This window comes from Macaca thibetana, chromosome 19, assembly GCF_024542745.1.
Source record: "Macaca thibetana thibetana isolate TM-01 chromosome 19, ASM2454274v1, whole genome shotgun sequence".
Lineage (NCBI taxonomy): Eukaryota > Metazoa > Chordata > Mammalia > Primates > Cercopithecidae > Macaca > Macaca thibetana.
This window is the reverse complement of record NC_065596.1, coordinates 27319849-28450202: the sequence shown is the minus strand read 5'-3', so window position 1 is coordinate 28450202 and position 1130354 is coordinate 27319849. Positions and strand designations below refer to the sequence as shown.

The following is a 1130354-nucleotide window of genomic DNA, read 5'->3' as shown; positions in this document are numbered from 1 at the left end:
CCAAGGGGTTGTGATTCAGCCACTGGCCACACTCTGGGAGGGTCCCTGGGACTCAGTGGGCACCATGGGGCGGGAGAAGGGCTCCCTTCCTTGTGCTGAAACCGGGTGGACTCACTGGATCTCACGGAACGCCCGCTTCTCCACCAGCTTCACCTTGTACTTGCGTTTGAACCTGGAGCAGGGACAATGGAGCAGTCAGTGCCCGGGGCCAATCCCAGATGCCCTCACCCCACAGCAGCCCCGGCCGCCCTTACTTGGCTCTCTCTCGAGGCTCGATCATGTTCCTCCTCTGGAAGCTCTTGAACCGGTCGCGAAGGATGTTGCCCTCGGGCTGCGGGACAGACAGGGAGGCCTCAGCAGGGCCTGGCAGAAGCCCGAGGGCCTGGGACCTCTCCTCGGGGTCCTGGCAGGGCTCAGCCCCGTGCAGTCTCCCCAGGGGAGCCTTGTGGGCACCAGGGACTCAGCCTGGCCCTCAGCTGCTGGGGCTCAGCACTGGGATGACAGCCACCAACCCACGGCCATCTCTGAGCTGGGCTTGGAGGAGTCATGGGAAGTGGGCTGGTGACAACACAGGAAAGGGGACAGCAAGGGCAAAGGCCGGGTCAGAGGGAGAAGGCATAGTCCACTCATGAGCACAGCTGGCTGGAGCCCCACGGCCGGGGCAGGCCAGGCCAGGTGTGTGGCTGACAGAGGAGCTGGGCTTCCTCAGGGGCACTGGGGAGCCACAGCAGGTTCTGAGCAGGGGAGGGACAGGGTTGGTTCTGAACTTCAGGAAGGTCCCTCTAGTCCTGAAGGCGACCGGGACTGCAACAGGGACCAGCTGGAAGGAAAGGCTTTCTTAGGGTCCCAGACTCAAACCCTAGCCTGGCCCCTCACCCTGGGATCCCCCCCAGCACCCTGTGCCCTCAGCCCCTGGGCATTGGCCCCACTGGCCCAGCCCAGGGGCAGCCATGGTGTCGCCCATAGCCCCTGGGGGGCACGGGGAGCAAGGATGGTGTCATCATTGGGCACAGGGCTCTGCGGCGCCAGCGATGAGCACCTTCAGGGTCCTGAGCGAGTCTGTCAGCTCCGAGCTCAGCTGCACGTCAATGTCGGGTGCCTGGTACCTGCGGAACAGGGCGGGTGTTCAGAAATCTCACGCCTGCAGGGCCCAGGACACCCAGTCCAAAGTCCCCTCCTGGAGAAGGAGGGGTCTCTGAGAATGTGGGGTTTTGTTGGGGAAGAGGTGGTCTGCCGGTGGAGGGGCGGGCAGTTCCTGAACAAACGCAGGAAGGCGTCAGGCCCTGGGACCTGGCCCCACCCCCAGCTTCTCCCAGAACCCCCGGCCCGGTTCTCACTTGAGCCGCCCCAGCCTTCGGGGCTTGTCAGCCTCAGCCTCCCGCCGCGCCTGCCGCTGCCTCCGCCGCCGCGCCAGCTCCGCCAGCCTCAGGGCCACCTGGGCCTTGATCCCGCGCAGCCGGAACAGCTCCTGGTGCCGGAGCCGGGCGGCCCGCAACGCGGCCTGCTGTACCCGCTGTGGAGACGGGGCAGGGTCAGGGTCCAGGCAAGTGCTGCCCACCCAGGGAGGCCTTCCCTCTACACAGGGAACCCTACCTGCGCAAATCTGCCTGCCCCGGAGGCCCTTCCTGACCCTGCCCCCGTCAGGTCAGCAGCGCCTCCAGTGCCTTCCCCGCAGCTGCTAGCTTCAGCCCGCCACCCACCTCCCCCGGTCTGCGCCGCACCGCACCTCACCCGTCAAACAGAAGCGCCAGGGACCCCCCTCCCACCCCAGCCCAGAGCCCCACCTGGAAGAGGCTGGAAAATGAGTCTCAGCTGTGAGGGTCCCAAACAGCCCAAACCACACGCCACACACGGGGCTTGGGGTGGGCAGGCTGCCCACATCACCCAGGACAGCCCACGGGTGGGAGGAAGGAAGGAAGGGGGCGAGGCATCCGAAGCAGGCCCCGCCGGCCCAGGCGCTCACCAGCCTGCGCGCAGCCTTTTCCCGCCGCCGCTGCTGCTCCGTCTTCTTCTCTGTGGCGGCCAGGCGGGCGGGCGTGGGACAGACCTCGGCATCCCCAGCCTCCGGCCCCTCGCCCTGGCCTGGCTCCCCCTCGCCATCCGACTCCTCCAGCAGCCCCTCGCACAGCTCCTGGAACGTGGACTCCTGGGGAGGTGGGAAGCAGGGAGCAGTGTCAGGGGTAGGTAGCAGGCCCCGGGAGGAGAGGGAGGGGCAGGTGCGGGGCTCACCTGGGTGGCGGCCTGCTCCGTGGCGGGCAGGGCCAGCTGCCGCTCCAGCTTCTCCGCCTCCTTCTCTCGCTGCAACTCCACCTCGTGGGCGGCTGAGAGTAGGGTCTGCGAGGGGCGGGAGTGAGGACCGGTCCCTGAACCTCTCCTGGGACACTGAGACTAGACCCTCTTACCTCCCATCTGTCCCTCACCCAGTGCCCACGGATCTCACCCCAGCCCAGGCTTTCCTCCCCACGCCCCGTCTACCAGCACACCCCACCCTGCAGAGCCAGAGCAGGTACAATCTAAAAGCGAATGTTTGATCTCCACCCCCCTCCCACATCAGGTCCAGGAACAGATGGCAGTGAGCGGCACCCTCGTCCTTTCTTTTTTTTTTTTTTTTTTGAGACGGAGTCTCACTGTCGCCCGGGCTGGAGTACAGTGGCCGGATCTCAGCTCACTGCAAGCTCCGCCTCCCGGGTTTACGTCATTCTCCTGCCTCAGCCTCCCGAGTGGCTGGGACTATAGGCGCCCACCACCTCGCCCGGCTAGTTTTTTGTATTTTTAGTAGAGACGGGGTTTCACCATGTTAGCCAGGATGGTCTCGATCTCCTGGCCTCGTGATCCGCCCGTCTCGGCCTCCCAAAGTGCTGGGATTACAGGCTTGAGCCACCGCGCCCGGCCTACCCTCGTCCTTTCAAACGTGAGCACACTGTTGCTTTTTCCGCAGACGCTTTTCTCTACCAGAGGAGGAAGCTGCCCCTGTTCCTGGCTATCTCCTTCTTATGAAGCTGAAAACGATTAGGGCAAGCATCCTGCCTCTACCGCGAACATCTCAGCGTCTCCCCAGTCACGGGATCCCAGGAGAACGGGCGTTCCTCGAGGGAGGGTTGCGGTGGTTGAGAGTCTCGCTCTGTTACACAGGCTGGAGTGCCGTGGTGCCATCATAGCTTACTGCAGCCTGGACCTCCTGGGCGCAAGCAATCCTCCCACCTCAGCCTCCCAAGTAGGTGGGACCACAGGCATACGCTGCCACGCCCTGCTCATTTTCTGTATTTAGTGGAGACAGGGTTTCACCAGTTTGGTCAGGCTGGTCTCGAACTCCTGACCTCAAATGATCTGCCGGCCTCAGCCTCCCAGAGTGCTGGGATTACAGGTATCCGGCCAAGCGAGGGGTTTTCGCACCCTTTGTCCGCAGTATCTGTGCCCAACAGATGCCGGCTAAACGCACAGTGGCTCCAGCCAGACTTCCCCATCGCTGAGCTAGCCTCGCCCGTGAGTAACTGCCACTTGGCTGCCAGTGTGCCACCGAGTCACCACAGCCTTTTGCATCTCTGTCCCACAGGCTTCCTGGAAGGCGCCATGGTCTCACCTCACCTCTGTACCTTTTGTTCCCGCCACCTGGAAAACTCACTCCCCTCCTCCCATTGCAAACCCCTCCCTCAGCCTCTGCCTCTGCCTCGGCTCAGGCGTCCCCTCCTCCAGGGAGCCCTTCCTGACCCCCCAGGCTGGGCCAGGTACCCCGTCTGGGCTCCCAGCCCCAACCACTCTGCTCATCATTATCCAGGAACAGGTCTACACTGGGCCATGAGCCCCGTGAGGACAGGTCCAGGGCTGTCTGGGTCACTCTGGAGTTCCCAGCACCACCCAGCACAGGGAGGCAGCCAGTGAAGCCCTGACCGAGAGGCAGAGCCCGCTGAGGAGGGAGGCCTGGTCGGGGTGGTGTACCTGGTGGTCTTCAAACGACGGGTTGTAGGAAGCTCCGGCAGGCGCCACCTCCACGGCCGGGGCCTGGGACGGCTTGGTGTGCAGGCGTGGTGGCCGCTGTGGAGAAAAGGCCGAGGCAGGGTAAGGCCGTGTGAGGTCGGAAGGTCCCCCAGGCTTGTGTGTTGAAACTTAACTGCAATGTGGTAATGTCACCAGACAAGGGCCTTTGGGGGGTGATTCGGTCAGGAGGGCCCCGCCTTAGAAGAAAGCCTGGGTGACCTGGGCGCACGGCCCACTTCCAGGCTTTCTTCATCCCTCCCCATCTGCTCTCCACCCCACAAAGGCCCTGTCAGTCGCCAGCAGAAGCCTGGAGTCACCTGAATGCCCCTCAAGCTCTTCCCACACCCAACCGCTGGCAAGGCCTGGAGCATCTGCCCCAGGACTGTGTCCCGGGTCACCCGCAGCCCCAGCCCAGCTGGCTCAGGGCTCCACTCTCATGCCCTTGACTCCCGGTGTCTCACTCTACACCTGCCCCACCACAGCGTGACCTCCCCAGAGTGGCCACCTGGGTCCCACCCCTCCCCTCCACAAAACCCTCTGGCGGTGCCCCACACATCTGCCCCGCTCAGAATCATCCCCCAAGCCTGGCCTGTACTCCCTCTGGGACCACCCCCGCCTCCTGAACACACTCAGTCCCCCCTCAAAGCCTCTGTCATCAGCCTGGCAGCTCTTCCCTGGGGCCTCTGCATGGCCTGCCCCTCGCCCTTCCAGGTCTCTCACTACGCTGCTATTGTATGTTCTTTCCGGCAAGGGCTTCTCTGGCTGAGCCCCGGAGATTCTAAGCACCTGGGCTCTAACACTCGGGGTCCAGCAGCTCAAGAAGGAGGAGGCTGCAAATCCAAACTCAAACCCATGACACTTCTGCCACTTGCCAGCACTGGCTCCACTTTCTCATGTGTTACCTCTTTAAATTCTCCCCACCAGCCCATGATCTAAGTACAATTTCATCTATATTTTATTATTATTATTTTTTTGAGATGGAGTTTCACTCTTGTTGCCCAGGCTGGAGTGCAGTGGCATGATCTCAGCTCACTGCAACCTCCACCTCCCCGGTTCAAGCGATTCTCCTGTCTCAGCCTTCCTAGTAGCTGGGACTACAGGTACATGCCACCACGCCCAGCTAAATTTAAAAATATTTTTAGTGGCTGGGCACAGTGGCTCACGCCTGTAATCCCAGCACTTTGGGAGGCCAAGGCAGGCGGATCACGAGGTCAGGAGATCGAGACCATCCTGGCTAACCCGGTGAAACCTCGTCTCTACTAAAAATACAAAAAATTAGCCAGGAGAGGTGGCGGGCGCCTGTAGTCCCAGCTACTCGGGAGGCTGAGGCGGGAGAATGGCGTGAACCCGGGAGGCGGAGCGCCTGTAGTCCCAGCTACTCAGGAGGCTGAGGCGGGAGAATGGCGTGAACCCGGGAGGCGGAGCTTGCAGTGAGCTGAGATTGCGCCACTGCACTCCAGCCTGGGCGACAGAGCGAGACTCCATCACAAAAATAATAATAATAATAATAATTTTTAGTAAAGATAGGGTTTCACCATGTTGGTCAGGCTGGTCTCAAACTCCTGACCTCAGGTGATCCACCTGCCTTGGCCTCCCAAAGTGCTGGGATTACAGGTGTGAGCCAGTGTGCCAGGCCCTCATCTGCATTTTAGAGGAAGACACAAGTCAGAGAAAGGTTAGCCCACCTTCCCAGGATCAGTCAGCACTGGAACCGGGACAGGAATCCCAGCCACCTGGCTCCAGCAGAGTTCTCGGCCACTGGGATAGAAGGGTTCCGAGACTGAGACTCTGCTGCAGGAACACAGAGCAGCTCCTGGCCCTCCTCACCCTCCCATCACCCAGGACGCCCTTCCCACACGTCTCACCTTCACTCCTTTCTTCTTGGTCTGCTCCAGGAAAAACTCATCCTGGCCAATCAACGGCCTGTCCAGGGGGTCTGTGGATACAGCGAGGGGAGCTGCTGGGACAGTCCCAGCATGGAAGAGGCACCAAAGGGCTCCCCTCAATCCCTCCCCATTTCAAAAAGGTGACCCTGAAGCTCAGGCAAGGGAAGGACTGATTCTAGACCCCAAGGGGCCTCGATCACCCGGACAAAACTGCGTCTGGACGGGTTCAGAAAGTGGAGGAGACCAAAGCTGAAAGCAGGAGCCTCACAACTCAGGAAAGGAAAAGTACGAGTAGGAAACAGCCGTCCCTTCAGGACGCGTGACTCTGCTGGGAGGTCACCAAAGCACAGGGCACTCCCTTTCGCACTGTACTCTCGTGCAGTGCACAACACGCACAACTGCACATGGCAGTCCTGTCCCCATCTGCAGGTGACAGCAGGGTCACTCACTGTCTGAGGCCCAGAGATCGTAGAAAGGCCGCTCCACAGTGTCCTGGGGCCCGAGCTTGGTCCTGGCTGCGGGAGGGTTGAGGAGCCGGGCCTGGGCCCTGCGCACCTCCCGGGGCAGCTCGCCCTGCTTGGCCAGCTTCTCCCATAGTTGCTCCTTCCGCCTGAGCTTCTTGGCGTTGGGAACCTGGTGGGCAAGGACGCTGGTCGGGGAGAGGTGGCACAAGTAAGTGCAGCAGGTGAGGTGGCGGCCTGAACAGCAGCCAGGCCTCCTCCCTGTCAGGCTTCCTCCACCATTAAGGCAGCTCCAGCACCCCCTCTCCAAAAGGCGGCGCTCCGCCTCCTCTTCAGAGAACCCCTCTCCCCACATCTGTCTCCGGCCTAGGCCTCCCCTCCCCTCTGAGCCCCAGACTCAGTGAATCGACAGCCCTGTCCTGGACATCCCCCAGGCACCTCACACCACCATGTCAAAACCAACCTCAGCATCACCCGAAATCCCGCTCCTCCTCCACGTCCCCATCTCAGGGGAAGGCCAGCTGTCCAGCCTGTCACCCGCTCATGCCCCAAGACCCACCCGATGTGCCTCCTGAACACGCCTCCCACTCAGCCCCTCCTCTCCAACCCCAAAGCCCCAAGCTGGGTCCAGGCCCCTCCTCACTGCCTCGGCCCAGCACCAGGGCACCCAGACTCCCTCCCTCCAATCTGCACTCCAAAGCCCAAACCTGACCCTGTGCCTGCCCTACCCTCCAAATGACCCTCACCTACCATCCCCCAAGCCCGGAAGCCCTTCAGGAGCAGAGTCTGGCGGGAAAGAAGGGCCCAGGGATGCTGGGACACTCACTCTTTGGGGGCAGGGACTTTGGATGTGTTCTCGAGGATGAGGTCAACCCGAAGGGGTTTCTTGAGAAGCAGTGACTTCTTCTGGACTTTGGTTCTCTTCTTAGTCAGCCCTAAGAATGGGAAAGAGAACGAGTTGAGGCCTCGGGCCTACCCACGGCAAAGACCACCCACCCCCTTCAGCTCCATGGCAGCCACCAGACCTGAATCCAAGTCACCCCAGGAGACCTGGAGGTCCCCAGGCTCCCACCTGGAGGCAGAGGCCCCTCAGGGTGAGGCCCAAGGTGCCCAAGCCCTGACCTTCCACACCAAGTGCTAGGCCAGCAGGAGGCAGGCCCCGTGCTGGGGACATGAAGAGTCACACCCACAGCCACATAGGAGAGTCTCCCAGACAGAGAGGGAAGGGGGACCAGGCATGGTGGCTCACACCTGTAATCCCCACACTCTGGGAGGCTGAGGTGGGAGGATCGCTTGAGCCCAGGAGTTGGAGGCCAGCCTGAGCAACATAGCGAGATCTCATCTCGGGGGGAAAAAAAAAAAAGGAAGAAAGCAAGTGATCAGTTGTCACCAAAGCCCAGGGAGGGCCACAGAACTGGACTTGGGACCCAGGACGGCCACTTCTCAGCATAACTTCTAGGTCGCTGGTTTTTACTGCCTTTTTCCTCCACAAAGGTACCTACGGTTTTTACTTCAAAAGCCTAACGGTTAAAAGCAGTAACTCTACAGCAAAATGCCCTAGAATGGAATTACGCCCTGGCATAGACTGTGGGACCTCACATAAGAGGCGTAGCTCCTCCGTGTCCCCAAAATGAGGATGTCGATGCCTCCCTCGCAGGGCTGCTGTGAAGACGAAATCATTGAAGACCCACGAAGCCCAGGGGCTGACCTGCGACTGCTCACAACCACTATTATCTTTGTCCACGTTTTCTCACTGAAGTGGACCCAAAAACTGCCTCCCTTCCGCCCCGCAAAGCGGCTTCCCACTCGCCAGAGCACGCCGATAACTACTTCCCCATCTGTTCATTACAGGCAGGTCACTGACTTGCCCTTTATGCTCATACACCAGATCGACTCACTTCACTCAAGGCTGACTTCTCTAATAACACCCCACTTTCTTTTTTTTTTTTTTTTTGAGACAGTCTTGTTGCCCAGGCTGGAGTGCAATGGCGTGATCTCAGCTCACCGCAACCTCTGCCTCCGAGGTTCAAGCGATTCTCCTGCCTCAGCCTCCCGAGTAGCTGGGATTACAGGCATGCCACCGCGCCTGGCTAATTTTGTATTTTTAGTAGAGACGGGGTTTCTGCATGTTGGTCAGGCTGGTCTCGAACTCCTGACCTCAGGTGATCCGCCCGCCTCAGCCTCCCAAAGTGCTGGGATTCCAGGCGTGAGCCACACGCCCGGTCAAGCCTGGCTAATTTCTGTATTTTTAGTAGAGATAGGGCTTCACCATGCAGCTAGGCTGGTCTCAAACTCCTGACCTCAGGTGATCTGCCCGCGTCAGCCTCCCAAAGTGCTGGGATTACAGGCATGAGCCACTGCGCCCGGCCTGAGACAGAGTCTTGCTCTGTCACCCAGGCTGGAGTGCAGTGGTATAATCTTGGCTCACCACAACCTCCACCTCCTGGGTCCAAGCACGTCTCAGTAGCTGGGATTACATGCGTGTACAATGATGTCCGGCTGATTTTTGTATTTTCAGTGGAGACGGGGTTTCGCCATGCTGCCCAGGCTGGTCTCCAACTCCTGACCTCAAGTGATCCGCCCCACCTCAGCCTCCCAAAGTGTTGGGCTTACAGGCATAGGCCACTGCGCCCAGACTCTAATAACCACTTTTTACCTGCCTATTGGAAGTCTCTCGTACCTCAAGGCAGCTCCTTCCACTCTATCTGGTCACTGAACCAGGTCCTCTCGTTTTCATTAAAATAGACCCTTTGACTGATCTCATACAAGCTCACTCTTTTGCTCATTAAAGCCATCAGCCTTTCCATCAAAGCAGACACCTTCACTTGCTTCCAGGCCCTTCATTAGAGCAGCTCATCTGTTCTTAGTCTGTTTTTCTACATATTGAAGTAAACACTGTTACTCATCAGAACAATCCCTCCCTCATTCCTCATCTTGTTTCAGCAGATCCCCACCCTGCATTCTGGCAACATAAGGCAAGCAAGTTAAGACTAGTGTGTTACCTGTTCACTAAATCAGGTCCTCTCGTTCCTATTAAAGCTCATCTTGGCCGGGTGTGGTGATTCACGCCTATAATCCCAGCACTTTGGGAGGCCAAGGTGGGTGGATCACCTGAGGTCAGGAGTTTGAGACCAGCCTAGCTGACATGGTGAAGCCCTATCTCTACTAAAAATACAGAAATTAGCCAGGCTTGACCGGGCGTGGTGGCTCACGCCTGGAATCCCAGCACTTTGGGAGGCTGAGGCGGGCGGATCACCTGAGGTCAGGAGTTCGAGACCAGCCTGACCAACATGCAGAAACCCCGTCTCTACTAAAAATACAAAATTAGCCAGGCGCGGTGGCATGCCTGTAATCCCAGCTACTCGGGAGGCTGAGGCAGGAGAATCGCTTGAACCTCGGAGGCAGAGGTTGCAGTGAGCTGAGATCACGCCATTGCACTCTAGCCTGGGCTCAAAACTCCATCTCAAAAAAGAGCCGGGCTTGATGGTGCAGCTTATAGTCCCAGCTACTTGGGAGGCTGAGGCAGGAGAATTACTTGAACTGAGATCACACCACTGCACTCCAGACTGGACAACAGCAAAACTGTCTCAAAAAAATAATAGTAATGATAAATCAGTCTTGCTTTAGTTAACAAGATGAGAGTCTTGTTCTGTTTATTTTTGACAGAGTCTTGTTCTGTCGCCCAGGCTGGAGTTCAGTGGCACGATCTCGGCTCACTGCAACCTCCACCTCCCACGTTCAAGTGATTCTCCTGCCTCAGCCTCCCAAGTAGCTGGGATTACAGGCACCCGCCACCATACCTGGCTCATTTTTGTATTTTTAGCAGAGACGGGGTTTCACCATATTGGCCAGGCTGGTCTCAAACTCCTGACCTCAAGTGATCCAGCTGCCTGAGCCTCCCAAAGTGCTGGGAATACAGGCCTGAGCCACCGCGACCAGCAGGACTGATTTGTGTAAGCAGGTCCTTGACTTACTTTTCTGCAAGCTAAAAAGAGATCGTTTAATGTGTTTCTAACCTATTGATCAAGGCAGACTCCCAGCAGCTTATCTGTGCATGGAGATCACTGACACCTCAAAAGAAAAACCCACCTTCTCTAAGTTAGTCTCCAGCTTGCTTTCTGCCCATTTGAGGTCCCCTTGTTTATACTAAGGTTGACCCGTTTCCGCAGATATTTGCCTCCCAAGCCACAAAATTAACATAGATCTCACAGGCTGCAATAAGCTGGCTAACAACGAATAACGGCCATTCCCCACCACATAAGCCTCTCCTCACCTTTTTCCTTGGAGCCAGTGTCCACGAAGAAAAGTTTTTCATTTGGAGCCTCTGACAACAAGCCACTGGGGGACAGAAATGCAGAACATCAGCCAGAGATGTTGGAGGAGAAAGAGATTTAACCTGGTAGCCCCAGCCTTCCTCTTCTTAGTCAAGTCCCACCACGGGACTTGGCCTCTTCCGGGCTAAGGCCTCACCCTGCAGTTTACAGAACTTAATATTTGGGAAGGACTGCCGGGCACGGAGGCTCATGCCTGTAATCCCAGCACTTTGGGAGGCCCAGGAGGGTGGATCACCTGAGGTCAGGAGTTCAAGACCAGCCTGGCCAACATGGTGAAACCCTGTCTCTACTAAAAATACAAAAATTAGGACGGGTGCGATGGCTCACACCTGTAATCTTAGCACTTTAGGAGGCCGGGACAGGTGGATTACCTAATGTCAGGAGTTCAAGACCAGCCTGGCCAACATGGCGAAACCCTGTCTCTACTTAAAATACAAAAATTAGCCAGACGTGGTGGTGTATGCCTGTAATCCCAGCTACTTGGGAGGCTGAAGCAGGAGAATCACTTGAACCCTGGAGGCAGAGGTTGCAATGAGCCGAGATCGTGCCATTGCACTCCAGGCTGGACTACAGCGAGAAGCGAGAGACTCTGTCTCAAAAAAAAAAAAAAAAAAAAGAAGAAGAAAGAAAACAGCCGGGCGTGGTGGCGCCCGCCTGTAATCCCAGCTACTCAGGAGGCTGAGGCAGGAGAATCGCTTGAGCCTGGGAGGCGGAGGTTGCGGTGAGCTGAGATAGCGCCACTGCACTCCAGCCTGGGTGATAGAGCGAGACTCCGTCTCAGAAACATATATATACACACACACACACACACATATATAGCAAGGAGCAAGCTAAGGTGGAGGCATGGAATGTATTTATGCTAAAAATTATTCATTGTTTACCCAAAATCCAAATTTAAGCGTCCTGTATATTTATCTGCTAAACCTGGTAACTCTATCAAGCTCTCCAGCTTCCCATGCTGAGTCCCCTGACCATGCTCTCCATTTCCTCGGCGGTCCCCGAGACAGCTGCCCCCCAACCCCCGCCACCGACCCACCCACGCAAACACGACTGGCCTAGCACCTGGGCGCAGGAACCGTCCCAGTTCCCGGAAGTCCCGCCCCCCGTACCCGCTCGTGCGCTCCTGTAGCCGCACGTCTTCCAGGAACTGGTCAACCTCCAACCCCAGCGGCTCCTGAGCTAGCCGCCGCCAGCCCCGCTTCTTATTTCTTGGGCCTCGCCGCCGCCGCCTCAGCGCTGGGTCCACCGAAGTAGGCCGCAGCCCCAGGAAACCAGAATCGGCATCACTTTTCGAGCTGTGCTTCCCACCACCTCCACGGCCTCCTGCCGCCATCTTGTCAAAGAAAGAATTCAGCCGGTGGCGTCCCAAAAAGCCCCTTTGCAGCATGCGCGCGCAGATTTCCCGCCCTCTTCCGTGACGTACTTCCTGTGGCAGCCATATTTGTAAAGTGACTGGAGTTGCCAGGAGGCTGTCATCTTGGTAAAGGATAAATGGCTACCCCTTCCTCCATTCTTTACAGCGGGATCTGAAGACTCCTAACGGCGGCGGGTGGTGGAAGAGAGATGGGAAGGTTGCAGTTTCTTGGCTCTCGCCCTTAACCGAACACCTGGCCGCCTGGGGTCTTCGCTCAAACTGATTTTTTTCTTTAATAGACAAGGTCTCACTTTGTTGCCCCCATACTGGAGTGCAGTGGAAGGGTAATAGCTCACTGAAGCCTCCAACTCCTAAACTCAGAGATCCTCCTACCTCAGTCTCCCAAGTAGCTGCGACCACAGAAGCGTGCAACCACACCTGGCTAATTTTTTATTTTTATTTTTTGTAGAAATGGAGCCTCCCCATGTTGCCCAGGCTGGTCTCGAACATCTGGTTTCAAGTGATCCTCTTTCCTAGACCTTCCAAAGTGCTGGGATTACAGCCTCACACCACCACTCCTGGTCCAAACTGATGTGTTTTTTTTTTCAAGAGGCAAAGATCTCACTATGTTGTCCAGGCTGGTCTTGAACCCCAGGGCTCAAGTAATTCTCCCTCCTCAGCCTCCGAAAGTGCTCAGATTACAGATGTGAGCCACCATGCTCGGCCTTACAATTTTTTAATCTCGTTTTCTTCGAACAGTCAGTGGCAGATTCTGCACAGCACATGTTCCACTCTCAGTTTTGTCATCTCAAATGTTCCAATCCTAGGATCTTGGAAATCAAGTAACTTTCGGAATATCAAAGTTGGAAGCACAGAACATTAGAGGAATGTTAGAAACATACACTTTTAGGACCCTAGAAGTGCAGACTCAAGAATCATTCATCTTGAGCAGGCTACTTCGCTGTGCCTCAGTTTCCTCATATGCAAAATAAGGATGATAACGGTACATCTGCCTCATAAATCATGCAGAAGATTAAACATATGTAAAGCACTTAAGGCTGCGTCTGGCATCTGAGTGTTAGCTGTTGTTAGTGCCTTGCCCTCTGAGGCTTCATCTTAGAATCAACTCATCTTTGCTATTTACAAATAAGGAAGGAAGCTCGGAGGCTCTTGGGCCCTGGCAGCCATTCAAAGGGATCCATGGCAGGGGGCGTGGTGATTCACGCCTGTACTCCCAGCACTTTGGGAGGCCGATGCAGGAGGATGGCTTGAGCCCAGGAATTCAAGACCAGCCTGGGCAACATAGTGAGATACTGTGTCTGCCAAAAATTTAAAAATTAGCCAGGCGTGGTGGTGTGCGCCCGTAGTCCCAGGTACTCAGGAGGCTAAGGTAGGAGGATCGCTTGAGCCCAGGAGTTGGAGGGTGCAGTGAGCCGTGATTGCACCATTGTACTTCAGCCTGGGTGACAGCAAGACCCTGTCTCAAAAACAAAACAAATCAAAGGGAACCAGACCTCATAAAAGTCACTTTGGACTCATAAAGGAAAAAGGCACAGAGAGGGAAGGCGCCACACTCATGGTCACACACAACTGAACTCAGCTGGATCCTTGCGCAGAGCTTTGGAAAGGTGACAGGCCCTGGATCGTAGCCCCGGGACCTGAGCGCCTGACCGCCTGGGACGGAGATTTTGGAGACCACAGCCTGTCTTGTCTCCTGAACGTCCGCCAGGGGGCGCCGCGAGCCGCGAAACTGGGCCCGCGTGGGCGGGATGAGCGCGCGGCCAGCGTGTCCCGGGACGCCGTGGGTGTGGCCTGAGTGTAAGTGCGCGGGACCGGGCGCGTACGGTGCGCTGCCCAGCTCTGGCGAAGAGCCCCCAGGACGTGAGCACGCGCACACTCCTGGCAGCGCGTGTGGGCAAGGAAACCAGTATGTCCCTGGTGTTACGCGTCGGGAGTTATGTACCCAGGTTGTGCAAGGGCACGTTGCCGGGCAGGGCGGGGACTAGGGGAGCACTTTGTGCCCGAAGACACACACACAACACACACACACACACACACACACACACACACACACACACACACAGGGCGGGGACTAGGGGAGCACTTTGTGCCCGAAGACACACACACAACACACACACACACACACACCGCGCGCGCCCCAGGGCTTGGTTCCCAGGCCCCAGCCACAGGAGGTGGGAGGGAGGGATGTCCCGGGGGGAGGGCCCCAGAGTCACTTTTCTTCGGAAAATATGCCGATCTGGCCCCCAGCCCAGGCCTGAGTCACCAGGCCTCGCTGCATTGAGTCACGGACTCCACCCCGCCCCTGAGGGCACGGAAGGGGGCCTCCCCCAACCCCAAATCCTGCCCAGCTCTCTCCTTCCCTGGGGGAGGGTGGGCGATCCCTGTCCCAAGTCAGCCTGACTGCCACATGGGAAGAAGCCTTGGCTTTATTCGCTCTGTGGGGACACTGTTCCGTTCAGAGGCCCCTCCCAGCCACGGGGTGGGGGACAATGGTGGGCGTGGGAATCCCAGCGAGCATCCTGGAGGGGGCGTCGTCTCCATGTATTTTGCTCTTCCCCATCTTTTCCATGGGGTCCCCTGCCAGGGTCAAGCACTAATAACGTGATGAAGGCAGCAGATAGCGTCGGGGTCCCTTTAGGGGTGGGGAGAGGGCTGTAGCACCAAGAACCCCCCTCCCCCGCCCACGACATCCCTGAAAAGACTAAAATAAAGCCCCGAGGCCTTTCTATGTAGGGGCTCCACTTAAATATGGAATGGTGATGGGCAGAGAGGCGGTGGCCCAGCAATCCTTAAGTCCAGACCACCAGCTGTGGGGAGGCTTCCAGGGGGCCAGGAGCAGGCTGGGCATTTCCAGCCACGGACAAGTGGAGGATGGAAATACCTCCAAGGGGGTACAGTCTCGGAGGAGCGAGATGGAAGGGGTTTTTCTTCCTGCTACAGGATCCTTTTAAAAGAAATGGGTGTGAAGCTGGGCACGGTGGCTCATGTCTGTAATCCCAGCAGTTTGGGAGGCCGAGGCAAGCAGATCACCTGAGATGAGGAGTTCAAGACCAGCCTGGCCAACATGGTGAAAATCCGTCTCTACTCAAAATACGAAAATTAGCTGGACATGGTGGCTCATGCTTGCAGTCCCAGCTACTCGGGAGGCTGAGGCACGAGAATCACTTGAACCCAGGAGGTGGAGGTTGCAGTGAGCCGAGATCTCACCACTGCACTCCAGCCCGGGTGACAGAGGAAGACTCTATTAAAAAAAGAAAAGAAAAGAAAGGAAAGGAAAAGAGAGAGAGGGAGGGAGGGAAAGAAAAAGAAGGAAGGAAGGAAGGAGAAAGAAAGAGGAAAGAAAGAAAGGAAAATAAAGAAAAGGAAAGAAAGAGAAAGGAAGGAAGGAAGAAGGGAGGGAAGGAGGGAGGGAGGGAATGGGTGTGGACAGAATTGGGGGCAAAAACAAAACAGAAAAGGAAGGAAGGAAGAAAAGGAAGAGAGAGAAGGAAGGAAGGAAAGAAGGAAAGAAAGAAGATTGTGTCTCCCCTCTGAGCCCCCATGGTCCCGAGACCTGAGGCTGTGATGGAGTGGGTTGAGGGTCTGGCCTGGCTGGGCAGGAGGAAGCGGAGCAGAAGAGGGTCTATCAGTCATTTCAACCACAGGGCTGCTCACCCAGGGAAGGGGCTGGGGTCGTGCCAGGAATTAGTGTGTGTTTGTGTGACTGTGTAAGTACCCTCTCCTGGGAATGTCACCTTCCATGAGGGCAGATGTATTTGTCTATTTTGTTCTCTGTGGTAATGCCCGGTGCCTAGAACAGGGCTGGGCACATAGTAGGTGCTCAATAAATATTTGAATGAAGGATGGATGGATGGATGGATGGATGCCTGCGCGTGCCAGTGTCTGTGTGATGTGCCTAAGTGAACGTGAGGCTGGAGGTGTGAAGGGCGGACAGAGAAGCCTTGTCCCTCCCGTGGTCCCCTCTAAACCCTTCCACCGGGGTGTCTGGTGGTAGTGCGGAGGGAGACCCCCGGTCCTTACAGCTGGGCAAGGAGGGCAGGCAGGGCATGTGTGAGCTGGGGCAGGGGTGTGCGTGCAGCCGACTGGAGCTGGGGAGCCACAGCAGGGCCATGGGAGGGGGGCCGGCTCACTCGGCGGAGCCCTTGTGGCGTCGCTTGGAGGGTGGCACCAGGCGACGGGGCAGGTTGGCGGGCAGCCCGTGACCCTCCAGCTTGGCCTCGATGAGGTGACTGGCCAGCGCGAACTCCTCGTCATCCAGCATGCCGTCGCGGTCCACGTCGCTCAGCTTCCAGATGCGCCCCAGAACTGAGTTGGGGAGTTTGGTCCCCACCATCCAGGTCTTGGCCTTGGAGCCGCTCAGCTTGCCGTCGGCAGGTGCCAGGTTGTAGAAGATCTCGTCGTATTTGGACTTGTCCTTGGTCACCACCCACTCAGCCTCGTCGTCCGAACCCTCCTCGCCGTCCTCCATGGCCTCGTCAGGTCCCCGCTCCACGAACGGACCCATGTGGGTACCCTCGAAAGCGCCCCCCTGCACGCCCACCTCGGTATTCTCCAGCTCCTCCTGCCGCAGCAGGGGCATGAGCTTGGCAATGTCGTGCGTCAGCATCTCATCCAGTGCCTCCAGCAGCTTCGGCTTCAGCGAGTGAAACTTGGTGAAGTCGTGCGCCATCAGCAGCTCCTGTGGTTGGGGACAGGGGGACCCAAAATTCAAGCGGCGCCATCCCTGAGGCCCTCAGGCTGCAAGGTGGTACCAGGACACTGGAGAAGCTCGGGGGGCAGCTTTTGTGGGTTTTTTGGTTGTTGTTTGTTTTGAGACAGAGTCTCGCTCTTGTTGCCCAGGCTGGAGTGCAAATGGCACGATCTCAGCTCACTGCAACGTCTGCCTTCTGGTTTCAAGCGATTCTCCCGCCTCAGCCTCCTGAGTAGCTGGGATTACAGGTGCACACCACTACACTCGGCTAATTTTTGTATTTTTAGTAGAGACGGGGTTTCATGTTGGCCAGGCTGGTCTCGAACTTCTGACCTTGTGATCCACCTGCCTCAGCCTCCCAGTGCTGGGATTATAGGCATGAGCCTCTATGCCCGGCTGTTTTTTGTTTGTTTTGTTTTGTTTTGACAGGGTCTCGCTCTGACACCCAGACTAAAGTGCAGTGGCACCAACATAGCTCACTGCAGCTTCCAACTCCCAGCCTCAAGCGATCCTCTGGCCCCAGTCTCCCAAGTAGCTGGGACCACAGGCACGCACCACCACACCCAGCTAAATTTTTTTTTGTAGAGACGGGGGTCTCGCTATGTTGCCCAGGCTGGTCTCAAAGTCTTGGGCTCAAGCCATTCTCACACTCAGCCTCCTAAAGTGCTGGGATTGCAGGTGTGAGCCACTGCGCCCAGCCAGGGTGGCAGCTCTTTACTGACACATGCAGAAGTATTTGAAGATCTGAACAACCTGCTCTGCTCGGGCACCCACCGCTCGGAAGATACTTGGGCAACAAGGTCCCGGAGGCTTTCTCCTAAACCCCAGAATTACTGGAGGGTGGGGATGCTGGGGACCCTCCGATGAGTGAGAGCAGCAACCTTCTGCCAGCTAGCAGAGAAGGATTTCAGTGTTTTCGCATCAAGTATACCTTTCTCAGAGCATCCATACCGGCCTAGAACCCTAACTGCCCTCTACTGGACTCTAGCTGCCCAGCCAGCATGCACAACATTGAAAATTTTAAAAAAACTCAGCAGGCATGGGTGGCTCACACTTGTAATCCCAGCACTTTGGGAGGCTGAGGTGGGAGAATCACTTGAGCCCAGGAGTGCAAGACCAGCCTGGACAACATGGCAAAACCATATTTCTTTTTTTTCTTTTTTTTTCTTTTTTTCTTTTTTTTGTTTTTTTTTTTGTTTTGTTTTGTTTTGTTTTGTTTTGAGATGGAGTCTCGCTCTGTCGCCCGGGCTGGAGTGCAGTGGCCGGATCTCAGCTCACTGCAAGCTCTGTCTCATGGGTTCAAGCGATTCTTCTGGCTCAGCCTCCCAAGTAGCTGGGATTACAGGCACCTGCCACCACGCCCAGCTAATTTTCATATTTTTAGTAGAGACGGGGTTTTGCCATGTTGGCCAGGCTGGTCTTGAACTCCTGACCTCAGGTAATCTGCCCACCTCGGCCTCCCAAAGTGCCGTGATGACAGGCATGAGCCACTGCACCTGGCCTCAAAACCCTATTTCTAAAAAAAAAAAAAAAAAATTAAAAATTAGCCAGGTGCGGTGGTGCACGCCTGTAGTCCCAACTACTTTGGGAGGCTGAGACAGGAGAATCTCTTGAACCCCAGGAGACAGCAGTTGCAGTGAGCTGAGATAGCACCATTGCACTCCAGCCTGGGTGACAGAGCTAGACCCTGTGTCAAAACAAACAAGGGAGGGGAGAAAAAAGAAAGTTCGGAAAGCTCAATTCCTGCCACTGCGCTACCACACCACGCAGAAAGGACTGAGTGGCTGGCTACCAAATTTGGAGGTGAGGTTTGGGATGAAGAGATCATCAGGGGTCCCTGGGACCACCGCCTCCCCACCGAAGAAGTCACTTGGTGCTAGCGCAGCTGTAGGGTGGGCTTGGCGTCATGCCGCTGCTCACATGGGCAACTCTCAGTGGCCCAGACTGCACCAGGACTGTCTCTGCAAAGGTGCATTCCTTTCACAGCCCTGTGGGAATTTCCTGAGCCAAGGCAGAGAGGCCAGATGATCACGACTCTGAAGGGTTGGGGCTCCTAGGTTGCAACCTGGATTCCCAGGCAGCCAGAGTATGACTAAGTTCAAGTCCACTGAGGCAAGCACAGGTTGCATATGCAGCTTCTACTGTTAGCCTGTCCAGTAGTGCAGCCAGTAGCCACATGTGCTTATTTACATTCATTAAAATGAAATACAGGCCGGGCGCAGTGGCTCACGCCTGTAATCCCAGCACTTTGGGAGGCCGAGGCAGGCGGATCACAAGGTCAGGAGATCGAGACCACGGTGAAACCCCGTCTCTACTAAAAATACAAAAAATTAGCCGGGCGCGGTGGCGGGCGCCTGTAGTCCCAGCTACTAGAGAGGCTGAGGCAGGAGAATGGCGTGAACGCGGGAGGCGGAGCTTGCAGTGAGCCGAGATCGCACCACTGCACTCCAGCCTGGGCGACAGAGCGAGACTCCGTCTCAAATAAATAAATAAATAAATAAATAAATAAATAAATCTTTTAAAGTATTAATTTATTGAGACAGAATGTCACTCGGTCACACAAGATGGACTGCAGTGACGTGATCTCAGCTCACTGCAACCTCTGCCTCCCGTGTTCAAGCGATTCTCCTGCCTCAGCCTCCTGAGTAGCTGGGATTACAGGCATGCGCCACCACGCCCAGCTAATTTTTGTATTTTTAGTAGAGACGGGGTTTCACCATGTTGTCCTGGCTGGTCTCGAACTCCTGACCTCAGGTGATCCACCTGCCTTGGCCTCCCACAGTGCTGGGATTACAGGCATGAGCCACTGCACCCTACCATATATATTTTAAATATTTATATTTTACAAATATAAATATTTACGTCTCCAATAAATAAACAAATGAAAAATAAAATAAACAGAAACCGTTCTTAAAGAGACTGTATACTTTTCTTCCCTTTCCCAACTTCTTGCTGGCTGGAACGCAGACACAGTGGCTGAAGCCTTCACAGCCCTTTTGTACCATGAGGTTCCTTGGGCCTGGAGGCCAGGCATGGAAGAGAAATAAGACAGAAAGGGACTAGATCCCTAGCTCTGTAAAGCACCAAACCAGTCCCGAACCACTTTCTGGGAGTTTTATGGAGGAAAGAAAGAAAAACCCTCTCTCTTAATTTAGCCACTGTTATTTTGGGTTTTCTCTTCACTCCCCTAGCCTGACTCATAAAACCACGCTCCCACGGAACTATTTGAGGGAGGCGCTTTCCAGAACCTGCCACCTATTCCTCCGGCTTTTGAGGTCCCATCTCAGAGCTTCCAGAAGCCAACCTTCCCATCACCCACCCCCTAACACTCCCTCCCGGACAGCTTCCCCTCCCGGGCAGCTTCCCACCTGCATTTTCTGGCAATCAGGAAAGTCCCCAGGGGAGATGTGATGTTCCAGCTGAATCTTCGCAAAGATGACGGGCAGTTTGAGGATCAGCTGCTTCTTCTTGTTCTCCTTCCCAAACACAGAGGGCATCTCCTTCTTCAGGTAGCTGATGATGTAAGCATGAACCTGTGGGAAGAGTTCTCACCTGAGCCTGCGTCAGGGTCCACCAGGGGGCTTGTTAAAACAAGCTGCTGGCCGCACTCCCAGAGATTCCCATTCACTTGGTCTGGCCTGCGGCATGAGAATTTGCGTTTCTCATCTTTTCTTTCTTTTCTTTTTTTGAGACAGATTCTCGCTCTGTTGCCCAGGCTGGAGTGCAGTGGTGCAATCTCAGCTCCCTGCAACCTCCAGCTCCTGGGTTCAAGCAATTCTCGTGCCTCAGCCTCCCAAGTAGCTGGGATTAACAGGTGCGCACCACCACACCTGGCTAATTTTTTTTGTATTTTTAGCAGAGACGGGGTTTCTCCATGTTGATCAGGCTAGTCTTGAACTCCTGACTTCAGGTGATCCACCCGCCTCAGCCTCCCAACGTACTGGGATTACAGGCGTGAGCCACCGCGCCCGACCAGCTTTTTTTTTTTTTTTTTTTTTTTTTTTTTTTTTTTTGAGACGGAGTCTCACGCTGTTGCCCAGGCTGGAGCGCAGTGGCGCGATCTCGGCTCACTGCAAGCTCCGCCTCCCGGGTTCCCGCCATTCTCCTGCCTCAGCCTCCTGAGTAGCTGGGACTACAGGCGCCCGCCACCGCGCCCAGCTAATTTTTTGTATTTTTAGTAGAGACGGGGTTTCACTGTGGTCTCGATCTCCTGACCTTGTGATCCGCCCGCCTCGGCCTCCCAAAGTGCTGGGATTACAGGCTTGAGCCACCGCGCCCCTTTTTTTTTTTTTTTTTTTTTTTTTTTTTTTTTTTTTTTTTTTTTTTTTGAGACAGGGTCTTGCTCTATCACCCAGCCAGGAGTGCAGTGGTGCAATCATAACTTACTGCAGCCTCAAATTCCTGGGCTCAAGGGATCCTCCCACCTCAGCCTCTCAAGTACCTGGGATTACAGGCAAGAGCCACTGTCTGGATGAGAATTTGCATTTCTGACAAGTTACAGGTGCTACAGGTGGCAGCACCACACTGTGAGCCCCATGGCCTCCTCCTGCTGGGGCTCACCCTGGGCTCCTCCTCTCTTCTAACTAAGTGAGCTCAGTCCCTCCCAGTTTTAAACATCCCTTAAAGAGGTCCACTCCTGAATCTGCATACCAGCCTAAGCCTCTCTCTCCAGTTTAGGACTCAGAGCTAATTGTCTTGTCAACATTCCTGGACAGCTCCATCCCAGGATGCCCTAAGTGGAATCTGGCATGTGCCATTGCACCAGCCCGGGCGACAGAGTGTGACTCCGTCTCAAAAAAATAAATAAATAAATAAAATAAAAAAGAGTAAATAAATGCTTTTATAAAATGCAACATATCTGCAAAGAGACACAAGAAACTACTTACGGCAGTTGCCTCTAGGAAAGAGGCCCTGGGAGCTGGTGGGATGAGGTGTGGGAGAATCACGTCTGATAAAGTATGAATGCCTTTCCATGAGATGGTCTTAAATGTTCAATAAAAAAGACTTGTTAAAAAATTCTGGCCGGGCGCCGTGGCTCATGCCTGTAATCCCAACACTTTAAGAGGCCGAGGCCAGCAGATCACCTGAGGTCAGGAGTTCGAGACCAGCCTGTCCAACATGGTGAGACCCCCCCCCAGCCCCCACCGTCTCTACTAAAAATACAAAAATTAGCCGGATGTGGTGGCACCTGCCTGTAGTCCCAGCTACTCGGGAAGCTGAGGCACAAGAATCACTTTAACCTAGGAGACAGAGGTTGCAGTGAGCCGAGATCATGCCACTGCACTCCAGCCTGGGTGACAGAGAAAGACTCCAACTAAAAAATATATATATATATTTTAAAGAATCACGGATTTAGAATGCTGAGAATGTTGGTGGTCCCTGACTGGTTCTAAATCCTCATCTCTTCCACCCTCCACCACCACCCTGTCTCCAGCCCCGTTAGGCTCTCAGTTCAAACACATCAAGTAAATGGCTGCCCCAGGCCTTTGCACATGCTGTCCTCACTGCATCGACTGCTCTTCCACCCAGTTGCCACTCGGCTCGCCCCTTCCTCTCACCCCTTCCTCTCCTTCAGACCGCTCTAAGATAGTCCCTCGCCAGCCCCTCTTTCCTCCGCTTCATTTTTCTTCATAACTATTGATTTGTTTAATGTCTGCTTCCCCACTAAAAAGTAATTCTATGAGAAAAGGAATTTATCTTTGTGCCCTGCTGTATCCCCAGAGCCTAGAAGAGTGCCGCATGTGCTCGGCAACTGCTGAATGAATGTCATTGGGCCACTGCAGAGAATGTGGTCTGAAGGTTCAGGGCATCTTGGCGTCTTTAGAATCAGACCCTCCCAAGATCTTGGTCTCACGTATCACAGCATCATAAAATCGCCCCTTCTAGCAGCTATCACTTCAGTCGAAGGACCTAGAGTCAGAGGATTCGTCCACACCCTCCAACGTACAGATGGGAAACTGAGGCACTGGGAGAAGTGTGATTACCTCGGAGGGGCAGTGAACCTTGGTCACAGCGAACCCAGAATCCCATGCTCCTGTGTCCTGAGCGGCACTGGGGAGCCATGGATGAACCAGCAGGAAGAGGTGGAGGGAGTGCCTAAGGGTCTGAAGGACCAATCAGGGCAGGGGTGTGGCCGGGCTGGGGGCGGGGCCTGTGAGAGCGGGCCAATGGAGTCAGGGGGCAGGGCCGAAGGGCGGCTCCATAGGGACCAAAGGAGGGGAGGCGGGAGGGCACTGATGGCTTTTCCAGAGAGGAAGCAGGGGAAGGTGCCAGGAAGAGATAAGGTGGGAAGGCGGGCTGGGCCGGGGCTGGGTCCCTGACTCCGGGGTTTGTCTGGGTTTCCGGAGCCGCCCCCAGCCCGGCGGGGGCACCAGGTGTCTGGCCCGGCCCCACCCCTCTGTCCCTGAGCCTTGTGCTCCAGCTCCCGCCAAGGGACCCGCGGGAACGAACCTGGGGGAGTCTAAGACAGACCAGGAGGAAGACAGAGAGAAGGCGGCGGCGGAGCGGGGGAGAGATGGAGAGTCAGGAGGAGACAGACAGGGTGAGAAAGAGAAGGAAAGGGAGTTAGAATAAAAGAGAAAGTAAAAATGGAGAAGAAAGAGATTGAGAGAGAGGTAGAAAAGGGACTGATACCGAGACAGAAAAGAGAGGGACAGACACTGCAGAGCCGCCTGGGCAGAGGAGCGCAAGGTGAATTCCGAAGGTTCCAGGAGTGGCAGCCCCGTCCACACTGGGCCGCTCCCTCCGAAGGAGGATTCCTGGGGTGGGGGTGGGGGCTCTGACTCACCCACTCTCGTTGCTCCTTAAACCAATACCTCAGGCTCCTCCACCCCCTAGAACCTTCTTGGCCTCCTTGCCTGCCCAGCTTCCTGCCCCGCCTCCACCCTGGCAGCCTCCCCTGAGAATGTTCCATTCGACATCCAAAATTGCTCTGAAACCGGCGCTCTCCTTTCTCCTCTCCCTCTGCAAGGCCTGTCCGGATCCAGGAACCTCCAAGCCTTTTGCCTCGTCTCCAGGCTCCTAGACTCACCTGCCTTGAATCCACCCTCCAAAAGGCAGCTTGAGTCTAATTATCTCCTTTCCCTGCTCTGAACTTTTCCATGGCTCCCCAGTGCCCTCGGGACAAAGCACAGATTCCCGGACACAGTCCACATTATCTCCAGGGGTCTGACTCTTAGCCACATCCTCAGCCTCAAACTGAGTTATGCACACTGTCTACACTGGGTTCTCTCCTTTCCCTGCTCCAAACCCTTCCTTGGCTCCCCAGTGCCCTTGGGACAAAGCACAGATTCCCGGACACAACCCACACCACCTCTGATCTCAGCCACATCCTCAGCCTCTAATTGAGTTATGCACACTGTCTACACTGGGTTCAACACTGACATTTCCCCTCAGATGCCCTCTCTGCCTGCCCCAGCTACCCCGCCCCAGCTCTGACCACACTGGGTCATCGTTGTCTGGGGATGGGTCTGTCCCCTCTCCAGGAGCCCCAGTGAGGACTGAGCCCTGGAACTGCCTTGATTATTTAGGACTGGGAGCCTCAGCAGGACAGGACTGGAACCACTGTGGTTACTGCTGTGTCTCCTGCACCACCCAACACCAGGCCGGGCATAGAGGAGATTTTGTTCAATGCAACTGTTTGTTCAATGTCATTCATTCAATAAATATTTACAGAGCACCAATTCTGTTCTGGGCGCTGGGGATAAAACAGTGAAGGAATTCAAAGAGCCCTGATTGGCTAGGCATGGTAGCTCACACCTGTAATCCCAGCACTTTGGGAGGCCAAGGCGGGCGGATTACCTGAGGTCAGGAGTTTGAGACAAGCCTGACCAACATGGAGAAACCCCATCTCTACTAAAAATACAAAATTAGCCAGGCATGGTGGTGGGCGCCTGTAATCCCAGCTACTTAGGAGGCTGAGGCAGGAGAATCGCTTGAACCCGGGAGGCGGAGGATGCGGTGAGCCGAGATTGCGCCATTACACTCCAGCCTGGGCAACAAGAGCAAAACTCCGTCTCAAAAAAAAAAAAAAAAGGAAAAGCAAAAGAAATATTTGTGGAATAAACCAATGAACTTGGAAACCTTTGAGCCACAATCTTATAAATTATAAAAAAATAAACAAGAAGGGTAGAATAATGAGTATTGGTATGTCTATATTCTACAGGAAGCTCAAAAATTCAATATAACTCATGCCTGTAATCCCAGCACGTTGGGAGGCCAAAAAGGGAGGATCACTTGAGGGCAGGAGTTCAAGACCAGCCTGGGCAACACAGTAAGACCCAGACTCTACAAAAAGTAAAAAATTAGCTGGGCGTGGTGACACGCACCTGTGGTCCCAGCTACTTGGGGCAGGCTGAAGAGGGAGGATCAGTTGAGCCCAGGAGTTTGAGGCTGTGGTGGGCTGTGATTGCATCACTGCACTCCAGCCAGGGCAAGAGAGCGAGACTCTCTCTCTTAAAAAAGAAGGAAGAGGAAAGGAAAGAGGATGTAAGGAAGGAGGAAGGGAGGAGGGAGAGAGGAACAGAGGAAGGAAGGAAGGAAGGAAGGAAGGAAGGAAGGAAGGAAGGAAGGAAGGAAGGAAGGAAGGAAGGAAGGAAGGAGAGAGAAAGAGAAGCAGAAACAGAAGCAGGAGGAGGGGAGGAGGAGGGGAGGAGGAGGGGAGAGAAGAGGGGAGGAGCAGGAGGAAGAGGAAGAAGAAATAGAAATACCAGGACAGTGAAGCCAGGGTGACACTGTGTCGACACAGAAATCCAAAGGCAGAGGAATGAGTCTCCATACAGTTCTTCCTCCCTGCTCCACTCTGTGCCAGAATGACCCAACTTCAAGAGAACTAACTAACCTGAGCACTGATAAGTCAGGGACTCACAGCACTGGTAGGGGAGGATGGAGGAAAGGCAGGGGCTCCCCTTGCACCCTCCTCCAAGAATGCGCACCCAGCCCCCAGGACGACTCACCCGCACCAGCCGGGCCCTCTTCACCAGGTCGTTGAGCTTGCGCAAGGCGGCGTGCCGGGGCAGGCCCTGGATGTCGCGAAAGAGGTCCTGCTCCTCCAGCTCAAAGAGGCGCCGATTGTCGGGCACGAGGAGAGGCTGGGACCAGAAGGAGCCGATGTAGACACGCAGCACCTCGGGCGTGCCCACCACCTTGCCCAGCGCCCACATGAGCGCGCCGTAGACGCGCATCAGCTGCTGCGTCTCCACCATGTCGGCCTTGTTGAGCACTACGCGGATCTTGTCCTCATGGCCCCGCAGCGCGCCGATGGCCTCCGAGAACTCGTCCGAGATCTCCAACTTGTGCGCGTCGAAGAGCAGGATGATGAGGTCCACGCGCTCCGCGAACCAGCGCAGCACGGCCGGGAAGTCGTAGCCTGGAGTGGGAGTGGAGAGACAGGGGCGCAAGGGGCAGAAGTCAGACCCCCACCCTCCAGCCATTCAGTAGCATCCATTCTCTTGCATATTGGACTGTAAAGATGTTCACATTGTTGGCTGTCCAAATCCTGTCTAGGCAAAATAGCCAAGGCCCTCAGTGGGTACCACTGCTTTGGTTCCCCAGTCCCCAGAATTTCCCCCCACTCTGGTCCCAGCCCCTCAAGTCCTCAAGCCATCTGGTTACAGGGGTAATCATCCCCCTTTTCCTTTGCTGGAGTGCAATGGCGGGATCATGCCTCCCTGAAACCTCCACTTCCCGGAGCTCAGGCAATCCTCCCACCTCAGCCTCCCTAGTAGCTGGGACCGCAGGCGGCCGTCACCACACGTGGCTAATTTTTTTTTTTTTTTTTTTTTTTTTTTTTTTTTTGTAGAGACGGGGTCTCACTATGTTACCCGGGCTGGTCTCATACTCCTGAGCTCAAGTGATCCTCTTGCCTCAGCCTCCCAAAATGTTGGGATCACAGGAGTCAGCCACCGTGCACAGCCTCCAGGCCTCCATTTTTTCATTCGCTCATTCTTTTTTTTTTTTTTTTTTTTTTTTTTTTTTTTTTTTTTTTGAGACGGAGTCTCGCTCTGTCACCCAGGCTGGAGTGCAGTGGCCAGATCTCAGCTCACTGCAAGCTCCGCCTCCCGGGTTCCCGCCATTCTCCTGCCTCAGCCTCCCGAGTAGCTGGGACTACAGGCGCCCGCCACCTCGCCCGGCTAGTTTTTTTTTGTATTTTTTAGTAGAGACGGGGTTTCACCGTGTTAGCCAGGATGGTCTCGATCTCCTGACCTCGTGATCCGCCCGTCTTGGCCTCCCAAAGTGCTGGGATTACAGGTGTGAGCCACCGCGCCCGGCAATTCGCTCATTCTTTAACCAGTTATTAGTGGTGTGCTTTGTAGGTGTGCATGTGTAGGTTGTTAAAAATACTGACATGAGGCCAGGCGCAGTGGCTCACGCCTGTAATCCCAGCACTTTGGGAGGCCGAGGTGGGCGGATCACGAGGTCAGGAGATCGAGACCATCCTGGCTAACATGGTGAAACCCCGTCTCTACTAAAAATACAAAAAATTAGCCGGGTGTGGTGGCGGGCGCCTGTAGTCCCTGCTACTCGGGAGGCTGAGGCAGGAGAATGGCGGGAACCCGGGAGGCGGAGCTTGCAGTGAGCCGAGATCATGCCACTGCTCTCCAGCCTGGGCAACAGAGCAAGACTCCGTCTCAAAAAAAAAAAAAAAATACTGATATGTTTGCTAAAAGATCCCCCCGTGCTTCTATGGAACCCCAAGGCTGCCACGTGCCTCTATCACCCCAGCTTCTCCCCAGGATCTGTTGGATCCCCCCATGATCCAGCAACTACAGTTCATGTGCTCTTGCCATAGCAGATTTTTTTTTTTTTTTTTTTTTTTTTTTTTTTTTTTTTGAGACAGAGTCTCACTCTGTCGCCCAGGCTGGAGTGCAGTGGCATGAATGCAGCTCACTGCAACCTCCATCTCCAGGTTCAAGCGATTCTCCTGCCTCAGCCTCCCAAGTATCTGGGATTACAGGCATGCACCACCACACCCGGTTAATTTTTGTATTTTTAGTAGAGACGGGGTTTCACCATGTTGGCCAGGCTGAGATGTTAAATATTTTGCATTGATTTAGCAATATTTACTGAGAGTCTCATGTGTGCCAAGCCCTGTCCTGGGAGCCTGAGATACTGCAGAGAACACACAGACAAGATTCTTGCTCTGATGAAGCACCCATCCCAGCCATGGGTTCCCACGCTCATTCATTCATTCCTTTCACCATTCATTTCCTCATTCACTCCTTCATCCACCCATTCTCACCTTTGCTTGTTCACTCATTTAATCACCAGCGAGCAATGCTGAGGCGAGCATTGATTGAGACCCCCTGACTTAGCTGTCTAGAATACCTGGATTTGAATCCCTCCTCTGCCTCGATCTGCTGTGTGATCTTAGGAAAGTAGCTTAACCTCTCTGAACTTGTGTTTTCTCTTCTGTAAAATGCAGATCATAGAAGGACTGTTGTGAAGCCAGGTGTGATGGCTCAAACTTGTAATCCCAGCACTTTGGGAGGCTGAGGCAGGCAGATCATTTGAGGCCAGGAGTTCGAGACCAGCCTAGCCAACATGGTAAAACCCCCATCTCTACTAAAAATACAAAAAAATTAGCCTGGTGTTGGTGGCTCATGCCTGTGGTCCCAAATACATGGGAGGTTGTGGCACGAGAATCGTTTGAGCTTGGGAGGCAGAGGTCGCAGAGAGCAGAGATAGCATCACTGCACTCCAGCCTGGGTGACAGAGTGAGACTCTGTCCACCCCCCCGCCCAAAAAAAAAAAGGACTGTTGTAAAGATTAAAAGAATATAAATGAGGTTTTATATATATATATATAGAGAGAGAGAGAGAGAGAGAGAGAGCGCTTAAAATAATGCCTGGCATTGAACTGTACACTTAAAAATTATGTAGGTGGCTGGGCACAGTGGCTCATGCCTGTAATCCCAGCACTTTGAGAGGCTGAGGCAGGAGGATCGCTTGAGTCTGGGAGTCTGAGACCAGCCTAGGCAAGATGACATTCCCTGTCTCTACAGAAAAAAATAAAAATAAAAAATTATCCACGCGTGGTGGCGTGCATCTGTAGTCTCAGCTACTCAGGAAGCTGAAGCAAAAGGATCACTTGAGCCCAGAGGTTGGAGGCTGCAGTGAGCCACAATTGTGTCACTGCACTCCGACCGGCAGACAGAGCAAGACCTTGTCTCTCTCTCTTTTTTTTAAATGGTTGAGCTTTTTTTTTTTTTTTTTTTTTTTTTTTTTTTTTTTTGAGGCAGAGTCTTGCTCTGTCACCAGGCTGAAGTGCAGTGGTGCGATCTCAGCTCACTGCAATCTCTGCCTCTCGGATTCAAGCGATTCTCCTGCCTCAGTCAACCGAGTAGCTGGGATTACAGGCGCCACCACACCCAGCTAATTTCCCAGACACACCCGTGTTCACAATGTGGGACCTGCACAGATGTTTGTAGTCACACAATCACAAAGACAATATGAGATGCACACACATCACAGACAGAGACCTGCACGAACACAGGTACAGAGGCACATGTGCACACCCAGGCACAATCGCACACACATAACCTCCCATGCCCTCCCAAACCCAAAGGCACCCACACAGACACACACACAGTTACACAAAAGATACACTCCTGTACACACATACATTCTCACATACACAACACCACACAGAAGCACACAACTGTATCCCGAGGTACAATCACAGGTAGTCACACACAGCCCAACAAAATCCCCGCAGCCCTGTACCGCCCAACGCAGCCACACAAAGTCACACACAGCCCAGATACACATATATGCCTCATGCACAGGCACACAATGTCAGACTCACACCCACAATGACACACACTAAATCCACAGACACATAGACAAAAGATGCCCTTTATGTCTCTCTCACACACACACTTATATACACTTCACAATATAACAATATATAGAGACAGAATCAGTTGCACACAATCCCACAAAGTCTCCCATAGCCCCACACAGCCCTTCAGAGTCACACAGAGTCATCCAGCAGGCCGGGCACAGTGCCTCACACCTGTAATCCCAGCACTTTGGGAGGCCAAGGCAGGAGGATCACCTGAGGTCCAGAGTTTGAGACCAGCCTGGCCAACATGGTGAAACTCTTGTCTCTACTAAAAAAAAAAAAAAAAAAAAAAAAAATACAAAAATTAGCCGGACATGGGTGTGGCGGGTGCCTGCAGTTCCGGCTACTCAGGAGGCTGAGGCAGAAGAGTCACTTGAACTCGGGAGGCGAAGGTTGCAGTGAGCTGAGATCGCGCCACTCCACTCCAGCCTACGTGACAGAGTGAGACTCTGTCGCAAAAACAAACGAACAAAACAAAGTCATCCAGCCACAATTATAGGCACACGCATACACACACACACACACACACAGAGGCAGGTACACAATTCAAAGTCACACAACCTCAGAGCCAAGGCCATGATGAGGCACGTCCACTGCTATACACAAATGCATGGAACCACCGCACCCACGTTCACAGCGACACACTTTCCCAAGATACACACAGAGTCACACACACACCAACAGCTGGACACTCTCTCCTCCTCTTCCTCTACCCCCAAGGCCAGGAAGGGAGACCCCGTTCCCCACTCCCCCACCACCCATGGCCTTTGGACGCCCCTGCTGGCACCCCTGCCCTGGCTGAGAGAGCCACTCCCTCCCGTTGTCCCAGGCCCAGGCCCTGGGGTGGGAGCCCCAGGAATTCCTCCCCCTCAGCTGGCAGCACGTCCTCCCAATCGTTTCTGCAGCTGCCTCCTGCCGTTCTCCCGTGGGGCCTCTGGACGGCGGCCAGGGACACCGTCACCCCCGGCGTCCCCGCCCCACCCCAGGCCCAGCCTCCTCGCCAGGGCCTCTCATCCCCTCTGCCCCACATGGCAGCCTCCTTTGCCCCAGTTCCCGGCCTCCGAGGCCATGGGGGGTGGGGGACACAAGTTCGTGGGGCTGGGGGGCCACAGATGCTGAGCTGGGCTGGGCAGGAGTGGTGGGGGCTCAGCACACCCGGAGGCCCCCGCTGGAATCCACCCCCCGCCGCTCTCCTTGCACAGCTGTTTATAAATTCCAGGCCTGGCCTTGGCCCCCACCCAGATTCCCTTCCCATCCTCTTCTCAGCCCCATCTGTGGCCCAGACGCAGAGCCAGGAGCTCACAGGGCCCAGCTTCCCCTGCCCGGGCTCTGCCTCATCTCTGGGCCTTGTGTCTCCCTGCATCACTGTCTCACTGCCTCGGAATCCCTGTCCCTCTTCATCTCTCCCTTCCCATCCTTCCTGCCTGCCCAGACGTGCGGCTCCTGCCCGCTCGCACCACGTGGTCACTCACACGCCTCCCCCACCCATCGATGCGAGCCAGCACGGAGCAGTCACGGCTTCCACTAGCTCCCTGGGCTGCCCTGCCAGCCAGGGCCAGAGGATGCAGGCCCAGGTCCCAGTGGAGACACCGCCCCTCCTCCTCTAGACCCAGGAGTCCAGATCCCAGGCCCTCATCCGTCAGACCCAGGAGTCCAGGCCCAGCCCCTCCTCCCTCAGACCCAGGAGTCCAGACCCCCAGGCCCTCCTCCCTCAGACCCAGGAGTCCAGACCCCCGCCCCTCCTCCTCTAGACCCAGGAGTCCAGATCCCAGGCCCTCATCCGTCAGACCCAGGAGTCCAGGCCCCCAGCCCCTCCTCCCTCAGACCCAGGAGTCCAGGCTCAGCCCCTCCTCCCTCAGACCCAGGAGTCCAGACCTCCAGCCCCTCCTCCCTCAGACCCAGGAGTCCAGACCTCCAGCCCCTCCTCCCTCAGACCCAGGAGTCCAGACCTCCAGCCCCTCCTCCCTCAGACCCCAGGGTCTGGCCCCCAGCCCCTCCTCCCTCAGACCCAGGAGTCCAGGTCCCCAACTTCTCCTCCCTCAGACCCAGGGGTCCAGGCTCAGCCCCTCCTCCCTCAGACCCAGGAGTCCAGGCCCCCAGCCCCTCTTCCCTCAGACCCAGGAGTCCAGGCCCAGCCCCTCCTCCCTCAGACCCAGGAGTCCAGGCCCAGCCGCTCCTTCCTCTGACCCCAGGGTCCAGCCCCACTCACCGCGGCTCACTCTCTGTTTGGCACCCGACAGGATACCCGGGGTGTCGATGATGCTGATGCTTTCCAGGACCTGATTGGGGAGCTGGGCACACATGAACCTGGGGGGTAGAGGGAAGGTCAGAGGTCAACACAGGGAAGGACAGAAGGAGGGAAAACATGAAGAGGGACTCGGGACAGCATGACAGAGCATCCTGTATGGGCGAAGAAAGACTCCAGACAGAAAAAGGGTGACCAGGACCATCTCAGAGCTGTAACCAGTCACAGCTCATGTTCGGTAAGCACTTAATTTGTGCCAGGTGCGTTCTTTTTTTTTTTTTTTAGATAGAGTTTTGCTCTGTCACGCAGGCTGGATTGCAGTGGCACTATTTTGGCTCACTGCAACCTCCGCCTCTCGAGTTCAAGTGATTCTCCTGCCTCAGCCTCCCGAGTAGCTGGGATTACAGGCATGCACCACCACGCCCGGCTAATCTTTGTATTTTTAGTAGAGACAGGGTTTCGCCATGTTGGCCAGGCTGGTCTCGAACTCCTGACCTCCGGTGATCTGCCCACCTTGGCCTCCCAAAGTGCTGGGATTACAGGTGTGAGCCACCGCACCCAGCCACCAGGTGCTGTTCCAAGTCCTCACAGCAACCATGGCATAGAGACCATGGTGATTCTCTCTTTTTTTTTTTTTAGACGAGTCTCACCGCACCTGGCCCAAGGTGATTGATCCCCATTTTGCAGATGAGGCTACAAGAAGGGCAGAGAGGTCAAGTCATTTGCCTGAGGCCACCCAGCTGGCGGGGATTTGAACCAGGCATGCTGACTTCACTAGCCTAGGTGCTCCCCTGAATAAGAGAGCAGAGACAGGCATGGGAAGAATTGGGTAGAGAGAAGGGAATTGGGGCTGAGAAGGAGGGAAACACAGTCAGGGAGGGGACAGAGAAGGGGGACAGCAAGATGCACCCCCAGGGCCGGGTGCGGTGGCTCACGCGTGTAATCCCAGCACTTTGGGAGGCTGAGGCGGGTGGATCACTTGAGGCCAGGAGTTCGAGACCAGCCTGGCCAACATGGTGAAACCCCGTCTGTACCTAATAATACAAAAACTCGCTGGGCGTGGTGGCGGGTGTCTGTAATCCCAGCTACTCAGGAGGCTGAGGCAGGAGAATCGCTTGAACCCAGGAGGTGGAGGTTGCCGTGAGCTGAGATCGCACCACTGCACTCCAGCCTGGGCGACAAGAACGGAAACTACGTCTCAACAAAAAGAAAAAGAAGGATGCGCCCTGGGCCCGCGGCTGGCACACCTGTTGAGGAAGGTGTTTCCGAAGGGGTTGAGTTTGCGGAAGGGCTTGTCCGGGTCCACGACGAGGGCGTTGCCGGGCACGGTGCCCTCAGTGTCCCCATGCATGACGGCCACAAAGCAGTCGGTGGTGGGCTCAGGCCCCACGCGGGAGCCGGGCACCTCCTGCTCCAGCAGGTACTGGATGAAGCTGGTCTTGCCCGTGCTGTACTGGCCAGCCACCAGCACCATGGGCTTGCCGTCGAAGTCTGCATCCTCCAGGGCCGGCGAGTGGAAGGCCCCGAAGCGGTAGTGCTCCTCCAGCGGCAGCAGCTTCGTGCGGTACAGCTCCTTGAGGGCCGAGGTCACCGTGCGGATGGCCTCGGGCTGCTGGCCCCGCGCCCCGCCCCGCTTCAGCCAGCTGAACATGGTGGCGGCACACTGCCCACTGGGTTCACGGAGAGACGTGCAGATGGAGAGCTGCCTGTGGGATGGGGAGCGGGCAAGAGCATGGGCGGCCTGGCCAAGGAGGAAGAAAGGGGTCTGAGTGTAGACTGTCTGGGTGGCAGGATGGGTGAAGAAGGAGGAGGAGCACAGATATTTGTGGTCACAAATATGTGGTCACAGAGCATGGATGGTGGGTGGCAGGAGGAAGAATGGAATTGGGATAGGCACGATGGTTCACGCCTGTAATCCTAGTATTTTGGGAGGCCGAGACAGGAGGATTGCTTGAGGTCAGTAGCTCAAGACCAGCCTGGGTAAAATAGTGAGACCCCCATCTCTACAAAAAAAATAATTAGCTGGGCATGGTGGCACATGCCTGTAGTCCCAGCACTTTGGGAGGCTGAGGCAGGAGGATTGCTTGAGCTCAGGAGTTCAAGGCTACAGTGAGCTATGATCATGCCACTGCACTCCAGTCTGGGCTACAGAGCAAGACCCCATCTCAAAAAACAAGCAAACAAACAAACAAACAAACAAAACCTGGGTGCAGTGGCTCATGCCTGTAATCCCAGCACTTTGGGAGGCCAAGGCAGGTGGACCACCTGAGGTCAGAAGTTTGAGACCAGCCTGCCCAATATGGTGAAATCCTGTCTCTACTAAACATATAAAAAATTAGCCAGGCATGGTGGTGGCCACCTGTAATCCCAGCTACTCAGGAGGCTGAGACAGGAGAATCACTTGAACCCGGGAGGCGGAGGTTGCAGTGCGCCAAGATCCCACCACTGCACTCAACAGAGTAAGACTCCATCTCAAAAAAACAAAAACAAAAAAACAACAACAAAAAAAAGAGGAGATGATAGTGAACCAGCTGAAGGAAGAGAAAGAAGAAAGATGAATGGTGACGTGGTTGAAGAAGGGGGATTGATGGTGGTAATGGAAAACCAAGAGATGGACAAGGCGAAAGATACAGAAGCTGCCTGGAAGAAACGGATTCCTTAATCACTTCATTCATTTCTTCCTCCCTTCACCCTTCCATCATTTGACACGTTTTCACTGAAATCACTCACTCCATGCTTCAGGCACTGTGGACCCAGAAACCAGTCAGAGATCGTCCCTCACCCACCCAGAGCCTCTAATGAGGACCTAGACACAAGCCAGACATCCAGAGGAGGGTGTGAGAAAGCGACCACAGCACCAGTAAGACTCAGGGCAGGGCTGACTTTTGAGCTGCTCCATGAACAGCAGGCAAGACAAGGGGATTTAGGCAGAGAGGACGGTGCATGCAAAGGTCTGGGGGTGTGAGAGGTCCTGGTGTGTTGGGAGCCATGAAATATCTGGGTGGTTGACACAGGGGCACAAAGAGGAGGGTTGAGAAATGGAGCTGAGAAGGTTGCCTGGGTGTACCCAGGTCATGAGGGCTGTTGAGTGTTAAGAAAAATGAGGCAACATTTATGATCACTGCATGCCAGGCACTGTGCTAACTCACTTAACCTTCATAACCCTGTAAAGTAGGTCTATTACCATCCCCGCTTTTCCTTGTCTTTTTTTTTTTTTTTTTTTGGAGATGGAGTCTCACTCTGTAGCCCAAGCTGGAGTGCAGTGGCACAATCTCGGCTCACTGCAACCTTCACCTCTGCGGCTCAAGAGATTCTCCTGCCTCAGCCTCCCAAGTAGTTGGGACTAGAGGCATGCGCCACTACACCCAGTTAATTTTTTTTTTTGTATTTTTAGTAGAGACAGAGTTTCACTATGTTGCCCTGGGTAGTCCCAAACTCCTGAGCTCAGGTGATCCACCCGCCTCGGCCTCCCAAAGTGTTGGGATTACAGGTGTGAGCCACCATGCTGGCTCATCTCTGTTTTGTTTTGTATTTTTTTTTTGAGACGGAGTCTCGCTCTGTCACCCAGGCTGCAGGTTGGAGTGCAGTGGCGCGATCTCAGCTCACTGCAAGCTCCGCCTCCCAGGTTCCCGCCATTCTCCTGCCTCAGCCTCCTGAGTAGCTGGGACTACAGGCGCCCGCCACCACACCTGGCTAATTTTTTGTATTTTCAGTAGAGACGGGGTTTCACCGTGTTAACCGGGATGGTCTCGATCTCCTGACCTCGTGATCCGCCCACCTCGGCCTCCCAAAGTGCTGGGATTAAAGGCATGAGCCACCATGCCCGGCCTCATCTCTGCTTTTTTAACAAGGCAAAGGAGGCTCAGCAACAAGGCAAATGAAGACAGCAATAAATTACCCAAGATCACTTAGCTAGAAAATGCTCGAACTGGGACTCAAACCCAGGCAACCTGACCTCAGAGCTTGCAATCCTATTGTAGGTCTAAAGATCTGAGTTAGGGAGGTTAACCATGACCAATCCAGGAGCAATGAGCACCTCCAGCACCCAGACTGTGTTCTCTATCTTCCCTTACTATCCTTTTATTTACCATAGGATCTGTAGTGATGTCCCCTCTTTCATTTCTGATACCAGCCATATGTGTGTGTCTTTACTTTTTTTTTTTTTTTTTTTTTTTTTTTGAGGCGGAGTCTCGCTCTGTCGCCCAGGCTGGAGTGTAGTGGCGCGATCTCGGCTCACTGCAAGCTCCGCCTCCCGGGTTCCCGCCATTCTCCTGCCTCAGCCTCCCGAGTAGCTGGGACTACAGGCGCTGCCACCATGCCCGGCTAATTTTTTTGTATTTTTTTAGTGGAGACGGGGTTTCATTGTGTTAGCCAGGATGGTCTCGATCTCCTGACCTCGTGATCCACCCGTCTCGGCCTCCCAAAGTGCTGGGATTACAGGCTTGAGCCACCGCGCCCGGCCGTCTTTACTTTTTTAAAAAAAGAAAAACAAAAACGATTGGTCCCGTTGATGCTTATGATTTTACTGATCTTTTCAAAGAATCAACTTTTGGTAAGACGGGAGTCTCTAAATACCATTCACCACTAAAAGAACCTGGGACTCCTTAGAGAAATGGTGGATTCCAGGGCTGGGGCAGGGAAGAACAAGTGAGCCTGGGTCAGACGGTGAGGAAGTGCTCAAAGGCGGATTGGGCATGTTACAGGAACAGAGGACCCAGCTTGCAGGGGTGGCCAATGGTCAAAAATGGAGCAATTTGAGCATCAAAATAACTGCAAATCAAATATGCTAAAATCCATAAAATCATGAGACTTTTAAAAGGGGTGGCGAGGGGGTGGGGGAGATAAAAGGAAAGGGAGTTCGTGAAGGAGTGGCAGGAGCGGAAAAGAGAGGCAGGATCTGGGATGTGGGCAGAGGGAGAGGGCTCTGGGCGGTGTCCCAGGCAGGGAGGGCCCTGAGAGAGTGTTGGGGAGAATGCCATCAGCAGTGGCCGATGGAGCTGGTGAGGCTGGAGAGGGGCTCTTGGGTGGCTGGAGGGGCCAAGTTAGCCGATATGGATGAGGGCCTGGATGGAGACCCTGCCCAGAGGATCTCTAGCCAGGGGATAGGGAGGGGTGTTGGGGGAGGATGGAGGAGATTAGGGGAGTGGGAGAGGCTGCGGAAGAGTGAGGGGACTGGTGGAGTGGGGGACATGGTTACAGACTGGGGGGACTGGTGAAGACTGGGAGGGATTGGGGAACACCTGGGGAGACCGTTACAGACTGGGGATAGGGTGGCGGGGAGCAGGGATCAGGCATGAGGAACCAGGGTAGGCTCGGGCGGGGGTCGTGAGGCGACAGCTGCGATGCTGGGAGCACTCACCGACGGGGCGCGCTGGCGGCTGCAGCGGGCTGGGCAGGCTGGGCGGGGGTGGGGTCCCGCAGGGATCCGAGGCGCCCGCGGAGCGGCCTGTGCTCGCGGTCCTGTCCGGAGCCGTCTGAGCCGGGTGGGGCCCGGAGCGGGGAGGACGGGAGGGAGGACAGAAGGGAGGGGAGGGACGAGGAGCCCCCCCTCAAAACCGGGCGCCCGGCCTCTGGCGCCCCCTTGTGGGGAGTGGGGAAGACGCCTTAGCACCGCGGGCGAGAGCTCCAGCGTCCCGTCTGGGATTCGAATTCCACCTCCACCTCCGGCGTTGGGCTGCTCCCCAATCCGTCTCTCTTCTTAACACGGGAATCACAACAGCAGCAGCAATAAGAGTAACAATAACTTAGGTCGGGCGCCCTGGCTCACGCCTGTAATCCTAACACTTTGGAAGGCCAAGGTGGGAAGATTGCTTGAGGCCAGGAGTCCAAGACCAGCCTGGGCAACACAGCAAGACCCCATGTCTATTAAAAATAATAATAAATAATAAAATAATTTAGCCAGGCACAGGAGTGCACACCTGTAATCCCAACAACTTGGAAGGCTGAGGTGGGAGGATTGCTTGAACCCAGGAGGTCGAGGCTGCACTGAGCTAGGATTGTGCCACTGCACTCCAGCCTGGGTGACAGAGCGAGACCTCACCTCTAAAAAAAAATTATAGGACCGGGCACGGTCCTATAATTACACACCTGTAATCCCAACACTTTGGGAGGCGAGACAGGTGGATCACTTGAGGTCAGGAGTTCAAGACCAGCCTGGCCAACATGGTGCAAACCCATCTCTACTAAAAATACATGGGAGGCCGAGGCCGGCAGATTACAAGGTCAGGAGATCGAGATCATCCTGGCTAACACGATGAAACCCCGTCTCTACTAAAAATACAAAAAATTAGCCGGGTGTGGTGGCAGGTGCCTGTAGTCCCAGCTACTTGGGAAGCTGAGGCAGGAGAATCACTTAAACACAGGGGAGGCGGAGCTTACAGTGAGCGGAGATTGTGCCACTGCACTCCAGCCTGGTTGACAGAGCAAGACTCCGTCTCAATAAATAAATAAATAAATAAATAAATAAAATACAAAAATTAGCTGGGTGCAGTGGCACGTGCCTGTAGTCCTAGCTACTTGGGAGGCTGAGGCAGGAGAATCACTGGAACCCAGGAGGCAGAGGTTGCAGTGAGCCGAGATCACATCACTGCATTCTAGCCTGGGCGACAGAGTGAGACTCCATCTGCAATAAATAAACAAATAAAAATAGTATTACTTTTAAAACTTAAGGGAGTTCATGAAACTTCTCGGCTAACAACCCTCCCTGGCTCTCCTCTCTCTCAGAGTAAAAGCCAAAGTCCCCACCAAGGCCCACAAAGCCTAGCATGATCCACCTACATCTCCCCTGTCCGCTTTCATCAGGCGACTCCAGCCACCGTGGCCTCCTCACCGTTCCTCAGACACACCCACAACCCTCCAGATTCACGGCCTTTGCACTTGCTGACCCCTCTTCGTGGAGTACTTTCCCCATAGGGATCTGAATACCTCACTCTCTCCCCTTCTTCAGGTCCCTGCTCAAATGTCACCTCCTCAGAGAAGCCCTCCAGGATCGCCCCGCCTAAGGTAGAACCCACTCTCTACCTCTTATCACTGCCCTATTTTTCTCCACAGCCCTTCCAACCACTCTGCATATTCCACATTTCTCTGCCTAAGGGAATGTCTTCGCCTGGAGAACATGAGCCCCATGAGGGCTTTGCACAATGCCCAGCTCACTGCAGGGGCTCAGTAAACATTTGTAGAAACAATCCCTAATGTTGACTAAGCCATTCCTACGTGCAGGTGCCACTCTGAGCTCTTTGCATGCATGTATTAGCTCATCGAACCCTCATAATATCTCCAAGAAACAGGAGTCTTGGGTTTTTTTATTTTCTTTTGTTTTTGAGATCGTCTCACTCTATCACCCAGGCTGGAGTGCAGTGGCATGATCTCGGCTCACTGCCACCTCCACCTCCCAGGTTCAAATTATTCTCCTGCCTCAACCTCCCGAGTAGCTGGGATTACAGGTGCCCGCCACCATACTCGGTTAATTTTTGTATTTTTAGTAGACACGTGGTTTCACCATGTTGGCCAGGCTCATCTCAAACTTCTGACGTCAAGTGATTTACCCACCTCAGCTTCCCAAAGTGCTGGGATTATAGGCATGAGCCACCGTGCCCAACAGAATTGTATGCTTTAAATGGGTGAATTGCATGGCTTCTGAATTATATCTCAATAAAAGTGATATTATATATATTATATTATTATAATATAATTATAGCATATTATTTCTTTTTTCTTTTTTTTCTTTTTGGACACAGACTCTTACTCTGTTGCCCAGGCTGGAGTGCAGTGGTGCGATCTCGGCTCACTGCAACCTCTGCCTCCCGAGCTCAAGCGATTCTCGTGCCTCAGCCTCCCGAGTAGTTGGGATTGCAGGCGTGCACCACCACGCCCAGCCAATAACCTATTACTATAATATTACTATTATATATATAATATATAAAAGGTCTGGAGCTTAATGATGACTTATGTTACTGTTGCTACTGCTAGGAGACAGGCCCTGTTCCAAAAGCATCACCTAAATCATCTGCCTTCCCCAGGAGGGCAAGTGCTGTTATTATTGTTATTATTATTATTCTTCCTATGTCTCAGATGGGAAAGTTGAGGTACAAGGAAGTAGAGTCTCAGAGCTGGGTGCAGTGGCTCATGCCTATAATCCCAGCACTTCGGGAGGCTGAGGCAGGGGATTGCTCGAGGCTAGGGGTTCAAGACCAGCCTGGGCAACATAGTGAGACCCTATCTCTGCAAGATAAAAAAAGTCTAAAACTTAGCCGAGTGTGGTGGTGCACACCTGTGGTCCCAGCTACTCGGGAGGCTGAGGTGGGAGGATCACTGGAGCCTAGGAGGCTGAGGCTGCAGTGAGCTGTGATGGTGCCACTGCACTCCAGCCTGGGTGACAGAACAAGACCCTGTCTCAAACAAACAAACAAAAAAAGTAGAGTTTGGCCTGCCAAGGTGTGGAAGAACTCGGAGTTGAGCCAGAGTTGTCTGATGGGAGAGTCTTGTTTCGCTTCTACCCCAGGACTTCTCAACCTGTTGCAAAGCATTCCGGAGGATCGGCTGGGCGCGGTGGCTCACGCCTGTAATCCCAGCACTTTGGGAGGCCGAGATGGGCAGATCATTCGGTCAAGAGATCGAGACCATCCTGGCTAACACGGTGAAACCCCCTCTACTAAAAATACAAAAAAATTAACTGGGCGTGGTGGCGGGCGCCTGTAATCCCAGCTACTTGGGAGGCTGAGGCAGGAGAATGGCATGAACCCAGGAGGCGGAGTTTGCAGTGAGCCAATATCGTTCCACTGCACTCCAGCCTGGGTGACAGAGTGAGACTGTCTCAAAACAAAACAAACAAAAATAAAACATTCCAGAGGATCTGTGAGCTTAGATGGGGGGTGAGGGGAAGACATCTGGAGTTTTCACTGAAATTCAGTTTCTGTCAACCACAAATATGACCAGCAAAGCGCAGTGGCATTAGCACGACCTGGGTCCCCGCCACCCAGAGGAATCACTGATGTGTTCACCAGTTGGCAGTTGTGGATTTTTTTTTTTTTTTTTTTTTGAAACTGGGTCTCCCTCTGTTGCCCAGGCTGGAGTGCAGCAGTGAGATCTCAGCTCACTGCAAACTCTGCCTCCCGGGTTCAAGTGATTCTCATGCCTCAGCCTCCCCAGTAGCTGGGACCACAGGTGCCCACTACCAAGCCCAGCTAATTTTTTGTATTTTTTTAGTAGAGACGGGGTTTCACCGTGTTGCCCAGGCTGGTCTCGAACTCCTGAGCTCAGGCAATTCACCCGCCTTGGCCTCCCAAAGTGCTAGGATTACAGGCATGTGCCACCGCGCCCGGCCCAGTTGTGGATATTTTCAGCGACTGTATACACTTATTGCTCACAGGCCCCACTGCCAGCTCTCTCTAGTGAATGCACTGATGCAGGTTGGCCCACAGCCCAGCCTGCCATGTACTGCATCTTTGGCGCCTCAATTTCCTCACCTGCAAGCTGGGCCTATTAGTTCCCACGCTGGGGGTGCTGTGAGGACCCACGCAGTTCCCTGTTTAGCAAAGTTTAGTCACTGTTGTTCTTCTGCTCTGCCTGCAGGCAGTCAGCCTTCCGGAACTGAGTCCCAGAGCCCGTGGAAATTGTAGATGAGTCTTTGTGAGTAATCAGGAGGGGTCTTTCAGGACAGTCTCTCTGAGAGTTTTGTGAGCCAAGGATGTTAAGAAATGGCCATTTAGGCCGGGCACAGTAGTTCACACTTGTAATCCCAGCACTTTGGGAGGCAGAGGAGGGGGGATCGCTTGAGCCCAGGAGTTCAAGACCAGCCTGGGCAATATGGTGAAACCCCGTCTCTACCAAAAATGCCAAAAAAAAATTACCCGAGCATGGTGGTGCACACCTGTTAATTCCAGCTACTTGGGAGGCTGAGGCAGGAGAATGGCTTGAACCCAGGAGGAGGAGGTTGCAGTGGACCAAGATCGTGCCACTGCACTCCAGCCTGGGCAACACAGCGAGACTCCATCTAAAAAAAAATTAATTTTTTTAAAAGAAACAGCTGTTTTCCTATAGTGCTTTATTTTGCATGTGGAAGGGGTAGTTCTAGGGCTAGGAAAGGGGATGGTCCATCCCTCTGGTACCCCAGAAATCAGCTTCCCACCCACACACAACCCCAGGGGGACCACTGCCATGGCTCACGCCTATAATCCCACCGCTTTGGGAGGCTGATGTGGGAGGACTGCTATAGACCAGTGAGACCCCTGTCTCTACAAAAAATAAAAATAAAACAATAAAAATTATCCAGGCAAGGTGGTATGCACCTACTCAGGAGGCTGTGGCAGGAGGATCCTTTGACCCCAGGAGTTCGAAGCTTTAGTGAGCTATGATCGCACCACTGCACTCCAGCCTGGGTGACCCAGTGAGATCTTCTCTCTCTCTCTCTCTTTAAGACAAGGTCTGGCTCTATCACCCAGGCTGAAGTGCAGGCAGTGGTGCAATCTCAGCTCATTGCAACCTCCATCTCCCAGGCTTAAGCAATCCTCTCATCTCAGCCTCCCCAGTAGCTGGGACCACAGACGCACACCACTACACCCAGCTAATTTTTTTCTTTTCTTTTCTCTTTTTTTCTTTTTCTTTTCTTTTCTTTTTTTTTTTTTTTTTTTTTTTTCTTTTTTGGTAAAGACTGGAGTTCGACATTTTGGCCAGGCTGGTCTCGAACTTCTGACCTTAGATGATCCACCTGCCTCTGCCTCCCAAAGTGCTGGGATTACAGGAGCAAGCCACAGTGCTGGGCCGAGACCCTGTGTCTTAAAAACAACGAAAGAAATAAACAAACAAAACACTTCCAGGGGCCTGCAGAGAAACAGGGTGCATCACCCCAGTCCAGCCGCCACCACCACTCGCCTGGACTCACACAGCAGTCGCCTTCTCGCTGCACTTGGTTTCCGCCCTTGCCCCGCGTCTATTCCCCCAAACAGCCACCAGAGGGTGCTGGTGAACCTAAGTCAGCTCAGGGCCCTCCTGAAGCTCAGGTCTCACTCAGAGTAATAGCGAAATCATCCCCTTGGAGGATACCGTCCCGCACGATGAGGTGCCCTTTGTTCCCTCTCCGACCTCACCTCCAGACCTCTCCCCATAACTCATGGGCTGCAGCCGCATTGGTTTTTCGCTGTTCCCGGACACTCCAGGCAGGCTCCTGCCACAGGGCCTTTGCACTGGCGGTTCCCTCTGCCTTGGATGCTGTTCCCTAAGAGATCTCCTGTGGCTTCCTCCCTCTTTTCCTGCATGTCTCTGCTCAAATATCACCTCCTCAAAGAATCCTTCCCTTCCCACCTGATCCCGAGGGCCCTGATGTGCAGTTGGGCAGGTTGTTCACTTCTCAAGGCACTCACTGGGTGGGTGAGATGGGGCTGGAGCCCAGCTCACGCTCTGCCCTTCAAATTCTGGACCCAGGAGTAAGGGGTGCCCTTTTCTAGTTCACACAAAGGCATACTAGGGCCTGACAGCTGCCTTACCCACTTGCAGAGTCCTAATGAGGGAGAGTCAGGCTGTTGAGAACATAGGAAAGCAAAAAGATAAAGCAGCTAAGTTACAGGTCTGCCTTTCTTTCCTGTCCAGGACATAGCCCTCCTGTACAAATAACTCCATCTTCCTGTGCCCGAGTATCACCAGACACCTGCAGGTGAGCTCACTGTGACCCTGGCGTTATCAGTACTGCGCAAAGCTCCCTTCAGCACGCAGCATGAACTCTATCCTACAGGCCGGGCGCGGTGGCCCACGCCTGTCATCCCAACACTTTGGGAGGCAGAGGCAGATGGATCACTTGAGGTCAGGAGTTCGAGATCAGCCTGGGCAACATGGTGAAAATCCGTCTCTACTAAAAATACAAAAATTAGCTGAGCATGGTGGTGGGCGCCTGTAATCCCAGCTACTCGGGAGGCTGAGGCAGGAGAATCGCTTGAACCCGAGAGGCGGAGGTTGCAGTGAGCTGAGATCATGCCATTGCACTCCAGCCTGGATGACAGAGCAAGACTCCATCTAAAAAACAGACAAAAAACCCAACTCCATCCTATATAACCCCCAGCAAGCCTTTGTTTCCTTGCAATCAGCTTATCTCTGGCTGTGCTGCCCATTGCAACCTTGCAGTGTATTTTCCTACTTTATGTCATAAATCTGCCTTTTTTTTTTTTTTCTGAGATGGAGTCTCCCTCTGTTGCCGAGGCTGGAGTGCAGTGGTACAATCTTGGCTCACTGCAACCTCTGTCTCCTGGGCTCAAGTGATCCTCCCAGCTCCCAAGTAGCTGAGACTACAGGTATGCACCACCACGCCCAGCTAATTTTTGTATTTTTATTTGGTATTATTTTTTTCAATGGAATTTCACTCTTGTTGCCCAGGCTGGAGTGCAATGACGGGATCTCAACTCACTGCAACCTCTGCCTTCTGGGTTCAAGTGATTCTCCGGCTTCAGCCTCCTGAGTAGCTGGGATTACAGGTGCCCACCGCCATGCGTGGCTAATTTTTGTATTTTTTAGTAGAGTCAGGGTTTTGCCATGTTGGCCAGGCTGGTCTCAAGCTCCTGACCTCATGTCATTTGCCCACCTCAGCCTCCCAAAGTGCTGGGATTACAGGTGTGAGCCACTGCGCCCGGCCAATTTTTGTATTTTTAGTAGAAACAGGGTTTCACTATGTTAGTCAGGCAGGTCTTGAACTCCTGACCTCAAGTGATCTGCCCACCTCCCAAAGTGCTGGGATTACAGGTGTGAGCCCATAAAACTGCCTTTGTTTACCTACAACTGTCTTGGTAAATTCTCTTACCCCACACCACTGGCCCAGATAATTGTTACTCACCTGTGACACCCACCTTCTTACCCTGCATGAAGGATTGAGTCATTGTGTCCTCTCAAAATATATGCTGATGTCCTAACCCTAGTGCCTGTGAATGTAATTTTATTTGGAATCAGGGTCTCTGGCCTGAAGAAAGCTAGAAGGGCTGGGCGCGGTGGCTCATGCCTGTAATCCCAGCACTTTGGGAGGCTGAGGTGGGCGGATCATGAGATCAGGAGATTGAGATTATCCTGGCTAACACAGTGAAGCCCTGTCTCTACTAAGTACACAAAAAATTAGCAGGGTGTGGTGGCACATGCCTGTAGTCCCAGCTACTCGGGAGGCTGAGGCAGGAGAATGGCGTAAACCCTGGAGGCAGAGATTGCAGTGAGCCGAGATCACGCCACTGCACTACAGCCTGGGCAACAGAGCAAGACTTCTGTCTCAAAAAAAAAAAAAAAAAAAAAAAAAAAAGAAAAGAAAAAGCTAGAAAGAAAAAAAAAAGGGATCAGGGTCTTTGCAGATATGATTAAGTTATGACAAGGGCATACTGGTAGGATGGGCAAAAATCCAATATGGCTGATGCTCTTAGAAGAGACACAGTGGAGGCCGGGCGCGGTGGCTCAAGCCTGTAATCCCAGCACTTTGGGAGGCCGAGACGGGCGGATCACGAGGTCAGGAGATCGAGACCATCCTGGCTAACACGGTGAAACCCCGTCTCTACTAAGAAATACAAGAAAATTAGCCGGGCGAGGTGGCGGGCGCCTGTAGTCCCAGCTACTCGGGAGGCTGAGGCAGGAGAATGGCGTGAACCCGGGAGGCGGAGCTTGCAGTGAGCCGAGATCGCGCCACTGCACTCCAGCCTGGGCGACAGAGCAAGACTCCGTCCCAAAAAAAAAAAAAAAAAGAAGAGACACAGTGGGAAGTCAGCCAGAGATTAGACTGATTCAGCCACAAGCCAAGGAGCAACTGGGACCACCAGAAACTGGCAGAGGCAAGGAAGGATCCTCCTCTAGCACCTCTGGAGGGAGCATGGCCTTGCTGCCACCTTATTTTTAGACTTTGAGCCTCTAGAGCTGTTGGAGAATAAATACCTGTTGTTTTAAGCTGCCCTATTTGGGGCATTTTGTTATAGCAACTTGAGGGGACTAATACACCTAGCATGATTTTTTTTTTCTTTCTTTTTTTTTGGGGGGAGGGGCAGGGGATAGAGTCTCACTCTGTTGCCCAGGCTGGAGTGGCACAATCTTGGCTCACTGCAACCTCCATCTCCTGGGTTCAGGCGATTCTCCTGCCTCAGCCTCCCAAGTAGCTGGGACTACAGGCACATGCCACCATGCCAGCTAATTTTTGTATTTTTTTTTTTTTTTTTTTTTTTTTTTTTAGTAGAGACAGGGTTTCACTATGTTGGCCAGGCTGGTCTCGAACTCCTGACCTCAGGTGACCTGCTCGACTTGGCCTCTCAAAGAGCCGGGATTACAGGTGTGAGCCGCCGTGCCCAGCCTGATTTTTCTTTATATGGGCATCTGACACTGTACACATTTATAGTGGACCCTCGCTATTTGCAAATATCATATTTGTACATTTATCTGCTTGTCAAAACTTCTTTGTAACCCCCAAGTCAAGAATCTCAGCACACACAGGGCTGCAAAATATCAAGTTGCCCAACACACATTCCCAGCTGAGGTTGAATAAGGCGACACTCTGCCCTCTTTTTTTTGGCTCTCGTACCATAAACACGCATCCTTTTTTTGGTGTATCCAGTCCCACACTTTTCACATTTTTGTGCTTTCTGTTGGTGACTCATTGTTCAAAATGGCCATACGCGTAGAGCTGAAGTGCGGTCTAGTGACCTTAAAGTGCAAGAAGCTGTGATGTGCCTTTGGAGAAAAGATAAAATACATTTGTGACATAAACTTCCTCCAGGTTCCAGTTATAGTGCTGTTGGCATGACTTCGATGTGAACGAATCAACAATATAAATGAAATAAGGTCTATCTTTAGGGCTGGGCATGGTGGCTCACGTCTGTATTCCCAGCACTTTGAGAGGCCAAGGCCAGAGGATCACTCAAGCCATGGAGTTCCAGATCAGCCTGGGCAACATAGTGAGATCCCATCACTACAAAAAATAAAAAAAATTAGCTAGGCATGGTGGTGCACCTATAATCTTAGCTACTTGGGAGGCTGAGGTGGGAGGATCACTTGAGCCTGAGAGGTCAAGGCTGCAGTGAGCCATGATCGTGCCACTGCACTCCAGCCTGGGTGAGAGTGAGTCCATCTCAAAAGTACATTAAGAAGTGTTTTTAAACAGCAATACACGTAAACTAAGGTGATGTATTGACCAAAATGTGGTGATCAGAGGCCCTTAGAAACCTAACCCTGTGTGCCTGGGGGAAACGGCTCAGTATTCACTAATTCTCCGAGTGTATGCAGAGATGATAGCACCTTAACGGAAATAAGAATTGGCTGGATCTGGCTTCGCTGTTTACCACCTGCCTTCCCCACTAACAAGTCAGCTTACCGGCTTAGCAGGGACTCCTGTCTGCCTTGTTCATGTTGAACCCCCTGAGTCTAGAACGGGGCCTGGTACTCAGCAGGTGCTCCACAAATGCACACGGAAGAAGGCCTCACAACCCCAGATCCAAACACTGCCCCACCCTCAAACACCCAAAAGCAATGGGCCAAGGCGGCGTGAGTACAGTTTTAAAAAAAGGATCGGTTTTTAATTTACAAGAGTTCTAAATGTACAGAATTCTCCTTTAAAAAAATCGTTATACACAATAAATACAGTACAAAAAAATTTATCTTACAGTACTAGTTTTGTCTCCGAGATTTCAAAATCTGGCGCGGGCGGCTGGAGGCAGGAAGAACAGAGGGAAGACTAGCTGGGGAGGGGGTCGGGGGAGAGGAAGACCCTAGTTTCTTGTTTTGCTCAGATTTCAAAGTCGAGGGGTGAGGGCATTCGAAATCTCTCACTCACTTGCGCACACACACAGACACGGGTCACGGAGCTGGACGTGTGCATGTCACACGGGTGCCTGCGGGCACAGCGCGCTGGGAAGCTGGCTCCCCCAGCCCCTCTCTGGTTTTGACTGACAGCCTGTTGGGGGCGGTGGGGAGAGGCTGAGACTGTCTAGAAGGACCCTGCCAGCTCCCAGCACCCTCCACCATCTGAGAAGCCACACGGACAAGACAGGCACCCGGAGCGTTGGCATCAACCTGGTGGCCCCATCCCTGGCGAACACACGCGCGTGTCCCCCGGACAGAGGAGCAGAGTGTGCCAGGAAGTGGGAAGAAACAGGAACTGACACACCACTTCACCCCTCCTTTGGCAGGGGAGGCGTTTTACATCACAGCCCCCTCCTCTAAATCCACGCCCACCCCCCAGCAACCCAGCTGAAGCAGGCAGCAGGGAAGGAGGCCTTTGTGACTCAAATAACTTAGGCAAGAAAAACCGTCAGGGGATCCCCGGCTCGAGTCCCCAGGAGGCTGAGGGCGGACACCTGGCTGGCGTCTGCGGGAGGAGGGGACGGGGAAGGGGAGGCGGCCCGGTGTTATCTGGTCAACGTCCTGGCGCCGAGGCCGCCGTTGTGACTGGAGGGCGGGTAGGCCTCGGGCCTGTGCAGGGGCGGCGGGGAGGCGGGCGTGCCGGCTGGGGCAGCGTGGGGGTACGGGGGCGCGGGCGTCCGGCCGGGGGCCTGCTGCAGGTTCAGGATACTGTCGATGGCGCTCTGCAGGTGCTCGGTGAGCGTGTCATCCTGCGGGCTGTCGCTGGAGAAGCTGGCCTGGTCCACATCGGGCGACTCTGACTTGCGCCGCTTGGCAGGGGGCAGCGCGGGCGCCTCCCAGTCGGGGTCCCCAGTGCCTTGGGCGGCGCTGGCTGCGGGCTCTGGTGGGGCGCCCTTCAGCATACGCTGGTACAACTCATCTTCCACGGCCGCCAGCTCGCGGATGAGCCCGCTGGTGGCCTCGTCCACTTTGGCGGGCAGCGGCGCCGGGCTGCCTCCTCGTGCCCTGCCTGCGGGCGTCCCCTCTGGCGCGCCAGGGCCCCCCACGTTCTCGCGGTAGGTCTTGCGCAGTGGCAGGCGCGGGCAATGCGGGGCGGTGCCCAGGGGCTTGCGCTCGGGGGCGGCAGGCGGCGGGTGGTCCACCGTGCCATTCATCTGGCCCGTGGGTGGCGGTGGCGGCGGCGGCCTTGGCGGGGGCTCAGCCACCTTGAGGGCGGCGGGGGGAGGCGGGGGCTGGTGCACGGGGTCCAGGGCCGTGTTGTGCACGACCTTGCTGAGACCGGCTTCCTGCTTGATTTTAAGCTTGAGCCCAATGCGGCTCCGGGCCTCGTACGTCTTGATAGGCGGGCGGTTGCGCGAGGGCATGGGGCCATCCTCGTCGGCGTCCAAGGAGGAGGCGGCAGAGGAGGAGGAGGAGGAGGAGGAGGACAGGGAGGAGGACGCCCGGGCCCAGGTGACCGAAGGGGAGCCGCCTGCCCCGCCATGCCGGATCACAAGCTTGGTGGGCAGGTGTGGAGGGGGCTGGGCGGAGGCCCCGGGAGCTGAAGACGACGGGGGGCCGTGGCCGGGGAGCCGATGACCCTCAGAAGAGGCTGCAACGGGGAGGCCGAGCGAGCGGGAGGAAGACACGTACTCGTCTGCAGAATCGGGGCAAAGAAAACCCACGGGGTTAGGTTGAGGCCCCCGCGACCGAGCTGGGAGGAGCTGTGTGCAAAGCACCTACCCCCTGCCAGGCACCAGACCGCACCCTGGACCCTCCAATCCTCAGGACAGGCTGGGTGAGACCCTCTTCAGCAAGGCCCAAATTCCCCCAACTCCAAACCACTGTGTCTGGCACAGCAGCCACGAGCCACGTGGGGCTCATTCAGACTTAACTGAATTAAGAGACTATAAAACAAGGCTCATGCCTGTAATCCCAGCATTTGGGAGGCCAATGCAGGGGGATCGCTTGAGCCCAGGAGTTTGAGACCTTCCTGGGCACAGTAGTGAGACCCCTGTCTCTACAAACAAATAAATAAATAAAATATAAAAGTTCTATTGGACAGCATTGCTCTAATTATATACATAACTTTTTAAAAATGGGGTTAAGAAGTATCTAATTTCAGCCGGGCGCGGTGGCTCACGCCTGTAATCCCAGCACTTTGGGAGGCCGAGGCGGGCGGATCACAAGGTCGGGAGATTGAGACCACAGTGAAACCTCGTCTCTACTAAAAATACAAAAAAAATTAGCCGGGCGCGGTGGCGGGCGCCTGTAGTCCCAGCTTCTTGGGAGGCTGAGGCAGGAGAATGGCATGATCCCAGGAGGCGGAGCTTGCAGTGAGCCAAGATCGCGCCACTCACTCCAGCCTGCGGGACAGAGCGAGACTCCGTCTCAAAAAAAAAAAAAAAAAAAAAGAAGTATCTAATGTCAAAATCTGGTCTGAAATGACATGAGGTGTTTTTGTTGTTGTTATTGTTGTTGTTTTTGAGACAGAGTCTCATTCTGTTGCCCAGGCTGGAGTGCAGTGGCGTGATCGCAGCTCACTGCAACCTCTGCCTCCTGGGTTCAAGTGATTCTCCTGCCTCGGCCTCCCAAGTAGCTGGGATTATAGGTGCCAGACACCATGCCCAGCTAATTTTTGTATTTTTAGTAGAGACAGGGTTTCACCACATTACCCAGGCTGGTCTCGCATTCCTGACCTCAGGTGATTCGCCAGCCTCAGCCTCCCAAAGTGCTGGGATTACAGGTGTGAGCCACCACACCCGGCTACATGAGGTTATTTATGGTCTTGATTTATCCCAACTACTCTGGATACCCATCGATGTCACTCCAGAAGTGTGTTTGATCATAGAGTGCCTCCCCAAACCCACTGGGGGTAAACCAGAAGACAGCATCTAGGTAGCTCATCGCCTTTCTAAAAGCAAGGATTCCAGAACATATCGGGCCCCAATGGTGTCAGATAAAGGACTGTAAACTGATCATCAAAACCCCCACTTTACAAAATGAGAACACGGAGACACAGAGAAGGTAAGTAACTTGCCCAAGGTCACACAGTCAGTAAGTGGCAGAGCCAGGATTTGAACCAAGACTCCAGCATCGAGCCCCTAACCACCGAACTATCCTTCCTCTCCTACCATAGAGACTTCAGACTCGCTCCCGGCCCCTCCTTCACTATGGCCCCCCCTTTGCACCCATTTAAGTACCAATGACTACTTTTTCAAAATTCAGGTCCAGAGCTCGAGGTGAAAAGCCTGGGCCTGGCAGCAGAAAGCAGGGACCATGTTTTTTTAAGGGAAGCTCTGGAGTTGGAATGCAGGTGAGGGCTAAGGGAATATTCTAAAAACTCTGGCAGCTGGGAACTGCCTGTACCGTTTCCTGCAGACAGGAGACTAGAGTGAGGCCAGAGAGCCGCCTAAGGTGCAACACTTAAGGAGGCACTCACTCTCAGAGTCCCCAAAGGACTGGCACCCAAGAGTGGGCGCTACCTTATATACTTTGCAACCTAGGAGCCTGCTCTCCCGTTTTCTGTCCCATGGGGGTGGCAGAATATTCCCCCCATCCTAGGGTGTCGGGGTTCGTGAAAGGGACACACAGGGATGGAGGAAGATGGATGTGGGCTCTCTGGTCTGGGAGGCGGCAGGTCAAGGGAGGCCCAGCCGCAGTAGGAAGGCGGGGCTGGGGCGCCTCCTAGTGGTGGAGTGAGGTAGGGCCATACACCCACTCCCCACCCGGAATCTAACTCTTCCGCCCAGGTGGGGTGGGGGCACCTCTCCCTCCCCTCCCCTCTCACTACCCTCTCTCACCTGGCTTCTCCTTGGCCAGCTGTTTATCCAAGGCAAGGGTGGTCTTCTCCTCCTGAATGAACATTCGGTCGATCATTACCATCTCCGCTGAGGGGCTCACCCTCTGGGGTAGAGGGGAAGAGAAGACGTGCGAGTGAACCAGCAAGAAGGGGGAAGGGGCGCGAGCGATGGGGACGATGCGCACAGGGTCCAAACTGTCCTCCTTGTGATCGGAGCTCACGCCTCCCTCCCAACCTCCCTCCCGGGGCTAGAAGGGGTGGAAGGCTCCACCTTGCCCAGAGCGGGCGAGGGAAAGGGGCAGCGTCCCAGCAGGGAAGAGCCCAGAAACGAGGAAGGCAACTCTGACCCTACCCGGGACTCCTCTAGGAGCAGGAGCCGGTATTTATTGAGCATGGCCTGGGTGCGTTTCAGCAGCTGCGTGGAGACCGTCTCAAACTCCTCATCCACTGCAAGGAAGGGAAGAGAGGCAAGGGCGGAGATGTTGGGGGCGGCCGCAGCCGCGCAGGAAGGACGGCGGGGCGGGGCAGCACAGCGCACCGTGCACCTACAACTCTACGCTGGCGGCGCCCCGCCCCGCCGGCTGGGGTCCCCCGGGACATACAAGGCTGTGTCCTGGGGAGGCCTCACCTTTGTGGTAGTCATTGGGGGAGGGGAGGGCGCCCTGGTAGACATGGTAGGGCAGAAGGCGATGCAGGGCGTCCTCGAAGGAGGGGAAGGCCGTCTTGTAGTCGGGGTGCAGGACGGAGCCCTGGTGTTTGTGCAAATGCTCCAGGAAACTGCGGGTGGAGAGGGGAGAGACCACACACGGCGGAGGGTCGGGGTGGGGGGGCAGATGAGGGCCAGGGGAAGTCCCTGAACCCTCAGCCCCAGACCGCAACTGAACACAACAGAGGGAAGGGGAATACTTGGGCAGCGGTGTTCGCAAGTGCTGAACGTGCTTGTTGCATCTCACTGAGTCCCTGGGGCCGACCAAAGCAGTACTATCGCTATTCCCATTTTACAGAAGGGGAAGATGAGGTGGAAAAAGTGAAGTGAAGTCACTCCTTCCCAAAGCACATAAAGGAGGAAGAGCAGAGCGGGAGAGGCCAGAGCCTGGAAGCTGCTATTCTGCCTCCTGCCACCTGGGGCCAGTGTGGCTCCACCCTGGTTCTTCCTAAGTGCAGCCTTCCGGGAGGGAAGGAGGGAGACTGCATCCTGTCTTCTCACGGGCCGCTTTTGTAGCCCATGTTACAGCGGGTTATGTCTATTGGCTGTGTGACTGTCTCTCCCACCAGGCAGGCCCAACTCCACCCTTGGCTAAAAACCAGCAGCCTCTCTGTACTCTGGGGGCAGGGACTTTGTCACTTACTCCTGTGTTCCCAACATGGGGCTCAGGCCTGGGCACTGAGTGGGGACTTAATCTACACTCCTAGGCCAGGCAGAGGCTCACGCCTTCAATCCCAGCGTTTTGCTGGGCCAAGGCAGAAGGACTGAGCCCAGGAGTTCAAGACCAGCCTGGGCAACACAGCAAGACCCTGTCTCTACAAAAATTATTTAAAAATTAGCCAAGTGTGGTGGCACGTGCCTGTAGTCCCAGCTACTCAGGAGACTAAGATGGGAGGATCGCTTGAGCCCAGGAGTTTCAGACCAACCTAGGCCGGGCATGGTGGCTCACACCTGTACTCCCAGCACTTTGGGAGGCCGAGATGGGCAGATCACTTGAGGTCAGAAGTTCAAGACCAGCCTGGCCAACATAATGAAAACCCATCTCTACTAAAAATACAAAAAATAGGCACCTGTAATCACAGCTACTCAGGAGACTGAGGCAGGAGAATCACTTGAACCCAGGAGGCAGAGGTTGCAGTGAGCCGAGATTGCACCACCGTACTCCAGCCTGGGTGATAGAATGAGACTTGGTCTCCAAAAACAAAACAAAACAAAAACAAAACCAACCAGACTGGGCAACATAGTAAGACCTTGTCTCCACAATATATGTAAAAATATATATATGTTTTTTGGTGGGAGGACGGAGTCTCGCTGTCACCCAGGCTGGAGTGCAATGGCGCGATCTCAGCTCACTGCAACCTCCACCCCCCAGCCTTACATGTTTTTAAAAAACACTCATGGTGGGCTGGGCATGGTGGCTCATGCCTGTAATCCCAGCACCTTGGGAGACCGAGGCAGGCAGATCACTTGAGGCCAGGAGTTCAAGACCAGCCTGGCCAACATGGTGAAACCCCGTCTCTACTAAAAATACAAAAATTAGCTGGGCATGGTGGTGGGTGCCTGTGGTCACAGCTACTTGGGAGGCTGGGGCAGGAGAATCACATGAACCCGGGAAGCGGAGGTTGCAGTGAGCCAACATTGCTATTGCACTCTAGCCTAGGTGACAGAGTGAGACTCTGGCTCAAAGAAACCCCCCTAAAACAAAACAAAAAACCCTGGTGGTGGAAGGAAGGCAGGCGAGGGCAGACAGCCATCCAGCATTTACCCATCCATCCACCCAGACTCCCATCCATCCATCTCCAAACACCCCCCATCACCCTCCCAACAGCCATGTCCACCCACTCACTTCCCCCACCCAGTAGGGCTCAGCACTGACGTTGCCCCGCTGTGTGGGAGATGCAGAGGGCACAGCAACAACCAGGACGGACCAAACTGCTGCCCTCTTGAGCCCCAGCCTGGCGGAGTCACAGCCCACCCTCCCTCCACCACCCTCTGGTCACCCCCATTACCACCCCATTTTCCAGAAGGGGAAACTGAGGGTCTATGAGGGAACTACATTGCTAGCAAGAGGTGGAGCTGGGCTTGGCAACTGGGCCCCCAATCCCGCTTCTGGAGGGTGGCCCCGTGCTCCCCAGGTCTCTGGAAAGTACCGGGCAGGGGTGGGGTGTGGACTCACCAGGCTTCCTTGCTGGGCTGAAGTGTTGGGGGCTTCTTCAGGCCACTCAGCTTGCTCTCGTACTGGGAGAAGAAAGGTGAGTGAGAGGCCTTTGCCTCCAGAAGCCCTCCCTCCCCTGACCTGCTTCCCCTTTGCGCCCTGACCCGCTTCTCCTGCAGCCTGGGATAAAGACGGGGCAGGGGACCACTGTCTCACCCGGGTGGGGGCCTGGCCCCAGCCGCAGGATCCCCTGCCCATCACAATAAACCCCAGGGGGAGACCTGGGCTGGGTTGGAGAGCGGACGGAGAGGGTGAAAGGCAGGCTGGAGCCCTGGGCGTCCTCCACCTGGGTCCCCTCCGTCCCCTCGCCCAGGGCCGCCTGTGTGTGACCTCCCTCCTCTGCTGGATGCCTGCTTCCCACGTCACCGCCCAGCACCCGGCGCCCCTGCCTCGCACAGCCTCTCTCCCCATGCGGCTCCAGTCGTTTTGCCCCCCCACCTCCCTTCCTTGCTTCCCCTCTTGTCCTCAGCGTCTGGCCTTTGTTCCGGCATCTCCGTCTCTGAGCCTCTCCCGGCCTCTTGGGTCCTGGTCCTCCCATCTGCTCCTCTCCTTGTCTTCCATCTCCCTGATGTCTTACAGGTGGCCTCGGCCTCAGCTGTCCCTGCCCTCTCACCCTTCCATTCTTGGTCCCTGATCCGCTCTGTCTCAGGTCTGTCTCGTCTCAACCCGCCTTTCCTATCCTGAGTCTTAGCCCTGTCCTCCCCATCCTGTGTCCATGTCACTTGCTCTTGCCCCAGTGACAGTCCCTCACGCTGTTGCCAGTCGTCTTGGTGCCGTCTCTGTCCCACCGTTTCCGTGTTTCTCCTCATCTCTGGCTGCCTGTCTGGGTGTCATTCTGCCCTTCCTGTCCCTGCACGGCTGTTCGTGGTGTCTCAGCTGCCTGATGGTCCCAGCTTCATCCTGTCCCCGTCTTCCCGTGTCTCCCTGCCCCTGCCAGCCCTGGTTCCCAGTTCCCAAAGACTCCTGGTCCTGTCCTGACCCCTGCTCTGACGGCCCCTTACCTGCAGCCCAGAGGTCTTCCCTGGCCCAGAGGAAGCGGCCTTGGCCACATTCAGGGTCGGGAGGTTGCTGGCAAAAGCCTTGTTCTCGGCCGGAAGCAGAGGAGGGAGGCCTGGGGTTGGGCGGGGTGGGGAGACAGGGCCTGCGGTCACTGCATGAAGGCCCCTTCCTCAAACGGTAGCCCCACCCTGTACCCCACCCCTCTCCTCCTGGCCCTCTGGCCCTTCAAATCTGGGGCCAGCCCTGCCACCTCCAGCCTTCCTAGGTCCCTTGAGTTCTGGCTGATGCCCTGTGCTGAGTCCCACAGCCCTGCCCCAGACCCTCGTCCCTGCTCTCAGCCCTGCTCGCCCATCTTCAGGCCCCATCTCCCCGGGCATGTGGGCGACCTCTCCCCTACCTGTGGTAGCCATGGGCGCCGGGGCGGGGGCGTGGCTGGGGGCGGTGGGGGTCCCGGATGGGGCCTGCCCACTGACCAGCACAGAAGCAGTGGGGCTGGTGAGGGGCCCCAGGCTGGTGGCGGTCTGCGGGGCAGCAGGGCCCCCCGCAGTCTTGTTCTGTAGAATGATTCCGGATGGCACCTGAGGAGGGGACAGGTGGATGAGGGGTGGGGAACACAGGCTAGGAGAGGGGGTGTCCAGACGCAGCAGGGCTGGGGAGGAACACAGATCCGTAAGGCGGAGGGGCTCCCATCAGACTGAGGGGATGGGATGGGATGGGGCTGATGGGGCGGGCGGTCCCTGCCTCCCGTTACCTGGTGAAATCTCTCGAGAAGAGCCTTCGGCTGGGGCAGCGCTGGGAAGGGGGTGGTCACCATCTGGAAGGTCCGAGGAGGCGGTGGGGGGGGTGCTGCCGGCTCGGGGACCAGGTGGAGGGTTGGAGGGGGCGTGGGGGACTTGTGGGGCCCCTGGCCAGGTGGGAACTGGAGCTGGAAGTCGGATGGCGTAGGGGCTGGCAACCTGGAGGACGTCTCGGAGGAGGAGGCCACAGCGGAGGAGGTGGAGGATGGAGGGAGGTGGGGGGCTGGGGGCAGCGGTCCCTCAGGCGGCTGGGATGGGGGGCGGAGAGGTGGCTGGGGCGGGCCTGGGGCAGTAGCGGCCGGGTTGCTGGCAGGTGGGGGAACGCCCAGCTGGTTTTGGATGACAAAGATGCCAGGCAGAGTTGGGGGGGCCTGGGGTGGGGGACAAGGGTGCAGGGCTGGCTCTGAGGGAGGGCGGGACACACTCTGGGGCCGGGAGGGTGGGCGGGAAGGGGGCCGGGCGGGGTGTGGGGAGGGCAGGTGGGGGCTGTCCCCCAGAGGGGCCTGGTGAGGTAGTGACGGGGACGAAGAGGGGCCTGGGCCCTTCAGCGGAGCCGCTGCCGGGATCTGGGCAGGGGAGGGAGGGAGAGGGGAGGGGCGGGGGTCAGAACCAACCGTAGCTCCCATTGCCCCAAGACACTGGGGTCCCCAGCCATCCCCGCCAGAAGCCCCCTTCCTAGCCCACCCCCATCCTAAGAGGGGAGCCCGCCACAGCTGCCCGTCCCTCCCTCGTCTCTCATTCCCCATGGCGCCCCCTCCACCTGCCCCTGACCTCTGTCCCCAGCTCCTCCACATTTCTCTGGCCTCCAATTTCAGCCCCCCTTCTGCCCCATTCCCCCAGCCCCTCGCAGTTCCCCGGACAAAGGCGAGCCCTGCAGGGTTGGGGTGGCAGCAGCGGAGGAAGCAGAGGCAGTGGTGGCGGCGGCAGCAGGGGCACCACACCTGCTGCCCAGCAGGAGGCAGGAGGGCCGGGCGGCGAGCACAGCAGCGGGGAAGGAGGGCGGGCAGGGCAGCGTCCCAGCCGCCAGCCCCCACCAGCCCATCCAGCCAAGTCAAGGCAAAGAGACGCCAGCATGATGCTGTGTACCGTGGCTAGGGGCTGATGGCCATGGCACGGGGGCTGCCGAGGATACAGATGGCCACACAGGGACAGGCCTGGGTTCACAGCCACATGTGGACCTCTGGATGCGGGCATGGGAAGGCCCAGACCCCCTTCTAAGTGTCCTGGGCACCTGCCTCTGTGTGCCTGTGTGGCCATGGCTGCAGGCCTACCTGGGCGCCACGTGAGCTTGCAGGTGCAAGTGTGCGTGTGTGTGCACAACATACCAGACTGTGATGAAGCCTGTGTCTGCAAGCACACGTGATCTGGTGCTAGTTCTGTCACGCGCACACAGCCACCTCGCCTAAAGCATGTCTCAGACAGAGCGCCTTGCCCCTATGGACCCTCCTCCCAAAGAATCCCAGAGCAGCCACTGTGTAATCAGTGGGCACCAGCTGTGTACCCAATGCTGGGCTGGCACCGTGACGCTTGCTGTCACAGAATCTGCATCCTAGTAACAGCTCATGCTGATCTAACACGAATGGCCGGCCTCCTGCATCCATTTGTGCAATCTCTCCCTAGCCCTGAGAGCAGTGGTAACACTGGACCCATTTCACAGATAAGAAACTGAGGCCAAGGCGCCAAAACTGGTCCAGACTCTCCAGGCTGGGGAAGGTGGAACTGAGGCCTTTACACTGCTCAGTGACTTCTGAGCCATTTCTCAAAGCTGGCTGAGTTCAGGTTTAGATGGCTCAGGAGTTCTGCCCGAGGACAGCCAGTGCCACCACACTCCAGAGCCGGGCCTCTCGGCATGACATCAGATTCACCACCAGCTTTGGCCTCTAAGTCCTAGAGCCCTTCCAGCATCCCTTCCAAGCTGGGCCCTGAGTAACTTCTGACAGTTAAAGAACCAAACCAAACCAATCAATCAATCAATCAATCAATCAGTCATCAATCTAGACACCCGAAAGCTTTGCCACTTCTAAGAAGAGATAAGAGGTGCAGTCCTGCCGGGCGCGGTGGCTCACGCCTGTAATCCCAGCACTCTGGGAGGCCGAGGCGGGCGGATCACAAGGTCAGGAGATCGAGACCACGGTGAAACCCCGTCTCTACTAAAAATACAAAAAATTAGCCGGGCGCGGTTGTGGGCGCCTGTAGTCCCAGCTACTCGGGAGGCTGAGGCAGGAGAATGGCGTGAACCCGGGAGGCGGAGCTTGCAGTGAGCCGAGATCGCACCACTGCACTCCAGCCTGGGCGACAGAGCGAGACTCCGTCTCAAAAAAAAAAAAAAAAAAAAAAAAAAAAGAGGCGCAGTCCTTGGCACTGTGTACGGCTGGTGGGGCTGCCCCCTGGAAGGCAGCTTGGTCTGGGGACTTTGAAAGGGTCACGACTTTGACCTGGAAATTCCCCCTCCAGAAATCTGTGATAAAGAATATTCGGCTGGGCACGGTGGCTCATGCCTGTAATCCCAGCCCTTTGGGAGGCTGAAGCAGGCAGATAACCTAAGGTCAGGAGTTCGAGACAAGCCTGGTCAATATGATGAAACCCCGTCTCTACTAAAAATACAAAAAAAAATTAGCCGCCATAGTGGCATGCACCTGTAATCCCAGTTACTTGGGAGGCTGAGGCTGGAGAATCGCTTGAACCCAGGAGGCGGAGGTTGCAGTGAACCAAGATCGCACCCCTGCACTCAAGCCTGGGCAACAAGAGTGAAACTCTGTCTCAAAAACAAACGACAAAAAAGAATATTCAAGTACTTGCTCATGGGGATACCCACTGTGGGAGTATTTACAATAGAGGAGAAAGAGAAATGACTCAAATGGCCAATGGCAGGTACATCGCTGAGTCGGAGAATAAAGAACTTGCCCACTCAACAGGTTCCAAGGGCTCAGGGAGGTGGCCCACATGCAGCGGCACTCTGATGCTACATGAAATAGGAGAATAATACAACATTACAGGATCCCTGGGCGCCTGGTGAAGTTGGATTATGGACAGTGGATTTGACAACAGTATCATGTCAATGCTGTCTGCTTTATTTCTTTGCAGTATGATGGTTAAGAATGTCGTTGTTCTCAAAGGTTGAAATATTATATTAAAATATTAAGAGGTAGGCTGGCCGTGGTGGCTCACGCCTGTAATCTCAGCACTTTGGGAGGCCAAGGCAGGTGGATCACTTGAGCCCAGTAGTTCAAGACCAGCCTGGTCAACATGGTGAAACCCCATCTATACTAAAAACACAAAAATTAGCAGGGCATGGTGGTGTGCGCCTGTACTCCCAGCTACTCAGGAGGCTGAGGCAAGAGAATAACTTGAACCCGGGAGGTAGAGGCTACAGTGAGCCGAGACTGTACCACTGCACTCTAGACTGGGCAACAGAGTGGGACTCAGGCTCAAAAATAAATACATACATACATACATAAATAAAATAAAATATTAAGGGGCGAAGGGGTATAATGGTTGCAACTTACTCTCAACTGATTCAGAAAAAAATGTACACAGAATGAGAATGCTAAGGTCAAGGCAAATGCAGCAAAAGGCTGACAATGGGTAGATGTGGGAGGCAGCCACCACCAATCCCCACCTCCTTGTGTTCAGTCCCCTCCCACTGCTGGTCTTTGTGGCCAATAGAATTTGGCAGAAGTGATTATATGACACTTCCAAGATTAGTTATAAAAAGCCTGCGGCTCCCATCCTGAGCATTCTCAGTCTGTTTCTATTGGGTCACTCACTTTGCAGGAAGCCAGCCGCTGTGTGTCATGTGCTGCCCCTTGGAGAGGCCCACTGAGGGAACAATTGAGGCCTCCTGCTAATAGCCACACAAGTGAGCGTGGGAGCAGGTTCTCCAGATCAGTGGGACCTTCAGATGACTACCGCCCAACTGACATCATGACTACCTCATGGGAGATACAGAGCTAGAACATCCTAGCTAAGCTGCTTTCAGATTCCTGATGCTTAGAAACTGTGTGAGACATGTGAATGCTTGCTGTTTGAAGCTGGTAAGTTTTGAGGGTAATTTACTGCATAGCAATAGATAACTAACACATCTAGTTGAGGAGTAAAGAACTACTATGAGCTCTCTGTACTAGTCCTGAAACTTTTTATGTGTTTGAAGTCATTTAAACATAAAAAGCTTAAAGATACCAAAAACTTAAAAAGTTTTAATTTCATTCTCATCAAAAGTGCACACGCACACAACCCACAAATTAAGTCACATGCCAAATGACTTACTGGGGAAAATACTTGTAACTCCTAGCACAAAGTTCATCTCTCTCATATATAAAGAGCCTCTGGAAATCACTAAGAATTACAACTGGTGAGAAAAAGGGGCAAAGGATATGATCAGACAGTGCACAGAAAAGGAAAGACAAAAGGTTTGAGTATTTCCAGTATTATCACTTGTAATAAGAAAAATGCACAGCAAAACGCACCCCAGGGCACTATTTTTCGCCCTAGGGTACCATTTATCACCCATCGCATTAGAATAAAGCCTATGTCTAGTAAAGACGCTTGCATATACTACCCTTGGGGGTCTAAACTGGCACAATTTGCTACAACTCCAGAGGAATGCAATTCAGCAGTAGCTATCCATGTTATAAATGCACATTTGCTTTGGTCCAGCAAACAGGCTTCGAGGAAGTAAACAGACCTGCACAAATGGGAAATAACAGGTGAACAAGTAGGCCAGGCATTGTGATCACGCCTGTAATCCCAACGCTTTGGGAGGCTGAGGCGGGCAGATCACCTGAGGTCAGGAGTTCGAGACCAACCTGGCCAACATGGTGAAACCCCGTCTCTACTAAAAATACAAAAATTAGCTGAGCATGGTGGCATGCGCCTGTAGTCCCAGCTACTAGGGAGGCTGAGGCAGGAGAATTGCTTGAACCTGGGAGGCGGAGGTTGCAGCGAGCCAATATCATGCCATTGCACTCCAGCCTGGGCAAAAAGAGCGAAACTGTCTCAAAAACAAAAGCAAAAACAAAAACAAAAACAAAGCAAGTGAACAAGTTGTTTCCCGCAGCTTCGTGTAGAATGCCAAAATCTGGATGTGGCCTAATATGCATCAATATGGCATTTCCTGGGGAAATAAACTGTACAAAGGAATACTTCAAGACTCTAACAGAAAACAAGCAAACTCTGTTGCTGTCACAGTAAGTACATAATGAGCTCCCCTTTGGGTACAAATGGGAGAGAAACATAAACCATATTTGCACTAGGTTGTATACACACAAAGAACTGGAAAGGGATACAAAAATTAGGCCAGGTGGCCAGGTGTGGTGGCTCACGCCTATAATCCCAGTACTTTGGGAGGTCAGGTGGACGGATCACCTCAGGTCAGGAGTTCAAGACCAGCCTGGCCAACACAGTGAGACCCTGTCTCTACTAAAAATACAGAAATTAGCTGGGCGGGGTGGTGGGTGCCTGTAATCCCAGATACGCCAGAGGCTGAGGCAGGGAGAACTGCTTGAACTCAGGAGGTGGGGGTTGCAGTGAGCTGAGATCCCGCCACTGTACTCCACCCAGGGCAACAGAGTAAGACTCCATCTCAAAAAAAAAAACCAAAACAAAACAAATTAGGCCAGGCTCAGTGGCTCATGCCTCTAAACCCAGCACTCTGGGAGGCTAAGGCAGGAGGACTGCTTGAGCCCAGGAGTTCAAGAACAGCCTGGGCAACAGAGCAAGACTTTGTCTCTAAAAAAAAAGAAAAAAAGAAAAAAATTTTGATGATTGTACCATGTGAATAAAATGCCTTATTTAAAAAATGTTTTAAATAAAATTGGGGTCGGGGGGGTTAAACAGAAACTCTATACCAAAATGTTACAATATTTATCTTAGAAAAAACAAAGTTAGGCCTGGCATAGTGGCTCACGTCTGTAATCCCAGCACTTTGGGAGGCCAAGCCAGGTGGATCACTTGAGGTGAGGAGTTCAAAACCAGCCTGGCCAACATGGTGAAACCTCGTATCTCTAAAAAATAGCCAAAATGTGCCTGCCAGTTACATGGTGGAATGTGCCTGAGGTTGCAGTATCCAAGTTACTTGGGAGGGCGCTGAGGCAGGCTGTCTCAAAAACAAAAAATAAAACAAAACAAAGGAATTTTTTTTGCTTCTCAAGCCTCCCCAGACTTTGGGAGGCAGAGGGCGGATTGCAGTAAGCCATCCTGAGGTGATCATAAAAATACAAGCCACGAGGTGGCGGGCGCCTGCACCCAGCCAGCTGAGGCAGGAGAATGGCGTGAACCCGGGGGAGCGGAGCTTGCAGAGAGCCGAGATCGCGCCACTGCACTGTGGGGCACAAAACTCAAAAATAAAACAAAACAAAGGAAAAAAAATTTTTTTTTTTTTTGAGATGGAGTCTCGCTCTGTCACCCAGGTTGGAATGCAGTAGAGCAATCTCAGCTCGCTACAACCTCTGCTTCTCAAGTTCAAGCAATTCTCCTGCCTCAGCCTTCCGAGTAGCTGGGATTACAGGCGCACACCATCACGCCCAGCTGATTTTTGTATTTTTAGTAGAGATAGGGTTTCACCATGTTGGTCAGGATGGTCTCAATCTCTTGACCTCGTGATCCGTCCAACTTGGCCTCCCAAAGTGCTGGGATTACAGGTGTGAGCCACTGTGCCCGGCCAGAAAAATTTTTTTTTTACTAACTGCTTCCACACAGTGGTATTATGTGTGACTTATTTTTCTTCTTTGTTCTTTTCTGTATTTTCTACATTCCCTAAATGAGTTCAAAATTATTATTATTATTTGGTCTTCAACTGCTGGCCTCAAGTGATCCCCCCATGTTAGCCTCCCAAAGCAAAAAAACTACCATATGAGTGGATTGTTCACCAAGAGATTCCCTCCTTCTTCTCCTTCCCTTTCCTTCTTTCTTCACAAATGAAGTTTCGCTATGTTGCCCAGGCTGGCCTCAAACTCCTGGGCTCAAGTGATTCTCCTGCCTCAGCCTCCCTCCTGAGTAGCTGGGACTACAGGCATGAGCCACCGCACCCAGCTTCCAAGAGATTTCGAGAACCCCATGTGGAGGCGGCAAGATGCTCAGCTTCACACATAATTAGAGAAAAGCACAGGGGGTGTGTCACTTTCTAGCCTGGCAAAGAGCAGGCCAGCTGCTAATCTCGTGTGTCGGTAAAGCTGCAGGACCAAGCGAAACCATCACTGGCATGAACTTTTTCAAAAAGGTTTAGCACTTTCCATAAAATGGCTGGAAAGCTTATCCTTTGCATCTAGCAATTCTATTTCTAGAAATTTACCCTACAAGTACTTTCATACCTGTGTGCAAAGCATGGATGCAAGAATTTTTTTTTTTTTTTTTTTTTTGAGGCAGAGTCTCACTCTGCCACCCAGGCTAGAGTGCAGTGGCATGATCTCAGCTCACCACAACCCCCGCTAGGCTCACTACAACCTCCGCCTCCCAGGTTCAAGCGATTCTCCTGCCTCAGCGTCCCAAGTAGCTGGGATTACAGTGCCTACCTTCATGCCTCACTCATTTTTGTATTTTTAGTAGAGATGGGGTTTCACCATGTTGGCCAGGCTGGTCTCGCACTCCTGACCTCAGGTGATTGCCCGACTTGGCCTCCCAAAGTGCTGGGATTACAGGTGTGAGCCACCATGCCAAGAATATCTTATAGGAGTTTCGTTTGTTAACAATGACAAATAAACCACCTGAAGTATTCCTGAAGGACTGAATAAAGAAATCATGGTATGTCCATATCACAAAACACAATAAAGACATCAAAAGAAAGAGGCAAACTATAGCCCACAAGCTAAGAATAGTTTTTACTTTTTTTTTTTTTTTTTTTTGAGACAGAGTCTCGCTCTGTCGCCCAGGCTGGAATGCCGTGGCCAGATCTCAGCTCACTGCAAGCTCCGCCTCCCGGGTTTACACCATTCTCCTGCCTCAGCCTCCCAAGTAGCTGGGACTACAGGCGCCCGCCATCTCGCCCAGCTAGTTCTTTGTATTTTTTAGTAGAGACGGGGTTTCACTGTGTTAGCCAGGATGGTTTCCATCTCCTGACCTCGTGATCTGCCCGTCTCGGCCTCCCAAAGTGCTGGGATTACAGGCTTGAGCCACCGCGCCCGGCCCGTTTTTACATTTTTAAACAGTTGAAGAAAAAAAAAATCATAAGAATACTATTTTGTGACTTGCAAAAATTACATGAAACTCTAATTTCAGTGTCCTTAAATAAAGTTTTATTGGAACACTCCCGTGCTCATTCATTTGCATATGGTCTGTGGCTGCTTTTGCGCTATAACAACAGAGACCATATGGCCCTCAAAAGCCTGAAACGTTTACTATTGCCTCTTTATAGAAAGCTGCCCAGAAAAATAAACAAATAAATGAATAAAAATCAAATTAAGCAAAAAGAAAGTTTGCCTGGCTTCTTTCCCTTCATAGCTCTTTCAACATGCCCAACTCTGTTCTAAAACATTTTAATGTTAATATACATCTATTAATTTACAGATATTAGTTTATTTAACCCTCACAGCTGTACGAAGTAGCCGCTGTTCCTATCATTCTCATTCTGCAGGCAAGGACACCGTGGTACAACAGAGAGGCAAGCAGCTTGCTGAAGGTCACAGGGCCTATAAGTGGCCAAGTCCTATTTCCTAACTCCCACATCACAGCAATCCTCCCAGATGGTGGTTTGTAAAAAAAAAAAACCCAAAAATAAAAACACACCCCTACACATAGTAACCATTGATAATGGCTGAAGTCATCTTAGGGGGTTGTGACCAGCACTTAAAAAAAGAATAGTGGAGGCTGGGTGCGGTAGCTCATGCCTGTAATCTCAGCACTTTGGGAGGCCAAGGTGGGCAGATCACCTGAGGTCAGGAGTTCGAGACCATCCTAGGCAACATGGTGAAACCTCGTCTCAACTAAAACCACAAAAATCAGCTTGGCATGGTGGTGCACTCCTGTAATCCCAGCTACTCGGGAAGCTGAGGCAGGAGAATCACTTGAACCTGGGAGGTGGAGGTTGCAGTGAACCGGGATAGTGCCGCTGCACTCCAGCCTGGGCGACAGAGGGAGACTCCATGCCTCCCCGCTAACCCCAGAAAAAAACAGTGGAAACGGAATAGAAAATATTGATGTGTATCACACGTTGTAACTTCTGTTTCAGTGATATGTGTATATATACAAATATATATATGTAGGCGTGTCCTGAATGGTGACATAAAATGAAATTCTTGTGCCGGGCATAGTGGCTCACACCTGTAATCCCAGAACTTTGGGAGGCCGTGGTGGGCAGATCGCCTGAGGTCAGGAGTTCGAGACCAGCCTGGCCAACATGGAGAAACCCCGTCTCTACTAAAAATACAAATATTAGCTGGATGCAGTGGCACGTGCCTGCAGTCCCAGCTACTCGGGAGGCTGAGGCAGGAGAATCGCTTGAACCCGGGAGGTGAAGGTTGCAGTGAGCTGAGATCGCGCCACTGCACTCCAGCCTGGGTGACAGAGCAAAAAAATAAAAAAGTAATTCTTATCCTGGGTAGTGGGTCAAGGAAAAAAAAAAAGATTTGAAAGCCAGTGCTCCAAGGTATGTTGCTAAATAAGCAAAGCCAGATGCAGAACACAGTCTTTGCATTTCTGTTTGTGTTAACACAAAGGGAAAATGTGCGCACGGGCACACACACATACATACACACACACACACACACACACAGAGGCTGCCAAATCCATCTGGGTCCAGAGATCAGAGTTCCGAATGCAGGGGTTGGAGTTCAGACAGTAAGAGAACCACTACTTTTACTAACAGTAAGAATCATCCAGATTGGGAACTGCTATTCCGTGCATTCCTGCATATACACTGGATAGTGGTTCTCAATCTGGATGATTCTGTCCCCGCCAGGGGACACTTGGCCAATCACCCAGTCACACACCCACCCATGCCATCCATCCGTTCGTCCATTCAGCCATCCATCTGTCCATCCACTTGCCCATTCAACAAACATTCATCGACCACCTTCTGTCATGCTGGCACTGTTGCAGACACAGCTACTGTGGAGAGTCCTACCTTGTGCCTCCCCGCCTCTCTGTGTGACTAAGAGTCAGCTCGGGTGCACACCTGACTGTGCGCACTAAGCATCCTTCTCAAAGGTCATCCACGTGGCCAGGCACAGTGGCTTACCCCCGTAATCCCAGCCCTGTGAGAGGCCAAGGTGGGAAGATTACTGAGCCTAGGAGTTCGAAACCAGCCTAGGCAGCATAGTGAGACCCCATATCTCCCCCACAAAATAAAATACAAAAAAAAAAAATTAGCTGTGCGTGGTGGCACGCACCTGTAGTCCCAGCTACTTCAGGGTCTGAGGCGGGAGAATCACTTAAGCATGGGAGGCAGAGGTTGTAGGAGCCAATATTGCACCACCGTACTCCAGCCTGGGCGACAGAGCCAGACCCTGCTTCCAAAAAAATAAGTTCAGCTACAGCATAATTACTGCAACTGCTAACAGTAAGTGTCTGTTCACTAAGCACTGGCTCTGTGCAGTGCCATCATGTCAGGTCACTGGCCTTATTCCCATTTTAGATGCAAAAACCATGCCTCAGAGAGCTCCACTAAGCAGAGCTGGATTCACACCCAGGTCTGGCTTTCTCAAGACTTCGGGTGTCTCCAGCAGTAAGCCCCCAGGGTTTTAATCCGGGCCCTACCATTTGCGAGCTGGGCAACCTTGGGTAAGCTAATTAATCTCCCTTTGCCTCTGTTTCCTCACCTGCAAAATGAGATGCTGCCACCTGCCTGGTGGAGGTTGTGAGGTTTAAATGAGAGACTGCTAGGCCGGGTGCGGTGGCTCACACCTGTCATCCCAGCACTTTGGGAGGCTGAGGCGGGTGGATCACCTGAGGTCAGGAGTTTGAGACCAGCCTGGCCAACATGGCGAAACCCCATCTCTCTACTAAAAATACAAAAATTAGCCAGACATGGTGGCGGGAGCCGGTAATCCTAGCAATTTGGGAGGCTGAGGCAGGTGGTTCACCTGAGATCAGGAGTTTGAGACCAGCTTGGCCAACATGGTGATACCCCATCTCTACTAAAAATATGAAAATTAGCCAAACGTGGTGGGGGGCACCTGTAATCCCAGCTACTCAGGAGGCTGAGGCAGGAGAATCACTTGAACCCAGGAGGTGGAGGTTGCGGCGAGCCGAGATCTTGCCACTGCACTCCAGCCTAGGCGACAGAGTGAGACTCTGTCTCAAAAAATATATAATAATAGTAAAAGCAAACATTTATCAAGTGCTTACTTTGTGCTAACTCATTTACTCCACCTAAGTGCTCCCTCAGCCTACCTAAGCATCTGCTGATGGAATGAACAACTGGTTGCTAAAGGTTAAATGGTAAGTGGGAGAGCCTGCAAGTGAAATAATGGCTGTTCAAGGTCAAAGCCCATGCTGACTTCTGCCATCCTGCCCTTGTCACTGTCACACTCTCCTCTTCCTACCTATCCACTGGTCCTTTTTGAATGAGTACCACATTCACTGCTCTAGAATAAGAGGGTAGCCCTCCCTAACCTGCTATGTGCTTATGACTCATAAGCATACTGCTTATTACTCTTAAGACAAAAGGCTAATTTTCCTAATATGTAAAGAGTTTCTACAAATCTACAACAAAATGACAGTAACCCAGATTTTACAATGGCAAAGGGTATGAGCAGTTTCACAGAACAGAAAGTACATATGGCTCTTACTCTTATGAAAAGCTGCCTGACCTCATTCACAATAAAAGAAATGCAAATGAAAACAAAACAAGATACTATTTTTCACCTATCTAGATCGGCCAAGTTCAACATACTGGTGAGGTTGCGGGCGGGGTGGGGAAGGCATAATCACATATTGCCGATAAAGGTTAAACTCATTTGTACTCCACAGGGGGCAATTTGACAATATCTGTCAGAGATAAAAATGCATATGCCTTTAGAGCCAGCAAATTCCTTGTGAAGAACTTACCCTACAAAATGACATACATACAAAGGCATTCTTTGCAGCCTTGTTCATAATAGCTACAGATCAGAAGTGATCTAAAAACCCAACAATTTAGACTGGCTAAATAAATATCAGTACATGCACACAGTGGAATACTACGCAGTCACATAAAAGAATGAAGAATGGGAACGGGCACAGTGGCCAACACTTGTAATTCCAGCACTTTGGGAGGCCAAGGCGGGCAGATCACTTGAGGTCCGGAGTTCAAGATCAGCCTGGGCAACATGGTGAAACCTTGTCTCTACTAAAAATACAAAACTTAGCCCAGCATGGTGGCAGGCACCTGTAATCCCAGCTACTCAGGAGGCTGAGGCAGGAGAATCATTTGAACATGGGAGGCGGAGGTTGCAGTGAGCCGAGATCGTGCCACTGCACTCCAGCCTGGGTGATAGAGTAAGACTCCATCTCATTTTTTTTTTTTTTTATGAGAAAATGAAGAATGGTCTCCAAGATCAATTTTTAAATAATAAAAAATGCAATACTGCAGGCAGAGGATGCTACCCTTTTTGTAAAAATTGAAGGAAAAGAATCCATATTTGATTGTTTCCCTATCCAGATAACAAATGCAAGAAACCACCCTGGGAAGATGACAGGAAGCTACGGTTCAGGAGAGGGGGGCTCTCCACTATGCATCTTTTTGTACCTTCTTAAATGTGAATTATCTGAATGTATTACTAATTCGGATGTGAAAATTATAATTTTAGGAAAGAAGAGATTTCCTTCCATGTGTGTCTTGCATTCCTGCAGCGCATGGGCTCCCCCAGGGCCGGCCCTGGTCTCAGGCATCCATGATCATTGGGAAACACTTTGTGGGAGTGAAGGAGAGCTCTGTGTTCCAAGTCAGCAGGACAGAGACGCAGGCAGGGCGGAGAGCGAGGAGCGGGAGAGCGGGCAGGAGGGGCGAGGCTGGGTCTGTGCTGCGGACACACGCTGTTGGGGTCTCTCTACCTGGGGGGCCGGAGCCGGGGAAGCCTGGCCGTCGGGGGCCTGAGGGCCAAGGCCAGCTCCTTTGGCGACGGGGGTGGCCGGGGCTGGGTCTTGGGCGGGAGGCGGGGCGCTGACTATGACCGAGGCAGGCACGGAGAGGTGGGGACCCTCTGCGGAGAGGGGCTGCTGGCTCCTCTCCTGCAATGGGCAGCCCGCACAGGGTCAGAAGGCCGCCCCCACAGGCCCTCGACCACCCCACCCGAGACCCCTGCCCCTACTGACGCTCCCAGGGCTCCAGAGAACAGGGTAGTGGGCAGGCCGGCAGGCAGGGTGCCAGGCACAGAAGCCATAGAGGCCAAAACCCAGGCAGCCCGCTCCATTCTGAGCTCCCATTGGCCCCTCTGCCAGCTCCACCTTGCCCTGCCTCTCTCCTGCCCCACCTGCCTGTCCGTCCGTCCCTGTCTTGTCCACTTCCTGTCTGAGATCCCTCTCCTTGTCTGTCAGCAGGCCAGCCAGCGCCTGCCTTTCTCTGTCGGTCTGCCAGTCCCTCTCCCCGTCTGTCAGCAGCCCAGCCAGTGCCTGCCCTTCTCTATCCCTGCACTAGTCCCTCTCCCTGCCGGTCCTCCTCTCCCTGTCTGTCAGCAGCCCAGCCAGTGCCTGCCCTTCTCTATCCCTGCACTAGTCCCTCTCCCTGCCGGTCCTTCTCCTCTCCCTGTCTGTCAGCAGCCCAGCCAGTGCCTGACCTTCTCTGTCTGTCTGTTTGCTGGTCCCTCCCCTTGTCTGTCTGCCAGTCCCTCTCGCTGCCTAACAGTTGTCCTGCCCCTCGTCTGTCAGTCAGCCAGCCTGCCAGTCCATCTTCCTGCCAGTTCAGCCAGGGCCCTCAGCCCTCCGGCCTCCTCTTAGGGGCCACCTGTGCCTTACTGAGACCTTCCCCCACAGCTGCCACAGTGGCATCCACTTTTGGATCTTGGCACCTTGCCCCAGGGCCCCTCCTCCTCCCAAACCCGCCTCCTGTGGTACCTGCTCCCCTGCCCTGCCCTGCTTACCTGGGGCAGGAACATCTGCAGGGAGTCCTGAGTGAGGATGGCCGTAGGTGTGGCAGACGGCGGCTGTCCCAGGACGATCTTCTCCGGGCTAGACGCCAGGCCAGGGCTGGGCTGGGGGGTGGTGGCCTGAGGCGGGGCAGCGGCCTGTGGGGTGGGGGCCTGCGGGGGCTGCTGCGCCTGCGGCTGCTGGAGGCCCAGGGGCAGGGGTGTGCTGACCGCCGGGGGCGCCTGGGGGGCAGGCTGCACCGTGAGGACGGGCGCAGCCTCCCCGGTGGCGGCAGCAGGGGTGGCCGGCTGCACCAGGCCGTCAGGCGTGTTGAGCATGGCCACGGCGCTGGGGGGCAGGGTGACCCCCTGGAGGACGGTGGTGGCGGCCGGCCCGGCGGGCGCTGGCTGGCTCTGCGTGGGCAGGCTGCCCGCCGCCAGCGACACGGGCATCTGGAAGAGCGCAGGCTGGCCCACCTGGATGGGGGCGGCGGAGAGGATGTGCGCACTATGGGCCCCAGAGTGGGGGGCCAACACGGGGCCCAGGCTCAGTGGGCCCGCCAGGTTCTGGTTGGTGAGGATGGGATTCGCGATGAGCTGTCCACCCGTGTGGGGGGCAGCGGCTGCCAGGATCTGCCCGCCCACGTTGGCCGGCAGGGCTGAGAGCTGCTGCGGGAGCTGGACCGCGGGGGCGCCAGGCAGTAGGAACTGGTTCTGGCCCGGCAGCATGTGCTGGGCGGGGATGACGATGCTGCTGCCTTGGTTCAGGAGGTGGACGCTCATGGGCTTGCTCAGGGCTCCGGGGGGCTGCGGCGGGGCCGCCCCGGTGGTGGTGGCCGGTGGCTGCTTGAAGACATTCGCCTGCAGCGCAGGCGCTGGGAAGCCCGACAGCACCACGTTCTGGCCCGCCTTCCCCGCCGCCATGAACGTCAGGTTCTGTGGGGCCTTGGGCTGCTGCGGGAGTGCCCCCGGCTCTCCCTGGATGGTGAGCGTGGCGCCCGCGGGCGCGAACGGCTTGGGTGTCAGCTGGTAGAGCTTGGGGGGCAGCACCCCCGCGGGCTTGGGCTGGATGGGCGTGGGCGTGCGATGCAGGATCACGTTGGGCGCTGGGACCAGCGGCGACGAGCCGAGGCCTGGGGCCACCGCCAGCGGCTGTCCCGAGGGCGCCCCGCTGGGAGCCGACGCGGCCCCGGCGCCTCCGAACACAGAGTTCCCATTGAGCGTGGTGGCCACAGCGGCCGGGAGGTTCTTCTGGATGACCAGGCCAGCCCCCTGTGGCGAGACACCGGCCGACGCCAGGGTCACGGGCTCTGAGGGGCCGGCCGCCGAGGCCAGGTAGCCGCTGACGGGCACCTGCTTGGCCAGGAGCTGGGAGGTGGGCGTGTTGAGCGCCATGACGGGCTGGCCCACCACCTGGATGGGCGCCAGGCCCAGCGTGGCCGCCGTGGCGCCCCCAGGGCTGCCATTGGGCAGGCCTTGGAGGCCCGGGATGGGCTGCAGTGTCACGTTGCCCAGGCCCACAGGCTGCAAGAAGGGCTGAACACTCAGGGCTTTGTTGACCACGTCCTGGGGCGGCACCAGGGCCTGGTGGGTCAGCACGGTGGGCGGGCCCTGCAGCCCCAGCAGGTCGGTGCCGCCTGGGAAGAGGGCCTGGGGCCCCGCAGCCACGGCCGCCGCCCCTCCAGCGCCTGTCGGGCCTGCTCCACCATCGGCAGGCTGTAGGGTGGGCAGCTGGAAGGGACCCAGGTCCAGCTCAGCCTCGGCCTCCAGCGTCTGCTCTGTGATGTTGGCCTCCTGGAGGCTCTGCTGGAGGATGTCACAAGGCTGGTCGGCGCCCCCACCGCCCCCGCCGCCGCCCCCTGGCGCAGGAGAGCCCAGGATGTCATCTTCCAGGAAGTCTAGGTCCACACTGGGGGCCGGCTGGTTGGGCTCTGGGTTCAGGTGGTTGCCAGAAGCTTCTTGCACATGGAGCTGGAGGCCAGGAAAGGTGGGAAGGAATAAGCTGAGGTTAGCAAGGGGCTAGGCTCAGGCCACAGCTGCAGCAAGGAATGCTGGGGTGAGGGCAGTCATGTTCAAGAAAGAACATTCCGGCCTGGCATGGTGGCTCACGCTTGTAGTCTCAGCGCTTTGGGAGGCTGAGGTAGGAGGATGGCTTGAGCCAAAGAGTTCGAGACCAGCCTGGGCAACATACTGAGGCCCTGTCTCCATAAAAAAATTTAAAAAAAGAAAAATTAGCCAGCGGTGGTACCATGTGCCTGTGGTCTTAGCTACTTGGGAGGCTGAGGTGGGAGGATCACTCGAGCCCAGGAGTTTGTGGCTGCATAGTGGAGCTACGAGCGCACCAGCCTGGGCGACAGGGGCAAGACTTTGTCTGAGAAAAAAAGGAAAAAAAAAAAAAAAGAAAGAAAGAAAAAAAGAACATTCCACCTGCAAGTGGCTGGACCCGGGATCAAATCCCAGCTCTGCCAAGGCTTAGCTGTGTAACCTAGGGCGTGCTTGATCTGACCTCAGTTTCTCCACCTGTACCCATGAGTAAAATGTAATTAAAAAAAAAAGTATTCTTCAAGTCTAGGCACAGTGACTCACGCCTATAATCTTAGCACATTGGGAGCCTGAGGTGAAAGGATCACTTAAGCCCAGGAGTTCCAGGCTACAGTGAGCTATGACTGTGTCACTGTACTCCAGCCTAAGTGACAAGAGTAAGACCCAGTGGGGCCCCCTTGGGACAGCCGCTGGTGATGGCCTCAGCTCATCACCACTGGTCCCGGCGCCCAACGTGATCCTGCATCGCACACCCATGCCCATCTAGCCCAAGCCCGCAGGGGTGCTGTCCCCCAATCTCTACCAGCTGATGCCCAGAAACCAAAAATAAAGTCTAGGCGCAGTGGCTCACACCTGTAATCCCAGCACTTTGGGAGGCAGAGGCAGGCGGATCACCTGAGACCAGGAGTTTGAGACCAGCCTGGCCAACATGGTGAAACACCATCTCTACTAAAAATATGAAAATTAGCTAGGCGTGGTGGCAGGCACCTGCAGTCCTAGCTACTCAGGAGGCTGAGGCAGGAGAATCGCTTGAACCCGGGAGGCGGTGCTTGCAGTGAGCCGAGATCGCACCACTGGACTCCAGCCTGGGTGACAGAGCAAGACTCCGTCTCAAACAAAACAAAACAAAAATAAATAAAAACAAGCAACTATTGTTTAAATAGTCAATACAGGCCTACGACACTTATCTGTAATTACAAAACCCAAAAAGCTCTAAGAACCGAGACTGTTTTCATAGCTCTGTTGGTAGCAAAACCTGACCAGAACCGACATGGCACTTTAGGTGGGATCCATTTATCCACGTGATGTGACTTCCTACGTTTGGCCATCGAAAGGCAAGCGTGTGACATTACACACACCACACACATGGCACCACTTTTCCAGAATTTGAGAAATTCGAAATTCTGAAACACACCTGGCCCTACAGGTTTCCGACAAGCGGTCGTAGTCCTGGTAGAGAAAAGCTCACATCAGCAGCCACTCCCATTTGTGAGCTTCTGTGCCAACCGCACTGTGAGTTCAATGCTTTTTGTTTTTTGGGATTTTTTTTGGAGACAGAGTTTCACTCTTGTTGCCCAAGCTGGTGGAGATCTTGGCTCACCGCAACCTCTGCCTGCTGGGTTCAAGCAATTCTCCTGCCTCAACCTCCCAAGTACCTGGGATTACAGGAATGCGCCACCACGCCTGGCTAATTTTGTATTTTTGGTAGAGACAGGGTTTCTCCATGTTGGTCAGGCTGGTCTCGAACTCCCAACCTCAGGCAATCCGCCCACCTCGGCCTCCCAAAGTGCTGGGATTACAGGCGTGAGCCACCGTGCCTGGACTCAATGCTTTTTAAGTGCTTTTCATGCTATCCTGGACTGCAACCCAGGACACGCATGGAAAAATATCAGCATGCATATGTGTGGATAGCCCCACAAACAATACTTATGATCCCGTTTTCCATCTCCACTAATACCTAACCAGATAACCCATCAAAACCTGCAGCTTCCAAGATTCTCAATAAATCCACATGGAGGGTTCACAGTAGCACCCGGCCCCTAGCAGGTGCACGAGAAGCATCTATCATCATTACTGTCATTATTATTGTGATTGTCCATGCTGTTGTTGGTGACAGTCCCATGAGGCGGGTGCTGCTCCCTTCCTCATTTCACAGATGAGGGGACTGCCTGGGTCAACCACTGGTGAGTGGAGGGGAGTGGCAGGCAGACAGGGCTCTGGCTCAGCCTCCAACCGACTGAGGACCAGGCAGGCCACTGTGACCCCCTGAGCTCTTAACTGCCAGATGGTCACAACCAACCTGCCTCCTGGGATGCCTGTGAAAATTCACCGACGTCACGCGCAGTGTTTAGAACCTGACTAGGGATCTTAGGGTATACAAAAATGGTGGTCATAGTAAGAAGTGTGATCACAAAAGAGTAACAGGATCACTGCTGTTACTGGGCCTGTAAATGGACCAACGTTATATAATTACTGCATTTCCTCATCATTTATATTATGACACATAAGCTATTTGGAATATGACATTATAGCTGTGAGAACTAAATGAAGATGACAAGGAAGGGCCAGTCGTGTAAGTGTTTGGTGAATGCGTGTTCTGACGATGAAGAGGGAAGGTGGGAGGGTAAGGAGGGGGAATGAGGAAGGGGAGGCGGGGAGGGAGGAGGCCACAGGAAGAGTGGGGAAAGAAAAGGTGAAGGGGGGAAAGCAGCAACAGAAGAGGGAGAAAGAAGAAGGAGGTGGCCACCGTGGTGTGGACAACTGGCACTCAGTCATGGGACCGGCACAGTCAGGCACACAGTAGGTGCTCGATAAACGTCGTCTGCATTGGCCACTCTGGGCTTTGCTCAGCACCCGTCTTCACTGTCCAGGTGAAGACTGAAGTCTGCAGGTGAGGAGGCCCCTCCCCTAGGTCACACCCCGCCATGGCTGAGTTGGGCAGGACCCCGGGCCTCCCCCAGCCCTCTGCTCTCCAGAGAAGTACTCCTGTGAACCCCACAACCCACATCTGCTTCAGCTCCCCAGAACCACTCTGCACCAGCCGCCCCAGGGCCCCAAGGCCTCGGGGATCCTCACCTCTTCCCCGAGGGGCCTTGCAACGCACGGTCAGCCTTGCCCATGTTGGCCACCCTCAGGGCTCCCCAGCTCTGCTCCCTCCTGCACTGCCAGGGTGGTCCAGCCACCCTCAGAGGCCCACCCCTGCCCTCCTCCTGTCAACGGCCCTCAGGAGATGAGCCCAAGCCTCCCCTCTTGCCTTCACGGCCCCCCTCCCACTGGCGGCCCCAACGGCTCAGGCGAAGATTGGGAGCCACGGCACTTACCCCAGGACCTTCATAGAAGGCACTTTGGGCCTCCCCAGGATTATCCAGGAGGTCATCACTGTCAAGCTGCAACAAGACCCACCCCATCCAAGGTCAAAGGTCAGCAGGGCAGGCCCATGCTTTGGAGCAGAAACCAATTTAGGGTCACTCGGGACAAAAAGACAAGGGTTGGGATGGGAGAGGGCTGGGGGTATGGGAAACTCTGGCCTCCGAGAAGAGGCCCCAAAGGCAGGGGCTTGGGTGCCTGCCTAAAACCCAAGGCATCCCCAGCGCTGAGTCCCCGAGCCTGGCCTGCAAAACGATCCTGCTGTGACTGCCTTGAATTCCAGAATCCTGCCTCCACCACGCCTCTGCCCAAGCTGTGCCCTGCCATTGCCCCCAGTCTCTCCAGTAGCACAACCTTCAGCAGTGGTCACCTGTGGTCCAACAGCTCCTGTGCCTTCTCACTAAGTACTCTATTCCCAATGCAGCCTGAGTGCCTGACACGCCCACCATCCGGGCACCTGACAAGCCCTGCGGTGCCGTCTCTGGAAGGGCAGGGCCTTCTCAGATGCCTAGCACCATCCTTAGTGCCCAGAACAGGCCCTGGCATCCACGTATGTGCCCAGTGAATGTCTGGCTGTGGCTGGGGCTTCCCTAATTTCTTGTCCAGCTGGACATCTCTCCAGAACCCCAACTTGTACATCCACCAGCACCACCTGGACTTCCGGAATCTTCCCCAAATTTCCAACCTCAGAAAATGGCACCAGAATCCACTCAGTTGCCCAAGCCAAAATCCAGGAGCCATGGTGGACACTCTCTCCCCCTCAACATCGAGTCCACCAGCAAGTCCAGCTGATGCCACCTCCCAGAGAGATCCCAAATCCAGTGCCGCATGCCTCCCCCACTGCCTGCACCATGGCCCAGGCTGCCATCATCCCATTGCTCATGCCTCTGCTCTACAAATTATTTGATACCTCTTCTTTCAAGAGGTGGAGCTCAATTCTCCTCCCTCTGAGTGCTGGCCAGACTGACTGATTAGCTTCTAGTGAATACAGTGTGATGGGAGGAAGGGCGTGGGACTTTGGAGACTGCATCATTAAGGGCACTGCGGGTTCCTCCTGTGTTCTCTCTCGGATTACTCGTTCTGGGGGAAGCCAGCTGCCATGCTGTGAAGACACTCAAGCAGCACTGTGGAGAGGCCCCCGTGGTGAGGAGCTGAGGCCTCCTGCCAACAGCCATGGGAATAAGTCCTGGTGGAAGCACATCTGCCAGCCCCAGTCAAGCCTTCAGATGACTGCAGCCCCAGCCCACAGCTTGACTACAACCTCATGAGAGTCCCTGAGCCTGAACCACCCAGCTAAGCTGCTCCCAGATTCCTGACCCTCAGGCACTGCAAGAGCTCTAACAATTGCTGAAGGTACTGCATGCTGGCATAATCTGTTACACAGCCATAGATACTAATACAGTTGCTCAGAGCTCAACAGACTTCTACTTTTCCCCATTTTGTTCTGTTCTCTGGGCAGCAAATCAAATATGGCATTCTCCTGTTTAAGAGCCCATCAGAGCTGCCTGTCACATTCAGAATAAAAATAACAACTCCTCTATTGGGCTTCCAGGCCTGCATAACCTGGTGGTTTTTACCTACTATAGTCTCACCTCCTACTAGTTTCCCCTTCAGGTTGGCCCCACCAGCCTCCTTTCTGTTCCTCAACCATGCCAAGCTCTCTCCCACCTTTGAACTTGCTGTTCCCCCTGCCAGAAGCACCGGCCCTGGCCACCTTGCTGTGATCCTTCAGGTCTCACCTTCAATGTCACCTTCAATGTGACCCTCTCTGACCACACTATCTAAAGGAGCCCCTGGGACTCATTTATTTTCTTTTAAATCTCTTTCATTGTGCAAATGACATTATTTTTTTTTTTATCATACTCTACATGGTACTTTTCACCATGACCTTTATTAGTGACTGGTTTCTTTGTTTACCAAGGAGGTGTCCATGGCAGGAGGACAGGGATTTACCATGAGTTTTGCTCATTGCCGTAACTCCAGTGCCTGGCGTTAGAAGCCATAAGGCAGATGGCTACTGCATCAAGGGGACGTGTCTCTCCCTGTCCCTCACTCCCAATTATACAGCCCCCCCCCACATAGGGAATGCCTCTCCCTGCGCCCAAGCTTACCTTCTCAGATCCATGCAAGAAGTCATTGAGGGCCTGTGGATCACTGGAAGAGAAGAGGAAGAGAAGCTGAGGAGGTAAGGAGCTGGGGAGGGGAGGGAGGGGAGGGGGTGAGACAGAGGGCAGGGGGTGGGGAGCCCGTTACTCACCAAATCACGTCTAGTAAGCATCTCCCATCCTCATCATCCATCGCCACTGGATGGGGTGGGGTCAGGAAGAGGCGAGGGAGACAAGGTTAGATTTTGGCAGCTTGCCTGGCCCCCTCCCTTCAGGGGAACCCCCTGGAGGGGGTCAGAGTTTCTGTTCCCTTGAGTTCATGGGGATAGACGGGGACAAGGAATACCCCCAGGTGCCCTCCCAGCCAGAAACCCCTGACCAGGGACAGGGTCCTTTTCCTCCCGCTCCGACTCTCCCAGCACCTGATGATGATGATGATGATGATGATGGTATCAACCAAGACTAAGTGGGTCCTGACTGCGCCTCACACACACTACGCTAATCCTCAGGATATCCCAGGAGGGGCCCCACGGCCCGTACTTTGCAGATGAGAACTGGAGGCACTGGGAGGGTCATCCTCCGTCTCCCAGCAAGCAGGCAGCGGAGCCAGGCCTGGAACCTAGGAAGCCTGGCTCCTGAGCCCTGCTCTTCACCACCCTGCTGTCTTGCCTCCCCAGACATGGGGCATGTGGTGGGGGTCTGTCCTACATATAAACAGGTGAAGGAGTGAGGGAGCCAGTGTAGACAACAAGAAGGGCTTTGTGGCTCAAGGCTCTGAGTGGCCCTTGAAGACGTCTGCAGTGTGTTCCCGAGGAAGGGGAGGGTGGTGGGGAAGCTGAGGCAGAAGCAAGGGAAAGGGGCTCATGAGGAGGGGAGTTCTGAGTCAGAGAAGCCACCGGGGTAAGGCTGAGCCCCATGGTCTGAATGATGAGGATGAGGATGGCTAACATTTGTCGAGCACTCACTAGGTGCCAGGCACTGTCTGAGCACTTCAGCAATGTTAGCTTGTTCCACCCCCATAGGGAAGGGATCGTTATTCCCATCTGACTCCTATCTGACACCAGGGGAAGCAGGTATTCTCTGTATTTATTTACCCATCCACCCTCACATCCACCTAGCCTTCCCTCCCTTCAAACACCGCTCCAAATATTCCTCCAACCCTCCAAAACATCCCTCCCTTCCCTGCCTCCATCCATTCATCCACTTCTTTATCTTTCCAAACATCCCTCCGAACATCCAACCAGCCCTCAGAAACATTTAACTAGACAACTCTCCCTCCAAAGCTTCCTCCTTCCTCCCTCCAGCCATCAGTCTCTTCCTCCCTCCATCCTTCCATCTACCTACCCATCCCTCCATTCTTCCATCCATCTACCTACCCATCCTCCATCCTTCCATGCATCCATCTACTCATCCCTCCATCCTTCCATACATCTACTACCCATCCTCCATCCTTCCATCCATCTACCTACCCATCTCTCCATCCTTCCATCCACCTACTCATCCCTCCATCCTTCCACCCATCTACCCACCCATCCCTCCATCCTTCCACCCATCTACCTCCCCATCCCTACATCCTTCCATCCACCTACCTATCCATCCTTCTATCCTTCCATGCATCTACCTACCCATCCCTCCATCCTTCCATCCATCCACCTACCCATCCCTCCCTCCTTCCATCCATCTACCTACCCATCCTCCATCCTTCCATCCATCTACCTACCCATCCTCCATCCTTCCATCCATCCACCGACCCATCCCTCCCTCCTTCCATCCATCTACCTACCCATCCCTCCATCCTTCCATACATCTACTACCCATCCTCCATCCTTCCATCCATCTACCTACCCATCTCTCCATCCTTCCATCCACCTACTCATCCCTCCATCCTTCCACCCATCTACCCACCCATCCCTCCATCCTTCCACCCATCTACCTCCCCATCCCTACATCCTTCCATCCACCTACCTATCCATCCTTCTATCCTTCCATGCATCTACCTACCCATCCCTCCATCCTTCCATCCATCCACCTACCCATCCCTCCCTCCTTCCATCCATCTACCTACCCATCCCTCCATCCTTCCATCCATCTACCTACCCATCCTCCATCCTTCCATCCATCTACCTACCCATCTCTCCATCCTTCCATCCACCTACCCATCCCTCCATCCTTCCATCTACCCACCCACCCCTCCATCCTTCCATCCATCTACCCACCCATCCCTCCATCCTTCCACCCATCTACTTCCCCATCCCCTCATCCTCCATCCATCTACCTAACCATCCCTCCATCCTTCCACCATCTACCTACCCATCCCTCCATCCTTCCAAGCTTGCATCCAAACACCCCTCCTTCCCTTCTGTCAAATACCCACACAGACCCATCCTTCCAGTCACTCATCCCTTTGTCGCTTCCTGTACCCTCTGCCCCCCTCTCCTCCCAATGACACATACAATACACAATGGAAAAGAAGACCTGATCCCTGAATGGTGGGAATTTACAGCTCAGGACCGTGGAGTTCCCTTACCCTCTTTTTTCGTTGGGGTAGGGGGTCCCAAACCTCACTGATGACATGACAACTGCCATGGGTCACCATCCCCACCCAAAAACCTCACATATAAAATCTTACACGAACCCTCGGCTGGTGCACAGTCTCTCACCCTGACAGCATACTCTGAACTTCCCTAACGGGGGCCTCCCCAGTGCCACCCCCAAGTCGTCCATCCCCAGTGCTCAGTGACATAATGAAGAGCCCTGGCCAGGGACCTCCCACAGTAGGTTGGGGGGTATTTGCTGAATCATACTGTGAAAAATCTGACGACACATGCATGTTTCACGCCAAAACATGCATGTGGGTAAGAAATGTGACACATACTTTTCCAGGGTTCACGGACCCCCTCCCTGCAGCACAGACAGAGACACATGCATCCCCAGAGCCCCACATGCCAATTACTCTCCTTCTCAGGGGCTGGCTGTGGGGACTGTCCCCAGGGCTCTTGCTGCCTTAGGAAGTGGTGAGGACGTGCTCTCACCTGCTCCATATCCCAGCCCCACCAGGCGTCCTCCCGCTGTGTCACCAGATCCATGACCTATGAGCCCCTTCCCTCCCCAACCCACTCATAGAAGGCACGCAAAGGCACGGTCTGCAAAGAATCTGGAGAAAAGTGGAAAGGGGCAGGGAGAAAGACTTTGCCTGCGCTAATGCAGAGGCAGGGTGATGGCCCAATGACCCAGGGGGCCCAGGTGGGAGAAGAAAGAGCTGGAGACACTGCTTAGCCAGGCTCTTCCAGGAAGGAATGCTCCTTCCTCATCCAGGGGCCAAGGTGGTGCTCGGGAGGTGGAATGAGAGACAGTTGCCCCTCCAGGAATAACAGAGATGCTTCGCTGGTTACCTGCGCTACAAACGAATCATGAAGGGAAGGAGGGGCGTGTCCACTCCAGGTCTACGCGGGGCCCCCAGCTGGGGACTTGGTAAGGGTCCTCTTGGGGGCCAGCTGTGGAGAAAATGAGAGACAGACAGTGAGTGAGAAAGTCAGTGAAAAGGAAAAAGACATGGCCACAGATGGACAGAGCTATAGGAGGTAGGTGGGAGAGGGATGGACAAAGGAGGGGGACGGAACAGAGATGGGAGGCTGAAAAGGTGACATTCAAGGGAAGTTTAAAAAGTTTAAAATCACACAAAATAGCTGGTGCAGTGGCTCACGCCTGTAAATCCAGCACTTGTGGAGGCTGAGGCAGGAGGATCACTGCAGCCCAGGAGTTCAAGACCAACCTGGCTAGGCAACACAGCGAGATCTTGTCTCCATAAAAAGAAATTTTTTTGGCTGGGCATGGTTGCTTGCCTGTAGTTCCAGTTACTCGAGAGGCTGAGGCAGGAGGATTGCTTGAGCCCAGGAGGTCAAGGATGCTGCGAGCTAGGAGAGTGGCACTACACTCCAGCCTGGGTGACAGTGAGACCCTCTCTCAAAAATAAAAAAATCTGGTGGGCGCAGTGGCTCACCCCTGTAATCCCAGCACTTTGGGAGGCCGAGACAGGCGGATCACAAGGTCAGGAGATCGAGACCACCCTGGGTAACACGGTGAAACCCCGTCTCTACTAAAAATACAAAAAAGTGGCCAGGCGAGGTAGCGGGCGCCTGTAGTCCCAGCTACTTGGGAGGCTGAGGCAGGAGAATGGCATGAACCCGGGAGGCGGAGCTTGCAGTGAGCCGAGACTGCACCACTGTACTCCAGCCTGGGTGACAGAGCGAGACTCCATCTCAAAAATAAAAATAAAATAAAATAAAAATAAAAAAATTAAATCGAACAAAACCACACTATACATACTATTATCCCGTATATATACTACATATGTGTGGCACATACACTATAGCACATAACATATTATACTGTGTCATTTACTGGTACTTCAGTCTAACAAAATACAGCCAATTCTTGCTATTTGCAGTGGTGAGGTTCTAGAAAGTCACCGTGAACACTGAGCCGCTGCTCCTGGGGAAAATACAAGGCTAGGTTCCTGCCAGGCTCTGGCCACAATATTTTCGCCCATCAATCAATACATCACCTTGACTTATATGCGTTTCTGTCTGAAGACATCTTATTTAATCTATATTGTTGATTCATTCACATTGAACTCACGGCCAACAGGACTATAACTCCTACCTGAAGGAAGCTTCTCTAACACAGGTATTTTCTCCAGAAGGCACATCACAGCCTCACTGCCCTTAGGAACACTAGATTTCTACACCCTGCTTGGAGCCATTTTATTTTATTTATTTGTAGTTTTTGTGAGTCTTGCTCTGTCACCCAGGCTGGAGTGCAGTGATGCAGTCTTGGCTCACTGCAACCTCCGTCTCCTGGGTGCAAGTGATTCTCCCGCCTCAGCCTTCCGAGTAGCTGGGATACAGGCGTGTGCCACTGCACCCGGCTAAGTAGAGACAGGGTTTCACCATATTGGCCAGGCTGGTCTCAAACTCCTGACTTGAAATGATCCACCCACCTCAGCCTCCCAAAGTGTTGGGATTACAGGAGTGAGCCACCGCATCTGGCCTAGGAGCCATTTTAAACAGAGAAATCACCAATAAGAAGCACAAAGACAGTCGGGCGCAGTGGCTTATGCCTGTAGCCTGGCACTTTGGGATGCTGAGGTGGGCAAATCACTTGAGGCCTGGAGTTCGAGACCAGCCTGGCCAACATGGCAAAACCCTTTAGTCTCTACCAAAAATAGAAAAAAATAGCCAGGCGTGGTGGCGGGTGCCTGTAGTTGCGCCTACTCAGGGGACCGAGGCACGAAAATCACTTGAACACAGGAGGTGGAGCTGCTTGCAGTGAGCCGAGATCGCGCCACTTGCACTCCAGCCTGGGTGACACAGCGAGACTCCATCTCAAAAAAAAAAAAAAAAAAAAAGACTCACAAAGATATGAAAAATGTGGCACTAAATCGATTGCAAAAAGGACACTGCTTTGCAATCTGAGCTGAAACAAGACATCAGAGTGCTGCTTGACCCGACCTCAGCTGGGAACCTGCATGTCAGGCAGCTCAATTTTTCTGGCCACTCTACCCACTTCTGCAAATGACCAGCACCGTTTTGGGGTTACCTATTTTCGCAAGTAGGTGAATTCACAAATATGGGATCTGTGAAGGACGAGGACTGACTGTGACAATAAAACAACCACTGATTGCGGGCCTGCTATGTGCTGGGTGCTGGTTTAGGTACCCCGCACGTACAACTCATTCGCCTTCCCTAAATCCCCAGAGGCAGGTGCTTCTGTGATCCCTACACAGTAGATGAGGAAATAGGCTCAGAGAGGTTAGTCATCTGGCTGAGATCCTGTAGCTGGTAAGGGGTCAGGTTGGGATTTTTTTTTTTTTTTTTTTTTTTTATGACTCTTGTTGCCCATACTGGAGTGCAATGATGCGATCTCGGCTCACTGCAACCTCTGCTTCCCGGGTTCAAGTGATTCTCCTACCTCAGCCTCCCGAGTAGCTGGGATTACAGGCATGCACCACCATGCCCAGCTAATTTTTTATATTTTTAGTAGAGACAGTTTCACTATGTCAGCCAGGCTGGTCTGAACTCCTGACCTCAGGTGATCCGCCCCCCTTGGCCTCCCAAAGTGCTGGGATTACAGGTGTGAGCTACTGCGCCCTGCCCAGGCTGGGATTTGAGCCCAGGCAGGCTCACTGCAGAGGCCTCGCCCTTAACCACTACCCCACAGGCGACCATCTCCTGCTACTTCTCTCGTAGGATCTGAAACAAATACAGCAGAATGTTCAGGCACTATTGCGGGGCTGGGTGATGGGGGTATGCGTCTGTTATCATTTTATGAATGCCTGGGATCCTTCAGATTGGAAAAGGAGATAAAGGGACTGGCATGGAAGAGGGAGGAAGGGACAGGAGTGGCAAGTGGCTTTCTCTCTTCCTCTCAGGTCCTGATCCCAGAAAGATCTAGAAAGCAGATGTCGCAAGACCCTGGAACACAGGATTCTTTTCCTCTGGAATGCGGGTGCCCTGCTCCTGGCCTGGAGGTGTGCATGAGCTCCCAAGACGAAGGGTTCACGTCTGTTCGTGCCTCCTCCCTGGCTCTGGTAGGTGTGGCCCAAGCTCTGTGCACGACCTACCTACCAGCAGAATTAGAGACCGGAGGGGGTGCAGCTCCCGCGGGGCTTCTGCAAACCAGTCCCGAGGCTGAATTTCGAAGTGGAGGCCGGAGAGCTCTCTCTGCGGATTTTCTATTTGTGTGCTTTCATTCCAATGACAACATTAAAGACGTGAACGGGAATGTCCTGGGGAGAGGGACACGTTCCGTGTTGTGACCAAGCTGTGGTTATGAGAGTGTTCAGAATTTAACAGCTCGGGTTTCTGTGTTTCAACACAGGAAAATTTCACTTGAAAAAATGAAAAAGGAGGGAGGCGTGGGTAGCTCACACCTGTAATCCTCCCTAGCCGAGGCAGGGAGGCTGAGGCAGGAGGATGGCTTAAGCTCAGGAGCTGGAGAACCAGCCTGGGCAACACAGCAAGACCTCATCTCTACCAAAAAATTTAAAATTGGCCGGGGGTGGTGGTGGGCCCCTGTGGTCCAAGCTACTCGGGAGGCTGAGGTGGGAGAATCACTTGAGCTAGAGAGGCCGAGGCCGAGGCTGTGGTGAACCAAGATCGCACCACTGCTCTCCGGCCTGGGCGACAGAGTGAGACTCCATCTCAAAAAGAAAAGAAGGCCGGGCGTGGTGGCTCACACCCGTAATGCCAGCACTTTGGGAGGCCAGGGTGGGCAGGTCAACTGAGGTCAGGAGTTCAAGACCAGCCTGGTCAACATGGTGAAACCTCGTCTCTACTAAAGTACAAAACTTAGCTGGGCGTGGTGGCACACACCTGTAATCCCAGCTACTCAGCAGTCTGAGGCAGAAGAATTGCTTGAACCCAGGAGGCGGAGGCTGCAGTGAGCTGAGATTGCACCACTGCACCCCAGCCTGGATGACAGAGCTCCAAAAAAAAAAAAAAAAAAAAAAAAATTGGGCGAGGGGCTGGGGTTGCTGCCTGCGCATGCTCACAGCAGGAATCAAGTGCATCTTGACCAATTCTGAGGCTCCCATCCCTGGGCTGCCACTTCCCATTCCCAGCCGTGTACCCTAAGACAAGTTATTCATCCCCTCTGTGCCTTAGTTTCCCCATCTGGAAAATGGGGGAAGATAACACTATGTCCTCCATGGGACTGTTACATAGGAACATCTGTAATCCATGTCCTAAAGCACTCTGTAGGCGGTGTGCACGCTAGTCGTGATCATTTTAACTGCCACTGTTGATGCTATCTAGTGGGGTGACTCCCAGAGATTTTGAGCCACAGCCCAGTGAGGCTGGACAGAAGTCCCTGGCCCCACTTTGGTGCTGTTTGCCACACGTGGCCTATGTGTGTATTTGGAACGGTTAATAGATCCCCTGCTTCAGCCAGGTACCGGGGTTCTTTGAATCCTTCCAAACACCTGGTATTACCCCCATTTTGCAGATGAGATAAACGCAGTGGAAAAGAGCGGTTTTGGGGGTGCTGCGGCACCTGCACTGTGTGCACCCACACCAGGCCAGCTAGGTGTCTTGTTGCTCTCAACCCAGCAAGCAGAGGAAGCCTTTCAAGACACACATGAAGATTAAAAACACAAAAAAATCAGCCAGACATGGTGTTGCACACCTGTAATCCCAGCTACTCAGGAGACTGAGGCAGAAGAATTGCTTGAACCCAGGAGTTCTAGGCTGCAGTGAGCCGTGATCATGCCACTGTACTCCAGCCTGGGCAACAGAGCGAGACCCGTATCAAAAAATAAATAAATAAAACTAAAATTTTAACATCAAATATCATACATCTGTCTGATGGTTTGGTTGTTTACTGTGTGTCTCCTCTACCAAAATGTCCCCCAGGACAGGAACCTTTGCTTGTTTTGTCCCCTGCAAGATCCCTGGGACTGGCATGGTATGTGGCATACAGTAGGAGTTCAACAAATATCTGTGGGATGAATGAACGAATGTGCAGAGGAAATTAAACAAATGCTTTCATTTGTTCAAGAGGCAACCTGCTGAAATGTACATTTAGTAGGCACCTACTGTGTGTCTGGTGGGGGTTTGCTAAGGACAGCAAAAGGGCAGAAGCAGACCCCATTCTGGCTTGGGGAGCATGGCCGGTGGTTCTCAGCCGGGGGGGCACTGGAGACCCCTCTCCTACCCCCACAATCAGAAACTTTTGAAGCAGTGACTGAGGTTGCGGGGTGGGGTTGGGGGATGGGGGGCAGAAGCTTTGGGAGCCATCACATAGTTCCCCTGAGTCCCAGAACAGGGCGGACATGTGGACAGAACTACAGCCAACCCACCAGGCATACACATGAGCGAGAAGCCAGCCTCTGCCACCAGGAGCCATTGCAACCCAGGCTCACTCGTCACTGTGGCATCACGCAGCTGAAGCTGCCTGGCACACCCCGAAGAGCCTGCACTGCCTGAGTGCTTCTGGGTACCAGCCCCTGTGCTCACTCCACATCCACCGACCCCTCCCCATCCCCACGGAAGCACTGCTGACGCACATCTTACAGGAAAAGGAGACTTGGAGGTGGTCGGGACACTTGCCCCAGGTCGTACCATGGCACCAGAATTTGAACTCAGACCCTGTGATTCTGAAGACCTCACTCCTCACCACCACGCTATAAAAAGCAGGAAAGGCCGGGCCTGAAAACCACAACCAGTTCCAGAGAACAGCCATGACGCAACAATGACACAGTGTCCTTCCAGAAAATTGTGTGAATTTCTCCTCCACTTGTAATGCAATCGGAGTTTTGCGCTGTCATCAGGAGCTGTGCAGAAGCCAGGCTGCTAGCAGGATACGGAATTAAAAGGGCCGGCTAAGCTCCACAAACAGGCGGATTTTAATTTCCCAATACAAACTGGAGTAACCCTTAGGTTGCTTGCCAGTAATAAAAAGTCTCCAGAACGGTATCAGGAAGTGCAGATGATGTGGCAAAGTCTATCCGTTGCTTTTTAAAACACCATTTCCCCACCTCTCCTCCCCTGCTCACAGAAGCCTGACTCTGTGCAGGGTAACACTTGCCAACGCTAAGATGTAAACAAAGACTGTTCTAGGCCGGTCTCTCAAACTCTGGGTCACGCCTTTGAAGGTTGTGAAATCCAATTAGCAGGTTGTGACCAGGAACTGCTTTAAATAATTAAACAGCATGGAAAAGAATGGAATGGAATGGAAAGGAATAGAAGATATTAACGTGTACTATACATGGTAAGAGTGAGCATTTGAGAAATTGGTTTTAATAATATGTGTGTGTGTGTGTGTGTGTGTGTGTACTGCGACACACAGAAACATATTTTGGACTGTCAGTTGTGGTCAAAATAGCCTTAAAATAATCGAACTAAGCCAGAGGCACTCCCACCTCCTTTATCAGACACTCACTTTCCCAGCCTGTCTTTCAGTTAGAGTAAACACGGCGCTGCAAATAGTAAAAACCGAAGTGTACAGACAGGTTCTGCTCAGTGAGACTTTCAGGGAAGATTCAGGGAAAGTTTTTCTTCCAGAATACAAAGACAGAGTTTTTCCAGAAAGACAGTCTTTTGCTCCTGCTTCCAGTTTTGAATACAGTTGAGATAACTAGAGCTGTGGCAGCCATTCTGCAACCATGAGGCAACAAACCTGAGGCTGAAAAGCCCACCAGCAGAGGATGGTTGATGGGAGCTGACAAAAAGACCGCGTTCCTTTTTTTCTTTTGAGACGGAGTCTCGCTCTGTCGCCTAGGCTGGAGTGCAGTGGCGCGATTTTGGCTCACTGCAACCTCCGCCTCCCAGGTTCAAGTGACTCTCCTGCCTCAGCCTCCTGCGTAGCTGGGATTAGAGGCGTCCACCACCACGCCCGGCTACTTTTTGTATTTTTAGTAGAGACGAGGTTCACCACGTTAGCTAGGCTGGTCTCAAACTCCTGACTTCTAGTGATCCGCCCACCTCGGCCTCCCAAAGTACTGGGATTTCAGGCATGAGCCACCGCACCCGGTCTGACTGTATTAATAACTTTTCATGGGCTGCCCACCTCCAAACTTGTTAATCCTTATGGTTTAAGCCATTATTTGGTTTCCCATTATTTGCAGACAAATACAACCTGATGCAAAAGAGCTTCCATTTCTGGATTATCTTTGCAGCCCACGGCAAGGCCTCTTACACGGGTCAAGGGCTGCTCTTTGTGTTTCACTGATTAAGAAGAAAGGCCGCTACTCGGGAGGCTGAGGCAGGAGAATGGCATAAACCCGGGAGGCGGAGCTTGCAGTGAGCCGAGATCCGGCCACTGCACTCCAGCCTGGGTGACGGAGCGAGACTCCGTCTCAAAAAAAAAAAGAAGAGAGGTCAAACGAAATAGGAGAGGGCTGGTGGAAAGGGGATCTGAAACAAAGGCCACTATGGTTGATCGCAAAGTGGCCAGAAATTCTCCTCCCTTGCCCCACACTCTTTGTAGCTCCTCCTATTAAGAAGTGGGGTCGGCCGGGCGCGGTGGCTCAAGCCTGTAATCCCAGCACTTTGGGAGGCCGAGACGGGCGAATCACGAGGTCAGGAGATCGAGACCATCCTGGCTAACACGGTGAAACCCCGTCTCTACTAAAAAATACAAAAACTAGCCGGGCGAGGTGGCGGGCGCCTGTAGTCCCAGCTACTCGGGAGGCTGAGGCAGGAGAATGGCGTAAACCCGGGAGGCGGAGCTTGCAGTGAGCTGAGATCCGGCCACTGTACTCCAGCCTGGACGACAGAGCCAGACTCCGTCTCAAAAAAAAAAAAAAAAAAAAAAAAAAAAAAAAAGTGGGGTCTATGACTTCAACCCTTGACCCTGGGCTGGCTTCTTGACTTGCTCTGGCCAACAGCATGTGGTGGAAGTGATGGTGTGTGATTCTTTTTTCAGATGGAGTCTTGCTTTGTCACTCAGGCTGGAGTGCAGTGGCACAATCTCAGCTCACTGCAACCTCCATCTCCTGCGTTCAAGCGATTCTCCTGCCTCAGCCTCCTGATTAGCTGGGATTACAGGCACCCGCCACCACACCCACCTAATTTTTGTATTTTTAGTAGAGACGGGGTTTCACCATGTTGGTCAGGCTGGTCTCGAACTCCTGACCTCGTTATCCACCCGCCTTGGCCTCCCAAAGTGCTGGGATTACAGGCATGAGCCACCGCGCCTGGCCGACAGTGTGTGATTCTGAGCCTGGCACACTTCCACTCTTTGCCCAGCTGCCAGGTGAAGAAGCCCAGGCTGGCCTGCAAGAGGATGAGAGCCACGTGCCCATCACCCCATCACCCCAGCCAACAGCCAGCCAAGCCCTAGACGCAGAGTCACCAGCTGTCCGACAGCTGACTACAGACACCCAGCCCAGGCCAGAAGCACTTAGTTACGCCCAGTCCAAATTCTAACCGTTGGGATCATGGTTTTCCTTTCTCTGTTTATTATTGTTTTGATTTTCTAAGACAGGGTTTCGGTCTGTTGCCCAGGATGGACTGCAGTGGTGCGATCACAGCTCACTGCAGCCTTGACTTCCTGGGCTCCAGGGATCCTCCCACCTTAGCTTCCTGAAGAGCTGGGACTGCAGGCGCACGCCACCACACCTGGTTAATTTTTTGTAGAAAAATTAACTATGCAGCCCAGGCAGGTCTCAAATGCCTGGGCTCAAGTGATCCTCCCATTCTGACCTCCCAAAGTGCTGGGATTACGGACATGAGTCACTGTGCCTGGCCAGGGTTGTGCGTTATATAGTGACAGCTCACTGATACAGCTCTCTCTGGGGACTAGGAACCAAGTTTGACCCCACACCTGACTCATCCAAGTTTTATCCCTCCCACCTCCCAAATCTCTCCAATCAGCACCTTCCTGTCTATGACCACTATTCTGGCCCAAATCTAGGCCCTACCGTTTCTTCATCACCCAGCCTGGGTTCACATTTGGCTTATTCACATCTGGCTGCTCCTGCCATTAAAATACTCAAAAGCTTCCCTACCGATTAGTAAATAAATGTTGCCCAAGCAGCCTCGGCTCCTCCTATATGCCTTCCCTGCGCTGGACACCGAGATGGCATGTCCAAACAACCATAGGAAGCTCTCCTCCCAGGCCCGGCTCCCTCTGGCCTCTGCCCCTCCCCGCCAACCCCCTTCCTCACTGGCCACCGGCTGGACCTGCCCAAACTATGAGTCCAACCTCTGCCTGGGCCACGTGGCTACGAGCCCTGGTGTTTGGGAGTCTGGGTGTTTGACTGGGTCAGATTCTGTCCCATGAGCCCTTGGCTATGGCCACCTCCGACTTCATCATCTTCGTCACCCCCGCCAAGTTTGCTGAGTGCCTACTAAATGCTTCATCTTACTTCATTTCATTCTCACAGCAACCCCATAAAGCAGATGCCATTATCCTCATGCCCATTACACAGATGAGGAGACTGAGGCCAGAGGGTTGGGTACTTGTCCAAGGTCACCCAAGAGTGAGAACTTGAACCCAGCTGAGACTCCTAAGCCCATGGGAACTACATGATGGGTGCCAGCCTGGCCATCTCCCCCTCCCCCCCCAGTAGCAGGGGTGTACTGTGACAGGTTCCCCACCTCCGCCAGTTGCCCAGGCCAGGTCCTCTACCCCTTTCGTTGTCCTGAAATGCCTCGAATGAGTCATTCCCATGCACCTTGGTCAGACAGACAAATGAGGTGATGCGTTCACCTGGTACATGGACTTAACATGCTATGACGCCAAGAAGTTAAGCTCTTAGGATGTATTTCCAAGGTGTTTGTAGTGAGTTGAATGGTGGCCCCCACCACAAAAAATACGCAAACATCCTAGAACCTGCGGATGTGGCCATCCTTATTTGGAAAAAAGGGTCTTTGTAGATACAATTAGATTAACAATTTTGAGATGAGACTGTCCTGGATTATCTAGGTAGGCTCAAAATCCCATGATAAATGTCCTCTTAACAGCAAAGGAGACGTCACAGAAGAGCAGAAGGCCATGTGAAGAAGGAGGCAAAGCTTAGTGTCACATGGCTACCAGCCAAGGACCACCTAGAGCTCCAGGGGCTGGACCAGGCGAAGAAGGCTCTAGGCTCCTCCCTAGAGCCTCCCAAGGGAGCACAGCTCTGACCACCCCAGTGGCCCTGCTGACACCCTGATTTTGGACTTAGGGCCTCTGGAACTATACGAGAATAGCTTTCGGTTTTAAGATCCTGCATCTGTAGTATTTGCTACGGCAACAATAGGAAACTAATGTACATGTAAGTTTCTAAGACAGAGAGGCATATAATATGTACTGAGTATAGAACATATATATGTAGCCTGGGCAAAACAATGAGACCCCATCTCTACAAAAAATTTTACAAATTAGCCAGGTGTGCTAGTGTGCACCTTTGGTCCCAGCTACTTGGGTAGCTGAGGTGTGAGGATTGCTTGAGCCTGGGAGGTTGAGGCTGCAGGGAGCCATGATCATGCCACTGCATTACAGCCTGGGTGACAGAAGGAGACCCTGTCTCAAAAAAGAAAAAGAAAAGAAAAAAAAAAAAAGAAAAGAGAAGAAAACGTGTGTGCGTGTGTGTGTGTGTGTGTACATGCACCACCATGTACAGCTGCACAGGTTGTTCACTGCACAAAGGGATCCAAAGGGGCAAGTGGGGCATCAAGTCCAGTCCAGGTTCTGCTCACACCTATGAGCCCCAGACAAGGGTAGCATCCACATGGAGAAAGGAGTCCCCTTTCCCATTTCATACAAACGACACACTACAGAGTCATGCCCTCTCGGACAAGCACCGTTTTCAATTGCATGCAAAAGCCCTGTAAGAGCTGGCTGGGCCCTGGATATGTAGCCTCTTGCATGATGTGTCTATTTCAAAGCTAGAAAAGGAAAACGGGAAAAAAATGTTGATTCTTCACCCACCTCCACCCCTGTTGGGAAAGACAGAGAAAAAGCAATTTGAAGAGCAATTAAAATCTATACCATCTTTATTTTTAGTGACCTTTAGAGCTCTAAAATCATTGAATTAGTTTAAACAAATAAAGTGGGCTCCATGAAGCTTAGATTGCTCATAAAGCGACTGATGTCTAGCTCCTAAAAGCCTATTTTATACAGGTAGTTACAAACTAGAAACGTTTTGTGCGTCTTCTCTTTTCCCTTTTTACATTTGACGCTGTTCTAAATACAGCTATAAAGCTGCAGCCTTGCCAAGAAAACCAGGTATCTCAAAAGGGTTTGGATTTTTCTCAATGCTGGCTCATGAGAAACAGGAAAAACCCTGGGAGAGGGTGAAGCACAGGCATTCGGGGTGGGTGACGGGAATACAAAAGAAATGATTATGTTCACCGGACACAGGTCATCAGGCAATGAAGCAGGCTTCGCATTCAGGGAAAAAAATGCAGCTAAGAGAAGCAAAGGGGAAACAAACGTTCCCCAAGACGTGCACATGGGTTTGTAGACCACTGGTTCCTAATATAGATCTGGGATCTGGGAATCGGCAGGTCCCGGTGTGGCCTGAGACTCTGCATTTCTAACGAGTTCTCAGGTGATGCTGATACTGCTGGCACAGACCACACTCTGTGAATCACTGTTCTAGAAGCTGCTTCTTCTTTTTTTATTTTTTTATTTTTTGAGACGAAGTCTTATTCTGTCACCCAGGCTGGAGTGCAGTGGCATGATTTCAGCTCACTGCAAACTCTGCCTCCCGGGCTCAAGCGATCCTCCCGCCTCAGCCTCCCAAGTAACTGGGATTACAGGCACCCGCCACCACGCCTGGCGAACTCCTGACCTCAAGTGATCTGCCCGTCTCAGCCTCCCCCAAAGTGTTGGGATTACAGGCATGAACCACCATGCCCGGCCTAGAAGCTTCTGTCTCTTCAGTTTTCCTTCCAGGGTTCTTGTTCTTGTATCAAACACAAGCCACCAGCTCCTGGTCAAGGTCCAGGCCCCTGACCAAGTAGTCCCACCAAGTCTTCTCTGAGGCTCGGGAGGGCTAATTTAGAAGTTGCCCAGGATCTGGTAAACACTTCCAACCCCAACATCCTGGTCAACAGAGGACGGACCATAGTGAGTGAAGACCCCGGCTCCTTGGCCAGAAACATTCTTCCTCGGACTCCCTTGAGGCTCAGAATGGATATGGGAAAGTTTTCACATTTGGCTAAAAAGGCAGAATCTTGTCTTGGGAAGACTGTTTGCTCCTGCTCCTTCTTTTTGCTTGAAAGACTGCTATGAATACAATGACAATGACCGGTGCCGCAGCAGCCATTATGCATTCCTGAGGGGAAGGTCAAGAGAATCAGAGGTTCCCTAGCAAACAGACTCAGGGGAAAAAAAAAAAGAGAGAGAGTATCAGAGGGACACTGACCTACTGGCCTGACAATCCTCAGCTGCCAAACATCCCTGGAATGACCTTCTCCTAGACATCTTGTCCCAGAAGAGAATTAAAGCCTGGCTTAAGTAAAGTTAAACATATACCAACTCTGTGACCCAACAAATGTCATGCCAAGGTATTTACTCAAGGGAGGTGAAAAGTATGTCCACAAAAGCACCTGTACAAAACTTTTCACAGCAGCCTTATTCATAAAAGCCCCTAAATGTAAATAGCACAGACAGTCATCAACAGGTAAATGGATACATTGTTACATCCACACCACAGAATACAGCTTGGCAGTAAAAGGGAATGAAGGACTTCTACACGCAACAATACAAATGAGTCTTAAATGGATCATGCTGGGCAAAGGAAGTGTGAGTCCATTTGTGTAAAGATCTAGAACATCGGCCCGGTACGGTGGCTCACGCCTGTAATCCCAGCACTTTGGGAGGCCAAGGCAGGTGGATCACTAGGTCGGGAGATCAAGACCATCCTGGCTAACATGGTGAAACCCCGTCTCTACTAAAAACACAAAAAATTACCGGGCGTGGTGGTGGGTGCCTGTAGTCCCAGCTACTAGGAAGGCTGAGGCAGGAGAATCTCTTGAACCCGGGAGGCAGAGTTTGCAGTGAGCCGAGATCGCCTCTCTGCACTCCAGCTTGGGGCGACAGAGCAAGACTCCGTCTAAAAAAAAAAAAAAAATCTAGAACACCTGGAACTGATTTATAGTGGGGGGGGAAAATCCGACATGTGGCCACTTCAAGGGAGGGATGCAGGAACGTCTGGGAAAGGCTATGAGGGAGCCTTCTCAGATGATAGACGTGTTCTCTAGCTAGAGCTGAGTGATGCTCATACAGGTAGTATTTGTCAAAACTCATCAAGCTGTGCACTTAAGATTTGTGCATTTTACTGCACATAAATCAGATCCCAGTAAAGCACCACTAGCATGTAGAAAAAAATTCCCTGTGCAATTGGTGGTTATTCCAGGTGGCTGTGTTCTATATTACAGAATCTGTAAAGTGACTGTGAACACTGGATTAGCAAGTACTTAGACATTAGCCATGTCTCCTGGGGGAAATACAAAGTTAGGTTCCTGAAAGCCTCTGGCCACAATGCTTTCATCACTCAATATATAACTTTGGCTTACGTGTGTTTCTGTTTGAAGACACCTTATTTAATGTATATTTTCTGATTCACTAACATTGAGCCTTACTCACATCAGCAGTACCCTAACTTGTGCCTGAAAGAAGTTTCTCTAACATGTGTATTTTCTCTGAAAGGCCCATCACAGCCTTCTTGTTTTTGTTTTTTTGAGACAGGGTCTCACTGTTGCCCAGGCTGGAGTGCAGTGGTGTGAAGAGAACTCACGGCAGCCTTGACCTTCCAGGCTCATGTGATCCTCCCAGGTGGGCGCCACCACACTTAGCTAATTTTTAAATGTATTTATTTATTTATCTATTTATTTTGTGTGTGTGTGTGTGTGTGTGTGTGTGTGTGTGTGTTGAGACAGGATCTCACCATGTTCCCCAGGCTGGTCTCAACCTCCTGGGCTCAAGTGATTCTCCCACCCTGGCCTCCCAAAGTGCTGGGGTTACAGGCATGAGCTACCACACCCAGTCTCACATTACAGCTTTCCTGGGCTTAGAAACGTTAGACAGCACTTCAGCACTAAACCGGGGACTGTTTTTTATTTGAGACAGAGTCTCCCTCTGTCACCCAGACTAGAGTGCAGTAGTGGTGTGATCTTGGCTCACTGCAACCTCCGCCTCCCAGGTTCAAGGGATTCTCCTGCCTCAGCCTTCCGAGTACAGGTACTCGCCACCACACCCAGCTCATTTTTTTTGTATTTTTAGTAGAGACAGGGTTTCACCGTGTTGGTCAGACTGGTCTCAAATTCCTGACTTCAGGTGGTTCACCCGCCTCAGCCTCCCAAAGTGCTGGGATTACAGGCATGAGCCACTGCACCCATCTTAAACTGGGGACATTTTATTAATTTTTTGTTTTTTGAGATGGAGTTTTGCTCTTGTTGCCCAGGCTGGAGTACCTGTTGCCCAGGTAGCGTGATCTTTGCTCACTGCAACCTCCACCTCCCAGGTTCAAGTGAAGCTCCTCCTTCAGCCTCCCAAGTAGCTGGGACTACAGGCATGCACCACCACACCTGGCTAATTTTGTATTTTTAGTAGAGACAAGGTTTCACCATGTTGGCCAGGCTGGTGTCAAATTCCTGACCTCAGGTGATCCATCCGCTTTGGCCTCCCAAAGTGCAGGGATTACAGACATGAGCCACCATGCCCTGGCCTTACAGTTATGTTTCTATTAATAATAGCAAGACGGTGGCGGGCACCTGTAGTCCCAGCTACTCAGAAGGCTGAGGCGGGAGAATGGTGTGAACCCGGGACGTGGAGTTTGCAGTGAGCCGAGATCGCGCCACTGCACTCCAGCCTGGGTGACAGAGTGAGGCTCCATCTCAAAAAAATAAAAATAAAAATAAAAAAATAATAATAATAGCGAGATACTAGAAACAACCCACTGGCCATCAGTAGTAAACAGGTTGATTTTAGGCCGGGCGCGGTGGCTCAAGCCTGTAATCCCAGCACTTTGGGAGGCCGAGATGGGCGGATCACAAGGTAAGGAGATGGAGATCATCCTGGCTAACACGGTGAAACTACTAAAAAATACAAAAAAAAAAACTAGCCGGGCGAGGTGGCGGGCGCCTGTAGTCCCAGCTACTCGGGAGGCTGAGGCAGGAGAATGGCGTAAACCCAGGAGGCGGAGCTTGCAGTGAGCTGAGATCCGGCCACTGCACTCCAGCCTGGGCGACAGAGTGAGACTCCATCTCAAACAAACAAACAAAAAAACAAACCGGTTGATTTTTTTTTTTTTTAATTACTTGGGCAGGACTATTGCAGTAGTAAATGGGTTAAATAAACTACAGTTTCTCTAAACAGGGGAATGGTATGCAGCTGTACAAAAAAGAAAGAGGTATACAAATGGCCATGACAAGATACTCAACATCATTAGCCACCAAGGAAGTGCACATCAGAACCATAGGATACCATTTCGCACCCATTAGGATAGCTCCAATCAAGGAGACAGACAAGGGCAAGTGTTCGTGAGGGTGTGGCGGAACCTGAACCCTCACTCACTGTTGGTGGGACTGTCAAAGGGTGCAGCTGCTGTGGAAACCCGCCGGGCAGTTCCTCCAAAAGTTAAACATAGAGTTGCCACGTGACCCAGCAATTCCACTCCTACTTATAGACCCAAGAGAGACGAAAACCTACGTCCACACAAAAATTGGCCCGAGGCTGGGCACAGTGGCTCACACTTGTAGTCCCAGCTACTGGGGAGGCTGCAGCGGGAGAGTCGCTTGAACCTGGGAGGCACAGGTTGCAGTAAGCTGAGATTGCACCGCTGCACTCCAGCCTGGGCAACAAGAGCGAAACTCAGTTTCAAAACAAAACAAAACAAAACAAAGACTGGCCTGTGAACATCCGCAGCTCCTTTACTTGCAAGAGGCAAAAGGTGGAAAAGACCCAAATGCCCGTCTGTGGATGAACGGATAAACAGATGTGGTGTATCCATATCACAGACTATCACTGCGCCATAAGGAAGGAAGGAAACACTGGCACACGCTCCAACACGCACGAACCTGGAACGCATGACGCCGAGTGAAGGGAGCCAGGCACAAAGGCCATATATTCCATGATTCCATTTATGCAAACTGTCCAGAACAGGCAAACCCAGAGAGATGGAAAGTAGATGCATGGTTGCTAAGGACTGCGGGGAGGGAGAAATTCAAAGCGGCTGCTCATGGGTACGGTTTCTTCTTGAGATGATGAAAATGTTCTAAAATGGATTGTGGTGATGTCTGCACAACTCTATGAATATACTGAAAACCACTGAATTGCTACACTTTAGATGGGTGCATTTTATGGTACGTGAATTATATGTCAATAAAGATGTCATTGAAAAAAAAAAAAAGAATGAGGCCAGGCACAGTGGCTCATGCCTGTAATCCCAGCACTTTGGGAGGCCGAGGCAGGAGGATCACTTGAGGTCAGGAGTTCCAGACCGGCCAGGCCAACATGATGAAACCCCGTCTCTACTAAAATATAAAAATTAGCCAGGTGTGGTGGTGTGTGCCTGTAATGCCAGCTACTGGGGAGGCTGAGGTGGGAGGATCGCTTGAGCCAGTGAGGGTGGAGGTTGCAGTGAGCTGAGATCGTGCACTCCAGCCTGGGGGACAGCGCGAGATCCTGTCTCAAAAAAACAAAATAAGAACGAGGATGTTCTCTGTGTACCGATAAGAACGAGGATGTTCTCTGTGTACCGATAGGGAAAGACAGGGAAAGATCTCCCAGACTATTGCTACGTGGAAAAGTAAAATGCAGAATGGCATGTTTAAAACGTTACCATCTGATTAAGAAAAGGGTGAAGGAGAAATGATACATATTCTGAATGCTTTTCAATGCCTAAAGGACTTCAGGAAGGGTCTGTATGACACTAAATACACTGACTAACTATAAAGGGACCTGGCAGATGGGAACAGGAATAGGAGGCGTTCCACTGCACAGTTTTCAAAATAATGTTTGCTTTTTCAGCTTTGTGAATTAGCCACCTCAAAAACTAAATTTAGAAATATTTGTTAAAAAAAATAAGAGAGTATTTAAGCCATCAGTGGTCAAGTCAACTATTACTTGCAGCCGAATGCACACAAGCTAAAAAGCCACTGAGTAAGTAGTAAGAAGCAATGAGATTAGAACCTGGGTTTCATGGACACCAAAGCCTTGGCTGCTTTCCAAGATGCCCCACTGCCTGATTGCTGATGTCTACACAAAGTCTGGACAGGCCAGGCGCAGTGGCTGACACTTGTAATCCCAGCACTTTGGGAGCCAAGGGAGCAGGATCGCTTGGGCCCAGGAGTTTGAGACTGGCCTGGGCAGCATAGTAAGACCCTGTTCTCTACAAAAAAAAATTTTTTTAAATAGCTGGGTGTGGTGGCACATGCCTCTGATCCCAACTACTCAGGAGGCTGAGGCAGGAGGATTGCTTGAGCCTGGGAGGTCGAGGCTGCAGTGAGCCATGGTCGCACCATTGCACTCCAGCCTGGGTGACCTTGTCTCAAAAAAAATACTCCAGATGACCTTCCTCCCCTTCACCCTTCCATACCAGAAAGTTTTTTACCTGGATTCTGCATGAGCCTTCCTAATCACTCCGCCATTTTTCTCACATGCCACACAGGCAGAAAAGCCTTAGAGTCCAGAGAAGTGACAGCAAGCCGACATCTGCCCGGGACCTGGCAGGGGTTTGGGCTGGCAGAGTCACAGGCCTGGGTCTTAGAGCAAACACCTTCAGATGCTGACCTGGTGCAGTTCAAACATTCCTGTCCTAAAGCAGGTCCCGGGCAAGCTGTGGGTTTGCAGCTGCATCAGAGCCAGGAGTGGGGCCGTCTGTGGGAATCAGCCAACGCTGGTTGGCTCCAAGATGCCACCATTCCTCCTGTGTCTTATATAACTCCAGCCCACCCTTCTCTAGGTCTTGGAACCAGCATCGTCTGCCCAACCCTCTCGTGCTCGCTGCCTGGAGGGCAGCAGGGACTTCTAACTGGCCTCCCGCTTCTAAACTCAGTTCCCCACTTGGCAGCCAGAGCGACCTATTTTATTTAGGGTCGTGCCGTTCCCCTTCTTAGGGCTCCCTACTGATCCCTACTGCCCCACAAAGAGAAGCCAAACGCTGATGCTGGGAGTGAGGAAGTCATCCCTGCTCTCAAGGAGCTCATGTTCTACTGGCAGGAGTCAGATCCTGAACCTAGAGACAGCATCCCAAAGAGAAGAAGAAGGCAAGAACGCCAAGCATGGGTTGGGGAGGGCTGGGGTACATACAGGATGTGCAGGAGGTAAGGGGAGCAGCAATGTGGCCACCCCAGGAGAGGGGGCTCCAGGAAGAAGGAGGAGGGCATGCAATGGTCCTGAGGCAGAATCACATGGGTGCCTCAGGGGCCACGAGCAGTGACGAGGGCATGAGCATGAGTAGACACACGGGAGACGTGAGGTCAGACAACGAGGGCGAGGACTTTAGCTTTTATTCCAGGTGAGCCCCGGGCCGCGGGAGGGCTCCAGACAGGGCAGGGACATGACCTGACTTGGGTGTTCACAGGTTCCTTCTGGCTGCGGAGTGGAGAACGGACTGCAGAAGGTGACGATGGAAACACAGAGAGGGGGTGACCGTAATGGTCCAGGCAGGAGACATGGTGACAGGGGAGGGGACAAGGTGCAGTCAAATTCTGGACATAACAGCCGAGCAAGAGGGTTTGCAGATGGATTGGCCAGAGGTGTAAGGGAACAGCAGAGCAGAGCATTTGAGAAGGCTGGGCGGGCCAGACGGATGGTGCCAGGATGTGTGGTGCACACAAGCCCTCATACATGCTCCTTCCTCTCATCTACTGCCCTCTTCAGGGAAGCCCATTCCCCTCTAATGCATTCTACTGGTCCCATAGCTACTGATCACCTTATTAAGAGAGGAGACGACCCCAACCCCAACCCAGGGCACAGCAGGGAGGGCTGCCCAGAGCCTCAGAGAAGCAGAGAAATACTGAAGTGGCAGCCATAGGCAAGACCTCCACACCTCCCTCTAATAGCAACACCTTTTATATTAGGTTGGTGCAAAAATAATTGCGCCTTTTGCCATTAAAAGTAATGGCAGGCCGGGCGCGGTGGCTCACGCCTGTAATCCCTGCACTTTGGGAGGCCGAGGCGGGCGGATCACGAGGTCAGTAGATCGAGACCATCCTGGCTAACACGGTGAAACCCCGTCTCTACTAAAATACAAAAAATTAGCCGGGCGCGGTGGCGGGCGCCTGTAGTCCCAGCTACTCCGGAGGCTGAGGCAGGAGAATGGCACGAACCCGGGAGGCGGAGCTTGCAGTGAGCCGAGATGGTGCCACTGCACTCCAGCCTGGGCGACAGAGTGAAGACTCCGCCTCAAAAAAAAAAAAAAAAAAAAAAAAGTAATGGCAAAAACCGGCCAGGCACGGTGGCTCACGCCTCTAATCCCAGCACTTTGGGAGGCCAAGGTGGGTGGATCACTTGAGGTCAAGAGTTCGAGACCAGCCTGGTCAACATGGTGAAATCCTGTCTCTACTAAGAATACAAAAATTGGCCAGGTGCTGTGGCTCAGCCCTGTAATTTGGGAGGCTGAGGCGGGAGGATCACGAGGTCAGAAGTTTGAGACCAGCCTGGCCAACATAGTGAAACCCCGCCTCTACGAAAAATACAAAAAACTAGCCGGGAGTGGTGGCGGGTACCTGTAATCCCAGCTACTTGGAAGGCTGAGGCAGGAAAATCATTCGAACCTGGCTGGTGGAGGGTTGCAGTGAGCTGAGATTGCACCGCTACACTCCAGCCTAGGTGACAGAGCAAGACCTTAAAAAAAAAAAATTAGCCAGGCATGGTGGCATGCACCTGTAATCCCAGCTACTCAGGAAGCTGAGGCAGGAGAATCGTTTGAGCCCCAGAGGTGGAGGTGGCAGTGAGCTGAGATTGTGCCACTGTACTCCAGTTTGGGCGACAGAGACTGTCTCAAAAAAAAAAAAAAAAAAAAAAAAAAGTAATGGCAAAAACTGCAATTACTTTTGCACTTAATGGCAAAAAGTCTAATTACTTTTTACACTAACCTAAGTCTCATTTCAGAATCTGTCCCTACCCCAAAGCCTAAGCAGCTTCCAAGTTTATATTTGACTTTGAGTACTCAATAATCTTGGGGTTTGCTTTGCAGTGTGAGGTAGAGATCTGATTTCATCTCCTTCCACCTGTGGATGACCTTTTTACTTTTGATCCCTGCCTCTATTTATTATGAGTCCCTCGTTTCCCCACAAATCTGACCATTGGCCATATCGACCTCATACCATGTCTTCACGTGCCTGGTCCTCCTGGACCCTGTTCTATTCCATTAGCAGGATATCGCCTCCTGAACTCTGTTCTATTCCATTAGCAGGATATCAAGTTCTACTAATTCCCTAACCTCAGAGATAAAACAGATTCTGTTGGACAGGTGATCAATACATTGACACTGAGCAGAAAGTGGCAGGTGAGTGGGGAAGTGAAGTTTCTCCAGGAAGGACACAAGATCTTCGAGGCAGAGACAGTAACATTCCTTTGCTTGTCAATACGTTCCTGTTTGAATTTCTGATTATGCTGACTCATATATTATGAGATCGACTTTTAACTAAATTAATCCTCACAAAAGATACAGAGGGCATATAACAGTGCTCACAAATAAATAAATGAAAAGATTAACAATAATATTAATAATGTACAGGCCAGGCACAGTGGCTCATGCCTGTAATCAGAGCACTTTGGGAGGCCAAGGCAGGTGGATCACTTGAGGTCAGGAGTTCGAGACCAGCCTGGCCGACACAGTGAAACCCCGCCTCTACTAAAAATAGCCCGGCGTGGTGGCAGGCACCTGTAGTCCCAGCTACTTGGGAGGCTGAGGCAAGAGAATGGCGTGAACCCGGGAGGCAGAGCTTGCAGTGAGCCGAGTTCGCGCCACTGTACTCCAGCCTGGGCAACAGAGTGAGACTCCATCTCAAAAAAAAAAAAAAAAAAAAAAAAAATTAGCCTGGTGTGGCAGTGCATTCCTGTAGTCCCAGCTACTCAGGGGGCTGAGGGAGGAGAGCCCAGGGCTCACTTGAGCTCAGAAGGCAGAGGCTGCAGTGAGCCAAGATCAGCCCATTACACTCCAGCCTGGGCGGCAGAGCAAGACTCTGTCTCAAAAAAAAAAAAAAAAAAAAAAAAAAAAAAGGGACTCCTGACCTCAGGTGATCCCCGCCCCGCCCCCGCCCCCGCCCCCACCTCGGCCTCCGAAAGTGCTGGGATTACAGGCGTGAGTCACCGCTCCCAGCCATGCCCTTCCTTTCCTCAAGTGTCACCAGGGCCATTTGTAGTCAAAAACCCTCGCCCAGTCCATCTCCTGCTTGCTTTCCTGCAGGCACTGATTGCTATCTGACAGGCCATAAATGGGACTTATCTTAGCTCCTGCCCAGCTCCCCCAGGAGCCGTGAGCTCCAGGTTTCTTTTTCTTCGCTTTGTGTAAATACTGACTGACAGGGACTCCTGAAGGAGGATGATTCTCAGTGGCCACAGGTAATGCTGTCGGCGCCTGACCTAGGCCTGACCGGGGCACATCCACAGGCCAACCAGAAACCACAGGGATGGGCCAGCTGGAGGCAGGAGAGGAGGTGAAAGGGCACAGGGGCGGGCTGCAGCCCCGACAGCCACTGCGGGCTCAGAGACGCCCAGTCTATGGGGGTGGGCAGTTAAATTGGGCATCAGCACAGAAGGCAGGGAGGGAACGAGCAGTTCAGAGACAGAGAGAGGGACGGGGAGACGGGAACAGGAAAACAGGGAGACAGAGAGAAGGGAGACGCTCCACAAGAACTGATGCACCCTCCCCCACCCCGCACACCGATCCAGGAGCAAGTTAATCCAGTCGATCTACACCAGTGGTTCCCGCCCAGAAGTGCCAGGAGCACCCCCACCCCCAATAACACCCCAAATGCCAGGGCAAATATTCCAAATGCCCCCCCAGGGGGTGACACCGCCCCCTATGAACTTCGATCTCCATATCTAGACACTGAAGCCCAACAGGACACCCCTCACGGTGGACAGGATCCCCACGCAGTGTGGATGACGTGGCAGGGTCTTCACTAACAATGTGGACATCTGGGTTACAGGCACCGTGGAAAAGCATGGTTCTCAAGTCCAGAGAGCAAGGGTTAAAGACTAAAACCAGCAACAGAGACAGGCGATCGTGGCTTCCAATCCTCACCCAGGAAGAAGGATTCTAGAACATGCAACGTGGGCCGCACACACGTGCCAAGGAGAGAGAGGAGCCCACAGATCATTTTTACCTGTTACCTAACAGGTGCTACTCTCTAAGGAATCCCAACTTGATGAAAAACGGGGTAGAGGTGGACCACAAAACACATTCTAGAATGTTCACAGCACCCCCAAACTGAAACAACCCAGATCCTATCGACAGGAGAATGGATGAATCATCAAAATGATAGAGAAATCAGAGCTCTCCTGCATTGCTGGGCGATACACAAGGTGCCGCTGCAGTGGAAGAGTCTGGCCGGTCTCAGCAGGTTAACATGCAGTTACCCTGTGACCCAGCAATTCCACGCCCACGTAGACACCAGGAGAAATGGAAACACGCGTCCACACAAAAGCCTGCACACGAATATTCATAAGGCATCATTCAGAACAGTGCAAATTGAAAAAAAAAACCTCCAATGTCCACCAACTGAACGGATAAACAAAATGTGGCCTATCCATACAATGGAATATTACTGAGTCAGGAAAAGGGATGAGACACTGATACATGCATGGATGGACCCTGACAACATCGTGCTGAGTGAAAGAAGCCAGGCACAAAAGGCCACGTCGTGTAAGAGTGTGTTTCCACGAAATGTCCAAAATAGGCAAATTCACAGAGCCAGAAAGTAGATTTGTGGTTGCTGGAGGCTGGGAGGGGGAGAAGGAGTGGGGATGATGGCTAAGGGATGCAGGGTTTCTTTCTGAGGCGATGAAAACGTTCTATAATAGATTATGGTGATGGTTATAACTCTGCAAACACACTATAAACTGTGGTGAACGATTTACATGGATGAACTGTATGGTATGTGAATTATATCTCAATAAAGCTGTTAAAAAAAGGAGTAACTGTGTGTGAGAGTGTTACTTTATAATTGCTAGATGAAATGAACATATTTTATACTTTTCTGGAGGAATCCTCGAGTTACTTCACCTCACTGTGTCTCAGTTTCCACTTCTGATAGTAACCGTCTCACCTTCAAGGGACTATCAGGAGGATTAAACGAATTAATACGGGTGAAGTGCGTGACCTGAGCTCCCAGGATGTGCTAGGGAAGTATTCTCAGGAGTACCTGTTATTCTCAGATCCCTGGGCTAAGGCTCAAAAAGTAAAACACAGGGGAGAAATGTTCTTAAGCATGGTGTTTCAGCCGTGTGTGTGTTTGTGTGGTGTGTGTGTGTGTGTGTTTGTGTGTGTCAGGCTGAGCTGATCCCTTGGACTTGATTAAAAGCCTCTACTCCGAGCTCACCAGGGGCTGGTGATTTCTGGAGATTTTTGCAGACGCTCTGGAGACACAGGGAAGTTTCCAGCAGGGACCCACCTCTGCTCCCCTGAGGACCCTGGTGTCTACACTGTGAGGCAGAAATCCCAGGTCTGGGGACACAAGCCCTCAGGGGGCAGAGCATTCCCCACCCTGGATGTACCCCCCACCCCGACCCCCTGCCAGTTCCCCAAATGCACCTCCCTGGCTGAGGCTCCCCTGCCCTGAGTTTTCTTTTTCCTTTCTTCCTTTTTCTTTTTCTGGAGACAGGGTCTCACTCTGTCACCCAGGCTGGAATGCAGTGGCACAATCACGGCTCACTGCAGCCTCAATTTCCTGGGCTCAAGAGATCCTCCTGCTTTGGCCTCCAGCATAGCTGGGACTACAGGCACGTGCCACCATGCCCGGTTAATTTTTTTTATTTTTTGTAGAGGTAGGGTTTCACTATGTTGTCCAGGCTAGTCTCGAACACCTGGCCTCAAGCAATCTGCCTGCCTCAGCCTCCCAAAGTGCTGGGATTACAGGCGTGAGCCACTACACCTGGAATCTCAGTCTTTAGCTCTCAAAATATGTCTCTCCCGTCAACTGTGCAAACTGAATGCCTGAGGGCAAGAGGAAGAGCCAATCAGAAGGGAGATCAGAAGGAAACAGGCCCAAACTTCAGCATACTTGCCCTGCCCCAGGGGTGACAGGATCACAAGTTACTTTTGTGTTCTCTGCGTTTTTGGAACTTTGTATATTCCAGTTTCTTTTTTGCTCCCTCCCCTTTCCTCTTTTGCTCCTTCTAATGATCCTCTATGACCTTTTCATGTTAAGAGACCATTTTTCTTTAACCTTTTCTTGAAATTATATGACCCCAATATTATGAGTGCAGCGGGCTGTCCAGCTGAATGCACCACCTGCCAGAACAAGGACAAGATGACGACCAGCCCTTTGGAAAGGAACCAGAATGTCCCTTTCGAAGGCAGAACCTCAGGGTGCTTAAGAACGCAAGCTCTGGAAATTCCAACCGGCCATGTGTAGCCTGGATCTCACTGAGAGGAAACATCCAACAAACTGAAAGTGAGGGACATTTTACACAGTAACTGGCCTGGACCCTTCCAAAATGTCAACATCATGAAACACAAAGAAAGGCTGCGGAAACCCTCCAGAATGACGGGACTGAAAGAGGCCAGACAAATAAATGCAACTGGTGTGATTCCAAACCTCATCCTACATCGGGGTGGGGAGGATATGGCTCTGAGGGACATTTTAGCATCCAGATTTTTAGCATCCGGATAGAACTGACAGAGGCAGAATACAGAGAGTGGCTGGGTTAATGGTGTTGTATCAATCAATGTTCAACAAGGTGCGTCTGATAACTGTCCTGTGGTTACATAAGAGAATGGTTCTTTGGAAATGCATGCTCGTGTCATTCCTACCCTCAAATGGTTTAGGAGAAACACAAGACAGAGAGAGAAAGAGAAAGTGTGTACGTGTAGAGTTCAGGTGAAACTGGTTCATTTTCCTTAAGAGTAAACCGAGACCTGCAGACAGAAAACCTTTTGCTCTAGTGGCCTGTAGGAAGAAAAACAGATGGAATGAAATCTGGGTGTGGTGGCTCACGCCTGGAATTCTAGCACTTTGGGAGGCCAAGGCGGGCAGATCACTTGAAGCCAGGAGTTTGAGACCAGCCTGACCAACAGAGCAAAACCCCATCTCTACTAAAAACACAAAAATTAGCTTGGTGTGGTGGCGGGTGCCTGTAATCCCAGCTGCTCTGGAGGCTGAGGCAGGAGAATCACTTGAACCCAAGAGGCAGAGGTTGCAGGGAGCTGAGAGTGCGCCACTGCACTCCACCCTGGGTGACAGAGTGAGACTCTGTCAGAAAGAAAGGAAGGGGAAGGGGAAGGGGAAGGGGAAGGGAGGGAGGAAGGGAGGAAGGGAGGAAGGAAGGAAGGAAGGAAGGAAGGAAGGAAGGAAGGAAGGAAGGAAGGAAGGAAGGAAGGAAGGAAGGAAGGAAGGAAGGCAGGCAGGCAGGCAGGCAGGCAGGCAGGCAGGCAGGCAGGAAGGCAGGCAGGCAGGCAGGCAGGCGAGAGAGAAAGAGAGAGAGGGAGAGAGGGAGAGAGGAGAGAGAGGAGAGAGAGGAGAGAGAGGAGAGAGAGGAGAGGAGAGGAGAGGAGGCAAAATATTAAAAGTTGGTGAATCTGGGCCAGGTGCAGTGGCTCACACCTGTAATCCCAACGCCTTCAGAGGCTGAGGCAGGAGGATCGCTTGAGGCTAAGGGCTAAGAGTTTGAGACCAGCCTGGGCAACATGGCCACACCTAGTCTCTGGGGGGGGGGCGGGGGAGAAGAACTAATTAGCCAGGCATGATGGGCACACCTGTAGTCCCAGCCACCTGGGAGACTTGAGGTGGGAGGATCCCTTGAGTCCAGCAGGCAGAGGCTGCAGTGAGCCATGATCTCCCTACTGTACTCCAGCCTGGGCAAGAGAGCAAGACACTGTATCAAAAAATAAAGAAGTAAGTAAAAGGTTCGTGAATGTAGGTAAGGGTCTCTCTATATCACGCTCTGTGCCTCCTGGCTGTGCAACCTGGAGCAAGTGACTTCCCTCTCTGTTGTTCAGTTTCTAGGTCTATAAAATGGTCATCGGAACAGAATTCACCCCCCAGGCTGGTGGTGTTCTGGCTGAACGTGCATCTGGTAGTCTCGCAGCCAACCTGGGTTCTGGTGGGGCTCTGGACGCTTACATATTCTCAGCATTGCCCGTGCTTCCGGGGCTGTTTCAGGATTTCATGAGTCCAGAGCCCGATACAGCAAACAACCGATGTTAATTGTTAGAACCACCATGAGAAAAGCAAAACCATGAAAATTTATGCCTCGTTTTCTCAGCTAACCTACAGGCTGCTGGAAGTCAGAGAGTGTGCCTTCTGCTGAGCTCTTCTGTCCACAGCCACCCAGTGGGAGGCTGGTGTCCCTCATCACAGCCTGTCGAAGGCCAGGGACCCCAGGGACAGCACCATGAGCAGTCCTGGCGTAAGAAGGGATGGTCATGGCTGGATGCCAGGGACTCTGCGACAGGGCCAGTATTCCAGGTGACAGATGCCCCTCCAGGGCCTGGACTAAGCCGCTAGGATGCAGAAAGAGCCACACTCAAAGCCTTGGCTTTGTCAGTCAGGGGCAGCACACCAGGGCCCCAGATGTATTTGGGTTGGTTACAGAGTCACTTTTGTAGGTCAATTTTTAGCATCCAGAAAAAGGGCTTTTAAAAATAATTCCAGACCAAGCACAGTGGTTCACGCCTGTAATCCCAGCCCTTTGGAAAGTTAAGGCGGGCGGATCACTTGAGGTCGGGAGCTGGAGACCAGCTCAGCCAACATGGCGAAACCTTGTCTTTACAAAAAATACAAAAATTAGCCAGGCATGGTAGAGGGCACCTGTAATCCCAGCTACTCAGGAGGCTGAGGCAGGAGAATCGCTTGAATCCAGGCAGCAGAGGTTGCAGTGAGCCAAGATCGCGCCACTGCACATCAGCCTGGGCGACAGAGCGAGACTGTCTCAAAAGAGACAACAAACGATCCAATTTAAAATGAGCAAAAGAAGGTATGCAAACAGCCCATAAATCAATGCAATGTTCAACATCTCTAGTCATCAGGGAAATTAAAACTACAACCATAATGAGATATTACCACCTACCCATTAGAATGTCTGACATTATAAACACTGATGATGGCAAGTTGGTGGGGAGGATGTGGAGCAACTGGAATGCTTATCCATTGCTGGTGGTAAACAACTGCTTTGAAAAATATTTGACACTTTCTTTCTTATTTTCTTTTTGAGACAGGGTCTCACTTTGTCACCCAGGCTGGAGTGCAGTAGCACAATCTTGGCTCATTACAACCTCTACCTCAAGAGGTCCTCCTGCCTCAGCCTCCCGAGTAGCTGGGACTACAGGTGTGTGCCACCATGCTTGGCTAATTTTTTTGTATTTTTGAAGAGACTGGGTTTTGCCGTGTTCCCAGGCTGATCTCAAACTCTTGGGCACAAGCAATCCTCTCGCCTCAGTCTCTGAGAGTGCTGGGACTACAGGCGTGAGCCACTGCGCCCGGTTGGGCAGTTTCTAACAAAATTAAACATACCCTTATCATCCGACCCTGCCATTCCACTTCTAGGTATTTGCCCGAGAGAAATGACAGCATAGGTCCACACAAAGACTTGTACAAGCATGTTCAAGCAGCATCATCTACAGCAGCCAAACACTAGAAATAACCCAAAGGTCCATCAGCAGGTGAATGGATGAAAAAAATTATGATATATCTGCATAATGGCATATTGCCAGCAAAAGAAGGAATGAACTAATGGTACACACAACACAGATGAATTTCAAAATCACTATGCTGAGTGACAGAAGCCTGATACAAAAGAGTATATGCTGTGTGATTGTATTTATGTCAGACTCTAGAACAGACAAATTGAAATTTCAGAAAGCTGCAAAATCAGCATGGAAAAAATCAGTTATGTTTCTATACACTAACAATGAACCTATCCAAAAAAGAACTTAGGAAAAAATCCCACTTACAATAGCATCTAAGAGAATAAAATAAATTTAACCAAGAAAGTGAAAGATCTGAACACTGACAACTATGACACATGGATGCAAGAAATTATAGAAGACACAAACAAATGGAAAGATATCCCATGTTCATGGATTGGAATACTTAATATTTTGAGTAAAAATATATACATATTACTCAAATTGGTCTATAGATTCAAGGTAATCACTATCAAAATTCCAACGGCATTGTTCATAGGAATAGAAAAAAAATCCTAAAATTCCTATGAAACGACAAAAGACCCTGAATGAATAGCTGAATTTTTTTTTTCTTTTTTGACGGAGTCTCGCTCTGTCGCCCAGGCTGGAGTGCAGTGGCGTGATCTTGGCTCACTGCAAGCTCCACCTCCTGGCTTCACGCCATATTCCTGCCTCAGCCTCCTGAGTAGCTGGGACTACAGGCGCCCGCCACCACGCCTGGCTAATTTTTTTGTTTTTTTAGTAGAGACGGGGTTTCACGGTGTTAGCCAGGATGGTCTCAGTCTCTCGACCTCGTAATCTGCCCGCCTCAGCCTCCCAGAGTGCTGGGATTACAGGTGTGAGCCACCGTGCCCGGCTGAATTTTTATTTCATTTTTTATTTTTTGAGATGGGGTCTCAGTCTGTCACCCAGGGTGGAGCGCAGTGGCATGATCATAGCTCTAACTGCTGGGCTCAAGTGATTGTCCCGCCTCAGTCTCCCAAGTAGCTAGGACCACAGGTGAGATTCTAAGAAAAAAGAAAAAGGGCCAGGCGCGGTGGCTCAAGCCTGTAATCCCAGCACTTTGGGAGGCCGAGACGGGCGGATCACGAGGTCAGGAGATTGAGACCATCCTGGCTAACACGGTGAAACCCCGTCTCTACTAAAAAATACAAAAAATTAGCCGGGCGAGGTGGCAGGCGCCTGTAGTCCCAGCTACTCGGGAGGCTGAGGCAGGAGAATGGCGTGAACCTGGGAGGCAGAGCTTGCAGTGAGCTGAGATCCGGCCACTGCACTCCAGCCTGGGCGACAGAGCCAGACTCCATCTCAAAAAAAAAAAAAAAGAAAAAAGAAAAAAGAAAAAGGCTGGAGGCATCGCATACTCCCTGAATTTGCTGATTAGAAAAGACAAGCTGAATCTACAGTTATAGAAAGCAGAGATTTTTATATTGTCTGAGCCAGGGGGTAGGAAGGATTGATTACAAAAGGGCATTATTGATCCTTTCGGGGTAACAGAAACATTCTGTACCCTGATTGTGATGATGGTTAATAATGGCACACATTTATCAAATTGTATCCAATAACACTTTTTAAATGGATGTGTCACATTGTACATAAATTATACCTAAGTAAAGTTTACTAAAAAAAAAAAATCTGGCCAGGCACGGTGGCTCACGTCTATAATCCCAGCATTTTGGGAGGCTGAGGCAGCCAGATCATAAGGTCAGGAGATCGAGGCCATCCTGGCTAACATGATGAAACGCAGACTCTACCAAAAATCCGGAAAAAAAAAAAAATTAGCCGGGCATGGTGGTGGGCGCCTGTAATCCCAGCTACTCAGGAGGCTGAGACAGGAGAGTCGCTTGAACCTGAGAGGCGGATGTTGCAGTGAGCCGAGATCACGCCACTGCACTCCAGCCTGGGCGACAGAGCGAGACTCCAGCTAAAAAAAAAAAAAATCCGACTCTGACTCCAGACTACCCAGTTCAAACCCCAGCTCCACCACTTACTGGCTATGCCACTGGACAAGTGTTTTCAAATCCCTGCCTCAGGACCTTTGCACCTGCTGTTCTTGCAGCTAGGAACTCTGACAGGGCTTTACACTGACAGGGCTTGCTCCCTCACCTCCTTCAGGTCTTTGTTCAAATGTCACCTTTTCAGCAAGGGCCGGTTACAATGACCACTCGCATTGCCAGCCTCTCCACCCCCATTCCTTCTCTTTTCCTCCACAGCACTCAGCACAGTCTGATGAGCCCAACTGTGAGTCTCCTCCACCAGCAGCTCAGCTCCCCAAAGGCAGGGATTTTTTTTTTTTTTTTTTTTTTTTTTTTTTTTTTTTTTTTTTTTGAGACAGAGTCTCGCTCTGTTGCCCAAGCTGGAGTGCAATGGCGCAATCTTGGCTCACTGCAACCTCCGCCTCCTGGGTTCAAGTGATTCTCCTGCCTCAGCCTCCCAAGTAGCTGGGATTACAGGCATGCACCATCATGCCTGGGTAGTTTTTCTCTTTTTAGTAGAGACAGGTTTTTGCCACATTGGCCAGGCTGGTTTCGAACTCCTGTCCTCAAGTGATCTCAGCCTCAGCCTCCCCATGTGCTGGGATGACAGGCGTGAGCCATCGTGCCCAGCCAGGGATGTTTGACTTGTTCATGTCACATCCCCACTCCCAAAACTGCCAGGTATACAATACAATAGGAGCTCAGTAAATTACTGTCAAATAAGTTAACAAAGGGATACGTGTTACTCTCATTTTTGGATGTGAATCACAGAGATGCTCAATAATGTAGCCTTATGACAGAGTGACGCTAACCTAGGTGTCCAGCCAAGCAGGACTGGCCCAAGAGGTTAGGGCCTTCCAATGGAACACCATGCCACTGTGAAAGAGGCTGAGTCTGGTAAATCAGAACCTCTCGATACGTTGTTAGAAAGAAGAGCAGGCTGGGCCTGGTGGCTCACGCCTGTAATCTCAACACTTTGGGAAACCCAGGTGGGAGGGTTGCCTGAGACCAGGAATTTGAGACCAGCCTGGGCATCATAGTTAGACCCCATCTCTACAAAAAAATGTTTAAATTAGGTAGGCGTGGTGGTGCACACCTGTAGTCTCAGTGACTTGGGAGACTGAAGGCAGGAGGATTCCTTGAGCCCAGGAGGTCAAGGTTGCAATGAGTCATGATGGTGCCACTGCACTCCAACCAGGGCAACAGAGAGAGACCCTGCCTCTTAAAAAAAAAAAAAAAAAAAAGGCAGGGTGGGGGACCAGGCGTCAAGGCTCACACTTACAATTGCAGCGCTCTGGGAGATAGAGAGGGGTGGACTGCTAGAGGTCAAGAGTTCAAGGCCAGCCTGGGCAATATGATAAAGCCTCAGCTCTACAAAAAACATGAAAACAAAACTAGTCAGGTGTGGTGTTGCACACCTGTAGTCCCAGCTACTCAGGAGGCTGAGATGGGAGGATCACTTGAGCCCAGCGGGTGGAGGTTGTAGTGAGCTGTGATCACACCACTGCATTCCAATCTGGGTGACAGAGTGAGACCTGGTCTCAAAAAATTTTTTTAAATGTTAAAAAAGAAAAACAAACGTCAGAATGGTATTAGAGTAACCTGCTGTTGGCAGGGCGTGGTGGTTCCCGCCTATAATCCCAGAACTTTGGGAGGCCGGGACAGGCAGGTAACTTGAGCTCAGGAGTTCGAGACCAGCCTGGCCAACATGGTGAAACCCCGTTTCTACTGAAAATACAAATACTAGCTGGGCGTGGTGGCAGCCACCTGTAATCCCAGCTACTTGGGAAACTGAGGCAGGAGAATCACTTGAACCTGGGAGTGGGGGTTGCAGTGAGCCAAGATTGCGCCATTGCACTCCAGCCTGGGCAACAGAGCGAGTCTCAAAAACAAAACAAAACAAAACGAACCTGCCTTTAAAAGTGTGTGTGCGTGTGTGTGTGTGTATGTGTGTGTGTGTGTGTGAGCGAGCGAGATGCTGACACATGCACAGAACATCTCTTTGAAAGGAGATCCAAAAATCCTAACCATGTTGCCTCTGGGAAGAGAACGTGGGTATAGGTGGCTGGGAGTCGGGGGAGGAAGGAGACTTGTCACTAGAAATCCTTGGTACCATCTGAGTATTATACTTGAGCATGTGTTCTCTATTCCAAAAAAAAATCAAATAAATGCAAACAATTTTTAAAGCCCCAGAGAAAAGCTGTTTCCCAGGCTTGGCCCCCTCCCTACCCCTTCCCTGGGGCTGAAGAGGATGCAGGCTGTCCCTTCTGTCCCTTCCCTGGGGCTGGTGTTCAGGGCAGGCTGAGGCCTCCCTGCAGGGGGAGCAGAGCTGCCCCAGGGCCTACCCGGGGCTCCCTGGAAATTACTTCCAGACTCACTCTCTCTTGGCTGCGGCTGCGGGAGGGGGAGATACACAAAGAAAGAGCAGGAGGAGGAGGAGGGAGGAGGGAGGAGAGAAATGAGGGAGGAGGGAGGAAGAGACCCGTGGGCACTGTGAGAGCACAGTGGAAGAGCAGCCCCGGGCAGAGAGGGGCTGGAAATGCCACCTTCCACCCGGCTAAAGAAACCGCCACCAAGCAGCTTCTGTAACAGCCAAAGGAGAATGGACTTAATGTTCATCCACGGATGAATGGATCAACAAAATCTGGTCCTTCCATCCAGTGGAATATTATTCAGCCATAAAAAGGAACGAGGCACCACGACAGCAGGGGTGGACCTAGAAAACATGACGCAGAGAGAAAGATACCAGACATGAAAAGACCGGCTAGTGTACGATCATGTTTATGTGAATTACCCACAACAGGCAAATCCATGGAAACAGGAAGCGAACTAAAGGCTGCTGGGGCTGGGAGAAGCAGGGGATGGGGAGTGGTTGCGTAGTGGGTATGAGGTTTCCTTTTAGGGTGAGAAAAAATGTTCTCAAACTAGACAGAGGTGACCATTGCATAACTGTGGAGATACTAAAAACCACTGCATTGTACACTTTACATGGCTGGATTTTATGACATGTGAATTATGTCTCTCAGCAAAGCTGTTTTAAAAAGTTAAGCAAGAGAAAATAAAGTCACCATGCGGCCGACCCCACCACCCTTACCTCGACTCTTAACTCCAACCTGCATTTCCCAGGCTGTAAATTCACTCAGAGCATCCTCTCTCAGTACAGGCCCCACGGGCCACCCCCAACCCCCAAACCCCAAGGCCTGATCAACAGGCAGAACCAGGCCCCGCCTCCAGTCTTGGCTGTACCGCCTGGGTCCCCCACGTGATTCACGTAGGCCCCAGTTCACCCCGTTCCCTCCCTTCTGCATGCGCAAGGGGAGGAGGGCGCCCAGCTCGGCTTCATGTTCCCCCACCACACCGCCCACCCCCACCCCAAGCCAAAATTGAGCCCAAAAAGACGACGTAGAAACCACAATATGCTGGGTGTGCAGAATTTCCTAAGTGATGTAAAGTGCTGACTTCAGAAGCATAGACACCTTTATACTTCAAAAAACAAAACCCAAAATGTAGAAACCTTTACACATCCATAAAAACACACACACACACACACACACACACACACACAGAGAGAGGGAGGGAGAGAGAGAGAGAGAGAGAGAGAGAAATCCACACTGGAGGGGTTAAGGGAAAGGCTCGGTGGGGGCCCTGCCGTGGGCTTTGTGGTCCCTCAGGAGGCTACACTGATCAAGTGAGATTTAGGACTAGTATTAAGCAGAGGAGAGAAAAACCCAAGGTGTTCCTAAGCAATAATTTTTTTTTTTTTTTGAGATGGAGTCTCGCTTTGTCATCCAGGCACGATCTGGTGGCGCGATCTTGGCTCACTGCAATCTCTGCCTCCCGGGTTCAAGCGATTCTCCTGCCTCAGCCTCCTGAGTAGCTAGGACTACAGGCGCCCGCCACCACGCCCAGCTAATTTTTGTATTTTTAGTAGAGACAGGATTTCACTATGTTGGCCAGGATGGTCTCAGTCTCTTGACCTGGTGATCCGCCCGCCTTGGCCTCCCAAAGTGCTGGGATTACAGGCATGAGCCACTGCGCCCGACCAGCAATTCTTTTGTGAAATAGTAATCCTGGCCAGGCATGGTGGCTCACTCCAGTAATCCCAGGACTTTGGGAGGCTGAGGCGGGTGGATCACCCGAGGTCAGGAGTTTGAGACCAGCCTGGCCAACATAGTGAAACCCCGTCTCTAATAAAAAATTAGCTGGGTGTGGTGGCGCATGCCTGTAGTCCCAGCTACTCGGGAAGCTGAGGCAGGAGAATCTCTTGAACCTGGGAGGCAGAGGTCACAGTGAGCCGAGATCACGCCACTGCACTCCAGCCTGGGGACTCCGTCTCAAAAAAAAAAAAAAAAAAAAAAAAAAAAAAGGAAATAATAATCCTGACCAGGCGTGGTGGCTCACACCTGTAATCCCAACACTTTGGGAGGCCGAGGCGTGTGGATCACCTAAGGTCAGGAGTTCAAGACCAGCCTGGGCAACATGGTGAGACCCCATCTTTAAAACAACAACAAAAATTAAATAACGAAATAATAATCTATAGACATATGTTTTTGCTTTCAGGCAACCAAGCTATTGATTCCATAGAATTCCTGGGAAGGCCCTTCCCGGCTCCAGCTTCTCTTGCTCCCACGCCACCCTGACCTAGTCCCTCCAAGACAATACCCCTGTACAATTCACCTTCCCTTCCCAAAATGCTGACTGCTAGAAACTGCTTTCCAAGTGGACAAGGCAAAAACCAAAAAACTTTGATTCATTTAACCAACAAATATTTAGTGCTGCGCCTACTAGGCCCCAGGCCTTCAGAAAACCCTCATGGGACTAAATTCTTCTGAAAGCAGCAAACACCAATCAGGAAACAAATTAATCTTGAATGTAACATTGTCTAGTGGTGAGTGGCTTATAAACCCCCATGGCCATAAATGAGGAACTGGGCTGAGCTCTTTCATCATCTTTTCAGGACAGCCTTGCATAGTAGGTTCTTTATCCCCATCTTGCAGATGAGGACAACTGAGGACTACGGCAGCTGCCCTGACGATGAGAACTGCCGTTCACCATGGGCCTGCCAGGTGTTTCAGTGCTTAATTCACACGTCAGCCCCAGGAAGTGGGAGTCTAGAACTGAAACCCAATGGGGGCAGGAACGATGCCCACCACACCTGCCACGGTGCCTGGCACATGGAAAGTAGGCAACCGATAGTTGTTGAATCAATGAACCCACAGACACTTTTTTCGCTTTTTACAGATGAGGCCGTGAGGAACAGAGAGGGCAGGTCACTGACTCGAGGTCACCCAGGAAGCGAGTGACAGAGCTGGACTGCAGACGTGGTCTGGGCCCCAAGTACTCCCCCTGCCTACTCAGCCAGCCTGTCCCCAGAGCCCTCGCACCCACCTAAAGCCCGACTGGCCCCAGCTTTCAAGCCTCTGGACGTTTTTTTTGGAAATGTTCCTAACTCTTCCCACCCTCCGCTCCCAATGCTCTTTCCTTTGGTTCACTCAAATCGTCCCAAGTTCCTCATTCAATAAATAGTCACACACTCAGCAATGAAGGAGAGAGGCACGTGCTATGTGCAGGCTCTGCTCTAACACTGAGGGACAGTGGTGAAGAAAATCAAGATCTGCCTGAGCTTAGGGTTCACGTTACTGAGGACGGTAAGGGTGAAGACAGGAAAGAACAATAATATAACATATTAAATGTTTAATTTGCATGTATTTGATTTATAGCCACTGAATACAAAAGTTACATATGATTTATATTTATATTAAAATACAAATGATATCCATGTAAAAGTTATTTTCTAAATATTAGAAATACTTATGGCTGGGCACAGTGGCACATGCCTGTAATCCCAACACTTTTGGGAGGCCAAGGCGGGAGGATCGCTTAAGCCCAGGAGTTTGAGACCAGCCTGGGCCATATCGCGAGACCCCATCTGTACAAAAAAATAAATTTATGAAAAAATAAAACTATTTATAAATATTACAAAATATGGCTATATATAAAATCAAGGCCAGCCACCGTGCCTCATGCTTGTAATCCCATTACTTTGTGAGGCCAAGGTGGGTGAATCACCTGAGGTCAGGAGTTCAAGGCCAGCCTGACCAATATAGTGAAACCCCATCCCTACTAAAAACACAAAAATTAGCCAGGCATGGTGGCACGCGCCTGTAATCCCAGCTACTCAGGTGGCTGAGGCAGGAGAATCACTTGAACCCAGGGGGCAGAGGTTGTAGAGAGCCGAGATCACGCCACTGCCCTCCAGCCTGAGCAACAGGGCAAGACTCTGTCTCAAAAAATAAAAATAGGCCGGGTGCAGTGGCTCACACCTGTAATCCCAGCACTGTGGGAGGCCAAGACGGACGGATCATGAGGTCAGGAGATCGAGACCATCCTGGCTAACACGGTGAAACCCCGTCTCTACAAAAAATACAAAAAATTAGCCAGGCACGGTGCTGGAGCCTGTAGTCCCAGGCTGAGGCAGGAGAATGGCATGAACCTGGGAGGCAGAGCTTGCAGTAAGCCAAGATTGCACCACTGCACTCCAGCCCGGGCAACAGAGCAAGACTCCATCTCAAAAATAAATAAATAGGCCGGGTGCGGTGGCTCACGCCTGTAATCCCAGCACTTTGGGACGTCAAGGTGGGCAGATCATGAGGTCAGGAGATCGAGACCATCCTGGCTAACACGGTGAAAGCCCATCTCTACTAAAAAATACAAAAAAATTAGCCGGGCGTGGTGGCGGGCGCCTGTAGTCCCAGCCACTTGGGAGGCTGAGGCGGAGAACCTGGGAGGCGGAGCTTGCGGTGAGCCAAGATCGCGCCACTGCACTCCAGCCTGGGCGACAGAGCGAGACCCCGTCTCAAAAAAATTAATAAAAAATTTAAAAATATGTAAATATAAATAAATAAAAATAAAATCAATGTAAAATAGATGGCATGTCAAAAATGAAGTGCTATGAAGAATAAGCAGTGAGAGAGATGCGCAAAGGAGTTGCAATTTTAAACAGGGTGACAAGAGCAGGCTTGGCTAAGGAGGGCCACACAGCAGGCGAACAGCAAGTTTAAAGGCCCTAGGGTGAGATTCATGCCTGCCTTGAAGGAAGAGGTTGGCGTGGCTGAAGTGAGTAAACGAAGAGGACTCAGTGGGAGGTGAGGTTAGAGGGAGAAATTCAGAAGCCAGGTTGCATATTAAATACAGTTAATACAGGCTGGGCGCAATAGCTCATGCCTGTAATCCCAGCACTTTGGGAGGCCAAGATGGGAGGAACACATGAGGTCAGGAATTCAAGTCCAGCCTGGCCAACATGCTGAAACACCATCTCTACTAAAAATAGAAAAATTAGCTGGGTGTGGTGGTGCACACCTATAATCCCAGCTACTCAGGTGACGGAGGCAGGAGAATCACTGGAACTTGGGAGGCAGAGGTTGCACCAAGCTGAGATCACACCACTGAACTCCAGCCTGGGTGACAGAGACTCCATCTCAATAATAATAATAAGACAGCCTGGGCGTGGTAGCTCACACCTATAATTCCAGTACCACTCTGGGAGGCCCAGGCAGGAGGATTGCTTGAGCTCAAGAGTTGGAGACCAGCCTGGGCAACAAAGCAAGATCCCAAATCTACAAAAAGATTTTAAAGATTAGCTGGGCATGGTGGCACATGCCAATGGTCCCAGATCCTCAGGAGGCTGAGGAGGGAGGACCGCTTAAGCCCAGGAGGTCAAGGATGCAGTGAGCTATGATTATACCACCGCACTCCAGACTGGGCAACAAAGCAATACTCTGTCTCAAAATAATAATAATACAGGTTGAGCATCCCTTAACCTGAAATAATTGGGACCAGAAGTGTTCCAGGTTTTAGATTTCGTATGTATATTTGCATATACATAATGAGATGTCTGGGGATGGGAACTGAGTATAAACATAAAATTCATTTACGTTTCACATACACTTTATACACATCTGAAGGTAATATTATATTTTGAATAATTTTGTGCGTGAAAAAGTTTGTGTACACTGAACCATCAGAAAGCAAAGGCTTCATGCCGGAGATCAAAAAGTTTCAGATTCTAGGGCATTCTAAAAATTTTGGATTTTTAGATTAGGGGATGCTCAACTTGTAGGAAAAAGGTGGAAACAATCCAAGTTTATCCATTTCGGCAGAACAGTGGGTAAATAAACTGTGGTATATCCGCACAATGGAGTATTACCCAGCCTTAGAAAGCACTGAATTCTGATATGTGCTATAGCATGTATGAGCCTTTACTACTTTTTTTTTTTTTTTTTTTTGAACTGAGTTGGGCTGGCTGCCTCGTGCCTGTAGTCCCAGCTACTTGGGAGGCTGGGAGGATGTTGAGGCTGCAGCGAGCTACAACCACCACTGCACTCTAGCCGGGGTGACACGGCAATGCCTTGTCTCAAAAAAAATTTTTTAAAGGGTTACAATGGTACATTTTGCTTTTTTACACACACACAAAATAAAATTTAGGCTGGGCGTGGTGGCTCATGCCTGTAATCCCAGCACTTTGGAATGCCAAGACAGGTGAATCACCTGAGGTCAGGAGTTAGAGACTAGCCTGGCCAACATGGTGAAATCCCATCTCTACTGAAAACACAAAATTAGCCAGGTGTGGTGGCGCGAGCCTGTAGTCCCAGCTACTCGGGAGGCTGGGCCAGGAGAATCGCTTGAACCTGGGAGGCAGAAGTTGTAGTGAACCGAGATCGCGCCACTGCACTCTAGCCTGAGTGACAGAGCAAGACTCTGTCTCAAAAAAAAATTTTTTTTTTTAATTTTAAAAGAGAGAGAGAGGAGAGTCGAGGATGGCGCCGAAGTATCTGGCCCAGGTGGTTGGAAGCTCGGAGCTGCTGAGATGGTTTACTGAGATGGTGCCGTTGACTGAGATGGAGAGAAGTAGGCTTTGTTTGTTTTGGTTTTTATGGGGTTTTTCCCAGGGAGGAGAACCGTATCAGGAGCGCGGTGTTGAACACATTAAGTCTGAGGTGTCTCTTGGCAACCTAGTGAGTTTAGCAAAGTGGTACAGGCTGTGGACAGCGTGCCAGTGACCAAGGGGAAAAGAGAGTGAGTGAAATCCCTTCCGGCACACTCTTCCTGAATTCCTTCCTCTACTTGGCCACTTTCAAGGCCTGGCCTCCAACCTGGTCCCCACCAAAGTGGGCATAGCCAACGTGGCCTCCTCCCGGTCAGACAAGGCAGATCCCATGTCAAGGGCAGGCCCAGGTTAGTCCATGATGCCGTTCCCCCTTCCTCCCTCGTCCCAGCCATGGCCTCGCTCTGGGCTCTGGGCTCCGGGCTCTGAGCCTTCAGAGAACGGGTTCCAGAAGCTGCACTGCCCACTCCTCCCGCCCACCCTGCAGAGCCAGTCAAGGCCTGACGCCACTGCTCATTCTCACTCGTCTGGCAAGGACTGGAGAGCTGAGTGGTAAATACAATAAAACACAGGGCTGGGAGATGCCAAACGGCGTGTGCAGTATGCAGCCTGGGGTGTATGAAGAGGGAGAAACGGAATTTACATTCACATGGCTCCACAACCTTTTACCGTAAACCTGTGGAGTGAGATGTGTTCTGAAATGCGGAGTTTTTCAGGCTTTGCAGGGGGACGGGGTGAACGCACAGAACAGCCCCGGCGGGCTCTGAGACACCCGGCAATCCAATGTTAATATTTCTGAGCTAAACATATGAATATTCAGATGGAGCTCAATAAAGACGGGTTATAAATAGCCTGGCTTCAGGTCAGGGCTTGTCACCCGATAAGTCACTGCAGGTGAGGCACCATTAGCATGACTGATGCTGCTGGTGGTGTTTTCATATCGTGTCTTGTTCACTGGCCATTATGACAGGGGAAGAGACTTTGCTCCCTCAATCTGGAAGCTCTCCAGAAATGGGGTAGCCCAAGAACCCTGGGTCAGAGGAACTTGGCTTCCAATCTCTATTATTTCCTGATCCTGAGCAACTGCCCCACTTTAGTCCTAGAGGAAGACTAAGGATCTGGCTGTTGCCTACTAGGCCTTAAATTTAACATAATGACAATGGCTGGGCATAGTAGCTCACGCCTGTAATTACAGTACTTTGGGAGGCTGAGGAGGAATACTGGAGCCCAGAGTTCAAGACCAGCCTGGAAACCATAGGGACATCCCATCTCGGAAAAATAGGCCGGGGCACGGTTGGCTTAGGTCTGTGATCCCAGCACTTTGGGAGGCCAAGGCAGGAGGATCACTTGAGGTCAGGAGTTCAAGACCAGCCTGACCAACATGGTGAAACCCTGTCTCTACTAAAAATAAAAAAATGAGTTGGGCTTGGTGGCGGGCACCTGTAATCCCAGCTACTTGGAAATTGAGGCAGGAGAAATGCTTGAACCTTGGAGGTGGAGGCTGCAGTGAGCTGAGCTCGCACCACCGCAGCACTCCGGCCTGGGTGAGAGTGAGACTGTCTCAAAAAAAAAAAAAAAGAAAGAAAGAAGGAAAATCAAATAAAAATAATGACAACAACAAAACGACAGCAATACTAATAAGAGCAGCTAAGCTTTATCAACCCTTACTGTGGTCCACGACAGATACTGAACTCTTTGCTGCCGTCATCTCACCGAGCCGAACCCTCGCACCACTTCGGGAGGCAGACTCTGCTTTCATTTAACCTCATCTAACAGGGGAGAACTTGCCTGGAGAAGGATAGAGCTGGGGATCCAAGCCCAAGTTCAACTGACACAGGCCTTAAACACTGTCCAAAACCTGAGTCATGCCTTTCCCTAGGCTGGGTGGGCCCGTGCCTGAAGGTGGTCCCCTCCCACCACGCAGATCATTTGGTCAAATGACAACCTGGATCCGTAAGTTCTGACTGTGTGCTCTCTGCCCTCTCACTGAATCCTCCCAAACAAGTCCCAGGAGGGAGGTACTATTATTTGACCCCTCAACTGCATCCCAACACGGCACACAGTGATGGGAGCTCACACGTGTGGTTCCCACTCCAACACACTCCACCTCCTGGTCACGCTCCCTGCGGTGGTACCATCGGATGCAGCCAGCTCTCATATCACCTGGGATGTGCCAGGTCGCCTTCTGCCACCCACAATCATCTCTTGCTTCTCCTTTTTGTGGCCCCTCTGAAATCCTCACCTTTTCTTGAGATCAGAGGTAGGACTCGAGGACCGAGAATTAGGAAGCAGCCAGCCCCGGGCTGACTCCTGCCAAGGTCCCCAGAGTCCAGCACAGGCCTGGCACGGAACAGCCACTCAAAAGCTCCGGCTGCCGTTTGCCAGCAGGGAAAATGGTGAAGACTTTCTGGAATGCAACTTGGCGGGGCTACCAAAGTCTAAATGCTCGCTCCCTTTTGCCTCAGCAATTCCTCTTCCAGGAATCCGGCCGGTGGAAACACTCTTGCATAAGCAACCCGAGGTATGGATATAAAAATGTCAGGTCGGTCACTCCCCAGCTCAAAGCCCTCCCATGGCTCCCATCTCATGAAGATTCAAAGCCAAAATCCGAGTCAAAGACAGAGAATGGAAACTCTAGAGCAATAAAAAGGTAGCGCAACCAGGCTAAAAGCAGAGCTAAAATGGAACACTAAAATATTCCATTTAAAAGAAGCAGGGAGGCCGGGCGCGGTGGCTCACGCCTGTAATCCCAGCACTTTGGGAGGCCGAGGCGGGTGGATCACAAGGTCAGGAGATCGAGACCACGGTGAAACCCCGTCTCTACTAAAAATACAAAAAATTAGCCGGGCGCGGTTGTGGGCGCCTGTAGTCCCAGCTACTTGGGAGGCTGAGGCAGGAGAATGGCGTGAACCCGGGAGGCGGAGCTTGCAGTGAGCCGAGATCGCGCCACTGCACTCCAGCCTGGGCGACAGAGCGAGACTCCGTCTCAAAAAAAAAAAAAAAAGAAGCAGGGAAAGGCCGGGCACGGTAGCGCACACCTCTAATCCCAGCACTTTGGGAGGGCGAGGTGGGTGGATCACCTGAGGTCATAACTTCGAGACCAGCCTGGCCAACATGGCGAAACCCTGTCTCTACTAAGAATACAAAAATTAGCCAGGTGTGGTGGCGTGCACCTGTAGTCCCAGCTACTCGGGAGGGCTGAGCCAGGGGAATTGCTTGAACCAGGGCAGAGGCTGCAATGAGTCGGGATCACACCACTGCCCTCCAGCCATACCAATAATTATAATAAACATAAATCAGCCGAGTGCGGTGGCTCATATCTGTAATCCCAGAACTTTGGGAGGCCAAGGCATGCAGACCACTTGAGGCCAGGAGTTTGAGACTAACCTGGGCAATATAGTGAGTTCCCACCTCTACAAAAAATTTTAAAAATTAGGCTGGACGCAGTGGCTCACGCCTGTAAGCCCAGCACTTTGGGAGGCCGAGGCAGGAGGATCACTTGAGTCCAGGAGTTTGAGACCAGCCTGGACAACATAGCAAAACCCTGCCTCTACAAAAAAATACAAAAATTAGCTGCGTGTGGTGGCATGTGCCTGTAGCCTCAGCTACTTAGGAGGCTGAGGCGGGAGGATCACCTGAACCCAGGATGTTGAGACTGCAATGAACTATGATCACGCCACTGCACTCCAGCCTGGACAACAGAGAGAAACAATGAACCCCAAACTCCCCACAGAGGTCACCTTTGGAAAAAGAAGGAAGAGGGGATGGTGCAAAGACTTTCGTCGTGTTATATGACTTTTTTCCACATGTAATGATTAATACAGACCTGGCTGCAAATTGGCAAATCCCAAAGCTAAGAGCTAAGGAATCTTATTTTGACCTTGGCATCCAATGCCTCCCCTCCATTTGCAGAATGCTTGAAAGCAACTCAGAAACGCCTGGAAAACCACTGGACACCTTGCTACTCAAGAGGGCAGGCCCCTGACCACAGCAGCCAAACCTGGGAGTTAGAAATGCAAAGTGTCTGCACCAGCTGACTCAGAACTCACATGGTAACAGGATCCCCCAGGAACTGGTGTGCACGTTAAAGTCTAGAAAACTGTGGATCTGCATCACAGCCCAATGTGTCTGCACCAGCCCATACAGACTGAAGAGGGGTTAGTAATAATAATAGCAACAACAGTCGATAGTAATTGCAACCAGCAATGACAAAGTCCTTATTATGTGCCAGTCACTCCACAACATATCATCTCAATTAAAACCCATACCCTGGCTGGGCACAGTGGCTCACGCCTGTAATCCCAGCACTTCGAGGGCTGATATGAGTGAATCACGAGGTCAGGAGTTCGAGACCAGCCAGGCCAACATGATGAAACCCCGTCTTTACTAAAAATACAGAAATTAGCCAGACATAGTGGCATGTGTCTGTAATCCCAGCTACTTGGGAGGCGGAGGCAGAAGAATCGCTTGAACCCGAGAGGTGGGGGTTGCAGTGAGCTAAGATCGTGCTGTTACACTCCAATCTGGGTGACAGAGCAAGACTCCGTCTCAAAGAAAAATAAAAACAAGAAAAACAAACCCACATCCATCCTATCCGATAGGCATTTGAGGTCTGTGGCCCCTAATCTGCAATTCCAACCTTCAAAAATCTCTAAAGCCATCCTTTTCTTTTTTCCTGGCTCATTGTGGGGTACAGCAGAACTGCAATGACTATCCTTAGATCCTCTTAGTATCAATGTCCTTAGATCTCCCTCTTAGTATCAACAGCCGCAGATACATTTGCTGCAGAAATATTATTTGCAGAAGTGCTAGCATATGTGTTGACAGGGAGCTGCCTGCCTTGCTGGGGGTGTCCCATATCATCCTGAGTGTGCTCTGGTCTGAACCAGCCTGAATTCTGAAACACCTACGAGGTCAGTTACTGCCATAAATGCAGCATTTCCGTTGACCTGTGAATGTCATCTATTTAACTTCCAAGGAGGCAGTAGGCCTCTCTAGCTGATTAGGGAAACTGAGGCTGAAAAAGGTAGGGGCCTTGTTCCAGCGCCACAGTTGGCTCCAGACCTACACCATTCTCCCCAAGTCCTGACTCCAGGCAGTCACCCATCCTCTCTAGCTCAGGAACACACTGCTCTCTGAAGGAAGCTGGGGTGGCCATGATTATGTTAAAGAAGATATCAGGGAGGGTAAAAGGAGAAAGAGAGGCTGTGCCTCAGCCTGTAATAGCTCAGCAGCAGTCCAGGTTGGCTCTCGGGGCAAGGGGAAGGGAGCTTCCCAGCTGTGGTCTTGGCCCCTGTGCCAAGGGGGCAGCGAGGCTTGATGAATAAAAACCCAGGGTGGGGCCGGGCGCGGTGGCTCAAGCCTGTAATCCCAGCACTTTGGGAGGCCGAGATGGGCGGATCACGAGGTCAGGAGATCGAGAGACGATCCCGGCTAACACGGTGAAACCCCGTCTCTACTAAAAAATACAAAAAAATAGCCGGGCGAGGTGGCGGGCGCCTGTAGTCCCAGCTACTCGGGAGGCTGAGGCAGGAGAATGGCGTAAACCCGGGAGGCGGAGCTTGCAGTGAGCTGAGATCCGGCCACTGCACTCCAGCCTGGGTGACAGAGCAAGACTCCGTCTCAAAAAAAAAAAAAAAAAAAAAAAAAAAAAAAAACCCAGGGTGGACTGAGCGCAGTGGCTCATGCCTGTAATCCCAGCACTTTGGGAGGCCAAGACGGGCGGATCACTTGAGGACAGGAGTTCAAGACCAGCCTGACCGACAACGGTGAAACCCTGTCTTTACTAAAAATACAAAATGTAGCCAGGCGTGGTGGTGGGCGCCTACAATCCCAGCTACTCCAGAGGCTAAGGCCGGAGAATTGCTTGAATCCAGGAGGTGGAGATTGCAGTGAGCCAAAATTGCGCCATTGCACTCCAGCCTAGATGACCAAGCTAGACTCCATCTCAAAAAAAAAAAAAAAAAAAAAAAGAACAGGGTGCACCTGGGTGTGGTAGTTCATGCCTGTAATCTCACTACTTTGGGAGACCAAGGCAGGCAGATCCCCTGAGCAAGGCCAGCCTGGGCAACATGGCAAGACCCTGTCTCTAAAAAAAAAAAAAAAATCCAAAAAATTAGCGGGGCAGGGTGGCACATGACTGTAGTCCCAGCTACTCGGGAGGCTGAGGTAGGAAGGTCACTTAAGCCTGGGAGATCGAGAGGTCAGGGCTGCAGGAAGCCAAGATCACACTGCTGCACTCCAGCCTGGGAGACAGTCTCACTCTGTCTCCAAAACAAAACAAAACAGAAACAGGCTCCAGGACCAGACCATCCAGGGAAGAGAGTGGGGGCTCAGCCACTTAGCAGGGGTGGGAGTCTGGGCAAGTCACTTAATCGCTCTGTGCCTCAGTTTACTTATCTGTAAAATGGGGGTGCGCCCTGCACCTACCTCCTCCAGTCCTTCTGTAAGTGAAGGAGTTGATGCTTGTAAGTGGCCAAGACCAGAGCCTGGGCCGGGGTGAGCCAAGGTAAGTGCTGGCTGTTATTATCATGGTTACTGCCACCACCATCCATGAACAGCTCTTTTTTTTTTTTAGACAGAGTCTTGCTCTGTCGCCCAGGCTGGAGTGCAGTGGCCGGATCTCAGCTCACTGCAAGCTCCGCCTCCCGGGTTCACGCCATTCTCCTGCCTCAGCCTCCCGAGTAGCTGGGACTACAGGCACCCGCCACCACGCCTGGCTAATTTTTTGTATTTTTAGTAGAGACGGGGTTTCACCGTGTTAGCCAGGATGGTCTCGATCTCCTGACCTCGTGATCCGCCCACTTCGGCCTCCCAAAGTGCTGGGATTACAGGCGTGAGCCACCGCCCCTGGCCCTGTGGACAGCTCTTACCTGGCTCCCCCACCCTTCTCAAACCCTTTGCCAAACTTTGGGATATAGAGTCAAGTGTGTGTTTCTCTTGGGAAAAATCTGTGGCCTCTGAGCAGATTCCTAAAAGGACTGGAGCTCCCTCTTACCCCAAATTAAGAACCACCATTTGCTGATAAGACCCAGGGGCCAAGAAACAAAAGGCGCCTCCCTACGCCGAGCAGGGCAGCTGCCAGAGCTCTTCCTAACTACAAGCTCCCCGTGCCCCCGGCCCCCACACAGCCCCACAGCCTTCCTCTACTCCTGTGTCTCTCAGCTCGTCCGTGCTGGCCTCCTGAACACCTTCCCAACTGTACACGCACCCTCTGCCTTCATACCCTCTCCTCTTCGCAAACTATGAGCAAACCTCACTCCTGAGCCCAACCCAGTACCACCTCCTCCAGGCTCTTCTAGAACCTTCCCTCACCTTCTTTCCTTTTCTCTCCTAAGCTTCCAACTCAGCTCAGAGACTCAAAAACCCAATCCAAGCCCAATCCAATCTCCTCACCATCTGTGTAAAGGTCACCTGGCTCCTCAATCATTCAGTAAGTTACCAGTTAGTGCTTTCGTCAGTCCTTGTCAGACCCTGGGGATGTCACCTAACATGGAAATAAACTGAGTGAAGTGAAGGAAATTGGACGAGCGAGTCAAAGAGGGCTTCCCCGAGGAGGGAGCATTTAAGCAGAGACCTGCGAGATGTGGACCCAAGAGAGTTGGAGGCTGCAGTGAACCATGATCGCGCCACCGTAATCCAGCCTAGGCACGAGTGAGACCCTGTCTCTTAAAAAAAAAAAAAAAAAAAAGCCAGGCACAGTGGCTCACGCCTGTAATCCCAGCACTTCGGGAGGCCGAGGCAGGCGGATCACGAGGTCAGGAGATCGAGACCATCCTGGCGAACATGGTGAAACCCCATCTCTACTAAAAATATAAAAAAATTAGCCGGGCGTAGTGGCGGGCGCCTGTAGTCCCAGTTTCTCGGGAGGCTGAGGCAGGAAAATGGTGTGAACCCGGGAGGCGACGGAGCTTGCAGTGAGCGGAGATCACGCCACTGCACTCCAGCCTGGGCAACAGAGCAAGACTCCATCTCAAAAAAAAAAAAAAAAAAGGCCAGGTCAGTAGCTCACACCTATAATCTCAACACTTTGGGAGGCTGAGGAGGGCAGATCACTGGAGGTCAGGAGTTCGAGACCAGCCTGGCCAACATGCCGAAACCCTGTCTCTACTAAAAATACAAAAATTAGCCGGGCATGGTGGCACACCTGTAATCCCCGCTACTCGGGAGGCTAGGGAGAACTGCTTGAACCCAGGAGGTGGAGGTTGCAGTGAGTCAAGATCACGCCACTGCACTTCAGCCTGGGCAACAGAGTAAGACTCTGTCTCAAAACAAAACAAAACAAAAACAAGCCAGGTGCAGTGGCTCATGTCTGTAATCCCAGCACTGTGGGAGGCCAAGTCAGGAGGATCATTTGAGCCCGGGAGTTCAAGGTCAGTCTGGGCAACATAGTGAGATCTCAGCTCTACAAAAATGTATAAAATTAGCCAGGTGTGGTAGCGCATACCTGCAGTCCCAACTACTCGGGTAGCTGAGGTTGGAGGATTGCTTGAGCCTGGGAGGTCAAGACAGGAGGGAGTATGATCACACCACTGCATTCTAGCCTGGGCGACAGAATGAGACCCTATCTCCAAAAAAAAAAAAAGTGAGGGCGTGGCGGTGGGAGGTACAGGCATACCTTGTTTGACTGTGCTTTGCCTTACTGCACTTCAAAGATGCTGCGTTTTTTTTTACAAACTGAAGGTTTCTGGCAACCCTTTGTCCAGTGAGTCTATCTGCATCAGTTTCCCAGTCACGTGCTCACTTCATGTCGGTATCAGCATATTTTAGCAATAAAGCAATTTTTTTGTTGTTGTTGTTGAGACGGAGTCTCACTCTGTCGCCCAGGCTGGAGGGCAGTGGCCGGATCTCAGCTCACTGCAAGCTCCGCCTCCCGGGTTTACGCCATTCTCCTGCCTCAGCCTCCCGAGTAGCTGGGATTACAGGCACCCGCCACCTCGCCCGGCTAGTTTTTTGTATTTTTTTTTAGTAGAGACGGGGTTTCACTGTGTTCGCCAGGATGGTCTCGATCTCCTGACTTTGTGATCCGCCCGTCTCGGCCTCCCAAAGTGCTGGGATTACAGGCTTGAGCCACCGCGCCCAGCCAATAAAGCAATTTTTAATTAAGGTATGTACACTGTTTTTTTAAGATATAATGTTACTGTACACTTAACAGATTGCAGTATCGTATAAACATAACTTTTATATCCACTGGGGAATCAAAAAACTTGTGTGGCCCGCTCTGTTGTGATACTCACTTTACTGCACAGTGTAGAACCTAACCTGCCTCCTGTTTCCGGGGTATGCTTGTAGCAGGGGAAGGTGACTCTGGGCAGAGTATGGTGCAGGCCGAGGCAGGGAGGCGGGAACAAGCTTGGTGTGTGAAAGACAAGATGAAAAGGGTGGGAGATAAGCCAGGCCAGATCAGGCAGATTTTGTATGGGCAGCTCAAGGGGTTTTACCTGAGGGCACGAGGGAGTCACAGGGGGTGGCAAGACTGTTTTTTAAAAATCAGCAGTGTGAGCACTTTGGGAGGCCGAGGCAGGCGGATCATCTGAGGTCGGGAGTTCAAGACCAGCCTGGCCAACATGGAGAAACCCCTGCTCTACTAAAAATACAAAATTAGCCGGGTGCGGTGGTGCATGCCTGTAATCCCAGCTACTTGGGAGGCTGAAGCAGGAGAATCGCTTGAACACCAGAGGTGGAGGTTGCAGTGAGCCGAGATCGCGCCATTGCACTCCAGCCTGGGCAACAAGAGCGAAACACCATCTCAAAAAAGAAAGAAAGAGAGAAAGAACACTTCCTTCTACCCAGCTGCTCAGGGCAATGACCTTGGATCATGCTAGATTCCCTGTTTTTCTTACCCCACCCTAAACCCCAAAACCTGCCCCAGAAACTCCCTCCTCCAGGAAGCCTACCCTGATGTCTCCCTGCCTGACCTCCCCAGGCTCAGCTGGCAATCCTCAGATACTGATCTGGCTTTGCAGGGGAATGGGTGTGTTCCTGCCTCATCGCCCTCCCCAGTCCCTGAAGGCACAGCACTGGTTATTTGTGCTGGAGGCGAGAACATGGGCCACAGTCCAGGCAGTAGGAAGCCTCAGTGTTGAGTTTGAATTAACCAGAAGGATGAAAATCCCAGCTCTGGCGGCAGCTCCCTGTGTGACCTTGGGCAAGTCATTTTACCTCTGTGCCTCTGTGACAGGGAGATGGTGGACACCTGGGGGTCTAACCCTTGGGAGGATTTGAAGTGAACTGTGCTACCTGCAGTTCACTGAGCAGCAGACTGGACGGACAGGTAACCAACAAGGCGACCCTCTAAACACAGCACTGGGAGGAAAAGCAGCAGGAGAAACAGAAGCAGTATCCATTCTGTAAAGCAAAAATCCGCCGCACAAAGCAAGCAATTCACTCCAGCACAGGAGGTCGCTGACGGGGAGGGGAATGAAAATAAAAGGGAATTTTATAATAAATAGGAGTATATATTTTCATATATTGTAATGTATAGTTTTATATTTCTATTATGTATTATGTAATGTCTAATGTATGAGAGTATACACACACACACTCACACTTCTTTTTTTTTTTGGAAACGGAGTCTCATTCTATCGCCCAGGCTAGAGTACGGTGGCACTATTTCGGTTCATTGCAACCTCCGCCTCCCGGGTTCAAACAATTATCTACCTCAGCCTCCCAAGTAGCTAGGATTACAGGTGCTCGCCACCACACCCAGCTAATTTTTGTATTTTTAGTAGAGATGGGGTTTCACCATGTTGGCCAGGCTGGTCTTGAACTCCTGACCTTTGATCCACCCGTCTTGGCCTCCCAAAGTGCTAGGATTACAGGCGTGAGCCATGGCGCCCAGCCCACTCACACATATTTTTAAGCAGACTTTTGTTAGAAACCAAGTTACAGTTGGGCGCAGTGGCTCATGCCTGTAATCCCAGCACTTTGGGAGGCTAAGGCGGGAGGATCACCTGAGGTCAGGAGTTCAAGACTAGCCTGGCCAACATGGCGAAACCCCATCTCTACTAAAAAAGTATGGCCAGGTGTGGTGGCTCACACCTGTAATTCCAGCACTTTGGGAGGCTGTGGTGGGCAGATCACGAGGTCAGGAGTTCGAGATCAGCCTGGCCAACATAGTGAAATCCCGTCTCTATTAAAAATACAAAAATTAGCTGGGCATGGTGGTGCAGGCCTATAGTCCCAGCTACTCGGGAGGCTGAGGCAGGAGAACTGCTTGAACCCAGGAGGCAGAGGTTGCAATGGGCCGAGACTGCACCACTGCACTCTAGCTTAGGCAACAGAGTGAGACTTCATCTCAAAAAAGAAAAAAAAAGTACAAAAATTAGCTGGGTGTGGTGGTGCGCACCTGTAACACGAGCTACTCGGGAGGCCGAGGCAGGAGAATCGCTTGAACCTGGGAGGTGGATGTTGCAGTGAGCCAAGATCGCACCACTGCACTCCCGCCTGGACGACAGAGCAAGGCTCTATCTCGAAAATAGAAAGAAACTGAGTTAAGTAAGTCTCTCAATTCAGGCCGGCGCAGTGGCTCATGCCTGTAATTCCAGCACTTTGGGAGGTGGACGCCAGTGATCACCTGAGGTCAGGAGTTCAAGATCAGCCTGACATGGTGAAACCCCATCTCTACTAAAAATACAAAAATTAGCCGGGTGTGGTGGCATGTGCCTGTAATCCCGGCTACTCAGGAGGCTGAGGCAGGAGAATTGCTTGAACCCGGGAGGTGGAGGTTGCAGTGAGCCGAGATAGTGCCATTGCACTCCAGCCTGGGCAACAAGACCAAAATTCCATCTCAAATTAAAAAAAAAAAAAAAAAAGGCTAAAAAATTTTAAATACAAAAGCAGGACCATGGAAGGGGACATGCTTGAGAAGGTACAAAGCACTGGGCAGATATCAGGGGATTTTGTTCCTTTGGCTAAAGAGACAGAAATTTGACAGAAAAAGGCAACCCTGCACAAAACAGCCTTGAGACAGCAGGCAAACTGCCGGGTGGGAGAGGACTCTTCCTGGGTTTTATCAACTCCAAGATGCGCGTTTTTCACACTTTTGTCTCTGAAGAGGAGGACGCCTCTTACAACTGATGGCTGCTTAGCCAAGGAAATACCTTATGTCTGGCTTCCACTCCCAGGTGAACTGCAGGAAAAACACCTGAACTCATGGAGCCTCAGTTTCCCCGCTGAGCAGTGGGGAGGTCGACAAGCCTGACCTGCCTCCCAGGTTCCCATTCATTCCCTCTTTGAACAGCACTTACGGAGTGAGGACAGGACTCCAGGCTCACACGGAGGCACTGGGGAGGCAGCCGGGGTCAGGACAAGCAAGGACCGTAGACAGAGGTCCAGTGGGGCTCCAAGACCCATGGCCGCCTTGACGGGGTGACCGGCCTGCTGGGGAGCTTTGCTGCTGCCGGAAGGGACCTAGGACTTAGGGCTGGACTACCTGTACAAAGGAACTGCTCAGAGATGGGGCTTGATGAAAATGCTGTTTCCTGGACTCCACCCATCGGGATTCCCAGGAGTTTGGTCTGTGTGAGGCCCAGGGATGGTCATTTTTCACAAGCATCTCTGGTCATTTGGAAGCAGGTAGGGTTTTTTTTTCTTTTTCTTTTTCTTTTTTTTTCGAGACAGAGTCTTGCTCTGTCGCCCAGGCTGGAGTGCAGTGGTGCAATCTCGGGTCACTGCAAGCTCTGCCTCCCGGGTTCACGCCATTCTCCTGCCTCAGCCTCCAGAGTAGCTGGGACTACAGGCGTCTGCCACCTCGCCCGGCTAATTTTCTTATTTTTATTAGAGATGGGGTTTTGCCTTGTTAGCCAGGATGGTCTAGATCTGCTGACCTCGTGATCTGCCCGCCTCAGCCTCCCAAAGTGCTGGGATTACAGGCATGAGCCACCGCGCCTGGCCCTTTTTTTTTTTTTTGAGACAGAGTCTTGTTCTTTTGGCCAAGCTAAAGTGCAGTGGTATGATCACAGCTAACTGGAGCCTCGACATTCTGGGCTCAAGTGATCCTCCTACCTCTCAGCCACCCGAGTAGCTGGGACTGAGGCGTGTACTGCCATGCTCAGCAACTTTTTGTATTTTTTTGTAGAGATGACGTTTCATCATGTTGCCCAAGCAGGTCACAAACTCCTGACCTCAGGTGATCCACCCACCCTGACCTCCCAAAGTGCTGGGATTAGAGGTGTGAGTCACTGCGCCCTAGCCAGTGGGACACTTTTTGAGAAACATCCAGGAACTCCAAAGACAGGGTCTCTGCTCCCCTTTTTCCATCCCTGGGACATGCCTGTCATCCACCCATCCATTCATTCAACAAGCGTCTACAGAGCACCTACTGCATACCAGGAGCTGAGAACACAGGAAACACAGCCCTCTCTTCTCATCTTCTGCAGTTTGGAGCCTCGTGAGAAAGCCAGGCTTGAAGAAATACTCACAGGAAAGAATCTCTTAAAGGAAGCTCCTCCCGACACACACACCAACATGCCTGCCTGCATCTCAAAAGGATGATGCTGAGCCGAAGATGCTCAACCCAAACGACTCCACAGGGCAGGTCTCCACCTCTGTGAAATTCTAGAGGAGGCAAGTCTGACCCACAATGGCAAGGCAAGTCAGTGACTGCTTCTGGGAGCAGGTACTAACAAGGAAGGAGCACAGGGCAACTCTCTGGCATTGCCGAGAATGTGCTGTATCTTGATAGGGGTTAGGACTCACGGACAGGCATGCTTAAGCTACGTGCATTTTAATGAAGGGCTCTCCGCAGCCTCAGCCTCCTGGGCTCAAGCAATTCTCCCACCTTAGCCTCCAGATTAGCTCCAGGCAGGGGCCACCACAACTGGCTAAGGTTTTTATTTGTTTTTTGGAGAGATAGGGCCTTATTGTGTTACCAAGGCTGATCTCGGACTCCTGGCCTCAAGTGATCCTCCCACCTCGCCCTCCCCAAAAGTGCTGGGATTACAGGTGTGAGCCACCGTGCCTGGCCCCTCTGTGGATTTTACTGTATATGAATTACACTTCAATGAAGAAGGACTGGGAGAGGCCGGGAGCAGGGGCTCATACCTGTAATCCCAGCACTTTGGGAGGCCGAGGCAGGCAGATCACCTGAAGTCAGGAGTTCGAGATCAGCCTGGCCAACATGGCGAAACCTCGTCTCTACTAAAAATACAAAAATTAACCGGGCGTGGTGGCGGGCACCTATAATCCCAGCTACTTGGAAGGCTGAGGCAGGGAGAATGTCTTGAACCCAGGAGGCGGAGGTTGCAATGAGCTGAGATAGCGCCACTGCACTCCAGCCTGGGCGACAGAGCGAGACAGTGAGACTCCGTCTCAAAAAAAGAAAAAAAAAAAAAGGATTGGGAGGGGAAAAAAATATATACACACACACACACACACACACACACACACACACACACACACACACACACATATATGTATACACACTGTCCATAAAAGCGTAAGTATATGCATAAAAGTAGGAGGTTGGCCGGGCGTAGTGGCTCACGCCTGTAATCCCAGCACTTTGGGAGGCCGAGGCGGGCGGATCACGAGATCAGGAGATCGAGACCATCCTGGCTAACACAGTGAAATCCTGTCTCTACTGAAAATACAAAAAAAATTAGCCAGGCATGGTGGCGGGCACCTGTAGTCCCAGCTACTTGGGAGGTTGAGGCAGGAGAATGGCGTGAACCCGGGAGGCGGAGCTTGCAGTGAGCTGAGAAGCGCCACTGCACTCCAGCCTGGGCAACAGAGCGAGACTCCATCTCAAAAAAAAAAAAAAAAAAGTAGGAGGTCACCACGCACATTCTAGGCAGAGAAATTCCACCAGTATAGCAAGGGCTTGCTAAGCTGTGAGCTAAGACCTCTCCCAGGGAGACCTCCCTCACCCAGGCTGGGTGTCAAGTGTCGGAGGTCAACGAAATGCTATGCATGCCAGGTGATAGAGGTTACAGTCTGGCGAACTGTCACAGCCACCCTGTGAGGCAGGGGCTGTGGACATCTGCCCGCCCAGCCTCACACAGTGGACAAGAGTTGGCATCCAGCCTCTGGAAAGGTGGTTCCGGGGAGCTTCACCTGCAGGCGTCCCTGGACACTGAGCCATCCACTGCCTCCAAGCAGCAGAGGCCACCAGGCGCTCCCTCAAGGACCCCAAGGGTCATTAGCAAAGGTCTCACAGCCTCAGACAGATATTCCCGCTCACTCCGTTCCCTAGGTTACCAGGCTGGGACACCGAGGACATAAGAGGCTGACAGGGGCCACACAGAAGTTGGCAGCCCCCTAAACAGGCAAGCACTTCAAAGAGAGAGTGTAGAGGGACAGGGTGGGCATAGCGAGGGAATGAAGGCAGCAGGGCTGGGCTGGGGGGTCCAGAGGCATCAACCCTTCCTCTGCAATCCTAGAAAGGGCATTTTTGTCCCCAACCTCAAGAGTATACACAGAAGCAATAACTAACAGCACTAACAACTGTGACCGTTTACTCTGAACCAGGCACTTGCAAAACATCTTTTCCACGCTAGACCTTATTTAACAATAAGGTCATCCCAAGAAGTATTTATTATTTCTCCTGTACTTCCGGTTCTCTAACCTGGCCTAAAGGAGGGAAATAGCTTGCCACCAAGTCACAGGGTTAGAAGGAGCAGAAACAGGACTTTTACCCACACAGCTGACCCAGTTGCCCGTCACCTCCAGGGTCATCCTAGGGGTCCACCCCCCGCTGCCAGCCCCACTCCGACTCTTCCTTTTTGAGGACGATTTCTGCACAGAGTAACAGAACCTGTACCCCACACTGCATGCACCCAGGTGTGACCCCCAAACCTGTGTAATCAGAAACAGCCCACAGGGTTTGAGGCTTGGTGTGGCCAAGACAGGGAATTCACCACAGTCCCAAAGAGGGGATCACAGAAAAAGGATAACCTGATCAAAGCCCTGCTGCCTCAGTTTCCCAACCTATGAAATGGTCCTAATGCCACTTTCTTCACAGAACAGGACAGACTCCGGATGCGCTGAAACAAATTCTGGATCCCAGAAATAACAACACCGTAAATAACAATAATAATATAATGGAAATGATATGATATCTGGAATTTGCTTTAAAATACCTTGGCAAAAAAGAAAAAAACGTATGTTCACGGTAGGAAAGGGGATAATGGTCAAAAAAAGATCAGATCAGCAGAAAATTCTTGCAGAAGCTGGTGATGGTTACACAGGGGTTGGTTGTGGTATTCTCTCAACTCTCAGTGACAGTTTTAAAATTTCCTTAACAAAAAGTTAAAAAGGCTGGGTACATGGCTCATGCTTGCAATCCCAGCACTTTGGGGGGCCTAGGCGGGCAGATCACCTTAGTTCAGGAGTTCGAGACCAGCCTGGCCAACATGGTGAAACCACTTCTCGACTAAAAACACAACAATAAGCCGTGTATGGTGGCATGTGCCTGTAATTCCAGCTACTCAGGAGACTGAGGCACGAGAATTGCTGGAGTCTGAGAGACAGAAGTTGCAGTGAGACGATATGGCACCACTACACTCCAGTCTGGGGTGACAGAGTGAGAGCCTGCCTCAAAAAATAAAAAATGTTAAAATAACAATAAATAAATCTGCCAAGCCGAGTCTAGATGGCAAAAATAATAATAATAATAATAATAATGAGCAAAGACAGCCAGGTGCATTTGCTCATGCCTACAATTCCAGGACTTTGGGAGGCCAAAGTGGGAGGACTGTTGAGCCCAGAAGTTGGAGACCAGCCTGGACAATATAGCAAGACCTTATCTCTATAAAATAAAATAAAATATTTAAAAATAATAGGCCGGGTATGGTGGCTCACGTTTGTAATCCCAGCACTTTGGGAAGCTGAGGCGGGTGGATTGCTTGAGTCCAGGAGTTCAAGACTAGCCTGGCCAACATGGCCAAACACCATCTCTACAAAAAAAAACAAAATTAGCTGGGTGTTGTGGCCACATCTGTAGTTGTAGCTATTTGGGAGGCTGAGACATAAGAATCACTTGAACCCGGGAGGCGGAGGTTGCAGTGAGCCGAGATCACGCCACTGCACTCCAGCCTGGGCACAGAGAGACTCTTGTCTCAAAAAAAAAAAATTAAATTAAAAAAAATTAAATAAATAAAAAATAAGAAGAATCGAAGTGAAGCTTCATTGAACATTCCCGAGAGCCAGGTCCTATTCTAAAAAGCTTCCCAAGTCTTCACTCATTGAAGCTTCACAACACCCAAAGCAGGGGAAGCTCTGTTACAGAAGAGGAAATTGTGGCCCAATGGGTATTTGGGCAATGTCTTCCCTTTTTTTTTTTTTTTTTTTTTTGAGACGGAGTCTTGCTCTGTCGCCCTGGCTGGAGTGCAATGGTGCGATCTCAGCTCACCACAACTTCTGCCTCCCAGTTTCAAGCGATTCTCATGCCTCAGCCTCCTGAGTAGCTAGGGTAACAAGTGTGTGCCACCATGTCTGGCTAATTTTTTGTATTTTTAGTAGAGACAGGGCTTCACCATGTTGGCCAGGCTGGTCTCGAACTCCTGACCTCAGGTGATCCGCCGGCTGGCCTCCCAAAGAGCTGGGATTACAGGCATGAGCCACCAATGCTGGCCCTCTGCCTTCCATTTAAAATGCCAACACTGATTGCCTAGAGTTTGAGGGAAAGGCCATAGCGACTTGGGTATCTAATCCTATGGGAGACTCTGCTACTTAATAATAATTATTCCAATCACAGTCACTCACATTTGGGGCACTTGCTATATACCGCAGGCACTGTGCTGAACACTAAGCGTGCCTGAGGTGGGTGGTGGGTTTCCTCTCATGCCCACTCTTCCAGTCGGGGAAACTGAGGCACGGTACAGGGAAGCCCTGTGTGCCTCATGCCGGAGCAGCCTGCTGCGTGCCCTCTGCTGCCATGCAGTTTAGAATGCCAACATTGTTCCTCGTGTGCCTTTCAGGAAGACAATGGGGACCTTTCAGAGCGGAGGAGTCAGTCTGAGTCCCGTGGGAGAACAGTAATCATAGTGAAAACAACAACAGCATCATTTGCTAGTTCCTGAAAGCAACTGCCTGCCCAGCTTGGCAGAACATTGCTTAGTTCAGCCTCACAGCAGACCCTACGAGGGAGGCATCATGGGCCCATTTTATAGACAAGGAAACCGAGGCCTTGCAAAGAAATCGCTTGCCCAGGGTCACACTGCAATTAAGCAGAGAAGTCAGCATTCCATCCGACGCCTGCCAATTAAGTGGGTCACAGTCCCCAGGAGAAATAAACTGCCTAAGAATGACAGGTGACACCAACACTGACGGACAAGGCTACCTTGGCACTTCATGGGTGTTTGGGGACCCTCACAAGAGCTTTACCAAGTAGGTACTGAGATGAACCCACTTAATAGAGGGGAAAACCAAGGCCCCAAGCAAGCCCCCTGTCCACAGCCATTCAGCCAGCAAGCAGCAGAACTGGGATTATAATCAACAGGCAGGGCCCAGAGCCCACGCTCTTGACCTCCACACCAGGTGGCAAGCACGTGACACAGGGGGCCATAAGCAGGAGGAAGAGGTAAGGAGGTCATCAGACACAAGGAGGTCACCCAAAGCCAGGACACGTGCAGCCTGGAGACGCTGCCTGGGCGACAGGTGGGATCACATTGAACAGGAGAGAAAGAGAACAACTTTCTTCAAGGTGCAGCATGAGGGACCGGGCACGGTGGCTCACACCTGTAATCCCAGCACTTTGGGAGGCCAAGGCGGGAGGAGTGCTTGAGCAGGAGTTCGAGACTAGCCTGGGCAACACAGTGAGACTTCGTCTTCACAAAAAATACTAAAACTCCCTGGGTGTGGTGGCATGCACCTGTAGTCCCAGCTACTGGGGAGGCTGAGATGCGAGGCTCACTGGAGCCCAGGAAGGATAATGCTGCAGTGAAAAGTGATGGCGTCACTGCACACCAGCCTGGGTGACACAGCAAGATTCTGTCTCAAAAAAATTAAAAAGATGCAACATCAAAGGTGCTCCCTAAGAGCTACCAAAAGGCAAATCACTGGCCCTTGATCTGGCAATCCCACTTCCAGCAGTCCATCCCACAGGCATACTTATTTCCCTTTAACATGTGTGGACATGTGCCTTCCCACACTTCACACAGAAACGTTTGGAAACACCTCCACGTCCATTACAGTAAACCAGGATTCGCCCACAGAGGAATACCATGTAGCCAAGAAAAAGATGGAGAAGACCTACATGGTAGGGTCTCCCAGGGAGATGAAGTGGGAAAAAAACCAATGGAAAGATCAGACTACCATATGTGTAAGATGAATAGTTTTTTGTTTGTTTGTTTGTTTGTTTTAGACAGAGTCTCGCTGTGTTGCCCAGGCTGGAGTGGAGTGCAGTGCTGCAACCTCGCCTCCTGCGTTCAAGCAATTCCCCTGCCTCAGGTTCCTGAGTAGCTGGGATTACAGCCACGTACCACACCATGCCCAGCTAATTTTTATATTTTTAGTAGAGACGGGGTTTCACCATGTTGGCCAGGCTGGTCTCGAACTCCTGACCTCAGGTGATTTGCCCACTTCAGCCTCCCAAAGTGCTGGGATTACAGGCGTGAGCCACCGTGCCCAGCCTGAATAGTTTTAAAGACCTCCATCCATATATAAAAGTACATGCGTAGAACATCAGAATGGAGGTGCTGTCTGCAGGGAAGAGAGCTAGGGGACCAGGGATTCTGGGGAGGTTAGAGGGAGAAACACCATCTTTAGCGTTCTGAATTTGCCGCATGTGCATGTATCACTTAGAAAAAAAAGAACGAAAGGCAGAGGGAGAGAAAGATGATGTCTCAGACCACCCAGACAGAATAAATGAAACCCCACGGCGGCTAATCCAACCTTTCTCTCTCCTCCTCCTGGACTGTGTCCCAATGTCTTAACTGATCCCCAGGGCCCTGCCACACAGTAGGCCCTCAGGAAGTTTAATGGGGAACAATTAAAGAAACAAAGGCCCTCTCTGCTTTTGCCAACACTCCCCCCACCCCCAATGAATACATACACTCTTACACAAAACTAATTGTCGCCAAACTAGAAATGCCTTAGAAAACTCTCCCTCTCCACTGGGGAAACTTGCATGTCACTGAGACACAAAAGCTTCAGTCAACTGGGACAAAACTCTAATGGTGGTACTCCAGGAGGAGGAGAACGCGAGGGACGGAACCAGGAGACACTCCCTGGGGACCCCTCAACCAAATGCTCCCCATGCGTCTCTGGTGTGGCATAAGGTGCATCCTACCAGGGAGCTAGCTCAGGCAAGACAGGGGACAAAAAACCAGAGGGATATGAAGGGGTGAGTAAGGAGGGGGCAATTCATTCTGCTGGCGAAGCGGGCAGCAGTTGTCATCGTGGACATGGCGCGGGTGATTGCTCTTGTTTCTACTAAGTGAGGGTGCCTGGTGGGGGAAGAAAGCTCAAATATGACCAGGGCAAGATAACCATACTCCCCACCCCTCTCCCCTGCAGGGCGGGAGAGGGGAAATGGCAGCCCCTCTGCCTTCCAAGTCCAGGCGGCCTGGAAAGGAATGCCATGTTTTCCTGTTTCCAATTAACTTCCCCTACCAGCAGCCTTCTGCATTCTTGAGACCTGGAGTCAAGGCAGCCTGGCGGGTGGGGGTTGAGAGCTGGCGGGGAAACTGGGCTGCTGGCTAGACCTGGGCTCCAAGGTGGCCCACGGGAATCGGGGGAGTCCTACACACCCCTGGGAACTCCCCCTTCATAGGTGCTCTGGGTGCTGATCCCCTGGCCCTTCCACAGCCTGGGGCACACCCCACCTCCTGAAGGAAGGTTAGGGAAGGGCCGAGGACCTCTGGGAAGGAAGTCAGCAGGGAGACCCTCTTGGGCTCTCACCACCCCGCAAAAAGATCAGCTCCTACATTCAGCCAGCACTCAATCTTGAGAGATCTGGGTGTTCTCCACAGCCTCTCTCCTCCTGCCCACCTCCCCCATCATCTCACCAAGGGAAATACCTGCACTTAAAGGAGGGGACAGTGGCTGTGGGGATCAGGGGTCCCTTAAAGCTCCTGGGATCCAGACCCCATGAAACACCATCTCCCCAGTTCTGTTGACAAATATGAAGTCCCCACCACCAGTCTCTGCCGTCTGGTTTGGAGTCCCAGCTCGGCCGTGGAACATGCTTCCCCTGGCCTCAGTTTCCCCATCTGTAAAATGGCAAGATCACCTGTATTACCTCCTACACCGGGTGAATTGGGCCCAGTCCCTCTCCCTCAGCCTCCAGCCCCTCTCCCTCAGCCCCCTGGCCCCTACAGCTAAACATGTATTCCGCACGGGTAAAGTGCTGAAGGGGTACGGGCCTAGTCCCCAAAGCGCTCAGAGGGTGGGTGTCGCTGAAGGGGAATTGTTTGTTTGCAGTTGGCCTTCCCCAACCACAGGGAATTTGTCTGGGGCAAAGGTCTTCTGCTACCCACCTTTAAATTTTTTATTTTATTTATTATTATTTTTGAGACAGGGTCTCACTCTGTTGCCCAGGCTTGAGAGCAGTGGCACAATCATGGCTCACCCCAGCTTCAAACTCCTAGGCTCAATCAATCCTCCCACCTCAACACCCCTAAGTAGCTAGGACCACAGGTGAGTGCCACCATGCCCAACTAATTTTTTCATTTTTTGTAGACACAGGGTCTCACCGTGTTGTCTAGGCTGGTCTTGAAATCCTGGGCTCAAGCAACCCTCCAGCCTTGGTCTCCCCAAGTGCCGGGGTTACACGCGTGAGCCATGGCACCCGGCCTTAAATTTAAATGCCAGTTAGATCACCTGAGATTACGACCTCAAGACCAGCCTGGCCAACATGGTGAAATCCCGTCTTTACTAAATATACAAAATTTAGCCGGGTGTGGTGGTGGGTGCCTGTAATCCCAGCTACTCAGGATGCTGAGGCAGGAGAATCACTTGAACCTGGGAGGCAGAGGTTGCAGTGAGCCGAGATCACGCCATTGCACTCCAGCCTGGGCAACAGAGCAAGACTCTGTCTCAAAAAAAAAAAAAAAATTAAATGCCAGCAGCTGACATTCCTCCCCTTTGCCCACACTGCGTACTCTGCCTGCTGAATGATAAATATAAATGACACGTTTGGATAATACTTTTACCCACCTCCAGGTCACTTAAAGGAACTATAATTACCCCCACTTGCAGATGAGAAAACAGGACCAGTAGTTAAGTGACCTGCCTAAGGTTACAGAGCGGATCAGGCCAAGGGGAGAAAAGGCAAGAGTGTTCTGTTAGCTGCATCAAAGGGCCGTGGTGTGGCAAAGCGACAGCGGGTCATAGGGCATAGGAACCACCAGACATCAACAGTCCCAAACAGTTCAGCTCCTCTCGAGGCAGCGCTGAGTAGCAGCAAATGGGGCCAAGTCCCCCGCTCAGGTAGAGAAGGGAGAGGATGACAGCGGGGCCAGCTTCCAGGTACCCCGAGCCCATCACTGGCCAGGCCTGGGGCTCCCCTTCCCTGACTCCTTACACACCTCCAATTCTCAGTTCCTGCAGGCAATTATCCACTCCAGCCACAAGTGAAATGATCCTGCCCTCAGCCCAACTTCGAAGTGCATCGTACCCCTTCCCAAAACCAGCTCCCAGGGAAAAAAAAATCTGGCCGCTTCTTCTGGGTATTATCTACACTTCCGAACCAGGTCCACTGAAGTCAGAGGGACAAAGTGCCAAAGGGTGGGACAGAAGAAGAGCTTAACAGTTTTGAGCTAAGCTGGAAAAACTCCAGGAGGTTACAAATTGGGGCTCTGTGTGACCCAGGGCTGTGTGACCCTGGGCAAGCTTCTCAACCTCTCTGAGCACTCCATGAACCTGTCTGGAAAATGGGAATAATGTCTGTCCCTTCTCTATTTCCTCCTTGGACTGTGGCCAGTGTGTAATGTACTTAGCAGCAGCGGAATAAGGCTCCCTGGTTAGAGATATTGTTATTAATATTTCTATCTTGAGGGGGGAGCCATGGGAGAAGGCAAGGGAGGTCAACATGCCCCAAGAGTCCTACCAGTGCATGGGCAGGGGGTGCTTCCTGAGTAGTCCTCCCCTGTTTTCTCATGACGCAGGGCAGGGCAGAGTTGACAGAGCCCCCCACACCCACCCCAGGTGCTGGGAGAGGTTAAAAGCACAGAGAGCTTATCATAAATCTCAGGCCTTGATGCCTTGGATGTTTCTAGTTTCCCTTTCAAGTGTCCTCTGTAAAGAGGTGTAAGAGAAAGGCACCCCTAGATCTGTATTATACTGTGGGTGGGTGGGTAGGTGGGTGGGGGGGGACAAAAGGGGACGATGGTCAGGACATGGGCCTGGGCACAGACTGCAGCCCGCAAGGCTAGGGACACCAGAGAGCTAGGACCTGTCACCTGGGCCTCCCCGGGAGAGCTGACACGGCGGCCTCTGACCCCACCTCCTGGGAAGTTCAGCTGCTCAGAACCACAAAGCAAAACAAAGGGGCGCTGAGAGGAAGGAGCCGCAGTGCCTTCCAATCACCGCCGGCGCCCGAGCCCGAGCCGAGCCCTCCCGCGGCTCCTTGCCCGGTCCTCCCGGCTGGCCGCGCACCAAGGCCCAAGCAGCCCCTGGTCCCTCGTCTCCCCGCGGCCGCCCGTGACAGGAGTCGGGGAAACAGCCGAGGGGCAGCCGGGGATGGGAAAACCAGATGGCTCCATCCCTCCTCCCTCCTCCTCCATCCCTCCCTCCGGGTGCCCGCGGCCTGGCTGCCCTCCGCAGGGGCCCGAGGAGGCCGCGGGCCCAGCTCGTCCGGGCTCACCCCGGGGAAAGGGCTGCCTTTGTCTAAAGGTCACCACCCGAGCGCGGTGCCCCGGCCGGGCCTGGTGCCTCCAGTTCCCAGGCCGAGGGGGAGGAGATGAGGGGCCGCCCCGAACCTCGGGAAGTGACAGGAGGCGCTCACCCCCCCCACCCCCGTAACGGCCCCCTCCGGGATGAGCCTCAGCTGGGGGTGGGGGAGGGGGTCACCTCCCTCCACTGCCGGGGGCTGGGGGTCAAGTCAACTCCTTTCATTGTTTAGGGGCAGTGCGGAGGGGGAGCCCCAGTGGCCTCCTTCCCCATCCATCCCTCCCCAGCTTTCCAGGGGCCCCCCGTGTCCGCGACACCCACGGGAGGGATTTGGGGAGGGGGCGCAGGGGCCGAGCGAGGCGGGGAGATGCAGGCTCTCCGCCTCCGGCCGGGAGATCACCGACCGCTGCCCAGCCCGGTGGCCCTCGCCTTCCCCGAAAGGCGGGGAGCGGGGCGAGGGGAGGGGGCCGGGCCGGGGAGGGGGTCTCCGCGCCCCTCCCCCCGTGGAACGTTAGGTCTCCTCTCTCCGCCGCTCCATTGTATCCCCGGCAGCCGGCGGGAGGGCCGGGGAGGCACCGGGCGCCGGGTCTGGGCAGGGAAGCCGGTTGGGGGTGTCCCCGTAGGATCGGGGCGGCGGCGGTGGTGGAAGAGACGCGGGGCTGGGGGGTGCCGGTGGCGGTGGGCGCCGAGCAGGGAAAAAAAAAAAAAAAAGGAGGCAGCGGGCGCTGCGCCCCGGCTGGGGGGCTGAGTGTGTGAGTGTCGCGGGGGTGGGTTCGGCCCCGGCTCCGGCTCCCCCCACACACACCCTCGCCGCCAACCCCCACTCCCCCCTCGCTTTTGCGCCCTGTCACAGCCCCGACTCGCAGGTAGAGAGAGTTAAGAGATTTAAAGAGAAATTGCTACATTGTGAGAAACTCACCCTGATGTTTGAGCAGCCGTCGGCGCGGGGTCTCCGAGACGGCCCCGCACGGGCTGCAAAGGGAGGACCCAGAAGGGGCCGGCCGGCCGGGCCGGTCAGCGCACTGCCTGATCGCATGGCGGCCGCTCGGCAGCAGCCGCCGGGGCCCCGCCGCCGCCCCGCGCCCAGGCCCGCGCGCCCCGGGCCCGCGCCCGTTCCGGGGAGGGCCCCTCGGGTATGCAAAAAAAAAAAAAATTTTTTTTTAATTAAATGCAAACGGAAAAAAAAAAAAACCTCGCAGGTTTTGTGTTCCGCCCCCCCTCCTCTTCCTCCTCCTCCTCCTCCTTCTCTTCCCTCCGCCCTCGCCGGAGGAGGGGCTTCAGGAATCCCCGCCCCGCGCCCGGGCGGACCAGCCCCGGCCCCGCCAGGCCGAGCGGCGGGTCCCGGAGCCAATGGGAGGCTGCGGACGTCCGGGGACGGGGCCCTCCGCGCTGGCACCGCCCCCGCCCCCAGCCCCAGTCCCGGGGGTTCGGGGCGCGCCTGCTCGGGCCACGGTGTAGTTTGTCTACTGCCTCGAGCCGCGATCCGGGTGCTGGGGCGCGGGGTAGCTGAAGGGATCCGCGCTCCCAGACCCCCGGTCCGGCTGGGGAGGGGGCGCCGTGCGTCCTGGGCGCGTCCCCCGAGGCGGAGGACGGTCGTCCGGCGGGAGGACGCGTTCAGGGGGAGCGCCGCAGGTTCGAAAAGATAGCGGGAGTCGAGGATGAAGGAGATGGAGGGGATGGAGGGGAGTCCCTCCAGAGGTGGGACCGCGCCGGAGCCCGGAGACGGAGCCTGGCAGGGTGGAAGGCGGCGGGGACTTCGGGGTGACAGGCCGGGACCCCGGGCGTGGCTTGATCACTCACCCTAGTCGGTCTCGGCCGAGCCACGGCGGCGCCGGGGAGGCGGGTCGGGCCTGCCTCGGAGCCTGTCCCCGGCCCCTGTGGCCGCGCTGATGGGATTCCCAGAAGCCCCAGGACGCCGCCGTGGTGTCGGGTCCGTTTCCGCCCCACCGGGCCGTAAACGCCCTGCTGGCGGGACACGGATTCTCGCGTTCCCTTAGCGAGGGCTTGGTGAGCGCCCACTGTGTGCGCTGCTCAGTGCTGGGGGCCCAGCGGGGACACAGAACCCCCGGACCTGCCCTCCCGAGGCTTGCAGCCCCAGGAGACTTATATTTTGTTATCTTAGTCCCTTCTGCCTCCCCGGTGCCCTAGAAAAGCTCGTACACACAGTAGGTGCCCAGTGAATGCGTGTTGAATAAATGAGTAATTGAGACAGATGCTAATTTTGTTGTTGTTGCGTGATATTTTGTTTTGTTTTGAGACAGAGTTTCGCTCTTTCGCCCAGGCTGGAGTGCAGTGGCACGATCTAGGCTCACTGCAACCTCCGTCCCCCGGGTTCAGGCTATTCTCTTGCCTCAGCCTCCCGAGTAGCTGGGACTATAGGCGCGCGCCACCACGCCCAGCTAATGTTTGTATTTTTAGTAGAGATGGAGTTTAGCCATGTGGGTCAGGCTGGTCTGGAACTCCCGACCTCAGGTGATCCACCTGCCTCGGCCTCCCCAAGTGCTAGGATTACAGGCGTGAGCCACCGCACCGGGCCTCTGTTTTTTTAAACCTTGACATGTGTTCTAGTATCTTGGCGGTACTACCCATAATATTTACTCCAACGTATTTTTTTTTTTTAAAGAATTTATCGGCCAGGCGCGGTGGCTCACACCTGTAATCCCACTACTTTGGGAGGCCAAGGCAGATGGATCACTTGAGGTCAGAGTTCGAGACCAGCCTGGCCAACAAAGGGAAACCCCATCTCTACTGAAAATACAAAAATTAACTGGGTGTGGTGGTGGGCACCTGTAGTCCCAGCTGCTCAGGAGGCTGAGGCAGGAGAATTACTTTAGGCTGGGAGGCAGAGGTTGCAGTGAGCTGAGATAGTGCCATTGCACTCCAGGCTTTGCAACAGAGCAAGACTCTCAAAAATAAATAAATATATAGAATAAATAAATAATGAAATAATGTCCTTCGCAGCAACACAGATGCAGCTGGAGGTCATTATCCTAAGCGAATTAACACAGGAACAGATAACCAAATACCTCATCTTCCACTTATAAGTGGGAGCTAAAAATTGGGTTTGCATTGACATGAAGATGAGATGGATAAACACTAGGGACTACCAGAGTGGGGAGGTAGGGATAGGAGACAACAGTTGAAAAATTAACTTTCGGGGGCAGGCATGGTGGCTCATGCCTGTAATCCCAGCCCTTTGGTAGGCTGAGGCAGGCAGATCACAAGATCAGGAGTTCAAGACCAGCCTGGCCAACATAGTGAAATCCTGCCTCTACTAAAAATACAAAATTTAGCCAGACATGGTGGCATGCGCCTGTAGTCCCAGCTACTCGGGAGGCTGAAGTGGGAGAATCGCTTGAACCCAGGACACAGAGGTTGCAGTGAGCCAAGACTGCGCCATTGCACTCCAACCTGGGCAACAGAGTGAGACTCCGTTTAAAAAAAAAAAAAAAAATTAACTTTCAGGTACTATGCTCAGTACCTGGGTGACAGGCTCATTCATACCCCAAACCTAGACATTATGCAATGAAAGAAAAAAAAAAAAGCCACCATGGCCCGGGTGTGGGGGCTTATGCCCATAATCCCAGAGCTTTGGGAGGCCAAGGCAGGCGGATCACTTCACGGGAGGAGTTCCAGAGCAGCTTGTTCAATGTGGTGAAAATACAACAATTACAAAATCTAATGTATTAAAAATACAAAAATTAGCCCGGCATAGTGGCGTATGCTGAGGCACGAGAATTGCTTGAACACCAGAGGTCGAGGCTGCAGTGAGCCAAGATTGTGCCACTGCACTCCAGCCTGGGCGACAGAACAAGAGTCTGTCTGAAAATAAAAACAAACAGGCCAGGCACGGTGGCTCACGCCTGTAATCCCAGCATTTTGGGAGGCTGAGGCGGCTGGATCACCTGAGGTCAGGAGTTCGAGATCAGCCTGGCCAACGTGGTGAAACCCCGTCTCTACTAAAAATACAAAAATTAGCCGGGCGTGGCAGCACGTGCCTGTAGTCCCAGCTACTTGGGAGGCTGAGGCAGGAGAATCACTTGAACCCGGGAGGCGGTGGTTGCAGCGAGCTCAGATTGCGCCACTGCACTCCAGCTTGGTGACAGCACGAGACTCCATCTCAAAAATAATAATAATAGGCCGGGCGCGGTGGCTCAAGCCTGTAATCCCAGCACTTTGGGAGGCCGAGGCGGGTGGATCACGAGGTCAGGAGATCGAGACTATCCTGGCTAACATGGTGAAATCCCGTCTCTACTAAAAAATACAAAAAAAAACTAGCCAGGCGTGGTGGCAGGCGCCTGTAGTCTCAGCTACTTGGGAGGCTGAGGCGGGAGAATGGCGTGAACCCGGGAGGCGGAGCTTGCAGTGAGCCGAGATCACGCCACTGCACTCCAGCCTGGGAGACACAGCGAGACTCCGTCTCAAAAAAAAAAAAAAAAATAATAATAATAATAATAATACAAAAGAAATTAGCCAGACATGGTGGCTCACACCTGTAATCCCAGCTTCTCTGGAGGCTAAGGCAGGAGAATCGCTTGAACTCGGGAAGCGGAGGTGGCAGTGAGCCGAGATCACGCCATTGCACTCCAGTCTGGGTGACAGAGTGAGACTCCGTCTCAAACAAAAACAAAAACAAACAGTGATCATCCACCACTCACTGGAGGTGTGTGGACCCTCCAAGAAGCAGCAGTATACACGTTTTTTGCTTTATGTTTGTATAGTCTGCGTCTTCCTAACTCTGCACTTCCACAGCCACTGATGGAGCTACACTTTTAAAGTGTTAACTGGGTGGTGAGCACAGTTTCTGATGAGAACCGCCCACAGGGGAGAGACCTTTAGTCACCCCCATCCTACAGTGTAGAAAACTCAATTGGCTCTGAGAAGGGAAGTGTTTTGCCCAGTCACGCACCCAGGAAGTGAGACACAGCCCTCATCTGAAGGCTTCACTGTACAATGGGACCTGATGTGTAGCACTTGCTACACATCTGTCATAGCTGCCAGCCCTGGGGGACTCGGAACTAGGGGACTCACTAGAGACTTCGTCAGAGTGTAGTCATTCATATATTTTTAGTATCTAGTGTGTCAAGGATTCTGTGATGACCCACACCACCCTGGTTCCTGCCTCCCACATCTATTAGGCAACGCAGCCAACAAGCAAGTAAGCAAATAAGTCACTTAGCCTCGGTTTGCAGGCCTCAGTTTACCTCCCTTGGTCATGCCCTTTGTGGCAGTTCCCAGGTTCCTTTGGTACATTGTAGAATATCCACTGCCCTTAAAACAGTGCTTGGCACTTAGTAAATGCTCAATAAAAGTTTGCTGAATACATATAACAACATCCACCCACCTCATACGCACACCTGACCTCTTAGGGAGACGGTCTTGGGCCATGCCATTTGGAACGGCTTTGGCAGGGTGTAGAGGACACCAACAAGAAGCCAGCCCTGGCCCCGTGCAGTGGCTCATGCCTGTAACCCTGGCACTTTGGGAGGCTGAGGCAGGCGGATTGCCAGGGCTCAGGAGTTCGAGACCAGCCTGGACAACATGTTGAAACCCCATCTCTACCAAAATAGAGAAAATTAGCTGGGCATGGTGGTGCGCATCTGTAGTCTTAGCTACTTGGAAGGCTGAGGCAGGAGAATCGCTTGAACCTGGAAGAAGGAGGTTGCAGTGAGCTGAGATCGCACCACTGCACTCCAGTCTGGGTGACAGAGGGAGACTCCGTCTCAAAACAAAACAAACAAACAAACAAAAACCCAGGCTGGGCACGGTGGCTCATGCCTATAATCTCAACACTTTGCGACGCTGAGGCAGGCGGACCACCTGAGCTCGGGAGTTTGAGACCAGCCTGACCAACATGGAGTAACTCTGTCTCTACCAAAAATACAAAATTAGCTGGGCATTGTGGCACATGCCTATAATCCCAGCTACTCAGGAGGCTGAGGCTGGAGAATTGTTTGAATCTGGGAGCCAGAGGTTGCAGTGAGCCGAGATCGCGCCATTGCACTCCAGCCTGGGCAACAAGAATGAAACTCCGTCTCAAAAAAAAGAAGCCAGCCCCATGTCTAGCCATGGCTGATAGCTATTAGTCCCTGCCCTGCCTGGGTGGCCCTGGGACAAGTCGCTGAACCTGTCTGGGTCTGACTGCTCAGCTCAGTTACTTCTTCCTTTCTCTTTCTTTTCTTTTTCCTTCCTTCCTTCCTTCCTTCCTTCCTTCCTTCCTTCCCTCTTTCCTCCTTCCTTCCTTCCCTTCTTTCTCTCTCTCCTCTCTTCTTTTTTTTTTGAGATGGAGTTTCGCTTTTGTTGCCCAGGCTGGAGTGCAATGGCGCAATCTTGGCTCACTGCAACCTCCGCCTCCCGGGTTCAAGCAATTCTCCTGTCTCAGCCTCCCAAGCAGCTGGAATTACAGTGTGCACTGCCATGCCCAGCAATTTTTTTTTTTTCCAGTAGAGACAGGGTTTTACCATGTTGGTCAGGCTGGTTTTGAACTCCTGACCTCAAGTAATCCACCTGCCTTCGGCCTCCCAAAGTCCTGGGATTACAAGCGTGAGCCACCGTGCCCGGCCCTTTCTCTCTCTCTCTTGTTCTTTCTTTTTCTTAGATGGAGTCTCACTCTGTTGCCCAGAATGGAGTACAATGGCTCAATCTTGACTCACTGCAACCTCCATCTACCCGGGTTCAAGCAATTCTCGTGCCTCAGCCTGCCGAGTAGCTGGGACTACAGACACGTGCGCACCACCATGCCCAGCTAATTTTTTGTATTTTTAGTAGAGATGGGTTTTCACCATATTGGTCAGGCTGGTCTTGAACTCCTGACCTTGTGATCTGCCCACCTGGGCCTCCCAAAATTCTGGGATTACAGGCATGAGCCACCGCGCCCTTCCTTCCTTCCTTCCTTCCTTCCTTCCTTCCTTCCTTCCTTCCTTCCTTCCTTCCTTCCTTCCTTCCTTCCTTCCTTTCTTTTTCTTTCTCTTTCTTTCCTTCCTTCCTTCCTTCTCTTTCTTATCTCTATCTTTCTTTTTCTTTCCTTTTTTTTTCTCTCTCTCTCCCCTTCCCTCCCTCCCAGCGCCCCCCGCCCCCCGCCCCCCGCCTTCTTTATTTCTTGACAGTCACACAAATTGGAGTGCAGTGGCGCAATCTCAGCTCACTGCAACAGCGCGCCTCCAGAGCTGAAGTGATTCCAAGTAGCTGGGATTACAGGCACCCACCACCATGCCCAGCTAGTTTTTGTATTTTTAGTAGAGACAGGGTTTCATCATATTGGCCAGGCTGGTCTCGGACTCTTGGCCTCAAGTGATCCCCCCATCTTGGCCTGCCAAAGTGGTGGGATTACAGGCACCAACTCAGTTCTTTTTTTTTTTTTTTTTTTTTTTTTTGAGACGGAGTCTCGCTCTGTGGCGCAGGCTGGAGTGCAGTGGCCGGATCTCAGCTCACTGCAAGCTCTGCCTCCCGGGTTTACGCCATTCTCCTGCCTCAGCCTCCCGAGTAGCTGGGACTACAGGCGCCCGCCACCTCGCCCGGCTAGTTTTTTGTACTTTTTAGTAGAGACGGGGTTTCACCGTGTTAGCCAGGATGGTCTCGATCTCCTGACCTCGTGATCCGCCCTTCTCGGCCTCCCAAAGTGCTGGGATTACAGGCTTGAGCCACCGCGCCCGGCACCAACTCAGTTCTTAATGTGGGACTCATAACTTGCATATGATTCTTTTTTTTTTTTTTGAGACGGAGTCTCGCTCTGTCACCCAGGCTGGAGTGCAGTGGCCGGATCTCAGCTCACTGCAAGCTCCGCCTCCCGGGTTCACGCCATTCTCCTGCCTCAGCCTCCCGAGTAGCTGGGACTACAGGCGCCTGCCACCTCGCCCGGCTAAGTTTTTGTATTTTTAGTAGAGACGGGGTTTCACTGTGTTAGCCAGGATGGTCTCGATCTCCTGACCTCGTGATCCGCCCGTCTCGGCCTCCCAAAGTGCTGGGATTACAGGCTTGAGCCACCGCGCCCGGCCTGCATATGATTCTTAAATGGAATTCTTTACACGATTCCTTGGTACATTAGCATCTGGGTTTTACCTACCAGGCAGTGGAACTAAGGGGCTGGATCAAAGGGCATTGATTCCCTGGCAATCCCTGCCCTGGGAGAGCAAATGTCTGTTTTTCCTGCTCTGCTCTATCTGTCCCCTGGCATCCTGGAAAGCCTGTCCAAGCTTCAGAGTTAATGAGTGAGTGTTGTCCACACTGTTCTAGAAGCAGTGGGGAAGGTCAGAGGAAGCCAAAGAGATGACCAAAGACTAGTGTTGGGGGTCAATGTGGGCCCAGATCGAAAGAGACCTGCTGTCCTTCAGGGGTGACACGCCCCTTCTATTTGAGGATCAGGTGCAAGTTATGAGTCCTAGGTTAAGCACTGAGTTAGGCAGTCAGACCCAGACAGGTTCAGCGACTTGTCCCAGGGCCAGCCAGGCAGAGTGGGGACTAATCAGTACACCCAGGTGTTCTGTGGCTGAGTCACCAGAAGAACCTAAGGCAAGTCACTTCTTCAGTTCCTCCATTTTCTCATCTCTCCAATGGGACCCAAATCTGCCCCTGTCCCGAAACATTTTATTATGAAAATGTTCCGGCCAGTCACGGTAGCTCACTTCTGTAATCCTAGCACTTTGGGAGGTCAAGGCAGGCCGATCACCTGAGGTCGGGAGTTCGAGACCAGCCTGACTAATATGTTGAAACCCTATCTCTACTAGAAATACAAAAATTAGCTGGGTGTGGTGGCGCATGCCTGTAATCCCAGCTACTCGGGAGGCTGAGGCAGGAGAATCGCTTGAACCCAGGAGGCGGAGGTTGCGGGGAGTCGCGCCATTGCACTCCAGCTTGGGCGACAAGAGCGAAACTACGTCTCAAAAAAAAAAAAAAAAAAGAGAGACAAGAAAGAAAGAAAAGAAACGAAAAGAAAATTTCGCCAATCCAAGTTGTTTCTCGACCTGGGAGGCTGACTGGTGCCACATGGAATTTTAGTTTTCTGTAGAGCGGCGCATCAGATACGTGCATTTTTCCGTAAGCAGGTAACACTTTAAGAACCAGGGGAAAGAAATGAAAAGCTTTGCCCAATCCAAAAACACCCCTGCGTCCCCTCCAGGTTTCGTTAAATAGGAGCGAGGGGAGCAAGTTTCCATCGGAGACCTTTCCGGGTCCGGATTTTAGCAGCCAGTCGGTGGAAATAAGCTGGGGCATGAGAGGGCATTGACGCCGGGGCGATCTCCGCCCTCTGACCGCTCCCTTCAAATGCGGCTGGGTCCGCGGAGTGCGCCGCCCCAGCTCCTGGCCCTGCCAGCCCGCCCGGAGCGCCCGGAAACCGCCCAGACCGCGATCCGCGGCGAAATCAGGCAATTGTGCGCCCAGCCCGGCCTCGGGTCCTCAGCGCGGCAAGTGCCGGGGGCGGAGCCTAGCCGCCTATTGGCCCAGGCCTGGGGGCGGAGCCACGACTCCGCCACCGTCCCGACCCCAGCCTCCCCATCGAGTTAAATGGGCCTCTCTCCGGTCGGCGGATTATTCGCCGGGGGGCGGGGCCTGGGTTTGTTTACACACTATCATTGGCCAGATTTGAATCGGGCCTACTGCGGGCGGGCCACGGGGCGGGGCTACAGCGGTCCGCGGCCGCCGCCTGACAGCTTCGGAGACGCCCAGCCAGCCCTGGACGCGCGGTCCCTGGAGCTGGGGTACCGTCGGCGGATGCGGGGAGTCGGACGTTGGGGGGCGCAGGTTGAGGCTTCTGTCTGTCCGTTTCTTGACAAACACTAACCAAGGCGTAAGGTTGAGTAGCATTGTTTTTTGTTGTTGTTCTCGTAAAAATTTGTAAAAAAAAAAAAAAACCCAAAAGACCAGAAACGACCTAGTTGTCCATCGATGGGGGACTCGTTAGATAAGCTGTGGTGCGGCCCACAATGGGATGCGGAGTCGCCGTAAAATGAGGAAGGGATACTTGAACTGACACGGTATGAGCTATGTAGCCTGACAAGGTAGGAGAGGAGAAAAAAAAAAGGTGTAAAAGGTGGAGATGAAAAAATACAAGATTTTGCTTGTTAAATACACAGAATGTCTTGAAAAGCAGAAGCAAACTGCAGCCTGACGCGGTGGCTCACGCCGGTAATCCCAGCACTTTGGGAGGCCGAGGCGGGCGGATCACATGAGGTCAGGAGTTCGAGATCAGCCTGGCCAACATGGCAAAACCCTGTTTCTACTAAAAATACAAAAAATTAGCCGGGCATGGTGGTGCACGCCTGTAATACTAGCTACTGGGGAGGCTGAGCCAGGAGAATCGCTTGGTCCCAGGAGGTGGAGGTTGCGGTGAGCCGAGATCACGCCACTGCACTCCAGCCTGGGTGACAGAGTGAGACTGTCTAGGAAAAAAAAAAAAAAAGCAAACTGATCACCAGCAGTTTTCCGTGGGGAGACGGGGGTGGGTGGATGTTAGGTCTTTTTCTACCTTTGTAAAGTGTGAGGCTGGTGTCACCGATTCGAAGAAATACACACAAAATACTCAAATACATGCACACACGCAAAAATCAAATACACAAAAACATTCAAAGAAATGCACCAAAAAATGCAATAAATACACAAAAAAAAAAGTTCTAAGAATTTCCCGTTTTCATCCACGTGTCCCTTTGCTCTTGACCTTGCCCTAGGGGCTGTGGACCTTTGACCTGCAACCCCCGCAGCCCCTGCACCCCGCAGCGTTTGGGGGATAGAGAACACGCTAAGAAGGTGTCTTCATTTATCGGGTATTGTTACTCATGCACCATCAGATAAAATATCCTGACTCAAGAGAGTGGCTTTATTTGTTGCTTTAAGCCTTGTAGTCATCACTGAGATATTTAACATTCCAACTATGTGGGAGGGGCCGCTTCCTTGGCGATGCTTGGGGGAGGGTGACAGGAGAAACACACCAGGCCATCTTAGGAAAGGGAAGAGAAAGTCGAAACTAGGAAAGGCCCCTTTAAGAAGGGAAGCGGCCTCTGCTGGTCAACACCACTGACAGGAAGAGTTGGCTGGGTTTTGATTTTTATTATTACTCTGTTCCCGAAGCTCTGGAGGAGAGAATGAGAAGACTGCTTGCAGCCAATGAGACTGAGTCGAGATTTGGAGTCTGTTACCAGATCTCGGCTGGGTGCGGTGGCTCACGCCTGTAATCCTAGCACTTTGGGAAGCTGAGACAGGTGGATCATCCCCTTTTGCTACAGGGTTTGTGAAACATTGTTTAGATGGCTATGAAAATCACCCACGGCTAGAGGGGGATTTACAATGTAGTTGTAAGTAATGCTTAACCAAGCTTCTTTCTGTACTTGGATGCTCTCATTGAGTGACCCCAACAATCCTAGCAGGTAGGATATGTTAATATCATCTCCTGTTGATACGGAAACTGAGTCACAGAGAAGTTGCAAAATTGTCAGAGTCAGGGGGCACAGGGATTTGAACCCAGGCAGCCCTGTTCCAAAATTTATACTTTTTTTTTCTGAGCCAGGGTCTCACTGACTGGATTGCAACAACGCGTTCACCACTTGACTTCCTGGGTGCAAGTGATCCTCCAACCTCAGCCTCCACAGTGGCTGGGACCACAGGTGCCACCACCATGCTTCGCTAATCTATTTTTATTTTTCTGTAGAGATGAGGTCTTTTCCTGTTTCCCAGGCCGGTCTCAAACACATGGGCTCAAGAGATCCTCCTGTCTTGGCCTCCCAAAGTGCTGGGATTACAGACGTGAGCCACTGCACCTGGCCCAAAATTCATACTCTTAACCACCACATTACACTGTGCCATGTAAACGTTTTCTGTCTTTAGATGTATTGTCTTAAAAGTTAAAGCTATAAGAATCTTAAGCAGATTATTATTTTTTTTCACCATGTTGGCCAGGATGGTCTTGATTTCTTGATCTTGTGATCCACCCACCTAAGCCTCTCAAAGTGCTGGGATTACAGGTGTGAGCCACCGCGCCTGGCTTTGGCTCGCAGATTCTTTTTTTTTTTTTTTTTTTTTTTTCTTTTGAGACGGATTCTCGCTCTGTCGCCCAGGCGGGAGTGCAGTAACAGGATCTTGGCTCACTGCAAGCTCCGCCTCCCGGGTTCATGCCATTCTCCTGCCTCAGCCTCCCGTGTAGCTGGGACTACAGGTGCCCACCACTACGCCTGGCTAATTTTTTGTATTTTTAGTAGAGACGGGGTTTCACCGTGTTAGCCAGGATGGTCTCAATCTCCTGACCTCATGATCTGCCCGCCTTAGCCTCCCAAAGTGCTGGGATTACAGGCATGAGCCACCACGCCCGGCCGGCCCGAAGATTCTTAATGAAAGTAAACAATTATCACATCCAATTTCTGCAGCGGAGTTTGTTTTTGTTTGTTTTGAATTTCTGGTGACTTTTCCTAAAATTATATTTATTTATTTATTTTATTAATATTATTATTTTGAGACAGAGTCTTGCTGTCACCAGGCTGGAGTGCAGTGGCATGATCTCGGCTCACTGAAACCTCTGCTTCTCGGGTTCAAGCAATTCTCCTGCCTCAGCCTCTTGAGTAGCTGGGACTACAGGTGTGCACCACCACACCCAGCTAATTTTTGTATTTTCAGTAGAGACAGGGTTTCACTGTGTTGGCCAGATGGTCTCGATCTTCTGACCTCGTGATCTCCCCTCCTTAGCCTCCCAAAGTGCTGGGATTACAGGCGTGAGCCACCACGCCCAGCCTATTTGTTTATTTTTTTTGAGACAGAGTTGCTCTCTGTCACCCAGGCTGGAGTGCAGTGGCGCAGTCTTGGCTCACTGCAACCTCCACCTCCCAGGTTCGATTGATTCTCCTGCCTCAGCGTCCCAAGTAGCTGGGACTGCAGACAATCATAGTTCACTGCAGCCTCAACCCCTTGGACTCAAGTAATCCTCCTACCTCAGCTTCCCGGCTAGCTGGGACTAAAGGCACACACCACCACACCTGACTAATTTTTGTATTTTTTGTAGAGACAGGGTTTCACCATGTTGCCCAGACTGGTCTCAAACTCCTGGGCTCCAACGATGTACCTGCCTGGGCCTCCCAACACTTCTAAGCCCTTTATATACATTAGCTGATGGAATCTTCACAGGCACCTTGAAGTAGGAACTGTTGTCATCTTCATGTCATTTCACAGATGAAGAACTGAGGCACAGAGAAGTTAACTAACTGGCCTAAGTTCTTACATTTCTCTCTGGAAAAGGAAGATGAAGACCAAGAATGAGTGGCGAGGGAGGAAGTGTCCAAAGTTGCTATAATCTCTGCCTCCCGGATTCAAGTGATTCTCCTGTCTCAGCCTCCCCAGTAGCTGGGATTACAGGCACCTGCCACCACACCCAGCTAATTTTTGTATTTTTAGTAGAGACGGGGTTTCACCACGTTAACCAGGCTGGCCTCCAACTCCTGACCTTAGGTGATCTGCCCACCTAGGCCTCCTAAAGTGCTGGGATTGCAGGTGGAGCCACTGCACCAGGCAACTGTCAGGTTTTTATGGACGCTTCATTATGTAGGTACGGCAGATTCAACACTTGCCTATTGATGATTCACTCAACCTTCAGCAGCTCCCCTCTCCCCAGGGGTTGGTGGATAGGGCTGAAAGTCCCAACTCGCTAATCCTGCCTTGGTCTTTCTAGTGACCAGCCCCATCCTGAAGCTACCTAGGGGTGGCCAGCCAGCAGTCATCTCATTAGCATACAAAGACACTTATCACTTTGGTAATTCCAACGATTTTAGGAGTTGTGCTCCAGAAAACAGGGAAGACCAAATGCCTGTTTCACAATAACACAGGAGCACTGTTGGATTTCTGGGCCCAGAGTAGAGAGGGAACCTGGGTTTTTTTGTTTTGTATTGTTTTGAGACAGAGTCTCACTCTGTTGCCCAGGCGCTGGAGTGCGGTGGCACGATCTCAGCTCACTGCAGCCTCCACCTCCTGGGTTCAAGCGATTCTCCTGCCTCAGCCTCCCAAGTAGCTCGGATTACAGGCATCCACAACCTCACCTGGCCAATTTTTGTCTTTTTTGTAGAGACAGGGTTTCGCCACGTTGGCCAGGCTGGTCTTGAACTCCTGACCTCAAGTGATCCTCCCGCCTCAGCCTTACAAAGTGCTGGGATTACAGGCATCAGCCACCATACCTGGCCAAGCCTGGGGTTTCTAAAGCACAGATCAACCTTGACACTTTCCAGATTAAAACCCCACTATGGGCCGGGTGCTGTGGCTCATGCCTGTAATCCCAGCACTTTGGGAGGCTGAGGCAAGAGGATCAGTTGATCCCGGGAGGTGGAGGCTGCAGTGAACTGTGTTCAGGCCACTGCACTCCAGGCTGGGCGACAGAACAAGATACCATCTTAAAAAATAAAAATGAAGGCCGGGCGCGGTGGCTCAAGCCTGTAATCCCAGCACTTTGGGAGGCCGAGGCGGGTGGATCACGAGGTCAGGAGATCGAGACTATCCTGGCTAACACGGTGAAACCCCGTCTCTACTAAAAATACAAAAAACTAGCCGGGCGTGGTGGCGGGCGCCTGTAGTCCCAGCTACTTGGGAGGCTGAGGCGGGAGAATGGCGGGAACCCGGGAGGCGGAGCTTGCAGTGAGCCGAGATCACGCCACTGCACTCCAGCCTGGGAGACACAGCAAGACTCCGTCTCAAAAAAAAATAAAAAAATAAAAAATAAATAAATAAATAAAAATGAAATAAAATAAAATGCTCCTGTGCCTCTCCAGTGCCCTTGGGGGGAAAGTCCAAACCTAGCAGCTTGGCATTTCTTCATTCAACACACACTTCCTGGGCGCCTGCACTGAGTCCGCCCTGTGAGGGCGGCGCTGGGGACACAGCAGTGACCGAGATAGTCCCAGCCCTGCCCTCTTAGGGCTGACACCCGAGTCAGGGAGACAGACTTTAAAACAAATCACTGCCCTAGAATAGGTAAAAGCCCCCGTGGCAGCTTTGGAAGTTCAGGCAGAGTTAACCCTGCCACTGGGACCTCCCAATTTCTATTACTCCTGAAAGGCTATTTCACAATTTTGGCAGCGTGTTGCCTTTACCTTTAATTTAGTCTTTCAACCAACTTATTTTTTTTCTTCCTTCAGTGGGTTCCCACGGGACTACCCTAGACTCATCCTAATCAACAACAGCCATGAAATCACTGGTATGATGGGCTGTTTACTTTTTTTGCTGATGTGCATTAAAATAAATGCATGACCATTAAAACAAGCCACTTGGAAATCATCTCAAATACTACTGTGGGAACCAGTGACCTAGACTCTGGGAGCCGGGGGAGTCCTTCCTGGAGGAAGTAAATTGTCTGCTAAGACTTATTTTAAATTTTAATTGTATTTATTTATTTATTTATTTTTGAGACAGAGTCTCCCTCTGTCGCCCAGGCTGGAGTGCAGTGGCACAACCTCAGCTCACTGCAACCTCCACTTCCCGGATTCAAGCGATTCTGCTGCCTCAACCTCCCGAGTAGCTGGGATTACAGGCGCCCGCCACCACGCCTGGCTAATTTTTGTGTTTTTAGTAGAGACCATGTTGGCCAGGCTGGTCTCGAACTCCTGACCTCAAGTGAACTGACCACTTTGGCCTCCCAAAGTGTTGAGATTACAGACGTGAGCCATCGCACCTGGCCTAATTTTAATTTTAATTTTAAGACAGAGTCCCACTGTGTCACCCAGGCTGGAGTGTAGTGGTGTGACCATGGCTCACTGCAGCCTTGACTTCCTGGGCTTAGGTGATCCTGCCACTTCAGCCTCCCGAGTAGCTGGGACTACAGGCGCGTGCCACCATACCTGGCTAAATTTTTTGTATGTTTTGTAGAGATAGGGTTTCACCATGTTGCCCAGGCTGGTCTTGAACTCCTGGGCTCAAGCGCCCCTCCGGTCTTGACCTCCTGAAGTGTTAGAATTACAGGTGTGAGCCTCTGTTCCTGGCCAGTCAGCTAAGACTTGCAAGATGAATAGAGTTGTCAGATGAGGGTGGAAGGGAAGAGCAGATGCAAAGGCCCGGCCCTGGGGAAAGAGGAAAGGCAGGCGGCTAGAAAGTCAGCAGTTTGGCTGAAATGGTCTGAGGGACAGGGCAGACTTGCAGGTGCAACCAGGGATTTGGGGTTTGACCCCAGAGGTAATCTACAGTCATTAAAATGTTTGCTGTTGTTTTTTAATTGTTACATAATTCTGTCATGTGCAGTGGCTCATGCCTGTAATCCCAGCAATTTGGGAAGCTGAGGAGGGAGGATCACCTGAGGTCAGGAGTTTGAGACCAGCCTGGCCAACATAGTGAATCCCCATCTCTACTAAAAATACAAAATATTAGCCAGGCGTGGTAGTGGGTGCCTGTAGTCCCAGCTACTTGGGAGGCTGAGGCAGGAGAATCACTTTCACCCAGGGGGCAGAAGTTGTGGTGAGCTGAGATCGCACCACAGCACTTCAACCTGGGCAACAGAGCAAGACTCTGTCTCAAAAAAAAAAAAAAAAGAGAAGAAAAATTCTGATATAATTTGCCTACCATAAAACTCATTTATTTATTTATTTATTTATTTTTGGGGGGACAGAGTTTTGCTCTTGTTGCCCAGGCTGGAGTGCAATGGCGTGATCTCAGCTCCCCGAAACCTCCGCCTCCCCGGTTCTCGATTCTCCTGCTTCAGCCTCCCGAGTAACTGGGATTACAGGCATGCACCACCATGCCGGGCTAATTTTGTATTTCTAGTAGAGACGGGGTTTCTCCATGTTGGTCAGGCTGGTCTCAAACTCCTGACCTCAGATGATCCGCCCACCTTGGCCTCCCAAAGTGCTGGGATTACAGGCGTGAGCTACCGTGCCCGGCCAAAGTACTGATACTTGAATGGATGAACCTTGAGAATGTTATGCTAACTGAAGGAAGCCTGTCATAAGGGACTACACACTGTATGATTCTATTTTTATGAAATATCCAGAACAGACAAATCCATGGAGACAGAAAGTAGATTGGTGGTTGCCCAGAGCTGGGAGACGGCAGATAGGAAGCAACTGCTAATGGGCCCATGGTTTCGTGCTGGGGTACTGAGATGTTCTGAAGCTATATGACGATGATGGTTGCACAGCACTGGGAATATATGAAAAACCATTGAATTATACAGGTTGAGACCAGTCTGACCAACGTGGAAAAACACCATCTCTACTAAAAATACAAAATTAGCCGGGCACGGTGGTACATGCCTGTAATCCCAGTTACTTGGGAGGCTGAGGCAGGAAAATCGCTTGAACCTGGGAGGTGGAGGTTGCGGTGAGCTGAGATTGTGCCATTGCACTCCAGCCTGGGCAACAAGAGGGAAATTCTGTCTCAAAAAAAAAGTATCAGTACTTCATTCCTTTTTATGGCTGAATAACATTCCATTGTATGGATAGACCGCATTTCATTTATCCAATCATTTGTTGATGGACGTTTTGGTTGTTTCTCTCTTTTGGCTGTTGAGAATAGTGTTGCTATGGACATTTATGTATGAGTTATTGTTTGAATACCTATTTTATTTTTATTTATTTATTTATTTATTTATTTATTTTTTGAGACGGAGTCTCACTCTGTCGCCCAGGCTGGAGTGCAGTGGCACGATCTCCACTCACTGCAAGCTCCGCCTCCCAGGTTCACGCCATTCTCCTGCCTCAGCCTCCCGTGTAGCTGGGACTACAGGCACCCACCACCACGCCTGGCTAATTTTTGTATTTTTAGTAGAGACGGGGTTTCACCGTGTTAGTCAGGATGGTCTCAATCTCCTGACCTTGTGATCTGCCCGTCTCGGCCTCCCAAAGTGCTGGGATTACAGGCATGAGCCACTGCGCCCGGCCTATTTATATTTATTTTGAGACAGAATCTTGATCTGTCCCCCAGGCTGGAGTGTAGTGTCGCGATCTCAGCTCACTGCAACCTTTGCCTCCCGGGTTCAAGCAATTCTCCTGCCTCAACCTCCCGAGTAGCTGGGATTACAGGTGTGCACCACCACACCTGGCTAATTTTTTTTTGTTTTTTCGCATTTTTAGTACAGATGGGGTTTCACCATGTTGGCCAGCTGGTCTCAAACTCTTGACCTCGACTGATCTACCGGCCTCAGTCTCCCAAAGTGCTGGGCTTACAGGTGTGAGCCACCACGCCCACCCATTACAGGTTTTTTGTGTCAGTATATGTTTTCATTTCTCTTGGGTATCTCCCTAGGAGTGGAATGAAGGTTTTCTTTGTTGTTGTTTTGTTTTTTACCAGCAATAATTTCAAGCTTACAGAAAACTAGCAAGAAGGGTAAGTAGATCTTTCCTGGATTAGCAAGTCAGTAACATTTAGCCACCTCTGCTGTGTGTTTCTTTTCTGAACATTTGAGAGGCAGTGGAACACGTCATGTCCCTTGATCCCTAAATCCTTCAGCATGGCATTACTAAAAACAAAGACATGCTCTTTAAAAAATCCAGAACAAGAATCAAAAACAGGAAATGAAACATTGATACAATAATACAATTATTTAATCCACAAATTCAAATCTGTTTGTCTCAATAAAGTCCTTTATAGCAATGTTTTCCCCAGCCCAGGATTCAACACAGGATCATACATTGCATCAAGTCACATGGCCGAAGGATCTTAGGAAGGAAAAAATCTTAATCATCTTTGCCCCTTCCTCGAATCCCTTTGGCTGACGTGGGAAGAATAGATCGGAGGGGGAATAAGAGGGCAAGCAGGGAGACCAGGGAGAAAGCCAGTGCTTAAAATAGGAAAGAGAAACTTAGGAGTCAGAAGGATCTCGGTTCAAGTCTTGGCCCAACTCTTCAGGAACTGTGGCCTTGGGTATGCATGTGATTGAACTTTTCTAAGCCTCAATTACTGCGTCAGAAAAATGGGACTAACTCGTAGGATTGGTGTGAGACCAGGGATGTGCTGAGCACAAACCCTGCCCATCAGTCAGAATCAATTTCCCAACACCATCCCATCCACCATTTCAGTCAATTACACAACAACCCAGGACAGTCCTGAGTGCTTCAGATGTGGTTACTTTCTGGATCCTCCCAAGAAACAACCTTACAAGTAGGTGTTATCCTCATCCCCACTTTATTTATTTTTATTTCCATTTCTTTATTTCTTTATTTTGAGACAGAGTTTCTCTCTGTTACCCAGGCTGGAGTGCAGTGGCACGATCTCAGCTTACTGCAACCTCTATCTCCTGGATTCAAGTGATACTCATGCCTTAGCCTCCCAAGTAGCTGGGACTACAAGCACCCACTACCATGCCCTGCTAATGTTTGTATTTTTGGTAGAGATGTGGTTTTGCCATGCTGGCCTCGAACTCCTGGCCTCAAGAGATCTTCCTGGCTTGGCCTTCCAAAGTGCTGGGATTACAGCAGGAGCCACCATGCCTGGCCTACTTGTGGGTTTTTGTGCCCCACACCACACCATTTCAATGATTATAGCTCTAGTGTATGTTTTGTTACTTGAGAACAAACCTCTCCTTATGGCAAACAGGAAATACATTTATGGTGTGACAACTGTGTGCCAATCACTGTTCTTTTTGTTTTATTTATTTATTTATTTTGAGACAGAGTCTCACTCTGTCACCCAGGCTGGAGTGCAGTGGTGTGATCTCGGCTCACTGCAACCTCTGCCTCCCAGGTTCAAATGATTCTCGTGCCTCAGACTCCCAAGTAGCTGAGATTACAGGTGTGCGCCACCACACCTGCCTAATTTTTGTATATTTTAGTAGAGACAGGGTTTCACCATGTTGGCCAGGTTGGTCTCAAACTCCTGACCTCAAGTGATCCACCCATCTCAGCCCCCCAAAGTGCTGGGATTACAGGCATGAGCCACTGCACCTGGCATATTTATTTTTACTTTTATTTTACAGACAGGGTCTCACTTTGTCACCCAGGCTGGAATGTACAGTGGTTCAATCATAGCTCATTGCAGCCTCAACCTCCTGGGCTCAAGCAATCCTCCTGCATCAGCCTCCTGAGTAGCTGGGACTACAGGCACCTCCCACCACACCCAGTTAATTTTTTGTATTTTTAGTAGAGACGGGGCTTCACCATGTTGGTCAGGCTGGTCTCGAACTCCTGACCTCAGGTGATCCACCCTCATTGGCCTCCCAAAATGCTGGGATTATAGGCATGAGCCACTGCACCCAGCCCCACCTGGGTCTTTCAAAGCTCTTAGAATACAGGTGTAAGCCATCATGCCTGGCCTATTTTTTTTTTTTTTTTTAAGGCAGTTTCTTGCTTTGTCACCCAGGCTGGAGTGCAGTGGTGCAATCATAGCTCACTGCAACCTCAAATTCCTGGGCTCAAGGGATCCTCCCACCTCAGACCCCTGAGTAGCTAAGACTACAAGCATGCACCACTATGCCCAGCTAATCATCACCACTTTATGGAGGAGGAAACTGAGGCACAGAGAGGTAAAGTCACTCCCCTGAGGGCACTCAGCTACTACACAGCAGAACCAGGACTGAAACCCAGGGCCAACACTCACCCCATCACCTCCACCTCCACCCCTTATGTGTCATTGTCATTGTCGGTCCAAGCGAGAGGTGATGGTGGCCTGGACCAGCGTGGAGGTGTGGGGATGGAAACAAGAGGACTGACTCACAAATAGGTAGAACGGTGACCGACTAGGAAGAGGAGTGAGAAAGTAGAAGTCCAGGCCGGGCGCGTGGCTCACACCTGTAATCCCAGCACTTTGGGAGGCTGATGCAGGTGGATCACTTGAGGTCAGGAGTTGAAGACCAGCCTGGCCAACATGGCAAAACCCCATCTCTACTAAAAATACAAAAATTAGCCAGGTGTGGTGGCACACGGCTGTAATCTCAGCTACTTGGGAGACTGAGGCAGGAGAATCACTTGAACCCAGGATGCAGAGGTTGCAGTGAGCCAAGATTGCACCATTGCGCTCCAGCCTGGGTGACACAGTGAGACTGTCTCCAAAAAAAAAAAAAAAAAAAAGAACAAGAACGTACCAGCTTCATGAACAGGACTCAGGCTTTGTGTATTTCTCTTCTCTGTCTTGCTCCTCTGCCTTCTCCATGAGAACATGCCTGGGCCAGCTTGCTGGAGGAATGTGAGAGAAAGGTAGGGAAGAACTGAGTCATCCCAGCTGAAGGCATTCCAAACCAGCCAGTCTCTAGTCAACCCGCCAGAGGACCACAGATGCATGAGTGAGCCAGCCAAGGTCATCTGAGCCTGGCCCGGGTCACCAGGACAATGTTGAGGACGCAAATACATGTGAGAAAAAAAATATATGGTTGTTGTTTTATGCCACAATGTTTTTAGGTGATTTGTTACACAGCTGTAGCTAACTGATACAAGGGAGAGGCTAAGATCAGATATAGAAATATGGCCACTTCAACACCTCATAATTTAGTACTTACTGAACGACAAAGGAAATCCAAAATTATTTCTTTTTCCTTCTCTCCCTCTCCCTTAATTTTCTTTTTTTTTAGAAACAGGGTCTCACTCTTGGCCCGGCACAGTGGCTCATGCCTGTAATCCCAGCACTTTGGGAGGCCAAGGCAGGGGGATTGCTTGAGTTCAGGAGTTTGAGACCAGCCTGGGCAACATGGTGAAATGCTGTCTCTACCAAAAAAAAAAAAAGCCAGACGTGGTGTCATGAGCCTGTAGTCTCAGCTACTCAGGAGGCTGAGGTGAGAGGATCACCTGAGCCTGGGAGGCAGAGATTGCAGTGAGCTGAGATTATGCCACTGCACTCCAGCCTGGGTGACAGAATGAGACCCCATCTAAAAAAAAAAAAAGAAGAAAAAAAGAAACAGCGTTTCACTCTGTCACTGAGGCTGGAGTGCAGTGGCATAATCGTGACTCACTGCATCCTTGAACTCCTGGCTCAAGGGATCCTCCTGCCTCAGCCTCCCAAGTACCTGGGACTACAGGCACATGTCACCATGCCTTACTAACTTTGAAAAAACTTTTTAGTGGAGATAAGGTCTTGCTATGTTGCCCAGGCTGGTCAGTCGGCCAGTGGCTGGAGGCTACCTGGTGTAGCCTCCCAGGAGAGGTGGTTTGGCTGAAGGAAACTTGCCTTGGAGGGACAACTGGGAGCCACTAGCAGCTGGGGGACAGGAGAGTGGATCTGGGTGGGGATGTTGCCAACAGCAACTTCTTCCTAGGAGAACAGACTTGTGTGGCATCAAGTCAGCTTAGAGGAGACTGCTTTAGGAAGGACAGGGCCAACGAAGACCCCTGCTACCGAGGGTCTCGTAAGAACCTGTCCCCTCCCATATGAGACCCTTTCAGTCCCCCAGCCCCTGGGTTCCATACCCTACCTCAGTGTTACAGGAACAACAGGTTTGATGCCTGCTGTGCAGCAGCAGACCAATTGCACAGAGACAGCAGGGTTTGCAGCAGAGAAAGGATCTGTAATTGCAGGGCACTGAGGGAGGAGATGGAAGCAGATCCTCAGTTCATCTCCCTAAGGAGTTCTGGGCTGGGGTTTTTGAGGAGATCATGAAGGGCAAAGGACTGGAAAATTGGCCTTGTTGATTGGTCAGAGAAAGGGGCAAAATCATCCCAAACGTGGAAATCGCATGCTTTGGTGAGTCAGCATCTCATGGGGTCCCTCAGATCAGCTGGCAGAGTTGTTTCATCAGCATGCAGGACCTGAAGGAATATCTCAAAGAGAAAACTTAATGTTTTATCATGTTTAAGTTGTCATTTACAGAGCACTTGAAGGGAAGTAGAATCTGGTAACAAGGTCTACATGATTCTAGGACAATAGGCACAAAACAATTACGGGGAAATAGGTCAGAGAGCCACCCGGCCTCACGATTAATGGTGAGTGTGCAGAAGCTGGTTTTCTTTTCTTTTCTTTCTTTCTTTTTTTTTTTTTAAGGCGGAGTCTCGCTCTGTCGCCCAGGCTGGAGTGCAGTGGCCGGATCTCGGCTCACTGCAAGCTCCGCCTCCCGGGTTTACGCCATTCTCCTGCCTCAGCCTCCCGAGTAGCTGGGACTACAGGCGCCCGCCACCTCGCCCGGCTAGTTTTTTGTATTTTTTAGTAGAGACAGGGTTTCACTGTGTTAGCCAGGATGGTCTCGATCTCCTGACCTCGTGATCTGCCCGCCTCAGCCTCCCAAAGTGCTGGGATTACAGGCGTGAGCCACTGCGCCCGGCTGTTTTTATTTTTTTTGAGATAGAGTCTCATTCTGCCACCCAGGCTGGAGTGCAGTGGCACAATCTTGGCTCACTGCAACCTCTGCCTCCTGAGTTCAAGTGATTCTTGTGCCTCAGCTTCCCGAGTATCTGGGATTACAGGTGTGTGCCACTACACCCGGCTAATTTTTGTATTTTTTTGTATTTGGGTAGAGATGTTGACTCTACCCATGTTGACCAGGCTGGTCTCAAACTCCTGAGTCTTGAACTCCTGACCTAAAGTGATCCACTCACTTCAGCCTCCTAAAGTGCTGGGATTACAGGCATGAGCCACCATGCCTGGCCACATCTCTCTTTTTTTTTTTTTTGAGACAGAGTCTCACTTTGTCACCCAGGCTAGAATGTAGTGGTGCAATCTCAGGTCACTGCAGCCTTGCAACCTCCACCTGCTGGGTTCAAGTGATTTTCGTGCTTCAGCCTCCTGAGTAGCCGGAATTACAGGTGCATGCCACCACACCCAGCTAATTTTTGTATTTTTAGTAGAGATGGAGTTTCACCATGCTGGCCAGGCTGGTCTTGAACTCCTAACCTCAATGGATCCACCACCTCAGCCTCCCAGAATGCTGGGATTACAAACATGAGTCATTGTGTCCGGCTCTGTGTGGGTAAATGCTGGGTAATGCTCTGTCTGGATAAATCCACCGCACCCAGCCTTATTTATGCATGTTTTTACATCCAAAGCAACTGTGGCCAAATAAGGCCAAAATAACTGTGGCCAGATTCAGAGACTGGCAGGTTTCAATTAACTTATTTTAAAAGTCACATTTGGGAGGCCAAGGTGGGTAGATTGCTTGAGCCCAGGAGTTTGAGATTAGCCTGGGCAACATGGCGAAACCCTGTCTCTACAAAAAACACAAACAATAGCTGGGAATGGTTTGCATGCCTGTAGTCCCAACTACTCAGGACGCTGAGTTGGGAGAATCACCAGAACCTGGGGAGGTCGAGGCTGCAGTAGGCTTTGATTGTGCCACTGCACTCTAGCCTGGGTCACAGAGCGAGACCCTGTCTCAAAAAAAAAAAATTAAAAAGTATTAATTATTGGCTGGGTGCAGTGGCTCACGTGCTTTGGGAGGCTGAGGTGGGGGGATCGCTTGAGCTCAGGAGTTTCAGACCAGCCTAGGCAACAGAGTAAGATGCCATCTCTAAAAAAATTAAAGTGTTAATTATCTACTGTGTTGTGCCAGGCACAAAACAGACAAAGCCCCTGCCAGCATGGAGCTTACATTCTAGCAGAGAGACTGCCAATCAACAAACAACCAGGTATGACGTGATGTCAGGTAGAGATGAGCTTCCTGGAGAAAATAAAGCTGGAGAGAATAGTCAGTGGAAGGAACCTCCCAACAGGGGACAGTTGAGCACAGACTGAGGAGGGGAGGGAAGAAGCCAGGTGAATCTTCTGGAAAGAGGGAACAGCATATAGGAACTTGCTCGGTTGGTGTGCTTGGAGGAGAGCAAGCCTGGACAGAGAGTGGACAGACCAGACTTACAGGATGTGGCGAGGGATGTTGGATTTTATTATGTGATTTTGTTGTATTTTATTTATTTAGGAGACAGAGTCTCACTCTGTCGCCCAGGCTGGAGTGCAGTGATGCGATCTCGGCTCACTGCAACCTCCACCTCCTGCGTTCAAGCAGTTCTTCTGCCTCAGCCTCCCGAGTAGCTGGGATTACAGGCATGCTCGCATGCCAGGCTAATTTTGTATTTTCAGGAGAGACAGGGTTTCTCCACGTTGATCAGGCTGGTCTCAAACTCCCGACCTTAGATGATCCGCCCACCTCGGCCTCCCAAAGTACTGGGATTACAGGCGTGGGCCACCGTGCCCGACCTATTGTGTGGATTTTAAAATTCTGTTTTGTTTTTTTAGAGATGAGGTCTCATTCTGTTGCCCAGGCTGGAGTGCAGTGGTGATCATAGCTCACCGCACCCTTGAGCTTCTGGGGCTAAAGTAATCATCCCACCTTGGCCTCCTGAGTAGCTGGGACTAAAGGCACACACCACCACACCCAGCTAATTTTTAAATTTTTTTGTAGAGACTGGGGTCTCACTATGTTACACAGGCAGGTCTCGAACTCCTGGCCTCAAGTGATTCTCTCACCTCAGCCTCCCAAAGTGTTGGGATTACAGGCGTGAGCCACTGTGCTTAACCGTGTGACTGTTATTGTTATTAATTTCTGTACTGCTCTGTACATTTGACACATTTCATGATAAAACTAAAAGAGTCAACAAGAGATGAGGTAGTAGAGACAGCAAATGCAGACAATTCTTCCTGGAAATTTGGAAAGGAAAAACAGCTGGGAGGAGGTGGAATGAAGAGAGGGATTTTTTTTTTTTTTTTTTTTTGAGACAAAGTCTCGCTCTGTCGCCCAGACTGGAGTGCAGTGGCCAGATCTCAGCTCACTGCAAGCTCTGCCTCCCGGGTTCATGCCATTCTCCTGCCTCAGCCTCCCGAGTAGCTGGGACTACAGGCTCCCGCCACCTTGCCCGGCTAGTTTTTTGTATTTTCTAGTAGAGACGGGGTTTCACCGTGTTAGCCAGGATGGTCTCGATCCCCCGACCTCGTGATCCGCCCGTCTCGGCCTCCCAAAGTGCTGGGACTACAGGCTTGAGCCACCGCGCCCGGACAAGAGAGGGATTTTTTTTTTTTTTTTTTTTTTTTTTTTTTTTTTTTTTGAGACGGAGTCTCGCTGTGTCACCCAGGCTGGAGTGCAGTGGCGCGATCTCGGCTCACTGCAAGCTCCGCCTCCCGGGTTTACGCCATTCTCCTGCCTCAGCCTCCGAGTAGCTGGGACTACAGGCGCCCGCCACCACGCCCGGCTAGTTTTTTGTATTTTTAGTAGAGACGGGGTTTCACCATGTTAGCCAGGATGGTCTCGATCTCCTGACTTCGTGATCCACCCGCCTCGGCCTCCCAAAGTACTGGGATTACAGGCTTGAGCCACCGCGCCCGGCCTAAGAGAGGGATTTTTAAATTTTTTTTTTGAGATGGAGTTTTGCTCTTGTCACCTAGGCTGGAGTGCAATGGCGTGATTTCAGCTCACTGCGACCTCTGCCTCTGGGTTCAAGTGATTATCCTGCTTCAGCCTCCCGAGTAGCTGGGATTACAGATGTGTGGCACCACACTCAGCTAATTTTTGTATTATTAGTAGAAACAGGGTTTCACCATGTTGGCCAGGCTGGTCTCAAACTCCTGACCTCAGGTGATCCACCCCCCTCGGCCTCTCAAAGTGCTGGGATTACAGGTATGAGCCATCACACCCGGCCTTTTTTTTTTTAAGATGGTGTTTGGCTCTTGTTGCCCAGGAGGAAGGGAGGAAGGGAGGAAGAGGAGGAGGAGGGGGAGGAAGAAAGAGGAGGAGAAGGGAAGGAGAAACTTCAATGGAAGAGGAAAGAGGGAAAGAAGGAGGGAGGTGGAAGGGAGCAAGGAAGGAAGGAAGGTAGGGAGGGGGAAGGAAGGAGGGAAGGAAGGAAGGAAGGAAGGAAGAAAGAAAGGGAAGGAAGGGAGACCCCAATCCTTGAGAGAGGGAATCAGAGGGACAGGTGACAAGGGGGTTCCCTTCTGATGGCTTCTATGTGCACAGGGAAGTGTGGGACCTAGTCATGAGCTGAAGGGCAGGGGGGAAATGCAAGCATACCAGAGACACACAGAGAGTGCCCTGCGCCCATCAGAGGCCTGTGATTTCTCTGATTCAGGTAAAACCCGTTGGGCTGGCTGGGTGGTTTCCTTCTGCTGGGCTCGGCTGGCACAGAGAAGAGGATGGCTGGAGTTTGGCCAGGTGAGTCCTTTAGAGGCCGAGAGGAGTGAGGAGTGTGAGAATGCTTGAAGGATGTGATTCAAAAGATGAATCACGGAAAGCAGTGCTGAACAAAGTGAATAGATGGAGACGACAGGAAAAGGTGGCAGAGAAGAGGAACCTGTGGCCAGGGTGGGGACCCCTCTCCTGAAGAGTATCTTTTCCCTTAGCTTCTCGGGGGCTTCCATTTTATTTTCCTTTGTTTATGAGAGATAAGGTCACATTTTGTAGACCAGGCTGGAGTCCAGTGGTACAATCATAGCTCACTGCAACCTCGGGCTCCTGGGCTCATGGGATCCTCCCACCTCAGCCTCCTGAGTAGCTGGGACTACGGGCACATGCCACCACATCTGACTAGCTTTCTTCTTTTTTTTTTTTTTTGAGACGGAGTCTCGCTCTGTCGCCCAGAGCTGGAGTACAGTGGCCGGATCTCAGCTCACTACAAGCTCCGCCTCCCGGGTTTACGCCATTCTCCTGCCTCAGCCTCCCAAGTAGCTGGGACTACAGGCGCCCGCCACCTCGCCCGGCTAGTTTTTTGTCTTTTTTAGTAGAGATGGGGTTTCACCGTGTTAGCCAGGAGGGTCTCGATCTCCTGACCTCCTGATCTGCCTGTCTCGGCCTCCCAAAGTGCTAGGATTACAGGCTTGAGCCACCGCACCCCGCTACTTTCTTCTTTTTTTAAGAGATAGGGTCTCACTATGTTGCCCAGGCTGGAGTGCAGTGGCTATGCACAGGTATGATCCCACCAGTGATTAACACAGGAGTTTTGACCTGCTCCATTTCCAACATGGGCCAGTTCACCCCTCCTTAGGCAACCTGGTGGTCTCCCATCCTCAGGAGGTCACCAAATTGATGCCAAACTTAGTGTGGACACTGCATTGGCATAGGGTACTACAGCCCAGAACTCCTGGTCCCAGGTGATCCTCCTGCTTCAGCCTCCTGAGTATCTGGGACTACAGGTGTGTGCCACCACGCCTGGCTCTCTTACTTTAAAAAAAAATAATTCTATCTGTGTCCCTAAACTGTTTATTGTTTAGCTTTGCCTGCGTTTTGAAATGATATTTATTTTCAGGACAGGGTCTCACTCTGTCGCCCAGGCTGAGTGCAGTGGTAGGATCACAGCTTACTGCAGCCTCAACCTCCTGGGTTCAGGCAATCCTCCCACCTCTGCCTCCCGAGAAGCTGGAACTACAGGCAGATCATGCCACCATACCCAGTTTAATTTTTCTCGCAATGTGGCCCAGGCTGGTCTTGAACTCCTGGCCTCAAGCGATCCCCCCAGCTCGGCCTCCCAAAGTGCTGAGATTACAGATATGAGTCACCACACCCTGTTGAAATTTTATATGTAAATGGGAGCACATCTGTGTTGTGTGTAATGGAAATTGACTCATTTTCACTGCTGTATAATACTCCACTGAATAAATATACCACAATTTATCCACCTGTATCCACCTGTGGTGGGATGACAGAGGCCCACCACTGTGCCTGGTTAATTTTTTTTCTTTTTTTTAGACAGAGTCTCACTCTGTCCCCCAGGCTGGAGTGCAGTGGCGCAATCTCGGCTCACTGCAAGCTCCGCCTCCTGGGTTCATGCCATTCTCCTGCCTCAGCCTCCCGAGTAGCTGGGAGGCTCGGTGGTTCATGCCTAAAATCCTCACACTTTGGGAGGCTGAGGCAGGCGGCTCACCTGAGGCCAGGAGTTCCAGACCAGCCTAGCTAACACAGTGAAACCCCGTCTCTACCAAAAAATACAAAATTTATAAGCCAGGCATGGTGGTGCACATCTGTAGTCACAGCTACTGGGGAGGGTGAGGCAGGAGTATGGCTTGAACCCGGGAGGCAGAGATTGCAGTGAGCCCAGATGGCACCACTACACTCCAGCCTGGGCGACAGAATGAGACCCTGTCTCAAAAACAAAAAAATAAAATAAAAAACAGGGCCGGGCGCGGTGGCTCAAGCCTGTAATCCCAGCACTTTGGGAGGCCGAGACGGGCGGATCACGAGGTCAGGAAATCGAGACCATCCTGGCTAACATGGTGAAACCCCGTCTCTACTAAAAAATACAAAAAACTAGCCGGGCGAGGTGGCTGGCGCCTGTAGTCCCAGCTACTCGGGAGGCTGAGGCAGGAGAATAGCGTAAACCCGGGAGGCGGAGCTTGCAGTGAGCTGAGATCCGGCCACTGCACTCCAGTCTGGGCGACCCAGCGAGACTCCGTCTCAAAAAAAAAAAAAAAAAAAAAAAAAAAAACAGGCCAGGTGCAGTGGCTCACGCCTGTAATTTCAGCACTTTGGGAGGCTGAGGCGGGCGGATCACCTGAGGTCAGGATGAGTTCTAGACCACCCTGGCCAACATAGTGAAACTCCGTCTCTACTAAAAGTACAAAAATTAGTCGGGTGTGGTGACAGGCACCTGTAATCCCAGCTACTCTGGAGGCTGAGGCAAGAGACGCACTTAAACTCAGGAGGCGGTGGTTGCAGTGAGTCAAGATCATGCTACTGCAGTCTGGGAGACAGAGCCAGACTGCATCTCAAAAAAAACCAAAAAAACAAAAAAAAAAAACAAAACAAAACAAAGTGGATACATTACTATTAACTAAATTCCAATCTTTGTTGAGATTTTTTCTTTTTTTTGAGACAGTCTTGCTCTGTTGCCCAGATGGGAATGCAGCAGTACAAACACGGCTCACTGCAGATGCAAAGTCCTGACCTAAAGCAATCCTCCTGCCTCAGCCTCTGGAGTAGCTGGGACCACAGGCGTGTGCTACTATGCTTGGGTAACTTTAAAATTTTTTTTATAGAGACAGGATCTCACCAAATTGCCCAGGGTGGTCTTGAACTCCTGAGTTCAAGTGATCCTCCTGCCTTGAGGTCCCAAAATGCTGGGATTACGGATGCCTGGCTTTTGTTGGAGATTTCATTAGTTTTTTAACTAATGTCTTTTTTTTTTTTTTGAGATGGAGTCTCACTCTGTCCCCGAGGCTGGAGTGCAGTGGAGCGATCTCAGCTCACTGCAAGCTCCGCCTCCCGTGTTCACGCCATTCTCCTGCCTCAGCCTCCCGCATAGCTGGGACTACAGATGCGCGCCACCACGCCCGGGTAATTTTTTGTATTTTTAGTAGAGACGGGGTTTCACTGTGTTTGCCAAGATGGTCTTGATCTTCAGACCTCGTGATCTGCCTGTCTTGGCCTCCCAAAGTGCTGGGATTACAGGTGTGAGCCACCATGCCCGGCCTTTTGTTGTTGTTGTTGTTCCAGGATTATTCAATCCAGAATTCAGGATCCCATCTGTTTCTTTATTTTCTTTTTTTTTTTTTGTTCCAGGATTATTCAATCCAGAATCCAGGATCCCATCTGTATCTTTCTTTTCTTTTCTTTTCTTTTTTTTTTTGTTCCAGGATTATTCAATCCAGAATCCAGGATCCCATCTGTTTCTTTTCTTTTCTTTCTTTTTTTTCTTTTTTTTTTGCTATTACAAACATTGCTGCTTATTCTTCTGTGACATCTCTTGGTGCACATGATCAAGAATTTCTCTAGAGTCAACCCCTGGGTTTGCAAGTGTGGCTGTACCAATTTTACCCATTACTAGTCCTGTATGAGGTCCTCTTCTTCAGCAAACAGAAAAGAAAAATTTTTTTTTTTTTTTGAGACGGAGTCTGGCTCTGTCACCCAGGCTGGAGTGCAGTGGCGCGATCTCGGCTCACTGCAAGCTCCGCCTCCCGGGTTTACGCCATTCTCCTGCCTCAGCCTCCTGAGTAGCTGGGACTACAGGCGCCCGCCACCTCGCCCGGCTAGTTTTTTGTATTTTTTAGTAGAGACGGGGTTTCACCGTGTTAGCCAGGATGGTCTCGATCTCCTGACCTCGTGATCCGCCCGTCTCGGCCTCCCAAAGTGCTGGGATTACAGGCTTGAGCCACCGCGCCCGGCCAGAAAATTTTTTTTTAATTCACCAAAGTGGTAGGTGTGCCGTGGTATCTTTGGTTTTAATTTGCATTCTCTTGTTTTTGTGGTTAGTCCTCATTTCATGTTTCCTCTTGTATATTCTTTTTTTTTTTAAATTAGGTTGTCACCTTCATTTGTAGGCCTTTAAAATAAATTGTAAGGGCTTTTTTTTTTTTTTTTTTTTTTTTTTGAGACAGAGTCTCGCCCTGTTGCCCAGCGTGGAGTGCAATGGTGTGATCTTGGCTCACTGAAGACTCAACCTCCCAGGCTCAAGCAATTCTCCTGTCTCATCTTCCTGCATAGCTGGGATTACCGGGGTGCACCAGCACACCTGGCTAATTTTTGTATTTTTAGTGGAGATGGGGTTTCACCATGTTGGCCAGGCTGGTCTCGAACTCCCAACCTCAGGTGATCCACCTGCCTTGGCCTCCCAAAGTGCTGAGATTACAAGTGTGCTTGACCAATGCTAATTTTTTGTTTATGTGTTGCATTTATCTTCTTTGTCCATGAAGTGTTCAGTGTCTATCAATGACAGAAGATGCTAATTTATTTCAGGAGCTTAAGTCCTGTTTTTTAACTAAGTTCTCATCTGTCCAGTGGCTAGGATCCTTATTTCCTCCATCAAGAAGAGAGATTATATGGCTGAAACAAGGTTTTTTTTTTTTTTTTTTTTTTTTTTTTTTTGAGACGGAGTCTCACGCTGTTGCCCAGGCTGGAGTGCAGTGGCGCGATCTCGGCTCACTGCAAGCTCCGCCTCCTGGGTTCACGCCATTCTCCTGCCTCAGCCTCCTGAGTAGCTAGGACTACAGGCGCCCGCCACCGCGCCCGGCTAATTTTTTGTATTTTTAGTAGAGACGGGGTTTCACTGTGGTCTCGATCTCCTGACCTTGTGATCCGCCCGCCTTGGCCTCCCAAAGTGCTGGGATTATAGGCTTGAGCCACCGCGCCCGGCCAAGGTATTTTTTTTAATGTGTGCTAAATAAACGAAAAAAAAAGAAAAAGAAAAAGAAAAGAAGGCCAGGCACGGTGGCTCACACCTGTAATCCTAGCACTTTGGGAAGCCAAGGCAGGCGGATCACAAGGTCAGGAGATAGAGACCATCCTGGCTAACATGGTGAAACCCCACCTCTACTAAAAATACATAAAATTACCCGGGCGTGGTGGCATGAGCCTGTAATCCCACGTACTCGGGAGGCTGAGGCAGGAGAATCACTTGAACCTGGGAGGCAGAGGTTGCATTGAGCCAAGATGGTGCCACTGCACTCCAGCCTGGGCTACAGAGCGAGACTCCGTCTCAAAAGAAAAAAAAGAAAAAGAAAAAAAGAAAGAAAATAAAAGAAACAAACAAACAAAAAAACCCCACAAAACAACAAAAAAGTGTGCTAAATAAAGGAAGAATCTCTCTGAAATTGTTTTTAGGTGTTTAATTTCTGCCTTAGCATGACCTGTAAGACCCTATACCATCTGCCCCTATTTTCTTCACTCACGTGTCACGTGGTTCTAGCCACACTGGTCTCTCTTCTTCGTTTTTTTTGTTTGTTTGTTTGTTTGTTTTGAGACAGTCTCACTCTGTTACCAAGGATGGAGTGCAGTGGTGTGATCTCAGCTTACTGCAACCTCTTCCTCCTTGGTTCAAGAGATTCTCGTGCCTCAGCCTCCTGAGTAGCTGTGCACCACCACGCCCAGATAATTTTTTGTACTTTTAGTAGAGATGGGGTTTCACCATGTTGACCAGGCTGGTCTCGAACTCCTGGGCTCAAGTGGTCCGCCCACCTGGTTCCCCCAAAGTGCTGGGATTACAAGCATAAGCCACCATGCCTGTCCTCTCTGCTGTCTTTCAAAAGGGTTCCACATCTTCCTGCCTCAGTGCCTTTGCACTTGCTATTCCCTCTCTTCTTCCCCCAGATATTTTCATAGGCCCCTTCCTTACTTCCTTCAGATCTCTGCTCAAAGCAATCTCACAAGAGAAGCCTTTACTGACCTGTATAAAACAATACCCTCTGACTCCATCCTCTTTCCTTTGTTTTTCTTCAAGGTATAACATACTGCATTATAAATGTATTTGCAGCCAGGCACAGTGGCTCACTCCTGTAATCCCTGTTGGAAGGCCAAGGCAGGAAGATTGCTTGAGCCCAAGAGTTTAAAACCAGCCTGGCCAACATGGCAAAACCCTGTCTCTACTAAAAGTACAAAAATTTAGCTGTAAAAAATGTGTGCCTGTAGTACCAGCTACTCAGGAGGCTGAGGTGGGATAATAGCTTGGGCCCAGGAAGTCGAGAATGCAGTGAGCCATGATTACAACAATGCTCTTCAGTCTAGGCGACACAGCGAGATCGTATATCAAAAAAATACAACAAAAAAGGTAAATGCATTTGCTTGTCTCCCTGCAGAGGTATGCTGTCCAGTACCAGAGCCAGTAGCTACAAGTGACCATGGGGCCCTGGAAATGTGGCTGGTCTGAATTGAGATGTCCCGTGAATGTAAAATGCTGTATATGTGGGGTTTTAAAGACAGCTCCAAAAGTGTAAATTATCTCTTAGTTTTTATACTGATAACATGTTGAAATATTTGGGATTAAATATTACCAAATTAATTTCACCTGCTTCTCTTTTATTTGATTTTATTATGTAATTTTATTTATTTGATATTATTATTTGATTTTTAGGTTTGGGTGTGTTGCCCAGCCTGGTCTTGACCTCCTGAACTCAAGCAGTCCTCCTGCCTCAGCCTCTCAAAGTGTTGAGATTACAGGTTGAACCACCACGCCCATCCCGACCCAATTTTTTTTTTTTGGAGACGGAGTCTCGCTGGGTCGCCCAGGCTGGAGTGCAGTGGCCGGATCTCAGCTCACTGCAAGCCCCGCCTCCCAGGTTCACGCCATTCTCCTGCCTCAGCCTCCCGAGTAGCTGGGACTACAGGCGCCCGCCACCTCGCCCGGCTAGTTTTTTGTATTTTTTTAGTAGAGACGGGGTTTCACCGTGTTAGCCAGGATGGTCTCGATCTCCTGACCTTGTGATCCGCCCGTCTCGGCCTCCCAAAGTGCTGGGATTACGGGCTTGAGCCACCACGCCCGGCCTTTTTTTTTTTTTTTAAAGAGAGTGGGTCCCACTGTGTTGCCCAGGCTGGTGCAGTGGGTCTGCACAGGCAAGGCCATAGCTCACGGCAGTGTCCAAGTCCTGGGTTCAAGTGATCCTCCTGCCTCAGCCTCACAAGTAGCTGGGCTACAAGTGCCAGCCGCCACACCTGCGTTCTTTACATTTTGTTCCTTTTTTTTTTTTTTTTTTTTTTTTGAGACGGAGTCTCGCTCTGTCGTGTCGCCCAGGCTGGAGTGCAGTGGCCGGATCTCAGCTCACTGCAAGCTCCGCCTCCCGGGTTCACGCCATTCTCCTGCCTCAGCCTCCCGAGTAGCTGGGACTACAGGCGCCCACCACCTTGCCCGGCTATTTTTTTGTATTTTTTTTTTTTAGTAGAGACGGGGTTTCACCGTGTTAGCCAGGATGGTCTCGATCTCCTGACCTCGTGATCCACCCCTCTCGGCGTCCCAAAGTGCTGGGATTACAGGCTTGATCCACCGCGCCCGGCCACATTTTGTTCCTTTTTTTTTTTTTTTTTTTTTTTTTTGAGACGGAGTCTCACGCTGTTGCCCAGGCTGGAGTGCAGTGGCGCGATCTCGGCTCACTGCAAGCTCCGCCTCCTGGGTTCACGCCATTCTCCTGCCTCAGCCTCCTGAGTAGCTAGGACTACAGGCGCCCGCCACCGCGCCCGGCTAATTTTTTGTATTTTTTTTAGTAGAGACGGGGTTTCACTGTGGTCTCGATCTCCTGACCTTGTGATCCGCCCGCCTCGGCCTCCCAAAGTGCTGGGATTACAGGCTTGAGCCACCGCGCCCGGCCCATTTTGTTCCTTTTTTTAAACATGGCTACTAGAAAATGTAAAATTACATATGTGGCTGGTGCTTGAAGTTTGCATTTTATTACTACTGAACAGCACTGCTCTAAAACATAAGCTCCAGGAGGAGAGGATACAGTGTTTGACCCAAACACCGTATCTGAGCACCTAGAACAGAGACCCAATAAAAACTTGCTAAATGAAGGGATCCTAAAGCAAGATGCCAGGCCCTCTTCTTTCCTCTGTTTCCTCCCCCAATAGTCAATTAAAAAAAAAAAAAAAAAAACTTAGAGGTATAATTTATGTAAAAGTCACTCACTTAAGTGTATACTCAATGATTTTTAGAAATTTACTGAGTTGTGCAACCATCACCATAACCCTTTCTTTTTTCCCCACCAGAGTCTCACTCTGTCCCCCAGGCTGGGGTGCAATGGCCCGATCATACAGCTCACTGCAGCCTTGGACTCTCAGGCTCAAGCGATCCTCCTGCCTCAGCCCCCTCAAGTAGCTGGCACTACAGACGCAGGCCACCATCTCCAGTTAATTTTTTTTTTTTTTTTTTTTAAGAGACGGGGTTTCACTAGGTTGTCCAGGTTGGTCTCAAACTCCTAGGCTCAAGGGATCCTCCTACCTTGGCCTCCCAAAGAGCGGGGATTACAGGCGTGAGCCACCATACCTGGCCCATAGGCCAGTTTTAGAATATTTCCATCACCCAGATAAGATCCGCCATGCCCCTTTCCACCCCAGGTAACCACCAATCTGCTCTCATTCTCCACAGATCTTCAGCACTCCGTTTCTAAGGAATGAATTATCTGCCTTAGTTGTAGGGCAGTTCAAGCTACTCTCGGTCAGGCCGGGCACGGCGGCTCACGCCTGTAATCCTACCACTTTGGGAGGCAGAAGCAGGCGGATCACCTGAACACCTGAGGTCAGGAATTCAAGACCAGCCTGGCCAACATGGTGAAACCCTGTGTCTACTAAAAATACAAAAAAAATTAGCCGGGCGTGGGGGCGCGTGCCTGTAATCCCAGCTCCTCGGGAGGCTGAGGCATGAGAATCGCGTTAACCTGGGAGGCGGAGATTGCAGTGAGCCGAGATGGCACCACTGAACTCCAGCCTGGGCGACAGAATAAGACCCTCTCTCAAAAAAAAAAAAAAAAAAAAAAAAAAAAACATGCTCCTTGGCCAGTCGGCACCAGGGCCCACCGCCCTTCCCAACACAGCTCAGCCCAGAGCAGGCGCCCCAGATGGTTCAGCCTTTCCCCAAAGAAGGGAGGAACAGGCCGGGCGCAGGGGCTCTCGCCTATAATCCCAATGCTTTGGGAGACTGAGGTGGGAGGATCGCTTGAGCCCAAGGGAACCAGACCAGCCTGGGCAACATGGCGAGACCTATCTCTAAAAAATGTAAAAATTGGCAGGGTGTGGCCGCGCCCGCCTGTGGTTCCTGCTACTCAAGAGACTGAGGCAGGAGGATCTCGTGAGCCCAGGAAGGTGAGGGTGCGGAAGCCGTGATCACAGCCTGGGGGACTGGGAGAGACCCTGTCTCTGAAAAAAATTAATTAAAAAAAAAAAAGGGAGGAGCAGCTCGCCCCACATCTCCTCCACCCGCCAGGCAGAAGAGACCCCCAGAGACTCCCGCGCTCGCGACAGGGTCCCGGGAAACAGACTATACGTCCTCCCCAGCACCAGGACGCTGCTCAGAGAGGCCCCTCCGGACTGAGGGCAGCCACCCAGCTGCCGCCACCGCGTTCTAACACCGCCCACTAGGAACAATGGCTGGAGCAGAGGCTCCCGGGACTCTCGGCCTCCGGGTGCGGATCCTGGGGGACTGGCCCCTCCCCCCGCCGCCCCTCCCCGGTTCCCTCTTCTCACTCTCCGCCCTCAACCGCCCTCCTCCCAAAATGGCGACCAACCGCCTCCTTTCCCGCCCGCGGCAAGCCCCGCCCCTCGGAGGAGCAGCCGAGAGCGCGCGGCCAGGAGGCACGCGCCGGGAGCCCGGGCGGTGCGCGGCGGGCGCGAGGCCGCTCTGGGAGGCGTGAGGTGGCCCGCGGTCACGTACGCGCGCCCGCGCCGCGTGTGAGCGAGGAGATCCGGGGGTGGGCCGGCCTGCGCGTGCGCTCCGGGCGGCGCGGGGAAGGCGGGAGGCCGCTGGGAGCCCCGCGAGGCGCCAGGCGCGAGGCCCGGCGCGCGAGCCCCCGGGGGCGGGTAAAACCCGGTTGCTGCTGCCCCTGCCCCTCCCTTTCCTCCCTATCCCCCATTCTTATTCTTTCCTCCTTTTTCAGTCCCTCCCCCTTTTTACAATCTCATTCGTTTCTTTATTTCTTTTTTTAGGGGGCCCCGTCTGCCTTTCGAGGGGCGCAGCAGGAGCGGCGGGCGCCCCTCACCCCGCGTCACGCACGCACCTTCTGCATCCCAACAGCTCCGGGCCCCGCTGCACCCCACAGGCCCTTCCCCCTTGGAGAAGACCCTCCTCAGGAGCCCCTGGCCCGCTGCACCCCCTTTTCTTTCCCACTCCGTCCCCCCGGGCCTCAACTGCCCCCTCGCAGCCCCCCAGCTCGCGCCGCGGGCCCTACCCGACCTCCGCACCTTCTGCATCTCAGCCTTGCATTCGCTGGCCCCTTCCAGGCCCCTTCTGCTCAAAACCCCCCTTCCTCCTCCATAGTCCCACTTTGGGGCACCCAGATTTGTCCCGTTTTAGGATCTGCCAGCAAAACTCCAAATCTCTCCTCCCTTCCTTGACATGCCCCTCCCCCTCCTTTAAGAAACTTCCTTTAGCGCCAAAAAAAGAAATTAATCCAGTTTTTTTTTTTTTTTTTTTTTTCATCCATTCAGGATCACTTTCCAGCAAATTTTTTTTCTTCACACTTAGAGTGCCCCTTTTTGGAATACCTTTTCACTTAGAACAAACCAACTCATTCCTTCCGGTTTCTCTCTCGTCTAATGTTTATATTTTCAGTCCTCCTCCCCTACCCCCAACAGTCCCGCAAATATCCTTCTTTTATCACCAGTTCTGCCCTAATTAAGCTTCTCCCAGTAAAATTCTCTAGGTCTCTTCCCAGGGGGGAGAAATAAGGAAAGAAGGAACAATTATTTCCTCTTATCAAAAAAACCTTTCCTCCCCACTCACATCTCCCCTGTTGATACTGCTTTCTGCCTTCTTCCAAAAATTGTTACTCTTCTCCAATTTCACATCTGTGTTCTTGTTTCTTTGCGACCCAAGTCCTGACTGCTTCTTCCTTCCCACCACCTGCTTTCAGGGCAAAAGAAATTGAGAGTGTCCTGCATTTACCACTCAGCGTTCCAGGAGGACATATCCAATGGTCTGCTTGTCACCTGAACCCCCTCCCTGTGGGGCCTAAACGGGGGTCCTCCTGTTCCCTGGAGATTCACTTACTTGCCCTTCTGGTGAGTTTCCTTCCTTTGCACATCTGCTTTGTTGGATAGATGTCTTTCTTTTTCAAGAGGGTTTCTAAGCAATCCCAAAGTCCGTACTAATGGTGAGATCATAGAAGTTACTGCTTTGGAGAAGTCAAATAGGGAAAAGGGCTGTTTATTGTGCATGTTGACCAGTTAGGAGGAGTGCAGACAGATTGATGTGTGTTTCTTTATTGACATTTATTGCAAAAAACGTTTTTCCTTCCCTAGCTCAGGGTAGCAACTCCGATACTTACACGTAAGGCACAGGTAAACGGAAGAAGTAAGGATTGTGGTGAACCAAAGATTGTATGTCCCATCCAAGTGATGCCAGTCAGTGGAAATGCCAGGCCAGTGTTGCCAGAACTTTTGATTTCTTTGAGAAAAGGCCAGAAAACTATCCTTAGTTTTTGGTTTATTCTGATTTTTGTTTGTTTGTTTTGTTTTTTTTGAGACGGAGTCTTGCTCTGTCGCCCAGGCTGGATTGCAGTGGTTGATCTCAGCTCACTGCAACCTCCACCTCCTGGGTTCAAGCAATTCTCTGCCTCAGCCTCCCTAGTAGCTGGGATTACAGGCACCTGCCACCAGGCCCAGCTAATTTTTTTTTTATATTTTTAGTAGAGACAGGGTGTCACTATGTTGGCCAGGCTGGTCTTGAACTCCCGACCTTGTGATCCACCCACCTCGTCCTCCCAAAGTGTTAGGATTACAGGCATGAGCCACCGCGCCCGCCTGAAACCTTCTGATTTTTAAATGCTAGTAACACATTTGGTAATTTAAGAATTAAGACAGGCCGGGCGCGGTGGCTCAAGCCTGTAATCCCAGCACTTTGGGAGGCCGAGACGGGTGGATCACGAGGTCAGGAGATCGAGACCATCCTGGCTAACACGGTGAAACCCCGTCTCTATTAAGAAATACAAAAAACTAGCCGGGCGAGGCGGCGGGCGCCTGTAGTCCCAGCTACTCGGGAGGCTGAGGCTGGAGAATGGCATGAACCCGGGAGGCGGAGCTTGCAGTGAGCTGAGATCCAGCCACTGCACTCCAGCCTGGGTGACAGAGCGAGACTCCGTCTCAAAAAAAAAAAAAAAAAAGAATTAAGACAGTGTAGGCCGGGCACAGTGGCTCATGCCTATAATCCCAGCACTTTGGGAGGTGGAGGCGGGCAGATCACCTGAGGTCAGGAGTTTGAAACCAGCCCTGGCCAACATGGTTAAACCCTGTCTCTACTAAAAATACAAAATAGTAGTTGGGTGTGGTGGCAGGTGCCTGTAGTCCCAGCTACTGGGAAGGCTGAAGCATGAGAATTGCGTGAACCTGGGAGGCAGAGCTTGCAATGAGCGGAGATCGTGCCACTGCACTCCAACCTGGGTGACAGAGTGAGACTCCATCTCAAAAAAAAAAAAAAAGGTAGCATAGGGAACGTATATGCCTGCCAGCCACCACTTTGGAATTTTCAGTTTCGAGTTACTTTCTGTTAGATGCACGTCTGCTTGGGCATATGTGTACATGCAGGACTTTTTCTTATTGGAACAGCAGTTCTGAAACATTTGCTTTTTTTTTGAGATGGAGTCTCGCTCTGTCGCTCAGGCTGGAGTGCAGTGGTGCAATCTCGGCTCACCACAACCTCTGCCTTTCGGGTTCAAGCAGTTCTCCTGTCTTAGCCTCCCAAGTAGCTGGGACTACAGATGCGTGCTACCACGCCTGGCTAATTTAAAACTTTTGCTCTTAAGACCCCTTTGCACTTAAAAATTATTGAAGGCTGTAGAGAATTTTTGTTTATGTAAACTTTATCTACTTGCATTTGCTGTGTTAGAAGTTTAAACTAATAAACTTTCAAAATAATTGATTTTAGAAAGGCAATAATAAACCCATTATATATAAACAAAATAACAAAATGAGCTTTTTTTTTTTTTTAAAGACTGAGTCTTGCTCAATCGCCCACACTGGAGTGAAGTGGCATTATCTCAGCTCACTGCAAACTCTACCTCCCAGGTTCAAGTGATTCTCATGCCTCAGCCTCCTGAGTACCTGGGATTACAGGTGCCCACCACCATGCCCGGCTAATTTTTGTATTTTTAGTAGAGTTGGGGTTTCACCATGTTGGCAAGACTGGTCTCAAACTCCTGGCCTCCAGTGATCTGCCTGCCTTGGCCTCCCAAAGTGCTGGGATTACAGGCATGAACCACCACCCCCAGCCAAAATGGACTTCCATCACCCAGGCTGGAGTGCAGTGGCGCGATCTCGGCTTGCTGCAAGCTCCGCCTCCCAGGTTCACGCCATTCTCCTGCCTCAGCCTCCCAAGTAGCTGGGACTACAGGCGCCCGCCTCCATGCCTGGCTAATTTTTTGTATCTTTAGTAGAGGCAGGATTTCACATTGTTAGCCAGGATGGTCTCAATCTCCTGACCTCATGATCCACCTGCCTTGGCCTCCCAAAGTGCTGGGATTACAGGTGTGAGCCACTGCGCCTCGCCCAAAAGACTTTTTTGAGACGGAGTCTCGCTCTGTCGCCCAGACTGGAGTGTAGTGGCCGGATCTCAGCTCACTGCAAGCTCCACCTCCCGGGTTTACGCCATTCTCTTGCCTCAGCCTCCCGAGTAGCTGGGACTACAGGCGCCCACCACCTCGCCCAGCTAGTTTTTTGTATTTTTTAGTAGAGACGGGGTTTCACCGTGTTAGCCAGGATGGTCTTGATCTCCTGACCTCGTGATCCACCCGTCTCGGCCTCCCAAAGTGCTGGGATTACAGGCTTGAGCCACCACGCCCAGCAAGACTTTTTAAATTAAAAAACTGTTGCAGAAAAATTTAGACAAGTGGCATTGATTTATATTTTCACAGTCATCTGAATTCTCCTCCCTACCTCTTCATTCAGTCTCTTGAGATACCACATATCTTGTAGCCTCTGGAAAGCTTCACTGAGAGTGAAAAAGGCAGATAATGTCTGAATGTAATTATGAAAATAGTTTTGATATGGCAGAGTCCCCAAAAGATTCTTGAGGACCCCAAAGGGTCCCCCCATTCACCTAACCATGAAAATTGCTCTTCTAGGTTTTAGGGTTTGTTTGCATATTCTGCTAGGATCAGCTTTTGGGGAGAAACTTTGATGTGTGTTTCCTACTTCAGTTAACTCTGTGTATGGATTTTCCTTTGAAAGTATCCTTCTGATTTTTCTTTTTCTTTTTCTTTTTTTTTTTTTTTGAGATGGAGTCTCACTATGTCACCCATACTGGAGTGCAGTGGCACGATCTCAGCTCACTGCAACCTCCTCCTCGTGGATTTAAGGGATTCTCCTGCCTCAGCCTCCCAAGTAACTGGGATTACAGGCGCACCACCACGCCCAGCTAATTTTTTGTATTTTTAATAGAGACGGGGTTTCACCATGTTGGCCAGGCTAGTCTTGAACTGAATTGCCCGCCTTGGCCTCCCAAAGTGCTGGGATTAGAGGCATGAGCCACCGTGCCCGGCCAGAGAAAACAACTTTACCTTCTGGTTAAGATTAGATATTGGTTACATGACTGTAGGAGGGAGGCTTTGTGCTTTGCTTTGCTTTGCTTTGCTCTTTTCTTTTCTCCTTTCTTTTCTTGAGACAGGGTTTTGCTCTTTGCCCAGGCTGGAGTGCTGTGATATGATCATGGCTCACTGGAGCCTCGACCTCCCAACATCAAGCAATCCTTCTGCTTCAGCCTCCCGAGTAGCTGGGACCACAGGTGTGCACCACCACACCTGGCTAGTTTTTAATTTTTTTGTAGTGATGGGAGGGGGAGGGTCTCACTTTGTTGCCTGGGCTGGTCTTGAACTCTTGGACTCAAGCAATCCTCCTACCTAGGCCTCAGAAAGTGCTGGGATTACAGGTGAGAACCGTCTTGTCCATCTGGAAGTCTTTATTGATTGTTCTACTTAAGAATGTAGGCACGGAGTGTGAAGCAGGAGTCCCAGTCTCAAGTGTGTAATAATAGCATAGTGGAGTAGCCAAGGGTAAGGCTTTCAAAATTAGACTACCCAGGGTTGAATCCTAACTCTGGTTTTGGGCAAGTTACTCAACTTCTCTGGACTATTTACCTCATTGGTGAAATAGGGTTAATAATACAGTACATGCCTCAAAGAAGTATTGTGGGAATTAAATATGATTATATATAAGTGATTACATGAATACCTGGCATGTCATAAAGCCTCAATAAATGTTCACTGTTATTATTCAATAATGAATATTATAAGGGCCAGGCAGGAAGATAAGTGAGGGCTGGGAAAACTGGAGACCGTAAGCCCTTTCTAGAAATGCCATTTGTCCCTCAAGTCTACTTTGTTGTTAACTGTGAAGGAATGTCAAATCTAATCATTTTCAAGAGAAACCAGAAATCCATATAGGAAGGTGAAATCTCCCCATTTGAAAAAAAATGGTGACTAATCCAATTTGTGGAAACACTGTGTAGGCCAAAGGGTCTATAGTTTACAATAATATTTGGAGTGGAGGCTGGGTGCAGTGGCTCACGCCTGTAATACCAGCACTTTGGGAGGCTGAGGTGGGTGGATCATGAGGTCAGGAATTTGAGACCAGCCTGGCCAACATAGTGCAACCCTTGTCTCTACTAAAACTACAAAAATTATCTGAGTGTGGTGATGTGCGCCTGTAATCTCAGCTACTCGGAAGGCTGAGGCAGGAGAATCACGTTAACCCGGGAGGGGGAGGTTGCAGTGAGTCAAGGCCATGCCATTGCGCTCCAGCCTGAGTGACAGAAACAGACTCCGACTCAGGGAAAAAAAAAAAATTGGAGTGGGAAAATAAGGAAGGAAATTGCAGGCTGGGTGCAGTGGCTCGAGCCTGTAATGCCAGCACTTTGGGAGGCCGAGGAGGGTGGATTGCTTGAAGGCAGGAGTTCGAGGCCAGCCTGGCCAACATGGCAAGACCCTGTCTCTATTAAAAATACAAAAATTAGCCAGGTGTGGTGGTGCATGCCTGCAAGCCCAGCTACTCAGGTGGCTGAGATGGGAGAATCGCTTGAATCTGGGAGGTGGAGGTTCCATGAGCCAAGATCACGCCACTGCACTCCAGCCTGGATGACAGAGTGAGACCCTGTCTCAAAAATAAAATAAAATAAGATAAGATAACATAAGATAAAATAAAATAAAGGAAATTGCATAGCTAGGGTGAAAGCTGCAAGTCACTCTTCTCAACTCCCAAGCACCTGCTGTTACTCAGACTTGATGACCCTCTCCTTGGTAACATGGATGCAGAGAAAGAAGGTAGAAGGTGGTGCTTGGGAGGTGGGGGGAATGGTGGCAGAACAGTGGTTGGAGCTTTTCAAAGAGGAAAAGAGGTGGCACAATGGAATTCTGTCACTCATGAATGAAAAGGATGCTGAGAGCCTTCTGTGATCAAAGTTCTGTGCTAGGCAAGATACTGTGAGAAGTTTAGACACCTAACGCCGAGTCCCAGCCATCCTAGAGCTCAGAGTCTGGGAAAAATAGAACTTTAAAGATGATTAACTTCTTAGATAATTTAGAATAAATGTTAAGTGGATTGTTACACAAGTGCTTGTCAGGGTTTAGAGGAGGGAGAAATTAATCTCAGACTTTGTTATGTTGGGAGTGTTCTCTATAGTGGAGGTGACATGTAAGCCTGAGTTTGGAGGGTTTCATTTGGAGGGTCATAAACTCAGATGCCTCCAGAGGCCTGGCAGGGCACAGAAATCAGTGAGCTGAGAGACTGTGGGAGAACAGGGAGTGGTGGGGGCTGTGGCAAAGTGGAGCGTTGCATGCCCTGTCTAAAGGTGGCTGCAGCTTCTCAGCTCAACCAATTGTTGCCTTGCAGGAATGTGGACTCAGCATTGACAGATCTTCTGATTTTTTGTTTCAGATTTTTAAATAGAAGTTAGAAAGCCTAAGTTGAATGAGAAATCTCTAGATTTGCAGCGTGTGATGTGGTAGCCATTAGCCGCTTGTACCTGTTTAAGTTTAACTGGCCGGGCGCGGTGGCTCACGCCTGTAATCCCAGCACTTTGGGAAGCTGAGGAGGGCTGATCATTTGAGGTAAGGAGTTCGAGACCAGCTTGGCCAACATGGTGAAACCCCATCTCTACTGAAAATACAAAAGTTAGGTGGGCATGGTGGCGGGCACCTGTAATCCCCAGCTACTTGGGGGGCTGAGGCAGGAAAATCACTTGAGCCCGGGAGGTGGAGTTTGCAGTGAGCTGAGATTGCACCACTACACTCCAGCCTGGGTGACAGAGTGAGACTTCGTCTCTAAATAAATAAATAAATTTAACTAAAATAAAATAAAGAGTTTAGTTCCTCGGGGTGTTAGCTGCATTTCTGTGCTCACCTGCTGCACGTGGCTAGAGACTGCAGTACTGGGCAGTGCAGGCTGAGTAACACAGGAAGTACTTTTGGATAGTGATGCTCTAGTGCTCTCTCCATCTATTTTTCTGTTTTTTGTTTTATTTTATTTACTTATTTATTTTTGAGATGGAGTCTGGCTTTGTCACCAGGCTGGAGTGCAGTGGCATGATCTCGACTCACTGCAACCTCCGCCTCCCGGGTTCAATCAATTCTCCTGCCTCAGCCTCCTGAGTAGCTGGGACTACAGGCAAGTGCCACCACGCCCAGCTAATTTTTGTAGTTTTGATAGAGATGGGGTTTCATTATATTGGTCAGGCTGGTCTTGAACTCCTGACCTCAGGTAATCTGCCCGCCTTGGCCTCCCAAACTGGTGGGATTACAGGCATGAGCCACCGTACGTGGCCCCATCTATTTTTTAACTGAATAACTAATTGAAACATATTTAAATATATTGCAGACTAAATGAAATATATTTGTAAATCAGATGGGCATTCAGATTGATCCCTCCCCTCCAAACAACACCACAGTAAATATTATTTATCTATTGTGGATTTACTTCTACCGTCTAGAATCTTATGATAGGTTACTTTCCCAAAGGGTCGTAGCATTTCATAGGAGAATCCCTTGATTCCCCCCCACCCCCACCAGTCATGGAATGATGGCCCTTTTTTTTTTTTTTTTTTTTTTTTTTTTTGAGATGAAGTCTCACTCTGTCACCCAGGCTGGAGTGCAGTGGCACAATCTTGGCTCGCGGGTCCAAGAGATTCTTGGGCCTCAGCCTCCTGAGTAGCTGGGGTTACAGACACCCGCCACCATGCCCGGCTAATTTTTGTTATTTTTAGTAGAGACGGGGTTTCACCATGTTGGCCAGTCTGGTCTCGAACTCCTGACCTCAAGTGATCCGCCCACTTCAGCTTCCCAAAGTGCTGGGATCACAGACGTGAGCCACTGCACCAGGCTGAGAGCATTTCTTTAAAAGAAAAAAAATTAAAAATTGCTTCAGATCCCCAATGTTGACTTAAATTGTTTTAAAACTATTAAGGCATCAATGATGATAGAACAAGGCATAAGTTCCTAAAGCGTACATTTCCTGTGCAGCTATAAAGCCAAAATCAATTTGCAAATTAAATACAAACAAATCTACCAAACCGATGTAATTTGAATTACAAACATTAATTTAATGAGAGGGATACCATTTCCTGAAACTTAACTGCCCCTTGAAACAATTACTTTGCTGACTGCCACCCTGGGCCTGTTTGGGTTTAGCAGGCCCTGTGAGGTCTCAATTCTCCCATCCCTTGTCTCAATTTGAACTGCAGCAAAACCTCCGTTTGTACTGTGATGCCAGCTGGCCTCTAGTAGAGCCCAAAGGCCTTATTATGAGCTAAATCCCCCTCTATCCTCTTCTTGTTAGCCTGAAGCAATTAAAGTAGTCCTTTTTGGCATGAGTGCGATCATAAACACACCCAGGCATTGAAACCACATGGTAGTACTCAGTTACAAGGGAGTCCTCTAATGATCCAGATGTACTGGGTTTTTCTTTTTTTAATTTTTTATTTCCATAGATTTTGGGAGAATAGGTGGTATTCAGTTATATGAGTAAGTTCTTTAGTCATGATTTGTAAGATTTTGGTGCACCCATCACCCAAGCAGTATACACTTAACCCAATTTGTAGTCTTTTATCCCTCACCCCCTCCCACCCTTTCCCCCCTGAGTCTCTAAAGTCCATTGTATCATTTTTATACCGTTAATCCTCACAGCTTAGCTCTCATTTATAAAGTGAGAACATACGATGTTTGATTTCCCATTCCTGAGTTCCTTCACTTAGAAGAAGAATAGTCTCCAGTTCAATCCAGGTTGCTGCGAATGCCATTATTTCGTTCCTTTTTATGGCTGAGTAGTATTCCGTCATATATATATATATATATATATATTTCTTTATCCACTCCTTGATTGATGGTGGGCATTTGGGCTGGTTCCATATTTTTGCAATTGCAAATCGTGCTGCTCTAAACGTGTGTGCAAGTATTTTTTTCGTATAATGACTTCTTTTCTCTGAGTAGATACTCAGGAGTGGGATCGCTAGATCAAATGGTAGTTCCACTGTTAGTTCTTAAAGGAGTCTCCACACTGTTTTCCATAGTGGCTGTACTAGTTTACATTCCCACCAGCAGTGTAGAAAGGTTTCCTGTTCACCGCATCCATGCCAACATCTGTTATTTTTTGATTTTTTGATTATGGCCGTTCTTGCAGGAGTAAGGTGGTATCATAACCACTGTGGTTTTGATTTGCATTTCCCTGATCGTTACAGATGTTGAGCATTTAAATGAAAACACAAAATGATAAAATTCTTGGAAAGAGTATTTGGGTCCTTGGGAATGTCTGCCGGGTTGCAGGAGACCGTAAACTCTGCCTCGCAAGGACTAGCAGGGAGTTTTGTACCTAGAAGGTGCTAAAACTCTTGTTGAATTGATTTGTTGACAGAGTAAAAGGAAGCTCAGTATCGGCAGAGGGGGTTTTGCTTTACTGTCTGGAGAAGGATATAAATATCAAAGCATGGCTTTTGGATTTTTGGCTTGCCTGTCTGAGGTAGTAACCCGACCAATTTGTTCTATGGACTATTGGAGTATATTGGAAAGCAGGTGATATGGCCTTGGGGAGTCCAGAGACATTCTTCCCCTGACCCAGCACCTTATGTGTTTTGTAGTTTAATAGGAGCAGTGCAGTATACAGTTTAGTTTATAGGGAATCAGTACTGTGTAACAGGCAAGACCATTAGTGCTAATGTCAAAATATCTGGATTTAAGATCTGGCTGTTAGGTTTTGACTTTGGACAAATTAATCTCTCTTTCCTTATTTGTAAAAGGGAAGTAATACTACAACCTAGGTTTTTGTGAGAAGTAAGTTAATGCATATAAAGCACTTGGTATGATACCCAACGTGGAGAAAGTGCTTAATAAATACGATTTTTAGGCCAGGCGCGGTGGTTCATGGCCTGTAATCCCAGCACTTTGGCAGGCCGAGGCCGGTGGATCACCTGAGGTCAGGAGTTTCAGACCAGCCTGACCAAAATGGTGAAACCCTATCTCTACTAAAAGTACAAAAATTTGCCGGGCATGGTGGTGGGTCCCTGTAATCCCAGCTACTCGGAGGCTGAGACAGGAGAATTACTTGAACCCAGGAGGCAGAGGTTACAGTGAGCCAAGATTGCGCCACTGTACTCCAGCCTAGGGGACAGAGCAAGACTCTGTCTCAAAAATATATATATATATGATTTTTATTCACTTGTTTTTATTACTGGGAGATGCAGGAGGAGATGGGTTTTTTCCCATCATGGAGTAGTGAAAACAGTTTATAGCAGCACTGTAGCAGAAACTGTGGAATTGGTGGAATGTGAATTTGGCTTACAGAGCCACACTCCTCTCCCTGATTTTCTGGAAACCCAAAAAGCTCTGAGAATCCTGTGGCATCTCAAATATCATCTGGTGGCCAAACCTGACCTTACATGTTGCTTTTCACAGCCTTTATTTCACGTACGCTGAGTGGTCATAGGTAATGATGCAGAAATAATCATTTGGTTACCAAGTACTGCCCCAAACCCCACTGGAGGTTACTTAAAATACAGGGTATGCATTGATTTACACTTCTAAAACCCCCTCAAATTCTGAAATTCAGTTGGGTCTCAGAGTTGTATATGGGATTACGGTATCTGACTTTAAATTTTTGCTGCCTCAATAGGCTGCATACACACAGACACGCAGATAGACAGATAACATGCAACACAGACATTGCAGGTGCAGTGGTTCTATTACATATCAACATGAAAAGTTATTAGAAAGCAGAAACTGGTGGCCTAGAAATCTAGTCCCAAACTCCCGTTATTCCAATATGCACTAGATTTATTATCAGTGAGTCATGAAGCATTTCTTAAACATCTAGGTGTGAGCAGAATTTTTCACAATAGCCCAAAAATGGAAGCAACCCAAATGTTGATCAACAGGACAGCAGATAAACACAATGTGGTCTCTTTAGACAGGGGAACCTTATTCAGCCCTGGAAAAAATGGAGGAGTGACATGTGCTGCAATATGGGTGAACCTTGAAAACGCTGTGCTTAGTGAAAGAAGCCAGACACAGAAGGTCACAGGTCATCTGATTCCATTTGTGTGAGAGGGCCCTCTGAAGGGGCCATGCTTCTTTGTTTGCATGACTCATAAACTTTTGCTGGAAAACTCGACCTTCTCATTTTTCTCAAGCTTTCATGATTCGAAAACTGGACATTTTGTCGGTTTCTTTGTTTTTGTTTTTGTTTGTTTTTTTGAGATGGAGTCTCAGTCTGTCACACTCTCAACTCACTGCAGACTCCACCTCCCGGATTCAAGCAATTCTCCTGCCTCAGTCTCCTGAGTAGCGGGAATTACAGGTGCACACCACCACACCAAGCTAATTTTTGTATTTTTAGTAGAGACGGGGTTTCACCATGTTGGCCAGGCTGGTCTTGAACAACTGACCTCAAGTTATCCGCCCTCCCGGACCTCCCAAAGTGCAGGGGTTACAGGCTTGAGCCACTGTGCCTGGCCTGTTTTTGTCTTTTTTGGAGACACAGCCTTACTCTGTTGCCCAGGCTGGAGTGCAGTGGCATGATCTTGGCTCGCTGCAGCCTCCACCTCCCGAGTTCAAGCAATTCTCCTGCCTCAGCCTCCCATGTAGGTGAGATTGCAGGTGCCTGCCACCACAGCCAGCTAATTTTTATTTGTTTGTTTATTTTTTGAGATGGAGTCTTGCTCTGTCACCCAGGCTGGAGTGCAGTGGCGCGATCGCCGCTCACTGCAAGCTCCGCCTCCTGGGTTCACGCCATTCTCCTGCCTCAGCCTCCCGAGTAGCTGGGACTACAGGCGCCCGCCACCTCGCCCAGCTATTTTTTTGTATTTTTTAGTAGAGACAGGGTTTCACTGTGTTAGCCAGGATAGTCTCGATCTCCTGACCTCATGATCCGCCCATCTCAGCCTCCCAAAGTGCTGGGATTACAAACTTGAGCCACCAGGCCCGGCCGCTAATTTTTATATTTTTAGTAGGTACAGGGGTTCGCCATGTTGGCCAGGCCAGTCTTGAACTCCTGACCTCAGGTGATCCACCCGCCTCAGCCTCCCAAAGTGCTGGGATTACAGGTGTGAGCCACCGCGCCCAGCGTTTTATGCAATTTTGCATATTGCAGTCTGGTCTTTCTGGGAATGGGATCCTTCCTCTCTTCCCTGTCCTCAGGCTTGGTTGTTGCTGCTTATTGTGGGTTGTAACTGTTTGGTGGCTTTTCTAAGCTATTTTTGTAAAGACTGTGTTCTTTGTGGGGTGTGGTCAGTAGACTGTTCTGTTAGTTTTGTGGTCAGCTAGTGACTTAGCAGAGATCTCCTTAAACTCCTGGAGCAAAAAAAAAAAAAAAAAAAAAAACAGAAAACAAAAACCAAAAAGCTTCCAGTATTTGCAGCGCGGCACTCCTTCCACACTCAGGCAGGCAGTTAACAACCCTACCTTCGCCTTCACTCTGCCTGCAGAGAGCAAAGGTCAGCCAGAGGTGAGAGCTTGGAAGCCTTCTCTGGTCCTTTCCAAACATGTGCCCACCCTGAGATGACGCCTTCTAAATTCCCAGGAATATGTGGAAGCTCTTTTTTTATTCATTTGGGTTTTTAAATTTTTTAAAAAATTAATTAATTATTTTGAGACAGGGTCTCGCTGTGTTGCCCAGACTTGAGTGCTGTGGCGCAATCATAGCTCATTGCAGCCTCCACCTCTCCGGCTCAAGCGATTCACCCTCCTCAGCCTCCCAAGTAGCTGAAACCACAGCACGTGCCACCATGCCCGGCTAATGAAAAAAATTTTTTTTTCATAGAGACAGGGTCTGACATTGTTATCCAGGTTGGTGTCAAACTCCTGGGCCAAAGTGCTGGGATTACAGGTGTAAGCCACCACACCCAGCCAGAGCTCAGCCTCTGTGTTGTATAGTTTTGTGGGTTTTGACTATGGTATAATGTCAGATATGCGCCATTAGATTATCATGCAAAAATAGTTTCACTCCTCACCCACCAAATCACACAACTGCCAATCTTTTTATTGTCTCTATAGTTTTCCTTTTTCCAGAATGTGATATAGTTGGAGTCTCACAGTATGTAGTCTTGTCTTTTTTTTCAGTATGTAATGTTTTCATACTGGCTTCCTTCACTTAGCAATGTGCATTTAAGGTTCCTCCATGTCATTTTGTGGCTTGATAGCTTATTGTTTTCTATTGCTGAAGAGCATTCCATTGTCTGGATGTTCCACAGTTTGTTGATCCATTCACCTATTGAGGGATGTCTTGATTGCTTCCAGTTTGGGGCAGTTATGAACAAAGCTGCTATAAACATGTGTGTGCAGGCTTTTGTGGGGACTGAAGTTTTCAGCTCAGTTGGGTGGATGCCTAGGAGTATAGTTGCTGGATTGTATGATAAGATTTTATACATATATATATTACAATCATCAAATAGATGCAGAAAAAAATACTATATTTAGCTTTATAAGAAACTGCCATTGTGGATTTTTTTTTTTTTTTTTTTTTTTTGAGACAGAATTTTGCCCTTGTCTCCTAGGCTGGAGTGCAGTGGCACAATCTTGGCTCATTGCAACCTCCGCCGCCCAGGTTCAAGTGATTCTCCTGCCTCAGCCTTCCAAGTAGCTGGGATTACAGGCACCTGCCACCATGCCCAGCTAATTTTTGAGTTTTTAGTAGAGACGCAGTTTCGCCACTTTGGCCATGCTGGTCTCAAACTCCTGATGTCAGGTGATTCACCTGCCTCAGCCTCCCAAAATGCTGGGATAACAGGCATGAACCACTGCACCTGGTTTATTTTTCAAAGCCTTTATTTCTAACTTCCCAGCTTTTCCTCCCTGGCGTTCAGCATGTCAATTGTTTGCCCCAGTCAATATCTTTTGTGCCAGGCTGCAGCGTCTAGTTCATTTGACTTTAATGTTTGTAACAAACGCCCTGCACATAGCCACACTGTACCCCAGAGAGTTCCAAGTTAGGCACAAAAAAGGCAAGATCTTTGCATTAGGCTTTCAGGGAGCCATTGACAGGTCAGACAGACAGACAACCACTGTTCAGTGATTCTTGTGCCTCAGCCTCCTGACCTCAGGTGATCTGCCCACCTCGGCCTCCCAAAGTGCTGGGATTACAGTCATGAGCCACTGTGCCTGACCCAGTCTTTTATTTCTCACAGATCTATTCAGAAATTCTGTTTCTTGGCCGGGCGCGGTGGCTTACGCCTATAATCCCAGCACTGTGGGAAGCTGAGGCAGGTGGATCATAGTGTCTCCTGACACTGTTCAAGATCAGCCTGGCCAAGATGGTGAAACCCGTCTCTACTAAAAATACAAAACAAAATTAGCTGGTCCTGGTGGTGGGTGCCTGTAATCCCAGCTACTCGGGAGGCTGAGGCAGAGAATTGCTTAAACCCAGGAGGCGGAGGATGCAGCAAGCCGAGATTGCGCCACTGCACTCCAGCCTGGGCGACAGAGCAAAACTCCATCTCAAAATAAAAGAAAGAAATTCTGTTTCTTCTTGAGTCAGTTTTGGTAATTTGTATATTTCTAGCAATTTGCCCATTTTAATCTGTTATCTAATATGTTGTATCTAATTTAAATAACTAAGTTAATGTATCTAAGTTATCTAATTTTTAAATTGTCTGAATACAGTTGTTTATAGTATTCTTTTATAATCCTTTTTATTTTTTCTAAGGTCATTAGAGATGTGTTTCCTCTTTAATTCCTAATTACAGTACTATGAGTCTTTTCTCTCTTTTCCCTGCAGTATTTTAAAGTAAACTCTACTCCCCCAACCCCCGCCACCCATTTTGGGGGGAATAAATTCTACTAGTTTAGATGTTATGTGGTTTATTTTTCTTCTCTTGGTGGTTACACTTAGATTCTTCTAGTGTGCAAACTTAAAAGTATGAAGTTATCATCATCTCTTTTTTTTTTCCCAAATGACTCAAAACTTTTAGTCATTTTTTGGACCAGCGTCTATAAGGTAGATTCTTAGGCCTTGTGTGTAAAAGTCTATAGGCTCCCAGGCTGAAGTGATCGTCCTGCCTCAGCCTTCTGAATAGCTGGGACTACAGATAGATGCCACCATGCTTGGCTATTATTTTTAATTTTTTTTTTTTTTTTTGAGATGGAGTCTTGCTCTGTCGCCCAGGCTGGAGTGCAGTGGCGCGATCTCTGCTCACTGCAAACTCTGCCTCCCAGGTTCACGCCATTCTCCTGCCTCAGCCTTGTGAGTAGCTGGGACTACAGGCGCCCGCCACCACTCCTGGCTACTTTTTTGTATTTTTTAATAGAGACGGGGTTTCACTATGGTCTCGATCTACTGACCTTGTGATCCGCCCGCCTCGGCCTCCCAAAGTGCTGGGATTACAGGCGTGAGCCACCGCGCCTGGCTATTTTAATTTTTTATAGAAGCCAGTCTTGCTGTGTTTCCCAGGCTGCTCTCAAACTCTTGGCCTCAAGCAATCGTCCCTCCTCTGCCTCCCAAAGTGTTGAGGTTACAGGTGTGAACCCTGGCACCCAGCCTCCTCCCTCCCTCTCTCATGCCTGTATGTTGAGCTCAGTGCTGGCTGACTTGTCTTTAGTCCATTGATGATATTCTTATTCTTATCTTCGAGGCTTGTTTCTGTTGAGAAGTTTGCCATCAGGGTAATTGTCATTCTTTTGTAGACTCGTAGAATGCTCGGCTTTGTTATCTCTCACTGTGCTATTTTTTTCTAGTTCTTGGGGGTGCTTTTCTAGACTTGCGTGAAGCTTTTCTTTTCATTTATTTAGTTTTCCTGTGGATAGTTCAGCTCTTCCAGGGCACCAGGCCTCCACTGCCTGGGAACTCAAGGCCCTGTTTCCTTCTCCCACATGTCTGTTATCATCCCAGGTCCCAGCCTCCAGGGCAGCATTCGATAATACAGAATATGAGCCATATATAATCTAAATTTCCTAGAAGCCACATTATAAAGATAAGTAGATGAAATTAACTTTAATAACATGTTGCATTTAGCCCATTATATAGAAAATATTATCATTGCAGGCTGGGCGCAGTGGCTCACACCTGTAATCCCACCACTTTGGGAGGCCAAGGCAGGTAGATCACCTGAGGTCAGGAGTTTGAGACCAGCCTGGGAATCACGGTGAAACCCCATCTCTACTAAAAATACAAAAATTATCTGGGTGTGGTGGCATGCGCCTGTAGTCAGTCCCAGCTACTCGGGATGCTAAGGCAGGAGAATCACTTGAACCTGGGAGGTGGAGGTTGCAGTGAGCTGAGATCCTGCCACTGTACTCCAGCCTGGGTGACAGAATGAGACTCCATCTCAAAAAAAAAAAAAAAAAAAAAAAATTATCATTCCACATTTAATCTATATAGAAACTTATTAAATTGACATATTTTTGGTACTAAGTTTTCCAAATCCAGGTTATATTTTATACTCACAGCCTGTCTCAATTCAGGCCAATCACATTTCAAGTGCTTCACAGGGCCATGTGTGTTGGTTCATGCCTGTAATCCCAGCACTTTGGGAGGCCAAGGTGGGAGGATCGCATGAGCCTAGGAGTTCAAGACAAGCCTGGGCACCATAGTGAGACCCCATATCTTAAATAAATATATTATCCATTTTTGATTTGATATCAGTAAAAAATGAAAAGAAAAATCAAGTACTTCATAGCCACATGGAGCTAGTGGCCACCATATTGGACAAATGGCTCTAGGCCCTGTATCTGATTCTGATTTTCCCCTGGGGCCTACGTGAGCTTACACTTCCAGCATTGAGTTTTCTTGTTGCTGCTGGCACTTGGGATTTTTCCTGTCTTTTGACGGAGGCTATATGTTAAAAAATTATCTTTTGTTATACATGTATATGTTTATAGCTGGAGGAAGAGGTCAGTTCAGTCCACCATGTTGCTGGAAGTACTTTTACTTATTCCTCACAACAATCTTGTGAAGGAGGTACTCTTACACCCAGTTTACAGATGAGGCACCTGGGGCTCGTGGAGCTTAAGTGACTTGCACAAAGCCACATGACTGTTATGGGGCAGAGAACAGACCCAGATCGAGGTCTACTTGAATTGCAAGTCTGTGCTCTGCCCACAATGCTGTTTTGCCACCTAATAACCTTCATTCTTCCTGCTTCATTTTCAGGAATTAGTTGCCATCAAGGGCTCTCTCCTCCCTGTTTCCTTACATGGTTCTGCTTATCCGGAGAGTAGCTCTTGGCCAAGACCTGGCAGTGGAGAGCCATGGACCAGTACAGCCTTGGAGACGAGGGTGCCCTCCCATCAGAAATGCACCTCCCTTCATTTTCAGAGAGCCAAGGGCTCAACTGCAGTGACACCCTCAACCGGGATCTGGGTCCCAACACGCGAGACCTGCTCTATGCTGGCCTGAGTGGTTTGGACCCGGACCCCAACCTCCCAACGCCTGACATGTCCAGCGAGGTGCTGGAGGACAACTTAGACACCCTGTCCCTGTACTCGGGGAAGGACAGTGATTCTGTGAAGCTGCTGGAGGAGTATGCAGATTCGGAGTCTCAGGCATCCTTACAAGGTGAGGCTGTCACCTGGGTAGAAAGGCCCTGCAGAATGTTCGACAGTTTCTGTGGCCAGCTAGGGACTGATTCTGCATGGATTGGTTAAGAAAATTTTTCCCTCCTACAGGTGACTTAGGGAACAGTCACCTTTTTTCCTACTTGGGAATTGTTTCCCAATTCTTTTTTTGTTTTGTTTTGTTTTGTTTTAGGCAGAGTATAGTGGTACGATCTCGGCTCACTGCAACCTCTGGCTCCCGGGTTCAAGTGATTCTCCTGCCTCAGCCTCCCAAGTAGCTGGGATTACAGGCGCCCACCACCACGCCCAGCTAATTTTTGTATTTTTAGTAGAGATGGGGTTTCATCATATTGGCCAGGCTGGTCTTGAACTCCTGACCTCAACTGATCCTCCCACCTCGGCCTCCCAAAGTAGTGTGATTACAGGCATGAGCCACCACTCTTGGCACCCAATTCTTAGTAAAGGAAACAGAACACTCATTCTAGGGAATAATGTTCAGAAACTTAGGTGTTTGGGGATATCCTTATCTTTTGTGTAGTGTGTGGGCAGATGTTAGCATTTACTAAAGACTTTCCTTCCCATTACCACACCCTAGAGGCTGATTTCACATTTCCAGAATGAACTGGGGTCCTGTCCCTTCTGATCTTTAGTTGTCAGACCTTCTTAGACCCCAGTGTCTTTATCCATAAAGCAGGTGGACAATAACATCCTCTCTGCCTCCCCACAGAGTGAAACGAAAGAAGGAACTATTGTAAACACAATTCATAGACCTTAAAGCACTGGAGAGATATTCGTTGTTGTTTTTTGTTTTTTGTTTGTTTTTTTTTTGAGACGGAGTCTCTCTCTGTCGCCTAGACTGGAGTGCAGTGGCACAATCTCGGCTCACTGCAACCTCTGCCTCCTAGGTTCAAGTGATTCTCCTGCCTCAGCCTCCTGAGTAGCTGGGATTACAAGTGTGTGCCACCATGCCCAGCTAACTTTTGTATTTTTAGTAGAGAAGGGGTTTTACTATGTTTCCCAGTCTGGTCTCAAAGTCCTGAGCTCAAGCAATCTGCCCACCTTGGCCTCCCAAAGTGCTTGGGACTACAGGTGTGAGCCACCATGCCTGACCTCACTTGTAAATTTTTAAACACATAGGTGAAGTCAGACATACATAGTCTTGCAGAGATAATATTATGTATGTAATTTCATTTAAGTTGTAAGAGTTGGTGTATTTGCTTTCATATTGAAGGTAGACCTTCATACTGAGGGTCACTGAAATAGCTATTCCATTGGACTGTTAGACCATATTCTTGCTGTTTGGACTGTTAAGGTGTTTCTGTGAACAACTTTGTACATGTTGAGTTTCCTTTTGGATTAGTTCTTTGAATATTTTCCTCAAAGTCAGTTTACCCAGACGGAGCATTAAATAATTTTATAGCTCTGGCCAGACATGGTGGCTCATGCCTATAATCCTAACACTTTGGGAGGCTGAGGCAGGCAGATCACACCACTGCACTCCAGCCTGGCGAAAGAGCAAGACTCCATCTCAAAAAAAAAAAAAAAAAAAAAAAAAAAAGGCCAGGCGCGGTGGCTGACGTCTGTAATCCCAGCACTTTGGGAGGCCGAGGCGGGCGGATCACGAGGTCAGGAGATCGAGACCGTCCTGGCTAACACGGTGAAACTCCCATCTCTACTAAAAATACAAAAAATTAGCCGGGCGTGGTGGTGGGCACCTGTAGTCCCAGCTACTCAGGAGGCTGAGGCAGGAGAATGGCGTGAACCCAGGAAGCGGAGCTTGCAGTGAGCAGAGATCGCGCCACTGCACTCCAGCCTGGGCGACAGAGCAAGACTCTGTCTCAAAAAAAAAAAAGCATTAACCTGGCATGGTGGTGGGTGCCTGTAATCCCAGCTACTCGGGAGGCTGAGGCAGGAGAATTGCTTGAATCTGGGAGGTGGAGGTTACAGTGAGCTGAGTCATTGTACTCCAGGCTGGGCAACAAAGTAAGACTCTGTCTCAACAAATAAATAAATGTTAAAAAACTATAGAGCCCTTATAACACTGCTTTCTAAGAAGATGAAGTGACTTCCCAGGCTAGTGCCTCTGTTTGCCTGTTTTTCAGTGTCCTAGGCAATTTTTTAAAAATTTATTTTATTTTATTAATTAGTTAAGTTATTTATTTATTTTTTTTTTGAGACGGAGTCTTGCTCTGTCACCAGGTTAGAGTGCAGTGGCGCAATCTTGGCTCACTGCAACCTCTGCCTCCCGGGTTCAAGCGATTCTCCTGCCTCAGCCTCCCGAGTAGCTGGGATTACAGGCGCCCGCCACCATGCCTGGCTAATTTTTGTATTTTTAGTAGACGTGGGGTTTCACCATCTTGGCCAGACTGGTCTCGAACTCCTGACCTCATGATCCACCCTCCTCAGCCTCCCAAAGTGCTGAGATTACAGGCATAAGCTACCGTGCCCAGCCTCCTTGCCAATTTTTAGAAATGTTTTGTTTTCTAGTTTAATAGTTGCTTTAATAGGCATTTTAAAGTGACTGAATAGGGCTAAGGACTTTCACCTGAGGGAGCCCAGTTTCTCCTTGTTTGAACTATTGGAGTTATTTGACTACTCATTATAGTAATTGCTCAGAGGACAAAGATGAAGGCCAAGCAAGGTCCATGACAAATGGCCATAGGCAGGATTGGGAGGAGAGTCTAGGCCTCAAGACTCCCAGCCCAGTTTCCCTTCTGCTGTGTCTGTCACACTGCATCTCATGAGCCACAGAGAATTTGCACGTTTGGATCCTTTAGAGCAGCCTCCTGCTTTTCCCATGCCCTGGCCCATTGAATTCTTGGGTCCCATCTCCATAGCATCCCTGATAAACAATTATTTCTAAACTTGCCGCCTTGGCTGAGTGCAGTAGCTCACACACTTTGTAATCCCAGCACTTTGGGAGGCTGAGGTGGGATGATTGCTTGAGGCCAGAAGTTTCAGACCAGCCTGGCCAACATGGCAAAACCCCGTCTCTACTAAAATTACAAGAATTAGCCTGGCATGGTGGCAGGCGTCTATAATCCCAGCTACTCAGGAGGCTGAGGCAGGAGAATCACTTGAACCCGGGAGGCAGAGGTTGCAGTGAGCCAAGATGGCACCATTGCACTCTAGCCTGGGCAACAGAATGAGGCTCCATCTCAATAAACAAACAAACAGGCCGGGCGCGGTGGCTCAAGCCTGTAATCCCAGCACTTTGGGAGGCCGAGACGGGCGGGTCACGAGGTCAGGAGTTCGAGACCATCCTGGCTAACACGGTGAAACCCCGTCTCTACTAAAAAATACAAAAAACTAGCCGGGCGAGGTGGTGGGCGCCTGTAGTCCCGGCTACTCGGGAGGCTGAGGCAGGAGAATGGCGTAAAAACCCGGGAGGCGGAGCTTGCAGTGAGCTGAGATCCGGCCACTGCACTCCACCCTGGGCGACAGAGCGAGACTCCGTCTCAAAAAACAAACAAACAAACAAACAAACAAACAAACTTGCCAACTCATAAGGCAGTTTAAGCCAGGTGCTATGTATGGTTCACGCCTGTAATCCCAGCACTTTGGGAGGCAAGTCAGGAGGATTGCGTGAGTCCAGGAGATTGAGACCAACCTGGGCAACATAGTGAGACCCTGTCTCTACAACAAATAACAATTTAAAAATTAGCTGGCAGTGGTGGTGGCCCATATAGTCCCAGCTGCTCAGGAGGCTGAGGTGGGAGGATCACGTGAGCCCAAGACTTAGAGACTGCAATAAGCTGTGATCACACCATTGTACTCCAGCCTGGGTGACAGAATAAAACCCTGTCTCAAGAAATAAAATTAAAAATTAGGTGGGCATGGTGGTGTGCACCTGTAGTCTCACCTGCTTGGGAGGCTGAGTCAGAAGGACTGCTCACGCCCAGGAGTTCAAGGCTGCAGTGAGCTATGATTGCGTCTGTGAATAACCCCTGCACTCTAGCCTGGACAACATATTGAGACCCCCATCTCTATTAAGAAAATAATAAGAAATAAGAAATTTCAAAGGCAGGCCGGGCTCGGTGGCTCATACCTGTAATCCCAACACTTTGGGAGGCCGAGGTGGGTGGATCACCTGAGGCCAGAAGTTCGTGACCAGCCTGGCCAACATGGTAAAACCCCATCTCTACTGAAAATACAAAAGTTAGTTGGGCATGGTGGTGGGTATCTGTAGTCCCAGCTACTGAGGAGGCTGAGGCTTGAACCTGGGAGGCAGAGGTTGCAGTGAGCCGAGATTGCGCCACTGCACTTCAGCCTGGGCAACAGAGTAAGACTCAGTCTCAAAAAAAAAAAAAAAAAAAAAAAAAAAAAAAAAAAGGCAATCTAATGCACCTTTCAGATCAATCTAAAAAGTAGAAAAATCTTTTATTATTCCTTCATCTAACATACAGTTATTGAGTGCCTATAGGTGCCAAAATGGGAACTCTAGCACCTGAGAACACAGCAGTGAGCGAGGCTAAGTCCTTGCATGCATGGCCCTATGTTTCCAGTGTGAGGTCAGCTTCCCTTTAATTTTCATTCACCAAGCCTAGCTCTGTCCCTTGGAGCAAGATAGAAGCAGTCTGCCATCTCCTGTGTACACTGGCCCTTCAGATATTTGAGGATATCTGCCCTCTCCAAACTGAATATTCCCAGTTCCTTTAGCTATTCCTTGGGCTATGTGATTCATAACTATGTATTTTATCATTTTATCCAAGGGATACATAAAATGTAAACAATTTACCTATACAAAAAGAGGAAAATAAAACCAGCTCATAATCCTGCTAGTCCATCTGATTCTCTCTTTCTTTCTTCCTTTCTTCCTTTCTTCCTTTCTTTCTCTCTCTCTCTCTCTCTCTCGTCCCGCTGTGTTGCCCAGGCTGGAGTGCAGTGGTGCGATCTCAGCTTACTGCAGCTTCTGCCTCCTGGGTTCAAGCAGTTCTTGTGCCTCAGCCTCCCAGATAGCTGGGATTACAGGCACACACCACCATGCCCAGCTAATTTTTGTATTTTTGGTAGAGACAGGGTTTCACCTTGTTCGCCAGGCTCGTCCTGAACTCCTGATGTCAAATGATCGACCTGCCTCGGCCTCTCAAAGTGCTGGGATTACAGGTGTGAACTACCATGCCCAACCCAGATATTAGGTTGTTTATAAAATTTCACCAGGAAAAGCAATATGACAGTTTACTCCCTTGCAGCTAGATCTTTGTACAAAGCTACATTTATTTCCTTATGTGAAAACCCCAAAAACAGAATTGGGTATGTGCAAGGATTTCCACTTTTCCAAGGGTTTGGAAAATTTATTTCTTTTTTTTTTTTTTTTTTTTTTGAGGCGGAGTCTGGCACTCTTGCCCATACTGGAGTGCAGTGGCCCGATCTTGGCTCACTGCAAGCTCCGCCTCCTGGGTTCACGCCATTCTCCTGCCTCAGCCTCCCGAGTAGCTGGGACTACAGGCGCCCGCCACCTCGCCCTGCTAGTTTTTTTGTATTTTTTAGTAGAGACGGGGTTTCACCGTGTTAGCCAGGATGGTCTCGATCTCCTGACCTCGTGATCCGCCCGTCTCGGCCTCCCAAAGTGCTGGGATTACAGGCTTGAGCCACCGCGCCCGGCCTTGGATAATTTATTTCTAATTGCCCTTCCAAGAGTACCAGGTGATGGTGTGGTCGTAAAGCCCAGCCCATTGTGGTCACACTGCTCTGGAAGGGCTTCAGCCTGCAGTCATCCCTCCACGCGTGGCACCGAGTCCGGGTGCTGTCCTGCAGGGCTTCTGTTCCCCTCACCTGCTCCTGAACCTTGTTTACTTTGTGTGGAGCAAGAGTTCCTGTGCGGCACTTCCAAGGCCACCATGGCTCTAAGAGGTGTGGAGTGCTTTAGCCGCGCTTTTCGCTTGGTTTCCTTGGCTGTGTATAACCTGTGCTTTCTCCCTCTGTGTAGACCTGGGGCTAGGTGTGCTTAAGGCTAAAGAGGCTGATGAAGGAGGAAGGGCCACCTCGGGGAGTGCCAGGAAAGGAAAGCGGCAGCACAGTTCCCCTCAAAACCCACTTCTGGACTGCAGCCTGTGCGGGAAGGTGTTCAGCAGCGCCAGTTCTCTGAGCAAGCACTACCTGACGCACAGCCAGGAAAGGAAGCACGTCTGCAAAATCTGCAGCAAGGCCTTTAAGCGCCAGGACCACCTGTATGTAGGAGTCTGGTCAGAAAAACGTCTGTTCAGGGGCTGGGGGTGGGGACGTGTTCCTGGGTCTTCTTCCTGTCCTCCCAGATCAACCTGTCTCATCCTCTGTTGGGTTTTCCAGATGTGTATAACCTCTGCTCAGCCACAGCCACAGCCACAGCCACTCCATTCTCTTTTTTTTTTTTTTTTTGTCTGTCATCCAGGCTGGAGTGTAGTGTCATGATCTCAGCTCACTGAAACCTCCGCCTCCTGGGTTCAAGTGATTCTTCTGCCTCAGCCTCCTGAGTAGCTGGGATTACAGGCTCCTGCCACCATGCCCGGCTAATTTTTGTATTATTTTTAGTAGAGACAGGGTTTCACCATGTTGGCCAGACTGGTCTTGAACTCCTGACCTCAAGTGATCCTCCTGCCTCAGCCTCCCAAAGTGCTCGGATTACAGGTGTGAGCCACCACACCCCACCCACTCTGTTCTTCTTACACCATCAGAGTGCAGGGAAGAGAGTGGGTGCTGTTCCAGTCCCTAAATTAATACCTGTGGGGAAGCCACTGCTTCTGTTTGCAGACGGGCCCCTTATGGGTTAAAAACACCTAACAACTGGCTCCTGAGTCAATTGTGTTATGGGAGGAGTTGGGCTAACTTTATAGAGCTGTGTCCTTACTCTCTGGTAGGTGTCTAAGGAAAGGGGATCAGCGTTCTCTGTGTGTTGATATAGCACAGGACATGAAAGATGAGACACCTGCTTCTAGAACATGGCAATGGAGCATTAACCCTTGTTTTTCTTTCCTTTTTTCCTTTTTTTTTTTTTTTTTTTTTTTTGAGACGGAGTCTTGCTCTGTCATACAGGCTGGAGTGCAGTGGCTTCATCTTGGTTCACGGCAACCTTTACCTCCCGGGTTCAAGCGATTCTCCTGCCTCAGCCTCCCGAGCAGCTGGGACTACAGGTGCTCGCCACCCTGCCCAGCTAATTTTTGTATTTTTAGTAGAGATGGGGTTTCACTATATTGGCCAGGCTGGTCTGAAACTCCTGACCTTGTGATCCACCCACCTCGGCCTCCCAAAATGCTGGGTTTACAAGCATGAGCCACTGCGCCTGGCCCTAGCCTTGTTTTTCTTTTTTTTGTTGTTTTGTTTGTTTGTTTGTTTGCTTTTTTCTTTTTTAAAAAACTCATTCTGTTCCTTTTAACTTAAAAAGTGTCAGGAGCAAATTTCCTTTTTTTTTTTGGACAGTCTTGTTCTGTCACTCAGGCTGGAGTGCAGTGGTGTGGTGTGATCTCAGCTCACTGCAGCCTCTGCCTTCTGGGTTCAAGCGATTTTCCTGCCTCATCCTCTTGAGTAGCTGGGACTACAGGCATGCACTACCATGCCTGGCTAATTTTTGTATTTTTAGTAGAGACAGGGTTTCTCCATATTGGCCAGGAGTCTAGAACTCCTGGCCTCAAGTGATCTGCGTGACTCAGCTTCCCGAAAGTGCTGGGATTACAGGTGTGAGCCACCGCTTAATGTCTTGGAAATGATAAGCTTGTCTTGCCTGTGGGGGAAGGAAAGACATTTTTCAAACCAGGAGACCTGCAAGTGGGAGATGAAAGTACCTTGCATTCTTACCGTGCTCCTCCCTTTCACAAGGGGCTTTGACTAATCCATCTTTCATCTTATCCTCTCACCCACACCTACCCCAGGAAAAGGAGCCGATTTGCTCATGTCACAAGTTGGTAACAGCTGGGAGTAGAACTTAGTCTCCTGATTCCCTCTGTTGCTTCCCTCAGACAGAGGCCGAGGGTGAGCCTTTGGGGAAAGACTTTATGATTTAGTCCACATCGACTAGGACTGTCCAGAGCAGGGCTGTTGGGGGCCCAGAGGGTGATGTACTCCTCTGCTTATATTTATAATGTGTTAATGCAGAGGTAGGTGTGATGCGATACATATTTTACATGCATTTCTGTTTGCAGAAACTATAGGCACATTTGGTTGGTTGGCTCTATAATGTTTCTGTGGATTGGGCCTCTGTAAATTGGCTTCTTTGCTGTGCGGGGCTCCAGGTAGCATCTTCTTAGGGGTCTCCTATGGTAAGGCACAGATTCCTTTGTTAAAGGAAGGATCATACCCAAGTTAGCATCTCCTCCAGTCTATTCTGCAGAATTCTGGTTCTCAGGAATGCTAATAGGGGCTTTTTGAAAACAAAACCAAAAACTACTCTGGGCAAATAAGTTTGAGAGACACTGAAAGTTAAACAGGTCTCTCTCTCTCTGTGTGGCTTTTAAATTTGCTACTGTGTGCTGGGCGCAGTGGCTCACGCCTATAATCTCAGCACTTTGGGAGGCCGAGGCGGGCAGATCACTTGAGTTCAGGAGTTCGACACCAGCTTGGCCAACAAGGCAAAACCCCGTCTCTACTAAAAATACAAAAATTAGCTGGGCGTGGTGGCACACACCTGTAGTCCCAGCTACTTGGAGCCTGAGGCACAAGAGTTGCTGGAACCTGGGGGACAGAGTTGCAGTGAGCCGAGATCGTGCCATTGCACTCCAGCCTGGGTGACAGAGCAAGACTCCGCCTCAAAAACAAAAAATTAATTAATTAAATTTGCTACTGTGCATTGTGAACCTCCAAGGAGTGAATGGTGTTTTTTCAAAACTTATTTATCAGCTGTGCCAAAGTCCTTGAGGAGCAACTCTGGAGATCTGTGTGTTCCTTGGGAACCCACTCTGGAGAAGTCTGATCTGGCCTCAGTGGATTTATTTTTCTTTTTTACATTTTTATTTATTTATTTATTGAGACAGAGTCTTACTCTGCCGCCCAGGCTGGAGTGCAAGTGGTGCGATCTCGGCTCACTGCAACCTCCTGAGTACAAGTGATTCTCTTGCTTTAGCCTCCCCAGTAGCTGGGATTACAGGCATGTGCCACCACACCCAGCTAATTTTTTGTATTTTTAGTAGAGATGGGTTTTACCATGTTGGCCAGGCTGGTCTTAAACTCCTGACCTCAAGTAGTGATCCACCACCCACCTCGGCCTCCCAAAGTGCTGGAGTTACAGGCATGAGCCACTGTGCCCCGCTGGATTTTTTTACTTTTCTGTAAGGGGTTTGCTTAAAGGTGAGGGAGAGGAACTCCCCTGCCAGATGGCGTTGACCAAAGCAGGGTTTGCTGGGTGGTCTTTCCTCGTGGGGGCTGAGTACAATTTCTGAATTGTGGTGCAACTGTACCACAGACTCTTTGGGGCCGCCAGGGTCCTACAGCAGAAAGCCCGGTCCCAGGTGCCCCGGTGACGCCCCTGCTTGTGTCTGTGGCTCCAGGACCGGGCACATGCTCACCCACCAGAAGACAAAGCCCTTCGTGTGCATCGAGCAGGGCTGCAGCAAGAGCTACTGCGACTACCGGTCTCTGCGCCGGCACTACGAAGTCCAGCACGGCCTGTGCATCCTGAAGGAAGCCCCCCCGGAGGAAGAGGCCTGCGGGGACTCCCCCCACGCCCACGAGTCGGCCGGCCAGCCTCCCTCTAGCAGCCTGCGGTCTCTGGTGCCCCCGGAGGCCAGGTCCCCCGGCTCCCTCCTGCCCCACCGGGACCTCCTGCGCCGCATCGTGAGCAGCATCGTCCACCAGAAGACCCCTTCTCCTGGCCCGGCCCCAGCGGGGGCTTCAGACAGCGAAGGGAGGAACACGGCCTGTCCCTGCCCCGCCTCATCGGGGTCCTCCTCCTGCACCCCAGCCGGTCCCCCCGCGGCCCCAGCAGCGCTGGACACCGAGCTTCCCGGGGAGCCTCGTCTCTCACAGAAAGAGTCGGCCACTGACGTGTTCACAGCCCCTCATTCCAGGGCCGCCGAGAATGGCGCCTCCGACCCGCCAGAGCCTGAGCCAGATCCCGCGCTGCTCCAGGCCCGGTCCACCGCGGAGGGCTGGCCCGAGGGCGGCTCCGTGCCCGCCTGCCTGCCTCTCTTCCGAGGCCAGACGGTCCCTGCCAGTTCCCAGCCATCGAGCCACAGCTTCCAGTGGCTCCGGAACCTGCCGGGCTGCCCCAAAAGCAAAGGAAACAACATGTTTGTTGTCCACAAGCCCCCGGCCGTGCCGTCGCGGGAGAGCTCCGAGTCTGGCCCAGGACCCAGCAGCGCCGCCCCCTCGGAGGAGTCCCCGCCCGGCCCCGGGGGCGGCCTGGAGGACGCGCTGCCCTTCCCTCCAGCGCTCCTCAGGGCCCCCGGGGAGGCCCTGAGCGACCCCAGGTCGGCCAGCGGAGAAGATGACCCCTGCGCCCCCAGGAAGGGCAAGCTCGACTGCGATTCCTTCCTGTGCAAGAACCCTGGGGAGCCCGGCCTCCAGGAGGCCCAGAAGTCTGGGGGGCTCCCTGCGGATGCCTCTCCGCTCTTCCGCCAGCTCTTCCTCAAGTCGCAGGAGCCTCTTGTGAGCCACGAACAGATGCAGGTGTTCCAGATGATCACCAAGTCCCAGCGGATCTTCTCCCACGCCCAGGTGTCCGCAGCCTCCTCCCAGCTCCCCGCGCCTGAGGGCAAGCCGGCCGCCCTGAGGCCGCTGCAGGGGCCATGGCCGCAGCATCTTCCGCCACTGGCTCCTGCTGTGGACTCTCTCAATGCCGGCCCTGGAAACCCCGAGGCAGAGGGCTCCCCAGCCCGCAGGAGAAAAACCACACCCGGGGTTGCCAGAGAGGCCTCCCCCGGCAACACGAGACGAGACGCAAAGGGGGGACTGAAAGTGTCCGCGGTTCCAACGCCCCTTGCAGCGCCGTCTCTGGACCCTTCCAGGAATCCAGACATCTCTTCTCTGGCCAAGCAGTTGCGATCCTCTAAAGGGACCTTGGACCTGGGGGACATCTTCCCCTCCACAGGCCACCGGCAGACCCAGTTAGGTGGGGAGGAGCTGCCGGGAGCCTCGCTGCCCGGGAAGCAGGCCCCAGCTGAGAATGGCGCGGTTTCAGGGACCACGAAAGGTGAAAAGGGCCCACCCTGCTCCCGGGGTGGAGGCTACCGGCTCTTGGGCAACCCCAGGGCTCCGCGATTCTCCGGCTTCCGGAAAGAAAAGGCGAAGATGGATATGTGCTGTGCGGCTTCTCCGAGCCAGGTAGCCATGGCCTCCTTCTCATCGGCCGGGCCCCCCGCAGATCCCTCCAAGTCCAAGCTGACAATATTCAGCAGAATCCAGGTACCAGCTCTCTCTCACGTGGCCTGACCAGCGTGGAGTGAGTTTCCTTTGCGTTTGTTAGTGTCCAGGCATTTTATTTCATTTCAGGGAATCCCTAGATGCAGTTTTACAAAGGAAGGAATTCAGGTTCCCAAAGTTTGTGGTTTTCCCCACTGAAAAAAAAAAAGACCAAAATGAGGCCAGGTGAGGTGGCTTAGGCCTGTAATCCCAGCCCTTTGGGATGGGAGGCCGAAGTGGGGAAACTGCTTGAGCTCAGGAATTCGAGATCAGCCTAGGCAACATGGCAAAACCCTGTCTTACCAAAATTTTTAAAAAATTAGCTGGGTGTGGTGGCGCACACCTGTGGTCCCAGCTACTCGGGAGGCTAAGGTGGGAGAATCGCTTGAACCTGAAAGGTGGAGGTTTCAGTGAGCTGAGATTGTGCCACTGCACTCTAGTCTGGGTGACAGAGCGAGACCGTGTCTCAAAAACACAAAAAAGATCAACATGAGGATATTCCAGAGTTGTTCAAAACTCTGTTACCTCACTAAGCCTTTTTTTTTTTAAATCTTGTTTCTCTTTGGATTTACCTTTTTAGAATCGTCAGAGGATATGAAGGTAGATGCCCTCTTTCCTTTAAAGATTGCTGCTTGAAATGGCCTTGTGTTTTCTGATTGTGACTCATGGTTTCCATGAGCACAAGTGGGCACCTGTATCGTGCCCCCACACTTCAGCACATTGACGATTATTCACTGGTTCCTCCAGATATTGTGCTTGGAGTCTAGGTCTCCAGACTCCAGGTCCAACCTGGGCAACATGGCGAAACCCCGTCTCTACCAAAAGTTTAAAAAATTAGCTGGGTGTGCTGGCGCACACCTGTGGTCCTAGCTACTCAGGAGGATGAGTAGCTTCCCATCATACCACAGCTACCTCATTTTTGTTTTATTAACAGCATTATTATTCAGGTGCCATATAATGCACCATTTTATTTTTTATATATTTTTTAGAGATGGTGGGGTCTTGCTATGTTGCCCAGCCTGGTCTTGAACCCCTGGGCTCAAGTGATAGTCTCAGCCTCCTAAAGTGTTGGAATTACAGGCATGAACCACCATGCCCAGCCAAATCCACCACTTTATTTTATTTTTAAAATTTATTTTATTTATTTATTTATGATGGAGTCTTACTCTGTTGCCCAGGCTGGAATGCAGTGGTGCTATCTCGGATCACCACAACCTCTGCCTCCTGGGTTCAAGCAGTTATCTGCCTCAGCCTCCGAGTAACTGGGATTACAGGCATGCGACACCACGCCTGGCTAATTTTTTATTTTTAGTAGAGATGAGGTTTCACCATTTGGCCAGTCTGGCCTTGAACTCCTGACCTCGTGATCCACCCACCTCGGCCTCCCAAAGTGCTGAGATTACAGGCGTGAGCCACTGTGCCAGGCCAAATTTATTTTTGAGACAGAGTCTCACTCTGTTGCCCAGGCTGGAGTATAGTGGTGCAGTTTTGGCTCACTGCAACCTCTGCCTCCCAAGTTCAAGCAATTCTCCTGCCTGGGCCTTCCAAGTAGCTGGGATTACAGGCACATACCACCATGCCCAGCTAATTTTTGTATTTTTAGTAGAGCTGGGGTGTCACTATGTTGGCTAGGCTGGTCTTGAACTCCTGACCTCAGGTGATCTGCTTGCCTCGGCCTCCGAAAGTGCTGGGATTACAGGCTTGCGTCACGGTGCCCGGCCTGAATACACCATTTTAAAGCGTAGCATTGGGTAATTTGTAGTATATTCACAAGATTGTGCAACCATCCCCACTCTGCCAGAACAGTTTCATCTCCCCAAAAGGAACCCCACATTTCTTAGTTGTCACCCACAATCTCACACTCCCCCCAGCGCCCGGCAGCCACGAGTCTCCTTTCTGTCTCTGTGGATGTGTCTGTTCTGGACATTGCATGTGAGTGGAATCGTGCACTCTGTGGCTTTCGTGTCTGGCTTCCTTCACTCAGCGTGACGTTTTCCAGGCTCATCTGTGGGGTGGCAAATGGCAGAGCTGCGTTCCTTTCCGTGACTGAGTGATCCTCTGTTGGATGGATAAGGCCACATTTCATTTGTCTGTTCATCCGTGGATGGACATTTGGGTTGTTTCCACTTTTTGGCTATTTTGAATATAGTGCTGCTGTGAATATTCATCCATGTACAAATTTTTGTGGGGATTTATGTTCTAGGAGTAGAATTGCCAGGTGGCACAGCAGCTCCCTGTTTCAGGTCTGAGGAACTACTAGGCTGTTTTGCTTGTTTCCTCTTCCCACCCACAGTGTATGAGGGCTCCACATTTTCCACATCCTCACCAACACTTGTTATTGTCTGTGGTTTGTTCAAATTATAACTACGCTGGTGGGTGTGAAGCAGTATCTCATTGTAGTTTTGATTTGTATTTCCCCGTGACTGCTGATGTTGCACTCTTTTCTATGTGCTTATTGGCCATCTGTGTATCTTTCTAGAAGAAATGTCTGTTTAGGTCCTTTGCTTATTTTTTAAAATCAAATTACTATTTTTTGAGTTCTCTATATATTCTGGATGCAAGACCCTTATCTGACACATGACTTGCAAATATTCTCTCATTTGTGGTGTGTCTTTTCACCTTATTTATGATACCATTTGTAGGACAAAAGTTTTTTTTTTTTTCTTTTTGAGACGGAGTCTCGCTCTGTCGCCCAAGCTGGAGTGCAGTGGCGCGATCTCCACTCACTGCAAGCTCCGCCTCCCGGGTTCACGCCATTCTCCTGTCTCAGCCTCCCGAGTAGCTGGGACTACAGGCGCCCGCCACCACGCCCAGCTAATTTTTGTATTTTTAGTAGAGACGGGGTTTCACTGTGTTGGCCAGGATAGTCTCGATCTCCTGACCTCATGATCCGCCCGTCTCGGCCTCCCAAAGTGCTGGGATTACAGGTGTGAGCCACCGTGCCCAGCAGGACAAAAGTTTTTATTTTTATTTTTATTTTTTTTTGAGACAGGGTCTCACTCTGTCACTCAGGCTGGAGTGAAGTTGTGTGATCATGGCTCACTGCAACCTTGAACTCCTGGGCTCAAGTGATTTTCCCACCTCAGCCTCCTGAGTTGCTGGGACCTCAGGCCCACGCCAGTATGCCAGGCCAATTTTTGTATTTTTTGTAAAGGTGGGGTTTCGCCATGTTGCCCAGGCTGGTCCTAAACTCCTGGGCTGAAGCAATCCTCCCACCTCAGCCTCCCAAAGTCCTGGGATCACAGGCATGAGCCACCATGCCTGGCTAAAAGTTTTACATTTTGATGAAGTCTAATTTGTCTGTTTTGCTTTGGTGTCTTATCTAAGAAACTACTGTCTAATCCAAGGTCATGAAGATTTACTCCGATGTTTTCTTCTGAAAGTCTGTAATTTGAGCTCTTCTTGCCTCTTCATTTTGGATGTGTTGGTTCAGATGCATTTTCATCTTCAGGGTGGAAACATCTACAGGCTCCCCCATCCAGTGAAGGAAGAGAACGTGGCAGGCGGAGGGTAAGTTAAGAAGCCCCCAATCCTGCATGCACCCCGACAGGAGTCCTCTGGCCTTCCTGTGCTGGCCCTGGACAAGTGAGTGGGGAGGATGCTCTCAGTCCTAATGGGATTAGGGTACAGCCTCCATTTTTTAGGGTTTATCAAGAGTAGTCAGGCTGGGCACGGTGGCTCATGCCTGTAATCCCAGCATTTCAGGAGGCCGAGGAAGGGGGATCATTTGAGGTCAGTAATTTGAGACCAGCCTAGCCAACATGGTGAAACTCTGTCTCTACTAGAAATACAAAAATTAGCCATGTATAGTGGCACACACCTGTAATCTTAGCTACTTGGGAGGCTGAGGCACAAAAATCACTTGAACCCTAGAAGCAGAGGTTACAGTGAGCCGAGATAGTGCCACTGCACTCCAGCCTGGGCAGCAGAGTGAGACTCTATCTCCAAAAAAAAAAGAAAAAAAAAGAGTAGTCAGTGGATTGGAGTTATAGACAAAAAAGATAAAAAAACCAAAGAATCAGTGATCAAGGATGGAGTCTCAATCTCCCACCCTTCTTTCCTGCCATGTCTACCTACAGTAACCAGCAAAATGGCGGTTCCACAGACTGGACGGAGCCCAGGAGCACTTTCATCTGCAAGAACTGCAGCCAGATGTTTTATACGGAGAAAGGACTGAGCAGCCACATGTGTTTTCACAGCGACCAGTGGCCGTCACCTCGAGGGAAGCAGGAACCGCAGGTGAAGGGGGACGACCAGTGGCTTTGTGGTTACTGGGTTTCTGGCAGGCCTGTGGGGAGTAAACGAGACTGGTGTCACTTATCTCAGGATGGGGACGTCATTCTGGGTTGGGGGCTGGAGTTGGGCTGTATGGCTCTCCAGGGGCAGGCCGTCGCTATGGGCTGCAGCAGCTCTGCAGCTCAGTCCGTGCCACAGACTCACTGCTGTTTTCTATGACAGCTTTTTTTGCTGAAGCAGCTCTTTCTTTCCCCACCTACCTTATCTCTTAAAGAGCCATCTCTTCTCTTCTGTGTTTAGGTGTTTGGCACAGAGTTTTGCAAGCCGCTAAGACAGGTGCTGAGGCCAGAAGGGGACAGGCATAGTCCCCCAGGAGCCAAGAAGCCCTTGGACTCCACAGCTGCAGCCCCTTTGGTGGTCCCCCATTCGATCCCTGTGGTTCCAGTGACCCGACACGTAGGGAGCATGGCCATGGTGGGTGCTTGTCGGTCTGCTTCCTTCCTGCCACTGCCCCCAGATGCTGGGGGAAGCCGTAGGAAAAACCCAAACCAGATACCACAGAAAATCTTTGACTCCAGGCTGGGCGTGGTGGCTCATGCCTGTAATCCCAGCACTTTGGGAGGCTGAGGCGGGTGGATTGCCTGAGCTCAGGAATTCGAGACTAGCCTGGGCAACATGGTGAAACCCCGTCTCTACTAAAAATACAAAAAAATTAGCTGGGCATAGTGGCAGGCTCCTGTAAACCCAGCTACTTGGGAGGCTGAGGCCTGAGAATCACTTGAACCCGGGAAGCAGAGGTTGCAGTGAGCTGAGATCACGCCACTGCACTCTAACCTGGGTAACAGAGTGAGACTCTATCTCAAAAAAAAAAAAAAAAATCATGATCCGGAAGAAACTGGTTTGCATGTTAGTTCAGTCATTCAGCATTGACTGAGCCCCTCTGTGCCGGACCCTGTGCTGGGTGGTGCTGGGGACACAGAGGTGACCACAGTAGCCTGGGCCCTGCCTCCCGGGGCTCCCAGTCCAGTGGAGGAGACAGGCCTGTCCCCAGACAGTGACAACCCAGAGTGGGCAGAGCTGGGAGCAGAGGGATCCCAGGGAGTTCCCAGGGGGCTCCTCCCCAGCCTGAGGAGGTAAGGGAGGGCTTCCTGGAGGAGGTATGGGAGCTGAGACCTGGAGGATGAGGAGGAGCAGGGCTGGCAGAGCGGAGAGGAGATTTTGTGGAGGCGAGAGAGAGCGTGGTGAGTTACGAGTGATCAGTCTCGTAGGGCTTGTCTCTGCAGCCTGTACTGGAGGACCCCCTACTGGAGAAGCTCCTGCTGGACTCCAGGACAGAGTCCATGGACCTGAAGGTCCCCTGAGTCAGTGGCTGGGTCTTTTGGGTGCTTGTCATTTGGGTGGAGCTACATTTCTTTCTTGTCACTGTCACACTGTATCTCTGGGGATCTCTCTCTTTTTAAGGGCCAGTTGTCTTAATGATTGAGGCCATTCTCACACAGAGTCAGGGGCTCTCCTGGGGCAGTGGGTGCAGGAGAAGGCTGCAGCCGTATCATCACCAGGCTCCGTACCTTAGGTGTGGCCCAGGTGTGGCCAGCCTCCTTCGCTGGGCGTACATGTCCTAGTTTCCTGTCTCTGGCCAGTCTCTTTTTCCTGCTTTCTTTCCATCCTGGAGATGGAGTGGTGCAGTAGGTGGCTTCAGGTGACCACCTGTGGTTCTAAACTTCTTCAGGAACAAGAGAAAGATGGGGAGGAGCGAGACAGCAAGGAGAGCAGCCAGCAGAGAAAGCGGAAGAAGCGGCCCCCACCCAAGAGGCTGTTCATCCCTCCTCCACCCTCCACGGCTGGGGAGCCCGGCCCTGCAGGATGCCACCAGAGTCGCCTGCGGTCGCCCATGTTCCTGGTGGACCGCCTCCTGAAGGGCTTATTCCAGTGCTCCCCCTACACACCGCCCCCAATGCTCAGTCCCATCCGGGAGGGCTCTGGAGTGTACTTCAACACCCTCTGTTCCACATCCACTCAGGCCAGCCCTGACCAGCTCATCAGCTCCATGCTCGGTGAGTGAGTGAGGCTGGGGCACTCACTCTGTGATCCCAGGGTGGATCGCCTGCGGATCATGGCCACTCTCCCTTGTAGCATTGGGTTCAGTGATTGTCTCCTGCCTGGGTATACCTAGTCTGAGGGTTCCTTTGCTATTCAGATGTGCCCTAGAACTAAGCTAAGTGCCTTCTAGTGCATAGAATTTTACAGCCCGAAAGAAAACATAGAGGCCATTTATCTTACCATGCTTCCTCCTGCGCTTCTGTGTCATTATCATTTTCTTTTTTGAGGCAGGGTCTTGCTCTGTCACCCAGGCTGGAGTGCAGTGGCTCGATCACAGCTCACTGCAGCCTCGATCTCCTGGTCTCAAGCGATCCTCCAGCCTTAGACTCCCAAATAGTTGGGACTACAGATGCACATCACCACACCTGGCCAATGTTTTAGCTTTCGTAGAGATGGGGTCTTGCTATGCTGTCCAGGCTGGTCTCGAGTTCCCAGACTCATGTGATTTTGTTGCCTTGACCTCCCAAAGTACTGGCATTAAATGTGTGAGCCACCCTGTCTAGCCTGTGTCATTTCCTTTTTTTTTTTTTTTTGAGACAGAGTATCACTCTGTCACCCAGGCTAGAGTGCAGTGGTGCAATCTTGGCTCACTGCAACCTCCAACTCCCAGGTTCAAGCAATTCCTGCCTCAGCCTCCCAAGTAGCTGGGACTACAGGCATGTGCCATCATGCCTGGGTAATTTTTGTATTTTTAGTAGAGATGCGGTTTCACTATGTTACCAGGCTGGTCTCGAACTCCTGACCTCCAGTAATCTACCCTCCTCAGCCTCCCAAAGTGCTGGGATTACAGGTGTGAGCCACTGCGCCTGGCCTGGCCTGGCCTATGTAATTTTCCTAACAGCTTTATTGAGCTATACTACACATGCCATGCAAATCACCCATTTAGAGTATGCAGTGTTTTTTAGGATATTCACAAGGCCGTGCACCCATCACACAGTCTAATTTTAGAGCACGCTTCGCATCCTCAGAAGAAGCCAGAGCTCATTAGCAGTGACTCTGCCCGTATCCCCACAGTCCCTTCTTCCCCCAGCCTAGGCACCCACTCATCTGCCTTCTCTCTTTGGATTTGCCTATTTGGGACATTTCATGTAAGTAGAATCATACAATATGCAGCCTTTTGTGTCTAGTTTATTTCACTTGGCGTGTTTTCAGAGTCCCTTCATATTGTAGTGCATATCAGTGCTCAATTCCTTTTTATGGCTGAACATTTTTCCCTTGTACAGATGGGCCCCATTTTATTTATTCATCAGTTGATGGACATTTGGGTTGTTTCCACTTCGGGCTATTATGAATAATGCTGCCATAAACATTCGTGTAGAAATTTTTGGGGGTTTTTTTGGGAGACAGGGCCTCACTCTATCCCCCAGGCTGGAGTGCAGTGGTGTGATCACAGCTCACTGCAGCTTCAACCTCCTGGGCTCAACTGATCCTTCTGCTTCGGCCTCCAGAGTAGCTGGGCCTACAGGCGTGTGTCTCCGTGCCCGGCTAATTTTTTGTAATTGTTTTTATGTAGGGAGGGGGGTCTTGCCATGTTGCCCAGACCGGTCTCAAACTCTGGGGTGGGCCAGGCATGGTGGCTCATGCCTGTAATCCTAGCACTTCGGGAGGCTGGGGCGGGTGGATCACCTAAGATCAGGAGTTTGAGACCAGGCTGGCCAACATGGTGAAACCTCGTCTCTACTGAAAATATAAAAATTAGCTGAGCATGGTGGCGGGTGCCTATAATCCCGGCTACTCGGGAGGCTGGAGAATCGCTTGAACTCAGGGCGGAATGTTGGGAACAGGCCCCCAAAAATCTGGCCATAAACTGACCCCAAAACTGGCTATAAACAAAATCTCTGCAGCACTGTGACATGTTCATGATGGCCAGACGCCCGTGCTGGAAGGTTGTGGGTTTACCGGAAAGAGGGCAAGGAACACCTGGCCCAGGGCGGAAAACCACTTAAAGGCGTTCTTAAACCACAAACAATAGCATGAGTGAGCTGTGCCTTAAGGACATGCACCTGCAGCAGATAACTAGCCAGACCCATCCCTTTATTTCGGCCCATCCCTTTGTTTCCAGTAAGGAATACTTTTAGTTAATCTATAATCCATAGAAACAATGCTTATCACTGGCTTGCTGTCAATAAATATGTGGGTAAATCTCTGTTCAGGGCTCTCAGCTCTGAAGGCTGTGAGACCCCTGATTTCCCTCTCCACACCTCTGTATTTCTGTGTGTGTCTTTAATTCCTCTAGCGCCGCTGGGTTAGGGTCTCCCGGACCGAGCTGGTCTCGGCAGCGGAGGATGCAGTGAGCCGAGACTGTGCCATTTCACTTCAGCCTGGGCAAAAGACTGAAACTTGGTCTCAAAAAAAAAAAAAAAAAGGCCGGGCTCGGTGGCTCAAGCCTGTAATCCCAGCACTTTGGGAGGCCAAGACGGGCAGATCACGAGGTCGGGAGATGGAGACTATCCTGGCTAACACGGTGAAACCCCATCTCTACTAAAAAAATACAAAAAAACTAGCCGGGCGAGGTGGCGGTCGCCTGTAGTCCCAGCTACTCGGGAGGCTGAGGCAGGAGAATGGTGTAAACCCAGGAGGCAGAGCTTGCAGTGAGCCAAGATCCAGCCACTGCACTCCAGCCTGGGCGACAGAGCGAGACCCCGTCTCAAAAAAAAAAAAAAAAAAAAAAAAAAAAAAAAAAATCTCTGGGGTGAAACAATCCTCCTGCATTGACTTTCCAAACTACTGGGATTATAGGCCTGAGCTACCACACCCAGCCCTACGTACAGGTTTTTGTGTGGATTTATGTTATGCAGTGAGCAAAGGTGGCACCACTGCACTCCAGCCTGGGCAACAGGAAAAAAAAAAGAGTTTTGTAATTTTGACTCTTAGGTTTAGGTCTGTAATCAATTTTAAGATAACATGTATATATAGGCCGGGCGCGGTGGCTCAAGCCTGTAATCCCAGCACTTTGGGAGGCCGAGACGGGTGGATCACGAGGTCAGGAGATCGAGACCATCCTGGCTAACCTGGTGAAACCCCGTCTCTACTAAAAAATACAAAAAAACTAGCCGGGCGAGGTGGCGGGCGCCTGTAGTCCCAGCTACTTGGGAGGCTGAGGCAGGAGAATGGCCTGAACCTGGGAGGCGGAGCTTGCAGTGAGCTGAGATCCGGCCACTGCACTCCAGCAAGGGGGACAGAGTGAGACTCCGTCTCAAAAAAAAAAAAAAACAACAACAAAAAAAAACATGTGTATATATATATATATATTACATGAGGTAAAGGTCCAAATTCATTTTTTTGCGTGTGTATATCCAGTTCTTCCAGCAGCATTTTTTGAAGACTTCCCATTGAATTGACTCAACACAATTCAGTGTTAGAAATCAATTGACCACAAACGTGGGTTTTTTTCTGGGTGTTCAATTCTATTGCATTGATCTGTATACTTATCCTTATGCCAGTATCACACTGTCTTGATTACTGTAGCTTTCAACTTTTGATTACTGTAGCTTTTAAGTTTTTTTGTTTGTTTGTTTTTGGGGGGTGGTTTGGAGGGGTTTGTTTTTTTTTTTTTTTTTTTTTTTTTTTGAGACGGAGTCTCGCTCTGTCGCCCAGGCTGGAGTGCAGTGGCCGGATCTCGGCTCACTGCAAGCTCTGCCTCCCGGGTTTACGCCATTCTCCCTGCCTCAGCCTCCCGAGTAGCTGGGACTACAGGCGCCCGCCACCTCGCCCGGCTAGTTTTTTGTATTTTTTAGTAGAGACGGGGTTTCACCGTGTTAGCCAGGATGGTCTCGATCTCCTGACCTCGTGATCCGCCCGTCTCGGCCTCCCAAAGTGCTGGGATTACAGGCTTGAGCCACCGCGCCCGGCCTGTTTTTTGAGACAGAGTCTTGCTCTGCCGCCCGGGTTGGAGTGCAGTGGCCTGATCTTGGCTCACTGCAGCCTCTAACTCCCAAGTTAGCCTCCTGAGTAGCTGGGATTACAGGGGTGCACCACCACCAGGCTAATTTTTGTATTTTTAGTAGAGACGGGGTTTTCTTATGTTGGCCAGGCTGGTCTTGAACTCCTGACATCAGGTGATCCACCCGCCTCAGCCTCCCAAAGTGCTGGGATTACATTTGTGAGCTACCACGCCAGGCCTGTTGCTTTAGATATTTCTTTCTGTCTTTTTCTCCTTTCCATCTGGTACTCTTGTTACATGTAGTTGCTGTACTTAATGGTATCCCACATTTCTCTGAGGCTCTATTTCTCTTTATTCTTTTTCTCTTTGTTCTTCAGATTCCATAGTCTCTCTTGATCTGTCTTCAAGTTTACAGATTATTTTCTTCCTGTCGACTCAAACCTATTGAGCCTCATTTTGGTTATTTTTTTTCCTCAACAGCTTCACTTGCCAATATTTTACTTTCTAACCCCAGAATTCCCATTTGGTTCTCTCTTTTTAATAATTTCTATCTCTTAATGATATTCCGTCTATGATGAAAACTTGTCATTATACCTTCCTTTAATTCTTTAAGCATGGGATCCGACAGGAGAGGCAGACCCTGTCTGGGCTGCACCTACCTGGAGTAGAACCCTTGGAGCTGGGAGCTGGCTGGGTAAGGGATCAGGTCAGAGCTCAGATGCAACAGCCTCTTGTTCTTAGCAATATTCAGTTGATTATTTTTTATTTTTTTGAGATGGAATCTCACGCTGTTACCCAGACTGGAGCACAGTGGTGCAATCTCGGCTCACTGCAATCTCCGCCTCCCAGCTTCAAATGATTCTCCTGCCTCGGCCTCCCAAGTAGCTGGGATTACAGGCACCTGCCACCACGCCCAGCTAGTTTTTGTATTCTTAGTAGAGATGGGGTTTGCCATGTTAGCTAGGCTAGTCTTGAACTCCTGACCTCAAGTGATCCACCCACCTCAGTGTCCCAAAGTGCTGGGATTACAGGCATGACCCACTGCACCCGGTCTAGTTGATTTTTTTTAATAATATTTCTCCAAGTGCTGAATGACCTTAGGACAATTTCCAGAGACTTTAGTGTGCTGTTTTTATATATACGTATACTTGTCATGAGTTAATTTGTTTGCTGAGTTCCTTCCTCTACCTTTTCTGAAGTGCTGCCCTCTCCCATGGGATTTTTTTTTTTTTTTTTTTTGAGATGGAGTCTCGCTCTGTCGCCCAGGCTGGAGTGCAGTGGTGCCATCTTGGTTCACCACAAGCTCCGCCTCCTGGGTTCACACCATTCTCCTGTCTCAGCCTCCCAAGTAGCTGGGACTACAGGCGCCCGCCACCACGCCTGGCTAATTTTTTTGTATTTTTAGTAGAGACGGGGTTTCACTGTGTGTTAGCCAGGATGGTCTCAATCTCCTGACCTCGTGATCCACCCACCTCGGCCTCCCAAAGTGCTGGGATTACGGGCGTGAGCCACCGCGCCCGGCCAACCCACGAGATCTTCAAGAGCCTGCTTTCAGCTGCATCCACACAGGCAGGCAGAGGACCCTGTGGGTTACCTGCTATCTGTCTTTTTGAGCCTTTTCACTCTGTGTTTTCTAGATCAAGTGGATGGGTCTTTTGGCATCTGTGTGGTGAAGGATGACACCAAGATCAGCATTGAGCCGTAAGTTGGGTCCTTCCCAGTGAAGCTGCTTTTACCCCACCTTGAGTTCTAGTGTCACTTTTCCCAAGCGTTCCTTCTTCCCATGGCGGGGGGTTCAGGTTTACTCACATAGGCTCCCTAGGCATGAAGCGGTCGATTTTTCCAAGTATATGTAGGAAGATCCCCCAAAATTATTCCTTCTAGAAATTGTTTATATATATATATATACCTGGAACCCTTGGGGTTCCAGGTAGAATTGGTGACGGCACAGAGCGGGACTCCAGTGTGCCTGAGGGATGTGGCTGGATGGCTGTGGTGTGGACGTAGACACATGCCGGGTGTCAGCTTGTACCTCCACTGCCTTGACCCTGAGAGAGAAATGTGACAATGAAGGAAAACAGAGGAAGGGAAGAAGTGTCCCTGCAGAAGTTTCTGAAATGCCTGTGTGCATCTGTCGGGGACAGCATGTACCTGATGCACCTGAGACAGCAGAGGGTTTCCACAGAGCAGGCTGTAGCCCAAGAGCAGGGCACACAGTGTCTCCATTTCACTTCCCATCTCAGTCATGTTTGTACGTCTCCCTTACCTGTGTGTGTGGCCTCGTTTCAGACATATCAATATAGGAAGCCGGTTTCAGGCAGAGATCCCAGAACTTCAGGAAAGATCCCTGGCTGGAATTGACGAGCATGTAGCTTCTCTGGTCTGGAAGCCATGGGGAGATATGATGATCAACCCAGAGACACAGGATAGAGGTGGCTGAGGCTTTGGGGCTAAATTCCTAAGGGCCCTTCTTTCCCCTCCATTTCCAGGGTGTTTTTCCTCCTGGGTCTCGAACTCCTGACCACTGGATCCAAGAAGCAGTGTGCCCTGGGCGTGGGAGGGAGCTGGCCCTTGGCCAATGTTGCTTCTTCCCTGCTGCATTCTCCCTCCCGTACCTCTTTTGTCATATGGTGGCTGGTCAGGCCATCCAGAGCGGGTGCTGGGGACAGGGTTCTCCTCTTCCTCCTTGTCCCTCCCTGAGATGCAGGAGAGAGAAGGGGAAGGCGCCCCTCTCTGCTGTCTCTCGGGAAGGGTTCCTCCCTAGCAGCTGATGACTCCTGTGTGCCTCCTCTTCCTCATGTCCTTCTTGGAAACAGTGACTGAGCTCTGCAACGTGGCGTGCTCCAGCGTGATGCCAGGAGGGGGCACCAACCTGGAGCTCGCTCTGCACTGCCTGCACGAGGCTCAGGGCAACGTTCAGGTGAGGCACAGCAAGGGGACCCTCCCTGCTTTCCTGGGACCCAGGGTTCTAGGTGCATGTGACATGTGTCTGCTTCGGGGTTCAGAGCGGATGGAAGCTGGAAGAAGGCCGCCCATCCTTCTCCACAGCGGCTTTGAGATTGCAGTGGTCCTTGTACATGGACTGTAGGGGAATGCTAAGACATGGGCCCAATTCGTAGCTAATTGTCTGGGGCAACAACCAAGCACAGTGTTTCCTCTGAGATCTCAGGGGGCACTGGAGAAAGAAAGCCCCAAAGACCCAGCTCAGGCCCTGCATTCATCTACTTCATTCCTTGAGTTTTAGCTTTCAATTGAAAACTCATATATACAAACCTCTGATGCAACATAAATGCCTCTACCTACTCCAAGGACCGTCCGCCTCACAATTCTGGGTGTTAGAAAGTAAATTAAAAGTCTTACTGTGAGGAGCGGGAGAGGAAGAGCCATATTGCCTGTGTTCAGGATCTAAGAGTCATGCCGTGGTCTTGCTTTTCACCAAGCTGAGAGGCAGTGTCTGGCATATAGCAGGTCCTCAGCACAGTGGCAGTACCCATTTATTGGGTACCTGCTGGTTGCCTGTACTGTAGGCACTGGGGCCAGGGCCAGCTGAGGGACTCCATGCTTGGTTTAATGCTCTGCTGTCTCTGTCTTGAAATTCTTGGCCAGGCGCGGTGGCTCACGCCTGTAATCCCAGCACTTTGGGAGGCCAAGATGGGTGGATCACCTGAGCTCAGGAGTTCAAGACCAGCCTGGACAACATGGTAAAACCCCATCTCTACTAAAAATACAAAAATTAGCCAGGCATGGTGGTGGGCGCCTGTAATCCCAGCTACTTGGGAAGCTGAGGCAGAAGAATTGCTTGAACCTGGGAGGTGGAGGTTGCAGTGAGCCAAGATTGCACCACTGCACTCCAGCCTGGGCAACAAAGTGAGACTCCATCTCAAAAAAGAAAAAAAAACAAACAAATTCTTAATGCTTTTTAAACAAGGAGCCCTGCATCTTCATTTTGCAATGGGCCTCACAAATTATGCAAACCCTGCAATGATGGCTTACACTAGTGATCGACATAAAATCCCTGCCCTCAGGGGGCTTACATTTTAGGAAAGTCAAAAGGAAATTTATTTTTAAAAATTGTTGCCGGGCGCGGTGGCTCAAGCCTGTAATCCCAGCACTTTGGGAGGCCGAGGCGGATGGATCACGAGGTCAGGAGATCGAGACTATCCTGGCTAACATGGTGAAACCCCGTCTCTACTAAAAATACAAAAAACTAGCCGGGCGTGGTGGCGGGCGCCTGTAGTCTCAGCTACTTGGGAGGCTGAGGCGGGAGAATGGCGTGAACCCAGGAGGCGGAGCTTGCAGTGAGCCGAGATCACGCCACTGCACTCCAGCCTGGGAGACACAGCGAGACTCCGTCTCAAAAAAAAAAAAAAAAAAAAAAAAAAAAAATTGTTAGCTAGGCTGGGCACATGGCTCACACCTGTAATCCCAGCACTTTGGGAGGCTAAGGCAGGCGGATCACCTGAGGTCATGAGTTCGAGACCAGCCTGGCTAACATGGTAAAATCCCGTCCCTACTAAAAATACAGAAAAAAAAAAATTAGCAGGGAGTGATGGCAGATGCCTGTAGTCCCAGCTACTTGGGAGGCGGAGGCAGGAGAATCGCTTGAACTGGGAGGTGGAGGCTACAGTAGGCCAAGATCATGCCACTGCACTCCAGCCTGGGTGACAGAGCAAGACTCTGTCCCAAAAAAAGGAAAATTGTTAGCCAGCTGAGTACAGTGGTACCCACCTGTATTCCTGGCTACTTGGGAGGCAGAGACTGAAGGAGCCCAGGAATTGGAGCTCAGCCTGGACAACATAGTGAGACCTCGTCTTTAAAAATAAAATAAAATGTTTTCAATTGTTAGCTATTGACTAGTGCTATGAAGAAAATAAAAATGGGGACCTAGACAAGGGTCATATTCCTCAAAGTGCCATTCCCTAAGGAGCTTGTGCCAGAATAAATCTACACATAGTCTCCTTCATCAAGATAGGCCTGCTGTGAAAAAATAACCAGCTGCATTCGGTGGTGTGCCTGGTGTCATAGTTGATGTGCCCACAGACAGTTACAGGCTGGTGGCCCATCCAGGGCTACTTTGAATAACCCTGGGACAGGCAGTGACTTTAGGGACAGCCACAAGTGTTTTTCAGATGAATGGGAGGATGCCGGTGGTCCTCTTCCCCCACCTGGTCCTGGGCAGCCTGCCGTTCCTCTTGTTCCAGGTCGCCCTGGAGACTCTCCTGCTCCGAGGGCCCCACAAGCCACCGACACACCTGCTCGCTGACTATCGCTACACAGGTGACGGGGAAAGGCTGCCGGGCTGGTTTGGCCCAGCTGAGACCCCTATGAATCAGCCAGTTCTGTTGCAAGCTCTGCCTCTGCCTCCTGGAGTTCTCTTCGGGGACTTTGCCTGCCTTTCAGGAGGGCCTCTCCTTATCAGGATGATTCAGTGGGCCCCACACTCTGCTAGTGGGATCCTGCTTCACCCTTTCCCAGTGGTTTCCTTACAGACTCTGCCCAGCCACAAAGGGAATGATCCTGGCCAGCGGGAGGGGAGATGGGCTTAGGTTCAGTGGTTGAATCCATCAGCCCTGGAGACAGGCTGCCAGGGCCCCCACCTGCCCTTAGGAAGCGACTGAAGCCTCAGTTGCCACATCTGTTAAGTGGGGCTAGTAGTGGTCCCTCCCTTCTGGAGACTCGGAGTTTTTTTATGAGTTTGGCACATAATTGGTGCTCAGTAATGGCAGCTATAAAAGGGAAGGTGGTCTGCATTTCAGCCATGGCTGTGGTCCCAGGACAAATGGCCTTCCCCCTGTCGGCTGTGTTCTTTGATAGGTTCAGACGTCTGGACCCCTATAGAGAAGAGGCTTTTTAAGAAGGCGTTCTATGCCCACAAGAAGGACTTCTACTTGATACACAAGACGGTAAAGTGAATGTGGGCTGGTGTCCAAGGCCCTGCCTCACACAGCTGAGACAAGCTCGAGCTGCAGGGCTGGTCGAGGTCGGAGGGCCCCACCCTCACCTGCCTGTGGCAGCACTCTTAGTGTAGACAGTTTACAGTGTCAAAAAGCCATCCTCGTGAACAGCTCCAAATGGTAGAGACCTGCATCACCTGCACACAACAGTCTTCCATGCCCCTCCTCGCAGTCCTGCTTCTGATTGGTGACCTCTGTTACGTATTCCACCAAGCAACAGGCGTTTCTGTCTGTACAAATTTTATATATACAGGTATGCATATACTTTTAAAAAGATAAGGGCCATCCATGGTGGCTTATGCCTGTAATCCCAGCACTTTGGGAGGCCAAGGCGGGAGGATCACTTGAGGTCAGGAGTTCCAGACCAGCCTGGCCAACATGGTGAAACCCCGTCTACTCAAAATACAAAAATTAGCCGGGCATGGTGGTGAGTAATCCCAACTAGATGGCAGGCTGAGGCATGAGAATCATTTGAACCTGGGAGGCAGAGGTTGCAGTGAGTGGGGATTGTGCCACTGCACTCCAGCCTGGGTGACAGAGTAAGACTCTGTCTCAAAAAAAAAAAAAAAAAAAGGCCAGGTGTGGTGGTTTACACCTGTAATCCCAGCACTTTGGGAGGTCGAGGTAGGTGGATCACCTGAGGTTGGGAGTTCCAGACCAGCCTGACCAACATGGAGAAACCCCGTCTCTACTAAAAATACAAAATTAGCCAGGCGTGGTGGTACATGCCTGTAATCCCAGCTACTCGGGAGGCTGAAGCAGGAGAACTGCTTGAACCTGGGAGGCGGAGGTTGCGGTGAGCCAAGATCCCACTATTGCATTCCAGCCTGGGCAACAAGAGTGAAACTCCATCTCAAAAAAAGAAAAAAAGGATGAGGTCAGGCGCAGTGGCTCATGCCTGTAATCCTAGCACTTTGGGAGGTCAAGGTGGGAGGACTGCTTGAGCCTAGGAGTTCAAGACCAGCCTGGGCAATATAGTGAGACCTTGTCTCTACAAAAAAGTTAAATACTAGCTTAGCTTGGTGCTGCGTGCCTGTAGTCCCAGCTACTCGGGAGGCTGAGGTGGGAGGATTGCTTGAGCCTGGGAGGTGAAGGCTGCAATGAGGCAAGATTGCGCCACTGCACTCCAGCCTGGGTGACAAAATGAGACTGTCCCCCCAAAAAAACCCAAAGGATAAGATCTCACTACATATAATGTCCTGCTGCTTATTTTCTGTTCAAAAAAACAAAAAACTTGGATGTACACAAAATTGCACATAATTGAAGTATAATAAGATTTGCTAAGTTTTGACATATTGATACTACACCTGGGAAACCATCACCACAGTCAACATAATGAGCGTGTCCCTCAGCCCTGAATCTCCTCCTGCCCCATAGTAATCACTCCCCATTGCACCCCCTGTCCTCAGTCAGCACTGATCTGCCAGGGCACTGTAAGTTCGTTTTCATTTCCTAGAGTTTGCTATAAATGGAGTAGTCACACAGTATGAACTCTGCTTGGTCCAGCTTCTCGCACTCAGCATCATGATTTTGAGTTCATCCATGTTCCATGTATTGATAGATCTCCCCTTTTCACTGCTGAATAGTATTCCACTGGATGGATGTACCACGGTTTATGTAATCATTTGCCTGTTGGTGGATATTTGAGTGGCTTCCAGTTTGGGGTGACTATAAATAAATTTGTTATGAACATTCAGGTACAAGTCTTGGTATTGACATGTACTTTGTTTTCTAGAGGAGTAAATACCAGGAATGGAATGACTTAGTAGGTGTACGCTTAACTTTTTAATAAACCGCCAAACAATTTTCCGAAGTAGTTGTATCATTTCACATTTCTACCAGCAGGAAATGAGATGTCTAGTTCCTCCACAACCTCGCTAGCCCTGGGTAGGGCCAGTCCTTTTAATTCCAGCCATTCTCATGGCAGTGTGGTGGCATCACATGGTGTTTCCTTCATGACTGACAATGCTGAGCATCTTTTCATGGGCCTGTTTACTGTCTGTATGCCTTCTTTGGTGAGGTGTCTGTTCATATCTCTTGCATATGTTTTTATTGGGATGTCTGTGTTTTGTTTTGTTTTTTTGTTTTTGTTTTTGAGATGGAGTACTTACTCTGTTGCCCAGGCTGGAGTGCAGTGGCACAATCCACGCTCACTGCAACCTCTGCCTCCCAGGTTCAAGCGATGCTCCTGCCTCAGCCTCCTGAGTAGCTGGGATCACAGGTGCCCACTACCACGCCTGGCTAATTTTTGTATTTTTAGTAGGGACGGGGTTTTGCTGTGTTGGCCAGGCTGGTCTTGAACTCCTGACCTCAGGTGATCTGCCCACATCAGCCTCCCAAAGTGCTGGGATTACAGGCGTGAGCCACCGCACCCAGCCATCTGTGTTTTTATTATTAAGTTGTAGCAGTTCTTTATCGGTTCAGGATACATGTCATTTATCCAGATTCATGCTTTGGGAATGTTTTCTCCCAATCTGTAGCTTTTTAATCTCTTAACAATGTCTTTTTTTTTTTTTTTTTTTTTTTTTTTTTTTTTTTTTGAGACGGAGTCTCGCTCTGTCGCCCAGGCTGGAGTGCAGTGGCGCGATCTCGGCTCACTGCAAGCTCCGCCTCCTGGGTTTACACCATTCTCCTGCCTCAGCCTCCTGAGTAGCTGGGACTGCAGGCGCCCGCCACCGCGCCTGGCTAATTTTTTGTATTTTTAGTAGAGACGGGGTTTCACCGTGGTCTCGATCTCCTGACCTTGTGATCCGCCCACCTCGGCCTCCCAAAGTGCTGGGATTACAGGCGTGAGCCACCGCGCCCGGCCTAACAATGTCTTTTAAAGAAAAATTTTGTCATTTTGATGAAGTCGTTTATTAATTTTTCTTTTATGGACTATGCTTTTGGTGTTGTATCTAAGAATTCTTTGCCTAACCCAACCACAAAGATTTTCCCCTTGTTTTCTCTAGAAGTTTTGTGTGTGTGTGTGTGTGTGTGTGTGAGACAGAGTCTCGCTCTGTCACCCAGGCTAGAGTGCAGTGGCGAGATCTCAGCTCACTGCAAGCTCCACCTCCCAGCTTCATGCCATCCTCCTGCCTCAGCCTCCTGAGTAGCTGGGACTACAGGTGCCCGCCACCACCATGCCCGGCTAATTTTTTGTATTTTTGGTAGAAACGGGGTTTCACCGTGTTAGCCAGGATGGTCTTGATCTCCTGACCTTGTGATCTGCCCACCTCGGCCTCCCAAAGTGCTGGGATTACAGGTGTGAGCCACCACGCCTGGCTTTCTCTAGAAGGTTTATAGTTTTAGGTTTTATACTTAGGTTTACAATTCATTTCATGTTAATTTTTGTATATGGTGTAAAATATGAGTTAAAGTTCATTTTTTGCATGTGGATATTCTTTTGTACCTTTTGTTGAAAAGACAAAAAGTAGTACCATACTGTTTTTACTACTGTAGCTTTATAAGTCTTGAAATCATGTATTACCATATGAACTTTCTAAGTAACTTACCCATTTTTACCAAAAAAAAAAAAAAAAACCTGCTACGATTTTGATTGGTACTGCATTGACTCTATAGGCCAATTGAGGGAGTTGACTTTTTTTTTTTTTTTTTTGGAGATGGAGTTTCACTCTTGTTGCCCAGGCTGGAGTGCAGTGGCACGATCTTCACTCACTGCAACCTCCACCTCCCAGGTTCAAGCGATTCTCGTACCTCAGCCTCCCAAGTAGCTGGGATTACAGGCGCCCACCACCATGCCTGGCTAATTTTTTTATTTTTAGTAGAGACAAGTTTCACCATGTTGGCTAGGCTGATCTTTTGAACTCCTGACCTCAGGTGATCCACCTGCCTCAGCCTCCCAAAGTGCTGGGATTACAAGTGTGAGCCACCGCACCTGGCCAAGGAGAGTTGACATTTTAATAACACTCAGTTTCTGACCCATGAACAGGGGCTGTGCTCTATGCGTCATCTTTAATTTCTCTTAGCAGTGTTTTCAAGTTTTTATTTGTTCTTATTTCTTTTAAGATCTAGGATCTCACTCTGTCGCCCAAGCTGGAGTACAGGGGTGTGATCATAGTTCACTGTACCCTTTGACCTCCTGGGCTCAAGTGATCCTCCAGCTTTGAGTAGGTGGGACTACAGGTGTGTGTCATCACACCTAGCTCTGGTATAACATTTTTCTTTTTTTTTTTTTTTGAGACGGAGTCTTGCTCTGTCACCCAGTCTGGAGTGCAGTGATGATCTCGGCCCACTGCAACCTCCACCTCCTGGGTTCAAGCGATTCTTCTGCCTCAGCCTCCAGAGTAGCTGGGATTACAGGTGCACACCACCACACCCGGCTAAATTTCTTGTATTTTTAGTAGAGATAGAGTTTCCCCATGTTGGTCAGGGTGATCTCAAACTCCTGACCTCTGGTGATCCTCCTGCCTCAGCCTCCCAAAGTGGTGGGATTACAAGTGAGAGCCACCGCGCCTGTCCTCTGGCATAACTCTTTGAACATATATTAAATAGTTATGGTAACCTTTCATGTCCTTCCCTGCTCATTCTAACATCTGTGTCTGTGGTGGGTTGACTTTGACAGATTGGGTTTTCTCCTCCTGATATGCCATGTTACCCTGCTTCTTAGCATGCATGGTGATTTTCACCAGATCACAGGCATTGTGAATGTTAGCTGTTGGATGCTGGATATTTTTGCAGCCTTATAAATATTCTTGAGTTTTGTTCTGGGACACAGCTACTTTTAGATTCAGTTTTAGATTTTTTAGATGGGACCAGCATAGCTCTTCTCTAAGGCTGATTATTTCTCCTTACTGAGGCAAGACTGTGTCACTGCCCTACCCAGTGCCCCCTGAATCATGAAGTTTCCCACTCTGGCTGTGGGAACGGGCACTCTTCCTGGCGCTGTAGGAGCAGCAGGCACTTTTCCCTCTCATCGTTGTGGATGGCTCTTTACCCAGCTTTGGCTGGTCTGTTCCCATGCATGTGCTGGGCAGTCTTTGGCTGAGTCCTTGGGGGAAATTTGCTCCCCATCTCTGGAGTGTTCTGTGTGCAGCTCTTTCCTCTCCCATCCTCTGTCTTGTGGGCTCTACCGTCCTGGTCTCCGGGGGCACTGTGCTCCACCTCGGCTCCCTAAGTCCTGCTGGGTTCTGTCTAAATTGCCCCTGCCTGGGTGGTGGCCTGGAAACACAAGGTGATAAGCCAGAGCAGTGGCAGCTTACTTCCTGTCAGGGTTCACTGCCCTTTGTTGAATGATGCCTGGTGTCTTGCCAAACATTGTTTATATTTTGACTCTGTTTTCATTGTTTTGGACGAGAGGGTAAATCTGGTTCTGTTGCTCCATCTTGTTCAGAAGCAGAAGTCCAACTTTTTTTTAAACTTAGTGATGTTTCTTAGGAAGAGTTTGTGCTGTTTTGACTCCTCGTTTGTGAAGACTTAAAAAGCTGAAAAACATTTGGGTGGAGAATGTCTTTTCTGGAGTGAGCTCAATAGCCAATTTTATTTCCTGAAAAATTTTCTTCCTAGAGCAATTAAACTTTTCCTTTTTTTTCTTTCTTTTTTTTTTTTTTAAGATACGCTAGCTGGGTGCGGTGGCTCACGCCTGTAATCCCAGCACTTTGGGAGGCTGAGGCAGGCAGATCACGAGGTCAGGAGTTCGAGACTAGCCTGGCCAATAAGGTGAAACCCCGTCTCTACTAAAAACACAAAAAATAGCTGGGTGTGGTGGTGCACACCTGTAGTCCCAGCTACTCGGGGGGCTGAGGCAGAAGAATCGCTTGAACCCAGGAGGTGGAGGTTGCAGTGAGCTTAGTCCGTGCCATTGCACTCTGGAGTCTCAAAAAAGAGATACCTGGCCGGGCGCAGTGGCTCAAGCCTGTAATCCCAGCACTTTGGGAGGCCGAGACGGGCGGATCACGAGGTCAGGAGATCGAGAGACCATCCCGGCTAACACGGTGAAACCCCGTCTCTACTAAAAAATACAAAAAAACTAGCCGGGCGAGGTGGCGGGCGCCTGTAGTCCCAGCTACTCGGGAGGCTGAGGCAGGAGAATGGCGTAAACCCGGGAGGCGGAGCTTGCAGTGAGCTGAGATCCGGCCACTGCACTCCAGCCTGGGTGACAGAGCAAGACTCCGTCTCAAAAAAAAAAAAAAAAAAAAAAAGAGAGATACCTGCTCTGGAGTGCCATGACACATCATAGCTCACTGCTGGCCGGGCGCAGTGGTTCAGGCCTGTAATCCCAGCACTTTGGGAGGTCGAGGCAGGCAGATCACCTGAGATCAGGAGTTCGAGACCATCCTGGCCAACATGGTGAAACCCCATCTCTACAAAAATACAAAAATTAGCTGGGCATGATGGCAGGTACCTGTAATCCCAGCTACTCAGGAGGCTAAGGTGGGAGAATCACTTGGACCCGGGAGGTGGAGGTTGCAGTGAGCCAAGATCATGGCATTGTACTCAAGCCTGGGCGACAGGGTGAGATTCTGTCTCAAAAAAAAAAAAAAGCTCACTCTAACCTTGAACTCCTGGGCTCAATCGGTCATCCCGCCTCAGCGTCTTAAGTAGCTGGGACCACAGGCATGTACCACTATGACTGGCTAATTTTTAAAATATTTTGTAGAGATAGGGTCTTGCTATGTTGCCCAGGCTGGTCTCAAACTCCTGACCTCAAGTAGTCCTCCTGCCTCAGCCTCTCAAAGTGCTGGGATTACAGGCGTGAGCCACCAAGCCCAGCTTCCCTTTTGTTTTTAACAGAAGTTATTTTTAGTGGGATCCTTTCTTAGTGGAGGAACGGGAAAATGATCTCGTAGGTTCGTGCTGTGCACTCAAAACCTCCCCTTCTTCTAGAGTGGGCCACTTCCTGCCAAGACTTTAGAGGCTCTGCCTAGCTGTTGTAATGTCTGTGTGGTATTCTGCCTGTAGAGGGCATTCCGATTTATTAGCATGATGTCACAGTTAGCGTCCCTGGAGGGACCTTTGTGTGCATCTTCCTTAGGAAAGAATACCTGGGCTGGAATGACTGCTCAGAATGTGCATGCTTAAGTACTGGTGGCTACTGTGTGGCTGCTCTTTGAACGGCCTCATCCCCAGGAAGGATTTTGTGGTCCTGTGCCTTTGTGGTGAGTGGTGACGCCAAGCCAAAGGAAGAGATCCTTCCAAAGGGCTTTCCAAAGGAGGCAGCTGGCCCAGTGGCAAGGTCACACTCCCAGGGCCCGCGTGGCACGGCCACAGCCTGCTTGTTTTCTTTCACTAGATCCAGACAAAGACGGTAGCTCAGTGCGTTGAGTATTATTACATCTGGAAAAAAATGATCAAGTTTGACTGTGGCCGAGCCCCAGGGCTAGAAAAGAGGGTCAAGAGAGAGCCGGAGGAGGTGGAAAGGACAGAGGAAAAGGTAGAGGAACCGGGGCAGTGTCGGGAGCTCGTCTCTCCTCCCAGTGCCTGCTGCCTGTGGAGTTGGAGGGTGGGGTCAGAGGGCGGGGATGCTCCTGACGGAAGGGTTTCCCTGCAGGAGACACGTGTGCCCTCAGCTCTGTGCCTCTCTTACAGCAGGACAGGTCAGCACCCTTATGTCACTTTTGCTCCCTCTGCAGGTCCCATGCAGCCCTCGGGAGAGACCCAGCCACCATCCAATTCCTGAGTTAAAGATAAAAACCAAGAGTTATAGGAGGGAGTCCATCCTCAGCTCCAGCCCAAATGCAGGCCCCAAGCGGACCCCTGAGCCGTCGGGAAGTGTGGAGAGCCAGGGCATTTTTCCATGCAGAGAGTGTGAAAGGTACCCAGCTTTCTCCTGGAGATGCCCCCAGGGCTCCCAGCCTCAGCCCCCCATGATCCCTTCCTCCTTGCTCTGACCCCATGTCCTCTGGCGACTCCTCAGGGTGTTTGACAAGATTAAGAGTCGAAATGCCCACATGAAGCGGCACCGCCTTCAGGACCACGTGGAGCCCATCGTCAGGGTGAAGTGGCCGGTGAAGCCCTTCCAGCTGAAGGAAGAGGAGCTGGGAGCTGACATCGGCCCCCTGCAGTGGTGATTCCCATGGCAGGAAGTCCGAATGGGGCCTCCGGTGCTGCCCCTCCTCCCTTCGGCCTCTCCAGGGTGTTTGGGGTACCCCTCTGCCTCCCCCCACCCTCCCCATCCCCCGTTGGCCAACCAGCCTGCAAACGTGGTGGGCATTTGGCCACAGATAGGCAGGAGGAGCTCAGTTGTTGGACAGCTATGCAGTCCCTGTCCAGTGGCGCTGGAGGCTCTACTCTCCTTAGGTTCATAGTCTCTCCCCTTCTTTCCCTTCCACTTCTAGAGCAGGGAGGCTTGGGGAGGGGAAAAGTTAGCTCTGGGTAGCTCTTAAATCTTAGCCTCAGTTGTGGGGTTTGGTTTCATGTGTTAGATAAGGCCAAGACGTAGAGAATCAGTGGGAAAAAACCTTGAGATCTCCAACATGCTGGGCCCCTCCCCAGGGCGGGGACTCTGCCTTCCAGATTCAGTCCCTAGTCTTGCGATGAATTCTGCATTGTTCCGTGTTTTTTGTACGTGTCAACTCATAAATCTGATTAAATTGGGTTCTTGAGCCGCTGTCTTTGACTTCCCTGCCTATTGATCCAATAAAGGCTTAGGAACCCCACCACGTGCTAAGGCCAGGAGGTGAGTCAGCTGTGGCCTGCCCTGGGGGCTGGGGGCCTTGGGGAGAAGACAGGCATGTTGATTTGGACATTCATTCAGCAAACATCCACGAAGCACCTGCTGTAGAATGCACTGGACGTTGCCAATCGGTGCAACAGGGATAGTGAAGTAAGACAGGCCCCTTTCCTCACGGACCTTCCTTTGTAGGAGCAGGAAGGTAGCAGTAATAATAAGCAAACAAGGTGATTTTGGGTCTTGATACTGGAAATGCTTTTGGCTGTAACATAAGAGTTGGTGTTGATTTAAACAATCATGGAGTTTGGTTGTCCCCGTGGGGGTTCAGCCTTGGAATCAGGGACCCCTGGCAGGGGCAGGGGCAGAACCAGGGCTCCAGCAGAGGCGAGAATAACCTTGAACCAAAATCCAGACCTGCAGGGGGCAGGGGAGTCAGGGAAGAGAAAACAACCCCCCTCCCTGCCTCCCTTTTTAAGAGTGAGAAAAACTTTTAACAGCTCCCAGCAGATGCCCGTATGTCTCATTGAGCCTGTGTTCGCTTCTAAACTGATCCCTGTTAGTGAGAAGGGAAATGACCACAGTTAGGCTAGACCACTCAAGATGCAGCTCCATGGCCAGGTGCAGTGGCTCTTGCCAGTAATCGCAGCACTTTGGGAGGCCAAGGCAGGCGGATCATGAGGTCAAGAGATCAAGACCATAGTAGCCAACATGATGAAACCCCGTCTCTCCTAAAAATACAAAAATTAGCTGGGTGTGGTGCCACGTGACTGTAATCCCAGCGACTTGGGAGGCTGAGGTAGGAAAATCGCTTGAACCCGGGAGACGGAGGTTGCAGTGAACTGAGATTGTGTCACTGCATTTCAGCCTGGTAGAGCAAGACTCCGTCAGAAAGACAGAAAGAAAAGAAAGGTAGACTCCACAGTGGCTCACACCTGTAATTCCAGCACTTTGGGAGGCCAAGGTAGGTGGATCACTTGAAGTCAGGAGTTTGAGACCAGCCTGGCCAACATGATGAAACTCCATCTCTACTAAAAATACAAAAAAATTAGCCAGGCATGATGTTGGACACCTGTAGTCCCAGTTACTCAGGAGGCTGAGGCAGGAGAATCACTTGAACTTGAGGGGTGGAGGTTGTAGTGGGCCAAGATTGTGCCACTGCACTCCAGCCTGGGCAACAGAGTTGTCAGTGACTCACACGTCAGTGGGAGGTGGTCAAGGAAAGGACAGATCGAGTTGGCAGGGCAGGTTTGAGCCTGAGCAGCTGTAGTCGATGCCATTAGCTCAGATGGGGAATTGACTGCAGAGGATTGATTGCATCGGGGTGTGATCGTGTCTATGGTAGGGTGTGCTGTGTTCTGAGGGGCTGGGAAAGTAGATGGCAGTGTCAGGAGGTTTCACAGAGGGCCCACCTATCAGCTAAGGCTTAAAGATTGGGAGGGAAGGGGAGCAGAGGTGGACGCTGAGTTTGAAGCAGTTGGAACACTGCAGTTAAGGGAAGGGGTTCAGACGTCAGATGAACCTCATCCATCCTGGCTCCTCTTACCTCCTTGTAAACTAGGGCGAATCACTTTCCCTGTGGGAGCCTCAGTTTTCTCAATCTGTAAAATGGGATGAAAATTGCCCCTCCTCAACCCCTGCAACCTATCAGTTAAATAAAATGTAAATTATGGCCAGGTGTGGTGGCTCACGCCTGTAATTCCACACTTTGGAAGTCCGAGGTGGGCGGATCACTTGAGGTCAGGAGCTTGAGATCAGCACGGGCAACATGGTGAAACCCCATCTCTACTAAAAATATAAAATACGAACATTAGCCAGGCATGGTGGTGCATGCCTGTAATCCCAGCTACTTGGGTGGCTAAGGCACAAGAATTGCTTGAATCCAGAGGTGGAGGTTGCAGTGAGCAGAGATCGTGCCACTGCACTCCAGCCTGGGCAACAGAGCGAGACTCCATGTCAAAATAAATAAATAAAAATAAAATGTAAATTAAGCATTTGGAAAGGTGCACCATAAGAAATGAACAGCTACTAGTTAACAAGCTCTCATGTGATTGCTAATATTGTTTGGATCCCATCCTAAATAAATCCAATGAACTCTGGAAATGGAAAAATACTCCCTGGTTGAAAAGGCTGAGGGGTATATTATCTGTTGCTGCATGACAAATTACCCTGAAAGGGAACAGCTTAAACAGAAGCTTTTACATAGCGCTGCTGCTTTGACAGACATGGAACCAAAACTGCTTGTGGTAATCCAGGCTCACCCCCACCTGCTCTGTGGTCAGGACACAGTGGCAACCACAAGTGGGTGGTCCAGGCAAGTCTATTCATGTATGAAGAGAGTTGGGGGAAGACTTATGCCTTGCTCTGCTCAGCCAACCCCCTAGATAACAGCGGTTTCTCAAACTGTGGTCCCTGGATTATCTGCATCCTAATTTTACTTTTTTTTTGAGAGGAGACAGGGTCTCACTCTGTTGCCCAGGTTGGAGTGCAGTGGCACCATCATAGCCCACTGCAGCCTCAAACTCCTGGGGTCAAACAATACTCCCACCTCAGCCTCCCAAGGAGTAATTTAAAAATTTTTTAATTTTGTAGAGATAGGGTCTTGCTTTGTTGCCTAGGTTGGTCCTTAACTCCTAGGCTCAAGCAGTCCTCCCACCTTGGTCTCCCAGAGTGTTGGGATTACAGGCATGAGCTACCGGGTCTGGCTGCATCTTAATTATATGGGGTTCTGTTTTTTAAAAATGCAGATTCCTCTGACCCACCACAGACTCAGAATTGGAACCATTGTGGGTATGGCCTTCGAACCTGTTTTATTTAAAGAAGATTTTTAGGATAGTTTTAGATTTGTAGAAAAATTGCAATGACAGCAAAAAAAAAATCCCACATACCCGTTTCCCCTATGATTAACATCTTATATTAGAATGGTACATTTATTACCATGAATGAACTAATATGGCACAATATTATTAACTAAACTTCATAGTTTATGTAGCTTTCCTTAGTGTTTTTTGTTTGTTTTGAGATGGAGTCTCACTCTATTGCCCAGGCTGTAGCACAGTGGCACAATCTTGGCTCACCACAACCTCCGCCTCCCGGGTTCAAGCAATTCTTCTGCTTCAGCCTCCCGAGTAGCTGGGACTATAGGTGCCCGCCACCATGCCCAGCTAATGTTTGTATTTTTAGTAGAGATGGGGTTTTGCCATGTTAGCCAGGCTGCTCTCGAAAGCCAGGCAGCTCACGAACTCCTGACCTCAGGTGATCCACCCGCCTCAGCCTCTCAAAGTGGGATTACAGGCATGAGCCACTGCGCCCGGCCGATTTCCTTGGTTTTTTTTAACCTAATGCCCTTCTGTCCCAGGATCCCACCCAAGGTAAGACATTACATTTAGCATCCATGTATCCTGGGCTGTGACGGATTCTCAGACTTTCCTTGTTTTGATGACTTGACAGTGTTACTTGTTTGAGACTGAGTCTCCCTCTTGTTGCCCAGGCTGGAGTGCAATGAGGTGATCTCAGCTCACTGCAACCTCCGCCTCCCGGGTACAAGTGATCCTCCTGCCTCAGCCTCCCAAGTAGCTGTGATTACAGGCATGCACCACCACACCCAGCCAAGTTTTTTGTATTTTCAGTAGAGACAGGGTTTCGCCATGTTGGACAGGCTGGTCTCGAACTCCTGGCCTCAAGTGATCCTCCTGCCTTGGCCTCCCAAAGTACTGGGACTACAGGTGACACACTGCGCCCACCAACAGTTTTGAGGAGTACTAGGCAAGTGTTTTGGAGGATGTGGTTCAATGGGAATTTGTCTAGTGTTTTTTTCATGATTAGATTGAAAGATCCCAGAAGTAAAGAGCCATTTTAATCACATGACTTATCAATGTTGAGGTTAACCCAACAACCTGGATGTCAAAGTCTGGTTTCTCCACTGTAAATTTAGTTTTTTTCTCCCCTTTCCTGCACCCTCCTCTTTGAAAGGATGTCACTATGCACAGTCCATACTTACAGAATGGGGAGGTATCCTTCACCTTCTTGAGAGCAGAGTATCTACACAGATTATTTGGAATTCTTCTGCACAAACTATTTGTCTATTCTCCCCCCTTTATTTTTCTCTATTCATCTTTATGACCACAGGCTCATGGATACTTTATATTTGGGATTATAATGCAATACTACTTTATTTTGCTGCTCAAATTGTTCCAGCTTTGGCCATTGGGAGCTCTTTCAGTTGGCACCCTGGCATACCCCCTAATTTTGTGTGTGAGCACACGTGTGGAATACTTCCTTCCTCTCTGGCACTACAAAGTGATACTGCGGTGAGCTATGATTGTGCTGCCGCACTCCAGCCTGGGCGACAGAGTGAGACCCTGTCTCCAAAACCAACAACCCAAAGAGTGAGACCTGTCTCAAAAACCAACTACTCAATTTTCTGGGGCAGCAGGAGGTGTGTTTGAATCTGAACTTTTTTTTTTTTTTTAGAGACAGAGTCTTGCTATGCTGCCCAAGGCAGGACTTGAACCGGACTCAAACTCCTGGGCCCAAGCGATCCTCCCGCCTCCGCCTCCCGAGTAGCTGGGATTACAGGCACCAGACACCGCGCCCATCTTCGAATCTGAATTTTTTAACACGCTGTCTTCAGCTTTTTTTTTTTTCTAAGTCTCACTCTGTCACCCAGGCTGAAGTGCAGTGGCACGATCTCGGCCCACTGCAACCTCCACCTCCTCGGTTCAAGCGATTCTCCTCCCTCAGACTCCCGAGTAGCTGGGATTACGGGCGTGAGCCACCACACCCGGCTAATATTTGTATTTTAGTAGAGCGGGGTTTCGCCATGTTGGCCGGGCTGGTCTCAAACTCATGACCTCAGGTGAGCCGCCCGCCTCGGCCTCCCAAAGTGCTGGGATTACAGGCGTGAGCCACCACGCCCGGCCCTCTTCATCTATTTTTTATGAAACCAGAGTTAGAGAACCTCTTAAGTTTTTGTTTCCAGTCTCTCAACTACTTCACCGGTCTCCCCAAAGCAGTTCCAGTACTGGCCGGTAGAGGGAGCAAGAAAAAGCAGAACGGTTTCCTTTTCCCACAAACGCTTTTCCAAGTGAAGAAACGGGCGAGACCAGCCGTGGGGCGGGACTAAGCTCTGCGCAGAACTGTCAAACCCGGGCTTGGGCCCCGAGTTGTCACGTGAGTGTCCGCGGTCAGCTGACTCTGCCGGAGTACTTCAGGGAGGGCGCGGGGTGGCCCCCCTAACAACGCGAGCCGAGGGCTGCTGCTGATTGGTGGAGGAGGATCCAGCGGCAACACCGTGGGGCGGGGCCTCCGCGGTGAGTATTGCCATTGCCTTCCGCAGGGTCACGTGGGAGGTGAGGTACAGAGCGCTGAGGAGAAAGTGGGGCCTCGTTGTCCTGTGTGTGCGCATGCGTTGAGGTCTCGGGACGCCGATTGGGGGGTCCCGAGTCACGGGCGGCTTGCGGCGGCTGGTGGGGGCGTGGCCGGCGGAGCGGGCGCCGCGCTACGAGGCCTCTGGTTGGCCAGCGCGAGTCACGTGATTCCGGGCCGCAGGCGCCGCGCGCCGGTGCGACGTCAACGCAGCCGGGCGACTTCTCCCGATCTGTGTTCCGCGGCCCGGCCGCGGCTGAGTCTTCCCAGGGCCAGTGTCGGGCGCTTTGCTGAGTCCTTTTGTGGCCGCCATGGACAATTCCGGGAAAGAAGCGGAGGCGATGGCGCTGTTGGCCGAGGCGGAGCGCAAAGTGAAGAACTCGCAGTCCTTCTTCTCTGGCCTCTTTGGGTGAGAACCGGGCTGAGGGGTCGGCCGGGACCTAGGCTGAGAGGACGAAGGAGTCACGGTCGGAGGTGGCGGGTTAGGGCACGCAGAGCTCGGGCCGAGGGGACGGAGAGGAACCTGGAATGAGGTGACTTGGCCTGAAGCGGCAGAGGCTACACAGGCTGAGGGCCAAGAGCCTGGGCCGGGGCAACACGGTTTGAGGAGAGACGGTCTGACATGGCGGAAGGGATTTGGGCTGAGGACACACGGACAGAGGCGACCCTGTCTTGAGGCGAGGAAGGGGACCCAGGCCGAAGACAGGCCAGCGGGAGGAGGAGAACCTGAACCGAGGGAATACGTCCTGAAGCCTTGGAGGGGACCGGCTTGGGGGCAGGGAGGGAGTCCGGGAGATAAGCCAGGTCCGGAGGCTTTTCAGAGCTCTAGGGGAATGTGAAGGCTCTCGGGCGGCAGTGATGGGGCCTGGGGCTGAGGACGCCTGCCCGAGGGACTGACCTTTTCATCCCCCGGGGCAGTGGATTTGCGTGGGCCCTGGGCAGTGAGGGTGAAGGCTGAAGGGGGCTGACACCTTTGGAGGGGCTCAGGGCTTAGATGATCCTAGGAGCAGTGAGCTGCGTCTGAAGTGTGGGGGGTGCCTGGGGTGAGTACGGCCCTGGTTAGCAGTGACTAGTTTAAGGACAGCTGAGCGGAGGAACCGGGATGATGGAGTCAAGACTGTGGCGGTCTCAGCCCTTTGGGAGGCCGAGGTGAGTAGATCATCTGAGGCCGGGAGTTCGAGACCAGCCTGACCAACATGGTGAAACCCCGTCTCTACTAAAAATACAAAAATTAGCTGGGCCTGGTGGCGGGTGCCTGTAATCCCAGCTACTCGGGAGGCTGGGGCAGGAGAATCACTTGAACCCAGGAGGCGGAGGTTGCAGTGAGCCGAGATCACGCCTCTGCACTGCACTACAGCCTGGCAACTGAGTGGGACTCCGTTTCAAAAAAAAAAAAGGAAAGAAAACCTGAGGAGGCCTGGGTTGAGGCCGGAGACTCCTGGGTGGGGGAACGCGTGGTGGTGGCTTGGCCAAGGAGATGGAGGGATAACAGGGAGAGACGGGGGCTGAGAGAATCAAAACTGGGGATCAAATTCCTGCTGTGTGATCCTCGAGTAATGGGGATGACAGGAACATGCTTAGAAGAGGGATGGGAAAAGGCTTGGGAGACAGAACTAACGCATGTGACATGGCATAAAACTCACGGTAGCTCCTAAAAGCTGACACCACCATCCTGTGATAATTTTAGTGGCTTAAAAGTATTAAGAGCCCAGGTTTGAAATGTGGCTCTGCCACTTACTTCATGACTTTGGGTAAATGGTTTAGTCTCCCTGTTAAAGGAGATCACAAATCTAACCTGCCTCCCATTTGCTGTGAGTGTTAGAATTGAGCCTGGCGTGGAGTTACATCTCTGAGAGTGTTAGCTATTGTTAATGTGACTTCCCAGAAGGAAACAGGTTTGGAGTGTGCAGAGAGCTGATGGGGTTCAAGGTGGGCGCCCGAGAGGAGAGGTCTGGGAGGGGTCAGGAGAGGGAGAGACAGAAACGTGAGTGTGCTAAGAGGAGCTGAAAGGGAGCAGTAAAGGGATCCACGAAGACTTAGTAGGGTTGAGAGGAGCATGAGGCTCTGGGCAGAGGAAGTAAAGGGAGTTTGGCAGGGGGTGGTGGTGTGTGGGGGGGTGGGATCTGTGCTGATGGGGGGACCCGAAAAGGTCAAGGGGAGGCTGTGGAAACTGAGGGGAGGACTGGGAAAGGACTAGTGGACTTGTAGAGAGAACGGTCTGTGGTGGCCCCTCAGAAGCAGAGCCTGGGGAAGTTGGTGGGACTGGGAGTGTCTGCAGAAGGCTGGAGAAGGGGGTTTGGGAGGAGGGCCTGGGGATGGGAAGAGACTGGGGTAGGAGCCTGGCAGAGGCTGGTAAGACACAAAGGGGAGGGATCTTTCCAAGAGAGGAAGGAACAGGAAAAGGGCTCTGGGCCACGCCCCTTGTTTGAGGTTGGATAATGTTTAGCAAAAGAACTTGAAGAACATGATGGTGAATTGCCTGGTGTGGAGAAACATCTGGGGCTGATGGACTGTATTGATTAGGTGAAAAATATTTTATTTTAGAGGCTGCGAGGAGACAGAGGGTGTGTGTGTGTTTTCTTTTTCTTCACAAGGGGAGAAGTTCAGGTACTGTGTTTGGGGGTGGGGCCACGAGCTGGATTTTTGGTGATAGTTTTCCTAGGTGGCTCTGGGTGTCTGGTCCCTTTGGCCCAGGGATTAGTGGGCTGTTGGACTGTGTGCTTGGAGGGAGCAGCTAAGTCAGCCCCAAGGCACTTGCTACCTGGTTGGGAAGGCAGGATGCACAGCAAACGCTAGTAAAGTGGAATTGCCTACTGTAAGGAAGGGCTCGATTATATCATTCCTGTGACTGAGCTCAGAGGAAGCAGTGTGAACCAGGGGGAAGCTCATGGTGAGGAGTGAGCTAGGTCCCAAGGAACCACAGGACTTGCTGGGGAGTGGGGCCAGGGAGGGTGCTCTAGGCAGCAGGGATGGTGCAACAGAGATCTAGCATGAGGGGAAGTTCTGCCTGGAAAGACAGGGAACTGAGATCCACACGGATCAGAAATGGCTTCCTGGGGGAGAGGCCCCAACCCCAGGGGGATGAACAGGAGTTCTGGGTGCTCTCTGGCAGGGAGCAGCACTCCAGGCAGGGGTTATGATGGAGTATGCCTTAGGAAGATGGAACACAGGGAGTTACACGTTAGACCATAAAGGTGGAAGCGGCAGGTGAGGCCAGACTAGGAAGGCCTGGTGAGCAAGGGCTGGGCCTGGAGGAGGCACTGAAGAGCTCCGAGGAGGCTAAGGGAGGCCCATCCTGGAGAGCTGCTGTTTGCCTTCTAGAAAGGACTGCAGCAGCTGGTGTGGGGGAGAGTGACAGTAGGAGGCTGTTGCATTGCCGGTAATACTAGCAGATGCAGGTTATTAAGTGCTCGCTCTGACTCGGACCCAGGCCTGGGCCAGGCTCAACCTGCTGATAGATGGTATGGATTTAGTCCTCACAAAATCCCCGTGGAGGTAGAGAAACTTGGGGGCTTAGAGAAGTTGACTTACTTGCCCAGCCACATGGTAAGTGGGAGAGGTGGCATTCAAACCCGGTTCTGTGTGATTCCAGAGCCTTCTCACTTAGCCCCTTTGCTGTGCTACCTCGGTAGTTTCTCCTCAAGGTTCATGACCATCTCTGGGCACTACATTTGGGAAGGCTGTTGGCAAACTAGGTGTGTTGGAAAACCGCCACCCTCTTAACTGTGGTCCCATGGCCGTTTTCTCCAAGTATTTGAAAAAAAGAGCCGGTGTGTTTATCTCAGTTCCTTCCAGCTCCCAGAGGAGCTGACTTGGTGCTGTGGGGGTGTGAGTGAGGTGAGGGCAGAGGGCAGAGGGCAGGGAGGATGGGAGGGTGGCCTGACCGGAGCTTGCATGCCTGGGAGCTGGGAGCACAGTCAGAGGCCAGCTTGGGAGGACCTGTTTGACGGGTGGGAATCACTCAGGCACCTCCTCCTCTCTGATCTGGGTTTGCTTGTGTTCAGCATTTCATAACCCACCTTTATTCAGGTCCTTGGTAGCTGCCAGGACTGGAGAAGGGAGTGTTGGGCCTCAGCTTGTCCTTGGTGCCTCTCCCTTCCCCTTTGGGAATCCCAGCAATGACAGCGTCCCACATTGAGGGTCCTCTGCTCCTATCAAAGGGCAAGTCAGAGAGCCTTCACCTGGGACGCAAGGCGGTGGGCGTCTGTGCTGTCGCCCGCTTCGGTGCTCAGACGCCACCCTTGCTCTTCATTATTTCTGGGCTGCCAGACGCTAGGGGGCTTTGATGCACCAGCAGCCACTGAGGGCGACAGCACCAGCCAGTTAGGAGAAGCTCAAAGCCATCCCTGTTCCTCGCCTTGGTGATGGGGGTGCAGCTCAAACTTCTGCTCTGGAAGCAAAAAGACGGAGACTTCCTAACTACAGCACAGTGAGCAAGCAGCAGAAGGGGACGGCTGAGTCCAGGCGCACTAGTTCCCCCTCCCTGCTGCATGTCTCCTGGTAAATCCAGAGTGCCTGCTGTGCCCTTTGGGGATCGTGCGGCTTCTGAATGGCAGCTCTGTTCCCTGGGGCTTTTCCTCATCCCTGATGTCTCCTGGCCACCTCCCCTGCCGCCAAAACAGCCAAAATAAAAACTTCCTTCCTCTTGGATAAAAACGTGTAGAGGGAGTTTCTTCATCTGTGAAATGAAAATCCTAGTCAACTGTTTCCTCGGGTGGTTCTAAAGATAAATGAGACGATGCGTGGGAAGTGGTGGGAGCACGGTGCCTGGCTCTGGTAATTTTTATTAAGGGCTCACTGTCATCTTTATTAGTAGGTATTGTCATTGGAAGTTGAGCTAGAAGTGCTGGAGAAATAGGTGGCAGGGTGTTCTGTATACAAACAGTGCATTCCCAAGATCAGATCTTGGCAAATCAGTTCCTGTTTGAACTACCTGTAGGCAGTAACTGCGGGACCATGGGAGGGCCAGCTTGTCTGTATAGGGCCTGCATGGGATCTTGGCTGAGACTGGTGTGGGCATGAGCTTCCAGATTTCCCTCCAGACCACCTTCCTCTGCAGAGCGTGCAGAGACCCCGGCACCATTTCCAGTGGGCACCCTGGTGAATCACAGTGCCCTGCCAGCAGCCAAGATCCACAACTGAAAACTTGGCATCTCTTGTCCAGTCTCAGAGTGGAGTCTTTCCTGAGAGCACACAAGGTTTCTGGGGAATCTGAGAATTCCTGGCTTTCCTGATGGATGGAACTTTGCTGCCTGGCCATACAAACATTTCTGTCTCCTTTTTGGAATGGGGCTACTGAAAGACAAGGGTCTTTGAGAACACCTTTTAAGGAAAAGGAAGCACATTCGCCCTTGGTCTGTGGTGAAATGTAATCCCATTGGGGTGCAGGGGGGCATCCGTATAAGAAAATAAGAAACAGAGCGCCTGCCAGGCTGTGTGCCGTGTGGCAGGTGAGGTCCTGGCTCTGAGCTTACCATCTTGAAGGGCCGTGGGCCTGTATGTATTTTGAGCATTGTGCAGTAAGGCGGAGGGTGGTGGGAGGCCAGGACTCTGGAAGCCAAAGGAGGAGCAGCACTTAGCGAATCAGGGGTGGAGATGAAGCCCATGCTGCGATTCTGAAGTAGGGAAGTGTGCCTGGAATCGGTCCTCAGCGGGGCCTGATAAGAGGGATGCTCTTGTTTACTGAGCGCCCGTGTTGTGACCGGCTCTCTGCTGGGCACGCCGTGGGGTGCTGCCTGCAAGATTGCTCATGCTTCAGCAGCACTGCAAGGTGTGGAGTCTTATCCCTAGTTACACATGAGGAAACGCAGGCTGGCACGCGATGATCTGGCACTGAGGCCAGGCCTGTTTGACTACTGTCAGCATTTATTTTATTTTATTTTTACCACCACAAGCAACTCTCTAGAATTCCTATTGCTGGGTGGCAGGCACCCCTTTGAGCGTATTTCTTTTCCTTTGTATAATGGCAACCATTTGAGCACCTCTTCCATTCTGCTCTCTGTGCCAAGTATTGAATGTGTGTCATCTCTAATCCTCACAAAGACTCCTCCCAGGCCAGATTCATTGTCTCTGTTTTATTTCATTTTTCATTTTTGAGAGACAGGGTCTTGCTCTGTTGCCCAGGCTGGAGGGCAGTGGCATGATCGTAGCTCATTGCAGTCTCCACCTCCTGGGCTCAACTCCTGGGCTCAAGTGATCCTCTCACCTCAGCCTCCCAAGTAGCTGGGACTGTAGGCATATGCCACCATGCCTGGCTAGTTTTTAGTAGAGTTGGGGTCTCACTGTGTTGCCCAGGCTGGTGTCACACTCTTGAGATCAAGCAACCCTCCTCCTTCAGCCTCCCAAAACTCTGGGGTTATAGGTGTGAGCCACTGTGGCCAGCCACACTGCCATTTTATAGATAAAGAATGGAATCTCAGCACTTTGGGAGGCAGAGGCAGGAGGATTGCTTGAGCCCAGGGGTTCGAGACCAGCCTGGGCAACACAGGAAGACCCCATCTCTTATTTAAAAAAAAAAAAAAAAAAAGCCTTAGGGATAACTAGCCCCTGGTTGGACACTTAGCAAAGTACCTGAAATGAACTTCAGCCCAGGTCTCACCACCCCAAAGTCATTCTCTTTCTACCCCTTGTCCTTGCCCAGACAGTCATGTCACAAGAGGGTCCTGTGGCGATTTCAGAGCTGGGCAGTTAGCCTGTGACACTTTATCCTTTCACCGTTGTTAACCGGGGCCTGTGCCAGCACTGTGGAGAGATAGGAAAGTGAAGCTGGGCCCAGGCCCCGCCCTGCAGGAACTCATACCCTGCTTGGTCAGGCGGGGCCCACTGCAGAGTGGCGGGAGGCAGCTGGTGGTTTTGCACTTCCAGGTAATACTGGTGGCAGTGCCTTCAGGATGCTGAACCTCTAGCAGCTCCCAGCTCCAGTGCAGTCAATGGACTAGCAGGGCTGGTGGCCCCCAGCTCCCTGTGCCAGGGTGGACCCTGCACCACAGGCAGCCTTAACTTTTTCTGACGTTCCTTCTGCCTGTTGTCTTGTTACTGGCAGGCTCAGTAGGGGGCTGACTTAATTCATCCTCTTTTGCCTAGAGGATGCTCCACGCAGCTCCAGCAGAGAGCAGCCTCTGCTTTGAGATGAGGGAAGCCTCGGCGGTAAAGGTTCCTTGGCTTGTTTAATCTAGAGGAGGGGCGGGGGCAGGCAGGGACCTTGTCCTCCCTCCTCATTTTTCCGAGGACTCTTGGGCATGGGGAGGGAAGCCTTCCTGATTACTGAGTGAGAGGCAAGGGCAGCACTGGATCCCCAGGGCCCCAGTCCTCTTTCACAGCCCTGCTGCTTCCTGGCAGGGTAAGCTTGGGCAAGCCCTCCACCCTCTCTGAGCCCCAGCTTCCTCCCCTTTAAAGCAAGGGCAGCACCCAAAGGGCTCTTGTGAAGAGCTGTGGGCTCCTTCTGGGGGAGTGCCCGGGAGCCAGGGAGCGCCATGCGCCAGCTGTGATTAAGGCACGTGGTCTCGAGAGCCGTGCAGGAGGTGGGCTCACAGGCATGTGACAGGCCCTAGGGCACCTTCCCCACTGAGGGTGCTGACCGGAGACTTGGGGCAGTGGGCCTTAAGTCTGAGGAGGAAGCCATAGGCCTGTGCCTGTGGCTTCCAGAGAGGCAAGAGAGATAGAGTGAGTCCAGGACCCAAAATGGGGGCCTGACTTTGTCCACCCTACCTCATGAGGTCCTTCGGGAGCTGCAGGTGGTGGGTCAGGGCATGGTGTATTTCTGGCAGCCAGGAAGTGCCTGGTGGATGGAGGAAGGAAGGAGGGGGCTGAGACTCTGCCCTGCAGTACCCCCTGGCCCAGGTCCCACCGGGTGTCTGTGCATTCCTGGCAGCGCCTAGCCTTCCATATGGCAGTCGCTGAGGTTGGTGGCTGTGTTTGGGAGACCTGAGACTCCTTCCTCCGCCTTGGAGGGGGAGAGAGCAAAGCTGAGCGGGTAATTATAGACAGCCCTGCATCAGGCAGCCCAAACCAGTTCCCTCTATTCCCAGAGCGGCTCAGAGCCGTGGGATGGGAGGAGTGAAGCAGAGGCAGCTTGGGGGAGGTCAGTGGGGGAGGGACAGTCAGCTGTCACATGCGCTGCCACCCAGGCCCTCAGGAGAGGAGGCCCAGCTAACTTTTCCTTTCATGTACTGCTGTTATCTCCTGGCACATAATAAATGCTCGGATACCTGTTCCCCAGGTGAATAAATGAGTATGTGAATGGCTTCTTCAGGATCTTCCACTGGAACCTAGGCATGTCACTTTCCCCCTTTGGGGACTTCACTCCCATTTCTAAAAGAAGAGGATGGGACTCCAGAGATCTCCTGTCATCCCCTGGCCGTGGTAATGGGCAAAACCACGGGGTGCAGGGGAAAAAGGAGGCAGGCGATCATAGAGTTTCAGCCCTGGCAGCTGGTAGACTTTGTGTCTGTCCCGTGTCTGCTCTGTCCCTCTGAGCTGAAATAAACCCGGCTGGGGCTGACTCCGCTCGTTGTTGATTGCCTGCTGTGGGCCACTCAGTGACGTGGGTCATTTCTGCTCATCCAGGGACTGAGCTTTTTCAGAGAGTGCATGGAGCTGGATAGGACTTAGTCACACTCAAAAAGAAGGGAAGGCTGAGCTGGGGAATCTGTGGGGTGGGCAGACCTGTGATTAAGGTCTGTGAAAATGTCCCTTTAAGAGAACATTCCAGAGAAGGTCCTTCTGAGGGTTTTTTGCAGCCAGGCCCCAAAGGACCCTTCAGGATTCTCAGCCAGAGAAGGTTTTGAAAGTTTCTTACCTCTCCAAGGCCAGGAATGGGTTCTAAAGAAGTCATTCCAGGCTGGGCACGGTGGCTCAAGCCTGTAATCCCAGCACTTTGGGAGGCCAAGGTGAGTGGATCCCTTGAGGTCAGGAGTTCGAGACCAACCTGGCCAACATGGTGAAACCCCGTCTCTACTAATAATACAAAAATTAGTGGGGTGTGATGGCACACATCTGTAATCCCAGCTACTCGGGAGGCTGAGGCAGGAGAATTGCTTGAACCTGGGAGGCAGAGGTTGCAGTGAGCTGAGATCGTGCCACTGTACTGCAGCCTGGGCGACAAGAGCGAAACTCCGTCTCCAAAAGAAAAAGAAAAAAGAAGTCACTCCAAACAAGGCCCGAGGTGTGTTGGGCCGGCTGAGGTGAGGTGGGTGAGGGAAGATGGGGTGCAGCAGGGCAAGTGCGGGAAGAACACATTGCTGAGGGCCACTTCCCGGGGACAGCAGAAGGTGGGGGACAGCATCAGCACAGCCCCAGAAGGCAGGAAGTAGGCTTTCATCTGACAAGATGACAGAGAGGATAGGAATAAATAGATTATTTACCTGGTGTGATGTGGATTCAGGAGACCAGGATCCCTGGCCCAGCCAGCCCACCCGCCCTGGGGGCATTTATTTGCCTGCTGACATTGCCAGGCCTGGCCCCTGATTGCTGGTGGCTGCTTTCCAGATAGTCAGTCTCAGTCAGTTTTTCCTTCCCAAACTCACATGATCAGCTGAATTACCTGGGCCCCCCAAACCCCAGTGGTTAAAAATCTCAATTGCAGGCCCCATCCAGACCTGCTGAGTGAATCCCAGAGAGTGTGGCTGTGGGACTCTGGTTTGATAAAATGAGCACTTCATGTGGTTCAAAGGGATGGGCAGGTTGGCCACACTGAATCCACAGTGCAGAGGGAAGGAATGCTCACATCCCAGCTCCCAGAATTACCTTTGGGCCCCACCACAGCTGAGTTGGTATGGACAAGTTTCCAGGTACAGCATTGGGCCAGTTGACACAGGGTGTGGGATGAGATGGTGAGGACGATTTAAATGGGAAAATACCCACCCCTCCCTTTTCTCTTCCTTAAAAATAAACTCAACACTAGTTCTGTCAGTGAAGAGAGACCCTGAAATCCATTTGGTGGGACTCCTGAGTGTGTGGATTTTATTCTACTGATTATGTGGATGATGGGAGTTTGAGCAGTTACAGAGACTACAGACCTCGCGGGCTCAGCTTGGTTGTATTATTAATGGCAGAAGGATTCAGTGGGACTTACGGGTTTGAGGTACTAATGAGGTCCCCCAGGAAGCTCATTTTGTACATGTGGAGGTCGAGAAGCCAGAGTGAAGCTGCCCAAACAGGGTGCCCTTTATGTTTTTAAATTCCTGTCTATCTCCCAGTGTATCTCTACTGTTGGACATTAAGTTTTTGGGGGGTTTTGCTGTTTTAAATAATGCTCTGCTGAACATCCCTGTAACTTATTCGTTTTTTAGGATAAATTGCTGGAAATGTAATTCATTGCTGGACCACAGGGCCGAATATAAATCCTAATACTTAAAAATATGTGTGTGTGTGTATTTCTATGTATAGATATATACACACATATATACATATATACACATATCTATACACACACATATACACGTGTGTGTGTTTATGTGTGTGTGTGTGTATATATATATTTTCTTGAAAAGATGTGCAAACAGTTAAAAAAAAAATTCGGGTAGTACAAACGCGGGATGCCCAGTGAATAAGTTAGCCTCCCACACCTGGCCCTCCTTCTCCAGGCTCCACCTGAGAGAAAAATGCTGTTACTAGGTTTTTGTGTATTTGCCCAGAAATATCCTATGTTTATATAAACATGTATGTTTCTATTCTTCTCACTCTTTTGTTGTTGTTGTTAGATAAGGTCTGGCCCTGTCGTTGTCCAGGCTGGAGTGCAGTGGTGTGATCTTGATCTTGGCTCACTGCAACCTCCGCCTCCTGGGCTCAAGCAATCCTCCCACATCAGCCTCTCTAGTAGCTGGGACTACAGGCGTGCGCCATCACACCCTGCTAATTTTTGTATTTTCTGTAGAGATGGGGTTTTGCCGTGTTGCCCAGGCTGGTCTCGAACTCGTGAGCTCAAGCAATCCGCCCACCTTGGCCTCCCAAAGTGTTGGGATTACAGGAGCCATGAGCCACCGCACTCAGCCCACCCTCTTTTTTTTAAACACAAACGGGAACATTTTATATCTACATTTTAAAATAGTGCTTCCCGTCTCTTTGTATGGCTGTGTGATATATATGCCCAGTCCTGAACTGGTAATGACACACTCCAGGGTTGCAAGGCACAGAATTAAGGCTCCCTCTGCGAAAGCAACACGATGTCTTAAACTGGGCTACTCCCCCAGAATGCTTTGCAGTCTCCTGGGGAAAGGGGATTTGTAGCGCGCCTGGGACCCAGTGGGCCCCGGTATCCCAGGCAGGAAGTAGAAGAGGCTGTCAGACCCTGGGGTCGTGGTGGGGTCAGGAACTCTTCGCCCCACAACCCCAGCGAGCACCCAGTATCTACCCCAGTCCTCCTGAATTGAGTGTGCCGTTGTATGCAGGGGCGGGGGCCACAGCCTCAGGAGGCCTGCGGGAAGCTGGCTTCACAGGTGAAGGGTGAGGGGTAGGGGCACGTCTGTACCGGCACTGGAGCAGAATGCTTGCTTTCTCCTGGATAGCAGACTAGATTGTCTCCTTTTTTTCTTTCCTTTTTCCCCAGAGGCTCATCCAAAATAGAGGAAGCATGTGAAATCTACGCCAGAGCAGCAAACATGTTCAAAATGGCCAAAAACTGGAGTGGTATGTCATCTCCGCTAGAGCTCCTCCGAGGTGCTCTCCTCCTCCCTCAGCTTCCACTCACACAGGCCTGCCCCAGAGGTTGGCCTTGAGGGCCCCTTCTCTTTTTATGCCATCTCCGTCATCGGAAAGCCACTGGCCTGCTCTCTAATTGTTTTGTGCCTGCTGGGTTACTTTATACTCTGGGTCATGGGGCCTTGGAGAAAGGACAGAGAGGATGGGAATAAATAGATTATTAGACCTGGATAAACCCATGTGGATTGATGAGCTCTTAGAGTCCTCCTTAAATTCAGAACTTCGGGTTTCCTGGTAACTTCCTTAGTGCTTCCATCAGTGTCTGAATTCTAGGCTGGGGTGGTGGCGGGGTGGGGGGATGTTCAGGTGATTCCAATAACAACATGAATCATGGCTACTGTTTGTTGAGTACTAAGTGCTCATCATTTAATGGCATTAGCACAGCAGCCCTAAGGGTCAGTCTGTAAATATCCCTGTTTTACAGATTTGGAAACTGAGGCTTGGCTTAGTCTTTTGCCCGGGGTGCCAGAACTAGTAAATGACAGAACCAAGATTCAGAAACCAAGGCTGTTACTGCAGAGCCTGAGTGTTTAACCTGCCCCAGTGAGGCAGGAGAGCTTCATGGAGGAGAGGGGTGGGGAGGAGCCCCTTGGGCCCAGGGAGGCTGGAGATCTGTTTGGGGCTCCCTGCAGGCCCAAGAAATCCAACAAGCCAGTGCATTGAGCCCTTTTGAAGCCCATTTCATAATACATCTTTCATGTCACCAAGATCGAATTAAGGAAATACAGCAAGAGACCAGTGTTTGAACACAGGGAGGAACTTCCTGACTGTGGAGGAGAGGGGACCTAGTGGTAGGACCATGGAGGCAGGGCGCAGAAGTGCACAATAAAATTGATTATCATCATTTTGAGAATGTTGTTGGTTTCCCAAAAATTCAAAGAGTTATTCCTGAGTTTTCATAAAATACGTTGTGAATAAAGCCAAATGTTCTGTGTATTTTTATGCTCCCAAACTAAGAAAATTCCTCTAGAGAAAAAAAGTTTATTTTTTTAATTACATAGGTGTTGCTTTTCCCCTAAAATTTGTTACCTCTGCCCCCCAACTCTTCAAAGAAAAGCCCTAGGCCATTTTCCCCCTGGTATTATCCCGTTTTCTTGAATTTTTTTTTTTTTTTTTTTTTTTTGAGACAGTCTTGCTCTGTCGCCAGGCTGGAGTGCAGTGGCGCGATCTCGGCTCATTGTAACCTCTGCCTCCCTGGTTCAAGCGATTCTCCTGCCTCAGCCTCCCGACTAGCTGGGATTACAGGCATGTGCCACTACGCCCAGCTAATTTTCGTATCTTTAGTAGGGACAGGGTTTCACCATGTTGGCCAGGATGGTCTCCATCTCCTGATCTCGTGATTCGCCCACCTCGGCCTCCCAAAGTGCTGGGATTACAGGCATGAGACACCATGCCTGGCCGTAATTTTATACTCAAATTTGGAACTCTTGAAAATAATAATGAAATCATATAGTGAAAATCTGGAAGGCTTTGTCTCTTCTGCTGCTCAAACTTAAGAGGATGGGGCTAGGCCTCCTGGTCCTCTTCCAGCTCAGAAACTCTGACTCAGATTCAGCTGGAGGAGAATGAAGGGGAGAAGCCTCAGAACTGAGCTGGAGGTGGTCAGCTCCACGAGGAGGAGGAAAGACACTGCTGCCTCCCAAACGTCAGTTAGGAGATGTGTGGGCAGAATGGCTTGGGACCCACAGAAGCTGACTGTGTGCAGATGAGCACAGGACAGACGAGGCTTCAGGCGCCGTCTCTTCTGCCCTCCCCCATGGGCATTGGTCTGCATGTACTCATTCTTGGTGTCCACATCCTGTTTCCCTCTCTGGACGTGCAGTTCCTGGAGGGAGCCGGCTCTGTGTTGTCCGACCCCAACTCCATGAGCCTCACAATTCACACAGGTGCCTTGTCCATGGGGATCTGCAGTGAAGGGAACAATGTGAACAGAGGCAGAGGAGTTGGGAGAATCAGGAAGAGCTTTGGGGAGCTGTGGAGAAAGAAACAGGACTTGGAAAGGGGAGTAGATGGGAAGGTGTTATGTGGTTTAATCTCAGTTGTTCCTTGCTTCCCAAAATACCCCTCCCAAGCCACCCCATGATTCAACCTGCACTTTGCCTTCTAGTGGTGGTTCTGGGCCCTGTGCTTTGAGGCTCCCCTAGGGAGGACTGCCCAGGCTGGGAGGTGCAGGAGGCCACCTCACTCTGTTTTATATCCTTTCCAACTCAGCTCTGTCTGCCTTCTCCTTGGATCTTTAGAAGTGGTGGCCCTGGAAATACCAGCATAGCTGGGATTAGGGACATGGCATTTTACCTGGGCTTACCCTGGCTCTCTTTCCATATACCTGGGGCTCAGGGGCTTCCCCTGAGGCAGCTTCCTGCCGCCCTTAGAGACTGTCAGGCGCACCACCAGGAGCCTCAGTGCAGGAGCCAGCAGACCTGAGGTCTAGGCCTCAGTCTGGGCTCGCTCAGGTCACCCTTGTCCTATCTTGGGAACTCTTTCCACATTTTCAAGAGCCCGATCCACCTCCCAGGGCAGTGCCTCTGTGGCTTCATAAAGTGTGGAGCCCCACTGAGGCCTTCTCTTCTGTTCCAGCTGCTGGAAACGCGTTCTGCCAGGCTGCGCAGCTGCACCTGCAGCTCCAGAGCAAGCACGACGCAGCCACCTGCTTTGTGGACGCCGGCAACGCATTCAAGAAAGCTGACCCCCAAGGTGAGGATCTCTGTGGGCCACAGGGGCTGCCTGCCTGGCCCAAAGCGCCGTCCTAGCACCCTGGATCGAGTCCTCGGGTTTCCTGGAGGCTCTGGTTTTTCCAATGGCCGACATGTGATAGGCTGGCAGGGACGCGCCTGAGGTAGAGTGAGCTTTGACTTCAGAACTGGCTCCCTTCCTTCTGGTTGGCATTTGCGCCCTGCTCAAGTCTCCGCCCCCTGTCTACCCTGTCGGTGCAGCTGATCACCCCTTCCCAAGCCCGGAGCATTTGGGAGTGGGAGTTCCATTGCAGACCCACCGCCTGCCGGGGAGAGAGGAAAATCTGTTCTGTTGTCAGAATTAACATGCAGAAGGGAGCAGGGTGGGGGGGATTTCTGAGACCAGCCAGGTAGGAGTTGCTGCCGAAAAAGGAGCGGAAATTAGCCCAACCTGGCTTCCCTACATCCTGGGGAGGAATTAGAGAGAACAGAGCCCGAGATATAGTTGCCAGAGAACAAATTACTTAAACTGAGAGCGTGTTAGGGACAGAAGCCCAGTTGGGGCTGACTCATGGTGAGAAAACAGTTTTTGTCCCCCTGGGTGCCTCCTGAAGAGGAAGCCCAGCCCAGTGTTTGTATGGGGCGGGAATTTTAATTTATTTTTTAAAATCTTGGTGCTAGGTACAGGTTGCTAATTAGAAAGCACAGGCAGTTTTTAAAAATGACCATCTACTGTCACTGTCATCTCAGGGGAATGGAAAATATATAAATCTTTAAAAAGTAAAAAGCAGCTAAATGATCTTGGAATAAGGGTCTGTTCTTCCCAAGAGAAGACAGATTTGCAGCAGTGCAGGGCGCTTCCTCCATGGATCAGCGAGCACTGGTTCACACACCGTATTTGGGAACCGCTGGCATACCCCTTTGTCATGATCTAAGACATTAGTTCCCAGACGAGGATGAATTTGTGTGTTGACCAGTAGCACTTCTCTGTCCTTAGACTAACCAGTTGCTCCTCACCAGCCGAGCATCTCACACATTGGCCTCAGTGGTCACATGGTGGGGCTCAGGCCTGGCAAGAGGCGGAGGAGCAGCCTTGTAACTGGGTGGGCCATGGAGCTTGCCTGGCTGGTAGCACGGGGCCACAGCGGGCTGCGTGGGTGATGCAGTGATGACCCAGGGAGACCCTGAGTTGGTTTTAAGCTTGACTTACCCCAGGAAATCTCCATGCCTTCCATTAAGCTGCCCCGTCAAGCCTTTCCTTCTGCTCCCTGGGAAACTGGTTGGCCTAGAGGCGCTGTCTTAGCATCTGTGATGTTCAGCTGCTGCCTCATCTGGAGTGACTAGAAGGACTCTCTGGGGCAGCACTGAGCGCCAGGCTGCAGAACAGTGAGTGCCATTTGCTCTTTCAGCAGACTTTTCACTTCCTGCAGACAGGCCCTACCTGGCAGTGGGATATGGTGGGGTCCCTCCCCTGTGTTTGATCTGAGCTTTTCTAGCTCTCCAGCTAGACTCTGCAGGGTGTGGGCCTGGAGTCTGGATGTGGCCCTTCCCTTGCCTTAGGAAGCTCAGAAGGTGGCTGAGGACTCCGACTGGTAGGAAAGTATAAAGATGATGCCACATCCAGGGCACAGAGGCCGACTTGCACAGAGCTGAGGCTAGGAGGGGGAGAATTTGGCTAGGGGAGATCTTTCGGGGAAGAAAGGGGGCAGTTCTGAGAGGTGAGCCTCACTTGAGTAGAGCTGAGAGCAGGTGCCATGTCCAGACCCCTGGGGAGGTGGTGCTGAGCAGGGAGGGGTGTTAGCGCAGTGTCCAGAGCTACAGCCTAAAGATGCGCACCCCAGCCATGGCTCCCAGTGGGGCAAGGGGCACACTGGCATCAAGGGCAGCGGCTGCTGTGTGTCTGATTCTAGTCAGGCCTTACAGAAGGCCAGGTGCAGTGGCTCATGCCTGTAGTTTCAGTGCTTTGGGAGGCTGAGGCAGGAGGATCACTTGAGCCCAGGAGTTCAAGACCAGTCTGGACAACATAATGAGATCCTGTCTCAAAAAAAAAAAAAAACCACCTCACAGAGAATGTCATGTAGCAGCTGTGTGTGGCTCAGCAGTGCAGGTGGTGGATGGTCTGGGAGGACCCTGCCTCCCCTGTGATCCTGGGCAAGTCAGTCTCTTGGGCCTCTGTTTCCTCATCTGTTAAAGCAGAGACTGCTGTGAGATGATGGAGTCATGCCCAGCGCAGCACCTGGTGTGTGATAAACTTCCAGTCAGGACACCCTTGGCTTTCATCAGTCCAGGGGCCCCTGCCTGCCCTGGGCTCCCCACAGCCTCTGCCCTTGGCCGGGTGCCTTGTGAAACAGCTCTGGACGCCCAATTTGGAACCTTGCCTGGCTTCCTGGAGCAGGTGGCCGGCTCCCTGGGGCCCTCGTCATCACTGGTCTCCTCGGCAGCCTAGAAGTCCTCTGTCTTGGGTCAGCACTTCCTCCAGGACTCTCTCCAGAAGGACCTGCCCCCAAGTGGCAGCTGGAGTGTGCCTAAGGCCCGGCTGGGCTCCTGAATTCCTCTCCCTCTACAGAGGGTGGCCTGCTGCCACCTTGGTGGCTCTGGGTGGGGAAGGGTGATGCTCATTTGTGTTATTGGTTCCTCGGTTACCCAACCACCGCTGCTGCTCAGGGCAGACTGGGGCCAGCGAGGCCTATTCCTGGGCCTGACTGATAGCTGGGGCTGGGGGTAGTGTGTATACCTGGGGCAGGGACGCGGCCCAGCCCCTGCTTGTCCCCCATTTCCTCTCTAGCTGCCATTTACCGGGTTCCTACTGTATACCAGATGCTTGGCATCTTTTAACCCATTTGATTTCTTTGTGCATTCTGTGATTTGCCCCCATTTTACTAAGGAGGAGATGGCCAAGTGTAACCAGGAAGGGCTCAGAGAGGCAGAAGTCAAGCTGGGCATCGCTAGTAGGAATGACTGCGGGGATGGGCAGTGGCCAGGGCCATAGCTCCCCAACTTGGGCTTTATTGCTCCGAGCCCCTTTCCAGCCCTCTGTGGGTGGGTGCAGGAGGGGCCGGGCCACAGAGCTGGGTGTTGCTCCACCTGTCCGAGTGCACAAGGCCTGGTGACCATAGATAAGAGTAGCAGTCATGAGTGTGTCAGAAGCTCGTCCAGGAGCCAGCTGACCCAGGTGTCTGCTGGTGGTCCGCTGCTTTCCAGGCATGGAGGAGACTTAACCCCGTGAGTCCATGTTGCTGCCCGGGGGGTAAGCTGTCTCCCTGCTGCTACTGCAAGGGCTGTGCCATGCTAACAGCGGGCGCTCCAAAGCCAGTGCCAGCAGGTCCAGGTGGCAGCTATAGATCTCACTGCAGAGCAGCAGCCTTTGCTGCCTCAGCCTGCAGGGTGCCAGGTTGGTGTCCTGGCCAGAAGAGTGAACCAGTGAGCAGCCCGGGGCCACCAGCTGGAGACTGCAGCCAGGTGGGGCGGGGCAAGGTGGACCGCTCACTTCACTCCAGCTGCTGCTCCCCTCCTCTGCAGCATGGCCTGGCTCAGCCATTGCTTCTGGGCCCACCGATTACAAGATGTGTGTGTCTTCAAACTGCCGGGTTTAGGTTGTGTTCTCTCCCCGTCCTCCTCCTTTGCCCCCTTTTTGCCACCTTTCTCTCTTTCTGCTGCCACAGTCTCTGCCTGTCAGCTCCGGAACCTGGACTGAGTGCTGTACCTTCTGTCAGTCCCTTTCGGATCCCCAGAGGTCTTTCCGAATTGGACAAAACCTACAGACCCCAGTCCCCAGAGGAGTGCTTATGGATCCCACTGTTCACATGTCAGAAGGAGGGGTTGGAATCCCTGAAAGCCTGGCCACAGGCCTGAGACTAAGAGCCTCTGTTCAGATGCCTCCCCATGGAGGGGTTTTGAAGTCCCATCCAGACCTCGAGCCCCTTGAGAGCTGCCCAGCCCTGGCGCTTCTTGGTAGCACCCTCATCCCAGGCGAACATGGCATGGGTGACCATGGAGACCCCCACAGTGACCAGGAACTTTCAGATGCCCAGGCTGCAGCTCAGAGCCCATGCCCTATGACCTGTCCAGGCTCCCTGCCTTTCCCTCTCCCCAGCCCAGGCCTCCCTCCCCACAACACCCCTGTCCTCCTGAGATGTGCTAAAATGGTGTTCTTAAAAAATACCCCCTGAGAGCTCATTTCTATCTGCTAGAAAATGCCTCCCACTCATGCGTTTCTCTCTCCTCCAAATAACTTGTCAAAAAAAAGCCTTTCCCAAATTTAAAATCTTGCAAGAGATAGTACAACAAAGGTAGCCCAGTTCTTCCTCAGTGCCATCCTGGTGTGTTCAGGTTTTTTGGCAAAACCTTAGAGGAGCTGGTGGGTGGCAGGGCCAGGTTAAAGGGACTGAGAGCAGAGGGCTCCCAACTGCTGAGATATGAGGAAAAGGGGGCAGTGGAGAGCACACCGAGGGCTCAGTGTTCATGACATCCAGCCTCCTCGTGCCAGAGGTCCAGGTCCTCCTGGTGCAGGGACAGAAGCTGCTCACGGTCCTGCAGAGATGGTGGCAGAGCCCAGGTAGAAGATGGCACCGCTGCCGCTGCTGCCTCCAAGACCACCTCAGATGCTGGGCTTGGCTGCCTCCCATGCCCCCTTCCCCTTTGCCAGCAGCTCAGTCCTTCAAGAACAGGGCCTTAGCAGGTCTGTCTTAAAAGACCCGTGGGAGTCTGGCCATCAGCCTGGCCGAGCACTGCTATGCCCTGTCCCTGGGAAGGGACCTTCCGTATGGGAAGCTGGTAGCATCCTGGCAGCCCGAGGGGAGTAGGACTCCCCCTGAAACATGTGCCCAGCAAGTCACAGTCTACAGAGTCAGCCCTCTCAACACGTTTCCTGGGGCTCAGGGATTCCGTCTCCTTCTTCCCAGCCCCTTGAGAGTGTGTGGCAGCCCTGGCAGCTCTGAGTGCCTATTGATCTCTCTGCGGGCAGCCAGGTGCGCCTGTGTCCGCCTCCTCTCCTCGGCTTCTGCTGAAACGACTTCACTTTCTCATGTCTCCTCCCACCTCCCTTTCTCTCCAGAGGCCATTAACTGTTTGATGCGAGCAATCGAGATCTACACAGACATGGTAAGGGCCGCTTGCTTGTCCTGATGCCTCTCGGGTCCCACTGCATTGCCCTGGCCTTGCGTCCCCTCCTTGAGCACCCCCAGCACTGTTCTTACTCTGTGGCCAAACCAGTTGGGGAGGGGGAAGTGGGAGCTGGGGGAATTAGGCCACCTGAGCTGGCCTGGGCTGGCTGGGTCTTCACCCAGCTCCCCACCAGCCTGACGGCCCCCTCACTCCAAAGGCAGTCATGGTTTTCATTCATAGAACTTAGGTTATTGAGCTGGGCACGGTGGCTCATGACTGTAATCCTGGCACGTTGGGAGGCTGAGGTGGGAGGATCTTTTGGGCACAGGAGTTCGAGACCAGCCTGGGCAACATAGCAAGACCTCTTCTCTACAAAAAATTAGCCTGGTGTAGTGGCATGCACCTGGGGTCCTAGTTCTTGGGAGGTTGAGGCAGGAAAATCACTTGAGCCCAGGAAGTTGAGGCTGCAGTGAGCTGTGATCACACCACTGCACTCCAGTGTAGGTGACAAAACAAGACCCTGTCTCAAAACAAAAAAAGAAATTGGGTTACTGGAGAGAGTGTGTCCGGCACTTTCCCTTGCCCAGCCTTCCCACAAGTGTCGTATTATTTGATAAGCCTCTTGCAGCAGGCCACAGGGATAGGCAGAGCCCACAGGAGGCTCACCACCTGTCCTGTCCCAGGGGGCTTTGCCAATGACAGATGCAGACCAGATGGGCAGCTGCCAACCGGAGCCAGAGTGAAGGGTTCCACCCAGGCCAGGGCTCCTGTCAGCGCTTTCTCTCTCTTTCTTTCTCTCTTTCTCTCTTTCTCTCTCTCTTTCTTTCTTTCTCTCTCTCTTTCTCTCTTTCTCTCTCTCTTCCTCTCTCTTTCTCTCTCTTTCTCTTTCTCTCCCTTCCTTCCTTCCTTCCTTCCTTCCTTCCTTCCTTCCTTCCTTCCTTCCTTCCTTCCTTCCTCTCTTTCTCTCTTTCTCTCTTTCTCTCTTTCTTTCATTTATTTTTTTGAGACAGAGTCTGTCCCTCTCATCCAGGCTGGAGGTCAGTGGCGTGATCTCCACTCACTGCAACCTCTGTCTCCCAGGTTCAAGCAATTCTCGTGCCTCAGTCTCTCGAGTAGCTGGGATTACAGGCGTGTGCTACCACGCCCGGCTAATTTTTGTATTTTCAGTAGAGATGCGGTTTCACCATGTTGGCCAGGCTGGTCTCGGACTCCTGACCTCAAGTGATCCACCCACCTTGGCCTCCCAAAGTGCTGGGATTACAGGCGTGAGCCACCACGCCTGGCCAGCTCCTTTTTGTCTCTCTGCTTGCCCTGTCTCAGCTCTCCAACCCCAGGCAGGGGCACGAGCCCTACCCCTTGTGTTCAGGGCAATGCTGCAGGGATGACTGTGATTAGAACAATAATAGCAGCTCCCATTTATTATGCCAGACACTGCAGGGTGGTTTAATCCACAGCCCTGTGAGGTTGGCATTATTGTCATCCCCATTCCATAGTGGAGGAGAGGGGCTCAGACGAGTGACATGACTTGCCCAGGGACACGCGGCTACAAGCAGGAGTCACTGAGACCCAAAACAAGGTCTGGCTGAGCCCAGGACCTTGCCTTTTCCTACTGCCCTCAGCAAGGGGGTGGCGTTGGACCAGCCCCTGGGGCAGAGCAGTCAGGCAAGCGCCTGGACACTGGGTGGAGGCAGATGGAAGGTGCGAGGCCCCTCAGAACCTGAGGCCTCCCTGGGGAGCTCTGGGTGTGCATGGGAGAGGCTGACAGGTAGGTGTTGGCCTGGGGGCAGAGCTAGTACTCTTGGGCAGGGGTCTCAAGCCCTCCCTCCCATCCTGGTTTCTCCAAATCCTTTTGCCAAGTGACTCTGGGCTGGTCCTTCCGCCTCTCTGGCTGCTATCAGAGGCTTCCTAAGGGCCAGGGCCTTGGCCAAGTGCTCATGCTCACATCCTCTCTGGTGTCACACCATCTGTGCCCTCATGGACAGGATGAAATTAGGCTGAGGCTCTGGAGTGGCTTGTCCAAGGTCACCAGCTCAGCCCAGCACGCACAGCCAGGCCTCTAGTGCTGGGGCCCTCCTTTCTCACCCCTGTGTTCCCCCTCCTCTCAGTGTTTTCTTCATACCTCCTCACAGGCCTGGCTGAGGGGTAGGAACTTGAAGGGTCATGGGTCAGCAGGGGTGCAGGACAGGGCATGCAGGTCATGAGTCACAGGCAGTCCCTTCCCGTGTCCCCTCCAGGGCCGATTCACGATTGCGGCCAAGCACCACATCTCCATTGCTGAGATCTATGAGACGGAGTTGGTAGACATCGAGAAGGTGAGTGGCAGCAGGGCCCTTCCTGGGCTGGCAGCCAAGACCAGCGCTGCTCTCTCTTCCCACCAGGGGAGTCCTCTGGTGTCTGAGTGCCGAGAAGGGGGCATGGGGCGCTGGCAGAGCTTGGAGAACGGGGTCTGGCTGTGTCCCAGATGGGCAGGGCGAAGGGTATGGAAGCATCATGGAGACCTCCTCTCCCTCCCCTGCCCTCCCCTGGAACCCATCCCCCATGTCTCCCCAGGCCATCGCCCACTACGAGCAGTCTGCAGACTACTACAAAGGCGAAGAGTCCAACAGGTAGCCCCCTTCCTGCCTGCCCCAGCCCCTCAGGGACCGCCACCACTTCCCCTCACTCCTCCTTCCCACACAGCTCAGCCAACAAGTGTCTGCTGAAGGTGGCTGGCTACGCCGCACTGTTGGAGCAGTATCAGAAGGCCATTGACATCTACGAGCAGGTGGGGACAGGTGGGGATGGCGGCCCCCATCCTGCCCCCTCCCAGGGCCTGTGCCTCTTCCCAAGCCCCGGCGCCTTGTTCTGGAACCACCCCTCCCCCGGCTCGCCCTCTGCCTCTTCCCGCACAGCCCTTGCCATGTCATCCCCCCACCCCATCTTCAGTCTGGCTGAACATTCTCCACCTACGACTCCATGCCGTGTCAGCACCGTCTCCCTGGCTGTGCCCCTCCCACACCCCTCGCAGAGCTTCCTGGAGGGGCCCAGAGCGAGGCTGGCTAAAGAACCCAGAGGGAGGCAACGGGAAGAAGTGCCAAGAGGCCCAGGGTGGCTGTGGGCACCCCACCCCATGGCACGATGGTCCTCATCCACAGTGGGAGGGAGGGAGTGTCACATGGGGTCCCCCCAGCGTGCATGGAGCCCTGGGTGATGGCCAAGAAAAAGGCAGGCAGCTGGCCCCTGGGGAGAGAAGGGTGGGTGCCGCCTCTCATGTTCCTGCCGCCCCTCTGCCCACTGCCATGCCAGCCTCCTGTTGGTCGTGACAGCCAGGCCGCCACCTCCCCACTGTCTCAGGTTTTTGGGAGCCCTCGAACACCTGGCTACAGCCTCCACCTCCACCCAGCCACCATCACACCCTGGTCTTGGTTGCTTACGCACTGGCCACTGATCTCCCCAAGCCAGTCCCTGGCTCCCTGCCATTGGGGTCCTGGGTTAACGGCCTCACCCTGGGACATGGACCCAGCTCCCAGCTGGCCCCCCAGTGCCTGGCAGTGGCTCTAGCCCTCTGACTGCTTGCCCTGAGCTCACAGTGCCACTTCCCCATGGCTACAGGTGGGGACCAATGCCATGGACAGCCCCCTCCTCAAGTACAGTGCCAAAGACTACTTCTTCAAGGCGGCCCTCTGCCACTTCTGCATCGACATGCTCAACGCCAAGGTAGCGCGCCCCATGCCCACCAGACCACCGCGCCAGGCCAGGTCCTATTACCCCCCAAGATGGACGTGCTCCTCCCTCACGTCTGGCCCCTGCCAGGCAGCCTTTGGATGAGAAGTGTGAATCTCACAGCTGTGTTTCTGTGCTGGAGTCACCTGCCCGCCCAGCCTTGGAGGCTTTTGTAGGTCCAGCTCCTGCCTCACTTAGTGCTCTTTTCTTCATGGGTGCACGTTTTGAATCCTCGCTGCATCCCATTAAAGTCAGCACCATTGTCACCTCGTCTTACAAGTGAAGGTGGTGAGGCTGGGACGAGAGTCCCTTGTTTGAGGCCACATGGCTAGGGACCTGTAGCCCCAGCGTTCCAGATCTTTGTGACTCCCGTTGTCACGACTTTAGGTGTAGCTCACATGCCCACCTATTTTCGGGGCGCTTGGCAAAAGAGGGGCCAGAGAGGGCAGTGGGAGGGGACGTGGCCAGAGGGAAGGAGCTGGAGGGTTGGTGCTAGATTTTGCTTGGCTGGAGTTTTCCTGCCATTGCCTGGCAGAAGCATGGAGTCCAGGATTTCCTGGTGTCCCTGGCTGCCCAACCCCCTGCCTCACGGCCTGGGGTGATGGCCCCACACACCCCCCACACACACACCCCATAGAGCCCTGCTCTGCTGTGGGCACCGGTGGTGGGCAAAAGCTTGGGCTTTGTCAGACCAGGTTCACATTCCCACCCCATGTCTCACCGTGCCCTGGGCAGGTCACTGCCCCCTCTAGATCTGTTCCCTCACTTTCAAAAAGGGGCTCACCGTTATTTGACCCTCTCAGGGTCCTCAAGAAGCACCAGCCCCAGGCCTGCCATGGAGGATGTGCTCATTTGTCCCCTGCCCCAGCTGAGCCAGGTGGGAGGAGGCAGTGGGTACCTGTCTGAGGAGCCTTCCTCCTCCACCCACCTCTCCCTGCAGCCGTCTCTGCCAGCCAGGCTGGTGCTGAGCTCAGCTGCGGGAAGGTACTGACACACAGAGCCAGGTGACACCTGAGGCTAGAGGAGGGGCGCAAAGAGCTGACTCAGTATCACCAGACATCCCCAAGTCCCCTCGGCTGCTAGGCCAGCAGCTCTGAGGGCCCTCTTGTTACTAACTCGTCCTCCCCCTTCCCTGCTGCCCAGCTGGCTGTCCAGAAGTATGAGGAGCTGTTCCCAGCTTTCTCTGATTCCCGGGAATGCAAGTTGATGAAAGTAAGTGCTGGGTGCTCCAGCCTCCCCCTTCCCGAACCCCAGATGGGGGTGGCCGGGGCTCCAGGTGGGACAATCATCAAGACTTGTCCAGTGGTTCTCAGAGGGTATGTTGATTTTGTTTTCTTTTCTTTGGCCATTTGAGTCTCCATTTTCCAGATAAAGAAAGTACAACTTGGGGAGTGCTGGAGCTCGGGATGGCTGGGTGAACATACACACACACACCCCACATGCACATGACACGCATCCCACACACACACCACACCACACACACTACGTACACCACACACTACACGTACCACATACACCAAACACTACATACACTACACCAAACACTACATACACCACACCACACACACCACATGCTACACACACACCACACACGACACACACCTCACACAATCACAACACACACCACACACACACACGACACATCACACGACACACCACACACATCACACACGACACCACACACATCACACACTCTACACACACGACACACACCCCACACGACATACCTCACACACATAACACACACCACACACCCCACACACACCAAACACACCACACACACACCAAACACACCACAGACACACACACACCACAGACACACCACATATCCACACACACACACATTCTGTGTGATGTTCTATGTTGGTAAGGTTGCCCTGAGAGCTAGCCGTTTCTGATGAATAGGGCAGCAGGATTGCAACACGCCCCTACCTGTCCCCAGTTTAACCCACACGGACTGACCCTCTGAGAGTCCTCAGGAAACCCCAGCCCCAGGCCTGGCATACAGATAGTGTGTGCTTTCATCTAATCCAGGCCGACCTCAGGTCAGCCTGGGCCCCAGACCCCTCTCTGCCATTTCCTTGCAGAAGTTGCTAGAGGCCCACGAGGAGCAGAATGTGGACAGCTACACCGAGTCGGTGAGTGGCCCGCATGGGGGTCAGGCCCCTTCACAGGGATGGGTCCCCTAGGAAAGCCGCCCTTCTCAGACATGCTCTCCCCTGACATTCACCCATTTTTATCTGGCCCCCAGCCCACTGTGAATTTCTTTCTCCATTCACCCCAGAAACCTCACAAGTAGCCCCAAGAGATGCAGGGAGTGTTTTCCCCATTTTATAGATGGTGGCCTTGGCACCTCAGGGGCAGAGCTGGTGTTCAGAGCCACATCTGTGTGCTCCTGAAGACCAGGGTTCCTTGAGTCCCCCAGTTGAGTGTGTGAGACTCACAGTGGCCGCCTTGGGCACCCAGGAGGCACAGACTGAGAGGGAAAGGGTGAGAAGGAGAGTGGAGCTGAGGACACGGGAGAGGCGCCAGCTTCCCTCTGCCTGGTGGAGCCGCCCACGTGGCTCTCTCTCCCTTCCCTTTCTCTGTTCCCAGCGTTCCCGGGCTCAGTGGCGTCCGGCTTATAGGTCCTGATTCGCTCCTCTAATGGCACATGTCAAGCATTTCTCCCCAGGTGCCCCTCGGGAATGGAAGCCCCTAGCTGAGGACAGCGAGCAAATGCCATCCGGTTCCTCTTGCCCCAGACAGTGGGTGGCAACTCAGCCGGGAGTTCAGGGAGGGGATGCCCAGCAGGCTGCGGCTTCTGTCTCCCATGCCCCATGGCACTCAGGAGTGGCCTTTTCCGTATCTCCAGGCCTCAGTTTCCCACCCATTCAATGAGGATGCTGGACCTTTTTTTTTTTAAAGCTACAATCCCTCTCCCCCAAGGGAAATGTTGTGCCTAGCATAGTCAAGACAGACAAGAAGGAGCTCCCCTGGCTGAGTCGGGGCCTCGAGCCCTCCCTCTGCTCCTTCTCAGAGACCAGGGTGACAGGGACAGATCTTGAAAACCTTCAGACAAGTGCCCTTGGGCTGCAGGGTTGGGAACAGGGAGGAGCATGGCCAGCCCATCACCTGGTGTGCCCTCAGGTGAAGGAATATGACTCCATCTCCCGGCTGGACCAGTGGCTCACCACCATGCTGCTGCGCATCAAGAAGACCATCCAGGGCGACGAGGAGGACCTGCGCTAAGCCCCACCCAGCCTCCCAGCGCCCGTCTTCGTGTCCCATCTGCTTAGAGAGAGGTGGGGCCGAGACTTGCTGGAGAGCTTCCCTCCTTTCCCACCTGGGGAGTCCCGCAGGCCACAGTGGGCAGGTGGCAGCGGGGGTCAGCATGCGGGGGCACCAGAGGCCCAGGCTGCTGGCTGGACAGTCACCCTCTGCTCTCACTACATCCCTTGCTCCCTGCCCATTTATTTAAGCCCCCATAGGTGCCCTTCACCCCCAAAACCAGCTGTACAGAATCTTTGATACAGACCTATTTGCTAGGGGTGCTGCTGGGGGTTTGGGGTCAGCATCTGGCCCCCCATCTCCTGACCAGCTGATTCATGAGGCCGGTTTCTGTCTCTCCCACTTTTGTCCCCCAGCCAAGCTCTAAAGCACATGTAGCCGCTGAGACTTGCTGTCTCTACGGGGGGAAGCTCCTCTTCCCCCAAACTCTGGGAGCTTCCCCCAGCCTCCTGCAGCCCCGACCTCTCAGGTTAGACCCCGGGCCCTGGAGCTTAGGGGGTTGTCCCCGACCCCAGCCCCACACCTGCTCCTTCCCTAATGCTTTGAGGTTTTCTTGGTTGGAAGCTGCAGCTGGCCCGAGAAAGAAAATAAAAAACAACACTTTTGCATGAGTCTCTCTTCCTCCTTGTCTCTGCTACCCACTTTGCCCCTGGGCCGGTCACCTGTTCTCCTCACACTCCTGGTCCCCCAGACTCTGGGCAAGCTCTTGGGAGGTTGGGAGCATGCATCCTTGAAACACGTGTGGGCTGGGTCAGTTTCTAGGTTGGGGAGACCCAGGGATGGGTGGGCCTGGGGAGGAGCTCTGGCTTGGAAGTCCCAGAGCGCCCATCTTGATGTAACTTTCTCTGGGTTCTTGGGGTCCAGGGACCTTGGTTTCCTCAACTGGGATGCATGGTGATGATGCCACCCCTCAGAGCCAGTGGGAGGGTCGAATGTGACAATCCTCATGACTGCTTTGGATGAGAATGGGTGGAAGCTCGCCGAATCTCCCATGTCCACATTTCCCTGGCAGGAAGGCTGAACGCCCCGGTGACAGTTGTTCCATCTGTCACAGGACGGGGGAGGAAGCGGCTTTGGTGGGCAGAGTCTGAGGCCCGAGTGGGTCTGGGGAGTGGGGGAGGAGATAGCAGGAGCCTTTGCCCGGGAAAAGTGGGCAGGAACCAGCTGCCTCCACCACACTCCACAATGTGCATGTTGGGGGACCTGTCTGTTACGCATGTGCTTTACCCTGCCCTGCGCAGGGCCCCTCACTATGGAGGAGACGGGCTGGAGGAGGCTCAGTGCTCAGGCAGGATGGGAAAGTGTCAGGAAGTGAGCAGGGGCAGTACCTGCACAGAGGAGGGGCTGCCTAGGAAACCAGGGTATGCTCCTGGGAGAGAGGCTGCAGCCCAGTAAGCCTAGAGAAATGCAGGCGAGGTTCAAATTCCCTGACATCTGCCCTGCTCCTCTGTCCCCTGCAGCTCCTCCCACAGCTCCAGTGCATTGATAATGGCAGCAAAGACTCCTGAGACCTGAGATTGATTACCATGTCTGCCCCCGTTGTGCGCACTGGCTGAAGGATAGTGTGAGAATCTGTTTCTGCCATTCATGACCTAAATCAGTGATGCTCAGCCCTGACTATGCTTTAAAGTCATTAAAAGTATCCAGGCGTGGGGCTGGGTGCTGTGGCTCATGCCTGTAATCGCAGCACTTTGGGAGGCCCACGCTGGTGGATCACTTGAGGTCAGGAGTTCAAGACCAACCTAGCTGACATGGCAAAACCCTGTCTCTGCTAAAAATACAAAAATTAGGCATCATGGCGCAAAAATAAAAGTATCCAGGCTGGGGCCGCACTCTGATAAATTACGGTTTGACTAGGTTTCCTTACCCTTTTGTTTTGGGTTTTTGTTTTTGTTTTTTTTTTGTTTTTTTTTGAGATAGAGTCTCGCTCTATCACCCAGGCTGGAGTGCAGTGGTGCAATCTTGACTCACTGCAACCTCTGCCTCCCGGGTTCAAGTGATTCTCCTGCCTCAGCCTCCCGAGTAGCTGGGATTACAAGTGTGTGCCACTACGCCCAGCTAATTTTTGTATTTTTAGTAGAGACAGGGCTTCACCGTGTTGGCCAGGCTGGTCTCAAACTCCTGACCTCAGGTGATCCGCCTGCCTCAGCTTCCAAAGTGCTGGAATTACAGGCATGAGCCACCATGCCCGGCCTGTTTTGGTTTGCTTTTTAAAGCTTCATAGGCGGTTCAAGTGTGCAGTTAGGATTGGAAACCTCTGAACAGAATGATTCTTTCCTAACCTGTAACTTCATTTTTTTATTCATCCGCTCAACATGTGGCTTATAGGTTACTAGGGAGGGAAGACACCTGAAGGAAACGCACTGATGAAGTAGCACTAGACCCACGTGCCACTCCCTCAGCAAATTCACTAAGCACCTGCTGCATGCCAGGCCCTGGGAACACAGCAGCACTGATGGCATTCCCAGACTACCCTCCAGGAACTTCTCCCCACATCCAGAAATCTGGAATCATCACAAATTCCTTCTTGCCACCTCCCTTATCCAGTCTGCCTTTGAGAACTTTCCATTTGCTGTCTCTTACGTGCTCAGCACATAGTTTGTGATTTTTGACACATATTTACTGAATGCCTGCTTTGTGTCAGGTCTTGTGGTCCAGGTACAGGCGATAAGACCGTGATCAAGGGAGATCAGCTGCTTCCTTCATGGAGCTTGCAGTCTGTGTGTGCTCGAGGTGTCCAGGACAGCTGGCCAACCCCATGTCTTCTGGAAATGATACACAGATGTGCACAGACTACCCAAACCTTCGTGGCCTTCTAGGGACAAAGAAGCACAGATAGGAACCCCTGAAGGCCCCAGATTGGGGAACACCTGGTTTACATCCTGTCCCCACCACTAATGAGTCAGTCAGTGGAGTTACTCTTTCCGAGCCTCCATTTCATCCTCTGTAAACTGGGATAATAAACCCCTTTGAAGAGGTTTCTTTCTTGCAAAGATTAGTGAGATAGATTTGCAAAGGATGTCCAGGCACACAGTAAAAACTCAATGAATCCTGAATAAGTGAACCGGCAGGGAGGGTAACAGTAGGCCCTTGCAGAACAATTGTGAGGAGTCAGATTATCAGAGCCAGCATGACTGTCACCAAGTAGGTGTTCGATAAAAGAGTTGGTTATTATAGCTGGATCATTTTTCCTTGGGGTCAAGAAGAATGTATTCATTATTTTAAAGGTGATACTGTTAAGATTATGAAGTATGGTCCGGGCAAGGTGGTTCACACCTATAATCCTAGCACTTTGGGAGGTCGAAGTGGATCGCCTGAGGTCAGGAGTTAGAGACCAGCCTGGGCAACATAGCAAAACCCCATCTCTACTAAAAATAGAAAAACTAGCCAGGTGTGGTGGCGCCTGTAATCCCAGCTACTGGGGAGGCTGAGGCAGAAGAATCGCTTGAACCCAGGAGGCAGAGGTTGCAGTGAGCTGAGATCGCACCACTGCACTCCAGGGTGACAGAGCAAGACTCTGTCTCAAAAAAAAAAAAAAAAAAAAAAAAAAAAAGTGAACTGTGGAATTACCTTGTTTGGTTTCCAGTACTGACCGCTCGTTACTAGCTGTGTGATCTTAGGCAAGTTACTTTACCCCTCTGTGCTTCAATTCCTTCATCTGTAAAATGGATTTAAGTACCTACCTCCACCCCCTTCCAAATTTTTAATAAATTATATGGAATGCACTTATAGTAGTTCCTGGCACATAAGGGCAATATTAAGTTTTACGATGATGATGATTCGACCTTCCACACAGCATAGAGCGAGAAGCCGTGGCCGCCACCTCCCACCTCTTGTCACAGACTCCTTATGGCAGCCACTTGGTCCAGAAATGGAAAGGAGAAGAGTGCGCAGGCGCAGTGGGTCAAAGTTGCCTGGGAGACCCGAGCATGCAATCTGGCCGCCATCTTGGGAGAGGGCAACGCCAGCAGCTTCTTGTACGTCATCAGCCAGCGCAACGGCCGGGCACCCGGCGGTTCAGGTCGCTTAGAGAGTCGTAGGTTGGGTAGTGCGGGTTGCGGCGGGGGCTGCCGAGAGGGTGCGTAACTGAGGGGCGTGATGGGGGAGGCGGCCGTGGCCGCGGGGCCTTGTCCGCTGCGCGAGGACAGCTTCACGCGCTTCTCGTCGCAGAGCAATGTGTATGGGCTGGCAGGCGGCGCCGGCGGGCGCGGGGAGCTGCTGGCCGCCACGCTTAAAGGCAAGGTGCTCGGCTTCCGCTACCAAGACCTCCGACAGAAAATCCGGCCAGTGGCCAAGGAGCTGCAGTTCAACTACATTCCCGGTGGGTGGCGCTATGGTGCTGGGAGGGCCCTGGAACGTGGTGTTGAGAAGGCTTCTGAGGCTCTCTCTGAGCCGGGTCACCGTGCTGGGAGAATGGAATCGGGGTTGTTTAAGGGGGTCACTGGGATCAGGAGGCAGGCATAGTTGGGGCCTGGATGAGCCTAGGGTTTCAGGATTCTTCAGACTTACAGGTCAGGATCCCTGGTACCCAGGGAACAGAGGTCGGGTGATGGCGGTCAGGACTCAGACCAGAGGGCATGATCATTGCGGTGGCCGGAGTTCACCATGTTTGGGAGATCGGAGTCATGAGTCTACCTGACACTGAACTTAGAACTCTCCCCTCCCAGTGGACGCGGAGATTGTCTCCATTGACACTTTCAACAAGTCACCCCCCAAGCGGGGTCTGGTTGTGGGGATCACGTTCATCAAGGTACCTAGAGCCCCCTCCACCTCCCTTCGCCCTCCTCCTTACACACATGGTGAGTTCCACTGAGCTGCCCTAGATCCCACCTGCCACCCCTGCCCTCCCCTGAACCCCGTGTCCTCCCCCAGGATTCAGGGGACAAGGGCAGCCCCTTCCTGAACATTTACTGCGACTATGAGCCCGGCTCTGAGTACAACCTTGACTCCATTGCCCGTGAGTGAGGCGTGGACGGGAGGAGGGAGAGGGTCCCCAGCAGGTCCCCCATGCTCACGTGCCTGTCCCTACAGAGAGCTGCCTGAACCTGGAGCTCCAGTTCACTCCGTTCCAGCTGTGCCATGCAGAGTGAGTGTCCCCTGGGCATCCGCGCCCACCCCACTGTAAATGTAGAAACCCTGAGCTCTCAAACCCCTTCTTTACTTACAGACCCCTGTAGTCTGTTTCCCCTTTTGGAAAATAAAGAGGTTGTACTAGATTAGAGATTGAAAACTAAAATGCCAGCCGGGCACGGTGGCTTACACCTGTAATCCCAGCACTTTAAGAGGTCGAGGTGGATGGATCACCTGAGGTCAGGAGTTCGAGACCAGCCTGGCCAACATGACGAAACCCCGTCTCTACTAAAAATACAAAAATTAGCCGGGATGGTGGTACGCACCTGTAATCCCAGCTACTCAGGAGGCTGAGGCAGGAGAATCACTTGAACCTGGGAGGAGGAGGTTGCAGTGAGCCAAGATTGCACCACGGCATTCCAGCCCAGGTGACAAGAGCAAAACTCTGTCTCAAAAATAAATAAATTAAATTAAACTAAAATGCCTTTGGGGACCAGGGAGGTCGTGTGAGAATGGAAAGCACAAGTGTAATGTAACAGGTAGCATGTGTGCACACACGCATATGCAGCTGAGGTTGGAAAGCTGTAGCTAAGTGGAGACCACGAACTTGCCCACAATCAGATTCTATGTTTGTTTTTTAGAGCATCGTGCTTTTTTTTTTTTTTTTTTTTTTTTTTTTTTTTGAGATGGAGTCTCGCTCTGTTGCCAGACTGGAGTGCAGTGGCTTGATCTCAGCTCACTGCAACCTCTACCTCCCAGGTGCAAGTGATTCTCCTACTTCAGCCTCCTGAGTAGCTAGGATTACAGGCTCATGCCACCATGCCTGGCTACTTTTTATATTTTTAGTGTAGATTGGTTTTCACCATGTTGGCCAGGCTAGTCTCGAACTCCTGACCTCAGGCGATCCGCCTGCCTCAGCCTCCCAAAGTGCTGGGATTACAGGCGTGAGCCACCACACCCGGCCCAAGCATCATGATTTTAAGGTGGCCATAGACCAGATGGCCAAGGGGCCACCACCCTGCCATTCCTGAACTAGATAATCTGAGAGACTTGATGGAGCACCTGGGAATTCTGGGAATTCTGCACATCTAGAGTTCCCAGATTCTAACGTTCTAGAGTCTGACATTCCAAGATCAGAGATGCTAAGTTTTCTAGAGTCGTAAGCTCTAAGATTCCAACATTTGAATGTTCTACAGTAAGATAGAAGACAGAATCTTCTGAGGTTCTGTAATGATAAATTCCTGACATTCTTATCTTTCTTTTTTTTTTGAGATGGAGTCTCGCTGTCACCCAGGTTGGAGTACGGTGGCGCGATCTCGGCTCACTGCAAGCTCCGCCTCCTGGGTTCACGCCATTCTCCTGCCTCAGCCTCCCGAGTAGCTGGGACCACAGGCGCCCGCCACCACGCCCAACTAATTTTTTTTTTTTTTTTTGAGACGGAGTCTCGCTCTGTCGCCCAGGCTAGAGTGCAGTGGCGGGATCTCAGCTCACTGCAAGCTCCGCCTCCCGGGTTTATGCCATTCTCCTGCCTCAGCCTCCCAAGCAGCTGGGACTACAGGCTCCCGCCACCTCGCCTGGCTAGTTTTTTTTTTGTATTTTTTAGTAGAGACGGGGTTTCACCGTGTTAGCCAGGATGGTCTCAATCTCTTGACCTCGTGATCTGCCCGTCTCGGCCTCCCAAAGTGCTGGGATTACAGGCTTCCAACTAATTTTTTGTATTTTTAGTAGAGACGGGGTTTCACCGTGTTAGCCAGGATGGTCTCGATCTCCTGACCTCGTGATCCGTCCGCCCGCCTCGGCCTCCCAAAGTGCTGGGATTACAGGCGTGAGCCACTGCGCCCGGTGACATTCTCATCTTTCAAGGAGATAGAACATAGACCGTCTAGAATACCAAGGTGCTAGAACCCCAACGTGTGTGGAATCCATTCTAGAGTTCCAGATTCCATTCCAGAACACAGATGGTCTAGAACAGGGATTGGCAAACTTTTTTTGGTAGAAGTCCAGATACTAAATATTAGGCTTTGAGGGCCAGTCTGTCACAACTACTCACTTTGCCATTGTAGCCAGAAAGCAGCCATTGACACTGTGTAAATGAATGAATGTGGCTGTGTTCCAATAAAACTTTATTTACAAAAACAGATAGTGGGTTGGATTTGGTCTACAGGTCATAGTTGGCCAACCCCTGGTCTAACAGGTGAGAGTTCCCGAAACTGAAGATTCTAATTGCGCTAATGTTCTTCTTGCTAGGATTTGGATATTCTATCATTCCGTGAATCTGAAATCTGTGATGGCAAATTTTAGAAGTTTTAGTATTTCTAAGGAGACAGAAAACAGCACTTCTAGAATACTGGGGTTTCAGATTGAAGAGGTCCTAGCTTTCTAAGGTTCTACAGTTCATTCTGGAGTTCCACAATCCATTCCTAAATCCACAGAGCGAAGGTAGGAGTAGATGCGGGGTCTAAGAGTGGGAGGTTCTAGCAAGCCATGTTCCCTCAATTCTGAGATTGGGAGGTACATTCCCTGATTCTGAGATTCTCTGAGGGCTCGTTTCTACAGTTGTGTATTTCAAGGAGATAGAGTACTCAGGAGCTTGAGCCCTAAGATTCTAACCCTGGGTCTAGTGTCTGGATCCCGGAATATTAAGGTTCTCAACAGGCCGGGGTTTTTGCAAGAGGAGAGTTCTGGTTCTCAGACCACATGGATTCCACTACCTTGGGTTCTAGATTTCTCTGCTTTCAGGGTCCAGGTCGGGGATCAACTGGAGACTGTGTTTCTCTTGAGTGGGAATGACCCGGCTGTTCATCTCTACAAGGAGGTGAGGCGGGGAGGCGTGCTGGGCAGAGCCCTGTGGGGTTCACTGTGGGCTGGCGCTGGGTGGGTATATGTGTGAAACTGACTTAAGCGGGGGTGGGGTGGGTCTTGGTTCCCCCAGAACGAGGGGCTGCATCAGTTTGAGGAACAGCCCGTGGAAAACCTCTTCCCAGAGCTGACGAACCTGACCAGTAGGTAGGAGAGGCCCCGAAAGAGGCCACTGGGGACCGGGGCAGTGACCTCAGAGAAATCAGGCGGTGGGACCTTAGAGAAATTGGGCACCAGGGAGGAGCTCAGAAAAACGAGTCCACGGCCTGACTTCAGAGAAATTGATCAGCAGGGGTGACACTAGAAAAAACAAGAGGTGGACTCAGCCCTCGGGTGGTGAGAATTGACCCCAGAGGAATTGGGCGGTGAGGATTATCCAGCAGGAATCAGGGTCCCAGGGCTACAGGGAGGGGCAACTGCCCCTGGGGAGGCAGAGGGGCGGGGCTGGGCCCAGCAATGGCCCTCGGTCCTGTCCATCCATCCGCCCGCCAGCGTCCTCTGGCTGGACGTCCACAACCTCCCCGGCACGTCCCGGCGCCTCTCAGCTCTGGGCTGTCAGAGTGGTTATGTCCGTGTCGCCCACGTGGACCAGCAGAGTCGAGGTGAGGGCCACGGTGAGGCGGGGTAAGGGGTGGGGTTGAGGGCTGGGGGCGGGGCCAGGGTGGGGCTGAGGACTGGAGCTAGGTGGGGTAGGAGAGGGAGGTAAGGGGGTTGAGGGATGAGGGTGGGGCTAGCCGGGCGGGGCTAGGGTGGCGCCAAGGGCTGGAGCTGGGTGAGGTAGGGTAATGGGGGGAAGGGATGAGGGTGGGGCTTGGGGGCGGGGCTTGGGTGGGTTCGAGAGCTGCGGAGGGGCGGGGCTAGGGTGGGGCTGAATGGTGGCGGGGAAAGGCAAAAGTTTCAGGGCTGGGGGCGGGACCGGGGTGGGGCTGGGGCTCTGAGTCCTCGCTCTCCACGCAGAGGTTCTGCAGATGTGGTCGGTCCTGCAGGACGGCCCCATCTCCCGAGTGATCGTGTTCAGCCTCTCGGCCCCCAAGGGTGAGCTCTGGGTTTGAGGGGATGGGGAGAGAGCGGTGGAGGGAACGTGTCGGGGGAAGAGACAACTCTGCATTCTTGGGTCCTCCCACCCAGATTTGCACCCCTCTCCCAAAGTGTCCAGCCCCCAGTCCCTCCCTCCTGCATCCCCCACTCCAGGCCTTGAACTACAGTGCACCTCTTCCCTCCCCTCCCCTCCTGTGAATTTAACTTCCAGGACTGGCACATGGGGCCTAACCCATATATTTTCTGTTAGGGTCCAGAGTTGGTCTCCTCACTTTGGTGTAACCTTAGCCCCGCAGCCTGGGGCTGAGCGTCCACCTCTCCCTCTGTACCCTAACCTGCACGTCTCACATCGGGACTTCTTCACCCCACTCTGTGGACCCTTCACTGTGTCTCTTGCTGCAGTCTAGCTCCCGGCTATGCTCCTGGACTCACCACCGTCCCACCACTCAGAGTCTAGCCTTTTCCCCAGTATGCTGATCATTCCTGCTCCTTTACTGGGGTCTGTCCCTGACTGGCATTTTGCTTTTTTAAAAAAGTTTTGACTAGGCGCGGTAATCCCATCACTTTGGGAGGCTGAAGCAGGCAGATCACCTGAGGTCAGGAGTTCAGGACCAGCCTGACCAACACGGTGAAACCCCATCTCTACTAAAAATACAAAAATTAGCAGGGCGTGGTGGCGGGCGCCTGTAATCCCAGCTACTCAGGAGGCTGAGGCAGAAGAAGCGCTTGAACCTAGGAGGTGGAGGTGGCAGTGAGCTGAGATCACACCACTGCCCTCCAGCCTGGGCGACGGAGTGAGACTCTGTCTCAAAAAAGAAAAAAAAAAATTATTTCAATCACTTTGGGGACACAAGTGGTTTTGGTTGCATGGATAAATTCTATAGTGATGGATTCTGAGATTTTAATACACCCATCACCCGAGTAGCGTCTGTTGTACCTAATGTGTAGCTTTTTTTTTTTTTTTTTGAGACGGAGTCTCGCTCTGTCGCCCAGCCCAGGCTGGAGTGCAGTGGCGCGATCTCGGCTCACTGCAAGCTCCGCCTCCCGGGTTTACGCCATTCTCCTGCCTCAGCCTCCTGTGTAGCTGGGACTACAGGCGCCCGCCACCTCGCCCGGCTAGTTTTTTTGTATTTTTTTAGTAGAGACGGGGTTTCACCGTGTTCGCCAGGATGGTCTCGATCTCCTGACCTCGTGATCCGCCCGTCTCGGCCTCCCAAAGTGCTGGGATCACAGGCTTGAGCCACCGCGCCCGGCCTAATGTGTAGCTTTTTTTTTTTTTTTTTTTTTTTTTTTTTTTTTTTTTTTTTTTGAGACGGAGTCTCGCTCTGTCGCCCAGCCCAGGCTGGAGTGCAGTGGCGCGATCTCGGCTCACTGCAAGCTCCGCCTCCCGGGTTCACGCCATTCTCCTGCCTCAGCCTCCCGAGTAGCTGGGACTACAGGCGCCCACAACCGCGCCCGGCTAATTTTTTTGTATTTTTAGTAGAGACGGGGTTTCACCGTGGTCTCGATCTCCTGACCTTGTGATCCGCCCGCCTCGGCCTCCCAAAGTGCTGGGATTACAGGCGTGAGCCACCGCGCCCGGCCTGATGTGTAGCTTTTATCCCACACCCTCTCCCACCTTCCCGCTTCTGAATCTCCAAACCCCATCATATACTCTGTATGCCTTTGTGTACTCATAGCTTAGCTCCCTCTTCTGTGAGAACATACATTTTTTGGTTTTCCACTCCTGTGTTACTGCACTTAGGATAAGGATCTCCAGTTCCATCTAAGTTGCTGCAAAAGACAACATTTCATTCCTTTTTATGACTTGTGTAGTATTCCATGGTGTATATATGCCACATTTTCTTTCTCCACTCATTAGTCGATGGCCACTTAGGTTAGTTCCACATCTTTGCAGTTGTGAAGGGCTGCTGTAAACATACATGCACAAATGTCTTTTTTTTTTTTTTTCCCCAGAGAGAGTCTGGCTCTGTCGCCCAGGCTGGAGTGCATTGGCTCAATCTCGGCTCACTGTCACCTCCACCTCCCGGGTTCAAGTAATTCCCCTGCCTCAGCCTCCTGAGTAGCTGGGATTACAAGCGTATGCCATCACACCGGGCTAATTTTTGTGTCTAATTTTTGTGTTTTTAGTAGAGACGGGGTTTCACCATGTTGGCCAGGCTAGTCTCGAACTCCTGACCTCAGGCGATCCGCCTGCCTCGATCTCCCAAAATGCTGGGATTACAGGCGTGAGCCACCGCACCCGGAACCTCAGACTATCATCTAACACCTATTTCTCCTTCTGGTGTCTGACGTTCATAATTTCTCTCATAGGCCAATCTTTTACCCTCCCTCTGTAACACAGCCTCAAGAGTTTTTCCAGAGATCTAACCTGCATGTCTGTCATTAAAGGGGCCTGGGGTATGACGAGGAGCCCAGAACCTGTCCCCACAAAACCATTCCCCTCTTCATTCATGTTTTTTTTTTTTCTGAGACGGAGTCTCGCTCTGTCACCCAGGCTGGAGTGCAGTGGTGCGATCTCGGCTCACTCCAACCTCCGCCTCCCAGGTTCAAGCAATTCTCCTGCCTCAGCCTCCTGAGTAGCTGGCATTACAGGTGCCTGCCACCATGCCTGACTAATTTTTATATTTTTAGTAGAGGCGGGGTTTTATCACGTTGACCAGGATGGTCTTGAACTCCTGACCTCAGCTGATCCACCCGCCTCGACCTCTCAAGAGTGCTGGGATTACCATTCATGTTTCTTCTCCAGAGACCAAGGACAAGCCAGCACAGGATGAGTACAGCGTGCTTGTGGCCAGCATGTTGGAGCCAGCAGTGGTGTATCGGTAAGGGGGCCTGAGACACATGGGTGTGGTCTAACCTTGTTTCTTTGCGCTGTGGTCTAATCTTGTCATTCTCTACAGTAAGTTCCTTTGGGTGGATTACTCAGAGCTGGACAAGTAAAGATACTTGTGACCCAGGGGCGGGGGCTGTGAATATTGAAGTCTAGATTTGCAGGGAATATGTTGAGGTAGGGGGGTGGGAGCAGAGATGCCCCCTGGAGTGGATGTAGTAGGTGTGCTGGCAAATGGCTAATCACTGGCTATGCACGAGGAAAGCCCAGGTTTGTAGCATTTACCAGAGTTTCCAGAGTGTAAATACTTCTGCTACAGTGGCTTTCGAACCATGAACGTGATTACATGGGAACGTTGCCCAGTCAGCTCTCAGAAGCGACTATGGCCAGCTCTGGCACCCCTCTAGGGGTGGTGAAGGTGTCCGGCCAGGGCTAAGCCCTCTTTGGGGTCCCATGAAGGCAGCGTGGGTGTCTAGATTGAGGACACGTGTGTCTGAATCCCCAGATGGGACCCTGTGGCTTTCCATCTGGGAGTGAGGTGGTCCCGGAGGTGAAGGGCTTGAGTGCACAGGTGGACCCCTCGCTGGATCTATGAATATGTCCAAATCTGAGATGATGATGTCTAGGCTTCCGGAGGACCAGTGTGTCTAGGCCTGAGAAGGGAAGCAGTACCGGTGCCCAGCTCAGCGTCTGCCAAGGGTGCCGGGCACTGCAAGCTGACCCCAGTCTGTCTGCTGCATTTGGGACCCTCAGGGACCTGCTGCACCGGGGCCTTGAAGACCAGCTTCTCCTGCCCGGCAGTGACCAATTTGACAGCGTCCTCTGCGGCCTGGTCACCGACGTGGATTTGGATGGGCGGCCAGAAGTCCTGGTGGCCACCTACGGACAGGTGGGACCTGACGGTTGGAGCCACCCCCCACCGGCCTCCCTCCACTGTGCTCCCCGTCTACCTGTGTGACCTCACTCTCCATCCCTGCAGGAACTGCTGTGTTATAAGTACCAGGGCCCAGAGTCGGGGCTCCCTGAGGCCCAGCACGGGTTCCGCCTGCTGTGGCAGCGGGGCTTCTCCAGTCCCCTGCTGGCCATGGCTCACGTGGACCTGACCGGGGACGGGCTGCAGGAGCTTGCCGTGGTCTCCCTGAAGGGCGTGCACATCCTGCAGGTAACCCCGGCTCTCGGGGAGAAGGGTTGACCTCAGCAGTTTCGGGCAGCAGGTGCAGGCCACCTCCCAGGGGAGGGAGGAACTCATTTCTGGTAGGCAGTTCCTACCGGCCAGGACAGCTCCCAGGAGAAAGGGGCACCTGTGAGCGCTCACAGCAGCTGGGGTGGGGGCACCGGCCTGATGAAGGAGATTTATTTATTTATTTATTCTTTTATTCTTTTATTTTTGAAACAGAGTCTTGCTCTGTCACCCAAGCTGGAGTGCAGTGACTCGATCTCAGCTCACTGCAACCACCTCCCAGGTTCAAACGATTCTCATGCCTGAGCCTCTCAAACAGCTGGGATTACAGGTGCCCGCCACCACACCCAGCTAATTTTTGTATTTTTAGTAGAGACGGGGTTTCACCATGTTGCCCAGGTTGGTCTTGAACTTCTGGCCTCAAGTCATCCGCCCACCTCGGCCTCCCAACGTGCTGGGATTACAGGCGTGAGCCACCGGCCCTTTTTTTTTTTTTTTTTTTTTTTTTTTTTTGAGACAAAGTCTTGCTCTGTTTCCCAGGCTAGAGTGCAGTGGCGTGATCTGAGTTCACTGCAACCTTCACCTTCTGGGTTGAAGTGATTCTCCTGCCTCAGCCTCCTGAGTAGCTGGGATTATAGGCGCCTGCCTCCACGCCTGGCTACATTTTATGTTCCTTCTAATCTCATTTCCTTACATTTGGGTCTAGGCTTTGTCCCTCCCACCGGAAATTCGCTTAAGGCCACTCCCCTTCACCCCATCACAGGGGCCCATTCCCATCCCACACACTGTGGTCTGCTCTCTGCCCTCCCACCTGAGCCGAGCTCCTGGCCTTTGGAGTTGCTTCACTCCAGACAGTCCCGCCATGATGTAACCTTCCCCCCTGCAGCTCTTCCTCAGCTCCGTCCCCCTCCTTCTCTTGTTCCCCACAGCACAGCCTGATCCAGGCCTCGGAGCTGGTCTTGACCCGGCTTCGACGTCAAGTGGAGCAGAGGAGACGTCAGCTACAGGGGTCGGAGGATGAGGCAGGTGCAGGGCCAGCTGAGAATGCAGCCTCTTAAGCACCCACGCACCCACTCTCCCCAGACCTGGGGCGACTCATGGCGTGCTCACCGCCACCCGCTGGTGGGGGGTGTCCTGAAGGACAGGATGCTGTCCTCAGACCTCCCCAGGGTGGTGAAGCTGTGCCCTGAGACCCCAGCTAACCCACTTCTCTCTCTGTGCCTCAGTGTCCCTATTTGAAAGCAGGGATGATCCCGACCCACCCTGTCCACTCTCAATGAGAACTGGCTAACTGATGGTTATTTATATGTCCAGAAGAACAGCATTTCCCAGTTGTCTCGATTATTTTGTTCGGCAAGCACTTGGTGGGCACCTGCTGTATGCCTGGCTCTGTGATGGATGCTGGATTCACCCAGAGGAATTGAGGGAGACGGATTTGGGGGAGAGGGAATCCAAGGCTAGACCCAGAAACAGGATGGAGGTTAGGTCCCAGGGTAGAACCCGAGAGAAAGAAATGAGGTGACACCTTAGCAGAAAGGCTAAAGTTAAACTGATATGGAACAGACTGTGTAAAGTGGAAGGAAAAGAACTGAGGTTAGACCCCAGCAAGTGAATTGAGGTTAGACCCTAGTGGAGTGGGCTGACATGAGACGCCGGTGGAAGGATCTAGATCTGAGGGTAGATCCCAGTGGAAAGGCAAAGAGCTTGAGCGTTTAGAGGAAAACTTGTGGATAGAAAGGGCTGCTGTGGGAGAGCAGTGGTCCATTTGTAGCAGAGGGTCTGAGGCTAGACTCCCTATGAATAATGCTGAGGTTGGACCCCAACAAAAAGTAGGTATGGCCAGACCCCTGCAAGGGGCCAGGGTTAAACCCCAGCAGAAAGTGAGCTTAGTTCCCAGTGGGGAGCACTGAGGCAAGACCCAGGGAGAAGACTTGCAGGCTAGACCGTGCTAGAAAGGGCTAAGCTTAGACCTAATCTAAAATGCCCAGGGGGTTGGGGGCCCAGGGAGCGGGAGACAAGCCTGATTCTCCCAGCCTGTGGTGGTAGGAGTTGCCTTGCCTGTGGTCTTGTGTGTGTGTGTGTGAGACGGAGTCTCATTCTGTCTCCCAGGCTGGAGTGCAGTGGCGCAATCTCTGCTCACAGCAACCTCCGCCTCCCAGTTCAAGCGATTCTCCTGCCTCAGCCGCCTGAGTAGCTGGGATTACAAGCGTGCATCACCATGCCCGGCTAATTTTTTTTGTATTTTTAGTAGAGACAGGGTTTCACCATGCTGGCCAGGCTGGTCTCAAACTCCTGATCACAGGTGATCCGCCCGCCTGGGCCTCCCAAAGTGCTGGGATGACAGGCGTGAGTCACCGTGCCCGGCCTCCTGTGCTCCTTTCTGTGTTACCAGGAGAAGGAATCAGAGGCCTGTGTCTCTAGGACCAGTGGGGGACCAGGGCGGGAACGATACAAGTCTTGTCCTCCCTCCACTGCAGGCCAGGAATAGAATCTGGGTCAGCAGGGTTGGGGGATGATCATTTCCTGGGCCATATCCAGGCTGGGGGCAGGAGTTGGGCAGGACACCTGCTTCCTGGGGGGTTCAGGGGAGAGGCAGACACTGTAGTCATTCTGGCCATCTGTCTGCCTCCCGCTATGGAGGTCCACCCAGAAGTCTGACCACCAGCACTGACAGAAGACCCAGCCACCAGTTGTCTACCGAGCGTTTATGGGAGTTAGGAGCTCAGCAACTCCTGGCCATCCCTGTCTTCACCCTCTTTCCCAGAAGCCAGGCCCAGGCGTGGGAAGTTGCAGGGAGCCGGATCCTCTCCCTCCCCTGGCAGCAGGCCTGATGGTGTCCAGCCAGGACTGGCAGTGGGCAGGACCGGTGGCACGAGCAGGGCCCCCTCCCTCCCACTGTCCACCTGCGGAGAAGGAGCGCTCCACACCGACTCACACACCATCACCCCCTGTCGTGGGGGGGAGTGGGATTGGGAGTGGGTGTAGTGATGGTATGCCTTGCAGAGGTGTGTGCTTGTGTGGGGGTATGTGTGTGGGCCCATCAGAGGGCACGTGAGTTTGTGTCTTCAGGAGCCCAGGCCACCTGCCTGGACCTTTGCAGTTCATTTCTGTTTCTTTTTTTTTAGAGACGGAGTCTCACTCTGTCACCTAGGCTAGAGTACAGTGGCATGATCACAGCTCACGGCAGCCTCCACCTCGCAGGTTCAAGTGATTCTCCTGCCTCAGCCTCCCAAGTAGCTTACAGGATTACAGGTGTGTGCCACCTCGCCCAGCTACTTTTTGTATTTTTAGTAGGGATGGGGTTTCGCCTTGTTGGCCAGGCTGGTCTCAAATTCCTGACATCAAATGATCCGCCTGCCTTGGCCTCCCAAAGTGCTGGGATTACAGGCGTGAGCCACCGTGCCCGGCCTGCAGGTCTCTTCTTGCCTTGACCCGTCCTCAGCCTGGGGAATTGTACGGTGCAGCAGTTAAGGGTGTGGAATCTGGAGCCATATTTACCACCTCGTGCCTTGGTTTCCCTGTCTGTAAGTGGAGCTCATAATAGCATTTACCTCACAAAGTTGGTGTAACGGTCGATTGTGTCAACATATGTCCTGAATTTATTTTAAAAAAAAAAGTTAGAACATGCCAGGTGCGGTGGCTCTTACCTGTAATCCCAGCACTTTGGGAGGCCGAGGCAGAAGGATTGCTTGAGCCCAGGAGTTGGAGACCAGCCTGAGTAACATAGTGAGACCTTGTCTCTTGAAAAAAAAAAAAAATGGAGGGAAAAAGCCTGGCGTGGTGGTGGCGGGCACCTGTAGTCGCAGCTACTCGGGAAGCTGAGACAGGAGGATTGCTTGAGCCCAGGAGGTTGAGCCTGCAGTGGGCTGAGATCGTGCCACTGCACTCCAGCCTGGGTGACAGAGTGAGACCCTGTCTCAAATAATAATGTGGTGCCGATGCCAGGCACGTGGTCAGGGCTGCCTGTATGCATGGCAGCTGTTGTTATTCTTATTAATGGGTGTCTTTGTGGTTGTTTCTGGCCTCCTTTGTGAGGCTGTGCAGGCACAGTATGTGAATTTGGATCTGACTCCAGCTAAACATTCTTGCCCTCCCCCTAGTTCTGTGAGTCTGTAACTATTTGTAGCTGTTGGCCCTTGTATGGCTGGGAGACTGTGTGCGTGTGTGTGTGCGCGCGCGTGTGTGTGTTGGGGGGCGGGGGCTGCTTCTGAAACGCACAGGAGCGCCCTCCGCTGCTGTCCCCTGCCTCTGGTGCTGAACCCGGAGGCTGGGGAGGAGGCTCGGGCTCCCTGCTCCTCCCGCCCTGTTCCCCCAGGCCCCTCCCCGGGCCTCCCCCGCCTCCCGCACCGCCTCCCCTCTGCCCGCCTCCGCCTCCTCCCCCTCTCTCCGGCTCCTCCCCCTCTCTCGCTCCCTCGCCGACTCCCCCTCCCCCGTGTCCCTCCCCTCTCCTCCTCTCCTCCCTCTATCCCCTCTCCCTCCCCTCCTCCCTGGCTCTCCCTCTCAGTCTCCGGCTTTTCTCTCTCTCAATCTCTCTCTCTCTTTCGGGCGGAGTCGCCCACCACTGCCAGCCCAGCGCTGGGGGGACCTGCCGCAGGCTGTAGCTGCAGGTAGGAGACCCCATTGGTGGGTAGGTGGGGGCGTGGGAAAAGGACGGGGTTACCCCAGGCGCGGAATGGGGGCGGTTCGGGAAGCCTGAAGCTGGCTTCCCTGGGCTGGTTTATGGAGGTGGGGGCTGCCTGGCCCAGCATGGGTACCTTCTGTGGGGTGGGAGTGCCACCAGCCGCCCCAACACCTTCAGCCCCTCCTGGTTCTCAGGCGGCTGGGGAGGGGGGCCGCCTGGGTACTTGGGGGGGGAGGACACCCCGCCCCCACCCCGTCTGGGGCACCCCCCCTCCCGCGCTCTCTACCTCCGCCCCCGCCTTCCTGTGTCTGGGTCTCATCTTTCTGTCTCTCCACATCTCTCAGGGGTCTCTGTCTAGCAGAGTCTGGCCGCCTCTGGGAGTCTCTGTCTCAGTCTCTCACTCCTGTCTCACTCTCTGTGTCTCTGTGCCGGGGGGCTCTGTCTCCACTGTCTCTACGTCCTGGGTTTCTCTCTCCTTTCCTCTTGCGCCATCTCTGTTTCTCTGTGTCTCTCTGTCTCTGCCTCCCTCCCCTGTCTCAGCTTTCCAGTGTCTCTCTCTGTCTCTGCTTTCTCCGTGTCTCTGTCTCTTCCCATGTCCGCATCTCTCTCTCCCTCTCTCTCTTTCTCTCTCTCTCTCCCCCTCATCTCCATCTCTGTCTCTGGGTATCTCAGTCTCTGTGTCTGTCTCTCTTTCCTCTTCTCTGGCTCTCCCTGGGAGCCAGTGCGCCCTCCTCCTACACACCACTGTCTCCGCCCCTGGCAGGGGAGACCTGGAGGCAGAAGATCTCCCCCACCCGCCAAGTGGGCTCCCCCAGGCCTGGAGTCCTCTAAACTCCTCTCCCCACTTGAGCAGAGCTCCCTTGCTCTCTCTGGTCCTCCCAGCCGGCACCCACCCCAACTCTCCCCTGAGAACCCAGCCCGCCTCCCCTTGCCTTGTTTCTGACATTCTGAGGCTGGTCCTTCTTGCAGTGCAACCGGTAGCCTTTGTAGTAGAGATGAGACCAGACCTCCCTTCAAGCCAACCTCCCCATTCTTCCTCGTATAACTGGACCAGTCCTTCCTACCGTCTAACTTCCATACCTCTTGCTGTTTGTTCAGCTCTTGATTCATTCATTCTTGTTGATAATTACTGAGTACCTTTCCTGCTCCGGGCAAGCACTGGGTACTCGGTTAGACCAGGCCAGTCCTTCCTGCAGTCTCACTTCCATCCCTTTCCTGGTGTGCCAGCCTCACACCTGTCTCAGTGGGGGTGGGTCTCAACAGCTTCTCCGCCACCTCTTGGGGGGTGCTGAGAGGGCCCTGGCCAACACACTGTCTGCCTTCCTTGAGTGAAGGGGGCCCTGGAGAAGGTGGGCGAGAGAGTGAGTGATGGAGAAAAGGTATGAGGCTGTGCCTGTAGCCCTGGTCTGTGTGTGTGTGTGTGTCTCCCTGGCTGCAGGTGAGATCCCAGCCCTGTGTGACAGTGCCTGCAGGGGGCTTCAGATGACTTTAAAGAGCACTAGGTTAAGAGCCCTGTTCCTCCTTTGGACCTCAGTTTACCTATTATCAGTGTATCACAGCCCCAAGCACCCAAACCCTGTGATGTGATCCCCACACTGGACCATTTCGAGGTGGTTGGGAGCGCCTGGGCTCACGCTGGGGTGGTAAATGTGCATGTTTAGAAGTCTGAGGGCCAGCCCCCCAACACAGGCAGTCAGGAAAGTACCCCTCGCAGCACCGCCCCACTGTGGGGTGGCAGCGTGAGGGATATGAGGGACGGGTCTTACCTGGCACGCCAGACTGCACCCACCCCCAGGCACGCAGTCCCGTTCTTCTGACCAAGGACCCAAGAGGCGCGTGAGGTGGAACAGGGGTGCTCACCGCTGACCCGTTGGCCACGGGCCCACAAAGGGAGGGAGAGATGGCCCTGGGAGATGGTGCCTGCCATCTGCCCTCCCCATTCCCACCCTGGGCTCCACCTGATCCTTTTGCCCCTGGATTCTAAAAGCAGATTGGGTTTCAGGGCTGCTGGTGGATGGAGAGGCAGAGGCAGGAGCCGGGAGCAGAGGGAGCCCATGGTCCCCAGTGACAGGGCTCAGACCTCTTGGTCATTCATTTCACAAATATTTATCTAGTGCTTTCTCTCCCTGACTGCTCCTCCCGCAAGGCCCCAGCGAGAAACCAGGTTTTGCAGGAAAAAGGGATTGCACTAGGCTGTACTTGGCCCAGCCCCTGGGCTAGGAGGGTGGACATGAGAACCCCCATCACCTGGCCCTGGTCTCCCTTGAGAACTGCAGCAGCAGGGGCAGGTGGTTAAAGCTGAGGGAGGAATTCCCAGGCCGAGGCTCCCTCCCGGAGAGACTGGGGTTTGGTTTGCTGCTTTAGAAGAATTCCTGACTCCTGTTTCTCCTGAAAGCCGGGGAGGCAGAGGGAGAAGGGAGCACAGTCTTTGCTTTGGATCCTGGTGGGTTTGTAATTATGCCTAAGTTGTTGCTAATTAGGGGGCTGCTAATTAGACGTATCATTAGGGGCCTTGCTGAGGGGGCTAATTGTGCAGTGCCCTTTAAGAATCACCCCGTCCCCCGCCCCTGCCTGCACACACACACACACACACACACACGCACACGCACACAGGCATGCTCCTCGCTTGCTCTCTCCTTCTTGGGAAGTTCTGCCAACACGCTGCCTCCCTCCCCCAGAGGAGCCAGCTCCCAGCCCATGGGTACGTGGGTGTGAGTTGGGGACAGGCTGTGGGTTAGACGCTCAGAAGAACTTTTCAGGCAAATGGAAGCCCCTGGAAGAAATGAGGCTGGTGGCAGAGGGGTCTGGGAGCGTGGAGGCTCCCGGGACACCTCTCTTCCTCTCTCCCTCCCTTTTTGATAAGCCACTGGGTTACCATGGCAACGTGAGGGTGGGGCGGATGAGCTCAGAGTCAGGGCCACTCTTGGAGAGACAACCTGGGAGCCAGAGTTGGTGCTGGATGATGTGGGCAAGTTCCGTAACTTCTCTGCACCTTGGTCCTCTCACCTGTGGAATGGAGGGGCACTCCCCAAAGGGGGAGGGTGTCATTTTGGATGGGGTGTTCGGGGAAGGTGACATCAGAGTGGAAACCCGAAAGGGAGGAGGGAGCAAGGCTAGTGGATATGTGGGGAAGAGGGGGCTGGGCACGGTGGCATGCGCCTGTGATCTCAGCACTTTGGGAGGCCAAGGCAGGTGGAGCGCCTGAACCCAGGAGTTCAAGAACAGCCTGGGCAACAAAGAGACTCCTGGCTCTACAAAAGATTAGCTGGGTGTGGTGGTGCATGCCTGTACTTCCCGCTACTTGGGAGGCTAAGGAGGGAGGATCGCTGAGCCCCGGCGGTCGAGGCTGCAGTGAGCTGTTATGGCGCCGCTGCACTCCAGCCTGGGTGACAGAGCGAGACCCTGTCTCAAAAATAAATACACAAATAGAGAAGTGTGTTCGAGGAAGGGGGAACAGCAGGTGCCAGGGCTCCAAGGCAGAAGCTTGTCCGGTGAGGCTGAGGAGCAGAGGGGAGGCGAGGGTGGCTGAGGCAGACTGGGTGACGGGGAGAGGGCAGAAAAAGAGGCCAGAGAGGGATTCGGGGCCGGATTGTGCAGGACCTCACAGGCCCTGGAGAGGACATTGGTGCTGTGAGTGAGATGGGAGCCGTGGGGGGTTCTGAACAGCAGAGGGATGATGCAAGCCGATTTGTGGGCTTTTTTTGTTGTTGGTTTGGTTTTGGTTTTTTTTTGAGACAGAGTCTGCTTTTGTCGCCCAGACTGGAGTGCAATGGCATGATCTCGGCTCACTGCAACCTCCGCCTCCCTGGCTCAAGCAATTCTCATGCCTCAGCCTCCTGAGTAGCTGAGATTACAGGCACACGCCACCACACCTGGCTAAATTTTTTTTTTTTTTTTTTTTTTGTATTTTTTGTATTTTTGGTAGAGACAGGGTTTCACCATGTTGGCCAGGCTGGTCTCAAACTCCTGACCTCAAGTGATCCACCTGCCTCGGCCTTAAAGTGCTAGGATTACAGGTGTGAGCCACCGTGTCCAGCGATTTGTGTTTTAAAAGGAAACCCAGATAAGACACGATAATAGCCACTCAAACTCAGCACCAGAGGCAGGGAAAGAAATAAGGAAACAGTAGATCCCCCACACCCACAAATGAGACAGAAGGCCCGGCCCAGGGCCTTGGATGTCACAGCCCCTAAGGAACTGCACCACTTACAGAGCCTGGGGAAAAGCCCAGATCAGACAGAGGGAAGCCGGAGAGACTGATGCCTGCTACCACCTTGGGGAGGGACATGAATGAGACCCTCCAGCAACCCCTCCCCAGCCCTACTTGAAACAGACAGACATGGTCCAACACCCGCCACAGCCCAAATCCTGCGCAAGAGCTTTCATAGGGCCGAGTTGGAGACTGAATCTCCTAACAAACTCAGAGCCTCCTGCTCCCTGCCTCTCAGTGAATTTTGCAGTTTGTGTGCTTTTGTGCCTGGCTTCATTCAGCCGTTGTGATATCTGTGAGATTCATCCATGTGCTGGGTGCACCAGCAAATAATTCACTCCCTTTTCAGTGCTCTATAATATTCCACTGTGTAAATCCTCCAAACGTCTATCTCCATTTTACTGCTGATAGGCCTCTGGGTTGTTTCAAGATTGACGCTATTATAAATAAAGCTGCTATGAACATTCTTATTTTATTTTATTTTATTTGAGATGAAGTCTCACTCTGTCACCCAGGCTGGACTACAGTAGTGCCATCTCAGTTCACTGCAACCTCCGCCTCCCAGGTTCAAGCGATTCTCTTGCCTCAGCCTCCCGAGTAGTTGGGGTTACAGGCTCCCGCCACCCTGCCCAGCTAGTTTTTGTATTTTTAGTAGAGACGAGGTTTCACCATGTTGGCCAGGCTGGTCTCGAACTCCTGACCTCAGGTGATCCACCCACCTCGGCCTCCCAAAGTGCAGGGATTACAGGTGTGAGCCACTGCGCCTGGCTCCTTAGTGGACATAAGGACCTATTTCTCAGGCACATACCGAGGAGCAAAACTGCTGAATTGCACGATGCGTGGTGTGTTCGGCTGTAGTTTCCCGAAGTGCATAGACCAATCTGCATTCCCACCAGCAGCGCACGGGGGTTCCTCTGTCCTTATCTTTCAGTCTTTCTCTCTCTGTGGGTCTCTGGCACTCTCTGTGTCTCTCTGTGTCTCCGTCACCCTGGGTCCCCATCCTCCCTGCATTGGTCCTCAGCTTCTCCCCTAACCCTCCTTCCCCAGTGAGCTTTGACCTTTGTGTTACAGAAAGGGGTTTGCTTCCCTCACCCAGACCTCCTCCTCCTTCCCCACAGGACCCCACCACCCCCCATGGCTCCCCTGGCCTTGGTGGGGGTCGCACTCCTCCTGGCGGCTCCCCCATGCTCCGGGGCAGCCACCCCAACCCCCTCCCTGCCGCCTCCCCCGGCTAATGACAGCGACACCAGCACCGGGGGCTGCCAGGGGTCCTACCGCTGCCAGCCGGGGGTGCTGCTGCCCGTGTGGGAGCCCGACGACCCATCGCTGGGTGACAAGGCAGCACGGGCAGTGGTCTACTTTGTGGCCATGGTCTACATGTTTCTGGGAGTGTCCATCATCGCCGACCGCTTCATGGCGGCCATCGAGGTCATCACATCAAAAGAAAAGGAGATCACCATCACCAAGGCCAACGGCGAGACCAGCGTGGGCACCGTTCGCATTTGGAACGAGACAGTGTCCAACCTCACGCTCATGGCCCTGGGCTCCTCTGCCCCCGAGATCCTGCTGTCAGTCATCGAGGTCTGCGGTCACAACTTCCAGGCGGGTGAGCTGGGCCCAGGCACCATCGTGGGCAGCGCTGCCTTCAACATGTTTGTGGTCATCGCCGTGTGCATCTATGTCATCCCAGCCGGCGAGAGCCGCAAGATCAAGCACCTGAGAGTCTTCTTCGTCACTGCCTCTTGGAGCATCTTCGCCTACGTTTGGCTTTATCTCATCCTTGCTGTTTTTTCCCCGGGTGTGGTCCAGGTGAGCAAAGACCCATGGATGCTTTCTTGATGCATGTGTGTCTGCAAAATCCAGAGAGGTGGCTCTTGGCTTGGAATGTTGATTGGTGTATTTGCAGAAATGCACGCTCACATCTGAGAGGGCTGCTAAGTAACAGTTGTGCAGGTCACAGACTGCACAAAGGGATTAAGCCAAACAGGGCAAGTCCTGCTGGGGGGAGCTGGAGTCCTGCTGATGCTACCCAGCCATATCTCTGGAGGGTGCAGCAAACATTGATTTGCCCGGAGGGATGCACTGTTTTGCACTTAATAACAGTACGCTCATTTGGAAGGGGCACCTTTTAGCTCCAAAAGGGTGTTGTATGTACTAACAGAGCCCCTGTGATCTGTGTAATGCATGCTAGGTATGTTCACATGTTTTCCTACACTCCCTACCTTTTGCATAATTGAGTCCCGCTTTTGCAATAAGACATCCTCCATTCACATAATTCATACTACCCTCGCATATAATCCAGCCTTGTGTTTTCCGACGTTGCTAATTGACTTGAGTAACTTAGTGCAATTTGCATAATTTATCCACAGGCTTGCATAGATACATACCTACATCTGCATAATTTAGCCATTTGCCAGATATGTAATCACGGTTTGCATGATTCATTCATTATTCATCATCAGTTTCTGATGTTTGGATAATTTATGCCACTTCAGTGTAATGTATACTCTCATCCAACGCAACATCGATATAAGCCCAGTGACTGCTTTGCATAATTTATTCCAATAGTGAGACAAAATTTAGACCCACAGCTGCATAATTTATACCTATATTCTCATAATCATTAGCCTTTCGCTCAGCCCGTGTCTTAACCTGCATACTATGTAGTCTTCCTTGACAACGTTTGCCTAATGTATTTCCCACAACCCCATGACTGCCTCCTATATTTGCATAATTTATTTATGGGCCTGGCCTAATTCAGTCACACACATGCATAATTTATTTGCAGGTGTCCAGGATTCATTCACACATGTGTGTAATCTATTTTTGCCTATCTGTCAGGTTTCTGCCAGTTACAGTTTCTTCCCAGGAAGGATCTGAAGCTACAGACAGAAAAATGCCTTGTGGGTTTTCTATGAAGGAGGATATATAACAGAGAGATCAGAAGCCACAGTGAGGAAAGGGGAGGACAGTGACACCAGAAGACAGGGCTCCGGAAAGAGGGAGAGAGAAAGAGGAGAGAATTTCCCATCTGCCATGGTGAAAAGCATGCAGTGATATATCATATAGTTTAAGGTGCTGTTAAAATGAAGTCAGTGTCCTGACTTAGGCTTTCAAAAAGGCTTTTGAGGCCAGGTGTGGTAGCTCACGCCTGTAATCCTAGCACTTTGGGAGGTCGAGGCAGGACCTGAGATCAGGAGTTTGAGACCAGCCTGGCCAACATGGTGAAACCCCATCACTACTAAAAATACAAAAATTAGCCTGGCATGGTGGTGCCCGCCTGTAATCCCAGCTACTTGGGAGGCTGAGGCAGGAGAATCTCTTAAACCTGGGAGGCGGAAGTTGCAGTGAGCCAAGATGGCCCCACTGCACTCCAGCCTGGGTGACACAGTGAGACTCTCTCAGAAAAGAAAGAAAAGAAAGGAAGAAAGGAGAATGTAACAGATATTTTGTTACATCCCTTTATTTCTGCTGATATGAAATTCTTAGGTAATAACAGAGAGATCTTGTAGCCTCAGAGTTTGATCCATGCACCTGAAGCCAGAGATCTGGGTTCAAATCCCACCTCTGCCTTTCCCTCACTGCCTTTCCCTCACTGTGTGGCAGGTTCCTTAGCTTCTCCATGCCTCAGTTTCCCCACCTGTAAAACGGGGATCATGAGAGTGCTGACTTCATAGGGCTGCCATGAGGATTAACTGAATTGCTCTGTGTGGAAAGACTTAAAATAGTCTAACTGGAACAGAGTAAATGTTAGCTATTCATTAACAAACTCCCCTATGCATTTGGCTTCCAAAAAGTCAATATAATGTCCAAACTGTGTTACAAAGAAAAGATTTCTATTTTTTTTTTTTTTTTTTTTTTTTTGAGACGGAGTCTTTCTCTGTCACCCAGGCTGGAGTGCAGTGGCATGATCTTGGCTCACTGCAATCTCCACCTCCCAGTTTCAAGCGATTCTCCTGCCTCAGCCTCCCAAGTAGCTGAGATTACAGGTGTGCGCCACCACGCCCAGCTAATTTTTGTATTTTTAGTAGAGACGGGATTTTGCCATGTTGGCCAGGATGGTCTTGAACTCCCGACCTCAAGTGATTACAGGCGTGAGCCACTGTGCCCAGCCTAAAGAAAAGGTTTCTAACAGAACAGTGCATTTCCACCTGGAAATGCTTCATCACAACTACCCTCATGACAAGGGAGCCAAATGCAGGCATCGATTTATAATGAATAAGTTGGGCTTCAGAGAAAGAAAAAGATCAGAAACCATTGCATTCAAGAAGTCTAGGAAGAGGAACAGGTAGCCGCGAGACTTAAAACAAGTGTGTTTGGAGTATGTGAAACCATACATAAGGCCGGGCACAGTGGCTCACACCTGTAATCCCAGCACTTTGGGAGGCTGAGGTGGATGGATCACCTGAGGTCATGAGTTCGAAACCAGCCTGACCAACATGGTGAAACCCCATCTCTACTAAAAATACAAAAAATAGCTGGACATAGTGGCGGGTGCCTGTAATTCCAGCTACTCAGGAGGCTGAGGCAGGAGAAATGCTTGAACCTGGGAGGTGGAGGTTGCAGTGAGCTGAGATTGGGCCACTGCACTCCAGCCTGGACAGCAGAGATAGACTTCATCTCAGGAAAAAAAAAAAAAAGACACTTAAAAAAGATATAAACGATATACATAAGCCGGGCGCAATGGCTCACGCCTGTAATCCCAGCACTTTGGGAGGCCGAGGTGGGCAGATTACCTGAGGTCGGGAGTTCAAGACCAGCCTGACCAACATGGAGAAACCCTGTCTCTACTAAAAATACAAAATTAGCCAGATGTGGTGGTGCATGCCTGTAATCCCAGCTACTCGGGAGGCTGAGGCAGGAGAATCACTTGAACCCGGGAGGCGAAGGTTGCGGTGAGCCGAGATTGCGCCACTGCACTCCAGCCTGGGCAACAAGAGTAAAACTCCATCTCAAAAAAAAAAAAAAAAGAAATACGTAAAACAGAGTTATAAATTATCACTATCATAAACATCCGTGTTTCACGGATAAGAACGTTTGTGGAGGGTTCTGAAATAAGCCGGCAAATGGGACATTTCTGTATTGTGTGGGACTGTCCTGTGAGTTGCTGGATGTCATCGGGCCAGGAAAGGCCAAGACCACGTCCCCCTCCCTAGTGATGATGGAAGCCCATAAACACCCCCAGATTTCCAATACTCTATCTCAGGGGTGCGCCTGCTCCACTGAGGCCTGAAAATGTCACAGTGCCCTCCCAGGCTGGACACATTCTTAGTGGGTGCTCTAGAAAAACATTGTGAATCGGCTAGAATCATCTTTTATTTACCTGCAGGAAGGAAGAAAAATCTTAGGGGTTTGGGATTGTCTTCTGATGAATAGACTCCCTTGCAATATACATAGTGGTAGGTTCAATTAATAGAAGGGAGAGAGTTCATTTCACAGCTTGCACTGAACATTCGGCTCCTTTTCCCAAATCTGCCTGTTGGTTTCATGCAGTTTTACTATTTGCAAGTCTTGCCTGTTCTCTGAGCCATCAGTAAACACAGTGATAGCAGGGTGTGGCAACTGGATCTTAGATATTTTTCCTACCAGGGTTGTTTTTAAGATGTTTCAGGGACCTTCTCTTTTTTTTTTTTGTTTTTGAGATAGAGTCTCACTCTGTCCCCCAGGCTGGAGTTCAGTGGTGCAATCTCCACTCACTGCAACCACCACCTCCCAGATTCAAGCGATTCTCCTGCCTCAGCCTTCCTAATAGCTGGGATTACAGGCACACACCGCCACACTTGGCTGATTTTTGTATTTTTAGTAGAGATGGGGTTTCACCATGTTGGCCAGGCTGGTCTCGAACTCCTGAGCTCAAGTGATCCACCCACCATGGCCTCCCAAAGTGCAGGTATTATAGGCGTGAACCACCGTGCCTGGTCTTCAGGGGCCTTTTCATCGTAAATACTCTTTTTTTTTTGAAATGGAGTCTCGCTCTGTCGCCAGGCTGGAGTGCAATGGTGTGATCTCGGCTCACTGCAACCTCCGCCTTCCGGGTTCAAGCAATTATCCTGCCTCAGCCTCCCGAGTAGCTGGGATTACAGGCATGTGCCACCACGCCCAGCTAATTTTTGTATTTTTAGTAGAGACGGGGTTTCACCATGTTGGCCCTCGTGATCCGCCCGCCTTCACCTCCCAAAGTGCTGGGATTACAGGCGTGAGCCACCGTGCCTGGCCCATAAATACTCTTTAATCTTTTCTTCTTCATCTTTGATGGGAAAGGTAACATTTGAATCTTTCCATGAATATCTTCAAGGTGAACCCTCGAGTCTTGGTGGATGCTTTTCATGTGCCAGGCCTGTGCCGGACCACCAGCAGACTGGGTCTTGGGCCTCCGTGGGCCCGAGATAATAGTACTAAATAATAATGATGGCGATGTTCTTTTTTTTCTTCTTTTTTTTAAGACAGAGTCTTACTCTGTCACCCTGACTGGAGTGCAGTGACATGATCTCGGCTCACTGCAACCTCCCCGTCCTGGGCTCAAGCAGTTCTCCCACCTCAGTCACCCAAGTAGCTGGGATTACAGATGCACACCACCACACCTGGCTAATTTTGTATTTTTGGTAGAGATGGGGTTTCACCATGTTGGCCAGGCTGTTCTCGAACTCCTGGCCTCAGGTGATCCACCCACTCTGGCCTCCTAAAGTGCTGGGATTACAGGCGTGAGCCACCATTCTTGGCCAGGCAATGTTAATTTCACATCTTCAGTCTTTTTCATGTGTCAGAAACTGAGAATGCTGTGTGCTAGGAATGCATGTGCTCATTCAGTCTTGGAAATGTCCCCATTTTATAGACCAAGAGACGAGATAGTCATCCCTGTGGCAAAGCCAGGCTCCAAACTCAGAGCTGCGCTGGCTATGCATTGGAACTGGTTTGTTTTTTTTTTTCTTTTTTGAGACGGAGTCTCACTCTGTCGCCCAGGCTGGAATGCAGTGGCGCGATCTCGGCTCACTGCAAGCTCCGCCTCCTGGGTTCACGTCGTTCTCCTGCCTCAGCCTCCTGAATAGCTGGGACTACAGGTGCCCGCCACCGCGCCCGGCTAATTTTTTGTATTTTTAGTAGAGACGGGGTTTCACTGTGGTCTCGATCTCCTGACCTTGTGATCCGCCTGCCTCGGCCTCCCAAAGTGCTGGGATTACAGGCGTGAGCCACCGCGCCCGGCCGGAACTGGTTTTATGAGGCAGAAGAGCCAGATGTGTGTCTCTATTAGAGGCAGAGCCTGTCCATGAGGGCCAGGAAGATGCTAAGGAGGCACTGGCGGGAGTCATGGGTGGGGAATTGAGGGTGTTTGGGTGAACAGAGAGCAGGCCCTGGATGATGGGCAAGGTTTGGAGAAGTGGAGGCACCCCCAGGTGATGGGGGAGAAATGGGGCAAGCAGAAAAAAGATGGAGGGAGAGAGAGGCCAGAAGAGACACAGGCTCTGTCCCTTGACAGCAGCTGGGACCACAGGATGGGGATTGTCTGTTGCTTGGTAGTGGATGAGGAAGTCTGGGTTCCTGGCATCTAGGCAGCTGGGCATGGTTCTCAGCATCTGAAAGGTGGATAGATGGATGAATGAGGAGACCAGGAGAGAAAGAGAACACATACACACATGTGCGCACGCATACACACACACACACATGCACACAGATGGACACACACACATGCACACACACATGCAGGCACACACAGACACACATGCACACACACATGCAGGCACACACAGACACACATGCACACACACACACGCACATACACACGTGCATGTGCACACAGAGATGGGGAGTGAGATAGGGAGGAGAAAAGTAGCTCTGGAGAAACACAGATATTGAGAAAGAGAAAGAAACTCACAAGGGACAGAAATAGGTATCTACCAATAGATATAAAAGAAGGACATGGAGACCAGGAGACCGAGGCGACAAGCAAAGAGAGGGAGCCAGAAAGAGAGACAGAGGAGGAGCAAAGGCTAAGAAAACCATTGAGACAGAGGCAAGGAGGGAAAGAGACAGCGGCACACACAGAGAGCGATGGAGAGAGGCAGAGATGAACAGGAACAGAGAGAGAGAGAACGAGATGGAGAGAGAGATATAAATGTGGGGGGATGGGGAGAGGCCAGAGACAAAAAGGGAGGCCACAGTTAAAAAGAGATGGGAGGAAGGCGAGGGAGAGAGATGGGGAGAGGCAGAGGTGAACAGAAATAAGAGGGAAATAGAGAATAAGTGAGGAACAGAGAGACAAAGAGATGGAGAGGAACGGGAGCAAGGAGAGAGAGAGAAAAGGGGGTAGGGAGAGATGGGAAGAGGCAGAGATGAGCAGAGACAGAGACAGAGAGGGAGGGACAGACAGAACGAGATGGAAAGGGGTGGAAGAAAGGAGAGAGACATGGGGAGAGAGAGATGGGGAGAGAGAGAGGTGAACAGAGACAAGAGGGACATAGAAACTAAGATAAGGACAGGGGAAAGGAGAGACAGAGAAATGGGGACGGGGAGAGGGAAAAAAGTAGCCCCGGAGAAACACAGATATTGAGAGAGAAAGAGAAAGAAACTCACAAGGGAGAGAGATGGAGATCTACCAAAAGATATAAAAGGGCATGGAGACATGTCCAGACATGGGGAGAGGCAAGAGCCAAACAGAGACCAAAAGGGAGGGACAGAGATAGAAAGAGATGGAGAGAGATGGGGGGAAAGAGAGGGAGAGAGAGAAATGGTGGGGAGAGAGAGAGATGAACAGAGACAAGAGGGAGGTTGAGAGAAACTAAGAGAGGAGCGGGAAAGGAGAGAGAAATGAGGAGGAGGAGAGAGGTGGGGAGAGGCAGAGATGAACAGAGAGAGAACAAGATGGAGAGAGATGGGGGAAGGAGAGGGAAAGAGAGAAATGAGGGGAAATGGAGAACTCCAGGGAGAGAGATGGGGAGAGGCAGAGATGAACAGAGTCAGAGACAAAAAGGGAGGGCCAGAGATAGAAGGAGACAGAGCGAGATGGGGGAAGGAACGGGAGACAGAGAAATGGGGGGAGAGAGAGATGGGGAAAGGCAGAGACAAACAGACAGAAGGAGGTGGGGAGAGATGGGAAGAGGGGAGGACAGAGAGACAGGGAGAGGCAGAGATGAACAGAGATTGAGATGGAGAGAGATGAGAGAAGAAGAGGGAGAGAGAGAAATGGGGGAAACAGAACTCGGGAGAGAGACGTGGGGAGAGGCAGAGATGAATAGAGACAGAAAGAGGTGGGGAGAGACGGAGGGGGGGAGGAGAAAGAGAGATGGGGAGAGGCAGAGATGAACAAAAACAGAGACAAGGCTCACACCTATAATCCCAGCACTTTGGGAGCTCGAGGCCGGAGGATCACGAGGTCAGGAGTTCAAGACCAGCCTGGCCAACATGGTGAAACCCCGTCTCTGCTTTAAAAAAAAAAAAAAAAAAAAATATATATATATATATATATATATATATATATATATACAAAAAATTAGCTAGGCATGGTGGCGCATGCCTGTAATCCCAGCTACTCTTGGGAGGCTGAGGCGGGAGAATTGCTTGAACCGGTACCCGGGAGGCCAAGGTTCAATGTTTAGTGCGCCGAGGCCGCGCCACTGCACTCCAGCCTGGGCTAGAGAACAAGACTCTGTCTCAAAAACAAAACAAAACAAAACAAAACAAAACAAAACAAAAACAGCAGAGAAAGGGATAGGGAGAGACGGCGGGCTTGGGGGTTGGGGAGAGATGTGGGGAGCGGCAGAGGCGGGGTGGGAGGAGGCGGCCCGCCCGGCCTCACCCTGACGCCCGCCGCCCGCAGGTGTGGGAGGCGCTGCTGACCCTGGTCTTCTTCCCGGTGTGCGTGGTATTCGCCTGGATGGCCGACAAGCGGCTGCTCTTCTACAAGTATGTGTACAAGCGCTACCGCACCGACCCGCGCAGCGGCATCATCATAGGCGCAGAGGGCGACCCCCCGAAGAGCATCGAGCTGGATGGCACGTTCGTGGGCGCCGAGGCCCCAGGCGAGCTGGGCGGCCTGGGCCCGGGCCCCGCAGAGGCACGCGAGCTGGACGCCAGCCGCCGCGAGGTCATCCAGATCCTCAAGGACCTCAAGCAGAAGCACCCGGACAAGGACCTGGAGCAACTGGTGGGCATCGCCAACTACTACGCGCTGCTGCACCAGCAGAAGAGCCGCGCCTTCTACCGCATCCAGGCTACTCGGCTCATGACCGGCGCTGGGAACGTGCTGCGCAGACATGCGGCGGACGCCTCACGCAGGGCATCGCCGGCCGAGGGCGCGGGCGAGGATGAGGACGACGGCGCCAGCCGCATCTTCTTCGAGCCCAGCCTCTACCACTGCCTGGAGAACTGCGGCTCCGTGCTGCTGTCCGTCACGTGCCAGGGTGGCGAGGGCAACAGCACCTTCTACGTGGACTACCGCACTGAGGACGGCTCGGCCAAGGCGGGCTCCGACTACGAGTACAGGTGGGTCCCCCGGGGTGGGGGGTGTGCAGGGGACTGGCGCAGGCCATGGGTCCCACCGGCAGGCTCATCGCCTGCCGACTGCCTCCTGCAGGATTCATTCGTTCATTCATTCATTCCTGAGAGCCTGCTTTGTGCCAGGCGCTGTTCCAGACGTGGGGCACACACCACTGGACCAGGCAGAGAGCATGGCTATCCGAAGGCTACCCCTCCCACCTTCATTATCTACCTCTGGGTTTTTGTTTGTTTGTTTGAGATAGAGTCTCACTATGTTGCCCAGGCTGCAGTGAATGGGACAATCTCCACTCAATGCAACCTCTGCCTCCCAGGTTCCAGTGATTCTTGTGCCTCAGCCTCTTGAGTTGCTGGGATTATAGGCGTGTGCCACCACACTCGGCTTATTTCTGTACTTTTAGTAGAGATGGGGTTTCACCACGTTGGCCAGGCTGGTCTCCAACTCCTTGCCTCAAGTGATCCACCTACCTCGGCCTCCCAGAGTGCTGGGATTACAAGCGTGAGCCATTGTCTGGCCATGTTCTATGTTTTGTTGTCTGGTAAAACAGCTGTCTCCTCATGTGCATAAGAACATTAATGTTTACTGGGCACCTACCATGTGTCAGGCACTGGCCACAGGCACTCAGTGCACATGATGAATGAGACAAACTCTCAGTCTTCACACCACTCCTCCTGCATTCTTTATCTTTCCGTGGTTTTGTGCTGACGCCACACTGTTTTAATTATTGTAGCTCCATTATGTGTATTGCTACCTGGTATAATAAGCCTTCTCCCACCATTACTAAAGTAAAAATGCTTATTGAGCACACACTATATGCCAATAGGTACACCATAGGGAAGAAGACAGCTAAGCTCCTTGCCCTCAAATTGCAATGAGGATACAAACTACTAAACATATAAACACTTGAAGTGGCAATAAGTGTGATGGAGAAAAATAAAATAGGAGTGGAGGAGACAGATGCTGGCTAAAGGTCTTTGGTTCCACCATAAAGCAACTCACCTATCACCCTCTACCATATCTCACAGCCCCAGTCCCACTCCTTACCTCTCTCCTTGCAAATCTGTGATATTCTCTCATTTAACAGTTCCTCCTGAGCACCTACTGTGTGCCAGATGCCTTTATTTAGGGGATCAACCTAGAACAATAACCAAGATAGATAAGATCTCTGTTGTCACGTGGCCCACAAAATTCATCTATTTGTAGTTCTGTCCATGCCACACTATTTTAAGACTTACAGCTTTACAGTATGTTCTTTTCAATGATTTTCACCAGCTTACATCAGGCTTTGAACAGTATGTGTTGTTAATTCATGCACAAGTCTCCCCTTTCCCATAATGACATTTATCATGTGTCTACAATGTGCAAGGAACAGATAAACAGATCTGGCACTGGTGACTAGTGGTGAACAAAACTCATAAAGTCCCTGCCCAAATGGAGCTCACATTCTCCTGGGAAAGACAGGCAATTAGGAAGTAAACACGGATTACATAAAAATGCCAGGTAGTGGTAGGAGCTGTGAAGAAAACTAAATCAGGAGACAGGGAGAAAGAAGGCCAGTGGCTGAGCTCTTCCGAGGTTCTATCTGCTCAGTAGTCTGGCACATCCCCCTTTAATCTTCTCCCTGGGGTACAGCTGAGGCTGAACTGTTCCCAGATCTTTAGTTCTGCCATCAAGCAGCAGTCAATCCCTCATCCCTTTAACCCTCTCTTCCTGGGACTCAGTTTGCTCATCTTCTCTCCTCTCCTCTCTCTTCTCTCCTCTCCCCTCTCCCCTTTCTCTCCTCTATCTCCTCTACTCTCTCTCCTCTCTTCCTTTCTTCTTTTTCTCAGAGTTTCACCCTTGTTGCCCAGACTTGAGTAGAGTGGTGCAATCTCGGCTCACTGAAACCTCCACCTTCCGGGTTCAAATGATTCTTCTGCCTCAGCCTCCCAAGTAGTTGGGATTATAGGCACCCACCACCACACCCAGCTAATTTTTTGTACTTTTAGTAGAGATGGGGTTTCACCATGTTGGTCAGGCTGGTCTTGAACTCCTGACCTCAGGTGATCTACCCACCTCGGCCTCCCAAAGTGCTGGGACTACAGGCGTGAGCCACCGCACCTGGCAGTTCTCTGTTTCATAGATCTTGAGTTCCACCACTGTGTGCCTGGCTGCCTTTTGTAGCCAGTCTTCCCTCTCCGCCCTCATCACTTCTCTTTCCAGTGCTTGGACATTTGTAGGTCTTTCCCTCCACCTCAGTCAGTCCAGGATCCTTTTGTCTGCCCATCTCCATCCACCTTTCCTACCCTGCCCACCCCAGCCTTCCTGGCTCACCGCAGCCTCCACCTCCTGGGCTAAAGTGATCCTCCCACCTCAGCCTCCAAAGTAGCTGGGACTACAGGTGCACGGTGTACTGTGCTCCAGCCTGAGTGAGAGAGTGAGACACTGTCTCAAACAAAACAAAACAAAACAAAACAAAATGCAACTGTTCACAGGTCTTTGTTCCATCACCCTGTAGCATGGGATCCCTTTGGCCACTCGGTCCATCCTCCCCCAGTGCACCACATCATCCAGATGCCCTCAGTTGAGGGAACTGCATTCACCATATTGGGGCCTGCTTTCAACTATCTTTTCCCCTTTCCACTCCTACCCACCCCTGGTCTGCATTGCCCCCATCTAGAGCCCTGGGGCTTTGCAGAAGGAAGTGAGTACAGGTGTCACCTGCTGGGATAACAGCCCACTTTTTCACTTACAAATGACCTCAGGATCAAGATGGTTTTTATTTTTCATTGTTTTTTGAGACAGGGTCTTGCTCTGTCACTCAGACTGGAGTGCAGTGACACGATCACAGCTCGCTGCAGCCTCAACCTCCTGGGCTCAAGTGATCCTCCCATCTCAGCCTCCCAGGTAGCTGGGACTACAGGTGCGCACCACAGCGCCCATCTGATTTTTATATTTTTTGTAAAGGTGGGTTTTTGCCTTGTTGCCCAGGCTGGTGTGTTTTTGTTTTGTTTTGTCTGAGACAGAGTCTCATTCTGTCACTCAGGCTGGAGCACAGTGGCGCAATCATGGCTCACTGCAATCTCTGCCTCCCAGGCTCAAGCAATCCTCCCACCTCAGCCTCCAGTATAGCTGGGACTACAGGCACATGCCAACAAGCTTGGTTAATTGTTTTGTTGTTGTTGCTGTTGCTGTTGTTGTTGTTTTGGTATGTTTTGTAGAGACAAGGTTTCACCATGTTGCCCAGGCTGGTCTTGAACTCCTGGGCTCAAGCAGTCCACCCGCCTTAGCCTCCCAAAATGCTGGGATTACAGGTGTGAGCTACTGCACCTGGCCAGGACCAAGATGTTTGAAGTGAAGGAGGAAATGCTGTTCAGTGGTAGAACCAAAGGGCTAGGAAGAGTCAACATCTTCCTACCCTTCCTACCCTATCCTGGTAGACATTCAAGGCCTGGCATTGCTTATTAAGGCACCTTAGGCCAAAGACTGGGAGGAAGGAGACTTGGGTTCCAGTCCCAAGTCTGGACCGTGTTCCTTGGGCAAATTCCTGACTCAGTCTGAGCAGGCAGGTCTGCCATGTACAGTTGTTGAAGTTGTGCACTGCATAAAAGCACCATATCTGAGGAAGCTGTCCTCATAGTAGACAGTGTAGATTTGCATTTCTATTATAACAGTTTCCTGACTTATGGAAATAAGTGTCTTGAAGAAGGAAAGCCTTTTTCTAAGTTTCCCACAGGTTCACACGGGCTAGGGTGGCCCTGTGAGCCTAGTTTCTCCAAACTAAACGTGATCTCTGAGAACCCCAAAACACAGCTGTTCCAAGATTCTGAGATTTAATCCCCTATGATGCTGACACACTAAGGGTCTGAAGTTCTAAGATTCTAGAATTCTAACATTTTGATATTCTTTATTTTTTTGAGACTGAGTCTCATTCTGTCTCTTAGAACAATCTCGGCTCACTGCAACCTCTGCCTCCCAGGTTCAAGCGATTCTCGTGCCTCAGCGTCTTAAGTAACTGGGATTACAGGTGTGCACCACCTCACCTGGCTAATTTTTGTATTTTTAGTAGAGATTGGGTTTCACCATGTTGGCCAGGCTGGTCTTAAACTCCTGACCTCAGGTGATCCATCCACCATGACCTCCTATAGTGCGGGGATTACAGGCGTGAGCCACCACACCTGGCCAACATTTTGGTATTCTAATTCAAACCCCATCCAGTCTCTGACTTGATGGCTTTAAGATTTTTGTCTTCTCAGATTCTGTGTCCAGTGCTGGAACACAAGTTCTGTGAATCTAGTCTTCTATGATTCTCATGCCTGGCTTCTAAAGTCCCCATGTTATTTTTCTCCCAAACCCTTTTTTTTTTTTAAGACAGAGTCTTGCTCTGTTGCCTAGGCTGGAGTGCAATGGCTCAATCTCCGCTCACTGCAACCTCCACCTCCCAGGTTCAGGCAATTCTCCTGCCTCAGCCTCCTGAGTCGCTGGGATTACAGGTGTGTACCACCATGCCCAGCTAAGCCAAACTCTTTTTTTCTTAGACACAGGGTCTTGCTATGATGCCCTGGGTGGACTCAAAGTCCTGGGCTCAAGTGATCCTCCTGCCTCAGCCTCCCAAGTAGCTGGGACTACAGCCACCACATCCTACATTTTATTTTGAAAAACTTCACACCTACAGCAGGGCTACAAGAACAGTTTGATGAACTGTCATATCACCTTCATCCACAGTCACCAATTGTTCACATTTTATCCTGTTGGCTTTTAATCTCTGTCTTTAATATTTAATAATATTAATAATTGTGGGACAGGCACAGTGGCTCATGCCTGTAATCCCAGTACTTTGGGAGGCCGAGGCAGGTGGATCACCTAAGGTCAGGAGTTTGAGACCAGCCTGCCCAACATGGCAAAACCCTGTCTCTACTAAAAATGCAAAAATTAGCCATGCTTGGTGGCGCACGCCTGTAATCCCAGCTACTTGGGAGGCTGAGGCAGGAGAATTGCTCGAACCCGGGAGTCGGAGGTTGCAGTGAGGCAAGATCACACCACTGCACTCCAGCCTGGGAGACAGACCAAGACGCTCTCTCAAAACAATAAAAAATAAAAACTAGCTGGGCATGGTAACGTGTGCCTGTAGTCCCTGCTACTCAGGAGGCGGAAGTAGGGGAATCACTTGAGCCCAGGAGGCAGAGGTTGCAGTGAGCCAAGATTGTGCCACTGCACTCCAGCCTGGATGACAGAGCCAGACTCTGTCTCAAAATAATAATAAAAGAATAACAACAATAATAATTGTGACACTCTGTGACCACGAATTGCAAATACTATGACCTTCATGCCTACATACTTGAGCGTGCATCTTTTGAGAATAACGGCATTCTCCTACCTAATCACAATACTACGTTCTCACTCAAAAAATCTAACGCTGAATTGATATTGTTAACTCAATGTCAATTAAGTGATGCACAGCCCGTGTTTCCATTTTCCCAGTCATCCCTGTAATATCTTTGGTAGCTGTATTTTCACTCCTGCCCTCTCTTCCCATTTGATCCAGAACCACACGTTGCATTTCCCTGTCAAATCTCTTTAGTCTCCTTCAGTCTGGATCAGTTTCTCAGCCTTCTCATGACTTTTGCGACCTGATGCTTTTGAAGATGATAGTCCAGTTACTAGAATGATGGTCAATCTTGGTTTGTCTAATGCTTCCTGGTGATTAGAGTCCCGCACCTTTGGCAGGAATCTCATGGAAGAGATGCTCTATCCCCCGGGTGCATTGTATCAGGAGGAACATGATGTCCACTCGTCCATTACTGTGATGCCCAGTTTAATTGTTTGGTAAAGATGGTGCTAAATCTTTGGATTAATTGTTTGGCAAAGATGATGCTACAGGATGTATGCGGTGGATCATGCCTGCAATCACAACACTTTGGGTGCCCAAGGCCGGCGGATTGCTTGAGCCCAGGAGTTCAAGACCAGCCTGGGCAACATGGCAAAACATGGCAAAACCAAAAGTATAAAAAGTAGCCAGGTGTGGTGGCACGAGCCTGTAGTCCCGGCTGCTTGAGAGGCTGAAGCGGGAGGACCGCTTGAGCCCAGGAGGTCCAGGCTGCAGTGAGCTGGGATTGTGCAACTGCACTCCAGCCTGGATGACAGAACAAGATCCTGTCTCAAACAAAAACAAACAAAAAAAGGGCTGGGCGCGGTGTCTCACGCCTGTAATCCCAGCACTTTGGGAGGCCAAGGCAGGCAGATCACGAGGTCAGGAGTTTGAGACCAGCCTGGCCAACATGGTGAAACCCCATCTCTACTAAAGATCCAAAAAATTAGCTGAGCATGGTGGCATGCATCTGTAATCCCAGCTACTTGGAAGGCTGAGGCAGGAGAATCGCCTAAACCCGGGAAGCGGAGGTTGCAGTCAGCCGAGATCGTGCCACTGCACTCCAGCCTGGGCGACAGGGCGAGACGCCATCTCCCCACATTTCCACATTCTACTGATCCCTTTATCCTTGACATGTAAATGTCTCCTATCCCATGACTTTAGGACTCTAAGATTCTAATATTAATATGTGGGTATCACTAGCCGTCATTGTTCTCGCTGTGCCTCTGGGTGCTTTCCCTGTATCAATTCAGTCCTCACGACAGTGCCAGGAGGTAAACACTATTATTAGCCCATTCCACAGATAAGGAAACTGAGGCTTAGAGGACTGCAGAATCCTGACTGCCCAAGATCACACAGCTGGCATGGCGGCCAAGCTGGGCTTGAAGCAGGTTAGCCCACCTGGGTGCTCCATCACCATGGACAGCGAATCCCTAGCTAAGGGACTCCCTCGTCCCTCCACTGCAGGTCTTTTCACCACGTTCTACATCCCCTACCTCTTGCCAGAACCTTGGGGTCCCTCTCTTCCTCCCACAGAGCTGGAGAACTGGAGCCCGACCCCCTCCCCACACCCACCTTTTTGAGACGGAGTCTTGCTCTGTTGCCCAGGCTGGAGTGCAGTGACGCGATTTCGGCTCACTGCAACCTCCGCCTCCCCAGTTCAAACAATTCTCATGCCTCAGCTTCCAGAGTAGCTGGGACTACAGGCATGCACCGCCACACCCACTAATTTTTGTATTTTTAGTAGAAGCAGGTTTTCACCGTGTTGGCCAGGCTGGTCTCGAACTCCTGACCTCAAGTCATCCATTCACCTCAGCCTCCCAAAGTGTTGGTATTACAGGCGTGAGCCACCGCGCCTGGCCCCAGAACTCCTTTAATGTGAAAGTGATAGTGAATGCATATGGATTCAGAGATGGTGCTGAGCCCCTTACATGCACAGTACAAGGGATCGGGGAAAGGATAGATTTTCAAGATTCCTTAACATCCCAGAGTCATGCTGATGTCTGCAACCCTGCCAGGAAGAGCCCACCTACGCCATGACCCCTCAGAATTTCACTCTGACTAATTTAACGTCACTGCCTTGTTCCCTCCCCGGCTCTCCCCATTACAGAGAATCTTATGGGTGCTTCAGAGATTTACACAACTGTTCCTCTTTTAACACCAAGTCAGTTCACGTCCCTCCTCTGCTTGGAATGTCCCTCCTTTGCTTGAAGCTTCACAGGGCTCCTCCCTCACTCAGGGTAAATGCAGCAGTCTTCACTGTGGCCCACCCAGGCCCTAGGAGATCTGCCTGTTCCCACTGTGATGTCATCTCCCACCCTCTCGCCCTGGCCCCCTCTGCTGTCGCCATGCCGGTCTCCCTACAGTTCCTTGAACAGGTGACCTGTCCCTAGGTCAGATGCTGTCCGGCTGTCCAGCTTCAGGTCAGGGCATTCGCATTGCCCGTTCCCTTTACCAAACATACTCTTTTTGGCCAGGCGCGGTGGCTCACGCCTGTAATCCTACCACTTTGGGAGGCCAAAACAGGTGGATCTCTTGAGGTCAGGAGTTCGAGACCAGCCTGGCCAACATGATGAAACCCTGTCCATACAAAAAATACACAAAATTAGCCGGCATGGTGGCGGGCACCTGTAGTCCCAGCTACTCGGGAGGCTGAGGTGGGAGAATCCCTTGAACCCAGGAGGGGAGGTTGCAGTGAGCCGAGATGGAGACACTGCACTCCAGCCTGGATGACAGAGCAAGACTCTGTCTCAAAAAACAAAACAAAACAAAACAAAAAAACTCTTTTCCAGGCATCCTCCCCATGGCTCACTCCCTCCCCTCCTTCAGGTCTCTGCTCAAATGTTACCTCCTCCAAAAAGCTTTCTTGACCATGCCAACAGCTCCCTCTCCTCACTCCCTACCCTCCTGACTGTTTCTCTTGATAGCACCATCGCCACCTGAACATCCTATGTTTGTTTATTGTTCATTCTTCTGCACTAAAACAGAATCTGAAAACTTCTTACTGCTGCCATTCCCCCAACACTTAAAACAATGCCTGGCACACAACCCGTCAGTATCTGTTGAATTAATGAACCGTAATTAAATCATTAAATGTGCAATTGTCATGGTGATATGACTCTCCCATGGGGCTGTGAACCCTGTGAGGACAGGGCCTGGTTACTGCTGTGTCCCCAGCACCACTCAGCACAAGGCACAGAACGGCTACCCTTAGGAGTGTTTGCTGAATGAATGAATGATACCAAGTTAAGGTGTATGGACTTTCTCTTAGGGGCATCTGGGAAGGGCTTTTATCAGAGGAATGAGAGTCCTTTCTGGGTCCTATATCCCTGCCACTCAAAATGTGACCAGGACATCCCCCTGGAGCTCATTAGAAATGCGATTCTAGAAACCCGGGAGCTTCTGAACCAGAATCTGCATTTTCACAAGATCCACCAGGGGATTCATATGCACATTAAGGTTTGAGAAGCAGGGATGTAGAACACCCCAGGCTGTCTCTTAACTCTTGGACTTTGCATGTGCTGTTCCTTCTGCCTCGAGTATGCCCACCCGCTAATGCCTCCTCCAGGAAGCCTGCCCTGATCTCAACCTTATCCTTACCTGTTCTGCTCCTCACGAATTCCACGCAGGGAGGGGCCCACTCTGTCTTGTTCCCGCTCTGCAGCCCTTCCTCCAGGACGCCCACCCTGATTCACCCTCAGTATTACTTCTTTAGTGCCTGTCGACCCTCATACTTGGGAGTTCTCCTACGGCACCTGCCCCTCCTCTGGGAAGCACGTCCAGACCCCTCCCACCCCCACCCCGTACAACACACAGCCGATGACCGACCCTCACCCCGCTCTTCCCGCTCCCCACCCCGCCGCAGCGAGGGCACGCTGGTGTTCAAACCAGGCGAGACGCAGAAGGAGCTGCGCATCGGCATCATCGACGACGACATCTTCGAGGAGGATGAGCATTTCTTCGTGCGGCTGCTGAACCTGCGCGTGGGCGATGCACAGGGCATGTTCGAGCCGGACGGCGGCGGGCGGCCCAAGGGGCGGCTGGTGGCGCCGCTGCTGGCCACCGTCACCATCCTGGACGACGACCACGCAGGCATCTTCTCCTTCCAGGACCGCCTGCTGCACGTGAGCGAGTGCATGGGCACCGTGGACGTGCGCGTCGTGCGCAGCTCGGGCGCGCGCGGCACCGTGCGCCTCCCTTACCGCACGGTGGACGGCACGGCGCGCGGCGGCGGCGTGCACTATGAGGACGCGTGCGGAGAGCTGGAGTTTGGCGACGACGAGACCATGTGAGCACTCCCGCGGCGGCCCGGAGAGGGGTGGGGCTTCGGAATGGGCGTGGCCTGGGTGAGCCGTGCCCACATCGCGGGCCGGTCCTTGTGGAGGGGCGGGGCTTGCGTGGCTGTACCCACAAAGTGGGCGGGGCTTCACTGAGCAGCTGGGCCCTCCGGAGGGGCGGGGCCTGAGTGAATTGTGCTCCAAAGTGGGCTGGGCCTCGGGAGGGACCGGGCCCGGGTGAGCTGTGTCCACAATGTGTGCGGGGCCTGATGGGGTTGTGACTGAAATAAAGAGGCGAGGCCCAGAGGGGCGTCTGGACAGGTGAGAAGAGGGTCCCAAGGAGGAAGGGTGGACGAGGTGAGGAGAGATGGGACAGGGGCCTGGAGCTGGTGGAGTGTGTCCTGAAGAAGAGGTCCCAGGGAGATGTGGGGAGGGGCCTGTGGAGGTGAGACGCTGTCTGTGGCTGTGAAGAAGGGGCGGGTCCAGAGCGATGGGGGGGTCTGGGTTTGGACATACGACACCAGGAAATGGGAAAATGGATATGGACTGCGGAAGAAAGCGGGGCCTAACGAGATGGGTGGGGTCTGAGGAGGCATAGCTAGGGAAGGGGTGGAGCTTCTGGGTATGAGGAAGAACCTGGGGAAATAGCGGGACACCTAAGGGGAATGTGGGCGAGGCTTTGGGAAAAGATGGTGCTGGAATCTGGGGGCCTGCGAAGGCAGGGCAGGGCCTGGGGAGACACTGGGGAGCCTGAGGGCTGGGATTTGGGAAAATGGGGTTTGGGGAGGTGGGCTGGCTGGATACACTCAAGACACACACATGTGGACAGACATTTACAGATCAAACACAAAGCCATTTTTTTTTTTTTTTTTTTTTTTTTGAGACGGAGTCTCGCTCTGTAGCCCAGGCTGGAGTGCAGTGGCCGGATCTCAGCTCACTGCAAGCTCCGCCTCCCGGGTTCACGCCATTCTCCGGCCTCAGCCTCCCGAGTAGCTGGGACTACAGGCGCCCGCCACCTCGCCCGGCTAGTTTTTTGTATTTCTTAGTAGAGACGGGGTTTCACCGTGTTATCCAGGATGGTCTCGATCTCCTGACCTCGTGATCCACCCGTCTCGGCCTCCCAAAGTGCTGGGATTACAGGCTTGAGCCACCGCGCCCGGCCCACAAAGCCATTTATAGGCACCACACACACAAAGACACACATGGCAGGGCCAGGCGTGGTGGTCCACACCTGTAGTCCCAGCACTTTGGGAGGCCGAAGCAGGAGGATCATGTGAGGCCAGGAGTTCGAGAGCAACATGGGCAACATAGCAAGACTCGTACTCTAAAAATAATTGTTTCAAATTAGTGGTGGCGCATGCCTGTAGTACCAGCACTTTAGGAAACTGAGGCGGGAGGATGGCTTGACCCTTGGAGTTGGAGACCAGCCTCTACTCTACTAAATTTTTTAAAAAAATTAATTGGGCATGGTGGTGTGCACTTGTAGTGCCAGCTACTTGGGAAGCCAAAGCAGGAAGATGGCTTGAGCCCACGAGTGAGATGCTGTAATGAGCTGTGATCACCCATTGCCCTCCAGCCTGGGCGATACAGTGAGACCCTGTCTCAAATAAAAGCAAAAAAACAAAACAAAACAAAACAAAAAACACATGCAGACACACATAAAGGCACAGACACGTACACTAAATTATAGAGTCAGGGCTGTTCTCATGCCCAGATCCCTGGCCACCCCTTACACAGGTGCCCAAGTGTCCTCCCATGTGTGCCTGCAGCCTCACATTCCCCCACCCGCCTGCCCAGGAAGCAGGCAGCGCCTGCCCCTCCTCTGCCCGCTCCCTTCCGCCCCCGCATGCCCGTCTGTCTCCCTCCTCTCTGCCGCCCACGCGCCTCCTACTCAAGCGGAGTCCCCACCGCGCTCCCCCTCCTTCCTCCTCCCAGCCTCTGCGCCTCCGCCTTGGGCAGCACTCAGTTTCTCACTGCGCTCGCTGTCTCTTCATCTCTCCCTCTGCATCTCTGCATCTCTCACTCCCTGGGCTGACTCTCTGGGTCTCTGCGTCTCTGTTCATCTGCGGCTCTCTGTCCCCAGCCCCTCGCTCTCTGACTCAGCTTATATTGTAGGCACACTCTCCACACCTTTCCTTCTCTCTCTCTGTCTGGCTTGGTCTCCATCTCAGAGCTGTTGAGAACTTGGGTTGGGGGCTGCGAGAGGCACCATCCCAGACCCCTCTCTCACACCAAGAGATAAGGGGAATGGAGAGTTTTATTTCTTCTTCTTCCAGTCCTTCTTGTAGTCCAACCTGCTTCCCTCCTGCTGCTGCAACCCCACAGGCCCTCTCCTCCCCCACACGGCTTCCCCAGGCTGGGACACCCTCTGTCCCCCACCCCCACAAGCTCCCAGCTGTGGCGTCAGAAGACAGAGAACAGGAGGCTAATTAGTGTTCAGGGAAACTCTTCCTTCCTCTGATGGGCAGGCGCTAATTAGAGGCGCTTTGAAGCAGCTGGGCTAGAGGAGCAACTCAGAGATGGAGGAGAGACACACGGAGACAGGGTGGCAGGGAGAGCATGAGAGACACCGAGACAGGGACCCAGAGATAGACGCAGGGAGAGCTGAAGACAGAATAACAGAACTGGAGAGAGCAACGGAGCAGAGAGACACAGAAAGACAGGAACTTAGAGGCCGGGCGCGGTGGCTCACGCCTGTAATCCCAGCACTTTGGGAGGCCAAAGCGGGTGGATCACTTGAGGTCAGGAGTTTGAGACCAGCCTGACCAATAGGATGAAACCCGTGCCTACTAAAAATACAAAAATTAGCCAGGCTTGGTGGCATACACCTGTAATTCCAGCTACTCGGGAGGCTGAAACAGGAGAAGCGCTTGAACCCAGCAGGCAAAGGTTGCAGTGAGCCGAGATCGCACCATTGCACTCCAGCCTGGGCAAAGAGCGAAACTCCATCTCAAAAAAAAAAAAAAAAAAACACACAGAGAGATGCCTCGAGAGAGGGAGAGAGGTGGATATTGAGAGACTGAGATGGAGGGAGACTGAAAGGCAGAGAGACACGGAGGCGATAAAGACACTCATGGAGGAGAGAGACTCTGGCCCAGGGAAGAAGAGGTTCTCACGATGCGGCAGAGAGAAAAGGGAGTTGGAGTCAGTGAGAGACAGGAGAGGAGGAGACTGGGTCAGAGATCAGAGGCCGGCAGGGGAGGGCAGGAGAATGGAGGTTTCAGGAAACAAGGGGGCAGGCTGGGGAGGAAATCTGCTTCCTTTGATATCAGGAAGTCCTGCTTTGGTCTAACTCGAGACCCTCTTGCTGATTCCTGCGCACTGGGATTCTCCTGCGTCTGGGTCCTCTGAGGGCGCATCTACCAGGGCGCAGTTGGCGTGCCTGTCACTGTACGTCAGTCACTGTGTGTCAGCGGATCGCAGCGTGTCTGCGAGAGTGAGCGACAGAGGTGTGTGTGTGTCACCCTGTCAGCGTGTCACTGTGTCGGCAGCTGTCTGTGTGTGTCACGGTGTACGAAGAGCATGTCTCCGGAGACCCTCCCTCCTCGCCGGCCCCAGCATTTCAGCACCGCGGACAGCTCACAGCCCTTGCCGAGGTCGGGGGCGGCCCTTTCTTTCCACCCACAGAAAATTGAAAATATCCTGGAACCAGGAGGGTGGAGGTGGGCGGATGTCCCCACATGGCCGTCTTGTGTGCGCCTGTCCTTGCGCGGGTGTCGCTGTGTCTTCTGCGTGTTTGTGTGTTGACATGCGTCTTTTGAATGACTGCCTGATTGAAACTCTTCTGCTTGAAGTGCGTTGACTTTGGTTACTCCGTTCTTTAGACTCTGAGAGACAGAGACAGGGAGAGAAGAATCCAGATAAAGAAGGGCGGACCGGGTGCGGTGACTCACACCTGTAACCGCAGCACAGGGGAGGCCAAGGTGGGAGGATCACTTGAGGCCAGGAATTCAAGACCAACCTGGGCAACATAGTGAGATCTTGTCTCTGTAAAAAATTTAAAAGTATCCAGGTGTGGTGGGGCATGCTTATATTTCCAGCTACTTAGGAGGCTGAGGTGGGAGGATTGCTTGAGTCCTGGAGATCAAGGCTGCAGTGAGCCATGATTATGCCACTGCACTCCAGCCTGGGCAACAGAGCGAGACTTTGTCTCAGAAAAAGGGAGGGCAGAAAGATGAGAAGAGACTGAGACAGAGAACGGAGAGAGTCAGAGTCAGAGAGAGAGACTGCTGGAGAATCAGAGACAGACAGAGTCAGAGATGGAGAGATAGACCCAGAGAAGCTGAGAGAGGCAGAGAGAGAAAAGATGATGGAAAATGTAGGGACAGAGATGCAGAGAGCCACTGAAGGAAGTAAACAGACACCAAGAGGCGTCAGGAGTGAGATGTAAGGTACGAGCGTCTAGGTGGTACCGCAGTGAGGGGCTGCAGGGTGGCGATGTCGCCAAGGCTGTGGTGGGGGAGTCGTGCTAACTGACGGGCATCTGGTCCATGCAGTCTTGCCACTGCAGTGGGAACGGCTGTAGGGTGTGATGGCGTGTGGGTGTGGGCGGTGTGATCGGCTGTGCTTCCTCGATTGGGTGACTGTGTGGGCTGGGTGTTTGTGTTTCTGGGTTCTGGGGCCAGGCCTTGTGGGACTACATGGTTCCTACAGCTGAAAGAGTTGCCAGTGGCAGAGTTGTGGGCACTCTGGGTTTGTGGATCTTCGGGGTCAAGGGGTGTGGGTTGTGTGCCTGAAGGTGACAGGTAACTTTTGGCTGTTTCCTGCCACCCCCTGGTTACCATAGGAGCAGAGATGCTGAGAAAATCAGTTAGCATCAGTACTTGGTTAACTCTCCAAATCTGGTTGGGATGGAAAACAGGAAGCCGAGGATTTTCTGTGCTGAAGATTGGAGTTAGCGAAATATGTATGGAGGGTGTGCTCCATGCCAGAGACTGTTCTGGGTGTTGGAGATAGAACAAAAAGCATAAATGAACTTACCTGGGGGAACTTAAATTTAAAAATGGGGAAGCAAATGGTAAATAATGAACAATAAACTAAATAAATGTTAGAGGGTGTTAGAAGGTGATATTTAAAGAAGACAGGCCAGGTACTGTGGCTCACATCTGTAATCCCAGCACTTTGGGAGGCCAAGATGGGAGGATCACTTGAGGCCAGGAGTTCAAGACCAGCCTGGGCAATGTAGTGAGACCCCATCGCCACAAAACATAAAAAATTAACTGAGCATGGTGGTGCATGCCTGTAGTCCCAGCTACGTGAGAGGCTGAGGCAAAAGGATCGCTTGAGCCCAGGAGTTTGAGGCTGCATTGAGCTATGATTGCACCACTGCACTCCAACCTGGGTGACACAGCAAGACCTGGTCTCCAAAAATAATAATAAATACACTAAAAAGAAAGACAACAGAGCAGTGTAAAGGAGTGCTGGGGTGGGAGCAGTGAGGGATTTCACTATTAAATAAGATGGAAGGAGTGGGCCTCATTGAGAAGGTGAAGTTTGAATGAAAAACTGGAAGAACTGAGGAAGTGAGCCTCAGGGAAGAGTGTTCTAGGCAGAGGGAACAGCCAGCGCAAAAGCCCTGAGGCATAAGCAGGCCTGGCTTGTTCAAGGAATAGCAAAGAGGCCAGAAAGAGAATGAGTACTAGATTGCAGGGGGTCTTGTGGGCCATTCTAAGGACCTTGCCTTTCATTCTTTGAGAGATAGGAGCCATGCAAATGTTTTGCACAGGGGAGGGACCCAGTCTGACCTTGGTTCTATCAGGATCACTCTGGCTGCTCTTGGAAGAACAGACTGGGGCGGTGCGGGTGAAGCTGAAGCATGAGATTATTTAGGAGGCAACTAGTAATCTAGGTAGGAGACAATAGTGGCTGGGCTGGAGTGCAGGGGTTAACAGTCTGGATTCTGACAGTTGTGTGTTCAAAACCTGTCTCAACCATGAGCTCATACTGCTTTACTTTTTTTATTATTATTATTATTTTTTGAGATGGTGTCTCGCTCTGCTGCCAGGCTGGAGTGCAATGGCGTAATCTCAGCTCATTGCAACCTCCACCTCCCAGGTTCAAGCGATTCTCCTGCTTCAGCCTCCTGAGTAGCTGGGACTACAGGCGCACGCCACCACACCCAGCTAATTTTTGTATTTTTAGTAGAGACAGGGTTTCACCATGTTGGCCAAGATGGTCTCAATCTCTTGACCTCGTGATCCGCCCGCCTTGGCCTTCCAAAGTGCTGGGATTACAGGCGTGAGCCACCGTGCCCAGCCTATTTTTTGAAATAAATTATTTAATATAAATAGAGATGGGATCTCAATATATTGCCCAGGCTGGTCTCGAACTCTTGGCCTCAAGTAACTCTCCCTCTCAGCCTCCCAAAGTTCTGGGGTGACAGGCATGAGCCACCGCGCCCAGAATGCTTTACTTTAATCAGACTCAGCTTCCTTACCAGTGCCTGGTTTTGTTTCTGTCAAATGGGGATGATAATAGAGCCTTCGTCCCTGCGTGGTGGTGAGGATTCAATGAGAGTCTGGGGTCTGGGACAGAGGAGGTGCTGGGAAAACTGGTTGGCTGCCAGGAGGGCTGCTTGGTGATTCTTGGTGATTCTGGGAGCCTTATGCTGGGTGTTCTGCCTCCCCTTTGCCCCACTCACAGGAAAACTCTTCAGGTGAAGATAGTTGATGACGAGGAATATGAGAAAAAGGATAATTTCTTCATTGAGCTGGGCCAGCCCCAGTGGCTTAAACGAGGGATTTCAGGTGAGAGGTGGCCAGTGGGCTGTGGGAGAATTAAGGGGTCCAGGGTTGGGGGACTTTCAGGGGCTCAATTGCAGGCACTCCTTAAAGCTCGTGGACCTGAGCTTCGTGGGGAACTGATCTCACTGTCTGCCTGTCTCTGTTTCTCCCCAGCTCTGCTACTCAATCAAGGTGAGTGAAGTCACCTCTGGGCTCTGAGTGGGGAGGAGCCACTGGAAGAGGGCCTGGGGGAGGGTCCCAGCCCCAAAGTTACCCTTCCAGGTTGGGTTTGAGGCAGATTGGAGGTGAGATAAAGGCAGATTGAGGGCTGGGGGACGATGGGGGCTGGCCTGAGAGTTGGTGGTGCCTGTGTGAGTTTGAGATTACAGTGAGCATTTTGGAGGTCAAGATTATGTCTGTAACATGGTGAAACCCCCGTCTCTTGTAAAGATACAAAAATTACCTGGGTGAGGCCGGGTGCGGTGGCTCATGCCTGTAATCCCAGCACTTTGGGAGACTGAGGAGGGTGGATCACCCGAGGTCAGGAGTTAGCGAGCAGCCTGACCAACATGGTGAAACCCCATCTCTACTAAAAATACAAAATTAGCCGGGCCTGATGATGCACTCCTGTAATCCCAGCTACTCAGGAGGCTGAGGCAGGAGAATCGCTTGAACCCGGGAGGTGGAGGTTGCGGTGAGCCGAGATCGTGCCATTGCACTCCAGGCTGGGGAACAAAAGCGAAACTCTGCCTTAAAAAAAAAAAAAAAAAAAAAAAAAAAAAAAAAAAAACTAGCTGAATGTGATGACAGGCGTCTGGAATCCCAGCTAGTTGGGAGGCTGAGGCACAAGAATTGCTTGAACCCGGGAGGCAGAGGTTGCAGTGAGCCAAGATTGCACCACTGCACTCCAGCCTGGGCGACAAAGCAAGACTCCATCTCAAAAGAAAAAAAAAAAAAGACTATGTCTATAGTCAGGGTTGTAAGTCATCCAATCGGATCTGGGTTTGTGAGAGTGGGGTCAGAGAGGATCCAGTTTGGGGCTGATTAGGGGTGGGGTGGCATTTGGACTGGAGATCGGTGTTAAGACCATATTAAGATGAGAGTCACAGTGGAGGTTGCTTCCTGGGTTTCTGGTGGGATAAGATTAAAATTGGAGTCAGATCTAGGTCAAAGCTAAAGTTGAACTTTGAGGTGAGTAATAGAATTTGAGGAATTTAGGTTAGAATTGGGGCCAAGGTCACAGATTGGACTAAGAGTTGGGGCTAGGGTCAGTAGCTTGGAGATGGAAAAGTCGTTTTGGAGTCAAGATTAGAATTGGGATCTGAGGTTAAGATTAGGGTTAGACTAAAGATTGTATTTGTTGGAGGAAGCAATATAAGCTGCTATAACAAACTGATCCACAAATCCCTGGGGCTTCACACAATAAAAGTTATTTCTTGACTGGGCACAGTGCCTCATGCCTGTAATCCCAGCACTTTGAGAGGCCCAGGCGGGCAGATCACTTGAGGTCAGGAGTTCATGACCAGCCTAACCAACATGGCGAAACCCCGTCTCTACTAAAAATACAAAAATTAGCCGGGCGTGGTGGTGCATGCGCCTGTAATCCCAGTTACTCGGGAGCCTGAGGCAGGAGAATCACTTGATCCTGGAATGTGGAGGTTGCAGTGAGCCGAGATCGTGCCCACTGCACTCCAGCCTGGGTGACAGAGTGAGACTCCATCTCAGAAAAGTAAGAAAGAGAGAGAGAGAGAGGAAGAGAGAGAGGAAGGGAGGAAGGGAGGAAGGAAGGAAGGAAAGAAGGAAGGAAGGAAGTAGAAAAGAAAGAAAAAAGTTATTTCTTGCTCAGGCAAAGTTGTTTTTTGTTTGTTTGTTTGTTTTTGTTTTTGTTTTTGTTTTGGGATGGAGTTTCGCTCTTGTTGCCCAAGCTAGAGTGCAATGGCGCGATCTTGGCTCATGGCAACCTCCGCCCCCCGAGTTCAAGCGATTCGCCTGCCTCAGCCTCCCGAGTAGCTGGGATTACAGGCACCCGCCACCACACCTGGCTAATTTTTTGTATTTTTAGTAGAGACAGGGTTTCACCATTGTTGGCCAGGCTGGTCTCGAACTCCTGGCCTCAGGTGATCCACCTGCCTTGGCCTCCCAAAGTGCTGAGATTACAGGCATAAGCCACTGCACCCGGCCTCTCAGGCAAAGTTTTACGAGAGTGTTCCTAGTTGGTGGGTGGCTTTCTTCTGCCATGTGGCCATTTCATCTTGTGACTCCACTGTGCCAGGAAGCTTTGGCATTTTACCTGAATTTGCTGCTGGTGAACAGGGCAAGGGAGTTTGGAGACTCACATGGGAGGTTTTCGGGGCTAAGCCTGGAGGGACTGATCATCACTTCTGCCCACATTCTAGTGTCCGTAACTCAAGCCATGGCCACGCCCAGCTGCAAGGGAGGCTGGGAAATGTAGTTCAGCTCTTTGCCCAGGAAGGAGAGGAAACAGGTTCAAGTGAACACACTTCAGCCTCTGCCACGTGGTCAAGCTCCTCATGAGTGATGGTGTCAGAGTTGGGAGTTGGGACTGAGGTTTGGGGTCAGGTGTAGGACTGGAGTTAGATCTGGAGATGGAGTTTGGGATTTGGCTTGGGGTTATTGATGCTCCAGGTTATGGTGAATGTTAGAGTCGGGATTAGGGTTTAGGGCTAGGGTTGTGCTGAGGTCAGACCCAGGGCTGAGGGTTGGGGTTTGGAGTCAGTGTTGATGACAGGCTTCCATTTGGGGCCACAGTGAGAGTCAAGCTCAAAGTTAGGGACCAGAATTAGGGTTGGGCTGCTGCTGGGCTTGGAGTCAGGGGTCAGCATATTTTGGGGAGAGAAGTGAGCTCAGGACCAGGATGTAGGTGGGTCTGGTTCCAAGATTTGTGCCAAAATCGGTGTCCTCCCCCTTCCTCACCACCTCAACCACACTCTAGGATGTTTCCAGAAACTGGATGTAGAGACCTGGCCTCCCCTATCAGGGTGGCGGCAATGATGATAATGTTGGTGATAATAATAAAGATAACAGCATGTATCGAATATTGATTGCGTGCTAGGCACTGTTCTAAGCACTTCACACGAATTAACTCATTTAAGTCTCGCAACATCCCATGAGGTAGGTACTAAAATTTGTGCCCATTTTACAGATATGAAAACTAAGGCACAGAGAGGCTCAGGCATTGCCTAAGGTCTCACAGCCTCTACCCATACGAACCCCAGAGCCCACCAACTAAAGGTCATGGACCAGCCCATGGGAGCTGGGCCTCGGGGCTGAAAGAGACGGTGGTCAGGTGGGAGGCTGGGAGGAGTCACCAAGGAGCTTCCCAGAGGAAGAACAGATAGGCTCTCTCTAACTATGGGGACAAGTAGTAAAGGCATCACAGGCCCAGTTAGGTAGGTCTCCCGGGAGTCTAACCCCCATCCCTCATGCTGCAGGGGATGGGGACAGGAAGCTAACAGCTGAGGAGGAGGAGGCTCGGAGGATAGCAGAGATGGGCAAGCCAGTTCTTGGGGAAAACTGCCGGCTGGAGGTCATCATCGAGGAGTCGTATGATTTTAAGGTGACTTTCTGGGGCCTAACCTTCCTGGAGTCTGGTCTGGGTCATTTCCTTGGGGAGGGTCTGGAAAGCGGGGAGCCACAAGATTCCCAAGGGCGGGTCAAACGAGGGTCCCACGTCAGGACCACGGACAGCACATGCCTCCCTTTTCCTCGCTTGCCTTCAGAACTGGGGTGTGGAAAGTTGAGGACCCCTGGGCACAGGCTGTGAGCCCCCGACCCAGGACCCCACATGGAGATTCCCTGGTTGGCTCAGGGGCAGTGACCTCTCCCCCACCCTCTCGTCCCCAGAACACGGTGGATAAACTCATCAAGAAAACGAACTTGGCCTTGGTAATCGGGACCCATTCATGGAGGGAGCAGTTTTTAGAGGCAATTACGGTGAGCGCAGGTAAGTGGGGAGGGAGGAGAGAGAAGAGAGAAGGATGGAGAGACAGAGACACAAGGAAAGGGGGAGAAATGAATGGAGAGATAGGCACAAAGATAAAGAAACAGTCTGGGCACGGTGGCTCACGCCTGGAATCCCAGCGCTTTGGGAGGCTGAGAAGGGAGGATTACTTGAGGCCAGGAGTTTGAGGCTGCAATGAGCCGTGATCGTGCCCCTGCACTCCAGCCTGGGCAACAGAGCAAGACCCTGTCTCTAAAAGAAAAATACAAACAGGAGAGACACACACACAGAAATACACAGGGAGAATCAGAGACATGGACAAGACATGAGACAGAATGAATGGTGAAACTGGAATGGGCTGGGGAGATGGAGAGGCAGGTAGACGGGGACGCAGAAACGGCAGAGACAGGAGAGGTGGCAGCTGGAGCTGCTGGGAGGAAGCTGGGAGGGTTTATGTTTGGCTCTTGGCTGAACCGGGAGGGTTCCCAGCCTGGGCTTTCTCACAGCGTCAGGCATCAGGAGGGTGGGAACAGGTTAAATCGCGTGGTCACCCCAGAGAGAGCCTGGGTTCCTCCGTTGCCCTGGAGACAGTGGCCAGGGCACCCAGCTCTCTCCCACCTGCGCTGGTCGCCACCCTCCTTGGCCTCAGACGGGCCCACACTGCCCCCTTGTGGCTAGAGTATGACACTTGGACCCACAGACGGTCTTGGAAGCCAACACTGGCCCTTTGTGATACGGATTGGGGAGACTGAGGCTCAGAGACAGAGGAGAGAGTGGCCTGAAGTCCCACAGGGAGTGCAGAAAAGGCCCGAGGTCGGAGCTCAGGGCTTCAATCTCTTACATAACATCAGGGTTAAGGCCCCAGCTCTTGGGGACTGAAGGCATACATGGAATTGTGGTTGCAAAGAAACTGGGCGAGTGGTATCAAAAGAAACCAGGCTTAGGGGCTGGAAAAATACCAGGCAGCAGGCCTAGAAACACCAGACTGTTTGCCCAGTAGAAACGAAGTGGCATCTCCCTCTGAAGCCACATTCTTCTGACATACTTCTAAGGGATCTTCTGGGCCCGACCCTGTGTGAGACATTGCCAGGGACACAGAAGTGACCGAGACATTCCTGGCCCTGTCCCCGTGGAGCTTACAGTCCAGTGAGGGAGACAGACATGTCACAAAAGAGAGACAACCCAGAGTAGGCAGGGCTGGGATGGGAGACCTGGAGGAAAGCCGTGATGCGGTTCCTGATCCAGCCTGAAAGTCGGGGAGGGCTTCCTGGAGGGGGTGGCTTCTGAGCTGAGTCTTCAAATGGGAAAAGATGTCAGCCAGGAGGAGGGAGAAGACAGGGAGAGTGTTTCAGGCAGAGGGACAGCCAAGCACAGAAGCCCTGGAGTGTGCGAGATTATGGCACATTTTTTGGGTGGGTGCTTGGCGTTGGGCAGGAGGAAGAGGTACCAGGACGAGGCTGAAAATCGGCAGATTTCCACACTGTTCCTTCTGGGCCACAGCAGGGAGCTTGGGTGGCATTTTGAACACACTGGGGAGCCATGGAGGGTTTTGAATGGGGGAAGCCCCTGGAGCTAGAGAGAGCTTGTGGGAGGAAAGTGGAGAGGCTGGATAGGGTGTGGGCAGAGGCTGTAGAAACTAGCAGGAGAGGGGGGGCGCGGTGGCTCACACCTGTAATCCCAGCACTTTGGGAGGCTGAGGCGGGCGGATTACCTGAGGTCGGGAGTTCCAGACCAGCCTGACCAACATGAAGAAACCCCGTCTCTACTAAAAATACAAAATTAGCCGCACATGGTGGCCTGCGCCTGTAATCCCAGCTACTCAGGAGACTGAAGCAGGAGAATCGCTTGAACCCGGGAGGCGGAGGTTGCGGTGAGCCGAGATTGTGCCATTGCATTCCAGCCTGGGCAACAAGAGCGAAACTCCGTTGCCGGAAAAAAAAAAAAAAAAAAAAAAAACCTGGGCCCTGCAGAGGCTCCTTTGAGGTTCATTCCATGAACAATGGGGAGATGGCAAAGGGTTCTTTGAGCTTCGGAACATTTCCTCTGGGGACTTAGTGGAGATAGAGGATGAGGCGGAACTGAAACGAGGTGTGAGGTGGTGGTCGCAGAGACCCAGCATACATTGGGCCCTGGGTTTATAGAAATCAGGTGGTTAGATCAGGTGATTAGACCGGGGTGGAGGAAGAATAATAACATAACAATAACAGTAATAATAATCCTGATGATGACAATGGTGACCCTATCATGTCTCTCTCTCTTTTTTTTTTTTGTCGTTGTTGTTGAGATACATAGTCTCAGTCTGTCGTCCAGGCTGGAGTGCAGTGGTGCAATCTCAGCTCACTGCAACCTCCGCCTCCTAGGTTCAAGCGATTCTTCTGCCTCAGCCTCCTGAGTAGCTGGCATTACAGACACCCACCACCATGTCTGGCTAAGTTTTGTATTTTCAGTAGAGTTGGGGTTTCACCATATTGGCCAGGCTGGTCTTGAACTCCTGACCTCAAGTGATCTGCCCACCTCGGCCTTCCAAAGTGTTGGGATTACAGGTGTGAGCCACTGTGCCCGGCTGACCCTATCATGTCTTGAGTGCCAGACATGGTTGAAAATTTATTTCCTGTGTGAACACATTTTAATTAACGTATCCGCAGTGTCTGGATCAGAGCTTGGTCACTTTGTGCTTTGTCCAGCTCGTGCCTTTTGGTTCTTTGCTGTGCGAGCACAGAGCTGCTGGAGGGGTGAGGGAGAAGGGCAGTCCTCACTCCCTTAGGGGATGAGTCGGGTCGCATCTTGCACGCAGAGGTGCTTTTGTACTTCCTTTACCTCCCTTCCTACTGTAAGCTCCTTGCAGGCTGGACTTGGCATGGAGCATCTTTGAATTTCCCCCAGGCACCAAAAAAAGGCCTTCAGTAATAACAATCGAAACAATAGTAATAACTCTGGAGGTGTCCGAGGCACCGTTGACAGCACTCATTCGGTCATCACAAGCTTCCCATGAAGCAGGTCCAATCATTGATCACAGATAGGCACCCAGAAGCCCAGAGGGGTGAGGACACTGATTCAGGATCACACAGTGGATCCAGGGTTGGACACCAGAGAGGTGATTTCAGAGTGACAGTCATAATCACGAGCCTCCCTGTAGAGGGGAGCAGCTGGGGAAGTCAGCTGAAGCCAGAGTCCACAGAATGCCAAGCCTAGGCGTTTGGGCCTGGATTTGAAGGTAGTACAGAACCAAGGAAGGATTTGGAGCAGGGCAGGCAGAAGCCCCAACTTCTGCAATAATAGCAGCCCCCTCACTCCCAAAGAGCGTGGCCTCCCTGCTCTGACCTCAGCTGTGTCTTACATCAGTTAGGGATGCGCTCAGCAGTGACTGGTCAGGAGCTACGTTCGTTCTCAGCATCCTTCCAGATGGCATGCGTGCCACACACAAGTGTGGTCATTGATTCTCATTCATTGCTTTATACTAATCACCTTAGGGTGAGGTAAACAAAACACTGCATTAAGGCTTTCAGGTTACGGAAGCCACTGCAGGTCGGCTGGGCACGGTGGCTCACACCTGTAATCCCAACACTTTGAGAGGTCTAGGAGGGCAGATCACTTGAGGCCAGGAGTTCAAGACCAGCCTGGCCAACATGGCGAAATCCCGTCTCTAGTAAAAATACAAAAAAATCAGCCAGGTAGGGTGGTGCACACCTGTGATTCTAGCTACTCAGTAGACTGAGGCATGAGAATCACTTGAACCCAGGAGGTGGAGGTTACAGTAAGCTGAGATCGCACTACTGCTTGGGTAACGGAGAGAGATTCTGTCTCAAAAGAAAAAAAAAAAAAAAAAAAAAAAAGGCACTGCAGATCCAAACCTGGTCAAATTAGGTCACAATAGGTGATACAGCTCTAAGCATGAGGCATCCTTTACAAAGCTCAGAAAACACATCCGTAACCCAATGCCCATATCAGGAAAGCCAGGGCTTTCCAGAAACTCTCTGTTTCTATCTCATTGCCAGACTAGGTCAGATGGTCACTCACGGGAGGAATTCTGGCAAAACAAGTATTTAGCCAGGGATATGGCAACTGCCAGCTGCAAGGGATTCTGGGAAAGTGAATACCATATTTTTATCTGAGGCCATGGCTGCTGGTAGCCTCAAGGGATTCTAGGAAAGTGATTAATTTTGGCTGCGTATATAGCCCTCTAGCTGCAAGGAATTCTGGGAAAGTGAGTACATTTAGTGGAGACTGTGGCTCTGGTTAGCTGCAGTGAATCTGAGGAAGTGAATACTTCTAGCTGTGGCCTGGCTTTCGGTAACTGTGAAGGCTTCTGGGAAAAGGAATAATTTTAGCTAGGGGTATGGCTGTCCCTGGCAGCAAAGGGTCCTGGGAAACTGGATATTTTTAGCTAGGCAGATGTGGCCTCCTTTAGCTTCAAGGGATTGTGGGAAAGTAACCGTTTTTATCTGTTGACTTGGCCATATTTAGCTGCAAGCAGTTCCGGGGAAGTAAATATTTTTCACCTGGGCCCATTCATGCTCCTAGCTTCAAGGGATTCTGGGAAAGTAATGGGTTTTAGCTGCTGACTTGGCCACATTTAGGTGCAAGGGATTCTGAGAAAGTAATGGGTTTTAGCTGCTGACTTGGCCACATTTAGGTGCATGGGATTCTGGGAAAGTAAATATTTGTCACCTGGGCCCATTCACACTCCTAGCTTCAAGGGATTATGAGAAAGTAACTATTTTTAGCTGCTGACATGGTGACACTTAGGTGCAGGGATTCTGGGAAAGTAAATCTTTTTCATGTGGGTCCATTCATACTCCTAGCTTCCAAGGATGCAGGGAAAGTAACTGTTTTTAGCTGCTGACATGGTGACACTTAGGTGCAAGGGATTCTGGGAAAGTAAATATTTTTCACGTGGGCCCATTCACACTCCTAGCTTCAAAGGATGCAGGGAAAGTAACTGTTTTTAGCTGCTAACATGGCCACACTTAGGTGCAAGGGATTCTGGGAAAGTAAATGTTTTTTTACCTGGACTCAGTCATGCTCCTAGCTCCAAGGTATTCTGGGGAAGTAACTGTTTTTAGCTTAGCCATATTGAGATCCAAGGGATTCTGGGAAAGTAAATATTTTTCACCTGGGCCCATTCATGCTCCTAGCTTCAAGGGATTCTGGGAAACTAACTGTTTTTAGCAGTTGACTTGGCTACATTTAGGTGCAAGGGATTCTGGGAAAGCAGTTCATTCGGTGGGACTTGCTGTCAGGAAGTTAGACAAAACAGGGCCTCTGCAGGCAAGGAAAGAAGTCTGAGTGTGTGCCCCAGCTGGGTCATGTGCCCACAGGGGACGAGGAGGAGGAGGAGGACGGGTCCCGGGAGGAGCGGCTGCCGTCGTGCTTTGACTACGTGATGCACTTCCTGACGGTGTTCTGGAAGGTGCTCTTTGCCTGCGTGCCCCCCACCGAGTACTGCCACGGCTGGGCCTGCTTTGGCGTCTCCATCCTGGTCATCGGCCTGCTCACCGCCCTCATTGGGGATCTCGCCTCCCACTTCGGCTGCACCGTTGGCCTCAAGGACTCTGTCAATGCTGTTGTCTTCGTGGCCCTGGGCACCTCCATCCCTGGTAACACCTTGGGAGACTGTGGTGGGGTAGGCTTGGTGGGGTAGGATCTCAGATGAGCCAGGCAGGGGCAACACAGGATCCTGCTGAAATGAGGTGGGTGGAGTCACACAGCGCCCATGTGGTAGGTCTCAGAGAAATATGGAGGTGGGGCATAATAGAAGCTAGGCAGTGGGTCCCCTAATTGCAAGATGTGAATTGATTCTTCCCCAAAAGCACCCAGGTGGAAGGTCCCATAACACTAAGGTGGCAGGAAATGCTAGAAACTAGACAATGGATTTCGTAGAGAGAAGGTGGCAGGGTGGGGAAGAGACAGCTGTGGGGAGAGGGGTTCCCAGGAAGACAGTGCGAATGTGAGACAAGCCAATCAATCAGTGGGTTCCATAGAAACAAGCTGTTGATGCCCCATCCCCCAAGAAACCAGACAGAAGAGTCCATGGAACTATGTTGGGGGACATGACAGGAATGAGGCCAGTGAACCTCAAAGTTGGGGGTTTTTTTGTTTTTTTTTTGGTGGAGTGCAGTAATCTCATGATCTCGGCTCACTGCAACCTCCGCCTCCCGGGTTCAAGCGATTCTTCTGCCTCAACCTGAGTAGCTGAGACTACAGGCACCTGCCACCACACCCAGCTAATTTTTACATTTTTAGTAGAGACAGGGATTCACCATATTGGACGGGGATTCACCATATTGGCCAGGCTGGTCTTGAACGCCTGACCTTGTGTGCCCACCTCTGCCTCCCAAAGTGCTGGGATTATAGGTGTAAGCCACCATGCCCAGCCAAATCTTAAAGTTTTAACTAAGATGAGGGGGCAGGTGGGGCGCGATGCCTCACGCCTATAATCCCAGCACTTTGGGAGGCCGAGGCAGGAGGATGGCTTGGGCCAGCCTGGGCAACATGGTGAAACCCCATCTCTACAAAAAATAAAAGAATTAGCTGGGCGTGGTGGCACATGCCTGTGATCCCAGCTGCTAGGGAGGCTAAGGTGGAAGGATCACCTGAGCTGGGGAAGATGAAGCTGCAGTGAGCCATGATTGCACCTCTCCTCTCCAGCCTGGGCAACAGAGCAAGACCCTGTCTCAAAACAAAACAAACAAAAAATGTAGCCGCATGCAGTGGCTCATGCCTGTAATCCCAGCACTTTGGGAGACTGAGGCAAGTGGATCACCTGAGGTCAGGAGTTCGAGACCAGCCTGGCCAACATGGTGAAACCCTGTCTCTACTAAAAACACAAAACTTAGCAGGGCGTGGCGGGCGACTGTAGTCCTAGCTACCCAGAGGCTGCGGCAGGAGAATCGCTTGAACTCGGGAGGCAGAAGTTGCAGTGAGCTGAGATCACGCCACTGCACTCCAGCCTGGCTGACAGATCAAAACTCCGTCTCAGAGAAAAAAGAAAAAAAAAATCAGGCAGTGAGTCCCATAGAAGAGAATGAGTCCCACAGAAAGCAGGCGGCGGGTCCCATAGAAAGCTGGCAGCGGTTCCAGTGGCGAGCAGGCCGAGGGGTGGTGATGGACTTTGCCTCTTGGGTGGGGGTCAGGGGCCTTGAGCCCACACTGCCCGCAGAAAGCAGGCGACGGGGGCAGGCGGATGCCCGCCCCTGTGGGTGACGCGTAGAGCCCCTCCGACCCGCGTGTCTCCGCCCCGCAGACACGTTCGCCAGCAAGGTGGCGGCGCTGCAGGACCAGTGCGCCGACGCGTCCATCGGCAACGTGACCGGCTCCAACGCGGTGAACGTGTTCCTGGGCCTGGGTGTCGCCTGGTCGGTGGCCGCCGTGTACTGGGCGGTGCAGGGCCGCCCCTTCGAGGTGCGCACTGGCACGCTGGCCTTCTCCGTCACGCTCTTCACCGTCTTCGCCTTCGTGGGCATTGCCGTGCTGCTGTACCGGCGCCGGCCGCACATCGGCGGCGAGCTGGGCGGCCCGCGCGGACCCAAGCTTGCCACCACCGCGCTCTTCCTGGGCCTCTGGCTCCTGTACATCCTCTTCGCCAGCCTGGAGGCGTACTGCCACATCCGGGGCTTCTAGGGCCTTGCGCAGAGACTCGTCCCCACCGCCCGCCCGGGGCTAGGGACTCAGCTGCACCTGCTCTTGGACCCTGGTCTCCTTTTCCCTCCAGACTCGGCCTCCTCTCCTGGGACTCGGCCTCCCTTCTCCGCCCCCACCCCGGGCTTTGATTGCCCCCGTCCTCTGTCCCCAGTAGATCAGCCTTCCCTCTCCCTCTCGGGAGCCTCCCTGGTTCCTCCCCTGCGGTGACCCCAACTCCAGCCCATCCTGTTGGTGACCGTCCATACCCCTGGGGAAATTTCCACCCCAGTCCCCTCCCAAGGGAACCACCCCCAGTAACCATCCTGGGGATTTTAAGGTGTCTCTCCTCGGTCACCCAGCCTGGCTCTTCCCCCAAAGTCTCACTTCCCCTAGTGACCCCCCCCACCCCATTTCACCCCATGCCTCAGAGCCTCAGAACCTACCCTCCCTGGGGGACCCTCGAAGGAGGCTGTCAGAGGCCGTCTCAGATCCCAGCCCTTCCCCCCAGCCCTCAGGGAGCTCCGCTCAGCCCCGGCGGGGAGGAGCGGGTGGGTGTGTGCGCGAGGAGGCCGCACACCTTTCCAGTCCCTCCACTCGGGTTCTTGGGAGGACACTCATTCTCCAGGCTCGGAGACGGGAGGGGAGAAGTTTGGGGTTTCGGTCCCAGGGCTTAGCTGGAGAAGGCACATTTTGAACCTGCAACTTCAGACATTCCAGCGCCCCCACTCGCCCTCCACTACCTCTGAGAGCCTAGCCACGCCTTGGAGGGAGGGGCCTGTGTGTGTATATAGTGTGTTTGGGGGAGGGGGGACACGGGAGGGTGCATGTCTTGGGAAAAGGGGGTGACAGACTTAACTTTTGAGAGGGCAGCAGACTCCCTCAGCCATGAGAACCAGCTTTGGGGAGGAGGCCGGGAATCAAAGCGAGTCCAGCTGATCTCCCCTGACAATCTGGAAGGTTCATTTTGCCCTCAGTGCCAGCTAATCCGGGCAGGACCCTCGAAGAGGAGACCGAGGGTCCCAGAGGACCAATGCTACAAGCCAGCAAATGCTGCCACATCTCTGCCTGATGGGGGGTGGGGGGGAGGTGGGGGGATGGGACTGGGCCAAGGGATCAGGGTGGGCATTTTTAACTTTGGAGGCCATCCATCTGTTGGTAGGCCATCTGCATTTTCTTACTGTTGATGTTTCCTGCCCAAAGGACACATTTGGGCAGTGCCACCCACTCCTTGGACCCCTAGGATGACCCAGCTACCCCCATAACTTTCTGCTTCCCACAGGTTTTCAGCATTCTATCGTCCTGTTGTGCTCAGCCCCAACATCCCAGACCCGTTACCCGCTACCCTTCTCTCCCCCGGCTCATCATCAGTCGCTGTCTCTTTTCTGTGATTTCTGTAAAAGTTGCCATAAAACTTTGAAATTCTGCCTGAAAAACAGTCCCGTGGGAAGCTGGGATTCAGGAGGAGGGGGCTATTAAGGTCTCTGACTGAGATTTGGGCAACTGTTAAACCAGGTAATCTGGGTTTTTGCGGCCCGTGGTCGTCTGCGGGACACACCCACATACAGCAGCAGCGCCCGGGTCCAGCCGCCAAGCTCTTCCACTGGCCACGCCACCATCAGTAATGAGCTTCCACTAGCCACGCCCCCATCATTAGCCTCTCTCCTCCACTAGCCACACCCCCATCCGTCAGTCATGGGCTTCCACTAGCCACGCCCCTCCAGCCTCCACGCCCCCATTCGTCAGTCTTGGGTTTCCCCTAGCCACGTCCCGATTCGTCAGCCAAGCTCCTCCACTTGCTACGCCCTCATCTGTCAATTACGGGTTTCCACTAGCCACGCCCCCATCCATCAGCCTAGCTCTTCCACTAGTCACACCCCCACTCATCAGTCGTGCTTCAGCCACGCCTTCCTGCTTCAATCACGGGCTTCCACTAGCCACGCCCCCATGCATGAGTCACAAACTGTTCCTCTTTTCGGGCATCCTGGTAACACAAAAGAGAGAGACGTTCATTTGCCTGAGCCAAAGAGCTGGGGTTAATGGGGTTTCCTAAATAAAGCAAGTAATTTTTTCAGATCCTACAGGAGGAGGGGTGTGTGTGTGTGTGTGTGTGTGTGTGTGTGTGTGTGTGTGTGTTGTGCTAAAGGATACAGCCTGTGTAAAGGTGTGGAGTTGTGAGATAAGGCTTTTTCAGAGCCCTGGAAATGGTTATCATGAACGAGGTATGGGGTGCGTGGGGAGTGAACTTGAGGACAAATCGTAAGAGACTTTATCAGCCACTCTAGGGAGCTTCGAATTTATCCTAAGAGTAAAGGGGAGCTTTGGAAGGGATTTAAGTGGGGGAAGGAGGCAGGTGGTTGATATCACCTGATTTATCAGACGTTCCTCCTGGCTACTGGGGGCTGGGAGACTAGGGACAAGGCTGGAGCAGGGACAGGGGCAGCAGAGGAGGGAAGAGGGGAGTAGGGGGGTGGGAGGGCGATGGTGAGAAGGGAGTGGTTGAGAGAGAGAATGGATGGGGCTGGGTGAGGGAGTTCAGGGACAGCATCTGGGCAGGAGAGAGGTGGTGTGTTCATTCAAACGGAGTAGCCAGGGAGAGTTGGGTGAAAGGGCTACTAAGGAGTAGGCAGGGTTGGGGAAAACGAGGGAAGGTGCAGTACCCCAGGGCTAGCAGCAGAGGGAGCAGTTGCCATACCTGAGCTAAAAGGGGTGAGCAGAGGCACCCGAGGCTGCAGAGACCTGGGTACCTGGGTCTGTAGAGTAGAAGAGTAAAGGCATCGCCAACCTGCGCTGGGGATGGTGGGCGCCGTTAGAGTAAGCGCCTCAACCTCATTCTGCTCCCACCTGCTAGTCTGCCACTTCCTCCCACCGGCCACACCCAACCTGAAGTCCCAGGTCAAGACAATAGGCCCGCGGCATGGTGACTCACGCCTGTAATCCCAGCACCTTGGGAAGCCAAAGCAGGAGGGTCGCTTAAGCCTAGGAGTTCAAGACCAGCCTGGGCAACATAGCGAGTCCCCGTGTCTACAGAAACTTTAAAAGTTAGCCAAGCATGGTGGCATGTGTCTGTAGTCCCAGATACTCGGGAGGCTGAGGTGGGAGGATTGCTTGAGTCCAGGAGGTCAAGGCTGCTGTGGGCTATGACTGCACCACTGCACTCCAGCCTGAGTGACAGAGCAAGACCCTGTCTCAAAAAAAAAAAATAAAAAATCAACCTTTGGCTTTAGGCCTTGATGAGAACAGATTTGTGGAAGGTATAGGGGCAGAAGGTGCGCTGATCTGCAGTGGGAGGTGGGGAAACTGAGTCAGGACATGTAGCTCACTCTTTGCAGAGTCCTGATATGAGGAGGGGAGGTTGCTAGAGGAGCAGTAGGGCATTGACTACAGGGGCACAGGAGAGCAAGTGAGGCCTGTGTTAACAGCAGCTGGCAGTGATGGGGACCCCCCAAGCATGATCTCCTTAAACCCATCGCCAATTCCATACATCACCCCATTCCACGGAAGAGGAAACTGAGGCTCAGAGAGGTGAAGCAACAGGCCTAAAGTTTCACAGGTAGAAGGGCAAGGATGGGACAGGATGAGGTCCAGGGTACAGAACGGGACAAGGGACACCTTCATCTTTTTTTTTTTTTTTTAGACGGAGTTTCACTCCTTTTGCCCAGGCTGGAGTGCAATGGCGCGATCTCGGCTCACTGCAACCTCCGCCTCCCGAGTTCAAGTGATTCTCCTGCCTCAGCCTCCCAGTAGCTGGGATTACAGGCGCCCACCACCACACCTGGCCAATTTTTGTATTTTTAGTAAGACAGGTTTTACCACATTGCCCAGACTGTTCTTGAACTCCTGACCTCAGGTGATCCACCCACCTCAGCCTCCCAAAGTGCTGGGATTACAGGCGTGAACCATCGCGCACAGCCTGGGACACCTTCATCTTAATAAACGCAAACAAACAAAGGGGGTGTAGAGTAAGGTCTCAGCTTCAAAGGGGGACACATTGAGAGCTTGGGGCTTGGAAAACATGAGGGCTTTCACACCTGTCCTGTCACCTCACCCCAAAGGTCATGATTCTCACCCGGATGCAAAGAGCTCCATGGGGTCAGCTTGGGAGTGACTGGCATTGTCCTTGGAGGCAGCAGAGCATAGCGGCTGACCTTCTCTGTGCCTCAGTTCCCTCATCTGGAAAATGGGCGATAATGATGCTCACAGTACCTATGTCACAGGGTTGTCGTGAGGATTAAATGAATATATATTAGCCTCACAGGCCGGGTATGGTGGCTCATGCCTGTTATCCCAGGTACTTTGGGAGGCCAAGGTGGGAGGTTTGAGTCCAGAAGTTCGAGACCAGTCTGGGCAACACAGTGAGACCCCATCTCTACTAAAAATAAAAATTATCCAGGCAACGTGGTGCACACCTGTAGTCCTAGCTGCTCCAGAGGCTGGGGTGGGAGGATCACCTGAGCCCAGAAGGTTGAGGCTGCAGTGACTCACGATCATGCCACTGCACTGCAGCGTGGGTGACAGAGTGAGACCCTGTCTCAAAAAATAAACAAATGAACAAAACCCAAGCAAAACCCAAAGTAATCTGGAGGCAGAACTCCTTCCTGGAGGGACCTCAGTCTTTCTTAAGGCCTTCAACTGATTGGATAAGGCTCACCCATACAATCTACTTCACTCAAAGTCAACCAATATTAAATGTTAATCTCATTTTTAAAATACCTTTACAATGGCTGGGCGTGGTGGCTCACACCTATAGTCCCAGCTACTCAGGAGGCTGAAGTGGGAAAATCACTTGAACCCGGGAGGCAGAGGTTGCAGCGAGCCAAGATTGCACCACCGCACTCCAGCCTGGGCAACAGAGCAAGACCCTGTCTCAAACACACACACACACACCACTTCACATCAGGGCAGCACAGCTTAGCCACGTGGACACATACGATTCACCACCACGAGAGGTACCTCTTTTCCCTTTGCTTCCTCTCTGCCCATCCATCATGTCCCCACTGGCCACTGCCTTAGGCTGAGCACCAACAGAAGCCAGCCCACAGCAAGGATGGGAGGGAAATAGTTTATTTGGGAGGTGATCCCAGGAGGCACTGGAGGGAGATGGGAAAGAAAACGATTAAAGGTGGTGTTGAGGGCTGGGCGCGGTGGCTCACACCTGTAATCTCCGCACTTTGGGAGGCCAAGGTGGGCGGATCATCTGCGGTCAGGAGTTCAAGACCAGACTGGCCAACATGGTGAAACCCTGTCTCTACTAAACATACAAGAATAAGCCGGGCACAGTGGCAGGCGTCTATAATTCCAGTTACTTGGGAGGCTGAAGTAGGAGGATCACTTGAACCCGGGAGGCAGAGTCTGCAGCGAGCTGAGATCGTACCGTCAGCCTGGGTGACAAAGTGAGACTCCATCTCAAATAAACAAATAATAAAGGTGGTGATGAATGAGCAGGTCACCCTGTGGACAACGAGGTCTCAATCCTGCTGGGGACCTCTCAGGGAACTCTGGAGTTGCCCCACCTGAAGACTTTGGGTTATGTATCCACTAACTCCTGTCTGATGGTGGCCCAGGACTCCTTTAGGGGTGTCACTTCTACTGCTTCCCACCCTGGTCTGGAACGCATTCAGGGAAGGGTCGCAGGTACCAGCGTGAGAGATGCTGTTGGGTCCTGGGTGGTATGAGTGGGTCAGAGACAGCCTCTGCTATGATTACCTCCCAGAACGGGGGTCTCACTACCTCCCTCTTCCAGTAAGGCAATGCGTGGGCACCAGCACAGCACTGACCGTGCCCAGGTTGCCCTCTCTTCTGGCTTGATGCCCCCAGCTCCCTCCTCGGCCTCTCCCAGGGAATCAGGGAATCGGGAAGGGCTGGTACTGGCACCTCCTCCACGTTCTGCCGTCCCCCCGAGGATTGAAATCAGACACTAGGGAGGACTTCCAGGCACACGTGGCCAAGGGAGAGAGGGATGGGGCCCCAGGCTTTGGTACCTCCCAAGGTACCTCCTCACTCTCTCCTCGCCACGTTTGCCTCCCGTTCGTTCCCTCCCTGCAATTCTCTCCCTGGGAAGTGCGGGGAAGGGAATGCCATGGGTGGTGGATTGAAAGGGGTGGGTGGGGTCAGTAGAGGGGGAACACGATGGTGGAGGGGGTGGAGAAAGGGCACAAAAAGAGGAGGGGAAGTTGGAGAGGGGGCAGAGAGCCAGGCACAAAACACAGGGGCCGGAGAGGCAGCAGAGCCAGAGATACAGACAGGATGCAGAGAAGATGCAGACGGAGGAAGCCTGGAGACTCACAACACAACGCAGGGAGCAGGGCGGGGCGGGGGTCGCAGGGCGGCAGGGCAAGGCCCTCACCCCATTCCCAGCACACAAAGCCAGTGAGGCCAACGCTGAGGGTGCGCTCAGACACCAGGGATTAAAAAGGCACAGCTGGGCCGACAGAGCCCATGGCAGACAGAGGGACACGGACAGACAGGGAGAGAGAGACACACAGAGAGAGGGAGAGACCGAGAGGGATGGAGAGACAGAGAGAGATGGAGAGACAGAGAGAGGGACAGAGACAGAAAGAGACAGAGTTATAGAGAGATACAGCAACAAAGACAGACAGTGAAGGAGACAGAAACAGAGACAGTCAGAGATGGAAAGAGACTCAGTGAGAGAGAGACAGAGACAGAAGGAGAGAAGGAGAGAGGGTGAGGAAAAGAAGGAGGAGGAGGAGGAGGACGGACAGACCAGAGACGGGACCCAGAGGCACAGCGAAAAACTGGCAAAGGAAAGCAGATTCCAACAAAAAAGACAGAGAGGGCAAGGAGAGATAGAAATGGAAGGAAAAGGGGGAGAGAGGGGTCTCGGTGGGAGCCACAGCCTGTGCCCCGCCCCCCGCCCGGGTCAGGCCAGGTCCTCCCCGCTGCTGCTGAGCCGTGGCTAATGGTATGATTGCTTGGTGGGGCGGGAGGAGAAGGGGGTGGCAGGCATTTGTCAGGGCCGGTGACAAATGAGCCACCGGAGTCTGGGCTCGGGTGATGGATGGCGCGGCCGGTGGGCGGAGGGGCGGGCGCGGGGGTGGGGGCCCCCGCCAAGATAAATGTTTCCTTCTCCTGGAGCTGGGCCAGGCAGTGGGAGGATGGGGAGGGGGCGATGTATTTATGACGGGCCCGGGTGGAAGAGAGGGGGGAGCCAGAGGGACAGAAGCCCAGCGGGGATACGGTGGGGGGGGGGGGACCAAGCGGGCACAGGGAGGTGGAGAGAGGGAGAGGAAAGGAGGGAGAAGACACAGAGGCCCCTGGAGAGAGAGATCAAGATGGATAGAAAGAGAGATAAGAAAGACAAGACAGAGAAGACATCCAGACAAAGAGACACAGAGATAGAGAAAAAAAAAAAAAAAAAAAAAAAGGACAACCAAGAGACAGACAGACAGACACAGTCCAGGCGGAGATGGAGACAGAGATGGCCTGTCTTTTAGGATCCCTTCTTCCCCCACCCTCCTGAACACAGATTCTTAGTTAGAGCGAGCCTGGGATGAGGAGGAGGAACCACACCTGGGCGCCCAGAAGGAGGCAGACAAGACACAGAGCTGTTGATAAAGAGGGAAAACCGAGGCAGGGGGCTAGCAGGCCCAAGAGAGAGGACAGGAAGAACCCAAGGTGGATCCTTGCTCATTTGGTCTGCTCCTGCAGGCTTTCAGAGGGGATCCTGGGGACCACTGAGGATCCCCGGCGGGCGTGGCTGCCTGGTGGGCATAGCCCCAGCGGTCGGTGCTAAAGGCTGGGGCACTGAGGGGCCAGTCCGCTGAGAGATCGCCCAGCCTGTGCTGGGGAGACCCGCGAGGTCCCCCAGATCTACTCATAGAGGGCTCCATGCTTCCCGTGTGTAAAACAGGTGCAGGGCAGGGCTAGAGGGCGGAGACCCCTGCAGGCCAGGAGCCACTCAGCCGGGCAGGGAAGACGCTTCCAGACACTTTCACGGAGAGGCCCAAGCACCACCCTTGAAGAGCCACCAACGGAGGCAGCCGCTACGCAGAGACACAGGCACCCCCCTCCAGCACCAGGCCTGGCTGCCACCTGCTCCCTCCCCCTGGGAACAGAAGGGTCCCAGGACTATTGAAGGGAGACAGCCAGGAAAAGGAGAGTGGGAGAGAGACAGAGAGAGAGAGAGAGAGAGAGAGAGACAGACAGACAGACAGACAGAGGGAGGGACAGAGGGAAAGATTGGAGGAAGAGCCTCAGAAAGCCGGAGCCTCCCCTGCCTCCTCCCTCTGTCCCCGCCCGCATCCTCCCCCAATCAATTTCTCTCCCAGACATTCTTAATTCTCCCTTCCCAACATCTCGTCTCTTTCTTTAATTGAGAAGATTTATGCTTCAGAGTCCAAGCCCCCTGCGCTTGTTTGCGGGGTGGCAGGGACGACTCCGGGGTCTCTATTGGAGCTCCTGTCCCCCACTCCCTCCCCCTCCTGTCTGTCTCGCTCTGTCTGCACCTCTCTCTCTCCCCGCACCCCCGTCTGTCTCTGTCTCTCTCTCTCTCTGTTTGCCTTTCTCTGAATCACACCCGTCATTGGAATTACCTCCCTCCCCACCCCAGTTAAGCCCCATCGCCATCCCAGGTGCCCCTTCCCTCCCTTCCTGCTCTGTCCACGCCCCCGCACCACTGGCCGTCAGAGGCCGCACCTGCTCCTCTAGGTTTCAGAATCAGCCTGGGCTAAGGGGACCTTAGTATGCACCCCCAGCACAAAAGCAAATAGAGGCAGGGACTCCTAACCCTTGCATCCTTCACCCCAAGTCTTGGCTGAGGGCGAGGTGGGGGTGGGGCAGACCAAACAGCTTTGTGTCTTTAATTAAAAAGTGATTTAAATTAATTTTCTGCTCCAAAACCCCTATCTGGGGTGCGCCGGCCTTGATGAAGGGAAAGGCCTCCAGACCCCTTCCCCTCCGACTGCCTTAAAGGGCCAGCCTCACCACAGAAGAGTCACGGGGGGGCAGAGCCCGTCGGCATGGGGACCCCCAGACTCAGCCAAGACCCTGAGTCCTGGCACCTTCTAGCTTAACTGTTTCTCTATTATCCACAATCCCCCGCCCCCAGCGCGCATTGCCCATCCTGCCTAGGGGGGATCGAGGCTCAGAGAGGGGAGAGTCTACGGTGGGACCACACTCCAGATTCCCAGGTGACCCCTGGAGATGGCCAGGGAGGGGGTCCGTGGTGTGTCCAGGGGGCTCGGAGAACAGAGAGCCGGAGAGAGAAAGGACGGGAGAAGGGGAGAGAGACAAGGAGACAGAGACTGGGAGAGAGGGAGACTGAGCAGGAACCCCAGCCCTGGGTAGGAGAGGAGGGACCTGGGGGCACCAGGGCCACAGTCTCTTCCTCTCCTCCCTCCACAGCCTGCCCCTTCCCCACTCCCACCGGGAAGTGCTGCTGCTGCCCTAACCCCAATCCCTCATGCTGTAGCTCTGTACGGCTCACCCTGGCTCACCCCCTATCCCGCTCCTTGGTGGTTCTGTTTAATTTCCATAAGACAGGAGGGCAGAGAAGCAGGTGGCAGCAGAGGTAGCGCTGTTGATGACAGTCTTGGACTATGTCCTTGGAGGGCTGCCTCCAGCCCTCTCTCAAGGTCTCTATTTCCTTCTGTCTCTGGGTCTCTATCCCTCTCTCTCTGGGTCTGTCCCCCTCTCTCTGGGTCTGTCCCCCTCTCTCTAGGTCTGTCCCCCTCTGTCTCTACATCTCTGTACCCCCACCCCCATCAGGGTCTTTGTCCTCCGCTCCCCGCATCCCTGTCCCCTTCTCTCTGGATCTCTGTCCCATTCTTTGGCGCTATTCCTCTGGGGTGACTTTCAGGATTTTGTGGGGGGTCAAGTGTCCTTCTGTGAGAATGGGATAAAAACTATGGGCCACTTCCCTGGGGGAAAAACACAGAGGCACCCAGTCCACAATTTCCCAGTGAACTTTCCCCTGGGTTCACAGGTCTCCTGACAGCCACCTGCACACCCCCGCGGGAAGCTGAAGACACCAGGGACTAAAGACCCCCCAATGTAAAAGATGCCATGGGGAGAATGAATCCAGGGGTCGCCACCAGCCCCCTCGCCCCCTCCCTCGATAGCCTCTTAGATGTTTCCTGGACACACCAAGCACCTTCTGCTCCCCCGACTTTTCCAGGCTTTGCACCTGCAATTCCCCCTGCCCGGAATGCTCTCCCCAGGTGTGTGCACGGCTCAGATGTCCCCTCCTCTTAGGGCTGTCCCTGTCCAGCCTGCAGAAGCCGCCCTCCCCACACCGTTCTTACACAGCTTAGTTTGGGAGCACTGGCCATCTCCAGGCACTAGTTAGTATTTATGCATCCATTTACTCGACTACCCTCCCTTTCTACCCATCCCCAGGGACAAGTGAGTGCCATAAGACCAAGAAGTTTGCCTTTTGTTCCCTGCTATGTCCCCAGAAGGTGCTCAAGAAGTTGCTGCTGCATGAATCTTTTTCTTGATCTCAGAACCTCAGGTTGAAAGCTCGCCTTAGGAATCCGATGAAAGCCGCGGACTTGCCCTCCAACACCTTGTGTGGGGGCCCAGGGTTTACCCCACAGACTGCAGGTTCCAGGGACTCCCTGAGAGCAGCTGAGGGGGCTGCAGGCTCAAGATAGGGGCCCAAGACGGCAGGGGGCCTCCAGTACCCACCACATCCAGAGACAGAAACAACACACATAGTCACTCCTACACACCACACACATAAAACACACACACCACACAGGTACACACACACACAAAAAAACACCACACGCACACCACACAGGTACACACACACACCCCACACACACAAAACACACCACACGCACACCACACACACCCTACACACAAAAAACACCGCACACCACACAGGTATGCACACACACCCAACACACCACACACACAAAACACCATACACCACACAGGTACGCACACACATGCCACACACACACAAAACACATACACCACACACCCACCACACAACACAAAACACACAAACACACCACACACCACACAGGTATGCACACAAACACACACCACACACACAAAACACACACCATACAGACCACACACACCACACATGCAAAACACACACCACACACAAAACACACTACACACCACACACATGCAAAACACACACCACACACAAAAAACACACTACACGCACACACAGGTACTCACACACACAACACAGGTATGCACACACACAGGTACTCACACACAACGCGAGTATGCACACACACACCACACACACACAAAACACACACCACACATGCACACACCACACACACCACCCAAAACATACACACACCACACACATGCACACACCACACACAAAAAAGCACACCACACATACAAAATACACCACACACACACATGCACACACCACATACACACCACACACACGCACACACCACACAAGCACACCACACATGCACATCACACACCACACACAGACACACATACCACACACACAAAACACAAACAGAAAACACACCACACACAGGCACATACACACCACACACAATGCACACACACATGCAAGCACACAACACATACACCCGACACACACACACACAGGCGCAGGCACAGGGGCCCCTGTCTCCTAGAGGAGGGAGGGAAAGGGGTGAGGGCAAGAAGAGAAACTAAAATCTAAGCGCTGGCTTCCTTCCGGCCTCCTGTCCTCTCCTCTGATTCTGTCCCATAGGAGAGAGCTGGGGAAAGGGAGAAACAGAGAAACAGAGAGGTGAGGGGGGAAAGAGACAGAGAGAGAGAGAGAGGTGAAGGGGAGAGAAACAGAGCGAGTGGGAGTTGGGGGTAGAGAAACAGAGGGAGAGAGAGATGAGGGAGATAGGTAAGGGGGGAGACAGAGAAACGGAGAGAGAGATGGAGGAGAGGGACAGACACACAAACAGAGAGACGGGGAGGGGGGTAGAGGTGGGAGGAGGGAGAAACAGAAAAAAACAGAGAGAAACAGAGAGGTGAGGGGGAGGAGAGAGACAGAGGGAGAGAGGTGAGGGGGAGAGAAACAGAGAAAATGGGAGGTGGAGGGGAGACAGACAGCGAAGAGAGAGAAACAGAGGGAGAGAGAGAGGTGGGGGGAGAGACAGAGGAGAGAGAGGTAAGCGGGGAGAGAGAGAAACAGAGGGAGAGAGGTTGGGGGTTGAGGGAGAGACAGAAACAGAGGGGGAGAGAGGCGGGAAGAGGTGGGAGGAGAAACAGAAAAAACAGAGAGAAAATGAGAGAGAAAAGAGACAGGGTGGAGGGAGGGGGGGAAGAGAGACAGAGACAGAGGTGGGGGAGAACTCGAGACAGAGGCGGGTGGCTGCCGGCAAGGGGAGAGGGAGACCCGGAGCGGGGTGGGGGGAGAGCGACCCGGAGCGAGCGCGGCGGGCGGGGCGGGGGCCGAGGAGGACGCGTCCCAGGGCGACTCCGATACAAAAGCCGCCGGGAGAGGCCGCGGGCCCGGGCGGGGCGGGGCGCGGATGGGGAGGGGGGGGAGGGGGGGGGGGGGGGGGGGGGAGGGGGGAGGGGGGAGGGGGGGGGAGGGGAGAGGAGGGACCCGCAGCCCCAGCCCCGCCCCGCCCCGCCCCGCCCGGCCGCGCCGGCGGACAGTGGGTTAAGCATCTCCGCCGTGGAACTTCCGGGTGTGACCACAGAGAGGGAGAGACCGGGAACGGGGAGCGCGGCCGCCAGCACCCCCGAGCCGCCGCCGGAGCCCCCGCCGCCCCGGGCTGCCCCCAGCCCCTCGCGGTCCCCGGTCTGTCCGTCTTGGGACAGTTCGATTCCCTCCGAGCCCGGGGAGGGACGGGGGGGCCCAGGGGAGGGGGCCTCGGGCGCCCCGCCCGCGCCTGCTGCCCCCGCCCCAGCGGCGATGCGCTCCTGGCCGTGACCCCCGCTGGGGGCGGGGGCCGGGGTCCATGCGCGGAGTCCCGACCCGGCCCGGCGCCTGCCGCTGACGGCGGCGGGGGTGGGGGAGCGCGCGCCCGGCCTCCTGCCCACCCCCTGGCGTCGACACTGCGGGCCGTCTGGGGCTGCGGCCCCGGGCTGCGCCCTCCCCCGCGGCCAGGCTCTGGAGGGACCCGGGAGCTGCCGCCGGCCTCAGCCCATGGCCCGGAGGGTAGGTCTCAGGGCGGGGACCCCGCGCCCCGGCCGCTTCCGCACCCCCCGTCCCTGCATCCCTCCTCTCCGGCGCTGGCCCCCCATCAGCCCATCCGTCCTCTCCACCACCTCTCTCTTGCCCCTCCCTCCGCCCCTGGGTCTCCCAGTCCCTCTGTGCTCCCTCTCTGCCCCCAGGTGTCCCCTCTTCCTGCCCCTGGGCCTCGCCTCCTCCCCACCGTTTAGCTTCTTCTCCCTGCCCCAGTCTCTCCCTACCTCTGTCCCCCTCTGTCTGCCCCAGTCTCCCCCCTCTTTCTGCCTCTCTGTCCCCCTCTCTCTGCCCCGGGTCTCCCCCTCCTTTCTGCCTCTCTGTCCCCCTCTCTCTGCCCCGGGTCTCCCCCCTCTTTCTGCCTGTCTGTCCCCCTCTCTCTGCCCCGGGTCTCCCCCCTCTTTCTGCCTGTCTGTCCCCCTCTCTCTGCCCCGGGTCTCCCCCTCCTTTCTGCCTCTCTGTCCCCCTCTCTCTGCCCCGGGTCTCCCCCTCCTTTCTGCCTCTCTGTCCCCCTCTCTCTGCCCCGGGTCTCCCCCCTCTTTCTGCCTGTCTGTCCCCCTCTCTCTGCCCCGGGTCTCCCCCCTCTTTCTGCCTGTCTGTCCCCCTCTCTCTGCCCCGGGTCTCCCCCTCCTTTCTGCCTCTCTGTCCCCCTCTCTTTGCCCCGGGTCTCCCCCCTCTTTCTGCCTCTCTGTCCCCCTCTCTCTGCCCCCGAGTCTCTCTGCTCTCTGTCCCTGGGCTTCCTCCTCCATCTCAGCCGCCCCCACCTCACCATCCCCCTCCTTTTCTGCCCTCCTCCGTCCTTCTCTTCGCTCTACTTTTGTTCCAAGCCTCCCTTGCCTCTCCAGGGCTAGGAGTGGGACAGGGGTGGGAGGGGCGGTCTCACCAGGCTGCTGGCCCCAGGGAGCCTCTCTCCCTGGGGATGGGAACGGGCATAGGAGACGGGGGAGGAGGTGCGCCTCCGCTTTGGGGGTTCTGGGTGGGCTGTGGGGACCGAGTTTGGTGAGTGTGCCATGAGCAGCGGGGAGCAGTTGGATTCAACTTCAGGGCACAGGAGAAGTTAGGAGAAGAGGAAGAGGGAGAGAGTGGGACACGCAGAGCCAGGGTGCCCAGCCAGGCGAGGGTCGGAGGCAGGAACGTTCTAGCCTCTTCCCAGGGGAGTCCTGCTGCCTCTTTGAGCCTCCATGTCTTCATCACTGAGGGATTTGACCTGACCTAGTGAAAGGTGCCCCAGGCTTCCCAGGTGCATGGTTCTGTGATGACGGGATGCGGGTATCCCACCCCATAATGGTGTTTTTCTTGAGTGCGAAAGTGTGTCTCAGTGGTGGTGCCTAGTGACCCTCTCCAGCAACAAGTGCTCACAGCGTGAGCCAGGCCCTGTGCTAAATGCCTCGTTCATTCATTCGTTCATGTGCTAAATGTCTCAATCATGCATTCATTCCTGTGCCTGGTGTTGGGCTGTGTGTGTGTGTGTGCGTGTGTGCATGTGTGCGTGTGTGGGGGGGATTTGGGTGTGACTGACACACGAGCGTGCACGTGGGTTGGTGTGTATGGCTGTGTCTCTGTGTGTGGTGGATTCACGTGGTGAGTGGGGTGTGACATGTTGTTGAGACTTACTCTAAATGTGCATATCTACCAACTGTGAAATGGAATAGAAGACGGGGAGGCTTCGTGTGTGTACTTTGTGTACAACAATGCGCGGTTCCTGCAGGAGGTGTCCATGGATTTCGCTCTCTGTCTGTCTCTCTCTGTCTCTGTCTCTTATCTCTGTCTCTGTCTCCATCTCTGTCTCTGTCTCCGTCTTCTCACGCCACTCTCTCCATCTCTCTTCCCTCCCAGCCAGACCCTGCCTTCTCTCCCTCTGGGTCCTCCTGCCCGCATGTCAGGAATCTCTGCCTGGACGGGGTCCTCACTCCCACCCAGACAGCTCCGGGGGACCTGGAGGGCTCAAAGGGGCAGGGCTCAGACACTTGGGGACCAGAAGCAGGTTTCTGGGACACAGAGAGGCATCTCCTGGGTTCCAGGATAGAGAAGCTCCTCAGCTGAGTCTCGGGGTGCTGACCCCTCCCTGGGGCTCCCCCTTCTCTTCTCACCTTCGCCCAGTACGATGAGCTGCCGCACTACCCAGGCATCGCGGATGGCCCCGCAACCCTGGCTGGCTTCCCAGAGGCAGTGCCCGCGGCACCAGGGCCCTACGGCCCACACCGGCCTCCCCAGCTGCTGCCCCCAGGCGTGGACAGTGACGGCCTGAAGAGGGAGAAGGATGAGATCTATGGGTGAGTGGGGGCCGGTCTCAGGCTCCTGTCTCTCTCTCTGTCTTGTTTCTTTGCTCCCTGGGTCTGTTTCCGTCTCTGTGTATGAGTCACCGTCTCCTCTCCGGGTCTCTTGTCCCCTTCCCAGCTGTTCTGCACCTTGCAGCCCCTCCATTCACCCCCCAGCCTCTCCCTCGACCTCTCTCCTTTCCTCCCTCCCCAGACACCCGCTCTTCCCCCTCTTGGCCCTGGTCTTTGAGAAATGTGAACTGGCTACATGCTCTCCCCGTGACGGGGCCGGAGCTGGGCTGGGGACACCCCCCGGCGGCGACGTCTGCTCCTCTGATTCCTTCAACGAGGACATCGCTGCCTTCGCCAAGCAGGTGGGCACCCCCCACCCGCCAAGCACCGCACCGGAGAGCCAGCGAGGAGGGTTGGGTGGAAGGTGGGACATCCCCTGCCGGCTTCTCTCTTCCCTCCCAGGTTCGCTCTGAGAGGCCCCTCTTCTCCTCCAACCCAGAACTGGACAATCTGGTGAGACCCAAGCTCTCCCCCACACTCCCTCCTACGATGGGTCTCCTGTCCTGACTCCCCATCCCTGGGGTTGGTTGAGGGGGTGCAGAGAGGAGGCCACCTGGTCCATGTTCCCAAATGGCCATGATTGTTGCCCACATGCCATGTGGTACAGCCTAGAGTCTGAGAACGGGACCCATGGCCCGAGTTCAAATCCCAGCTCTGCCACTCACCAGCTGTGTGACCCAGGGCAAGTCACTCTGCGTCTCTGTGCCTGGCGTCCCGTCTGTGACGTGTGGCTGGTAGTAATTTCTGTCTTGGAGGGCTGCTGTGGGGATTTAATGAGTGAATGCAAGTCAAGTGCATGGGACAGCACCTGGCACAGAATAGGGCTGAAAAAGTGTCTGATGTTCCATCCGTCAGAAGAATAGTACCCATGCCAAAGTGAGCGCAGGGACTGCTTCCCAAGGAGAGGAGGCTGGGTGCGGCAGCTCACACCTGTAATCCCAGCACTTTGGGAGACCAAGGCCAGGAGATAGCTTGAGGCCAGGGATCAAGACCAGCCTGGGCAATGTAGTGACACCCCATCTCTACAAAAACATTTAATTAGCAGGGTGTGGTGGCACACACCTGTGGTCCCAGCTACTTGGGAGGCTGAGGTGGGAGGATCACTCGAGCCCCAAGAAGTCGAGGCTGCAGTAACCCTTGATCAGCTCCACTGCACACCAGCCTGGGCAACAGGGCAAGACCCTGTCTCTCATAGATAGCTAGAAAAAGAGAAAGAGACCAGTCGCCGTGGCTCACACCTGTAATCCCAGCACTTTGGGAGGCTGAGATGGACAGATCACGAGATCAGGAGATCGAGACCATCCTGGTTAACACGGTGAAACCACATCTCTACTAAAAATACCAAAAAATTATCCGGCCGTGGTGGTGGGCACCTGTAGTCCCAGCTACTCTGGAGGTTGAGGCGGGAGAATGGTGTGAACCCGGGAGGCGGAGCTTACAGTGAACCGAGATCGTGCCACTGCACTCCAGCCTGGGCGACAGAGCGAGACTGTCTCAAAAAAAAAAAAGAAAAGAAAAAAGAGAAGAGAAAGGAAAACACAGGGAGGGAGGGAAGGAGAGAGGGAGGGAGGGAGGGAGAGAGGGAAGGAGGGAGGGAGGGAGGGAAGGAAGGAAGGAAGAAAGGGAGGGAGGAAGGGCTGGGTGCAGTGGCTCATGCTTGTAATCCTAGCACTTTGGGAGGCCAAGGCCGGCAGATCACAAGGTCAGGAGTTCGAGACCAGCCTGACCAACCTGGTGAAACCCCCTGTCTACCAAAAATACAAAAATTAGCTGGGCGTGGTGCACTCGCCTGTAGTCCCAATTACTCGGGAGGCTGAGGCAGGAGAATCGCTTGAACCTGGGAGGCAGAGGTTGCAGTGAGCCGAGATCCTGCCACTGTACTGCAGCCTGGGCAACAGGGCAAGACTCTGTGTCAAACAAACAAAGAAAGAAAAATAAAGAAAGAGGGAAAGGAAGAAAAGAAAAAAGAAAGCGAAGAGGCCGGGCACGTTGGCTCACGCCTGTAATCCCAGCACTTTGGGAGGCCGAGGCAAGTGGATCACCTGAGGTCGGGAGTTTGAGACCAGCCTGGCCAGCATGGTGAAACTCTGTCTCTACTAAAAATACAAAAATTAGCCGGGCACAGTGGTGCATGCCTGTAGTCCCAGCTACTCAGGAGGCTGAGGCAGGAGAATCACTTGAACCTGGGAGGCGGAGGTTGCAGTGCGCTGAGATCGCTCCACTGTATTCCAGCCTGGACGCCAGAGCAAGACTCCATATCAAAAAAGAAAGACAAAAAAGAAGATAGAGAAGAAAGGAGGGAGAAATACCCCAGCTTCTCCCATCCTTTGCTCCCCAAGCTCTTGCCAGGGCTTCCTATTGGCCAAACCCTTTGGCAAAGGGCTCTGGGAAATGTAGTTTGCAGGTGGGCGGGGCCTGGAGCTGGGGGCCAACAGGCAGAGGGTGGGAATTCCCTCTTTGTGATGGGTTCTTTTTTTTTTTTTTTTTTGAGACGGAGTCTCGCCCGGGCTGGAGTGCAGTGGCCGGATCTCAGCTCACTGCAAGCTCCACCTCCCGGGTTTACGCCATTCGCCTGCCTCAGCCTCCCGAATAGCTGGGACTACAGGCGCCCGCCACCTCGCCCGGCTAGTTTTTTTTTTGTATTTTTTTTTAGTAGAGACGGGGTTTCACCGTGTTAGCCAGGATGGTCTCGATCTCCTGACCTCGTGATCCGCCCGCCTCGGCCTCCCAGAGTGCTGGGATTACAGGCTTGAGCCACCGCGCCCGGCCTGTGATGGGTTCTTTTTCGTCTCTTGCTACTCTTGTCTCTACCTCTGAATCTAACACCCACTCTTTCCTTAATTTTGCGCTGCATCTCTGTTCTCTTTCCCCCTCTGCGCCTGGTGTCTTTGTCGCCCTGTCCCTGTCATTTTATCTCACTCATTCTGTTTCTCTGTCTCTCCTCTCTTCCTCCTTCTTTTCCTCTTCCTTCTTCCTCCCTTCTCCCTCCCCCGATTCCCTCTGTCTTCCCCCACCTCCTGTCCCACGTTTTCAGATGATCCAGGCCATCCAAGTGCTGCGGTTCCACCTGCTGGAGCTGGAGAAGGTGAGTGCGTCTCACCCCCCAACAGCCTCACTTGCCCACCTCATCCCACCCCATCTTGTCGCCTCTGCCTCCCACCTTCCAGCTCTCTCCCCACTGGAGTTGAAGCAGAATGCTGCCCCCGTCCCTGTGCACCCCAGCCCTGCCCCCCCGGGTGGCCCCCCCAGTACCCCGGTGCCCCCCCAGGTCCACGACCTGTGCGACAACTTCTGTCACCGCTACATCACCTGCCTCAAGGGAAAGATGCCCATCGACCTGGTCATCGAGGATCGGGACGGCAGCTGCAGGGAGGACTTCGAGGACTACCCAGCCTCCTGCCCCAGCCTCCCAGACCAGGTGGGCCTGGGACGGGCACCAGGCATATCGCCCTGCAGCCACAGCTGTGCCTGGACACTGCATGAAGGTGTATGCACACTACACAGCCTCAGATGCAGCCACAGTCAGCCTGATCACAGGGCACGCATATACACACAGCCACAGACCCACTACACAACAGCTGTGCAGACTCAGATGCGGCTGGGTGACGGTGCACACACATGCACACCAGCAGCTGCAGATGCCACCCACAGACTCGGCTACACCCACACAGGTCCACACACAGCCACACCAACTCAGCAACAGCCATTTCTGCTCATAGCTGGACAGTAGCATCCACCGTGTACTCACACACACACCCCCAACCATACGACAGCAGCATAGAACACACAGCCGGGTTCTGCACGCCGTTCTCAATTATGTGTGTGTCCACCACATACGCACCCCCGCTCCAGCCACACAAAACAGCCACACAGATGGACATAGAGCCCAACAGCCCGAGGTCCTGCCTGGCAAACTCAGATATAACCACGCTTGGGCCCGGACTGACCACGGCGCCCTCTTGCACACACGTGACCCTGGTCACATAACAGTCGGGCTGCAGCTGAGATCGCGCACACACACCACTCACAGCCACATGGCCCCACACTCATCCACACAGACTTGGAAATAGACTCAACAGGCTCAGATGGGGCCACAAAGAAACCCAAAGAAGCAACTCAATAAGGTGGCACCATCTCAGATTCAGCCTCACTACAGTTTTATCCACTTAGGACACCAGACGGCAAACACGCACAGCACAGCACAGCCGTGTGGATCCCGACTCGCCACGGCTATGTACAGAGTAGAGGGGCGAAGCCTTGAGGAAAAGTCACATGAGAGCCACACCCAGGCAATCCTACTGTCAACACACCTGGCAATGACATCTTTACAGCACACGCACACCCACTCCACACCGCCTCAGATACACTCACATGACAACCACCCCACAGCCAGACGCACCCAGACACAGTCCCAGAGCCTTTTTTTTTTTTTTAATGGAGTCTCAGTTTGTCACTCAGACTGGAGTGCAGTGGTGCAATCTCAGTTCACTGCAACCTCTGCCTTCAGGTTCAAGCGATTCCCCTGTCTCAGCCTCCCGAGTAGCTGGGACTACAGGTGCCTGCCACCACGCCCAGCTAACTTTTGTATGTTCAGTAGAGATGGGGTTTCACCATTTGGCCAGGCTGGCCTCGAACTCCTGACCTCAAGTGATCATCCCGCCTCGGCCTCCCAAAGTGCTGGGATTACAGGCTTGAGCCACCATGCCTGGCCAAGTCCTGGAGCCTTATACCCACTCGCACAGGAATCGCGACAGCAGTGTCACATACAAGACAACCAAACCTTCAAACTGCAGTCAGAAAAAAAAATGTAGCCTGGTGATAGCTGGGTGCAGTGGCTCACATCTGTAATCCCAGCACTTTGGGAGGCTGAGGCGGGTAGATCACGAGGTCAGGAGTTTGAGACCAGCCAGGCCAACATGGTGAAACCCCGTGTCTACTAAACATACAAAAAAAAAAAAATTAGCCGGGCATGGTGGCACGTGCTTATAATCCCAGCTACTCGGGAGGCTGAGGCAGGAGAATCGCTTGCACCCGGGAGGCGAAGGTTGCAATGAGCCGAGATCGCGCTATTGCACTTCAGCCTGGGTGACAGGGCAAGACTCTGTCTCAAAAAAACAAACAACAACAAAAAACCCAATAATGGCCGGGCGCGGGCGCGGTGCCTCACGCCTGTAATCCCAGCACTTTGGGAGGCCGAGGCAGGCGGATCACGAGGTCAGGAGATCGAGACCATCCTGGCGAACACGGTGAAACCCCGTCTCTACTAAAAATACAAAAATATTAGCCAGGCGTGGTGGCGGGCGCCTGTAGTCCCAGCTTCTTGGGAAGCTGAGGCAGGAGAATGGTGTGAACCCGGGTGGCGTCAGAGCTTGCAGTGAGCAGAGATCGTGCCACTGCACTCCAGCCTGGGCAACAGAATACGACTCTGTCTCAAAAAAAAAAAAAAAAAAAAAAAACCCAACAACAAATTAGCTGGATGTTGTGTCATGTGCCTGTAATCCCAGCTACTTAGGAGGCTGAGGCAGGAGAATCACTTGAACCCAGGAGGCGGAAGTTGCAGTGAGCCGAGATCTCACCACTGCCCTCCAGCCTGGGCAACAGAGTGACACTCTGTCTCAAAAAAAAAAAAAGGGTGGGAGGGGGCGTGGTCACCAGAACCAGAGAGAGGAGCAGATTGCTTGACAGCGGCTGAGATTTTTTGGTAGAAGAATACAGCTAATCTAAAACCACAGGTTGGGCAGATTTAACCCAACCTTAAACTGAAGAAGAAGTGTTACTGCAGTCCATATGGGTGAGCTGACCTCCTGGTGCACGGAGCTGGGTGGAGGGTAAATCCTACCGATTGTCGAGTTCCTCAAAGCATGTTGGAGTTTGCATAAAGAAACACCGAGGCTGGCTGCAGTGGCTTCACGCCTGTGATCTCAGCACTTCGGGAAGTCGAGGCAGGAAGATCGCTTAAGCCCAGGAGTTCGAGAGCAATCTGGACAACATCGTGAAATCCCATCTCCACAAAAAATAAGAAAAATTAGCCAGGCGCAACTGTAGTTCCAGCTACTTGGCAGGCTGAGGCGAGAGGATTGCTTGAGCCCAGGAATTTGAAGCTGCAGAGAGCTAAGATTGCACCACTGCACTCCAGCCTAGGTGACAGAGCAAGACTCTGTCTCTTAAAAAAAAAAAAAAAAAGAAGGCTGGGCACAGTGGCTCACGCCTGTAATTCCAGCACTTTGGGAGGCTGAGGCGAGTGGATCACTAGGTCAGTAGTTTAAGACCAGCCTGGCCAACATGGTGAAACCCCATCTCTACTAGAGATACAAAAAATTAGCCAGACATGGTGGCATGCGCCTGTAATCCCAGCTACTCAGGAGGCTGAGGCGGGAGGATCGCCTGAACCCAGGAGGTGCGGGTTTCAGTGAGCCGAGATCATGCCATTGCACTCCAGCCTGGGCGACAGGGCAAGATTCCGTCTCAAAAAAAAAAAAAAAGGCCGGGCGCGGTGGCTCACGCCTGTAATCCCAGCACTTTGGGAGGCCGAGGCGGGCGGATCACAAGGTCAGGAGATCGAGACCACGGTGAAACCCCGTCTCTACTAAAAATACAAAAGATTAGCCGGGCGCGGTTGTGGGCGCCTGTAGTCCCAGCTACTCGGGAGGCTGAAGCAGGAGAATGGCGTGAACCCAGGAGGGGGAGCTTGCAGTGAGCCGAGATCGCGCCACTGCACTCCAACCTGGGCGACAGAGCGAGACTCCGTCTCAAAAAAAAAAAAAAAAAAAAAAGAAAAAGAGAAAGATAATACATAATACAGCCCCAGACCCCCTTACCTACAATTCTGAGACCCCTTGGCTACAATCTCTGAAACTTCAAAGTTTTGCATTTTGTCCCATAAATTTAGTGCAAACTCATTTGGCAGCAAAAACGGACCTGAACTAATGAGGGGCTATTTATAGCCTTTATTTATTCTACTTAGTTAAATATTCATCCATGTTGCTGTGGAAATGTTAATGAGTTTGATGACCAGGTTGTGCCCCAGAGCCTGCCTGGGATGGCTGCGAACTGCATGGTGTATGCGCTGATTTACTGCCTAAAAATGTGAAATGGGCCTGGCGCAGTGGCTCACACCTCGTATCTAAGATTTTGGGAGGCAGAGGTGGGCGGCTCACTTGAGCCCAGGAGTTCGAGATCAGCCTGGCCAACATGGTGAAACCCCGTCTCTACTAAAAATACAAAAAGTAGCCAGGCATGGTGGCAGGCACTTGTAATCCCAGCTACTTGGGAGACTGAGGCACGAGAATCACTTGAACCCGGGAGGCAAAGGCTGCAGTGAGTCTAGATCATGCAACTACACTCCAGCTTGGGCGACAGAAGGAGACACTTACTCAAAATAAAGTTAAAAATGTGAAATGTTCTGAATCCTGAGACACCTCTGGCCCCAAGGATTTTAGATAAGATGCCATAGACCTGTGTAAGGTCGTCTTGTTCGAGCCTCTATGTAGATGAACTCATCATTGAATACTGGCCACACTCCGTCATGACTATTATTATCCTTTGTTTTCTTTTTCTCTTGCTTTATTTATTTATTTATTATTATTTTTTTGAGACGTAGTCTCACTTTGTCACCCAGTCCAGGCCAGAGTGCAATGGCGCGATCTTTGCTCACTGCAACTTCCGCCTCCCGGGTTCAAGCGATTCTCCCGCCTCAGCCTCCCGAGTAGCTGGGATTACAGGCACCCACCATCATGCCTGGCTCATTTTGTATTTTTAGTAGAGACGAAGTTTCACCATGTTGGCCAGGCTGTTCTTCAACTCCTGACCTCAAGTGATCCGCCTGCCTTGGCCTCCCAAAGTGCTGGGATTACAGGCGTGAGCCACCGTGCCCAAGCCGGCCTAGTTTTTGTATTTTTAGTATAGATGGGGTTTCAACATGTTGGCCAGGCTGGTCTCAAATGCCCGATCTCAGGTAATCTGCCTGCCTCAGCCTCCAAAAGTGCTGGCATTACAGGCGTGAGCCACTGTGCCTGGTCCTGTCCTTCATTTTTCCAATTAAAGAAACGGAGGCTCAGAGAGGGGAAGTGACCTGCCCAAGATCACACAGCCAGGAGGGAGGCAGGGACTGGCTTCCCATTCAGGAGTCCTAGCTCCAGAGTCCATGCCTCAAGCCTTAGCACTAACTTTTTTTTTTTGACATAGAGTCTTGCTCTGTCACCCAGGCTGGAGTGTAGTGGCACGATCTTGGCTCACTGCAACCTCTGCCTCCTGGGTTCAAGCGATTCTCCTGCCTCAGCCTCCTGAGTAGCTGGGAGTACAGGTGCGTGCCACCACACCCAGCTAATTTTTTCTATTTTTTAGTAGAGACGGAGTTTCACCATGTTAGCCAGAATGGTCTCGATCTCTTGACCTTGTGATCCACCCGCCTTGGCCTCCTAAACTGCTGGGATTACAGGCGTGAGCCACGGTGCCCAGCCGCCTTGGCACTAACTGCTAACTCTTGTTTTCTAGAATAATATATGGATTCGAGACCATGAGGATAGCGGGTCTGTACATCTGGGGACCCCAGGTCCATCCAGCGGGGGCCTGGCCTCCCAGAGTGGTGACAACTCCAGTGACCAAGGTGAGAATCTTGGGAGGTGGAAAGGAAACATGGGAATCAGCCAGAGGATTGAAGTTAGACTGCAAGTAGGACTTGCAGAAGGGCAGAGATGGCTGGGGTGTGGAGTGGTGTCTTGGGGGAGAGTCCTAGGGCCCTCTGGTCCTCCACTCTTCACTGCCCACACACACAGCATGCCTGCCCTCCCTCAGGAGATGGGCTGGACACCAGCGTGGCCTCTCCCAGTTCTGGTGGGGAAGATGAGGACTTGGACCAGGAGCGACGGCGAAACAAGAAGAGGGGGATCTTCCCCAAGGTGGCCACCAACATCATGCGAGCCTGGTTGTTCCAGCACCTGTCGGTGAGAGCCCTGCTGCCCGGGTGCAGGGTGGGCATGGAGAGAGGGAGAAGGGTGGGCCACAGAGACCAAAACCCCAGAGACGCCCAGAAATGGGAGACTGAGATGGCGGGAAATTTTTCGAGACTCTCTTGGAAGTGGAGAGTTGTGACAGGATCCAGCAGCAGTGAGTGTCACCTGTGTGCAGGTGCTGCTCAGGACACTTAACTCACTAAGTCCTCCCCGCAAACCATCCATTAACCCACACATCAATCATCCACCCACCCACCATCTACCCAGCATACCCTTGGAGGGAGGAGCTACTATTATCTCCATTTAGCAGATGAGGAGGAGACTGAGGAACAGAGAGGTTGGGAGACTAGCCTAAGGTCACACAGCCAGAAGTGGATTCAAATGCAGGCAGTCTGGCCTTAACCACTGCACCATACTGCTTCAAGGACACAGGGGAAAAATAGAGCCAGGAAGAGGCTGAAACAGAGAGACACAGAGACCAAGTCAGAGCAAGATGGAAACAGGGAGAGGCTGAGTCACAGAGGGACAGAGACAGACAGAAACTCGGAGGCAGGGAGGGACTGAATCCCAGAGAGAGAGAGAGAGATACAGACAGAGACACACACACACAGAGATAGTGAGACAGAGAGAGAATGTGAGAGCCACAGAGAGAGAAATGGAGGGCCAGACACAGTGGCTCATGCCTGTAATCCCAGCACTTTAGGAGGCCAAGGCAGGAGGATCGCTTGAGCCCAGGAGTTCGAGACCAGCCTGGGCAACACAGCAAGACCCCATCTCTAAAAAGAAAAAAAATTAGCCAGGCATGGTGGCACACACCTGTGATCCCAGCTACTCAGGAGGCTGAGGCTAGAGGATCGCTTGAGCCAGGGAGGTTGAAGCTGCAGTGAGCCATGAAGGCACTACTGCACTCCAGCCTGAGTGACAGAGGGAGACCCTGTTTTAAAAAAAAGAGAAAGAGAAATAAAGAAATGGATAGGGAGGGGCCGGGCGTGGTGGCTCATGCCTGTAATCCCAGCACTTTGGGAGGCCGAGGTAGGCAGATCACAAGGTGAGAAGATGGAGACTATCCTGGTTAACACGGTGAAACTCGTCTCTACTAAAAATGCAAAAATGTAGCCAGGCGCGGTGGCGGGCACCTGTAGTCCCAGTTACTTGGGAGGCTGAGGCAGGAGAATGGCGTGAACCTGGGAAGCAGAGCTTGCAGTGAGCCGAGATCGCACCACTGCACTCCATCCAGCCTGGGCCACAGAACAAGACTCCGTCTCAAAAAAAAAAAAAAAAAAAAAAAAAAAAAAGAAAGAAAGAAAGAAAAAGAAATGGATAGGGAGGACTGGGCGCAGTGGCTTACGCCTCTAATCCCAACACTTTGGGAGGCCGAGGCAGGTGGATCACGAGGTCAGGAGATCAAGAGCATCCTGGCCAACATGGTAAAACCCCATCTCTACTAAAATACAAAAAATTAGCCGGGCATAGTGGCGCGCACCTGTAGTCCCAGCTACTGGGGAGGCTGAGGCAGAGGAATCCCTTGAACCCCGGAGGCGGAGGTTGCAGTGAGATGAGATCTCGCCACTGCATTCCAGCCTGGCGACAGAGCAAGACTCCATCTCAAATAAATAAATAAATAAATGGATGGGGGAGAGCCACACAGAGACTCTGACAGATTCAGAGGGGGAGGGGCTGGGCTTTGCTTCCCTCCCCCACGCCAGTGAAGCCCCCTCCTCCATGTCACAGGAGCCCCCCTCCCCCAATACGGTCTCTTTAATCAGATCTGGCCAATTAACCTCTAATTGCTGGAACAGGCGGGGGCTCGCAGGCATGTAATTGTCCCAAGCCTGGGGCTCCCTTGGCCTCCATCCTGGGGAGCGCAGAGACGCTCAGACGCGCCGGCTCTCCCACATGTCTGCCTGGGCTCCCCATCCCCTGGGCCCCTGTGGGCCAGACCTTAGGGTTCAGACTGCGGCCGGCCAGGCAGGCAGAGTGACCCTTGCTGGTGGCCGCAGCACCCGTACCCCTCGGAAGAGCAGAAGAAGCAGCTGGCGCAGGACACGGGGCTCACCATCCTGCAAGTGAACAACTGGTGAGTGGCCCAGGAGGGCCCGCGGGCCGGCCCGGGGCGGGAGCCCGGGAGCTGTCCGCGGTGCTGACGGAGACCCCGAGCCCGGCGGAGCCGCTGCCCCTGCTCGCCCCGCCCTGCCTCCCCCGCCGCTGTCCTCCCGGCCCGCTCTGCATTCGTCTTGGCCTCTCTCCCACTCCCTCTTTTCATTCCCCTCCGTTTCCATGACCGCTTCCCAGGTTCATTAATGCCCGGAGACGCATCGTGCAACCGATGATCGATCAATCCAACCGCACAGGTACGGGGGAAGGCGGGGACAGAGAGCCTGGGGTTCTTGGGAGGGAGTCAAAGCCGGGTCCTGGGCTTCTTGGAGCTCAGCCTGCACCTCTGAACCCCCTTCGCAGGGCAGGGTGCAGCCTTCAGCCCAGAGGGCCAGCCCATCGGAGGCTACACCGAGACGCAGCCACACGTGGCCGTCCGGCCTCCGGGTAAGCCCCGCCGCTTTAGCTAGGCCCCGCTAGAAGATGCCCACCTGAGATTCAATTCAAGCGGAATACAGTGTGTCACTTGCCTAGTGGGGAGCAGGTGATGCCAAGACAGATTTCCTGGTCCCCCACCTTTTCCTTACAACCTCATTTCTTCCAGACTTCAAGCCTAACGCCTCAGAAGGCTCCACTTTTTCTAAAGGGCCAGCACCTTCTTATGACCCAGTCTATCCTGGTAGAGGGATCCCCTGGTGTAGGAAGGGGTGGGGAAGACTTAGAGGCATCTGGGGGTGTCTCTGAAAGACCCACTTACCCTCCTTTCTTGTCTTCCAGGATCAGTGGGGATGAGTTTGAACTTGGAAGGAGAATGGCATTATCTATAGAGGCTGGATGCAGGAGAGGTGTGAGTGTCTAAGGGCTAGGAATTGTGTAATTCTCAAACTTCCATTAGACCTCAGGACTCCAAGCGTGGGCACATCCAGAGTAGTGGGTCAGCCTGGGTCCCTGTACTGCGGGTTCCCTGAGGCTTGATGGGAAGATGTTTCATTCATCCATCTGTCCATCCATCCATCATCCGTCCTCCTCGTCCATCTATCCATCCATCTATCCACTCACTTACCCATCCATATCTTTATCCATCCATTACTCAATTACTCATCCACCCACAATCCATCCATCCAAACCTAGTCCACCCACCTACCCACTCAATACCCATCTGACCACACATTCACCCACTTATTCCATTCATCTCTCCACTCACCAACCCACTCATCCGTCTACCTCCACACTGACCAACCACCCACACATCTACCCGTTTATGTGTGCATTCACCCACCTCCCTACCCAGGCATCCACCCATCTACCCATCAACTCACCCATCCATCTACCCACACATCCCATTATCCATATATCCACCTACCCACCACCTTATATCCATCCATCCATACATACATACATACACCCATTCATCTATGATACATGTCCAAACACAAATTAAGCCCTTGGCCGGGCGCAGTAGCTCACGCCTGTAATCCCAGCACTTTAGGAGGCCAAGACAGGTGGATCACCTGAGGTCAGAAGTTCGAGACCAGCCTGGCCCCATCTCTACTAAAAATACAAAAATTAGCCAGGTGTGGTGGTGTGTACCCGTAGTCCCAGCTACTCTGGAGGCTCAGGTAGGAGAATCACTTGAACCCGGGAGGCGGAGATTGCAGTGAACTGAGATCAACCTGGGCAACAGAGTGAGACTCCGTCTAAAAAAAAAAAAAAAAAAAAAAAAAAAAATTGAGCCCTCACTCCATCCTGACGTGCCTCAGGTAGGGTCTGGATCTTGAGAAGATTCTGGTCTTGTGGGGAAGTTGGCAACCCCAGTGACAATCCAGTGCCACAGTTCAAACAATAAAACATAGTTTCCCCATAGGAGGGAGTCATCAGCTATCTCTGGGGTATCAGGGAGGACTTCCTGGAGGAAGTGGCCTCTGGATGGGGCACTGAAGGATGAATAGGAGTCCGCTGCGCAGAGTAGGGAGTAATGTGGAAGGGGGGCATTATTTGACTCTCCCAGGCCTTGAGTCTCCTGTGGCCTGGTATGCTGGCGGCACTTTACAGCATCTTCTCATTTAGTCCTTACCATGACCCTGAAAGGGAGAGACTATTACAGTCTTCATTTCACAGATAAGAAGACTGAGGTTCAGAGAGAAGAGGTCACTTGCACAGGTCTACTTACCCTGCTTACAAAAGCAGGGGGAACAGCATGTGCAAAGGCCCAGGTGGGGAGGAGTTTCCAAAGCACAGATCCGAGTTTGACTCTCTCTGGATTAAACCATTTGTGGCTTCCTAGTGCCACCTGGACAAAGTCCCAATTCCTTAGTTTAGTATCCATCTGTCCATCCATCCCCTGAGCTGCTCTGTGCCCAGCCCTGTGCTGGGTGATAGTGAGGACACAACAGTGACCATGACAGCCCCAGCCCTGCCCTCATGGGGCACAAAGTCCAGTGAAGGGGACAGACCCATCCCCAGATGGTGATGCTCCAGAATGGGCAGGACTGGAATGGTGAAGCCCAGGAACTGGAGGAGCTCACAGGGGGTGGGTGATGGACCTGGGATGGGGGGAGGTCCAACCAGGACCTAGAGAGGGCTTCCTGAAGGAGGGGGCATCTGACCAAGACTGGAGGATTCAAGGAGGGCTGCCTGGAGGAGAGGACTTTGCAGGTGAGACCAGAAGAATGGGAGGAGTGAGGCAGGAGAGGAGCGTCTACAGAGGGAATAGCACGTGCCAAGGCCAGGAGAGCTTGGAAGTCTCGTGGCTGTGAGACAGTCCCAGCCCCCTGCACACAAGGAGGAAGTTCTCCTTGGGCTGGGTTGAGGCAGGTGGCCGGACAGGTGGCTAATGAATTCAGGGCCAGCAGAAAGGCCCTGAGAATGAGAGTGGAGGCCTGCACAGGGCTTATGTGTGGAGGCGGGTGCTGGAGGCCGAGCCTGGGAAAAAGAGACAGGTAGGTGTATCCAGGCCAAGTAGGGCAGTGGGAGACTCAGCTCTGCCATGGCCAAGCATGGATGGGGATGGTCTGGAGTGAGTGTCAGGGGACCTTTGGATCAGTAGTGATGGAGGGGCCTTCTCACCCCACTGCCTGGATGCCCAGTGGGCTCTTTTCTCCACTCCTTTCTGTCTCCTTTTCTGTCTCTCCACTCCTGAGCATGACTCACTGTAGCCTCAACCTCCCTGGGTTAAGTGATCCTCTGGCCTCAGCCTCCCAAGTAGCTGAGACTACAGGCATGCACCACCATACCTGGCTAATATTCATTTTTATTTTTATTTTTGTAGAGACAGGGGTCTCACTTTGTTCCCCAGGCTGGTCTCGAACTCCTGGGCTCAAGCAATCCTCCTGCCTCTGCCTCCCAAGGTGCTGGGGTTACATGCGTGAGCCACCGCACCTGGCCTCCTCTCTCTCTCTCTCTCTCTCTCTGTTTTGTCTATTTCCGTATGACTCCTTCTCTCTCTTCCCATGTCATTCTCTCTGATTCCTTCCAGGTCTCTCTCTGTCCCACTCTGCCTGTCTCTCTCTTTGTTTCTGTCTCAGTCTGTAGGTCTCCCTCCCTCACCTCCACTCTGATTCTCTGTCTCCCTCTTTCGCATCACTGCGTCTCTTCTCTCTGTGGCCCTCGCACATGCCCGCGCCATTCCCTGCCAGCCACTCTGTGTCCCCCTCACGTTGGGGCTGATGAGGGATGCACAGATGGGCTGGGATGAGGCCAGGCCCCCTCCAGCTCCTGACTTGGCATCTCCTCCTCTCTCCAGAGACCCAGCCTCCAGCTGTGACCCGCAGCCGCACACCTGGTTCTGGTTCCCGCCTGGTCCTCCAGCTTCAGGACCCCACCTCCAAAGGCCCCTCCGCTCAACGCCTACCTCCCTAGGGCCCTGCTGGGACATGAGTGCCCATCCAAGAGGCTCTCAAGGACACCGGCAAGGCCTCCAGGCCCTGAGCCCCACTTCTGCCTTCACCTCTGCCTGGGACCTGAGCTGGGCTCCTGGGCCTTGCCAGAAGATGGCGGCTAGGGCCTCGCCGCCGGGACAGAGAAGGGACGGGGTGGCTGGGCAGTCAGGGAAGGAGGGTCGCCCGGATCCGACATTTTGGAGAGATTCCTTCACCCTCCTGTCCCCCCACCTCCCTTCTCTAATTTCTTCTTTTTTTAATGATAAAGTCTTAAAAACACAGAGCCACCAACTGGAGTTCTTGTGTCTATTCCAATATTTCAAATTCTTACCAATTTGAAGCTCATAAGTCACGAATAAGGATACTGATTGGCCGGGTGCAAGCGCGATGCCTCACGCCTGTAATCCCAACCCTTTGGGAGGCCAAGGCGAGTGGATCACTTAAGGCCAGGAGTTCAAGACCAGCCTGGGCAACATAGCAAGACCCCATCTGTACAAAACAAACAAACAGATTGCCTGGGCATGGTGGTGCACGCCTGCGGTTTCAGCTACTTGGGAGCCTCCCAGAGTGCTGGAATTACAAACAAGAGCCACCAGGCCCGGCCTAGACTCCACCTCTTGACTAGAGGGAACTGCAAAATGCCTGCGAGAGATGTGCGTGCAGGGGAGAATGAAGACTCAGGGCCACGCATGTGTCACTTTACCAGCTGTGGCTCTCCGATTACGTCCTCTGTCCCATGGGAAATGAGCAGGTTAGGCATGGACAGCCTCACTTCCAAGGCTTCCGGACGGACATGGGTTCAAATCTCGCCTCTGGAACGCAACATGACTTCACCTGTGTGGACCCCAGTTTCCACATCTGGAGAACGGGGAGAGCGGCTGTGCCTGTCTTATAGGATGATTGTGCTGATGGTGGAGGTATTTTGAGGAGCACATGGGGAACTGTGCCCCGTGTGTCAGCGCCCATCACAGGCAGAGGCTATCCTTTGTGACTAGGAAAACAGGCTCAGAAACCAGTGTGAGTCCCTTGGGGTTCTCAGCTTTGCAGACCTCTGTCCCCTCCAGCCGCCAGAGAGAGGGACCACCAAGGCAGAGTGTGGGTCGCTCCCCTGTTTGGCTCTGTCTCTCTCCCTCTGGTACCTTTTTTTTTTTTTTTTTTTTGAGAGGGAGTCTCACTTTCTTGCCCACACCAGGCTGGAGTACAATGGTGGGATCTCAGCTCACTGCAACCTCCGCCTCCTGGGTTCAAGCGATTCTCCTGCCTCAGCCTCCTGAGTAGCTGGGATTACAGGCATGCGCTACCACGCCCGGTTAATTTTTGTATTTTTAGTAGAGACGGGGTTTCACCATGTTGGCCTGGCTGGTCTTGAACTCCTGACCTCAGGTGATCCACCCGCCTCCACTTCCCAAAGTGCCGGGATTACAGGTGTGAGCCACCACGCCCGGCCATTCTTTCTGTCTCTGTCTTATTCAGACCTCGTCTCTCTCTGTCCCCTTCCCCACTGGAAACCCGCATCTTTGGGGCCTCCCCCTCCCTTCTCCTTCAGAGTCCAGGTGACCTCTCTCCCGCAGACCCAGGCTGCTTCGTCCTGGCTCGCTGCCCTCCAGTCCCCTCTCCCAAGTGCCCCTCAGCCCCTCTGCCATTCAAGCTCCCCCTCTGCCACCCTCTCCTTAGAGCCATCCTTGGACCGTTGAGTCTCTCGGGCACCCCCCACCATGTACACTGCTGCTCTGTGTTCAAGGCCCAAGGGGCATGTGTGTGGGTTTTTGAGGGACCCCTGGAGCCCCTTCGGGGCGAGCCACGATGGAGAGATTCGCACAGAGAGACACACGTTGCTATGAACAGACACACATGCAAATATGCACACGCACACACACTCCGAAACACACACACATGAAGTACGCACAGAAGATATGCCACACTCAGCCAGGCGCGCTGGCTCATGCCTGGAATCCCAGTACTTTGGGAGGCCAAGGCGGGCAGATCACCTGAGGTCAGGAGTTCGAGACCAGCTTGGCCAACATGGTGAAACCCCGTCTCTACTAAAATACAAAAAATTAGCTGGGTGGGATGGCGCCTGCCTGCAATCCCACCTACTCAGGAGGCTGAGGCAGGAGAATCAGGCTGGGAGGTGGTAGAGATTGCAGTGAGCTGAGATCGCGCCACTGCACTCCAGCCTGGGTGACAGAGCGAGATTCCGTCCCAAATAAAAAAGAAAGAAAGAAAATATCTGCTGAGCAGAAGAGTGAATGAACAAAATCTCAGGATATGCCAGGAGTGATGGCTCACGCCTGTGATCCCAGCATTTTGGGAGGCTGAGGCGGGCAGATTACTTGAGGACAGGTGTTTGAGACCAGCCTGGGCAATATGGTGAAACCCCGTCTCTACTGAAATATAAAAATTAGCCGGGCGTGGTGGCGCATGCCTGTAATCCCAGCTACTTGGGAGGCTGAGGCAAGAGAATCCTTTGAACCTGAAAGGCGGAGGTTGCAGTGAGCTGAGGTCATGCCATGGCACTCCAGCCTGGGTGACAGAGCGAGACTCGTCTCAAAAAAGGAAGAAAAGGACAAGTGTCACAAAAAGCAGAACAGGCACAGGATGAGAGCATGGGCTGCCACTTTTATGACCTTATGGAGCCCTTCAGTGAGGGCTGTGTCCCGGGCTCTGTTCTAGGAACCATATACCTGAGAATCTGTTGAACCCTATGGCAGCCCCGGGAGGTGGGTGCCATCACGGTCCCCATTTCCCAGACGAGGAAGTAGGACCAGAGAGGTGAAGCGGCTCATCCAAGGTCACACAGCTGGAGATTGTGGGGCTGGGCTCCATTTGAACCCAGGCAGCCTGGCTCCAGGGCCTGGGCACTAACCACCGTGCTTCCAGCCTCTCTTTTTTTTTTTTTGAGATGGAGTCTTACTCTCTCTTGCGCAGGCAGGAGTGCAATGGTGCGATCTCAGCTCACTGCAACCTCCGTCTCCCAGGTTCAAGTGATTCTTCCACCTGGCCTCCCGAGTAGCTGGAATTACAGACACCCCCCATCATGCCCGGCTAATTTTTGTACTTTTGTAGAGACGGGGTTTCACCAAGTTGGCCAGGCTAGTCTTGAACTCCTGACCTCAAGTGAGCTGCCTCCCTCGGCCTCCCAAAGTGCTGGGATTACAGATGTGAGCCACTGTGCCTGGCCTGATTTTTAATTTTTTAATTGCTTTTGTTTGTCTTTGAGATAGGGTCTCACTCTGTAACCACGGCTCACTGCAGCCTCAAACTCCAGCACTCCAGCAATCCTCCTTCCTCAGCCTCCCCAGCAGCCGAGACTACGGCCACAAACCACCATGCCTGCTAATTATTTATATTTGTTGGTAGAGATGGCTTTTCACTGTGTCTCCCAGGCTGGTCTTGAACTCCTGGGTTCAAGCTGTCCACCTGCTTCAGCCTCCCAAGACGCTGGGATTACAGGCATGAGCCACTGCACCTGGCCTGATACTGTTTTTGTGACTATGATGAGAGTTTTATCTCTCCCCAAACTCCCCGGGACTCAGGTGGGATGGGTGATGGGTACACAGGAGGAAGGACTTCAAACAATCACCCTCCCTTAAAGGCAGGTGGGGGAAGGAATATGAGGGAGGGGCAGGGCCAGGCCAAAGCTTTGAGGTCCGCTGAGAGGGGAGGCAGTTGTTTAGTGTATCTCCTGCCTGATGCAGGGGAGAGGTCCCAGCGGCTGGGACACTGGGAAGTGGGGGAGGGGACAGCTTTTCTCTTCCCCTCCTCCCCCTTTTCCCAGAACCTGGAAATGCCTCTCATTAACTGAATCCTGTCTAATTAAACCAATTGGATGTGCCTGGGGAGAAGGGAAATTGGGTGGGAGGTTAATTGTAACTAAAAATATCTCCCCCACTTCCTGGGAGGAGGAAGCGGCCGCGGGACCTGCGTGTACGGTAGGTGGGCATCGCAGAGCAGGAGGGGCCCCTGGTGCAGGGGCATCCTGGGTCATGGGGGTGAGGACCCAGGGGATAGGCAGGCGGGGCGCGGGGGCTGCGGTCGTTGTGTGTCTGACCCCTGTGTTTCCTCTGGGCCTGTGGACTTGGAATGTGGCGGTCGAGGGCAGTGGTGGAGGGATGTCGGTGTGGCTGGAACCACCGCCCGTGTGTCCCGTTGCTGAACGTGGTGTGTGTGTCGCTGAGTGGCAGTGTCTGTCACACGTGCCTTGGTATAGGTTGTGTGTCTCTGTGTAGGTTCCTGTCTGTGACCACAAGACTGCACTTGGGTTGGGATTGTGTGAAGAGCTGGTCTCTATCAACCGTGTCTGTGTCCACGGCATCGTTGTGTCGAGATCGCTCTCCTCCTAGGTCCGAACTTACAGTGGGACTTTGGGAGGCCAAGGCGGGCAGATGACCTGAGGTCAGGAGTTCGAGACCAGCCTGGCCAACAAGATGAAACCCCATTTCTACTAAAACTACAAACAATTAGCCAGGTGTGATGGTGGGTGCCTGTAATCCCAGCTACTCAGGAGGCTGAGGCAGGAGAATCGCTTGAACCTGGGAGGCGGAGGTTGCAGTGAGCTAAGATTGCACCACTGCACTCCAGCCTGGGTGACAGAGCAAGAATCGGAAAGCCTGACTCCAATGGGGATAGTTGGATCTCAGGGTGGCAGGGAGCAAGTCACCGAAGTTAATCACCAAAGGCAAGGTGGGCGTCGTTACCGCTTGCACAGCAGAGTCCAAGCAGCCATCAGAGTGCTATGACTTTGGCCGGGAGTGGCTCATGCCAGTAATCCAAACACATTGGGAGGCCCAGGTGGCAGAATCTCTTAAGGCCAGGAGTTCGAGATTAGCCTGGGCAACATAGTGAGACCTGTCTCTACGAAAAAATTTAAACAATTAGCCAGATGTGGTGGCGCAGGCCTGTGGTCCCAGCTACCGGGGAGGCTGAGGCAGGAGGATCACTTGAGCCCAGGAGGTCGAGGCTGCAGTGAGCTGTGATTGTGCCACTGCACTCCAGCCTGGACAATAGAATGAGACCCTATCTCTAAAGATAATACATTTTTAAAAAGAATTCCAGGAACCCACCCCTAAAACCAGCCCTTCCCCTCCCTCTGCAGAATAAAGGCCCCATCAGAGGGGACATGCTGGGCGTCAGGGTCAGAGGAGGAAGGTCGGAGCTAAGACCTGAAGGATGATGAGCTGTCAGGTGGGTGGAGGGGAGAAGTTCAGGAGACCGGGAAGGGGAAGGCGGAGGTGCACAGGCCCTGACTGGACAGAGGGAGCCGCAGGAGGGAGGCCGGCGTGGTGGAACCTTAGGGGAAGGCAATGATCCTGCCTCCCTCCAGGGGGCGCTGAAGAGCCGTAGATTTATTTCTGTTAACAGTTTTATTGAGACTTGTATCATACGTAAAATTCACCCATTTAAAGCGTACAGTTCAATGGCTTTTAGTGTATTTATAGGATTGTGCACCTGTCACCACAATCAATTCTAGAATATTTTCAACATCCCCAAAAGAAACTCTGAACGCCCTAACAGTGATTGCTGGCCCCCAGTCCTTGGCAACCACCAATCCCCTTTCTGTCTCCATGGGTTTGCCTATTCTGGACATTTCACGTAAGTGGAATCACGCTACACTGCCCTTTGTGACTGACTTCTTTCAGTAGCATATCTTCCAGCGGCAGCTTTCAGTAGCATGTCTTCCAGCTGTAGTGTGTCAGTCATTCCGTTTTTGTGTGTGTGTGTTTTAGTTTTGTTTCTTTTTTAGAGACAGGGTCTTGCTCTGTCCCCCAGGCTGAGTGCAGTGGTGTGATCTCAGCTCACTGCAACCTCGATCACCCAGGCTCAACTGATCCTCCCACCTCAGCCTCTCGAATAGCTAGGACTACAGGCATACGCCACCACGCCCAGATAATTTTTGTATCTTTTGTAGAGATTGGGTCTCACTATGTTGTCCAGGCTGGTCTCCATCTCCTGGGCTCAAGCCTCAGCCTCTCAAAGAGCTGGGATTAAAGGCGTGAGTCACCACGCCCAGCCTGTTATTCCTGTTCATTGCCGAATGATATTCCATTGTCCTGGAAGAACTTTGAGCAGAGAAGGGACAGACTCGGGCCAGTGCTTTATCCCGCCAGTGGATTACAGGGCATAGGACGGTTGAATTGTGTCCCGCCAGAGGGTGTGCTAAATTCCTCCTCCCAGCGCCTGGGCATGTGACCTTATTTGGAAAAAAGGTCTTTTCAGATGAGGTCACAGGGTGGGCTCTGGTCCAACATGGCGCGTGCCCTTCTACAGAAAGGCGCTGCCGGCAGCCTGACAGAAGCTGGCAGAGGCTGGGAGACTCCTGGCAGGTTCCCGAGGGAGCTCAGCCCAGCCGACACCTTGACTTCCAATTTCTGGCCCCTAAGAATGTGAGATATCTGTTGTTTCAAGTCACCCAGTCTGCGGGGTTTTGGTACACAGGGAGGCAGAGCGGAGGCGAGAGGGTGACGAGGAGGGGAGGGGCACAGGGAGGGAGGGGCTCATCCAGGGACTGCAGGAAGGTGCATAAAGGATATTGGGGCACAGCAAGGTGGCTCATGCCTGTAATCCCAGCACTTTGGGAGGCTGAGGTGGGAGGGTCACTTGAGGTCAGGAGTTCGAGACCAGCCTGGCCAACATGGTGAAACCCTGTCTCTACTAAAAATGCAAAAATTAGCCAGGCGCGGTGGCGGGCATTTATAATCCCAGCTACTCAGGAGGCTGAGGCAGGACAATCATTTGAACCCAGGAGGCAGAGGTTGCAGTGAGCTGAGATGGTGCCACTGCCCTCCAGCCTGCATGACAGAGCAAGACTCCATCTAAAAACAAAAAAGATATTGATAAACAGAGCCAGGCATTTTGGAGTTGAGGGTGTCACCAAAATGAGCATGTGTCACCTTCCAGGAATGGTCAGTGTGTGGCTGCTACAGCACCTGGCAGGGGGTAAATGCCAAAACATGGCTGGGCGCGGTGGCTCACACCTGTAATCCCAGCACTTTGGGAGGCAGAGGCAGGAGGATCACGAGGTCAGGAGATCGAGACCATCCTGGCGAACACAGTGAAACCCCGTCTCTACTAAACAATACAAAAAAACTAGCCGGGCGAGGTGGCGGGCGCCTGTAGTCCCAGCTACTCGGGAGGCTGAGACAGGAGAATGGCGTAAACCCGGGAGGCACACGCCTGTAGTCTCAGCTACTTGGGAGGCTGAGGCACAAGAATTGCTTGAATCTGGGAGGCAGAGGTTGCAGTGAGCCAAGATTGCCCTACTGCACTCCATCCTGGATGACAGTACCAGACTCTGTCTCTAACGACAGTACAAGACTTTGTCTTAAACGCTCACACACACACACACACACACACACACACACAGAGCAGAAAATGGAGGGAGAAAGGACAGGGCCTATGGACAGGGTGCAGCAGGTGACAGAGAAAACCTATATCCATATTTCTGACTTGGGAAGTAGCCCTATTTGTCTCTGATGTCACAGGAGAAGAGTGACTTTCAAATGTTGGTTACTTTTCCTGTTGCCTTAGTGATCACTGTAGCTGATGTTTGCTGAGAACCTTTTATATGCCAATCCCTGCTCTAAGCACGTGGACTAATGCATCAGCTCTCAACAACAATGGATCTTTAACTTCCTTTTGCAAATGATAAAGCAGACATACAAAATGAGGATGACAATTCTCCTTGCCGACTCCCGGCCCATGGGGCTCTCTGTGATTCAGCAATGGTTGGCCCCTGGGGAGGGGAAACTGTGGCCTGGGTACTTGCACTATGTTTGTGCAAGATCTGTATTCTGAAAATTATGAAATATTGCTAAATTAAAGAAGCACCGGCCAGGCGCGGTAGCTCACGCCTGTAATCCCAACACTTTGGGAGGCTGAGGCGGGCAAATCACTTGAAGCCAGGAGTTTGAGACCAGCCTAGCCAACATAGTGAAAACCCGTCTCTACAAAAAAATACAAAAAAAAAAAAAAAAAAAAAAAAAGCTGGTCGCAGTGGTGCTTCCCTGTAATTCCAGCTACTTTGGAGGCTGCAGCATGAGAATCACTTGAACCCAGGAAGCGGAGGTTGCAGTGAGCTGAGATTGAGCCATTGCTCCATCGCACTCCACCCTAGATGACAAAGCGAAAATCTCCTTTTTTTTTTTTTGAGACAGTCTTACTCTGTCACCCAGGCTTGGAGTGCAGTGGCACGATCTCGGTTCACTATAACCTCTGCTTCCCACGTTCAAGTGATTCTCCTGCCTCAGCCTCCCAAGTAGCTGGGATTACAGGTGCATGCCACCACGCCAGGCTAATTTTTGCTTATTTATTTATTTACTGATTTATTTATTTATTCTGAGACAGAGTCTCACTCTGTCACCCAGGCTGGAGTACAGTAGTGTGATCTCAGCTCACTGTAACCTCTGCCTCCCGGGTTCAAGTGATTCTCCCGCCTCAGCCTCCCAAGTAGCTGGAACTACAGGCACATGCCACCACACTCAGCTAATTTTTTGATTTTTCTTTTTTTTTTTTTTTTTTTTTTTGAGACTGAGTCTCGCTCTGTCGCCCAGGCTGGAGTGCAGTGGCCGGATCTCAGCTCACTGCAAGCTCCGCCTCCCGGGTTCACGCCATTCTCCTGCCTCAGCCTCCGGAGTAGCTGGGACCACAGGCGCCCGCCACCTCGCCCGGCTAGTTTTTTGTATTTTTTAGTAGAGACGGGGTTTCACCGTGTTAGCCAGGATGGTCTCGATCTCCTGACCTTGTGATCCGCCCATCTCAGCCTCCCAAAGTGCTGGGATTACAGGCTTGAGCCACCGTGCCCGGCTAATTTTTTGATTTTTCATAGAGACAGGCTTTCACCACGTTGGCCAGGCTGGTCTTGAACTCCCGACCTCAAGTGATCTGCCTGCCTCAGCCTCCCAAAGTGCTAGGATTACTGGCATGAGCCACCGCGCACGGCCTAGTCAACTGATTTTCAGTAAAGGTGTCAAATTAATTCAATGGGGAAATGAATATTCTTTTCAAAAAATGGTTCTAGAACCATTAGACATCCATATGCAGAAAAATGAGCCATGAGCATTAACTCACATCATACACAACGCCTAACTGGAAATGGACCATAGACCTAACAGTTTATATTAAAAATGTAAAATGATGGCCGGGCGCGGTGGCTCAAGCCTGTAATCCCAGCACTTTGGGAGGCCGAGACGGGCGGATCACGAGGTCAGGAGATCGAGACCATCCTGGCTAACCCGGTGAAACCCCGTCTCTACTAAAAAATACAAAAAACTAGCCGGGAGAGGTGGCGGGCGCCTGTAGTCCCAGCTACTCGGGAGGCTGAGGCAAGAGAATGACGTAAACCCGGGAGGCGGAGCTTGCAGTGAACTGAGATCCGGCCACTGCACTCCAGCCTGGGCGACATAGCGAGACTCTGTCTCAAAAAAAAAAAAAAAAAAAAGTAAAATGATTAAACTAGAAGAAGACATAAGAAAAAAACTTCATGATCTTGAGGGTAGGCAAAGATTTGTTAGGTAGAACACAAAAAGTAGAAATGATAAAAGAAAATGATAATTTGAAATTCCACCAAAATACAAAACTTCTCTTGTCCAGGAGCAGCGGCTCACGCCTGTAATCCCAGCAGTTTGGGAGGCCAATGTGGGAGGATCGCTTAAGCCCAGTTCAAGACCAGCCTGGGCAACATGGCAAGACCCCATCTCTACAAAAAAATACAAAAATTAGCCGGGCGTGGTGGCACACGCCTGTAGTTCCAGGCACTTGGGAGACTGATTTGGATCATTTGAGCCCAGGAGGTGGAGGCTGCACTGAGCTGAGATTGCACCACTGCACTCCAGGCCCGGCAATAGAGAGAGACCCTGTCTCAAAAAAAAAAAAAAAAAAAAAAATTGTTGACTGAATCTGTTACTGAAATACCAGGGGTTCAGTCCAGGTCCTGCTGCTGGTCGCACAGAAAGCCAGTCACTAAGATGAGTATTGCCAAGGAAGAAGGCTTTAATCAGATGCGCAGCCAAGGAGAGAGATCAGTCTCAAATCCATCTCCCTGACTAAAACTAGGGGTTTATGTACTTTTTTTCTTTGAGATAGGGTCTTGCTGTGTTGCCCAGGCTGAAGTGCAGTGGCACAATCTCAGCTCACTGCAATCTCCGCCTCCTAACACCAAGTGATCTTCCAACGTCAGCCTCCTGAGCAGCTGGGGCTACAGGCGTGCACCACCACACCTGGCTAATTTTTGTGTTTTTTAATAGAGACAGGGTCTCGCTATGTTTCCCATCCGGTCTTGAACTCCTGGACTCAACTGATCCACCCTTATGGGCCTCCCAAGGTGCTGGAATTACAGGTATGAACCACCATGCCCAGCCTTTTATTTTTTCTGTTTCTAATATGGTGAATCACATTGATTTTCAAATGTTAAATCCACCTTGAATTCCTAGAATGAGCCCCACTTGGCCATGATGCACTGTATTTACACATTGCTGAATATGATGTGCTGAACTTCTATTTAGGGTTTTTGTGTCTATGTTCATAAGGCATATTGGCCTAGAGTTTTCTTTTCTTGCGTTGTCAGAGCCTGGTTTTAGCAACAGGATAATGCTGGCCTCATAACATCAGTCAGGAGGCATCCTCCCCTATGTTGTGGATGAGTGGGTGTGGGCGAGTGTAATTTCCATGTTTGGTAGACGTCACCAATAAGCCCGTCTGAGCCTGTTCTCTTTGTTAATTATGAATTACATTTCCTTAATAGAGTTGTTCTGGTTATCTGTTTCTTCCTGAATGAGCTTTGGGTAGTTTGTGTCTTTCAATAATTTTTTCCATTTCAAATGAGTGGAATTTCTGTGCAGCATGTTATCGTATTCCCTTCTCCTTTTCGTATCTGTAGGACCTACAGGTTGTTCTCCTTCCATTCCTATGCCATGCCTTGTTTTTCTTTTTCTCCTGAGTGATTTTATTGTCTTTTCATTTTCTTTTTTTTTAAGAGATGGAGTCTCGCTCTGTTGCCCAGGCTGGAGTGCAGTGGCACAATCTCGGCTCACTGCAAGCTCCGCCTCCTGGGTTCTAGCAATTTGCCTGCCTCAGCCTCCCGAGTAGCTGGGATTACAGGCACATGCTGCCACACCTGGCTAATTTTTTGTATTTTAGTAGAGACGGGATTTCACCATGTTGCCCAGGCTGGTCTCAAACTCCTGAGCTCAGGCAATCCACCTGCCTCGGCCTGAATTTTTTTTTTTTGAGATGGAGTTTCACTCTTGTTGCTCAGGCTGGGGTGCAGTGGCGTGATCTCGGCTCACTGCAACTTCCACCTCCCAGGTTCAAGCGATTCCCCTGCCTCAGCCTCCTGAGTAGCTGGGATTAAAGGTGCCTGCCACCACGTCCAACTAAGTTTTTGTATTTTTAGTAGAGATAGGGTTTCACTATGTTGGCCAGGCTGGTCTCGAACTCCTGACCTCAGGCGATCCACCTGCCTCAGCCTCCCAAAGTGCTGGGATTACAGGCGTGAGCCACCGCGCCCGGCTCGGCCTGTTCTTTTCTTTTTTATTGGGAATGGGTCTTATGGTGCAGCTTGTGGTCTTACGTGAACACCAGTGCCCCAAGCCCCCTGCACAACTCTCAAAGTGACCCAGGTGGACGGGCAAATTCAGGGTCCCCCTACTTCAAGGGGAAGCAGAGACTGAGGATGGACTCGAGAGAGTGGCTGCGGAGGTGCTAAGAACCTGCACCTGGAACCAGGAGACATGGGAGGTCCCTGCTGGTTCTAATGCCCCTCCTACCCAGGATGCCTCAGGCAGCACCCTGCAGCAGGAAGAAGGAAAGCTAGACCCTGGGGAGGACTAACAGAGCAGCTGCTGGTTTTTGGATGGGTAGGTGCAGGCTTAACAGTGTGTGTCAGCATGTGAGGCTTTATTCACAATCGACGCTCCAGCCCCTCCGCACTGGGACAGGACCACAGGGCTAAACCCAGGCTGGGGGTCCTGCCCCTAGTCCTGGGCTGGAGGGCAGGTAGGCTGCAGGGAGCTGGGCAGGGCTCCTGGCCCGGCTCACACGTGTTGCTTCCGGTGGCGCAGCACCTCCGTGGGTGTGAACAGGAAGTCCCTCCCGCAGGCCTCACAGTGGTAGGGCCTCTGCAGGACAGACGTCTTCCGGAGGGTCTCAGGGGCAGCTTCCTCAGCCCCTAAGGGAGGAAAAGGAGGAAGCTGTGAGGGGGGCTTTCCAGTGCACATGTCTACCCGCACCCAAATGCCAGGCACCCGTGGGGCTCAGGTGCTCTCCTGGCCTTTGGGGAACTAAGTTTTGCCTCCTCCAGGAAGCCTTCCTGGATTAATAAAAATACACAGGCCTTTGGGAGGCCGAGATGGGTGGACCACAAGGTCAGGAGATCGAGATCGTCCTGGCTAACACGGTGAAACCCCGTCTCTACTAAAAAATACAAAAAACTAGCCAGGTGAGGTGGCAGGCGCCTGTAGTCCCAGCTACTCGGGAGGCTGAGGCAGGAGAATGACGTGAACCCGGGAGGCGGAGCTTGCAGTGAGCTGACATCCGGCCACTGCACTCCAGCCTGGGCGACAGAGCCAGACTCCGTCTCAAACAAACAAACAAACATACACAGGCCTGTCTTTACTCTGCATCCCTGCTAGTGAGAGAGACAAAGAGAAAGATATAAGGAGCAACATGGAGACTGAGAGGCAGACAGAGCCAGCCCTGGGGTGGGGGCACATGGTCCCAGTGCTGTCTCCCCCACTGAACCCCAGTGTGTAGCATCCCTGGATGACAACAGGATGGATATGACCAAGGCAGAGACAGCTGCAGGACAGGGAAAAAGAACAAGAGACATAGCCACAGAGAGCCAGAAACGAAGAGACAAAGACAGCAACATAGAGACACCACAGGGGACAGGCAGGCAGAAAGAGGTGGCGCTCCAGGCCCTCCCCGCCCTGGGCCGCTGATCTTCAGGTCAAAGCCTGTGTGTGGCACCAGCCAGGGCCAGCAGGTGGAGGTCATCAGTTCTCGGAGCATCTGGCAAGTGCCCGCACACACAGGAGATCATCATGGGATGGACAGACGGCCGGGCAGAGGTGGCCCGGTCCCCACAGTCCCGTGCTTACCTGGGGGCCCATCCTGTGGGGCCTGAGGGCAGGTGTTCTCATGGGCGATGCGCTCCAGGGGCGTGAGGGGCGCGTGCAGGCCACAGTGGGGGCAGGTCCAGAAGGTTCGGAGACAGTCACCGTACAGGTCCGTGTCACTCTGCGGCAGGCCAGCTGTCAGGGCTGGGCCCCCACCAAGTGCCACCCACCACCCACTGCCCCCCTGGGACCCTTCCCAGAAGCCCTCAGGGCCATGGCCCCACGTGGGAATCATGTCCCTGGACTAAGGCGAAATGAGGCTGTGGGGTCAGGGGTGGGGTCTTCGTGAAATCCCACCTTCAGGGAAGAAGGGTTCATGCTCACCGTGAGGCAGTTGTAGGTGAGGAAGTCGGTGACTGCATAGCCCCCCTTTGTGGGGTGGGGGGACAGGGTGGAGCTGCCAAAGAGGCCAGGAAGATGGGGGGTGGCTGGGATGGTCCGGGGTCCCACATACAGGTTCTGGGCTTCTAGCCCCGTGAGCCGCCGGAGGCTGTAAGGAATCTAAGGAAGGAGAGACAGGAAATCAAGAGAGACAGGCTCAGGGAGATGCCGCCAAAGCACCTGGATCCAGCTGTGCCTGAAGCCCTCCCTCGGGCTTTGCAGTTATGGAAGCCAAGTGCTTAAGCCAATCACAACTTGGCTGCAGACACGCATGACCAGGGGTTTGTCTAGAATATCCTGATAACCCACCCCCATCTAAATTGCCTTCCCCAGACCCCTCTTCTGCCCCTGTCACTGGTGGGACCCCATTCAGACCTTGAGTCTAACCTTTGTCTGGCCGCCTCACCCCTCCTCCTCCTAGCATGTCAGCCTTGGTCCCCTCTCCATGGCTCACTGGGTTCCTGCCCCTTTGTCCTCAAGCCCCTCTACTCCAGGAAATCAGCCTGAATTGCACCCTTCTCCTCACCCCACCCACATGAAGTAGAACCAGGAGCAATTTCTGCTTCCCACCTAAGAGTCGGTGGTTGGTTTCAAGTCTGCTCAGTTCGGTTCTTCCCATCCAAAAGCAGACACCTATGGCTTCCCTCTCACACCTTGTCCGTTCTTGACTGTTAGCAAGGGGGGATCAGCCACGCTTGCAGAACGTGCTTAGTAAACAGGGCAGTAGTGGGTAGCATGGCCTCTGGAACCAGGCTCCTGGGATCAAATCCTGGCTCCACCCAGACCAGTGGAGTGACCTTGGGTGAGTGACTGAACCTCTGTGGCCTGAAAACCCTCAAATGTGCCCAGTGGAGTGAATGGGAAGCCAGGCCTTCCAGAGGCTCAAGCCCAGTGGCGGACACCCCCTCTGGCCATAGGCAGGCACGGGCACCCTGGTGGAAGGTACCTTGGATGCCGTGAACTGCAGGAGTTCCTTGCTCAGGGTGGCCACCTCCTTGGGGCTGACTGGCACATCCTGCTCCTCCTCTTCCAGCCGCCGCTGGGCCTGATGCGCCAGCTGCCGGTCCAGGGCACCTTCCCAGCGGGCACGGAGCCGCAGGGAAGCCGCCAGGAGCCGGACAGCACTTTCACTGTCTGCCAGCTGCAGCTCCAGCCAGCCATCGGCCACCAGGCGGGAGCAGTCACCGTTGGTGTCCAAGGACCGGCTAAAAAGCAGGAGGGACTGGAAGAGAGGGAGCGGAAGACAGGGAGTAGGTGTGGGGGCAGGGCGATGTTGGAGACAGGCCCTGCCCGGCTGGGCTCCTGCCCACCCACCAGCCCTGTCTATGCGAGGCATCCACCTACCCACCATCTACCCGCTGTACCAGGCACCCCTGCGGGCGCTGGGGATATGACATGAAGGCAGCCGCTGAGTCAGGGGAGGGCTGGGGTTGCAGGGTGGCGGGGGGCAGATGGGAGCGTGCTGGGAGAGAGACAGCTGCATTCTCAGGCAGGGTGGCAGAGGGACAGCAGGCACTCAGACACACATGACATGCAGCGAGAGCCCAGACCCTGAGCACACGCTCCCCTGTGAAGACGGAAGTCAGGGCTGTAATTACCGGTGCTGTGGCTCATTCGATGTTGGAGAAAATTCTCGGGGCTGGGGCCAGGGCAGAGGAAAAGGGCAGGACTGGCCATGCGTGGATGGTTTGGGGGCCGGGGATGGCACAGGAGGGCTCCATATACTGTTCTGCTTGCTTATGTGAATGTGAAGTGTCTCCATCTTCTTTTTGTTATTATTATTTTTATTTATTTATTTGAAATGAGTCTCGCTCTGTCGCCCAGGCTGGAGTGCAGTGGTGCGATCCTGGCTCACTGCAACCCCCACCTTCCAGGTTCAAGCGATTCTCCTGCCTCAGCCTCCCGAGTCGCTGGGATTACAGGCGCCCACCACCACACTCAGCTAATTTTTGTATTTTTAGTAGAGATGGGGTTTCCCCACATTGGCCAGGCTAGTGCCAAACTCCTGGCTTCAACTGATCCACCCACCTCGACCTCCCAAAGTGCTGGGATTAGAGGCATGAGCCACCATGCCTGGCTTATTATTTTTTGAGACAGGGTCTCACTCTGTCACCTAAGCTGGAGTGCAGTGTCAACAATCACAGCTCACTGCAGCCCCGACCTCCCAGGCTCAAGCGATCCTTCTGCCTTAGCCTCCCAAGTAGCTGGGATTACAGGCGCACACCACCACGCCCAGCTAACTTTTAAAAATTTTTTGTAGAGATAGAGTCTCCCTATGTTGCCTAGGCTGCCCTTTGAACTCCTAGGCTCAAACGATCCTCCCACCTCAGCCTCCCAAAGTGCTGGGATTCTAGGTGTGAGCCGGCCAGATTCTCTCAACAAGCGGTCCAGTGCAGGCAGAGAGCGCAGCGCCTCAGGTAGCAGGTCTGTTCCGCTTCCTGCGGTCCAGCTGGTTGCCAACCCTCTGTCCCTCGGTGCGTGCTGCCTGCTTTCCCATGCTCACACGAGCGCCCGGCATCACCCTTTTGGTTTACCGTCTGAGCCCCATGAGGGTGGGGAGTGTGGTCGACGTTGACCACAGCTGCACCCCCGGCCCCCAGAACACTAACAGCGCCTGGCCCACCAGGCGGGCTGGAGGGAGGTGTGGACATGCACAGAGGTGACTGAACTGAGCTGGCTTTCGTGGTGCTGGTGGCAATCACAGTGTCAACGAAACCCTGAGGCTCTGGGAGCCCACAGGTTCCTCTCTTCCCTCCACGTTCTCTGGGACCCACGCTGGGCATTGCTGGTAGTGAGCGGGAGGCAGGAGGGGGCAGCGTGACCCGGGAGCTCTGGTTTGGCCACCTGCTCGCTTTGTGACTTAGACAGGTGACGTGTCCCCACCCCTGCCTGAGCTTCAGTCCCCTCTATAAAGGGAGACCTGCAGGGCTGCGTGAGGACTCCAAGGCCAGGCCTTGGATCACGGAGACACTCGAGGAGCACTCGGGGCAGGGCAGCGGCTGCCGTGGGGCCCATGGTTCTGCTGCCAGCGCCCATGCAAGGGCATCCACGATCTGAGTTCGGCCTCAGCCTCCACCCGGGCCGCGCCCTTCTTCTCCCTCCTGGCGGCCGCCAGCCCTCCTGGCTGGGACCCTGGCCCAGCTCTGCTCAGAAGTTCCCAGGGTCCTGTCTCCCTCGCCTCTCGGGCCTCATCTCTGCACACTCCCCCTTGCCGACTGCACACCAGGCACGTGTCTGCCTCGGAGCCTCTGCACAGGCCACTCCACTGCCGGGGACATTCTGCCCGACATCCGCACACTCTCCTCCTTGGGTGTCTACTTGGAGACACCAGGTGGCCTTATCTTATGCCACACCCTGTGTCCACCCTCACCCCCACCCTACTCTCTATTGCCCAGCACCACCTTCCCACAGGTCGCTCAGGGCGTCACTGTGCTACTGCTATCACTGTCCCCTGCCACGGGAGCCTGGGAGGGCAGGGGCTGGCCTTCTTGCCTGGTTCCCTGCTGCGCCCCTGGCACCGCGCCTGGCACCCAGCAGGCACTCGGCAGGTAACTGTTGAGCAACTCCATGAATGAGAGAAAAAGCGGCCACAGCAACGGCCCGAGGCGGACGCCTGCAGCCAGCCCAGGTGCCAGGCGGCCCCTCCAAGCCCACGCGGTGCCCCTACCCACCACCCTGGGCAACGCAGCTCTCATATCTGGGCATGGGGGCAGGGTGGGGCAGAGGCCCACCTGGAGGGCAGGGATGCGGACGCAGTTCACCAGGTATGGCTTGTTGGTCTCCAGCAGGGACACGAAGCTGAGGAGCTGGTGTTTGCTGCTCATCTTGTCCTTGTCGTCTGAAAGGTTGAGGAGGACCACTCAGGCCCACCCTGGCCCACCCAGGCCCATCAGAGGCCCGCCTGTGCCACCCGGTCAATGTACACATTGGTAGAAAGAATATGCTCACAGCATGGCTTCAGTGGCCTGGCCAAATCTGAGTGTGACTCCCAGCAGGCAGCCATGTCTGCAGCGAGACACCCTTCCATGCACACGGGCGCCGGGGGGGCCTCCCCCTGCAGGACCCAGGTGGGAGCTCACAGAGCCCACGGGACAGGCCCCTGACCGGTGTTCACTCCCTGGGCACAGCCACACTGGCTCAGGTTGGCTATCTCCACCATGGGGAGGGCGAGGCCCAGCAGGGGTGAGTCACCCAAGGCTACCCAGGGAGGCCTGGCCCTGGAACCTCCGCTCCTGCGGGCCCCTGTCAATACCAGCCCGGACCGGTGTGGGAAGGATCAGGGGGAGCCCCAGCCAGAGGGGCCCGGGAGTTCACGATATCCCCGCCCTTCACATCCCGGATGGGGGTTCCTTCCACCTGGGCTCACTGTACCTCGGCTTCCATCGCAGCTGCTGGCCTCTGGCTCCTGTGCATGCAGCACCTCGGGGCTGCCAGCAAAGACGCAGGTGGGGTGCAGCACGGCGCCCTGCTTGGCCTGTGTGTGGAAAATCTGTGGAGGACGGAAAGGAAGCACAGGCCCTCCTATCTGCTCTCCTCTGCCCAGGATGCCTCTCCTCCACCCTCTGGCCCAGGTCCCCTCCTCCAGGAAGCCCTCCTTGACTCCTCCAAATCTGGGGCAGGTGCCCCCTGTGGGCTCCTACAGTGTCCTCAGCTCCCCAAGCCCTGCCCACTCTGAGTTGTCTGGGGACAGGTCTGTCCTCCCACTGGGCTGTGAGCCCCATGGGGACAGAACCAGGGTTGTTTCAGTCACCCCGTGGTCCTCCAACAGCTCCTGGGGGCAGGTGGGCAGGGATGAGGACCTCAGGGCACTCAGGACAGGCACTCAGGGTTCGTGTGTTGGAGGACGAAACATAGGATGGGGCAGAACAGGCCCCACCTGGTCTGAGTCCTTTCGGCTGCTGTTGAAGGCGTCGGGGACAGCCAGCTGCGGGTACAGGCCCCGGCCCAGCACCAGCTTCAGCAGAGCCAGCTGCTCGCGGCTCAGGTCCTGGGCTGAGCTGGCAGCGGCCTGCAGCTGCGCCAGGTCATGCCGGAGCTTGAACTTCACATCCTGGGGGGAACATGGGAAGGCAGAGTCTTAGGGGACCTGAGGAGCTGCTACCATGATCCGCAGACCCCCAGGTGCTGCAGATACCTGGGGCCAAGCACCATCCACAGAAACCCGGCTCCTGAAATAAGGACAGGGCCATGGCCCCTGGGAACCCCCAGGAGAGGTCAAGACCCACCTTGGTAAACCCCACCCACCTACCCCCACACCCCACAGCCCATGGCACCCACCTGGATGTCCACGCCATCGCCAGCCCCTGGGGGGTCTGGGCCAGCCCGGTCCTCCTCGCTGGAGCCGCCGTCCTGCTCCTCCTGCAGCCGCAGCACCTTGCGCCTGCGCCCCGCGCCCTCCTCGTGCTGGCGTTTCAGCTGGTGCAGGGCCCGGCGCTCCCGGCGCTGCTGCAGCCGACTGTAGCTGTCCGCCACCTGTGTGGCCTGGGCCCCCGTCATCAGCCCGTGGTCCTCCAACAGCTCCTGGGGGCAGGTGGGCAGGGGTGAGGGCCTCAGAGCAGACTCAGTGGGCTCTGGACTCATATGGAAATGGGGACCCTCCCGGTGGCAGGGCTGCTAGTGCCCAAAGGGGGCTGAATGAGGACAGCCCCTCGCGTGGTGCTGGGCGCGGATCGCTGCTCCAGAGGGAGAGCTGTCCTCACTGTCGGCGGAGGGAACACCGGGGCCAGGGGCAGGAGGAGGCAGGCAGGGGTGCCCAGTGCCTTCTCCAAAAGCTGGCTCCAGGCTCTGGTGACTGCCCCACCTGCCCCTCGGGTCTGGGGCAGGGGACATATACTGGATATCCAGATGCCCCTCAAAGAGCCCTGCTTTCCCACACAGCCCTGGTGGGCGTCCTGCACTAGCGCTTCCGAGTGTAGCCCTGGGGCATCTGGGAACTTGGTGGGAATGCCAAGTCCTGGGCCTCATTCCAGAACGACCAAGTGGAGAGTGGAGGGGGCTGAGCGGGGCTGGGCATCTGGACTCAACAGACCCTCCAGCTGACTGTGACCCATAAAATCGGAGACCCCTGCCCTCCCCATGCCCTCCCCGTGTCCACACCTTGTCAACATTCCTCAAGCGACCTGATTTGGTTGGACCCTCTGTTTCCTGCTGAGCCCTGGCCGATGGAGGACACAGGAGATCGTGTGTGCATGTGTGTGTTTGTGTCTGTGTGTTTGCATGTGTGTGTGCAAAGGGCTCACACTTTCCATTAGATTCTCAAAGCATCTGGGGACCAGTGAAGCCTGAACTCTAGCAGCCAGAGACCTCAGGACCGATGCTGAGAGCAGTCAGGGCATCTGTGGTCCCCAACACCAGGACCCCAGAAATTGCACAGGAGGCGTCGGCTGGGTGACTGCCTATTCTGGGCCTCCGCCTGCCCATCTCTAACCAAAGAGAACGGGTTACACCAGGAACTCTTATTCTATCCTCAATCCATGGATACAACCACGGAAAAGGGCCTAACAGCAGGTCTTTCTGCACTCAGATGGAGAACATCCACGGAGTATCCATGAAACAAGCTGAGGAACTGTGTGGGCACAGGAGAAACCCAAATTTTTTTTTTTTTTTTGCCTAGGCTGGAGTGCAATGGCTCAATCTTGGCTCACCACAACCTCTGCCTCCTGGGTTCAAGCGACTCTCCTGCCTCAGCCTCCCAAGTAGCTGGGATTACAGGCACTCACCACCAAGCCTGGCTGATTTTTGTATTTTTAGCAGAGACGGGGTTTCACCATGTTGTCCAGGATGATCACGAACTCCTGACCTCGTGATCCACCCGCCTCAGCCTCCCAAAGTGCTGGGATTACAGGCGTGAGTCACCACGCCTGCCCAGCAGGTGCTACTTTTATCCTCTCTTTTTTTCTAGGGGAAGCTGAGGCCCAGAGACAAGCAATAACATGCCCGGGGCCACGCTGTCAGAAATGGCAGAGCCAGGTTTGTGGCTGGGGTGTCTGGCTCCAGATGTGCCGGCCCCAACCACAACCATAGGCTGCCTCCAGCACCACGCCCATGCAGCCAGCTCAGCATCCCCGGTCGGGAGGGCGAGCTCTTCCCGAGGATGCTGCATGTCCACTGACTCCGTCCACCCCTCCAGGAAGCCCTCCTGGATTTCTGCTCCCTTTGCCCTGCCCGGCTGCCCCAACACCTGGTCACCGGGTGGTGGGGGAGGTAGGTGCAGGGTGGGACTCTGGTCTGACTGCTCTCCGGGAAGGGGAGGCAGTGCCCTAGAGTGTGCTTGCATGCATCTGCCTGGGCGGCGCCAGCCTTACCCCTCCTCCTGAGCCTCACCTTGAACTGGCGCCGAAGGTTGGCCATCTCGTACAGCCGATGCTCCTCTATGCCCCGGCGGCGGCACCACTTGCGAGAGTTTCTGCTTCGTTCAGATTTTACCTGAGGGGAGGAGCAGATGCCAGGGTGTCAGGGCCCAGCCAGCTCAGGGAGGGAGGGGCTGACCCAGCACCCAGAACCCCAACACAAGCATCCCTCAGGGACACCTGCTCTGCTGCTTCCAGGTCTCAGCCCCAGTGCCCCCTCCTATGGGAAGCCCTCCCAGACTACCCACACACTGGGTTCGACAGCCCTCTGGGCTCTCCCAGGCCCTTGGACTCCCCATTCCAGCCCTCTCTGGGTTGTCACTGTCACATCAGTGGTCTGTCTCCCTGCACTGGGCTGTGAGCCCCAGTAGGGCAGGGCCAGGGTAGTTTTGGCACTGATGGATCCTCAGCACTACGGTACAGGGCCAGCATTAGGGTGGGGACTCAGGGGACATATACTGGATATCCAGATGCCCCCCCAAGGAGCCTGGACTTTCTCCAGATGGCACAGGTTTTCATCAGTGCTCCAGAAATCCGGGCTCCTCTGTGCCCCGGGCCTGGGCACATGCTGTCTCGAGCCGAGGCCATGGATGGTGGAGACGTGGCCCTCCCCAGGCAGGCCCAGTCGGTGGAGGGCTCAGTGGTCCTCCCAGGGTAGGACATGAGGAGGAGCCACAACCACAGAAGGCCTTGGCCCTGAGCAGGGTGACAGACAGAGGGGCCCCACCACCAGCCTCACCTGCACCCAGGCGTTGAAGACGTTGAAGAGTGTGAAGGGGTCACCCTGGTCGCTCTCCAGCGGCCGCCGTGCTGCCGCGCACTCTGGGCTGCTCTGGGCGCTGCGGGTGAAGGGCGACTGGACGCTGAGCGCAGCCGCGATGGTGAGCACAGGCTCCACCAGGCTGAACATGGAGCCCAGGATCAGCATCTTCCCTGGAGCGGAGACACGGGGCTGAGGCTCCTGGGTGCCAGGACAGGCGCAGCCCTCACCCCTCGGGGCCCCGGCCCGCCCTTCCGCCTGCCCTCCTGCTCCCACCCCCTCCATCTTGCCCACTATTGGCCTCGTGACCCAGATGGACAGATTCAAACCCACGCGCTGTGCTTTCTGCTCATGAGGCCGTGGGCAAGGGCCTCGGTTTCCCCATCTGTAGGTTGGAGATGGCCAGTGCCTGCCTCCTCGGACACACAGGAGACACTGTCTAAGCGCCGGCTACTCCTGTCACCAAGTTCCCCGCTCTGCTATTTACAACCCACCCCCCAAGCACTCTGACACTTCCCTGGCTTGGTCTTTGCTCTAGGAGCTCATTTGGACCCATTGTGGTGGACGTCTCTCCTCTGCGCTAGAGTGTGACCTGTGAGTGAGTCCCTCTCTGCCCCGGCACAGGCACGCACTGACTCCTGTGCCTATCACAGGATGAAGCTGCTTCTGCTACCTTTGTTTAAGTCAAGGTGGAGGTGGAAGAGGAAGAGGGGACAGAAGGCAGGGGAGAGATGGAGAAAGATGGGGCAGGGGCTGGGAGAGGCAGGGAAAGGGGAGGAGGGGCAGAGGGGAGGCCACGGAGAGGAAAAGTGGCAGGAACCATCTCCCAGGGTAGCCGAAGAGCTGGTGACCACTGTCTCCATCTGTGAGTGCTCCACAGCAGACATCTAGACATCCCCTGGTTCTGGGTGCCCAAGCTGATGCTGGACTTCCGGGGACTCCCTTGCCCTCCTGTCCTGTGGCTAGTGGTCTGTGTCATGTGTCTGACCCGCCCCCACTCTTTCCCTTTGCTGACTTTCCGCAGTGCCTGTCACAAAACTGGACTCAAGCAGATCACCTGAGGTCAGGAATTCGAGAGCAGCCTGGCCACCGTGGTGAAAACCCGTCTCTACTAAAAATACAAAAATTATCCAGGCATGGTAGTGGGTGCCTGTAATCCCAGCTACTTGGGAGGCTGAGGCAGGAGAAGTGCTTGAACCCAGAAGGTGGAGGATACAGTGAGTAGAGATCGCACCACTGCACTCCAGCCTGGGTGACAGAGTAAAACTCCATCTCAAAAAAAAAAAAAAAAAAAAACAAGGCCAGGTGTGGTGGCTCACACCTGTAATCTCAGCACTTTGGGAGGCCGAGGTGGGTGGATCACCTGAGGTCAGGAGTTCGCGACCAGCCTGGCAAACCTGGTGAAACTCTGGCTCTACTAAAAAATACAACAATTAGCTGGGTGTGGTGGCGGGCACCTGTAATCCCAGCCACTTGGGAGGCTGAGGCAAGAGAATCACTTGAACCCTGGAGGCGGAGGTTGCAGTGAGCTGAGATCGTGCCATTACACTCTAGCCTGAGTGACAGAGCAAGACTCCGTCTCAAAAACCAACCAACCAAACAACAACAAAAAAGCTGGCCTCATAAATCAAAGGTGACCCTAAAGTAGGGCTCGGGGCTGTACTGTGCAGGCCCCTGTCTTATTCCAGGATGCCCCAGCTCTGTCACCAGGGACAAGTGGCCCCACCTCGCCGTGCCGCTGCTTCCCCATCTGTAAATGGGGGAACAACAGCATCGGCCTCTCCTCAGGCTGCCAAGAGGCTGGTGTGTTTCACCCAGTGAAGCATTCAGAACTCCACCCGGCACAGAGGACGCCCAGCACAGGGTCATCCGTGCCTCTTGGTTCCCACTGTGACCCTGAGCAGCAGTTCTCTGAGCCTTGTTTTCCCCACAGGGAAAGTGGGGGCACCTGCCCCCAGCCCTCAGGGAGATAATGTGTGTGAGGCACTTAGCATCACCTCCGATCAAAGCCAGGCTTCCCCCAGGCTCTCAGGAGCCTCCTGGGCCCAGCCTCAGTTTCTCCATCTGCACACTGGGGACGATCAGAGGCCCTGCCCTCAGCAGGTAAGGATGAAATAATGGAAAGTCCACAGAGCCTTTCCGAACTGGCACACAGCAAGCACTCACAGAACATTCTTCTGCTTCTCAGCTCAGATTCTCTCTGCTCTAGCCCTGTTTCCTTCCAAAACAAAAATGAGGCCAGGCACAGTGGCTCACGCCTGTAATCCCAGCACTTAGGAAGGCCGAGGCTGGCTGATCACTTGAGGTCAGGAGTTCAAGACCAGCCTGGCCAACGTGGTGAAACACCGTTTCTACTAAAAATACAAAAATTAACTGGGTGTGGTGGCACATGCCTGTAATCCCAGCTACTCAGGAGGCTGAGGTGGGAGGATCACTTGAACCCGGAAGGTGGAGGTTGCAGTGAGCCAAGATCACGCCACTGCACTCCAACCTGGAGGGCAGAGTGAGACTCCATCTCAAAACAAATAAATAAATAAAAATAAATCAAACAAAAATGAACCATCTTCTCAGCCCGGGCAGCCCTCCGAGTCCAGCGGATCCAGCCTTCTGCCCACAATGAAGCCCGCTGTGCTGCAAGGATGGGGGACTTTAATGGTGTTAACACACACAGGGGTGGTCCTGCCATGGTGGGCCGCAGGCTGCTGGAAATAGAAAGTCTTGAGTCAGGAAAATCGGGCAAGATGAACAAGCCTCAGTCAGTGAACTCCCCAGGAGGGGTGAGCATGACTCAGGAATGAGGGAGAGGAAGAGTTTTGACATCCTTGAGCCCGCAAGAGAGGGGCGCAGGGCAGAGCTGGGGACACGCTGTGCAGAGGAGAGAGGTGGGAGGGGTCTGAGCTGTGGAAAAGCCAGGACTTCTTTCTGTGTTTGGGGGATCTTGGGTACCCCACCTGCCTGTGCCTCCCAAGGGAGGCCCTGTGATTACCCCAAGTGCCGGGGAATTCAAGCGAGGCAGCCTGTCTTTCCTGTCACTCGCGCCGGGGCACTTTGCGTCACATTCTCTGAAACAGCCTTGCAAGCCAGACACCACAGGCCACCCCCAGCCTCTAGCGGTGGCATCTGCAGCGTCAGCTGAGTGCCTTGAGACACTGATGGCACGCCACAGGATGGCCACAAGAGCGACAGGGTCAGAGGGTCTGCTGGCCCTAAATCCCTCAAGATTAACGCCCTATTTCCGATGACACATAGCATGGGGACGAGGAGCACCACATCTGCTTGTGACTGGCTACTGAAGACCTGAGATCAGGAGGGCCCGGAACTGAAAATGGTCTCCATCTACCTCTGTGGACCCGGCCTTTCTAGATCCTCAAAGAACCGCCAGGTCAGCTGATGAATTTTCTGGCCACCTTCAGTCACGTAGAACCCAGTGCCACTTAAACACTTCCCATCTAATTCAAAGCTCCTCACCTGACCCAGGGCCAGAGGGACAGCTGTTCCCTCCCCTCCTTCAGGCCTCTGCCCAGGTGTCACCATTCAGTGAGGCCTCCCAGGACAGCCGCATAACACTGCTCCCAGCCCCCACTGTGCCCACCACGCCCTGCATCCACCCGAGCGGGAACCGGCGGCTGACATTCCGTGTTTCACTCATTTATCTGCCCCTGTCCATCTCCTCCATTACATGTGAACTCCGTGAGGGCAGGAGTTTTGTTTTATTCACTGTCATATCTCTGGCATCTAGAACTGTAGCCATGTGTGGCCAGAGGCGGCCATATTGGACAGTGCAGATGTAGCATGAGGGCGTTCAGGCAGTGGGAACAGCCAGTGCGGAAGCCCTGTGGGGGGCACATGCCTGCTGCTACGAGAACAGTGAGGAGCCCGGTGTGGCTGCAATGGAGTGAGAGGGAGAAGGCGCAGCAGGTGCTCAAAAATTATTTAATGAATGGGCCAGGCGCTGTGACTCAAGCCTATAATCCCAGCACTTTGAGAGGCCGAGGTGGGGCAGATCACTTGAAGTCAGCAGTTCAAGGCCAGCCTGGCCAACATGGTAAAACCTTGTCTCTACTGAAAAAACAAATATTGCCCGGGCACGGTGGCTCACGCCTGTAATCCCAGCACTTTGGGAGGCTGAGGTGGGCAGATCACTTGAGGTCAGGAGTTTGAGACCAGCCTGGCCAACAGGATGAAGGCCCATCTCTACTAAAAACACAAAAATTAGCCAGGCATGGTGGTGTGAGCTGGTAATCTTAGTTACTCAGGAAGCTGAGGCAGGAGAATCGCTTGAACCCAGGAGGTGGCAGTGAGCTGAGATCACACCACTGCACTCCAGCCTAGGCAACAGAGCAAAAACTGTCTCAAAACAAAACAAAACAAAAATTAGCCAGGTATGGTGGCAGGCACCTACAGTCGCAGCTACTCGGGAGACTGGGGCAGGAGAATTGCTTGAATCTAGGAGGCGGAGGCTGCAATGAGCTGGGATCGCACCACTGCACTCCAGCCTGGGCGACAGAGCGAGACACTGTCTCAAAGAAAAAAAAAAAATTATATATATATATTTAATGGGCCAGGAATGGTGGCTCAAGCCTGTAATCACAGCACTTTGGGAGGCCAAGGCGGACAGATCACCTGAGGTCAGGAGTTCGAGACCAGCCTGACCAACATAGAGAAACCCCATCTCTACTAAAAATACAAAATTAGCCAGGTGTGGTGGCGCATGCCTGTAATCCCAGCTACTTGGGAGGCTGAGGCAGAAGAATTGCTTGAACTCAAGAGGCGGAGGTTGCGGTGAGCCGGGATGGCACCATTGCACTCCAGCTTGGGTAACAAGAGTAAAACTCAGTCTCAAAAAAAGAAAAAAAAAAAGTATTTAATGAATGAATGGGACTGTTGGTTAATATCTCCCGCCTTCTCCCTCTCACTCCATTGCAGCCACACCGGGCTCCTCACTGTTCTCGTAGCAGCAGGCATGTGCCCCCCACAGGGCTTCCGCACTGGCTGTTCCCACTGCCTGAACGCCCTCTGCTACATCTGCACTGTCCAATATGGCCGCCTCTGGCCACACATGGCTACTAAGCAGTTGAACATGGCTGGTCCAAGCCAAGATTTCCAAGACTCTGTATGGTAAAAAGTAACATAACATCTTGCAAAAAATGTTTATATTGATTATGTTAAAATTATATTTTAGGTATATTAAGTTAAATCAGCTATTTTATCAAAATGAATCTTACCTGTTTCTTTTTGCTTTTTTTTTTGTTTGTTTTTTTGCGATGGAGTCTTGCTCCATTGCCCAGGCTGGATTACAATGGCATGGTCTCGGCTCACTGCAACCTCTGCCTCCCAGGTTCAAGCGATTCTCCTGCCTCAGCCTCCCAAGTGGCTGCGATTACAGGCTCACGCCACCACACCCGGCTAATTTTTGTATTTTTAGTAGAGACAGGGTTTCACCATGTTGGCCAGGCTGGTCTCAAACTACTGACCTCGTGATGCACCCACCTCAGCCTCCCAAAGTACTAGGATTACAGGCGTGAGCCACTGTGCCCAGCCTGTTTTTGCTTTTTTAATGTAGCTACTGGGAAGTTTTAAATTACATACAGGGCTCACATTCTATTTTTATATTTCTTTTCTTTTTTTTTTGTAGAAACCAGGGTTTTGCTATTTTGCCCAAGCTGGTCTCAAACTCCTAGGCTTAAGCAATCCACCTGTCTCAGCCTCCCAAAGTGCTGGGATTACAGGTGTGGGCCACTGTGCCGGCCATGTTTCTCTGCTTCTGCTGGCAAGCATGTTCTAGTATTTGCATGGCTCCTAGCCCTCATCTCCGTTTCTCTGCACAGATGTTACCTTCCCCGTGAGGTCTGCCTTATACCTGAGGCCTGTATTAGAAACTGCAACTCCCCATTCCCCAACCCCGTTGTTTCTTCTCTCCAGAACACTATGCACCATCTGATCTACTATACCTTTTCCTTATTGTCCTAACTTATTGCTGGTTTTCTTCACCAAAATGTCAGCTCCCTGAGGCTAGAGATTTGTGTCTGTTCTGTCCACTGCTATATGCCCAGCACCTAGAACAGTGCCTGGCCCAGTGAAGAGTGAATAAATGAACTGGACCCAGGGAAGAAACAGACACACTTGCCCCCAGGACACTCAGAGAGTTAGCTGTGCCCACACACGCTCCTGGTGCTCTGCGTGATCACGAAGGGGGTGGGTACTCACCAATCACAACGTCCACAGGCAGCTGGGCCAGCAGGGACCCAATGGGCGTGAGGGCCTCTGAGCTGTCCAGGGCCCCCTGGTCCCGGAGGTAGAGGATGGCGGTCTCCAGGCTGGCTGGTGGTGGGGGCTCGATGAAGGGGAAGGTTCGGGGGTCCCCCACGCTCATGCTCTTCATCTAGAATGAGAAGAAAAACCCCTAAGATTGGGAAACACAAGAGCCACTGTGCAGCACAGAGGGGCTCAGGGATCACAAACTCATGACATTTTAAAATTCCCAGTTCGGCGGGCGCAGTGGCTCATGCCTGTAATCCCAACACTTTGGGAGGCCAAGACGAGTGGATCACTTGAGGTCAGGAGTTCGAGACCATCCTGGCCAACATGGTGAAACCCTGTCTCTACTAAAAATACAAAAATTAGTGGTGTTGTGCGCCTGTAATCTCAGCTACTCGGGAGACTGAGGCAGGAGAATCGCTTGAACCCAGGAGGTGGAGATTGCAGTAAGCCGAGATCGGGCCTCTGCACTGCACTCCAGCCTGGCAACACATCAAGACTTCATCTCAAATTCCCAGTGTCAGCCAGGCACAGTGGCTCACGCCTGCAATCCCAGCACTTTAGGAGGCCACGGCAGGTGGATCACTTGAGGTCAGGAGTTTGAGACCACCCTGGCCAACATGGTGAAACCATGTCTCTACTAAAAATACAAAAATTAGTTGGGTGTGATGGCGGGCGCCTGTAATCTCAACTACTTGGGAGGCTGAGGCAGAAGAATTGCTTGAACCTGGAGGGCGGAGGTTGCAGTGAGCCGAGATTTCACCACTGCACTCCAGCCTGGGCCACAGAGTGAGATTCCATCTCAAAAATAACATAACATAACATAACATAACATAACATAACATAACATAACATAACATTCCCAATGTCAAGATCCATTGTACAGAGGCAGGCAAGGAGGGCTGCTGTCTCTGTGTCTGTCTCCCTAGCACATCTTCCCCCAGACCCTGACCATGGACGAGAGGCACATGACCTGAGCTGGACCAATCAGAATCCTTCCCTGAGACTGCAGCCAGGAAGAGCATTCCCAGCATCCTCTCTGGTTGTGGCCAGGATGGAAGCCTATCTTATTAACCCAGAACTGCTGTGACTTTTGACTTTGTCCATTGTTTGGAAATGGGCCCATCTACAGCAGATGGAGAAATTCTTGGATTGTTTCTAAGTTAGACATACCGTCTCACGAATGCACAAAATGGTAAGATCCCCCTTTCTGCCTACAATTGTTTCAGTTGTATTTCTCTCACTTGCAACCAAAAGAATCCCAATTAATGCAGTGGCCCAGGCAGGCAGCAGGTGGTGGGAGAATTAAGTGACAGCATATGTTCACCCCGGAGCCTGGCGTGGCATACGTAAGCAAACAGCACCTCTCTGGTGACTGGAAGGAGGAGAGGCTAGCAAGGCGGTTCATGTGATGGCCAGAGAGTGAGAAGGAAGCCCAGAGAGCCTGTTCGCCTGGCTTTGATCCGAGGGCACTAGAAGTTCTGGCGTCCACCTGCAAGCAGCTGCTGCTCCTTCCTCCCTGCTGACCAAGCCTTGATGTTGTCTAGGAGCTCACCTAATACTCATTTAAAAACCTTTATAGGCCAGGCGCGGTGGCTCATGCCTGTAATCCCAACACTTTGGAAGGCCAAGGCAGGCAGGTCATCTGAGGTCAGAAGTTCAAGACCAGCCTGGCCAACATGGTAAAACTCCCTCTCTACTAAAAATATAAAAATTAGCTGGGCCTGGTGGCACCCATCTGTGGTCCCAACTACTCGGGAGGCCGAAACAGGAGAACCACTTGAGCCTGGGAGGTGGAGGTTGCAGTGAGCCGAGATCACACCACTGTACTCCAGCCTGGGTGACAGAATGAGACTCAGTCTCAAAAATAAATAAATAAATAACCTTTACATTAGCAGCTCTAATTTAAAGAGGCAGGGGGCAGGGCATGGGTTTTTTTTAATTCTGCAGGTGTTTCTAGTATGCAGCTAGGGCTGAGACACTGCTCTGATCAACTCAGGCAATGCCACAACCCTAGACAATTGCTGGGCATAGGGTGAACATATGTGACCTGCTTCTGCTGACAAGAGAGGATGAGAGACTGGCCAGAGGCTTCTAGAAAATGTTCCCGTGGTCTCAAAAATTAGACCCACAGAGAAGGGCAGTTCCTTGCTTCTGCCTCTGGATGGTAAAGGAGGAGGTGACACCCACTGTGCCTGGGGCCAGTGGCCACTCACGAAGCAGGCTCTGATGCCTGGTGGCCTGGGATGGAGCCCTGACTCTACTACTTGCCAGCTGTGTGACCTGGGGCAATATTTTCTCTCTCTGTGCATCCTTCTTCTGGTGGAAAAATTAAGATAAGACAACCTACCCCATGGACTTTGTTTTTTTATGAGACAGGGTCTTGCTCTATCACTCAGGCTGGAGTGCAGTGATGCAATCAAGGCTCACTGCAGCCTCGACCTCCTGGGCTCAAGCGATCCTCCTGCCTCAGCCTGCTGTGTGGGACCACAGGTGTGTGCCACCGCACTGGGCTAATTTTTTTTTTTTTTTTTTTTGAGACGGAGTCTCGCTCTGTCGCCCAGGCTGGAGTGCAGTGGCCAGATCTCAGCTCACTGCAAGCTCCGCCTCCCGGGTTCACGCCATTCTCCTGCCTCAGCCTCCCAAGTAGCTGGGACTACAGGCACCCGCCACCTTGCCTGGCTAGTTTTGTGTACTTTTTAGTAGAGACGGGGTTTCACCATATTAACCAGGATGGTTTCGATCTCCTGACCTCGTGATCCGCCCGTCTCGGCCTCCCAAAGTGCTGGGATTACAGGCTTGAGCCACCGCGCCCGGCCGCACTGGGCTAATTTTTAAATTTTTTGTAGAGTCAGGGCCTCACCGTGTTGCCTAGGCTGGTCTCGACCTCCTGGCCTCAAGCAATCCTCCTGCCTCAGCCTCCCAAAGTGCTGGGATAACAGGCATGAGCCACTCATTGTTGCTGCGGGAAGTCAGGGACCCCGAACGGAGAGACTGGCTGAAGCCGCGGCAGAAGAACATAAATTGTGAAGGTTTCATGGATATTTATTAGTTCCCCAAATTAATACTTTTATAATTTCTTACGCCTGTCTTTACTGTAATCTCTGAACATAAATTGTGAAGATTTAATGGACACTTATCACTTCCCCAATGAATATCCTTGTGATTTCCTATGCCTGTCTTTACTTACTCTCCTAATCCCGTCATCTTCTTTGTAAGCCGAGGAGGATGAATGTCACCTCAGGATCCTGTGATGATTGTGTCAACTGCACAGATTGTTTGTAGAGCATGTGTATTTGAACAATATGAAATCTGGGCATCTTAAAAAAAGAACAGGATAACAGCGATGTTCAGGGAACAAGAGAGGTAACTGAACTGGCCGCAGGTGAGCCGGATGGAACAGAGCTATATTTCTCCTCTTTCAAAAGCAAATAGGAGAAATATTGCTGAATTCTTTTTCTCAGCAAGGAACATCCCTGAGAAAGAGAATGCGCCCTGAAGGTAGGCTTATAGACGGCTCCTTTTAAGGCGTGCAGTCTTTTATGGTCAAGCCCAAGGGATGAAATAAGCCCCGGTTTCCTGTAGTGCTCCCAGGCTTATTAGGTGGAGGAAAATTCCCGCCTAATAAATTTTGGTCAGACAGGTTGTCTGCTCTCAAACCCTGTTTCCTGATAAGATGTTATCAATGACAATGCGTGCCCAAAACTTCATTAGCAATTTTAATTTTGCCCCATCCTGTGGTCCTGTGATGTCACCCTGCCTCCATTTGCCTTGTGATATTTTATTACCTTGTGAAGTATGTGATCTCTGTGACCCACACCCTATTCGTGCACTCCCGCCCCTTTTGAAAATCGCTAATACAAACTTGCTGGTTTTACAGCTCAGGGAACATCACGGATCCTGCTGACATGTGATGTCTCCCCCGGACACCCAGCTTTAAATTTCTCCCTCTTGTGCTCTTTCCCTTTACTTCTCAACCCAACCGAGACACTTAGGAAATAGAAAAGAACCCACATTAAACATCAGGAGCGGGTTCTCCCGATAATTGTGCCTGGCAGCACCAGTATTTTTTTTTAAAAAATATGAAATCAAACAGAATAGAAAATAGTGTGCACCTCCTGCAGGAAGGCCACTGGTTTGTGCTACACCTGCACGTGAGCCTGTGGTAGACACCATCAGCTGCTCCCAACTTTCCTTTTCCTTTCGTTCCTGAGCACAAGGACTACACTTCCCAGCCTCCTTCATGGTTGGGCGTGGACACAAGACTGAGGATGGACAGGGAGTGGTGAGGGCAAGGCAAGTGCGCCATTTGCAGGCTCGACCCACAAACCCTCCTGTACTCACTTCCCACGCCCTTGACCCTTTGGCTGGCTGGACACACATGCAGGAAAAGCCCCTGGGGAAATGATAGAGCCACAAGAGGGAAGGAGCCTGGGTCCATGAATAAAGAAAATTGCCTGCCAAGCTGGAAACCACCATTCCACTGTTGGCCATTCGTGACCGTGTGTATTTGTCATGGCAGTCTAACCTATGCTAAATTAACAAACGAGGTACAAATCATGACATAAAATGTATTGAGAAACCCTGGTTTTAAAAGCCCTTTCCTGCTAGGTTTCCTGTTACAGCTGAAAGCATTCTGATTGAGTCACTGGTTCTTCCTTTGACCCTATAAAAAAATTTTTTTTTTTTTTTGAGATGGAGTCTTGTTCTATCACCCAGGCTGGAGTGCAGTGGCGCGATCTCAGCTCACCGCAACCTCCACCTTCTGGGTTCAAGCAATTCTTCTCCCTCAGCCTCCCAAGTAGCCAGGATTACAGGTGCGCACCACCACACCCGGCTAATTTTTTGTATTTTTAGTAGAGACTGGTTTCACCATGTTGGTCATGCTTGTCTCAAACTCCTGACATCAAGTGATCCACCTGCCTTGGCCTCCCAAAGTGCTGGGATTACAGGTGTGAGCCACCATGCCCAGTTGACCCTGTGGATTTAAGGAACAATTCTCCCCTCAACAAGGGTTTTGACATTCCCCTCAGTGGCTTGGCTAGCCCTATCCTTCCTGGCCCTGACACTCTGGAATTGGTCCTGTGTAAATGCTTCCTGGCTGGCCAGGCACAATGGCTCACACCTATAATCCCACTACTTTAGAAGGACAAGGTGGGAAGATCACTTGAGCTCAGGAGTATGAGACCAGCCTGGGCAACATAGCAAGACCTGATCTCTACTAAAAATTTAAAAAGTTAGGCTGAGCACAGTGGCTGACGCCTAGAATCCCAGCACTTTGGGAGGCCAAGGCAGGTGGATCACGAGGTCAGGAGAGTGAGACCATCCTGGCTAACACGGTGAAACCCTGTCTCTACTGAAAAAAAAAAAAAAAAAAAATTAGCTGGGCATGGTGGTGCGTGCCTGTAGTCCCAGCCACTTGGGAGGCTGAGGCAGAAGAATCACTTGAACCTGTGAGGCAGAGGTTGCAGTGAGCCAAGATCGCGCCACTGTACTCCAGCCTGGGCGACAGAGGAACACTCCGTCTCCAAAATAAATAAATAAATAAATAAATAAAATTTTAAAAGTTAGCCAGGCATGGTGGTATGTGCCTATGGTCCCAGCTACTTAGGACGTGGAGGTAGGAGAATCATTTGAGCCTGTAAGATGGAGGCTGCAGTGAGCCGTGATCACACCACTGCACTCTAGCCTGAGTGACAGAGCGAGACCCTATCTCAAAATAAAATAAAATAAAATAAAATAAAATTTAAAAGGCCTCCCAGGTTCCTCCCTGTGCCAGCAGTCAGCATATAGTCCCGTTTCTGCCCGTGCCTCACCTGCAGCACCAACGAGTCCAGGGCCACCCTCCGAATTTCCGGGACTGGGTAGGGGGCGAAGGCATCATAGTCCGATTCGGCATAGAGGCGGAAGCAGACGCCGGGACCCGTGCGGCCTGCCCGGCCCTTCCGCTGCTCTGCACTGGCCTGACTGATCCAGAACTCCTGCAGCCGCTGCAGCTTGGCCTGCGGGTCGTAGCTCATCTCCTTCACCTTCCCTGGATGGGAGCAATGAGGAAAGGGAGTCTGTGTGTGGCAGCCACGTGCGGCCGGCCACTCGCCAACACCCTCACTCCTTTATTCTGTTAATGATAACCGAGGGCTTATTCTGAGTCCAACTCTGACATTTTATTTATTCTTTCATTTCCTCACTTACACATCTTTTTTTTTTTTTTTTTTTTTTTTTTTTTGAGACAGGATCTCATTGTCTCCCAGACTGGAGTGCAGTGGTTCAATTACAGCTCACTGCAGCCTCAACCTCCCAGGCTCAAGTGATGATCCTCCTAGCTCAGCCTCCCGAATAGCTGGGACTAAAGGGGCACGCCACCATGCCCAGCTAATTTTTTGTAGAGATGGAGTTTCACAGGCTGATCTCACACTCCTGGGCTCAAGCAATCTGCCTCCCTTAGCCTCCCACAGTGATGGGGTTACAGGCATGGGCCACCGCACCCAGCCTTTCACTCACACATCTTTTCATTTATTTTCCCAAGCCTTTGTTTCTTCAGAGGTTCATTTATCCAATCAATACTTATTAAGCACCTACTATGTACCAGGCACTGCAGTAGGCACTAGGGGAAGAGCAATGAGCTAAACAAAGGCCCTAGTTTCACAGGACTGAACAGAGCACTGTATTTCCTCCAGTAGCAGAACAACCTTTTTTCACATTTCTTTTTTTTTTTTTTGAGACGGAGTTTTGCTCTTATTGCCCAAGCTGGAGTGCAATGGCGCAATCTCGCTCACTCCGCCTCCCAAGTTCAAGTGATTCTCCTGCCTCAGCCTCCCAAGTAGCTGGGATTACAGGAACCCACCACCACGCCCAGGTCATTTTTGTATTTTTAGTAGAGACGGGTTTCACCATGTTGGCCAGGCTGGGCTCGAACTCCTGACTTCAGGTGATCCACCTGCCTCGGCCTCCCAAAGTGCTGGGATTACAGGCATGAGCCACCGCACCTGGCAGGCACTATTTTTTAAATTTCTCTCTCTCTCTTTTTTTTCAAAACAGGGTCTCGCTCTGTTGCCCAGGCTTGAGTGCAGTGGCACAATCACGGCTCACTGCAGCCTCGACTTCCTGGGCTCAGGTGATTCTCCCACATCAGTTTCCTGAGCAGCTGGGACTACAAGCATGCACCACTAAGTCTGGCTAATTTTTGTATTTTTAGTAGAGACGGGGTTTCACCATGTTGGCCAGGTTGGTCTCAAACTCCTAACCTCAAGTGATCTGCCTGCCTCGGCCTCCCAAAGTGCTGGGATTTATAGGCGTGAGCCACTGCGCCCGGCCTAAAATGTCTTAATGGCACATGAAATTATGAACCATTTTACCATCAATGGCATCCCAGAGTCAATACGACCAGGTAGCTGCTAACACTTATTGAGTGATGGCTCTGTGCCAGGCACTAAGGCACCCAAGGGTGTTAAGTCATTTAATCCTCATAACCTGAGGGAGGGCATGTCACTGTCATTTTACAGATAAGCCAACCGATGCATGAAGTGTCAGTGACATGAACCCAGCCACTCACCCAGCACTGAACCCGGCCGGGCAGGCTCCAGTGTCTCCAAACACGATGCTATGCTGACCTTCCAGCGAACATTCAGGTCAGGAAGACAGAAAGTGAACAAACACAGCAGCACATATAAAACAGAATGCTGGACCAGGCGCAGTGGTTCACGCCTGTAATCCCAGCACTTTGGGAGGCCGAGGCAGGCAAATCACTTGAGGTCAAGAGATCGAGACCAGCCTGGCCAACATGGTGAAACCCTGTCTCTACTAAAAATACAAAAATTAGCCAGGCGTGGTGATGCACGTCCGTAAACCCAGCTACTTGGGAGGCTGAAGCAGGAGAATCGCTTGAACTTGGGAGGCAGAGATTGCAATGAGCCAAGATCGCATCACTGCACTCCGGTCTGGCAACAGAGCGAGACTCCGTCTCAAAAAAAAACAAAAACAAATTGAATGCCAACCCCCCTCATATGAGAAGCAACACTGGATGGAGAAGGGGGAGGGGATATCTCTTCGAGTGGACAGGATGGGCCTCTCTGACGGGGGGACCTGTATGCAGGCCCTGAAATGAGGTGAGGGCCTCAGCTGTGTGAATACCTGGAGAAAGACAGTTCTCAGCAGAGAGAACAGTAAGTGCAGAGGCCCCAGGGCAGAAGCAGGCTTGGGAGGCGTGAGAAAAATTAAGATGCTGCCACTGGTCCACGGCCCCACATGTCATCTTCCAGCATCCCAATTCCGGAAATCCAAAATCTGAAATGCTCAAAACTCTGAAATGTTTTCAGCGCTAACATGACCCTCCAATAAAATGCTCACTGGAGGATTTCAGAGTTTTTGATTTGACATGCTCAAATAATAAAATAGATACAAATATTCCAAATTCCAAAAAACCCGAAATTCCAAACACTTCTGGTCGCAAGCATTTTGGACATGGGAAAGTCAACTGTACTCCCACTTCAAGCTGGTGCGTCCCTGCCACACGTGTACACCTCCGGACCCCACGCTCCTATCTAAGTCCTTGCAGGTGGCGGGTAGGGGCTTGTGGTGGTCTTTACCAGAATCTACTACAAAGCGGATCCCATCAATGGTGACTGAGGTCTCAGCGATGTTGGTGGAGAGGATGCATTTCCGGACTCCAGGTGGCGCCACATCAAATACCTGGGGGAAAGGGAGGGGGTGGTGTCAAGAACTAACCCAGCCCCGACGAACCTATGTGTCCAATTTCCCATCCACCCCCATGTCAGCAGCTTCCCTGGAACCCTTTCCTCCTCCAGAACCTCCCTCTTGGAGACAGCTCACCATCCACCCCATCACCTGGGCCATCCTGGGCTCCCCCCATCCTCAGACGGAGGCAGTCTTGCTCTGTCACCCAGGCTGGAGTGTAGTGGCATGATCTCAGCTCACTGCAACTCCACCTCCTGGGTTCATGCAATTCTCTTGCCTCAGCCTCTGGAGCAGATGGGATTACAGGCATGTGCCACCATGCCTGGCTAATTTTTGTATTTTAAGGAGAGATGGGGTTTCACCACGTTGGCCAGGCTGGTCTTGAACTCCTGACCTCAGGTGATCCACCCGCCTAGGCCTCCCAATGTGCTGGGATTACAGGCATGAACCACCACACCCACCACCCGATCTGAACATCTTGAACTTTTTTTTTTTTTGAGACAGGGTCTCACTCTTTGGCCTACACTGGAGTGCAGTGGCATGATCACAGCTCACTGCAGCCTTGACCTCCCGAGCTCATGTGATCCTCCCGCATCAGCCTCCTAAGTAGCTGGGATTATAGGCACATGCCACCATGCCCAGCTAGTTTTCTTTTGTTTTGTAGAGACAAGGTCTCACTATGTTGCCTAGGATGGTCTCTAACTCCTGAGCTCGGGTGATCCTCCTGCCTCAGCTTCCTGTGCTGGCATTATATGCGTGAGCCACCGCACCAGGCCATCTTGAACTTTTCTTGAAATCCTTCCCTCCTCCCACTGCCCGGCCCCTGCCCTGGTCCAGGCCTCTCCTCACCCACTCTAATCCTGCTCTAGCTTCCCCTCAGATCTCTGGCCTGTGGACTCACATGGCAGCCAAAGGGATCTGCTGAAGCACAAACTGGCACTGCCCCTGCTGGGGGCCGAGGTGGGAGGATCGCTTGAGCTCAGGAGTTTGAAACCAGCCTGGGCAACACAGTGAGACCTCTTTGCTACTAAAATTTTAAAAAAAATTAACGAAGGCCAGGCACGGTGGCTCACACCTGTAATCTCAGCACTTTGGGAGGCTGAGGCAGGCAGATCACTTGAGGTCAGGAGTTCAAGACCAGCCTGGCCAACATGGCAAAACCCTGTCTCTACTCAACATACAAAAGATAAGCCGGACATGGTGGTGGGCACCTGTAGTCCCAGCTACTCGGGAGGCTGAGGCAGGAGAATCGCTTGAACCCGGGAGGCGGAGGTTGCAATGAGCCACAATCATGCCACTGCACTCCAGCCTGGGTGACAGAGTGAGACTCTGTCTAAAAAAAAAAAAAAAAAAAAATTAACGGAGTATAGTGACACACACCTATAGTTGCTACTTGGGGGACTAAGGAGAGGGGATCACTTGAGCCCAAGAAGTCAAGGCTGCAGTGAGCCCCAATTATGCCACTGCACTCCAGCCTGGACAACAGAGCAAGACCCTGTTTCAAAAAATAATAATAATTGTTTTGGAACACAGACTCACCCACTCAATTTATGGCTGCTTTCATGCTGCAACAGTGGGGCTGAGTAGCTGTGACAGACAGACAGCCCATGGTCCATAGCTCTGACAATATCTACTCTGATCCTTTCTAGAAAGTTTGCCGACCTCTGGTTTAGGGCATGGGCTCCAGGGCCAAACTACCTGGGTTCGCAGCCTGGCTCTGCCACAAGGTGGCTACGACTTTGCACAAGTGCAGCCCGCGAGCCCTGCGTCTGTGGAGTTACACAAGTCCTGTGTGCAGCCACCCCTGACTCATGCAGACCCCTCGCCTGCCCTACTTGGGCTTCCTGTGATACCTTGTCCTGGTCGGCCACAGACAGGGCGCTGTGCAGGGGCAGCACCACCCAGCGCTGGGTGTGGCTGGCATAGGTCTGGACGGCCTCCAGCACGGTGCTGATCTCCGCCATGCCGCTGAGGAAGACGAGGAGGTCACCCCGCTCCTCAGGTGGGTACTTGTGGTCAATGGACTCCAGTACCCTCAGGAAAGGCCGTGGGTCCAGCTTCTCTGACTTGGACTTGGTCGGCTCCGCCTCCTGTGGCTGGTACACAACCTGAGAGGAGACAGCCCCAGGTAGAAGCACACCCTGTCCCTCCAGCTCAGAGCAATGGGCTGGGGAGGCTGCAGGCTGACGGGGGAGACCCAGTTGACGGAGAAGACACAGTGCAACAGGTACAGGCTGGTGGGCAACTCTGTTCCATGTGGTCATTCAGGGATCCAGGCTCCTCCTTTCTCATTAGTCTACCATCTCACTGGGCAGGATTTCTCAAAGTCAGCAAGATTGACATTGCAGTCTGGACAATTCCTTGCTGTGGGGGCTGTCCTGTGCATTGTAGGATATTTAGCAGCATCCCTGGCCCCTACCCACTAGATGCTAGTAGTCTTCTCCTCTGGTTGTGACTATTAAAAATGTCTCCAGATATTGCCACATCTTCGCTGGGGGGCAAAACCACCCCTAATTGAGAAACAGGTGATAGACAGCACACTGCAGTTACATAATTTCTGAAGGACGTAATAAAAAGACAAAGTAACAAAGCAACTGCAAGGCTTGTGGGGTGCTGGTAATGTCTGACTTTTCTAAACCTGGGTGCTAGCTACGTAGATGTATTTAACTGGGCCGGGTGCGGTGGCTCAAGCCTGTAATCCCAGTACTTTGGGAGGCCGAGACGGGCGGATCACAAGGTCAGGAGATCGAGACCATCCTGGCTAACACAGTGAAACCCCGTCTCTACTAAAAAATGCAAAAAAACTAGCCGGGTGGGTTGGCGGGCGCCTGTAGTCCCAGCTACTCGGGAGGCTGAGGCAGGAGAATGGCGTAAACCCGGGAGGCGGAGCTTGCAGTGAGCTGAGATCCGGCCACTGCACTCCACCTCCAGCCTGGGCGACTAGGCGCAAGAGCAAGACTCCGTCTCAAAAAAAAAAAAAAAAAAAAAAAAAAAAAGATGTATTTAACTGGGGAAAACTAATTGAGCTATATATTTACAATGCATGCATTCTCTTGTGTTTAGAGTAGCTTCAACAAGAAAAAAATTCTAGGTGATGGAACCAGGATGAAAACCCTAGAAATCAGGTTGGTTGGATGACCAGGAGAGGACCTGAGCCTGAGCCAGGTTGGCTGGCTGATTTCCAGGCATAGTTGGCTCACACCTGTAATCCTAGCTCTTTGGGAGGCCAAGACGGGAGGATTGCTTGATCTCAGGCAGACAACATAGCAACACCTCGTCTCTACTAAAAAAAAAAAACCAAAACCCTAGAAAACATTTCTCAGGAAGCAGCCTCATTCTTTTTTTTTTTATTTTTTTTGAGACAGGGTCTCGCTCTGTCACCCAAGCTGGAGTACAGTGGCATGATCTCGGCTCACTGCAGCCTCCACCTCCCAGGTTCAAGCAATTCTCCCACCTCAGCCTCCTGAGTAGCTGGGATAACAGGGGTGCACCACCACTGAAGCTAATTTTTGCATTTTTAGTAGAGACAAGGTTTTACCATGTTGGCCAGGCTGGTCTCGAACTCCTGACCTCAGGTGATCCACCTGCCTCGGCCTCCCAAAGAGCTGGGATTATAGGCATGAGCCACCACACCCGGCTGGCACTCTCTCTCTCTCTCTTTTCTTTTTTTTTTTTTTTTGAGATGGGTCTTGCTCTCTTCCCAGGGTAGAGTGCAGTGGCATGATCTCAGCTCACTGCAACCTCCGCCTCCAGGCTCAAGCAATTCTCCTGCCTCAGCCTCCCAAGTAGCTAGGATTACAGGCACACGCCACCATGCCCAGCTAATTTTTGTATTTTTAGTAGAGATAGGATTTCACCATGTTGGCCACGATGGTCTTGAGCTCTTGACCTCGTGATCTTTCTGCCTCAGCCTCCCAAAGTGCTGGGATTATAGGCACGAGCCACCATGCCCGGCCCATTCTTTCTTTTTTTAAGGCTGCTTAGAAGGCAAATTGATGGGCATTTGGAACCAGAAATCACAAGAGACAATGAAGTTCTTCCTGTAAGTCTTGACTACACAGACAAGGATAATTCACTAAGACAGTGTTTCTCAATTAGGGGTGGTTTTGCACCCCAGGGAACATGTGGCAATATCTGGAGACATTTTTAATAGTCACAACCAGAGGAGAAGACTACTAGCATCTAGTGGGTAGGGGCCAGGGATGTTGCTAAATATCCTATGATGCACAGGACAGCCCCCACGACAAGGAATTATCCTTGACTGAAATGTCAATCTTGCTGACTTTGAGAAATCCTGCCCAGTGAGATGGTAGACTAATGGGAAAGGAGGAGCCTGGATCCCTGAATGACCACAAGGAACAGGGTTGACCACCAGTCTGGATCAGTCGCACTGTTATCTAAGAGAAATAAACTTCTCTTATTTGAGACTTTACATTTTTGTTTTGTTTTTTTTCTTTTTGTTTTTTGAGACAGAGTCTTGCTGTGTCATCCAAGCTGGAATGCAGTGGTGCGATCTCGGCTCACTGCAAGCTCTGCCCCCTGGGTTCAAGCGATTCTCCTGCCTCAGCCTCCCAAGTAGCTGGGATTACAGGCGCCCGCCACCGTGCCTGGCTAATTTTGGTTTTGTATTTTTAGTAGAAACGGGGTTTCACGGTGTTAGCCAGGATGGTCTCGATCTCCTCACCTCATTATCCGCCCGCCTTGGCCTCCCAAAGTGCTGAGATTACAGGCATGAGCCACTGCGCCCAGCCATTTTTGGGTCTTCTTCTAACAACTTTTACTCTAATAAGCACTTAGCACTCTAACCAGGTCATTATGAATGCTCAGAAAATAGTAGCTTTAAAAAAAGAGAACATCTTTAAATAAAAGAGATGGGAGATACAGCCGCAGAGAGAAGAGGCATGTCCAGGTTTGGACAGAGACCAGGTTAGAGGTCTGGGGATGGAGGAGGAGGGGGAAGTACTCACTGTGATGGGGAACAGCCTCCCGGGCACCTGTACCACGGGGGCATTGCTGAAATAGCTGGAGAAGAGCGAGATGTTGATGGTGGCCGACATGAGGATGACCTTGAGGTCAGGCCGCTTGGGCAACAGGCGCCGGAGGACACCCAGGAGGAAATCATTGTGGAGATGCCGCTCATGGACTTCATCCACAATCAGGACCTCGTACTGGGGCAGGCTGGGCTCCCGCTGGATTTGTCGCAGAAGCAGCCCCACCGTCAGGAACACAATCTTGGTGGCCGCCGAACGCGTGCTCTCAAAGCGGATCTGGTAGCCGACCTGGGGTGGGATGAAGAAAGGTGTGGTGAGGAGAGGACCCTGAGCCTGCGTATCAGCCCCTGGCCCTGCCCAAATTGAAAATCTAAGGAGGCCAGGTGCAGTGGCTCACGCCTGTAATCCCAGCACTTTGGGAGGCCGAGGCGGGCGGATCACCTAAGGTCAGGAGTTCGAGATCAGCCTGACTAACACAGAGAAACCCCATCTCTACTAAAACTACAAACAAAATTAGCTGGGCGTGGTGGCGCATGCCTGTAATCCCAGCTACTTGGGAGGCTGAGGCAGGAGGATCGCTTGAATCCGGGAGGCAGAGGTTGCAGTGAGCAAAGATCGCACCATTGCACTCCAGCCTTGGGCAACAAGAGTGAAACTGCATCTCAAAAAAAAAAAAAAAGAAAGAAAAAAGAAAATCTAAGCAAATGCCATGCCTAGCCATCAGACTCTGGAGTCCAACAGCTTGGGTTGGAATCCTACCTCCGCCACTTAGTGCCACAGACCTTGGGCAGGCAATGCCATCCCTTATAGTTTTCCCCCAGATGCTGCAAGAATGCCATGTGACAATGCACAGAAAGTATCTAGCACCATACCCCATGTATATATAATGTTTACTATAATACAAATAACCTTTTCTTGAGTCCCTACTATGTGCCAGGACATTATGTGCCACTCTAAGTGCTTTATGTATATCAACCCATTTCATCCTTATGACCACCATGACACAGAAGGACTATTATTGGCCTTCCAAGATGGCAGTTTGCATTGCGGTGATTGCCAGGAATTATCTTCGCAGCTGGGCGCAGTGGCTCATGCCTGTGATCCCAACACTTTGGGAGGCCGCGGTGGGTGGATCACCTGAGGTCAGGAGTTTGAGACCAGCCTAACCAACATGGCGAAACCCCGTCTCTACTAAAATTACAAAAATTAGCTGGGTAGGGTGGTGGGTGCCTGTAATCCCAGCTACTCAGGAGGCTGAGGCAGGAAAACTGCTCAAACCCGGGAGGAGGAGGTTGCAGTGAGCTGAGATCGTTCCACTGCACTCCAGCCTGGGCGACAGAGCGAGACTCTGTCTCAAAAAAAAAGTGACGAGCCTTTAGGACGTTTCCCATTGTTTTGCCATTAAAGTGCTACACTGGTAATGCTAGCTCCTTTGTCATATAGACCACGGACAAGCCAATCTGTGGATAAAGTTCTAGAAGAATCATTACTGGGTCCAAGGGTAAGTGCTTCATTTTTTTTTTTGAGATGGAGTCTCGCTCTGTGGCCCAGGCTGGAGTGCAATGGTGCGATCTCGGCTCACTGCAAGCTCCGCCTCCCGGGTTTACGCCATTCTCCTGCCTCAGCCTCCCGAGTAGCTGGGACTACAGGCACCCGCCACCACGCCTGGCTAACTTTTTTTGTATTTTTTAGTAGAGACGGGGTTTCACCATGTTAGCCAGGACGGTCTTGATCTCCTGACCTCATGATCCGCCTGCCTCGGCCTCCCAAAGTACTGGGATTACAGGCGTGAGCCAACATGCCCGGCCAAGTGCTTCATTTTTATTGATACTGCCATATGGACAAGCAACCTATTCCCCCAAGGTCGCCCTGGAAAAATCGGAAATCTGGTGCGTCCCACTCACCTGTGAGCCATACTGACTAAGGCTCTCAAAGCCTACACGCTTGGCCAGTGAGATGCAGGCGATCCGCCGGGGCTGGGTACAGGCCACGTGACTGAAGCCAGCAGTCAGCAGGTACTGGGGCACCTGAGTGGACTTGCCACAGCCGGTGTCACCGGCCACTACCACCACCTGGTGCTCCTTCAGTGTCTGCAGGATGCGGTTCCCATACTGGGCGATGGGGAGGGCTGCCCGCTCACGCTGCAGCTTGGCCAGACGCCCAAATGCCTGCTTCTGGCCAAAGTCCAGATAGTGCAACAGGGCCCGGCGGAACTCAGACACTCTCTCCGCAGGCAAGTGCCTGCCCAGCCCCTGAGAGCCCCGTGTGTCAGGGCCAAGAACAGAGAGGTTGATGCGGTAACGTGGGTCATAAGCGCGAGGCAGGTCGGCCAGCGCTGGGATGCTGTGCTTGGGCTGTCCAGCATCTTTCTCCTCCTTCCTGGAGGTCTTGAGATTCTGGAATCTCTGCAGGCGCTCAAAGAAGGTCCAAAACTTCTGACATTCCTCAGAACCCTGACGGATGTAATCCTCCTCACGGAAAAAGGCATCTTCCAAGAGGCGACGTGTCTCTGGACAATTCCAGTCCCATTTCTCCAAGGCCTCTTCCTCGCTGGGAGCCCAGTGGTGGTCTCGGCGATCCCTGCCCTCTCTTGTTCTAGGAGGAGGCATGTTACTAATCCACAATGGGGGTCTCAGTTCTGATCACCCAAAACAAATATTCTCATCCATTCCCAACCTGCAACAATTTAAGAGGCCAGTGCCTTAAATTGCAACAGAGAACTACTTTATCTTCAAAGAGCTAATTTTTCCTCCTAGTCACGGCACAGGACCACCACAGATGATAAAGTGGTCAGGGGACTGCTTGAGCTGATGACACAAAGGGTACCTCATGATACCTGCAGTGATCTCTGGGATGGACACAAGTTCATTCTGGGTTTTCAGGCCCTGGATTCTTAGGAGAGAGAACAGAAGACATTCATTCACTTTTGGGAACAGTGCCTTCTTTTTTTTTTTTTTTTTTTTGAGGCAGGGTCTCACTGTTTCCCAGGCTGGAGTGCAGTGCCGCAATCATGGCTCACCGCAGCCTCGACCTCCTGGACTCAAGCGATCCTCCTGCCTCAGCCTCCCAGCTAATTTTTTACTGTTTGTAGAGATGAGGTCTCACCATGTTGCCCAGGTTGCTATCAAACTTCTGGGCTCAAGCAATTCCCCCACCTCAGCCTCCTAAAGTGTTGGGATTACTGCTGTGAGCCACCACGCCCAGCCCATTTTTAGAAACATTTCTAACAGCCTTTTCTCAAGCACTGAACCAGGAAAAAGAGGTAATGAATACGACCACCAGAGTCCTCACAGATGGCCATGATCACATCATCTCTCATGTGACACACACGTCATCAGACTGTGACAATCCAGTGATGGGCACTGTGATAACAGAACCCTAGGGAGCTGTGGGACACCAAAGGAGCTTCCTCCACCTTCCCATGCTTGGGAATCGTGGAAGGATCCTGGGAGGAGGGAATGTTTGACCTGACACCTAAAGGAGAGATGTAGGTCACACGGCCAACCAACAGCAGAAACTTGTCTCAAAAGGCAGTAACAGGAGAGAGGTGTGATGTAATGAAAAGAATAAGGCAAGGGTTCTTCACCCGGGGTCCAGTGAGATTCAGAACATTGAGATAAAAGGCAAAATTTTGCAAGTGTTATATATTATTTTTGCCTGCCTGGCACAACCCCTTACTTCTTTTCTGAGGATAGTATCCATCTTCCTTTGGAGAACAGCCCTTCCTCGATTCTACATGGTTCAAGGGCCTTTAAGTCAAAGAACCACTATTGGGTAGGCAAGTGACAAAGACCTGGCCAATCATGGTACTCTACTCCCCCTCTAACCAATGATTGGTCTGAGAAGTGGACATATGATGGAAGAAGGGCCAATCAGGGCCCTTTTGTGGAATTTACACTCGGTTGCTAGGATAGAAAAGCTCTCATTTTATCCATTATAATCAGGCAAGTTTGATATAAGCCTGGAGCTGTTTGTAGTAGCTCTGAAACATGACAGAGTCTTTCCTAAAAATCTATCCTAGAGAAATAACTAGATACAGGCACAAGGATATCACGGTGCATCACAGGGAGAGGGTGAAAGAGGAAGAGGGAGAGGAAGAGAAGCTTGGCAACATCATTTAGGTCTTGAAGCTTAGTTTCCTTCAACCCCCCACTTCTCAGCTACACAAGAAAATGCCTTTTTGCTTACAGTTAGAGTCTTTTGTTTTTGTTTTGAGATGGAGTCTTGCTCTGCCACCTAGGCTGGAGTGCAGTGGTGTGATCTTGGCTCACTGCAACCTCCACCTCCCGGGTTCAAGCAGTTCTTGTGCCTCAGCCTCCCAAGTAGCTGGGATTACAGGTGTGTGCCACCATGCCCAGCTAATTTTTTGTATTTAGTAGAGACAGGGTTTCACCATCTTGGCCAGGCTGGTCTCAAACTCCTGACCTCAAGTGATTCACCCACCTCAGCCTCCCAAAGTGCTGGGATTACAGGCGTGAGCCACTGTGCCCAGCTCCCTGGGCAAATTAACCTGAACTAACTTCAGGCAGTTTTCATCATGTATAAAACAGAGATAATATCCTCTCAAAACTTTACAACATTTAACCATCAATCTTGGTAGAGAGAAGCTAAGTAGTTAAATAGTAACTAGAAACAGAAAACAGAAAACTAACAAGCAGAAAACAGCAAGAGGAAGTGGGGCAAAATCTGGAAACAAAATTAGACTCAAAAGGCCACAGTTCCCTATCATAATGGTGCTAACAATGCTTCCACCTCTTCTTGTGTTTTCCTGTTCTAGGAGGGAAGCAAGTTGAGGGCTTGGAGTGTTACTGTGACTCCGGGTCAGTGATTCTTCGAAAATGAGAGCGTTCCGGCCGGATGCGGTGGCTCACAACTGTAATCCCAGCACTTTGGGAGGCAGAGGCGGGTGGATCATGAGGTCAGGAGATCGGGACCATCCTGGCTAACATGGTGAAACCCCGTCTCTACTAAAAATACAAAAAAATTAGCCGGGCGTGGTGGCGGGCACCTGTAGTCCCAGCTACTCAGGAGGCTGAGGCAGAAGAATGGCATGAACCCGGGAGGCGGAGCTTGCAGTGAGCCGAGATCACGCCACTGCATTCCAGCCTGGGCGACAGAGTGAGACTCCGACTCAAAAAACAAAAAAATGAAAAGAATATGAGAGTGTTCCTCTGAGGCTACAAACTGCCTATGCATGCTGAGCCCCACTGACAGCATCCCGTGCCTCTCAAGGTGTCTATCTTTTTCAGCTTCTAGGTTGTCTGCATCTTCTAGTTTCTGTGTAACTGTGTCTCTGACCATCTTTTGGTCTCTTGGCCTATTTGCCCTGGGCTCATGGCCTTTAGTGGGTTTGTTTCCCCCTCTGTCCCCTCCATCTCTCTCCATTCCATCTTCAGGCCTCTGTCTCTTTTTCAGTCTGTCTTGTTCATCACCCTCATCTCTCTTCCCTGTCCTGTTCTGGTCTCATCTCTCTTCATTTATCTGAGTCATTTCATAGTCTGATTTTCTGTGTAATCCAGCTCTTCCTTTCTCCATCTCTCTTCAGTTCTCCATTTGACTTTCTCCATCTTTCTCATTTAAAAAAAAGCTTTTTCAGGCCGGGCACGGTGGCTCACGCCTGTAATCCCAGCACTTTGGGAGGCCGAGGCAGGCAGATCACCTGAGGTCGGGAGTGCGAGATCAGCCTGACCAACACGGAAAAACCCCATCTCTACTAAAAATACAAGATTAGCCGGGCGTGGTGGCACATGCCTGCAATCCCAGCTATTTGGGAGGCTGAGGCAGGAGACTTGCTTGAACCTAGGAGGCGGGGGTTGCGGTGAGCTAAGATCACGCCATTGCACTCCAGCCTGGGCAACAAGAGTGAAACTCCAAACTCCATCTCAAAAAAATTAAAATGTTTCATTTTTGTTTTTTCGAAACAGGGTTTCACTCTTTCACCCAGCCTGGAGTGCAGTGGCGCAGTCACAGTGTACTGCAGCCTTGACCTCCCAAGCTCGAGCGATCCTCTCACCACGGCCTCCCAAAGTGCTGGGGTGACAGGCGTGAGTCACTGCGCCCTCTTTCTCATGTTGTTTTAATCTTTTTTTCCTCCCTTGTGTCCTTCCAGTGTTCACTCTCCATCACCTTCTCTATTTCCCCATTTAATACTTTATCTCCTAATATCAGAAGCTTTAATAATAGCTCATGCTTGCTTACTGCTTACTCACGTTAACACACAGACCTATTCCTATCTGTATGATTTATTCCTACCCCACACCTATGTACATACACACACACACACTTTTCTCACGACTGTAAGGCACTATGATCACCCCCTATTTTACTGAGCAATAGAGAGGCTAAGTGAGTAGCCAAGTGTCAGATGAGGAACTCAAATCTAGGGGTTCGGGCTCCACTCCCTCACTTTTCCATTTCTCAGCATCATTCTCCATTACCTCCAGTTTTTGTGGGGTTCTCCCTACTTCACTGTCTCCACCCTTCCATATCTCTCGGTGTCCCACATGATTCAGTGTATCGTTTCTCCATCTAATTCCCTTTTTTCTGTTTCTAGCGTCCACGATCAGTTTCCGACTTTCCCCTCCACTCCCCAAGTTTAAGGGCGACCACGCCTCTCGGCCTCGTGGTCTGAGCCTCTGGCTGGAACCTATTGCAACTCTCGCCCACGCTCTCTAGTTTTCAGCTTCCCTCCTCTCCCAACACCCTCGTCTTTCAGTCCCTCAGTTTCTCGAGGCTTCTTTTCGTGCCTCCGTTTCTTTCCCTCTCTGGCCTGTCGCCCAGGTTCTCCCAGAGACGCTCAGGTGCCATCTCCGTCCGCGTCTGCCGGCCCTTCGGCTGCCTGCTACATTTCTCCTCATCTCGAGATTTCCCTTGCCCCTGGGCTCGCACCCCAAATTACCCCCGACCGGCCCAACTCCGGCAGCCATCGCTGCCACCACTGCCACCACCCGGTGTACCCGCCCCGCCCTCCTCACTTACTACAAGCCGCGAACGCCTTAACTTCCGGTTCCAAGAGCCCCAGTCTTGCGCCTGCGCACACCGCCATCTCGGTCTGACCCCGCCCCGCCACCACAGAGGAGCCAGTCGGAAGCTCTGGGCTGCCCAAGACCCATCCTGCGCCTGTGCACAGCACGCTTCCGCCCCGCCTCGCTTGGGGCGGAGCCGCTAGAGATTGCGCCCTCTAGAGGCCAGTAGAGGCGTTGCGGTACAGACTTGCAGGCACGTCCTCCCCGACCCCTCCCTCTCCTCCCCAGGCACAGCCGCGTGCACCCAAGCCCCGGGCCCAGGCACTTTTTTTTTTTTTTTTTTTTTTTTTTTTTGAGACTGAGTCTTGCTCTGTCGCCCAGGCTGGGGTGCAGTGGCCGGATCTCAGCTCACTGCAAGCTCCACCTCCCGGGTTTACGCCATTCTCCTGCCTCAGCCTCCTGAGTAGCTGGGACTACGGGCGCCCGCCACCTCGCCCGGCTAGTTTTTTGTATTTTTTAGTAGAGATGGGGTTTCACCGTGTTAGCCAGGATGGTCTCGATCTCCTGACCTCGTGATCCACCCGTCTCGGCCTCCCAAAGTGCTGGGATTACAGGCTTGAGCCACCGCGCCCGGCCGGCACTTTTTTTTTTGAGACGGTGTCTCGCTATGTCTCCCGGAGTGCAGTGGCGTCATTTCAGCTCACTGCAACCTCCGCCTCCCAAGTTCAAACCATTCTCCTGCCTCAGCCTCCCGAGTAGCTGGGATTACAGGTGCACACCACTACACCCGGCTGATTTTTGTATTTTTTTTTTTTTTTTTTTTTTTTTTTTTTTTTTTTTTTTTTTTTTTTTTTTTTGAGACGGAGTCTTGCTCTGTGCCCCAGGCTGGAGTGCAGTGGCACGATCTCGGCTCACTGCAAGCTCCGCCTCCTCGGGTTCACGCCATTCTCCTGCCTCAGCCTCCCGAGTAGCTGGGACTACAGGCGCCCGCCACCTCGCCCGGCTAATTTTCTTGTATTTTTAGTAGAGACGGGGTTTCACCGTGTTAGCCAGGATGGTCTCGATCTCCTGACCTCGTGATCCGCCCGTCTCGGCCTCCCAAAGTGCTGGGATTACAGGCTTGAGCCACCGCGCCCGGCCTGATTTTTGTATTTTTAATAGAGACAAGGTTTCACCATTTGGGCCAGGCTGGTCTCCAACTCCTGACCTCAAGTGATCCTCCCGCCTTGGCCTCCCAGAGCACTGGGATTACAAATGTGAGGCATCACACTCAGCCTTACCTCTTTTCTTTCTACAACCCCATTTTCTGTTACCTTTCCCTGCAATAAACTCAATCACATACATGCAGGAAGGCCCCCACATATAGAAACTATCTCATTAGCCAGGAATGCACCCTCTCTTTTATTAAGTGAAAGAAGAAACTGGGCTGGGCACGGTGGCTCACGCCTGTAATCCCAACACTTTGAGAGGCCGGGGCGAGTGGATCACCTGAGGTCAGGAGTTCCAGACCAGCCTGGGCAACACAGCCAACCCCTGTCTCTACAAAAAAATACAGGCTGAGCGCGGTGGCTCAAGCCTGTAATCCCAGCACTTTGGGAGGCCGAGACGGGAGGATCACGAGGTCAGGAGATCGAGACCATCCTGGCTAACACAGTGAAACTCCGTCTCTACTAAAAAATACAAAAAAAACTAGCCGGGCGAGGTGGCGGGCGCCTGTAGTCCCAGCTATGCGGGAGGCTGAGGCAGGAGAATGGCGTAAACCCGGGAAGCGGAGCTTGCAGTGAGCCGAGATCGTGCCACTGCACTCCAGCCTGGGCGACAGAGCGAGACTCCGTCTCAAAAAAAAAAAAAAAATACAACAATTAGTCTGATATGGCAGTGTGTGCCTGTAGTCCGAGCTACTCAAGAGGCTGAGGTGGGAGGATCGATTGAACCCAGGAGGTTGAGAGACTGAGGTTGCAGTGAGCCATGATGGTACCACTGCACTCCAACCTGGGTGACAGAGCCAGACTGTCTCAAAAAAAAGAAAAAAGTTTTATGTCTTAAAAAAAAGAAGGACTCTAAAGTTTTTGGCCTGAGCATTTGGAAATACAAAGTCACTGTCTACTACCATCAGGAAGACATGGGAGAGAGGCTAGAGAGAAAATCCAAAGTTCTGTTTTCAGCATATTGTTTGAGTTACGCATTGGACATCAACTGGGGATGTCAAGTGGAAAGTTGGATATAATTATCAAGCCTTTGGAAAACAACTTAGAGATAGAGAAGCCAATTCATACATTATTATCAAAAGAAGAATAATAAATGGACTAAGCATTCTGCTTACAATTTCCAAACAAGGTCGAGTGTGGTGGCCCACGCCTGTAATCCCAGCACTTTGGAAGGCTGAGGCAGGTGGATCACCTGAGGTCAGGAGTTTGAGACCAGCCTGGTCAACATGATGAAACCCCGTCTCTACTAAAAATATAAAAAATTAGCCAGGCATGATGGCGGACACCTGTAATCCCAGCTTCTCGGGAGGCTGAGGCAGGAGAATCGCTTGAACCCAGGAGGCGGAGGTTGCAGTGAGCCAAGATCACATCATTACACTCCAGCCTGGGCGACAAGGAGAAACTCCGTCTCAAATAAATAAATAAATACATAATCCAAACAATAACTATAATTTTTAAAAAAGGAAAATTGGAAGAAATGAACAACATATGTGAAATCAAGAAGAAAGCCACAGTCTATCAATAACAGGGTTGAATAGCAAGCTTGAGTCTAGTTCTTAGAGAAATTACTAATAACTTGGTTCTTTGAAAACTTAAGGAAACCAATATTTCTATGGTAAAAAAAAAAAAACAGCAGAAATAAACAAACCTTAGAACAAAAAAAGGGAAGTTATAACAAAAGAGATGGCTTTTAATAGTCAAAGGGATTTTATGTAACATTGCACAGACATACATTTGAAAACTCCCATGAAATGTATTCTAGTTCAAAAAAGAAAGGCTAATGATCTACAAAATGAAAACATCTCAAAAACTACAAAAGATGTTTTGTAAAAGTTATCAAAGAACGCTCCTAAGTGGCACCTGGTCCCAATAGATTAATGGGAAGATTTTGCAAACTTTAAGCCCCAAAGTGGAGTTTTAGCTCACGAGGATTCTTGGCTTTGCCCAGAAAAGAATTCAAAGGCGAGCACGGGCAAGGTAGAGGAAAACAGTTTGCTTGCCTTCCTTCCTTCCTTCCTTCCCTTCCTCCCTCCCTCCGTCCCTCCCTCCCTCCCTCCCTTCCTTCCTTCCTTCTCTCTCTCTTTCTCTCTTTCTTTCTTTCTTTGACGGCGTCTCGCTCTGTCGCCCAGGCTGGAGTGCAGTGGTGTGATCTCGGCTGGCTCACTGCAAGCTCCGCCTCCTGGGTTCACACCATTCTCCTGCCTCAACCTCCCAAGTAGCTGGGACTACAGGCACCCGCCACCACTCCTGGTTAATTGTTTGTAGTTTTAGTAGAAATGGGGTTTCATCTTGTTGGCCAGGCTGGTCTCGAACTCCTGACCTCAGGTCATCTGCCCGCCTTGGCCTCCTAAAGTGCAGGGATTACAGGCGAGAGCCACCGTGCCCACCCTAATTTTTGTATTTTTAAAAGAGCCAGGGTTTCACCATGTTGGTCAGGTTGGTCTTGAACTCCTGACCTCAGGTGATCCACCCATTTCGGCCTCCCAAAGTCCCACTGTAAGTTCGGACCTAGGAGGAGAGCGATCTCGACACAACGATGCCGTGGACACAGACACGGTTGATAGAGACCAGCTCTTCACACAATCCCAACTCAAGTGCAGTCTTGTGGTCACAGACAGGAACCTACACAGAGACACACAACCTATACCAAGGCACGTGTGACAGACACTGCCACTCAGCGACACACACACCACGTTCAGCAACGGGACACACGGGCGGTGGCTCCAGCCACACCGACATCCCTCCACCACTGCCCTCGACCGCCACATTCCAAGTCCACAGGCCCAGAGGAAACACAGGGGTCAGACACACAACGACCGCAGCCCCCGCGCCCCGCCTGCCTATCCCCTGGGTCCTCACCCCCATGACCCAGGATGCCCCTGCACCAGGGGCCCCTCCTGCTCTGCGATGCCCACCTACCGTACACGCAGGTCCCGCGGCCGCTTCCTCCTCCCAGGAAGTGGGGGAGATATTTTTAGTTACAATTAACCTCCCACCCAATTTCCCTTCTCCCCAGGCACATCCAATTGGTTTAATTAGACAGGATTCAGTTAATGAGAGGCATTTCCAGGTTCTGGGAAAAGGGGGAGGAGGAGAAGAGAAGAGCTGTCCCCTCCCCCACTTCCCAGTGTCCCAGCCGCTGGGACCTCTCCCCTGCATCAGGCAGGAGATACACTAAACAACTGCCTCCCCTCTCAGCGGACCTCAAAGCTTTGGCCTGGCCCTGCCCCTCCCTCATATTCCTTCCCCCACCTGCCTTTAAGGGAGGGTGATTGTTTGAAGTCCTTCCTCCTGTGTACCCATCACCCATCCCACCTGAGTCCCGGGGAGTTTGGGGAGAGATAAAACTCTCATCATAGTCACAAAAACAGTATCAGGCCAGGTGCAGTGGCTCATGCCTGTAATCCCAGCGTCTTGGGAGGCTGAAGCAGGTGGACAGCTTGAACCCAGGAGTTCAAGACCAGCCTGGGAGACACAGTGAAAAGCCATCTCTACCAACAAATATAAATAATTAGCAGGCATGGTGGTTTGTGGCCGTAGTCTCGGCTGCTGGGGAGGCTGAGGAAGGAGGATTGCTGGAGTGCTGGAGTTTGAGGCTGCAGTGAGCCGTGGTTACAGAGTGAGACCCTATCTCAAAGACAAACAAAAGCAATTAAAAAATTAAAAATCAGGCCAGGCACAGTGGCTCACATCTGTAATCCCAGCACTTTGGGAGGCCGAGGCAGGCGGCTCACTTGAGGTCAGGAGTTCAAGACTAGCCTGGCCAACTTGGTGAAACCCCGTCTCTACAAAAGTACAAAAATTAGCCGGGCATGATGGGGGGTGTCTGTAATTCCAGCTACTCGGGAGGCCGAGGTGGAAGAATCACTTGAACCTGGGAGACGGAGGTTGCAGTGAGCTGAGATCGCACCATTGCACTCCAGCCTGCGCAAGAGAGAGTAAGACTCCATCTCAAAAAAAAAAAAAAAGAGAGGCTGGAAGCACGGTGGTTAGTGCCCAGGCCCTGGAGCCAGGCTGCCTGGGTTCAAATGGAGCCCAGCCCCACAATCTCCAGCTGTGTGACCTTGGATGAGCCGCTTCACCTCTCTGGTCCTACTTCCTCGTCTGGGAAATGGGGACCGTGATGGCACCCACCTCCCGGGGCTGCCATAGGGTTCAACAGATTCTCAGGTATATGGTTCCTAGAACAGAGCCCGGGACACGGCCCTCACTGAAGGGCTCCATAAGGTCATAAAAGTGGCAGCCCATGCTCTCATCCTGTGCCTGTTCTGCTTTTTGTGACACTTGTCCTTTTCTTCCTTTTTTGAGACGAGTCTCGCTCTGTCACCCAGGCTGGAGTGCAATGGCATGACCTCAGCTCACTGCAACCTCTGCCTTTCAGGTTCAAGGGATTCTCTTGCCTCAGCCTCCCAAGTAGCTGGGATTACAGGCATGCGCCACCACGCCCGGCTAATTTTTATATTTCAGTAGAGACGGGGTTTCACCATATTGCCCAGGCTGGTCTCAAACACCTGTCCTCAAGTAATCTGCCCGCCTCAGCCTCCCAAAATGCTGGGATCACAGGCGTGAGCCATCACTCCTGGCATATCCTGAGATTTTGTTCATTCACTCTTCTGCTCAGCAGATATTTTCTTTCTTTCTTTTTTATTTGGGACGGAATCTCGCTCTGTCACCCAGGCTGGAGTGCAGTGGCGCGATCTCAGCTCACTGCAATCTCTACCACCTCCCAGCCTGATTCGCCTGCCTCAGCCTCCTGAGTAGGTGGGATTGCAGGCAGGCGCCATCCCACCCAGCTAATTTTTTGTATTTTAGTAGAGACGGGGTTTCATCATGTTGGCCAAGCTGGTCTCGAACTCCTGACCTCAGGTGATCTGCCCGCCTTGGCCTCCCAAAGTACTGGGATTCCAGGCATGAGCCAGCGCGCCTGGCTGAGTGTGGCATATCTTCTGTGCGTACTTCATGTGTGTGTGTTTCGGAGTGTGTGTGCGTGTGCATATTTGCATGTGTGTCTGTTCATAGCAACGTGTGTGTCTCTGTGCGAATCTCTCCATCGTGGCTCACCCCGAAGGGGCTCCAGGGGTCCCTCAAAAACCCACACACGTGCCCCTTGGGCCTTGAACACAGAGCAGCAGTGTACATGGTGGGGGGTGCCCGAGAGACTCAACGGTCCAAGGATGGCTCTAAGGAGAGGGTCACAGAGGGGGAGCTTGAATGGCAGAGGGGCTGAGGGGCACTTGGGAGAGGGGACTGGAGGGCAGCGAGCCAGGACGAAGCAGCCTGGGTCTGCGGGAGAGAGGTCACCTGGACTCTGAAGGAGAAGGGAGGGGGAGGCCCCAAAGATGCGGGTTTCCAGTGGGGAAGGGGACAGAGAGAGACGAGGTCTGAACAAGACAGAGACAGAAAGAATGGCTGGGCGCGGTGGCTCACACCTGTAATCCCGGCACTTTGGGAAGTGGAGGCGGGTGGATCACCTGAGGTCAGGAGTTCAAGACCAGCCAGGCCAACATGGTGAAACCCCGTCTCTACTAAAAATACAAAAATTAACCGGGCGTGGTAGCGCATGCCTGTAATCCCAGCTACTCAGGAGGCTGAGGCAGGAGAATCGCTTGAACCCAGGAGGCGGAGGTTGCAGTGAGCTGAGATCCCACCATTGTACTCCAGCCTGGTGTGGGCAAGAAAGTGAGACTCCCTCTCAAAAAAAAAAAAAAAAAAAAGGTACCAGAGGGAGAGAGACAGAGCCAAACAGGGGAGCGACCCACACTCTGCCTTGGTGGTCCCTCTCTCTGGGGGCTGGAGGGGACAGAGGTCTGCAAAGCTGAGAACCCCAAGGGACTCACACTGGTTTCTGAGCCTGTTTTCCTAGTCACAAAGGATAGCCTCTGCCTGTGATGGGCGCTGACACACGGGGCACAGTTCCCCATGTGCTCCTCAAAATACCTCCACCATCAGCACAATCATCCTATAAGACAGGCACAGCCGCTCTCCCCGTTCTCCAGATGTGGAAAGTGGGGTCCACACAGGTGAAGTCATGTTGCGTTCCAGAGGCGAGATTTGAACCCATGTCCGCCTGGAAGCCTTGGAAGTGAGGCTCTCCATGCCTAACCTGCTCATTTCCCATGGGACAGAGGACGTGATCGGAGAGCCACAGCTGGTAAAGTGACACATGCGTGGCCCTGAGTCTTCATTCTCCCCTGCACGCACATCTCTCGCAGGCATTTTGCAGTTCCCTCTAGTCAAGAGGTGGAGTCTAGGCCGGGCCTGGTGGCTCTTGTTTGTAATTCCAGCACTCTGGGAGGCTCCCAAGTAGCTGAAACCGCAGGTGTGCACCACCATGCCCAGGCAATTTGTTTGCTTGTTTTGTACAGATGGGGTCTTGCTATGTTGCCCAGGCTGGTCTTGAACTCCTGGCCTTAAGTGATCCACTCGCCTTGGCCTCCCAAAGGGTTGGGATTACAGGCGTGAGCCATCGCGCTTGCACCCGGCCAATCAGTATCCTTATTCGTGACTTATGAGCTTCAAATTGGTAAGAATTTGAAATATTGGAATAGACACAAGAACTCCAGTTGGTGGCTCTGTGTTTTTAAGACTTTATCATTAAAAAAAGAAGAAATTAGAGAAGGGAGGTGGGGGGACAGGAGGGTGAAGGAATCTCTCCAAAATGTCGGATCCGGGCGACCCTCCTTCCCTGACTGCCCAGCCACCCCGTCCCTTCTCTGTCCCGGCGGCGAGGCCCTAGCCGCCATCTTCTGGCAAGGCCCAGGAGCCCAGCTCAGGTCCCAGGCAGAGGTGAAGGCAGAAGTGGGGCTCAGGGCCTGGAGGCCTTGCCGGTGTCCTTGAGAGCCTCTTGGGTGGGCACTCATGTCCCAGCAGGGCCCTAGGGAGGTAGGCGTTGAGCGGAGGGGCCTTTGGAGGTGGGGTCCTGAAGCTGGAGGACCAGGCGGGAACCAGAACCAGGTGTGCGGCTGGGGGTCACAGCTGGAGGCTGGGTCTCTGGAGAGGGGAGGAGACGCCAAGTCAGGAGCTGGAGGGGGCCTGGCCCCATCCCAGCCCATCTGTGCATCCCTCATCAGCCCCAACGTGACGGGGACACAGAGTGGCTGGCAGGGAATGGCGCGGGCATGTGCGAGGGCCACAGAGAGAAGAGACGCAGTGATGCGAAAGAGGGAGACAGAGAACCAGAGTGGAGGTGAGGGAGGGAGACCTACAGACTGAGACAGAGAACAAAGAGAGAGACAGGCAGAGTGGGACAGAGAGAGACCTGGAAGGAATCAGAGAGAATGACATGGGAAGAGAGAGAAGGAGTCATACGGAAATAGACAAAACAGAGAGAGAGAGAGAGAGGAAGCCAGGTGCGGTGGCTCACGCATGTAACCCCAGCACCTTGGGAGGCAGAGGCAGGAGGATTGCTTGAGCCCAGGAGTTCGAGACCAGCCTGGGGAACACCCAGGATGGTCTCGATCTCTTGACCTTGTGATCTGCCCACCTCGACCTCCCAAATTGCTGGGATTATAGGGGTGAGCCACCGCACCCGGCCTCCTTTTTTTTTTTGAGAGGGAGTCTCGCTCTGTCGCCTAGGCTGGACTGCAGTGGTATGATCTGGGTTCACTGCAACCTCCGCCTTACAGGTTCCAGCGATTCTCCTGCCTCAGCCTCCCAAGTAGCTGGGACTATAGGTATGCACCACCACACCCGGCTAATTTTTGTAATTTTAGTAGGGATGGGGATTCACCATGTTGGCCGGGCTAGTCTCGAACTCCTGACATCATGGATCCGCCCACCTGGGCCTCCCCAAGTTCTGGGATTATAGGCGTGAGCCACCACGCTGGGTTGAAAACAGCTTTATTGAAGCAGCAGTGTTACAGCTCTGCGAATGCTCCTGCACAGCAGGGATACCCCATAGGCCGTGTGCTGAGACTAACTGCTCAGGGCAGTTCTGTAGTTATAGTTATACATTTCTTTTTAGACAAAGTCTTGCTCTGTGGCCCAGGCTGCAGTGGCGTGATCTGAGCTCACTGCATCCTCTGCCTCCGGGGTTAAAGTGATTCTCCTGCCTCAGCCTCCCAAGCAGCTGGGATTACAGGCACCCGCCACCACGCCCGGCTAATTTTTGTATTTTCGGTAGAGACGGGGTTTCACCATGTTGGCCAGGCTGCTCTCAAACTCCTGACCTCGGGTGATCTACCTGCCTTGGCCTCCCAAAGTGCTGGGATTACAGGCATGAGCCACTGCGCCTGGCCTAGACCTATTTTTAACTACATAGAGATTAAGGGGCAGATTATGCAGAAATATCTAGGGAAGGGGTAGTAACTTCCGGGTCGTGGGGTCACTGCCATGGAAAGGGGAAGTAACTCCTGGGTGTTGCCATGGCAATGGCAGACTGTCATGGCACACTAGTAGGCGTGTCATAGAAAGTTGTTTCAGGCTGGGCGTGGTGGCCCACACCTGTAATCCCAGCGCTTTGGGAGGCCGAGGTTCGCAGATCACCTGAGTCAGGAGTTCGACCAGCAGGAGAATCGCTTGAACCCCGAAGGTGGAGGTTGCAGTGAGCCGAGATCATGTCACTGCACTCCAGCCTGGGTAACAGAGCAAGACTCCTTCTCAAAAAAAAAAAAAAAGTTGCTTCGGCCTCCTCCCTGTTTTAGTTAGTCCTCAATTTGGTCTAATGTTTGAGCCCCACCTCCAGAGTTGAGTCCCACCTCCTACCTCAAAGGAGGTGTATAAATTGTTCCACAACAAATTTTATTTTACATGACAGCCTTGGTCTTAATTCAGGCATGAGAATTCTGAGTAAAATACTAAGTAACAAAATATGTGATACCAATGCTTTCTAATTGAACTCCTCTCTACCCTGAATCCAATAGATCCTAATAGTTAGGCAGGAATATCATCACCCCTCTTCAGCCTGAAGAAGTTACAGAAGATGGATCTTCCTCCCTCTACAACCCTTAGGATTAAAGCTTCTCTTATAAAAGGGAGTAGGGGGGCCGGGCGCAGTGGCTCACGCGTGTCATCCCAGCACTTTGGGAGGCCGAGGCGGGCGGATCACGAGGTCAGGAGATCGAGACCATCCTGGCTAACACGGTGAAACCCCGTCTCTACTAAAAAATACAAAAAATTAGCCAGGCATGGTGGCGGGCACCTGTACTCCCAGCTACTCGTGACACTGAGGCAGGAGAATGGCATGAACCTGGGAGGCGGAGAGAGCTTGCAGTGAACCACGATGGTGCCACTGCACTCCAGCCTGGGTGACAGAGTGAGACTCCGTCTCAAAAAATAAAATAAAATAAAATAAAATAAAATAAAATAAAATAAAATAAAAATAATAAAAGGGAGGAGGGAAATGTCAGACGCATGTGAACCAGAGTGATTCCATCTTGAATAGGAGCTGGGTGAAATAAGGCTGAGGCCTACTGGGCTGCATTCCCAGGAGGTTAAGCATTCTAAGTCACAGGATAAGGCCAGAAACGGTGGCTCACGGCTGTATTCCTGGCACTTTGGGAGACTGAGGTGGGTGGATTACCTGAGGTCAGGAGTTCGACACCAGCCTGGCCAACATGGTGAAACCCTGTCTCTACTAAAAATACAAAAATTAGCCAGGCGTGGTGGCTGTGCCTGTAATCCCAGCTACTCGGGAGGCTGAGCCATAAGAATTGCTTGAACCTGGGAGGTGGAGGTTGCAGTCACCTGAGATCATGCCACTGCAATCCAGCCTGGGTGACAGAGCCAGACTTCATCTCAAAAAAATAATAATAGGCCAGGCATGATGGCTCACGCCTGTAATCCCAGCACTTTGGGAGGCTGAGACAGGCGGATCACGAGGTCAGGAGATCGAGACCATCCTGGCTAACACAGTGAAACTCTGTCTTTGCTAAAAAAAAAAAAAAAAAAAAAAAATACAAAAAATTAGCTGGGCGTGGTGGCAGGTACCTGTAGTCTCAACTATTCGGGAGGCTGAGGCAGGAGAATGGCATGAACCCAGGAGGTGCAGCTTGCAGTGAGCCGAGATTGTGCCACTGCACTCCAGCCTGGGCGACAGAGAGAGACTCCGTCTGAAAAAAATAAAAAATAATAATAAAATAAAAAATTTAAAAATTAGTCCAGTTGTTACCCTTGGGGAATTTACAGTTTAGCTGGGACCTTGTATTCCAGAGACTCAGAGAAAGGAAGAGCCCATTCTCTCTGGAAGGAGTATAAATCAGGGAGGGCTTCCTGGAGGAAGTGACATTTGAGGGAGGCCTTGAAGGAAATTATTGATGATGAAGAGCAGGAGTGTCGGAGTCAAGTAAAACTGGGATCAAATTCCAGCTGTCCGGTGTTCTTGCTGTGTGATCTTGGGTAAATGACCTCTCCTCCCTGGACCTCAGCTTATAAAATGAAGCATGCCACCCTATCTCCCTGGGCTGTTGTGAGAATGACCTTAAAGGAGAAACTATGTGTAAAGTGCTGTTCTGGAGTAATGACTGCAGACACAGGTACCACTATTATGTTATTTAATTATTTATTTATTTAGCAGCAGGGTCTCACTCCGTCACCTAGGCTAGAGTGCAGTGATGCAATCATGGCTCACTTCAGCCTCAACCTCGCAGGCTCAAGCAATCCTCCCATCTCAGCCTCCCTAGTAGCTGGCACTACAGGCATGTGCACCAAACCAGGCTAATTTTCTTTTTTTTATTTTGTAGAGATGGGGTCTTGCTCTGTTGCCCAGGCCAGTCTCCAACTTCTGGGCTCAAGGGATCCTCTCGACTGGGCCTCCCAAAGTGGTGGGATTACAGGCATGAGCCACCGTGCCTGGCCTACTATGTAATTTAAGAGATCTGAGCAGGTAGAGTTCAAGAGTAAATTCTAGAGAGTATTTTGTAACAGAAATCTCTTTTATGATGGCAGTGTTCTATAGCTGTGCTGTTGAATATGGCAGTCACCAGCCATATGTGGCTACTGAGTGCTTGAACTATGGTCAGTGTGCCTGAGGAACTGAATTTGAAACGAAAATTTATTCTTTCTTTCGAGATGGAGTCTCACTCTGACATCCAGGCTGGAGTGCAGCAGTGCGATCTAAGCTCTCTGCAAACTCCACTTCCCGGGCTCAAGCAATCTACCTGCTTCAAGGAGGATTGAAACAGAAGGATTCAAGCAACTCCCTCCTCAGTAGCTGGGACTGCAGGCACGCCCCACCATGCCTGGCTAATTTTTGTATTTTTTATAGAGATGGGGTCTTGCTATGTTGCCCAGGCTGCTCTCAAACTCCTGGGCTCATGCAATCCTCCTGCCTCGGCCTCCCAAAGTGCTGAGATTATAGGCGTGAGCCACCACGCCTGGCCAATTGATTCTAATTTGAATAGCCACAGATGGTTCTTGATTGTTGAACTGCACATCATAGATCAGAAGGACATTCCAGTCAGTGGCACAGCTTCAGGAAAGATGCAGAAGCAAGAAAATAATATAGTCCAAAGGGTGTGTGTTAGCTTCCCATGGCTGCTGTAAAAAACACCCCAAACATAGTGACTTAAAACAATACAAATGTATTTTCTTAAAGGTCTGCAGATCAGAGTTCTGAAAGTGTCAGCAGGTCTGCGTTCCTTCTGAGAGCTTCAGAGAAAATCAGTTTTCTTGTCTGTTTCAGCTTCTGGAAGCTGCCTGCATTTCTTGGCACCCCCTCACGTCACTATGACATCTGCTTCCGTTGTCACATCTCCTGTGACTGACCCTGACCCTCCTGCCTCCATCTTAAAAGGACCCTTGTGACTCCATTGAGTCCACCCAGACAATCCAGGATAACCACCCCTTCTCAAGATCCTTAATCTCATCTGCAAAGTCCCTTTTGCCATGGAAGGTCACCTGTTCACAGATTCAGAGGATTCAGATGTGGACACCATTGGGGGTCATGATTCTATCTGCTGTAAGGTCTGAGAAGCCAGAGAGGAAGTGTGTCCGTGGTGGAGACAAGCCTTGAATGCCGAGCTAAGGAGCCTGGACTTGGCCTTTCCTTCAGAATAGATCCATGACCTGTCAGCCCCTCACCACCTCGACTCTGTTACCCTGATCCAAACCACTATCACCTCCTGCTTGGACCATTGCAGTAGCCTCCTCTCTGGGATCTTCACTGCCCCCACACCATACTCTCATCTCCACCAGCAACCAGAGGGATCCTGCTAAAATCTTTTGGCCGGGTGCAGTGGCTCACGCCTGTCATCCCAGCACTTTGGGAGGCTGAGACAGGCGGATCACGAGGTCAGGAGATCGAGACCATCCTGGCTAACAAGGTGAAACCCAGTCTCTATTCAAAATTAAAAAATTAGCTGGGCATGGTGGCAGGCACCTGTAATCCCAGCTACTCAGGAGGCTGAGGCAGGAGAATGGCGCAAACTCAGGAAGTGGAGCTTGCAGTGAGCCGAGATTGTGCCACTGCACTCCAGCCTGGGCGACAGAGCGAGACTCTGTCTCAAAAAAATAAATAAATAAAATCTTTTAATTTTTTTTTTTTTTTTTTTTTTGAGACGGAGTCTCGCTCTGTCACCCAGGCTGGAGTGCAGGGGCTCAATCTTGGCTTACTGCCACCTCTGCCTCCCGGGTTCAAAACAAGTCTCCTGCCTCAGCCTCTCAAGTAGCTGGGACTACAGGCATATGCCACCACGCCCGGCTAATTTTTGTATTTTTAGTAGAGATGGGGTTTCACCATATTGCCCAGGCTGGTCTTGAACTCCTGACCTCAAGTGATCCACCTGCCTCAGCCTCTCAAAGCGCTGGGATTACAGGCATGAGCCACCGCAAATGGCCCTGTATATCTTTGTTTAAAGTCTGTCTTCCTCCACTAGAATATCAGCTCCCTGAGGGCAGGATTTGTGTCTGTTTTGGTCACTACTATATCTCCACTGCCTAAAAAGGCCTTGCACATAGCAGGTGCATAATGGGTATCTGTTGAATGAAGGAATAAAATGAAGACATCAGTGAGCTCCTGGATCCAGCTATGCCTGAAGCCAGCCTTGTGAAATGGGATAGGAAGATACACATCCACAGGGTCTCTCCAGCCTACACCTCCATCTCCGAGACCAGTTCATGGCTGGTGGATTTCTTGCTGTCCACACTTTCTTCCCTGCCCTGGGACTCCCTCAGGGCCCAGTGACAGGCAGCTGGCAGTGACCGGCGGAGTTGAGCCCTCCCGAAATACAGGAAAAGCATGGGATTGAGGCAGCTGTGAGCAAGGGCAAGGCCCACGACGAGGGGTTCAGCCCGCAGGGCCCTGGCCAGGAGTGCGGAGTTCGGGGCTGCCACAGTGAGCACCAGCCCCAACAGGTGGTAGGGCGTCCAGCAGACAAAAAACCCCACCACAATGGCCATGCCCAGTGGCCAGCAGTGTCGGGCTGCCCAGCACAGGAGGGCACCGTGGCAGCTGGCCACAACCACCAGGGGCCCCAGGAAGCCAAAAAGAAACCGGACGGCGGTCACTGCGTTCTCGGTGCTGGAGGAGCCACCGTAGTCCACCACACACTGCAGCCGGGCGGGGAAGTGCTCCTGGTGCAGCCGGCGGTAGATGGCGGAGGGCATGGTGAGCAGCAAGGCCAGCGTCCAGGCTGCCCCGCAGGCCACCTGCACCCCGCACGCCCGCTGAACCTTCGACCACCAGGCAGGCCCGAGAGCCAGAAAGCAGAGGTCGGCACTGAGAGCTGCCAGGAGCAGGACGCTGGCATACATGGTCAGCAGGATGACGGAGGGCAGCACCCGACAGCCCACTTCCCCATATGGCCAGTGGCCCCCATGGGCAATGGGCACTGCCAGGATGGGCAGAGACAAACAGCACAGCAAATCCGCCACGGCCAGGTGGAGCAACCAGGTGGCACCCACCCTCCGGCGGGCCTCCTTCCCAGCCACCCAGGCCACCATGGCATTGCCCGGCACCCCCACCAGGAAGATGGCAGCATACAGCGGGAGCGGGGCCATGCGCAGCGTGTCGGTGGCCAGGCAGGCGCCATCCAGGCAGTCCACAGGGAGGTCCAAGAGGTCGCTGTAATCCCCATACTCGTAGCTGATAGAATCGTTCCCCATTCAGGCTCCTGGTGTCTGGGCAGGGAAGAAAGACAATGAAAACTCAGAGGAGGAAACTCCATGGCCCTGGAGATCTAGGGTGTCCATCAGCCCGGCCCACCAGCACCTTGCAAACTGGAATACTGTGTCATAAGAACTCCCGTGCTTTAGAATATTGGAATTCTAGGCTGAGTGTGGTGGCTCACACCTGTAATCTTAACACTTTGGGAGGCCGAGAAGGGCAGATCACTTGAGGCCAGGAGTTCAAGACCAGGCTAACATGCCGAAATGCCATCTCTACTAAAAATACAAAAATTAGCTGGGTGTGGTGGTGTGTGCCTGTAATCCCAGCTACTTGGGAGGTTGAGAATTTCTTGAACCCAGAAGATGCAGGTGGCAGTGGGCTGAGATCACACCACTGCACTCCAGCCTGGGAGACGGAGTGAGACTTCGTCTCAAAAAAAGAAAAAAATGGAATTCCAGAACTTAGTGTTGTTAGAAGTAGCTCGGTGGCATCTTGGAATTCTAGAATATTGCAATGCTAAAACCCTAGTACGTTGGAATATTGGGGCTGGGCACGGTGGTTCAGGCCTGTAATCTCAATAGTTGGAGAGGCCAAGGTGGGAAGATCGCTTGAGGTCAGGAGTTCTAGACGAGCCCGGGCAACATCGAGAGACCCCATCTTTACAAAAACTTTTTAAAACATAGGCAGGCACGGTCATGTGTGCCTGTAATCCCAGCTACTGAAAAGGCTGAAGTGGGAGAATCACTTGAGCCCAGGAGACTGAGTGAGCTTGATCGTACCCCTGCACTCCGGCCCGGATGACAGAGTGAGACTCTGTCTCAAAAAAGAAAAAAAAAATCAGAAAAAAAGAAAGAAATGAGCAAAATCCAAAATCCACAGTATTTTAGAAGATGATAAATACTGTGGGAAAAGTATCACACAGGGAAGCTGGCTATGTTGGAGTTTTACAGGCATAGTCAGGGAAGGCTTCTCTGAGAAGGCGATATTTGTATAAAAATCTGAAGGAAAGGTGGGAGAGATGCATGGAGATCTGGGGGGAGAGTGTTTCAGGCATCGAGAACAGCCAGTGCAAAGGCCCTGAGGTGGGAACATGACAGTCACGTCTGAGAACAGCAAGGAGGCCAGTGTGGCTGGAGTGGAATCTGCCAGCGGGAGAGGGCTGGAGGCAATAGCCGAGTCATCAGGAGCCAGGCACAGTGGCTCATGCCAGTAATCACGGGACTTTGGGAGGCCAAGGTGGGCGGATCACCTAAGGTCAGGAGTTTGAGACCAGCCTGGCCAACATGGTGAAACCCCATCTCTACTAAAAATACAAAAATAGCCTGGAGTGGTGGCAGGCGCCTATAATCCCAGCTACTCAGGAGGCTGAGGCAGGAGGGATCACTGGAACCAGGGAGGCAGAGGTTACTGTGAACTGAAATCATGCCACTACACTCCAGCCCGGGCAACAGAGCAAGATTCCATCTCAAAACAAAAACAAAAACCAGTTATCAGGGGCCGTGGCGTGTAGGGCCACGTGGGCAACGCAAGGACGTCATCATTTATTCCAAATGAGACAGGTGCTGTAGGAGGGTGCTGAGCAGAGACGCGACACAATCTATCATAGCAATAATTTTTTTCTTTTTGAGACAGAGTTTCGCTCTGTCACCCGGGCTGGAGTGTGGTGGCATGATCTTGGCTCACTGCAACCTCCGCCTCCCAGGTTCAAGCAATTCTCCTGCCTCAGCCTCCCAAGTAGCTGGGATTACAGGTACCTGCCACCACGCCTGGCTAATTTTTGTATTTTTAGTGGAGAAGGGGTTTCACCATGTTAGCCAGGCTGGTGTCGAACTCCTGACCTCAGGTGATCCGCCCACCTCGGCCTCCCAAAGTGTTGGGATCACAGGCATGAGCCACCATGTCCGGCCACAATAATATTATTATTACTATTTTTTGAGACGGGGTCTGGTTCTGTAGCCTGGACTGGACTGCAGTGGCACTATCTTGGCTCACTGCAGCCTCCACCTCATGGGCTCAAACAACCCTCCACCTCAGCCTCCGAAGTAGCTAGGACTACAGATGCACACCATCATGCCTGATTAATTTTTTTTTTTTTTGGAGGTCATCTGGTTCCACCTCTTGAATTCTGGGGCACAAGCAACCTGCCTTGCCTCAGCCTCTCAAACTGCTGGGATTACAGGCGTGACTGCCACTGTGCCTGACAATAATAATAATAATAAAAGTATTATTATTATTAGAAGCCATCATTTATTGAACACTTTGTGTTTTGTGCCAAACTTTTTTTTTTAGGGACAGATCTTGCTCTGTCACTCAGGCTGGAATGCAATGGCACTATCATGGCTTACTGCAGCCTCGAACTCCTGGACTCAAGTGGTCCTCCCACCTCAGCCTCCTGAGTACATGGGACTACAGGTGTGCACCACCGCACCTGGCAAATTTATATATATATATATATATAATATATTATATTATAATAATATTATATATATTATAATAAAATATATATATTTTTTATTTTTTATTATTTTTTTTGAGACGGAGTCTTAAAAGGCTGGAGTGCAGTGGCGCGATCTCGGCTCACTGCAAGCTCCGCCTCCTGGGTTTAAACCATTCTCCTGCCTCAGCCTCCTGAGTAGCTGGGACTACAGGCGCCCGCCACCTCGCCTGGCTAGTTTTTTGTATTTTTAGTAGAGACAGGGTTTCACCGTGTTATATTTTTTAGAGACAGGGTCTCACTCTCTTGCCAAGGCTGGAGTGCAGTGGTGCAGTCACGGCTCACTGCAGCCTCAAACTCCTGTGCTCAAGCGACCCTCCCACCTCTGCCTCCTGAGTAGCTGGGACTACAGGCAGTGGCCACCACGCAGCTTTAAACACTGTGTCACTGAAACCTTATTTTTTTTTATTATTTTATTTTATTTTATTTTATTTTACTGAGACGGAGTCTCACTCTGCTGCCCAGGCTGGAGTGCAGGGGCGCTACCTCAGCTCACTGCAATCTCTGCCTCCTGAGTTCAAGCAACACTCCTGCCACAGACTCCCGAGTAGCTGGGATTAGAGGCGTGCACCACCATGCCCGGGGCTAATTTTTTATATTTTTAGTAGAGATGGGGTTTCACCATGTTGGCCAGGCTGGTTTGGAATTCCTGACCTCAAGTGGTCTGCCTGCCATGGCCTCCGAAAGTGCTAGGATTACAGGCCTGAGCCACCGTGCCCAGCCTCACTAAAACCTTATAATAACTGTCTGAATTTGACACTACTGTTATATTTATTCTACAGACAAGGCACAGCAAAGTTAAATAACTTACTTAAGATCACTCAGCTAAATAGGTAAAATTTTTTTTTTGAGACAGAGTCTCGCTCTGTTGTCCAGGCTGGAGTGCAGTGACACAATCTCGACTCACTGCAACCTCCACCTCCCGGGTTCAAGCGATTCTCCCGCCTCAGCCTCCTGAGTAGCTGGGACTACAGGCAGCCACCACCACGCCCAGTTAATTTGTGTATTTTTATTTTTTATTTTTATTTTTATTTTTATTTTTATTTTTTGAGACGGAGTCTCGCTCTGTCGCCCAGGCTGGAGTGCAGTGGCCGGATCTCAGCTCACTGCAAGCTCCACCTCCCGGGTTTACGCCATTCTCCTGCCTCAGCCTCCCGAGTAGCTGGGACTACAGGTGCCCGCCACCTCGCCCGGCTAAGTTTTCGTATTTTTTAGTAGAGATGGGGTTTCACCGTGTCAGCCAGGATGGTCTCGATCTCCTGACCTCGTGATCCGCCCGTCTCGGCCTCCCAAAGTGCTGGGATTACAGGCTTGAGCCACCGCGCCCGGCCGTGTATTTTTAATAGAGATGGGGTTTACCATATTGGCCAGGCTGGTCTCGAACTCCTGACCTTGTAATCCGCCCACTTCAGCCTCCCAAAGTGCTGGGATTGCAGGCGTGAGCCACCGCGCCCGGCCCCTAAGTAGATAAATTTCTTTTTTTTTTTTTTTTTTTTTTTGAGACAGTCTTGCTCTGTCGCCCAGGCTGGAGCGCAGTGGCCGGATCTCAGCTTACTGCAAGCTCCGCCTCCCGGGTTTACGCCATTCTCCTGCCTCAGCCTCCCGAGTAGCTGGGACTACAGGCGCCCGCCACCTTGCCTGGCTAGTTTTTTGTATTTTTTTAGTAGAGACGGGGTTTCACTGTGTTAACCAGGCTGGTCTCGAACTCCTGACCTTGTAATCCGCCCACTTCAGCCTCCCAAAGTGCTGGGATTGCAGGTGTGAGCCACCGCGCCCGGCCCCTAAGTAGATAGATTTCAAAGTGTGTTAGTCCCTGCTGCAGAACCCCATGCCCTAGAATATTACCATCTCCAAATCTCAGGCTCTGGAGAGCTGGCAGGCAGTACGGCAAGTGGCCCCGAGCAGCCAGGGGTTCCGTGACTGTGGGTGTCAGTTGCAGCTGGCTGTGTCTATTTCCTCATCGGGAAAACAAGAGTCATGGAGGAGAACCTACCTCTCTGGTTTTGGGAGTCCTTGAGGAGTTAAGATGTGTCTAGCACGTGGCACACAGGCTCAGGTAGACGAAGCTTGGGTAGCACAGGACCCAGGCAGGAGTCCCCACCACCCCATCCCCACAATGTCAGTGTGACCCGGCCGTGCGGCTCTCTGCTGACTATTATGGGTTGGGTGGCACTGCCCAGCACTCCAGCTGGTGTTGAGGCAACAGGAAGGACAGAGAGGAAGTTAGGGCACTCCCCTCCTCCATGCCAGGTAGCAGCGAAGAGGCCAGGCCACTTGGTGTATGTATCTGGAGTCTGGCATTCCACTTTCATATTATTTTTATCCCTAGAGGAAAAGGTGTGCAGAATTTAGCCAGGTGCAGTGGCTCACACCTGTAATCCCAGTACGTTGGGAGGCTGAGGAGGAAGGATCGCTTGAGGCCAAGAGTTCAAGACCAGCCTAGGCAACACAGTGAGACCGTCTGTCTCTACAAAAAATTTAAAAATTAGCCAGGCATAGTGATTCATGCCGGCAATCCCAACCTTTTTGAAGATTGGGGTGGAGGATCATCTGAGGCCAGGAGTTCGAGGCTGCAGTTAGCCATGATCGCACCACTGTACTCCAGCCTGAGCAACAGAGTGAGACCCCGTCCCTTGAAAAAAGGAAAGAGGCCAGGCGCAGTGGCTAGCGCCTGTCATTCCAGCACTTTGGGAGGCCGAGGCAGGCGGATCACGAGGTCGGGAGATCGAGACCATCCTGGCTAACACAGTGAAACCCTATCTCTACTAAAAAATACAAAAAAATTAGCTGGGCATGGTGGCGGGCGCCTGTAGTCCCAGCTACACGGGAGGCTGATGCAGGAGAATGGCGTGAACCCAGGAGGTGGAGCTTGCAGTGAGCTGAGATCTTGCCACTGCACTCCAGCCTGGGCAACAGAGAAAGACTCTGTCAAAGAAAGAAAGAAAGAAAGAGAGAGAGAGAGAGACAAAGAAAAACATTTACAAACTGAACCCCCCCCGCCCGGTTGGGCACAGTGGCTCACACCTGTAATCCCAGCACTTTGGGAGGCTGAGGCGGGCAGATCACTTGAAGCCAGGAGTTGGAGACCAGCCTGGGCAACATGGTGAAACCTGGTCTCTACTAAAAATACAAAAATCAGCCAGGCGTGGTGGTGGGCGCCTGTAATCCCTGCTACTAGGGAGACTGAGGCAGGAAAATCACTGGAACCCAGGAGGCGGAGATTGCAGTGAGCCAAGATCCCACCACTGCACTCCAACCGGGGCGATAAGAGTGAGACGCCGTCTCAAAAAACCAACAAACAACAACAAAAACCCTCCAATTCCTACCAGCTGTGTGGCCTTGGGCAAGTTACCTAACCTATCTGTGCCTTAGTAAAATGGAAATAATAATATACCTGCCTTAGGGGGTGTGGTAAGAATTCAGCGAGTTAGAAACGTAGAACTGAGTGTACGGCGCTGGTTTTCAGTGGGTGTCATACGCATGCTAGCTGCTGTTATCACTGTCCACACGCATCCTCTCACCCCACAAAGACTCCACCCTTCCTGGCCCCTGTTTATTACAATCTGGGGAACTTTCTGTACATCGTAATTTGTCCAACTGTAAGCCCAAAACAATGGTATCGCAGATGGCATTTCCTTTGTAACGTTTTAACCAGAAATGGGAGCTTTCAACACACATTGTTCCATTGCTTCATCTTTTCACTTAACGTGCCAGATATCTGTCTTCCTGTCTGTACAGATATCAACCCCATTCATCCCCAAAGCATCAAAAACAGTCCACTGTCTGCCCAAGTCATGCTTATTAACTAAAGGCCATTCAATAACAATGACAAGGAGAATAATGAGAAACAGGGCCAGGTGCAGAAGCTCACACCTGTAATCCTAAAACTTTGGGAGTCCTAGGCAGACGGATCACTTGAGGTCAGGAGTTCGAGACCAGCCTGGGAAACATGGTGAAATCCCATCTCTACTTAAAAAAAAAAAAAAATTAGCTGCACGTGATGGCAAGTACCTGTAATCTCAGCTAGTCAGGAGGTCAAGGCAGGAGAATCCCTTGAACCTGGGCGGTGGAGGTTGCAGTGAGCTGAGATCACACCACTGCACTCCAGCCTGGGCGACAGAGTGAGACTCTATCTCAAAAAAAAAAAAATTGGATTTGGTTTAGATGATTTTGTCTTGCTGTTGGGTAATGTAAGTGTTCTGAACACATTTGAGGTAGGCTGTGCCCGTGAGGTCAAGGCTGCAGTGAGCCAAGATCGTGCCACTGCACTCCAGCCTGGACAACAGAGTGAGACCCTGTCTCAAAAAAAAAAAAACAAAAACGTAGGCTATGATGTTCGGTAGGCTAGGTGTATTAAATCCAATTTGATTTAGGATATTTTAAACTTACGATGGGGTTTTTGTTTTGTTTCATTTTGTTTGTGTTTTTGTCTTGTTCAGTCACCCAAGCTGAGTTCAATGGTTCAATCTCGGCTCACCGCAGCCTCTACCTCCTAGGCTCAAGTGATCCTCCTGCCTCAGCCTCTGGAGTAACTGTGACTACGGGTGCACGCCATCACGCCCAGTTAATTTTTTATTTTTTGTAGAGACAGCTTTCACTATGTTGCCCAGGCTGATCTCGAACTCCTGGGCTCAAGCAATCCTCCCACCTCAGCCTCCCAAAAGTGCTGCCATTACAGGTGTGAGCCACTGTGCCCAGCCTTACGATGGGTTGATAGAGATGGGACCCCATCGTTAAGTCAAAGAGCATCTGTACTTATATCTAGATTCTAAAGCATAGGTACCCTTCTTATTATTTCATAATAATTAAAATAGTAGATGGCTTTTATTGAGCACCTATGATCTACAAGATATAAACCTTATCACAAACTCTTGAGGTCAGTATCATCATCCTCATTTCACAGAACATCAGCTCCTTCTGGCCTTAGGTGCCACTGTGTCCTTGGCATCTGGGACAGAACCTAGCACACAGCACAGGCACGGTCGATATTTGGTAAGTGAAAGAATAAAAGAGTAAACAGAGGCACAGAGAAACTAAGTGGTCACTTAGGTTTCTTTTGTTGTGATTGCAAGCATCCTCATGTGTGCCTCTTGGTGCACGCCTGTCTGTGCATCCAGTCGTGCTGGATCCTCTGCTCTGGAAAACTCTGGAGTAGAATCAAAGAAGGCTGGCCGGGCACAGTGGCTCACACCTGTAATCCCGGCACTTTGGGAGGCCGAGGCGGGTGGATCACGAGGTCAGGAGATCGAGACCATCCTGGTTAACACAGTGAAACCCCGTCTCTACTAAAAATACAAAAAATTAGCCGGGCGCAGCGGCGGGCGCCTATAGTCCCAGCTACTCGGGAGGCTGAGGCAGGAGAATGACCTGAACCCAGGAGGCGGAGCTTGCAGTGAGCTGAGACGGCGCCACTGCACTCCAGCCTGGGTGACAGAGCGAGATGCTCAGAAAAAAAAAAAGGCTGAACGTTCTTCCTTCCTGGACATCCATCTTCTAGGATTCCTCCCTCACGACCCGGTGATCAGCCTCCTTCCCAGAAAAGCACACATATGCTCACCAGAACACACGTGCCAGAATGTTCACAGCAGCCCGAGATGAGAAACCGTCAAATAGCCACTCACAGCAGAACGGATAAACACATCATAGGGTGTTCACCCTGTGGAATATTCTACATGGTGAGAATGAACAAACACCACGCAAGAATGTGGACAGATTTTGTGATAGAACATTGAGGGGGCTAGGCACGGCGATTCATGTCTGTAATCCCAGCACTTTGGGAGTCCGATGTGGGAGGATCACCTGAGGTCAGGAGTTCGAGAGCAGCCTCTCCAACATGGTGAAACCTCGTCTCTACTAAAAATACAAAAAACAATTACGGCCAGGTGCAGTGGCTTACGCCTGTAATCCCAGCACTTCGGGAGGCCGAGGTGGGTGGATCACCTGAGGTCAAAAGTTGGAGACCAGCCTGTCCAACATGGTGGAACCCGTCTCTACTAAAAATACATAAATTCGTTAGGTGTGGTGGCGTGCACCTGTAATCCCAACTACTCAGCAGGCTGTGGCAGGAGAATCACTTGAACCTGGGAGCCGGAGGTTGCCATGAGCCAAGATCGCGCCACCGCACTCCAGCCTGGGCGACAGAGCAAGACCCTGTCAAAGGAAAGAAAGAGAAAAGGAAAGAACGAGAAAAGAATTGGAATAGCTGAGTGAAAGGGCTTGCTCGCTACGCATGCTACAGTTTGGTGGATTTGCCGGAAGCTGCAGGAATTCCTGCAGGTTTGAGAGAGGCTGTTTCCCTTACACCTGTGTGTGAAAAACCATTTGGGCCGGGCATGGTGACTCACGCCTGTAATCCCACCACTTTGGGAGGCCAAGGCGGGCGGATCACCTGAGGCCGAGAGTTCAAGACCAGCCTGACTAACATGGAGAAACCCCATCTCTACTAAAAATACAAAATTAGCTGAGCGTGGTGGCGCGCACTTGTAATCCCAGCTGAGACAAGAGAATTGCTTGAACTGGGGAGGTGGAGGTTGTGATGAGCTGAGATGGCACCATTGCACTCCAGCCTGCGCAACAAGAGTAAAACCCCGTCTCCAAAAATAAAAAAAAACGTTTAGCTCCTTTGATAAGAGCTTTGCTGCTGGGCTGCCCAAGTTAATTCCAAGAGCCCAGGACTCTGACGTGCATTCCAGTGTGGCCATAATGAGACAGCACTTCTCCAACTCTAGTTCTGCTTCCCAGATTCTGAAAGTAACGATTCCAGGAAGCCAGGATCATGCAATCTCTCTCCCTCCTTCCCGCCCTTGTTGCCTCCATCCTTACCGTCTCTTCCAAGAGGGTCCCCACGTGAGTCAAACGCCACTTGGGAGCGCAATCTGGGCCCACAGCCAGGACCCAGGAGGTCTGGGGTCTCTCCCTGCCGTGTCTGGCAGCTGGTAGAGTCCTGGAAATCCGTCCTGTTTGCCAGAAGCTCCTGCCGGACGCTTCTGAGCACTGCCACCTCACCGGTCCCAGTAAATCTTTATAAGCAGTACAAACTAGGAGTGGCCTCGTCTCACTCTCAGGGTGTGTTTGTCCTGTCTTCTTCCCATGACTCAGAACACAAAATTACGGGGCGGCTGGCAGGGCTAGAGAGGGCTCGTGGGTGGAGGGCTGATCCCAAGTCCCCAACCCTAGTCTGGAAGTCCCAGCTTCCCAGAAGCCAGACCTGCACGCGGTTTGCTCTTCAACCCCTTAGAGGTCTTGGCCTGGATTTCGTTTTCCCCACAACATGCCAGCTGCCCCCAGCCACCTCCAGGCCTCTCTTACTGTGCTCAACCCCTCCCGCCTGCAGCCTCAGGACAGACAAACGTCCCTCCATCCTCCTTGGCTCTGAGGAAAGCAGCCTGGGGTCACATTCTCCACAGAAAGACCGCTGCAGCTGAGCGCAGGGCCCACGGCCTCAGTGGTAGAAAAAGCACAAACAGCTCCTTTCTTGAGCCTCGATTTTCCATCTGTAACATGGGAAGATGTTGTTGGCCATAGTGACACCTTACTTTTTTTTTTTTTTGAGACGGAGTCTCGCTCTGTGACCCAGGCTGAAGTGCAGTGGCTGGATCTCGGCTCACTGCAAGCTCCGCCTCCCGGGTTCACGCCATTCTCCTGCCTCAGCCTCCCGAGTAGCTGGGACTACAGGCACCCGCCACCTCGCCCGGCTAGTTTTTTGTATTTTTTTAGTAGAGACGGGGTTTCACCGGGTTAGCCAGGATGGTCTCGATCTCCTGACCTTGTGATCCGCCCGTCTCGGCCTCCCATAGTGCTGGGATTACAGGCTTGAGCCACAGCGCCCGGCCCGACACTTTACTTTTTTTTAGAGATGGAGTCTTGCTCTGTCGCTCAGACTGGAGTGCAGTGACAACATTATGACTCACCGCAGCCTCACACTCCTAGGCTTAAGTGATCCTCCTACCTCAGACTCCTGAGTAGCTAGGACTACAGACATGCACCAAACATGCCTGGCTAATTTTTAAAAATTTTTTGTAGAGTTGGGGTCTTGCTGCATTGCCCAGCCTCAAGCCATCCTCACACTTCGACCTCCCAAAGGGCTGGGATTACAGGAGTGAGTCAACATGCCCAGCCATCATAGCAATTCTTTTTTTTTTTTTTTTTTTTTTTTTTTGAGACAGAGTCTCGCTCTGTCGTCCAGGCTGGAGTGCAGTGGCCAGATCTCAGCTCACTGCAAGCTCCGCCTCCCAGGTGTACGCCATTCTCCTGCCTCAACCTCCCTAGTAGCTGGGACTACAGGCACCCGCCACCTCGCCCGGCTAGTTTTTTTTTTGTATTTTTTAGTAGAGACGGGGTTTCACCGTGTTAGCCAGGATGGTCTCGATCTCCTGACCTCGTGATCTGCCCGTCTCGGCCTCCCAAAGTGCTGGGATTACAGGCTTGAGCCACTGCGCCCGGCCCCCATAGCAATTCTTTTGTTTGTTTGTTTGTTTGTTTGTTTGTGACAGAGTTTCGCTCTCTTTGCCCAGGCTGGAGTGCAATGGCGCGATCTCGGCTCACCGCAACCTCCGCCTCCCGGGTTCAAGCGATTCTCCTGCCTCAGCCTCCCGAGTAGCTGGGATTACAGGCATGTGCCACCACCCCGGCTAATTTTGTATTTTTAGTAGAGACAGGGGTTTCTCCATGTTGGTCAGGCTGGTCTTGAACTCCCGACCTCAGGTGATCCACCTGCCTCGGCCTCCCAAAGTGCTGGGATTACAAGCGTGAGCCACCGCGCCCGGCCCCATAGCAATTCTTAACCTCTCCCAGCATACCACCGTGACTGAGAACAAGGACTCAAGGGCCAGAATGATAAGATTCATATTCCAGGTCCACATACCCTCATCAAAGTTCAGGGCCTCAGCCCCTCTGAACCTCAACTTCCTCATCTGTGCAGTGGATGGTTGCTATGAGCATTTGATAAATTTAAAACGCACAGAGCTGGCTAGGTGTGGTAGCTCACGTCTGTAATTCCAGCACTTTGGGAAGCCGAGGCAGGTGGATCACTTGAAGTCAAGTGTTCAAGACCAGCCTGGCCAACATGGCAGAACACCATCTCTACTGAAAATATAAAAATTAGCCAGGCGTGGTGGCGCATGCCTGTAGTCCCAGCTACTCAGGAGGCTGAGGCAGGAGAATCATTTGAACCCAGGAGGCGGAGGTTCCAGTGAGCCGAGATCTTGCCACTGCTCTCCAGCCTGGGTGACAGAGTGAGACTCTGTCTCAAAAACAAAAAAACAAAAAAAACCAGAACAGTACCTGGCACATAGTATACGCTAGGTTCATGCAACAGCAACAAGACTGTAGTAGGAATTCTCAAAGTACACATACCATGCAGGCTTAGCAAGAGGAAGTGGCTCCAACCCCTACTTTGGAAACTCTTTATTCAGCAGTTCTTTCTGTTCGTGCTTTTTTCTGTGCATGCTTTAGGGATTCAAGGGAAATATTTACACACTTCTTTTGTTATTGTTTTAGAGAATGAAATAACTTTCCTAGAGGAAGTTGTTCGTGAGACAAGAGGCTGGGACTCACTGTTTGACCCAGGGCGTCCTCCACTCTGTTTCCCCATCTAGGTGACCCTGTGTTGGCCGACCCTCACCCCGGACCCTCAGAGAGACAAACATCCCCCAAGTCCCCTCCCCTCCTCTTCTGTCCTGGGAGGCCAACATGAGGCCCCCTCCTCTCCCATATCCTGCCAGCCCCAGTCTCCTGCGGGAACCTGCCTTGGCCGGAAGAAGACATTAAGAGGAAAGAAACCGAGGTGCAACCTTCCCTTTATCAGCTCAAACTTTCTTTAATCTCAAAAGTTTGCAATGGTCTGTTCCTCAGATACTTCATCTTGATAAACTCCTGATCCGGCCACAAAGGTTCTCAACATACCTTTCTTAGGATTCCAGCCTGGCAGGATGGCTCACGCCTGTAATCTCTGCACTTTGGGAGGCCGAGGTGTGAGGACTGCTTGAGGCTAGGATTTTGAGACCAGCCTGGCCAACACAGTGAGATGCTGTCTCTGGACAGAGTCTTGCCTGAGATGGAGTCTCGCTCTGTTGCCCAGGCTGGAGTGCAGTGGCGTGATCTTGGCTCACTACAAGCTCCGCCTCCCGGGTTCAGGCCATTCTCCTGCCTCAGCCTCCTGAGTAGTTGGGACTACAGGCGCCTGCAACCACGCCCAGCTAATTTTTTGTATTTTTAGTAGAGACAGGATTTCACCGTGTTAGCCAGGATGGTCTCAACCTCTTGGCCTTGTGATCCGCCTGCCTCGGCCTCCCAAAGTGCTGGGATTACAGGCGTGAGCCACCGTGCTCGGCCCCAGGTAATATTTTAAAAAACTTTTTGTAGAGATGGGGTCTGTCTCTGTTGTCTAGTCTGGTCTCCAATTCCTGGGCTCAAGCAATCCTCCTACCTTGGCCTTCCAAAGTGCTGTGATTACACGTGCGAGCCACAGCACCTGGCCCTCCAGAATTTGTTTTAATTAGCCAGGCGTGTTGGAGCAAGCCTGTAGTCCCTGCTACTCTGGAGGCTGAAGTGGGAGGTGGAGGCTGAGGAGGGAGGATCGCTTGAGCTCAGGAGGTCAAGGCTGCAGTGAACTATGAATGCACCACTGCACTCCAGCTTGGGTGACAGAGAGAGACCCTGGCTCTAAAAAATAATTTAAAATTTAAACAAAAATTGCCAGGCATGGTGGCTGACACCTGTAATCCCAGAACTTTGGGAGGCCAAGGTGGGCAGATCCTGAGGTCGGGATTTCAAGACCAGCCTGACCAATATGGAGAAACACAGTCTCTACTAAAAATACAAAATTAGGTGGGATGGTGGCACATGCCTGTAATCCCAGCTACTCGGGAGGCTGAGGCAGGAGAATGGCATGAACCTGGGAGGCAGAGTTTGCAGTGAGTGGAGATCGTGCCATTGCACTCCAGCCTGGGCAACAAGCGCCAAACTCCGCCTCAAAAATTTTTTTTTCTTTTTTTATTGAGACGGAGTCTCGCTCTGTCGCCCAGGCTGGAGTGCAATGACACGATCTCCACTCACTGCAAACTCCGCCTCCCAGGTTCATGCCATTCTCCCGCCTCAGCCTCCCAAGTAGCTGGGACTACAGGCGCCGCCACCACGCCCGGCTAATTTTTGTATTTTTAGTAGAGATGGGGTTTCACCGTGTTAGCCAGGATGGTCTCAATCTCCTGACCTTGTGATCTGCCCCTCTCAGCCTCCCAAAATGCTGGGATTACAAGCGTGAGCCACCGCGCCCAGCCAAAAAGAATTTTTTTTAAGTGTCTTAGATTTGAGGCTGGGCACAGTGGCTCACTTCTGTAATCCCAGCACTTTGGGAGGCCAAGGCCAGTGGATCACCTGAGGTCAGGAGTTCCAGATCCACCAGGCCAACTTTGTGAAACCCCATCTCTACTGAAAATACAAAAAAAAAAAAAAAAATTAGTCAGGCTTGGTGGGACGCACCTGTAATCCCAGCTACTCAGGAGGCTGAGGCAGGAGAATTGCTTGAACCTGGGAGGCGGAGGTTGCAGTGAGCCAAGATCACGCCACTGCACTCCAGCCTGGGCAACAGAGCGAGACTCCATTTCATAAAACCAAAAACAAAACAAAAGTCTTAGATTTGGGAAGGCAAAGATTTTCTGGTGTCCCTGGAGCTGAGGGCTGTTACTTATGGGTCTGGGGGTTGCTATGGGACAAGAACAGGGTCTCTACAGGTCTCAGAAGGCAAGAGGGGGGCCAGCATGTATGTGGAGGGGAGTGGAGGGGCATTCTCTGTCAGCCACCCTGTGAAAAGCCGAGCACCACCCCCTCAACTCACCAGCCATTTCCTCCTGGGAGAAACTTTGAATGAGAACATCCTACAAGGATTTTTTTTTTTGTTTCTTTTTTTTTTTTTTCTTTTTTTCCTTTGGAGACAGAGTCTTGCTATGTCGCCCAGGCTCAAGTGCAGTGGCGAGATCTCGGCTCACTATAACCTCCGCCCAGGTTCAAGCAATTCTCCAGGCTTGGCCTCCCAAGTACCTGGGATTACAGGCGCCCGCCACCACACCCAGCTAATTTTTGTATTTTTAGTAGAAATGGGGTTTCATCATGGTGGCCACTGTTGTTTCGAACTCCTGACCTCAAATAATCCACCTGCCTCAGCCTCCCAAAGTGCTGGGATTACAGGTATTAGCCACCACAACCAAGCATCCTAAAAGGTTCTTAAGTCAATCCATATGAAATTGTCATTTTTCTAGGTCAAAAAAGGTTGAATTTCTCTTTTTTTCTTTCTTTCATTTTTTTTTTTCAAAACAGACAGGGGTCTCGCTATATTGCCCAAGCTGGTCTCGAACTCCTGGCCTCAAACAGTCCTCCCACTTTGGCCTCCAAAAGTGCTGAGATTACAGGCATGAGCTACCATGTCAGGCCAAAAGGTCAAATTTCAGCAAATCTCTAGAGTTGGAATGTACATGAGAGGTCGCCAGGGGTTGAAGGGGTAAAGAATGGGGAGTGACTGCATAATGGGTACAGGGTTTCCTTTTGGGGTGATGAGAATGTTCTGGAACAAGATAGCGGTGATGGATGTACAACACTGCAAATGCATGAAATGCCACTAATGGTAAATTTTATGTTATGTGCATTTTACTACAATTTTTGTTTTACTCATTTTCTTTTCTTTTTTTTTTTTTTGAGACAGAGTCTCGCTTTGTCACCAGGCTGGAGTGCAGTGGCTCCATCTTGGCTCACTGCAGCCTCCGCCTCCTGGGTTCAAGTGAACCTCCTGGGTTCTTGCCTCAGCCTCCCGAGTAGCTGGGACTACAGGCACGCACCACTATGCCCAGCTAATTTTGTATTTTTAGTAGACACGGGGTTTCACCATGTTGACCAGGATGATCTCGATCTCTTGACCTAGTGATCTGCCCGCCTCAGATCACTCTGTCACCCAGGCTGGAATGCAGTGGTGTGATCTCAGCTCACTGCAGCCTCTGCCTCCCCGGCTCAAGTTATCCTCCTGCCTCAGCCTCCCAAGTACCTGGGACTACAGGTACGTGTCACCACATCTGGCTGGTTTTTTTTTTTTTTTGTAGAGACAGGGTCTCACTATGTTGCTCAGGCTGGTCTCGAATTCTTGGGTTCACGTGATCCTCCCACCTCAGCCTCTCAAAGTGTTGGGATTACAGACGAGCCACTGTGCCATGGCACCACAATTTTTCAAAAGCAACAAATAAATAAATTGTTGCACACACCTGCCACCCCAAATTAGACTAAATTTTGGCAATTTCGTAGCGTTCAAACTAATGGAATTACAGGGCGTGACAGGATGAGTGACTAATGGAGAGGACCATAGACTTTTTCTCTTTTGAACAATGTAATATTAAACAATATATATGTGATATTTGATGCATAGGAGAGAATGTCTTAACGTATATGAGAGTCATAAAACATAATCACAGCCGGGCATGGTGACTCACACTGTAATCCCAACACTTTAGAAGGCTGGGGCGGGCGGATCACAAGGTCAAGAGATCGAGACCATCCTGGCGAACATGGTGAAACCCGGGGTCTACTAAAAATACAAAATTAGCTGGGCCTGGGGCAGTCGCCTGTAATCCCAGCTACTCAGGAGGCTGAGGCAGGAGGATCACTTGAACCCAGGAGATAGAGGTTGCAGTGAGCCGAGATGGTGCCATTGCACTCCAGCTGGGTGACAAGAGCAAAACTCTGTCTCAAAAAAAAAAAAAAATTAGCCAGGCATGGTGGCAGGTGCCCATAATCCTAGCTACTCAGGTGGCTGAGGCAGGAGAATTGCTTGAACCCAGGAGGCGGAGGCTGCAGTGAGCCAAGATCTCACCACTGCACTCCAGCCTGAGTGACAGAGCAAAACTTCATCTCAAAACCAATCAAGCAATCAAAGACTCTGGAGACTAGAATATCGGAATCACAGACTCTTAAAATATTGAAATCATAGACTGTTGAATCCAACAGATCCTACAATGTGAGTCACAGTCTGTTTGAATCACAGGATCCTAGAATGTCACACCAGAACCTCGGAGGGTTAGAAGTACAGCTCCAACAGTTAGATGTTCGAATTCTGTAGACGCTGTATACATTAGTCAAGGAAGTCCAGCCCTGAGCAGTCCAACAGTGCAGCCACCAGCCACGAGAGACTACGGACCACTTGAAATGTCCTCGGGTCCGAGATAAGAAGTGCTGTGAGTGTAAAATATACACCAGATTTTGAAAACACAGTACCACAAAAAAAAAAAAAAGTATATGAAGTCTCAAGAATCTGTTTCTATTGAACACATATTAAAATGATACTCTCTTAAATATATTGTGGTAAATAAAACGTATTACCAAAATTAATTTTACCTGATTCTTTTTGTTTCTTTTTGTCTGTTGCTTGCCTGCGGGAAAATATGAATATCATTCTATTTCTTTTTTTTTTTTTTTTTTTTTGAGACAGGGTCTTACTCTGTCACCCAGGCTGGAGTGCAGTGGTGCAATCCCTTGGCTCACTACAGCCTCAGTCTCTCCTGAGCTCAAACAATTCTCCCGCCTGAGCCTCTTGAGTAGTTGGGACTACAGGTGCACACCTGCACACCCACCTATTTCTTTTTTTTTTTTTGAGACGGAGTCTCGCTCTGTCGCCCAGGCTGGAGTGCTGTGGCCGGATCTCGGCTCACTGCAAGCTCCGCCTCCCGGGTTTACGCCATTCTCCTGCCTCAGCCTCCCGAGTAGCTGGGACTACAGGCGCCCGCCACCTCGCCCGGCTAGTTTTTTATATATTTTTTTAGTAGAGACGGGGTTTCACCGTGTTAGCCAGGATGGTCTCGATCTCCTGACCTCGTGATCCGCCCATCTCGGCCTCCCAAAGTGCTGGGATTACAGGCTTGAGCCACCGCGCCCGGCACACCCACCTATTTCTTTTGTTTTTAATTTTTGTAGAGACAGGGTCTCACTATGTTGCCCAGGCTGGTCTTTAACTCCTAGGCTCAAGTGATCCTCCTGCCTCCTGGTTCACAGTCTATTTCTTTCTCTTTTATTTTATTTATTTGTTTAGAGACTGAGTCTTGCTCTGTCACCCAGGCTGGAGTGCAGTGGTACGATCCCAGTTCACCACAACTTCCGCCTCCCAGGTTCAAGTAATTCCCCTGCCTCAGCCTCCCGAGTAGCTGAGACTACAGTCATGCACCACCACGCCCGGCTAGTTTTTGTATTTTTAGTAGAGACGAGGTTTTGCCATGTTGGCCATGCTGGTCTTGAACTCCTGACCTCAGGTGATCCACCCACCTTGGCCTCCCAAAGCCCTGGGATTACAGGTGTGATCCACTGTGCCCGGCCACTAACGGTCTATTTCTATGGGACTGTGCTCATATAGACAAATGCCCTCCTGGCTCTGAGAGGTGTGAGGTTCAGGAAGGTCACGTGGCAAAGATAAGGAGGAGGAGGCTTTGGTCTCAGGGCTTGGAGGCACCCTGGTCTGCAGAGTAGACATGTGAATAAGATCCCAGGGATGCAGGGAGCGGGGGTGGGTGCAGGAAAGGGGATACAGCCTGACTCAGCCAAGCCCATCATCCACTTCCCTTTCCTACCACTTCCCCTTCAGAACTTGCTGACCCAGCAGATTCCCCAAGCTGCAGATCTGGCAATTGTCTGCCCCTTCAGCCCACTTCTGTCCTGGGCAAGGCTGGTCAACACCAGATGGGGGCTGCCTTGGAAAGGCTACCTGGATCCCACTCCTCTCCAATTGTATCTAGAAGACCACTGTGGGGCCCAGCTCTTGGGACACTATCTCCTTCCCAAATCAGGGTGGGGAGAAAATACCGACTGCCTGCAACTTCCGAAGTCAGGAAAGCTACAGGATGACTGGGAATAGAGATAGAACTTAGGGGTTGTGGAGGCAGAGGAGGAAGTCAGGGAGGTCTTCCTGGAGGAGGCAGCCCCTGAAGGAAGGTAGAATAGAGGCAGAGATGGTCTGGGAAAAACAGAATGAGCAGCCAGGAAATCAGGGAAGGGGCAAGGCAGAGAGCCAAATGGGAGAGGATGGAGGGCATGGGCCAGGCAGGGCATGGGTTGGGAAGGAGGTAGCATCCGGGATGGGCCCCAGGCTCAGGCCTGGGTGACTGGGAGGACCGTGGGGTTGTCTCTGGAGTCGGGAGGGAAGGGGAAGAAGAGGTTCCCGGGAGACTGCGGAGGTCAGTCTGGCTGTGGCAAGTGGGTGGGGAGGCCAGGTGTGGAAAGAGAGAGGCTGAAGGTATTGGGTGAAGCTGCAGGAGTGAGCGCACCCAGTGAGTTGGACACACAGCTGAGGAACGCCAACGTCGAAGAGGAAAAAACTCTGCAAGGGACGCAGAGAAGGGTCCAGCAGAGAGGCAGAGGGAAACTGTCTAGGCCAGGGGCAGCCATGGAAGAGACCGGAGCAGGCAGGAGGAGGCCAGGAGCCCAGGAGGTTGATGTTGTCTTCTTGGGGAGGGAGCTGCCAGGAGCCCACCCCCAGGAGCTGAAGGCGGCTGGGGCTCAGGTCCTTCCCCATTACCTCAATGCCCAGGGAATCTGCACGAATGAGCACAAGTTCTAGAGTGGATCTTGTCCCAGGTACCAACATCTCCTCTCAAGCAGGCACAGACGCCACTCACAGCCGCTTCTGCAAGCTCAAGAGACTGCAGCATCTGTCCGTCGAGACACTCAGGCAATTTTTTGTTTGTTTGTTTGTTTGGAGACAGGGTCTTGCTCTGTCACCCAAGCTGGAGTGCAGTGGTGCAATCACAACTCACTGCAGCCTCAAACTCCTGTGTTCAAGTGATCCTCCAGCCTCGACCTCCCGAGTAGCTGGGACCACAGGCACCACCACCACACTGGCTAATTTTTTTTTTTTTTTTTTGAGACGGAGTCTAGCTCTGTCGCCCGGGCTGCAGTGCAGTGGCCGGATCTCAGCTCACTGCAAGGTCCTCCTTTCGGGTTCACGCCATTCTCCTGCCTCAGCCTCCCGAGTAGCTGGGACTACAGGCGCCCGCCACTTCGCCCGGCTAGTTTTTTGTATTTTTTAGTAGAGACGGGGTTTCACCGTGTTAGCCAGGATGGTCTCGATCTCCTGACCTCGTGATCCGCCTGTCTCGGCCTCCCAAAGTGCTGGGATTACAGGCTTGAGCCACCGCACCTGGCCCACACTGGCTAATTTTTTAATTAAAAAAAAATTTTTTTTTTTGAGAGAGTCTCACTCTGTCACCCAGGCTAGAGTGCCGTGGCACTATCATGGCTCACTGCAACCTCTGCCTCCCGGGTTCAAGTGATTCTCATGCCTTAGCCTCCTGAGTACCTGGGATTACAGACGTGCATCATCACCTCCGGCTAATTTTTGTATTTTTAGTAGAGATGGGTTTTCGCCATGTTGGCCAAGCTGATTTCAAACTCCTGGCTTCGTGATCTGCCCAGCTCAGCCTCCCAAGGTGCTGGGATTACAAGCATGAGCCACCACACTCGTACTAATTTTTTTGAAGATGGGATCTCACTATTTTGCCCAGGCTGGCCTCCCAAAGTGCTGGGATTACAGACGTAAGCCACCACCTCATTGTTCTTAATATAACATATGATTGTATTATATTATTAAGTATTTCATCTATTTCTTTTTACTTATTTAATATGGCTACTAGAAAACAAAGATATACATGTGGCTCACATCATATTTCTGTTGGACAACATTGGGTCTATACACTATTTCTAAATTTAATTTTTTCTTTTTTCTTTTTTTTGAGACAGAGTCTCACTCTAGGCTGGAGTGCAATGGCATGATCTTGGCTCACTGCAACCTCCACCTCCCGGGTTCAAGCAATTCTCCTGCCTCAGCCTCCCAAGTAGCTGGGATTACATACAGGTGTGCACCAACACACCAGCTAATTTTGGTACTTTTAGTAGAGATGGGGTTTCACCATGTTGGCAGGCTGGTCTCAAACTCCTGACCTCAAGTGATCTGCCTGCCTCGGCCTCCCAAAGTGCTGGGATTACAGACTAGCCACCACACCTGGCTAGTCTGCATGCTATTTCTAGATAATCCATGGCTTCTCACTACACAATCAAAGCAGAAATATTGCGACATGGTTTTGCTGTCTCCCCACCCAAATCTCAACTTGAATTGTATCTCTCAGAATTCCCATGTGTTGTGGGTCGGGGTCTGGTCTTTCCCTTGCTATTCTTGTGATAGTTAATAAGTCTCACAAGATCTGATGGGTTTCACAGGGGTTTCCACTTTTGCTTCTTCCTCTTCTTCTCTTGCCACCGCCATGTAAGTAGTGCCTTTGCCTCCTGCCATGACTGTGAGACCTCCCCAGCCATGTGGAACTGTAAATCCAATTAAATCTCTTTTTCTTCCCAGTCTTGGGTATGTCTTTATCAGCAGTGTGCAAATGGACTAATACCTACTGCAAAGTCAATTATTCATTAGAAATAACACAAGATTTCAATATTCATTATTTTTATTTTCATCATTAAAGTCATGCATACTATTTTTTTAAAAAAGCTCAAAATAGATTACATACCATATGATTACATTGTATAACATTCTTGAAATGACAACATTATAGAACTGGAGAAATGGAGAGTGGATTCCTGATCGCCAGGGTTTAGGGAAAAGGCTGGAGTGTGGGGGTGGAGGAGGTAGGCATCCTGGGGATCCTCGTGGTGATGGGAATGTCCCATATCTTCACTGTGTCAATGTCAATATCCTGGTTATGAGACTACACTGTAGTTTTGCAAGATGTTGCCATTGGGGGAGGCTGGGTGAAGGGTACACAAGATCCCTCTGCATCATTCCTTACAACTGTGTTGAGTTTGCAATGATCTCAAAATAGAAAGTATAATTTAAAAACAAAGTAAAAACAAAACTGTAGGCTTTTTAGGTGTTTTTGTTTTTGTTTTTGCTTTTGAGACAGTCTCCCTCTGTCGCCCAGGCTGGAGTGCAATGGAGTGATCGTGGCTCACTGCAACCTCTGCCTCCAAGGTTCAAGCAATTCTCCCACCTGAGCCTCCCAAGTAGCTGGGATTACAGGCACCCACTACCACGCCTGGTTAATTTTTTCTATTTTTAGTACAGACGGGGTTTCACCGTGCTGGCCAGGCTGGTCTGGAACTCCTGACCTCAGGTGATCCACCAGCCTCAGCCTCCCAAAGTTCTGGGATTACAGGCGTGAGCCACTGCTCTCAGCCTAATTTTCTTTTTTAAATCAACTCACTTACAAGAGCTTAGATAACTCCATGGACTTCTGTTTTATCCCAAAGAACTTTTAAGATTCCAGTTACATTTTTTCCAACTCACCATAAAATAAATACGTTTTTTTAAAGCTAGAATCTTTCTATTTGTCTGTATTCTGAGTTCCCTGTTCACACCTATTGCTATATGGAAATACCCCAGATACGTGGGTTTCTGTTTGTTTTACAAAAGCCTGGGATGGAAAGACGGTGTGTGGGGTGGGGGCCGGGGGGGCTTCCTAGAAGGAAGCGTTCACCTTGCAAATGAGGAAGGATGAGAAGAGTTCCACTGGAAGAGGAGAGGCAAGTCTGGGAAAGACAGGCGACATGGAGGAGAGTTAGTTAGCTAAGGTAACGCCATCCCACGAAGAGCAGAGTGAAAACAAGCGGAAGGAGAGTGGCCGGGAAGGAAGGAGACATCGCGCCACAGTGGCCCATGAGGCTATCGCCTACACTGCCTGGGTTTTCTCGGTCATAGTGTCCACTGTGGAGCGCGTGAATGATTTGCTCTCCCTAACCACGGACTCTTCAGTCAACACGTTCCGGAGGAGGCTGGGGAGGGATTTCCGCAGTCGGCCCTGGAAGCCCTGGCCAGCCACTACGTAGATGACGGGGTTGATGCAGCAGTTGATGTAGGCAAAGGAGATACTCAGGGAGTCCAGCTTCTTCAGCTGCAGGTATGTGGGTGACGACGGGCGCAGGAAGGACATCATTGTCCCCGTCACCTGGTAGGGCAACCAGAAGATAAAGAAACTGGCCACCACCGCCACCACCACCTTGAGTGTCTTGGTGGACCTCGTGGCCCTGCGGCTCCACGTCCGGAGCAGGAGGAAGGTGTAACAGATCATGAGTGTGAGTAGGGGCCACAGGAAGCCCAGGACCAGCCGGACAATGGCCACAGCTCGCTCCCGCCGTGTGTCGTTGTTGTAGTCCACGCCACACAACACCTTTGGTGAATACTCCTCCTGCCGGACCGCCCGGTACAGGAAGGAGGGTATGGTCAGCAGCAGGGCTAAACCCCAAGCCACGGCACAGGCTATCCAGGCCAAGCCGGCCCCTCGGAAGTTCTGGCACCAGATGGGGTTAAACACCAGCAGAAAGCGGTCGGCACTGATGGTGGCCAGGAGCAGGATGCTGGCGTACATGTTGAGTAGGATAAGGGAGGGCAGGATGCGGCAGGCGGTCCCGCCAAAGGGCCAGTGGTGATGCTGCACAATGGACGTGAACAAGATGGGCAGCGCCAGGCAGGAGAGGAAGTCAGCTACCGCCAAGTTGAGGAACCAGATGGCATTGATGGTCCGCTTGACCTCGAATGCCGTCACCCAGACCACCAGGGCATTGCCCAGCACTCCCACCAGGAAGACGACTGCAAAGACGACCAAGGCCAGGATGTCTGGAACACGCAGCGTGTTAGAAGTTTTATCCACAGGGGTGTCGGAGTCCAGGACATTCTTGCCATCATAGTGCTCATAATCAAGGGTGGTACTACTGAAGGGGTCCTAAGGGGAATTGGAGAGAGCAGAGAGGATGAGTCTGCAGACACATGCTCGGGGAGGGGGCATCCTGGCCCAGACATGTGGCTTTTCCCCTGTGTGGCTTTTTCTTCCTAGGAAATGGGGATGCTGAGGGCTGAGAGTCAGCCAGGGTGTCATACCACTTACTAAAATATTAAGGCAGATGTGGTGGCTCACGCCTGTAATCCCAGCACTTTGGGAGGCCGAGGCGGGCAGACTGCTTGAGCCCAGGAGTTCAAGAATAGCCTGGGCAACATGGCAAAAATCCGTCTCTACTGAAAATACAAAAATTAGCCGGATGTGGTTGCACTTGCCTGTCGTCCCAGCTACTCCGGAGGCTGAGGTGGGAAGATCACCTGAGCCCAGGAGGCAGAGGTTGCAATGAGCTGAGATCACACCATTGCACTCCAGCCTGGGTGACAGAGTGAGACCCTGCCTCAAAAAAAAAAAAAAAAAAAAAATTGAAATGATTCCATGCTGGTTGGGCCCCTTGCCAGCCTGCCACTCTCCCCTCAGTCCCATCCTGTGAAGCCCCTGGACTTCCCCACTTCCCCACAATCTAGAAACCTAATGGTTAAAGTCTAGCCCTACTGCAAGGCTGTAGCCACTACCCATTCAGACTGGTCAGTGAAGGACACACCGCTTGTTATTAATTTTTTTTTTGGAGACAGAGTCTCACTTTATTGGCCAGGCTGGAGTGCAGTGGCATGACCTCGGCTCACTGCAACCTCTGCCTCTTGGGTTTGAGCGATTCTCCTGCCTCAGCCTTCTGAGTAGCTGGGATTACAGGTGCCCACCAACATGCCTGGCTAATTTTTGTATTTTTAGTAGAGACGGGGTTTCACCATGTTGGCCAGGCTGGTCTCGAACTCCTGACCTCAGGTGACCCACCCGCCTCAGCCTCCCAAAGTGCCGGGATTATAGGCATGAGCCACTGTGCCTGGCCATTCCCATAGTTTGAACCAAGAAGAAAAAGTTTATAAAGCTTAGCAAAAGAACGCAAGACCACAAAACACCCATGACTACATAAAGCCCCACGTTGCCTAATCTGATTGCATGCTCTTGTCACACTGTGAACCTGGGTGAACCCGCCCAGCTGAGAGTTCGAGGCATCTGTAGATTGGAAAACAAGGTTCCTTGTTGGGAAAAGGGCTTGTGGGGTGCCTGTATAAACTGGTCATAAAAATAGAATGTTGGGGACCAGCCTCTACATTTCCTGTTGTGCAATAATGCGGTGTGCTAAAACAAACAAATGAAAGCAGATGGTCTTTAGTTAAAATTTGGATTTTTTTTCTCACCATGGACTTTTTTGCATTAATTTTGATTCTTTAAAAGACTGTATGGGGCTGGGTGCGGTGGCGCACGCCTGTAATCCCAGCACTTTGGGAGGCCAAGGTGGGCGGATCACGAGGTCAAGAGATCAAGACCAGCTTGGCCAACATGGTGAAACCCCGTCTCTCCTAAAAATATAAAAATTAGCCGGGCATGGTGGCGGGCACCTGTAGTCCCAGCTACTACTCGGGAGGCTGAGGCAGGAGAATTGCTTGAACCCAAGAGGTGGAGGTTGCAGTGAGCTGAGATTGTGCTACTGCACTCCAGCCTAGCAACAGAGCGAGACTGTCCAAAAAAAAAAGATTGCATAAAAACACTATTTTAAAAAACTTTTTAGAGACAGAGTCTCTGTCACCCAGGCTGGAGTACAAGCGGTGCGATCATGACTCACTGCAGCCTCAATCTCCGAGTTTCGAGCAACCTTCTCGCCTCAGCCTCCCAAGTAGCTGTGACTACAGGCACACACCATGCCTGGCTTATTTTTTTAATTTTTAGTAGAGATGGGGTCTTGCTATGTTGCCAGGGTTGGTCTCAAACTCCTGGCCTCAAACAATTCACCTGCTTCAGCCTCCCAAAGTGCTAGGATTACAAGTATGAGTCTATGCGAATGCTTTTGACTTGGGCTCCAGTAGTCCAGTAGTGGTGGGCTCAGAATGGCACTCAGGTTAGCAGCACTGGATTTGGAGTCAGTCCCCTAGGGTTCAGATCCTGACTGCCCTATGTGAAGCCTGTGTGACCCTCTGCACGTTCATCTACTGCTCTTCGCCTCCCTTTTTATCCTCCCATAGAGAGCCGAGTAGCCCATCTGGTCTTTTTTTTTTTTTTTTTTTTTTTTTTTTTTTTTTTTTTGAGACTGAGTTTTGCTCTTGTTGCCCAGGCTGGAGTGCAGTGGTGCGATCTCTGCTCACCGCAAACTCCACCTCCCGGGTTCAAGCGATTCTCCTGCCTCAGCCTCCTGAGTAGCTGGGATTACAGGCATGCACCACCATGTCCATGTCCGGCTAATTTTGTATTTTTAGTAGAGACGGGGTTTCTCCATGTTGGTCAGGCTGGTCTCGAACTCCCAACCTCAGATGATCCACCTGCCTTGGCCTCCCAAAGTGCTGGGATTACAGGTATGAGCCACCATGCCCAGCCAGCAGCCCATCTGTTCTAACTGATATAATTTCAAAACCCAAAGCCATTAGGAGGAGTTATCCATTTCTTTTTTTTTTTTTTTTTTTTTTTTTTGAGACAGAGTCTCACTCTATCACCAGGCTGGAGTGCAGTGGCGGGATCTTGGATCTCTGCCTCCCGGGTTCAAGCGATTCTCCTGCCTCAATCTCCTGAGTAGCTGCAATTACAGGCAATGTGCCACCACGCCCAGCTTATTTTTGTATTTTTTAGTAGAGACAGAGTTTCACCATGTTGGTCAGGCGGTCTCAAACTCCTGACCTTGTGATCTGCCCACCTTGGCCTCCCAAAGTGCTGGGATTACAGGCAAGACCCACCACGCCCGGCCAGGAGTTATCAATTTCAAGTAGATTTTGCTGATTTTTTAGGTGTGCTGTTATTTCACCTGTTCCTTTCTCCCTTGGTTTTGCTGTAAAGTGGTAGTTTGAGATCTAGAACTTCGATTAGATTTAGGTACAATTTTTTTCTTTTTTTGGCAAAAAGTACTTCATAGATGGTTCTGTGTCTTTTCTGCTGCCTCACCTCAGTGGCACTGAATCTCCGATTGCCTCTCTTCTTGGGACACTAAGACTGATTGTAGGATCATGGTGCCAACCCTGAACAAAATGTTTGGGGGCAGCAAGAGGAAGATACAAACAGGAATAAGAAATAGATTTTTTTGCCAAGCATTATGGCTCATGCCTGTGATCCCAGCTCTTTGGAGGCCAAGGTGGGAGGATTGCTTGAGCCCAGGAGTTAGAGACCAGCCTGGGCAACATGGAGAAACCCCGTCTCTACTAAAAATACAAAATTAGCCGGACATGGACATGGTGGTGCAACCCTGTCTCTACAAAAAAAAAAAAAAGTAGCCAGGTATGGTGGTGTACTCCTGTGTATTTGGTGTACTTGGAAGGGTGAGGCAGGAGGATCACTAGAGCCTAGGAGGTCAAGGCTGCAGTGAGCTATGATCACACCACTGCACTCCAGCCTGGGCAACATAGTGAGACCCTCTCTCACAAAAATAACAATAGCCGGGCGCGGTGGCTCAAGCCTGTAATCCCAGCACTTTGGGAGGCCGAGACGGGCGGATCACGAGGTCAGGAGATCGAGACCATCCTGGCTAACACGGTGAAACCCCGTCTCTACTAAAAAAAAAATACAAAAAACTAGCCGGGCGAGGTGGCGGGCGCCTGTAGTCCCAGCTACTCGGGAGGCTGAGGCAGGAGAATGGCGTGAACCCGGGAGGCGGAGCTTGCAGTGAGCTGAGATCTGGCCACTGCACTCCAGCCTGGGCCACAGAGCGAGACTCTGTCTCAAAAAAAAAAAAAAAAAAAAAAAAAAAAAAAAAAAAAAAAACAAAAATAACAATAATATCACAGGTAAATGTGACTATTTGGGACCAGTGATGCAGGGTAGAAGAATTTACCAAGACAGTTGTAGGTAAAGAAAAGCAGATTTATTAGAGAAAGTAGGAAAATATGTTGTAAGAGTGCAATGGGCAGGTCAGCAACAGAGGAGCTAACTGCAAAGAGACGAAGGCTCGCTAGCGATTTTATATGCTGGTGCTTGTGCTGTGTGTGAAAAGGGCTTTGTGAAGTTCCAGTAACACCAAGGTTGCAGTGAGCTAACTTGCATTTTTCTATTAGCTGAGTGTCTGGCGATAGCTGGACGCAGGAAAATTGGGAGTTATTTGCACAGGAGAGCTGTGTGTCCTAGATCATGAAGAGAGGCAGGCAGATGTATAGTTTATCTCCTTCCTCTTATTGCTTTCCCTCGGTCCTGCCACCTGACTCCTTTTCCCTAATTAGGACTCCACAAAAAACACTCCAGCAAAAGGAGTAACTAGAGGGAGAGAGAGGAGGAGAGGGAAGGAGGAAGGAAGGAAGGGAAGAGGAAGAGAGAAGAGAGAGAGGAGGGAATGAACGAGGGAAGGAGGAGGAAATGAGGAAGGGAAGAAGGGTGAAAGGAAGAAAGGCAGGAAGAAAGAAAAGAAACAAAGGAGGGAGGAGGAAATTAGGGAGGAAGAAAGCAGAGAGGGAGAGAGGGACAGAGGGAGGAAGGAGGGCAGGGCTATAGATGACTAAGAATGGCAGTGGTGGATTTGTAGGGGCGTGGTGGTGTGCACCTGTAATCCCAGCTACTCAGGAGGCTGAGGCAGAATTGCTTGAACCCAGGAGGCAGAGGTTGCAGTGAGCCGAGATAGCCCCATTGCACTCCAGCCTGAGCAACAGAGTGAGACTCCATCTAAAAAAAAAAAAAAAAAAAAAAAAGGTCCTGATCACTTCTTCCTAGACAGAGCTGCAGGAAGCTGTCATGCACCCAAGAAAGAAAGGCTGCAGTCCATGGCAGCTGGACTAGAGAAAGCCTTGTAGGCAAAATCTGTGCCCAGAGCCATCAGACACTGCAGTAAAGCACCCATCAAGGCACTGAGTGGTCATACGAAAGCAGCCAGTACTTACTGAGCACCTGCTATACGTGCCACATGGAATTTGTTCTTTCGATCCTGACCACAACCTACAAGGAGGTTCTCTTAATATGCCCATTTCAGGCCAGGTGTGGTGGCTCATGCCTGTAACCCCAGCACTTTAGGAGACTGAGGTGGGCAAATCACCTGAGGTCAGGGGTTCGAGACCAGCCTGGCCAAGACAGAGTCTCGATCTGTCGCCAGGCTGGAGTGCAGTGGCACAATCTCAGGTCACTGCAACCTCTGCCTCCCAGGTTCAAGTGAATCTCCTGCCTCAGCCTCCTGAGTAGCTGGGACTAAAGGCGCCCACCACCATGCCCCACTAATTTTTGTATTTTTAGTAGAGACAGGGTTTCACCATGTTAGTTAGGCTGGTCTCGAACTCCTGACCTCGTGATCCACCCACCTTGGCCACCCAAAGTGCTGGGATTACAGGCGTGAGCCACCGCACCCGGCCTGGTTTTTACACTTTTAAAATATTCACCTTGAAGATTAAATAAGATGAAAAATGCCTAAGCACCTAGCACAGCATCTGACACAGAGAAGGGGACAAGTGGCAGCCATTGGTATTATTATTATTATTATTATTATTTTTTTTTTTTTTTTTTTTTTTTTTTTTTTTTTTTTTTTTTTTGAGACGGAGTCTCGCTCTGTCGCCCAGGCTGGAGTGCAGTGGCCGCATCTCAGCTCACTGCAAGCTCCGCCTCCCGGGTCTATGCCATTCTCCTGCCTCAGCCTCCCGAGTAGCTGGGACTACAGGCGCCCGCCACCTCACCCGGCTAGTTTTTTGTATTTTTTAGTAGAGACGGGGTTTCACCGTATTTAGCCAGGCTGGTCTCGATCTCCCGACCTTGTGATCCGCCCATCTCGGCCTCCCAAAGTGCTGGGATTACAGGCTTGAGCCACCGCGCCCGGCCTGGTATTATTATTTGTCAATACTTCGATTATTGAAGAGCTCAGATCCACATCTCTGAACCTTTTTTTTTTTTTTTTTTTTTTTTTTTTTGGAGACTGGGTCTCACTCTGCTACCCAGGCTGTAGCTCAGGGGTGCAACCTCGGCTCACTGCAGCCTTGACTTCTCAGGTGATCCTCCTGCCTCAGCCTCCCAGGCAGCTGGGACTACAGGTGCATACTACTGTGCCCAGCTAATTTTTAATTTTCTGTAAAGAGGAGGATCTCACTGTGCTGCCCAGGCTGGTCTCAAACTCCTGGGTTCAAGCAATCCTCCTGCCTTGGTCTCCCAAAGTGCTGAGATTACAGGCCCAACTCCCTTTTTATATTTCCTTTTTCTCTCTTTTTTTTTTTTTTTTTGAGATGGAGTCTTGATCTGTCACCCAGGCTTGTGTGCAGTGGTGCAATCATGGATCACTGTCACCCCAACCCCTCTGGCTCAAGCAATCCTCCTGCCTCAGCCTCTCGAGTAGCTAGGACTACAGTTGTGCACTACCACACCCAGCTAATTTTTGTTTTTTCTTTTTTTTTTTTTTTTTTTTTTTTGTAGAGATGGGGGTCTCACTTTGTTGCACAGGATGGTCTCAAACTCCTGACTTCAAGCAACTCTCCAGGCTTGAACTCCCAAAGTGCTGAGATTACAGATGTAAAAGTCACCATGCCTGGATAGTCCTTCTTTCTTTCTTTCTAGTTCCCTAACATTGTACCTGCCCAAGGTTAACCAGGCTGTAGGCAGTGGGCATTTACTGGTGGAATCACCCCCATGAGTAAATTATTGAAAGCTAGGATGTCACTTTCTGCTAATGAGTGAATGAAAAAGGAGTTGTTTAGTCACGTGGTGGAATATTACTCAGCCATGAAAAGGAAGTGCTGACACATGCTACAATGTGGATGAATCTTGAAAACACGATGCTAAGTGAAAGAAGCCATTCAAAAAAGGCCACTAAAAATATACAAATTAGCCAGCATGTTGGCGCACCCCTGTAATCCCAGCTACTCCAGAGGCTGAGGCAGGAGAATCACTTGAACCTGGGAGGCGGAGGTTGCAGTCAGCTGAGATCGTGCCACTGCCCTCCGGCCTTGACTGAGAAAGACTTCTGTCTCAAAAAAAAAAAAAAAAAATGATAGAAAGATGGATGGATATGAATGAATGAATGGATGGATGGATAGATAGATAACGAATGGGCGAATGAGTGGATGCATGGATGATGGATAGATAGATGACTGATAGACAATGGATAGAGATATGATTGGGAGATAGAGGATGGATAAGTAGATAGACAATGGGCTGGGCGTGGTGGCTCATGCCTGTAACCACTTGAGGTCAGAAGATCAAGACCAGCCTGGCCAACATAACAAAACCCCATCTCCACTAAAAGTACCAAAAAATTAGCTGGGCGTGGTGGTGTGTGCCTATAGTCCCAGCTACTTGGGAGGCTGAGGCAGGAGAATCCCTTGAACCTGGAAGGTGGAGGTTGCAGTGAGTCAAGATTACTCCACTGCACTCCAGCCTGGACAACAGAGCAAGACTCTGTCTCAAAAAAAAAAATAGCTAGATAATAGATGGATGGATGGATGGATGGATGGATGGATGGATGGATAATGGAGAGAGATAGTAAATTGGGAGAGCCTGGGTAAAATGTATATGTATATGAGTCTGTTCCATTCTTGTCATTTTTCTGTAAGTTTGAAAATGTTTCCAAATAGAAGGTTAACATTGTTTAAAATATTTTCATTGGTAAACAGCCCCTGCCCTCAGCCACCCACCTCTTCTATTGCCCACTCCCAGCACCCTAAGTTCCTGTTTCCTACCCTGGGACACCCCCACTCCAGGTCCCAACGCTCATGTCACTAAACAGTTAATGCTAGGTGCAGCAGGAGGCCCTAGACCCTGCCCAGGGGTCCTCTGCACTTTAGCATGTTGTTAAAGATTTTGAATGCCCCCCTTGGCTGTGATGCATGAAGGTAACTTTTGCGTCTGCTGGTTTCGCATGCTCCCAGCAACCCTTGACTACAGAATGACTCAGACCCTCCTAAGGGAAGCCTCCTCACCCTCTGCTCTGACATTGCCTTGTCACTCCCTCGTCAGCTGACAAAGCTCGTTTCCTGCCATGAGCTCGCTCAGTCCTTTCCTCTGGTTGACTTCAGAAAGGCAGAAAAAATATGCTGATTCCAACATCCTGTGGTTTCCAGGATCTTTAGACACAAATGGCTTGCAAAGTTTTGCCACTGCGTCACCACTCCAAATACTGGAAATAACTGAAGTGTCCAGCAAGAGGGGACTGGCTAAATTAATGATGGTACATCTAGGCAACGGAATACTACACAGCTATCAAAAAGAATGGAAAAGTTAGCCAGGTGCAGTGGCTCAGGCCTGTAATCCCAGCACTTTTGGGAGGCTGAAGCAGGAGGATTTCTTGAGCCCAGGAGTTCAAGATCAGCCTGGGTAACCTAGCAAGACCCTATCCCTACAAAAAAGAAAAAAAACAAACAAAAAGAATGAGGAAGTTGTTTATATAATGATGTGGAAAGATCTCCAACATCTGGGGTGAGGCCAGGCGCGGTGACTCACTCCTGTAATCCCAGCACTTTGGGAGACCAAGGAGGGCGGATCACTTGAGGTCAGGAGTTCAAGACCAGCCTGGCCAACATAGGGAAACCCCGTCTCTACTAAAAATACAAAAGTTAGCTGGGTGTGATGGCAAGCACCTGTAATTCCAGCTACTCAGGAGACCAAGGCAGGAAGATCACTTGAACCCGGGAGGCAGAGGTTGTAGTGAGCTGAGATTGCACCACTGCACTCCATCTGGGCGACAGAGCGAGACTCCATCTCTAAAAAATAAAATAAGCTGGACACAGTAGCTCACTCCTGTAATCCCAGCAATTTGGGAGGCCAAATTGGGAGGCCCAGGCGGGTGGATCACCTGAGGTCAGCAGCTCAAGACCAGCCTGACCAACATGGTAAAACCCTGTCTCTACTAAAAAATACAAAAATTAGCCAGGAGTGGTGACGTGCATCTGTAGTCCCAGCTATCTGGGATGCTGAGGCAGAAGAATCTCTGGAACTCGGGAGATGGAGGCTACAGTGAGCCGAGATCGCTTCACTACACTCCAGCCTGGGCAACAAGAGCGAAATTCCATCTCAAAAATAAAATAAAATAAAATAAAATCGTGAAAAATAAATGTAGATCAGCTGCATTGTGGCACGTGGCCCACATATTGGGCAGTGCAGGTCCAGGGCTACTCTGGGGGTTCTAATTGCCTAGCACTATTCCAGGTGCTTCCCAAGTGTTGGCTCAGTAATTTCCTAATCACAGTGTGTATCTATGTCACAACAGCACGAAGGGCAAGGTACTATTATTGTTCCTAAATTCACGTGCGCATTAGAAGAAGGACCCTTGTCTGTTGCATGGAGAAAGGGGCAGAAAGCAGAAGCCGGGAGGAAAAGGAGATTGGAACTGTCCAGGTGACATGAGGCATGACGGTGGCTTAGACAAGGGTGCTGGCAGCAAGATGTGAACAATCAGATGAGAACACGGTGAAGGAGAAGGCGCAGTACTTACAAGAATAGCCATAATCATTGCCAAGCTGTCCTGAGCCTTTCTCGTGTATTATCTCATTTAACCCACAAAGCAACCCTAGGAGACTTGTTGCAATAGCAACACTCATTTTCCAGATGAGAAAAATGAGGCTACAGGGAAATGAAGAGACCTCTCCAAGTCTTCTCAGTTAGCAAGAACAGAGACAGGAGAGAAACTCCTGAGAGCTGAGCTCCAAAACCCTCTTTTTTGTTTGTTTTTTGTTTGTTTGTTTGTTTGTTTGTTTGTTAGGCGGAGTCTCAAAATCCGTTTCTGCATAGCAGAAGCGAAAGGTCAGCATGGCTGGCCGGCGGCCAAGATGGGACTGGAAGGTCTGTAGATACTGAGTTAAAGAATGTGGCTGGAAGCCAGGCGCGGTGGCTCACGCCTGTAATCTCAGCACTTTGGGAGGTCGAGGCAGGTGGATCATGGGGTCAGGAGTTTGAGACCAGCCTGGCCAACATGATGAAACCCTGTCTCTATTAAAATAATAAAATACAAAAATTAGCCGTGTGTGGTGGCGCGCACCTGTAATACCAGCTACTTGGGAGGCTGAGGCAGGAGAATCACCAGAATCCAGGAGGCGGAGGTGCAGTGAGCCAAGATCACACCACTGCCCTCCAGCCTGGGTGACAGAGCAAGACTCGTTCTCAAAACAAAACAAAACAGACCAAATATTGGAATTCAAACTAAATTTCCATTGAAGGGGATGAAACCTCCTATTAGCACATTACTCAGCTGAATAAAAGAAAGAAGCACCAGGCTGGGCAACATAGCAAGACCCCATCACTACAAAAAAGTTTAAATCTAGCTGGGCGTGGTGGCATGCACCTGTAGTCCCACCTAGTCAGGAGGCTGAGGTGGGAGACCTCAGTAGACCCTGTCTAGAAAAAAGAAAAAAAGGAGGAGGAGGAGGCAACTCCCTTGAACTACATGGGAATGAAGTACCTTCCTCAAGTTTGCTTGAGGGGAAATTAATGAATGCCTTAATACAATGCCTGGTATGCAGTAAGCACTCAATAAATGCCAGTTAATAATACTATATGTCATTCATGAAAAAAAGTCAGATGTAGAGTACTGTACAAAACATACTGCTATTTATAAGGCTGGGAAAGGATAGAAATGTCACCCACATTGAGTGCCAGCTGTATACCAGGCACTATTACAAGAACTTTTCATGCATTCACTCAGTCAATTCTCTCATCTAGTCTATGATGTAGGTTCTAGTATTATCCTCACTTTAAAGATAAGGAGGCCGGGCGCGGTGGCTCAAGCCTGTAATCCCAGCACTTTGGGAGGCCGAGACGGGTGGATCACGAGGTCAGGAGATCGAGACCATCCTGGCTAACACGGTGAAACCCTGTCTCTACTAAAAAATACAAAAAACTAGCCGGGCGAGGTGGCGGGCGCCTGTAGTCCCAGCTACTCGGGAGGCTGAGGCAGGAGAATGGCGTGAACCCGGGAGGCGGAGCTTGCAGTGAGCTGAGATCCGGCCATTGCACTCCAGTCTGGGCGACAGAGCGAGACTCCGTCTCAAAAAAAAAAAAAAAAAAAAAAAAAAAAAAAAAAAAAAGATAAGGAGAGGGTGGCCAGGCACGGTGGCTCATGACTGTAATCCCAGCACTTTCGGAAGCCGAGGCAGGAAGATTGCTTGAGGCCAGGAGTTTGAGACTGGCCTGGCCAGCAGGGTGAAACCCTGTCTCTACTAAAAATACAAAAATATAAAAATAAAAATACGAAAATTAGCCAGGCGTGGTGGCGGGCACCTGTAGTCCCAGCTACCTGGGAGGCTGAAGCAGGAGAATCACTTGAACCCAGGAGGTGGAGGTTGCAGTGAGCTGAGATCACACCACTGCACTCCAGCCTGGGCAACAGAGCAAGACACTGTCTTGAAAAAACAAAAAGATAAGGAGAGGACAGATCTCTGCAGCTATTTCACAGTAGAGACAGAAGCTGAGATCGGTTTTGGGGTTCCCTGCATCACGCTAGTCCTTACTTTGTTCCCTAAGCATCTGTGCTCTCAGACATCTGTAAACTGTTTCTGGAAGGATCCACCACAAACTGGCATCCTGTGGTTGCCTCTGGGTAGGGGAGGGGGCAATGAAAAGGAGTCAGAGGGCCAGGCACAGTGGCTCACACCTGTAATCCCAGCACTTTGGGAGACCAAGGTGGGTGGATCACCTGAGGTCAGGAGTTCAAGACCAGCCTGGCCAATACGGTGAAACTCTGTCTCTACTAAAAAGACAAAAAACCACCCAGGCGTGGTGGCGCATGCCTGTAATCCCAGCTACTTGGGAGGTTGAGGCAGGAGAATTGCTTGAACCCAGGAGGCGGAGGTTGCGGTGAGCCAAGATCGTGCCATTGCACTCCAGCCTGGGTGACAAGAGTAAAACTCCGTCTCAAAAAAAAAAAGAAAAGAAAAGGAGTCAGAGGCTCTGGGGTAGGCAGGGAGAATGAGTTTTCTTTTTTTTCTGTTAGTTTTTTGAGACGGAGTCTCACTCTATTGCCAGACTGGAGTGCAGTGGCGCAATCTCAGCTCACTGCAACCTCCGCCTCCTGGGTTCAAGCGATTGTCATGTCTCAGCCTCCCAAGTAGCTGGGACTACAGGCGCCCACTAACACGCCCAGCTAATTTTTGTATTTTTAGTAGAGACGGAGTTTCACCATGTTGGCTAGGATGGTTTCAATCTCCTGACCTCGTGATCCGCCTGCCTTGGCCTCCCAAAGTGCTGGGATTACAGGCATGAGCCACCGCATCCGGCTGAGAATGAGTTTTTACCAAGTGTCCTTTGGTACTTTGTAATATGTTTTGGAAAGAAAAAAGAAGAAGCAGAGAGTGCCATTTGCCCTGGTCTGATCTCAAGGGTGGAATGCAGGAATGAAGCAACATGAGTCCCCTCCCTAGTCCATCCAAATTGTCTTCCGTTTCCTCTTTGACACGGATGAAGCAAGGCAATGCCTGTGTTACAGCAGGTGCTGAGTCGCAGCTCTGCTGGCTCAGTGCCCAGGACGCCGGATGCAGGGATGACGGGGACCTTCACCTAGCCTGGGCTGCGTTCCTTCTGACACTCGCAGAATCTGTGGCATAACCTCATTCTGCCACCAACCACGGAGGGTCCCCGGCCATCTCTGCTCCTGCCTGGGCCTCGGTTTCCCTATCTCTATCATGTAGAACATCTGAAACGACCGGGTGCAATGGCCTTACGCCAGTAATCCCAGAGCTTTGGGAGGCCAAGGTGGGAGGATGGCTTGAGGCCAGGAGTTCGAGACCAGCCCTGACAACATAGCCAAGAACCCATCTCTACAAGAATAAAAAATTTTAAAATTAGCCGGACATAGTGGTGCATGCCTGTGGTCCCAGGTACTCAGAAGGCTAAAGTGGGAGGATCACTTGAGCCCGAGTTCAAGATTGCAGTGAGCTATGACGGTGCCACTGCACTCCAGCCTGGGCAAAGATGCAAGATCCCAAGTCAAAAAAGAAAAGAACATCTATCTGCAAGAGCTTGTGAGTAACTTTACTATTCCTCCAAACCGGTTCTTTCCAGCCTCCCAACATTTTCTCTACCATTCCTACTGCCTGGAAGGCCCTCTCTAGATCTTTTCACTTGTGGAATTCTTTTTTTAAAAAAATACAGACAGGGTGTCACTATGTTGGCCAGGCTGGTCTTCAACTCCCGGCCTCAAGCCATCCTCCCACCTTGGCACAATCCCCAATGTGCTGTGATTACGGCGTGAGCCACCGTGCTCGGCTGCTTGTGGAATTCTTAGTCATCTTATGAGACCCAACTCAAGGGTCCCCTCCCCTGGGGAGTTTTCTCGGACCCCAGCCCCATGAGGTTGCTGTGGCTCCCACAACTTGACGATCTTATTCCCATGGCCACATCCCAGTCCTGGAGTGTTAGAGCCTGGGATGTGGGAGAGAGCGAAGGTGGGAGGTGGAAGACAGGGAGACAGAAGGAAAGGGAGAGACAGAGTCGATAGTGACAGTTGGGGAGAGAAAGGACCCAGGGGAGCAGAGATGGGAGGGACCCTGGGCAAAGCTTCCTGCTCCCATTCCCCTTCGAGACTCACCATGTTCTGGTCTCCTGGGCTCCCCGAGGATCGAAGGTCCCTCCTGCCCAAGGGCTGTGGTTTTTAAAGCCCCAAGGGAAGATGCAGGGAGGAAATGACCATCTTTCTCTCTGAGGCTCTCATTGGTCTGCACACTGGGCACTGCAGCCAGAGCTCCCTCTGCGGGGCACACACCCAGGGGACTCTAACCACCTCCTCCCAGGCAGAGAACGGGGGCCAGTGCTCGGAAAACCGAGGAAGTTCCTTTGTAGGCTCGGCCCCTCTTCTGGCCTTGGTTTCCCTAGTTGGGGCCCTCTCTCTCTCTCTCTCTCTGTCTCTCTGTCTCTCTCTCTCTCTCTCTCTTTGAGATGGAGTCTTGCTTGTTGCCCAGGCTGGAGGGCAGTGATACGATCTCAGCTCACTGCAACCTCTGCCTACCTGGTTCAAGCGATTCTCCTGCCTCAGCCTCCCGAGTAGCTGGGATTACAGGCCTGTGTCACCACCCCTGGCTAATTTTTTGTATTTTTAGTAAAAATGGGGTTTCACCATGTTGGCCAGGTTGGACTCGAACTCCTGAGCTCAGGCAATCACCCACCTCAACCTCCCAAAGTGCTAGAATTACCAGTGTGAGCCACCGCGCCCGGCCTGGAGCCATCTATCTCTTTCCTTCGAAGGCCCCAGCCTGTAATCCCAGCTACTCGGGAGGCTGAGGCAGGAGAATTGCTTGAACCTAGGAGGCAGAGGTTGCAGTGAGCCGAGATGATGCCATTGCACTCCAGCCTGGGCAACAGAGCAAGACTCTGTCTCAACAACAACAACAAAAACCATCGTGACCAGCCTGGCCAACATGGTGAAACCTCATCTCTACTAAAAATACAAAAATTAGCCAGGAGTGGTGGCAGGTGCCTGTAATCTCAGCTACTCGGGAGGCTGAGGCAGGAGAATTGCTGGAACCTGGGAGGCGGAGATTGCAGTGAGCGGAGATCGCACCATTGCACTCCAGCCCAGGCTGACAACACCAAGACTCAATCTCAAAAAAAAGAAAAGGAAAGAAAAAAAAAGAAAAAGAAAAAATCTTCCTTCTAGGGTTACGAAGTTGGCAATAGAAGATGGCGCTATCCACCCCACACACCGCCCACCCACTCCACAAGCCACACTAGCCACACAAGCCACAACCACCTCCGTCTTGGAAATGGGGTCCACACTTCATCCTCTCCAGCTTCATTGTGGGTTCTCTAAGACCGTGGTCCCCAACCTTTTTGGCACCAAGGACCGGTTTTGTGGAAGACATTTTTTCTACAGGCCAGAGGTTGTGGGGGCTGATTTTGGAATGATTCAAGTGTATTACATTCGTGGGGTACTTTATTTCTATTATTGTTACATTGTAATACATAATGAAATAATTATACAATTCACCATAATGTAGAATCAGTGGAATCCCTGAGCTTGTTTTCCTGTAACTAGATGGTCCCATCTGGGGGTGATGGGAGACAGTGACAGATCATCAGGCATTAGATTCTCACAGGGAGCGTGCAACCCAGATCCCTCGAATGCGCTGTTGACAACAGGGTTCATGCTCTTATGAGGATCTAATTCTGTCACTGATCTGACAGGAGGCGGGGCTCAGAGGGGAGGCGGGGCTCAGAGGGTAACACGAGCGAAGGGGTACGGCTGGGGCACGATTGTATTTACAGATGAAGCTTCGCTTACTCACCTGCCACTCACCTCCTGCTATGCCGCATGGTTCCTAGCAGGCCATGGACTAGTACAGGTCTGCAGCCCAGGGGTGGGGGACCCCTGCTCTAAAATACTTCCTAGAGCCTGGGGCAAGGAAGGAGCCTAGATTACCTTCCTGTGGCTGCTGTAACCAATTAGCACAAAATGTGGGCTTAACACCAGGGCCAGGTGCAGTGGCTCATGCCTGCAATCCCAGCACTTTGGGAGGCTGAGGCAGGCAGATCATTGAGGTCAGGAGTTCGAGACCAGCCTGGCCAACATGGCAAAACCCATCTCTACTAAAAATACAGAAATTACCTGGGTGTGGTGGTTCATGCCTGTAGTCCCAGCTACTCAGGAGGCTGAGGAACAAGGAATTGCTTGAACCCAGGAGGTGGAGGTTGCAGTGAGCCAAGATGGCAACACTGCACTCCAGCCTGGGCTACAGAGCAAGACTCCATCTCAGGGGGAAGAAAAAAAAAAAAAAAAAAAAAAAAGGCCAGACAATTATTTTGGCATGGTTCTGCAGGCCAGAAGTCCAAAATCAAGATGTCAGCACTCCCTCCAGAGGTTCCAGGGCAGAATCTGTTCCTTGCCTCTCCCAGGTTCAGGGGGCTCCTGGCATTCCTTGGCTTGTGGCTGCACCCTGCCCATCCCTGCCTCTGTGGTCCCATCACCTCCTCCTCTACCATATGTCTCAAATTTCTATCTTCCTCATATAAGGACTCTTGTGATTCCAGTGAGCCCATCCAGACCCAATCCAGGATAATCACTTCCCCATCTAAAGATCTTTAACTTAATTTCATCCGCAAAGTCCCTTTTGCCATGGAAGGTCACCTGTTCACAGATTCAGAGGATTAAGATGTGGACACCATCGGGGATCATCATTTTATCTGCTACAGGGTCTGAGAAGCCAGAGAGGAAGTGTGTCCTGTGGTGGAGAGAAGCCTTGAATGCCGAGCTAAGGAGCCTGGACTTGGCCTTTCCTTCAAAATAGATCCATGACCTGTCAGCCCCTCACCACCTCGACTCTGTTACCCTGATCCAAATCACTATCACCTACTGCTTGGACCATTACAGTAGCCTCCTCTCTGGGATCTTCACTGCCCGCCCTCCGTAGTCTCATCTCCATCAGCAACCAGAGGGCGCCTATTAAAATCTAAGTCAGATCAGAGCACTCCTCTGCTCAGAATAGGGTTGCCTGATTTAGCACACACACCCACACAAACAAACATAAACACACTACAGATTGCCCAGTTAACTTTAAATTTCAGGGTTGGGCCTGGTGGTTCATACCTGTAATCCCAGGGCATTGGGACACCGAGGAAGGATCACTTGAGGCCAGGAATTTGAGACCAGCCTGGGCAACACAGTGAGATCCCATCTCAACAAAATAAATTAAAAATTAGCTGGGCATGGTGGCACGTGCCTGTGGTCCCAGCTACCTGGGAGGCTGAGGCAGGAGGATCGCTTCAGCCCAGGAGATCAAGACTGCAGTGAGTTAAGATCACAAAAAATTTTTTTTCATATTTTATCTGGGAATCTTGTATTTTATCTGGTAACCACAGCTCACAGCCCTCCTGTGGAGCCTACGGCACAATGAGTGTGATTGTTATGATAATTACAGGAACACACTCAGTTTTTTTTCCCCATGTCCTTTTGCGACTACAAAACACCACCCACAACTTTCTCCCACAGTATTTTTCTACAGCAAACTTCAATTTTTAAAAATCTGGTTTTTGGCTGGGTGCGGTCCTCATGCCTGTAATCCCAGCACTTTGGGAGGCCGAGGCGGGTGGATCACGAGGTCAGGAGATCGAGACTATCCTGGCTAACATGGTGAAACCCCATCTCTACTAAAAATACAAAAATTTGCTGAACGTGGTGGCAGGCGCCTGTAGTCCCAACTACTCAGGAGGCTGAGGCGGGAGAATCGCTTGAACCCGGGAGGCGGAGGTTGCAGTGAGCCGAGATCGCGCTACTGCACTCCAGCCTGGGCGACAGAGCGAGACTCCGTCTCAAAATTTGAGTGCAGTCTCAAAACTGGAGTGCAGTGGCGCGATCTCGGCTCACTGCAAGCTCCGCCTCCCGGGTTCACGCCATTCTTCCGCCTCAGCCTCCGAGTAGCTGGGACTACAGGCAGGCGCCCCGCCACCACGCCCGGCTAGTTTTTTGTATTTTTAGTAGAGACGGGGTTTCACCATGTTAGCCAGGATGGTCTCGATCTCCTGACCTCGTGATCCACCCGCCTCGGCCTCCCAAAGTGCTGGGATTACAGGCTTGAGCCACCGCGCCCGGCCCTGATTTTCTTTTAATTGCAAAGGAAATGGATGCTCATTGTAAATATTTAAACAATCCAGAAATACACTCCTCCCGACTCCAAAAAAAAGAAAAAAGGAAAGAAAAATACCAATGAAAAGTCCCATTCCTGTCACCCTTCTGAATTCAGCTGGGAATTCACCTAGACTTTTACAAAGGTGGAGTTTGTGTTTGGCGATGGACATGCAGGTGCACGATGTTCAGCAAGTTTTAGTTCTGCTAATTGAAGCCATGTGAGCGGTCTGCCTTACTCACCCAGGATTTCGAAGGTCGGTTTGTGGCGATTTGGAGCATTATAGGAATGCCGTGTTGTTCTGGCCCTGACCTCCAGGGGGCGCGGGAGCGGGGAGGCTCAGGAAGCCAGGTCACAGGCACTTGACTTTTAGGATTTTGGATCGAAGTTGCCTCCTCAACCGTAAATCATGGGTTCTTAACGTTTTTAGGTCCGGGACCGTTGATAAAGCTGTCCTTGATAAAACATCCCCTCAGGAAAAAAAAAAATTTTAACTTTTTATTTTAATGGAATGTCAAATGAAAAAAGTTGCAAGAATAGTAAAAGCAGCCGGGCACATTGGCTCCCGCCTGCAGTCTCAGCACTTTGAGAGGCCGAGGCGGGAAGATCACTTCAGGTCAGGAGTTCGAGACCAGCTTGACCAACATTGAGAAACCCCGTCTTTAATAAATATACAAAAAATTAGCTGGGAATGGTGGCGGGGCGCCTGTAGTCCCAGCTACTCGGGAGGCTGAGGCAGGAGAATCGCTTGAACCCAGGAGGAAGAGGTTGCAATGAACCGAGATCATGCCACTGTGCTCCAGCCTGGGTGACAAAGTGAGACTCTGTCTCAAAAAAACAAAAAAAAAAAAAAAAAAAAGAAAGAAATCGGGGCCAGAAGCAACAACTCATGCCTGTAATCCCAGCATTTTGGGAAGCCACGGTGGGAAGATCACCGGAGTCCAGGAGTTCCAGACCTAGGTAACATAGTGAAACCCCCGTCTCTACAAAACACAAAAAATTATCCAGGTGTGGTGGAGCACACCTATAGTCCTAGCTACTTAGGAGGCAGAGGCAGGAGGATCACCTGACCCCAGGAGGTCGAGGCTGCAGTGACCTATGATTGTGCCACTGCACTGCAGCCTGGACAATAGAGCAAGACCCTGTCTCAAAAAAAAAAAAAGACAGAGGCCGGGCACGGTGGCTCACACCTGTAATCCCAGCACTTTGGGAGGCTAAAGCGGGTGGATCACCTGAAGGTCAGGAGTTCAAGACCAGCCTGGCCAACATGGTGAAACCCCATCTGTACTAAGAATATAAAAAATTAGCCGGGCATGGTGATGGGCACCTGTAATCCCAGTGACTTGGGAGGCTGAGGCAGCAGAATCACTTGAACTCGGGAGGTGGAGGTTGCAGTGAGCCGAGATCGTGCCATTGCACTCCAGCCTTGAGTGACAAGGGCGAAACTTCGTCATATACACAGAAAAAAAGACAGAAAGAAACTGGCTCATGCAATTGTGGGGGCTGGTAAACCCTAGAAAAATAATACAGGCGTATATATCTATGTCTGTTTAAGTTTTTTCTGGAATCATTTGAGAGTACTTTGGAAACATCATGCTCCTTTACCATAAATTCGTCACTATGTATCTCTTATATTACGGTTATGACAGGATATTCTCTGACATAACCACAATATATTTATCAAAATAAGGAACTATGCCAGATACCACACTATCCTCAGCCTTCACTGAAATTTCGTCAGTCGTTCCAATAACAGTTTTTTTTTTTTTTTTTTTTTGAGACAGAGTCTTAATTTGTCGCCCAGGCTGGGTCCAGTGGCATAACCTCAGCTCACTACAACCTCTGCCACTCAAGTTCAAGAGTTTCTCCTGACTCAGTCCCCAAGTAGCTGGGATTATAGGTGCCCACCACCACACCCGGCTACGTTTTGTATTTTTAGTAGAGATGGGGATTTGCCATGTCGGCCAGGCTGGTCTTGAACTCCTGACCTCAGGTGATCCTCCTGCCTCAGCCTCCCAAGGTGCTAGGATTACAGGTGTGAGCCACCATGCTGGGCCCCAATAATGTACTTTATCACTTTGTTTTTCTGGATAATGTTTTGGTTTTGGTTTTATTATTTTTTGTAGAGTCGGGGGTCTATGCTGCCCAGGCTTGTCTTGAGCTCCTGGGCTCAAGTAATCCTCTCACCTCAGCCTCTCAAAGTGCTGGGATTGCAGGCAAGAGCCACTGCACCTGCTGTCAATAATGTTTTTGTAAATAAATTTTAAAACACTTTGTTCTGTTTTAACAGCATAAGAAATCCTTGAGGCCGGGCACGGTGGCTCAAGCCTGTAATCCCAGCACTTTGGGAGGCCGAGGCGGGTGGATCACGAGGTCAGGAGATCGAGACTATCCTGGCTAACATGGTGAAACCCCGTCTCTACTAAAAATACAAAAAACTAGCCGGGCGTGGTGGCGGGCGCCTGTAGTCTCAGCTACTTGGGAGGCTGAGGCGGGAGAATGGCGTGAACCCGCGAGGCGGAGCTTGCAGTGAGCCGAGATCACGCCACTGCACTCCAGCCTGGGAGACACAGCGAGACTCCGTCTCAAAAAAAAAAAAAAAAAAGAAATCCTTTAGCTGGGTGTGGTGGATCATGCCTGTAATCCCAGCACTTTGGGAGGCCAAGGAGAGAGGATTGCTTGAGGCCAGGAGTTCAAGACCAGCCTGGGCAACATGAAGAAACCCCATCTCTACAAAAAATACAAAAATTAGCCAGGTGTAGTGGTGCACACCTGTGGTCCCGGCTACTCTGGAGGCTGAGGTGGGAGGATCACCTGAGCCTGGGAGATTGAGGCTGCAGTGAGCTATGATCACACCACTGTCTATGATCACCCAGCCTGGGTGACAGAGAAAGACCCGGTCTCAAAAAAGAAAAGAAGAAGGCCGGACATGGTGGCTCATGCCTGTAATCCCAGCACTTTGGGAGGCCGAGGCAGGCAGACCACGAGGTCAGCACTTCAAGACCAGCCTGGCCAACATGGTGAAACACCATCTCAGCGGGATGGGAGAGCATTAGGAGATATACCTAATGTACACAATGAGTTAATGGGGGCAGCACACCAATGTGGCACATGTATACATATGTAACAAACCTGCACGTTGTGCACATGTACCCCTAGAACTTAAAGTATAATAAAAAAGAAAAAAAATGAATTTAGCAAGGTTTTGAATTTAAAAAAAAAAAAGAAAGAAACCCCATCTCTACTAAAAATACAAATAAGCCAGGAATAGTGGCAGGTGCCTGTAATCCCAGCTACTTGGGAGGCTGAGGCAGGAAAATCTTGTGAACCCGGGAGGCGGGGGTTGCAGTAGTGAGCCGAGACCGCGCCATTGCACTCCAGCTTGGGTGATAGAGTGAGACTCTGTCTCAAAAAAAAAAAAAAAAAAAAAAAGAAGAAATCTGTTGTTAGTTTCAAATTTGCTTACTCAATCACCTCCCTAATGGTGAAATTTTAGGTGGTTTCCAATATTTTGGGTTATAACATAGTGAGCACCTTTGTACATATATTCTCATATGCATGTACAAGTATTTATAGATGACTCTCTAGAAATGAGATTGCAGGACACAGTGTGTACGCACCATTTTTTATGTTGGCAACCTTTTTTTTTTTTGAGACGGAGTGTCGCTCTTGTTGCCCAGGCTGGAGTGCAATGGCGCAATCTCAGCTCACAGCAACCTCCGCCTCCTGGGTTCAAGCTATTCTCCTGCCTCAGCCTCCCGAGTAGCTAGGATTACAGGCATGTGCCACCACGCCAGTTTAATTTTGTATTTTTAGTAGAGACGGGGTTTCTCCATGTTGGTCAGGTCAGGCTGGTCTCAAACTCCCGGCCTCAGATGACCTGCCCACCTCGGCCTCCCAAAGCGCTGGGATTACAGGCGTGAGCCACCACGCCCAGCCTGTGTCGGTTACTTTTGTGCTGGTGTCTCTTCAACCTCTTCAAGATCCAGACCAGCAATGCCCATTATGGCAGCCACCAGCCGCATCTGACCAGTGAGTGCTTGAAATACAGTGAGTCCATATTAACATGGGCCGTGAAAATGACACACACACTGGATTTCAAAGACTTAGTACCAAAAAAATAGATTGTAAAAGATGTCGATAAGGCCAGGAATGGCTGCTCACGTCTGTAATCCCAGCACTTTGGGAGGCTGAGGTGGGCAGATCACCTGAGGTCAGGAGTTCCAGAGCAGCCTGGTCAACATGGTGAAACCCGTCTCTACTAAAAATACAAAAATTAGTCGGGCATGGTGGCGGGCATCTGTAATCCCAGCTGCTTGGGAGGCTGAGCCACGAGAATTGCTTGAACCCAGGAGGCGAAGGTTGCGGTGAGCCAAGATCGCACCATTTCATTCCAACGTAGGCAACAGAGCAAGATTCCAACTCGGAAAAAAAAGAAAAAATTCAAGAACACACAAAACGAGACTTCAATGTTATAAGCCAGGAAAGAAATAATTTTTGAGGGGTAAAAACTGGAAGGGGGGCTCTGGATGCTAGAAAAAGTCTTTTTCTTGATCGGAGTGTTGGTTACACAGGGATATTCAGCTGTAAACATTCTTTAAGCTTATTATTGGTGAACTCTTCTGCTGTATTTTTACATATCAATAGAAGTCCTTTTTTTAAGCCGGGTGCAGTGGCTCACGCCTGTAATTCCAGCACTTTCAGAGGCCTAGGCGGGTGGATCACCTGAGGCCAGGAGTTCGAGACTAGCCTGGCCAACATGGTGAAACCCCATCTCTACTAAAAATACAAAAATTAACCGGGTGTGGTGGTGGCGCATGCGCCTGTAATCCCAGCTACTCAGAAGGCTGAGGCAGGAGGATTGGTTGAATCTGGGTGGCGGAGGCTGCAGTGAGCCATGATCGTGCCAATGCGCTCCACTCTGGGTGACAGAGTGAGACTCCATCAAAAAAAAAAAGAAAGAAAGAAAAGAAAAGAGACCAGGCACGGTGGCTGACGCCTGTAATCCCAGCACTTTGGAAGGCTGAGGCGGGAGGAACACCTAAGGTTGGGAGTTCACAACCAGCCTGACCACCATGGAGAAACCCTGTCTTTACTAAATATACAAAATTAGTTGGGCCTGGTGGCACGTGCCTGTAATCCCAGGTACTCGGGAGGCTGAGGCAGGATAATCGCTTGAACCAGGAAGGCAGAGGTTGCAGTGAGCTGAGATCGCACCACTGCACTCCAGCCTGGGCAACAAGAGCGAAACTTAGTATCCAAAAAAAAAAAAAAAGAAAAGGAAACAGAGGGCCGGGCGCGGTGGCTCAAGCCTGTAATCCCAGCACTTTGGGAGGCCGAGACGGGCGGATCACGAGGTCAGGAGATCGAGACCATCCTGGCTAACCCGGTGAAACCCCGTCTCTACTAAAAAATACAAAAAAACTAGCCGGGCGAGGTGGCGGGCGCCTGTAGTCCCAGCTACTCGGGAGGCTGAGGCAGGAGAATGGCGGGAACCCGGGAGGCGGAGCTTGCAGTGAGCTGAGTTCCGGCCACTGCACTCCAGCCTGGGCGACAGAGCGAGACTCCGTCTCAAAAAAAAAAAAAAAAAAAAAAAGAAAAGGAAACAGAAAAGACAAGACGAAAAGGAGGGAAGGAGGGAGGGAGGGAGGGAGGGAGGGGCGGACGGACGGACGGAAGGAAGGAAGGAAGGAAGGAAGGAAGGAAGGAAGGAAGGAGAAAGAAATAGAAAGAGAGACAGAGAGAGGGAGGGAGGGAGGGAGGGAAGAAGGAAGGAAGGAAGGAGAAAGAAATAGAGACAGAGGGAGGGAGGGAAGAAGGAAGGAAGGAAGGAAAAAGAAAGAAGGAAAGAAGGAAAGAGAAAGAAAGAAAAAGAAAAAGAAAGAAAAAAAAAGAAAGAGAGAGAAAGAAAGAAAGGAAGGAAGGAAGGAAGGAAAGAGAGAAAGAAAGAAAAAAAAGAAAAAAGGAAGGAAGGAAGGAAAGAAAAGAGAGAGAGAAAGAAAAGAATCATGGCCGAAGGGCACATGGAGCATGTTATTTTGCATTCACAAACCCATCGCACCAGGCAATGCCAACCCCCATCAGGAGGGATGGACTGAGCAGGCAGCTGCAGTTACCACATCCCAAAGAGAAGCAGCTATGCCCAGCCACCAGCCTGCCAGCGGCCACAGGAAGCCCAGAACCAGCCACACTGGGCTGGTTGACCACCACTCACCACCCTCCCCTCCCCTGGCATGCAGGTTCCTTACCTGTAGCCAGAGTGGCTTTTGAGGCAGGATGTGGTGGGTCCATCAGGGGCGATGCTTGTGCCCATGCAGTTATCCGACCCTGGCCTGACCAACTTACCAGAAACTCTAGCCCCAGGGGGTTCTGAGTAAGGCCCAGAGGCTGCAATAAGCACCAGTGGAGGCACACAGGCAGGAGGAAGCTGGAGGTGCGCCAAGCCGAGGGCGTCTCAAAGGCGGGCAGAAAACATCAGCACCAGCAATAATAATAAAAACAGGGCTGGGTGGCCGGGCGCGGCGGCTCACGCCTGTAATCCCAGCACTTTGGGAGGCGAGGCAGGCAGATCACGGGGTCAGAAGTTCTAGACCAGCCTGGCCAACATGTTGAAACCCCATCTCTATCAAAAATACACAAATGACCGGATGCGTTGGCTCACGCTTGTAATCCCAGCACTTTGGGAGGCGAGGCAGGCAGATCAGGAGGTCAGGAGTTCAAGACCAGCCTGGCCAACATGGTAAAACCCCATCTCTACTGAAAATACAAAAATTAGCCTGATGTGGCGGTGGGCGCCTGTAATCCCAGCTACTCGGGAGGCTGAGGCAGGAGAATCGCTTGAACCTGGGAGGCGGAGGTTGCAGTGAACCAAGATCGCACCACTGCACTCCAGCCTGGGCGACAGAGCAAGACTGTGTCTCAAAAAAAATAAATAAATAAAATACACAAATTAGCCAGGCACAGTGTCGCGCGCCTGTAATCCCAGCTACTGGGGAGGCTGAGGCAGGAGAATCACTTGAGCCCAGGAGGTTGCAATGAGCTGAGATCTTGCCATTGCACTCCAGCCTGAGCGAACAAAGTGAAACTCCATCCAAAAATAATAATAATAATTTTAAAATAATAGTAATAATAATAGTGATTGCTTAGGACCAGGGGCTCTTCTAAGCCTTCATAACCACCAAAGCAGGTGGAGATAAGAGATGCAAGCTCACAGAATGCATAATGGAGGCCAGGCGTGGTAGCTCATGCCTGTAATCCCAGCACTTTGGGAGGCTGAGGTGGGAGGATCACTGAGCCCAGGAGTTCGAGACCAGCCGGGCCAACATAGCATGACCCCATCTCTAAAAAAAAAAATTGTTTTTAATTAGCCAGGCACGGTAGCACACACCTGTAGTCCCAGCTACTCAGGAGGCCGAGGTGGAAGAATCACTTGAACCCAGGAGTTATCCACCCGGCTACAGTGAGCTGTGATTGTGCCACTGCACTTCAGCCTGGGCAACACAGTAAGACCGTGTATCTAAAACAACTAAAAAAAATATATACAGGCCGGGCGCGGTGGCTCAAGCCTGTAATCCCAGCACTTTGGGAGGCCGAGACGGGTGGATCATGAGGTCAGGAGATCGAGACCATCCTGGTGAACACAGTGAAACCCCGTCTCTACTAAAACTACAAAAAACTAGCTGGGCGAGGTGGCGGGCGCCTGTAGTCCCAGCTACTCGGGAGGCTGAGGCAGGAGAATGGCGTGAACCCGGGAGGCGGAGCTTGCAGTGAGCTGAGATCAGGTCACTGCACTCCAGCCTGGGCGACAGAGCGAGACTCCGTCTCAAAAAAAAAAAAAAAATATATATATATATATATATATATACACAGAATGGAAGCTGGTATTATTATTACATTGAAAATTCTAAGGCCGGGCATGGTGGCTCACGCCTTGTAATCCCAGCACTTTGGGAGGCCGAGGTAGGCGGATCACGAGGTCAGGAGATCAAGACCATCCTGGCTAACACGGTGAAACCCCATCTCTACTAAAAATACAAAAAAATTAGCGGGATGTAGTGGTGGGCGCCTGTAATCCTAGCTACTTGGGAGGCTGAGGTAGGAGAATGGCATGAACCTGGGAGGCGGAGCTTGCAGTGAGCTGAGATCGCACCACTGCACTCCAGCCTGGGTGACAGAGCGAGACTCCATCTCGAAAAAAAGAAAAGAAAATTCTAGAAGTCTCTAATTCTAAAGTTGTAAGTGTTTAAGAGTGCAATTCTAGTCGAATGTTGGTTACCTGAGGCTGAGAATGGAAGGTGGGAGGGAGACATAAAAAGAAATGGGTTAATGGGTACAAAAATAGAGTTAGAACCAGATGCAGGGACTCACATCTATAATCTCAGGACTTTGAAGGCCGAGGTGGGAGGATTGCTTGAGGCCTTGAGTTTGAGACCAGCCTGGCCAACATGGTGAAACCCTGTCTCGATTAAAAATATAAAAATTGGCCAGGTGCAGTGGCTCACACCTGTAATCCCAGCACTTTGGGAGGCCAAGGCGGGCGGATCATGAGGTCAGGAGATCGAGACTATCCCGGCTAATACGGTGAAACTCTGTCTCTACTAAAAATACAAAAAAATTAGCCGGGCATGGTGGCGGAATCCCAGCTACTCAGGAGACTTAGGCAGGAGAATGGCGTGAACCCGGGAGGTGGAGCTTGCAGTGAGCCGAGATCGCGCCACTGTACTCCAGCCTGGGCAACAGAGCTAGACTTCGCCTCAAAAAAAAAAAAAAAAAAATTAGCCAGATGTGGTGGCACATGCTTGTACTCCCAACACTTTGGGAGGCTGAAGTGGGCGGATCACTTGAGGTCAGGCGTTCGAGACCAGCCTGGCCAACATGGTGAAACTAAAAATACAAAAATTAGCTGGGCGTGATGGCGGGTGCCTGTAATCCCAGCTACTTGGGAGGTTAAGGCAGGAGAATCTCTTGAACCCAGGAGGTGGAGGCTACAGTGAGCAGAGATTGCACCACTGCACTGCAGCCTGGGTGACAGAGCGAGACCCTGTCTCAAAAAAAATAAAATAAATAAAATAATGCAGATGCTAACCTGAGCTGGGTTGAGGAACAGGGAAAATGGGTCCCAGTGGGGAGTCCCCTTCAGTTACCCAACTTTAAGGCCACAGCCCCCTCACTGCCAAAGTGTGTTTCTCTGATCCGCAGCATCAAGCTTCCTGGACATGTTAGAAATGCAAGATCTTGGTGGGGCATGGTGGCTCACGCCTGTAATCCAGCACTTTGGGAGGCCGAGGCAGGTAGACTGCCTGAGGCCAGGAGTTCGAGACCAGCCTGACCAACGTGGTGAAACCCTGTCTCTACGAAAAATACAAAAAATCAGCTGGGTGTGGTGGTGGGCGCCTGTGATCCCATCTACTCCGGAGGCTGAGAAAGGAGAATTGCTTGAACCCAGGAGGTGAAGGTTGCAGTAAGCTGCGATCACACCATTGCACTCCAGCCTGGGTGACAGAGTGAGACTCGGTCAAAAAAAAAAAAAAAGAAAGAAAGAAAGAGGGGGAGAGAGAGAGAGAGAGAGAGAGAGAGAGGAAGGAAGGAAGGAAGGAAGGAAGGAAGGAAGGAAGGGAGGGAGGGAGGGAGGGAGGGAAGGAAATGCAAGAGCTGAGGTCCTGCTCCAGCCCCGCTGAATTAGAATCCGCATTTTAACAAGACCCCCAGGTGATTCCTGGTCACCTTTAAGGTATAAGAAGCGCTGAATGCGTACGTCACCCAGAGACACTGGGCGGTTCCCTTCCTGCTCTCACCATGTAGATGGCGCCCCCTTGTGGAGATTTTATTGAGACACGGTTTGGCTCTACCGCCCTGGCTAGAGTGCAGCGGCGCAATTTCAGCTAACTGCAGGATCGAACTTCAGTCCTGGAGCAATCCTCCCACTTCAGCCTACCGAGTAGATGGAACTACAGGCACGCGCCACCATGCCCGGCTAATTTTTTTATTATTGGAGAGATGGGGGGGTGGTCTCGCTATATTGCCCAAGCTGGTCTTGAACTGCTGGCCTCAGCGATCCTCCTGCCTCAGCCTCCCAAAGCACTGGGATTGCAGTCATAAGCCACTGCATCCAGCCAGCCCTCTTCCTTTATAGCAGGGGGTCTATCTCTCTTGTTGGATTTGATCGTCGGTGCATGAATTTGTAATCAGCTGAAAATCTGAAACCATGGCAGAGATGTTTTATTGGAAATAAGCAATTTGTATTATTCTCTTTTTTTTTTTTTTTCTTAAGACAGAGTCTCGCTCTGTCACCCAGGCTGGAGTGCAGTGGCACAATCTCAGCTTACTGCAGCCTCTGCCTCCCGGGTTCAAGCGATTCTCCTGCCTCAGCCTCCTGAATAGCTGGGTTTACAGGCATGCGCCACCATGCCCAGCTAATTTTTGTATTTTTAGTAGAGATGGGGTTTCGCCATGTTGCCCAGGGGTGGTCTAGAACTCCTGACCTCAAGTGATCCGCCTGCCTTAGCCTCCCAAAGTGCTAAGATTACAGTCATGAGCCATTGCACCTGGCAATTTTCTCCATTTTAATATGCCCTCCAAGAAGTTAGGTCTTGTGGGGAAAAAGTTACATATGAAAATACATCATCATCTACAGAAGAGTGGCAGATTTGCTTGGGTTCCACAAAAGCAGATTCCGAGACAATGACTTGGGTGATGGCAATTTATTTGGGAGGTGATCCCAGGAAGCAGGAGTGAGTTAGAGAGAACCAAGCCAGAAACAAGGCCTGGCGTGGTGGCTCACACCTGTAATCCTAGCACTTTGGGAGGCCAAGGCAGGCAGATCACCTGAGGCCAGGAGCTTGAGAACAGCCTGACCAACATGGTCTCAAAAAAAAAAAAAAAAGCAAGCAAGCAATGAGAGAAAAGCCAGTAAGCGCCTGCTGCTCAGCGGGTCACAGCTGGGGATCCTCTGAGAAACCAAGCAGAAAATACCTCGGAATCTTCCCACCGAAGGATGAGGAGCGGCCAGCGCGGTGGCTCAAGCCTGTGATCCCAGCACTTTGGGAGGCCAAGACCGGGGAGGAATGCCTGAGGCCAGGAGTTCAAGATGAGTCTGGGCAACATAGCGAGACCCCATCTCTCAAAAAAAATTTTTTTTGTTATTAACTAGCCAGACACTGGGCTTGTGCCTGTAGTTCCAGCTATTCGGAAGGCTGAGGAAGAAGGATCGTGGGCCGGGCACAATGGCTCACACCTGTAAATCCCAGCACTTTGGGAAGCCGAGGCAGGCAGATCCCTTGAGGTCAGGAGTTCAAGACTAGCCTGGCAAAACCATGAAACCTGGTCTCTACTACTAATACAAAGAAATTAGCTGAGCCTGGTGGCACACACCTGTAATCCCAGCTACTCAGAAGGTTCAGGAAGGGGATTGCTTGAACCTGGGAGACGGAGGCTGCAATGAGCCAAGATCTCACCACTGCACTCTTAAAAAAAAAAAAAAAAGAGGCCAGGGCGGTGGCTCACGCCTGTAATCCGAACACTTTGGGAGGCCGAGGCAGGAGGATCACAAGGTCAGGAGATCAAGACCATCCTGGCCAACATGGTGAAAGCCCGTCTCTACTAAAAATACAAAAATTAGCTGGGCATAGTGGTGCACACCTGTAGTCCCAGCTACTCGAGAGGCTGAGGCAAGAAAATCGCTTGAACCCGGGAGTCAGAGGTTGCTGTGAGCCAAGATCACGCCACTGCACTCCAGCCTGGTGACAGAGCGAGACTCCGTCTCAAAAAAAAAAAAAAAAAAAAAAAGGAGGAGGATCTCTTGAGCTCAGGAGATCGAGGCTGCAGTAAGCTATGATCACACCACTGCACTACAGCCTGGGTTACAGAGTGAGACCATGTCTCTAAAAAATAAAAAATAGAATTTAAATTTTTTTTTGAATGTAGGCTGGCCAATTGGACTTCATCAAAATGAAAAGCTTTTGCCTTTTTTTTTTTTTTTTTTTTGAGATGAAGTTTCGCTCTTGTTGCCCAGGCTGGAGTGCAGTGGCACAAGCTGGGCTCACTGCAACTTCCGCCTCCCAGGTTCAAGCGATTCTCCTGCCTCAGCCTCCCGAGTAGCTGGGATTCAGCCCTGAGCCACCATGCCCGGCTAATTTTTTGTATTTTTTTTTTTTTTTTTTTGAGACGGAGTCTCGCTCTGTCGCCCGGGCTGGAGTGCAGTGGCCGGATCTCAGCTCACTGCAAGCTCCGCCTCCCGGGTTTACGCCATTCTCCTGCCTCAGCCTCCCGAGTAGCTGGGACTACAGGCGCCCGCCACCTCGCCCGGCTAGGTTTTTGTATTTTTAGTAGAGACGGGGTTTCACCATATTAGCCAGGATGGTCTCGATCTCCTGACCTCGTGATCCGCCCGTCTTGGCCTCCCAAAGTGCTGGGATTACAGGCTTGAGCCACCGCGCCCGGCCAATTTTTTGTATTTTTAGTAGAGATGGGTTTTCACCATGGTGGCCAGGCTGATCTCAAACTCCTGACCTCAGGTGATCCACCTGCCCTGGCCTCCCAAAGTGCTGGGATTACAGGTGTGAGCCACCGCATCCGGCCAGCTTTTGCCATTATTATAAAGGCAATTTAAAAATAAAGAAAATAAAAATGAAGGAGGAGGTGGCTGGGGCGTTGATGCAGCAAACTCACCAGGTCTTCAGGGCAGAGCTGCCCAGGGGCGTTACAAAGGACGACATTACACATCCCCACACTTTCAGGGTGCACCTGGGGTCCAAGTAGGTTCCATGGTGCCAGAGAAAACAGAAAGGAGAGGGCCAGGCGCGGTGGCTCATACCTGTAATCCCAGCACTTTGGGAGACCAAGGCGGGCAGATCACTTGAGGACAGCAGTTCGAGACCACCCTGGGCAACATGGTGAAACCCCGTCTCTACTAAAAATACAAAAATTAGCCGGGCGTGGTGGCACGAGGCTGTAGTCCCAGCTACTCAAGAGACTGAGACAGAAGAATTGCCTGAACCCAGGAGCCAGAGGTTGCAGTGAGCCGAGATTGCACCACTGTACTCCAGACTGAGTGACAGAGCTAGACCCTGTCTCAAGAAAAAAAAAAGAAAAGAAAAGAAATTGGTTTCTCTACCTCTAAATTAATGCTCAAAAAAAAAACCCTCAAAATTATCAGTTTTGTTTTTTGGATTTTTCTGTGAGTTTGTTTGGTTGCTGGTGGTGGTGGTGGTGGTGGTGGTGGTGGTGGGTTGCTGGTGGTGGTGGTTGCTGGTGGTGGTGGTGGTGGTGGTGGTGGTGGTGGTTGCTGGTGGTGGTGGTGGTGGTGGTGGTGGTGGTTGCTGGTGGTTGCTGGTGGTGGTGGTGGTGGTGGTGGTGGTGGTGGTGGTGGTTGCTGGTGGTGGTGGTGGTGGTGGTGGTTGCTGGTGGTGGTGGTGGTGGTGGTGGTGGTGGTGCTGCTGGTGGTGGTGGTGGTGGTGGTGGTGGTGGTGGTGGTGGTGGTGGTGGTTGCTGGTGGTGGTGGTGGTGGTGGTGGTGGTGGTGGTTGCTGGTGGTGGTGGTGGTGGTGGTGGTGGTGGTGGTTGCTGGTGGTGGTGGTGGTGGTGGTGGTGGTGGTGGTGGTTGGTGGTGGTGGTGGTGGTGGTGGTGGTTGCTGGTGGTGGTGGTGGTGGTGGTGGTGGTGGTGGTTGCTGGTGGTGGTGGTTGCTGGTGGTGGTGGTGGTGGTGGTGGTTGCTGGTGGTGGTGGTGGTGGTGGTGGTGGTGGTGGTGGTGGTTGCTGGTGGTGGTGCTGGTGGTGGTTGCTGGTGGTGGTGCTGGTGGTGGTTGCTGGTGGTTGCTGGTGGTGGTGGTGGTGGTGGTAGTGGTGGCGGTGGTGGTGGTGGTAGAGACAAGATTTCACCATGCTGCCCAGGCTGGTCTTAAACTCCTGGGCTCAAGCAATCTGCCCGCCTTGGCCTTCCTAAGTGTTGGGATTACAGGCGTGAGCCACCGCGCCTGGCCATAAACTATCATAGTTTTAAGAAGCAGTGAATTGTTACCTTTTCTGAAGCATATAATTGCCAGCACACCTAGGAGGCCCAAATATCTCAGTTGGGCTTGAAAGAAACTATCCCCAATGAAGTAGAGCTAATAAGGCATGTAAACTATGCATAACAAATATCCTCAGAGAAATTACGGAGGATAATGGCAAGTTGAAGCGAGAAGAGGAGGTTATGAAGCAGAACCTAACTGGAGATGAGGGATATGAAAAACTCAATTATTGAAATAATTATGTGTTGGATGGTGTATCAGATGGCAGAATAGACAGAGCTTTTTTTTTTTTTTGAGACGGAGTCTTGCTTTGTCACCCAGGCTAGAGTGCAGTGGCCGGATCTCAGCTCACTGCAAGCTCCGCCTCCCAGGTTCACGCCATTCTCCTGGCTCAGCCTCCCGCGTAGCTGGGACTACAGGCACCTGCCACCTCGCCCAGCTAGTTTTTTGTATGTTTTAGTAGAGACGGCGTTTCACCATGTTAGCCAGGATGGTCTCGATCTCCTGACCTCGTGATCCGCCCGTCTCGGCCTCCCAAAGTGCTGGGATTACAGGCTTGAGCCACCGCGCCCGGCCTGACAGAGCTTTAAAAATGAATAAATTAGGCCAGGTTTGGTGGCTCATGCCTGTAATTCCAGCACTTTAGGAGGCTGAGACGGGAGGATCGCTTGAGCCCAAGAGCTCAAAATTAGCCTGGGCAACATGGCGAAAGCCCATCTCTATAAAAAATCAAAAAAATAGCTGGATGTGGTGGTGCACATCACACAGTAGTTGGTACCTGTAGTACCAACTACTGGGGAGGCTGAGGTGGGAAGATTGTTTGAGCCCAGGAGGTCGAGGCTGCAGTGAGCTATGTTCACATCACTGCACTTCAGCCTGAGTGACAGAGTGAGACCTTGTCTCAAAAAAAAAAGAGTGGACAAGATGAGAATACTATTCCAGAAGCATCTGTAAGGGACAGAGAGAGGGAAACTAAGGAAAAAGTTAAGATACGTAACTTTTAAGTAGGCCAGGCACAGTGGCTCACGCCTGTAATCCCAGTGCTCTGGGAGGCCGAGACGGGTGGATCACCTGAGGTCAGGAGTTTGAGACCAGCCTGGCCAACATAGTGAAACCCCATCTCTACTAAAACTACAAAAAATTAGCCAGGCATTGTGGTGGGCGCCTGTAATCCCAGCTACTCGGGAGGCTGAGGCACAAGAATCACTTGAGTCTGGGAGGCAGATGTTGCAGTGAGCCGAGATCACGCGACTGCACTCCAGCCTGGGCGTCAGAGCAAGACTCTGTCTCATAAGAGAATAATAATAATTCTCTGGATTACTAGTCAGAGACTCTTGTTCTCTTCCCTTACTTTTTCCCAAACAGAGTCTCTCTGTGCTGAGATGCCTGGAGTTAGGGGAGAAGTGACACAAGCTCCTCTGTGGCCACCACCTCTAGGACTGCACTGGGTCAGACCTGAAGCCAGCACGGCACCGGGTCTCACCCAAGGCCCGCTGTACCCACGGCTTGGCAACCGCCTATGTTCACTCCAGGCTCTCTTCAAGGCAGTGGACTCCCCTCTGGTCCAGGGCAGGTCCAGAAATGCTGTCCAAGAGCCATGGCCTGCAACTGGGGACCTCAAGAGTGTACTTGGGGCTCTACCCCACTGCGGCCAGGCTGACAGCTAAGCTGCGAGACGGAATCACATTTACCTTTTTTTTGAGACAGAGTCTCGCTCTGTCACCCAGGCTGGAGTGCAGTGGCGTGATCTCAGCTCACTGCAAGTTCCACCTCCCAGGTTCACACCATTCTCCTGCCTCAGCCTCCCAAGTAGCTGGGACTACAGGCGCCCACCACCATGTCCAGCTAATTTTTTGTATTTTTAGTAGAGACGGGGTTTCACCGCGTTAGCCAGGATGCTCTTGATCTCCTGACCTCATGATCTGCCCACCTCGGCCTCTCAAAGCGCTGGGATTACAGGCATGAGCCACCGCACAGCCTTTTTTTTTTTTTTTTTTTTTTTTTTTTTGAGACGTTGTCTCGCTCTGTTGCCCTGGCTGGAGAGCAGTGGCACAATCTCAGCTCAATGCAACCTCCACCTCCCAGATTCAAGCGATTCTCCTGCCTCAGCCTCCCGAGTAGCTGGGATTACAGGCACCTGCCACCACACCTGGCTAATTTTTATATTTTTAGTAGAGACAGGGTTTTGTCATGTTGGCCAGGCTGGTCTTGAACTCCTGACCTCAGATGATCCACCCGCCTCAGCCTCCCAAAGTGCTGGGATTACAGTCGTGAGCCACCGCACCCAGCCTTCCCTTTTCTTTTCTTTTTCTTTTTTCTTTTTTTTGAGACAGAGTCTTACTCTGTCATCCAGGCTGGAGCGCAATGGCGTGAACTGGACTCATTGCAGCCTCTGCCTCCCAGGTTCAAGCGATTCTCCTGCCTCAGCCTCCCGAGTAGCTGGAATTACAGGCGCCCTCCCACCCCCACCACGCCCGGCTAATTTTTGTATTTTTAATGGAGACAGGATTTCACCGTGTTGGCCAGGCTGGTCTCAAACTCCTGACCTCAGGTGATCCACTTGATCCCAAAGTGCTGGGATTACAGGCGTGAGCCACCGCGCCTGGCCTCTCTGCTTTTCTCTGCTTTCTCAAGCAGGAGTCTCTCCCATGTAGCCACCACAGCTGGGAATGTGCCAGGTTCCATCTGAAGCCATCACGTTTGAGTCTCACCCAAGGCCCACAGCGTGTACCACCTGGCCTGGCCACTGCTGCCGATTATTCAGGGCCCAAGGGCTCTTTAGTCAGCAGGTGATGAACCTGCCAGGACTGGGTCCTTACCTTCAACACAGCATCTTCCCTTCCCCATCACGGTGTGTTTGAAACGTCCTCCAGCAGCTGGGGCCCGGAATGGGAGTCCTGCTATTCTGCCCAGTGCCCTATCCTACTGAGGTAGGAGGCGGGGCTTGTACACGGGACCAAACTGACGACTGGCTGAAACAGGTCTAGGGCAGAAGCAGCTTTCCATAAGACACGCCCACCAGTGTGCCATATCAGTTTACCATTGCCATGGCAACACTCAGAAGTTAGCACAGCTTTCCATGGCAATGACCTGGTGACTGGAAGTTACCACCCTCCTCCTAAATGTTTGCATAAACTGCCCCTTGATTTGCATATAATTTAAAGTGGGTATGAATATGACAGCAGTGCTGCCTCTGAGCTGCTCCTCTGGGCACTATGGCCTATGGAGTAGCCCCGCTCTGCAAGGGGCAGTCCCTGTATTGTGGCTGTGCACTGAGGCTTCAGTAAAATTTGCTATGTAACACCACTGAGCCAGACACAGTGGCTCACACCTGTAATCCCAGCACCTTGGGAGCCCAAGGTGGGTGGATCACTTGAAGCCAGGAATTCAAGACCAGCCAGCAATACGGTAAAACTCCACCTCTACAAAACACTAGCCAGACATGGTGGCACATGCCTGTAATCCCAGCTACTTGGGAGGCTGAGGCATAAGAATCACTTGAACCCGGGAAGTGGAAGATGCAGTGAGCAGAGATCACGCCACTGCACTCCAGCCTGGGTGACAGAGCAAGACTCCGTCTCAAAAAAGAAAAAAGAAGGCCAGGCGCGGTGGCTCAAGCCTGTAATCCCAGCACTTTGGGAGGTCGAGGCGGGTGGATCACAAGGTCAGGAGATCGAGACCATCCTGACTAACATGGTGAAACCCCGTCTCTACTAAAAATACAAAAAATTAGCCAGGCGTGGCGGCGGGCACCTGTAGTCCCAGCTACTCGGGAGGCTGAGGCAAGAGAATGGCGTGAACCTAGGAGGCGGAGCTTACAGTGAGTCGAAATCGCGCCACTGCACTCCAGCCCGGGCGACAGAGCGAGACTCTGTCTCAAAAAAAAAAAAAAAAAAAAAAAAAAAAGAAAAAAAAATAACACCACTGGCTCACCCTTGAATTCTTACAGGGTAATGTCAAGAACCCTCCTAGGCTAAGCCGACATTGAGACTGCAGACACACACCACCGAGCCCACCTAATTTTTTAAAACTTTTTCTCTTATAGAGATAGGGTCTTGCTATGTTGTCTAGGCTGGTTTCAAATTACTGGACTCACAATATCCTCCCACCTCGGCCTTCCAAAGTGCTGGGACTACAGGCATCAACCACCTTGCCCAGCCATAAACACTCTTCTTTAAGCCACTGTTGGCTTGGGGGGGTCTATTTGTTACAGCAGCTTATCTCATGCTAACCAATACCTGCTACTATGCATAACACATATAGCACTCCCGGCCTCATCCTTCATGGCCCCTCCCAATTCTTCCCCAGACCTTCTCCCATAGTAGAGCTAACAGCTGACAGGTGGCCTTCCCACCTATCACTTTTTACTTTATTTGCATGTTTTTTGTTTTTTGGGTTTTTTGGACACAAAGTCTTGCTCTGTCGCCCAGGATGGAGTGCAGTGGTGCCATATCGGCTCACTGCAGCCTCTGCCTCCCGGGTTCAAGCGATTCTCCTGCCTCAGCCTCCCAAGTAGCTGGGACTGCAGGCACGTGCCACCACACCGGGCTAATTTCTTGTATTTCTGGTAGAGACGGGGTTTCACCATGTCCACTCATGAGCCACCGCACCCAGTCACACGTGTTTTTTTATACCATCAGTATTATTCAGTGTAGGGAGGGTGTGCTGTTGCCAGGGCAACTGAAAGTGACAAATGCCCAGTACAGCCTTAAAGGAAAAACTCAATTTCAATCACAACTTTAGGACCAGGGTAACAAATTACCATGACAGATGGACAATCTGAATAAAAGGCTTCTCATTGAAGGTTTGTTCATGGAGCACAACCACAATTTCTGAATCTTTGGAGACTTACAAGACCCTTTACTGGTCTGACACTTCAGAGACAGCTTCCTTTTAATAAAAAAGCAGGACTGGGTGCGGTGGCTCACGCCTGCAATCCCAGCACTTTGGGAGGCCGAGGCGGGAGGATCACCTGACTTCGGGAGTTCCAGGCCTGCCTAACCAACATGGAGAAACCCCATCTCTATTAAAAATACAAAAAATTAGCCGGGCGTGGTGGCAGGCAACTGTAATCCCAGCTACTCAGGAGGCTGAGGCAGAAGAATCGCTTGAACCCAGGAGGCAGAGGTTGCAGTGAACCAAAATCATGCCATTGCACTCCAGCCTGGGCGACAGAGTGAGACTTCATTAAAAAAAAAAAAATTATCGGAGCTCTACAATGCTGTCATCATGTCCTCCAAACTCCAGGGAAAACATGCCAAGTTTTCTAGAACTTTCTCTCACTTGGTTTGAGATGGGAAGAATTTCCAAACAATTTTTTTTTTTTTTTTTTTGAGATGGAGTCTTACTCTGTTTCCCAGGCTGGAGTGCAGTGGTGCGATCTCGGCTCACTGCAACCTCCGCCTCCCGGATTCAACTGATTCTCCTGCCTCAGCCTCCCAAGTAGCTGGGATTTCAGGCGCCTGCCACCACACCCAGGTAATTTTTGTATTTTTAATAGAGACAGGGTTTTGCCATCTTGGCCAGGCTGGTCTCAAACTCCTGACCTCAGGTGATATGCCCACCTTGGCCTCTCAAAGTGATAGGATTACAGGCGTGAGCCAACACACCTGGCCAAAAATATTCTTTATTAACAAAACACAAATTTGGTTAAAAGAAGTACACGTGGGGTCTTACTATTTTGGTCACGCTGGTCTCAAACTCCTAGGCTCAAGCCATCCTCCCACTTCCACCTTCCAAAGTGCTGGGATTACAGGCAAGAGCCACAACATCCAGCCCAAAGAAATCTTGATAATATTTATATAGGCTGGTTATATATAGAGAGAGAGAGAAAGAGAGAGAGAGAGAGAGAGAGAAAGTTGGCTAAAGGTCAAAAAATATTTTGAGGCCAGACCTTTGAAGAAGTCATATCCAGATTGTTTATTTATTTATTCTATCTTTTTTTTTTTTTTTTTTTTTTTAGATGGAGTTTTGCTTTTGTTACCCAGGCTGGAGTGCAATGGCATGATCTTGGCTCACTGCAACATCTGCCTCCCAGGTTCAAGCGATTCCCTTCCCTCAGCCTCCTGAGTAGCGGGATTACAGGTGCCCGCCACCATGCTCAGCTAATTTTTGTATTTTTAGTAGAGACGGGGTTCGCCACGATACTTGGAAGGCGGGGCCTTTTGGAATTAGTGCCTTTTTGTTGTTGTTGTTTTTGGTTTTTGAGACTATTGCTCAGGCTGGAGTGCAGTGGCGCGATCTCCGCTAACGGCAACCTCCACCTCCTGGGTTCAAGCAATTCAAGAGAGTAGTAGGGCAAAGAGGCAAAAGGGGGCTGAACTTGCTCTTTATAATAGTATTCATCTCACCTAGGTGTGGTGGCTCACACCTGCAATCCCAGCACTTTGGGACAGGTGGATGGCTTCAGTCTAAGAGTTCAAGACCAGCCCAGGCAACACAGCAAGACCCCCATCTTTACTAAATATTTTAAAAATTAGCCAGACATAGTGATGCATGCCTGTGGTCCCAGCTACTTGGGAGGCTGAAATGGGAGGATCGCTTGAGCCCAGGAGTTCAAGGCTGCAGTGAACCATGATCAGGCCACTGCACTCCAGCCTGGGCAATAGGGCAAGACCCTGTTTTAAAAATGAATGAAAGAGTCTTGAGACCAGTAAGTTTGAGGATGGCTGCTCTATGTACAGCTGAGGTGAGTAAGGCAATGACTAAACTACACACACACACACACACACACACACACACACACACACACACACTTCTCCACCTCTCATCCCCACACTTCTATCTCCCACATCTCTGCAAGTGTCTGCAAACTCCCAGCAACTAAATGCAAAAATACAGATTAGTTTCCTCTGCTCAAAGCAGACAGGCGGCCTCTAGTGGACATAAAAGGTATTGCTTGACAGCACAATATTTGCTGATTTTGTGGAGTCCGCTGAAATTCTAATTGCGGAGGGCACAGATGTCGCCTGAAATGAGAACTTTCTTTCAATATATAAATTTTAAACCCTGCACCATGCTTCTTCTCATGCACGTTCTCACACATGCACACACACACACAGACCCATAGTCACACTCAACGTACAATCACACACAGACTCAACTAGACTAAACATGCATGATACTTTTTTTTTTGACACAGGATCTTGCTCTGCCGCCGCCCAGGCTGGAGTGCAGCGGTGCTATTATAGTTCACTGCAGTCTTGACCTCCTAGGCTCAAGAGATCCTCCTGCTTCAGCGTCGGAGAGTAGCTGGGACCACAGGTGCACGCCACCGCACCCCACTAATCTTTTAATGTTTTGTAGAAATGGGGTCTTGCTGTGTTGCCCAGACTGGTCTTGAACTCGAGCTGAAGCAATCCTCTCACCTTGGCTTCCCAAAGTGCTGCGATTAGAGGAGCAAACACACTTTTATTTTTATTTTTTTTTTTTTGAGACGGAGTCTCGCTCTGTCGCCCAGGCTGGAGTGCAGTGGCTGGATCTCAGCTCACTGCAAGCTCCGCCTCCCAGGTTTATGCCATTCTCCTGCCTCAGCCTCCCGAGTAGCTGGGACTACAGGTGCCCGCCACCTTGCCCGGCTAGTTTTTTGTATTTTTTAGTAGAGACGGGGTTTCACTGTGTTAGCCAGGATGGTCTCGATCTCCTGACCTCGTGATCCACACGTCTCAGCCTCCCAAAGTGCTGGGATTACAAACACACTTTTATACACCCAATCACACACACACTGAAACAATCAAACACACACATTCACACACTCACACAGACTCACGCATGCACACTCAGACTGTCACACAAAAACACGCCCTCACACACAGACACACTCATCCAAGCCATCACAAACACACACATTCGCATAACCACACAATGCTAAAAATAGCATGTCATTGACAATGGGAACTTACTAAATGAACGTCATTCTCTACTTTTAAAAAATTGTAACAGAGAGTTAGTTTTTTCCCTGAGCCATTAAATAAATGTTGAGCAAATAATTAAGATGAATCTAGGTTTGGCAGCGGGCCAAATTACAGGTCCACAAGCCCTTAGCAGAAGTCCTTGGGGACAGATGAGTTGCAGAACTCAGAATTGTTCCAATTTTAGAAAGGCAATTTTGAGCGAATACCATACATTATGTAACACTCTCAGAGGCCTGATGCAGGCGCCCCCTTCTCTTCCATCAGATGTGGTAATATTTTTGCAGCAAAAAATGTGAATATTCAGGGCTGGGCATGGTGGGCGCGGTGGCTCACGCCTGTGATCTCAGCACTTTGGGAGGCCAAGGCGGGTGGATCACCTAAAGTCAGGAGTTCGAGACCAGCCTGGCCAACATGGCGAGACCCCGAATCTACTAAAAACACAAAAATTAGCTGGGCGTGGTGGTGCACACCTGTAATGCCAGCTACTTGGGAGGCTGAGACAGGAGAATCGCTTGAACCAGGAGGTGGAGGTTGCAGTGAACTGAGATCACACCACTGCACTCCAGCCTGGGTAACAGAGCAAGACTCCGTCTTGGAAAAAAAAAAATTCCATTGTATGGATAGGCTACATTTTGCACATTTTGTTTATCCATTCATTTCTTGATGGACATTAGGGTTGCTTCACCCTCTGGCTATTGCAAATAGTGCTGCTATGAACATGCACATACAGTGTTTTGTTTGAACTTTTTTTTTTCTTTTTTTGGGAAGAGACTCACTCTGTTACCTAGGCTGGAGTTCAGTGATGCAATCACAGCTCACTGCAGCTTCCAACTCCTGGGCTCAAACGATCCTCCTGCCTCAGCCTCCCAAGGAGCTGAGACTACAGGTGTGCGCCACCACGCCTGGCTAAATTTTTAATTTTTTGTGGAGACGGGATCTCCCTATGTTGTCCAGGCTGGTTTTGAATTCCAGGACTCAAGTGATCCTCCTGTCTTGGCCTCCCAAAGTGTAAGAGATTACAGGCGTGAGTTACCATGCCCCGCCTGACAACCTGTGTTTAATTTATGGAGGAACCACCAAACAAAATCTGTACGTGTGTGTGTATATATCTTGACCTCATGATCCACCCGCCTCAGCCTCCCAAAGTGCTGGGTTTACAGGGGTGAGCCACTGCTCATGAGGCCCTGATCAAGCTGCCTGTCGTCTCTTGCCTCACCTCCTCCTCTTGCTCTCCCCCACTCCCTCTTGCTTCAGCCACTCTGGCCTCTTTGCTGTTCCTTGAACAAGCCAGGCACACCATCCTCAAGGCTTTTGCACTTACTGTTCCCTCAGCCGCCAGAGACCTGCCAGCCTCGTCCTCACCTGCCTTGGACTTCTACCCAGTAACCAGCCCCTCCAGCATCCCCATCACCCTTACGCTGCTTTCACTCAAAGTTATTAATGACTTTTCTTGTCTTTGTCCCCACTAATATGTAGTTTCATTAAGAGCAGGAATTTTTTTTTTTTTTTTTTTTTTTTTTTGAGACAGTCTCACTCTGTCACCCAGGCTGGAGTGCAGTGGTGCGATCTCGGCTCACTGCAACCTCCCCATCCTGGATTCAAGCAATTCTCCTGCCTGAGCCTCCCAAGTAGATGTGATTACAGGCGCCCACCACCACACCCAGCTAATTTTTGTATTTAGTAGAGACGGGGTTTCACCATGTTGGCCAGGCTGGTCTGGAACTCCTGACTTCAGGTGATCCGCCCTCCTAGGTCTCTCAAAGTGCTGGGATTACAGGCGTGAGCCACCTCGCCCGGCCATTAGTCGTATTTCTTGTCTGTGTCCCCACTAATATTCGGTTCCATTGAGAGCAGGAATTTTTTTGAGACAGGGTCTTGCTCTCTTGCCCAGGCTGGAGTGCGGTGGTGCAGTCACAGGTCAGTGCAACCTTGACCTCCCAGGAAGCAACTCTCTCACCTCAGCCTCCTGAGTAGCTGGGAGTACAAGGCATGCACCATCATGCCCGGCTAATTTTTGTATTTTTTGTAGAGACAGGATCTCACTATGTTGTCCAGGATGGTCTCAAACTCATGACCTCAAGTGATCCTCCTGCTTTGGCCTCTCAAAGTGCTGGGGTTACAGGCATGAGCCACCATGCCCAGCCGAGAGCAGGAATTTTTGCCTGTTTTACTCACTCCTGGGTCTCCAGTGTTTAAAATAAGCTTTGGCACACAGCAGATGTTCGAAAAATAATTGTGGGTTTCGGGGGGGTTGTTTTTTTAGTTTTTTAGAGACAGGGTCTTGATGTTTCCCAGGCTGGAGTGCAGCAGTGCAACCATAGCTCACTGCAGCCTCGACCTGCTGGACTCAAGCAATCCTCTCCTCTCAGTCTCCTGAGTGGTTGGGATGACAGGTATGCACCACCACACCCAGCTAATTTCTTAATTTTTTGTCGAGATGACATCTTGCTGTGTTACACAGGCTGGTCTCTAACTTCTGGCCTCAAGTGATCCTTCGGCTTTGGCCTCCCAAAATGCTGGGATTACAGGCAAGAACCACTGTGCCCGGCCTCAAAAAATATTTGTTAAAAGATTAAACAATGGAGATCAAAAGAGAAACAGGAGGAGAAAAGGAAGAGATAAAGGGAAGGAGACAGGGGACACTGCGACTAGGGAACAGGAAGCTGTGGGGCACGGGGGCAGGGGAAGGGGACCAAGGTGGAAGAACGTGTTGGGGTGAGATAAGTGTGGAGGAGAGAAGAAAGAAAATAAGCTGGGGCTGGGCACAGCAGCTCACGCCTGTAATCCCAGCACTTTGGGAGGCTGAGGCGGACAGCTCACTCGAGGTCAGGAGTTCAAGACCAGCCTGGCCAACCTGGTGAAACCCTCTCTCTACTAAAAATACAAAAATCAGCCAGGCGTGGTGGTGCGTGCCTGTAATCCCAGCGCCACTGCATTCCAGCCTGGGTAACAGAGCAAGACTCCATCTCCAAAAAAAAAAGAAAAGAAGAGAGAGAACGAGCTGGGGACAGAGAGCAATAGGGAGGCGACAGAATGAGTCAGAGAGATACAGAATGGGAGAGAGAAACAATACCAAGAAACACCAGAGAGACACACAGGACACAGAAAGATTGATATGCAGAGAGACAAACACAGAAAGAGAAAAGAGCCAGGACACACAGAAACAAGGAAATGAAAGAGTAGGAAAAAAATGGGGCTGGGAGAAGAGAGATGAAAACCAAAGAGAGGGCCGGGCGCGGTGGCTCAAGCCTGTAATCCCAGCACTTTGGGAGGCCGAGACGGGTGGATCACGAGGTCAGGAGATCGAGACCATCCTGGCTAACACAGTGAAACCCCGTCTCTACTAAAAAATACAAAAAAACTAGCCGGGCGAGGTGGCGGGCGCCTGTAGTCCCAGCTACTCCGGAGGCTGAGGCAGGAGAATGGCCTGAACCCAGGAGGCGGAGCTTGCAGTGAGCTGAGATCCGGCCACTGCACTCCAGCAAGGGGGACAGAGTGAGACTCCGTCTCAAAAAAAAGAAAACCAAAGAGAGGGGGGCCAGTGGGAACCGAAATGGAGAGACTCCCCCTCAAACTCACCATTTGCTGGTGGCCAGGGCTTTGGACTGACTTGCTATCCCCAGAGGATCCCAGCTGGGGCTTTTAAACTCTGAGGGACAGAAGTGGTGGAGACAGAGAACATGTGACATCATTCTCAGGGCTTGAGATCACCAGTTTATTTATTCCTCAGAGCAAGTCTACGAAGCAAGTACCATTAGCATCTTCATTCTACAGAACTACACAGGCAGGGCCAGGCACGGTGGCTCACGTCTATAATCTCAGGGCTTTGGGTAGCCAAGGCAGGAATATCACTTAAGCCCAGGAGTTCAAGACCACCCTGGCTAACATAGTGTGAGACCCCATTTCTATTAAAAAAAAAAAAAAGTTTTAAGGCCGGGCGCGGTGGCTCAAGCCTGTAATCCCAGCACTTTGGGAGGCCGAGACGGGTGGATCACGAGGTCAGGAGATCGAGACCATCCTGGCTAACACGGTGAAACCCCGTCTCTACTAAAAAATACAAAAAACTAGCCGGGCGAGATGGCGGGCGCCTGTAGTCCCAGCTACTCGGGAGGCTGAGGCAGGAGAATGGCGTAAACCCCGGAGGCGGAGCTTGCAGTGAGCTGAGATCCGGCCACTGCACTCCAGCCTGGGCGACACAGCGAGACTCCGTCTCAAAAAAAAAAAAAAAAAAAAAAAAAAAAAAAAAAAAGTTTTAAAAATTCAAATAAACTTTAAGGCTGGGCGCAGTGGCTCACACCTGTAATCCCAACACTTAGGGAGGCCAAAGTGGGCAATCACCTTAGGTCAGGAGTTTGAGACCAGCCTGACCAAGATGACAAAACCTCATCTCTACTAAAAACACAAAAATTAGCCAGGTGGGGTGGCAGGCACCTGTAATCCCAGTTACTCGGGAGGCTGAGGCAGAAGAATCACTTGAACCCGGGAGGAAGAGGTTGCAGTGAGCAGAGATCATGCCACTGCACTCCAGCCTGGGCAACAGAGCAAGACTTCATCTCAAAAAATTTATATAAACAAACTTTTAAAAAAAAATAAACAGAAGCCAGGCGCGGTGGCTCACGCCTGTAATCCCAGAATTTTGGGAGGCCCAGGCGGGCGAATCACAAGGTCAGGAGTTTGAGACTAGCCTGGCCAACATGGTGAAACTCCGTCTCTACTAAAAAGTACAAAAATTAGCCAGGCATGGTGGCAGGGGCCTTATTTCCAGCTACTCGCAGGGCAGAGGCAGGAGAACTGTTTGAACCCGGGAGGTGGAAGTTGCAGTGAGCAGAGATCGAGCCATTGCACTCAAGTGTGGGGGACAAGAGTGAGACTTCTCTCAAAATAAAAATAAAAATAAAATAATAAAAAATAAAAATACAAAAAAAATTAGCTGGGTGTGGTAGCAGGCACCTGTAATCCCAGCTACTCAGGAGGCTGAGGCAGGAGAATCACTTGAACCTGGAAGGTGGAGGTTGCAGTGAGCCGAGATCATGCCACTGCACTCCAGCCTAGGTAACAGTGCAAGACTCCATATCAAAAAAGAAAAGAGAAGAAACACAGAAGTCGAGTGACCTGCCCAAAGTCACACAGTTTGTAATGAGAAGAGCTGGAATTTGTACCCGAATAGTCCTGCCCCAGTCAGTGCCCCTATCACCTATGCTGACTATAAAGAAGTGCTGGCAGCCGGGCGCGGTGGCTCAAGCCTGTAATCCCAGCACTTTGGGAGGCCGAGACGGGAGGATCACGAGGTCAGGAGATCGAGACCATCCTGGCTAACAAGGTGAAACCCCGTCTCTACTAAAGAAAAAAAATACAAAAAACTAGCGGGGCGAGGTGGCGGGCGCCTGTAGTCCTAGCTACTCGGGAGGCTGAGGCAGGAGAATGGCATAAACCCGGGAGGCGGAGCTTGCAGTGAGCTGAGATTGGGCCACTGCACTCCAGCCTGGGCGACAGAGCGAGACTCCGTCTCAAAAAAAAAAAAAAATAGTGCTGGCTTCCTGGATTCCCCTTCTGTCCACAGACACGCTCTGGGGAGTGGTGGTGGGGTAAGAGGTGGTGAGCAGAGCAGCGGACCTTCCTAAGGAACCACCTCCACAGATCTCCAGGAGCCACAATGTGAGAGAAAAGGCTCCGCTTCACTCTCCTGGGAAGGCCTCCAGCTCAAGCCGGGAGGCTGGAAAGGGACCAGTTTCTTGCATGTCAGATCCCAGGCCCTGCCCAGAGCCAGGCCTCAGTCTTCCAGGATGGAATATGGCCTCCCCACCTCGGACTCCTTGCCCAGAAGCTAGACCTCAGTTTCCTGGTCTAGGTTTCCTAGCAGCGCCACAGGCCAGAGAGGCTGCACCAGTCTTCCAAGGCAGCACAGCGCTTTGGTGATTGGCTCTGAGATTTCCAGACAGGTTGAGAAGCAACATTACCACCGCCGCCATCCACTCCCATCTCTCTGACCCCAGGAAGTGGGCCAGCGTCGTTCCCTCTCGGCAGCCAACTGAGATCCCTGAGTTATTTAGCCTCTGTCCCTGACATGATAATTACACCAACAGCAATTCCCAGAACCTCAGCTATTGTCCTAAATCACCCCACTCCTCCTCTTGTCTCCTGTGCTGTAACACGAGGGCAGACACTCTGCTTCTCTCCAGAGACATCTGTCCTTTGCTCCAAGCACACAAAAAACTGGGAAGCCCTTCCCACTGTCTGACCTTCAAAGGCCCTGCTGCTGCTAAGCTTCTTCTCCCTACTCCAACCAAAAAGAGAAGAGCGCCTTAAGGAAGGAGAACAGCCCACCCGGGACGAGAGAGACAAAGGCCACACCCAGGAAGGTCTTCCCCACACAAACTTGGGAGGGGAGGCATCTCTGCAGACAACAGGACAGACACAGCACGAGGCAGCTGAGGCTGTGGTTTATTGCAGATGGACAGATTCAGGGAGGTGAGAAGGCAGATGGGCCGTGGGGTCTGTGCTCAGCATCCCACAGCAGGAGGAGCAGGAGACAGAGCTCAGGATGGGATCTTCCTGATGGTGGAGGACCCGGTCTGACCACAGAGGAGCTGCAAGAGGCAAGGCCCCGAGCCGACACCCCCTGGGCCCCCATTCCGCGGGATGACAGCTCCAGAGACGCTGGGCAATGTCACTAGGAAGGAGACCGGACCCATCCGGAGACGGTGCATCTTCGGCGTGGAGCACAGAGCTCTTGCGGGCTGGTAATGCGGGTTGGGGTGGAAGGGAGAGTTACCCAGGTCCTCGACCCTCCGCGGCCTCTGGCGTCTCTCTGGCTGTCTGGTGGCTCAGGCGGCGGCCAGGGTCGCTGTAGCGGCGGCGGCGGCGGCTCAGCGGCAGCTGGAGCTGGGATCGGGGCCCGCCGGGGACTCCCAGGAGGCAGGAGACGGAGGCAGCGGCGGGCGCCGGGACAGGCGGCGCGCCCGGGCGGGAGGCACACGGAGGGGACGGCGCGCTGGGCTGCGGGCCGGCGGGCGCCGCGGGGGACCGCGTGGGTACCCAGATGAGACCGTAGTATACAGCGAGCAGCACGGCAGCCAGCGAGACGCAGAGGAAGTAGGCACAGACTGGGGCCAAGCGCAGCCAACGCCCCCGTGGGCCCTCGCTCAGCCCCGCGCCGCCGGGGCTCTCGGCGCCGCCGCCCACGCAGCTGGTCCCCCGCATCCCCGCAGCCCACTCCGCTCCGCGCCGCGGCCCGCACAGGCCCCGCCCCCAACCCGCAGGACCGCCCCGCGCTCTAAATCGCCCGCCTCCGACCCCGCCCCCGCCAGGCATGGTCACGCCCACACACGGCTCCGCAGCCTAGGCCCACCCCCTCCAGCCTCCGCCCAACCACCTAACGGCGGTGTTAGCCCCGCCCCCTCGCTCCAGCCCCGCCCCCGCGTTTAGCTCCATCACCTCTATCACCGCCTGCTTCTGCCACAACCCGGTTCTCTTCCCAGACCCAGACTTCATCCAGCCCAGGCGTCTACCCCGCCTCGGAGCCCGCCCCCTCGTCCCGCTCAAGCCCTGCCTGGAGCCCTACGCCGCCCTCTGCCGCAGCCAGTATCTCTCGCTGACTGTCGGACTGTCTACTCCAGCGCTCAAGCCCCGCGCGCTACCCTCTGGCTCCCACAGTCTAGGCCGGAGTCCCTGCTCTCCTCCTCCGCGGGCTCCCGCGCGGCAACCCGACCACGCCCCCGCGGATGGCCCCGCCCCATGACCGGGGCAAGATCCACACCCGCGCGCGCCCACCCCGCCCCCCCCCGCCTAACTCCGCTTGTCGGAATTCCGGCCCCGCCGCTGCGGGACCCGCCGCCTCCAGCACACGCTCAGCCCCCTTCCCTGGTCGCTCAGCACAACCTCAGGCCCCGAGGTTGCACTCCGCCCCTGACCGCAATCGCGCCCCTTGTCCCAGCTCCTCCCCCACCGTCTTCTCTCTAGAGCCAAGGGGTCCAGACTAGGCTCTGGGGAAGAGAGAAGACAGCCTGGAAATCCAGTTAAACCCCTCCTGACGCCCCCTCCCCATCAAGGCGGGGAAGCTTCAGTCCCCTCCCAGCAGCGTCTTCAGGAATTCGGGGAGGCCTGCGGGAGGGGGGGGAGGGAAGACGGATCAGAAGAGTGAAGGAAGACTCCTTCCTCCCGCCTCTTCCAACACGGAAAAGCCCGCCAAGCACAGCGACCCAGCCTGCCCCCTCCAGAAACACAGTTCAAGGGTGAGCGGAAGCACTGCGTTTAATAGGACAAGGCTGGTGCCCGAGTAATTCAAGCCCTTCGGAAGAGTCACCGGCTATCTGCCAGGCCTCGGATGCAATCCTGGAGGCGGGAGATTCGACCCGAGCCGCCCAGGGCCTCCATGGGAGGCTAACGCGGAAGCGCCCCAGCCGTCCCGGTACCGCGACGTCCCCCGTTGGTGGGGCCTTCACCGACTACTGCCCTGGCCCCGCCCGGCTCGCAGACCCTGGCTCCTCCCCCCTTACATTTAACCCTCTCCTGGCTGGAGTGTGGCAGAAGCAGAGGACAGAGGAGCGAGGCGATGGGAGGTTAGTGCAGAGCGCGGAGGCCGCGGTCCGGCGGGCGCGGTCAGCGAGCGGCCCCCGGCGGCGGAGGGGCCGCCACCACCTTGCAGAAACGCACCCTCTGGAAGTCGGTGATCTCCGCCGTCTCCTGGCCCTCGGGGCCCGCCTCTGAGGAGAGAAGGGGCTGAGTCAGCGGAGGGAATTAGTCTTCCTACCTTCCCCCCGGCCCAGGACCACTCCCCCGCCTAGCCACGCCCCTTCCCCGTTCGAGCCCCTGCCACAGCCGGCTTGGCGGTAAGCGGTTTACACAGCCTAGACTAATCCTCTCAGCGGACCCACGCAGCAGCAAACACCCCCAGCAACATAACCCTGTTTACAATCGGGGAAACGCGGGTGTGGTGCGCTCTGTCTCCCGACCAACACGTGGCCCAAGACAGAGCGCCTAGGCCCCCGCACCACCCACCGCTGCAACCTGTCCTCTCCCACCCCCGCCCCATCTCACGGCCTTCACCAACCTCCACCAAGCCAGTCCTAGAGGACCCGCCCTCCCCTTTCCTTCGCCACCGCCTGCTATTCTAACCAGTCCTTCCTCGGCTCTGCACCCCAAATCCTAATCCCACTCTGCGGGGAGGGGAGGCCATCTGAGATTCGAAATCTTACTCCTACGAAGTGTAGGTGGGAGGGGCTCGGCCTCTTGCTCACACTTCGTCGGTCCCAAAATGCTGACGGGGTCCGCATCTCTAATTTGCCCCACTAGGTTGCACCTCAAAACTCTAATCCCAGCCACAGTGAAATCCAGTTTTCTGCCCTTGCACATCTTTTTGGTCTTTTGGAGCCAGTTCAAATTTCGAAGTCCACCTTTAGCTCCTGCACTAGTACACCAACCCCCCCGCTTTTTTTTTTTTTTTTTCCGAGACGGAGTCTCGCTCTGTCGCCCAGGTGGGAGTACAGTGGAGCGATCTCTGCTCACTGCAGCTTCCACCTCCCAGGTTCAAGCGAGCCTCCTGCCTCCCAAGTAGCTGGGATTACAGGCGCATGCCACCACACCCGGCTAATTTTTTTATTTTAGTAAAGACGGGGTTTCACCTTCTTGGCCAGACTGGTCTGGAACTCCTGACCTCAAGTGATCTGCCCACTTCAGCCTCCCTAAGTGCTGGGATTACAGGCATGAGCCAAGGTGTCCGACCACACCCCATTACTTTTAAACCAGTGCTTTCCAAAACCCCTGAGCTCAACTCCAAAATTCTAATCCTTTCCTTACCCCCAACTTCAACCTCCACCCACATACCCAATTCCTATTGGCTTGGCCCATAAAGTTGCCCCTTTGCCCCACCCCTGCCACCCAGCTCCAGTCCCCAATCCCTATCCCAGCTCACCCTTTTCACCTCACCTCTATGGTCCAACTGCTACCTACACACACTCACCCCACTCCCCCAAGCCCTCTGCCCCTCAGCCCCACAGAAAGCAGCAGCAGCAGCCTCCACCCCCTGCCCCATGCACTCCCCCACCTGGAGTTGCCTCAGACCCTTCCTCTTCAGCTTTCTGGGTTCCTGGGAGGCTGGGCCCACTCTCCAGGGAGGCAGGGGCTGACTGGCCACCTCCTAGGGAAGGGGAGGCCCGGTCAAGCCCCCTTTCCCTCCTGACATCTCCCTACCCCAAGAGAGAAGGCCCAGGGGGAGTTGAAGGGGGTTCAAGGACACACCTGGGGGAATGTCATTTGAGGATGTGAATTCTTTATTGGGGAGGGGGCTCGAAGGGCTGGGGCAGGCTCTGGGAGGAGGCATTCCAGAGAAGAGCATGACCGTACAGAAGAGCATGGGCTGACCCCCAACCAACAGCCACGATGGCTATAGGACACACTGGGTCCCAGGGCCCAGCCCCCAAGGGTCCCCCATCAGCCACACCCCTCCAGGGCACGCGCACTTGTGCACACACACACACACACAGAGCCAGCTTCATGCAGTCTCAAAAGGCCAGGCCTCACCCGGAGAGAGGGCGCCAGCCGGGTGGGTGGTCCGGGGAGAATTCAGCTCCACCTCTTCACCCCAATCGGACACGGACTGGTGGCCGCTGGGTGGTGAGAAAGGGCTGGAAGGCGTGCCAGGGGCCTGGGGCTCCGGCGGGGGCTCCTCTGGACTGAAGGGGACTCCGTGGGCCTGCTCACTACAGGGGCTCCCAGTGGGGGCGGCCTCTGGGGCTTGGTGGTCTTGGGCTGGTTCTTCCTCCTCATCACCTTCTTCCACCTCGATCGCCTCCTCCTCCTCGTCGTCCTCACTTATGTCCTCCCATTCTTCATCCTCTTCCCCCTCGTTCTCTTCCCCCTTGTCTTCGGGAGGCTGGTGGGCAGGAGCTGGGATCTTGGGTAGCTTTGGGGACATAGGCAAGTCAGGGCAAGGCACAGGCCCTGAGCCCCCACCCCAGGCCCATGCCCTGAACCGTGGCCCAGCCTCACCTGCGTGGATGTCTCCACAGGGGAAGTGGGCTGTGGAGCCTCAGGGGCTGGGGATGCTGCCCCCTCTTTTGTCTCCCAGCGGTCATCATGGTCACTAGAGGGAACAGAGGGAAGGGGTGATGCCTGGGTGGAGAGTAGATAGGAGGAAGGGCTTCCTGCTTCCACCCTCCCTAGGGAGGAGCTGCCCAGAGCACCTGGCATGTTGGAGCACTGAGGGAATGGCAGATGTGTGTCCCCAGGTGTCAAAGACAGAGAGCAGGGCAGGTGGCAGGAGAGGAGATGGGTAAGGGCAGAAAGGGGACAGATGAGGGTAAAACCAAGAGCCAGATCCCAAGCCCCTCAAACCACAGACCTGCGAGATAGGGCCAAGACAAAGACAGGGACAGACAGATGTACCCACACCTTCACAGCAAGCCAAAGAAGAGGACGCCCTGTGGAGAGCCCTGGGGGTATGCAAACCCACAGAAGGGATGCCCCACCTGTAGGCCCGGGGTGCTGCCTTGGCCTGAGGCCGACTGCTCTTTCTCCTCCTGCGGCTGCTGGCCTCAGCTTTGCGCTGGGACAGGAACTCCCCAAACGTAGGGGGCTTCGGGGGCCGGGCCCAGGCCTGGTCATCTGCAACAGAACCCAGGTATCGGAAAGGGAAGGCGTGGCACACACCACCCGACTCCCAGACCGAGCCTCGGCTCATCCAAGGGCACCCACTCACCATAGCGGTGGGATGGTTCATGGGCAGGGACTGGGCCATCCTTGAACCTGGGGAAAGATAACGGATGAGCGGGCAGCTGGGGGAACACGGTAACAAGAGGATCAAGAAGATAGGAGAGGTCAGGGTCAGAAATCAGATCAGTGACAGATGGTCAACCAGACAGGGGTCACTAGAAGTAGGACAGGGCTGGGCATGGTGGCTCAAGCCTGTAATCCCAGTACTCTGGGAGGCTGAGGCAGACAGATCCCTTAAGCCCAGGAGTTGAAACCAGCCTGGTGAACATGGCGAAGCCCCACCTCTACAAAAAATACAAAAAGTAGCTGGGCGTGGTGGCGCACGCCTGTAATCCCAGCTACTAGGGAGGCTGAGGAGGGAGGATTGCTTAAGCCTGGGAGGTCAAGGCTGCAGTGAGCCATGATCAAGCCACTGTACTTCAGCCTGGGTGTCAGAGGGAGACCCCATCTCAAAAAAAAAATAGGACTGGCCGGGCGTGGTGGCTCAAGCCTGTAATCCCAACACTTTGGGAGGCTGAGACGGGCGGATCATGAGGTCAGGAGATCGAGACCATCCTGGCTAACACGGTGAAACCCCGTCTCTACTAAAAAATAACAAAAAACTAGCCGGGCGAGGTGGCGGGCGCCTGTAGTCCCAGCTACTCAGAGGCTGAGGCGGGAGAATGGCGTCAACCTGGGAGGCGGAACTTGCAGTGAGCTGAGATCCGGCCACTGCACTCCAGCCTGGGCGACAGAGCGAAACTCCGTCTCAAAAAAAAAAAAAAAAAATTGGACCAGGTGATGGGTGAGAGACAAATTTGACAGCATAGTGACAAATACAAAAAGATTCAGAATGTGGGCGCCAAAACAAAAATTTGGGGGAATCACCACAGACCCTTGCCCAAGTACATGACCCCCAACTGACTGACTTTTCCCACTAGTCTCTCTCGCCTCTCCAGCTAAGCAGGCTCTTCCACCACACCTAGCTCCTGCCTTAGGGCCTTAGCGCCTGCTCCTGGAACGTTCTTCCCACATTTTTCACTGGCTCACTCCCTCACCTCCTTTCAGGGCTCCGCTCAGAGGCCTTCCTGAACCCCCAGCTAAGACAATATTAGGGTCGGGCGCGGTGGCTCACACCTGTAATCCCAACACTTTGGGAGGCCAGATGGGTGGATCACCTGAGACCAGGAGTTTGAGACCAGGGTGAAACCCCATGTCTACTAAAAATACAAAAATTAGGCCAGGCGCAGGTGGCTCACGCCTGTAATCCCAGCACTTTGGGAGGCCGAGGCGGGCAGATCATGAGGTCAGGAGATTGAGATCATCCTGGCTAACACGGTGAAACCCCGTCACTACTAAAAATACAAAAAATTAGCCAAGCGTGGTGGCGGACGCCTGTAGTCCCAGCTATTCGGGAGGCTGAGGCAGGAGAATGGCATGAACCTGAGGCAGAGCTTGCAGTGAGGCGAGATCACACCACTGCACTCTAGCCTGGGCGACATAGCAAGACTCTGTCTCAAAAAAAAAAAAAAAAAATTAGCCGGGCATGGTGGCGGGCACCTGTAATCTCAACTACTCCAGAAGCTGAGTCAGGAGAATTACTTGAACCCAGGAGGTGGATGTTGCAGTGAGCTGAGATCACACCACTGCACTCTAGCCTGGGCAACACAGCAAGACTCAGTCTCAAAAAAAAAGAAAATAATATTATTATTATTATTACACAGATTATCTAAATCTAAAATTCTAATCTCCACCCTGGCTGCTTACTCTCCTTCATTGTCCTTCCGGGCCTGACATTAGACCTCTGAATTACCCACCTTGCCCACTACATTCTTAGTTCCACAAAGGCAGAAATGTTTTGTTTGCTGCTGTATCACCTAGAACCTTCTATGACATAGGGGGGACTCAAATATATGCTGATGAAAGCAAGACACCATGCATTTTTTTTTTTTTTTAGAGATAGGGTCTTGCTCTGTGGTCCAGGCTGGAGTGCAGTGGCATCATAACGGCTCACTGCAAATCTCCTGGGTTCAAGCAGTCCTCCAGCCTCGGCCTCCTAACGTGCTGGGATTATGGGGATTATAAACGTGAGCCACTGCGCCTGGCCCACACACACATTTTTTTTTTTTTTTTGAGACGGAGTCTCGCTGTTTCACCCAGGCTGGAGTGCAGTAGCGTGATCTTGGTTCACTGCAAGCTCTGCCTCCCGGGTTCACACCATTCTCCTGCCTCAGCCTCCCGAGTAGCTGGGACTACAGGCGCCCGCCACCACACCTGACTAATTTTTTGTATTTTTAGTAGAGACAGGGTATTACCATGTTAGCCAGGATGGTCTCCATCTCCTGACCTCGTTCGTGATCTGCCCGCCTTGGCCTCCCAAAGTCCTGGGATTACAGGCGTGAGCCACTGCGTCCCGCCATTTTTTGAATTTCTGGTAGAGACGGGGTTTCACCGTGTTGGCCAGGATGGTCTTGATCTCCTGACCTCATGATCCACCCGCCTCGGCCTCCCAAAGTGCTGGGATTACAGACGTGAGCCACTGCACCCAGCCCACACACATATTATTAATCAGACTTGTTGCAAACTGTTTTTGGGACACACAAGAAAAACAAATACTTTCTCACTGTGAACACTGAGAACATCTCCCCAAAAGTCCAGCTGCCTCCTCCTTAGGAAGATCAGCTATAGTATCTGAGCAAAATATTTCTCACACTTGCACAGGCTTAGCTCACAATCCACAACAGAATGCTTCCCGACCACCGGGCAGACAAAATCCTTCTCCTTAGCCAAAGCCAAAACACAAGTTATAGGTGAATGAAAACTTTCAACACAGGAAAGAATGGGGGATGAGGTAAAACCTAAAGTTGCTGATCTTTAAATACTGCCATTTATTGGCTCTTCCTGAACCTTCTCCTTCTTGGCTATGGAAGTTGCTCCCCATGACGACAATGTGATGAGGGCTTTAAGTCTGACTGAATCGGGGGACAGAGTCAAACTTGAGGTTAACAATGCCACTGGGGTAAGGTGGTGGTGCCGGGCGCGGTGGCTCACACCTGTAATCTCAGCACTTTGGGAGATTCAGGTGGGCAAATCATGAGGTCAGGAGTTCAAGACCAGCCAGGCCAACATGGTGAAACCCTGTCTCTACCAAAAATACAAAAATTAGTTGGATGTGGTAGCAGGCACCTGTAATCCCAGCTACACGGGAGGCTGAGGCAGGAGAATGGGTTGAACCCAGGAGGCAGAGGTTGCAGTGAGCCGAGATCACATCACTATACTCCAGCCCAAGCAACACTGCGAGACTCCATCTCCAAAGGAAAAAAAAAAAGAAGAAGGTGATGGTGGGGCATGGAAAGACATTCAGGAATCTGTGTTGGTGGGGACAGGTCAGAGGCTGGCGGGAGGATGCAAAGGTCTAATCGCTGTTAAACAGTCTTCACACCCTCCCTGCATTGGAACTGACGTCCCTGCAGCCACCGGTGTTCTTATCCACTGGAGTGGGCAGAGCTTACTTCCCCGCCCCAGTGAGATGGAGTGTGCTGGCAAAAACAACTGGCACATGTGCCCGCTTGTGCATCTGCCCATGTCAGGGCAAGCGCTCTCCAGGCAGCTGCTGCCCTCAGCCTGGAGAGCAGAATGAACACCCTGGCACAGAATGAGTTCACCCTGCCGCGAGGAGCCAAGCCCAGTGGGACCCACAGCTTAGCGTCCAGCCTGGATCAGATGAGCCCAGCACACCCGTGCATACAGAAGAAATCCTCTCACCCCAGCTGCTCAGGAGGCTAAGGCAGGAGAATTGCTTGAACCCAGGAGGCAGAGGTTTCAGTGAGCTGAGATCGCGCCACTGCACTCCATCCAGACTGGGTGGCAGAGCAAGACTCTGTCTCCAGAAAAAAAAAAAAAAAGAAAACCAGAAGTGCTCTCACGTGCTGCTGAGCTCCGGCAGCTGGTCCACAGCATCTCAGGATATAGCAGTCACTCACTCATACACAGCAGGAGAAACCAGAGAGAGGCACAGGACTTAGAAGTCAGGGCCAAGGTCAAGGTGCCACACAGGGAGGGCAGTAGGGAGGAGACTCACATCCCATCAGTCTTCTCGGCGTCCCACTCGCGCCGCCACTGGCCAGTGGGTTTGCGGTGCCTCTGCAGCCGCTCCTGGTCGATCTTCTCCCTCTCCTGCTTCCAGCGCAGGTACTCCGACCGCTCCCGGCCCGTCATGGACAACGTCATGTCTCCAGCACTGCCCAGGCCAGCTCGGCGGCCCTGCCCCCCAGCCCAGGGGGAGTCAGGGCGCTGTCCCACACCCCACCCCACCCCTAAGCCCCAGGGCACATCCACTTGCTCAAGGTCACACAGGAAAGCAGTGACAAGGCAGAAATCACAACCAAGTAGGCTCAGGTGGCACCTCCTCAGAGAGGCCCTCTCAGATCTGTAGCATCCGTCTGTCCCCTCAGCTGCTGGATTTTTCTCCACAACACTTGGGAGGACCTCACATCTTGCTATATTTTCATTCACTCAGCTCCCACCAATAGAAACCTCATCAAGGAAGGGGCTCTGCCTCAAAACTCTTATCCCGCTGGGCGTGGTGGCTCACGCCTGTAATCCCAGCATTTTGGAAAGCTGAGGGAGGCGGATCACAAGGTCAGGAGATTAAGACCATCCTGGCTAACATGATGAAACCCTCTCTCTACTAAAAATACAAAAAATTAGCCAGGCGTGCGGCTACTCCCAGCTACTCAGGAGGCTGAGGCAGGAGAATGGTGTGAACCCAGGAGGCGGAGCTTGCAGTGAGCCAAGATGGCACCACTGCACTCCAGCCTGGGTGACAGAGCAAGACTCCGTCTCCAAAAAACAAAAAAAATACTGTTAGTAACAAGAAAACCCTCAAACATACCACAAAGCTGTAACAACTAGAGCAGCATGGTACTGACAGAAGAACCAACAGACAAACAATTTGGGGGTGGACCACCAAGTGCAAGGACACTGCCCCTCCCTCCTCTTCTAGGTCAGGTCCCCACCCCTCACACAGCACCTGCCACATGGTAGGTGCCTCATAAATGCTGATGTCATTAACAATGAGGGAAGATTTGCCTTAGCAGGAAGCAAAACATACCACAAATCCTTAATAATTAAAATCCTGGCCAAGCATGGTGGCTCACACCTGTAATCCCAGCATTTTGGGAGGCCGAGGCAGGTAGATTACTTGAGGTCAGGAGTTGCCAAGACCAGCCTGGCCAACATGGTGAAACCCCATCTCTACTGAAAATATGAAAAAATTAGCCAGGCGTGGTGGTGCTCGCCTATAATCTCAGCTACTTGGAAGGCTGAGTCAGAAGAATTGCTTCAACCCGGGAGGTAAAGGTTGCAGTGAGCCGAGATGGCGCCACTGCACTCCAGAATGGGTGACAAAGCAAGACTCGTCTCAATGAAAAAAAAAGTCCTGTGCTACGGCACAAAAAAGGAGAGGCCCCATGGCCCTGATCTGTCTGGTTCCTGCTGCGCAGTCCCCATCATAGCCCTGACAGCCCCGGGGCGTCCTCACTGCCAGCACCCACCTGCCGCTCGTGCTCAAGGCCACAGCGCACCCGCTCAAAGTCAGGGCCACCCCAGTTGCGGCCATGCCGGCGGCTGTCCTCCCGGCGGTCCCTCTCAGATTCCTCCAGAGGCCCGCTGCGTCGCCGGGGATCATCCAGGAAGTTCCGCACCGGGTTGGGTTCAAGCACCCCTTCCTGCAGGCAGCGGAGCAGGGGATTGACGCCGGCTCCCCACAGCCCAGGCAGCTGGGCCCCGCCACGGGGACACCCGCACCACTGACCCGCTGGTTGCGCTCGTACTCGGCAATCTTCTCCATCTCCTCGTTCATCTTCTCAATGTTCTGTCTGCGCCGCTCCTCCCACTCCTGGGGGGATAAAGATAGGGATACCCAGCTTCAGGGAGAACTATTAGGCCGCCCGTGCAGGAGAGGGGCTGCCCAGCAGGCCTGAGGCTCCTCTCCTCGGACTGGTCTGCTGGTGTCTGAGCATTTGCTCTCAGCATGCTCCGTGCTCAAGGTCAGTAGTGAACTAATGAGGCTGGTTGGTCAGGCCTAGTCTATGCAAACAACACAGTATATACTGCACTGGCTTTCCTATTGCGGGGGTCTGGAATTTCAGTACATACTAGACAGAGGGAGCCTGCGTTCAAAACCAGCCTCCAGGCTGACATGGTGGCTTAAACCTCTAATCCAAGCACGTTGGGAGGCCAAGGCAGGAGGATTGCTTGAGTCCAGGAGTTCAAGGCCAGACTAGGCAACAGAGCAAGACCCTGTCTCTACAAAAAATTTTAAACGTGGCCGGGGGTGGTGGCTCACGCCTGTAATACCAGCACTTTGGGAGGCCCAGGCAGGTGGATCACAAGGTCAGGAGATTGAGACCATCCTGGCTAACACAGTGAAACCTCATCTCTACTAAAAATACAAAAAAAAAAAAGAAGACGGGCGTGGTGGCAGGCGCCTGTAGTCCCAGCTACTTGGGAGGCTGAGGCAGGAGAATGGCATGAACCCAGGAGGCGGAACTTACAGTGAGCCAAGATCATGCCACTGCACTCCAGCATAGGCAACAGAGCGAGACTCCGTCTCAAACACAAAAAAGCAGGAACCTGGGTCCCTGAGTGACATCATGGAGCGGGGCCTCGCCCCCTGGACCACCCACCTCCCTGCAGGGCTCGGCATACAAGAGAGAAATAAACTCCTACTCTACTTAGGTCGTGAGATTTTTGGCGTCTTTCTGTGACAGCAGCTTGGCATGCCCAATTTAAGTCTAATTCTTTTTTTTTTTTTTTTTTTTTTTTTTTTGAGACAGAATTTCACTCTTGTTGTCCAGGCTGGAGTACAATGGCGTGATCTCAGCTCACTGCAACCTCCGCCTCCCAGGTTCAAGCACTTCTCCTGCCTCAGCCTCCTGAGTAGCTGAGATAACAGGCGTGTGCCACCATGCCTGGCTCATTTTTTGTATTTTTAGTAGAGACAGGGTTTCACCATGTTGGCCAGGCTGGTCTCGAACTCCTGACTTCAGGTGATCTGCCCACCTTGGCCTCCTGAAGTGTTGAGATTACAGGCGTGAGCCACCGCACCCAGCTTTTTTTTTTTCTGATATGGAGTCTCACTCTGTCACCCAGACTGGAGTGCAGTGGCACCATCTCAGCTCACCGTGACCTCCGCCTCCCAGGTTCAAGTGATCCTCCTGCCTCAACCTCCCAAGTAGCTGGGATGACAGGTGCCCACCACCACGCTCGGCTAATTTTTGAATCTTCTTATTCCCGTGTAAATGCCAGAACCAGAAGCTCACAGGGGAAGTGAGCTGCCCAAGGACAGGTAACTCACAGAACCAGGTTCAACCCATGTCTATGGTGGGCTGTCCGCCACTCAGCTAGACCGCCTCACACCCCGCTGACCTGCACGTCATGGGTGAGTGAGGCAGTTACAGTAAGATCACTGCTCCCCACAAACAAAGCCGGGGACCAACACAAACACAGAAACAGAATGCCACACAGAACCTGTGCCCACAAGCACACCAAACAGAGACAGCCCACCAGACACACACACAGAGCCTGTGCCCACAAGCACACCAGATAGAGACAGCCCACCAGACACACACACTGTGCCAGAAAGGCAGGAGAGGTGGGGACAGAGGATGAGCGGGCAAGCATGCAAGCATGCACCAGAAAGCCAGAAAAAGGGAAACAAAGAGCGAGCGACAGAGGATACACAGCACTAGGTGTTGCAGGAGAGGGAGGGAAGGAAGGCGAGGAGGAATGAGAAGAGGGGGAACACGGGCAGGAGAGAAAGAGACAAGGAGTAACATGCGAGCTCTGGGCGTGAGGAGAGAGGGAAGGAACAGGAGGAAATAGAAGAGGGAGAGCAGGAGGAGGAGGAGGTGGTAAAGGAAGAGAGAAACAGAGCCAGATGCAGAGGCTCGGAGAGAGATGCCGAAAGATGGATATACAGGACAACTGTGCATTTGAGAGGAGGAACAGACAGAAACAGACAACAGAGAACCTCAGCCAGGGCTCCAAGTGCTGCCTAGCTCCTACCTTAGATTTACGGTCAGAGATTGAGGTGTCTCCAGCTCCAGAGAGGTGAGGGGAACCCCGGCCCCGGCCTCTCCGGCCACGGCCCCCACCTCCTCCTCCTCGAGGCTGCTCCCCAGGACTGCCCTCCCAGCTGCGCGATGCTCGGCCCATGCCGGCCCGGCCTCCCTGCTGTGGAGGAGTCCGGCCCCCCTTGCTGGCCCCTGGGGGCCGATGGGTCCCAGGAGACCTCCGGGAAGGACCCAGGTTCTTCTCCTGGAAGAGGGGAGATGGGGAAAATACAGTCACTGGGGCAGGCAGGCATGCGGCCAGGATGGAGGCCACCCACTGGTGCAGGACAGCTGGGGGCTCCTGGGTCCCAGGCCTCAACCCTCTGCCCCTCCCCATCCCCACGATCCCTAACCCCAGTGATGAGCTCACCGACTCCACTGCCACGTTCTCCTTCTCCACTGAGCGGCCCTTTCGGGGAGCTGTGACCGCAACTCCCTCAAGTTCAGCTTTCTTACGGTCTTCCTCAATCTCCTAGGAACAGACACCCGGGGCAGGGAAGCGTCAGGTGCCCTGACCGCCAGACAGCCTCCCACAGACCCCTGATCTCCGACTAAGTCTGGCCCCAGCCCAGGCCTCTCTCCTGGGCTCTGGACAAGGCGGCCACTCATATCCCTCAAACCCCATCACGTTGCTGCCCCACTCAAAACGCTCCTGTGGTGCCCATCTCTGAGTAACAGCCTCCCCCACATCCTGTGGGACCCGTGGGGTCTGGCCTTGGTACCTCCCTGACCTCGTCTCCCACCCTCTGCCCCGCGATCACTCTGGCTTCCTTGCTATTCCCCGAACACATCCAGCTCAAACCTGCCTCGGGGGCTTGGCACCAGCGGCTCCCTCTGCCAGGAACACTTTTCCCAGAGATCTTCCAACCCCTCACCTCCTGCAGGTCTCTGCTCCAATGCTGCCTTCTGGTGAGGCTTTCCCTGAGCACCCTATGGAAACCAGCTCCCTGCCACCCTCTCTGATCTCATCCCATTTGCACCCAGCACCGTGTGCGTCTTGCTCACTGTCTGCTTCCTCCACTACAGCAGAATCTGCCTGGGGACAGGAATGTCGGTCCGCTTTCAGTGATGTATGTCACTGACATGTATCCCAAGTCTAGAACGTTGCCTGGCCCACAAGGGAAATTCCATATGCCTTTTATAAAATGAATGACTTCATGAAGAATGAATAAATGAAACCCATGCCTCCCCCCAGATCCCATCTCAGGGACAGCCACACCACCTACTCAGCAGCCTTGTCCTAAATCCTCCCTCTTCCTCCCCCTGCCCCCAACTGCTCTTTAGTAACTGAGTTCCTCTCAACAGCCCTGCCCTGAGCCAGGTACCTCCTCTCCTACTAGGGTTCCAGCCCCAACTTCCTCCTCGGTCACTGGGCTCCAGTATCACCTCCTCCCACCCACCACCACACAGCACCCAGAGGCGTCTTCCTAAAGAACTATTCTGACGGGTCCCACCCCTGCTCAAGGCTCTCCCTGGTTCCCCAGCGCCCTCAGGACAAAGTTCAAACTCAGCCTGGTGGCATTCAGGGCCCCACACAGCCTAGTCCCTGCTGACCTGCCCAGGTCAATTCTCTCCTAACCAACCCTCCAACTTGAAGCTCCAAGCTCTCTCTCGCTTCCAACATTTGCACAAACTGTTCTCTCTGCCTGAAACATGTTCCCCTCTCCTTCTCAACTGGTTATTGTCTACTCACCACTCAAGCCTCAAAGTCCACTCCTCCAGGAAACCCTTCCTGATATCCCCAAGGCTGGGCAGGAGCCTCCTCCAGACTCCCACAGACCCCTGGATTTCCTGATTCCAGACTTGTCCACTCTGGGACATCCCTGACTAGACGGTGGACCCTGGAGGGGTAGGCCTGGGTCTGTCTCAATCACAGCTGTATCCCCAGCACCACTCAGCACCGGGGCTGGTACGGTAAAGATCTTGGGGAATACTTGTGAACAAATGAATGAATTAATGAATAATGGAATGAAAGAAGGGATGTCAGGCTAAGGCCTTTGGCTTTTATCCTGACAGTGATGGGGAGCCATGAAAAGGTTTTAAGGGAGAGGTGAGAAAAACTCACTGCGGGGAAGAGAGGGGATGGGGTCTCCCAGGGCGGGGCTAGGGCACCTGGTAGCGCCGGATGAGGGCCTCATTCTTCCGCCGAAGAGCCTCGATCCTCTTGTCCAACTCAGCATCCTTCTCCTCCTTTGATTTCAAATCGAGTGTGGCTGCCTGAGACCGGGAGGCAGTTGAGGGATGGAAGGAAAAACCTCCATCCATACCAGGGATTTTCCCCTGGGGTCTGAGAGTCTCCCCCCCTGGATCCCATCCTCCCAAGCCCCCTTCCCCAAAACTGAGATTCTAGAGACCCACTTTCAGCCTCACCATTTCGCTGGCTCGGTGGGGTCAAGGTCCCAGCAAACCTCCCCTGCAGAATCTAGACACAGCACTGAGGGTTCCTGGGGGCAGAGGAAAAAGAAGGACTAAGGCCAATGGCCCCCCAATCTACTTCGTCCTCTAACATACTGGGGGCTCCTCGTAGCCATACACAAAAAAAACCTGTACTGCAAGAGAATTGTAGCCCTCACTCTCCCTCCCTTCAACTGCCAGCTCTACCTTCTCCATAGAAATTAAGATGGGCCAGGTGTGGTGGCTCACGCCTGTAATCCCAGCACTTTGGGAGGCCCAGACGGGCGGATCACGAGGTCAGGAGATCGAGACCATACTGGCTAACAGGGTGAAACCCCATCTCTACTAAAAAAAAAAATACAAAAAAATTAGCCAGGCAGGCCGGGCGTGGTGGCTCACGCCTGTAATCCCAGCACTTTGGGAGGCCGAGATGGGCGGATCACAAGGTCAGGAGATCGAGACTATCCTAGATAACACGGTGAAACGCCATCTCTACTAAAAATACAAAAATTAGCCGGATGTGGTGGCGGGCGCCTGTAGTCCCAGCTACAGGCTGAGGAAGCAGAATGGCGTGAACCCGGGAAAGCAGAGCTTGCAGTGAGCCGAGATCGCGCCACTGCACTCCAGCCTGGGCAACAGAGCGAGACTCCGTCCCAAAAAAAAAAAACAAAAAGAAAGAAATTAAGACTCGGCCCTTTCATGATCTTTGTGGACTCACCCAGTTCCCATGTAAACAATCTAGTGAAACCCACCTTGGGGATATTCTGGCCCCCACCCACTACTTAAGTATCCAACACTGCTCTCCTCCAAACGCAGATTCTAGTCCAGCCTGCATACCCTGTGGTATGAGTGCTAGCCCGGTTCCCTATCGAGAGTTCCAACTACAACCCCTCCAACCAGCCTGCACAAGAAAGTTCCAGACCCACCTCCCTGTGCTCATCCTGGTGCCTCTCATATTCAGGCGAATATTCTAGCTCCGCCAGGTAAGGTTCAGAAACATTCCTAATCCCACGCTCAAAGAAAGTCTGAACCCCACTCTTATTGGCTGCCCAAGTTTTCAGAGAACACGCCAAGCCCACACCTTCCCCAGGGACTTCCTAGTCCCGGTCTTCAGCACCCTAAGGAAGCTCAACAGCCTCCCGCCTCCCCCGAAAGGATTCTGTACACAGGCCCAGAACTCACTGGCGAGGCTTCCTGGAACTGGCCTTTTGCCCCACTGAATACTCCACCAGCCCCAACCAACAAGAAATACCCAGGCCCGCCCCAGATTTTCTGTGCAAAGCTCCAGCCTCAATCCAGCTGGGAATGCCAGGGCCACTTCCCCGACATCCTGGAAACCGCTCTAGCCCCGCCCCAACCCATGGGCCATTAATCTAGCCCCCCTCCCGACTTTCTCCCAGGCAACAGCCCAGACCCGCCCCTCCCATCTCTTATTATTATTATTCCATCCCCGCCTCCGGCCTTCCCAGTCAACCCTCCGGCCCCGCCTCCGATTGGCCTGGCCAACTTCCTGGACACGCCCCCTGACTCCCTCCCACACCTCGTTACGTCAGCATCTGGCCCCACCCGTGGCTTCCCCAGGGTTCTGGCTCAGCTCCCCGCTTCCCCGCCAACGCTCTGGCCGCGCCCGTGGCTCAGACGAAACTTTCTGGCTCCACCCCCAGCATTCCCCGCCAGCTCCCTGGCCCCGCCCCCTGGCTCCCCACTATAAAGTGGCCCCGCCCCCGGCACGCGTCAGCCTCTGGGTCCGCCCCCAACGTCCCGGCCAACAATCTGGACCCACTTCCAGTCAGGCAAAACTTTCTGGCCCCGCCCACAGCGCGTCCGCCGGGCATCGGAGCCCCGCCACACAGCTGTCCAAGCAACATATGGCCCCGCCCACAGCCCAGCCACAACTTTTAGGCCCCGCCCACAGCCGCCGGCCCAGGCTCGGGCCCCGCCCCGCCTCGGCCCTACCCACCCCCCCCAACGGCCCGCCGCGCCAGCGCCCCTCCAGCTTCCCATGTGGGCGTCCTGTCCCCGCCCCCCGCAGAGTACTCCGACCCCGCCCCCGCCGGCGGCTCCCCACCCCGCCCACGCCTGTTCGCGCTCCCCGCCACGTGGAGCTTCAGGCCCCGCCTTCTCTGGGCGCGCTCCCGGCCCCCTCCCCCCGGTCACCTGTCCCGGAGACCCCCCGGCGTCCGCTACTCCAGCTCCGTCGGCCTCTGCGTCCGCAGCTCCCGGGCCACGCGCGTCACTTCCTGCCCGCACCACGTGAGGCAGAGAAATAAAGAGGGTCACTTCCGGCCCTGTGGGACCGTTTCCGGGAGCCTTAAAGGGGCCGCGTCTCCGCAGTGGAGGTGGGATCGGGGCCACCTGGCCCCCCGGGTGTTTTGGAAGCTCATCCAATTTCCTTCTGCCTGAATTACCAACTTCCAGGAAAAGGAGACACCGTCCTCACTCCCTGGCCTCTACCTCTTTCTTCAAGCTGTTTCCGCCTCCAGCCCCTTATTCCTGGTTTCTGTCAGTAGATGCCAAGCATTGGGCACTGACGCCTGGAAGGCTGACCTGGTTCGAGCCCCTCGTGCCAATGAAACCTAAGAGTTCGCTTTAGAAGCTTCAGATGTTCAACCGGCGGGGGGCGGCTCACACTTCTAATCCCAGAACCTTGGGAGGCCGAGGCGGGCGGATCACCTGAGGTCAGAAGTTCGAGATCAGCCTGGCCAACATTGTGAAATCCCATCTCTACAAAAAAATTAGCCGGTTGTGGTGGCGCGCGCCTGTAACCCCAGCAACTTGGGAGGCTGAAGCAGGAGAATCGCTTGAACCGGGGAGGCAGAGGTTGCCGTGAGCCGAGATCATGCCACCGCACCCAGCCTAGACGACAGAGCGTACTCCTTCTCAAAAATAAATTTAAATGCCGGCCGGGATGGCTCACGCTTGTAAGCCCAGCACTTTGGGAAGCCAAGGAGGGCGGATCACTTGAGGCCAGGAGTTCGAGACCATCCAGGCCAACATGGTGAAACCCCGTCTCTACTAAATATACAAAAAAATTAGCCGGGCATGGTGGCGGGTGCCTGTAGTCTCAGCTACTCAGGATGCTGAGGCAGCAGAATGGCGTGAACCTGGGAGGCGGAGCTTGCAGTGAGCCGAGATCGCACCACTGCACTCCAGCTTGGACGACGGAGAGAGACTCCATCTCAAAAAAAAAAATACAAAAATTAGCTAGGCTTGGTGGCGGGCACCTGTAATTCCAGCTACTTGGGAGGCTGGGGCTGGAGAATCGCTTGAACCTGGGAGGCAGAGGTTGCAGTGAGCCGAGATTGCACCACCACACTGCAGCCTGGGCGACCAAGGAGATTCCGTCTCAAAATGAAATAAAATAGGCTGGGCGCCCTGGCTCACACCTGTAATCCCAGCACTTTGGGAGTCTGAGGCGGGTGGATCACCTGAGGTCAGGAGTTTGAGACCAGCCTGACCAACGTGGTGAAACCCTGTCTCTACTAAAAAATACAAAAATTAGCCAGGCATGGTGGCAGGCACCTGTGACGCCTGTAATCCCACCTACAGGCTGAAGCAGGAGAATCGCTTAAACCCGGCAAGCAGAGGTTGCAGTGAGCTGAGATCGTGCCATTGCACTCCAGCCTGGGCGACAAAGCAAGACTCCGTCTCAAAAAACTAAATAAAATAAAATAACTGGCTGGGCACAGTGGCTCACGCCTGTAATCCCAGCACTTTGGGAGGCTGAGGCGGGTGGATCACAAGGTCAGGAGTTCGAGACCAGCCTGGCTAACATAGTGAAACCCGTCTCTACTAAAAATACAAAAATTAGCTGGACGTAGCGGCAGATGCCTGTAATCCCAGCTCCTTGGGAGGCTAAGACAGAGAATTGCTTGAACCAGGGAGGCAGAGGTTGCAGTGAGGCAAGATCGCACCACTGCACTCCAGCCTGGGCGACAGAGTGAGACTCTGTGTCGAAAATAAATAAATAAAATCATAAAATATAAAATAAAATAAACGTTCAACTGATAGAATCAGTCGTTCATTCTCCCAAATCAGCATTGACTGCCAGGCTGTGTACTGGGGGGGAAAGGTTGGAGGGGGAAGTGAGATGATGAACAAAGCTGACCCCATCCTTGTCCTCCTGAGGGAAGACACAAGTAAATGGGAAATAGCAGCACCTGTGGGAGATGCCTGGCAAGAGGGGCAGGAGAGGCCCAAGGGTGAGAGGCTGCCTGAGCAGGCCCAAGGATACAACCTATGCAAAGGCCCTGTGGTGAATGAGCTGGGTGCATTCCCAAAACTACAAGATACTCAAAGTAACAATAGCTGAATAGCTGCAAAGTCCAGGAGTTTACGGCATTAACCAAAATTTTAGACATAATAAAGCTATTGTGACAAGCCAACCAGGCACTGAGGCTCACACCTGTAACCCTTGCTCCTTGGAAGGCTGAGGCAGGAGAATCACTTGAACCTGGGAAATGGAGGTTGCAGTGGGCCAAGGTTGCGCCATTGCACTCCAGCCTGGGCAACAAAATCGAAACTCTGTCTCAGAATAAATACATAAATACATAAATACATAAAAAAGCTATTGTGACAGATGATGATGAATGCTATAGAATACCCTCAGAGAAGGTGAATGACCGTTATAAGTGAACAGACCAGATTCCCTGCGGTGCTAGTAATTTTATTTTGTGATTTAAGAGATGGAAAGTGGAAGTACCTGGTAATTGCTTACCACTTATATGGCTACTGTTTACAGCCTTTCAGAGATACCAATGAAACCTAATCCTCTTATAATTGTCCAAATAGCAATCTATGCATGTAACAAAATTCACTTGCAGGCCGGTGCAGTGACTTGTGCCTGTAATCCCAGAACTTTGGGAGGCCAAGGTGGGCAGATCACTTTAGCTCAGGAATTCAAGACCAGCCTGGGCAACATAGTGAGACCCAGTCTCCACCAAAAAAAAATTTAAAAGTAGGCCAAATACAGTGGCTCATGCCTGTAATTCCAATACTTCGGGAGGCAGAAGTGGGAGGATCATTTAAGGCCAGGAGCTAGCTCGAGACCAGCCTGGCCAACATAGTGAGACCCCCACCTCTGTGTGTGTGTGTGTGTGTGTATTTTTTTTCTTTTCTTTTTCTTTTCTCTTTTTTTTTTGAGACAGCTTTTGCTCTTTTTGCCCAGGCCAGAGTGCAATGGCACAATCTCGGCTCACTGCAATCTCTGCCTCCCAGGTTGAAGCAATTCTCTGCCTCAGCCTCCCGAGTAGGTGGGATTACAGGCATGTGCCACCATGCCTGGCTAGTTTTTTTGTATTTTTAGGAGAGACAGGGTTTCACCATTTTGACCAGGCTTGTCTTGAACTCCTGACCTCGTGATCCACCCGGCTCGGCCTCCCAAAGTGCTGGGATTACAGGCGTGAGCCACTATGCCCTGCTGATTGTTTTCAACACGTGAACTTCGACAGACACATTCAAACCATGGCAACTGTTCCGACAGAAAGAGGCTGCCCAGAGCACCCTAGGCAGAGCTGACTTGATGGAGCCTGAGCATTGTGTGTGTCACCGCTGCTGCCCTCTCCAGCCACATCACTCTCTTTTGTGCATCCTCACACTCCATGTTCTTAGCCAGTGGTTCTCCATGGAGGTAATTTTGCCCCCTAAAGGACGTTTCACAATGACTAGGAACATTTCTGGTTGTCACAGGAGAGGGTCCTCTTGCCATCTAGTGGGCAGAGGCCAGGGCTGCTCCTGAACATCTTCCAGTGCCCAGGCCAGTCCCCAAGATAAAGACTCAGCCTCGGCCAGGCATCGTGGCTCATGCCTGTAATCCCAGGACTTTGGGAGGCCAAGGCAGGAGGATCACCTGAGGTCAGGAATTCAAGACCGGCCTGGCCAACATGGTGAAATCCTGTCTCTACTAAAACTACACACACAAAAAAATAAATTAGCCAGCCGTGGTGGTGTGCGCCTGTAAACCCAGCTACTTGGGAGGCTGAGGCAGGAGAATCATTTGAACCCAGGAGGCAGAGGCTTCAGTGAGCTGAGATCACATCATTGCACTCCAGCCAGGGGGACAGAACAAGACTCCATCTCAAAAAAAAAAAAAAAAAAAAAAATTATCCAAGAGTGTCAGTGCATGCCTGTAGTCCCAGCTACTCGGGAGGCTGAGGCAGAAGAATCGCTTGACCCTGACAGGCAGAGGTTGCAGTGAGTTGAGATCCTGCCACTGCACTTTAGCCTGGGTGACACAGCGACACCCTGTCTCAAAAAAATAAGTAAGTACACACACACACACACACACACACACACACACACACACACACACACACAAATTAATCGGGCATGGCCGGGTGCGGTGGCTCACACCTGTAATCCCAGCACTTTGGGAGGCCAAGGTGGGTTAATCACCTGAAGTCAGGAGTTCATGACCAGCCTGGCCAACATGGTGAAACCCTGTCTCTACTAAAAATGTAAAAAAAAATGGCCGGGCACGGTGGCTCAAGCCTGTAATCCCAGCACTTTGGGAGGCCGAGGCGGGCGGATCACAAGGTCAGGAGATCGAGACCACAGTGAAACCCCGTCTCTACTAAAAATACAAAAAATTAGCTGGGCGCGGTGGCGGGTGCCTGTAGTCCCAGCTACTCAGGAGGCTGAGGCAGGAGAATGGCGTGAACCCAGGAGGCGGAGCTTGCAGTGAGCCGAGATCGCGCCACTGCACTCCAGCCTGGGCAACAGCGTGAGACTCCGTCTCAAAAAAAAAAAAAAAAAAAATTAGCTGGGTGTGGTGGCAGGCACTTGTAGTTCCAGCTACTAGGGATGCTGAAGCAGGAGAATTGCGTGAACCAGGAGGTGGAGATTTCAGTGAGCTGAGATCGCACCACTGCACTCCAGCCTGGGTGACAGAGCGAGACTCCGTCTCAAGAGAAAAAAAAAAAAAAAAAACTAGCCGGCCACGGTGGTTGGATGCCTGTAGTCCCAGCTACTCAGGAGGCTGAGGCAGAAGAATTGCTTGAACCCAGGAGGCGGAGGTTGCAGTGAACCAACACAATGCCACTGCACTCCAGCCTCGGCGACAGAGTGAGATTCTGGCTCAAAATTAAAAAACAAAAAACAAACAAACAAAAATTAGCCAGGCGTGGTGGTGCATGCCTGTGATCCCAGCTACTCAGGAGGCTGAGGCAGGAGAATCGCTTGAACTCAGGAGGCAGAGGTTGCAGTGAGCCGAGATCGCACCACTGCATTCTAGCCTGGGCGACAGAGTGAGACTCCGTCTCAAAAAAAAGAAAAAAAAAGTAAATAAATAACTAAAGTCAGCATATGTTAAAAAGTAATAATAATAAAACAAAATAAAATTAGCCAGACATGGTGGCACATGGTCCTAGCTACTCAGGAGGCTGAGGCAGAAGGATTGCTTGAGCCCAGGAGGTCAAGATTGCAGTGAATTATGATCCAGCCTTTATACAGTGAAATACTCTGCAACAGTGAAAGTGACCAATCAGCAGGGAGCAGTGGTGCACCACTACTGGGGAGGCCAAGGTGGGAGGATCACTAGAGGCCAGAAGTTCAACGCCAGACTGGGCAACAACAAAGTGAGACCCCTGTCTTGAAAGGAAAGAAGGAAGGAAGGAAGGAAGGAAGGAAGGAAGGAAGGAAGGAAGGAGGGAAGGAGGGAGGGAGGGAGGGAGGTCAGTCATGGCTGGGCACAGTGGCTCACGCCTGTAATCCCAGCACTTTGGGCAGCTGAGGCAGGTGGGTCACCTAAGGTAGGGAATTTGAGACCAGGCTGGCCAACATGGTGAAACCCCGTCTCTACTAAAAATACAAAAATTAGCCGGGCCTGGTGGCATTGGGGCTGTAATCCCAGCTACTCGGGAGGCTGGGTCTCAAGAATCACTTGAACTCGGGAGGCAGAGGTTGCAAGGAGCCAAGATCGCACCACTGCCACTCCAGCCTGGGCAACAGAGCCAGGCTCTGTGGAGAAGCAGGGGTGGGGGATGAGGGGAAGAAAGAAAGAAAGAAAAAAAAGTAAAAGTAAACAAGAACATGAATGAATCTTGCAAACATTAGGCTGCATAACAAAAGTCATACAGACACCAAAGAGAACGTATTTCATGGTCCATTTATATGAAATTCTAGAACAAGCAAAACTAATCTCTGGTGTTAGAATTCAGGATAATGATTATCCTGAGGATGATTAGGGTAAGCAGGATCAGGAAATGGGGCTAAGAACTTTCTGTTTCTCCACCTAGGTGCTGGTTGCATGGAGTTCTGCACTTAAGAGTTTGGGAGGGGCCGGGCGCGGTGGCTGACTCCTGTAATCCCAGAACTTTGGGAGGACAAGGAGGGTAGATCACTTGAGCCCAGAAGTTGGTGACCAGCCTGGGGCATAAGAGTGAGACCCCTCCCATCCCCATCTCTATTAAAAAAAAAAAAAAAAAAAGCCGGGCGCAGTGGCTCATGCCTGTAATCCCAGCACTTTGGGAGGCCAAGGAGGACGGATCATGAGGTCAGGAGATCGAGACCATCCTTGCTAACACGGTGAAACCCCGTCTCTACTAAAAAATACAAAAAAAAACTGGCCGGGCGAGGTAGCGGGCGCCTGTAGTCCCAGCTACTCAGGAGGCTGAGGCAGGAGAATGGCGGGAACCCGGGAGGCGGAGCTTGCAGTGAGCTGAGATCCGGCCACTGCACTTCAGCCTGGGCGACAGAACGAGACTCCGTCTCAAAAAAAAAGAAAAAAAAAAAAAAGGTCTGGTTAGGTCCCAGTGAGACTAATGAAATCACCAATGCCAACTCTCCTCAGCAGATCCGAAAGCTGATCAAAGATGGGCTGATCATCCGCAAGCCTGTGACGGTCCATTCCCGGGCACGATGCCGGAAAAATACCTTGGCCCGCCGGAAGGGGAGGCACATGGGCATAGGTAAGCGGAAGGGTACAGCCAATGCTCGAATGCCAGAGAAGGTCACGTGGATGAGGAGAATGAGGATTCTGCGCCTGCTGCTCAGAAGATACCATGAGTCTAAGAAGATTGATCGCCACATGTATCACAGCCTGTACCTGAAGGTGAAGGGGAATGTGTTCAAAAACAAGAGTATTCTCATGGAACACATCCACAAGCTGAAGGCAGACAAGGCCCGCAAGAAGCTCCTGGCTGACCAGGCTGAGGCCCGCAGGTCTAAGACCAAGGAAGCACGCAAGCGCCGTGAAGAGCGCCTCCAGGCCAAGAAGGAGGAGATTATCAAGACTTTGTCCAAGGAGGAAGAGACCAAGAAATAAAAGCTCCCCCTTTGTCTGTACATACTGGCCTCCGTGATTACATAGATCAGCCATGAAAATAAAACAAGCCTTTAAAAAAAAAAAAAAAAAAATAGCCGGGCTGGTGGCATGCGCCTGTAATCCCAGCTACTCGGGAGGCTGAGGCAGGAGAATTGCTGAAACCGGGAGGCAGACGTTGCAGGGAGCAGAGATCGCACTCCAGCCTGGGGGACAGAGCCAGACTCTGTCTCAGGAAAAAAAAAAAAAAAAAAAAAAAAAAGGGCCAGGTGCGGTGGCTCACGCGTGTAATCCCAGCACATTGGGAGGCCGAAGCGGATGGATCACGAGGTCAAGAGTTCAAGACCACCCTGACCAAGATGGTGAAACCCGTCTCTAGTAAAAATACAAAAAAATTAGCCGGGCATGGTGGTGGGGGCCTGTCATCCCAACTACTCAGGAGGCTGAGGCAGACAATTGAACTTGGGAGGCGGAGGTTGCAGTGAGCCGAGATCACACCACTGTACTCCAGCCTGGGTGACAAAGCGAGACTCCGTCTCAAAAAAAAAAAAAAAAAAAAAAAAAAAAAGAGTTTGAGAGCTTCAGGAGTTCAAGGCTGCAATGAGCTCTGATCACGCCAGCCTGAGCAACGAGGGAGACCTTGTTTCTAAAAAAAAAAAAAAAAGGATTTGGGAGCTTTAGAGAATAGAGAAGTATGTAACTTATGCTACAGCTTAAACAATGATCTCAATAAATCAAAAAATAAATTTTACAAGTTCAACAATAATCATAAAAAATACTTTGTGTTTATTTGTGGAATGGAGTTAAATGCTACCATTAGTACGACCTGGCTAAGGGCGGACTTGAAGGTCTCCCAGGAAATTTGATAATCACACCGGCGGACACGTTTCCCACTTTCCACCAGGGGGCGGTGCGGCGCACTCCCCGCCGCTTGAGACAAACGGGCATGCATATTAATTCAACAAACCTGAAACCATGAGAACCTACTTTGTGCGGGGCCTCCTTCTAGTTTCCCGATCTGTGAAATGGGAATTAGAATGTCCCTGCCGCCATGGAGCTCACTTTCTCCAGAAGACAGACAACAAACAGCTAAACGAAGGAATAGGTAGAGACCAGGCGAGGCGGTTCAGGCCTGTAGTCCCAGCACTTCGGGAGGCTGAGGCCAGAAGATCGCTTGAGGCCAGGAATTCGAGACCAGACCAGGTAACATAATGAGACCCCCCATCTCTACAAAAAAATTTAAAATTAGCCAGGCGTGATGGTGTGCACCTGTGCTCCCAGGTACTTGGGAGGCTGGGGAAGGAGGATCCTTTGAGCCCAGAAGTTGGACACCTGGGCAACATAGTAAGACCCCCTCTCTAAAAAATAATAATAAAATAAAATTAAAAAAAATTTTTTTTAAAGGCCTGGAGTGGTAGCCCACGCCTGTAATCCTAGCACTCTGGAAGGCTGATCACTTACAGCTAGGAATTCGAGACCAGCCTGAGTGATATGGTGAGACACTGTCTCTACTAAAAATACAAAAATTAGGCTGGGTGCGGTGGCTCACTCCTGTAATCCCAGCACTTTGGGAGGCTGAGGAGGGCGGATCACGAGGTCAGGAGATCGAGACCATCCTGGCTAATGCAGTGAAACCCCGTCTCTACTAAAAATACAAAAACAAAATTAGCTGGGCGTGGTGGCGGGTGCCTGTAGTCCCAACTACTCGGGAGGCTGAGGCAGGAGAATGGCATGAACCCGAGAGGCAGAGCTTGTAGTGAGCCAAGATCGCGCCACTGCACTCCAGGCTGGGCGACAGAGCAAGACTCCGTCTCAAAAAAAAAGAAAGAAAAAATTAGCAGGGCATGGTGGCACACACCTGTGGTCCCAGCTACTCAGGAGGCTGAGGTGGGAGGATCACTCGAGCCCAGGAGGTTGAGACTACAGTGAGCTGTGATGACATGACTGCCCCAGCTTGGGCAACAGAGCAAGACACTGTCTTAAAAAAAATAAGGCCATGTATAGTGTCTCATGCATATAATCCCAGCACTTTAGGGGATGGAGGCAGGAGGATCACCTGAGCCCAGGAGTTATAGACCAGCCGGGGCACCATAGGGAGACCTCATCTCTACAAAATAATATAAAATTAACTGGCCATGGTGGTAGAAGGTAGTCCCAGCTATTCAGGAGGGAGGCTGAGGTGGGAGGATTGCTTAGGTCTGGGAGGTGGAGGCTGCAGTGAGCCATGTTCACACCACTGCACTCTAGACTAGGTGACAGAGTGAGACCCTGTCAAAAAAAAAAAAAAAGTCCAGGCGCGGTGGCTCAGGCCTGTAATCCCAGCACTTTGGGAGGCCAAGGTGGGTGGATCATGAGGTCAGGAGTTTGAGACCAGCCTGACCAACATGGTGAAACCCCATCTCTACTAAAAATACAAAAATTAGTGGGGCTTGGTGGTGTGTGCCTGTAATCCCAGTACTCAAGAGGCTGAGGCAGGAGAATTGCTTGAACTCAGGAGGCAGAGGTTGCACTGAGCTGAGATCATGCCACTGTACTCCAGCCTGGGCGACAGAGCAAGACTCTGTCTCAAACAAACAAACTCTCTCTCTCTCTATATATATATATATACATATATCTTGAATCCTACTACAGCTCTCATCTCCACTTCCTGGATCTATGGATGGTCATAAGGATGTAACCAGGTCATGCATGTAAAGCTCTGAATTGGCACAGAGCCTAGCACACAGTAGGTGAACTGACAGAGCTGCCATGATGATGATGATGATGATGACAATTGGTCTCTCAGATCCTTCATCCTTCCGGCTGCCCCCCTAAACTCCTCTCTGTCCCTGACATCCACATCCACTACTTCAGCCAATCCCACCAGCTCGCTCTTTCTTCTTTCTTTCTCTTTTCTTTTCCTTTCCTTTCCCTTTCCCTTTTCCTTTCCCTTTCCCTCTTTCTCTCTCTTTCTTTTTCTTTCTTTCCTCTCTTTCTTTCCCTCCCTTCCTTCCTTCCTTTCCTTTCTTCCTTCCTTCCTTTCCTTTCTTCCTTCCTTCCTTTCCTTTCTTCCTTCTCTCCTTCCTTCCTTCCTTTCCTTTCCTTCCTTCCTTCCTTCCTTCCTTCCTTCCTTCCTTCCTTCCTTCCTTCCTTCCTTTTCCTTCCTTCCTTCCTTCCTTGACAGTGTCTCGTTCTGTTGCCTAGGTTGGAGTGCAATGGCATGATCTTGGCTCACTGCAACCTCCACCTTCCAGGTTCAAGCCTTTCTCCTTCCTCAGCCTCCCGAGTAGCTGGAATTACAGGCATGCACCACCACACCCAGCTACTTTTTGTATTTTTGGTAGAGATGGGGTTTCACCATATTGGCCAGGCTGGCCTCAAACTCCTGGCCGCAAATGATCCTCCTGCATCGGCCTCCCAAAGTGCTGGAATTACAGATGTGAGCCACCGTGCCCAGCTGCAAATAGCACTTTTTCAAAGACATCATCCCTCAACACTCCTGACGGCCCTTCCCTGCTTCCTTTTTCTACTTGAAGTTTCACTTTGTATTGCAACTATTTCTTGAATGTCTATCTGCCACAGACCAGAGTGTCCCTCCCATGAAGGCAGGATTTGTATCCGTTTTGCTCACAGCTGCATCCCCATGCCTACAACTGCACCAGTGCCTGGCACAGGGGAGACACTCAGTTGTAATTGCTGAGTGAGTGGATATAAGAATAAATGGGGCCAGGCATGGTGGCGCACGCCTATAATCCCAGCACTTTGGGAGGCCGAGGCGGGTGGATCACAAGGTCAAGAGATCGACACCATCCTGGCCAACATGGTGAAACCCCGTCTCTACTACAAATACAAAAATTAGCCGGGCATGGTGGCGGGCGGCTGTAGTCCCAGCTACTCAGGAGGCTGAGGCAGGAGAATGGCTTGAACCCGGGAGGCGGAGGTTGCAGTGAGCCGAGATCCCACCACTGCACTCCAGCCTGAGCGACAGGGCGAGACTCCGTTTCGATAGATAGATAGATATATAGATATAGATATAGATATAGATAGATATAGATATAGATATATAGATATAGATATATAGATATAGATGTATGTATATTCCATCTCCCCTGGTGGTTGTGAGGATGAATTGGGTTTGGATTTGCAGGCTTCCTGAGGTAGCGACATCGTCGATGCAAAGGTGGGCTTTTTGCGCGGCGCCTGTGCTTCCGCCTTCTGCCGCTCGGGGGCAGCAGGCGCCCGGCGGATTCGCCCGCGCGGCCGCACCGGGAAAGGAGCGGGGGCAAGTCCTCAGGAGGAAGCTGATGAAATCCTGGCCAACTCGCAGTGAGCTCATCCCGCCCGGGCGCCTCCGGAAGCCACGGGGCCGCCCGGCCTCCGCCTGGCCCGAGCGATAAAGCTCTCGTGCCGAACCAGGGCGGGAAGTCCTTCCTGAAGTCTGCCCTGCGTGGGGCCTGCTGCCAGAAGCCTGGGCCGGAGGGGAGGGGAGAGGACAAAGTGGCGAATGGTCCCCTGGCTGTCTTAGAAGGATGAAAAGTGAATTCTGAGCCTGGCTGTGGGAGTAAGAAAAAGGGCATTGGGGCCGGGCACGGTGGCTCAAGCCTGTAATCCCAGCACTTTGGGAGGCCGAGACGGGCGGATCACGAGTTCAGGAGATCGAGACCATCCTGGCTAACACGGTGAAACCCCGTCTCTACTAAAATACAAAAATAATTAGCCGGGCGAGGTGGCGGGCGCCTGTAGTCCCAGCTACTCGGGAGGCTGAGGCAGGAGAATGGCGTGAACCCGGGAGGCGGGGCTTGCAGTGAGCTGAGATCCAGCCACTGCACTCCAGCCTGGGCAACAGAGCCAGACTCCGTCTCAAAAAAAAAAAAAAAGAAAAAGAAAAAGGGCATTGGGGGAGGGAGAGCGGGGCGGAAGAGACAGAGACAAGAGATGGGAGAGACGACGGGAAGAAGAGGCAAAGGTGGGGAGACTGAGGCAGAGGAGGAAGAGAGAGAGACAGAATCAAGGAGGGACAGCTGAGAAAGTCAGATGGAGCAACAGAGACAGGGAGAGACAGAGATGGCAGAGAGAAGGAGAGACAGAGATAGGGAGAGACAAAGATGGAGGAGACAGGGAGCTACAGAGGTGGCAGAGACAGAGACAGGGAGAGACAGAGATGATGGAGACAGAGACAGGGAGAGACAGAGATGGTAGAGACAGAGACAGGGAGAGACAGATGGCAGAGATAGAGACAGAGATGATGGAGACAGAGATGGAAACAGACAGTGGTGGCGGAGACAGAGACAGGGAGAAATGAGACAGAGTCGGGAAGAGACAGAAGTGGCAGAGACAGAGACGGGGAGAGACAGATGGCGGAGACAGAGACGGGGAGAGACAGCAGTGGTGGAGACAGATGGGAGAGACAGATGGAAGAAACAGAGGTGGGACATGGGAGACAGAGACAAAGGCAGAAAGAGATCTACAGGGAGACAGAGACAGGAGAGAGAAACACGGGAAAGAGAGAGACGGAGAGACCCAGGAGTGGCAGAGATGGGGGAGTCAGGAGCGACGCAGAGGTGAGGCAGATGGAGTCAAAGTAGGGGTTCAGAGGTGCCGAGCTGGAGGTAGGGGAGACGGGGCGAGGGGGCCGGGGAGGGGCATTCGGGGCGGGCCTGCGAGATCCGGGTGGGACGGGGCGGGGCGCGCCCCTCCCCTCCCCGCCCTCCCAGCCCCCAGCCCGGAGCCCCGCGGCGGCGGCGCGGGCCGAGTCTCCAAGTTACCAAGTTACCGCAGGATTCGGGAGCTTCTCACTGGCGCGGCCGCGGCCAATCAGAGAGCAGCGCCGCTGTTCTCGGGCAGGAGGCCTGGAGACACGCGCACCTTCCCCCGACACCCAGCGAAGCGCGCTGACACACAATCGCATCGGCGCGCTCACACACACACACCGTCCCAGAGACAAACAACGTCGCACCCCGCACATACACAATCACAGTGACACACACAGCGAGAGACACACGTCTCAGGAACACACAGACACACAGCATCACACAGACACACAAAATCGCAGTGACAGCCGGGCACGGTGGCTCATGCCTGTAATCCCAGCATTTTGGGAGGCCGAGGCAGGTGGATCACTTGAGGTCGGGAGTTCGAGACCAGCCTAACCAACGTGGTGAAGCCCCGTCTCTACTAAAAATACGAAATTAGCTGGGCGTGGTGGTATGCACCTGTAGTCCCAGCTACTTGGGAGTCTGAGGCAGGAGATTCGCTTGAACCCGGGAGGTGGAGGTTGCAATGAGCCAAGATCACTGCCACTGCACTCCAACTTGGACAATAGCAAAACTCCGTCTCAAAAAACAAAAAACCTCAGTGACACAGACAGTCCCAGGACACATAGCACTCCCCAGACCCACAACCACAGGTCCACACAGTGCTGCCCAGGCACATGCAATCTCCATGAGTTATGCACAGTCCCTTGAACACACAACATCACCCTGAAACACAGTATCAGTGACATACAATCAATGCAGTGACACTCATAATCCCACAACAAATTGGTCCCAACACACTCACTAGATCACAGTGATACAATCGCAACAGTGACACATTCAATCACAGTGAGACACAATATTGCACACACACAATCTATTAGACACATACACAGTTCCATGGACACACAACATCACACAACCAAAATGACACACAACCACAGTGACACACAGCATTTCACAGGCACATACTGTCGGTGATACACAGTCCCACAGACATGCATTTCAGACACAATCACAATGTGACACACACCCACAATCCCACCATGCACCACATTGTCCAGGCACACACAATAACAGTAGGATGTATGCACATCTTCCCCCAACACCCAGCACAGCACATGGTCACACACTGTCACAGTGACACAATCACAGTCCCACCACCCACAACACAAGTACCACTGACACACTCAGTGGCACACAATCCCACATACACACAGCATTGTATACATGTGCACACCATCACCACGACATACACACACAACCCCAGTGACACAGCATTACACAAACACATCCAACCACGACAACAGGACAGTACAGTGTGACATAGCACCTTCACAAATCTTCCTCCTAACACAACATCACTCTGACACACATACAATCCCAGCATGACAGAGACACAATCACATGGGCACACACATCTCACTGCCAGACCAGCGTGCTGCACAGAACCACACACATCACACCATCATGATCACACACAGCACACCAGAACATCACACAATTGTACACTGACACACAATCACATTGTCACAGCAGCCCATGACATGTAGCATTGTGACAAATGTAGCATGCTGACACACACCATCACACTGACACACAATCCATCAAGTGACACACAATAGCACACACTGACACAACCACCACCATAATGTGTGAACCCCCGACACAACAGCACACTAACATAGACCTACAGAGGACTCCAGCACACACACAGTCACACAAACACCCAACCCGCCCATCCCTGCCCTTGCCCCAGGAAGCTGTGTTAGATGTGGGACGGTGGGGGAGGGATGCGCTGTGTGTGTGTGTGTGTGTGCGTGCGTGTGTGTGTGTGCGCCAGCGCGGGCTGTGCCTCCCCCTCCCAGCCCTTCCCCGGGGGCGGGGCCGTGCGGCAGCCGCTGTTACCGGGTAAACTTCTCCGCCCCCCCCAGCGCGGCCATTAGTCAACTCCCCCCCCAGGATGATGTCATCGCCTCATTCTGGAGGCTGAGTAATCCTCAACTCCGCCCCGCCAGGTACCAGGGTAGGGGCGGGCCGCACCTGGGCTCACCAAGTCTGGAGCTGGGATCTGGAGCTGCAGGCGGCGCTGCCTTAGGTCTCCCGGGGAGGGAGGGGACTGAGGAATTGGGCCTCTCTGAAGTGGCCCAGCCATGCACGTTAGGGTCTCTCGAGACTGGGGGCTCCCAGTCCGGATCCATGGGGCCAAGTAAAGGTGCTGCAGGGCTGGATCTTCCAGACCTGGGGGTCTGGGACTGGGGAGGGCCCCCTAACCTCTCCACTACCCCCTCGTCCCCAGCTACACCACTGTGAGGGGCTGGGTCGCTTGACCAAGTGTCTGGGGAATCTGAGACCCGGGGCTTGGACTTCTGGGGTCCTTGGCACTATGAGGCCTGGGACCCTGGCGCAGGGTGGGGGGTCGGTGGCAACAGATAAGGAGAGCGACTCTGAAGTCCGATGCCCACGTCCTGGGAGATCAACCACCTGGACTCCGGGGAAAAGGGCTCATAGGGGTGGGAAGTGGGCAGGTCTGCACCCTGGGGCTGGGCAGGTGGTCCCACCTAGGTAAATTGGATGCCTGAGGGTCTGGTGACTGTTAGGGGCAGGAGTGTCTCCCATCATCAGTGTGGTGAGGGCCAAGATGCCCAGGAGCTCTGTGACATCTTAGGGTCGGGAGCCCAAAGGCCTGAGTCCGCGTTTCTTGTGGAAGTGGGATGTTTAGCCCTAGTTTTCCTGGGATCAGACATGGCTGTGTCCCCTTCTGGGGGGACCCTCAGTTTTTGTGTCCCGGAGCTGGGACATCTGCATCTCCTAAGAGGAGGGGGTTCATATCCTTGTTTTCACGGGTTCAGGCATGCCTGGGTCCTTTGGGGGTGCAGTGACACCCCTATTTTTATAGGGTCAGGACGCCTGGGTTCGATTCTGGAAGGGAACTTCAGCCGCTATGTTCAAGAGCCACCATACCTAATCCTGTTTTGCGGGGTGGGGCGGGGGAACAACCAGTCCCTGTCTTCATGGAGTCAGGGTGCTCAGGTCTCCTTGTGGGAGGAGGGCCCTTGGTGTCTGTTTGCACAAGGCCAACTCCAGGTTGCCATTCTGGGAGTAGGAACAGAATGCGCAACCCCGTTTCCAGCCCATCCCAACTGCCCATCCTCACCCGAGAGTGCGGGGCAGGGGAGCAGGGAGGTGGATGGTGCACAGCCCGGGTATCACCCAGCCGGTCGCAGGTTTGCAGGCCGCGCGCCCGGCAGCTCCCCGGGGCCCGGCTCCCCGCCCCCCGTGCCGAGGGCTCCCCCAGATCCGGGCGGACGCGGCGGTGGCCAATGAGCTCGCTCGCCGTCTCCGGGAGCTGGGCCGGCTCTGCCCGCCTGGCATTGGGCACGCGGTGGGCAGCGGCGGGCGGGGCCTAGGGGGTCCTCGCGCCTGGTTGGGCCAGGCTTGTTGCTGGGTAACGGGGCGGCGAGTTTCCCCTGGCAACGGCGGCGGGTACCGCTCACTGGCTGGCCGGGAAGGAGGGGGGGCGCGGGCGCAGGCAGGCCCCGCAGACCCCAGCAACAGCGCGCGGCCCCCGCCCCGCCGGGAAGCGGTAACCTTCACACGCGCGCCGGCCGCTCGGACCCTGCGGACGCCCGCGCCCCCGCCCAGCCCCCACCCGGCCCCGGTCCAGCCTCCGGGCCTGCAGGGTCGGCCACACCGAGGGGACCCGGGAGACCCCCTCCCCACCGCGGAAAGCCAGGACTCAGACCCTGCAGTGAAAAGTTAAGTCCTTCCCAACTCCCTCTCCCCAGGCTGCGAAATCTGCTTCCCCAGAATGGCAGACAAGATCTTGGAGATGAGACGGTTTTAGGTCTGCAGTCAACCAGCTCTATTTTGTCTCACCAGCACTTCACATCCGGCTTACTACCTCCGGGCACTATTCTAAGTATGTTACAAATACGAACTCATTTCATCTTCACAATATTTTTGGTCCTGCCTGTGCCGATCCCTTTTGGACAGAGAGGGAAACTGAGGCACAGAGCAGGGAAGCTGCTTGCTCAAGGTCATAATTTGAACCCATGTCGGGTTCAAATGACTCCAGCGCCCGGGCACGTTATCGTTCCTCTGTGCTGTGAGCCCGTGGGAGAGGCATTAACGTTCAAAATAAGAAACTTCACAGTCAAGAAAACACACTCGTGGCCGCCCTGTGGGCCACCAGTTTGAGACCACGGCCTCACCATGAGCATCTGTGCAAATAGACACCAGCTGTCTTCCTCCCAGAAGGAGACCTGGGCATCCTGACCCCATGAACACAGGGACTGGTCGTCTCTACCCAAACTGGATTCAGGCATCATGGTTTTTGAACATAGGGCTGATGATCCTTCCCAGAAGAGAATGCAGGCATCCTGGCCCCATAAAAATAGGGGCCCTGAGCCGGGTTCAGTGGCTCAGGCCTGGAATCCCAGCACTTTGGGAGGCCTAGGCAGGTGGATCACCTGGGGTCAGGAGTTCGAGACCAGCCTGGCCAACATGGCAAAACCCTGTCTCTATTAAAAATACAAAAATTATCCAAGCGTGGTGGTGCATGCCTGTAGTCCCAGCTACTCAGGAGGCTGAGGCAGGAGAATTACTTGAACCTGGGAGGCGGAGGTTGCAAGTGAGCCAAGATATCGCACCACTGCACTCAAGCCTGGGCAACGGTGAGACTCCATCTCAAAAAAAAAAACGAAAAACAGAAAAAAAAACCCCACAAAAATTAGCCAGGCATGGTGGCACATGCCTGTAGCCCTAGCTACTCAGGAGACTGAGGCAGGAGAATCGCTTGAACCTGGGAGGCATAGGTCGCAGTGAGCCGAGATCGTGCCACCGCACTCCAGCCTGGGTGACAGAGCGAGACTTCCTCTCAAAAAAAAAAAAAAAGGGGGTCCAGACCGGGCCCAGTGGTTCATGCCTGTAATCCCAGTACTTTGGAAGGCTGAGGTGGGGGAATCACTTGAGCCCAGGAGTCCAAGACCAGCCTGAGCAAAATCGTGAAACCTCATTTTTACTAAAAATACAAAAATTAGCTGGGCGTGGTGGCATGGGCCTGTAGTCCCAGCTACTTAGGAGGCTGAGGCAGGAGAATCACCCAAGCCTGGGAGGCGGAAGTTGCAGTGAGCCAATATCGTGCCTCTGCATTCAAGCCTGGGTATCAGAGTGGGACCCTGCCTCATAAAAGAGGCAGAGGGGTCCTTAGCTAGAGGTTTCCTTGCTTGGATTCTCAGAGAGTCAAGGGACTCCCACACTGGTAATAGTAATGATAGGTAAAATATATTAAACATCCACCATGCCCCAGTACTTTTATTGTTTAATTTTTTTTTTGTTTATTTATAAAACAGGGTCTCTTTATTTTATTTATTTATTTGTTTTTGAGACAGAATCTCACTCTGTCGCCCAGGCTGGAGTGCAGTGATGGGATCATAGCTGTCTGTGGCCTTGGCCTCCTGGGCTCAAGCGATCCTCCTTCCTCAGCCTCCCAAGTACCTGGGCCCACAGGTGCACACCACCACACCTGATTAATTTTTTAATTTTTTGTAGAGTTGGGGGTCTCACTATGTTGCCTAGGCTGGTGTGAAACTCCTGGGCTCAAGTGATCCTCCTGCCTCAGTCTCTCAGGGTGCTGGGATCACAGGCATGAGCCACTGTGTGCCTGGCCCAGTGTTTTATCTTTATTCACCTTCTGACTACACATCCTATGAGGTAGCGACCTGTGCTGTCTTAACTCACAGATGAGGAAACTGAGGCACAAAGCTGTGACCAATTCCCCCAACATCACCCACAGCCAGTAGGTGGCACAGGGGATTCTAACTCAGGCCATCTAGACTCACAGCCCACAGTCTTTTGTGAGGACTGTATGCGGGCGTGGGAAACCAAGGCAGGAGAATGGGTTCAGGCCAGGAGTTCGAAACACGCCTGGGCAGGCAACAACCTCATCTCTACAAAAAATTAAAAAATTAAGGCCGGGCGCGGTGGCTCAAGCCTGTAATCCCAGGACTTTGGGAGGCCGAGACGGGCGGATCACGAGGTCAGGAGATCGAGACCATCCTGGCTAACATGGTGAAACCCCGTCTCTACTAAAAAATACAAAAAACTAGCCGGGCGAGGTGGCGGGCGCCTGTAGTCCCAGCTACTTGGGAGGCTGAGGCAGGAGAATGGCGTAAATCTGGGAGGCGGAGCTTGTAGTGAGCTGAGATCTGGCCACTGCACTCCAGCCTGGGCGACAGAGTGAGACTCCGTCTCAAAAAAAATAAAAATAAAAATAAAAAATTAGCCAGGCGTGGTGGTGTGCACCTGTAGTCCCAGCTACTTGGGAAACTGAGGTAGGAGAATTGCTTGAGCCTAGGAGGTGGAGGCTGCGGTGAGCTGTGATAGTCAGCTGTGATCATGCCACTAGACTCCAGCCTGGACAACAGTGCAAGACCCTGTCTCAAAAAAAAAAAAAAAAAAAGAGGCAGCCCTTAACCCACCCACAAACTTCTTTTTCTTTGCCCACAAGGGTTTTGTGTTGTTGTTTTGCGGGTGGGGGTTGGTTTTTTATTTTTTTTAATTTTTTTTATTTATTTTTATTTTTTTATTTTTTTTTTTGAGATGGAGTCTTGCTCTGTCACCCAGGCTGGAGTGCAGTGGCCGGATCTCAGCTCACTGCAAGCTCCGCCTCCCGGGTTCACGCCATTCTCCTGCCTCAGCCTCCCGAGTAGTTGGGACTACAGGCGCCCGCCACCGCGCCCGGCTAGTTTTTTGTATTTTTTAGTAGAGACGGGGTTTCACCGTGTTAGCCAGGATGGTCTCGATCTCCTGACCTCGTGATCCGCCCGTCTCGGCCTCCCAAAGTGCTGGGATTACAGGCTTGAGCCACCGCGCCCGGCCGGTTTTTTATTTTTGAGACGGAGTCTTGCTCTGTCGCCCAGGCTGCAGTGCAGTAGCACGATCTTGGCTCACTGCAACCTGGGCCTCCCGGGTTCAAGCGATTCTTCTGCCTCAGCCTCCTGAGTAGCTGGAATTACAGGCATGTGCCACCGCACCCAGCTAATTTTTGAATTTTTAGTAGAGACAGGGTTTCACCATGTTGGCCAGGCTGGTGTTTTGTTTTGCTTTTGAGATAGGGTCTCGCTCTGTTGCCCAAGCCGGAGTACAATGGTGCGATCACAGCCCACTGCAGCCTTGAACTCACAGGCTCAAGCGTTCCTCCCACCTCAGCCTCCCAGTTAGGTTCCTGCATGTTGCCCAGGCTGGTGTGGAACTCCTGGGCTCAGGCAATCTGCCTTCCTCGGCCTTCCACAATACTGGGATTACAAGCGTGAGCCACCACGCCTAGCTGTAGGGAGGACTTTGACTAGTGACAATGCTTATGGCCAAATAGACTTTTGGCCTCTCCCCGTCTTTTCTACCTCCAGCCACCAAGCCAGATTCCCATTATCTTTCACACTCATTTTCTTCTCAAAAGAACATTACAGGCTGGTGCGGTGGTTCACACCTGTAATCTCAGCATTTTAGGGGGTCAAGGAGGGAGGATTGCTTGAGGGCTGGAGTTTGAGACCAGCCTGGGCAACATGGTGAAACCCTGTCTCTACAAAGAAACAAACAAAGAAAGAACATTCTGGGGCCGAGCATGGTGGCTCATGCCCATAATCGAGGCACTTTGGGAGGCCAAGGAGGGAGGATCACTTGAGCCCAGGAGTTTGAGACCAACCTGGGCAACATGGTGAGACTCCATCTTTATAAAAAAAAAAAAAAAAAAAAAAAAAGAAGAAGGAGAAGAAGGAGGAGGAGGAAGAGGAGGAGGAGGAGGAGGAGGAGAAAGAAGAAAGAAGAAGGAGGAGGAGGAGGAGGAAAAGAAGAAAAGAATATTACAGGCTGGGCATAGTGAATCATACTTGTAATTCCAGCACTTTGGGAGGCCAAGGCAGGCGGATCATCTGAGATCGGGAGTTTGAGACCAGCCTGGCCAACATGGTGAAACCCCATCTCTACTAAAACTACAAAAATTATTAGCTGGGCATGGTGGCACATGCCTGTAATCCCAGCTACTCAGGAGGGTGAGGCAGGAGAATCACTTGAACCCAGGAGGTGGTGGTGGTTGCAGTGAGCAGAAATCGGGCCACCGGCCGGGCGCGGTGGCTCAAGCCTGTAATCCTAGCACTTTGGGAGGCCGAGACGGGCGGATCACGAGGTCAGGAGATCGAGACCATCCTGGCTAACACGGTGAAACCCCGTCTCTACTAAAAATACAAGAAAATTAGCCGGGCGAGGTGGCAGGTGCCTGTAGTCCCAGCTACTCGGGAGGCTGAGGCAGGAGAATGGCGTGAACCCGGGAGGCGAAGCTTGCAGTGAGCTGAGATCCGGCCACTGCACTCCAGCCTGGGTGACAGAGTGAGACTCCGTCTCAAAAAAAAAAAAAAAAAAAAAAAAAAGAAATCGGGCCACCACATTCCATCTTGGGCGACACAGCGAGACTCCATCTCAAAAAAAAAAAGAGAACATTCCAGTACATCTGACCTCCGGGTATCTGCCCTGCAATGGGCAGTCTGGACACTGCTCAGTGAGTGAGAGGTGTGAAGTACAGGCAGGACCATGAGCTAGCAGAGGGCTAGAGACTGCCCTTCTCTCAACTTCATTACTGTCAAACACAGAGGAAATACTGGCAATAATTAGTTATACAAGTGATAATAGCTAACACTTATTAGGCACTTACTATATGTCCAATACTGCACTAAATGACTTCCAGTGTGATCTCATTTAATAAGTGTCTAAAGCAGCATTTCTCAAACGTATTTATTTATTTATTTAGTTAGTTAGTTAGTTATTTTTTTGAGACGGAGTTTCGCTCTGTCGCCCAGGCTGGAGTGCAGTGGCCGGATCTCAGCTCACTGCAAGCTTCGCCTCCCGGATTTACACCATTCTCCTGCCTCAGCCTCCCGAGTAGCTGGGACTACAGGCGCCTGCCACCTCGCCTGGCTAGTTTTTTGTATTTTTAGTAGAGACGGGGTTTCACCATGTTAGCTAGGATGGTCTCGATCTCCTGACCTCATGATCCACCTGCCTCGGCCTCCCAAAATGCTGGGATTACAGGCTTGAGCCACCGCGCCCGGCCTCAAACGTCTTTAAACTTGATCTACGGCCAGAAAAATACTTTCCTTGTAACCTAATATGTATTCACTATACATCAATAAAATGTTCATAAAATATTACTTTCCCTTGACTTCATAATTTTTCAAAATTATATATATATATATGTATTTTTTTTTTTTTTTTGAGGCGGAGTCTTCACTCTGTCGCCCAGGCTGGAGTGCAGTGGCACCATCTCGGCTCACTGCAAGCTCCGCCTCCCGGGTTCGCGCCATTCTCCTGCCTCAGCCTCCGGAGTGGCTGGGACTACAGGCGCCCGCCACTGCGCCCGGCTAATTTTTTGTATTTTAGTAGAGACGGGGTTTCACCGTGTTAGCCAGGATGGTCTCGATCTACTGACCTCGTGATCCGCCCGCCTCGGCCTCCCAAAGTGCAGGGATTACAGGCGTGAGCCACCGCGCCCGGCGTATTTTTTTTTTTTTTAAGATGGGATCTCGCTCAGCACCCAGGCTGGAGTGCAGTGGTGCAATCTTGGCTCACTGCAACCACGGTCTCCCGGGTTCAAGCGATTCTCCCATCTCAGCCTCCTGAGTAGCTGGGATTACAGGCAATGCAACCATGCCTGGCTAATTTTTGTATTTTAGTAGACCGGGGGTTTCACCATGTTGGCCAGGCTGGTGTCGAACTCCTGACCTCAAGTGATCCACCCTCCTCGGCCTCCCAAAGTGTTGGAATTACAGGCAAGAGCCACCATGCCCGGCCCGTAGTGTATTTTTGTTGTTGTTGGCGTTGTTTTGAGACGGAGTTTTGTTCTTGTCGCTCAGGTTGGAATGAAATGGCGCGATCTCGGCTCAATGAAACCTCCTTCTCTTGGGTTCAAGCAATTCTTCTGCCTCAACCTCCCAAGTAGCTGGGATTGCACCACCATGCCCGGCTAATTTCTGTATTTTTAGTAGAGATGGGGCTTTACCATGATGGCCAGGCTAGTCTCGAACTCCTGACCTCAGATGATCCACGCCCCCCAGCCTCCCAAAGTACTAGGAGTGAGGTGTGAGCCACCGTGCCCGGCCTGTAGTGTAGTTTTTAAGAACTCTGGTCAAAGCAGTCATGTATGCCTATAATCCCAGCTACTAGGGAGACTGAGGTGTAAGGATGGCTTGAGCCCAGAAGTTTGAAACCAGCCTGGGTAACACAGCCAGATTCTATCTCAATTAAAACACCACTAACAAAACCTCTTGTCTAGGGCCAGTAAAATTGCAGGTAGAAGTTGTGGTAATACAAAATTGTGTACTTTTATCACCACTTACAAACCATACACCTAAAAAGAGTGAATGTTCTTGTGTTTAAATACATCTCAATAAAGCGCAAGTTGGTTGGGATGTGAATGCATCTTACTGAGAAAAATGCATTAAGATCAGCCAGGCATGGTGGTTCACACCTGTAATCCCAGCACTGAGGGAGGCTGAGGCAGGAGGTTTGCTTGAGCCCATAAGGTCAAGACCAGCCTGGGCAACATAGCGAGACCACCCATCTCTATTAAAAAAAAAAAAAAAAAATTAGCTGGGCATTAAAAAATTTAAATTTTTTGGCCGGGCGCGGTGGCTCAAGCCTGTAATCCCAGCACTTTGGGAGGCCGAGACAGGCGGATCACGAGGTCAGGAGATCGAGACCATCCTGGCTAACACGGTGAAACCCCGTCTCTACTAAAAAATACAAAAAACTAGCCGGGCAAGGTGGCGGGCGCCTGTAGTCCCAGCTACTCGGGAGGCTGAGGCAGGAGAATGGCGTGAACCCGGGAGGTGGAGCTTGCAGTGAGCTGAGATCCGGCCACTGCACTCCAGCCTGGGCAACAGAGTGAGACTCCGTCTGAAAAAAAAATAAAAATAAATAAAGAATTTAAATTTTTTAATTTAAAATTTAAAAATTTTAATAAAAATAAAAATAAAAATTACTTAGGAGGCTGAGGCAGGAGGATCTCTGTAGCCCAGGAGTTTGAAGCTGCAAGGCTATTGTACCACAAGACTATCTATTGTGCCACTACACTCCAGTCTGGGCCACAGAGTGAATCTTTTATCCAAAAAAAAAAAAAAAAAGCTGAGTGTGGAGGCTCATGCCTGTAATCCCAGCACTTTGGGAGGCCAAGATGGGCGGATCCTGAGGTCAGGAGTTCAAGACCAGCCTGGCCAATATGGTGAAACCGCGTCTCTACCAATAATACAAAAATTAGCTGGGTGTAGTGGCGCACACCTGTAGTCCCAGCTACTCGGGAGGCTGAGGCAGGAGAATTGCTTGAACCCAGGAGGTGGAGGTGGCAGTGAGCCAAAATCGTGCCACTGCACTCCAGCCTGGGCAACAGAGCAAGACTCTGTCTCAAAAAAAAAAAAAAAGTAAGATCCATGTAAGTGATGTCATATATCATAATCCATGGTTTACTCATGAACCACAGTTTGGAAAACACCAGGAAGAAGGAAGGGAGAATGAATAATCAGGGAAAGGGAAAGAGAGAGGAAAGCTGAGGCGTTCCCAATGTTTCAAATGGGAAAATTTCATGTGAGATATAGATTAACTGCTTTTCTTGGGGAAGCTAAGAGTGTGTACTTGGAGGCAGTCAAGTTTGAGAAGTCTGACATCTTTTCTCAGCCAGCCCCATGCTAGGCACTGGAAGGTGACTCACTCTGATGAGGCGATTGTGATTGGGTGAGACCCGGTAGGGATGGAAAGTGTAGAGGAGGAGACAGGAGTCCACAGCTTTGGAAGAAGGAAGGACAAAACTCAAAACTCCCTGAACCAGAGCAGAGAAGGAAGTAACAATGAGAAACTGAAAAAGGAAAGGGAATAGAAAACTATGAGACAGGATAAAATTTGGCGTGGGGTCTGCCCGGGCATGTCCATGCCAGGTGCCCAGGGCTTCTTCTGCGACGTGGGTCCCCTGCCAGATTTGTGGTGAGTGTGGCCAGGTGTGCATGCTCCAGTGTGTGTGCAGTCAGTGGACCAGTTAGCAAGAAGCTGTCACAGGTGTGACTTCATGACATGTGTCGGTGGTCAGTTTCTTCTATGTCTATGTCTGATTTGGTCTGTCTATGAATGTCAGTTTCCTTCCTTTTTTCTTTTTTCTTTTCTTTTTTTTTTTTTTTTAGATGGAGTTTGCTCTTGTTGTCCAGGCCGGAGTGCAGTGGCAGGATCTTGGCTCACTGCAACCTCCGCCTCCCGGGTTCAAGCAATTCTCCTGCCTCAGCCTCCCTAGTAGCTGGGATTACAGGCATGCGTCACCACACCCGGCTAATTTTGTATTTTTAGTAGAGACGGGGTTTCACCATGTTGGTCAGGCTGGTCTCGAACTCCTGACCTCAGGTGAGATCCGTGCACCTTGGCCTCCCAAAGTACTGGGATTACAAATGTGAGCCATCGTGGGGGGCAAATGTCAGTTTCTGATAGTTTTAATGTGTTAGCTGTGAAATTGCGTGAGTGCATTTGTGTATGTCCCTGTTGGAGTGTGATTTGGATTTGGCTGTGTGTCCAGGTATCCCTGTAACAGGTGTCTGTGTGTGTCTGGGTGTGTATGTGTGTCCCCTGTGCCTATCAGCAAGTTTGTGTTTCCAGACAAGCATTCCGCCTGTGTCTGTTGTGGTTGCACCACCGTGTATGTGGTGTGGGTGCCTGTTCGGTAGGGTTGTTTGTGAACACAGTTCGTGGGCCCAGGTGTGATCATCAGTGTGGGTGTTTGTGCAACTGTGTGTGGCCCTGCCATTGTGTCCGTCTGCTTGTCCGGGGGGCCCTGTTAGTGGGTCTGTGCATTTGCGTCTGGGTGTGTGTGTTAGCCCCATCAGTAAGTGAGTGTGTGTGTTCGTGCCCCTGTCCATGGTGTGGATTTGTGAGACTGTGGCCTTGTGTCCATGAGTATATCCTCTGGGCTCTGCCTGCACGTGACTTGGCGGACCCTGGAACGTCGGTCGGTCTGTGTACGCATCCCTGGGGGTGTGGATCTGTGGGTCCCAGTCAGTGTGTGTGTCCGACTGTCCCGGTGTCTGGGCGATCTCCCTGGACCCCGCTGCACAGCGCCTGGGTCCTCCTCGCCTTGGGCCAGGCCCTGCCCCGTCCCCGGCTGCAGGGAAACCCCCGGCGCGGAGGTAGGGGGGGGCGCGGCGCGCGCCTGCAAGTCCCGACTTGTCCGCGGCGGGCGGGCGGGGCCGTAGCGTCACGCGGGGGCGGGGCGTGGGACCCGCCGGGCGGGGGCGGGGCGGGGCGGGGCGGGGCGGCTTTGGAGCGGGCCCGGGATCCGCCGGGCGGCCTGAGACGCGGCGCGAGCCACATGCGAGCGGGCGCCTGGCGGTGGCGGCGGCACCAGCGATCCCAGCAGCGGCGGCCACTACGCGGACGCGCCTGCGGCCCGGGGAACGGCAGCAGCCACAGCCACAGCAGCCGCCACTGCAGTTAGAGCGGCAGCAGCAGCGACAGCCCCAGCAACAGCCGCCGCGGAGAGCGGCGCTTGGCGGGCGCGCCCTCCTGAAGGAAGCCGCCCGCCCCCCACCGCCGCCCCCTCCGGCGTGTTCATGCCCCCGGGGTGAGTGTGCGCGCCCTGACTCCTCGCCGGCGGCGATCGGCCAGGCCGGGTGGACTCCCTGGAGGAGGTGACGGGAGTGCAGGCGGAGAGCAGTGTGGGCGCCCTGCCTCCCCCCACCGCGCCTCCCTCCAAACCCCGCGAGGGACCCTGGGCCGAGGTCGCCGGGTGAGAGGCGGCTCGGCGTTGGGGCGCCGGTCTGGGCGCACAGGTGCCTCGGCGGTCTGGCGGGTTTGTTTACAAACAATGGGGTGCAGGCTTGGCAGCGCCCCCTGGCGGCCAGTGCGGCCCCGGGGAAGAGGGTCGACCCCGGGGTGCCCCAGCCCCCAAAGTCCGGGAGGGGCGGGGGGGCGGCACGGAGGGGCGGCCACACCCAGGGCGCGCGCCCGCTGGGGGCGGCGACGGGGGGCGGCTCGCGGGCCGTGGAGTCTGCGGCTCCTGCGGGCGGGGGCTGCGCCCCAGCAACAGCCGGTTATTGGCCCCGCGCTCGCCTGGCGGGCGGGGCGGGCGCACGTGGCGGCGGTGGGGGGGGCTGTGACAGCGGAGGGGGGCGTCTGGGACCGCCGTGGGAGCGCGCGTGTGCGGGGTTGTGGATCTGCAGGTGTCTCGCCTGGGTGTGTGCGCGTGTCTGGCTCTGAGTTTGTGCTGGGTTCTGCAGCGAGTGGTGGTGTCGATCCGGAGGAATGTTGGGGTTTCTGACCCGTCGGGGTGTCTGCGTGAGTCCCAGCGCCTGTTTGTGTGGGGTTCTGTCTGTGGGTGCCCTGCCTGTGGGGTGGGTGGACCTGCGTGTGTTCTCGGTGAGAGTTGTCTGTGTGTGCTGTTTTGGGGTGATACTGGGGGTCTGTTGCCTGTGTGTGCTGGGCTGTGGAGGTTGTAGTGTGTGTGTGTGTTGCTGGAGTGAGCTGTTTGTGTGTTTCTGTGTGTGTCTTGCCCGAGCGTGCGGTGTGTGCGCTTGTGTCTTGCCTGTGTGTTTCTGTCTTGGCTGAGGCTGTCTCTGTATCTCCGGGGCATGTGTGTCTTTGCCCAGCGTTTGTGATGCTGCGCCTGCTAAATGCAAATGTTTTGTTTTCTGTCCAGGTGTCTGTGTGAGTTCTCAGGTGTGTGTGTGTGTGTGTGTGTGTGTGTGTGTGGTGGGGGATTGTTTCAGTCTGGGTTTGGCTTGTGTGTCTGGCATCAGCGTCTGGGATTTGAGGGCCCAGGATCTGTGGGGTCTATACAGTGTAGACGGTGGGTGTTGCTCGCAGCCTCTGGATGGGGTTGTTTCTGAGCCTCTGTGTGTGTGTGTAGTGTATGCGTGTGTGTGTTGGGTCTGAGGGGCTTGTCACTGTGATCGGCTGGCTCATGTGTGTCATGTGGGCTGCGTGTGTGTAGTGTTTATGTCAGTCACGTGAGACCAGTGTTTTCTGTGGGTGCGCTAGGTGTGTGCGCTGCTGGGCTGTGTGGGATTAGAGTTAGCTGTAGGGTGTGTGTGTGTGTTGCTGACAGTTGGTGATGGTGTTTGAGGGCTGCGTGAGGAGGGTGGGTTGGTGTCTGCTGGTCATAGCCTGCGTGTCTGGTGGTGTGTTGAGGTCTGATGGCATGTGTCTGTGTGTGCCTGATTTACGTGTGTCCTGAGAGTTGGTGACATGTGGGTGTGTTTTGGGGGTGTTGATGTATGTGTGTCCGTGGGTGTCTGTTTTGTGTTGATATGTGAGTCCAGAGGTGTGCCGGTCTTATCTCTGGAGTGAGTGTGTGTGTGTGTGTGTGTGTGTGTGTGTGGGGAGAGGGGCATGTTTGGGAACTGAGGCAGTGCCTAGCTGGTGTGTGTGTGTTTGTGTTTGCAATGGCTGCATTGTGTTTGCATGTGCCCCTGGGCATATCAACAGTGGGTCAGTGTGTGAGACTTTGACAGTTTGGATGTGTGTGTGGGGATGGGTTGTGCCAGCCAGTGTGGGCAGTATGTAGAGTGCTTGTGATGGTCTGTCTGGATGCTCCTGCTTTGGTCGGGGTGTATGTGTGTGTGTGTGTTGTGTGTACCGAGTAGTGATGTCTGAGACTGGGGCCATCTCAGTGTTTGTGTGCAAGTGGGAGGTGGGGTGGGTGGTCAAGCTGGCCAGTCCCGTGTGAGTCCTTGTGTGTGTGCTGTGGGGGCCTCACTGTGCCTCGCTGCCCTCCCTGTGTGCCCGTCGCTGTGTTGGGAAAGTTGTCCCCACCAGCCCATGCTGTGAGTCCCAAGTGGAGTGAGTTTGTGTTGTGGGACTGTCACAGCCCACGTACACACACCTGCTAGACCCCTCCATCCGTCCTGTGTGAGCCCTGCCTTTGCTGTGAGAGCCATCCTGTGCTCCCTGTCCCTCCTGTGTGCCCATCACCGTATGCAGGGGAGGCTCTCCAGACCAGCCAGGACCCGGTGGTGTCATCCCCTGGTTGGGCGTGTCTCTGTGGGGCCATCACCCCCTCCGCATGCACACACACCTCCACTCTTCTCCATCTGGGTCCTGACCCCGGGTAGACTGGAGGTACAGTGGGTCCTGGTACTTCCCTGCTGACCTGCTCCTCCTCCCGTGTCCCGCAGGCCCCAGGGAGCGCCATGGCCCGCGCACGCCAGGAGGGCAGCTCCCCGGAGCCCGTAGAGGGCCTGGCCCGCGACGGCCCGCGCCCCTTCCCGCTCGGCCGCCTGGTGCCCTCGGCAGTGTCCTGCGGCCTCTGCGAGCCCGGCCTGGCTGCCGCCCCCGCCGCCCCCGCCCTGCTGCCCGCTGCCTACCTCTGCGCCCCCACCGCCCCACCCGCCGTCACCGCCGCCCTGGGGGGCCCCCGCTGGCCTGGGGGTCCCCGCAGCCGGCCCCGAGGCCCACGCCCGGACGGTGAGTGCCCGCCCCGCCCCCGGGGTGATAGGAGTCGGGAAGAGAGAGGACCTGAGACTCGGAGGAACTGGAGAAGTGGGAGAGGACGGGGTAGGGGGGAAGTGGCGAGCCCGGCCGGGCCACTGGGAGGGTGTGGCCAATGTGGTCTTTGTGTTGAAAGAAGCAGGAAGACGGAGGCTGGGGGTGGAGGGGGAGGTCAAGTGGGAAGTCCCTCCTGGAATCTGACTGCAGTCCCCGAATTGCAGCCCACTGTCTCTTCCGGGCCTGGGGCAACAGCTGCATCCGAGCTGCCCTCCCCCAGTCTGGGTCCCCTAGACCCCCTGGAGGATTCTTGTTGCAGGGAGTGTGGGCCGAGCGGGAGGACTGTCAACTCTGGGCTCTGGGGAGGGGTCGAGGGGCCTTTGCCTTTATTTGCATCTCTTTGGCCAGGGTTGGCCCTCTCCGCAGTCCCGGCGGAGGAAGGAGAGGGGGAGGGGCCATTGTGTTGGGAAAGTCCCCTCGGGGAGGGGGGAGTCTTGGGGAGGGAAGGGTTAAAGGTCCCCTGCCTGATGGGCTGTTAACCCTGTGGTGCCCGGGGAGCCCCATCCCTGCCAGCAGGCACTGTAGCCCGGGAAAGTGAGTCCTGGTTTCCCATCCCCCATCGTGTCCCGGCAGCCCAAGGGGAGCAAGGAAAGAGAAAACTTCCCTAGCTCAGTTCCTGGAAGCCCTGGAAGGGGACACCGATTTCAAGCCAAGGTCATAGATGTGGAAACTGAGGCCCTGGTTGTAGGCCTTAGGGAACCCTCAGACCAGGATCTGGTGGGACGGGAGGGCAGGAGCCTCCCAGGGCTCTCAGAAGGGGGTGGGGCAGCAAGGCATCTCCCGCGTCCCAGCCCCCAGGCCCGCGCTCTGAAGCTGCCACAGTCTCTGGCCTTCTGGTCTCTAGGCCTCTGCCACATCCGGAGGTGTGGCTTCCCTGTGGTTGGACACGAGAGGGCTGGAGACCTGAGGCTTGTGATCTGGGTGGGGTTCAGTCGCTGTATCCCTGTGTGACCTTGGGATACTCCCTACGGGCGGGCCTCAGTTTCCCTGTCTGTCACATGGAACAGGCAAGATGTGTCCCCGTTGGGAAATAGAGGTCGTTAAGCCTGACCACCCCCGGGGTCACCTGTCTGGCCGTCTACCTTCCACACTGACAAGGGCCGTGGGGACGTAGCTGGCCAGACAGGTGACCCCAGAGCGGCGTCCCCAGGTCCTTTTTGCTTTCTGGTGCCTGGGGAGGAAAAGCTGAGAAATTGACTCTAAGACGGGGCGAAGGGATCACTAGAAATGAGTCGGGGAGCAGTAGCTGGGAAAGAGGGAAGTGGGCCCGTACACTTCGAGGCCTGGAGGGGTAGTGGGTGCTGACCGCACCCCTCTGCTTCTCCAAGGTCCTCAGCCCTCGCTCTTGCTGGCGGAGCAGCACCTGGAGTCGCCCGTGCCCAGCGCCCCGGGGGCCCTGGCGGGCGGTCCCACCCAGGCGGCCCCGGGAGTCCGCGGGGAGGAGGAACAGTGGGCCCGGGAGATCGGGGCCCAGCTGCGGCGGATGGCGGACGACCTCAACGCGCAATACGAGCGGCGGGTGAGTGCTGGGGGTGGGGTAGACGGCAGGTGGGACTTCCCGCCGGAGGAGGGGGCGGCAGGCGGCCCCCGCCAGATGTGCGGCAGCTGCTGCCCTGCGCGGCTGGGTCGCTCCGCGGACAGGCAGGTGGGGGGTGAGTGGGTGGGGGGTATCGCGCGCCCGCAGAGCCGCCCAGGGACTCCGCGCCGCGGCTAACATAGCGGGAGCCAGAGCCCGGCCCAGGGCCAGGGCCAGGGCCGGGGACTAGGCCGCCGCGGAGACTAGCGGCGCGCCCGTGGCCCGCGGCCGCGGGGACTGAGGGCGGCGCTGGGCGGCGCGGCTCATATATCCCGGGCTATTTATAGCTGGTGAGTCAGCAGCCGCGCCGCGCCCGCCCCCTGCCGTCCCTCTCGCGCGGCCCGCAGCGCCACACAGCTTCCCGGGCGCCGGGGCGTGCCGGGGACAGCCGGGGCGGGCTGAGGACTGCAGGGGAGGGCTCGGAGCCCCGCCCCGCGGGAGGCCCCGCCCCCAGCCCCTGGCACGGCCCCGATTTTTTAAAACATATTCGAAGCCCACAGCAGAGAATGGGAAATCACAAACATCGTGCGCCCACTAGCCAGCTCTGTTCAGTCTGAACATTACACCCGCATTGCTTATTAACAAACCAAACAAAACCGCAGAAACGCATGTGGTGAAGCTCCTCACTCTCCCCATCCCTTCCCCCTCCCTGCATCCAAAGGAAATCTCTCAAGTTGGCCTGTCTCAACCCCTGCAGGTGTTGCCTTTACTCCATATTTACCAGGCCAGAACCAGGGCTTAGGATCATGGGGCAGTCTTAGCTTAGCCTACATGACATAGTTTTTGTTCCTCCCCAGAATTCGTTTTTCCCTTAATATTAGGCTTCAGATTCACCATATGTTCAGCCAGGCTCGGTGGCTCACGCCTGTAATCCCAGCACTTTGGGAGGCGGAGTTGGAAGGACACTTTACCCCAGGAGTTCTAGACCAGTCTGGGCCACATAATGAGACCCCTATTGCTACAAAAAATATAAAAATTAGCCGGGTGTGGTGGTGCCAGCCTGCAGTCCCAGCTACTCGGGAGGCTGGGGTGAAAGGGTCCCTTGAGCCAGGGAAGTCCAGGCTGCAGTGAGCCATGAAGGGCCACTTAACTCCAGCCTGGGGGCAGAACAAGACCATCGCAAGAAAGAAACAACAAATACAGCCATTTTCGGCCGGATGCAGTGGGCCACTCCTGTAATCCCAGCCCTTTGGGAGGCGGAGGCAAGCGGATCACTTGAGGTTGGGAGTTCGAGACCAGTCTCACCAACATGGTGAAACCTTGTCTCTACTAACAATACAAAAATGAAGCCCGGGCACGGTGGCTCACACCTGTAATCCCAGCACTTTGGGAGGTTGAGGAGGGCGGATCACCTGAGGTCGGGAGTTTGAGGGGAGCCTGACCAACATGAAGAAACCCCGTCTCTACTAAAAATACAAAATTAGCTGGGTGTGGTGGTGCAGGCCTATAATCTCAGCTACTCGGGAGGCTGAGGCAGGATAATTGCTTGAAATTGGGAGGCGGGGGTTACCGTGAACCGAGATAGCGCCATTGCACTCCAGCCTGGGCAACAAGAGCAAAAATCCGTCTCAAAAAAAAAAAGAAAAGAAAAATTAGCTGAGCATGGTGGCACACCAGTAATCCCAGCTACTTGGGAGACTAAGGCAGGAGAATCTCTTGAACCCAGGAGGTGGCGGTGTGGAGGTTGCAGTGAGCCGAGATCAGGAGATCAAGCCACTGCACTCCATCTTGAAGGACAGAATGAGACTCTGTCTCAAAAAAAAAAAAAAAAAAAAAAAAGCCATTTTCACTGCTACATAGTATTCTGTTGGATAAACATAGTATCCTTATTCATTTTCTCATTGATGGATAGATATGTATTTTTATTTTATGTTTAGAGACAGGGTCTCACTCTGTCTCCCAGGCTGGAGTGCAGTGGTTCAATCACAGCTCCCTGCAGCCTCCAACTCCTGGGTTTAAGGGATCCTCCCGTCTCGGCCTCCCAACTAGCTGGGACCACAGGCAGGTCCACCATGCCTGGCTAATTTTTATTTTATTTTTATTTTTATAGAGATCAGGTCTTTCTGTGTTACCCAGGCTGGTCTCAAACTCCTGGCCTCAAGTGATCCTCCTGCCTCAGCCTCCCAAAGTGCTGGAATTATGGGCCTGAGCTACCTCACTCAGCCTATTTTAAAATATATTTCAGATTTTATTTATTGGCTTTCTTTTTTTTTTTTTTTTTTTTTTTTTTTTGAGACAGAGCTTCGCCCATTGAAACCTCCACCTCTCGGGTTCAGGCGATTCTCCTGCCTCAGCCTCCCAAGTAGCTGAGGTTACAGATGCCCTCCACCATGCCTGGCTAATTTTTGTATTTTTAGTAGAGATGGGGTTTCACTGTGTTGACCAGGCTGATCTTGAACTCCCGACCTCAGGTGATCCACCCACCTTGGCCTCACAAAGTGCTGGGATTACAGGTGTGAGCCACTGTGCCTGGCCATTATTTATTGCCTTTTTTCCTCTCCTACACATGCATGTTTCCAGGTGTGCTCTTGTGTTTCTAGAGTAGGTACCTGGGTGGTCTGCCCACCATCCACCTTACTAGGTGATTGCTAGCTTGTTCACCAGGTGGCACCCACAGCAGTTTGACAGTGGTGGGTTTTATAACTTACGCCAATCCGATGTGCCCCCTTTGCCACCATCTCCTGGCCCCAAGAGTTGCTAGGGAGTGTTGAGGAGACTGGGCTGGTACCAGGCGACTCACTGCCAGGTAACAGGAGGAAGATGAGGATCATTTAACCTTCTGTAAAGTGAGTTTCTCCTTCCCCAGCACCTGAAGGGGAGGAGGTTAGGTGGTGCCCACTTAGCATAGAGCCTGCCTGTGGAGCTACAGGGAGTGGCAGAGAACTGCAGCTCTCTGTACGCTTTTTTGTTTTGTTTTTTGAGATAGTCTTGCTCTGTCGCCCAGGCTGGAGTGCAGTGGTGCAATCTCAGCTCACTGCAACCTCCGCCTCCCGGATTCAAGCGATTCTCCTGCCTTGGCCTCCCAAGTAACTGGGACTACAGGTGCATGCCACCATGCCCGGCTAGTTTTTGTTGTTTTAGTGGAGATGGGGTTTCCCCATGTTGGCCAGGCTGGTCTTGAACTCCTGACCTCAGGTGATCCACCTGCCTTGGCCTCCCAAAGTGCTGGGATTACAGACATGAGCCACCTTGCCCAGCCATTTTTTTTTTTTTTTTTTGAGACGTAGTCTCGCTATGTCACCTAGGCTGGAGTGCAGTGGCGCGATCTTGGCTCACTGCAAGCTCCGCCTCCTGGGTTCACGCCATTCTCCTGCCTCAGTCTCCCGAGTAGCTGGGACTACAGGCGCCCGCCACCACGCCTGGCTAATTTTTTTGTATTTTTAGTAGAGACGGGGTTTCACTGTGTTAGCCAGGATGGTCTCAATTTCCTGACCTCGTGATCTGCCCGCCTCAGCCTCCCAAAGTGCTGCAATTACAGGCATGAGCCACCGCACCCGGCCTGTATTTTTTTTTTTTTGAGACGGAGTCTCGCTGTGTCTCCCAGGCTGGAGTGCAGTGGCGTGATCTCGGCTCACTGCAAGCTCCGCCTCCCGGGTTCACGCCATTCTCCCGCCTCAGCCTCCCAAGTAGCTGGGACTACAGGAGCCCGCCACCACGCCCGGCTAGTATTTTGTATTTTTAGTAGAAATGGGGTTTCACCATGTTAGCCAGGATAGTCTTGATCTCCTGACCTCGTGATCCACCCGCCTCGGCCTCCCAAAGTGCTGGGATTACAGGCTTAAGCCACCGCGCCCGGCCCCGGCCTGTATTTTTAATAGAGACGGGGTTCCACTATGTTGGCCATGCTGGTCTCAAACTCCTGGCCTTAGGTGATCTCCCACCTTGGCCTCTGAAAGTGCTGGGATTACAGGTATAAGTCACCGCACTGGGCCTCTGTACACTTTTTAGTATTGCCTTTAATTTTTACCAGTCGGGAGCCTTTCCTAGGACTTAGCCTCCTGCCTTCCCACTTCCTAGCATGTTGGAGCTGAGAGGTCCCTAAAGACCACCTTGTTTTCACCCTGCCACTGGAGAGAAGGCAGGGGTTTCACTCAGCATTGCCTAGAGGTGCTTCTTTTGAAGCCTTTGCAATGGGGGGTGAACTCTTCCCAGTTCTCCTCCTTCCACAGAGTGTTCTAGAACTGCCAAGACTGTGGGCACCCTGCTCCTTTCTCCTCATCTTGCCGGCCCTGCAGGGAGGGGTAGGATAGGTTGCAGTCCATCCTTCAGCCCCTTGTGGGATCTTTCCTAAGTGTACAGCAGGGCTGGGGCGGCCGCAGCTAACATGTGCCACACACTCGCTGGGTGCCTAGCTCTCTGCTGAAGACATTCCGTGTTTGTCCTCTGCCTCCTGGTCTCAGGTCCTGGATGAGGATGTGACCTCCAAGACATGGACGTTAGCCCAGGTGTGGGGAGGAGCCGGAATAGGGGTGGGCGAGACGGTCGCCTCACTGCTGGAGCTGACCATCCCCTCTCCCCTCACCATACTCAGTCCCCTGCTAACTGCCGGGTCTCTCTTCCCCAGAGACAAGAGGAGCAGCAGCGACACCGCCCCTCGCCCTGGAGGGTCCTGTACAATCTCATCATGGGACTCCTGCCCTTACCCAGGGGCCACAGAGCCCCCGAAATGGAGCCCAATTAGGTGCCTGCACCCGCCCGGTGGACGTCAGGGACTCGGGGGGCAGGCCCCTCCCACCTCCTGACACCCTGGCCAGCGCGGGGGACTTTCTCTGCACCATGTAGCATACTGGACTCCCAGCCCTGCCTATCCCGGGGGCAGGCCGGGGCAGCCACTCCAGCCCCAGCCCAGCCTGGGGTTCACTGACAGAGATGCGGACTCCTGGGTCCCTGGCCAAGAAGCCAGGGGAGGGAGGGCTGATGGACTCAGCATCGGAAGGCGGCGGTGACCAAGGGGGTGGGGACTGAGCCGCCCGCCTCTGCCGCCCACCACCATCTCAGGAAAGGCTGTTGTACTGGTGTCCGTTCCAGCTGCAGGGGTGACACTGAGGGGGGGCTCTCCTCTCGGTGCTCCTTCACTCTGGGCCTGGCCTCAGGCCCCTGGTGCTTCCCCCCCTCCTCCTGGGAGGGGGCCCGTGAAGAGCAAATGAGCCAAACGTGACCACTAGCCTCCTGGAGCCAGAGAGTGGGGCGCGTCTGCCGGTTGCTCCAGCCAGGTGCCCAACCATCTTCCCTGAGCCAGCCGGCGGGTGGTGGGTGTGCCTGCCTCACCTTCATGCGGGGGTGGCCAGGAGGGGCCCAGACTGTGAATCCTGTGCTCTGCCCACGACCGCCCCCCGCCCCATCAATCCCATTGCATAGGTTTAGAGAGAGCACGTGTGACCACTGGCATTCATTTGGGGGGTGGGAGATTTTGGCTGAAGCCGCCCCAGCCTTAGTCCCCAGGGCCAAGCGCTGGGGGGAAGACGGGGAGTCAGGGAGGGGGGGAAATCTCGGAAGAGGGAGGAGTCTGGGAGTGGGGAGGGATGGCCCAGCCTGTAAGATACTGTATATGCGCTGCTGTAGATACCGGAATGAATTTTCTGTACATGTTTGGTTAATTTTTTTTGTACATGATTTTTGTATGTTTCCTTTTCAATAAAATCAGATTGGAACAGTGGATACTCTTTCTGCTTGCCTTCCCTGCAGCGTGGCCTTGAAGAGGTCTTCTAATCAGAGGCTCTGTGAGCCCTGCTTGTGAGTGGGTGGGAGAGGCGGGCCCGGGCAGTTGTGGCTCCATCAGAAGAAAGGCTAAGGGGCCTGAGCTCCACCAGACTGGGACACTCCCAGCCTTCATCATCCCCATTCCTGGTAAAAGTGAAGCTCGGCCTGGTGCCATGGGTCATGCCTATAATCCTAGCACTGTGAGAGGCTGAGATGGATGGATCTTTTGAACCCAGGAGTTCAAGACCAGCCTGGGCAACACAGTGAAACCCCATCTCTACAAAAAAAAAAAAAAAATTAGCCAGGCATAGTGGTGTGGGTGTGTAGTCCCAGCTACTCAGGAGACTGAGGCAGGAGGATCACTTGAGCCCAGGAGTTGGAGGCTGCAGTGAGCTATGATCAAGCCACTGCACTCAAGCCTGGGTGACAGGGTGAGACCCTGTCTCAAAAACAAAATAAAAAGTGAAGTCCCCAAAAGGGTAGGGGTTCTTTGTTGCTTTATCCTCACTTTGTCCCCAGTGGATAAAGTATGTTGTAAGGGCACTTGATATTTAATGGATGAGTGAATGACCCATAACATATTCAGAGGCACCACTGTGACAAGTGCTGGGGATAGAGTCATGAGACAGACCTCATCTCTGCCCTCACAGAGACAGAAAGGGACATCTGGCCTTGCACTGTGATCAGCCGTAGGCTGCCTCTCCAGCTGGAGGAGCACCTGGAGCTAAGATCACAGTCCCCGCACACTGCCCTGAGGCCTAACCAGGCTGGGCATAAGCAGCTGTGTTGAGTAAAAGTAGAAAGGGTCGCTCCTCCTGCCATCTTCTGCAAATGGCCATGGCCACACACTGCCCTTGAGCCCTTTCCCTGTACTGATAACTGAGTGACAGAGACCTCAATGAGAAGCAGGGAGGTGGGCAGATCACCTGAGGTCAGGAGATCGAGACAAAAATCAGCTAAGCGTAGGGGTGAGTGTCTGTAATCCCAGCTACTCAAGAGACTGAAGCAGGAGAATTGCTTGAACCTGGGAGGTGGAGGTTGCAGCGAGCCAAGATTGTGCCATTGCATTCCAGCCTAGGTGACAGAGCAAGGCCCTGTCTGGAAGGAAGGAAGGAAGGAAGGAAGGAAGGAAGGAAGGAAGGGAGGGAGGGAGGGAGAGAGGGAGGAAGGTGGGGCATAATCCCAACACTTTGGGAGGCCAAGGTGGGCGAAGATCAGGAGTTCTAGACCAGCCTGGCCAACATGGTGAAACCTCGTCTCTACTAAAAATACAAAAATTAGCCAGGCGTGGCAGTGCACGCCTGTAATCCCAGCTACTCAAGAGGCTGAGACAGCAGAATCCCTTGAACTCAGGAAGTGGAGGTTGCAAGTGAGCCAAGATTATGCCACTGTACTTCCAGCCTGGGTGACAGAGGGAGACTGTCTCCAGAAAAGAAAAAGAAAAAAAAAAAAAAAAGAAAGAAAGAAAAGAAAGAAAGAAAAGAAAGAAAGAGAAGCAAGGTATAGGCCAGGTGTGGTGGCTCACACCTGTAATCCCAGCACTTTGGGAGGCTGAGGTGGGAGGATCACTTGCAGAGTTCAAGAACAGCCTGGAAACATAGCAAGACTTCATCCCCACACACACACAAATACTTTTTTTAATTCGCTGGGCATAGTGGCACAAGCCTATAGTACCCACTACTCAGGGGGCTGAGGCAGGAGGATCATAGCTTGAGCCCAGGAGTTGGAGGCTATAGTGAGTTATGATCATACCACTGCATTCCAGGGCAACAAAGGGGGACTCTGAAGCAGGGTATATAATTATATAATATTTACAGACACAGGGTCAGTCCCAGATCCACCCCTTCCCAACTATCCTTGCTGCTAAAGGGACGCTAGGGGAAATAGCCCATCTGGATGGCCAGGGTGTGGTAACCGGGAACAATCACTTTGGAGAGGTATTTGATAAAACCGTGTGCTGTGATATGAATGAGTTCCCCGAAGTTCTTGGGTTGGAAATTTAATCCGCAGTGCTACAGATTTTAGAAGTGAGACATTCAAGAGGTAATTAGGTCACCAGGGCTCTGCTCTCAGAAATGCACTAATGCCATGACCACGGAAGTGAGTTTTCACAGGAATGGGTTCCTTATTAAAGAACGAGTTCGGGCCGGGCGCGGTGGCTCAAGCCTGTAATCCCAGCACTTTGGGAGGCCGAGACGGGCGGATCACGAGGTCAGGAGATCAAGACCATCCTGGCTAACACGGTGAAACCCCGTCTCTACTAAAAAATACAAAAAACTAGCCGGGCGAGGTGGCGGGCGCCTGTAGTCCCAGCTACACGGGAGGCTGAGGCAGGAGAATGGCGTGAACCCGGGAGGCGGAGCTTGCAGTGAGCCGAGATCCCGCCACTGCACTCCAGCCCGGGCGACAGAGCGAGACTCCGTCTCACAAAAAAAAAAAAAAAAGAACGAGTTCACCCCTGTCTCTCAGATGAGATGCCTTCCTCCATGTTACAACGAAGTCAGAAGGCCCTCACCAAATACCGGCCCCACCATCTGGGACTTCTCAACCTTCAGATTTGTGAGCCAATAGATTTCTTTTTTTTCTTTTTTTGAGAGGGAGTCTCGCTCTGTCTCCTACAGAATTTCACTCTGTCTCTCAAGCTGGAGTGCAGTGGCACAATCTCAGTTCACTGCCTCCTCTGCATCCTGGGTTCAAGCGATTCTCCTGCCTCAGCCTCTCTAGTAGCTGGGATTACAAGCGTGCCCCATCATGCCAGGCTGATTTTTTGTAGAGATGGGGTTTCACCATGTTGGCCAAGCTGGTCTTGAACTACTGATCTCAAGTGATCCACCTATCTTGGCCTCTCAAAGGGCTGGGATTACAGATGTGAGTCAGTGCGCCCAATCAGATTTCTGTTCATTACACATTTCCCAGTCTGTGCCGTTCTGTCAAAGCAAGACAAAACAGACTCAGACATGGTGTCAAGATGAGAATGCACATACCTTGTGGCAAGCAATAGCTTTTGTGGGCATCCCCCTTAGAAGAACACGGGTGCATACAAGTATCCAAGTACTGGCAATGCACAAAACCATCTAAGTATCCAACAGCAGGTGGAAGGGTAAATAGTCTCATGTAGTGGCCAGGCCAGGTGGCTCACACCTGTAATCCCAACACTTTGGTAAGCCAAGGTCAGGAGTTTGAGACTAGCTTGGCCAACATGGTGAAAGTCTGTATCTATTAAAAACACAAAAATTAGCCAGGCATGGTGGCAAGCACCTGTAATCCTAGCTACTTGGGAGGCTGAGGCAGAAGAATCGCTGGAACCCAGGAGGGGGAGGTTGCAGTGAGCCGAGATTGTGACATTGCACTCCAGCCTGAGCAACAAGAGCAAAATTTCGTCTTAAAAATAAATAGGGTTGGCCAGGCGTGGTGGCTCACGCCTGTAATCCCAGCACTTTGGGAGGCCGAGGCAGGCAGATCACGAGGTCAGGCGATCGAGACCATCCTGGCTAACACGGTGAAACCCCGTCTCTACTAAAAATACAAAAAAAAAATTAGCCAGGCGTGGTGGCAGGCACCTGTAGTCCCAGCTACTCGGGAAGCTGGGGCAGGAGAATGGCATGAACCCAGGAGGCGGAGCTTGCAGTGAGCCGAGATCATGCCACTGCACTCCAGCCTGGGTGACAAAGTGAGACACCGTCTCAAAATAAATAAATAAATAAATAAATAGATAAATAAATAAATAGGGTCAGGCACGGTGACTCATGCCTGTAATCCCAGCACTTTGGGAGGCCAAGGCAGGCGGATCATGAGGTCAGGAGATCGACACCATCCTGGCTAACACGGTGAAACCCCATCTCCACTAAAAATTCAAAAAATTAGCCAGGCGTGGTGGCGGGCGCCTGTAGTCCCAGCTACTCGGGATGCTGAGGCAGGAGAATGGCGTGAACCCGGAAGGTGGAGCTTGCAGTGAGCTGAGATCTGGCCACTGCACTCTAGCCTGGGTGACAGAGTGCAACTCCGTCTCAAAAAGAATATAAATAAATAAATACATACATATATACATACAAAAATTGGCCGGTGTGGTGGCAGGCACCTGTAACCCCAGCTACTTGGGAGGGTAAAGCAGGAGAATTTCTTGAACCCGGGAAGTGGAGGTAGCAGTGAGCCAAGACCATGCCACTGTGCTCCAGCCTGGGCGACAGAGCCAGACTCTGTCTCAAAACAAAAAACAAAACAAAACAAAGTCTGATGTAATCATACAACAGAACAGTATACATCCATTAGCGGGAATGAACTAGAGCTTTACCAACATTAAGAAAAATGACAGATAATGATGAACAAAAACTGCAGTGGCAAAATAGTGGGTATGTGGGTATTTATTAGAACATTTAGCTGAGTGAGGAGGCTCCTGCTTGTAATCCCAGCACTTTGGGAGGTTGAGGTGGGTGGATCACTTAAGGTCAGGAGTTCAAGACCAGTCTGACCAAGTTAAACTTCGTCTCTACCAAAAATACAGAAATTAGCTGGCATGGTGGTGGGAGCCTATAAATCCAGCTACTTGGGAGACTGAGGCAGGAAAATTGTTGGAACCTGGGAGGTAGAGGTTGCAGTGAGCCAAGATCACACTATTGCACTCTAGCCTGGGTGACAGAGTAAGACTCTGTCTCAAACAAACAAACAAAAAGTAATCAAATAAATACTCCAAAAGAAGGCAGGAAAAGAGAAACAGGGGAACAAAAGTGGGACAAATGGGAAACAAATGGTAGACCTAAATTCAACCATGTTAATAATTCTAAGACATATTATGAGAAAGGGGAGCCAGTTATGGGAAGACGTCGCATCCTCTACCAAAGGGATGGCCATGCACTGCAGTGAAGGCAAAGCAGGGCTTTGGCCTGGGTGTGAACACTCTCTGCATGGCCTTTGCCCTGCTCACAAATATTTAAGCATGGAGAAAAATAGAGGTTCTTTTATTTTTTTATTTTTTATTTTTTGTGACAGAACTTCACTCATTTTGCCCAGGATGGAGTGCAGTGGCACAATTTCGGCTCACCACAACCTCCGCCTCCTGGGTTCAAGTGATTCTTCTGCTTCATGCCTGTAATTCATGGGATTACAGGCATGCGCCACCTTGCCCGGCTAATTTTGTATTTTTAGTAGAGACGGGGTTTCTCCATGTTAGTCAAGATAGTCTCAAACTCCCAACCTCAGGTGATCTGCCCACCTTGGCCTCCCAAAATGCTGGGATTACAGGCATGAGCCACTGCGCCCAGCCTCCTTTTTTTTGTTTTTTTGTTTTTTCTTTGAGACTGAGTCTTGCTGTGTCGCCCAGGGTGGACTGCAGTGGCGTGATTCTCACTGCAACCTCTGCCTCCCAAGTTCAAGCAGTTCTCCTGCCTCAGCCTCTCGAGTAGTTGGGATTACAGGCATGAGCTACTGCGCCCAGCCACCTAGATGTTTTTTCTAAACATGATATTCTTCATATTTATCCTGTTTGGGATTCACTGAGCCTTTAACATCTGTAGATTTTTGGCTGGGCCTGTTGGCTCACACCTGTAATCCCAGCACTTCGGGAAGCCAAAGCGGGTGGATCACTTGAGGTCAGCAGTTCGGGACCAGCCTGGTCAACATGGTGAAATCCCATCTATACTAAAAATATAAAAATTAGTTGGGTGTGGTGGTGGGCACCTGTAATCCCAGCTACTTGGGAGGGTGAGGCAGGAGAATCACTTGAACCCAGGAGGTGGAGGTTGCAGTGAGCTGAGATCACACCACTGCACTCCAGCCTGAGTGTCAAGAGTGAAACTCCGGCTGGTCATGGTGGCTCATGCCTGTAATCCCAGCACTTTGGGAGGCCGAGGCGGGCGGATCACAGCGTCAGGAGATTGACACCATCCTGGCTAACATGGTGAAATTCCGTCTCTACTAAAAATACAAAAAAAAATTAGCCGGGCGTGGTGGCAGGCGCCTGTAGTCCCAGCTACTCAGGAGGCTGAGGCAGGAGAACTGAAGAAGAATGGCGTGAACCCAGGAGGCGGAGCTTGCAGTGAGCTGAGATGCGCCACTGCACTCCAGCCTGGGCAACACAGCGAGACTCCATCTCAAAAAAAAAAAAAAAAAAAAAAAAAGAGTGAAACTCCATCTCAAAATAAATAAATAAAAAGTAAAAAAATTGTAAATTAAAAAATTAGCCGGGTGTGGCGGTGTTCACCTATAATCCCAGCTACTTGGGAGGCTGAGGTGGGAGAATTGCTTGATCCCAGGAGGTGGAGGTTGCAGTGAGCCGAGATCATGCCACTGCACTACAGCCTGGGCGATAGAGTGAGACTCCATCTCAAAAAAAAAAAAAAAAAAAAAAGAAAGAAAAGTACCAGCCAGATGCAGTAGCTCACATCTGTAATCACAGTACTTTAGGAGGCTGAGGTAAGAGGGTCACTTGAGGCCAGAGGTTAAGCCTGGGCAACACAGTGAGATCTCATGGCTACTAAAAATATGTATATAACTTTTTTGAGATGGAGTTTCACTCTTGTTGCCTAGGCCAGAGTGCAATTGCACGATCTTGGCTCACTAAAACCTCCACCTCCAAGGTTCAAGCGATTTTCCTGCCTCAGCCTCCAGAGTAGCTAGGATTACACGCATGTGGACCACACCTAGCTAATTTTTGTATTTTCAGTAGAGATGAGGTTTCACCGTGTTGGTCAGGCTGGTCTGGTGACTGCTGACGTCAGGTAATCCAGCTACCTTGACCTCCCAAAGTGTTGGGATTACAGGTGTCAACCACTGCACCCAGCCAATAATTTTTAAAAAGTTAGCCAGGGGGAAAAAATTAGCCAGGTATGGTGGTGCCTGCTTGTGGTCCCAGTTACTCAAGAGACTGAGGTGGGAGACTCACTTTGAGCCCTGAAGATCAAGATTTCAGTGAGCCATGATTGGACACCCCTGCACTCCAGCCTGGGCGACCGAGTACGACCCTGTCACTAAAACAAAACAAAACAAAACTGGCCAGGCACGGTGTCTCACGCCTATAATCCCAGCACTTTGGGAGGCTGAGGAGGGTGGATCATGAGGTTGGGAGTTTGAGACCAGACTGGCCAATATGGTGAAACCCCATCTCTACTAAAAATACAACAAAAATTAGCCAGGCATGGTGGTGGATGCCTATGGTCCCAGCTGCTCAGGAGGCTGAGGCAGAGGAGTTGCTTGAACCTGGGAGGTGGAGGTTTTGGTGAGCCGAGATCACGCCACTGCACTCCAGCCTGCGCAACAGAACGAGACTCTATCTCAAAAAACAAAACAAAAACCAACAAAAACCAACTTCTAAAATGCATTTATATACTCGCTAACCCTGGAACTTGGCTTTGGGAAGTCTTTCCTAAGTGTGCACAAAGAAAACAAGCTCAACGTCACTCAGCAGCAGACTGATTCAATAGTTAATGGTTCACCCGTTTTGGTTTTGGAATTTGATGCATGAGATATAAGGATCTCTGAGACATACTGAGAAAAAAGTACATTGGAGAAAAATAGTTATTTCTGAATACGTAAAATAGCAGCTAACATTGAGCAATTTCGACTCAAAGAATGAATTTATTTTTTAATCCTCACATATCTGAGGAATGTACCATTATTCTACCTATTTTAGAGATGGGGCAACAGAAAGTAGTGTGGCGAGGGTCACATGGATAAGTGGTAGAATCTAGGTTTGAACATGGCAGTCTGGAAGGATTCACTCTCAACAGTTACCAGGGGTGACCTCCAGGGAGTGGATATGAAAGTGGATACAGCTAGCCGGGCGCAGTGGCTCATACCTGTAATCCCAGCACTTTGGGAGGCCGAGACAGGCAGATCATGAGGTCAGAAGATCGAGACCATCCTGGCTAACACGGTGAAACCCCATCTCTACTAAAAATACAAAAAAAAAAAAAAAAAAAAAAAAAATTAGCCGGGTGTGGTGGCGGTTGCCTGTAACCCCAGCTACTCGGGAGGCTGAGGCAAGACAATTGTTTGGACCTGGGAGGCAGAGGTTGCAGTGAGCCGGTGATTGTGCCACTGCACTCCAGCCTGGGTGACAGAGTGAGACTCCATCTCAAAAAAAAAAAAAAAAAAAGTGGATTCAGTACAGCTAGGCTGGGTGTGGTGGCTCACACCTATAATCCCAGCATTTTGGGTGCTGAGGCAGGTGGATTACTTTAGGTCAGGAATTCAAGACCAGCCAGGGCAACATGGTGAAACCCTGTCTACTAAAAGTACAAAAATTAGCTGGGCATGTTGGCGGGGGCCTGTAATCCCAGCTACTTGGGAGGCTGAGATAGGAGAATCGCTTGAACCCAGGACGCGGAGGTTGCAGTGAGCCAAGATCGCACCATTGCACTCTAGCCTGGGTGACAGAGCAAGACTTGTCTCAAAAAAAAAAACAAAAAAGGATACAGCTAACATGTCCAAAAAGCATCTCATATTTCTCTCCAAAATACAGTTTAGCTGTGAAGTCAGCTGCTACTATTATGTGGCCAACATTGTGCTGACAGGCTGTGCCCTGCAGCGGAGAGGAATCTTCTCTTTATACTTGTATATTGCTTGAATATTTTACAAGCTTAGAAACCAAATCCACCCACCCTTCTGGACCTAGTTGAAGGCCCTCTTTCATGAAGGCCGACATGATGCTTTTCAGTGACTACTGGATCTCAGGGACTTGTGAAGGGAAAGTCCAAAATCTTATTCCCACTGAGCGAACAAGCCGTGCCACTACATGAATCTCTACTGAGTACCCCGCATTATGGCCTTCCCAATCAACGCCATTTCCATCTCTCCCTTGCTTGTGACGTGAGGCTGTTTCCTTATCTCCAGCACAGGCGGAGAACAGCATCTACCCCCATGGGGTTGCTGTGGGGATTCCAACTCAAAGAACAAGGACTCTCAAAAGTACCAGGCAGGTTGCATGGGTATAATGACCGTTAACTGTTATCATTAAACTTGTCACCTGCAACCTAAGCCATCTCTTCCACACCTGTAACGAGCTAATAGAACATATGCCAAGATAACTTTTTTTTTTGAGATAGTCTCGCTCTGTTGCCCAGGCTGGAGTGCAGTGGCGCAGTCTCAGCTCACTGCAACCTCCACCTCCCATCGGGCTCAAGCAATTCTCCTGCCTCAGCCTCCTGAGTAGCTGGATTATAGTCACACACCACCATGCCTAGCTAATTTTTGTATATTTTTTAGTAGAGATGGGGTATCACTGTGTTGGTCAGGCTGGTGTTGAACTCCTGCCCTTGTGATCTGCCTGCCTCGGCCTCCCAAAGTGCTGAGATTTTTTTTCTTTTTTGAGACAGTATCTCGCATTGTCACCTAGGCTTCAGTGCAGTGGCGAAATGCAGGTCGTTTCAGCCTCAAACTCTTGGGCTCAAGTGATCCTCCTGCCCCAGTCTCCCAAGCAGCTGTGACCATAGGCACAAGCCACCATACTCAGCTATTTCTTTTTTTGTGGAGATGGGGTCTTGCTTTGTTTCCCAAGTTAGTCTCGAACTCTTGGGCTGAAATGATTCTCCCACCTCAGCCTCCTACCACGCCTGACCAACTGAAGATTTTTTTTTTTGAGATGGAGGATTGCACTGTCACCTGGGCTGGAGTGCAGTGATGCGATCTCGGCTCATTGTAACCTCCACCTCCCGGGTTCCAGTGATTTTCCTCTCAGCCTCAGCCTCCCCAGTAGCTGAGATTACAGGCACCTGCCACCATGCCTGGTTAATTTTTTTGTATTTTTAGTAGAAATGGGGTTTCACTATGTTGGCCAGGCTGGTCTCGAACTTCTGACCTCATGATCTGCCCATCTCAGCCTCCCAAAATGCTGGATTACAGGTGTGAGCCACCACGCCTGGCCTTTTTTTTTTTTTTTTTTTTGAGACGGAGTCTCGCTCTGTCACCCAGGCTGGAGTGCAGTGGCCGATCTCAGCTCACTGCAAGCTCCGCCTCCCGGGTTCAGGCCATTCTCCCGCCTCAGCCTCCCGAGTAGCTGGGACTACAGGCGCCTGCCACCTCGCCCGGCTAAGTTTTTGTATTTTTAGAAGAGACTGGGTTTCACTGTGTTAGCCAGGATGGTCTCGATCTCCTGACCTCGTGATCCTCCCGTCTCGGCCTCCCAAAGTGCTGGGATTACAGGCTTGAGCCACCGCGCCCGGCCCTTTTTTTTTTTTTTTAATGATGATCAATACAAACATCATGTGGGAGTTTATGAAATTTGTAGAAACTAGGTATTTCTTGCCTGGGGCTGGCAGCTTTCCCCTCGATTCCTGAGGGGTCCTCTGGGTGACTTAGTCTCTGCCATTAGAGGTACAGGGCGGAAAAGTTTGAAGCTTCTGGGGATTCTACAGTTTTGTTTTTATCAATCCAGACCCACCTGCTCCCCCTTGTGACCCAGGCTGCACATTACAGTCAAGAGTGTAATTAGCTCAAAATTTAAAGACCATGTGAAATTCATGCAGCAATGTTAACTGCTGACCCTGACACCACTGATTGCACTAAAGGTGGCCAGACATGGATCCCTTCCGAAATGCAGCCCGACTCACCTCTGGTGGGAGCAGGTGATGCAGGGTTGAGGAACGGAAGCCCTCCTATAGTGGAGACCAGTTTTCTCCCCAACTGACTGCTGTGGGATTGGAATAGGAGAGACTGATTTATTGAAACATCACACAATTTACATAAAGAAGAAACAGGAGCAAGAGTGGGGTGAACTGGAACGTGCTTTGGCTGCATCAAGGCAAACCTGGTCTTCCAATAAAAGCTCTGACCCGTAGCGGCTGTGGGACTTGGGGCATATTAAGCATCACTTTTGACTTCCTTTTATTATTATAATTCTTGTCACTGAAAATAGCCACTATTTAGCTGAATTACCCATTAGACAACTGGAGCCAGAAGCTTCTACACACTCTAGAATGTGAACAATTTAACTCTTGCTGCATCACCCAGAAAAAATGGTGGCAGGAATGGTGAGAGAGAGGAGGAATCTCTGAGTTAAGACTCTCAAGGGAGATTTCTTCAGGTCTGAAAAGGCAACTGGTAGGATCATCCCATTCTCTCTCAGAAGCTTCTGAAGTGGAAGAAAAACAAGCAAATCCTAAAGCAAGTAACTTTATTATCATTCCTTTAAAAAGAACCAAGGAAAATTCACAACATATGTGAAACACAAACAGCTGTGGTTTAGGAGGTAAACAAAGGACCAACACAACCCTGAAATGCAACAGCCTCTGAGTGGCTTGGGCCGCATGTGACTGGGGTTCTGTTAAAAGGGCAGGCTCCTCCCTCCCAGCCCTGAAGCCCCAGGAACCTGCATTGAAAGACAAGCTCTCCTACTAATACTCAAATTGCAGGGTCTTGCCCTAACATCCAAGACTTGGTAACATCTCCTTTCTCCCAACACCCAGCTGGAACTCAACTAATCCTAAATGAAAACTCAAGAACAGCACACCAGATGCCACCTGTTGTTTGTCAGGGTCTCAAACTCCAGAGGAAATGCATTTGCCTGTCATGGTTTTCCTCTCTAAGGGCACCTGTCTGAACTTGGAGCTGTGCTTCCACTGGTGCCTCATGGGGCCTGGGCCTACTCTCAACCTGAAGTCACACTTTTCTCTGTAAGACATCAGGTGGGGAGTAAGTCCAAGAAGGTGGCAAGAGGCTCCCAAGCAACAGAGCATGCTCGTTCCTGGCAGGCATCTCCCACAACGCCCCAGAGGGCTGGCGAGGCTGTGACTGCATAAGGACAGACAAAGGGCAGAGGGGTGCTTGGAAGTGCTCATCACTCAGGGGAGCTGGCAGGCCCGGGATGACAGGCAGCCTGAACAGTGCTGGAACAAAGACAGCCACCCTGCGCCCCTTGTCGAGCAGCTGCTTGTGATGGGAAGCAGCACGTCGGCACCACCTCCTTCGTCGCAGGAAATGTTTTGTACTGGGCCAATGACTTCAGTTTTCCTTGCCTGGAGATGCCTTCTGAAGGAAGGGGACAGGGAATACAGGCGGGAATGCTGCAACTGGCATCTCCGGGGCTGCCAAGTCTTGAGTTCACTTGGGGCCAAGGCACTCTACAATCCCATTCCCCTTCATGCCATCGAAGAAGAAGAAGTTGTTGTGAGGAGGGTCCCGCTGAGACAGGGCCTAGGGAGAAAAATGAAAAGAGGGTTTATCTCAAGTGCTTTAAGAGGAATAGAGGGAAAAAAAATTCTAAAACCAGTCTAGGGCAGTGGTTCTCAACTGGGGTTGATTTAGATCCCAAAGGGCTATTTGGCAATGTCTGGGGACAATTTTGATTGTCCTATCTCTGCTCTGTCCCTTACAAGCTGTGTCCATGAGGAGATTATTTAACCTCCAAACATTACATTCTCTACCTAACATGAGAATAAGAAATGTATTAGCTTGGGTTAAACTATGTATCTCAAAAATTTAAAGCAGGCCAGGGCCAGGCACACTCACACCTGTAATCCCAGCACTTTGGGAGGCCGAGGTGGGAGAATCACTTGAGCCCAGGAATTCAAGACCACCCTGTGCAACATGGTGAGACCCCGTCTACATGAAAACTGAAATAGGTTGGGTGCGGTGGCTCACGCCTGTAATCCCAGCACTCTGGGAGGCTGAAGTGGGCAGATCACCTGAGGTTGGGAGTTCAAGACCACCCTGGCCAACATGGTGAGACTTGTCTCTACTAAAAATGGTGGCGCACTACTTGGGAGGCTGAGGTAGGAGAATCGCTCGAACCCGGGAGGCAGAGGTTGCAGTAAACTGAGATTGCATCACTGCACTCAGCCAGGGCAACAGAGTAAGACTCTGTCTCAAAAAGAAAAGAAAAAGGAAAAGAAAACTGAAATAAATTAGCCAGGTATGATGATGCGTGCCCAAGGTGCCAGCTATTCGGGAGGCTGAGGTGGGAGGATCGCTTGAGCCTGGGAGATTGAGGCTGCAGTGAGCTGTAATAGAGTCACTATACTCCAGCCTGGGTAACAGAGTGAGACCCTGTCTTCAAAAAAAAAAAAACCACACACACACACACAAAACACCTTAAGACTAAAGCAATGACTAACACTGTGTTGTACCACCACTGGGCAACAGCAGAAATAATTATTCATGACTATTCAACTCAGAAAGGTGGCAGTTCTTAGGCTGTGGCCTTGATCACCTAAGGGGACACATTTAATCAAGGAGCACACTGATCCAGAAGGAGGATCTTCCATGAGGACATAAAATCGCTAGGCTTCCAAAGGGGGTCAGGGCTGGGATCCAGAGGGTCTGGACAATGCTATTTAGAATGGTGATTATCTTGTGGGGTTACCAGACAGAGCACTTTAAAAGACAAGAACAGGGCTGGGCTTAATGGCTCACACCTGTAATCCCAGCACTTTGGGAGGCCGAGGCGGGAGAATCACTTGAGCCCAGGAGTTCGAGACCAGCCTGGGCAACATGGCAAAACCCCATATCTACAAAAGACCTGTCTTTTGAGGTAGGGTCAGCCCCTGAAACAACATACTGACTCTCATGAGAAAGGGTTTACAATTGTCCACAAATTTTCAAACAGGTGCTTAATCTGGAAAGGACTGAAATTTCACCACAAGCCACCATTTAAAGAGAAGGACATCACCTAGGCAAGCTGCCAGGGCAGGGTTTAATGGTTCCCAGGAGCACCGTCCCATCATTCATGAGGAAGGTGGCGCTACACATCCTGAACTGCTCCTCCTCAAACTCAACACCAAACCCTTTTCATTTCCTCATCCATAAAATGGGGACAATCACATCTACTATATACAAATAGTGTTATCCAGCCATTTTTCCAGGGAAATTTTATTTATTTAAAAATGTTTTTAATTTTAATTTTTTGAGACAGGATCTTGTTCTGCTGCCCAGGTGGGAGGCACATTCTCGGCTTACTGCAACCTCCATCTCCCCAGCTCCCACACAGACCCTCCTACCACCTCCCAAGTAGCTGGGACTTTTGTAGACATGAGGTCTCCCCATGTTGCCCAAGCTGGTCTTGAACTCCTAGGTTCAAGTAATCCTCCCAAAGTGCTGGAATTACAGGCTTGAGCTACTGCACCCAGTCAAGGGAAAATTTATTCAGCATCTACTTTATGCCAGGTATTTGGCTAGATTAAGGATTCTGAGAAGGTCTCTGTCCACATGGAGCTTGGATCAGAAAGAAGTTTGCTTCTCTGGGCTCACGTATAAAATAGGCAAATAAAAAGCACCTGCCTGCTAGAGCTTTTGGTGAGAATGAAATGTGACCAGGCTTGTAAAGTGCCTAGCATATAGTAAATTCTCAGTAAGCAGGAGCTGCTATTAGTAGAGGCCAGGAGTCCTTTACCAATACTGGGCATGCCACCAATCCAGCCAGGTGGAAGGGTCCAACAGTCCACAGCTGGAACTCTTAGACCCTGAAACCCAAGATACAGGAGATGGTATGTGTTTTACCAGGAGCCTGGGATGGCTGCTGCTTTCACTATCACCTCCTCTTACCATAGACAGGGAGACCTGCCGTGGACGGTGGGGATGGAGAGAAAGGAAAACTGCTATAAAGCTAAGGAAGTAGACATGGATATAAAATAGGGTATCTAGAAGGATATAAGAAAGGAAAGACGCAAAAGATGATTCCAAGGGAGTAGACTTGCGCTTGCCCCCATCTCCTAGTGTAAGCTTTCCATAGTGCTCAGACAGTGTCTCAGGAGAGAAAGGCGAGTCTGAGGCCCTTGGACTGTAGGCCCTGCCTGCCAGCTGGCTGAAGGCTGACCTGTGATAAGTATGAAGGAGTACTGGGGATGAGAGCAGGGTATGGGGTGAACATGGGGCAAAAGGTAAAGTGCTTCCCAAGCAAGATGGGGTAGGAGGAGATTCCAAACACACCCAGCAACCAAGAATGCAGAGTACTCTGGCTATCTGGGATAAACAGAAACAAGATGCTGGGCACCAGCTGTCTCCAGCAGGCAGGAAGGAGGGGGCTGTGTGAGGATGGGGATGTGAGAAGCTACCACCAACAATGGGGTCAAGGCTACCTGCCCCAACCTTCAGTCTCCATCCCACATGAAAAATTTAGGGGGAGCCCCTCAACGGGATGTACAGAAGTGAGGCTGATGGTGCGAGGGCAGCTGCCCAGGGGTCCATGCAGTCTCTACATGATGGTGCCGTTGAAGGCAACACCTGACACATGACTGCCACGTGGTGAAGAGGACAGGCTCAGCAACCAGAGTGCCTGGGCCCAAATCCTGGCACCACACTAGCCTGGGCAAGCAACTTCTTTCCTGCACTTTAGTTCCTCTTTTATAAACCAGGGATCACAGGAGTTCCTACCTCATAGGGCCAGTGGGAGATGAAATGAGTACCCACGTAAAAAACACTGTCTTTGTGTGGCAGACAGTGGGCTTTCAGTAAGTCTTGTCTATTATTATTGGTGGTGTCATCACTTTAGGCTACAAAAATATGTACATTCCCATTCACCACTTAGAACGTTCCCATTGCTGCACTCTTTCCTGCAGTTTGTCTACAGGGAGCCTCAGAATACTGCTCAAATAGTTCTCTGGGTGGCCATTACCCTCTTCTCAGATTGGGCATATAAACTGTAATTTTCACATCACTCTGGGTTACGTATAAAACTGAGCAAGGAAAGAGGTATGGCCATTGCACACTTTTCTTCCCCCTTCAAATATCTCCTCAGTGCCCATCATAGAAGAAAGTTAGATTGATCAAAGGAAGAATTTAGACCAGAGAGAAGGATCAGAAAAGAATAGACCAAAAAAAAAAAAAAAAAGCCATAGGAAAATGGTGTGACTAACAAATCAAATGTCTCCAGAATTTACAGACCCCACGACAAAGTGTTAAGGGCTGGGTCTCCAAATTGTCCTCCTAAGTTCAAACTTGACATGTACATGGACATGGCCAATTATTTAACCAGGCATGACTCTGCTCCACAAGAAAGAAGGAAAAAGCCTCACTGGAGTCCACTAAGGCAGCCAAGAACCTGCAGAAGGCAAACTTAACATCTTTGGGCAACTAGGAAAGTCCGCAAAGAATGTACAATATGTTTGGGGGTATGGGATAGTTTTAGCACCCAAATGTTCCAGAAGACCCTCAAAAGGCTGTGCTAGTTACTGGCTATGTGACCCTGTAGGAAATGCTTCCCTTCTGAGAGAGACACTAACACCTACCTAACAGGGTCACGGGTCATCCTGTACAGAGCCTTGAGGGGCTCCTGGTGTGTTCATGGGGACACAGACATCGATTTCTCTGCAAATACCTACAGTGTGTGGGTTAAAAAGAGGGAGGCTTGGCCAGGTGTGGTGGCTCACACCTGTATTCCCAGCACTTTGGGAGGCCAAGGTGGGCGGATCACGAGGTCAGGAGATCGAGACCATCCTGGCTAACACAGTGAAACCCCATCTCTACTAAAAATACAAAAAATGAGCTGGGGGTGGTGGCGGGCACCTGTAGTCCCAGCTACTCAGGAGGCTAAGGCAGGAGAATGGCATGAACCCAGGAAGCAGAGCTTGCAGTGAGCTGAGATCGTGCCACTTCACTCCAGCCTGGGAGACAGAGCGAGACTCTGTCTCAAAAAAAAAAAAAAAAAAAAAAAAAAAAAGGGAGGGCTTTGATGCCATGGTGATGAATGGAGATAAACTGTACAGAGGTTAAGAGCACAGGTTCGACTGGGCACGGTGGCTCAAGCCGGTAATCCCAGCACTTTGGGAGGCTGAGGCAGGCGGCTCACGAGGTCAGGAGATCGAGACCATCCTGGCTAACACGGTGAAACCCCGTCTCTACTAAAAAAATACAAAAAACTAGCCGGGTGTGGTGGTGGATGCCTGTAGTCCCAGCTACTCGGGAGGCTGAGGCAGGAGAATGGCGTAAACCCGGGAGGCGGAGCTTGCAGTGAGCTGAGATCCGGCCACTGCACTCCAGCCTGGGCAACAGAGCAAGACTCCGTTTCCAAAAAAAAAAAAAAAAAAAAAAGCACAGGTTCTGGAGCCCCTTTCATGGGCCCCAGTGTCTTCCTCTTAAATGGGGATCATGATAGTACTCACTATAAGAGCCATGAGAAGCAGAATCCCCGACCAAAACAACAGGCACTGGATAACTAACACAGTTAGGGGAGAGCAGATCACACCTTCGAGGCACTATGGCCAACTGTGCGCTGAGCACAGAGCTGGCACTCCAAGGTCATTTGCTGAACGGCCACCTGGATGGGCCAGAGAAAATGGGATGAGGTGGAAATGGGTAGGGCATGAAACAAAGATGAATGGGGTAAGAGAAAGCAGGCAGCTGTCTAAGACAGTTTCCATTCTCTCTGTCAGCACATATACAAAGTCATGGTTAACTATTTTCTGCTCCATAGTGATGTTTTACCTTCACAATTTCCTGTGCCAAAATCCCTCCAACCACCGCACACACTGGGGCCATCTCGGAGAAGCAGTAACTAAAAGAGAAGGAAGACAAGGAAAATGGAGCACTGGGAACAGAACTGTGACCATGACATCTGGAGAATAAAAACAACTCTCCTGAATAAAAACAACTTGTAGCAGGAGGGCCAGATTCAGACAGCAGTGTTAATGCTGGCATCTAGGCATGAAAACGAAATCTGAGCCAGGGGTTCATAAGTGGTTGGAAAAGACCTTTGAACTTTGGCAACCAGAAATTCTTTCACAATACTTTTATTTTTACCTTTATAAGTTAAAGGAAAGACTATATCTGTGCTTCCTATATCTGTCCTAGAGATATCAGATGTTTCAGCGCCCTGGTCACATTCTCGCAATTCTCTTCTTACCCATAATGGGCAGTGGGTTCTATATGCTATTCCCAGACAAATGTCAGGGAGCAGGCCTGTGTTAACATGTAGGAGGCAAGGGAAATTTGAGGCCTGAAATTAAAGTATGAGGGCAGAAAGAGTCTTCACAACCCACATAGAAACCAGCCCTTCTGGGCCAGGATGGGGCATCCAGAGGACAAATTTTAGATGACACAGTCACCTGCCCCTCCAAGTCACCCATCCTAGTGAGCAAATCACTTTATTCCACCACTTCCCCAAAGGAAGTGTGCTCTGCCAGCTCCTACTCCTGAACACAATGGCGTGTGCTCACCAAGCAAACTGGAACACAGACAAGTGAAAGGGAAAGCCTCCCTACAGAACACTACCTCCAGTCTCCCCAGTTTGGTGGACATCCTTCTAGACATTTTTTTTTGGAGACAGAGTCTCGCTCTGTCACGCAGGCTGGAGTGGCAATGGTGCAATCTCAGCTCACTGCAAGCACCGCCTCCCGGGTTCATGCCACTCTCCAGACAGCCTCCCGAGTAGCTGGGACTACAGGCGCCTGCTACCACACCCGGCTAATTTTTTTATTTTTAGTAGAGACGGGGTTTCACCATGTTGGCCAGGCTGGTCTCGATCTCTTGACCTCATGATCCGCCTGCCTCAGCCTCCCAAAGTGCTGGGATGACAGGTGTGAGCCACCACACCCAGCCCCTTCTAGACGTTTTAAAAAGTGCACAATCTAAATGGATATAATTAGGCCAGGCTTGGTGGCTGATGCCTGTAATCCCAGCACTTTGGGAGGTCGAGGCAGGTGGATCACAAGGTCAAGAGATCGAGACCATCCTGGCCCACATGGTGAAACCCCGTCTCTAATAAAAATACAAAAATTATGTTGACGTGGTGGGGTGTGCCTGTAGTCCCAGCTACTCAGGAGGTTGAGGCAGGGGAATCGCTTGAACCTGGGAGGCATAGGTTGCAGTGAGCTGAGATTGCACAACTACACTCCAGCCTGGTGACAGAGCAAGACTGTCTCAAAAAATAAATAAATAGGTATTAAAACCCAAATATTATCAACTATTACTTGTTCTGTTCTATAACCTATTGAGGGACATTTAAGCTGTTCAACACTGTAATCATACGTCTCGACAAAGACACAGGTGTTGAAATAATTCCTTAAGGCAAATTTCTAAATATGTGTGTGTATATGTATGTGTGTGTGTATATATATATATAGACTACAAGCACCAGTCATCAATACCCAGTTAATTTTTCTATTTTTTGTAGAGACAGGGTTTCACCACATCGTCAAGGTTGGCCTCAAACTCCTAAGCTCAAAGCAATCTGCCAGCCTCAGCCTCCCAAAATGCTGGGATTATAGGTTTGAGCCACTGCACCAGGACAATCATGGCTTATTGGGTCAGGGAACCGCAGGTGCTTCAAAGACCACTGCTGGCCCTAAATGGAGTGGGGTTTGCTGTTGCCTACCTGAAGTTCCCAGCAGGAAGGGAAGAAAGGAGGGACTAGGGACTCTGGCAGACCTTACTGTTGATAAGAAATCAAGGTAGCATGTTATTGCTAGAGCAAGCACTGTGATGATACCTGGGGTGGGATGTGGGTTGGCTACTTACTACCTGATGCCTAGTACATAATAGCTGCTCAGTAAACTGTAGCCATCATTACTGCTACAAGCTGGAGGCACTGCAAAGCCGAGTTTAGGAAGCCCCTCAAGACATGGAAAGGGAATTAGGGGCCGGGCGCGGTGGCTCAAGCCTGTAATCCCAGCACTTTGGGAGGCCGAGGCGGGCGGATCACAAGGTCAGGAGATCGAGACCACAGTGAAACCCCGTCTCTACTAAAAAATACAAAAAATTAGCCGGGCGCGGTGGCGGGCGCCTGTAGTCCCAGCTACTCAGGAGGCTGAGGCAGGAGAATGGCGGGAACCCGGGAGGCGGAGCTTGCAGTGAGCCGAGATCGCGCCACTGCACTCCAGCCTGGGCAACAGCGTGAGACTCCGTCTCAAAAAAAAAAAAAAAAAAAAAAGGAAAGGGAATTAGGGTGAATGCATGATCCCAGAGCTCCTTGAAGGAGATTATGGATGGAGCGTGTGGTGGCTCACGCCTGTAATCTCAGCACTTTGGGACACCAAGGTGGGCGGATCATCTGAGGTCAGGAGTTCGAGACCTGCATGGCCAACATGGAAAACCCCATCTCTACTAAAAATACAAAAAAAATTAGCTGGGCATGGTGGCGGGCACCTGTAATCCCAGCTACTCAAAAGACTGAGTCAGGAAAATTGCTTGGATCTGAGAGGCAGAGGTTGCAGTGAGCCGAGATTGTGTCATTGCACGCCAGCCTGGGCGATAAGAGTCAAACTGTCTCGAAGAAAAAAAAAAAAAAAAAAAAAAAAAAAAAAGGAGATTGTGACCTAGTCACCATCTGGTCTTCTCCAATCAAATCCTAAGCCTGTTTATGAGAGCAAAGAGGTGGTCACATAAGGTGAAAGCATGCAGTGTCCAAGTAAGAGGATGCTGGGAACATGGGTGGTTGTGCTGCTGGGGGTATAAATTGATAGGATACCAATGGGGGCAAAGTGGCAATGCCGACCAAATGATAAATTACATCCTTCTGACCCATCAACTCCCTTCCTCCTAATTATCCTGCAGTTATACCTGCACACGTACAACACAAGGTCACACACTACAGTGTTACACAGTTAGAAAAGCCTGTAATCTTTGCCACGGGCCAGGCACGGTGGCTCACGCCTGTAATCCCAGCACTTTGGAGGCCGAGGCGGGCAGATCACGAGGTCAGGAGATCGAGACCATCCTGGCTAACATGGTGAAACCCCGTCTCTACTAAAAATACAAAATATTAGCCGGGTGTGGTGGCGGGCTCCTGTAGTCCCAGCCACTCGGGAGGCTGAGACAGGAGAACGGTGTGAACCCGGGAGGCAGAGCTTGCAGTGAACGGAGATTGCGCCACTGTACTCCAGCCTGGGCGACAGAGTAAGACTCTGTCTCAAAACAAAACAAAACAGAAAAGCCAAAACACAACTTGAGTGAGCAGGCAACTGGTTTAATAAACTCCATCGCTTCACACACTGGAATACTGAGGAGCTGTGGAAAGGAGGGAGCAAACTATATACTGATCTGGAGATGTCATCAAGAAATAACAAGATCACGTAAAGTGAAAAAAGGTAGAGAATAGTGTTTACAGATCTTATATTGCCTTGAATTTTGAACGTGCATATAAGATACTTATTGTAAAAATCAGAATCTGCCCCCTCTTTATTTTTTATATATTGCTATTCTAGTGAAGAGGCAGAAGTCGACAGGAGCTAGCAGAATGTGGCAGGGGGCTCTCTGCAGGGCTTTGGGTCTAATAAAAGAGCTCCTCAAATTAAGGCAAATCCTGAAAACAAACTTCATCTGTCCAGACTAAACAGTGATAAATACTGAGACCAACCTGACAAAGTCCTCAGGAAGCAGGTCAGGACTAATACCCAGTGAGTCAAGCACATCATTTCGTATCTGGAGCAACAACTCGGAATCTTCCTCATATGTATCAGAACTGGGATCTCTTCCTTTATCTGTACGGAACTTTAGGAGCACTGGGAAAAAGAAAAAGAAGGCAGGTTATAAAGTCGCTTTTTTTTTTTTTTTTTTTTTGAGATGGAGGCTCACACTGTCGCCCAGGCTGGAGTGCAATAGCATGATCTTGGCTCACTGCAACCTCTGCCTCCCGGGTTCAAGCGATTCTTCTGCCTCAGCCTCCTGAGTAGCTGGGACTACAGGCACATACCACCATGCCCCGCTAATTTTTGTATATTTAGCAGAGATGGGGTTTCACCATGTTGGTCAGGCTGGTCTCAAACTCCTGACCTCGTGATCTGCCCGCCTCAGCCTCCCAAAGTGCTGGGATTATAGGCGTAAGCCACTGCACCTGGCCACCTTTTTTATTTATTCAACAAACATAGTCAGAGAGGCAATCCAACAATTGTAAACGCAATTTACCTTACTGTGAAAAGTGCTGTGATAGTATAATAGGGGGTCTGACACCCTCTGTAGAGTGGTATTAGGAAGGCTTCCCTGAGGAAACAACAATTCAATGATGTATGAGTTTGAAAGGGGCAGAAAGCAGTGGAAGCTTCCAGTAGAGGAAAAAGGCTCTATTAACACCTGGAAGAGCCAGGTGCGGTGGCTCATAGCTGTAATCCCAGCACTCTGGGAGGCTGAGGCAGGTGGATCACGAGGTCAGGAGTTCGAGACCAGCCTGGTCAACATAGTGAAACCCCATCTCTACTAAAAATACAAAAATTAGCCAGGCGTGGTGGCACAGACCTGTACTCCCAGCTACTCGGGAGACTGAGGCAAGAGAATCACTTGAACCCAGGAGGCAGAAGTTGCTGTGAACCAAGATTGTGCCACTGCACTCCAGCCGGGTGAGAGTAAGACTCTGTCTCAAAAAAGTAAAATTAAAAAAAAATTAAAAGTAAAAATTAAAAAAATTAGGAAGGCTTCCCTGAGGAAACAACAATTCAATGATGTATGAGTTTGAAAGGGGCAGAAAGCAGTGGAAGCTTCCAGTAGAGGAAAAAGGCTCTATTAACACCTGGAAGAGCCAGGTGCGGTGGCTCACGCCTGTAATCCCAGCACTTTGGGAGGCCGAGGTGGGAGGATTACCTGAGATCAGGAGTTCAAGACCAGCCTAGTCAACATGGTGAAACCCTGTCTCTACCAAAAATACAAAAATTAGCCAGGCACCTGTAATCCCAGCTACTTGGGAGGCTGAGGCAGGAGAATCGCTGGAACCCAGGAGGCAGAGGTTGCAGTGAGCCGAGATCGTGCCACTGCACTCCAGCCTGAGCAACAGAGTGAGACTCCATCTCAAACAAAAAAAGGCCCAGAAGAGGCCGAGTGTGGTGGCACACATCTGCAATCCCAACACTTTGGGGGGCCGAGGCGTGAGGATCGCTTGAGCCCAGGAGTTTGAGACCACCCTGGGCAACATAGTGAGACCTCACTGCTACTAAAAAAAAAAAAAAAAAAAAAAAAAAAAAAATTTAGCCAGGTATGGTGGTGCCTGTAGTCCCAGTTACTCAGGAGGCCAAGGCAGAAGATCACTTGAGCCCAGAAGGTCAAGGCTGTATGAGCAGAGATCTCATCACTGCACTCCAGCCTGGGTGACAGAATGAGACCCTATCAAAAAAAAAAAAAAGAAAGAAAAAAAGGAAAAGAAAAGGAAAAAGGGAAGGGAGAAGGGAAGGGGAAGGGGAAAGGAAAGGGGAAAGGAAAGGGAAAGGGGAAGGGGAAGAGAGAAAGGGGAAGGGGAAGGGAAAGGGGAAGGGAAAGGGGAAGGGACCCAGAAGAGAGATGATAAGGAGTGGGAGGTATGCATTCTAGGCAGGACCAGTTCAAAGGCTGCTTTAGCCAGAAAGGCCAGACAAATACTTAGACCCATCAAACAGGCACAAACAAAACCTCCTTTACTATGAAAACTACCTCAATCCCCATAAACGGATGTTTAATTTTGGTTGTGAACCAGAGGAAAGGTTCAGATGATGGCTGTGAGTCAGAACTATTGTGTAGGAAGACCCCAGTAAGGCTAGAACTTTTATCCCAAACAAAGACAAATAGGAGCAAAAGACTGATTAGGCTGGGTGCAGTGGCTCATGCCTGTAATTCAAGCATTTTGGGAGGCCGAGGCAGGTGGATCTTCTGAGGTCAAGAGTTTGAGACCAGCCTGGTCAACATGGTGAAACCCTGTGTCTACTAAAAATACAACAAATTAGCCAGGCGTGGTGGCAGGCACCTGTAATCTCAGCTACTCAGGAGGCTGAGGCAGGAGAACCACTTGAACCCAGGAGGCAGAGGTTGTAGTGAGCCAAGATCACGCCACTGCACTCCAGCCTGAGCGACAGAGTAAGATCTCATCTCAGAAAAAAAAAAAAAAAAAAAAAAAAAAACTGGCCAGGTATGGTGGCTCACGTCTGCAATCCCAGCACTTTCGGAGGCTGAGGAGGGCAGATCATGAGGTCAGAGGTTCGAGACGAGCCTGGCCAACATGGTGAAATACTGTCTCTACTAAAAAAATACATAAATTAGCCGGGCATGGTGGCGCACACCTATAGTCCCAGGTACTTGGGAGGCTGAGGCAGTAAAATCACTTGAACCTGGGAGGAGGTTGCAATGAGCCGAGATCGTGCCACTGCACTCTGTCTGTGTGATAGAGCAAAACTCCATCTCAAAAAAAAAAAAAAAAAAAAAAAGACAAAAAAAGACTGATTAACATACCAACACCTTCTAACTGCCCACTACACCTTGTCCACAGGTAACGTGCCTGTGGGTGGGCAGGCATTCTTTCTCCCTACATGCTGCCCAAGGAAAGGGCACAGCCAGTCTCAAGCCTTATCTCTAAAGACAATACTCCTTCTCCCACATCACACAGGATATTTCAGAACAGACATAGAGACATGGATCAGCTTCTAGGCCCACGCCCTGAGTGCGCTGGGACCATATTTCACACCTGGAGACGGGGCTTTACAGTTTGCCAGTTCTTTCATTGATGTCCCTTCCGTATATGTTGACTGAAAAAGTAGACTTACTCAGCAAATTATACTCTCTACCAGGACAAGGGGTTCCTACATAAAAGTTAAGGTAAATTGAAAACTACCAGGAGTTGCTGTGAGGCTCTTTAAAAATGCAAGTATTTGGGCCAGGCACGGTGGCTCACACCTGTAATCCCAGCACTTTGGGAGGCCGAGACAGGCAGATCACGAGGTCGGAGATTGAGACCATCCTAGCTAACACGGTGAAACCCCGTCTCTACTGAAAACACAAAAAAATTAGCCGGGCGTGGTGGCGGGCGCCTATAGTCCCAGCTACTCGGGAGGCTGAGGCAGGAGAATGGTGTGAACCCAGAAGGCGGAGCTTGCAGTGAGCCGAGATCAACTGGGTGACAGAGCGAGACGCTGTCTCAAAAAAAATAAAAATAAAAAATAAAAAAAGCAAGTATTTGGTACCCACCCCAGACTGAAGCAGCAGAGTCACACTTTTTAAAGACCAAATAGTTTTGATAATGAGCAGCCTATGTTGAGGACCATTCTCTAAGTAGAAGTCACTCCACCAGCCTGGCCGAACATTTACTTTGTGCCAGAGAGACCTGGGTGCTAAAGGTCCAATGTCGAGTGAGTGAATCTTGGTCTCTGCAACTGTGAAGGCAATGGGTGGGAGAACAACTGAGGAGGACAGAGTTTTAGAAGCTACAACAGGTGGCTCCACTGAAGCCTGGGAGAAGTTCAGAAATGGGTTATAAAGTGTTCCAAGAAGACCTCAAATCACAGATGCCCAGGTTAAAAAAAAAAGACACACCCTGCTTCTGCACTATGCTTTTCTCAGTGCCAATGTCAAAGGCCCCTGGCCTGTATTTCTCTGGTAACTTTCAGGTGTCCAGTATAGATGGGGCTCTGCACATCAGAGCAGAAGTAATTTCTTTTTTTCTTTTTTATTTTTGAGACAGTCTCATTGTCTGTTGCACTCCAGTCTGTTGCCCAGACTGGAGTGCAATGGCACGATCTCGGATCACTGCAACCTCTGCCTCCCAGGTTCAAGCCATTCTCCTGCCTCAACCTCCCGATTAGCTGGGATTACAGATGCCTGCAGCCCCACCCAGCTAATTTTTTGTATTTTTGGTAGAGACGGGGTTTCACTAAAAATACATAAATTCCTGGTCTCAAACTCCTGACCTCAGGTGATCCTCCTGCCTTGGCCTCCCAAAGTGCTGGAACTACAGGCACGAGCCACTGCACCCGGCTGGTAATTTCTTTTAAAAAAAAGGAAAGAAGCCAGGCGCGGTGGCTCACGCTTGTAATCCCAGCACTTTGGGAGGCCGAGGCGGGCGGATCACAAGGTCAGGAGATCAAGACCATCCTGGACAACATGGTGAAATGCCGTCTCTACTAAAAATACAAAAAAAAAAAAAAAAAAAAAAAAAAAAAAAATTAGCCGGGTGTGGTGGTGGATGCCTGTAGTCCCAGCTACTCGGGAGGCTGAGGCAGGAGAATGGCGTGAATCCAGGAGGCGGAGCTTGCAGTGAGCCAAGATTGCACCACTGCACTTCATCCTGGGAAAGAAAAGAAAAAAGCTCCAGAAAACCCATGGACTCTGAATACTGTTTGCTTTCTGAGAATGTTACTCTCTTCTCTTTTTCAAGAACACAGCTTCTGCAACCCTCAATGCTACCTCAACACTTGGTAGCCAACTGAAAGCTATGACAATTGGCCAGGCACAGTGGCTCATGCCTGTAATCCCAGCACTTCGGGAGGCTGAGGCAGGTGGATCACCTGAGGTCAGGAGTTCAAGACCAGCCTGGCCAACATGGTGAAACCCCATCTCTACTAAAAATACCAAAACAATTAGCCGGGCATGGTGGCGGGTGCCTGAAATCTATTACTCGGGAGGCTGAGGCAGGAGAATCTCTCGAACCCAGGAGGTGGAGGTTGCAGTGAGCCGATATTGTGCCACTGCCTGAGCGACAAGAGCGAAACTCTGTCTCAAAAAAAAGCTGTAAGGCTGTGACCATCTGGATGCCAGAGAGCACTGATCTGCTACCACCCAAGACTTCTAATTTTGTAGATGTGCTGCTGGTACTCCGATTGTAGTAAATAAACAAATGCAACTGAGTAACCATTTGGGGGCAGGGTAGAGAAATGACTGCAGAAGTGGAAAGTACTGCCTGTTTGGACCAAGCCTCTTTTCCAAAAATGTCCCATAAAATAAAGGAGGCCAAGGCGGGTGGATCACAAAGTCAGGAGTTCAAGACCAGCCTAGCCAAGATGGTAAAACCCTATCTCTATTAAAAATACAAAAATTAGCTGGGTGTGGTAGCAGGCGCTTGTAATCCCAGCTACTGGGGAGGCTGAGGCAAGAGAATCGCTTGAACCTAGGTGGCAGAGGTTATGGTGAGCCGATATCGTGCCACTGCACTCCAACCTGGGTGACGGAGTGAGACTCTGTCTCAAAAAAAAAAAAAAAAAAAAAAAAAAAGAACAAACAAAAAAAAACCAAATTAAGTAAATAAATGAATAAAAATAAAGAATCCAGCCATCTGTTAGTATAGCCAAAGCAGAGGATATTACATCAAACGTCGAATGCTAGTCCTGTCAATCACTCCTGAGAGAACAGGGCAACAAGACCCAGAATGGGTATCAACACTGCCTGAGCAGATGGAGGCGATGCTGAGCACGGGCTGCTCATAGGGCATAGTCTGAGGCCCTGCAGCAGTCACGTGGCAACTGAGGCTGCCTGCTTTCCAGGTGCAAGGTGGTGGACAGTGGCAGGAGTCCTGTGCTAGATGGCTCTTCTTATTTCTGTGTCACTGGGACAGAAGCATCAACTGTCACATGTGACCAACAAGAGGTGATTTTTTTTCAGCTGTTACCACAAAGCTTTTCATCTTTTGGTTTGAAAACATAGCTGTGGGAGTACCAAAGCCCAAAGCGTTATAGTGCCTACTATGTGCCAGACACCATACTAAACATTTCACATGCATTAGCACTCATGGAATCTTCACAATAACCTGGGGTAATTATTATCACCCTTCCTACTGGTTTTTATTGTTGTTGTTGTTGTTTTGAGACAGAGTCTCGCTCTGTCGCCTAGGCTAGATTGCAGTGGCATGATCTCAGCTCACTGCAACCTCTGTCTCCTGGGTTCGAGTGACTCTCCTGCCTCGGGCTCCCCAGTAGCTGGGACTATAGGCACCCACAGCCACGGCCAGATAACTTCTGTATTTTTAGTAGTGACAGGGCTTCACTATGTTAAACTTCTGACTTTAAGTGATCCTTCTGCCTCAGCCTCCCAAAGTGCTAGGATTATAGGCATGACCCACTACGCCCGGCCTACCCTTCCTACTTTGCAGATCAGGAAACTGAAGTTCAGAAACATTAAACGACTTGGTCACTGTAACTCCCAAGTACTGGAGCAGAAATGTAAACTCAAATCTAGCTTCAGAAATTGTACTTCTTAACCCTAATGGAATCCAAAAGAAACTGCAGGTCCATACGGGGACAGAGCACCTAGGATTCCAAGTGGTCTGGTTCTTTGCTACCCACCTCAGGGGATCCCCCATTTGATCATGTTTTTGTCAAATGCATTTTTCCAGATGGGCCTTGCCTCTGTTAATTTCAAGCTGTAAGTTCAGTGGGTGAGAAGTGGGGATGGAGGTCATACAAAACCTTGCCCATCAATCTTGAGAGAGTAAGACCAGGAATAAATAGGATGGCATTAAGAGCAGGAGCAAAGGCAGCGGCAGCTGGCCCTGCTGTTTCTCTGGGCCCCTTGCCTGTTCCTGGTGCAGTTCGGCTGGACGAGGGCCGGCAGGCTGGCACCGTCCACATACCTCGCTGACCACATCTGAAGTCCTTGCAGGGCCTCTGGGAAGGGGGCCAATCAGTCCAGCCACTTATTTGCAGCAAAACAAACAGAAGCTGTCTTTTTTCACTCTTTCTCGAAGGTCAGACTCCAGTTAGCAGCAGTGGAGGGGGGCAGGAAGAAACCCTTGTTTTTGACAGGCAGCAGCCTCAGAACTGACCCTAGCCCCTGACAAGTTCTTGCTTATTAAATTCTCCTCTTTGTTCTGCTTTATGCCCCGCCTGAAGAGCCAGCGCACACACATACCACTGTTGACTGTGCATTTCTGAAGAGCACCTCCCACCAGTTTACACATTATAAAACTGTTCCGTTAAGATCAAACACTGTCAGGGATAGAGAGCTGCTTCACCAAAAGATGACTCATCAAATCGTATCAAAACACTGCACAAGGGCCGGGCGCGGTGGCTCAAGCCTGTAATCCCAGCACTTTGGGAGGCCGAGACGGGTGGATCACAAGGTCAGGAGATCGAGACCATCCTGGCTAACACGGTGAAACCCCGTCTCTACTAAAAAATACAAAAACCTAGCCGGGCGAGGTGGCGGGCGTCTGTAGTCCCAGCTACTCGGGAGGCTGAGGCAGGAGAATGGCGTGAACCCGGGAGGCGGAGCTTGCAGTGAGCTGAGATCCGGCCACTGCACTCCAGTCTGGGCGACAAAGCGAGACTCTGTCTCAACAAAAAAAAAAAAAAAAAAAAAAAAAAAAAAAAAAAAAAAAAAAACACTGCACAAAATTAGAGTTCCAAACTTGATTAACTTCATCTGAACCTTTTAATTAACTCAGGTTGCTGAAGTCTGGGGGGATGACATTCATCGCTGGAGATGATGGGCTAGTGTCTGGGCTTAGGTTCAGGACTTGCCCATGTAATGGAAAAGGCCAACTTTGGAAAAGAGAAACCAAGCACAGTTTCACATATTTAAAAGAAAAAACTGTGGATATGTGGATATACTACCACCTTTACAAAATAATGTAAGCACTCAAATTCAAATTTAATCTCAGTTCATAACATCAGGTTAGAGCTATAACAGGAATCTGGACAGCAACATTTATTAATCACTGTTTGTTACATAAACTATTACATTTAACTATTATGCCTAAATTTATTCACCAAGGCTACTGAATAAACCACTATTTTAATAGGAAGAAAATGAAGTCACTGTCACAAATTAGCCCCTAATTGCTGGCCCCCAAAACAGTTTCAATTGTGGGGGGTAGGGGAGCTGAATCTATATCAAAACTTCATTTACATGAGAAAGGCCTAAAGTTTTTCAGTGCCAGATACCTCAGCCCCAATTCTCTGGCTCCCTGCGGCTGAACATAGACTCCTCCTCAGGGTTGGCTTTTTTTTTTTTTTTTTTAGACAGAGTCTCTTGCTCTGTCACCCAGGCTGGAGTGCAGTGGCGCAATCTTTGCTCACTGCAACCTCTGCCTCCCGGGTCCAAGCGATTCTACTGCCTCAGCCTCCTGAGTAGCTGGGATTACAGGCGCCCACCACCACGCCTGGCTAATTTTTTTTTTTTTTTTTTTTTTAACTAGAGATGGGGTTTCACTATGTTGGCCAGGCTGGTCTCAAACTCCTGACCTCGTGATCTACCTGTCTCAGCCTCCCAAAGTGCTGGGATTACAGGCGTGAGCCACTGTGCCCGGGTCCAGGGTTGGCTCACTTTATGGAGAGTTGCTGTCTCTGGAAACAGCCTGGTAATCTGCTCCACTCCCAGGTGACATAAATTTCCAGAAAAAAATGCAAAGTATGGTAGTCCTCTTATCCAACAGCCTACTTCCTAAGGCAAAGCCCTGGGCCTGACATTCAGTCAATTGTTCATTCAATAAATATACACTGAGCAATGACTGTGCCAGGTGCTGGGCTGGGCAGGCGAGGGCAGAATGATCTGTCCTCTCACAGCATTTCAGAGGGCAATCAACAAAAACTACACAGGAGATAACAAAATGTCCTAACTGGAAAAGGGGCTTTGAGAGAGCCTCAGGGGGGTGCAAAGAGGTGCCTTGTCAAGTGACCAGGCCCTCCACAGTTGGCAGAACCACCTCGGTCCTCAGTCCCTGAATATCTGTCTGTTCCGTCCTCTGCACCTTCTCTCTGCAAAGCCTGTCCCTGGCCTGGAGAGCTTTCCAACTGGAGGGCAGCAGGGAAGAGCACAGCTCTAGACTCCCTATTCTTTCACTTACTGTGACCTTGGGCAAGTGACAAGGACCCTGAGCCTCCTCTGCAAAATGGGAATCCCAAGGGCACTTATAGGGTTTGAAGATTAAATGAACCAATACATGTAAAGCACCCAAGAGTGCCTGGGGCAATATCTTCCAGGTCTGTCACTGCTCTTAAGCAAAGTGCAGAAACCCAGCTCACACTCGCCCTAGAAAAGCTGACACTTGCTGTGGTGACCTGTGCCACACAGTAGCTCATTTAGCTGCATTACCATTAATTCAGCTGTGAGCTCTGGACACAACACTGCCTCAGACCTCCCTGTCTCCTGACATTCACTCCCAGCACCCTGTTTTTCCCTCAGACACTCTTACGCACAGTTTGTGATTTTTTTTTTTTTTTTTGAGACACGGCTTCAGTCTGTCACCCAGGCTAGAGTGAGCGGCACAATCTCAGCTAATTGCAGCCTGGACCTCCTGAACTCAAGTGATTCTCCTGCCTCAGCCTCCCAAATAGCTGGGACTACAGGCATGCACCACCACACCTGGCTCGTTTTTTATTTTTTGTAGAGACGGGGTCTCACTATGTTGCCCAGGCTGGTCTCAAACCCCTGAGCTCAAGTTGTCTACCTGCCTTAGTCTCTGAAAGTGCTGGGATTACAAGCATGAGCCATCACACCCAGCCCAGTTTGTGGTTTTATATTCACCTGTGGAAATTAGTACAAGGATTGGCTTGTCTCCTCCATTAGATTTTTATGCTCTGTGGGGCAGAGGCCATGTCTGTTTGTTCACTACTACTATATACTTGACACCTGGCACAGGGCTGGCTCCATAGCTGGCACTGAAAAAATATGTCACACAGGAAGCCTGTTTGAAGAATAAAGGATAACTAGGGGAGAAGGGCTCATGACAAAGTGACACAGGCCGGGCAATCCAGAGGCCAGGCGCGGTGGCTCACGCCTGTAATCCCAGCACTTTGAGAGGCCAAGGCAAGCAGATCAACTGAGGTCAGGAGTTTGAGATCAGCCTGGACAACATGGTGAAACCCTGTCTCTGCTAAAAACACAAAAACGAGCCGGGTATTGTGGCAGGCACCTGTAGTCCCAGCTACTTGGGAGGCTGAGGTACAAGAACTGCTTGAACCCTGGAGGCAGAGGCTACGGTGAGCTGAGATTGTGCCACTGCACTCCAGCTGAGTGACAAAGCGAGATCCTGGCTCAGAAAAAAAATAAAGTGACAAGAGCTCCTGGAAATCCAAAGCAGACCTGGTCTGTTACTGACTGAACTGAAAAGTGTTCGAGCTATCTGGGATGGTTCTGTCTCTTAGCAAGTGTTACAAACATGCTACACACGGAATACTCAGCAAGAAAAAAAGGAAACAGCAGCAGCAGATACACAGGGCACCATGTCTGCCCTTAACAGGGAAACACAATAGGAGTCCCACTTTCACCACTGCATCTGAGGGCTAGGGTGCAGAACAGTCTATAGGTGTGAAGCTCAGAGGAGGGACATAGCTGGGCTGGGGGAGGAGGCAGGGATACTTCATAGAAGCCACCCTGATTCTGGATCTCCTGGCCTCTTACCATTCATGGCATCTTGCCATCTGCTCAGTTTACCTCCACATTACTTTCCTTTGTTTACCTCATTCTGTTTTTCTCTTTAACCCAGAAACTTAAAAGTATGTGTGTGCATGTATATTCATTCATCCATTCTTCAAAAATCACTTCCTGAGCACCTGCTGTCCACCGCTACCCTATGCTGGCTGTGCTGGGGACCCAGAAGCGACCCAGACAGCCCCAGGCCTTGCCCTCACACGTGGAGCTCACAATCTCCAGAGGGCAGGCTCATAAGCCTCTGTCTGTTGCCACAGCCACATGGTGCTTTCATCTCTTTCTCTAGAAAACTTCACCTCCGGAGCAGCCGCCCCTGAAGACTCACTCTGAAATGCCCCCTTTTTGTGCTCCAAGTCCTGCCCACGCTTTCGTCTTTGCAGTGAAACCCAGTCTATGGCCTCACCAGGCATCAGCTCAGAAAAGGGAAAGAAGCTGTGCCTCGTTATTTGCATCTCACTCTACTGAAGAGATTCCAAGGTGCCGGAAGAAAGTTGTTGATGGGGAAAAGGAGCGTGCACTTTCTCAGAAACAAGCTCAAAAACAAGATGCCATTTTTTGCCTACCAAATTAAAGACCAAGATGACTCAACCCAAGCAAGGCTGAGGGACCTCGAGCGGAGGGGAGCACGAACGCTCAGTGAACCATGTAAAAATGTGGTATTAAGGATCCCTATAAAAGGTCCTGACCTTTACCCACTGAATGAATTACCTATAAATGTTCACTGCAGTGTTGTTTACACAGGATGAGCCCCCCTTATCCAAAATGACAGGGAGCAGAAGTGTTTGAATTTTGGGTATTTTCAGACTTTGAAATATTTGCAATGTGCTTACTGATAGAGCACCCCAAATCTAAGAATCCCAAAACCTAAATGCTCCAATGAGCCTTTTTTTTTTTTTTTTTGAGACAGAGTCTCACTCTGTTGCCCAGGCTGGAGTGCAGTGGCAGGATCTCAGCTCACCGCAAGCTCCACCTCCTGGGTTCAAGTGATTCTCCTGCTTCAGCCTCCCTAGTAGCAGGGACTACAGGCACCCACCACTACACCTGGTCAATTTTTGTATTTTTAATAGAGACAGGGTTTCACCATGTTGGTCAGGCTCGTCTTGAACTCCTGACCTCTGGTGATCCACCCACCTCGGCCTCCCAAAGTGCTGGGATTACAGGCATGAGCCACCGCGCCCAGGGCCAATAAGCATTTTTTTGAGTGTTATGTCAGCACTCAAAACATTTCAGATTTTGGGGGCGGGATGCGGTGGCTCATGCCTGTAATCTCAGCACTTTGGGAGGCCGAGGCGAGTGGATCAACTGCGGTCAGGAATTCAAGAGCAGCCTGACCAACGTGGTGAAACCCCGCCTCTACTAAAAATACAAAAACTATATGGGCATGGTGGCGGGCGCCTGTAATCCCAGCTACTTGGGAAGCTGAGGCAGGAGAATCGCTTGAACCCAGGAGGTGGAGGCTGCAGTGAGCCGAAATCACGCCATTGCACTCCAGCTTGGGCGACAAGAGCAAGACGCTGTCTGAAAAACAAAAAAACAGAAACAAAAAAGACTGAACAAGGTAGGTACAACTGTTACCACCCCCATTTTAGTGGTAGGAAAACTGAGGCTTAGGAGAGGTTTATGGTCATGACGGATTTAAAAGTCACCACATTCTTAACCTCTATGTTATAGTGTCACCTCTGGAACAGAGACAAAATAGAAGACATGCCAATTTTTACAAAAGTCACTTGAAAATGGATTTGGTGCCCCTAACCTAGAGCCCATCAATTTAGAATAATGTAAACCACCATTTCAGATTAGCCCCAGCCCAATACTCGATTCCTTTCCTTAAAAATGTCAGGCAATTCTGCTGGGCGTGGTGGCTCACACCTGTAAGCACTTTGGGAGGCCGAGACGGGCGGATCACGAGGTCAGGAGATCAAGACCATCCTGGCTAACACGGTGAAACCCCGTCTCTACTAAAATACAAAAAAAATTAGCCGGGCGTGGTGGCGGGCGCCTGTAGTTAGTCCCAGCTACTCAGGAGGCTGAGGCAGGAGAATGGCATGAACCTGGGAGGCGGAGCTTGCAGTGAGCTGAGATTGCACCACTGCACTCCAGCCTGGGTGACAGAGCGAGACTCCATCTCAAAAAAAAAAAAAAAGTCAGGTGATTCCAGAGCTTGACTCTCACCTTTAAACTGAAACATTCTAACTAGTATGAGAAAACTAGTTTACAAAAAGAAAAAGGAAAAAAAAAAATCTAAAAGTCACAGGGAAATAATGTGGAAAACAAGTATAAACTTCCATGGGCCCCTAATGCTCTGCTTTGCCAACCACACCCTCTGGTCACAGAACTGTTCTGACAGAGCCCTCTACATTCAGAGCCACCCTGCCTGGTCACAAGCAGCAGGGAGAGAGGGTCTTGTCTCCAGCCCAGCACTTGAGCAGCACATGACCTTGACTCTAGGCATCTGCTGCTCTCTGCCAACCCCTCTTGCCGAGGGAACATGGCACAGGACATTCCCGTGACTGTTGTCTGACAGTCAGAGAAAAGATGTGAGGCTTTAAACAAGAATTGCAGCTGGGCCTTGGGGCCTGTGAGCAGCTCAAACACAGGCTACTGCCAAGGGGGTGGGGGAGTGGGGGAGATGTGGGCCTGCAAAGAAAAACAGCAAGGCAGGTTGCTGACAATGTTGCCCATTATTGTAATCTGGTCTTGGTGGACCTCAGTTTCCCATCTGCAAAAGTGGAATAAGAAAATGTCACGAGGCGTCTGTGAAGTTCAGACAAAATAATCATCGTAATGGTATTATTACTAATGCTAATAATTAAAATCTGAGTACTTTGTCAGGCAATGCTTAAACACAAGGCCCTGGGGATGACAGTGTGACAGCTCTGGCTCAAGTCTAGACTCTAACACTTACGGAGTGTGGTGACCCTGGACAAATGACTTAGCCCTTCCAAGATTCAATTTCCTCATGTCAAAATAGGACAAGACCTGATCTAGTAAGGATGTAATGAAGATTTAATATGATCACAATGCATGTAAAGTACATGAACCGGCCAGGCACAGTGGCTCACGCCTGTAATCCCAGCACTTTGGGAGGCCAAGGTGGGTAGATCACCTGAGGTCAAGAGTTCGAGACCAGCCTGGCCAACATGGTGAAACCCCATCTTTACTAAAATACAAAAATTAGCCAGACATGGTGGTGGGCACCTGTAATCCCAGCTACTCAGGAGGCTAAGGCAGGAGAATTGCTTGAACCTGGGAGGCGGAGGTTGCAGTGAGCCAAGATCGCACCACTGCACTCCAGCCTGGGTGACAGAATGAGACTGCTTCCCCCCCCCAAAAAAAAAAGAGAGAGAGACAGGGTATTGCTGTGTTGCCCATGTTGGTCTTGGACTACTGGCCTCAAGCAATCCTCCCACTTTGGCCTCCCAAAGGGCTGGGATTATAAGCATGAGCCACGGCACCCCACCTGTAACCAAGAGCTATTAATTTACAATGTGTGCCAGGCCTTCATCTAATCCTTCCAGTACTGTGTGGCATAGACTTGCTGCTGAACCTCTCTTGCAGACTGAGGAGCAGAGTCGGTGACTAACCAGTTCTGTTCTCTCATGAGCTCTCTGCTATAAGGCACAGAGTCACATTTGTGGGTCACCTCTGCCCTTCTCCTCACCTCTCCTGTTTGCAGGGTGGTGCCTTCTTCCTTTCTGAATGACTGTGGTCTGCATTCTCTACCACTGATAAGGCAGTGGTGTGCACACACGCACACACCACACACACACACACACACAACTATGCTTTTTTTTCCTTTTCCTTACAAATTATTTTTAAACATCTGTGGTCATGACAACAGCAAATCAACAAGCACTCAGCTGCTGCCCCATTATCGGAACCCATTTCCCTGTGGCTGTCTCCTTCTCAGCAGTTTTTGTTATTACTGGACACCAAAAACCCACTGGGGAAACGTCATACCCAAATAGCGATGGCTGCCTATGGCCTGCTTTGCAAAGGTTACAAGTTCTAAAATAAGAAGTTTCTTCTGAAGAGAACTAATCACCAAATCAAGCCAGCATCCAAAGACAAAGTCATTTAAAAATCACAAAACAGGAAAGTTGGGAGTGTGAATGAGGGGAAATTGAAGAATGAGGAAAGAAAGTTTTCTAAATTATCTAACAGGCTGGGTGCAGTGGCTCACGTCTGTAATCCCAATGCTTTGGGAGGCAGAAGTGAGAGGATCACTTGAGCCTAGGAGTTCAAGACCAGCCTAGGCCACGAAGTGAGGCCTCTTTACAAAAAAAATTTAAAAATTTGCCTACAAGAATCCCAACTACTCAGAAGGGTGATGTGGGAGGATCACTTGAGTCCAGGAAGTTGAGGCTGCAATGAGCTGTGATCATACCACTACACTATAGCCTTAGAGCAAGACTCTGTCTTTAAAAAAAAATTATGTAAAATTAAAAAGTGGCCAGGCGCAGTGGCTCACACTTATAATCTCAGCACTTTGGGATGCTGAGGTGGGAGGATCACCTGAGGCTAGTAGTTCGAGACCAGCCTGCGAAACCCCATCTCTACTTAAAATACAAAAATAAGCCAGGCGTGGTGGCGCACCCCTATAATCCCAGCTACTCAGGAGGCTGAGGTGAGCGAATCGCTGGAACCTGGGACTCAGAGGTTGCAGTGAGCCGAGATCGCGCCACTGCACTCCAGCCTGGGTGCCAGAGCGAGACTGTCTCAAAAATAAAAATAAATTAAAAAGGAGAAAACAGAACTATTTCTAAAGCTCTCCTATACATGATCACTGAGAGTAAAAGGTTATCATCATCTCCCATGTTCTTTTTTTGGGACGGTGTCTGGCTTTGTCACCTAGGTGACAGTGCAGTGGCGTGATCTTGGTTCACTACAACCTCTGCCTCCTGGGGTCAACCAATTCTTCCGCCTCAGGCTCCAAAGTAGCTGGGATTACAGGCACACGCCACCACGCCCAGATAACTTTTGTATTTTAGTAGAGAGGGGGTTTCACCCTGTTGGCCAGGCCAGTTTGAAACTCCTGGCCTCAGGTAATCTGCCCGCCTCGGCAGTTGTGCCGCTGTGCAATCACAACTCACTGCAGCTTCAACCTCCTGGGCTCAATGGATCCTCCCATCTCATCCTCTCGAGTAGCTAGGACTACAGGCATGCACCACTGTATCTGGCTAACTTTTGTATTTTTTGTAGAGATGCGGTCTCGCTTTGTTTTCCAGGCTGGTCTTGAAACTCCTGGGCGCAAGTGATCAATTTGCCTCAGCCTCCCAAAATATTGGCATTTATAGGGGTGCACCACCAGGCATAGCATAAAAGCATGTGATAAGGAAACATCTCCACTGTTTCACCACAAACTGTTCCCCATTGATTTTAGCATCTTGATTCTTGAAAGAATTGTTACTACTATGGTGATAGTCAAAGATTTTGTTATCTTCATAATTCCTTGTTTATATTAATTGATTATTTTTCTTGTTCTTCTGACATGCTACCACACCCAGCTAATTTTTGTATTTTGAGTACAGATGGGGTTTCACCATGATGCCCAGGCCCTGAAGTACTGGATTATAGGCATGAACCACCATGCCAAGCCTGATCAACCAATTTCTCTTCACCCTTTTTTTTTTTTTTTTTTTTTTGAGACGGAGTCTCGCTCTGTCGCCCAGGCTGGAGTGCAGTGGCCGGATCTCAGCTCACTGCAAGCTCCGCCTCCCGGATTTACGCCATTCTCCTGCCTAACCCTGCCCAGTAGCTGGGACTACAGACGTCCGCCACCTCGCCCGGCTAGTTTTTTTGTATTTTTAGTAGAGACGGGGTTTCACTGTGTTAGCCAGGATGGTCTCGATCTCCTGACCTCGTGATCCGCCTGTCTCGGCCTCCCAAAGTGCTAGGATTACAGGCTTCAGCCACCGCGCCCAGCCCCTTATCATTCTTAGAGCACTTCCTTACTTTCTGGCATAGCAGAAATCACCTGTAATTTTCCTACCCCAGCACTGGAATCAGCCATTTCTCCAAGGAACCCTGGTTTCTGTTTAGTGGGGAAAGGTATTAACATCTTGGCATGAGTGCATTCAGTGCTTCTGGGATGTCTCTGGGCATAAACCCTCTCAACAAATAGTTCTAGGAAATAAACACGTGTAAAAGTGGATATGCATACACACATACATATTGCTACATCTACATATAAGAAACCATGAGTTCATCTAGATAACTTCAATTCCAATCCAATACCACATGTTTCCTTCTAGCCTTTCTCACTGTCCATATTCATAGGAACATTCCTTTCTGACAATAAGAAAACTTGATTCTCATTATCAACACTACATTTATCTATATGCTCAATCTTAGAAGAAACAGTAAGTAGTTTCAGAATTGCTAACCCACACCACTGTGAAAAACCTACTAGGCCAGGCAAAGTGGCTCACACGTGTAATCCCAACACTTTGGGCAGGAGGCTCACTTCAGCCCAGGAGACAGAGACTATCCCTGGGCAACACAGTTAGACCCGTCTCTACAAATAATACCAAAATCACCTGGGTGTGGTATTGCATGCCTGTAATCCCTACTACTTGCCTATAATCCCAGCTACTTGGGAGGCTGTGACGTGAGGATCACTTGAGCTGGGAGGGAGAAGCTGCAATGAGTTATGATCATGCCACTGCACTCCAGCCTGGAGTACAGAGCAAGACCTCATCTCAAAACAAAAACCCTACTAAGTAGAGTTCAATATTTATTTAGAGTTTTTCTTTTTTTTTGAGACAGTCTCACTCTTTCCCCCAGGCTGGAGTGCAGTGGTGCGATCTCAGCTCACTGCAAGCTCCGTTTCCTGGGTTCACATCATTCTCCTGCCTCACCCTCCCGAGTAGCTGGGAATACAGGCGCTCACCAACACGCCCGGCTAATTTTTTGTATTTTTAGTAGAGACGGGGTTTCACCATGTTAGCCAGGATGGTCTCGATCCTGACTTTGTATTCCGCCCATCTCCGCCTCCCAAAGTGTTGGGATTACAGGCGTGAGCCACTGCACTCGGCCTTTTTTTTTTTTTTTTTTTAAGATACTCTGTCGCCCAGGCTGGAGTGCAATGGCAGGACCTCAGTTCACCGCAACCTCTGCTTACAGGGTTCAAGCAATTCTCCTGCCTCAGCCTCCCCAGTAGCTGGGATTACAGGAGCGTGCCACCACGCCTGGCTAATTTTTTTGTATTTTAGTAGAGATGGGGTTTCACCGTGTTGCCCAGGCTGGTCTCAAACTCCTGAGCTCAGGCAATCCACCTGCCTCAGCCTCTCAAAGTGCTAGGATTACAGTTATGAGCCATCGTGATTGGCTAGATTTTTTCCTTTACTTTGAGGGTATACAGTCAAAATACTATATTCAACAGCTACTTGGGTTAGCTCCTTTTTCCTCCCTGCTTCAGTGCACAAATGTAATTTAAAATACAGTAATTAATACATTTTAAGAGAAAAACACGTTGGGCGTGGTGGTTCACGCCTGTAATCCCAGCACTCTGGGAGGCCGAGGCGGGCAGATCAAGAGGTCAGGAGATCGAGACCATCCTGGCTAACACGATGAAACCCCGTCTCTACTAAAAATACAAAAAATCAGTTGGGCATGGTGGCGGGTGCCTATAGTCCCAGCTACTCGGGAGGCTGAGGCAGAAGAACGGCACGAACTCAGGAGAAGGAGCTTGCAGTGAGCCGAGATCGTGCCACTGCACTTCAGCCTGGGCAACAGAGCAAGACTCCGTCTCAAAAAAAAAAAAGAAAAAGAAAAAGGAAAAAGAAAACCACAGGCTGGGCGCGACAGCTTATGCCTATAAACTCAGTACTTTGCGAAGCCGAGGTGCATGGATCACTTGAGGTCAAGAGTTCAAGACCAGCCTGGCCAACATGGTGAAACTCCATCTCTACTAAAAATACAAAAATCAGCCAGGCATGGTGGCGTGTGCCTGTGATCCCCGCTACTTGGAGGCTGAGGCAGAAGAATCACATGAATCTAAAAGGCGGAGGGTGCAATGAGTTGAGATTGCACCTGCAACTCCAGCCTGGGCAATAAAGCTAGACTCTGTCTCAAACATAAAATACAATAAGGCTGGGCGCGGTGGCCGAGATCGTGCCACTGCACTCCAGCCTGGGCAACAGAGCAAGACTCCGTCTCAAAAATAAAAAATAAAATAAAAATAAAATAAAATAAACATAAACATAAACAAGTAAGCAAAGGCTTTGGCCTGGGAAATGGGTTTCCCTTTCCTATGGTAGTACTTTCCCTTAACTTGGCTGGTTTCTGAGAAACCTGGGTGGTATAGAAAAAATGCAGACATGCAAGTCACTCCTGGTTATCTGGATTCAGTAACATGAGCTAGAAGCAGGGACTCTGCATTTTTCAACTGTTTCCTGGGTGATTATCATAGATAGACAGATAGATAGACAGACAGATAGATAGATAGACAGGCAGAGAGATAGATTTTTTTTTTGGAGATGGAGTCTTGCCCTGTCATCAGGCTGGAGTACAGTGGCGCTACCTCAGCTCACTGCAACCTCTGCCTCCCAGGTTCAAGTGATTCTCCTCCCTCCTCCTGCCGAGTAGCTGGGACTACAGGTGCATACCACCATGCCCAGCTAATTTTTGTATTTTTAGTAGAGACGGGGTTTCACTGTGTCGACCAGGATGGTCTCGATCTCTTGTCCTCATGATCTGCCCACCTCAGTCTCCCAAAGTGCTGGGATTACAGGCATGAGCCACTGCGCCCGGCCAGGTTCTGATATTCTATCAATAGGGAAACCACTGGTCCGCTCTCTCTAAGCTTCAGTCCCTCTGAGGCTCAGCCTCTGTCCTGCTGGCCCTGGGCATGTGTTGCTCTGCAATATTCTTCCCTCTTTCCCACCTGGCAAATACCTGTTCTGCAAAATATAGCTCAGATCTCCCTCCTCTGTCAAGACTTCACAACTCCCCAGAGATGGCCAGACCTTCAGTTTCCTAAGCTCAAATAATAAAATACTTTTGATTATTATGGAATAATGCAAATGTATTTAAAAACAGAACAATGAGCCAGGCATGGTGGTGCTTTCCTATAGCCCCTCTTTGGGAAACTGAGGTGAGAGATTTCTTGAGGCCAGGAGTTCAAGATCAGCCTGGGCAACATAGCAAGACCCCCCCCGGTCCCAATCTGTACAAACAAATTTTTAAAAATAGCTGGGCATGGTGGCACACGCCTGTAGTCCCAGCTACTTTGCAGGTCGAGATGAAAGGATAACCTGAGCCCAGGAGTTCAAGGTTATGGTGAGCTATGACTGTGCCACTGCACTCCGGCCTGGAAAGCAGAGCAAGACCTTGTTTTGGGGGGAAAAACAAACAAACAAAAACCGAGAACAACACATGATAGTTTCTATAGCCCTCTGTTATGGCTGTCCTCACAAGGAGTAGAATTATTTGTTTGTATTTTACATCGGCAAGGAGACTTATTCTATTCCTCTTCCTCTGACGAGTCCCAGCCATGAGATCTGGTACATAGCAGGTGCTCACAAAATGTTTGGTCTAAGAATATTTTCAGCTTCAATTCTGTGGCTCAAAGATGGTCTAAGTACTTTTCCATAACTCATCAGAACAGAGACTGAGCAAGTTAAGATTGCCAAGAATTATCTGATAAGTATTCTCCTCTTGAGATGAAGTCCATTTCTTCCTGCTCTAGGCTAAACCTGTATGTTATTGTTCATGCTGGTAAGTGAATGCTGTTTCCATACCAGACTTGATATTTTTAGCACTCCTGTTATGATAAACTCACAGTAACCTCAAAAAGAACAAATCAAAGTCAACTTTTTGCCACAGGAAACCAGCTCACGCTTATTGTTTTGCAACATGCCATGGGAGAATAATAAAAAGATGAGACCTTTTGCTCATAGATGGCGAGGCCAACTCTCAAGACAGTGGAAAAATGCAGCAGGAAGCATTCAGTCTGGCCACTAACTTATTAAGTAAACTGGAAAAACACCCAATACCTAAACATGGCAAGCACATGCATGTGGACAGCGGGTGGCTGAATTGTGAATGGGGCAATAAAAAACATCTACCTGTGAGTGAGAGCCCAGCGCAACATTGGAATCAAAAGCCTAATTGGTGCCACAGAGGCAGACATGAAGGCAAAATGACCCTGTGGGGACCCCAGTGGGCACACTGCTCTCCCTCTATAATAGGGCAAATGACCAGACAAGCAAAAACCACTCATGCAAAAAATATTTATTTATTGAGCACCTACTATGTGCGCCATCAGGCAATGGTGAAACAAAATCAGGTTTCTTTGTGAGGTATTCTTAGGTATGCATCCCAGCCAAGCACCTTGTCCCCACTAGGAATTCCTAAGGCATCGTCAGTCACATTAGTCATGTTCCTAGAAACAATTTTGGAAACAAATTCCAAGCACTGGGAAAAATGGAAAACATGCATGCCTTTCAAGGTGAGACTGGTCATAGATGATGGTACATCCAACGGATACAACATTATGCTGCCAAGAAAGCAAAAGAAGCCACTCTATATATGCTCTTTCCCTATAATTTACACCATCAAGTGTAAACAAGCAAGTTCCCAACCAGTGTTTCACAGTTTGATTACACAAATACAAACGATAATTGTTAACCATTTTAACAAGATACTAAAAAACTTAACACTAGTTCCCCTAGAAATTTAGAAGACAGAAAAATGGGGAGGGTTTAACAAAGAAAACTTTTTATGCCTTCAAAAAGTTTGAAGACTTTTTACTATGATGCTTATCTAACAGAAATACAATTCAAATGTTTCTTGGGGAAAAAGAAGACAATTATCTGGGCCTAAATTCAGATAATCTTTGTGTCTAATACTATCTGCACCAGTTTTTTCTAGTATCGTGGTGATCTTGTTTCCCTAACTCAAAACTCCAGATTTGAAATTTAATGAGATGTATTAGTTTAGAGATATTTAATTTATTTTATTTCGAGATAGAGTCTCGTTTTATCGCCCAGGGTTGGAGTGCAGTGGCACAATTTTGGCTCACTGCAACCTCACCTCCTAGGTTCAAGAGATTCTCTCACCTCAGCCTCCCAAGTAGCTAGGACTAGAGGCGTGTGACACCAAACCTGGCTAATTTTTGTATTTTTTAGTAGAGACGGGATTTCGCCATCTCGGTCAGGCTGCCCTCGAACTCCTAGCCTCAAATGATCCGCCCACCTCAGCCTTCCAACATGCTGGGATTACAGGCATAAGCCATCGCACCCAACCTACAGATCTATCTTAAATATGTTGAAAACTAAGTCCACAGGTAAAACAACCTAAATTCCACAGGTAAAGTCTAAATTCTGACTGTCTATAAAACCATGGATATGATTTTCAGCAGTCACAACCATGCTCAACCTTGGTCTCCTTAAAGGAAAATGAGATAACAACTATACTTTAAAGATTGTCACAAGACTGTGAGAAAATATATCAACTTAGGTGCCAGGAACATGGAAACAAGAGTAGTGCTTACAAAGTTTACCACTCAACTTGGATATCCCCCAAAGCCACCCTACATTCTGAAGTCAGAATGTTACTGAGACTTTACAGTAGGCCAAAAAAAAAAAAAAAAAAATCAAGGCCACTTTTAAATTATTTCTACTTCTAATGTGCTAACTTTGATCGTAAAAAATCCTTCTTGGTGCTACACAGTATCTGATTGTAAAATGTTCCCATAAGAGCCAAAGAGGGCCGGGCGCGGTGGCTCAAGCCTGTAATCCCAGCACTTTGGGAGGCCGAGACGGGCGGATCACGAGGTCAGGAGATCGAGACCATCCTGGCTAACACAGTGAAACCCCGTCTCTACTAAAAATACAAAAACTTAGCCGGGTGAGGTGGCAGGCGCCTGTAGTCCCAGCTACTTGGGAGGCTGAGGCAGGAGAATGGCGTGAACCTGGGAGGCGGAGCTTGCAATGAGCTGAGATCCGGCCACTGCACTCCAGCCTGGGTGACAGAGCGAGACTCCGTCTCAAAAAAAAAAAAAAAAAAAAAAAAAGCCAAAGAGAAAAACCAGAATGGTATAAAAGTTGGGTTGCCCAGCACGGTGGCTCATGCTTGCAATCCCAGCACTTTGGGAGGCCAAGGTGGGTGGATCACTTGAGGTCAGTAGTTCGAGACTAGCCTGACTGACATGCCAAAATCCTGTCTCTGATAAAAGTACAAAAATGAGCCGAGCATGGTGGCGCATGGCTGTAATCCTACCTACCCAGGAGGCTGAGGCAGGAGAATTGCTTGAACCTGGGAGGAGGAGGTTTCAGTGAGCAGAGATTATGCCACTGCACTCCAGGCTGGTAAACAGAGTGAGTGAGATTCCATCTCACAAAACAACAACAAAAGCTGTGTCCCTGGAACCTTTCACATCCACCATCTCACTACCTTCCTTACAGCTGGGAGAAAGAAGAATTTTCCCCCTCAGCCCACTTTACAGATCAGGAGGCGAGATCTAAAATTTACACACTGAAGCTTATCCTAGCTGAGATGGGGGTGGGAGCTGTGAGCTGAGCTCAGGTCTATTGGTCTCCAAAGTCTGTGCTTTTTCCCTGACAAAGCACTGCTTACCACTCGATATGGACTTCACCTTTAATGCTATGGGTGGCAAGCAAAACAGGCTACAGCAAAAATACGATTCTAACTATAATAAAACTTTGGGATTAACTGGAGAATCTTCTATTTAAATTAATGAAATAATGTCTACTACATTAATTAAATAATAATTTAAAAGAAATACGGCTGGGCGTGGTAGCTCACACCTAAAATCCCAGCATTTTGGAAGGCCGAGGTGGGTGGATCACGAGGTCAGGAGATCGAGACCATCCTGGCTAACAGGGTGAAACCCTGTCTCTACTAAAAATACAAAAAATTAGCTGGGTGTGGTGGCACGCACCTGTAGTCCCAGCTACTCCGGAGGCTGAGGCAGGAGAATTGCTTGAACCCTGGAGGCAAAGGTTGCAGACTGCGCCACTGCACTCCAGCCCCAGCAATGATGAGAGACTCCATTGCCCAAATACCAAAACAAACAAAAAAACAAAAACCCGGCTGGGCACGGTGGCTCACACCTATAATCCCACTTTGGGAGGCTGAGGCAGGTGGATCACCTGAGATCAGGAGTTGGAGACCAGCCTAGCCAACATGGTGAAACTCCATCTCTACTACAAACACAAAAAATGAGCTGGGCATGTTGGCAGGCGCCTGTAATCCCGGCTACTTGGGAGGCTAAAGCAGGAGAATAGCTTCAACCTGGGAGGTGGAGGTTGCAGTGAGTTGAGATGGCGCTATTGCACTCCAGCCTGGGCAACAGAGAGACTCAGTCTCAAAAAAAATAAATAAATAAATAAAATAAAATAAATACACAGGACAGGCCCGGTGGCTCATGCCTGTAATCCCAGCACTTTGGGAGGCCAAAGTGAGGTCAGGAGTTGGAGACCAGCCTGACCAACATGGAGAAAACTCGTCTCTACTAAAAATACAAAATTAGCTGGGCTTGGTGGCACATGCCTACAATCCCAGATACTTGAGAGGCTGAGGTTGCAGTGAGCCGAGATCACACCACTGCACTCCAGCCTGGGCAAAGAAAGTGAGACTCCTACTGGGGCGGGGGGGAGAAAGAAATATACAAATGGTGTTGAAAGTATAAAATTTTAAAAGGCTGAAAGACAACACACAGGAAGGAACTTTATTTTATTACATTCTCACTGACTACTCGGAATGTAGAAACTTGAGATTGGCTGGCTAACTTAATCCTATCATTTTATAATTCAGTAAACAAAACCCTAAAGATATAAGTTGACTTGTTTGCCCCAGGTCATAAAGACACTTAATGGGAAGTATATTTGGCAGAAGGTAACCTCACCTGGGGAAGCTGCCATGCTCTCCTGGAAAAATTCAATGAGGTCAAATTACTGGAAAATCTCATTTCTATGAATAACCAAGCAAAATATTGAAAGAAGTATTTCTCAGTATGAGGTCAGGGCTGGGTGTGGTGGCTCACGCCTGTAATCCCAGCACTTTGGGAGGTTGAGGCGGATGGATCACGAGGTCAGGAGATCAAGACCATCCTGGCTAACTGGTGAAACCCTGTCTCTACTAAAAAAAGAAAATACAAAAAATTAGGCGGGCGTCTATAGTCCCAGCTACTCGGGAGGCTGAGACAGGAGAATGATGTGAACCCGGGAGGCAGAGCTTGCAGTGAGCCAAAATCACGCCACTGCACTCCAGCCTGGTGACAGAGGGCGACTCCCCTCAAAAAAATAAAAGAAAAAGAAAAAAGAAAGTAAATCACATCCTTGTGCCCACTGCATTTCGAACACTCCTTATAGTTTCAGGTTTAGCACTCCTGTAGAGACACAACAGCTCAGGAGGACCAAGAGGGAATAAAAACATTTTCAGAAATGTACAATACATACAATAAAAGTTAGGACTTGTCATCTGCTACAAAGAGAAAAGCCGAGGAAAGGTTATATTGGATATCCAAAATATTGGGAAGGGCACTGTGTGTGGTGTAAAAGAACTGGACCCTGGAAGAGTTGGGAGACTTGGGTTGAGACATAGTAATATCGGACCACAGCTCATATGAACATAGAGTCCTTTCCTTTCTAGACCTCATTATTTTTTTTGGTTTTTTTGAGACAGAGTCTTGCTCTGTCACCCAGGCTGGAGTGCAATGACAGGATCTTGGCTCACTGCAGCCTCTACCTCCTGGGTTCAAGAAATTCTCCAGCCTCAGTCTCCTGAGTAGCTGGAACAACAGGAATGCGCCACCATGCCTGGCTAATTTTTTTTCTTTTTTCTTTCTGAGACAGAATCTCGCTCTGTGGTACAGGCTGGAGTGCAGTGGTGCAATCTCAGCTCACTGCAAGCTCCGCCTCCCAAGTTCATGCCATTCTCTTGCTTCAGCCTCCCGAGTAGCTGGGACTACAGGTACCTACCACCACGCTCGGCTAATTTTTCTGTATTTTAAGTAGAGATGGGGTTTCATTGCGTTAGCCAGGATGGTCTCCATCTCCCGACCTCGTGATCTGCCCGTCTCGGCCTCCTGAAGTACTGGGATTACAGGCGTGAGCCACCACGCCCAGTCTTTTTTTTTTTTTTTTTTGAGACGGAGTTTCGCTCGTTTCCCAAGCTGGAGCACAATGGTGCTATCTCAGCTTACTGCAACCTCCACCTCCCAGGTTCAAGTGATTCTTCTGCCTTAGCCTCCCTAGTAGTGGGAATTACAGGCGCCCACCACCATGCCCAGTTAATTTTTTGTATTTTTAGTAGAGACGGGGTTTTACCACGTTGGCCAGGCTGGTCTCGAACTCCTGACCTCAGGTGACTCACCCGCCTCGGCCTCCCAAAGTGCTGGGATTACAGGTATAAGCCACCTCACCTGGCCTAGGCCTCATTTTTATCATGAAAAGAGAGTTGGACTAAGTAGAATTGAAAAGTGGTTCATTTTGTGTGCCAGGACAGAGAATGACTGCAAGCAGTGCTGTATGAAGAATTCTGAAGCTATAGGGAAGGTGGCTTGATGGTTTAGATGTGCTGGCCAACGTGGAGGGCTTCCTTAGCCATGTTTTTCATAGGTGAGGGATGGAGGGAATGGGAAATACGTATTTGCCATTCTTGGCCTAGACGATACTTGGGGTTGCTTCCTTTTAACACTGTATGATTGACTGGGCACGATGGCTCACGCCTGTAATCCCAGCACTTTGGGAGACTGAGGCAGGAAGATCACCTGAGGTCAGAAGTTTGAGAGAGCCGGGCCAACATGGAGAAGCCAAAAATACAAAAATTTGTCTCTACCAAAAATACAAAATTTGCGAGCGTGGCGGTGCATGCCTGTAATCCCAGCTACTCAGGAGGCTGATGCAGGAGAATTGCTTAAACCTGGGAGGTGGAGGTTGTGGTGAACCGAGATCGCGCCATTGCACTCCAGCCTGGTCAACAAGAACGAAACTCTGTCTTAGAAAAAAATAAAAAAAAAATAGGCCGGGCGCGGTGGCTCAAGCCTGTAATCCCTGCACTTTGGGAGGCCGAGACGGGCGGATCACGAGGTCAGGAGATCGAGACCATCCTGGCTAACACGGTGAAACCCCATCTCTACTAAAAAATACAAAAAATGAGCCGGGCACGGTGGCTCAAGCCTGTAATCCCAACACTTTGGGAGGCCGAGACGGGCAGATCATGAGGTCAGGAGCTCGAGACCACCATCATCCTGACGGTGAAACCCCGTCTTTACTAAAAAAAAAATACAAAAAACTAGCCGAGTGTGGTGGCGGGCGCCTGTAGTCCCAGCTACTCGGGAGGCTGAGGCAGGAGAATGGCGTAAACCCAGGAAGCGGAGCTTGCAGTGAGCTGAGATCGGGCCACTGCACTCCAGCCTGGGCCACAGAGCGAGACTCTATCTCAAAAAAAAAAAAAGAAAAGAAAAAAATAAAATAAAGTAAAACATTGTATGATTATTACTGACCTATACACTTAAGTTATAATGATAAATTTTATGTTATGTGCTTTTTACCGCAACAACAACAAAAAAAGAAATTTCTGACTGTTAACAACTGAACTGAATGTTTTGATCACCATATCCAAAGCCCTGGAACTCAAAACTGAAAATGACAGATAATGCCATCTTGGAGAGAGCGGTAAACATGATAGGATATATCATGCAATATCCGGCAAAGTGTCATAGGCTCTCACAAGACTGTTGCCATAATCCCCACTGAGGGATGGAATTAAGGGTAAACAGGCTGGGCGCAGTGGCTCACGTCTGGAATCCCAGCACTTTGGGAGGCCAAGGCGGGTGGATCACCTGAGATCAGGAGTTCAAGACCAGCCTGGCCAATATGACCCATCTCTACTAAAAATACAAAAACTAGTCGGATGAGGTGGTGTGCGCCTGTAATCCCGGCTACTCGGGAGGCTGAGGCAGAATCACTTAAACCTAGGAGGCAGAAGTTGCAGTAATCCGAGATTGTGCCAAAGCACTCCAGCCTAGGTGACAGAGCTGAAGTCCGTCTCCAAAAAAAAAAAAAAAAGGGAAAAACAGAGCCAATCACAAATCATCTACTCCGGAGTTGAAAAGTGTACACGCCAAAAAAAAAAAAAAAAAAAAAAGGAGAGAAAAGAAAAAAAGCACATATCTTCACAGATGACAGAGTTCTCTAGGACTTGCTCTGTGCCAGGTGTTTTGCATGTATATCACCTTAATCTCACAAAGGCCCTCAGGCAACTGCTATTAACACCACCAGCTGCAGAGGGGAATCTGAGGCTGAGGCTCAGGGAATTTGAAGTCAGTGGCTCAAGATCACCCATCTAAAAGAACATGGTAGTGGCCCACTGGAAGCCAGGTCTGTTTTGATTCCAGAGGTCTTGTTCTTTTTTTTTCCCCCAAGACAGAGTCTCTGTCACCCAGGCTGGAGTGCAGTGGGGTGATCTTGGCTCACTGCAACCTCCGCCTCCTGGGTTCAAGCGATTCTACAGGAACGCGCCACCATGCCTAGGTAATTTTTGTATTCTTAGTAGAGGTGGGTTTCACCATGTTGGCCAGGCTGGTCTCCAACTCTTGACCGCGTGATCTGCCCGCCTCAGCCTCCCAAAGTGCTGGGATTACAGGTGTAAGCCACTGCGCCTGGCCCAAAGGCCTTGTTCGGAACAATCATGCGCCACTGCCTGCCACAGAAGTCATAAAGCTACTGTTTCTTCCTCAACCACCTGCCCACCCCTCCAGCCTCATAACTGCTGATGCTGATGGCCAGTGGCACCTGCATTGAATATCCACTTTGCTCGTAGATAACAGTTTTGTCCCCTCAGTTCAATGACCCCTGTGATGTTGAGATGAATGAGAAAATATTCTGGAAACTGCAGAGGGTTAAATCAGGATTTCTTCACCTCAGCACACTACTGACATTCTGTGCTGGATAACTCTCTGTCATGGGGGGCCTGTCCTGTGCACTGTGGGATATTTAGTAACACCCCTATCCTCTACTCACTAGATGCCAGTAACATCTCCCCACCCAGCTCTAACAACAAAAAATGTTTCCAGACATCACTGCCAAATGTCCCCAGTTGAGAGCCACTGGATAACGGTAAACTCAAAGGCCAGTTGACTCTTTTCTTTTTTTTTTTTTCTTTTTTTGAGACGGAGTCTCGCTCTGTCGCCCAGGCTGGAGTGCAGTGGCTGGATCTCGGCTCACTGCAAGCTCCGCCTCCCGGGTTTACGCCATTCTCCTGCCTCGGCCTCCCCAGTAGCTGGGACTACAGGCGCCCGCCACCTCGCCCGGCTAGTTTTTTGTATTTTTTAGTAGAGATGGGGTTTCACCGTGTTAGCCAGGATGGTCTCGATCTCCTGACCTCGTGATCCGCCCGTCTCGGCCTCCCAAAGTGTTGGGATTACAGGCTTGAGCCACCGCGCCCGGCCGTTTACTCCTTTCATAAGCAGCAGTTAGAGATGCTCAAGTCAGACCCAAACCTTGACAAATTAGCAGCCACTGTTCCCTGAGGGCTTTCTATGTGTGAGGCAGTCAGCAACATGCTTCTCCCAAAGGACCCAGATGCTGCTCCCACATGAAACCCCAGACTGGAGAAGACTCTGCTCTGACTGCTGGCGCCTCTTGCACACCTGGTCCCACTATCAAGAGGAGGCATTTTCTGAGTGCAGCCCACTCACATGCAAGACTCATTCCTGCTCAACCCATTTAATTATTTCCATACAAATGGATATTTGGGACTTTCAGATAGTTCATCCTGCTGGGCATGGTGGCTAACACCTGTAATCCCAGCACTTTGGGAGGCCGAGGCAGGTGGATCATCTGAGGTTGGGAGTTTGAGACCAGCCCGGTCACCATGGTGAAAGCCCATCTCTACTAAAAATACAAAAATGAGCTGGGTGTGGTGGGGGGCACCTGTAATCCCAGCTACTCAGGAGGCTGAGGCAGGGGAACCGTTCGAATCAGGAGGTGGGGGTTGCAGTGAGCCAAGATTGCGCCACTGCACTCCAGCCTGGGCAACAGAGTGAGACTCTGTCTCAAAAAAATAAATGCATAAATAACAACAACAACAAAAATACTATTTTAAGAATTATCACGCCTGTAATCCCAGCACTTTGGGAGGCTGAGGCGGGCGGATCACCTGAGGTCAGGAGTTCAAGACCAGCCTTACTAACATAGTGAAACCCTATCTCTACTAAAATACAAAAATTAGTTGCAGCCGGGCGCAGAGGCTCACACCTGTAATACCAACACTTTGGGAGACTGAGGTGGGCAGATCACCTGAGGTCAGGAGTTTGAGACCAGCCTGGCCAAGATGGTGAAAATACAAAAAAATATAAAAATACTCAAAATACAAAAAATTAGCCATGTGTGGTGGCAGGTGCCTGTGAGCCCAACTACTCGGGACGCTGAGGCAGAAGAATCGGTTGAACCCAGGAGGTGGAGGCTGCAGTGAGCCAAGATCACACCACTGCACTCCTGAGCAACGGAGTCAGACTCCATCTCAAAAAAAAAAAAAAAAAAAAAAAAAAATCAGCTGGGCATGGTGGTGCCCGCCTGTAATCCCAGCTACTTGGGAGGCTGAGATAGGAGAATTGCTTGAACCTGGGAGGCAGAGGTTGCAGTGTGCCAAGATCATGCCACTGCACTCCAGCCTGGGCAATAGAGCTAGACTCCATCTCAAAAAAAAATTAAAATAAAATTAAAAGTGCCAGGTTTGCCAGGCGCAGTGGCTCACACCTACAATCGCAGCACTTTGGGACACCAAGGTGGGCAGATCACGAGGTCAAGAGAGCAAGACCAACCTGGCCAACATGGTGAAACCCTGTCTCTTCTAAAAATACAAAAATTAGCTGGGTGTGGTGGCACACGCCTGTAGTCCCAGCTACTCAGGAGGCTGAGGCAGGAGAATCGCTTGAACCCAGAAGGCAGAGGTTGCAGTGAGCCAAGATCCCACCACTGCACTCCACCCTGGGGACAGAGCGAAACTCCATCTCAAAAACAAACAAAACAGTGCTAGGCACAGGAAGAACACTGAAAAGCCAACCAATACTTACTAATAGTCTCCTGAGTACCAGCAAAGATGGACTGATAAGTAGTTCATTAATAGTAAGAGGAAAAACAACCCCACCTTTCATGAGCCTGAGGCTGGTTTTGAGGCAGTGAAAGAATTCTGAAGAGGGGACTAAGCGCTGGTGGCTTACGCCTTTAACTCCAGCACTTTGGAAGGCCAAGGCGGGGATTTCACTAGAGTCCAGGAATTCAATACCAGCTTGGGCTACATGGAGAAACTTCGCTTCTACAAAAAGTATACAAAAATTAGCTGGGCACAGTGGTGTGTGCCTGTAGTACCAGCTACTCAGGAGGCTCAGGCATGGGGAGCACTTAAGCCCAGGAAGTACAGGCTATAGTGAGCCATGATCGCGCTACTGCATTCCAGCCTGGGTAACAGAGCAAGACTTTGTCTCAAAAAAAAAAGCCGGGCGCGGTGGCTCAAGCCCGTAATCCCAGCACTTTGGGAGGCTGAGATGGGCGGATCACGAGGTCAGGAGATCAAGACTATTCTGGCTACCACGGTGAAACCCCGTCTCTACTAAAAATACAAAAAAATTAGCTGGGTGTGGTGGCGGGCGTCTGTAGTCCCAGCTACTCGGGAGGCTGAGGCAGGAGAATGGTGTAAACCTAGGAGGCAGAGCTTGCAGTGAGCTGAGATCCGGCCACTGCACTCCAGCCTGGGCAACAGAGCGAGACTCCGTCTTTAAAAAAAAAAAAAAAAAAAAAAAAAAGGTGAAGAGAAATTGGTCGATCAGGCTTGGCATGGTGGCTCATGCCTATAATCCAGTACTTCAGGGCCTGGGCATCATGGTGAAACCCCATCTGTACTCAAAATACAAAAATTAGCCAGGCGCAGTGGTGCATGCCTGTCATCCTAGCTACTGGTGACACTTTGACACCAGAATCGCTTCAACCCAGGAGGTGGAGGTTGCAGTGAGCTGACATTGTACCCCACTGCACTCCAGCCTGGGTGACAGAGCAAGACTCTGTTTAAAAAAAAAAAAAAGAGGCTGAGGCTGCTCAATCTGTGACCTGTAACACTATTACCACAGGGTCAACTTATGGAGGTCATTTCAACAAGTAAAAAAAGCAAAAGTCATCAGAATCCAGAGTTCAATGGTGGACCTCATCCCCTTCACATGCCTTTCTCAAGTGATCACTGAGAACTAGCCAATGAAGAATGTCACCCAAGGCAAACATCACAAAACCATCTGGACCTTGCAACCACATCTGCAGAAATCTGAGCCAAAAGCCTTCCCTGGGTAAGTTGTGCTTTGAGGCCTCACCTTGAAGGAGAAAGTAGTCGGAGGTTGTGCGCTTCAGAGCAGCCTTTGCTTTCTCACTGCTCCAGTCCACCTCCAGGGCTTCTTTAACAGGACAGAAGACCACCTTCTGTGGAAAAAAGGCAGAACTGCTTAGGAATAACATACGCTGACTTTCAATCACAAGGCAGTGGCTCTTCTCTATCGTAGAAAAATCTCATTATTTAAAGTTTACTGAACATTAAAAGAAGCAGGGGCCATTTGATCCAAGAAATGCTTATTGAACACTCACTATGTGCTTACCTTGAGGCTGGGGATGGACAACATAAACTCCCTGCACTGAAGGAAGACAGAGCCAAGCTCCCAAAGACCTGCTTCCATTCTGGCTCTTTAACTCTGGCTAGGCCAGGAGCGGTGGGTCACGCCTGTAATTCCAACACTTTGGGAGACCAAGGCAGGCGGATCACATGAGGTCAGAAGTTGGGAGACCAGCCTGGCCAACATGGTGAAACCCCCATCTCTACAAAAATACAAAAATTAGCTAGGTGTGGTGGCGGCTGCCTGTACTCCCAGATACTTGGGAGGCTGAGGCAGGAGAATTGCTTGAATCCAGGAGGTGGAGTTTGCAGTAAGCTGAGCTCGTGTCACTGCACTCCAGCCTTGATGAAGGAGTGAGACTCCTCAAAAAAACCAAACCAAAACAAAAAACCCCTGGCTGTATTCACACTACAGGAATACTTCCACGATGAGGGGCAAGAATGTAAGTCTAACAATATTCTATAAAACGTTTTTGTAATAGTAAACAAAAACAAAAATTAAATGTTTCCTGGCAGAGGAATGGTTTAATGATGATACATGACAGTAATAAATAACAGCAAGATAAACAATAAAGGAGATGGGACAAAGCTCCAGGTTGTGGAAACAGGAACAGCATTTGCAAAAGCCCAGTGGTAGGCAGAAGGATGGCTAGGACCTATAAAGCTCAAATTATCTTGATAAATGCAATGACATATATTTTTACTTTGAAATACCATTTAAAAGGCCAGGCATGGTGGCTCACACCTGTAATCCCAGCACTTTGGGAGGCTGAAGTGGGTGGACTGCCTGAGGTCAGGAGTTCAAGACCAGCCTGACCAACATAGTGAAACTCCGTCTCTACTAAAAATACAAAAATCAGTTGGACGTGGTGGCGGGCACCTGTAATCCCAGCTACTTGGGAGGCTGAGGCAGGAGAATAGCTTGAACCTAGGAGGGGGAGGTTGCAGTGAGCCGAGATCGCACCATTGCACTCCAGCCTGGGCAACAAGAGCAAAACTCTGTCTCAAAAACAACAACCACCACCACCACCACCACACATTTACGGTTGAGTGTGGTGGCTCACTTTTGTAATCTCAGCACCCTGGGAGGCCAAAGTGGCACAATCACCTGAGTCCAGGAGTCAAAGACCAGCCTAGGCAACAAAGTGAGACCCCGATCTCTACAAGTTAGCTGGGTGCAGTGGCATGCACCTGTGGTCCCAGCTTCACAGGAGGTTGAGGCAAGAGAATTGCTTTAGCACAGGAGGTAGAGGCAGCAGTGAGCCAGATTGTACTGCTGCAATCCAGCCTGAGTGACAGAAAAAAAAGAAAAAAAAAGACTGAAATATTTGGAAATGACACATGTGGCATCATGCTGGGACCACTTTCACAAATGGTTCACACATAAACACACACACACAAAAATAGTTTTGGTTTTGTTTATTGTTTTTTTTTCCAGACAGAGTCTCCCCCTCTGTCACCCAGGTTGGAGTGCAGTGCATGATCTCAGCTCGCTGCAATCTCTGCCTCCTGGGTTCAAGTAATTCTCAGGCCTCAGCCTCCCCAGTAGCTGGGACTACAGGTGCACGCCACCATGCCCGACTAATTTTTGTACTTTTAGTAGAGACAGGATTTCACTACATTGCCCAGGCTGGTCTCGAACGCCTGACCTCAGGTGATCTGCCTGCCTCGGCCTCCCAAAATGTTGGGGTTATAGGCGTGAGCCACTGTGACTAGCCAGAAAAAAGCAGTTTTTAGAATTAACTACTCCTCAGAAGTTTAAGATAGCCCAGCTGGGGGAACACTGTTAGATCCCATCTCTAAAAAAAATTATTTTAGGCCACGCATGGTATAGACTCTGTATATTTTTAAAAGGTTGGTGGTGGGCGATGGCGAGCGGGGGATGCAAATAATTTCAAACTTACAGAGGTGTCTTTCTTCCTCCCTCTCTCTCCATGCCCTCCCAACCAGATATTTAAAGAACAGAGAGACAAGACGATAACAGCGTAATTTGGGAAGCTAAGTGAACCAAGATCTATCAGTTACCAGGCTGTTTACAAAGCTTGCTAAGGATGCAAACAGATTTGACAGATAAAAGTTCAAACTGTTGCTGGGCGCAGGGCCTGTAATCCTGCCACTTTGGGAAGCTGAGGTGGGCGGATCACGAGGTCAGGAGATCAAGACCATCCTGGCTAACATGGTAAAACCCCGTCTCTACTAAAAACACAAAAAAATCAGCCCAGCGTGGTGGCAGGCGCCTGTAGTCCCAGCTACTCGGGAGGCTGAGGCAGAAGAATGGTGTGAACCTGGGAGGCAGAGCTTGCAGTAAGCTGAATTCCACTGCACTCCAGCCCGGGCGACAGAGCAAGACTACGTCTCAAAAAATATATATATATAAATTTTTTTTTTTTTTTTTTTTTTGAGACGGAGTCTCACTCTGTCGCCCAGGCTGGAGTGCAGTGGCCGGATCTCAGCTCACTGCAAGCTCCGCCTCCCGGGTTCACGCCATTCTCCTGCCTCAGCCTCCCGAGTAGCTGGGACTACAGGCGCCCGCCACCTCGCCCGGCTAGTTTTTTTTTTTTTTTGTACTTTTTAGTAGAGACGGGGTTTCACCGTGTTAGCCAGGATGGTCTCGATCTCCCGACCTCGTGATCCACCCGTCTCGGCCTCCCAAAGTGCTGGGATTACAGGCTTGAGCCACCGCGCCCGGCCATAAATTTTTAAAAGTTCAAATTGTTGACTGGGCGCGGCGGCTCACACCTGTAATCCTAGCATTTTGGGAGGCCAAGGTGGGTGGATCACTAGAGGTCAGGAATTCGAGACCAGCCTGGCCAACATGGTGAAATCCCGTCTCTACTAAAAATACAAAAAAAATTAGCCTAGTACGGTGGCAGGTGCCTGTAATCCCAGCTGCTCGGGAAGCTGAGGTAGGAGAATCACTTGTACCTGAGAAGTGGAGGTTGCAGCGAACCAAAGTCATGCCACTGCACTCCAGCCTGGGCAACAGGGTGAGACACCATCTCAAAAAAAAAAAAAAAGTTCAATTTGCTAGTGAAGATTAAACAGTCATTTTTAGGTGGCTTTCCTTCAGGAGTTAAATCCATTGTTAAAGATAGTATACAAGATGTTTTCACTGCCCTCAAATCTTTTTGTCAATGGGTCTGTTTGACCTCAAGAAATAAGTCATGAAGTCGGCCTGGTGACATTTAATGCCTGCTATATAGACCACCAGGCCCTTCTCAACAAGTTTGAAATACACATCAAGTCATTTGCAATATGGTCTGGGAATGCCATCAGAATGAGGAAACACAGTATTACCAGGCAGGTTTCAAAAATTATCAAGAGTTCAATTTGGAGTCTCTGTTGTTTGCCTGACTATAAGCAATGAACCAACTAATATGTTAGGCTACTATATGATGAAACGGAGTAGGGGGTGGGTGTGGTGTTTTAGAATTTCAGTCCCAGGCAGGTCTTGCCTGTGAGCTAACACTTTCAGGGCCTGGGCAAGAGTATGAATGAACACCCATATATCATGTCTACATATTTAGTTATAAATCACACTAACAAACTATTAAGTGAAGTATATTGTATTATTCTGTCTTGACAAATACGCCTTCTTCATAACCACCTGGAAGGCCTGGATCAAATTTGAAATTTTCACACTCCTTAGGAGTTCTATGCCAGAATAAGGCACATCGGGAAAGCTGGCCCCCATCCGTGCCCACTTCTCTTCCCATGCCTGGCTCTGTCCCACAATACTGGTGGGTCTGCACTTGAGTGTGGCTACCCAGCTCATCCTTTCTCACCAAACCCCCATGCCTCTGGCCTAAGCATTCAGACATTGTGACAAGGCCTGCACTGCACAGGCAAAACAGAGAAGCAGCTCACAAGAAGCTTGGGGTTGTCTGGGCAGGAGATTTCTGGGGTCCTAGGTATCCATACTGTGCTCTACAACTGGGGGAGAAAGCCACAGGTGACAGCCAGAAGTGGGCACAGGGCCCCAACCAGGCCAATCAGATTTTCTCTCCTGGGAACGGAAAATGTGAAAGTTGGAATGCAGAAATGCAGATACACATAATGACAATGCTCTAAAGGGAAAGGCCACAAATTCCTAATGCCTCTGGGACTCCCCAGTGGCCCTGGTTTTTATTACTCCTCTCAGATAACAATATTCAGTGCTTCTTGCAGTCTACTTAACATCCCTTTTGGTTCAAACTAACTCATAATAATTAAAAACAAAACAAAACTTAACCAAGCTGCCTAACCTGTAGCAGCAGATGCAAAAGGCGGTACACCTGCCTTACCCACTCCACTGGCATTAGGTTTATAAAGAAAAAATATACCTCACAATGCCTTCAGGGAATCAGGAGTCTTTCAGGTGAGGCGCCCACAGTGTCTGCCAGGGAGTGGCATCCACTATCCACTGGAATGAACACCCGAAAACAGGTAACTTACATGCCTCCTCTTCTCCATTTCCTCAGCTCAAGAATGCCTCTGCCTAGAATGCCTGAGCCACTCTCCACCATCCTTCACATACAATTCTAGGCTTAAGGATTTTAATCAACAATCTAGTTAAGACTAATAACAAGGTGGGGTGTGGTGGCTCACACCTATAATCCCAGCACTTTGGGAAGCCCAGGCACATCAGGAAAGTCGTGGATCGCCTGAGGTCAGAAGTTTGAGACCGGCCTGGCCAACATAGTGAAACTCCGTCTCCACTAAAAATATAAAAATTAGCTGGACATGGTGGCACATGCCTGTAGTCCCAGATGCTTGGGAGGCTGACACAGGAGAATCACTTGAATCCAGGAGGCAGAGGTTGCAGTGAGTCGAGATCACGATCATGCCACTGTACTCCAGCCTGGGCAACAAAGCAAGACTCCGTCTCATAAATAAATAAATAAATAAATAAATAAATAAATAAATAAGACTTGGCTCATGCCTGTAATCCCAGCACTTTGGGAGGTTGAGGCAAGTGGATCACAAGGTCAGGAGTTCAAGACCAGCCTGGCCAATACGGTGAAACCCCTTCTCTACTAAAAATACAAAAATTAGCTGGGCACGGTGGCTCACGCCTGTAATCCCAGCACTTTGGGAGGCTGAGATGGGCGGATCACGAGGTCAGGAGATCGAGACCATCCTGGCTAACACGGTGAAACCCCATCTCTACTAAAAATATAAAAAATTAGCCGGGCATAGTGGCGGGCACCTGTAGTTCTAGCTACTTGGGAGGCTGAGGCAGGAGAATGGCATGAACCTGGGAGGCAGGGCTTGCAGTAAGCCAAGATCGCACCACTGCACTCCAGCCTGGGTGACAGAGCGAGACTCTGTCTCAAAAAAAAAACCCACAAAAATCAGCCGGGTGTGGTGGCAGGTGCCCGTAGTACCAGCTACTCAGGTACTACAGATGCAAGAGAATCACTTGAACCCGGGAGGTGGAGGTTGCAGTGAGCCTAGATTGCGCCACTGCACTCCAGTCAGGGCGACAGATCAAGAATCCATTTCAAAAAAAAAAAAAAAAAAACTAATAACAAGCCTTCTTACAGCATTAACTCACCTCCTCTCTTCAAATGGGGATCAGTTTCCTGAGGTAGGAAAAGACACAGCACTGAACAGACTAGACTTTCAATAAATACGCATGAGCTGACAGAATCCGACCTGCTTTTCATTTGCTAAAAACCTATGAGTAAATATAAAAGATGAATTCTCACCTGACGCGGTGGCTCAAGCCTATAATCCCAGCAGCTTGGGAGGCTGAAGCGGGAGGATCACAAGGTCAGGAGATTGAGACCATCCTGGCTAACAAGGTGAAACCCATCCCTACTAAAAATACAAAAAATTAGCCGGGCGTGGTGGCGGGCACCTGTAGTCCCAGCTACTTGGGAGACTGAAGCAGGAGAATCGCTTGAAGCTGGGAGGCAGAGGTTGCAGTGCACTGCACTCCAGCCTGGGCGACAGAGAAAGACTGTCTCAAAAAAAATAATAAAAGATCGGGCCGGGCGCGGTGGCTCAAGCCTGTAATCCCAGCACTTTGGGAGGCCGAGACGGGCGGATCACGAGGTCAGGAGATCGAGACCATCCTGTCTAACATGGTGAAACCCCGTCTCTACTAAAAATACAAAAAACTAGCCGGGCATAGTGGCGGGCGCCTGTAGTCCCAGCTACTCGGGAGTCTGAGGCAGGAGAATAGCGAGAACCCGGGAGGCGGAGCTTGCAGTGAGCCGAGATCGCGCCACTGCACTCCAGCCTGGGAGAATGAGCAAGACTCCGTCTCAAAAAAAAATAAAATAAAATAATAATAATAATAATAATAATAAAAGGCCGGGCGCGGTGGCTCAAGCCTGTAATCCCAGCACTTTGGGAGGCCGAGACGGGCGGATCACAAGGTCAGGAGATCGAGACCAGCCTGGCTAATACGGTGAAACCCCGTCTCTACTAAAAAATACAAAAAAAAACTAGCCGGGTGAGGTGGCGGGCGCCTGTAGTCCCAGCTACTCGGGAGGCTGAGGCAGGAGAATGGCGTAGACCCGGGAGGCGGAGCTTGCAGTGAGCTGAGATGCGGCCACTGCACTCCAGCCTGGGCGACAGAGCGACACTCCGTCTCAAAAAAAAAAAAAAAAAAAAAAAATAATAATAATAATAATAATAATAAAAGATGAGTTCTCCACATAGCCCACCAACCATCAAATCGTTCTTGTTAGGAGCCATTTAGAATAGTAGGAAATGGCAATAACCTCAATAACCTCGATACAATAGGAGACTGATAAAATAGATTACAGCTAGGCAAGAAGAGGAAAAATGACATAGACATTTAAAATCACGCTCCCCGGCCGGGCGCGGTGGCTCACACCTGTAATCCCAGCACTTTGGGAGGCTGAGGCGGGCGGATCACAAGGTCAGGAGATCGAGACCACAGTGAAACCCCGTCTCTACTAAAAATACAAAAAATTAGCCGGGCACGGTGGCGGGTGCCTGTAGTCCCAGCTACTTGGGAGGCTGAGGCAGGAGAATGGCAAGAACCCGGGAGGCGGAGCTTGCAGTGAGCCGAGATCGCGCCACTGCACTACAGCCAGGGGAACAGAGCGAGACTCCATCTCCAAAAAAAAAAATAAATAAATAAATAAAAAATAAAATAAAATCACGCGCCCCAAAGCAGATTTGGGGAGTGCTTATTGAGTGAAAAAAGCAAAAGACAAAACCATGTACATATATATATACACACACATATACAAGCCAGGCGCAATGGCTCACGCCTGTAATCGCAAAACTTTGGCAGGCTGCTGTGGGCGGATCACCTGAGGTCAGGAGTTTGAGACCAGCCTGGCAAACAAGGTGGAATGCCCTCTATTAAAAACACAAAACTTAGCCGGGTGTGGTAGCACGAGCCTGTAATCCCAGCTACTCAGGAGGCTGAGGCCAGAGGATCACTTGAACCTCGGCGGTGGAGGAGATCGCGCCACTGCGCTCTAGCCTGGGCAATAAAGCAAGACTCTGTCTCTAAATAAATAAATAAATGGTGTAGTACTTGCATATACTTTATGCACATCCTTCCATATACTTTATTTATTTATTTATTTTTGAGACAGAGTCTTGCTCTGTCACCCAGGCTGGAGAGCAATAGGGCGATCTTGGCTCACTGCAACCTCTGCCTCCCAAGTTCAAGTGATTCTCTTGCCTCAGCCTCCTGAGTAGCTGGGTTTACGGGTGTGCCCCACCATGCCCGGTTAATTTTGTATTTCCATTAGAGATGGGGTTTCACCATGTTGGCCAGGCTGGTCTCCAACTCCTGACCTCAAGTGATTCACCCACCTTGGCCTCCCAAAGTGCTGGGATTTCAGGAGTGAGGCACTGTGCCCAGCCTCCCATATACTTTAAATCATCTCTAGATTACTTATAATACCTAATGTAATTGCTACATAAACAGTTGTTATATTGTATTGCTTGGAGAATGACAAAAAAAAAGTCTGTACATGTTTGGAACAGATAGACACAATGTTTTTTCCCAAATATTTTATTAATATGATTTTAATATTTTTTTTGGATGTACTCCAAGCACACCAAATATTTGTGATCCACAGTTGGTTGAATCCATGAATGCAAAACCCATTAATAAGGAGAGCTAATCTTATATATTATATGTATTAAACAGTGCTCCAATGTTGTTGTATATACATAGAAAAATACTGAAAGGAAGGTTACAGTTATTTGGTAGTAGGATTAACATTTCGTTAACTTCTTCTGTATTTTCCACATTTGGAATTATGAACTTATTTTACTTAAAAAAAAATTTTTTTTTTGAGACAGTGTGTTTGTTGCTCTGTCACCCAGGATGTAGTACAGTGGCACAATCTCAGCTCACTGCTGCCTCCACTTCCCAGGCTCAAGCAATCCTCCTGCCTCAGCTTCTCCAGTAGCTGAGACTACTGGCACGTGCTACCACGCCCAGCTAATTTTTGTATTTTTGGTAGAGACGGGGCTTTCACTATGTTGCCCAGGCTGGTCTCGAACTCCTGGGCTCAAGTGATCTGCCCACCTTGACCTCCCAAAGTGCTGGGATTACAGGCATGAGCCACTGCACCCAGCCTTATTTTACTTCTTAAATCAGGCCGAACATTAGTAACAGGTAATATAATTCTGCATATAAAGATGAATATAATCCCCAGGTCCTACCCAATCAAAATTCCTGGGGTAGGGGGGGTGGAGGATTAGAGGGGCCAAGAATCTTTAAAAAGCTTTAAAAAAGTATTCTAACAAATGACAACCACAATCAAAACACATTTTTCACACTCAGCAGAATGGAAAAAAAACGCCCGAAGTTACCAAATGTTACTGATACATACTCTTGGTTCTAGAATATAAATTGATAAAACCACTTTAGAGTAACTTAACAGGGTCTGGTAAAGCTGAAAATGCCCTTATCTTAATTTTACTCCCAGGTACATACCCAAGAGAAATTAACACAATAGACCAAGGAGATCATCTATACACACACAAACAAAATGCTTATGCAGCACAATTTGTAACAGCAAAAACTTGCACACTCAAATGCTCATAAATAGAAAAATAGATAAATAAATAGTAATGCATTCATGCAACAAAGACTCTAGCAAAAAACAAAAATAAAAACAAAACAAAAAGAAATGCCCTGCAGGGCTATCCAAGAGAACTAGCTGTGATGATGGAACAGAATGTAATCTGTGCTATGCAATACAGATGCCAATGGCCACATGTACTTACTGGCCACTTGAAATGTGACCAGTGAGACTGAGGAACTAAATCTTTTATTTTATTTGATTTTAATTAATTTAAATAGCCACCTGTGGCTAGTGGCTACCAAAATGGACAGCAAAGCCCTAGAACAACATATAAACAGATGGCCTCATAAACATGTTGCTGCTCCTTAAAAGCAGGTGGCAGCATGCATACAACATAAAACCAGTTTTTAAGAAGCTAAAAAGCATCCAAAACAATTCTATGTATTGCTTGGAAATACATAAGTAGTAAGAAGAAATGCATGGGAATGAGAAACCCAACTGAGGAGGGTGGTAACTTCTGTTGGAGGGAAAGCCAGAGGGCCTCACCGTACCAGTAATGTTTGGTGCTTCAAACTGAGTGGCAGGTCTATGATGGTAAGCTAAATCATTCTTAATTTATGCCTAAAATATTGTATAATAAGTTCCATGTCATTGCTTAGATTTATAAACACGTGATAAAACAGGAAGTCAAGCAGGGCTTATCTGCCCCTTCCAGGTGTCTTTTTTAATTCACACAAATGTACCAGTAGCTCTGGGGTTACTTACCTGGTGAGGGCACAGGGAGAAGAAATAGAAGATAGAGAAGCAGCACACAGATTGGTACAAAAGTACTAAAAATGTTTGTGTTTTTAAAGTGGATAGTGTTTGTTTTGTTCCGTTATCTGTATGGATGTTGCCTATCTTCTTTTGTGCATGAAATATCACAATAAAAAAATATATAGGCCAGGTACGGTAACTCACGCCTATAATCTCAGCACTTTGGGAGGTCAAGGCAAAAGGATCGCTTGAGGCCAGGAGTTTGAGATCAGCCTGGGCAACACAGGAAGATAATTCATCTAAAAAAACAAAACAACAACAAAAAAACCCCAAAAAACTTAGCAGGGCATGGTGGCACACGCCTGCAGTCCCAGCTACCTTGAGGTGGGTGGGAGGATCCTTTAGCCCAGGATTTCAAGGCTGCAGTGAGCTGTGTTCGTGCCACCGCACTCCAGCCTGGGCTACAGAGTTACATCCTATCTCAAAAATAAATAATATATAAAATTAAATATAGATAGATAAGCTAACATTAGTATCCCCCACCCCAACTAACTCTCCGACCTGGAAAACTTGCTATCAGCATTCCACCTAACTGCAAATTTACAACCCTCGTTGCCCTATTTTCACTCCTTTGAACCAAGTAGTTCTGATTAATAATTAGCAGGATTGGCCAGGAGTGGTGGCTCACGCTTATAATCCCAGCACTTTGGGAGGCCAAGGCGGGCAGATCACGAGGTCAGGAGATCCAGACCATCCTGGCTAACACGATGAAACCCCGTCTCTACTAAAAAAAAACACAAAAAAACTAGCCCAGCGAGGTGGCGGGTGCCTGTAGTCCCAGCTACTCGGGAGGCTGAGGTAGGAGAATGGCGTAAACCTGGGAGAAGGGGGCTTGCAGTAAGCCGAGATCCAGCCACTGCACTCCAGCCTGGGCGACAGAGCCAGACTCTGTCTCAAAAAAAAAAAAAGAAAGAAAATTAGCCGGGCATGGTGGTGGGCGCCTGTAGTCCCAGCTACTCGGGAGGCTGAGGCAGGAGAACGGCATGAACCCAGGAGGTGGAGCTTGCAGTGAGCTGAGATTGCGTCACTACACTCCAGCCTGGGCGACAGAGTGAGACTCCACCTCAAAAAACAAAAAAAAATACAAAAATTAGCTGGGCATGGTGGCGCACACCTGTAGTCCCAGTTACTCCGAAGGCTGAGGCAGGAGAATCACTTAAACCCAGGAGGTAGAAGTTGCAGTGAGCTGAGATCATGCCACTGCACTCCAGCCTGATGACAGAGCGAGACTCCATCTCAAAAAGAAAAAGAGAAACAAAGAAACAAACAAACAAAAAACAAAAGGCCAGGATTTTGGACCTCTCTGGTCCGAGGGTTCCAGTCCAGGCAACTGAATGACTTCTAAATATTTCTGGGCAAGTTTATTGTCTTCTTTGATATTCTGTTCTCTCAGCTTAGCTCAAATAACCTAAACCATGAAAATTAATATACTAGAAGGTTAATTCATTTCATAGGTAACAAAGAAGGTCACTTTAATTACTCTTTTTTTTTTTTTTTTTTTTTTTGAGACGGAGTCTTGCTCTGTCGTACAGGCTAGAGTGCAGTGGCGCGATCTCGGCTCACTGCAAGCTCCGCCTCCCGGGTTCACGCCATTCTCCTACCTCAGCCTCCCGAGTAGCTGGGACTACAGGCGCCCGCCACCACGCTGGCTAGTTTTTTGTATTTTTTTAGTAGAGACGGGGTTTCACCATGTTAGCCAGGATGGTCTCGATCTCCGGACCTCGTGATCCACCCGCCTCGGCCTCCCAAAGTGCTGGGATTACAGGCTTGAGCCACCGCGCCCGGCCAATTACTCTTTTTTAAAACGGAAATAATCAGGCTGGAAGTTGTGGCTCATGCCTATCATCCCAGTACTTTGGGAGGCCGAGGTGGGTGAATCACTTGAGGTCAGGAGTTTGAGACCAGCCTGGCCAATATGGAGAAATACCGTCTCTACTAAAAACACAAAAATTAGCAAGTGTGGTGGCGCACACCTGCAGTCTCAGCTACTCTGGAGGCTGAGACAGGAGAATTGCTTGATCCCGGGAGGCACAAGCTGCAGTGAGCTGAGATTGTGCCAGTGCACTCCAGCGTGGTTAACAGAGCAAGACTCCATCGCAGAAATAACAACAATTTTTAAAAATTAAAAATTAGCCAGGTGTAGTGGATGTCTGTAATTCCAGCTACTTGGGAGGTTGCAGTGAGCAGTGTTTGAACCACTGCACTTCAGCCTGGGTGACAGAGTAGTGAGACCTTGCTTCAAAGAAAAAAAAAGGAAGAAAATAATTTCCTCCAGGGTTGTTGGATTATGCTGCAGTTAACAGCCACCACTACACTGAACAAATATTCCCTGGATATGACTGTGCTAGACACTGGACTAGGAGTCTAGCAGTGAACAAGACTGCCTTTCCCCTATGGAGCTTCAAATGGAAAGGGGGGAGACAGAGACAATCAATCTCAAGGGCCATCAGCAGTGGTAACCAAGGTACCACATGAAAGAAAAAGAACTCGACTGTTTCTTTAATGACGGGTGTGGGAGAGGATGAGAAGGTTGTCAACAAATTGCTCAGAAAGAGGGAGTCAAAAGAATGAATCACTCCTCAACTGTGGAATTTCTCAACTAATTCATGAAAAGTGTATTAATAGTACTCCAAATTAGTCACCTATTTCAGGAGCAGAAGTAAAATTAAATCTGTATTTCTGGTGCAGTCAGGAACAAATCCTACTTTGTCTTTAATTTTTAAAGAGCTATTAGAGAGTAACCACTGTCAGGCATCTCATCATCTCTGGCAGCACCTGACACAAATAACTCACGATAAAGAAACGTAAACATGGGAGCATGACAGTGGCCTTTTACCCTAAAGGTTTTCCAGAATGATCCCGATGTTCACACATTTTATCCTACCATCCTCCTAATATGTCACATTACCCTAGAAACTTCAGGGGGATCCTTCTTTGTAAATCATAGGGTGAGCCTATGCCCGTACCCACTGTCTACGCTCTCGCCTTCTTCCACAGCTGTGTGACCTTGGTCAGGTCACTTAATTTCTCGTAGCTTCTTTATCAGCTGTAGGTGTGGACAACAAGACTGGATGTGATTCCCTGCGCTCAACACTGCCTTGCACACAGTAGGCATTCTGCAACTCACAGAAAGAGCTGGCTGTGGCAGTGAGGGCAGCCAGAGCAACTCTGCCCCTACATCAGTCTTTCAGTTTATCCTACTTCCTCGGACGGAGCACTGCTCCGGGCTCTGGTGCCTGGAAAGTTTGTCCCTCACATGCCAACACAAACAACTCTTCCTCTGGGAAACTTTTGTGGGCACTTCCTCACCACCACCTCATTGCTCTCTCCTCTGTCTCCTGAACGTCAGTGTCCATGTGAGGCTTGTGCCCGAGACCTGATTGTGACGAAATCTGTCTCAAATCTTCTCCTGGGCACCAAAGAAAGCAAACAAACTACTGAGCACCTATTTCTGGAAAAGGCATTTTCTTAAGGCCTTATTTATCAGAATGGCACAGGTGCTAGAAAGGCCCACCAGCTTCCTAGAGGGTGTGAAAACCACAGGCTGTTTTTCCTTTTTGTTTTTTAACGTTACTAATTTAGGAGCACAAAGTGTACCTTGAAGCAAAAGTGGCTTTACAACCTTTGATTAAACCTAGGGAAAAGGGGGAGGGGAAGGGAACCCTAACCAGAAAACCTTTCACAGGAAACAGGAAGCGGCTGCTTCCCCACCCCCACCCTGCACTCTCTGAGCACAACCCAACTAATTATTCTGTACAATTAGGCAGAACGGCAGCATCAGAATCAAGGAATCTTTGGTGTTGGAAGAGAACCTTGAAATCACAGGGCCATCTGTACCAAAACGGAAGGAGGCATGTTATTGCAAGGTGACAAAGCCATGGCCAAAACCCAGTCCAGCCCACTCTGTCCGCAGGGCCCTTGGGAGGCCACACAAAGGCAAGGTTTGGAATCCCGGGGATTGTCAGCAGGAATGCACTGAATGCCTCGTAACCTTAAGGGCTTGGGGTTGGAATCTGAGCCTGAATTGTTCAAGTGTAACAGCTGACTAACAATGTCAGCTGGAGAATATTTTGATACCTTCCAGCTCAGCTCCACATAGGAAGAGGCTGCACAAAAACCTCTGTGCCTGTAGGGCCCTCCGTAATGGTAGGCAAAGGCCTGGGCTGCCTACATTCTCCTCATAGCGACATCAAGTGGTTCCCAAAAGGTTTCCAGATCCACCCCAGTGGGCACCATCAGAACTGACTCCAGGGAAACTTCCAGCTGTGAATGGCTAACAAAGCTAGGCACTCTCTCCATTTGAATGTGAAAGACCCGCCTCAATCAGAGAAGGCCCTTAAGCCATAAAACCCTTCACACCAAGGCCAAGTGTCACACTTGTAAGAGGGTGTGATTTATAAACTGACAGCACCCACAAAGCAGCTTTTGTACTCCTCCGTTTGTTAACAATTTATCTCCCCCCACCAAATTCATGGAGCTATTCAGATAAATCTTGACTGGGCCTCAAAAAGAAAGAAAGGCAGAAAGAAAGGGACCCAAGTTTTGGCCAAAACACCAAGGTTCACTCTGGATAATTACGGTTCTGTGAATAGACACTAAAATTAGGGCTTAATTCCTCTGTATCACACTTACAGCACCAAACTACTCCAACACAAACACAAAAAGAGAAAGAAAATCTCCAACGCCGCCTTGCTGGAGACTCTGAGAGTTCCACTTTTGTGGTTTTCTGCAGTCTCTTTTGTGGTTTCTGAACTCTTTAGAATCCCCTCGTTAGCGTAATTTAACTCAACATTCTGACCAACTGTTTTTCTTTCTCAACATTTAAATCTACAAAGCAAAGAGTAAATATGGGCTTGGTCATGTCTTTCCTCTCAGTTCAATGAAACCAATTCTGGCCCCTTCATCTTGCTTTCCCCATCGCATGGTTCCCATCTCAGATTCCAGCACTAGCAACAGAAACCATCGTCTTCTGACCCCTTCTCCACTCCTTTCTTTTTTTTTTTTTTTTTTTTTTTTTTTTGAGACGGAGTCTCGCTCTGTCACCCAGGCTGGAGTGCAGTGGCGCGATCTCGGCTCACTGCAAGCTCCGCCTCCCGGGTTCACGCCATTCTCCTGCCTCAGCCTCCCGAGTAACTGGGACTACAGGCGCCCACAACCGCGCCCGGCTAATTTTTTGTATTTTTAGTAGAGACGGGGTTTCACCGTGGTCTCGATCTCCTGACCTTGTGATCCGCCCGCCTCGGCCTCCCAAAGTGCTGGGATTACAGGCGTGAGCCACCGCGCCCGGCCTCCACTCCTTTCTATAAATGTAATTATTGCACCTGATCCAAATAGAGGCTGAGCACCCTAATATAAACTACATTAACAAATATGAATCTGATAACACCTGTCAACATTGAAAAACTTTTCTTATTAAAGGTTGTTTGGCAAAAGGAAAAAACAGGCAAAGAAAACTTTTTTTTTTCTTGAGACAGTCTCGCTCTGTCACCAGACTGGAGTTCAGTGCTGCCGTGTCGGCTCACTGCAACCTCTGCCTCCGGGGTTCAAGCTATTCTCCTGCCTCAGCCTCCTGAGTAGCTGGGACTACAGGCATGCACCACCTTGCCCGGCTAATTTTTATATTTTTAGCAGAGAAAATACAAAAAATTTTTTGTTTTGCTTTTTTTTTTTGTTTTAGACAGGATCTTGCTCTGTTGCCCAGGCTGGGGTGCAGTGGTGTGACCATGGCTCATTGCAGACTCCACCTCCCAGGCTCAAGCAATCCTCCACGCTGAGCCTCTGAGTAGCTGGGCCTACAGGTGCTCACCACACCAGACACATTTTTACTTTTTTTTTTTTTTTTTGTAGACATAGGGTCTTGCTATTGTAACCAGGGCTGGTGTTTTGCCACTTAAAAAAAAAAAAAAAGTTTTCTGGTCGGGCATGGTGGCTCATGCCTATAATCCCAGCACTTTGACGGGGGCTGAGGCAGGTGGATCACGAGGTCAAGAGATAAAGACCATCCTGGCCAACATGGTGGAATCCCATCTCTACTAAAAATACAAATATTAGCTGGGTGTGGTGGCACATGCCTGTAGTCCCAGCTACTCAGGAAGCTGAGGCAAGAGAACCTCCTGAACCTGGGAGGCGGAGGTTGCAGTGAGCTGAGATTGCACCACTTCAGCCTGGACACAGCGAGACTTCACCTCAAAAAATAAAAATAAAAAAAAGAAGTTTGGAGCCGGGCACAGTGGCTCACGCCTGTAATCCCAGCACTTTGGGAGGCCAAGGCGGGTGGATCACCTGAGGTCAGGAGTTCGAGACCAGCCTGGCCAACATGGCGAAACCCTGTCTCTACTAAAAATACAAAAAAAATTAGCCAGGGGTGCTACTTGGGAGGATGAGGCAGGAGAACTGCTTGAACCCAGGAGGTGGAGGCTATAGTGAGCCGAGATCATGCCACTGCACTCCAGCCTGAGCGACAAGACAAAAATTCCGTCTCACAAAAAAAAAAAGTTTGGGACAGAGCCTACAAAAGTTTGCATTTCTCATTGTCTTGAAAAATCCCATCTGGAATCACTGGGCCCACATTCCCTCACAGCAACAGCTGGCTGACACTAAGCTGTGGCAGTCTCCCTTTAGATAGGACAAGCACTCGCCCCACCCCTTCAAGAAGTGCTTTCTCTTCTCCTTTTCAATCATCATTGCCCGTCCCCTCCAAGGCCCTAGGGTTTCTGACCTCTGCTCCCACATTACACATACCTTTTTGACCATCGTTGTCTCAGAAGAATCAAGTTTTGCTCTCTTGGTATCGGGCCCATCTTCTACTCCTTGGCTAACTTTGGCAATTTTAGTTTTCTCCCTAGAGGGTGACAAGGGGAGGGAATGTAATTTTACCCTAGGAATCATGCTACTGGAATCAAAAAAAGCCTCTCCAGGTCACAGATTGGGATGGTGGTTAAGGGCAAAAGCTTTGGAGTCAGATCTCGGTTCAAATCCCAGCTCTGCCATTGATAACATGATGAGTCTGGTACTCACACTGTTGGGCACTTAGGAAATTACCGTGGGAAAAACAGAGCAGCATACGTTGCTCAGCACACTGCCAGGCACACAGCTGCTCTCAATAAATCAAAGTGATTACTTTGTAAAGACTCTACTTGAATCATGAAATAAATAGCCAAACTTGGCCGGGTGCAGTGGCTCACGCCTGTAATCCCAGCACTTTGGGAGGCCAAGGTGGGCAGATCACTTGAGGTCAAGTGTTTGAGACCAGCCTGGCCAACATGGCAAAACCCCATCTCTACTAATAGTACAAAAAATTAGCCGGGCGTCGTGGCGTGTGCCTGTAATCCCAGCTACTCGCAAGGCTGAGGCAGGAAAATTGCTTGAACCCAGGAGGCGGAGGTTGCAATGAGCTGAGATCACACCACTGCACTCCAGCCTGGGCAGCTGGGTGAAACTCCGTCTCAGAAAAAAAAAAATTGCCAAACTTAATTCTGCCCCTCTGCTGTGGGCATCTTATGTTAAAATAATCTGGACTGCTTTCCACTACTATGACTTCTTTAAAATACGCCCAAAGAAGCCAGGCACAGTGGCTCACGTTTGTAATCCCAGCACTCTGGGAGGCTGAGGTGGGTGGACCACCTGAGGTCAGGAGTTCGAGACCAGCCTGGCCAACATAGTGAAATCCCATCTCTACTAAAAATACAAAAATTAGCCGGGCATGGTGGTGGGCGCCTGCAGTCCCAGCTGCTCGGGAGGCTGAAGTAGGAGAATAACTTGAATCCGGGAGGTGGAGGTTGCAGTGAGTCAAGATCGTGCCATTGTACTCCAGCCTGGGTGAAAAGAGCAAAACTCCGTCTCAAAAATAATAGCCGGGCGCGATGGCTCATGCCTGTAATCCCAGCACTCAGGGAGGCCGAGGTGGGTGGATCACCTGAGGTCCGGAGTTTGAGGCCAGCCTGACCAACATGGAGAAACCCTGTCACTACTAAAAATACAAAATTAGCCGGGCATGGTGGCACATGCCTGTAATCCCAGCTACTCCAGAGGCTGAGGCAGGAGAATGGCTTGAACCTGGGAGGCGGAGGTTGTTGTGAGCCGAGATCGCGCCACTGCACTCCAGCCTGGGAAACAAAAGCAAAACTCCGTCCCTAAAAAATAAATAAATAATAATAATATGCCCAAAGAACTAGATTATCCTAAAGCCATAAAACACTAGAGTTAGGAGATGTCTGTAACATGACTGTCCTTCCCCCATCTTGATTTTACAGGCAAGAAACTTGGAGACCAGAGAAATTTCAGTGATTTGCCTGAGAGGCTGAACAAGAGAACAGTTCTCAGTCTCCTGGTAGGAAGCTCCTACCTCACAGAGCCTGTCTTTCTTTTTGGAGGGGGTGGTCAGAAACTGCAGCCAAAATACCTAACTCATATAGTTTTACAATAACAGATCATCTGCCATCTTTCACCCAGAGACTACAAAGTCAAAACACTACAAGTCCTGTCATGTGAGAATTACCAAATTCTGCAGCCTCAATGTTCAACATGAGAGGATGAGGTCTGTTTGTTCTACCAGAGTCGTCTCTCTGGATATTGGATAGCTTTTCCAAGGTAGACGTTGGCTGAATGTGCCTCCAGAGTCACTCAACTAACTATTTTGTACTCATTTTACTATCTCTCAACTTGAAAACATGTAAGTAGGCCAGGCGCGGTGGCTCATGCCTGTAATCCCAGCACTTTGGGAGGCCGAGGTGGGCAGATCACCTGAGGTCGGGAGTTCGAGACCAGCCTGACCCATACGGAGAAACCCCATCTCTACTAAAAATACAAAATTAGCCAGGCTTGGTGGTGCATGCCTATAATTCCAGCTACTTGGGAAGGCTAAGGCAGGAGAATCGCTTGAATGTGGGAGATGGAGGTTCAGGTGAGCCGAGACTGCACCATTGCACTCCAGCCTGGGCAACAAGAGCAAAACTCTGTCTCAAAAAAAAAAAAAAAAGAAAACATGTAAGCCCAGGCTGGGGAACAAATGTTTACAATCAGAGCAAGCCTTCCCTATGCAGAAAATGTGACTTTACCACCTGAAGCCCAGACTGATCAAACAAATACCCATGTGGTGTACTTTTACTGCTGTAAAACTCTGCTTGCTTTAGGCTTTAGATTTAGTCCATCATTTTGGAAAGCAGGGGCATACCTCCTAAAATTCTGAACCCACAATCTATTTTATGTGGCAAGTTGTTAATGACTTGGTTTCAGAATGTTCTAAGTATTATAATCAAATTATTTCCTTAGATGGTTGTTTTCTACCAGTAAATAAGACTAAATTTTGAAAAGTGTTATGTTGTCATCTAGGCGCAATGGCTCATGCCTGTAATCCCAGAACTTTGGGAAGCCAAGGTGGGAGGCTCACTTGAGCCCAGGAGTTCAAGACCAGCTTGAACAACATAGCTTAGATCCTGTCTCTACACATAAATACATACATACATACATACATACATACATACATACATACATACATAATTTTAAAAAAAAAGTATAAAAAGGAGAAAATGTTACATTCTCCCCGCCTCTCCCAACACTTACTCTACAAACTCATGCTCTCCTAGATTGGCAAATGTGTATCCATGGTAGCCAAAAACATCTCCTGTAAAGAACTTGATGCTATTTTTGTGACAGATCTGGTCAACTTTAACTATGACATCCCTGGAGCAGCAAGTCAGACACACCTGCAGAAAGAAAGAAATTGGCTGGGTGTGAGTTTTGCATACTGTGAATCACTGCCCTGATGTCTAAATAAATCTTAATGAACAGTCTCTCTGGGCATGTTTAAAACACGTTTCAAACTGGTACAACAGGTTCTTTGCGTCCTATGGCTAGAAGACAAAAGAAAAGTTGCAGGTTTCAATGTGTAGAAAATATAAGTTATGAGACTGTCATGTTCTGCAGCCAAAATAAAATGTGTTTAGCTAAAAAGTAAAAGCCATTCAACAAATGTTTTTTGTAATCCATGAACATATACACATCTCATAGTTTTCATGAAAAAAAAAAATAACTTAGCAAGTTGTTTCTAAACCGTTAAATCTATTAAAATCCAAATAAGCTACAGTGAGAAGTAAAACCAGTTTTTTAAACTGACCCAAAGGTCATGTTTAAATACAAGCGCTTTTTTTCCCCCTCCTTTTGATTGATATGTTAAGATAAAGAAGATAAACAAGTCCTGTTGAGATCATTTTTCCACAGATTGCGGTGTGAAACTTTATCTGAATTTAAGGACAAAAGAAAAGGTTATAGACCAAGTGACCTTCCATTTGGGCTTAGACAATGAACTGGTGATTCACTCAGTGGAATTATCAGTGTTGCTCTGGGGCCTCCAGGTTGTATTCCAGTAAGTTGAGGTATTGGAAATGGCTAAGTTCTACTGCACAAAATACCGTCTTTCTGGGAGAAGCTTTGTGATCATGGTCAAAAGACAACTTCCAAATTGCACATGCTTTCTCCTGAACAAAAGGGCATTTTCACTTGATAGACCCTCTTTGCCGTTGTCTAGCAGCCTGAATACCGAAATAACACTCACAGAGAAATGTATTCCTTTGGTGTTTCAAAGGATGCAGCCACCCAAGGAAAAACCCCATCTAAAAGGTAAGAAATCCACAGGTGAACATGCAACCAATTGATCAAATGGAACCCTGCAGAGTCTAAAGTAACTATCAAACCTGCAAGGACCAGCCAAACACGGCCTGCAAGGCAGACAACATAGTCCCATGCACACAGATTACACAATCAACTGGCCTCACACTTCAGTTTTAACAAACCCTCTCTCTACTTCTACAAGTTCGAGGGACACCTGGCATAAAATAAATGTGGTTACTGCAGATGAGAAAATGAAGACTTATGCCCAAATGGAAAGTGTCCCAATACCTGAAGTTAAAAAATAGAAAGGACTAGGAAAAAGAAAACAGGACAAATGCACAGATGATCCATCTTTCCAAGCCCATATTTGAACAGATGCACATATGAAATAGAAAAGTGTAAAAACGGGAGGCTAAGGCAGAGAACTGCTTAAACCAGGGAGGTGGAGGTTGCAGTGAGCTGAGATCATGCCACTGCACTCCAGCCTGGGCGACAGAGTGAGACACTATCTCAAAAAAAAAAAAAAAAAAGAAAGAAAGAAAAGTGTAAAAAACAGGCTGGCTGCGGTGGCTCACACCTGTAATCCCATCACTTTGGGAGGCCGAGGCAGGTGGATCACCTGAGGTTAGGAGTTCAAGACTGGCCTGACCAACATGGTGAAACCCCAACTCTACTAAAAATACAAAAAATTAGCCAAGCATGGTGGTCAATGCCTGTAATCCCAGTTACTTGGGAGGCTGAGGCAGGAGAATCACTTGAACCCAGGAGGCGGAAGTTGCAATGAGCCAAGATTGCACAATTGCACTCCAGTCTGGGCAACAAGAACAAAACTCCATCTCAAAAAAAAAAAAAAAAAAAAAAAAAAAAAAAAGCGTTAAAAAACAAACTACCTAACCCAAATTCTAACCTCTCATATAACATACTGGGAGCTTTCATTTGAAAAACTAGTAGCTCATCTATGACTATTTCACAGTTCTCAAGATTTGTTAAGCGTTTCCAGAACGCAGGGAACTATGTCTGAAAGGTCGCAGACATTGACAAAGAATTTAATTTATCCTTTCACCTCCGCATAGATTTGGCAGTGAAACCAAATGAGGCTGGATATGCCTCATTTAGTTTATGACTACAGTGATTTTTCTCTAGTTATCCATGGCAACATGGTCAACGTGACTGTGAGAAACAGACAGACAGACATAGATAGACCAAGATCAGGTGTGCTTTTTCTTTAAGACAAAACACAAGCTGTAGTTTGATATTTCCAACAAAAAAATGCCTCTGCCACAGAAATTAATCACCAACTTGTTAAGTTTTCGGAAGAAAACATTTGCAATAACATGGATTAAAGTTATGTACAAAGATTCTGGAAGGAAGACAAAACACCAAAGACGAAACCTGGCTGAGGGAACATATGCCCAGAGAAGAAGCCAGCAGACAGCAAGTCACCAATAACTACAGCAGATCCAACAGACTGGACCTCTCTAGCAACACATTCACACAATATACTAAGCCTAAAACAACAGAACAGCTTATACATTTTATTGGGAAAAAGCTCAGAATTTGATATTTGAATGCTCTCAGATTGCTTTGGGATTTGAAAGTACACAACTAGCACCTTAATTTGTTTACTTCCCGCAGCAGATTTTACATTAAGAAACTTACAGCATCAAATTGAGTGAAAAATGACTCTGGTTTCTTCTCTATATCCTCAGTGTCCACCTTCACATCCACCATGGGGTTGAGATTCTGAGCTCGCTCCAAAGAGGCTTCAGCCCTATTTCGGCCAACAGACCCAGTACGAATCAAGAACTGAGCTCCAGGATCTTCGGGAGATACCTAGGAATAATATATGTATTTTTTTAATTATTGAATTTTTAGGGAAAATAAATCTGAAAGACAATCTTTAAATTTTAAAGCATAGCTAAAATACCTACCACTTAAATTTTTTTTTTTTTGAGACAGAGTCTTGCTCTGTCGCCAGGCTGGAGTGCAGTGGCGTGATCTCGGCTCACTACAACCTCCGCCTCCCGGGTTGAAACGATTCTTCTCCTGCCTCGGCCACCCAAGTAGCTGGAACTACAGGAGCGCACCACCACGCCCAGCTAATTTTTGTATTTTTAGTAGAGATGGGGTTTCACCACATTTGCCAGGATAGTCTTGATCGGTTGACCTTGTGATCCGTCCGCCTCAGCCTCCCAAAGTGCTGAGATTACAGGCATGAAACACAGAGCACGGCCCTAAAATATATTATTGTTCCTGTAGCAATTTTCCTTATGCAGGCTTCCTTCCAAGGCTTTAAAATGACTTTAAACTTTTTTTAAACTAGTCATTGATGGTTAAAGAGCACCCCCTTGTGTTTATAAAGAAAATTCACTCTCAACAAAAAAATCCATGCTTGCTTCTTCTATGCAAATTTGTAACTGCTAACAAATGACTGATGACCAGTGGCAAGAATTGACTAAATACTTAGCATGTGCCCAACTATAAGCATTTGGGGAAATACACCAGTAGTTTACAGGATTAAGTCTCTGTCTTCCAGTGGTTTAAAAGTAGACCAGTGTGGGCAGGGCGCGGTGGCTCACGCCTGTAATCCCAGCACTTTCGGAGGCCGAGGCAGGTGGATACCTGAGGTCAGGAGTTCGAGACCAACCTGGTCAACGTGGTGAAATGCCGTCTCTACTAAAAATTCAAAAATAAGCCAGGTATGGTGGTGTGTGCCTGTAATCCCAGCTACTTGGGAGGCTGAGGCAGGAGAATCACTTGAACTCGGGAGGTGGAAGCTGCAGTGAGCTGAGATCATACCACTGCACTCCAGCCTGGGCAACAGAGCAAGACTCCGTCTCAAAGAAAAAAACTAGACCAGTGTGGAGTGTGGCCTGGCACAGTGGCTCACATCTGTAATCCCAGCAATTTGGGATGCCAAAGCAGGAGGATCACTGCTTGAGGTCAGGAGCTAAAGACTAGCCTGAACAACACAGAAAGGCCCTCTCTCAAAAAACAACAAAAAACTGCAACCTCATGAGAAAACTTATTAAAAAAAAAAAAAAAAAAACAGTTCAAAAATCAGACAAAATTAGCCGGGCATGGTGGCTCAAGCCTGTAATCCCAGCACTTTGGGAGGCTGAGACGGGCGGATCACAAGGTCAGGAGATCGAGACCATCCTGGCTAACACGGTGAAACTCCGTCTCTACTAAAAAATACAAAAAACTAGCCAGGCGAGGTGGCGGGCGCCTGTGGTCCCAGCTACTCCGGAGGCTGAGGCAGGAGAATGGCGTAAACCCGGGAGGCGGAGCTTGCAGTGAGCTGAGATTCGGCCACTGCACTCCAGCCTGGGCGACAGAGCCAGACTCAGTCTCAAAAAAAAAAAAAAAAAAAAAAAATCAGACAAAATTAACAATGCTTGAAATGAACTTTTAAAAAATATAGACAGACTAAGGCCAGGCGCGGTGGCTCACGCTTGTAATCCCAGCAGTTTGGAAGGCCGAGGCAGGCGGATCACCTGAGGTTCAGAGTTCAAGACCAGTCTGACCAACATGGTGAAACCTCAAAATTAGCCAGGCATGGTGGCGCATGCCTGTAATCCCAGCTACTCCAGAGGCTGAGGCAGGAGAATCACTTGAACCGGGGAGCCAGAGGTTGCAGTAAGCCGAGATTGTGCCATTTGTACTCCAGCCTGAGCAACAAGAGCAAAACTCCGTCTCAAAATAATAATAATAATAAATATATATATATAGACAGGCTATGTCATCCAGGCTAGAGTGCAGTGGCTATTCGCAGGCACGATCATAGCACATTGCAGCCTCAAACTCCTGGGCGCAAGTGATCTTCCCACCTCAGCTTCCCAATTAGCTGAGCCACCACATCCAGTTTCTTTCTTGAGACAGAGTCGCTCTGTCTCCCAGGCTGGAGTGCAGCGGTGCGATCTCCACTCACTGCAAGCTCTGCCTCCTGGGTTCACGCCATTCTCCTGCCTCACCCTCCCGAGTAGCTGAGACTACAGGTGCCCGCCACCACACCCGACTAATTTTTTTGTTTTTTTTTTTGTTTGTTTTTTGTTTTTTTAGTAGAGACGGGGTTTCACCCGTTTTAGCCAGTATGGTCTTGATCTCCTCGTGATCTGTCCGCTTCGGCCTTCCAAAGTGCTGGGATTACAGACATGAGCCACTGCGCCCAGCCTTGTTTATTTATTTTATTTTTTTTTTTGAGGCGGAGTCTTGGTGTCTCCCAGACCACCGCGCTCGGCCTCACATCCAGTTTCTTAATGAACTCTTAAATTCGATTAAAACTCAGAGAGAGGCTGAGGTGGCTCAAGCCTGTAATCCTAGCACTTTGGGAGGCTGAGACGGGCGGATCATGAGGTCAGGAGATCGAGACCATCCTGGCTAACACGGTGAAACCCCATCTCTACTAAAAATACAAAAAAACTAGCCGGGCGAGGTGGCGGACGTCTGTAGTCCCAGCTACTCTGTAGTCCCAGCTACTCGGCAGGGTTAGGCAGGAGAATGGTGTAAACCCGGGAGACGGAGCTTGCAGTGAGCTGAGATCCGGCCACTGAACTCCAGCCTGGGTGACCGAGCCAGACTCCGTCTCAAAAAAAAAAAAAAAAAAAAAAAAACTCAGAGAGGAGGCTGGGCAGGGTGGCTCAGGCCTGTACTTCCAGCACTTTGGGAGGTCGAGGCGGGCAGATCACAAAGTCAGGAGTTCAAGACCAACCTGGCCAACATGGTGAAACCCCGTCTCTACTAAAAATACAAAAATTAGTCAGGCATGGTGGGGCACGCCTATAATCCCAGCTGCTCAGGAAACTGAGGCAAGAGAATTGCTTGAACCTGGGAGGCAGACGCTGCAGTGAGCCGAAGTCACGTAACTGCACTCCAGCCTGGGCAACAGAGTAAGAAGACTCTGTCTCAAAAAAACAAAATAAAATAAAAAACTCAGAGAGGAGGAGAGATGAGTGGGGACTGAAACAGGGGAATTATTTCACTCCTAAGGCTGAACATCAGCAGAGCAGAGCCTCAAAGAATAATATAATCCCCTAACAGCCACCAGTAAGATTACAGATTCCATACTGCTCTCAAAGGATTTCTTCACACATCAAACAACTAATTGAACCATTATTCTCTGCAAATAACCTTGCCACCTTCACCAAGACTAGATTCAACAAAAGTAATCTCCCCTCATCACCCCCTACCAACCACCCACAGCACACTCTCTATCTTACTACCTTTTCCTCCAAGAAAATGAGCTGGCCCACTTCCCATTCCAGGCTAACCCTGTATCCTTGACCCATCCCATCCTGCTTCTTCAGGGATCTCATTATGTGCTGAGAAGCTGCACCACACAATGGTTAACAGTAAGGCTCTGAAATAATTCAGGCTGAATTCAATCTTTGATTCAAATCCTGGCTCAACAACTGTGTGACCTTGAGCAAGAATGTGGGAATCCCATATAAAACGAGGACACGGATAAAAACATACAGTTGAGGTCGGGCACGGTGGCTCATGCCTGTAATCCCTGCAGTGTGGGAGGCTGAGGTGGGAGGATCACTTGAGGTCAGAAGTTCGAGACCAGCCTGGCCAACATGTTAAAACCGCATCTCTACTAAAAACACAAAAATTAGCCAGGTGTGGTGGCACACACCTGTAATACTAGCTACTTGTGAGGCTGAGGCAGGAGAATCACTTGAACCCAGGAGGCGGAGGTTGCAGTGAGCCAAGATCTCACCACTGCACTCCAGCCTGGGTGACAAGTGAGACTCCATCTCAAAAAGACAGACAACAACAACAAAAATACGGTTGAGCCCAGAAAGTTCAAGACCAGCCTGAGCAACATCACGAAACCCAGTGTCTATAAAAAATACGAAAAAGGCCGGGCGCGGTGGCTCAAGCCTGTAATCCCAGCACTTTGGGAGGCCGAGACGGGCGGATCACGAGGTCAGGAGATCGAGACCATCCTGGCTAACATGATGAAACCCCGTCTCTACTAAAATATACAAAAAAAAAAAAACTAGCCGGGCGAGGTGGTGGGCGCCTGTAGTCCCAGCTACTTGGGAGGCTGAGGCAGGAGAATGGCGTGAACCCGGGAGGCGGAGCTTGCAGTGAGCTGAGATCCGGCCACTGCACTCCAGCCTGGGCGGCAGAGCAAGACTCCGTCTCAAAAAAAAAAAAAAAAAAAAACGAAAAATTAGTCAGGTGTGGTGGTGTGCACCTGTAGTCTCAGCTACTGGGAGGCTTAAGTGGGAGAATACCCTGAGCCCAGGAAGTTAAGGCTACAGTGAGCCATGATCATGCCCACTGCATTCCAGCAAGGGTGACAGTGAGACTGTCTCAAAAAAAATAAAAATACACATACAATTATCACTTCATCAATATTAGTCCACAGATCACACCTTCCTTGCTATGCTCTCCTCCCCTGCTACACATTCTAGTCTCAATTTGGACCCTCTTAGGTGTGGTTGTCCCCAAGATTCCATCTCAGAACTACTCATCTTTTCACTCTGTATAGCTCCATAAACCAACTCAATGCCTCTTTAGTTTCTACCAAAATCTGCCATTATTTTTCAAATCACTCTTTCTGGTAAAGATTTCTTCCTGATCCACCTGAGTCTTCTCTACTGTACTGCCCATCAGCCATTTCCTCTCAGATATCCATAGACCCTACGTGTCTGTCTGCTTCTGTGTGCTGTCTCCGGAGTCCACCAACCACCCACCCAGTCACTCAAGCCAGAAGCCTGGTCTTCATATCCTTGCTATTTCCACGAGAGTGTTCCATAGTGAGGTGGCTGAGAACATGGGCTCTGGAGTCAAGATGCCTGAGTCTCGGCCATACCACTGGGGCCTTGGATGGGCCAATACTTTTCTTCCTTTTTCTCTGTTTTTCTATCTGTAAAACAGGGATGATAATGGGTCCTTGATCTCAGATGTGTCATGAGGACTCTATGAGATAATACAACTGCAGCTCTGAGAACAGTGCCTAGCCCCTTTAGTGTCGGCTGCTCTGGTTATTCCTGGCTTTCTTTAAGCTCCCATACACAGACCTCCCGATTCTACCACCTAAATCTATTTCTCACATCTGTGTGCTTCCTGCCACCCTATCAGCAAGGCCACTTTCGCCTCTTACCTAAACTACTAAAAACTGCCGTCTAAGTGGTCTTCTGCCCTGTATTTTGTGCCAACCATAGTTAATACAGTAATTAGTGATCTACACATAAAGCCCAAAGCTAACCATGTCACCCTTCCTGTCATTTGAAACTCTTCAGTGAATCTGCACCACCCAGAGGATTAAAAGCTTAGAGTGGGGCTTCGGCCGGGCGCGGTGGCTCAAGCCTGTAATCCCAGCACTTTGGGAGGCCGAGACGGGCGGATCATGAGGTCAGGAGATCGAGACCATCCTGGCTAACACGGTGAAACCCCGTCTCTACTAAAAAATACAAAAAACTAGCCGGGCGAAGTGGCGGGTGCCTGTAGTCCCAGCTACTCGGGAGGCTGAGGCAGGAGAATGGCGTGAACCTGAGAGGAGGAGCTTGCAGTGAGCTGAGATCCGGCCACTGCACTCCAGCCTGGGTGACAGAGCAAGACTCCGTCTCAAAAAAAAAAAAAAAAAAAAAAAAAAAGCTTACAGTGGGGCCTCCTAGGAGCCCCTCCTGACTTGGACTTCACCAGCAACCTGTCCCTACCCACCACTTTGGGTCTCACACTCTAAAAACACCAAACTACTTTTATCTTCCATTTCTACCACACTGTTAGGTGCCTTTGTAACACTGCTATGTCCCCTGCCTAAACACAGGCCTTTATCTTGACAAATCCTCCTTGTTCTTTAAGACTTAGATCAGGACTCCAGGAAATCTTTCATGTCTCGCAACCTGAGTCAGGTAGCCTGCTCTGGTTTCTGGGGGAGAGAAAAAAAACAACTTGAGAATGGGAACCAAACCGTGAGCATCTTTCTATCACCAGCATCTAGCAGACTTCAGGGCACCCAGTAGGTACTATCAGATGCTTTTTGAACATAAACTAAATAATATGTTCTAAGATGGGTGCAGTGGCTCACACCTGTGGTGTCAGAATCACTGTTCTGTGATTGGCCTCCAATGTTGGATTCTTGCAACCAGATGAAGTAGTTATGTAATCCCAGCTACTAGGGAGGTTGAGGCATGAGAAGTGCTTGAACCCGGGAGGCAGAGGTTGCAGTGAGCTGAAGTTGCGTCACTGTACTCCAGCCTGGGCAACAGAGTAAGACTCTGTCTCAAAATAAATAAATAAAATAAATAAAATGTCACTGAGGCATGGGAATGTAGAGAGAGAAGCACTTATTTTCACCTTGAAGATGAGCCTGGGCCGGGCGCGGTGGCTCAAGCCTGTAATCCCAGTACTTTGGGAGGCCGAGATGGGCGGATCACGAGGTCAGGAGATCGAGACCATCCTAGCTAACACGGTGAAACCCCGTCTCTACTAAAAAATACAAAAAATTAGCCGGGCGAGGTGGCGGGCGCCTGTAGTCCCAGCTACTTGGGAGGCTGAGGTAGGAGAATGGCGTGAACCCAGGAGGGTGGAGCTTGCAGTGAGCCGAGATCGCGCCACTGCACTCCAGCCTGGGGCACAGGGCAAGACTTGTCTCAAAAAAAAAAAAAAAAAGAAGATGAGCCTGGTCAGAGAAAGCTACACTGGAGTTGGGCTCTACCATCATATTAATCAAGCAGCATTATGTCAGCAGGGCGTGGTAGCTCACACCTGTAATTCCAGCACTTTGGGAGGCTGAGGCCAGTGGATCACTTGAGGTCAGGAGTTCGAGACCAGCCTGGCCAACATAGTGAAACACCGTTTCTACTAAAAATACAAAAATTAGGCATGGCCGGGCGCGGTGGCTCACGCCTATAATCCCAGCACTTTGGAAGACCGAGGCGGGCAGATCACCTGAGGTTGGGAAGTTCAAGACCAGCTTGACAAACATGTAGAAACCTCATCGCTACTAAAAATGCTAAATTAGGAGGGCATGGTGTTGCATGCCTGTAATCCCAGCAACTCAGGAGGCTGAGGCAGGAGAATTGCTTGAACCTGGGAGGCTGAGGTTGCAATGAGCCAAGATCGTGCCATTGCACTCCAGCCTGGGCAACAAGAGCTAAACTCCGTCTCAAAAAAAAAAAAAATTAGCCAGGCGTGGTGGCGCGTGCCTATAATCCCAGCTACTTGGGAGGCTGAGGCAGGAGAATTGCTTGAGTCTGGGAAGTGGAGGTTGCAGTGTGCCGAGATTGCGCCATTGCACTCCAGTCTGGGCATCACAGCGAGACTCCGTCTCACAAAAACAAACAAACAAACAGCATGTCAGATCATTATTCCTAATTACTGGATACTTGTTAGGTTCAAGCACTATACAAAGCAGTCTGCACACATTCTCTCTGATCCAGTGTTTTTTAAAGTGATGACTGGACCACCGAAATCACAATCTCCTGAAACACCTTTTATTTATTTATTTTTTTAAGGCAGAGTCTCGCTCTGTTGCCCAGGCTGGAGTGCAGTGGTGCCAACTCAACTCACTGCAAACTCCACCTCCCAAATTCAAGCGATTTTTGTGCCTCAGCCTCTCGAGTAGCTGGGATTACAGGTGCACACCAACATGCCTGGCTAATTTTTGTATATTTAGTAGAGACAGGGTTTCACCATGTTGGCCAGGCTAGTCTCAAACTCCTGACCTCATATGATCCAACTGCCTCAGCCTCCCAAAGTGTTGAGATTACAGGCATGAGCCACTGCGTCCGGCCCTAAAATACCTTTTAAATGCACATACTCCTGAGCTCATCTCAGACCTAAATGAGAATCACTAGGGGTGAAAGCTAGGGCACCACAAAGCCTCCAGGCCACTCTGCATTTTCATTTAGTCACTCAGGTCATTTTCAGGCACAAATTGGAAAAACACGTCTCTATGCCTCACAAGCAACCACCAAGGGAGATATTATTAACCCCATTTTACAGACAGGCAAGCTCAATGAGGGGATGTGAGTCTCCACTGCTCATCCAGCTAGATGTGGTGGAGCTGGAATTCAAACCCAACAATAGCACCTTCAGTCTCCAGAGGCAATGGTTCATTAATGTTAGCCCTCTTTTCACAGCCCTTAAGGCACAAGTAGGAACTCACAAAACCTGCAGGTCTTCATACTGGAAAGGGGAGCCAGAGCAGGGGAGGAATGAGCTGACAACAGCGCACCTGTTCGTGATCCAGCATGGTCAGTCCTTTCACTCCTGCCAAGATGAGATTCTTGGCAATTTCAGCCCCAAGTCCTTTCATGCCGACAAGAAGCACCCGGGAGGCCCGCAGCCTGTAAGACAAACATTGTTAACCTGATGATACAGAACAGTAAGCTTGCAGAATCACAGAACAAAAAATACACAAATTATTTTGGTTTGCCAGGCACGGTGGCTCACACCTGTAATCCCAGCACTTGTGAGGCTGAGATGGGCGGATCACCTGAGGTCAGCAGTTTGAGACCAGCCTAACCAAGGTGGTGAAACCCCATCTCTACTAAAATACAAAACTTAGCTGGGTGTAGTGGCAGACGCCTGTAATCTCAGCTACTTGGGAGTCTGAGGCAGGAGAATCACTTGAAACCATGAAGCGAAGGTTGCAGTGAGCCGAGATCACGCCACTGCTCTCCAGCCTGGGCAACAAGATTGAGACTGTCTCAAAAAAAAAAAAATCATTTTGGTTCTAACTGCATTGAGCCATTACACCTCAAATCTAGGAGAGAGACAGGCTCCAAACCATACTGCACATAATAATTCATTCCACAAATATTTATTGAGTACCTACTATGCCAGGCATCCTTCTATGGTATGGAAATCAGGCAGTGAATCAGAAAGACACAGTCCCTGCCCTCATGAAAAAGTAGGAGCAGATAAACAAATAGATACATATTATGTGAAAAAGTGATAAAAATCAAATGTGACAGGAATCAAGAATGATGAAGAACACTATTTGAGACAGAGAAATCATACAAGCCTTTCTGAGGAAATGCCATATGAGCAAAAATCAAAATGAAATAAAGGACAAACACACAGATATTTGGGAGCAGAAAATTCCAGATAGAGAAAACAGCAAATGCAAAAGCCCTGAAGCAGGAGCGCTTGGCATGTTCTAGGGATAGGAATGACAGACAGGCTGAAAAGTTGGAACCAGGGGCCACATCATGAAGGCTCTTACGTGCAATAGAAGGATTCTGGATTTTCTTCTAAGCATGATGGAAAGCCATGGGGGTAGGAAGATGTCACAGTTAAGGTGAGGGAGGATGATGGTGGCTCAAACTAGTATGACAGCAGAAGAGGTCCTGAGAAGAGGCGCTAGTTAAGTATAATACACAAGCAAAACACACAGTGGCACGAAAAGAGGATGTACACAGGGAATTGTTTTAACCCTTTTTTTTTTTTTTTTTTTTTTTTTTATAAAGACGGAGTCTCGCTCTGTCACCCAGGCTGGAGTACAGTGGCTGATCTCAGCTCACTGCAACTTCCACCTCCCAGGTTCAAGCAATTCTCCTGCCTCAGCCTCCTGAATAGCTGGGATTACAGGCACCTGCCATCATGCCCAGCTAGTTTTTGTATTTTTGGTTGAGACAGGGTTTCACCATATTGTTCAGGCTGGTCTCGAACTCCTGACTTCAAGTGATCCACCCACTTCAGCCTCCCAAAGTGCTGGGATTACAAGCATGAGCCACCGCGCCCGGCCTTGTTTTTAGCTTTTTAAATCTGTAAAGTGACAGAAGATGAGGCTGAAAAAAGGCAATCAGAGGTCAGGCCATCCCAAGGCTTATCTGAGGTCAATAAGAAGCAGAACAGATCCACTATATCTTATCTGAAATTTCTTGAACCAGAAGTATTTCAGAATCACAATTTTTCAGATTTCAAAAAGGAAATATAGACTTTACATCATATATTATGAAACAACTCATCAAGATCTTGGGCTGCATCATGTAACCAAACTCATTAATAATTCTGCAGCAAATGTATTATTCATACTGAAAAGGATTTAGTAATAACTAAGAATAGTTTCACACAATTCAAGTTCTGCTGGCTAATAAGTTTGCTATTAATTTAATTAAAAACTAAATAGATGGCCAGGCGCGGTGGCTCAAGCCTGTAATCCCAGCACTTTGGGAGGCCGAGATGGGCGGATCACGAGGTCAGGAGATCAAGACCATCCTGGCTAACACGGTGAAACCCCGTCTCTACTAAAAAATACAAAAAACTAGCCGGGCGAGGTGGCGGGCGCCTGTAGTCCCAGCTACTCGGGAGGCTGAGGCAGGAGAATGGCGTGAACCCGGGAGGCGGAAGCTTGCAGTGGGCCGAGATCCGGCCACTGCACTCCAGCCTGGGCGACAGAGCAAGACTCCGTCTCAAAAAAAAAAAAAAAAAAAAAAAAAAAACTAAATAGGCCGGGCGCGGTGGCTCAAGCCTGTAATCCCAGCACTATGGGAGGCCGAGGCGGGCGGATCACAAGGTCAGGAGATCGAGACCACAGTGAAACCCCGTCTCTACTAAAAATACAAAAAATTAGCCGGGCGCGGTGGTGGGCGCCTGTAGTCCCAGCTACTCAGGAGGCTGAGGCAGGAGAATGGCGGGAACCCGGGAGGTGGAGCTTGCAGTGAGCCGAGATCGCGCCACTGCACTCCAGCCTGGGCAACAGCGTGAGACTCCGTCTCAAAAAATAATAATAATAAAATAAAATAAAATAAAATAAAAACTAAATAAAATTTAATCACAACATTCCACCCTCACAAAATGCACCATTTCTTCCTCTCAATGCCTAGCTAAGCCTTTCCTCTTCAAAACCCAACTCCAATGCCATTTCCTCAAAAAAGCCTTTTTTATCATGGCTGAGTCGACACCAGCAAGCACTCCCCCTCCCCGAACTCTTCCAGCAATAGCTACATATAAAAAGTCCCTGACAATAAATCTCCTCTCCACGACCTACATTTCTACATAGCTCTACAGACTCTGCTCTGCAGTTTTTTAAAATTCATTACTCAGCTGGGCCCAGTGACTCACGCCTGTAATCCCAGCATTTTGGGAGGCTGAGATGGGTGGATTACCTGAGGTCAGGAGTTTGAGACCAGCCTGTCCAACCTGGTGAAACCCCCTCTCTACTAAAAATACAAAAAAAAATTATAGCCAGGTGTGGTGATTCACACCTGTAATCCAAGCACTTTGGGAGGTCGAGACGGGCAGATAGATCACTTGAGTACAGGGGTTCGAGACCAGCCTGGCCAACATGGCAAAACTACGTCTCTATTGAAAATACAAAAATTAGCCAGGCGTGGTGGCGGGTGCCTGTAATCTCAGTTACTCGGGACACTGAGGCAGGAGAATCACTTGAACCTGGGAGGTGGTTTTGCAGTAAGCTGAGATCATGCCAGTCTGGGCGACACAGCGAGACTGTTTAAAAAAAAAAAAAATAGCCTGTTTAAAAAAAAAAAAAAAAATTAGCTGGGCGTGTTAATGGCAGGCACCTGTAATCCCAGCTATTTGGGAGGCTGAGGCAGAAGAAGCACTTGAACCCGGGAGGCAGAGGTGTCAATGAGCCAAGACTGCACCACTGCACTCCATCCTGGGTGACGGACTCTATCTCAAAAAAATACAATAAAATAAAATTCATTACTCAACTGCCATCGACACCAAATATCATGCTTACGTTTTGTTTTGTTTTATTGAAACAGAGTCTCATTCTGTGAAACCAGACTGAAGGGCAGTGGCAAGATGGGCTCACTGCAGCCTCAACCTCCTAGGTTCAAGTGATCATGCCACCTCAGTCTACTGAGTCCTGGGGCTACAGGTGCACACCACTGCACCTGGCTAATTTATGGATTTGGTTTTTTTTCTTGTAGACACAGGGTCTCACTATGTTGCCCAGGCTGATCTCTAACTCCTGGGCTCAAGCAATCTTCCTGCCTCTGCCTCCCGCAAAGTGCTGGGTTTACAAATCCCATCACTTTGGGAGGCCGAGGTGGGTAGATCACCTGCGGTCAGGAGTTAGAGACCAGCCTGGCCAACATGGTGAAACCCCATCTCTACTACAATTACAAACATTAGTCGGGTGTGGCACAGCGGCTCACACCTGTAATCCCAGTACTTTAGAAGGCCGAGGCGGGCGGATCACGAGGTCAGGAGATTGAGGCCATCCTGGCTAACACGGTGAAACCCCGTCTCTACTAAAAACACAAAAAATTAGCCGGGCACGCTGGCAGGCGCCTGTGGTCCCAGCCACTGAGGAGGCTGACACAGAAGAATGGCGTGAACCCGGAAGGCGGAGCTTGCAGTGAGCCAAGATGGCGCCATTGCACTCCACCCTGGGCCACAGAGTCAGGCTCCCTCTCAAAAACAAAAAAAAAATTAGCCGGGCGTGGTGGCAGGCACCTGTAATCGCAGTTACTTGGGAGGCTTAAACAGGAGAATCGCTTGAACCTAGGAGGCGGAGGCTGCAGTGAGCCGAGACCGCACCACTGCACTTCAGCCTGGGTGAAAGAGCAAGACTCCTTCTCAAAAAAAAAAAAAAAAAAAAACAAGTGGGCACAAAAATGATACACATTCGGCCGGCCGCAGTGGCTCACACCTGTAATCCCAGCACTTTGGGAGGCCGAGGCGGGCAGATCACAGGTCAGGAGACGGAGACCATCCTAGCTAACACGTAAAAACCCCGTCCCTACTAAAAATACAAAAAAAAAAAAAAAAAAAAAAAAAAAAAGCCGGGAGTGGTGGCGGGCGCCTGTAGTCCCAGGTACTCGGGAGGCTGAGGCAGGAGAATGGCGTAAACTCGGGAGGTGGAGCTTGCAGTGAGCGGAGATCGCACCACTGCACTCCAGCCTGGACAACAGAGCGAGACTCCGTCTGGAGAAAAAAGAAAAAAAGAAAAGAAAATATACACATTCACGGTAGCATCATCCATCTACTTCCCTCGACTTCCACATCCACCACTCTAGTTTGAGCCACCATCATTTCTGTCCTACAAAACTACAACAGGCTGGATGCAGTGGGTCACACCTGTAATCCCAGCACTTTGGGAAGGCAAGGCATGAGGATCACTTGAGCCCATGAGTTGGAAACCAGCCTGGGCAACAAAGTAAGGCTCCATCTGTACAAAAAAAAATAAAAATTAGCTGGGTGTGCCAGGCACAGTGACTTACGCCTGTAATCCCAGCACTTTGGGAGGCCAAGGCAGGAGCATCACGAGGTCAGGGGATGGAAACCATCCTGGCTAACATGGTGAAACCCCGTCTCTACTAAAAATACATAAAATTAGCTGAGGCGGGCGGATCACTTGAGGTCAGGAGTTTGAGACCAGCCTGGCCAATATGGGGAAAACCCGTATACAAAATTTACAAAATATACAAAATATATACAAAAATTAGGCCGGGCGTGGTGGCTCACGCCTGTAATCCCAGCACTTTGGGAGGCTGAGGCAGGGAGATCACAAGGTCAGGAGATTGAGACCATCCTGGTTAACATGGTGAAACCCCGTCTCTACTAAAAATACAAAAAATTAGCCGGGCGTGGTGGTGGGTGCCTGCAGTCCTCGCTACTCGGGAGGCTGAGGCAGGAGAATGGCGTGAACCCAGGAGGCAGAGCTTGAGGTGAGCTGAGATCGCGCCACTGCACTCCAGCTTGGGCTAGAGAGTGAGACTCCACCTCAAAACAAACAAACAAACAAAAAAATCAGCCAGGCATGGTGGCACATGCCTGTAGGCCCAGCTACTCGGGAGGCTGATCCTAGAGAACATCATCCTTGCTCCCACGTTAGGACCTTGGCATTAGTGCTTCCCGCTGCTTCTTCCCTCAACTTCTTGAGGGACACATTCTTTAGGTCCCAGCTCAACTGTCACCTCCTCAGAGAAGTCCATACTGGCCACCTAATTTAAAATAGGTCCACATCCTCTATCTCGAATTATGCTATTTGTTTTTGTTTTTATTGAGATGGGGCCTATGTTGCCCATTGTTTTGATTGACATAGGGCCTCACTACGTTGCCCAAGCTACTCTCAATCTCCTGGCTCAAGTGATCGTCCAACCTCAGCCTCCCCAGTAGCTGGGATCACAGGCACACATCACTGTGCTAAGCTACACTACTTGTTTATATGTTTACTGACCCCCCCATTAGAATGTAAACTCCAGAAACCACTGTATCCCTAGAACCAATAACTTCCTTGGCATTTAGGACATACTGTTACTCAAATGGCTGTGAATTAATATACACACCAAAACAAACCTGTGTCCATCAGCAGAATTATAGAAATCTGGTACATAATAAAATAATAATAGCCAACATTTATCTAACATTTACTATGTGCCAAGCACTGTGGGCTCTTTGTATGTATTATGTCAGTTAATTCCCATAAGACTCCATCACACACACATACACACACACAATTAACTGAGTGTTATGGCATATGGTCCCAGCTACTTGTGGGGCTGAGGTGGGAGAATCCCTTGAAACTGGTGGGGGGGAGGGGGAGGTTGCAGTGAGCTGAAGATCACATCACTGCACCACTGCACTCCAGCCTGGGTGACAGAGTGAGAAAAAAAAATTTTAGTTGGCTAGGCGCGGTGGCTCAAGCCTGTAATCCCAGCACTTTGGGAGGCTGAGACGGTTGGATCACGAGGTCAGGAGATTGAGACCATCCTGGCTAACACGGTGAAACCCCGTCTCTACTAAAAAATACAAAAAACTAGCCGGGCGAGGTGGCGGGCGCCTATTGTCCCAGCTACTCGGGAGGCTGAGGCAGGAGAATGGCGTAAACCCGGGAGGCGGAGCTTGCGGTGAGCTGAGATCTGGCCACTGCACTCCAGCCTGGGCGACAGAGCGAGACTCTGTCTCAAAAAAAAAAAAAAATTTTAGTTGTAATTGTCAAATATCAATAAAAACTCCAGAAACTTGGCCTCAATTTAAGCAACCAAATCTGCTCTAGGAAGCTGCTTCTTTACTCCATTTTAGTTTAATTATTATTTATTTGTTTTTGAGACGGAGTTTCGCTCTTGTCACCCAGGCTGGAGTGCCATGGCGCGACCTCAGCTCACTGCAACCTCCGCCTCCTGGGTTCAAGTGATTCTCCTGCCTCTGCCTCCCAAGTAACTGGGGTTACAGGCACCCACCACCACACTTGGCTAATTTTTTTTGTATTTTTAGTAGAGATGGGGTTTCACCATGTTGGCCAGGCTAGTCTTGAATTCCTGACCTCAGGTGATCCACCCACCTCAGCCCTTCAAAGTCCTGGGATTACAGGCTGAGTTACCGTGATGGCCTTTACTCTCTTTTAATCCACAACAGTCCCTTCACTTGTTTTTCCCATGAAACTGACTTCTGGAAGAAAACTAGGACAACTGTCTTTTTTTTTTTTTTTTTTGAGACAGAGTCTCGCTCTGTCGCCTGGGCTGGAGTGCAGTGGCCGGATCTCAGCTCACTGCAAGCTCCGCCTCCCGGGTTCACAACATTCTCCTGCCTCAGCCTCCCGAGTAGCTGGGACTACAGGCGCCCGCTACCGCGCCCGGCTAATTTTTTGTATTTTTTAGTAGAGACGGGGTTTCACCGTGTTAACCAGGATGGTCTCGATCTCCTGACCTCGTGATCCGCCCGTCTCGGCCTCCCAAAGTGCTGGGATTACAGGCTTGAGCCACCGCGCCCGGCAGGACCACTGTCTTATACAATGCCCCACAATTTGTACATCTTATCAGTCTGCATATTTTCAGGGCTTCCATTTCATAAAGGAACTCCAGTCTCCAGAGTTCTCCTATCCCACCTAGAGCCCTCTTAGAGGCAAGTCAATTTGCTCTGTGGAGCCTCCTTCCTCATCTGAACAGAGAAGGAAATCACTGCCCTTCCTACTCCAGAGAGCTGCTATAAGACTCAGGTGAAGGCTGGGGGCTGTGGCTCACGCCTGTAATCCCAGAAGTTTGGGAGGCCAAGGTGGGTGGATCACCTGAGATCAGGAGTTCACAGCCTGACCAACATGGAGGAATTCCGTCTCTACTAAAATACAAAATTTTACACCGGGCGTGGTGGCACATGCCTGTAATCCCAGCTACTCGGGAGGCTGAAGCAGGAGAATTGCTTGAACTCAGGAGGCAGGGGTTGTGGTCAGCTGAGATTGCACCATTGCACTCCAGCCTGGGCAACAAAAGCGAAACTCCATCTCAAAAAAAAAAAAAAAAAAAAGAGGTGAAAATGCCATCCCACTGCTAGGTATATACCCAAATGAAAATCAATCAGGCCTGGTGTGGTGGCTCACGCCTGTAATCCCAACACTTTGGGAGGCCAAGGAGGTCCAATCACCTGAGGCCAAGAGTTTGAGACCAGCCTGGCCAACATAGTAAACCCCATCTCTACTAAAAATACAAAAATTAGCTGGGCGTGGTGGCAGGTGCCTGTAATCCCAGATATTCCAGAGGCTGAGGCAGGAAAATTGCTTGAACCTGGGAGGCGGAGGTTGTACTGGGCTGAGATCATGCCACTGCCCTCTAGCCTGGGCGACAGAGAGAGACTTGGTCTAAAAAAAAAAAAAAGGTATCTGCACTCCCATGTTTATTACAGCACTCTTCACAATAGCCAAGATTTGAAAGCAACCCATGTGTCTATCAAAAGACAAATGGATAAATAAATTGTGGTACACTTGGGAGGCCGAGGCGGCCGGATAACGAGGTCAGAAGATCAAGACCACAGGGAAACCCCGTCTCTACTAAAAATACAAAAAATTGGCCAGGCATGGTGGCTGGCGCTTGTAGTCCCAGCTACTTGGGAGGCTGAGGCCAGAGAATGGCATGAACCCAGGAGGCGGAGCTTGCAGTAAGCCAAGATCACGCCACTGCACTCCAGCCTGGGGCGACAGAGCGAGCAAAAAAAAAAAAAGAAAGAAATTGTGGTACATGAGGTCAGGAGATCAAGACCATCCTGGCTAACAAGGTGAAACCCCGTCTCTACTAAAAATACAAAAATTAGCCGGGTGTGGTGGCGGGCGCTTGTAGTCCCAGCTACTCCAAAGCCTGAGGTGGGAGAATGGGGTGAACCCAGGAGGCGGAGCTCGCAGTGAGGTGTGACTGGCCACTGCACTCCAGCCTGGGCGGCAGGGGGAGACTCTGTCTCAAGGCCAGGCGCGGTGGCTCACGCCTGTAATCCCAATACTTTGGGAGGCCAAGGCGGGCAGATCACGAGGTCAGGAGATGGAGACCATCCTGGCTAACACGGTGAAACCCCCTCTCTACTAAAAATACAAAAAGTAGCCGGGTGTGGTGGCAGGCGCCTGTAGTCCCAGCTACTCGGGAGGCTGAGGCAGGAGAACTACAGGAACCTGGGAGGCGGAGCTTGCGGTGAGATGGCGCCACAGCACTCTAGCCTGGGCGACAGAGTGTCTGTCTCAACAAAAAAAAAAAAAAAGAAAGAAATCCTGGTACAAAGGCTGGGCATGGCGGTTCACACCTCTAATCCCAGCACTTTGAAGGGAGGCAGGAGGATTATTTGAGCCCAGGAGCCCGAGACTAGCCTGGTGCAACCCCACCTCTACTAAAATATTGGCTGGGCTTGTGGCACATGGTGTAGTCACAACTACTGGGAGGCTGAGGTGGGAGGATCACCTGCGCCCAAGTGGTCAAGGCTGAAGTGAGCTGTGATCACACCACTGCACTCTAGTCTGGGCAACAGAAGGAGACCCTGCCTACAAAAAAAAAAAAAAGGAACGAGATACTGTCATTTACAATGACATGGAAGGAACTGGAGGTTATCATGTTAAGTGAAATAAGTCAGGCATAGAAAGACAAACTTTGCACGCTCTCACTTATTTATGGGAACTAAAAAAAAATTAAAACAATTGAACTTATGCAGATAGTAGACTGATGGTTACCAGAGGCTAGGAAGGATAGTGGGGGGTAGAGGGGTACAAAAATATAATTAAATACAATGAATAAGATCTGGTATTTGATAGCATAACAGGGTGACTAGTTAACAATAATTTGTTGTACATTTCAAAGTAACTAAAATAATATAATTGGATTGTTTGTAACACAAAGGATAAGTGCTTAAGGTGGTGGATACCCCATTTACCCTCATGTGATTATTACCCATTGTATGCCTGTATCAAAGTATCTCACATACCCCCAAAATATATACACCTACTATGTACTCACACACAAAAAATGTTTAATTTCTTAAAGACTTCACTGAGAATGGACATAAAAACACTTTAATAAACTCTCTAAGACTGTCTAAAAATAGAGTACAAATTACAAATAACCTCTTCCGTCCCTCCTACAACCCCCAGCCAGTCCTTTTCATGTTCTCCATCAAATTCAGTACAGCTCCACTCCCTCAGAATAATTCCCACCTCCCACAAATTCCATGCCCTGACCTTGACTTGTCCCTTAGGTCATCTACCACTCAGAGGCCCCCCATCCATTCTTCACTGCTTCTCAGAAAAATCATCCCTATCCCTGTGAAAGTTCCCTAACTACATTCCAGTTTAAATCTCACCAACTTTGCCCCACTTCAAACAAAACTATCTACTGCCACAAACCCCTTCGATTAACCCTTCCAGGACTTTAGAATCCCCTCCTCAACCCTTTAGGACCTCATAACACCCCAAGCTTCCTCAAAGTTTCCTCCAACTCACATAAAACCTCTTTCCACTCCATCCAGAAAATAGCAGTCCCTAAAATCAATGCAGCCCACCTATGTCCACAGGCATATTCGCATCACTTAATTCCCAATCTATTCCAGGTGGCTTCAACCTTCCCACCAATGTTAATGCCTCATGATGACATCCCCGACCTCATCAAAGACCCCACAGATCTGAAATGAGCCTGAGGTAATTCCCATCCCACCACTGCACACTCCAAAACCTCCTGAAAGCTCCCACCCCCTCAAACTAAATTCTCCTGACGTGTCTGCTTCCCCAACCCCTCCATTAATTCTATACACTGTACTCACACAATGCCCACCATCACCCAAATTTTACCTCTGAACTCAACCCCTCACGTATTTCTACTTAGTTGTATAAAAAAACAAATCTGGGCAGGGCATGGTGGCTCACGCCTGTAATCCCAACACTTTGGGAGATCGAGGCAGGTGGATCACAAGGTCAGGAGATCGAGACCATCCTGGCTAACACAGTGAAACCCCGTCTCTACTAAAAATACAAACAAACAAAAAAGCCAAGCATGGTGGCGGGCGCCTGTAGTCCCGGCTACTCGGGAGGCTGAGGCAGAAGAATGGCGTGAACCTGGGAGGCGGAGCTTGCAGTGAGCCAAGATCATGCCACTGCACTCCAGCCTGGGCTAGAGCGAGACTCCGTCTAAAAAAAAAAAAAAAAATATGAAACCTAAAAGATAACTGACTTTTCCCTGACCCCACCAAACCTACAGCTCCCCATATCTTTCAAAATGGCAATTCCATCATTCCAGGTGCTCAAGCCAAAAACAGTGGTGTCATACTGGATTTCTGTCCCAAATCCTGTTCCCTCTTCTACCTTCAAAACATATATATATCCAGAATATATATATATTTGACCTCTTCTCTTGAGTTTCAAGCTACCAATATTTTTGTCTCAACTAGATTACTGCAACAGTCCAGCCACAATCTTTACTTCATTTCTGCCAGGAATGGAAACACAAACCAGGCCAGGCGCAGTGGCTCACGCCTGTAATGCCAGCACTTTAGGAGGCCAAGGCAGGCGGATCACGAGGTCAGGAGATGGAGACCATCCTGGCTAACACAGTGAAACCCTGTCTCTACTAAAAATACACAAGATTAGCCGGGTGTGGTGGCAGGTGCCTATAGTCCCAGCCACTCAGGAGGTTGAGGCAGGAGAATCGCTTGAACCTGGCAGGCGGTGGTTGCAGTGAGCCAAGACTGAGCCATTGCACTCCAGCCTGGGCGACAGAGCGAGACTCCATCTCAAAACAAAAAAAAACAAACAAAACAAAACAAAACAAAAAACCCCACAGATCATGTTACTCCCACACTCAAAACACTCCAACAGGTTTTCCCCACACACTTAGAATAAAAGCTACTCAACTCATTTGGTTCTTGCCACCTTATTTCTCTAATTTGACGATCATCCCTGGGCCTCTGGGAATTTGCACTTGCTGTTCTCTCTGCTAGGAAAGTTCTCCTAGATGATCACAAGGCTTTTTCCCTCCTTAAGAGGCTCAATGTTACCTCTTCAGAGCCCTTTCCCAGCCAACCTATCAAAACAACCCTCCCACTTCACCATCCTTTAATGACTGACACATATGTACACATTTGTGGAATTTTTTTTTTTTTTTGAGACAGGGCCTCCTCACTCTGTCACCCAGGCTGGGGTGTAGTGGCGCGACCACGGCTTACTGCAACCTCCGCCTCCTGGGGGCTCAGGTGATGCTCCCACCTCAACCTCCAGACTAGGTGGGACTATAAACTCATGCCGCCATGCCTGGCTAATTTTTGTATTTTTGTAGAGACTGGGTTTGGCAACGTTACCCAGGCTGGTCTCAAACTCCTGGACTCAAGAGATCCACTCTCCCCAACTCAGCCTCCCAAAGTGCTGGGATTACAGGTGTGAGCCACTGCGTCCCGGCTAAGTAAAAATATTGATCGGTGAGGCCAGGCATGGTGGCTCAGGCCTGTAGTCCCAGCATTTTAGGAGTCTGAGCTGGGGGGAGATCTCTTGAGGCCAAGGATCGCTTGAGCTTGGAAGTTCAAGACCAGTCTGGGCAACGTGGCAAAACCCCATCTTACAAAAATATATATATAAATATTAGTCGGGGCCGGGCGCGGTGGCTCAAGCCTGTAATCCCAGTACTTTAGGAGGCCGAGATGGGCGGATCACGAGGTCAGGAGATCGAGACCATCCTGGCTAACACGGTGAAACCCCGTCTCTACTAAAAAATACAAAAAAAAACTAGCCAGGCGAGGTGGCGGGTGCCTGTAGTCCCAGCTACTCGGGAGGCTGAGGCAGGAGAATGGCGTGAACCCGGGAGGCGGAGCTTGCAGTGAGCTGAGATCCGGCCACTGCACTCCAGCCGGGGCGACAGAGCGAGACTCCGTCTCAAAAAAAATAATAATAAATAAATAAATAAATATTAGTCGGATGATGTGGTGGGGTGCGCCTGTAGTCCCAGCTACTTGGGAGGCTTAAGAGGGAATATCACTTGAGACTTGGAGGTCGAGGCTACAGTGAACTGTGATCCCATCTCTGCACTCCAGCCTGGGCGACAAAGAGGAGAAAAAAAAAAAAAAGAAAAAAAAAGCCGAGCACAGTGGCTCAAGTCTGTAATCCCATCACTTTGGGAGGCTGTGGCGGGCAGATCACTTGAGGTCCGGAGTTCCAGACCAGCCTGGCCAACATGGTGAAAACCTGTCTCTACTAAAAATACAAAAATTAGCCGGGTGTGGTGGCGGGTGCCTGTAATCCCAGCATTCGGGAGGCCGAGGCGGGTGGATCACTTGAGGTCAGCAGTTCGAGACCAGTCCGGTCAACATGGCGAAACCCCATGTCTACTAAAAATACAAAAATTAGCCGGGCGTGGTGGCGGGCCCCTATAATCCCAGCTACTCGGGAGGCTGAGGCAGGAGAATCGCTTGAATCCGGGAGGCGGAGCTTGCAGTGAGCTGAGATCGCGCCACTGCACTCCAGCCTGGGCGACAGAACGAGACTCCGTCGAAAAAAAAAAGAAAAGAAAAGAAAACCCCATCCCTAAGCTACTCCACAATGCCCAAACTATGTCTCCTGTCTTACCAAGGCACAGCCCCATACCAGACACAAGCAACCTTTTCGGGAGCCTACTGCCGTCCCCCTCCAGACTCTCCGAGCCTCTCAAGAGTTCCATTTGACATAACTTGCTCCAAAACTCCTCAAAACCCGCATTCTTTCAGCCTGGCCCGCCCCTGAGCACCCACAACAATGTAAGCTCCCGTCGGCCCGGTTGGCCAGTCCCGTCTCCCCCGTATCCAGCACGGAACCGGGTCCCACACCATCGAATGAATGAACTATGTCCTTCACCTCACCCCTTCCACGTACCCCAGCCCCTCTTATCCCCTAACCGCGACCTAAATCCCACAATCACCGCTTTCGGGCCTCGGATTTCCTGAGTTTGAATTCTCCCGCTCCCTCAGGACTCCCCAATCAGAGCCCCCTTCAGAGCTCCCATCCTTCGGAACGGCTCTCCCAACCACTTCCCAGACCTTCCAGAAACATCCCCAATCAACTCCTCTAGTTCCCTCAGGAGCGAGACGATCCCGGGGCACATAATTCCCGCCTCCTCCCTTCAAATCACACCTTCCCGCTCCTTCCGGGCCGCAAACGCCTCAGACTAGACGCCCCCTCCAGACCCTCGGCGCCTCAAGCCGCGCCGGCGCTGACCGTTTCTGGGCCTCCAGTCCCCACAGGCGGATCTGCCGGTCATACTGCGCCGCCTCCTCCTCGCTGATGCCGCCGCCAGCCTCCTCCTTCTCCACCATGGCGCCGGCTCTTCCTGCCTCAGCTCACGTCCCGCTCACGCCAACCGCCCGCCAGCCCCGCGCGCCACCAACCTCCGCCGGCAGCACACCCGGGGTGCTTCTGCGCGTGCGCAGACTCCCCCCACGCCTGCGCAGTACCTCGTCCAAGGAGCCTGGGACCAAAAGTACCTCACGAGACTCAAAGGCGGTCCGGCAACTGCATGTCACGTGACGGAGGGTCCAACCAATCCTAGCCCCAAAAATGGCGCGGGTTAAGGCCCCGAGGGCGTTGCCCACGTGGTCACTTATGAGGCGCTTAAATTCTGCAAATATTTAAGGCGTGCATACTGAGATCCCAGCAATAGGGATGTTGTAAAATAGGGTATTGAGTAAAATCGACAAAGCCCTGTCCTCATGGAGTTTACGATCCAGTGAGAAAAACCCAAAGAGAAATAAATATAAACCCAGCGATGACAAATGCTTTGGAGAAAAATAAAGCAGGACATGGGGCTACAGAGTAACAGGGGTGGTCAGGGAAGGCTTATCAGAGGTGACATTGAACTGTCAATTTTCTTTTTTTTTTTCATACAGATGAGGTCCCGCTGTGTTGCCAAGGCTGGTCTCGAACTCCTGGTCTCAAGCTATCCTCCCGCCTCTGCCTCCCAAAGTGCTGGGATTACAGGCATCAGCCACTGTTCCCAGGCTTTCATGTCCCTACTATGCGTTGCACTTTGTGCCCAGCCCTGGACATACAATAATAATAAAAAATGGGCCGGGCGCGGTGACTCAAGCCTGTAATCCCAGCACTTTGGGAGGCCGAGACGGGCGGATCACTAGGTCAGGAGATCGAGACCATCCTGGCTAACACGGTGAAACCCCGTCTCTACTAAAAAATACAAAAAACTAGCCGGGCGAGGTGGCGGGCGTCTGTAGTCCCAGCTACTTGGGAGGCTGAGGCAGGAGAATGGCGTAAACCCGGGAGGCGGAGCTTGCAGTGAGCTGAGATCCGGCCACTGCACTCCAGCCCGGGCGACAGAGCGAGACTCCGTCTCAAAAAAAAAAAATAATAAATAATAAAAAAAAAAAATAATAATAATAATAAATGGACACATATCTGCTTTGGAGGCAGTCACGGCCCAGTGGGAGAGAGAAGCATTAAGAAAACAGGAATAGGCCAGGCGCGGTGACTCACGCCTGTAATCTCAGCACTTCGGAGGGCCGAGGCAGGCAGATTAGTTGAGATCAGGAGTTCGAGAGCAGCCTAGCTAACATGGCGAAATCCCGTCTGTACTAAAAATAAAAATAAAAAAAACAGCAGAGCATGGTGGCTCACACCTGTAGTCCCAGCTACTTGGGAGGCTGAGGCAGGAGAATCGCTTGAACCCAGGAGTTGGAGCTTGTAGTGAGCCAAGATCATGTCTCTTGCACTCCAGCCTGAGATAGAGCGAGACTCGGTCTCAAAAAAATAAATAAATAAAATAAAAATAACAGAAAAGAAAACACGGATGGCCCCAGGTGGGCAATATAGTGAAACGCCATCTCTATTCAAAATGCAAAAATTAGCTTGGTGTGGTGGCACTGAGCCTATAGTCCCAGCCACGTGGGAGGCTGAGGTGGGAGGATTTCTGATGTTAGAATCATAGGCTTTTTAGCAGGGCACAGTGGCTCATGCCTGTAATCCCAGCACTTTCGGAGGCTGAGGAGGGCAGATCACGAGGTCAGGAGTTTGAGACCAGCCTGGCCAAGATGGTGAAACCCCCTCTCTACTAACAATACAAAAATTAGCCGGGTGTGGTGGCATGCCCATAGTCTCAGCCAATTGCCAGGCCGAGGCCGGAGAATTGTTTGAACTGGGAGGCAGAGGTTGCAGTGAACCAAGATCCTGCTACTGCACTTCAGTGTGGGCGACAGAGACTCTCGTCTCAAAAAAAAAAAAAAAAAAAAAAAAAAGCCACCACGCCCATCTATTTTTTTTTTTTTTTTGAGACAAGAGTCTCTGTCGCCCACACTGAAGTGCAGTGGCGCAATCTCCACTCACTACAAGCTCCACCTCCCAGGTTCACGCCATTCTCCTGCCTCAGCCTCCTGTGTAGCTGGGACTACAGGCGCCTGCCACCATGCCGGGCTAATTTTTTAGTGAAGACCAGGTTTCACCGTGTTAGCCAGGATGGTCTCGATGTCCTGACCTCATGATCCGCCCGTCTCGGCCTCCCAAAGTGCTGGGATTACAGGCTTGAGCCACCATACCGGGCCTAATTTTTGTATTTTTAGTAGAGACAGGGTTTCACCATGGTGGCCAGGCTGATCTCGAACTCCTGACATCAAGTGATCCACCCACCTTGGCCTCCCAAAGTGCTGGGATTACAGGCGCGAGCCACCACACCTGGCGGAATCATGTATTTTTATTTAAGAATTGGCATCTGGCGTGGTGGCTCACGCCTGTAATCCCACCTAAGCACTTTAGAAGACTGAGGTAGGAGAATCACTTGAGACCAGGAGTTCAAGACCAGCCTGGGCAACATGACAAGACCCCTGTCTCTACAAAAAAAAAAAAAATTTTTATTAGCTGGGTGTGGTGGCGCATGCCTGTAGTCCCAGCTACTTGGGAGGCTAAGGTGGAAGAATCCTTGAGCCCAGGCGTTGGAGGCTGCAATGAGGTATGATGGCACCACTGCACTCCAGCCTGGACAACAGACCTTGTCTCAAAAAAAAAAACAAAAGGTGCCTAAGATGTTTTTCAGATCCTGAATTCCGGCAGAACAGCTGATGCCAACCAGTGTGAAGACCCCAGAGAGGAACCAAATTGACAGGAGAATAGAGTTTCTTCAACTCCCTGTTTCATTACTTCACCCTGCACTCAACCAACCAACGATCCCCACACTTCAACCCACTCCAAAACCCTTAAAAAAACCCCTGAACTCCCTGGGGAGGTGGATTCGTGGTTTCCTTCCATCTCCTCCCTTGGTTTTCAGTGGCCCTATGATTAAACCTCTTTCTCTGCTGCAACCTGGTGTCTCCCACTATTGACTTGCTACAAGTATGGGGCAAAGGACCTATAATGGTTGAAAAACTTTCAACAGGCCAGGCACAGTGGCTCATGTCTGTTATCCCAACACTTTGAGAGGATCACTTGAGGCCAGCAGTTTGAGACACAGCCAGACCCCATCTCTACAAAAAAATATATAAAAATTAGGCCGGGCACGGTGACTCATGCCTGTAATCCCAGCACTTTGTGAGGCAGTGACAGGAGGATCACCTGAGGTCAGGAGTTCGAGACCAGCCTGGCCAACATGGTGAAACCCCGTCTCTACTAAAAATACAAAAATTACCCAGGTGTGGTGGTGTGCGCCTGTAATCCCAGCTACCCAGGAGGCTGAGGGGAGAGAATCACTGGAACCTGGGAGGGTTGGGAGTTCAAGACCATCCTGACCAAAGTGGAGAAACCCTATCTCTACTAAAAATTAGGCTGGGCGCGGTGGCTCACGCCTGTAATCCCAGCACTTTGGGAGGCTGAGGCGGGCGGATCACGAGGTCAGGAGATTGAGACCATCCTGGCTAACACGTGAAACCTCCTCTCTACTAAAAATACAAAAAAAAATTAGCTGGACATGGTGGCGGGCGCTTGTAATCCCAGCTACTCAGGAGGCTGAGGCAGGACAATGGCGTGAACCCGGGAGGCAGAGCTTGCAGTGAGCCGAGATCCTGCCACTGCACTCCAACCTGGGCGACAGAGTGAGACACTGTCTCAGGAAAAAAAAAAAAAAAATTAGCCAGGCATGGTGGCACATGCCTATAATCCTAGCTACTTGGGAGGCTGAGGCAGGAGAATCGCTTGAACCTGGGAGGTGGAGGTTGCAGTGAGCCAAGATTGTGCCATTGCACTCCAGCCTGGGCAACAAGAGCAAAACTCTGTCTCAAAGAAAAAAAAGAAAGAAAGAAAGTAATCCTGAAGGTCTACGGCATATAGTAATTCGTAATTGGTTAGGGAGTGACCCGGGTTCTTACCCGTGCCTATGCCGTAACTCTTGTAAAATGATCACTTTGTGAAAAAGAGCCCTGGAAATAAAGCTAATTGCTGCGCAAATTATTTTCTCCTGTACTTGTAGACTCATTAAAGGTCTAAAAGTCTCCCTTTCCTCTCCTCACTTCTACTTTTTTATAATTTCTGGGAAAAATTAAATGTGATGGTATAGTCTCATGTTTGGAAACATACATCCTTTTTTAAAAAAACATTTTTATTGGTCAGGTGCAGTGGCTCACGCCTGTAATCCCAGCACTTTTGGAGGCCGAGGCAGGCGGATCACAAGGTCAGGAGATCACGACCATCCTGGCTAACATAGTGAAACCCCGTCTCCACTAAAAAGAAAAAGCAAAAAAAAATTTAGCCGGGCGTGGTGGCGCAAATCTGAGGCAGGAGAACGGGTTGAATCTGGGAGGCAGAGGTTGTAGTGAGCTGAGATTGTGCCACTGCACTCCAATCTGGCTACACGTCGAGAATCCTTCTCAAGAAAAAAAAAAAAAAAAGAGAGAGAGAGACATTTTTATTGAGGTGAAATTCACATAATATAAAATTAGGCAGCATTTTGAAGTGCACAATTCAGTGGCCTTTAGTACTTTCACCATATTATACAACCACCACCTCAATCTAGTTCCAAAATACTTTCAGCCGGGCGCGGTGGCTCACGTCTGTAATCCCAGCACTTTGGGAGGCTAAGGCAGGCAGATCATGAGGTCAGGAGATCAAGACCATCCTGGCTAACACGGTGAAACCCTGTCTCTACTAAAAACGCAAAAAATTAGCTAGGCGTGGTGGCAGGCGCCTGTGGTCCCAGCTACTGGGGAAGCTGAGGCAGGAGAATGGCGTGAACCCGAGAGGCAGAGCTTGCAGTGAGCTGAGATCGCACCACTGCACTCCAGCCTGAAGCAACAGAGCAAGACTCCATCTCAAAAAAAAAAAAAAAATTTCATAATCCCAAGAGTGGTGGCTTAAATCTTTTAAATGGCCAGGAGTCAACTATGACCTTGCTATGTAAACAATTTCAAAAGAACTGTACAGTTCAGTGTTACAGCTTAGCATAATTTAGTATAAACTGTCTTTTCCCCACTTTTTAAGAGCTACCATTAACTTTATTCATTAGTTGATTATTAACTAGGAATGCTATATTGCAGAACATCTTGGCATGTCTGGTCCTTGTCCTCTAGTCCCAGTAACAAACCCCTCACCATTATGATGATGAAAAAAGGTAAGTTCCCAAAACGATCCCAAGGAAGCACCACTGTTCCCTTGAGAACCAGATGACAACCAAAAATAAGTCCTTAATTTTCCTTAATAATTTCCAAAATGTCCTCTAGGGGGCAACATTATCCCTTCAGAACCAGGTAGATGAATCACTCCTCTTCCAGCCTGGATCTCAGTACCTCTCACCTCCTCAAAGACTCTGCCATTGGATTAGCAAGGAAGAAAGGGAAAAAGGCTATAGCTTGCTGGTAGGGAGGCTCCAACACAATGGAATGCCTCTCTTTGGCCAATGGTCTCCTCCTTTGTTCTCCAGGTGTCTCCAGGGGTTGGTGCCAAATGGTAGTACTTCTTCCACACTCTGGAGGAACTTCTGTGAGAATGCCTCCTCATTCACAGTGTGAATAACCCTCCCAACAGCCATCCCAGAAACTAGAGAAAAAAACAGGTCTTTCATCAGCATAATAATGTACTGGCCGTTTGCAGTGACTCACACCTGTAATCCCACCACTTTGGGAGACCGAGGTAGGAAAATCACTTAAGGTCAGGTGTACAAGACCAGCCTGGGCAACATAGGGAGACCCCCTTCTCTACAAAAAAGAAAAAATTCTGTCCGGCCGTGGTGGCTCACGCCTGTAATCCCAGCACTTTGGGAGCCCAAGGCAGGCAGATCATGAGGTCAGGAGTTTGAGACCAGCCTGGCCAACATGGTGAAACCCCATCTCTACTAAAAATACAAAAATTGGCCAGGTGCGGTGGCTCATGCCTGTAATCCCAACACTTTGGGAGGCTGAGGCAGGCGGATCACGAGGTCAGGAAATTGAGACCATCCTGGCTAACACGGTGAAACCTCGTCTCTACTAAAAATACAAAAAAAAACAAAAAAAAAAAATTAGCCTGGCATGGTGGCAGACGCCTGTAGTCCTAGCTACTCGGGATGTTGAGGCAGGAGAATGGCGTGAACCCAGAAGGCGGAGCTTGAAGTGAGCAGAGATCGTGCCACTGTACTCCAGCCTCGGCAACAGAGTGAGACTCCATCTCAAAAAAAAAAATTTATTAGGCATGGTGGTGTGCACCTGTGGTCTCAGCTACTCGAGAGGCTAACACTGGAGGATCACTTGAGCCAATGAGGTGGAGGCTGCAGTGATCTGTGATTGTGCCACTGTACCTTAGCCTGGACGACAGAGCAAGACCCTGTTTCATAATAATTAAATAATTATAATAATAATATCGATGTACCAAGAGCAGAAAGAAACAAGTACCATGGAAGTATTAGCTGACTTACATGCATTTGAGGAAATTCAATTAAAAAAAACTACAGGGACCTGCCAGCCCAGAGATATTTTGGAGGTCCCAGAGAAGAGTTATGTTAGAATTTTATTTTTCCCTAAATACAGGGCAAGCTGCTGAAACTTTCATCCCCTACCCACCCATCCTTTAATGGAAAAGGTGGTAAGAAAAAGCCCTTTGAAATGTTGGGGGCCGGGCACAGTGGCTCACGCCTATAATCCCAGCACTCTGGGAGGCCGAGTCGGGCGGATCACGAGGTCAGGAGATCGATACCATCCTGGCTAACACAGTGAAACCCCGTCTCTACTAAAAAATACAAAAAATTAGCTGGGTGTCGTGGCGGGCGCCTGTAGTCCCAGCTACTCGGGAGGCTGAGGCAGCAGAATGACGTCAACCCGGGAGGCAGAGCTTGCAGTGAGCCGAGATCGTGCCACTGCACTCCAGCCTGGGGCAACAGAGCGAGACTCCGTCTCCAAAAAAAAAAAGAAAAAAAAAGAAAGAAATTTTGGGGGCAGCTTGTATCATGGCCAGGAGACCTGCTCCTCTCACTCTTCAGCAAAGAAAACTGTAAGGCTGGTGGAGCCCAGTGCAAGGGGAGATTCTCTAGTCTGTCCAGGATGTGGTGCAATCAACTCTACCATTTAGGTTTTATAACCAAGCAGATGCACAAAATATGTGCGTGCAGTACAATACACTGTTCTTTTTCTTTCTTCTTTTCTTTTTTTTTTTTTTTTTTTTTAGACAGAGTCTCACTCTGTTACCCAGGCTGGAGTGCAGTGGCACAATTTCAGCTCACTGCAATCTCCACCTCCCAGGTTCAAGTGATTCTCACGCCTCAGCCTCCCGAGTGGCTGGGATTACAGGCGTGCGCCATGACGCCCAGCTGAATTTCTTGTATTTTTAGTAGAAATGGAGTTTCGTCATGTTGGTCAGGCTGGTCTCGAACTCCTGACCTCAAGTGATCTGCCCACCTTGGAATCCCAAAGTGCTGGGATTACAGGCACGAGCCACCTCGCCTGGCCCTGTCTTTTCTTCTATTATGGACATTTGAGCAGTTCCCAGTTAGGGGCATTTTTTGTTTGTTTGTTTGTTTTTTGTTTTTTGTTTTTTGTTTTTGAGACGGAGTCTCGCTCTGTCGCCCAGGCTGGAGTTCAGTGGCATGATCTTGGCTCACTGCAACCTCCGCCTCCTGGATTCAAGCGATTCTCCTGGCTCAGCCTCCCGAGGGGCTGGGGTTATAGGTGCCCACCACCATGTCCAGCTAATTTTTGTATTTTAGTAGAGACAAGGTTTCACATATAGGTCAAGCTGGTCTCGAACTCCTGAACTCAAATGATCTGCCCTCCTAGGCCTCCCAAAGTGCTGGGATTACAGGTGAGAGCCACCATGCCTGGCCATTTAGGGACTATTTCTTTTCTTTTCTGTTTTTTGTTTTGTTTTGTTTTCTGGCTCACTGCAACCTCCGTCTCCTGGACTCAAGTGATCCTTCTCCTTCAACCTCCCAAGTAGCTGTGACTGCAGGCATAAACCACCATGCTTTGTTAATTTTTGTATTTTTTGTAGAGACAGGGACTCGGTATGTTGCCCTACTGGTCTCAAACCTCTAGGCTCAAGCAATCTTTCTGCCTCAGCCTCCCAAAGTGCTGGGGTTACAAGCATGAGCCACTGTACCCAGCCCAAAGTGGTTAGTTGTTTTATTTATTTATTTATTTTTTTATTAGACGGAGTCTCACTCTGTCACCCAGGCTGGAGTGCAGTGGCACCATCTCAGCTCACTGCAAGCTCCGCCTCCTGGGTTCACACCATTCTCCTGCCTCAGCCTCCCGAGTAGCTGGGACTACAGGCACCCGCCGCCACGCCTGGCTAATTTTTTGCATTTTTAGTAGAGATGGGGTTTCACCGTGTTAGCCAGGATGGTCTCGATCTCCTGACCTCGTGATCCGCCCACCTCGGCCTCCCAAAGTGCTGGGATTACAGGCATGAGCCATTGCGCCTGGCCCCAAAATGGTTATTTAAAGTCACAGCAGTGTAAGAGCGTTCCAATCATTCCACATAATCATGTAATACCTGCTTTAGTCACACCGTGGAATACTATCCAGAAATGAGAATGAATGAACTATAACTATATGCTATAAATATAATGTGGAATGAAAGAAGCCAGATACAAAAGAGTACATATTATACATTCAATTTTTATGAGAAAATTAAGACAAATTAAGAGAATATTTATGTATGTGGCTAGAAGTTAGAATGGTGATTGCTTTAGAAGGAGCAGTGACTATATGGGAACAGGATGGGGACTCTGCTTGCCTTCTAATTTTGTTTCTTGATTTAGCTGCTGGTTATATAGAACATTCACTTTGCGTAAATGTGTCAAGCTGCATACCTGTGATTATATACTTTTTCTGTACATATGTTATTCTTCAATAAAAAATAGCCCAAGGCTGATGAGGGCGGATCACCTGAGGTCAGGAGTTCAAGACCAGCCCGGCCAACATGTTGAAACTCTGTCTCTACTAGAAATACAAAAATTAGCCAGGTGTGGCTGCGGGCGCCTATAGTCCCAGCTACTCAGGAGGTTGAGGTAGGAGAATCACTTGAACTTGGGAGGTGGAGGTTGCAGTGAGCCGAGATGTGTCACTGCACTCCAGCCTGGGCCACAGAGCAAGACTGTCTCAAAAAAAAAAAAAAAAAAATCGGCCGGGCGCGGTGGCTCAAGCCTGTAATCCCAGCACTTTGGGAGGCCGAGACGGGTGGATCACGAGGTCAGGAGATCGAGACCATCCTGGCTAACACGGTGAAACCCCGTCTCTACTAAAAAAAAATACAAAAAAATAGCCGGGCGAGGTGGCGGGCGCCTGTAGTCCCAGCTACTCAGGAGGCTGAGGCAGGAGAATGGCGTGAACCCGGGAGGCGGAGCTTGCAGTGAGCTGAGATCCGGCCACTGCACTCCAGCCTGGGCGACAGAGCGAGACTCCGTCTCAAAAAAAAAAAAAAAAAAAAAAAAAAAAAAAAAAAAAAAAAAATCCACAATAAAAATGAAATAAAATAGGGATATATATGTGTGTATGTGTGTGTATGTGTATCTATCTATCTATCTACATATATATACATTTTCTGTTTTTTGATACAGAGTCTTGCTCTGTCACTCAGGCGTGGAGTGCAGTGGTACCATCTCGGCTCACTGAAACCTCTACTTCCAGGGTTCAAGTGATTCTTGTGCCTCAGCCTCCCAAATAGCTGGGATTACAAGCATAAGCCACCACACCTGGCTAAGAGTCATGTTTTTAACTTTTAAAATGTGTCCCTGGTCGGTCACAGTGGCTCATGCCTATAATCCCAACACTTTGGGAGGCCGAGGCAGGCAGATCAGGAGGTCAGGAAATTGAGACCATCCTGGCCAATATGGTGAAACCCCGTCTCTACTTAAATTACAAAAGTTAGTCAGGCGTGGTGATGGGCGCCTGTAATCCCAGCTACTCAGGAGGCTGAGGCAGGAGAATCGCTTGGACCTGGGAGGCGGAGGTTGCAGTGAGCGGAGATCCCACCACTGCACTCCAGCCTGGGCGACAGAACAAGACTCTGTCTCAAAAAAAAAAAAAAAAAGTCCCCAGGCTGGGCATGGTGGCTCATGCCAGCAATCCCAGCACTTTAGAGGCTGATGAAGGCAGATCACTTGAGCTCAGGAGTTCAAGACCAGCCTGGGCAATATAGTGAAACCCCATCTCTACCAAAAATTCAAAAAATTAGCTGGACATGGTGGCACGACCTGTGGTCTCAGCTACTCAGGACGCTGAGGCAGGAGGACTGCTTGAGCCTAGGAGGTCCATGATGTAGTGAGCCATGATTGTGCCACTGTCCTCCAGCCTGGGTGACAGAATGAGACCCTGTCTCAAAGAACAAACACATACACATGACTCTCATACAAAAACAGGGTGAGCAGATGTCAAAGATGTTATTGAACTCATTAATGATGAAAGCAGCAGAAAAATAGAGATGGTTGAAAGAAGGAGCAATGGATATTCTAGAGCGTGTTGGGGGCAGTAAGGATGTTGCAATTATGTTGGGAAATTGGATACAAAACTGGTAAATTTCGGCCGGGCGCGGTGGCTCAAGCCTGTAATCCCAGCACTTTGGGAGGCCGAGACGGGCGGATCACGAGGTCAGGAGATCGAGACCATCCTGGCTGACACGGTGAAACCCCGTCTCTACTTTAAAAAATACAAAAAACTAGCCGGGCGAGGTGGCGGCGCCTGTAGTCCCAGCTACTCGGGAGGCTGAGGCAGGAGAATGGCGTGAACCCGGGAGGCGGAGCTTGCAGTGAGCTGAGATCCGGCCACTGCACTCCAGCCTGGGCGGCAGAGCGAGACTCCGTCTCAAAAAAAAAAAAAAAAAAAAAAAAACAAAAAAAAAAAAAAAAAAAAAAACTGGTAAATTTCTTTCAGGCTTGTCTGTTATGCCAGAGCAGTTATTCCAAAGGAGAATCTTATGCAAATTACTATCTAACTTTACTGAGTCTAGACACTAATCAACAGCTAAATAGTAAGTTAGCTGGGTGCAGTGGCTGACACTTGTAATCTCAACATTTTGGGAGACTGAAGTGGGAGGATCACTTGAGGTCAGATGTTTGAGACCAACCTGGGCAATATAGGGAGACCTCACCTCTAGTACAACGCAAAAAAAATTAGCATGGTGGTGCACACCTGTAGTCCCAGCTACTCAGGCAGCTGAGGCAGGAGGACTGTTTGAGCCCAGGAGGTCAAGGTTGCAGTGAGCTATGATAGTGCCACTGCATGATAGCCTGAGGCACAGAGCAAGACTCTACTTGAAAATAAATAGTTGGCTGGGCACGGTGGCTCACACCTGTAATCCCAGCACTTTGGGAGGCCGAGGCGGGTGGATCACGAGGTTAGGAGATGGAGACCATCCTGGCTAACATGGTGAAACCCCGTCTCTACTACAAATAAAAAAAAATAGCCGGGTGTGGTGGTGGGCGTCTGTAGTCCCAGCTACTCGGGAGGCTGAGGCAGGAGAATGGCGTAAACCCAGGAGGCGGAGCTTGCAGTGAGGTGAGATCCGGCCACTGTACTCCAGCCTGGGCCACAAAGCAAGACTCAGTCTTGGGAAAAAAAAAAAAAAAAGAAAGAAAATAAACAGTTACAAGAGCATCCAAAAAGTAGGAGAGAGGGAAAGGAACAGGAAATTGACAGAAAGTAGCGAAAGTTGCCAGGCGCAGTGGCTAACACCTATAATCCCAGCACTTTGGGAGGCTAAGGTTGGCGGATCACCTGAGGTCAGGAGTTCGAGACCAGCCTGGCCAACATGGTGAAACTCTGTCTCTACTAAAAGTATAAAAATTAGCTGGATGTGGTGGCAAGTGCCTGTAATCCTAGCTACTAAGGAGGCTGAGGCAGGAAAATCGCTTGAATCTGGGAGGCAGAAGTTGCAGTGAGCCAAGACCGTGCCATTGCATTTTAGCCTGGGCAACAAGAGCAAGACTCTGTGTCAAAAGGAAAAAAAAAAAAAAAAAGAAAGTAGCTAAAGTTAAAACAATGGGCCAGGCACAGTGGCTCACGCTGGTAATCCTAAGACTTTGTGAGGGTCAAGTGGGAGGATCACTTGAGCTCAGGAGTAGTTCAAGACCAGCCTGGGCAACATGGTGAGACCCTGTTTAAAAAACAAAAAAACAGGCCGGGCGCGGTGGCTCAAGCCTGTAATCCCAGCACTTTGGGAGGCCGAGGCGGGTGGATCACGAGGTCAGGAGATCGAGACCATCCTGGCTAACATGGTGAAACCCCGTCTCTACTAAAAATACAAAAAACTAGCCGGGCGTGGTGGCGGGCGCCTGTAGTCCCAGCTACTCGGAGGCTGAGGCGGGAGAATGGCGTGAACCCGGGAGGCGGAGCTTGCAGTGAGCCGAGATCGCGCCACTGCACTCCAGCCTGGGCGACACAGCGAGACTCCGTCTCAAAAAAAAAAAAAACAAAAACAAAAAACAAAAAAACAGACAACACACACACACACAAATTAGCTGGATCTGGTTGCCCACATATGTAGTCTCAGCTACTCAGGGGACTGAGGTAGGAGGATCACTTGAGCCAGGGAGGTTGAGGCTGTAGTGAGCCACGATTGCACCACTGCACTCCAGCCTGGATGACAGAGCGAGGCTCTGTCTCAAAAATAAATAAATAAAATTAAAAAACAAAAAAAAAGTCATGGGAGGCTGAAGCAGGAGAATCGCTGGAACCAGGGAGGCAGAGGTGGCAGTGAGCCGAGATTGCACCACTGTACTCCAGCCTGGGAGACACAGCAAGACTCCGTCTCAAAATAAATAAATAAATAAATAGGCCGGGCATGGTGGCTCATACCTGTAATCCTGGCACTTTGGGAGGCCGAGGTGGTTGGATCACCTGAGGTCAGGAGTTCAAAATTAGCCTGGCCAACATGGTGAAACCTCATCTGTACTAAAAATAATTTAAAAAAAAATTAGCTGGGTTTGGTGGCGGGCACCTGTAATCCCAGTTACTGGGGAGGCTGAGGCAGGAGAATCACTTGAACCTGGGCGGGGGAGGCGGAGGTTGCAGTGAGCTGAGATTGAGCCATTGCACTCCCAGCCTGGAAAACAACAGCAAAGCTCAGTCTCAAAAAAAAAAAAAAAAAAAATAGCCAGGTGTTGTGCGTGCCTGTGGTCCCAGCTACTCGGGAGGCTGAGGCAGCAGAATCGCTTGAACCTGGAAGGCAGAGGTTACAGTGAGCCGAGATCGCGCCACTGCACTCCAGCCTGGGAGACAAGTGAGACTCTATCTCAAAAACTAAATAAATAGGCAGGGCATGGTGGCTCACACCTGTAATCCCAGCACTTTGGGAGGCCGAGGCAAGCGAATCATGAGGTCATGAGTGTTAGACCAGCCTGGCCAACATGGTGAAACCCTGTCTATACTAAAAACATAAAAAATTAGTTGGGCATGGTGGCACACGCCTGTAATCCCAGCTACTCGGGAGGCTGAGGCAGGAGAATCACTTGAACCCGGGAGGCAGAGGTTGCAGTGAGCCGAGATTGTACCACTGCACTCCAGCCCGGGTGACAGTATGAGACTCTGTCTCAAAAAAATAAATAAAAATAAAAATAAAAATAAAAAAATCAGATGAAGTGTCAGAAGGGCTTGGTAGACAATGTTCCACAATGTTCCAGTATAAAACTGAAGAAGTACAGGGAATTCCTGCTTGGTGGGATTTTCGTTTTCCCCATTACTTAAAAGCAGATGACCATCTAGAATGGTAGAATGGCCCTGTTGAAACTTCAGAGATGGGGGCCCTTCAGGACCGTACCTTGAAAAGACAATAGCGGTCCTCTTAGATGTGGTCTATGTTCTCTATCAGTGGTTTTTGTCCATAACACAATACATGAAGTCCAAATATCAAGGTGTAAAGGAAGGAATGGCACCATCCACAATCGCACAGTGAGCTACTTTGGTGTCCTTCCTTTCCATTCCTACAAACCTGCAGTATTAGTTCTTGGTGTATTAAAGAAAACTTTTTTGGACAACATAGCTATGAGCATGAGTGAACACTTTATTACAATCTTACATGCAAGGAAAAAAGGTCCCTTGTAGGCCAATTAAGATTCACTCTAATAGGGACATTTTATAGGAGAAGAGAATCATTATCTAACCATTAGATCTGAGACTGGATCCAGAAAGATAAAGGTAACACAGTTCTTGGCTGGCAGTCAGCTGACTATCAACTGGGGTACCAGGTGGGATGGTAGGGGGAGCACCAGCTTCTCAAAACAAGTTTCATCCACTGATAATTTATTTTAAGCATTTTATCAGGAATTTTCTTTTCTTTTCTTTTCTTTTTTTTGAGACGGAGTCTCACTCTGTCACCCAGGCTCTAGTGTAGTGGCACCACGATCTTGGCTCACTGCAATGTCTGTTTCCTGGGTTCAAGCGATTCTCCTGCCTCAGCCCCCTGAGTAGCTGCGACTGCAGGTAACCGCCACCACACTCGGCTAATTTTTTGTATTTTTAGTAGAGACAGGGTTTCACCGTGTTAGCCAGGAAGGTCTTGATCTCCTGACCTCATGATCCACCCGCCTCTGCCTCCCAAAGTACTGAGATTACGGTTGTGAGCCTACTTTATTAATATTATTATTATTATTATTGAGACGGAGTCTTGCTCTGTCGCCCAGGCTGGAGTGCAGTGGTGCCAGCTCAGCTCACTGCAAGCTCCGCCTCCTGGGTTCACACCATTCTCCTGCCTCAGCCTCCTGAGTAGCTGGGACTACAGGCACCCGCCACCACGCCTGGCTAATTTTTTGTATTTTAAGTAGAGACGGAGTTTCACCGTGTTAGCCAGAATGGTCTTGATCTCCTGACTTTGTGATCTGCCCGCCTCGGTCCCCCAAAGTGCTGGGATTACAGGCATAAGTCACCGTGCCCGGCCTATTATTTTTTTTGAGATGGAGTTTCGCTCTTTGTTGCCCAGGCTGGAGTGCAATGGTGAGATCTCTGCTCACCGCAACCTCTGCCTCCCAGGTTCAAGCGATTCTCCTGCCTCAGCCTCCCAATTAGCTGGGATTACAGGCGTCCGCCACCACGCCGGGCTAATTTTGTATTTTTTAGTAGAAACGGGGTTTGGTCAGGCTGGTCTTGAACTCCCAACCCCAGGTGATGCACCCACCTTGGCCTCCCAAAGTGCTGGGATTACAGGCGTGAGCCACCATGCCTGGCTCTATTTATTTATTTTTTTATTGATATGGAGTGTCGCTCTGTCACCCAGGTTGGAGTGCAGTGGTGCCATCTTGGCTCACTGCAGCCTTTACCCCCTAGGTTCAAGCAATTCTCCTGCCTCAGTCTCCCGAGTAGCTGGGATTACAGGCGCGCCACACCATGCCTGGCTAATTTTTTGTATGGGTTTCGTCCCGTTGGCCAGGCTGTCTCAAACTCCTGACCTCAAGCGATCTGCCAGCCTCGGCCTCCCAAAGTGTTGGGATTATGGGTATGTGCCACCACGCCCTGCTGCCAGCTGGAACATTTAAAAAATAGTAGGATCAATATACCAGGAAGTCACATGGTGCCTCTGTCTCCAGCTTTATCAATCTTGACGAGGTTTTTCTCTCTTCCTGGAATCTAAGTGGTCTTTGCTTTGTCAGGGCCTGAAATAAGGTATTCTTTTCTTTTTCTTTTCTTTTTTTTGTTTTTTGAAACGAGAGTCTCACTCTGTCGTCCGGGCTGGAGTGCAGTGGTATAATCTCAGCTCACTGCAGCCTCACTACCTCCCCGGCTCAGGGGATTCTCCCTTTTCAACATCCCGAGTAGCTGGGACTACAGGTGTGAGCCATCATGTACTGCTAATTTTTGTATTTTTAGGAGAGAAGGGATTTTACTATGTTGGTCAGGCTAGTCTCCAACTCCCGAGCTCAAGCTAGCGATCTGCCCGCCTCGGCCTCCCAAAATGCTAGGAGTACAGGCGTGAGCAACATCGCCCCGCCTGAAATAAGGTATTTCTTCTGCTTGGAACCAGCTCTTCTTTTTCATATACCAGCCTAAAGAGCAATTTCAAGACTCTCCTCTAACACTCCACCCACCCCCTTTATTCTTTAACTCTGTTTCTCTCTCGGGGCATTGTCGGTTAAGTTCCATGAAGACAGAAACTGTTCCCATAGTCCATCACAGGGACTGGCACTGTAGAAAGAGCTAACAAAAGTATTTAAGGAAGATCCCTGGATTCGAGGTTAGAGGGACGTATGATCGTGTCACAGCACTGCAGTCTGGGCGACAGAGCAAGACTCTGTCTCTTAAAAAAAAAAAAAAAAAAAGGCCGGGTGCGGTGGCTTTCGCCTGTAATCCCAGCACTTTGGGAGGCCGAGGAGGGAAGGTCATGAGGTCAAGAAATCGAGAACCATCCTGGCTAACACGGTGAAACCCCGTCTCTACTAAAACACACACACACACACACACACAATTAGCCGAGCGTGGTGGCGGGCGCCTGTAGTCCCAACTTCTCGGGAGGCTGAGGCAGGAGAATGGCGTGAACCCAGAGGCGGAGCTTGCAGTGAGCCGAGATCGCGCCACTACACTCCAGTCTGGGCGACAAAGCGAGACTGTGTCTTAAAAACAACAACAACAAAAAAGTCTTGCTGTGCTCTTTAGCACTAATCCTATGACGTTGAACCAATTACTTAAAACACCGAACTTCAGTCTGCAAATGGGAATTGCAGCAGCTTATCTTAGGACGGTTATGAGAGTCAAAAGATTTTGTTTGTACACAGCCTATGACACCGGCCAGTGTTTCTATCTCCGCTATTTGTGAGCCTTCTCTGGGTCCTCCTACACCCCAGGTCCTTAAACTCCCCTGATGGACTACCAAGCCCCGCCCCTCTCTCCTGCAAGGATGACGTCATCGACTGAGTTGTCGAGTGACGTCACCTCCGGGCTGGCTGGGCTTCATCGCTTCTCCGGAAACCTCCGACTCTCGGCACCTGGCCTCCAGCTTTCGGTTATTTTTTTTTTTCTCTCCGTAGCTTGAATTCCTTCCCTCCCATCCTCCCACCTAAAACTATCGGCTCTTCCCGCCTTCCTTCAAACTAGCAATTTTCGGTTCTTCCCTCTTGCTCTCGGGCGAATTCCTGAAAGTCGTTTATTCTCTTAATTAATCGCCGCTCCAGCCCCGCCCGTTCAGCTCATTCTCTTAATCGCATTACCCTGGCTGCTTTTCTTTCGGCTGTTTCCACCTCCTGCCACCCACCCAGACACCGCCTTCGGCTCTTTCCGGACCATCTCAATTTCTCCTCCTTCCCCGGTCCCAATCGGCTTAGGCTATTTCTGGCTCCCCTAGGTTTCTCATGCTCTCTCTAGCCCCACCCCATCACCAGCTTCGGCTCTTTTCGGCTCTCCCCCGTCGCCTCCTGTCGCCTGCTCAGCTCTTTTCGGCTATTTCCGCCTCCCCTCGGACTCACCCTTTGCCTTCGGTTCTTTCCGCCGGCCCTCAGGCAAGCGGTCTCTACCCCTCTCCCGCACGTGACGCGGCCTCCGCCTCCGCCTCTCAGTTCCCCCTCCCACCTCACCCCTTCCTCCCGCCTCAGCCTCTAGGCTGGTCCGGGCCGAGCCGCCATTTTGTGTCAATTCCTGATTGCGGCGGGGGCCGGGCAGCCGGGAGACCAGTGGCGGGCAGACAAGGGAGACAGTCGGCCCGTCTCCGCGGCCCGTTCCCTCTCTCCCTTCAATCCTTTTTTTCTTTTTAACCCTTCCACCCCCTTCGCTGGCTCTCCTCTTCTCCCCTTACCCTTCGCTTGCTCCATCGCGCGCGGCCCGCGCTAATTACACCCAACCACCCACCAGTGTCCGAGTCTCCCGGGTCTCCCGCCCCCGGGCCCGCGGGGGTGCGTGTGGGGGGGGCTCTCGCCCCTATGAGGGCCCCGCGCCAGTAAGCGAGTGACCGCAGGGGTGGGCTGCGGAGAAAGCAGGCGGCGAGCGGCCCTCCGAGGCCTAGGCCGCGCGGCCTACGCGGAGGTCAGCGCAGAGGTGATTCCGAAACCGAAAAAATATATACCCCATTCCCATCAGGAGCCCTCCGAGCTTAAGTGTGCCCCTCCCGCCACGCCCAAGCAGTCCTTTTTCGTGCATTAACATCCCCTCCCCCCCAAAGGAACTATGGAGGCCGCGCCCGGGACCCCCCCGCCGCCGCCATCAGAGTCGCCGCCGTCGCCATCGCCGCCGCCGCCATCAACGCCTTCGCCTCCTCCGTGTTCCCCCGACGCCCGCCCGGCCACCCCGCACCTCCTCCACCACCGCCTCCCGCTCCCTGACGACAGGTCAGGCCCCCGGCCGGGCCGGGGCTGCGTCCCCGGGGGGAGGAAGAGGAGGAGGAGGAGGAAGGGGGGCGGCCGCCATGTTGGGCCGGGCCGCGGAGGAGGAGGAGGAGGAGGAGGAGGAAGGGCGGGGTCGGTGGGTGTCTCTCGATCGCTTGCTCGCTCGCTCTTTCTCGCTTGCTTTCTCTCCTGGCCTCATGCGTTTCCCCCCCCTCGCGGCGTTCGCCCGCTCTCCCTCGCTCTCGCTCTGTCTTTTTTGGGCGCCATGCTGAGGGGAAGGTGAGGAGGCGCCCCTCGGACCCCCCGCGCCCGCCCGCCCGCCCTGGGGAGGGGGCGCCGGGGGGGGTGCTGCGGAGGCCCACGGGGGTCCTTGGCTGCCCCTACGCCCGGAGCTGGCAGCCACGGGCCCGCCTGCTCGTCGCCTGGCTTCGGGGAAGGGGATGGGGGAGGGGCTCCGGACCCTTTTTGGGGGGATCTCGAGCAACAGCCCCGCTCTTAGGGGTTTGGGGTTGGGGGTCTCCCAGCCCCCGGCAGTATCCTTTCTCCTGGGGGAGGCACACCCTACCCTACTTGGATGATAGGTACCTTAGCTTAGGAGGCAGAAAGTGGGGGTTCATTCAAGTCCCTTCTCCATCCTTGTAATGGGGGGTCATTTGGGTGGGTGCTTTATAGCACTTTTATTTTTTGGCGGGAGGTGTTTTGTAGCTATTCCCTAGAAGGCCGAATTGGGGAGTGGGGGAGATGCATCTCCAGCCCTTTTGATGAAAACCCCTGCCTATTTATTTAGAGAAGATTCTTACCCGTGTTTTTGTTAAAGGGCAGGGGTTCTCTCGCTTTTCGTAGGTAGGTGACGTGAGGGAGGACTAGCAGCCTTGTTTTGTGGGGGTAAGGTTTGGTTTCCCTGCCTTGTAGGGAGAGGAAGTTGGTCCCGCGCTTTCTCGTGGGGTTCCCCCCTCTGTCGGGGTAAAATGGGGCACCGTCTCTTCCGGGAGAGAGAAAAAGAGATTTCCTTGTGCTTTGGCAGGGCGTTAAAGGAAGCGCCCCCTTCCCTTTATTAAGTGCGAAACGCGGCGCCCCCCCCCCCCACGCCCTTCTCTGGCTGGCGGGTGATAATGGGGTCAGCCCGGCGCGTTTCAGGGCGAGGTTGGGGCCCCGTTTCCTTCCCCTGCTCGAGCAGAAGGAGTTGGGGTGCAGGGTTCGCCCACTGTTTCCTGGTGGGGCAGAAGAGGCGGCTGGAGAGTAGATTTGGACACGGACGGTGGGTTTCAGCCGGCAGGAAAGCGAGTCTTGGAGTGGGGGTGGAGAGGGGAAAAGAACGCGCTGGACAGATGGCTACCCCGCCGCAGCCCTGGCTGGGGAGCCGCTGAGGACCCTCCCTTGGCCGGGGGTCTCAGCCAGGGCTTCCCCTGCTAGGGTCTACGGCCCCTTCTCCCTACTCCCACCTCCCCTTTCCCCTTTCTCCTTCACAGACCATACTTTGCCTTTTAAAAGAAATGCCACCCACATTCAGAGACACAAGTGCAGCAGTTTGGTGAGCTTTTTACAACATTTGTTTTTTTCTGTTTTGTTCTAATTAAATGTATCGTCCTGGGAATCGCAGCCCATCGCAGCCCGACTCCAAGGAAATAAACAGATTAGCAAAGGTCTGTTCGCAAAGCCCTCGTTGGGCTTCCGGGCCCCCTCTCCGGGGGCAGGTGCATTACTCAAAGGTGCTTACACGCTTTATTCGACCTCTAAGGAGTTCTCTTATGTCAGAAGTGTATGTCTTACAATGGGTTGGGATGGTAAGTAGCCTCTTTTATTGAGTAATTCAATGATCTCCCTCTTTTTCTCCCTTTCCTGCCTGCCTTCCTCCTCGCCTTTAGACCAAAGTGATGCTTGAGAGAGTGAGTTGATATGTTCGAATCAGGATTCTAACCCTGTTGAGCCCTTTTAGACTTGCACATCCTTTCAATGTTTAATTTTTAAAATTTTACGTACACAGTTTTCTCCAAAAAAAAAAAAAAGTGTGTTACTGTAACATGACAAAAATCGATATAAAAGGCCCGTATGTTTTCGGACTCTTGGCATCCCTCTTTCCATTTCAATCCATTGCTTTGTCTCCAGCCTTCATCTCTGAAAAGAGTGGATACTTCAAGTCCATTTGTAGGAGACAAGCTTACTGAATTTGATTTATGATACATGTATTCAAGTTAATGGTTTCCCTCCCTCCCTGCCCCCCAGAAAAGATTGGTTCAAGTAGCTCCAATTTTCTCATTTTACTCCAATGTCTCTTGTGGTGATGGACGTTAAAATTGAGCAAGTCATTTGTAAAGTACTGTTGAAGCACAAAATCTGTAAACTGTGTCAAGCCCCCATCTCTGCCCGTCTCCACTGCTCCTTTGTTCGAAAGCACATGTCTGACTGTGAAAAGTTGATGCAAACGTGTTACACGCCCAGTCATGTTGGAGGGAACACCTCCTCCAGCCCCCAGTCCCCCCGGCCTACACGTAACAAGGAAAAAACAGAAACAGAAATGACTTGCAGAACCAAACACTGTACTTCTGATGTGTTTTACAAGCATAAGTTCCGTTAAAAGACAAAACACGTTGAAGTTGCATTTTCCCTCTTTCCCACTTTTGATCCCTGACATACTTTGAGAGAGAACCCTGGCCCTCTCCAAAAGAACCGTTTCCTTTTTTTCCTTCTTAAAAGGAAAAAAGGTCACGCACATGTAGATGAGGAAACTGCAATTCAGTAGGCCACTTGTTTTCTTCCTCTTAATATGTTCACAACTGCCATGGAGTGGTGATCCTTAGTATGTAAAATCAGTTATGGGAGGAAGAAATCTCCAAACTCTACAGTATCATGCAAAAAATGTCTGAAGCACAAACCGAACAAACACATTATCCAGGGCACTGGGTCAGCCCGAAATGAATTGCATTTATTTGAAGTTTCCCATCCTTTATAAAATTCCTTCTCCAGGAGCTGAGAACAGAAATTGGATGACTGATGACCCAAGTTCCAAAGGCTACTAAGTTGCTTATTTAAATTGACTTTTAAAAAGAAACGTTAAGGAAATGAGATTTTTTTTGTAAGTGAAATTTTTAGCAATCATTCAGTGAATTTGAAACTATTTCCCCAAGCATTTAAAAAACTCACAGGCATATCAACACAAGGGTTTATTGTTTTCTGTTCTCAAAGGAATCTCATCCCGAGAAGCCCCAGTAATTAAGTCAAAAACTATTTGGTTAATCTTTGTTTTTGAAATGTCACAGTACTGCCTTTTTTCCCCCCAAACTGATGTACCAGTATTAGTTAAAAATCAAATTAATGGATGTTGCAAAAAAAAAAGAAAGAAAAGGGTGTCACTCAGAATCCCTGATTTAACAACCAATCTTATTATACACTTATAACCTTTTACATTTTTATTTTCTCTGGGTGAGAGATTTAACTTAAAAGCAAATCAAAGTCTCCTAGTAGAAAAAAGTCGATTTTGACCATGGAAATATGGATGTTCTGGTCATAAAGCCCCTTTATTTTTTTAATTCCTCTCAAATTTGCTCTTTAAAAGAAAAAAAATTATGTGATTCCCCAAAAGGAGTAATTCACAGCCTGTCCTCTCCCCCCGGTACAATTTTGTTGTGCTCTGAAGGTTTAAATTTTTGATTTCTTTTTAAGCCATAGTTTTCTCTAAGTAGAGCCAGCTATTTTAGCCACTACTGTGGTTTTTCCACAGCCAGGAAGGCTGATCCCAAGGGAAAATTGTTTTGTACCTGTGGACCTGGCTGTTCAACTGCCTGGCAAATTTAAGATGAACGGTTTTGACTCTTGTGTTTCTATATAGTTGAATGTGGAGCTATTGCATGTTGGACTTGCTTAGTAATTTATTTAACGGTGCTTCCACCTCTGCTTCTTGCTCTTAGATCTTTTACCTTCTTCCATGATGGGAGAGAAATGGCTGAGGATCCACTTCCTTTTGTTACATTTTTATGGCTTATGACTATCATGCCTCTAGAAACATCTCTCCATAGAGGTCAGATCCAGTTACAGTAAATATTCTGTGGTGAAAATTGCTAATGGAACTATTTCCAAGTCTCCGTGGATAGCTATCAAGTCAAACCAGATTCTAGAGAACCTAATTTTGGTCCCCACAAACAGTAATTCTAGTGCCAGAGCAACTGGGTCCGATTCACGCCAGGAGGTTGAGTGACAGAGCGAATAGCAAGCAAAGTAGCTGAATTGAGCAAGGCGCTTAACCTGTACTTTGGCAGCACAGCTGAGAAAAAAGGATGACTCCTGAGATTTCTGGCAATTGGTATTTATTCAGCAGATCAGGGACTGTAGGAGCAGCCTCATTGGTGGAGGGACTCCTTTCCGAATACATGGTTTGAAGCCAGTTTCATAATTAAAACCTAATAGGATGGAAAAGCTGCCAGTTTGTCTGGGTTGCATGTCAAGTTCATGGGGATAAGTTAAGGTAAAAATCGTTTAGGGGGAGCCAAACTTCATGGGTTTGACTTTCCCAGTTTCTTGGCCTAGTCTTTGCTGCGTGGACACTTTTGATTTTAGGAGTTAATGCAGATGCAGTTTTGAAGACATTGTGTGTGGTTACGCTGGTGATGTAATGAGGTGAGATGGACAGTTTTTAAATAGATTTCTGGCACATCACCCCTTGGGTTGACTCTTAGTAGTTGTTGACAAAAATGAAGATATGGTCTCTTGGTGCTAGATTTAGTTGTGTCCTGTCACTTTTTCTGTTGTTTTTCTTAACAGAACACAGGATTATTTGCTGAGAGCATAGTTTGCTGCTTCTGACCAAACTGGTCTGTATAAAGAATCTTTCTCGTGTGTATTTTTTTGCCATTTCGCATCTGTGTGAATAGGTGACTCAGTGCCCTGTTTGTCAGGCAAGTGGTGACATCTTTTTGAATGTCGGAGGTGGCAACAGGATGTGGAGGAAGACTGTGGACTTTGGAGCCAGATAAAACTGTTCAGGCCTGGCTCCTCCCCGGCAGTGTGCAGTAGGCATCAAGGATAAAATGCCCACTTCTCAGGGTCTTTGTGGTCAAATGGGTGCATTTGGGGACACCCACACAATGCCAGCATTTAGTGAATCTTTCTGCTTTCCCTACTAGAGAAGAATTTGAAACAGAACTGTTACAGTCAGTGTGTAAACAGAAGTAAGAGCATCTGTTTTTGAAGGAAGTGCATTTATCTTTCACCTCTTAGGGTTCTGGTCAGCTTGTTTAATCACAGGGAGCCGATTGGGGTTGACACTAAGTGGAAGCCATCTTAAGACATTGCTTGCTTGCTCAGTGTCTTTTTATAGTTGCTCAAATGGTCATACTGTCTGGAGCTTATGCTGACTGTACCTCCTGTGTTCATCTTTTTGCAATTAGAATCCGAGTTAGTGCTGCAGTCTTGGTAGGGCTTCTGAGAACTGGGAAGCCAGGGATCTAGAATCTCACACCACTGCAAACTAGTCAGTTTCCCCACGCAAGTCCTTTACTTTCTCCAGAGAGGAATGAGCAAGGTCTCATCTAGCTCCAGGATGTTTCACTCCTTTGGGATCTGGCTGAGTCAGACAAAGTTTTGTTCATTCAGTAACTAAGCTCCTCCCTGGCTTTTCTTGGAGCAGAAAAGTTTTCTGAGTGTGCAAAGAACCCTTCTATCCTGAAGACTTTATTTAAAGTCAGGCTAGGGTTGTTACTGCCTTTACCAGACCTCGTATTCCCTTCCCGTGTGTCTGGCCTACCTTCTACAGCTTCTGACCACAATAAAGGGTTGCTGCTGCTGCTGCAGCTCACTAATACCCACTTGCAAAGCAGATGCCTTAACAATTAATTTGCAGGTTAGGCTCAGTGGCTAGATCACAGGCAGGCCCATCAGGTTCCCGGTCATGCCTGTCAGTCATCCCAGAAAGGATAGAGTGAAGTCCAGAGCCAAAAGCTTTGTTTTTTCACTTTTATTGAGACAGGGTTTTGCTGTTACCCAGGCTGAAATGAAATGCAGTGGCACCTCATAGTATTAATAGCTCACTGCAGCCTGGAACTCTTAGCTTCAATGATCCTTCCACCTCAGCCACCCAGAGTGCTGGGATTACAGGTATAAGCCACCATGTCTGCCTGGGTGCTGCTGTGTTCTCTCCACATGGGATTGGCCCTCTGCTGACAGTGATGGGTGATGGACAGCTATGGTTGGGGAAGTCAGGCAAACTGGATGTGATTCTTGAGTTCATCTCCTAAGTCAGTGTCTTTGTCTTTCCAAAGGGGTGACAGTACCATTTGTGCGCAATTGACCTGAAGGTCAAAGATTACCTGCCAGGGCCCTTCTGAGGGCTTCTCATGCATTAGCTCATTTAACCTTTACCCCTGCCCTTTGAGGAGAAACTGAAACAGAGAGGCGAAGTCAGTTGTCCCAGGTCACGAAGCAAGTGCGTGCTGCAGGCAGAGTTAGAACCCTGGGCGGCTGGTACTCAGACCCCATCTCTATACTATACATACCATTATACTGTGGTGGATCTGGTGTGGTATTTTTCAGACTGCAGGGTATAGCCACTAGTGGGGTATGAAGTCCAATTATTGATTTTTTTCTCCTGTGTTGGAAAAGCAAGGAAATGGAAGAGGAAAGGAAAAGCATAATGCATTTAAGTGTGGCTTCTGGACACTTTTGTTTGGGAGAAATGCAAAGAAGCAGATGTGGTTCAGTGTCAAAAAGTGTGAAAGCCGTTGCATCCAGGCTAGGTATGATTCTTGGGCCAAAGCCAGCCCACCCAGCCTGTTTTTGTAGGTAAAGTTTTTTTTTTTTGTTTGTTTGTTTGTGTTGTTTTGAGACAAGAGTCTTGCTTTGTCACCCAGGCTGGAGTGCGGTGGCACAATCTCGGCTCACTGCAACCTTTGCCTCCTGGTTCAAGGGATTCTCCTGCTTCAGCCTCCTGAGCCTGGGATTACAGGTGCGCACCACCATGCCTGGCTAAGTTTTGTGTTTTTAGGAGAGACGGGGTTTCATCATGTTGGGCAGGCTGGTCTTGAACTCGTGACCTCAAGTGATCCACCCTCCTTGACCTCCCAAAGTTCTGGGATTACAGGTGTGAGCCACCACGCCTGGCCAGTAGGTAAAGTTTATAGGCACACAGCCATACTCATTCATTTATATCATCAGTGGCTGCTTCTACGCTACAGCAGCAGAGTTGAGTAGAAAGTTGCTGCCCACCACGCGGTATGGTATGCACTGTCTGGTATGCCAGCACGGCAGGCATTGTCATTATTTTTGTGGTGGGAGGGAATGAGGAGGGAATAAAGATATTCCATTAAAGTTGGCCCTCGAGAGGGTGGGGGTGTTACTCCTTCCTCAGTCTACTGTGGCTCCATCTTCCCTACGTTCCACTCCTTCCAGCGAATGTAGAGGCCCAAGCCTAGGCTTTTAAACCCTCTTAAATGGAAGGGATTTTCATTCATTAGAAGTAACTGGAGACTTCTTGAGTCCCCATGTGGAAGTGGATCACGGCCATCACATCCCTGCTATGGCCTAACTGAGGGAGCTGGGCCCAGACACTAGTGTCACTTGGCCAAAAGTCTGTTGCAGGTGGCTTGGATTGTTGCCCTCCTCATTTTCCTAACAGACACCAGGGCTTAGGTTTCCTTGGGATTCCAGGCAGGCCCTGCCACTCCGCAGGGAACGAGAGCAATCACAGTAACTGAAGCCTGTGTGCCACACAAGGCGGGCTGCATCCAAGGCAGGGCCTGTCTCCTCTGTTCCGTCTGTGCATCCATCACTTTCAAGCTTATTTGGAAACCCTTGATAAACACTCAAATGAGTTTGTGTCAAAGTTTTAAGTGATACAGGTTGCTGAAAAGGTTCCTTGGAAATTTGTTACTGTTTCTATTGATGAAATTGACCAAAAGGGTATGAAAGCTGAGATTGATACATCATGTAGAATATGCACTGAGCATGTACCCAATCTGTACCTGGCCCTATGCTGGGCCCTTGGAAACATGGGGTTACTGTGAACCTCATTCTTGTCTGCCCTTAAGGAACCCACAGGTGACTAGAAATTAACAAATAGGTTGTATGTATATAATTGTAGTTAAGAAATTATTATTATTATTTTTTTAGACAGAGTCTTACTCCGTCACCCAGGTGGAGTGCAGTGGCATGATCTCAGCTCACTGCAACCTCCGCCTCTGGGTTCAAGCGATTCTCCTGCCTCAGCCTCCTGAGTAGGTGGGATAACAGGTGTGCGCCACCACCCCCAGCTAATTTTTGTATTTTTAGTAGAGATGGGATTTTACCATGTTGGCCAGGCTGGTCTTGAACTCCTGACCTCAGGTGATCCACCCGTCTCGGCCTCCCAAAGTGCTAGAATTATAGGCGTGAGCCACTGCACCAAGCCAAGAAACTCTTTAGATGATGCATGAACAAATCTGAAGAGTCTTAGGCCCAGATCTCTTATTTGTTTGTTTATTTTTATTTTTATGTATTTTTTAAGACGAAATCTTGCTCTGATGCCCAGGCTGGAGTGCAGTGGCACAGTCTTGGCCCACTGCAGCCTCCGCCTCCTGGGTTCAAGTGATTCTCGTACCTCAGCCTCCTGAGTAGCTGGGACCACAGGCGCATGCCATCACACCAGGCTAATTTTTGTATTTTTAGTGGAGATGGTGTTTTTACCATTTTGGCCAGGATGGTCTTGAACTCCTGGTCTCAAGTGATCTGCCTGCCTTGTCCTCCTGAAGTGCTGAGATTATAGGCATGAGCCACTGTGCCCGGCATGAAACCCCATCTCTACAAAAATTAGCTGGGCATGGTGGCGCATGCTTGTAGTCCCATCTACTTGGGAGGCTGAGGTGGGGAGGATTGCTTGAGCTCAGGAGGTCAAGGCTGCATTGAGCCATGATCACGCCACTGCACTCCAGCCTGAGTGACAGAGCAAGACCCTGCGTAAAAGTAAATAAATAAAAAATTATAAACAAGGAGAACTCTTAGTTCGTAAGTTAAATTGTTAGACTTTCTCCTCTGGAGTAATAGAAATCGGTCCTCCGATGAAAACCATGATCTTTGCAGCTTTAAACCATCTGAAGCTTCGTTGGCATGAGAAGGTGGTTAGAAAACTCTTCATTGCTGAGAAGCAAATTCCAGAGGTTCCGCCAAGAGTAACTTGGTTCTGAAGGATAGATACCTTTGCTCAAGAATGCAAATTTTCAGAGTTTGTGGGAGTGGAAGAATAGATACTGAGGCAAAGAAAATGGCATCTTTGTCTCTACAAGCTTCCTCTAGCAGGCTGGGTTTTTTCGTCGTCAGCCTGTTCGGAGCTTTGCAGAACTGTTCTGAGAGGTTTGCCTGCTTGTACAAACCCCAGAGTGGATGCTGCACACTTGGGGGCGAAGGCATTCCTTTCATGTTAGGGGACTTTGGAATTTCACTCCCTGGGATTTATATTGTTTTCTCTTAGTGTTGGGATGAGTCCTTTTTTTTTTTTTTTTTTTTTTTTTGCCAGAATTCCTTCAGTCTTTCCATGAGCCCTTATTCTCTATCTAGATGTCTTTGGTTAGGTTTTTGAAATGCTACCATTTCCTTCATTTGATATTGGAAGGATTGTGTCGACCTTGCGTCTTTGCGTTTGGGTCGATTTTACTCCTGTTTATTCTGAGGGAGGTTCCTGCTAAGTGCTTGCGTTACATGGCCTCATGGGATTCTCGCATGACACCATCCTGGGGACTCCATGGTTGCCTGTGCTGCACAGTTAAGGAGACTGGGGTACAGAGTGTTTAAGGAATTTGCCCAAAGTCTTGGTGCCTCATTCTGGCATTTCTTGGAATACTGATTCATGAAGTCTGTTTTATGTATGTATATCTTATTTTTCCCCACTCGATTATACATTTCAGGATGGGCATTGTTTTGTCAGTTGACGTGTTTAGCAAAGTACTCTTTTTGACGTAATTTGTAGTTGTCAGATAATTTGTAGAAGTTAAGAGCTGGTCTTTGCATCCGACGGTACTGGACTTAGTTTCTAGTTCTGCTTCTTCCTGCTGTGACCCCACGGGCAAATTCCTTCCTGTCTCTGAGCCTCAGTTTAGGCCTTGGTGAGGAGTGTGGAGGCCCCCAAGCCTAGATTCCAGCTCTCTGCTGGGAAATTATTAAATAACTGCTTGGGGACCTTGCAGCCTCTCCTCACGTTGCTGAGTTGTCCCACTTGGAAATTCTTTTTTGTTTTCTTTTCCTTTTTTTTTTTTTTTGAGATGAAGTCTCACTCTGTCACCCAGGCTGGAGTGTAATGGTGCAGTTTCAGCTCACTGCAACCTTGATCTCCCGGGTTCAAGTGATTCTCCTGCCTCAGTCTCCCAAATAGCTGGGACTACAGGTGTGTGCCACCATGCCTGGCTAATTTTTTTTTTTTTTTTTGGAGACGGAGTCTCGCTCTGTTGCCTGGGCTGGGGTGCAGTGGTGCGATCTCGGCTCATTGCAACCTCTGCCTCCCCGGGATCAAGTGATTCTCCTGCTTCAGCCTCCCTAGTAGCTGGAACTACAGGCACGTGTCACCATGCCCAGCTAATTTTTGTATTTTTAGTAAAGATGGAGTTTCACCATGTTGGTCAGGCTGGTCTCGAACTCCTGACCTCAGGTGATCCGCCCGCCTTGGCTTCCCAAAGTGCTGGGATTACATGCATGAGCCACTGCGCCTGGCTGGAATTTCTTTTTTCTTTCTTAACCTTGTATTATGGAAATTTTTTTTTTTTTTTTTTTTTTTTTTTTTTTTGAGACGGAGTCTCGCTCTGTCACCCAGGCTGGAGTGCAGTGGCCGGATCTCAGCTCACTGCAAGCTCCGCCTCCCGGGTTTACGCCATTCTCCTGCCTCAGCCTCCCGAGTAGCTGGGACTACAGGCGCCTGCCACTTCGCCCGGCTAAGTTTTTGTATTTTTAGTAGAGATGGGGTTTCGCTGTGTTAGCCAGGATGGTCTCGATCTCCTGACCTCGTGATCCGCCCGTCTCGGCCTCCCAAAGTGCTGGGATTACAGGCTTGAGCCACCGCGCCTGGCCCTTTTTTTTTTTTTTTTTTTTTTTGAGGCAGAGTCTTCACTCTGTCGCCCAGGCTGGAGTGCAGTGGCGCGACCTCAGCTCACTGCAAGCTCCACCTCCCGGGTTCGCGCCATTCTCCTGCCTCAGCCTCCCGAGTAGCTGGGACTACAGGCGCCCGCCACCACGCCTGGCTAATTTTTTGTATTTTAGTAGAGACGGGGTTTCACCGTGTTAACCAGGAAGGTCTCGATCTCCTGGCCTCGTGATCCGCCCGCCTCGGCCTCCTAAAGTGCAGGGATTACAGGCGTGAGCCACCACGCCCGGCCAAGAAAAAAAAATTTTTAATAATTATTCATAGAGGCTGGGTGCAGTGGCTTACGCCTCTAATCCCAGAACTTTGGGAGGCCAAAGCAGGAGAAGGCCAAGGCAGGCTTTAGTCCAAGAGTTCAAAACCAGCCTGGGCAACATAGAGAGACCCTGTCTTTAAATTATTTGTAGTGACGGAGTCTCACTATGTTGCTCAGGCTGGTCTCTAACTCCTGGGCTCAAGCAGTCTGACAGGGTCTCACTCTGTTGCCCAGGCTGGAGTGCAGTGGTGCAGTCTTAGCTCCCTGCAGCCTCGACCTCCTGGCTCAATCGATCCTCTTGCCTTAGCCTCCTGAGTAGTCGGGACTACAAGCGCATGCTGCCAGGCTAATTTTTGTATTTTTTTGTAGAGATGGGGTTTCCTCATGTTGCCCAGGCTGGTCTCAAATTCTTGGGCTCAAGTGATCTGCCTGCGTTGGCCTCCCAAAATGCTGGGATTACAGGCATGAACCACTGTGCTTGGCCTATACCTGTAGATTCTTCAGTATGAATCTCTAACTTTATGATCATTTAAAAACATAACTACAGGCTGGGCATGTTGGCTCACACTTGTAATCCTAGCACTTTGGGAGTCTGAGACAGGCGGATCACCTGAGGTCAGGAGTTCGAGACTAGCCTGGCCAACATGGCAAAACCTGGCTTCTACTAAAAATACACAAATTAGCTGGGCGCGGTGGCAGGTCCTGTAATCCCAGCTACTCGGGGGGCTGAGGAACAAGAATCACTGGAAGCCAGGAGGCCGAGGTTGCAGTGAGCCAAAATCGTGCCAGTGCAGTCCAGCCTGAGTGACAGAATAAGACTCTGTCTCAAAATAAAATTAAACAAAACAAAAAACCCTACTACAAAACTCATTGCTAACAAAGTTAACAATATCTCAAATACCGGAGCTGGGTTCACACGGCTCCAGTTTCTCCTACGGTCACATCCGCAAGTAGGTGTCTTCGTATTTAGATGCCAGCAGTGGATAGGTAGACTGTCTTATGTTGAAGTGAGAGCGTGGGGTGCAGGGTACAGATGCTGATGGTTGGACTTCTCTTCGCCAGTTTTGTGCCTCACTTGGGTGGTTGCTGTGGCGTGGGCACATTACCATGGAAATGGAATGATGTCACAGAGCATGCTATGATGACACCTGAGAATGCTGAGGAAAAGGAGACACAGAGCACATTTGTTCTTGGTTTCTGGTTGATGAACCTAGGTAGTAAGGACACTGAAAAGCATGTGCAAGACCCAGAGGTTTATTTCAAGAATTTCCTGGCTCTGAAAATCCCTCAGTGAGGTTTCCTCTGTGGCTGCTTCATTACATCCTAACTCAAGGGAAGGTCTCTGGGGCCTTTCTTAGGCATGAGCCCTGAGCTGAATTTCTAAAGCAGAGGCCCTGCGCCTTCACTCCTAGTAAACGACTGTGCCGCAGAATTGGACTTGGGGATCCTGGACTTCTGCGTTTAGGCTGGTTGTTAAACATTTGAAGAGGCGGCACCTCCTTGTAATTTTTGTAATTTTGTCCCTAGTTAATGGGTCATTCAGAGCCTACCCAGGCAATTTGTTGAGAGTCTGGGCAGTTAATGATCATAACCCTGACCTTCACATTAACCTAGCCGCCTCTTATCAAGGGCTTTCATGATCTTAAGGTAACAGCCGCTGTTCCATGAGTTTCCATCTTTTGTGTTGTACTTTGCCTTTTTTTTTTTTATTTTTTATTTTTTACTCTTGTAAACCAGGTTGATCCACAAACCCTGGGCCCCTTTCAGCTTTCGTCCAGCCCTCTTGTCTAGAGAGCTGCCATGTTGCCAAGCTTCATTTCTGTAAGAAGCCTTTGTTCCTTCCCGGGGCTCAGCTCTCCCTACGTCTTTTTGTCTTGATTAGACACTTGGTGGCTTCTGGTACTGCCTAGATTAGAGCCGAGGAAGGGGAGACGTCACTTTTGTCAGTTTTGTCAGCAGGATGAGTTGGGAGAACAGTGTATGCGTGGTTATGACCAAGTAAAAAGAACTTGTTGACCAGCAGTCAGCAGTGTCCATCAGGGAGAGCTGGCTGTAGCTTTCTTTTTTTCTTTTTTTTTTGAGATGGAGTTTCGTTCTTGTCCCCCAGGCTGGAGTGCAGTGGCGTGATCTTGGCTCACTGCAACCTCCGCCTCCCCAGGTTCAAGTGATTCTCCTGCCTCAGCCTCCTGAGTAGCTGGGGTTACAGGTGTCTGCTACAATGCCCAGCTAATTTTGTATTTTGAGTAGAGATGGGGTTTCTCCATGTTGGTCAGGCTGGTCTCGAACTCCCGACCTCAGGTGATCCGTCCACCACGGCCTCCCAAAGTGCTGGGATTACAGGCGTGAACCACCGTGCCCGGCCCTAGTTGTAGCTTTCTTTTTTTTTTTTTTTTTTTTTTTTTGAGACGGAGTCTCGCTCTGTCACCCAGGCTGGAGTGCAGTGGCCGGATCTCAGCTCACTGCAAGCTCCGCCTCCCGGGTTCACGCCATTCTCCTGCCTCAGCCTCCCGAGTAGCTGAGACTACAGGCGCCTGCCACCTCGCCCGGCTAAGTTTTTGTATTTTTAGTAGAGACGGGGTTTCACTGTGTTAGCCAGGATGGTCTCGATCTCCTGACCTCGTGATCCGCCCGTCTCGGCCTCCCAAAGTGCTGGGATTACAGGCTTGAGCCACCGCGCCCGGCCTAGTTGTAGCTTTCTTATAGAGAACATGCTTCGCAGTCAGCATTCCAGCCAGTTAGGGCTTTCCGTGGAGAGGTGCCCTCATGCTAGCTGGTTCTTACAACCAACAGCTGCTTCTTCCTTTGTGCCTGTCCCTCATGTCAATTGCTTTATGCCTATTATCTCATTTAACCTTCACAACCCTTAAGATAGGTGCTACTGTTATCCCATTCAGTAGATCAGAAAAGCAAGGCTCAGGTTATGGACTAAGAGCATACTCTAGAGAAGAGGTGGAGCTGGTTGAGTTACTTGGTCTGCAGAAAGGAGCATGAGGCCCAAATCTGTAGGCTGCTGGATAAGGCAGTATGAAATATCTCCTTTGAAATATCATGTCTACTTTGGACATGAAATATCTTTTGTTTTGTTTTTTGAAACCGAGTCTCTAGGTCTGTCACCTAGGCTGGAGTGCAGTGGCATGATCTTGGCTCACTGCAACCTCCGCCTCCTAGGTTCAAGCGATTCTCCTGCCTCAGCCTCCTGAGTAGCTGGAACTATAGGCATCCGCCACCTCGCTGGTGGCATTCTTAGTAGAGCTGGAGTTTCACAATGTTGGCAAGGCTAGTCTTGAACTCCTGACCTCAGGTGATCCGCCTGCCTTGGCCTCCCAAAGTGCTGGGATTACAGTTTTGGTTTGTTTTTTTTTTTTTTTTTTTTGGAGACACAGTTTCACTCTGTCTCCCAAGCTGGGGTGCAATGGCACGATCTCGGCTTACTGCTGTCTCCGCCTCCCATGGTCAAGTTTTTGTGCCTCAGCCTCCCGAGTAGATGGGATTACAGGCGCCCACCATCACACCCAGCTAATTTTTGTATTACTGGTAGAGACAGGGTTTTGCTGTGTTGGCCAGGCTGGTCTCGAACTCCTGACCTCAAGTGATCCGCCTGCTTTGGCCTCCCGAAGTGCTAAGATTACAGGCATGAGCCACCACACCCGGTCTGGACATGAAGTATCTTTACCAAGCACTGTTTTTGCCAAGTCCGTGGTGTGTGCTGAACCCAGCATGCTTGTGGACCCTGTGGAGTCGGCCTGTTCCTTGGAGTGGGCATCCAGATCTGTTCTTTGGCCCAGGGAGAGGAGCAGCCAGCTCTGAAAATGGAAACTGAAATGCCCGGGAGCTTTGTCCAGGAGGTATGGGGCAGGACTGGCTCAAGGCAAGGCGTTGGCCTCTTCCCATTTCCTCGTGGGGGCCAGTTCCAAGTCGGTCTCCCAGGGTGGTTGCTTTCCTGTCCCAGAGAGCTCTAGCAGCGGACTGAGTGCAGCCATGTCAGGCGTTGCCAATACAGGCTCTGGGAATAGAGTGCTCCCTGCACAGGCAGCCGCGGCAGGCTTTTCTTCTGCTTGCTTGTCTCAAGAGAGTTTGGCAGGTCTAGATTGAAATGATTAGCGCGGTGGGGCTTCCCCCACTTTTCTTGGGGGATTATGTCGAGGTCTATTAAGCATGTTCCCTCGGTATTTAATCCCACTCTGACACAGATTTTGCCGGCAGTCTGTTAAGTGGCATCGCTGAAACCTGGTTGCTGTTTTGTGGAGACCGCCTTTGTGCTGTCGCGCCGGTGGCACACGGGATTCCCAGTTGGCTTGACTTCCTTTCCTTTTGCTTTCTGTTGAACAGAGTCTGAAAAATACAGTCAAGACCTCATATTCACGCAGGACATTTAGCTGAGAGGCGGGTGTTGGGAGGGGGGACCCCCTGAGGTGACTGTGGGCAGAGGTTAGCCCAGGGCTCGGAGGGGCTTTGAGGGCATGACATGGCAGGATGGCCCTGAGAATGCAGCGATCTGTTTATTGTCGCTGTCTCAGTGCCCCTTCATCAACCAGCAGCAATTTAACAAAAAATCCTGTGTATTTCTCTGCCTCTCTCAACTCTAGGGAAACAGAGTTTCAAGTAGCCACTGCCTGTTTTGTGAAAAGTTGTATGGTTGATTGTCTTTGAGCCCAGGTGTGCCGGGAGCTGTTGATATCAATAGTGTGCAGAATCCCTCTTTGGGTCAGGTCTTTGCAGGATGGATTTGAATGCTGTGCTTCTCTACCTTGGTGTTCCTTTCTAGAATCATTCTGGACAATGGTTAAGGCTCTTGGAGTTCCTTGGATGGTCTTTTGTCCTCTGCCTTCAGGTGTTAGATGTAGAGTAGCCTGTACCTTCGTCCGAGCCAGCAGGTGGCATCGAGACAGGGAAGGAGGCCTCAGCTGACCATGGGCAAGACTGTCACCTGCTGTGTGGCAGTGTTGGACATAAGGGAGGGCGTGCTGAGGCTGCCACTCACTCTGGCTCAGCTGACCCTGCCCTGATGATGATCATGCACCTCCTTGTGGACCAAGTATGTTGTCATTTGTATCTTTTTTCCTACAAGGACAGTGCAGAAAAGGAGGTAGTCAAGCAACCTGGCACAGATTTGGCATTTAAAATATTAGTGACCTGGCCGGGCGCAGTGGCTCAAGCCTGTAATCCCAGCACTTTGGGAGGCCGAGACGGGCGGATCACGAGGTCAAGAGATCGAGACCATCCTGGCTAACCCGGTGAAACCCCGTGTCTACAAAAAAAAAAAAAAAACCAAAAAACTAGCCAGGTGAGGTGGTGGGCGCCTGTAGTCCCAGCTACTCAGGAGGCTGAGGCAGGAGAATGGCGTGAACCTGGGAGGCGGAGCTTGCAGTGAGCTGAGATCCGGCCACTGCACTCCAGTGGGGGCGACAGAGCGAGACTCTGTCTCAAAAAAAAAAAAAAAAATTAGTGACCTGGATGGTGATCATGTGCCTCTCAACTTTATGCCCTCTAGACTTAAGTGTCGAGAGTAATGTTGTTCTTAGCTTTTATTCGTGAAACCCCAGCATGTATACCTCCTGTCTGTCCCAGGCCTTCTCGCACTCAGTCTCTCTCTCCCCCTGAGTTTCTCTTGAGGTGTGGCCCTGGCCTGCCCCCAATATTCCCATCAGGGTGCCACTTCACAGTGTCTGCATAGCTCCTGGCGGCGGGAAGTTTGCCATGTCACTGAGTAACAGCTTCTCCCTTGGGACAAAACCAGTTTTCCCAGTCATGTGGCCCTTTCAGTGTGGGTGAGGCGTCCAGTGAGGGCTTTGCTCCACGCCTGGTTTCTGTGGGCCGCACCCCAGCGGGAAGGCACCTCCATTGTCAGGACTGCAGCCTGCGCCCCTGCCCCGCCCCATCCCAAGTTTGCTAGTCAGGGAAGCAACACGTGGGTGACGTCACCTGTGTTGTTGCCTTTGAAGCAGCAGAAAGAGTTTTGTGTCCTGCATTCTGTTTTGAGAACTGCCCTTGACCTCTACCCAGGAGTATCTGTGGTGCTGGGCCACTTGGGTTTGAAATAGAATCCATCCCCTTTGAACTGGGAATGAGGGTTCATAGAAAAAGCCCCTCTTGAGGAGCTCCTTGATGTTTAGGTAGCAGTCCTGAGGCAGACAAAGGGAGGGACACAAGTGAAAGGACAGTGGAGGGTCCTGGGAGGAGTCTGCCGCATGTGCTGGAAACTTCAGGCAAGCACGCCTAATGCACTGGCTCCCGCCTGGGCAGCTGCAGGCCTTTCTGCGGAGGTAGCTCCATTTGTGGCTAACCTTTTGGGGCCTGGGCTCGTGACGTTTCCTCCTTACATCCCTTCTCTTTGTGTCCTAGTTAATTGAGACGGAAGGAGTTGGAGGCTCTCACACAAGCCTTTTTGTGGTCATTCGTGGGGAACTTTGGGAGCTTTTTAAAATTATTCAAAAAAATTGTTTTTTTCCTTTACCAACTCCTGTACTTGTGAACACTGTGTCTGTGGGTTTGGCTCAAAAACTGGATTCTTTTTCCAGCTGCCCCTCCTGAACCCAATTTCTTCCCTTACTCCTACCCCACCCCGTAGATATTTACATATACAGAATGTCCACTGGGCAGTGTCATGTTTGGAGAGCACTTTTAAAGTCCTGGGGATTGGGATGACATGGGGGAATTGGAAGAGTATAGGATGGGGAGCCAGAAGGGGTTCCCAGTACCTGCAGGTGAGTCAGAGGAGGGAGAGAAAGCAGGGCCGGTACCATGTGAGGTCCTCAGGAGGGGCCTGGGATCCGTCCCCCTCCTGCAGCTGCTCAGTGTTTGCTTGCCTCCAGCCCAGAGATGTGGGACTGACGAGGGTGGGTCAGACCTGGTGACCTGGGACTCTAAGCCTGTTTCCAGCAGTTCTCATGGGGCTTTTGTAATAAAGTACTTTGAAGGGTTCTCAGGCCACAGCCCAGGCCTGCCTGTGAGTGGGTCCCAGGTAGCTTGGGGCCACCCCTGGTTCAGAACCAAGGCCCTCTCCACGGTGTACAGCCACCACCCTCAGCCTCAGGTGGCACTGATGCCCAGCTCCCTGGGGCCCGGGGCCCAGCAGGCGATCCTGGGCCTGGGAGGGAGGGGATGCGGGTCTGTGCTCTCTGGGAGAGGCACTTCTGTGGTCGAGCGAGGTTTAGAAGTGCCCTAAGTGCTTCACAGCAGAGCTGTGTGGGTTTCTAGACTGTGGGGCTTCCTGGAAGTTCTGCAGTGTTAAGCATTGTGAATCCCCAAGATGGGGCTCTTCCCACTTATGTGACCACAGCATCTTGTCGGTTTCTTCTTCTAAGGACACTAGTCCTGTTGGGAAATCTGACGTAGATGTGTCCCGGTGTTAGTGGTAATGCCCTTAAACTCCTACCCCTCCCCCAGCCAGGTTAGACTGGAGCAAGCACAGTTCTTTCAGGGGGAGGATAAGGGATAGAACAAGAGGCCATGGCCCCCGTGTCCTCCCAGGGTATCACCTCGCTCACAGCAGTCAGGCCCTTGGTTCTTGTCAGCCTTGGCCAGCCCAGAGCCCTAGGAGGCCTCCTCTCAAACCTGTGTTCATGGTGGCTTTGGGGTTCATTTGTAGGGAAGATGGAGAGTTGGAAGAAGGCGAATTGGAAGATGATGGGGCAGAGGAGACCCAGGATACCTCCGGAGGGCCTGAGAGAAGCCGGAAAGAAAAGGGGGAGAAGCATCACAGTGATTCGGACGAGGAGAAGTCCCACAGGAGACTGAAGCGGAAACGGAAGAAAGAGCGGGAGAAAGAGAAAAGGAGGTCGAAGAAGAGGAGGAAATCCAAGCACAAAGTAGGTCCAGGATTCACTGGGACTGCCACTGCCTGGCATCGGGCCTGGCTGAGAGCCCCAGGGGCTGAGCTTTTGCTGTCCGCCCCAGAGGGCACTCTTAATGCCTTTGCTTATCTCAAATTGGATAAAGACCTTTTTTAAGAGTTGGTAGCTTATGCTCCGTTGCCACTAAGTGCCCCAGGTGAGGTGTTTCCGGTGAAGCACAGAGCCCTGCGGCACATGCCGGCATAGCTTGTCCTGAGGCTGACTGCGCCTAAGTGGCCCGCCTGCAGCAGGGTTGCTGAATCTTCTTCCCCTGTCATTACAGCGCCACGCTTCTTCTAGCGATGACTTCTCTGACTTCTCAGATGACTCGGATTTCAGCCCCAGTGAGAAAGGGCACCGCAAGTACAGAGAGTACAGCCCCCCATATGCGCCGGTGAGTGACTGGCGTGCCCTGCTGAGCTCTGGGGCCGGGAGGAGTTCAACTGCTTGTGTTTCTTGAGCACTTGCTGTGTTCTGGGCATTTTATGTGGGTTTCAGTCCTGGGTCATCAGGTATTAGTTTAATCCCCGTTTTATGACTTAGGAAACTGAGACTTAGACAATTTCAACAGGGCAGCCTAGATAACAAAGTGAGACCCCATCTCCACAAAAAATAAAAAAATTAACCAGGCATGCATGTAGTTGCAGCTACTCAGGAGGCAGAGGTGAGAAGATCCCTTGAGCCCAAAAGTTCAAGGTTGCAGTGAGCTATGATCAGCCACTGCACTCTAGCCTGGGTGACAGAGCAAGACCCTGTCTCAAAAGGAAAAGAAAGTTTCAACAAAGTTGCCCAGTTCTGAAGTAGAGGAGCTGGGTTTGAACCCAGGCCCTAGCTGACCTCCGTGAGGTATGCTCTCAAGCCTCCTCTGTGCGGCCTTAGCAAGGCCCTGTGTGTCTCAGAGAAAGATGCTGACTGGTCCACGTCATGGCTGACTGGCTTCCACTCTTCACAAATGACCTTTCTGGGAAATTGGCAAGAAAATGAAATGTTCTCAAGTGGCCTGTAGGCAGGCAGTACTCGGCCACTGTCGCTTTCATTTCAAGCAGCAATTTAAATTATTTGTTCATTTTGTATACCATTTCTTCCCCCAGAAAATTCCATAAGAGAAAAGCAAATCTTTTTTTTTTATTTTTTTGAGGCGGAGTCTCGCTCTGTCACCCAGGCTGGAGTGCGGTGGCGCAATCCCAGCTCACTGCAAACTCCGCCTCCTGGGTTCACGCCATTCTTCTGCCTCAGCATTCTGAGTAGCTGGGACCACAGGCACCCGTCACCACACCCGGATAATTTTACGTATTTTTAGTAGAGACAGGGTTTCACCGCGTTAGGCAGGATGGTCTCGATCTTCAGACCTTATTATTTTATTTTTATTTTTATTTTTATTTTTATTTTTATTTTTATTTTTATTTTATTTTTTTTTTTTTTTTGAGACGGAGTCTCGCTCTGTAGCCCGGGCTGGAGTGCAGTGGCCGGATCTCAGCTCACTGCAAGCTCCGCCTCCCAGGTTTACGCCATTCTCCTGCCTCAGCCTCCCGAGTAGCTGGGACTACAGGCGCCCGCCACCTCGCCCGGCTAGTTTTTTGTATTTTTTAGTAGAGACGGGGTTTCACGGTGTTCACCAGGATGGTCTCGATCTCCTGACCTCGTGATCCACCCGCCTCGGCCTCCCAAAGTGCTGGGATTACAGGCTTGAGCCACCGCGCCCGGCCTATTTTTATTTTTTGAGACGGAGTCTCGCTCTGTTGACCAGGCTGGAGTGCAGTGGCCGGATCTCAGCTCACTGCAAGCTCCGCCTCCCGGGTTTACGCCATTCTCCTGCCTCAGCCTCCCGAGTAGCTGGGACTACAGACGCCCGCCACCTCGCCTGGCTAGTTTTTTGTATTTTTTTTAGTAGAGACGGGGTTTCACTGTGTTAGCCAGGATGGTCTCGATCTCCTGACCTCGTGATCTGCCCGTCTCGGCCTCCCAAAGTGCTGGGATTACAGGCTTGAGCCACTGTGCCTGGCCCAGACCTTATTATTTATTGAGACGGAGTCTTGCTCTGTTGCTTAGGCTGGAGTGCAGTGGGGCAATCTCGGCTTATTTCAACTTCCACCTCCCAGGTTCAAGTGATTCTCCTGTCTCAGTCTCCCGAGTAGCTGGGATTACAGACATGTGACACCATGCCTGACTGATTTTTGTATTTTTAGTAGAGACAGGGTGTCGCGATGTTGGCCAGGCTGGCCTCGAACTCCTGACCTCAGGTGATTCGCCCACCTCAGCCTCCCAAAGTGCTAGGATTACAGGCATGAGCCACTGCACCCGGCCGGTTGAGAAATGTTTTAAAGTTAGTAGGTCTTTAAAGCTGTCCCAGGTATCCCGTGACCCAGCATCATCCATCACAACAAATGATTCATTGTCCAATACCATAGTTGAGATTGATCTACTGGTGTAGGTTCGGCCTTCAGACCTGAGAGAGGCAGGAAATGGAACATTGCATGCTTTTTATGAACTAGAGCTGGAGGTATTTTAAAGATCTGGCTGGGCGCGGTGGCTCACGCCTGTAATCCCAGCACTTTGGGAGGCCGAGACGGGCAGATCACGACGTCAGGAGATCGAGACCATCCTGGCTAGCACAGTGAAACCCCGTCTCTACTAAAAAATACAAAAAAATTAGCCGGGCGAGGTGGCGGGCGCCTGTAGTCCCAGCTACTCGGGAGGCTGAGGCAGGAGAATGGCGTGAACCTGGGAGGCGGAGCTTGCAGTGAGCTGAGATCCGGCCACTGTACTCCAGCCTGGGCGACAGAGCGAGACTCTGTCTCAAAAAAAAAAAAAAAAAAAAAAAAAAAGATCTGCTCAAGTACTTGTATGTGTGTCTGTGTATCTAGCTGTATTTTGCATTGTCCTGTTTTTCTGTAATATGGACTTTTAAAAATTAGTAGGCTTTTTGTTTGTTTGTTTATTTATTTATTGAGATGGGATCTCATTCTGTTGCCCAGGCTGGAGGGCAGTGGTGTGATCTCACCTCACTGCAGCCTCGAGCTGCCTGGGCTCAGGTGATCTTCCTGTGTTAGCCTCCTAAGTAGCTGGAACCATGGGCTGCCATACCAAGGCTAATTTTTGTACTTTTGATAGAGATGGGGTTTCAAAATGTTGCCCAGGCTGTCTCAAATACCTGGGGTCAAATGATCTGCCCACCCTGGCCTCCCAAAGTGCTGGGATTAGAGACATGAGCCACCATGCGCAGCCGACTTTTTTATTTATTCATTTATTTAGAGATGGAGTCTCGCTCTGTCGCCCAGGCTGGAGTACAGTGGCACGATCTCGGCTCACTGCAACCTCTACCTCCCAGGTTCAAGTGATTCGCCTGCCTGAGCCTCTCAAGTAGCTGAGATTACAGGCGCCCCCCACCACACCTGGCTAATTTTTTTTTTTTTTTTTTTTTTTTGTATTTTTAGTAGAGACGGGTTTCACTATGTTGCCCAGGCTAGTCTCGAACTCCTGACCTTGTGATCTTCCTGCCTTGGCCTCCCAAAGTGCTGGGATTACAAGCCTGAGCCACCATGCTTGTTGTTGTTTAATTGTTTTTTGAGACGGAGTCTCGCTCTGTCACCCAGGCTGGAGTGCAGCGGCATGATCTTGGCTCACCACATCCTCTGCCTCCTGGGTTCAAGTGATTCTCACGCCTCAGTCTCCCGAATAGCTGGGATTAGAGGTGCCCTTCACCACGCCCGGCTAATTCATTTTGTATTTTTAGTAGAGACTGGGTTTCACCATGTTGACCAGGCTGGTCTCGAACTCCTGAACTCAAGAGATCTGCCCGCCTGGGCCTCCCAAAGTGCTGGGATTACAGGTGTGAGCCATCGTGCTCGGCCTTTATTTTTTTTGAGATGTCGTTTTGCAGTGTCACCCAGGCTGGAGCGCAGCGGTGCAATCTCGGCTCACTGCAACCTCTGCCTCTCCCGGGTTCAGGCAATTCTGCCTCAGCCTCTCAAGTAGCTGGGATTACAGGTGCCCACCCCATACTTGGCTTTTTTTTTTTTTAATTCTTTTTTTTGAGACGGAGTCTCGCTCTGTCGCCCAAGCTGGAGTGCAGTGGCCGGATCTCAGCTCACTGCAAGCTCCGCCGCCCGAGTTTACACCATTCTCCTGCCTCAGCCTCCCGAGTAGCTGGGACTACAGGCGCCTGCCACCTCGCCCGGCTAGTTTTTTTGTATTTCTTAGTAGAGACGGGGTTTCACCATGTTAGCCAGGATGGTCTTGATCTCCTGACCTCGTGATCCGCCCGTCTCGGCCTCCCAAAGTGCTGGGATTACAGGCTTGAGCCACCGCGCCCGGCCCATACTTGGCTTTTTTTTTTTTTTTTTTTGCATTTTTGAATTTTTAGTAGAGATCTCATTTCATGATGTTGGCCAGGCTGGTCTCCATCTCCTGACCTCGTGATCTGCCCGCCTTGGCCTCCCAAAGTGCTGGGACTACAGGCGTGAGCCACTGCACCCGGGCCCCTGGTCCCCCGGCCCCCTGACTTTATTTTTTAGAGCTGTTTTAGGTTTATAGAAAATTGAGCAGGTAGTAGTAGAGTTCCCTTCTCCCCTCCGCCTGCCGCCAGTTTCCCATTACCAATGTCTTGCATTGTTGTGGTAACTTTGTTACAATTGATGAGCCAGTATTGATACATTGTTATTACTTAGTGTTGTGTAGTTCTTTGGGTTTTGCCCAGTGCACCCTTTATTGTTACATATTCACTATTATTCCATTGTCTGGATATACCAGTTTGTTTTCCATTTACCTGTTGGAGGATGTCTTGGTTACTTCTGTTTTTATGAGTATCTTTAACTTCTTCTAGTACCACTTGGCACTACCACACTTTGGAAAGCATCATTTGAGACGGCTTTCTAGCCCGGCTGCCAAGCAGGCCATTTATTGAATTCCAGGGCCCTAGCAAAATTGTGACTGAGCAGCCCCCTCCTGCTTCCCAGGCTCCTCCCTGTGTGCTTGCTCTGCATCCCTGGGAAATGCTCCCTTCTCCTCCCCTTCGTTCATCAGGGATTAGGGGTCTGTGGTTCTGTTTTCTTTCTAGCTCTGGTCCTTTATGAGGAACAGAAACACTTGGGCCCTCTGCTACCCCCACTTCCTGATATGAGAACCTGTCCTCAGAGGGTCTGGGGACCAGCAGTGCAACCCTGGGACAGTAGCAGCACCCAGACAGACATGTTCATTTAGGGAACACTGGGGATCTTGGTAGTTTGCACCCGCAGCTGTGGGATCCGGCTCACCTCTTCTCCCCATCTCTGGGACACAGTCCCACCAGCAGTACCCCCCATCGCATGCCACGCCCCTGCCCAAGAAGGCTTACTCCAAGATGGACAGCAAGAGCTATGGCATGTACGAGGACTACGAGAACGAGCAGTATGGGGAATACGAGGGCGACGAGGAGGAGGACATGGGCAAGGAGGACTACGACGACTTCACCAAAGAGCTGAACCAGTACCGGCGTGCCAAGGAGGGCAGCAGCCGTGGCCGAGGTGAGCCCCGCCTTGGCAATTTCTCCTCCGGGGCATCGGAGCCACCCGGGTGGCCTGGCCTCACAGCCTCAAGTTTGGTCACTTAGGGTTGGGATAAGTGTACAAAGAAGGGCCAGGATCTGCACATGCGTGGCACAGGGGACCAGAGAGATCACCCGCTGGTCTGTGGTTGGGGTGGTGCCAGGCTGGTGTGAGGCAGGGAGAAGGCCAGCGTGCCTGAAGGGTCACTTCCTGGTCGGCTCTCGGGGGAGAAGGGCATAGCTTCTCTCTCACCTGGGCTAGGGTCACTGACAGCTGGCTGCCCCACCCCGCAGCAGTGCTCCCTCATTCTCCCAGCCCCATCACCTGACAAGGTGTGACTGCAGTCCTTGCCTCTGCCCCACCTCTGAACCTTGGACCTGTGTCCTTTGGGAGGAAGGTGGAGGAAGCTTGAGCACCAGAGACACAGTAGCCCTGACTGGCCTCTTAGAACCATCTCTGCCGGCACAGTGGCTCATGCCTGTAATCCCAGCAATTTGGGAGGCCGAGGCAGGCGGATCATCTATGGTCAGGAGTTCGAGACCAGCCTGTCCAACAACAGCAACAAAAAAGAACCATCGAACTGTCTCCTGCCAGAAAGACTGCCCAGCCTGAGAGTGGCTTCTGGAATCTTCCAGCACAGGGGTTCTCAGATTGTGAGCCCTGCCTGAGGCCCAGCTTGTTGAGTAGCTGTTCATTCATTCCCTCTTTTTTTTTTTTTTTTTTTTTTTGAGACTGAGTCTCGCTCTGTCACCAGGCTGGAGTGCAGTGGTGCGATCTTGGCTCCCTGCAACCTCCACTTGCCGGGTTCAAGCAGTTCTCCTGCCTCAGCCTCCTGAGTAGCTGGGATTACAGGCGCATGCCACTACGCCCAGCTAATTTTTGTATTTTTAGTAGAGACGGAGTTTCACCATGTTGGTCAGGCTGTTCTCAATCTCGTGACCTTGTAATCCTCCCGCCTCGGCCTCCCAAAGTGCTGGGATTACAAGCATGAGCCACCTCACCCGGCTCATTCGTTCTTCTAGCAGTCTTTCTTGGACACCTCCCTGGGGCAGCCCCTATGCTTTTCGGAGGTCCTAGACCGGTGCTGTCCAGTAGAATTAGATTGGAAGCCACCATATCACTTACATTTTCTGGTAGCCACATTTAAAAAGTGAAAAGGACACTGGATAGTCGCAGCTACTTGAGAGGTGGAGGCGGGAGAATCACTTGAGCCCTGGAGTTGGAGGCCAGCCTGGGCAACACAATGAGACCCCATCACTCTTTTTTGTTTATTGGGAGACAGAGTCTTGCTCTGTCACCCATTCTGGAGTGCAGTGGCACGATTTAGGCTTACTGCAACCTCTACCCTCTGCCTCCCAGGTTCAAGCAATTCTTGTGCCTCACTCCTGCAAGTAGCTGGGATTACAGGCATGTACAACCACACCCATCTTATTTATTTATTTTATTTTATTTATTTTTTTGAGATGGAGTCTTGCTCTGTCGCCCAGGCTGGAGTACAGTGGCACGATCTCGACTCACCGCAAGCTCTGCCTCCCGGGTTCATGCCATTCTCCTGCCTTAGCCTCCCAAGTAGCTAGGACTACAGGCGCCTGCCACCATGCCCAGCTAATTTTTTGTATTTTTAGTAGAGACAGGGTTTCACCATGTTAGCCAGAATGGTCTTGATCTTCTGACCTGGTGATCTGCCCACCTCAGCCTCACAAAGTGCTGGGATTACAGGCATGAGCCACTGTGCCCGGCCTATCTATTTATTTTTGAGACAGAGTCTCACTCTGTCACTCATGCTGGAGTACAGTGGCACCATGTTGGCTCACTGCAACCTCCGCCTCCCAGGTTCAAGCAATTCTCGTGCCTCAGCCTCCCTAGTAGCTGGGATTACAGGCCCGTACCACCATGCCTGGCTTTTTTATTTTTAGTAGAGATGGGGTTTCACTATGTTGCCCAATCTGGTCTTGAACTTCTGAGCTCAGGCAATCCGCCCGCCTTGGCCTCCCAAAGTACTGGGATTACAGTTGTGAGCTACTGTGACTGGACTTAAGTTTTTATATTTTTAGTAGAGATGGGGTTTCGCTGTGTTGGTCAAGCTTGTCTTGAACTCCTGTTCTCAAGTGATCTGCCCAACTGGGCCTCCCAAAGTGCTGAGATTATAGGATTGAGCCACTGCACCTGGCCATTCTTTTCTTTTTTTCTTTTAAGTGAAGGAAAAAGTGAAACCAATTAAATTAATTTTGATATTCTATTTTCAACCTAATATGTTTAAAATCTTATTTCAACATGTAATCAAATGAGACAAATGCGATATTTTATATTCTTTCTCATTTGTGTGTGTGTGTGTGAGAGAGAGAGAGAGACGTGATCTCATTCTGTTGCTCAAACTGGAGTGCAGTGGCACAGTCTCAGCTCACTGCAGCCTTTGCCTCCTGGATTCAAGTAATTCTCCCACCTCAGCCTCCCGAGTAACTGGGACTACAGGTGCGCGCCGCCACACCTGGCTAATTTTTCTATTTTTAGTAGAAACAAGGTTTCACCATGCTGGCCAGGCTGGTCTCAAACTCCTGACTTCAGGTGATCTGCCCACCTCAGCCTCCCAAAGTGTTGGGATTACAGGCGTTAGCCACCACACCCAGCCTTTTTTTTTTTTTTTTAGCTAAGTCTTTGAAGTCCAGAGTGTGTTTTGGACTCTTGTCTAAATCACAAGTTCAAACTACAGGGCTAGCTAGTCTTGTCAGACTTCAAGGCTAGCATCTTATAGTTTGGGGCAGACGTGTTAGTTGCTCATTAGCCTGTGGGCTGGTGTTTGCCATATTGGACAGTGCAGCTCTAAGTGGACAAGTCCCTGTGAGGAAGGGGAGTGAGTACTGCAGTAGCTGTGTGTCCAGTGTGCTGAGGGACCCCCACTGAGAGAACCAGAGGGTCCACTAGCCTACCTGGGGCATCTAGGAAGGCTTCTTGGAGGAGGAGGAGGAGGCTGAAGTGATTGACTTCAGGAGCAGAAAGTGGGTTGTCTTCTTTCTTGCCGGTGGCATCTGCTCCCGCTGAAGGCTCACTGTCTGAATCTCCATGCAGGCAGCCGAGGCCGGGGCCGGGGCTACAGGGGCCGAGGAGGCCGTGGAGGATCGCGAGGCCGTGGCATGGGCAGGGGCAGCCGAGGCAGGGGCAGAGGCTCTATGGGAGGAGACCACCCGGAGGATGAAGAGGATTTCTACGAGGAAGAGATGGACGTAAGGTTTCCTCTGGCCCTGGGGACGTCGGGGTGAGGCTGGTGGGCTTTCCGGGGCGTGAGCACTGCTCATAGAGGCTGTGAGGCTAAGGTAGGAAGACATATGACCCTTCTGAAGGAAAGGAAGCCTCACAGGGCAGATGTATGTGTTTAAAAATGTTCATTTATCATTTTGGAATAGATAAAACCTTCATGTGGTTTAAAGTAGAAAAGGTATCAGCCAGGCGTGGTGGCTCACGCCTGTAATCCCAGTGCTTTGGGAGGCTGAGGCGGATGGATCATGAAGTCAGGAGATGGAGACTATCCTGGCTGACACGGTGAAACCCTGTCTCTGCTGAAAATATAAAAAATTAGCCAGGTGTGTTAGCACGTGCCTGTAGTTCCAGCTATTCATTCAGGAGGCTGAGGCAGGAGAATCACTTAAACCCAGGAGGCGGGGTTGCAGTGAGCCAAGATCGCGCCACTGCACTCCATCCTGGGCGACAGAGCGAGACTCTGTCTCAAAAAAAAAAAAAGAAGAGGTATCACAGGATGTGCTGTGAAAAACATCCTGTCACTAGAGAGAAGTTTCCTGAAAGTTCTCTAGAGACATTTCCAGCCAGGCACGTGGTCCTTCATCCCTGCCCCCACCCGGGAGAAGGAGCGGCAGGCGCACTGCACCTGCTATCCTGGTCGTACCCACAGACCTTCCACGCCAGTCCACGGCCCGCTGCCCACTTGCCCTTTTGGAGCCCCACAGCGATGTGTATGTAGGGAGGCGCCATGCTGGGTTTGCCTATTGGGTTGGGTTTTCAGAGTGAAGACTGCAGTGGGAAAGATTGGGACCACCTGTCTGTCGTCAGGCTCTGTGGAGACGGGTTATGGTATGAGTCCCCTGGATGGTCACCATCCTTCAGAAAGGGGCAGTGTGTAGGTGGGGACAGTGTTCATTGTTCCCTACCTGACATTCTCCTGCTCTCTCCTCTGCGGATTCCAGTATGGAGAGAGTGAGGAGCCAATGGGAGACGACGACTATGACGAGTACTCCAAGGAGCTGAACCAGTACCGCCGGTCCAAGGACGGCCGAGGCCGAGGTAGGCAGGGCCTGGAGGGGACACGCTGGTGGGGCAGGGATTCCAGCAGCTGCTGGAATCTAGTCCCAGGGGTGGGGAGGGGGGTGGTCGGCAGGTTTTAACACCGTCTCCCCTCCGCAGGGCTAAGTCGAGGCCGTGGCAGGGGCTCCCGAGGCCGAGGGAAAGGGATGGGCCGGGGCCGAGGTCGAGGTGGCAGCCGAGGAGGGATGAACAAGGGCGGAATGAACGATGACGAAGACTTCTATGATGAGGACATGGGCGTGAGTTGACTCCACTCTGATGTGATGTTTGGGCCAAGATCCCTTCTTAGCCTTTTTTCCCTTTAATGAGTCGTTCTGTAAGCTGATCCTGTCCCCTTTGCTGTCATCAGCCACCCCCCAGAGGGGTGGCCAGCGTTGACCAGCATAACCAGCGATATCCTGAGGAGATAGATGTACTGCTGCTGAGACCCCGTGTTTAAAACCATGTCATTAGCAGCACCTGCAGCCATACCTAACACGTCTCTGAGGTTCAGAAGGTTCTAGGTGAACTATCCAGTTAGTCTTGGAAGGTTTTGCAGGGAGGCCCATGCCACTGCCTCTAGGTGTGGTGGATGTGTTCCTCCACAGGTATGTGGAACTTTAGGTGTAAGTGACTAACAACTCCAAGGGCTAGAGCTTTTCCTCACCAGGCACCAGCACCCTGCACCATGGGGCTTAAATGTGCACACAGTCTCAGAGTTAGGTGCAGCCTGCCCATTGGTGCTCTTGTGAGCTCTTAAGGGAGTCCTCATCCCCTTCTCCCGTGCTGCTTATTAACCCCAATCCCATCTCCACCCTTCCCTTTCATCCCCCTTTACATCCACACCCTGTCTATTGCAGGACGGTGGTGGTGGAAGCTACCGGAGTCGTGACCACGACAAGCCCCACCAGCAGTCGGACAAGAAAGGCAAAGTCATCTGCAAGTACTTCGTGGAAGGGCGCTGCACCTGGGTAAGGAGCACTGAAAACTCCCAGGCACCTCTAGGAGGCCAGCAGCCCCCAGAGGACACACGGCTTCCAGAATGTTCTGGAGCTGTGGTCACGCTGGGTGGGAGTGACTGTGTGGTCTTTGTCCTTGTGGACACTTGCCGGTACTGAGAGCTGCCTGGGGGGCCTGAAAGACTCAGGTTGACTTTCAGAGTGAGGAGGACCCACAACAAGATGAGGATTTTGGGTTTTAGGGGAATTTTTTGGCCAAAATTTTCAACCGGTCCATAAAGCCTGAATTGTAATTATGAAGGTTGATGTGAATGCAGAGAAGCACCGTATCCTGGTGAAGTTACTGAGCTTCAGGGTTGCATGGGGAATGATTAAAGCATCCAGATAGAAGAGGAGGGGAGGATGAGGTTAACCGTGGACTTCAAAGCAAAGGTCAATGTCAGAAGATGGACCAATGACCACAGAGTTCTTTCCACCGAAGGAAACAAGTGTAATAACCCAGCGTTAGTTCAGCCGGCAACTTCTTACCCCAGTATCCCAGGCAGCAACAGACACTAGCAGATGTGTGCTCAGGGCATACTGCACCCCTGCATCTGTCTTGGGAAGAAACAGATGCTTTAAACAAATAATGTTATGTATAAAATAGTTTGTTTTTCCTTTGAGACCAAGTCTCACTGTCAACCAGGCTGGAGTGCAGTGGCACAATCTCGGCTCACTGCAACCTCTGCCTCCTGGGATCAAGCGATTTTCATGCCTCAGCCTCCCGAGTAGCTGGGACTATAGGCGCACGCCACCACACCTGGTTAATTTTCATATTTTTAGTAGAGATGGGGTTTCGCCATGTTGGCCAGGCTGGTCCCAAACTCCTGATTCTAGCCTCCCAAAGTGCTGGGATTACAAGTGTGAGCTACTGCGCCTTGCCAGTATTTCTTAGTTACAGCTTATATTCTGTTAAGAAACTTGAAATACATATAAGCAAAAACAAATGATACACTCTGGGCAACATAGACCCCATCTCGTAAGCAAAAAAAAAAAAAAAAAAAAATTGGCCGGGCGCGGTGGCTCAAGCCTGTAATCCCAGCACTTTGGGAGGCCGAGACGGGCGGATCACGAGGTCAGGAGATCAAGACCATCCTGGCTAACACAATGAAACCCCGTCTCCACTAAAAATACAAAAAAATTAGCCGGGCGTGGTGGCGGCGCCTGTAGTCCCAGCTACTCAGGAGGCTGAGGCAGGAGAATGGCGGGAACCCGGGAGGCGGAGCTTGCAGTGAGCCGAGATCGCGCCACTGCACTCCAGCCTGGGCGACAGAGCGAGACTCCGCCTCAAAAAAAAAAAAAAAAAAAAAAAAAAAAAAAAATTAAAACCCATTGCGATGGCGTCTGCCTATAGTCCCAGCCTCTAAGGAGGCTGAGGTGGGAGGATCACTTGAGCCTGGGAGATCAAGGCTGCAATAACCTGGGGTTGCACTGCTGCACTCTAGCCTGGGTGGCAGAGTGAGACCCTGTATCAAAAAAAAAAAAAAGGGCAGGTGTGGTGACTCACACCTGTAATCCCTGCCCTTTGGGAAGCCAAGGCATGTGGATCACCTGAGGTCAGCAGTTTGAGACCAGCCTGACCAACGTGGTGAAACCCCATCTCTACTAAAAATGCAAAAATTCGCCGGGCATGGTGGCTCACGCCTGTAATCCCAGCACTTTGGGAGGCCAAGGCGGGCGGATCACGAGGTCATGAATTTGAGACCATCCTGGCCAACACAGTGAAACCCCTCCTCTACTAAAAATACAAAAATTAGCTGGGCTTTGTGGTGGGCGCCTATTACAGGCTATTCCCAGCTACTTGGGAGGCTGAGGCAGGAGAATCGCTTGAACCCAGGTGGTGGAGGTTGCAGTGAGCAGAGATCGTGCCACTGCATTCATTCCAGCCTGAGTGATAGAGCTAGACTCTGTCTCAAAAAGTAAAAATAGGCCGGGCGCGGTGGCTCAAGCCTGTAATCCCAGCACTTTGGGAGGCCGAGGCGGGTGGATCACGAGGTCAGGAGATCAAGACCATCCTGGCTAACATGGTGAAACCCCGTCTCCACTAAAAATACAAAAAACTAGCCGGGCGTGGTGGCGGGCGCCTGTAGTCCCAGCTACTCGGAGGCTGAAGCAGGAGAATGGCGTGAACCTGGGAGGCGGAGCTTGCAGTGAGCTGAGATCGCGCCACTGCACTCCAGCCTGGGTGACACAGCGCGAGACTCCGTCTCAAAAAAAAAAAAAAAAAAAAAAGTAAAAATAAAAAATAAAAAGATGAGACAAATAGGCATTCCTAAGAGTTAGGGGGACAGATCAGCTTCTGTCTTCAGTTCAGTTATGGTGAGTGATTCCTGAGGACTAAATGATGCGGAATGGAGAACACAATTCTGGATTTCACCTAGATACTGTGTTGTTGAGATTGTGTTCAACTGGAAATAAAGGAAAACTAAACTCCATTGGCTTCAACACATAGACATTTGTCTCTCAGAACCAGGAGTCTGGAGCTGGGTAAGCAATACCTGGCAGCGCAGTGGTCGGGGTCACCCTGGGGGACCTATGCTCATTCCTGCTTACTATTCTGCCATCTTTAAACATGTGGCTTTTTTGGCCGGGTGTGGTGGCTCACGCCTGTAATCCCAGCACTTTGGGAGGCCAAGGCAGGCAGATCACGAGGTCAGGAGATTGAGACCATCCAGGCTAACACGGTGAAACACCGTCTCTACTAAAAATCCAAAAAATTAGCCAGGCATAGTGGCGGGCGCCTATAGTCCCAGCTACTCGGGAAGCTGAGGCAGGAGAATGGCGTGAACCCGGGAGGTGGAGCTTGCAGTGAGCCAAGATCGTACCACTGCACTCCAGCATGGGCGACAGAGCGAGACTCCGTCTCACAAAAAAAAAACAAAAAACAAAAAACATGGCTTTTGTCCTCATGGTTACACAATACCTGAGGTGATTCCTGCTGTGCCTCCTGGCATCACATCCAAGGGCTGGGAGGAAAAAAAACGGAAAACGGACAAAAGGCTTTACTTCTGTTTTTTTGTTTTTGAGACGGAAGGAGTTTCACTCTGTCACCCAGACTGGAGTGCAGTGGCACAATCTCGGCTCACTGCAAGCTCTGCCTCTTGGGTTCATGCCATTCTCCTGCCTCAGCCTCTCGAGTAGCTGGGACTACAGGCGCCCACCACCAACCCCAGCTAATTTTTTGTATTTTTTTTTGTTTGGACTAATTTTTTGTTTGGACTAATTTTTTTTTTGGACTAATTTTTTGGGCTAATTTTTTGTTAAATTTTTTGGACTAATTTTTTGTATTTTTAGTAGAGACGGGGTCTCACCGTGTTATCCAGGATGGTCTCGATCTCCTGACCTCGTGATCCGCCCGCCTCGGCCTCCCAAAGTGCTGGGATTACAGGCGTGAGCCACTGTGCCTGGCCGGCTTTTCTTTAAATTCAGGAAGTACCCAGGCTTGGTGGCTGATGGCTATATATCCCAGCACTTTGGGAGGCCAAAGTGGGAGGATCACTTGAACCCAGGAGTGTGAGACTAGCCTGGGCAACATAGTGAGACCCTGTCTCTACAAAAAAATACAAAAAGTTAGCCGAGCTTGGTGGTGTGGGCCTGTAGTCCTGGCTGTGAGAGAATCACCTGAGCCCACATGTCGAGGCTGCAGTGAGCCATGATTGTGCCACTGAATTCCAGCCTGGGCAACAGAGTGTGACCCTGTCTCCAAATAAGAAAGGTTGGGCAACAGTCTTTGGGATCTGCCCTTCCTAGACCTGTCATCCTTTCCTAAGGGGGATTCGTTTCTGTCATTGGCCCCTCCATGCACCAGCAGTGACAGAGTATTTCTTCCCTTTGCAGAGAGAAGTAAGCAAGAGCTTCCCACACAATTACCTTACGTTTTCATTGCTTCTCTTCTAGGGAGACCACTGTAATTTTAGCCATGACATCGAACTCCCAAAGAAGCGAGAATTGTGCAAGTTTTACATCACTGGATTTTGCGCCAGAGCCGAGAACTGCCCCTATATGCATGATATCCTTTAGTGCCAGCATCTTGTCTGAATGAGGGTGCAGAACTTCTCTGCTCCTTGACATTAGTAACAGCTGACCTTCCTTCACTGTGCTTTCTCTTTCTGTGCCAAGAGCTTTCTGTGAATCTCTGTCTCATTTAACCCTCAGTCCACACTCAGAGGGGTCTGCCTTTCCCATCCTTCCAGGGAGTAAACTTTGAGATGCACATGGTGTATGTTCTGTTTATATAGGCTCTCAAGACTGGCCCATACCATTGGCTGAGATTCTTCCAGGTCGTTTTATACCTTGGACGAGTCGTTTAACTTCCCTAGTCTGGTTGATCATCTGAGGAAGCAGCCCCCAGCCAGTGTGGTGGGGCGGGAAGTGCCCTGCAGTCTGGAGTGCCGGGGTCTCTCCATGGATCTCCTGCCAACCCACGGAGCAGCCCTGAGCACGTCGCCTCACCTCTCTGGGCTCAGATTTCTCATCTCCAAAGCAAAGGGAGTTGGATTCTGCCTTGGGTCTGGGTGGGGGTGTGTTCTCTGAGATGAAGCATTTACCTTAATTTGCCATGAACGTGATTTCCCGTGTAAGCTGTACCACACCACTGGGAACTGCATCAATGGTGACGACTGCATGTTTTCCCACGACCCTCTGACGGAAGAGACGAGGGAGCTTTTGGATAAGGTAATGTCCAGGGGCTAACGGGGTGCATGGCTCACAGGAACTGGGACACGTGCAGTCCATTGTCTCAGTGCTATAGCCTGCCTGTCCAGCCTCTGCAGTGCCCAGTTGGGTTGATTTGGAGTTGGGCCATTCTAAGGAGGACATGGGCACTGTGTCCTCTTCTGCAGGGAGTTGAGGTGGTCACAAGTATCTTGTCTTAAGCCAGGACAGGCTTTTGCTGTTTCCTGGGGGCATGGCCAAATGAAGGGAATACTGCCTGATGTGCCTCCAAGCATGAATCCTAATCTCTAGGTGTCAATTAGAGACAGCCCACGATACACAGGGATACACGAATTACCTGAAACCCCAGCACTTTGGGAGGCTGAGGTGGGAGGATTACTTGAGCTCAGGAGTTTGAGACCAGCCTAGGCATGTAGTGAGATGTTGTTTCTACTTAAAAAAAGAAAAAAAAAATTGGTTGGGCTGGGTGCAGTGGCTCGTGCCTGTAATCCCAGCACTTTGGGAGGCCAAGGCAGGCAGATAGATCACTTGAGCTAAGGGCAACATGGCAAAACCCCGTCTCTAAAAAAAAAAAAAAAAAAAAAAAGGATGAAAAACTTAACTGGGTGTGGTGGCTCACGCTTGTTATCCCAGCACTTTGGGAGGCTGAGGCGGGCAGATCACCTGAGGCCAGGTTCTCAAGACCAACCTGGCCAACATGGCAAACCCCATCACTACTAAAAATATAGAAATTAGCCAGGTGTAGTGGCACATGCTTGTAGTCCTAGGTACTCAGGAGGCAGAGGTTGCAGTGAGCCGAGATCACACCCCTGCATTCCATCCAGCCTGTGCAACAGAGTGAGACTGTGTCTCCAAAAAAAAAATAAAAAAAATTAGCCAGGTGTTGTGGTACATGCCTGTGGTCCCAGCTACTCGAGAGGCTGAGGCAGGAAGATCTGTTGAATCCAGGAGATTGAGGCTGCAGTGAGCCACTGCACTCCAGAGCAAGACTCCACCTCAAAGAAAACCCACAAAAAACCAAAGATATACAGAGAAGAGACAAAGATTGTATTTTGATGGAAAAGTTAAACGTTTTCTTGCAACTCTCAGGGTCCCCATTATGCATTAGAGAAAGTAGAGGGAATTTGGGGGTCTCTAAAGGGGAAGACTCCCTTGGGGGAGGTGTCATGGCTTCTCCACTTAGCCAGGTGACATTTGAAACTCATCCTGGCATCAGTTGTCCTCTCTGAGGAGCTAGGCTGAGGACTTTGGGTTAGGGTTAAATGCCCAAATATCAGTCCTGAGTTTCATCTGGGGAGTGAGTGGCTATGGGAACAGGTATCCTTTCAAGTGAAGCTTTCCTGCCCTCTAGTTCACAGGAGGTTCTAGGAGATTAGGTATTTTTTTGAGAATGGAAAGGATCAAGGCATCAGCACATCTGCCAGCTTCCAGAGTCCGTGTGTCAGTGACTGTCTTGTTAACTGGTGGCAGGGGTACCCATGTGAGGGGTGCAGGGGAAGCCCCATGCAAGCAGACGTAGGAGAACATCCATTACTCATTGGCAGGGCACCTGTAGGAAAAGGTCAGTCCCTCTGGGGAGCCTGCTGCCCTAGGGTTTTTTTGTTTTGTTTTGAGACGGAGTCTCTGTCGCCCAGGCTGGAGTGCAGTGGCGCAATCTCAGCTCACTGCAAGCTCTGCCTCCCGAGTAGCTGGGACTACAGGCGCACGCCACTGCACCAAGCTATTTTCAGTAGAGACAGCGTTTCACCATGTTGGCCAGGCTGGTCTCGAACTACTGACCTTGTGATATGCCCGCTTTGGCTTCCCAAAGCGATGGCATTGCAAGTGTGGGCCACGGCGCCCAGCCTGCCCCAGGGTTTTGTAATCTGTACATTCCTGGAGTCTGAGCTGTTTGATGACGGGAAACTGGCCATTCAGGGAGGCCTCATGTCTCCTTGGGAGGACTTACCCTTCTCTGACTGAGGACTGCCCCCTGCTGGAGGCTCCAAGTTTGTGCTCTAGGCCAGTGCTACCCATAGGAGCACCACAGAACCACTTCGTTCATTTAAAATTTTCCAGTAAAAGTAAAAAGAAACAGGTGAAATTAATTTTTTTTTTTGAACTGGAGTCTCGGCCAGGCGCTGTGGCTCACTCCTGTAACCCTGCCCCCGCCGGGAGGCCGAGACGGGCGGATCACCTGAGGTTGGGAATTCAAGACCAGCCTGACCAACATGGAGAAACCTTGTCTCTACTAAAAATACAAAATTAGCCAGGCAAAGTGGTGCATGCCTGTAATCCCAGCTACTAGAGAGGCTGAGGCAAGAAAATCACTTGAACCTGGGAGGCGGAGGTTACGGTGAGCCAAGATTGCGCCATTGCACTCCAGCCTGGGCAACAAGAGCGAGACTCCGTCTCAGAAAAAAAAAAAAGAAGAAATGAAATGGCGTCTTGCTCTGTTGCCCAGGGTAGATTGCAGTGGCGCGATCTTGGCTCACCGCAACCTCTGCCTCCCGGGTTCAAGCGATTCTCCTGCCTCAGCTTCCGCAGTAGCTGGGATTACAGGCACCCGCCACCACGCCCGGCTAATTTTTGTTTGTTTATTTTTGAGATGGAGTTTCACTCTTTTGCCCAGGCTGAAGTGCAGTGGCACCATCTCGGCTCACTGCAACCTCTGCCTCCCAGGTTCAAGTGATTTCTTTTTTTTGAGACGGAGTCTCGCTCTGTAGCCCAGGCTGGAGTGCAGTGGCCGGATCTCAGCTCACTGCAAGCTCTGCCTTCCGGGTTCACGCCATTCTCCGGCCTCAGCCTCCCGAGTAGCTGGGACTACAGGCGCCCGCCACCTCGCCCGGCTAGTTTTTTTTTTTTATATTTCTTAGTAGAGACGGAGTTTCACCGTGTTAGCCAGGATGGTCTCGATCGCCTGACCTCGTGATCCACCCGTCTCGGCCTCCCAAAGTGCTGGGATTACAGGCTTGAGCCACCGCGCCCGGCCGGTTCAAGTGATTTCTTGTCTTAGCCTCCTGAGTAGCTGGGATTACAGGCGCCTGCCACCATGCCCAGCTGAATTTTGTATTTTTAGTAGAGACAGGGTTTTACCATGTTGGCCAGGCTGGTCTTGAACTCCTGATCCACCTGCCTTGACAAGTGATCCACCTGCCTTGGCCTCCCAAAGTGCTGGGATTACATATGTGCCCCACGACACCTGGCTAATTTTTGTATTTTTAGTAGAGATGGGGTTTCACCATGTTGGCCAGGATGGTTTCAAACTCCTGACCTCAAATAATCCACCCACCTCACGAAATTATTTAACACTGTGTCTCATTTAGCTCCAAACATACTTTTAGGAAATAATAATAAATAATGGAAAAAATAGAGATACTTTATGGGAGCTTTTTGTGTGTAGTTTCAATGGCTGGAAAAAAATATTTTTTAAATGACATTGGGATTATATTTGATCTCCCTTGGTTTCATGGAAGGCACCTATGAAGCCAGCAGAGAGAAAATATAATGGTACTTGAATCTGTTAAAAGTAAATTCTGTAGAGAGCCATGTTTTCTGAGAGCAAAACTTGATGTTTGCAAAGCTTAGAGGGTTGTAGGTTTCTGCTTGGGAGTATGCACACAGACCCCTTCCTGAAAATCCATGCCTTCTTTTTTTTTTTTTTTTTTAATTTATTTATTATTATTTATTATTTATTATTATACTTTAAGTTGTAGGGTACATGTGCATAACGTGCAGGTTTGTTACATATGTATACTTGTGCCATGTTGGTGTGCTGCACCCATCAACTCGTCATTTACATCAGGTATAACTCCCAATGTAATCCCTCCCCGCTCCCTTTTTTTTTTTTTTTTGAGATGGAGTTTTGTTCTTGTTGCCCGGGCTGGAGGAGTGGCGCGATCTTGGCTCACCACAACCTCTGCCTCCCAGGTTCAAGCTATTCTCCTGCCTCAGCCTCCCGAGTAGCTGGGATTACAGGCATGTGCCACTGCTCCTGGCTCATTTTTTGTGTTTTTAGTAGGGATGGGGTTTCTCCATGTTTGTCAGGCTGGTCTTGAACCCCCGACCTCAGGTGATCCCCCCGCCTTGGCCTCCCACAGTGCTGGGATTATAGATGTGAACCACCATGCCTAGCTGAAAATCCATACCTTCTAAATTTATCTGAGTGCTTTAACCAGCTCTTAGCATTATATGTTTTTGTATGTCATCTTTGGTACCAATTTTTTTTTTTTTTTTTTGAGATGGAGTTTCACTCTTGTTGCCCAGGCTGGAGTGCAATGGTGTGATCTCGGCTCACTGCAGCCTCCGCCTCCTGGGTTCAAGTGATTCTCCTGTCTCAACCTCCTGAGTAGCTGAGATTACAGGTGCCTGCCTCCACTCCCAGCTAATTTTTGTATTTTTAGTAGAGACGGGGTTTCACCATGTTAGCCATATGGTCTCAAACTCCTGACCTCAGGTGATCCACCCACCTAGGCCTCCCAAAGTACTGGGATTACAGGCATGAACCACTGCACCTGATACATAGTTTTGTGAGTTTTTTTTTTTTTCCAAGACGGAATCTCGCTCTGTCGTCCAGGCTGGAGTGCAGTGGTGCAATGTTGGCTCACTCCAGCCTCCGCCTCCCAGGTTCAAGCAATTCTCTGCCTCTTGAATAGCTGGGATTACAGAGGCCCGCCACCATGCCCAGCTATTTATTTATTTATTTATTTATTTATTTACTTATTTATTTAATTGTTTGTTTTTTGAGATGGAGTCTCACTCTGTTACCCAAGCTGGAGTGCAGTGGTGCAATCTTGGCTCACTGCAAACTCTGCCTCCCAGGTTCAAGCGATTCTCCTGCCACGGCCTCCTGAGTAACTGGGATTACAGGCGTGTACCAACACTCCCGGCTCATTTTTGTATTTTTAGTAGAGACGGTGTTTCACCATGTTGGTCAGATTGGTCTTGAACTCCTGACCTCGTGATCCGCCCAGCTTGGCCTCCCAAAGTGCTGAGATTACAGGCTTGAACCACTGCGCCCGGCCAGCTGATTTTTTTTTTTTTTTTTTGTATTTTTAGTAGAGACGGGGTTTCACCATCTTGGTCAGGCTGGTCTTGAACTCCTGACCTCGTAATCCACCTATCTCGGCCGGAAGCGGTGGCTCAAGCCTGTAATCCCAGCACTTTGGGAGGCCGAGACGGGCGGATCACGAGGTCAGGAGATCGAGACCATCTTGGCTAACACGGTGAAACCCCGTCTCTACTAAAAAATACAAAAAACTAGCCGGGCGAGGTGGCGGGCGCCTGTAGTCCCAGCTACTCGGGAGGCTGAGGCAGGAGAATGGCGTAAACCTGGGAGGCGGAGCTTGCAGTGAGCTGAGATCCGGCCACTGCACTCCAGCCTGGGCGACAGAGCGAGACTCCGTCTCAAAAAAAAAAAAAAAAAATCCACCCATCTCTGTCTCCCAGAGTGCTGGGATTATAGGCGTAAGCCACCGCGCCCGGCCTAGTTCTATGAATTTTGACAAACACACTGAGTCATGTCACCACCCCACAAGATGGATCTAGGAAACCCATTCTGTCACCCCAGAAACTCCGCTGTGTCTTTTATAGTAAATGCCACCCCACATCTCCAGTGCCTGGCAACCGTGGGTCAGGGTCTGTCTTTGGTTTTGCTTTTTCAAGCAAATCATATAAATAGAATTGTGGGGTAAACAAGCTTTAAGAGTGTGAGTGTACACAGTGCACATGCGTGCATTTGTTGAGTCTGGCTTCTTGCACTTGGCATGAAGCCTTTGAGATTCACCCGTTGTTGCAAGTAGCAGTTCATTACCATTTGTTGCTGCGTAGTGCCCCACCAAGTGGATGATCTACGTTTGTTTATCCAGTCATCCGTTGAAAGACATTTGCGTTGTTTCCATTTCCTGGTGCATATTCACATGGCCTGATGGGCTCAGCCCACATGCCTCTGCACCTCTACAGTGTTACTTCTTGCTTGCAGAAGGTGACTGACTTTTGGAAACTCCTCTGATCACTGAGAGTCTGTCCTGGCTAGAGAGGCTTTGGCACCTAGTGGGGTGCTAGTTGTCTCAGCTGGTGTCTTTGCTGGTGGAGGGGCCAGGAACAGAGGGGCCACAGGGTCTGTGCTGGCAGGACCGATGAGCAGTTTGGGTTGACTCTGCAGTTGACTCCATGTTGGAGTCAACCAGTCAGGCAGGGCCTGAGCTCCTTTCTTCTCTGCGCTGGACCCAGCCTCTGGATTCCAGGGAATGAATGGCAGAGTGCATTGGTTTGTGTTCCTTGCTTAGTCGTTCACTCGATAAATCTCTGTGCCTTGTTTGTGGCAGGCACTGGGGGTGGTGAGGAGGCAGGGTTAGGTCCTTGGGCAGATGCTGATGACACATGGGGAGTGTGAGTGTGTGTGCGTATGTGTGTGCGTGCGCGCACACACACACACAGGGATCAGGCCGTGAAGAACAAGTGTGGGAGCCCAGGACTCCAGCTGGGCTCTATTCACGAGGCAGACGTTCAGGAGGCTCTGTGAGGAGGTGCCAGTGGTGGCCCCAGGATGTGCGTCAGTTAGGACTGAAAAGGAGGAGGGAAATGCAGGGTGGCAGATGCAGCGCAACCCATGGCCGCACACACAATTGAGGAAGGGCCCTTGGGCCAGGAGGAAGTGAGCCCATAGCAGTGCTGAAAGCAGCAGTACTGGGAGCTGACGCAAGGCTCTGGGCCCTCCCAGCAAGGCTCATCTCAGGTGGCGCTGCCCACACTCCAAGGGCAGAATGTGAATTCTGCCTCCACAGGTACCCCTGCTCTGCTGGTTCACACGCTGACCACACCTGGAGTAGCAGGGCTCAGAAGGACAGAGGGGTTCCACCGTGTCGTTTTCCACCCCTCCTCCATGAAGCCACATTCTTGTTGGATCTTGGGGTTCCAGGATCTTGGGGATCCAGGTTGGATCTTCAGGTACCACTGCTAATGGCTAGGAGAAGGGAAAACTGCGAAGGCACAACCCCCACCAGGGGGTCCTATTTCTGTCATCCCTGCTGTTCCTGGGCAGAGGGGCAGGACTAGTTCATCCTGACCCCGTGTTAGGACCCACTAAGGGATCTGTGCTGGGGTCCCCAAGATGACCCAGAGCAACTTGCTGGGGAACTCACAGCCAAGATGTTACTGCAGTGAAGCGACACAGGCAAACTCAGCCCCGGGAACGAGTACATGAGGGCACCTGGAGGAAGCAGGCACATCCTCTCCCCGTGGACTCGCAGGGGCCATGCTGCCCTCCTCCAGTTGTGACAGCACGAGGGGCATTCTGTTTGTGAGAAGACTTGCTCAACGCCCAGGGTTTTCACTAGGGCCGTTCACCTAGGCAGCTTCTGCCTGGCATGGACCAAAATTCCAGATCTGGGGGGCAAAGCAGGCATTCAACACAAACTGCATTGGTTGTAGAAACAGTTTAGATGCAGTGAGCCCCTCTTACTAGACAGTGAATGCTGGGAGCCCTCCCAAAATCCAGCTTGCCAGACACCAGCCAAGGCCTAGCCTTGCAATCAGGGCTTCCAAGGAGAGCAGCCAGGCCTCCTGTGTTCACTTTTCTGCATGCGATTCTAACTGATGAAACATTCTAGTCCAATTGAGATTTTGACATTTCTCATTCACTCATTGGGCATCTGCCCTGTATCAGGTCTTGTGGGGGCCCTGGGGATAAAGCAGGGAAGAAACAGTCCTGCCGTCATGGAGTTGACAGGGAGGTGAGCCAGGATCAACACGGGAATGACTGAATAATCTAACAGGCATAGGCAGTGTTGGCAGAGAACTCCTGGTACCCCAGTAGTGAGTATAGGAGACTGGACAGACACTATGAATTGACATCTAATGACGGACCTCAACAGTTGGGTGACGTTGAGCCACATGGGAATAACGGGGAAAAATAAAAGCCTGGGGGCAGCTTGGTCCTGGCCCTGTAGGGGAGAGCTTGACTGCTCATTGCACTGAAGTGAGGCTGGCTGGTTGGGCTGGAGGAGTTGGGATCGTGGGAGGAAATGAAGCTGCCAGGAAGCTTCCCAGTCCTCCCCAGATAGCCACACACCCACCCCTGCTCTTAGACCCTGAGGGTTATGTTCAGGAGTTTGGGTCTTATTACAGGTGAGATCAGAGGCCCTTAACATCCAAACAGGACAGTGGAATATGATTCAGCCATAAAAAACTGAGTGACATACTACTGATAGATGTAGCAGTGTAGATGCAGTTTGCTAAGTGAAAGGACCCCTCACACTCAGCGCATGAGTCTGTTCGCAGGAGCTGTCCAGCAGGGGCAGGTCTGCAGAGACAGGAAGCAGAGTGGCTGCCGGGGGCTGGGGGCAGAGGATGGGGAGTGATTGCCTAGTGTGTACAGGGTCTCTTTTGGGGGTGATGAAAATGTCCTAGAACTAGATAGAGGTGGTGGTTGCATAGCATTGTTAATGTGCCAAATGCCACTGAATCATTCAGTTTGTTTTTATTTTTGTATTTTGAAATGGAGTCTGGCTCTCCCGCTCAGGCTGGAATGCAGTGGTGTTATCTCGGCTCACTGGAACCTCTGCGTCCCGGGTTCAAGCGATTCTTCTGCCTCAGCCTCCCAAGTAGCTGGAATTACAGGTGGCCACCACCATGTCTGGCTAATTTTTTTGTATTTTTAGTACCACCATGTCCAGCTAATTTTTTTGTATTTTTAGTAGAGACGGGGTTTCACCATGTTGGCCAGGCTGACCTTGAACTCCTGACCTTAGGTGATCTGCCCACCCTGGCCTCCCAAAGTGCTGGGATTACAGGCATGAGCCACCACACCTGGCCTTGTGTATTTTTTTTTTTTTTTTTTTTTTTTTTTTTTTTTTTTTTTTTTTTTTTGAGACGGAGTCTCGCTCTGTCGCCCAGGCTGGAGTGCAGTGGCGCGATCTCGGCTCACTGCAAGCTCCGCCTCCTGGGTTTACGCCATTCTCCTGCCTCAGCCTCCTGAGTAGCTGGGACTACAGGCGCCCGCCACCGCGCCCGGCTAATTTTTTGTATTTTTAGTAGAGACGGGGTTTCACCGTGGTCTTGATCTCCTGACCTTGTGATCCGCCCGCCTCGGCCTCCCAAAGTGCTGGGATTACAGGCGTGAGCCACCGCGCCCGGCCATGGCCTTGTGTATTTATTTTTGAGACAGAGTCTCATCTGTTGTCCATGCTGGAGTGCAATTACGCAGTCTTGGCTCATTGCAGCCTCTGCCTCCCAGGTTCGAGTGATTCTCCTGCCTCAGTCCCCCGAGTGGCTGAGACTATAGGCATGCGCTACCACACCTAGCTAATTTTTGTATTTTTAGTAGAGACGGGGTTTTTCCATGTTGGCCAGACTGGTCTTGAACTCCTGGCCTCAAGTGATCCACCCACCTCGTCCTCCCAGAGTGCTGGGATGACAGATGTGAGCCCCTGCGCCTGGCCGAATCGTTCACTTTTAATGGTTGAACAGTACACTTTCTCTTGTATTTTGCCATAGAGCAAGAACAGGCGCCCCCCTGCCCCCCACCAGCTGGTCCCGGAGAGTGGAGCAGAGAGGTGGCTGATGATTTTTGTTACGGAGCCATTGTGGTCATTAGCTTTATGTCTTTAGACCTCAAGGTCCTTGTATTGTGGAACTTCTCCTCATAAACTTCAGCTCTGAGACCTGGAGAGGTCCGTTTCCATCCTGACCCTGTCTACACCTTCTTTTGTTCTTTCTCACCCGCAGATGTTGGCTGATGATGCAGAAGCAGGTGCCGAGGACGAGAAGGAGGTGGAGGAACTGAAGAAGCAGGGCATCAACCCCCTGCCTAAACCGCCCCCTGGTGTGGGCCTCCTGCCCACTCCTCCTCGGCCCCCTGGCCCGCAGGCTCCAACCTCTCCCAATGGCAGGCCCATGCAGGGTGGCCCCCCACCCCCGCCCCCGCCCCCTCCCCCGCCGCCCGGGCCCCCTCAGATGCCCATGCCAGTGCATGAGCCGCTGTCCCCACAGCAGCTGCAGCAGCAGGACATGTACAACAAGAAGATCCCCTCCTTGTTTGAGATTGTGGTACGGCCCACGGGACAGCTGGCTGAGAAGCTGGGTGTGAGGTGAGTGCCCTGGGCCCCCGTGGTAGGCAGGGAACACTATCCTGGGCCCAGCCAGGTTCCTCTTGTCAGGGTAAGCCTGGCTGGGGCAGGGTCCTGCCTCTCTCCCCAGCTGTGGGAGTCCTGGTCTGCTGCTTCCCTCACAGGTGCCTTTTCCTTCTTCTAGGTTCCCTGGACCCGGTGGACCCCCAGGGCCAATGGGCCCTGGGCCCAACATGGGACCCCCAGGGCCAATGGGCGGTCCAATGCATCCTGACATGCACCCAGACATGCACCCAGACATGCACCCCGACATGCACCCGGACATGCACCCCGACATGCAGATGGGCCCTGGCATGAATCCTGGCCCACCCATGGGCCCTGGTGGCCCTCCAATGATGCCCTACGGCCCTGGAGACTCCCCACATTCTGGAATGATGCCCCCTATCCCGCCAGCCCAGAACTTCTATGAAAACTTCTACCAGCAGCAGGAGGGCATGGAGATGGAGTCCGGACTCCTGGGGGATGCAGGTATGCGGGGCTCCAGGTGTGACTGCCTGGGGTTGCGGGCTTTACACAGTGGAGTAGTCAGGGAGATGTGATTTTTCTTCCTTCGTCTGAGTCTCTTCGAAAGCATGACTCCATCTCTGTCCCATTTAATGGTTGAATGTTTTCAGTAACATAGGATTTATTATTCTGTTGAGGAAGAAAGGAATATTCTGTTTATTATCATTATAGGTTATTTCTTTTTAATTTTGCAAGCTGTGCCTGGAATCGGAAGCATGGGAAGTTAGAGGGACGAGTGTGCAAGGGTGTGAGGCTGAGAGGCTGATGGGCTCATCAGGGCTCAGTTAGTGGCCTGGCCAAAACTATCTCTTTCCAGGCAGTTCTCGGCTTGGAGCAACCAGTGTCTACCCCAGGACTCTGCGGGTTCTGTGCCCTTTACCGGCCGTTTTCCTGCCTTTTTTTCCTTTTGCATTGGTAACATGTGTCCAGTGAGCAGAGGGGTTTAGATGACGCTGCTGCAGCTGTAGGAGATGCGATGTGCAGCCCTCTGGAGGAGGAGGGCCAGGCACAGTAGGCCCCCACTGTCCTTGCCCAGTTGCATCTTGGTGGAATGAAGCAGGTGGCAAGCATGTAGATAGAGGAGTTGGCTCCTTTCAGCACTGGCCATTGTTAGAAGAAAAGGTAGGGTACTGTGGTGGTGGGCCAGAAGGCTCAGTGCCTCAATGGGGATGGTCACAAAAGTCTCTCTGAGAAGTGAAGCAGCACTTGCAACGTGAGGAACGATGGGACCTCTGGGCGGGGGCGACGCTGTGTTGAGCTGGGGATGCTGCTGTGGCAGCTGCTGGGGGCTGTCCCTGGGCAGAGGCAGCAGGGCAGCCACTGGAGTGCAAGGCAGGGCTTCGAGGTTTGGATGCGGCGCCGTAGGGCAGTGTGAGTCCTGTGTGTGTTTTGCAAGGCAGGTAGGAGCGGCATTGAGGATAGGGCGCTGGACGTGGGGCATAGTCACTCCAGGGTGCCTGCCCCTCTGATGGCCATGTGGAAATTTTGAGGGGTAGTTTCAGGGGCATCAGGGAGAGGCCCAGGCTAGAGATCAAAATGTAGACATGGGCTTTGACTTTAGGTGGTGCATGGAGCCAGGAGAGCAGGTACTCGAGTGAGAGTGGGTGCTTTAGAAAGATGAGAAAAACAGGCTGCCACAATGAGGTGCTGGGGTTCCCTTTAACAAAAGCATCTCAAAGGTGCATGGGAGAAGCTTTGCTGGCGGGAAACCAGAAGTCGGTCACATTGGTAGCAGTAGGTGTCTCTAGGGTAATCCTGTTTCATAAAATCCTCCCTCTAACATGTGTGGTCTGTGGTTTCTGGTGTGTGCACAGACTGTGTGAAGGGGGACCCTTGGCTGTCTGGTTCGTCGAGTGGGTCCCAGCTCTGCGCTGTGATGTGTCACAGAGCAGGCTGGCCCATCAGGTTCACTTGACGAAGTTGAAATTAATGTAAGCTAAGTTACAAGTGCACTTTTTTAGACACCACGTTTTAAATGCTCAGCTGCCCCGGGAAGATTTAGGTGGCCACATGTTGCCCTGCAGATCTAGAACATTTCCATCACTGCATAGCGTTCTGTGGGGAAGCACTGACTCTAGACATCCCCCCGTCTCGGTGACTTGCTGTCTCCCATGCTCACATGTCATGCACACACACAACATGCAGGAGGTGTCGCCGAGCCTGCCCTCCCCTTTACTCCTGCTGTGTCCCCACGTCAGCCTGTGCCGCTGCCCACAGCTCTTGGCTCAGGCACTGGGGGAGTGCATGGGGTGAGGTGGTTGGTGCCAGTGCCCACACCGCAGGAGGTGGAGGCCCGGTGCTTCCTGAGAGACCCCCTAATGCTGTGGAGCAGGAGGGAAGGCACTCTGGAGCCTCTGTTGGCCAGAGCAGCACTTTGGCTCATTTCATTCTCTTTTCCTGGCTTTTAATGTTGAACATGGTTGAGTTCACTATGAGATGTACAGTGTTTTCTTATTAATTGTTAGAAAGAAACCATGAAACTCCTGTCCATCCAAAATAATTAAACAAGTACAGGAAAGAGTGCAGGATCCATCCCTGGCCTCTCTAGAATCTGCGTCCCAGAGGGACTGTTTCTGTCTTTTCAAAGCCTTCTCCTTGCGTCTTACAAATGTACATCCGATGTTCCATCCTGTTTCCACCTCATAAGCGTTTGCCCCATCACTCAACCCTCTCTGAACCTCATTCTTCACATAGGCGGGGCTACCCATGGGCGGCTCCGTTCCCCTGAGACCTGGGGAGGGCAGGCAGGGGCAGGCTGTGCGTCCTTCTCCATCACCATCTGGGTGGGTTTGCAGTGAGGGGCAGGGTGGGGCTGGAGTTGGCACCTGGAGGCCCTTCCCGACATGAACCCTCGGTTCTTCCCTGCCACAGAGGACTACGGGCACTACGAAGAGCTGCCAGGGGAGCCTGGGGAGCACCTCTTCCCTGAGCACCCTCTGGAGCCCGACAGCTTCTCTGAGGGAGGGCCCCCAGGCCGGCCGAAGCCAGGCGCCGGTGTCCCTGACTTCCTGCCCTCAGCCCAGAGGGCCCTGTACCTGAGGATCCAGCAGAAGCAGCAGGAGGAGGAGGAGAGAGCGAGGAGGCTGGCTGAGAGCAGCAAGCAGGACCGGGAGAATGAGGAAGGCACGTGTCCGCCCCAGGGGCCGGGGCACAGGCCCTGGGCTGCTGTGCAGGGGAGCGGAGGTGGTGGGGTGTTCCAGGTTGGGTTTCCTGTCGGGAAGGAGCCCATGGCTAGGGAGGACCCCTGTCCAGGGCCATGAAGCCGGGTTGGGGCTGCTGTATATCCCTGAGAAAACTGGCAGTCAGGGATGGCTTTCTGTGTTGGGTTCAGGAGAGACCCTGATCCCATAGAGTAGGGTGGAGGGCTGGTTTCTGGAAGAGAAAGCCGCCAACAGGATCAGCTGCCTGCGCCCTGCCAGAGGAGGCTTTAGGGAGACTCTCAAAGCCCCCGTTTTCCTACCATGTTCTCAAGGAGCCAACAGACAAGAGAGTCATTGAAATTAACCAGTAATAATCATAGTCATGAGCCACCAAGTCTCAGTTGCTGTGTGGTTGACTTAGTGGTGTCCGCCTTGGGGTAAAATGACAAGTGGTTTCTGGATCCTGAAACTAGAGGCCACAGGTGGCCCTGACAGTATCCCAGGAGCCAGTGGGACAGCAGGAAGAGGGGCGGCTCCCCTGATGGCCCAGGCTGTACTGGCCTAGGTTTTGCTTGAGCCCATGTCTGAGTCTGCTCAGCCGGCCCTGCCTCTTAGCCGGTGACTGGTTGGTCCAGCCGCCCTTCCCTGAGACATGGGGACATCGTGAGCCGGTTTGGGAGCAAGTGTTTGTGAGCCCTAGGCCCAGCCAGAACTGAGTCAATGGTATCTGCTACGAGGACCTCCAGAAGGAGGTGCCCACAGCTGCACTTGCCACAGTGGGGGCTGAACCAGCCCAGAGGTGGGCAGGAGGAGACGCCAGAGCTCTGGGTTAGGAGTCCCAGCCCAGTCCTGGCCCTGATGTCTAAGTAATGGCACCGTGCCTCTGTTTTCACATCTGTCAAATGGGCATGATAGTATCACTACCTCCTGGGGTGGTTAGTAGTTTGTTTTATTTTAAGTAACTCACTAGTGCAGTGCCGCCACTGAGGAGCGCTGGGGAGCATGGCATAAACGGTAGCGCCTTAGCTCCCTGGGTCTCCTCAGCCGCCTGCTGTGGGGAGGGAGCCTTAGAGAGGAGGACCTGAGGATCTGAGAGGCACGAGCAAAGGAGCTGCTCACGGTGGGCTGCTGTGGGGTCCAAGAGGACGGGTGGTGGATGCGCCCACTTACCCTTCCCTGCTCCTCTGTTCTTTCCCAGGTGACACTGGAAACTGGTACTCAAGTGATGAGGATGAGGGTGGAAGCAGTGTAACCTCCATCCTGAAGAGCTTGAGGCAGCAGACGTCCAGCCGACCCCCAGCTTCAGTTGGAGAGCTGAGCAGCAGTGGGCTGGGAGACCCCCGCCTCCAGAAGGGACACCCAACAGGAAGCCGGCTGGCAGACCCTCGCCTCAGCCGGGACCCCAGACTCACCCGCCACGCAGAGGCTTCTGGCGGGTCTGGCCCAGGGGATTCCGGACCCTCTGATCCTCGGCTGGCTCGCGCCCTGCCCACCTCCAAGCCTGAAGGCAGCCTTCATTCCAGCCCTGTGGGCCCCAGCAGTTCCAAGGGGTCTGGGCCGCCCCCTGCGGAGGAAGAGGAAGGGGAGCGGGCCCTGCGGGAGAAGGCCGTGAACATTCCCCTGGACCCACTCCCCGGGCACCCCCTGCGGGACCCACGGTCACAACTGCAGCAGTTCAGCCACATCAAGAAGGACGTGACCCTGAGCAAGCCCAGCTTCGCCCGCACCGTGCTCTGGAATCCCGAGGACCTGATCCCCCTACCCGTCCCCAAGCAGGACGCAGTGCCCCCCGTGCCCGCTGCCCTGCAGTCCATGCCCACCCTGGACCCCCGCCTGCACCGCGCCGCAACGGCAGGGCCCCCCAACGCCCGGCAGCGCCAAGGTGCCTCCACGGACTCCAGCACACAGGGCGCCAACCTCCCCGACTTTGAACTTCTCTCTCGCATCCTCAAGACGGTCAATGCCACCGGCTCCTCAGCTACTCCTGGTTCCACTGACAAACCCAGTGACCCCCGGGTGCGGAAGGCCCCCACCGACCCTCGGCTGCAGAAACCCACAGACTCTACGGCCTCCTCCCGGGCTACCAAGCCCAGCCCCGCTGAGGCACCCTCTCCCACTGCCAGCCCGAGTGGGGATGCCTCCCCACCAGCCACCGCTCCCTATGACCCTCGCGTGCTGGCAGCCGGTGGGCTGGGCCAGGGTGGAGGGAGCGGGCAGAGCAGCGTGCTGAGCGGCATCAGCCTCTACGACCCGAGGACTCCCAACGCGGGGGGCAAAGCCACAGAGCCAGCCGCTGACACAGGTGCCCAGCCCAAGGGCGCTGAAGGTAATGGCAAGAGCTCGGCCTCCAAGGCGAAGGAGCCCCCGTTCGTCCGCAAGTCTGCCCTGGAACAGCCAGAGACAGGGAAAGTCGGTGCCGATGGGGGCGCCCCCACGGACAGATACAACAGCTACAACCGGCCCCGGCCCAAGGCCGCTACAGCCCCCACCGCCACCACCGCCACCCCACCCCCTGAGGGTGCCCCACCCCAGCCCGGGGTGCACAACCTGCCCGTTCCCACCCTCTTCGGGACGGTGAAGCAGGCACCCAAGACGGGCTCAGGAAGTCCATTTGCTGGGAACAGTCCGGCCCGCGAGGGCGAGCAGGATGCGGCGTCCCTAAAGGATGTTTTTAAAGGCTTCGACCCCACGGCCTCCCCCTTTTGCCAGTAGTGTCCAGCCAGAGCCGTGGCTCCAGCCGCCCTTCCTGGGGTGGCATTCAGGGCAGCACCCGGGGTGGGGAGCTTGTGGGGGAGGGGAGGCAGGCTGGGTGTTCCTTTTTTCTTTTCTCCCTTTTCTTTTGCTTTTCTTTCTTTTTTTTTTTTTTAAGTAGTACTTTCTTTGAGATTTATAAATTGTATATAACCATCTTAAGTTCTAGTCAGTGTGGCGGGCTCAGGAGCTCCTGCTGAGCAAACTGACTCGTGCCCGCAAACCTGTGAACTGTCGCCAGTGTCCAGACTCAGACCCCATGGACTCTGCCTGGCCGGGCCTCGCTGGAGGCCCAGTGGGTTTTTTGGGCAAAGCATGGCCCCTTTTCCCCAGGACAAAGGGAACAGTTGGTGTCTTGGAAGGCACTGAACGCTCCTCACCCTGTGCCCAAAGAGACCCAGAACCAAGACCATGGCAGGGCCTGTGTGGAAGCAGGTTCAGGCGTTTCTAGAATCCTGGGGTGCACCATCACTGTCTCTTCAGTGCAGGGCGTGACAACCCACTCAGGAGATGGTGACAGTGAAAAGGTATTAAGTAAAGAGCCCTCAGTGGCACTTGGGGCTCCCTGGCACGTGCCTGCTCCTGTCCCTGCATTACTACGTGTGCCCTACCCGCCACCCTCCGTCCAGAGCAAGCCAATGCCCCCCAGCCTGCAGCAGAAGCCTCCAGTGTGAGAACAGGACCCAAAGGCAGTGGGGGCTGGTGTGGGGCGGAGTCCCGAAGAGCCACCTCCAGGAGGCAGCCCCTTGGAGCACGTACCAGTTTTCTGTCAGTATTAACCCGACCTGTCCCATCAGGGCCACACCCTCCTTGCCCACACCAGGGTCTGTCCTGGTCCTCAAGCCACGCACCCGCTATGACCGCACTGCAGCTCGGCCCCGGACAGCTCCAGGATCCGTGAAGTGGCTGCGCCGCCAGGCCCCAACAGCAGGGGCCCTAGGGTGGCTCCTGGCCAAGTGTTTCTTCTGTTTTCCTCGCACCTCCTCACACTGTGACCTGCAGGGCGTCAGGTATTGATGTGTTCAGGTTTCCTCTCCCAACCCAGCAGATGCAGGGGTTCCAAGGTGTGTTGCTCTGTGAGATTTGTGTACACTTCAGAAAGGGGCTAAGGAGAGTGGGAAGCCTGCAGCCAGGGCAGGAGAGGGGAAGCCTCTGCTGCCCCCACACTCCCACCCTGGCTGAGGGCCAGCCTCCTCTGCAGAGCCCTGGAGGAGGCCCACCTATGGACACAGCCTGGGAGATGGGCACAAGGGGTGCTGGGGGAGGCCTGCTATCCTGCCTCTGGGCCACTTGAGGGGCCTCAGGAAGTGTGTGCTTGTAGCTCCATCTGCCTGTCTCCCTGGCCTGCTGTGTGGCTGCAGGCCAATCTCTTCATTGCTGACCAGGAGGAGACCTGGGCACCTGCCAAGGGATTCCCCTTCCCTCCTCCTCAGGGTGGGGTGAACAGGCTGCTATCCCACCCCACCCCAAAAAGAGAAAAATGAAAAACTCATAGTTTGGGGCCAGGAGGCAGTGTGTCCTACAGGGCTGCATAGCCCTGAGGGGTCAGTGCTGGGATCAGGTTGGTTGGTCTTTTTGTCCTTTTTTTTTTTTTTTTTTTTTAACAATCATTAATGAGATTTGTCTTCAGCCACCAGTGTTGGCCTTGAAGCAGAGGGCGCAGCCCTTGGTGTTTGTAAAATAAGTATGAATACACAGTGTGGCAGTGTTTTGGTTTTTTTTTTGTTGTTTTTCCTCTCCTTTTGAGGATTTTCTTTTGTAAAAGAAAATTAAATATTTTTTAAACTGAAATCTGTGGATGAAATAGAAGCTGGAGCCCTCCTCTTGGAATATTCAGCCTAAGAACCTCATGGGACTATGAATTCACCTGAAATTCTCATTTGCCATCAGGCCGAGCTTTTAAAGAAAAATTGTTCTCTAACCAGGATTGTAACAAAAGTGTAAATACTGTTTCAGAGTTGAGAGTTGGTGGTGCAAATATGTATATAATGAACTGTATTTTTACAATGATCGCCGCATGACTATTTCACACCCTTTTTATACTCCATACCTGTCTTCCAGAAACGTCACCTGCCTTTCTCCTGTGGTCTCTTAATCCAATAATTGTATTACTGCCATTAAAGGATGCAGTTATTTTAAAAAGCTTGTGGGTCTGGTCTCTCCAGGCTGCCCCAGACCATCCCTTGCCCTGAGAATTAACGAGGGTAGAAGATGGCGGGGCGGGAGTGGGGGGTGTGTGAAACATGGACCTATTCTCTCAGCAGTTGGCCTCAGGGTAACATTCTTGAAGACAGGGACAATTTGTACCTCCAAACAGCGTCAGCTGTCCTCAGTGGACGGCAGTAGATCACCTACTGTCAACATCCTAAGGTCCCTGAGCTTCGTTTGGGCCACTCAGCATTTGAGATCCGGGGGTGATCTGCAGCAGCCTGGATCTGCCCTCGCAGTGCTCACAGGAAAAGACTGTTAACGCAAACGGGACAGCTGGACTGGCTTCTAGGGACGGGAAGAGCTTCAGCGGGCACCCTACCCGTGTGATAGCCAGGGGTATCCTCTGAGGAGGGGTCTGTTCTGATGTTGGAACTTATTTTTGAAATGCATCAACAAATATGAAGGATGGTTGGATAGATGGCTGAATGTGTGATCAATACAGTTGGAGTGCAGTGGCTCACGCCTCTCATCCCAGCACTTTGGGAGGCTGAGGCAGGAGGATCGCTTGAACCCAGTAGTTCCAGGCTGCAGTGAGCTGCGCGCCAGCAGGCCAGGCAACAGAGTGAGACCCGTCTCTTTAAAAAAAAAAAAAAAAAAAAGGTTGAGACCCAAACCCAGCAAACGATACACAGGGTTTTCTTGGTTTTCTTGGGGTTTACATACAGGGGAGAGTCCCTCAGCACCAGGATGGGCAGAAGAACTGCAACAGCTTTAAAAAGGCATGCTGGGCCGGGCGCGGTGGCTCAAGCCTGTAATCCCAGCACTTTGGGAGGCCGAGACGGGCGGATCACGAGGTCAGGAGATCGAGACCATCCTGGCTAACACAATGAAACCCCGTCTCCACTAAAAATACAAAAAAATTAGCCGGGCGTGGTGGCGGCGCCTGTAGTCCCAGCTACTCGGGAGGCTGAGGCAGGAGAATGGCGTGAACCCGGGAGGCGGAGCTTGCAGTGAGCCGAGATCGTGCCACTGCACTCCAGCCTGGGCGACAGAGCGAGACTCCGCCTCAAAAAAAAAAAAAAAAAAAAAAAAAAAAAAAAAGGCATGCTGTTGGCTGGGCACGGTGGCTCATGCGTGTATTCCCAGCACTCTGGAACGCTGAGGCGGGCTAATCACGAGGTCAGGAAATCGAGACCATCCTGGCCAACATGGTGAAACCCCCGTCTCTACTAAAAATGCAAAAATTAGCTGGGTGTGGTGGCGAGCACCTGTAATCCCAGCTACTTGGGAGGCTAAGGCAGGAGAATCACTAGAACCCAGGAGGCAGAGATTGTGCCACTGCACTCCAGCCTGGGTGACACAGCAAGACTCCGTCTTGGGAAAAAAAAAAAAAAAAAAAAACAGCTGCAAGAGTGGACCATGTCGCTCAGGAAATGCGTGGAGCCTGAGGAACATCTTCATTGGAGGACGGTATGGAGGCTGAGGGAGGGCAGAGATGGCCACCAGCACGAGGATGTGGTCAACCCCTCCACAGCCCAAGGTTGGACACTAGGACCAACAACTGGTGCCAGATGCTCTTTGGGTACCTGCTGTGATCCACTGCCCGGATTCTATAGGTGTTAACTGTTCCCTGTATTTTCTTGTTTTTTTGTTTTTCTTTTCTTTTTTTGTGGCAGGGTCTCACTCTGTCCCCCAGGCTGGAGTGCAGTGGTGCTATCTTGGCTCACTGCAACCTCTGCCTCCCCAGTTCAAGCGATGCTCCCGCCTCAGGCTCCCGAGTCACTGGCACGACAGATGTGACAGGTGTCTGTCACCACACCCAGCTAATTGTATTTTTAGCAGAGACAGAGTTTCGCCATGTTGGCCAGGCTGGTCTCAAACTTCCAACCTGAGGTGATCTGCCCGCCTCAGCCTCCCAAAGTGCTGGGATTACAGCTGTGAGCCACTGCGCCCGGCCGGCTGTTTGCGTTTTCTGAATTCCATTTTGGCATTCCATTGGTATTAGAGCCCCAGGGCTGCCTACATATCTCTACAAACTGGGTGGCTTAACATGACAAATTTGTTCTAGAGGCCAGAAGTGCACCATCAAGGTGTCTATGGGGTCAGGCTCCCTCTGAGGGTCTAGAGGAGAATCCTTCCTTTCCAGTCCTGTCTTCTGGTGGCCGTGGGCAATCCTGGGCTTGTGGTGACATCGCTTCAATCTCTGCCTCCAACTTTTCCCGGGGCTTTCTCCTCTGTGTCTGTGTCTTCTGTCTCTTAGAAAGACTCTTGTCACTGGATTTAGAACCCAACCAGGTAATCAAGAGTAATCTCATCTTGAGATCTTTCATTAAATATCCTGTTTCCCAGCCAAGTGTGGTGGCTCACACCTGTAATCTCAGCAATTTGGGAGGCCAAGGCAGGAGGATTGCTTGATGCCAGGAGTTCAAGGCCAGCCTGGGCAACATAGGGAGACCCCCATCTCTACAAAATACAAGAAAAATTAGCTGGGTGTGGTGGTGCACACCTGTAGTCCCAGCTACTTGGGAGGCTGAGGGAGGATCCCTTGAGTCTGGGAGGTCAAGGCTGCTGTGAGCTGTGATCATACCACCACACTCTGGCCTGGACAACAGTGAGAGCCTGTATTTTTTTTTTTTTTTAAAGACTCTGTTTCCAAATATAGTTCATTAGTTCATTGACAGGTTCCAGGGCTTAGGATGTAGAAATATGTTTTAGGGGACAACAACCCTGTTACCCTGCTCTTTTTTTTTTTTTTTTTTTTTTTTTTTTTTTGAGACGGAGTCTCACTCTGTAGCCCAGGCTGGAACGCAGTGGCATGATCTCAGCTCACTGCAACCTCCAAGGCGGGCAGATCACCTAAGGTCAGGAGTTCAAGACCAGCCTGGCCAACATGGTGAAACCCCATCTCTACTAAAAATGCAAAAATTAGCCAGGCATGGTGGCAGGCGCCTGTAATCTCAGCTACTTGGGAGGCTGAGGGAGGAGAATTGCTTGAACCCAGGAGGCGGAGGAGGTTGCAGTGAGCTGAGATTGTGCCACTGCACTCCAGCCTGGGCGACAGAGCAAGACTCTGTCTCAAATAAATAAAGAAAATAAAATTATTAATCAGAACCATCATTCCATCTACTTTCTTTTCTTTCCTTTTATTGTTTTTTCTTCACCCTCCCTTCCCTACCCTTCTTCCTTTTACTTTCCTCTGTAGATTTCTCACGTCCTTGCAACTGTATTCATTGTTGGGTTTCTAACTGTATTCTCTGTTGCCACTGTAACAAATGACCAAAAACCTAGTGACTTAAAAAAACATAAATGTATTATATTTATTATTTATTTATTTTTGAGACAGAGTCTTGCTCTGTCGCTCAGGCTGGAGTGCAGTGGCATGATCTCAGCTCACTGCAGCCTCCATCTCCTGGGTTCAAGCAATTCTCCTACCTCAGCCTCCCTAATAGCTGGGATTATAGGCACCCGCCACCATGCCCAGCTAATTTTTGCATTTTTAGTAGAGACAGGGTTTCACCACATTGGCCAGGCTGATTTCTAACTCTTGACCTTGGGTGATCCACCCGCCTCGGCCTCCCAAAGTGCTGGGATTACAGGTGTGAGCCACCACGCCCAACCACAAATGTATTCTCTTACAGTTCTAAAGATCGGAAGTCTAAAACCAAGATGTAGCCAGGTGTTGTGGCTCACATCTGTAATCCCAGTACTTTGGGAGGCCAAGGTGGGAGGAGCTCTTGAGTCCAGGAGTTGGAGACCAGTCTGGGCAACATGGCAAAATCCCATCTCTACCAAAAAATCCAAAAATAGGGCCGAGCACAGTGGCTCACACCTGTAATCCCAGCACTTTTGGGAGGCTGAGGCAGGTGGATCACGAGGTCAAGAGATTGAGACCATCCCGGCCAATGTGGTGAAACCCCGTCTCTACTAAAATTACAAAAATTGGTCTGTACTCTCAGCTACTCCGGAGGCTGAGGCAGGAGAATTGCTTGAATCCAGGAGGCGGAGGTTGCAGTGAGCCAAGATCGTGCCACTGCACTCCAGCCTGGAGACAGAGCAAGACTCCGTCAGAAAAAAAAAAAAAAAAAAATTAGCAGGGTACGGTGGTTCACTCCTGTAGTCCCAAGCTACTCCAGAGACTGAGAGGGGAGGATCGCTGGAGCTGGGGATGTCTAGGTTGCAGGGAGCCATACTCGCGCCACTGCACTCCATCTTGGGTGACAGAGCAAGACCCTGTCACAAAAATACAAATTAAAAAAATAAAACCGGCCGGGCGCGGTGGCTCACGCCTGTAATCCCAGCACTTTGGGAGGCCTAGGCGGGCGGATCACAAGGTCAGGAGATCGAGACCACGGTGAAACCCCGTCTCTACTAAAAATACAAAAAATTAGCCGGGCGCGGTTGTGGGCGCCTGTAGTCCCAGCTACTCGGGAGGCTGAGGCAGGAGAATGGCGTGAACCCGGGAGGCGGAGCTTGCAGTGAGCCGAGATCGCGCCACTGCACTCCAGCCTGGGCGACAGAGCGAGACTCCGTCTCAAAAAAATAAAAAATAAAATAAATAAATAAATAAATAAAACCAGCCGGGTCCAGTGATTCACACCTCTAATCTCAACACTCTGGGGGCCGAGGTGGGTGTATGGCTTGACCCCAGGAGTTTGAGACCGGCCTGAGCAATATGGTGAGACCCCCATCTCTACAGAAAATACAAAAATTAGCCAGGTGTGGTGGTGCGTGCCTGTGGTCCCAGTTACTGGGGAGGCTGAGCCCTGGAAGCTGAGGTTGTAGTGAGCCAAGATCAAGCCACTGCACTCCAGCCTGGGTGACAGAGTGAGACACTGTCTCAAAAAATTAATTAAAAGGAAAAAATAAAATCAATACATAAATAAAACAAAAATGTCGGCTGGGCTGTGTTCCTGCTCGGGGGACTCAGAGAAGAATTCATTTCTTTGTCTTTTTTCAGCTTCTGGAGTTGGCCTGCATTGTTTGGTTCAGTGTAATGAAGAATTTAACCTTCCCCAAAGAGAGGTAAGACCTTTGTCCTCCGCGCCTTTGAGGTCACCTCCTCTAAATCTCTGGAATGTTGTTCCTGATAAGATTAGTTTGGTTTACCTATCAGCCTTAGGCCAACTAGCTAGTAGCAGTGTGACTCAGGGTGGGGCCCTGGGGTCACAGGGTATCAGCTGACCTCTGGAAGGGCTAGCGTCTGAGGTCATGTCAGTCTCATGGAGGACTACTGGGTTTACACCTCAGGGGTAATGAAGGTTCTGGACAGTGAGGCTTCTGTGAGCTTCCCCGGTCGACAAAGCTCCATGTGTACTGTTACACACTGTTGCTGGGTAAAGTGAGTGCTGTCCACACTCCATGGGGACAAGAGGGCTGGAAGCCTAATGATGGGACCCCACCCCCAGGCTCTGCTGAATGCCCGTCTTCCCTGGGCTGATTTTCCCCTGTATTCTTTTTTTTTTTTTTTTTTTTTTTTTTGAGACAGTCGCTTTGTCGCCCAGGCTGGAGTGCAGTGGTGCGATCTCGGCTCACTGCAAACTCCGCCTCCTGGGTTCGCGCCATTCTCCTGCCTCAGCCTCCCGAGTAGCTGGGACTACAGGCGCCCGCCACCGCCCCCGGCTAATTTTTTGGTATTTTCAGTAGAGACGGGGTTTCACCGTGTTAGCCAAGATAGTCTCGATCTCCTGACCTCGTGATCCGCCCGCCTCGGCCTCCCAAAGTGCTGGGATAACAGGCGTGAGCCACCGCGCCCGGCGATTTTCCCCTGTATTCTTGCGCTATAATACACCATAACCGGGAGCATGACAGTTTTCAATGAATTCTGCTTCTTCTTTTTCTTTTTTTTTTTTTTTTTTTTTTTTTTTGAGGTGGAGTCTTGCTCTGTTGCCCAGGCTGGAGTGCAGTGGCGCGATCTTGGCTCACTGCAACTGCCGCCTCCCGGGTTCACACAATTCTCCTGCCTCAGCTTCCCGAGTAGCTGGGACTACAGGCGCCTGCTACCAAGCCGGGCTAATTTTTTGTATGTTTAGTAGAGACGGGTTTTCACCATGTTAGCCAGGGTGGTCTCTATTTCCTGACCTCCTGATCTGCCCACCTCAGCCTCCCATAATGCTGCAGCTACAGGCATGAGCCCCGGCCTTTTGTTTGTTTGTTTTTGGGTTTTTTTTTTTTTTTTTTTTTTGAGACGGAGTCTCACTCTGTCACCCAGGCTGGAGTGCAGTGGCGCGATCTCGGCTCACTGCAAGCTCCGCCTCCCGGGTTTACGCTATTCTCCTGCCTCAGCCTCCCAAGTAGCTGGGACTACAGGTGCCCGCCACCACGCCTGGCTAATTTTTTTTGTATTTTAATAGAGACGGGGGTTTCACCATGTTAGCCAGGATGGTCTCGATCTCCTGACCTCGTGATCCGCCCGTCTCGGCCTCCCAAAGTGCTGGGATTACAGGCTTGAGCCACCGCCTCCGGCCTGTTTGTTTGTTTTTTTGAGATAAGAATCTTGCTCTGCTTCCCAGGCTGGAGTGCAGTGCTGTGATCTTGGCTCACTGCAACCTCCGCTTCCCAAGATGAAGCGATTCTTGTGTCTCAGCCTCCTAAGTAGCTGGGACTACACAGGCATGTGCCACCATATCTGGCTACTTTTTGTATTTTTGGTAGAGACGGGATTTCACCATGTTGGCCATGGCGGGTCTTGAACTCCTGGCCTCAAGTGATCTGCCTGCGTCAGCCTCCCGAAGTGCTGGGATTACAGGTGTGAGCCACTGTGCTCCACCCACTTCCGTGAATTCGGCTAGCAAATTAGCAAACCTCCAGAGTAGGTCAGACTACAGGCATGTGCCACCATGCTCTACTAATTTTTGTATTTCTTTTTTTTTTTTTTTTCCGAGACGGAGTCTCGCTAATGCTCGCAAAGAATTTCTTGAACCCGGGAGGCAGAGGTTGCAGTGAGCCAAGATTGTGCCACTGGACTCCAGCCTGTGTGACAGAGCCAGACTCTGTCTCAAAAAAAAAAAAAAGACCGAGTGTGGTGGCTTACACCTGTAATCCCAGCACTTTGGGAGGCCAAAGCAGGCGGATCTCTTGAGGTTGGGAGTTCGCGACCAGCCTGACCAATATGGAGAAACCCTGTCTCTACTAAAAATACAAAATTAGTTGGGCATGGTAGTGGGCACCTGTGATCCCAGCTACTCCAGAAGCTGAGGCAGGAGAATCACTTGAACCCGGTTGGTGGACGTTTCAGTGAGCTGAGATCGCACCATTGCACTCCAGCCTGGGCAACAAGAGCGAAACTGTGTCCAAAAAAAAAAAAAAGGCCGGGCGCAGTGGCTCAAGCCTGTAATCCCAGCACTTTGGGAGGCCGAGACGGGCGGATCACGAGGTCAGGAGATCGAGACCATCTTGGCTAACACGGTGAAACCCCGTCTCTACTAAAAAATACAAAAAACTAGCCGGGCGAGGTGGCGGGCGCCTGTAGTCCCAGCTACTCGGGAGGCTGAGGCAGGAGAATTGCGTAAACCCAGGAGGCGGAGATTGCAGTGAGCTGAGATCCGGCCACTGCACTCCAGCCCGGGCTACAGAGCGAGACTCCGTCTCAAAAACAAACAAACAAACAAACAAACAGAAAACAACATATCCAAACTTAAATACTGATAAACTTCATAAAGTTTGTTGCATTAGGGAGAGTGTCCTAGTCTCAGAAATCTGCAAGCACCTCAAAACCAAACAAAAAAAGCCATTTATTTTCTATATTAAGGGGGCTTTGCAGTTCGGGAAAGTTGGACAGAGGACAGGGACTAAGCCGACTACATCATTCAACAGGAAACAGGGCTATGTGAGGGCAGGCAGTTCTCAGGATAAGCTAACCAGGAGGCACCTTCCACATTTCATTGCTTGCTCAGACTTGAGGGTGAGTTAGAAGTTCAGGGGCCAGTTGAAGAAGATAAACCTGACTCAAGTTTGCTGTAGGCAAAGCAGCAGTCAGATGGGGGCAGCTAGTCTAGGCAAGGTGGCTCATGCCTATAATCCCAGCACTTTGGGAGGCTGAGGCGGGAGGATCGGTTGAGCCCAGGGTTTGAGACCAGGTAACACAGGGAGACCCCATCTCTACAGAAAATGAAAATAAAAAACAAGAAAAGGGGCTGGGCGTGGTGGCTCACGCCTGTAATTCCAGCACTTTGGGAGGCCTAGGCCGGCGGATCACGAGGTCAGGAAATCAAGACCATCCTGGCTAACACAGTGAAACCCCGTCTCTACTAAAAATACAAAAAATTAGCCAGGCGCGGTGGCAGGCGCCTGTAGTCCCAGCTACTCGGGAGGCTGAGGCAGGAGAATGGCGTGAACCCGGAGGCGGAGCTTGCAGTGAGCCCTGATCGCGCCACTGCACTCCAGCCTGGGCGACAGAGCGAGACTCCGTCTCAAAAAAAAAAAAAAAAAAAAACAAAAAAAAGAACAGCTCCTTTATCTTCTACTAAGCAGGGCTTGGATTTTTTGTGTGTGTTGTTTTTTTTTTGTTTTGTTTTGTTTTTGAGACGGAGTCTCGCTCTGTCGCCCAGGCTGGAGTGCAGTGGCCGGATCTCGGCTCACTGCAAGCTCCACCTCCCGGGTTCACGCCATTCTCCTGCCTCAGCCTCCGGAGTAGCTGGGACTACAGGCGCCCGCCACCTCGCCCGGCTAGTTTTTTGTATCTTTTAGTAGAGACGGGGTTTCATCGTGTTAGCCAGGATGGTCTTGATCTCCTGACCTCGTGATCCGCCCGTCTCGGCCTCCCAAAGTGCTGGGATTACAGGCTTGAGCCACCGCGCCCGGCCTCTGTTGTTGTTTTTTAAGATGGAGTCTCGCTCTGTCTCCCAGGCTGGAGGGCAGTGGCACTATCTCAGCTCACTGCAACCTCCGCCTCCCGGGTTCAAGTGATTCTCCTGCCTCAGCCTTCCAAGTAGCTGGGATTACAGGCGCACGCCACCATGCCCGGCTAATTTTTGTATTTTTAGTAGAGACGGGGTTTCACCATGTTGGTCAGGCTGGTCTCGAACTCCTGATCTCGTGATCTGCCCGCTTCAGCCTCCCAAAGTGGTGGGATTACAGATGTGAGCCACCGTGCCCGGCCCGGGCTTGGATTTTATGGAGAGGAAAAGTGGGGGAGCTGCCAAGGGGGTTAAACTTGAGGAGGGAGTTCAAATGGACTGCACTGCAAAGCTTGCAGTTGCAATGAATGTGAAGCTTTACATGGGATTAAGTGCAAACAGAAAATATTCCAAACACATTTTTCACATTCTTGGCTAGTGAAATGGTTTATGCTGATGAGAGAAGGCGAAGCTGAATCCCAGAATGGGTCAGGGCAGAGAAAACAAATCTGCCTTAAAGAGACAGACCTTTTCAGCGGGGCGCTGTGGCTCATGCCTGTAATCCCACCACTTTGGGAGGCTGTGGCAGGCGGATCACGAGGTCAGGAGTTCCAGACCAGCCTGACCAACATGGTGAAACCCTGTCTCTACTAAAAATATAAAAATGAACCGGGCGTGGTGGCGCATGCCTGTAATCCCAGCTACTCAGGAGGCTGAGGCAGGAGAATCGCTTGAACCTGGGAGGCGGAGGTTGCAGTGGGCCGAGATCAGGCCATTGCACTCCAGTCTGGGTGACAGAGCTAGATTCCATCTCAAGAAATAAATAAGTAATTAAAAAGAGACAGACCTTTTCTTGGAAATGTTCAAAAGAGACACACCAAAAAAGAGATGGATCTTAACGGTGGCTGATTAGTTGTAATGTGAATTATCTAGAGGGCTTTTAAAAAAATATTGATGGCCCAGAACCATCCCAGAGCTATGTAGCTGGTATCTGTGGAGCAGGAGGATAGGACCAGGCATTGATATTCCTTTACAAGGAATGCATTTTATTAAGAGCTGACTGGGGCTGGGCTTAGTGGCTCATGCCTGTCATCCCAGCACTTTGGGAAGCCAAGGCTGGTGGATCACTTGATTAGGAGTTCGAGACTAGCCCTGCCAACATGGTGAAACCCCGTTTCTACTAAAAATACAAAATTATCTGGGCATGGTGATGCACGCCTGTATTCGCAGCTACTTGGGAAACTGAGGCAGGAGAATCACTTGGACCCGGGAGGCAGAGTTGCAGTGAGCCGAGATCATGCCATCATGCCATTGCACTCCAGCTTGGGCAACAAGAGCAAAACTCCATCTCATTAAAAAAAAAAAAAAGGAGCCGGGCGCGGTGGCTCACGCCTGTAATCCCAGCACTTTGGGAGGCCAAGGCGGGCGGATCACAAGGTCAGGAGATCGAGACCACGGTGAAACCCCGTCTCTACTAAAAATACAAAAAATTAGCCGGGCGCGGTTGTGGGCGCCTGTAGTCCCAGCTACTCGGGAGGCTGAGGCAGGAGAATGGCGTGAACCCGGGAGGCGGAGCTTGCAGTGAGCCGAGATCGCGCCACTGCACTCCAGCCTGGGCGACAGAGCGAGACTCCGTCTCAAAAAAAAAAAAAAAAAAAAAAAAAAAAAAAAAGGAGATCACTGGGCCAGGTACAGTTGCTCACAGCTGAAATCCCAGCACTTTGGGAGGCCACAACAAGAGGATCGCTTGAGCCCAGGAGTTTGAAACCAATCTGGGCAAAATAGACCCTCTCTCTACAAAAAATTTAAAAATTAGCCAGGTGTTCTGGTGTTATATATAAAGTTTCAGTGCCACAAAAGAAATAGTACTCGAATATAAAATTTTCTTTTTAATTCTCAGCAAGGTAAGGTACTTCTATAGAAAGGTGGGCCCTCGCAGATGGAGCAATGGTGAGCACACACCTGGACAAGGGAGGGAAAGGGGTTCTTATCCCTGATGCACGTGGCTTCTGCTGCTGTGTCATTTCCTTGTTGGCTAGGGTTAGACTGCACAGGCTAATCTAATTCCGATTGGCTAATTTAAAGAGAGTGATCAGGTGAGTGCTTTGGCGGGAAAAAAATGGTTATGCAGGGTGGATAATGAGCCAGGGTGGAACAGGTAGCAGGTAATCGGAATGCGTTAGGGTGGAGCAGGTGGTCGGAATGAGTCAGGGTGGAGTAGTAGGTAAGTGAAATGAGTCAGGGTGGGGTAGTAATCGAAAAAGGTTGCTTTATGAGGAGGTTAAGTTTAAAAGTAGAAGGCAAACAATTGCACATACTGACATATTAATTCTTTGAAGAGAAATTTAGAATATTTTAAATATTAATAATATATTAATATTAATGTCAATTTAATATTAATATAATATTAATATTAATTTCAATTTAATATTGATTAGCCAGGTGTGGTGGCACACGCCTGTAATCCCAGCTACTTGGGAGGCTGAGGCAGGAGAATTGCTTGAGCCCAGGAGATGGAGGCTGCAGTGAGCCGAGATCGTGCCACTGCACTCCAGTCTGGCCAACAGAGTGAGTGAGACTCTGTCTCAAAAAAAAAAAAATTGCCTTTTCATTCAGTCTGATGAATTAATTTCCTTTCCCAGCCAATGCACTAAAATTATACAGCTCTGATGAGTGGAGGAATACCCGGGTTCTTGGTCCTCATGCCGATTTAGATAAAATGACATGGACACAGGTGGAGTGGTTTTAAGGAGCAGAGAATGTATAGGCAAGAAGGGGCAAGAAGGAAGGGAGAAGGAAGAATCTCCCCTGTACAGAGTTAGAGGGAGGAGGAATCCAAAGCCGAGAGAGGGAACCCATAAGAATTACTTTTCACTGGACCCTACATTTGGAACCATATTCAAAATAGATTTTTTTTCTTTTTTTTCTTTTCTTTTCTTTTTTTTTTTTTTGAGACAGGGTCTCACTTTTTCACCTATGCTGGAGTGCAGTGGTGCAATCTTGGCTCACTGCAGCCTCGCTCTCCTGGGTTCAAGTGATTCTCCTGCCTCAGTTCCCCAGGTAGCTGGGACTACAGGCATGCGCCACAATGCCCAGCAATTTTTTTTTTTTTTTTTGAGACGGAGTCTCTGTGGCCCAGGCTGGAGTTCAGTGGCGCTATCTTGGCTCACTGCAAGCTCCACCTCCCGGGTTCACGCCATTCTCCTGCCTCAGCCTCCCGAGTAGCTGGGACTACAGGCGCCTGCCACCACGCCCGGCTAATTTTTTTTGTATTTTAGTAGAGACGGGGTTTCACCATGTTAGCCAGCATGGTCTTGATCTCCTGACCTCGTGATCTACCCGTCTCGGCCTCCCAAAGTGCTGGGATTACAGGCGTGAGCCACCGCGCCCGGCCTTTCTTTGGTATTTTTTACAGAGATGGGGTTTCACCATGTTGCCCATGCTGGTCTCGAACTTCTGAGCTCCAGCGATCCACCTGCCTCAACTTCTCAAACAGCTAGGATAATAGGTGTGAGCTACCATGCCTGGCCTGATATTTATTTAACTTTTTAGCAATGATAATAATAATAATAATAATAATTTTTTTTTTTTTTTTTTTTTTTTTTGAGACGGAGTCTCGCTCTGTCGCCTGGGCTGGAGTGCGGTGGTGCGATCTCGGCTCACCGCAAGCTCCGCCTCCCGGGTTCACGCCATTCTCCTGCCTCAGCCTCCCGAGTAGCTGGGACTACAGGCGCCGCCACCACGCCCGGCTAGTTTTTTGTATTTTTTAGTAGAGACGGGGTTTCACCGTGTTAGCCAGGATGGTCTTGATCTCCTGACCTTGTGATCCGCCCCTCTCGGCCTCCCAAAGTGCTGGGATTACAGGCTTGAGCCACCGCGCCCGGCCATAATAATAATTTTTTGAGATGGAGTCTCGCCCTGTTGCCGAGGCTGGGGTGCAATGGCGTGATCTTGGCTCAGTGCAACCGGGTTCAAGTGATTCTCCTGCCTCAGCCTCCCGAGTAGCTGGGATTACAGGTACACGCCACCATGCCCGGCTAATTTTTTGTATCTTTAGTAGAGATGGGGTTTCACCATGTTGGCCAGGCTGGTCTCAAATTCCTGACCTCAGGTGACCCACCCACCTTGGCCTCACTTTAGGCGTGAGCCACTACGCCAGGCCATAATTTTTGTATTTGTAGTAGAGACAGGGTTTCACCAGGCTGGTCTCAAACTCCTGACCTCAAATGATCTGCCTGCCTCAGCCTCCCAAAATGTGTTGAGATTACAGGCGTGAGCCACTGCGCCTGGCCTGGCCTGATACTTAGAATTAAAAAAAAAAAAAAAAAAAAAAAAAAAAGCCATAAAAAATCAATGCTTTGGGTTAATGATCACAATATATTGTTATGTGAAGAAAAATTAATGGTCAGGTGGCATCTTATTTTATATCTGCATAGAAAAAACACTGGACAGGAATACAAGATGGTAGTAGTAATCACTCATTGGTGGAATTACTGTTGAGGTTTACTCTCCTTTCTGAGATCTTCAAGATTTTGCAAAGATTCTCCATTAAGTGCCCCACGTTTTGTTTTGTTTTCTGGCCATTGGAATTAACGTAATTAATACAAACTACAGGCCGGGTGCGGTGGCTCACGCCTGTAACCCCAGTGCTTTGGGAGGCTGAAGCGGTCAGATCATGAGGTCAGGAGTTTGAGACCAGCCTGACCAACATGGTGAAACCCCGTCTTTACTAAAAATACAAAAATTAGCCGGGCGTGATGGCAGGTGCCTCTAATCCCAGCTATGCGGGAGGCTGAGGCCGGAGAATTGCTTGAACCCGAGAGGCGGAGGTTGCAGTGAGCCGAGATCACGCCACTGCACTGCAGCCTGGGCGACAGAGCAAGACTCAGTCTCCGAAGAAAAAAAAAGAAGAAAAGAAAAGAGAAAAGAGGGAGGGAAGGAAGGAAGGAAGGAGGGAAGGAAGGAGAAAAAGAAAGAAGAAAGAGAAGGAAGGAAGGAAAGAGAAAGAAAGAAGGAAGGAAGGAAAGAAATAGAGAGAGAGAAAGGAAAAGAACTACAGGCCGGGCGCGGTGGCTCAAGCCTGTAATCCCAGCACTTTGGGAGGCCGAGACGGGCGGATCACGAGGTCAGGAGATCGAGACCATCCTGGTTAACATGGTGAAACCCCGTCTCTACTAAAAAAAAAAAATACAAAAAACTAGCCGGGTGAGGTGGCGGACGCCTGTAGTCCCAGCTACTCGGGAGGCTGAGGCAGGAGAATGGCGTGAACCCGGGAGGCGGAGCTTGCAGTGAGCTGAGATCCGGCCACTGCACTCCAGCCTGGGTGACAGCGCGAGACTCCGTCTCAAAAAAAAAAAAAAAAAAAAAAAAAAGAACTACAATAGGTGTTCAGCGTGTACTCCGTTAAAAAAAAAATAGAATAAAAACTACAAGTTCCAGCAGACATCTCGCCTACGACTTCTGTAGATCGTCTTTCCCCGAACGCAATGATCGCTGGGATTCGTAGTCCAGTGACAAAATCAAGGAGGGACGCGCACTACCGGCCTAGATGACAGAGGAGGGAATCACTACCATTCCGACCAATGGACAGTTCACGCCGAAACTGAGTGGCGAGCGCATAGCCAATGGGTAAGCCATTCAGCCTGAGTGACATGGGTTGCAACCTACAGGAGGCCCGTGGGGCGGTACGGCGCGCGGCGCCCGTAGTGCGAACCATGGGAGGCGGCTGGTGGTGGGCTCGGGCCGCTCGCCTCGCCCGTCTCCGCTTCCGGAGGTCGCTACTGCCGCCTCAGCGGCCCCGGAGCGGGGGCGCCCGGGGGTCCTTCGCCCCCGGCCACGGTCCCCGCGCCGGGGCTTCGCCGCCCCCAGTGTCCGAGCTGGACCGTGCGGACGCCTGGCTCCTCCGAAAGGCGCACGAGACAGGTCGGTGGCTGGAGGTGGGGGCGGTGTGGATGGGACGGGGGTCCCGGGCGCGCGTGGAACCTCGATGGGGCGGAGGCTTCTGCAGGAAACGGGGCCCGGGCTCGGCTCCGAGAAGGGCTTCAGTGTGAGCGCACGGAAGCGCAGAGTGCAAGAGCGCAGGTGCCCGCAGAGAGGATGGGCTTTCGGGGAGGACGAGGACCCCGCGTAACGGGGCGCCGTAGGGATTGGAGGGGGTGGTAGGGTTGCGCGAGGCAGCCTCGTAGAATCGCGCCTGTCGTGTGAAGAGGGGCTTCCAGGGAAAGCTTAGAGTCTGTGGAGTTGGGTACTAGAGGGGTCCGTCCCGATTACAGAGGCCACCACTGTGCAGAGAGCGGGAGTGTGGATCCCCGCAGACGAGGGGGAAGTTCAGGATTGGAGGAGGGGACAACCAATAGGGAAAAAGCTCTCTGCTGATTGGAGGGGGAGGTGATCTAGGCTGCAGGGGGCGGGGCTTGTGACGGAGGCGAGGTCCAGAATGTAGCGGAGTGGCCATCTATTTTTTTAATTTAATTTAATTTAATTTAATTTAATTTATTTATTTTTTTGAGACGGAGTCTCGCTCTGTCACCGGGGCTGGAGTGCAGTGGCCGGATCTCAGCTCACTGCAAGCTCCGCCTCCCGGGTTTACGCCATTCTCCTGCCTCAGCCTCTCAAGTAGCTGTGACTACAGGCGCCCGCCACCTCGCCCGGCTAGTTTTTTGTATTTTTTAGTAGAGACGGGGTTTCACCGTGTTAGCCAGGATGGTCTCGATCTCCTAACCTCGTGATCCGCCCGTCTCGGCCTCCCAAAGTGCTGGGATTACAGGCTTGAGCCACCGCGCCCGGCCAATTTTATTTTTTTAATGACAATGTTTTGCTCTGTCACCCAGGCTTGAGTGCAGTGGCACAATTTTAGCCCACTGCAGCCTTCAACTCTTGGACTCAAGTCATCCTCTTGCCTCAGCCTCCTGCTTAGCTGGCGCTACAGGCATACACCACCGTGCCCAACTATTTTAATTTATGCAGAGACGGGGTCTCGCTTTGTTGCCCAGGCTGGTCTGAACTCTTGGGCTCATACAATCTTGCCTTGGCTTCCCAAAGTGCTGGGATTACAGGCGTGAGCCACCTCACTGGGCCAGTACTGGGTATCTAGATATAGGGTGTGGTGGGCTGTTTGTAAGGGACTTGAATGGGGACGGACGTGGATGGGATTGGCGCAGGCCATACTCGGTAGGAGATGGCGGCATTTGAAGGAAAGGAAGGGCGAGGCTGAAGTGCGGCCTGGGTTAGGAAACAGTTTGCCCCAGAGTTCTGAGAAAGAAGTAAGTAGGCAGGTCGTGGGGATATACATAGAGGGAGGGGGTTGGTCAGGATTGCTCTTCAGATTGGAGGTTCTGCAATTTTGCCCCTGGATTGTCCTCCACATTCTGCAGGGACTATCTTGAATCCTTTATTTTTTTGAGACGGAGTCTCGCTCTGTCACCCAGGCTGGAGTGCTGTGGCAAGATCTTGGCTCACTGCAAGCTCCACCTCCTGGATTCAAGTGATTCTCCTCCCTCAGCTTCCCGAATAGCTGGGACTACAGGCACGTGCCACCACACCCTGCTAATTTTAGTATTTTTAGTAGAGACGGGGTTTGACTATGTTGGCCAGGCTAGTCTCAAACTCCTGACCTCGTGATCTACCTGCCTTGGCCTCCCAAAGTGCTGGAACTACAGGCGTGAGCCACCGCACCCAGCCCTTGAATCCTTAGTGTTACAGAGTTTGGGGGAGAGGGGCACTGAGGTGGAGGCCAGAGAGCATGTGGGGGGATGTGGTTAGGTGAGGGACTTCCTGGAAGAGGTGAGGATTTGGGGTGGGCTTGCCTTGTGGCTGCATGGGGTGGAGTGAGCTGAAGGGGGAGCCCCTTCAGTTTTACAGGGCAAGGGAGATTGAGGAGGTAGGGTTGGGGGTGATGTTAATCCCCCCATGTCTCCCTCCCTCCAGCCTTTCTCTCCTGGTTCCGAAATGGCCTCCTGGCATCGGGCATCGGAGTCATCTCCTTCATGCAGAGTGACATGGGTCGCGAAGCAGCATATGGTGAGTACAGATCCCCACTCTCACCTCCACCAGGGAACCAGGGAATCCAGAGCCCCTACCACCTGTCCTGGTGAGGGTAGACTTTCCCACCCCATCCCACTCCCAGTAGTAAGCACAGAATCCCCATTCTTCCCCCACCAGGAAGACACCCCTCCCATGGGCCCATCTGAATGGGTGGCCCAGGACATGGCTATGGTCCCCTCCCCTCCGATCTGATTCTCAAAGATGCAGTCCAGCCCCTGGCACGGCCCTGCCTCTGTTCCTGTCTCCTCAACCCTGGCTTTGCTCCCAGACCATCCCCCACACCCCCGATACCTTTTCGTCCCCCGACACCTTTTCGTCCCCCGACCTTGGCCCTGTCGCTACCCTGCCTCTCCCGCAGGCTTTTTCCTGCTGGGCGGCCTGTGCGTGGTGTGGGGCAGTGCCTCGTACGCGGTGGGTCTGGCGGCGCTGCGAGGGCCCATGCAGCTGACGCTGGGGGGCGCGGCCGTGGGCGTGGGCACCGTGCTTGCCGCCAGCCTGCTCTGGGCGTGCGCAGTGGGCCTCTACATGGGGCAGCTGGAGCTGGACGTGGAGCTGGTGCCCGAGGACGACGGGACGGCCTCCACAGAAGGCCCTGATGAGGCGGGTCGGCCGCCACCCGAGTGAGCGACACGGCTGTGGGGCCTGGCAGGCGCTGGACGACAGCGCCCGAGGACTGGGACATTAAAACCTGACCTCCCCTCCTCCAGATGCAGAGTGCTGGTTCGTGTTCCTTGGGGAAGGGCGGCGAGGAGCGGACTAACTGGAGAGGCGGGAGGGCGGGTGGTGGGAGAGGGAGGAGAGGACCTGGGGGGAGACCGAAATGGACAGAGGAGCTCACAGCCCGGAGCCCAAACCACTGCAGGGAGAGCTGGCGTTTAATTCTCAGGGCTACGGGCACAGTCGGGCCCGCTGTCCCGGGGGGCCCCCAGTCGTCGCAGGGTCCAGTGCCGGCGGCTCTGCCAGTCCTCAGTCCCCCTTCCGCGGCAGCCTGGTGCCCGCGGGCCCCGGGTAGGGCAGGCCCAGGGGCGGGTAAAAGGCCTCCGGGAGCGCGGGGCCCGGACCCAGCCTCTGCAGGTGCGGGTACACCAGGCCCAGCTCCGCGGGGCCGTAGCGGATGGTGCCGGGCGTGCACAGGCCTCGCACTACCGGTGGCAGGAAGCCCGCGTGCAGGAGGGCGGGCGGGGGGTCCCCGGGAGGCGCCAGGCCCCATGGCCGCACCGGATCCTGCTTCAGGACCCCTGCCCGGATGACAGAGGTGAACTCGGGCCGCGGGGTGGCCGGGTGGCCGGAGGGATCCTCATCGCCACTGTCCTCTGAGCCTTTGGTTTCCCTCGGGCTGGGCTCCATTTTGATGCGTTTGCCCTGGGTCTGGGGGACCTCGTTCTCCGCCGGGGCAGCCTGCTTCCCTTCAGTCGGAGGCTCTAGCTCTGGAAGAGGAAGATGGTCAGGGCCTGTGTGTGTCCCCAGCCCTCAGTCTTCCTGTCTTTGGAATGGAGCTGTGCTCAACGGGACAGACCTGTAGTTCTCAGCTGGGAGTGGTTCTTTTTTTTTTTTTTTTTTTTTTTTTTTTTTTTTGAGAGGGAGTCTTGCCCTGTCCCCCAGGCTGGCGTGCACTAGCACCATCTGGGCTCACTGCAACTTCCGCCTCTGGGGTTCAAGCTATTCTCCTGCCTCAGCCTCCCGAGTAGCTGGGATTACAGGGCACGCCACCACACCCAGCTAATTTTTCTGTTTTAAGTAGAGATGGGGTGTCGCCATGTTGGCCAGACTGGTCTCAGACTCGACCTCAGGTGATCTGCCTGCCTGAGCCTCCCAAAGTGCTGGGATTACAGGCGTGAGCCACTGCGCCCGGCCAGCTGGGAGTGGTTCTGTCCCCAGGAGAGACCTGGCAATGTCTGGAGATATTTTGGGGTGTCACAACTCTGGGGAGGGTACCAATGGCATCTAGAGGGTAGAGACCAAGGATGCTGTTAAATAAACATCCCATAGTGTCCCCTCAACACAGAATCACCTGGCCCTAAAATGTCAGTAGAGCAGAAATCAAGAATCCCAGACCTGTGCTGTTCAATGGAAGTTTCCAGGATAGAGCTTTCTGTGGTAATGGAAATGTTCTACATCCGCACTGTCCCACAAAGCAGCCACTGGCCACATATGTGGCCACTGTGCACGCAAAATGTGGCAGGTGTGTGTGAGGACATGGATTTAAAGTGTTTTTTTCTTTGTTTTTGTTTCTTTGCAAGGCAAGGTGGCTCACGCCTATAATCCCAGCACTTTGGGAGGCTGAGGTGGGTGGATCACCTGAGGTCAGGAGTTTGAGACCAGCCTGGCCAACATGGCGAAACCCTGTCTCTACTAAAAATATTAAATTAGCCGGGCATGGTGGTGGGTGCCTGTATGCCCAGCTACTTGGGAGGCTGAGGCAGGAGAATCGCTTGAACCCAGGAGGCGGAGGTTGCAGTGAGCTGAGATTGTGCTATTGCACTCCAGCCTGGGCAACAAGAGTGAAACTCTGTTCCCCAAAAAAAGTGAATAAATTTTTTTGAGACAAGGTCTCACCCCATCACCCAGGCTGGAGTGCAGTGCAGCCGTCACAGTGCACTGCAACCTCTAACTCCCGGGCTCAAGCAATCCTACCACCTCAGCCTCCTGAGCAGCTAGGACTATGGGTGCGTGCCACCACACCCGGCTTGGCTAATTTTTAAAATATTTTGTTGAGACGGGGTCTCACTATGTTGCCCACGCTGGTCTTGAACTCTTAGGCTAGAGCAGTTCTTTGACCTCGGCCTCCCAACGTTCTGGGTTTACAGGCATAAGCCAACACACCTGGCTTGGATTTTAATTTTTTTTTTTTTTTTTGAGACGGAGTCTCGCTCTATCGCCCAGGCTGGAGTGCAGTGGCCAGGTCTCAGCTCACTGCAAGCTCCGCCTCCCGGGTTCACACCATTCTCCTGCCTCAGCCTCCCGAGTAGCTGGGACTACAGGCGCCCGCCACCTCGCCCGGCTAGTTTTTTGTATTTTTAGTAGAGACGGGGTTTCACCATGTTAGCCAGGATGGTTTTTTTTTTTTTTTTGAGACGGAGTCTTGCTCTGTCACCCAGGCTGGAGTGCAGTGGCGTGATCTCGGCTCACTGCAACCTCTGCCTCCTGGGTTCAAGCGATTCTCCTGCCTCAGCCTCCCAAGTAGCTGGGATTACAGGAGCACGGCACCATGCCCGGCTAATTTTTTGTATTTTAGTAGAGATGGGGTTTCACCGTTATTAGCCAGGATGGTCTCCATCTCCTGACCTCGTGATCTGCCTGCCTCGGTCTCCCAAAGTACTGGGATTACAGACGTGAGTCACCGGCCCGGCCTGGATTTTAAATTTTTTTTTTTTTTTTTGAGACAGAGTCTCGCTCTGTTGCCAGGCTGGAGTACAGTGGTGCAGTCTTGGCTCACTGTAACCTCTGCCTCCCAGCTTCATGCCATTCCAAGCTCCTGCCTCAGCCTCCCAAGTAGCTGGGACTACAGGCGCCCACCACCACGCCCAGCTAATTTTTCTATTTGTAGTAGAGACGGGGTTTCACCATGTTGGTCTCGATCTCTTGACCCTGTGGATCCACCCGCCTCCGCCTCCCAAAGTGCTGGGATTACAGGTGTGAGCCGCTGCGCCCGGCCTGGGTTTTAATTTTAATTGCATATAAGTGGCTGCATGTGGCTAGTGGCTTCTAGAATGGACAGCCGGGACCCAAAGGTTCCTTGGAGCTTCCCAGGGCCTGAGGTGGGAGGTGGGGCTCACCTGTGGGCTCTGGCCCCGGGCTGGATGCCTCCTCACAGGCCACGCTGGCTGGAAGCTGGAAGGCATCCAAAGGAGTTTGGCCACCCTCGGCTTGGCTGGGGACAAGATGGATGCGGTTAGGAGCCAGGGGTCCCTGGCCTCTCAGGACTCCCTCCTGCTTTACCCAACTTGTGGCAGTAAGTGTGGACACCCCTATGGGTAAAGGTGGATCCCCATCCTGAGGCATTTACAGGGCTCATCACCAGATCCCTAAACTCCAGGTTGATTCCTAGCCTGGCGTGGCCCTCGCTCCTAAGGCCAGACCTGGATAGCCAGTGGCCAACTGGATGTCACCACCTGTGTGTCCTCTGGCACCTCATGCCTAGCTGATGTCTGCATCTCCCTTTCAAACCTGCTGTTCCTCTCAGGAGCCCAAATCCGGGCTCAGCAAAGCCAGAGACCTGGGGAGAAGATGGTCTCCTCCCCCATAGAGTCGGGCACTTCCCGGGACTGGCCCCAGCCTCTGCCCTGGTCCTCCAGCGCCCATCTTGTCCCTCAGTGCCTCCTTCATGGCACCTAGAAGGTTTTTTTTTTTTTCTTTTTTTTAATCGGAGTCTCACTCTGTCGCCCAGGCTGGAGTGCAGTGGCATGAACTTGGCTCACTGCAACTTCCGCCTCCCCGGTTCAAGTAATTCTCCTGCCTCAGCCTCCCGAGTAGCTGGGATTACAGGCGCCCGCCACCACACCCGGCTAATTTTATTTTTAGTGGAGACAAGGTTTCACCATCTTGACCAGGCTGGTCTTGAACTCCTGACCTCGTGATCCACCCGCCTTGGCCTCCCAAAGTGCTGGGATTCCAGGCGTGAGCCGCTGCACCTGGCCTAGAAGGGTGTTTTTTCCTTTCTTTTTTTTTTTTGAGACAGGGTTCTCACTCTGTTGCCCAGGCTGGCGTGCAGTGGCATGGTCACAGCTCACTGCAGCCTGGACCTCCTGGGCTCAGGTGATCCTCCCATCTCAGCCTCTGGAGTAGCTGGGACCACAGGTGCATGCCACTGTAACTGGCCAATTTAAAAAAAAAATTTTTTTTATAGAGATGGGACCTCACTTTGTTGCCCAGGCTGGTCTTCAACTGCTGGGCTCAGGCAAACTACCTGCCTCAGCCTCCCAAATTGTTGGGATTACAGGCACGAGCCACCATATCCGGTCTAGAGCAGTCTTTCTAAAAAGCAGATTTGACAATGATCCTCTCCAGCTCTAAAGCTTTCTATGGCTCCCCAGTGCCCCTGCACCAAAAGGCCAGGCCATCATCTTCAGGCTGGTTTCTCACTGCTTTCTACTCCCACCCCAAGCATTACCTTTAGGGTCAGGCTGTTGCTTGGAACCCTTTCTCTGCTTGGAACACCCCTTGCTGCTTCTTTCCATTAGTTGCTCTGCTTTGTGGGCCTCCCCTGGTAAGAGCCTGCCATGGCTCCCCAGTGCCCCAGAGTCAAGAGTTCAGACCCTTCACCTGAGCCTAAGGAGGCTGTGAGCCTGCCCCTGCCTTCCTCAAAAATACTGTCCCCCTCCCCCCTGGTGATTCCTCTGTCTCCTGCCAGCAAGACCGTTCCACTCTGGGCCTCTGCTCTCACCATCTTCCCCCTCCTTCCTCTTCCTATCTGCAGAGGGCTTGTCCCATTCTAGAAGCCCTCTCCGAAGCACCCTCACCGGAGGTGGGGAGAGACAGCAGGGCCCCGAGTCCCCTGTAGGAGGGGTGGGCACAGCCCTCACCTGAGCACGTGGCTGACCCAAAGCACATGGTGCTCCCCGGGGCTCTTCCCGCTCCCGGCCACCGTGGCCACGGATTGCAGCCACACGAAGCCCCCGGTGCGCCGCAGCCAACGGTAGTAACCGGTCATCACCTGACCCTTGTCCAGCACTGGGCCCAGCCCAGGGGTGGGAGAGACGGGAAGGGGTGGGGTGGGGACAGGGACGAGACAGAGAGAGACAGGTGGATAGGAGGAGACAGGCGGAGTGAGAGAGAGCAGGGGAGTGGGCAGGGAGACAGTGGGAAGAAGAGATAAAGGTGAAAGCACAGAGAGAGAGAGGAAGAGTCAGAGAGACTGAGAGGTAGCCCAGCAGTGAGGCGTCTTGGGTGTTTTGGAGACCCCACAGCCCCGCTGACACACCCCCCCCAACATCCTGAGACATCGCTCAGTCTCCTTGCTGCTCTTCCATTGCTAAATGCAGTCCCTGGAGCTGTAGGTGCAGCAGGAGGCACTGTGGGCAGCCCTGCAGAAGGACTTCCAGGGACCAGGGAGTGGGGTACTCGGGTCTGGGGGGTGGTAGGCAGGCATGGTGGGTGGAGGTGGGTCTCACAGTCCACATGGCTCTGGCGGATCCTGGTGGCGTCCTGTCCATGGACGAACTGGTAGCAGCTGCGGCCCACCAGCTCTGAGGGCCCCAGGTCCATGTGGTCGCTGACTCTGGGGGGTGACAGAGAAGAGGGGAGGAGTCCAAGACCATGGGGTGGGGGGAGAGGCAGAGTTGGCGCCAGAGTCACCTGGGGTTCAAACCCTTGCTGTAAAATGGGTGCAATAACAGTGTTGGTGGGCGTGGTGGGTCACACCTGTAATCCCAGCACTTTGGGAGGCTGAGGCATGCGGATCACTTGAGCTCAGGAGTTCGAGACCAGCCTGCCTAAGATGGTAAAATGCTGTCTCTACTAAAAATACAAAAATTAGCTGGTTGTGGTGGTGCACGCCTATAATCCCAGCTACTTGAGAGGCTGAGGCAGGAGAATCACTTGAACCTGGGAGGTGGAGGTTGCAGTGAGCTGAGATCATGTCACTGCACTCCAGCCTGTGTGACAGAGTGAGACTCCGTCTCAAAACAAACCACAAAACAGTGTCTCTCCCAGGGTAGCTGCGAGCATACAGGCAGATGCTAAGTGGCAAGGCCCTAGGCACCCTGGAGGCCTCAGAGCATGGGGCTATTTCAGCTCTTCATTTGTCTCCACGGTGGAGTGCAGGAGAGGAAATGGATGGCAGATGAGAGGCCAGAGAAATGGGCTGAGATAGGCCAAGCTCTGCAGCCCCAGAAGGAGGGCCTGGACCCAAGACACAGCCCTGCTTCCATCCCCAAAGGCACCCCTGGGCCAGGCCTCCGCCCTGGTCCCCTGCCTTCCCTCCCTTCTCTCCATCACCCTGTCCCTCCACTGCTGTCCTGCCTCCCATGGTTCCCCAGTGCCGTACCCTGCAGACCCAGCACTCCGACTTCCCATGTGCCCCCAGATCTCCATTGTGACCCCGATCCACCCGCCACAGCCCCCAACCCCGGTACCTGCTCTCACAGGCAAGGATGGTGAGACCCAGGCTGAGACGGAAGACGATCATGTGTCCGTGGAGTGGCAGCTCAGCCAGGGGGGCCGGGGGCAACGTGTGCCCGAGGGCCACAAGGCCCAGGGCGTGGGCCCGAAGGCGTCCAGTCACGTGGATGACCTGCTGGTGGTGGGCATGGTTGGAGGGGCAAGGCGGACAGGTGGCGGCAAGAGGACCATCACTGGGCTGGGTTCCCGCTGTCCCCCACAGTGCTGGGCACTGTGTGACCCCGCCCAACCCCATTCCCAGACCCAGTTCCCTAAGCCACCTGCAGCCAGTGAAGCCAACAGCCTGGTTCCCTCGGTCACCCTCAGTCAGGGGACATGGCTGGCTGGAATACAGGAGCCTGACTGCTCACACCCACCTTGTACCCCGAGGCCTTGACGTGCAGCCCCCTTTTGGTGAGCGTGGATTTCATTCGGACAAAGAAGGAGCGCTCCTGGACCAGGGAGGAGGGGGGCACCTTGGTGAGGCTGGCCTCTGGGACAGAGAGCGAAGGAAGGTTATGGGGTCCTGAAGAGGAAACACACAGGCCACCCTGACCCTTGCAGAGCCAGCCGGACATAGACACAAGATGCCCACCAGACCACAGCCGCACTCAGAAGCATGCCTGATGACTTTGCAAGCTCATGGGAACAGTATATGGGCTCCCCTATGTGGCAGCCATCCGCATCTTTTTTTTTTGAGACTGAGTATCACTCTGTTGCCAGGCTAGAGTACAGTGACACGATCTCAGCTCACTGCAACTTCCTTCTCCTCAGTTCAAGCAGTTCTCCTGTCTCAGCCTCCCGAGTAGTTGGGATTACAGGCGTGTGCCATCACACCCAGCTAGTTTTTGTATTTTTAATAGAGATGGGGTTTTGGCATGTTGGCCAGGATGGTCTCGATCTCTTGACCTCGTGATCTGCCTGCCTCAGACTCCCAAAGTGCTGGGATTACAGGCGTGAGCCACCGCGCCTGGCCCCATCCACGTCTAATGCTCAAACCGGCCCCGACCCTCCCTTGCTCTGAACCTGCCATAGCTCCCTAGGGCCTTTAGAAGAAAGCCCACCTCTCAAGCCCCATCCTCCAGGTCTCAGCAGAGACTTCTCCTCCAGGAAGCCCTCCCTGACCCCCAGGCTGGGTCAGCCATCCCCTCTGGGTTCCCCTATCCCAGCCCTGCCCCATCTGGGTTGTCACTGTCTGAGGACAGGTCGGTCTCCCCTCACAGGACTGGGAGTCCCAGGTTGGGGGGGGGGGGGCTGGAGCTGTCATGGTCACTACTGTGTCACCAGGACAGGGGCTGGCCCAGAACAGGGGATTGGGGAATAGCAACAAATAAGACTCACAAATGCAGATCCTTCTGTAACCCCCACAAAACAGTCCTAAAAATATACTCACAGATGACCCTGTGCCTCAAACTCAGGTACGAACACAGCCCCGCTCCCCAACAGCCTGCACGTGTCGCAGACATCGCCCCACGCTTGCAAGCACAGCTGATGTCTCAGATGTTTTTGGTGTTAAGCAAACCCAAGATTGGAAAATCCTATTTACAGGATAGTTAGCCTCATAGGCCCCCAACATCTCAGAGCTAAAAAGAGCTGGCAGGGTAATCTGCAGCACCCTCCCTCCCATACACAGTGGGAGTGGAAATTTCCACTGGAGAGAAGGGTTAGGCTTGCTGACCCCGGAGCAGAAAGACCTGGGCTGGAATCCAACTCAATCACTTATAGCTGTGTGACCTGGGGCAATTAACCTCTCTGCGCTGTGCCTCAGTTTTCTGCTGTAAAATGGAGATAACAGTTCCTGCATTGTGGGGCTGTGCTTAAGATTTAATGCCTTTTTTTTTTTTTTTTTTTTTGAGACGGAGTCTTGCTCGGAGTGCAGTGGCGTGATCTCGGCTTACTGCAACTTCCGCCTCCTGGGTTCAAGAGATTCTCCTGCCTCAGCTTCCTGAGTAGTTGGAATTACAGGCGCCCGCCACCATGCCCAGCTAATTTTTGTATTTTTAGTAGAGACGGGGTTTCACCGTGCTGGCCAGGCTGATCTCAAACTCCCGGCCTCAGGTGATCCACCCGCCTCAGCCTCCCAAAGTGCTGGGATTACAGGTGTGAGCCACCGCACCCAGCATTTGTTTGTTTGTTTTGAGACACTGATTCTGTCACCCAGGCTGGCGTCAGTGATGTGATCTCCTCACTGCAACCTCTGTCCCCAAGGCTCAAGCCATCCTGTCACCTCCCAAGTAGCTGGGACCACTGGCATATGTCATCATGCCCAGCTGTTTTTTTTTTCTTTTTGTTGTTTTTTTGGAGACAGAGTCTTGGACTTGCCCAGGCTAGAGTGCAGTGCCACAATCTCTGCTCACTGCAACCTCCATCTCCTGAGTTCAAGTGACTCTCCTGCCTCAGCCTCCCGAGTAGCTGGGACTACAGACACGTGCCACCATACCCAGCTAATTTTTTTTTTTTTTTTTTTTAAAGTAGAGATGGGGTTTCACTATGCAGGCCAGGCTGGTCTCGAACTCCTGACTTCAGGTGATCCACCCGCCTCGGCCTCCCAAAGTGCTGGGGTCACAGGTGTGCGCCAGCACGCCTGGCCTTTTTCGTAATTTTTGTAGAGATAGGGTTTCACTAAGTTGCCCAGGCTGGTCTCCAACTGAGCTCAAGGGATCCGCCCTGCTGGGCCTCCCGAAGTGCTGGGGTTACAGGCGCAAGCCGCCGCACCTGGCCCTAATGTAGTTATGTAATGTGATTATGTATTTAAAGGCACAGCCCAGTGTACATTCCCTATAAGCCTGCCTTGTTATTTACCTAAGCCTCTCCCAACTCCTTTCAGCAGCCTGGGGGGTCTTTCTGTAGCTCAAATCTTTGTGAGCTTGGCAAGCTTAAGGAGCCAAGTCTCACCGCCTCAATTTATACTCCGATTCCTTTTGCAAAGATTAGTTCTACACAGTTCTAACTTCAGTGCTTTTTGTATAAACGCGGCATGGCTGGATACAGTACAGCGGGCGTCCCCCGATCTACCCTCAGACTTCATTATTTGGGAGCCCTTAGAATTACCGATCTCGGGGGTATCCGCAAGCGAAGAGGAAGAGGAGGAGGAAGAGGAGGAGACGGAGGGCGGGGTTGGGGGGCCTGGGGTCGGGGTCCGCAGCCCGAGTTGCTCCAGCACCTCCGAGTGGTCCCCAGGGTGAATGTAGTCGAAGACGCTGCTGCCCGTCATCTCCACCTGCCGGCGAAAGAGGTGAATGCAGGGGGCGGGTGAGGTGCGCGCGCAGTAACTCGCCCGCCCGCTGGGCTCAGCCTCGCCTCATTTGCCTGCATCCAGGTGCGCTTCATGCCAGTGCGTTTTTTTAAGAAAAAAAAAAAATTACCTTTCAAACGGAAGATACCAACTTAGACTCTTCTCGCTTCATATCTGGTGATTAGTAAGGATTTTTCCCCACCCACTCTATTAAGGGGCTGTGTGTGGGAGTAGGGCATGGGTGGGAGGTGTCAGAGCCTCCGTTTACCCAACTCCTGCTTACTCACTGCCACCCCCACACAGCAAACAACTGTGCCCTGGCATGAATCACTGGGTATCCCAGCAGATATGAGATTCAAGATACAAACAGGGGAGTGGTTTTTAAGCTCTTAAAGAGTTAGAGCTTTTCAATCAAACACTTTTACATTCAATTCTACCTCATAAATCTCTCTCCCAGCAGTCCCCTTCTCTCCCTGCCTCCCTTGATCCAGGCCCCCATCTTCTCCCCACTGTGTTTCTGCCCTTGTGTCCTCACTGGTCTTCTGACCTACAGTTCAAAGATGCCTCTGCAAGTTACTTACCTGACCACCATGGCTGCCATGACTCCTATTGCCCCTCAGCTTGGGGATCACATGCTTCCCTCAGTCTCTTATCCCTCTGGGCTCCTCCCCGTCATTAAATCCTCCCCCACACCTGCTCCAACAGCTTCAAGCCTTTACTTCTACTTCTGCTTTTTTTTTTTTTTTTTTTTGACGGAGTTTCGCTCTTGTTGCCCAGGCTGGAGTGCTTGTTGCCTCGGCTTCCCAAAGTGCTGGGATTATGGGCGTGAGCCACCGTGCCCGGCCTTTTTGTTTTGTTCTGTTTTTGAGACAGAGTTTTGCTCTCGTTGCCCAGGCTGGAATGCAATGGGGCAATCTTGGCTCACTGCAACCTCTGCCTCCTGGGTTCAAATGATTCTCCTGCCTCAGCCTCCAGAGTAGCTGGGACTATAGGCATCTGCCATTGCACCCGGCTAATTTTGTATATTTAGTAGAGACCGGGTTTCACCATGTTGCCCAGGCTGGTCTCAAACTCCTGACCTCAGGTGATCTGCCCACCTTTGCCTCCCAAAGTGCTGGGATTACAGGCGTGACCCACCACACCTGGCCAAGCCTTTCCTCCACTCTTCCTCCCTCCCGTCCTCTTGTCCAAATTCCCCTCCTTTTGGTGTTTTCCTCCTCCGGAAATCTCACTGAAAGGCCGCTCACAAGTTGCCAATGCACTGAATTTCCCAAATTTCCTATTTGCAAAAAATATTTGTAAAAATGATCAAAGTTGATAGCAATTTGTATTGGAGGGACCAGCAAAGCTTAAGGTGCCGTGAGATGCCAGTGCTCCAAGGATGGGGCTTTCAGTAGGTCTTCCTGCCCTTCCCCCCCCCCCGCTTTTTTTTTTTTTTTTTGAGATGGAGTTTCGTTCTTGTTGTCCAGGCTGGAGTGCAATGGCACGATCTCGGCTCACTGCAACCTTTACTTCCCGGGTTCAAGTGATTATCCTGCCTCAGACTCCCAAGTAGCTGGGGTTACAGGTGTCCACCACCACACCTGGCTAATTTTGTATTTATTTTTTTTTAGTAGAGAGATGGGGTTTCTCCATGTTGGTCAGGCTGGTCTTGAACTCCCAACCTCAGGTGATTCACCCGCCTCGGCCTCCCAAAGTGCTGGGATTATGGGCGTGAGCCACTATGCCCGGCCATCTGCCCTTCTTTTACTTACTCATTAGCCTCCAACTGCAGGAGCTGGGGTGAAAACAAGAGCTTGAGATAAAGACAGAAATGCAAGCCGATCGGCCGGGCGCGGTGGCTCAAGCCTGTAATCCCAGCACTTTGGGAGGCCGAGGCGGGCGGATCACAAGGTCAGGAGATGGAGACCACAGTGAAACCCCGTCTCTACTAAAAATACAAAAAATTAGCCGGGCGCGGTGGCGGGCGCCTGTAGTCCCAGCTACTCAGGAGGCTGAGGCAGGAGAATGGCGGGAACCCGGGAGGCGGAGCTTGCAGTGAGCCGAGATCGCGCCACTGCACTCCAGACTGGGCAACAGCGTGAGACTCCGTCTCAAAAAAAAAAAAAAAAAAAAAAAAAAAAAAAAAAAAAAAAAAATGAAATGCAAGCCGATCAACCAGAACACCACAAAAACCTTCCAAAGCTGGTAAACCTCAATACCTCAATCCCTTCCAATACTAATTACTCTAAACCTTTTTCTTTTCTTTTTCTTTTTCTTTTTTAAAGGCAGAGCCTCACTTTATTGTCCAGGTTGGAGTATAGTGGCTCCATCACGGCTCACTGCAGCCTTGACCCCGTGGGCTCAAGCAATCCTCCCATCTTAACCTCCTGAGTAGCTAGGACAACAGTGTGCCACCATGCCTGCCTAATTTCTAAGTTTTTTTGTAGAGATGGAGGGGGTGGTAGTGGTGGGATGTCTCACTGTGTTGCCCAGGCTGGTTTTGAATTCCTGGCCTCAAGTGATCCTCCTGCCTCAGCCTCCCAAAGTGTTGGGATTACAGGCATGAGCCGGTGTGCTGGGCCTGTAAACCTTTAAAATTGTTAAGAGGAAACAAGTGTTGGCAAATATGGTGCATCTGGCCCGCCAGTAATTGGCAAACTGATCTTTCGGCGAACCTGCTTTCCTCAGATCTACCTGTTACTTTAACAGCCTTCCTGAGCCGGGCACAGTGGCTCATGCTGTAATCCTAGCACTTTGGGAGGCCGAGGTGGGTGGATCACGAGATCAGGAGATCTAGACTATCCTGGCTAACATGGTAAAACCCCGTCTCTACTAAAATTACAAAAAGTTAGCCGGGTGTGGTGGCATGTGCCTATAGTCCCAGCTACTCGGGAGGCTGAGGCAGGAGAATTGTTTGAACCTGGGAGGTGGAGGTTGTACTGAGCCGAGATCGCGCCACTGCACTCCAGCTTGGGCAACAAGAGCAAAACTCCATCTCAAAAAAATAAAAAAAATTAAAAAATAAAAACAAAAATTGGCCCTTCTCTGCCTTCGAGGATGAACTGTGTTGGGTGGCATGTGGGTTGCCAAGGAACACACTTTGGGGACCACAGAGATCCAGTCCATTTTTCTTGCTGCAGTGGTGAGGCCAGGAGAGAGGAAGGGCATGCATGGGCCTGGCAAGGGAGATGGTGGCTGAGCCAATCCAGGCCCACTGGGGGTCCCTTACCTGTGAGAGACCCAGATAGATGGAGACTGTCTCTGAGATGTAGAGGAATTTTCCTTCCTGGTTCAAGGCGAACACAAAGCCATCCAGGGACTAGAGCCGGGAGAGACAGGCAGGGGGAAGGGTGGACCTGTTGTCCCTCTGTCCAGCCACCAAGTGGTAAGAGGTTCTGAAACCTGGGTCTCCGCCTGAGGTGGACTGTTCTGGTGGGGAGGGGGCTTCAGTGGTCCTCGGAAGGCGCAGGGAATGGGGGGGATCTTGAGCATTCGGCTTCCCAGTCCAGGTTCCCCCAACCATGGATGGATGCTGAAGAGGCTGCTGTTCTCCAGAGTCGGCCGCTAGGTGGCGGCAAGGAGCAGCAGGGAGGGAAGGGGCCTCACTCACCTGCAAGATGTGACCTCCCAGGTGCTGCTCGAAGACTTCGGAGACCAGCGCTGCGGGGCCGCGGCGGCCTGGGCCTGGGGGCAGATGGAAGGATGAAGCCTGTTAGTCTGGCTGACCCTGCCCAGGGCAGGTCCCCCGGGAGCCAGTCTACAAACCTCCCTCTCTTCCCCTAAGGCCTGTAGACATCTTGGGGTATCGGGGCACCCATGGGGGAGAGACCTGGGGCGTGGGACACAGGTGGGTGCGACAGTGAGTGACAGACTGACTCAAAGAGACAGACGGGCCAGGGGGTGCACAGAGGGACTCATTCATTCGTCCACCCATTCATTCACAAAAACTCCCTGAATATCTACTCTCCCTATGGTCCTGCACTAGGCATTGCTGGGCGTGCAATGGCGACCAGGACAGCCCAGCAACCCCCGCACTCCTACTGGGCTCTCAGACCAGAGACAGTTGAACAGCAAGGAAGAAACTAACATCTCTGCTTAGGGATCCCATAAAAATCAATAAATAAGAAACCAACAGACTGGGTGAGGTGGCTCACACCTGTAATTCCAGCACTTTGGGAGGCCGAGGCGGGTGGATCACAAGGTCAGGGGTTCGAGACCAGCCTGGCCAATATGGTGAAACCCCGTTTCTACTAAAAATAAAAAAAATTATCCGGGTGTGGAGGTGGGCACCTGTAGTCTCAGCTACTTGGGAGGTTGAGGCAGGAGAATTGCTTGAACCTGGGAGGCAGAGGTTGCATTGAGCCGAGATCACGCCACTGCACTCCAGCCTGGACAACAGTGCTAGACTCCGTCTCAAAAAAAAGGAAGAAAGAAAAGAAACCAACAGCCTGGGCGAGGTGGCTCATGCCTGTAATGCAAGCACTTTGGGAGGCCGAGGCAGACAGATCACTTGAGGTCAGGAGTTTGAGACCAGCCTGGCCAACATGGTGAAACCTGTCCCTACTAAAAACACAAAAAAATTAGCTGGATGTCGTGGCGTGGGCCTGTAATTCCAGCTACTCAGGAGCCTAGGTGGGAGGATCACTTGAACCTGGGAGGCGGAGGTTGCAGTGAGTCGAGATCATGCCACTGCACTGCAACCTGGGCAACAAAGTGAAACTCCATCTCTTAAAAAAAAAAAAAAAAAAAAAAAAAAAAAAAAGACAAAAAGAAAGAAACTAACAAATACAGAATTACCTTTTGTGGCCAGTGTTATGGAGAATGAAATAGGTGGTACAAAATGGACAGTAATGGGGTAAGGGCTGTGGAAGGAGGGAACATTTGAGCTCAGACCTGAAGGATGAGAAGGAGGCAGAGAGGAGACTGAGAGACAGAGACAGAGGGATATAAAGGAATAGAAGGAGATAGAGACTTTACAACTCAACAACAAAAAGACAATTCAAAAATGGGCTAAGGGGCCCAGTGCGGTGGCTCATGCCTGTAATCCCGACACTCTGGGAGGCCGAAGTGGGTGCATCCCCTGAGGTCAGGAGTTCGAGACCAGCCTGGCCAATATGATGAAACCCCAAAATTTCTCTACGAAACCGCAATGATGAAACCCCAAAAATTTGCTACAAAAATTAGCCGGGCATGATGGCGGGTGCCTGTAATCCCACCTACTCGGGAGGCCGAGGCAGGATAAATCACTTGAACCCAGGAGGTGGAGGTTGCAATGAGCTGAGTTACGGCCATTGCACTGCAGCCTGGGTGACAGAGTGAGACTCCGTCTTGGAAAAAAAAAAAAGGCAAAGGGCCAGGCATAGTGGCTCATACCTGTGATCTCAGCATTTTGGGAGGCTGAAGTGGGAGGATTGCTTGAGCCCAAGAGATCGAGACCAGCCTGGGCAACACAGTGAGACCTCATCTCTACAAAAAATATATTTTTAAAAATGGGCAAAGGACTTAAATAGATATTTCTCCAAAGATGATATACAAATGGCCAATAAGCACATGAAAAGATACTCAACATTAGTCATTATGAAAATGAAAATCAAAACCACAATGAGACACCACTCCACACCCGCTAGGATGGCTAGCATCAACAAGATAGTGGCCAGGCGCAGTGGCTCACGCCTGTAATCCCAGCACTTTGGGAGGCCGAGGTGGGCAGATCACAAGGTCAAGAGTTTGAGACCAGCCTGGCCAACATGGTGAAACCTTAACTCTACTAAAAATACAAAAATTATCTGGGCGTGGTGGCATGCACCTGTAATCCCAGCTAGTCAGGAGGCTGAGGCAGAAGAATCCCTGGAACCCAGGAGGTGAGTCGAGATTATGCCACTGCACACCAGCCTGGGCGACAGAGCGAGACTCCATCTCAAAAAACAAACCAAACCAAACCAAAACAAAAAAAACACAGAAAGTAAGTATTGGTAAGGATGTGGTGAAACTGGAACCCTTGTACATTGCTGGTGGGAATGTAAAATTGTACAGCCCCCATGGAAAACAATTTGGTGGTTTCTCAATAAGTTAACATAGAATTCTCTCTCCTTTTTTTTTTTTTTTTGAGACGGAGTCTCACTCTGTCGCCCAGGCTGGAGTGCAGTGGCGCAATCTCGGCTCACTGCAAGCTCTGCCTCCCGGGTTCACGCCATTCTCCTGCCTCAGCCTCCCGAGTAGCTGGGATTACAGGTGCCCACCACCACACTTGGCTAATTTTTTGTATTTTCAGTAGAGACGGGGTTTCACCGTGTTAGCCAGGATGGTCTTGACCTCCTGACCTCGTGATCCGCCCGCCTCGGCCTCCCAAAGTGCTGGGATTACAGGCGTGAGCCACCGCGTCCAGCCAAGTGCCTGCTTCTTATGGGGCTAAGGGACCAGGTCTCCTGTCAGGCCCCAGCACTTCCCCTCCCTGGTTGTGTGCCCTGGGACCAGCCTCTCTGTCTCCCTGTGCCTCAGTGTCCTCCTCTGTCAAGCGGGTTTGCCAGGAGCGGTGACTTCCCAGGCTGGTCACACATTCAGTCCACTTAACAGACAGAAAGGACCTGGCTGGGGCCTGGCAGAAGCAGATGCTGCGGCACAGAGCCGGGACTGGTATTAATAGTGTGATTACTATTGTTATTATCCGACCATCAAAACACCAGGAGGCAAAACCCCGCCCCTCCCCCATGGGCGCGCAGCCCCCGCATCCCCAGCCCCCTAGTGTCTGGGCTGAGCTTCCTCCTCCTGGGAGTACCCCACACCCTCCTGGCTGTTCCTCCCTGCCTCCACCTCCGCCTGGAGCTCCAGGAACAATTACTGGGGGGCTGGGGGGGTGACGGGGACCCCCTCCCTCAAGATACAGCTCGGAACCAGCCGGGTGACAGGCAGGAACAATGCTGCCTGCTAATTGTCGCAATTTTCCCCTGTCATTTTTGCTAATTCCTTCATTTTCCCTCTCCCAGGATCAGCCTGGGTCAGACTGAACCGCTGCAATTAACAACATTAACGGGCGCGGCGGGACTGGGGGCTGTGCTGGGGGGGGCTTGGGGACCTGCTCTTTCCCATACACGGGTCCAGTGCCCTGTGAAGGGGACCCCCAGAGACTCCTTCTGATCACTGACTGATGTGTCTTTTTACCCCCAGCCTCCACCTCCCGATCCCACCAACTCCCCGGTGCCTCCCACTGTTTCCTCCTTTCCCTCTCCCCTCAAAATGTCCCCACTCCCCTGTCCCCCACATTCAGCAGGAGACTTTTCAGCACTTCCACATCCGCCCTCCCATGTCCAGAACCCAAACATCACTCATCCATTTAACAAACACTTGCTGTGGTTCTTATCAGAGCCTGCTCAGTGTCCTCATCTCCTGCACAGAAAGGGAGCATGAGGAGCAGAGAGACGGGAGACCAGGGGCAGACAGAGGGGCCCAGGGACAGAGAGGGGGGACACAGGGGCAGAGAGATGGGAGACCAGGGGCAGACAGAGGGGGGCCCAGGGACAGAGAGAGGGGGACACAGGGGCAGAGAGATGGGAGACCAGGGGCAGACAGAGGGGGACCCAGGGACAGAGAGGGAGGGACCTGGTGGGAGAGAGAGGGAGGACCTGGTGGCAGAGTTGGTGGGGGAGACGCAAGGGCAGAGAGAGGGGGACCCAGGGGCAGAGAGAGTGGGAAACTGGGTGGAGAGGGGGGACCAGGGGCAAAGGGCAGAAGCCAAGACCTCTTCCAGGTTCCCAGGTCTCCCCTGTCACCTGCCCTTCTCAGCTGCCCTGAGGGGATGTGTTGACCCTGGGGCCTGGAGAGAAGAGGCTGGGGCTTCATCGCCCAGGGAAGTCGGGGAGAGGGTCCTTCACATGCCCCATCGTCAAAGCGCTGCAGGTCTGAGGGCTGCATGGGGGTGAGCACCATGGGGTGGGGCGGTGCCGGGTCACCTCTGCCTTTACTTTCCTCAGCCTCATCTGTAAAACTGGTCTACAGTGATAGAGCTGAATAGGCTAGTGCATACAGTAGGTGCCTAATACTGGGAGTCATGCCACCATTCACCATTCTCTTTTTTTTTTTTTTTTTGAGACGGAGTCTAGCTCTGACACCCAGGCTGCAGTGCAGTGGCGTGATCTCAGCTCACCGAAATCTCTGCCTCCAGGTTCCAGCGATTCTCCTGCCTCAGCCTCCCAAGTAGCTGGGATTACAGGTGCACACCACCACAGATGGCTAATTTTTGTATTTTTAGTTGAGACGGGGTTTCACCATATTGGTCAGGCTTGTCTCGAACTCCTGACCTCAGGTGATCCATCCACCTCGGCCTCACAAAGTGCTGGGATTACAGGTGTGAGCTGAGTGCTTTTACAGGTGCTTTTCTTTTCAGTATGACTACAGATAACATCAGGGCACCTCTGCCTTTTCTGGTGGTTTCTTGGAGGCCGCCCTCTGTGTCTCTCACACCCACATGCATTTTAAGCAAGTCTCAGGGGTTGGACCTGACCATGTCACCTGTGTCCCACCACCCATGGCCCCAGCCCAGTCTAGCTGCCCACCACACCCTCATCCTCACTGGGCTCCTACTTCCGCCCTCACCACCTCCGTGACTCCCCTCTCACTGCGGGTAACATCCAAACCCCTACCACTGTGCATGAGGCTCTGCACCCAGCAAGCTGATCCCTGCCTGCTTCAGGGCCTTTGCCCTTCTGTTCCCTCTGCTGAGCCACTCTCTTCCAGCTTTTCTCACAGCTGCTCCCACACCTCTTTGGAGCCTCAGCTCAAAGATTACTTCCTTGGCTGGGCCCAGTGGCTTACACCTGTAATCCCAGCACTCTTTGGGAGGCCAAGGTTGGCAAATCATTTGATCCCAGGAATGTGAGACCAGCTTGGGCAACATGGTAAGACCTCGTCTCTATACAAAATGCGAAAAGTAGCTAGGCGTGGTGGCATGTGCCTGTAGTCCTGGCTACTTGGAAGGCTGAAGTGGGAGGCTCTCTTGAGCCCAGCAGGCAGAGGCTGCAGTGAACCAAGATTGTACCACTGCATTCCAGCCTGGGCGACAGAGCAAGACCCTGTCTCAAAAAAATTTAAAAAGGGCCAGGCGCGGTGGCTCATGCCTGTAATCCCAGCACTTCGGGAGGCTGAGGCGGGTGGATCACCTGAGGTCGGGAGTTCGAGACCAGGCTGACCAACATGGAGAAACCCCGTCTCTACTAAAAATACAAAACTAGCCGGGCGTGGTGGCACATGCCTGTAATCGCAGCTACTAGGGAGGCTGAAGCAGGAGAATCACTTGAACCCAGGAGGTGGAGGTTGCGGTGAGCCGAGGTCATACCATTGTACTCGTCTGGGCAACAAGAGTGAAACTCCGTCTATAAATAAATAAATAAATAAATAAAGATGTCACCCCTCCTTCCCTCAACTGCCACAGTCACTCAACAATTTAGTAAGCCCTCATTGTGTCCCAGATGCTATTCCAGGCTCAGCAACCAAGGGGCTGTTAGTGAATGACACAAAATAACAAGATAAATACAGAGTGTCAGATGACAATAAGTGCTATGGGAAGAAAGAAGGCCGTAAAAGCCGGGCGCGGTGGCTCATGCCTGCAATCCCAGCACTTTGGGAGGATAAGGAGGTTAGGAGTTCGAGACCAGCCTGGCCAACATGGTGAAACCCCCTCTCTACTAAAAATACAAAAAATTAGCTGGGCGTGGTGGCGGGCACCTGTAATCCTAGCTATTCAGGAGGTTGAGTCAGGAGAATTGCTTGAACCCTGGAGGCAGAGGTTGTACCACTGCACTCCAGCCTGGGCAACAAGAACAAAACTGCGTTAAAAAAAAAAAAAAAAAGGAATGGGGGATGCTGACGTGAGATTTAGGCTGTCTCCTCTCCAGACTCAGACGCTCAGGGCTAGACTCAAACATCTGTTGTCCCATTTCGCAGATGGTGGACTGAGGCTTAGCGAGGCAGAGACCTAGAACCCATTCCTGTAGACCTACAGACCACATATGATGGTTGAGAGGTTGGGGCCAGGTCATCTGGGTTTGAATCCCAGCTGTGTGACCTTGGGCAAACACATCTGTAACTTGGGAACCATGATAGTGCCTCCCTCTGAAAAAGAGTTATTTTGTATACAGGGCTTATCACAGGGTCTGATGCATACATTCTATATGATCACTATTGTTGTTATTATTTTAGGTACTGGGTCTTGCTCTGTTGCCCAGGCTGGAGTGCAGTGGCCTGATCACGACTCACTGCAGCCTCAACCTCCTCAGCTCAAGCAATCCTCCCACCTCAGCCTCTTCAGTATCAGGGACCACAGGCGGGCGCCACCAAACCTGACTTATTTATTTATTTATTTATTTTTATTTTATATATTTTTTGAGACAGAATCTTGCTCTGTCACTAGTCTGGAGTGCAGTGGCGCGATCTCGGCTCACTGCAATCTTCGCCTCCTGGGTTCAAGCAATTCCCCTGCCTCAGCCTACTGAGTAGCGGGGACTACAGGCACATGCCACCGTGCCCAGCTAATTCTTTGTATTTTAGTAGAGACGGGGTTTTACCATGTTGGCCAGGATGGTCTCGAACTCCTGACCTCGTGATCTGCCCGCCTTGGCCTCCCAAAGTGCTGGGATTACAGGCGTGAGCCACTGCGCTCACTCGGCCAGTATTTTTATTTTTGTAGGGGCAGGGTTTTGTTATATTGCCCAGGGTTTTGCTATGTTGCCCTGGCTGGTCTCGAACTCCTGGCCTAAAGCGAGTTCGAGACCCCACCTTGGCGCCCCAAAGTGCTGGGATTACGGATGTGAGCCATGGTGCCCAGCTTATTACTGAGGAGGGCATGGGAGTCCCCTCCCCTTCAGAGAGTGTGACCGACTGCTCTGCTCTGTGGCTTCAGCTAAAACGCTGTCCTCAGCTCCTCCTCTGAACTATGGAAGCAGGTGCTTGGCCTCTTGTTAGGGACTCTGTAGAGCTAGAAATGCCCCTGATCCCCGATTTCCCAATTTTGGGACTATAGGAGTCCACGCAGTACCAAGCACCCCCACACTGTCCTGACCCTACTTCCACTTGGCACCGTGGCCCAAATGGGGTCGATTAAGTCCATGCTGTGCCACGTCAGTGCTGTGACCTCAGCCAGCCCCTGATGTCTCTGAGCCCCGGAATGCCCATCCAGGTAATGGGGGGCTGGACGCCGCCGGGGCTCTCTTAGCCCCCGCCTTCCCCCCCTCCAGCTCGGGGACAATAGACAAGATGTTTATCCCCCGCCGGCGCACATGTTGTTCGCGGTAATGACAGTAATCAGCGGCGCTAATGCCGCATTCTCTCCGCGCCAGTCAATTCGCCTAATTACCGCCTGGGAAGCCGGATTATTTAAATTTAAATGGTGATTTATTGCGAGCTTAATCAATGCTATTTTCTCTCCCCCCTCTTCCCCTGGGACGGGGCAGGAGGGGAATTGGAGCCCCTCCAACCCCACCCTAAGGACACCCTCTTCTCCTGGAGGGGTGGGGACAGGGGTAGCCTGGGGTGCCCTGAGACTTCAGATAAACACCACTCACACCTTATCCTCATAACCGCAAAGCTGTAACAAACACATAAAATAGAAGTAATAATAACAACATAACAACACTTCTATGTCTCAATAATAAAGTCTGAGTAATAATAATAAGCTTAGATATTTATCTGTATCTTACAGAGTTTATATTTTTACATATTCTAGATTATACTACTTTGCCTATTTCTTTATTGTGCCTTGGCCACTAGGATGCCAGCCGCTCCGGGGCAGGGACTTCTGTCTAGTTTGTTTCTCCTGCTGGATCCCAGCGCTCAGAAAAGTGCCAGACAGGCAGGAAATGCTCCAAAAGCGGCAGCCCCCACCGCCCCCTCCTCCACGCCCCGAACCCCTCCAGCAGCCCTGCAGGTCACTGCTGCTAACAGCATTGGCAGCATAGCGGTGGCTTGCTCTGAGCTAGGCACTTCCAGGGACTTTGCAAATATGACCTGGTTGATTCTCTGCTCAGCCCCCTGGGGGAGGTTGGACCGTTTGTCCCACTTCACATTAAGGCACAGAGAAGTGAGGCGACCTGCCCGGGGTGGCAAATCTGGGGGGTGGCTGCGCGGCGACAGCAACATGGGGCATCTTCCCGAAGTTCCCCATCTCATCCGCCACATCATACTATCTCCCTCTTGCTCCTCCAACTGGGGGCCCAGACTGTACAGTCCTTGCGTCCCCTCTGGGGCCCCTCAGGTCTGGCTCCAGGGTCTCTCGCCCATTAGCGAGTGGGCGTCCCAAGTCAGGGTGGGTCTCCTCTGTCCTGCTCATGCAGCTGGGAGTCTCTTTGGTTGTAATAATGATTCCTCTCTCCTAATAAAATACAGGAATAGCATTTACCAGTGACCCCTAGCACTGCCAGGACCTTGTTTAGGGCAGAATTCACGAAATCTTCCCAACCTCTGGCGCCCATTTGACAGTTTAATAAACTGAGGCTTGAAGAGCAGAAGCCACCTGATAGGGGCACGCAAAAGTCCTGGCTGACTCCAGAGACAAGCATCTGGGAGAGGGCAGATCCGCAGCTCAGACCCGGGCTGCAGTGACTTGGCCACCGGGGCCCTGGGACCCTTGCACCGCGCATGCGCACTCACCGAGGCCAGCTGGCGGCCCCGCGGCTCTCAGCCCCCAGGGCGGCGCCCCCAGCGCGGCGAACCTGCGCAGGCGGAGGTAGGTGACGCTGAGGCGCACGATGGAGGCCTTGTCCAGCTGGCTCGAGATGGCGCCGGGCAGCGGGAGAAGCTTGGCCAGCTCGAAGAACTCCAGGTTCTCTTTCCCGCGCCGCGAGCGCGCCGCGTTCCGGGACTTCTCCTTGCGCTGCGCCTGCAGGCTGGGCGGGCGGCGCGGAGGAGGTGTCTGCGGGGTCCCGGGGCTCAGGGGCGTGGGAACTGGGGGCGAGCCCCGCCTCCCGGGGCCTTGGGAACGGGACCGGACATTGGGAGTGGATTCTACACCTCTGCAGGTGGGAGCAGACCGGAGTGTGGATTCTACACTTCGGCCCAGGGACAGAACCTCGAGTGTCAATTCTTGGGGGAAGGAGGAGGAAGGGCGAGAGATTAAAGATGTTGGGCGTGAATTCTGAGGACCGGGACTAGAAGCTGAACGCAGGAGAGCGGGCTCAGGACGGTAGTTAACTCAAGGTAAGACCCAGCCCCAAGGGGCGGGGCAGGGAGCTGGGTGTGAACTGCCCCTTGGCATGGAGACAGAACATCGGGTGTGAATTGGTCCCGGGGACTCCTCCCCGGGGGCGGGGCCGCGGCCAGGAGGGCGGGGCTTTGCTCACCATGGTCCGGACGGCGCCTTGACCATCAGCCCGGGTAGAAAGTCCCACGGGACGCTGGCGCCGCGGCCTCCCACGCATTTGACCTCGCTTCCGCCGCCACTGCCGGGATAGGGGGCCGCCATCTCCGGGGGGCTTGCTCAGGCGGGCTCCGAGTCCCGAGTCTCCTGCAGCAGGAGGGGGTCAGAGGCAGCGCTCAGTGCCCTCGGGAGACCTAGGGAAACTGAGATCCGTGCGGGGCTCAGGGTCCCAGCAAGGAGCTGGGGACGGGGGCTGGATGGTGCCTCAGTTTCCCCTCCCTGGAGGCCTCGGTCCAGAGGCCGCAGCTCCCACCCTAGCCGGCCCGGGGCTGGCGCTCCGGGTGAGGACGTGCCCCGCCGCCGCCTCCCCCGCGCCGCCCGCCAGCGCGCCCGCCTCACGCCCGCGCCGGGCCGGCTCCCGCATACCAATGGGCGCACGCGGCGCGCATACGGATCGAACCGGCCCGCGCGCTGCGTGCCAAGCATGCCCAAGCCGGGCGGGGGGCGGGCGCCTCCTGGGCCAGGTACGCACCGCTCCAGCCCCCGGAGCCCTCTGCCCCGGGGACCCGCCCCCCAAGCCCATCACCGGAGTCTTGACTCCGCGAATCTGCAGTCTGTTTCCCTGGCTGGGCTAAGGAGGCAGGGGGCAGAGGGCAGGGACCCCCATCCTGTGTCCTGCCCAGGGATCACCCCCAGCCTCTCGGGGTGGCGCCAGGTGTCCGGACCGCCACAGCCCCACGACCACAACTTCCTCCCTGAAGACCCCGGGGCGCCAGCCCCAGCCCCAGACGCAGCCGCCACAGCTTCTGCCCCAGGACGCCCCCAGGATTGACCCGACACGCAGGGACCAGGTGTCCTGGTCTCCTGATGCCCTAGAACCAGGAACGTTTGCAGTTAGGTCTTCATTCCTCCAGGACCAGGCGCTCAGAACACCCCCTAAATGCAGGTACCAGGCCGCCCCCAAACCTCCCAGCCAGGTGTCCAGATGCCCCAAACCCCCGCGTCCAGGTCTCCCAGCCCCAGATTTCTCCAGGACCCAAACACCCGTGCGCCCCTTCCCCCAGCCTCGGGATACCCTCGTCCCGACCCCGTAGCCCCCAGGACACTGGAGTTCCAGCCCCCCATTCCTCCGGGACCCAGAAGTCCCCCTCCTGCCAGCCTGCAAGCTTCCCCTACCCGCAGGACCGTCAGTCCGGTTACTTGGCCGCAGAGCAAGCTCCGGGCGCGGCGTGGGGCCGGCCGGGCAGCGTGGAGGGGCCGCTCCATAGACCCCGGGGCGCGCGGGGCGCAGCGAGACGCGCGGGCTGTGGCGCCTGGCTCTCGGCGCCCACCTCGGCCTCGCAGACTTGGAGACGCGCGGCCAGCGCTGGCGGGCGGGGGCGGGGTCTGCCGGAGCCCCGCCCGCCGCGTCTCCGCCCCCGGACCCGCCCCGCTCGCTTTTCCCTGGTAGGGGGCCCAGCTACCCTGGGGTCCGAGTTCCCTCGCCCCACGGTAACGTCGGGGGTCAGAATGAGAACCTCGGATCGGAGCTTCCCCACCCCAAGAGGGGAACACCGGAGTCCGGGCACTGTCTCTACACCCCTTCAGGAGGCAGCTAGTGCCCCAGAAGCCCCTCGGGACAAGACGGGTACCCTGCACCCGAGCCCCCTGTACGAGTGGAGACTCAGACATCAGTGCTCCCTCCAGGGATGCAAATTCGAGACCCTCCCTTTCCGCGAGAGAACCCTGGGTGTCAGCACACTCTCCCCACACAGGGCTGGGACCTCGCATCCAAACCCAACCTGCCCTACAAGGGGGACATACTCCTCCCTCGTCAGGGACCAGGATCCAGCCCTCTAAGGAGCTCCAGAGACCAGGATCCTGGCGTCTTATCTCCATCCCCCGCCGCAGGGACGGGAACCCTGACATCCAAGCTCCCCATTAGATCATAAATGGGAACTGAGGGGTTGTAGCACCTCGCACAGAAGACAGGGACCCAGGTGTCCAAGCCAGGCCTTCTTCAGTCTGCTGGGAGGTCCTACACTTCTCCTAGCTCGTTCCACTTCCTGTTCTCAGGATGCTGCCTGGCATGGGGGTCTCCAGGCACCTAAAAGCCTCCACATTGACCTCAACATGGGGAATGAAAATGGAGCTGGGGGCCGGGCGCGGTGGTTTACACCTGTAATCCCAGCACCTTGGGAGGCCAAGGCGGGTGGATCAACTGAGGTCAGGAGTTCAAGACCAGCCTGGCCAACACGGTGAAACTCCGTCTCTGCTAAAAATACAAAAAATAGGCGGGTGTTGTGGTGGGCACCTGTAGTCCCAGCTACTCGGGAGGCTGAAGCAGGAAAATCACTTGAACCCGGGAGGCGGAGGTTGCAGTGAGCTGAGATCCCGCCACTGCACTCCAACCTGGGCGACAGAAAGAGTCCGTCTCAAAAAAAAAAAAAAAAAAAGAAGAAAAGAAAAAGAAAATGGAGCAGGGGATCTTAGAAGAAGCACACAGTCAGGGGCTTGCAGGGAGCACATGCTGGCCTTTGGTTGGGCAGATGGGGAAACTGAGGCACACACAAACACTCCTGTGCACTTGCTCGCAAGAACACACAAACTCATTCATGATCCTCATAGTTAACACTTAGGGGCCGGGCGCGGTGGATCAAGCCTGTAATCCCAGCACTTTGGGAGGCCGAGACGGGCGGATCACGAGGTCAGGAGATCGAGACCATCCTGGCTAACATGGTGAAACCCCGTCTCTACTAAAAAATACAAAAAACTAGCCGGGCGAGGTGGCGGGCGCCTGTAGTCCCAGTTACTCGGGAGGCTAAGGCAGGAGAATGGCGTGAACCCGGGAGGCGGAGCTTGCTGTGAGCCGAGATCCGGCCACTGCACTCCAGCCTGGGTGACAGAGCGAGACTCCGTCTCAAAAAAAAGAATTAAAAAAAAAAAAAAAAAAAAAAAAAAACACTTAGGGAGTGCTTATTTTCTGCTAATACTTTATTTATTTATTTATTTATTTTTTTGAGACAGTCTCACTGTGTCGCCCAGGCTGGAGTGCAGTGGCGATCTCAGCTCACTGCAAGCTCCACCTCCTGGGTTCACGCCATTCTCCTGCCTCAGCCTCCCAAGTAGCTGGGACTACAGGCGCCCGCCACCATACCCGGCTAATTTTTTTGTGTTTTTTAGTAGAGATGGGGTTTCATCGTGATAGCCAGGATGGTCTTGATCTCCTGACCTCCTAAGTGCTGGGATTACAGGTGTGAGCCACCGCGCCCAGCCTAATACTTTATTTTATAGCAAGATTCTGAGATGGGCTCTGTTACTAGACCCATTTTACAACGAGGGAAACTGAGGCATGGGGAAGTGATATAGCCTGGTGATAGTGGCCTCTCAGACAATAGTTCCCTATTTGTCCCCAGAGAGACTTGCTAGGGTTTCAGGGCAAGGATTCAAGCTCAGATCATGGGCTCCTATTTCCTGACAGCACTTCCTGGCTGGGCAGCCTGGGTGGGTGCTATGCCAGCCATGAGAGGTGCACTCGTGCCATTCATTAGTTAATTATTTTTGAGACACAGTCTTCTCACTCTGTCACCCAGGCTGCACAATCACTGCTCACTACAGCCTTGAACTCCCAGGCTCAAGAGATTCTCCCACCTAGCCTCCCAAGTGGCTGGGACTACAGGTACACACCACCACACCCAGCTATTTCTTAAAAATGTTTTGTTTGAAAGCCGGGCGCGGTGGCTCACGCCTGTAATCCCAGCACTTTGGGAGGCCGAGGCAGGAGGATCACGAGGTCAGGAGATCAAGACCATCCTGGCTAACATGGTGAAACCCTGTCTCTACTAAAAATACAAAAAATTAGCCGGGCATGGTGGTGGGCGCCTGTAGTCCCAGCTACTCAGGAGGCTGAGGCAGGAGAATGGCATGAACCCGGGAGGCAGAGCTTGCAGTGAGCCGAGATCGCTCCACTGCACTCCAGCCTGAGCGACAGAGCGAGACTCCGTCTCAAAAAAAAAGTTTTGTTGGCTGGGTGCAGTGGCTCATGCCTGTAATCCCAGCACTTTGGGAGGCCAAGGCAGGTGGATCACCTGAGGTCAGGAGTTCAAGACCAGCCTGGCCAACATGGTGAAACCCCATCTCTACTAAAAATACAAAAATTAGCTGGACAAGGTGGAGTGCATCTGTAGTCCCAGCTACTCAGGAGGCTGAGGCTGGAGAATTGCTTGAACCTGGGAGGCGGAGGTTGCAGTGAGCTGAGATCACTCCACTAAACTCCAGCCTGGGTGAGAGTGGGACTCCATGTCAAAAAAAAAAAAGACAAGTTTTGTAGAGAGAGGGTCTAGCTATGTTGTCTAGGCTGGTCTTGAACTCCTGGCTTCAAGCAATCCTCCTGCCTCAGCCTCCCAACATGCTGGGATTATAGGTGTGAGCTATGTTGCCAAGCCTGTATTTATTTATGATTGCACATACACATGGATCTTTTTCTTTTTTGAGATGGAGTCTCGCTCCGTCACCCAGGTTGGAGTTCAGTGGCAGGATCTCGGCTCACTGCAACCTCCACTGCCCAGGTTCAAGTGGTTCTCCTGCCTCAGCTTCCTGAGTAGGTGGGATTATAGGCGCATGCCACCATACCTGGCTAATTTTTGTATTTTTAGTAGAGATGGGGTTTCACCATGTTGGTCAGGCTGGTCTCGAACTCCTGACCTTGTTGTGATCTGCCCACCTCAGCTTCCCAAAGTGCCGGGATTACAGGCGTGAGCCACCGCGCCTGGCCTACGCATGGATTTTGTTGAGGTTAAGAGTCTGGCCGGGCATGGTGGCTCAAGCCTGTAATCCCAGCACTTTGGGAGGCCGAGACGGGCGGATCACGAGGTCAGGAGATCGAGACCATACAGGCTAACCGGGTGAAACCCCGTCTTTACTAAAAAAAATACAAAAAAAAAAAAAAAAAAACCTAGCCAGGCGAGGTGGCGGGTGCCTGTAGTCCCAGCTACTCGGGAGGCTGAGGCAGGAGAATGGCGTGAACCCAGGAGGCGGAGCTTGCAGTGAGCTGATATCCGGCCAGTGCACTCCAGCCTGGGCGACAGAGCAAGACTCTGTCTCAAAAAAAAAAGAGTCTAAATGGTGGGGTTGAAACCTCAGCTCTGCCACTTACTGCTGTGTGACTCTGGGCAAGTAACTCCACCTCTCTGGGCCTTTGTTTTCTCCCTTGTAGAATGAGGATATTTTAATTCTAGTACTCACCTCATAGCATCATAGTGAAGATAAAATAAGTTTACCCAGAAGGTCTCGATGTGACCTGAGAACTGGTCCCTGAGAGCCTCTTGGGTGTGCTGGGACAAATTTTCATAACAAGACATTTTCTGTCTTTTTCACTTCATTCTGTTGTCTGGTGGAGATTTCCAGATGCTGCTTGATGTGTGATATTACAACAGACCAAATGCAGAAGGAGCCGTGAGGTCCAACCATCTTCTTCTATTATTCTTTTTTCTTTTTTTTGTAGAGAAGAGGTCTTGCTATGTTGCCCAGGCTTGTCTTGAACTGTTGGCCTCAAGCAGTCTTCCCACCTCGGCCTCGCAGAGTGCTGGGATCATAGGCGTAAGCACAGTGCCCGGCCCAAGGTCCAGCCATCTTCCATTAAGCTAGACATTAAAGAGATTTGCAAAAATGTAAAAGAATGCCATTCCCTTCACTAACTGTTTTTTTTTTTTTTTTAATTTTTTTTTAATTTTATTTTAGTTTTTTTTTTTGAGACGGAGTCTCGCTCTGCCGCCCAGGCTGGAGTGCAGTGGCCGGATCTCAGCTCACTGCAAGCTCCGCCTCCCGGGTTTACGCCATTCTCCTGCCTCAGCCTCCCCAGTAGCTAGGACTACAGGCGCCCGCCACCTCGCCCGGCTATTTTTTTGTATTTTTTAGTAGAGACGGGGTTTCACCATGTTAGCCAGGATGGTCTCGATCTCCTGACCTCGTGATCCGCCCGTCTCGGCCTCCCAAAGTGCTGGGATTACAGGCTTGAGCCACCGCGCCCGGCCCACTAACTGTTTTTTTAATTGTAAAATACATTTTTCATAAAATATTTATGTTGGCCTGTAATGGGTGTATAATTATTATTTTAATTTTAAATTAATTTTATTTAATTTTATTTTTTGAAACAGAGTCCCACTCTGTTGTCCAGGCTGGAGTGCAGTGGCGCGATCTCAGCTCACTGCAACCTCTGCTTCCTGGATCCAAGCAATTTTCCTGCCTCAGCCTCTCGAGCAGTTGAGATTACAGGTATGCACCACCATGCCCGGCTAATTTTTGTATTTTTAGTAGAGACGGGGTTTCACCATGTTGGCCAGGCTGGCCTCAAACTCCTGAACTCAAGTGATCCACCCATCTTGGCCTCCCAAAGTGCTGGGATTACAGGCATGAGCCACTGCACCCAGCCTAATTTTTACATTTTAATTTAATTTTTTTTTTTTTGAGATAGGGTCTTGATCTGCTGGCCAGGTTGATATCAGACTCCTGGGCTCAAATGATTCTATGACTTCAACCTCCTGAATAGCTGGGATTACAGGCAAGAGAGCCTTCTCCTCTTAAGAGGAAACTCGGCTGGGCGCTGTGGCTCAGGCTGTAATCCTAGCACTTCGGGAGGCCTAAGCGGGCAGATCATGAAGTCAAGAGATTGAGACCATCCTGGCCAACATGGTGAAACCCCGTCTCTGCTAAAAATACAAAAATTAGTTGGGTGTGTGTTGGTGGGTGCCTGTAGTCCCAGCTACTCAGGAGGCTGAGGCAGGAGAATCGCTTGAACCCAGGAGGCGGAGGTTGCAGTGAGACAATATCGCACCACTGCACTCCAGCCTGGGTGATAGAGTGAGACTCCATCTCAAAAAAAAAAAAAAAAAGAATAATGAAAGAAAGAGAATGAGTAACGTGAGATTGAGAAGAGTGATTGAATCTGGAGCAAGAGAAAGGGGACACAGTGGGTGCGGCCAGGGAGCTAGAGCCTAGGTCTTAATGCTGATGGGGGGTTCCTGGACGGCCATTTCATTATTTTCTCAGTCAGATGTGTTTTGTGCGCTCTCTCGTTTGTACCATGTAGTCCATGATTTAAACAAATAGGGAATGCAGTCTGGGCAACATGGTGAGACCCCGTCTCTACAAAAAAATTAAAGAATTAGCCAGGCACGGTGGTACTGCTTGTAATTGCAGCTACTCGGCAGGCTGAGCTGGGAGGATTGCTTGAGCCCGGGAGGTCAAAGCTGCCGTGAGCTGAGATCACAGCACTGCACACCAGCACGGGTGACAAAGTGAGACCCTGTCTCAAAAAAATAAAAATTAGGCCAGGCGCGGTGGCTCACGCCGGTAATCCCAACACTTTGGGAGGTCGAAGCAGGCAGATCACGAGGTCAGGAGATTGAGACCACCCTGACTAACATGGTGAAACCCTGTCTCTACTAAAAATACTTAGCTGGGTGTGGTGATGGGCACCTGTAATCCCAGCTACTCGGGAGGCTGAGCCAAGAGAATCGCTTGAACCCAGGAGGAAGAGGTTGCAGTGAGCCATGATTGTGCCATTGCACTCCAGCCTGGGTGACAGAGCGAGACTCTGTCTCCAAAAAATAAAATAAAAATAAAACTTAGGCAGGGCACGGTGGCTCATGCCTGTAATTCCAGCATTTTGGGAGGCTGAGGCAGGCGGATCACTTGAGGTCAGGAGTTCGAGACCAGCCTGGCCAACATAGAGAGACCCTATTTCTACTAAAAATACAAAAATTAGCCGGGCGTGGTGGTGGGTACTTGTAATCTCAGCTACTCAGGAAGCTGAGGCAGGAGAATCGCTTGAACCCAGGAGGCGATGCAGTGAACTGAGATTCCGCCACTGCACTCCAGCTTGGGCCACAGAGTAAGACTCTGTCTCAAAAAAATGAGGGCTATGCAGAGGCGAAGGCAAGATCAGGGTTCGGGGTGACATCTCTACAAACCAAGGAACGCCAAACTGCGCAGCACACCCGCAGAAGCCAGAGGAGAGGCCTGAGACTGATTTTATTTATTTATTTATTTATTTATTTATTTATTTATTTTGAGATGGAGTCTCGCTCTGTCGCCCGGACTGGAGTGCAATGGCACGATCTCGGCACACTGCAACCCCTGCCTCCCGGATTCAAGCGATTCTCCTGCCTCAGCCTCCTGAGTAGCTGGGATGACAGGTGTGCACCACCACGCCTGGCTAATTTTTGTATTTTTAGTAGAGACGAGTTTCACCATGTCAGGCCGGTCTCAAACTCCTGACCTTATGATCCTTCTGCCTCGGCCTCCCAAAGTGCTGGGATTACAGACTGACTGATTCTTTTTCACAGCCTCAGAAACAACCAACCCTCACTGGGCATGGTGGCTCAAGCCTGTAACCCCAGCAGTTTGGGAGGCCAAGGTGGGTGGATCACTTGAAGTCAAGAATTCAAGACCAGCCTTGCCAATATTGGGAAACACTGTCTCTACTAAAAATACAAAAATTAGCCAGGAGTGGTGGCACACACCTGCAATCTCAGCTACTCGGGAGGCTGAGGCAGGAGAATTGCTTGAATCTGGGAGGCAGAGGTTGTAGTGAGCCAAGATTGCGCCACTGCACTCCAGCCTGGACAGCAGAGTGAGACTCCATCTCAAACGAAAAAAAAAAAAAAAAAAAAGCGACCAGCCCTGCCGACACCCTGATTGATCTTGGACTTCCAGCCTCTGGCAACTGCGAGAGAAAACATTTCTGTTTTTCCTTTTTTTTTTTTTTTGTTGAGACAGAGTCTCGCTTTTGTCGCCCAGACTGGAGTGCAGTGGCCGGATCTCAGCTCACTGCAAGCTCCGCCTCCCGAGTTCACGCCATTCTCCTGCCTCAGCCTCCCGAGTAGCTGGGACTACAGACGCCCGCCACCTCGCCCGGCTAGGTTTTTTAAAATATTTTTTAGTAGAGACGGGGTTTCACCATGTTAGCCAGGATGGTCTCGATCTCCTGACCTAGTGATCCGCCCGTCTCAGCCTCCCAAAGTGCTGGGATTACAGGCTTGAGCCACCGCGCCCGGCCGACATTTCTGTTTTTTCAAGCCACCCAGTTTGCGGTCCTTGGTTTTGGCAGTCCCAGCAAACTAATACCGGGGGATGGAGAGTGACTGCTAATGGTTGCAGGCTTGCTTTTTGGGTGATGAAAATGTTCTAAAATTGACTGTGGTGATGGTTGCACAAGTCTGTGAATATGCTAAAAACCCCTGAACATGCTAAAAACCACTGACTCTGCTAAATACAACTTTAAACGCTTAAAATGTATGGTGTGGGAACGATTTCAATCAAATGCTTATTAATAGATAAGTAATAGGAAAACAAGCCCCAAGGCATTCCTCGTGGAGTTGCTGTCAGCATTCAATGAATTCATTCAACAAATATTTATCTGCCGGCTATGGTGGCTCACACCTGTAATTCCAGCACTTTGGGAGGCTGAGGTGGGCCAATCACCTGAGGTCGGGAGTTCGAGACCAGTCTGATCAACATGGAGAAACCCCATCTCTAATAAAAATAAAAAATTACCCGGGTGTGGTGGCGCCTGCCTGTAATCCCAAGTACTTGGGAGGCTGAGGCAGAAGAATCACTTGAACCCCAGAGGCAGAGGTTGCAGTGAACCAAGATCATGCCATTGCACTCCAGCCTGGGCAACAGAGCCAGACTCTGTCTAAAAAATAAATAAATAAATAAAATAAAAAAAGAAGGTCGGGTGTGGTGGCTCATGCCTGTAATCCCAGCACTCTGGGAAGCCGAGGTGGGTGGATCACCTGAGGTCAGGAGTTCAAGACCAGCCTGGCCAATATGGCAAACCCATCTCTACTAAAAATACAAAAATTAGCTGGGTAAGGTGCCACACGTTTGTAATCCCAACTACTCGAGACGCTGAGGCAGGAGAATTGCTTGAACTCGGGAAGTAGAGGCTGCAGTGAGTTGAGATCACACCAGTGCACTCCAGCCTGGGTGACAAAGTGAGACTCTGTCTCAAAAAAACAAAACAAAACAAAACCAAAAACAAAAACACCCAAAACCAAAACAAACAAACAAAAATATAACCAACCATTATTTATTGAGTATCTACTATGTGCCGGGCTAGCAGACATCACAGACCTCCTGGGGCTGATGTGCATGCGTGTAGCATGCTTGGTACTGTGTCATGCATTTCACAAGTCATAAGTACATTTTAGCATTTATCACTGAGAGGGGTGGGGCTGGGTCATCCTTCTCTCCTGAGGTGGCAGAATAGGAATTCTGTAAATCTTGGCACTCCCCACCCAGTCTTTGTCTCCAAAGGCACTACTCATTCATTCAACAAACATATAATGGAAAGAAAAGGCAAGGTTAGGCACTGTGGCTAATGCCTGTAATTTCAGTGCTTTGGGAAGCTGAGGCAGGAGAATTGCCTGATCCCAGGAATTCAAGACCAATCTGCACAATATAGCAAGACCCCATCTCTCTCTCTTTTTTTTTTTTTTTGAGATGGAGTCTTGCTCTGTTGCCCAGGCTGAAGTGCAGTGGTATGATCTTGGTTCTCTGTAACCTCTGCCTCCCAGGTTCAAGTGATTCTCCTGCCTCAGCCCCCCCGAGTAGCTGGGCTTACAGGCATGCACCATCACACCTGGCTAATTTTTGTATTTTTTGTTGAGACAGGGTTTCACCATGTCGGCCAGGCTGATCTTGAACTCCTGACCTCAAGTGATCCACCTGCCTGGCCTCCCAAAGTGCTGGGATTTCAGGTGTGAGCCAACATGTCTGGCTGCAAGACCCCGTCTCTACAATTTTTATTGTCGTTATTGTTGTTTTGAGATGGAGCCTCGCTCTTGTCGCCCAGGCTGGAGTGCAATGGTACGATCTCGGCTCACCGCAACCTCCACCTCCTGGGTTCAAGCGATTCTCCTGCCTCAGCGTCCCAAGTAGCTGGGATTACTGGCGTGGGCCACCATGCCCTGCTAATTTTTGTATTTTTAGTAGAGACGGGGTTTCACCATGTTGGTCAGAGCTCCTGACCTCGTGATCCGCTTGCCTCAGCCTCCCAAAGTGCTGGGATTACAGGCGTGAGCCACTGCACCTGGCCTACAATTTTTTTTTTTTAAGGAAATTAGCCAGATGTGGTGGTGTGCACCTGCAGCCCCAGCTACTTAGGAAGCTGAGGTGGGAGGATCGCTTGAGCCCAGGAGTCTGAGGTTGCAGTGAGTTGTGATTGCAACATTGCCCTCCAACCTGGGTGACAGAGCAAGAGCCTGTCTCTAAAAAATGAAAGAAAGAAAGCGAGAGAAAGAAAGGAAGAGATGGAGGAAGAGAGAGGTAGGAAGGGAAGGAGGGGAATAGAGAGAGAGAGAGAAAGACAGAAAGAAAGAGAAAAAAAGAAGAAAAGTGCTGGGTGAGGTGGCGCCCGCCTGTAGTCTGAACACTTTGGAGGCCAAGGAGGGAGGATTACTTGAGCCCAGGAGATCGAGAACAGCCTGGGCAGCATGGTGAAACCCTGTCTCCACAAAAAAAATACAAAAATTAGCCTGGTGTGGTGGTGCGCACATGTAGTCCCAGCTACTCAGGAGGCTGAGGCAGGGGGATCTCTTGATCCCAGGAGATTGAGGCTGCAGTGAGCTGTGAATGTGCCACTGAACTCCAGCCCTGGGCAACGCAGCAACACCCTGTCTCAAAAACAAAAAACGAGCCAGGCGCGGTGGCTCACACCTGTAATTCCAGCACTTTGGGACGCTGAGGCGGGTGGATCACTTGAGGTCAGAAGTTCAAGACCAGCCTGGTCAACACGGTGAAACCCCATTTCTACTGAAAAAATTACAAAAATTAGCCAGGCATGGTGGCAGATGCCTGTAATCCTAGTTACTCAGGAGGCTGAGGCAGGAGAACCACTTGAACCTGGGAGATAGAGGTTGCAGTGAGCAGAGATCGCACCACTGCACTCCAGTCTGGGTGGCAGAGCAAGACTCTGTCTCAAAAAAAAAAAAAAAAAAAAAATTGATGGTGAAAACATTAAAACAAGACCTGCTACCTCGTAAGGGTCCAGTGAGTTTTAGCCTTTATTAATTTAATATTATTGGAATCCTTTTTTTTTTTTTTTAAGCAGGGTCTCACTCTTTCACCCAGGCTGGAGTGCAGTGATGTGATCACGGCTCACTGCAGCCTCTACCTCCTGGACTCGGGTGATCCTCCCATGTCAGCCTCCTAAGTTGCTGGGACCACAGGTGTGTGCTACTACACCTGACTAACTTTTTGTATATTTTGTAGAGATGGGGTCTTGCTCTGTCTCCCAGACTGGAGTGCATAGCACAGTCGTTGCTCACTGCAGCCTTGAACTCCTGGCCTCAAGCAATCCTCCCACCTCAGCCTCCCAAAGCACTAGGATTACAGGTGTGAGCCTCCGTGCCTGGCCAATATTATTTGTTTTGCTAACATTTATGTTAACTGCATGCTCTTCAGGCCCACCTGGGAGGCAGGTTAGCCGTGAGCTTGCATGTCCTGAATCCCTACTTTCTTCCCTCCTCTCAGCTCCTGCAAATCGGACCCAGTCTGGTCTCCCCAGTGCCCTCAGGATACACTTTGAGCTTCTCACCTGGCCCTGCAAGGCCCTGAGTGGCCTGTGACTGAATGGTGGAATAAATGGGTGGACGGATGCAATGACAGAAACAGCAGCTCATTCACCTGCTTTTTGGCCAGCTCCTGGGACACTTCGCTTCCAGCCTTTTTTCTCAAAACCCGTCTCCTCCTCAGCAGTGCCTGCTGCTTCTCCTTCTAATCTGGCCTTCTTCCTAAAAAGTCGCCATCCGGGCTTTAATTCTCTTCCCGGGATGGCCATGGCTCGGCAGGGCGGCGCTCTGCTGACCCCTGGTGGCCGCATGGAGTAACACAGCGCATTCTCCACTAGGGCAGTTGGCCTGGAGCCCGGGAGCGAGTGCTGGGTGCTGGCTGTGGCTTGAGGAGCACAGCTCCTGCCCTCGTAGGTTTCACAGGAGAGTGGGGAAGACAGCGGATAATCAGATACTCACACTGTCGTATGCGGCAACCCTGGCATCATCTGCACCTTCTCTCTCCCCCAGTCTCATGCCATCTTCAACAAATTCTGTCGCCTTGACCTTCAAGATACCCCCGTTCTTTCCACTACCACCGTCCTTCTCTGGTCTAATCCGCCATCGTTTCACTCCTGGACTATCGCAGTCACCTCCTTGCTGAACTCCCAGAATCCAGGGCCAGTCTTAACTGATTTCTCCTTTAGCCTCAGGCTCCACTCACTTGACACTGTTACTGAATCGTCTTTATTTAAAATGTTGATAGTTCGTTCATCATTGATTTTTTTTTTGAACTAATTTTGATTTTTTTTTTTTTTTTTTTTTTTTTTTTTTTTTTTTTTTTTTTTGAGACGGAGTCTCGCTCTGTCGCCCGGGCTGGAGTGCAGTGGCCAGATCTCAGCTCACTGCAAGCTCCGCCTCCCGGGTTTACGCCATTCTCCTGCCTCAGCCTCCCAAGTAGCTGGGACTACAGGCGCCCGCCACCTCGCCCGGCTAGTTTTTTTTTTTTTTGTATTTTTTTTTAGTAGAGACGGGGTTTCACCATGTTAGCCAGGATGGTCTCGATCTCCTGACCTCGTGATCCGCCCGTCTCGGCCTCCCAAAGTGCTGGGATTACAGGCTTGAGCCACCGCGCCCGGCCTAATTTTGATTTTTTAAACAAGACTCTTTTTTTATTTTTTTTTTTGAGACGGAGTTTTGCTCTTATTGCCCAGGCTGGAGTGCAATGGCGCGATCTCCGCTCACCGCAATCTCCGCCTCCCGGGTTCAAGCAATTCTCCTGCCTCAGTCTCCTGAGCAGCTGGGATTACAGGCATGCCCCAATACACCTGGCATTTTGTATTTTTAGTAGAGACGGGGGTTTCTCCATGTTGGTCAGGCTGGTCTCAAACTCCTGACCTCAGGTGATCCACTTGCCTCAGCCTCCCAAAGTGCTAGGATTATAGGCATGAGCCATCATGCCTGGCCCAAAAGATTTTTATTTATTGATTTTGAGATGGGGTCTCACTCTGTCACCCATGCTGGAGTGCAGCGGCACAATCTTGGCTCAATGCGGCCTCAGCCTGCTGCGATCCTCCCACATCGACCTCCTGAGTAGCCGGGACTACAGGAACGCGCCGCCATGTCCAGCTAATTATTTTTTCGAGAAGGAGTTTCCCTCTTGTTGCTTAGGCTGGAGTGCAATGGCACAATCTTGGCTCACTGCAACCTCTGCTTCCTGGGTTCAAGCGATTCTTCTGCCTCAGCCTCCCAAGTAGCTGGGATTACAGGCATGTACCACCATGCCCGGCTAATTTTGTGTTTTTAGTAGAGACGGGGTTTCACCATGTTGGTCAGGCTGGTCTTGAACTTCTGACCTGAGGTGATCCACCCGCCTTGGCCTCCCAAAGTGCTGGGATTATAGGTGTAGGCCGCCGCGCCTGGCCTTTTTTCTTTTCTTTTTTTTTTTTTTTTTTTTTTGAGATGGAGTCTTGCTCTGTCGCCCAGGGTGGAGTGCAGTGGCGCGATCTTGGCTCACTGCAGCCTCCACCTCTCAGGTTCAAGTGATTCTTCTGCCTCAGCCTGCTGAGTAGCTGGAACTACAGGCATGCGCCACCACACCTGGCTAATCTTTGTATTTTAAGTTGAGACAGGGTTTTGCCATGTTGGCCAGGCTGCTCTTGAACTCCTGAACTCAGGTGATCCACCCGCCTCGGCCTCCCAAAAATGCTGGGATTACAGGTGTAAGCCACTGCGCCTGGCCTGTTCAGCTAATTTTTAAAGAACTTTTTGTAGAGTCGGGGTCTCACTCTATTGCCCAGGCTGGTCTCAGACTGCTGGGCTCAAGTGATCCTCCCATCTTGACCTCCAAAGTGCTGGGATTACAGGCCTGAGCCACTGCACTTAACCAAGACAATTTTTTTCTTTTTTTTTTTTTATTTGAGACAGAGTCTTGCTCTGTCATCAGTCTGGAGTGCAATGGTGTGATCTTGGCTCACTGCAACCTCCGCCTCCTGGGTTCAAGTAATTCTCCTGCCTTAGCTTCCCGAGTAGCTGGGACTACAGGTCCCCACCACCACGCCCAGCTAATTTTTGTATTTTTAGTAGAGACAGGGTTTCACCATGTTGGCCAAGATGGTCCCGATGTCTTGACCTCGTGATCTGCCCGCCTCGGCCTCTCAAAGTGCTGGGATTACAGATGTGAGCCACCATGCGTGGCTGATATATATATATATATATATATATATATATATATTTTTTAAGAGCAGTTTTAGGCTCACAGCAACTTTGCTTTTTGAAAACATTGGCTAAAATATTTTTATGTTGATGACTGAAGTCTTTTTTGTGTCCCATTAACTTGTGCACCCGAGGCAAGTGCTCCCAACAACTGAATCCTTGTTAACTCCTCGGTCCTGCCTGAATAATGGCCACATTCGTTTGTTTACTGTGTTCCTTCCACTAGGATGTCAGCTCCGGCAGGGAGTTTTTGTAATGATTTTGTCCCCCAGCCTGAATGAATAACACACTGAGAAAATTACTTTTTCCTTTTTTTTTTTTTTTTTTGAGATGGAGTCTCGCTCTGTCGCCCAGGCTGGAGTGCAGTGGCGCGATCTCAGCTCTCTGCAAGCTCCACCTCCCGGATTCAGGCCATTCTCCTGCCTCAGCCTCCCGAGTAGCTGGGACTACAGGCACCCGCCACCACGCTCGGCTAATTTTTTGTGTTTTTAGTAGAGACGGGGTTTCACCGTGTTAGTCAGGATGGTCTCGATCTCCTGACCTCGTGATCGGCCCGTCTCAGTCTCCCAAAGTGCTGGGATTACAGGCGTGAGCCACCATGCCCGGCTGAAAAGTACTTTTTTTTTTTAGACAGAGTCTGACTCCGTTGCCCAGACTGGAGTGCAGTGGTGCGATCTTGGCTCACTGCAACCTTGAACTTCTTGAGTTCAAGCGATCCTCCCACCTCAGCCTCCTGAGTAGCTGGGAGTACAGGCATGCGCCACCACGCCCAGCTAATTTTGTATTTTTAGTAGAGATGGGGGTTTCTTCATGTTGCTCAGGCTGGTCTTGACCTTCCAGCCTCAAAGTGCTGGGCTCTCAAAGTGCTGCGATTACAGGCGTGAGTCACTGAGCCCAGCCCCAGCTGCTAATTTTTAAAAAAATGTTTTGTAGAGATAAGGTCTCACTTTGTTGAACAGGCTGTTCTTGAATTCCTGGGCTCAGGCGATCCTCCTCTCTTGGCCTCCCACAGTGCTAGGATCACAAGTATGAGCCACCATGCCCAGCTCAGAAAGTACTCTGAAAGAACCTATTTTTTTTTCCTTTGAAAGCAAAGAGAGTCTATGGCCATACACCCTGAATCCACCTGATCTTGTCCGAAAGCAAAGAGACCCATCTTGGTTGGCGGAGTCAGGGAGGGCTTTCCCTATGGAGTCTGAGGAGCTGAAATCTGAAGGACAAGGAGAAAGTTAGCAAGGTGGGGTGGCCTCAAGGGAGGACAGTGTTGGAGGAGGAGGGCACGATACTGCAAAGGGCCCGAGGTGGGCAGGCCCTGGGGGAGTTGGGGTGTCTGGACGAGAGTGTAAGGAAAGGCTCCTGGGAGGTGGGCAGGGTGCGGGGTGGGACCCTATGGAATAGTTCGGGCTTCCTCTAAGGGCACTGGAGACCCCTGGAGGATGTTACGGGAGGAGAGGCATGGCTAGATGTGAGATCTGATCTGCCCTCATGGAGATGGGAGTGGGTGAGCATGGAGGGCAGATGTCTTGGTAAGATCAGACAGGGATGGGGTGCAGGGAGCAGGAAGGGGAGTGCACTGGAAGGCAAAATGGAATTGGGAGGTACACCTGGTTGACTCGAAGGGAGACAGACACCCCAAGGAGGCCCCCAGGGTCTCTCTCTGGCTGGAGGGGGGATCCTGGGAATGGACCTGTTTGGAGTAGAGGTCTGGAGTTTGGCTGTGGGTGTGTCACAGTGGAGTCCCCAAGTAGAGTGTCATAGACAGGTGGATATCATGTTTTGCTTGGAGCAGAGGTCTGGGCTGGAGTCACGTGGGAGAGGTTGGTTTGTAGATGGGGCAAGTCAAGAGCAAGGTTGAGACCACTGTGTTCGAAAAACCAACTGAAGGCTTACCATGCGTAAGGCATCTTGTTGGGCCTCCTGGGGCGGCCTATCTGGGAGCCACAAAGCTGCCCCCCAAAGCTCTCAACTTGGGTGCTGGTGGCTGAGAGGCTCATGTATAGAAAGCACACAAAGCTTGATGATCAAGAGCCAGAGAAGGCTAAGCACAGGGGCTCACGCCTGCCCTCCCAGTGCTTTGGGAGGCTGAGGTGGGAGGATTGCTTGAACCCGGGAGGTGGAGGCTGCAGTGAGCTCATGCTACTGCACTCCAGCCTGGGCGACAGAGCGGGACTTCGTCTAAAAAAAAAAAAAAAAAAAAAAAAAAAGGCCAGGTGCAGTGGCTCATGCCTGTAATCCCAACACTTTGGAAGGCCAAGGCGGGTGGATCGTGAGGTCAAGAAATCAAGACCATTCTGGCTAACATGGTGAAACCCTGTTTCTATTAAAAATACAAAAATTAGCTGGGCCTGGTGGTGGTGCCTGTAATCCCAGCTACTCGGGCGGCTGAGGCAGGAGAAACACTTGAATCTGGGAGGCAGAGGTTGCAGTGAGCCGAGATTGCACCACTGCACTCCAGCCTGGGCGAGAGTGAGACTCCGTTTAAAAAAAACAAACAAAAGACACTCCTTGGCTAGTCAGCACGCAGAGCCCACTGCCTGTCCCGGTTCTGGTGTCTCCCTCAACCCAGCTCAGCACAGAGCAGGGCCCCAAGATGGCTCAGCCTTTTCCCAAAGAAGGGAAGAGGCCGGGCAGGGTGGTTCACACCTGTCATCTCAGTGCTTTGGGAGGCCGTGGCAGGAGGCTCACTTGAACCCAGGAGCTTGAGACCAGCCTGAGCAATAGAGCGAGATATCATCTCTTAAAAAAAAAAAAAAAAAAAAAAAAAAAAAAAAGCCAGGTGTGGTAACATGTGCCTCTGTAGTCCCAGCTACTTGGAGGCTGAGGTGGGAGGACTGCGTCAGCCTACAAGTTCAAGGCTGCAGTGAGCCATGTTTGTGCCACTGCATTCCAGCCTGCACAACAGACTAAGGAAAAAAAAAAAAAAAAAAAACTAGAGAAGACAGGTTTCTGTCAGCACATATTGAGTACCAACTGCACACCGGAGGATGTAGAGATTTAATTAAACAACAACAACAACAACAACAACAACAAAGGAGAAACCCTGGCACACTCACGGGGAGTGACATAAACCCCCAGCAGGTAAATCCCAGATGCTGGGTGAATCCGTGAGTAGAGAGGGTCAGGGACGTTTCTGGAGAAAGACTGGCTTTGAAGAACAGGGTAGGATCTGATGGGCAGGCTGGAGATTTGGGGAAGGGGGGATGGAAGGAATTTCAGGCAGAGGGAAGTGCTGAAAGCAAAGATCTGGAAGCAGAAAGCAGCCAGCTGCACTCAAAGAATGAGACTCAGCCAGGCGAGGTGGCTCACGCCTCTAATCCCAGCACTTTGGAAGGCTGAGGTGGGCAGATCACCTGAGGCCAGGAGTTCGAGACCAACCTCGCCAAAATGGAGAAACCCCGTCTCTATGAAAAATACAAAATTAGCCAGGTGTGGTGGCGAGCGGCTGTAATCCCAGCTACTCAGGAGGCTGAGGCAGGAAAATCCCTTGAACTGGGGAGGCGGAGGTTGTGGTGAGACTAGATTGAGCCACTGCACTCTAGCCTGTGCAACAAGAGCAAAACTCCGTCTAAAAAAAAAAAAAAAAAAAAAGACTATTTTGACTGATGTTGGGGAGTTGGGTTAAAGGAGTGGGAGAGAAGAGCAGGATGGATCCAGAGCGTGGGGCTCTGCATGATGTCAAGGAGCCTGGGCTATGGTCAGTAGGCACTTCCGTTTGTTTGCCTGCCTGGCTGAGCCTATGGCAAACAGCCGTCATCTCTGGTGCCAGCCCCTATTGATTGGTAGTGGCTACCTGGAGAGCGGTATGGCAGAGTGCGGTGATCAGCTAGCCATGTCTGCTATGGGCACAGGCAGGGAAGGATGCGTCTTGCATGCTGAGTAGTTCACCCTTCTGCTATGGAGATTGAGGGCAGTGAGCCCATTCAGGGTGTGGGAGTGTCTATTAGAGTCTAGTGAGCTTGAATTCGGGTCTAGGCTAGAATGGAGGCAGAGGGAAGAGAAGAGTCACACTCAAGTGACATTTGGGATCTTAGAAGCAGTAAGGGGTAAGGAGGGGGCCAAGGATAGAGCAAACGAGCCTGGGAGACTGGAAAGAGGGAGATAATCCTAACAAGAGCTTTTTAGGGGGTGAGTGGAGAGGAGGTGTTTTTGGTGGCAAGGCTTCTTTAGGAAGCCGCCCATCTCCGTCCCTGGAGGTGCTGTCCTGGGTGACGGTGGTGACAGTGGCTAACTCTGGCGTAGAGCCTGTGTCTCTGACCCCAGGGCCAGCACCAGGGAGTGAGTGTGACCTTTGGCTCTCCCCTCTCAGAACTTCAGCCCTGACCCCTCCCTTGAGAAGGGTCTGAAGTCGGCCACCTCCTGGACACAAGCCTGCTCATGATCCTGCCCCTGGAACTCCCCAGGCACTTCCACCCCCAGCCAGGAAGTGAATCCAGGCATCGGACTCCCAGTACCGCCCGCATGGCCTCAGGCAGGAGGGGAGTGGGAAGGAAGGTCAGGAGCGGCACCTCTGGCATCCCCTGCCCATGCCTGCCTGCAGTTCCTGTGGCCATGGGGGTTCGTGGGGGCCACTTTAGGTGGTGCTGAGAGACCACAGGAATGACGCGGCCTTCTGGGAAGCTGTGCTGGAGAGGAAAGCAGGTGAGAGCTGGGAGCAGAAGCTCGTGTTGGCAAAGGCCCCCCTGCGGGAGCCTCCTGCTTCCCATCCTTGGCTTAGGCGCCCGGGGAGACCCAGGTGTGCGCTGCACTGGCCCGGTAAGGAGGAGGCCCCCCTTCACTTCTCTCAGGTTTGGTTTTTTACAAGATTGATTTATTAACTATGATACAGATCACATAAGGCCTTTTCAGTTTTTTACACCATTCCCATTGAGACAAGTACAATACTTCGTAGCAAATACATGATTTTAAAAAACAAAACCAAACAAAAACACCTCAGTCAGAGATGCCTCAGCCTTCATTGAGGGCTGACCATGCACTAATTAGGTTGGAGCCTCAAAAAACCCACGATGTGTTTTTTAAAAAAAGTCTGGAAATTAAGCAAACATTCCTAACACCAGCTAAAGGATGTTCCGGTTAAAGCCCCTAAAATACAAAGAAATAATTGTTATAATTTCTTTACATACAAGTCTTCACTTTTGCTGCAAAACAGAATTTTGGGCATACAGCCAGACTACTAACACATTTCAATACCATTAATATGTTTTGTTTTTCTCAGAAACTCAAAATATTTGTTAATTCAACATATATAAAGATCATTTAACATGTGAAAATACAAGTACCAGAAAAATAAGCTGGCAGCAGCACTATTCCAAATTTTCAAACAAGTTTTATTTCCATACAATTCTGACATTTCCGTTTTTTTTTTTTTTTTTTTTTCTTAAATGTACACAGGGAACATGATTCTTTTTATGCAAACAATAACTTAGGCCCTGTCGTGACTACAGTGAAGTGTAGCATCACTGCCGGCTCCGCCACGGGAGGGCTGGAGGAGGCCAGCCCAGGCCAGCAGTGCCCGAGGTCACCGATCGCCTCCTGCTCTGCCCCCCGCGCGCCGTGCATTGGCCACGCTGCACCGACCGCACCGCGGCCGCGCCCCCACCGGACCCGCGACAGAAACTGCCCGCTTCCTGGGCCACTCTCTGACCTGGACACAAGACCACGTGCTCCGAGGGAGGGAGCCCACTCCCGTTACACCTCAGAGCCACGGAGCCGGGGCCGCTCCCTGCCGCAGCTTCCCTGGATCCCTGCGCTGCCTTCGGGAAATGAGCGCCTCAACAGGACCCAGGCCCCCGCGCGGCAGGGGCCCTCCTGGCCACCTCACCCTAATTTTTCTAGCTGGCGCCCCCAAAGCAGTGGCTTCTCATAGGAAAGGACGGGAGGGGAGCGCAGCTGAGGTGACTCTTGATGACAAGACGCTGCAGCTGGCCTGCTGTGGAGTTGTGTGTGTGTATGTCCAGAATGCCTGGTGGCCTGCGGGGGTCTCAACCAAAGGGATGCTGGCTTGACCCAGGCCTCCCTTCTCTAAGAGCAGCAGAAGCTGACTGAGGCACAGGGATGCCCCATCCCCTTCTGGCCAGCAAGCTGCTCCTATGATGTCACCCTCTGTCCACCGTGACAAAGACAGACATATCCTGCAGAAGAATCTGGGTCGCAGCAGGTGCCGCGCCTCCAGCAGGAAGCAAAACCAAGGCGGTAGAGGCAGGAGAGCAAGGAGACAGACACCCTGAAGCTCTCTCCCTCTTCCTCTCCAAATGCTAGGCGACAGGAAAGACAGGGACAATGCAGAGTAAATGTGTGCCGTGACACCCAGTGTGCGACACAAGCCAAGAATTCTAAGTGGATTCACGAGCCACGCCACCCAGCCTCGGGTCCTCCCTCCTCAGCCGTCAGAGCCAGGATCAGTCTCTGGCTTTGCACCAAGGGCTGCTGTTCCCTCACACGGTGTCTGCACTCTCGCTGGGTGGCAGTGGCTGCCCCACTTCCCCATTCTGGACAAGCCAACGCCCACCCGCCCAGTGCTGAGAGCTGCATGTGGGTCCCATGAGCACCCTCTGTGCAAGCACCTTCCAGAACTTAGAGCCCCGATGAAAGCAGGGGTGGGGACAGCACGGTTCCAACAATCCCCAGGGATGCTCCCACACAAGGGCCTATTCAGTCTGCACGCTGCCCTGACCGGATGCTGAAGCCTGGCCTGCCACGACTGGCCATGCCGCTCAAACGACTGAGATGTCCTCTAGTCCCTCAGCCCGAAGCAGCAGACGAGAGGCTGAAGAGTTAGTGGGGGAAACAAGAGGAACCCCGGGGCTTCCTGTGCATGGGGGCTCCCTTCGGACATGAGCTGCCACAGTCCCCGCCTGCCCACCTTGGCTGACAGGGCGCTGCGTTGGGGGTGCCCCAGGCCTAGTTTCAGGTACTTCTGTGAGGGGAGGGGTAGAAAGCCCAGGTGCTCCTCCTCACCGCCCCCTCCACACTCCGGGGAAGTCACTGGCTGCACACACATCTGTGGAATCAGGGGCCAGGTGGCTTGGGCCGTGGCTTTCGTGCTCACAAAACAGGTGGCAGTGTTAGCTCAAGCAGTGAGGGGGACTGGGCTGCTTTTGCCTGCGTTCATACAGGGATGGCCCAGGCCACCACCATGCTTTCCCTCCACTCCCAATTCCGTGAGGTGCTGACCAGGTGAGCAAGACCTTGAAAAGGGGGCGGGGTGAGTCAATGCGGCCGTTTCCTCATCTGCTGGGGCCCAGGACTGGGGGAGTTTGGGAACCTATCTGCCAACCTCAGCTACAACGAAACACAGATGTCACCTTCCAGTCAACCCTGGGCCTACAGGGCCAGGCACAGCTCCGCCAGAAAAGACAAAAATTCATCATCCGACATTCACAGAAAACACGCCTGGACCCTGGGTTTTTCTCCCATTAAAACTTGCAAGGGTACGTGAGTGTTTCCAAGCACCTTCGTTGGCCATTGTGAACTGGAGACAGTGAGCCAGCCGTCCCCAGAGGGAGCCTGGGAGACGAAGGGCCACTCCTGTCTCCAACCACTACAGGTGGGCATGGGCGGGGCAGCTGCAGACGCCCAGGAGGTGTCCATCAGGCCCCCTGGAATATACCACAGATCCTATTTCTTAAAGTGCAACGAGCCCCAAGGGCTGTCTGGTGTGGGGCCCTCTGCACCCCACTAGCTCTCGCCTGGGGGGTGCCCAGTCTTCCTGGCTGCAGAGGCCATGGCCCAGCCACGCAAGTTTGCAGTGCTAGAGGGCAGAGGTGGGCAGGAGAAGAGCTTTTCCTGGAGCAGTGGAAAGGCTGGGCTAGGGTGGTAGTGGGTGATAGGCAGGCACGGTGCCTCTGGGCCGGCAAGGACCAGGAAGGATGCCCCTTCGAGGGCACCAGCAGACCGCCATTCCTTCAAAGTGCCCCACCCCGCCCACATCCCCACGAACACTCCTGCCAGTGGCCTCCATGGCTGGGATGAAACGATTCCACTTCAACACCCAACACACCAACCCCAACCCCAAGTGCACCTGGCACCTTCCAGCAGTCCCCAACTCCCCACCAAGTGCCCACACACACACTCACACGTGCACACACACACACCCCACACGTACGCTCAAGTAGTGTTTCTATCGTAATGGACTGTGTTCTGGGGCAGCCCAGGTTCCAGCCTGCTCTGCCATCTCCCGGGCTCTCCCCACCAAGGGCTCAAACCCTCTTCTTGGGAAAACGGGGAATCTGGCGACTAGACCTAAGTGGGTGAGTGGGACCCCAGGAGGCTCTCAGGCCACAGCTCCAGGCATCCTGGTTTTGCTGCCACAAAGACGAGGGTCAATTCCACCTGTGTGCCTCCCTCCCTCCCGGCAGAGGTGGGCACAGAGTGAAATCTTGAGGTCTGTAGTTTTCTTTCCGTGTTTTTTTCCTTTTTAATTATTGGAAGGGTTTTTCCATTTTTTCTCCTAGTGTTCCTTTGTTTGCCAGGGAATGTTTCGGGAAGCCTGTGGAGTGGGATGGCGGGGATGAAGAGGGAAGTCCTGCACTCTCTGGGTCCAGGCACAAAGCTATCCTCCGTTGCTCTGATCTGCAGGGCCAGCGCCCTCAGCAGGTACCTAGTGGTGGCAGAGCCGTGGCCTACACGTTCCCCAGGAGCCACCAGCCGGGCTGCACCCTTACCTTGCGGGTGTGTGCAGATGGAAGGTGGGAAGAGACAGACCAGCGGGAAGTGTTCTCTTCGGGGGTTGCCAGCCCCGCCATGAATCTCAGAGCCTCCTCCTCCCCGGCAAAGGCCTGGGCACTGTCCCGACCACGGGCCCTGTACAAGCAGAGGGAGGCACCTGGAGGCTGGTGTGCGCAGCCAGGTGGGGTGGTGGTCCAGAGAACAGAGGGAGGGCACTGGGACTGCTGCCTGCCTAGTTCAGTCCTCAAAGGGGTCCAAGTCAAAGGACAGGGCCCCATGGCTGCTGCCTGCAGCCAGCTCAGGTCTGCAGTGCCGGGCCCAGGGCACCTGGCAGCCTGGCGGATGGTACCATTGGCTGGTGCTCCCACTGAGGTCTTGAGAACATGATGGAGAGGGCCACTTGCCCCTGCCTCTGCCCCCAGTGGACTTGGTTTTGTTCAAGGCCAAATGCCACCCCGTCAGAGAGAGGACCGGTTCTCCTGTCGCCCCAGGTCTTGGTGGGTCACAGCGTGTGTTCGGCTTGAAGCTGGGAGGGAAGCAGTGGCTGCATTGGGGACTGGGGGGTGGGAGGAGGCGACTGTGGGGGCGACGGCTGACTTGTGACAGGCGTGGAAGTGAGGAAGGGGACGGTGGAAGCCACGGCGGAGGGGGAGCTGGGCCTGGCACCAGGGGGCTCGGTGATGGGCCGATTGTAGAAGAAGAAGGGGCACTGCTGAATGAAGAGTTCAATGATTGTCTGGTAGGTGCGCGTGGCTGTGAGGGCGTCCATGGTGCTGAAATCAGGTCTCATCAAGGTGGGCCAGAAGCAGATGGAGAGGTTCTCGCTGGTCATGAGATTCACCTTGTTGTTGTGGCTGACCCTGCGGGCGACACCAAACTCAATGGTCAGAACTGTGCAGGGCCCTGCCTGGCCCCAGGCGCACATGGTCTTCAGCACGCAGGCTGAGCCCCGCCTGCACACCCTCAGGTGGAGCAGAAAAGGCCACGCGCAGCTCTCTGTGCCCTGCCCTGCCCTGCCCGGGAGGCTGCGCCCTCAGTGTCCTCTCCCCTCCAGCCCAGCGCCTCCACATGGCCAACCTTGGAGAGGCTGCCCGGAGCCCTGAAAACCCCTGGGGGTGGACTGACCACCTCAGGGACTAGCTCTGCAGCCAGCCGAAGCAGTGGCGGTGCTCCAGCTGTGATGAGGGAGGGAGGCTGAGCGTCCTAAACCAGAGTGCCATCAGATGCCACTTGGCCAGCAGCCCTCCTCCACACACACGGAAGTTCAGGGAAGAGCCACATGGCCTCCCGCCTGCAGCCTGTGCTCCATGCTGGAGGCTGGCTCTCTCCTGCAGCACACCTCTCGAGGTGCGATGTCCCGGTTCTCCCCAGCTGGGAATGTGAATGCTGAGAGAGGACTTTCAGGGGCTCTGAGGTGTTTTGGATTCAGGAGAAGATTTCTGGAACATCAGCACCAACCAGAAGATCTCTCTCTGCCAGCTTTGGGGCGCAGGCCTACAAGAGGCCCCATGCCCGACAGAGCTAAGTGCACTGTCTGGTGTTGGGCAGGTTTGGGGCCACGTGGCCGCCCTCAGATAGGAGCAGGAGGGAGGCCTTAGGATGGACGAGAGGCTCCAGGCGCTGAGCCCAGTGGGCACCACGGGAGGCCGGCCAGCGCCCCTTCCAGGCCAGGGCCTGGGGCTGCTACTGGCAGCCCTGTTCTGCGACGCACTGACCCTGGCTGTCAATTTTCCAGAGGAAAAACCAACCAGAAGGCCCTGCGACTTACTTGTTTAAGTGAGAGATGACATACTTGAAGACTTCGTGGTTTTCCTTTGGAAATTTCTTTAATACCTCCTTAAGGGCATGCAACTTCTGCTCCCGGTCGTTGATTTCTGAGGAGAGAGAAAACCAAAGCCTTGCCTTTCATGGCCGAGGCTGGTGGCCACCCCAGGGCGTGCTCTGTGATGGGCCTTCTCTGAGGGCAACCCAGGGCTTTCGGATGACACTAACTCCACTCTTTCCCCCAAAGCCTGTGCCCAAGGCTGGCACACCTGGCAGTGGCACTGGCCCAGGGGCCTGGCCCACCTCTGTGTCCCAGGCCCCCACTGAAGGGCGGCACTGTGTGCCTGGGGCTTCCTGGCCCCACCACCCGAGACAGAACGATCTGGAGAGACTACGCCATAAAGAACACCATTCTTTGCTCATCCGGTTGCCCCTGGAGACAGGCATCCCTACGCAGAAAGCCTGCTTGCTTCCTGACCAGATGGAGACAGGCAGCCGCTGCCACCCACCCACGCCAACAGACCTTTGAGGGAGGGAGTCGGTCATGAGACCAAGGCTCTGTCCTTTCCCTAGAGACACAGGGACCCTCCGCACATCCCCATTGGAGGGGCTGATGGAAACAGTGGGGGAATTCTTACGCACTTCACCAAAGGAACTATGCACCCCCTTTCCCCCCAATGCCCACACTTTGCCTATCACGGAATCCCAATGTCCTAGGGGAGGGAAAACAACTGCCTGGAATGCAGCTCGTAACCCGCGCCAGGCCCAGTTCCATGAGTCCCTGCAATCGTGTGAGGCAGGAACTTGTCACCCCATTTTGAGGATGAGGTATCTGAGGTTAGAAGTTGCAGAGCTGGGACTGGCTGTGGGGCTGGAGCCGTGGCCACTGGGCTTGCCATCCCTGAGTGGGTGTGGCCCACCTTGGCTGGGAAGGGCATCCCGGGCTGGTGAGGCACACATGTCCCAGAGCCCACCTGGAGCCCAGCTGGCTGAGACAGATTTCTCTGTGCAGGGAAAGACATCCCCATATTTCCTTCTTGGACTCCAGGGCACAGAAGAACCACGGGAGGGTCTCACGAAGGAGACGGCAGCTATCTCACAATTGGTGGCTGTGGGTGGGGTTGGTGAAGAGGGTGTCTATTATAACGCCGACGGTTGCTAATGGGCTTGGGGGTTCAGGCTCCTTTGAGATAGACGATGGTGCTGGATCGTCTGCCCCGGAGACACATGTGTACCATTCTGCTGATGAATCCGGGAGGGGTGTGGACTCCCTGAACCAGGTATTCTTTTCTTTTTCTTTTTGAGATGGAGTCTCGCTGTCACCCAGGCTGGAGTGCAGTGGCGCCATCTCGGCTCACTGCAAGCTCCACCTCCTGAGTTCATGCCATTCTCCTGCCTCAGCCTCCCGAGTAGCTGGGACTACAGGTGCCCGCCACCACACCTGGCTATTTTTTTGTATTTTTAGTAGAGATGGGGTTTCACTGTGTTAGCCAGGATGGTCTCGATCTCCTGACCTCGTGATCCACCCACCTTGGCCTCCCAAAGTGCTGGTATTACAGGTGTGAGCCACCGCGCCCGGCCCTGAACCAGGTATTCTTTAGGAAACCCATGGCTCCCTAGTCACCTTTGCAGCAGGTGATGTGCCCGGAGGGTCAGAGTTGGGGGAGTTGCACAAGGACCCTGGGGAGAGTGAGACTTGGAAGAGCAGACAGAATCCCAAGGGCGGGAACGCGGAGCAGGGAGGAAGGCCCTGTGGTGGTCTGGAGTCCAGATCCTGACTCAGATGGCCCTGGGTACAAATCCAGCCTCTCGCGCCAACTGTGTCACCTTGGGCAAGTGACACCGTAGGGTCAGTCTCCTCGTCTGTAAAAGGGGCTGTGGACAGTGCCTCCTTCATTCGGTGACACCCGGCAGTTAAATTCAGAGTTCACAGCTGGACACAAAATAAGGGCACCTGAGAGCCAGTCTACTTGCAGGGGCCAGGGGGAGGGAGGCTGCAGGGCTGGAAGGGACAGAGCTCCAGGAGCTCTCCCAGGCAGCCTAATGAGGATGAATGAAACCAGGCAAATCTGTGGCCTTGAGAGTGTAACTTCATGAGAGCAGTGTCTTGGTAACATCTGTCTATCAGAAATGACTAAAAAAGTCCTGGGAGCTAGTTATTGGGCTATGAGCAGCTTCATTTCTCTGAATCCAAGGTTTATTTTAAGGGTTCCACCTCAAGGGCACATTCTTTTCTTTTTCTTTTTTTCTTTTTTGAGATGGAGTCTTGCTCTGTCCCCCAGGCTGGAGTGCAGTGGCGCGATCTCAGCTCACTGCAACCTCCACCTTCTGGGTTCAAGTGATTCTCCTACCTCAGGCTCCCAAGTAGCTGGGACTACAGGTGCCTGCCACCACGCCTGGCTAATTTTTATATTTTTACTAGAGACAGGGTTTCCTCATGTTGTTCAGGCTGGTCTGGAACTCCTGACCTCAGGTGATCTACCTGCCTTGGCCTCCCAAAATGCTGGGATTACAGGCGTGAGCCACCGCACCCGGCCATGGGCACACTCTTTTCCACGACCTTGAGTCTTCAAACAGTTCATTGTCATGTTACAATACAATATCTACATAAAAAAAGTAAACTGCTGTAGGGAGGACAGAAGACTGTATTAGAAAACACAAGCAGCATGTGTGTGGCGCGAAGCTTCACTTCATAAAAGCGTCATGCCCCCTTCCAGCTGCTAGCTTGGCACAGGAGGACACAGGTCTCTCCGCAGGTGCCTGCACGACCCAAACACAGCTGTGTTTGTCTTAATTAGGCAACGAGTGGTAGCACCTTTACGTAAGAGCTGGGTCTCATCCCATCCTCTGGCTGGAGGCAGGAAACGGGGCTGGCAAAGCCTAGGTCTGCCAGGGACGCCTGCTCTCCTTCCTATCTGATAAGCAGCAATGAGGGTGGTTTTGTTTCTTCCTTGGGGGGTGGGGAGGGGCAGGGGTGGGAGTTACAGAGCCTGCTTTGATAATAATTTAGGGGCCGGGTGTGTGCGGTGGCTCACGCCTGTAATCCCAGCACTTTGGGAGGCTGAGGTGGGTGGATCACTTGAAGTCAGGGGTTTGAGACCAGCCTGGACAACATGGCAAAACCCCATCTCTACCAAAAATACAAAAATTAGCCAGGTGTGGTGGCGTGTGCCTATAATCCCAGCTATTTGGGAGGCTGAGGCAGAAGGATTGCTTGAACTTGGGAGGTGGAGGTTGCAGTGAGCTGAGATTGCGTCACTGTGCTCCAGCCTGGGTGACAGAGCAAGACTCCATCTCAAAAAGAAAAATAGGGGCCGGGCGCGGTGGCTCAAGCCTGTAATCCCAGCACTTTGGGAGGCCGAGGCGGGCGGATCACAAGGTCAGGAGATCGAGACCACAGTGAAACCCCGTCTCTACTAAAAATACAAAAAATTAGCCGGGCGCGGTGGCGGGCGCCTGTAGTCCCAGCTACTCAGGAGGCTGAGGCAGGAGAATGGCGGGAACCCAGGAGGCGGAGCTTGCAGTGAGCCGAGATCGCGCCACTGCACTCCAGCCTGGGCAACAGCGTGAGACTCCGTCTCAAAAAAAAAAAAAAAAAAAAAAAAAAAGAAAAATAAAAAATTAGGGGCTGCCCCCTAAAATCCCAGCCTCCTTCTGCATATGCACCTCAGCTGAATGCCTAGTGAGGAGTGGGTGGCCAGTCTCCTGGCCTGCTCCCCTCCCCACTGGCTGCCTGGTCCAGGTGCTCCTGAGTACAGAGCAGCACTAGGAGCTCGCTGGGCAGAAGTCAAGGAGGGCGAGAGGCCCTTCTGCTCAAGTCTGGGCCACACTAAAAGCAAGGCTGACCTTGTCAACATCCTTTGACTCAGCCCCATTCACCTCTTTCCTTAAGCAAAGCTTGCTTCACCCCTCTAGGCTCCGGCTGCAGCCTCTTCACATGGCAAAGGCACCAGCAGCTGTTTAGGTTTGGGTGCTGCCCGAGTGCTGGCAGGACAGCTTCACAGTGCTCTTTGCGTGGCCCTGACCGCAGACCTGAGTGGAAGGTGGGGCTGGGTGTTACCCATATGGTAGCTGAGAAACCCACTCCAGAGGCCAAGAGAAGGTCACAAGGCTGGTGATGTCGCAGGTGGATGGGACCTAGGCCTGTTCCCAGCTCAGCCCATCTGCTCTGGGTCCTCGCCTCCCTGCAGGCAGCAGAGTCCTCTCTGACTGCAGTAATCCTCTGACAGGAAAGGGGATGGGGCGCCCTCCAGGGTGCTGGCTTCACCAGCTAGGACACTTTTTTTTTTTTTTTTTGAGATGAAGTCTCGCTGTATTGCCCAGCTGGAGTGCAGTGGCGCGATCTCAGCTCACTGCAACCTCCACCTCCCAGGTTCAAGCGATTCTCCTGCCTCAGCCTCCTGAGTAGCTGGAATTACAGGCATGGTTAATTTTTGTATTTTTAGTAGAGAACCCCTCCCAGGTTTAAGCAATTCTCTTGCCTCAGCCTCCTGAGTAGCTGGGATTACAGGTCCAGCTAATTTTTGTATTTTTATTTTTATTTATTTATTTATTTTTTTTGAGACTGAGTCTGGCTCTGTCGCCCAGGCTGGAGTGCAGTGGCCGGATCTCAGCTCACTGCAAGCTCCGCCTCCCGGGTTTACGCCATTCTCCTGCCTCAGCCTCCGGAATAGCTGGGACCACAGGCGCCCGCCACCTCGCCCGGCTAGTTTTTTTTTTTGTATTTTTTAGTAGAGACGGGGTTTCACCGTGTTAGCCAGGATGGTCTCGATCTCCTGACCTTGTGATCCGCCCGTCTCAGCCTCCCAAAGTGCTGGGATTACAGGCTTGAGCCACCACGCCCGGCTAATTTTTGTATTTTTAGTAGAGATGAGGTTTCACCATGTTGGTCAGGCTGGTCTCGAACTCCTGACCTCCAGATCCGCCCGCCTTGGCCTCCCAAAGTGCTGGGATTACAGGTATGAGCCACCGCACCCGGCTTCATACGTTTTTCCTATACCCACTCTCCCCTGACCCAGGACTGGGGGGGCACCAGCAGTGTCTGTGCCCTGTGTGGCATTTTCAGCTGCCTTGGTCGGAACCAGGCACAGGTCCCTCAACAGTCCTCAGTGAGGGAGGCGGCGACTCTGACCCAGAGGCAGGTGAGCGTGAGAGGGACTAGGCTGAGTACATGGGGATGGGTGAGGCTGTCGGTGACAGCACCCCATTCTTGCCTCTCCAGACAATGCGAATTATTTCATTCTCGGATTTGGGAGGCCCCTCTTGCTTGGGTCATTTGTTTATCCTCAGTGTGTGGGAGAAGCAGGTGTTTACGGGGGCCTGCTCCTGCCTGGGTACTATTTTATACGCTGGGGATGCAGTAGGGAACAAAAACCAAATTCCCTGTCGCTTACGGTCTAGTGGAAAGAGGGGAAAGGACCCAGAGGGTCCCTCTCTAGTCCAGGAGCTTTGGGCTGGCTCCTCAAGGCCTTCCTGGCCCGGCCCCAGTCTCCCCTCGTGACCACCATCCTCATCCCTGGTGAGTTCAGGCGCCTCTGGCTGGCTGCTACTTGCTGAGCACGGTGCTGACTGCGCTGTCCGGCTCCAACCTGGGCCTGGGTGTGGTCAAGCACAGACTCTGGCAGCTCCAAGCCAGAGGCCTGGGAACAAGCTGGTGGCCAAGAGCCAGGCCAGCCCGTGCACCCCGGACACCTTCTGCCCCATGGTGCTGCTGCAGGCTGGGGCCACAGTCTGTGTGGACCTGGTCACAGGGCAGCGGCACACTCAGGGGAGCCACTCACCATCTTCAGTGGAACCTTGCTCTACAGGGACCCGCAGCTTCAACAGGTGGGCCGGCCTGCCCGGCCAGGTGTCTACACTGGCCAAAGAAACAGCAGGGGCAATAGGCTCCCTGGGGTCCCTGCTGGGACAGGGCCGTCAGGGCACCCAGCCCTGGGTGAGCTGCTGCAACCCGGACCCGCCATGGTACAGGTGCCCAGGGTGGCTTCTCCCCACACCTGGCGAGTGCTGATTTGTGGACTCTCAGCTCCACTCGTCCAGACTTTTGGTATGACCTCCAACCCCTTCAGAGTCCCCTCAGGACCCAGACTGTGGAGGGCCGGATCCTCACATCCTTTACTCCCTCAGCCTACCCTTTGGGAGTCAAGACACTTAGTTTTTTCTAACAACAACAAGAAGAACCCATCCTGCTCCAGTGTTGGTCAGTGGTAGACAGGAGTCCAGGGGTGTGGGCCGGGAGAGATGGTGGCCTATGGAGGAGACCCCAGCCTCTACACCACGCTCACCCCTTCGCTTGGCTCGGCTCCAAGTGGCTCTGCTCTTGCTCAGGGGGTGTGGGCTGGGAGCTGCACCTCTTGATGGGACATCATACTTTTGAACTTAGGGGCTAGTCGCCTGAGACAGCAAGAAACGTCCAGGGGACGAATTTTTGGGCCAGTTGAACCAAGACAGCCTGGACACAGACCCAGCAATTTAATAAAATAGAGACCCCAAGAACTCAGGAGGAAGGGGAGGGGACAGCCAGAGGGTACAGGGACCTTACTGAATAGCTTCCCATACCTCTTACAGCACAGACACACCAGGACTCACAAAGCCAGAATACTGGTCCAAGGTCAAACAAATTGGCAGCAGAGACCCTGTTCCCAAAGAACACTCCTGCCCTGGCTGTGCTGCGCCACTGCCATCACTGGCACCCAGGCTGCCAACCAAGCTCTAGGCTTGGGTCTGCTGCTGCCAGCTCAGTGCCTGGAGGAAAGTCCCTGCTGGCCGCCGCTGACCATCTGCACGCCTGCATCGCCAGGAAAGGGAAAGCCCAGCTCAGGGTCACAGTCCTTCAGTGATCACGCAGGCTCGTCCGGCGTCCGCTCTCCCCGTCCCAGGTGGTAAACAACTCCAAGGTCAAGACTTCACTCTACAGGGCCCAGGATGGGGAATCCAGGCTGTCCTTCCCCTGGAGACATGGCTTTGCAATCACCTGTTGAATGTCCTGTCCCACCAGACTGAGCTGGGGGCCGCATATGTGTGTGCCCACTGCCATCTGTCTCTGTCCACACAGGGCCTGGCTATCTGTGAAATTAATGACCCCGTGCGTGGGTGTGAGGAGCACCCCCGTGCCCTCGGGCAGCTATCTGGACAGATCAAAGGAAGGCAGGATCCCAGAACCAGCAACGTCCCAAGGCAGCTGGTGAACAAGAGCCCAGAGAGCAGCAGGGCCGCCTCCTGGTAACCTAGGCTGCACTGTTATCTCTAGCCCCAACGGTCTCATCTGTCAAAAGGAAAGGCCGAGACAATGAGCCGGCATCCTGAACCATGTTCGGGTCACACATCCCCTTCGACAATCTGACGAAAACGACTGGTCTCTCCTTAAATTAAAAAGACTGAATTTTACGAGCTATTACAGGGAGTTAATGGGGACCCTGGAGCCACAGGTCCTTTGGTCCAGACCGTCTGGCTTGAGATGGAGCCAGCTCTAGCACCCCTTCCAGCACAAAAGTCATAGGGCAGGGCCTGTGGACACCGGCTGGATGGAGTCGACTCAAGATAGGCAGGGAGGAGGGAGTCACCAGAGACAGGGGAGACACCAGGCAAGAGTGACTCCTGAAGGCGGGGGTGGGCTACAGGGAGGAGACAAGACAGGCAGCGCAAGCCTCTTCCTCTGCCTCCTGAAACCCTGGCCCATCTCCCCTGTGAAGCCCTCTTCCTCGAGCCTTCCCCGCTGGGGTTTGTGCACTTCAAGCTCAGCTTTGCTCTGTCTTCAGAGAACTTCACTTGCACCCATGGAGGCAGGGACTCAAGCCCCAGCTTGTCGCTCCCTAGCGGTGTGACCCTGGGCAGGCTGTATCACCTCTGAGAAGCTGTTTCCTCCTCTGCAAAATGGAGATGTATTATAATACCATCTTCCTCAAAGGAAGATCAGCAGTGGGAATCAAATGCCTTGTGGAGAGCAGGGCCAAGCCTAGGCAGGCACCCAGGCCATGGGCGGTGCGGTTGCTGCTGCTGTTCATTTCTGAATCTCCCACGCATCACCTTGAGTGTGGTAGGAAAATAACTGGCAAATAATCACAAACGTCTCTATTTTGCGGGTACATTTTCAGCAGTGTTCAATATTGTGAAATTCTGGAGCTAACAAAACCATTTGCTAGTGACCTTGATACTTGTTGTGATGGGATTTGAAACTGGTTCCAAGGCCTGAACATATAGAGACACAATTGCTCTCAGGGATTAAGTAGAAAGAGCTGGTCAAGTTGATGTAGCCATGGAAACCCCAGCCAGTCTGGGAAGAGCTACTTTGGGGCATGATCATCTTTTTTCCATAATATCCCTTAACACTACTAACTTTTACACTGCCTGGTATCTGTGGCTCAGTTGAACCTGGCCCTGCAACATCCACAGCCTAGCTTTCCAGTCAACTTCTCTGGCCCAGAGAGGTGCCATTGTCAGCAAGATCTTCTCCTCTCCCACCCCCTTCAGTCAGGTTCAAGACAACGGAGCCCCCGCTGAGTACCATGAGGGACAGGAAACACACAATGGGAAGAGGAAGTGGGAAACCTCCACCCTTTCCCAGGCTGCTGCAGTAGCGGCCGCAAGAAGCCACCTCCTGAGCAGTGGAAGCTGCTGTGGGAAGGGCAGCTGATTCCCTATCAATAGCACCTCCCGTTCCTGCCGGCCCCCCAACCCTACACAAAAAGATGCTGTGTCAGCAGCTCCCGCAGAAACAATGGGGTTCTGCCGGGTGGCAGGATTCCACGCACCTCTAGATGGCGCCAAGTCAAGACAAATGCAGACAGGAATTCCCGGCTTCCAGCAAACTGGGTGTCAGTCCATGCCTTCCTCTTTTCCTAACTTCCACTGTGAGACAAGCTTCCGTGGAAAGAAAGCTGGCTCCAGAATAGAGATTTCCCATGCGACTTCACATCTGTGCCTGCCTGGAGCCTCCTGGAGAAGTGACTGCTGGGAAAGCCTCTATCTTCCGACAGCAGGATCAGGGGAGAAGCCGGCAATAACTGCTCTGGAGAAACCCTGACTCCCGTCTTCAGAAGGCAGGCTACTCTATGACCGTCCCAGGAGTACCATGCTCTCCTGCCCCATCCCTGTGGGCTTAGCTAGGTCAGGCGCTAGGAACAATTCCAGTCAGCTAAGAGAGTGTGGACAGAATAAGGTGAAAGTGGCATCCAGACTGTGAAAACAGACACCACAGGAAGTGCAGACCCTGGAAGGGTGACCTTGGAGGTCCCGCAGCCCCTGTCACTATTGAGGCTCTGACAGTTCGGGGTGGGCTTCCTCCACACCTGTCTCCCTTAGATGCTACTTACAGTCAGTGACCCAGGACTCGGGGTCACGCTGATCCATCACCTCCCTCAAATTTCTGCCTACACATCAGCCTTGTGAGTATATGAGGCTTGTTTAAAGCTCCCTCTTTAGAGTTGGGCAGTGGCATGATGAGACCAATGCCCCGCCCCTGAGGAACACATCTCCTTTCCTCTCCCCACCCTCTGGTCGCTGGGTCACGGGGTGGCTGTCATCTCTGGGCAGCTGGCAGAGACAGTCCCTTCTGCAGCTGCACGGCAAGGGCTGCTGCTGGGTCTTGGCCTGCCAGAGGCACAAAGCAGGAAGGCTGCTGATGACTTATGGCGGGACGCTCTGAGAGGCCAGGCATCCTCTGTGGTACTACACCAAGTCCAGGGAGAGGCTGGCCAGTGAGAAGTCTTGCCCATCTGGACAAACACCTCTAGAGAGAGGCAGGCTGGGGCAGGAACAGCTGATGAGGCAAGGTGGCACGGCACACAGGATACCACTAAAACCAGAGGCGCTCATTTGCTACAGCATCAAATGATCACTTGGCCACTGGAGTTGTCTCTTTCCCTCCAGAGGCCGGCTTCCTAAGAGGCTGTAGGACCCTAGACGCATGTTAACTTCATTACATGAGAGGTGGGAGAAGACAGGTAAGAAGAGGGGAAAGGAAAATAAGAACTACTATTAAATAGGCTGTTCACAGCCTCACTTCTAGGCCTTTCCGAACCGAATTTCATCTGCAGGAGTAGGGATGGTAACAACAGCAGGACACTAAGGGGCAGAGAAGGTTAAGTTGGCCGCAAGCAAAGGAGCCAAGTCTGACACCGAAATCATGCTCTTAACTAATGAGAGTATGAGGGAAACCTGCAACTCTCTTGGTGCCACCCCCAGATAAGCACCTAAGGTCTACAAGGGCAAGAGCCCGATTTGCAAGTCCCATTGTTGTCATCTGGTTAATTCCCTTGCCTGCTGTCCTTCAAACATCAGCTCTAAGAGCCAGCGTCCATTCTGAGGGCAGGACCTATTCTTCCAGTGCTGAGCCCTTTCTCCCTCAATCCACCCAACACTGGGCTGCCGGTACTCACTGTGTGCCTCCACCAAGTCGATCTGCATGTTGTACGGGACCAGGGGGTCAGGCAGTTCTGAGAAAAAGCTCTTCATGGCACCGGCCACGGTATTCACCGTAAAGTCTTTCTCTGCCAGGTCCAGGTTATGGTCTGAAAGGAAGTCAGGAGAGTGAGGCCAAACCATTCCAAGCCAGGCAGAAGCATCAGGACAACTCGGGGCTCGGGAGAGGCTAGAGAAACCTTAAGGAGCCAGGGACGGCCTCAGGACTGACACGGATTGGAGGGGTGAGACCTGTGGGAGTGCTAACTCGAGTTCTGAGGTTCAGGCATGGGTTGGCCCCAGCACCTCTTTCCGAGACTGCTGAACTGCCTCCTCCACCAGCATCAGGGCAGGGATGCTGGTTTTCAGTGCCGGGAGCTTGCCCTCATCTGGCTTTGATATGCCGTTACCTCTTCCTTACTCCTTTCCCATCACAGAAGAAGGAGGCGGCTTTCCTTAAGGGTGGCTCACTTTCCAGGTAGGTCACAGAGATGTTAGCAACCACTGTGACTGCCGCCTCCATCCTTGTCGCCTATGGTGGGAGGGCAAATAGGCTCATTTATTCTCTCTCTGGCCCTTCCCAGCCACCACACCACTGACCCATCTCTTACTTTCCTTCTTGTTGCATACATACTTCAGTGGATTCCTGATAACGAAGAAATCTCCACGGATGGACAACACCACGTTCCATTGTGGGGGAGGTAAGCTGGTACAGGATCTCCCATATATACAAACGCATCCCACACCGGGGGTTCTCCCCTCACTTTGGCCTCGTGTCTCCTAACCCACAGATTAGCAGGCGTCTCCCTCTCGTGTGGTGCCCTCTGCCCGCTGCGGCCAGCTGAGCCCAACTGCGGTGCTGCAAGGTGCAAGGGCTGCCCACCTGGGGAGTGGGTGTGGTGTCTGCTCTGGGTGGTGCCTCCTGCCCTGGCTGCTGACAGATGGGAATGTGCCCTGCTCCAGTGCTTTTGCTGCTGGCACTGGGGGACATGGTTTCTCATTCCACCGTGTGGTCAATTCCAAGAGGTAGAGTTTGGTTGCCTGACTTTAGGCCTCTTGAAGCTGGCTCGGCTTAGGAGAAGAGAGTCCCTGCCAAGAACTATGTAACTTGGGTCTGTGTCCCAAGGGCTCAGCTCCTCACACGATGGTCCCTCGCTTTCTCTGGTGCTGGGACTGTGAGGAGGATAGATCTGAGGCCCTGGCAAAACAGGATCACATCTCAACCCGACTTGTATATCATGTGCCTGCAACTAGCTCTGCATGGCCAAACAGGCAAAACTCTTCAGTGTGGTGAGGGAGGTGTGTGCCTGGGTGACCTGGAAGAGCATCTGTGAGTGGCGGTGTGGGGAGTGGCCTACATAACCCAGCTTTGGCAGGGAGGGTTCACTGACAGGACCCAGTCCACTCCTCCCCACTGCGGCCATACATGGTCTGTTTCTCAGTTTCAGCACCTTGTGACTTTGGGTCTGTGCTGGCAGGAGTGCCCCGAGGCCCCAAAGACAGTTCACCAAGGCAGTTGTGTTTGCCATGACCAGCTCTGGCCTCGGACGCCTGGCCAGGCTGCGCCTTACCTTGATCAAACTGTCTCTGCAGACTCTCCATCTCTGACTTGTTCCCGCTGACCCGGTAGATGCCTTCCGTGCTCAGTCCTGAGGAGAAACAGGCAGGGTCTTAGGAGTAGGAACTGGAGAGCAGAGAATGAGGAGGGCTGGGCTCGAAGACAGAAGGAGAAAGCCAGGGAAAGTCCATGAGGTGCCCACCACAAGAGAGGAGCAGGCCTCAGCATACTCTTGTTTGATTTTTCTAGATGCTTCAACTCATCGCTCTCCATTTTCTTTTTCACTTAAAAATTTTAAAGTATTTGTTCTTTGGTAAAAATGGAAAGACTGTAGAAGCACAGCAGTTAAAGATAACTTCTGTTCATATTTTGATGTATACTCTTGAGTTTTTCATTTTCATTTAAAAAATAGAGGTAATATATATTTTAACCCATCATTTTCACTTGCAAAGTGTGTTGTGGCCAGGCGCAGTGGCTCACGTCTGTAATCCCAGCACTTTGGGAGGCCGAGGTGGACAGATCACGAGGTCAGGAGATCAAGACCATTCTGGCTAACATGGTGAAACCCTGTCTCTACTGAAAATACAAAAAATTAGCTGGGCGTGGTGGTGGGTGCCTGTAGTCCCTGCTACTCAGAAGGCTGAGGCAGGAAAATGGTGTGAACCCAGGAGGTGGAGCTTGCAGTGAGCAGAGATTGTGCCACTGCACTCCAGCCTGGGCGACAGAGCGAGACTCCGTTTCAAACAAAACAAAACAAAACAAACGAACACCAAACAAAACAAACAAAAAAACAAAGTGTGTTGTGAACTTATTCTAATCACTTCAAGTTCTTATTCTTTTACATGATTTTAAAGACACCAAAGTATATGACCACTGTAAGAATAGTCGTGCTGTTAATCATACCGGGTTGGCTGGGTGCTGTGGCTCATGCCTGTAATCCCAGCACTTTGGGAAGCTGAGGCAGGAGGATCACTTAAGGTCAGGAGTTCAAGGCCAGTGTGGCCAACATAGTGAAACCCTGTCTCTACTAAAAATACAAAATTAGCAGGCCAGGCGCGGTGGCTCACGCCTGTAAATCCCAGCACTTTGGGAGGCTGAGGTGGGCAGAACATGAGGTCAGGAGATCGAGACCATCCTGGCTAACACGGTGAAACCCCGTCTCTACTAAAAATGCAAAAAATTAGCCGGGCGAGGTGGCGGCGCCTGTAGTCCCAGCTACTTGGAAGGATGAGGCAGGAGAATGGCGTGAACCCCGGAGAAGGCGCTTGCAGTGAGCCAAGATCGCGCCACTGCACTCCAGCCTGGGCGACTGAGTGAATCTCTGTCTCAGGAAAAAAAAAACAAAAACAACAACAACAAAAATTAGCTGGGCGTGGTGGTGCACACCTGTAGTCTCAGCTACTTGGGAGGCTGAGGTAGGAGAATTGCTTGAGCCTGGGAAGCGGAGGTTGCAGTGGGCCGAGATCACACCACTGCACTCCAGCCTGGGCAACAGGTGGGACTGTGTCTTGAAAAAAAAAAGAAAAGAAAAGAAAAAAAAAGTGATACAGGGTTTTCCAAGTTTTTACTGTTAGAAAATTAACTCGTGCTGGGTGTGGTGGCTCACACCTGTAATCCCAGCACTTTGGGAGGTCAAGGCGGGTGGATCGCCTGAGGTCAGGAGTTCAAGACTAGCCTGACCAACATGGAGAAACCCTGTCTCTACTAAAAATACAAAATTAGCAGGGTGTGGTGGCGCACGCCTGGAATCCCAGCTTCTCGGGAGGCTGAGGCAGGAGAATTGCTTGAACCCAGGAGGTGGAGGTTGTGGTGAGCCGAGATTGTGCCATTGCACATTGTATGCCAGCCTGGGCAACAAGAGTGAAACTCCGCCTCAAAAAAAAAAAAAAAAAGAAAATTAACTCACAAGTATGTTTTTTTGACAACTAGTAAAAGCTTAACAGATTACTAGATATAGGTATTTCTTACTTTGTGAATATCCTATTCATGTTCTTGTTAATTTTCCTATTGGAGTGATTCTTATTTTGAACTTGAGAAAGTCTATGAATATTAAGTAATTATATCAACGTTATATATGTTTACATTTTTCCTTTTTGTTATTTGTCTTCTAATTTTATTGAATTTGTTGAAGTATATAACTCAAAAATTTTAGGTTTTTAAGACCATTTTCTTTATGATGTCTTCCTTTGTTTTTATGCTTAGAATAGGTTTTTCCCATTCCTGTATCAGCTATTGTTTTTTCCTTCTTGTTCTTTTTATCAGTTTGAAGAATCATTTCATTCTGTGATCATTCTGGAACTTATTTGGTGTATAGTGTGATATAAGAAAAAAAGTAGTAAAAGTCAGTTAAACAAGTAAGTTAGAATAAAATATCAAGGGAAGGATGGACGCCCACTCCCTCCCCATCCTACCCTGGGCAGAGCAGCGCTGTTCAGCTCAGAGTGGATTCCAAGCTGTCTACTGCGTCCATTCGCCCTGTCCCGGGAAAGAGGTCCACTGGGAGCCATCAAGATCTCAAGGACTTTGTCTAAAGGATGGTGAAGTCACTGTGAAAACTGACATGGGGCCTCATGGCTAAGGCAACCCTGGGTCCCTTCTGAAGACTGGCTTTGAGCGACTCTGTCTTGCTGAAGGCGCACAGAGGAAACACCGTGGGTGCTGCCACCGGACACCAGAAACAAGTGTGGACAGTGGAGAGCACCGAGCCCTGGAGTCAGTCAGACTCCAGAGAGCCATGTGTTGGTTGTCATTGTCACTGTTACCTCTGGAGAGACAGCCATCAGGCAAAATAAAAGCAACTGGCCTGCCTGTTTTCTGGGGTCCCAGACTTCTTGAGACTTCAAGAACACTGGAACAAGAGGTATCAATTCCCTGGCTTAAAAGCTGTTAATTGCACCAAGGCCCTTCCCCCGAGAGAAAAGGAGGTTAATGGACCAACCCCAGGGACATCCTACCATGCAACGCCTAGTTACAAAGGAGCTGCCACTGCTGTACTCACTTGGGAGAAGTGCTGGCACTTTCCAGAGTGGTCACACACTGTGCACTGAGCTAGGTGCTTTGTCCCCATCCACCATTCGCTTGTTTATTAAATAAATGATGATGCCATTTAATCTCCCACACCTCATGGGAGGAGCTATTGGGTGGGTAGAGAATACACATGAGAAAACTAAGGTTCAGAAAGGTGAAGTCCTTGCCCCAGATCACAGCTGCTGAGAGGCACAGTGGTCTGAGTCCGGGGCCTCTGCCACTGTCCTGCCTCCTTACTGTTCCAGAACACACCTGGCTCAAGCTTCTGCTGCTTCCTATTAATCCACCAGGCTGCGGTCCAGGCCGCAGCACCCCCCTTCCCCAGAAGCAACACCACATTTGGGTGAAGTCCTCTGGCCTAAGCACCCGGGCAGCTTTTGAGATGGCACACCCCTACCCCCTGTGCTGTTAAGACGCTGCTCACCAGCCCTAGTTAGTAATTTTTCCACGGACTCTTTTCTCAACTGCTCTCAAGACATACTTAAACTTCTACCTATTTCACATCTGGGCAAGCCTTGGGTATGTGTCAGCAGGCTCAAGTCTTCATCTCCTAATTTGAAAAAAACAAATAAAACTAAATCTAAGTTATTTTCCCTTTCCCTGAGTATGAGCCCTCCACAATACAAAGAAAATGATAGGACAAACAGCACCAGTCTCAAGAGCCTGGAATAACGCAGCAATGTCACCGTTCCTGAGTCTCAGTGTGTAGAGGCAGCCTCCGAGCTGCAGAAGACCCGGCCAGCCGAAGGCCGCACATCACCTTCTGGTGAGCCTGACCTTCAGCGAGACTGAGGACTGCTCTGCATTGCCTCCTAATGGCCACCGGCCCCGGCATCAGAGGGCAGGAGACGAACTGCAAATTAGCGATCTGGCAATTATCAGTGGTGTGGACCTGCTGAAACCTCACTAGATGGATCATCACAAAAATGGAAGCACTGGAAAGCACGAGGCCGCACCAGAGCATCAATTAATCATCAACTTAGTACTTCCTGTCATCTGGGCACATGTTTATTTTATGCAATCCCATTTTAAAATAGCAACCTTGCTGCTGTTGTACACAATACCATGGCATAATTTAGGAAAGGTAGCATTTGCTTGGCTAGCGCAATTTCTCATAACTACTAATTAGACATCAATTAAAGAAAGATTAAAAAAAACTGAGAGCAGGCTGCAAACACCACCAAGGCTGCAGGGAGCTGGCAACCCAGGTGAGAAATAGGATGCTGGAAAGAGCACGGGCAGCTTGCCAAAGGCCTGAGACCACAGCAGGAAAAGGGCTGGGGTCTTGGAGCAGACCCCCTGGCAAAGATGCTGGATATTAAGGCATTTGTGTCTGGAACACCCGAGTGTTCCTACATGGAAACACTCTAGGGGTGACTCTGGCCCACACCTGCCAGCGGCAGAAGGCAGAATTCTTACCAACAGTGACCTCCACCCACCATGTCTACTGCAGGCTCCCAAGTCCATCTGAGAAAGCCTTAACCTTAAACTTACAGGCATCCTTACCTACCAGAAATCTCCAAAGACCCACGTCACCAAAGCATAGCCCTGGCTGCAGGCCTTTTCTGTTTCTCTCTTTCTTTTTTAAAAGCCCTCCCTACTGGCTGCAATTATCTTCTATGTTTAAGTTAATCTTTGGAAATAGAACAAGAAAAAGCTCAGAACAGCCAAGATCACTATCTTCAAATATTTGGACAAGGCCACGTAGAAAAGTCTTGTTCCAATGGTTCTAGGGAACAGAGTTATAATCAAGAATGGAAATTACAGAATGGCAAATATTCTCTCAATATATAACTATTAACAGCCATAGCTGTCATTCATTGGAATAGATGAGAATTTTTGAATCTCCTCTCACCAGGCAACCATCTGATTGGGGTACTGTTTAAAAAGATGAATACCTGGTCTAGGAAGCTAGCTAATAACAAAAATGATAAGCCATTTATCAAATGCTTACTCTGTACGAGGCACACGATGCTAAGTGCTTTCGTGCCTTTTCATAGCAGTTCTCACAATAACTCCCCCAGACTGGTGATTATTATTATTATTATTATTATTATTTTATTATTATTTTTTTGAGATGGAGTCTTGCTCTGTCGCCCAGGCTGGAGTGCAGTGGCACCATCTCGGCTCACTGCAAGCTCCACCTCCCGAGTTCATGCCATTCTCCTGCCTCAGCCTCCTGAGTAGCTGGGACTACAGGTGCCCGCCACCACGCCTGGCTAATTTTTTTGTATTTTTCATAGAGACGGGGTTTCACCATGTTAGCCAGAATGGTATCGATCTCCTGACCTCGTGATCCACCCGCCTCGGCCTCCCAAAGTGCTGGGATTATAGGCTGAGCCACCGCGCCCAACTTAGACTGGTGATTATTATCCCATTCTACAGACAGGAACGCTGAGGCTAGGAGGTAAAGGAACATGTAGAGAGTGAGTGAGTCGCACAGATAGAATTTGAATCCTGTGAGATTTTAGTACCTGAGTTCTTCTTCTATGATGCTTGATATCACTATTTCTCAAGAGTGAGCATGCAGCAGAGTCACCTGGAGGGCCTGTTACAGTGCAGGTGTGGGGGGCCCAGCCACAGAGTTTTGGATTCAGTCAGTCTGGAGAGGAGCCCAAGAATTTTTTTTTTTTTTTTTTTTTTTTGTACACAAGGTCTTACTCTGTCACTCAGGCTGGAGTGCAATAGCACCATCTCAGCTCACTGTATCGTCAACCTCCTGGGCTCAAGCGATCCTCTCACCTCAGCCTCCCGAGTAGCTAGGACTACAGGTGTGTGCCACCACACCTGGCTAATTTTTTTTGTAGAGATGGGGGTCTCACTTTGTTACCCAGGTTGGTCCCAAATTCCTGGGCTCCAGCGATTCTCTTGCCATTGCCTCCCAAAATGCTGGGATGCTGGGTGTGGGCCACTGCGCCTGGCCTCAAAATCTGCATTTCTAATGCATTCCCAGGTGATGCTGCTGCTGCTGGCCAGGGAACCATACTTGGAGGACTGCCATTCTAGAAGATGTGCCAGAGCTCTAAGGCTCCAGAGAAGCCTTAATCAGAACTCTTGAATTCTATGATTCAATAAAATCAGGGGTAATACACCAGGCAAGATAGATACCACATACTTTAGGAACAAAGCACTTCCAAAAAGCATGAAAACTGCTGCTTTTTGTACGTAAACAAGCCCTTAGGCATTATTTAATCTTTTTTTTTTTTTTTTTGAGACAAAGTCTCACTCTGTCGCCCAGGTTGTAGTTCAGTGACTCGATCTCGGCTCACTGCAACCTCGGCCTTTTGGGTTCAACCGATTCTCATGCCTCAGCCTCCTGAGTAGCTGGGATTACAGGCACCCACCACCACACCCAGCAAATTTTTGTATTTTTAGAAGAGATGGGGTTTCACCATGTTGGCCAGGCTGGTCTCAAATTCCTGACCTCAGGTGATCCACTCGCCTCGGCCTCCCAAAGTGCTGGGATTACAGGCTGGGATTACAAGCGTGGGCCACTCCTCCCAGCCTTAATCTTTTAACCATGGATGGCCATGTATGACTTTCATAAAACATTTTTAAAATAGCTGAGGAGGCCAGGCGCGGTGGCTCAAGCCTGTAATCCCAGCACTTTGGGAGGCCGAGGCGGGTGGATCATGAGGTCAGGAGATCGAGACCATCCTGGCTAACACGGTGAAACCCCGTCTCTACTAAAAAATACAAAAAACTAGCCGGGCGAGGTGGCGGGCGCCTGTAGTCCCAGCTACTCGGGAGGCTGAGGCAGGAGAATGGCGTAAACCCGGGAGGTGGAGCTTGCAGTGAGCCGAGATCTGGCCACTGCACTCCAGCCTGGGTGACAGAGCGAGACTCCGTCTCAAAAAAAAAAAAAAAAAAAAAATAGCTGAGAAAAGCAGAGACCTTATTATTCTTTCAACAAATATTTACCAAGCATCCATAGGCAGATAAATTCCTTTACAAAGTTTCGGTTTTATTTTTTTTTGAGATGGAGTCTTGCTCTGTCTCCAGGTTGGAGTGCAGTGGTGTGATTTCGGCTCACTGTTAAGCTCCGCCTCCCAGGTTTAAGTGAATCTCCTGCCTCAGCCTCCTGAGTAGCTGGGACTACAGGCACATGCCACCAAGCCCAGTTACTTTTTGTATTTTTAGTAGAGACACGGTTTCACCATGTTGGCCAGGATGGTCTCAATCTGTCTCTCTCTCTCTCTTTTCTTTTTTTTTTGAGACGGAGTTTTGCTCTTATTCCCCAGGCTGGAGTACGACACGATCTCGGCTCACCACAACCTCTGCCTCCCGGATTCAAGTGATTCTCCTGCCTCAGCCTCCCGAGTAGCTGGGATTACAGGTATGCGCCACCATGTCTGGCTCATTTTGTATTTTTAGTAGATACAACATGTTGGCCAGGCTGGTTTCGAACTCCTGACCTCAGGTGATCCACCTGCCTCAGCCTCCCAAAATGCTGGGATTACAGGCGTGAGCCATCGCACCCAGCTCCTTTACAAAGTTTTCAGTCTTGGTCTTCCACAAAAGTACTTTGGCAGGCCAGGGGTGGTGGTTCACGCCTGTAAACCCAGCACTTTGGGAGGCCAAGGCGGGAGGATTGCTTGAGCCCAGGAGCTGAAGACCAACCTGGGCAAAATAGTGAGACTCCATTTCTTTTTTTTTTTTTTTTTGAGACGGAGTCTCGCTCTGCCGCCCAGGCTGGAGTGCAGTGGCCGGATCTCAGCTCACTGCAAGCTCTGCCTCCCGGGTTCACGCCATTCTCCTGCCTCAGCCTCCCAAGTAGCTGGGACTACAGGCGCCCGCCACCGCGCCCGGCTAGTTTTTTGTATTTTTTAGTAGAGACGGGGTTTCACCGTGTTAGCCAGGATGGTCTCGATCTCCTGACCTCGTGATCCGCCCGTCTCGGCCTCCTAAAGTGCTGGGATTACAGGCTTGAGCCACCGCGCCTGGCCGTGAGACTCCATTTCTACAAGAAATAAAAAATTAGCCAGGCATGGTGGCATGCCTGTAGTCTCAGCTACTTGGGAGGCTGAGGTGGGTGGATCGTTTGAGCCCGGGAGGTCGAGGCTGCAGTGAGCCATGACCATACCACTGCACTTCAATTTGGGAGACAGAATGAGACCCTATTTCAAAACAAAACAAAACAAAACAAAACAAAACAAAACAAAACACCAAAAAATACTCTGGTGACATAGGAAGACTAGACGGTCCTCCGATGTGAGCTGCTGGGGACTTCCCCATGAACTAGGAACTGGTATTTCAGTCTTCGACTGCCCTGTCAGAGCTGTGGTGGCTGGCCCTGCTCCTGAGAGGTGCCTGTGGCAGGATGGACACTAAGAAAATGGAGAGATGCCCCTCAGAGCTTGGAAATCAAGAGGGAAAATCACCTCCTTTCCTGGTATCCTGATTTTCTGAAATATCCAAACAGGTTTTGATCCTGGACCCCAGGCAGGCCCTTCTTAGCAGCAGTGCTGTCGGCAAGCGTCAGGCTTTGCTTCTGCTCCTTCACACCAGGACTCAGTTCCTCCAAAGTTTCCTTTCTAGCTACACATCAATACTTCCTCCAAGACGAACTCAGACTCGCTTATTTTTTACTTTCTATATTTAGATATAAAAACTCAGCACTTAGTCCTTTAAAAAAAATTTAATTGGCACTGCTAGTACTGTAAAACACCCCATGCCAGACAGGCCTTAACTAACAGCTTTTGCGGACTTTTCTGGAGGCTGGAAACATTTAATAAACTATTCCCTTTTTCTTTTACACATGCAAGACTAAGTCTAAGGCAGGCTAAACTGCAAGGCTGGAGGGGTGCTGAGCACTCAGGGAGAGAAGGAAACTCCAGAGCATCCAATTCAAATGGTCTTGAAGAGGACCCACCTCTGTGGAAAGGTATGAAGCCTTTCGTTTTCATTCAGTGCTAACAGTGTATCTATAGTGTGTCTTCTGAGGATCACACTGCCGCACTTCCCCAATCTCACCTCAGTGGAAGATGAAAGGGTGAGGGGGCAGGAGAGTGTTTAGGTCAAAGTCAAAGCAACTATGTCTCCATTTCCTTCTATATATAACAAAGATAAACAGTTCTCACCTCATCCCCTGGTGGTATGTATTTAATGAGATCTTAGCACTTAGCCTGAGAGAGTAGCTATTATCCTAATGATCTAAGTGGAAAGCTGGTTGTCAACAAGTGGATGAGCACCTGAGTTCTGCTGTCAGGGAGACATGGGTTCGATTCCTGCCCCGACCTCGGCTCATCTGACTACACAATGGAATAAACGAGAGCGTCTATGCACAGTCCACTGCACAATGGCTGCCAGTATTCTTTTTTTCTCTATGCTCTTAACAAGCCTCAACAATGGCACCTGCCTGTAGGCATGACCTATTCTGAGAGCTTGGCCAAAACAAGACAATTTGTAGAAAAACATTTTAAAACATGCACGGCTTTGACACCAAAGTGACCTCGGTTCTGATCCTGCTTGTGTCTTATAGCTAGGTTGGGTACCTGAGAGTAAATCACCTCTCCTCTCAGGGGCTTGGAATCCTCATCCAAAAATGGGGTAATGACATCATTAATGAGTCTGTCAAGATGCTGTAAATATTATTATTATTATTATTATTATTATTTTGAGACGGAGTCTCGCTCTGTCGCCCTGGCTGGAGTGCAGTGGCCGGATCTCAGCTCACTGCAAGCTCCGCCTCCCGGGTTTACGCCATTCTCCTGCCTCAGCCTCCCGAATAGCTGGGACTACAGGCGCCCGCCACCTCGCCCGGCTAGTTTTTTGTATTTTTTTTAGTAGAGACGGGGTTTCACCGTGTTAGCCAGGATGGTCTCGATCTCCTGACCTTGTGATCCGCCCGCCTCAGCCTCCCAGAGTGCTGGGATTACAGGCTTGAGCCACCGCGCCCGGCCGCTGTAAATATTATTATTATTTTGGAGACGACAAGAGTTTCACTCTTGTCTCCCAGACTAGAGTGCAATGTGCGATCTCGGCTCACTGCAACCTCCGCAGTTCCAGGTTCCAGCGATTCTCCTGTTTCAGCCTCCCAAGTAGCTGGGATTATAGGCGCCCACCACCACGCCCGGCTAATTTTTGTATTTTTAGTAGAGACGAGGTTTCACCATGTTGGTCAGGCTCATCTTGAACTCCTGACCTCAGGTGATTCGCCCGCCTTGGCCTCCCAAAGTGCTGGGATTATAGGCGTGAGCCACCGCGCTCAGGCAAGATGCTGTGAATATTAAAAGAAATTACGCAACCGAAAACAAGTAGTACCACAAATGGATGGCATACTGAAATAATCATAATAGTAACGACAATAATAGTTAACTTCCGACTGAGAATTTACTATATGCCATGTACCATTCTAAGCTCTTTACTAGAAATACAGAGTGAATCCTTCCAATGATTCTTTGCGGTAAATATTATTTTTACTACCAATCTGCAAACAGCAAATGGAGGCTCAGAGAGGCTAAGCCATTTGCCCAAGGCCATGGAACTGGGTAAGTGGTGGTGCTGTGATTTGAACTGGCTAACTCAATTGTCTCAGCTGATGGCGTGTTTAAATGTTATGCTATTACCGCCAATGCTAGCTCCCTGTTCCCTTCTCCTTTAAATATGATACATACACATCCCATAAATGCCAGATTCGTGATGGCTTACAAAGATTTTCCATTTCTCCCTTGTCTATCTAGTCAGATGAACTCGCCTCTTTATCCACACTCTATTCAATTTTCCCTTCCTTTTTTTTTTTTTTTTTTTTTTGAGACGGAGTCTTGCTCTGTCGCCCAGGCTGGAGTGTAGTGGCACAATCTCGGTTCACTGCAACCTCTGCCTCCTGGGTTCAAGAGATTCTCCTGCCTCAGCCTCCTGAGTAGCTGGTATTACAGGCGCCCGCCACCACGCCTAGCTAATTTTTGTATTTTTAGTAGAGACAGGGTTTCACCATATTGGCCAGGCTGGTCTGGAACTCCTGACCTTGTGATCCGCCCACCTTAGCCTCCCAAAGTGCTGGGATTACAGGCGTGAGCCATCACGCTAGGCCCTCAATTTTCTCTTCTGTGAACTGGAGGGCAAGGATGTCTGGCACAAGAATGACGGCCTCCTCTCCATAGAAATTTCCTCGCTGTGCCTCTCCGCAGAAGTTCTACTATTGAAACCACACGAGTCCCCGCAGCTCCCCCTGCTGCCTTCCTGCTTGGGAGGTGACTGGGTGGTTTTCTGGCTGCTCTCTTCCTTCAACACTTGGGTCCTCTGCCCCTCCCCTGCCCCTTTGTTAGCTGTCTTCCCGGGTAATTCCCCTGTCAGTCAAGACCTGCTTCTGCCTGTGCCAGACTTTCCCCCCATGACAGAAGGCCACTAACGCTCTATTAGGATGACTTGACTGGGTGTGAGTGCCACAAGCAGGCACTGTGGCTTTATACGTTCCTGATGCCAGCGATGTGCACACGGCTGTGTCATAAATCTCAGGGCTGAGGAGGAGGGAGGAGGTGCCACATTGCACCAGGTCTGGGGGATCAGATGGCTCCAGCATCTGGCTGATCCTTCAGAAGCTGCCCATGCATTTGCTGCCATGAACTGTCAAGTAGGGCTTCTGGACCTGCTCTGAGCCCGACAGGGGGCTCTGTTCTTTTCCCTGACTGTCTTTTTTTTTTTTTTTTTTTTTTGAGACGGAGTCTCGCTTTGTCGCCCAGGCTGGAGTGCAGTGGCCAGATCTCAGCTCACTGCAAGCTCCGCCTCCCGGGTTTACGCCATTCTCCTGCCTCAGCCTCCCGAGTAGCTGGGACTACAGGCGCCCACCACCTCGCCCGGCTAATTTTTTGTATTTTTAGTAGAGACGGGGTTTCACCATATTAGCCAGGATGGTCTCGATCTCCTGACCTCGTGATCCGCCCGTCTCGGCCTCCCAAAGTGCTGGGATTACAGGCTTGAGCCACCGCGCCCGGCCTTTTCCCTGACTTTCAAGAAAACGCATATCCCAACAGTTGGGCTTAAAAAACCACGCCAGCGAAGAACTTGAGGCCAGCCTAGAGCTGTCACCCTGCCCATTCTGGAGGAAGAGTGTGGTCCATAATCGAGGTGAGTTGACTGCGCTCTGCAAAACGGGAGTGAACATTCAAAGCCAGGAGCAGCTGGGAGAGCCCTCCTGCCAAGAACGTGAGATGTCTTCGTGCTCTGAAGTGTGACTTTGCTGGCATGCCCACACAGGCCCAGTGGCACAGGGGTGATGGCAGTGTGACTCTGAGGAGAGCTGGTGCCACCACTGTGAGGGATATTACAGGCTAAAGAGCCACCAACAAAGAAACAGACTGCGAGCACAGTACAGGTGTACTATTTCCCCACTACCATACACACACCACATACACACCCCCCACTACACACACACCCCACCACACACACACCCTCCCCACCACACCACACACACACATCCCACCAAACCCCCACCACACAAACCCCCCACCACACACACACACCCCACCACACACACACACCCCACCACACACACACACAACACCCATAGGCCCAAGTAGAAAAGTCCCTTGGGGTCACAAGCATTAAAGAGGGCAGAGGCTAACTTCCTTCAGGTTCCTGATTCCCAATGACCCATGAAAGGAGGCAAAGATGTCACCGATCACAGCCCAGTGTCCCTTTCCTGGCCTCTCTTCCCTAAGAAAGAATACTTTTCAGAGTCAGAAGCCTGTAAGCCTCAGGCAGGAAGGCTGATCCCAGTCCGTGTAATCTAGGATACAAATCTAGGGTACAACACACACTTTTCAACATGTGGCCTCAGGAGTTCCCGTCACCAGGCTCAAGCCCGCCACCCTCCCCCTACACTTCACTGCAGGCCTGATGACCTTGCAGGGTAGGGTCTCCCTACAGGTTGTTCCTTCCACTTTTACCTCTGTTCTGTGACTAAACAACACTCCGTCTGAGGTCTCCCCTGACTCTTACACTAAATTAAGTTCCTATTATAGGATCCCAACAATTGCTTATATTTACGCAGTGCCGGTGCTCTGGGCCAGGGCCAGCCGTAAACATTTTACATGCACTGTCTCACCCAGTCCTCACACCAGCTCTGTGAGTTGTATTCTACCATTCTTCTTCCCATTTTATAACTGAACAAACTGAGCCACACGGCAAACAGATGGCAGGGCTGGCATTCACACCCAGGCAGTCCGATTCCAGAGCCCATGTTTGATCAATCACCACAAGGCACTGCCTCCATGCTCTTCCTTGATAGCCCTGGGCAGCATGTAAAAGTCGCTGGATAGCTGTGTGATTAGCTGCTTAATGCTGGTCCCCCAGTAGATCCCCGAGTTCACCAGAGCAGGCAGAGTTCTCTCATTACCCACCTGTGTATTGGGCTTGGTTCAGTAACTAGTACCAGGGAAGGCATTCAGTAGCTGTCTTCGGAAAGGAGGGAAGGAGGAAGAAAAGTGCAGCATTTCTCCAGTTGAAGAGAGGGAGGAAGGTGACTGAAGTGTTTGTCCTCAAGGGGCTTGTGCCTTAAGGGGGCCAGCATGGAGGAGCTGCTCCCTAAGCCGCTGGAGCATCCGACTCCTACTTTCCTTTCCAGATGTATTGAGGTTCTACATTCCCCAAGAAGCCTTCTTCCTCCCCTTCTTCCCAGTGACTTCACTAGGAACATAGTGGGCTCATTACTTCACTACAGCCAGTCATGTGCTGCTGTTAAGTCTTGTCTCCAGACTTGGCTGTTAACTTTTACAGGACAGAGCCATGGTTTGGCTGTGGCTGGGAGTCCCCACAGGGCCACGCCCCCGCAGAAGCTGGTCACATTCTTGCTAATGGGCTGCTCTGTCGCCTTTTATCAGGGCTCAGCCTTCCCAGACTGACCTTATGCGGGTCTTAGACGTTTTTACAGCGACTGTAACACGGAGAAGAGGTTAGTTCATCTGTGCTTCACTGGCTTTGGTGAAATGAACAGGAAAAAAGCAGAGGTCAGGGAAACTGACAGGGGTTATAGAGGTGTGGGGATTTGCTGGGTGTGAAACCTCATGGGCAAGGCAGCACAGAAGGTGTGCGTGTGAGTGAGATGAACAGACAGACACAGACACAGAGCAAGAACAAGAGCAAGAGCAAGGGCCACCAGAGCCCCCAGGTGATAATTCAAAGGCACAGTCAGGCCAGTTCCACCAAGGGCCCGAGAAGGTCCTGCAGCCGAGAGTGGGTACTGCTCCTTGGGACCACTCTCACAGGATAGCCTGCTGTCCCTTTGTACCGTCCTGTTTGTATTGCCTTGGCAAATACAGCAGGACAAGCCGTGGGCCTGGTTGGCACGCTTAGGCAGAGCAACCTGTCTGCCCGAGCTCCCCACCACGGAGAAGGCAAGTGTAGCCGGGACAGCCAGGCAAAGCAGCCTGCTGGAACTGTCTCGGGGCCTCGGGCCGCCACCCAGACTATTTCTGTCTTGGATGGAAGGGCAGGGTTACTTTGTGAAACAAGCTCTACTTCTCTTTGGCTGCTGGGCTCTCCAGGCGGTGTGCCAGGGCACACTGTTCTGATCAGGGCACTGGGGCCTGAGGAAATCCGCTAGCAATGCCGAGTCACAAGCTAAATGAACCCTGCTTATCTGGAACAGGCAAGAGCTGGCAAGCTGACTGCCTGCCTTTATGGCAATGGGGAATTTCTGGAATGCAAGTGACTTGTGCTTAACTTACAAGCAAGCAGAAAAATGGGAGGGTGTTGAGGAATTGTAGCAAAAAAAAAAAAAAGGAGAAAGCTTTGTTTTAAAACTATTTGGACTGTGGGAAAGCAATCCGTTAGGAAACCTAGAATTACAGGGGGAGGGAGAGAGATTAAGTAACAGAGAACCCCCATAAAAATCACAGCATATGAAACTGTATACCTCATATTTTAGCACTTTATCATCAATTCAAAGCAGTGCAAATAACGGCAATTACTCACATAAAGCCTGTTGGTGTATTCAAGCTGTAACCGTACCTATTAAACTGTTACAGTGATAGATGGGAGTATCTATACTGAAATTAGCTGCCTTCTCTGAAAGACAGAATTACAGAGATCTAGGCCCTCTGACTGCAGGGAAATAACTAACTGAATTTAACAGCTCTCGTCCCGCCAACTCTCCTTCATGATAGCTCTAGGAAGTGGTGGCTATGATGAATGTGGAGGGAAACACGGAGGTTTTTTGTAGGGTGGCTGTTTTCCAAGTGGGAAGGCATTTGGTAAAATTCTGAATCTGCTCAGTCCAATGCTATAAAACTCACAGCTTCATCAACCTAAAGCAGAGAAGACAGGAAAAGGGCTGGAACGTGGGCCTTTTCCATTCTGATGGGCTATGAACGGCCTCTGCCAGAGGACTCGGGGATTTCTCTTTCCTCTTGTAAAAAGGGATTAGTGTTACTTTGAGATTAATACTGTCCTCTGGCTCATGGGAGATTAGCTAATAAACCATGTATGGGGTGCACTGTGAAGAACAAGCCCCACACAGGCCCAGGATTCTCACGGTGCTGCCGCGGCACACTGGCCCCTGAGCTCCCAGCCCCAGGCTGGGCCCTTCCTGGTGCTCCTTCCAGATGTAGAGGCTGGTAGCCTCCTCTCCTGCACACCCTCGGAAGGGTGCAGGAAGCCCACCAGCAAGGTCTTAAATTTAGGAACTCTGGGGGAGGGATGGGGCAGTGTAGTAGTAGAAGAAATATATATTTGGTTTTTGTCCCTGGCTCTTAGCAAAGAGTTTCCCAAACTCTTGGAATTTCCTGAGTGATAGAAGTATCTTTTGTTACTCATTAACAAGCCCCTTCCAGCCAGGCACGGTGGCTCATGCCTGTAATCTCAGCACTTTGGGAGGCCAAGGCAGGCCGATCACGAGGTCAATCATGAGGTCAGGAGTTCGAGACCAGTCTGGCCAAGATAGTGAAACCCTGTCTCTACTAAAAATACAAAAAATTAGCCGGGTGTGGTAGTGTGCGCCTGTAATCCCAGCTACTCAGGAGGCTGAGGCAGGAGTACTGTGTGAACCCAGGAGGCAGAGGTTGGAGTGAGCCGAGATCATGCCATTGCACTCCAGCCCGGGTGACAGTGTGAGACTCCATCTCAAAACAAACAAGCTCCTTCCAACCAAACCTGAGTTTCACGATAGTAATGAGGTTACTCTTGTGGGCCTCTAGATAGTGCAGGATATGGGGCTGGTCTCCAGAAAGACCAAACCTTTATTAGAGGGTTGGAACTGTCAGCCCCACCCCAGACCTCTGGGGATGAGGGGAGAGGGGCTGGCGATTGAGCTCAATCACCAGTGGCCAATGAGTTAATCAGTCACGCAGACATCACAGAAACGCCATAAACACCCTCAGTGACAGGGTCTGCAGAGCTTCTGTGTTTGTGAACACGTTGAGGTGATGGGAGGGTGCATGTCCAGAGAGGGCACAGAAGCTCCCGGTGCACTGCTGCCCTTGCAGAGATCCTGTCCCTTGCATCTCTTCCATTTGGTTGTTCCTGAGTTATACCCTTTATAATAAATCAGCAAATGTATGTAAAGCGTTTTCTTGAATTCTGTGAGCCATCCTAGCAAATTATGGAACCCAGGGAGGAATGGGGTAACGCCTGATTCTGAAGGCAAGCCGGACAGAAGTGTGGATAAGCTTACTTCTGGTGAGTCACCCAGTACTTGCAACTGGCACCTGAAGTAAGGGCAGTCTTGTGGGACTGAGCCCTTGAACTTATGGAGTCTAATGCTAACTTTGGGAGTTAGTGTCAGAATTAAATGAATTGCTGGACAGACACTCAGTGATGTTAGAAAACTGAAAAAGTGGTGTTAGAAAAGATACACTTAGCTGGGTGTGGTGATGCACACCTGTAGTCCCAACTACTTGGGAAGCTGAGGTGGGAGGATTGCTTGAGCCTGGGAGGTTGAAGTTGTTGTAAGGTGAGCTGTGATTGTGCTACTACACTCTAGCCTGGGCAACAGAGCAAGATTCTGTCTCAAAAAAAAATTTTTTTTTTTGAGATGGAGTCTTGCTGTGTCACCCAGACTGGAGTGCAGTGGTGCGATTTCGGCTCACTGCAACCTCCGCCTCCTGGGTTCAAGAGATTCTCCTGCCTCCTGAGTAGCTGGGACTACAGGCGCCCGCCACCATGCCCCATTAATTTTTGTATTTTTAGTAGAGACGGGGTTTAGTAGAGGTGGGGTTTCACCATATTGGCCAGGCTGGTCTCAAACTCCTAACCTTGTGATCTGCCCGCATTGGCCTCCCAAAGCGCTGGGATTACAGGCATGAGCCACCATGCCTGGCCCTCAATTTTTTTTTTTTTTTTTTTTGAGATGGAGTCTCGCTCTGTCGCCCAGGCCGGAGTGCAGCGGCGCGATCTCCGATTACTGCAAGCTCCGCCTCCTGGGTTCACGCCATTCTCCTGCCTCAGCCTTCCGAGTAGCTGGAACTACAGGCGCCCACCACAATACCCGGCTAATTTTTTTGTATTTTTAGTAGAGACAGGGTTTCATCATGTTAGTCAGGATGGTCTCGATCTCCTGACCTCGTGATCCAGCCACCTTGGCCTCCCAAAGTGCTGGGATTACAGGCGTGAGCCACCATGCCTGGCCAGTTTTTAATTTAATTAATTAATTAATTTATTTATTTTTGAGACGGAGTCTTGCTCTGTCGCCCAGGCTGGAGTGCAGAGGCGCGATCTCAGCTCACTGCAACCTCTGCCTCCCAGGTTCAAGCGGATTCTCCTGCCTCAGCCTCCCGAGTAGTGGGATTACAGGTGCCTGCCACCACACCTGACTAATTTTTGTATTTTTAAAAGAGACAGGGTTTCACCAAGTTGGCCAGGCTGACCCTCAGGTGACGTGCCTGCTTCCTGAAGTGTTGGGATTACATGTGTGAGCCACTGCACCTGACCTATCTCAATTTTTTTAAAAAAGAAAAGAAAATGTACACATTTGTCAGGAAGAAAAAGAATCAGGTAGTTAAGAGAGGTTTGGAAGTAAATCTTCAGTGCAGGGGAACACGGTTGAATACTATCTGCCTGTTTCCATTTCTCTGTGAGTAGCCAGGACTCCACCTGATCTGTCTTCTGTGGGCTTCAAGTCACTCCAGTAAAGGAAGGCAGTGTGGCCAGCAGGCAATGGCTCTGGGTTTGAATCCCAGATCCTGTCTTCATCCTTCTCAATCCCACTTTTCTTTCTTTCTTTTTTTGAGACGGAGTCTTGCTCTGTCGCCCAGGCTGGAGTGCAGTGGCGCAATCTTGGCTCACTGCAAGCTCTGCCTCCCGGGTTCACGCCATTCTCCTGCCTCAGCCTCTGGAGTAGCTAGGACTACAGGTGCCTGCCACAATGCCCGGCTAATTTTTTGTATTTTTTAGCAGAGATGGGGTTTCACCATGTTAGCCAGGATGGTCTCGATCTCCTGACCTCATGGTCTGCCCACCTCGGCCTCCCGAAATCCTGGGATTACAGGCATGAGCCACCGCGTCCCGCCTGAATCCCATTTTTCTTATGAGAAAATTGGAACTCACAGCTATCTAATATGGTTGCTATGAGGCTTAAATGAGACTCATGGAAACACTTAGCACAGGGTCTGGCAATGTGAGCTCCAGCCTGGCACTTGGTACATATTATCTCCTTTAATATGCACAAGTACTTTGCAAGGAAGCTACTTTTGTCTTTATTTTTCAGTCAAGGACACGGAGACTCAGGAGTGAAAGAACTTGCTCAGGGCCACACCTGTCATGCTGCCCGCAGACACTGCTTTGGTACCTCTCACGAAAGGCTGTGCGCCGCACGCTAAGTCTAAAGAAACAGCACTTCCCAGTTAGATTAAGCAATCTGGGAGTTCACCAACAGCTGTAGGAAATCAGCTCAAGAAATAGTTGGCCTTTTGTCCTGCTGTGTCCCATCAGGACAACATGGCAATTTGCTCTCAGTTATAAAGCTGAAAATATATGCACATTACTTATTACTTAGCTGGCCGGGGGCGGGGGCCCACACCTGTAATCCCAGCACTTTGGGAGGCTGAGGTGGGTAGATCACCTGAGGTCAGGATTTTGAGACCAGCCTGGCCAACATGGCGAAATCCTCTCTCTACTACAAAAATACAAAAAGTAGCCTGGTGTGGTGGTGCATGCCTGTAGTCCCAGCTACTCAGGAGGCTGAGGTGGGGAATTGCTTGAACTCGGGAAGCAGAGGTTGCAGTGAGCTGAGATTGCGCCACTGCACTCCAGCCTGGGTGACAGAGCAAGACTCTGTCTCAAAAAAACAAACAAATAAACAAACAAACAAACAGCACTTATTAGCCATTTTCCATTTACACGTTTGGTGGGTTTTTTTGGACGGCAGTTCCAGGAAAAACTTGGCTGATATTTTCTGAAGAACTGTGCACCCCCATCAAAGTATTCTTAACATTGGGAGTTATTTTTGCAATCACATAAAAACGTTAAGTGAGATGGATGTATGTGAGGCCACCTCTCTGTAGGGAAGGATAAAACTCAGGGAGTTGGCCAGGCGGAGTGGCTCATGTCTGTAATCCCAGCACTTTGGGAGGCCGAGGCAGGCAGATCACAAGGTCAGGAGTTCGAGACCAGCCTGATCAACTTGGTGAAACCCCGTTTCTACGAAAAATACAAAAATTAGCCGGGTGTGGTGGTGTGCACCTGTAATCCCAGCTGCTCAGGAGGCTGAGGTAGAATTGCTTGAACCTGAGAGGCGGAGGTTGCAGTGAGCTGAGATTGCACCATTGCACTCCAGCCTGAGTGACAGAGCGAGACTTCGTCTGAAAAGAAAAAACCAAAACCAAAACCAAAACCAGAAAACCAAAAACCAAGGGAGTCACTACACCCTGACACCCCACAGAAATTTGTCTATTTTTTTTTTTTTTTTTTTTTGTGAGATGGAGTCTGGCTCTGTTGCCCAGGCTGGAGTATAGTGGCATGATCTCAGTTCACTGCAAACTGTGCCTCCTGGGTTCAAGTGATTCTCCTGCCTCCGCCTCCCGAGTAGCTGGGACTACAGGCGCCCGCCACCACGCCCGGCTAATTTTTGTATTTTTAGTAGAGATGGGGTTTCACCATATTGGCCAGGCTGGTCTTGAACTCCTGACCTTGTGATCTGCCTGCCTCGGCCTCCCAAAGTGCTGGGATTACAGACGTGAGCCACCGCGCCTGGCCAAGTTTGTCTATTTTTAATTCATACCATGGAGGTGAGACACTGGAAATGAAGCCAGGTTCTACCACTCTTAACACATGGAAACAGTTTGTTGGTTGCTACTGTCCCTGTGTGTTGTGTGAGTATACGTGACAATGACTGTTTTGGAGAGGATCCAATGGCAGGGGATGGGCACAGTCAAGCTAGAGGTCAGTTATAATCACTTTGGGGCCCATGGACTCACAGGGAAGATATGCGGTCTCCTGTCACGGAGAGTTGTGAAGGGAAAATGATTTGATCTAGGCTCAATCATTCCACTTCAACTCATCCTTTAAGTCCCAACAACTCCACCTCCCGGCCCTCCCTGGCCACCTTGTGTAGGCTCTAAATGGTTTAGGGTGAAATCTTCACCCTTGCTGGATCATGAATCCCTTGAGAAGGAGGCTGCATCATCATCCCAGCTTGCTCTGGATCAGTGGTATAGTTTCCACAAATGCTGTGAATGGACAGAGATCTCTAACTTCTTCAGGGGAGGAGATGCCCCTCACTCTGATCACCTGAAGGGTATAGACTCTGCACCATCCACAGTGCACGTGTACACTTGGGTGTGTGCACACACACGAAATTTCCGCAGTAATGTTGAGGGGTTCAGACTTCCATAGCCTATCCACAGACCTTAGATTAAGCACTCCTGTGTAAGGAACATGCCTGCTTGCACAGTCTTTCAAGTTAGAGACTGCAAGGGTGTGAGTTTGCTCTCCCCCACGTTACCTGCTCTACACTGCACTGGGTTCCTCAAATCACAAATATTTCTGCAAACACCAAGGATGGCCCTTGTAGCAGCAATATCCCATAGCATTAAGAAGTGAAACATAGCTTGTGTGCAATATATTACCAATGGAAATAGCTTAGGGCTGGGTAAGGAAAAAGAAAAATGTTGACAGACTTAAGCCAAGATGAGTTCTTGAAGTGATCAAGCCCCAATAATTCACCCTGCACCCCATGACTTTCTTTGTCTCAATCTAATTCAATCCGTGGAAAGAAAAATCCACTAATTCCTTCAATAGATACCTGAGTACCTACTCCAGGTCACAGGTAATGGAAAGAACAGACAGTTTTTGCCCCCATTCCTCACAGTTCAGTAGGGGAAACAGAGAAGCCAAGTGGCTGAGTCAAGGCAACGTGGTGGCAGTAGGGGTGTGTGCAGGGGTCCTCCTGGCTCTCCCGGTGCTGCTGCCTCACTTGCCTTGGAAGGTGGGAGGGGAGTATTCACAGAAGCATTCCTAGGAAAATACAGAGGGTGGATAGAAAAACAAAGTCCCCGAATGCAGCCCAGTAACACTTGTAGCAGACAGCCAACAATGGCATGAGTAGATCTCCTTCAGAGAACCTGGAAAGACGTGTTGCTTCTCTGAGCTGATGACACCCCACAGAGAACAAGTCACCCGGTAGTTATTGAGGGCAGGACTGGTCCAACCCTCTGCCCCAGACCTCTGCAGGACGCAAGTGTTCTCTAAGGGTGTGTGTGTCGCAGCTCACACGGCCTGGATGCAGACGTTCACCGAAGACACTAGTGCTGGCTCCCCATCCCCTGGTTGCTCCTGAGAGTGGAGCAGTGCCTCAAGCAGTCCTAGAGTGCATGAGCCAGACAGGAGAAACCACCAGGCAGTGAGGAACCTTTGTCAGAGCAGGTCTCTTCTCTAAGGAGCCACTTCAAAAAGAACACAGGCCACTGCAGACTCAATGAAAAATTTTAAGTAGCAAACCTGGAGTAAAACATCTATCCACCTATCCTCCATTTATTATGATTATTATTTTACAACAGTTTTATTGAGATATAATTCACATACTATTCAGCCACTGAGAGTATTCAATTTGATGGCTGTTAGCACATGCAGAGTTGCACAAGTATCACCACAATTTTAAAGCAATGTCATCAATACCAAAAAACTGTAACCATGAGCAGTCACTCCAAATTCCTCTCTTCTCGCAGCTCCTGGCAACCACTCATCTACTTTTTTCTTTTTTTTTTTTTTTTGAGACAGTCCTGCTGTATGGCCCAGGCTGGAGTGCAGTGGTGCAATCTCGGCACACTGCAACCTCTGCCTCCCTGGTTCAAGTGATTCTTCTGCCTCAGTCTCCTGAGTAGCTGGGATTACAGGCGTGCACCACCATGCCTGGCTAATTTTTGTATTTTTAGTAGAGATGAAATTTCACCATGTTGGCCAGGATCGTCTTGAACTCCTGACCTGAGATTATCTGCCTGCTTTGGCCTCTCAAAGTGCTGGGATTACAGGCATGAGCCATTGCATCTGGCCCACTAATCTACTTTCTATCTTTATAGATTAGCCTATTCTAGATAATTCTGTGTAAATGAGATCATGGGCCATGTGATTTTGTGTGACTAGTTTACCTCACTCAGTGTAATGTTTTGAAGGTTCATCCATCTGTAGCATGTCACTACTTTGTTCTTTTTTACGGTTGAATAATATTCTACTGTATGAATATATTATATCTCGTTATCCATTCACTCATCAGTGGGAATTTGGGTTCTTACCATTTTCGGGCTATTACGAATAATGCGGCCTCCATATTATTTTGAACCCAAATTCTGAAGTGACCTACAGATATTTCCCCCAAACTCAGGAAGGATGTGTGTGAATCTTTGTGGCTGGCCTCCAGCCCAGGAACAGCAGGCTTCCCATTAGCCTTGTCGGCGGATTCCCTCGCTTTCTTCCCTCCTGCTCTGCTGACCCACAGCTCCTTCTGTCCAAGCCCATTTATTTAGATATCCCACCTAAACGTTTCACACGCACACCCTATCAGCAACACACATGCTGTGCCCACACACTAAACACTGGGCATTTGCTCCTGCCCACATGCTGCCACCTTGCTCAAGACCTTAGTGTTATATGAATCTTCTTCCTCCTCCCTTTCTATGTATACAATTCCACATTTCCACCACTGAATGAAGCTATTGAGGGGAGAGGTCTCTGGAGTGTTTCTATGCCATTCAGTCATTCATCATCATTTACTAGAGCCCTGTATGCTTGGCTTGGAGGAGACAATGAAGACGACCCGGTCCCTTCCCTCAAGAAACTTAGGATCTGTTGAGGAAGGAAGACAATTGGAGTACAGTGTGCTACGTGTTCACTGGGAAAGCACAGGGCGTGACAGACATGGCGGGGAGCCCTGGCTCACAGAGCAGGTCAGAGAAGGACTCTGGGAGGGACTCTCAAAATGGAATGGCAAGGAAAGGCGGTGCAGACGAGAAATATAATGGCAGCTTAAGGAACTGTGCATAGTTTTAATCTGTGGGTTGAAGTTTAGAGCAAATGAAGGAAATGGCAAGAGGCAGGGCTAGACAGTGGACAGGGACCACATCCTGCTGGTAACTAATAGGGTGAAACTTCATCCTGGAGTGATGCAGAACCAGTGATGAGTTTTAAGCAGGTGAAGGTGAAGTGATCCCATTTATTTTGGAAAGATATTTGCAGCACTGTGCATAAGGGACTGCAAGGACATGAGACCAGAAGCAGGAAGGCCAATTACAAAGAGGCTATGACAGTAAACCAAGAAGAGGGTGAGAGACTAAACACAGGGGCAGGGGCCAGGCTGAAAACACACTTAGGTGGTAAAAACAATGGGACTGACTGATGAGGTTGACTGGTGTGGGAAGGTAACAAAGGAGAGACCCCTCCCCATGGAGGACATGCTGTTGACACAGGTCAGCAGATTCTCTGGGATGAAAACCTTCAAACCCTACCTTCCCACAAATGGTAACAGAGAGGGCTGACAAGCTTTCTCAGGAGTGAGAAAATCCTTCTTCCAAACGAAATCTTAAACTGAACCTTAAGGCTGAAGGATCCAGAGTCCTGGTGGCCCTCCCCATGCAGAAGCACTTCCTTACAATTCTGGGGTCTGAGAAAAAAAAAAAATCTGAAAAGCCCGGGCCATGTCCAATTGCTGGAGGCTGATGTTCAAAGGATTTCAGGGAAATATGGCTATGTGGTCAGCACGGCCTCTCACCTCTACACCTGACTCTCATTCAGTCGACTTTCCACACCTAGAATATTCCTCCCATCCTGTTAGAGAATCCAATGTATCTTTTAGGCCAAGCCTCCATCCCAGACTTCAAGCAAGCAAGCTCCCTGACTTCTGCAGCACTGACCCGTGTAGCCTCATGGGCACCCGGCAAGCTGACTGTGGAGAGAGATTTTCTCTTTGATGTGTGTAGTCATCTCTCCAATGGGGGCTGGATTTAGGCTTCCTCAGGATCTTTTTGGCTTCAAAAATGCCTTGTACTTGATAGGCCAGAAATATTATAGACTATTTTATTACACTCACCCCATCCCATCAACCCTAGAAAGTAAGACAAACAACTGTAATGACTACACATGAAACAAAGAGAAGAGGAAAAAAAGCAGAGAGGTGTCATGACTTTGAAATGAAGGATCACACATTACAAAGATGTACAATTGCATTTTTTTGGGGGAGGTGGGGACAGAGTCTTGCTTTGTCACTCAGGCTGGAGTGTAATGGTGCAATCATGGCTCACCATGGCTTCAACCTCCCATGCTCAAGTGATTCTCCTGCCTCAGTCTCCCAATTAGCCGGGACTACAGGTGTGCACCACCACACCTGACTAATTTTCTTTCTTTTTTTTTTTTTTGAGACGGAGTCTCGCTCTGTTGCCCAGGTTGGAGTGCAGTGGCCGGATCTCAGCTCACTGCAAGCTCCGCCTCCCGGGTTCACGCCATTCTCCTGCCTCAGCCTCCCGAGTAGCTGGGACTACAGACACTCGCCACCTCGCCCGGCTAGTTTTTTTGTATTTTTTAGTAGAGACGGGGTTTCACCGGGTTAGCCAGGATGGTCTCGATCTCCTGACCTCGTGATCCGCCCGTCTTGGCCTCCCAAAGTGTTTTTTTTTTTTTAGATGGAGTCTTGCTCTGTCGCTCAGGCTGGACTGCAGTGGCACAATCTCGGCTTACTGCAACCTCTGCCTCCCAGGTATGCCATTCTCCTGCCTCAGCCTCCTGAGTAGCTGGGACTACAGGCACCTGCCACCACGCCCGGCTAATATTTTTGTATTTTTAGTAGAGACGGGGTTTCACTGTGTTAGCCAGGATGGTCTCGATCTCCTGACCTCGTGATCCGCCAGCCTCGGCCTCCCAAAGTGCTGGGATTACAGGCGTGAGCCACTGCACCCGGCCAATTTTCTAATTTTTTGTCTCGATAGATACAAAAAGATAGAGTCTCGATATGTTGCTGGGGCTGGTCTTGAATTCCTGGGTTCAAGCAATCCTCCCGCTTCAGCTTCCCAAAGTATTGGGATTACGGGCATGAGTCACTGCACCTGGCCTCAATTGCATTTTATTTATTTATTTATTTATTTTTTTTTTTTTTGAGACGGAGTCTTGCTCTGTCGCCCAGACTGGAGTGCAGTGGCGCGATCTCGGCTCACTGCAAGCTCCGCCTCCCGGGTTCACGCCATTCTCCTGCCTCAGCCTCCCGAGTAGCTGGGACTACAGGCGCCCGCCACCACGCCCGGCTAATTTCTTTTTGTATTTTTAGTAGAGACGGGGTTTCACCGTGTTAGCCAGGATGGTCTCGATCTCCTGACCTCGTGATCCGCCCGCCTCGGCCTCCCAAAGTGCTGGGATTACAGGCTTGAGCCACCGCGCCCGGCCTCAATTGCATTTTATACATAAATAAAATAAAATAAAAATCTCAATGGAATGGTTAAAATGCACTAAACAAAATAATACCAAAAATCATATAAATATTTTGCAAAGAAAAAAATACCAAAAATATCTTTAAAAGATCCAATAGAAAATATCACATATGGCAAACTGGAAGGTTGCAAAGTAGACCCCAGGGGCTGCTGGATGTACCTAGTACTGAGGGTGGTGAGATGGAGGGTTTCCAACTAATACGTCCTTTACTGACTTGGTCTTGACCAGAGAAGACTAAGAGTCCTTCTAGGGGGCAATATGAACTATCTTATTCATCTTTTAGCCTCCAGCACCTAATGGAACTGGCACATAACAGGAGTTCAATTATCCTTTTAGGATTGTAAAAACTAAACACTGTGAGGCTAAAGAATATTCTGGCAAAGACAGCAATTATGGGAATGAAATATGCAGTTGAAAAGATTAATTCAGGCCAGGTGTGGCGGTTCATGCCTATAATCCCAGCACTTTGGGAGGCTGAGGCAGGAGAGTCACTTGAGCACAGGAGTTGGAGACCAGCCTGGGCAACATGGTGAAACCCCATCTCTACAAAAAATACAAGAATTAGCTGAGTGTGGTGGTGTGCACCTGAAGTTCCAGCTACCTGGGAGGCTGAGGTGGGAGGATTACTTGAGCCTGGGAGATCGAGGCTGCAGTAAGCCATGACTGTGCCACTGCACACTAGCCTAGACGACACACTAGCCTAGTGAGACCCTGTCTCAAAACAAACAAACAAACAAAAAACCCAAGAAAAAACCCCAGAGAAAAAGTTGAATTTTACCAGCTATTAAAGCACTTTTGAGAGTAAAAATTTAGAAAACATGATTTTGGTAAAGAAATAAGAAAGTAAAATCAGTAAAACAAGAGAAATCTTAGAAAAGACTAAAAAAAATTTTTTTTTTGGGATGAAGTCTTGCTTTTGTCCCCCAGGCTGGAGTGCAATGACATGATCTTGGCTCACTGCAACCTCCGCCACCTGGGTTCAAGTGACTCTCCTGCCTCAGCCTCCTGAGTAGCTGGGATTACAGGTACCTGCCACCACGCCTGGCTAATTTTTGTATTTTTAGTACAGACGGGGTTTCACCATGTTGGCCCAGGCTGGTCTTGAACTCCTGACCTCAGGTGATCCGCCTGCCTCGGCCTCCCAAAGTGCTGGGATTACAGGTGTGAGCCACCATGCCTGGCCTAAAAGACTCAATTTTAAGAACTGAATATTTGATAAAGTAATTGTCACAAAATATAGGGGAATGCTATCAAAAGGTAGTACTATGCTAACTGAATAAACATATGAAGGGAAAGAAATCACTTTAGATCCATGCTCTGTATTTGGACAGGTTACCAAAGACCTACCAGGACTGTTCATTTCTGCAAGTTTTTAAGACTTTTGTTCTCCCTCTGGGTCCATGTTGGCTTGTGCCCATTTCTTTTTTATCAAAGGATTCACATACTCACATTACCCTGGTAAAACCCCCTTCCATAAGCTCCAATGAGCCACATCAGCCCTTCTGCCGAACTGAAACTTCCCTGTCAAGCAAATACTATCCCACATTCAGAGGGTCAGCTGAAACCAGTTAAAAGTTGAGAATTATTTTTGTCAGTTTTTCAATGGGGGACTGGCCTATGGTGTAAAGGAACTTAAAGAATGATGCCACTGGCTGCACATACTGCCTCACACCTGTAATCCCAGCACTTTAGGAGGCTGATGTGGGAGGATCCCTTGAGCTCAGTTCAAGACCAGCCTGGGCAACATGGTGAGACCCCATCTCTACAAAACATATTTTAAAAAGTTGCCGAGCTTGGTGGTGCATGCCTGTGGTCCCAGCTATTTGGGAGGATCACTTGAGCCCAAGAGGTCAAGGTTGCAGTGAGCCATGATCACACCATTGCAGCACTCCAGTGTGGGTGATAGAGCAAGATCCTGTCCCAAAAAAAAAAAAAAAAAAAAAAAAAAGAAAGAGAAAAAAGTCACCTGCTCAGGTTCACAAAATAAATTACAAATTGAAATTTTAATTTATAATAATCTTGTCTAGACACGGTGGCTCATGCCTGTAATCCCAGCACTTTGGGAGGCTGAGGCAGGTAGATCATCTGAGGTTAGGAGTTCAAGACCAGCTTGGCCAACATGGTGAAACCCCATCTCTACTAAAAATACAAAAATTAGCCAGGGGTAGTAGCACTCGCCTATAATCCCAGCTACTCGGGAGGCTGAGGCAGGAGAATCGCTTGAACCCAGGAGGCAGAGCTTGCAGTGAGCCGAGATCACACCACTGCATTCCAGCCTGGGCAATACAGCAAGACTCCATCTCAAAAAATAAAAAAATTAAAAATGAATAAATAAAATAATCTCATCTCTGATGATACAGCATGGCATCTGCTGGCATTTGTAAAGCAGTATCACAGCAATAAACCATTATTAAAGCATACTACATGGAGGACACCGATTAAGTCCCATGGGGGATACAAAAATTAACAGCACTGTCCTGTCCTCTTATGAAGTGATAGGAAGAAAAGATAAAGGTGAAACGTTAGATCACACTTAGATATAATAAAAGATAAGCTAAAAGTTAGGACCAGATGACTGCTAAACAGATGACACAGACAACTGGCACAGATTTCCACCGGAGGGAGGGCAAGGTCAACTCCAACAAGGATGGTCATCAGAGAAGAGGCACACTTTCAGATGGGGCTTAGAAAATAGATGGGATTTGCTGAGGCCAGTGTGGAGGAGTGAAGGCACAGAGGAAGGGAAGCAAAAGAGAAGAAAGTGATGAAGGTGAGAAGGGGCTTGGACTAAGGTCCCACATGGGAATTTTCAGTTGAGAGAGTGCCCATTTTTAAGGCACCCCACACAGATGCGCTACCAGAACAAGCAGCCAACAGTGTGTGCGTGCCAGCAAGCACTCACAACACAGCGTAATTTCCAATTAAAGGCAACAGTTTTTGACCACAGGAAGTGCTCAAAATCATACTATGCTCTGAGTCACACAAGGTTTCCAGATAGAACCCCCACAGAAAAGTAAAGGAATCCTGGATGCTGAGAATCTCCCATCAGGGTAGCACGCCACGCAAACAATTCATTGGAATTCACCACTCACCACCCTCCCAAAGCAGGCCCAGGAAGAATGAAACAGAAATCTGCTTTCTTTTCATTCTGAGCAAATAATTTTACTAAAAAAGATACAATTTTTTGAAAAGGGCTAGCCTGAAAAGGATTAGGAAGCAGCAGCAAAACGGAAAAGATGAGGATGCAGTGAGAAGAAGGATTAAGAATGAGAGGTTGAGGCCGGGCGCAGTGGCTCATGCCTGCGAACCCAGCACTTTGGCCGAGTGCAGGTGGATCACCTGAGGTCAGGAGTTCGAGACCAGCCTGGCCAACATGGTAAAACCTCATCTCTACTAAAAATACAAAAATTAGCTGGGTGTGGTGGTGTGTGCCTGTAATCCCATCTACTCGGGAAACTGAGGCAGGAGAATCACTTGAACCTGGGAGGTGGCGGTTGCAATGAGCCAAGATTGCACCACTGCACTCCAGCCTGGGTGACAGAGTGAGACTCCATCTCAAAAACAAAAACAAAAGAATGAGAGGTTGGCCAGAGTAACGGAGAAGCAAACCTTTCCCCATCAGAACCTTCCCCACCCTTGTCTACTGCCTGGGTGTGAGGCCTTATGCTAGAATTTCTGTCCTAAACACAAGAGCGTAAGCTATAAAACCAGAAATTCCATTTGACACATGAGCTGGCTCTGAGACTCTCCATTATTCTTCAAGGGCCTCAAGGTAAGAGACACTGTCACATATTCACAGCCTTTCCAAGTGCCAACACCATCACTAGCCAGTCTTGGCAAGGCAGGCCAGGACACTGGCTTCTTGCACAGGCTCTCAGAAACCCTAAGCTGCTCATATAGCAAGACAGGGGGGAATCCCTTCAACTCCTGGGTTCTTATCTTTAAAATGAAAGAGTTAGGACTAGAGGCTTTTTTAAAAAAACAAACTTTTATTGAAAGATAATACACATTCAGAAGTTTACAGAGAAGTATACAGTGATGGATTTTCACACAATGACCACATCTGTGTAAACAGCACCCACAGATCAAGATACAGAACATCCCAGCATTCCAGAAGCCTTTCGCGCCCTCTGCCAGCCTCTTCTCCCTCCCCAAATCCACAATCCCGATTTCTTTCTCTTTCTTTCTCTTTCTTTTTCTTTCTTTCTCTTTCTCTCCTTCCTTCCTTCCTTCCCTCCCTCCCTCCCTCGTTCGTTCCTTCCTTCCTTCCTTTTTCTCTTCTCTCTCTCTCTCTTTCTTTTATGAGGCAGGGTCTCACTCTGTCACCCAGTTTGGAGTGCAGTGGCATAATCTCGGCTCACTGCAACTTCTGCCTCCCCAATTCAAGCGACTCTCCTGACTCAGCCTCCTGAGTAGTTAGGTCTACAGGTGTGCACCACCACGCCCGGCTAATTTTTGTGTTTTTAGTAGAGATGGGGTTTCACCACATTAGCCAGGCTGGTCTCGAACTCCTGACCTCAGGTGATCCACCTGTCTCGGCCTCCTAAAGTGCTGGGATTACAGGCATGAGCCACCATACCCGGCCACTATCCTGATTTCTAATAGCACAGGTAGGTTTTCTGGTTTTCTGTTTTATAGAAATAAAATATACAATATGCATTCCTTTATTTCTGGCTTCTTTTATTCAACGCATCCATGAGATTCACCCATGTTGTAGAGAGGCGGACTGGATGACTGTAAAGCAGCTGCAATTCTAACACATTTCCATTTTACCACTACCCTAATACACAGCTGATGGAGGTGCTATATTGGAGAGCATTTTGGCAATATTCTTTAAAATATAAAATGTACATATCCTTCCATCTGCCTATTCCATTCTGAGGTATCTGTCCTATAGATGTACTTGCATGCACACGTATGTGTGTGTATACATGTGTCTACACATGTATAGATAGCCAATGCAGTATTATCTATATTAACAAAAGACTGAGATGATGTCTTTTAATAGGAGACTGATTAAATAAATCATTATATAGCTGGCCGGGTGTGGTGGCTCATGCCTGTAATCCCAGCACTTTGGGAGGCCGAAGTGGGTGGATAACCTGAGGTCAGGAGTTCGAGACCAGCCTGGCCAACATGGTGAAACCCCATCTCTACTAAAAATACAAAAATTAGCCAGGTATAGTGGCAGGCACCGGTAATCCCAGCTACTAGCGAGGCTGAACAAGAAGAATTGCTTGAACCCAGTAGGCAGAGGTTGCAGTGAGCCGAGATCATGTCATTGCACTCCAGCCTGGGTGACAAGAGTAAAACTCTTGTCTCAAAAATAAATAAATAAATAAATAAATAAATAAATAAATAAATAAATATCATAAAATAAATTAAAAAGGAGATTTTTGGCTAGGTGCGGTGGCTCACACCTGTAATCCCAGCATTTTGGGAGGCCGAATCACTTGAGCACAGGAGTTCAAGACTAGCTTGGCAACATGGCAAAACCCCATCTCTACAAAAAATACAAAAAAGTAGCCAGGTGTGGTGGTACATGCCTGTAGCCCCTACCTGGGAGAATCACCTGAGCCCAGGAAGTCAAGGTTGCAGTGAGCCGTGAGATTGTGCCACTGCACTCCAGCCTGGGCGATGGAGTAAGACCCTGTCTCAAATAAATAAAATTTTTTAAAAAAGGAGATTTTCCAGAATGCTAAATTTATTTTACTCAAACAACTGTACTTCGTTTAAAAATAGCAGATGTAAGAATAAAGATTTTACTCCTTTTCCTCTGGAGAATCACACAAAAGCAACCAGGAGAATGAGAAACAGAAATATCACCTATTTGACAAAACTGGAGACATCTGTGACCTCAATCCCCAATATGTGAGTAAAAACGGCCAAATCGGCCGGGCGCGGTGGCTCAAGCCTGTAATCCCAGCACTTTGGGAGGCCAAGACGGGCGGATCACGAAGTCAGGAGATCGAGACCATCCTGGCTAACACGGTGAAACCCTGTCTCTGCTAAAAAGTACAAAAAACTAGCTGGGGGAGGTGGCGGGCGCCTGTAGTCCCAGCTACTTGGGAGGCTGAGGCAGGAGAATGGAGAGAACCCGGGAGGCGGAGCTTGCAGTGAGCTGAGATCCGGCCACTGCACTCCAGCCTGGGCGACAGAGCGAGACTCCGTCTCAAAACAAAACAAAACAAAAACGGCCAAATGCTGTAAAGGTCAAATGAGGGCGTGGGAAAGTGATGAAAGAGAATGCCTGTTGTTACAGATGTCAGAGAAGGCATGCAATTGCAGTTCTCAAAAGCAAACGCTTCACTACCAGGGTGCAAAACCATTGTTTCAAACAGTGGGAACTGGTTCAGGGACTCCTGACTGAGCCTTCCTCAGATCCCATCTGGTGTGCAGGATCATACACACAGGTCCAATGTGCAGGAAGCGGTCTATCAATGAGATGGAGCAACAGAGAGCAACTGCCTGGAGCAGCTCTCCGACGGCCAGTTCCAGATGTCTGAGGAAAAAGCCTCGCAGTGTCATCCACATAGAAAATATTTAAGGAACAATCTTGCTAAGCTAGGCCCTCCTCCCATAGTATTCTACAAATTTGTTAAGACTAGGAAAGAATCTTCAAAGAGAACTAATTTTAAAAGGATCTGGCACACACTAAACCATGCGCTTAAAAATGATTAAGATGGTGGCCAGGCATGGTGGGTTGGGCCTGTAGTCCCAGCTACTCAGGAGGCTGAGGCAGGAGGATCGCTTAAACCCAGGTGTTTTGGGCTGCAGTGAGCTATGATCGCACCACTGCACTCTAGCTCCCTCCTCAGGGTTCTCATTGTATTTTGAACATAAAAAATCTCCCTCCTTCTATACCTATTCTCCCATTTTCATTTCCTAACTCCTAATAGCAGAGACCATGCCCTATGCATTATCTTCTGGCCTGCTGGAGAGGTTCATTAAACATCCTCATTGCATGAATGTGAGAAGCACAGATCCTGAACTAACAGTCAGGTGTGTTCTGATGCCAGCATCAATCACCTTGCCACTGTACCAAAATGGTTACTATGCCCAACCTCACAAATTTATTCATCCTATTTAGATGAACAAATCATCTAAGCCACACATTTAACAGTTTAGTTATTTATTTATTTTTGAGTGATCCTCCTGCCTCGACCTCCAGAAGTACTGGGATGGTCACTGTGCCCAGCCCCACTTAACAGTTTAAATTACACTTTTTAAAAACGACGGGCCAGGCGTGGTGGCTCATGCCTGTAATCCCAGCACTTTGGGAGGCTGAGACGGGCGGATCACGAGGTCAGGAGATCGAGACCATCCTGGCTAACATGGTGAAACCCCGTCTCTACTAAAATACAAAAAAAATTAGCCAGGCGTGGTGGCGGGCACCTGTAGTCCCAGCTGCTCAGGAGGCTGAGGCAGGAGAATGGCGTGAACCTGGGAGGCGGAGCTTGCAGTGAGCCGAGATCGTGCCACTGCACTCCAGCCCGGGCGACAGAGCGAGACTCCGTCTCAAAAAAAAAAAAAACAACAACAAAGGATGGTACCATTTGAATAGCAGTGTTAGAAAATCTGCTTTGGCCGGGCGCGGTGGCTCATGCCTGTAATCCCAGCACTTTGGGAGGCCGAGGTGGGCAGATCACGAGGTCAGCAGATTGAGACCATCCTGGCTAACACGGTGAAACCCCGTCTTTACTAAAAATACAAAAAATTAGCTGGGAGTGGTGGCGGGCGCCTGTAATCCCAGCTACTTGGGAGGCTGAGGCAGGAGGATCCCAGGATCCCTTGGACCCGAGAGGCGGAGGTTGCAGTGAGCCGAGATTGTGCCAGTGCGCTCCACCCTGGGCAACAGAGCAAGACTCTATCTCAAAAAAAAAAAAAAGAAAAAAGAAAGAAAAAGAAAGTCTGCTTTAAGAATAGCTAATGATAATTTGTAATTGTAAGATGAGAGCTATACATATGCCCCAAATGTTTAGAAACCATTGGTTAAACTTAGGAAGATACATGCACACATAAAATACTGTTTATCATCATCATGCCTGTTTAACAGATGAGGAAACTGAAGCTTAGACAGCGTAAGTCACTTGCCCCCGATCACACAGTTACTGGGTAGCAGAGCTAGGCCTGGCATCCAAAGAGACTGACTCCATATGGCTGCTCTTAACCACACTGATGTATTACAGTCTGAGCAGCCCTCAACCAAAATGCTTGGGACCAGAAGTGTTTCAGAATTTGGAATATTTGCATATACATAATGAGATATCTTGAGGATGAGGCTGGGTGTGGTGGCTCACGCCTGTAATCCCAGCACTTTGGGAGGCCGAGGCAGGAGAATCGCTTGAACCTGGGAGGCGGAGGTTGTAGTGAGCTGAGACTGTGCCATTGCACTCCAGCCTGGGTGACAGAGTGAGATTCCCTCTCAAAAAAAAAAAAAAAAAAAAAAAAAATATCTTGGGGATGGGACCCAAACCTAAACACAAAATTTACTTACGTTGCACATATACCTCTTACACACCTTATACACACAGCATGGAAGGTAATTTCATAAAGTTCCTTTTTTTTTTTTTGAGACAGGGTCTTGCTCTATCACCCAGGCTGCAGTGCAGTGGTGCAATCTCAGCTTACTGTGGCCTCTGCCTCCCAGGCTCAAGTGATTCTCTCACCTTAGCCTCCCAAGTAGCTGGGATTACAGGTGCACGCCATCACACCTAATTTTTGTAATTGTAGTAGAGATGGGGTTTCTCCATCTTGCCCAGGCTGGTCTCAAACTCCTGGGCTCAAGTGCCTGCATTAATCTCTCTAAGTGTTGGGATTATAGGCATGAGCCACTGTGCCTGGCCTCGTACAATGTTTTAAGTAATTGTGTCCATGAAACAAATTTTGACTGTGACCTGCCACATGGGGTCAGGTGGGGAATCATGTTGGTGCTCAAAAATGTTCAGATCTGGGGCATTTTGGATTTCGGATTAGGGATGCATGACCTGCATTGACCCTGTCTTGCTAAATGATGGGCATATGTGGGTGTAGCATGAAGGCTCATTTTTACCTAAAAAAATCTTTCAAGAGGAAAAATATGAGAATCATACAGCAATTACCATTTTTTAAAAAGGAAATCATTTTTTTCTTAAATGGTTTAAAGGGTTGCCCAGTAATCTAGCTTGTGTTATTTAAATGCTGAGTAAGTCCTTCCCTTCAAAGATCACTCTGATGATAAAGCATAAAGCTTCCTGCCACAAATACAGGAAGTATGAAATACTGCACTCCAGCCTGGATGACGGAAAGAGACCCTGTCACAAAACAAAACAAAACAAAACACACTGTGTGAAATTACCTTCATGCTATGTGCATAAGGTATACAGAAACATAAATGAATTTTGTGAGGCTAAGATTAGGAAGATACTGTTGGTCTGACATAACTGCTGCCAAGAAGGCTGCTGAAAGGCTGGCTGCGTGGGGGCAATGGCGACTCCTCTCAGGCTCTGTCCGTCATGGACAGGGTGACATGAAATAATGCTTATCAGTGTTAGCTATCCTCATCATTATTGTTATTCAAACAGTTACTACCACATCCTTGCCATCTGATTATGTTCACCTCTGCCCATTCAAAAGTTTTCCAAACTAGACAAACTTATCATTAATACCTATACTTACTAAAACGCCCCACTATCCCCCCCACCGCCAGGAGTTGTATCACATGGACAGGGGTGGCTTAGAATCAAGGACTGTTGCATTGAGTTCTGCTCAGGCTGGGTCTTTTGCCTTCTTCTTCATCTAGTATTAGTGATATTGAAACGACAATAATAAATACACAACCTACTTTTTCAAGTCAGACCCTGCCAGAACTATGCCTAAGACTATCCAAGGCTCAAAAGAATTTTGAATTTACCCAGATTCAGGGTCCTTCACTGGCTTCATGGGTTACGGAGAAGTAAGTGCTCTCCACAGAGAGCCCAACCCCAGGAAGTGAAACACCTCATTATCGATTAAGCCCAAACGATGGCTCCTGACAGTCATAACAGAAGAAAAGGTTTTCTGTTGTGGCTTTTAAAACAAAAAACAGATCACAGAAGAGAAACACTGATTGTAGTTTCAGTTATCAGGAGCTTTGGACTATGTACCAGAAAGATCTTGTTTCAACCAAATTGCAGCTTACATGAAAAGATAAATTGTGTGAGTTTGTTTGTTTTTTTTAAAACTGTTGGGAGGCTATGAATTTAAATAGCCAAAGGATGCCAGCCAAGAGTGAAAGAACGCAAACTGGGGTGAAATCACAAGGCCTTGCACCATCTTTGTTTGGAAAAGTAGGATTCAGTTGTCTGATACCCAGTCAGCTTACATTTCAAACAGTAAACCACCTGGGAGCCGGGTACTACACAAAGGCGTGAGCTCATCTCTTCAGACCATGGCTCTCAAGTGGCATTTGTCCACGTCTTCGTCCACCTGTCTCAGCCCTTCTGACTTTCAGTTGCCTCAATTCCCATTTCTACTGACCCAATTGCTCTGTTCTGGTCATGTGAACACAAAGATCCCTGATGGAGGACTCTGGGGAGCCAGGTCCCATGGGGACACATGAATCAGGAAAGAAGGGGCCCCTGCCTTAAGGCTCTCAGGTGTTCTGATGCCTGAGTCGGTCACCTTGCCATCTGTCTTAGCTGCTTAGGCTGCCATAACAAAATACCACAGACTGGGTGGCTTCAACAATAGCTCTCTTTTTGTCGCAGTTCCAAGGGCTGAGAAGTCCAAGATCGAGGGGCCAGACTATTTGGTTTCTGGTAGAGCCCTCCTGCTGGCTTACATACAGACAGCCGCCTTCTCGTGTCCTCACATGGCAGAGGGAGGAGAGCAAGCTCCCTCCTGTCTCTTCTTCTAAGGAGCGACAGACAGAAACAGTATCCCTAACACAAGGGGACAGGTACTATAATCAAGGCATGTCTAGAGTGTGAAGTCTTTGGAAAGGATGGGAATGTGTTAGATGGGAGACAAAACATTTTAGGCAATAGGAACAGTGATTAACAATGACGCAGAGGCACAACACCGTGTGAAGGTGATAAGGAGTCCAGTGTGAAGGAAGACGGGCTTGGAAAGACAGGGTTGGATGGGAAGTGACCTGTCTGCTTACTGTGCTGAATTCTCCCAGCTGGGCTCCAACCTGGGCTGCCCCCACGCTGGAGTGTGCTACTCTACCCTTTCAAGTCTGAAGGAAGGGTTTGGTTGAACCCATGCCGGCAATATGGGGGACTGGGTATACATCCAGGGAAAGGAATAGCAGAATAGAGAAAGATTTGCAGAAAGGCAGCTAGAACAAGAACACACAAGTCCTCAAGGGCAAGGACTGTTCTCCACAGAGCAGCCAGTTATTTTATTAAACAAAGGCCTAAAAACTCTGAGTTTTTACCTCACTCAGAGTAAAAACCAAGCTCTTTCCCAGGAATGTCCTGGCCTCTGGATGTTTGCACTTGCTATTCTCGCTGTCTGAAAGGTTCTTCCCCAGGAAATGGCATGGCTCCCTCCCCCATTTCCTCTAGGACCTTCTCAAAAGTCACTCTTCCCCAGCCCTCCTTATCTAAAATGTTAACACTCACCCCAGACATTTCATACTCCACCTTTCCTGCTTCATTTTTTCCTTCAAGAGCACTAATCACTAAGGTTCTTTACATTTTACTTATTATTATCTGTCTCCTCCCGGGTTATAATGTACGCCACACGAGGGTGAGGATTTTGTCTGTTTCGTCCTATGCTGTATCACCAGCATCTTAAACAGTGCATGGCACATGGTATAAGGTGCTCAATATATACTTGCTGAATAGGCGAAAAAAGGACAGTATCTTCACAGTCCTCTGGCTCTCTGGAGCCAGGCAGAGAAATAAATGCACAAAGGACCCCTTAAAGAGTGATGTAGGGCCAGGTATGGTGACTCCTGCCTGTAATCCCAGCACTTTGGGATCACTCAAAGTGGGCAGATCACTCAAGGCCAGGAGTTCAAGACCAGCCTGGGCAACATGGCGAACCCCCATCTCTACAAAAAATACAAAAACTAGCTGGGCGTGGTGGCGTGCACTTGTGGTCCCCGCTACTCTGGAGGCTGAGTTAGGAGGATCATCTGAGACCCAGGAGGTCAAGGCTGCATGCCGCGAGCTGAGATTGCATCACTGCACTCCAACCTGTGCGAAAGAGGGAGACCCTGTCTCAAACAAAACAAAACACAACACAACACAACAAAACAAAAACAGTCCTCATAGTCCTAATAAGGTGGGCATTATCATTAGCTGCATTTTGCAGAGGGAGAACAGAAGCTCAGCGATGTGAAAGAGTTTAGCCAAGGTAAGTGGCAGAGCTGGGATTTTTGTTTGTTTCATTTTGGATAGTTTTCTTGTTAAGCATGTGGAAATATTTTGCACATCTGAGAATTACTGACTTCTTACATGCTCTTTTGGAGAAACAGCGAATAATTCATGTAATATAAACACAACTGCAGATTATTTTGCAGGAACTTTTTTATTTCTGGGGCTTACTTTTCATAAGATAAATAATAGTTCCTTCCAAATCATTTTGACAATTTATTTGGAGGATCATAAATTTAAATTGAACCACACAATTAATGTAATAAATGACACAATCATTCAGAACTTTGAGTATTCATAGTTTTAATATTCTATTCTAAAAATGTATTTTTAAAAATGGATACATAATTATATATATTTACAGGATACATGTGATATTTTGATACAAGGATACAATGTGTAATGATCAAATCAGGCTGATTAGGCTATCCATTACCTCAAATATATATCCTTTCTTTGTGTTGGCAACATTTCACATCTTGTAGCTATGTTGAAATATACAATAAATTATTGTTAACTATAGTCATCCTACTGGGCTATCAAATACTAGAACTTATTCCTTCTAACTGTATTTTTACATCCATTTAAGCATCCTCTCTTAATCCCCCATCCCCTTCCAGTTGGGATTTTAAACCAATCGTACTAATTCCAAAGTCCATGCTCTGACCCGCCCTGCTATGACCTTAGGAATGCAGAAGGGAGAGCAAGTCACGTGGGCTACTCTCCCTGGGGAGACACCCATACTGGGTCTTGAAGACCAGGAGCCTCTGCATGAGGGACTCTGCAAGTGAAGGGGATAGCCAGCACAGGGGCCCGCCTAGAAGATGCATCTTAGATCATTTCAATAATAACACCAACAGCAGCAGCAGCTAATTGACTACTTACGACCTGCCAGGTACTGTTATGAGGTCTTTAACATACTGAATCATCTCATGACTCAAAGTACCATCATTATCCCCATTTTATAGTCAAGGAAACTAACAATGAGAAGTTAAATATTTGCTCATAAGCAGCAGGGCTGGGATTTGATTCCAGGCAGTTTGGCTTCAAGTTTGTCCTGTACATACTATATACTAGCAAGAAAAAAAAAAAAAAAGCCCATCAAAACACACATGGCACAAACATGCACATGCACACTCCCCAAGGGCACACCTCAAAAGTCCTCAGTTGGTTTCTCTTGGCACATCCCACAGTTCCTTTCGGTACAGTTGCATTCTGTACTTTCCCCATCCCCACCCCCTGTCCTGGATGTATTTGTTGAGGCTGTCTCCCAAAGGCCTCTGATCTAATGGCAAGCATTTTCCCCTGAAGACGCTAGCATCAATTAGTGGTGAAATTTAAATCTGCCACGCAGAAAGCACTCTACTCATTTACCCAGGCAAATGAACTGCATCAGGGGGAAGGTCACAGCCTAAGTATTCTGGCAAAGGCCATTTGATAGAGGGCTTCCATTTGCAGCTGAGGAGCTGAGGGTAACCTCTGACCTGCAAATGATGAAGACAAACTGGTCCACAGCTGCAGGGCTCCACGTTCACCCTGTAAACGGACTGGGATAAGAGCCTCACTTCTTGACTAGCTCCCTTTCCTCTCCTCACAAACTGCCCACAAGGCTGAACCTTTCATTTTGGAGTCTTGGTGAAGACTTGTCTCACTGCTAGGTGTTCTTGCTGACACCTACTTATCTGTGCCACAAATGGCCAGCATTTCATCAGAGAGCACTGTCCTATGATGGCCAGCAGGTAAAAACCATGGGGTCTTCAAGATGTATGTGAACCACAGTCTCAACGCAAAACCACAGAGAGAGCCACAGCGAGGTAATGGAGGGCCAGCCAGGACTCGGTAGATGGCAACGATCCAGCTGGGGCAAGAATGTGGTGACAGCTTTGGGGAAACCACACTCATCCTGCCAGAATCACTCCTTCAGCCCCGAAGACACAAAAACGCACCATCACAAGCTCAGTAACACAGAGAAATCCCCTGACTGCCTCTGCCATCAGCCTCGGAGATTATTACCCCTTCAGGGACTGATACATGCTTGGAGACATCATTTAAATCATTGTGTCCAACATGCTAAACTGAATTATTCAAAACTGCCTCCCTTCTAGGTATACACACCAATGTAAGTGCACACATATGTACACCAAAATTCATGTACAGGAATGTTCACAGCAGCACTATTCCTAACTGCCCCCAAACTGGAAAGTACCCAAATGTCCAGGAAGAGTGGAAGAAAGAAATAAATTGTGGAATATTCACATGAGAAAAGTCTACATAGCAATGAGAATGAATCATCTACAATCACACACAACCATGGATGAATTTATGGATTTAATCGTGTAGCTGAATCTCATAAACATAACGTTAAGTGAAAGAAGCCAGGTACAAAAACGTGCATTTGGTATGATTCCATTTTTAAAATACAAAAGCAGGCAAAAGTATTCCATACCATCGGATGCCAGGATACTGGTTATCCTTGTTGAGGGATGAAATGACGAGGGGGCTTTGGGGGGTAGCCGTCTTATGTTTCCTGACCTGTGCAACCAGTGCCCAGATGGGTGTTCTTTTCTTAGTGTGTGTTATACTTCAAGGAGAAGTTTTAAAAACTGCCTACAGACACTGCCCAGTCTCATCCACTACCGTTTTGGGGAAATGTCCCATTGGGATTTCCATACCACTGCAAGACAGTGACGGGAGCTACCAAAATAATTGCTAACATTGACCGAGTGATCACTACGTGCCAGGCACTACTCCAAGAACATTACAAACAAGACTTAATCGTCGAAAACTCCCTTTGAAAGAGCTGTTATTTTCATTCCCAATTTGAAGGAACAGAAAAATGAGGCTGAGACAGTTTAGTTGTCTTGCCTATGGCTAGCCAGCTATTCCTGCATGGCAAAGGTGGGGTGTCAGCTGTGACTCCAAATTTCATGGGTTTAACATCTCACTAGGCTGGTGGAAAATGAGTTCACAGTACAAATGGAGAAGTCACATTAGACCCCCCAACTCTTCTTTTTCATGATCCTTTTTTGTTGAGCTCAGGCCACCTTTTTTTTTTTTTTTTTTTTTGAGACGGAGTCTTGCTCTGTTGCCCAGGCTGGAGTGCAGTGGCTGGATCTCAGCTCACTGCAAACTCCGCCACCCGGGTTTACACCATTCTCCTGCCTCAGCCTCCTGAGCAGCTGGGACTACAGACGCCCACCACCTCGCCCGGCTAGTGTTTTTTTTTTGTATTTTTTAGTAGAGACGGCGTTTCACTGGGTTAGCCAGGATGGTCTCAATCTCCTGACCTCGTGATCCGCCCGTCTTGGCCTCCCAAAGTGCTGAGGCCACTTGTTTTATAAATGTATCATATTCTGGATTTGTCTGATTGCTTCTTCCTGATAAAATTCGGGTGAGATATTTTTGGCCAGGAGGCACAACACAATGTCGGGTTGACCCGGTAGAGATACTGAGTGTAACTACTTTGGTAAGGTGGTAATACCCAGATCTTTGCATTATAAAGGTGCCCCCTTTGTAACTAGTAGTTAATGTGCTGGATAATATTTTGAAATTATATAAACAGCAAGTTTCTTCGAAACTGTTCCCCAATTACTTTTTTTTAAAAGTTTTTTTAAAAATCAACTTTATTGAGGTATAATTTATATACAGTAAACTGTATCCATTTAAAGTATACCATCTGATAATTTTTTTTTTTTTGAGACGGAGTCTTGCCCTGTCGCCCAGGCTGGTGTGCAGTGGCACCATCTCGGCTCACTGCACGCTCCGTCTCCCGGGTTCACGCCATTCTCCTGCCTCAGTCTCCTGAGTAGCTGGGACTACAGGTGTCTGCCACCACTCCTGGCTAATTTTTTGTATTTTTGGTAGAGACGGGGTTTCACCTTGTTGGCCAGGATGGTCTCGATCTCCTGACCTTGTGATCCGCCCGCCTTGGCCTCCCAAAGTGCTGGGATTACAGGCGTAAGCCACTGCGCCCGGCCCGATAATTTTGTAATATGTAATACATGAGTGAAATTATCACAATTAAAATATGGAATACTTCCACCACCCCCAAAAGTTTTCTATTGTTTCTTTGCAATCGATTCTTCTTGCCATCCCAGCTTCCAGGCCACCACTGGTTGGCTTCACATTAGTAGGTTAGTGTGCATTTTCCAGAGTTTTCTAGAAAGGGAACCGCAGTTCATGGTCTTGTGTGTCTGGCTTCCATGACTCTCAGCAGCATAATTTTGAGATCCCACTGTTGTTACACACAGTGTACTTATTCCCTTTAATGAATGAGAAGTATTCCATCGGATGGATGGACCTACTGGTCTATTCTCCTGCCGGTGGACATTTGGGTGGCTTCTAGTTTGGGGCTGTCATGAACAAAGCTGCTAGAAACAGCTGAGTACAAGTCTTAGTGTGAACTATGTTTTCATTTATCTTGGGCAAATACCTAGAAGTGGGATGGTAAGTGTATGTTTAGCTTTTTCTCCTTTCATGTAAGATAATGTGCCAGAACAAGGTTTGAAAGAGGCACTTTTCACACATAAGCATGAAAACCGAATGTGATATTACGATACACAGGTTTTTGTCTACAGTTCCTGGTTCCTAACTCCCACAGCCCTTGTTACAGTCTTTTGTTATAATGCTGGGTGTGTTAGGCCCCAAGGCAGGTATCAGGAAACACAATCTCTCTCCTGTCCTCCTTTCACCTGCCACAAGGCAGGACTCTAATCGTACCCCACTTTTCCAACTATGAGTCTTAAGACCCTCCCCTGAGAGGGTCCCACCCTATACCCTGGGGGAAGGCATGCTGATGTCATAAAGCTTCCATAAAACCCAAGAGGACAGGGTTCAGAGAGCTTCCAGATAACTGAACACTGGAGGCTCCTGGAGGGTGGCATGCCCAGGGAGGGCATGGAAGCTCCACGACCTTCCCCTGTACCTCGCCCTACCCACGTCTCTTCATCTGTATCCCATGTAATATTCTTCATAATAAACCAGTAAACATAAGCAAGTGTTTCCCTAAGTTCTGTGAACTGCTCCAGAAATTAATTGAACCCAAAGAGGGGGTCATGGGAACCCCAACTTGAAGCTGGTCAGTCAGAAGTTCCAGAGGCCTGCACTTGCAGCTGGCGTCTGGGGATGTGGGGAAAGCACCCCACACATTTGGTCACAGAAGTCTTCTGTGTTGGTGATTGTTGTGGTGTGAGGGTAGAGGAAAAATGGGGTTGGAGTTTTTCCCTATACAACCCATCATCACACTTATGAACTATAAAAGGATCTGTTTAACTTTTTAATAAACTGCCAAAGAGTTTTCCAAAGTGACTGCCCTTTTACACTCCCTTCGGCAGTGTGAGGATTCTAATTGCTCCATATCCTCACCAACACTGGGTCCTGTGTGTTATTTTATTCCCCAATAATTTTAAAATCCAATAATGTTCCTTGTCTGATGAATTATGCATTCGTGTGATTATATCTACCTCCCCCACTCCCAGAGACATGGGGGCAACCTGAGTTAAAAACAGTGCCCAGCATACAGTAGGTGCTTAATTAATATAAACAGTCAATAAATACTCGTTTAATGAACAAAATCCATCCACCCCCACAAAAAACATGGTAAGTGAATTAAGCTTAATGCTATTAAAGAGTTATCTGGAAGTTTGTCTTCCTACAACCACGTGATCCTCTCTCTGGGATTTCCCCGCTCAACCAGGGACGAGAGGTCAAAGTTGACCTGATTATGTGTCCATCAAGGAAGTGCCCCTGGAAGGCAAATAAAGAAGGCACCATTTACATTATAGTCTCCTAAATGCAGGCAATGATACCCCAAGGTGGGGCTGTGCAAGCCCTCCAGCAAAGAGCTTTTGAAAATAAATGTGAAGCTGGGCTTAGCAGCCCATGCTTGCAATCTCAGAGACTAGAGAGGCTGAGAAGGGAGGATCGCTTGAGGTCAGGAGTTAGAGAGCAGCCTGGGCAACACAGCAAGACCTCATCTCAAAAAAAAAAAAAAAAAAAAAACCCAAGCCAGGCATGGTGGCATGCGTCTGTAGTCCCAGCTACTTGGGAGGCTGAGGCGGGAGGATCACTTGAATCCAGGAGTTCAAGGCTGCAGTGAGCTGTGATTGCACCACTGCACTGCAGCCTGGGTGACAGGGTAACCCCGTTTCTGAAAAAAAGTAAAAAACAAGAAAAAGAAAATAAACGTGAACTTCAGCTAAAATACTATGACAGACAGGTGCTGCCCTGAGAGGCAGAGCCTGGGTTCTGTCACAGGATTTTATGCAGGACTCCTCTCAAGGTTTTATGCAGGGAAGGGAATATCAATGCTGCCACCTTTTTTCCAGCCAGACTAACCCCGAACTTTACTGACATTGAGGTCCTCCCCACAGTGACAAAGACTGAGATGTACCGTGACTCCTCCCAAGGGCCTACCACACCCATGTTCTTAGAGCAAAACGCCATCTCTTATGGGATCATATATGACGGAGTGCCCAGAGCCAGGCCTAGGCCATATCAATGCTCAAGAAACGTGTATGGAACAGAAAGCGGGGTGAGGGAACGCAAGGGCAAACCACCTTGAGCATTATTACTTTCAATGCCTGCCAGGTCCTCCTTGACTTCAGGCAGCTTTTCATTCCAGAGGGACTAACTGAAAGTCATCTGCACTAACAAAACTGTGGCCTGGCAGTTATTTTTATAGAATAGTTTGAATACACCATAATTCAAGAGAGAAGATGGGTGCCTTCTGCCCCAATGAAACTGCTTCTCCCTGGGCACAATTTCTCCTACAGCACTTGTTGGAGGTGTGGAGGTTGGTCATCTCAGTAAGCAAACCAATTAAGAAACGACTGGGGCCAGGGAAATAATTTCCTCACTGTTGCCCTGCCCCCTCTTGCACTGCCAAAAGCAGAGGTTAAAAATCACAGAAACAGGGAATGAAGTCTGGCCTCACACATTATTCAAAGAAAGCATGCGTAGAGAATGCTATTTTTAGTTAAATAGCAAGTGAGGCTGAGGAGAGGCTGGGGGACCGGAAACACACGCAGCAGAGCCAAAGCGAGTGGGGCACTAAGATTCTGTCTCCAGAATGCTGAGACCGTCCCAGGTAGGCAGGCTGACAGACACTTGGAAGCTGTTTCGGGGGTTCCTCTGCTGTCAGATTTCTTGAATCCTAGGAAGGCTTGACTCAAATTTGGCCCCAAGACCCAGGATTTAAAACCTCAGTCTTGTGACCACCATGAGCTATAAAGAGTGTACTTTACCCTGAGAAATTATTCTCAGGAGGATTGTGAGCCGGCTCTAAAAGTAACCTCTCGCCCCATTCCAGAGAGGTACACTGAACTGAATAATTCTACTTCCTGCTGTGCATCGGAGAGCTCAGATGAGCTTGGCCAATGTTCTCTGTCATTAGGAGCCACACTGCTGCAGAAGGGAGCAGTGACTCCATTGCTTCAACCAATTTTCCACAAAGATGAAAACTGGAGGAAAAAAGCATTCAAACTAGAAATAGAAAGTTAGTCTGACTCCTAAGCTCCCCGCCACCCCCCGCCTCCTTCCCACTCTCAGTGGCGGTCCCAGAGCAGCTGTGGCAGTGACATGCCCTCATCCAGCCTTTCCATGTAACCGGAGCTGAGAGAGTGAAAGTCTAATATCCTATTAGCACAGCAAGCACAGAGGATGTCCCTGGGCTGGGCTAAAAGCATCTGCAGATCAATCTGAAAGCTGTTCTACTCTCTGGTCATTTTTTGACTGTGTTCTGATTTTCAGAAATATGAACAAGGGTAAATGAACTGGTCAGAAAGCTCAGGAAAGAAGACAGGCGCAAATTAGAACCAATTTCCCTCACAATGTTAGAAGCTAACCTAAGAAGGGAAAATATGGGGGAGAAGTCTCAACACACCGCCCTGCTCCCCTGCTCGTAAACATCAGGAGCAGTAAACTGAGGTAAGAAAGTGATGATCCTTTTTCTTGTGATCTGTGTTTAGAAGGAGTTGGCACTTTACTCACAAACTAAGGGGCTGGGAGATGTCAGTCACAGGAACCTGCCACATGCCACCTCTGCAAACAAGGCTTCTCTTCCCACACTTCCAGACACCCTCCTCTCATAATAGCTCTTGCATCCTCTCCCCACATCAAAAACCAAAATGCAATTGGCTTGGAGGTGGAATTCAGAAGTGACGCCCAAGATATCATGTTCAGCTAGAACAAACAACGAGCTGCAGAACAGCACAGAGATGATCTCCTACTCAGACTTTTCAATGTGTTGGGGGACTAGCATTAGCAGGAAGCATAATCCATACATTAATGAGGTGACTCCTGGAGACTGGGATTGTAAAGGATTTTCACTTTCTGTCATACATATCTATAATGATTAATTTGTTTTACAGTAAGCAAGTATATGTATATTCCTTTTTTTTTTTTTTGAGACAGGGTCTTACTCTGTTGCCCATGCTGGAGTGCAGTGGCATGATCTCAGCTTACGGTAACCTCAACCTTCTGGGCTCGAGCGATCCTCCTACCTCAGCCTCTGAGTAGCTGGGACTACAGGCACAGACCATCATGTATGGCTAATTTTTGTATTTTTGGTAGAGACAGGGTTTCACCATGTTGCTGGGGTTGGTCTTAAACTCATGGGCTGGAATGCTACTCCTGCCTTGCCGTCCCAAAGTGCTGGGATTACAGGCGTGAGCCATCATGCCTGGCCATATATTACTTTTGTAATCAGATAAAAAACATTTTTAGAGTGATGGGATAGTTCAAGTCCCGATTTATCACCTCTCCACGGCAAGGTTGTGGTCTCGCTCGTCTTCTCCACTTCCGCTGGCCATGCCCTGGCTGTGCAGACAGGTGAGTGGGCAGCAGCAAAGGCCCTGCGGCGTAAATTTCTTTCCTATCCTCATCTTAGCAGTGCAAACTCCCAAGCCCTGCCTTCACAAGTGATGATGCAATGTTTTATCTTCCAGGACAAGCCTTAAAGTGCCAAGGTACATGAAATGGACACAAAAACAGGGACACAATGACTTCTGACTTTGGACTGCTTTGACCAGGCCTGGTAAACAAGTTTCATTGGGAATGTTATGTCTAATCAGCTAGGAGCCCCTGCCTGGAATAGCACACGAAAACTGTGTGGTCATATGGCCATTCCCACCACGAGCAAGAGAGGGAGATGGGGTGAGAGGGCAGGTGGCAGCACCAGCTTTCCCTAAGGAACGTGCAAGCCCACTGTCTGTCAGTCAGAGTTGCAGAAAACACTAGCCCACAATTCATTCAATTATTCAGTACAACCCAATGGAGCCCGTAAGCCCAATTCATACGTGTGCCTTGTCCGGAGACGGAGGCAGCAGTCCCGCATCCACCACATGCAGGGTGCTCAACCCCCTGCTCAGCCAGAGGCCACATTCTGACATGGTCACAGGTGGTCCCGGAAGGTAGCCGAGGATGGTGAAGAGGTCCGAAGGGCACATTACATGAGGAGGACATTCTGCAAGACAACTGACTAGGCTTTTCAAAAAAGGTCATCATTGGCTGAGTGTGGTGGCACATGCCTATAGCACTCAGGAAGAAAAGGAGGAACGATCACTTGAGCCTAGGAGTTAGAGGCTGCCGTGAGCTATGATTGTGCCATTGTACTCCAGCCTCAGTGACAGAGTGAGACTCTGTCTCTTAAAAAAAAAAATCACATTATTAAAACAAACCAGAGAGGACTGTTCTGGACTGCAAGGGCCTGAAGGGGCAAAGCCAAGTGCAGTGTGACTATTAATTGAATCCTAGTACAAAAATCTCAGCTATAACATATAGTTTTAAGTTAAATGAATACATTTATTTATTTATTTATTTATTTTTTTTTTTTTTTTTTTTTTTGAGACGGAGTCTTGCTCTGTGCCCCAGGCTGGAGTGCAGTGGCGCGATCTCGGCTCACTGCAAGCTCCGCCTCCCAGGTTCACGCCATTCTCCTGCCTCAGCCTCCCGAGTAGCTGGGACTACAGGCGCCCGCCACCTCGCCCGGCTAATTTTCTTGTATTTTTAGTAGAGACGGGGTTTCACCGTGTTAGCCAGGATGGTCTCGATCTCCTGACCTCGTGATCCGCCCATCTCGGCCTCCCAAAGTGCTGGGATTACAGGCTTGAGCCACCGCGCCCGGCCAAATGAATACATTTAAAAATGAATTATATGTGAAATGATACTACTGAATTAATGGTAATTTTTTTTCTTTTTCTTTCTTTTTTTTTTGTTTTGAGACAGGCTCTTGCTGTGTTGCCCAGGTTGGACTGCAGTGGTATGATCAGAGCTCAGTGCAGCCTTGGAACTCCTGGGCTCAAACGACCCTCCTGCCTCAGCCTCTCAAACAGCTGGGATCACAAGTGCACACCACTATGCCTGGCATTCATGCACACTTTATTAATTAATTAATTAATTTATTTGGAGACAGAGTCTTACTTTGTCGCCCAGGCTGGAGTGCAGTGGTGCGATCTTGGCTCACTGCAACCTCCACCTTGTAGGTTCAAGTAATTACCCCACCTCAGTCTCCCGAGTAGCTGGGATCACAGGTATGTACCACCAAGCCCAGCTAATTTTTATATTTTTAGTAGAGATGGATGGGGTTTTGCCATGTTGGTCAGGCTGGTCTGGAACCCCTGACCTCAAGTGAGCGCCCACCTTGGACTCCCAAAGTGCTGGGATTACAGGTGTGAGCCACTGCACCCAGCCTCTTCTGCCTCATCTAAGAGGGCTACGTTAAAAAAAAGTTGAACACTAGCTTACCTCATACTCTGAATTATGTAAAAATAAATATATGTGCATGTGCAGAGAAATAAGACTACAAGAAACATCTCAAACCATTAATGGTGGTTTTCACTAAGTAGCAGATCACGAATCTTTTGAGTTCCTCTTCACAGTTCTTGCCATTTGTCCAATTTCTACAATGAATGTGCTTTAATTTTATAAAGGGGAGAAAAAAGTTTTCTTAGGAAATAAGGGTACACAAAGACTCCCCTCCAATGCACACTAAGCTCACAGACACCAGGTTTAATTTTTCTTCTGAAATTTCATAAAAGTACAAACTAGGCCGGGCGCGGTGGCTCACGCCTGTAATCCCAGCACTTTGGGAGGCCGAGGCGGGCGGATCATGAGGTCAAGAGATCGAGACCATCCTGGCGAACATGGTGAAACCCCGTCTCTACTGAAAATACAAAAAAATTAGCCGGGTGTGGTGGTGGGCGCCTGTAGTCCCAGTTTCTAGGGAGGCTGAGGCAGGAGAATGGCCTTAACCTGGGAGGTGGCGGAGCTTGCAGTGAGTGGAGATCGCGCCACTGCACTCCAGCCTGGGTGACAGAGCGAGACTCTGTCTCAAAAAAAAAAAAAAAAAAAAAAAAAAGGCCAAACTAATGCCAACAAGGGGAAATATATGGTTATTTTTTTCTTGAAGAAGAAAGACGAAAATGGAATTAAGGTATTCCAGATTGAAAACCACTCATTCAATCAATCTTTTTTTTTTTTTTTGAAAGAGACAGGGTCTCTGGCTGGGTGCAGTGGTTCATGCTTATAATCCCAGCACTTTGGGAGGCCAAGGTGGGAAGATGGTTTAAGGTTAGGCATTTGAAACCTGCCTGGGCAACACAGTGAGACTTTGTCTCTACAAAAAATACAAAAATTAGCTGGGCATGGTGGCATGTGCCTGTAGTCCCAGTTACTCAAGAGGCTTGAGGCCAGAAAGGTGAGACTGCAAGTGAGCTATGACTGCACCACTGCACTCTAGCCTGGGCAACAGAGCGAGACCCTGTCTCTTTCTCTCTCTCTTTTGTTTTTTAAGAGACAGGGTCTTGCTCTGTTGCCCAGGCTGGAGTGCAGTGGCGTGATCACAGCTCACTTGCAGACTTGAACTCTTGGTCTCAAGCAATTCTCCCACCTCAGCCTCCAGGGTAGCTGGGACCACAGATGCGTGCCACCATGCCCGGCTAATTTATAATAATCAATTAATGTATATGCTATATCGGGCTCTAGGGAGACAAGGAGAACAGAGAATCTCATTTTCAGGAAGGTGAAATTTGGCTGAGAAGAACTACCAGGGAGGTTAAATTCAAAGTGCTATTAGGGGTAGGAGCCTCTTGAAGAATAAGGATAAGTTCCAGAGGCAAAGAGAAGTGGGGGACAAATTTTAAACCACACAAGGGGAATGCCCTAAGGCAGAGAAATACTAAGAAATTCTGCTTGGTTCACATCCTTCTGATAAATTGTTTGCATTCTCGTAGAATAATTTTAAAATTAATACTTGAAGCAGGATAAAACTGAAAGAAACGGGTGAAAGAAGGGAGGGGGAGAGGGAAAAAAAAGGAGGGTGGGAAGGAGGGCAGGGGATGATGGCATAGTAACAGTCCTGCTGTTCCGGAGTCTGGGAAGGAGGATTATGATTGTGGCCTGCATCTGGTAGGCAACAAAGAAGCAAGGATGGGTTTTCAGCAGATAAATCGTCATATCCATAGACTGGACTGAGAAGGTGGGTGATGGTGGGCAGCAGAGATGAAGTGGAGGGGACAGAGCAAAGGCACTGCTGCCCTGTGATGTCTGCCAGAAGTGCAAACCCAGAACCTGATCATGATGAAATATCCAAAAAAAAATGAAAACAAAGCCAAGGCTGGGCACGGTGGCTCACGCCTGTAATCCCAGCACTTTGGGAGGCCAAGGCGTGTGGATGGCTTGAGCTCAGGAGTCTGAGACCATCTCTACCAAAAAACACAAAAAATACAAAAAAAAAAAAAAAAGGAAAACAAAGCCAAGCTGAGGAATACCCTACAAAAGAACTGATTGGTATTTTTGTTTTTTGTGTTTTTGTTTTTGAGATGGAGTCTAGCTCTGTCGCCAGGCTAGAGTACACTGGCGCGATCTCGGCTCACTGCAACCACTGCCTCCTGGGTTCAACCAATCCTCCTGCCTCAGCTTCCCGAGTAGCTGGGACTACAGGTGTGTGCCACCATGCCCAGCTAATTTTTTTTTTTTTTGAGATGGAGCTTCGCTCTTGTTGCCCAGGCTGGAGTGCAATGGTGCGATCTTGGCTCACCGCAACCTCCACCTCCTGGGTTCAAGCGATTCTCCTGCTTCAGCCTCCCGAGTAGCTAGGATTACAGGCATGCACCACCAAGCCTGGCTAATTTTGTATTTTTAGTAGAGACTGGGTTTCTCCATGTTGGTCAGGCTGGTATGGAATTCTCGACCTCAGGTGATCCACCCACCTCTGGCCTAAGTTTTTGTATTTTTAGTAGAGACGGGGTTTCACCATGTTGGCCCGGATGATCTCAACCTCTTGACCTCGCGGTCTGCCTGCATCAGCCTCCCAAAGTGCTGGGACTACAGTTGTGAGCCACTGTGCCTGGCCAGATTTGATCACTAAATATAACATATGGTCCCGGATAAGGTCCTGGACCAAAACAGTGTTTTGTCTGTTGCTACAAAGGAAGTTAGTGGGAAAACTGATGAAATGAGAAAGGCTATAGATTAGATTACAGACAGATGAGTACTAGATCAATGTTGATTTCCTAATTTTGATAAATGCACAGTGGTTCTATAAGAGAATGTTTTTGGGAAATACCCATTGAAGTATTTAAAAATAAAGGTGCAGCGTGGGCACGATGACTCACACCTGTAATCACAGCGCTTTGGGAGGCCAAGGCAGGTGGATCACTTGAGGTCAGGAGTTTGAGACCAGCCTGACCAACATGGTGAAACTCCATCTCTACTAAAAACACAAAAAAAATTAGCCAGGTGTGGTGGTGCATGCCTGTAATCCTAGCTACTCAGGAGGCTGAGGCGGGAGGATTGCTTGAACCTGGGAAGCAGAGGTTGCAGTGAGTTGAGATCATGCCACTGTACTCCAGCCTGGGTGACAGAGTGAGACTCTGTCTAAAAAAACTAAATAAGTAAATAAATAAATAAATGTAAAGGTGCATATCACACCTGTAACTTTCAAACATTTTATAGAGACAGATAAAGGAAGAAATTAATATAAAATGAGTGTCAAAAAAGATGCCACTGAAGCCCAGGCATGGTAGCTCATGCCTGTAATCTCAGAACTTTAGGAGATCAAGGTAGGAGGATCACTTGAAGCTAGGATTGTGAGACTAGCCTGGGTAATAAGTGAGACCCCTGTGTTTATAGCAGGAAAAAAAAAAAAAAAAGATGGACACTGAGAAACTGCTTTGGGTACAGAATGGACTAAACAAAGCTATAGATCTGTAATGATTATGCAAAGTGCTTTTTATTGAGATTCAAGCTTGGGGTGCCACAGAGAAAACCTAGGAAATAACTACAAAGTCTTTGGTGGGCTTCAACTTAAAAGCTTTCTTCAGGCCAGGAGCGGTGGCTCACACCTGTAATCCCAGCACTTTGCCAGGCTGAGCGGGGGCGGATCACGAGGTCAGGAGTTCAAGAACAGCCTGGCCAACATGGCGAAAACTTGTCTCTACTAAAAATACAAAAATTAGCTGGGCGTCATGGTGGGCGCCTGTAATCCCAGTTACTCAGGAGGCTGAGGCAGAAGAATTGCTTGAACCCGGGAGGCGGAGGTTGCAGTGAGCTGAGATTGTGTCGCTGCACTCCAGCCCGGGTAACAGAGTGAGACTCTGTTTCAAAAAATAAAAAATAAAAATAAAAATAAAATAATAAATAAAGCTATCTTCCCTGATTTACATCATCATAAATAAATATGAACACTGTCACTCAGCTTCACACGACGCTGCTGAAATTACCAGCAGAGCCTAGTAGGCTGTCCGCACCACACAATACTTAATACCCTTGTAGATAACATCAGAGTTAGAAAGAACAGATAGGAAGGCTGTAATCCCTACCTCAGTTTCAAATCAGTTTAAGCCTGTGTTCCTGAGCCCAACTCCTAATGTTCAAGAACCCACCTTAGTGAAACTGGAAGGTCAAAGGAACACATGAGAACTCAAATGAATAAAGCAAATGGTTTCAACACAAGTAAAACTTAGTTATTTCAAGAACAATGCAAAAAAATTTTCCAAGATAGTCTACCTTTGCGATAGCATCAAGTTGTCAGAGGAGCTGCATAACCAGAAGATATCCCAAACATCCTAATCATTTTCTTATCTCAGAAAAAAATCCTGTCAATACATGAGTCTCAGGCACCCGATGAATGCTAAGGGCTGTATTCATTTTACTAAACCAAAAGTATTATGTATCCACTATAGTACTGAGGACACGATAGCAAAACCCTCAAGGAGCTCACAGACCTGCAGGGAACACAGGCGGGCAGGCAACTGACAGAGTGTTGACGCTCTGGTGGGTGAGGGAGCACAGAGAAAGTGCCCAAGCAGTCACAGCTGCCACCTTGAGCATAGAATGGCTCCTCGTAGGCCAAGCCCTAATAAATGCCCAACGACAGCCTCAAAACTGCACACAAATGGAGAATCCACACATCTGACAGCTGTCGGGACTGCTCAGCTCCTTCTCCAAGAGCATCTCACACTCAACAACAACTGATTCCAGAATCTCCAGATGGCTTGGCCCTCCAGTAAGCATTCTGTAGACAGTGAAAGCTATAAACTGCTATGAGGTAATACTCTTACCTGTGGCTTCAATGTACTCAATACATCTTTCAATAAAAATGGGGATCGGCTTCTCTGGAGTCACGACAGTTGTTAAAGGCACCCCAAAATAGTTACTCTCCCAGGTTGCCTTTGTGATGGATGGCCGGGGTTTGGGCTTTGGTTTCTGTCCAGGAAAGAGAAAAGGAAGCACAAAAACAAAGTGAGTATCAACATGTAACTTAACCTTCAGTAAGGCTTCTAAAGGGGAAGCAGTGGTATAAAAACTGCTAGAAAGATGTCAAGAAGTGGCTGGATGCGGTGGCTCACGCCTGTAATCCCAGCACATTGGGAGGCCGAGGCCGGTGGATCATCTGAGGTCAGGAGTCCAAGGCCAGCCTGGCCAACATGCTGAAACTTATCTCTACTAAAAATATAAAAATTAACCAGGCGTGGTGGCGGGCGCCTGTAGTCCCAGCTACTCTGGAGGCTGAGGCAGGAGAATTGCTTGAACCCAGGAGGTGGAGACTGTGGTAAGCCGAGATTGCGCCACTGTATTCCAGCCTGGGCAACAGAGTAAGACTCCATCTCAAAAAATAAATAAAATAAAATAAAATAAAATAATTTCAAGAAGGATTAAAAAGACTCGCTTGGCTCATTTCATTAATTTTAATTTTCTATCTTCTGGCCTCTGAATACCACATAAGATGCCAGAAAGAGTCACACCTTGAGTATGAGACCACATTATTAGAACAAAGATGTTTATAAGAAGCAGGCCATGTTTATGTAATAAAATAACAATACGATAATTATCTACATCCTCTACCAGGGATGCTCTGGAGTAAACAGGAAGTTTTCCAAACACCCTACAACGATAATAGATGTTACATACTCAAAGATAGCTAAAATCGTTTAAAAAAAATGAAATGGAAAACAGATAATTTCCTCTTTCTAGAAAAGACAGCAGGCATTCTGCTAGGGCTGATAGCCCCACATGAGAACGTCCCTTGATACATTAGCTTGGGGTCAATTCTCAGTTGCATCCATATTAGGAAAAGGTAAAGTCAACTAATCAAACAAGACAAAGTATTTTTTTGTCTATTTTTTCCCCAGTCACCTTCTTCAAGAAGTACTAGCAGCAGCAGCAGCAACAGCAACCACTTGAGAACTTACTATGCACAGAGTAAGTTCCAAATATTATTATTATTATTATTATAATTTTGAGACAGGGTCTCCCTGTGTTGCTCAGGCTGGAGTGCAGTGGCACAATCACAGCTCACTGCAGCCTGGACCTCCTGAGCTCAAGCGATATTCCTACCTCAGCATCCCAAAGCTGGGACCACAGGCATGTACCCAGGCTAATTTTTAAATTTTCTGTAGAGATGGGGGTCTCACTATGTTGCCCAGCCTGCCAAATATTATTTCTTTTAAACCTGATGACACTCCATCTTACCAAGGAAAAAATGTCTCACATGCCTAAATGACACAACTAAGTAACTGCTTGGATTCAAATTCAGGAAGATTTGTCTCCAAAGCCTATACTCATTAACATGATTAATACTGAGATACTCTGCTTCAAAAGTATTCAATCTTTTTCTTTTGAACCTTAAATGGAGAAAAAATTACTCTAAACAAATGATAAATTTCCTAAAGCCAAAGAAATACACTTGAAATTTTGGCCTTTTGTTAAAATATCTACTAAAAAGAGAAAAGTAACCAAATAGGATCACGGTAAATTAGACCCAGGTGTATCTCCAGCAATTCAGTTTCATTTTCCAGTTGATGAAACCAATTTAGAAAAGCAGATTTACTCAGAAATGTGCACAGCCCATAAAACTAAATTATTTAGGGATTTTACATAAAATCCACGGAAGGAAACAACAAGCTGCCAGGCCACAGGTCACCTATTCCCTCTCCTTCTCCTGCCCGTCTTCGTTACTACTAGTACCCCTCTATATAGGAAAAAAATCACTTCCTGTTTAGTCTGAGATTCTCTGAGAACTTCCTGTGCAAACAAGTAGCAAGAAAAAAATAAAAAAGAATAGAGCAGAATATAATGTACACAAGGAAAGAGCAAGTCCATTCCATTTCTGGGCTGCTGGGTGAGATTACTTCAAATGACAAACCAAAGGCAATGAGAATCCAATCTTCATTCAGCCTGCTCCTTGACTCAGTATGGAGACTGCTATAATGTGAATGGATTCTGGGGTCCTAGGGAAGAACCATGCATTCCATAAAGCCTGTCCCCACTCACTGTGAGATACCCACCTCTCACAAAGTGGTGGCATAGCCTCCTAGGTTGGGGGGAATGGCTGCTGCTTGCTCCCCTTATAGACTGAAGCAAACAGGCTCTGATTTCAGACTTTTTTTTACCAAAGAAGTAAGGAAAAGTCAATTAATGATATATGATATACATTTACAAGAAATAATTTAGCCAGTCTATACTGTCTGTCTAGCATCTTTTACTTATATGAAGTATAACATAAAGAATTTAAGGCTGGGCATGGTGGCTAATGCCTGTAATCCTAGCACTATGGGAGGCTGAGGTGGGCAGATTGCTTGAGCTCAGGAGTTCAAGACCAGCCTGGGCAACATGGTGAAGCCCCATCTCTATCAAAAATACAAAAACAATTAGCTGGGCATGTAGTGCACGCCTATAGTCCCAGCTACCTGGGAAGCTGAGATGGGAGGATCGCCTGAGCCCAGGAGGTCAAGGCTGTAGTGAGCTGAAATCGTGCCACTGCACTCCAGCCTTGGTGACAAAGTGAGACCCTGTCTCAAAATAATAAATAAATAAGAGGGCTGGCCGGGCATGGTGGCTCACGTCTGTAATCCCAGCACTTTGGGAGGGTGAGGCGGGTGGATCACCTGAGATCAGGAGTTCGAGAGCAGCCTGGCCAACATGGTGAAACCCTGTCTCTACAAAAACACAAAAATTAGCCGGGCATGATGGCAAGTGCCTGTAATCCCAGCTACGCAGGAGGCTGAGGCAGGAGAATCACTTGAACCCAGGAGGTAGGGGTTGCAGTGAACTGAGATTGTGCCATTGCACTCCAGCCTGGGCGACAGAGCAAGACTCCGTCTTGGGGTGGGGGGCGGGGTGGGGAAGAAGGGCTGAGTGCTTCTATTTCACACGTTGTTGCAACCAGATAACAATGATTCAAACAATGCTCTCTCGCCTTAAAATATTTCGTATTTTTTTAAAGTTTAACATGTTAAGTCGAAAAGTTTTTATATTTAGAGTTTAAAAGGTTAGCTATACAATCTGAATAACCAAAGAGCATCTGTACTTAAATCACATTCATCCATTTCTATCGTTCAAGTTTTTAACAATTTCAAATCCTACAGAATATGCCTGTCAAAACTAACAGCACTGTTCAATAAAACCGAGGCTTCCAAATAAACCTCTGTGAAGGAATAAAAATGGAAGCTGCAAGGAAGCTATTCCTAATCACTTTAAAGCCTCCTTCTAACCATGGTTCTAGGAAACAGACAACAAATTTCAATCTGATATTCCCCCACCCTCTTAATGCTAGGAACAAGATGATGCCGGTGTGTTCTAACAATCTAACTTACCCAGGACATTTAGCCTTCATCAACTGAGTACTTTCTGTGTACCAGAACCTAGCATAAGTTCTTTTTTAGATAGGGTCTTGCTCAGCTCACTACAGCCTTGACCTCCTGGGCTCAGGCGATCCTCCCATCTCAGCTTCCCAGGTAGCTGGGACTATAGGCGTGCACTACCATGCCCAGCTAATTGTTTTTGTATTTTTGATAGAGATGGGGCTTCACCATGTTGCCCAGGCTGGTCTTGAACTCCTGAGCTCAAGCAATCTGCCCATCCAGGCTGGGGTAAAGTGGCACAGTCATAGCTCCCTACAACCATGGCTTCCTGGGCTCAAGGGACCCTCCTGCTTTGGACTCCCAAAGTGCTGGGATTACAGGCATGAGCCACTGCACCCAGCCAGCATAAATTCTTTATAAGCACTCCAGAGTCACAAAAGATTTGTGGGTGTGGGTGTTAAAAACTCCATTTTATAGAGGCCAGCTCCTAGAAAAAGTCAGTAACTTGACAAAGTCAGTTCTGCATGACTGCAAAACCTGTGCTTTTAACGACCACGGCTTATAATCTAGTGAAAATTATTGGGATGGAGGGAATAAATAAATGGATGACTAAGTGAATAAAAGCACACTAGCAGCCACGCATGGTGGCTCACATCTGTAATCCCAGCACTTTGGGAGGCCGAGGCGGGTGGTTCAAGAGGTCAGGAAATCGAGACTATCCTGGCTAACACAGTAAAACCCCGTCTCTACAAAAAAAAAAAAAAAAAAAAAAAAATTAGCCTGGCGTGGTGGCGGGCGCCTGTAGTCCCAGCTACTCGGGAGGCTGAGGCAGGAGAATGGTGTGAACCCGGGAGGTGGAGCTTGCAGTGAGCCGAGATCGTGCCACTGCACTCCAGCCTGGGCAACAGAGCGAGACTCGTCTCAAAAAACAAAACAAAACAAAAAGCACACTAGCTGGGCTCAGTGGCTCATGCCTGTAATTCTAGCACTTTGGGAGGCTGAGGCGGGCGGATCACTTGAGGCCTCTGAGTTTGAGACCAGTCTGGTCAGAAACCCCATCTCTACAAAAAATATTTTAAAAATTATCTGGGTGTGGTGACACACGCCTGTAGTCCCAGCAACTTGAGAGGCTTCAGTGGGAGGATGGCTTGAGCTGAGGTGGAGGCTGCAGTGAGTCAAAGTTGCACCACTGCACTCCAGCCTGGGTGACAGCAGAAGACCCTGTCTCAAAAAAAAAAAAAAAAAAAAAAAAAAAAAGGGAGGCACATTGATCACTGATTATCTGGAGGACTTCCAAAGGTTTCTAAAGGTAATAAAGATCCACTCATACAAAATACCAGGGAACTTTAAGTCGGCAAAGAGAAGAATGGGGCACTCTGATAGCTATTTTCGAATAGCTATAGAGCTACCTATTGACTATGGAGCAGGCTTCTTTTGTACGGCTCCAAAGGGTCATGTTGGGAGCGATAAGAGAGACGGAAGGCTAACTGAGACAACTGCTCCTATCTCTTTCACCTCAAAGAGTCCAAGATTTAGTTCAATCCTTCCATTTACAACAGTGGATGTGGAGGGTGAGCTTTTGCAGTAGCATCACCCCACCTCCTTGCTGAGTGACGTGGATTCAATCTCACTCCCTCTTTTTTAAGACTTAAACTCTGGTTTACAGAATTTCAAAATACCTCCTTGAGATAACTGAAGGCTCTCTAGGGTGTCACAAAATTGGAACTCTTGCAAAATGAATTCTAAACCTTCCTAGTAAGAAAATCAGAGTTTGGGGTGCATGCCAAGAGCTGGGCCAGATTGCTGACAGAACCAACACTTCAGGCATCTGAAGGGTTACTGGACATATTTCTGATGGAAGTGGCATTCTCCTGAGCGGTCTGCCAGATATCTCATGACCCCAGTCAGACGTGTGTCACTCTTTAGGGAGTTATTGGGTGCACTTTCAGCAGCAGGTCCTTGAAAAGGAGAAAGTGACAATACCTAACATCCACCTTCTTGGAGGCACTTACCTATTAGCAGGCGGAACTGAAAAAAGCATCTGGCCAGAGAAAGTCAATCCCTGAGAACAATCTCCACGTGTGTGCCTCTAAGTTTATTTATTTATTAATTTTTATTGAAATGGAGTCTCACTCTGTTGCCCAAGTTGGAGTGCAGTCGTGGTTCACTGCAACCTCCGCCTCCCCAGAACAAGCCATTCTCCTGCCTCAGCCTCCTGAGTAGCTGCGATTACAGGCGTGAGCCACCATGCCCAGCAAGTTTTTGTATTTTTAGTAAAGACGGGGTTTCACCATGTTGGCCAGGCTGTTCTTGAACTCCTGACTTCCAGTGATCCACCTGCCTTGGCCTCCCAAAGTGCTGGGATTATAGGTGTGAGCCGCCATGACCGGCCGCCTCTAAGTTTAGAGTCCACCTGGGTCAAAATGGAAGAGAGATTCCTTAGGAGTGGCTGGGCATGGTGGTAGTTGCTCTGCATAATTATTCAAAACCTCACGACCACTCTGCAAGGTAAGGGTCATTTAGACCCATTTTACAGTTGAGAAAACAGAGACTCATGGAGATTCAGAGCCAGCACTTAGTGGGCTGTGATCTTTGAACATCAAAGTTCCATGCTCTTTCCCCTGCATGATCTATCTCCTCCACGATGAAATGCCACTGCCATACACAAAGGACTGGGCCAGCCTGAAACACTTTAACTTTGGCCTTTTAGATCGATTAAAAAAAATGAACAACATAGCCCATTGCTTTGTACCTCATAGTTTGCTTAAAAACACACCTGATTTTTGGTCTTGATACTAACCACAGCAAAGTTTATAAATAATAGTTTATGCCTGTGGTGCACTGGGGAGAAATGGTGCCTGGAAACTACCTCTGGTCTCTCGGCTTTTCAGACACAAGGGCATAAAGAGGAAACTCCCGACTGTGGCAGAGCAGGAAGCTGCATCTGTCACTGCCTCTGCTCCCCACTCGGCTGTAAGCCCAGTCCACAGACCCTGTCCAAGTCCACTGGGGCAAGAAAAAGAGTAGAATGGAAGCCAAGGGATAGGTAAGAGCCAGAAGAAGGGCCTTCTATCAGCTGGGAAGATGGTTGGGTTCCAGGGCCTGACGTGCAGTGGGCACTCAATATATTTGCTGAACAAAAACAGTTTCCAATAATGTACTGGGCCAATGTTCCTTTCTATTTTCTCAAATTTAGCTGAGATGCGGACTATCTCTATGGTACAGATTCTCTTTTCTCCTTATACTGTGCTGCCACACTAGCGTGTGAGGAGGTGAGGCTTAGAAGGCCTTGTTCATACTTTGGCAGTACTATATCACAAGCCTTTTAAAAACTGCCAGATGAAGTCCTAATTCCTTCTGTAGGCACTGAATAAGGTATGGTTATTTATGTACACATACAACAAATATTCTACTGGGCTAAGTTCCTAGAAGGCAAGAGTCTTTTTTTTTTTTTTTTTTTTTAAATGAATTTATGAATTACCCAAGGCCACATAACAAACTAGCAGCAGAGCTAATACTAGGACCAAAGTCGTCTCCCGCCCTCAATGAACTTCTATCTATTTGGTAACAGAAGACATATCCACAATAAACAAAGCTGATCTAGGTACCACATGAGCAAGTACCAGCTATGTGACAATGGAAAAAGGTAAGAACATTCTATCTTCTGTGGGAACAGCAGGGAGGGCTACTTACTGACCCTACACTGTCAACTTCAAATATTCTCTTTTGGTCTCCATAAACAACCTTATATATGTAAAGTTACTTATCTAGATTTTAGAGTCAGAAAATATGGTCACTAGAGTTGTACTATCGAGTATAGCCTTTTAAACCTTTTAAATGCCTGGTAACATATCTATTAAAGGAAATACAAAACAGAACCCAGCCTGTTGGATTCACTGCCTTTCTTTGGTCTTTTTTTTTTTTTTTTTTAAGTGCCTAGACAACAGCCCTAGAGATTTTGATTTAATTGGAGTGGAAGCAGGGTGGGGTGGTGGGGAACCAGGCATCAGTATTGGGTTTTCTGGTGGGTTTTTTGAGACAGCGTCTCACTGTGTTGCCCAGGCTGGAGTGCAGTGGTGTAATCACGGCTTACTGCAGCCTCGACCTTGCTGGGCTCAGGTGAATCTCCCACCTCAGCCTCCCAACTAGCTGGGACTACAGGCGTGTGCCACTACACCCAGATAATTTTTTGTAGAGACAGGGTTTTGCCATGTTGCCCAAGCTAGTTTCAAACACCTGGGCTCAAGCAATCTGCCAAACTCGGCCTCCCAAAGTATTGGGATTACAGGTGTGAGCCACCACGTCTGGCCTTTTTTAAAAACAGTTAACACCAGCCAGGTGCAGTGACTCATGCCTATAATCCCAACACTCTGGGAAGCCCAGGTGGGAGGACTGCTTAAGGCCAAGAGTTTTGAGACCAGCCCGGAACATAGTGAGACCCAAACTTTAAAAAAAAATTTTTTTTTTTTTTGAGACGGAGTTTCGCTCTTGTTGCCCAGGCTGGAGTGCAATGGTGCGATCTCAGTTCACTGTAAACTCCACCTCCCAGGTTCAAGTGATTCTTCTGCCTCAGCCTCCTGAGTAGCTGGGATTACAGGCATGTGCCACCAAGCCTGGCTAATTTTGTACTTTCAGTAGAGATGGTGTTTCTCCATGTTTGTCAGGCTGGTCTCGAACTCCCAACCTCAGGTGATCTGCCCACCTCGACCTCCCAAAGTGCTGGGATTACAGGTGTGAGCCACCGCACCCGGCATTAATGTTTTATGTTAAAAAAAAAAATGAGTAACAGGGTAACACCATATACGGAATGCAGTCTGGAACAGGGACAGTGCCATCTGAATAAGGATGAGAGTGAAATCAATACACAGAGCCCCAGAGGGTCACACTCATGGCTTGCCAAGTTGTGTGGTGGCACACTGTGGACTAACTGTAACCAGTAGAGTCTTAGAAAATCGGAAAGATTCCGTAAGTGGCATTACTACAGCTGTTCCCTAAACCACTTTCTTGCACTCAATATTCAACATCGTGCCTTTCTGATTGGCAATTATTCTCTTCTATTTCCAAAAGAGTTCCAAAAGGACCTTTTCAATTAAGTTATTTGTTTATGCTCCAAATGTATTCTTGGTTAACCGGTGCTCCCCCTTCTGGCTCTGAAAAATTCCACGCCCAAGTTTAAAAGAAAACCTGAAGGCAGATGTATTCTTGCTGATAAAATCTATTATTAAAGCACAAATGCTTAGATATGGTCTCCTTCAAGCTGGCAGTTAATACTATGACTCAGTCACTCACCATCGTGGAGCATCTTTATTTAGGGATGAACAGGAAGGACCACAAAGTCCTGGCCTTCCTGCCATCCCTAATCCTCTTAAATAATGGGAAAAGAAATGGAGGCATGTCATCCTATTGCAGGAGCTAACTAAATCCAAACCATAGCCTTTTTTTTTTTTTTTTTTTTTTGAGACAGTCTCCCTCTATTGCCCAGGCTGGAGTGCAGTGGCATGATCCCGGCTCACTGCAACCTCCGCCTCCTGGGTTCACTTGATTCTCCTGCCTCAGCCTCCTGAGTAGCTGGGATCATAGGCATCCGCCACCACACCTGGCTAATTTTTGTATTTTTTTGTAGAGACAGGGTTTTGCCATGTTGGCCAGGATGGTCTCGAACTCCTGACCTCAAGTGATGTGCCTGCCTCAGCCTCCCAAAGTGTTGGGATTACAGGTGTGACCCACTGCACCCAGCCCAGACCATAGCTTTTTGTTCTATAAAGGCATAAAGTCTGGCAACCGTGGGTCCACCCCTGAGAAGACAGCTCATGGCCAGTGTGATTGGGAGCCAAACAGTGAGGAGGGCCCACTAGTTCCAGGTACATTTTCATGAACACTTGCCTGAAGTTCAACACACACTGAATTTGGACTTTTCAGTGCTATGAGTCAGTTTTTATCGCTTGCCTCAAACGCTGTAAAAATCCATTTGGAAGGCCTTTGCCTTATAAGCAAAGGTGATTCCCAACTAGAGCTGGAAAAATTTGAGTCCCTACAAAGGTATTTCAGTATCACCAGGTGGTGGAGGAGACCAAGTTGGCTCAGTGAGGCATCAACACAATTCCCAGTTCTTTTAAAAAGAGATTTGGGTTGCCTATCGTCATTTTTTTTTTTTTTTAAGAACAGGTGTGCTGTAAGCTAAGGCAGATAGTTAAAGATAGTCTATTTTTATCACCAAAAACACACTACAGAAGTTCTTCAGGCTTAAAATAAACTGAGAATCGAGTGACACCAGTGAGAAACAACTTCTCAAAGTTCCAGTTGCTATTTCAATGTCTCCATGCCTTTTTTGTCCTTTACTCAACTAGGCTTTGAAGCTAGAAACAAACAGCACCGTGCTGTTCTGGGGGGCAGTGAGGAGAAATGGATTTTTTCAGATAATCAAAGATCTTTTGTTGGAATGAACAAATCAACTGGACTGACTGAGTGGTCTAAATATAGGCACCTGACTGTTGAATATTAGCAACTTTTCTGAAGACTGGGTGATGAAAATCACAGGAAGTGGAAGTCAGAACACCAGGGTTCAGAATCTCAGCTCTTCCACTCAGTGGCTACATTTACTTGGGCAAGGTTTAACCTCTCTGAGCCTTAGTTACCTCACCTCAAAATCAAGGAGGAAAAACATCACCTCATTAAGACTGGGAGGAGGAATAAATTAAAAATTCATGTGAAAATGCCTGATACGTACCTGACACACAGCAGGTATTCAATAAATGCACAAAAACACAAAACTCTTCACGTGGTAGCCACAGCCCTCTATCGTTTGGCCTGGGTCCCCCTCAACTCTCCAGAACAGCCACGCTAAGCTTCTTTCAACTCTTTGAACACATCAAGTTCTTTCAGCTCCACGAAGCTTCCATCCTCACTGACTTTGTCTGCCTCACGCTTCAAAAGTCTCAGCCTTAAATATCATTTCCTTGGGGAGCTTTCCTGACACCGCAGTTTAGGTTAAACTTCCTTGTTACACAATTCCTTAGTATCCCGTACCTTCCCTTTGGTAATATTCAAAACGCATGCAAGTACATGTTTAAAACCCAACATCCCCAAGACTGTAAGCTGGATTAACATCACTGCCACACCTAGGACACCCAGCACAATGTTGGGCATAAAACAAGTGCTCACTAAATGCCCACGCACCGAATTGCATGTCTCCTTCCTAAAAGAATGACTGAACTTGTGCTCTGGAGAAAAAAGTACCTCGTTTAAAAGACAAAATTTTTTCAGGAAACAGAAAATCCAAGGTCAAGTCAGTGTGCCCACCCCATTTTTAAAACCAAGGTGTGTATTTGGTCTCAAAGCTCATTGAGTAGGACTAACCATTCCTGAAGCACACACTGGGAGTCTTTCCTAGGTAGGTTACAAAGAGCTCATATTTCATCGCATTCAGCTTGTCTGTCAAAATGCAACATCCCTCCCAGGGGAGCAAGCAGTCCAATTCCCCAGCTGGTTTTTATTCACACTAGAAACTTTAACTCCATTCTAGGCCTCACAAAATGAGAGCTGTGTCCACACAAAGCCACAACAACCAGCCAATTCACTGAATCCAATGAAATAAGCCAATTCACCAGGGGAGGACACAAACTGTCAAACTGGTTACTTGGTGCCTTATAGACCAAACAATGCATGATTGAATTGGTTAGCTTTTCAATAGGTTGTCTTGTCATGTGGTTGCTGCAGTGAGTGAAAGATTTTCTTTATCATTCTGTTTTGTCTTTTTTTTTTTTTTTAGCGCCAAAATAAGAACACATCAGATAGAAGGGTAAATAGCCAATAATGTCTTCTCTTTAAATCCACGGTCAAACACACCAAATGCAGCCATTTCAGCATGACCAAAAGGCGTACTTTGTGGAACAAGGCTCCCCAGCCTGTTTTTTGGCTTTAAAATAAGACCCTGCCGATCCTGATCTCGTCTTTGCAAACGCATGGCACTGGGAGACAGAGACCATGTGCAACAACAACTCTTTACAGACAAAGCCACTATTCATGGACCCTACTGAAGTGCAATCGTAGATTTTCAATTTCATTCAGCTGAGTGCGGAAGGCTCCCACTATGAGGGTGGGTTGCTAAATTGTTCAGCTGGGAAAAGCACCCAGAATGAGAGTCAGCTTTACAGTCTGCACTTTCATGAGGAGAAATGAAAGCGATTCCCTCACTCCAACTGCAGTTTTACAGTAAAGACCTAATCTAGCAAATCAGCCAAGGGCACTGAGTGATTTTTTTCTGTATCACATTGGTACCCAGAGCATAGCTTTTTTTTTTTTTTTTGTTAGGGCGGTTGCTAGGGTAAGTACCAAGAAAGCAGCTCAGTAATTCATGGAGTTAAAACTTCCACAAGAGGGGATGGATAATGTTGGTCCCTCAAGCCCTCAGCTAGACCAGACAAGTTTTCTCCTTTCTCGGAATACAATATGCATATTTCTACCTTCAAGTCCTTCCTTACCTCACATGACTGCTTTAGTTCCACTCATTCTCTGGGGTCTAGTTAAATGAAGACAGCTGACATTTATCCAGCATGCACTACGCCCAGTGTTCATTTCTCACAACCTGATCAGGAAGGTGCTCCCTCTTTTGCAAAAAGAATGTGGAGAGGTGACTCACGTGCTCAAAGTCCAAGTAAGGAAGTGAAGGAGCTGGAGTTGACTGTAGCCCAGATTCCCCGAGCTTGAGCTCCTAATCACTACACCCTACTCTAACATAACTATCCCGACATGCCTACACACAGCCTTCCCTGGGCAGGCCACCTATTTTCAGTGGCTGTGTAGGTCTTGCTGCCTCAACTGGGTACTAAGGTCTGGGCAAGAAGGGTCTGTGCCATTTCCCCATGGTGCCTGGCACACAGGAGGTACTGAGTGTATTTTCCATTACCAACTGAAATCCTAGTGCCTGGCTGCCCCCTCCCTTCAAATAAATATTGTATTGCTTTGTCATGCCAATAAAAATCAAAGGCCAAATCCCCCACATAGGGGTTGTTTTGGCCTTCTCTGCCCTGACGGTATCTTGCTTTTCCAGTAAAACAAGTGCCAGTCTATGTTCTGAACTGCAGCAATTTTAATAGGAGGTTTGCTCTAGAGGCAAAGGATTTGCTCATCTCTGCACTGGGACGATAAAGCAACTACCCTCATTTCAAAGCACCATTTTCCAAGGCAGGAAAAGAAAATTTCACCTTCTAGTCACTCTTTCCAAAGGATACTCCATAACTGACTTCTGGCACGCTATTGCTCTTGGGCCAGAAGTATCATTTTTATTTGACTTGAAGAGGTGTGGCCCACATAGCTAAAGATAGACCGGAAGCTGACCACTTCTTGCACGCTGACCCAACAACCCGGGGAAGGAAGTCTCAGGTTAGGAAGTGCTCATTACCAGCATGAACACAGCTATCTCAGAGGCGCACTGTGACCAGTTGTTTTCTGCTCAGCCTCCACTACAGTGTGTGCTCTTTAAAGCCTGGATTGCATGGGAATGTGTTTTTAAAGCATCATTTTCAGTAAATATTAAAAATGTAGGTAGAAGTCAGAACATAGTTATAATTCAGTATGCTATTATGCCACCTTCCTAATTTCCAGGTGTGCAAACACCCCCACAAATTAGAAGACTGTCAGCATTTTTAAGCTGTTCTGGCAACAGTCTTCATTGGGAGAGGAGGAGGAAGAGAAGAAATGTTCAAAATGTTTGGATTCCAGTATCATTAAATAGGTGAGCTCTGGGAAAATACTGGAGGCAAGTCAGGCTGTTTTCTGGCTTCCTAAATAAGCAATGCTTTCCACAGGTTGGCCTCCTACCAACCTTTGGAGGAGAAAACACTGGAGGCAGATGAAGGACTCCACGTAGAAAAGCCAGGCAAAGGAAAATCAAACAGGAGGATGCCTATGGCATTTATTAATGGTCAGCACAGGTGGGGAGGGGAACCGAACCACTCTGCCCTTTCTCACACAGCACAGGTGAGAAAACTCTGGAAGCTCCTGGACAGCAGTAATGCAGGAACACCCTCTACTATGTGATGTAGCACAAAGGGGATGCAATTTCCTTGGGAGGGTGATGGCACCCTGTTCCCCCATCTCTCGGGGCCCGCAGGGCTGCCAAACTGGCCTCTGTATTATATTTTACAAAGAGTTGTCAGGACTGTCAGCTCTCAAGACAGCCTGGATTCTAGAACCTTCTGATTTGGTAGGATTTGTAATAATAAAAGTTTCTGGCAACCTTTCTTTCCAAAGGTCCCTGCAATACTTTTGGACAAGTAATTCTGTTCTCTGTTCTTTCATGGGAGGGAGAGTAGCGAAAGCTTTAACTTGAAGAAATCCTTCTATATATCATAATCTGCTGGTCAAGGATTATTATATAACACAGTTCTGTTGTGGTATCTCACCAAAATGTCTTTTTCTGAAAAAATAAAGAGTATATATATATATATATATATATATATATATATATACACACACACACACATATTGTTTTTTCTTTTTTCTTTCTTTTTTTTTTTTTTTGAGACAGAGTCTCCCTCTGTTGCCCAGGCTGGAATACAGTCGCATGATCTTGGCTCACTGCAACCTCTGCCTCCCAGGTTCACACGATTCTCCTGCCTCAGCCTCCTGAGTAGCTGGGACTACAAGTGCCTGCCACCACGCCCGGCTAATTTTTGTACTTTTTTAGTACAGGGTTTCACCACGTTGGCCAGGCTGGTCTCACTCCTGACCTCAAGAGATCCACCTGCCTCGGCCTCCAAAAGTGCTGGGATTACAGGCGTGAGCCACCGTGCTGCGCCTGGCCTATAGAGTCTTATTTCAGTATTTCTAAATCAGCCTTGGCATTTGGGGGTGGGGAGGAAGAGTATTTCTCCCTACTCCAAATGGGAAAAAAAAAAAAAGTTGAGAAACGCTTTTTCTTTCTCAAAGCCTAAACCCAAGGGGACAAAGTACTGCTTACAGCTCTCTGCCCTGCAGACTACAAACTACAATTCTAGCAGGATAAGAGACTTCATCTGCAGCCAGGCGCAGTGGCTCATGCCTGTAGTCCCAGCACTTTGGGAGGCCAAGGCGGGAGGATCATGAGGTCAGGAGATGGAGACCATCCTGGCTAACACGGTGAAACCCTGTCTCTACTAAAAAATAAAATAAAATTTAAAAATTAGCTGGGCATGGTGGTGGGCGCCTGTAATCCCAGCTACTCAGGAGGCTGAGGCAGGAGAATGGCGTGAACCCAGGAGGTGGAGCTTGCAGTGAGCGGAGATCGCACCACTGCACTCCAGTCTGGGTGACTAAGCGAGACTCCATGCCCCCCCAAAAAAAAAAAAAAAAGAGAGAGAGAGACTTCATTTGATCTTGCCTCTACATATGACGAGTAGCCTCAATGTTTATAACGTATACAGTTAACTTTTTCTTTTCCCTCACTGCCCTATTTGTGATCCCTAAATAAAATCTGAGTTTCTAACTGATAGCAGCAGCAACTCCCCTGAAGATAAAATAATAGAGCCGGATGGTATTCCAATTTAACAAATACAGGACAGGTTTATAACTCTCAGTGGCAAGATTCTCTTTTTTCATTTATATACTCAAAGACTCGTCACTGATGTGTGTGTGCAAATCATCATCCAATTTTTCACTCAAATGCAGCAACCTTTACAAATCAGCAAGGGAGGAAAGGGTCATTTAAGAGATGTGCGGATGAAATGTTGTTTAGCAGTGACAGATTGCGGCAAGCAGTTTTGAGTTCCGGTGTTTTAGTGAAGGGAGAGCAGAGAGCAAGTGTATTGTCACTGTGCTTGGCCACTTGTCAAGGCGCTGACAAGTTCTGCATTATCTCCTCATTTTGCTAATTAATTAACTATTGTTTTAGGCAACAACAACTCAGACTATCTATCCAAAGTCCTAACTACTTGAGAGCTGCCAATGGTAGTAGTAGTTAATTGAGGCACTGCTTTTTATGCTAAGTCAAACACACACAGAGGGCAGTTTTTTTTTTACCAGAATAGGTTGTCCTTGAAAAATCATCATCTATCAACCCTCACCAAGACACTGTACAAAACACTATGACTAATCCTAAACTGGTGTCTTACCTTAGTGTTCCTCCTTAGGCTGCGAAGAATATTCCTCCTCCGTGGGTCTTCGTCTGTTTCGTATGGAATGACGGCATTGTCCCCTTTATAACCCTGGGATGCCTGATCCTCCTCTTTCTTCCGGATGGGCCCCAGCTCATCATCACTCCCCACGCTGAAGCTGGTTCGGTAACTAGCAAATCGCCCCAGCCGGGTGCATCTCGTCCTGTACAGCACTGGCTTGCTCACGATGGAAACCTTGCGCCCTCGCTCTAGAGAGCTGGTGTCCATTTCACTGTCAGAACCATTCCCGCTGCCGTTGGACTGGGCTTTGTTGATATTCCGAATGGTGATGATTTTGCCTTGGGTGCTGTCATGGGGCACGGAGTATATGTTTTCTTCTTCATTCCTTGGCTTCACCACAGCATCCATGGGTTCAGCATAGTCAGAAGGATCAAACCCATCCTGAGGCAGCCAGGGGCTAGAAGACACAGACTTCCTCTGTCCATCCCTATGGCCTTGGTCTAAATAAGATAAATCCCCCTTTGTAATTTCAAAATGGACAGGAGGCTTTGGTTTGACTGGTGGAGGTACTTTGTTGTTCAGTTTACTCTCAAAATTGCTCATAATGAAAGACAGCCCATCATTTCCCTCCAGTTCCATAGAGAGTTTAGAATGGTCTTTGGACAGAGAAGGCAGTGATGTGTCTTCTCGAAACAGGCTGTAAGATGGCTCGATATCTTCTTCTGAATCCTGCAGGTTTGAGTTGCAGAGCGGTGATCCTGCCCGGGGGGAGTTAAACACCTCTTCGGTGGTGCTACAGGCCTCGGCAGCATTATCGTACATATGAGTAGCCTCGATTATGTTCTTTTTTTCCACCACATCTTTAAAAAACGGGTGAAAGATCTCAAGTTTATGCTGGGGTTGGCTACAGGGGATGCTTGTGAACCTTCCGTCAATTTCTTGAGCAATCTCCTCCCCCTCAGTCAGCTGTTCCCGACTTAAGTCATTGTCCAGGACATCTACAGCGCCATCAGTGAGTGCTACGAGCTGAATGGGGATAATATCCTGCACTTCACAAAGAAAGGCACGTAACATAGCCAAAGAGGCCTTACGTTTGGCTGAATAAAAAACAATGTACCCATGAACCAACCGGCTCTTTCTGATGCTAAAGGAGGAATGGTATGAAAGAATGGACAGTTCAATCCGCTTCTTGTGCAGTCCGATTGGTAGTTCAAGTAAAACAGAGTTGTTGCTTCCACAATGGGAAGATTTACAGGTTTGGGACTGAAGGACAGGAAAAAGTATGTCATCTGCACTAAAAGGATCTCCACACATCAGACACATAACAATTCGCAGATCAACATCAGCCAAATCTTTGATGCTAGCAGTAGAACTGACCAGGTTTAAGTTACGCTTAGAGTCCAGGAGTCCCTTCAAAACTTGACTGATTTGCTTTTCATTAATGTTGCGTCCGTAACCAATGCCAGCAGAAGCAGGGTCGAGAAAGACACACTGAAGTTTGCTAGCAATTTGCTGACCTTGCTGTATTAAGCTATGCAGAGTCTCTCCACTGGTGTCTCCTCTCTTGTTAACCAAAATTAATGTAAGGGGGAGATGGACTAAATGATTATCCCGCCGGCCAAGCGTGGACTCTCTACTCTTCTCTATACTTTCCACTACATAGGATAGCGATTCCTTTGAATTGTAAAGGCAAAGACAGCCGTGGGGCTGAAATGTTGGTGTCTGGAAAGAGTTCACAGGAAGCCTGACATTCCCCTCTATTGGCCTCAGGGAAAGCTCATACATTTTACCATCTATCACATACTTGTCATCATTTGTACAAAGAGCTCGAATCTCATTGGCCAACTCTCGGGCAAGGCCGTCTTTGCCCAATATAACCAAGTTGATTCTATCAATGTTAGGGTCAGAGAGTGAATTTTTCTGATTCCGGTCAGACGGCCGGATAAACCGAGAACTAATCAAGTGCTCAATCTTAGCATCCACACAAGCTGGGCAGCTGGGGCATGTCTCCTTTGTTGGGTGGTACACAAAATGAATGTGTTTCAGAATAAGGGCATCACGCTCTGCTTGGAGCTTTTGTAATGCTTTAAATCGCTGTTCCTCTCCCAGAACATCCTGAATAACACCCATCTTCTCCTTGCTGGGCTTAGCATCCAGCTCCAGTTCATAAAACAATTCTGAATATTCTAAAAGCAACTCCTGAAATTCTTCCTTTGCTTTATCTATAATTTGCTTTTGGTGTTTGCCGTAAATATCCATGTATACAGATTCTTCCAGCCACTGGTAGAAATCTTCATTCATAATAAAACTACGGGCCTCTTCCCAAGGCTTTCCGGGAGTTATGAAAGGAGAGGTCTCCAGGTTTTCTTTAAACGCCCTTCGCATCTCAACTCTTTTCCTCTCATTCCTCAGCTTCTCTAAGTGGGCCTCGTACAGCTGCTCTGCAGGGACAGTATCCATTAAATCAAAGGGAATCCGTTCGTTTTCCATGTTGTCAATGTGGTTGGTGGCATCCCATGGTGTCTCTTCAAGCACAACAAACCATTTCAAGAATTCTGACTTGGTTTCTAAGAGCTTTTTGGCTTTTATGCAGCTTAGGTGGTCTATTTCATCTAGATTAGGTATAAGAGCTTCAAAAGCTAATGGCAGGGCTGCCAGGTACAGCTTTCTCCTACGCTCGATATGCTCATGCTTGAGGCGGTGGATGTGCTGTAGAAACAGCTTCTTGGCTTTCTGAGTCCCTTCCAGGTAGACATAGTCCTGGTATTCTGGAGATGCCTGCATCTTTCGGCTGACACTCAGCCAGTTCTCATTGTGGTTTTTCACAATGCGACTCACCAGCCACTCATACTTGTCTTTCGCTGTAGCTATCTGCTGACTCTGCTGCTTGAGAGCTTCAAAATAAGGAATGATTTTTGTCTTTCCCCGACTTTTATCAATGAGTTGCACTAAGGTGCTGAAAGCCAAGTCCACGTTTACATTGGATCTCGCTGAGGTCTCCACAACCTGGAGGTTCTTTTTGCTTAAGGCAAAAGTATGTGCATCTCTAATGTACCGCTCAACACCTTCGTCACACTTAGTCAGGACCACCACTATGGGCTTTTTTGTTTTTGCAAGCTGATTGTAGAGATTAGAGACAAACTTGAGCTGGTCATCAAAGTTCCTGTTCATGCCCCTGCTAACATCGATACCAAGAAGAAAACCATCAACCAGCAGCTTTCCATCTGGCATTTGTTTCTGCTCAAAGTCCTGCTCCAGCCCCAGCTGGTCAGTGCAAAAGTACATGAGTTTTTCAGCTGATGCAAGCTTGGTTGCAGCAGCTCTCTTGATATAGGGCTGCAGGGCCGTGCTTCGATGAGGTTGAAAAGTCTGATCATCAATAAATTCAGTCTGCTCCACAATGTGCATTTTACATTCCACACAATCCTCCAGGGAGCGGCTAACTTCTCCCCAGTAGAGAAAGTGGTCATTATTGACCACTCGCCCTCCAAAGTCACTGGTGCTGAGGACGGAGGTATGGTCCAAGTGAAACTCGTCAGCACTCGGGCGCACGAAGCGGTTGCACAAACAAGACTTTCCAATCCCACACTGGCCCTTTTCCTTCTCGGTCCCAGATAATCCCACCACACTGATGTTGTAGGTGGGAATTCGGACATCTTGCTTTCTTGCCATCATCATCGTCGACACATCCTGCCACGATCAGCCACTTCCAAGATCAGATTAGTGTTTCCAATGGATCAGATGGCTTCCTACATTATTAGTGGGGCTGGGCTGGATATGCAGCAAAAATGCCAGGTCCCATAGTGTTATATACCAGTATGGTCACTGTTCACCACCTCTCATCGCCAAATAGCCAACATTTCTTCCTAGATGGGGAAAAAAAGAGAAAACCCATCAGCATCATAATTTTAGAACCAAATTTTAATCAATTAACTACAGTAAAAATTTTTTATTCAACAAATATTTAGTAAAAATCTCATGTGTCAGGCCTTGTGCTGGGTGAAGATACAAGAGCAAATAAGACTCACATCTATGTGTCCTCAGAGAGGTACAATCTAGTCCAATGGAGGAAAACATAAGTAAGCAGTGTGCTAAGTGCTAAAACAAGGGTGTGAGGGCTCCTTGGAAAAAGGGCTGATTCCAGGGTTAGGGCAGGATAGGGACAAGATGAGCCTGGAACATCTTTTTATGCAAGAAAAAAAACGATGGAGCATCTCACAAGGACACAGAAGCCAGCCTGAAGGGGTTCCCACTGGCCAAGTCTGGGACAATTTGAGCACCAAAATATTAAGTATGGTAATGAATTATAAACCCATTGCAAAAAACAGGAACCTCCGCCGGGCACGGTAGCTCACACCTGTAATCCCAGAACTTTGGGAGGCCGAGGTGGGCAGATCACCTGAGGTCAGGAGTTCGAGACCAGCCTGGGCAACATGGTGAAATGCCATCTGTACTAAAAATACAAAAATTAGCCGGGTGTGGTGACATGTAACGGTAATCCCAGTTACTTGGGAGGCTGAGGCAGGAGAATCGCTTGAACCTGGGAGGCAGTGATTGCGGTGAGCTGAGATCGCATTACTGCACTCTAGTCTGGGCAACAGAATGAGACTCTGTCTCAAAACAACAACAACAACAACAACAAAACACAGAAGCAACCCAAAGTATCCACCTACTCATGGACGGATAAGAAAATGTGATATATACATACAATATAATATTATTCAACCTTTATTTTTATTTTTTGAGACAGAGTCCTGCTCTGTAGCCCAGGCTAGAGTGCAGTGGTGCGATCTTGGCACACTGCAACCTCCGCCTCCCGGGTTCAAGCGATTCTCCTTCCTCAGCCTCCTGAGTAGCTGGGATTACAGGCATGTGCCACCATGCCCAGCTAACTTTTGTATTTTTAGTAGAGACGAGGTTTCATCATGTTGCCTGGGCTGGTCTCAAACTCCTAAACTCAGGCGATCTGCCTGCCTTGGCCTCCTAAAGTTCTGGGATTACAGGTGTGAGCCTTCACGCCTGGCCTATTCAGTCTTTAAAGGGAAGGAAATTCTGACAACATGGCTGAATCTTGAGGACACTGTGCTAAGTGAAATAAGCCAGTCACGAAAAGACAAATACTATATGATTCCACTTATATGCAGTACTTAAGAGTAGTCAAACTCATAGAGACAGAAAGTAGAACAGTGGTTGTCAGGGGCTGGGGAAAGTGGGAATGAAAAGTTACTGCTTAATGGGTACAGAGTTTCAGCTTCACGAGATAGAAAGAGTTACAGAAATAGTTGCATAACATTAAAGTATTTAATACCGCTGAACTGTATAGTTAAAAATGATTAAAACGGCAAGCTTTATGTTTCATATATTTTAACACAGTAAAAAAAAAGATTGGAAAAAAAAAAAAAAGAAATGCAGGAAGGATAAAAACCCTCCCAAATGAAATATTTTATCAATGTAAATCTATAAAATCTATCATGTGAGAATACCTCCACTTTTAGGAAATTTACACCTTAGTATTTTGGGGGAAAGCACCATAATGCATGTAACTGATCCCACTCCAAAAATTATGTATACAGAGAGAGTAAGAACACAAATGGGGTGGTAAATTGTTAACAACACATGAATCTGGAAAAAAAAAAAGATGAATCTGGGTAAAACATATAGGATATTCCTTTGTGCTATTTTTATGTTTTCAATCAGTTCCAAATAAAATTAAATGTGTAAATACGAGATGGTTTCCCTGACAAGAATGCAAGCTCTGTGAGGCCTGTCCCCTGTCTAGTTCTATTCTGTGTCATCAGCCTATACAGTGCTTGACACAAATATTTACTGAAAGAATCAATAACTGAATGACGATTCAGCATATTAAATGGTCCCCAAGCCCGCCTTTTAGATTCGGGAAAGCCTTTCTGTAGGAAGTTCCATCTCAGGTGAGACCTGAAGTATGAAGTGCATTTAAGACAGGACAATGTGCACAGACCCTTCCCTCCCTGAAAAAAAGCACAGCCAGTTGGGAGAACCAGCTGGAACAAAGTGTGTCAGGGGAAAGAATGGGTAAGATGCATTAGCAAGGAATCAGGGACTGGAACAAACCACTTTAAGAGTTTGGATTCCTTCCTGAAGGCTATGGGGGACCACAGAATGTGGCCAAAAAAATTGCACCTTAAAGGACCTAAAGTTTTAACAGCTTAAGTAACAAACTGTTATGGCTTACAGTCTTTACCAACTTTCCAGCTATGACAGTTGATGCTGCACTGCAGTTTACTTAGACACTCCAATATGACTGTGCAAGCACTGAACCTGCAGCCAAATGAACAGTCTCCCAGGACAATCACAAAGAGGAGAATCTGAAATGAACAGAGCAATTTTCTTCTGAATCTCATTTATGTCTGTAGAAACCTAGCCTTGCCATGACTTCAATACGTTTTTGTGCGCCTATCGCATAAGAAATGCCACTGGAAGTCAGACCACCACGCATTATTCTGACTGATACCAGGGAGCAATGAATGGGAGAGTGCAATTGTCCCCTGTGATGATAACCTCAAAAGGTCACAGCCCTTTTCCAAATATCCACAGCTTCCTTCTGATATCCCAGAAAGCCAAACCCTCTATGTAATGTGACTAGATGTAGTATGCAAAAACTGACCATTTTAAAAAGAAAAATCTCTATGACTGTAGGCAATTGTCTCCAGATAATGGCATGTTCCTAAAGATGCCATGTTCTAGAATTCAGCAGGAACAAGCAGGGTATCCATGGGAAAGAAAAACAAATCTTCCCCATCCTCTACTTTTCTAGGCAATTGCTTACATAAACAAAATTACAAGATGCTTATGCATTATCTAAAGCATGTTTACATACATCCTCTGAAATACCTAACAGGAAATATCTGTACAAAAATCAATTACTCTGTAATATGCACATATAATTTTGTTTCAATCCATGAAGACACTTAGGTTTAACAGAGCCTCAGACAGGAGTGCTGATGAAGGGTTAAGGAAGTCATGGGTCCTCATCTAACAGAGTCCTTCTCTATCAATTCCTGACCCCAGGGTCTGTCAGGTCTTAAGGTCACCAATCTTGAAATGCAACTTGGTAGCATCTGTCCTACTTAAAGTGACTGCTGCATGCAACTGGCAAGTCATCCCTTGTCTGTGACTCAATTGTTCTCTGTAAAGTGGGTCTGACGTCTATCCCTTCACAGAAATCTGAAGGAAAAACAAAACAAAACAAAACACCAGCCTGCTCTCAAACCTCAAGAAATAAAGATACTGGCTCTATTTTGAAATGAACTAAAATGTATTATCCATTCAACACCTTGGTTATACTTTTTAATGGCATATTTTCATTTATTTGAAGGCTGCTAAAGAAAGCAACACTCAACTCTGAATAATGTAGAACTGATTATTTTATTTTATGAGATGGATTCTTGCTCTGTCACCCATGCTGGAGTGCAGTGGTGTAATCATAGCTCACTACAGCCTCCACCTCCTGGGCTCAAGTGATCCTCCCACTTCAGCATCTCAAGTAGCTAGGACTACAAGTGCAAGCCATCATGCCTGGCTAATTTATTATTATTATTATTGTTATTATTTAGAAATGGGGTCTTGCTATGTCGCCCAGGCTGGTCTCAAACTCCTGGCCTCAAGCAACCCTCTCACCTCAGCCTCCCAAAGTGCTGGGATCATAGGCATGAGCCACTGTGCCCAGTCACGACTGATATTTTTAAACCCAGAATGCTGCTGATCATTAAAATAGCTACAAAAAATGAAAATCAGCTGGCATGGAAGTGGTTAATTTTGGGACACCTGGTAACCTTCCACTTGTTAGAAACCTAATAAGTTTCTTGGTGTAAGTATACTCTTCTTAGCTTTGATGTCTGGATAATGCAGTTTTACTAGTTCCTCAATTGGACTGAATTACACGGTAAACAAAGACTGTTATAAATCTAAAAACGTCTCAAACACTCGATTTAAAGGAAATAACTTTAAGTGCTTGGTCACAAATACATTCAACTTTTCTAAGAGGTGGGTAAAAAAAATTAGCTGAGTCACTAAATTTAATGATCTGAAGGCCACAAAGAAAGAGAAAGTAGGAGACAGGGCATATCCAAGACTTCACAATGTCTAATTTAGAGTTTAAATCTGATGGGAGCCAGTGTTCTCAGCGGGCAACTAAGATACACAACAGAATCTGAATGTCCATTCTAATAATTTTCCAATGCTAATCCTTTTTAAATGGAAGAGTTAAAACAGAGGGGAAAAAAAGGATCCTTTAAAAATGGTAACTACTTTTATCTTTGAGCTTTATAGAGAGATTTACATTAGAAAAATAGAAACACAGGACTTCATAGTTTCCCATTTTATGCCATGAGTCAACTACTTCAGAGAGGAAAATACTTCAGAAGTATTTTGGTTTCTCAGTCACAAATACATGCTGTAATAAAACATAATGCAAATATCTATGTGCCTTCTTCAAACTGTCACCAAGCATCTAGAGTTGTTCGTGATTTGTTTAATCAAGACACAAGCTCCCCACCAGAGTGCCTCAACTGGAAGGTAGAAGGAGGGTGTTTTCTTTTTTAACACCTCTATGAAACACCCAGGGCAAGAAGTGGTAACATTTCCAAGATAGCACACATTTTTGTAGGACCTAGAAATGCCATCGTGATCCCAGATTTACTACGACTGGGAAAGTTCATACTGTCAACAGCTCTATCGGCATATGCCTGGAAGTGTGTGTATCACCCTTCCAACCCAGCAACCTCATCCCTCTCTCCCTGAAGTAGACATTTGTGTGCTCCGTAATCTAGAATGCTCCCTAAGACACAAATCTTCCACCATTATCCATAATCAAAATTACCATCTCCACCTGAGAATATTCAACAACTTTTGAAACACATTGAGTTTCAAATAATCACATACAGAACACCACCAACTAATAACAGTATAAGGAAATAATTTCATACAGAACTACAAGCAAAGAAAGTAAAATACTTGTTATCACAATTTTCCTTAATCTCAATAGCGGAAAGAAACGGAAATATACATCGTAACGGAAAGCAAAAAAGCATTCTCTAAACCTCCAAAAACCTCGTATTTCTCAACATCTTACATTTCTACGTCTTCAAACCTATGAATTCCCATTACCAGCTGGTTAAAATGTTTGCATTTGGTAGATACTTGAAAAGACTCAGTTGTGGGTTGGGAGAGGTGGAACAAGAACTATATCTATGTAGGAAGCACTTTCCATGTCAGGTAGGCATGGAAGTTTTCCAGAGGAATGTATTAATACTTACCAAATAGGCCAGGAAGGATGGGATATAAAAGTTTCAACAAGAAGAGAACACGGCCAGGCGCGGTGGCTCACACCTGTAATCCTAGCACTTTAGGAGTCCAAGCGGGCAGATCATGAGGTCAGGAGATTGAGACCATCCTGGCCAACACGATGAAGCCCTGTCTCTACTAAAAAAAATACAAAAAATTAGCCAGATGTGGTGGCGGGAGCCTGTAGTCCCAGCTACTCGGGAGGCTGAGGCAGGAGAATGGCATGAACCCGGGAGGCGGAGCTTGCAGTGAGCCGAGATTGTGCCACTGCACTCTAGCCTGAGCAACAGAGTGAGACTCTGTCTCGGAAAACAAATAAATAAATAAATAAAAGAAGACAACACTGGCTGGGCGTGGCGGCTCATGCCTGTAATCCCAGCACTTTGGGAGGCCAAGGCAGGTGGATCACCTGAGGTCAGGAGTTCAAGACCAGCCTGGTCAACATGGTAAAACTCCGTCTCTACTGAAAATACAAAAATTAGCCAGGTATGGTTGTGGGCGCCAGTAATCCTAGCTACTTGGGAGGCTGAGACAGGAGAATCACTTGAACCCTAGAAGCGGAGGTTGCAGTGAGCCGAGATCGTGCCACTGAGCTCCAGCCTGGGCAACACGAGTGAAATTCCATCTCAAAAAAAAAAGAGAAGGGAATACTATTCTCTGGCTTATTAAACCACTGAATTTAAGCGAAACATTTTCTTAAAACCCAATGCTTCCATTTTCATATTAATAAATGTTAAAGTAAACTTCTTTAGGGTTTTTGTTTGTTTTTCCTTTTGAATAAAGATAAATTAGAGAAGAAAAGTTGGAAGTGGAGTCCAAGGTCCTTATTCATCCAATTCATTCATCTGTAAAATCCAGATGAATTTAGAGAGAACCTTAATTAGTAATATGCAAAAATGATGTGTTAGGGCATTTAGGTGTAAAAGGGAATTATAATCTTTTTGAATCTGAGTGAGATATAGAGGGCATTTTCATTTTCTATGTATGATTTGTCAGAATCTGAAGCAATACCCTTATTCTACTCATCTGTTTACCACATGAAGAGTATCTTACAGAAGGATTCCATCAAACTCAACAAGGACAACAGAATCTCTAAAGCTGAGTAAAAGAGAAACATCCCCATTTGATAGATCTAGTTATATAGCAGCTAAATTCCCTCCTTCCTGCATATTTCAGAATGTTAATCATTTTTGTATTACCCTAATCTTTGAAATTAAGGACTGAACTGTCCATCACCCAAATGAAATGCATACTCACATAGCAAAGACAATGTGATCAAACAAAAGGAACGGGTACTGTCTTTGCTGACAAGGATCTTATAATTTACTTGAGACACAATATTTACACTTAAAAAAATAGCCAAACCATAAGACAACAAATGATACAGACCATTTCCTGGGATCCAGAGAAAGAAAAATCATTCAATCTGGAGTAAGTGAGAAAGGCATCAGGCAGAAGTAAAATTTGAATTGGTCCTTAAAAGACTGGCAGAGTTTGGAGAGGTGACATAAAAGGCACGAATAATAGTGACTAAAATGGGAAAGCACTAAACGGGTTTTGGGACAGATTGACTGAAAAAGGGTTTCCAAGAATGGGAGACAGAAGATGAGATGGGCAGTCGGGGCTCAGATTACCAACAAGCTGTATGTTTACTCTGAGAATCAAATATGAAAATAATCGAGCGGGGCGCAGTGGCTCGCACCTGTAATCCCAGCACTTTGGAAGGCCAAAGTGGGAGGACTCCTTGAGCCCAGGAGTTCAAGACCAGTGAGAACCCTTCTCTATAAAAAATTTAGGCAGGGCACAGTGGCTCACACCTGTAATCCCTAAACTTTGGGAGGCTGAGGTGGGTGGATCACATGAGCTCAGGAGTTCAAGACCAGCCTGGGCAACATGGCAAAACCCTTTCTCTACAAAAAAATACAAAAAATTAGCTGGGTGTGGTGATGCACACCTGTGGTCCCAGCTACTGGGGAGGTTGAAGTGGGAGGATCACTTGAGCTCAGCAGGCAGAGGTTGCAGTGAGCTGAGACTGCACCACTGCACTCCAGCCTGGGCAACAGAGTACAACCCTGTCTCAAAAATTTTAAAAATTGGCCAGGTGTGGTGGCTCACGCCTGTAATCCCAGCACTTTGGGAGGCCAAAGTGGGTGGATCACTTGAGGTCAGGAGTCTGAAACTAGCCTGGCCAACATGGTGAAACCCCATTTCTACTAAAAAAACAAACAAACAAACAAAATTAGCTGGGTGAGGTGGTGCATGCATGTAATCCTAGCTACTCAGGAGGCTGAGGTGGGAGGATGGCTTGAACCTGGGAGGTAGAGGTTGCAGTGAGCCAAGATCGCACTACTGCACTTCAGCCTGCGCAGCAGAGTGAGACTCTGTCTCAAAAAAAAAAAAAAAAAAAAAAAAAAAGAAAAAAAGAAAATAAAAAATTAACCAGGCATGGTGGCATGTGCCTGTGATCCCAGTTACTTGGAAGAGTGAGGCAGGAGGCTTGCTTGAGCCCAGAAGTTCGAGGTTACAGTGATCTATAATCACATCACTGCACTGTAGCCTGGGTGACAGAGTTAGATACCATCTCAAAATAGTAATAATAATCTTTTACCCCATTGAGTTATTTATTGTTAGTACACTGCTACCTCAACTACTCACCCAACAAATTAACACAGTCTAAGGAGTTAATCATCTTACATAAACGAAAACTCCATTTGAATATAGCAATTATATGTCTACCTTTCAGTCCAATGCAAATTAAAATAACAACATTGAGCTGGGTGGTGGCTCATACCTGTAGTCCCAGCTACTTAGGGGGTTCAGGTGGGAAGATCACCTGAGCCCAGGAGTTCAAGGCTGCAGTGCACCATTATCACATCTATGAAAAGCCACTTCACTCTAGCCTGGGCAACACAGGACCTACTTCTAAAACACATAAAATAATAACATTGTGGGGATGGTATGCAAAACCAGGATTTGCAAAGGGAAAAAAGAAAGTGACATTTGCCCAGAACAGTGTTGGTGGGGTGGTTGTTCCCACTAGCATAGGCTGCATACACTTATACTTACCCCTACCCAATGTGAGAGGAAGATTTCCTCTTAGCCACGGAATCTCACTATATCCCTAGGGCTCTGGGTATAGGCAATCTCTAAAATGGGTCATGTGGATCTTTAGAAAGACTGATTTAAGTGTTTGCCTATCTGGGCTTGAAACACGTGGTCTCATGCAACAGATTCTTGGATATTGATTACGTGCATTCAGCTCTCACTATACCCTCTATAAATTCAATGTGCAGCACACTCCAGAAGACCGAAGGAAACCACAAAGGGATCAGTAGACTTTCAAGGGCTAGTAACTCACATGCCTGTTTTGAAAATAATCTGGCCTAAAGTTTTTTTGTTTTTGTTTTTTAAATATGGTCTCACTCTGTTCCCTAGGCTGGAGTGTGGTGGTGCAATCACAGCTCACTGAAGTTTTTGTTTTTTAAATATGGTCTCACTCTGTTCCCTAGGCTGGAGTGTGGTGGTGCAATCACAGCTCACTGAAGTTTTTGTTTTTTAAATATGGTCTCACTCTGTTCCCTAGGCTGGAGTGTGGTGGTGCAATCACAGCTCACAGAAGTCTCAACCTCCAGGGCTCAGGCGATTCTGCCACCTCAACCTCCCGAGTAGCTCGGACTACAAGTGCATGCCACCACGGCTGGCTAATTTTTTAAATTTTTTTGTAGAGACGGGGTCTCACTATGTTACCCAGGCTGGTCTTGAACTTCTGAGATCAAGCGATCCTCCCACCTCAGCCTCCCAAAGTGTTGGGATTACAGGCGTCAGCCACACCACTCTTGGCCCTAAAGTTAATTTTTAAAGAGTAGCTATGAAAGATTTTCTGACATTCCATTTATACTTTTTGCAAATGTCTCCCCCGCCCCTCTTGATTTGTCCTCCCCACCTTCATGCAATCCCTGCTTAAAGGTTCTTCGGATTCCAGGGCAGAAAAACAGAACTATGTTGCTACCTTACCGTCCTAGCCAGCCCATACTAAATACAGCAAGTAGCCCATTTTTCCCCTGCCACAGTTCTCACCCTTCCAGGCTTGCAGAACTCTACAGGCTGGTCCCAAAGAAACAGAATTTCTAAGCTATGTTATCCACAGGATGAAATCAAATTCCCCTGATGAATAAAGGGAGCCGCTTTTAGCCAAAGTACTTCCTTAAGCTTTATCCTCAGCAGCTTTCTACCAGGTAACTATGGAATTCTAATTAAGCTATCTGATCAAAGTATAAAGCAAATATAAACAAAGACAAAATCAAAGCTAAGAAGTCTTTCTCACTGATTTAGCATAATTTCTGAGTTTATATTAAGAAAAACAACAACAAAAATCAGGATTCCAGGTAAGCTGCAAAAATATTCTACGTCAAAGCGAATACAAAACCAAGGCAAATTCGAAATTGGAGGCACTCCAATAAGCCTAGGTATCACAGCATAATTACTATTACCACAGTGAGCCGAGATTCTTACCAAGTCAAAATACAAAAACACAGCCGAGTCTCACCTTTGAAATTTCCTGGCATTAAGACCAATTTTACACTGATTTTTGAAATGGTAAGTAAAACCTATAAAATTATTCCAGCAGTTGCTTCTAAGCAGTTCTAATCTATTAATTGTTTTAAACTCACTAGGAAAAAAGTTCTTTTTGAAAGAACATTCTCTATATAAATGTCCCTGATGCAAGAAGAGTGGAGGCTGCGTCCAGCCAAATGTGCCTCGCCAACAAAGGACAGTGCTGAAGAAACAGGCATTTCTGTCCATTGGGAAAAATGGGTCAGCTTATTTTCAAGTCCAACAGTAAGCCTTGCTATTCCCTGATGGCATGTTAGGATGACATGAGGATTTCAGCCCATTATTTCTAATTATTCTTCACTATTCATTTGCATTATTCTGTAAACTGCCAGTCCTAAAACAGGTTATCGCAAGTAATAAAAGTTATACCACATGTATACCCTTCTTTTAAAAAGGACGGTTGGCTTTTATTTTACCTAATGCACCTGTAGTGAAGCTAAGACCAAGCTAAGAAGCTAAGAAAAAAGGGCCGGGCGCGGTGGCTCACGCCTGTAATCCCAGCACTTTGGGAGGCCGAGGCGGGTGGGTCACGAGGTCAGGAGATCAGGACCATCCTGGCTAACATGGTGAAACCCCATCTCTACTAAAAATACAAAAATTAGCCCCGCAAGGCGGTGGGGGCCTGTAGTCCCAGCTACTCGGGAGGCTGAGCCAGGAGAATGGTGTGAACCTGGGAGGCGGAGCTTGCAGTGAGCTGAGATCACGCCACTGCACTCCAGCCTGGGCGACAGAGGGAGACTCCCTCTCAAAAAAAAAAAAAAAAAAAAGAAAAGAAAAAGAAAGAAAGGAACAGAATGAATGGAACCAACATCTAAATCCAGCAAATTCTAGTAGGGAACAATTTGGATTTAGAGATTAAAGAACTACAGATTCACATTAGCAAAATAAATATCATCTTTCCATTTTCTGGCCTCCAAATTTACTTAAAATTTACTTACATGCTCGCCTTATTTCAAATGAAGTTAAAAACAGAGGTATGAGAGAAATGAAAAAATGAACAGTTACAAGGCAGAACATGAAGAGGGTCCTGGAATCAGCACATACTTGTGCCCTAGGGTCAATTAAACATACTCATCATATTTGAAAATCCGCTAAATTGAGGCTGTTTGTTCCTACCTTCTAGAGATGAATATGAGTTAATAGGTTTAAAATTAAAAGGATTTTTTTGAATGAAAACGTTACATGTGGGCACTATTAACAAAAATTTGGAGGCCAGGCGCGGTGGCTCAAGCCTGTAATCCCAGCACTTTGGGAGGCTGAGACGGGCAGATCACGAGGTCAGGAGATCGAGACCATCCTGGCTAACACGGTGAAACCCCGTCTCTACTAAAAAATACAAAAAGAAACTAGCCGGGCGAGGTGGTGGGCGCCTGTAGTCCCAGCTACTCGGGAGGCTGAGGAAGGAGAATGGCGTAAACCTGGGAGGCGGAGCTTGCAGTGAGCTGAGATCTGACCACTGCACTCCAGCCCGGGTGACAGAGCGAGACTCTGTCTCAAAAAAAACAAAAACAAAAATTTGGGCCAGGTGCGGTGGCTCACACCTGTAATCCCAGCACTTTGGGAGGCCGAGGTGGGTGGATCATGAGGTCAGGAGATCGAGACCATCCTGGCTAACACGGTGAAACCTGTCTCTACTAAACATACAAAAAATTAGCTGGGCATGGTGGCGGGCGCCTGTAGTCCCAGCTACTGAGGACTGAGGCAGAAAAATGGCTGAGGCAGAAAAATGGCGTGAACCCGGGAGGCGGAGCTTGCAGTGAGCCGAGATCGTGCCACTGTACTCCAGCCTGGGCAACAGAGCGAGACTCTGTCTCAAAAAAAAAAAAATTATTATAAAATATTTCTTATTCTTAATATTTTTTATTAAGAAATAATATTCTTCTTTTTAGACAGAGTCTCACTCTGTCACCCAGGCTGGAGCACAGTGTGGTGTAATCACAGCTCACTGCAGCCTCAATCTCCCCAGGATCAGGTGATCCTCTCACCTCAGCCTCCAGAGTAGCTGGGACTACAGGTGTGTGCCATCATGCCTGGCTAACTTCTCTATTTTTTGTAGAGATGGGGTGTTACCATGGTGCCCAGGCTGGTCTCAAACTCCTGGGCTCATGCAATCCACCCACCTCAGCCTCCCAAAGTGCTGGGATTGCAGGTGTGACCCACTGCACCCAGCCAAAATATTATTTCTTATTCAAATATTTATCATCTGTATTTGAAAGCAGCATTTTGGATTCCTGCTTTGAGACTAAGGAGACAGGACAGAAAAAGGACCATTGGCTTTTATTTTAGCTAATGCATCTGTACTGAAGCCAAGGCTAAGAAGCTAAGAAACAGAATGAATGGAACCAAGGAAAATACTAACTACAAAGTGGAGCTTCTGTTCTATTTCTGGACTTGGGTAGTGGTTATATTGGTATTCACTTTATAGTTGTTCACACCGTACATACTTTATACACTTTTCTATACACTCTCCCGCTTCTACACTAGGCCCCTGCCTGGGGTCATGTCAAACAGGTGACTCTAATCCTGGCTGCATAGCAAGATAGAAGAAATACAGAGAAGCAGTGCCCTGGGGAACCCTGGATAGAACTGGCACATTTTAAGGCTCAACAGGTGGCATGTCAGACCTTTCACCCTCAAGAAAGCAAGTCCAATTTGATCTGTTTCTGTTTATTTTTATGAGACAGGGTCTCATTCCGTCACCCAGGCTGGAGTAGAGTGACACAATCATGGCTAACTGTAGCCTTGATCTCCTGGGCTCAAGCAATCCTCCCACCAAGCCTCCCGAGTAGCTGGGCCACCATGCCCACCTAATTTTTTTAATTTTTATTTTTTGTAAAGACAGGATCTCACTATGTAGCCCAGGCTGGTACAGAACTCCTGGGCTCAAGCAATCCTCTCGCCTTGGCCTCCCAAAGTGCTGGAGTTACAGGTGTGAGCCACCTTACCTAGCTTTTGATCTGTTTTGTATGTTTGTGTCCCATGTTAAAAAAAAAAAAAAAGTGGATGGGCACAGTGGCTCACGCCTATAATCCCAGCACTTTGGGAGGTTGAGGCAGGTGAATCACGAGGTCAGGAGTTCAAGACCAGCCTGGCCAAGATGGTGAAACCCCCATCTCTACTAAAAATACAAAATTAGTTGGGCACAGTGGCTCACGCCTGTAATCCCAGCACTTTGGGAGGCTGAGGTGGGCGGATCATGTGAGGTTAGGGGTTCGAGAACAGCCTGGCCAAAATGGTGAAACACTGTCTCTACTAAAAATACAAAGAAATTAGCCAGGCATGGTGGCATGTACCTGTAGTCCTAGCTACTCAGCAGGCTGAGGTACCAGAATCATCTGAACCTGGGAGGCGGAGGTTGCAGCAAGCCGAGATCGCGCCATTGCACTCCAGCCTGGGCGACAGAGTAAGACTCCGTCTCAGGTGCGGTGGTGAAAAATACAAAAATTAGCCGGGCGCAGTGGCAGGCACCTGTAGTCCCAGCTACTCGGGAGGCTGAGGCAGGAGAATCTCTTGAACCTGGGTGGCAGAGGTGGCAGTGAGCCGAGATCGCACCACTGCACTCCAGCCTGGGTGGGTGACACAGCGAGACTCCAACTCAAAAAAAAAAAAAGAAGTCTTAAGTTCTACTTTTAGTAGAGATGAGGTTTCACCATCTTGGCCAGGCTGGCCTCGATCTCCTGATCCACCCATCTCAGCCTCCCAAAGTGCTCAGATTACAGGCATGAGCCACCATGCCAGATCTACAGTTGTTGTTGTTGTTTTTTTTCTCCCAAAAAAGAAGTTAAAAAAATTTCATGGTTCAAAAAACCATTTAATGCTCAGACATTTGGTGTTCTAATTTCCAAGCTAGGCCAGGAGACAAGAGGCTTGTAATCTGTCCCCTAAACCTTTTCTTCTCCTCCTCTCATTTGGTAAGCCCATCCAGATTAGTAACTGAGACAGAGAGAAAGGAAATAACTCAGCTAGATAGACACGAACCCCAGTTCGGAACCCAGGTCTCCTGACACCACCCCCAGCTCTTGTCCCTCCACTCCCCTCACTGCCCTGGCTAGAGAACAGGAACGCGGAGCATAGGCACATATGGCAGGAGATGCTGAGGGCAAGTCTGTGGAGGGCCCTGACATGCTAAAGACAGTCTGGACTTCATCCTTTGAGGAACCACAGGCTTCTGAGCAAGAATGGCTTGGTCAGGACCGGACTGGAGAAAGGAATTCTGAGAGTGATCTGTGCCCTCTCCCCCGCCACCTCTGTCCTGCTATTTCACTCTCATCCACTGGATAAACACTTCCCATGTAAAGGCCAACTCCAACCTGGTCATAATAAGCACTAGGAAAAACAACTGCTTTACGATGGAATCATGGAAATGCTGACACAGTGGTGGTGTGAGATGCTCCTTTGAAGAGCCTTGTCAGGCCCAGTCTTTGTAATTTCGCGGTGGCTCACAGGAAGCGCCTGGGAGCCAGATGCTTTCTGCCTGTGCTCAAGGCCGTAATTTCCTTCCCATACTTAAACCGATGACCCTGTGTCTCGCTGACAGGGGAGTCAGCCAAGGGAACAGGGCAGATAAAGAAGCAGCAAAATCTGAGGAAAACTGGCTGATTTGAAAAAAAATTCCTAAGATTCTTCTTGAGATGAACAACTAGGAAGACTTCCAGATGCACATGATCTGCTGTCTCTGAATGAAAGCCGCTGGAAGGCAGGCCAAGTTGGGAACGCTGGCAGCCAGCTCCCTCACGTCACAGATGCGGAAGCTGAAGGGGAGAGGGGAGGGCAGTCCCAGAAGCTGCTGTCAGAGCTGTCTATGCGCTAAGAAGGCTTCGCGCCCACTCCCCACCCCCATCCCAGCGCTGTCTCTCCACACTCTGCAGAGATGGTCACGTTAATCAAGGCCCTAGAGTCAAAGTGACTAGAAAGGGGACAAAAAAAAAATGACATCCTGCCAGTCCCATTTATTACAGCAATAATCTCCACCCCTCACTAAATGTATACTTCTATAAAATTCTGCTTATATGTTCTATATGGCACCTAGCCACCACTCAACACTTCAAGATACATTTCAGAAAAAAAAAAAAAAAAAAAGACGAATTTCAAACTATAAGTAACATATCCTGTTGGGGAGCCCAAAAATAACTAAGAAAACATTTGTGATCATACAAGGAACTGAATAAGTGCATTTTCTACAAAGTGCTAGCTTCATGATTTTCCTTTAGATAAGATACCAGAATAGTAGTTTGTTCTTCCTTATCAATCGTCATTCCTTAGAAAGTGTTTGGCCAGTAATAATATCAGGAAGATCAATGAGTCATCTCCTATCACTGGTTTAGCCCTCGGACTTAAGAAGGAAAACAGGTCTGGCCTACTCTTCCATGACAGCTGTCCTAATTGCTAGAGGAAGTCACCTTGACCTCATATATTTGGCTGCTATTCAGAACACTATGTCTCTTGGTCCAAATTATCAAAAGCATACGTTAGGTAACAACATACCTTTCTCAGTTACATATGCACAGAATGCCCAAGATAAACCCACTGAGTGGTTCCCTCCGTGGCCTCACCTCCCACTCCCTGGCTCTGAATGGCACTGGGAAGAGCACAGAGCAGCTACTTTCTTTTGAATCATCTTAAAATCAACGCACAACAAATAGCTACTGTGGATTTCTAACTCACACCAGCAAGAATGGAATAGGAAAGCACATCACCATTATAAAAACCTTGTCAGCAGACCGACTCTGACTCCCATGGCATCTACTATGTTAAAATCTTATGGGAAACTTGTACCGTAGCTAATGTGATTACTGTGTGCAGAATGAAGAGAGGGTTTGGGGATGAGTAGGTGTCTCAACCCAGTTCCTTCACTATTGCATGTATCTCCCTAATGCCGCAGACCACTCCCTGGCCCCTGAGTCCATCTATGATTTCTGCTTTCTGCTCAGACAACCCACTGTCAAGGCTTTAACTTAAGACAGCCTGTCAGAGCCTTAGCTTTGCCATCTCTAACACCATGATCCCTTCTGGCTATTACCGCTCCTCAAGGGTACAGGTGTGGGCACAGAAACATATATAATTTGTTCATACCAAAATGTGATATCATACACACCAACCCTTTAGTCTTCTTCACTGAGGACATCATGGATTGCATTCAGATAAAGAGCCCTTTTTGCCCAGTGAAGAATCATATACAATAGAATAAGGTGGGATTTTTCTCGCTGTGTGTGTTGGGGGGAGTTTTGTGATAACGTGTTGCTCCTTGAATGTAAATATTCCTCTACTGTCTTATTTAAAACATTAGAGGGGGCCGTGGTGATTAAAATATATGTCATGGCTTGTCAAGCCTCATGACTACCTGAGTTCAAGAAACAGGCTGCTCGACTCCATTTTCCTTACTGACTGTAACAAAAAGCTAAGCTCAGCCAGTTGAATCATGAGAGCTAAAAGCCAAGTGAGGTACAGCTGGGCTCAAAAGCTGTATGTCCACATTCCATACCGGTAAGGCTGCCGGGAGCAGATGGCACAGACCGGGCTACAGTGTGTTCAATATGGCCTTCTCACCCCTTTCTCCGCTCCCCTAACCCAAACCTGCATTCCTACAGGCACAAACCCCACTCCATAGTGGAATACAGTAAGGCCAGTGTTGTCTGGAGTCACAAAGTTTTATATATGATTGCTTCTAATTAAAGATCATTTGATTTTAAGAAGTTAATAAAAAGGCCATAAACCTGTATCATTCCATAAGAATGCCAAGAATGCTAAGTACCCAACTAATATTCTTCCAGAGTGACTTTTATTAAAGGCTGCCTCTACTACTTTGCCAACTAACATGTCAGGTGGCAGAAACATTCCCACCTATCACAGGCTACTCAACTTTAAAAAGCAAAGGCAAGTGAAAAGGTCTTCTTTAAGTAATCAAATCAGTTCAAATTCCTCCTGCAAAAAATCCTAGTATAAACAAACTCAAAAATGGCAAAATCAAAGTTTAAAAAGCCACTTACAGTGCCGGCAAGTGATTCAGAAGAATTCTGAGAAAGGTAATATTAACATTTTAGTGGTAGAACACTTGGAGAGGAGCCAGGAAGCCTAGACTCTCTCCTAGCTAGGTCATTAAATCTCGCAGGGGGAGGGAAAGCATACACAGATAAAAACTAGTTAAATGGCATCTCATAGCCAAGCTATCTTGACAGCTCTCATCTGTCAGCAGGATCACTGGACAATGACGTTCTTCAAGGAGACAGGTAAGTCTCTAGGGGCTAATGATAACCTAAGTGCATGCAATTATAATCAGAATGATAACGATCAATCCCTACCCTTGGAATGGGCACTCAAATTCAACAGCTGAGAAAGCCAACATATCTGCTGCCAGGGAATCTAGATCGCCTGGATCCCCACAGCCTCATGTGTTTCTTCCCATGTATACTCTCGGTCTCCTAGAGCAGCAAGTTATCTTTTAAAAAACATATTTGATCATTTTTTTGTGTAAGACAGAATCTAAGCTGTCACCCAGGCTGGAGTGCAATGGTACGATCTCGGCTCACTGCAACCTCCGCCTCCCGGGTTCAAGTGATTCTCCTGCCCCACCCTCCCAAGTAGCTGAAACTACAGGCGTGCGTCACCATGCCCAGCTAATTTTTGTATTTTTAGTAGAGATGAGGTGTCACCACGTTGGCCAGGCTGGTCTCGAACTCCTGACCTCAAGTGATCCACCTGTCTCGGCCTCCCAAAGTGCTGGGATTACAGGGGTGAGCCACCATGCCTGGCCTGCTCTTATATTAAACCCTCAAATTCTTATTCCCTATGTGATCTCATCTCCACCATTCTGCCTTTTTCTCACTAGCCACTGTAGCCTTCCTTGGGTTCCCTGGATGCCCTCATTTATTTATTCTCATTCGCCCATTCAATCATTCAACAAAAATTACTGAGCAAGCACCTACTGCTGTGCCAGGCACTGTACTAGGCATGGGGATACAGCAATGAACAAAAGAGACAAAGATGCCTGCCTCATGGAACTTACATTCTAGCAGAGGGAAACAGACAATTACAAAGCAAACTTAGGTTAGGAGAGAAATAGAATGGGGAAAAGGTAAAGCAGGGTGAAAGCCCTGGCACATGGTAGAGGAGTATGCACGGAGCTGAAAGAGATGGCCAGAGTAGGTCCCATCGAGCAGGAGGTGTGGGAGCAGCCATGAGGGAGGCAAGGGAGTTAAGAATCTGTGCATCTGGGGGACAGTGTTCCAGGCAGCTGAACAGCAACTGCAAGGGCCCTAAGGCCGAGGAATTTTTTCTTTTTTTTGTTTTAATTTGTTTCTCATTAAATTGTTAACTCCAAAAAGATGGGGACTTAATGTCTTATCTATTCTGCTCCTCATGGGACCTCAGCACCACACACACTGCTGGCTCAACAAATACCTGCTAAATGCAATTAACGAATTAGTGTCTAAAGAAAAAACCAAAAAGCTGTCCACAAGTAATTTAAGTGTTACCTCAGTTATCAAGGCCCTGCAGAACTTGTTGCACAGGTTTCAAATCTGCTAATAAAGGCCAGGCATGGTGGCTCACGCCTGTAATCCCAACACTTTGGGAAGCCAAGGTGGGTGGATCACTTGAGGCCAGGAGTTCAAGACCAGCCTGGCCGACAGGGCAAAACTCCGTCTCTACTAAAAATACAAAAATTATGCAGGTATGGTGGCGCATGCCTGTAATTCCAGCTACTTGGGAGGCTGAGGCAGAGAATCACTTAAACCTGGGAGGCGGAGGCTGCAGTGAGCCGAGATTGTACCACTGCACTCCAACCTGGGTGACAGAGTGAGACTCCATCTCAAAACAAAAAAACAAAAAAACAAAAAAAAAACAAACAACAAATTTACGAATAAAGTTTACGATCAAAGTGAATTTAATGCCACTTCAAGGAAGATCCTAACAATACCATGATGAGTCTAACTTATCAAGGCATTATCCCAGAGAGGTAAAAGCATAAAAAGTAGAGAACTATGGCCTTTTCAAGAGCATAAGGTAATCGACAAACTCAATTTATATAGAAAAATCAACAGAAAATCAGGATTCATTATTTATTCCAATTACTTGCCCCAAGCCATTGACAGGTACATTAGTTAAAAGCATCTTGAATGAACTGTTTATCTCTAACTCCACTACCATAGCCTCAGTTCTTAAGACAGAAACAGCTCATTCAAGACAACTTTGTCTTGAATGTACAGGTTTTTATTATAGTCCTCAAGCCCTTAAAGCTTGAGCTATCATAAGAGTTTCCTCATTGGTGTGTCCCAGGTCAAATCACTGTGTAAACTGCTATGGGTTAATCTTTTTTTTTTTGGACAGGGTCTCACTCTGTCACCCAGGCTGGAATGCAGTGGCGAGATTATGGCTCACCACAGCCTCAACCTCCCAGGCTCAAGCGATCCTCCCGCTGCAGTTACTTGAGTAGCTGGGACTAGATGTGTGGGTGTGCTACCACGCCCGGCCAATTTTTGTGTTTTTTTGTAGAGACAAGGTTTCACCATGTTGGCCAGGCTGGTCTGAAACTCCTAGTCTCAAGTGATTGCCAGCCTCAGCCTCCCAAAGTGCCGAGATTACAGGCATGAGCCACCACACCTGACCTGGGTTAATCGTAAGACAGTTTTTACTACCACAATCCCAGTTCAATTTGACCCCAACCTTCTTTTCCACCTTCATTTCTAGCTATCCTTCAAAAAGAACTCCATGGTCCAGCTAAGTTATTCTCTGAACATGCCGTGAGCATTCCTGCCTCCACACCACCACTCTGGCTATCCCCTTATCTGGAATGCCACTGTGCCTCTTCTCCACCTCTCTGAATGTTATCAGTGTAAAATAATGCCTTCTCTGCCCATCTCTGTTATGAGAAATGCATCACCCAAGCAACTACAGCATTCATTTGGTCACATATGCCCTTCTACATTGTCTTCTGTATCAGCAGAACTGAAAGCCTGCACACTACATTTCCCAGATTCCTTTTGCTAGCTGGCTTCCACAGTTAGGTTTTCAAAGGCTGGAGACTGGTTGGCAAGTGGAAGGATAACGCCACTTTTTTCCTGTTGCTGCTCTGTCTTGGGGAGCAGCGGCGGTGGCGGCGGCGGCGGCGGCAGCAGCAGCAGCAGCAGCAGCAGCAGGAGCAGTGAACGACTATGGAAGAACGCAGGCAACTACACACACCACAGGTTCCAGCACATCAGCGCAGTGCTGGCTTCTGGGTTCCTGGTGAACTGCAGCAATACAGCTCCAACAGCAGCAGCAGCAGCTCATCTGTGCATGTAGGCTCCTGGGTTCTAGCCCACAGGCAGTTTTCTCATCTCTGGATAACAACCCTCTTCTCCCTTTTGCTCCGCCTAAGCCTTTCCAACATCTTTGTAATAAATCCCTTGCATTTAAATCCCTTCCTGCTGGAACTATCTAGAGTGGTTTCTACTTTCCTGATTGGACAATAACTGATACAACAACAGAGAATGAGGAAATAAAAACAGCAATATTAACTAAGATGGAAAATGAAATATAAAATGACAAAGGAATGAGGACTAGCAATTTTTAAAAATATCCCACAAAATGAAATCCCAGAAAATTTCTCCCTAGGTATATTCCAATTAATTTTTGAGTTCTGAAAATGAAGATGCTAGTTGGCTGTGTATTTAGTTGTTTTTCTTTTTCTTTTTCTTTTTTTTTTTTGAGACGGAGTCTCGCTCTGCCGCCCAGGCTGGAGTGCAGTGGCCGGATCTCAGCTCACTGCAAGCTCCGCCTCCCGGGTTCACGCCATTCTCCTGCCTCAGCCTCCCGAGTAGTTGGGACTACAGGCGCCCGCCACCGCGCCCGGCTAGTTTTTTGTATTTTTTAGTAGAGACGGGGTTTCACCGTGTTAGCCAGGATGGTCTCGATCTCCTGACCTCGTGATCCGCCCGTCTCGGCCTCCCAAAGTGCTGGGATTACAGGCTTGAGCCACCGCGCCCGGCCTCTTTTTCATTTTTAAAGAAAGTCAGTAAGTACTTTTTTTGACTAAATCAAGTTTCTGCGGAATTGGGAAAATCCTTCCTTTATGTTTCCTCAGAACTTTATATACAGAGGGCCCTTCTTTTTTTTTTTTTTTTTTTTGAGACAGAGTCTCGCATTGTAGCCAGGCTGGAGTGCAGTGGCGCAATCTCAGCTCACTGTAACCTCCGCTTCCCGGGTTCAAGCGATTCTCCTGGCTCAGCCTCCCAAGTAACTGGGATTACAGGCATGTCCCACCACGCCCAGCTCATTTTTGTATTTTTAGTAGAGCCAGGGTTTCACCATGTTGGCCAGGATGGTCTTGATCACCTGACCTCGAGATCCACTCACCTCAGCCTCCCAAAGTAGGCACTTCTTAGGTCATGTATCTGCCTGGTGACTGGTATAAGGCTTTGGAATTCACAGATTGGGAATTAAAGCCATGTAAATGGTCACTCTAATTCTAAAAAGCAACTTGAAAACAAATCTCATCCAAAGCACTCAGCAAAGGATTCCAAAGCCCTTTCAGCCCTGAAATGTAGCCACTGGTGAGGGAAGGTGGAAGAAGTTCAGCTGGCACATGGGGCAGAGATTTTTGCCTCTTCCTTGTCAAAGCTCCCCCTGACCCTGTAAAGGCTGTTTCTAGGTTTCTGTAGGGCCTCTTTTTTTTTTTTTTTTTTTTTTTGGTTAAAGATCTAGCCTGAAAATCCCATTACAAAAACTGCCTAGAACACAGTTTACCTTTCTTGGAAAGATGAAGAACCAGGTTAATCTGGAACACATTCAAATCCCCTGGCTCTTGAAACTCTGAGTTTTCAATCAGTTGGAGATTGCTTAGACAAATCTCTAAGTCCTAACTAAAATTCATTTTCAGGTATTATATTAAGCCAAGATAAGGATAAAATGTTGGAGGTTGTAAAAAAAAAAAAAAAAAGACAAAATAAACCCACTACCTTCAAGGGTTAACAACTACTGAAACTATACTTATGGCCCTTCATCACTGCATTTGCTAACCCAGCTTTCCATTAACAAAAATATGCCTCAAGAAATGGATACCTTGGAGAAAATAAGTGCACCCCAATAAGTGCACAAAGCAGCTTGACTCTTGCTGATTTCCAGGATGACTGACGAAAATGGGCCATCAGCGGTTGTCATTTTCATACTTCCTTTGACAACACGCTGAAGGCTGGGTGCAATAGCTCATGCCTGTAATCCCAGCACTTTGGGAGGCTGAAGTGGATGGATTTTTTTAGTTTAGGAGTTCAAGACCAGGCTGGCAACATTGCAAAACCCTATCTCTGCCAAAAACAAAACAAAACAAAAAAAAAACCACATACACAAAATTAGCCAGGTGTGGTGGTGTGCGCCTGTAGTCCCAGCTACTTGGGAGGCTGAGGTGGGAGGATCACTTGAGCCTGGGAGGTGGAGGTTGCAGTGAGCTGAGATCGCACCAATGCACTCCAGACTGAGTGACAGAGCAAGACGCTGTCTCAAAAGAAAAAAAAAAAAAAGACAACATGCCCAGTAGATAAATGAATGCTTGAACATTTTTAGCGGGTTATTACTTCTAAAAACCTTACCATAGGAAATCAAGCCCTACAACCCACATTAAGCACTTCTCACAGTAACCCAACAGAGCAGTTACTATTATAATCCCCATTTTACAAATGAGAAAACAGGCTCACAGAGGTCAAGAGACTCGTTCAAGATCACCCAGCTTAGTACGGCCCCAACCGCCTGCCTCTGAGGCCCACACACGTGGCTTAACCCCAATACTGCACTGCTGCAAAGCCAGAATGGACAAAAGGAGCTGCTGCACAGCGTGAGCTCTCTGGAGAAAACAGAAGCTACTACTGCTCTAATCTACTTGCGCTTTTACCAAAGCTCTCCACTGTGAGGGAAACAGTCTCTTATGTACCTAGATGCAAAGCTTCACAATATATTCCCCACAATATTTTGTATATGTACATTAAGCTGCTCAAAGTACTATTAGAAAACTTGCCTTATCAGCTTTTATTTGAGACAGGGACTTGCTGTTGCCCAGATGGAGTTCAGGTGCAGTGGCGCAATCACCACTCACTGCAGCCTCGCCCTCCCGGGCTCAGGTGATCCACCTCAGCTGGGACTACAGGCGTGCACCATCACACCTGGCTAATTTTTTGTAGAAACAGGGTTTCACCATGTTGCCTAGACTGGTCTCGAACTCCTGGGCTCAAGTGATCCTCCCACCTTGGCCTCCCAAAGTGCTTGGGATTACAGGTGTGAGCCACCGTGTGGGGCTTCCTTATAGCTTTTCGTTGAGACAGAGTTTCATTCTTGTCACTGAGGATGGAGTGCAGTGGTATGATCTTGGCTTACTGCAACCTCTGCTTCCTAGGTTTAAGTGATTCTCCTGCCTCAGCCTCCCGAGTAGCTGGGACTACAGGCATGTGCCACTACGCCCGGTCAATTCTGTATTTTTAGAAGAGATGGGGTTTCACCATGTTGGCCAGGCTGGTCTCAAACTCTTGAGCTCAGAAGATCCGCCCGCCTTGGCCTCCCAAAGTGCTGGGATTACAGGCGTAAGCCACTGCACCTGGCTTTCCTCACAGATTTTTAAACCCACCCAGGAATGGTAAGTATTCTCTTCATTCCACAGACAAGGGCATTGGGACCTGGAGACTAAATTATTTGCCCAAAGTCAGAGGACTCAATATGCTGTCTCCTCAATGGGACTACTGATATCACTCAAGCCTCACAGAAGAAACAGAATTTCCGCCAGAGTTAACCATAAAGATCATTTCTAATTGATGGGAAATGATCACCTTTCAACTTCAGAAACTTGCTATTAAGAATATAATTTTACTTGCCTGAGCATTAAATTGTGAGAAAACACCAACTTGCACTTTTCTTAATTTCCCAAACCATAGAAGGGATAAGATGCTGTAAGATTTTGCCCTTAAATTTCAGCTCTTTTTTTCCCCTCATCCAATTGCAAAAATCCATTTCTATTTACACAGAAAGTATACCTTTTAAAAAAAGTCACCAAAAAAATATGAAGTTCACTATTCTGGAAATACTCTTTCAAGGCTTCAGGAAAAGTACCTTTCCTTCCAACTAGCAGTATTCACATAAATCTGAAGGGTCTGGCCCACCTATAAGAATGATGGTAAGTTAAATACTATGGGAAGAAAATCAGTCTCAGACTTAAAGGAATTAAAATGCCGGTAGTAAAAATCAGTGAGTAGGTGAAAATCTAGAAAATCTATCTCTATCATCTCAATCTCAAGGACCATTACAAAACGGCAGAGTAAGACATGACACAGGAGACAGCAGAAAAAGATACATGGCTTTCCTTTCACTAAAAGTATGGCCGGGCATGGTGGCTTGCTCCTGTAATCCCAGCACTTTCTGAGGCCGAGGCAGGTGGATCACCTGAGGTCAGGAGTTTTAGACCAGCCTGGTCAACATGGTGAAACCCCATCTCCACTAAAAATACAAAAATTAGCTGGGTGTGGTGGCGCATGCCTGTAGTCCCAGCTACCCCAGAGGCTGAGGCAGGAGAATCCCTTGAACCCAGGAGGCGGAGGTTATAGTGAGCAGAGATCATGCCACTGCACTCCAGCCTAGGCGACAGAGCGACTCCGTCTCCAAAAAAAAAAAAAAAAAAACACCAGGATACAGCGTAAACCAAAGTCAATTACATCTAAAGTTTCAAAGGAAAAAATAAAAACTGCTCCAAGGAATGAGTCACAAAGTGATATTTTATTTATAAATCTAGAATATCTTAGAAATTTCACATCATTGATCCACTCTCAAAAACTAACCTCAAGGTAAGAATCTCACTTTATCAAGTTATTTTTTATAAGTTCACCAGACCTAAAGAAAGCTCGACTTTGTCCATGAGCTTCCAAGTAGTGTTGAAAATAATTTTCCTTGAAATCCACAGGCAAGGGATTGCATCCTAATTGCATCATTTGCTCTTTGTTTTGAGGATACTGGAGATAATTCTAAGGACGAGGCAGAGAGTGGTGCTTAACAATACTCAGCCGAATCACAAAATGGAGCCACTTCAAGAACAACTGCACCCTGAGTTTACAGGAAAAAAAACAAAACAAAACAAAACAAAAAAAACACCAAATCAGTAGAGAAGTTTGGTTTTTCTCTGACAAGCAGCCTTCACCAATATGAAGTTGTATTTAAGAATAAAGGCAGACACAGTCTGAAATCTTGGAAGGAAGGAAGGAAGGAAGGAAAGAAGGAAGGAAAGAAAGAAGAAAGAAAGAAAACGAATGAAAGAACTTATGTTAAGGCAGAAACAAAATATCCAAAATATCCATAAATAAATGGATGCCCCCTGCCAAATATATTTTTCACTGGTGAAGATATTACAAACCTACATCCCAATCTAGCTAAGGGATCACTTATTGAAAGATTTATGTCCCCAAATCTACCTAAACCCTGGGATCATTAGTTCATACTCCTATTGGTACAAAAAGCTTCTATTCAATTTTAAACTTTTAAAGAACCTAAGTCGGCCGGGCGCGGTGGCTCACGCCTGTAATCCCAGCACTTTGGGAGGCCGAGGCGGGCGGATCACGAGGTCAGGAGATCAAGACCATCCTGGCTAACACGGTGAAACCCTGTCTCTACTAAAAAATACAAAATATTAGCCGGGCGCGGTGGCGGGCGCCTGTAGTCCCAGCTACTTGGAGGCTGAGGCAGAAGAATGGCATGAACCTGGGAAGCCGAGCTTGCAGTGAGCTGAGATCGCGCCACTGCACTCCAGCCTGGGCCACAGAGCAGATTCCGTCTCAAAAAATAAAAAAATAAAAATAAATAAAAATAAAAAACCTAAGTCAAAACCAAGTGGGGCAAAACCAAGGCGGGAGAGAAGTATTCATAATAAACAAGTTAAGTGTGTTTTATAATCTTTAAAGTGCTTTCTCATTTGATCCTCAAAATGATCCCAAGCAGAAGTTGGTGCCCATTCTTCAGATGACAGAATCACTGCATTTTAAGGCTAGAAAGGACTAACTTCCCACCCAATGCTTCCCACTAGAAAAGAAGACGGGGTCTTGTCTCGTCGCTATCCACTATATTCCCAGGACCTAGAGTAGTACCTGATGTATGGTAGATGCTCATCAACATCACCTCTATTATATGTTCAAAAAGTCCAACCTGTACAGTTTTTGAAGGTGTTAACTCCAGTTCAGAAGTGATATGACCTGGCCAAGACCTTATAGCTGGCTACCTGTTCCCCACACTCCTGCTTCCTAATTCAGGGCAGGCTCTTCCCCCTACTCAGGTTGTCACTGAAACTCTAAGGGTTTCCCAAGCTGCCCCCCCCAAAATTCACTGGCATCTGATAATTTTAACTTATATCCTTCTCCCTTACACAGGTATTTGTTTCCTTCATATGTATCACCTTCATTTAGTTCCACAACCCTTTATTTAGCACCTACCATGTGCAAAGGACCATGACTGTGGAGGATCCGAAGATGAGAATCAGTGCTCTCGAGGGAGTTATAAGCCGATGAGAACTCTAAAAGGCAACACCAGGAAGCTCTGATGCACGGAGAACTGGACTTACAAATGTTGGGAAAAGAGACACTCTAGGCAGAGGGACCTCACAAACAGACAAAGCCTGAACACAGTGTTCAGGAAAAAGCAAGTGGTCCGGCCTGATTGCAAGGTGCACTGCAGAGAAGCCCCAACTTGGAATCATCCTATGGAAAGAACTATGAGGACAAGAAGCTAACAATTATTTAGGTGGTTTCTTACTTCCTCCCGATACCACTTTCCTTTATACATGTCCCACCTCCTCCTGGCAAAAAAAAAAAAAAAAGCAGCCAACAAAAACTTCTGAATATTCTCCCTGTAAAAGTACTCTCGGTAATATCTTATTATAATGGACAATTTCAGAATCAAAGGAACCAACTGTGGCTGCATACCCACCCAACAGGTCAATTAACCATTTTTTTTTTGAGACAGGGTTTCACTCTGTTACCCAGGCTGGAGTACAATGGCACGATCACGGCTCACTACAGCCTAGACTTCCCTCCAGCGATCCTCCCACCTCAACCTCCCAAGTAGCTAGGACTATAGGTGTGTACCAGCACACCTGGCTTTTTTTTTTTTTTTGAGACAAAGTCTCACTCTGTCGCCTAGGCTAGAGTGCAGTGGTGTGATCTCGGCTCACTGCAACCTCTGCCTCCAGGGTTCAAGTTAATTCTCCTGCCTGTCTCCCAAGTAGCTTGAATTACAGGCGTGCCACCATGCCTGGCTAATTTTTCTTTCTTTTTTTTTTTTTTTAAGTAGAGACAGGGTTTCACTATGTTGGCCAGGCTGGTCTTGAACTCCTGACCTAAGTGATCTGCCTGGCTCGGCTTCCCGAAGTACTGGGATTACAGGTGTGAGTCACTGTGCCCAGCCAACACCTGGCTAATTTTTGTATTTTTGGTAGAGACAGGATTTCATCATGTGGCCCAGGCTGGTGTCGAACTCCTGAGCTCAAGCAATCTGCCTGCCTCGGCCTCCCAAAGTGCTGGGATTAAGGCGTGAGCCACCATGCCTGGCCAATTAACCAATTCTTAATCTTTTGGCAGTTAAGAATCCCTTTGACAATCTGATAAAAACTTGAACACTTTCGCCCAGAAAATAGAATGCACTTATACAAAAAATTCAGGAACCCTGGATTAGGAACCTTTGCCCTGGCCAGGCACGGTGGCTCATGCCTGTAATCCCAGCACTTTGAGAGGCTAAGGCAGGCGAATCATGAGGTCAAGAGATTGAGACCATCCTGGCCAACATGGTGAAACCCCATCTCTACTAAAAATACAAAAATTAGCTGGGCGTGGCAGTGCTAGCCTGTAGTCCCAGCTACTTGGGAGGCTGAGGAAGGAGAATTGCTTGAACCCAGGAGGTGGAGGTTGCAGTGAGCCAAGATCGCACCACTGCACCACTGCACTCCAGCCTGGTGACAGAAAGAGACTCCATCTAAAACAAAACAAAACAAAACAAAACAAAAAAAACTTGCCCTAGCAAAAAGCCTAAGAAAAGTGGCCAAAAATGAGAGATTGAGCCTGTTTCTAACTAGGAATACCCAACTCCCCCATTCACATAAGAAGAATACTCCTTCTTCTGCACAACGTAATAATTATCCTCAATGAATAAATAAAATGAGAGAATTCCTCCACGGTTTATAATCCTCACCTGCTAGTAACAATACAGCTTCCATTTATTGGGCTCTACTATGTGGCAGAAGGCCTGGAGGGCAGGTAATAGTTATATCCCCATTTTATATATCAGAAAACCAAGGCTTAGAGGTATCAACTGACCTGGCCAAGGCTACCCAGATGGAAAGTGGCAGAGCTGGGTTTGGAACTCTGGTATTTTGACTTCCAAAGCCCAACTATCCTACCTCCCACCAGAGGGAACCTTATTACCATACTGATTACTGGGAGACAGCAAAGAATATTGACAAAGAGCCACAACCCAATCATTTCCATCTGCTCTTCTAGTAAGTAAACAGTCCAGTCCAAGGGTCCAGTCCAGTATTACACACCCTCTGGGCATCCAATAAATACCTCCTGAGTCACTAAGGGCAAAGAGAACCATATACTGTTGGCGACAGAAAAGTAGAGGAATGGAGTCAGTAGTTTTTAAGTGAGTTCCATTTGAATACATGTGTCACAGCTACAGCCTCAGTCACTGTCTCCAGTTTGGCAAAGGCCCTAAACACCTGATCTGTTACACCCTCTTTTTGTTTGCAACACATCAATGAGGTAATGAGATAAATCAACAGTGAAATTTCAGTGCAACATAGTCTAAATAACCTCTCCTGTGTTCCTGTTCTACCCTGTATATCCTCCATGACTTTGGCCATGACACCATATGATAGCTGTTCCCATGAGACTAACAGCTACAATTTCTGAGCACTTACGTGTGTATCACTATAAGCCTCTAAGGGCCAGGATCCAGTAATTTCATCTCTATGACCACTGCCCAGCATGGGCCTCAGCATATAAATATATGACAAATGAATGAATACTTGCACGTAGAAATACAGTAATTATTATTTCAAATAGAAAGACATTTTTACTAAACAATGACAAAAGAGATGAAGATTTAAGAGCCATAATACCAAGCTTCCAAAAAAGAAAGCGTACACACTCCTCCCTTAGATGTTCAACAAGAGAATTCTTTGCACCAAGGACCCCTCCAAATAAGTATCAGGGAAAAATAAAAGGCAGGTCTCAATCTAAAACAGTAAAGTAAAACGGAGACAAAATGAGGCCATGGGGCTCAGTGTTACTCTAAGCCAGTAGTTCTAGTCTTTTTTGGGTCATGGATTCCTTTGAGAATTTGATGAAATCTACGAATTCTCTCTCTGCAGAAAATAAACAGAACTAAAAATTCAGCATATACTCATTCTGAAAGCATCACAGACACCCCTGACCCAACCCCTTAAGGGACTACAGAACTTCAAGTTCCTATAACCTTTGCTTAGAATCTGCACCTCTAGCCATGTCTGACTACAGGCAACCCAAAACACTAACCATTTAGTTTTTCAGCGGTCACACTGTTAAAGGAAGCTGAAGCAATGGCTTTAGTACTTGTAATGTTTCACCACCTACCACAATGGCCTCTACTCGTTTCCTGATTCATGTGGTTAAGCCACAGAATGGGGTGAGGATATTCTATTTTCCCCTACTAGAAAGTAAGAAATTCAAAAGCAGGAGCCATGTCTGATAGTGCTATGTATTCCACCTAGGGAGGTGCACATTTTAGATAATTAATCGCTGTTGACTGGTTTACTAAAGAACAGTTTTTTGGGTTTTTTTTTGAGATGGAGTTTCGCTTGTCACCCACGCTAGAGTGCAGTGGTGCAATCTTGGCTCACTGCAACCTCCAATGGGTCCCAGGTTCAAGCGATTCTCCTGCCTCAGCCTCCTGAGTAGCTGGGATTACAGGCATCTGCCACCACAGCTGGCCAATTTTTTTTTTTTTTTTTGAGATGGAGTCTTGTTCTGTCTCCAGGCCGTAGTGCAGTGGCTCAATCTTGGCTCACTGCAAACTCCGCCTCCTGGGTTCAAGCAATTCTCCTGCCTCAGCCTCCGGAGTAGCTGGGATTACAGGCACATGCTACCACACCCAGCTAACTTTTGTATTTTTGGTAGAGACAGGGTTTCACCATGTCCACCAGGATGGTCTCAATCTATTTATTGACCTTGTGATCTGCCCACCTCGGCCTCCCAAAGTGCTGGGATTACAGGTGTGAGCCACCATGCCCGGCCATGTCTGGCTAATTTTTTGTATTTTTAGTAGGGTTTCATCCTGTTGGCCAGGCTGGTCTCGAACCCCTGACCTTGGGTGATGCACCCGACTCAGCCTCCCAAAGTGCAGGGGTTAAAGGCATGAGCCACCATGTCCAGCCTAAGAACAGGGTTTTTTTTTTTTTTTTTTTTTTTTGAGACGGAGTCTTGCTCTGTCGCCCAGGCTGGAGGGCAGTGGCATGATCTTGGCTCACTGCAACATCCACCTCCTGGGTTCAAGTGATTCTCCTGCCTCAGCCTCCTGAGTAGCTGGTACTACAGGCATGTACCACCACTCCTGGCTAATTTTTTTTTTTTTTTTTGTATTTTTAGTAGAGATGGGGTTTCACTCTGTTAGCCAGGATGGTCGCGATCTCCTGGCCTAGTGATCCGCCCGCCTGGGCCTCCCAAAGTGCTGGGATTATAGGCATGAGCCACCACGCCTGGCCAAAGAACAGGTTTTAAACAACCTACACATTATCTTTTATGGTAAAATGAGCTGTAAATTCACATAGTCCAGGAAAAGATAATGCTACATAACTAGGCAGATTTTAAAAAACAAAACTTTTTCCTAAATTGGACCCCGGGACCTTGAAATAGAAGAATAAGCCTTACAAAACGTGCTTTCTCATCTTTATGGTGCTGAGTTTGTCTCTCTGACAGGGATTTGGCCATCTACAGCATATATGCTGGTACAGAGCAAACCACAGCCACCATTACCCAAGGGCATGAGGGAAGCTGCTGCCAGTGGAGCCTAAGAAGTTGTGAGCAGCAGCCTTCCTTCTTGTTGCGGGGTATGTGTGTATGAAATACATATATATATATATATATATAATTGATTGATTGGAGACAGAGTCTTGCTCTGTCACCCAGACTGGAGTGAAATGGCACGATCATAGCTCACTGCAGCTTCGACCTTCCAGGCTCAGTCGATCCTCCCACCTCCACGTCCTGAGTAGCTGCAACTACAGGTGTGCGCCACCATGCCCAGATAATTTTTTAAATTTTCTAGAGATGGAGTCTCATTATGTTGCCCAAGTTGATCTCGAACTCCTGGCCTCAGGCAATCTTCCCACCTCGGCCTCCCAGAGATATTTTTCAATAAACATTTCCTGAACAACATCAATGCCTAGTTTCCTGAGTTACATGTTTAGAGATACAATGATGAAAAGCATAGCCCCTGCCTTCAAGGAACTTAAGATATTGGTGGAGATAGAGTCAAGAAAACAGACCATTAGAAGGCAAGTACTAGGCCGGGCGTGATGGCTCACAACTGTAATCCCAGTACTTTGGGAGGCCGAGGCAGGCAGACCACAAGGTCAGGATATCAAGACCATCCTGGCTAACACGGTGAAACCCTGTCTCTACTAAAAATACAAAAAACTTAGCCGGCTGTGGTGGTGGGTTCCTGCAGTCCCAGCTACTCAGGAGGCTGAGGCAGGAGAATGGCATGAACCCAGGAGGCGGAGCTTGCAGTGAGCCGAGATGGCACCACTGCACTCCAGCCTGGGTGACAGAACGACTCTGTCTCAAAAAAAAAAAAAAAAAAGGCAAAGTACTAAGTACCACCACAATGGGGGTCCACTCAGCAGGCAAACTCAGGCAAGGGGCTGACTTCTGTGGTCAGGGAAGGGTCAGGGAAGGCTTCCTGGAAAAAAAAAAAATCTAAGTCAGAGACCTAAAGAATGAAAAGGAATTAGTCAAGCTGCAGTTTTTGTTTTTTAGGTGATCTTTAGGTATTTTGCTTTTGGTTCGGTTGGGCAGGGGCTAGCAGGAGAATACCTCTGATGAGAAGTGTATAAAAAGGCCCAGAAGCATGGATTTTGGGAAGAGCTAGTCATTCCACATGGTTAGAGCACTGAGTTGAAAGAGGGAAGTAGGCAGATAGGCAGAACTTCTAGAGGCCCTTAGAGAAAAGCCCTACTTATAAACATGCTCCCTTGGTGAAGCCACAGCCCTTGGAAGCTCTTGCTAGTCACAGCTTCTATTTTAACTTCTTACTTTGGAATAATTTTAGATATACAGAAAAGTTGCAGATGTTACAGAGTCCTCACATACCCTTCACCCAGCTTCCCCTAATGTTCACATAACCATGATGTATTTGTCAAAACTAAGAAATTAGCACAAAAAACTAAACTACAGACTTTTAGATTTTACCAGTTTTTCCATTTATTGCCTTTTCTGTACCAGGATCCAATCCAAGATCCCATATTCCACTTAAATTCAGAGGTTTTTAAAAATCCCTTTCTTTACTTCAGAGCACCAGGGTTTTATCATTTTCATCAGTTTCCATGTATGCTTGCGCATCCCCCAACTTCACCAACTGAGAAGGTAAATATATCCTTTCAGTACCAAATAGAAGGTACCAAGCAGACATGTTTCTGCTTTTTCAGTTTTGCTAGTAGTAAGTCTTCTTTAATCTCTCTCTCTTTAAAGATCCCAACCACCCCAAGAAAAAGTCAAGACAAAATCACCTGAATGCTCAATCCATCCTTAAAATTCTAGCAAAATCATCTGGGATTTGGGAAGGAAGAAAACAGTGATTCATCCCCTTTCCCACATTTTCACTAAGGACTCCTTAAGCATTAGAATAGAAATTCAATCGTATCGCAACAATCATTATGAAGACACTTTACCAGTATTAGTCATACTTCTTTCTGTTACATTTATAACCTACGTTCTAAGCCTCCTCCATCTCCTAAAACTCCCAAATCTACAACAACCTTAAGTAAAGCCCGATTTCTAGAATCAAGGGTGAATCCTGTGCAGAAATCACTGTAATGCTAATACAAACTGGCAATTTATTCTACAATTAAAAAATACAACTACTAACAATGGTTATCCCTGGGAGGAAGACTTTAAGGAATACTTTAACTTTCCTTGTATTTCAGCTAGTGAAAGCATTCAACAAATATATAAAGAGCACAGCCCTATGTCAGAGTTAGAAGTAGGAAAAAAAGAAAAGAAAAAAAATAACCTCCCTTAGGGAGCATAGTTTATATCTGCACTACTTCGGCCATTTAAAGTTAAACTAATAAATAATTAAATAAAAATTTTAAATTTAGTTTCTCAGCCCCACTAGCTACATTTCAAGTAGCAACACGTGACTGGTGGTTACCACAATGAACAACGCAGAAAGTTCTATTAGACGAGGCTGATGTAAAGGAAGACCTGATGCTAATTCAACCTTGGAAACAGAGAGGAGGCATTTGAAATGAGCAGCATTAAGGCAAGTACTCCAGGATGGAGGACAACAACATACACCACTGGCCTCCCTACAGCATCATGCAATACCCAATCTCCAAGGCTCTTCCCTGAAGTCAGAAGGAGGCATTAGAGAAATGAAATGGGTGACAGGCTTTGATTGTACTTTAAGATAAGCTTAGATAAAAATACCCTAAAATAAAAAAATCACATTATAAAAATCTATTTACAGCTGGGTGCAGTAGCCACCTCAGCAGTAACTCAGGAGCCTGAGGTGGGAGGATTGCTTGAGCCTGGGAGTTAGAGCCCAGCCTGGGCAACACAGCGATAACTCATCTCTAAAAAGGTAAAAATTAAAAAACTTAAGATTAAAAAAATCCAATTAGGACCTCACTAAAAAGGTGGAGGGGAAAATAGAACTGGAAATAACTGCTAGATCATTCTGGAAATCTTTAACAAGTAAGCTAAACTAGAGATCAAGAGGACAAACCAAAGAATGTACTATGCCCATCCAAATACCTTCCAGTGAGAGAAACATTTCCCAATGATCAAGGTTAGTATGTGAAATCACAGGCATTAACCCCACATTAATAAAAACAAGTAGGGCCAGAGAGAGAAGAGGGAGGTGAGGAGAAGAGAGAGCACACAAACCCAGACTAGTACTTTCTAAGTGGGAGGTAGTTTATTATTTTGCTTCATCTGAATCCTTCGTTTACCTCACCTAGCACGTATGGCCTTAGTTTCCTATTCTGAGTAATGGGTACAAGGATAGCACCTACTTCATTGGATCATTATGTGGATTCCCTGAGTTAATACACGTAAACTACCTAAAACAGTGCCTGGCATATAGAAAAGATTAAGGAAATATTTGCTATTATTATTGCAAGAGTCACAAACTATCTCTGAGGATCTAGTCTCACTTGTCCAAAAGTAAAATGATTTCCCTAAGGGTGAGCTCACAGGGGAATGAGATGTTGTGCTGACTATAAGAAGGGGCGCTTTTGAAAAGTCCAATCCAACCTAAGCTGAAACATCTTCCAATCATGTCCTATGAATTATTATTGATAATGTCCAAAGCCATGAGGACAACTGAAAGAACTTCTGCAAGCTTTAGGATTTAGATATAGACCCATGGGCTAGGCACAGTGGCTCAAGCCTATAATCCCAACATGTTGGAAGGTCAAGGCAGGAGGATCACTTGAGGCCAGGAGTTTGAGAGCGGCCTGGGCAACATAGCAAGATCTCATCTCTACTAAAAATTTTAAAAAGTAGCCAGGCACGGTGGGTGCGCACCTGTAGTCTCAGCTGAGGCAGGAGGATCATGTGAGCCCAGAAAGTCGAGGCTGTAGCAAGCCATGATCATGCCACTGCACTCTAGCCCTTAAACCTGTAATCTTAGTACTTTGGGAGGCCTAGGCGGGGGGATTGCTTGAGCCCAGGAGTTCAAGACCAGCTGGGGCAACGTGGCAAAACTCCATCTCTACAAAAAAAATACAAAAGTTAGCCAGACATGGAGGCACATGCCTGTAGTCCTAGCTACAAGGGACACTGAGATGGATCATCTGAGTCCGGGAGGTTGAGACTGCAGTGAGCTGTGAGCATGCCACTGCACTCCAGTCTGGGCAAGAGACCCTATCTCAAAAGAAAAAAAAAATATTATCATTATTTTATAGATGAGAAAACTAAGGCCCCAAAAAGTTAAATAGCTGGCCTGTGGCAGAGATGAGGAGCAGTTAGAACACATACATCATGTTTTCAACTCGCCGCCTTATATTGGTGCAGTTTATGGTGCCCCAAATCAATTGCAATATTAACAGCAAACATCACTACTCACAGATGACCATAACAGAATAAATGCCTGTGGCAGTTTTCCTCAGCTTATCTTTAAAATGAGAATTATAAGCATATACCTACATATGTCCCTATAAGGCAGCTAGTTTCCTCGGGAAGGGATATCTTTTATTCTGAAGTTAGATCCTTTGTTGTTGTTGTTGTTGTTGTTGCCCAGGCTGGAGTGTAGCTGGCACAATCATTGCTTACTGCAGCCTCCAACTCCTGGGCTCAAGCAATCCTCCTGACTCGGCTTTCAAAAGTGTTGGGATTACAGGTGTGAGCTACCATGCCCAGCCTAGATCCTACTTTTTATGAAACAATGGTGGGAATAATTTTTCTTTTTTAAATGCTCTCCTTGGCAAAACTAAAAACTAGTAAACTCGTATAGGCATACTATGTTTTTTTGAGATGGAGTCTCACTCTGTCACCCCGGCTGGAGTGCACTGGCGCAATCTCGGCTCACTGCAACCTGTGTCTCTCAGGTTTAAGAGATTTTCCCGCCTCAGCCTCCCAAGTAGGTAAGATTACAGGAATGCGCCACCATGCCTAATTTTTTGTATTTTAGTAGAGATGGGGTTTCACCATATTGCCCAGGCTGGTCTCGAACTCCTGAGCTTAGGCAATCCACCCACCATGGCCTCCCAAAGTACTAGCCAACGCATCTGACCGGCATAAGACGTTTTATTGCCATTCCTTTTACTGCGCTTCAGATACTATGTGTGTGTGTGTGTTTTTAATTGAAGGTCATTGGCAACCCTGCCTTGAGCAAGTCTATCAGCACCATTTTTCCATAGCATATGCTCACTTACTGTCTCGATGTCACATTTTGGTAATTCTTGCAATATTTCAAACTTTTCCATTATTATTCTGTTATGGTCATCTGTGAGTAGTGATGTTTGCTGTTAATATTGCAATTGATTTGGGGCACCATAAACTGCACCAATATAAGACGGCAAGTTGAAAAAATGTTGCATGTGTTCTAACTGCTCCTCATCTCTGTCTCTGTTCTCTGAGACACAAGCATGTTGAAATTAGGCCAATTGCCCGGCCATGGTGGCTCATGCCTGTAATCCCAGCACTTTGGGAGGCCAAGGGCGGGTGGATCACCTGAGGTCAGGAGTTCGAGACCAGCCTGGCCAACACGGTGAAACTCTGTCTCTACTAAAAAAAAAAAAAAAAAAAAAAAAAATTAGCCGGGCATGGTGGCGCATGCCTGTAATCTCAGCTACTAGTGGGGCTAAGGCAGGAAGATCACTTGAACCTGGGAGGCGGAGGTTGCAGTGAGCCAAGACCGTGCCACTGTACTCCAGCCTGGGCAACAGAGTGAGACTCTTTAAAAAAAAAAAGAAATTAGGCCAATTAATAATCCCACAATGGCCTCTAAGTGCTCAAGTGAAAGGAGGAGTCACATGTCCCTCGCTTTCAATCAAAAGCTAGACATGATTGAGCCTAGTGAGGAAGACATGTCAAAAGCCAAGAGGGGCTGAAAGCTGGGCCTCTTGTACCAAACAGCCATGTTGTCAATGCAAAGGTAAAGTTCTTGAAAGAAATTAAAAGTTCTGGCCGGGCGCGGTGGCTCAAGCCTGTAGTCCCAGCACTTTGGGAGGCCGAGGAGGGCAGATCACAAGGTCAAGAGATCGAGACCATCCTGGCTAACACGGTGAAACCCTGTTAGTCTCTACTAAAAAATACAAAAAAAAAAAAACTAGCCGGGCGAGGTGGCGGGCGCCTGTAGTCCCAGCTACTCTGGAGGCTGAGGCAAGAGAACGGCATAAACCCGGGAGGCGGAGCTTGCAGTGAGCTGAGATCCGGCCACTGCACTCCAGCCTGGGCAACAGAGCCAGACTCCGTCTCAAAAAAAAAAAAGAAATTAAAAGTGCTACTCTAGTGAACACATGAGTAATAAGAAAGTGAAACAGCCTGCAGCCATAAAAAAGAATGAGTTCATGTCCTTTGCAGGGGGGACATGGATGGAGCTGGAAGCCATCATTCAGCAAACTAACGCAGCAACAGAAAACCAAACACTGCATGTTCTCACTCATAAGTGGGAGTTGAACAATAAGAACACATGGACACAGGAAGGGGAACATCAGGCCTGTCGGGAAGTGGGGAGCAAGGAAAGGGAGAGCATTAGGACAAATACCTAATGCACGTGGGGCTTAAAACCTAGATGACAGGTTGATAGGTGCAGCAAACCACCATGGCACATGTATACCTATGTAACAAATCTGCACATTCTGCAGATGTATCCCAGAACTTAAAGTAAAATTTAAAAATAAATAAATAAAATAAAGTGAAACAGCCTATTGCTGATACGGAGAAAGTCTGACAGGGTGTATTGGCTCATGCCTGTAAACCTAGTGCTTTGGGAGGCCAAGGCGGGACAACTGCTTGAGGCCAGGTATTCAAGACCAGTGTGGTCAACATAGGCCGATACTGTCTCTACAAAAAATAAAATAAAAATTAGCCAGGGATGGCGCCACATGCCTGCAATCCCAGCAACCTGGGGGGTTGAGGTGGGAGGACTGCTTGAGGCTGGGAGGTTGAGGCTGCAGTGAGCCATAATGCCACTGCATTCCAGCCTGGGTGACACAGTGAAACCTTGTCTCAAAAAAAAAAAAAACAGGAAAGAAAAATGAAGTTTGTTTGAGTGGTCTAGACAGAAGATCAAACCAGCCACAACATTCCCTTAAACCAAAACCTAATCCAGAGCAATCTCCTAACTCTCTTCAATCCAATAGGGTTGAGAGATAAGGAAGCTGCAGAAGAGAAGTTGGAAGCTGGCAGACTGGTTAACAAGGTTTAAGGAAAGTAGCCACCTCCATAACATAAATGTGCAAGATGAAGCAGCAAGTGCTGATGGAGAAGCTGCAGCAAGTCATCTAGAAGACCTAGCTCACCTTGATGAAGGTGGCTACTGTAGACAAAACAGCCTTATGTTGGAAAAAGATGCCATCTAGGACTTCTAGAGCTAGAGGGAAGTCAATGGCTGGCTTCAAAGCTTCAAAGGACAGGCTGACCCTTGTTAGGGACAAATGTAGCTAGTAACTTTTTAAATTGAAGTCAATGCTTATTTACTATTCGGAAAATCCTACAGGCCTTAGGAATCATGCTAACTGTATTCTACCTGTGCTCTATAAATGGAACAAGGCTTGGATGACAGTACATCTGTTTACAGCACAGTTTACTGAATATTTTAAGCCCACCATTGAGACCTACTGCTTGCAAAAAAAGATTCTTCTCAAAATATTACTGCTCATTGACAAGGCACCCAGTCATCCAAAAGCTCTGATGGAGATGTACAAGACTAATGTTGTTTTCTTGCCTGCTAACACAACATCCTTTCTGCAGCCCATGGATCCAGGAGTAATTCAGACTTCAAAGTCTTATTACCTAAGAAACACATTTCATAAGGCAACACTGCCATAGTCATTCCTTTGATGGATCTGGGTAAAGTCCACCTTCTGAAAAGGATTCACCATTCTAGATCCCATGATCCCATTAAGAACATCCACTTGAGACAGGCACTGTGGCTCATGCCTGTAATCCCAGCACTTTGGGAGGCCAGGGTGGGTGGATCACGAGGTCAGGAGTTCAAGACCAGCCCTGGCCAACATGGTGAAACCCCATCACCACTCAAAATACAAAAATTAGCCGGGCATGGTGGCATGCACCTGTAATCCCAGCTACTTGGGAGGCTGAGGCCAGAGAACTGCTTAGACCCGGGAGGCAGAGATTGTGGTGAGCTGAGATCGCGCCACTGCACTCCAGCCCAAGTGACAGAGTGAGACTCCATCTCAAAAAAAAAAAAAAAAAAAAAAGAAAAAGGAACATCCATTTGAGAGGCTGAGGCAGGAGGATTCCTTCAGGCCAGGAGTTCAAGACCAACCTAGGCAATGTAGCAAGACCCCATCTTTAAAAAAAAAAAAAAAAAATTAGTCCAGCATGGCAGCATATGCCTGTAGTCTCAGGTACTCGGTAGGCTAAGACAGGATCCCTTGAGCCCAGAAGTTCAAAGTTGCAGTAAGCTATGATCACACCACTGCATTCCACCCTGGGTGACAGAGCAAGACCTCATCTCTTAAAAAAATATAAAAATAGGCCGGGCGCGGTGGCTCAAGCCTGTAATCCCAGCACTTTGGGAGGCCGAGACGGGCGAATCACGAGGTCAGGAGATCGAGACCATCCTGGCTAACACGGTGAAACCCCATCTCTACTACAAAAATACAAAAAAACTAGCCGGGCGAGGTGGCGGGCGCCTGTAGTCCCAGCTACTCGGGAGGCTGAGGCAGGAGAATGGCGTGAACCCGGGAGGCGGAGCTTGCAGTGAGCTGAGATCCGGCCACTGCACTCCAGCCTGGGCCACAGAGCGAGACTCCGTCTCAAAAAAAAAAAAAAAAAAAAATATATATATATATATATATATAAAAAATAAAAAGAAGATTCGTGAGTCATGAGAGAGGTCACAATATCAACATGAACAGGAATTGGGAAGAAGTTGATTCTAACCCTCACAGACAGCTTTGAGAAGTTCAAGACTTCATTGAATGAAGTCACCACAGATGTGGTAGAAAGTGAACTACAATTAGAAATGGAGTTTGAAGATGTGACAGAATTGTTGCAATCTCATAATAAAATCTGAATAGAGGAGAAATTACTTTTTTTTGAGATGGAGTTTCACTCTTGTTGCCCAGGCTGGAGTACAATGGCGCGATCTCAGTTCACTGCAACTTCTGCCTCCTGGGTTCAAGTGATTCTCCTGCTTCAGCCTCCCGAGTAGCTGGGATTACAGGCGTGCACCACCATGCTTGGCTAATTTTGTATTTTTAGTAGACAGGGGATTTCCATGTTAGCCATGCTGGTCTCAAACTCCTGACCTCAGGTGACCCGCCCGCCTCAGCCTCCCAAAGCGCTGGGATTACAGGCGTGAGCCACACGCCCAGCCAGGAATTGCTTCTTATTGGTGAGCAAAGAAAGTAAATTTTTTTTTTTTTTTTTTTGAGACAGTGTCTTGCCCCATCGCCCAGACTGGAGTGAAGTGGCGCAATCTCAGCTCACTGCAACCTCCGCCTCCAGGTTTCAAGCAATTCTCATGCCTCAGCCTCCCAAGTAGCTGGGATTACAGGCATATACCACCGTGCCTGGCTAATTTGCATATTAGTAGAGATGGAGTTTTACCATGTTGGTCAGGCTGGTCCCTAACTCCTGGCCTCAAGTGATCCGTCCGCCTCGGCCTCCCAAAGTGCTGGGGGTTGGCCACTGCGCCCAGCAATGATGATGATGATGATGATGATGATTTTTGAGACAGTCTAGTTCGGCCATCCAGGCTGGAGTGCAATAGTGCAATCTCAGCTTATTGCAACCTCCGCCTCCTGGGTTCAAGCGATTCTCCTGCCTCAGCCTCCTGAGTAGCTGGGACTACAGGTGCTCACCACCATGCATGGCTAATTTTTGTATTTTTATTTATGTATTTATTTTGAGATGGAGTCTCACTCTGTTGTCCAGGCTGGAGTGCAGTGGCATGATCTCGGCTTACTGCAACCTCTTCCTCCTGGGTTCAACTGATTCTTCTGCCTCAGCCTCCTGAGTACCTGGGATTACAGGTACGTGCCATCACACCTGGCTAATTTTTGTATTTTTAGTAGAGACAGGGTTTCACCATGTTAGCCAGGAAGGTCTCTATCTCCTTAACTCGTGATCAGCCTGTCTTGGCCTCCCAAAGTGCTGGGATTACAGGTGTGAGCCACCGCACCTGGCCATTTTTGTATTTTTAGTAGAGACAGGGTTTCTCCATGTTGGCCAGGCTCGTCTCCAACTCCTGACCTCAGATGAGGTCACCTCAGTCTTCCAAAGAGCTGGGATTACTGGCATGAACCACCATGCCTGGCCTGCCCGGCAATTTTTTAAGATGGAATCTACTCCTGGTGAGGATGCTGTGAACACTGTAAAAATGACACCAAGGATTCAGAGTATTACATAGCTTAGCTGATAAAGTAGCAGCAGGGTTTCAGAAGATTGACTCTAATTTTGAAAGAATATCTACTGTGGATAAAATGCTATCAAAGAAATCTTTCATGAAAGGAAGACTCAATGAATGTGGCAAACTTCACTGTTGCCTTATTTTAACAAACTGCCACAGCCAGCCCAACCTTCAGTAACCACCACCCTGATGAATCAGAAGCCATCAGCATCAAGGCAGGACCCTCCACTAGCAAAAAGGTTATGACTCACCAAAGGCTCAGATGATCACTAGCATTTTTTAAGCAATAATGTATTTTTACAGGAGGCTGAGGCCAAGGAATCACTTGAGCCCAGGAGGTTGAGGCTGCAGTGAGCTGTGACCACACCACTGCACTCCAGGCTGGGCAACAGAATGAGATATCTCAAAAACAACAACAACAACAACAACAACAAAAGAAGTTGGGGGAGCTGGGCACCGTGGCTCCTGCCTATCAACCCAGCACTTGGGGAGGCCGAGGTGGGCAGATCACTTGAGGCTAGGAGTTTGAGATCACCCTGGCCAACATGGCGAAACCCCATGTCTACGAAAAATACAAACATTAGCCAAGCATGGTGGTGTGCGCATCTCTAGACCCAGCTACTCCAGAGGCTGAGGCACAAGAACTGCTTGAACCCGAGAGGCAGATGTTGCAGTGAGCCAAGACTGCACCACTGCATGTCAAACTGGGTGACAGAGTGAGAGTCTGTCTCAAAAAAATAAAATAAATATTAGGCCAGGCGTGATGGCTGATACCTGTAATCCCAGCACTTTGGGAAGCCGAGATGGATGGATCACTTGAGGCCAGGAGTTGAGACCAGCCTGGTCAATATGCAGAAACCCCGTTTTTACTAAAACTACAAAAAATTTAGCCAGGTGTGGTGGTGCGCATTTGTAGTTCCAGCTATTCAGGATGCTGAGAGAATTGCTTAAATCTGGGAAGTGGAGGCTGCAGTGAGCACCACTGCACTCTCTAGCCTGGATAACAAAAGAAGACTCTGTCTCAAAAAAAAAAACATAAAAAATAAAAAAATTTAAGCCGGGAACGGTGGCTCACGCCTGTAATCCCAGCACTTTGGGAGGCCAAGGCGGGTAGATCACCTGAGGTCAGGAATTCGAGACCAGCTTGGCCAACATGATGAAACTCCATCTTTACTAAAAATTCAAAAAATTAGCCAGGCATGGTGGCAGGCGCCTGTAATCCCAGCTACTTGGGAGGCTGAGGCAGGAGAATTGCCGGAACCCGAGAGGCAGAGGTTGCAATGAGCTGAGATCACGCCACTGAACTCCAGCCTGGGCAACAAGAGCAAAACTCTGTCCGCCCCCAACACAAAAAAATTAATTGATAAAATATTTAAATTTTTTAAAAAGGTATTTTAAAATTTATATACCTTTTTAAAGACATAATGTTACTGCACACTTAGACTACAGTATAGCGTAAAGATAACTTTTATTTCTTAATTTTTTTTATTACTTTTTGAGACAGTCTTGCTCTTGTCGTCCAGGCTGGAGCGCAATGGCACGATCACGGCTCACTGCAACCTCCGCCCCCCAGGTTCAAGCAATTCTCCTGCCTCAGGCTCCCAAGTAGCTGGGATTACAGGTGCCCACCACTATGCCTGGCTAATTTTTGTATTTTTAGTAGAGGCGGGGTTTCAACACTTTGGCCAGGCTGGTCTCGAACTCCTGACCTTAGGTTATCAACTCACCTCCGCCTCCCAAAGTGCTGGGATTACGGGCATGACCCACCACACCTGGCCAAAACATAACTTTTTTTTTTTTTGGAGACAGAGTTTTGCTCGTTGCCCAGGCTGGAATGCAATGGCATGATCTTGGCTCACCGCAACCTCTGCCTCCTGGTTTCAAGCGATTCTCCTGCCTCAGCCTCCTGAGTGGCTGGGATTACAGGCGCACGCCACCACGCCTGGCTAATTTTGTATGTTTAGTAGAAATGGAGTTCCTCCATGTTGGTCAGGCTGGTCTCAAACTCCTGACCTCAGGTGATCCACTTACTTCTGCCTCCCAAAGTGCTGGGATTACAGGCATGAGCCACTGCGCTTGACCAAAATATAACTTTTATATGCACTGGGAAACCAAAAAATATGTGACTGGCTTTATTGCCATATATGCTTTATTGCAGTAGTCTGGACCTAATCCCACACTATCTCTGAGTTATGCCTATATTTATTTTCCTACCACTATATTCTTTAGCTGGTCTCTTAAAGCCAAGTCCGGCCAAGTGCTCACACCTGTAATCCCAGCACTTTGGGAGGCTGAAAAGGGAGGCTTGAGTCTAGAGTTCAAGACCAGCCTGGGCAACACAGCAAGTCCATGCCTCTGTGAAAAATAAAAACATTTAGGCTGGGCACGGAGGCTCACGCTTGTAATCCTAGCACTCTGGGAGGCTGAGGCGGGAGAATCATGGTCAGGAGTTCCAGACCAGCCTGGCCAATATGGTGAAACCCCGTCTCTAGCAAAAATACAAACATTAGCCAGGTGTGGTGGTGGGTGCCTGTAGTCCCAGTTACATGGGAGGCTGAGGCAGGAGAATCACTTAAACCGGGAGGCAGAGGTTGCAGTGAGCCAAGATTGTGCCACTATACTCCAGCCTGGGCAACAGAGTGAGACTCCATCTCAAAAGAAAACAACAACAACAACAACAAATTTTAAAAAAATTAGCTGGGCTTGATGGCATGCATACACCTGTTGTCCCAGCTACTCAGAGGCTGAAGCAAGATGATTGAGCCTGTGAGGTAAGGCTGCAGTAAGGTGTGATAATGCCACTGTACTCCATGGAGCATGGGTGAGATCCTGTCTCAAAAAAAAAAAAAATTAAAAAAAAAAAAAAAAAGCCAGGTCCAGGTAGGGCAGCACTAATAATGACATATAGTAAGCATATTAACTAGCACAGTTACCCTATGAGTAAGCACTACCATATTCTCCTTTTTAATAGACGACGTGCCTAAGGCACCAAGAGTTTAAGGGGCCTTGTCGGAGGGTGCAGAGCAGGTAAGAGGTGGGACTGGGACTCAAACCTAAGCCATGTGTCATGATGAGAAAAAGAGTAACGGAGGCCTCAACAAATGTGGACAACTGCTATTTGGCCTATGACCTGGTGTTAACATTTAGGTGTATGAGACACTTTCTGATAAGACCTTCAAACTATCTGCTACCTGGGGGCAAATTACAAGTTGTACAAAGACCGCGATAACAAATCAATAGCATGTGCTGCTCCACTGATCCAAAATTTCATTATGCCGTCTTTGCAGCACTCTCACATGCTCACTTACCTGAACATTTTAATTACCTAATTGCTCTCTTTCATTCTTCCAGCAAAATCAAAGGTTACCAACTTCAGCGTTATGTTTACTCTCGGCATTTAGTTCTCAAAAAATAAAAATAAAAAGACCGTGGCAAGCAAAATAGGTATTTAAGCCCATTTTATAGACAAGAGAACTCAGAATAAGAATAAATGACTTGTCCTAAGTCACAAAGTTGGTGAGATGCAAATGAAAACTAACAATAGGTAAGTTTCTTTCCTCTACCTGGCTTGAGGAATCACAAGAATCTGAAGACTGAAAGGCGACAAACTTCATCTATTCCAGGGTTCTCTCATTCAGAAACTCATACCTTTATTCAACGAAGACTGAGCTCCTACTGACCTGTCAGGTCATGTTCTAGGTGATGTCACAGAACAAATGGAGGAACAAAAGACAAAAATCTCACACAGCATCCAAAATGCTTTATTTTGCAATTTCTTCCTGATGCCTGAACACCAACCTCCTTGAAGATCTGTTACTCTCCCCAACAACAGAAAGAATGATCAGTAAATAAACATTTAATAGATATATGTGTAGACGTCTTGTTAAATAAAAACGACAATAAAACCAAATGGGGTAAACTTTAAAATTATTGTTTATTTAAGACAAAACGAGACCGGGCGCGGTGGCTCACGCCTGAAATTCCAGCACTTTGAGAGGCCCAGGCAGGCGGATCAGGAGGTCAGGAGTTCGAGACCAGCCTGACCAACATGGTGAAACCCCATCTCTACTAAAAATGCAAAAATTGGCCGGGTGTGGTGGCGTGCGTCTATAATCCCAGCTACTCAGGAGGCTGAGGCAGGAGAATTGCTGGAACCCAGGAGGCGGAGGTTGCAGTAAGCCAAAGATCGCATCATTGCACTCCAGACGGGGCAACAGAGCAAGACTCCGACTCAAAAAAAAAAAAAAGACAAAACATAAAACACGAGCTTGGATCACTTTCTTTAAAAGTTCTTTCTCGGCCGGGCGCGGTGCCTCAAGCCTGTAATCTCAGCACTTTGGGAGGCCGAGACGGGCGGATCACGAGGTCAGGAGATCGAGACCATCCTGGCTAACATGGTGAAACCCCGTCTCTACTAAAAAAAAAAATAAAAAAACTAGCTGGGCGAGGTGGTGGGCGCCTGTAGTCCCAGCTACTCGGGAGGCTGAGGCAGGAGAATGGCATAAAACCCGGCAGGCGGAGCTTGCAGTGAGCTGAGATCCAGCCACTGCACTCCAGCCTGGGTGACAGAGCGAGACTCCGTCTCAAAAAAAAAAAAAAAAAAAGTTCTTTCTCATAATAAGATGAAATCGGTCTTCCTAGTCAATGCATTCTTGCATTGAAATGCTTAGTCACACATAATTCTTTAAGATAAGATCAAGGAAAAATAATCAGGCCACTGGCCTTCTAAATTTTTTACATTCTGCTAAAGAAACAGGGTGTTCCTTGTGTTACCTGTAAGGGAAGAATTGCTTTTGTTTTATAAACGGCATATAAATTCTCCGAGAGAGGAGGAGGCATGTTTTGTGCACTGTAAACCTTGTAGATACCCATATCTCTACCTCTATCCTCTGAACTACAAAGAACTAGTTTGTTCCCTCTTCTGCTTAATACTTTTGCTAAATTATTTAAATAAAATTAATTAAAGACAGGACTTCAAAATAGGACTCTGGGAAAAAAAATTTTAATAGCTTAGCTTAGCCGGGCAAGGTGGCTCACACCTGTAATCCCAGCACTTGGGAGGCTGAAGCGGGCGGATCACCTGAGGTCAGGAGTTTGAGACCAGCCTCATGAACATGGAAAAACTCTGTCTCTACTAAAAATACAAAATCAGCCCAGCGTGGTGGTGCATGCCTGTAATCCCAGCTACTCAGGAGGCTGAGGCCAGAGAATCACGTGTACCCGGGAGGTGGAGGTTACAATGAGCCAAGATTGTGCCATTGCACGCCAGCCTATTAAAATGTTTTTGGCGCATAAAAGGGAACACATAACTAATTTTATAGCCATTTCCGACTTTGACCAATGGCTTTTTTTTTTTTTTTTTGAGATGGAGTCTCACTCTGTCAGCCAGGCTGGAGTGCAGTGGCACGATCTCAGCTCACTGCAACCTCCACCTCCTGGGTTCAAGCAATTCTCCTGCCTCAGCCTCCCAAGTAGCAGGATTACAGGTGCCCGCCACCAAGCCTGGCTAAATTTTTTTTTGTATTTTTAGTAGAGATGGGGTTTCACCATGTTGGCTAGGGCAGTTTTGAACTCCTCAAATGATCCGCCCACCTCGGCCCCCCAAAGTGCTAGGATTACAGGTGTGAGCCACCGTGCCCAGCCTGCTTTTTTTTGAGACGGAGTCTCGCTCTGTCACCCAGGCTGGAGTGCAGTGGCAATCTCCGCTCACTGCAAGCTCCGCCTCCCGGGTTCACGCCATTCTCCTGCCTCAGCCTCCCGAGTAGCTGGGACTAAAGGCGCCTGCCACCATGCCCAGCCAATTTTTTCATATTTTCACGAAAATACTTTTAGTAGAGAGGGGGTTTCATCGTATTATCGATCGGGGATGGTCTCGATCTCCTGACCTCGTGATCCGCCCACCTTGGCCTCCCAAAGTGCCGGGATTATAGGCGTGAGCCATTGCGCCTGGCCCTGCTCCTTTCTCTTAAAACAAGCACACTTCGGGGATTAGAAGAGAACCTTGTTTAAAGATAACCAAGGGTTCAGCTCTATCCACCATGGAGTAGATTTGAATTATCTTCATCTCTGGGCTGAGATCACACTGGGCGAAACCATTCTGGAAAGTGTAAAGTCCTTTCCAGACTTTCTGGAAAGTGTGTAAAAAAAGCATTCTGGAAACTGTAAAGTTGGCCAGAGAAGGCAGTAGGGAGCAGAGACTCTGGGCCAGACTGCTTTGGGGACCTACTAGCCATGTGGCCTTGGGCAAGTCCCCTCTCTGGAACCTCGGTTCCTCATCTAGAAGGTGAGAATACCACCTACCCCAGAGGGTTATTGTGAGGAGAATATAAGATAACGTTTCGTAGTCTTCTGGTATGTAATAAACAGGTCACTGTTATTATTTGGTAATATTATTAGTAATTAATTTGATTATTCTCTAAGAAAGGGTGAATGTCTTACCTTCGAAGATACTAAAGAGTCCAACAGATCTTACCATGGCTAATTTATTGCTTTTTGGCTCAATTTTTCCTTCATATGTTTATAAGAAAAGCCAAACACAAGACAACCACACTACAAAAAAAAAACTTGTTTAATCTTGTTTTCCCTGAATCAGAAATAGTAAAATCATTGTGGAAAGCTTGGGAAAATTCAAAAAAAAGTTTTAATCACCCATAATCCTACAACACAGAGTTAACTAGTAATACTTCAGCATATTTCTTCCACTTTTTCGTATATATATTTTAAAATAACTGGACTCATGCTGTTTATAGTTCTATATCCTATTTTTTCCCACATTTAATTTTATTTTGTGTGCACTTTCCCATGTCAAATATTCTCAAAAACATACTTTTTTAATGACTCCATAACCTTTCCATAAAGCAAACCATTCCCCTAAGGTTAAAACATTTAGATTTTTTTTTTTGTTAATTTATAAACATCCATATAGTTAACATAGTTAACATTTCTTTTGTATACAATCTTGATTCACATCTCTATTTCTCGGTCCCTATAGATTCTTTTTTTTTTTTTCTGTGAGACAGAGTCTCACTCTGTCACCCACGCTGGAGTGCAATGGCGTAATCTCCACTCAACGCAATCTCTGTCTTCCAGGTTCAAGCGATTCTCCTACCTCAGCCTCCCGAATAGCTGAGATTACAGGCACCCGCCACCATGCCCGGCTAATTTTTTGTATTTTCAGTAGAGATGGGGTTTCACCATGTTGGCCAGGCTGGTCTCGAACTCCTGACCTCAAGAGATCCGCCCACTTAGGCCTCCCCAAGTGCTGGGATTACAGGCATGAGCCACCGCACCCGGCCCTATAGATTCTTATAAGTAGATCAAGGATTGTATGTTTCTTAAAACATTGCTGGATGGGCATGGTAGCTCACGCCTGTTATCCCAGCACTCTGGGAGGCCGAGGTGGGCAGATCACTTGAGGTCAGGAATTCAAGAACACCCTGGCCAACATGGTGAAACCTCGTACCTACTCAAAACAACAACAACAACAACAAAATATATATATATACACACACACATATAAATATATCACAAAAATTAGCTAGGCATGGTGGTGGGTGCCTGTAATCCCAGCTACTTGGGAGGCTGAGGCAAGAGAATCCCTTGAACCCGGGAGGCGGAGGTTGCAGTGAGCCAAGATTACGCCACTGCACTCCAGCCTGAGCAACAGAGCAAAACTCTCTCTTGGAAAAAAAAAACAAAAAACAAACAACAACAACAAGAAAAACAGGCCGAGTGCGGTGGCTCACGCCTGTAATCCCAGCACTTGGGGAGGCCGAGGCAGGTAGATCACATGAGGTCAGGAGTTCAAGACCAGCCTGGCCAACATGGCAAAACCCCATCTCTACTAAAAGTACAAAAATTAGCCAGGCATGGTGGCACGCGCTTGTAATCCCAGTTAATGGGGAGGCTGAGGCAGGAGAATTGCTTGAACCCGGGAGGCAGAGCTCGCAGTGAGCCGAGATCATGCCACTGCACTCTAGCCTGGGTGACACAGCAAGACTCCATCTCAAAAAACAAACAAATAAAACATTGCTAAACTACTTTCCTGAAAGTTCACACTAGTTTGCAGGCCTGATAGTAATTTCAATATCAGTTCCATTTCACTCTCATCAGCATCGACCACTATCTCTTTTAATTTCTGCAAACAGAGACCAAAATAATCTGGAATTACAACACGAGTAGAAAAGATCTGTTAAAGGAATGCTTTCACACTTGTGATAATTTATACAATGAAATCACCGTTATCCCATTCTTTATCAGGTATTTGACCCAGCCCAGATAGGTAAAGTTAGAAACATCCTACATGTTCACATTTGTATATTAAAGTAATAATTGAAGTGCCTTATATAGACTAGACTCTCAAATAATTTCCAGCTCAGTAAGAACTATGTAGAAAAGGGAATCATGCCCCATCATAGGAAAAAGGGGCGTGTACAACATGCAAAATATTCAGAAATGGACACTTAAGATTTATTTACTTTTCTACATGTAGATTATACTTTAATTTTTTAAGAAAAAACTTAAAAAGGGATTTGTACACAAGAAAATATATACACCTTGTATATACATCACATCAAATCATAACAACTTTAGCTAAGGCTGCCATTTTTTAAGCCTTTGTGGTTATTGAGTGGCTACTACTAGGTACATGCCAACAGCCACGACCCACTCCACAGCAGTCAGGAGTCTTCTCTTTTTCCTCATTTATCAAAGGCTTTATCTACATTCCTCAAATGACTGAGCAATCAGAGGAAGAAATTTCTTATACGCTGGCAGCATTAAAAAACATACACAGTGATTTCAGGCCATTAAAAAGGTTACTATAAAAGCAGCATATCCACCAGCCTCTACCTACAACGTTAATAGGCATTTCTGAAAAATAAAGATCTAGTGATACGTTTTATCACCAATCATTTAGGTAAGCTATTCCCAGTGAAATAATTCCCTTGAAGTGAAAGCTACTCTACCAGAAGTGCAGATTTCAAGAATCTAATAATCTTGTATTAACGCAGTGCTGACTTTCATTTGTACACAATCAATTTGTTACTGAACAAAGAACTCTTTTTAATTGCCCATGGCAATTAATGGTAATCATTTTCCTTTGTCTCATTCCTAAGTAGTGCAGGCTGCAAAAGATAAAGCCACAGTTTTGACCTTTCTTTTAAATGAAAATGAGGAAAAAGTACAATGCAACCATATACATACACAAACACACAATGCAAATACATATACACACACATACACACACACACACACACATATAATTTTTTTTTTTTTTTTTTTGAGACAAAGTCTCACTTCATCACCCAGGCAGGACTGGAGTGGCGCGATCATGGCTCATTGCAGCCTTTACCTCTGGGGGCTAGGTGTTTAGGTGATCTGCCCACCTTGGCCTCCCAAAGTGCTGGGATTATACGCTTGAGCCACCACGCCTGGCCAACTATATATATACACCTCAGGAGGCTATTAGCTGTAACTAACCAGCATACTTTTAGACTAACATTTTATTAAATGCAAAAAGTTACTAAATAAAGTATTATGGGCCGGGCACGGTGGCTCAAGCCTGTAATCCCAGCACTTTGGGAGGCCGAGACGGGCGGATCACGAGGTCAGGAGATCGAGACCATCCTGGCTAACACGGTGAAACCCCGTCTCTACTAAAAAATACAAAAAAAACTAGCCGGGCGAGGTGGCGGGCGCCTGTAGTCCCAGCTACTCGGGAGGCTGAGGCAGGAGAATGGTCTAAACCCGGGAGGCGGAGCTTGCAGTGAGCTGAGATCTGGCCACTGCACCCCAGCCTGGGCGACAGAGCAAGACTCTGTCTCAAAAAAATAAATAAAAATAAAAATAAAAATAAAAATAAAGTATTATGGCCCTATGGGGAGGCTCAGGCCTGTAATCCCAGCACTTTGGGAGGCCGAAGCATAAGGATCACCTGAGGTCAGGAGTTTAAGACCAGCCTGGCCAACATGGTGAAACCCCATCTCTACTAAAAATACAAAAAACTAGCCAGGCATGGTGGTAAGCGCCTGTAATCCCAGCTACTCGGGAGGCTGAAGCAGGACAATCACTTGAACCTGGGATGTGAAGGTTGCAGTGAGCTGAGATTGCACCACTGTGCTCCAGCCTGAGTGACAGAGGAAGACTACGTCGCGAGAAAAAAAAAAAAAAAAGAGTATCATAGTGAGCTCCACATAAATAACTCAAGAGGAAAGATGTATTTCTATCTGTATGTTTCTTTTTTTATTTTTAATTGTAAATTGACAAATTGTAGTTGCATATATTCTATGCATATATTTTTAGTTGCCTACCTAAAGAAAATATTTCAATTTGTAGCTACCCAAATACTTTTCTACTTGCTGAAAAAAATGTAGATTTAAGGAGTTATTACATGACCAAACATCTCTACCTTCTTCCTGTTAGACTAGTTTACTTACAGTTTTGTTACACCTGTGTTTGAATCCAGGTCAGAAATAAAATGCTCAACTTTTCCAAATATGCTGGCTAAAAAGGCAAGCTGGTACTTGTGGTGTAGACTCTTTTCAAAATGCTGTGATACAGAACCTACTGTGTGCTCAAATCTCTGAATATGAAAGTCTTCAAGACCATTAATACAGGATTATGTCCCAAGAAGCCAGATACTAATCAGAATAGTCTATTCAACATTTACTTCTCTTCACCCTATATGGTTAATTGTTTACAACTGACTATAAATTCCTTAAGGTGATGAACTATGCTAATTATTATACGCCCAGAGAGGCAACGTAGCCTAATAAAATAAACACAAATTTTGAAATCAGACAGATGTGGATTCTTAACACTGCCTTACTACTTATTAACTGTGTCACCATGATCAAGAAATGTATAATACAGCAAGTATGCAGATTAAAGTATCCTGGGCCAGGGCCAGGCGCGGTGGCTCACGTCTGTCATCCCAGCACTTTGGGATGCCAAGGCGGGTGGCTCACCTGAGGTCAGGAGTTCGAGACCAGGCTGGCCAACGTGGCAAAACCCCGTCTCTACTAAAAATATAAAAATTAGATGGGCATGGTTGGCGTGCGCCTGTAATCCCAGCCACTCGGGAGGTTGAGGCATGAGAATAGCTGGAATTCAGGAGGCGGAGGTTGCAGTGAGCCGAGATCTCGCCACTGCACTCCAGACTGGGCGATAGAGCAAGAGTCCGTCTCAAAAAAAAAGAAAGAAAGAAAAAAAAAAAAAAAGCTGACCAGGACAGCAGGCCCTCTAAGCCTTTAAAGTCTGCAAATGGCCATTACAGTTGGTATAAACATCTAAAAAAAAAAAAAAAAAAGACTCTAGCACCTGTTTTATCTTCTATCAACATGGATGCAATGGGGGCCTACCAAGTACAAAGTATTCTGCTAGGTGTGGTGGGAAATCAAAGATAATGTAAGAGGCTCCTCATCCTCAGGAGTTTACTATCTATCTAGAGAGAGATGACAATCTATTATTAGCCACAACATAAGGCAGAATGGGAACTAACTAGTATAATCCCCTCATTTTTCAAATGAAGGAACTGTAGTCCACAGAATTGAAAATGATTTGGCTAGTTACACGGCTAGTAAATCCAGGGCTAGGGCTAGAATCCAGGTTTCTTTAACATTCTTTACATCATAGGAAGTTGCCTCTCAATTGTTCAAATTCAATTACCAATTTACTACAGTGGCCAGGACGAGGACATCATCCAAGTAAGAATGCAGAGATATTAGGAGAGCAAAAGAGGCAGGAAATACCTACAGATCTATAATACAACAGTCACAACTGCTGCAAAGTGCATAAAAAGAAAATGTTTGTTTCAATAAAGGAAAATGAGAGAGATAGGCAAGTCTGGCTATTTTCAACTAAAATAAATATTACTTTCCTGTAATGATACTTCATGGCTGAAACTATCTGGTTCTCTGCTAATATATCAACTTAATGGCATTTCTCAATATCAGAAAAGCAAATAAATGAAAATTAGATTGACAGGTGCCAAAAGTTATCTTCAAGAATTCTTCATAGATGAAGCCTGATAAAGCATTGGATCAAAAGTTAAATAGAAAGAAACTTTCGGGAAGATGAACATGAATTATTTGTTTGCATTTCTTAATGCCAGGAATACAAGTGCTATTCAGACCATTGCTGTTTGAGAGCCTAGGTCAACAATGACTCAGCTTGAAAAATTCCATATTGTTTTTAAAAGAGATATATGGTTTCAGTTATGTAGCTAATATAATCTGGATAATCCCATCCCCCTAAATTATAAAGTAATTTCCATGTGAACGGTTGAAAAACAGGCAGTGTTTATTTTATATCTGAAAAAGTATACAAGGGTAATCCAGCTCATTTTACTGCGTCTCCCAGGGAAAGAGCCCCCTACACAAACTCCAGGTTATAGGACTTGATGACAGGCAGTTGGGGATTGGCAGGTGAGGGAGGAATCAAAGAGCAGCAACAGGAGCTTAGTCCTAAGCCCCAGCTCTAACTTGGTACGTACCCAGGACAACAAGAATCTACAATCAGACCTGGACAGCACACCAGACTTCAGACTAGGAAGGTGAAGCCCAGAGAGGTAAAGCAATTTGTTCAAGGTCCCAACTAATTAGGACAAGGCCTAGATCAGAAGGCAGGTCCCCGCCGTTATATAAGTCCAGTACTTTTCTGCTGTGGCAGGAAGCCTGTCACAATGCGTTATGCCAGCCTTCCATTCCTCCATCTGTAAATGAGGAGGCTAGACCAGGCACTGACTTTCACACTGAGTTCCAATGAACGCAAGGCGTCAAAGGAGGTATTTCTGCTAGTCACCTTCTCTCTTCATGCAAAGAATCTCAATTTTAGCCATTTTATAGATCGTGAAAAAGAAATCTTACCAACTGGACATCATGGATAGTGCCGTGATGAATAACAGAAGATTTTTTTAAAAAAGGGAAAAACAGGTCAGGCGTGGTGGCTCATGCCTGTAATCCCAGCACTTTGGGAGGCCGAGGCAGGTGGATCACTTGAAGTCAGGAGTTCAAGACCAGCCTGGCCAACATGATGAAACCCCATCTCTACTAAAAATACAAAAATTAACCTGGCGTGGTGGCGCATGCCTGTAATCCCAGCTACTTCAGAAGCTGAGGCAGGAGAATCGCTTGAACCCGGGAGGCGGAGGTTGTGGGGAGCTGAGATTGTGCCACTGCACTCCAGCCTGGGCAACAAGAGTGAAACTCCGTCTCAAAAAAAAAAAAAAAAAAAAAAGTCACGATGACTGTGTAAATTAAGACATTGTTTAGACTGCCAGGTGGTGACTGACAACAGTTATAGCAGATCACAGGAAGACCCTGCAAGCAGCCTAACACCTCTCAGGAGACCACAGTGGACCAAAGATGGGAAGCAGACCAGACTAGACGGAGACCAACAGCCACTCCAACCTTTTCAATCTCCAACTATATTGACCTGATGCCTCACCTCCTCACATGCAGACTCACCAAACATTTATCAGGCTATGGTTTACTGTCACCTCTGCAGCCCCCACCCCTCCCAGGCTGTGTCCTTTGCCAAAAGTCACCATCAAGGTCCATGGATCTGCCCATGAATCTGCACACCGACAACTTCTTTCAACTTCTTCTCTTCTGGATCAAGAAGAATGAGTATTTTCTGATTTGTCACCGTCCTAAATGCGTCAACCTTCACCATGCCAAGGAAAATGGGGGGCAGGTAAAAGGCGGGAGGGATGGCCAAAAAAAGATTAGTTGAAAACAAGATGATGACTTAAACGAGGAACTTTGATCAGATTAGTTTTTAAAAGTCTTTACAAAGATTTCCTAGGCAGGGCAAGAGCCCTTGAAAACATGTTACTACGTCGAAAGCAGTTGCCTACCGCCATCTCCTGCTCCAGCCCCCCGACTCCAAATGGCATATTAACTGTGCCAGAAGGCCAAGGCTACCACCTCACATTTCTGTAGCACCCAATTCCATCATGAAAGCAAATGTCAATGCTGGAGTTGGGGCCTCTGCTGGATCAGAGAAATCTGACAGTCTTTAAGAACATCGGTTAGCAGTGTAGGTGGAAAAATCAGCTCTTTATTCTGTGTTTCCTCTCTCCCTATTATGTAAACTTAGGCTTTTGGCATGCAGGACCTTTTTATGCTGCCAATGATATTAAAACTCTGGGACACACATTTAAGCAGTACTGCATACACAGTTGTTTTTATTCTTAATTATCTGTCACTTCTATATTAAGAATAAAAAACAAAACAACCATTGATACTAACATGGGTAACACAAACTCTAACATAAATTCAGGAAATTAATCATGATATACAAGGCTAAAAATTCACCAACAGAAATGAATCAAAAAATCTTTAAGTCAATAATGGTGAAAACCCATGCCATACATAGATCATTAAAATTACCAGATTCTGTCAGAAAATTTTAAAAAGTTCAAGGAGCCATACAGATCTACTATCAGCCCTCTTCACTGTCTCACATACAAATGCCCTAATATTTGATGAATGAATGGTCCAACTCTGTAGATGACAGTGAATGTTTTTTATTTCAAATATGTCCACACAGAATTATTTCTAAATAAGTACTAAAATAAACAAAGTTTGATCATAGCTCAGTTAAGAAAGTCCTTCCAGTAAATGCTCCTTCACAGTTGGATGGCTACTTTAATATACAATTGCCCTAGGCCACAGTAGGGAAAAAAAAATCAGGCTTTTGATTTACTTAAGAAATAAAATAAATAAACCTAGAACATGCAAAAGATTCCCTTTCCCAAGTTAAGGAAGGAAAATGGTTGGATAGATTTTCTGTAAAAACCACCTTTACCCCTGAATGAACTTCCTAAATCCGCCCCGCCGCCCAACCATATAGTCATTAAAGAAAATCGCTCAGGAATGGTAGCTAAGACGCATTTCTCAGATAATAAGACTAAAAATCCAATCACATCCACCAGTTCCTGGCACCCTTTTCTAACTCTACCAAATCAGGTCACTCAAAAAGCTTAAGGAATGTCAGCGCCCACCCACACACCCCTTGTACACCAATGAGCCCCAGAATCTAGCATGGATCTGCCCAGAGGCACTCAGCTCCTGTGGCAGGGAGAGCCTGCAATACCAGAGGGCAGAAATCTGAGTGACACTTGGCACTCTCTCTTTCAACAAACAACCGCAAAGTGCTTTCCAAACCCAAGCCCTCACCATTTTGAAGACCAGGAAGCTGGAGCCTTCCCTGGAGCAGAGGTGAAAAAGAAATAATAAGCCCACCTTCCCCATCCCCTCCCCCAAGGTCACACTGCAAACCAGAGGCCATTAGGGAAGGCAAGACTGTAGCTTCCCTAGGTCCAAGTGTGGCCATAACCCCCAGTGGGATCGGGAGAATCTGAGAACTGGCATTTCCCCAGCTAGAGGTAAAACAAAATGACTTGTCAGCTGGGGGAAAAAAAAGCACACTCCTAGGGGTGCTGGCTTAGAGGTGGAATAGGAGACAGGGTACTGTATGCAACCGCTCAGAGAAGGAAAGAGGGAAAGTGAGAAAGAGAATAAAGATCTGTGAGCAGCTGCAATCCCCTTTTCCAAAGGACACAAAGCTGCAGAGCCCAGAGATCGGAAGGGGGAGAGCAAACAGCAGAGAAAAGAAAATGGGGCAACGGAAAGAGATCTACCTCCCTCCACACTACTAACCTAGTGGAAGTGGGAGAAATGGGGGAGACACTCCCAGACTCCACAGAGCAGTAACAATCAACCAACTCCCACCTATTTACCCAGATCTCTCAGGATCCCTGGGGATAGAACCCTCAGGGTTAGGGTGCAGAGAGAGAATCTGCAGTCTCAGAGCCTGAGAGCCTAAGGCCCAATCCAGCCCCTTTGCCTCTGCAGCAGAGGGATGGAAAACAGAGAAAGACATGCCTGAAAGGGGAAGTGCTCAATGGGGAATGGGTGGGCCACGGGTGGTGAGCTGCGATGAGCAGGTCTGATAGGAACTAAATGGGAAGAGGAGCCTGCCAAGATACAAGGGGAAAGGGGAAAAAAAAAAAGGTGAGGAAGGAAACAAGTCCAAGACGAACAGAATTGGGAGAGGGATATCAAAGGTGAGTAAGGGGAGTGAGAATCTATCACAGCACTGAGGCAGCTCCAAGAGGAAGGTGGGGGGGATACATAGGAAAGAATGATTAAGAAGACATCTTAATGTCACAATTGGAGGGAGTGAGAACTCCAAAAGAAGACAAGAGGCAGGGCAGTGGAGGGTGGGCAAATAAAGCAGAGTGAAGGGTGAAGGCTGAATCAAAATGGTGGGGGGAAGAGAATGTCATGTGGAAAACTTAAGACTCGGGAGGGAACAGAGAAGGGACACAGTGACAAGAACCCCAGTGTTAAAGGACCGCTCCAAGCGCGGACGGCAATACAGAAGTTAAAAACCGGTCTAAAAACATGCGGGCAAGTGGACAGCTCCGAAACAGTCGAGCTGGGGAGGGAAACACTAAATAGAGGATGGGGCAGAATTGAAAAAAAGGAGGAGAAAGTGCAGGTACAAAATGGATCTAGGGGCAGGTCTGTGAGATGCACAACGGGAAGGGGATGGGTGACCAGCCCGGGAGGTATCAGAGGTATAGTGACGTTAAAGGGCATGTCTAAGGGCTAAAACGGGGAGGAGAGGAGTTGGAGCAAAGGGGACAGGAAGCAGTTTTTAGGCAGAGAACTGAAGGAGATACAGGCCAAAGAAAGGAGTAGCAAATGCATGCAGTAGCTCAGAGAAGTGCCAAAAAGGAGGTGGGGAAAACAGGAAACCTCCAAGAGAACACTGGGGCTGAAACTGAAGGCAGTCTGAGTTAGGGAGAGATCAGTTGAGTGAACAGCAGAAATGGGAGACCTGCAGAGTCAGAGAAGCGGGAGGAGGCTGCTTCCCGGGAAGGCAGTCAGAAGCAAGCAGGTGAGGGGAGCGCAGCAAGATCTGAGGTCGGGCAAGGGGCAGAGCTAAGAGGCAGAAAGGTATGGAAGAGAGGAAAGGGTCTGAATGGCAAACGGTAACAAGAGCTGAGAAGGGGAAGAGGCAAGCACGGTGCAGCCAAGTCCGAGGGGATCAGGGGAATGAACTGGGGCACGGAAGGGTCAGAAGGCCAGCCGAGGGGCATCCCGGGGTGCAGCAGGCTCTGTGAGAGGGCAGACAGAAATGCAGATAGTAGGGCCCACGAGGGAACCGGATTAAGTCCAAGGGGAAGACCTGGGGCAGCAGTGCCTGGTTGAACAGGGGTCTCAGATGGATCTCCAAGGGGTTGGAACCGCAGGTCCTAAAGGGACAGCTCCCAGGGTGCAACATATTCTGAGACAAGAATAATAGCACAGCAGGTAGGTCAAAGAAGGGGCCGAGGACAGATCTGAAGGGTGGTGAGAGCAGAATCGAGAAGAGGCAGAAGGGTCACGGATCTCAAAAGTGGGAGCCACAATTAAGGGATGCAGAATGGTCAATGAGAAAAAGGTGGGTCCCAAGAGCACTGCAGAGCCCGGGAGGAGCGAAGGGCATTATGGAGGGGTGGAAGAGGGAAGGGGGTCGCAGAATTGGGAGCCGGATGGCTGAAGTCGGAGAGGCTCTGAGGCAGACACCGAGATCCCAACTGATCGGGGGTGGGGGCGGCAGCGGGGACAGCAGGGCTGCGGCGGGCAGGGGTAGGTCCAAAGGGCAGAAAGGCCCCACGGGCCGGGCCGACGCGCGAAGCGACGGGGACGGCGGGGCCCGGGGAGCTGGGGGGGCCGCTCCTCCCCTCCCCCTCCAGCTCCTCCATTGTTCGCGGGCTCCGGGCCCCGCCGTCCCCGCCTCCCCCTGGACCCCTCAGCGGGGCGGCGCCCGGCCTCGCCGCCCGGGGCCCGTGAGCTCGCGCACTCACCAGCTGGGCGCCCTCAGCGCGGCCCCGGCCTCCAGGATCCCGGCAGCAACGACGGGGGCCCCGGCGCCATGTTCCCCTGCTCCTAGTCCAGCGGCTGCTGAGGCGGCGGCGGCGGCGGCGGCTCCGGCGGCGGGGGGCCGGGCGGACCCTCCCTCGCGGGTTCCCTCCTCCGCCTCCTCCACCTCCTCCTGCCGCCGCGCCGCGGCTCTCCCTCGGGGCGGGGGGCGGGGAGGGGAAGGGGGGAGGGGCGGGAACCAGGGGGAGGGCGGACCAGCCTCGCTCACTCCCTCCCTCCCTCCCTCCCTCGCAATGGCGGCAGCGGCTGCACCTCCTTCCTGCGACGGCCGCTCCCGCGCGCGCGCCCCCTCGCTACTGCGCGTGCGCGGCGCGTGGACCGTTGCAGGGGGATAACGGCCCCTGGGCGCGCGCCGCGAAGGGACAACCAGCGAGGCAGTGGGGAGAGGTCAGAGCGCGTGCGCACCCGAGGGTCTCACTGCCACCGCCGCTGCCTGAGGTTAGGAACCGCCGCGGACGGTGCAGTGCGCGTGCGCCCCCAAAAATGCAGCTACTGCGGCGGCCGCCGTCGTGACTGAGCTCTAGGCGAGCTGCAAACGAGCAGAGGGAGCGGGGTGGGGGAGCGCGCGTGCGCGGGGGGCTGCCAGCCGGCGCAGCTGTTGGCGCAGGGCAGAGGGAGTGGCCCGCAGGAGGAGCGCGCGTCTCCGCGCGCGCCTCAAGCAGCCGATCTGCCACCTCGCGCTGGCTTCTGGAGAAAGCCGAAGGAGAGAGGCATGGCCCGGTTTTGGGGGTGGGGGGCGAAGGGCGCGATCCCGCTCGCGCGGGACCTGAGCAGCCAATGGGAAGCAACGGGAGGTGGGTTTGCCGCGCGAGCCGCAGCCCCCGGGATAACGGAGGAGGCCCGAAGGAGCGACGTAACGTGGGGCGGTGGGGCGGGGCTGAGAAGGAGGGAGCCCACCAGAGAGGGAGTTGATTGGAGGATATGAGGAGGCGTGGCCCGCCTCAGCCCAATCCGAGCCCCGCAATTCGTCGTCCCGGAAGAAGAGGCGGGGATGGAGAGCGCGTGCTCTTTCTCCTGGCTGTGAAGAAAATCCGCAGCCAACGCGCGCGTCCTTGCAACTTGTTTTTGGTTCTGTGATCGCCTGATCCCCAGGAGAGGGAAGACGGCCTGGTACTGTGTGCAGCCCAAGCCTGTCACTTAGCATTGTGCAAATGACTACAAATCAAATGTCAATTAGGGCGCCTGAAAGGAAAAGAGTAGTGATGGGAGAGGGCACCGCTGTAACCCTTGACTCCTCTGAACTGAGGAGGTGTTCCTCTGGGACTCCTCCGGAAGTACAGATCGTGGAAGATGAGCTTCCCGGGCGCCAAGCCAATATTTGTGGAATGCATGAAGAAAGGCTGTTTCCTATTACATTTGGCATTTCTGCCATAAGTCTCTTCGTCTATAAAATGGGATAATAATCATACCTCTCTCTTAGGGCTGCTGTGAAAATTAAATAGATTATATTTTGTAAAGCTCTGGAAATCAGGCCTTGCATATAGTAAGCGCTCTGTAAGCGTTGATAAACAAAATTACATGGGCTTGTTTATTCCATTAATAAAGCTTTTTATATTAAAGGATTTTCCTTTTTTTTTTTTTTTAATGTAGCACTTTTAGGGCCGGACATGGTGGCTCACGCCTGTAATCCCAGTACTTTGGGAGGCCGAGGCGGGCGGATCACTTGAGGTCAGGAGGTCGAGACCAGCCTGGCCAACATGTAACCCTGTCTCTACTAAAAATACAAAAATTAGGTGGGCGTCGTGGTGGGCGCCTGTAATCCCAGCTACTCGGGAGGCTGAGGCAGGAGAATGGCTTGAACTCGGGAAGGAGAGGTTGCAGTGAGCCGAGATCGCACTGGACTCCAGCCTGGGCAACAGAGGGAGACTCCGTCTCAAAAAAAAAAAAAAAAAGTACTTTTAATGCATTCAATCTGATTTTTAGATGTTAGTGGCTTGAAACAACAGCAACAACTTTTCTTTAAGCACTGTGGGGCTGCCAAATCGAGTGCATGGGCTGTCATTATAAACCGTGGTGTGTAAGGGACTTTTGATATTACTTGAGGAGACACAGGAAAGACAAGGTGGGGGGCAGTGAATTCCTGATACCCGTACTTCAAATTAATGTCTTTAACACCTATGCAGTGTTCCAGGTCTTTTCAATCTTAAATTTGTGAACTGGCGGCACCTGGAGAACAAGGACAGTTGGGCTCACGCTGGATCCCCCAAACCCCTTGGGAACCCATCAGCTCTGATTTACCCTTCGACTCTCAGCTTGAAGTCACCTTCTCAGGGTAGTCTCCCAGATTTGGCCTAATACCTCGTTCTTTAATAATAAAAAGGAGTACTTTGTACCAAGCAACAGTCTTTTAAAAATTTTTTATTTTGAGACAGAGTCTGGGATTACAGCTGGGATTATAAGCTTGTGCCGCCATGCCCCACTCATTTTTTTTTTTTTTCCTTCAAGACAGAGTCTTGTTCTGTTACCCAGGCTGGAGTGCAGTGGTGCAATCTCAGCTCACTGCAACCTCCACCTCCCGGGTTCAAACGATTCTTCTACCTCAGCCTCCTGAGTAGCTGGGACTACAGGCGCCACACCTGGCTAATTTTTGTATTTTTAGTAGAGACAGGGTTTCACCTGTTCGGACGAGGCTGGTCTGGAACTCCTGGCCTCAAGCTGTCACCCATCTCAGCCTCCCAAAGCCTGGCCACAACTTTTTTTTTTTTTTTTTTTTTTTTTGAGATGGAGTCTCACTCTGGCATCCAGGCTGGAGTGCAATGCCGTGGTCTCGGCTCACTGCAACCTGCACCTCACAGGTTCAAGCGATTCTCCTGCCTCAGCCTCCCGAGTAGCTAGGACTACAGTTGCCTGCCACCACACCTGGCAAATTTTTGTATTTTTAATAGAGATGGGGTTTCACTATGTTGGCCAGGCTAGTCAACATTCTTTTTATTTGTTTTTTTTGTGGATTTTTTTTTTTTTTGAGACAGGGTCTTGCTCTGTTGCCCAGGCTGAAGTGCAGTGGAACAATCAGGGCTCACTGCAGCCTCAACTTCCTGGACTCAAGCAATCCTCCTGAGCAACTGGACTACATGACCTCACCATGACACTTGGTCAGTTTTTTTTTATCTTTTGGTGGAGATGGAGTCTTGCTGTGTTGCCCAGGGTGGTCTCAAACTCCTGACCTCAAGCAAACCTCCTGCCTCAGCCTCCCAAAACGCTGAGTTTACAGGCATGAGCCACCATACCTGGACATGCCAGGCAGCAGTTTAAAAGCACTTTAGACCCATTAACTCACTGAATCCTCACAACCTTATGCGTTAAGTTATAAGGTACAGAAAGGTTACACAGCTAGTAAGTAGCAGGTTTGAGATATAAACCCAGACAACTGGGTCACGTTACTACACATAACATTTCTTCAGGGTTCAGGGTTTGCAGTTCTGTGTTGGATCCCAGCACTTTGGGAGACTGAGGAAGAAAGATCACTTGAGTCCAGGAGTTCAAGCCTTCAGTGAGCTATGATTGTGCCACTGTACTCCAGCCTGGGCCACAGGGCCAGACCCTGTCTCTAAAAAGATTAAATGAAGTTCTGTGTTGATATCACCATTTTGTGTGTGAGCCCTCTGAAGGCAGGGGACTCTGGCTAGTTCCAAAGTCTGGCAAATGGCCCACAATTAAAACTTGTTAATAAATAAAAATGAACGAGTCGGCCAGGCGCAGTAGCTCAGGCCTGTAATCCCAGCACTTTGGAAGGCTGAGGCGGGTGGATTGCTTGAGACCAGGAGTTCGAAACCAGCCTGGACAACATGGCGAAACCCTGTCTCTACAAAAAATACAAAAATCATCCAGGCATAGTGGTGCACGCCTGTAATCCCAACTACTTGGAAGGCTGAAGCAGGAGAATCACTTGAACCCGGGAGAGCCAAGATCGCACCACTGCACTCCAGCCTGGATGAAAGGAGGAGACTCCGTCTCAAAAAAAAAAAAAAAAAAAAAAAGAATCCAATGCTAAACAAGGGGGTGGTAGGCACTGGGGACATGGTAGCCAGAGACAAAGTCGTTGTCCTTCTAGCCTTCTTTGAGATGCTAGCTCAGATGTCCCCTCTTCCAGGAGGTCTTCTCTGATGCCACAGGCTGGGTCAGCTGCTTCTTCCAGGCTCCCACAGTCCCTTTAGGTCTCCCGTCCAAGCCCTGGCCACCTTGAGTGGTCCATATCTGGTGATAGGTCTTTCCCATCGGACTGCGAGGCCCCTGAGGGCAGGGCCAGGGCTGTCTCAGTCATCGTAGACATCTCTAGCACGGATCCAGGCAGAAGGCAGGGGCCCAGGCATTGTTTTACTGCATGAACGGAACCATCAAGGGGTGCATTCCCAGCTCTGCAATTTTTTCCAGTGCGCAAGAGGGCGGACAGTAGTTGAGCAAGTCAACCACAGGAAGCGGGCTTCCCTGGGGGCAGCCGCCTCCGCGCACCCGGCTAGCCTCCACTCCAGGATAAATAAACAAACGAGTAAACAATTAACCGACACAGAGAAGTGCCGACTGCCGGCTTGGGTAGCTGTCAAGATTTCCCAAGCATCGCCCTAGGGGCCCGAATGTCTGGAGGTCACATCAACGGGAGAGCCGTCGGGGTTGGTTGATAAGAGGCGGGCGTGGGATTCCGGACCTGCATTGGAAACCTGCACAGGCAGAAAAATGCACAAAAGGATTTTGTAAAGAGGGTGGGACGCTGGGGTATACACTGTCTTCATTTCTGAGAGTCTGAAGAAACAGAGAGGGTGGGGACCAGGTCTGCGTGTGACGGAGGAGTCTAGTGGGTCCACAGCGCCGCCTGCAAACCGAACCCGGGAAGCTGCAGCCGGAGGACGCCGCAGGGCTGGCGGAGCGGTGGACTCTTCAGCCATTGGTTCAAGAGCAGCCAATCACGAGGCAGGAACAGGAGGCGGGGATGCTCGGATTCACCGCGGAATCGCAGTGCCTGGGCCCCTTGCTTAGTAGATACGCACTAAATATCTACTGCATGAATGCATAATAAACATCTATATTTTTTTTTTTAAATGTGAGACAAGGTCTCGCTCCGTCGCCCAGGCTGGAGCGCAGTGCTGCAATCACAGCTTACTGCAAGCTCCTCCTTCCCGGCTGAAGGGATCCTCCCACCTCAGCCTCCACAGTATCTGGGACTATAGGCGTGTGCCAGTGCACCCGGCTAATTTTTATATTTTTTGTAGAGACAGGGCCTCGCCATGTTGCCCCGGCTAGTCTCGAACTCCTGGACTGAAGTAATCCGCTCACCTCGGCCTCCCAAAGTGCTTGGATTACAGGAGTGAGCCACCGCGACCAGCCAACCTCTCTGTTTTTTGTTTTTGTTTTTGTTTTTTTCTTGAGACAGGCTCTCTCTGTCACCCAGACTGTAGTGCAGTAGCGTGATCTCCGCTCACTGCAACCTCTGCCTCCCGGATTCAAGCGTTTCTCGTGCCTCAGCCTCCCAAACAGCTGGGACTACAGGCGCGCGCCACCACGCCTGGCTGATTTTTTGTATGTTTATTAGAGACGGGGTTTGTCATATTGCCTAGGGTGGTCTCAAACTCTTGAGCTCAGGCAATCCACCTGCCCTGGCCTCCCAAAGTGCTAGGATGACGGGCGTGAGCCACCACGCCCCGCCACAACCTCTCTATTTTAATAAACGTTTAAAGTTGAGGCCGGGCGCGCTGACTCGCCACTGTAATTCCAGCACATTAGGAGGCTAACGGAGGAGGATCACTTGAGGCCAGGAGGAGTTCCAGACCCTGTGTAGCAAAATAAATAAATAAATAATTGTTCTTTCAGGACTTATCTTTTCTATGTCTGTGCCACGTAGCCCCAAACAGACTCGAAACCACTCAAGCCATGAGACTCCTCAGGGTAGAGACAAAGTTGTTTTGATCTTCTGCCTACCTGTGTTCTTCTGTCCAGCACTCTGCCCCATCCTGGACACTAATCCTTGCTTGGTTAATTTCCACTCCTTTTTTTTTTTTTTTTTTGAAAAGGAAGCTTACTCTGTCACAGAGGCTGGAGTGCAGTGGCGCCATCTCGGCTGTCGGCAACCTCTGCTTCCTAGGTTCAAGCGATTCTCCTGCCTCAGCCTCCCAAGTAACTGGGATTACAGGCGCACACCACCACGCCCAGCTAATTTTTGTATTTTTAGTAGAGACGGGCTTTCACCATGTTGTCCAGGCTGGTGTCAAACTCCTGACCTCAAGTGATCCGCCCACCTTGGCCTCTCAAAGTGCTGCGATTAGAGGCATGAGCCACTGCACTTGTTTTTTTTGGTTTTTTGGGTTTTTTTTTTCCGAGACAGAGTCTTACTCCGTTGCCCAGGCTGGAGTGCAGTGGCACGATCTTGGCTCACTGCAACCTCCATCTCCCAGGTTCAAGTGATTCTCCTGCCTCCTGAGTAGCTGGGATTACAGGCATGCACCACCATGCCCGGCTCCACTCGTCCTTGTGATCTCAGCTCAAATGTCACCCCGTCTAGGAAGCTGTCACTAACTCTTCAACTTGCCTAGCTACCCATTATGAGCAGCTGTGGCAGCCAGCCTCCACGATGGACCCCAGTGAGTCTCACCTGGTATTTGCATTGCCTCCTGCATTGGACAGGGCTGATTAGGTACCAATAGAACATTGTGGAAATGACAGTGTCATAAAAGATCTGAGGCAAGGTCATAAAAGACATAGCAGCTTCCACCATGCTCTTTCTTAGATCACTCATTCTTTGGGAAAACAGCTGCCATGTGAGGACATTCATATGTCCTTGTGGACAGATCCACGTGGAGAGCAACTGAGACCTCTGGCCAATAGCCAGCATTCGTTTACCAACCGCAGGAGCGAGCCACCTGGAACACAGGTGCTTCAGCTCCAGTCAAGCGTTTACATGCCAGCCTGGAAAATGTAGCAAGACTTCTTCTTTCCAAAAAATTTAAAAATTAGCTGGGCATGGTGGTGCGTGCCTGTAGTTCCCACTACTCAGAAGGCTGAGGTGGGAGGATTGTTTGAGCCCTGGAGGTTGAAGCTGCAGTGAGCTGTGATTGCACCACTGCATGCCAGTATGGCTTATAGTGCAAGACCCTGTCTCAGAACAGAAAAAAAGAAAAAAAAGATAGTGTTCTCGTGACTGTAGCACTGGCTAATATTTTTTTTTTTTAGATGGAGTTTCGCTCCATAGCCCAGGCTGGAGTGCCATGGTGTGGTCTTGGCTTACTGCAACCTCTGCCTCCTGGGTTCAAGCAGTTCTCCTGTTCAGCCTTCCTAGTAGCTGGGACTACAGTTGCACACCACTATGCCTGGCTAATTTTTGTATTTTTAGTAGAGATGGAGTTTTACCATATTGATCAAGCTGGTCTCGAACTCCTCACCTCAGGTGATCCACCCATCTCTGCCTCTCAAAGTGCTGGGATTATGGGTGTGAGCCACCGCCCCTGGCCTTCTTTTATTTATTTATTTATTTTTTAAATTTTTTGGAGACAAAGTCTTGCTCTTGTCGCCCCCGGCTGGAGAGCGATGGCATGATCTCGGTTCACTGCAACCTCCGCCTCCTGGGTTCAAGTGATTCTCCTGCCTCAGTCTCCCGAGTAGCTGGAATTACAGGCACCTGCCACCATACCCGGCTAATTTTTTAAGAAGTATTTTTAGTAGAGACAGGGTTTCATCATGTTGGCCAGGCCGGTCTTAAACTCCTGACCTTTGGTGATTTGACCACCTTGGCCTCCCAAAGTGCTGGGATTACAGGCATGAGCCACCGTGCCCGGCCTTTTTTTATTTTCTTTTGAGATAGAATTTCACTCTGTTGCCCAGGCTGGAGTGAAGTGGCACACTCTCAGCTCACAACAACTTCTACCTCCCGGGTTCAAGTGATTCTCGTGCCTCAGCCTCCCAAGTAGCTGGGAGTACAGTCACAAGCTACTATGCCCAGCTAATTTTTGTACTTTTAGTAGAGATGGGGTTTCACCATGTTGGCCAGACTGCTCTTGAACTCCCAACCTCAGGTGATCCACCCACCTCAGCCTCCCAAAGTGCTGGGATTACAGGGATGACCACTGCGCCTGGCCTTAAAATTTATTTGTGTTATGTCATTTAAGTCCATTTTTCCTGTTATACTGTGAATGCTGTGAGGGTGGGGGCTGTGTCTGTTTTCTTGCTGCAAATGCATTCATTCATTCAACAAATGTTTATTGAACACCAGACTTGTGCCAAGTATGAAGTTGAGCACTGGAGATCAGGACTGGGACTAAGGGGAGGCAAGGGCACAAAATTTAATGAGGCGCATGTTCTCAGTCCTGTGTAAGAGAGGAATTGGCATGTAAGAGTGAGGTCCTTTTAAAATTTTGCAAGCTGGACACTTTGCTTATGTCATCCTAGTATCAACCCTGTTGGAGACAAAAAAGTACATAAGACAGAAATGATCTCTGGCCTCTTTTTGCCCCTGTAATATTCAACAACAATGTGTTGGTAATTCTGCCAGTACTATCCCTTAAATTTACATAATTCCATAATACACTCTGTTTTATTTATTTAATTTTTTTTTTTTTTTTTTTTTTTAAACAGAGTTTCTCTCTGTCCCCCAGGCTGGAGTGCAGTGGCAAAATCTCGGCTCACCACAACCTCCACCTCCAGGGTTCAAGCACTTCTCTTGCCTCAGCCTCCCGAGTAGCTGGTACTACAGGCATGTGCTACCAAGCCTGGCCAATTTTTGTATTTTTAGTAGAGATGCTGTTTCGCCATGTTGGACAGGCTGGTCTCGAACTCCTGACCTCAGGTTATCTGCCCGTCTTGGCCTCCCAAAGTGCTGGGATTACTGGAGTGAGCCACCACGCCTGGCCTGCTTTGTTCTTATTAGGGCCAATCTCCCCTCAGTACTAATAGTAATAACTTTATTGACTGCTTACCATCTGTCATCATGTTCTAGGTAATGAAGATACAGTTATCAGACAGGGTCCCTGCCCTCAACAACTCACTACCTAATGAGAGATCTAGACAAACATACACTACATACTCATAGGGCAAATGAAATAATTTTTAAAATGTAATAAAGGCCATTTTATTTTATTTTATTTTATTTTATTTTTTTTTTTTTGAGACGGAGTCTCGCTCTGTCGCCCAGGCTGGAGTGCAGTGGCCAGATCTCAGCTCACTGTAAGCTCCGCCTCCCGGGTTCCCGCCATTCTCCCGCCTCAGCCTCCCGAGTAGCTGGGACCACAGGCGCCGCCACCTCGCCCGGCTAATTTTTTGTGTTTTTAGTAGAGACGGGGTTTCGCCGTGTTAGCCAGGATGGTCTCAATCTCCTGACCTTGTGATCCGCCCGTCTCGGCCTCCCAAAGTGCTGGGATTACAGGCTTGAGCCACCGCGCCCGGCCTATAAAGGCCATTTTAAAAAACCAAACTAGGTTGGGCATGGTGACTCATGCCTGTAATCTCAATACTTTGAGAGGTGGAAGAGGAAGGATCGCTTGAACTCAGGAGTTCAAGAGCAGCCTAGGCAACATAGCAAGACCCTGTCTCTACAAAAAGTACCAAAAAATAGCCAGGTGTGACGGCATGTGTATGTAGTCTCAGCAACTCGGGAGGCTGAAGCCAGGGGATCGCTTGGGCCCAGCAGGTTGAGGCTGCAGTGAGCTGAGATCATGCCACTGTACTACAGCCTGGGTGACCAAGGGAGACCCTCTTTCAGGAAAAAAACAAAGACAAAAGCAAAACACACCAAAAAAACTAAACTAACTGCGGACCTGGAGTTTTTGCTTTTTTTTTTTTTTGACAGAGTTTTGCTCTTGTCACTCCAGCTAGAGTGTAATGGTATGATCTCGGCTCACTGACACCTTTGCCTCCCGGGTTCAAGCAATTCTCCTGCCTCAGTTTCCTGAGTAGCTGGGATTACAGGCACCTTCCATCACACCCAGCTAATTTTTGTATTTTTAGTGGAAACAGGGTTTCACCATTTTGGCCACGCTGGTCTCAAACTCCTGACCTCAGGTGATCCACCCACCTTAGCCTCTCAAAGTGCTGAGATTACAGGCATGAGCCACCACACCCCGGCCAACCTAGAGATTTTTTTTTTTTTTTTTTTGGAGTCTTTATTGCCCAAGCTGGGGTGCAGTGGTGAGATCTGGGCTCACTGCAACCTCTGCCTCCTGGGTTCAAGTGATTCTCCTGCCTCAGCCTCCTGAGTAGCTGGGATTGTAGGTGCGCACCACCATGCCCGGCTAATTTTTTGTATTTTTAATAGAGATGGGGGTTTCACCATGCTGGTCAGGTTGGTCTCTCGAACTCCCGACCAAGTGATCCGCCCGCCTCGGACTCCCAAACTGCTGGGATTACAGGGGTGAGCCACCACGCCCGGCCGGTTCAAATGCATGCTCTTAAACTGTTGTCTCCCGAGAGACACATGCAACATGTTTTAAGCAAAGCACTGGCTTGGTGTGGTGGTGGCTCATGCCTGTAATCTTGGTGATTTGGGAGGCTGAGGGTCGCTTGAACTGAGTTCGAGATCAACCTAGGCAATATATCTAGACCCGTCTCTATTTAAAAAAAAAAATTGAAGAAATCACTGAATGAGGAATGGAAAGACATTTTCTAGCTCCCCAGGACAGTTTTTCAAAATTTAAAACTACTATTCCCAGCATGCCCTTCTCTCTGGGGTTGGGGGGGGGGGGTGCCTAAGAGAACTACATTTCCCCGAATGCAACGCCTGCACCGCTGGTTCTTCATCATCTTGGGAACTGTAGTCCTCTGTAAAGATGTTTGTCCACAAATCCCAGCATGCACTTGGGATCTGACTCGTTTGGTAGGAAAAGGACTGGCTGTGACTCTTCACCCATCTTCACCCAGGCTGGCCCCATTGGTGAAACTACAACTCCCAGGGGTCTGTGCGCGAGAGGGAAGGCGGGTTTTTCTACCGGAAGTCCGCTCTAGCTCAGGGCCCTACAACTGCACCCTGAGCCGGAGCTGCCCAGTCGCCGCGGGACCGGGGCCGCTGGGGTCCGGACGGGGGTCGCCATGGTAACGGGGGCGCGCTACGCCTGGGACTGGCGGAGGGGGGTCCACGCGTAAATAGCCGAGGCTCGATTGGGCGCTGACAAGCCCCTTCTCTGCTGCGGATGGTCTGGGTCGGGCGCGGGCTCCGGGGATTGGGGCCAGGGCCGGGAAGGAGGGCACAGGGCGGTGATTCTAAGCGCGGGGGTTACCAGGGGTCTCGCGGCGACGGGCATTGGGGTGGTGTTCCAAGGGGAAAGGGCCGTGCAGGTGGGAGACATTGTAGATAGTTGGAAGCTTTGAAACGGGAGGAAACTCGTGAGACACAGTCTTGGGGGTAGCGAGAAGGCATTGGAGGTGGGGAGGGGGCGTCCCAAAGAGGAAGGCGCTCTGGAAGTGTGGCGGGAGCGCTGGGACAAGAACGCGAGACCTTGGAAAAGGGGAGGGAGGTTTTCTTGGTGGGAGGAGTCTCTAGAGACAAGGATCTGATTGCAGGTGGAGAGGGGATGTTGAAACAGGGGCAGGAGACTGCCTATGAGAGAGGGATCATCTCAAGGAGAAGAGACCTGGCACAGGAAACCAAAAGGAGGCAACTGTCGGGAATGAGACTTAAGCGTCTGGGAGAGCTCTGTAAAAGGAGAGAGGGCCTGGAGATAAGATAGACACTCGGAATGAATGGGGAGCAATTGAATAGCAATTGAATAGGTCTTTCCAAAAAGAGAGATCTTGTGGGGCTTGAAAGTGTGAGATCTGGGGAGGAATCTTTGTTGGGGCAAAGACTGAACATTGGATTTAGGAGTGCCCCTATCCCCCAGGTTGGGGCTTTGGATCTAGGAAAGGGTTCCTCGGGCTGGAAGTTGGGAAAGAAAACGAATGGGAAAGGGTGTCAGAGTCGGGGCGGAGTCTCCTCCGGGAACAGGGTCCTTGGAGGCAAAATGTGACCTTTTGAAGAAGGGAGGAAACCTGGGAGTGGAGCAAGGGATGTCACCAATAAAAAGCCCATTGAGGCCCCAAGGAGGGGAACTAAGACCGAGAAAGTGGAGGTCAAAAGGGAACAACTCCAGATGAGGGGGATTGGAGACAGGGAAGGTTGGGGGGCATCTAGGGGGGACGGTAGAGGCGTGAGGATGCAGGGATTCAGGACGGAGGGGACTTGAGATTCCGATTGGGAAGAACACAGGGAAAGGTATACGAGAGAATTTGGGAGCAAGAGGCAGAGCGTTTTGTCAACTCTGTGGGTTTGCTTCTAGTTCTCCTAACTCTGTGCATATGTCTCGGGCTTGGCTCCTAGGCTGTGGCTGCCTGGTGTAGGTCCCCCAACGTCCCTTCCTGCCCGGGACCCCTCCCCTGCTAGGAAGTGGTTTTCCCTGGCTCAGCAGAAGGAGTTCTTGGAAGGAGAGTGTAACATCCTGTTGCAGTCCAGTTTGGTTGGTTGGGGGAGGGAGGATAGAGTGTGTGGAAAATGAGGCTTAGGAAAGAGAGTGGACTCTTTCCTAAGAGAAGACTCTCAGGCTGGGGTGGTGACTCATGCCTGTAATCTCAGCACTTTGGGAGGCTGAGGCAGGCTGGTCACATGAGGTCAGGAGTTCGAGACCAGCCTGGTCAACATGGTAAGACCCCCCTCTCTACTAAAAATACAAAAATTAGCCAGGCGTGGTGGTGGACGCCTGTAATCCCAGCTACTTGGGAGCCTGAGGCAGGAGGATCACTTGAACCCGGGAGGCAGAGGCTGCAGTAAGCCGAGACTGTGCCACTGGCCTAGGTGACAGAGTGAGATTCTGTCTCAAAAAAAAAAAAAGAAGAAAAGAAAAGAGAAAAGGCCGGGCACAGTGGCTCATGCCTGTAATCCCAGCATTTTGGGAAGCTGAGGCGGGCAGATCACAAAGTCAGGAGTTCGAGACCAGCCTGACCAACATAGTGAAACCCCATCTCTACTAAAAATACAAAAATTAGCCGGGCATGGTGGCGGGCGCCTGTAATCCCAGGTACTTAGGAGGCTGAGGCAGGAGAATCGCTTGAACCTGGGAGGCAGAGGTTGCAGTGAGCTGAGACAGTGTCATTGCAGTCTAGCCTAGGCGACAGAGTGAGACTCTGTCTCAAAAAAAAAAAAAAAAGATAGTGGTGATTTTTACACAACTGTGAATATATACTAAGAGAATATACCAAAACCCATTTTAACTGTCTACATTTTAAGTGGATGGATTTTATAGTGTGTGAATTACATTTCAATTTTATAAAAAGTTAGTAAGCAAAGAGAAAAAAAGAAGTGGCAGAGCTGAGACTTAGCCCAAAGGAGTCTGAACCTCAAACATTTGAGTATCTACCACCTCCTAGCCACTGGACTAAGTTTATAAACTTTTTTTTAACCTTTAAAAAAACCCTGGTTGGCTGGGCATGGTGGCCCATGCCTATAACCCCACACTTTGGGAGGCAGAGGCGGGTGGATCACCTGAGGTCAGGAGTTCGAGACTAGCCTGGCCAACATGGTGAAACCCCGTCTCTACCAAAAATACAAAAATTAGCCAGGTGTGGTGGCAGGTGCCGGTAATCCCAGCTACTCAGGACACTGAGGCAGGAGAATTGCTTCAACCCAGGAGGTGGAGGTTACAGTGAGCCAAGATTGCACCATTGCACTCCAGCCTGGGTGACAGAATGAAACACTAAACATTTAAAAATAACAAAAAACAATAATGAAAAACCACCCTGGCGAGATGAATCTTCTTGGGAGACTTGTTTTGCTGGTGAGGAAACTGAGGCCTAGAGAGGCAGACAAGGCTGGGCACGGTGGCTCGTGCCTGTAATCCTAGCACTTTGGGAGGCTGACGTGGGAGAATTGCTTGAGCCCAGGAGTTTAAGACCAGCCGGGGCAACATAGCAAGACTCTGTCTCTACAAAAAAAAAGAGAGAGAGACAAGAGGTGGTGGAGCCTGGGACTCGGAGCTGACTCCTGAGTTGACTTGTGGAAGGGAAGTCACTTCACAGGGGTGCTGGAGGGACCAGGGATGGAGCATGTGGCCAGGCTGGCCTGGCTTGGGTCTGGGGAGCAGCCGAGACTCCTGGAAGTCAGACAGCAGGGAGGCCCTGAGCCCTATCTCTCCTCTGGGTGGATGGGTGGGGTCGTTGGGCAGCGCCCAACCCGCCCTCCCTGCCTCTCTCACTTCCTCCTTCTCCTGCTCTCCCCAGATCCGCTTTATCCTCATCCAGAACCGGGCAGGCAAGACGCGCCTGGCCAAGTGGTACATGCAGTTTGATGATGATGAGAAACAGAAGCTGATTGAGGAGGTGCACGCCGTGGTCACCGTCCGAGACGCCAAACACACCAACTTTGTGGAGGTGATGCCTGTTTCATGCCTCCTGCACCCCGCTGCTTCCTCATGCCCTACTTCCCCACTCCCTGCCCAGCCTCTAGTTGCAAGAACCCCCTTGGACCCTCTATCCATCCTATATTCATTCACTCAACCTGCTTTGAGCTTGCTTGCTTCTTCCCTTCCTTTGTACTCTTCATTGTGAAAAATCATAAACATATAGATTAGTACAATGAAAGAAAAGTATTGGAGATTCATATACCTACTACCCAAATTTAATCAGTATTAATATTTTGCCTTTTTGTTTTGTACTATTATTATTAACTTTTTTTTACCTAAGATTAAAAAAGAATTTTTTTTTTTTTTTTTTTGGCCAAATAATTTTTTTTTTTGCTGGTGCCTTTTTCAGACTTCCTATAGAATGTTCAAACACAGAAAAGTAGAGAGAATAGGCCAGGTGCAGTGGCTCATGCCTGTAATCCCAGCACTTTGGGAAGCTGAGGTGGGAGGATCGCTTGAGCCCAGGTGTTCAAGACCAGCCTGGGCAATGTAGCAAAACCTCATCTTTATTTTTTATTTCATGTTATTTTATTAATTAATTAATTTTTTTTTGAGACAGAGTCTCACACTGTTGTCCAGGCTGGAATGCAGTGGTGTGATCTCAGCTCACTGCAACCTCCGCCTCCCAGGTTCAAGCAATTCTGCCTACTTCCAAGTAGCTGGGATTACAGGCGCCCACCACCACGCCCGGCTAATTTTGTATTTTTAGTAGAGACGGGGTTTCACCATATTGGCCAGGCTGGTCTCGAACTCCTGACCTCGTGATCCACCCTCCTCGGCCTCCCAAAGTGCCGGGATTACAGGCATGAGCCACTGTGCCTGGCCTTTTTTTTTTTTTTTTTTTTTTTTTTTTTGAGATGGAGTCTGTCTCAGTCACCCAGGCTGGAGAGTGCAATGGGGGCAATCTTGGCTCACTGCAATCTCCTCTAGGGTTCAAGCTATTCTCTGCCTCAGCCTCCCTAGTAGCTGAGATTACAGGTGCTTGCCACCACGCCCTGCTAATTTTTGTATTTTTAGTAGAGATGGAGTTTCACCATGTTGGCCAGGCGGGTCTTGAACTCCTGATCTCAAGTGATCCACCCACCTTGGCCTCCCAAAGTGCTGGGATTACAGGTGTGAGCCACTGCGCCCAGCCCTCTTTAAAAAATTTTTTTTTGAAACAGGGACTCATTCTATCACCCAAGCGGCAGTGCAGTGGCACGAACATGGCTCACAGCAGCCTTAACTTCCTGGGTTTGGCCGGGCGCGGTGGCTCAAGCCTGTAATCCCAGCACTTTGGGAGGCCGAGGCGGGCGGATCACAAGGTCAGGAGATCGAGACCACAGTGAAACCCCGTCTCTACTAAAAATACAAAAAATTAGCCGGGCGCGGTGGCGGGCGCCTGTAGTCCCAGCTACTCAGGAGGCTGAGGCAGGAGAATGGCGGGAACCCGGGAGGCGGAGCTTGCAGTGAGCCGAGATCGAGCCACTGCACTCCAGCCTGGGCAACAGCGTGAGACTCCATCTCAAAAAAAAAAAAAAAAAAAAAAAAACTTCCTGGGTTTAAGCCGTCCTCCCACCTCAGCCTCTTGAGTAGCTGGGACTACAGGCTTGTGCTCTACCAAGCCCAGCTAATATTTGTATTTTTGGTAGCAACAGGGTCTTACCATGTTGCCCAGGCTGGTCTCAAACTCTTGAGCTCAAGTGACCTGCCTGCCTGGGCCTCCCAAAGTGCTGGGATTACAGGCATGAGCCACTGCGCCCAGCCCGGGTGCAGATTTCAGTGGTTTGGTCAGGATGGCATTGCTGAAAAGGTGACACTGGACCAAGACCTGAAGGACTTAAGAGGGAGGAAGGAAGCAGTGTCTGAGAGGAACATTTCAAGCCAAGGGAACAGCAAGTACAAAGTCCCCGAGGCAGGAGAATGCTTAGGGCGTTCCAGGGATAGCAGGAATGCCAGCGAGGAAGGGGAAGAGATGGAAGAGAGAAGATAACAGGGTAATCTGTTGGTGCAGGGTTGCAGGGAAGACTTGGGCTCTTACTCTGACTCAGATGGGAGCCGTAGAAAGGTTGATTTTGTTTTTTGGTGTTTTTTAGTGACACGGTCTTGCTCTGTCTCCCAGGCTGGAGTACAGTGGTACAATTACAGCTCACTCTACCCTCCCAGGCTCAAGCAAGCCTCCTGCCTCAGCTTTCCAAGTGGCTGGGACTACAGGCATGCACCTCCATGCCCATCTAATTTTAAATTTTTTTTTTTTTCTTTTGAGATGGGTTCTCACTCTGTCACCTAGGCTGGAGTGCAGTGGCGCGATCTCAGCTCACTGCAACCTCCGCCTCTCGGCTCAAGCGATTCTCCCACCTCAGCCTCCCAAGTAACTGAGACCATTGGCATGTGCCACCAACGCCCTGCTAGTTTTTATATTTTTGGTAGAGACAGGGTTTCTCCATGTTGCCCAGGCTGGTCTCGAACTCCTGAGCTCAAGCAGTCCGCCCACTGTGGCTTTCCAAAGTGCTAGGATTGCAACCATGAGCAACCGTGCCTGGCTAATTTTTAAATTTTTTGTAGAGATGTGGTCTTGCTATGTTGTCCAGGCTGGTCTTGAACCACGGAGGTTTTTGAGCAGAGCAGGGCCATGGGCCAACTTGAGGCTGCCCTATAGGGCAAGAGCAGAGCAGGAGACTGCTCGGAGAGAGGTGGCTGCAGTCGTCCAGGTGGGGGATGCTGGTGACTGGACCAGCATGGAAGCTGTCGGGGTGGCCAGGAGCGTTTTGGAGGTGGACCCAGCTGAATGGCCAAGAACTGGACATGGAATGTGAGAGAAGGCAGAGCCAGGACGACAGTTAGGTTTCCCACTTGAGCCCCTGGGTAGGATGTCATTATCTGAGATGGGCAGATGGGAAGGGCAGGTGGAGGTGAAGATCAGGAGGGAGGTGTTGGGGGTCAGGCCCTGAGTATCGTCCACATCCCAGCAGAGATGTCCAGGAAGAAGTAATGAGTCAGGGTTCTTGGAGAGAGCTGAGTAGGATATGGAAACAGCATTTCTGCACGAAGAGGGACACCGAGGCCAAGGAACTCACCAGGGAAGTGAGGATAGACTGAGGAGAGCACCAGAGGGCCACATCTGCAGTCAGGGAGACGAGGAGGGAGAGGAGAACCAAGAGACTGGGTGTCCCAGAAGCCCAGAGGGGGAAAGGGTTGGACCTGCCTCTCCAGGAGGAGGCCACTGGTGTTCTCACAAGAGCAGCAGATGGGAAGGGGGAGAGGAACTGGGTGTCGGGTGTTCTGGCTGTGTGGGCGCCTTGCTGCTGGTGTAGTGGCCGGTCCTGTGCTGAGGGCTGGGGCCCAGGAGGGGTCAGTGAGGCCCAGTGATACAGGAGCAGCCAGAAAGGCCGGCTGGGCAGATGAGAATGTGACAGAGGAGGCTGACGCTCAGCTCTTGAGTTCCTCCGTGCCTCCAGGATCCAGGTCTGCCCATTCATTCAGCTGTTCCTTTGTGCATGTGTTCACCCAATGTTTCTGCCTGCCTCCTCGTGATCAGCCCAGTGCTGGGTTCACAGCGGCCGCTGAGACAGCCTTGTGCTGCTTTCTTGGGACTCACAGCCCAGGAGGGAACACAAGCGTGTCCGTAGACAGTGACAACCAGAGTGGCCTGGGCTGGGATCCAGGAGCCTGGTTGGGGGAGGGCACCTGACCCAGCCTGGGGGTCTGGAGGGCTTCCTGGAGGGGACTTGTGAGTGAAGATCAAAGGGAGGAGTAGGCAGCTGGAAGATGCGGGCTATCCCTCTTGTTATTATTATTATTATTTGAGACAGAGTCTCACTCTGTATCCCAGGCTGGAGTGCAGCGGTGCAATCATAGCTCACTGCAGCCTCCGCCTCCCAGGCTCAAGGGATCCTCCCATCTCAGACTCCTGAGTAGCTGGGACTACAGGTACCTTCCACCACGCCCAACTAATTTTTTGTATGTTTTATGGAGATGGGGTCTTGATATGTTGCCTAGACTGCCCTTGAACTCCTGAGCTCAAGCCTTGGCCTCCGAAAGTGCTGGGATGATAGGCGTGAGGCCGGGCACCTGGCCATCTTCCAATCTCTCTCTCACTCGCACTGTCCCGCCTCCCACTTTCCCTTATTAGCAGCCCTGTGATGACATTGCTCCCGCCTGAACCATCTGGGATTATCGCCCCATCTCATGCTTCTTAACTTCATCACAAGTTAAGGGACTGCAGAGTCCCTTTTGCCATATAAGGTCCCATATTCACAGGGTCTGGGATTAGGATGTGGACGTCTTTGGGGGCCATTATCCTGTGTCAGCCCTTCGCAGGGCGGCACGGAGGACACAGTGTGACAGCTCCAGCTTCCTTCACAGTCCAATGGGGAGACAGACCCATCCCCATACAGTGACGACTGGCAGTGGTCAGGCTGGGGCGGGGCAGGGGTGGGGCAGTGGCGTGGGGTGTTCAGAGGGGACACCTGCCCCAGCCTGCAGGATGAGAGAATGTGCTTCTGTGAGAGAATATAGCTGGAGGAGATACGGGGGTCTGCAGCAGATCCCTGAGAAGCCTCGAAATTTAAAACAGGAAGGGGAGGCTGGAAAGATGGAGCAGTAGCTGGAGGCAGAGGAGGGTGAGAGTCAGAAAAGCTGGATTGCAAGAAGAGAGGAGCACTGCTGATCAGTGTCAGGTCATTTACCTATGGGTTATATGTAGGCCTTACCGTAATCACACCAGAAGAACGGACTCAGGCCAGGCGCGGTGGCTCACGCCTGTAATCCCAGCCCTTTGGGAGGCAGAGGCATGTGGATCATCTGAGGTCAGGAGTTGGAGACCAGTCTGGCGAACATGGTAAAACCCCATCTCTATTGAAAATACAAAAATTAGCCAGGCATGGTGGTGCACACCTGTATTCCTAGCTACTCAGGAGGCTGAGGTCGGAGAATTGCTTGAACCTGGGAGGCGGAGGTTGCAGTGGGCTGAGATCGTGCCACTGCACTCCGGCTTGGGCAACAGAGTGAGACTCTGTCTCAAAAAAAAACCAAAAAATCCCTGAAAACATGCTTGGAGTATAGCAATGAACAAGAGATTGAGCTGAAAAAATGAGTAAAAAGCTATTAGCTGGGTGTGGTGGCACACCTGTAATCCCAGCTACTTGGGAGAGTGAGGCAGGAGAATCGCTTGAACCCAGTGGTGGAGATTGCAGTGTGCCGAGATCGCACCACGCACTCCAGCCTGGCGTCAGAGCAAGACTCAAAAAAAAAAGAAAGCCGAGGACTGATGCTGGCACTCATAGCTGCCAGCTGGTGGCGCCACACGCACACCCCAGACCTGCAGCTGCTGTTTTTGTGTGTTTTTTGAGACAGGGTATCTGCCTCCCAGGCTGGAGCACAGGGATGTGAACATGGCTCACAGCAGCCTTGACCTTCCAGGCTCAGGTCATCCTCCCACCTCAGCCTCCTGAGTAGCTGGGACCGCAGGTACACGCCACCATACCCAGCTACTTTTTATATTTTTGTATAGACGGGGTTTCACCATGTTGCCCAAGCTGGCCTGAAACTCCTGGGCTCAAGTGATCCTCTCGCTCGGCCTCCTGGAGTGCTGGGATTTTTTTTTTTTTTTTTTTTTTTTTGGTAATGGACCTCACATTGAGAACATATAGAACTGAACTGGGATTTTCAGGTTTTGGCCAAAGACATTGTACTTTGCAACCCAGTATGCATATAGATGTATCTGTCTCTATCTACTTAACACACGCATAAAATTAGAATCCGTGTCCCTGATCCTGGCATATTTGTTCACGGTGTGTGTCTGTGTTACTATGCTAACTGTATATACCACATTTCAGTGAGGGCAGGACAAGGACCCAGGATCGTCTTGGTGACAGTGGTGACCCTCCTCCCCGCACTGCCTATCACAGGCCTGGCATAGAGTAGCTGCTCAGGAAGTATTTGTTAAATAATTGAGTTAATTAATTCCAGGCTAAGGAACGTGACTGTCTCCAGAGGTAGCAGGAAGTCACAGAAAGGAGCGGCAAGGTTGCATGGATGCTGGTGAACATGTCAGGCTCCCGCCCAGCCCTGGGCTTTTGCTATCTGCTTGGAACATTCCTGCCTATCCTCCAGGTCTCAGCTCCGATACCTGCTCCTCCAGGAAGCCCCCCCTGACTCCCCAGGATCAGAGGGAGTTAGGCCCCCTCTTTGGGTTCTCACAGCCCAGTCCTGTCCACTCTGGGGATGCCTGCCCCCACTGTACCGCAAGCAGGGTTAGGGCTGTCTCGGTCACTGCTGTGACCCCAGCACAGGGCCAGGCGCAGAGCTGGGCCTTGGGACCACGCGTGGAGTGAAGGACTGAATGTTTTGGCCCCACCGTATCTGGCACGTTGGGTCCCGGCAAGCTGCGTTGCTGACAGCCTCTCTGTTCTGCAGTTCCGGAACTTTAAGATCATCTACCGCCGCTATGCTGGCCTCTACTTCTGCATCTGTGTGGACGTCAATGACAACAACCTGGCTTACCTGGAGGCCATTCACAACTTCGTGGAGGTATGGCGGGAGGGGGAGGTGAGGTGGGGAGGCAGGCGGGCAGTCCTGGCGTGGCCCCCGAGGATTGGGAACCCGCCCTGGTCCCTCCTGAGTCTTCCCCTCTGCGGTGGCTGGGACTCTCTCCATTTCTTTTCTTTCTTTTTTTTTTGAGACGGAGTCTTGCTCTGTCACCCAGGCTGGAGGGCGGTGGTGCAATCTTGGCTCATTGCAGCCTCCACCTCCCAGGTTAAAGTGATTCTCCTGCCTCAGCCTCCTAAGTAGCTGGGATTACAGGCGCGTGCCACTATGCCCAGCTAATTTTTGTATTTTTAGTAGAGATGGGGTTTCACCATGTTGACCAGGCTGGTCTTGTACTCCTAACCTCAAGTGATCCTTCTGCCTTAGCCTCCCAAAGTGCTAGGATTACAGGTGTGAGCCACCGCACCTGACCTTTTACCATCTCTTTGCATCGATCTTGGCTTTTGTTTCTCTCTGTGTGTGTCCTTGCCTCTCTCCCTATCACTGTCTCTCTCTCCCCTGCCTCCCCCTTGGTCTCTTGTTTTCGCTCTCTCTTTCTGATGACCTTGTTCTCATCCTTGTGCATGTGTGGCTCTCTCCCTGCCCATCTCTTACCATCTCTGCCTTCCTCTCCCAGGTCTTAAACGAATATTTCCACAATGTCTGTGAACTGGACCTGGTGTTCAATTTCTACAAGGTAGGCTCCTGGTGAAGAGGAGGCTGAAGGACCCGGAGGAGGGGGACAGAGGGGGACAGAGGGGGACCCGTGGTGCACTAGCCACCCAGAGCCTCTGCTGAGGTCTGTGTCCCGGCTCGAGGGGCATCAGAGCCCCAGCTTCCAGGGTCCGGGCCAGCATCCCAGAGGGCCTCCTCTCACCCCAGGGTCTCCCCTCACACAGGTTTACACGGTCGTGGACGAGATGTTCCTGGCCGGTGAAATCCGAGAGACCAGCCAGACGAAGGTGCTGAAACAGCTGCTGATGCTACAGTCCCTGGAGTGAGGGCAGGCGAGCCCCACCCCGGCCCCGGCCCCGGCCCCGGCCCCGGCCCCTCCTGGACTCACCTGCTCGCTTCCCCTTTCCAGGCCCGTCGCCAACCCAGCAGTCCCTCCCTCAGCCGCCCAGGAGGAAGGGACCCAGCTGGGTCTGGGCCGCAAGGGAGGAGACTGCACCCCACTGCCTCTGGGCCCTGGCTGTGGGCGGAGGCCACTGTGTGTGTCCCGAGTAACCGTGCTGCTGTCGTGTGACGCCATGAGCGTGTGTGCGTGGAGCCCCCAATAAACCTGTGGTCCTGCCTGGCCTTGCCGTCTTTGAGCCCTTGCCTGTCTCCCCTGGGAACCAGATACCCAGGATGCCCTGCCTTCAGTCTGTCAGTCAGTCAACAAACACCCCTCATTGTGCTGAGCAAGGTGAGACACCCGGGTGCTCTTCAGACCTGCTCCTGCCCACCAAGGGCCCCCAGGCTAGAAGGGGTGATAGGTTTAGATTCCAGGCACTTGTGACTAAAATAACAATCCTCAGCTAGTGCTGAATGGCACTCACCCTCTCCCAGGCATTGTTCTAATAATTGACGTGTCTTACCTTACTTAAAGCTCACTAGATGATGAGCGTGGGACTTTTTTTTTTTTTTTTTTGAGACATGGTCTCACTCTATTGCTCAGACTGGAGTGCAGTGGCAGGACCGTGGGTCACTACAACCTTGACCTCCTGGGCGCAGTTGATCCTCCCACCTCAGCCTCCCAAGTAGCTGGGACTACAGATGTGTACCACCACGCCTGGTTAATTTTTCTTTTTTGAGACGGAGTTTCACTCTTTTTGCCCAGGCTAGAGTGCAATGGCGCTAGCTTGGCTCACTGTAACCTCCGCCTCCCAGTTTCAAGTGATTCTCCCGCCTCAGCCTCCCAAGTAGCTGAGATTACAGGCGTGTGCCACCATGCCCAGATAATTTTTTGTATTTTTAGTAGAGATAAGGTTTCACCATGTTGGCCAGGCTGGTCTCAAACTCCTGACCTCAGGTGATCAGCCTGCCTCGTCCTGAGACGAGGGCTCTCCCTGTTGCCCAGGCTAGTCTGGAACTCCTGGCTCAAGCGATCTTCCTGCCTTGGCCTCCCAAAGTGTTGGGATTACAAGCATGAGCCATCCCATCCAGCCAAGGACGGGACTGTTATTATCTCCATTTTCCAAGTGAGATCATCAAGCCCAAGAACATTAAAAGATGACCAGGCCGGGCGCTGTGGCTCACGCCTGTAATCCCAGCACTTTGGGAGGCTGAGGCGGGTGGATCACGAGGTCAGGAGATCGAGACCATCCTGGCCAACATGGTGAAACCCTGTCTCTACTAAAAATACAAAAATTGGGCCGGGCGCTGTGGCTCACACCTGTAATCCCAACACTTTGGGAGGCCGAGGCGGGCGAATCACGAGGTCAGGAGATTGAGATCATCCTGGCCAACATGGTGAAATCCTGTCTCTACTAAAAATATAAAAATTAGGCTGGGCGCTGTGGCTCACGCCTGTAATCCCAGCACTTCGGGAGGCCGAGGCAGGCAGATCATGAGGTCAGGGGAGAGAGACCACGGTGAAACCCTATCTCTACTAAAAATACAAAAAATTAGCCGGTCGTGGTGGCAGGCACCTGTAGTCCCAGCTACTCGGGAGGCTGAGGCCGGAGAATGGTGTGAACCCGGAGGCAGAGCTTGCAGTGAGCTGAGGTTGCGCTACTGCACTCCAGCCAGGGCGACAGAGTGAGACTCCATCTCAAAAAAAAAACAAATTAGCTGGGCGTGGTGGCATGCACTTGTAGTCCCAGCTACTTGGGAGGCTGAGGCAGGAGAATCACTTAAACCTGGGAGGTGAAGGTTGCAGTGAGCCGAGATTGCACCACTACATTCCAGCCTGGGCAACAGAGCGAGACTCCATCTCAAAAAAAAAAAGACTTGACCAAGGTCTGTAGCTAGTCAGTGACCAAACCAGGTTTGTTTTGAGCCAGTTTTGAAGCCAGGCGGGCAGCTCCAGAACCCTCATTTTTATCCGCTCTCCCTGGTGGTTGTTGGAAATGTAGGCACTGGGCTTCGTGACTTGTGTTTCTAGGCAACAGCACTGCTGGCATTTGCGCCAGGACAATCCCTCATTGTGAGGCTGCCCCAGGAGTGGCTGGACTTTTGACCCACCGACCAAGTGCCAGAAGTGGCCTTCTGGCCATTGTGATGGTAGAAGCCACCCCTGAGTGTTTCTAGGGCCCTCTGGAGTTAAGGGGCCCCCCATGCCCACTGAGAGCAGAATGTGGGGGCTGCTGGCCACGCCTATGCCTGGCACCTTTAGCAAGCTGAGAACACCCTGGCCCCTGTCACAGTTTTTCTCTCTTTGTCTTTCTCTCTCTCTCTCTCCTTCCTTCCTCCCTTCCCTTCCCTCCCTCCCTCCCTCCCTTCCCTCCCTCCCTCCCTCCCTCCCTCCCTCCTTCCTTCCTTCCTTCCCTCCCTCCCTCCCTCCCTCCCTCCCTCCTCCTTCCTTCCTTCCAACGGAGTCTCACTCTGTTCTCGGCTCACTGCAAGCTCCGCCTCCCGCGTTCAGGCCATTCTCCAGCCTCAGCCTCCCGAGCGGGCTGGGGCTACAGGCGCCTGCCACCATGCCTGGCTAATTTTTGTTTGTATTTTTAGTAGAGGCAGGGTTTCACCATGTTAGCCAGGCTGGTCTCGAACTCCTGACCTCAGATGATCCTCCCGCCTCAGCCTCCCAAAGTGCTGGGATTACAGGTGTGAGCCACTGCGCCTGCCCTTGGGTTTCTTTTTGAGTGATGAAAATGTGATATTGACTGTGGTGGTGGTTGCACAACTCTGTGGATATGTTAAAAATCATTGAAGTATATGCTTTATTTATTTATTTAATTTATTTTTCAACTCCCAAGCACTTGAAAGAAGTATACTTTTTTTTTTTTTTGACGGAGTATCACTCTGTCACTAGGCTGGAGTGCAGTGACGCTATCTAGGCTCACTTCAACCTCCACCTCCCAGGTTCAAGGGATTCTCCTGCCTCAGCCTCCCAAGTAACTGGGACTACAGGCGCACACCACCATGCCCAGCTAATTTTTGTATTTTTAGTAGAGACAGGGTTTCATCATGTTGGCCAGGATGGTCTCAATCTCTTGACCTTGTGATCCGCCAGCCGCGGCCTCCCAAAGCTGGGATTAGAGGCGTGAGCCACCGCGCTGGCCCAAAGTATACATTCTAAATAAGTGAATTGAATGGTATGTAAATATATCTCAACAAAGATGTTACAAAACAAATGAATGAATGACATTTACCTTGTAGATGTAAACAGAAAAACAACCAAAATGCACACAAATGTTTACAGTGTATTTATTCAGCAAAAACTGGAAACAACCCAAACATTCTTCAAAAATGAATAGAAAAACAAACTCTTTTCCATCCAGACAACGGAGCACTCCTCAACATTGAAAAGGAGTAAACCTGGCCGGGTGTGGTGGCTCATACCTGTAATCCCAGCACTTTGGGAGGCCAGGGCAGGAGGATTGCTTGAGGCCAGGAGTTCGAGTCCAGCTTGAGCAACACAGTGAGACCCCCCCCCCATCTCCACCAAAAAAAAAAAAAAAATTCCTGGACGTGGTAGGTATCATGCTTGTGATCCCAGCTACTTGGGAGGCTGAGATGGGAGGATTGCTTGAGCCCAAGGCATTGAGGCTGCAGTAAGCCAAGATCGAGCTACTGCACTCCAGCTTGGTCAACAGAGCAAATCCTATCTCAAAATAAAGAAATAAGGGCAGGCACAGTGGCTCGCGTCTGTAATCCCCGCACTTTGGGAGGCTGAGGTGCGTGGATCACCTAAGGTCAGGAGTTCGAGACCAGCCTGGCCAACATGTGAAACCCCGTCTCTACTAAATATAAAAAATTAGCCGATGTGGTGGCGCCTGCCTGTAATCCCAGCTACTTGGGAGGCTGAGGCAGGAGAATTGCTTGAACCCTGGAGGCGGAGGTTGCAGTGAACCAAGATTGCACTATTGCACTCCAGCCTAGGCGACAGAGCGAAGCTCCATATTGGGAAAAATAAAATAAAATAAAATAAGATAAAATAAAAGAAATACATACATACATACATACATACATAAATTTCATGCACGTACTTGTGAGGATAGAACTGGTTTTTCTGATGTCTTAGGACCACACCGTACATGGTTCTGCAGCTTGCTATCAGTGCATCTTGGAGGTGATTCTGTGTATAGTCTGTGTGGAATCTCATTATGTGGGTGCACCATATGTTACTTAACCAGGCCTGTGCGGCTCCTCCTAATGAAGCTGAAAGAATGTCTTTGTCCACGCGTGTTTTCACATACATGTGGAGGCTAAGTACCTGGAAATGAATCTCTGGGCTGAAGGGTACATGTTCTGTAACAGGTCATTTGATAGGTTCAACCCAATCCCTCTCCAAACGGGCTGTGCTGATTTTTACTCTCTGGTAGCATAGGAGGAGTCCCCCTGTTTCTGTATAGCTTTGCTACTGTGTGATCTCACTATTTTTATTTTATTGTGCCTGGTTACCAATGAGGTTGAACATTACTAGCCATTCATATTCCTCTTCTGTGTTGGTACAAACCTTCTGACCATTTTCCTCCTGTGCTGTTTGTCATTTTCTTGTTTACTTGTAGTAGCTCTTTATTTATTGTGGATCCACAGTCTGTCTTACATGTCACAAACATTCCCCCAAGGCTGCTTTTGTCTTTTGACTTTGTATGTGGTATCTTTTTTCAGGAAGAAGGGTTTAGTGTTTTGCTTTCTGTTAGCCTTTCTTCATTGTATATTATGGCCTTTGGGAAGGTTTATCCAGGACAAAATGTTTATAAAAATAGAGCAGGCAGTTTATAAAATAAATGGATGAAGGGAGAGACTAACGTCAGCGCTTCCCTCTTCCCCACTACATCCTGTAGAACGGGGCTTTAAGGAGCTATTTCTACTGTTCTTCTCCCTCCCATATTAAATAAAAAGAGAGGTTTAGTAGATAAGAAAACAGGTCTGTGTGTGTGTGTGTGTGTGTGTGTTGGGACTGTGTGGATGACAGGGCAGTAGGGAGAGGTAAAAATGAAAGCCATCTGCCAAGGAACCTCAACTCCCCAGCCTCTGACTCAGTAACTCTCCACTCAGTAACTGAAGGAAACTGCTGGTAATGGGGAGGAAGCTGTTAATGCCCAGAGCTGGCCACCAGGGCATCGGGCACCTTCCTGGATACCCGGGGGTGTGGGTGTTCACAGCCACTGAAGCACAAACCCCGTGGCCTGGACACTCAGTGTCCTCAGGAAGTCCTTGGTATTTAATTGCCTGGGGAAATGCGTCTGTTCCCATGTGCGAAATGGGGGATTCACAGCAAAGGCGTTTGTGTGTCTCACTGCATGGAAACTGCATTTCATGTCTGAATTTTATGTCAAGAGAAAAGCTTAAAAGTACAGAACTCAGCCGAGTGCGATGGCTCACACCTGTAATCCCAGCACCTTGGGAGGCCAGGTCAGCCGGATCATGAGGTCAGGAGTTTGGGGCCAGCCTGGACAATACGGTGAAACCGCATCTCTACTAAAAATACAAAAAAATTAGCCGGGCGTGGTGGCACACGCCTGTAGTCCCAGCTACTCAGGAGACTGAGGCAGGAGAATCGCTTGAACCCGGGAGGCAGAGGTTGCATGAGCTGAGATCGTGCCACTGCACTCCAGCCTGGGTGACAGAGCGAGACTCCATCTCAAAAAAAAAAAGCCGGGCATGGTGGTTCAAGCCTATAATCCCAGCACTTTGGGAGGCCGAGACAAGTGGATCACAAGGTCAGGAGATCGAGACCATCCTGGCTAACACGGTGAAGCCCCGTCTCTACTAAAAAGTACCAAAAACTAGCCGGGTGTGGTGGCGGGCGCCTGTAGTCCCAGCTACTCGGGAGGCTGAGGCAGGAGAATGGTGTAAACCCGGGAGGCGGAGCTTGCAGTGAGCTGAGATCCGGCCACTGTACTCCAGCCTGGGCGACAGAGCGAGACTCTGTCTTTAAAAAAAAAAAAAAAAAGAAACCCAGCATTGACACATGCTACAACATGAGTGAAACTTGAAGACGTGATGCTCAGTGAAAGAAACCAGACACAAGAGGCCATCTAGCATAGGATTCCATTCACATGAACTGTACAGCACAGAGACAGACAGTAGATTACTGGTTGCCTGAGGCTGGGGGAAGAGGAGAGCAGGGAATGTTTGCTTAATGTTTGTGGAGTTTCATTTTTGGGTGATAAACATGTTCTGGGCTAGGCATAGTGGCTCACGTCTAATCCCAGGTTTGGGAGGCTGAGGCAGGAGGATCATTTGAGCCGAGGAGTTTGAGACCAGCGGGAGTTAAATAGCAAGGCCCTGTCTCTCTGAAATAAATAAATTAATTAAAATTAAATTAAATTAGCCAAGCACGGTGGTTCCTGCCTGTAGTCCCAGCTACTTGGGAGGCTGAGGTGGGAGGATCATTTGAGCCCAAGAGTTGGAGGCAAGGCTGCAGTGAGCTGTGATCACACCACTGCACTCCAGCCTGGGAGACAGAGCGAGACCCTATCTCAAAAATACATAAATAAATAAATAAAAAGGATTGGGTGAGGGGAGGGAACTTTTTTTTTTTTTTTTTTTGAGATGGAGTCTCACTCTATCACCAGGCTGGAGTGCAGTGGCACCATCTCGGCTCACTGCAAGCTCCGCCTCCACCGCGCCTGGCAAACTTTTTTTGTTTTGTTTTGTTTTGAAAGGTCTCGCTCTTAGGCCGGGCGCGGTGGCTCAAGCCTGTAATCCCAGCACTTTGGGAGGCTGAGACGGGCGGATCACGAGGTCAGGAGATCGAGACCATCCTGGCTAAAACGGTGAAACCCCGTCTCTACTAAAAATACAAAAAAAAAGTAACCCGGGCGAGGTGGCAGGCGCCTGTAGTCCCAGCTGCTTGGGAGGCTGAGGCAGGAGAGTTGCTCGAACCCGGGAGGCGGAAGCTTGCAGTGAGCGGAGATCCGACCACTGCACTCCAGCCTGGGCGACAGAGCGAGACTCCGTCTCAAAAAAAACGAAAGGTCTCGCTCTTGTTCTCCAGGCTTGAGATCACGCAACGGCGTGGTCTCGGCTCACTGCAACCTCCTCCACCTCCTGGGTTCAAACGATTCTCCTGCCTCTGCCTCCCAAGTAGCTGGGATTAAGGCGTCTGCCACCAGGCCAGCTAATTTTTGTATTTTTTAGTAGAAATGGGGTTTCACCATGTTGCCCCGGCTGGTCTCAACCTCCTGGGCTCAAATCATCTGCTCACCTCAGCCTCCCAAAGTGCTGGGATTACAGGTGTAAGCCACCAAGCCCAGCCTCAAGGAAGCTTCTGAAATGTTAGGGGGAGCTCCTGCTCTAGGCCCAGCAGCTTCCAAGGCTTTTAAAGGCATAATCCCATTTAAACTTGGGATTAAAGACATAATCCCATTTAATCTTGTAATGATGCTGTGAAGTGGCGCTGCAATTCTGAGTATTATCTCCTCTTTGCAGATAAGGAAGATCATTTGCCCAAGGACACACAATGGGCAGATGAGACCAGAACCCAGATTTCTAGAGTGCTAGACTCTGTGTCTTCCCATTCACTTTATTTTTATTTTATTTTATTTTATTATTATTTTTTGAGACGGAGTCTTGCTCTGTCGCCCAGGCTGGAGTGCAGTGGCGTGATCTCGGCTCACTGCAAGCTCCATCTCCCGGGTTCACGCCATTCTCCTCCCTCAACCTCCCGAGTACCTGGGACTACAGGTGCTCGCCAACACGCCCGGCTAATTTTTTCGTATTTTTAGTAGAGACAGGGTTTCACTGTGGTCTCGATCTCCTTACCTCATGATCCACCCGCCTTGGCCTCCCAAAGTGCTGGGATTACAGGTGTGAGCCACTGCGCCCGGCCTATTTTATTTTATTTTATTTTATTTTATTTTATTTTATTTTTTGAGAGAGAGTCTCACTCGGTTGCCCAGGCCGGAGTGCAGTGGCACAATCTCAGCTCACTGCAACATCTGCCTCCCAGGTTCAAGCAATTCTCGTGCCTCAGCCTCCCCAGTAGCTGGGATTACAGGCGTGTGCCACTACGCCTGGCTAATTTTTGTATTTTCGAGACCAGCCTGGCCAACATGGGGTTTCACCATGTTGGCCAGGCTGGTCTCAAACTGCTGGTCTCAAGTGATCCACCTGCCTTGGCCTCCCAAAATCCTGGGATTACAGATGTGAGCCACCACGCCTGACCCCCATTTACTTTAAGGGGCACAGATGTTTAAGAGAGATCTGTCTCTAAAAGGTAAGAAAAACACTGGGCACGGAGGCTCATGCCTGTAATCCCAGCACTTTTGGAGACCGAAGCAGGAGGGATTACAGGCGTGAGCCACCGCGCCCGGTGAGGGGAGGGAACTTTGAGGACAAAGTGCCTGTAGTCCCAGCTACTCGGAGGCTTGAGCCAGGAGGTCAAGACTAGCCTGGCAACACACCAAGATCCAGTCTCTACAATTTTTTAAAAAATAATAATTAAAAAAATAGAAAAAGAAGCAGGAAATAATTTCAGGAAATGGACTGAGATTTATCTTTTTTCTTTTCTTTTTTGTTTTTTTGAGATGAAATCTTATTCTGTTACCCAGTATGGAGTACAGTAGCGAGATCTCCGCTCACTATAACCTCCGCCTCCTGCGTTCAAGTGATTCTCCTGCCTCAGCCACCCGAGTAGCTATGATTACAGGTGTGTGCCACCACACCCAGCTAATTTTTGTATTTTTAGTAGAGACGGGGTTTTGCCATGTTGGCCAGCCTGGTCTCAAACTCCTGACTTCAGGAGATTTATCTATTTTAGGCAATTCTGATTAATATCTACCCCTTCCCCTCACGAAAAGTCTTTCTACATTTAAGCTGATTTCCAAGTTTACGTAATGTTATGTGTTGAATTGTGTCCCACTTAAAAAAAAAGATATGTTAGTCTGGGCATGGTGGTTCACACCTGCAATCCCAGCACTTTGGGAGGCCAAGGCAGGCAGATCACCTGAGGTCGGGAGTTAGAGACCAGCCTGGCCAATATGGTGACACCCATCTCTACTAAAAATACAAAAATTAGCCAGGCATGGTGGCGTGCGCCTGTAATCCCAGCTACTCAGGAGGCTGAGGCAGGAGAATCACTTGAGCCTGGGAGGCAGAGGTTGCAGTGAGCCAAGATCACACCACTGAACTCCAGCCTGGGTGACAGAGTGAGACCCCATCTCAAAATAAAAATGTAGGAGAAATCTGGACACAGACAGGCATGGACAGAGAGAAGACAAAGTGAAGAGACACAGGGAGAAGGTGGCTACAAGCCAAAGAAGCAGCCAGGAACAGATTCTCCCTCACAGCCCCAGAAGGAACAAACCCTGCCGACACCTTGTTTTGGACGTCCAGCCTCCAGAACTGTGAGACAATAAGCTTCTGTTGTTTAATCAATCCAGTGTGGTACTTGTTTATAGCAGTCCTTGAAAACTAATATATGTAGGAAAACGAAGCTCTGAGAAAAGGCAAAATAATTTTGAAGACAAACATGAGAGAGGCTTGCCCAACCAGAAATCCAGCTCATTATTCAGCCTTAGCAAAGAGGAAAGCATGGCATTTACATAAGGTTAGACAAAGCATACTATCCCACTGGGGATTAAGAAAAAAAAATAGAATAAAGATTAGATAAGCACATTAACAGAAAAAAAAAACCCAGAGGGCTAGGTGCAGCTACTTGGGAGGCTGAGGCAGGAGGATCACTGGAGGCCAGGAGATAGAGGCTACAGTGAGCTGTGATTACACCACTGCACTCCTGCCTGGGCGATGGAGCAAGGCTCGGTCTCAATAAATTTTATTTTATTTATTTATTTATTTATTTATTTATTTTTGGAGACAGAGTCTCACTTTGTTGTCCAAGCTGGAGTGCAGTGGCACAATCTTGGCTCACTGCAACCTCCGCCTCCTGGTTCAAGTGATTCTCTCGCCTCACCCTCCCAAGTAGCTGGGATTACGGGTGCACAGCACCACGCTGGGCTAAGTTTTTGTTATTTTTAGTAGAAATGAGGTTTCACCATGTTGGCCAGGCTGGTCACGATTTTTTTTTTTTTTTTTGAGACACAGCTTCACTTGCCCAGGTTGGAGTGCAATGGTGTGATCTTGGCTCACTGCAACCTCCGCCTCCTGAGTTCAAGCGATTCTCATGCCTCGGCCTCCTCAGTAGCTGGCATTAGAGGCACACACCACTACACCCAGCTAATTTTTGTATTTTTAGTAGAGACGGGGTTTCACCCTGTTGGTCAGGCTGGTCTTGAACTCCTGACTTCAAGTGATCTGCCCACTTTGGCCTCCCAAAGTGGTGGGATTACAAGTGTGAGCCACTGCGGCCAGTCATAAGTTTTTTTTATTATAAAATATTTGGGCTATTTTTTTTTTTTTTTTTTTGAGATGGGGCCTTGCTCTCACTCAGGATGGAGTGCAGTGGTGCAATCTCAGCTCACTGTAGCCTCCGCCTCCCGGGCTCAAGTGATCCTCCTGTTACGGGATCTTTGGGGTGTAGATTTTCTTCCCATAAACCTCTGTGGCTGCAGTGCCTTTCCCCAAGTTCTTGTCCTGTGTCCAGGAAGAATGAGGTATGCAGACAAGTAAAGGGTGAAGAAGGCGAAGAGGAGCTTTATTTAGTCTTAGAACAGCTCAGAGGAGACCGATGGTGGGTAGCTCCTCTCAGTAGGCAGGTCACCCCATCGAGTGTTCGGCTCTCAGCAGAGACGAGTCCCTGGAGGGGGTGGCTCCTCTCCGCAGGCAGGTCATTTAGGCGTCTCTGCAGGTCTCTGAAGCTCTCAGCAGAGAATGTAGCTCCTCTGTGCAGCTGGTCATCCCGTTGTCCCTCTGTCCTCTGTCCTCTGCCCTCTGCCTTCTGTCCTCTGCCCTCTGCCCTCTGCCCTCTGTCCTCTGCCCTCTGCCCTGCTCTGGTGGAGCCCGGGGCTTTTATGGACCTCAGAGAGGAGGAAGTACGTGCTGGTTGGTCCATGGGCCGCCATGGGTAGGCCCAGAGGAGGCACAAGTCCTCACTCTTGTCTGTGGGATTGGCAGCCTGGCCCCCAACCTTCAGGCCATCCCTGGCAAGAAGGTGGGGCCGGCCGGGCGCGGTGGCTCAAGCCTGTAATCCCAGCACTTTGGGAGGCCGAGACGGGCGGATCACGAGGTCAGGAGATCGAGACCATCCTGGCTAACACGGTGAAACCCCGTCTCTACTAAAAAATACAAAAAACTAGCCGGGCGCGGTGGCGGGCGCCTGTAGTCCCAGCTACTCGGGAGGCTGAGGCAGGAGAATGGCGTGAACCCGGGAGGCGGAGCTTGCAGTGAACTGAGATCCGGCCACTGCACTCCAGCCTGGGCGGCAGAGCGAGACTCCGTCTCAAAAAAAAAAAAAAAAAAAAAAAAAAAAAAGAAGGTGGGGCCTTACCAGGGGATCCCTACCCCCAACTTCCGCCCAAGAATCTGTCTGCCTCCCGTTGCCATTCATGGCCCCAGGACTGGACCCCAACCCCGATCCCAGATCAGAGCTGGTGCTGGGAGAGGAGAGAGGCCAGGCAGCAAGAGCAGACACCCGGGAGCCTACAGAGATTGGGGGAGCCTTCCCGGCCCCTGAGAGTGTAGGCTACAGAGAGGCCCAGGTCCTGAGCCTCGGAGGGCGGCCAGAACTGCATCCGGGGAGCTCCTGCCTTGCCAACTGGGAAGGGGCGGGGCTCCCACTTGTCTCTGGCTCCTGCCCACTCTGTGGAGCAGGAGGCCCAGGTTGGCAGCCATGGGTGGCCCGCTGCAGCTGCACCCGGGAGGGCAGACCCTGTCTACTCCTGGCCCCCGCAGGAGCACAGTCAATCCACAGCGGCGGTTTGGGCGGCTACAGTGGCACCTGGGGAACTCCCGCCACAGCTCAGAAGGGGCAGAGCTTCCACCGGTTCCACGGAGTGTGTAGCCCCAGCTGCACCTCCCTGCTGCAGCCGGCATAATGACAGCAGCCACTGCTGTCACCCCTGCCTCAGTCTCACTAGTAGCTGGGACTACAGCGTGCGCCACCACGCTAAGCTGATTTTTAAAATTTTTAGCAGAGACAGGGGTCTCCCTATGTTTCTGAGGCTGGTCTCGAACTACTGAGCTCCAGCTCGGCCTCCTGCCTCAGCCTCCCAAAGTGCTGGAATGACAGGTGTGAGCCACTGCGCCCGGCCTAAAATACTTGTTTTGGTTTTTCTTTTTGTTTGTGAGACGGTCTTCCTGTTCTGCCCATGCAGCAGGAAATTAGATCTCTACCTCACAGCATACTCAAAAGAGTTGAAATATAACCTATTTGTAGTTATCAGCGACCTGGGTGAAGACACGCCTGGCAGGAGGGTGTGGGATGCCTCATTAAACCTGAGTGAGAATGAATTCGAGGCGGAAATGGGAGAGATGATTTATTTGCCAGCTGGGGAAGGAAGAGGCAGGCCCAGCCCAGAGGGAGAACGAGAGGCAGAAGATGACATTGGCTGCATGCCTGACACCTGCCTGAAGTTAACCAGGGTCAGCCCGACCTTTCCTCCCCCAGGATGTCTCCAACTTGGCTGACAACATCCGCTTTAATTAACATAGCACAGTAGTACACTTCGTGTGTACAGTTACACCCTTAGGGCCGTGAGTAGCCTAATTTCCTTGAGCGGCAGAGAAACCATCGTCTGTTCAAGCATGCCGTCCGGAAACTTAGAAAGGGCTCATGATTCCTCTCTGCTTTCACACCCCACATCCCATCCAGTGGGAAATCCTGTTGACCTTCAAAATGCACCCAAAGTCGGAGCCCCAAAGGCCGGGCGCCATGGCTCTCACCTGTAATCCCAGTACTTTAGGAGGCCAAGGCAACACAGGTGGATCATCTGAGGTCAGGAGTTCAATATCAGCCTGGCCGACATGGTGAAACCCTGTCTCTACTAAAAAATACAAAATTAGCCGGGTATGGTGGCACACGCCTGTAATCCCAGCTACTCGGGAGGCTGAGATAGGAGAATCGCTTGAACCCGGGAGACGGAGGCTGCAGTGAGTCGTGATCGCACCATTACACTCCAGCCTGGACAAGACACAGTGAGACTGCACCCCAACAAAAACAAAAACAAAGTCTGACCCCCCCACAGCTACTCTAGCCACGATCTCTCTCACCTAGACAATTACAGTCACCTCCTGGCTGCTTCTGGCCTTGTCCCCAACAGAAAGGTCCCCATATGGCAGCAGAATCCTTTGACGGAAGTGACGTGATGTCACTCCCCTCCTCAAATCCCTCCTGCGGCTCCTGCCACACTCACTAAAAGACGTCTTCACCACAACTTACAAGCTCCCTGTTCCCTGTCTGACCTCATCTTCCACCCGCTCTTCCTCTATTCCATGCACACTGTGACTGGGTTTTGTTTTTTGTTTCTTTTTTTTGAGACAAAGTCTTGCTCTTGTCCCCCAGGGTGGAGTGCAGTGGTATGATCTCGGCTCACTGCAACCTCTGCCTCCTGGGTTCAAATGAGTCTCCTGCCTCAGCCTCTCGAATCTGGGGTTACAGGCACCCACCACTAAAATCAGCTAATTTTTTTTGTATTTGAGTAGAGATGGGGTTTCTCCATGTTGGCCAGGCTGGTCTCGAACTCCTGACCTCAGATGATCCGCCTGCCTCGGCCTCCCAAAGTGCTGGGATTACAAGGGTGAGCCACCGCGCCCAGCCGAGGGTATTGGTTTCTCATTGCTCCTGTAACAAGTGACCATATACTTAGTGGCTCCATAGGAGACAGATTTATTTATTACCTTACTGTTCTGGAGGTTTCCTTTTTTTTTTTTTTTTTTTTTTTTCCTACAGGATCTGGCTCTGTGGTGCAGGCTGGAGTGCAGTGGCGTGATCATGGCTTACTGCAACCTCAGCCTCCTGGGTTCAAGCAGTTCTCCTGTCTCAGCCTGCTGAGTAGCTGAGACTACAGGTGTGTGCCACCATGCCCCGCTAATTTTTAAAAATTTTTTGTAGAGACTCTTCATATGTTGCCCAGGCTGGTCTCTAATTCCTGGTCTCCAACGATCCTCCTGCCTCGGCCTCCCAAAGTGCTGGGATTACAAGTGTGAGCCACCGCGCCCGGCTGAGTATTGCAATTCTACATGAGATTTGGGTTAGGACACACACCCAAATCATATCACGGGGATTTGCCATGTTTCCCAGGCTGGTCTCAAACTCCTGGGCTCAAGGCATCCTCCCACCTCAGCCTCTCAAAATGCTGGGATTACAGGCATGAGCCACTGTGCCCGGCTGAACTATACTCTTTCTTTCTTTCTTTCTTTTTTTTTTTTTTTTTGAGAAAGAGTCTCAGTCTGTCACCCAGGTTGGGGTACAACAGTGCGATCTCAACTCACTGCAAACTCCGCCTCCCTGTTTCAAGTGATTCTCATGCCTTGGTCTCCCAAGTAGCTGGGATTACAGGTGTGTGACACCACGCCCAGCTAATTTTTTGTATTTTTTTTTTAAGTGGACATGAGGTCTCACTATGTTGGCCAGGCTTGTCTCAAACGCCTGGCCTCAAGTGATTTGAAAGCCTCCGCCTCCCAAAATGCTGGGATTAGAGGCATGAGCCACTGTGCCTAGACTTATACTCTCTTTTTTTTTTTTTCTGTCACCCAGGCTGGAGTGGAGTGGTGTGATCTCTACTCACAGCAACCTCTGCCTCCTGGGTTCAAGTGATTCTCGTGCCTCAGAGTAGCTGGGACTACAGGGACGCACCACCACAAGCAGCTAATTTTTGTATTTTTAGTTGAGAGGGGGTTTCACCATGATGGCCAGGCTAGTCTCAAACTCCTGGCCTCAAGTGATCCGCCCGCCTCAGCCTCTCAGAAGGCCTTATACCCTCCCTCCCTCCCTCCCTTCCTTCCTTCCTTCCTTTTCTTTTTCTTGAGAGGGAGTCTCACTCTTGTAGCCCAGGCTGAAGTGCAATGGCACGATCTCCGCTCACTGCAACCTCTGCCTTCCAGGTTCAAGCAATTCTTCTGCCTCAGCCTCCTGAGTTGCTGGGACTACGGGCGCCTGCCACCATGCCTGGCTATTTTGCATTTTTTTTTATTAGAGACAGGGTTTCACTGTGTTAGCCAGGATGGTCTCGATCTCCTGACCTCGTGATCCACCTGCCTTGGCCTCCCAAAGTGCTGGGATTACAGGTGTGAGCCCCCGTGCCTGGCCACCTTACACTCTTTCTCAAGACCTCTCCTCCTCTTGAGCCTGGGGATGGTTCCCCTCTTGCCTACTCAGCAACAACAATCCAGCCACTTTCCCCTCTTGCTTCTCTTCTAGAATCTAGAAATCCAGATCATTCCCATCAGCACGTGAACCTGCTGTTTGAGCTTCCCTTCTCTTCTGACCTTTCTATCAAAAGAATTGACTTTTAGCTGGGCGTGGTGGCTCGTTCCTATAATCTCAGCACTCTGAGGCTGAAGTGGGAGGATCACTTGAGCTCAACAGTTCGAGGCTGGATTGAGCTACAACTGTGCCTCCACTCCAGCCTGGGTGACATAGTGAGATCCTGTTTCTACAAAACATTTTTTTCTTTTTTGAGACAGAGTCTCGTGATGTCACCTAGGCTGGAGTGCAGTGGCGTGATCTTGGCTCACTGCAGCCTCCGCCTCCCGGGTAAAAGCAATTCTTCTGCCTCAGCCTCCTGAGTAGCTGAGACTCCAGGTGCCCACCACCACACCAGGCTAATTATTGTATTTTTAGTAGAGACGGGTTTCACCATGTTGGCCATGCCGGTCTTGAACTCCTGACCTCAGGTGATCCATCCGCCTCGGCATCCCAAAGTGCTGGGATTACAGGTGTGAGCCACCGTGCCCAGCCTACAAAACATTTTTAAAAATAATAAACCAGGCATGGTAGCACACGCCTGTAGTGAGCCATGATGTCACCACAGCATTCCAACCTGGGTGACAGAGTGAGACCCTGTCTCAAAAAAAACCCAAAACAAAAAACAAAACAAAAAATTAACCCTGCACCTGGCCGTAATGAATCAACAATTGGAATTTGCGTTATTATAAAGACTGGTGAACATATGGGACCCTTTGCTGGTCCCCACCTGGCCTGGCTCTCCCGTTCTCCACCCTGCACACTCATGCCTGGGAACCTGCGTCTCCTCTCAGCCGCCCCGACGACGGCCCGATCCACGTGGCGTTTGATCTGCCCACTTCAGAGCCTTCACCTCCGGCCTGCAGCCCATCAGAGGCAGCTGGAGCCAGGCCTCCTCCCTACATGGGCCTTTGAGGATGGGATGAAAGAGGCTAGGCTGAAACCAACATGAGTGGCCAAACGGGGAACTCAGGAATCCCTCGTGCTACGCCCAGGAATAGGGGTGGGTGACGGGGAGGCAGAGCAAGGGATGCTTCTTGGGGTTAGCTGGCAGTGCCAGAATGACCTGGGCATTTACTGATCACCTCCTGTGTGCTCAGGCCTGTGTTAGGTGATGCTGAGGACATAGTGGTGACTGGCCTGGCCCTCACAGGGCTTACAGGCCAGTGGAGCAGATAGGCCAGTGCCCCGAGAGCAACAACCTAGTGGGCACAGGGCTGGGATGGGAAAACCTAGCTGATGCAGTCAAGAAGGGCTTCCTGGAAGAGGAGGTTCTTAAGTTCTTCACAGAGTCTATGATGCCCATCTTGACCTACCTCTTCAGCAACATCTGATGACACTTCCCTGCAATCCCTTGAATCCAGCCACACTGTTCCTTCTAATTCTTTTCATTCATATTTATTTATTTATTTATTTTGAGATGGAATCTCGCTCTGTCGCCCAGGCTGCAGTGTAGTGGCATGATCTCGGTTCACTACAACCTCCACCTCCTGGGTTCAAGCAATTCTTTTGCCTCAGCCTCCCGAGTAGTTGGGATTACAGGCGCCCGCCACCATGCCTAGTTAATTTTTTGATTTTTTTTGTAGAGATGAGGTCTCAGTAGGTTGCCCAGACTGATCTTAAACTCCTGGGCTCAAGTGATCCTCCTGCTTCAGCCTCCCACAGTGCTGAGATTATAGGCTTGAGCCACTGCACCTGGCCAAGACTTTTTTTTTTTTTTTTTTTTTTTTTTTTTTTTGAGACAGAGTCTTGCTCTGTTGCCCAGGCTGGAGTGCAGTGGTGCAATCTCGGCTCACTGCAACCTCTGCCTCCCGGATTCAAGCGATTCTCCTGCCTCAGCCTCCCGAATAGCTGGGATTACAGGCACGCGACCACCACACCCAGCTAGTTTTTGCATTTTTAGTAGAGATGGGGTTTCACCATGTTGGCCACGTTGGTCTCGAACTCCTGACCTCGTGATCCGCCCATCTCGGCCTCCCAACATGTTGGGATTACAGGCCTGAGCCACAGTACCTGGCCAAGAAATTTTTTTAAAAGAGCTCAGTGCTGCAAGAAGAATTCATCTGAAATCTGAGGGAGGACAAGGAACCTCCCTGGTGAGGGACTGAGAAGAGAGAAGCTGGCAGAAGAAATAGCAAGTGCAATGAATCAGACATGAGAATGAACTGAAGTGTTCAGGAATCAGATGGAGACCAGGTGCCATGGCTCACACCTGTAATCCCAGCACTTTGGGAGGCCAAGACAGGTGGATCACTTAAGGCCAAGAGTTTGAAACCAGCATAGACAGCATAAGGAAACCCCTGTCTCTATTAGATTTAAATTAAAAAATATAAAAGTGGGCCAGGCACTGTGGCTCATGCCTGTATTGGGAGGCCGAGACAGGTGGATCACCCAAGATCAGGAGTTCCAGACCAGCCTGGAACTCTTCTAAAAACTCTACTAAAAATCTCTACTAAAAATACAAAAAAAATAACTGGGTGTGGTGGCACATGCCTGTAATCCAAGCTACTCAGGAGGCTGAGGCAGGAGAATCGCTTGAACCCGGGAGGCAGAGGTTGCAGTGAGCTGAGATCACGCCACTGCACTCCAGCCTGGGTAACAGAGTAAGACTCTGTCTCATAAATAAATATGGCCGTGCGCAGTGACTCACACCTGTAATCTCAACACTTTGGGAGGCCGAGGCGGGCGGATCACGAGATCAGGAGATCAAGACCATCCTGGCTAATACGGTGAAACCCCATCTGTACTAAAAATACAAAAAATTAGCTGGGCGTGGTGGCGGGCACCTGTGGTCCCAGCTGCTCAGGAGGCTGAGGCAGGAGAATGGTGTGAACCCAGGAGGCGGAGTTTGCAGTGAGCCAAGATCATGCCACTGCAATCCAGCCTGGGCGACAGAGCGAGACTCCATCTCAAAAACTAAATCGATACGTACATACACACATACATAAATGCATAAATAAATAAAATATAAAAGTAAAATGAAAATGAAAGGGTTTTTTATTTTTACTTTTTTTGAGACAGAGTTTCACTCTTATTGCCCAGGCTGGAGTGCAATGGCATGATCTCGGTTCACTGCAACCTTTGCCTCTAGGGTTCAAGTGATTCTCCTGCCTCAGCCTCCCAAGTAGCTAGGATTACAGGTGTGCGCCGCCATGCTCGGCTAATTTTGTATTTTTAGTAGAGATGGGGTTTCACCATGTTGGCCAGACTAGTCTCAAACTCCCGACCTCAAGTGATCCACCTGCCTTGGCCTCTCAAAGTGCTGGGATTACAGGCGTGAGCCCCCTCACCTGGCCAAAAATTTTTGAAATTAAAAAAAAATTTTTTTAAAGAATTTGGCCGGGCGCGGTGGCTCAAGCCTGTAATCCCAGCGCTTTGGGAGGCCGAGACGGGCGGATCACGAGGTCAGGAGATCGAGACCATCCTGGCTAACACGGTGAAACCCTGTCTCTACTAAAAAAAAAATACACAAATACTAGCCGGGCGAGGTGGCGGGCGCCTGTAGTCCCAGCTACTCAGGAGGCTGAGGCAGGAGAATGGCATAAACCCGGGAGGCGGAGCTTGCAGTGAGCCGAGATCCGGCCACTGCACTCCAGCCTGGGCGACAGGGCAAGACTCCATCTCAAAAAAAAAAAAAAAGAATTAGAGGCAGAGGTGGCAGTGGGTGCATATCACGCCACTGCACTCCAGCCTGGGCGACAGAATGAGATCCTGTCTCAAAAATAAATAAATGAATAATAAATAAGCAAGGAAGCTTTTAAAGCAAGCCCATGAACGCTGTAGAAAAAGAAAAAAGAAGAAGAGAGAACATTCCCTTGTTTGCAGTCTCTGTTGACTCCTTTATTTCCTGCCTTCTCGGCTACGATGTAGCCTCTCCTCACCCTGTGTTCCCCAATCCCTGGCAGGGTGCCTGACGCAGAGTTGACATCTGGCAAATATTTGTTAGATGAAGGAAGGATCCAAGATCTCCAGAAGAAAACAGGGTTTGGTGAAGAGGCAGGCGGCGGGGTGGGGGCACAGAGAGTTCCAGGCACCCCAATTCAAAAATGAGCAAAGGACTTGAATAGACATTTCTGCAAAGACATACAAATGACCCACAATGCACACGAAAAGATGCTCAACGTCACAAATCATCAGAGAAATTCAAATGAAATCTATCAGGGAACAGCATGGGCAAAGGTATGGAGCAGAGAGAGGGTTGGTGTTTGGGGGCCTGGAGGAGGTTGTGTATCGCTGGAAGGAGGGAGGGCAGGAGAGGCAGTGGGAGGAGGAGGGGTTGGAGCGAGGAGGAAGGATAAGAGGGGAGGATGGAGAGGAGGGAGAGGAAGAGAGAGGACAGAAGTGAGAGAGGAGGAAGAGGGGAGGAGAGAGGAGAAGGGTGGAGGTGGAGGGCCAGATGTGAGTCAGCTCCCACACTCGCAGACCTAGCATGAAGGAAAGATGGAGAGTTTTTATCCACCGGACATTTGGGGATCTTTTTGGGTAGGGGCAGCAGTGGTGGAGGAGATGCCTCTCTGGGAAACCCTCAAGTTGGCTTGGAGAGGAGGGTGCTGAGGGAAGGCCTCCCCGGCCAGAGCCTTCTAAGGACTTTCTGCACAGCGTTCCACCACGGAGCCTTCTGGAACAGGCCGTGACTGCTTGGCAGCCTCGGCCGTCCCCACTCCCGGGTCACCGCTTAGGCCTCCTCATGCCTGGACTCACCCTCCTCCTTCCCTGCCCCCGACGGTAGCCCGAGGCAGGCACTTTTTATAGAACACTTCAAAAAATATTAATAGGTAATTGAAGTCACAAGGCTCATTTCTACAGTCACAGGAGGGGACACAGTGGAAAAACCTTCTCCTCTCCCCTGTTCCCTCCCCTCCAGGCTCCTCCTGGGAGGCACCGGGACCTCCGCTCAGCTTCCTTCATCCCATCCTCAAAGGCCCACGTGGGGAGGATGCCCAGCTCCAGCTGCCTCTGATGGGCTGTAGGCCGGAGGTGGAGGCTCTGAAGTGGGCAGATCAAATGCCACGTGGGCCGGGCTGCCGTGAGGGAGGCTCAGAGGAGAAGCAGGTTTCCAGGCATGAGCGTGCAGGGTGGAGAATAGGAGAGCCAGGCCAGGTGGGGAACCAGCAGAGGGGCCGGTTTCTCGTGTTTTCTCCCGCAGAGAGTCCCAGACTGTCTACCAAATGCAAGTGCAGGTGGAGAAATGCTGCCCAGGCCATTCACATGTGTCTGCAACTTTCATTTATTTTATTTACTTGTTTATTTGAGACAGAGTTTCGCTCTTGTCAGTCAGGCTGGAGTGCAATGGCGCGATCTCGGCTCCCTGCAACCTCCACCTCCCGGGTTCAAGCGATTCTCCTGCCTCAGCCTCCCAAGTAGCTGGGATTACAGGTGCGTGCCACCACGCCCGGCTAAATTTTTTTTTTTTTTTTTGAGACGGAGTCTTGCTCTGTCACCCATGCTGGAGTGCAGTGGGGCGATCTCAGCTCACTGCAACCTCTGCCTCCTGGGTTCAAGCAATTCTTCTGCCTCAGCCTCCCATGTAGCCGGGACTACAGGCTTACACAACCACGTGCAGCTAATTTTTGTATTTTTAGTAGAGACGGGGTTCTCTGCTAAAGTGCTGGGATTACAGGTGTGAGCCACCTTGCCCAGCCTCATTTATTTATATTTGAGACAGGGTCTCTCTATCTCTGTCTGTCTGTCTGTCTCTCTCTCTCTCTTTCTCTCTGTCACCCAGGCGGCAGTGCAGTGGCACAATTCGGGCTCACCTGCTTCTTCCAACTCCTGGGCTCAAGCCATCCTCCCATCTCAGCCTCCTAAGTAGCTAGGACTATAGGTATGCCCCAGCACACCTGGCTAATTTTTTTTTTTAGGAACCAGTATTTATTATCAAAATCATATTCAATATCAAGAAGACGCTATAACTACAAAAAAAATTTCACACAGTGCAATCTCAATGCAAACAGTCAGATGGAACCCCAGTCATTAAACAAGTAATTAAATTAGCCTGAAGAGCAACTGATTTTTTTTTAACTTTTTTTTTTTTTGAGATGGAGTTTCGCTCTTGTTGCCCAGCTGGAGCACAATGGCACCACCTCTGGCTCACTGCAACCTCTGCCTCCCTGGGTTCAAGCTTTTTTAACATATTTATATATCCAGCCAACAAATTAAAATGGTTAACAAGTGGTCTGCTGTGGTGGCTCACACCTGTAATCCTAGCACTTTGAGAGGCCGAGGTGGGTGGATCATCTGATGTCAGGAGTTTGAGACCAGCCTGACCAACATGGTGAAACTAAAAATACAAAAAAATTAGCCCGGTGCGGCGGTGGGTGCCTATAGTACAGCTACTTGGGAGGCTGAGTCAGGAGAATTGCTTGAACCCAAGAGATGGAGTTTGCAGTGAGTTGAGATTGCACCACTGCACTCCAGCCTAGGCAACAGAGTGAGACTGTCTCAAAAATAAATAAATAAATAAATAAATAATAAAATGATTGGCCAGGCGTGGTGGCTCACACCTGTAATCCCAGCACTTTGGGAGGCTGAAGTGGGTGGATCATGAAGCCAGGAGTTCAAGACCATCCTGGCCAACATGGTGAAACCCCGTCTCTACTAAAAATACAAAAAAAAAAAAAAATTAGCTGGATGTGGTGACATGTGCCTATAAACCCAGCTACTTGGGAGGCTGAGGCAGGAAAATCACTTGAACCAGGGAGTTGGAGGTTGCAGTGAGCCGAGATCGTGCCACTGCACTCCAGCCCTGGCAACAGAGTCTCAAAAAAAAAAAAAAAAAAAATTAAAATGCTAAATTAAAAAAAAAAAATGCTGCCAGGCATGGTGGCTCATGCCTATAATTCCAACACTTTGGGAGGCCAAGGCAGGCAGATCACAAGGTAAGGAGATCAAGACCATCCTGGTTAACATGGTGAAACTCTGTCTCTACTAAAAATACAAAAAAAAAAAAAAAAAAAAAAAAAATTGGCTGGGCGTGGTGGCAGGCACCTGTAGTCCCAGCTACTCTGGAGGCTGAAGCAGGAGAAGGGCATGAACCTGGGAGGCGGAGCTTGCAGTGAGCCTACATCCTACATCGCACCACTGCACTCGATCCTGGGCTACAGAGCGAGACTCCGTCTCAAAAAAAAAAAAAGGAAAAAGAAAGGCCAGGTGTGGTGGCTCATACCTGTAATTCCAGTACTTTGGGAGGCCGAGGTGAGCGGATCACAAGGTCAGGAGATCAAGATCATCCTGGCTAACACGGTGAAATCCCGTCTCTACTAAAAATACAAAAAATTAGCCGGGCGTGGTGGCGGGCGCCTGTAGTCCCAGCTACTCGGGAGGCTGAGGCAGGAGAATGGCGTGAACCCGAGAGGCAGAGCTTGCAGTGAACTGAGATCGCGCCACTGCACTCCAGCCTGGGCGACAGAGCAAGACTCTGTTTCCAAAAAAAAAAAAAAAAAGCCGGTGTGGTGGCTCATGCCTGTAATCCCAGCACTTGGGAGGCCGAGGTGGGTGGATCACTTGAGGTCAGGAGTTTGAGACCAGCTTGGTCAACATGGTGAAACCCCATCTCTACTAAAAATGCAAAAATTAGCCAGGTGTGGGGGCACATGCCTGTGGTCCCAGCTACTTGGGAGGCTGAGGCACAAGAATCGCTTGAACCTAGGAGGCAGAGGTTGCAATAAGCTGAGATTGCACCACTATACTCCAGCCTGGGCAACAGAGTGAGACCGTGTCTGAAAAAAAAAGAAGGAAAAAATAAAATGGTTAGCAAGAGGGCCGGGTGCAGTGGCTCATTCCTGTAATCCCAGCATTTTGGGAGACCGAGGCGGGCGGATCACCTGAGGTCAAGAGTTCAAGACCAGCCTGACCAACCCGGAGAAACTCTGTCTCTACTAAAAATACAAAATTAGCCAGGCGTGGTAGCATACCTGTAATCCCAGCTACTCAGGAGGCTGAGGCAGGAGTAGCGCTTGAACCCGGGAGGCGGAGGTTGCGGAGCGCTGAGATCGCACCATTGCAGTCCAGCCTGGGCAACAAGAATGAAACCCTGTCTCAAAAAAAAAAAAAACAATACAAATTCAGAGGTCTGGTATTGATGTTTCAAAAAGGCAAGTGCTTAAGCATTTCTATTTATTCGAACATCAATCTTGGCCACTCAGCTTCATGCCGTTCATCATCTGGCGGACTCTCTCAGCCACCTCTGGCTATCCGAACTTAACCACACTGCACCCCTTGGACTTCCGGTTTTCCATTTTGATGTCAGTGTGCAGCACGTGGCCACACTGGTTGAATTTGTCCTTTAGCATCTTCCATGTAAAACTGAATGGGAGATTTCTTACAAATATCTGGTATGCCTTCCTGGCCACTCCCAGGAGCATGGTCTCCTGCTCTGCCAAAGGAACCTGCAAAGCTTCCAAAGTTGTTACACTCCATATTGATGGCACAGTCAAAGCTGGCATTGCCACTACCACCCATGGCCAGACCCATGCACGTGAGGCTCTTGGCGCCCATGTGCTCTAGGCCAGTGACCATGTGATCCGTCATGGGGCCCATGTGCCCCAAGCCAGCCTCCATGCCTGCAAGCACCATATGCTCCACGTTCAGGCCCATGCGTTCAATGGCAGGGTGAATGTGCTCCACGCTCGAGCGCATATGCTCCATGGTCTGGCCCACACAGTCAATGGCAGCGGCCATGCACTTGAGGCTAAAGTCCATGACACCTGGATAATTTATTAAAAACTTTTGCCGGCGCGGTGGCTCAGGCCTGTAATCCCAGCACTTTGGGAGGCAGAGGCAGGCGGATCACAAGGTCAAGAGATCGAGACCATGCTGGCCAACTTGGTGAAACCCCGTTTCTACTAAAAAAAAAAATACAAAAATTAGCTGGGTGTGGTGGTGCATGCCTGTAATCCCAGCTACTCCGGAGGTTGAGGCAGGAGAATAGCTTGAACCGAGCAGGCGGAGGTTTCAGTGAGCCAAGATTGCACCACTGCACTCCAGCCTGGAGACGGAATGAGAGTCTGTCTCAAGAAAAAAAAAAATTTTTTTTTGCAGACAGTATCGCATTATATTGCCTAGGCTGATGCACCTTTTTCCTTAAGAGTAAATTGGCTGGGCTCAGTGGCTCATGCCTGTAATCTCAGCCCTTCGGGAGGCCAAAGTGGGCAGATCACAAGGTCAGGAGATTGAGACCATCCTGGCTAACACGGTGAAACCCCATCTCTACTAAAAATACAAAAAATTAGCCAGGCATGGTGGCGGGCACTTGTAGTTCCAGCTACTCGGGAGGCTGAGGCAGGAGAAGGCGTGAACCCGGGAGGCAGAGCTTGCAGTGAGCCGAGATTGTGCCACTATACTGCCTGGGCAACAGAGCCTGGGCAACAGCCTGGGCAACAGAGCAAGACTCCACCTCAAAAAAAATTATATATATATATGATATATATAAAATATATATTATATATAATATATTATATATATTATATGTATATTATATATAGTATATATTATATATATTATATGTATATTATATAGTATATATTATATATATATCATATATATATATATGGATGGTTTTGCTCTGTTACTCAGGCTGGAGTGCAGTGGTGCAATCAGAGTTTACTGCAACCTTGACCTCCTGGGCTCAAGCGATCCTCTCACTTCAGCCTCCTGAGTAGCTGAGACTATAGGCATGTGCCACCACACCCAGCTAATTTTTGTATTTTCTTTGAGACAGAGTCTAGCTCTGTCACCCAGGTTGAAGTGCAATGGTGTGATCTCGGCTCATTGCAACCTTCACCTCTTGGATGCAAGCGATTTTCATGCTGCAGCCTCCCAAACAGCTCAGATTACAGGCACGTACCACCACACCTGGCTAAGTTTTATATTTTTACTAGAGACAGCGTTTTGCCACATTGGCCAGGCTGGTCTTGAACTCCTGGCCTCAGGTGATCTGCCCACCTCGGCCTCCCAAAGTGTTGGGATGACAGGCGTGAGCCACCACACCCAGCCAAATTTTTGTATTTTTTGTAGAGACAGGGGTCTTGCTATGTTGCCCAGGCTGGTCTCAAACTCCTGGGCTCAAGCCATCCTCCCACCTCGGCCCCCCAAAATGCTGCAAGTACATCATGCCCGGCCTGGTCAAATATTTACCAGCATGCCAGTACGATGCCTGTAGATGTGGCTCATTCTTTTCTACAGCTGCCTAGTGTTCCATAACATGAATGGGCCATAACATATTTTGCTAGTTTCTTCCTGATGTGTACTTAGTTTGCTTCTAGTCTTTTGCTACTGCAAGCAGGGCTGTGGTGATTTTTCGCATGCAAGACAATAGCCGTGGAATAAATCCCTCAGAGAAGAACTGCTGTGTCAAAGGGTGTGGGAAGATCTAAGATTAAGGCCTTTTGCCTAATGACTTTCCAGGGAGGCTGTACTAACTTCCACACCCACCAGCAAATGTGTCAGAGTGCAGAAGCTTCTAACAACACAAACTTGATTGTGTCACTCCGCTGCTTAGACCCTTCAGTGGTCCTCACCGATCCTGCGTGAAGCCTTTGGATTCTCCCTTCATGATATAATCCGGTGTTGGCTGGGCGCAGTGGCTCACACCTGTAATCCCAGCACTTTGGGAGGCAGAGGCGGGTGGATCACCTGAGGTCAGGAGTTCAAGAACAGCCTGACCAACATGGCGAAATCCCATCTCTACTAAAAATATAAAAATTAACTGGGTGTGGTAGCAGGCACCTGTAATCCCAGCTACTTGGGAGGCTGAGGCTCAAGAATCTCATGAACTCAGGAGATGGAGATTGTGGTGAGCTGAGATCTCACCACTGTACTCCAGCCTGGGCAACAGAATGAGACTCCATCTAAAAAAAAATAATAAAGTAAATTAAATTTTAAAATGGGCAGGCGTGGTGGCTCACGCCTGTAATCTTAGCACTTTGGGAGGCCGAGGTGGGTGAATTACAAGGTCAGGAGATTGAGACCATCGTGGCTAACACAGTGAAACCCCGTCTCTACTAAAAATACAAAAAATTAGCGGGGTGTGGTGGCACGTGCCTGTAGTCCCAGCTACTTGGGAGGCTGAGGCAGGAGAATCACTTGAACCCGAGAGGCAGAGGTTGCGGTGAGCCAAGATCGTGCCACTGCACTCTAGCCTGGGCAACAGAGCAAGACTCTGTCTCAAAAAAAATAATAATTAATTAATTAAGCTATGATACGGGGTTGGAAAATTACAGCAATCTGGAACAAAAGGAAGACTGGACTGATGCCTCAGTTTCCCAGCTTAACTTTCCCTTTGGCCTAGTGAATTTGGGGTCCTGAGATTCTATTTTTCTTTCACAATAGTCATGGCTTCTCCCTTTCTCTTGCAACTGAAAGGTGGCACCATGACCTCACCATGACCCCTTATAAATTTTGCATGACAGCCACCCCGATGATCTGCTGTCTGTCCCCTGGAATGGGTCGTGTTCCCACTCACTCTTGCACGGTCCCACCTTTCCCCTTTCCATGAACCCTACTTCCCACTGCCATATCAGCAGGCTGAATCCATTCGTCCCTCCCCTGGGTAAGTTTGGTCTCTTTCTGTTTCGAGTGGCTGAAAACCTGATTGTAACTCTTCAGCGACATCAGGAATCGATGGGCTGGCTTCAGGCATGGCTGGCTCCCGGAGTTTGAGTACTACCATGAGGCCCAGCGCCTGGCCTTTCACTGTTGTTCTCTTCCATGTTAGCACCTTCAATAGTGCATGCCTCTGTCAGGCTGTGTGTGTGTGTGTGTGTGTGTGTGTGTGTGTGTGTGTGTTTTGAGACAGGGTCTCACTCCTGCATCTAGGCTGAAGTATAGTGTTGCGATCACAGCTCACTACAGCATTGACCTCCCAGGCTCAGCCTCCCGAGTAGCTGGTATACAGTTACTATATTTTTTGTAGAGATGGGGTTTCGTCATGTTGCCCCGGCTGTTCTCAAACTGCTGGGCTCAAGCAATCCACCCTCTTTAGCCTCCCAAAGTGCTGGGATTACAGCTACTCAGGAGGCCGAGGCGGGAGAATTGCTTGAGCCCAGGAGTTCAAGGTTGCAGTGAACTGTGATCATGCCACTTCATCCCAGCCTGGGCGACAGAACAAGATCTTGTCTCTAAAAAAAATAAATAAATAAAAATTTTAAATAATAATAAAAAAGAGAAAGCAAAATATGTGGCTCTATCAATTAAGCTGTGAGACCTTGGCCAAGTCACACCACCTGTCTGTACCTCTGTTTACTCAGCTATAAAATGAGGATACTAATAGGACCCATTGGTTTGCTGAGAAGCTGTACCTCTGGGCTATAGTAAATGTTCAATAAGCATTAGTTGTGGACTCCTAATTAGGGAAAAGGAATCAGGCTGGCAGGTCCAGGGGAAAGCGAAAATATAAAGCAAATAAGTTTTGGCCGGGCGCTATGGCTCACACCTCTAATCCCAGCACTTTGAGAAACTGAGGCGGGCGGATCACGAGGTCAGGAGATCAAGACCACCCTGGCTAACACGGTGAAACCCCGTCTCTACTAAAAAGGCAAAAAAGTAGCCAAGCATGGTGGCGGGCGTCTGTAGTCCCAGCTACTCGGGAGGCTGAGGCAGGAGAATGGTGTGAACCCAGGAGGTGGAGCTTGCAGTGAGCTGAGATCACGCCACTGCACCCCAGCCTGGGCGACAGAGAGAGACTCCGTCTCAAAAAAAAAAAAAAAAGAAGTTTTTTTTTTTTTTTTTCTGGTGAAACCCTGTCTCTACTAAAAATACAAAAATTAGCCGGGTGTGGTGGCATGTGCCTGTAGTCCCAGCTGCTCAAGAGGCTGAGGCAGGAGAATCGCTTGAACCTGGGAAGTGGAGGTTGCCGTGAGCCGAGATGGCACCACTGCACTCCAGCCTGGGTGACAGAGCAAGACTCCATCACAAACAAACAAATCTATCTATCTATCTATCTATCTATCTATCTACCTACCTATCATCTATCTATATGTATTGGTGGTGCACACCTGTACTCCCAGCTACTCAGGACGCGGAGATGGGAGGATGACTAGAGCTCAGGAGTTAGAGGCTGCAGTGAGCTATGATCTCACCACCACACTCCAGTCTGGGTGACAGAGTGAGACCTTGTTACTTAAATAAAAATAATAGTAAAGTTTTTTGTTTTTTAATTGGCACTTGGGCCGGGGGCGGTGGCTCATACCTGCAATCCCAGCACTTTGGGAGGCTGAGGCGGGTGGACCATTTGAGGTCAGGAGCTTGAGACCAGCTTGGCCAACATGGAGAGACCCCATCTCTACAAAAACTACAAAAATCGTGCGCACTTCGGCAGCACATATACTAAAATTGGAACGACACAGAGAAGATTAGCATGGCCCCTGCACAAGGATGACACGCAAATTCATGAAGCATTCCATATTAAAAAAAAAAATATATATATATATATATATACACACACAAAAACTAGCCAGGCATGATTGGTGTATGCCTGTAATCCCAGTTACTTGGGAGGCTGAGACACAAGAATTGCTTGAACCTGGGAGGCAGAGGTTGCAGTGAGCCGAGATTGCGCCACTGCACTCCAGACTGGGCGACAGAGTGAGACTCCATCTCAAAATAATAATCATCATCATAAATTGGCCCTTGGAAAAAAACAGTTGTGTGGAATGTGTGTTGCTGATTTTCTCAGGCCGTGTGAGGGTCCCACCGCAGGGCTTTGGTGGTTGGAAGCATAAAGCCTTCCCAGCTTCTGGCTTCTCCCCTGGCTGTTCCATTCATTGGCTGTGGGACTTGGAGACTTGGTTGCCTTGTCTCTATCAGGACGGGATTGGCCTCCTCGGTTTCATGGGCCTAGGCCTCACTGGAGCCTCAGGTGGGTTCCTCACTGGAGCCCCTTTGCCCTCCCCCTCCCGCCCCCAAAATGCCGGGGCTCTTCAGCTCTGGGAGGACTTTGCCCAGGTCCTGTTTTTTTGAGGATGAGGCTGAAGGTGTGGAGTTATTCAACACCAGGCTTCCCAGGGGGCATACCATTCAAAACAGCACCTTGCCAGGTGCGGAGGCTCACTCCTGTAATTCCAGCATTTCGGGAGTTCAGGGTGGGAGGATCTATTGAGGCCAGGCATTCCAGACAAGCCTGTGCAACATAACAAAATCCCAGGTCTACAAAAAAATTTAAGAAATTAGCCAGGCATGGTTGCGTGTGCCTATAGTCCTAGCTACTCAGGAGGCTGAAGCAGGAGGATAGCCAGAACCCAGGAGTTTGAGGCTGCAATGAGCTATGATTGCACCACTGAACTCCTGGCTGGGCAAGAGAGCAAAGCTCTGTTTCAAGGAAGGGAGGGGAGGGGAGGGGGGGAGGGGAGGGAGAGGGAGGGGGAGGGAGGGGGAGGGAGGGGGAGGGAGGGGGAGGGGAGGGGGAGGGAGAGGGAGGGGAAGGGAAGGGAAGGGAAGGGAAGGGAAAAAGAAAAGAAAAGAGAAAAAAGACAAGACAATACAAGACAAGACCCAAAGCCATTTCCTAGGTGGCAAACTGAGGCCAGAAAGGGCCTCTCTGCTCTGTGGGGTCCAGATTCCCCACTGCTCCATCCAGCCTCCTCCTGGCCTCTCTCACCCCCTTCCTGGAGCCCCAGGTCTTTTTTTTTTTTTTTTTTTTTTTTCCAATGATGAAATCGGAATCTGGGTAGGAGGTTTGGCTTAGTGGGAGCAAAGCCCGATGACACCAGCTGGTATATTTTCTTCTCTAAGAAGGGGGAGGGCAGGGGGCGAGGCGCTCCAGACAACATCGTCCAAACCCTCAAACCCTGCCCTCTTGGCTTGGACCCACCCCACATTCCCTGAAGGGTCTAGGATTCTGGGGTCTCCTGAGTCCTGGAGCCTGCTCCCTCCAGCTTCCCCCTGTCTGGCACCTCTAGCCCTAGAGTGGGTGGTCAGTGACTAGGCTGAGCCTGGCCTGTGCTCAAGTTGCCCAACTGGCCTGGGCCACTTCTCCAAACCCCCGGGTGCTGATGACCTGGAGGGCTGCCAGAGCTTCCACACCCCAGCCGCGTCACCAGCTGCTGGGGCCCTCAGGGGCCTCTCAGGCCTCCCTTTACCCAGTGGTCCCTGGGTCCTCAGGGGAAAAGCTCCCAGCTTGTGAATCTGTGCTCCGGGGTAAGCACTGGAAGAGATCTGTTCTCTTTTATTTTTTTGGAGATGGGGTCTGACTCTGTCTCCCAGGCTGGAGTGCAGTGGCACGATCTCAGCTCACCACAACCTCCACCTCCTAGGCTCAGGCGATCTTCTCACTTCAGGCTCCAGAATAGCTGGGACTACAGGGCTGTGTCACCACGCCTGGCTAGTTTTTATATTTTGGGGGGTAGAGACGGGGTTTTGTCATATTGCCCATGCTGGTCTCAAACTCCTGGACTTAAACTATGCACCTGCCTTGACCTCCCAAAGTGGTGGGATTACAGGTGTGAGCTACCGCACCCAGCCTAGAATAAATATTTCTTTTCCTTTCTTTATAATCTTTATCTGCAAACGGTCGTCATAACTTAAAATACCATGGGGTTGTGATTTGTTGGGCACCAACCAAAGCACTTCATACACGTGAACTCTGCTCACCCCTCCATGATCTCCAAGGCAGAAGCTACAGTGATCCCCACTGTACAGCCCAGCAAACTGAGCCGGGAGAGTTGAATGACTTGCCCAAACCATTCAGCTGCTAAGTGAGATACAAGTTCAAGATGACAGATTTCAGGGTCCTGGCACCGAACCACAAAGTCACAGCTTTCCTTCCTGAAAGCAAATCCTTTTTAGCAGTTTCTGCAAATTCTTGAATAGTCAATGCATTTAAAAGAGATGCTGCTGGCTGGGCGCGGTGGCTCACACCTGTAATCCCAGCACTTGGGAGGCTGAGGCAGGTGGATCACCTGAGGTCAGGAGTTTGTGACCAGCCTGACCAACATGATGAAACCCCATCTCTACTAAAAATACAAAAAAATTAGCTGGGTATGGTGGCGGGTGCCTGTAATCCCAGCTACTTTTGAGGCTGAGGCAGGAAAAATCACTTGAACCCAGGAGGTGGAGGTTGCAGTGAGGCGAGATCGTGCCATTGCACTCCAGCCTGGGAGACAGAGCGAGACTCAGTTTCAAAAAAATAAATAAATAGAAATAAAAAATGTGCCGGGTGCGGTGGCTCACGCCTGTAATCCCAGCACTTTGGGAGGCCAAGTTGGGCAGATCACAAGGTCAGGAGATCGAGACCATCCTGGCCAACATAGTGAAAGCCCGTCTCTACTAAAAATACAAAAATTAGCCGGATGTGGTGGTGCACGCCTATAGTTCCACCTATGCGGGAGGCTGAGGCAGGAGAATCACTTGAACCCAGGAGGCAGAGGTTGCAGTGAGCTGAGATCACACCATTGTACTCCAGCCTGGGTGACAGGGCAAGACTCTGTCTCAAAAATAAATAAATAAATAAATAAATAAATAAGATAAATACAATAAAATAAAAAATAAAAATTAAAAAGATTAACAAATAGGCCGGGCGCGGTGGCTCAAGCCTGTAATCCCAGCACTTTGGGAGGCCGAGGCGGGTGGATCACGAGGTCAGGAGATCGAGACTATCCTGGCTAACACGGTGAAACCCCGTCTCTACTAAAAATACAAAAAACTAGCCGGGCGTGGTGGCGGGCGCCTGTAGTCTCAGCTACTTGGGAGGCTGAGGCAGGAGAATGGCGTGAACCCGGGAGGCGGAGCTTGCAGTGAGCCGAGATCACGCCACTGCACTCCAGCCTGGGAGACACAGCGAGACTCCGTCTCAAAAAAAAAAAAAAAAGATTAACAAATAAAACAGATGCTATTATATGCTCATTTGCTTTTCCCCATTCTACACACTTTCTTGCACCTTGCTTTCCCTCTCTCTATTTTTTTTTTTTTTTTGGAGACAGGATGTCCCTCTGTCGCCCAGGCTAGAGTGCAGTGGTGCGATCTCTGCTCACTGCAGTCTCAACTTTCCAGTCTCAAGTGATCTTCCCACCTCATCCTCCTAAGTAGCCAGGACCACAGACGTGTGTCAGCATGCCTGGTTAATTTTGTATTCTTTTGTAGAGATGAGCTTTCGAAATGTTGCCCAGGCTGGTCTCGAACTCTTTTTTTTTTTTTTTTTTTTTTTTTTGAGATGGAGTCTCACTCTGTCATCCAGGCTGGGGTGTAGTGGTGCGATATCGGCTCACTGCAACCTCCGTCCTCCGGGTTCAAGCGATTCTCCTGCCTCAGCCTCCCGAGTAGCTGGGATTACAGGTGCCCTCCACCACACCCAACTAATTTTTGTGTTTTTAGTGGAGGTGGGGTTTCACCATGTTGACTGGGCTGGTCTCGAACTCCTAACCTCAAATGATCCACCCACTTTGGCTTCCCAAAGTGCTGGGATTACAGGCATGAGCCACTGCGCCTAGCCTTGAATTCTTGAGCTTAAGCAATCCTCCTGTCTCAGCCTCCCAGAGTGCTGGGATTACAGGTGTGTGCGCCACTGTGCCTGGCCTCCTTCTATACTTTTGTGACCACCTAATTTTTATTGTTTTAGATAAAAGATCTCACTCTGTTCCCTAGGCTGGAGTGTGGCAGTGGCACGATCACAGCTCACTATCATCTCAAACTCCAGAGCTCAAGTGATCCTCCTGTCTTGGCCTCCAAAAGTGTTCGAATTACAATTGTGAGCCACTGAGCTCAGCCTGATTTATTATTGCAATTTACCTTTCTTTCATCTAACTCCTCACTTTTCCTAATGCATGCATACATACACATATATTTCCCTCCACAGCACTTTCTGCTTTGTGACAATAAGTTACAAGCCAGATAACCCACTTAGCCTACTTGTATATTATGTTTAGTATTTATTGACCGTGTCCCCCTGCTAGAATATCAGTGCCAGCAGAGAAGGGATTTTCATCTGTTTTGCTCATGTTTTTCTCATCTGTTTTTCTTTGTCTTTTTTTCTTTTTATGCTTTGTCGCCCAGGCTGGAGTGCAGTGGCGCGATCTTGGTTCACTGCAACCTCTGCCTCTTAGGTTCAAGCGATTCTCCTGTCTCAGCCATTCAAGTAGCTGGGATTACCGGTATGTACCACCATGCCCCACTAATTTTTGTATTTTTAGTTGAGATGAGGTTTCACCATGTTGGCCAGGCTGGTTTCGAATTCCTGGCCTTGAGAGATCCACCCACTTCAGCCTTCCAAAGTGCTGGGATTCCAGGAGTGAGCCACTGTGCCCGGCTCCTCAACTGTTTTTCTCAGTGTTTGATAAATATTAGTCAGATGAGTCAACACAACGATCCCATGTCGGCTCACGAGTATCCGTCTCCTTCTATCTGATGTCTCTCAACCTTCTGTCCTGTGGATGTGGTTTGTTGAATGACTGAAGAAATGAATCACCAAGTGGACAAATGCCCAACTGAAGACTGGATTTTATCCTGAGAGAAGCCACTGGGGCTGTTCAGAGAGTAGGGGTGGCCCAGTTCAATCTGTGCTTTGAAATATTCCAGACTCTTCTGAAGTCTGGGATTTTTTTTTTTTTTTTTTTTTTTTTTTTTTGAGACAGAGTCTTGCTTTGTCGCCCAGGCTGGCGTGCAGTGGTGTAATCTTGGCTCACTGTAACCTCCGCCTTCTGGGTTCAAGTGATTCTCCTGCCTCAGCCTCCAGAATAGCATGTGCCATTAGTCCCGGCTATTTTTTTTTTTTTTTTTTTTTTTTTAGAAGAGACAGGGTTTTGCCATGTTGGCCAGGCTGGTCTGGAATTCCTGGTCTCCAGCGATCCACCTGCCTTAGTCTCCCAAAGTGTTGGGATTACAGGCATGAGCCACCACGCCCGGCCAGAAGTCTGGGATTTTGCATGTGCTATTCTCTTTGTTTGGAATATTCTTTCCCTGGGATTGGTCCAACTCCTTCATATCCCAGCTCCGATGCCTCCTCCTCCAGGAAGCTCTCCCTGTCCCCCAAGCCTGGTCAAGCATCCCTTCCGAGCTTCCCCATCCCAGCCCTGCCCACTCTGTATCATCACTCTCTGTCTTCCCCACTGAACTTTGAGTCCCAGCAGAACGGGGCCAGAACTGTCTTGGTCGCCGCTGGGTCCCTGGTATCAACCGTTGCAGGGCCCAACACTAGGCTCAGAATAAATGACTGCCCCTTGAAGGAAATGTCTAGTTGGAGAGAGCCGAGTGCAGGAGTAGCCATGGTGTCTGATAGGAGATGCAGACCAGGATCAGAAACATCTGAGTTCAGATTTCTTGCTTAGGCCTGGGGTTTGGACCACAGCAAACCTCATTACCCTTATCTGCTTCCAAATCAGGAAAATGGGAGTGTGAGCTGGTCTCCTGGATTAGTGGGGATAAAACCGTGTCTGCGAGCACAGCTAACAGAGAAGGCAGCCTCTCTGTCTGTTGCCTCAGGGCTTTGCACGCCTCCTTTGAATGTTTCCACATTGTGTCCTGGGCTCCTTCTTATCTTTCAGATCTCAGTGCAGATGTCCCTTCCTTCCAGTGGCTGTACTGTCCACTCTGTCACTCACAGGATGCTTTTGCTGTCTCCCAACACTTAGTTCCAGCTGACAGCCCAAGTTTATTGTCTTGTCTCTCAGCACTAGAATGCAAGCTCTAGCAGCCAAGGAATTTTGTGGGGTTTTTTGTTTGTTTGTTTGTGATAGAGTCTAGCTCTGTTGCCCAGGCTGGAGTGCAATGATGTGATCTCAGCTCACTGCAACTTCTGCCTCCCAGGTTCAAGTGATTCTCCCGCCTCAGCCTCCCGAGTATCTGGGATTACAGGCGTGCACCACCACACCCGGCTAATTTTAGTATTTTTAGTAGAGATGGCTTTTACCATGTTGGCCAGGCTGGTTTTGAACTCCTGACCTCAAGTGATCTGCCCGCCTCGGCCTCCCAAATTGCTGGGATTACAGACATGAGCCACTGCACCTGGCTAAGCCCAGGTTTATTGTCTTGTCTCTCCACTCTAGCAACCAAGGAATTTTTTGTTTTTTTGTTTTTGTTTTTGTTTTTGATACATAGTCTCGCTCTGTTGCCCAGGCTGGAGTGCAGTGGTGCGATCTGGGCTCACTGCAACCTCTGACTCCCAGGTTCAAGCGATTCTCCTGCCTGAGCCTCCCAAGTAGCTGGGACTACAGCCGCCCGCCACCATGCCCAACTAATTTTTGTATTTTTGGTAGAGACGGGGTTTCACCATATTGGCCAGGATGGTCTCCATCTCCTGACCTTGTGATCTGCCCATTTTGGCCTCTCAAAGTGCTGGGATTACAGGCGTGAGCTGCCGTGTCTGGCCTATTTTCATGTTTTTAAAGACAAGTTCTCACTATGTTGCCCCAGACGGAGTCCAGTGGCTAATCTTGGGCACGAGCATAGCTCACTGCAGCCTTGAACTCCTGGTCTCAAGGCATCCTCCTGCTTTAGCCTCCCAAGTACCTGGGACTACAGGTGCATGCCACTGCATCCAGCTTGTTCTTCAATAATAATAACAATAACAGCAATCGTAGTAGTAGTATTTGACTTTCTTCTGAAAGACATTTTTGTTAGAAACAAAAGAAGAGAGAAAGAACAAAAATTTTTAAAGCACAAAGAAATAACTTTTTTTTTTTGAGATGGAGTCTCGCTGTGTTACTCAGGCTGGAGTGCAGTGGTGAGATCTCGGCTCTCCACAACCTCTGTCTCCTGGGTTCAAGCAATTCTTCTGCCTCAGCTTCCTGAGTAGCTGGGATTATAGGCATGTGCTGCCACACCCACCTAGGTTTTGTATTTTCAGTAGGAACAGGGTTTCGCCATGTTGGCCAGGCTGGTCTTGAACTCCTGACTTCAAGTGATCTGCCCACTTCACCTCCCAAAGTGGTGGGATTACAGGCGTGAGCCACTGTGCCCGGCCATACTATCTCATTTGAACCCTTGCAACACTCAAGGTGGTATGACTTATTATTATTCCCATTTACACATACGAAGACTGAGTCTCACAGAGGTTGTAAATTACCTGCGGCCTCACAGCCTCAGGAAGCTTCTGGCATTACCACTACAATCTTTGAGCAAGTGTGAAAGCCTGAAATGTCACAGAACAGGCTAGAGATGGGAAAAGAATGAGGATTTCAACACTGTCAGATGGAGTAAGGAATCATGATTCATTGTTAACCTCCCAAACGGCCACTAACAGAGAATTTGGGGAGGAGGCAGCAGAGTGGGTGCGGTTAGAGGCTTGGGACGTGGACACGCAAGTGGCATCCTCTCTAAGTGTGGCCTCAAGGCGAATGACTTCCTCTGCCTCTGGGATTCAAGCGATTCTCCTGCCTCAGGCTTCCAGTAGCTAGGATTACAGGCACGTGCCACCACACCGGGTAATTTTTGTATTTTTAGTAGAGACGGGGTTTCACCATGTTGGCTGGGCTGGTCTCGACCTCCTGACCTCAAATAATCCGCCCGCTTCACCTCCCAAAGTGGTGGGATTACAGGCGTGAGCCACGGCTCCCTAAATAAATACATCAATTTTATTTAAATCTTACAGTAATCATATGAGACAAAAGCTTTTATCACCTGCACTTTATATTCGAGGAATTAAAGTTCTCAAAGGCAACTAAAAACCAAACTCAGGGCCGAGGAGTTCCAAAGCTGAGTTGATTTGCAAATGAATCATCCGAGGACCACCTGAGCTTTCTAGCGACCCTCGCACCAGGGAACGAACCCCTGTGGTTTAAGAGCTCCAACCCACAACCCAATTCCTTTGGCGGGAAACAGCACCCTCCCAAGGCCCCGCCCCGTCCTGGCCCCGCCCCGTCCTCTCCGGGCCCCGGCCCTGGAGATGGGTATTATTATTCGGCCTTCTATGGGCGACCTGGCCCATCTCGGGTATCAGCCCCACCCCTACTCGCCCAGGCTCCGAACGCTCTGCAGCCAATCGGCGCCCACGGGTCGGTCCCCGCCTTCTCAAACCCCGCCCCGCTACCCTTACTCCTGGCAGCTTCCGCTAAACCGGCTCAGAGCTACGCGGCACGCGCGGAGGTTTTCTCTGCCCTGGTAACCGCTACTCCTGGGCGTCAGACCACCGCCTTCCGTACACAGGCGCCCGCATCCCACCCTCCTGGACCTAAGAGTCTGGGTCCCCTGGTCCCGGAGCTCCGCTTCCCGGCCCCAGATTCTGGCGCCCCAGCCCTCCATGTCCAAGACCCAGGCACCCGGGGTCCCAGCCTCCCGGATCCAGGCGTCCCGGATCTGCGCCACCAGAACCTAGCCTCCTGCAGACCTCCGCCATCTGGGCGCACTCAACCTCCTGGAGCCAAGGGCCCCACGCCCCACCCAGAGAAACTCTCGTATTCCCAGCTCCTACAGCCAAGGAACCCAGGCGCTCTGAACTCCCAGTTTTCGAGCATCTGGCACACGGGGCAGAGCAGAGAAGCCCCAGCGCCCAGCTTGGGAAATTTAAACACTCCAGCTTCCAAGAGTCAAGGAACTTCAGTGCTGTGAACTCACAAGTCTAAGGAGCCCTCCAAAGTTCCAGTCTCCAGGTGCTGTTACTCAACTCAGTCCTAGGAACGTCGGGTCCTGGGAAGGAGCCCAAGCGCTCCCAGCCAGCTTCCAGGCGCTAAGAAACCGCGGTGCGTCCCATCATGGTGGCCGATCCTCCTCGTGGAGACTCCAAGGGGCTCGCAGCGGCGGAGCCCACCGCCAACGGGGGTCTGGCGCTGGCCTCCATCGAGGACCAAGGCGAGGCAGCAGGGGGCTGCTGCGGTTCCCGGGACCGGGTGCGACGCTGCCTTCGAGCCAACCTGCTTGTGCTGCTGACGGTGGTGGCCGTGGTGGTCGGCGTGGCGCTGGGGCTGGGGGTATCGGGGGCCGGAGGTGCGCTGGCGTTGGGCCCGGAGCGCTTGAGCGCCTTCGTCTTCCCGGGCGAGCTGCTGCTGCGCCTGCTGCGGATGATCATCTTGCCGCTGGTGGTGTGCAGCTTGATCGGCGGCGCCGCCAGCCTGGACCCCGGCGCGCTCGGCCGCCTGGGCGCCTGGGCGCTGCTGTTTTTCCTGGTCACTACGCTGCTGGCGTCGGCGCTCGGAGTGGCCTTGGCCCTGGCGCTGCAGCCGGGCGCCGCCTCCGCCGCCATCAACGCCTCGGTGGGAGCCGCTGGCAGTGCCGAAAATGCCCCCAAGAAGGAGGTGCTCGATTCGTTCCTGGATCTTGCGAGGTCAGACCCTGCTCCCTTGGGAAGTGGAGAAGAGTGTTAGGGATGGCGGGAGTGGCCACGTGGGCAGGACGGGGCTTTGGGGCAGCTAGAGCCGAGACTTCCCTCTAGAGTCTTAGGAAAACTCGACAGGATATTGCGGCGAGCTCCAGCCCTCGGGAGTGCAAGTCTCGTGTCCTGGGGAAGGGGGTTTCTAACTTTGGGGGCCTGGGTACATAAGTGGGGTCTTAGAGGGAGAAGAAAGTGATGTGGGGAGACACAGGAGGGTCTGCCTAGGGGAGAAAGATACTGTGAGGGGAGGGGACCCCAGGAGGAAATTTCGGGGAGGGAATCTTTGCGTCGTCAAGGGCCCCAAGATGGGGCTTCTAGATATAATTTGGGGCCAGGGTGGGAGAGTTTGGGATCCCTGGGTAAGGAGCTCCTGGAGGGTCTGATCTGAGTAACTCCCACCAGGCCCTCTTCCCAGCCCTGGGGCACCCCCACACCACGTGTCACTCCGATATAACCAGGTTCTGTTTTCGGGCTCCGCTTCCCACCCATTTCAGCTGGGGCCTGGCCGCTTCCCCTTTATCTTTTAGTTCAGCCCTGCTTCCCCTACCTTTCCCTCCCGTTTCCTCCTCTGTCTGGGCCACCCCCTAGCAGGCAGCCCAGAAGAGGACCAGTTAGAAAGGGGAGCAGATTCTTTTCCTTCTCCTGGCCTCTGCCCCGCACCCCCGAGAATGGCCTCCCCGACTTTGAGGAGGGCGGGGGCAGAGGCCCCGATGCCCTTGCCTTTAGGGCTTGCTGATTCAGTGTCTCCAGGTTGGGGACTTCCTGGAAGTTGAGGGGAGGAAGTGATGAGTCATGGAACAGGGTTTCCCCAGCTTTTGGGGTGTCAGTGCAGGCTGAGATGGGAGACTGGGGCAGGCTTGGTGTCCCGAGTTGCAGCCTGGGAGCACCTTCTGGCCGGGGGAGATTAGCTGGGTCCTGGCCCAGCCTCCGGGCCTGGGTGATACAGGCCTACCTTCAGGTAGACACACCCACTCCAAGGCTGTTTATGAGCACAGGCCTCCCCTGCGTGTTAAACACAGCTGTGGCTCACACTTGGCCGGCCACACAGGCTTACAACCAAATGACACACAGCTGGACACAGGCACACAGACACTCAGCTGAGGCTGTAACATCTCGACAAAAACCCATGGCCAGATACCAGCACACATACACACGCTCACTGGGTCATACACACCCTGTAGCACAGCTGTTCAGTGATGCTGCCAGCCACGCCAACATCTAAACACAGGCTCAGGAGCACACAATACACACTCACATACACACCTCTGTGGTCACACACCAATAAACTCATGCTTTTTTTTTTTTTTTTTGAGACAGTCTCTATCACTCAGGCTGGAGTGCAGTGGCACGATCTTGGCTCATTGCAACCTCCACCTCCTGGGTTCAAGTGATTCTCATACCTCAGCTTTCCGAGTAGCTGGGATTAAAGGGGTGCGCCATCACGCCTGGATAATGTTTGTGTTTTTAGTAGAGATGGGGTTTCACCATTTTGGCCAGGCTGGTCTCGAACCCCTGACATCAAATAATCTGCCCACCTCAGCCTCCCAAAGGGCTGGAATTAATGGCGTGAGCCACCACACCCAGCCAAATTCATTACTCTACCATGACGTTATTTTACTCTATCATGACGCGTGGCTGGCCATCCGTGGGCATTGTCCCATACTGCTGAATCTTAACCTACACCCAAACCGATAACATTTGACAGATTGTATATGGACATATGGCATTGGCTGTACACCGGTCATTGGTGAGAGGGAGCATGTGGAGTGGTTGGGGCTATGGAGCCAGCTGGCTGGGTTCAGATCCCAGCTCTGCCATTTCCCAGCTGGGCAATTTTCTTTACCCTTTTGGGCCTCAGCTTCCTTTTCTATAAAATGGGGTAATAGTGCTTATTCCTAAGGCTGTCATAAGGATGAAATGGGTTAATCTGTGTAAAGCACAGGCCAAAATGCTCGCCTGCCACACAGTAGGTGCTGTAGATGGCTTAGCTGCTATATATAGTTTTTGAGAGTCTCACTCTGTCCCAGGCAGGAACGAAGTGGTGTGATCTTGGCTCACTGCAGCCTCAACCTCCTCGGGCTCAAGTGATCCTCCCACCTCAGCCTCCAGAGTAGCTAGAACTACAGGCACAGGCCACCACGCCTGGCTAATTTTTGTATTTTTTGTAGAGACACGATTTCATCATGTTGCCCAGGCTGGTCTTCAACTCCTGGCTCAAGCGATCTGCCTGCCTTGGCCTCCCAAAAGTGCTGGGATTCCAGGCAAGCGCCTTGGCCTTAGCTACTGTTTTCATCTCAAGGCAGACACTGTCAAACAAGAGTAAGAGTAGCCTTGTAAACACAGATGCATATTCATGAGATATGAAGCCGTCCCTTGTCTCCCTTCCTGCCACCGCCTCCCAACACACCCAGATCCTCCCCCATGCTCTCAGAGGCGCTGGCCGGCCCTCCAGGAGGAAGTGGATGATGCAAGCCGTCCGGGGTATTAAGTTTGCTGCATGGGGTGGAGCTGAGGCCCGGGGCGACCTCCCTACCTCCCTACCTCCCTACCTCCCTACCTCCCCCGGCCTGCCGTGGGAGGCCAGCATTCCTCACCCTGAACGCACAATGCCTCAGGGCTAGCACGCCAGCCTCTTGGGGCTGAAGGAGGCTGACTCCCCACATCCTGCAAAGGGGTGCAAGTCTAGTTCCAAACCTGCCGGGCTGAGGCATGAGTAGGGACTGCGTTTGGGTGCAGATGGGGCCCCAAAGCTTCCACTCACTGCCTTAAAACACCAACCCAGCCTCTCAGACAATGCTGCCCTCCCCCTGTGGTATCTAATAACCCTCTGTGTCTCTGTCTCTGCAGAAATATCTTCCCTTCCAACCTGGTGTCCGCAGCCTTTCGCTCAGTGAGTCCTCAGGGGTGTCCTGAGGGGTGGGGGGTGGACAGGGAGGGATGCCAGCCAGGGGGAGCCCTTGCTACCTGATTTTGGTGAGTGCCTGGAAAAATGCATGTGCAATGAGAACACAGGCTCAGAGCCTCCTGTGAGTTTTAATTCTAGCTGTGTGACTCTGGGCAAATGTGTTTACCTCTCTGAGCCTCAGTTTTTCACCTCTGGAAAATGGGGATATTGATCATCCTGCCTCAGTGGGGTTGCCAGCAGACGAAATGAGATCACATTGAAAGGATATGGAAGGGCAGGCTTTGAGCATTGTTAACTCGGCATGGGGTTGGGGGGCCCTGGTGACAATGGACACTGACTCTTCCCAACCCCACCTACAGTACTCTACCTCCTATGAAGAGAGGAATATCACCGGAACCAGGGTGAAGGTGAGAGCAGTGGGAGGCAGTGGGGGCTCTACCTCTTTGCCCATTGCTGTAATGTTTTGGTTTTATTTCTGCCTCAGTCTTTACTGTGGAATTTGATTGACACTCTGCTGTCCTTCCCCAGTTTCTGTCTTTTCTGCCTTCTGGATAGGTCTCTACTTTGTCCCCTCTTTTCCTGCCCCAGGCTGGTCTTCCTTTCCTGGTCCAGGCTCTTCCTTTCTCCCTTTATCCCTCATCCCCCAACCCCATTCCATGCTGCCCCCTCCCTGCCCTGTTCCATCCACCCTCAACCTGCTCAACCTGGCAAGCAGCCAGAGGTTTTTGTTGTTGCTGTTATTGTTGTTTTTCTGAGACAGGATCTCTCTCCATCATTCAGGCTGGAGTACGGTGGCACGAGCACAGCTCACTGCAGTCTCGATCTCCTGGGCTCAAGTGATCCTTCCCACCGCAACCTTCCCAGTAGCTGGGACTATAACACACCCAGCTAATTTTTGTATCTTTTTTTTTTTTTTTTTTTTTGAGACGGAGTCTTGCTCTGTCGCCCAGGCTGGAGTGCCATGGCCGGATCTCAGCTCATTGGAAGCTCCACCTCCCGGGTTCACGCCATTCTTCTGCCTCAGCCTCCCGAGTAGCTGGGACTACAGGCGCCTGCCACCACGTCCGGCTAATTTTTTTTTTTTTTTTTGTGTTTAGTAGATACAGGGTTTCACCGTGTTAGCCAGGATGGTCTCGATCTCCTGACCTCGTGATCCGCCCGTCTCGGCCTCCCAAAGTGCTGGGATTACAGGCTTGAGCCACCGCGCCCGGCCTAATTTTTGTATCTTTTATAGAGACTGAGTTTTGCCATGTTGCCCAGGCTGGTCTTGAACTGTTGGGCTCAAGTGATCTGCCCACCTTGGCCTCGCAAAGAGCTGGGATTACAGGCGTGAGGCACTGCTCCTGGCCCCGAGAATCTTTTCTTTTTTTTTTTTTTTAAGACGGAATTTTGTACTTTTTGTCCAGGCTAGAATGCAATAGCACGATCTCTGCTCACTGCAACCTCCACCTCCTGGGTTCAAGTGATTCTCCTGCCTTAGCCTCCTGAGTAGCTGACAGGCGTGTGCTACCACGTCTGGCTAATTTTGTATTTTTAGTAGAGATGGGATTTCTCCATGTTGGATAGGGTGGTTTCTCGAACTCCCCACCTCAAGTGATCCACCCACCTCAACCTCCCAAAGTGTTGTGATTACAGGTATAAGCCACCACGTTCGGCCAGAGGATCTTTTCAAAACACAAATGTGACCCTATCTCTGCAGTACCCAGAGCCCTGCCATGTGCCCCAGTGCCCTCAGGAGAAAGTCCAGTCTCCTTGCTACAGTCTATGACCAAGGGGTCCCTGTGAGGTCAAACCCCTGCCAGCCCGCCTGGCTGCCCAGCCTCAGCTAGTGACCCTGCGCAGGTCATTCTACTCTAGCTACAGTAGATTATGGCTCTTCTTTGAATGCCCAAGTTGTACTCACTTCTAGGCTGTTGCACATTCTGCTTCCTCTCTCTAGATCCTTTTACCACCCTTCTTTACCTGGTTCACTCCTCCTGTCCTCCAGGTCTCAGCTCAGATGCCCCTTCCTCCAGGAAGTCCCCCCTGACTGCCCCCTACTCCCCAAGCTGGCACTGCCCTCTCTCGGTTCCCACACTCCCCTGGGCTCCCTTATTCCAGCCCCACATACTCTGGGCCATCCCTGATGACTAATATATTTCCCCTGGACCTGGACTTCCCCTGGAAGCCTTAGGAGGAAGGGGTCCGAGGGCTGCCATGTCTCTGCTGGGTCGCAGTGGTGCCCAGGACTGGCCCTCAGTGACTGTGCAGGTAGACTGAGTGTCCCTTCCACCCCGATCTGTTCCTTGCCTACAGGTGCCCGTGGGGCAGGAGGTGGAGGGCATGAACATCCTGGGCTTAGTAGTGTTTGCCATTGTCTTTGGTGTGGCACTGCGGAAGCTGGGGCCTGAGGGGGAGCTGCTTATCCGCTTCTTCAACTCCTTCAATGAGGCCACCATGGTTCTGGTCTCCTGGATCATGTGGTAGGTGGTGGGAGAGGAGGCTGGGGTGGGTGGGGTTGGAGGGTGGGTCTGCTGCCAGAGGCAGGTGTGGGGCATTCTGTGTGGGGTGAGGCACCCTCTGTCACTCGTTGGAACCAGATGGCCTGCATTTAAATCCAGCATTGACCATGCCCTGGCTATGTGATTTTAGGCAAGTGATTTTCCCTCTCTGTTTCAGTTTCCTCATCTATAAAATGGGAACGGCACTTTGGGAGGCCAAGGTGGGTGGATCACTTGAGATCAGGAGTTCAAAACCAGCCTGGACAACATGGTGAAACCCCGTCTCTACTAAAAATACAAAAAAATTAGCCAGGCGTGGGGACATGCGCCTGTAATCCCAGTTACTCGGGAGCCTGAGGTACAAGAATCACTTAAGCCTGGGAGGCGGAGGTTGCAGTAAGTGGAGATCGTGCCACTGCCTGGGCGACAGAGGGAAACTCTGTCTCAAGAAGAAAAAAAAAAAGAAAGTTAATACGGTACACGGAAGGTCTTAGGACAGTGCCTGGCTTATTGCGTGCCTACAGTAAATCCTAATAGCTAATATTTATTGGGCATTTTGCTTGTATAACTTCCGGACACTTCCCACTGGCCAGAACTTGGGTATCTAGCCTCCCCTCTCTGCACAAGTGGCTGGGAAAATATGCCTTTCTTCTGTGACTTACAAGAAGGAGCTGGGGAAGTAACTAGTCAGCGATGATTGATGGGCGATCCATGATTGAGTAATCTAGGGAAGTGATGCTGGGAGGCTTTTTTTTTTTTTTTTTTTTTTTTGAGACGGAGTTTCGCTCTTGTTGCCCAGGCTGGAGTGCAGTAACGCGATCTGGGCTCACTGCAAACTGTGCCTCGTAGGTTCAAGCGATTCTCCTGCCTCAGCCTCCCGAGTAGCTGGGATTACAGGTATGCGCCACCATGCTCGGCTAATTTTGTAGTTTTAGTAGAGACAGGGGTTTCTCCATGTTGGTCAGGCTGGTCTCGAACTCCCGACCTCAGGTGATCTGCCCACCTCGGCCTCCCAAAGTGCTGGGATTATAGGCGTGAGCCACCATGCCCAGCCTTGGGAGTCCTCTTGGCTTGGAGCCATCCCTGGGATCTTCACGGCAGGGGAGGGTGATAATAACCCCACCTGAAGTTTATAGATCGCTTATTGTCTGTAAAAAGCTTTAGCTCCGGGCCGGGCGCGGTGGCTCAAGCCTGTAATCCCAGCACTTTGGGAGGCCGAGACGGGCGGATCACGAAGTCAGGGGATCGAGACCATCCTGGCTAACCCGGTGAAACCCCGTCTCTACTAAAAATACAAAAAACTAGCCGGGCGAGGTGGCGGGCGCCTGTAGTCCCAACTACTCGGGAGGCTGAGGCAGGAGAATGGCGTGAACCCGGGAGGCGGAGCTTGCAGTGAGCTGAGATCCGGCCACTGCACTCCAGCCTGGGCGGCAGAGCGAGACTCCGTCTCAAAAAAAAAAAAAAAAAAAGCTTTAGCTCCTTTCTTTCTTTTTTTTTTTTTTCTTTGAGACGGAGTCTCGCTCTGTCCCCCAGACTGGAGTCCTGTGGCGCAATCTCGGCTCACTGCAAGCTCCGCCTCCCGGATTCACGCCATTCTCCTACCTCAGCCTCCCAAGTAGCTGGGACTACAGGCGCCCACCACCTCGCCCGGCTAATTTTTTGTATTTTTAGTAGAGACGGGGTTTCACCGTGAGTCTCAATCTCCTGACCTGTGATCTGCCCGCCTCGGGCTCCCAAAGTGCTGGGATTACAGGCGTGAGCCACCGCGCCCGGCAGCTTTAGCTCCTTTCAACTGGCATCTCATTGCATCCTCCCAGCATTCCTGTGAGGAATCTGTTGGGTGTTGTGTAATCTGTAATCTGACTCATAGAACCTCCCTCTGGTGGGTGTTGGGAAGATTCAATATCATGTTCAAGGGCACAGCGCATCAAAAATGCTTCATACCTGGGAGTTGTTATTAAGACCCGGGCCATGGCCTTTCTACAATTTGTATTTTATTTTATTTATTTATTTAGAGACGGAGTCTTGCTCTGTCGCCCAGGCTGAAGGTGCGGTGGCACAGTCTCAGCTCACTGCAACGTCTGCCTCCCATGGTCAGGTGATTCTCCTGCCTCAGCCTCCTGAGCAGCTGGGACCACAGGAACTCACTACCATGCCCAGCTAATTTTTGTATTTTTAGTAGAGACAGGGTTTTGCCATGTTGGCCAGGCTGGTGTCAAACTCCTGACCTCAAGCGATCTACCCTCCTCGGCCTCCCAAAGTGCTGGGATTACAGGCATGAGCCACGGCTCCCGGCCTTCAAATTTTTATTTTAAAAATGTGTTTTTTGGCTGGTTGTGGCACCTCACACCTGTAATCCCAGCATTTTGGGAAGCTGAGGTGGGAGGATTGCTTGAGGCCAGGAGTTAGAGACCAGCCTGGCCAACATGGCGAAAACTCTTCTCTACAAAAAAATACAAATATTAGCTGGGAATGGTGGTATACACCTTTAATCCTAGCTACTACTCGGGAGGCTGATGGATGAAAATCACTTGAAACTGGGAGGCAAAGCTTGCGGTGAGCCAAGATTGCACCACTACACTCCAGCCTGGGCAACAGAGCAAGACTCTGTCTAAATAATAATAATAATAGTAATTTTAAAAAATGTTTTTTGAGCTAGGATCTCGCTCTGTCACCTAGGCTGGAGTGCAGTGTGGCATGATCACAGCTCACTGTAGCCCTGACCTCCTGGGTTCAGGTGATCCTCCCACCTCAGCCTCCTACGTAGCTGGGACTACAGACCCCAGCTACAAAGCCTAGCTAATTTTTTTTTTTTTTTTTAAAGAAACTGGGTGGCCGGCTCAGTGGTTCACGCCTATAATCCCAGCACTTTGGGAGGCCGAGGCAGGCAGATCACGAGGTTGGGAGATCGAGACCATCCTGGCTAACATGATAAAATCCTGTCCCTACTAAAAATACAAAAAATTAGCTGGGCATGATGGCACGCGCCTCCAATCCCAGCTACTTGGGAGGCTGAGGCAGGAGAATTGCTTGAACCTGGGAGGTGGAGGGTATAGTGAACTGAGATCACGCCACTGCATTGGGTGACAGAGCAAGTCTCTGTTTAAAAAAAAAAAAAAGAAACTGGGTTTTTCCAAGATCAAGATATTGGCAGAAAATAAAATTTAAGCCGGGCGCGGTGGCTCAAGCCTGTAATTCCAGCACTTTGGGAGGCCGAGGCGGGCGGATCACGAGGTCAGGAGATCGAGACCATCCTGGCTAACACGGTGAAACCCCGTCTCTACTAAAAAATACAAAAAACTAGCCGGGCGAGGTGGCGGGCGCCTGTAGTCCCAGCTACTCGGGAGGCTGAGGCAGGAGAATGGTGTGAACCCAGGAGGCGGAGCTTGCAGTGAGCTAAGATCTGGCCACGGCACTCCATCCTGGGCGACAGAGCGAGATTCCGTCTCAAAAAAAAATAAAATTAAATAAATAAAATTAAAAAAAATACATATTGGCAGAAAATAAAATTTAAAAAAAAGAGAGACAGACATGTTGCCCAGGCTGGTCTTGAACTCCTGGGCTCAAGCGATCTGTCTGCCTCCGCCTTCCCTACATCCTGGGATTACAGGCATGAGCCACCGTGCCTGGCCTATTTTTATTTTTTGTAGAGACTGGGTCTCACTGTGTTGCCCAAGCTGGTCTCGAGAACTCCTAGCCTCAAGTAATCCTCCTGCTTTGGCCTTCTAAAGTGCTGGGATTATAGGCATGAGCCACTGTGCCCGTCCTTTTTATCTTTCATCATCTGCGGAGAGCGTATTGGTTCAAGTCATGCTAGCTGCCATAGCAAAGCAACCCAGAAGTGTGAATGGCACACACTGATGGACATTTCTTTGTGGCTCACATGTGAAGTCCAAATCTGGTAACTGCTTCATGTGCTGATGGAAGCACTGAGACTTTTTTTTTTTTTTTTGAGACGGAGTTTCACTCTTGTTGCCCAGGCTGGAGTACAATGGTGCAATCTCGGCTCACAGCAACCTCCGTCTCCCCTGTTCAAGCAATTCTCCTGCCTCAGCCTCCCGAGTGGTTGGGCTTACAGGCACATGCCACCATGCCTGGCTAATTTTGTATTTTTAGCAGAGACGGGGTTTCTCCACGTTGGTCAGGCTAATCTTGAACTCCCGACCTCAGGTGATCCGCCCGCCTCAGCCTCCCAAAGTGCTGGGATTCCAGGCATGAGCCACCGTGCCCGGCCTGCACAGAGACTTTTATTTCCGGGCTGCTCTACCTTTGAGGGGAAAAGAGAGTGTGAGGTTGGCACGGGAGCTTCAGGGCCCAGGCCTGGGAATGGTGCCCACGCGGAAGCACACATTGCTGGGGCTTCTCCTGACCTCAGGAGAAGGCGGGAAGATGTGGGCAGGGTGCTGAGCCTCTCGCCTGGCCACTGGGCCCGTGGAAGAGGCAACAAGCTGTCGCCTGTGTTACCAATCCAGGTACGCCCCTGTGGGCATCATGTTCCTGGTGGCCAGCAAGATCGTGGAGATGGAGGACGTGGGTTTACTCTTTGCCCGCCTTGGCAAGTACATTCTGTGCTGCCTGCTGGGCCATGCCATCCACGGGCTCCTGGTACTGCCCCTCATCTACTTCCTCTTCACCCGCAAAAACCCCTACCGCTTTCTGTGGGGCATCGTGACACCGCTGGCCACTGCCTTTGGGACCTCCTCCAGGTACGGCTTTGGGGTGGGCTAGGGTGAGATGTTTAAGATAAGCGGCATGGAGTGGATGAAATTTTCTGTGCCAGGGACATTGGATCTGGGTACAGGGGCCATACTTTAGGAGATCCTCATAAGGTCCTGGATTTGTCCCCACCCTTAAAAAAATAGGAAACGATTGCCTTAGAGATTTATTCCCCCCTTTCTTATACTGCCTCCCCATGGCACTGGAGGCACTCTTTTTTTTTTTTTTTTAAATGATGGGGTCTCGCTCTGTTGCCCAGGCTGGCGTGTAGTGGTGTGATCCCAGCTCACTGCAACCTCTGCCTCCTGGGTTCAAGTGATTCTCTGCCTTAGCCTCCCGAGTAGCTGGGGCTACAAGTATCCACCATCACACCCAGCTAATTTTTGTGTTTTTAGTAGAGACGGGGTTTTACCATGTTGGCCAGGCTGGTCTCAAACTCCTGGCCTCAAGTGATTCACCCACCTCGGCCTCCAAAAGTGCTGGGATTATAGCCGCCATGCCCAGCCCCTGGGGGGCTCTTAAATTCTGCTCTGATTCAACCTCAGAACTCCTTCCACCTTCTCTCCTGGGCATTTCATTTGTCCCTGCTAGCCCTGTCCCCTTCCAAGATAATAGTAATTATTAATGTATTATTGGTGAGAGTCAGCAGGACCCAAACATTAGAATTTAGGTGTGAATTGTGTGGGTATTTGGGGAGGTAGTAGTCTATACTCTCCCAGAGGTTCCAGGACTCGTAGATTTTGTAATCCTGGTATTGAGTTCCCTAGTGCTGCCTGCTTGTGGGAAAAGAGCTTAGATATAGCAAGTGAGGGCTGGGGGTGGAGTCTGGACATGGTAGGAGAGAAGGGGATCTAGATTAGATGGGAGGGCCTTGGACCAAGGGACAGGCTGGGGAGGTGGGCGGGACTTCGGCTGGACAGGTGGTATGGGCAGGATCTGGTGGGCGGGGCTTTGGCTGGGCAAGTGGTGTGGGTGGGCTCTGGGTGGGCGGGGCTTCAGCTGGGTTGGTGGTGCGGGTCAGACCTGGAGGGTGGGCAGCCTTTGGCTGATTGGGTGACAGGGCTTTGCTTAGGCAGGCTTTGGTGGGGATCCACTAGGTGGGGTGAGTGGGGCTTTGGCTGGTTGGGATGGGGTACTCGGGGCCTCGCCTGGGCCGGACCTGGAGGGTGGGTGGAGCCCCGTCAGCAGGTTGACCTAACTCAGCTCCCCCATCCCTTGTAGTTCTGCCACGCTGCCGCTGATGATGAAGTGCGTGGAGGAGAATAATGGCGTGGCCAAGCACATCAGCCGTTTCATCCTGCCCATCGGTGCCACCGTCAACATGGACGGTGCCGCGCTCTTCCAGTGCGTGGCTGCAGTGTTCATTGCACAGCTCAGCGAGCAGTCGTTGGACTTCGTAAAGATCATCACCATCCTGTGAGTGTCAGGGGGCTATGGATGGGACCCCCGGACCCCAGTTGACCTCCATCTTCTCCCACAACAGAGGCGTCTGCCTAACCTCCTTCCTTCTCCCTCAGGGTCACGGCCACAGCGTCCAGCGTGGGGGCAGCGGGCATCCCTGCTGGAGGTGTCCTCACTCTGGCCATCATCCTCGAAGCAGTCAACCTCCCGGTCGACCATATCTCCTTGATCCTGGCTGTGGACTGGCTAGTGTGAGTGTGGGTCTAGAGACTGGGGCAGGGGCCCGGAAAAGAGGATGAGTGAGTGAGAGTCCTTAGAGCCTCTGGACAGAAGAGGAGGAGAAGAAGGAAGGAATTCTGGAGAAAAGGGGGGGAAACGTGAGCATTCCTGAGGGTAAGGAATGGCATCTTTGCGGCTCTAAGAGGAACATCAGAAAAGTAGGGCGTCTGTGTGGTGAATACAGCAGACTCTTCGGCCAGACTGCTCGGGGTCACATCCCAGCTCCAACATTCGCTGTTATGCCCTCGGGAAGTGCTTAATCTCCCTGTGTCTCAGTTTCTCCATCTGTAAAATGGGGAGAAGAACAGTCTCTCCCTAAGGATTAGATAATAGACACACCTGCCTTAGAGTAGCCCCCAGTAAGCAGTAATTGCTACATAATTATTTGCTATCACGATTAAGCTATTAAGAGTATAAAGACTGGAAAGCAGCCAGGCACGGTGGCTCACGCCTGTAATCTCAACATTTTGGGAGGCCCAGGCAGGTGGATCATTTGAGGTTAGGAGTTGGAGACCAGCCCGACAAACATGGTGAAACCCCGTCTCCACTAAAAATACAAAAAAATTAGCCGGTATGGTGGCATATGCCTGTGATCTCAGCTACTCAGGAGGCTAAGGCAGGAGAATCGTTTGAACCCAGGAGGTGCAGGTTGCAGTGAGCCAAGATTGTGCCACTGCACTCCAGTCTGGGCAACAGAGTGAGATCGTGTCTCAAAAAAAAATTCTGGAATTAATTATTGGCAATGGTTACACAAGTCTGAATATACCAAAAAATACCAAGATGTATACTTTTAAAAGGTTAATTTTATGGTAGGTGAATTATACTTTAATTTTTTTTGAGACACAGTCTCACTCTGTCGCCCAGGCTGGAGTGTAGTGATGTGATCATGGTTGTAATCACCGCAGCCTCCACCTCCCAGGCTCAAGTGATCCTCCTGAGTAGCTGGGACTATAGGTATGCACTACCATGCCTGGCTAATTTTTTTCCTCTACCTCCCAGGCTCAAGCAATCCTCCTGCCTCAGCCTGCTGAGTAGCTGGTACTATAGGTGTGCAGTACCATCCCTGGCTAATTTTTTTTTTTTTTTTCTATCTATATGGAGATGGGATCTTACTCTATTGCCCAGGCTGACTCCAACTCTTAATTTTTACTTTTTAGATTCCAAGGGGAGAGAGGCAGGAGGCTTAGGCCTTGGCCCTTTCCTTCCCTGTCACCCTCTCCCGTCCCACTTACTTTGCTGTCATTTCTACCCCTTTAGTGACCGGTCCTGTACCGTCCTCAATGTAGAAGGTGACGCTCTGGGGGCAGGACTCCTCCAAAATTACGTGGACCGTACGGAGGTGAGAAGCACAGAGCCCGAGTTGATACAAGTGAAGAGTGAGCTGCCCCTGGATCCGCTGCCAGCCCCCACTGAGGAAGGGAACCCCCTCCTCAGACACTATCGGGGGCCTGCGGGGGATGCCACGGTCGCCTCTGAGAAGGAATCAGTCATGTAAACCCCAGGAGGGACCTTCCCTGCCCTGCTGGAGGTGCTCATTGGACACTGGATTATGAGGAATAGATAGATGAATGAACTAGGGCTCTGGGGGTCTGCCTGCACACTCTGGGGAGCTGGGGGCCCCAGCCCCCTCCTGGACAGGAGATCTGGGATGCCTGGCTGCTGGAGTACATGTGTTCATGAGGGTTACTCCTCAAAACCCCCAATTCTCACTCATGTCCCCAACTCAAGGCTAGAAAACAGCAAGATGGAGAAATGATGTCCTGCTGTCTACCCGCCACGACCTGCCTGGCCTTACCTGTGTCAGGGAGCAGGTCACAGGCCACCACGGGGAATTCTAGCCCCATTGGGGGGATGTTTCAACACCATGCTGGTTATTTTGGCGGCTGTAGTTGTTGGGGGGAATATGTGTGTGTGCACGTGTGTATATGTGTTCTGTGACCTCCTGTCTCCACAGTACGTCCCACCATGTCCCCAGATCCCCTATTCCCTCCACAATAATAGAAATACTCCCAGGGCGGTGGCTCAAGCCTGTAATCCCAGTACTTTGGGAGGCCGAGGCGGGTGGATCACGAAGTCAGGAGATCAAGACCATCCTGGCTAACATGGTGAAACCCCGTCTCTACTAAAAATACAAAAAACTAGCCGGGCGTGGTGGCGGGCGCCTGTAGTCCCAGCTACTCGGAGGCTGAGGCAGGAGAATGGCGTAAACCCGGGAGGCGGAGCTTGCAGTGAGCCGAGATCGCGCCACTGCACTCCAGCCTGGGTGACACAGCGAGACTCCGTCTCAAAAAAAAAAAAAAAAAAAAAAAAAAGAAATACTCCCAGGAACTCTGGGGAGAGGCTGAGGGCAAATACCTGCTGTCACTCCAGAGGACACTTTTTTAGCAATAAAATTGAGTGTCAACTATTTAATCAGGTGTTGTTGAGAATTTGACTTAAAGCACCAGCCACTACAATGACAGTATCTGCTCATCAAACACCACTGGGCTGGGCGTGGGGGCTCACACCTCTAATCCCAGCACTTTGAGATCGCTCCAGGCTAGGAGTTCAAGACAAGCCTGGGCAACATAGTGAGACGTCGTCTCTACAAAAATATATATAAAAATTAAGGCCAAGCACAGTGGCTCACACCTGTAATCTCAGCACTTTGGGAGGCTGAGGTGGGCGAATCACGAGGTCAGGAGTTTAAGACCAGCCTGGCCAACATGGTGAAACCCCATCTCTACTAAAAATACAAAAATTAGCCGGGCGTGGTGGCGGGTGCCTATAGTCCCAGCTACTCAGGAGGCTGAGGCAGGAGAATTGCTTGAACCCGGGAGGCAGAGGTTGCTGTGAGCCGAGATCGCACCACTGCACTCCAGCCTGGGCGAAAGAACAAAACTGCCACCTCAAAAACAACAACAAAAAATTAGGCAGGTGCAGTGGTGCACCTGTAGTCCCAGCTACTCAGAAGGCTGTGGTGGGGCGGATCCCTTGAGCCCAGGAGTTCAAGGATACAGTGACCGATGATCGTGCCACTGCACTCCAGCCTGGGCAACAAACAGAGGGACACCCTGTCGCTTTTTTTTTTTTTTTTTTTTGAAACAGAGTCTGGCTCTGTTGTCTGGGCTAGAGTGCAGTGCAGTGGCACGATCTTGGCTCACTGCAACCTCCACCTCCCAGGTTCAAGCGATTCTCTTGCCTCAGCCTCCCAAGTAGCTGGGACTACAGGCACCCACCACCATGCCTTGCTAATTTTTGTATTTTTAGTAGAGACGGGTTTCACCACGTTGGCCAGGCTGGTCTCCAACTCCTGGCCTCAAGTGATGCCCCCTCCTTGGCCTCCTAAAGTGCTGGGATTACAGGCATGAGCCACCGCGCCCAGCCAGACCCTGTCTCTTAAACACCATGGGAAACCACAGTGAGACACCACTATACATACTAGAATGGCTGAACACAAGACCTAGGGAGGATGGGGAGCAACAGGACTCCTCATCTCTTGGTTGGTGCTCCCTTGGTAGATGGCTGAGTTGTTTTGGAAAATAACTGGGCAGTTTCTTAATAAAGTTAAAAAATACAGGCTGGGCACAGTGGCTCATGCCTGTAATCCCAGCACTTTGGAGGCCGAGGTGGATGGATCACCTGAGGTCAGGAGTTCGAGACTAGCCTGGCCAACATGGTGAAACCCCCGTCTCCACTGAAAATACAAAAATTAGCTGGGCGTGGTGGTGCATGCCTGTAGTCCCAGCTACTTGGGAGGCTGACGCAGGAGAATTGCTTGAACCTGGGAGGCAGAATATTATAGTGAGCCAAGATCACACTATTGCACTCCAGTCTGGGTGACAAAAGCAAAACTCAGTCTCAAAAAAAAAAAAAAAAGTGTGTGTCTGTGTGTGTGTGTGTGTGTATATATATATATATATATATATATTTACCATGCAGCTTAGGAGTTGCATTTCTCCCAAGAGAAATGAAAACTTTTTTAGGCCGGGCGCGGTGGCTCACGCCTGTAATCCCAGCACTTTGGGAGGCCGAGGCGGGTGGATCACAAGGTCAGGAGATCGAGACCACGGTGAAACCCCGTCTCTACTAAAAATACAAAAAAATTAGCCGGGCGCGGTTGTGGGCGCCTGTAGTCCCAGCTACTCGGGTGGCTGAGGCAGGAGAATGGCGTGAACCCGGGAGGCGGAGCTTGCAGTGAGCCGAGATCGTGCCACTGCACTCCAGCCTGGGCGACAGAGCGAGACTCCGTCTCAAAAAAAAAAAAAAAAAAAAAAAAAAAAAAAAAGAAAACTTTTTTATACAAAAATGTGTCCACAAATGTTTAGCTGCTATACCCATTGTTGCAAAAATTTGGGAACAAATCCATTTACATTGGTACAATACACTGGTACATTCATATGTACCATAATGGAAGATTACTCAGCAATAAATAACAGTGATATCGACCTACACTGCAACAGAAATGCATTTCAGATAATTTATTGAGAGAAAGAAGCCAGAGACGGTAAATAGTGTATAGTTCCATTTAGAGGAGGGCTAGAACATGCTCAACTGGTCTATGGTGGGAAATCAGAACAGTGGTGACCTATGGGAATGCATGTGGAGCCAGGCACGGTGGTTTCATGCCTGTAATCCCAGCACTTTGGGAGATCGAGGTGGGCAGATTGCTTGAGTCTGCTTGAAGCGGGCAGATTGAGACTAGCCTGGGCAACATGATGAAACCCCTGTCTCTACAAAAAATACAAAAATTAGCTGGGCATGGTGGTGCTCTTGTAGTCCCAGCTAATCAGGAGTCTGAGGTGGGAGGATTGATTGAGCCAAGGAGATTGAGGCTGCAGTGGGCCATGATCATGCCTCTGCACCCAAGCCTGAGCGACGGCGTAAGACCCTGTCTCAAAAAAAAAAAGCGTATTGATCAGAAGGGAGCACAAAAGAACCTTCTATGATAAAGCAAATAGAACTTTCTATGATAAAGCAAATGTCTCACCTTGCTTTGGGTGATGATTCCACAGATTTATGCATTTGGAAAAGTTAATGAACCTGTACAAAAATCATGTGCATTTTGCCCTATGTGCATTCCAGTTAAATTTTTTCTACAATCTGGGTGTGGTGGTACGTGCCCGGAGTTTCCACTACTCAAGAGGCTGAGGCAAGAGGATCACTTGAGCCCAAGGATTCAAGGCTGCAGTGAGCTATGATTATGTGACTGCACTCCAGCCTGGGCAACAGATCGAGACTCTGTCTCTTAAAAAAATCTGCCCAAGGAGAATTGCTTGAACCCAAGAGGTGGAGGTTGCAGTGAGCCAAGATTGCGCCAGTGCACTCAAACCTGGGCAACAGAGCAAGACTCTGTCTCAAAAGCAACAACAACAAAAATCTACACAACTCATGGTAACATTTTTTTTTTCCTTTGTGACCACCTACATAGGAATGCAGCATCCCTTCATATCCCAACTCTCACTATCCAAATTGTCCCAGTAATTATTTTATTTCCTTGAAACCCCAAAATAGCTCTTTGGATAAAAACCCACTTTGCAACTGTTTTACATCCTGTGTAAGTTCAGAATACGGACTATGCTGGCTGGGCGCAGTGGCTCACACCTGTAGTCCCAGCACTTTGGGAGACTGAGGTGGGTGACTCACCTGAGGTCAGGGGTTTGAGACCAGCCTGACCAACATGGTGAAACCTCCTCTCTACTGAAAATACAAAAATTAGCTGGGTGTGGTGGCAGGCACCTGTAATCCTAGCTACTCGGGAGGCTGAGGCAGGAGAATCTCTTGAACCCGGGAGGCAGAGGTTGCGGTGACTGGAAATCGCACCACTGCACTGCAGCCTGGGCAACAGAGCAACACTCTGTCTCACCCTCCCCGCCCTCCCCCCCCCAAAAAAAAGGACTAGGCTGCTATTGTATCTCACCTGTTCTTTTGACACAGGGTCTCTGTTTCTCAAGCTGAGTGCAGTGGTGCTATCATGGCTTACTGCAACCTCGACTTCCTGGGCTCAAGCAGTTCTCCTGCCTCAGCATCCTGAGTGGCTGGAACTACAGGTGCACACCACCACACCCAGCTAATTATTATTATTATTATTATTGTTATTTTGAGACAGAGTTTTGCTCTTGTTGCCCAGGCTGGAGTGCAATGGCACGATCTCGGCTCACCGCAACTTCTGCCTCCCGGGTTCAAGTGATTCTCCTGCCTCAGCCTCCTGGGTAACTGGGATTACAGGCATGCGCCACCATACCCGGCTAATTTTGTATTTTTAGTAGAGACAGGATTTCTTCCATGTTGGTCAGGCTGGCCTCAAACTCCCGACCTCAGGTGATCTGCCTGCCTTGGCCTCCCCAAGTGCTGGGATTACAGGCATGAGCCACCACACCTGGCTGCTAATTTTTATTTGTAGAGACGGGGTCTCACTATGTTGCCCAGACTGGTCTCATACTCCTGGACTCAAGTGATCCTCCCACTTGGGCTTCGCAAAGTGCTAGGATTACAGTCATGAGCCACTGCACCCGGCCCTACTTCTCACCTGTTCTAACAGGATTCTGTTTTGTGCGTTGAATTTGTTAGCCATCGTTGATATTATCTGCCTCTTCCAAACCCCCTGTGTTGACTTTGGCCAGGTGCCTGGAGGCACTACTGACCTGGGTCCAATTAGAGATAGTATCTTTGGTATCTTTTTGCTTGTTTGTTTAGTTTGTTTCCTTCCTGTGGAAGGAAAATATAATTTACATCTGATTCTGTGCAGAATAGTTTTGTATTGTACACACACATAATCATTCATGAGTTTAAGTGTTGAATAATTAGGTAATTGGTATTTTAAATGCTTTCTACTATGCCATAAACCATGGTGGGTTGTTATATAGGTGTTTAAAGGGTCTTTTATTGATATTCTGGGAAATTTTTTAGCGTTTTTGGATGAAGCTGGGAGTGCATTACTTTCTCTGCTTAAAATAAAAGCCAAGGCCGGGTGCAGTGGCTCACGCCTGTAATCCCAGCACTTTGGGAGGCTGAGGTGGGCAGATCACAAGGTCAAGAGATGGAGACCACCCTGGCCAACATGGATGTAAAAATACAAAAATTAGCTGGGCATGGTGGCAGGCGCCTGTAGTCCCAGCTACTCAGGAGGTGGAGGCAGCAGAATCAATTGAACCTGGGAAGCAGAGGTTGCAGTGAGCTGATATCACGCCACTGCACTCCAGCCTGGCAACAGAGCAAGACTTCATCTCAAATAAATAAATAAATAAATAAAAGCTGGGCAGGTGGCTCATGCCTGTAATCCCAGCACTCTGGGAGGTGAAGTGGATGGATCACCTGAAGTCACGAGTTCGAGCCTGGCCAACATGGTGAAACTCTGTTTCTACTAAAAATACAAAAATTGGCCGGGTTAGTGGCATGCACCTTTAATCCCAGCTACTTGGTAGGCTGAGGCATGAGAATCGCTTGAATCCGGGAGGCAGAGGTTGTGCCATTGTACTCCAGCCTGGGCAACAGGAGCGAAACTTCGTCTCAAAAAAATAATAATAAATAAATAAATAATGGTGTATCCCCAAATTTTCTATATAATACTTTTTTGGGAATAGATTAGTTTTATAGTCTGAGGGATGCCTATTTATGGAGCTATAAACCTACCTACATAATATTTCATAAACAACCTATGTGTATATAGAAAAATATGTTCATGAAACAAGCTTTACCAAACGTTACTTATTTTTTTTTTCTATTCTAATTTGTGTGTGTGTGTGTGTGTGTGTGTGTGTGTGTGTGTGTGACAGAGTCTTGCTCTATTGCCCAGGCTGGAGTGCAATGGCACGATCTCAGCTCACTGCAACCTCCACCTCCCAGGTTCAAGAAATTCTCCTGTCTCAGCCTCCCAAGTAGCTGGGATTACAGGTGTGTGCCACCATGCCGGGCTAATTTTTTGTATTTTTAGTAGAGATGGGGTTTCACTATGTTGGTCAGCCTGGCCTTGAACTCCTGACCTCAGGCGATTCACCCGCCTCAGCCTCCCAAAGTGCTGGGATTACAAGCATGAATTTGTAATCTGCACCCGGCTCAACTGCGCCCAGCTCAAACTGTTTTTAAATTTTTTTTTTTTTTTTTAAAGATTTGGGACCTTGCTGTGTCTCGCAGGCTGGAATGTAGTGGTGTGATTTTATCTCACTGTAGCCTCCGACTCCTGAGCTCAATCGACCCTCCCACCTCAGCCTCCTAAGTAGCTAGGACCACAGGCGTGCACCACCATGCCCAGCTATTTTTTTTTTTAAGACAGAATCTTACTCTGTCGCCCGACTGGAGTGCAGTGGCATGATCTCACCTCACTGCAATCTCTGCTTCCCAGGTTCAAGCAATCCTCCTGCCTCAGCCTCCTGGGTAGCTGGGATTACAGGCATGAAGGGGACCAGCCCCTCCACACCTGTGGGTATTTCTCATCAGGTGGGACGAGAGACTGAGAAAAGAAATAAGACACAGAGACAAAATATAGAGAAAGAACAGTGGGCCCAGGGACTGGCGCTCAGCATACGGAGGACCCGCACCGGCGCCAGCCTCTGAGTTCCCTCAGTATTTATTGATCATTATTTGTACTATCTTAGTGAGGGGAGTGTAGCAGGGCAACAGGTGGGGAGAAGGTCAGCAGGGGAACATGTGAGCAAAGGAATCTGTATCATGAATAAGTTCAAGGAAAGGTGCTGTGCCCGGATGTGCACGTAGGCTAGATTTACGTTTCACTTTACCCAAACATCTCAGTGTAGCACAGAGCAACAGAGCAGTGTTGCTGCCAGCGTATCTCACCTCCAGCCACAGGGCGGTTTTCTCCTATCTCAGAGTAGAACGAATGGGAATGGTCGGCTTTACATCGAGACATTCCATTCCCAGGGACGAGCAAGAGAACGAAGCCTTCCTCTCATCTCAGCTGCAAAGAGGCCTCCCTCTTTCACTCCTCCTCCGCACAGACCCTTTAGGGGTGTCGGGCTGGGGGATGGGAAGGTCTTTCCTTTCCAACGAGGCCATATCTCAGGCTGTCTCAGTGCGGGGAGACCTTGGACAACACCCAGGCTTTCTTGGGCAGAGGTCCCTACGGCTTTCCGCAGTGCACTGTGTCCCTCGTTAATCGAGAACGGAGAATGGCGATGACTTTACCAAGCATACTGCCTGCAAACATATTGTTAACAAGGCACATCCTGCACAGCCCTAAATCCATTAAACTTTGATTCATTACAGCACATGTTTCTGTGAGCGCAGGGTTGGGGCTAAAGGTACAGGTTAACAGCATCTCAAAGCAGAAACAATTTTTTGTTAGTACAGATCAAAATGGAGTTTCTTGTATCTTGCTTTTCTCCATAGACACAGTAACAATCTGATCTCTCTTTCTTTTCCCCACACAGGCACTTGCCACCAGGCCTGGCTAATTTTTTGTAGAGACTGGGTTTCATTATGTTGGCCAGGCTGGTCCCAAAATCCTGACCTCAGGTGATTTGCCTCAGCCTCCCAAAGTGCTGGGATTACAGGAGTGAGCCACCACTGTGCCTGGCCATACCCAGCTATTTTTAATTAGAAAAGGTTTTTTGTTTTGTTTTGTAAACAAGGGATCTCACTATGTTGCCCAGGCTGGTCTGGAACTCCCAGGCCAAAGTGCTGGGATTACAGGCATGAGCCACTGCACCCAGCTACTGTTTTTTGTTTTGTTTAGTTTTGTTTTGTTTTTGAGATGAAATCTCGCTCTCGTCCCCCAGGCTGGAGTGCAATGGTGCAACCTCGGCTCACTGCAACCTCCACCTCCCGGGTTCAAGCGATTCTCCTGCCTCAGTCTCCTGAAGAGCTGGGATTACAGGCACCTACCACCAAATCCAGCTAATTTTTGTATTTTTTTTAGTAGAGATGGGGTTTCACCATGTTGGCCAGGATGGTCTCCAACTCCTGACCTCAGGTGATCCGCCCGCCTCAGCCTCCCAAAGTGTTGGGATTACAGGCGTGAGCCACTGTGCCCAGTGTCAAACATTTTTTAAAACCAGTGGCTGGGTATCCGGATGCGGTGGCTCATGCCTGTAATCCCAGCACGTTGGGAGGCTGAGGCAGGTGGATCATCTCAGGTTAGTAGTTTGAGACCAGCTTGGCTAACATAGTGGAACCCCATCTCTACTAAAAATGTAAAAAATTATCTGGGCATTTGCAGTTCTAGCTACTCAGGAGCCTGAGGTGGGAGAATCGCTTGAGCCCAGGAGGCGGAGGTTGCAGTGAGCTGAGATCTTGCCACCACACTCCAGCCTGAGCAACAGAGTGAGACTCTATCTCAAAACAAACAGACAACGGACTGTCATTAAAATGAAATCTGTGCAAATCTTGGGTGAAAGATGAAAACGGTGGGGTGGGGGCCGTCCTCTGCCACCTCCTCCAAGTACTGGAACTTGGAATCTGGAACCTACCAATGAGGCCCCTGCACTCTGCAGGTGGAGAAACCCGGATGCCAGGCCAGGCCTGACGGGCGGTGATACATTAAGAGCCTCATTCACTGGAGAGCTTGGGCATTTTGGGTTCCATGGGGTTGGCTCTGGCCTGGCGTTGGGGAGCCCCAGGCCTGCTGAGGGGTGCAGGAGCCTGGGTTGGTGCAAGGAGCTGGGCTCCAGTCACGTACAGGACAAGCCACTTTATTTCCTTCCCCTGCTGTCATACCCCACATTCAAGCTACCAGAAATCTCAGTTTCTCTGTCCTCAAACCCCAAATCTGGCCCCTCTACACCTTCCACACTGGGTACCACCCTGGCCAGCTGCCATCATCTCCCACCTGAAGTATTGCAATTGCCTTCACGCGGGACTCCTGAGCCCCAGCCTCTTCCGTCTGTTCCCCATATGGCCTCCAGAGGGCGCCTGTTTCCATCATGGCACTCGTGGCCCTGGGCTGCTCAGAACCCAGAGAAAAATCCAAGGTGCTCCCCATAGCCTCTGTAGGATGTGCCTTACTTCACCGACCTCACCTCTTCCCACTCTCCTCCTCTCTCTCTCACTCCAGCCTCTGCCATTCCTTGAACATGCCAGGCCTGCTGGTGCCTCAGGGCCTTTGCACAGGCTGTTCCTCTCCTGGCTGCTCTGCCCCCAGATTTCCACTTGGCTCTTTCCATACCTCCCTCTTGACTTAGCCGCAATGTCACCTCAGTGAGCCTTCTCTGACCACTTTATTTAATTCTACCACCCCTGCTTCCTGCCCCCACCCTCACCCACCCAACCCATACCCTGTTCTACCCTTTTTTTTTTTTTTTTTTTTGAGACGGAGTCTCGCTCTATCACCCAGGCTGGAATGCAATGGCGCGATCTTGGCTCATTGCAAGCTCTGCCTCCCGGGTTCATGCCATTTTCCTGCCTCAGCCTCCCGAGTAGCTGGGACTGCATTATATCAGCCTGGGTGACAGAAAGAGACCCTGTCTAAAAAAAAAAAAAAAAAAAAAAAAAAAAAAAGATAGGGTCTTCCTCTATAGCCCAGGCTGGTCTCAAACTCCTGAGCTCAAGCAATCCTCCCACCTCGGCCTCCCAAAGTACTGGGATTACAGGCATAAGCCACCACACCAGGACTGTTCTACTTTTTTTTTTTTTTTTTAAGACAGGGTCTTACTCTGTTGCCCAGGCTGGAATGCAGTTTTATGATCACAGCTCATTTCAGCTTTGACCTTCCAGGCTCAAGTGATCCTCCTACCTCAGCCTCCTAAGTAGCTGGGACTATAGACCCATGCTCCCATGCCCAGCTATTTTTTTTTTTCTTAATTTTTTTTTTTTTTTTTTTTGTAGTGACACAGTCTCTGCATGTTGTTCAGGCTGGTTTTGAACTCCTGGGCTGAAGGGATCCTCCCACCTATGTCTCCCAAAGTGCTGGGATTAGAGGTGTGAACCACCGTACCCTGCCCTGTTCTCTTTTTTAAATAGCAACAGTCCCCTCCCAACAGGCTGTAGAACTCACTGCTTTATGATGTTTATTGTTTCCTGCCTGTCTTTGAATTGTTCACTGCTGTATGCTCAGAGCCTAGCATAGGGTCCGGTGCACGAGCACAGCAAGTACTCAATAAACACTGGTGGAATGGTGGAAGAGGCTGGTTCAGTCCCGACTCTGCTGCCTGGTAACTATGTGACCTTGGGTGAGCATTGCCAGGTCTCACCCGCTGGTGACAATGGCTCTGTTATGCCTCACCCACAGGCTGCTGGTGCGGGTTACGTAAGAGCAGGAGAAAAAGCACTTTGATGGCCACTCCCTGAGTCCCAGTTCCCAGCTCCCACCTTTCTCTCCCTTTCTCCATCGCCCCACCCACCCAGGCTGGCCCTGGATTGGGGTTGGTCCTGGGTTCTAGGCTCAGAGTGGCAGTATGGGGACAGAAAGGCAGAGGGCAGTGACTCGGTTTTGTCTTAGAGAAAGGTCAGTGTTCTTAGGCATGTTGGATTCTGCCCCCATCTGCTCTTTTTGAGGTCAACCTTATTGAGGTATAATTTACATAAATTGAGGTATAATTTACATACAATAGGCCAGGCAAGGTAGCTCACACCTGTAATCCTAGCACTTTGGGAAGCCAAGGCAGCTAATTTGAGGCCAGGAGTTCAAGACCAGCCTGGCTAACACGGTGAAACTCCATCTCCACTAAAAATACAAATAGTAACCAGGTGTGGTTGTGCACGCCTGTAATCCCAGCTACTCAGGTGGCTGATGAGAATCACTTGAATCCAGCAGGCAGGGGTTGCGGTGAACCAAGACGGCACTACTGCACTCCAGCCTGGGCAACAGAGCAAGGCTGGCTCAAAAAAAAACTTTTCGAGGCCGGGCGCGGTGGCTCAAGCCTGTAATCCCAGCACTTTGGGAGGCCGAGACGGGCGGATCACGAGGTCAGGAGATCGAGACCATCCTGGCTAACACGGTGAAACCTCGTCTCTATTAAGAAATACAAAAAACTAGCCGGGCGAGGTGGTGGGCGCCTGTAGTCCCAGCTACTCGGGAGGCTGAGGCAGGAGAATGGCGTGAACCTGGGAGGCGGGGCTTGCAGTGAGCTGAGATCCGGCCACTGCACTCCAGCCTGGGTGACAGAGCAAGACTCCGTCTCAAAAAAAAAAAAAAAAAAAATTTTTTTTTCATATTATAAATTGCACCCATTAAGGTCAATTAGGTCAGGCTCATGCCTGTAATTCCAGCACTTTGAGAGGCCGAGGCAGAAGGATCGCTTGAGCCCAGGAGTTTGAGACCAGCCTGGGCAACACTAGAGACCGTGTCTCAAAAAAATAAATAAACAAAAATATATAAATAAATAAATAAAATACAATTAAATGAGTTTTGACAGATTAATGTACTGTGAAAAACCACTCCCATAATCAAGATACATGATATTCTTATCCTCAAATTTCCTCATGCTTCTTTGCAGTCTGCCCCTCTCTCCAGCTCCAGGCCCATGTAACCCCTGATCTGCTTTTGGTCACTATGAATTAGTTTTACCTCTTCTAGAATTTTACATTGGTGGAATCATATACTATATAGCTTCTTGCATCTGACTTTTTTTACGTGACATAATGCGTTTGGGATTTATTCATTTTTGCACATGGCAGTAGTTTTTGGTTTTTTTTTTTTGAGAGGGAGTCTCGCTCTGTCGCCCAGGCTGGAGTGCAGTGGCTGGATCTCGGCTCACTGCAAGCTCCGCCTCCTGGGTTTACGCCATTCTCCTGCCTCAGCCTCCCCAGTAGCTGGGACTACAGGCGCCCGCCACCTCGCCCGGCCTTTTTTTTTTTTTAGTAGAGGTTTTTTTTTTGTATTTTTTGTATTTTTTATTTTTTTTTTAGAGACGGGGTTTTTTGTATTTTTTAGTAGAGACAGGGTTTCACCAGGTTAGCCAGGATGGTCTTGATCTCCTGACCTCGTGATCCGCCCGTCTCAGCCTCCCAAAGTGCTGGGATTACAGGCTTGAGCCACTGCGCCCGCGCCCAGTCTTTTTTTTTTTTTTTTTGGAGATGGAGTTTCACTCTTGTTGCCCAGGCTGGAGTGCAATGGCACAATCTCGGCTCACCACAACCTCTGCCTCCGGGGTTTAAGCGATTCTCCTGCCTTAGCCTCCCAAGTGGTTGGGATTACAGGCATGTGCCACCAGGCCCAGCTAATTTGGTGTTTTTAGTAGAGATGGGGTTTCTCCATGTTGGTCTCGAACTCCTGACCTCAGGTGATCTGCCCGCCTCGACCTCCCAAAGTGCTGGGACTACAGGCGTGAGTCACCACGGCCGGCACAGTTCTTTCCATTTTTGAAAAACTTGCTAAGGAGTATTATGTTGTCTGGGTGTACCACAGTTTGCTTATCCACCCACTTGCTGATTTATATCTGATGGTTTCCAGGTTGGGGCTATTGTGCATAAAGGTGCATTTGTAGACAGGTTTTTTATTTTTCATTTATTTTATTTTATTTTTGAGACAGTCTTGCTCTGTCACCCAGGTTGGAGTGCAGTGGTACAATCTCGGCTCACTGCAACCTCTGCCTCTCAGGTTCAAGCGATTCTCCTGCCTCAGCTTCCTGAGTAGCTGGGATTACAGGCGCCCACCATCACGCCCAGCTAATTTTTGTATTTTTAGTAGGGATAGGGTTTCACCATGTTGGCCAGGCTGGTCTTGAACTCCTGACCTCAAGTAATCCGCCTGCCTTGGCCTCCCAAAGTGCTGGGATTACAGGTGTGAGCCACCGCACCTGGCTAATTTTTGTATTTTTAGTAGAGACGTGGTTTCACCATGTTGACCGGGCTGGTCTCAAACTCCTGACCTCAAGTGATCTGCCTGCCTCAGCCTCCCAAAGTGCTGGGATTACAGGCATGAGCCACTGCGCCCGGCCTAAAATTTTTTTTGTAGAGACAGGGTCTCAACATATTACCCGGGGTGGCCTCCACCTCCTGGGCTCATGTGATTCTCCAGCCTTGGTCTTCCAAAGCTCTGGGATTACAGGCATAAGCCACCACAGCTGGCTAATGTAGACAGGTCTTTACATGCCACCGTTGTTCATAGCAAATATTTTGTAACATGTAGGGCTGATACACAAAATATTTACTGCTTGGCAAAGTCATTGGTCCATCCAACATCCGGGATATGGGTCCCCCTTACCTCCCACTATACCCAGTTTAACCCCTGGACTGCTGGGCCAGAGGGCAGCCCAGGGGATCCCCAGGGAGAGCTAGGAGGATACTAATAGTCAGGGGGTTCATGGCAGTGATATGAATGGATAAATAATCCATAATTTAGTGTTTTGGGGTTTAAACCACTGGCATGACCATCCCAGGGCGTGTGCTGGCTTGAATGTCAGTTCTGGGAAAGTTCTCTCTGTTCTCCTGAAATGAAGTTCATAGATAGTATAACCTGCTGGCACATGATTTAACATGATTTAAGAAAATCCTACTTTGGGAGGCCAAGGTGGGCAGATTGTTTGAGCCCAGGAGTTTGAGACTAGTCTGAGCAACATGGTGAAACCCCATCTCTACCTAAAAAAAAAAAAAAAAAAAAAAAATATATATATATATATATATATATGTATTTTTAGTAGAGATGGGGTTTTACCATGTTGGCCAGGCTGGTCTTGAACTCCTGACCTCAAGTAATTCACCCGCTTTGGCCTCCCAAACTGCTGGCATTACAGACATGAGCCACCACACCTAGCTAATTTTTGTATTTTTAGTAGAGATGTAATATATATATATATATAAGCTGGGTGTGGTAGTACATATCTGCAGTCCCAGCTACTTGGGAGGCTGAGGTAGGAGAATCACCTGAGCCTGGGAAGTTGAGGCTGCAGTGAGTCAAGACTGTGCCACTGCACTCCAGCCTGGGTGAGAGAGTGAGACCCTGTCTCAGAAACAACAACAACAGCAACAGCAGCAAGAAAAACAATCCTTGATTGCCCTAAACGTAATAAAAAGAAGAAATAAGAACATACTAAACTTACAATATGCATTTTATTATGCAGATGTGTGGAGCCAGCACCCCAGAACCCAAGGAGGTAACCAGATGTTTACACCTATACTATAGACAGTTCTAACACATTGAAAGCATGTGGACTGGTGTCCAATTACCAACAGCCATGTGCAATGTGATTTTTTTCACATGGTGGACAACCTTTGGCCAAGTTTTGAACAAAACACGATACAAGCTTCCCTCATTTTTTGTGGTAGTTGCACTTCCTGGAAGATTCTGAGGCCATTTGAAAACAAAAAGGACTTTGTATTTACAAGAGAGTGAGTTTTGGCCAGGGTTTTCACCTCCAAGTAAGGCTAAAATTTAGTTGGTCTGAACTAGTGTGGAAATACTGTTCTTTTTTGTTTGTTTGTTTTTGAGATGGAGTCTCGCTCTGTTGCCCAGGCTGGAGTGCAGTGACACGATCTCAGCTCACTGCAGCCTCTGCCTCCTGGATTCAAGCAATTCTCCTGCTCAGCCTCCCGAGTAGCTGGGACTACAGGTGCCCACCACCACGCCTGGCTAATTTTTGTATTTTTAGTAGAGACGTGGTTTCACCATTTTGGCCAGGCTGGTCTCAAACTCCTGACCTTGTGATCCGCCCGCCTTGGCCTCCCAAAGTGCTGGGATTACAGGCGTGAGCCACCACACCTGGCCAATACTGGTTGTTAAAATACTGAAATACTTCTATTCTGGCTGGATGATAGTACAAGAGTAGTTGAGAAAGCACTAAAATTCAATATGTATTCAAATAAAAATGAATTAGTTCAGGTTAATTGTGACAGATCTTTGTCATATCATAACTTAGGGGATAATAAGGATTTTTGTTTTTTTGAGACAGGGTCTTACTCTGTTGCCCAGGCTGGAATGCAGTGGCACGATCATGGCTCACTGTAGCCTTGACCTCCTGGGCTCAGGTGATCCTCCCACCTCAGCATCCTGAGTAGCTGGGACTGCAGGTGTGTACCACCATGTCCAGCTAATTGTTGTATTTTAAGTAAAGACATGGTTTCGCCTTGTTGGCCAGGCTGGTCTTGAACTCCCGGCCTTAAGTGATCTGCCCACCTCAGCCTCCCAAAGTGGTGGGATTACAGGCATGAGCCACCGCGCCTGGCCCCCAGGCTGGTCTTGAACTCCTGGGCTCAAGCAATTCACCAGCCTCGGCCTTCCAAAGTGCTGGGATTAATGGTGTGTGCCACCACGCCCTGTTCAATTTTTGAAATGTTTCGTAGAGATGAAGGTCTCTCTATGTTGCCTGACCCCCAGGCTGGTTTCGAATTCCTGGCTTCAAGCCATCCTCCTTCCTTGGCCCCCCAAAGTGCTGGGATGACACTATGCCTGGCCTAAAATATTTTAAAAATTTATGCATACATTGACATATATTAACTTATAGGACAGTACCAGTGGCAAAACATTTTGAATATTACCCTTCCTTCCTGAATGTCCAGTGAGACATCTGGAAGCTGCATGAGACAAGGGATGATGCTGTACTGTGTGGAGATTCCTGAATATTATAAGACAGCTGCATCCCTGGACCACGTCTCCCAAGAGCCAAGAGCAGCTTCCAGTCATGATGATAATGCAAATCATCCCCATACATTCCAGAATCCTCCCTGGGGACCTGCCAAGTCTCTTTGTGAACCATTTGTGGGTTCAGTGGTTAAAACCAGGGGTTGGGTTACAAGAAATCAGGCTTTGGATGTCTGAGCCTCAGGAGACTGGGCCAAATAGTAATCTTCTCTTGCTGGTCTGTGAGGCCTCCTCCTCTGAGGAATGTACAATTGTGCAATATTACCAATCTCCCCAGTTTACAGGTTCAGAGAGGTAGTGACTTGCCTGAGATTACAAAGAAGGCAAGTGGCCAAGCCAGGATTCAAACCCAGCCAGACTCTGGACCCCTTTACCGCGAACACACTCCTGTGGGAGGAGCGATCTCATTGCTTCCACTTCCCAAATGCAAGGTGGGGTCGCAGAGACAGAGGTCAACAGAGGCCCTGGGAGGAGGTGGCAGCGCTGAGAAACCCAGTCCTCTCCAACCTCAGAGCCCATGTCTTTTCTTTTTTTTTTTTTTTTTGAGGGGGCTGGGGGATGGGATAATGCTCTGTTGCTGAGGCTGGAGTGCAGAGGTGCAATCAGAGCTCACTGCAGCCTTGATCTCCTAGGCTCAAGCAATCCTCCTGCCTCAGCCTCCCCAGTAGCTAGGACTACAGGTGCATGCCATCATGCCTGGCTGATGTGATTTGGCTGTGTTCCCATCCAAATCTCATCTTGAATTGTAGTTCCCATAATCCCCTTGTGTCGTGGGAGGGGCTGGATGGGAGGTAATTGAATCATGGGAGCGGTTACCCCCATGCTGTTCTCACGATAGTGAGTTCTCACGAGATCTAATGGTTTTATAAGGAGCTTTCCCCCCTTTTGCTTGGAACTTCTCTTTCCTGCCATCACAAGATGTGTTTTCTTCTCCTTCTGCCATGATTGTAAGTTTCATGAGGCCTCCCCAGCCATGCTGAACTGTGGGTTGATTAAACCTCTCCTCCTGTATAAATTACCCAGTCTCGGGTAGGTCTTTATTAGTAGCGTGAGAAGGGACTAATACAGTGGCTATTTTTTAATTCTTTTGTAGAGAAGTGATCTCACTATGTTGCCAAGGCTGGTCTCTAACTCTTGACCTTAAAGGATCCTCCAATCTTGGCCTCCTAAAATGCCAGGATTACAGGCATGAGCCACTGTGCCCAGTTCTTGCTTGTTTTTCACATTTTGCCTCTTATTTATTTATTACTTATAAATTTATTTTATTTTTTTGAGATGGAGTCTCACTTTGTTGCCCAGGCTGGAGTGCAGTGGCGTGATCTCAGCTCACTGCAAGCTCTGCCTCCCAGGTTCATGCCATTCTCCTGCCTCAGCCTCCCAAGTAGCTGGGACCACAGATGCCCACCACCACACCCGGCTAATTTTTTGTATTTTTAGTAGAGACGGAGTTTCACCATGTTAGCCAGGATGTTCTCAATCTCTTGACCTCGAGATCCGTCCGCCTTGGGCTCCCCCAAGTGTTGGGATGACAGGTGTGAGCCACCATGCCTGGCCTTATTTATTATTTTTAATTGAGAAGAGTCTTGCTCTATTGCTCAGGCTGGTCTCGAACTCCTGAGCTCAAGTGATCCTCCTGCCTCAGCCTCCCAAAGTGCTGGGATCAGAGGCATGAGCCACCGCGCCCGGCTAGCTTTTTTTTTTTTTTTTTTTTTTTTTTTTTTTTTTTTTTTAAACCTGTGATCTTGAATGTTGGGTGCTCACACCTGGGCGTGCAAAACAAGTCATTGGGATGAGGCAAGAAACATAAGAAAACCCTATTCATATTCATAATTTTAAAACGGAATAATTTAAGCTTTATTACTAACATACAGATACTTATCTGTATGTCTTTATAAATAAATATACACATATTGGGAATACATGCCCAAATACCATTTATTCTTAGGTGCATAATCAAATAAGGAAGGCTGCCATTGCTTTCACCTGCTAAGTGAGTCTCCAAGCCTCTCTTGGGGACCATGACTAGAGAGGGGCATACTGGGTAAGACAATTGTGGGCTCCAGAGCCTGACCACCTGGGTTCAAGCCCCCAATTTGCCCCTTCCTAAGCTGTCTGACCTTAAGCAAGTGACTTCACCATTCTGGCCTCAGCTTCCTCATCTGTATAATGAAAATAATAGCAGCTGTCACTTCAGAGGGCTGAGGTGAGGGACGCATCAGTTGATCCAACGGAAACACTGAGAATGGTGCCTGGTACCCAGCAGGTGCTCAGTAAGTGTGAGCTACGGTTATTGTCTACCCTGCCGTGCAAGTGGGGAAATAGGTGCAGACAGCTGAAATAATGAGGTAATAATCATGAGTGGAGCTGAGATTCAGAAGTCTGTTCTTTTTCTTTTTTAAAAATAGAGACGGGGTCTTGGCATGTTGACCAGGCTGGTCTAGAACTCCTGGGCTCAAGCGATCCTCCCACCTCGGCCACCCAAAGTGCTGGGAATACAGGCGTGAGCCCCCGCGCCCGGTCCAGCACCCGGTTCTCGACGACAGCTGCACCTCGGAGCTCTGAGCATTTTCTCCTCTGCAAGACTGAAATACTTCTACTCAGTCTTGAATAGAATAGTTAAGAGTAGCATGCAGGTCACAGGGCTCTCTCAGGAGGGAAGGAGGTCGCAGTCCGAAAGAAGGGGAGGTGGTCACTGCTGTCCGCCTTCCACAGGGGCTTGGAGAGAAGTCCAAAGGCTGAAGAGAGTAGATGGCTATGGAACAGAGACCCTGGGCATACTGTCGCCCGGGCAGCCACAGTGGGCCACCAGGAGCGGGACCGGCGCGCCCTCTAGTGGCGGAAGCAATCCCTGCAGCCAAGGGTCCCGCATCCTGGAAGCTATTGAGGCACTGAGAAAGGGCGATGCTTCCCCAGGCCCACCTGGCTCATAAGCGATAGAGCCAGGATTTGAATCTTGCCAATCTGGCTCCAGAGCCTGCACTCTTTCTGTTTCCAAATCTCAGTCCCTGCCCTAGAGGGCAGGGCTCTTGGAATCTTGGGCAGGACACTTTTTTCGGGTCTGGGGCCCTGCTGGACCCTGCGGGACGGCGTGACATCCCTGGCTCCCTCCGTGACTGGGATGACCCAGAATGTCCCCACGCATATCCACGGCTCCCAGTGGGCATGACCATTTGAGAAATCTGGAGGTCGCTTCCCATCCTCCTCCTGGTGCTCTCCTCCTGCCAACGTCAGCCTTCTTTCATGCTCTCCCTCGAATTTCTTTCTTGGTCAGTTTCCCCCTTCCCTGTCTCCGCGACACCCCTCCACCCCTCACTGCTCACATAGAGCTTCTCCACATCCAGACAGACCCCCGAAAAACAAAGGCGAGGGTATCAGGGCTTCAGCCGCTTCCCGTCAGACTCAGCAGTGCCGGGTTGGGGTACTGGGGGTTCTCGATGACCCCGGGCCCGAACTTGAGCTCCAGGAAGCGGCGATAGTTGTTAGGCGCCTGCGCCACAAAGCCGGCAAAGGGCAGGGGCACCAGCGGCTGCAGGAAGTGCTCGGGGAACTCCACATCCTGCCGGTGGTCCAGCCACGTGTCCTTAGTCATGACGCCGTTGCGGGGGTAGAAGGGCCACAGGTCCACGTGGAGGTGGTTGCTTTCGCTATACTGCACGCGAAAAAAGTCGCCCTCGACCGCCTTCTCCCATACGAAGCCGCGCTCATCCACCACCGAGCCGGCCTCTGCCCCCCGCAGCTGCTCGCAGTTGCCCACGTCCTCCAAGTAGATGCCCAGGTCCACGTCGTAGTCCCACGGGATGATGTCCCCGTGGCGGGCGGCCCCCAGCAGTGAGCCGCCCTCCAGCCAGTAGCGCACACCCGCGGCCTCCAGCACGCCCACCACGTAGCGGGCGGTCTCGCGCAGTGCGCGCAAGCAGCAAGGGGGCGTCCAGCGCTCCTCATAGAGGTAGGCGGGTGTATCGCCCACCACGGTTCCGAAGCAGCGCGTGGTCTCCTTGTTGCAGCCGAACCACTCCAGCCGCCCGCCCTCCCAGCTCACTAGGCGGATGCCCAGTGCACGGAGCAGCGCTGCCCGCCGAGCGCGCCCCTCGCGCTCAGCCTTCCAGCGCGCGTGGGCCGTGGTCAGCGGGGGCTGGCGCGCCGCGGCGAAGGTCAAGTCCAGCAGCTGCACAGCCCAGCCGCGAAGGGAGGTCTGCAGGAAGAGGCTGGTGCCCACTGGCCGGGCCAGAGGTGCGGAGAGGTTGAAGAGGTCACGGGCGCGCAGGAGCACCACAGCATCTCCGTCCAGGGCGTCGCAGCGGGGCGCGGCGGGGGCTGCGCCATAGCGGGCGGTCCACTCTCGCAGGCTGACGTTCAGGGCCAGGCACCTGGCAGGGTTGGCCGTGGCGACGGGGGCAGCCACCAGGCGTGCCTTTCCCACGCGGAGCGCCTCTACCATGCGCTCCAGCTGGCCCGGTGCCTCAGCCCGTGCCCCGTCAGGTACCAGGGCCACGAACTCGGTGGTCACATAGGTCTCCGGGCGCGAGGCTGCGGCTGGCCGGTCCAGGGCAGGCTGGAGCAGCGCCAGACGAACGTTGGGGATGCGAGGCAGGGCCAGGGGCGGGTAGGGGAGCGTGTCGGCTGCCACCACCAAGGGCTGGGCCGGGTCTTGCTGCAGGAAGGAGTCCACCAGCTCGGGCACCGCGTTGTCAAATGCCTCGAACTCCCGCACCAGGACGGTGACGCGGGGGCCGGCAGCAGAGGCACGGCGGGGCCCCCGGGCCCGGGAATTCCTAGGCTGGTGCTGCAGCCAGGAGACATAGAAGAGGACCAGAAGGTTGAGGGTGATGGCGGCCGCCAGGGCAGCCTGGCAGCGGGTGAGCCGCATCGGGTCGAAGTCTGGGGCTAGCTGGGCCTCGAGGACATCCTGGGGAGGGGGATGAAAGGGAAGGCAGCAGCTGACTGTCAGAACCACCCCCTTCTGCCACCCTCAGCCTTTCCCCTTTGTACAGCTCTTTCTCAATTCCCTTTCTTCCCTATGGCTTCAGCTTTGACTTCCCCTTCTCCAGGAAGCACTCCGTGACCTCCCAGTCTGGGCCATGCACCAACTCTGGGTGTCCTCAGCCCCCTGGGTTCCCCCACCACAGCCTGACCACTCTAAGTCATCAGCGCTGGGGAAGAGGGTGTGTCCCTACTAGCATGCGAGACCCAGGAGGGTGGGACCTGAGCCTGGCTGGGTCACTGCTGGGTCCTCAAAACCAAAACAGAGCCAGATACACGTTAGGTGCTGGATGTTTTGTTTTGTTTTGTTTTTCCTTAAAGTGAATCACCTTCCCTTTGTCTTCATTCAGTGCCACCCTCTGCCTATTCTCTGTCAACTTATCCAGATTCAGGCTCAGTTTTAAACACCCTAAATCCATTCCCACTCTCATCTCCCTCTCTACCATTCCCTCCTCCAGGAAGCCACCCCCGATCTCCCCCTCCCTGCCCCTCAACACCCTGGCTCTGGCTCCAGGGTGAGGCTGATGCCACAGCTCTCAAGCCCCTCCCCTGCCGCCACCTCATATCCTCAAATCCTGTGCCATCCCATCATCTCCCTGATGGTCAGCCTGACAACTCTGATTTTGCATGAAAAGCCAGAAATATCTTTTAAAAATCAGAATTACCCAAATTTTAAAATGTTGGCCACTAATTAAGAATATTTTGGCGGGGCGCGATGGCTCACACCTATAATGCCAGCACTTTGGGAGGCCAAGGCGGGCGGATCACGAGGTCAGGAGATTGAGACCATCCTGGCTCACATGGTGAAACCCTGTCTCTACCAAAAATACAAAAAATTAGCCAGGCGTGGTGGTGGGCGCCTGTAGTCCCAGCTACTCGGGAGGCTGAGGCAGGAAAATGGTGTGAACCCGGGAGGCAGAGCTTGCAGTGAACTGAGATAGTGCCACTGCGCTCCAGCCTGGGCAACAGAGTGAGACTCTGCCTCAAAAAAAAAAAAAAAAAAACTTTTTTTTTTTTTTTTTAACAGAATGAGTCAAACTAATAGAAACATGAAGTAGAATGACGGGTGTCGGGGTTGCGGGCAGGGGAATGGGGAGTTGTTTGATGGTACAGAGTTTCAGTTTGGGAAGATGAAAAGGTCCCAGAGGTTTGTCGGCACAATAATGTGAATGCACCTAACACGACTGAACTGTGTGCTGAAAAATGGTTAAGATGGTACATTCAATGTTATACGTATTTAATTAGAATTAAAAAAAAATTTTTAAGTAGGGTGCTGAAAAATATAAATGAAAAAAAGGTCAGGCTGGGCGTGGTGGCTCACGCCTGTAATCCCACAATTTGAGAGGACAAGGTGGGTGGATCACCTGAGGTCAAGAGTTTGAGACCAGCCTGGCCAACACGGTGAAAACCCATCTCTACTAAAAATACAAAAGTTAGCCAGGTGTGAGGGCGGGTGCCTGTAATCCCAGCTACTCAGGAGGCCGAGGCAGGAAATCACTTGAACCTGAGAGGTGGAGGTTGCAGTGAGCCGAGATGGCATCACTGCATTCCAGCCTGGGCGACAGAGCGAGACTCTGTCTTGAAAAAAAAAAGAAAAAAAGAAAAAGAAAAACAAAATACAAGTGGGGTGGGCCAGGTACCACAGTGACTCATGCCTGTGATCCCAGCAATTTGGGAGGCCAAGGCAGGAGGATCACTTGAACCCGGGAGGTGGAGGTTACAGTGAGCTGAGATGGCACCATTGCACTACAGCCTGGGCGACAGAGCGAGACTTCGTCTCGGGAAAAAAAAAAATCGAAAAAACAAATTAAAAAAAAAACAAAACAAAAGTGGGGTGGGCCAGGTACAGTGACTCACACCTGTGATCCCACCAATTTGGGAGGCCAAGGCAGGAGGATCGCTTGAGTCCAGGAGTTCAAGACCAACCTGAGTAAAATAAGGAGACTTCATCTCTACAAAAAACAAAAAATTAGCTGGGTGCGGTGCTACTCACCTATGGTCCCAACCACTCAGGATGCTGAGGTGGGGAATGGCTTGAGCCAGTGAGCCATGATCATGCCACTGCACTCAGCCTGGACAAGAGTGAGACCCTGTCTCAAAAAACCCAACAACAAAAAAGTGGGGTAGCTTGCATCAAAAGAGGCTGCCAACCTTAGGACACTCCCCTCCACATTCATTGGCCACACCCTCAAGCACCAGATGGCGCTGTCTCCTTGTCCCCACCGCGACTTTGAAAGTTTGGCTGGTGGGTCTCCAGCACAGGTGGTGTAGCTCTGGGTTCCAAGCAGATGATCAAATAAAGTGTCCCCATGATGACTTTTTGTAGGTTTCTGTCCTTCCTAGAGAGAGGGGACATCCAGCTAACCTCCCTATGTCCTAAATCCTCTGTCCCCTCCTCCCCATTTCCACAGCTCCCTCTTCAACCAGGTCCACCCACATTCCCATCCAACCTCCCCCTGGTCTCCTGGCAATTCCTCTCCTCGTGATAGCCAGAGGAGTCTTCCTAAAGCACAAGTCGGGCCTCTCCTTCCCCTGCTCTCAACTTGCCATGGCTCCCCAGTGCCCAGGGGAGAAAGCGGAAGCTTCTTCTGACATTCCCCTTGTCTGCTCCCCATTCCGCCCTCATCTCTTGCCATGCTTTCCCCAACCTATATGCTTAAGTTGCCCTGAACATTTTCTCAAACTGCTCTTATTTCTTTTCTTTTCTTTCTTTTCTTCTTTTTTTTTTTTGAGATGGAATCTTCCTCTGTTGCCAAGGCTGTAGTGCAGTGGCAGTGATCTCATCTCACTGCAACCTCCTGGGTTCAAGCAATTCTCCTGCCTCAGCCTCCCGAGTAGCAGGGACTACAGGTGTATGCCACACCTGGTTAATTTATATATATATATATATATATATATATTTATTTTTATTTTTTTTTTTTTTTGAGACGAAGTTTCACTTTTGTTGCTCAGGGTAAAGTGCAATGACGCCATCTCGGCTCACCGCAACCTGTGCCTCCCAGGTTCAAGTGATTCTCCTGCCTCAGCCTCCCGAGTAGCTGGGATTACAGGCATGCGCCATCACATCTGGCTAATTTTGTGCTTTTAGCAGAGACGGCGTTTCTCCATGTTGGTTAGGCTAGTGTCGAACTCCTGACCTCAGGTGATCCACCCACCTCGGCCTCCCAAAGTGCTGGGATTACAGGCGTGAGACACTGCACCCAGCCAAAAACAATTTTTTTTTTTGGGACAGAGTCTCACTCTATTGCCAGGCTGGAATGGAGTGAGGTGGTGTGCTCTTGGCTCACTGCAACCTCCACCTCCCGGGTTCAAGTGATTCTCCTGCCTCAGCCTCCCGAGTAGCTGGGACTACAGGAGTGTGCCACCATGCCCGGCTAAGTTTTGTATTTTTAGTAGAGATGAGTTTTCACCATGTTGGCCAGGATGGTCTCAATCTCTTGACCTCATGATCTGCCCGCTTTGGCCTCCCAAATTGTTGGGATTACAGGCGTGAGCCACTGCACCCGGCCAAAACAATTTTTGTTTTTAAAGGGACAGCGTCTTGCTTTGCTGACAAAAAATAAACAAAACTAGCTGGACGTGATGGCTTTTGCACCTGTAGTCCCAGTTACTTGGGAGGCTGAGGTGGGACGATCACTTGAGCTGGGGAAGTCGAGGGTGCAGTAAGCCATGATGGCACCACTGCACTCCAGCCCCGGCAATAGAGTGAGACCTTATCCTTTTTTGAAATGGAGTCTCGCTCTGTTGCCCAAGTTGGAACGCAGTGGTGTAATCTCAGCTCACCACAACCTCCGCCTCCCAGGTTCAAGCGATTCTCCTGCCTCAGCCTCCTGAGTAGCTGGGATTACAGGCACCCACTGCCATGCCCAGCTAATTTGTTGCATTTTTAGTAGAGACAGGGTTTCACATGTTGGTCAGGCTGGTCTCCAACTCCTGACCTCGTGATCTGATCGCCTCGGCCTCCCAAAGTGCTGGGATTACAGGCATGAGCCACTGAGCTTGGCTTTTTTTTTTTTTTTTTTTTAAAGCATCTCCCTATCACCCATGTACTTCCTATACCCCATTCCTGCCTTATTTTGCTCCCCTGGTAGTTGTCACGTGGGTTTTACTTAGTCTGTTTGTTGCCAGAATCATCATGGAGGGCAGGGATCTGTTTTCCCTACTGTATCCCCAGAGCACAGCTCAGTGCCTGGCACATAGCAGGTGCTCGATAAATATGTGTTGAATGAATGAGTGACTTGAATTATTAACATAGGGAACGTGGGCTGGGTGTGGTGGTTCGCTCCTGTAATCCAAGAACTATAGGAAGCTGAGGCAGGAGGATCGCTTGAGCTCAGGAGTTCAAGACTAGCCCGGGCAACATAGTGGAACCCTGTCTCTACAAAAAATACAAAAATTAGCCAGGCATGGTGGAACCTGCCTGTGGTCTCAGCTACTTAGGAGGGAGTCTGAGGTGGGAGGGTCCCTTGAGCCGAGGAGGTAGAGGCTGCAGTGAGCTGTGATCCAGCCACTGCACTCCAGCCTGGGCGACAGAGTGAGACCCTGTCTCAAAAAAGAAAGACAGGAACCTCTGGCTCAGAGAGATGGGAAGGATGCAGGGATGAGAACCCAGGTCTCCGCTTCCGAGGCCCTGGCTCTTGCCACACTGTCTGACTGACTCTGGGTCGGCCAGGAGGTGCCCAGCAGGGCAGAGGACAGCAGCCAGGTCCTGGCTACCCTCAGGCCCACCACGGACCTTGGCCCTTGCAGACCAGACACCAGTGGGTTTGAGGGCCAGATAAGGAGGTGCCACCTGCTGGTGAGGATGTGAGGGAAGCTGAGGCGGGGAAAGGAATCATCCAGCACCCTGACAAAGCCACGCAGACTTCACCACCTCTAAGGGCTACAAACCCCTTCGTTGGGGCAAAGTGGATGCAATGATGATTTTGAAGGTCTGAATGTTCTAAATTTTTCTTTTTTTTTTTTTTTTTTTTTTTTGAGACGGAGTCTCGCTCTGTCGCCCAGGCTGGAGTGCAGTGGCCGGATCTCAGCTCACTGCAAGCTCCGCCTCCCGGGTTCACGCCATTCTCCTGCCTCAGCCTCCCGAGTAGCTGGGACTACAGGCGCCCGCCACTTCGCCCGGCTAGTTTTTTGTATTTTTTAGTAGAGACGGGGTTTCACCGTGTTAGCCAGGATGGTCTCGATCTCCTGACCTCGTGATCCGCCCGTCTCGGCCTCCCAAAGTGCTGGGATTACAGGCTTGAGCCATCTAAATTTTTCTGAATCAGGAGGATAATAATAACAATTCTAGCAGCTCACCCTGTGCCAGGCCCTGTTCTAAGCACTTTGTGCGTATTCACTTATTTAATCCTCACGTTATGATCACATTTAAAAATGGAAACCAGTTGATGCGGTGGTTCACGCCTGTGATCCCAGCACTTTGGGAGGATGAGGCGGGGGGAGATTGCTTGAGTCTGGGATTTTGAGACCAGCGTGGACTGGTAAGACCCCATCTCTACACAAAAATTAAAAAATTAGCCGGGCATGGTGGTGCGCGCCTGTAGTCCCAGCTACTCTGGTGGCTGAAGTCGAAGGATTTCTTGAGCCTAGGAGGCAGAGGCTGCAGTGAGTTGAGACTTTGCCACTGCACTCCAGCCTGTGTGACAGTGACACAGTGAGACCTTATCTCAAAAGAAAAAAAAAAAAAGGAAATAAAGGCACACAGAGTTAAAGAGTTAAGTCTCTGGGCAACAAGAGTGCCCAGAGTTGTCTTAAAGAGTTAAGTCTCTTTAACTCTCTGTCAAGCTCACACAATGGGAAGTAGTGGACCCAAGAGTTGATCCAAGAAGCTGGCTACAGAGCTGTGCTTTAAACCAATAAACTTTGCCTTCTCTCTTGGGTTCTTTCTGAAGCCCTGACTCTCAACCCATCTTTGGTGAGCCTTCCCCAGCCCTAACCTGACAGGTGCTTTCAAAGCTTGGCTGTGGCACATTAATAAATTAATTCAACTCGGTAACTCAACAAACTCAAGTATTCTTTGTAGTGGACCCTGTGTTTTGAGGATACAGAATGAATGAGGTACTCATTAGGTCAGCCCTCCAGAAGACAGAAAGAAGACTGACAGGGCCACCTGTGGTGGCTCACACCTGTAATCTCAGTACTTTCAGAGGCCCAGGCGGTCGGATCACCTGAGGTCAGGAGTTAGAGACCAGCCTGGGCAACATGTGAAACCCCCTCTCTATCAAAAAATACAAAGATTAGCTGGGCATGGTGGTGTGCACCTGTAATCCCAACTACTGGGGAGGCTGAGGTGTGAGAATCACTTGAACTCGGGAGGCGGAGGTTGCAATGAGCCAAGATTGATCCACTGCACTCCAGCCTGGGCGAGACCTTGTCCCCAAAAAAAAAAAAAAAAAAAAAGACGGACAAAAACCATACAACTTACAGACAGGGCAAGAAACCAGCAAGGGGCGCAAGAGTAGAAACAAGGGGCTTGCCTTAGAAATGGTAGTCAGAGCCGGAGAGGACAGTTAAGCTGAGAACTTACTTGTCTCTCCAGTCCCCACAAAACAATGTAAATGAATCAAAATTCTCTTCAGGCCTTGGGTTCACGGGGTCTGAGCTGTGATTTGGCCTGAGCCTTAGTTCCTGCATCTGTGGAATGGGAATGTGACGGTTAGAAAAAAATGAGAGGCCTGGGCGCGGTGGCTCATGCCTGTAAATTCTAGCACTTTGGGAGGCCGAGGCAGGTGGATCACGAGGTCAGGAGTTCGAGACCAGCCTGGCCAACAAGGTGAAACCCCGTCTCTACTAAAAATACAAAACATTAGCCAGGCGTGGTGGCGGGCGCCTGTAATCCCAGCTACTCGGGAGGCTGAGGCAGGAGAATCACTTGAACCTAGGAGGTGGAGGCTGCAGTGAGCCGTGACCGTACCACTGCATTCCAGTCTGGGCAACAGAGGAAGACTCTGTCTCAAAAAAAAAAAAAAAAAAAAAGAAAAGAAAAAAATGAGAGACATGGGAAAGCCTTAGGAAATAAGGGAAGGGCAGTTTCCATGAGAATGCGGGTGACCCTGAGGGACTTCTTACCTCCTAGGTTGCAGGCTGGGGGAGTTCCAGGAGGGCAGTTCCAGCCCAGCTGAGCTGCACTCCTGAGAGGAGAACCAGAAAACCCCAAATTAGCCATTTCTGTACAATAGAGCACAATTTCATCTTATCCACAATAGTGGCAAGAGAAAGGTCAGGGAATCCTTTCTCTTGAAGTCCCATAATCTCAGGCACCACCTGGAGTGTCTCAGGAGTGGGGTGGGGTGAATGGGAGGGATGTCAGTTATTACAGCAACCTATAACCATCCCTCTAGCATTAATGTGTCCAGAAAAGGTAGGGCTAGAAGCCAACAGAAGCTGTTACCATGACAACCCCCTCCCTAGACACACTCCACCTCTCAGAGATTCTTAAAACATCCCCTGGCCAGGGGTGATGGCTCACACCTGTAATTCCAGTACTTTGGGAGGCTGAGGCGGGCCTAAGGCTGATCACCTGAGGTCGGGAGTTCAAGACCAGCCTGACCAACATGGAGAAACCCCATCTCTACTAAAAAAAAAATTAGCCAGGCGTGGTGGCACATGCCTGTAATCCCAGCTACTCGGGAGGCTGAGGCAGGAGAACGGCTTGAACCAGGGAGGCAGGGGTTGTGGTGAGCCGAGATCGGGCCATTGCATCCCAGCCTGGGCAACAAGAGTGAAACTCCGTCTCCAAAAAAAAAAAAAAAAAAAAAAATTCCCCTCCTTGGTTGGGCTTGGTTCCTAGGGTCACTCGAAGGGGGCTTCTCTATTACCATAGTAACCAGGCCTTGACCTTGCCTGTTTCTCCTCCCCCAGAGGATGGTCCAGGTCCTGTAACCATAGCAACTGCCCCTCAGCAGAGCATCTCCTCCTCTAAATAAAAACACCTGGTTGGTTTGGTGCATGGGCCTCCCACAATGGGAAGGGGAAGACGGTTACCATGGTAATGCCAACTAGGTGGCTATGGGGGAGGGGCTGGGGAAGAGGTGCTTCTCTTAGAGATCAGCGTCTTTGGGGCTGGGGTACTTTCTACCTGAATGCTAGGTGTGGGGGGTTGCCATAGTAACCAATGAGGAAAGGAGCAGAAGGACTACCAGGGACTTAGGTTACCTTAGCAACCTTCTCCTGGTGCAGAGTCCGAAGAGGTTTGGGGCTCCATAACCACAAAGGTGGAAGGGAGGGGAAGGCTGTCCCCCACCAACTCGCCCCCACCAATGGGGAAAGGTTACCATGACAACCGACCTGGACAGGAATCAGAGAGGATGGGGCCACTGCTGGTCGCCCTTTCTCTCAGAGTAAAAGTAATTGTCCAGGAGAGTGATGTTTGGGTGTGGAAGGGGTAAGGCTCTTTTTCTGGGGCGGAGTAGGAGGAGGGGGGCAGAAAGTGGCCCCTTTCTCAGTCTCACTCCAGCGAGGGGGACCGTCGTGCGGGGTCTGGGTCTCCCTCGCCCTCCTCGGGGCGCGATCTCCCTCTCGCCGCCCCCCGCGCGGGCACGCTAGCCCTCGGGGTCGACCCGGGTGGGCGAGGCTCGTGCCCGGCCTCGCGCTCGCCACCAGCCCCTCTTCCCACTGTCCTCCGTCAGGCGCGCGCGCGGTGGTGGTGTGTGTGGTGCGCGGGGGGGGGGGGGGGGGGGGTGTGTTGGAGCGCCCGCGCAGGCGCGCGAAGCACAGCGGGCGCGCGGGCCGGCCCCGGGGCCTCCATGATGGAGGAGCGAGCGGCCGCCGCGGTCGCCGCCGCCGCCTCCTCCTGCCGTCCGCTCGGCTCAGGCGCGGGCCCTGGCCCCACTGGGGCGGCCCCGGTCTCCGCCCCTGCCCCCGGGCCGGGCCCGGCAGGTAAGGGAGGCGGCGGCGGAGGCAGCCCTGGGCCCACGGCGGGCCCGGAGCCCCTGAGCCTGCCGGGGATCCTGCACTTTATCCAGCACGAGTGGGCGCGCTTTGAAGCCGAGAAAGCCCGCTGGGAGGCCGAGCGCGCCGAGTTACAGGTGAGCGCCGTCCCGGGACCCCCGACCCCCCAACCCCACCCGGCCCGGCCCGGCCCGGCCTCACCCGCCGCCGCCGCCGCCGCCATCTTGGAGCAATGGCCGCCGGGACGGCCGGGGGGGGGGGGGGAGGGGACCGCGACGGTCCCGGAGGGCGAGTGAGGGGCCGTCCGAGGGGTGTCCTGAGGGCACCCCGGGTGGGAGGGGACCGGGACGGCCCGAGGTGGGAGTGGAGGGACCGGGAGTGGGAGGGATCACCGGGACCGGCCGAGAGAGAGGGGCCGAGGTACCAGAACTGGCTGGGAGTGGGACTGGGACTGGAACTGAGCGCGCCGGCCGCGGGGCTCCTGAGAGAGGCGACTCGGGCCCTGGAGGGGAGCCCAAGAGAACTCGGGAAAGGGTGTGGAGAGGAGCTGGAGGGGTCTGGGAAAGACCTGAGTGGTCTCCTGTGGGAGTGAGCAGAAGCTCGGCGGGCGCAGAGGGACCCCCGACCCCGGCCCTAGCCAGGTGCAGGTGGGAAGTAGAAGCGTCCGAGGGGGGACTTGGGACACGCTGGGAAAGAGCGGATCCAGACCGGGAACCGGGAGGAGTTAGGGAGAGGAAGTCCGGGAGCCTGAGATGGGTGTGTTTCGGGGCGACTGGACAGTGGGCACGGAAGGGTGGCTGTGTAAGGACCCGAGAGGTGGGAAGAGAGTTTCGAGGGGTCCAGGATGAAGGTGTGTGCCTTTCCCTCTTAGGGGAAACTTTGGGGATCCCGGGCATGTGTGGCTGCAGAGTGCAGGGAAGGGATCTTTGGAGTGGAAGTGTGGACAGAGCAGGAGATGTACCCTAGGAGCCTGGGTGGGAGAACTTGAGAGTGGAAGTTCCACTTGGGGGTGTGCAGGAGTGGGCGTGATGGCACTGAGATGGGACGTGTGTGTAGGATGTAGGAAGAGAACCCTGAACTGGAGTGTGGGGGTGTCGGGCATGTCCAGTATGGAGGTGAGGGTCCTGGGATGGTGCCAATGAGGACGAGTTAGGTGTTACCCTGGGGTGATGCTTTAGGGGGGAGAATTTTGTAGAGCCCGAAGGCAACATGAGGAGGCATCTCAGAGAGAACGGGGGTAGGGTGGGGTTGGGGGGAAGGAGATATGTTTGTGGAAGTCCTGGGAAAAGACCCCATGGTTTGTGGGGTAGCTTGGGACAGGGATGTGCTCCGGGCTGATGTATGGAAGAGTCTGAAGAGTTGGGCTGGGGTTTGTGACCTCGTGGAGCATCAGGTCCATTGGCAGTGACTGGAGGATCATGGAGATGTCCGGATTTGAAGGGATTAGGAATGGCCCACTGGAGGTCTGAAGATTCTTGGACTGGGTTATATTAGCAGAAATTGTCAGTACTTTTCTGCTAGTATTCCTTGTAGCAGCCCACGTTTCCCCTTCCGATTTGCCGTTTTCTATCTAGTGGAAGCTGGCACCCAAATAAATAACTGATGAGAATTTTGTCGGTAGGGATGGGGTGCGGTGGTTCATGCCTGTAATCCCAGCACTTAGGGAGGCTGAGGTGGGAGGATCCCTTGAGCCCAGGAGTTCCAGGCCAGCCTGGCCAACATAGCAAGACCTCATCTCTACAAAAAAGTACAAAAATTAGCCGGGCGTGGTGATGTGCACCTGTAGTCCCGGCTACTCAGGAGGCTGAGGTGGGAGGATTGCTTGAACCCCGGAGGTTGAGGCTGCAGTGAGCCATGATTGCACCACTGCACTCCAGCCTGGGCGAAAGAGTGAGATCCTATCTCAGAAAACAACAACAACAAAAACGGTATTTTGTTCGTAGGATGAGTAAAGACCTCAAGTAACTCTCCCCCTGCCCTCACTTGTGGTGGCTAAGGCTTGGAGCTGGGGTGGGAGCAGAATCCTTATGTAACTGCTCTCACTTGTGTCCCACTCTCTACTTCCGAAGCTCTTTCCCAGCATACATCTCATCAGATCTTCTCAGTGCCCCGTGATGTAGGCAGAGGCAGTGTCATTACCTCACTCAGCAATAACGGCACCAGCTGCAATTTAGTGAGCACATACCATGTCTGGGGCTGTGTATCAAGTACTGTAGATACGAGCTGTCATTTCATTCTTATGGCCTTCTGGGAGGGTAAAGGATATTCCCCCTGCCTTTAAAAAAAAATCACGAGGAAATGGAAGTTTTGAGAGGGTGATTTATGGAGGATCCCAGCAGATGAGCAGAAGGGCTTGTCTGTGGACCTTTTTTTTTTTCTTTTGAGACAGTCTCACTCTGTCACCCAGGCTGGAGTGCAGTGGCATGATCTCGGCTCATTGCAACCACTGCCTCCCAGTTGCAAGCAATTCTCCTGCCTCAGCCTCCCAAGTAGCTGGGATTACAGGTGTGCACCACCACGCCTGGCTGATTTTTGTATTTTTAGTAGAGATGGGGGTTTTGCCACGTTGGTCAGGCTGGTTTTGAACTCCTGGCCGCCAGAGATCCACCTGCCTCGGCCTCCCAAAGTGCTGTGATTACAGGTGTAAGCCACCATGCCCGACCGTCGGTGGACTTTTAAGCACATGTTCTGTACCTCTCTGCTACCCAGTACAGTTGAGAAAATTGGTTCAGGCAAGCGTAGTAGCCTCCCCAGGGTCACCCAAGCAGTCATAGCAGAGCTTGGACTGAATCTTAGCCTCTGGGATGTTGCACCAGTGCACTGCACAGCACCCACCACACCATCTTCTCATCCTGGAGGCTGATGAGAGAAAAGATGTTTATCCCCTCACTTAATGACCCTTCTTGGAGTTTGAGAGGAACTAGTGTCTGGCATGGTGCCAGCACTGTCACTTTGCACTTTTGTTTTCTTTTATTGTTACATTAGTAAAAATTCAGACATCTCAGAGGGATGTGTGTGTGTGTGTGTGTATACACATATATATGTGAGTGAAAAAGGAAAGTTTCTTCTCTTCATCCCTTTCTTGCTCTTCTCTCCCGAGAGAAAAGAGTTATTGTGTTTGTGTAATAGATGAACTGCTGCCGTGTGTATCATTCTGTGACATAATGTGTTTTGGTTTTCTTTCATATCAGCACAGAGAACTCTTTCTTACGCTTTTTCATAGCTGCATAGCGTCCCATGGGATGTTTACACCATAGCTGATTGAGTGTGACCCTGGTTGGTGGACTTTTAGATTTTTTCTAGTTTTTCTCCCCATCAGACATGGCTGCAGTGAGTACCCCTTATTCATGTGCGAGTGTGAAGCAGAACAGATGAGTGGAATAGTAGAATGGATGTGTTTATGAAACAGTGATTGGGCTGGGCGCGGTGGCTCACGCCTGGAATCCCAGCACTTTGGGAGGCTGAGGCAGGTGGATCACGAGGTCTGGAGTTCAAGACCAGCATGGCCAGTATGGTGAAACCCTGTCTCTACTAAAAATACAAAAATTAGTCAGATGTGGTGGCAGGCGCCTGTAGTCCCAGCTGCTCGGGAGGCTGAGGCAGGAGAATCACTTGTACCCGGGAAGCGGAAGTTGCAGTGATCCGAGATCACACCACTGCACTCCAGCCTGGGTGACAGAGCGAGATGCCATCTCAAAAAAAAAGAAAAGAAAAAGAAACAGGGATCGACTCTGCCATGTTGACCCACCAGTTTACTCTCCCATCAGCGGCACCTCTTTTACACACCTTTACTTGAACACTTAGCGCTAACAGACAGTGTGACTTCCCCCGTGAGATCCCTTAAGACCCGGGCAGTGTCAGATTTTCCTGATGGACTCTGAATAACTTTTCTGTGAAGAGCTTAATACAGCTGCTCCTAGCAGAAGACCTGCCGTGCGACCCTGTTTAGTACACGTGTGTTGAATGGCAGGGAAGGCAGCCCCTCGGGAGGTCCTGGCAGTAGGCGTCGTAAGTTTGGAGCAGGAAGGTGGTGGAGCTTCAGTCTGATAATGAGCAGGCATTTGCTAGGTGGGGGATTCTGAGAAGTAGGTGATGCGGTTTCTGCCCATCCGAAACTTCCAGGCTGGCAGAGGAAGCTTGTTTGTGCAGGGGACCGCAGAGCTGTAGATGTTCATGCATAGTTGATTGTGTGGCTCTGCCCCTGTTCTGTGGCAACTCTGAGAGGGGAAGCTTTTTGAGGATAGGAGGGACATTTGAATGAGGGATCTGAACTGGAGATTTGTATAGGAGCAGTGACAGGGAGCTGCAGTGAGTGCGGTGCCAGCAGAGAATGTGCGGAGCTGTCCCCTCCGCACTCCGGCTTCCTGGGGGCTCATCCCTGCCAGCAGCTGTTGAAGCTTGGGAAGGAGCCCCTTAGGAGATGCAGGGCTAGGTGGCACGGAACGGGAACTCCTCCCAGGGAGCTGGGACAGGAAGCAGTGAATTCAGAGAGGCATCAGCTCCTGGGAGGACTGAATTGCTAGGACTCCTCTGAAGCCTTTAGATGTTGCCTTGCTGGGAATAGCTGGAGGGGCGGAGAGGCAGTAGCTGCCAGGTATCAGAAGGTTTTGGGGGCACGTGCTCTGTGGCTCTGGCCAGAGGGAGTGGCAGTGGGTGGGTGTGATGAGCAGTGGTGAGCGGCACTTCCAGATCCCGGATCGACCCTCAGGCCTACCACAGCCCTTGGCACTTGCAGACCAGGCAGCCAGTGGGGACTGCTGGCATCTGCAGCGAGGGAAGGACTGGCCACTGATGCTTCCCGTTTTTGTTGGGTTTCCACCTCCCTGAGACGCTCCAACCACATCTTTCTGGTTCTGTTTCCAGAGGCACTGGAAAAGGGACAGCAAAGCAGAGTGGGCGGCTGAGACCCTTACGTCCTCATTAGGAGGAGGGAGACCATGGCCCAATGAGGCAGCAGAGGGATGAAGGGGGAACCCAACCAGTGACAGGTCTGGGTGGGATGCCCGATTCCGCCTCCCGCCCCCACAGATAGACCTCCAGTGTGCCCCTGTCCTAGTCCAGGCCACTGCCGTTCTGTCCTGGGATTTCTGGGACTGCCCTCATCTGTGATGGGGGTCTCTGTGTCCAGCTCTGCCGCTCTCCTGCTCCCTCGTCAGTTCTCCATGTTTTAGCTGGGGCTGCCCTTGTAACATGCGAATCGGTTACCCCTCTCTACTTAAAACCCTTCCATGGCTTCCCTGAGCCTTTTACACATTCTGAAGCAGCCATCCTGGCCTTTTTAGAGTTCCTTAAGCCCACTGTGCTGCTCTTGCCTCCGTCCTCTGCCAGCAGGGCCCTTCCCTCCCCTGGCTAACTTCTCTTCAGCTTGAGGCCTTAGCTGAACTGTCGCCTCTTGTCCCTCCTCCCATAGCATCCTTCACTCCCACAACGGGGTCTAGTCACATTGCGTGTGAGCTGCTGCTCATGTCTGTCTCCTGCACGGGACTGAGCCCTGTGGGTGCAGGAACCACGTGGCTCCTCTGTTATTGCCCAGTGTCTTACTGGGGCACCTCATGCGTGTGGGCAATCACCAAACAGTGGCAGGTGTTGACCAAGGTGTAGGTTCCCAGCAGGCTGAACTGCCCAGGGAGGTTGAGGAATCAATCACCAAAGCCCAGGAGGGCAGGGAAGAGACTGAGGAGGAAAGTCAGAGCTTGTGTTTGGTGGTCGGTCCGCCTCTCCTCACACCTTCTCCAGTGATTCAGAGAGTAGATTTGGGGGACCGAGAAGATACATGAAGGACAGAAACTCACGCTTTAGAGATGTTGATGTCAGATAAGTAGTTTCCCTATCTGGCCTTGGATGTTTATATACATATGTGTTGGTAAAAAGTGTTAAGAGGGAAAAAAAAATCCCATTTTCGAAGCGGACAGATGAGGTTCTTTTCTATAAAGTAACTGGTGACATGTATTTCTTTTTTTTTTGAGACAAAGTCTCGACCTGTCACCCAGGCTGGAGTGCAGTAGCACGATCTTGGCTCACTGCAACCTCCACCTCCCAGGTTCAAGCGAGTCTCCTGCCTCAGCCTCCCAAGTAGCTGGGACTTCAGGTGTGTACCACCACACCTGGCTAAGTTTTTTGTATTTTTAGTAGAGATGGGGTTTCACCATGTTGCCCAGGCTGGTCTCGAACTCCTGACCTCAAGTCATCTGCCCACCTCAACCTCCCAAAGGGCTGGGATTATAGGTGTGAGCCACTGTGCCTGGCCAATCCACAGACATTTCTACTTGATCTGGGGTCTCCAAGGGATCCTGCCTCCTGTAAGGAACTGGGCCCATTTTGGATTTGCAGAAAATGTACATGGAGAGTAAAAGTGATAAGAGAAGTAGAAGCTGGCATTTGTTAGCCTTTATTCTGTGCCAGGCCTTGGACTGAGCAGAAGCTAGCACATGAGGGGAGGGCACTCTTACAAGTCTCATTTTCTGGAGGGGCAAATGGAGGCTCAGAGAAGGCCAATGACCTGCCTAAGATCATGTAGCGAGTAAGTGTCTAAGTTGGGCCTGGAGCTCTGGCTGTTCTGGGCTGGAATGGTGGGGTGCTTGGGGAGAAGCCAGAGATGAGCCCTGGGCCAGGGCTTTGGCACAAGGGCTTCTGGACCATGGTCAGAGGCCAGGATCCTGCCTGGAAGGCAGTGGGCCCAGTGTCTCTAAATGACTTGTTGACAGACTGGAGCAGACAGGGCAACTCAAGCCAGCAGACGGTGTGAAGTGCTTGGCAGGAACCCGGGGTCGTGTCTGTGGCACATTTCTCTCACACCCTGGGCAGAGTGCAGTGGGACGGCTGGTCCCACAGTGGGCTTGGCTTGTAAAGCTTTTGTATTGGAGCGGGAGCCGAGCCAAGCCACCCACTCTTGTCCCAAAGCTCCAGAAGTAGCTTCCCACGCCTCCCAGAGACAGATGCTCTGGTAAGAATAGTGGGACACCACCTCCACCATTAGCCTTAGGGACAGCACCTGCCAGAGGGTGTTGGGGGGAGTCCAGGGCAGTGAATGCCCACCCTCCTCTCCACTGCCATCCCTGACCCGACTTCCCTCCAAAAGCAGCCAGCAAGTGAGGCCTAGGCTGTCCCCATTGTCATCTCAGGGTTTAAGGGCTCCCCTTCGGCCCTCGTTGTGGATGACGTGGCAGGGGGCCCTGGAAACAGATCCAGCCTGTCCTCTCAGTGCTTCCTGAACCCTGGCTCGGGGTCTTTGTGCTGAGGAAGTGGCTGCCGCCCATCACTGTGGGGTGGCTGTGGGCTGGTACTGTGCCTGGATGAGTGACGGACACACCGGCAGTGAGCCTGAGCCCCGCTGTCTTCATTTGCCTCCTGTGTGCCCTCCCAGGCTCAGGTGGCCTTCCTCCAGGGAGAGAGGAAAGGGCAGGAGAATCTGAAGACAGACCTGGTGCGGCGGATCAAGATGCTAGAGTATGCACTGAAGCAGGAAAGGTGAGCCTTCGTCCTGCCCCGGGCCTGCCTTCTGGGTCCATCTCAAGCACAGCGTCAGGAGGCCACCAGCCACGCCTCCTTCCAGCTGAGGGAGATTTGGGGTCGACATTCTTTTCCATCGTTCCAGTACCATAAGGTTCTAGGGGAGAAACAAGACAGGGTAGGTGGGATTCCGGCTAGACGTCTACCAGAAACAGTATTCACGATGCTGGTGACCCACTGTGCGCCAAATATTGTATAGCCCTTACCTCAGTTATCCCTTACCCCTTCCTGTAGCCTAACGGGTATTGTTAGCCCTGTTTCAGACGAGGAACTGGGGTTTCAAGGGCTGATGGTTTCTTCAAGGACCCCTGAGACTAGGGGTCTCAGGTTGCCTGACTCTAGGGAGTGATCTCTTCCACCAGGCCAAGGGTGTGGGGGATGCTTCAGCCTCAGTGGTAGGAGACCGGTTGTGGGAGGCCCTGTGATTTGGGGTTTGGGATTCCAGATTCCTCAGGTAACTGCTGACCCTGTCTACTCTCCCGCATCTCTTATTCATTAACCATTTGCTCTTTTAGGGCCAAATATCATAAACTGAAGTTTGGTACAGACCTGAACCAGGGGGAGAAGAAAGCAGATGTGTCAGAACAAGGTACCCACCCTCTGATGCTCGCGCGGTCGGCGCCCTCCCGTGGACGCTGAGTGTGCTGGAGAAGCAGGAAGATGGGGTGCCTCTTTCTCACTTTGCTCCTTAGAAGGCAGAATCGGCCCCGGGGCTGGGGAGGGGCGGATTCTCACTCTCAGAGTCCTCCCCATGGGCTGCCAGGTCCTGTGCTGGACCCTGGGGGCCAGTCCTGCTTGCCGTCCCCCTGTGCAACAGAGGCAGACACATGAGCAGCTCACGGGATCCCTTTGCGAGGAGTGGGCGCCAGGACTATTTATAGAGCGCTGGGGACGGTGCGGGAAAGCCGGGGAAGACGTCACTGAGGAGGTGGCGTTTGAACAGAGTTGCCATTCAGTCGTTCATCCAAAAAGACTTTATTTGTGGGGTACAGGCTTTGTATCACAGATCAGGAATACAGCAGAGAGCACGGGAGATGTGGTTCCTACCCTCTGGTCCCTTAGAGTCTAAGCTCCTTGAAAGATGACTCTGTTGCCCAGCAGGAGAGTCAGGGGAGACAGCACAGATGCAGAGACGCACGCTGAACGGGTTAGAGGATAGGGAGTCGGTCACTGTGACTGGGCAAACGGTGTAGGGCAGAGGATGTGGGAGGGCGGGCCAGGTGAGGGGAAGCTTGGCTGAGGCAAGCTGAGAAGACCTTGTATGCTCAGCTGATAGTGATGGTCGTTACCTGCTGCCAGCTCTTCTCACTGGAACGGAAGTTCCACAGGGGCAGGTCTTTGTTGACCCGGGTAGCCCAGGTCCCTAGCCAGGCACGACGTAGATGCCCAGAAAAGACTTGAATAAAATACTAAGCAAATTACCTCATTGCATCCTCCCAGCACTCCCAAGAGGGAGATGCTGTTATCATTAAGCTCATTTCTCAGAGGACGAAACTGACACCGCTCACCCTAACTCAGGGTCACACAGCTGGGATGGGGCAGAGCCGGGCTTGAACCCGGTCGGCCCTACTCTCAGAACCAGGCCAGCTTTCTGTGAAGGAAAATGACAACTCGCCCAGAGTTTTGAGAAAAAGCCCTTATCTTGTCGGGGGCCAGTTTGGGGAACCACCAGTCAGGAGACCTAGAGATGAGGACCGCTTCAAGGAGGAGGCATCCCCACGTGGGGGAAGAGAGCAGGGTTCCAACACTCAGGAAGTGACGCCACAGGACCCGTGACAGTGACCGATTTGGGTTGGAGGGGTGAGGAGGATGGAGGAGGTGATGGGTAGGTGGCAGTGGCCCGACTAAGACAGCCTCCGTTCTCTCACCCGCCAGTCTCCAATGGCCCCGTGGAATCGGTCACCCTGGAGAACAGCCCGCTGGTGTGGAAGGAGGGGCGGCAGCTTCTCCGACAGTGAGTGTGCTTGGGGAGTGGGGCTGGGGACACATGGCACATTTGGCTTGAGAGAGAAGTCCAAAGGCTCCACAGTCCTTTTGTGTACCCAGTGGGGACGCTGAACTATCAGTATCTTAGCCCGCCATGGCTGGAGTGGCCTTCACCCTGTGGGCGGAGCCTGGCCTGGGGAGAGGGAGGGAAACGCACTGCAGGAGGCAGACATGGGAATGCCCCCATTGGAATGTGTCCCTGAATGCCTCTGTGGCTTTTTTATTTTATTTTTTTAATCTCAGTGGCCATAGGAGCCCTTTGTGGCCTTTTTTTTTTTTTTTTTTTATCTCGGTGGCCATAGGAGCCCTGTGGCTTTGTTTTTTTTTTTCAATACCTTGTGAAGATTTATGAAGTGTGGCTTTTTATTCCCCAAGGGTAATATTAAATTATTTTTTATTTGTTAATTAGATTTTTAAAGACTAATCAGGCCAGCGTGGTGGCTCATGCCTGTAATACCAGCACTTTGGGAGGCCAAGGCAGGTGGATCACCTGAGGTCGGGAGTTCAAGACCAGCCTGACCAACATGGAGAAACTCCATCTCTTCCAAAAATACAAAATTAGCTGGGCGTGGTGGTGCATGCCTGTAATCCCAGCTACTCGGGAGGCTGAGGCAGGAGAATCGCTTGAACCTGGGAGGCGGAGGTTGCGGTGAGCCGAGATCATGCCATTGCACTCCAGCCTGGGCAACAAGAGTGAAACTCTGTCTCAAAAAAAAAATTAATCAAATGCAGTAGTGAGAAGTGGGGAGAGGGCAGATCTGTAAGTAGGTTTGTAATTGACTGTGAATGATCACAGTAACTCACCATGTTTGAACCAGAAAATTATTAATGTTATTATTACTTATTATTATTTTTTGAGACAGTTTCCACTCTGTCGTCCAGGCTGCAGTACAGTGGCACGATCTCAGCTCACTGCAACCTCTGCCTCCCTCCACCTCAAACGATTCTCCTGCCTCAGCCTCCTGAGTAACTGGGATTACAGGCAGGTGCCATCACGCCCAGCTAATTTTTGTATTTTTTAGTAGAGATAGGGTTTCACCATGTTGGCCAGGCTGTTCTCAGACTCCTGAGCTCAAGTGATCCTCCCGCCTCGGCCTCCCAAAGTGCTGGGATTACAGACGTGAGCCACTGCACCTGGCCAAATTATTACATTATTATTATTACTTGAGACAGAGTTTTGCTCTTGTTGCCCAAGCTGGAGTGCAGTGGCGCGATCTCGACTCACGGTAACCTCTACCTCCCAGGTTCAAGCGATTCTGCTGCCTCAGCCTCCCTAGTAGCTGGGATTACAGGCACGCAGCACCATGCCCAGCTAATTTTGTATTTTTAGTAAAGACAAGGTTTCACCATGTTGGCCATGCTGGTCTTGAACTCCCTGACCTCAGGTGATCCGCCTGCCTCGGCCTCCCAAAGCGCTGGGATTACAGGTGTGAGCCACCGCACCTGGCCTCAAATTATTAGTTTTTAATTGCTGAAGAGATTTGTGCATTTTAGAAAACTTTAAAAATATAGGAGAGCAGAAAGAAAAAAAAGATTACTCACGATTCCTCTGCTCAAGAAATTTCATACCCCTATAAACATTTTGCCATTTATGGTCTCAGTTTCTTCCATGGCTATATATTTTTGCCTCTGTTATCTTAATAAACTCACTCTGTCACCCAGGCTGGAGTACAGTGGTGCAGTCACAGCCCACAGCAGCCTTGATCTCCTGAACTCAAGAGATCCTCTTGCCTCAGCCTCCTGAGTAGCTGGGACAACAGGCATGAGCCACACTGCTCAATTTATGTATTTCATTTATTTATTTATTTATTTATTTATTTTTTAATGTTTTGAGACAGAGTCTTGCTCTTTCACCCAGACTGGAGTGCAGTGGCACAATCTCAGCTCACTGTAACCTCTGCCTCGTGGGTTCAAGTGATTCTCGTGTTTCAGCCTCCCAAGTAGCTGGGATTACAGGCGTGTGCCACTACACCTGGCTAATTTTTGTGTTTTTAGTAAAGACAGGGTTTTACCACGTTGGCCAGGCTGGTCTTGAACACCTGAGCTCAAGTGATCTGCCTGCCGTGGTCTCCCAAAGTGCTGGAATTAGAGGCGTGAGCCACCGTGCCCAGCCCAGCTTATATATTTTATAAAAGCTGGGATTTGTTTTCACCATTAAGCGTTGCGAACATCTCTCCATATAAATTAGTTATGTTGCATCATTTTGAGGACCTTATAATTTCCTTCCTTTGGTCCTATGGAGAAAAAAAACCAACATATAATGTCTGTCATATAGATAACCGTAACTCTCCATGGCCAGTTCCTTATATTTTGTCGAGGTTACTTTTAATTTTTTTTTTTTTTTTTTTTTTTTTTTTTTTTTGAGACGGAGTCTCGCTCTGTCGCCAGGCTGGAGTGCAGTGGCCGGACCTCAGCTCACTGCAAGCTCCGCCTCCCGGGTTCCCGCCATTCTCCTGCCTCAGCCTCCCGAGTAGCTGGGACCACAGGCGCCCGCCACCTCGCCCGGCTAGTTTTTTGTATTTTTAGTAGAGACGGGGTTTCACCGTATTAGCCAGGATGGTCTCGATCTCCTGACCTCGTGATCCGCCCGTCTCGGCCTCCCAAAGTGCTGGGATTACAGGCTTGAGCCACCACGCCCAGCCTTAATTTTTTAGTATTATAGACAATGTGATAAAAATCGGGAAGGCATTTGTGCATATCCTTGATTTACTCAAGTTAGATATCTGGAAGTGGGGTTGCTAGCTTAAAGTGTGTGCAAACAATAACCCTAAAACAATAATAGTAATACTAACAGGCTACACTTACCAAGTACCTATTATGTGCCTGGCACTGTGCTAAACATTTTCCACCTGTTGGCTCCTCACTGAGATCTCTGTGTGGTATAATGCTAGTATTCCCCTCATGAGAAAAGTGGGATGCGGAGAGGTGATCTGTTTACACAAGGTTGCATGGTTAATTTGTGGGATCTTAGGCAGTCCGCCCCCCAGTGCCGAGTTTTAAAGCCCCATGCTTCCCTGTCTCTCTTGGTGGGGAGATAGGAGCCTCAGACACACACGTGCACAGGATGAGACGTACATGCAGGTGTGTGCAGCCTAACATTCGAGAGGCAGGGTCAGGGCTGCGAAGGGACAGGGAACAGCAAAGGCCTCCTGGCCAGGAAGCCTCCTGAGGACTAGCAAGGGACTGTTGTCTCTGTATTTTGAAGCCGCAAATACCCCAAATTGATTTTTGTTCTTTTTTCCTTCTTCTTTTTTTACTTTTAGTCCAGTCCCCAGCTGGCTTCAGTTTTTAAATTGCAGAAGTAATAAGTGCTCATTTGTAGAAGTAAGTAGAGTAAGTTGCAAAAGTTCCTCTTACGCCTCTAATCCCATTCTCCAGAGGTCGCTGCTGTTACGTTTTTTATGGATCTTTCTAGGCCTCTTGGGGGACATAATACAAACGTGTTTGTGTGTGGTGTAAGCTTTATGCACATTAACGCCTTTTTGTTTTTTTTTCTACAAACATTGGCATCATGTGGATCATAGAACTTAGCGTTTTCGTTCTGCTGTTTACCGTGGCCAGCTTCCCTTCAGGCTCTGCCCTGTCGATCTCCTGCCTCGCAGCGCTATGAGTCATTTGCTGACACAGCCCCTGTCGGTGGGTGCTGAGGCTGGTCCCTGTGCTTCAGCTTCCCCATACAGCAGTGCAGGGAGCACCCTCACACATAGCATTGTGTGTGTGTACAAGGGCTTCCATTGGAAATAGCCTTGACGGGGAACAGCTGGAGCGAGGGTGTGCCTATGTCAGATTTTGGCATATGCTCTTAAGTGGCCCCTTACGAGGTTGTCTCAGTTTGCATTGGCCCCTGCAGTACATGAAGAAGCCCGGGGGATGTCTGACCCGCATGGCTCTACACCCCTGCAGGTACCTGGAAGAGGTGGGCTACACGGACACCATCCTCGACATGCGGTCCAAGCGCGTCCGTTCCCTGCTGGGCCGTTCGCTGGAGCTCAACGGGGCAGTAGAGCCCAGTGAAGGGACCCCCAGGGCTCCACCAGGCCCTGCGGGGCTTAGTGGCGGGGAGTCACTGCTGGTGAAACAGATCGAGGAGCAGATAAAGAGGTAAGCCCTTGGGCCTGGCAGGTGTGTCTCTCTGTTCGTCCTGACTGCTGGTGAAGGCCAGGGTCAGAGCATCAGCTGATGGCGCTGGGTGCCCTGGTGGCCCCTCCTCCTGGAGTATGCCATGGGCTCCCTTGTTCCGAAACCCTCGGTGCCTTTACTGCTGGGATTTCCCTGGATTCCGTTCTGGGTACCCTCCACACACTTCCCCACGGCCTCATCTCCAGCCCTGCCCCCGTCCTGATACTTAGGCCTGCCCACTCCTCAGTCGCATGGGGTGCCTACTGAAGGCAGACCCTGGGTGTCTTGCTAGCAGGGAGTGGAGTACACGTGGTTGCCACCCTCAGGAAGCTCTGGCTTGTTCATTGTCATCAGCAGTTGTCAGTTAAGCAGAACAAGTGAGGCCACGTAGGTGATGCTCAGCACGATGAAGACCACGAGGGCCAATACGTGCTGCTCTCTTGGGGGTGGGCAGGGAGGGCCTCTGTGGGCATTAAATGGAGGGTAAGCCACACGAGTGGCTGGGAGGAGAATGTGTTAGGCAGAGGGCACAGTGAACCCCAAGGTCCAGAGGCAGGAGAGGCGCAGCCTGCACAGAAGCAGCATGAGGCCGGCGTGGCTGCAGACAGCGAGGCGTGGGCTATGGGGAAGTTGTGGTCTCAGGAGTCAGTAACTCAGGGCCTTGGGCTGGGATAGAGTCTGGGTTTAACTCAGGGTTGTGGGAAGCCAGTGGTTTCGAGCAGGGGAGTGATGTAATCTGACGTACCTGATCTACTCCGAGAAGGAAGGGCTGTAGGAGGGTCACAGAGGAGGCAGGGGGGGACCAGTTTAGGAGATGGTGTCCCTGTCCTGGACAGAGCTGAAGGACCTTAGCGGTGGCGAGGCGAGAGGTGTCATCCTCCCCAGAGGCCTTTGGGCAGTCGACACTGAAGGACTGCAGCTAAGGGGAGAGGAAAAGAGACGAGCGACTTCAGGGTTTGGTGTGAGCCTTTGGAGCAGCGTCCTCTGCGACGGGGAAGCCTGGGAGTGGAGGTTCTGGGGGCCGCCGAGGTTGTGTGAAGTGTCAGGGGCCTGTTTACCTCCACGTGGAGAAGCAGAGCTCGTCTGGAGCTCGGGGGCATTTGAGCCCTAAACATAGCTCTAGTTGAACAAGCACATGGGCATTCTCTGGAAAGCCATGGCCGTCTGCAGTGCCTGCAGGAGTGAGTGTAGATGGTGCAGAGAAGAGATCTGAGGACTGCCCAGGTGCTCTCCCGCTTAGAGGCTGGAGGGAGGAGCAGGAGGAGGAAGCAGAGAAGGAGGCTGAGCCCGTGCAGCATATCAGTGTTGTGGGAGGAAGGCCTGTGAGAACGGAGTCCTGTGTCCCGCTGCGGGTGCAGCGAGTGCTCTGCAGAAAGAGTGGAGCTCTGGGGATGGCACCTGTGAGGCAAGAGGGTACATCTGCAGTGACCTCTGCAGCCATTGGTAACCGGCAGTTGATAAGACCTCCAGGGCATCAACCTGATGGCAGAAAGAGGGAACGTTTTGCATCCATCTGTACTTCGAATTCCACCCTGCCTTCTCCCGCAGTCAGGCTGGGTCAATACCTTCTCTGCTATAACTTGACATGAAGTTGGAAGCCAGGAGGTGGAAGGAGGAGTGCCATCTGTTGCTGGGGATAGTGCAGGCTCCAGGATAGTAGGGATCGCCGGCGCCCCTCCCTGCGCGAGGCTGGCTGGCTTTCAGTGCCTCGCCGAGCATTTGTAGAATGGCCGTTTCCTCTTTCCTGCAGGACATGCTTGCCTCCTGCCTGACCTGCCCTTGTGGTCTGACTGGGCTGTGGGAATGGTGACTGCTGAGTCAGTGGCACTTTCTCATCCAGCTTTCCTTCTGACTCAGCATAGGATGGAGATTTGTGGCCAGGGTTGGGGGCTGGCCCTCTGAAACGCAGGTCGGTGGTCAGTGAGGAGCTAGGCTCCGTTTGCGGTCTGAGTGAGGCTTGCAGTTGGAATGAGCATTTGTCGGGCAGAGGCTGGGGTTGGGGCTCTGTGTGTGACCAGAGTCAAGGCTGCTTGGGGCTTTGAGGGTTAGCTGGGTCTGGGCTCTGGCCACCAAGTCTGGGCAGGCACCTTCCCATCTGAGCTTTGACCCCTGGCAGGACTCATGCCTCCTCTGCTCCGCTGTCTTCGGCAGGAACGCGTCAGGCAAAGACGGCAAAGAGCGCTTGGGCGGCTCAGTGCTGGGGCAGATCCCCTTCCTGCAGAACTGCGAGGACGAAGACAGCGATGAGGACGATGAGCTGGACAGCGTGCAGCACAAGAAGCAGCGTGTGAAGGTGAGCCTTTCCTCCGTGCCCTGCACAGCCTGGCCTGGGTGTGACCTGATCGAGGCCCTTCCCAGAGTCAACTTGGGCCTTCAGGGGCTGCGGTGTGTGCTGACAGCAGGGATATAGAGACACACAGGCCCTGGCCTGGAGGAGCTTCTGGCCAGCAGCGGCCTTGTAAATAGACACGTGCAAAAGGACGTGTTGTGGTGGAGGCAGGGGCATGTGCCCATGAAGGAGGGACCTGTGGGAGATGGCCTCGGAGCTTTCCCTGAGCCCCGGGCTTCCCATTAGCGGTCCGTTTGCCTGGGTCCCCTTCCTTTCTTCCTTTAGACTCAGCTCAGACACCCCCTCCTCCAGGAAGCCTTCTCTGACTCACCCTGGGCTCCCTTCCCTGGCCCTGGCCACTCTGGGGTCCTCCCTCTCTGGTCTGTATCCCTCCTGACCCCTCCCCGGGAGGGACTGGGCCTGTCTGGGCCTCCATTCCATCTCCAGTGTCCCAGTGTGGCTCAGCACGGAGTCACGCTCCAAGTGGAGTGGTGTGCACGGAGCCACAGCACTGCAGGAGGTCTAGAGGAAGAGCAGGAGGGCTGTGAGTCCAGGGTCTCAAATGCTGGCCCCTGCTCCAGACGCTTGGTCCTTCCTGTCCCTCTGAGAATTTCTAGTCCTTTTCCACCCCTCCACCCATTCTATCAGGAGTCATCCGTGGTGTTTGCACCCCTTTAGGCCCACACCCTTGGGGCTGGCTGGTTGGGTAGGGCTCTCCGTCTCCGCACAGCAGCCCTCCAGCGAGGCCCAGCTGGGAACCCAGGGGACTGCCATGGCTCCCAGGCGGCCCTGGTCCAGCTGTGTGAGTTCAGGCCCATGCTTCTTTGTCTTGGCTTCAGTCTTCTCACCCTTTAGATGGGGCTGAGTCCCTTTGTCTGGGTTGTTGAGGATTTAATTAGCATGAGCTGGTGCCCAGGAAGCCCTCAGCTGCACGGTGGCCATCCCCCAAGTGCTCATTAGGGGTTAGTCGGTGGCGCTGGTGGCACTTGGTAGTGGTGGAGCCCTCATGGTTTCAGGCACTGTTAGCGGAGCACACTTGCCACTCGTGTGCCCTCAGAGCACCTGTGGTGGTTTCCTCTGGAGTCCTAAGCCCGGCTGCTGCCTTTCTGGGCATGCTGTCTATAAACCCTCTCCTTCCCCATTCTTTCTACAAGTGTTGAATAAACCTTGGCCCTAGGTCTTCTCCGTGTCCCTTCCCTCTGGTCCGCCCCAATGCAGTTCAGACCCTGGCCCCTTAGTGCTGCCCGAGAGGTGTCACCAGACTCAGCCTGGGGGGCTGACATGTGGAAGGGGCCAGCCACGCCCTGGAGGAGTTCACAGTGGGCAGAGCTTGACCTTGGTGACCTGGGGCAAGTGGGTTCCCGCTACTCAGCCTGTCTCCTGGCCTGTAATGTGGGAATGATAATGACAGTGTTTACGGTAGCTGTTCACAGATTTAGGGGTTAAGTCGTGTCTGCGAGGTGTAGTCAGTGCTCGTTCAGTGAGTGGAATTTGCTCTTGTGCCAGCACAGCAGCCAGTGCTGTGTTTATGGCTGCAATGCTGTGGTCCATTCGTCCTCACTTGTTTGCATCTCCATATATTCACATACGGACACCAGTGCATATCTGCTCTCCCCATAGGCAGATTGTTGCATTATCTGACTTTTCTTCTTCCGAGGCACCGTCCTGGGGAACTGGAGCAGGCTGAGCCAGGGCTAGGCCAAGGGCTGCGTGAGGGTGGTTTCAGGCCAACCGGCCCTAGTGGTAGCAGCTGTCCAAGGCCCAGCAGGGGGCGCTGCAGGGCAGCTGGCTAGCAGCTGAGGCAGCCCCATGAGCAGAGACAGGCCCAGAGCCCCGGCTTATCTGTTCCCAGGCATTGAGGGGGCTTAGTCTGTGGACAAGAGGCCCCTGACTTGTCTGGCTTTCTCCATGCCCCAGCTCCCATCCAAGGCCCTGGTGCCCGAAATGGAAGACGAGGACGAGGAAGACGACTCTGAAGATGCTATCAATGAGTTTGATTTCTTGGGGTCAGGAGAGGATGGGGAAGGGGCTCCAGACCCTCGGCGGTGTGCTGTGGATGGGAGCCCCCATGAACTGGGTGAGCTGAGATTTTCTGGCCAGCTCCTGCTTGCCTTCCCCGCTGAGGGAGTGGGAGCAGGCCCAGGTGCCTGCAGCCGTTTCCTGTGCAGGGTCTCTCCACCGGACGGATATGTTTCCTGAGAGCAGGGTAGCCAAGGAGAGCAGGAGGCCCAGGCCGTGGCGCCGGCCCCTCACCCCTTCCCTGGAAAATCCCTGTGGAGACACAGGCAGGCTTGGCTCTTCCTGAAGTGGGGCTGCCAGCCCTCCAGGGCGGGCGTCTAGCTCTGGCTGGCCTCAAGGAGAGAACAGGATGAGGACCCAGTGGGGGAGAGGCAGGTGGGAGGGCCACGTCTTCCTCCCTGTCCTGTGATTCCCAGCTAGGAGGGCTCTCAGGTCACGTGGGATGGATGGCTGGGGCCTGAGGCCTAGGCAAGGCAGTGACCTGCCCACTGCCCCACGGAGGGGCCCAGTCAACCTCCTCTTCTCTCCCTATGCGCCCCCCCCCCCGGGGCCAGAGCTTCACAGCCCCCCAGAGTGGCAGGGAGCCCTCAGTGTGGGGAAGGCGTCACCTATGCCAGACTGGGTTGGAACTGCTGGGTGACTCCGGCCCTATGCCTTGACCCTGCAGAAAGCCGTCGGGTCAAACTCCAAGGCATTCTGGCTGACCTGCGTGATGTGGATGGGCTGCCCCCAAAAGTGACCGGCCCGCCTCCTGGCACACCCCAGCCCCGGCCACACGAAGGTAAGAGGCATCCCCCACCTGGCCCCAGTCCTGCGGGCCCATGGCAGAGGGAGGCTGCAGAGCTGAGCCCAGGGCTTCTGTGTCCTCAGGGTCGAGGCCCAGCCTCCAGTCTGCAGCCTCCCTGCCCCAAAAGTTCGTCTGTCTGTCTGTCTCCCTCTCTTTTTGTCTGTCCTGCCCTGTCTGTCTCTCTGTCTCTTTCCAGCTGTGATTCTTCATCTTGTCCTCTCCCTGTCTCTCTCTCTCGCTCTTTATCTCTCTCTGCCTCTCTCTGTCATTCTCTCTCTCCCTGGCCCTCTCTGCCCCTCCCTCCCCTCCCCCTACCAGGTTCCTTTGGCTTCTCCTCAGACGTCTTCATCATGGACACTATCGGGGGCGGGGAGGTGAGCCTGGGGGACTTGGCAGATCTCACCGTCACCAACGACAACGACCTCAGCTGCGATGTAAGTTCTCTGGGTGCCCCCCGTACTGTCCCCATTGGGCATTGTGCCCAGGGCTAGCCCCTGCAAGCTTTGACTGGGTGCCACCCGTGCCCTGCTCATGCTGTTTCACAGAGGGGTGCAGATGTAGACAGTGGAGGGACTTGACTGCGGTCGTCGAGGCGCAGGGCCTGGAAGACTCTGGAGCCCGTGTCTTAATCACAGTTCCATGGCTCCACCACTCAGTGCCCCTCCCACCCTGGTGATTTAATTTGGGATGCAGGAAGATGACCTCTAGCCACGCCCTGCTCTGCCAAGTCAGGCCAGTCTCGTATGAATGGGCAGTTGGGCTGAAATGAAATGTTCCAGGCCTGAGATATGTGGACGGGCCTCTGGGCATCTGGGAGCCTTTGGCCAGCTGGGAGCTTTTGGTGTGAGTGCATGTGCACATTTTACTGTGACAGAATGGGATCTCCAGTGTTGGTGACCCTAGCGAGGCTCGGGGGTGGGGGGGTGACTGCTGTGAGATTCAGGAAGTGGGGTCAGAGCAGAGGCCTGAGAAGTGGAGCGTACCATGGGGTCCCTCTGCACGCCCCAAGGTGTCACTCCATCTTGGGGAAGAACAGTGTTCTGAGCCCCGCTAGCGGAGGGGGTGAGTGAACCACTCAGTAGCACATCCTCTGGCCTTAAAGAACTGTGGCAGAAGGGCTGGCTGAGGCAGGGATGTCAGCTGGGAGCCCATCTTGGGGCATGGCGCTGAGGCTTGCCTGGTACTCTGCTCATCATCTCTCTTGAGCCTGGCCCTCTCCAGGTCCCCCGCTGGGTGAGCGGCACCAGGGCACATGTAGCGTGGTGGACAGAGGCCCCCACACCTCTCCCACCGTCCCTCAGGGCATGTGCAACATGGCGGACAGAGGCCCCCACACCTCTCCCACTTGTGCACTGCCTCTCCCTTCAAGGTCACGTGTCTGGTCTCCATGCCCTTGTCTCCTCTGGGACTTCCTGGCCTCTCAACCTCTCTCGCTGAGGCTACTTTTTTTTTTTTGCTTCTTAAGAGAGGATCTCCCTATGTTATCCAGGCTGGTCTCGAACTCCTGGGGTCAAATGATCATCCTAGGCCTCCCAAAGTTCTGGGATTACAGGCATGAGCCACTGTGCCTGGTCTGTGGCTACTTTGACCTGCCCCTAATCTGCGCCTCTCAGGGGTGGCAGGAACAAGCCATGGTGTTCCCCTGCTCTAAACAGTTCCTCAGCTCATTTCTCCCAGGCTTTTTCTTAGTGTGAAATGCGCATTCCTCCGGGGCTCACCACCCAGTGCCTGCCTCATCCCCTGCCACTCTCCTTGCTTCCGCAGCCTGTACCACTGACCTCTCAGGCCTGGGCCCGTCCTTGCTGCCTCAGTGCCTCAGGGCCTCTGCACGGGCCCTTTCCCTCACCAGGGCCCTCTCCTTATCTGGTGAGGTCCTGCTGGCTCGTGCTTCCTCAGGAAAGCCTCGGTGGCCCCCAGGGAGGAGGGCAGGCTGCCCGATGTCTCTCTGCGCATCTTTAATTCCTTGCCCTGCTCATGGCTTATGATCCCACACACTTGTGGGATGGTCCAGTTGTGTCCCTTATTCCCCTTCGTCTCAACTGCAAGACCCCGAGGGGTCAGGCTCACCTTTGTCTCTCCAGAGCCCAGCACAGTGTGGGGACTTGTTGGGCGAGTGTGGAGACTCCGCCCAGCAGAGGAAGGGGAGAGGTCCCGGCTGGAGCCCAGGCTCTGAGGGCATTCCTGCCAGGGTCATCTGGGTGGAAGGGAGGGGGCCTCAAGCCCTGGGTGTCAGTGTCTGCATGACTGCTGGATGGATGCAAAGACACTGAGGCGGCTCCCCCCAACCCCAGCTGTCTGACAGCAAAGATGCTTTTAAGAAGACATGGAACCCCAAGTTCACCCTGCGCTCGCACTACGATGGCATTCGTTCCCTGGCCTTCCACCACAGCCAGTCGGCTCTGCTCACCGCCTCCGAGGACGGCACGCTCAAGCTCTGGAACCTGCAGAAGGCGGTCACAGCCAAGAAGTGAGGGCAGCAAACTCGGCTGCAGGTAGGGGCATCTAGGGATGGGGGTGACAGGGTCTCAGTGACATTAGGCTCCTCTATCATCCCACAGGAATGCAGCTCTAGACGTGGAACCTATCCATGCTTTCCGGGCTCACAGGTAAGGAGATGCCCCTGAGCCTGCTAGAAATTTCGTCCTAAACGCAGCCTGACCCCTGACCCACTCACTGCCATCCCGGGAGGCACATGGCAGGAGGCAGAACAGCAGGGGCTCTGAGTCCCCGCGCCCCTCCATGATATACACAGCCCTGGCTCCTGGGGCTCCATGCTGACTTTCACATACCCTGGCAGCTGGTGCTCAGCACAGCCCTTCAGGGGAGGAGATGGAGGTGGGCTGGGGGAGGGCAGGGGACAGGTAGCTTGTCCAGCTAGCATGGCCAGAGCCCCAGTCACTGAATTCCTTTTGGCCATCCTTGAAGAATGCTAGTAGGAAACTTTGGTCCTGTGGCCAGGGGAGGCTCTGAGCTTGTCTCATCCCCCTTTCCGTATCTTTGTCCCTTCCAGGGGCCCAGTGTTGGCTGTGGCCATGGGCAGCAACAGTGAGTACTGCTACAGTGGAGGGGCAGATGCCTGTATCCACAGTTGGAAGATTCCAGACCTCAGCATGGATCCCTACGATGGCTATGGTGAGGACAACGCCGCCTGCCTTCCCCTCACATCCGCTGGGGCCTGGCCGTCCCCTCCACGCACGCACACGTCACGTCCACTTCTTGCCCAACACTGCAGGCCTCGGGAGTGCATGTGATGGCTGCCCCGTCTGCTGTGTTGTGAGCAGCACGATGTAGTGCGTGGCTGAGGGACGAGCCAGCCAGGCTGGGAACGATGGCTGTGGGAGGAGGTGGTGAAGCTGCCTGAGAATCATGTGAGGTGGTGTCCAGAAGGCAGAGCTGGGACCGCCCAGGCTGGGAGCAGCCCATGCACAGGCGTGGCTGGCCCTGGCAGCCTCTGCTCTGCCATGCCGTGTGCTCTGTGTGTGGGGATCCACGAACGTCTCTGCGTGGTTAGGGGGAGGGCATGTTCAGAGAAAGCAGAGAAGGTGGAGTTAGCTGGGCCAGGCTGGAGGGAGTTGGGGCTTTCTCTTTGGAGCATCTAAGACCTAAGTAGGGAAGTGACCAGACTGTCACTCCTGTTCAACATCTGTCCTCCTGCTCTCTGCCACAATTTTTTTTTTTTTTTTTTTTTTTTTTTTTGAGACAGAGTCTCGCTTTATCGCCCAGGCTGGAATGCAGTGGTGTGATCTTGGCTTACCGCAACCTCTGCCTCCTGGGTTCAAGTGATTCTCGTGCCTCAGCCTCCTCAGTAGCTGGAATTACAGGCATGCACCACCGTATCCAGCTATTTTTTGTATTTTTGGTAGAGACGGGGTTTCATCATGTTGACCAGGCTGGTCTCGAACTCCTGACCTCAGGTGATCCACCTGCCTTGGCCTCCCAAAGTGCTGGGATTACAGAGTGAGCCACTGCACCCGGCTCTGCCTCCTCTTGATCATGTACCTGGCCCTGTGCTCGACCTTGTCCGGACAGAGTTCAGAGGTCTTTGTCTCCTCTCAAGGGGAGGACAGACTTTAGAGAACAGGCTCACCTGCATAAGGTCAGGGTCGGTCCCAGCCACATTAACCACCACACTTTCAGTGTCAGCAGGCCAGAGCTGCTGGTGTGGACTCCAGCGACCAGGGAAGCAGTGGTTGGACCTCTGAATGACCAAGGGGCTTTGGGGAGACCAGGCAAACTCATGCACTGGGTCACGGGCTGAAAAGACTGCTTGGGCCAGGGCTGGGACCAACGCTTGGCCAGCACAGGCCGTGTGCCACTCCTGGGACCTTCTTCCTTAATGGAGTCCAAAAAATTCTGTATTGAGTTCTCAGTTTCTGGGCCCTGCTTGGGGAGACAGCCATGAATAGAGGGAAATCCCTGCCTTCTGGAGCCCTAGAACCTTCCTTGGAAAGCTAGTGGGCAGTGTGAGCAGCTGCCGGGCTGTCCTGGTGGTGGACAGTTCCAAGAGGCAGCAGGTGTGAAGCGGGTGCATGGGTGATTGGAGCCCAGCCGCCTGGGGCTTGGCAGAGCTGGGGCTCTGGGCTGTCCAGGGAGGAGCTGACATCCCTGACACAGCCCATTTCCTCCCTGTGGTGGGTGCAGACCCAAGCGTGCTGAGCCACGTCTTGGAGGGCCACGGGGATGCCGTGTGGGGCCTGGCCTTCAGTCCCGCTTCCCAGCGCCTGGCCTCCTGCTCCGCCGACGGCACCGTCCGCATCTGGGACCCCAGCAGCAGCAGCCCGGCCTGCCTCTGCACCTTCCCCACAGCCAGCGGTGAGTGGGGCCCTGAGTGGGGGCCCCAGCACCTTACCCTGGAGCTATGCAGGGCTGGAGGCTATCAGAGTGGTTCCCGCTGAGGCCCCAGGCCTCCCACCCACAGTCCCCCACCCTGGGGCAGGGCTGGGTCTGAGGGTCCGTTCAGCCTTCTCTTCCCTGTGCCCTCAGAGCACGGGGTCCCAACCTCAGTGGCCTTCACCAGCACCGACCCTGCCCACATCGTGGCCTCCTTCCGCTCTGGCGACACTGTCTTGTATGACCTGGAGGCTGGTGGTGCCGTCCTCACGCTGGAGTCCCGGGGCAGCAGCGGTAAGGGGGCTGACATCAGCTCAGGGAGTTGGTCTCAGTGTCTTGCGGGCCCCACTTCCTCCTGGGGCTTTGGTGACCCCTTGCCAGTCAGCTCAGATGACTCCCCTGCACCCTCGGGCCCTGAGCAGGAAGGAAGTCGGGTCCCAGTGGAGGGCCCCCCGCCCTCACAGCCAGAGCACTGGGGGAGCCGAGTGGGGAGAGCGTGTCAAGGCCACTCCGTCAGGCCCTCTTGGTAGAGTGGCGGAATGTGTTCACGTTTGTTATTCCTCTTCCCCCAGCCCCAAAACAGGGCCCAGGGGCTGCTTGTGCAGAACCAGCACTGCGGTCAGGGATGGGAGTGCCCTCGCCCAGTCCCCCTCGACATCCAGGCAGAGGCTGCCGTGGGGCTGTCACGCTGCACTCGTGCCTCTGTTCCAGTCTTCCTGATTTTCCCCTTGACAGCCTTCCCTCTTCCTGCCTTTTCCTTCAGGTCCAACCCAGATCAACCAAGTGGTGAGTCATCCAAACCAGCCTCTCACTATCACCGCCCACGACGACAGGGGCATCCGCTTCCTGGACAATCGGACAGGTGAGGCCTAGCCCCTTGTGCTCGCGGTGGGTGGGGAGGGCCAAAGGCAGGCAGCAGAGATGCTTGTGTCCCTGTGGGAGGCTCTGGGAGCGTCTCCTCCAGTCCTTCCATTCTCTCAGTCGAGGCTCAGAGTGGGAGGGAAACCTGCCACCCGCCCCTCTCGCCTCAGGTAAGCTGGTGCACTCCATGGTTGCACACCTGGACGCAGTCACCTGCCTAGCCGTGGACCCCAATGGCGCATTCCTGATGTCAGGAAGTAAGTTGGGCACACTAGTTGCACCAGGGTTGGGGAGAAGGGGAGGAAGAGGCCTGGGCACTGGCTCCAGGCGAGTATTCAGTGGGCCCGGGGGCCAGGGCTGGGGGAAGCTGGTCTGGGCAGGAATGACAGTGGTGACCATAGAGGGCAGGGGGCAGCTGGTCTGGGCGGGAATGACAGTGATGACCATAGCGGGCAGCACAGCCCACTGGGGCACTCCTCTGGGGCACTGGAGCTGCATCGTCTTATTCGGCCACTAAGCAGCCTGTGCGGTTGGTACTTTGATCCCCAGTTTACAGATGTGGGCCCTGACGCCCTGACGCTTTGTAACTTGGCCATTGAAGCTTCGTAACATCAGTCCAGGTCTACCTGGGGGTACCTGCAGGGACTTCTGTGCTCCCACCCTGCTGTCTCTGGATAAGGGCATTGAGGCCAGCAACGCGGCTGTGCTTAGAAGGGATGGAATGGGACGTAGGTGGGTGGAGGAGACTGGAGGTCGCTGTGGGGTGAAGGGTGAGGCCTGCAGTGAGTGCAGCAGTGAGTGTGTGTGTGCACAGAGACGCAGGCTGTGGTGTTGGAGGCTGTGGCTGGGCTTTGCCTCTGGGCCTGTGCTGGCAGCCTCTGGTGGGTGAGGGGCCGGTCAGTGAACTCCAGCCCAGTGCCCAGACAGGGCTCTGTTCTGGGGGCCACTAGACAGTGGAGGGAGCTAAGCCTTTGCCCTGCCTGATCCTCTTGACCCTAAATCAGACCTCTCCTCACCAGGGCCCTGCCCAGCCTGCTGTCCTCTCCCCTCTTCTCCCCAAGCCCCTGCTCAGGCTCTTGTGGCCACCCCCGCCTCCTGCCTCAGGACCTTTCCCACCTGTCCTTTTGCCTGGAAGGCTCCCTGCATTCCTCCTGGGGCCATTCTGTCCTCACACTGAGCGGCTGGGTTGCTTTCTTCTTTCTCTTCCTGTCTCCCAGCTGCAGCGTCAAGGCTGCGGGACAGAGAGAGTTGCCTGTTTTGTTCACTGCCCGCCCCTCCGCCCCGGGGCTCAGTGTGCAGTGGCTGCTCAGGAAATGCTGGGGAACGAGATGGACTGTGGACAGGAAGGGACCAGGGTTCTCCTTTGGGTGGGCCTCAGGAGGTGATGAACAGAGGGTGAGAGAGGAGAGTTGAGCCCCACTTCCCCTGAGGCCTTTGGACAAGGCCAGGTGAGGGGTTCCAGGACTGCGTCTGAGCGAGGAGCCCGGTGACCACCCCTTCTGCCCCCGACCCCTGCTCAGGCCATGACTGCTCCCTGCGTCTTTGGAGCCTGGACAACAAAACGTGCGTGCAGGAGATCACAGCCCACCGCAAGAAGCATGAGGAGGCCATCCACGCCGTCGCCTGCCACCCCAGCAAGGCCCTCATTGCCAGTGCTGGCGCCGACGCCCTGGCCAAGGTCTTCGTATGATGCCCACCTGGCCCTGCCCTGGCCGCCACACTGGCTAGGGTGCGGGGCCGGGCAGGTGGGGCTGAGGTGAGGGCAGAAACCCCGCAACCTGAGTCCCTACACATCCATGCCTGGTACTCCTGAGTGTGCTGAGCCCCGCAGTCCAGTCGGGCGTCCTGTGAGAATCACTGGGGAAGTCCTGGGCATGCAGGGGAGGGGCTGAGGCCTGAGAGGTGCCCTAGAGATGGCGGCTCAGTCTCCTCTCCCTTCTCTCTCCCGCAGGGGACTCCCAGCCTCACTGGAGGTGCAGAGGCCTGGCCTCTGTTTGCCGTGGAGCCTGGTGGTGCTAAGGGCCCTTTCCCCAGGAATCCCTCCCCCACGGCTGCCTTCCCCAAGCATTTAGCCTGGGGATGGGCCCCTTTCAGGAATCACCCCTGAGGATGGCCTCGGGGTTTCCCCCTGTGCCCTGACAGCCACTCCTGGTATCAGAGCTGCCTTCCAGAGGGCAGCACAGCCAGGGCTGGGTGTCTTTAGGGATCACTTTTTCCAAGACTCCAGAAGGTGCCAGGTTCTCCCCTTGAGCTCCTGCTGCCCCATCCCCCATCCTCCCAGACCTGGGCAGGAGCTGTGCTGGGAGAAAGCGTGGCAGCCGGAAGCCTCGGAGCTGAGCCCCGGCCTGGCTGCCCCTCCCCTCTGGCCCTCTCCACTGCTTTCCAGACACTAACCATGGCCTCCAGGCCAGGGATTGCCCAAGACTCCTAGGGCAGCCCTCCCAGCGCCCCACGGGGTCGCCCATGGGCAGAGATGGCTTTCTTATGCCCCTCCCTGGGGCATGGAGGGTGGAGGGGGCCCCTGGGTCCCCCTGAACTCCCTGTATATCTGTATAAATAACGGGATTTTCATGGCGCTGCCCCACCCACGTTATCACTGTGTGATGGTCTCAGTCAGTCTCCTCCCTGCCTCCACTCTTTCCTCTATTTATTTCACTCTTGTTTGGTTCTACCGTGCACTCTCGGTCCCCTTCCAGGTTCCTGTTTATAACCCCTATCCCCTCTGCCCCCATCTTGTATGTGAAAACTTGTCTCAATAAACCCTTTGGAGTAAGATGGGTGATGGTGCCATCTGTTGAGGGGACTGGGGACTTTGGGGGAGGAGTGACCGGCTCTGCCTGGGTTGAGTGGAGTTTGGAGAGAGGGGATATGATGGGTTGGGGTTTTGTGGTAGGGCAGCAGGGGACGGAGAGGGGCCCAGAGCTTGGGTGGGGTGTGGGTGGAGAGCAGAAGTGGAGGCACTGGACCGAATCTCCTTGTGCCCTTTCTTTCTGTCCCTAAGTGCTCCCTCCCCAGGGGCAGAGCCCTGGGGAGCAGATACTGTGATGACAGTTCAGCTGAAGCCTCAGCCCCGCCTGGGATGTGTGATGGGTGGTGGTGAGGCCAAAGGGCTGGTGCCCAGAGGACATAAACCCCCTTCCTGTTTCCCTCCCAGGCCCACAAGGAGCAGGGAGGGAAAGGCTGCTCCTGCCAGTGGAGAATGATGGCTTTGGCACGCAGGCCGAAGGCTCCTCCATGCTAGGAGGAGGTGCTGCAGGTGCCCGAGCTCTCGTGGCGCATGTCCTGATGAGTCCCTCCTTTCTGTTCTCAGTAGTCCATGTCTACTGTGCTGAGCGCTTTACATGGCATTTCACATGCTCCAGATGAGATGGAGGGGACCGCCGCTCCTGTCTCCAGGAGGAGGCTTCCACCACCTACCAGCTAGGCGTCCTCAGCTGTCCTAGCACCTCTGCCACAGGCCACTAATGCCCTCTTCCTGGGTTGTAAAGGGCTGTGTCCCCAGTCCCCCAGCAGGCCCCAGTGAACATACCAGAAAGGATGGAGGTCGCTGTCTGGACACTGGGGACATGGCAGCGTTTTGCTGGGACAGTCATCTGCCCCTCAGGAAAAAGGGTGCAGGTGGGCAGGAGGCCCTTAGGTGACGCCAACAGGAGCCTGCGTGGGCTCCACGTGGTGTGCTCCCTGCTCATCCCTCTGGGCTCGATGCAGTTCCCCAGGTGGTGGTTTGGGTTTTCACTCCAGCCTCAGACTTCCTTCCTCAGCCCCAGTCCCCGGATGTGGTGACAGAATCGATACTGTACCGACCTCAGCTACCCCCAACGGCCCTACACCAGGAAGAGGGGCTCTTCTGGCAGCCCCCATCCCCAGCCAGTCCTGCCATTTCCAGTCCTGCCAGCATCCCAGCCAGACAGGTGGCCCCTCTCTTAGAGCTCAAACCGAGGCCTTGACTTGTCAATCAAAGGGGTGGGTGGGGCAGCTTCCCTCAAGCAACTTCACTCTGGGATCTTGGGCAAGATCTCTGAGGCTTCAGCTTACTCTGTGTAAACACAGCTTACTCTGTGTAAACTACATGGTAGCCACTATTTGATGATTAGCTGGGGAGAAGAGATCAAGCCTGACCCCTGTAGCGGCTGGAGTTTTACGGCAGGGTCCATCCAGCACCCAGTAGGTCCTCACAGATACTTGCTGGGTGACTAAATGGACGTGCCCACCCATCAAAGCCTGAGTGCTGGAGGTGGCCACCCTTTTCCGCATATTAGAGACAACCACCGCTTCTACTGAACTGCTGCGTTTCCAGGCACCTGTATACAATCGCATCGCTTCCCACCATCCCATGTGGGGTAAGTCCTATTACAGTCCCAACAGATGGAGGGACTGAGGTTCACAGAGAAGCCACTCACCTAAAGTCACATGGAGAGAAAGACACGCACACGTACTCCACATCCCCAGGAGACTCACTCTGCATCTATGAAGTGGTATGGGTGTGCTGTCCTCCCTCCTGGCAGCCCCGCACCGTCCTAAGGCGGGGTTGGGGTGGGGGGGGATGGACCCTCCCCACCCATCCAGTTAGCGCCATGCACCTTGCCCAGCAACGCTGGAGACAGACCTAAGGCGAGCCCTTCCTACCCATCTGGAGACCTTGGTCTTTCCATGTGTTAAATGGGCTGGGGCGGGGGGACGCTCTGCAGCACCCCCTTCCCTGGGCTGGGACGCGGCGGGGAGGGCTGGGGCGACGCTCGGAGAACAGAGAGGCCGAGCCAAGGGAGCGGGCCGGGACCTGACCCTGATTTCCCACCCTGTCCACTGTCATGGGCGCCGGACGCCTGCCGGAGAGGGCTCCCCTCCTTAAAGGGCCAATGGTCTCCAAGCCCGACGCCCGCGACCGGCGGTGGGTGACAGTGTTTCCCCTCCCTGTCCAGTCGAGGGAAAAGTTAACTCTCCAGGCTTGGCTGTGTTCAGGGAAGGAACTGGTCTCGCCTGCCTGCCCTCCATCTCTCACACCATCCCAGGTCCCCGACCCAGGAGGCGGAGGTCCAACCCCCAACTCAGAGGCACCAAGCCCGCCCTCCCCTTCCGCCCCCGGCCCCTGGGTAGGCTCCGCCCCCTCGCTGACGTTCCCGAGGCCCGCGCCGATTGGTCGACTGCGCCGTCGCTCCGGACACTTCCTCCTGGGCCGCCGCCGCCGACTTAAACTTTGGAGGGGGAAAAAGAGCTACTGGCTCCTGGCGACCCTCCCTGCCCCCCACCCTACCCCGCCGCCGGCAACGCCCCCTTCCTCACGGCTCCCGACCGAACTTTTCTCCAACTTCTGCGATTCGTGAGATTCCCTTCTACCCACTCCGGCCCTCGGGACCCCTCTGCCCATCCCCGGGCCAGTCGGGTCCCTGCTAACCCCTTTATTTCTGGGATCCACTTGGTCCCCGACTCAGAGACTCCTGCCTCCACCCTCAAGGTGAATTCCCCCGGGCCGCCTTCTGAGTGGGATCCTCTTCTTGGAGCACTGGTTCCTGGGATTCCCTCTGTCCCCTTCTCAATCCGTCCTCTAGGGAAGGGGCCTTTGAATCGCGGGCTCTCCTGATCCCTGTGACCCTTACCTACTAGATTTCCTCTTGGGCTTCTTGGAATCTCTCAATCGCTGGGACCTCCAAACCACTACTTTTCTCCTTTCTGCTCTGCTGGGAGTCCTGGATTCCGGGCCTCTGACCCGCTACAGTGCCTTTCTCTCCTTCCCAGGACCCCGCCATCCTCAGGTCCCCTCCACCTGCCAGATCTTTTCTTGGATCCCCGCGCTCCCACCACCTGCTCACGAGATCCCGCGGATCTAGGACCCAGGGTCCCCCGGGGCCCCCCGGCCGGGTCCCGGGTGGGCGCCAGGCGGCCGGTCCCTGGCTTCCCCCCATGGCCGCCGCCCCCTCTTTTCCCGCCGGGCTCCCTGGCTCTCCCGGGCCGGGGTCTCCTCCTCCCCCCGGCGGCCTAGAGCTGCAGTCGCCGCCAGCGCTACTGCCCCAGGTCCCGGCCCCGGGCTCCGGGGTCTCCTTTCACATCCAGATCGGGCTGACCCGCGAGTTCGTGCTGTTGCCCGCCGCCTCCGAGCTGGCTCATGTGAAGCAGCTGGCCTGTTCCATCGTGGACCAGAAGGTGAGGGCGCGGGCTCCCTCGATGCAGCTCGGGGAGAGATTGAAGGAGGGGGCGCTGGCAGGGGGGTCTGGGGCCTGGTGTGCGGAAGAGGGGGGAAGGGGACCTGAGCATTGGGTGATGGAGGGATAGGGGACATTGCCCCCCTCCATTGCCCCTCTCCCCACCATCCCTTTGAGAGAGGACTGGGCAGGGGTGGGGTGCCCCAGAGGCCTCCCCAAATTTCATGTCCCTGCATGTTGTTGTTTTCTGCAGCAAACAGGGAGGAAGGGGGGGGCAGCCAGGTGTAGAGAGGGGAGGAAGGGGCAGCAGATGTGGGGGGACCTCCACATCCAGGCCCATCCTGGGCCTCCCATTTGGTGGAAACAGGAGAAATTGAACCCGGGCTGGCCATGGTGATCCGGTGACATGTGTGGGTGCAGGTGCTTGAGTTAGCTGCCAGGGGCAAGTGAGGTCTTAGAGCCCAGTTGTGCCTTGCCCTAAGCCTGAGATATGTGTGGAGGGGCAGGCACCCCTAGAGACCCTGGGGACCCTATTCCCTTTCCTAGTCACAGTCCTCTTAGCCACTCTTAATTGTGGACACCAGGGTCCCCAGGGTGGGCAGCTGGGTGTTATGGCAAGAGGAAACCAGGTGGAACTCCACGTCTAAATCGTAAAATGTTAAAAGAACAGTGGGCTTCTGTGTTGGAGTACTGGACTGTGGAAATGTTAGAATATTAGAATCATAAATTGTTGGACTATGCATCCTAGGCAATTAAATTGCCCCCATGTTAGTGTTCAAAATATTAGAATTCTAGGTTTGTGAAATAGTAAAACATTCAAATGTTGGAGTATGAGATTCCTAGATTGTTGAATCCTAGAAAGTTAAAATGTTAGAATTTTGGAATGCTGATGGATGAGGTCCTTGAATGCTAAAGAATCCAAACACCACAGTCCTAGCTTGTCAGACTCCTAGAATATTAAAATATTAGATTACCACTTATTTAGGTTATTGAAATCCTAAAATGTGTAGTGATACCAGGTTGGAATCTAGAATGTATAATTCTATAATGTGGGCATGTTGGAGTCCCAAAATATCCAAATTCCAGAATCTTTTCAGACTCCTGGAAATGAATCCTTTGGGCGTCAGAGAAACGTGGGGAACTGGGCCAGCTCCCCCATTCTACAGACAAGGAAACTTAAGCTTGGAGAAAAACTTCCCTGGTCTTCTGTGGACTCTCTCTTAGCAGTGAGAACTGATAGGGTTTTGCCCACCAAATGCCCAAATCCAGCAGGTCCAGCTCCCCACCCCAACTCAGCCCACTTCATGGGAAGCTGATGCAGTGGGGGTACAAGGGCAGACTGTCCCTTGGGTGAACTTCTTTGTCCAGTGCTCAAGTCCCCAGCCTGCCCCGCTCAGGCTTCACCCCAGTTTTATTTTTCTGCCAGGTCCAGGTGTGTTAGGGCCCCGTACCTTCCTTCCCGAGGCCCCACCCGGGCAGTTTCACTTTCTGTTCTACCCGGTTTCATTTCCTGCCCCCAGGCCCCCCAAGCTGAGGACCCAGACACCTGGGTCCTTTGAGCATCGGGTAGGAGGCGCCCCCCTTATCTCCAGCCCCCTCGAGTCCTAGAGCCCCGCCCCCCCACTTTCCCAGGAGCCCCGAAAAGTCCGCCTTCCAGCTCGCCCCACCCCAGTGCTGGGCCTCGAGCCAGGTAACTGGGACAACAATAGACAGATCCAGGAAGGAAGCTGGGGGGCGGGTGTGTGAGCCTGGGGAGGGGGCACAGGGGAGGGGGTGTTCATTCAGCATCCCCTCCCACCTCCGCCAGGTTCCGGAAAATTCGAGGTGTCCACGCTCCCGGAGCCACTCTCCCTCCCACCCCAGCTCCCCCTTCCAGCCACCAAACCCACGCCGGCGCCCCCTCCCCGCACACTTGGGGCGCTGGCATCCTGCCCGGCTCGCGCTGGGGTTGGGAGGGGGCAGGCAGGAAGCGAGGGCCTGCGGGGTCTCTGCGTTTCCGGGGGAAACAGCCGGCCCTGCCCTGGGAGGGTCACAGTCCGCCCGCTGCTGAAAGCGGCTCTGAGCTTTTCCGTCGCCACATCCCTCTCCCGCCCCTCAGTTCCCTGAGTGTGGCTTCTACGGCCTTTACGACAAGATCCTGCTTTTCAAACATGACCCCACGTCGGCCAACCTCCTGCAGCTGGTGCGCTCGGCCGGAGACATCCAGGAGGGCGACCTGGTGGAGGTGGTGCTGTCGGGTGAGAGGTGGTGGCCGGCCTGGAGGCGGGGCCTTGGGCGGGGCGGGGCATCTGGGGGAGGAGAGGGTAGCGGGAGTTGGAAGTCAGGAGAGGCCGGGCGGGTGCAGTGGCTCACGTCTGTGATCCCAGCACTTTGGGAGGCTGAGCTGGAGCTGGGGGGATCGCTTGAACCCAGGAGTTCGAGATCAGCCTGGGCAACATAGTGAGACTCCATCTCTCCTCATCTCTCTCCCTCTAAAAAAAAACAAAGGGAGAGCTGGGGGCTTTGGGAAGATGGTTACAGAGTGGGGCCACGAAGGGGCTTTTTAGGGGCTGGTCTAAACTTTCATTTATGGATTAGGATGCTAGTGACACGGTTTGTACAGTTTGAAAATTCACTGAGCTGTGCACTTTCCTGAACATATGTTATACTTATTTATTTATAAGACTAGTCAATGCAGTAGTGAGAAGGGGAGAAGTAGTGAAAAGAGGAGAAGAAGGAGTTCGATCTGTAACTGACTGTGCTATACTTTAATATAAAGGTAAAAAATGGGCCAGTTGCAATGGCTAACACCTGTAATCCCAGCAGTTTGGGAGGCTGAGGTGGGAAGATCGCTGGCTGGAGCCCAGGAGTTTGAGACCAGCCTGGGCAACATAAGGAGACCCCGTCTCTAAAAAAAAAAAAAAAAAAGTTAGCCGGGCAAGGTTGCACACGTCTATAGTCCCAGCTACTTGGGAGGCTGAGGTGGGAGGATTTCTTGAGCCTAGGAGTTTGAGGCTGCAGTTAGCTACGATCATGCCACTGCATTCCAGCCTGGGCAACAGAGACAGACCCTGTCTCTAAAAAAGAAAAAAAGTAGAAAAAGAAAACAAAAAGTTATGATGTCCATGGCTCCTCCCACGAAAATGCTAAATTAGATCAGAATCTCTGCAAAGTGAGACAGGATCTGCCCATCAGTAGTTTTAAAAGCGCCCCCCCCTCCACCCAGGTGATTTTCTCAGACACAGCCAGAAGCCAGTTCACTCATTCACTATTCCAGTCGTATAGATGAGCATGCTCTCAGCACCTTGGACCAGTCTATGGCCCTTGGTCCCTCTTGAGGGTGGGGGGCAGCTGCCTTTCATGGCTGTCCTCCCTGCTGCTCCTGCATACTGCAGTGCTCAGTGAAACCGGCTCAATGAATGAATGACAGAAGTCTGGATTTACACCTTTAGTGATCTCGTTCAGGCTTTAAGTACTCTTTCATATCATAAGCTGGCCTCACTTGAATTTTTATCTTCATCCTTGTCTCTCCCCTAAACCTGAGTTTTATTTTGTTTTTGTTATTTTTATTTATTTATTGTTTTTTTTTAAGATGAAATTTCCCTCTCACACCCAGGCTGGAGTGCAGTGGCACAAACTCAGCTTGCTGCAACCTCTGCCTCCTGGGTTCAAGCGATTCTCCTGCCTCAGACTCCCGAGTAGCTGGGATTACAGGCACCTGCTACCACACGTGGCTAATTTTTGTATTTTCAGTAGGGATGGGATTTCACCATGTTGGCCAGGCTGGTCTCAAACTCCTGATCTCAAGTGATCTGCCCACCTTGGCCTCCCAAAGTGCTGGGATTACAGGTGTGAGCCACCGCTCCCGGCCTGTTATTTTGTTTTGAGGTAGGGTCTTGCTCTGTCACCCAGGCTGGAATGCAGTGGCATGATGACCACTCACTGCAACCTCTACCTCCCAGACTGAAGCAATCGTCCCGCCTCAGCCTCTCGAGGTGGCTGGACTACAGGCATTACAGTCATGCACCACCACACTGGGCTTTTCTTTTTTTTTTTTTTAAGACAGAGTCTTGCTCTGTCGCCCAGGCTGGAGTGCAGTGGCATGATCTTGACTCACTGCAACCTCTGCCTCCCAGGTTAAACGATTCTCCTGCCTCAGCCTCCTGAGTAGCTGGGATTACAGGCTCAGCTAATTTTTGTATTTTTAGTAGAGATGGGGTTTCATCATATTGTTCAGGCTGGTCTCGAACTCCTGACCTGTAGTGATCCGCCCAGCTGGGCCTCCCAAAGTGCCGGGATTACAGATGTGAGCCACCACACACAGCCTATCCATGTTTTTTTGTTGGTGGTGGTGGTATTTTTAATTAAAAAAATTTTAATTTGGTAAAATATACATAAAATAAAAATTACTATTTTAGACCGGGTGCGGTGGCTCACGCCTGCGAGGCGGGCAGATCACCTGAGGTCGGGAGTTTGAGACCATCCTGGCCAACATGGTGAAACTCCGTCTCTACTAAAAATACAAAAATTAGCCGGGCGTGGTGGCGCATGCCTGTAATCCCAGCTACTTGGGAGGCTGAGGCAGGAGAATTGCTTGAACCGGGCGGCGGATGTTTTGGTGAGCCGAGATCGCGCTACTGTACTCCAGCCTGGGTGACAGAGCGAAACTCTGTCTCAAACAAACAAACAAAAACAAAAAACCCCACATTTTAAAGCACCTTTAAGCGTACAGTTCAGTAATTTGAAGTTCATGCACACTGTTGTGCAGCCAGTCTCCAGAACTGTTGTCATCTTGCAAAACTGAAGCTCCCTGCCCATTAAAAACTCCCCAATTCCCGATCTGTCCCTGCCCGGGGCATAGGGATATATGTGTTTTGTTCAGGGGTGGCGCTGGGATTTGAAGCCAGGCAGAATGTAGTATGAGAGCAAATGAATGAAGGAAGGAAAGATCAAACCTTGCGGCTGGGAGGACTGTGAGAAATCAGGGAACGTGGGGTCTGGAAAAGCTTCGGCCTATCCCGCCTCAAGCATCCACCCTTATTTTCCGCCTACAGCCTCAGCCACCTTCGAGGACTTCCAGATCCGCCCGCACGCCCTCACGGTGCACTCCTACCGGGCACCTGCCTTCTGTGATCACTGCGGGGAGATGCTCTTTGGCCTAGTGCGCCAGGGCCTCAAGTGCGATGGTGAGAGCCAAGGGGTTGGGGGTGGGGCCTGGGGCGGGGCTCTGCCCCGGGGGCGGAGCCGAATGGTCCTGGCGCGGGGACCGCGTGGGGAGGAGAAGCGGGGCTCAGAGCTGGGGGCGCAGCCTAGGAATAATGGCAAGAAGGATGGGCCCAGAAGCAGAGCTTGGGGAAGGAGGGGTGGGGCTGGGCTGGGGCTCAAGTCTAGGGGCGGAGCCTAGGAGGTGGAGCTGAGAGGGACAAGTAGGGGCCTAAGAACAGAGCCCAGGGGAGCAGAAGGGTGACTGGGGAAGAGGGTGGGGCCTGTATCAGTTAGGGATCAAGCAGAGAAACAGATCCAGTAGGAGATATATATTAAGATATTTATATGCAAGGAATCAGCTTACAGAATTGTGTGTGGTAGCTAGGCAACTCAAATCCAACTGGGCACAGTGGGGCAGGCCAGTAATCCCAGCACTTTGGGAGGCCAAGGTGGGTGGATCACCTGAGGCCAGGAGTTCAAGACCAGCCTGGGCAACATAGCAAGACTCTACCTGTACAAGAAATAATTAACCAAGCATGGTGACAGACACCTGTGGTCCCCGCCACTTGGGAGGCTGAGGCAGGAGGATCACTTGAGCCTGGGAGCTCGAGGCTGTAGTGAGCCCTGATTGCACCACTGCACACCAGCCTGGGTGACAGAGTGAGACCCTGGTGCAAAAAAAGGAAAAAGACCGGGTACAGTGGCTCATACCTGTAATCCCAGCACTTTGGGAGGCCGAGGAGGATGGATCACAAGGTCAGGAGATCGAAACCATCCTGGCTAACATGGTGAAACCCCATCTCTACTAAAAATACAAAAAACTAACCGGGCGTGGTGGCGGGCTCCTGTAGTCCCAACTACTCCGGAGGCTGAGGCAGGAGAATTGCTTGAACCCGAGAGGCGGAGGTTGCAGTGAGCCGAGATCGTGCCACTGCACTCCAGCCTGGTGACAGAGCAAGACTCTGTCTGAAAACAAAAACAAAAACAAAAAAACAAAAAAAGAAACAAAAAATTCATCCTATCAAGAAGGGCAGGCGGGAACTCTCAGGCACAAGGCGAAGCTGATGTCCACAGGTGGAATTTCTTCATCCGAGAAGTCTCTGATCTGCTTTTTAAAACATTCAGCTGATTGAATCAGACCTACCGAGAACAAGCAGGATTACCTCTCCCACTTACAGTCAACTGATTATGGATTTTCATCACATCCAGAAAATACCTCCACTGGGCTGAGCGCAGTGGCTCACAGCTGTAATCCCAGCGCTTGGGGAGGCCGAGGCGGGTGGATCACCTGAGGTCAGGAGTTCGAGACCAGCCTGGCCAACATGGTGAAACCCCGTCTCTACTAAAAATACAAAAAATTACCCGGCGTGGTGGTGGACGCCTGTAATTCCAGCTACTTGAGAGGCTGAGTCAGGAGAATCTCTTGAACCCAGGAGGCAGAGGTTGCAGTGAGCCGAGATCGCACCATCACAGCGTGGGCAACAAGAGTGAAATTCTGTCAAAAAAAAAAAAAAAAAAAAAAAAAAGAAAATACCTCCATGGGGCTTTCTCTTCCCAGTTCTTCCTGGAGTCGGGGAAAAGCTGGGTTGAGAGGGTGAACAGAAAAAACAAACCTTGGCTGGGCACGGTGGCTCACACCTATAAACCCAGCACTTTGGAGGCTAAGGCGGGCAGATCATGAGGTCAAGAGATCAAGACCATCCTGGCCAACATGGTGAAACCCCATCTTTACTAAAAATACAAAAATTAGCAGATGGGGTGGCATGTGCCTGTAGTCCCAGCTACTTGGGAGGCTGAGGTAGGAGAATCACTTGAATCCAGGAGACAGAGGTTGCAGTGGGCCAAGATCTTGCCACTGCACTCCAGCCTGGCAATAGAGCGAGACTCTGACTCAAAAACAAACAAACAAACAAAAACAAACCTTCATGGCAACATCTAGATTAGTGTCTGAATAACTGTGAATCTCGCCTAGCCAAGCTGACACATAAACATGACCACCAGGGTCCACCTCTTATCAACGTGGCACCTGTCTTAGTTTGTCAGGGTTGCCATAACAAAATACCACCCTGTGTGGCTTAAGTCCAGGAGTTTGAGACCAGCATGGGCAACACGGTGAAACCCTGTCTCTAAAAAATAAAACAAATTGGCCAGGCATGGTGGTGCATACCTCTAGTCCTAGCTACTCAAGAGGCTGAGGTGGGAGGATCAGCTGGGCCCAGGAGGTTGAGGCTGCGGTGAGCCGTGTTCACGCCACTGCACTCCAGCCTGGGTGATGGAACACGATTCTGTCTCAGAAAAAAAAAAAAAAAAAAAAAAAGGTCACCCAGTCCCGTTGGATTACAGCCGTACTCTTTCAGCCTCCATTAACCTTAATTACCTCCATAAAGGCACCATCTCCAAATATAGTTGCATTGGAGGTTAGGGTTTCAACATATGAATTTTGGGGGAGACATGGACATTTAATCCATAACAGGAGCCATACATATCTCCTTAAATCATAGTTTAAAAACATAGTGTTTTGTTTTGTTTTTTCTTTTGAGACAGTGTCTCACTCTGTCACCCAAGCTGGAGTGCAGTGGTGGGATCTCAGCTCACCGCAACCTCCGCTTCCCAGGCTCAAGTGATTCTCCTGCCTCAGCCTCCTGAGTAGCTGGGATTACAGGCACGCACCACTACTGCTTGGCTAATTTTTGTATTTCTAGTAGAGACAGGTTTCACCACGTTGGCCAGGCTGGTCTTGAACTCCTGACCTCAAATGATCCACCTGCCTCGCCCTCCCAAAGTGCTGGGATTACAGGTGTGAGCCACTGCACCTGGCCAAAACATACAGTTCTTTAAGCCAAGATATCTCAAGGTTCAGCCCAAGTGTCAAGATCTATAGGTCCTCTGTCCCTGTTATTCATGCTTCTGAGAATGTTGAAATCAGGGCTCTGCCTACAGATGAAGGCCATGTACCTGCATTCGCTATGAGGACAGATGACAGGTGAGGACCATCCATTCTGTGATGAGACCCTGTGGCTCCATTTTTTTTTTTTTTTTTTTTTTTTTTTTTTTTTTGAGACGGAGTCTCGCTGTGTCTCTCAGGCTGGAGTGCAGTGGCGTGATCTCAGCTCACTGCAAGCTCCGCCTCCCGGGTTCACGCCATTCTCGCGCCTCAGCCTCCCAAGTAGCTGGGACTACAGGCGCCTGCTACCACGCCCGGCTAGTTTTTTGTATTTTTTTTAGTAGAGACGGGGTTTCACCATGTTAGCCAGGATAGTCTTGATCTCCTGACCTCGTGATCCACCAGCCTCGGCCTCCCAAAGTGCTGGGATTACAGGCTTGAGCCACCGCGCCCGGCCTCCATTTTTTTTTTTTTGAGACAGAGTCTTGCTCCGTCACCCAGGATGGAGTTCAGCAGCGTGGCCTTGGCTCACTGCAATCTCTGCCTCCCGGGTTCAAGCAATTCTCCTGCCTCGGCCTCCCAAATAGCTGGGATTACAGGTGCACGCCACCACTCCTGGCTAATTTTTGTATTTTTAGTAGAGGCGGGATTTCACCATGTTGGCCAGGCTGGTCTCAAGTATTCCACTCACCTCAGCCTCCCAGAGGCATGAACCACTGCACTGGGCCCCATGTGCCTCCATTTTTATACAATGTGCCCTGAGATTAGAGGCATGTTTTTGGATGTTCCATTGGGTATTAGGTCTGAGACAGTATCTGTAGCTCCATGGGTGCCACGCTTGTACAGAAATCCAGATTCTGGGCTGGGTGCGGTGGCTCACGCCTGTAATCCCAGCACTTTGGGAGGCCGAGGCGGGCAGATCTTGAGGTCAGGAGTTAGAGACCAGCCTGGCCAACATGGTGAAACCCTGTCTCTACTAAAAATACAAAAATTAGCTGGGTATGGTGGCAGGCGCCTGTAATCCCAGCTACTCGGGAGGCTGAGGCAGGAGAATCATTTGAACCTGGGAGGCAGAGGTTGCAGTGAGCTGAGATCATACATTGCACTCCAGCCTGGGCGACAGGGTGAGACTCCGTCTCAAAAAAAAAAAAACAAAAACAAAAAAACAAAAAAAAAATCGTTTCTCCAGCATCCTGTGTTCCAGATCATCATGCAGTCCTAAATATATTTGTATTATTTAAGGACTCTAGGCCTGCAGAAACTGACTCTGCATTCAAAGCTCTTATAAATATTGCCATCGTCCACACACCATATCCAACTCTTGAGGTCTCAGCATATGCAGTCTTCGTCATGGTACAGCCCTGGTGTCATCAAGTCCTAATGGGTTCTCAGCACGGACCTCAGTGACCCAGCATCACAGATGATGGTCCCAGTTCCTGTGGTGGCAAGAGAACCCCAAATGACTCCATTCCGACAGGAGTTTAACTCTATCCTGAGACTCATTCTGGGAGTTATAGATAAGATTCTGAAATTCTGGAAAGCATATGAATGATTCAAGGCCAACACTGGAAATGGTTCCCGTATGCAGACCATTTGCCCTGCTGAAGCTCTTCTTGCAGGGCCAACACCGTTCTCCAAGCTTGCCTCTGCGATTACAACGTGCAGCCAAGACAGTGCCTACAATGAGGAGGTGTGGAACTGGAAAGCCTGGAGCAGGCGGCTCCCAGAAGGCCTCCCAAAGGCTGGAGGAACATTCTTCACTCCAGAATAGAAAGCGATCCTGGAATCGTTTGGAATCACTGGAGATGTATTAGAGCGCGCATACACGTTTCCGGTGGGGAACAGGGACTTGAGCTGATTTCTCCAAGGATGAGGATTTTAAAAGATAAAATAGGCAGGGCACAGTGGCTCACACCTGTAATCCCAACGCTTTGGGAGGCTGAGGTGGGAGGATCACTTGAGCCCAGGAGTTCAAGACCAGCCTGGGCAACATAGCGAGACCCCATCTGTAAAAAAAAAAAAAATTATCTGGGCATGGTATCGTACGTCTGTGGTGCCAGCTACGCAGGAGGCTGAGGCAGGATTGCTTGAGCCCAGGAGTTGAAGGCTGCAGGGAGCTATTATTGTGCCATTGTGCTCCAGCCTGGGGTACATGGAGATCCTGTCTCTACAAAATAAAATAAAGACAATAACAAGTCATACTTCTGCCTAGTATGGTACAATGAACCTGAGTACAACTGATAACTCTTCTTTTTGAGACTGAGTCTCACTCTATTGCCCAGGCTGGAGTGCAGTGGCATGATCTCAGCTCACTACAACCTCCGCCTCCTGGGTTCAAGTGATTCTCCTGCCTCAGCCTCCGGAGTAGCTGGGATTATAGGTGTGTGCCACCACACCCGGCTAAGTTTTGTATTTTTAGTAGAGATGGGGTTTTGCCATGTTGGCCAGTGTGGTCTCGAACTCCTGACCTCAAGTGATCCGCCTGCCTTGGCCTCCCAAAGTGCTGGGATTACAGGCATGAGCCACCGTGCCTGGTCCGCACTACTAAGATTTAATCACGCTACTTAGGGATTGCCTGGATTCCAGGTCTACAGAAAAGAGAAAGTGGGGTACGGGGGGCGAGCAGACCTGGAGGGGGTGATAGTGACCTTAGGGGTGGGGGTGAGGAGAGGCATTTTCTCTGGGAAACTTGGGGCTGGGGAAAGAAGGGGAACCAAAGGGGCCTCAGAAAAAGGAAGGTCAGGGCTAGAAGGGGGAACAGGTGTCTCTAGGGAGTTGGACAGGAGTTTTGGGGAGGACTAAAAGGAGGTGCTTACCATAGAGGATTGGGGCTGGGTCAGAGCTTTGGAGGGGACTTTTGAGGCATCCCTTGTTGCAGTGGGGAAAGGTGGGGTGCGAGGCGTGTTCAGTCCCTGCGGGACAGACGGGGTGATGTTGGGGCTACAAGCTGGAACTAGGGGCGGAGCTTTGGAGGGAAGCTTTGAGGTATCCGTTGTTGGAGTGGGAAAATTTTGGATGTGGGGTGTGTTCAAGGTCTGGGGGACAGATGGGGTAATGGCAGGGCTACAAGCTGAAACTAGGGATGGAGCTTTGGCGGGGACCTTTGAGGTGTCCCTTGTTGGAGTGAGAAAAGGGGTGTGGGTGTGTTCAGGGTCTAGGGGATAGATGGAGTGATGGTGGGGCTACAAGCTGGAACTTGGGGCGGAGCTCTGAGGAGGGGCGGGCCTGGGGCGGGGGCTGATACACTTACGGGTAGTACCTTTTGGAGGATATCGTGCTGGGGGTGAGGGGACAGGACCAGGTGGGAGATTGGGTGGAAAGGGCAGAGTTCTCAAGAAGAGACCTAGGAGGGGCAGAGGCCATGTCTCTTACTCTCTGGCGCCCCCTGCAGGCTGCGGGCTGAACTACCACAAGCGCTGTGCCTTCAGCATCCCCAACAACTGCAGTGGGGCCCGCAAACGGCGCCTGTCATCCACGTCTCTGGCCAGCGGCCACTCGGTGCGCCTCGGCACCTCTGAGTCTCTGCCCTGCACGGCTGATGAGCTGGTGAGGAGATAGGGGATGGGACGGATTGGTAGCTAGGCGGGTGACGGGGCTCAGGCATGGGGCCAGTGCACTGATGTGTCCCTTTCGTTCTTGCCGACGACAGAGCCGTAGCACCACCGAACTCCTGCCTCGCCGTCCCCCGTCATCCTCTTCCTCCTCTTCTGCCTCATCCTACACGGGCCGCCCCATTGAGTTGGACAAGATGCTGCTCTCCAAGGTCAAGGTGCCGCACACCTTCCTAATCCACAGCTATACACGGCCCACCGTTTGCCAAGCTTGCAAGAAACTCCTCAAGGGCCTCTTCCGGCAGGGCCTACAATGCAAAGGTTAGCTGGGCCCGTCGGGGAGGACAGACAGGGTCAGAGCTTCCTCCCTGTCCCAACCTGGTCTTGTAGCAGGACACAAGGATCTCAGCACAGGTATTCTGAGCCTTGGGAGCCCAGGGCCTTAGAATGGGGGAGCCCAGGGCCTCAGAAGGGGAGAGCCCTGAATCCTAGCGTTCTGGTACTTTTGGAATTCTAGAATCCTAGAACCTCAGTTTTGTGTGTGTGTGTGTGTGTGTTGTTCTTCTTTGGAGACAGAGTGTCACTCTGTCACCCAGGCTGGAGTGTAATGGCGCAATCATGGCTCACTGCAGCCTCAACCTCCTGGGTTCAAGTGATCCTCCTGCCTCAGCCTCCTGAGTAGCTAGGACTACGGGTGGTGCCACCACACCCAGCTAATTTTTAAATCATTTATAGAGATAAGGTATCACTATATTGTCCAGGCTGGTCTTGAACTCCTGGGCTTAAGCAATCCTCCTACCTCGGCCTCCCAAAATGCTGGGATTACAGGTGTGAGCCACCATGCCCAGCTGAACCTCAGTCTTTAGAACCTTGGAATTCTAGATTCATAAAGCGTTTAGCATGGAATTCTAAAACTGTAGAACCTGAGAATTCTAGAATCAGAACCATAGCATTCAAAAATTCCGAATGATAGAATTCAGCTAAAATAACAACAGAACTTTAGATTACACATCTTAGATCTCCCAAGTTATAGATTCTCAGAACATGAGAATTTTGGAACCATGGGATTTGAAGGTAATAAAAACATAGGCACATCAAATTTGAGAGTCTTAGACATCTAGAATCGTATAAACTTGAAACCATCGTAACCTAGAATCCTGGAAATTCTAGACTCCCAGAACTTTGAACGATCAAATTCTAGAATCCAGCCAGGCATGGTGGTTCATGCATGTAATCTCAGCACTTTGGGAGGCCAAGGTAGGTGGATCACTTAAGCCTAGGAGTTTAAGACCAGCCTGGGCAACATGGCGAAACCCTGTCTCTACAAAAAAAATTAAAAACTAGCCAGGCGTGGCGGCATGCATCTGTGGTCCCAGCTACTTGGGACTCTGAGGAGGGAGGATTAATTGAGCCCAGGAGGTTGAGGCTGCAGTGAGCCGTGATTGTGTCACTGCATTCCAGCCTGGGTGACAAAGCAAGAACTTGTCTCAAAAAAGGAAAAAAAAATTCTAGAACCTCAGAGGTCTAGATCCATATAAACTTAGAAACATCCAATGCAAGAATTTATTGGAACAATCAAATTCTAGAGCTAAAGAAGCATGGAAACATCAGATTCTAGAATCTTGTATGTATAGAATCCTAGAACCTTGGAATCTGCAGACTCTGGAGGCAGAGAAGCCTAGAAGTATAGAACTCTAGAAGTGCCAAATTTTAGAGTTGAGATATATAACACTCTAAAATCTTGGACATTAAAGAGTCTTAGAAGTATCAAATCATAGATGTCTAGAGTTCTGGAAACTTGGACATCAAACTCTGAAGCCTTAGAAATACGGCATCAGGCCGGGGGCAGTGGCTCACACCTGTAATCCCAGCACTTTGGGAGGCTTAGGTGGGTGGATTGCCTGAGCCTAGGAGTTCAAGACCAGCTTGTACAATATGGAAAGACCCCATTTCTACAAAAAATACAAAAAATTAGCCGGGCATGGTAGTGCGTGCCTGTAGTTTCAGCTACTCAGGAGGCTGAGGTGGGAAGATTGCTTGAGCCTGGGAGGCAGAGGTTGCAGTGAGCCAAGACTGCGCCACTGTACACTCTAGTCTGGGAGAGACTAGAGACAGAGCCAGACTATTTTTCAAAGAAAAAAAAAAAAAAACAGAATCATAGAACCTTCATAAAATAGGTTTTTAGTAAACTCTAGAATCTTTGATGTATAGTGTCCCTAGAACCATGGAAACACTGAACTCTACAGCAATGGTTCCCGTCCAGGGGCAGTTTCACTGCTAGGGGATGTTTCACAAGGGTTGGAGATAGTTTTGTTTGGTACACTGGGATAGTGCTACTGGCGTCCAGTAGGTAGAAGTCAGAGATGCAGCTAAACATCCTACAATGCACAGAGCAAGTGCCCTAAAACAAGGAGTTATCCTGGGCACTATGTTAGTGTCACGGGTTGAGGAACCCAGCCCTAGGGTGTTCAGAGTCTAGAGTCACAGCACATTAGAACCAATAACACACACACACACACAAGTCCGGCACGCGGTGGCTCACACCTGTAATCCCAGCACTTTAGGAGGCCAAGGTGGGTGGATCTACTGAGGTCAGGAGTTCGAAACCAGCCTGACCAACATGGCGAAACCCCATCTCTACTAAAAACACACAAAAATTAGCTAGGCTTCGTGGTGGGCACCTGTAGTCCCACGCCCAGCTAATTTTTGTATTTTTATTTTTATTTATTTATTTATTTTTTTTTTTTTTGAGACGGAGTCTCGCTCTGTCACCCAGGCTGGAGTGCAGTGGCCGGATCTCAGCTCACTGCAAGCTCCGCCTCCCGGGTTCACGCCATTCTCCTGCCTCAGCCTCCGGAGTAGCTGGGACTACAGGCGCCCGCCACCTCGCCCAGCTAGTTTTTTGTATTTTTTAGTAGAGACGGGGTTTCACCGGGTTAGCCAGGATGGTCTCGATCTCCTGACCTTGTGATCCGCCCGTCTCGGCCTCCCAAAGTGCTGGGATTACAGGCTTGAGCCACCGCGCCCGGCCAATATTTTTAGTAGAGATGAGGTTTCACCATGTAGGGCAGGCTGGTCTCGAACTCCTGACCTCAAATTATCTGTTCTCCCCGACCTTCCAAAGTACTGAGATTACAGGTGGGAGCCACCGCACTTGGCAGTCATCGGGATTTTGAGTCTAGCCCTCCCACTTAATCAAGACCCCCCGAGAGTTGGGCAAACTGTGGCTGAAAGTGGGAAAATGACCAGGGCAGCGGCAGCCAGTGTTCTTACCCAGGCAGCAAGAGTAGACTCTTTTGAGTCTGGGGCTTAGGGTCAAGGTTCAAGCCTTCCAGGTAACCTCTCTTCCCCTTCTTACCTGTCCCCTTGTTCCCTGTCCTACCAGACTGCAAGTTTAACTGTCACAAACGCTGCGCCACCCGTGTCCCTAATGACTGCCTGGGGGAGGCCCTTATCAATGGAGGTGAGAGGCTGGGGGGATGCTGGGGAGAAAGGGGAAGGGGCAGGACTGGGTGGAGGCCCCTCTAACGCCTCCGTCCCCACAGATGTGCCGATGGAGGAGGCCACCGATTTCAGCGAGGCTGACAAGAGTGCCCTCATGGATGAGTCAGAGGACTCCGGTGTCATCCCTGGCTCCCACTCGGAGAATGCACTCCACGCCAGTGAGGAGGAGGAAGGCGAGGGAGGCAAGGCCCAGAGGTACGCACGGAACCCTCCAAGCAACCCTGGGGGAAGGACCTCCTGCACAGTGAACCTCCATATCTTTTTATCTACAGTGGGCTGACATCACCTTGTATTTGTAAATTTTCCCAGTTCCTGAGGCAAACCTTTTAAAGCACTACAGCTTTTTAAAAATAATTTTTTGTTTTGAGACAGGGTCTCGGTCTGTCACCCAGGCTGGTGCAGTGGTGCAGTCTTGACTCACTGCAGCCTCAACCACCTGGGCTCAAGCGATCCTGCTACCTTAGCCTCCCAAGTAGCTGGGACCACAAGCTCATCCACCACACCCAGCTAATTTTTGTATTTCTGCAGAGACAGGGTCTACCCTATGTTGCCCAGGCTGGTCTTGAACTCCTGACTCCTGAGCTCAAGTGATCCACCCGCCTCAGCCTCCCAAAGGGTCTTGCTTTGTTGCCCACTGGAGTGCAGTGGTGTGATTGTGACTCACTGTAACCTCAAACTCCTGGGCTCAGGTGATCCTCCTGCCTTGGCCTCCTGAGTATCTGGGACTACAGGGACGCAATGCTATCTGGCTAATTTTTTTTTTTTTTTTTTTTTTTTTTTAGACAAGAGTTTCACTCTTGTTGCCCAGGCTGGAGTGCAGTGACACAATTTCAGTTCAATGGAACCTCCACCTCCTGGGTTCAAGCGATTCTCCTGCCTCAGCCTCCGGAGTAGATGGGACTACAGGCACCCACCACCATGCCTGGCTAATTTTTTTGTATTTTTAGTAGAGACGGGGTTTTGCCATGTTGGTCAGGCTGGTCTCGAACTCCTGACCTCAGGTGATCCATCTGTCTTGGCCTCCCAAAGTTGCTGGGATTACAGGCGTGAACCACCACGCCCGACCTATATTTTTCTTCTATTTTTTTTTTTTTTTTTTTTAGGGATAGGGGTCTTGCTATGTTGCCCAGGGTGGTCTTGAAATTCTGGGCTCAAGCAATCCTCCCACCTCAGCCTCCCAAAGTGCTGGGACTACACATTTTGAAACTATATACAGAGTTCACACTTATTCAACTCCACTGGAATGTGAGCTCAGGTGCATGAGGGCAAGGATATTTGCTGCCCTCCCAGGTGCCTAGGACAGGGCTGGCGCAGATCAGGCACTTCCTATCTGGGTGTGGCAGGAATGTTTCTTGAGAAAGCTGGCGCAGCACAGTTCACACAGGCGCTGGAGGCTGAGAGTCAGCCCAGATCCCAGCTCTACCACTTCACTTGCTAGGTGCTTCCCTGTGTGCCACAGTTTCCTCCTGGGGTGATGAGGTATCTACCCCACAGGGTGATAAACCTGGGGCAGGGGTAAGCGGGCACCCTCACAGGTGCACCGGAAAATATTTAATGGGCACCTGCTGTGTTCTGACTCCAAGCACGCAGGTATGAACAAAAGAGGTAAAAGTCTGCTCTTCTGGAGCTGACGGTCTCAGTGGGGAGACAGCTAATAAATGCATCCACAGCATTGGGTACTGGTGATGGTGATAAAAACAAGAGGAGATGGAGAATGGGGGACATGCTATCTTAGGGTCATTCAAGGAGACCTCGCTGAGGAAGTGGCAGTTGAAGGGAGGCGAGGGAAGGAGCCTTGTGGGGCTCTGGGGGAGAGGCTTCCAGGCAGAGGCAACAGCAGGTGCAAAGGCCCTTGGGTAGAGCCACCCGTGTTCCAGGGACAGCACAGAGACCCATGTGGCTGCAGCAGGGAGGGTGAGGGGAAGAGGGTGGGACAGAAAGGGGATGGGTAAGCTGGTCACAGTAACGACAGTGTTTCCTGTGGTGCCTCCCAACCCAAGCAGCCTGAAGCCGCAGGTTCCCTTTCTCCCACGTCTTTCCTGGGAATATCTAGTAACACAATCATACGCTGTCAGAGTTGGACCTTGAGGGATTGGGGGTGGTGGGTGTGGGGAGAGGTAGCCTATTTCACAGATGGGGAAACTGAGTCTCAGGCAAAGGGATGTGGTCAAGGCCACCCGGGTCCTTTTTTTTTTGAGACTGAGTCTCACTTTGTCGCCCAAGCTGGAGTGCAGTGGCAGGATCCAGGCTCACTGCAACCTCTGCCTCCCAGGTTCAAGCAATTCTCCTGTCTCGCCCTCCCGACTAGCTGGGACTACAGGCGCCCGCCACCACACCCAGCTGATTTTTTTAATTTTTAGTAGAGATGGGGTTTCACCATGTTAGCCAGGATGGTCTCGATATGCTGACCTCGTGATCTGCCCACCTCGGCCTCCCAAAGTGCTGGGATTACAGGCGTGAGCCACTGCGCCCAAGGCCACCCGGCTTCTGATCTAGCACAGGGATCCAGAGATTGTTGGTTCCAGAGCTGAGCAAGTCAATCTCTCAAATCTCGAACTCCTGACCTCAAGTGATCCCCCCACTTCTGCCTCCCAAAGTATTGGGATTACAGGCATGAGCCACCATGCCCAGCAGGTCACTTAATCACTCTCTAGACCTTCCTTACTGTACTAACAGCATCTGCACAGATGAGGGAGGTGAGGCCCAGAGAGGTTGAATCACTTACCCAGTGTCACACAGCTGGCTCCACAATCGCTGGACTAAATACCAATTAGCATTTACTGGAGGTCCTCTGTATGCCAGGCACTTTACTAAGCTCCGTAGAAAGGTTTCCACTCCTCATAGCATCCCGTTTGGGTGGAGAAACTGAGGCACAAAGAGGTTAGTTAATTTGCTAGGCAGCCTGACTTCAGAAAGGCCTATTACAGAAGCCCTCTCAAGAATCTCCTTCTGGGCCAGCGTGGTGGCTCGCACCTGTAAGCACTTTAGGAGGCCGAGGCAGGTGGATCTTTTCAGGCCAGGAGTTCGAGACCAGCCTGGCCAACATGGCGAAACCTCATCACTACTAAAAATACAAAAATTAGCCAGGAGTGGTGGCGCGCATGTAATGGTCACCGTGATTGTCCCAGCCACTCAGGAGGCTGAGGCACGAGAATCGCTTGAACCCAAGAGGCAGAGGTTACAGTGAGCTGAGATCGCACCACTGCATTCCAGCCTGGGTGACAGAGCGAGACTCTTAAAAACAAACAAAAGGCCAGGCGCGGTGGCTTAAGCCTGTAATCCCAGCACTTTGGGAGGCCCAGATGGGCAGATCACGAGGTCAGGAGATCGATACCATCCTGGCTAACACGGTGAAACCCCGTCTCTACTAAAAAATACAAAAAAACTAGCTGGGCGAGGTGGCGGGCGCCTGTAGTCCCAGCTACTTGGGAGGCTGAGGCAGGAGAATGGCGTAAACCCGGGAGGCGGAGCTTGCAGTGAGCTGAGATCCGGCCACTGCACTCCAGCCTGGGGGACAGAGCGAGACTCCGTCTCAAAAAAAAAAAAACAGAAAAAAAAAAAAGATAACTCCCGGGTGTGTGTTGGGGGTGGGAAATTGTCAAAACAAAAACAACCAACCAAACAAAAACAGTCCGCAACTCCCTAGTTTCCCAGAGATGCCCCCTGCGGCCCCAAGCAGCATGGTCATTTTCTGCATGTGACTTCTCACCCCTTACTCTTCCTCCGCAGCTCCCTAGGGTACATCCCCCTAATGAGGGTGGTGCAATCAGTGCGACACACGACGCGGAAATCCAGCACCACGCTGCGGGAGGGTTGGGTGGTTCATTACAGCAACAAGGACACGCTGGTGAGTGGCCGGGGCGGGGCCAGGTGCGGGGCGTGAAGGTTGGAAGAGGGGCGGCTCAGCTTGAGTAGGCGGGGCTAGGTGGGTGGGGCTGAAGCTAGGAGCGGACGGGCCAGTAGTGGGCTGGGCCATGCTGGAGGCGGGGCTTGAATTAGAAGCGTGGGTTATAAGGGTGGGACTAGGGGCAAGAGTTAGGGAAGACACGGGGCTAAGAGCAAGGTTATGGGCGGGGCTAGAGTTAGGGGAGGAGCTTGGCTGGAGGAAGAGGGCTAAGTGGAGGTGAGTCTGGGGTTAGGGCGTGGGGGCTGGGCTAGGGTTAAGGCTAGGAGCGGGGCTAGGGTTAGGGCGTGTGTGGGGGGGGTGGGACTACGGCGTGGGGGTAGGTACTAGGGTTAGGGCGTGCACGTGGTGCTCCAGGCACCTGGAGCCCCAAGCAGCGCCACGGGACGGGACCGGGACTGGGCCGGAAAGTCTGGCGGTTCACGTGACTCTTCAAACATCTTTGCAGAGAAAGCGGCACTATTGGCGCCTGGACTGCAAGTGCATCACGCTTTTCCAGAACAACACGACCAACAGATACTATAAGGTAAGCCTCCGGGCTTCCAGCTCCCCTGGACTTCCCGCTGTGCCCACAAACTTCCCCACACCTCCTCCTACCCCCGGTTACTCCAGACAGATCCTGCAAATCACACCCTCTGCCCACCCCCAGCCTCCCTGCTTCCAGCTCATCAGCAAGAGCTGTCCATCCGATTCTGGCCCCACCACTTTCCAGCGCGGGCGACCCGGGCAGGTTCCCTACTTCTCAGTGCCTCACGCTTCTCACCTGTAAATATGCCTCAAATGCTAATACCTCAGGGCTGGTGCTAGAATTCAAAGAGCCAATCCACTAAACCAATCGGCTTAGGGCGTGGTATATTAAGCTCCCAGTACTTCTAAGGCTGTTCTCACTATTCCTTTATTTTTTTATTATTTATTTATTTTTTGAGATGGAGTCTCACTCTGTCGCCCGGCTGGAGTGCAGTAGCGTGATCTCGGCTCACTGCAACCTCCACTTCCCGGGTTCAAGCGATTCTCCTGCCTCAGCCTCCCGAGTAGCTAGGACTACAGGTGAACGCCACCTCGCCCAGCTAATTTTTGTATTTTTATTGGAGACGGGGTTTCACCATGTTGGCCAGGATGGTCTCGATCTCTTGACATCACGATCTGCCTCCCGCCTCGGCCTCCCAGAGTGCTGGGATTACAGGCGTGAGCCACGGCGCCCGGCCTCGCTATTCCTTTATAATTAATGTATTGCATTACGTGTGTGTATTCGTCACCACCTCCTGTGCCCACGCCGTGTCCCAGCCACTGTCTTCCACTCGGATGGTTGCAGCCTTCTCCTTGCAGGGTCCTTGCTTCTGACCTCAACCTCTGTCATTTCCCCCCTAGTAGCCAGGGGAGTCTTTATTAAAACCCTCAAAACCCCCCAGTGGCTCCTATTGTCTTACAGTAATAAAACCGGGACTCCTGCTGTTACCTGTCCTGGAGTGTCTTCCTTGAACTTTCCATGGCTGGTTCCTTATCATCTTCCCATTTTGCTCAGACCACACCATCTAAAATACTGTCCTTGGCCAGGCATGGGTGGCTCATGCCTGTAATCCCAGAGCTTTCAGAGGCCGAGGCGGGAGGATCACTTGAGATCACGAGTTCGAAATCAGTCTGGCCAACATGGTGAAACCCTGTCTCTACTAAAAATACAAAAATTAGCGGGGCGTGGTAGCGGGTGCCTATAACCCCAGCCACTTCGGAGGCTGAGGCAGGAGAATCGCTTGAACCTGGGAGGCAGATGCTGCAGTGAGCTGAGATCGCGCCACTGCACTCCTGCCTGGGCAACAGAGCAAGACTCCATCTCAAAAAAAAAATAAAATGCTGTCCTCACCGTCCCCCCACCCATGTGTCCATGTCATCACCTGGTTTTATGGGCTACCTAAGTCATTCATTCTTTTCTCCCTCCTTCCTCCCTCCCTCCCTCCTTCCTTTGTCCTTCCTCCCTTCTTCCTCCTTTGACACGTTTCCCACCCCATGATCCCTGCGCCTTCTGTCCCGCCTGGGTCCCCTCAGCCTCCTTCCTGGTTCTCTGTCTCCATCTCATTCTATTCCATCTGCCCTCCGCACACAAGCGGATAATGCTCAAAAGCCTTCGGTGGCTTCCTGAGGCCGTTGGACAAAGCCCAGGCTCTTCCTTGTGGCCTGCGAAGCCCTGTGTGGCCTCATTTCCTCCATTTATTATCAAACATTTATTTAGTTTTGAGACGGAGTCTCGCTCTGTCACCCAGGCTTAAGTGCAGTGTCGCATTCTTGGCTCACTGCAACATCCGCCTCCCGGGTTCAAGTGATTCTCCTGCCTTAGTCTCCTGAGTAGCCAGGATTATAGGCATGCCACCATGCCTGGCTAATTTTTGTGTTTTTAGTAGAGATGGGCTTTCACCATGTTGGTCAGGCTGGTCTCAAACTCCTGACTTCGTGATCCGCCCGCCTTGGCCTCCCAAAGTGTTGTGATTACAGTTGAGAGCCACCGCACCCGGCCCATTTATTTATTTTGAGACAGGATCTTGCTTGTCTCCCAGATGCAGTGGCATGATCATGGCTCACTGTAACCTCTGCCTCCCTGGCTCAAATAATTGTCCCACCTCCCCAGTAGCTGGGATTACAGGTGCGTACCACCACACCTGGCTAATTTTTGTATTTTTTGTAGAGATGGGGGTCTCATCATGTTGCCCTGGCTGGTCTCAAACTCCTGGGCCAGCGATCTGCCTGCCTTGGCCTCCCAAAGTGCTGGGATTACAGGCTTATGGCACCATGCCTGACTGATTTTTAAATTTTTTGTAGAGCTGGGGTCTCACTATGTGGCCCAGGCTCGTCTTGAACTCCTGGGCCATCTGCCCTCCTCGGCCTCCCAAAGTGCTGGGAGTACAGGCATGAGCCACCACGTCCAGCCGTCAAATGTTTATCAAGCTTTTACTGTGTCCAGGCACCGCCATGTGATGGGAATACAGCTTGGCGTTTGAGCACAGCCTTTCCTCAGGGCCTTTGCACATGCTGTTCCCCTACTCTTTGCCAGATGACTTCTTCTTACCTTTCTGGTCTCTGCTTCAATATCACTTCTGCCAGTAATTAGTATTATTATTATTTTTGAGATGGAGTCTCACTCTGTCACCTAGGCAACAGTGGCGCGATCTTGGTTCATTGTAACGTCTGCCTCCCAGGTTCAAGCAATTCTCCTGCCCCAGCCTCCTGATTAGTTGGGATTACAGGCACATACCACCACGCCTGGCTAATTTTTGTATTTTCAGTAGAGACGGGATTTTGCCATGTTGGCCAGGCTGGTCTCGAACTCCTGACCTCAAGTGATCTGCCCGCCTCGGCCTCCCAAAGTGTTAGGATTACAGGCGTGAGCCATCGCCCCTGGCCTCTGCCAGTAATTATAAAAGAACAGTGAGAACAGGCTTAGAATTACTGGGAACTTGTCTAACCACTCTGCAAACCAGGCCCATCCCCATCAACATGGATCCTGTGTATCCTTCTGGGTAAGCAGTAGAATTCCAGGGTCTGCCTGGTATCCTCACCTGTGCTGGTTCCGCATCCTGCAGGAAATTCCGCTGTCAGAAATCCTCACGGTGGAGTCCGCCCAGAACTTCAGCCTTGTGCCGCCGGGCACCAACCCACACTGCTTTGAGATCGTCACTGCCAATGCCACCTACTTTGTGGGCGAGATGCCTGGCGGGGCTCCAGGTGGGCCAAGTGGGCAGGGGGCTGAGGCCGCCCGGGGCTGGGAGACAGCCATCCGCCAGGCCCTGATGCCCGTCATCCTTCAGGACGCACCCAGCGCCCCAGGCCACGCGCCCCACAGTAAGTCCTCCCACCCCGGTCCTTGAAAGAATAGGTCTAGATGGGTGGGGCAGGATTCTGGGGAATGGAAGGGCCAAAGAGGGCCCTTGGGCAATGGTGGGGTTGAAAACATGGCTTCTGGACTCAGCAGGCCTGCGTTCAGACTCTATTAATCATGCCTGTTAATCCCAGCACTTTGGGAAGCCAAGGAAGGAGGATCACTTGAGGCCAGGAGTTCAAGACCAGCCTGGGCAACATAACGAGATTCCATCTCTACAAAAAATAAAAACAATTAGCCAGGTGTGGTGGCGCACTCCTGTAGTTCCAGGTACTTGGGAGGCTGAGGCAGGAGAATTGCTTGAGCCTGGGAGGTTGAGGGGCTGTAGTGAGTCGTGATCGCACCACTGCACTCCAGTCTGGGTGACAGAGCAAGACTCTGTCTCCAAAAAAGAAAAAACAAACAAAAAACACAAAAATCCACAACAAATCTCTGTTAAGCTCCTGGCCTGATATGTGGGCTTGGGCATGTCACTTCCCCTCCATGAGCCTTGTCCCAGGTGCTGATAAGTCCTCATGCACTTACTGAGTGCCTCCTCTACGCGGGACAGTGCTGGGGACCCAGTGATCAGGACAGCCCAAGACCTGCCCTCATGGGGCTCAGAGTCCAGTAGGGCAGAATACCTGTCTTCAGAGAGTGATAGTCCAGGGTGGGCAGGGTTGGGACAAGGGAGCCAGGGAGCTGGAGGGGCCCAGAGGGGTACCTGACCCAATCTGGGTGTATAGGAGGGCTTCCTGGAGGAGGTGACATCTGAACTGAGACCTGGAGGCCGAGGCAGGGTGAGATGTGGGAAAGAAAATGAGATCTCATTTTAGGCAGAGGCAAAAAGTGATGAAAGAGTACCAGGTTCCCACCCTCTGGAGCTTATAATCCAGTGTGGGTTACAGACACTGATCATTAACCCATACAAGCAACGAGTGTGATACAGAACATTTGCGACAGTGATCCAGCTTGGTTCTAGGAGTGACATTTGAGCTGACACTTGAGGATGAGGAGGATTTAGCTAAGTCTAGGATGAAGGAAAGAGTTTTCCTGGCAGGGGAAACAGCACATGCCGAGACTAGAAGGTAGAAGAGAGCTTGCTGTATTTGAGGCCCAGCAAGGAGGCCAGTGTGTCAGGAATAGCATGTGGGGGGTTGAAGTCAGAGGTAGATGAGGGCCTAGGCCATGCCTTTTAGACCATTTAAGGAGCTCAGGCTTCTTCCTCAGGGCACTGGGGAGCCATGGCAGAGTTGTGAGCAGAGGAAGGATAGGGTCAGCCTTGTGCCTCAGTAAGACCCCTCTGGCTTCTCTGTGGGAGGTGAATAGGAGGGGCACGATTGGGGCAAGGAGACCAGGGAAGGGGCTGTGGAGTGAGGACCCAGAGTTGGAGGGCGAGCAGGGGCCTAGACTGGTGGAAGAGAGAGACAGTCAAGTGGCAGAAAGATCCGGATTTAGAAATATCTGGCTCTGGTTGGGTTTGTAGGGGGACAAATTCAAGGGAAGACGCAGGAGTCAGTCTGGGCTTTCCCTCCAAGACTCGGTTTCCTTCTCTGTATATTGAGGTCAGTCTGCCTCCCCTGGTGCTGAGATCCTAGGGTAAAATGCTCAGCAAAATCATCCGTAACGTCACTCCTTTAGCCACTCAGTACATCTCATTTACTCTTCCTGGTGGCCCTATGAGGGAGGTCCTTTTATTATCCCCATTTTCTAGATGAGGAAACCGAGGTTCATAGTGGACAAGTCACCAGCCTGAAGCTGCATGTTGTATCGAACATTGGATTCAAATCTGGGTGGCCTGACTCCCAAGTCTGCCTTTGCAGGTATAGGTGGAGATAATCCTGAGCCTGGAGTCCCCTCACCTCTCTCTCTCCCCTCTCCCCAGGACAAGCTTCTCTGAGCATCTCTGTGTCCAACAGTCAGATCCAAGAGAATGTGGTGAGACTCCTGCCCACACATGATGCCCTCCCTTCCCACAAACCCTCCCCAGCTCTCTCAGCTCCTTGACTCCCCCTCCCCGATTTCCATTTGCACCCCTGACCTGCCCTGTCTTCACCCTGCAGGACATCGCCACTGTCTATCAGATCTTCCCTGATGAAGTGCTGGGCTCAGGGCAGTTTGGAGTGGTCTATGGAGGTGAGGACACTTTAGAGCTAACCCAGAGGGGGCCTGGGGCTGGGGGAAGCTGCTGTAGCCCAAACCTTCCTTTCTGATTGGTCACATGCTCACCTCCTATGTTGATTGGGTTAGAAAGCTAGATCCTAGGTGGACTGGTTGTAGGTTCTTTTCTCACTGGGAGAAACCAATGGACTCTCCTCCTGTTGTAAATAGGAAGCGTAAATTCAGCACTCTGATTAGTCACAGAGGTAGATTTTGATTGGATGGGGAAGGTAGATTCTGCATTCTGATTAGCCACAGAGCTAGAACCTAGATTCTGATTGGATTGCAGTATAGATTCTGCATTCTTATTGGCCACAGAACTAGATCCTAGATTCTGATTGGATAGGAGGATAGATTCTGCACTCTGGCCACAGAGCTAGATCCTAGATTCTGACTGACTAGGAGGGCAGATTCGGCATTCTGATTGGCCACAGGCTAAATCCTAGATTCTGATTGGATTCAAGGGGTGGTAAATTTTGCACTTTGATTTGTCACAGAGCTAGATCCTAGAGCTGGATAGGACAGGGAGGGTAAATTCTACACTCTTGGAAGTGTAGAATGCGGGTGGAGATAATTCTGAACCTAGAGTCCCCTCACTTTTGTCTCTCCCCTGTCCCCAGGACTCTTATGGGCCCCACAAAACTAGATGCTAGATCCTGACTGGTTATAAATCCAGTTTCCCATGTTATACATTCTCTTCTTTGGAGCTTTGTTTTTTGCTTTCCTTGTTTCTGCCTTTACTCCCAAAGTGCACCTCTGCTGGCCTTTTCACATATCTCCTGGGGCCTCCAACTCTGCCCAACTCTGACTGTCTCTATGATGGAGGGGCAGAGGTCAGCAGAGGTGGAGATACTCCTGCCAAACTGGGTGGTCTTGCTCTCTCAACCCCCATCTGTCTGACTCCCTGCCCAGGAAAGCACCGGAAGACAGGCCGGGACGTGGCAGTTAAGGTCATTGACAAACTGCGCTTCCCCACCAAGCAGGAGAGCCAGCTCCGGAACGAAGTGGCCATTCTGCAGGTAAGCACCAGGCCGCCTTCCCTTTCTGCTGCTTCCTTTCACGGGCCAGCTGACACAGTGTGTAGGGGTGGTCAGGGAAGGCTTCCTGGAGGAAACCATATGCATGTTGAGACTGAAGAGGAGGAGAAGGTGTTCTTAGCAGAGGGACCAGCCTGTACAAAGGCCTGGTGAGAGGGAGCATGAGGTTTTCTAGAAAGGAGGTACTGGAAGATGAGGCCAGGGAGGAGGGTGAAGCCAGACCCTTGGGACTTTCTCCCGAGGGTACTGGGGAGCCACAGAAGGCTTTTGAGCAAGGGAGGGGCAGAATCAGGTGCATACTTGAGGAAAATCCCTTGGGCTGCCATCTGGAGGGTGGGTGGAAAGGGAAGTGACTGTAGCCAGGAGGCTGAGTGGGGATCTGGGTGGGAGAGAGGGGTTAGACCAGGATAGGACTGGGGAATGTGAGAGGGGGTATGGATTTAAAAGATACAGACACGCAGAGCTCTCCCCATTTCTCCAAGCTCCCGCTCCTCCCTCCTGCAACCCTGGGCCTCCACCAGAATTTCAGGATGTAAAGATGCTTCTGGGCCGGGCATAGTGGCTCATGCCTGTAATCCCAGCACTTTGGGAGGCCGAGGTGGGAGGATCATTTGAGGCCAGAAATTTGAGACCAGCCCGGCCAACATGGTGAAACCCCATCTCTATATTTAAATAGAAAGAAAAAAAAGATCCTTCTGGGCACCTGGCAGGTGGGGTGGAGGTGGGCCTGTTCTGTCTTGGCCTGTGGGAAGCCCCCTTCCCTCCCCGAGTGCCAACACCCCAGGGACATCCTTCTCCTTGTTTGTCATCCTCCTGCTCCCATACCTGACCCTTTGGGGTCTGAGTTCGTGGGCGACCTGGGCCCTGACCCCGCTCCCCACCCTGCAGAGCCTGCGGCACCCTGGGATCGTGAACCTGGAGTGCATGTTCGAGACGCCTGAGAAAGTGTTTGTGGTGATGGAGAAGCTGCATGGAGACATGTTGGAGATGATCCTGTCCAGTGAGAAGGGCCGGCTGCCTGAGCGCCTCACCAAGTTCCTCATCACCCAGGTGCGCCATTCTGCCCGCTGCCACCCACCCCTCCCCATCAGGTGTCGGCTTAGAGAGGCCCTCTATGCCTAGGGGGTCAGGAAGACACTGGCGGGAGTCACGATAGGAGATAATAGAAACCATAATCAGGCCGGGCATGGTGGCTCACGCCTGTAATCCCAGCACTTTGGGAGGCCAAGGTGGGCAGATCACGAGGTCAGGAAAACGAGACCATCCTGGCTAACATTGTGAAACCCCGTCTCTACTAAAAATACAAAAAATTAGCCGGGCGTGGTGGCGGGCGCCTGTAGTCCCAACTACTCGGGAGGCTGAGGCAGGAGAATGGTGTAAACCCAGGAGGCAGAGCTTGCAGTGAGCTGAGATCACGCCACTGCACTCCAGCCTGGGCGACAGAGCAAGACTCTGTTTCAAGAAAATAAATAAATTAATAAATAAAAACCATAATCGTACAAGAGTAATAATAACCATAATATAAAGAATAAGCCAGGCACAGTAGCATGTGCCTGTGGTCCCAGCTACTCAGGAGGCTGAGGCAGGAGGATCACTTGATCCCAGGAGTTCTGCGCTGATCAGTTGTTCTCATTAAGTTCGGCATCCATGCGGTGACCTCCTGGGAGCGGGGGACCACCAGGTTGCAAAGCAGCCCAGGTTGGAAGCAGAGCAGGTCAAAGCTCTTGTGCTGAGCAGTAGTGGGATCGCATCTGTGAAGAGGCACTGCACTCCAGCCTGGGCAACATAGCGAGACCTGTCTCTAAAAAGAAAGAAAAAAAAGAAAAATAATAGAGTGACAATAACAATTAAAAATAGTAAAGAGTAGTCTGGGCGCGGTGGCTCATGCCTGTAATCCCAGCACTTTGGGAGGCTGAGGCAGGCGGATCACCTGAGGTCAGGAGTTTGAGATCAGCCTGGCCAACATGGTGAAACCCCATTTCTACTAAAAATACAAAAATTAGCTGGGCGTGGTGGCGGGCGCCTGTAATCCCAGCTACTTGGGAGCCTGAGGCAGGAGAATCGCTTGAACCCGGGAGGCAGAGGTTGCAGTGAGCCAAGATCGTGCCACTGCACTGCAACCTGGGGGACAAGAGTGAGACTTCATCTCAATAATAATAATAATAAAGAGTAATAATAATAGAAAAATAATAGACTAGTAGTAATGATAGCTACTTTTACTATAAAAAAAAAAAAATGATCAGTCAGGCTCCCTGGACCTGATTTGACTCATCTGGTAAAAAGGGGAGTCAGGCATGGTGGGGTACACCTCTAATCTCAGCTATTCAGGAGGCTAAGGCCAGAGGACTGCTTGAGCCCAGGAGTTTGAGACAGCCTGGGCAACATAGCAAGAGCCCATCTCAAAAACAGGCTGGCTCATGCCCATAATCCCAGCACTTTGGGAGGCCAAGGCAAGAGGATCGCTTGAAGCCAGGAGTTGGAGACCCGCCTAGGCAACATAGTGAGATCCCATCTCTACAAAAAAAAAAAAAAAAAAAAAAAAGAAGACCTAGCTGGATGTGGTGCCTGGTAGCACAAGTCTGTAGTCCTGGCTGCTTGGGAGGAGGGAGTGGAGAGGATCTCTTGAATCTAGGTGGTCAAGGCTGCAGTGAGCTATGACCATGCCACTGCACTCCAGCCTGGGTGACAGAGCGAGACCCTGTCTCAAAACCAAACAATAGAAAAAAGCGTCAAGGAGCCCTTTTTCTCTCATTCATTCATTCAGTTGGTCAACAAATACTCCCTAGTCCATCCTCTGTGCTTGGTGCCTTGCTAGGCAGTGCTGAGGACACAGGGATGACCAATACAGCCCCAGCCTTAGACAATGATCGCTCAGGTGAGCAGGGCCAGGACAAGGGAGGCTGATAATGGTGATGATAAATAATGTGGTCACTGACATTTACTGAGCACTTACTATGTGCCAGGCATTCTTCAAACTCATTTAATCTTCATAGTAACCTATGTAGGAGGTGCTGCTATTCTCACTCCCCTTTTACGGTTGAAGAAACTGAGGGTCAGAGACATCAAATAACTTGTCCAGAGTCACATAGCTGGTGGGATTTGAACCTAGGATCTTTGCTTTTAACTGGTGATGTCAAACTCATTTGTGTTACATTCAGACAGATTTTCCTTGTGTGCCTGTGCTTTTTGTTTGTTTTTTTTGAGACAGGGTCTCGCTCCGTCACCCGAGCTGGAGTGCAGCGGTAAAACCATGGCTCGCTGCAGCCTCGACTTCCCGGGTTCAGGAGATTCTCCTGCCTCAGCCTGCTGAGTAGCTGAGACTACAGGGATCAGCCATCACGCCCAGCTAATTTTTATAAAGACAGGGTCTCGCTATATTGCCCAGGCTGGTCTTCAACTCCTGGGCTCAAGTGATCCTCCCAACTGGGCCTCAGCCTTGCAAAGTGCTGGGATTACAGGCATGAGCCACTGTGCGCAGCCTCTGTTCTGATTTCTTTTTTTGGGAGGGCACATTAGATTCTTATCACTTATGTTGTTCAATGGTTTTATCCCAGTATTTGTTTGCCTCTTTATTTTATATTTAGCTTTTATTTAGCATAGGGTTTTATTTTATTCTATTTTTATTTTTTTTTTGAGACAGGGTCTCATTCTGTCATCCAGGCTGGAGTGCAGTGGTGTGATCATAGCTCACTGCAGCCTCAAACTGCTGGGCTGAAGCGATTCTCCTATTTCAGTCTCCTGAGTTAGCTGGAACCCCAGGCATGAGCCACCATGTCCAGCTAATTTTTTTTTTTTTTTTTTTAATGTTTTTGTAGAGACAAGGTCTTGCCGTGTTGCCCAGGCTGGTCTTGAACTCCTGGGCTCAAGTGATCCTCCCATCTCAGTCTCCTGAGTTAGCTGGAACCACAGGCATGAGCCATCACACCTGGCAATTTTTTTTTTTTAATGTTTTTGTAAAGACAGGCTCTTGCCATGTTGCCCAGGCTGGTCTCGAACTCCTGGGCTTAAGTGGTCCTCTTGCCACAGCCTCCCAAAGTGTCCGGTTACAGGCGTGAGCCACTGCATCCAGCCTGCCATAGAGTTGAACTTTTATGATGTTAAATATCCCCTTTTGTGGTTTCTGTGTTTCACATCCCTCCTAGAAAGGCCTTTCCTTCTGGTTGGCGCCTTGTCTTCTTCTGAGACATCTCTGTGGGTCTCAGAGTCATCGTTGCTGTTTCCTTTACCCTGGCCCAGCACCCTTATCCTCTCAGGCAGTGTGCCTGTTTGTCAGGCTGGCTTATGGGATGGGGACAGAAATCCCCTGATGCAACCTCATCCAGACCTTATTATTTATTTATTTTTGAGACAGAGTCTTGCTTTGTTGCCCAGGCTGAAGTGCAGTGGCACGATCTCGGCTCACTGCACCCTCCGCCTCCTGGGTTCAGGTGATTCTCCTACCTCAGCCTTCCGAGTAGCTGGGATTATAGGTGTGTGCCACCATACCTGGCTAATTTTTTGTAATTTTAGTAGAGATGGGGTTTCATCATGTTGCCCAGGCCGGTCTCGAACTCCTGACCTCAAGTGATCTGCCCGCCTCAGCCTCCTAAAGTGCTGGGATCACAGGTGTGAGCCTCCGCGCCCGGCCACATCCAGACTTCAGGTGTGGAGAGGAATCGTGGTTCTCACAGGTGGCTGCTTGCAGCAGCTGAGGGGGTTTCTCTTTCCGGCCTTCGTCTCTTCCTCTCTTTTTGCCTGCTTGCTCTTCTTTCTCTCTCTGCAGATTTCTGCTTTCTGGGCTCTTGCCTGCTCTACACCCAAGCCCTGTGCTAAACCCTTTACCTCATGAGCTTATTTAGGCCTCACCACCATCCTATGAGGTAGGTATTGTTATAACCCCCATTGTATAGATGAGGAAACTGAGGCTCAGGGAGATAGCTGTCTCCCTCGAGGTCACAGCCGAGTAGCTTTCCAGCCAAGATTTGAGTCTGGATCTATCTAGCTTCCAGTCTGGATCTATCTAGCTTCCAAAGTGCCCTCTTTTTTTTTTTATTTTTTTGAGACGAAGTCTCACTCTGTCACCCAGGCTGGAGTGCAGTAGCACAGTCTCAGCTCACTGCAATCTCTGCCTCCCAGGTTCAAACGATTGTCCTGCCTCAGCCACCTGAGTAGCTGGGACTACAGGCGCGTGCCAGCACACCCAGCTAATTTTTGTATTTTTAGTAGAGATGGGGTTTCACTATGTTGGCCAGGCTAGTCTTGAACTCCTGACCTCGTGGTCCACCCACCTCAGCCTCCCAAAGTGCTGGGATTACAAGCATAAGCCACCGTCTCTGGCCAATGGTTTTTTTTGTTTTTTGTTTTTTTTGTTTTTTTGAGACGGAGTCTCGCTCTGTCACCCAGGCTGGAGTTCAGTGGCACTATCTCAGCTCACTGCAACCTCTGCCTCCTGGGTTCAAGTGATTCTCCTGCCTCAGCCTCCTGCGTAGCTGGGAATACAGGCACACGCCACCATACCTGGCTAATTCTTGTATTTTTAGTAGAGATGGGGTTTCACCATGTCAGTCAGGCTGGTCTTGAACTTTTGACTTCGTGATCTGCCCACCTCGGCCTCCCAAAGTGCTGGGATTACAGGCATGAGCCACCATGCCCAGCCTAACCTGCCCTCTTTATTCACATGAACTGGGAGAAAATCAACTGACAAAACCTGGAAATGGGCCGGGCGAGGTGGCTCACGCCTGTCATCCTAGAACTTTGGGAGGCCAAGGTGGGTGGATCACCTGAGGTCAGGAGTTTGAGACCAGCCTGGCCAACATGGTGAAATCCCATCTTTACTAATAATACAAAAATTAGCCAGATGTGGTGGCGCACACCTGTAATCCCAGCTACTCAGGAGGCTGAGGCACAAGAATCGCTTGAACCTGGGAGGTGGAATTTGCAGTGAGCTGAGGTCATGCCGTTGCACTCCAACCTGGGCAACAGAGTGAGACTCCGTCTCAAAAAAACAACCTGGAGATGACATACAACACATGCATCTTTCCAGCTTGGTCTCCCAGTCTGTAGAATGAGGAGTTTGGCTGGGCAGGGTGGATCATGCCTGTAATCTCAAGGTTTGGGTAGCTGAGGTGGGAGTATCATTTGAGGCCAGGAGTTTAAGACCAGCCTGGGCAACACAGCGAGATGCCATCTCTACAAAAATTTTTTTTTTTTTTTAAAGAAAATCAGAATAAACACAAGTATTTAAATTCTGAGACATAGATAATAATTGCAGTAGTACAACACTGTGCTTCTGGTGTACTTGGCATTTTGTTTGAGAGAATCAAGAAATATGATTCTCACAGATAAATGGTTACAAATGATAATGTTTTTTTTTTTTTTTCTTCCACTCAGCTTACCTTGTCATCATAGGAACAGATACAGCAGGAGAAGCTTTATTTAAGAGACACACACAAATATATTTACCAATAGGCCATCACAAAAATAGTAACTAATAACAACAACAGTAACATCTAACATACAGTGGTTAGCTATCCTAAGCGCTTTACATGCATCTTTAGATACGCTTTAAACCTTATAGCAACCTGTGAGGTCGGTACTCTTTTTTTTTTTTTTTGAGATGGGGTCTCGCTCTGTTGCCCAGGCTGGAGTGCCGTGGTGCGATGTTAACTCACTGCAACCTCTGCCTCTGGGTTCAAGCAATTATCCCGCCTCAGCCTCCCAGGTAGCTGAGATTACAGGCTCGCGCCACCACGCCCGGCTTATTTTTGTATTTTTAGTAGAGATGGGGTTTCACCATGTTGGCCAGGCTGGTGGGTGGGTACTATTATCACCCCCATTTTATGGATGAGGAAACTGAGAGCCAGAGAGGTGAAGAGACTTGCCCAAGGCCGTAAGTTCGTAAGCATTGAGCCAGGTTCTCCACCTGGGCAGGGCAGATTGGCTCTAGAATCTCTCTGCCTCTTTTTTTTTTTTTTTGAGACGGAGTCTCGCTCTGTCGCCCAGGCTGGAGTGCAGTGGCGCGATCTTGGCTCACTGCAAGCTCCGCCTCCCGGGTTCACGCCATTCTCCTGCCTCAGCCTCCCAAGTAGCTGGGACTACAGGCGCCCACAACCGTGCCCGGCTAATTTTTTGTATTTTTAGTAGAGACGGGGTTTCACCGTGGTCTCGATCTCCTGACCTTGTGATCCGCCCGCCTCGGCCTCCCAAAGTGCTGGGATTACAGGCGTGAGCCACCGCGCCCGGCCTTTTTTTTTTTTTTTTTTTTGAGACAGATTCTCGCTCTGTCGCCCAGGCTGGAGTGCAAAGGCATAATCTTGGCTCACTGCAAACTCCACCTCCCAGATTCAAATGATTCTCCTGCCTCAACCTCCCAAGTAGCTGGGACTACAGGTACCCGCCACCACGCCCAACTAATTTTTGTATTTTTAATAGAGACAGGGTTTCGCCATGTTGGCCAGGATGGTGTCTAACACCTGACCTCAGGTGATCCACCTGTCTCAGTCTTCCAAAGTGCTGGGATTACAGGCTTGAGTCACCGCACCCAAAGTTTTTTGTAAGGATGAAAAATATTTTTTTAAAAAATGGAATCAGGCTAGGCGCAGTGGCTCATGCCTGTAATACCAGCACTTCGGGGGGCCAAGGTGGGTGGATCACGAGGTCAGGAGTTCAAGACCATCCTGACCAACAGAGAGAGCAACCATCTTTACTAAAAATGCAAAAATTAGCTGGGCATGGTGGTGTGCGCCTGTAATCCCAGCTGGTCAGGAGGCTGAGGCAGGAGAATTGCTTGAAACCAAGAGGCCTTCTCAAAAAAAAAAAAAAAAAAAAAAAAAAAAAAAAGCTGGGGGGAATCAAAGCCTGACATAGTGGCACATGCCTGTAGTCCCAGCTATTTGGGAGACTGAGGTTGGATGATCACTTAACCCAATTAGTTTGCGGCTGTAGCAAATGATACTGCACTTCAGCCTGGTGACGGAGGGAGACTCCATCTCTTAAAAAAAAAAAAAAAAGGGTGAGGTGGGGTGGCTCACGCCTGTTATCCCAGCACTTTGGGAGGCTGAGGTGGGTGGTTCACTTGAGTGCAGGAGTTTGAGACCAGCCTGGGCAACATGGTGAGACACTGTCTCTACAAATACAAAAATTAGTCAAGTGTGATGGTGTGTGCCTGTAATCCCAGTTACTAGGGAGGCTGAGGTAGGAGGATGGATTGAGCCTGAGAGGTCGAGGGTGCAGTGAGCTGTGATCCCAGCTCTGCGCTCCAGCCTGAGTGACAGAGCAAGACTCTGTCTCAAAAAAAAAAAAAGAATCACATAGTTGGATCTTGAAAATGCCTGCTCTATTAGTAGCATTCAGGAGTTTACCATATGCTAGAAGATCTCAGGATCTTCACAGCCCCTCTCATGTAGCCGAGCCTTTCTAGTTTACATTTAACTCTTCTCTCTCAGGTGTAAATGGTTCTATGATTCTGAGATTCTTTGGTGCTCCAGTGCCTCCTGTTTCCCTGGCAGGGGTGTGTAGGAAGGCATGGATGGGGCCAGGCGTAGTGACTCACTCATGTCTGTAATCCCAGCATTTTGGGAGGCTGAGATGGGTGGATCACTTGAGGCCAGGAGTTGGAGACCAACCTGATCAACATGGTGAAACCCTGTCTACTAAAAATACAAAAAAAACTATCAGGGCAGGTCTGGGTGCAGTGACTCACGCCTGCAATCCAAGCACTTTGGGAGGCCGAGGTGGGCGAATCACGAGGTCAGGAGTTCGAGACCAGCCTGGCCAATATGGTGAAACCCGTCTCTACTAAAAATAGAAAAAATTAGCTGGGCATAGTGGCCGGCACCTGTAATCCCAGCTACTCGGGAGGCTGAGGCAGGAGAATCTCTTGAGCCCTGGAGGCGGAGGTTGCAGTGAGCTGAGATCACACCGCTGCACTCCACCCCAGGTGACAAAGTGAGACTCCGCCTCAAAAAGAAAAAAATAAAATTAGCCAGGCATGGTGGCACACGCCTGTAGTCCCAGCTACTTGGGAAGCTGAGGCAGGAGAATCACTTGAACCCGCGAGGTGGGGTTGCAGTGAGCTGAGATCATGCCACTGCACTCCAGCCTGGGTTACAGAGCAAGACTCTGTCTCAAAAAAAAAAAAAAAAAAAAAAAAAGCATGGACGGGTTTGGAGGGCTGGCTGCTGAGGGTGAGATTTGGCTGAGTACCTGTCTACCTTTCTTACTGGCCCCATCTGCTCCCCTCAGATCCTAGTGGCTTTGAGACATCTTCACTTCAAGAACATTGTCCACTGTGACTTGAAACCAGAAAACGTGTTGCTGGCATCAGCGGACCCATTTCCTCAGGTCAGTTATGTCCCCTCCTGATTTGGGGAAATCCAGGCAACGCTGATGGCCGGGGTGGGGATGGGGAAGGGGATTATATTAATCAAGATGTGGGGGCCAGGCACAGTGGCTCTTGCCTGTAATCAGCATTTTGGGAGGCTGAGGCAGGAGGATCACTTGAGCCCAAAAGTTTGAGACTAGCCTGGGCAACAAAGCGAGACTTCATCTGTACAAAAAACGGAAAAAATTAGCCGGGAATGATGGCGTACCCTATAGTCCCAGCTGCTTAGGAGGCTGAGATGGGAGGATTGCCTGAGCCCAGGAGTTGGGTGGCTGCAGTGAGCTATGATCATGCCACTGCACTCCAGCCTGAGTGACAGAGTGAGACTCTAGCTCTTAAAAAAAAAAAAAAAAAAAAAAAAAAAGACCGGGTGCGGTGGCTCACGCCTGTAATCCCAGCACTTTGGGAGGCCAAGGCGGATGGATTATCTGAGGTCAGGAGTTCGAGACCAGCCTGACCAACATGGAGAAACCCCATCTCTACTAAAAATACAAAAAATTGGCCAGGCGTCGTGGTGCATGCCTATAATCCCAGCTACTCCAGAGGCTGAGGCAGGAGAATCGCTTGAACCCAGGAGGTGGAGATTGCAGTGAGCTGAGATCGTGCCATTGCACTCTAGCCTGGGCAACAAGAGCGAAACTCCATCTCAAAAAAAAAAAAAAAGTAAAAAGAAACAGATGAAATTAATTTTAATAATATAGTGTATCCCAACATATAGCACTTTATTCAATAGTCAACATAAAAATTATTAAGGCCAGGCGAGGTGGCTTATGCCTATAATCCCTGCACTTTGGGAGGCCAAGATGGGAGGATAGCTTGAGCCCAGGAGTTTGAGTCTGCATCCACAGTGAGCTATAATTGTGCCACTGTACTCCAGCTGGGGTGACAGAGCAAGACCCTGTCTCTTAAAAAATAAACAAAGTTCAGTGAAATATTCTGCTTGTTTTTCATACTATGTCTTCAAAATCTGGTGTGTGACAGTTGGGGAAATAGATTGACATACCCAAGTTGTTCCAAACATATTTAAAAGTTTTCTGGTCGGGCACAGTGGCTCATGCCTGTAATCTCAACACTTTGGGAGGCTGAGGTGGGCAGATCACTTGAAGTCAGGAGTTGGAGACCAGCCTGGCTAACATGGTGAAACCCTGTCTCTACTAAAAATACAAAAATTAGCCGGGCATGGTGGCAGGCACCTGTATTCCCAGCTACCCGGGAGGCTGAGGCAGGAGAGTTGCTTGAACCCAGGAGGTGGAGGTTGCAGTGAGCCGAGATCACACCACGGCAGTCCAGCCTGGGCAACAGAGCAAGACCTGGGCTAAAAAAATAAAAATAAAATAAATAAAAATTTTAAAAAAAGATCCAGCCAGGCGCGGTGGCTCATGCCTGTAATCCCAGCACTTTGGGAGGCCGAGGTGGGCAGATCACGAGGTCAGGAGATCGAGACCATCCTGGCTAACACAGTGAAATCCCATCTCTACTAAAAATACAAAAAATTAGCCAGGCGTGGTGGTGCGCGCCTATAGTCCCAGCTACTCGGAGAATGGCGTGAACCCAGGAGGTGGAGCTTGCAGTGAGCTGAGATTGCGCCACTGCACTCCAGCCTGGGCGACAAAGCGAGACTCAGTCTCAAAAAAAAAAAAAAAAAAAGATTCATAGGAAAGGGTAGATCTTGGAAAAGGGAAAGATCTATAAGATCTGTAGAAAGGGTAGAGGACCTCAGGAAAGTGTGGCTGTCACATTGAGATTCAGCTCAGGAGTTGGCACGTGGCTGGTTTCAAAGTTGACAGAGGCTTCAGACTTCGAGGATTTGGGGCTCTATCCTGCAAGCAACAGTGAGCCAAGGAAGGGTTTTGAACAGGGAAGGGACAATACATGAACAGAGCGGGGACTGAGGCTGAGAGTGGTAGGCAGCAGAACAGGACCTTGAACCCAGGTCTTGCTGGCTCCAAAGCCTGTCCATGACCTTACACTGCAGCCATTAACAATGAGGGAAAGGGGCCAGGCGTGGTGGCTCATGTCTGTAATCCCAGCACTTCGGGAGGCCGAGGCAGGCGGAACACCTGAGGTCAGGAGTTTGGGACCAGCCTAGCTGACATGGTAAAACGTCGTCTCTACTAAATATATAAAAATTAGCCAGGTGTGGTGGTAGGTCCCTGTGATCCCAGCTATTTGGGAGGCTGAGGCAGGAGAATTGCTTGAACCCGGGAGGCAGAAGTTGCAGTGAGCCAAAATCATGCTACTGCACTCCAGCCTGGGCGACAGAGCAAGACTCCATCTCAAAAAAATAAATAAGACAATGAGGGAAAGGTAGGCATACACCGTACTGTCTGCCGGCTACCGCAGTCAGCACCTGCTCCTACCTAATCCCCAGGAAAGCCTGAGAGGAGGCTGTTATCAACAACCCCCCAATACAGATGACAAAATCAAGGCCTGGAGAAATTAGGTTCCTGACCTGAGATCACCGAGGCTCATTCTGTGCTAGACACTGCTCCTAACACGTTGCATATATATTTCTCTTTCAGTTTAAATAAGCACCCTTTAAGGTAGGGACTGTTAAGATCTCCATTATGTTTCATGTTTGTTTGTTTTTTGAGACGGAGTCTCGCTTTGTCACCCAGGCTGGAGTGCAGTGGCACGATCTCGGCTCACTGCAACCTCCACCTCCCAGGTTCAGGCGATTCTCCTGCCTCAGTCTCCCAAGTAGCTGGGACCACAGGCTTGTGCCACCACGCCTGGCTAATTTTTGTATTTTTAGTAGAGACAGGGTTTCACCATGTTGGCCAGGCTGGTCTCGAACTCCTGACCTCAAATGATCCATCTTCCTTGGCCTCCCAAAGTGCTGGGATTGCAGGCGTGAGCCATCATGCCCCAATCATGTATATTTTAAGGCTATTTAAAAAAAAATCTGCATTATTCAAAACAAACCATTGGAGGTGGCAGAGGTATAGCAGCAGCTAGCATTTATTGTGCACCAACTGCATGCCAAATATTGTCCTGTGGGCTTTGGATGGTTTAACTCACTAACCATCATGGCAGTCCTCTGAGATAGGTGCTCTTCTGCTCATATTCTTCCTATAGATGGGGAAACTGAGGCACGGAGAGGGAAAGTCACTTGCCCAGGGTTGCTCAGCTAGTGAGCCGAGGAGCCTGGATTCAAACCAGCATTCAGCTTTCTCTGGAATACCATGGGGGGTGGTGTGGTGGGGTGGCGGGTGCGGCTCCATCACCCGATAGAGCCTTCGCCCCTCGCCCTCTGCAGGTGAAGCTGTGTGACTTTGGCTTTGCGCGCATCATCGGCGAGAAGTCATTCCGCCGCTCAGTGGTGGGCACGCCGGCCTACCTGGCGCCCGAGGTGCTGCTCAACCAGGGCTACAACCGCTCGCTGGACATGTGGTCGGTGGGCGTGATCATGTACGTCAGCCTCAGCGGCACGTTCCCTTTCAACGAGGACGAGGACATCAATGACCAAATCCAGAACGCTGCCTTCATGTACCCGGCCAGCCCCTGGAGCCACATCTCAGCTGGAGGTGCCTGGGGCCCGCCTACCCCATGGGTGGGTGGGTTGTGGGGTGAGGCTGGAGGAGTGGGTGGGGCCACGAGAGGGGGTGGACCGGGAAGCAGCCTGGCACCTTGTGGGTGGAGCCTAGTGGTGGGGCGGGCCTACTGGAGGGGCGTGGCCACAGGAGGAGCCATCCTATAAACAGTGGGCTGGGACCCAGTCCTAGACTAGGTTACTTGGGCTGGAAACCAAGTGCCCCAAAACTGCTAAGGAGAACACTTGGAGCCTTAGGGGGCTGAGTGAGACTTGGCTTATCTAGGGTGGGATCAGGAGAGGGACTGGACTTGAGGGTGGCGAAGGGCTGGGGTGACCAGGAGAAGGGGCTGAGCCCCTCAAGGCATTGGTTGGAACCTGGAGCCTTTGGGTTTATGACCCCAAAAGGGTAAGCCTTGCAAAGAGGAGGCACCAGTGGGTAGGGTTGAGGAACAAGGGCCTGGCTACTTTGCTGGGTACTGGGGCCATGACTTGGGTGAAGATGGGCCTGAAGCCTGGAGTGGGTCCAGTGACCGAGGGGGCCAGTCTAGGGATGTGGCCTTGGAGGGTTTCTGAAGAGGTCCAGTAACAGGGCAGACCCTGAGGCCTGGAAGCTGGGAGGGGATGGGAGCGGGGAGGAAAAGGGAGCCAGGACTGAGGCAGACGTTGCGATCTCTGCATTCCTGGGCTTTGGTGTCGTGGCTGGGCCTGATGAGGTGGCACCGGGCCTGGTGACTTGAACCTGCTTGGGAATGGGTCTGTAACTTTCCCTGCTTGGAAAAGTTAAGTCCTAAGGCCTGGAGCTTTGAGGCTGGGTGTGGGATGGCATGTTTAGAGGGGCAGAGGCAAGGCTAAGATACTGGGGTGTGTCAGAAGCCAGGAGAACAAGGGACATGTCTTGGAGCCAGGGAGCTCAGGAAGACAGATGGAGTATGGGAAGGGGGGGATCATTCATTCGTTTATTTATAACCATTTATTCAACAAGTACATTCATGTATTTATAACCATTGATTCAACATGTTGAGTGCCTACGATGTGCCAGGCATTGACTGTTCCAGCTCTGGGAATACTGTGATGACTTGGACAGGAGGGGTCAGGTGCGGGGGAGCTCCTTGAGTGGTCTGTGAAGAGTGGAAGGGGGAAGAGCCCTCTCTGGAGGGTGTGACTTCATGGAGCAGGTGGGGCAGGGTGATGCGGAGGTTGCTCAGTGCAGGACAAGACAAGGTCTTGGTGGTGGTCTAAAAGTACAGGCCCTAAGCAGTGAGAATGTGGATTGACTTGAGTCCTGGAATAATACTGGGGGTGTTCAATACTGGCTTTTTTTTTTTTAGACGGAGTCTTGCTCTCTCGCCCAGGCTGGAGTGCAGTGGTGTGATCTTGGCTCACTGTAACCTCCGCCTCCTGGGTTCAAGGGATTCTCCTGCCTCAGTCTCCCAAGTAACTGGGATTACAGGCACACACCACCTGCCTGGCTAATTTTTTGTATTTTTAGTAGAGACGTGGTTTTGCCGTGTTAGCCAGGCTGGTCTTGAGCTCCTGACCTCAAGTTACTTGTCTGCCTCAGCCTCCCAAAGTGCTGGGATTGCAGGCATAAGCCATCACACCCAGCCAACATTGTCTTTTGAGACCCACCCAGAAGTCCCTGAGTAAAAGTGCATCGAGTGTGCACAAGTGAATTTAAGTGTGGTTGCACCTGTGTGAGGATCACAGCATCCTGTGGGTGTTGACGGGAGCAGGGTGCCTGTGTGCACCAGGCCTCTCCTCGGATGGGTTCACACAGTGAAGCCTTGTCCTTCAAGGCTTCCCATCAAGGAGAGAGCCTCGGATGAGTGCTGGCTTGTCTTGAAGCTTGACATTTGCTAGTCCTCTTTTTCACAATGAACAGGCCTTAGTCTCTGAGGCTTCTGCAGGCAATGGTGACTAACTACCATCTGATGACATTTTTTTTTTTTTTTTGAGACGGAGTTTCGCTTTTGTCACCCAGGCTGGAGTGCAGTGGCACGATCTTGGCTCACTGCAACCTCTGCCTCCTGAGTTCAAGCAATTCTTCTGCCTCAGCCTCCCAAGTAGCTGGGACTACAGGCATGCACTACCATGCCCAGTTAATTTTTTGTATTTTTAGTAGAGACGGGGTTTCTCCATATTGGCCAAGCTTGTCTCGAACCCCTGACCTCAGGTGATCCACCCGCCTCGGCCTCCCAAAGTGCTGGGATTACAGGTATGAGCCACTGCGCCCAGCCTGATGACATAAATGCTCCCTGATTTACACTGGCATTAGATAAACCTGATAAACACATTGTAAATTAAAAATATCATAAGTTGGTCAGGCGCAGTGGCTGAGGGCCGTAATCCCAGCACCTTGGGAGGCCAAGGTAGGCAGATTACTTGAGCCCAGGAGTTCAAGACCAGCCTGGGCAATGTGTCTCTACAAAAAATACAAAATTTAGCCGACCATAGTGATAGATGCTTGTAGTCCCAGCTACTCGGGAGGCTAAGGCAGGATAATCAATTAAGCTGGGACGTAGAGGCTTCAGTGAGCATTGATCATGCCACTGCACTTCAACTTGGATAACACTGAGATCCTGTCTCAAAAAAGAAAAAAAAGAAGGAAATATTGTAAGTTGAAAATCCATTTAGGCCGGGCGCAGTGGCTCTTGCCTGTAATCCCAACAATTTGGGAGGCCAAGGCAGGCAAATTGCTTGAGGTCAGGAGTTCGAAACCAGCCTGGCCAACATGGTCGAACCCTGTCTCTACTAAAAGTACAAAAAGTTAGCTGGACGTGGTGACACAGACCTGTATTCCCAGCTACTCAGGAGGCTGAGGCAGGAGAATCGCATGAACCCGGGAGGTGGAGGTTGCAATGAGCCAAGATCATGCCACTGCACTCCAGCCTGGGCGACAGAGGGAGACTCCGTCTCAATAAATAAATAAATAAATAAATAAAAATAAAAATAGTACACATGTAATTGTATGTATCTGTGTATGACAAAAAGAAAAAAAAAGGTGACATAGGGAAATGGGGGAATTGAAGTAGAGAACAGGTGAAGAGGGAGCTGGTGTGAACATGTGTGGGCAGGAGGAGACAAATTTGTAATGAGGAAATGGGTGGGTGAGTGGCACAGGTGAGGCTTCTGAACCACCTGAGCTAGTGCAGAAGGAAGGTGTCAGTGGCAGGCAGGTAGGCTAGGGCGTGCCTGTTGGAGGAGTAGTGACCCTCGACCTGTAGGGCTTGACCTGTTTCTCTTTCCTATGTAGCCATTGACCTCATCAACAACCTGCTGCAGGTGAAGATGCGCAAACGCTACAGCGTGGACAAATCTCTCAGCCACCCCTGGTTACAGGTGATGCAGTGGGCAGGGCTGGCCCATTGGCTGGGTTGGAGGAAGGGGTGGAACTAGGGCTAGGCAGGTAGTGACGGATGTAGGTTTCCTTGGGTCTGGAATGTGACTAGTCCTGCCATTGGCTGGAAGAGGGGGTGAAGCTAAATGTCTACTGGCTGGGTGGGTTGCAGAGGGTGTGGCTTCACCTTCATTGGTACCCAGCTCTCAGTGGCAAAGCAGATGGCCTCCAGGCACTGCTCCAATGCAGACCCCAAGCTAACCCCGGTTCTGTCGGGCCCAGGAGTACCAGACGTGGCTGGACCTCCGAGAGCTGGAGGGGAAGATGGGAGAGCGATACATCACGCATGAGAGTGACGACGCGCGCTGGGAGCAGTTTGTGGCAGAGCATCCGCTGCCTGGGTCTGGGCTGCCCGCGGACAGGGATCTCGGTGGGGCCCATCCACCACAGGACCACGACATGCAGGGGCTGGCGGAGCGCATCAGTGTTCTCTGAGGTCCTGTGCCCTCGTCCAGCTGCTGCCCTCCACAGCGGTTCTTCACAGGATCCCAGCAATGAACTGTTCTAGGGCAAGTGGCTTCCTGCCCAAACTGGATGGGACACGTGGGGAGTGGGGTGGGGGGAGTTATTTCCGAGGCCCCTCCCTGTTTCCCCAGCAATTAAAACGGACTCATCTCTGGCCCCATGGCCTTGGTCTCAGCACACAGCACTCTTGACTCATTAGTCTGTTGTACCAAGATGGAATTCATCTAAAAAGAGGACTGCCTGAAAAGAGGAAGGATGGAGGGGGTGGGGAGAGAGGACTGATGGGAGAGGAGTCTTGGAAGGAGGACGACCTGGGGTAGAAAATTTAGAGGAGGATTGCCAGGAGAGAAGAAGAGAAGGGAGAGGGAGGAGTAACGGAGAAGGAGTTGGAAACTGGGGAGAGATGAAAGGAATGTGACTGGAGGGTAGAGAACTTGGAGAAAAGAAAGTAATCTCATGGTTTGTGATGACTGATTTTTTATTTAGTGGTGTTACTACTAATCACAACTATTAACAATTCAGGCTGGGTGTGGTGGCTCACGCCTGTAATTCCAGCTCTTCAGGAGGCTGAGGCAGGCAGATCCCTTAGATCTCAGGAGTTTGAGACCAGCCTAACCAACATGGCGAAACTCCCTTTCTACAAAAAGTTCAAAAATTAGCCAGCCAGGTGTGGTAGCTTGCCCCTGTGGTCCCAGCTACTTGGGAGGTTGAGGCTGGAGGATCGCTTGACCCCAGGAAGCAGAGATTGCAGTGAGCCAAGATCACGCCACTGCACTCTAGCCTGGGCAAGAGAGACCCTGTCTCAAAAATAAATAAAATGCAGTTAGCCCACGTCTGATCCATACTAGAAAACTGATATGCAACATTTAGTATTTTATTTTGATGTGATGTGATATATATTTCATATATAGAGAAGTATATATTAATTCATTTGTCTCACTGAGCTGGGTGATGTTGGGGACACAGTGGTGACTGAGACAGCCAAGGACTGCCCTTCATGGGGTTCGCCATCCAGTGGAGAGACTTACCTGCCCCTGGGAGAGTGATGACCCAGAATGGGAAGGGCTGGACTGGGGGAGTTTGGGAGGCTTGGGCAGCCTAGAATGAGCTCAGGGGTCAGAGAGGGTGGGTAGTCAGAGAAGACCTCTGAAGCTTCATCTTAGCGTTGAAAGACTGAAGGCGGAGGGAACGAACTGGAGGGAACACGTATCCACCTCTCTCTACCTTTGACTCCAGCCCTCCAGCTCCCCAGTTCTCCAATAACACCCTAACACATGGTCCTCAAGCTTCCACAGCTGAAGGCAAACGATCCGAACATGCACCTGAACAAGTTTTCTTCAGACTTTCAGCACGCTCTGACTTATGTGCTGCAAAGACCTACCTGAAAGCTGGGCATGGTGGCAGGTGACTGTATTCCCAGCTGCTTAAGAGGCTGAGGTGGGAGGATTGCTGGAGTCTAGGAGTTCGAGTCCAGTTTGGGCAACATACCCAAAAAAAAAAAAAAAAACAGGAAAACGGGAAAGAATTTAGCAGCCAATTTAGGCTAATACTGGGAGCTTACTCTGGGATTTTCCAATTTGATTTGTATCAACTTGTCCATCTGATGGTTCCAGAGCTGCAGCTTTTTTTTTTTTTTTTTTTTTTTTTTTTTTCCTGTGGCAGGGCCCCTGTTGCCCAGGCTGGAGTGCAGTGGCATGATCACAGCTCACTGCAGCCTTGACCTTCTGGGCTCAAGTGATCCTCCCGCCTCAGCCTCCTGAGTAGCTGAAACTACAGGCACATGCCACCATGCTGGCTAGTTTTTTTGTAGAGGTTTTACCATGTTGCCCAGGCTGGTCTCAAGTTCCTGAGCTCAAGCGATCTGCCTGCCTCGGCCTCCCAAAGTGTTGGGATTACATACATGAGCCACTGCGCCTGGCTGAGCTGCAGCTCTTTGATTTGAAAATGCTAAATGAGCCTCAGTAAATCAAGGTATCCAAATGAGCAGGATACCTCTGAGGCATAGTTGCTAAGACTATTGGGGAAAGGCTCTTAGACTCCATCCCCAGTGCCTATCCCTCTATTTAGTCTAAGGTCTGGAAGTGTAGGCAACATAGAGGTGAATCCATCTCCGTGACAGACCCAGGCTAAAAATGGATGGAAAAGACTATCAGACCTGATCTGCTGCTGTGTTGGCCACTAGTTAACATCCGGAGACCAGAAATGAGAGACATGATTCAAAAACGTTGAAATTCCTCAATTATAGGATTCCAGGAGATAGCGCACATCATGAGGATGCCGTGAAAGATAAAATCAAGGCCGTGCACGGTGGCTAACACCTGTAATCTCAGCACTTTGGGTGCTGAGGTAGGTGGATCATCTGAGGTCGGGAGTTCGAGACCAGCCTGATTAACATGGAGAAATCCCGTCTCTACTAAAAATACAAAATTAGCTGGGCATGGTGGCGCATGCCTGTAATCCCAGCTATTCAGGAGGTTGAGGCAGGAGAATCGCTTGAACCCGGGAGGCTGAGGTTGTGGTGAGCCGAGATTGTGCCATTGCACTCCAGCCTGGGCAACAAGAGTGAACCCCGTCTCAAAAAAAAAAAAAAAAAATCAAATCCACCCAATGAAAACTTAGGGGCCTACAACTTAAATCATTAGAGACAAAAAGTTTATCCTATTAGGACCACTGGAACCACAAAATCTAATTTTGTTTGTTAGAGACAGGGTCTTGCTCTATCACCCAGGCTTCCATACAGTGATATGATCATAGCTCACTGCAGCCTCAAACTACTGGGTTCAAGCCATCCTCCCCCTCAGCCACTTGAGTAGCTGGGACTACAGGTATGAGCCACCACACCTGGCTAATTTTTTGTTTTTTAGGTAGTTTTAAATTTTTTATTATTTTTTGAGATAGAATCTTGCTCTGTTGCCCAGGCCAAAGTGCAGTGGCATGATCACAGCTCACTGCAGCCTCAACCTCCTGGGCTCAAGTGATCTTCCCACCTCAGCCTCCCAAGTAGCTGAGGCTACAGGCACGTGCCACCATGCCCGGCTAAGTTTTGTATTTTTAGTAGAGAAGGGGTTTTGCCATGTTGGCCAGGCTGGTCTCGAACTCCTGACCTCAAGTGATCTGCCCGCCTTGGCCTCCCAAAGTGCTGGGATTACAGGCATGAACCACTGTGCCCGGGCATGTTTTTTGTTATAGAGATGGGGTCTCACTATGTTGCCCAGGCTGGTATTGAACTCCTGGTGTTAAGAGATCCTCTTGCCTCCACCTCTCAAAGTGCTGGGATTACAGGTGTGGGCCACTGCACCCAGCCTCAAAACCTAATCTTGATAGAGACACTTGTATATACTGTAAAGAAAAGGGACATTGGACTTGACACTATTTAGCTTTGAAATGCAAAAGGAATTTGAGTCTAAGATTCAGTCTTCCAGTGACTCACTTCCAGCCAACTTTCTCCTCTGTGTCTATAAGCATTCCTTAACCTTCAGGGGGAAATGACCATCAACCCCCTTAATGAGCATCCTGCCAGGGTTTTTATAGACACAGGGGCCACACACTCTGCCATAAACGTATTAGTGCCCACTCCCTACCTCAGTACACAACAATAATGGAAATGAGACCATAATTAGCCACATGGTTATGCCTGTCCAAGCCACTCTTGGGCTCGTTGGGCCCTCTACTACCCAGCAAAGTTTCTTACTCAGATTACTCCAATAATCCCTTTAGAAAGAGATATTCTATCAATGTAGAACAATAATATTTCTTTTTTTTTTTTTTTTTTTTTTTGAGACGGAGTCTCGCTCTGTCACCCAGGCTGGAGTGCAGTGGCGCAATCTCGGCTCACTGCAACTTCTACCTCCCAGATTCAAGCCATTCGCCTGCCTAATCCTCCCAAGTAACTGGGATCACAGGTGCACACCATCACAACCAGCGAATTTTTGTATTTTTAGTAGAGGCAGGGTTTCACCATGTTGGACACGCTAGTCTCAAACTCCTGACCTCAAGTGATCCACCTGCCTTGGCCTCCAAAAGTGTTGGGATTACAGGTGTGAGCCACCGTGCCCAGCCAAAGCCATAGTATTTCACATTCACAAGAGGGCTTATGTCTCCCAGTCCCTAATTCTGCCTTTGTTCATCCAGTCCACTAACCTTCCCACCACTCCAACCACCCTGTTCCCGAAACATCCACCTCTCCCTCAGACCCACATATCCAAGATCTGTGACTTACATTCCTGATTCTCTTTGAGCCTCCAACTCAACAAACATAGGGTGCATCTGGGAGGCTAAACCTCTTAAGGTAGAAGTAGATCCTTTCTTTTTTAGAATTAAAAAAAATTTTTTTTGTTTAAATAGAGACAAGATCTTGCTATGTCACCCAGGCTGGTCTTAAAGTCCTGGCCTCAAGCGATCCTCCCGCCTCGGTCTCCCAAAGTGTTGAGATTACAGGTGTGAGCCACTGCACCTGGCTCCCTTTTTTTTTTTTAACCAATTACCCCAAGTTGTGGAATAGAATTAGATCTTTTCATGCCCTTCTTGAAGCTGCCTTAATGTGTTCTGACACCAGAGGCCCACTAGGGCCCCCAACGCATTATTCGGAGCCTCCTACTATCCACTTCCATCCCCTACAACACTCCTGTCTGCCAAGAATCCCAATCATAACACCTGTAATTTGGGAGGCTGAGGTGGGCAGATCACCTGAGGTCAGGAGTTCTAGACAAGCCTGGCCAACATGGTGAAACCCTGACTCCACTAAAAACAAATTAAAAAATTAGCGTGGTGGCCGGGCGCGGTGGCTCAAGCCTGTAATCCCAGCACTTTGGGAGGCCGAGACGGGCGGATCACGAGGTCAGGAGATCGAGACCATCCTGGCTAACACGGTGAAACCCCGTCTCTACTACAAAATACAAAAAAAAAAACTAGCCGGGCGAGGTGGCGGGCGCCTGTAGTCCCAGGTACTCAGGAGGCTGAGGCAGGAGAATGGCGTGAACCCGGGAGGCGGAGCTTGCAGTGAGCTGAGATCCGGCCACTGCACTCCAGCCTGGGCGACAGAGCGAGACTCCGTCTCAAAAAAAAAAAAAAAAAAAAAAAAAATTAGCGTGGCATGGTGGCAGGTACCTGTAATCCCAGCTACTCAGGAGGCTAAGGTAGAAGAAACCCTTGAACCCGAGAGGCAGAAGTTGCAGTGAGTCGAGATCACGCCACCGCACTCCACTCCAGCCTGGGTGACAGAGCGAGACTCTGTCTCAAAAAAAAAAAAAAAAAAAAAAAAAAAAATCCCAATAAGAGTCCCAATGTTAAAGGATACCACAAGTCCAATACCTCAAGGCTGTAAATAAAATAGTCACACTGTAGTTCCTGCTATTTCCAATCCAAACACTACACTGGCCTCTATTCTAGAGCAGCCAACACTACCCACTTGACTGTACTAACATACCCTCTGCCTTCTTTCACACACCTGATGATCCACAGCCCCGTTTCCCTTTCCCCTGGAAAGTCAACAGTAAACATACGTAGACTGCTATGCCTCAGTGGTTCGTTGAAACCCCTACTTACTTTTTTTTTCTGATCCTGAATGCTAATTTGAAGGATTTGGTTTTCTCCTATAACTCCATTCTAATCCCATGCATAGATGATATCCTGTCTGGTCAGTTCATTCCAGCAGCTCATTCACTCACACTTCACACGTGCCCCAAGTTTCTGCAGTTATACAGGAAGTAGGAAAAACAAAAATCTGCCCCAAGCCCTTGCTCATAAAGGACAGGCTCATGTCGGTAATCCCAGCACTTTGGGAGGCCAAGGTGGGAGGATCGCTTGAGCCCAGGAGTTCGAGACTAGCCTGGGTAACATAGGGAGACCCCATCTCTACAAAAATAAAAAATAAAAAACTTAGCTGAGTATGGTGATGCACACTTCTAGTCCCAGCTACTCGGGAGGCTGAGGTGGGAGGATTGCTTCAGCCTGACAGGTTGAGGCTGCAGTGAGCTGAGATTGCACCACAGCACTCCACCTGGGCAACAGAGCAAGACCCTGTCTCAAAAATAAAATAAAAGATAATGAGTGTCTAGGACAAATTATAACTATGTAATTCATAAGAACAAGATTGAGGGCATGACCTTGCCCTTGAAGGCAAAACCTTATCCACACAGCATGCATCTATACCATTATTTATTTTGTTTTATCCAAGACTAAAAGGCAACTCCAATGGTTTCTGGGCCGGTCATGGGTTGAATTTTGTCTCTCTAGTACCTCAGAATATGAACCTACTTGGAAATAGGGTCATTGCAGATGTAATCAGCTAAAAGGAGGTCATACTGGAGTAGGGTGGGCCCCTAATGCAACATGACTGGTGTCTTTTTGTTGTTGTTTTCTGAGATGGAGTTTTGCTCTTGTTGCCCAGGCTGGAGTGCGGTGGCACGATCTCGGCTCACTGCAAATCCCGCCTCCCGGGTTCAAGCGATTCTCCTGCCTCAGCCTCCCAAGTAACTGGATTACAGGCATATGCCACCACACCCGGCTAATTTTGTATTTTTAGTAGAGACGGGATTTCTCCATGTTGGTCAGGCTGGTCTCAAACTCCCGACCTCAGGTGATCCACTCGCCTTGGCCTCCCAAAGTGCTGGGATTATAGGTGTGAACCACTGCGCCTGGCCAACTGGTGTCTTTATAAGAAGGTGGCCACGTAAGACACAGGGAGAAGCATGTGATGATGAAGGCAGAGCTTGGAATGACGCAGCCACAAGCCAAAGAATGTTAGAGATTGCCATGAGCCACCAGAAGCTGGGAAGAGGCAAGGAAGGATTGCCTGGGGAATTGGGGAATTGGAGCACCCTAACATGCCTTTGTTGTTGTTGTTGTTGTTGTTGTTGTTGTTTTGAGACAGGATCTTGCTCTCTCTCACTCAGGCTGGAGTGTAGTAGCACGATCATAGCTCACTGCAGCCTCAAACTCCCGGGCTCAAACAATCCTCTTGCTTCAGCCTCCCTACTAGCTGGAATGATAGGCATGCACTACCACACCTGGCTAAGTTTTTTCCTTTCTTTTCTTTTTTTTTTGGTAGAGATGTGTTGCCCAGGCTGGTCTCAAAGTCCTGGCCTCCAGCGATCCTCCCCTCTCAGCCTCCCAAAGCTTTCGGATTACAGGTGTGAGCCACTGTGCCTGGCCCGGCCTCTGCTTCTATATTTACATATTTCTCTGACTCTAACGATCCTGCCTCCATCTTATAAGGAACCCTGTGATGATATTGGATCCACCGGGATAATCCAAGATAAATCTCCCTATCTCAAGATTCTTAATCACAAAAAGTTCCTTTTTCCATAAAAGGTGCTATATTCACGGGTTCCAGGGATAAAGATGTAGACATCTTTGGGGGGCCATTACTCTTCCTACCAGAGCACACATCAATAATCTTCTTATGAAATAATCACTCAAAGACTCACAAGGATTCTACTCCTATTGGGCCCTTGAGGACTCTAATCTATTACAATCGACATTCTCAGATATTATCAAGGACTAAGTACACACATGCTTGTCACTAACAGGTGCAAGCTGCCTTCCCTCCAAATACTCCACTACAGCCTCTTCATAATTTCTAAACAGGGAATTTAGTCCTCCGGAAAAGACATCGCAGGAAGACTAACCTTGAACTCAGATGGGATGGACCCTACACTATTGCAAACACCAGACTGTCCTGCCTTGGGTTCATATCTCAGAGATGAAGAGATATAAGACCTGTGCTGAATGGGAATCCACTGCCATTAGAGACCTCAGAGGGAGGCTCTTTCAAGAGCCCTGGAAGCGGACGAGGCTGCATCTGTAGACAGCTCTCCCAAGAACCTTGGGTCAAGTAGATGACATCATGAGACAGCCTCCTCCCGGAATCAGAAACTCCAGGATTCCCTGCCACACACACTATTTTAGAGACAGGGTCTCACCATGTTGCCCAGGTTGTCCTTGAACTCATGAGCTCACACAATCCTCCTGCCTCTGTCTCCTGGGTACTACAGGTGCATGTCACAGAGCCTGGCTAGGATTCTCCATTTTAATACCCACTCTGGTCCTCCCGTGCCTGCTTCTCATCATGTGACTTTTGCCTTTCATTTGTGTTCTCTCTATTTTATTTTTTTGAGATAGAGCCTCCCTCTGTTGCCCAGGTTGGAGTGCAGTGGCGTCATCTCAGCTCACTGCAACCTCCGCCTGCCAGGTTCAAGCAGTTCTCCTGCCTCAGCCTCCCAAGTAGCTGGGATTACAGGCGTGCACCACCACACCCAGCTAATTTTTGTATTTTTAGTAGACACGGGGTTTCGCCACGTTGGCCAGGCTGGTCTTGAACTCCTGACCTCAAATGATCCGCCTGCCTCTGCCTCCCAGGCTCAAGTGATCCTCCTGCCTCAGCCTCCTGAGTAGCTCAGACTACAGGCACATGCCACCATATCCAGTTTGTGTGCCATGTTTGGAAGCAACTGTTGCTTGTTGATTCTCCAGAAATCTTTCTCTCTCTCTCTCTCTCTCTCTCTTTTTTTTTTTTTGAGACGGATTCTCCCTCTGTCACCCAGGCTGGAGTGCAGTGGCACGATCTCGGCTCACTGCAACCTCTGCCTCCTGGGTTCAAACGATTCTCCTGCGTCTGCCTCCTGTGTAGCTGGGATTACAGGCGTGTGCAATCACGCCTGGCTAATTTTTGTATTTTTAATACAGATGGGGTTTTGCCATCTTGGCCAGGCTAATCTTGAACTCCTGACCTCAGGTGATCCGCCCACCTCAGCCTCCCAAAGTGCTGGGATTACAGACGTGAGCCACCGCACCTGGCTGATTCTCCAAAAATCTTTTGGCATCGTCATTAATAAAAGCATCAAGAAGTCAGAAAGGAAATCTTCAGAATTGCTACAGCTCTTTGGACTCCAGTAACCAAGGATGTCTCTTCACCTCCTTCTTGGAATCCTCCCACCATCTGCTGCTCTCTGGTCTCACACCTTCATTTTTTTTTCTTATTCTCTTTTTAGTTATCTTCCTAGGAATATCCATCTTCAAATGCCTGGTGACCAGAACCCTAAATCAGCTCCAGGTTCAACATTGTACTTGGCAAATGACTCAACTGATCTTGTACATACAGCAGGGATGGAAAACTAATACTGATGTCATTCCCAGACACTTATCAATCCTTGATTGTCTCCCTATTGTTGGAAAATTAGGGCAGTGTAAGAGAACCCCCCCCTTTTTTTTGAGACAGAGTCTGGCTGTATCTCCCAGGCTGGAGTGTATTGGTATGATCTCGGCTCACTGCAACCTCCACCTCCTGGGTTCCAGCGATTCTCTCGCTTCAGCCTCCCCAGTAGCTGGGATTACAGGCGCCCACCACCATGCCTGGCTAATTTTTGTATTTTTAGTAGAGATGGGGTTTCACCATGTTGCCCAGGCTGTTCTTGAACTCCTGATCTCAGGTGATCCACCTGCCTCGGCCTCCCAATGTGCTGGGATTACAGGCATGAGCCACCACGCCTGGCCCTCAACTTTTTTTTTTTTTTTTTTTTTTTTTTTTTGAGACAAGATCTCACTGCTGCCCAGGCTGGATTGCAGTGGTGTGATCATGGCTCTCTGAAACCTCTGCCCTCCCAGGCTCAAGTGATCCTCTCGCCTCAGCTTCCCAAGTAGCTGGGGTTACAGGCGTGCACCACCACACCCGACTAATTTTCTATTTTGAACAAGAGGAAGACTGAATAAAGGTTGTCTCTACCAAATTTTAAGACATTTTTTCCCCTGAAACTTACTAGATTAGTTTTAAAACGTATTTATCAAACCCTTCTGTGGCTGTTGATCCATGGAAGTCATTGCTCCAAGTACCTGATACATTTCATTTAATCCTCAGAACAACTCTATGAGGCAGCCAGTATTATGATCCCGTGATCAGATGAAGAAACGGTGGCACAGAGAGGTTAAGTTTTCCAAGGTCACACAGTTGTAAAGTGACAGATCTGTGACTCACCCCGAGGAAGTCTGGCTCCTGGAGACTTTGCTGTCTGTCGCCACTATCAATTTCTCTCCATCTCACCACCAGAAGGTCACTTCGTGCACGCGGAATCATAAAAGAGGGAATATCTCGTATGATCTTCTGGGCCTTGGCTTTTAGGGAGCCAAGGTCTGTCTGAGAGATGAGTGTGAATCTTAGAGCTAGGTCTTGGAAGTTGGTAGAGGCAGGCTCGGCGTAGTGACACAGGTTGGCCGCCTGAGGGTGCCCCAGTCCTGCTCGCGGAGCCTGGAGACAGTGGGAAGCCTTGGAAACGAATGTCAGGCTCAGACTCCTAGGACCAGAGAACGTTGAGAATAGAGCATCATAGAAGGCTGAGAACAAAGCCCCTTAGAACGTAGAACAAAGGCCCCTGGAATGGAAGAATGATGAGCACACAACCTCCTAGCACCTGGGAGACAAAAGCTGCTTAGACTCTCTTCTGGTCAAAGCATAGAATCTTCCACCCAGGGTCTTATAATTCCAGAATTTGGAATGCAATGGATCTCAGACTCTTAGCAGCAAGACCGGCTACATATTTGGCCTAGTGCAAAGTGAAAATAAGGGGCCCCATGCTCAAAAACTAAAAATTTCAAGACAGCAATTGCAGAACATTCAACCAAGCGCGAAGACCCTTCTAAGCGGATTCCAAGCCGGTGAAGCCGGCCCTACGTAGAAACAATTTTATCGGAGGACGTCCGTCTGGTTTTACAGCTGAGTGTCTGGGAAGGCTTCTTGGAAGAGGAGGCGAAGTCAGGGCTCGACCCCCTAACCCTTTTCTCCCCCTGCGCAGCCTCAGAAGCTGAAGGCTGGGCGGGGTGGGGGGATAGGAGCAGCTGCCAAACTGTCACGTGGACCAATTCCCTATTTATAGATCACCCTTCCCCTCGCGCCGGACAGTCCAATGGTAGCCAGAGCTCGCCCGCAAAAGGGTGGAACCTGCTGCAAGACCGGCCAGACACAGACCAATGGCATTGAAGCAAGGGCGGGCTTGTTTCATTGTGACGCGTAGAGGGGCGAGGCCAGGGCCCCGAGGCAGTTGCTCGGAGGGGGCGTGGCGAGCGGAGTGAGTAGGCAGTTGCGAGCATGCGTCGTGTTGGGCGGTGCGGTTGCACGGCCGAGCGTCTCCGTCGGGGAGGTTATTCGCCAATAGGCGGCAGTTGCTCGGTCGCCGGGGGCGTGGTCATGCAGATAAGGCGCGGGTGGGCGGCCCAATGGGCGGGCGCCTATGCAGATGAGACGGTGACAGCCCGGCCAGCGGGCGGGCAGGCTGCTGGGGCGGGGAGGTGGGACCGGGAGAGGGGTGGCCGCGGGGCCCGGCCGGGCTGGGGCGGGGGGCTGCAGCCATGATCCGGGCCTTCTCGTTCCCGGTGAGCCCTGAGCGGGGACGGCTGCGGGGCTGGCTGGAGGGTAGCCTGGCCGGGCTCTGCGAGTTACACTGGCTCCGGGAGAGGCAGGAGTACCGCGTGCAGCAGGCGCTGCGGCTGGCCCAGCCCGGAATGGGGGGCGCCGAGGCCGAGGACGAGGAGGACGCTGATGAGGATGAAGATGCGGCGGCGGCGCGCCGGGCCGCAGCAGCCCTGGAGGAGCAGCTGGTAAGGGGCCGCCTGTCCGTCCGTCCCTCCACCCCCGTCTGTCTGTCTGTCTGCCTCAGTTGGATGCTCAGACACCCGGGCGGGGGGGGGGGTTGGGGACCCGGGTAGGCAGGGAGTGAGAAAGGACAGGGGGTGGGGCTGGAGACCCCGGAGTTCCGGCGGCGGGCCGGACCTGGCCTCCCCGCCCCCAAATCGGGGGAGGGGAAACTGCATCGCCCCCACTGGGGCCTCGTGAGAAACAGGCCCCATCCGTTACACCCCTTCCCCAAAGATAATCCTTCTGGGCGCCAAGTATGTGCCAAACCCGGGACCGGGTACTTTGCAGGCGTTGTCTTCTTGCAGCTTGGGAAACAGGGGGTGATAGTCCCCATTTAACATAGAGAGAAATTGAGGCTCAGAGAGAGCAAGCGACTCACCCAAGGTCACACAGCCAGGCTCCAAACATGCCCTTATCTGGGCCCCGCCACAGGGCTCCATCTTCCCTAAGTCCTGGTGTGCTTGGAGATCTCTGGAGAGGGCGGGGTGGGAGGAGGGGAATCTGAGGGCCTCCAGAGGGAGGGACCACTGCTGAGAGAAAGCTCACAGTCCCTGAGGACCCCCCACTGGGCTCTTGACCCTTTGATGACGCTTCCCTTGCTTCCTAGCTGGCCCCAGCTCTCCTTGACCCAAGGGGAGGCAGGTCGAGGCAGCGCCTGGGGGAGACTTCTGGCCTCTGGGTGTTCTCATGGTGGAAGATGGACAGAGGTCTCCGGAATGACTTGAGGAGGCCCATGCCTCTCCCCTTTCTATGTCATTCCTTGAGTCTCCCGACCTCATGCCGGGGTTCTGTCACTGTCTCCGTCCTGCCACATCCCTGTGACTTTCTGTGTCTGCTTCTCTTTCTTCATCCTGTCTCTCTGTCTCTGTGATCTCTGCGTCCCTCTGCGTCTGTCTCCGTGGCCTTCCCTTCCTGCCTGTCTGCACCTCGCTCTCTTCTTCTTGCCCAACGTCCCAGGCTCAGTATCTCTTCCCCTCCCCCCCGCCCGCACACCCTGGCTCCACCGCAGATCCCCATCCCCAAGCCTGTGTGTGGCCAGAGCTTCCCGTTTCGGGAAACCTGAGCCGAGGTGGCAGTGGAGGGGGCTCTCCCCGCCGCTGACCTCGACTGCCCTCTCCCCAGATGGGGACTGGGGAGGAAGACTGAAGCCAGACTCCCGGGGCTGCACGCCCGGCCCCTCCCCCTCTCAGGAGTGGGACCCCCCCCTGCACATTCTTTTCTGGAAACAGAAACAGCTGTGGGAGTCCCCACCCCCTCCCAAAGTTAGAGACGGATTGTGGGGGCCTTCGCTAGCTCCCCCCACCCCAAGCTGGCTCGGCTTGGAAGGCGCTTTCCATCCTGACAAGGAGAAAGCGAGGCATGAGGATGGGGTAGCTGTGGGTAGCTGTGTCCTCTCCCGCTCTGCCCTTGGTCTCTCCCCTTTTCACCCTTCACCTTCCCCATCTCTGCCCTTCAGTCTCCCTCTCCTCGGTCCCTCTGTCCCCTCCTCCCCCCCAGCCCTCTGTCCTCCCGGCATGAGATGGTAGTGGAGAGGCCTGTCCCCCCCACCCCCCAGTCTCTAGGCAAAGCTTGTCCCAGCATCAGGGAGGAGGCGGTGGCAGGCGGGGAGAGGAGGAGGAGCAGTGAAGCGCTAAATATAAACTTCTCTAGTGCTGGGGGTTCCTGGGTCCCTCTGAAGAGCGGGTGAGGGCTTCTTCTGATCCCCCAGCCCTTGTCTTATGACTTACCCCCCACCCCCAGCCCCTGCCAGGAATACACTTCCTTCAAGGCAAGAAAGACTGAAGCCAGACTTGATTTCTTTCTAATAGGAATGATGGGAATACCAGGTAAAGATCAGGGGTGTTGCAGAGAAGAGAGGCAGGAATCCTGGGTGAGGACAGGGGCTCCCTGGGTCCTGCTTGTTCTCAAGAAGGAAAAAGGTCCTTTTCAGCAAGAAGAATTTAAGTCAGACTTGCGGAAGGACTTCCTAATAGAGATAAATGGGCATTGGATACCAATGAGGGGCACGTGAGGGGAGAAACAAGGGAAGTTTGGGCAAAGGGGTCTCCAGGGGTCCTAACCGAACTCTTATTAAGCCTGCAGAGAAAGGATGAGGGGCACCGTAGGGAGGCAGGGAGCCAGACTCAGGCCAAGGACTTTCTAATCTTTTAAAGATTCATCCTTTTGCAACTGGAAGGAAAGAGGCCAGACTTGCAAATAGAGGGGTGTAGACTTGGAATATTTTCGGGGGGGTGCCTAGGCGCTGGAGAGGATGAGGCATCTCCTGTCTGTCTCCTTAATTTCTGCTCTTCCTTGTAATGGAAGAACCGGAATTAGACTTGGCAGAACTTACCGAAAAGTCCATCCTTTCGCGTTTATTTATATATTTGTAAATGATATATTTATTTATTCATTTATTTTTAGAGACAAAGTCTCCCAGGCTGAAGTGCAGTGGCGCAATCATAGCTCACTGCAGCCTCTAACTCCTGGCCTCAAGCAGTCCTCCTGCCTCAGCCTCCCAAGAGGCTAGGACTACAGGTGCATGCCACCACACTTGGCTAATTTTTTTTTTTTTTTTTTTTAAGATATGAGGTCTTGCTATGTTGTTCAGGCTGGTCTCCAACTCCTGGGCTCAAGCAAACCTCTTGCCTCAGCCTCTCACAGCACTAGGATTGCAGGTGTGAGCTACTGTACCTGGCCTTTATTTGTTAATTGAGACAGAATCTTGCTGTGTCACCCAGGCTGGAGTGCAATGGCATGATCTCAGCTCACTGCAACGTCCACCTCCTAGGTTCAAGTGATTCTCGGCCCACTGCAACCTCCACCTCCTGGATTCAAGCAATTCTCCTGTCTCAACCTCCCAAGGAGCTGGAATTACAGGCATGCACCATCACCCCTGGCTAATTTTTGTATTTTTAGTAGAGATGGGTTTTCACCATGTTGGCCAGGCTGGTCTTGAATTCCTGGCCTCAAGTGATCCTCCCACCTTGGCCTCGCAAAGTTGTTGGGATTACAGGCATGAGCCACTGTGCCCGACTCCTACATTTATTTTTAATTAAACAATGGAAACATTTTCTATTTTCCTTGTAAGAAATTCATAGCCTTCCTGTAATCATACAAACTGGCATTTATTATGTGTCAAAAGAAACTCATTTAATCCTCACAATAACCTCCAGGAGATGGTGTGCTCTGATGCCCAGTTATAGATAAGGAAACTGAAGCCCAGAGAGGTAAAGCCACCCACCCAAGGTCACACAGCTGGGGAGCAGCAGAGCTTAATGTGATGCCAAGTCATGCCTCCTTAAACATTTCCTTCTACCATCCAGTCCCCCCATTCCTCCCTGGAGCCCCTAAATCCAACCTTTCCTCTGAGGTCACCATCATTGTCACCTTACTGTCACCTCCCAGACCTCTTCCAACATATCTCCTAACAGAAACTGTTTAGATACCCAAAAATATGGAGCTTTTGTCAAAGCTTTGCATTTTACAAATTCTAGTTTCTTGGGTGAGGTCCCAGAGACTATGCCAGTCAAAGTGTGGCCCCCTGGCCAGCAGTACCACATCACAAGGAACTTGTTAGCCATATAACTACTTGGGCCCGACTGCAGGCTGAAATCGAAAGCTCTGGGAATGGGACTCAGTCATTTGGGTTTTCACAAGCCCTCCAGGTAATTCTGAGTCACTCCTATATATATTCTGCACTTTTCTCTTTCTGCTCAATGCTATATCTTGGTAATGATTCTTTTTTTTTTTTTTTTTTTTTTTGAGACAGAGTCTTGCTCTGTCACCCAGGCTGGAGTGCAGTGGCCGGATCTCAGCTCACTGCAAGCTCCGCCTCCCGGGTTCACGCCATTCTCCTGCCTCAGCCTCCCGAGTAGCTGGGACTACAGGCGCCCGCCACCTCGCCCGGCTATTTTTTTGTATTTTTTAGTAGAGACGGGGTTTCACCGTGTTAGCCGGGATCGTCTCTCGATCTCCTGACCTCGTGATCCGCCCGTCTCGGCCTCCCAAAGTGCTGGGATTACAGGCTTGAGCCACCGCGCCCGGCCGGTAATGATTCTATATAGAAATTTGACTCATTCCATTTCAACAGCTGTACAGTATTCCATTGTATCCATTCATTCCTTCATCTAATAGTTCTTTTTAAAAAATAGACAGCTGGGTGCAGTGGCTCATGCCTGTAATCCCAGCGCTTCAAGAGACCAAGGCGGGAGGACTGCTTGAGCCCAGGAGTTTGAGACAAGCCTGTGCAACACAGGGAGACCCTGTCTCTCCAAAAAAATACAAAAACTAGCGGGGCGTGGTGGCACGCGCCTGTAGTCCCAGCTACTTGGGAGGCTGAGGTAGTAGGATCACCTGAGCCCAGGAGGTGAAGTTTGCAGTGAGCCGTAATTGTGCCACTGCAGTCCAGCCTGGTGAGACAGTGAGATCTTGTCTCAAAAATAAAATAAAAAATACCAGGCACAGTGGCTCACGCATGTAATCCCAGCACTTTGGGAGGCTGAGGTAGGCGGATGACTTGTGGTCAGGAGTTCGAGACCACCCTGGCCAACATGATGAAACCCTGTCTCTACTAAAAATACAAAAATTAGCCAAGTGAGGTGGGACATGCTTGTAATCCCAGCTACTTGGGAGGCTGAGGCAAAAAAAAAAAAATCACTTGAACCTGGGAGGCGGAGGCTGCACCACTGCACTCCAGCCTGGGCAGCAGAGCTAGATTCTGTCTCAAAAATAAATAAATAAATAAATTTCATATATATATATATGGGGAGAGAGACTGGGTCTCACTATGTCGCCTAGGCTGGTCTCGAACTCTTGGCCTCAAGCGATCCTCCCACCTTGGCACTCCCAGAGTGCTGGAATGACAGGCATAAGCCACCACACCCAGCCCATTAAGTATTTCCTGAGCACCCACTTTGTGCCAGGCACAGTTCTAGGCACTGGGTGGGGGTACACCTGTGAGCAAAACAGACAGAAATCTCTGCATTCCTAGGGCTGACATTCTAGTCAGAGATTCAACAAACGAATGACACTTTGATGTATTATTTTATTTTATTTTAATTGTTTTTGGAGACGAAGTCTCATTGTTGCCCAGGCTGGAGTGCAGTGGTGTAATCTCGGCTCACTGCGAGCTCCGCCTCCCTGGTTCAAGCAATTCTCCTGCTTCAGCCTCCTGGGTAGCTGGGATTACAGGCGCGCACCACCACACCCGGCTATTTTTTGTATTTTTAGTAGAGACAGGGTTTCACCATGTTGGTCAGGCTGGTCTTGAACTCCAGAAATCAAGTGATCCTCCCTGCCTCGGCCTCCCAATGTGCTGGGATTACAGGCGTGAGCCACCAAGCCCGGCCCAATGTATAATTTTAAATCAAGAGGTCATTCCTGATACGTAGAAAAACCTCGAAAAGCAGGGCAACAGGGTGCACAATGACAGGGGAGCTATTTTGGAAAGGTGTCAGAGAAGAGATCGGGTCACCAAAGACCTGAATGAAGCAAGGAAGGTATGTGGGGGAAACATTCTCCCGAGGTAGGCGCATCCGTGGTATGTTCGAGGGACGGTGGCGAGGCCAGGCGTGGCTAGAGGGGAGTGAGTATTGCCAGTGATTTGTGGGGGACATGACATGGGGGACATGGACGGTCTGACAGATTTTTTTAGCTACTTCCTGATGCCGCACAATTCGGCTGCTTTTTTGAGTTCCGCTCAAAGATGACTTCACCGTGAGCGTCTCAACATGCCCAGGGCAGGAGCCCAAAGTAGAACGATTTGTTGACCTTCCTCGAATAAACAGGCCCAGATGGGGGCTTCTGTTCTCGGGGGAGGGGAGAGGCTGGGCCCTGGAGAGACTGGGACTGGGGGGGGGGTTGTGGCTGCCGGGGAGCCGGCCAGTCTTTCTGCCCTAAATAGGCAGGGCTGGGCGCCTGCCCTCCTAAACCCTCCTCCCTACTTCCCTCCCTCCTGCCGTCCAGACAAGCCGCTTTTGTCTGAGGGTCAGCCCTCAGCCTGAGGCTGCCTGCTGCTACCCAGCCTCACTCAGACCCATGTGAGGCTTCTTCTGCCTCTGACCCTCTCTTTTCTAAAATGAGGTTAAGTCCTAATGTCCTGGAGACCCCATCCGTGTTGCTTCAGCCCTTACGCCACCTCTTGTCACGGTCACTCCCCTAAAAGGGCTTTCACCTTCATTAATTCACATCTGATGAGAAGTGCTCTTTTCCCGCAGGAAGAAGCACCCGGGGTAGACTAATGGAAATTTCTTTTCCTTTTTTTCTTTTTTTTTTTAGACAGAGTCTGACTCTGTTGCCTAGGCTGGAGTGCAATGGCGCAATCTCGGCTCACTGCAACCTCTGCCTTCTGTGTTCAAGCAATCCTCCCGTGTCAGCCTCTCAAGTAGCTGGGACTACAGGTGCAAACCACCATGCCCCGCTAGTTTTTGTATTTTTAGTGGAGACGAGGTTTCACCATATTGGCCAGTCTGGTTCCAACTCCAGATCTCATGTGATCCACCCGCCTCAGCCTCCCAAAGTGCTGGGATTACAGGCGTGAGCCCCCGCGCCCGGCCTGACTCCTGGAAATTTCTTATGGCGATAAGGAACGGTAGACCCACTGGAGCTTCCTGGTGGGAGTGGACCAAAGGCAGAAGGAGGATGTGGTCTCTGGGGCAAAGGAACGCGCTGGGGATGGCTGCTGCAGTACCAGTAAGGCTAGACTCACAGGACTGTCTAGGAGGCTTGGAGGTTCTTTCTGAAGGGAGAGCAAAGAGGTATAGTGGTCAGTCTGTTTTATCCATATTGGGGAAAGAGGCAATCTGCAGCAGGAGGGACTTAAGGAAGACTCACAAAAGGACCTTCTGTTGGTGATAAGGGGCAATGGGTGTAGCTGAAAAAAAAGGTCAAAGACAGGGAAAGCCTGGGCGAAGTGGCTCACACCTGTAATCCTGGGACTTTGGGAGGCCGAGGCGGGTGGATCACCTGAGATCAGGAGTTCAAGACCAGCCTGGGCAACATGGTGAAACCCTACCTCTACTGAAAACACAAAAATTATCTGGGCATGGTGGTGGGCGCCTGTAATCCCAGCTACTCAGGAGGCTGAGGTGGGAGGATTGCCTGATGCCGGGAGGTAGAGGCTGTGGTGAGCTGGGATCATGCCACTGCCCTCCAGCCTGGGCGACAGAGTGAGACCCTGTCTCAAAATAAATAAATAAGTAAACAAACAAATAAAGTAAAAAAAGAAAAACTTGGAGAAGAAGGCAGACCTATGACTAAGGGATCTGGGGGTCATGGACACCACCTTTTAGTAGTAAACTGTCCTTACAACAATCCCTCAAGTTAGACTCAAGGAGGGACATTCTAATCGGGGTTGAGGGGCTCTGAGCACAAATTGGAGGGAGCAACTGGTAAAGAGAGGGCAAGAGATGGGGGTTTTCTGAGGCCTCATCACACCTAAGAGGGAATGAGATGAGGCTGCAGCATGAAGGACTGGAGTTAGACAGTCAGAAGGACTTTCTAATGGGGATGAAGGGACGGAGATCTTGAGGGGTTCCTGGGATTCAGGTACTGCTTTTATCCTTTTGAAGCAAGAGCCTCATTGTCAAAGTGAAACTCTGCCCATAAGCTCATGGAATAGGGGACCAGTTGGCAGAGGACTGGGGGCCTTCTGACCATCCTTCTCTCCCTATACCTTCAGGAGGCCCTGCCTGGGCTCGTCTGGGACCTGGGCCAGCAGCTGGGAGACCTGAGCCTGGAGTCTGGGGGCCTGGAACAGGAGAGCGGGCGCAGCTCGGGTGAGCATGGATAGAGGGGTAGGGTCTGCCTGGGATGCCTCCATGTTCCCTGTATCCCTATTTCTCAGGCCCTCCATGCCTCTCCCCATGCCATCTCCTCCTTTCCCCAGCCCTGGTTTTCCCACCCAAACCCCCTGAAGTCTCTGCTTCTCTCGGAAATTCAGGCTTCTATGAAGATCCCAGCTCCACGGGAGGTCCAGATTCACCACCCTCAACCTTCTGTGGGGACAGTGGCTTCTCTGGATCCAGCTCCTATGGTCGCCTAGGTCCCTCTGAGCCCCGGGGTATCTATGCCAGCGAGAGGCCCAAGTCCCTAGGTAAGGTGGGTGAGGGTGGGGCCCTGGGACCAGGGAAAGGACAGTAAGAGTACGGTTGTGGGTACAGACTTCCGAATCGGGCCTGGATTCCAATTCCTGGTGCGACATTTCCTTTTCACGTGATTATGAGCAGGTCTCTTATTTCTGGGCCTCTGTGTTTCCATCTGTTAAAATGAAATATGGCTGGGTGTGGTGGTTCACCCCTGTAATCCCAGCACTTTGGGAGGTGGGCAGATCACTTGAGGCCAGGAGATCCAGACAACCTGGCCAACAGAGTGAAACCCCGTCTATATAAAAATTAGCTGGGCGTGGTAGCGAACACCTGTAATTCCAGTGACTTGGGAGGCTGAGGTGGGAGGATCGCTTGAACCTGGGAGGTGGAGGTTGCAGTGAGCCAAGATTGCGCCACTGCCCTCCAGTCTGGGTGACAGAGCAAGAGTCTGTCTCAAAATAAGTAAATAAATAGGCTGGGCACACTGGCTCTTGCCTGTAATCCCAACACTTTGGGAGGCCAAAGCAGGTGGACCATCTGAGGTCAGGAGTTCGAGACCAACCTGACCAATATGGTAAAACCCTGTCTCTACTAAAACTACAAAAATTAGCTGGGCGTGATGGCCTGTGCCTGTAGTCCCAGATACTCTGAAGGCTGAGACTGGAGAATTGCTTGAACCCGGAAGTGGAGGTTGCAGTGAGCCAAGATGGAGCCACCGCACTCTAGCCAGGGTGACAGAGTGAGACTCCGTCTCAAAAATATTATAAATAAATAAATAAAATAAATAAATTAAATGGGATAATAACAGTGCCTCAATAGCCAGGCATTGTGGCATATGCCTGTAGTCCCAGTTACTTGTGAGGCTGAGGCAGGAGAATTGCTAGAACCTGGGAGGCAGAGGCTGCAGTGAGCTGAGATGGTGTCACTGCACTCCAGCCTGGGTGACAGAGCAAGACTCTGCCTCAAAAAAAAAAAAAAAAAAAAAACCAACCAAACACACACACACACACACACACACACACACAGTGCCCACCCCAAGGGGATATTTTTGAATATTCAGTGAGCCTCTGCTCTAAGGCATTGGACTTGGAGCATGGCAGTCACTGGTAAACAGGAACTGCTGTCTTTCATTCATACAAGTAAGTTTTTGAGCCTCCACTATGTGCTATCTAGCAGTATCCAAGGAGCAATGAACAAAATGAACACTAATGAACACAACAGGCAAATCCCTGCCCTCAGGAAACTGCCAGCCTATCGGAGAAATAAATAAATAACAGGATAAATGGCCGGGTGTGGTGGCTCACGCCTGTAATCCCAGCACTTTGGGAGGCCGAGGTGGGTGGATCACGAGGTCAGGAGATCCAGACTAGCCTGACCAACATGGTGAAACCCCGTCCCTACAAAAAATACAAAAATTAGCTGGGCGTGGTGGTGGGCGCCTGTAATCCCAGCTACTCAGGAGGTTGAGGCAGGAGAACTGCTTGAACCCAGGCGGCAGAGGTTGCAGTGAGCTGAGATCATGCCACTGCACTCCAGCCTGGGCGACAAAGTGAGACCTCGTCTTAAAAAAAAAAAAAAAAGGGGGTTAATAAGCAAAATATCTAGGGTACGAGATAATGCCATGTGCTATGACAAGAAATAAGCCCGGGAAAGGGACTCAGAAGTGTCCCTTTGAGTTTGGGGAAGGAAGTGCAATTTTAGAAAATAAGGCCAGGGAGGGCCTCGCTGAGACTGTAACATTTGAGTTGTGCCCTGAACTAAGTGAGGGAGTGGACCTAACAGATATCCAGGAGGAAGGGCATTCCGGGAATCTGGAATCTGGAATGGGAAGCACAAAGGCTCTGAGGCCAGAATGTGACTGGTGCGTGATTTCAGGAGGCCAGTGTGGCTGGAGTCCTATAAATAAGAGGAGAAGGGTCAGCCCGGTGGCTCATGCCTGTAATCCCAGCACTTTAGGAGGCTGAGGCAGGAGGATTATTTGAGCCTGGGAGTTGGAGACCAGCCTGGGCAACACAGTGAGACCCCATCCCCCAAAAAATGAGCAGGGCATCGTGGTGCGTTCTTGTAGTCCCAGCTGCTCAGGAAGATAAGGCGGCAGGATCCCTTGAGCTCAGGTGATGGAGACTGCAGTGAGCTATGATCACGCCACTGCACTCCAGCCTGGGTGACAAAAGCAAGCAAGAACCTGTCAAAAAAGAAAGAAAGGAAAGAGAAGGAAGGAAGGAAGGAAAGAAGGAAGGAAGGAAGGAAGGAAGGAAGGAAGGAAGGAAGGAAGGAAGGAAGGAAGGAAGGAAGGAAGGAAGGAAGGAGGGAGGGAGGGAGGGAGGGAGGGAGGGAGGGAGGGAGGGAGGGAGGGAGGAAAAGAAAGAGAAAGAAAGAAAGAAAGAAAGAAAGAAAGAAAGAAAGAAAGAAAGAAAGAAAGAAAGAAAGAAAGAAAGAAAGAAAGAAAGAAAGAAAGAGAAAGAAAGAAAGAAAGAAAGAAAGAAAGAAAGAAAGAAAGAAAGAAAGAAAGAAAGAAAGAAAGAAAGAAAGAAAGAAAGAAAGAAAGAAAGAAAGAAAGAAAGAAAGAGAGTAAGATGTGAGAGTGGGAGAGGCAGAGTCATTGTCTGGACAAGTCACGCAGGGTCTTGTAGGACCCTGTAAAGATTTTATTATGAATTTTACAGGAAGGAAGGTGTGAGAGCAGGGTTTTTGCTGAGATGGGCATGGAAGGGAGGGAGGCAACCCCCCCCTTCCAGGCTGGATGGGAAATGGGAAAGGACTTTGAGAGCCCCTCCACTCTCTTCCTTTTTTTTTTTTCTTTTGGCCTTTCTTCCCTAGGAGACGCCAGTCCCAGCGCTCCGGAGGTGGTGGGCGCGCGGGCAGCAGTGCCGCGGTCCTTCTCAGCGCCCTACCCGACGGCAGGGGGGTCCGCCGGCCCGGAGGCCTGCTCCTCGGCGGAGCGGCGGGCCCGCGCCGGGCCCTTTCTGACGCCCAGCCCCCTGCACGCCGTGGCTATGCGCAGCCCGCGACCCTGCAGCCGCCCTCCCACCGACTCGCCCGACGCGGGGGGCGCGGGGCGACCCCTGGACGGCTACATCTCGGCGCTCCTGCGCAGGCGCCGCCGCCGGGGGGCGGGCCAGCCCCGGACCAGTCCCGGGGGCGCGGACGGCGGCCCGCGGCGCCAGAACAGCGTGCGTCAGCGGCCGCCCGACGCGTCTCCGCCCCCCGGCAGCGCGCGGCCCGCGCGGGAGCCTTCGGTGGAGCGCGTCGGGGGCCACCCCACCAGCCCTGCCCCATTGAGCCGCGCGTGGGCGTCGTCGTGGGAGTCGGAGGCTGCACCCGAGCCGGCTGCGCCTCCCGCTGCCCCCTCGCCCCCCGACAGCCCGGCCGAGGGCCGCTTGGTGAAGGCGCAGTACATCCCGGGCGCCCAGGCGGCCACCCGAGGCCTCCCCGGTCGCGCCGCCCGCCGCAAACCACCGCCACTGACCCGCGGCCGCAGCGTGGAGCAGTCACCGCCCCGGGAGCGTCCCCGGGCCGCCGGCCGCCGTGGACGCATGACGGAGGCCTCGGGCCGCCGGGGCTCGCCCAGGGCCCGCAAGGCCTCGCGCTCTCAGTCCGAGACCAGCCTGCTGGGCCGCGCCTCCGCGGTCCCGTCCGGGCCCCCCAAGTACCCCACGGCGGAGCGGGAAGAGCCTCGGCCGCCACGGCCACGCCGCGGCCCAGCGCCCACGCTGGCGGCCCAGGCCGCAGGGTCCTGCCGTCGCTGGCGCTCCACTGCGGAGATCGACGCTGCTGATGGGCGCCGCGTGCGGCCCCGAGCCCCGGCGGCGCGTGTTCCCGGCCCCGGCCCGTCCCCGTCAGCTCCCCAGCGTCGTCTGCTCTACGGCTGCGCGGGCAGCGACTCAGAGTGCTCGGCCGGGCGCCTGGGGCCCCTGGGACGCCGGGGGCCTCCGGGAGGCGTCGGCGGGGGTTACGGGGAGAGCGAATCGAGCGCCAGCGAGGGAGAGTCACCTGCCTTCAGCTCTGCCTCCAGCGACTCAGACGGCAGCGGTGGCCTCGTGTGGCCGCAGCAGCTGGTGGCTGCCACTGCGGCCTCCGGGCCCGGGGGCGGAGCAGGTGCAGGGGCGCCCGCCGGCCCCGCCAAAGTCTTCGTGAAGATCAAGGCTTCCCACGCGCTCAAGAAAAAGATACTGCGTTTCCGTTCGGGTTCTCTCAAGGTCATGACTACAGTGTGAGTTTGGGGATTTGCTTGGGCTCCCCCTTCATGGCCTCTGCACCTCCACACTCTCAACCACTGACCCTTCCACATCTACCTTCCAAAGACCATCGTTTTCTCTGCTTCCAAAGACCCCCCTCACTCTCCCCACTCCTAGCAGTCTTGGTTGAAAAGGCTCCCCCACCACTAGCGAGAGGAATGGGGAGGAGCCCTGTTTGACCCAGTTCAGCTTCTAGCTTGGAAGTCCTTGGGCAAGACAGTTCCCCTTCTCTGGGCGTCACTTTTCTCATCTGTACAGTAAGTGTCCATGTATGCAAAAGGAGTAATTTGGTTTGAATTTCCCCGTTTTAGTTTAGAAGCCTAGTCTGTTTGTTCCCCTTCACCACTCTCTCTCTCATTCCTGATGAGCCCTCTCATTCCTCCTTTCCTTGCCCAGCTATGGCCCCCTCTCATTCACAAAGTGCCCCCTCCATGTCCCTGGACCTTTAAGATATCCCCTTGGCACCCTGGTCAGAGACTCTGTGTCTGACTCAGGTGGTTCCTGCAGAGTGCCCTGGGAAGGGAAGGAGCACTGATTTGGGGGTTTTGAGGGTCAAGTAGGGGTTGGCAACACCTGGAAAGAAGGACTCTTTCACCTCGATCCCTGGACAATTATGGAGGATTCGGAGGTAGAAGAGGGGAAGGAAGATGGTTTCTATCTCATACCCCCCACTCCCTGTAAGAGGGAATGGGGGAAGCCTGATGACCCTCAGCTGTTCCAATCTAGTATTTTTTTTTCTTTTTTAAAATTACTGTATTTATTATGACGATGGTGACTCCCCAGTGCAAAGGGGGGCCAGATTCTGTGTGTTTCTCTAACCTCTTTGTAAATAAATGCACAGTGTTACATATATGGTGGACTCTCATTGAATGATTAAGTGGGAGAAATGCTCTTTTTCCTTTGGACTAACATTTATTGAGCAACTTCTGTTTGCTGTGGATATGGCAGTTTCCAGGGAGGCCCCAGGGTGAATCTCAGCATCATCTTCCTACCATTGGCTATTTTACATCAAGGAATCTAGCCTTTGATTGGGTTATGTTTGGTCATAAATATGATTTCAGGCGGGATATGACGGCTCATGCCTGTAATCCCAGCACTTTGGGAAGTGGAGGTAGGGGGATCGCTTGAGCCCAGGAGTTCAAGACCAGCTTGGGAAACATGGTAAAACCCCATCTCTACAGAAAATACAAAAATTAGCCAGGCATGGTAGGTCATTCTTGTAGTCCCAACTACTCAGGAGGCTGAGGTGGGAGAATCACTTGAGACTGGGAGGCCTAGGCTGCAGTGAGCCATGATTGTGCCACTGCACGCCAGCCTGGATGACAAGCAAGACTGTTTCAAAAAACAAACAAAAGGCCGGGCGCGGTGGCTTAAGCCTGTAATCCCAGCACTTTGGGAGGCCGAGACGGGCGGATCACGAGGTCAGGAGATCGAGTCCATCCTGGCTAACACGGTGAAACCCCGTCTCTGCTAAAAAATACAAAAAACTAGCCGGGCGCGGTGGCGGGCGCCTGTAGTCCCAACTACTCGGGAGGCTGAGGCAGGAGAATGGCGTGAACCCGGGAGGCGGAGCTTGCAGTGAGCTGAGATCCGGCCACTGCACTCCAGCCTGGGCGGCAGAGCCAGACTCTGTCTCAAAAAAAAAAAAAAAAAGGCCGGGCGCGGTGGCTCACGCCTGTAATCCCAGCACTTTGGGAGGCCGAGGCGGGCGGATCACGAGGTCAGGAGATCGAGACCATCCTGGCTAACACGGTGAAACCCCGTCTCTACTAAAAATACAAAACACTAGCCGGGCGTGGTGGCAGCGCCTGTAGTCCCAGCTACTCGGGAGGCTGAGGCAGGAGAATGGCGTGAACCCAGGAGGCGGAGCTTGCAGTGAGCTGAGATCGCGCCACTGCACTCCAGCTTGGGCGACAGAGCGAGACTCCGTCTCAAAAAAAAAAAAAAAAAAACAAACAAAAAATATGGTTTCCCAAAAACGGGAACAGAATAGGAGACAGTCCCTAAATCCCCTCTCTCACAGTTATCATAATCAGCAGTTTATGTGCATCCTCCCATGTTTCTTTATGTGTTTGCATACATATATGAATCTAAATAACTATATAAATATATATGTATGAATATACATATAGTTATATATGTAATATATGTGTGAAATTGTATATTTACATAAATTGAACTATATGTATGCAGTGTTTATCACTGTGTGAAATCATCTGTGCCTGGAGATTTCTTTATGGGGAGGGTTTAAATTAAGGATTGAATTTCTTTGATAGTTACAGTACTATTTAGGTTTTCTATTTTTTCTTGTGTCAGTTTTGCTAGGCCCTATTCATCTAAGAATTTGTCCATTTTGTCTAAATCTACTTATTTTTTCTTTTATTTTTTGAGATGGGGTCTTGCTGTATTACCCAGGCTGGAGAGCAGTGGTGTGATCGTGACTCACTGCAGCATCAACCCCTCAGGCTCAAACAGTCCTCCCACTTCAGCCTCCTGAGTAGCTGGGACCACAGGTACTTACCACCCTGCCTAGCTATTTTTAAACTTTTTGTAGAGATAGGGTCTCCTTATGTTGCCCAGGCTGGTCTTGAACTTGTAGGCTGAAGTGATCCTCCTGCCTTGGCCTCCCAAAATGTTAGGATTACAGATGTGAGCCACCGTGTCTGGCTTATTTCATCTAAATTTAGGTAACATTATCCTATCACTATATTATTATTGATAGGTGCATATAAGACTATTATGGCTAGGCGAAGTGGCTCATACCTGTAATCCCAGCACCCTGGGAGGCCGAGGCAGGTGAATCACCTGAGGTCAGGAGATCGAGACCAGCCTGGCCAACATGGCAAAACCCTGTCTCTACTAAAAATACAAAAATGAACCGGGTGTGGTGGCATGTGCCTATAGTCCCAGCTACTCGGAAGGCTGAGACAGAAGAATCGCTTGAACCTGGGACGTGTAGGTTGTAGCGACTGCACTCCAGCCTGGGTGACAGAGTGAGACTCCATCTCAAAAGAAAAAAAAAGAATAAAATTACAAACTCCCCTCCTTCACCACCCCACCCAATCCCCTCATATCTCTGCTCAGTTTTTCCCTATAGTCATCACATTTAGCAAACTATAGAATGTATATATTATGGTACCACCACCACCACCCCTGCCCCCAGCTTCCCTCCATTATGGGGATTCTCATAATCTAACCCTATATTTCAGCTCTCCAATTATTTTGCTATTGTGAATCTTGCTACAGTAATATCCTTATATTTGCCTCTTTGTGCATATCTGTGTGTATTTTTGTAGGACCCATTCCTAGAAATAGAGTTGCTTGGTCATTAACAGTATGCCCATGTAAGAACTTTTAATGGAAACTGCCACACTTCCTTCCATTAGCACTGCCCCCAACTGACATTTCTAACAGCAGTTTTTCAGATGTCTGTTTTCTACCCCTTCACCAAACGATAGATGCTATTGATCATTTTCATTTTGCAAATCTTATGGGGAGAAACTGTGTTCTGTTTTAATTAGCACATTTCCTCCCTTTTCCTTGATGTAACACATAGTTTTGTGTGCTTATTGGCTCTTGTATTTCCTCTTATGTGAATTGCCTTTTTACTCTCTTCCTTCCTTCTTTCCTTCCTTCCTTCCTTCCTTCCTTCCTTCCTTCCTTCCTTCCTTCCTTCCTTCTTATTTTTTATTATTATTTTTGAGACAGGGTCCTGATCTGTCACCCAGACTGTAGTGCAGTGGTATAGCTCACTGCAGCCTCAAAATCCTGGGCTTTAGCAATCCTCCCACCTCAACCCCCGCAAGCAGCTGGGACTACAGGTGTGCACCACAACGCCTGACTAATTTTCCCATTTTTTGTAGAGATGAACTCTCACTATGTTGCCCAGGCTAGCCTTGAATTCTTGGCTTCAAGCAATCCTTGCACCTTGGCCACCCGAAGTATTAGAATTTCAGGCATGAACCACTGTGCTCGTCCTGTTTTGTTATTGGGTATGTAAAGTTATGCTCAGTTCTTAGGTGGGTAAATGGAGGCTTAGAGAGGGGCCATTACTTGCCCTGGTCACATAGCAAGGGGAATCCAGGGCTAGGACCCAGCCCCCACCTGATTCCACAGTCAGAAGGATGGGTGTTTGTTGCTGCTTTGACCTTTGAGTCTAGATGGGTAGATCTACCTCCCTTTGAGCTCGGAAAGGGCAGGGACCAGGCCTGCTGTGTTCACCTGTATCTTCAGCACCCAGCCAGGCACTGGGGTTAGAGCAGGGGACAAAACAGAAAGCAAACCCCTGCCCTACGGATCTTCTATGGTGGGGGTAGGGTAAGGGATAAACCTACGTTTTACTTAGAATAATAATGAATAAAAGTTATTTTTAAAAGTTTTCCAGGAAAAGCTATTGCTTGGCAGGCCCTTGGGAACCATTACTCCAACTTCATTCCATAAAACGGGC

At 51.0% G+C, this 1130354-nt stretch overlaps 25 protein-coding genes, 2 non-coding genes and 1 pseudogene across 66 annotated transcripts in view; 15 read left to right on the top strand and 13 right to left on the bottom strand.

The window, feature by feature from the left end:
* The window catches only part of EHD2 (EH domain containing 2), a 57442-nt gene extending 20083 nt beyond the window's left edge, over window positions 1-37359 (bottom strand). The window contains exons 1-6 of one of the 3 annotated variants that reach the window (XM_050772202.1): window positions 37169-37282; window positions 33057-33515; window positions 31774-31871; window positions 25676-26088; window positions 20090-20254; window positions 16556-16709 (exon numbers count right to left, since the gene is read on the bottom strand). In XM_050772202.1, the coding sequence (XP_050628159.1) occupies window positions 16556-16709; window positions 20090-20254; window positions 25676-26088; window positions 31774-31871; window positions 33057-33460 (1234 nt within the window). In that variant the 5' untranslated portion in view covers window positions 33461-33515; window positions 37169-37282. Of the gene's footprint in view, window positions 1-14439; window positions 16710-20089; window positions 20255-25675; window positions 26089-31773; window positions 31872-33056; window positions 33516-37168 lie in introns of those variants that run through there. The other 2 variants (XM_050772200.1, XM_050772201.1) reach the window with 2 other exon arrangements.
* Window positions 1-289549, bottom strand: part of NOP53 (NOP53 ribosome biogenesis factor) — a 289745-nt gene extending 196 nt beyond the window's left edge. The window contains exons 1-13 of one of the 2 annotated variants that reach the window (XM_050772216.1): window positions 289546-289549; window positions 11766-11999; window positions 10596-10660; window positions 7149-7257; window positions 6311-6510; window positions 5841-5911; window positions 3937-4032; window positions 2230-2334; window positions 1964-2146; window positions 1338-1513; window positions 1040-1106; window positions 255-331; window positions 116-172 (exon numbers count right to left, since the gene is read on the bottom strand). In XM_050772216.1, the coding sequence (XP_050628173.1) occupies window positions 116-172; window positions 255-331; window positions 1040-1106; window positions 1338-1513; window positions 1964-2146; window positions 2230-2334; window positions 3937-4032; window positions 5841-5911; window positions 6311-6510; window positions 7149-7257; window positions 10596-10660; window positions 11766-11989 (1430 nt within the window). In that variant the 5' untranslated portion in view covers window positions 11990-11999; window positions 289546-289549. Of the gene's footprint in view, window positions 1-111; window positions 173-254; window positions 332-1039; window positions 1107-1337; window positions 1514-1963; window positions 2147-2229; window positions 2335-3936; window positions 4033-5840; window positions 5912-6310; window positions 6511-7148; window positions 7258-10595; window positions 10661-11765; window positions 12719-289545 lie in introns of those variants that run through there. The other variant, XM_050772215.1, reaches the window with a different exon arrangement.
* On the bottom strand, window positions 901-1010 carry LOC126943668 (small nucleolar RNA SNORD23). The gene has a single exon (XR_007721807.1). It is a non-coding gene; the product is annotated as a small nucleolar RNA SNORD23 (small nucleolar RNA).
* Window positions 47295-144522, bottom strand: BICRA (BRD4 interacting chromatin remodeling complex associated protein). Of its 3 annotated transcripts, none has more exons than XM_050772047.1 (15): window positions 144432-144522; window positions 80985-81086; window positions 77745-77790; window positions 77599-77641; window positions 75442-75507; window positions 70094-72049; window positions 69069-69245; window positions 56060-56671; window positions 55706-55886; window positions 55311-55420; window positions 54271-54332; window positions 52017-52165; window positions 51741-51835; window positions 51390-51492; window positions 47295-49243 (listed from the first exon to the last, which is right to left on the bottom strand). In XM_050772047.1, exons 3-15 carry the CDS (start codon window positions 77783-77785, stop codon window positions 48153-48155), a joined length of 4686 nt encoding a protein of 1561 aa, XP_050628004.1. In that variant the 5' UTR covers window positions 77786-77790; window positions 80985-81086; window positions 144432-144522; the 3' UTR covers window positions 47295-48152. The 3 variants fall into 3 exon arrangements, with proteins under 3 accessions (XP_050628004.1, XP_050628005.1, XP_050628006.1); XM_050772048.1 differs by lacking the exon at window positions 144432-144522 and adding an exon at window positions 84219-85037; XM_050772049.1 differs by lacking the exons at window positions 80985-81086; window positions 144432-144522 and having other exon boundaries at window positions 77745-78970.
* Window positions 138232-267165, top strand: NAPA (NSF attachment protein alpha). The gene is made up of 12 exons (XM_050772325.1): window positions 138232-138241; window positions 240296-240519; window positions 251656-251735; window positions 254385-254501; window positions 259533-259579; window positions 261817-261894; window positions 262133-262188; window positions 262262-262346; window positions 263174-263278; window positions 264428-264496; window positions 265372-265422; window positions 266414-267165. The coding sequence occupies exons 2-12, from the start codon at window positions 240422-240424 to the stop codon at window positions 266513-266515; spliced, it is 888 nt and encodes a 295-aa protein (XP_050628282.1). The 5' UTR covers window positions 138232-138241; window positions 240296-240421; the 3' UTR covers window positions 266516-267165.
* Window positions 180446-234678, top strand: ZNF541 (zinc finger protein 541). 5 transcript variants are annotated; one of them, XM_050772052.1, is made up of 17 exons: window positions 180446-180500; window positions 181553-181700; window positions 198252-198656; window positions 204585-204825; window positions 208111-209965; window positions 213414-213472; window positions 214042-214201; window positions 214499-214672; window positions 215928-216252; window positions 221819-221882; window positions 222471-222613; window positions 222998-223101; window positions 225383-225458; window positions 225996-226084; window positions 233367-233507; window positions 233707-233888; window positions 233991-234678. In XM_050772052.1, exons 3-17 carry the CDS (start codon window positions 198350-198352, stop codon window positions 234142-234144), a joined length of 4074 nt encoding a protein of 1357 aa, XP_050628009.1. In that variant the 5' UTR covers window positions 180446-180500; window positions 181553-181700; window positions 198252-198349; the 3' UTR covers window positions 234145-234678. The 5 variants fall into 5 exon arrangements, with proteins under 5 accessions (XP_050628009.1, XP_050628008.1, XP_050628011.1 ...); XM_050772051.1 differs by having other exon boundaries at window positions 180490-181700; XM_050772054.1 differs by lacking the exon at window positions 214499-214672 and having other exon boundaries at window positions 180490-181700.
* On the top strand, window positions 270541-280855 carry KPTN (kaptin, actin binding protein). 3 transcript variants are annotated; one of them, XM_050772229.1, is made up of 12 exons: window positions 270541-270875; window positions 271222-271304; window positions 271427-271511; window positions 271586-271640; window positions 274364-274439; window positions 274557-274630; window positions 274976-275085; window positions 275441-275518; window positions 278271-278346; window positions 279108-279243; window positions 279334-279516; window positions 280464-280855. In XM_050772229.1, exons 1-12 carry the CDS (start codon window positions 270653-270655, stop codon window positions 280590-280592), a joined length of 1308 nt encoding a protein of 435 aa, XP_050628186.1. In that variant the 5' UTR covers window positions 270541-270652; the 3' UTR covers window positions 280593-280855. The 3 variants fall into 3 exon arrangements, with proteins under 3 accessions (XP_050628186.1, XP_050628188.1, XP_050628187.1); XM_050772231.1 differs by lacking the exon at window positions 271222-271304 and having other exon boundaries at window positions 270560-270590; window positions 270725-270875; XM_050772230.1 differs by lacking the exon at window positions 271222-271304 and having other exon boundaries at window positions 270565-270632; window positions 270725-270875.
* On the top strand, window positions 283403-328859 carry SLC8A2 (solute carrier family 8 member A2). 2 transcript variants are annotated; one of them, XM_050772064.1, is made up of 10 exons: window positions 283408-284141; window positions 289484-290174; window positions 298177-298841; window positions 308067-308489; window positions 315121-315224; window positions 315375-315392; window positions 318653-318777; window positions 319065-319164; window positions 324480-324758; window positions 326405-328859. In XM_050772064.1, exons 1-10 carry the CDS (start codon window positions 283675-283677, stop codon window positions 326779-326781), a joined length of 3249 nt encoding a protein of 1082 aa, XP_050628021.1. In that variant the 5' UTR covers window positions 283408-283674; the 3' UTR covers window positions 326782-328859. The 2 variants fall into 2 exon arrangements, with proteins under 2 accessions (XP_050628022.1, XP_050628021.1); XM_050772065.1 differs by lacking the exon at window positions 315375-315392 and having other exon boundaries at window positions 283403-284141; window positions 326405-327126.
* A 10467-nt stretch (window positions 328860-339326) lies between these two features.
* MEIS3 (Meis homeobox 3) lies at window positions 339327-357434 on the top strand. Of its 2 annotated transcripts, none has more exons than XM_050772248.1 (13): window positions 339327-339874; window positions 342002-342174; window positions 342374-342533; window positions 342634-342684; window positions 345266-345316; window positions 345551-345649; window positions 350725-350836; window positions 351025-351173; window positions 353183-353259; window positions 353475-353533; window positions 353640-353723; window positions 354054-354123; window positions 357019-357434. In XM_050772248.1, exons 1-12 carry the CDS (start codon window positions 339863-339865, stop codon window positions 354101-354103), a joined length of 1077 nt encoding a protein of 358 aa, XP_050628205.1. In that variant the 5' UTR covers window positions 339327-339862; the 3' UTR covers window positions 354104-354123; window positions 357019-357434. The 2 variants fall into 2 exon arrangements, with proteins under 2 accessions (XP_050628205.1, XP_050628204.1); XM_050772247.1 differs by having other exon boundaries at window positions 345500-345649.
* Window positions 357435-368660: 11226 nt separating this feature from the next.
* DHX34 (DExH-box helicase 34) lies at window positions 368661-405760 on the bottom strand. The gene is made up of 17 exons (XM_050772063.1): window positions 405678-405760; window positions 400604-401591; window positions 398676-398987; window positions 395562-395816; window positions 393600-393702; window positions 390831-391048; window positions 384964-385138; window positions 378736-378929; window positions 377971-378072; window positions 375925-376167; window positions 375524-375697; window positions 375019-375136; window positions 374379-374485; window positions 371594-371869; window positions 370591-370767; window positions 370249-370387; window positions 368661-369317 (listed from the first exon to the last, which is right to left on the bottom strand). Exons 2-17 carry the CDS (start codon window positions 401306-401308, stop codon window positions 369184-369186), a joined length of 3432 nt encoding a protein of 1143 aa, XP_050628020.1. The 5' UTR covers window positions 401309-401591; window positions 405678-405760; the 3' UTR covers window positions 368661-369183.
* A 13591-nt stretch (window positions 405761-419351) lies between these two features.
* C5AR2 (complement C5a receptor 2) lies at window positions 419352-433465 on the bottom strand. 4 transcript variants are annotated; one of them, XM_050772323.1, is made up of 3 exons: window positions 425404-426032; window positions 424770-424869; window positions 419352-420927 (listed from the first exon to the last, which is right to left on the bottom strand). In XM_050772323.1, exon 3 carries the CDS (start codon window positions 420910-420912, stop codon window positions 419899-419901), a length of 1014 nt encoding a protein of 337 aa, XP_050628280.1. In that variant the 5' UTR covers window positions 420913-420927; window positions 424770-424869; window positions 425404-426032; the 3' UTR covers window positions 419352-419898. The 4 variants fall into 4 exon arrangements, with proteins under 4 accessions (XP_050628280.1, XP_050628281.1, XP_050628279.1 ...); XM_050772324.1 differs by lacking the exons at window positions 424770-424869; window positions 425404-426032 and adding an exon at window positions 433314-433465; XM_050772322.1 differs by lacking the exons at window positions 424770-424869; window positions 425404-426032 and adding an exon at window positions 430233-430550 and having other exon boundaries at window positions 419353-420927.
* Window positions 433466-441862: 8397 nt separating this feature from the next.
* Window positions 441863-457868, bottom strand: C5AR1 (complement C5a receptor 1). Its single transcript, XM_050772258.1, has 2 exons — window positions 457716-457868; window positions 441863-444151 (listed from the first exon to the last, which is right to left on the bottom strand). The coding sequence occupies exons 1-2, from the start codon at window positions 457716-457718 to the stop codon at window positions 443102-443104; spliced, it is 1053 nt and encodes a 350-aa protein (XP_050628215.1). The 5' UTR covers window positions 457719-457868; the 3' UTR covers window positions 441863-443101.
* A 32203-nt stretch (window positions 457869-490071) lies between these two features.
* On the bottom strand, window positions 490072-508097 carry CCDC9 (coiled-coil domain containing 9). Of its 6 annotated transcripts, none has more exons than XR_007721754.1 (15): window positions 508017-508091; window positions 505836-505909; window positions 505578-505682; window positions 503836-503937; window positions 503419-503670; window positions 501164-501247; window positions 500904-501077; window positions 499430-499611; window positions 495356-495402; window positions 495126-495261; window positions 494647-494740; window positions 494179-494560; window positions 493703-493795; window positions 491963-492362; window positions 490072-491760 (listed from the first exon to the last, which is right to left on the bottom strand). XR_007721754.1 is itself a non-coding variant. In XM_050772138.1 (15 exons), exons 2-15 carry the CDS (start codon window positions 505836-505838, stop codon window positions 491743-491745), a joined length of 1722 nt encoding a protein of 573 aa, XP_050628095.1. In that variant the 5' UTR covers window positions 505839-505909; window positions 508017-508091; the 3' UTR covers window positions 490072-491742. The 6 variants fall into 6 exon arrangements, 5 of the variants coding, with proteins under 5 accessions (XP_050628095.1, XP_050628097.1, XP_050628096.1 ...); XM_050772138.1 differs by having other exon boundaries at window positions 492313-492362; XM_050772140.1 differs by lacking the exon at window positions 490072-491760 and having other exon boundaries at window positions 491872-492362; window positions 505531-505678.
* A 6493-nt stretch (window positions 508098-514590) lies between these two features.
* On the top strand, window positions 514591-515193 carry LOC126943515 (60S ribosomal protein L19-like). The gene has a single exon (XM_050772355.1). It carries the CDS (start codon window positions 514756-514758, stop codon window positions 515119-515121), a length of 366 nt encoding a protein of 121 aa, XP_050628312.1. The 5' UTR covers window positions 514591-514755; the 3' UTR covers window positions 515122-515193.
* A 12194-nt stretch (window positions 515194-527387) lies between these two features.
* TMEM160 (transmembrane protein 160) lies at window positions 527388-731863 on the top strand. Its single transcript, XM_050772336.1, has 4 exons — window positions 527388-527391; window positions 728810-729036; window positions 731041-731133; window positions 731516-731863. The coding sequence occupies exons 2-4, from the start codon at window positions 728829-728831 to the stop codon at window positions 731779-731781; spliced, it is 567 nt and encodes a 188-aa protein (XP_050628293.1). The 5' UTR covers window positions 527388-527391; window positions 728810-728828; the 3' UTR covers window positions 731782-731863.
* On the top strand, window positions 534177-544645 carry BBC3 (BCL2 binding component 3). Its single transcript, XM_050772374.1, has 4 exons — window positions 534177-534492; window positions 537044-537332; window positions 538742-538932; window positions 543554-544645. The coding sequence occupies exons 2-4, from the start codon at window positions 537059-537061 to the stop codon at window positions 543668-543670; spliced, it is 582 nt and encodes a 193-aa protein (XP_050628331.1). The 5' UTR covers window positions 534177-534492; window positions 537044-537058; the 3' UTR covers window positions 543671-544645.
* Window positions 546375-947148, top strand: AP2S1 (adaptor related protein complex 2 subunit sigma 1). Of its 3 annotated transcripts, none has more exons than XM_050772345.1 (6): window positions 546375-546378; window positions 935942-936004; window positions 939161-939310; window positions 945739-945852; window positions 946487-946546; window positions 946749-947148. In XM_050772345.1, the coding sequence occupies exons 2-6, from the start codon at window positions 936002-936004 to the stop codon at window positions 946848-946850; spliced, it is 429 nt and encodes a 142-aa protein (XP_050628302.1). In that variant the 5' UTR covers window positions 546375-546378; window positions 935942-936001; the 3' UTR covers window positions 946851-947148. The 3 variants fall into 3 exon arrangements, with proteins under 3 accessions (XP_050628302.1, XP_050628303.1, XP_050628301.1); XM_050772346.1 differs by lacking the exon at window positions 546375-546378 and adding an exon at window positions 786818-786821; XM_050772344.1 differs by lacking the exon at window positions 546375-546378 and adding an exon at window positions 876386-876389 and having other exon boundaries at window positions 935922-936004.
* Window positions 555777-1104782, bottom strand: SAE1 (SUMO1 activating enzyme subunit 1). Of its 5 annotated transcripts, XM_050772314.1 has the most exons (10): window positions 1104773-1104782; window positions 643054-643193; window positions 628894-629005; window positions 620358-620531; window positions 617652-617794; window positions 614832-614931; window positions 597968-598073; window positions 565904-566048; window positions 562036-562105; window positions 555777-556812 (listed from the first exon to the last, which is right to left on the bottom strand). In XM_050772314.1, exons 2-10 carry the CDS (start codon window positions 643149-643151, stop codon window positions 556720-556722), a joined length of 1041 nt encoding a protein of 346 aa, XP_050628271.1. In that variant the 5' UTR covers window positions 643152-643193; window positions 1104773-1104782; the 3' UTR covers window positions 555777-556719. The 5 variants fall into 5 exon arrangements, with proteins under 5 accessions (XP_050628271.1, XP_050628273.1, XP_050628272.1 ...); XM_050772316.1 differs by lacking the exons at window positions 643054-643193; window positions 1104773-1104782 and adding an exon at window positions 643290-643343; XM_050772315.1 differs by lacking the exons at window positions 562036-562105; window positions 1104773-1104782 and having other exon boundaries at window positions 643054-643279.
* On the top strand, window positions 660136-714271 carry ZC3H4 (zinc finger CCCH-type containing 4). Of its 5 annotated transcripts, none has more exons than XM_050772057.1 (14): window positions 660136-661471; window positions 680399-680618; window positions 680926-681036; window positions 685921-686143; window positions 689231-689385; window positions 690361-690457; window positions 690578-690717; window positions 691318-691428; window positions 695353-695464; window positions 696020-696129; window positions 705835-706196; window positions 706360-706703; window positions 709110-709361; window positions 710577-714271. In XM_050772057.1, the coding sequence occupies exons 1-14, from the start codon at window positions 661311-661313 to the stop codon at window positions 712088-712090; spliced, it is 3912 nt and encodes a 1303-aa protein (XP_050628014.1). In that variant the 5' UTR covers window positions 660136-661310; the 3' UTR covers window positions 712091-714271. The 5 variants fall into 5 exon arrangements, with proteins under 5 accessions (XP_050628014.1, XP_050628018.1, XP_050628015.1 ...); XM_050772058.1 differs by lacking the exon at window positions 660136-661471 and adding an exon at window positions 661512-661604; XM_050772060.1 differs by lacking the exon at window positions 660136-661471 and adding an exon at window positions 661640-661747.
* On the bottom strand, window positions 732015-756168 carry NPAS1 (neuronal PAS domain protein 1). 2 transcript variants are annotated; one of them, XM_050772133.1, is made up of 12 exons: window positions 755991-756168; window positions 754798-754961; window positions 754109-754344; window positions 745083-745156; window positions 744702-744791; window positions 741307-741475; window positions 738633-738748; window positions 738231-738391; window positions 737268-737374; window positions 736680-736827; window positions 734934-735028; window positions 732015-732584 (listed from the first exon to the last, which is right to left on the bottom strand). In XM_050772133.1, the coding sequence occupies exons 2-12, from the start codon at window positions 754917-754919 to the stop codon at window positions 732124-732126; spliced, it is 1779 nt and encodes a 592-aa protein (XP_050628090.1). In that variant the 5' UTR covers window positions 754920-754961; window positions 755991-756168; the 3' UTR covers window positions 732015-732123. The 2 variants fall into 2 exon arrangements, with proteins under 2 accessions (XP_050628090.1, XP_050628091.1); XM_050772134.1 differs by having other exon boundaries at window positions 738231-738388.
* ARHGAP35 (Rho GTPase activating protein 35) lies at window positions 774848-925033 on the bottom strand. Its single transcript, XM_050772050.1, has 7 exons — window positions 924925-925033; window positions 861831-865699; window positions 846220-846364; window positions 792460-792537; window positions 790867-790998; window positions 780495-780600; window positions 774848-779586 (listed from the first exon to the last, which is right to left on the bottom strand). The coding sequence occupies exons 2-7, from the start codon at window positions 865509-865511 to the stop codon at window positions 779229-779231; spliced, it is 4500 nt and encodes a 1499-aa protein (XP_050628007.1). The 5' UTR covers window positions 865512-865699; window positions 924925-925033; the 3' UTR covers window positions 774848-779228.
* LOC126941667 (heterogeneous nuclear ribonucleoprotein M-like) lies at window positions 970350-970948 on the bottom strand (annotated as a pseudogene).
* On the top strand, window positions 975548-975654 carry LOC126943644 (U6 spliceosomal RNA). Its single transcript, XR_007721788.1, has one exon. It is a non-coding gene; the product is annotated as a U6 spliceosomal RNA (small nuclear RNA).
* On the top strand, window positions 984217-999671 carry SLC1A5 (solute carrier family 1 member 5). Its single transcript, XM_050772203.1, has 8 exons — window positions 984217-985430; window positions 988326-988368; window positions 988743-988790; window positions 990679-990845; window positions 995336-995569; window positions 996801-996995; window positions 997097-997231; window positions 998517-999671. The coding sequence occupies exons 1-8, from the start codon at window positions 984862-984864 to the stop codon at window positions 998752-998754; spliced, it is 1629 nt and encodes a 542-aa protein (XP_050628160.1). The 5' UTR covers window positions 984217-984861; the 3' UTR covers window positions 998755-999671.
* On the bottom strand, window positions 1016535-1028814 carry FKRP (fukutin related protein). 4 transcript variants are annotated; one of them, XM_050772218.1, is made up of 4 exons: window positions 1028779-1028812; window positions 1026757-1026818; window positions 1026215-1026321; window positions 1016535-1019614 (listed from the first exon to the last, which is right to left on the bottom strand). In XM_050772218.1, exon 4 carries the CDS (start codon window positions 1019573-1019575, stop codon window positions 1018088-1018090), a length of 1488 nt encoding a protein of 495 aa, XP_050628175.1. In that variant the 5' UTR covers window positions 1019576-1019614; window positions 1026215-1026321; window positions 1026757-1026818; window positions 1028779-1028812; the 3' UTR covers window positions 1016535-1018087. The 4 variants fall into 4 exon arrangements, with proteins under 4 accessions (XP_050628175.1, XP_050628177.1, XP_050628174.1 ...); XM_050772220.1 differs by having other exon boundaries at window positions 1026757-1026815; window positions 1028779-1028811; XM_050772217.1 differs by lacking the exon at window positions 1026215-1026321 and having other exon boundaries at window positions 1028779-1028814.
* Window positions 1018310-1055790, top strand: STRN4 (striatin 4). Of its 3 annotated transcripts, XM_050772091.1 has the most exons (19): window positions 1018310-1018313; window positions 1028436-1028714; window positions 1035941-1036044; window positions 1036602-1036675; window positions 1037962-1038040; window positions 1041976-1042173; window positions 1044343-1044484; window positions 1046438-1046597; window positions 1047207-1047320; window positions 1047645-1047760; window positions 1049618-1049793; window positions 1049885-1049932; window positions 1050337-1050458; window positions 1051968-1052138; window positions 1052310-1052450; window positions 1052920-1053018; window positions 1053188-1053274; window positions 1054538-1054773; window positions 1054969-1055790. In XM_050772091.1, the coding sequence occupies exons 2-18, from the start codon at window positions 1028436-1028438 to the stop codon at window positions 1054705-1054707; spliced, it is 2280 nt and encodes a 759-aa protein (XP_050628048.1). In that variant the 5' UTR covers window positions 1018310-1018313; the 3' UTR covers window positions 1054708-1054773; window positions 1054969-1055790. The 3 variants fall into 3 exon arrangements, with proteins under 3 accessions (XP_050628048.1, XP_050628049.1, XP_050628047.1); XM_050772092.1 differs by lacking the exon at window positions 1018310-1018313 and having other exon boundaries at window positions 1028433-1028714; window positions 1047666-1047760; XM_050772090.1 differs by lacking the exon at window positions 1018310-1018313 and having other exon boundaries at window positions 1028433-1028714.
* Window positions 1058154-1102157, top strand: PRKD2 (protein kinase D2). Of its 3 annotated transcripts, XM_050772067.1 has the most exons (19): window positions 1058175-1058469; window positions 1058751-1059155; window positions 1061253-1061391; window positions 1064188-1064319; window positions 1070614-1070768; window positions 1070872-1071094; window positions 1074159-1074236; window positions 1074319-1074472; window positions 1078007-1078124; window positions 1078630-1078707; window positions 1081751-1082009; window positions 1083911-1083963; window positions 1084089-1084161; window positions 1085098-1085204; window positions 1086111-1086272; window positions 1094445-1094543; window positions 1097843-1098110; window positions 1101372-1101457; window positions 1101738-1102157. In XM_050772067.1, exons 2-19 carry the CDS (start codon window positions 1058916-1058918, stop codon window positions 1101948-1101950), a joined length of 2637 nt encoding a protein of 878 aa, XP_050628024.1. In that variant the 5' UTR covers window positions 1058175-1058469; window positions 1058751-1058915; the 3' UTR covers window positions 1101951-1102157. The 3 variants fall into 3 exon arrangements, with proteins under 3 accessions (XP_050628023.1, XP_050628024.1, XP_050628026.1); XM_050772066.1 differs by having other exon boundaries at window positions 1058154-1059155; XM_050772069.1 differs by lacking the exon at window positions 1058175-1058469 and having other exon boundaries at window positions 1059072-1059155; window positions 1060962-1061391.
* Window positions 1104783-1113203: 8421 nt separating the features above from the next.
* Window positions 1113204-1126757, top strand: DACT3 (dishevelled binding antagonist of beta catenin 3). Its single transcript, XM_050772125.1, has 4 exons — window positions 1113204-1113566; window positions 1121264-1121360; window positions 1121525-1121677; window positions 1124490-1126757. Exons 1-4 carry the CDS (start codon window positions 1113318-1113320, stop codon window positions 1125884-1125886), a joined length of 1896 nt encoding a protein of 631 aa, XP_050628082.1. The 5' UTR covers window positions 1113204-1113317; the 3' UTR covers window positions 1125887-1126757.
* Window positions 1126758-1130354: the final 3597 nt, after the last annotated feature.

Excerpts from the sequence above, each read along its gene's own strand:
- BICRA (XM_050772047.1), bottom strand. The coding sequence starts at position 77,785 with ATGGATGATGAGGATGGGAGATGCTTACTAGACGTGATTTG. Across the intron at positions 77,642-77,744 it reads TGCTTACTAGACGTGATTTG|TGATCCACAGGCCCTCAATG; the intron begins GTGAGTAACGGG and ends CTTCTCTTCCAG. Across the intron at positions 55,421-55,705 it reads GGCGCCCATGGCTACCACAG|GCCTCCCTCCTCTGCTTCCG; the intron begins GTAGGGGAGAGG and ends GCCCAACCCCAG.
- ZNF541 (XM_050772052.1), top strand. The coding sequence starts at position 198,350 with ATGGACCAGTACAGCCTTGGAGACGAGGGTGCCCTCCCATCAGAAATG. Across the intron at positions 213,473-214,041 it reads GAGAACGTGGCAGGCGGAGG|TAACCAGCAAAATGGCGGTT; the intron begins GTAAGTTAAGAA and ends GTCTACCTACAG. Across the intron at positions 233,508-233,706 it reads TGGAAAGGACAGAGGAAAAG|GTCCCATGCAGCCCTCGGGA; the intron begins GTAGAGGAACCG and ends CTCCCTCTGCAG.
- NAPA (XM_050772325.1), top strand. The coding sequence starts at position 240,422 with ATGGACAATTCCGGGAAAGAAGCGGAGGCGATGGCGCTGTTGGCCGAG. Across the intron at positions 254,502-259,532 it reads CAAGAAAGCTGACCCCCAAG|AGGCCATTAACTGTTTGATG; the intron begins GTGAGGATCTCT and ends CTTTCTCTCCAG. Across the intron at positions 265,423-266,413 it reads TGGACAGCTACACCGAGTCG|GTGAAGGAATATGACTCCAT; the intron begins GTGAGTGGCCCG and ends GTGTGCCCTCAG.
- KPTN (XM_050772229.1), top strand. The coding sequence starts at position 270,653 with ATGGGGGAGGCGGCCGTGGCCGCGGGGCCTTGTCCGCTGCGCGAGGAC. Across the intron at positions 278,347-279,107 it reads GAGCCAGCAGTGGTGTATCG|GGACCTGCTGCACCGGGGCC; the intron begins GTAAGGGGGCCT and ends TGGGACCCTCAG. Across the intron at positions 279,244-279,333 it reads TGGTGGCCACCTACGGACAG|GAACTGCTGTGTTATAAGTA; the intron begins GTGGGACCTGAC and ends CCATCCCTGCAG.
- SLC8A2 (XM_050772064.1), top strand. The coding sequence starts at position 283,675 with ATGGCTGGGAGACTGTGTGCGTGTGTGTGTGCGCGCGCGTGTGTGTGT. Across the intron at positions 284,142-289,483 it reads GCCGCAGGCTGTAGCTGCAG|GACCCCACCACCCCCCATGG; the intron begins GTAGGAGACCCC and ends CCTTCCCCACAG. Across the intron at positions 318,778-319,064 it reads AGGAGTCGTATGATTTTAAG|AACACGGTGGATAAACTCAT; the intron begins GTGACTTTCTGG and ends TCTCGTCCCCAG.
- MEIS3 (XM_050772247.1), top strand. Across the intron at positions 342,685-345,265 it reads ACCCAGAACTGGACAATCTG|ATGATCCAGGCCATCCAAGT; the intron begins GTGAGACCCAAG and ends CCACGTTTTCAG. Across the intron at positions 353,534-353,639 it reads CGATCAATCCAACCGCACAG|GGCAGGGTGCAGCCTTCAGC; the intron begins GTACGGGGGAAG and ends CCCCCTTCGCAG.
- DHX34 (XM_050772063.1), bottom strand. The coding sequence starts at position 401,308 with ATGCCTCCTCCTAGAACAAGAGAGGGCAGGGATCGCCGAGACCACCAC. Across the intron at positions 378,930-384,963 it reads GCCTGTGGACGTTGTGATTG|GGAAGATGCTGATCCTGGGC; the intron begins GTGAGTACCCAC and ends TCTCCGCTCCAG. Across the intron at positions 369,318-370,248 it reads CCCACAGGATGGGCCCCCAG|GGGCTGAGGAAGCTGCCCCT; the intron begins GTAAGCACGGGA and ends TTCCTCCCTTAG.
- C5AR2 (XM_050772324.1), bottom strand. The coding sequence starts at position 420,912 with ATGGGGAACGATTCTATCAGCTACGAGTATGGGGATTACAGCGACCTC.
- CCDC9 (XM_050772135.1), bottom strand. Across the intron at positions 494,741-495,125 it reads GCAGCACCCCGGGCCTACAG|TGACCATGATGACCGCTGGG; the intron begins GTGGGGCATCCC and ends TGTTCCCTCTAG. Across the intron at positions 492,363-493,702 it reads AGGGTCTGAGGCAACTCCAG|AGGCGGGCCCCGAGGGCCAG; the intron begins GTGGGGGAGTGC and ends TTCTCTCCTCAG.
- LOC126943515 (XM_050772355.1), top strand. The coding sequence starts at position 514,756 with ATGGGCATAGGTAAGCGGAAGGGTACAGCCAATGCTCGAATGCCAGAG.
- BBC3 (XM_050772374.1), top strand. The coding sequence starts at position 537,059 with ATGGCCCGCGCACGCCAGGAGGGCAGCTCCCCGGAGCCCGTAGAGGGC. Across the intron at positions 537,333-538,741 it reads CCGAGGCCCACGCCCGGACG|GTCCTCAGCCCTCGCTCTTG; the intron begins GTGAGTGCCCGC and ends TGCTTCTCCAAG. Across the intron at positions 538,933-543,553 it reads ACGCGCAATACGAGCGGCGG|AGACAAGAGGAGCAGCAGCG; the intron begins GTGAGTGCTGGG and ends TCTCTTCCCCAG.
- SAE1 (XM_050772314.1), bottom strand. The coding sequence starts at position 643,151 with ATGGTGGAGAAGGAGGAGGCTGGCGGCGGCATCAGCGAGGAGGAGGCG. Across the intron at positions 614,932-617,651 it reads GGAGAGCATGAGTTTGTAGA|GGAGAAAACTAAAATTGCCA; the intron begins GTAAGTGTTGGG and ends GTCACCCTCTAG. Across the intron at positions 556,813-562,035 it reads TGGCACAGGAAATTGTGAAG|GCCCTGTCTCAGCGGGACCC; the intron begins GTAAAACATCAC and ends TTTTCTCCCTAG.
- ZC3H4 (XM_050772057.1), top strand. The coding sequence starts at position 661,311 with ATGGAGGCCGCGCCCGGGACCCCCCCGCCGCCGCCATCAGAGTCGCCG. Across the intron at positions 661,472-680,398 it reads CTCCCGCTCCCTGACGACAG|GGAAGATGGAGAGTTGGAAG; the intron begins GTCAGGCCCCCG and ends GTTCATTTGTAG. Across the intron at positions 706,197-706,359 it reads GCTGAGAAGCTGGGTGTGAG|GTTCCCTGGACCCGGTGGAC; the intron begins GTGAGTGCCCTG and ends TCCTTCTTCTAG.
- TMEM160 (XM_050772336.1), top strand. The coding sequence starts at position 728,829 with ATGGGAGGCGGCTGGTGGTGGGCTCGGGCCGCTCGCCTCGCCCGTCTC. Across the intron at positions 729,037-731,040 it reads CCGAAAGGCGCACGAGACAG|CCTTTCTCTCCTGGTTCCGA; the intron begins GTCGGTGGCTGG and ends CCCTCCCTCCAG. Across the intron at positions 731,134-731,515 it reads GGGTCGCGAAGCAGCATATG|GCTTTTTCCTGCTGGGCGGC; the intron begins GTGAGTACAGAT and ends CCTCTCCCGCAG.
- NPAS1 (XM_050772133.1), bottom strand. The coding sequence starts at position 754,919 with ATGGCGGCCCCCTATCCCGGCAGTGGCGGCGGAAGCGAGGTCAAATGC. Across the intron at positions 735,029-736,679 it reads TGGGTCAGCCACGTGCTCAG|CCAAGCCGAGGGTGGCCAAA; the intron begins GTGAGGGCTGTG and ends TCTTGTCCCCAG. Across the intron at positions 732,585-734,933 it reads CCCGGGGCCAGAGCCCACAG|AGCTAGAGCCTCCGACTGAA; the intron begins GTGAGCCCCACC and ends TTCCTCTTCCAG.
- ARHGAP35 (XM_050772050.1), bottom strand. The coding sequence starts at position 865,511 with ATGATGATGGCAAGAAAGCAAGATGTCCGAATTCCCACCTACAACATC. Across the intron at positions 846,365-861,830 it reads GCCTAAGGAGGAACACTAAG|AAACCAAAGCCCAAACCCCG; the intron begins GTAAGACACCAG and ends TTTCCTGGACAG. Across the intron at positions 790,999-792,459 it reads GCAGAGACAGTTTGATCAAG|ACCATAACCTGGACCTGGCA; the intron begins GTAAGGCGCAGC and ends ACTTCCTTTCAG.
- AP2S1 (XM_050772345.1), top strand. Across the intron at positions 939,311-945,738 it reads AACACACCAACTTTGTGGAG|TTCCGGAACTTTAAGATCAT; the intron begins GTGATGCCTGTT and ends TCTGTTCTGCAG. Across the intron at positions 945,853-946,486 it reads CCATTCACAACTTCGTGGAG|GTCTTAAACGAATATTTCCA; the intron begins GTATGGCGGGAG and ends TTCCTCTCCCAG.
- SLC1A5 (XM_050772203.1), top strand. The coding sequence starts at position 984,862 with ATGGTGGCCGATCCTCCTCGTGGAGACTCCAAGGGGCTCGCAGCGGCG. Across the intron at positions 988,369-988,742 it reads TGTCCGCAGCCTTTCGCTCA|TACTCTACCTCCTATGAAGA; the intron begins GTGAGTCCTCAG and ends CCCCACCTACAG. Across the intron at positions 997,232-998,516 it reads CTGGCTGTGGACTGGCTAGT|TGACCGGTCCTGTACCGTCC; the intron begins GTGAGTGTGGGT and ends CTACCCCTTTAG.
- FKRP (XM_050772217.1), bottom strand. The coding sequence starts at position 1,019,575 with ATGCGGCTCACCCGCTGCCAGGCTGCCCTGGCGGCCGCCATCACCCTC.
- STRN4 (XM_050772090.1), top strand. The coding sequence starts at position 1,028,433 with ATGATGGAGGAGCGAGCGGCCGCCGCGGTCGCCGCCGCCGCCTCCTCC. Across the intron at positions 1,042,174-1,044,342 it reads ATCGAGGAGCAGATAAAGAG|GAACGCGTCAGGCAAAGACG; the intron begins GTAAGCCCTTGG and ends TGTCTTCGGCAG. Across the intron at positions 1,049,794-1,049,884 it reads AAGGCGGTCACAGCCAAGAA|GAATGCAGCTCTAGACGTGG; the intron begins GTGAGGGCAGCA and ends ATCATCCCACAG.
- PRKD2 (XM_050772066.1), top strand. The coding sequence starts at position 1,058,916 with ATGGCCGCCGCCCCCTCTTTTCCCGCCGGGCTCCCTGGCTCTCCCGGG. Across the intron at positions 1,070,769-1,070,871 it reads CCTGCACGGCTGATGAGCTG|AGCCGTAGCACCACCGAACT; the intron begins GTGAGGAGATAG and ends TGCCGACGACAG. Across the intron at positions 1,083,964-1,084,088 it reads GTCAGATCCAAGAGAATGTG|GACATCGCCACTGTCTATCA; the intron begins GTGAGACTCCTG and ends TTCACCCTGCAG.
- DACT3 (XM_050772125.1), top strand. The coding sequence starts at position 1,113,318 with ATGATCCGGGCCTTCTCGTTCCCGGTGAGCCCTGAGCGGGGACGGCTG. Across the intron at positions 1,113,567-1,121,263 it reads CAGCCCTGGAGGAGCAGCTG|GAGGCCCTGCCTGGGCTCGT; the intron begins GTAAGGGGCCGC and ends CTATACCTTCAG. Across the intron at positions 1,121,678-1,124,489 it reads CGAGAGGCCCAAGTCCCTAG|GAGACGCCAGTCCCAGCGCT; the intron begins GTAAGGTGGGTG and ends TTTCTTCCCTAG.